The sequence below is a fragment of the Bos javanicus genome, chromosome 11, assembly GCF_032452875.1.
Source record: "Bos javanicus breed banteng chromosome 11, ARS-OSU_banteng_1.0, whole genome shotgun sequence".
NCBI classification, from domain to species: Eukaryota; Metazoa; Chordata; class Mammalia; order Artiodactyla; family Bovidae; genus Bos; species Bos javanicus.
The window spans coordinates 97,077,003-98,045,142 of record NC_083878.1 but is presented as its reverse complement, the minus strand read 5'-3'; the positions used below and the strand labels follow the sequence as shown (position 1 = coordinate 98,045,142).

At 49.0% G+C, this 968,140-nt stretch overlaps 11 protein-coding genes, 1 long non-coding RNA gene and 3 other non-coding genes across 42 annotated transcripts; 7 read left to right on the top strand and 8 right to left on the bottom strand.

The window, feature by feature from the left end:
- Positions 1–36,159: 36,159 nt before the first annotated feature.
- Positions 36,160–88,631, top strand: NIBAN2 (niban apoptosis regulator 2). 2 transcript variants are annotated; one of them, XM_061433540.1, is made up of 14 exons: positions 36,160–36,385; positions 68,206–68,336; positions 71,707–71,835; positions 75,095–75,200; positions 76,366–76,533; positions 81,938–82,053; positions 82,590–82,694; positions 82,789–82,951; positions 84,131–84,318; positions 85,037–85,192; positions 85,592–85,708; positions 85,834–85,941; positions 86,044–86,155; positions 86,597–88,631. In XM_061433540.1, the coding sequence occupies exons 1-14, from the start codon at positions 36,331–36,333 to the stop codon at positions 87,178–87,180; spliced, it is 2,238 nt and encodes a 745-aa protein (XP_061289524.1). In that variant the 5' UTR covers positions 36,160–36,330; the 3' UTR covers positions 87,181–88,631. The 2 variants fall into 2 exon arrangements, with proteins under 2 accessions (XP_061289524.1, XP_061289525.1); XM_061433541.1 differs by lacking the exon at positions 36,160–36,385 and adding an exon at positions 37,899–38,043.
- A 1,441-nt stretch (positions 88,632–90,072) lies between these two features.
- On the bottom strand, positions 90,073–124,004 carry LRSAM1 (leucine rich repeat and sterile alpha motif containing 1). Of its 4 annotated transcripts, none has more exons than XM_061433542.1 (26): positions 123,907–124,004; positions 123,359–123,594; positions 121,663–121,766; positions 121,096–121,152; positions 120,564–120,608; positions 119,278–119,355; positions 118,142–118,210; positions 116,964–117,048; positions 115,846–115,967; positions 114,917–115,007; positions 112,178–112,308; positions 109,146–109,175; positions 108,735–108,857; positions 108,228–108,367; positions 107,113–107,157; positions 105,021–105,091; positions 102,403–102,502; positions 101,007–101,094; positions 99,946–100,020; positions 98,079–98,159; positions 96,604–96,699; positions 95,233–95,331; positions 94,653–94,784; positions 93,297–93,378; positions 91,706–91,842; positions 90,073–90,789 (listed from the first exon to the last, which is right to left on the bottom strand). In XM_061433542.1, exons 3-26 carry the CDS (start codon positions 121,732–121,734, stop codon positions 90,664–90,666), a joined length of 2,175 nt encoding a protein of 724 aa, XP_061289526.1. In that variant the 5' UTR covers positions 121,735–121,766; positions 123,359–123,594; positions 123,907–124,004; the 3' UTR covers positions 90,073–90,663. The 4 variants fall into 4 exon arrangements, with proteins under 4 accessions (XP_061289526.1, XP_061289527.1, XP_061289529.1 ...); XM_061433543.1 differs by having other exon boundaries at positions 123,359–123,518; positions 123,907–124,003; XM_061433545.1 differs by lacking the exons at positions 121,663–121,766; positions 123,907–124,004 and having other exon boundaries at positions 123,359–123,438.
- Positions 124,005–124,093: 89 nt separating this feature from the next.
- RPL12 (ribosomal protein L12) lies at positions 124,094–128,215 on the top strand. The gene is made up of 7 exons (XM_061433568.1): positions 124,094–124,179; positions 124,718–124,791; positions 126,394–126,492; positions 126,804–126,885; positions 127,463–127,549; positions 127,890–128,002; positions 128,161–128,215. Exons 1-7 carry the CDS (start codon positions 124,143–124,145, stop codon positions 128,164–128,166), a joined length of 498 nt encoding a protein of 165 aa, XP_061289552.1. The 5' UTR covers positions 124,094–124,142; the 3' UTR covers positions 128,167–128,215.
- On the top strand, positions 127,250–127,378 carry LOC133257883 (small nucleolar RNA SNORA65). The gene has a single exon (XR_009739741.1). It is a non-coding gene; the product is annotated as a small nucleolar RNA SNORA65 (small nucleolar RNA).
- Positions 128,216–130,040: 1,825 nt separating the features above from the next.
- ZNF79 (zinc finger protein 79) lies at positions 130,041–145,268 on the bottom strand. Of its 2 annotated transcripts, XM_061433561.1 has the most exons (5): positions 145,183–145,268; positions 138,396–138,484; positions 136,281–136,407; positions 135,662–135,757; positions 130,041–131,341 (listed from the first exon to the last, which is right to left on the bottom strand). In XM_061433561.1, the coding sequence occupies exons 1-5, from the start codon at positions 145,196–145,198 to the stop codon at positions 130,170–130,172; spliced, it is 1,500 nt and encodes a 499-aa protein (XP_061289545.1). In that variant the 5' UTR covers positions 145,199–145,268; the 3' UTR covers positions 130,041–130,169. The 2 variants fall into 2 exon arrangements, with proteins under 2 accessions (XP_061289545.1, XP_061289546.1); XM_061433562.1 differs by lacking the exons at positions 136,281–136,407; positions 145,183–145,268 and having other exon boundaries at positions 138,396–138,477.
- Positions 145,269–145,322: 54 nt separating this feature from the next.
- SLC2A8 (solute carrier family 2 member 8) lies at positions 145,323–158,694 on the bottom strand. Of its 4 annotated transcripts, none has more exons than XM_061433565.1 (10): positions 158,302–158,679; positions 158,044–158,206; positions 157,583–157,789; positions 155,664–155,763; positions 154,035–154,234; positions 153,172–153,315; positions 152,965–153,073; positions 152,061–152,234; positions 151,567–151,712; positions 145,323–148,418 (listed from the first exon to the last, which is right to left on the bottom strand). In XM_061433565.1, exons 1-10 carry the CDS (start codon positions 158,355–158,357, stop codon positions 148,386–148,388), a joined length of 1,332 nt encoding a protein of 443 aa, XP_061289549.1. In that variant the 5' UTR covers positions 158,358–158,679; the 3' UTR covers positions 145,323–148,385. The 4 variants fall into 4 exon arrangements, with proteins under 4 accessions (XP_061289549.1, XP_061289548.1, XP_061289550.1 ...); XM_061433564.1 differs by lacking the exon at positions 145,323–148,418 and adding an exon at positions 149,423–150,030 and having other exon boundaries at positions 158,302–158,660; XM_061433566.1 differs by lacking the exons at positions 145,323–148,418; positions 158,302–158,679 and adding an exon at positions 149,423–150,030 and having other exon boundaries at positions 157,924–158,136.
- A 66-nt stretch (positions 158,695–158,760) lies between these two features.
- LOC133257559 (uncharacterized) lies at positions 158,761–161,449 on the top strand. Its single transcript, XR_009739600.1, has 3 exons — positions 158,761–159,146; positions 159,255–159,364; positions 161,261–161,449. It is a non-coding gene; the product is annotated as an uncharacterized LOC133257559 (long non-coding RNA).
- On the bottom strand, positions 160,436–326,610 carry GARNL3 (GTPase activating Rap/RanGAP domain like 3). The gene is made up of 30 exons (XM_061433539.1): positions 326,405–326,610; positions 307,086–307,256; positions 279,996–280,065; positions 250,951–251,025; positions 237,323–237,422; positions 235,601–235,719; positions 226,878–226,942; positions 224,449–224,512; positions 223,439–223,465; positions 213,253–213,328; positions 212,515–212,613; positions 211,351–211,454; positions 204,831–204,939; positions 202,656–202,701; positions 201,556–201,662; positions 200,424–200,539; positions 198,150–198,254; positions 196,939–197,013; positions 194,308–194,419; positions 185,447–185,545; positions 184,976–185,092; positions 184,240–184,415; positions 182,582–182,740; positions 176,348–176,414; positions 170,798–170,905; positions 169,462–169,580; positions 166,959–167,097; positions 165,728–165,943; positions 164,149–164,275; positions 160,436–162,231 (listed from the first exon to the last, which is right to left on the bottom strand). The coding sequence occupies exons 1-30, from the start codon at positions 326,494–326,496 to the stop codon at positions 162,054–162,056; spliced, it is 3,237 nt and encodes a 1,078-aa protein (XP_061289523.1). The 5' UTR covers positions 326,497–326,610; the 3' UTR covers positions 160,436–162,053.
- On the top strand, positions 242,087–242,159 carry TRNAG-UCC (transfer RNA glycine (anticodon UCC)). The gene has a single exon. It is a non-coding gene; the product is annotated as a tRNA-Gly (tRNA).
- LOC133257925 (U6 spliceosomal RNA) lies at positions 257,558–257,664 on the top strand. Its single transcript, XR_009739773.1, has one exon. It is a non-coding gene; the product is annotated as a U6 spliceosomal RNA (small nuclear RNA).
- Positions 326,611–328,509: 1,899 nt separating the features above from the next.
- On the bottom strand, positions 328,510–626,107 carry RALGPS1 (Ral GEF with PH domain and SH3 binding motif 1). Of its 14 annotated transcripts, XM_061433548.1 has the most exons (22): positions 625,883–626,095; positions 620,788–620,923; positions 612,655–612,733; positions 593,099–593,220; positions 589,338–589,445; positions 577,228–577,278; positions 528,012–528,095; positions 512,503–512,592; positions 509,545–509,637; positions 490,773–490,899; positions 383,169–383,306; positions 380,714–380,807; positions 376,178–376,245; positions 357,547–357,673; positions 356,150–356,307; positions 353,958–354,009; positions 341,840–341,923; positions 340,433–340,538; positions 338,553–338,645; positions 338,269–338,374; positions 337,586–337,677; positions 328,510–329,965 (listed from the first exon to the last, which is right to left on the bottom strand). In XM_061433548.1, exons 4-22 carry the CDS (start codon positions 593,153–593,155, stop codon positions 329,792–329,794), a joined length of 1,902 nt encoding a protein of 633 aa, XP_061289532.1. In that variant the 5' UTR covers positions 593,156–593,220; positions 612,655–612,733; positions 620,788–620,923; positions 625,883–626,095; the 3' UTR covers positions 328,510–329,791. The 14 variants fall into 14 exon arrangements, with proteins under 14 accessions (XP_061289532.1, XP_061289535.1, XP_061289531.1 ...); XM_061433551.1 differs by lacking the exon at positions 620,788–620,923 and having other exon boundaries at positions 328,510–329,826; positions 625,883–626,107; XM_061433547.1 differs by lacking the exon at positions 620,788–620,923 and having other exon boundaries at positions 625,821–626,095.
- On the top strand, positions 435,967–472,041 carry ANGPTL2 (angiopoietin like 2). The gene is made up of 5 exons (XM_061433563.1): positions 435,967–436,472; positions 449,379–450,244; positions 465,768–465,961; positions 467,597–467,867; positions 470,337–472,041. Exons 2-5 carry the CDS (start codon positions 449,428–449,430, stop codon positions 470,534–470,536), a joined length of 1,482 nt encoding a protein of 493 aa, XP_061289547.1. The 5' UTR covers positions 435,967–436,472; positions 449,379–449,427; the 3' UTR covers positions 470,537–472,041.
- Positions 626,108–642,367: 16,260 nt separating the features above from the next.
- Positions 642,368–668,714, bottom strand: ZBTB34 (zinc finger and BTB domain containing 34). Of its 3 annotated transcripts, none has more exons than XM_061433538.1 (2): positions 668,619–668,714; positions 642,368–648,926 (listed from the first exon to the last, which is right to left on the bottom strand). In XM_061433538.1, exon 2 carries the CDS (start codon positions 648,914–648,916, stop codon positions 647,396–647,398), a length of 1,521 nt encoding a protein of 506 aa, XP_061289522.1. In that variant the 5' UTR covers positions 648,917–648,926; positions 668,619–668,714; the 3' UTR covers positions 642,368–647,395. The 3 variants fall into 3 exon arrangements, with proteins under 3 accessions (XP_061289522.1, XP_061289520.1, XP_061289521.1); XM_061433536.1 differs by having other exon boundaries at positions 642,368–657,048; positions 668,619–668,707; XM_061433537.1 differs by lacking the exon at positions 668,619–668,714 and adding an exon at positions 665,581–668,476.
- Positions 668,715–689,241: 20,527 nt separating this feature from the next.
- On the bottom strand, positions 689,242–718,212 carry ZBTB43 (zinc finger and BTB domain containing 43). Of its 4 annotated transcripts, none has more exons than XM_061433533.1 (3): positions 717,906–718,212; positions 695,001–695,054; positions 689,242–694,691 (listed from the first exon to the last, which is right to left on the bottom strand). In XM_061433533.1, the coding sequence occupies exon 3, from the start codon at positions 694,667–694,669 to the stop codon at positions 693,173–693,175; it is 1,497 nt and encodes a 498-aa protein (XP_061289517.1). In that variant the 5' UTR covers positions 694,670–694,691; positions 695,001–695,054; positions 717,906–718,212; the 3' UTR covers positions 689,242–693,172. The 4 variants fall into 4 exon arrangements, with proteins under 4 accessions (XP_061289517.1, XP_061289519.1, XP_061289516.1 ...); XM_061433535.1 differs by lacking the exon at positions 717,906–718,212 and adding an exon at positions 702,112–717,897; XM_061433532.1 differs by lacking the exon at positions 695,001–695,054 and having other exon boundaries at positions 717,906–718,209.
- A 97,196-nt stretch (positions 718,213–815,408) lies between these two features.
- Positions 815,409–902,280, bottom strand: LMX1B (LIM homeobox transcription factor 1 beta). 2 transcript variants are annotated; one of them, XM_061433530.1, is made up of 8 exons: positions 902,073–902,280; positions 901,042–901,228; positions 824,291–824,523; positions 821,988–822,169; positions 821,743–821,820; positions 821,543–821,609; positions 819,172–819,336; positions 815,409–818,886 (listed from the first exon to the last, which is right to left on the bottom strand). In XM_061433530.1, the coding sequence occupies exons 1-8, from the start codon at positions 902,209–902,211 to the stop codon at positions 818,729–818,731; spliced, it is 1,209 nt and encodes a 402-aa protein (XP_061289514.1). In that variant the 5' UTR covers positions 902,212–902,280; the 3' UTR covers positions 815,409–818,728. The 2 variants fall into 2 exon arrangements, with proteins under 2 accessions (XP_061289514.1, XP_061289515.1); XM_061433531.1 differs by having other exon boundaries at positions 819,193–819,336.
- Positions 902,281–968,140: the final 65,860 nt, after the last annotated feature.

The following is a 968,140-nucleotide window of genomic DNA, read 5'->3' as shown; positions in this document are numbered from 1 at the left end:
CTCAACATTCAGAAAACTAAGATCATGGCATCTGGTCCCATCACTTCATGGGAAATAGATGGGGAAACAGTGGAAACAGTGTCAGACTTTATTTTTGGGGCTCCAAAATCACTGCAGATGGTGACTGCAGCCATGAAATTAAAAGACTCTTACTCCTTGGAAGGAAAGTTATGACCAACCTAGACAGCATATTAAAAAGCAGAGATATTACTTTGCCAACAAAGGTCCGTCTAGTCAAGGCTATGGTTTTTCCAGTGGTCATGTATGGATGTGAGAGTTGGACTGTGAAGAAAGCTGAGCACCGAAGAATTGATGCTTTTGAAGTGTGGTGTTGGAGAAGATTCTTGAGAGTCCCTTGGACTGCAAGTAGATCCAACCAGTCCATTCTGAAGGAGATCAGTCCTGAGTGTTCATTGGAAGGACTGATGCTGAGGCTGAAACTCCAATACTTTGGCCACCTCATGCGAAGAGTCGACTCATTGGAAAAGACCCTGATGCTGGGAGGGATTGGGGGCAGGAGGAGAAGGGGATGACAGGATGAGATGGCTGGATGGCATCACCAACTCAATGCACATGAATTCCGGGAGTTGGTGATGGACAGGGAGGCCTGGTGTGCTGCGATTCATGGGGTCACAAAGAGTTGGACACAACTAAGCAACTGAACTGAACTGAACTGAACTGATCCTACGTCACAGGGCTTCCCAGGTGGCAATCGTGGTGAAGAATCCACCTGCCAATGCAGGAGACATAAGAGACGAGGGTTCATTCCCTGGGGTGGGAGGATCCCCTGGGGGAATGTATGGCAACCCACTCCAGTATTCGTGCCTGGAGAATTCCATGGACAGAGGAGCCTGCTGGGCTACAGTCCATGGAGATGCAGAGTCAGACACGACTGAAGCCACTTGGCACATACACACACATCATACATCAATATGACATACAAATGTTTTATATAAAGTTCACCAAATGCATGTAGTCTAGGTAAGCCCAAACAAAGTGAGCAGTAAGTCACCATGACCCCTTACAGAATTGGGAAATAATGCTAGTCTTCTAAGAAGTTACACTGCTGGCATCAGAAGAAAAGAAAAATAAATGATTTCTACAATCAAGTAGGCACTCCCATCTTTGAGGAGGTCTGGTTAATGGATAATGCAGAAACACTGCACCCTGAGGGAAAGGGAGAAGGCCCACACAGACACAGAGAGAATTTTGTGTTTAAATTTTCTTGAACTGTGGCTTCCCTGGTGGCTCAGCAGTAAAGAAAGAATCCACCTGCCAATGCAGGAGACACATGTTCGATCCCTGATCCGGGAAGATCCCACATGCTCTGAAGCAGTGAAGATCCTGTGCTACAAGTCCTGAGTCCGTGCTCTAGAACCCATTCTCTGCAATAATGAGAGCAACCCCCACTCGCCACAACTAGAGAAAAGCCCTCGCAGCAGCAAAGACCCAGCACAGTCATAACTAAATAAATTATTTAAACAAATTTTCTTGTCCTGCCTTAAAATGTAAATTCTCTTTCATCAGTCTGACCCCCAACTCCAAGCTCTTGGGACCACCTGCTCCCACCTCCCCAGCTCCTATGAAGAGGTAGGACTTGGGTTGCAGAGGATGAGGGAGGAGAAACCAGAGATGGCTCTGAGCAGAGATGGAGGGTACATGGCCCCTTGCAAAACTCTGTAATTAATTCTGGTTTTATAATTTTCTTCTTCGTCTTCTTTTTTAAGCCCTGCCCTGTGGCATTCAGGATCCTAGCTCTCCAACTGGAGATCAAACCCGAGTCCCCTGCAGTCCAGCACGAGGTGTTACTGGACTACCAGGGAAGTCTCTGTTTTATTATCCTTAAAAAGAGCCCCCCATATTTGTTGAAGCTTTAAGCTCTGGCTCTGAGGGTGTCTGGGAGAACTGATGCCCCGTTACTAGATTGCAGTGTCACCTTAACCCCCATCCCAGCTCATGACAAGGTGCCCTGAGTTCTTCTTTAACAGATGCACCCCTCCAGAATTAGTATTTGGTGAAGCAGACCCTGATAAGCTCTCAGTACCCCCAGTGGCACTAGTGGTTAAGAACCCACCTGCCGACGCAGGAGACATAAGAGACGAGGGTTCAATCCCTGGGTCAGGAAGATCCCCTGGAGGAGGGCATGGCAACCTACTCTAGTATTCTTGCCTGGAGAATCCCATGGACAGAGGAGCCTGGCGGGCTACAGTCCATGGGGTCACAAACAGCTGGACATGACTGAAGTGACTTAGCACACACAGCCTGAGGAAATCAGGGATGCTCGCTCCCCCCACCCCACCTCCACAATTTTGCAAATTAAACACAAGCTCTCTTTCTGGTCCCTCTGGCTTCTTGCCTCCTCTCTCCTCCCCTCCCTTCCTTCTGTCTACTGTCTTTCCACCTCACATTTCCCCACTCACTCTCCCTGACAGCAGCTGCCTTCCCACCTTACTCCACAGAATCAGGGCCAACAGACTTCCCCACCCTGGTACAGACCGAGCTGGACTCTAAGCCTTGGTGGAGCCAGGAGTCCAGTGCTCAGGGTCCTGCCTTCCTGGATCCTCAGCCAGTCATTTCTTTCCTCTTTCCTGGACAGCAGTTTCCCCACTTCCCATATGCATAATCTGGTCCTCAGTCTTCTTGCCCTGAATCGCACCAGCTGCCTCTCCCTCTCTCTGAGTCAAGGGGGTTCCCCTTGGGGATCTGACTCTCTCTTCACTACCTGCCCACCCTGAAGGTATCTTAGGTGCTTATCCCTGGGTCAGCAGGGGAGTCAGGCTTTGGTCCTCGGTCTCATTGTCCAGAGGCTCAAGGTTGACTACCCAGACCTGTAGGGCATCCCCACGTGGGGTCCCTTTGTGAGGTCCTCTTAACCCCTACTTCTTTCCTCCTTCCCTTCCAGGCTGTGACCCTCCCTCAGCTGTTGAGAAACCCCTCCTTAAATGCACCACAGCCATGCCCTTCTTTGAGCAGATGTTTCATATACAAAACCAAAATAGCAGTTATTTTGGTGAATGGATCCCCAACAATCTGAAGCCATCTGTTTGGGACATCCCACCCTGGGGCCTAAAAATGCTTGCCGCCTTCCTTGGCAAGAGCACAACAGCCCAAGAGCAGTTGGAGCATATTTATAAGCAGTTCTCTGCCCTGTTTCGCTGAAAGGCTGCAAACACCCCCTACGCCCCCAGTCCTCCTGCTGATGGGGCTTCACAGAAGAGGAGAGGAGGCAGAACTTTGCATTCTGCATCCTGGGTTACAGCTTGCTTTTTTCTCCTTGGAATTTTCTTCGATGCTAAAAGAAAAAAAAAGTACCACCAAAAACCTCTTTTACCCTGAAGATGAAAACTCTTACCATTGGATTCTTTCTCTGAAATCCACTTCTCACCACCTCACCATTCCTATTGCTGACCCAACTTTTGAACCTCATTCCTGCTAAAAGAGTGCCTATCTCCTTCCTTGAGAAGCAAGGTCAAATCCTTTGCCATGCCCAGCATCATTCCTGATTCCTGTGTTTTCCCCTCTGACTGCTGCAGGAAAATCCTGGAATGATGTAGTTGAACTATAGTGGGGTTGGGCTTTGTGTATTTTTCCCTTCACTTTTCATCACCCAAGTTGCACAGTATCCTTTTATTGTTAAAAGTGTCTCAATAAGGAAATGAATTCTTCATGCTAAAACTGCCTGAGACATAAAGTTGTAACCAGATAAAAATTGATAGCCTTAAATATTTTTATTATTAATAAAAGACCAAAGATAAGTGAATCAAATATTCACTCTAAGAAATTAGAAAAATAGCAATCAAATAAAAGAAAGAAGGGGCTTTTCTGGTGGTCAGTGGCTAAGACTCCATGCTCCCAATGCAGGGGCCCTGGGTTCAACTCCTGGTCAGAGAACTGAGAGTTCACACGCCACAAGTAAGACCCAGAGCAGCCAAACAAATCATTTAAAAATTAAAACATTTTTTTAATGTAAAAGAGAAGAGGAGAGAATGAGATGAAAGTTGACAGAAATGAAGTAGGACCAATACTGAAAAGATAAATAAAGTTTGTTTGAAAACACAAATAAAATGAAAAAAATCTTTATTAAAGACAAATCAAAAAAGAGAAAGCAAAAATCTGCAACATTAGGAGTGAGAAAGGCAGTATAAAAACAGATATGAATGCTATTAATCACTTAAAATATTATGGTAACATGAAATATCGAAAGGAAATGTTTTGCAGCAAAATATAAATTACCAAAATTGACCTAAGAAGTAGAAAATTTTAACAGACTGAGAACTATGGAAGAGATTAGAAAGATAAGTAAGGTGATTACGTTCTGATGGAGAAATTCACACATTGAGGTTTGGGGACATCATTTTAGTTTATATATGGTTCACTCTGAACTTGGTGTGAATTCAATCAGATTGACTCAAGGCCTATCAAACACACACAGCACATCTACTTTAATCATTACGGTAAAGAATGTCTGTTTGCTACCTAATAGCTCAGCGAACTTTACTCAATGCTCTGCTGTTGTTCAGTGGCTAAGTTGTGTCCAGCTCTTTGCAACCCCATGGACTGCAGCACTGCAGGTCTCCCTGTCCCTCACTACCTCCCAGAGTTTGCCCAAGTTCATGTCCATTAACTCAGTGATGCTATCCAACCATCTCATCCTCTGCTGCCCTCTCTCTTTTTGCCTTCAATCTTTCCCACTATCGGGGTCTTTTTCAAGGAGTCAGTTCTTTGAATCAGGTGGCCAAAGTACTGGTGCTTCAGCTTAAGCATCAGTCCTTCCAATGAATATTCAGGGTTGATTTCCCTTAGGATTGACCTGTTTGATCTCCTTGCTTGAGGTCACCCAGAACTTGAGGCCACCCAGAATCCAATGCTCTGTGGCGACCTAAATGGGAAGGAAATCCAATAAAGAGGGGATATAGGTATACATATAGACGACTCACTTTGCTGTACAGTGGAAACTGACACAACATTATAAAGCAACATTACTCCAATAAAAATAATTTTTTAAAAAGAATGTCTATTTGGAAGATAAGTATATAGCGTTCATGCTAACTAACACTCCCTTGGAAATAAGGTTCCCTTCCCTGATACCAGGGTCCTGCTGTCTTGCTGCGTAAATACTAAATCTGTCTATTACAACCTTGAAGGAACGTAGTCCTGTCAAGTTGAGGTATGTTCTTTGTTCTGTAAGTTAGAAAACTGTGCTGGAAACACACTTCAGCAGAGCAGTCCTCAGAGCTATTGAGAGGCTCCTCCTGCGCTGTCATCCTCAGCTTGACTCCAATCAAACTCTTTCCTTTTCTTTACTATAGATTGATTATTGGTTATTTCTGTCGACATTGCTTGGAGTGGGCTGCAGGGTATCAGAGAAACCACCTGCAGTCACATAGAATCTACTTTTTAAAAAAATTTTTGGCCATGCTGCTCAGCACTTGGGATCTTAGTTCCCTGACCGGGGATCAGACCTGCACCTCCCCACCCCCCAACAGTGGAAGTGAGCCCCTTGAGCTCCGGCCTTCACAGCGCCCTTCAGATGCTTGGGCGAGTTCTATCTCATTATCTGAACCTCATTCTGGACAGTCCTGAGTCGTTTTTTAAATTGAAGTATAATTGATTTACAATATTGTGTCGGTTGCCGGTGTATAACAAAGTGATTCAGTTATATGTATATATGTATATATCTATATTCTTTTTGAAAAAATTACTTTCTATTATAGTTTATTGTAAGATATTGAATATAGATCCCTGTGCTATATAGTAGATCCTTGTTGTTTATCTACTTTATATATGTTAACTTAAATCTGTTAATTCCATTGGACAGTCCTGAGTTTAATCTGAGCTATTAAAATTTTAAGACTTGGATTCTTAAGAGGTATCAGTACATTTCCTGGGTGGTAGGGACTTGAAAGGACAGAAGCTGAAACTCCAGTACTTTGGCCACCTGATGTGAAGAGCCAACTCATTAGAAAAGATCCTGATCCTGGAAAAGACTGAAGGCCGGAGGAGAAGGGGGCGACAGACGATAAGCTAGTTGGATGGCATCACCGACTCAATGGACATGAGTTGGAGCAAGCTCTGGGAGATGGTGAAAGGCAGAGAAGCCTGCTGTGCTACAGTCCAAGGGGTTGAAAATAGTTGGAAACAACTTAGCATCTGAACAACAACAAAGGGACTTCGGGAGAATTTCCTAGGCAGGGACCTGGGGAGGTGTTCCTAGACAGAGGAAGCCTAGAAGGAACTTTGGAATGAACTGGGTTGGCTGACCTTATTTAATTTGGCTTAAATTGGAAAGATTGTGTATATATGGTCTGAATAAACTGCTGTGGTGTTCTGGACAAACTGTGGTGGTGGTGGTGGTTTAGTTGCCAAGTTGTGTCCGACTCTTGTGATCCCATGGACTGCAGCCCGCCAGGCTCCTCTGTCCACGGGATTCTCCAGGCAAGAATACTGGAGTGGGTTGCCATTTCCTTCTCCAGGGAATCTTCCAAGCCCAGGGATCGAACCTCCGTCGCTCACATCGCCTGCATTGGCAGGCGGGGGTCTTTACCACTAGCGCCACCTAGTGGGAAACCCTCGAACAAACTATTTGACAACAGAACCAGAGACTGAATTTGGCTCAGAAAAGGGTTATCTGCTCCTTCTAGCCACAAGGTGTCCTCGGGCAATAAGAACCTATGTCAGTGTCTGAGGATTAACCCTGGCGATGAGCAGCGGTTCCACAGGGTACCTGTCATTACACTTGAAGTTATTTACAGCTCTCCCAAGGGTATACACACAAGCACTGAACTGTGTTTATTCAGTGCTCGGAGTTCCTGCTGTGGATTTAGGCTGCAGGCTGAAGAAACCGAGACACAAAGAGCAGAGCCAACTCAAGGGCGACACCTTGAGGAGCGAAGCTCACAAGCAGCACACTGATAACCCTGGAAGTTGTTCAGACCTTATAAAAAGATGAAACTAAAAGAAAGTGGGAAATCACGCGTCTAAAGCTGGGCAGGAGAAGGCAATGGCACCCCGCTCCAGTACTCTTGGCTGGAAAATCCTATGGACGGAGGAGCCTGGTGGGCTGCAGTCCATGGGGGTGCAAAGAGTCGGACACGACTGAGCGAATTTACTTTCACTTTTCACTTTCATGTATTGGAGAAGGAAATGGCAACCCACTCCAGTGTTCTTGCCTGGAGAATCCCAGGGACGGTGGAGCCTGGTGGGCTGCCATCTCTGGGGTCGCACAGAGTCGGACACGACTGAAGCGACTTAGCAGCAGCAGCAGCAGCAAAGCTGGGCAGCTTCTGGACGGGCAGCTACCCACTAGAACTCCAGCTGGCTTCTTGTACAACAACCTGCAAAGTCCATACGATGCAAATAGTTGGTCAAATGGGAAGATCTAACAGAAGATAAATTATGTCTTGGGTGCTCAGTCACTTCAGCCATTTCTGACTCTTTGTGACCCTATGGACTATGGACTGTAGCCCATCAGGCTCTTCTATCCATGGGATTTTCTAGGCAAGAATACTGGAGTGGGTTGCCATGCCCTCCTCCAGAGGATCTTCCCAATCCAGGGATCAAACTCCATCTCCTGCATTGCAGGCAGATTCTTTAATGCTGAGCCACCAGGGAAGCCCAGTCTGAAGTGGTCAAAATCTGGAACATTTGACTCACCAAAATTAGTTAACTGGCATGCACAATAGAAAAGAAGCCCTCTATTAAAATTATACTAATAGGATGGGGAGTGTGCTTCTGTTGGTAGTTAGAAACTTCCAAGCATGGTAATGATGATGGCATCTTTGCAGGAAACTATCCGGAAGTTGTTAGAAACTGCTGTTAAACTGGAGAAAAGCTCAGAACCTACCCTCTCCCACTCTCCTCCTTCCTCTCCTTCATTGCCTTTATATTCTCTCCTTTGTGAACTTCCACATCCTGACTTGTCTCCTCCACCGGCTCCTGCACCTCCAAGGGAGAAGCCTATTGGAAGAGGTGAGCTTGCCCTTTTGTATATTCCTTGGACTAGAACTGAATCTAAAAATGTAAGTAAGGATTTCTCAGACCCTTTACAAGATCCTTTAGGATTTTCTGGGGAATTTGATCTGACATTTGGGACATGTGAGCTAGGATATTCAGATTTATCTCAGCTTGTGCATTTGCTGGTATCTGAGAATGAAGCTGAAGAATGGCCACAAGAGGCAGAATGGAAGCTGCCTATGGAAGATTTTCACAAGCGTGAGCCTGCAGAGTTTCACAGATGTAGAGAACTTACTCATATCTTGTGCCAAGACAGCCCCAAAATTTTTCCTAGGAGAACAGATTGGGCAAAGATCCACCAATGTAAACAAAATCCTGGAGAAGCTACTTTCTTTGGAGTGGTTTGAGAAAACTTTCAATGAGGACTCCAGAATGGCCCCGAAGAGTTTTCAAAACCATCAGAATGATGCTTCCCTGGTAGCTCAGTGGTAAAGAATCACTTGCCAGTGCAGTAGGCACAGATTCGATCCCTGGCCTGGGAAGATCTCATATGCCGAGGAGCAACTAAGCTGGCGAGCCACAGCTATTGAGGCTGTGGTCTAGAGCCTGGGAGCCCAAACTACTGAGTCCACACGCCACATCTACTGAAGCCTGCGTGCCCTAGAGCCCGTGTTCCTCAATAAGAGAAGCCACCGCAATGAGAAGCCACCACACCACGGCAACTAGAGAGTAGCCCTACTCTCTGCAACTAGAGAAAAGCCCTCACAGCTGTGAAGACCCAGAGGAGCCAAAAATAAGCAAATTTTAAAAATTATTTTAAAAATCATCAAAATGATCCAGTTCTGAATTTAATCTTTTTAGGGACTTCCCTGGCAGGCGAGCTGAAACGGTTAGGTGTCATTTCGGGAGGCTCTGAAGAGCTCCGGTACCATAGTCCTTTATGACTCGGTGCAGAAAAGAATTCAGCAAGAGGCAAAGTGATAGATAAGAAGTGAGTCATTAGAATAGGATGCTTGTGAAGGCTTCCGAGTGGGTGGGCGAGGGGGTGCTGCACCCTGAGAACTTACTGGGCTACAGTTTTGTAATCAAAGGAAAAGTGGGGAGGGGGAGAAGAACGTCTGTGTCTTTCTTGAGTAGACGTCATGCTTCTATCATCAGTTCCCCCTCCAAGTTGAGCAAGGGCATTTTCTTGTCCCTACATGGTCAAGCTAAGTCCGCAGGTCATTGTTTTTTACATGTGCGGAGAGCATGTCTGAGGGATCATTAACTTCACTGAGCTCACTGGGCAGGAAGTAGGGCTCACACCACCATTGTTTTATTGTCTGGGGGCATATCGTGTGCTTCTGCGGCATGCTTTTGTTGCTAAGCAAACCTGCTTGGTTTTGTGGTTAAGCAAACCTGCTTTCTTGAGTAATCCTTAACGTACAGGGGTCTCTCATAGTTTTCTACTTACAATCCCCTAGTGGGATTAACTATTTAATCACCTATTTTGTCCCTTTACTCCATCCCTATCACAGTGGTTAAGACCTATTATTTACGAATTTCTTAAGAGGGGACTTGTGATTCCTTGTACCAGCCCTTATAATGCACTTATCTTAGTAGTCTGTGTGTGTGTGTTCTGTCGTGTCTGACTCTTTGCAACCCTTTGGACTGTAGCCCACCAGGCTCCTCTGCCCATGGAATTTTCCAGGCAAGAATGCTGGAGTAGGTTTCCATTTTCTCTTCCAGAGGATCTTTCTGACCTTGGGATCAAATCTGCATATCCTGTGTCTCCTGCATTATGGGCAGATTCTTTACCACTGAATCATTGGGGAAGCCCCATCTTCCCAGTGAGAGACCCAAATGGGAAAGGCTGGAGATTTATTCTCAAGATCTGAGAGCTATAAACAATATTTATGGGACTTCCCTGGTGGCCCAGTGGTTAAGAATCCACCTGCCAATTCAGAAGACATGGATTTGATCCCCAGTCCGGGAAGATCCCACCTGTTGCGGAACAACTAAGCCCGTGCGTCACAGCTACTAAGCCCATGCTCTGGAGCCTGTGTTCCAAACAAAACGAGAAGCCACCGAGATGAGAAGCCAGCACACGGCCACAAAGAGTACCCCCGCTCACCGTAACTAGAGAAAGCCCTCGAGCAGCAACAAAGACCAAGCACAGCCAAAAATAGATATTTTTAAAGCCATATGATCGAAAAAAGAAAATAGTGTGATTCCCTGCATCCTGTGGTCCCAAACTCACACACACGGCTCTCAGCCACTCCGACTGATAGCTGTTTTTTAGTTATTGATTTATGCAGCACCTTCTCTAGTATCCCTGTGGGAAAAGATAGCTAAGACCTTTTTGCCTTCACCTGGGAAGGTCTTTGGTATACCTGGACAGTTACGCCACAAGGCTACGCTGAAAGTCCTGCTTTGTTGCTGCGGTTGTTTAGTCACTAAGTATGTTTGACTCTTTCGCAACCCCATGGACTATAGCCGCCGGCTTCCTGTGTCCATCAGGGAAGCCCCACCAACACAGCTGGCAATTATTAAGACACCAGGGCATTCAAAATCTGACACTGTGGCAGCTAAAGGGAATCAGCTTGTTGATCCCGCAGCCAAACAGCCTTAAAAACTCATCTTGTTCATCCTTGAGAATGTCTGCTGCTCTCTGTTAATCCTGCTAATCCAGTAAAAGACTTCTTCTACAGGGTCAAGAAATTGTCCCTAAAGAAGAGAAACAGATACAGCAACAAAAGAGGGGATTTTTTGACCTTGTCACACAAATATGGTTTGGACTTGATTTATTAAAAAAAATTTTTTTCCCTGGTGGCACAGCAGAAAAGAATCCACCTGCCAATGCAAGGGACACAGGTTCCATCTGGTCTGGGAAAATCCCACATGCCACTGAGCAATTAAGTCCATGAGCCACAACAATTGAGGCCTTGCTCTAGAGCCCGTGAGCTTCAACTAGAGAAAGCCCGCACATAGCAACGAAGACCCAGAGCAGAACAGCCAAAATAAATATATAAATTTTAAAAATCAAAGGACATTGAAACAACAACAACAAACCTTATGGTGCCTGGTGGTGGTGGTTTAGTTGCTAAGTCGTGTCCAGCTCTTTCAACCCCGTGGACTATATAACCTGCTAGGCCACTCTGTTCATGGGATTTCCCAGGCAAGAACACTGGAGTGGGTTGCCATTTCCTTCTCCATTATAGTGTCTGTTGGAGCACAGTTGTCATTACTCCAGTATGTACTTTAAAAATGTATATATATTTATTTGGTTGCTCCGGGTCTTAGTTGAAGCATGCGGGATCTAGTTCCCTGGCCAGGGATTGAACCCGGGCCCCCTGCATTGGGAGCATGGAGTGTTAATTACTGGACCACCAGGGAAGTCCCCAGCATGTACATTATTTAACTCATAGGACACCTGAGAAAATTGCCTTATGGAGAAAACAGTATTTTTGGAAACTTTCTCCCATGGCGGCTGATAAAGTATATGCTCATTGTACTATATGCCCTAAATACCATCTTGAAAAGCCACTTTGTGGGTCACAAGGCCACTTGCCCCTTCCTAAGGGGCATATAAATGTCACCATCTCAAAGATATAGATATGTCTTAGTAGTGATCTGTGTGTTTTTACACGAGGTTGAAGCTTTTCCATGCAAGACAGCACCAGCTTTAACAATAGGTAAATTGTTACTGGAAAGGATAATTCCTATCTGGGGAATTCCTTCCAAGTTAGATAGTGACTAGGGAAACTCACACTGCCACACACGTAATTAAATCGATTTGTAACATTTGGTCATTAATGCAGCATTTTCACTGCACGCATCCCCCGCAATCTTCAGGAATGGGTAAAAGGAACTAGCAGCACTATCAAAACTCAGTTGGCAGACTTTCCTGGCGGACTCGTGGTTAAGAATCTGCCTGCCAATTCAGGGGACATGGGTTTGATTCCCGCTAAGCATGTGTGCTGCAACCACTGAAGCCCACTCTAGAGCCTGTGCTCACCAGTAAGAGAAGCCACTGCAGTGAGAAGCCCAAGCACCACAGCCAGAGAGTAGCCCCTGCTCACTGCAACTAGGGAAAGCCCTTGCACAGCAATGAAGATCCAGCATGCCAAAAATGAATAAATAAATCAATTTAAAGTATCTTAAAAAAAAAAAAAACAACTCAATTGGCAAAACTTTCAGGAGCTTTTAATCTCCCATGGCCAAAACCTTTTCGGTTAGTGCTTCTCAACCTTAGATATTCATCTTTTGGTAAATACCAGCTGTCTCCTTCTGAAATGACAGCACAATGGCTTATGTGACTGGATGAAGGGATATACGAACCAAGCTCAGGCTTCCCTGGTGACTCAGATGGTAAAGAATCTGGCTGCAATGCAGGAGATGTAGGTTCAATCCCTGGATTAGGAAGATCCCCTGGAGAAGGGAATGGCTACCCACCCCAGTACTCTTGCCTGGAGAATTCCATGGACAAAGGAGCCTGGCAGGCTGTATGGGGTCACAAAGAGTCGGACACGACCAAGCGACAAACACGTACACACATGACCAATCTTACTCAAGGGAGATGTATTACTGTATTACTGAAAGAGATGGGAATACCAGACCACCTGATCTGCCTCTTGAGAAATTTGTATGCAGGTCAGGAAGCAACAGTTAGAACTGGACATGGAACAACAGACTGGTTCCAAATAGGAAAAGGAGTACGTCAAGGCTGTATATTGTCACCCTGTTTATTTAACTTATATGCAGTGTACATCACAAGAAACGCTGGGCTGGAAGAAGCACAAGCTGGAATCAGATTGCCAGGAGAAATATCAATAACCTCAGATATGCAGATGACACCACTTTTATGGCAAAAAGTGAAGAGGAACTAAAAATCCTCTTGATGAAAGTGGAAGTGGAGAGTGAAAAAGTTGGCTTAAAGCTCAACATTCAGAAAACGAAGATCATGGCATCCGGTCCCATCACTTCATGGGAAATAGATGGGGAAACAGTGGAAACAGTGTCAGACTTTATTTTTGGGGGCTCCAAAATCACTGCAGATGGTGACTGCAGCCATGAAATTAAAAGACGCTTGCTCCTTGGAAGGAAAGTTATGACCAACCTAGATAGCATATTCAAAAGCAGAGACATTACTTTGCCAACAAAGGTTCATCTAGTCAAGGCTATGGTTTTTCCTGTGGTCATGTATGGATGTGAGAGTTGGACTGTGAAGAAGGCTGAGCACCGAAGAATTGATGCTTTTGAAGTGTGGTGTTGGAGAAGACTCTTGAGAGTCCCTTGGACTGCAAGGAGATCCAACCAGTCCATTCTGAAGGAGATCAGCCCTGGGATTTCTTTGGAAGGAATGATGCTAAAGCTGAAACTCCAGTACTTTGGCCACCTCATGCGAAGAGTTGACTCATTGGAAAAGACTCTGATGCTGGGAGGGATTGGGGGCAGGAGGAGAAGGGGACCACAGAGGATGAGATGGCTGGATGGCATCACTGACTCGATGGATGTGAGTCTGAGTGAACTCCGGGAGTTGGTGATGGACAGGGAGGCCTGGCGTGCTGCAGTTCATGGGGTCAAAAGAGTTGGACACGACTGAGCGACTGATCTTATCTGATCTGATTACTGTCAAAGTCTTATTAAGGCACTTAAATGAAAAGTTGATAGGTAACTTCTTTCACAGTGAGTTTTCTGGAGACAAAGATCTTAAAGATCATGGATTATAACCTGGAGACTTTGTGTATTGGAAAAGACATCAGATAGGGACTTCCCTGGTGGTCTAGTGGCCAATCCTGTGTGCTCCTAATGGAAGGGGCCTGGGTTCAATCCCTGGTCAGGGAACTAGACCCACATATCACAACTAAAGATCCTGTGTGTTGCAACTAGGACCCGGTACAGCCAAATACATAAATAAATATATATATATATATTTTTTTTTTTTTTAAAAATATATATATTTTAAAAAGACATCAGATAAGACTCTTGGCTGCCATGTTGGAAAGGACCTTACCTGGTATCATTAGCTAATCTGTGAACTGCCAAATGAAAAACGTAGACATGTGGATTCACATTTCACATTGAAAAAGCCCTGTCCCCCTGACTGGACTTTGACCCTTATTTCGGACACCCAGTTTCAATCGATTAAGGCAAGCACCGCCAAACAAAGATGAGAAGACAATAGCAGCAGTAGACAGCTAACCCAAGAGTCCAGAGTAGGCCTGTAACCCTCAATCTTCTCAGTACTTTGGAGCTGTTTTAAAAAAAATCTGTATTTACAGTACCTATACGCTTGACCCCTTTATAATAACAATCAGCAAGCCCTTTCCCCATGTTGTCTTTAATCTTACAGCTTCTCCTAATTTCTCTGTTGCTTTGCATCTGTTCAGTTCACTCTTATCCTTGGAAAGGCAGTTATTGTACAAGTGTCGCAGCCTCATGCCGCCTCTGGAAATTTTCCCAAGTGCTGGATGTGTCACTCTTTCCTTACTGGATCCTTTGTGAAAAACACTGACTCCCTAGCTGTGGTCATCACCAGTTTCACCACTACACCTATCTTTACTGTGACTCATAAAAAAATAAAAATTTTCACATACTGATGTATAGGGAAGTTATTTTGGCTTATACGTGGCTCACTCTGAACTTTGTGTGAAGTAAAACAGCTTGACCCATGACCTTTCAAAAGCAAACAGCATGTATACTTCAACAATTAAGGCGAAGAATGTCCCTTTTGAAGATAAGGATAAATAACACCCTTCCTATGGCGTCCATGTTAACATTCCGTCAAAGATAAGGTTCCCTTCCCAGACTCCAGGGCCCTACTGCCTGTTCATGTATTAAATCTGTCTTTTTCGAAATCTCGAAGGAATGTAGTCCTGTCAATTTGGTGTATGTTCTATCTTCTGGTAAGGTAGGAGACTGTGCTGAAAACCGTGCTTCAGTGGAGCAACCCTCAGAGCTGCTGAGAGGCTCCTCCTGGGTTATTTGTCCTCAAATTGGTTGTACTCAGACTCTTTCCTATTCTTTATTGTAGATCAATTATTGTTTATTTCCATTGACAATTCCAAAAAACTCTGAGTCAGTAGAGGACAGACTAACAAAAGTGCCTTCTAAGATGATGTCGTAAATATACGACATCAGCTATGTAGTATTACAGCCCAAAGTATTCAACCTAAATCCAATCATGTTAAACAAACAGACAAATCAAGATGGTGGGACATTGTGCAAGACAACTGACCTGGACTCTTAAAAAAAATCGAAGTTATAAAAGGGAAAAATAAAAGGCAAAACTGTTCTAGGTTGAAGATTAAAGAGATGTGACAACCGAAAGTACTGGAGAGTCTTTGATCCTAGAGTTAAAAAGCTGTACCTGGCTTTTTAAAATGTCCATAAAAGGTCATCTTGGGGACAGTTCTAGACATCTGGATATAGACAGTGTACTAGATAATATTGTTATATCTAGTTCCTGCTGGGTAGGACAATGGAATTTTCCTGTTGAGATAATGGAATTTTGTTTGTGTAGGGCAATGTCCTAAACCTTAAGAGATAACTTTTTTTTTTAAATGTGGTTAGGTCATTTAATGATATATGTAAGTCAAATCATTACAATGTACACATTAAACATACGGTGCTGTATCTCAGTTCAGTTCAGTTCAGTCGCTCTGTCATGTCCGACTCTTTGCGACCCCATGAATCGCAGCACACCAGGCCTCCCTGTCCATCACCAACTCCCGGAGTTTACTCAGACTCACATCCATTGAGTCAGTGATGCCATCCAGCCATCTCACCCTCTGTCGTCCCCTTCTCCTCCTACCCCCAATCCCTCCCAGCATCAGAGTCTTTTCCAGTGAGTCAACTCTTCATATGAGGTGGCCAAAGTACTGGAGTTTCAGCTTTAGCATCATTCCTTCCAAAGAAATCCCAGGGCTGATCTCCTTCAGAATGGACTGGTTGGATCTCCTTGCAGTCCAAGGGACTCTCAAGAGTCTTCTCCAACACCACAGTTCAAAAGCATCAATTCTTCGGCACTCAGCCTTCTTCACAGTCCAACTCTCACATCCATACATGACCACAGGAAAAACCATAGCCTTGACTAGACGAACCTTTGTTGGCAAAGTAATGTCTCTGCTTTTCAATATGCTATCTAGGTTGGTCATAACTTTCCTTCCGAGGAGCAAGCGTCTTTTAATTTCATGGCTGCAGTCACCATCTGCAGTGATTTTGGAGCCCCCAAAAATAAAGTCTGACACTGTTTCCACTGTTTCCCCATCTATTTCCCATGAAGTGATGGGACCGGATGCCATGATCTTCGTATATCAGTTATATCTCAATAAAACTAGAAGATAATAAAGTGAATTAAAAATGTAGATAGGGGCTTACCTGATGGTTCAGTGGTTAAGAGTCTGCCTTGCAATGCAGGGGACACCAGTTTGATCCCTGGTCTGGGAAGATCCCATGTGGTGTGGAGCAACTAAGCCCGTGTGTTGTACCTACTGAAACCTGTGCTCTGGAGCCCATGCTCCATAATAAGAGAAACCTCCACAGCCGGAGAAGTCACCACAATGAGAAGCCTGAGCACTGCAGTGAAGAGTAGCTCCCACTCTCCACAACCAGAGAAAGCCCACAAAGCAAAGAAGACCAGTGCAGTTCAGTTCAGCTCAATCGTGTCCGACTCTTTACAACCCCATGGACTGTAGCACACCAGGCCTCCCTGTCCATCACCAACTCCCAGAGTTCACTCAAGCTCACGTCCATTGTCGTGTGATGCCATCCAACCATCTCATCCTCTGTTGTCCCCTTCTCCCGCCCTCAAGTCTTTCCCAGTGTCAGGGTCTTGTCCAATGAGTCAGTTCTTTGCATCAGGTGGCCAAACGATTGGAGTTTCAGCTTTGGCATCAGTCCTTCCAATGAATATTCAGGATTGATTTCCTTTAGGATGGACAGGTTGGATCTCCTTGTTGTCCAAGAGACTCTCAAGAGTCTTCTCCAACACCACACTTCAAAAGCATCAATTCTTGGGCATTCAGCTTTCTTTATAGTCCAACTCTCACATCCATACTACTGGAAAAACCGTAGCTTTGACTAGACGGACCTTTATTGGCAAAGTAATGTCTCTGCTTTTTAATATGCAGCGTGGCCATAAATAAACAGCTTTTTCAAAAAAGCATGTTTAAAAAAATATATAGCTAGGAATGAAGTGTTTGATGTTTGTATTTCACCTTTCAAGTAGCTGAGCAAAAAGTTTTTAAGTGTGTGTGTGTGTTTGATCCAGAGAATCAGGGCCACTGTGAATGACATAGAATAAGGAATTGGTAATAGGGACTAGATCTTATGCAATTGCAGATGCTGGTAGGACAGACTGTGCAAGGCCTCTATACCTGGCAGAATTGGAAAGGAGAATAGGACATGAAGTGGGAGAGAATAAGAACAAACTGGAGCTCACATCTGTCTTCCATTGTCTCCAACCTCAGGGATGCAGGTGACCTGGAGGAGAACTTGTGTCCTTACCTCAGAGCTGTACACATACCTGGCCCAGGACTCAGAGAAGCAAAAGGAGGTGACCTAGCTGGAACCACGGCGACTTTAGGTCCAGGTGCTGTCCCAAAACCAGCAAGGCAAGTTAGCAGCTCAGTGACAATCACACGCCAGCTATAACAGAGCCTGAGGCCTTTCATCAAAGTGCAAAACATTAAAAAAAAAAACCTGCTCCTTCCAAATCTTGAGTACATTAATTTTATTGCCAACTCAATTTGGAATCACACATGGGAGAGAATTCTAGGAAACTTAGTTCCAGCTAAGTTGACACACTACCAAGTAGAGCACGAATGTGCGTGTGTGCGCGTGCATGTGTGTGCACGTGTGTGCACATGTGTGCGTGTATGGGTGTGCGTGTGTGCACATGTGTGGGGGTTGCTGAGAGTACAGATATGATAAAATACTAACAACTGGTGAATCTAAAGTGAAGAGGGCTCAAGATTTTGTAGATTTTAAATTTTAATTTAAAAACTGGAGGTGGAAAAAGGCTCCAGGCCCTGATGGTTTCATAGCTGAGTTTTATCTAGCCTTTAGAGATCAGACTGTTCTTATATCACACAAACTATTCTAGACCATAGGAAAATATAGAAAATTTCCAAGCCATTTTACTGACATGTCTTTAGTACCAAAATAGAAGTGTTGTTGTTGTTGTTGTTTTTAAAAAAGGAAAACTATAGACAATTTCACATTTGGGACACCCCCTCACCCCCGGGAATAAGAGATTTGGTCACTGTAGTTATATAAGGGACTATCCCTCTGCTTAGGAAATACACATTAAAGTGTTTAGGGTTAAAGACCCATAATGTATCAAATCTATACTCACGGGACTTCCCTGGTGGTTCAGTGGCTAAGACTCCGAGCTCCCAATGCGTGTGGTCTGGGGTTCGATCCCTGGTCAGGGAGCTAGATCCCACACGCTGCAGCTAAGAGTTTACATGCCACAGCTAAGACTCGGTGTAGCCAGATAAATACATAAGTAAATATTTTTTAAAAATCCACACAAATGATTCAGAAGAAATTATATACACACATAAATACATATACATATGTGACTGTTTTACGTATATACACATACATGTGTATGTGCATGTATGCATGGGTATAAAACCCCATACTGTGTGTTTGAGGTGAAAGTATTAGTCGATCAGTCATTTCTGACTCTCTGCGACCTCATGGACCGTATCCCACCAGGCTCCTCTGTCCATGGGATTCTCCAGGCAAGAATGCTGGAGTGGGTAGCCATTCCCTTCTCCAGGGGATCTTCCTGACCCATGGACCAAATCCAGGTCTCTTGCATCACAGGCAGAATCTTTACTATTGGAGCCATCAGGGAAGCTCACTATTTGTATATATATCTTTGTGTTCTTATTATGTATGTACATCTGCATATAGATAGATTCCTATGATATAAAATACTGTTTAATCCAAGTAAAGGATATATGAGTGTGCTCTTTGTGCTCTTTTTAAAAATAAGAACTATTTTAATTCTTGCAAACTTTTTGTAAATTTAAAATTATTTCCAAGTAAAAAGTTTTAAAAATTGTTCATCAACATGGTTGAATATTGTCCATAGAAAGGAAACATGTAAATATACACCACACCTCAGAGTGTGGGCTGACTGTGACAGATGAAAGGCAAGAATGTACATTATGTGATGACTCCACTTCTTCCAGTTCAGTTCAGTTCAGTCGCTCAGTTGTGTCTGACTCTTTGCGACCCCATGGACTGCAGCACGCCAGGCTTCCTTGTCCATCGCCAACTCCCAGAGCCTGGTCAAACTCATGTCTATCAAAGTTGGTGATGCCATCTGACTATCTCATCCTCTGTCATCCCCTTATTCTCCTGCCTTCAGTCTTTCCCAGCATCAGGGTCTTTTCCAAAGAGTCAGTTCTTCTCATCAGGTGGCCAAAGTACTGGAGTTTCAGCTTCAACATCAGTCCTTCCAATGAATATTCAGGACTGATTTCCTTTAGGATGGACTGGTTGGATCTCCTTGCAGTCCAAGGGACTCTCAAGAGTCTTCTCCAACACCACACTTCAAAAGCATCAATTCTTTGGTGCTCAGTTTTCTTTACAGTCAAACTCTCACATCCGTACATGACCACTGGAAAAACCATAGCTCTGACTAGATGGACCTTTGTTGGCAAAGTAATGTCTCTGCTTTTAATATGCTGTCCAGGTTGGTCATAGCTTTTCTTCCAAGAAGCAAGTGTCTTTTAACTTTATGGCTGCAGTTACCATCTGCAGTGATGTTGGAGCCCCCCAAAATAAAGTCTCTCATTGTTTCCATTTCCTTACGATTTAGCAACAGACCACAAGGATCTTTGGAGATAGAGATTAGAATACTGCTCACCTTTGTGGGGAAAGGGAACCAGATGGGTTTCCGGGGCTGGACATTTTCAGTATATTGATCTGGGTGGGTGTTACACGGGTGATTACATATATAAAAAGGTATCAGGCTGTACATTTCAGATTGTGCAATTTACTGTATAATAAGAAAAAAAGATCATCCCAGTTTCTGTGTGGCTTCCTTTGTGCTTGCTCGATGGCGTGGGACTCTTTGCAACCCCATGGACTATAGCTCTCCAGGCTCCTCTGTCCATGGGATTTCCCAGGCAAGAATACTGGAGTGGGTTGCCCTTTCATCCTCCAGTGAATCTTCCCCACCCAGGGATGAAACCGGCATCTCCTGCGTCTCCATTAGCAGACACCTTGGTAGCAACTGGCTCAGTGGTAAAAGAACCCACCTGCCAATGTGGGAGAGGTGGGTTCCATGGGGTGGCAAAGGGTCAGACGTGACTTAGTGACTGAGCACACAGGCACAGCTTCTGTGTAGAGACTGCCGGTGGTCCAGACAACAGAGACACCATCTGGGGAGCTATGGCAAAATGGAGGTGAGGGGGAAGGAGGACCAGCCTGGTGGAACCACAGTGGGTTGAACTGAGAGAAACAGGGGTCTTCAGGGTGAGCCCCAGTGGAACAGCTGGTCGGTGGCACTGGTGACTGAGATGGGAGGTCTGAGAGAGGAGTGGGACCTCTGGACACCTGCCCAGTCCGCATTTCCTGGGGTGCTGCAGAAGTCAGATTTCCCTTCACGGCTGCATCCAGGTCACCACCAGGGGGCAATGGGTTCCTTCGTGACCCCCAAGGCAGCCTGAATCCTGCCTCCACATCGTCTGCCCTGGGAGCAGCTGTGGAGGGCAGCGTCTGGGTGGCTGCCAAACCCCCTGGGGCCAGGACACTGTGTGCTCCTTGCAAAAGAATCTCGCGGGATGGGGAGGGAAGGAAATTAAGTCCTAAAACCCTGGAATCTGAACGTTGTGACTCTAGTTCTTTTGCAGCCCCCATGTTCGCTCCCAAGGGAGCCAGGCTCTGTAAGATGGTCATAAGGTCTTGCTGCTGACCCTGCCCCTCCACCTCGTCTGCCTCCACTCAATCCCAGTCTCAACCTCGGGGAAGAAAGAGGCTTCCTGCCTTCCTCTCCTACAAGTACTGTTTCTATGTCCTCTCTTCTCTGGGTATCCTACACATCCCTCAGGGGTCACTTCCTCCATGACCCTTTTCTTTTTTTACCATGAAAATATTTCCTTGTGATCATAAGTCAGTAAGACCAGCACAGACAGAGATGTGGACTCTACAGTGCTAGAATGGGTTTTATGGTTAAAGTACAACCACATGCAAATACTAGTTGGGGCTGGTGGAGCTCAGGGTCTAGTCAAACCACCACCAGAACCCCAGAGACCTCCCTTCCCTGCCCCTCCCTCTGGGGCTACCTCACTTCCCCGTATGTTGGTATATGCTCAGTCACTTCAGTTGTATCCGATTCTGTGCGACCCCATGGACTACAGCCTGCAAGGCTCCTCTGTCCATGGGATTCTCCAGGCAAGAATACTGGAGTGGGTCACCATGCCCTCCTCCAGGGGATCTTCCTGACCCAGGAATCGAACTCATGTCTCTTTTCCTGCAGTGGCAAGTGGGTTCTTTACACTAGCACCCGCTGGGATACCCTTCAATTCCTCCAGAAGCCTTCAAAATCTGATCTCAATTCAGGAAGGACGGGGTGAGTCGGCATCCAGTGGCCTGAGTCAGAACCTCAGTCCTCCTGTGAAGGACCCTTTTCTGACCCAAAATCTGGATCTGAGTTGCCCCATCTAATTCTCCCATCGTACCACCCCTTTCTCTCTAAGTTAAATTAGTCAATCTACCTGTCTGATCCCTCAGCTTATCTGTGGCTCTGAAAGGCAGAGCAGGACCTGGAATGGGCTTCAAGATTCTTTGCTGAGTAAATGAAAGAACAGATGAATCTGAGTGAGTAAGCAACCTCTTATAGGTAAGAGGAGAGCATCTCAGTTCATCCATCTGGTGTTTTGAATGTTGGTTCAAGTATGGGCACTGACACTTAAAAGCTGTGTGACCTTAGCAACCATCTTAACCTCTCTGGGTCCTAGTCTCTTTACCCAGATATCACAGTTACTGTAAAGACTCGATGATAGGATGTATGTCAGTCCCTTCGCTTCAAGTTGGCACATAGTATACACTCAAAAAAATTTTTGTTTTATATGTGTGGTTAGAAAAAAAATCTAAGTAGATGTGCACGTGTGTACGCAATTATATCTGTTTATGTAGGCTACACAATAAATTGTTAGCTATTGCCAGGGGCATTAGCAATGTTCATTGGAAGGACTGATGCTGAAGCTGAAACGCCAATCCTTTGGCCACCTGAGATGAAGAATTGACTTCTTGGAAAAGACCCTGATGCTGGCAGGAGGAGAAGGGGACAACAGAGGATGAGATGGTTGGATGACATCACAGAATCGATGGGCATGAGTTTGAGCAAGCTCTGGGAGTTGGTGATGGACGGGGAGCCTGGTGTGCTGCAGTCCATGAGGCTGCAAAGAATCAGACACTACTGAGCAACTGAACTGAACTGAATGCCAGAGGGGAAAATGGGAGAGCAAGTTAATTTTTTTTTCGTTTTGTACTTTATAGATACTTCTGTAGTTGAATGTCTTACATTCAGATCAGATCAGATCAGATCAGTCACTCAGTCGTGTCCAACTCTTTGCGACCCCATGAATCGCAGCACGCCAGGCTTCCCTGTCCATCACCAACTCCCGGAGTTCACTCAGACTCACGTCCATCGAGTCAGTGGTGCCATCCAGCCATCTCATCCTCTGTCGTCCCCTTCTCCTCTTGCCCCCAATTCCTCCCAGCATCAGAGTCTTTTCCAATGAGTCAATTCTTCACATGAGGTGGCCAAAGTACTGGAGTTTCAGCTTTAGCATCATTTCTTCCAAAGAAATCCCAGGGCTGATCTCCTTCAGAATGGACTAGTTGGATCTCCTTGCAGTCCAAGGGACTCTCAAGAGTCTTCTCCAACACCACACTTCAAAAGCATCAATTCTTCAGCGCTCAGCCTTCTTCACAGTCCAACTCTCACATCCATACATGACCACAGGAAAAACTATAGCCTTGACTAGACGAACCTTTGTTGGCAAAGTAATGTCTCTGCTTTTGAATATGCTATCTAGGTTGGTCATAACTTTCCTTCCAAGAAGTAAGCGTCTTTTAATTTCATGGCTGCAGTCACCATCTGCAGTGATTTTGGAGCCCAGAAAAATAAAGTCTGACCCTGTTTCCACTGTTTCCCCATCTATTTCCCATGAAGTGATGGGACCGGATGCCATGATCTTCGTTTTCTGAATGTTGAGCTTTAAGCCAACTTTTTCACTCTCCACTTTCACCTTCATCAAGAGGCTTTTTAGTTCCTCTTCACTTTTTGCCATGAAGGTGGTATCATTTGCATATCTGAGGTTATTGAGATTTCTCCTGGCAATCTTGATTCCAGCTTGTGCTTCCTCCAGCCCAGTGTTTCTCATGATGTACTCTGCATATAAGTTAAATAAACAGGGTGACAATATACAGCCTTGACATACTCCTTTTCCTATTTGGAACCATTCTGTTGTTCCATGTGCAGTTCTAACTGTTGCTTCCTGACCTGCATACAAATTTCTCAAGAGGCAGATCAGGTGGTCTGGTATTCCCATCTCTTAGAATTTTCCACAGTTTATTGTGATCCACACAGTCAAAGGCTTTGGCATAGTCAATAAAGCAGAAATAGATGTTTTTCTGGAACTCTCTTGCTTTTTCCATCATCCAGCGGATGTTGGCAATTTGATCTCTGGTTCCTCTGCCTTTTCTAAAACCAGCTTGAACATCTGGAAGTTCACGGTTCACATATTGCTGAAGCCTGGCTTGGAGAATTTTGAGCATTACTTTACTAGCATGTGAGATGAGTGCAATTGTGCGGTAGTTTGAGCATTCTTTGGCATTGCCTTTCTTTGGGATTGGAATGAAAACTGACCTTTTCTAGTCCTGTAGCCACTGCTGAGTTTTCCAAATTTGGTGGCATATTGAGTGCAGCACTTTCACAGCCTCATCTTTCAGGATTTGGAATAGCTCAACTGGAATTCTATCACCTCCACTAGCTTTGTTCATAGTGATGCTTTCTAAGGCCCACTTGACTTCACATTCCAGGATGTCTGGCTCTAGGTCAGTGATCACACCATCCTGATTATCTGGGTCGTGAAGATCTTTTTTGTACAGTTCTTCTGTGTATTCTTGCCATCTCTTCTTAATATCTTCTGCTTCTGTTAGGTCCATACCATTTCTGTCCTTTATCGAGCCCATCTTTGCATGAAATATTCCTTTGGTATCTCTGATTTTCTTGAAGAGATCTCTAGTCTTTCCATTCTGTTGTTTTCCTCTATTTCTTTGCATTGACCGCTGAAGAAGGCTTTCTTATCTCTTCTTGCTATTCTTTGGAACTCTGCATTCGATGTTTATATCTTTCCTTTTCTCTTTTGTTTTTCCCTTCTCTTCTTTTCACAGCTATTTGTAAGGCCTCCCCAAACAGCCATTTTGCTTTTTTGCATTTCTTTTCCATGGGGATGGTCTTGATCCCTGTCTCCTGTACAATGTCACGAACCTCATTCCATAGCTCATCAGGCACTGTATCTATCAGATCTAGGCCCTTAAATCTATTTCTTCCACTGTATAATCATAAGGGATTTGATTTAAGTCATACCTGAATGGTCTAGTGGTTTTCCCTACTTTCTTCAATTTAAGTCTGAATTTGGCAATAAGGAGTTCATGGTCTGAGCCACAGTCAGCTCCTGGTCTTGTTTTTGTTGACTGTATAAAGCTTCTCCATCTTTGGCTGCAAAGAATATAATCACTCTGATTTCGGTGTTGACCATCTGGTGATGTCCATGTATAGAGTCTTCTCTTGTGTTGTTGGAAGAGGGTGTTTGTTATGACCAGTGCATTTTCTTGGCAAAACTCTATTAATCTTTGCCCTGCTTCATTCCGTATTCCAAGGCCAAATTTGCCTGTTACTTCAGGTGTTTCTTGACTTCCTACTTTTGCATTCCAGTCCCCTATAATGAAAAGGACATCTTTTTTGGGTGTTAGTTCTAAAAGGTCTTGTAGGTCTTCATAGAACCATTCAACTTCAGCTTCTTCAGCATTACTGGTTGGGGCATAGACTTGGATTACTGTGATATTGAATGGTTTGCCTTGGAAACGAACAGAGATCATTCTTTCGTTTTTGAGATTGCATCCAAGTACTGCATTTCAGACTCTTTTGTTGACCATAAGCATGTTTTACTCTTGTAATAACACAAAATTTAAATGAAAAATGAAATCCTACAAACATATGACAGAATATCATTACTTATTAGTCATACAGGAGATGAAAAACAAAACCACCATGAGATAACCCTGCTCACCACCAGAAAGGCTAAATTAAAAGGCTTCACCATACCAAATGTTGGCAAGAATGTGGAGCAACTGGGATTCTCATGCATTGTTGGTAAGGGTGTAAATGGTAACACCAGCTTGAAAAAATGTTTGACAGTTTCTAGTAAGAGGCATTCTTACCTATGAACCAGAAATTCCACTCCTCTCTGTGACCCAGTCAGCAAGAGAAAAACATATGTCTACAAAAAGCCTTATACACAGGTGTTCACAGCATCTTTATTTATAATAGCCGAAACCTGAAAGCAACCCAGATGTCCGTCAACAGGAGGATGGGTAAAGACTTTCTGGTGTATCCATACAGTGGAATACCAAAAACCATAAAAAGAATGAACTACCGATAGAAGTAACAACATGGATTAATCTTGGAAACATAATGTAGAGCAAAAGAAGCCACCACACAAAAGAACACGTGTTGCCTTGTTTAATTCCACTGATGTGAAGTTCTAGGATAAACAAGCTGATTTATGGAAGAATGTGGGCTGGCACAAGAGAACATTCTGGGGTGCTGGAAGTATCTCATATCTTGATCTGGGTGATGGTTAAGCCCACATATTTGTTGCTGTTGCCTAGGTGCTGAGTCGTGTTCTGCTCTTTTGCAACCTCACGGACTGTAGCCCGGCAGGCTCCTCTCTCCATGGACTATCCCAGGTGGGTTGCCATTTCCTCCTCAAGGGAATCTTCCCGACCCAGGGATCAAACCCTCATCTTCTGCATTGGCAGGCGGATTCTTTACCACTGAGCCACCAGGGAAGCCCTATACCCAAGTATCTACATGGATAAAAATTAATCGAGCTAGGCACAGATGTTCACAGCAGAGTAATAGCTCAAAACTGGAGACAACTCAAATGGCCATCAATAGGTGAATTGATTAAAAAACCATAGTACATACACACAGTGTAATACAAGCCAGCAATAAAAAAGACTCAACTATTAACGTACCAAACACCCTGGATGAATCTCAATGATACTGAGTTTAAAAGTCAGACAAAAGAAAAGTAATACTGTATAGTTCCATTTTTATAAAATTCTAGAAGAGTCAAACTAACCTGCAGTGATGGAAATCAGATCAGTGGCAGGTGGGGGAGGGAGCGGGGAATCACAAAGGTGCAGAAGGAAACTTTGGGGGGTGATGGGTATGTTTCTTTTCTCTATTGTGGTGATGGTTCTGTGGTTGTGTGTGTACACCAAAGATCATCAAACGGTATGCTTTAAATATGTGCAGCTTATCAATACTTCAATAAAGTTGCAAAAATATTTTTTAAAAATTCTATGAGAGTTTTGCAGCTGATGTATGTAAATCAGGCATCAAGAAATAAAATGGAAAAAAAGAAGCTGTACTTCTGGCCCTGTTACCCAAAGTGGCTGGAGAAGGAAATGGCAACCCCACTCCAATATTCCTGCCCGGAAAATCCCATGGACAAAGGAGCCTGGTGGGCTACAGTCTGTGGGGTTGCAAAGAGTCAGACATGACTGAGTGACTAAACAAAACCCAAATTGGCACTTCCAGCCTTTCCCAGGTTCCACAGGATCCTTCTTTCTCACCTGGAGGATGTCCCGGAGAATTTCTACAGATCAGTGCTCCGCAGCCCAGCTGGTGCACCGGGGATGCACGACTTCTTTACAGTAGATCCTGTTGCGTCCGTCACAGCCCAGCTCGGACAGTGCCTCCTCCACCAGGAAGCTCTCCGGCCTTGTGCCACACCCTCCCAGCACTCTTGGCTCTAAGCTTTATCATGCCACTGACCACCTCGTATCATCAGAATTGGAATCCAGTGTAGACTGTCTGTTTTCCACTCTAGATGCTGACGATTATCACCAGAGCAGCCAGCATCTGATAGGTGTGCCCCGCTCTGGGCCAAGCCTGTGTGTACATGGTTGATCCCATCGCCTCCTTACAGCAGTCCCTACAATGATAGGGATTATTAGCTTCATCTTACAAAAACTGAGGCCCAGGATGGTGAGTCAGTCCTCACAGAAGGTTGAAGGATACGCAGAGCGCTGCTCACCTTGAGGGCGGGCCTGGGCTTTTCCAGTGGGCAGAGAGCATTTCCCAGGATATGTATGACATCTGCGAAACTCTTCAAAGTGACAGGAAGACACCTTAAAGGGGTAAAGTCTCCCGGTACTTTATTTTTACTTATTTTTTAAAAAGAAGACTTTGTTTAAAATTATTGCACAGACTTCCCAGATGGTCCAGTGGCTAAGGCTCCGAGCTCCCAACACAGGGGCCCCAGGTTCAATCCCTGGCCCAGGGACTAGGTCCCACATGGTGCGACCAAGACTTGGTGCAGCTAACTAACTAACTAAATAAATAAAAGAATAACTGGCTTTACAAAAGAGACTATTGCAAGAGCGGTTATGACTATCGCAGTAGGAAAGAGAGACTGGGCTCATTTTCTGCACGTTACTTTATATGAGAAAAAATTTTTTTAGCTTGGCTTTATTTGTAATGAATTAATTAATTTTCCTGCAGATTAGTTTAGGTAAAAGGAATTACCTTCAAGTTTTCCAGAACAGGGTATCCTTGGAAAAAGTGGGCAGTATGGGTAGAGAGCAGGCACAGGAAGGCCTTTCCTTGGTGCTTTTTATTCTTATTAAACTGCCCCCCACTTACAGACGTGGGCCTTTGGCATAGGAGTAGAGTCGGCAGGCTCCTGATTAAAGAGCCCAGACATCTTGAGTGTGCCTGGCTTTGCCAGTGGCTAGTTGAGGAGCCGTGAAAATGTCTGTGGGTCAGTTTCCCCATCTGTCAAATGGACCCAGTTTTGTCCTACTGGCAGGGAGTAGGGCTTTGAAATGAAGGACACCCACCCTTGCGGCTGCTTTAGCCTGAGTTTCCTCACCTGTGAAATGGGGATACTGTTAGTGCAGCCCTCGTGGAACTGTCACGAAGATAAAATATCCGAAGTCCTTGCCCCATGCCCGGCATGTAGGGGCCACTCGGGGTCATGCCCACATCCTTACCATGATTGCTATTAGTGAGGATGCCAACATCAGCTTTACTCCCTGGCAAGGGAAGCTTCAAGCCTAGGTAGTGAGACAATGTATCTTAAAACCACCTGGAACACTGGGAGGTACTTCTACAGTCAGCACCGTCCTCTCCAGAAGCGACTGGGCAGCAGCCGGGTCAGCTCTGGATGAGGGAGCGAGGCAGGCGGGGTTGTTCCTTTGCAGGACTGGCCATCTCACCAGAATGCTTGGCATCACTGAACTTCAGGCACTAAAAGTCAGTAGACCTCCTCCTGCACCTCCATGGACACTAGACGCAGCAGTAATGAAAAATGCCCTCATACACATTTCCAAATACCCCCTGGAAGGAATACCACCCCTGCCACTGCCTCTTCACCTCTGCACGAGTGTGCAGGTCAAACCCTTTTTAAAGGTGTCTGGGACTTCCCTGGTGGACCAATGGCTAAGACTCCACATTCCCAATAAAAGGGACCCAGGTTCGATCCCTGGTCAGGGAACTAGATCCCACATGCTGCAACTAAGACCCAGTGGAGCCAAATAAAAAAATACTTTTAAAAATAAGTAAATAAATGTGTCTGGTGGTTGGAGTAACAAAGGCTGAATCCAGCCCATGCCACCCTTGCCAAGCCAGCTAGAGCTGTGGCACGAGACTATCCCGGTCTGTTGTTCTCACTGGACTGTCCTAATTCTCACGGAAGTGCTGAATGGGGTCAGATGGCCCAGTCCTGAAAGCCCCCTGCCCCTGGGTCCCTGACCAGCCCTTTCTCACGCAGCAGTGGGGCGCACCCCTAAACCCGGCCCTATGCTCTCCTCACTAAATCTCTCCCTTGCCCCCACCTTCCTCTTGGGCCTTCTCTGTTCCTCCCCGTGCAAGGAGGTGCCCCCAGGGGGACATCTCAGTCACCCCTCATGTACTCAGGCACACAGAAGCCAGGATTATTCTCATCTTGTCTGGAAGACCCAGAGGACAAAAATCAGTAAGACTGAAGGGATAGAGGAAGGCCCCACCCAAGAAACCCCGCCCAGCTTCACCGCAAGCTTAGTCACAAGGCGTGCTGGGGAGGCACGGCCAACCCCCTGGAAGCTGCCATCCTGGCCAGGCTCTGAGTCACCAGCTGGTGAGGGGCCGCCTCAGCCCAGCAGGAAACCAAGCTTGACATGGAAGGGGTTGGGCGGAGGTTGGCAGAACCCAAAACCCCTCCTGGTGGGTCCTGGAGGAACTGGGTGGCTATCAACGCTGGCTCAGCAGCCAAGCTCTCTCTGGGACGTGCCAGAAGTCAGGAGCTGGGCCAGCCTCGGAGTCCCTGCTCTCAGGGGCTCTCACTCTGCAGGGTGGGGTGAGATGGGAGTTTAGACTTGTGCACCAGTCACCATGACAACAGAGAGTTCTTGACAAGGGACGTTTGACAGGCACATGGTGAGTGTCAGGGGATGCTGGCTGCTACAATTATTTCAGGGCCATTTGTCACCACGTGTCAAAAGCCTCAGAAGGAGGTTTATACCAATCATCTCACTTCTAGAAATAAAGCCTCAGAAGATAATTCAGAAAACAAGTGTCCAGTCACAGGCAAATAGTTTAATGGGTCGTACAATGCAATACTGAAAGCAGTGAAGGCGTCAGTCACTCAGTCCCATCCTACTATTTGTGACCCCATGGACTATAGCCCACCAGGCTCCTCTGTCCATGGAATTCTCCAGGCAAGAGTACTGGAGTGGGTTGCCATTCCCTTTTGCAGGGAATCTCCCCAACCCAGGGATCAAACCTGGGTCTCCATAATTGCAGGCAGATTCTTTACCATCTGATTATACCACCATAAAATCTTGTAGAATTAACCATTTATTAGCATAGGAAGATGCTTATTTTACATACTACATTGTTAAGTGATAAACCAGTGGGTGAGTAAATAGTAGGCATAGTAGAGGATCCCTTTTGTGTCTGAGAACTAGGGATCAGGTCTGGAAGGATGGTGGTGTGTAGCGGTGTATGATTGCTCTGACGCCGGCTGAGCTGTGTGTGGGGCTTTTCTTCACCTCTTACGTGTTGTGTGACCTTGGTTAGGTCACTTCGCCTCACTGACACTGAATTCTCTCTCCTTGAAGATGAGTGTCCCTGCAAAGGGCCTCTTTCACAGACTGGAGCCATGACTCAGTGAGGTGGAGGGTGTAGCGCCCAGAGCTGGGTACAGCAGAAGCCTGCAGTGAATGGGAACTTTGGTGGTCTTCATCATCTCGTTGTTATGATTTCTCACTCCCCGCCTATTTGCTGGTACTTCAACACCCCCTCTTCTGACTTTGGGGTTGTTGGGTCCAACTGGGAGGCATGACCTGTGGGAGTGGTGAGCACTCGGTTCTTGGAGGTATGCAAGCAAAGACTCTGTAGAACCAACTATGCTGTCAAATGGGGAGTGAGGTGGGAGTGGCCACGGCAGGCATGTGCACAGGCAGGTCTGTAAACAGGCCTGCTGAGTCCCGGGGACCACCTGGGCGTCCACTGTCACATTCCCCTCCAGAGCCCACGACTCACCCAAGCTCCCATTACGTCTGGCACTAGGGATGTCGTTTTGAATGAGAACATTCTTGTCCTCGGAGAGGAAGGTCTATTTAAACAAGTAATCTTACACAAAGTAATTATGAATGTACTGACTGTGAAGGAAGGAGTTAAAGGCCAGTGGGTGAGGTGGGGAGCTGGAGGGTTGTTTTAGCTGAGGTCTGGGGGATGAATTGTGCTGGATGTGGCAAGACAGGGAAAGGGAATCAGCGTGTGTGGAAGTTGTGACGTAGGATACAGCCCGGCTAGTTCAAGGATGTGAAAAGTCAGCGTGACCTGTGAAGGACAAGACGAAGAGATGCTGGCAAGAACCCTAAATGCCATGGGTGGGATCTGACTTTATCTCCAGGACAGTGAGAGCCACAGAGATTATTTTTTGTTGTTGTTATTGATTGATTTTGGCTGCACAGAACGCAGGAGTGGGTTCTGAGTTCCCTGACCAGGGATCAAACCCTTACCCCCTGCATTAGAAGCATAAAGTCTTAACCACCGGACTGCCAGGCAAGTCTCAGCCACAAAAGGTTTGAAGCAGGGGAACGGCATGGTCACCTTTGTGTTTTAGAATCCAGCTGGCTGCCCAGCGAGGAATAAATGGGAGGCTGGAGGCAGGGAGGCCAAAGAGGCTGCTGGGCATTCTACCAGGCTGGTAGTCACGAGGCCTGGACTTGAGTGTGGCCGGGGAGCTGGCTACCGGAGGAGCAAGAAAGGACTTTAGCTGAGGGAGGCCAGGTGACAGATGGAATGGACTTTGAGCTGCATCTCCTTCCATCACCCAACAGTTAATAAAGAGGGGAGGCCTGGGCGGGGTGCCAGGGTCCCTTCCGAGCAACGGGCCATTTTGCCAACTGGAGAAACAGTGGTGGACACATGATGTGCCTTAAAAACAAGATCCTGATTCATCCACACTCCCTGTTGTTTACCCGAGGTGTTTGTTTTTTTTTCTCCTGGGCTATTTCAGGTCTGACAGGTTTGTGGGGAGGGCAGAGCTGGGGCTCTCAGCCAACTGGGAGGGAGAGGGACCTCCTCCTTCTTATAAGACCAGGAAGGAGCCTGTATGTTCGGGGGCAAATCCCTTCCCTTCTTCAGGCCTTTGTCCAAGCTCTGGCTCTGACCTTCTGGGCCCTCCCTCTCAAAATAGTCTTCTTCACCTTTGGGTTCTTGTTTCTAAATGTGCTTTAGGGTGGGGTGGGGTGGGGTAGCCCTGAGGGAGGCAGCTTGGCAGAAGCCACTTCCTGAAGGAATGATGAATCAAGGGCTGTAGGTGGCATCCTGGGGAGGGTTGGGGGGGTAGGGGGGTGCAGCAGTGTAGGGAGGGGGTTGGGGGTAGGCAGGCCCAGCAGGTGGGCAGGAAGGAACCTCCCCTCTTGGCTCCAGGTCTGGACCATTCCTATCCTTTGTCCACATGCCTGTTATCTTCCACCAGGCTCTGGGGCCCAGGGCCAAGGAAAGGGTGTGGGTGAGCCTGGTGGATCGAGATGGCACCCATGAGCCCTGGAGAAAGAGCAGACACCCCTGTTCCTGCCTCTGCCTTGCCAAGTTGAAAGATCCTTCCTGTAGAAAAAGATCTTTAAAGTAAAAAAGAAAAAAAGATAGACATTCCAACAGAAAAGCAGAGGACCTGAATAAGAAGAATAACCACCCACAGATAGCCAAAAGATGTATGAAAAGATTCTTTAGTTTACTTCAAACTAAAAACTGAACACCAAAACCGCCTCGAGTAGGAGGGCGAGGGTTCCCAACCTTTAGAGTTGAGAAATTCTCCTGATGGCTAACTTCCTGGGATCCCTTCCCCTTCCTTCTATGGGGCTGATGACTACAATCGTTTGTCTTTCCTGTCAAAAATAAATCATTCTTCCCCCACCCAAAGATCATCACTGGCCTGATTTATTACCTTAAAGTAGTGGAGAGTTGAGAACTTTTAAAGAATTTTACAATCTTCCCAGAATAAGGCTAAAAACTCCATGTTCTGGGTGTTCGGGGAGTCTCCCATCTGGTCCCACCCGGCCAGGGAAGGGCCCCTCTTTCCTCGTCCCTGCAGCAGCCTGGGAATAGCCATCAGGCCCTGGGGCCCATAGGGACTCATGTTCCTCGCCTTTGCATATACTGACATCTTTACCTGGCACTCTCTCTCCTTGCCCACCTATCCAGTGTTTAAACTGCTAAGTGCACACCATGGAATATCATCTTTTAAAAATCCACATGGGGCCTCCCTCGTGGCTCACTGGTAAAGAATCCGCTTGCCAATGCAGGGGACATGGGTTCGAGCCCTGGTCTGGGAAGATCCCATATGCTGCAGAGAAACTAAGCCCCTTGTGCCACAACTACTGAAGCCCATGCTCCTAAAGCTGGTGCTCTGCAACAAGAGAAGCCACAACAATGAGAAGCTCGTGTCCTGCAACAAGAGTAGCCCCCGTGTACTGCAACTAGACAAAAGTTGATGCAGCAATGAAGATCTGTCCCCCCATCAAAAAAAAGAATCCTTATGGGACTTCCTTGGTGGTCTAGTGGTTAAGACTCCCAGTATAGGGGGCACCGGTTCAATCCCTGGTTGGGGAACTAAGGTCCTGCATGCCATATAAGGAGGGGAAAAAAATCCTTGTAATTGGTGATTCTTCCAACAAAGTCATTGTGAGGACTCTGTGAGACAAGGCAGGGAAAGTCTGGCGTGATTCCTGGATGTGGTGTCAGTGAAGTGAAGGTTGCTCAGTTGTGTCTGACTCTTTGCGACCCCATGGACTATACGGTCCATGGAATTCTCCAGGCCAGAATACTGGAGTAGGTAGCCTTTCCCTTTTCCAGGGGATCTTCCCAACCCAGGGATCGACCCCAGGTCTCCCACATTGCCGGTGGATTCTTTACCAGCTGAGCCACAAGGGAAGCCCATTTATTTTTGACCATGCTGTGTGGCTTGTGGGATCTCAGTTCCCCAACTAGGGATTGAACCCCGGAATCCCACAGTAGTGAAAACCCTGGAATTCTAACCACTAGACCACCAGGGAACTTCCTGTTTTTCATTTTAAAATCAACTTTATTGAAGTAGAATTTACATGCAATCAAATGCACTCCCTTATAAGTCATATAGTCTGATGAGTTTTGACAAATAAGTACTCTTGTGTAACTGCCAAGACATAGACTGTTTCCATTCACCCCCAAATCTCCTCCCTGATTTTTTTTGCAGTCAATTCCCCTCCACCCTGTTACAATTTTGTGTGGACCAAATGAATCTTTAATTCAAGGGGACAGGCCCTATGCTGCGAGGGGAGTTATTCACATGCTTACAGTGTCTGTCCTCTTTCACAAGCTCGTTTGTCTCACAGGGGAGGTCATGGGTGCTCAGAAGGTCTAGGTGATGACATATGACAGAAGTTCTCCAAAGCCAAGAGGAAGAGCTCCTGGGCTAGGGGCCTGACCCTGGGAAGTCTGTGGGTGTTTGGGCCTCACAGGCCTGTTTGCACCACAGAGGCTGGCAAAAGGCTGGCTCGTGGCCCCACCTTTACCCCAACTGGTCCAGGCCTCCTGGGTGCTCAGATGTCAGATGCCTCGATCTACCCACCTCTCAGGTTAGAGCAGGCCTTTCCAGTGTCTATAGTTTGGGTCATGGGAAAAAGGAAATGAGGCTAGTAGTATCATTTGCTTCTGGTGGCTCAAAGAGAAGTCGGCGTGTCTGCAGACTTGGCCTCTGGCTGGGTTCTGGCTCTGCCTTACTGTGTGACCTTGGCAAGTCACTTTCCCTCTCTGGGCCTCAGTTTCCAGCTCTGTAGAAGGACACTAATCATCTCTGCCAGCTTGACTTCAGCTTCACCTCATAGTTCTCTGCTGCGTGAATACATCCTGCTCTTCAAAGACTGTGCTTCTGCCCATGCTATCCCCACTCCCTGGAATGCTATCCTTAGAATCTCCTGTCCAAATTCTCGTTCTTCCAGCTCGTAGTTCTGGTACTACTCCTTCTGCGATTTTCCTCAAGACAGAATGCGCTGTTCCTTCCTCAAGCTTCTCTATGCTCTCAAGGGCAGGGACTGTGACGAATAATAGAATGGTGGGTTCTGTTTACTGAGATGACCCAACCTTGCCAGGTGCTGTGCTAGTCACTCTGTTATCTCATTTAATCCTCACAACAAAGCATCATTATTCTCAGTGGACGGATGAGGAAACTGAGGTTCTCAATACTGCCACATGTCCTGGGGCCCAGAGCAGGCAGGACAGCTTGCATCCTCTCTTTTCATCCCCAGCATCTTGTAGAGAGCCGAGCCAGCAGGTGTTTATCACCTACTGCATGACGAGTGCCCTGTATCCCATTAGTCAACTTCAAACCTATCTTCCGTTGGCGTTGATAGGTCTGAAGCACCGTGCTCAGCAATGTTAACTTTTATTATCATCGCTTTCTGCCTATGTCACAGCTGCAGTAAAAGCTGTCCAATTACAGGGTGGGGCACACAGAGAAGTGGCTAAGTACTCAGTCATTGGGTAAGCAAGCAAAAACGGGATGACCCTTAGGATGCAGTACAGGAGGTCTGAACATCAGCAGCCAAGGATGGCTTTTGCTACCCCAGTCCATTATCTGGGGGTCCCAGGGGTTAACCCGGCTCCCCTACCAGCTTGGGGGATAGTGGGGTAGAATTGAAACACATTCTCCTGGTACCTGTGACCCAACCATGCCCAGCCCCCAAACTCCATGCTGGTCCATGGCTTTTGAATCTGCATCTTTTACAAACTGTACTTTTTTTTTCTATTCCTGACTTGTCCTGTCCCACAAGCCACCTCCGAAGTGAAATACCCACATGCGGAGTCCGAGGAACGCGCGCCTGGCCTTTGAGTCGGAGCTCTCCTCGCTACCTCCCTTTTCCTTGCACTGTTGTGCAAGACGGGCGGGTACACCTTCTGGGGCAGGTCGGATCAGGGCCACGGAACTTCCTGAGAGCTGGCAGCCGCGGGCGGGGCTGGGGGCAGGGGAGCAGGGGCGGGAGGAGTGCTCTTGGGCGTCGCCTACCGGTCCCCCACGTCCTTCTGGTGTGGCTCTCTTCCCGAGGGGGTCGGGGAAGGTGGGGGGCGTTGACACCCAGGCTGGAACCCCGCAGGCACCCCCGTCCTTTCAGACGTCCCCCCACCAGCGCCATCCCTTTCTTCGTTTCGGTCACGGTCCGGTGCGCCCGGCTCCTCGTCTCCCCCATCGGCCTCGCTTTCTCCGACCTCCTCTTTGTTTCTGTCTTGCAGGCGGTCCTTGCATCCCCGGGCCCCTGCCCCGCCCGCTCGCCAGCCACCGAGGAGGGGGCGAGGCTCGAGTCTGGGGGGCGTGGCCTGGCGGGGCTGGGCTGGGCGGGGCGGGGCCGCGGGCTGGGGCGCGAGGCGGAGGCGGCCAGCTAGTGGACCGACGCTACTGGAGCCGGAGCGCTAGCCGGGCAGAGGCCGCAGCCAGGGGCGGCGGGAGCTGGGCGGGCCGGCTCCATGGCGCCAGCGGCGCCTGTTTGAGCAGCGCAGGCAGCGGCAGGCGGCGGCCGGATCGGGCCGCGCGGCTCCTCCTCATCATGGGGGACGTGCTGTCCACGCACCTGGACGACGCCCGGCGTCAGCACATCGCAGGTGAGTCCGGCGCCGCGCAGCTTGCTCCGGGGGTCCGGCGGGGAGCCCCGGCCACGCCCCCATCCCGGCCTGCCTGCTGGGGTCTGCGGAGAGTCAGGCCCCGGGCAGGGCGGGAGTGGCCCAGGGCCAAGACCTGTTGTCCAAGATTGTTTCTCCTACGTCTGGGTGCCCCTTCCTGGCTCCTTCTGAGCCCGCCCTTCCCCCTCCCGAGGGGACTCGAACTTCCACCCACCCCTGGGAGCCGCCGGGTCTCTGGATTCCCGGACACAGTCCCGCAGTCTGAGCTGTGGAAGAGGGCTGCAGCCTCCCCGCTTCACCTTGGGTATCTCTGCCCGGAAGCGGTCCGGGCCCACTCGGCCAGCGTGTCCTGACCTTCCCTGACTGTCCCAGGCCCCGGCTTGCTCTGGCTCCAGACCCAGTACACGTGGCCCAGGCTTCCAAGGGATTGGCCCATCAGGGTCTGAGCCTGAGCCTGGGGAGTGGGCCTAGGAGAGATGGGGTGCACAGGAGGGATGGGTCAGAACCCCTGTCCCTGGCCTCCGGCACAGCTGGGTGCTTCCGCGGGCAGCTTGTTTAGGGGGCTGGTTAAGGCCGGAGCCCAGTCTCCTCAGCCCCCTCCTTCAACCGCGTCTGCTCCCAGCCCTGCACAGTGGCCGCTTCTCTGAGGGGCAGCTGCCCTCTTCCTCCCTGGGAAAAAGCACAGGGAGTGCTGTAGGGTCCTGCGCTCCTCCTTCCCTAAACCCCAGGAATGGAGAGACAGGGTAAGATCCTCAAGCTGCCTGGGAAACTCAGTTCTGGGGGAGGCTGCCAGGGGGGAATCCCAGTGTCTGTTTCCCATCTGGGATCTCTTGGACAAGTCTCTTAACGTCCTGGCCCCTTAGTTTCCCCCTCTTCGAAATGGGGTGAATACTTTCTTGCTTATTAATCGATTTAAGTGAGCTAATTCACATGGCTTACTTAACACAGCTCTGACATAGGGGAGACCCCACTGTGTGGGATGCTGGTCCACGTACGATGTTGGGGGGCAGTCTATGAGAAGGGAGCCTGTTGCTCTTGGCTGAACTTGCCTTTCTCTGTCCGGTAGACCTAGCACACTGTGTCTGCCTACACTTAGGATGTGTCCTGCCACCCTGTAGAGTTTCAGCAGCTGTGTTCTGCCCACTCAGACCTCTGGAGAACAGGAACCAGGGGTCTCCCAATGCTGTGTTCCCCTCCTTGGCTGGACACAAAGATTTGTCCTGTGACTGGGGTCCTGGGCCCACGGCCGGAGATCCCCTTTTGTGCCAGGCCTGGGGCTGGCCCAACGGTGAGGGTGATGTAGAAGTGAGTCAGACCCTCTCCAGCATCAGACCAGCAGGGGGTTAAGTCCTGGAACACTTGTTTGTAGGACAGGCCTGGACTCTGGGAGGAGGAAGGCTGGGGCGGAGTCTTCCTGTCCCCTCCCTGTTGGTGGCAGCCTCCTGGGGCTCTGTAACAGTCCATCCATTCACGACCTCCTCTTGGGGCCCTCTCACCCCTGCCTGGGTGGGATGTGCTGCGCCTTCTTGAGGGGGGGCGTTTCCCTCCCTCACCCCACACCCAGCTCTGGCTCTACCCCCTTCCTGCCTCCTGGGCTGAGAACTGCCACCTTGAAGGGGAGGAGATGGAGGCCACAAAAGGTGAAGTGTCCTCTCCTGGGCAGGCTTGGGTTTGCTTTGTGGATACCAGGCTGGGTGGAAGAGGGCTGGGCCCACTCAGAGCCTGCTGGCCTCTTTCTTCTCAAAACTTCAGTGCTGTTAATAGCCCTCTTCAGATGCCTCAAATTCCTGGTCCAGGCTCACCTGAGGGGGCTCCTGCAGTACCAGGTGGGAGGGGAGGCAGCCAGCAAGCCTCCAGCCCCCCTCCCACGGGAGGGGGCTGCCTGGGAAATCTCTGGGGAGATTGTCACATCCTCCTTGCCCCTCCCACGGAGCAGCCAGGGCAGCGGGGCATTTTCCTGCAGGACAATTAAAATTCCAGAGCCCTCCCCCTCCGGCCCAGGGCTGCCCTGTAAAGAAGTCAGCTGTGCTCTGATTTCCAAGGCTCCGTTCCTGTTCAGGTTCTGTGGCTTGGCCGGTGGCTCCCGGGGCTCCTTGCGCACCCCGAGCAGGTGAGTGCCAGCCTGCAAGTCCTGGCAGGGGTCAGGCGCGCTCCTGCCCATGGTGCCGGTTTTTTTTTTTTTTTGCTGTCATGGCACCTTTCATCCTGGAATCTCAAAGCTCCTGGCAAGCAGGGGCTTGTTCTCACACCGGCGGCACCATGTGGCTGGTGGCAGGATGGGGAGTTTGCACGGAGGAAGAACCCTGGCCAGGGAGCCAGGAGGCCTGTGTAACCTCAGGCAGCCACTTGCTCTTACTGTCTCGGGGTCTCAGTTTCCTGCTGTGACCGAACCAGTGTGCTCCCTGAGGGCCAAAGTCGCATCCGGGTGTGAGGGCCTTGTTGTTCAGTTACTAAGTCGCATTTGACTCTTTGCTATCCCATGGACTGCAGGCTTCCCTGTCCTTCACTGTCTCCTGGAGTTTGCTCAAACCCATGTCCATTGAGTCGGTGATGCCATCCAACCATCTCATCCTCTGCTGCCCCCTTCTCCTCCGAAACACCTGCAATGCTTCCCACACACCTCAGACTTGAGGCAGCTCAGGGTCTCCTAAATCTCCAGCTCAGGTGCCTAAATCTCAATTTTCTTATCTGTAAAATGGGAATAATGACATCATGCAGGTCTGAAACTTAGCCCAGTGCTTGGGACACAGTAAGTGCTTAGCAAACATCTGCCTTTGTTATTGAGATGGTTCTTTATTCTCTGTTCCTGAAAGGGGTCCAGTGTTTGAGTTTAAAGGGAGCAGTTATAGCTGTGGTTAAGAGCTTGTCCAGGGTCTGTCCAGGGTCTGGGGTCAAGGTTGATGCTGGTTTCCTGGATGTAAGAGTCCACCTGGGTTTTGGGAACCTGGATTGCCTTCTGCATTGGCATATGTGTGAGATGGACATGGGTTCTCTGGAGGGGGTCCGGACGGCAGTGAGTGATGGACCCATATGACAAGGAAGGAACTAGGACGTGAAGAGATGGGGGGTTAGACCAGCTCATAGCTTCTACCTGGTGCAGAGGCCAGGACAAGTGTGGGCTTGCTGGTGGCTCCTGTCAGCGCTATAAGAGGGGTTCTTTGCATATGGTCTGAGCCACATAGACCAAGATGGGACAGGTGAGGGAGTGAGCTCACTGTTGCTCAAGGTATACAAGTAGGGGGTTAGGTGCTGCATTCATGGCAGGAAACCTGGCCCTGCCTGGCATGGAATAGTGGGGGATGGGAGGGGGCTTCTGCCTCAAGGATGGCCTTAAAGGACTCGTTGCTCTGGAAATTCTGTTGACCAGGATGAAATTGTGGTGGTCAAGGAACTATCTCCCCGCCACTGCCTACATCCACACAGTGCCCTGAGGTTTATCACCTGAGAGGGCTCCTGCCGAAGTTTGCCAGTGCCTGCCTGCTTCCCTTCTGCCAGCCTCACCTTTCCCGTTGCTAATTCTTTTATTAAATAGCAGCTTTATTGAAACGCAGTTCACCTGCCAGCCAGTTCGCCCACTGAAAGTGGACCAGTCAATGGTTTTGTATATTCAGAGTCAGGCAACCATCCCCACGATCAATTCAGAACCTTAGGTCACCCATGAAAGAAACTCTCTACCTGTGAGTTGCCACCCCACCCCCCTCGCTTCTCCTCCAATCCTTCCCAATTCTAGGCAACCACTGTTTGTGTTGTGTGATTGCAAAAGTAAGGCACACACAGACAATTTGGGAGTGGAGAAGTGAAAAAAACTGAGAGCTCCTCCACGTTCAATCCCTCTCCCCAGAAGAAACCCCTCCAGATTGGTGTGTCCAGGTCCCCAAACGCCCATGGTTATGTACATACACATTTAGCTCTGTTTACAAAAAGAGGTCCCAGGGTATATTTCTGTGGTTTGACTTTTCTCCCCACCTCAGTATATTGTGAGCATCTTTCCACGTCAGAACACGAGCCTGCCTCCTCCTCCTGATGGTGGGTTTCCTTTTGTGCACGGCGCGGTTTGCTTACCCAGACCCCTGTCAACCAACATGGGGTTGTTGCCAGTGTTTTGCTAGTAACCATGGTGCTGCCCAAACTGCCTTGCATGCATCCTGAGCCAGGTTCCCCTATCAGAGCGGTCTCAAAACGGAAGCCCCTGGGTCACGTTTTGATGGATTGACGCAGAGCCTCTGAAAAGGCTCTCTCCTGACCGCACGTGGTACTTCAGTCCCAAGGATTATCACCCTTTTGGACCATCAGATATGAGAAAAGGGGTATCTTTTTAATTTATTGAACAAAGTCATGAATATCTTTTGTTTGTTTGTTTTCTGAACTGATTTTAAAAGCCTGCCTCTCCTCCTTGGGCCGTGGTTGTGCCTCCCAGGAGTTTAGTGGTGGAGGCTGCGCCTGTCCAGGTGTGTGGCATCTTGATGCTGCCCTGGGCTTTGAGGGAGACCACCAGGCCGGCCGGAAGCAGTGTGCCACCTCCCACCCCCTAACCCCTCCCTCTGCCTCAGCTGCTGCCCTTAGCTTAGGTCTGGGTCAGCCCCTGGAGGTGAGGCGTCTGGGGAGATTCTGCCCTGCTCTTGTGTCGTCTTACATAATGTGCTTTTGTTGGCGTTGACCCTGCCCTCCCCCTTCTCCCCAGCCTCCACTCTGTTCCTTTCCCACCACTGGGGCCCAAGCTCCCGCCTCGCCTGTTCAGAGCTGCCTCCCACCTCACCCCTCCATCCTTCCCACACACGCTGCCAAAGAGCCTTTCTGGACCCAAACTGGGCCGTGGGCCTCCCTCCCCGCCGCCTGAGGAATGAGGTTTAGAGACAAAACTAGGAGGATCAGTCACCACCATCCTGCAAGAATTCATTCTTTAGTGGTATTTCCCTTCTGTGCTTATTGTTACACACTGCTGAGACCGTGACTCAATTCGTGCCTTGCTCCTTGCACTAAATGATGTATAATAAACATCTCTCCCTGGTCCTCAGAACCTCCCTGGAAGCATTCTCTAAAACTCCATCTTGTTCCGCCCAAGGCCATCTGTGCAGACGTTTTTCTTAGCCTTTTCCCCTAAGGCAGGACATCGCCAGGCTCCCCTGTGACCAAATAGGTGGTTTTCAGGGGCAAACTGAGTCACTATGTTTGTCTCCTTTCCTGCTCCGGTCAGCTTCCCTGCTGAAGAGAGACTCATCCACTTGCCCTCCCCTCCCCCAGCCCACAGCCTGCTCCCACCAGCCTGGGCATTTCAAGGGAGGTCCATTCCTGGGAGCCCCCCTGATGCCTCTAAGCACCTTTTCTTGGGAGTGGGCTCAAAGGGGCTGCCGGTGAACTGGGGTGGGGGGACACGGACTGATGTCCATGGCATCTGGGTGTGACCGACTGTGTATGTCCTGCTGCTTCTCTTGAGGGCAGTCCACTGATTTGTCTCCTGCCAGAGGATGAGAAGATAGAGGAAGGAGGGGCCGCTCCTAACCTGTCCGCTTAGTCCTTGTTTAACTGAGCACTTATTCTGTGCCAAGCCTTCCTTTGTCTCTTTGAATCTACACCCTCCACCTCCCTTCCCAGCATCTTACTGGCCGTGGTTGGGAGCACACGGACAGAGAAAGTCAGTGGCCAGGGAGACAGCGTGGAAAAGGGCCCAGAGAGAGGCAGGCGCTGGGGAGAAGGGGGCTGGAAAGGGAGGAACTGAGTGGGAAGAGCGGCGTGTGTCAGAGGCCCCCTCCGGTCATTACTCAGCCCCCACTCAAGTCTGTCTTTGGCCAGTCCTGCCCTCCAGCCGGCGCCCCCTCCTCCTCCTCCTCCACAGACCGAGCTCATGACTCACTCCAGCCCGGGTCTCCTCCTCGCAGCATCCTTCTGCGGTCGCAGAAATTCCTCAGCTGCTTTTCCTTCCCCTGCCCCGCCCCCACCCACTTCCCTGCCTGCGGAAGAAGGGTTTTCTGAAGACGGTGCCGGGCAGCGTTGGAAGCAAAGATGGAGGTTTCACACCCTCGAGGGTGGAGCAGAGCCATGCTCCCGCTTCCCGGTCGGATCTTGGGGCCTGAGTCACGGAAACGCTGCAATCTTTCTGATCACACAGATTTTTCAAACTGGAAGAACAGGAAGTGCCCATCTCTCCAGGGCCCCTGGTTCCACCCCCACCCCGGGAACCATCTCAGTGTATAGTGTAGATGTGCTTGGGTGGAGGGACCTACCTGGTGACACAGCGGATGGTAAGACAGAAAGAAACAGGGAGTCCTGGGCAAGGCTGCGCAGGCAGACGGCTTGGGTTCGAGCCCGAGCTTTGGCACCCGATGGCAGGTCGGCCACCCTCTCTGAACCTACCTGTCTCCCTTCTGTAAAAGAGATTGAGAGTGCGGGTTTCTCAGGGTGTAGAATCAAGAGTGACAGCCCCTGCCCGGCACAGCCCGGGGCTGGTGAGCCATGAGAACACAGCACGTGGTAGCTCTGATGACTGACACTTCCCAGACAGACATGGGCCGGGTCTGTCCTGCAGCCTCCGGCCCCCAGGCCCCTGCCATGTGCTCCAGGAAGTTGGCACACCCCAGGTTGAGGAGCCCCCAGACTCTGGCCCTGGACAGCTGCAGCGGTCAGTAGGCACCTGGGGTGGAGGACTGACACAGGCTGTGAGTCTGCTGACGAAGCAGAGTCAGTCAACATCGTTGCCTGCGCTGTGCCCGATGTTGGGCAGGGCCCAGAGAATAAACAGGCAAAAGACAGATGGGAACATACCCCTTGCCTGGCCGTGTGTCCAGATTTATTTGCTTGGTCTGGGTTTTTGTTCACTGATTGCTCTTCCGACTCTGACCAATGGCTCTGCCTCGCTCTGTGCCTTTTCTCTCCATCTGTGACCCCAAGACCAGGATCTACTTACGGGCATTCTCTGCCTCTGAATATCCTTTCCGTGTGGTCTTGAGATGCCTCCTAAAGGCAGGGCTGGGTGGGTTTGGATGTTAGAAGTTGAAGGGGAGGGTCCCCATCTGTGTATCTGTGAGACCCCGCAGGTTCTGCAGTGGGCTCTGGCCCTGGACACTCTTGGTCATTCTTTTATTCATTCACTCAATAGTTATTGATCTCCTACTGTGTGCCAGGCATTGTGCTGGATACCAGTGGCATACTGTGTCCCAAGCTCTTCCACGGCCCCTGCCCATGTGGTACTGCCTGGCTGGTTGCCCGCCCCTCTGCAGGGTGAGGGGTATCCTCAGGGGGGCAGACCTTCAGTGGGAAAGTGTGAGGGGTGACTGGTCCAGTGGGTGAGGAGGGATGGGGTGAAGAGAAGGGAGCCACAGGGGCTGGCCTTAAAGAAGAGGGGACCCTGTCCTGAGTGTCCTGGGGAGGCCTAGGAGGGTGGGTGAGAGGAGGAGGAGAGCCCAGTGATGAGAGGGTCCGAAGCAGTGTGGATAGGGTACGGTCAGGGTACGTGTGTGTGTGTGTGTGTTTATATGTGTGTGTGTATTTGACTTTGTGTGTATGTGTAAGTGGGGTGATGGGGCAACAAGCCTTGGTGATGGTGATGTGTGAGGTTGGGAAGACCTGGTGCCAGTTCTTGGTCCCGTGGGATTGATGGACCCCATCAATTTGTTTTGGGCTTCCCCAGTGGCTCAGCGGTAAAGAATCTGTCTACAGTGCAGAAGACACAGTAGATGGGTTTGATCGCTTGGTCGGAAAGATCCCCTGGAGGAGGGCATGGCAACCCACTCCAGTATTCTTGCCTGGAGAATCCCATGGACAGAGGAGCCTGGCGGGCTATAGTCCATAGCGTCATAAAGAGTCGGACATGACTGAAGCGACTAGCACATAGGTTTTATTGAGGTAATCAGTGGTCCTGCAACCCTGCTTATCATTCCCCTGATGATGGGAGACTCACTCCCTTTGTCAGCAACTCTGTGTATGAGACCTTTTCTTCCAGGGGCAGAGTGGGAAGAGGTCTGGGCCTGGATTCTGAGGACCTGACTTTGAGATCTGGTCTCAGTGGCCCTGTCACTTGGCAGATGGCATCCCTTCTCCGGACCTCAGGTTCCTTATCTGTCGAGTGGGTCTGCGGTAGCCTAGACGTGCTAGATTGTTGTGAGGCATCAATGGGATGATGTCCCGTTGTCACCAGTCCTTCCTGTTGTGTATCGTCTGTGACAGGATGTTGGCTGAGGGAGTCCCTCCTCTCAGGAATCAAAAGTGCAGGGCGTGGGCCAGGGTGCTGGGGGGCAGGGTCCACATGCAGGCCCAGGGACTCCAGTGGGTAACCGGGCACCCAGGAGGAGCAGAGGAAGAGTGAATTGTGGTTTGGGGACTTCCCTGGAGTTCCAGTGACTAAGACTCCGTACTAGCAATACAGGGGGGTCCAGGTTCGATCCCAGGTCAGGGAACGAGACCCCACGTGCCATAACTAAAGAGGCCACATGCCTCTGCAATGAGGACTGACGCTCGCATGTCCTGTAACTAAGACCCGGTGCATAGATGTACATAAATATATATTTTATTAAAGATTAAAAAAAAAGAATGAATTGTGGTTCAGAAAGTGTGAACCCCACTTCCACACCCACACATCTGTGGCCACGCCGGCCACAGCTGCTGTCCCTCCTTCCCATGCCCCACGCCGAATGGAGCTGTTTTGTGTCCATCCAAGTTTGTTAAGCCAGAATCTTCTAGAACAGGAGTCCCTTGGGCCAGAAGCTACTCACCCTCTTGTGCTTAACCCGCCTCTAATCCTTCTCACCTGCCAGGAGCCATTTACAGGTGCAGGCTGGGAGGCGAGAGCCTGAGGGCTGGTGCCAGGTGACCTTTGGCAAGTCCTGTCTGGCCCCCCTTTGCCAGTCTGTGCAACCGGGCACGAGCACAGTCTCTAGTGGCTTCCTGGCTCTGACCTCGTGGGAGCCTGTGGGCCTTGGGCTGTGTTGAAGGCAGGTGCCTAGCAATTATTTAGTGCATAATGCCATCTTGCTGTGGAGGGACGTGCCTTCTTTGAGAACTGCCCTGTGCTGGTAGAAGGGATGAAGCAGGGACACAAGCCTGGATCTCATGGCCTCATGCCATCCAAGAAGCTTCCATCAAGCTGAAGGCAGTGTGGTTTGTGTTACAAAGACACTGGGTCTTTATGTTTCCAAAGTGCATGTTGGTTTTAAACTTTGGTCAGCCCAACTCAAGAGGCAACGTGTCCGGCCTTGACAAGGAGGCAACTGGCTTCTGCCCCAGAAAGCCCCGTGGCCTTGGGCAGGTTTCCCATCATAAAGTGGGAAGGTGATCCCTGCGACGATTCTGGAAGGCAGTTGTTCCTGGCATGTGGAACCCACTGGGTACATGGCAGCCCCCTTTTGGCTGAGTCCTGGGGGAGGAGTGGTGTCCTTAGCCTGCCTGGGAATTCAGGAGTGATGGGACCTCTAAGAGGGGAGTGCGCTGACAGCCGCACTTCTGTTTCCATTTTAGCTTTTGCTTTTTAGTTTGTGTTTTTGGAAGTGTTCCCTGGAGGTGCGGGTGGAAAGGGGAGAAAAGAGAAACTGTACTGAAGCTTTGGGGAGTCCGGGCTCCGCTGGGCTGCGGAGCCGTGATTAGCGTGGAAGGGGTGCTTGCGGTTTGCTTGTGGTCTGGGCTGCTGCGGCCACAGCACTCCACTTGCCCGCGTTCGGAGCTTGCCGACGGGCCGTGGCCGCTCTCCTTTCTCTGGCCCAGTCCCTCCTCCTTCGAACCAGGAAGGCTCCTTTGCGGTCATCCGACCAGTTCCCTCCTGTTTTTGTAACTGAGTAAACTGAGGCTCGGAAGGAGGAGAGAGACATTCCCAGGGTCTCAGAGGACAGGAACCCGCAGCCCATTCCATTCCTGTACGCCCCAGACAGCAAGGACGAGTCAGGAAGGAGCGCCGGGCCTGGGTGGGGCCGCAAAGGTTATAATTTTGAACACAGAGTAAACAAACAAGCCCTTCGTGAGAGAAGCGGGCCTGTGCCGGCCTCCCAGATAGGCCTGTCCACACGCAGACAGCGAGGTGTTGTGGAGGATTAAAAAAAGCCAGCTCCCTTCCCCTCCACCCCCGCTGCCACATTTTAAGCTGCCAGGAAGAGGAAGGGGGAGAGGCCGGACCCCCTGGGACGACCACTGCTCCGGCCGAGGGCACGCTCTGCAGTGTCGGCTCTCTGTGCGGCTTTCAGCAGGACACTCTCCCTCTCTGGGCCTCAGTTACCCCCTCTCTAAAATGGGGGTGACCCCTCTCTCAAGGAGAGGGAGAGCCGCAGGGTGATTTGTGCTGAGTGACTGAACACAGTGAGCCCTTTCTCTCTCCCTGCCCTGAGTCTTTGTGGCCGGAGGCGAGGCCCCTCTTGGGGCGGCAGGGTGACTTTCTCAGGCTGGCCTGCTCCTCCTGGGAGACAAACCTCCACTCTTGGTCAGGCTGTCACTGGCTGCCCAGCTCAGCTTTCCTGTTTTCCTGTTGAGATGGTGGCAGAATTTGGGAGGAACTGCTTCTGGGGGCCTCCCCCGCAGGCAGAGGGGCTGGGCTATGGTTGGGCCTGGACACCCTGCCTCCCCGAGTGGGGGCCCAGGAGACTTCCCATATGGGGAGGGGGCAGAGCCTCTCTGCTCCCCTCCCCTCTTCCTGAGGACCCCCACTGTGGCTTCTGAGAGTCCAGCGCTGTGGACGGGAGTTTGGCGGGCATGGCCTCCGCCTTGGGCCTCAGCTTACCCCGTAGTTCAGTGAAGGAGATGGATAAGTCTCTGGAGGGCCCACTGGGCCAAGTTCTAGACCTGTAGAGGCCCTGGAGGACCCACAGACTAAGCGCACAGCCAGGAGCACTGTTCCCTGGGGCCACTCTCATGGCTGCGTTGGGGCCTCCTCTGGGCACCTCCCCAGGGTTCTTGCCGGTGACATGAGCACCACGAGGTGGTCAGTGTGGCCTCACAGGACAGAGCTGGCTCCACCAGCTGCTAGAACAGTTACTGTAGCTCTTGATGCCTTGGTTTCACCAGCTGTAAAATGGGAATGATAATACCACTTCACTTATTAGCTATGATTTAATAATATAAAGGATAATTTGCATTATGTGCATTGATCAGTTATGTTTATGCATATTTAACACAGTGCTGGGCATAGTGAACGCTCAATAATCAATAGCTATTATTGACATTTGTTAGTTTAAATTAATTGCTTAGCAGTGAGTGAATGAGTAAATGTCCTGCAAGGTTTCCATCTCAAAGCACGAGACGTTATTTGGACCTGAAGTTACTTGGAAGGAGGATCTGGTGGGTGCCGAGAGTGGGGTCGGAGGGTGGGGCAGACGTGGGCAGGGTCAGAGCCCTGGCTGGTTCTGACTTCCCCTCGGCCTGTCTGGAAGGAGGGTTTGCCTTCTACCTCGTGTCTGAGACCGCAGGCCTGGAGCGCGTGCGGCCGTGCACACAGCTTCCTTCCTCCCGGTGTGTATTCCTCTCCATCTGACTCACACTGGCTTTGAGTCTTTTGTTCTTGTCCTTGAGCCCCAGGGGTGAGGCAGGGCCCAGGGACTCACTCTAGGATGGGCTGACCCTCCCCCAGCTCCTGACCGCTCTGTGCTCTGGGCCTCCAGGACTGAGCCCTGGTGTGACAGGTGGGGGACGCGACCCCTGGGTCCTGGTGCCCCTGCTGACTCACTGTGTGGCTGGCACTGGAGCACAGCTTTACCCCTTGAGGATCCACTGTATGCTTGGTACCCAAACCAAGCATGCCTGGGCCCTGCCCACCTAGAGCTCAAGGCTCGGCCGGAGAGATGCAGCGTATAAGTGCTTACCAGCCGGTCATTAATTAAATAATTATCAGAGGGTGCATCGTGATGAGATGACCATGCTCTTAGAGAATTCGCCTGCGTGGGCCCTGGAGGTGCTTGTCTGAGGGCTCTCTTGGCAATAACTGTCGCTGGCTGCCCAGCTCAGCTTTCCTGTTTTCCTGTTGAGATGGTGGCAGAATTTGGGAGGAACTGCTTCTGGGGGCCTGCCCCGCGGGCAGAGGGGCGGAGGCCCAGGGACTCACCCAGGGTCCCTCAAACGACTCAAGTCCCTTCCCCTTTTGGTGTCTCAGTTCCTGGTCAGAAAAATGGACCCTTCCAGGACGGGTACTGTGACAAGCTGGGGTCCTGCCGCTGACCCCACCCAGGGCTTGGGTGGTCATCTGGGTTTTAGAACAATGACCATTGGCATTGGGTGCTTCTATAGGCTGGGTGGGGAGGGGCTGCCCAGGGCGGGTGGTCCTCACCATCCCCCACCACCAGTGGGAGTGATGGCAGAAAGGAGGCAGAAGCCCCTGGTGAATCCGCCTGGCCAGTCCACACCCCGAATTTACCTGAATACAACCAGATGGTTACATTATAGCTGGGTTACAACAGAAAAAAAAAAAGGAGGGAAACAATCTCTGAAAGAAAGTGAAAGTGTTCGTCACTCCGTCATGTTCTACTCTTTGCAACCCCATGGACTATATAGCCCACCGGGCTCCTCTATCCACTGGGAGTCTCCAGGCAAGAATATTGGAGTGGGTTGCCATTCCCTTCTGCAGGGGATTTTCCCAACGTAGGGATCAAACCAGATCTTCTGCATTGCAGGCGGATTCTTTACTGTCTGAGCCACCAAGGAAGCTCAAAACAATGTCTATCAGTAGGTAATGTTCAATGGTGTAACATGTGGCCATTGAAAGTAAAGAGGAGCCGGGTGTCTGCAAGTGCATACTAGGTCTGTGCAGGTGTAGGAAAAAAAATGAAAGGAAATTTATCAGCGTGTTAATAGAGATTTGGGGGTGGTGGTGGTAGGATAATGGATTATTTAATTTTTTTCTTCCTTCTCTCTTGTTGTCTTTTGCATGGTTAATATATCAAATAAAAAAGAATAGCCTGTATTTGGGGGGAAAATTTGGCTGTTTTTTTGGGGGAAATTTTAGTCTTTTAATTCCAGAATCAGAGCCATCTTGGCCTAATGAGAGCCTCCACGGGGTGGTTGCAAAGCACAAGGTGGGCCTGGAGAAAGGGAGAGGGTAGAGAAGGTTCTGGAAGTGCTAGGGGTGGGGAGTTGTTAAGCTGGGTCTCGAAGGTCAGGCTGGATTTTGGCCACCAGAGTTGGGGTACAGACAGGTGCCCGTCTGTGGAGGGGAACAGGCGGACTGTAGCTAGAGAGAGGGGGCAGGAGCCCTCCTGGTGCATCCTTGAGAGCCTGGCAGGGGAATCGGGGGAAAGGAGCCCTTTCTCATCAACACTTCTTAGCTGGACTTTAACAAGAGGGTTTTATTTCTGCTACTCTGGGGAAGAACAGTGAAAGAATGTTAAAGTGAAGTTGCTCAGTCGTGTCCGACTCTTTGCGACTCCATGGACTGTAGCCTACCAGGCTCCTCTGTCCATGGGATTTTCCAGGCAAGAGTACTGGAGTGGGTTGCATTTCAGTAGCAAGTGTTAACTCTGTGTCTAGCCCGGAGATACCTGTGGCCAGGGATGGATGAGTTGGAGCGGGGAGGGGTTCAAGCTAGTGGTGGTGGATTGATTCCCCAGCACACAGTCTTTCTGCACCAGGCTATCCCCCTGCAGCATGTAGAAAGGCTCCAGAACATTCCATTATGGACCCAATAGCCTGCCTTTTAACTTGCTCAGCCAAACCCCTATTGCTGAACACGGGTTGTTTCTGTTTTCCACTGTTGCAAACTGTGCTCTGTTGGACAGCCTTAATCATTTCCATGGGATTAATCCATCGATTCCACCATTGTTCTCAGTGCCAGGTCGTGTGCGGGTCTTGGGGTGCTCGAGCTGGGGAGGCAGCTTCTCATCCTCACGGAGACCCTTTTCTGGGAGGAAGGACTCAGTATGGAACCCTAGCCAAGATTAGGGGTGGGGTAAAGGCCTCTCTGGGACCCCAGGGAAAAGTGACCTAGACTTGGAGGATCAGGGAAGGCTTGTTAGGAGAGGGGATGTCTAGGTGAGACCCAGGGGATGAAGGCAGAAGAGTCATAGGCAGAGGGTTATCTCTTCAGAGACCCAGAGCTGAGAGAGTGCAAGCATTTGAGGGAACCGGAATTTCCCAGAAACTGGTGATTATTGCCATGGTTCCTGCTGGCCATGGCAGCAGCACCTCCACGGGCACTGCATTTTGGTGGTCATTTTTCAAAGTGCTGGGGCATCTGTCCCTCTGTAGGGCTGGGATGTTCTTGTGAGGGACACAGGAGCAGGGTGATGTGCCTGCCCCAGGTGACAGTCCTGCAGATACCCCCCCTTTCCACCCCCGGCCCCCTCACTGCCCAGGCTCAGCTCCAGTTTCCCAGGCCCTGTGCAGGTGCTGTATCGTTTGACAGAATCTGCCAGAAGAGGAAACTGAGGATCCGAGCTTAGGTGACAGCTCGGTTTGCGTGCCGGGGTGGTGACCTGGTCTCTGCTGATGTGTGACCTTGGACTGGCCCGGCTGGCTCCAGATGCAGCCTCACCTTTGTAGGAAGCATCCCAGTGGGATGGGAGAGCCGCTGGCAAACACTCCTCCCGGGGCTGGGAAGGGTCTGTCCCCAGGCCTGAGCTGACTTTTCTGGAAAACCCCAACCTCTCCCTGTGCCTGAAGATGCCCGGGAGACTGAGTCGAGCGCTCTGGTGTCAGCTCACAGTCAGGGACAAGATTTCCTGTGCACAGTTGCCCTGCTTGGTGCTGGGGATCAGTCATGAATGAGACAGACAGGGTCCCTGTCCTCATGGGAGTAACAGACACCAGTTAATTGTCAAGACTGAGTTGTGCTGTTGACTCAAGGGGTTCTGCCCTGAATGAGGGTTGTGGCTGTCAGGGACAGTGACAGTTGGAGGAATGCTTTCAGGGTCCAGGGAGATGGAATCCAGCTCCTTCACTGGGCAGATGAGGAGCTGGAGAGCCAGGGTCACCCGACGGCAGTCAGGTGCCCAGACTCAGACCCCAGCGATCTAAAGCCTGCATCTCTGCCTGGAACTCATGCTTAGAATCTATCATTACTGCCCAGGGAGAGATGGCACCCCCTCCCCACTCATCTTCAAGGGACCCCTGGAGAAGCAGACACAGAACATGGGCCTGTTGGCCAAGAGCAGAGTTTCCACAGGCGGGGGGGCACACTGGCACCTGGAATGAGGCGTATGAGGTGGGGTCCTCTGGCGCCCGAGGAGACCTGCAGCTGCTGACCCCAGGGTGGGGCAGGGCCCGTGTCTTCTGCTGGCTATGGGAGTCTTGTTATTTGAATAAACTTTCCATTTCCATCTGCATGAAACCTCTCCATGCTGAGGGTTGCTGGCATTCCAGCCCAGGATTGGGTTTCCTTCTGGCTCAGCAGCAAAGCTCATGAGTTAATTTTCAGAGTTGATCATCTTCCTTCTCCCTCCTCTCTCTTTCCCTGGGCTTGTCTCCCTTTGCGGGCCCCCACCCCACTTCCCACTGGACCCAGGGAGCCAGCACAGCAGGCAGCTGTGTGTGTGTGTGTGTGTGTGTGTGTGTAAGCGAGGGATAGAGTGATGGATAGGAGGATGGATGGATGGATGGTAGATAGGTGGAGCAGGGGAGAGGTCTGGGTCCCGAGGCAGCTAGGGAAGCAGCTTGGCTTGGACTTAGAGAAAAGGGTGGTGTCAGAGGGCATCAGCTGATGAAATGTGTGGGATGTGTGTCTGGGTTTAGCCCTTTTTCCGTTAGGCTTTGGCCACAGTAACTGGCACTTACTAGTGATTGCTTGTTATTAGAACGGTAGCTGGCATTCATTGGGCTCTTCCAACGGTCAGGCAGAGTGCTAGAAACACATTCTGAGGTAGTCCTCACAAGAGCTCTGTGAGGTGCATGCTATTCTTACCCCCATTTTATGGATAAAAAAACAGGTTTGGGAAGGTCACCGGCAGTTGCAGAGCTAGATCTGTTTTTACTGCTAACCTGCCTCCTGGGACAGGATCTTCTCCGCAACCTCCTTGCCAATTGGCCATCGGACTCCTGCTTGTATGCCTCCAGGGACAGGGAGCTCCCTACTCTAATAGGGTCACCTGTCCCACCCCTGGGCACCCGAGATAGAAAGGCCCTTGTGGATCCTGTCTGCCGTGGTGGGTCCCTCAGAACAGGCTCCGTGGGCATGGCTGTGCCTGACTTCCCATAGCATTGCTCTTCCCTGGGAATTTTCCAACCCTTTTGTTGTGGGAGATGAGCTAAGTTCTCCCTCCTTGCCTGTAGCAGTCCTTACCTGGTACTCAGCCCTTTACAGTGTCATTCGTCACATACCGAACAAGCCTGAGCAAACTTGATGCTGACACCATAGAGGTATTTTCATTAGCATTGAGCTGGACGTCTTAGTCAATTCAGTAAGACACAAAAGGAAAAACAGAGAGAGCGGTATGAATACGAGACGTATTCATTCAAAGCACTTTGCCAGCTAGCCTCGCCTGTAGCCTTGTCCACCTGTGAGTCCACCTGCAGGAAGCAGAGGCTCAGAGATACAGGGAGCTTGAGAAACCGCGTGGTGAGGAGCAGACGCACTGTGGTCCCCCACGGTCTGGTGGCTTGCGGTTTGTCGGGGTTTGCTTTCTGAATCTTCATTGATGTTTCTCCGTGCACTTCCCCTTTCTCCCCACCTTTGATTTCCCTCCTGCCCCCACCCCCTCCCCCCTGGACCCAGGGATCCAGCCCTGCAGGCACGTGTGTGTGTGTGTGTGTGTGTGAGAGAGAGAGAGAGAGAGAGGGAGGCGGGAGGGATAGAGTGATGGATAAGCAGATAGATGGAATTTCCCTTTCTGAGTGGTTAACCTCTGAGGGCCCAGGGCCCCAAACGAGCGGACCCCAAGTGTGTCACCTTCCTCTGAGCGGCCTGCTGAGGGGCCAGGTAGCTGCTATTTTGGTTCTGTTTTTCTGGTCCCCATTTCATGGCGTGAAACACATCGCAGAAAACGGCTGGTAGCACAGGTGGACACACTGTGGGACCCCTGAGCTTGTGAAAGACCCCACTGCGCGCCTGACCACCCCTCTGGTGGCCACCCGCGCTCCAGCGGGTGCAAGTCCTCCTGTGGGTCGTTCAGGCGTCATCACTGACTGCACCGGCCCCCGTATGCTGAGGCTCTGGGGCTTCCCTCATTTCCCTGATCCTTATGAAAACCCGACCAGGTGGGTACTATTCTTCCTCCCACTTTACAGCCCAGAAAACTGCAATTCAGAGAGAATTAAGCCCCATGTCCAAAGTCCTACAGCTAGTCAGCCAGTGAGGTTAGTATTGGAACCAAGACTGAATTCCAGAACCTTGACACTACGCCCTTCTGTGAAAGTGCCCTTCTTGACCTAGGAGGGTACTCACAGATGTGTGTGGAAAAGATGAATGTTTTGCTGAATGCGTGTCTAAATCTGTGCTTTCCCTGTGTCTTCTGCTTGGCAGATCTCCCTGCCCAGCCGTCCTCCTTCACCTCACCAGCACCCCTTCATGTCTCGGGGGCCACCTCCTCCTGGAAGTCTTCCCTGATCCTGCAGGCTGGGTTAGCCATCCCTCCTCTGGGTTCTTCTGCTACCCCCAGCTGGGGACTTACCGTGTCCCATTGTAGGTTTTGTTGACAGTCTGTCTCCTTTGGACAATGGGGACTGGGTGTGTCTGACTCACTCCTGAATGCTCAGTGCCCCGTGGTTGCTGAATGAATGAATGAATGAGGACATGAAACCTTTCTCAGCCAGCACGATGGAACCCCGAGACCCTCACCTGTCCTTGGCTCTGCCCCCGGCTCTGCCCCCCCGCCACCCTTTAGGTTGACCCTGAGCTGGTCGACAGAGGATGTGGACTGCTGCTTGGTGGCTGCAGGGAGGGGCTGGGTGGCGATGCTGGTTGCCAGGCTGGTCGTGGAGGAAGGGCTCGGGCAGTGAGCTCTGCCTGGGCACCTCAGGGTCTTAACTCCAGTCTGGGCGCTAAGGGGACAGTGGACCTGTGGCGGGCACTTGCCAGTGTGAGGGTGCTGTGGCAGAGGGCCCTGGGTGCCTGGTCCAGCCTCAGCACTCTGCACTTTGGGCTGAGAGCAGGCATGTGTCGTGGGGCACCATGGCCTCAGGGCAGTCGTGACCAGTGGGCAGGCCCCAGGTTATAAGGGTTCAGGCTCCAGGGGGCATGGCAAGGAAGAAAAGAAGAGCATGGAGGCGAGGGATGCTGCTGAGAAGCCAGTAGGAACAGGGACTGGGCGGGTGGAGGTTAGTGTTTACAAAATCACCGTCATAGATGAGCCGCCTCTGTGCCCAGCCTGATGACCACAGCTAATTATCCCCAGTCCACAGAGGAGAATACTGAGGCTCAGGCGAGGCCCCGGACCACTGGGCTAGGACTTGTCCCATGTCTGTCTGGCTCCCAAGCCAGGGCTCTCTCTGGGGCAGGAGGATGGGGGACGTGGAGCCAGGTGGGCAGGGTGGGAGGTTGGTCCTCCAGGTGGCCTTTGACCTTCCTTTCCTCCCTGCGTGGCTCTGTTGGCCTGAGATGTGGCCTTGGCCGTGGCAGGTCTGGTGCAGGACACCAGACTGGGGAGCCCAATCCCAGACGTGCTCCCCGGAGTGGAAGGGGGCCCCCCTCCCTGTCCTGCCCTGGGTGGAGGGTGCTGCAGGGGCCCTGGGCACCCCTTCTTCACCCGCCCGGCTTGGGTCTGTGTTCCCAGAGAGCAGGGACTCCTGGGTCTGGGCTCCCAGAACAAGCCACCAACTGTCGGGTGGTGCCCGCAGCCGACTGGGGGCTCTGCCAGGCAGCGAGGGAGGGGCCGGAGGGGATGAGAGAGCTTTTGTTTCCCTCTGCCTCCCACTGAGGTGGCCTCCTCCTCCTCGAGGTGTCAGGGCAGTCCCCGGTGGGCGGGTCTGCGCTCTGCCTTTCTGGGGTGGGGGGCACTCCTCTGGGCCTTCACTTCAGCCCCCTCCCCCGCTCCCAGCTCTGGTCTCCCAGCACACACACTCTCCCACCAGAAGACCTGCCTCGCTGAGCCGTGGTTAAATATTTGCTAAGTGAGAAGAGCTGTAAAGGCAGCTTTGTAAGCGCTCCTGGCCGGCTCCTCCTGGCCCGCCCCCCGCCGCTGCCTTGCCCCAAAGCTGCCTTCGTAATGGGAGACGCAGCTAGCCTCCTCCCCAGGCCTCCGGGGCCACCGTTTCGGCATCTGAAACCGGGTGACCTCCCACCAGGGGCTGTTCCTTTGGCACGTGTTTGTCGAGCACCCACCTGGCCCAGATATAAGCCTGGTGTTGCGTCTCTGTCTGTGGCGGGTGGTGATACAGTCATGACACTTGCAAAAAGCCCCCAGGAGAAGCAGGGGCTGTGGTGGTGGAGTTTCCAGGGGACTGGATTTGTCTGGGGGGTGGTCCTGAGGGCCAGGCGGAGAGGGTGGGCTCTGGGAGAGCTTTCCAGGCCAGAGACCCCCAAGACCAGAGGCAGGTTCCCTCGCTGGGCACGGAAGCCCCTGGATTTGACTCCCTCACTGCCCTCACGGGGAGCTGGGCCTTGGCTGCCTCTTCCCTGCTCCTGCAGCCTCAGTTTTCTCATCTGCCCAGTGGAGAGCTTGGACTTGGATTTCACAGAGCCCTTCCCAAGTCCAGTGGCCTGATCAGCGTATGTGCCTGGCCCGTTAGCGAGGGAACACGCCAGGGCAGGGCTTTCACAGGTGCTGAAGGTTATGATAACAGCTACGAACCTTCATAACGCTCATGTGGCCCTTTGTTAGCAGCAAAACCCAATATCTCCTGCAGGACTTTCGTAGGTGCTGGAGGTTATGATCATAGCCACGAACCTTGCGCTTTGACTGTTAACAGAAACTGTCGTCTCCTGAGGACCCCAGGTCACCAGGTGAGCTGAGGGCAAGACTCTCATCTTATGCCCGTTTTGTTGTTGTTTAGTCGTTAAATCGTGTCTGACTCTCTGCGAGGCTACGGACTGTAGCCCACCGGGCTCCTCCATCCATGGGGTTTATAGATGAGAAAACTAAGCCCAGAGAGGCCATTGGCAGCTCAGATTTGCTTCTTGCTTCAAGCTCGGCCCTGGAACACACCTGCCTCTGTGAGAAACCCGCTCTCCTCTCCTAACAATGGTGCTGTGCTGGGCACCTGGCTTACAGACGTGACCAAGGTGCCAGCCTGACCTGGGGAGCTGCTGGGCGAGTGGGGAATGTGCCAGAGAGAGTCACTGAGGACTCCTGAGCGCCTTCTCCATGGCCTGCACAGTTCTCGATACTGGGGTAGAGCGGTGAGCAGAGCCTGGCTTGGCTTTGTGTCCTGGTTTTGCTCACACCTCTGTGATGCTGGGGAAATCACTTCATCTCTCTGAGCCTCCCTTTCCTCCTCTATAAATGGGTTTAACGGTTAACTCTGAAAGTGAAAGTATTAGTTGCTCAGTCGTGTCCAACTCTTTGCGACCGCATGTGCTGTAGCCCGCCAGGCTCCTCTGTCCATGGGATTCTCCAGGCAAGAATACCGGAGTGGATTGCCATTTCCTTCTCCAGGAGGTCTTCCCGACCCAGGGATGGAACCCAAGTCTCCTGCATTGCGGGCAGAATCTTTACTGTCTGAGCCACCAGGGAAGCTCTAGGTGAGGGTTAAAGGAAATAACGTAGATGATAATTGTTAACACATATGGCAGCTGCCTCTGTGCCTGGCACTGGGCTAAGTGTTGCATGCATTAGCTCATGCCCCACTTATTATTATAATTACATGCAAATGTGAAACTGCAGAGCCTGTGATGGAGGAAATGATGTCTGGCTAAGAGTTTGAACTGTATTAACGAGGGGCAAGGGAGCTTCAGGCAGAGGGTGCAACACAAGGCACTGGGGAGGGAGGCAGGACTGAGAGCCTGGATCCAGTCTGGCATGGTGTGTTCGCTGGGGGCAGTTTTCCAGGCCCTGTGGCAGGTGCTGAGAGTTCAGCAATGGATGAACTTTGGTCTCCGAGGTCCAGTGAGATCCTTTAAGAAGGGCTTGGTGTGACTGTTTCCCATGTGTTGCCACAGCCCGAGAGCCTGGGTTCAGGTCCTAGCTTGGAGTTGGGCTCCAGCCCTTGACAGCTGGCTGACCTGGGACAAACCAGCAGGTCTCACAGCCTCTGTTTCCTCTGCAGGGGAGGTGACAGAGCCCCTCCTGGGGCTCGGCCAGGGCTCTGTGACAAGTCCCCCTGCAGGGCTGGGCATCTCCAGTTGGCATCATGCCTCACCAGGTGTGTGATGCCAGGTGAGCTCCCTAACTGCCCCCACGCTTCCATTTCCCACACTGAACACGGTGGGTGGGGGTGGGGTGGTGAGGACCCTCCCTCCCAGGGCCGTTTTCATCTCCACGTGAGGCATGGGGCCAGCGCACGGTCAGGGGTCAGTCATTCCCAGGCCGTGGTGGGTCATGGGCTGCCAGATTATGGGAAGATACCTTTCCTTGTTCATAACTGGCCCCAGGGAAGGGGTACCCAGCAGAGGGTCCCTTTGGGGCGCCTGAGGCCAGTCGGGAGGAAGCTTCGAGGGTGGCAGCCCCCTTCCTTGGGGAGGAGGGCTGCTGGGCACTTTCTCGTAGTCCTGGGACCCCTGCTGCAGCTCCCGGGTTGGGCATTGGGCATTCCTTTCTGCGGTGAGAAATCTCTGGGGCGTGTGTGGGGAGCTGTATTGCTCAATGGGGTGGCGGCTCCCCACCTGGCCTCTCCCTCTGGGTTTCCTCCTTCTTGGTTCCTCCTTTGTGCCAGGTCAGTTCCAGATGTGGTGGGTGCTGTCTGGGGGCATCAGAGAGGGAACAGGCCTTACCCACCTTGAGATCACTGGAGATGAGGGAGGCTACGGGAGTGGGTGGAGGTCCCATCCAGCCTGGGGACCTCTTGGGGGGAAGGGGCATTGGAGAGTGAGGAGGAGGGGTGTCCCTGACCTGGGGGAACCCCACGGTGAGGAAGGGCGTTCAGGGTCTGCAGGTGCACGGAGGAGCTGGATCTTTGTCTTCAAGGCACTGGGAGCCAGGGACGCGTTTGAGCAGGGGAGGTTCAGGGTGAGAGTTCTAACAAAAAGATCCCTGTGGCTCCTGTGTGTGGGAAGGACAGGGAGCGAGCCAGGAGTGGAGGTGGGGGAAATTTGGAGGCTGTGGCAGGAATAAGCTGGGAGGGGGCCTGGGCTGGGGCGAGGGTGGGCAGTGACTAGTGGTGTAGTCTGGGTTGAGCTGTTCTGGCCTCTTGACCAGCCCCGAGTCAGTTAGGAAGCCCACCACCCTGATGGCCGTGTGCTGGGGGCACAAGCGCTCAGGAGTGGGGTGACCCTGGATCGGCCCCTAGCCCTCTCTGGGCACTGTCCCCTTCAGGGGGTTCGGCTGTCCCCCTTGGGGGCGCCCAGTTGTCCTGCTCTCTTCTTGCCTTTGGCTCTGCAGGATTCTAGCTACTGTTTCAGGCTTTTCTCACGGGCGGGCTGCCAGACCCCCTCCCCTGCTGGCCGATGGAGCCTGTCATTACCCCCCTCTTCCTGGCTTTGCCCCTGATTACAGGCCCTGAGTGGGAGCCTTGTCAGCCTGTCTGACCGTGGCCACCCACCCGGCCAGTGTGGTGAGAAGCCCCAGTGGCTGGCAGTCTGCAAGGTGGAGGTGAGATGCATTCGCCCAAACTTTGGTTCCCTGTTAACACTCAGACTGTTCTGGGTCCATATAACTGACAAGCTGTGTGTCCCCCGAGGAGTCACTTCACCTCTCTGAGTTTCAGTTTTCTCCTCTATAGAATGAGGACAACACATCAAATGACTCGTGCGAACCTGGGTGCAGCAGGGCTGCGAGCACGTGGCCGCTGCGGTTATGTGTTAATAATGATAATGGGCTGATGGAGCAGAGAAGCCCTGGGCCAGCATGGGGGCTGGCATGCCGACCCAGCTCTGCCGGGACCTGCTGTGTGGCCTTTGGAGAGTGTCCCTAGTGCTCTGGCCCTCTCGCTTGTCCTGCTCTCCCAGGTGATGGAGATGGAGGCACTCTGGAGCACTCTGACGCAGGCAAGCTCGGTCCCTGCCCCCACTCCGCCTCTCCTGTTCCTTTGGCTCTGGGTGGGGTTGGTATCCCTGGCTGCCTGCCCGCCTCCCCACCCCCTCCAGCCCCCCGCAGTGCTCTGGGAACCAGGCAGGCAGGTTGTGGGCCTGCTCCGCCCTGCAGGGTGCTGGTTTCAGTCCGCAAATCTCTCAGCCCTGAAACCCGGCTGGCCTCATGGGTGAGGTGTGGCCCCCGAACCCACTGGAGGGACCGGATGAGCCAGGGTCAGGTCTGGCACGGTGCCCTCAGCTCGGGACAGTCCAGGGCTGGGACCAGTGTGAGGCCCCCAGGGTTGGGCCAGGGCTGATGCGATCTTGGCTTGTGATCGTCCCCTTCCTCCCAGCACCTTGTCAGCGTGGAGGCGGGTCCCAGACCTGGGCCAGATCGGCCGCTGCTGCTCCCCAGTTGAGGGACTGGGCAGGGCTCAGTTCTCTGGGGCTGGGCCTCCTCATCGGAAACATTCCTCCAGTTCAGACACCACCTCTCCAGGGCTGAGCTGAAGGTCTGGGCGATGGTCCACATGACACAGGTGTGGCGTGTGCTGGGCTTGGGAGGTCCATGAGAAGGCAGAGCATCTCCTGAGCTTGGCATGGAGGCTCTCAGGGTGCACCTTTCTGGGCCTGTTCTCTGCGGACCCCTATAGCCTTTCCTCCCATCGTCAGCTCAGCAAGCCCCTTCTCTCTGGGCACAATGGCCCCCAGAGTTTCCAGGGGACTTCAGGCCACCTCGGGGCCTCTCCAACTTCTTGCCCAGCCCCCGCTATCTGAGTGCAGGAAGTAGCGTGATCCTTAATGTTGTCAGTTTGGAAAATCAGAGATTAACATGCTTCCGGCTGCCTTGCCTGCTGCTGGTGCTGGCCCTGAGGTTGGGCCAGGCCAGGGTTGCCCAGCCCCTGTTTCAAGGGCCTCTCCCTGGCTTAGAGGAAGCTTGGACAGGAGGTGCTTAAAAGGGGCCCTGTTAGCGACACGCCTCCCCCTCGCCAAGATGAAGTGTATTCTGCTCGTTAGCCCGTGAGTGTGTATTGAGTTGTGTCCGACTCTTTGTGACCCCATGGACTGTAGCCAGCTAGGCTCCTCTGTCCATGAAATTCTCCCGACAAGAATACTGGAGTGGGTTGCCATTTCCTCCTCCAGGGGAATCTCCCCAACCCATGGATTGAATCTGCATCTCCTGCATTGGCAGGCAGATTCTTTACCGCTGAGCCACCTGGGAAGCACTCTTTAACCCAATGATCTTATAAACTGACTAGGCAGATACTGGTGTGCTGTTTGCAGAGGGAGAAACAAAGGCTCAGAGAAGGGAAGTGCCTTGACCAAGCCACACAGCATATTGGGAGCAGAGTTGAAGCCCAGAGTTGCATGCCCAGTGGAGATGGTGCTGAGTTGGCAAGTGAGGGGTGATGCTGAGTCTTGCTCCCCTCACCCCAGTTCTCCCGTCCAGCCTGAGGGGACTGTGGTCAACTCCCACTCCGAGCTGACTCACCAGCAGCTCAGATACGGTGCTGAGACCAGCACCCCAGTCAGCTTCTGGGGCCAGCACAGCACTGATTAGATTGTCGTTGAGATTTTAGATCAGCTGAGCTGATAGGAACCCACCCACCCATTTTGCCAGTAGGAAGGTTGAGGTCCAGAGCAGATGGACAAGCGAGTTCCCAGTAGGAGTGAAGGTTCCCTGCCGGTTCCACCAGACAGGGGCTGGAGACCCCCAGACCACTCTTGGCTCTGATTGTCGCCAGCTGCGTGACCTTGGAAAAGTCACCTTGCCTTTCTGAACCTTGGTTTCCTTATCTGTAGAATGGGACTGTAAAACCTGCCTTGCTCACCTCTGGGAGCAGGTGGAGACCCAGCAGGAAAGTGTAAGACAGGCTTTGGAAATTGTGTTGGGAATGAAGAGGCTTTACGAGGTGGGGGTTTGTGCAGGCTTTGGTGTGAGACTAGGTTTAGAATCTACCTCTTTCACCTTCTAAGCTGAGTGTCTTTCAGAAGGTCTCCAAGTCTCCCTGCACCTCAGTTATCTTGTCTATAAAGGGGAGGTGACAGGATCTCTCAGCATTACCTGAGGGGTTGAACGTGCCGAAGTCCTGCATGGCGAGGCACCCTGGTCCCCTCTGGGAGTTAGTGCTGAGGGTCCGAGTCAGGAAGACTAGAGGGTAGGGAGGGTCCCCCGGGTCACCCTCAATGGTTCCAGAGGTGCACAGTTTGTTGACTGTGAGTGAGATGGCCTTTCGAGAGCCATTAATCCACGGTTCCAGTCCTGCTAAGAATCAGAGATAAGGATGCAACCAACTTGCTTCAAGGCTTGGCTCCAAAACAGCCTCCAGGTTGGGGGAGAGAGTTGTGTGTATTTCACCCTGGCCCCGACGTGCTGGGCAGTGGCCTCTTCAGATCCCAGCGGAGCCCACTGCCTTCACGCTGTGGACATTGCCTCGAGGTAGAGGCCGTGGGTGGGCAGTGGCTCCCTGGGGTCGCAGAACACAGTGGTGGCTGGGCACAGAGCCCCAGACTTCAGGGGCTGTCCTCCTGGGCTCATAAAGAAATCACGACCCCCACAGGTGGTTCCATGACAACCCCAGGAAGGTGCTCAGGAGCTTTTGTGAACTGATGAGTGGCATGACCTTTCGTAAACCATTAACCTTTCTGGGCCTTGGTTTATTCCCTTGTAAATGGAGGATTTATTTACCTATATTCACCTCCAGGCCATTTGAAGACTTTGGGGGTGTGCATGGGGCCCTGTGTCTGAGTGGGGAGAGCTTGCCTCCTTATTCGGCAGGAGGTGCTGGGAGGGGGCCCCAGGAGGGCCCAGCGATTGGCCCCGGTGCCCCAGGAGTCCCCCCAGGGTCAGGTGGGAGCCCGGGTTCCCACATGTGCCTTGCACAAGGCCAGTGTCCTCACCTCCTCACCTCTGTGCAGCTGCTTCTTCCTCGGGAGCCCTCCCTTTGTCAGGTTTTTGTTTATTGAAGAGCTACTGATCCTTATTATTTTGTGATTCTCTTCCTGGTCCTTTTTTTTTTTTTTTTAATGTCATTATTGGATTTTTTCAAACTATGAAAGCTATACCTGCTAATAAAACTTCCAAGCAAAGGTGAGGGTGGGATGATTTGAGAGAATAACATTGAAACATGTATATTATCGTATTTGAAACAGTCGCCAGTCCAGGTTCGATGCATGAGACAGGGTGCTCAAGGCTGGTGCACTGGGATGACCCCGAGGGATAGGGTGGGGAGGGAGTTGGGAGGGGGTTTCAGGATGGGGAACACATGTACACCCATGGCTGATTCATGTCAATGTATGGCAAAAACCACTATAATATTGTAAAGTAATTAGCCTCCAATTAAAATAAATAATTAAAAAAAAACAAACAAACTCCCAAGCAGTCTCTGAGCACCATGATTGTGGTTATTTGGTCGCTTAGTCATGTCTGGCTCTTTGCGACCCCATGGACTGCAGCATGCCAGGCTCTCTTGTCCTTCACCATCTCCTGGAGCTTGCTCAAACTCACGTCCATTGAGTCGGTAATGCCATCCAACCATCTCATCCTCTGTCACCCCCTTCTCCTCCTGCCCTCAATCTTCCCCAGCGTCAGGGTCTTTTCCATGAGTTGGCTCTTTGAATCAGGTGGCCAAAGTATTGAAGCTTTAGCATCAGTCCTTCCAATGAATATTCAAGGTTGATTACGATTATAGCAGTCACGTTTGTGGCGGTCTGGAATTGGATTCTGGGTGTGCTCATTTTACAGATGGGCAACTTGAGGCTCTGAGAGAGCTGGATAGCTTACGGGACCGGGGTCTTCAGGACTGGGATTCTGGCCGCCTCATGGGGCCTGAGGTGGGAAGGTGGGCTCTGTCGTTACCCTCGTATCTCTTTATCTGACAGCACCTAGGCCTGAGTCAGTGCAGGAAAGGAAGGAGGAGATGTGTGGGAAAGTGTCAAAGGTGGGTGAGGCCGGCACTCTGTCCTCTTCAGCCTCTCCCAGAAGCAACCTGGTTGCTGGGCAACCCTTCCCACCCCGCCCTCTCGGGGGAGGGATGCCCTGTGGGCAGTGGTCAGAGCCTGGCATCAGGAGGGGTCAGCGGGGTGTGGGCTAGAACCCTAACTGCTTTGGTCTGGGTGTGTGACCTCAGGTGAGCCCCTCACCCTCTCTGGCTCACAGTCCCCTTCGGGGTGTTGGTGCTCAGGCGCTTAGTCGTATCTGACTTTTTGCGACCCCATGGACTGTAGCCCGCCAGTCTCCTCTGTTCATGGAATCCTCCAGGCAAGAATACTGGAGTGGGTTGCCGTTCCCTTCTCCAGGGGATCTTCCCAACCCAGGGGTCAAAGCCGGGTCTCCTGCATGGCAGGTAGATTCTTTATCACTGAGTAATTGGGGAAGCCCTTTGGGGTGATGAGGCCCCGAATCCCTGGCCTGTGGTGTCTCCAGAAGCCATGGGGGGAGAGCAGGAAGAACTCGTACAGGCAGGCGTGAAGGAGAGAGGGACACTTCAGGTCTCAGGGACCACTCACAGACACCAGGAAGGGACACTGAGTCATAAAACCCCTCTGGTGACTCCAGGGAGCTCACCGCTGCAGGGGGGCAAAGAGGGAGAGAGAGTGGGGTGCTAAGTGGTTTTTACAGGGAGAGGGCTGCCCAGGCTGTGACCCTCCTACCCCTACTGGAGCTTTGCAGGCCGGAGGAGCCTTCTCCAGGCCGGGACGCCCACCTACATCCTCTTTCAGCAGCATCTGGCCGGAGGGGCTGCTAGGGACACTTTTCAGGACTCCTTCCTGGGAGTTGTTTGTCCCTGGAGGTGACTGGACCCCCTACCCCACCTTCCTCCCGGAGGTCTTTCCAGCCCCGACATCTCGCCCCCCAACTCCTCATCCTCTGCACCAGCACGTGGCGGTTCCTCCAAGTTGTCTTAGGACATCTCTCAGGAGTGGGCTTAGGGGTTACCAAGAAGCCACCCGCGGCCCTCTTCCCCCTCGATCTTCCCTTTCCAGCGCCTCTTCTGCTGCCAGACCTCAGCTGAGCTCCCCAGTTCCCTGGCGCTGTGTCGGGACCCTCCTTCTAGTCCCTGATCTCTCGCCCAGCCTGGTCCACAGCCCCCCAGGGTGTGGCCCAGAAGTGGGCACTCAGTAACTGCTTGGCTCAGCCCCTGCCTGTGCCAGGCGCCCCCCTCCTGGGGTTCGTACTCAGTCCTTAGAGGCCAGCCTCCCTCTGTCTCCCCATCCATTAGGCTCCCAAGTTGGGGAGCAGATTTGAATCACTGAGAGATCCCGTGTTCTCCAGTCTGTTTGCTTCTGGAATCTCAAATGGCAAAGAATTTATTTGAAAACAGGTCCAGGTATGTATGGTCCTCGAGTTCCAGTGGCAAGGCACATCTGTCATCGCAGCTGGGTGAGATGGGCCCAGGGCCCATGGGGTCGTCTTCTCCTTCCCTCTGAGTGAGGCACCCCACATTTCCGCCTCTCCCCTCTCCATTCTCTGCCAGGTGACTTCTCCCCCTGCTGCTCGTGCCCTCCCCTCCTGGACTCTGGTCCCACAGCCTCATTTGGATAATTCGTCTGCATCCCAGCACGAGAGATAAATTTCCTTCTTCCCCCTACTCTGCCCCTCTCAGTTCCACTGCTTCAGGCCTCACCTTTGCCTTCTGGCCCCATCTGGGTCACCTTGTTGTTTTTCACTTCTTGGCGTCCTCTCCAACCCACAGTCCCACCCGACATGGGCCTCGATGCCCCTTGAAAGGGTGATTCCTGGGCCTTCTCCTGGCTGGGCCCTCCCTTTCCTGTCCTCCCCAGTCCAGCCTGGGGCCTTCTGCACCCAGACACTCCCTGCCTGGATGTGATGTCTGGGCTTTGCTGACTTGGCAGCTAGGAGCATGCTATGAGTCAGGCAGACCTGGGTTTGAGTTCCTGGCACAGGATGGGAGTTTCCTCCTGGGGGTGTCTCCCCAAGGGTCAGAGCAGTTCCTGGCCCCTCTGGATATGATGCTGTATCAGGCTGGGTGCACCAGGGCCGAGGCAGGCATCCTGGAGCTGTGGCTAGAGGACCCTTGAGATCCAAGGGCCAAACCTACCCATCTTGCCTGTTGGGAGAGTGCCCACTGGGTGTCTGTTGAGGCAGGGTTGGGACCAAAGCCTGGGCTGGAGGCTGAGAACCTGGTTCTCCTGTCCTGGGTCTGCCACCCTCCTGATCCCTAAAATGGACAAACCATAGCACCAACTCCCTAGGGTTTTCGTGAAGATTCTTTGGGGTCATGCATGTAAACCTTCCTACCCCATCGACTGGGGTTAACACTTAATAAAAGGGAGCGACTCTGATGATGACATGTTTTATTAATATTATTATTGTCTGCTTTCCTTTGTTGTTCAGTCTCTCAGTCATGTCCAAGTCTTTGTGAGCCCTGGACTGCAGCACACCAGGCTTCCCTGTCGTCCTTCACCATCTCCCGGAGTTTGCTCAAACTCATGTCCATTGAGTCAATGATGCCATCCAACCATCTCATCCTCTGTCGTCCCCTTCTCCTTCTGCCCTCAATCTTTCCCAGCATCAGGGTCTTTTCTAATGAGTCAGCTCTTTGCATCAGGTGGCCAAATTATTGGAGTTACATCTTCAGCATCAGTCCTTCCAATGAATATTCAGGACTGATTTCCTTTAGGATTGACTGGTTTGATCTCCTTTCAGTCCAAGGGACTCTCAAGAGTCTTCTCCAGCACCACACTTCAAAAGCATCAATTTTTCGGTGCTCAGCCTTCTCTATGGTCCAACTCTCACATCTGTACATGACTACTGGAAAAACCGTAGCTCTGACTTCATGGACCTTTGTCTGCGATCCTGTTTTCTCTATTTGGCCCCAGTTCATCGCCCCATCTCTTCCCCCACCACCCCCTCCCACCTCATCGTTTTTCAGAACAATTCTCATGGCCTTTGAGAGAGTTCTGGTTGTTTATGGTCTTTAAAAAATAGGCATTCAAAGCAAATTCCTCATTTGTTCTCCCCTTACTACCCTGAAAACAGAATCTGAACAGACATGAGCTTGTTCCAGGAAGGGAAGCACAGGCCTGTGAAGAGGGACCCATGGGCTGAGCTGCCTCTGGAAGGGGTGGAGGGAGTGGATCTGCCACAGACCCTTGGTGTGGGGAGTGGCACCTCCTCTCAGCCTGGGCTCCAGGACTGCATTCCAGCGGTCTCACTCACTAGCTGTGTGACCTTGTGTCAGTGACTTAACCTCTTTGAGTCTCAGTGTTCTCCTCTGTAAACACCGATGACACCAACCATACCCCATATAGCTATTGTACGCATGCTAAGTCACTTCAGTCATGTCTGACTCTTTGCAACCCCTTTGGACTATGGCCTGCCAGGCTCCTCTGGCCCTGGGATTCTCCAGGTAAGAATACTGGAGTGGATTGCCATGCCCTTCTCCAGGGGATCTTCCTGACCCAGGGATTGAACCTGTGTCTCCTGTGACTCCTGCATTGCAGGCAGATTCTTTACTGATGAGCCACCAGGGAAGCCCCATGGAGCTATTGAGAGGATTAAATGAAGCACTGTCCTCCTGGGTACTCTTGCTATCTAGGGACTAGCGGTGGGAAGGATGGCGTCATGTCAGCCCCTTTTCATTTGAGAAAGGACCAGGTCTTTGGAACCTTGAGTCCGAGACTGTTAGAGGTGGTAGGGCCTGTCCATGATTGAGTTGATTCTCCCAGTGTACAGGGGGAAACTGAGGCCCAGAGGGGAGCTGCACAGTAGGCCAGCACAGACCCAAGTCCAGCTACTTAGGACAGGGAAGGCTTGCCAAGGAGGAGGCCCCTTGGTGTGGGTCATGACCCTCTGTGGACCTCAGTTTCTTCATCTGTCCACGGGGAGGCCTGGGCAGCTAGTGCTGGGCCTGCCCTTGCCCCTGGGACATCCCCTTCTTTGTTTAAAACCTGCTTTAGCAGGTTTAGCAGAAGAGAGAGGCCAACAGCCAGTGACTGCAGAGTGGTAGTTAATCCGGTGGATGAGTTCATTTTAGAATGTTGATCTTTTTTTTAATTGCAAAAAGAGTCATGCTCATAAAATAATTCAAATGCTAAACAAATGAATAAAGCAGAACCTGAAACTCTCCCTCTGCTTCTCATTCCCACACTCAGATGTGCCGCCCTTAGCAGCCTGGAGTGCTGCCTCCTGGACCTCTTCTTTGAGGTCCCCAAGGGTAAATAACTCACACGCACCTACAGGAATAATCTTAAATGCGATGCTGTTCAACGTGGGAGTCTGCAGAGCTCCTGACGTGGCAGAGCGCGGACACCTCCTTTTGTTGCGTGTACCCGGGTCCCCTTCATCTTCTGTCCGACCTGAATGAACTGTTGGGTATTGAATCATTCCCACCCCCCCCCATGCACAGTTGGCTTGTTTCTGGCAATTTCTGGTGCATTCTGTGGGCTGGATTCCTACAGGAGCAAGGGCCCCCCATGCACACTTAGAACTGTGCACACGACCACCCTCCTCCTCCAAACACGCAGTCCTATCTTGCCACTCCCCCAGCTCCGGTTAAAGTGCCTATTCTCCGCATTCCAGCTGGTCTGATGGGGAAAAGGAAATCTTCCCGTTTGCGTTCATTTGCTGGCTGGGGAGGCTGAGCATCTTTTCACTTGTCTGTCGGTTTCTTGTGTCTCTGTTGGTTTGACCGTCACGGTCATCGCCCCTTTTCCCGCCCAGGGGCTCACCCGGCCGTGTGTGGGAAAGGCCCCACCCCGGCCAGAAATGCAACGCAGATGTGAGTGCGGAGCCCGTGTGGACGGTTTTATGAGCTGGGATTTGGGGCAAGGCGGATGCCCCTCCCTGGTCACTGCTTGGAAGCAGTCATGCCAACCTCATAGCCCGTTTATCCTTCCCTTTCAGAGAAGACCGGGAAGATCCTGACGGAGTTCCTCCGATTCTACGAAGACCAGTATGGCGTGGCCCTCTTCAACAGCATGCGACATGAGATCGAGGGCACTGGGTTGCCGCAGGCCCAGCTGCTCTGGCGCAAGGTGAGAGGCGCTGGGCAGAGGCGGGGCGGCCTCCGAGGGCCTGGGCAAGGATCCTTCCCTCTCTGGGCCTCTGTTTCCCATGGTTGCTGGATGGTCTTTGAGCGCCCCACCCCGGCTTCTGAATAGCGAGGTGACCTGGTTGTGGCATCGATGCCCCCGTGGGTGCCTCCTCCCAGGGCCAGACCCTCCTCCTGCCGGGCTGGGGCTCTGAGTCATCTTGACAGGCCTGGTCCATGCCCAGCTCCTCCTCTTAGAGTCTACGTGCCCTCGAGCTAATGAGCTCACCTCGTGGGGCCTCAGTTTACTCACCTGTGAATGGGGATTGGCACACCTCCCATGCCAGGTGGCCGAGAGGATTAAAGATCTGTGGGCCAGGTGCCTGGGGCTGGACAGATGCTTGGCTGACGTGTCATCGTTTCTGGCCTTGTCATTAGCCTCTTATCAGTGGTAGGGTTATGTTTGCACAGTAAAGGTTTGTCCAGGAAGCTGCCTGTTCCCCACTGGGGGGTCAGAATGGGCCAGAGGAGGCTAGTAGAGCCTCCCAGGGTGGGGATCCTGTGGTCACCCCTGGCATCGGGGTGGGAATGGCACTGAGGAAGTGGGGGACAGGCGGCACCGGTGGGGCTGAGCACTTGGGGTGAGAAGCCAGGCCTTGGCTGTTTCTGGGGGTGCTGCAGTGGGCCCTTGTCTGGGTAGTCTGGGAGGGCTTCCTGGAAGAAGGGCCATCCCAGCTAAAGACCTGATGGGAGAAGGAATATCAGACCCAGGCGGTGGCATGTGCAGAGGCCCAGAGGTGAGCCCATGGCTTGCTTGGGATGGTGGAGGGCAGGACTCAAGCCAGGTTCCAGATTCCTGACTTGATTCCTCTTTCTGCCTTGACCCCTAGCCTGCCTGGGTGGAGGGAATGTCAGGGCTGTGGGTCAGAGCATCACCTATCACTTTGATTTGGGGCCCAGGAAAGTCTGTCTGGTCTCCTGATGTCATGGCAACCTGCCGACCTGTGACAGCAGAGGGCAGCTGTGGCCTGGGTGTCTGGCAGGGGTATACCTATGTGATAGCAGAGAGGGCTTTGGACCCACCTCAGAGAGCTGCTTCCCGTGGGCTGCTTGCTCCCCTATTTGGAAGGAAATGTCACAGGCAGCCTGAATTCTAATAACCCAAGACAGGAGCGGGGTTGCATGATACATTCAGCATTTACCCTGCCTGAGAAGCGCCTTTCACACTCATCAGGTTGAGTGTTCATGGTCAGAAAATAGATGCAACGTGTCAGCAGGAAGACTAATATGAAATCAGCCACAGTTTCAGAAGAGGAGGGATTTTGGGTCCCATTTGCCACTCACAAAACTGACCATCATGAGGCTAAGTCATGGTAACAATAGAAATCATTATCATCATCACATAAATTGTTAGAAATAATACTACAATTAATATAGTAATAGTAGTGGTAAAAACAACAGTTCTTTTGTGTGGGTGCTGCTCATCAGCTGGCATGACATGGCTCAGCGGGACTGTGATTATGACCCGGCGCCCCTCCCAGAGGTCGACACCGGGGCTCAGGGAGGTAGAATTGCTTGTCCAGGCTCCCAGGGTGTAGGGTGCCGGAGCCTGGGGGCCTGTGCTCTCACCGTTCCCCGAAGATGCCCGTCAGTGGCATCAGAGAGCTTTGCAGAGTGCAAAATATTTGGCCTGGGCTGTTTCCTGGGTTCCACTTCCTGCAGACCTTCCAGTGGAAACACGACTCTGCCATTTGAAAGTCTTAAAAATAAAACCCAAACCCACATCTGTAAACCAACCAACCAGCCATTATGGGCTGTCCAGGATCTGAGGGTGGACTTTAGGGGGCAGGGTGCCGAGCCCCACTCACCCGGGGAGGCCTGAGTGAGTTCCGGCTCTAAGCCAGAGTGGAGGCTGCAGACCCGGGGGAACAAGGGTCTGCCCGGGTGTCTGGAGAGCTCTTTGTGCTCCTTCTTTCTCTCTCACAGAGACTGGAGCTCAGGAGCTGGAGTGAGAGTAGGCCCCAGTCTAAATATAGACCATGCAGCCCGGGGGAAAGCCCACTGTCGGTGGTGTGGTGGGGAGGGGGTGCCTGGTGGAGAGGGGGGAACCATTTTCTTTTCCTGTAAATATTTTTGTCCCTGGGTAGGAAGCAGTCTTCGGGGTCCTATTGTTTGAGTACAATGGGCCCTCATTTTCCAGGAATGTTTTGGCATTTCCCCTCAAGAGTGGCAGGGAGGTTGCTGGGGAGAAGAGGCCTGGTGAGGAGAAAGGCCTGGGGGTGGGGGATGCCTTGGGAGAGGCTGCTCACCTCTGACTGCAGCTGCAGAGCTCCGAAGCTAGGAGAGGTTAGGCCCCAGTCAAATTATACCTTCTCCCTTTATTACACAGGACACATGTTGCTTTTGCAGAAGGCCCCATATTGTAGAGCAGACGGAGGCTTCTGAGAGACAGGAACCCTTGACTCCTGCGCTCCTCCCACCCAGGAGCAGGGCTGTTCCCTCTTGGCCTCCTGTTATCTCCTTTCCGGAAGCTTCCCCGGTGCTCAGGCTGTTTATTCTCCCTTCCCCCTACCCAAATGTCAGTCTGAGGAGCCGGGAGACTGACGTAGACAGAACCCCAGTAGTGGTCATGGCAGCTCCTGTGTATTGTACTGCCTGCCCGGTGCCAACTGCCTGCATGATCCCTGCACGTGTCGTTGCAGCTGTCACTGTCCCATTTTACAGATGAGGAAACTGAGGCTCAAAGAGGTGATGGGGCAGGCCTGAAGTCACACTGAGGCTGTGGTAGAGTCAAAGCTAGGGCTTTGCAGGGAGGTCTCAGTGTTTCTGCTGCCCACGCTGGGCACGAGTCTGCCAGGGTGTTGGTCAGACGGGAACACTCTGGGCTGAAGTCCCCTCCTCCCCCATCCGGGTTTGTGGAGACCATCTTGTCACCTGTCAGAGCCAGGGAGGCTCTATGGCACCACCTCCGTCAAGTTTGTGTTGCCCTGAGGGGAAACAGGCCCAGAGCAGGTGCCGGCGGGCCTGTTCCCTCCGGCCGGAGTGACCATGGCACAGTCACACTGCAGGGGGAGTGGACGGGGAAGCAGCCTGCCTCGGGCTCTGGAGACCGTCCCGAGGAGGCCGCCGTGTCTGCTGGGGCCAGGACGGGGCGGGGTCCTGCCTGGCTCCCCCGTCACAGTGCTTGGCCTGCGCTCTAGTCCCGGCATCACAGTGCCTCTGGCTGGACCTAGAGTGGGGTGGGGGCCTTCGCTGCTCCCCAGCCCCATTTTCCCCATCTGCCAAATGGGTGTGACGCCCCGCCGCCGCGCAGGCCTCGGTGAGGAGTGAGGTCAGGGCGGACGGCCTCACTCCCCGCCCCTCGCCGCCCACAGGTGCCCCTGGAGGAGCGCATCATCTTCTCGGGGAACCTCTTCCAGTACCAGGAGGACAACAAGAAGTGGAGGAACCGCTTCAGCCTCGTGCCGCACAACTACGGGCTGGTGCTCTACGAGAACAAAGTGGTGAGGCGCCCCCCGGGCCTCCCGGGCCGGCCCAGGGCTTCTTCCACATCCCCGCAGCCCCCTACTCTGCGACCGTTAATGCTGCACGCCCCCCGACTCCTGAACGTGAGACCCCATATGTCCACCCTCAGCCAGCCACCGCGCCTGTCTCGCTGTCACCAGATGCAAAGCCGAACCTCAGCATCTTTCCCTTCACCCTTTCCTGCCTGCCTAAAGCTGGGGGCCCCCTCTCTGAGTGGCATTTCACCCATCCAGGCACCCGGCTCGCTGGGGGTCCCCTTTCACTCTGCCTCTCCCCCAAGAAGCAGCCCATCACTGGCACCGGCTCATCCCCATGGCCCTCCCAGTCTCTCCACCTCCAGGGCCCTCCTCCCCCATCAGCCCCCTTCCTGCCTTGGGCTTCCACAGTCACAGCAAACTGGCCATTCCCCTGCCTCAGAGCACTCCTGGGTGCTGGTCCTGTCTTTTTTCCTTCCTGATGCCTCTGCTCGCAACTCCCTGCCTGAAGCAGGGAAGCTGGGGGATGACTGTCCTTTTTTTTTTAATTTATTTATTTTGGTTGCGTTAGGTCTTTATTGCTGTGTGTGGGCTTTTTTAGTTGTGGCGAGTGGGGCCTGCTCTCTAGCTGTGGTCCGGGGGCTTCTTGTTACAGTGGTTTCTCTTGTTGCAGAACACGGGCTCTAGGGTGCTCGGTCTTAGTAGCCCAGCAGCAGGTGGAATCTTCCTGGACCAGGAATCGAACCCGTGTCCCCTGCATTGGCAGGCAGATTCTTAACCACTGGACTGCCAGTCTGGGGATGAGTGTCCTTTGCCTTGGGCCCTCAGGGAAGACCAACCTGGTTGAACTACAGACCCAACTTCTTCTGCCACACATTCCTCTAGAACAGCCAAAGGACAGGCTTGAGCACTCTGTTTTGAGGCAAATCAGTGTTGTTCAGTCATTCAATTGTGTCTGACTCTTTGCGACCTCATGGGACTGCAGCCACCAGGCTCCTCTGTCCTCCACTATCTCCTGGAGTTTGCTCCAATTCATGTCCACTGAGTCGATGATGTTATCTAACCATCTCATCATCTGCCACCCCGTTCTGCTCTTGCCTTCAGTCTTTCCTAACATCGGGGTTTTTCCAGTGAGTGGGCTTTTCGCATCAGGTGGCCAAAGTATTGGAGCTTCCGTTTCGGCATCAGTCCTTCCAGTGAATATTCAGGGTTGATTCCCTTTAGGGTTAACTGGTTTGATCTCCTTGCAGTAGAGTAATACTTTGGCCACCTCATGTGAAGAGTTGAATCATTGGAAAAGACTCTGATGCTGGGAGGAATTGGGGGCAGGAGGAGAAGGGGACGACAGAGGATGAGATGGCTGGATGGCATCACTGACTCGATGGACATGAGTTTGAGTGATCTCCAGGAGTTGGTGATGGACTTCATGGGGTCTCAAAGAGTCGGACATGACTGCGACTGAACTGAACTGAACTGAACATAAGCAGTCAGGAGCAACCGATGCCTCAGGGCAGCAGTTCTCAGTGCACAGAATCACCTGGAAGGCTGGTGTAAAAACAGGTTGCTACCTGTGACTGATTCATGTTGATGTTTGACAGAAAACAACAAAATTCTGTAAACAATTATCCTTCAATTAAAAAATAAATTCCATTAAAAAATAAACCTCCAAATAAATAAATAAATTATATTAAAAAAAATTCCAAAAAACAACAACACACACCATGTTGCTGGGCCTACACTCAATTTGATTCACGTCTGCAGTGGGGCCAAAAATATGCATTTCTGACGAGTTCTCATGTGACTTTGATGCTGCTCATCATGGACCACTTTGAAAATCATTGCCTGGGAGGTTTCAGCTGCTCTCAAGAAACATGTTGAGTGGTGACCCCTAGTGGCAGGGTGCAGCATGGCAGCCCTGCTGTATGAGCACCTACATCAGAACTATTTTTCGTTCCCACTGGTCTAAGAAAGCAGTTGTTCAGTCGCTCCGTCGTGTCCAATTCTTTGTGACCCCATGGACTGCAGCGTGCCAGGCCTCCCTGTCCTCTACTATCTCCTGGAGTTTGCCCAAGTTCATGTCCATTGAATCAATGGTGCCATCCCACCGTCTCATCCTCTGTCACCCTCTTCTCCTATCTTCAATCTTTCCCAGCATCAGGGTCTTTTCCAGTGAGTCGGCCCTTCGCATCAGCTGGCCAAAGTATTGGAGCTTCAGCATCAGTCCTTCCAATGAATATATTCTCCTCCCAAGGGGCCTTGTGTGGCGCTCAGGACCTAGAAAGTTAGTGGGCAGTTCAGGGTAATCAAAAACCCTGGGCTCTGGAGGCTGACAGGCCAGGTCCATGTCTTAGGTTGGCTACCTTACCAGTTACGTGATGTTGGGGCTCGTAATGGTGCTCACCTCTGGATTGTGAGAATTCTGTGAAATAAAGCATTCAGGGCCCATAGGACAGTACCTGGTAGGTAATGATAGTTGCCTACCACTAGGCTAGTGACAGCTGCTCCTTGTAGAGGCGGCAGTAGCAGTGGTGATAACATTAGGTTGGCCAAAACGTTTTCCCAGGTTTTTTTCCTGTAAGATGTTACGGAAAACCCCAAATGAATTTTTTGGCGAACCCAGCCATAATCACATCAGGTCGCTTACTGACCCTTGCTGTGACGGGCACTGTGCTAAACGTTACCCAGTTATCTCCCTGGGTGCTTAGGGAGCCCTGTGGGGTAGGAACTATGATCACCCCGGTTTTATAGATGAGGAAGCTAAAGCATGTTGCTGTTACTTAGTTGCTAAGTGGTGCATAGCCCACCAGGCTCCTCTGTCCATGGGATTCTCCAGGCAGGAATACTGGAGTGGGTTGCCATTTCCTTCTCCAGGGGAATCTTCCTGACCCAGGGATTGAACCGGTGTCTCCTGCATTGGCAGGTGGATTCTTTACCGCTGAGCCACCAGGGACGCCCAAACTAAAGCACAGGAGGTGTTATCCTTGACATCACACACGTAGTACTTAGTGAAGCTAGGATTTGAGCCCTGAGCCTGGGTCCTGCTCAGGACACCATGTTGCCTCTAGTCACAATAATGATCAAACTCCATCTCTCTCTTCTCTTCCTCTCCTCCTCCTCCTCCTCCTCCTCCTCCTCCTCCTCCTCCTCCCCCCTGTCTTGGGCAGGGAACACTGAGTGGGGCCCTGGGGCCGGGTAGAGACATGGGGTTTGGGCTTGGCCATACCTGTAGCTGCCTCCACCATCTCTCTTGCCCCCTCCTCAGGCTTATGAGCGGCAGATCCCACCCCGAGCTGTCATCAACAGTGCGGGCTACAAAATCCTCACCTCCTTGGACCAGTACCTGGAACTCGTTGGCAACTCTTTACCAGGTAAAGGGACCATCCATCCCAGGCCAAGTGCCCAGGGATTTGGCCGTAGAGTGTGGGGGGCATCCCTGGTTCTGGAACTCCATGTTTGCAGGAAGAGCGGCTGGGCTAGAGCTGTGGCAAGTGCCCAGCACAACCTGAACCTCCAAGGGGGGGGGGCCTGAGAGGGATTTGCCTGAAGTCACCCAGGGAATTGGGGCCACGCCAGTGTGAGTCCCACCCAGCCCCCACTTCCTGAGCCTGGTGATCACAGCTGTGCAGGGGGCTTACTCTGTACCCTGTCCCTTCCCTGGGTCCCTGAGAGGTTCCCGGAGAAGATGATCCAGGTGCCCCACTTTGTAAGCTGCCAAGTCAACGCTGCATTTGTGGGGAGCCATCCTAGGTGACCCCACTCCATCAGAGACACCCAGAAGCTTTGTGGGATCACGTCCACCTCTTAGCTGATCCCAAGGAGACCAAGGGGTAGTGAGATGCCCCTGTGTGGGACTTGGTGATCGAGGACTCAGCTAGAGTCTGGTTTTCCTGGATTCCAGCCCCTGCACTGGGAGGGCTGACCTTGGGGTGTTGTGGAGACCCCACGAGGTGCTGTGTGTGTGGTGAGCCTAGCACAGGGACCCAGAGCCAGGACCCAAATAAGAACTGCCATTGTCCTGTTATTAACAGGAGTGACCAGGTCACAGCCCAGGACCACTTATCTCTGTGGATCTCGAATATCCATGTGGACAAAACAGAGAGAAAAAAACCCCCTTTTATTTATTCTGTATCCCCTGCCCCCACGCCTCCCTCCTACTTTGGACATTTAAGCCACCCTTTGGCTTCTGCAGCTGAAATTTGAAGGGAAACCCAAGACAGTAATGCTTGGCCCTTGACCCTGAGGGCTCCAGCCCTATGTTATTTGTGCCTCCTGCATAGAGTTTAGAACTTGACCCCAGGGAGGTGGACGCATTACCAATGCTAAGAATTGCTGCCGGTGGGGCAGTGGGGGCAGGCCTTCTCTTAGCCAAGCTGTGGAGCCTGAGAGAAGCGGCCTCCCCACGGACTCTGGTCATTCTGGGACAGGCCAGCCCTCTCTGGACCCGGAGGGGCAGGGCGAGGGGTCAGCTGCTGGCCGTTCTCTGGCCAAGGGAAGCCACAGAGGGCAGCCGCTTAGTGGGTGCTGTCTCCACAGGGACCACACCGAAATCGGGCTCTGCCCCCATTCTCAAGTGCCCCACGCAGTTCCCGCTCATCCTCTGGCATCCTTCGGCACGTCACTACTACTTCTGCATGATGACGGAAGCCGAGCAGGACAAGTGGCAGGCCGTCCTGCAGGACTGTGTCCGACACTGCAACAATGGTGAGCCGCCCCTTGAGGCCCCGGGAGCTGGGAGGGGTTACCGGGTGCGTTGCTGAGTGGTGACACCTAGTGGCCGACTGTGGTGTGGCACCCCTGCTTTATGAGCCGTTTTCCTTTTCCTTCTGGGGTTTTAGAAACCACGGTCAGGTCAGTTCAGTTCAGTCGCTCAGTCGTGTCCGACTCTTTGCGACCCCATGGACTGCAGCACGCCAGGCCTCCTGTCCATCACCATCTCCCGGAGTTTACTCAAACTTATGTCCATTGAGTCAGTGATGCCATCCAACCATCTCATCCTGTCATCCCCCTCTCCTCCCGCCTTCAGTCTTTCCCAGCATCAGGGTCTTTTCCAGTGAGTCAGCTCTTCACATCAGGTGGCCAAAGTACTGGAGTTTCAGCTTCAGCATCAGTCCTTCCAGTGAACACTCAGGACTGATTTCCTTTAGAATGGACTGGTTGGATCTCCTTGCAGTTCAAGGAACTCTCAAGAGTCTTCTCCAACACCACAGTTCAAAAGCATCAATTCTTCGGTGCTCAGCTTTCTTTATAGTCCAACTCTCACATCCATACATGACTACTGGAAAAACCATAGCCTTGACTAGACGGACCTTTTGCCCTTAATGTCCCTGGTGGCTCAGTTGACCTTCCCTGGTGGCTTAGTTGGTAAGGAATCTGCCTGCAATGCAGGAGACCCAGGTTCAATTCCTGGGTGGGGAAGATCCCCTGGAGAAGGAAATGACAACCCACTCCAGTATTCTTGCCTAGAAAATCCCATGGACAGAGGAGCCTGAAGGGCGAGAATCTGTAGAGTTAAAAAGAGTCAGACGTGACTTAGCTACTGAACCACCAACCACCACTTTTCCTTCTGGTTTTTGGAAACCATTGTCATGCTGCCCTTAACCCTCTCCCTTGATGAAGACTGTTCTGTGATGCTGGGAAAAAAATATAGGAAATTGTTTCCGAGGGATGTGGTTGTTGAGCTCCTGAATCACAGAATAAAAACCCTGATTCTGCCACTTTCCAGCAACATAATCTTAGGAGACCAACTTGCCTCTTGGAGCCTCTGTAAAATGGGGACAGTATTTTCTCCTGTGTCTGAGAGGGTTTAGGAAGATTCACAGTTCTTGGTAAAGATTTTTTTATGGTGTCATTTCTTTCTTATCACTGACCTGCCTGGTAGTGTAGGAATGTCACTTCCCCACTCAGGGCCTCGTTCTCGTCTATAAAGTTATAAGGTCTCTTCCGCCTCCCTTACTCATTCAACAAACCTTTCAGTGTTTCTCTGAGCCAGACCCAGGCCTGGCTGGGTGCTGAGAGTGCAACAGGGAAGCAAGACCTGGTCCCTCCCCACTCACTGCCAGCAGCCTAGGGGTAGGGGGGACAGATGTTAAACAGACGAGGACACCAGGGGGTGATGAGTCAGGACTGTGCTAGGTGCTGGGTGGAAGCCACCCAGGGAGCTTGGAGGGTGTGTATATACTGGGGGTTTGCTGAGCTTGTATGGGAGGAGGGGCTGATGAAGGCAGCATCCTTGAGGAGGCAGTGGTTCAGCTGAGACCTGAAGGATGCATAATTCTAGAACAGAGGGAGGTGTGTTCCAGACAGAGATCGCAGCGAGCATGAAGGGAGGCGTGGCGTGGGGGCGCTTCAGAAGAAGACGCATGAGGCCTTGAACTTGGGAGGGGGTGCCCGGAAATGGGACTGGCGGGGCACTGGGGTCAGGTCTGGAGGGCCTCATGAGGCTCAGAGGAGTTTGATCAGAAAGGCTTGATTGTCTCTTGGTGGGAGGGTGTGGGGGACAAGGGGCTTTCTGCCCCTGAGGGAGGAACAACCATGTCCCAGACCCTGAACTTCCCTCGTGGTGACTGGGCCACCGCTCCCCGCCCCATCCCAACCCATCTCTGCTCCACCCTCCCTGGCTGCTGGCCCACCTCGGGCACAGCTCCACTTGGAGGCCAGACCATGGGCACCCACGCCTAGAGGCGGGCCGTGCGGTGACTTGGCTCACCTCACCTGTCCTCTGTCCTCTCCACTCTCCAGAGCCGCCTCTGCCCTGGCTGGAATCTGCTGGGCGGCAGGAACCAGGTCTTTGGTCAGGCCAAGCCCTGCCATCCACAAAGGGCCTCCTGTTTCCAGGTCCCTGGGGGCTGAGGGGCTAGGACTGGGCGGAGTGATCTGGGCTCTGACCGCCTGGCCCGGGGTACCTTTTCTCCTCCCGTCCTCCCCTTCGTCCCTGGCCCAGGCCCCTCCGTCTCCAAGTTTCCAAGGCTGATGGCAGACCTGGCCAGGTGACCCCAGGCCAAGCTGGGTGGGGACCGACCAGCGGGAAGAAGAGCTGACATTCATTTCCCCACATGCACAATGGTGGTTGTGATCAACTAGATTGCTAGATTATGGGGAGGAATCAATGGGCGGGTCCTGGGGAGAGCTCTTGGCCCTGTGCCTGGCACATAGCGAGTGCTCAGCTGGGAGGCTGAGCGGGTCTGTGGGCAGGCGGGGAGGCCGGGGGAGAGCTGCTGGGGCCGGGTGGGGAGCAGGGGCGTCCTGCAACTCGGTGTCAGGAGCTGATGGGGCGGTTTCAGAGGAGCCTCCCCCGCCCCTCCCCCGCCCCAGAACTGTGGGAAAGTTCTCAGCTTCCTCGGAGGCTGGGTCTGGAATTTGTGGGGCCTGGAATTGCTCATTCCGGGGGCTGCCAGGAAGTTGGTGGGGAGGGCTGGAGGAGGCCAAGCTGGGTGGACGCCAGCTTGTCCAGGGTCCCCCTCACATCCTGCATTCCTGGAGCAGCTGGGGGCAGCAGGGGCGCTGAGCTGGGCTTCAGGGTGGGCCGGGGGTGCCGAGGTCAAGGCCTCTTCCTGTCTGCCCGCTGTCCCCCCTCCTCTGCGGGACTGAGGAGTGCCGCTTCCTTTCTCAGCCTGACCCCAAGGACCCCACGGGCGGGCGGGAAGCCTCTAGGTCTCGCTGGAGCCAGTGGGCCCGGGTTCCAGCCTGGGGCGGCCACCCTCTAGTGACTGTGTGACTTTGCTTCCCCGGGCCTTGAGAGCCACCGGCCCCTCTGAGAGCTGCGTGCGGGAATGCGTGTGGGGTCTCGGCCTCAGTCTATGGGGGCTGCCGTAACAGCCTGGGTGGCTTCAACAGCAGAAGTCAGCTTTTGCGCAGTTCTGGACGCTGGAAGCCCCACATCCAGGTGTCAGCAGGGTGTTTTCTTCTGAGTCTCCTTGACTAGGAGGCAGCCAGCGTCTCCCTGGGGTCATCGCATAGTCCCTGCTCTGTGTGTGCCCTGTTTCTCTGTCCAGATTTTTTCTTATAACGACACCAGTCATATCGGACCAAGGCCCGGCCTAATCCCCTCCTTTTAACTTAATTACCTAAGTCCTGGGCTTCTCAGGGGGCGCTAGTGGTAAAGAACCCTCCTGCCAATGCAGGAGACGCAAGAGATGCAGGTTCAATCCCTGGGTCGGGAAGGTCCCCTGGAGGAGGAAATGGCAACCCACTCCAGTATTCTTGCCTGTAGAAGCCCATGGGCAGAGGAGCCTGGTGGGTTTATAGACCAGGGGGTCACGCAGAGTCGGACATGACTGAAGTGACTGAACACGCACACACATGCACCTAAGTTTCCGCATCCAGACATGGCCCCTTTCCGAGCAGCTGGGGGTCAGGACTTCAGCGCAGCACTTTGTCGGGACACGAGTCAGTCCTCAACAGCCAGGCTCGGGGGGAGGGCTCAGGAGGGGCCACCCTCACTTTTGACTCAGCCCCTCGGCATGCAGAGTAGGGATGTCCTGAGGGTCTGAGGCTGCACATCTGACGGGCTGGAGTCTGGGATGTCAGCCGCCTCCTTGCTGATGCCCAGCCCATCCTGCCACCTGGAAAGCGGCCCCTGCCCAGCACGCCCAGCTTGCTGTCTGCAGAATGCAAATGCCCGTGCATGAGAGAGGCTGCGTGTATAACACACAGCTGGATTTTCTAGGCAAAACCTGGTCTCAGGGAGACAGTGTCTCCCTCCTTAATTAAGCCTGCCTCCTCCCCCAGCCCAGCTGGGCAGCACCCGCCCCAGGGCTCTGTGGGACCCTCCTGCTCTGCCCTCGTCACTCCCTCCTGGGTGCAGGTTCTGAAATGCTCAGCAGTCCTGGGAGCTGCCACTGCCAGGCTGGGTTCCAGGCCAGTTTGTCCACTGCTGAGCCCCCCTCCAGCCCTGAACGGCAGTGATTCCTGGGTCACCCGGATGGTGGGAGGAGAGGCCCTCTCCACGCCAGAGAGGGGCTTTTTCTCTGTGGGGGTGACTCATTCCATAGTCATCACAGTGGGAGCTGGGATTTTAGAGGCCCCGGCTGCTGTTTGGCTCTGGGGACACAGCGGTCAGAGGCACAAGGCCAGGCAGGGGGCTGCCTCCTGCCAGGCTCTGAGGTGTTTAACCACGTCTTCCCAAAGTCGGATGTTGCAACTTCCTGCAGCCTGCCTCCCCAGCACCCAGGCGGAGGTCCACGTCTTGTTCAGCAACCCCCTGGTCAGCATGGGGGAGGTGGGCAAACTCCTCTGGGCCCCCACCGCCACCTCCTCTAACAAAGGCAGCGGAACGGTGTTCCCAGCCTCCCGGGTGCACAGCGGTGGGCACAGCGGACCCAGGGCCCCAGGAGCCAGTCGGGGCTGCAGTTCCTGGCGCAGGGAGTGCCCACCAGGCCTGCAGCCGGGCCCTGGCCTTCCCAGTCCACACTGTGGTCCCTGCAGCCCCTCCATGGGTGTGAGCGGTCAGGCTGGTCATAGTTCCCACTGTTCAGAAGGGAACGCTGAGGCCCTTTAGGGTTCGATGATCTTCCACAAGGCTTGGCAAATAACAGCCAGGGAGCCAAATTGGGCCCATCGCCTGTCTGAGTAAATCCAGTTTTATTGGCCTGTTCGTTCACACCCTGTCTGCGCTAACTTTCCTGCTACAGCAGCGGGTGGAATGGCTGGGACGGAGGTCACCAAGCCTGCAAAGCTGCGTGCATTTACCATCTGGCCCTCTATGGGGGGAGTGTGCAGGCCCCTGATGGAGGAAGGGTCTCTGGGCGCCTCTGGTACCCCCTCTGCTGTGTTTCGAGGCCTCTCCTGGTGGGGGGAGGGTGGGCTCCCCCAGTGGTCCTGGCTCTGCCACTCACTGGCCTTGGCCCCTTGGTAGTGGGCTGACCTTGGAACCTGTTTCTTCATCTGTGAAAGCAGAAGCAACGACTTTGCCCACGTGTTGCACTGGTGGGAGGGTTTAAGGAGATGAGGAGGGTGCGAAGGAGGGTTGTCTTGCTGCTGCTGGCGGATTGTCACTGCTGTTAACTGTCACTGCAACCTCTCCTGTCGCTGTTACTGCAAGAGCAGTGGGGGCCTGGGGCGGGGGCCATCCTGCCAACCTCCTCCTTCCGTCCCTCTCCCCGGGCAGGGATTCCCGAAGACTCCAAGGTGGAGGGCCCTGCATTCACGGACGCCATCCGCATGTACCGCCAGTCCAAGGAGCTGTACGGCACCTGGGAGATGCTGTGTGGGAACGAGGTTCAGGTGAGGCCGGGGAGGCTGCGGAAGTCCACCCGGGGCCCAGAGGGTGGACTGAGCACGCCGGCGGGCCCCAGGGCACTGGCTGCAGTTTGGACCCAGATGACCAGCTTAGGTTCGGATGGGTGGAGGCTGAGGTGGGCCACACAGGTGGTTATTTTTGTTCAGTCTGTTACCCAAGCACCAACCCTGGCCTAGGGGCTGGGTGCCACTGAGAATAAGAGGGGCACAGTCCTGGCCCCTAGGGAGCTCTCTGTCTAGCAGAAGAAACACATTTGACTTCCGTGTGCCGGCAAGCAGGGCTGGGGGAGTATTCTAGATGGGGAGGCTGCACGTGCAGAGGTCCTGAGCTGGGGCCCCTGCTGGATCCTGCAGGACAGCCAAGCAGACCATCCGGGGCCTCTGGGAAGGATGCTTGGGAGACAGGGCAGTGGGGACGTGGAGTAAAGGGCAGCTTTGAGGGGGCTTGAGTGGCCGGGTTTGCCGGAACATGGAGAGGGGCTGGGCATGCTCCGAACCCTGCCCCTGCCTCCCGGTCCCAGATCCTGAGTAACCTGGTGATGGAGGAGCTGGGCCCTGAGCTGAAGGCGGAGCTGGCCCCCCGGCTGAAGGGGAAACCGCAGGAGCGACAGCGGCAGTGGATCCAGGTGGGTGGTCTGGGCTCAGGAGTGGGGGTGGGGCCCACGGCTGCCCGGCACCCCCAGCTGGATGCTGACACCAACGCTGATGCCCTGCCCACAGATCTCGGATGCCGTGTACCGCATGGTGTACGAACAGGCCAAGGCACGCTTTGAGGCGGTGCTGTCCAAGCTGCAGCTGGCCCGGCCGGCCATGGAGGCGGTCATCCGCACTGATATGGACCAGATCATCACCTCCAAGGAGCACCTGGCCAGCAAGATCCGAGGTAGGCGGGCCACCTGCTCTGGTTGGCATCACGGGGCGGGCGGGCTGGGACCACCCACCCTCGGGGGTCAGGCCTCCCTCCTGCCTCTTTCAGGGATCCATGTACGTGTCACAGCGATGACTTGATTCACTGATTATTCTTTAAAAGCCAGAATTAAATCTGAGCCCTTGTTCTTCCAACCCCTGTGAGTCATTTGATGGCTGTTATTTCTTTCCTTTGGCCTCATGTACAGCCAGTGGGATCTTCATTCCCTGATCAGGGATCGAACATGCGCTTCCACTGCAGGAAGCCTTAACCACTGGATCACTGGGGAAGTCCCAGGTGGCTTTTGTCTCTGTAGACCCAGATCTTGATGACCTAAGTGATGTTAGGAGGTTCCGGCCTTCTGTACATCTTCGGGCAATCAGATTTATCACGGGCCATTTTAGCAACATCACCTGGACTTCGGGTGGCCCACGTTGAGCCTGCCTGTCCTTTCCCGGGTCAGGTGGTCCTCCTTTCTGTCCTGAGCCTGGTGGGATCCTTTTGCTCACTGCCGTGCCCAGCACACACCCCCTGGCCATGGTTGTGGCGGTCATTAGTTCCCCGACGGTTACTCTGTACCAGTTGTACTCGGCGTGAGCTGGCGAGGACACTGAGCTGACATTTATTGTGTGGAACAAACAGCATTAGCCGGACAGGGGAGGAGGAGGGACGTCAGAGCACCCTTGGGTGAAAATGCCTTGGTGGGACCTCTTGGAGATTGTCCCTGTCCACAGTTTAGGCTGAGCCAGAGCAGAATTTGGGCTCAGGGTTTGCACAACCCAGAGACTCCTTGAATCCACTGGAGCGTTTTTCATTTTTTTAAAAAACAAAGGAGCAAGATCCCGCTCCGGCCCCCAAGGGTGGGTTTTCTCTTCCTCCATCTAAATGGAGAAACTGCTGACCTTGAGACCTTTACATGGCCATTTTCTTCATCTCTGGACATCATAGTTTCAGGAATTTGAGGATCCGACCTGAAGATGCCTTGTTATCTGTGCTCCACTGTTAACCATTCCTCAAGAACCCTTCCCTTTGCTCATGTTGTCACCAGTGGTCTTCTCTAAAGAGTGACACAGCCGCCTGCCTCTAGCCTAGGGACCTGGGACAGTGGGGGTTGCTCCTGGGAGTGCCGTCCGCTAACCGGCTCCCTCGGCGCAGCCTCCATCCTCCCCAAGGCGGAGGTTTGTGTCCGGAACCACGTCCAGCCCTACATCCCGTCCATCCTGGAGGCCCTCATGGTTCCCACAAGCCAGGGCTTCACAGAAGTGCGGGACGTCTTCTTCAAGGAAGTCACCGACATGAACCTGAACGTCATCAACGAGGGTGGCATCGACAAGCTGGGTGAGGTGAGATGGGCCCTGGGCTTGGTTTTGGGTCTGGTCTGGCCCCCATCAGGCCCTCACTGTGATGAGGACAGGCCCTTTCCCTCCTGGGCATGACCTGTGAACAGAGGATCTGCAGGAGGCGTGGGGCCGGGCACGTCCACAGGTGCCATTTCTGTGCCCCTCACAGATGAGCCGGCCCCTCACTTCTGAGTTAGCTGGTTCTCGGGTTGAACGGCCTTCCACAGACCCCGTGTTGGGGTAGTCAACTGCCTGGAGCCCCACATAGTCGTCAGGTCTGGCAGATAGAATTGGCCCTGTGATCTTAGCCTCTTCTCCACCCTAAACTGAGGAGTTCCACTGACAATAATAATCATAGACTTTGAGAACCATAGAGGACCCTGGAGATCATGAAAACCCATCTCCAGATTTGGAGGCTGAGGAAACCAAGGCTCAGAGATGGGGAGCGATTTGCCCAGGGCTGCCCAGCACTCAGGCCGGCCTGTCTCCACACGCTGTGCTGCCATACCCCTCTCCTGCCTGCAGATCCTCGTCTTTCCTGTCCCAGGTCCTGTCCCAGGACCCCCACGCTTTCCCTGGTGATCACCACCCCCGGATGGCCTTCCCTGGTGCCAGTGCCAGCCCCGGGGCCTGTACTCAGAGGGCCCAGGGGCTGCGGGGGCTGCCCGGCCCCTCCGGCGGCCCCAGCTCAGGTCTGTCGTGTGTCCGTGCTTCCCTGCAGTACATGGAGAAGCTGTCCCAGCTGGCGTACCACCCCCTCAAGATGCACAGCTGCTACGAGAAGATGGAGCCGCTGCGGCTCGACGGGCTGCAGCAGCGTTTTGACGTGTCCAGCATGTCTGTGTTCAAGCAGCGAGCCCAGATCCACATGCGTGAGGTGGGCACAGGGCTTGCTAGCACCCTGGCTCTCCCCGCAATCCTGCATGTTCTCTCCTGCTCCGATCTCTTGGCCATGCTCTCGGATCTGTTTGGATGCCTGTCCCTCTGTCTACCTGGCTAAGTCAGACTCACCTCTTGGGTCTCAGAGACCCCTTCCTCCAGGAAGCCCTCCCAATTCCCTAAACTCCTTCCCACAGGGCCCAGACCCTCTGTTCCCCTGGGGCAAGGAGGGCTGGTGCTGTTGCCTGGCTGTGAGCCAGCACTCTAGACGTTCAGCATAGGAGTGAGCTAGTGAAGGGGTGCCTGAGTGCCTGGACACCCCTTCCTCCCAGGGGGGGCACCCCTCCTCCCCAGGGGGGCACACCTTCACATGCCCTGTGGTACGCTCCGCCTCCAGCAAATGGACAATGCCGTGTACACCTTCGAGACCCTCCTGCACCAGGAGCTGGGGAAGGGGCCCACCAAGGAGGAGCTGTGCAAGTCCATCCAGCGCATCCTGGAGCGGGTGCTGAAGGTGAGCTGCTCGGCCAGGCCCTGTGCCTCTACCCCGGCAGGGAGACAGGGGCCTGGGTGAGACGGGGGTGCTGATGGAGCCCCCTGACCCGGAGCTCCCCACGCCCGGCCCCTCTTTCCCGGCAGAAATACGACTACGACAGCAGCACCGTGCGGAAGCGCTTCTTCCGGGAGGCGCTGCTGCAGATCACCATCCCATTCCTGCTCAAGAAGCTGGCGCCCACCTGCAAGTCGGTGAGCAGCCCTCCACACCCGCCTGCCTCCCGCCCCCCACCCAGAGCCTGACCCGCAGCCCTGACTGCCCTTTCTCTGCCCCACGCCCGCCCCGGCCGGCAGGAGCTGTCCCGGTTCCAGGAGCTGATCTTCGAGGACTTTGCCAGGTTCATCCTGGTGGAGAACACGTATGAGGAGGTGGTGCTGCAGACGGTCATGAAGGACATCCTCCAGGGTCAGTGCCGCCGAACCCTGGGGCGGGCGGCTGCAGAGCTGGGTGGGGCTGCCCTGCCATGTGGTCCCTGTTAGGACTCGCACTGCTGGAGGGTGGCGGAGGTGGGCGCCCAGAGGCTTCCTGGTGGGGTCAGCTAAGCCACAAAGGGGAGACTTAGGCCGTGGGCTGCGGTGGGCCCACTGTTCGTGGTATGGGCCAGGGGCAGCATCTGTCCCCACGCCTTAGTTACGTTGAGGGTCCTTGGCACTTTAGGGAGTGTCAGGGGAGTGATGGGGGTTAGGGTCCCACCCCCTGCTTCCCACACTGAGGCCTCGGAGAAGCCTGGTCCGGTTGCAGTGCCCACTCAGGCCGAGGGATCGTGACGTGGGTCACACGGAGCGGGGTGTACTGGTGGCCGTCAGCCCCCCGCTCAGTGTCCCGTCACCCGCTTCTGTCCCGCAGCCGTGAAGGAGGCCGCCGTGCAGAGGAAACACAACCTGTACCGGGACAGCGTGGTCATGCACAACAGCGACCCCAACCTGCACCTGCTGGCCGAGGGCGCGCCCATCGACTGGGGCGAGGAGTATGGGGACAGTGGCGCCGGCGGCGGGGACCCCGGCGCCCAGGAAGCAGCCCCCCTCTCGGAAAAGCGCCGGCGTGCCAAGCAGGTGGTGTCCGTGGTCCAGGACGAGGACGCGGGGCTGCCCTTCGAGGCTGCCCCTGAGCCGCCATCACCCTCGTCCCCGGACAGCGTCACCGAGCTCCGCGGCCTGCTGACCAGGGATCTGCAGGCCGAGAGCCCCCCGCTGGCTGGCCCCCTGCTCAACGGGGCCCCCGTGCAGGAGAGCCCCCAGCCCGGGCTGGCCCCCGAGGCCACTTCGCCGCCCGCCTCACCCCTTCGGCAGCTCCCATCCGAAAAGCTCGTGGGCCTCGAGCCTCCCAAGCCCAGCGACCAGGAGACCGGCGAGCAGGTGTCCAGCCCGGGCAGCCGCCCCCCCATCCACACCACCACCGAGGACAGTGCAGGGGTGCAGACCGAGTTCTAGGCCGGTCGCCCCCGGAGCCTCTGTTGGACGCAGCACATGGGCCACTCCCTCCGGGGCCCTGGCTCCGCTCTGGGTGGGGAGCACGGGATCTGTGCCTTCCAGGCGGGGCGGGGCCAGGGCTGGCGTGGCACCAAGGGGGCTGGACGGGGATGGGCCCACTTGAGTCACTTTATGGGTTTGGTCACACTTGGTTGCTCTGTTTTCTCTTCTGTGGGATGATCGTGGCTTTCCTGCTCCTGGTGGGAGAGGGACCGGGCACAGTGGATGGGGGCTGGGAGCACTCGGCGGCCCTGGCTCCCTGAGTCCGCCCTCCCTGCCTGCCTGCCTCTGTGGCCTGTTCCCCTGGTGGGCCTTGCCATCCACGGAAGGAGGGTGGCGAGAGCCGCATCCACTGCCTGGCTTCTCCCGTCCCCGAGGGGGCCTGTTAGAACCAGGAGGCCCGAGTGCTGAGGCCTGTCTCTGGGCCCCTGAGGCCAGTTTTGGAGTGGACTCTGGCCTGGCTCTCGCACCCCAGGTGAAGGGACATGCAATGAGGGAGTCTTGAGGCTGGGGGGTGCTGGGGGGTTGCTGGGGGAGGGCTGCCTCTCGAGGTGGGGTGGGAATAGGAAAGGCCTGGAACGTGCTGGTCTGGGGCGAGGACGTGTCTGAGGGAAGGAGGGGGTGACCTCTGCAGAGCTACTGCTGGCAGGGTAGGCGGGGTGCACTTAGGGGGTTGCTGGAAGCTGAGGCTCTGCTCACCTCCACTTGCTGGGGTCTGGTCTCTAGGAGTCCCTCTGTCCGGCTGGGCTGGGGGTGGGGACACTGCTCAGTGGCAGGGCTGGGCGGGTGTGGACGCTGTCTTCTCTGTGGGCTGCTTCCAAGGTACACGCTGTCCCCCGAGGGAATTGGTGGGGCTCGGGAGGGGCCGGGGGAGGGGCCGGGGCGCCCCAGGACCCCAGGAGCATTTGGGGCAGGCTGGGGCTCTAACGCACCACACCCTGACAACTCCAGGACTGTTCATATGGCCCTGCTGTTCCCCCCTCTTCAGCTCCTTGTTCCTGAGGGTGAGCGTTAAGTCGAGGTCATCCCCAGGGCTGGGGCTACCTGGTTTTCCCCGGCCCTCTCTTCTGCTGCTTTGAAGGGAGGGCAGGCAGGGCAGAAACCTACTCCTTCAGGGTCCTCACCGCCGCCCCCAGCCCTGCATCTCCCATCCCCTGGATCTGCTTCCTGGGCCAGGGCCTGGGACCCACAGGACATGCGGCGCTGGCTGGTGCTCAGGGACCCCCTTCGAGTCCCCCCCCAGCCCCACTCTCAACGCCAAACTAACCTCTTCCACCAATACATTCCGTCTGAAGACGCTCTCCTCTGGTGCCTTCTCTTGGGACTTTCCAATCATCCTTCCCAGATATTGTATTGAAAATATTATGCAAACTGTTTAAGCTTCTACTAATCAATAAAGTGCTTTATTTAAAGCCAGTGGCCCATGTGTGATGCTGGCTGGGTGGGAAACCTGGGCTGGAGACGGGCCTGTGCGCCTTGACTTTCGGGGCTCGTTGCTTACAGGTATACGTGACCAGAGTTCTCCTATGAACCCATTTTCCAGAGGAGAAAACTGAGGCTCAGTGAGGAGGGGCACAGCAGGTAGGTGACTAGCCTGATGGCAGCTCAGACAGCTTCCTCTGCTGGGGGTCTGTGCAGGGTGGGCCTCTGGCAGCCTTGGGCAATGGGGAGGGCAGCTGCTTTATGGCCATGGTGGGCGGGCTCACACTGGATCCAAACAGTGATGCCAGTGCTTAAGACTCCTGCTCACAAGGCGAGCACTCCTGAGTACTTACCGTGGGCTGTGCGCGTTACCTGCGGGACGAGGTAACCTCCGGGGGACAGGCACCATCATCACACCAGTGTGTAAACAGGCCCAGAGGGGCGGGGAGCCTGGGCGGAGGTTCTGGGTCATGGGGACACCTCTCCCCCACCAGCTGGTGGGGACAGGCTGCCCCTGCTGGGTGGGCACCTTGGGGGACGGTGGCCAGTGGCCGAAGTTCAGTCAACAAGGGTGGAGATGAGAAAACCGAGGCTCAGCAGGGTTTTTTGCTGTTGACTTTGGCAAGTCACCAAACCCAGCCTGAGACTGCTCACCTATAAAAGGGGGCCTCGTGAGGGTTCAAGGAGACCCGCCAAATGCCCTGCTCCGCAACATGGCCCTGCGCATCTCAGGCCGCCATCTCCCCTCTTAGCTGAGCGGAGCTCAGGACGGGGTGTGTGTGTGGGGAACCTGGAAAGCAGGACTCGGTCCACAAGGGGACCAAGTTTCAGCCACAGGACTGACCGGCTCAGTGAGGCAGGGAGGGAGAGGGCCTGGCCCTGCGTCCCACCGGCTTTCATACGGGGCCCAGGATGAGCCCGCAGTGCCCCCTGGTGGCCACCGGCCTGGGTCAGGGCCCCCTACTGTCCCTCACTCAACAAGTGGGGATGTAGAGTCTGGAAGGCTGGGCAGGGTCCGAGTTACCTGGAGGCAGAGCCCAGGCGCCCCAGCAGGCCTGTCTCTAGCCCAGAGAGAAAGCTGCCCTCGGCTCAAAACGATCTGCCACAAAACGCACGAACAAGTTCTGCCGCAAGCACGAGGAACACGGCTCCCTCTGGACTTGTGCAGTGAGCGACCTGCACAAATGCACGGGTTTGGAGTCAAGATGCTTCTGTCCCAGTTGCAGGGCCCCGGGGCCCCTGGTCTGGGATAATGGTTACACAGCACACAAGGTGGCCCACACGGCCCCATCTGCTCCGAGGACTTTCTGAGCCTGTCTCCTGAGCCCGGTCTCTCCACCTGCAAAAGGGAGGTGTGGGTAACTTCACACACCTCACTGCCACTTCCCCCCTCCCTGGGCTCCACCAGGGCCCAGTGACGACTCAGCAGGAGCAGGCTGGAGATGGGTTTATTGACGTTCCTGCTTCAGGTCTTTGAAGCTCAGGGTCTGCTCCTGAGCTGCATGGGGAGAGGAGGTGCAGGTCTTCGGAGCAGAGGGGCCCAGAGCTCAGCGGGGGAGGGGGCAGCAGGGAGGGAGGCCAGGAGGGGCTGACATTGCTTGGGGCACCAGGCCCGCGCTGAACACCTTCTGGCCAGTCGATCCCAGGACAGGCCGCGGTGGCCGCCCCTGCCCTGGGCCAGGGCTCCCACCACCCCTGCTGAGTGGGACGGCACTGCCCGGGTTCCCCTGAGGAAGACACCAAGGCTCCAGGAGGGGCTGTGACCACCGTAGGCAGCTGGAACCCTCGGTGCTGGCTCAGACGGAGGTGTGGCTGCCGCTGCTCCCACCCCAGACCCTGTGGTCCTGCCGCGAGGGGTCCCCCCACCCCCTCTACAGGATTTAAACCGCTCAGTACTTGGGCAGGAACGCTCCTGTCTCAGCCTGGCCCAGGATGGGGGCACGGCGCGGTGCAGGGCCGGACCAGCCCGTGGGGAACAGGAGGGAGCACAGCCCTGGGCCCGAGGGCGGCAGAGGCCGGCGCTCAGCTGCTGTGATAGATGCGGAGGCGCTGGGTGATGTCCTGGCGGCACAGCGGGCAGGTGCGCAGGGGCTGGGAGCACGGCTGGCAGCAGCAGACGTGGCCGCAGTCGAGGAAGATCATCTGGGCCTGGGGGTTGGGGGAGAGCGGGGACGTCAGGGCCCCACCCCGGCTGGTGCCCCAGCCCCTTGTCCTTCCCCCTGAAGATGTGACCACAGAGTCGTCAGACTCCATTCCCCGTCCACCACAGGATGCCACCACCCTCCCTGGACACGTCCATGCCCCGGCCCTCTGTAGCAGCCGTTCGGGGTTGGGGGCAGGGTGGTCCATGGCCTGTCTCACCAGCCCTGCTGTTACAGGATATGCAGGTTGCTCCCAATTTAGGGATTTTTATGCACTTTGCCTCAAAATGACCCCAACATTATGGATCACAAGCCGTGGACGTTTCCATGCTTTGCCTCAGCATTTCCACTTTTTAGGAGAGACAGGAAGCCATTTCTGGGGCCCAGAGCAGGAGAGGTTTGGTTAAATTCATAACCAAGTCCTCCCCCACCCCCATATCATGGCATTCCCCAGGGCCAGCAAAGACCACGGGGTAACCAAACTGTTAACATGTGGCCTTTTCTAAGTAGGATCATGTGGTGGAGAGAACAGGGGTTTATTTTATATACTACGTTAATTTTTTATAACGGCTGTTAAATTTGTTGTTAAAACTAAGAGTTTAAAAAAAAACCTCTCCAGAGAAAATTTTGTTGATATTCAATGACTTGGGAAATTACCCTGCATGAATTTAAAAAACTCTTCTGTAAAAAACAAACAAAAAAAAGGCCCAGCAAATGCTGTCAGCGTTGCTCATGTTTTGGGTCCTGGAATCATGGGTCATTTTAATTCCCTGTATTTTCGAAAATTTCTAATGAACACAACATATTTCTAAACTCTTGGCAGAATGAATCACCCATGCCTGAGAGGGCGGCAGGTGCTGGGCAGGCGGGTAGGGGGCGGGGATGGTGGCCCCGGAGGTTGGGCCCATCACCCCTAGACTTACCTCCCGTTCCAGGCACACCACACACTCTGAGGTCTGCACCTCCAGCAGCTCTGCGGGGGGAGCTGAGGGTCTCACTGCCTCAGGCAGCTCCTCGGGGGCTGTGGGCAGGACCCCGCCCTCAGGTGGCTTCAGCAGCTCTGTGGGGACAGAGAGAGGCTGAGCCAGGGTCCTGACCATCTGACCCCCTCCCTCCCCGGCCCAGCCTGCCTTACGTAGACAGAGGTGGGGGGTGCTCCCACACATCCTGTTTCTCTTTGCTGAGCCTCATTCCTCATCTATACAGTGGGAGGGCCAGGACCCCGGGCAATTGGGGCCCCCTACCCCTAACTCACCCTGAACCCCTCTGGGCCACCCTGCAAACAAGGCTCATCACTGTCAGAGATGAGAAGTCAGGGAGGGAAAGCCGCTTGCCTAAGGCCACAAGGCCACCTGGTGGTGGGGCCGCCGGGCCAGGAACCCTGGGTGAGGGGCTCTGGGGGGCGCCCGACCTTGAGCACAGATTCTCCACCAGGGGCCCAGGCACAGGGGCCCAGAGGAGCAGGGAAAGGACTCGAGGCTGCTCCCCCTGCCCGGGAGAGCCCCCCGCACACGCGCTGCTCTGCCCTAAGCCAGCATGCTCTGCCGGGGCCCAGGTGCCCAAAGCAGGAATGAGAATCCATCTCTCATCACACCATGTGCCCCAGTGGCCCCCGAGGCTCTTCATCCCCGAGCCCCCTCCCCTCACGGCACATGTTGTTCACTTAGTCTGTGGTTTAAATTACAAGTAGTATTTCTTATAATTAAGCCTGTCACAACCACCCTAGACCTTCTAAGGGTCTCATGGTGCCCCCCAAACCACCGCGTAGGCGCGGGGGGAGGGGCGTGTCTCTATTTCATGGAACATATGTTGAGTCCTGGGATTTGGAGAACTGTCAGGAAGATGCCTGAGGATCTGCTGCCCCTGAGCTAAGAACGCGCTGTCCTGCCCCGGCCCCTCCCCGGAAGGCGGCCATGGTCAGGAGAAGCCCTCGGGATTAGGGTTACCCTCTCTTGGCCTGTTTCCTCATCCCTCAGAGGAGGGCAGCAGGGGTGCCCGCCTTGTGGGGCTGCACCAAGGAGGCCCGACCTCTGTCCTGCTCAGCACGGGGGACCCCGACTCCTCCCCACGCCCCACCCCGCCCACAACCTGCTCAGCACGGGGGACCCCGACTCCTCCCCACGCCCCAACCCCGCCCACAACCCCTCCTGCTCCCACTCAGCCACAGCCCCTCCCCGCCTCCCAGTCCACACACACACCTGCCCTGGGGGCAGTGCTGGGCACTGGGTCCAGCGGGTTTCTCCCGCTACTCCAGGGACCCTGAGTATGTGGTTCCTGATGTCAGTAGGGTGGGTTTAGGGAAGCCAGGAGGGTCCCTCCACCACGGGAGGAAAAGCTCACGTTTTCCATTTTGGGGCCTATTTTTCCCATTTATAAATGGCTCGTTTAGGAGGGAAGCTTAAGGACTGGCAGGGGTTGGAAGTGGCCCTTGGGACTCGTCCTGAAAGGGAAACAGGTGACGCTCCGGCCACGCCCCCGCGTACGGCTCTGCTGAGAGAGGCGGGGCGTCGGTACCTGGCTGGGCTCTGGCCGCGTCCAGCAGCTCCTGGGCTCTGCGCAGGATCTCGTGCTGCAAGCCGGCCTCCGAGACGCCCACCTGCGAGGACCGAGGGGGCGGGTCAGGGCCTGGGCACGGCTGGGCAGGGGGCCTGCGGCGCAGCACAGAGCCGCCAGGACCGCCTCCTCCCTGACTTCTGGCACCTTCGACTAGACACGTGGAGGCTGACAGCCAGGCCATCAGTGCGGCTGAAGGAGAGGGAACCCAGCACTGGCAGCCCTTGTCCAGCAAGTGCAGGGGCTGGGCCTACAACGGTGGGCTGTCGGTTCACACAGTCAGGTGGTTCACACCGAGGCCGAACAGCTGCAAAGTAGCCGCACGAGACGCTCAGTCCCTCAGCCTCCAGAACAAGTGCTCCTGAACGTGGGCAACACGGCCCACATGGTCCTTCTGAGCCCCGGGGTCTGTGTCTGCCTCTGTCGAGGGACCAGGCAGTTCAGCAGAGTGGCGACAGCACGGCCCCCACACCAGACCAGCCGCCTGAGCTGGACATGGCTCCGCCATGTGACCTCAGGCAAACTGCTACCTTGCTGTGTCTCCGTGTCCTCACCTGAAAAATGACCATGACTGTACCTGCCTGCCCAGGTTATCGTGTGTGTGCTCAGTCGTGTCCGACTCTGAGTCCATGGACCGCAGCCGGCTGGGCTCCTCCGTCCATGGATTCTCCAGGCAAGAATGCTGAAGTGGGTTGCCATTTCCTTCTCCAAGGGATCTTCCTGACCCAGGGATTGAACCCACATTCTTGTGTCTCCTGCACTGGCAGGCAGATTCTTTATCACTGTGCTACCTGGGAAGCCCAGGTTATTATGAGGATTCGATGAATGTATATGTAAAACACGCTTAGATGTTTATCTAAAACACGATTCTATGTAAAACATGCTTAACAGTGTCAAGCACTGTTAAGTATTCCCCAGAGTCAGCATTTGTCTCTTCTGAAGAGTAAATGAATTCACACAGGTTGTACCAGGCGCAGGCAGTGCTGCCGATACAACTGTCAACCCAGGATGTGGGGAAAGGACGGTCCAGATGACTTACAAGGACCTGCCCCGCTTATGATGTGAAGATCCCACCTGAAAGGGGCTGGCGTAGGGGACAATCTGGGGTCCGCAGCACCTGCAGCTCTGGCTTTTGCAGCCAGGTGACTGGGGGAAGACAGGGCAGGTGTCCTGGCCCGCTGGGAGCAAGGCGGCCCCAAGACATCTCCAGACGGCAAGCCTTGCCAAGAACTGCGTGAAGGGCAAGTCCCCCCTTGGCCATCGGGTCAGGGCCCTGCCCGCCTCCCTAACCTCCCTCGGGGGGCCGCCGCGGTCCACCTTGGCCAAGTCCGCAGGGCCCATCCGGCTCAGCATGGCCAGTGAGAGGCGGTGGTGGGCGAAGATAGGCAGGTAGTGCTCGGCCGACAGCTCCACCAGGAGGGCCACCAGCGGGCGCTCCAAGCCTTCTTCCTGCAAGACACACCCGTGGGGGAAGCCCAGTGTACCACGGACCGGGAAAAACCACGAGGCTGTGACTTACAACAGCACACGAAGAGTTCAGATACACGTAACGCAAGAGGTAAAATGTATTCTTGGGACTCTTCCTACCAAGACGGCTAAGTAAGGGCAGAGAGACAGAGGCATGACGCAGTTAGTTCACCGCCACGCAGTAAACCTGACAAAGCCAGCAACGTAAGTGCGCATCGAGGTGAGTGCACAGTGGGCTCCACCCGGCAGGAACTGTCTTCCCGCCACCAGAACCAATGCCCGCCCCCCATTTCTGTGCCCGCCCAGGCCGAGCACAGGCCCTGGTGCACCGGTCCCCAGAGATGGGAAGGGAATTCCACCAGACAGATCAGCGAGCTGGCGCTGCGGGGGCCCAGGGCTCCCTCGGGGTGGGCGTGCCCGCAACTCTCACCTGCAGCTTCAAGGACAAGGGTTTCTGGTTCAAGAGCCGCTGATACTGAATCAGCCAGTAATTCTCCTGCTTGGTTTCGCTTTGGGCTTCTAACTCCGTCTGCCAAGAAGGAAGCAGACACTGTTAGTTACGAGTCAGTGAATAGAAACGCTGATGGCACGGGTGGCTGTGAACGGCATATGGACGGACTTGGTGTTTTACCAAGAACATCCCCCTCCACTAAGTCTCACTGTTTCATCTGCAGGAACCTGGGCGGCTGACACCTGGCGCCCCTGCCCCCCGCCACCCCGGGCATCATGACTTGGAGGGGAGACACCTTCCCATCTCCCTGTGGCAAAAACAAAGCCGTAGGCAGCCGTCTCCCGCCGGAGGCTCGGCGCGTACTCTGGGTGCCAGCAGGGGGAGAACTGGGATGCTAGGGTAACTCAGCTTCCAGAGGGCACTTCGCCCACCTTCACCCACAAAGCCGGAGCATTGAGAACAGGAGAGAGGTGTGTCCACACAGGACCTGGGCACAGAGACAGGTGCGCAAGGAAGTTAGCTATTCACACGGATTCCTCCACCCCGTCACTCAACAAACAACGCAAGTGTTGCTCTGGGCCGGGCACTATTCTAGGTGCCGGGGACGGAGGAGTAAACTCGTGACACCAGCAGCAGGGCACTCGGTGCCAGTCTGCTGTGCACTGGGAGATGCCCTTTTACTCAGTTCTCACAACTCTGTGAAGCAGTCTCGACGTCACAGGTGAGGAGACTGAGCGACTAGCAGAGTGATTAGCAGCCGACCCAAGAGCCAAGGGCCGTCCCGAGTCAGAGCCAGGTTCAGACCCAGCTTGGAGCCTGTGCTGAGCCACCAAGCCGCCCAGCCAGGACTGCGGCTGCATGCTGGGCCGTGGGACTGCAACCCGGGCATCCCCTAGCTCCCTGGGCGGCCCCTCTTGGACCTAGCTAAGTGACTCTCCTTTCTGGCCTGGCCCTCTCTGGACTGTGGACACACCTCTCTTCGGGAGCCTGTGACCCTGATGGTCACGTTCTGCTGTGGTGGACAGCGAGTCCCCAAGGTCCCTTGTGGGCGGGAGCCTGGCCACGACAAGGCTGGCCGTGCACAGCACATGTTAACGTGGTCTGTACCAAATGGCACAAACGTACCCCCTGGGCTCGTGCGGGGCTCAGGAAGAGACTGGCCTGGCTGTTGTCTGTTCCTGGCACAGGGCCCGGCCCACGGTGGAGCTCAGGGGATGTCTAGGATAACGAAACATTTCTAAGAACAGTGGGCTTGGAGGGAAAGGAACCCGGCGCATGACGTGGGTCTAAGAACAGCGTGAGTAGAGAGAGAAAGCAACCCCGCGCACGACGTGGACGCCACGCACGTACCAGGATCTCCCGGAGCTCCTCTTCTCGCTGCGTCTTCTCCTTGAGCAGCTGCTGGAGCAGCGAGCTCAGGGCCCAGCGCTGCTCTGAGATCATCTCCTGCGACACAAGACCATGGCCAGTGTTGGGAGCTCATGGCATCCCGGCCCCCGAGGTCCCCACAGCGCGGCGGCAGGACACCCCCTCAACCGGTTCTCAGTTGGGGGCCACGGTGGGCCTGACTCCCATCAAGGCTCTGTCCCTGATCTCCGGCTGAGGACAGGGGGAGACAGTGGAGGTGCCCTTCTCCCAGCCTGTACCTCCCTTCCCCAGGGGGTAAGGCCAGGCATGGGATCTAGTGACCAATGACAGTGCAGTGATGCAAAACACCAAACAAAGGAAATGACAAGCGGCAGGGACCTCGACTTCAGGCTCACTGACTACAGAGCGCCTGGGCAGAAGCAAAGGGCAAGAGGGGTGAGGGGCCCACGCCAGCCAGCATAGAGGAACGGGCACACCCCAGAGAGCCCGTCTGTGTCCACGCTCCACTCCTCTCTTCCTCTTGGAAAATCGCATGGAGACCCCAAAAATGGGAGCCCCACAGCTCCAACAGGCAGGAGATAGGAACCCACCAAGCACAGTGGTTATGTTAGGGGTTGAGAGCCCCTAACCTCTGCATGGCTGCGGCCTGTCCCACTGATCTCTGATGGCCCCATGACACAGGCTGGGTCTAGAAGACTCCTTCTATTTTATGCAGGGGCAGCCTGGAGGCCTGGGGAGGGGAAGCAACCTACCTAAGGTCACACAGTGGCAGACCTGTGAGCAGGACTCCAGACCCTAGCTCTCTTCCGCATTAAGAAGCCCATGGGATAAACAAAAACTTGTCTGCTGAGGACAGACACAGGGACAGGGACAGACAGAAGGCTCTGCTCAAAAGCCGGGAATGGGGCACATGCCCTCTCACACCATGGACCCAGCCCCTCTTGTGAACGTGTGGAGAGATTGAGACACAGAACAGTGAAAGGGCCGCCCCTCTGCCCCTCTTCCCCTCCCGGCCCAGGGCACACAGTAAGGGCCAGAGATCAGAGGAGCTGCCTGCAGGGAGTGACATGGGCCCTCTCCTCCAGACATCCTGGGGACACCAAGAATGCTGTCCCCTCGGGGGTGTTAGCTGTGAGAACCAGTGCCCCAGAAGCATGGCTTGAGAGAGGTAGGGAGTTCAGTAGCGACCCAGCTCCAAAACATAGACAACACGGAGATGGAGATGCAGCCTGGTGAGCCTTGGCAATGAAACCCTCCTTCCTCTGACCTTCCTGCCTAGCAACAGGCTGACCCACCCCTAACCTGGGCCTGCGCTGGGCCCACACGAGCCTTCTGGGGTCGAGGCATCACCGCCTTGTCTGCGGGAGGGCAGCTGAGAGGGGTGGGGCACCAGCGGGAGGTCTCGTCAGTGGGGGTGTAGTGGGGGGACAGGGCAGGCCAGGGAGCCCTAAACGTACCTGCAGTGCCTCTGTGTCCAGGGATTTCCTCTTTAACTCCAGCTGTGTCAACTGCAATAACTCAGTTTCTATTAACTTAATCTAAACAGAAGACGAGACAGGGGTTTTTAATTCACGTTAACACGGTTCAGTCCTGCACTGCTGCTCCTGGATGGCCAAGCGGACCTAAGAATCCTTTCTGGGGGGGGGCGGGGGAGGCTCTGGAATAAAGGGGACTGAGAACCTGGTAAACCTTATCAGCGGGGCTTTAAACAGAATTCATTATCTCACGGGCCTGAGTGCTTATCCCGGCCAGAACTGCTGATCAAAAGCCAGGCACAGGGCCGGCCCAGAGGGGGTGCCCATCAGGGTGTGTGGGACGAAGGGGCTTCCTTCAAGGTGCGGGCCAGAGTGAAGAACAGACACGGAATTCTCAGAGCCTCTTGCCAGTCCAATTCTCTTGCTTCCTCTAGACAGCTGTACACAGAGGCGAGTGGAGGGGAACGGAAGGAACTGGATTACAGTAACAGTAATATGCTGCTGCTGCTGCTTAAGTCGCTTCAGTCGTGTCCGACTCTGTGTGACCCCATAGACAGCAGCCCATTAGGCTCCTCTGTCCCTGGGATTCTCCAGGCAAGAATACTGGAGTGGGTTGCCATTTCCTTCTCCAATGCATGAAAGTAAAAAGTGAAAGTGAAGTCGCTCAGTCGTGTCTGACTCTTAGCGACCCCATGGACTACAGCCTACCAGGCTCCTCTGTCCATGGATTTTCCAGGCAAGAGTAGTGGAGTGGGGTGCCATTGCCTTCTCCGGACAGTAATATAGTTGCCGACATTTATAGAGACGGCACACGCTAGGACTGTGCTGGGCACTTTTTACGCGTCTTTGCCATCGCTTCTCCTTGCTGTTGGAGGTATTACTACCTCCATTTCACAGACAAGGAAACCGAGGCTCAGAGATATTAAGTAACTTGCCCAAGGACACACAGCGGGTAAATGAGTGTGCCTTTTCCTTGAGGTTGTCCCTGCTTGTGGTCTCCAGAGGAACAGTTGGCTTGGTGGGTCAGAACCACCCATAGTGAGAACATCTAGGGGATCACCACATACCTCCAGGGTGTGAGTGGGGGCTTTTAGTCCTGGGGGCCAGACCCCCCCAGCCAGTGACTTCTCTACTCTGTGCCTTTGACCTGTGACCTTTGCCCCTATGACCCCACCAACCCCTGGTCAGAGGAATGAGATTCATGTCCGGCAATGTAGGGTTGAAATTAAAGGGGAAATAAAAAGGTAAGTTGGTTTTGGCCAAAAAAGAAAAGAAAAAGAAGAAGAAGAAAAAAAAACCATGCAAAATGTGAAATTGAAAGTGTGCTGAATACGACGTGATGTGCGTCCTGTAGCCTGAAAGCTCGCTTGTCTCCAGCCACCCTGCCACCTGCCCAGGGAAGAGTAGTGAGCCAGACACAGCCCCGCTGGGCAACGGCTCACCCAAGGTCACCCGGGGGTCAGCAGCGGAGGCCACGCGAGAGCACGTCTCCTCCTCGGGGCTCCGCCCACCCAGGTGGGGCGTCACCTGTCCCAGCTCCTCCATCCGGGCCACAGGACACTGCGGTTCAAGCCGGCTGAGAGGTCCTGCCTGGGGTTGGTCAGCGTGGGGCTGCCCAGCGGTCAGGGCCTCCCTCCCTCAGCTCTGGGCATCGTGACAAGTGGTGGGCACAGGTCCCACCAGCCAGCACCCACAGTGCTGTCTCAGGTACCTCCAGACACCCCGAGTAGGTGACGCCCCGTGCTGGGGAGACCTCCTGCCGGCCTGGCCTGGAGGAGCCAGGACTCAGACCTTAACTGCGGCCTCTGAATGCCCACAGGGCGGGCCTGGGGGGCAGGGCCTCGCTCACCTGCTTCCGGATCTGCCGATGCATCAGGTCCTTCTTCACCTGGAGAGCCTCGAAGGCTGCCTTCTGCATGGCGCTCTGTGACAGACAGCATGGCCGCTCAGGGGGCCCAAATACTACCTGCCTCAAAGATACCCTAACCTACGCCTTTTCCTTCTTAGACAACAACTTTTCAGCTCACTTGCTTAATGTTTTTTAAAATAATACTTATTAAGCACTTACTACCTGTCGGCCATGTGCTCAGGGCTCTCCCCGTGGTGCATGTGGAACGACTGATGATGGGGGTCGGGGGAGGCGCCTTCACTGCCCCATTTCACAGATGAGGAAAGTGAGGTTTGGGAAAGTGAACTGGCTGGCACTAGCACGCAAGTCTGTCCAGCTCAGAGCCTCATCTTAACCCCAAGGCCTGACATCCTCTCTGAGAAATACAGCCTTTTCCTCAATCTTGCAAGGACTAAGTCCACAGCATCGTGGGGGGAAGGAGAGAGAGATCAGAGTTGGGAAGGAAGGAAAGGGAGTGATGGGCCCGTGATGGGAGGATGACGTCACAGAGGGAGAAAGGAGAGGAGATGAGAGGGTGGGGGACCCCTGACAGGGTCCATGGGAAAACCTGGGGCTGAACAATTTGGACAGAGGAGGGAGGAAGTCAGGAGGGGTCCTTCCTGGGCTGGTCCACACAGTAGCACCTGCTGTGCGCCCACTAAGCCCAAGGGAGAGCAGATAAAGGGCGGCGGGACTGGAAGGGATAAGTCAGGGGCTCGTTCCGACTCTGCAGGGGGAGTGGGGGTGGGCACTGCCACCAGATCCTCAGGAGGGAGCCCCATACAGCAAGGGGAGGGGGTGCCCGGGAAGGACACCTCTCCTGACTTCAGTGAGCGGAAACCACCACCCAGAGAGCCCTCTCCCTGCCCCTCATCCTGACGGTCTGTGCATTTCTAAACTCTCTGAGCATCTTGGTTCTTACGCTCTTCAGAACAGCGCCTCCACGTGGAGTTGAGCCGCCCAGCTCTCGGCTCCCTGCGCCCTTCCTGTGCCCCCGCCCCATGCCCTGGGCAAGGGCTCACCTCCTGCAGGATCTGGCTGATGGCTTTGTTCTGATCCATCTGTTGCCATGACAGAATCTGCTGGAACCGCTCATCCATGTCAGCCATGCTGCCAGAAAGACAGCAAATTCACTCACCCTCTGAACATTTCCTGAGCACATACTGTGTGCCAGGCACCTTGGAGGAGATGGAGATAAACCATTTATTCACTCAACAAGGCTTATGGAACACCCACTGGGGGCCATGTCCTGGGCTGGGTGGACATGGGAGTTTTGTCTGAATCCCACGGCCCTGGCAGGGCAGTGGCAGAGTCTGTGTCTCTGGAGCTGGGGAGGTGATCTCTGGGAATCCTCTCTGCGACACCCCCCTGAAGTGGTGGCCTGGCTCTGCCCACCCACCCTCCACCAACGGGGAGCTCATGACCTCTCAGGTTAACCCTGCAAGCTGAGAGAAAGCTGTCCTTCCCAGCACTAACATCTCACCCTCCACCCCAGTGTTTCTCAGCCTGGCCGTGGACCTGCTCTCATCCCCCTAGAACAACTCTAATGGCACAAAACCCAAAGCCTGCCACTTTAGTATGTCCATTATTTAGGGACAGTCTTGGTTTCGAGTTTGTGTCATGACGACAGCTGCTATCTATTGCACCCTCATGTGCCGACATTATGACACCAAGGTCCATCAAGTCCTCCAGTAACTCTAGGAAGAGATACTGTCATTTATCCCCATTTTAGTGATAAGAAAATCAAGGCTGAGAGAGGGAAAATAACTTGCCTAAGACATCACAGTTAAGAAATAGAAGCGGGATATGAATCCACATCTGTCTGCCCCGAGTGCCCAAACACTTGGGGAAAACAGACAGTGCTCCTAAAAGCAAAGTCACATCACCTAGAAGGCAGGAGAACCCCTGCCTCTGCAGGAACACGGGGAAGGCTGGCACGCTCCAGGTGCCCAGTGGGAGGAGAGACATAAGAGCGGTCAGAGCTGCTGACCTGTCCCTGTCTGGGGCTCCTGAGCCTCGAAGGCACTCTGCTCACCTGCTGGGCACTGTGGCTCCTCCAGACACAAACACGGTGCCGGGGTGAACTTGGAGGGCCAGGCCCAGAGTGGCTGTCAGCGTGAGACAACCCGCTCACCATAGCCTCGAGTGCACCCCGCTCCTGACCTGTGACCTGGGAGACCGAGTCGCACAGTTAAGAGTGCACTGCCTGGGTCAAACCCCAAGCTCTGCCACTGGCTGGTGGTGCTTCCTGAGGGTCCAGCGAGAAAAGCCACACAGACCAGCAGTCACTTACTGCTGAGGACCTGGCCCGGGGTGGGGTGGCCCACGCATGGCAGGGGATTCCTGCCAACGCTCACTCCACAGCTCTGAACCAGCTCCCCCAACTTCCTCATTCGGGAAGCCCCTTCTTTATCTTACCTGGAACAGGCCTGCTGGACCAAGTTCTGCCTCTGAGACTCGTAGGCCATCTGGATGAGCCGGCTCTTACAGCTTTCAGTCAGCATCTGCTGCATGGCGGCTGAAGAAACACGTTGGGGGTGGGGGGCGCAGGGAGGGGCAGGGCTGAGCGGCCGCTCCTGGTGGCCTATGGGGTCAGCTGGTCACCCACCTGACAGTCACCCTTGGAAAAAAAATCTTTTTTTTTAATTATAGAAGTAATTTCAGCTTAAAAGGCTGATGAGTTGTAAGAGACTGAACACACACAGTCTTCTACAGTCTTGTCACCCAGAAATATTGATATATCTTCTGGTCAATTTTTAATGTATATTAATGGATTTAAAAAAATTTTAATGAAAGAATTAAAAGCAGGGACCTGAATATTTGTATACCCATGTTCATAGCAACATTGATCACAACAGGCGAAAAAAGGTAGACACAGCCCAAGCGCCCATTGATGGATGAATGAAAAAGCAAAACGCGGTCCAGGGACTTCCCCGGCGGGCCAGTGGAAAGAATGCTCCTGCCAACGCAGGGGACACGGGTTCGATCTCTGGTCCAGGAGGACGCCACACGTCATCAGCAACTACGCCCGTGTGCCACGGTTACCGAGCCTGCAACACCTGGAGCCCGTGCTCGGCAACGAGAGGCCACCGCAGTGAGAAACCCGTGCGCCGCTACCCGAGAGCAGCCCTCGCTCGCCACAGCTAGAAGGACACCCTCGCAGCAATGAAGACCCAGCACGGCCATAAATATCATTTTTTTTAATGTGCTCTATCCATACGTTGTAATGTTTCAGTCTTAAAAATGAAGGAAATTCTGACATAAGCTACGACATGGATGAACTCTGAGGACGTTATGTGAAAGAAACTAATCACGAAAAGACACATGCTGTATGATTCCACTTGCACATGGCCGAGAGCAGCCAAATTCAGAGAGACAGAAAGCAGACTGAAAGTGGAGTGGTGATTCTACGGGGTCTGGGGAAGGGCGGGATGGGGAGTCCCTATTTAGTAGGTGTACAGTTTCACCTTGGGATGATGAAAAGGTTCTGATGGTGGTGATGGTGAATAATGCACCATCAGAGCTATGAATGCCACAGAACTATTCATTTACAAGTGGTTACAATGGGAAGTTTTATGCTTTGTATATTTCACCATAACACAAGAAAATTAAAATGCTTATCACATTAAATATACCTCCTTTCTCACCTTTCATGAATGCATCCCTATATCAACACAGCTGTGTTAATAGCTACGGAGTGCTATGGTGCATGGATGACCGAAAAGTGAAAGTGAAAGTTGCTGAGTCGTGTCCAACATTTTTGTGACCCCATGGACTATACAGTCCCTGGAATTCTCCAGGCCAGAATGCTGGAGTGTGTAGCCTTTCCTTTCTCCAGGGGATCTTCCGAACCTAGGGATCGAACCCAGGTCTCCCGCATTGCAGGTGGATTCTTTACCAGCTGAGCCACAAGGGAAGCCCATGGATGACCGAAGTTTTAAGATAATCCTCCGTTTCATTGCATCCAAAGTCTTCTTGTGATTATCAAATGGTACTTCTACAAATATCCCTGCTCAGACATCTTTGGGCACATCTCACTATTTGATCATTTCCTAGAATAACTCTTAGAAGTGCACAGGTTTAAGGTCATGAATAATATACACACGAGTTACCCTTTCTGCCCTCCAGAAAGATCCAGCCAATTCATACTCCCTCTGGCAGCACACAGGACAGCCTGACACCACATGCCCTCCACCACTCTAGGTTACTGCCTTTTCATTACTTTTGTTGACCTTTTTCAGTTATAAAAACAATACACGCTTTTTTTTTTTTTTAAGCTAAGTAATAGGGAAGTTTGAAAAGGTGAAAACAAAAGCCCCCTAACACTAAGCCTATTTCCAATCAGCTATTTGATAAACATCCATCTGGCAATACAAACACAATGCTTCTCTATAACTGGTGGACGACAGTGACCTTCAAATTGGGAAATTAACAATATGACACCTCACGGGGCAGGAGTGGGATGAGATGGTGTACGGGACGTGCCGGTCCACCGCCGGGCACGTGATGAACCTGGGCTGAGAGTGCACAGACATCCCATCTTATCGCTCAGGCTCTGAAGAACGGCGTGGCACCCACTGCCCTCGCTTGTGTGGACAGTGAAGCACCCTGGGACCCCTCGGGGAGCAGCAGGAAGGCGAGCTCCTAGGACCACGAGAGGGGCCGCCGCAGCTCTCAAGGCGAGCAGCCCTGACAGCCATCGTTTATGAAATGCTCGCTCTGCGCCAACACGATCTTATCAGACCCTCGTAATGACCTGACGAGGCAGATTATTACCTTCTTCCCCATTTTACAGATATGAAAACTGAGGCTCAGGAAAGTCAGGGATCAGTAATGTCCCTTAGGTCATATGGCTATGTGCCTGAGCTAGGATTTTTTAATCCAAGTCTAACCTGACCCCAGAGCCCATGCTCCACAACAGGATTTGACGGACCGTCTTGAGGGGCAACTCCCCAGCGCCCCCTAAATGTGACCAACAGGGGGATGGGATGGCTGTCCCCTCTGCTCCCAGGACCCCGCCCTACCCCAGGACTCACAGGCAATCTCGCGGCGCCGCAGGTTCTCTGTCTCCTCCTGCGTGATGGACATCAACTGTTCCATTCTTATTCTAGAAAGGAAGCGATCCACGTGCTGAGCAAATATAACATTTCCAATAGGAAATCTCACCAGATGACCACCACCTCCTTCAAGAAGTCCTCCCTTATGTACCAAGCTGGATGCGCCCTCTGATATGCCCGTGGCATTATGCACCTCCCCTAGGGCCCTGTTAACTTTTACAGTTAAGAGCTTGTGGCATAAAAAGATGAACATTCCCTTAGAAAAACAGGCCAAGGATGCAAACAGCCAATTCACTGATACTTAAATAAGTGACCTTAAAAAAAAAAAGTAACACATGGAAAGATTCTTAATACCATTAGTGACGAAAAAAGTAAAACTTTCTTTTCACGTGTTGGGTTGGTTGAGCTTAAGAAAACTAGATAACCGCTGGCAATGGCAATGAAGGTGGAGAAATGGGTACTTCATATACTGCTGAGGACGTCAACAGTCAAATGTGCTTTGGAAGGCAGTCTGGCAATACCCAGCTAAGTGCTCCTCCAACACCTCCTTCTAAAACGTTCACCCAAGTGCCTAAGGGTATATCTAGAACACATTTACTGTCATATTGTTTGTAGTTAGAAAACACTGGCAGCCACTTGAATGTTCAGAGGGCTAATTACGATAAATTACGATATAATTATAAAGCTATAGTTATTACAGATAATGAGGTTTCTGGCATGGAAATATGTCAGTGAAGTGAAAATAATAAAAGTAATTGCACGTGTGTGTGTGTGTGTGTGCATGTTGCCTGTGTGTACACTATTCCCCACCTCCCCGCCACACACACAAACTGGCGCCGTGGTTGGGAGGCGGACAACCTTCTTTACATTTCTTGCAGGGTCTGACTTCATCAGAAGCAACACGAGTCACCTGAGCACTCAGCCCAGGCCACAGGCTGCTCAAGGGAAGACCAGCCCTGCTGCATCCCTGGAGCCCAGGCCCAGCCCAGAGGGCACCGGCTCAGTGTGCTGAATAGTCGATGCCGCCAGCCACAGCTCAGCTCGGCCTTGACCACCCCCAGCTGCCACAGCCCCTGGCCGAAGCGGGCAGGTTGGTGGGGCCACAACCCCATGCGAGCCCCCGTGCAGGAGGCCTGCCCAGGCAGCCAGGAGCCAGGAAGGCTGGGCCCATGGGAGGGGCTCCCCAAGCGCAGCAGCCAGGTCCGCACTGACACTCTGGGGTCCCTGAGGACCAGGAGGGACTCACACGAACACCCCAGCGAGTGGGGGGCGAGGCCACCCCACCTATCACCTTTTCTAATGACTCAAGTGGGCACCTTAACACAAAGGGAATGAAACAAAGTTCATCACCTCCAATTCCCACCACTCAGAGGTTCAGTGTAAACATTCGGGGTGGGTCCTTCTACTTTCTGAGCAGAGATACAAGTAGGTTGTCTTTAAGAAATGATACACTGTAGGTACCGCTTTTCCACCTAGCAATATAGTGCTTTCCTTAACAAGGAATATTCTTCTATAAGACGTTTAATGCTTACAGATTACTCCTCTGTACATAATTCATGTACACAAATTTTTTCTTTCCAGAAATTTCTTTTCTAACTATTTACACTAGAAATACAATTGGACATTAATATACATACATTCTTATTCATGTCTGAACTTTTCTCAGCATGGTATGTTTTAACAAACTTGAAGGCAGCGATTCTTTTTAATTCAAAACTCTGTAAGGGGGTGAATCTCCTCATGATAAAGTGAAAGTGTTAGTCGCCAGCTGGGCCGACTCTTTGTGACCCTATGGACTGTAGCCCCTCAGGCTCCTCTGCTCATGGGAGTCTCCAGGCAAGAATACTGAAGGAAGTTGCCATTTCCTTCTCTAGGGGATCTTCCTGACCCAGGGATCGAACTTGTGGGTCTCCTGCATTGCAGGCAGATTCTTTACCATCTGGGCCACCAGGGAAGCCTGAATCTCCTCAAAACTCTAGGAAATCTTTCTGACAAGACCTTCTCTCCCCAGGTCTGCTCACCCACAGGAAGGCAGGCAGTCATCGAGAATGTGCTAGAGCAAAACACTGACCTTTCGTTTTCCAGAGACTTCAGAATCTCGGAACTTTTCTTCTGCCTGTGAAGGAAACCATGAACAGCCAGCAGTCATTGTTGGGTCCGTTTCCAACAGAACTGCTGAGGGCGGCTTAGGAACTGGCCACTAAGGGCTGTGTTCTCAGGCCAATTCCTCAACCACTCCAAATCCCAGCTCCTCATCTGTGAAATGGGAAGAATAATTTTTTTAAAGCTTCATGGAGTATTGGTAAAGTGTGAACAAGAAAACAGACATAGAGTACTTCACATGTAAGAAGCAGCCAACAGAGGGCAGTTTCCTGGGTGCCCCCGGGGGTGGGCACGCTGCGCATGGCAGGCCAGCTGGCTCCCTCTGGCACTCAACCGCAGGCGAGGGAGGAGAAGGACTCGGAGGACAGTGGACAGAAGGCTGGAGCAGCAGGGGGTGTGGCAGAGCCTGTTTCTGGAATCTTTCCCCAAGAGACCCCCAGCTAAACTTTCTCAGGCTTCTTGAGACCTCTATCCAACCTGCTTTTTCCCATTGGAGCTTGATCCCTGTGGCTCTGGCCTTGGACAGGATCTATTAAGGCAAATCTCACTGTAAGGCGAATGGCTGACCTCAGAGTGACATGTGACTGGAAAGCCAAAATATTAGAGCAGGATGTGATTTTAACTTGTTAAACCCACTCACTTTACAGATGGGAAGCCTGGGAGGCAAAGATCCAATCAGTAGCAGCCCCAAGAGGCAAACCTGGTCATCCCTGGATCGGATTCTTTCAAGTGTGTTAGTTGCTCAGTCTTGTCCAACTTTTTGCAACCCATGGACTGTAGCCCATCAGGCTCCACTGACTATGGGATTCTCCAGGCAAGACTACTGGAGTAGATTACCATTTCCTCCTCCAGGGGATCTTCCCAACCCAGGGAACAAACCACATCTCCCATGTCTCCTGCATTGCAGGTGGATTCTTTACCCGCTGAGTCATCAGGGAAACCAGACTCTCTTAAAGTCAGTGCCAAATGCAGCACCGAGACCTTGGGTAGAATCAGAGACGGTGAGGGAGAGATTGAGCCCCACGTGGGCATCATGTTAAGGGAGGTCTCTGGGTCTGAGGACCGGAGAGATGGGAGCCTGACCTCTGGTTCTCCTGCAGGAGCTTCTGGATCCGGTTGGAGATGTTCTGCTCTGTCTGCTTCAGCTGCTCCTGCAGCCGCCGACGCTCTGCATCCAGGAAGCGCTGGTGCTCGCTCAGGCCCTGCTCCAGCCGGGACTGCTCCTGCGGCAGGACAAGCAGAGGTCTGGGGTCTGCTGGGACCCTTTCAGGTACCGCAGAGCAGCCAGGGGCCCAGGCCTGAGACGAGGAGACCAGGTTTCCTCTGTCTTGCCAGCTCTGTGTTGACTTTGGACCAAGTCCTCCCCTTGTTAGGCTTCAGGGTGTCCACGCACGGGAAGAGCCTGGACTAGGTGATCTGTATGGATGACTCCTCCCCAGCCCTGTGTCCTGGAGGGTGGGCCTAAGAGAGGTCACCCCACTGCCTTCCCACATCAGAGGGACCAGAGTCAGGAGTCAGGAGTCAGCCTGAGTCAGGAGGCCCCTGGCAGAGGAAGCAGACAGGCCTGACCCCACTTAGCCGCTCACGAACCTCCTTGACCGTCTGAAGGATCTCATCTTTCTGGCTGTTGCTCTGCTGGAGGAGCTGGGCGTGCTCTCGCTGCCCGAGCTCCAGGCGCCGTTCGAACTCAAGTTTCTCCAGCATCTTCTGTTCCTGCAAGAACGGAGACCCTGGTGATGCTGGCACAGGCTCTGGGGGGTTAGGATGTGAGAGCTGCAGGGGATGGGCTCAATCTCTCTGAGCCTCAATCTTCTCATCTGTAAAGTGGGGACATCCTCCAACCCACCAAGGCTGGGTGAGACCATGGGGAGGTGATATACGTGGGGGCAACTGTTACTTCACCCCCTGACTTAGAGGCTGGAAGAGCTCGTCTCCTCAAATGTAACAGTTGAGATGTTTAATGAGAAGAAAAGTGACAGAGGACAAAAGACATTCTCTTACCTTCCTCTTCTCATAGTCTGAGAACCTATTCTGGGAGGCAAAAAAAAAAAAAATAGTGGTTAAGAGAAGGTGGGCAGCAGGGGTTCTCACTGGCCCAGAATTCCCAGGCAGCCTGACAGCCCTCAGATCTGCAGGTCCATCCAGAGGGACTGCCTTGGAGGGCTGGGTAGGGGGTGGGGGATGAAGGGGCTGGCTGTTTGATAAAGGGTTCTGGATGGTTCTGACGGACACCAGGGTTGAGAATCGCGGGGCTTGGCTTAAGGAGCTTCAAGTCTTAAGTTCTGGGGATGCAGCACAGAGAAGGCACGGGTGTTCCAAAAAAGAGACCAAGAAATGGGTGTCTGACCCCTTGTACATCTGCACAGCACAGCAAGCTACCAGCTCCAGCCCCCAAGACAACTACAAATGCACCAAGGTGTGTGTGCAAGTTCCTGCAGAATTGTTCAAAAGAGTGAAAACACTGGAAATAACTTCAATGCCCATCAGCATGCGATTGCTAAGTCACGGTTCATCCACACAGTGGATTATTACACAGCTGTCGAACGACGGGGCAAACGTGGGTGCAGTTACAGAAGGGTGTCTGCCAAATTTCACTGTCTGTACAGTGCGATTCCTCTCTTGTAAAAGCACCACCACCAAAACTCAACTCCCAGCTCTGGAGGGGCTGAGACAAAAGCCACGAAGGAGAGCCATTCATCAGTTCACGGCGACTGCCTCCAGGCGCTGGGACTGCAGGGTGGGAGGGGAGATGCTCACTCCATATATTTCTGTATTGTTTAGATTTATAACAAGGAGCATGAATTACTTTTGTAGTCCAACATCAGCGCACGCATGCGCGCACACACACTTTTTTTTTAAACCAGCCTTTCTATTTAGTTATTTGGTTCTGAGATCAGGATCAAGTGTTGGAGCTATAAAAGCAGCATTCTATAAAGAAATAAGATTTTCCCTATGCTAAGGTAGGAGTAAAATTTAAGCTTATCTTTAGTTATATAGATAATACCTGACTATATTCTCCTTGTAAAAAACTAAGCAAGGCATATAAAAGTATCCATTGACTACTCCCAGGCCTAATCCTTGTTCCCTCCCACCCTCCCTAGCCCTGCTCCCATGTAAATATCATTATCAGACCTAAGTCCATGCATCTACCTACCTACAGTTTGTGCCTTTAGAAAAAAGATATACGTTTGTATGTGTTTCCATATATAAACATATTTTTTAATGAAGGTATAATTTATATACTGTAAAATTTATCTTTTTAAAGAAGTGTACAGGTCTGAGTTTTGACAACCTCATACAGTCATGTGACCATCACCACAATCAGATGTGAAGCCTAGCTGGCTACAGTTGGTGCCCGCTCCCAGCCTCAATTTGTGGGCTCCCGTGGAGGAGCATACGGGTAGGGGGTGGGGCGCAGAGGTGGTTTCTGTCTGGCCTCACCGTCAGAGGCACTCTGGTTACTATGGACAACCCTTGCTGAGCTGCTTCCTGCAGCCCTGACCTACTCTAGGTCTCCCCCAGGGACCCAGGGGTCCACTCTCCTCAAGCTCCATCAAGCAGGGAGACAGGAAGCAAATCCTTTCTTAATTCTTCATGTAATTAGAACTGTGGTTGTAATGGAGCAGGGCCCTGTGGGGCCTTCCCAGGACAGATCCCCTCCCCCTTCACAATGTCCTCCACCTGCCTCTTGTCTGTAGAGATTTTAGCCAAAGAAGTAACTTAAGAGAAATGAGAAAACACAGAAGCAAAATAGTCAAGCAAGACAAAATAATTGTTTAGCCATTAAACAAAGGCAAGAACCTTTAGTTCCTCCTCAAAGGCTACAGATAATGTTCTGAGTCGTATTACTCAGCTGTTTTGCAGATACTGAAACCCCCACCAGGTGGAAGAAATGAGCTACATGATGACCAGACTGCAGCCATGACATAAACTGCTCCATCTCACACAATTCCCAGAACTGGCCTCAAAGAAATGGGAACAAACCGACTCTGGAGTTACAGATAAACTGTACCCAAAACGATCAGGATGGTGCTGATCAAGCAGCTGGACGACCAACTTCAAGATGACGCTCCGCACACAGCCCCCTCCTCTGCCTCCACACCCCTGAAACCCCCCCTTTAAAAACCCTTTGCCCCCTGACCCACAGTGGGAAGTTGGTTCCTGGGGACGTGCATCCAGCTTCTCCACAGGATAACTAGCTTCCCCAGTAAAGCTATCCTTCCTTTCAGCCAACACTTGTCTTTCAGCGTTGGATTCTTGAGCCATGAGCAGCTGAACCCAAGTTCAGCAACACAGGTTCTCCCAGGAAATGCACAGGGCGCTCTGAGAACTTCCATAGATCTGACCTAGGCTGCTGTGTTGTGGAAAGCTTCTCAGAAAATGTGATGTTTCAGCTGGGAACTGAAGGATGAGACTGGAGCAAACGGGCGCAGAGAATCCAGCAGAGGGAACCCCCTATTCAAACACCCCAGACATTCAGGGACAGAGAGGAGTGGGATGAAGCTGGTGCTGGTGAGTTGGTGCAGTGAGGCCGCCTAGGAGGCCTTGTGAAAACTTCTACACGTATCTGCTTGGCTGAGTCACTCAGCTTCTGGGATCTCAGCTCCCAACCAGGGATGGAACCTGGGTCTTGGTACTGAAGGCCAGAAATCTTACCCACGAGGCCACCAAAGAAAGAATCCGCCTGCCAAAGCAGGAGACAAGGGTTTGATCCTTGGGTCAAGAAGATCGCTTGGAGAAGGAAATGGCAACCCACTCTAGTATTCTTGCCTGAAAAACCCCATGGGCAGAGGAGCCTGGTGGGCTACAGTCCACGGAGTTGTAAAGAGCTGGACATGACTTAGTGACTAAACAACAAGACCACCAGAGAACCCCCCGCGTGTCCGTTTGAAGGGAGGTAAATTCTGGTTTGATGGAGAAATCTGGGGGCCAAAGCTCTGAACGCCCCTGCGTGCGCAGAGCCCTTGCGCACACACCCTGACCCTCGCCCCCCCCGCCGCCCACCCCACAGGCCAGCAGGTGGTGCGCCTTACCTGCCACTCCTCCTCCTCCCTGCAGAGTCTGTCGGTGGGCCCGTCGGGGCTGTCCAGGGAGTTCTCAGCCCCATCCTGCTCCAGGACCGGCAGCAGGTACTGAGAAGGGGGGTAGTACTCCAGCCCCGACTCTGCGAGAGACGGACACAGGCTGACCAGGAGGGAAGGAGACCGCCTTGCAACCCGGAGCAGTCCACCGCTCCCCTGTGATGCTGGCTCTCCTGCACTGCTCACAGGCCTAACGCCCGGGCCGTAAATGTGGCAAGCACTCAATAAGCGTCAGCTGAGCGAATAAATCTTCCCGCCCCCTGCCTCTTTACCATCCACGTGAGAATGAGGAGATGAAAAATGCCTGAGCTTTGTAGAGAAGCCTGGGTTCAAGACCCAGCTCTATGCACAATTTCCTGGGTAGCTGCCTCCCGTACATTTGAAAGGATTCATACACTTTCCCCATTTGGCCTTATTCTTGCTGATTTATAAGTGCTCTTTACATATGATAGTTAATAACCTTGGGTCTATAACATATGTTGCAGCTATCTTCTTCCAGGTGGTAGCTTATTTTTTAACTTTTTTATTTTGTTGTGTGTGCATGCTCTGGAGAAGGCAATGGCACCCCACTCCAGTACTCTTGCCTGGAAAATCCCATGGATGGAGGAGCCTGGTGGGCTGCAGTCCATGGGGTCTCGAAGAGTCGGACATGACTGAGTGACTTCCTTTTCACTTTTCACTTTCATGCATTGGAGAAGGAAATGGCAACCCACTCCAGTGTTCTTGCCTTGAGAATCCCAGGGATGGGGGAGCCTGGTGGGCTGTGGTCTATGTGTCGCACAGGGTCGGACACGACTGAAGTGACTTAGCAGTGCATGCTCAGTCATGTCCGACTCTTTGCAATGCCATGGACTGAGGCCTGCCAGACTCCTCTGTCCATGGAATTTTCCCAGGCAAGAATACTGGAGGGGGTTGCCATTTACTACTCTGGGGGATCTTCTCAAGCCAAGGATCAAACCAGGGTCTCTTGCATCTCCTGCATTGGCAGGCAGATTCTTTACCATTAGCACCACCTAGGGAGCCTGTCTTTTTAACTCTGATGATAGTATCCTTTTGAGGTAAAGGTTAGATGTTAATGCAGTCAATGTCATCCTTTTTCCCCTACCAAAGGATATAAATAGGCAATTCACAAGAAATACTAAAAGTGGACAGTAAACATGTGAAAAAGTATTCTAATATTCAAGGAAATGACATTAAAATAATAATGTTGTCATTCAGTCACTAAGTCGTGTCCAACTCTTTGTCACCCCATGGACTACAGCACACCAGGCTTCCCTGTCCTTCACCATTTCCTGGAGCTTGCTCAAACTCATGTCCACTGAGTCAGTGATGCCATCCAACCGTCTCATCCTCTGTCTCATCCTCTGTCACCCTCCTCCTCTTGTTTACCCATCAGGTTCAGGTCAGCTCAGTTCAATCGCTCAGTCGTGTCCAACTCTTTGCGACCCCATGGACTGCAGCATGTCAAGATTTCCTGTCCATCACCAACTCCTGGAGCTTGTTCAAACTCACATCCATTGAGTCAGTGATGCCATCCAACCATCTCATCCTCTGTCATCCCCTTCTCCTCCCGCCTTCAATCTTTCCCAGCATCAGGGTCTTTTCCAATGAGTCAGTTCTTCACATGAGGTGGCCAAAGTATTGGAGCTTCAGCTTCAGCATCAGTCCTTCCAGTGAATATTCAGGACTGATTTCCTTTAGGATGGACTGGTTGGATCTCCTTGCAGTCCAAGGGACTCTGAAGAGTCTTCTCCAACACCACAATTCAAAAGCATCAGTTCTTCAGTGCTCAGCTTTCTTTATAGTCCAACTCTCACATCCATACATGACCACTGGAAAAACCATAGCTATGACTAGATGGACCTTTGTTGGCAAAGTAATGTCTTTTCTTTTTAATAATCCATCAGGTTAGAAGACTTTTAAAGATCTCAACCAATTGTTAGCGAGGCTGTGGGGAAGAAGAGTCCTCAGATGCTCCTCATGGAACTTAAACCGATGGAGCCTCTTCAGAGGCAATACGGAGCGCCTGTCCCTGTCCACCTACCAACCCTGCTTCCCTCCAGGGGATGCTCCCAACATGCCAGAGAAGTGTGGGTTAAAGCGTTCGTTCCAGGGGCAAATGGGAAATAACTCCCAGTGGTTCCACTGGGAATACTCTACAGCAGTTTACAACAGACAGAGCCACACATCATGGGACAGGAAAGGCCCGGGACCTATTCTTAAGCGAAAAAGGTAGGGCATAGAATCGCCTGGTGCAACATCTTCTGTGGGTTTTTAATGTTTTTAAGACAGCAAAACCAAAAATTTTACAGACACATTTATACCTGCTGTGCTGTGCTGTGCTTATTGCTCAGTCGTGTCTGAGTCTTTGTGACCCCATGGACTGTAGCCCGCCAGGCTCCTTTGTCCATGGGGTTCTCCAGGCAAGAATACTGGAGTGGGTTGCCATGCCCTCCTCCAGGGGATCTTCCCAACCTAGGGATCCAACCCAGGGCTCCCACATTGCAGGCGGATTCTTTACCATCTGAGCCATCATACTTCCTCACGTGACAATCATCTTTCCCTGCTCCTCCTGCCAGATCTGCAGAGCTCTGGGCAGGCAGGGACCCTCAGCTGCCTCACTGGCACAGAGCAGCCCAGGGGCCATGGTTTGTGCTCGCTCAGCGAAGGAGGTGGGCTGCCTGGCTTTACCTTTGCAGAGGAACTGCTGAATGGCCTCAGTGCCAGCACCGCACACCTCCTGCGGGGGGTAGACCATGGACAACACGTCGAGGCTCAGGGTCTGCAGACACAAGGAGACCCCTCTATATCTGTCGTTCACTTCACTGCTCAACACAATCAAGACATAAGATCTTTAAAGAGGTAATCAAGTTCAAAACAAAGTCACCAGTCTGGGCCCTAGTCCAGCATGAACTGGTGTCCTTAAAAGATGAGGCAATCAGGACTCAGACCCATTCCAAGGCAGGAGGATGGGAGGACACAGGGAGAAGACGGCCGTCCAGAAGCCAAGGAGAGAGAGGCCTGAGAAGAACCAACCCCACCAAGACCTTGATCTTAAGGCCCCAGCCTGAGGCGCTTCGTTAGGACACCCCCGGGAGACAACACAGTGCCCCAGGTGACCGCCTTGCTCTCCGCCCCCAGCTCTGACAATCACGGTTTCTGCAGCTCTGAGCTGAGGCTGCTCCCTCCCTGCCAGCGCCCTCCAGACACAGTGCCTTCCAACCACATTGGCTCCCCTGCTCCTCCCTGAACACGTCCTGGGCTTTCCCATCTCCTGCCTTTTCCCGAACTGTTCCTCCACCTGGAATGCTCCCATGAGCCCTGTCGACTTCTCCAAAGCTTTCTCCTCTTTCAAGATCTGGCTCAAACACCATGTCTTTCACAGTGTTAATGAACCCATCAGGATTCAGCATGAGCTTTTCACTCTACTAGGAATATGCTTTGCTGCCTCCATTATGACAGCAAGTCACCTAATTACAGTCATTCACACCGTTCTCTCTGTGAGCCCCTGAGATCTCCTTGACCCCTGTATCCTGTGACCAGGGCAGGCCTCCAGGAATGTGGGAGGGGAGTGGCGGGCAGGCCAGGCAGGCCCCCAGGCGAGAGCACGGCCCACCTACCTCCAGGGTTCGGACGTGTGCCACCATCCGGGGCAGCCTCTGAATCTCGTTCTCACTGATGTCCAGAGTGCGCAGGCTCCGAAGCTCCCCCAGCGTGTCTGGCAGCTCCTTCAGCCTGTTGTCTGGAGGGGTCCCAGTGGCACAGCTCAGCACCCCATGGCCCCTTCACCAGCTTCTGGCCTGACACCCGCCAGGACTGGGCAGAGGTGGGTGCCTCCCTCTGAGCCTGGGGTATACCTCCGCTCCATGAGGAAGAGCGGTGGAGTTTCAATGACCCAGGTTCAAGTCCCTGCTCCACCACTTATGAGCTGAGTGACTTTGGAAAACTGATTTGACCTCCCTGGACCAGTTTCCGCATCAGTAAAATGGAGGTGCCCACACTATTTGGCCTTATAGGAATACTGAGGGATTCAAAGAGATGATGCATGTGAAATGGTGCTCAGCACAGGGCCTATCACATGAGGTACCTATCACAGTAAGTGATCAGTAAATTGGGTGCTATTATGTTCATCATTAATTATATGTTACAAATGGGTAAATTATGGCATCCTGTGCAGAAAGAACTGGAGGAAAAGAAGAAAGAAGAGAGCTGGGGGTACAGGGAGGCACGTGTTAGAATTTCAGCTCAGTCACTACCGCACTGGCTGGTCTTGAGCAAGTCATGGCTCTCTGAGCCTCGTTTACCTCATCTGTAAATTGGGGATAAGACCTCCTTCCTCTCTCACACACTTGTGGCACGCCCGAGTGTGGAAGCGCTCCTCACTGGGTGGGAAGGGATACTCAGAATAGCTCTCACCCAGTCAGTCCACACTCTCATCATCCATCGCCCATGGTTCTAAACACGAATGATAGAGTCTTGGGGGCCTTGCTGTCAATGCCGTCTGCTCTCCTCCCTGTAAGGCCCCGACAGGGAGGAGCTGCAGGAACCCTCCAGACGCCCTGTCTCTGGTTACCATGGAGACACACCGACCACAAAGGAGGTCCAACAGTTTGAGTGACACGTGGGGGCTGGCTGCTCTGGTGCTCAATGGGTCCCAGGACAAGCACCCTGGGGACTCTAGCCGGGTCAGCTCAGAGCAGCCCGAGGGTCACGTGGACAGGGCTTCCTGGCCCCCTACCTTTCACATTGAGGGTCTGGAGCTGGATCAGGTTCCCAATGGAACGTGGGAGATAGGTCAGTTGATTCCTTTCCATGTTCAAGACCTAAGAGAGAGGGAGAATGCCATGAGAAGGCACACACACAGACAATAATGCCTCCCCCTCTTCTGGCCAGCCATCATCCGGGCACCACACCCACATCTTTATCTCCTGACAGCCCTGTGAGGAAGACACCATTTGTCAGGATCCCATCTGAGAGATGAGAAAGCTGAGGCTCGGAGTGGTGAGGTCCTGTGTCCAAAAGGCAATGCTAGACTTTGAACCCGGTGCTTGCTGAGGCTGTACCATTTATACTGACCACAAACACCTGATAATAAGGGGATCCAGGTGAGGGGGCACGTAATGAAGCCTTGTTATCCTGGAGTGAACAGAAGGAAGCTGAGCTGCATACAGGCAGTGGGACCTGCCTGAGGCTGCAGGGCCAGCAGCTGGTGGAGCGGGGATTGAATCCTGGGCTGATGGGTGGCACCGTGAGGTGAGCGAGGCCGCCAGGATGACACATAAAGTAACCATTAAAAATAAACCGATACGATGGGAAGGCACGCACGTTAAAAATAACATGGCAGATGAACATTCGATGAACCAAAGGATGGCTGTAAGTTATTCTTATCAGGTATCCAAAAGTTACAGAACTGTGAATGCACCAATTATACAAAAATTCATGTGTAAAAATGGACGGTCCGTCCTTCTCGGTGAACTGGGGATGATGCTGACATGTGTTCAAAGAGGGGCTGTGAGCAATTGGTTGACGATGCAAGTGAAATGCTTAGCTTGGTGCTGGCATGCAGCGGGCGCTCGATAAATGCAGGGGCTGCCACTGACAAGAAGCGGAAGTGAGACACTGAGCCAGAGAGCTGAATTCATCACTTGGAAATGGTGGACTCGCTGGGTGCTCTTTTTCTGTAAAGTTGTGGAAGCTAATGATGCAATCCCAACGCACATGCCAAAAATTCGGTGGAGAGATGCCCACAGCCCAGACTGCAAGGCTGACGCCACCCCTGGGCATCTCAGTAGTAAAGGTGGAGAAGCCAGGGGCACCTAAGCCCTGGCTGGAGCATGACCAGAACATTCTGGGTCTGTGCGGCTGCAGTTTCTTACTTAGGGGGTCAGAGGTGGGTTGTGTCTCCTGCAGCCGTACCTGCAGGGCCGTCAGCTGCCCTATGTCATCGGGAAGGGCTGTCAGCTGGTTATCATGAAGATCCAGAACCTGCAGAAGGGAAACAAGTGGAACACCCGAAGTCCCTGACTGAGAAAGCCCCCGTGATTTCAGGCTCCAGGGAGACAGGGTGTGGTAGGGGCGCCTCCGTGCCTCTGGTGTTCAAACCAAGAGTACCAACCCCTTCCTCCCCAACTAAAGGACCACTCCATCTTTTTTTTTTTTTAAGTATTATACCATTTAATTCTTATTTATCCAGTATGTGTACATATTCATGTTGAAAATTCCTCATAGTCTAGATATATATTTGCATAGTAAAAGACTACCAAATATGCAATAAAATATTGATAGCAGTTCTCAATCAAAATCAATCTCAATCAATATCAAAATATTGACAGAGTGTGAAATTATGTTTTTCCTTATGCTTAACTGTATTTGCTAATATTTTAACAATGAAAATGAGCAAAATGGAGTACGATATATATATATAATATATATATATGAAATATAAATATACATGAACATGAAAGCTTTTTAATGTTATCTTTCTTCTGCTTATAAAAATAAAGCATGTTGGACCAGAACAATAAAGAGAAGTAAGAACTACCCCTAGTCCCTACACACCAGCATTAGCAATAAAAATCACTTTGATGCCTCCATTGCCAGTCTCTACACTGCCACGTGCATAGCCTCGGTCACAGCTCAAGTTTATGGGGAACAGCCCGGGGGTCCTGCCTCCCGTCCACTGTGACCACGTCCCAGCCTCTGTCCTGGGGGAGCTGTTGGGAGGGAGTCACTCAGCTCACCGCGCCTCCACGCACTGGCCACACGGTGCCTGGCGTGCCTCCTCTTGCTTCTTGTCTGGGCCCATCGGTCTCCCTGTTCTCTGCCAGTTCGCTTGCTATGAGTTTATGGTTTGCCTTTCCACCTAGCGGGTAAGCTCCCTGAGGGCAGGGCTTACAGCTGGTTCTCTCTGCAACCTCACCGCACACAAGCCCAGACCATGCTGATCATGCCCAGAGTCCCGATGACGTGAGGCACATCTGGCATAAACTCTGACAGCCGAGACGTGACTGGAGGGGCGTGCTGGCTGCCCCCTGGGAGCAGGGCCCCGGTACCTTGATGGTGGCGAGACTCAGGAGGCTGCAGGATTTAGGGAGCAGGGAGGTGAGCACATTTGTGTGGACGATCAACACCTGCGTGGGAAAGAGTTTCGGCATGTTAGGCTGAAGGAGAGCTGCAGGGAGGGGGGCTGGAGGCGGGGCAGCTGGCACACACTGGACACCAGCAGTCAGCCCGGCCCAGTGCTCTCTCCTGTGGACATCACAAGCGACGTTTCCAAACACGGGAAAACCAGATGACCTTAAACTCTGGAATCTCAAGACTGAAAGGGACCTCAGAGGTCTAATTCTTCCTTCCATCCTGAGAAGGGATCCCCTTGCAGCTGTCCCGACCTTAACGTCCCTCAGCTTCAGCAGCATCTTGTGGAAAATGTTGTTGATGTTGTCTAGTCTCTCAGTCGTGTCTGACTCTTTGTGACCCCATGGATTGTAGCCCACTAGGCTCTTCTGTCCACAGGATTCTCCAGGAAAAAATATTGGAGTGGGTTGCCATTTCCTTCTCCAGGGGACCTTCTTGACCCAGGGATCGAACTCTGCATCAGCAGGTGGATTCTCTAGCACTGAGCTACCAGGGAAGCCCCTTGTGGAAAACAGAGAATGATAAACTCCTGCCTCTGAGGGCTGCTAACAAGCTAACAGACAGTAAGCACTCAGCCCAGGGCTGGGACATGGTCAGACGCTCAATCAGAGTCACATGCTACTATTTTTGTTAGGCGTTGACACCTGCATGGATACTTCCAATGTCAAGCCACTCCTGTTGGCATAGAACACATTTTACCTACCTGCTCTTAGACATTTCATTTAGAATACTGTTACCTACCTGCATTCAAGGCTGCAATGCCTTTCTGAAAAATCATTCATTCCACTCTTAACCTTCCCTAATTGACCAAAATGAAATGAGTGTGATTTTTACTATTAATAACAATGTGGTTATTCAGTGTCCACTATGTGGCAGGCACTCTACTCAGGCCATTTACATCTTTATCTCTACCTCCCTGTCACTCATTTAATTCTCATAATAGCTCTGCGAGTGGAGAACGACGGATGTCTTCCTTTCACAGATGGAGAAACTGAGATGTAAGAGTGTAAGGAAGTTGCCCAATTCAGGAGGGGCCCAGCCAGAGCTGCCTGATGCCAGGGCCTGCTCCCCTGTGAGGACACCTGCTGCAGGTGGAAAGTGTGCCATTCAAAGAGAAGAGGGATGTCTATGCCAGGATCCCCACCTGATTTCAAACAAGCAAACATGCCATGAATAATTTTCTGAAAACGTAGATCCGTCTCACCTTCTTCTGCAGAACTTTACATGTTGCAAAAGCCCCAAATGGAATCTAAAATAAGATAAAGAAGAATCAGTGCCTCCCCTCCTGCCAGTGTTTAACCTGTTGAGTGGCAGGAAGAAGGGACAGGAAGTAAGTAAGTCTAAGCCCTGGGAAGGCTGGGAGGAAGCCGCACCGGGTGGTCACCCCCTCCAATCAGCTGTCGGGTGACTTTCCCAACTACCCACCCCATCCCCATCATGAACTCCGAGGGGCAAAAGACAGATTTCTGATGTCCTACAGAGAATCCCAGGCTCTCCCAAGGCCTCAGGAATCTGTGGGTGCATTTTCTGGACTCTGTGACTCTTGAAGACCATGCTGAGGCCAAAAGATCATCTCAGTTTTCTTTCACAAGAACAAAAGCTAAGGAAACATCTCTTGACTAGAGCTTCTGGCCTCTTAAAAGTCTCAGTCCACATCTATCGTTTCCCAGGGACAGCAGAGCCAGAAAGAGAGCAGATCAAACTTCACAAGCACAACACCAACCACCCCACTTTACCTCGGAGAGTTCACATTTAGAGATGTCAAGAATGTCATCTGCTCCAGCTTCTTTTGCCTAGGGATAAAAAGAATTAAAAAAAAGCCGGTGGGGGGCAGTTTCCAGGACTTTACTGGTAGTCCAGTGGTTAAGACTCCGCACTCCCAATTCAGGGGGCCGGGGTTCAATCCCTGGTCAGGGAACCAAACCCCACATGCCACAACTAAAAGAGCCAGCGTGCCGCAGCTGAGACGCAGTGCAGGCAAATAAATAAATAGTTTAAAAAAGAAGAAGAAAGAAAAAGAAAAGGGTTCGAGCAAAACATCCTTCCAGGGTGCACAAATCAGGCAAAGAAACATAGGATTAATGGCTTCAAAGAATCGCAGACACCCTCCTGGTTCAGCTAGTCCATTCTGAAGGTGCACCAATGATCCTGGATTTAACTGGGCTTGAGGTTCAGCAGGGAAGAGTGTGAACAAGTCACACCAAGTGTGGTCAGTCTGCAGAGGGGAAGTGCAGCATGGAGCCCTGCTGCCTGGGGCGGAGGTGGAGATGGGCATAGACTGGGAGGAAACCCATTTCCCTCACCAGACACATCTGGTACTCCAGGCGTTTCCGAGCCTCATCGCTGGGTTTCCGCTTCCGGAAGAAGAGTGGCATCCTTCCTTTTTTCTAGAGCGATCTTCACCACACTAGGGCGGAGGAGAGGGATGAGGGCCTGGGGCATCTGTCACCGCCCCCCAACACCCTGGACAGAGCACAGTAACAAGAGCACAGAGCTCATCTGCTGGATTATATGCTCCTTGAGGGCAGGGCCATGTCCATCTTGACCATCCGTGCCCCGAGCCTGGCACAGTAGGTGCTCAATACCATTTGTTCTTTGTTGACTAAACAAGCAGCAGCAGGATGTAGAAAAGCACAACAGCAAGCCAGGTGACCTGGCTTTGAGCCCACATTTGCCCCTGACCCACTGTGAGCCCCTGACATACCCATTCCCGTTCAGGGCCCCCATCTCTCCTCCAGGTTAGACAAAGGGGTTGATCTGGAGACATTTCCTCAGGTCCTCTTCAAGGAGGCTCTTTGAGGACTCTGAGAGCCTTGGCTAATGAATCACTTCTAACCCCTGAAACACTATCAGAGTGGCATCAGCAAACCACCAGATGCTGCATGGCTTTAGCCAGCTCTGTCCTTGATCCTGGGGAACTCAACTACAATGTAACCAAAGAGGTTTCTGAATTATCAATACATAAAAATTCAAAAGCAATTCTCAGGTAATTTGCCACTCTCCCAGTTATTATGATCCCATTTGATTCTCACCAAAGCCCTCTTTATAGTAACAAAAGTGATGCTCATCAAGTTCAGCTATCTGGTTATACAGCTGGACTGTAGTCCAAACCAGTCTGGAACCTCTGCTCTTTCAAGTCCTGATCCCACGGAGTTTGCCCAACTCCTTGGTGCTTCAGTAACTTAGCACACACTGAGTACACACGGTCCTGAGCTCACTGCCTGCCCGGTATCAGAAAATGTCAGCACTTGATATGGAACATCAGTGGGTCAGGATGCACTCATACACAGAAGCTTATGGCTAACAGCATGGACTCTGGGATGATTTTGTTTGTTTAACTGTTTTTGAATCCCAGCCCGGCCACCCACCAGCCATGTCTGCTTGGTTTACCTCTCTGAGCCTCAGTTTCCTCATCTGTAAAGTGTGAGTAATATAATGTTCCCAACACCTGGTTCTATTTGGAGCCAGTGATTTCCATATTTGTAAAGCCCATAACACAGTACCTGGCACAGTGGTAATCACATACCACCATACATCTAACAAACATTTATTCAGGGCCTAGGACAGTAGAAAGAGCCAGGCAGAAAGGGACCCGGGTGGAGATGCAGTTGAAGAAGACATATACCTCCTCCTCAGGGGAGTGGCAGAGATCACAGGTCTCTGCCAACAGAGGCGTGGGCTGTCTGGGGATCTGGCCTAGCCTGCAGGGCTGGCTCAGGCCCCTCTTGTCGCCCCACCTGTCTGCAGGGATGGGGAATAATTTAAAACCAGCCCTCCCCCATCTCTCCTTAATGACCAGCTCTTATCCTTCTGCTCTCCAATGACTAACCTTCCTTCACTTCCTCCCCAATGGCCACCTCTCTTCCATCCCTCCTAGAAGACCAGCTCTTCCCTATCTGCTCCCTGATGTCCATTTCTCATCCATCCCCTCCCTGACGTCCAGCCTACATGGGAAGAGCCACACCCGTCCTCCCCAGCCTGGAGTGGGCAGTGCCCAACCTTGCTGTGCAGATAAATAGGTCCCTGATGGTTGTTCCCTCGGGTGGACCTGAAGGCAGGCCGATCACTCGCAGGGCTTGGTCATGGACGTGGGGTGGCAGGCCACCGGGCACTGCACATCCCCTGCTGAGCAGAGTCTGGTCTCCTCCAAACGAAGGAACTGGGGATCGAAATTCAGAATCTCAGAAAGTCATGCAGACCAGGATGACGAAGTCTGAGACCGAAGACCGCAGAATCTTAAAAGAGTTAAGAGTTGGACCGGATTTAGACTCTTAACAAAATTGTTCTAATAGCTAAAATGCATACATCACGAAGGAATTAGAAGGTGGTCCGAGATCGCTGTGGCCGAGAGGTCTCGGAATGCGATGCGGACCCTTAGGAGAGGGGCGGGGCTCTGGGATTGGGTGACTGGGACTATGGGGTGACCCTCAGGATAAGGGAGAATGGGGAACAGCGGGACCTAGGATCTCGGGAGCAGTCCTCTGTTGTCTGCCTTCTCAGGGACAACTGCCCCGAACCCCTCTTCAGACCCCCTAGCCACAGCTCACCGCAGTGCCGGGTTCTCCAGCCGCTCAGGTGCCTGCCCACAAGCAATATGGCAGCAAGGGCGTCGGTGGAAGGTTGGGCGGAGACGGCAGTTCTCGCGACAGTCGCGCTTTTGGGTCTATATCCGGCGCAAAAGTCCCACCTTCCGGTCTTTCGGCTTTCGGCTCGGGGGAGGCAGAGGTGCAACTTTCTTCGGTCGTCCCGAATCCGGGTTCATCCGACACCAGCCGCCTCCACCATGCCGCCTAAGTTCGACCCCAACGAGATAAAAGTCGGTGCGTGCTTTAGATGTGGCCGGGGCTTCGGGATGCGGCATCCCTCCCCGTATTCCGTCCGGCCCGCGGCCCCCGCCGCTATGGCCTTTCCCACGTCGGGCCTCAAGGCCGCTGCCTCCTAGGGGCCTGCCCTCTGGTGCTGCGTTCAGGGCGCTGTGCGGTCGTGGTCGAGTCTCTTGTTCTTTCTGGGCCTCGGCTTCCCCACGTATAGATGGGGAGGGAGGACCGGACGACCTGTGGCGGCTTCGCAGCCCGCACGCCTTAGGGTAAGGTTTGTCTCCGGGCGCTTCTCCCTAAACTGGGTTGGCTGGCGGCGGGGCTGCCCCCAAACCGATGCGGTGTGGGCTTCGGCAGCGGTGGCCGAACCCAAGGCCGCCGTCCCACGTGGTGCTTGGAGCGGTTCTCGCCTTGGCGGGAGGGGTGTCGTGCCTTGCTTCCCGCTGAGGCTCTTGGCATTTTTCCGCCAAGAGGACTGCGGAGGGAGAGCTGTGATTTGGAAGCCCCTTCTGCGGAGGCACTAATTCATTCTTTCTTCCAGTGTACCTGAGGTGCACCGGTGGGGAAGTCGGTGCCACGTCTGCCCTGGCCCCCAAGATCGGCCCTCTGGGTCTGGTAAGTCATCTTCGGGGGTTAGGGTTAGGGTTGCCTCTGAGGTGCCGTTGACAGGGACAGATTGCCATCCCTTACTAGGCCTCCAAGCCACTGAACTGGCACCAGCTGCCGCAGAAAGGTTGTATATAAAGGTGGAATCTGATACTTTGAACCTGTAGTTTTCCAGTGTGTCTTAGTTGCTGCTCTGAGGGTACATGAGGGATGGGATAGAGGAGGTTTTTGAAGTCAAGAGTGATAACTTGGTCTGTTTTTAGGGAAATAGGCATATGGCTGCTGGAGGATTGAATGGGGTATGAAATGAAGACCTTTGTGAACGTTACAGTGAAGTCGCTCAGTTGTGTCCAACTCTCTGTGACCCCATGGACTGTAGCCTACCAGGCTTCTCTGTTCATGGAACTTTCCAGGCAAGAATACTGGAGTGGGTTGCCATTTCTTTCTCCAGAGGATCTTCCCGACCCAGGGATTGAACCCGGGTCTCCCGCATTGTGTGCAGCCGCTTTACAGTTGCTAGTATTAATTCTGCTTTCAATCTACTGATTCATACTCTTGGCTTTACCTACTGTCCTGGAGAAGGAAATGGCAACCCACTCCAGTATTCTTGCCTGGAAAATCCCAGGTGAACTACAGTCTATGGGGTTGCAGAGAGTCGGACACGACTGAGTGACTAACACGTAGGGTTGGACTTAATTCGTCTCCTTTTTTCTTGAATATAATTAGGTCTTTATTTCTTGGGCAGTGGTCTTCTGTCAGAAAAGTTATCCCATCATGGTTTTGCTTAAGCAGTGGCCGCCTTGTCCCTTAGCTCAGCTAGTGCTCACTGGACACATCTCTAGTCAGTTGCTCAGTCATGTCCGACTTTGCGACCCCATGGACTGCAGTACACCAGGCCTCTCTGTCCATCACCAACTCCCGGAGCTTACTCAAACATGTCCATTGAGTCGGTGATGCCATCCACCCATCTCATCCTCTGTCATCCCCTTCTCCTCCTGCCTTCAGTCATTCCCAGAATCAGGGTCTTTTCAAATGAGTCAGTTCTTTGCATCAGGTGGCCAGAGGATTGGGGTTTCAGCTTCAGCATCAGTCCTTCCAATGAATATTCAGGACTGATTTCCTTTAGGATGGGCTGGTTGGATCTCCTTGCAATCCCAAGGGACTCTCAAGAGTCTTCTCCAACACCACAGTTCAAAAGCTTCAATTCTTCATTGCTTAACCTCCTTTATATAATTCTCCTCTTCAGGGAATTATAAAGTGCAGATGCCCAGACCGCATCCTCATAGGTTGACTAGGATTGGTAAGACACCAGGAACGTGGTATCTTTAAAGATCCCCTGGTGATCCAATGTAAAAGATACCACATAGATCTTTAGGAAAGGGTAGGTAAGGGACCTGGCCCCATTGTGGCCTTAAACCTCAAGGTTGCAGCCTTGGATAAACTAAACCTCATTTTTCCAGTTTAATTATGGTGATACCTTGATTAGGTAGGCACAGTTAAACGTGTTTCAGAAAGCCTTCTCGTGTGCCGCCAAGTGAGAGGGACTGGGTAGATTTTTCAGATCAGTTTTGGTTAGGGCACAGTGTGATTATATACCTTTTATTTCTACAGTCTCCAAAAAAGGTCGGTGATGACATCGCCAAGGCAACTGGTGATTGGAAGGGTCTGAGGATTACAGTGAAACTGACCATTCAGAACAGACAAGCCCAGGTACTTGGTTTGAGGGAAGGCAAAGGTGGGGATACCTGGGAGGCAGGTGCTAAAAGCAGTTTTATTTGTGGGGAGGGCTGTTTTAAGAGCATGGTTTAAATATTAACTCTTCTCACTTTTGAGACACTGAGCAAATCAGCATTTTCTGGGGTAGGGTAGGCTGTGTTTCTGGTTGTGAAAATTAGCTTGAATGTACATTTGGTAAACAGTGTCTGGCCCATGGTTCCTGAGAGCGAAAGTGCTTGTATTACTGGTTCTTTCTTGTTAGAGGGTGGCATAGGGCTTATTCACATGGAGAATCTCTTCTGCAGATTGAGGTGGTACCTTCTGCTTCTGCCCTGATCATCAAAGCCCTCAAGGAACCACCAAGGGACAGAAAGAAGCAGAAAAACAGTGAGTGGTTTTTCCCCCTGGTAATTTGTGGGTGGTGGTGTGTCCAATGTAATAGACAGCTGTGCTTGCTCCCTTTAAGGAAACAGGGATGGCACAGGTGTTCGATGTTAAGCTGTTACAGAGCCAGGCACTGCCACCAAGTGCCCTGTGGCTCTCCCCAGTTACTGGCGTGGAACAGATCCCCTCAGAATTTACAGGAGGGAACTGTCAAACAGGGTGAAGAAACAGATAACCAATAATTGGGGAAGGGCAGCTTCCTAGCTGGATGACATATGGACAGCTTTAACCAACCTCAGTCACTTTTTTCTCTTCAAAACAGTCCCTTCCATGTAAGGTTAGCAAAACTTGATTTTGTGTCTAGCCACCCGCCACTGCACCTGACCAGTTTTCTGTTGGCTGGTGCAATCCAGTGGTGAGCTAAAAATAACCCCAGCTTAGGAAACAGGGTTGTTCTTCATGTGGATGACTCTGTGCCGAAAGCATGGGAACAGGCTAGAAATGGATGAGGGAAGATGGACTGTGGTCTGCCCTGGCCTCAGGTGGTAACAAAGCTTTTGGTCTTTTTTCTTTTCTGCAGTTAAGCACAGTGGAAACATTACTTTTGATGAGATCGTCAACATTGCCCGGCAGATGCGGCATCGGTCTCTAGCTAGAGAACTTTCTGGTAAGAGCAGAACAGTTTGGGGCCACTTTAGTTGTAACTTGAGATGTATTCGTTTGGTGGCTTTTTCCCAATTAGAAGGGGATTTTTTTACTCTGTAAGACCTAGAATTGGAGTGTCTTTTGGTTTGAGTCTGGGTATCATGGGATCTGTGGCCAGTTTTGCACTTGGAGTTTTTAAATAATACTGAGTGCTGAGTTTTGGATTAGGGGAGCAGTAATAATTATTCCTGTAATCCATAAAATAGTTATTCCTTGTTCCTCTCCTCACCTTTATCCCCTCTGGTATCTGAGAATAGCGAGGGACTGACTTCCCCTCTGATTCCACCTTTTCTTAATGACAGGAACCATTAAAGAGATCCTGGGGACCGCCCAGTCTGTGGGCTGCAATGTTGATGGCCGCCACCCTCATGACATCATTGATGATATCAACAGTGGTGCAGTGGAGTGCCCCGCTGTAAGTTACTTCTGCACTGATATGGTTAAAATTAAGGTGAAGACTGGGGGTGGAGCTAATGTATCCTTTGAGATACTGTAGAAAGTTCTAGAAATGCTCAATAGTGGGGATAAAGTTTTTTGTCCTGTTATTGAGAGGTTTCTTTTTTTTCCCCACAGAGTTAAGAACTGCAAAGGAAAAAGGAAAATAAAGGATCATTTGACAACCAGTGGACTTTCTGATGTAGCTTCTTCCTTGGGGGGGAAGCCTAGCCTTTGTGGTCACTGGGGCCAACGTGACAGATGAAGCAGCAGCCTGTTGACAACAGAATTCTGTCCTCAAGAAAATACTGTTGGGCAGAAAGAAAACTTGGGAGTTGAACATAACAGAAAATATGTGTAGAAGGAGCTCTTCCCAAACCAGTTTACTCAGTTGGTGGGTTGCAGGCCCAAGGCTTTGCTGTTCATCCCAGCACACAGCTGGGGCTCAGAATTACTGATGGGACAACCAAAAAACCTGATGTTTATGGTCCTTGATTGGTCTCAAGTTGATGTAAAAGTGAGGTTTAAGTCTACTAATGTAGTTAGCAGTTCCTGGTTTAAACCCTCGGGGTTTACTTTAAACTAGTAACAGACTTTTTTCTCAAGCCTCTCCTTTGTCTTTCCCTTAGTTCTCTTTGATGTTCTATGTAGAGCTCCTCACTTGATTTGATATGCAACAAATGAACATCAAACACTAAGTTCTGAGACAAAAGTTTGAAATAGCAACCTGGAAGGGGCTTCTTTCTGGGTACTTAACTAAAAGGGGTTAGGAATGGCAGCCCTACGATCTTCATTTCTGTTTGCTTTCCTCTCCCATTTTTGTGTTTTGTGTGTGCACTCAGATGCTTTGCAGCCCCATGTACTATATGTGGCCTGCCAGGCTCCTCTGTCCATAGGATTTCCCCATATAAGAATACTGGAGTGGGTTGCCATTTCCTTCCCCAGGGGATCTTCCTGACCCAGGGTTTGAAGCTGGGTCTCCCGCATTGCAGGCAGATACTTAACTGTCTGAGCCACCAGGGAAGCTTAGGTTTCCAAGCAGTTGTGGAAAACTTCCTTTACTGGAAAGGACTGAGATCTCTGAAGTGAGGAAAGGTTCCAAGACATGGGGCAAAGTTACCAAGGAATCAGAGCTGGAGGCCTTGGGTGATAACCATCTTAGTAGACCACTAAGGAATCAAGCATCCCTATCAAGAACACCAGGGAAGCCATTTATAGCAGCTAGGATCTACACTGCTGGCACAAAGGAGAAAGAAGCAGGCCAACAGGCTCAAGAGCTTGATCCAAAATAACTGGGCTGTCAGGAAGACGGGAAAAAGAAAAATGACCCAGGACAGCATGGCTGCCATCAGATGGCCCGTCTTGTTAGCCATCCCTCTAAAGTGAAAGTAAGTGACTATTGTTAACTATACATATTACAATATAAGTTAATAGCCTTAGGTTTATCTCCAGGTGGAAGAAGATAACTTTTATTTTGTGTCCTGGGTAGCCGTTCCTTCAGGGGAATCTTCCCAACCCAGGGATGGAACCTGCATTGTAGGGAGCTTCTTTACCAGCTGAGCCACCAGGGAAGGCGTCCCTCCCACAGGGACTCCATTTAAAGGTAGGCACCTTGCTGAAGGTGCACCCTCAACCTGGCTTTGACAGTAGTAACTAAACACTTGTCAGTTCCCTTGAACAGCTCAGGAAGTGCAGGCTGTGTGCATCAGGGAGTCTTCCATCCCCATTCTAGCAACAATTGGCCCTGGGATCCTCATCCTCACATGACTCCACTCCCCCACTGATACCTTAGTGGCCCTGTTACAGGGAGTACTTATTCCCAGCCACTGTTCTTGGTTCATTCAAGCAGAGATGACTACGACAGACCATTGCAAGATACCTGGCCTTTTAAGTACAAACCAAGTCCTTCACTCATGCTGTATAAACCAAGGTTTCTAAGTTAAAGGTAAATCTTGAAACAGTGTAATTGGAGCTGGGCAGTCTGTGCTTACCAAGTGTTGATAAAGGAGCACCACATGCAAGGTGTAAAACAGTGACTATTACAAGGTGCTTTTGCATGTGGCTCTGGGCTAAGCCTCTACATCAGATGTCCCCAGATGCCTTCGAATTACCAGTCAGGTCCCCATCCACTTCCGTTATGTTCCCAGTTACTCTCCAGCATGGAGTCTCTGATGTCTAATGAAAGCTGAACTACACCTGAAGGCCTTCCCACACTCTCTACATTCATAGGGTTTCACACCAGTGTGAATTCGCTGATGCTGACTAAGGGATGAGCTCTGGTTAAATGCCTTCCCACACTCATTGCACTCGTAGGGCTTTTCTCCTGTGTGAATTATATGATGCCGAATAAGGGCGGAGCTCTCACTGAAGAATTTCCCGCAGTCATTACATTTATAAGGTTTCTCTCCAGTGTGAGTCTTTTGGTGGATTATAAGGTTTGTACTTTGGCTGAATGCTTTCCCGCACTCACTACACTTGTAGGGTTTCTCTCCAGTGTGAGTCCTCTGGTGGTTTGTGAGGTTTGCACTTTGGCTGAAGGCCTTCCCACAAGCGTTACATTTGTAGGGTTTCTCCCCCGTATGGATTCTCTGGTGCTGAATAAACGCCGCACAGTAGCTGAAGGCCTTCCCACATTCTCTGCACTGGTAGGGCTTCTCCCCTGTGTGAGTCCGCTGGTGGTTGGTAAGATTTGCACTGTGGCGGAATGCCTTCCCACAGTCGCTACACTCATAAGGCTTCTCTCCAGTGTGGATTCTTTGGTGCTGAACAAGGGCTGAACAGTCACTGAAGGCTTTCTCACACTCGGTACATTTGTAGGGCTTTTCTCCAGTATGAGTTCGCTGGTGTTTTGTGAGGTTTGCGTTCTGGCTGAAGGCTCTCCCACATTCACTGCATTTATAAGGTTTCTCTCCGGTGTGAATCCTCTGGTGCTGAATAAGAGATGAACTCTGGCTGAAGGCCTTCCCGCATTCATTGCACTCATATGGCTTCTCCCCAGTATGGCTCTTCTGATGCTGAGAAAGGGAAGAACAATAACTGAAGGCCTTGCCACATTCGTTACACGTGTACGGCTTCACTCTGTGAGGTTTAACTGTACCTGCATTATTCCCAAAGCTCTCTGCGTGTGTGTCACATTTATGGGATCTCACTTCTGTAGGAACTCTCTGTTGTGGAGAAAGGACTGGTCTCATATTGAGGCTCTTCCCCAGTTCACTGTTTCTGTGCTCTGATACCCCAGAAGGCATCTCTACACTTGGATCTTGGAATGATTCTTCAGAAATGTCTTGCTCAGGTGGTGATTCAGATATAATCTTCCAATCTGAAGAAAATTTAGAAAAGTAATTTTAAAAATTCTTTTGGCAGTAGAAGATACTGCAATATGAAGGCTGAAGGAGCTGGGCTAAGCCTGTTTGCGGACTGGTTCCATGCTTCACTCCCTTCACCCAGGATGTGTATGTAAGTGTTAGTTGCTCAGTCCGACTCTTTGTGACCCCATGGACTGTAGCCCGCCAGGCTCCTCTGTCCATGGGATTCTCCAGCCAAGAATACTGGAGTGGGTTGCCATTCCCTTCTCCAAGGCATCTTCCCGACCCAGGGATTGAACTTGGGCTGCCTGTTTTCCAGGCAGATTCTCTACCACGTAAGTCAGCAGGGAAGCCCCAGGATGCTTCTGTTCTAAACTGTGTGACCAGAAAACTTTTCAGAGACATGAGCACCCTCTGCTCCCTTTCCTAAACAACAGCAGTGGATCCTGAGCCTGCCCCAGACGCACACCTCTCCTGTGCTTTTGCCAAGTCCTGGGGTTGTCCTGAGCTATCTTCTTACTCTCACAATTCTCAGTATGGTTTTGGGCAACCTACTTTACCAGGTTTTGATAATTCACTTTAAAAAGCTTATGACTGATGCCAGCAGGATGAATGTTTTCACCTTATCAAATCAGCAAGATTTCAAAAAAAATGGTTAATCCTAGAGTGCTGGTAAGGGTGTAGCAGGTGGGATGTCACATACTGTGTGGCTGCATAAACAGGGACGAGCTTTCTGGACAGCAATCCACTTGTAAGAACCTATCCTGAGGAACGAATGAGAAATCACACAGAGCTGCACTGACATCATTTGTTCTCAACACTGCATTATTTGTCAAATGAAAAGCAAATACCTAAATGTTTAATAACAAGGAATGACTATAGTATAGCCAATCAAGAGCCACTATTTAGCAGTTAAGTCATGTGTGTAATCCATGCACTGTAATTCCTTTTGTAGAAAGGTATTTATTGAAAAAACCCTGGCAAACTATATAATGTGAAGGTAAGCTGTGTTGTCTTTGGGTTGTTTGGGACCACATTCATTTTAAGAGAAAACTTTAAAGTGTGAGTTAACGTATAATATTTGGCAAGCGTTAAAACTAATTGAACCCTCTGGTCCCAGACATCTCTGTCTGTCTCCATAGGAGCTTATAGCTAAGGGGAGTGGAGTTTTAGGGAGGGCAATGGAGCTTCTTTTTTCAAGGGTCAATTTTCCTGAAATGGTTCTTCCTGTTTCTACCTTATTTAAGAAAACAGGTTAGTTTCAGGTGCCCTGTATTTGAATTTCTATAGAGAACCTCAACCCAGGCTGCCTGGGTTCAAATCTTGGCCCTACCTCCTACTATTGATACGACTTTGGGCAAATTACTATACCCTGGATTTATTATCTGTGAATGTAGCTCTCTTACAGAATTATGAGAACTAAATAAGCTAAAACACAAATGACCCAGAACACACCTGAGAAACAGCAAGTATTCTATGACTGCTTGTTATTATCTTGAACCTCTGTCTTGTAAATATGTTTCCCATTAAGCAGTTTTCCCTGTAAGTTGCATGTGCATTTGAAGCCCAGTCTACCAAGAGCACAGAAGTCCCTGTTTCGGGTTGAGGGTATCTCTATGTCACTTGGTATTAGGCCTTAGATGACTCTGACAGCTCTCAAAAACTGACTGTCTTATCTGAGTGAAAGATGGAAAGAAGAAAAGTGGTAATAAAAGAAACAGTAGGAGAAAGGAGCAATTAAGGTTAGGTTAGGACTAACAAGTTAGAACTCTGTGTTTCCATTGCAGGGGGCACAGGTTCGATCCCTGGTTGGGGAACTAAGATATGGCATGCCCGGCCACAGGGACCAAATAAAAAAGACCATGTGATGTTCATGAACTGTCTTGCCTCAGCTCACCTCTTCCCTGAGTGCCGGCTCCTGTATAAGACAGTCTAATAATATATCAAACCAAATATACCCAAAGATAGAAGTGGTGATTTTCCCTTTCTAGTCAGTGACTTAGTCAGCGACTTAGTCAGCCTTTCCATTCACCCAACTGCTCAGACCAGAGTCACCGTTAATGCCTTGTCTCTCATATCCAATCCCTAGTGAGTCCTGTTGGCTGTAACACCAAGTATGCCCTGAATCTTTGTCCTGACCCACCACCATCCTCTTATTGTTATATCCTAACTGATCTCCCTGCTTCTGGTCTTTAACCCTGAAAGCCTAGTCTCCACAGGTTATCTTCTCAAACACAAATCAAACATTATCCTTTTTGTGCTCAACACCTTCAGTGGCTTCCTATCTTCCTCCTTGGATAAAACCTGAACGTCTTCCATGGCCTCTGAGTCTTATATGATCTGCTGCTCTGCCCGGCACTCTCTTTTGTTTACTGAGTCCTAGGGTCTGCTGATCCTAACACAAGTTAAAACTCATTTCCACTCAAAGCTTCAACACACAGTGTGGCCCAGGATGTTCCTTATCCAGAAACTCAAACAGCTGGCTCATTCTCTTCCTTCAGATCTCAGCTCCAATGTCACCTCCTCAAAGTGGTCTTTCCTATTCATCTAATCTAGAATAGCCTTCACTAGTATTCCCATTCTTACAGTACTCACCACTATTCAACATTCTACCAGTTACTTTGTTTACTCATTTTATTTATGTTCCTCGCTAGTATATAAGCAGGGACTCAATCTTCTCCTCTGTTGCACCTCCAACTGCTATTAATAAACAACCCCAGGCATGGACCAAGGAGTGAGGCAAAGGCACATCCAAGCCCTGGGTCTGTCTGTTACTGTGGAAGGCTGGGATGGAATAACAGGGAACCCTGAACCCGCCTATGAGGCTCGGCGATGCCCAGGTGCTCTGTGGGGCCTCAGAGCAGAGGTGGAACACCCCCAGGGGCAGTGTTTTAGTTACTCTAACAGCCGGATTTAAAACTCCTCCGATCACTTCACTTATCACAGAATTAATACAGTCCTACACTGTCAACAGCTTTTTCATATGTATTAGTGTGTCAAGTAAGACAGGTTTTGTTATCCACATTTTTGAGATATAGAAATAGATGACCACAATTTAGTGATTTACTCTGAATCCATGTACTTGATATGCAGCAAGCCAGCTCCTGGAATATCTTTCATGGGTCCATATCCAAAGTTGCTTCCACACTAGTACTCTACTCTAATACCTTAAGGCACAGATTTTTCATGGTCACACCTTTCCCCAACTTTTGTTTCTCGTAACTTGGTGATCTGAATCTTCTTCAGAACCCCTCTGAGACTGAAGAAGCCCTTTCCCAGGAAAATGCAGTTACTGCCATAAAACCCTGCATTCCATCTCTGAAGTTCTATACAGGGTCTCAGGACTCAGGGGAAAAGGTCCTGCCTAAAAAGGATGGTGAGCTGGGAAGGCGTGTGGCGAGGGGGAAGGAAGCAGCAGCGGAGTCAGGCTCCCTGTGAAGGGAAGTATTTCAGCAAGTGTGAATGGTGCCTGCAGTTACAAGGACTGAGGTGACATGTGACAGGCTGCTTAGAGAGAGGCTAAAATGGGAAGAAGAGAGTGCAGATAAACCCTGTGGAAAATAAGCCAGAGGCTTTGTTTTGTTTTCATTGACTTATAGCAACCATAATCAGATATAAAAGCATTAGGCTGAATTTTTAGAAAAATTTTAAATTTTGTCACCTTAAAGCTGTTAAGTTCATTTGTACCTCTGATGCTTTAAGTTTCAAAATATCAAAAGTAGCTGCCCTGCCGGAGGTCATTCACCTGCAAGGGCTGAAATATGAAGGTGAGGGTGGAGTGAGCAGCCTTAGATGAGCAGTAAGACATAAACATACATAGAAACCATGGTTTCCTGTGCTTTTGTTTTTCCTCAGTTTCTTAGTGTCAGCTCTTTAGAAAATTCCAGCATGGCTGTGAAGATGGGGTGCAGAATTCAATAAAGAGTCAGTCAGACAGGGGAGCAGCAGCAGGTGTCACAGCTGAAGGATGGGTAAAGGTGGGCACCTGAGATCCTCAGTGAGGTGAACCTGAAGCAGGGAATGTGCTGGGCCAGCAAAGATGACTCTCATTTCCTGGGGGCCAGCAATACCACCTGTGCTTCCAAATACCTCCCAGCTTGGGGAGACTGAGGCGATGGTATGGAACAGAGGCCTTTGGAGTCTGATTGGTGTTGCTTCAAACCCAGCCTGGCCACTTTCTAGCTGGGAGGCTCTGAACCAGTGAGTCAGCCTCTCTCAGCTTTATTTTCCTCATCTACAAAAGTGAGATAGCAATACTTACCTCCCCTGTTGTTAAAATTTTCAAATTTTTTCAAAGGGGCTTTTGCTCCTGAGACTCTGCCTTGCTCACTCACCTGGACAGGCGTTCCTTAGGCCGTCTCTCTCGAGCATCCATGAACCTTCCCTTTGTTCCAACTGGGAGTTCATACCAGGTTGGGACACTGGAAGTCCTATTTAAAGGGGAAAAGAAGTGGACTTTAGAGATCTGCCCTAAGTATAAAGAGCTACCCAGAACTGGGGGAGATGAAACAGGCCATTCATTTCATTCACTCAATAAATATACTAAGCACTGACTTGGTGCTGGGCACTAGGGGACACAGCAGTAAATAAGACACATGATGGTGCTGGTCTTGGTACAGCATTTCAGAAAAGAGATAAAGAAATAGCCTCAAGGAGGGGTCAAGTCAGAGAGCTAAGCAAGCCCATAAAACAAGTTACTTAGGAAGGTGGGAACTTACTGACTATGGAGGACCCCTCCTGGGAAGGAAGAAAATGTGGAGGTACAGCCTCGAGGGGGAACAAAATGAAACTGCCTCTTTCCCAACCCAGAATGCAGAGACCTTTCATTAGTGAACGGGGAGGAAAAAACACTGTCCCTCTGGTGCATCAGAGCCACCCAGGCTCACTCAAGACTGGGAAGTACCACAGATTTTCAGAACTGAACAAATTCTGAATTTTGAATGGTTTCCTTACCCAGTAAGACCAGGTTTCTGGAATTTTCTGGCATCCCTTCCTCGAACCTGTCCCTCGGAGCAGGGGCCAACTGCCTCCATCCCCCCTGGGTAAAATCTACAGTCACATTGCTGAAAGGTGTGGATCCCTGAAAGAACAAGCACAGTGTCCTTCTTGCCCAGAGCCCTTAGAATGTGAGGAGGGAGGGAGGCTGGCGGCTCTGGGTGTGGTGGTTAGTGAACCTATTAAAGGTCTCTGAAAGGACTTGGGGTAGTTCCAGAAAAGCGCCACTGATCACTTCCTATATGCTTAATGCTATACTGGACACTGATGCATGAAAATAAATAACAGTCTCTCTGTCTTCAATGTGTATTATTCTTGTAGACTTTATATATAAATAGAAAGAAATATATGTATATTATGAGCAGTAATTGGGCAGAAACTAACAGGTGCTCGGGAATTAAAAGTACCAACATAGAGAAAACAAAATTAGAATGTGTGACTTTATGTGGCAAGGAATCAGCTGCAAATCAGCAAAGAACGTGAATGATGAATGTTTGTGGAACATTTAATAAATATTCCCATGAACTCAGACATCTTACAGTAAGCAGGAGAGCCAGGCATGTTTGCAACCACCTGTAACAATGTGTGAAAGAGAGGGATATTCTAGTTACTAGGATAATGGAAGAGGAATCCTAGTTGGAGGGCAGGGGTAGGACACTCAGGGAAGACCACAGAGAGAGAAGGCAACCACCAAGTTGGACTTGAAGGAGCAGGTTCCTCAGATGGAGAAAGAAAAGGCTATCCAAGGCAGGGGAGGCATCGTGAGCACAGGCATGGAGGCAAGGACATCTTTATCTATTATCAGCTTAGGAAATGGTACCTTCATGTACCTTGCTGGCCATGTCAGACACCTGGATGTTATCTTCCCGTTCCCTGCAGTTCCCCACAAGTCAACTGCATGTTCATTCTTCCTCCCCAATAGCATGAGAATTCACACATTTCTGTCCACCCACCTACCACTGCCTTGTTTTAAGCCAGTAGCATTTCCCAAATCTTAACTAATCTCCTGATTTCTAATTTTACCTGTCCTTCCAATACATCTTCACACTGAGAAATGCTTTAAATGGGACGGAGGGTCATTTTTAAAAATAATCAAATATTTAAAAACATGGGGGGGTCTTTTTATAGAAATCAAGAGAGTAAAATCCACTATGAAGATATAAGGCTTATGAACCAAATAACAAATATATAATTCATAAGGGAAAAACTGTAGGAAATACAAGGAGAAATTTAAAATATGACAGCCGTGAGAGATGTTAAATAGCTCAGTTGCTGACAGAGTTAATACAAAATAAACCAAAAAATAAAGGTATGGAAGAAATGAGTAAGTTAATAATGTTGAGCTTATAGAGTTGTAAAGTCCTACACCCTGCAATTACACTATACCTGCATGTTTTGTGTGGAGAAGGGACACAAACTTTATCCTCCATGGGGCACAGACCAGCCACATGTGCAGACAAGAAACCAAAGCCACAATTTTGGCACATCTAAAAAAATTAAGATTACAGCCAAAAACATTCAATATATCTGAACAAAAAAGGAAGAAAATAAATTATGGATTCAACTCACGAGGTTAAAAATATTAATTTTAAAATAAATCTAAGGAAAGCAGAAGCAAAAAAATAAAACTACTAAAATTTTTTTTTTAATAAAGATTGGAATTGATGAGGAAATCCAAGAGCAGACTTTCTAAAAATGAAGACAGACCAATTCCTAGTCAAGAAAAAGAAAGGGAGAAGATAGTTCTTACCTTCACAGAAGGACTATGAAATGGAGTTTATTGGAAATAATTCTGTAAAATACTCTTAATGAAATGGGGGAAATATTAATAAGCAGGACAAATCGTCTCTGGGAAAACAACAACAACAAAAGTATCTAAAAGGACACAAATCAAAATGTTAAGTGTTATTTCTTTGTAGGAGTGAGGGTGACTTGGGGGGTGGGTAGTATGTTGTCTACATTTTCCAGGGTTTCTACAAAGAACATGAGTGCCTTTTGTAATCAAAAACCAAAAGCGCCCTTAGTTTTGTTTTTTTTTTAAAGATTGCTTCTTGGAGTAAATTTCCAACTTACTTGGGGCCCTGCTGTGAGGAGACCAGCTGCCATTCCTTCCTCCTCTGTGTCTTCCTCTTGAAGAAGGGCAGGGTCTGGAGAAGGTGGTTCTGGAGGAAGAGAAAGAAACCAATGAGGCAAAAAAGTTCACAGCTCACCAAACTAGAAAGCCTCACATTCTCACTCTGAAGAGCGTGTTCAGATGATATTATAGGTCCCAGGGCTCAGTGGGGCTGAATTTGCAGAACTGCAATGGGGTATAAATTTTTGCATTTCCTTTTCCAGCTCAGAAGTTCCATCAATCCACTCAGACACAGAGAGGCATTAAAGCGTAAAGACTCGCAAGCATTCCAGATCCACCACTTCCCAGCAACTTCGCTATGTGATCCCTTGTAAAGTTCCTGTGAAGATGCAAACGCAGACAGAGCAGCTGACACAATGCCTGGAGTGTAAATATACAGCTTACAACTATTATCAATTAAGTTCTTTGGAGAAAGTGGCTCTGCAAATTAAAGACATTTGCTTAATCAAAAGAAGAGGTAGTGACCAGGTGGGATTCACCCCAGGAATGCAAGGTTGCTTCAGCACAGGAAAAGCAATCTATAATATACTATATTAATACAAAGGTGGGAGGAGGGGATCCCATACGATCACCTCAGTAAACGCCAAGAGGCTATTTAAGAGAATCTGATACCTTTTGCTATAAAACACCTCCAATAAACCAGGAACAGAAGGGGACTTCAACTTGATAAGAGCCATTTCCAAAAAGCCCAGAGCTAAAGACTGATGCTTTTCCTCTAAGATCAGGAACAAGACAAAGATGTCACCTCTTGTCAGTTCTAGTCAGTGTTACACTGGAATTTCTAGCCAGAGCACTTAGGCAAAATCAAGCAAACAAACAAACAAATCAAAGGCATCCAGATTGGAAAGGAAAACTTAAACTCTATTTGTGAATAGCATGATTTTGTACACAGAAAATCCTAAGAATCAACAGGAAAAACTAGTGGAGCTAAACAAGTTCAGCAAGCTTGCAGGATACAATGTGAACAAACAATAAACAGATGACTCAATTAAAAATGGGCAAAGAATTGAATAAATAGTTCTCCAACTACATTTCTATAACTAGCAATAAACAATCTAGAAACGAAACTTAAAAGAGCATTAAAAGAACAAAACACCTAGGAATAAACTGAATATAAGAAGTGCAAGACATTACACTGAAAACTACCAAATTTTTTTAAAAATCTTTTGTCTGATTCTTTAAATAATTTTTTAAAATTATTTATTGAAGGATAACCGCTTTACAGAATTTTGTTGTTTTCTGTCAAACCGCAAAAGAATCAGCCATAAGCATACATATATCCCCTCCCTTTTGAACTTCCCTTCGTCTCCCTCCCATCCCACCCCTCTAGGTTGATACACAGCCCCTATATGAGTTTCCTAAGCCACACAGCAAAGTATTTTTAAAAATAGCTATTTTAAAGATGGTCATGTAAGTTTTATGTTACTCTCTCTCCATATATCTCCCCCTCTCCCCATGCCATAGGTCTATTCTCTATGTCTTTCTCCACTGTTGCTCTGTAAATATATTCTTCAGTATAATTTTTCTAGATTCCGTAAATATGCATTTAGAATACAATGTTTATCTTTCTCTTTCTGACGTACTTCATTCTGTATAATAGGTTCGAGGTTCATCCATCTCATTAGAACCAACTTAAATGCATTCCTTATTATAGCTGAGTAATATTCCATTGTGTATAAGTAACACAACTTCTTTATCCATTCATCTGTCGATGGACATCTAGGTTGCTTCCATGTTCTAGCTACTGTAAACCGTGTGGCAATGAACAGTGGGATATATTTGTTTTTTTCCATTTTTTTTTCCTCAGGGTGTACACCTAGGAGTGGGATTGCTGGGTCATATGGTGGTTTTATTCCTAATTTTTTAAGGAATCTCCATACCGTCTTCCATAGTGGCTGTATCAATTTACATTCCCACAAAGAGTGCAAGAGGGTTCCCTTTCCCCCCCACAATTTCCAGCATTTATTATTTGTAGACTTTGGTGATAGCCATTCTGACCGGTGTGAGGTGATATCTCGTTGTAGGTTTGATTTTCATTTCTCTAATAATGAGCGATGTTGAGCATCTTTTCATGTGTTTGTTAGCCATTTGTATGTCTTCTTTGGAGAAATCTCTGTTTAGGTCTTTTTCCCACTTTTTGATTGGGTTGTTTGTTTTTCTGGTATTGAGTTATATTAGCTGCTTGTATATTTTGGAAATTAATCCTCTGTCAGTTGTGAAAACTATACAATATTTTTAAGGGTACTCTTTCTGCCCCCTTCTGATGCCTATGTCAGAAGCTTTCTCTATCTCCTTTATACTTTAATAAAACTTTGATTACACAAAAGCTCTGAGCGATCAAGCCTCGTCTCTGGCCCCGGATTGAATTCTTCTCCTCCGGGGGCCAAGAATCCCGGTGTCTTCGCGTGATTCAACAACAATCTTTCAACAATAGCTTTAGAGGTGCAGTTGTGCTTCCAAGTATAAAGACCATCAGTGGTTCCTTGGCATTCCAAATCTCTTCATGTCCCAGCTCCTTCCACGTTCTTACACAGTCTGGAGACTCACTGAACTCCTAAAGTTAGAGGTCTTCTGCAATTAAAGGTCATGGCCCTGGGGCCAGTGTACATGCTGTTGCCTGTCTTCCTCATCACTCACTGGGCAACTGCCACCTCGTTGGCTCTTAGGACTCAACACAGTAGGTACCTCTTCTTGGAACCCTTTCTCAACTGCCTTTATCTGCCTTTTCTCACTCTCCACTCCCACCCAGGCTGAAGTTGAAGCCTGTGTATGACTTTTCATGGTACATATCACATTATATTGAAATCACTCAAGGGTTTGATCTTTTTTCCTCACTGAACTTGAGTTCTTGGAGGCAAGGCAAATTTTTATCTTTGGTGCTTAATTCAGTGCCTGGAAGCTGGTCAAAAATTAAGTATTGAAAAAAAAATTAAGTATTGAATGGATGAAGGAATTCAACACAAAATATCTATTGATTGAATGTCAACTCTGTTCAAGCAGCTGTGGATCTGGGCACCTGGGAAGACAATGGAAAGCAAAAACTTAAAAAAAAAAAAAAAATAAATAAAATAAAATAAAATATTTTTAAAAGAAACTACAGAAGATCTAAATAAATGAAAAGCCATTCCATGTTCATGGACTGAAAAACAATAATCCTGAGATTGCAAAATTCACTAAATTAATTTGGAGTCAAGGCAGTCCTATCAAAATCCCAGCTGTTTTGTTCAATAAAAATTTAGGAGGTGCTCCTAAAATTCATATGGAAATGCATGGGACATAGAATAATCAATCTGGAAAAAGAACAAAAGGTGGAAGACTCATATTCACAATATCAAAACTTTCCACAAAGCAACAGTAATTAAAGTAGGGTGGTACTGGTAATGGATAGACAGATCAGTGAAGAAGAACTGAGAGTCCAGAAATAAATCCATACATTTATGGACAACTTATTTTCAACAAGAGTGAAGAAATTAAATTTCTGTTCAATAAAATAGAGGGGGACACCTGGATATCTACAAGCAAAAGAATGAAGCTGGACTCCTACCTCACACCATCCATAAAAATGAATCCCAAATGGATCAGACTTAAATGTAAAAGCTAAAACTTTTAAAAGAAAATATAAATCTTCATAACCTCTGATTAGGCAATAGGTTTATTAGGCATGATATCAAAAGTACAAGGAAAAAAAACTGAGTGGGAGTTCATAAAAATCAAAAACTTTGTGCTTTAAAGGACACTATCAAAGTGAAAAGACCTGCAAATCATACAACTTCTAAGGGTCTAATATCCAAAATACATACAGAATTCTCTATATTAAAAACTCAACAAAGAAGGACAAATAACCCAACTTAAAAATGAGCAATGGATTTGAGTAGATATTTAAATAAGATACAAAAAGCTAGTAAGTATATGAAAAGATGCTCAACATCTTTAGTCACTGGAGAAATACATATCAAACCACTGTAAGATACCACTTCACATCCACTAAGATGGCTAAAATAAAAAAGACGCATTAAAATAAAGTACTGATGAGGATGTGTGAATGCCTATGTACTCAGTCGCTAAGTTGTGTCTAACTCTGAGACTGTAGCCTGCCAGGCTCCTCTGTCTGTGGGATTTCCCGGCAGTGGGTTGCTATTTTCTTCTCCAGGGGATCTTCTGAACTAAGGCTCAAATCCGTGTCTCTGGCATTGGCAGGGGATTCTTTACCACTGAGCCGCCAGGAAAGCCTGGTGAGGACGTACAGAAACTGAAATTCGCATACACTGCCACTGGAAATGATCTTAGTTTTCTGAATGTTGAGCTTTAAGCCAACTTTTTCACTCTCCACTTTCACTTTCATCAACAGGCTTTTTAGTTCCTCAGAAAGTTAAACAGAGTTACCATAGCTACACAGTAATTCCTCCTTTAGGCATAAACCCGCAGTTCAGTTCACTTCAGTTGCTCAGTTGTGTCTGACTCTTTGCGACTCCATGAATTGCAGGCATCCCTGTCGATCACCAACTCCCGGAGTTCACCCAAACTCATGTCCATTGAATTGGTGATGCCATCCAGCCATCTCATCCTCTGTCGTCTGTTTCTCCTCCTGCCCCCAATCCCTCCCAGCATCAGAGTCTTTTCCAATGAGTCAGTTCTTCGCATGAAGTGGCCAAAGTATTGGAGTTTCAGCTTTAGCATCAGTCCCTCCTAAGAACGCCCAGGACTGATCTCCTTTAGGTTGGATCTCCTTGCAGTCCAAGGGACTCTCAAGAGTCTTCTCCAACACCACAGTTCAAAAGCATCAATTGTTCGGCACTCAGCTTTCTTCACAGTCCAACTCTCACATCCATACATGACCACTGGAAAAACCATAGCCTTGACTAGATGGACCTTTGTTGGCAAAGTAATGTCTCTGCTTTTGAATATGCTATCTAGGTTGGTCATAACTTTCCTTCCAAGGAGTAGGCGTCTTTTAATTTCATGGCTGCAATCACCATCTGCAGTGATTTGGAGCCCCCCAAAATAAAGTCTGACACTGTTTCCACTGTTTCCCATGCAGTGATGGGACCAGATGCCATGATCTTCGTTTTCTGAATGTTGAGCTTTAAGCCAACTTTTTCACTCTCCTCTCTCACTTTCATCAAGAGGCTTTTTAGTTCCTCTTCACTTTCTGCCATAAGGGTGGTGTCATCTGCATATCTGAGGTTATTGAGATTTCTCCCAGCAATCTTGATTCCAGCTTGTGCTTCTTCCAGCCCAGCGTTTCTCATGATGTACTCTGCATATAAGTTAAATAAGCAGGGTGACAATATACAGCCTTGATGTACTCCTTTTCCTACTTGGAACCAGTCTGTTGTTCCATGTCCAGTTCTAACTGTCGCTTCCTATATAAACACTAGCAAAATGAAAACTGTCCAAAAGAAAAGGTTTGCATGCATGTTTATAACATTATTCATAATAGCACAAACTGGAAACCACTCAGATGTCCATCACCTGAGGCACAGATAACAAAAACATGGTATAATCCATGTGATGGAATATTTTTGGCCATAAAAAGGAAGTACATTTCTTCATGTTACAACATGATGAATCTTGAAACATACTACATGAAAGAACCCAGACACACGTACTGTATGATTCTACTTCCATGAAATGTCCAGAATAGACAAACTCATAGGGACGGAACGATGACTAGCTGGCCAGGGACTAGGGGGAAAGGAGACTGTGGAGTAGTGCCAGTTTCTTTTTGAGATGATGAAAATGTTCTGGCATTAAATAGTGGCGATGGTTGCCGAACTTTGTACACATAATAAAAGCCACTGAACTGTATACTTTCAAATTGAATATTATAGCATGAAAATTATAATCTCAATTAAAAAAAAAAAAAGTCTTAGTGTAGTCCTCAGAAACCACTCTAAAAAAAGTAAACAAGCCTGAACACTGGTCTTAGTACAGACTTCACTTTACTGAGCTGTACCTATCCATTGTACTTATTTTCACCTCTGGTACCATGCGAGGACGATAACCATCCTGCTTGTGTTCCCGGGTCTCTGAGGGAAGACAACATGAAATGCTGGATGCGAAACTGCACTCGGTGAGTGACAGACCAATTCTCGGTCTAGCGGAGGACGGCAGTGCTCCGTGGTTACTATTACATACACATTTGTTCTGTAAAGCACTCAAGGTGCTTTCAAAAGCATCATTTGATTTGATGCTTACAGTTCTTAGAGGTGAACGAGGTAGTTAACGTCATTTTACCTTTCCCTCAATGAAGAAACACAGGTCAAGAGACCTGGCTGGTACCCCCCAGCTTAAACAGGAATCCTATCCTTCTGATTCTAAATTCCCAGGATTCGCCAAGATTTCACAATCCAACTGGGTTGAACCCACCCTCAGTATGACGGGAAGACAACAGGCTCCCATTCTGAGTATCCCTGGTTGCTTCAAGAGGGCTGGAAGGTCAGAAGCAATAGAGGAGGCCCTGAGCACGTCCCCCATTTTCCTTTCCAGGGCCCACTTCTACTTTTTAATGCCATAGGTACGTCCACAAATCAGAGTCAGGAACAGAATACTCAAAGAGAGGATTCAGGACTGAGCTCTTCAAATTTTTTTGACCCCATAATTATTCAAAAAAGGACCGTCCCCAACTACTTGTGGAAAGGATAACAGCTGAGTTCGGAACCGGGTCACACAGCAGTATTGGCGCGCAGGCTGGAAGCCACGAACCGCTCCAACACTCCTTCTCACCTCCTTCCTCCAGCATCTGGGTCCCAACTCTCGCCACCACCTCCCAGCAGTTCTCTGAGGGTCGGCGTCGCTTCACTGCGGGCCCAGGCCCGCTTTGGGCTCTTCTCTCAGGCCTCTCCCCTCAACGGCCGGATCTGAGACCGCGGGGCTGAGCCGGGTCCGTCCTGTCCGGCGGGTCTTTCATTGTCTCCACAGCCACAGCCGGGCCTCGGCTGGGGAGCCCGTGACGCAATCGCCGACTCGGGCTCTAGCGGAACTCCGCTTGAAAAAGCCCGCTGCCCTCTACGTGAAAAGGCTCCAGGCCACCGCTACTGCTTGGAGCTCAGAAAATGCGGTCGCAGACCCGCCTCTGGGCCAAAGAGGGACGCGCCTTAAAAGCGTCACTTCCGGACATGCGCACATACCTCCTTGCGCACGGGACTCCAACTCCCAGAAATCGCTGCGCCCTGTTGCAAACCGATGGCTTTTTCTCGCTCTAGGTACAAGGCTGTGACCCACACACCTTCGTGGACCGTATTTCCTTCGTGACCGTATTTCCTAGGTAGGCTTCCGGCTGTTCCTGCTCCCAGAATGTGTTTCCCGTCACGCTGTGTTGTACATGCCATGCAGAGGTCCAGCCACCGAATCGAATGATTCGGTCGTCTTGGATAAGGAAGCAACTTGGCCGCTAAGGCTCCGGGAGCGGTGTTTTTAGCGCAGGCGCTGATTCGCATCGTCGGTGAGCGCCTGGTTTCTCCTCAATGATTTGAAGGCCCAGGACTGCGGCTCAGCGAGGTCCTCTCGCTAGTCCTTCAGCTCAGGGCCCAACCCCAGCCACCTTCACTGGTCTTCGTGAGCCCTACGTAGAGTTTGGGGGCGGGGGATTAAAGGAAGTGAGGGCCCCCTCAGTGTGAACAGGGCAGTCACAGGTTGGCTTGGAACACTCAAAGTATCCATCAGCAGGAGGGAACGTCTTTCAGTAATTTCAGGGGCAGGAGCACACTTAATAGAGTTCGACCAGAATTATGGAGGGAGGAGTTTCCTGAATAGGCCCTTGGAGGCTTCTGTGCTGCCAAAGGGGATATTTCAAAGTGGGCTTCCTCAGAGTATTGATGAAAATTTCCCACAAGCCTGTTGATCTTCACTAATCAAGCAATTTTGTAATGGTCAATTTAGTTTTAGAGACATTTTTTGACGTTAAGGAGATAAGAATGTATTACTTGGGCAGCAGAGTTTGGGGGTCCTGAACCTCTTTCCGTTTTGTCTCTGTCCCTCTTAATCACCGGTGGTAGTGTCTTTCCCAATACTAACTTTGTGGGGTCTTCTATGAACTTACTGGGATTCACTCCATGAGACAACTGACACCCACATATCTCTTTGAGATAAGCCCTTCTCTACCTCAGGCTTTCAGTGTCATATCTTTTTGGCTTTTCCTAGTGTTGATGTCATTCTTAAGAATACTGAAGTGGTTTGCCGTTCCCTTCTCCAGTGGACCGTTTTGTTAGAACTCTCCTCCATGACCCGTCCATCTTGGATAGCCCTACACGCAATGGCTCATAGTTTCTTTGAGTTAGACAAGGCTGTGATCCATGTGACCAGTCCATGGGGTCGCAAAGAGCCAGACACTACTGAGCAAGTAAACTGAACTGAACCTTAGGCTTGTGTGATTTTTAGGCTTACAACTTTGGAGATCAGAAGGCTGAGATGGATCTCCCTGGGATAAAATCAAGTTATTTTCCGGGCTATGTTCCTTCTGGAAACTCTAGGCAGAGAGTCTCTTTCATTGCTTTTTCCAGCTTCCAGAGGCTGCCTGCATTTCTGGGCTAGTGGACTCTTCTAGCTGATGTGTTCTGCCCATGCCAGAGGCTAAGTAGGTGCTAAACCCCTAATAGCCACTGGGGGGTAGCAGAGGGTTTCCTGCCTTAGTCTTGCAAACCCACCTGTAGCCACTGGGAGGTAGCAGAGTGCTTCAGGTCTCTGTTTAGTCGCTCAGTCCTGCCTGACTCTTTGGGATCCCATGGACTGCAGGACGCCAGGCTTCCCTGTTCTTCACTATCTCCCGGAGTTGGCTCAAGGTCAAGTCCATTGAGTCGGTGATGCCATCGAGCCATCTCATCCTGTTGCCCCCCTTCTCCTGCCCTCAAATCTGTCCCAGCATCAGGGTCTTTTCCAGTGAGTCCGCTCTTCACATCAGGTAGCCAGCCACAGTATTAGGTCTTCAGCTTCAGCATCAGTCCTAATGAATACTCAGGGTTGATTTCCTTTAGGACTAACTGGTTTGGTCTCCTTGCTGCCCAAGGGACTCTCAAGAGTCTTCTCCAACATCACACTTTGAAAGCATCAGTTCTTTGGCGCTCAGCTTTCTTAATGGTCAAACTCTCACATCCATTCATGACTACTGGAAAAATCATCAGTCATTGCTCAGTCGTGTCTGACTCTTTGCAACCCCATGGACTGCAGCATGCCAAGGCTCCCTGACCATCACCAACTCCCGGAGTTTACTCACTCATGTCCACAGAGTCGGTGATGCCATCCAACCATCTCATCCTCTGTTGTCCCCTTCTCCTCTCGCCTTCACTTTTCCCCAGCATCAGAGTCTTTTCAAATGAGTCAGCTCTTCACATCAGGTGGCCACAGGATTGGAGTTTCAGCTTCAACATCAGTCCTTCCAATGAACATTCAGGATTGATTTCCTTTAGGATGGACTGGTTGGATCTCCTTGCAGTCCAAAGGACTCTCAAGAGTCTTTTCCAACACCACAGTTCGAAAGCATCAGTTCTTCGGCATTCAGGTTTCCTTATAGTCCAACTCTCACATCATAGGTTTGACTACATGGACCTTTATTGGCAGTGATGTCGATTCTGCTGTGTCCACTGCATGGTGTTAGGGAATTTCTTGCCTTAGGTTCTTAAAAGCCAGGATCCTCCTGAAAATTGTTCTGGGGGTGCTAGTGGGTGATGGGATGGATGTTGGTTGGCAGCACACTTTTCTATCCCAGGCTAGGTAAAGCACAGCTTCTTCTGCACCTGTCCTCTGGGGACATTTCATCCTGCCCCACTTCTCCATGGACGTGTGCCGGATGGTCCTGGACTAGGTTCCTGTGGCAGATACAGGACTGTCAGCTGGGGTTGCCTTAGTCCCTGAAGCATCTTGTGCTGTCATGGGAAGGCCTCAAGGAATGTAAGGGGACCTCTGAAGAGTGCGTGTGTCCATAGTCCTTGGTACTATAAGTAGGTGCTTGTAGCAATCAGAGGTTGCTGAGGGAATAGGGTAAAAAATAAAGAGAAAAACTTACAAAGACTTCAAATATTCTCCTATGAAGCATCCTTTGAGCCTCATATGCCGCTTTTCTTCTCATCTCCACCACAGCCTCCTACCCTCACCCGCACGGTCTCAAACCACCACACGAAACTGATTTGAGCACTTATTCAGTGCCATCCTCGCATCTAAGTGCTTTACATGATCATCTCCTTTCATCCTCGTAACAATCCCACAAGGGAGGTAGCATCATTGTGCCCATTTTACAGATGGATAAACTGAGGTTAAGGGAGGTTAAGTGACTTGTTCAGCTCTCTCCACTGCTCTGCCCTGGACCACTCCACGCTTCCATTGCCCTTCTCTCCAGTCTCATTTGGTCTCATTTAAACTTAATGTGTCAAGATGGGCACATGATGGGGGCTGCACAACCTGAATAAAGGGAATAAAACAGGTTCTGGAACAAAAAGACCCCTTGTGTGTAGTGATTCTGGAAAGAGCGTATGTCGGGGGAGAGATCTTTAAAGACAGAACCAAATTCTAAACAGCGGTTCTGTTTGGAAAGGTGCAGGTGTGAATTTTTTTTATTTATCTGAATAAAGTAGTTAATATAGAATAGTGCCTAGCAGATGGTTAACTGCTATAAAAATAATTATATTAAAGAAATCAGTGTTTTCTAATTTTCCTATAATAAACGTGTATTATACAACAGACAATATAAGTAATTTGAAAAAGACTTCTGGCTCCATTAAAGTTAATATGAAGAGAGGAATATTTTTCTGCAGGAGGAACTCAATCAAATTTGCTGACTAATGGTTCAGGGGGCTGAACCCGAGGAAGGAGTCAGAAATGACCTCCAAGTGCCAAAGGCAAGCCTGGCTGACCACGAGGAAGCTGATCCACAGATGTTCTTGGCAAGACTCAGTTCGTGGGAGGCCTGCTTTTATGGCAGGGGCAAGAAAATGCCCTTCTTGACTGCAGCCCACACAAAGAGCTCATGACCTGATTTTCTGAGTCAAATATTTATTTGGCAAAGTTCCTCTCTGATACTGCAGCCACATGAGAGGAGAAACCACAGGCTATCACCCAGTCACCAAAGCGTCTCCGAAAACCAGGAACCAAGAGCCCCTCCTCCTCCGCTGTCACGTTCGTGTCATGATGGAGCCGGCGTATGGAGGACTGACCACAGGACAGCGAAGTGTCTCCAAGATGTTCCTCCTCCCGAATCACAGGGTAGCAGTAGAAACTGGACCCAGCAGCTGGGAACCTTGTCCCCACGCTTCACTGGGCAGGAGGGAGGGACCCCAGAGGACAAGGCTCCGAGAGGCTGCTGTCCTGGCTCCTGACTCCCTGGGGACAGCCAGGGGTTCCAGGATCCCAGCTGAGGCTCGGTTTGGAGTCACAGGTAGGCTCCATCCCCTCCAAGGCTGAAAGCTGGTCCAGCAAGGAGGGGCAGTCACTCACAGGAAGAAGCTGTCATCGCCCCTCAAAATGGGCTGTGATTTGCTCCAAAGTCTTCCCTTTGGTCTCAGGGACACAGGCCAGAGTGAAAAGGACACCGAAGATGCAGAAGGCAGAGGCCAGCCAGAAAGCACCGTAGGGCCTGAGCACCTCCTGCGAAGACAGGGGCGAGGCGTGAAATGCCGCGGGAGCCCTCCTGGGTCAGGAGCCCTCCTGGGCCCAGGAGCCGAGGCCCCACCCCGCCACACCCAGGCTCAGGGATGTGGAGGAGGGCCTGGTGGGCTGTCCAGAAGCCCAGCTGAGCACTGTCCAAGCATGTGGATGGTGTGCGGTGGGGACACTGAGCTCACTGTGACAAAGTGACTGCCCCCAGGTCAGAGGCCCACCATCAAGTGACAGCTGGCCTCCCATCCCCAGGGTCTGACTCCAGGGCCTAGAGACTTCCCTCTCCACTTGGTCTGGCCCTGCCCTCTGTGGTCCCTGCAGCCTTAGGAGTCTCTCTCCTTGGTACCGGAGGAAACGGGTGAGCTCTCAGTGGGTGGTGATGGGGCCGTGTGCACACATGGGGATACTCAGGGCCCATGAGCCGAGGGGAGAGGCAGCAGTGGCCCAGGGTCACAGGCGGTGCACCCTCCCCACCCAGCCCCTGTGTCATCCCAACTGCCAGAAGCAAAGGCCGCCCGCTTCCAGCTCCTCTGCCTCGGGCACCTGGCCACCCCGCCCCTCCCTCCTTGAAGCCTTTTTCTTGGCCTCTCAGTGATGGCCAGATCACTCTTAGGTCCCTTGCCGCCATCCCCTCCTTGACTGTCGGTCCCCTCCAAGCTCCTGGAAGTCACCTCCCCTCCAGGGCTTTGCTCTGGTCTTCCTGATGAGCTCCCTGGAGCAGTGCAGGCCCTGCGGGGTCCCGGCCAGCCCCAAGCATTCACGCCAATCATGACCGGCCTCCTCTTGCCCCAGCCCAGCCTGCTGGTGGTTCATCATCCCACCACTGGCCGCTGTCGTGCCAGCCCTTGTCAGAAACGGGTCCCTGTCCATCTCATTCACTGCTGCTCTGGCGCCCTAAACAGGCCTGGACGTGGCAGGTATCAGGAGCCCTGGGGGGAGCGGGGGGAGAACGACTGAACAGACGGCTTGACTGTCTGCACCAGAGCGCTGCCCGCATTGGACCGGAGGCCTTGAGGCCGGGACCATGTGTGCATCAGCCCATCTGCCAGCTGGTGGCAAAATGCAGAACCGAACTGATGCTCCCATCAGCTCTAAGAGGGAGGCACTGTCCCCCTTCTCCGCTTTGAGCCAAGGAAGCTGGATCAGAGAAAGGGAAGCAGCACACCCAAGGTCACACAGCGGGAAGTGGCCAAGGTGGGGACGGGCCAGGCCTGCTGACTCCAAAGGTGGAGGTTCTCACGCAGCCTTGCTTCCCAAAGTCCCCAAAGTCCAGGGGGGAGGTCAGTCCTGCTGTCCTTCCACCTCGACAGCTGGGAGGCTCCCCAGTCGTCCCCAGACAGCCTGGGTTCCTTGCCTGCCCCAACCCGTCTGCTTCCCTGCACCCCCAACTAGGATGGGGTCGCAGGCTGGTGGGGCTTCAGCCTGCAGGCAAGGCCGCCAACCCCGAGTCTGTCACAAGAGTAATCCTGAAAAGCACTTTTCTGCCGGCTGTGGCAGGGGGAGCCCGTCAGGGCCTGCACTCACCATGAGACTGCTGAACTCTTTGGTCACCAGAAAGGCCATGAACCAGTTGGTGAGGACGCAGACGCCGGTGGCCACGCCCTTGACATGCAGAGGGAAGATCTCAGACATGAGGAGCCACGGGATGGGCCCCCAGCCCACAGCGAAGCCTGCAAGGGCAGGAAAGGCCTCAGGTCCACGGGGCCGGGCGGCGCTCGGCTCGCCGAAGACCGCCCAGGCTAAAGTGGGGCCCGGATTCAGCCTGGGGACTCAGGTCACTCCCCTCACTCCTGACGCGTCAGGCCTTGGCTCTACAGAACAGCACAGGAACGGGGCCTGCTCGGAGGGCACTTGTGGGGATGACGTGAAAGGAGCAGAGTGGGGCTGAGCCGGTGCCCGGCACACGGTCAGAGCTGTAAACCCAGGGGTAAGGCTGAGCAGGCCGGGACTCCTGGGAGCCACGGGAACCTGGCAGCGACAGGGTGGCCCCCTCAACCTCCCCTCAGCACCCCACTCACCGGCGATGAAGAGGCACATGCTGCCCACTGCCAGCCAGGCCAGCCCCACGTTGGTATCGGCGGGCTCCATGGAGACGAGCGCCGGGAGGTCCACGTGGGAGGAGTTGCTGGGGCCGCCCTCGGTCAGCTTGAAGTAGGCACCAAAGGCGCTGGTGCTGAACACCATGACCACACCTGCGGGTGGAGGGCAGCGGTCGGCAGGGCAGTGGGAGGGCATGAGGCGGCAGACCACAGCCTGGGCACGGAGCTGTCAGGGGACTGGCGGTCAGTGCATGGTGTCCCCAGCAGGCGGCCTGGGCTCCTCCATGAGGGGCAGTGAGCGGAGCCCCACCGGGGCACCCTCGTCCCAGCCTGGTCCTCCCAGTCCTGGCTTGGCCCTCACAACTCAGTCAACCCCAAGAAGCTTCTGGAAGCAGACCCTCCCTGGCTTTGAGGAAGAAGGAGCAACCACCAGCAGCCAGGCCCACTTCCCCAGCAGCACCGAGGGCCCAGATACCCACGAGGAGCCTCCCTCGCATTGTGTGCTGATCCTCGCCTTGGCCTGCCACCACCTCCACCTCCGTTTCAGAGGGGAAGCCGGCTCAGGTAGTTACTTGCCCAGAGAGGGCCCAGGCTTCAGGGCCTCTTCACCCCCAGGCCGTCAGTTTCCTCACTGTTAACCGGGCCCTGGAGGGGCCTACTCCTAGGTTCTGCCGAGGTCAAGGCATGCCGCAGCAGAGCAGTGAGCGCAGGCCTGGCCTGGAGCCAGCGCTCCCCTGAAGTCCTGCCCGTGCCCTTGGGGACACTCAGCCCTTGTTCTCCTCCACAACGTGGTGACCTCAGCAACAGCCCTCCAGCCTGTGGTGGGAGGCTGGCCTGGGCCTCCAGTCCTGCAGAGGGCAGAGCCATCCCCGTGGGGCCTTACCGGACAAGGTCAACAGCAGCCTTCGCCCAGCTCTGTCCATGATCAGGGCCGCTGTGGCAGTGAACAGCACCTGGATGACGCCCACGACGACTGAGGCCAGGCTGCTGTCCTGGGGAGACAGGCCAGGAGGGTCAGGCAGACACCCTGGGACCGGACCCCACCCACACTGTCTCCGGGTGAGGCAGGCAGGCGTAGAGGCCTCTTTACCTTGAACTTAGCCTCCTCAAAGATGGTCTCCGCATAGAACATGACGGCATTGACGCCTGACAGCTGCTGGAAGGCCATCAGGGAGATGCCGATGATGAAGGGCTTGTAGACACCAGGACGCCGCAGCTGGGCCACGTGGAAGTCCTGCTCAGATGGACACCGGGCATCAGGGCTTCTCTTTACTTCTCCTGAGGGCACCCCGGCTCTGAGCTCCCTCCCATCCTGGGGCCTGCTGGAGCGAGGGAGCCTCTGCATTTTGTCCCAGCCCCACCTGTAGCCTCTGCTTCAGGTCCCAGCATCACTGTAGCCTCCCCATTAGTAAGGTGACAGGATCCTCCCCTCCTCATGTCCCTTCCTGATTTGCTAGGGGATCCACAGAGATGCTCTATGAGCAGAGAACCCAGGGTACCCGAGTCCTACCAGCCTTGGGTCTGGGTCTGGGCCAAGTACCTTCCCTGGCCCCATTGATCCTTACCACCACTGCCAGGCACGTGCTATGACCCCACTTTACCAGGGAAGAAACTCAGGTTAAAGATGGGACGGTCACACAGCAGGTAAGGGGCAGAGACTCAACATTCTCCCTGGCCCTACAGCTCCCTGTTTCAAAATTCCGAGTCCTCCAGTCCCCACCTGCATTCTTCTCTGACATGGCCCAGCCCTTCTCTTCCAGGGACAGGGAGATTGGGGCTCAGACTTGGGTCTGGCCAAGTAGTGGTCCACAGGACATCACTCCCAAGTCCACGGGCCCTCATGTGTACACGTGTGTGACCACACATGTGTGGAGCTGCGGTGCCGCTCTGTGTTGACCTCAGGGGCGATTCTCCCGGGTCCCCCTCCCCGCGCGCTGGCTCCCAGCCCCTCACCTGGTGCTGAGCCCCAAGGGGAGGCTCCTCCCAACCCTGGGCATAGCCCCACAGGAACTGCATGGCGGCCATGGCCTCCTGGCGCTTGTGCTGAGACAGCAGGAAGCGAGGGGTCTCAGGCATGAAACACATGAGCAGCAGCATGAAGGAGGGGGGCACACAGCCCAGCACGGCCAGCCAGCGCCACTCGAGCACCCAGCCTGAGGGTGGGGCGGAGAGATGTCAGAGTGGTGTGAGCCAGCCCGGATCTTCTCGGGGAGCGCCTGCCTCCTGCCAACCCAGGGACTCTGCTCAAAGGTGGGGACCCTAGTGTCTTTGCAGGACTCCCCAGGGTTTGTCATTGATGTTGTCGTTTTATTGCTAAGTGTGGAAACGAGGCGGGGGGGCGTATATCAGTGAAGGTTTATGCAGCCACTAAACAAAGGTGCTCGCTCTGTACTGCCGAGATATACGTGATATACGGCACCAGGGGTCTGACAAGGAGGGGCGGCAAGAGACCATGTGTGCACAGGCCTCCACCCGGTGGATGGACTGAGAAGCAGGCAAGGCTGGCTCCTCCGGGAAGAAGGGGGACAGAGAGGAAGGGGGCATTTTTCACTGAAAAACGTCAATCAGAACTCATAGAAGCTGAGCAGTTAAAGTGTGGCTTATGATGACCTGGAGGAAATCCTATAGATGTAACTACACCCACGTGACCCTGAGTATCAGTGTCTACACAGTGGCTTTCGGACACTGCTGGCCCCACAAGGCAGCTAGACTGCGGCCAGGACTCTGAATGACAGTCAGGATGCTAAGTGGGCAGAAAGGAAAGACCACGGACCTGCATGTTGTCCACTCTGAGGAACCAGAGGACACATGCCCCGGGCCCCGCCACTGCCCATCTGGCCCCAAACCCCCATTCCCACATGGTTCTCAGGCCATCCTTTGACAATTCTTATCGGGCCTGCTGCTGGGCACTTTTTACAGCATCAGTTAATTTAATCCCTCAGCAGCCTTGGACTAGGTAAAGTTAATCTCCACGTGAAGACAGGGAACCTGAGGCTCCCAGGGGCAGTTGACTAGGCCAAGATCACACAGCTAATAAGTGGCATATTCCCCTAATCCAGGGCTGTCAGATATGAAGCCTGCCTTTCCTCTACCCCAGTTCATTCCAGGGTGCCTCTGGAAGCTTCCTCTTGTTTCTGGAAGCTTCCTCATGCTGGCTCCAGCTGACCCTCGGGTTCTCTGGAACCTGCCGCCTTCAGGCTGCAAATCCAGTACTGATTCTGAGGGAGACACACATTTGCGCCCTCCAAGCTCTCAGGCTAAAGACTTTCCTTCCAGCCCCAGAATCCTAGCTGGTCACCGCACAGGGAGCTACTGCTCTAACTCGTCAGCCCTCCCTACACTCCTAGAATGGGCTTCTGCTCTGGGGAGATGAGACATCACCTTCTCCAGCTCTCCTCAGAATACTGTCTCAAGACCCACATGACCCAGGGTTCTCAGGGAAGTGGTCTGGGAATGTGGCATCTTGGGCAGTGGCTGTGTGACCTTGGGCAAGTCCCCTGACCTCTCTGAACTTCAGTTTCTACATCTGTAAGATAGTCAAACATCCATGAACAGTCACAAGAGATAATAAGAAAACCATACCTGCCAGGTAGGCTAGGAGGATGCCTGTGACTACCATCAGCTGCACACAGGAGCCGAGCAGCCCTCGCACCTCAGGGTAGGCAATTTCAGAGATATAGACCTGTTGGTAATTAAGACGAGAGTGTACATGGGGTCCAGGAGTTCTTAAAACTGAAAAGTCTCAGCCATTCAGAGCTGAGGAGAGTCTCGACTGGGGTACTTGCAGGCCCAGGGGACCCCTAACTGCAGGTGCCTGGACATCAGAGCTCCCTACCATGTAATCCACAGCACATGTTTGAAGGGTACATATGTGGACACTGTGTGTGTGTGGGGGGGGTGTGGCACAGAGCTTTTCACACTTTCATTTAATTGTATACCCTTGACAAAAAGCAAATTCTAACATAGTAGGTGTGTAGAGCTTCCCTGGTGGCCCAGTGGTAGAGAATCTACCTGCCACGCAGGAGATACAGGCTCCATCCCTGGGTGGGGAAGCACCCCTGGAGAAGAAAATGGCAACCCACTCCAGTATTCCTCCCTGGGAAATCCCACGGACAGAGGAGCCTGGTGTGATATAGTCTGTGGGGTCACAAAGAGTCAGATACGAGACTTGGCAACTAAACAACAACAGATGTGTGGTGGGCCCACAATTCCGCCTGTCTAACCACCTCCAGGAGACACACAGCTGCTGACCCAAGGACCACACTTTGGGTGGAGCCCTTGGAGTGAAAGCAGGAACTCTCTGCCTCAGTCACCACCAGTGACTGCCACAGCTTCCTCTGGGCTCAGGAGCCAGAAAGCGCTTGCCCACGCTTCTGTGTTATTCCATATCTTATGTCCACGACTAAGTCAGGTGTGTTTTTGCGCAGTAAAAAAAAAACACCAAAAAAATCCAGATATAAAATCCAACCTAGCTGCTGCCTATTATCCAGCAGATGCAGTTGAAATGAATGGTAGGTGCAAAGGGAGGGATTCTGAGCTACTGCTTTTAGTCTTGATTGGTTAGGGTGTGGGTGGTGGTGGATCACTCAAGCCCACGACCAGGAGCAGGTCACAGGACACCCAGCAATCCCAGCTGCCAGGGTCCAAGTCCTTCCACCCGCCATGCCAGGGCCAGGGCCGTGTGTGTAGGCTCTTGTGTAGGCATGGCCTGAGCTAACACCGTCATTCCCACCTTAAGGGCTCACAGAGGTGCTCTGCCCAGGGCTGCAGTTTCACCCAGACGTGTCCAGCTCCAAAGGCAGCCTGGGCAGTGCTGGGTCAGGAGGTGGTGAGAGAAGAGCAGGGGGAACGCCTGGAGGGCCGCTTTCTGAGCAGTGAAGGGGCGCACCAGGTCCCAACAGCCTCTGCCCCTTGGGACAAACCACAGTGGGATTTTCCTGCTGAACTGTAGCCACTGGTCTGAAGGCCAAGGGGGATCTAAGCCATCGTGTGAGGCTTCTGTTGACCATCCACAGAGGGCACTTCATTTGTAGACCCAAAGAGAGGCCCTGTTAAGTGCCACCACCCAGGGTTCAAGAAGTAGCATCACCACTGACTTTGTGCTTAAACCAAGGACTTGTGGCTCAGCTGGTAAACAATCCGCCTGCAATGAGGGAGACCTGAGTTCGATCCCTGGGTTGGGAAGATCCCCTTGGAGAAGGGAAAGGCTACCCACTCCAGCATTCTGGCCTGGAGAATTCCATGGACTACAGTCCATGGGGTCGCAAAGAGTCCGACACGACTGAGCGACTTTCACTTCACGTTCCTTTAAGCTTCATCTGTAACCAGGGATGGATAACAACAGTTCTTTCCAAGGCCCCATGGGAGTGTAAGGAAGATGGAGCAGGGGAGGGGCATGGTGTCAGGCACTCAAGAGGCCGCAGCCAGGGAGAGAATCAGGCCCCGAGTTCGGCCCCCTCCCCTGGGTCCCAGGGCGCCAGACTGGGGGGAAACACACTCACCGGGGCCACGAGCGAGGCAATGCCGCAGGCCAGGCCGGTGAGCAGGCGGCCTCCGAGCAGCATCCACAGGTTCTGAGCCGCGGTGATGACGGCGAAGCCGGCCACGAAGGGCAAGGCGCAGAGGACTAGGCTCAGCTTGCGCCCCGCGCGGTCCAGGAGCCAGCCGCCCAGCACGCCCCCGGCCGCGGCGCCCAGGGTCACGATGGCCTGGGGGCGGGGAGACCGCCGGCTGAGGGAGGGGGCGCCGGGGGCCCGCGGCCCAACCTCGCCCTCCACCCCACCCTCAGCCGCTGCGGGGGCAGGGGAGACGGGCGACCCCTCTCAGGGGAACCGGGACATACTCGGCGGAGGGTCTCCGTGCCCGCCCGAAGCCAGGCAGCGCGGGGAGGGTCCTGGCACACGTCTTAGGGGTGGGCGAAGTAGGGTCCCAGGAGGGCAGGAGGGTGAGCCCGAGGCCTCACCCCGAACCAGGAGGCTGCGTCTTCGTCGAGGTGCGGGGCCGGGGGCGCGGCGCGCCTCAGGCTCGGGATGGCCGGGGAGCTGTAGCCGAGGGCGAAGCCGAAGCTGAGCGGTCCCAGGGCAGCGGCGAAGGCAGCGAGGAAGACGCGGCGGCCGCGGGGAGCGCTGCGGAGACAGGGGCGGTCGGTGAGCCGCAAGGCCTGGGCGCAGCGGATGGGGTGAGGCCGCGCCAGCGGACCCGGGATCCCCCTACCGCTCACCTGCCGCCGGGCGGCCGTAGGAGCGGCTGGGTCTCCTCTTGGTCCTCAGGCGTCATGTCCGCGATCAACGCTTGCTTTTAGGGCTCTGACGCCTTGAACTGCCACGGGTCCCGCGAGTGCGGCCAGCACCGGCGTTTCAGCCAGGGCAACCAACAGACGGTGAGGAGCGGCTCCAGGCCGGGGTAAGGGAGCAGCCAATGGGAACGCAAGGCGGGGTTAGCTTCTGCTCTAGGTGCCGCCCTTCAAGTGAAAGCGGACCAATGGAAGGAAAGAACCTGAGGGGTCTCTCACTGGAACCGTCCCCAGGACCGCCATCCAATGTATAGGCAGGGGAGGAGCTTGTATATGGCGGGGGCTCACACAGCCACCCAATAGGAGGGTGATGCGAGCTCGAAGGCGGGGTCATCTAAGAAACCGCGACCCACGCTGGCCAATGAGAGTGGAGGGTGAGGATTACATTTGCGCCGGGAACCGCCTCTTAATCTAGCTTCCACCAATGCAGCTAGGAAGCCGAACGGAGGCGGGGCACGTGGGTGGCGTCCGGGACTGCCCTCCCTCTCTTTGCGCAGCGCCGCTGACCTCCCTGGTTAGCGTCTGCAGTAACTGCTCAGCGTTAACCTCTGCTCTGAGGCGTGGGCAGCTCTGCCCACAGAGAGCCGCAGGGTGGAAGGTCTCCAAACACCGGTTATGGGCTGGTCTGTTCTCGGATCAGCTGTGTTTTGGGAGGCGTGGTCCTGGACGCCGCAGCCCAACTCCTGTGCTTGTTAAGACTTGGAGTGAGGGCGGGAGAGCCAAGGTTGCTGACTGCTACGGAGCCACAGACCGATGACGACCACGACCTTCGGGTACTGAGAACCCGTGTTGGGCGGGGTCCCCCATGCCGCATAGCTGTGACTGATCTGGCCCTAAATGGTGAGCCCCATGGTCTCTGTTAAATTCCGCTCACTTCACAGGTAATCCTGACTTTGGAATCTTCATCTTAATACTACACCTCCCAATTTTGAGTCCCCTGCGGATGTTAATAGCGTCTCTCTACGTGTGTGCACCGTGGTCATTGGTGGAGGTGAGTATGAAGAAGTCAGGGCGCTGTAGAACGTCGCGATTTGTATGCCACATTCCCTGGGTGCAGGCAGCTGCGGTGGAGTGCTGTGTAATTCTGTCAAGAACCAGGACTAAGAGAGTAACAGGCTTAGCTTCTAATCCCTCTCTGGGCCTCTTTCTCTTCTTCTCTAAGTGGAAATGATAGTATCTATCATTGCAGGAGGGTTTGTTGTAGGGGCAAAGTGAAAAGACCAAGTACATTCCAGATAACTCAAATATTAGGCAGTATAATTAGTGCAGTCACCAGATTGTATTATCTTTCAAGACATAGGCAACCATCCCTCGGTTCTTCCTCGGTGTCTTGTGCTCCAATCGTAAATTCTTATTACAGCGCTAATCATTGCTTGTGATTCACCTGTCTACTTCTCTCCCTTCCCCAATGGACATGATCTTCTGCTCCAGACAGTGGGTACTGGATGTTTGCAGAGGGGATGGATGCTTCAGATTCCAAGGGCAAACTGCTGCTGCTAGACAGTTTACTTGGCAGTTCAGCCTGAGGGTATGCAGAGAGGCTTCTGTAGACATGGTGATCAGTGAGCCTAGCTAAGGCCAGTCAGCCCTCCAAGCCATGCGTGTGCACTAAGTCGCTTCAGTTGTGTCCAACTCTTTCCAACCCCACGGACTGTAGCCTGCCAGGCTCCTCTGTCCATGGGATTCTTCAGGCAAGACTACTGGAGTGGCCGCCAAGCCATGAACTGTTGCAAACCTGCTCCTGCCCTCTGGCTGGTCATCTCCCTCCCCATGAGTGTGCAGCATTCACTTGGCCTTTGTAAGCAGACATTGCTGCCAGAGCAGACTCCCGCCTTCCTTTTATAAGCTAAGTCCATCAAACTGTTTAGTAGTGCCCACCCCTTGCCCATTCTACATCCACTCCTCAGATCTGTGACTCTTGCAAATCATGGGGTGGCTCTGATGCTGCCAGTCTCTTTGGAAGAATGGTCTAAATAGCCCTTGGTTTTTCAATTCCAGGCTGAGAAGCAAGAAACTTCAGGGGAAAGAAAAAGATGACAGGAAAAACACACATACAAGCTCATGAGGCTTACAAATTATTTTAACACAAAAAACACCAGCCAGATCCAGCTGACACAAGGCACTCAGCCTGGCTCTGTAGGGTGGACAGGGGACAGGGCACAGTTCTGGGGTCAGAGAACTCACAGGTTCAAATCACTACCCCCTTTTGAACCTCAGTTTCCTTATTTGAAAAGCAAACATAGTAAAACCCAATCCATAAAGCTTTGGGTGAGGTCAAGATACAGCATGTAGTTGATCTTGTGTTTTCCCCTCTTATATGAAAAGGGCATAACAAAACACAAAAGAGCAGGAGCACTGAATGCTGCAAAGACTGTGAGGAGACTCCTTTGGTTATGGACCCCACCTGGGTACACTGAAAAAGCACTGTTTTTAGCACTCTGACCTCCTGCCTTCTGCTGAAGGGGACCAGGCAGCCTTCAGCTCAGATGTATCATGTGGGACTCTCTGAGCCACAGGTGGAGAGGAGAGCTCTCCCCACAGTATGCAAGGCCCACAAGGAGGTAGGGTCTGAGATCTATCAGATGGAGTCATGTCCAGCACAGACCTCTGCAGTAAGCGAGAAGACCTGCAGAAGAACTCCTCAGAGCCACTTCAACCGGGGAAACGACCTCGTTTCTTTTGATGGGTAATATAGGCAAGACAAGATATAATAAAATGGAATCGGTTAGACTAAAGCCAAAAGTAAGTTATCTTCTTTACACAGATTAAAAAGTTTACAATTGTCAGTGAAACTCAGTTTTCCTCCTTTGATCTCCCCTGGCTAGAGACTGATATCTCACTGTTTCCTTCAAACTTGGCCAAACTCACATTTTCTTCTCTCTTTGAGGATGGAGCAACAGAAGGTGGATACATGATAAGAGGAAGGCTACTCATTTGATTCATGTGAGAGAGCAAAGCAGACCAGAACAAGAGGAGGGAATTTGAGAATGATAATTTTGAGGATGAAGTGTAACTGTTTCTAGGTTGTATGATTTCACAGTAACAATAAAACAAAACAAAATCTTGAGACTCTTAACAGGCTCCTATACCTTATTTTTTTTTTTTTTTTGTGAGACACAAGGAGAAAGAAGCAGGAGTTTCTAAGATCTAAAAATTCAGCTTTTCTCAAAAGTCTATAGGCAGGAATGCAGCTGGTTCCAATCACAGTGAACTGAAACAGCAACAGGGGCCAGAGGTGCAGAAAGAAAACTTATTTATAATACATTTTTAAAGCAATGGCTTTTCTTTATCTCAATAAAAGAAACAAATTATGTGACAAAACAAAACTGTAATGAAAAAATAACTTTTCCATCTAAGTATATAAAATATAAGAGAAGGTTGCAGTAAATAAGAATGAATATTTTTGATTTATTCAAAGTTTCAATCTAAAACCTCAATGAAATCTACCACCTTTATTACAAGGGAACTGATGGTTCCTGAACAGAAAGAAATAAAGGTCAAGAAAGATGGCACCGGACATTGGAGAGTGACCCAAACAGGCCAAGGGTGCAGAAGGTTTGGTCCAATAGATCATGGACAGGCTAAAAGCCACATTTTGTTGAGAAATGATGTCAGAACTGGCTAAAGAGTATAAACCTCTGTAAGAAAATTAAACATGGCAAACTCGATTGGGACTCTGTTTACTTCAAGTCAATCATGTCTTCATCCGAGAAAGCGGTGAGCTGAAAGGGGCAGCTGCCCCAGACAGGGCTGCCTTCTTGCTCGGCCACAGGGTCTGGGTCGGAGCTGGTCGACTGGTAACGCCCATTGGGATTGGCTTCGGAAGTGGAAGGACTTTCTAGGGAGCTCGATGTGATCCTAGAGGAGAAAAGTCACAGTGAACAGATCCTGGGGTGCACCACTGAGCTGGCTACTCTGTTTCCTCCTCCCCTAAATGCGAAAGCCTGTCTTTCCCACCCCCCACCATTGTGAGGGAGAGGTGGGCACGTGCAGGTGGGTGATGCCCGCCCCAACAGAGCTTGTGTTCTGCAGGCAGACTGTCCGATCTCCTGGGTTGTTACGGGTTTTAAAGGCCACTTATATGAGATACCTAGAATAGTCAAATTCATGGAGTCAGAAAGTAGATGCCATTGGTATTGTACATTGGTAGATGCCAGGGGCTGGGGTAGGGCTATGGGGTGGGCAGATGGGGAATCAGTGGTTAATGGGGACAGAGTTGCAGTTTAGGAACGTGAAACATTCAGGAGACGGATGGTGGTGGAAGTTGCACAACAATGTGAATGTACTTGGTGCTGCTGAACTGTACAGTTAAATGTGGTTAAAATAGTATGTTTTATATTATCACCATTAGAAAAAAGAAAAAAAATGGGAAAAAAGAAAGGTCAGTGGTGACACATATGTGTTTGTGAGGCAAATTGGGATAAACCCTCCCCTGGCTCCCCATGGCCTGAGGACAAGGCTGAAACACCTGTCCACAGGCCCACAGGCCCCACCCTGCTGACCCCTCTGGCCTCCTCCCAGCCCATCATTGCCCTCTATTTTCTCCTGCACTCAGGATGCTCACACTCTTGACACCTGCAAAACCAGTTTGACCAGGTTTTGATTCAGGGAGTTCCTCCGTTCACCAAGGACTCATGTAGCCTTGTAAAAGCCCGAGGTCCAGCCTCTGGTTGTTCTTGACCTCACCTCCTTATCTGTGCCAAGCTGACCCACTTACTTCCTTCTCTCTCTCTTCAGGGCTTTTGCCCCTGCTGGTTCAGCTGCCAGAAGGGCTGTTCCCCCAGCTCCTTCTCATTCAGAGCTCAGCTCCATGCCACTTCCTCCAAGAAGCCTTCCTTGACTCCCAGCCCCCACCTCAAGTAGACCTTCTATCCACCCCACCCCCATCACTTTGTTTTAAACTTCCTTGCAGTGCTGGTCACGAAAGGAAGTGATAGCAATTGCTTACTTGTTCACAGGTTTATTGTCTGTTTCTCCAGACTAAAATGTGAAGTCCATGAGGGTAGGGGCCTGGTCACACGGTAGGAGCTCAGTGAAAGTGTTGGATTAAAGCCTGAGTGAGTGCCTTCCTCTCTGGGCCAGGCTAATGGTTGCTTGATTTATGAGATTTGGCTCAGCCTTTCCTGATGTTTGGGACCCCTCTACCCCAGGCGTGGAATGAATGGCACACCTCATTCTTCTGTATCACCTGCTGCCCTGGAATGGTATAGTTCTCTATAATTCTGGGGAAGGTTGGCCTTCCCCACCAGCCCATGAGCCCCTGAAGTTCAGCTCCATGTCCCCAGCTCAGTGCCAGGTGCTCTAAGAATTTGTGTTGCCTGAATGAATGGAACCTGAACACAGGCCCCCTTGGCCTCCACAGAGAAGCAGGCAAGGTGTTTTATGAGGGACACAGAGAACCTCAGGGGACAAATCAGTGGGATTCAACAAATATTCATAGAAGTGTGATATTGAATGGCCATCCAGAAAGGACCCACCAGAAGTACTGGAGAGCACTTTTGTTTTAAAAAAGTCTCTGTCAATTTGGTGAGTAAAAGACGTCTCTGTATTTCAGTGTGCATTTGTTGGGTTGCTAGTGAGGTTGCCCCTTTGCCTGGGCCCCTTCCTGGCAGGCTGTGCTCTCTGGGGGTCCTCAGAGAGGATATGGCCGCTGACCCTCTGCTGCAGCTGGCCCAAGGGGCTGGCCCACGCACCGTCACCCAGCAGAAGGGGCCTTGTGGCTGTCCCACGACTTGAGGGGCCACCACCCTGAGCAGGGGCCACGTCCCTCTTTACCTGTCACTGCTAGTGGACCGCACCGTCCCTGGCTTGGGGCCTCCTTGGTTTTCTTCCAGCCGCTTCCGGGCCTTTGACTTGGGCTTTGGTGCTCCTTCTGACCTGGATCCACCGTCATCAGAGAGGCCTGGATGGGAGGGGAGAATCACAGGTCAGAGGGTCATTACCATCAGACTGCCAAGAGACAGGAAATGCCCTTTTTCTCCTGGTTGGGTATTGGTACATTACGGGGATGGAGGCAGGAAGAATGATGATAAAAGTCTGTATTTTTAAGTAATTGATTTTCTCATTGTCTTGTTGGTAAAAGGTCTTTTGTTTCTGATTAGAACGAATATATGTATTGGGAAAAAATGACTCAGAAGAGTTTAACGAAGGAAAGAAAATCTACAGTCCTACCACTGGAAATTGTAATTCGCCAACTCAGAGGTCCAATTTCTGAAAAGCACAGTGGTTTATACAACAATAGTTGGCAAGATCAAGCTTTCTTAGGGAATAATGGGTTAAAAATAGCAATACATACATTTGAAAAGCTCAGTGAAAGGGACCAACTTCAAGAGCCAACCGATTTTGCCAGTGTCAAGGTTGCCCTGTCAGGGGATCTGAATCCCCTTCTCCAGCTGGTCAGGAGACTTGGCCAGAGGACAGGTGTGTGTCCTTGTAGTTTTACACCATGCAGATGCCAATTCAAGTTTTAAACCAGTTTTTACTGTTTTGCCATAATGCCTCCATTTTTCCTCATTTTGTTTTCACAACTCTGAACAAAAACCTTTACAACAGTCTAGCCTCTTGACGATTATCATGGTGCTCTTTATGTCTCTGGTCTGGTCTCTCACCTGTGAACTGACAGGAGGGCATAGCAGGGACCTGACATTGCTCCCATCCCCACAGACCTGCCTCCTGGCCCAGGGGCTTCGAGAGGGGATGACTGAACTGCACCACAAATATGCAAAAAAGGGAACAAAAATATGCAGAAAATCCCAGACAGATTTACATTTTGGATATATAAGTATGAAATGTTATCTGAGAGCTGCAGGCTGTAAGCCCTTCTAGACACTTTTCTAGGATTATACCTATTTAGATTACTTATATTTAAAGAACTGTTATCAGACTAGACAGACTGTTTTACAAACTGCCTCCCCACCTGCCCTTCATATGGTTTGCACACTTTCTATACCAATAAGTCTAGATTGACACATCATTGTTGGGCAGACTGTACAGTATTCCTTGGTGTGGGTGCAAGTTTATAATTTCTTTATAAATCCCTTATGATAGGGCTCTTTGCATTTGAGGATAATTAATATCCATAAATGGGCTTCCCAAGAGGCACAGTGGTAAAGAATCCCCCTGCCAATGCAGGAGACGCAGGTTTAACCCCTGGGTTGGGATGGTCCCCTGGGGGAGGAAACGGCAGCCTGCTCCAGTATTTTTACCTGGAAAATTCCATGGACACAAGAGCCTGGTGGGCTACAGTCCATGGAGTCACAAAAAGTCAGACATGACTAAGCACAACCAATATGCGCAGATAAAATCAGCGGGTATCTTTACAAACATCACAAACACGAGAATGGACAGCCATTACCCAGCAGCTCCCTGCGGGTCCTGCTTGCTATTTCTTTGATCTCCATGCGGGACAGGGACAAGGAGTGAGTGACAGGAATGGCCGCGATGCCAATGCCGATGGAGGTGGGTGGGGTGATGACCTTGGAGACTAAGGGCGATTTCAGAGGCCGCTCGATGCTTCTGCCCACCAGGTTTCTGAGTGGAATCTTGTACAGATTTTTGGACTGAATTTCACCTGAAATAAGTGTTCAAAAAGAACATTAGGACTTTAAGAAGAGCTCATGTTATTCATGAGAGAATATTTCCTGGTTCCTCAACATAATTAGCATTAGCATAAAAGAAGAATTTATGTCACAGGCTGACGCCCCCCCCCCCCCGCCCCCGCCCCGCCAAGTTTCATTAGGGGCAATAAAGTGGTGGCACTCGCTGGCTCTGTCCTCTAACGGCATCCTGTTCATGGGTGAACGGGACAAAACACACCCACTCCTGGTTATGCGTGGGCAGGAGAAAGGAGGTGGCAAGAAAGGCACAGCTGTCCTGCTCGGGAGCTCTGAGCTCTCCTGGCAGCGAGCCATAAAGACGACTCATGTGGTGAGAAGTTAGGAAAAGCGTGAGGCAGTAACCACAGCAAAGGTTTGTGGGGTTCAAGGGCGAAGCCAGACGGAGTGAAAGCTGGGTGCTGAGTAATGTGTGGGTTTTATGATGATATCCTTTTAGCTATGAAATTCTATTATATCCTTAACATTCCTGAAGGGAGGATAACTTGCTGGGGCCAACTGCAGTCTCTTTAACCCTCAACTTCCTTCTCCCCTTTGAAACAAGTGTTTTCCTAATGGGAATTGTTTGGGGGTGGGGATTATCACAAGGTTTCTTAAGAATGCAACCACACTGCAAGTTTTTTTGTGGCTTCAAACAGTAATCACTGTTTGTTTCCTTCAACAGTAATCACATGTCAGTATTTGACAATGAACTACAGGGGCTTCCCTGGTGGCTCAGACAGCAAAGAATCTGCCTGCAATGTAGGAGACTTGGGTTCAATCCCTGGGTCAGGAAGATTCCCTGAAGACAGGAATGGCAACCCACTCCAATATTCTTGTTTGGAGAATTCCATGGACAGAGAAGCCTGGCAGGCTATGGCCTATGGGGTTGCAAAGAGTCGGACATGACTAAGCTACTAACACTTTCACCTTTCAGAGAAATCAGAACGGATCAAAAATGTCTATCATAAGACAGTAAAAACTAGACTTCACCTTCCCCCAGGGAAGAAGGAAACACTGGAGTATCTCGGCTTGGGGGTGTCTGAGGAGAATTGTGGGCACTGGCCCCCTTGGAGCTGCCTCCGGATGAGACCTCGTTCGCTGATGCAGTTGCTGTGAAGTAGATATCCGACTGGAGAGAAAGAGAAGGCGTTTCTGAGGTGTGTAGTTTTAAGGGCCTTGCACCCACCAGCCCTCCTGTCATCACTGCACAGACCCCCAGCTGTCCCACGGGGTCTGCGGTGCAGGAAGGAGCCAGGGAGGTGGCTGCCAGCTCTGGGCTCAGAAGGCTCCTGAGGGCTCAGTTCTCCCTTCTTATCTACTTGTTGACACAAAATAGAAAATAGTCAATTTCCCACACGCCTTCCACAAATACAGACACAATACACTTCCCTGAAAGGGAGCTTGGGCACCAGAGGTTAGAACTGGGGAAGGTTTGGAATCTAGTTATGTCTATGTCCCCGGTGGGGACATGGGTCCTCACTCACGATTCAGTAAATACTCAAGCCCACCCGCGATGGGTCAGCTCTGGGGCAATGGCGCTGGTGTGTGGCTGGTGGTGGGCGGCTCCTGTGGACTCAGGGTACTGAGTTTCAGGGGTCTTGCAAGCTGGCTGGTAAACACGGCCATTATTCAATTTAAATTGTGTTAAAAGAACAAAGGAACTAAATGTCAAAATTCAACCATTCCTCATTATTTTACTACACTGACAATTCTCCATACTCTTGAGGTAATTTATACAGTGTCTGTGTGTATGTGTGTTGGGGGGGAGATTGTGTAATAGTGGCTCCTAATGCATGTGCTGAGGTGTCACACGGGAAGCTTGAGATCAATCATGGTGGGACTATTTACACTGTGGAAATCGGCAAATGCTATAAACCAGAGGTTGATTTGTTGTTTTGTTGATGGTCTGGACTTCAAGTGATGGAGAAAACATTAATAATGAAGATTAAAATTAACAGTATGTTGTCCAGTGCTGAAATTGAAAGAAGTTTTAGTTTAATGACTTGTATGAGGGTGAAAAATAGTTTAATAGATCACATGTCAGATTTAATGACAACAAACTTGGAAAAAGAATGAACGGGTTAAGATATAATTCCAGCTGTAAAATTGTGGTTGAACTGCAGCCAGAGGTTGGCTATAGATAAAGGAAAATCAGTGAAAATTAAGAGTGGGACATGACCGAGTGACTAATTCTTCTTCTTAGTGAAAACAAAAGTGTTTTATGAGAGCCAATTGGCTAAATGGACTTTGAGATAAAAGGCATTGTATATTTTATTTTTAGTTATAAATTGTAAGCTATTTATGTTTTTATAATCAGTAAAATTTAAATTTTAAAACATTTTAATCAGAGGCTTGCTCTACAATGTTGTGTTGGTTTCTGCTGTACAACAATGTGAATCGGCCACAGGCACACACGCGGCCCCTCCTTCTAGAGCCATCCTCCCACCCTCCCCCATCCCACCTTCCAGGTCGTCGCAGAGCACCAGGCTGAGCTCGCTGTGTTATACGGCACCTTCCCACTAGCTCGCTGTGTCTCACACGGTAACGTATCCATGTCAGTGCGGCTCTCTGACTTCATCCGGCCCTCACCTTTCTCCGCTGTGTGCACAAGGCTGTTCTCTATGTCTGCCCTACTCCTGCCCTGCGAATAGGTTCATTGGTGCCATTTTTCTAGGTTCCATATATAGGTGTTAATACACGATATTACTAGTAAAACTTATAATCAACTGATGTCCATATATATATACAAGTGTGTGTATACACGCATACCCGTTTTCCAAAGATTAGTGGTTGCACACTTACCAGCACTCTACTAGCACTACGTTAGTGCAGAAGATGCTAGGGTATGTCCTCACAGAACTGTCAGTGTGGGGGTGGGGAGTATGCAGCCTCCCACCACCAAATGTGATGCCCGTTAGGATGGAGCACCAGCTGGCCTGGCAAGGCCACGGAGAGGGTGTGGGGTGACCCGGAGGAGGGAACCAGAACAAGACCCGGTGGGTTATGCGCCTGCAGTAGAAGACACCTGGGAAGATCTTTGTTCCTGCATCCCTCGGTTTTGCTCACATTGTCACTAGGCATGAATCCGTCTGTCAGTCATGTATGCGGGACACAAGTTCAAATTGAAGACAGACAGCAGCAAAGGAAGAAAGCACTACCTCAAGCTCTTAACTGTTCTAGCCTCGGACTGTCCTTCTGTGACCAGCAACCCAGGCTCACATGGAGGATTTCCGTTTTTGGCTGAGCACTGCTCCCCTGCTACCCCCAGCAGCGATGACTCTGAGCGCTAAGGAGGGGTGTTTTGCAGCCCAAGGTGCTTTGAACCCACATAGGAAAACTCAACCCAGGACTGTTTCCAGCTTTCTCATCTCAACACACATATGGTGCTGTCATCATCAGTCTCGCCCCAAATGTGTCCTCGCCCGCCTGAGACCTCGTGGTGCTGGGGGCACCCGAAGCCCCTCAGACAGAAATAAACCCCAGCTCTACTCACCCTGGAGGCCACGAGCTGTAGCTGAGGCACGACGGCCGTGTGGACCAGGTTCCCGTTCACCACCAGGCGGATCTCCATGGAGTCGGTGGTGAAGGCCAGCAGGTAGGGGAACGCACAGACTGCAAGGCAGCGGGGTGTCAGCACCCAGCCCGGGCTGCGGCTGGGGAGCTGCTGGGGCCCTCTCACACCCAGCTTGCTTCTCTGGCGGCGCCCAGCTCTCCCCTTCCTCCTCTGTGTCTGTTCCTTCGGGGGCGCGTGTCCCCTTGTTCTAGGAGAGCCTCCCTCAGCCACTGAGCACCTGCCCGTGGAGGAGTGCACTGTCCCGGCTTCCCCCACTGCAGTTCTCCACCTCATCTTCTGGGCACACTGCCCATCCAGGTCCCCAGGACCTTCCCTCTGTGGTCCAGACATGCCCTCTGCCCACGTGCCTTCTGTCCAGGAACCTGGCCTTTACTCCTTCATTCCCTGTCCCTGAGTCACCCTCCCCTACGCTCCTCCTGTGTGTGTCTGGGCGGGGGCTGCGTCTTGTTCCTGCTCGCCTGGTTTCATCTGTGACTCTTCCTACTGCTCCCACGCCTCTAGCCTTGATCTGTCCAGTGGGTCCCCAGTGCTGTGGCTCAGACCTGAGACCCATTTCTAACCCTCCCCTCTCTGTCTTACCATAACTAATCTGCACCCGAGCCAACCCAGTCCTCCCAGTACCTGGCTCCACCCCTCTGCTCTTCAGTTAAAACTCTATCATGTTTACCTATCAACAAATGCTTCTACTTTGAGGACAATAATGTTAATATATGTGGCTCTGATGTGACTCTCGCCAGGCAGATTGTCCAGCTGTGGATCCTGAACCACAGAAACGAAGCACCACCACGCATGTCCTGACATTTCAGTGGCAGGTCAAGTACCAGGGTTTCTGTGACTCTAGACTTTCAAGCTTCAGAATGTATAAGAAGGCTGCTTGAGTGCATTATGCTTCTCTCCCAAGTCAGTCAGAGGTTCAAGGATGGAATCTTTCTAAATTCTCATATTTTAGAAGTCAGAAAGTGAGGCCCAGAAATGAAAGGGTACTGCAAGATACCCAAGTACTGAAAACTGATATTTAATTGCTCGCAAAGGCTTACATCCTCAGGCACTGAGGAGACCTGGAAGGAACAGTGGGAGACAATAGTCCCCGAAGGGGAGCAAAATGAAAAACAGTTACAGAAGAAGAAGACTGTTTACACTCATTATACTCAGAGAATTCATGGAAAATCTAGCGGTAAGCCAGCGCTCACATAGGATGGAACAGTTCAGATGAGTCTTTCTGGGGGAAGACCAGGATGACAAAAGGTTTCCTTACCAATCGCACAGGGAGCCTGGTTCCAACAGAACTGGAAATCTGACGCAGAGGGTTGAACCAAAAAAGAGCCACCATTAAATGGGCAAACCTTTTTGTAGATGCAACTGTCTGCAACGAAACAACAGCGACTTATTTTTGTTAGAGACGACACTCAGGCAACTCATCAGATAAATGAGACACAGGCCACAAGAAGAGCATCCTATCTACCTGTTCTTTCTGAAAGCCAGCACAACCACTGCCATGCTGCCAGATTCTCAGGGGCAGGAGGCAGTCAGAGCCAGAGTAATATTTCTGCCACATGTCATAGCTTCCATTTTGGGAGAATTTACTATGTGCCAGGTGCCGAGCTTTAAAACATTTTCCCATTTAACCTGTACGAACTTATGAAGTAGATGCTGTTATTATGCTCATTTTGCAGATGAGAGAATCAAGGCAAGGGGCGGTGAAGTAGCTTGTCCACGGCCTCACAAGTCCTGCATGGGGGACAGTACTGGTTGGTTTGCAGACAAGAAGGGGCACTTGATGGCACCCCTGGATGGAGGAAGCTCTCCTACAGGGGATCATTCCCCAAACCTCAATCAGCAGGACATATGTGGTGGGACTCATACACTCCCAGAAACATTTTATAATGAAAACTTGAAGCCATATGCCTGTATGCCAGCATTAGAGTAAGGCCAGGGTAATTCAATTATCAGGTTCTTGGCCTGCTCTGAGCTCTAAACACAAGTCCAGGTGGTTCAGACCCTCATAGAGTGAAAAAGTTCACCAAGAAACCAGTTCAGTTCAGTCGCTCAGTCGTGTCCAACTCTTTGTGATCCCATGGGCTGCAGCATGCCAGGCCTCCCTGTCCATCACCAACTCCTAGAGTTTGCTCAAACAAATGTCCGTCCAGTCAGTGATGCCATCCAACCATCTCATCCTCTGTCATCCCCTTCTCCTCTTGCCTTCAATCTTTCCCAACATCAGAGTCTTTTCAAATGAGTCAGTTTGTCGAACCAGGCGGCCAAAGGATTGGAGCTTCAGCTTCAGCATCAGTCCTTCCAATGAATATTCAGGACTGATTTCCTTTAGGATAGACTGGTTGGATCTCCCTGCAGTTCGAGGGACTCTCAAGAGTCTTCTCCAACACCACAGTTCAAAAGCATCAATTCTTTGGCTCTCAGCTTTTTTTATGGTCCAACTCTCACATCCACACAAACGGAAAAACAAAGGCCCCCTTTATTCCAAAAGCCTGCCACATTTTAGCCATGCAAACTAGTTTTTCAATTATTTTTAAAAACAGCTTTACTGAGATATAATTTATATACCATAAATTCATCCATTTTAAGCATTCAAGTCAATGAACTGTAGTCTGTTTATAGAGTTGAATAACATCACCACAATCTGATTTGATAACATTTTCATCACCCTAATGAGAAACTTCAGGCCCATGAAGCAGTCTCTCCCTGTTCCTAGTGTCAGAATTAACAGCTGTGGCCCCTCTGTGAGAGGGGAGAAGTCACAGAGCCAGAGCTGCTGCGGAGGCCTTCAGCGTGGGGCCAGGCTGGGGCGGTGGCCGCGGCCATCTGAAGCCCTGCCTGTCTATCCCTTTCGGAGCATCCTGCAGGGCTCAGGCGGAGGAGGCAATGGCACCCCACTCCAGTACTCTTGCCTGGAAAATCCCATGGACGGAGGAGCCTGGTAGGCTGCAGTCCATGGGGTCGCTAGCAGTCAGACACGACTGAGCGACTTCACTTTCACTTTTCACTTTCATGCACTGGAGAAGGAAATGGCAACCCACTCCAGTGTTCTTGCCTGGAGAATCCCAGGGACTGGGGAGCCTGGTGGGCTGCCGTCTATGGGGTCGCACAGAGTCAGATACGACTGAAGCAACTTAGCAGCAGCAGCAGCAGGGCTCAGGGGCTCTTTTGATGAGACCCCTGTGCCTTGTAAAGCAGTTTCCTTATGCTGTTTTATCATAGTTCTTCTAACAGAGTGAGTTATTAGGACAGAAATTCTTATCAGCGTCAGTTTTTGGTTTTGCTACAGTGGACTCACTAGGGGAGGAAAAGAAACCTCACTCTCAAAGACCTTGCTCCTGAGAAAACAAGTGCCCACAAAGGACGCCCAGGTCTCCAAGCAGCGCCTTCGACCTGCTGTGCGAGGTCGGCTCACCCCTCTCCCCTCTGTCTTATTTTCCCTTCTCCAGCGGATCTTTCCCAACAGGCTTATGCATGCTGTTTATTCAACGTTTTAAAAAACAAAACCCTTTGCCCTTTCTTCCTCCTCTAGCTGCTGCAACCTTCCTTATTCTTTTCCCTTAAAGCAAAATTCTTTGAAAGGCTTGTCTGGACTCCCCAGCTCCACTTCCTCTTTCCCAAGCTCTCCTGACCTGTGCAATCAGGCTTTTGTCCCAGCCCCTGCCTGCCTCAGAGGGGGTCACGCAGGCCTGGAGGAGGTGACTGGACTGCAGTCCAGAGGTCCTGTCTCCCCCTTTTCCAATGGGATCCGCCCCAGGGAAGCAGAGGGGTCTCCCTCCCAGTGACGAGAGCTGGTGGTCTCAGACCAGCAGGTCTCTAATTCAAAAAAGAAGCAAAGAGTGTTTCTTGAACTCCAGAGCTTGCAGCCCGTTCACACCCATGCACGGGCACCCATGCGTGGCTGGCCCCAGAAGGGTGAGCTCACTGCATCCCTGGCAGTGCCTTCCACTGTTGTGTCTCCAGAGCCTGACACGGCCTGGCACAGAGAGGGCCGTCCCTTGTAGTTAAATGGGCCCTGAATGGGGATGAGGGGGACAGGAGTCTAAGAAAGTCACTGCCCTGGAAGCAGCTCAGTCTATGATCTTCCCTACTTTGACCTTCCCCATCCAGCTGGTGAAGAACAGTATGTAGATTTTAGTTTTAAAACAAATTTCTCTGAAGAAAAGTCCCTTTCGGCACGTACAAACGTTTTTAACTTATCTGAGAGAAAAATTTATGTATAGAAAACTCTGGGTTTCTGGAAGTTATATTTTAGAAAGAAGCAGACTTATAAAAATCAGCTTCAAACTTGGGGAAAACAATCTCCTTCCACAGCTCCTGGCTAGAAAGGGCCTTTCCTGTGGGTGTCAGTGACCAAGACAAGAACGTGGACTGAGATGAGCAGATGGGTGTGCACTGTGTGGGGGACGAATTACAGAAGTCAGCTGGTCACTGGGAGAAACCAGCTCATTCCCTGGATCCCCAGGTACCTGCCAACGTGCCAAGAGAAAGACGGAGATGGAAACTGAAAGCCAGATGCCTGACCCAAAGCAATGGAAGGAAGTGGCGAGGTCTGGGGAGACTGAGTCAGGTTTGGGGACCCCTCTGGGATTGCCAAGGCCTGACCCACCCGAGGTCAGAGATCATCTTCTGATGGCCGGTGGGTCTGTGAGAACAGATACATGCTGATCACATCCTGAGATGAAACCAGGGCCTGTAGCCAGGAGGTGATCAAAGCCCGAGGAGGTGGAACTTTTAAGGGGCTCCAGGAGCCAGAGGCCCAGTGTGGGACCACCCCCTCAAATCCCACCCCCTGCCTCAGCACTGCCTGCTGACTCGGCTTCTAATTTTGTGTACAGAGCTTGCCATCCACATTGTTTCCATGCCCCTCTTTCATTATGGGACTCACGTTCACGGTCTAAAACCTGCTCTCTTTCTGTTTTTCTTTACCACCTAACATCACCCCCAGTTGAGCAGCTGGAAGAAAGAAGTATTAATATCTATATCAGTTTTTAAAGCCATATGTTTTTCAAATAGGTTTTTCAATAAAGTAAAAAGACCACACTTTAAAGAGATTAACATCTTATAGAAGTGACCGCACACAGGTGCGCTCCTACTCTGCTCGTCCCTGCAGACCTGGGGCGGGGGGTGGCAGCAGCTGCAGCGGCCCAGCCCTCCGAGCGCCAGCAGCTGGGCAGCGAGGATCCACGCTGGAGCACGTGGCCTGTTGCGGTCACCCTATGTGTGGCCCTTCTCATCAGATGGGCCATAAAGACCTGCTGTTTTGAGGAGGGTTTTGACAGACCTGTGGATGAAATATCCTAAAAGAGTGACTCATTGGTGAAGTTCTTTGCTGATTCCCCATAAATCTCGAATTTTGAAAGAGGAAGTTTACCCAATAAATTTCTCTATGGAAAATTCTTACTAATCAAAGATTACTTAATTAATGTATCTGCCCCATGTGCTATAACCAGCATCACCACTCAAAACTGATACAATTCTAGGCTGAAAAAAAGGTTTTATTTAGTTAGACTGCATAGCCTGGGTCCAAGAAAATATCTCACTATCTTTAGCTTTAAAAAGATCCTTTTTTATTGTGGTATCACATTAGCTTTTGAAAAACTGCAAATCCTTAAGTCCTATTTGATATCTTTGGTCTGCCTGAAACCCATCTGCCACCTGACCCAAACTAATCCAGCTGAGGCCAGGCATGCCAGGCTGAGGCTGATTTCAGTAACATCTGAGAAATAGCAAAAAGGGGAAGAGTAACTGTCGGGGCACTGGAGTCAAGAGGGCCCCAAATGTCAAGAGAACCTGGGCTCTGCCGTTTGTAGCTACACAATCTTGAGAAAGTCTGTTCACCACTCAGGTGCCTTATCTCCAGATGACAGACAGTAACAGAAACTAGTTTTTTTTGGGGGGGTCCAAAATCACTGGAAATGATGACTGCAGCATGAAATTAAAAGACGCTTGCTCCTTGGAAGAAAAGCTATGATCAACCTAGACAGCATATTAAAAAGCAGAGACATTACTTTGCCAACAAAGGTCCGTCTAGTCAAAGCTATGGTTTTTCCAGTAGTCACGTATGGATGTGAGAGTTGGACTATAAATAAAGCTGAGCACCGAAGAATTGATGCTTTTGAACTGTGGTGTTGGAGAAGACTCTTGAGAGTCCCCTGGACTGCAAGGAGATCCAACCAGTCAGTTCTAAAGGAAATCAGTCTTGAATATTCATTGGAAGGACTGATGCTGAAGCTGAAGCTCCAATCCTTTGGCCACCTAATGTGAAGAACTGACTCACTAGAAAAGACCCTGATGCTGGGAAAGATTGAAGGCAGGAGGAGAAGGGGACAACAGAGGATGAGATGGTCGGATGACATCACTGACTCGATGGACATGAGTCTGAGTAAGTTCCGGGAGTTGGTGATGGACAGGGAAGCCTGGCGTGCTGCAGTCCATGGGGTCGAAAAGAGTTGGACATGACTGAGTGACTGAAATGAACTGAACGGAAACTGAGAAGTCAGTGAGCAGTGCCTGGGGCTGACGGAGCCCAGCCCAGTCATGTGGTAGGGGTTCCCTAGATGGAAGCCCCTGCCATCACTTCCACGTCCCAGAGACACCCCAAGGCAACTGCTGTACCATCTCACTGAGAGGTCTGGGTATTGGGAGATCCAGGTGGGAAGGCAATTTTTAGCTGCTCCCTGGAGTGCAGTTAAGGATCCAGGAACAATGCAACAGATAAATCTAAAGCTAAGTCCCTGTACATTGTCCAGAAAGAAAAAAACAACAGTGGATTTTAGCAAGTGGCGATCAAAACACATCCCTTACTTACAGTTGTAACACAGGAGCAGGCCGGCTTCCCCGTCTTCGTACACATCAATAGCTGCAACGAAATTAACCTGCAATGAGAATGGGCAATGGTAGTGGGCAGGCTGGACACTGACACTAGGAAAAGATGTTCTCAAGTTTCTGTAAACTCAGGCACGACCGCAGTCCATGGTGTGGACTTTCTCATCATCTTTTCAAAGCCTTAAGAAGCTCTATAGAGGAGAACTCTCCCTATTGGCAGGCCTCCCATTTATAGAGCAGGCTCCAGTCCACCAAGCTTTTCTCGCGGGTTATTCCTTTCACTTCCACATCAACCCTGGAAAGTAGATGGCATTCCATCCATTTTACAGATGAGGAAAGCGAGGCTTAGAGAGGTGAGTCGTGCTAGTCCCTCAGTGAGGAGGTGCCCCAGCCAGGATCTGCACCAGGTCCCTGGTTCTTTTCCAAGCTCAACAGCCTTGCACTTCAGCCACACTGCCTCCTGCCTCAAACACAGTCTCTGAATCTCCAGACCACCATGTCTGCACTTCTTTTCTCCCTTTTTTACTTCTTTCACTTCCTGGGAGGTGGCTTGACAAGATGCAGAGGGTGCTGGAAGCCCCAGCTCTGTGGCTTTGGTGAGCCTCGGTTTCTGCTTTTGAGAAGATGGTTCTCAAGTTTCAATCAAAATTCAGAGCCTCTAAAAATCTCCTCTTCTTTCGCTGCCTCACTTGTCTTCTCAGCCCTGTAGTCTGGCCTTCTGTACCACCAGGGACGCTGCCCTCTCTTAAGTTCCAAGAAGTTTTCCTTCTCTCCAGACTGAAGGCCTTTGACCATGGCTCATCTCTCCATCCATATCTTCACAACCTCTGACAGGGGACAGCTCCTCCCTCTGGCTTCTCTCCCACTTCAGATTCTTCTTCCATTTCTTGGCTCTTCTCTCATTTAGAAAAAGCCCCAGCTTGATAGCTTCAGATTTTACTCTGCTCAAAATCTCTAAATCTACAACCTCAGGCACACATTCTGAGCTCCAGCCCAGGTTCCTAAGTCTTTTGTTCTCTCAAATGCAGTAGGTTGAGAAGAACTCAAGGGGCTGGGTAGGGGAGCAGACAGGAGCAGGTCAGACAGCTCCCAGCTGCCAGTACCACTTGCTGCCTCTTGTGGTTTGTGGTAAACGGTCCTCTGGCCCCAGGTCTCCATCTGTAAACTGGTGTAACAGTAATCCTGACACTGCTGGATTGTCATGAAAATTCCATGAAACAAGGCAAACATTGTTGCACAGGGCCTGACACATAATCAGCATTCCATGGAGGTCTCACATGACCAGTTTCCTTTCAAGCCTCCTCCTTTCTTTTAGCAGAGCTACCCTCAAAGTCTCGGAGGGGGTCCCTTTCTCACCCAAGTCCAGACCATCCTCTTCCTCATCTCACCCCTGCTGCACGCCGGGCTCGGCCCCGCCTCCCGGGCTGGGCCCCACCTCCGGGCTCGGCCCCACCTCCGGGCTCCTCCGGTGTCTCCGTCTGGCTAGGCTCTCTTCAGCCCCTTCCAGCCTCTGGACTTCCCCATTTCCCACCCCAGGCTCTCTGCCCAGGTGGCCCTCACTGCTCTCACCCAAACTCAGCCTTCTCCTCTGAACAGTCTGGCATTGTACGAGTCTCCATTAAACACACAGAAATGAAAGGACAGGGTTTCACCCCTCAACAAAATGTCAGAAAAGCTTACAAGTACATAAAATAAGTCATAATGGAGCCCATACCATAACCATGAGTTGCGGAGGCTCTGTAGGGGTGGGAGACAGTGAGTCCTAGAGGTCAAGGGTGTTGATTCTAGGGTCAGAAGGACCTGGGAGTCAAATGCCAAATACTTCCTCTGCCGCTATGTGTCACAGCCTCTGTTTTAATTATCTGCAGGGCGTGCACTGCCATCTTAGATTCACTTGCTTGCTGGCACTCTCCTCCGTGCTGGGCTCTCAGCTCCATGAAGCAGAGGCCTTGCTCCGCTCATGTGACCCCCTCAGTCCCTGGATCAGGACCTGTCAAGTATCAGGAGCAGAGGGCATGCTACCTAGAGGCATGACCATGTAAATGAAATGCCAGCCCTGCCACCCGAGAGCAGTGGGCACGTGGTCAGGGTTTTAACCTCATGGAACCTCAGGGTCTTCATCGATAAAATGGGAGAGGCTGGAACATCTGCCTCTACGGGGCTGAGGATTCCAGGAGGTCACACAGGGCCCGGTAAATGCTCCATAAATGTCAGTTGCTGGCATGACTTGGCTCTGGAACCTGCACCACTGGGGTGTATCACGGGAGGGAACAGCCCTTGGGCCCTTGGAGGGAACCCTCCTGTCCGTCCCCAGCACTCTGACTTGAATCACTTCCTCCTCAGTGTCCCCAGACTTGTCAGTTAGATAACACTGATGTCAGCCAGCGGCTTCCAGCCCTCGTGGGTGCTGCTGTGTCTGCTCTGCACTTTCTGAGGGAGCGGCCGAGCACCACCAGCTGTGTAACCTGGACCTGCTCTCCTCTTAGGGCTGTGACGGGGCTGTGGCTGCCATGTGCTGGGTTTGAAGGCGCAGTCTTGGGAGGCAGGCAGTCTGGGCTCAAGTCCTGCCTCTGCTACTTACTGGCTGTGTGGTTTGGGATAAATAAGTGACTTCTCCTTTCTGAGCCTCAGCCTCCTTTTCTGCAGAAACCGGGGAGAGAACAGCACCTACCTGTCAGGGCTATGGGGCTGAAATTGGGGTCAGTGACCATAGCGTGGACTTAATCACTCTCTCCTCAGGCCCTCAATCGCATTTCATCAGACCTTCATTAACACTGAGCGTGGAGAAGCCCAGTTCACATGTACATGTTACATGTACAGATGTTGATACAGATGTTGGTATAGATGTTAGCTCCCAGGCGAGGGGCCTCAGAGGAGACATTCATGCAGGAGACATTCTTGACCAGGCAAGGACCTGAGAATTCACTGGGAGAGCTTTTAAAAGATACATATTCTGGGTTCTTGCTCCTGGACATCTTGATATATAGTAGGTCAGGGTAGGATAAAGACATTCGCCTTTCATTTTTCACTTGATTAAAAATAGTTTATCTTATTGCATTTTAAAATAATAAAAGTAATATATGGTGGTGGTGAAAATTCGAAACACAGACTTGTAACAGGTGAAAGAGGTTGGCACTGTGAGGTCAGTGTCCAACCTTCCCACATGATTCCAGGGTGAGCTCTCAATGAAGACCAGCTGGGGTCTGGGCAGACACTCAGGATGGGGACCTGGGCCTAGTGAATAAGCCAGAGATCTGGATCCTGTTACCTCCCTCTGGAGGAGGCCTCTGTTGGGGAAGGAGGCCAGAGCTGGCTGTTGGATCCAGGGCAGTACGTCGGAGTTGGCCTGTTGGTAGAACAAACTTGGTGTTGATTTTCAGAAGGCTGCTCTGGTGCTTCCTAAACGGCTCCTCTCTTGAGCTAGGATTGTCTTGGACCCTGAGGTGGTTTCGAAGCCTGCAACGGGAATTGAGGGGTCTTGGCTGAGACGAGAGGAGGGGCGGAGGCAAGAAACCAGGCCAGCCTGGCCTGCATGGTGGCGCACGGAGGAGGTAGGCATTGAGGGCTGCTTGAAGCACTAATTGGCGGTGAGTCCAGGAGGGTCAGCCTCTCTCCTGCTCCACTGAGCTCAGGGCTTGTCCTGCAGGAATGTCTCGGTGAGAAGTAACCCTGTTTCTGCAGGCCGCTTCTACCCGCTCATTGCTGCTGCTGCTAAGTCACTTCAGTCGTGTCCGACTCTGTGCGACCCTATAGACAACAGCCCACCAGGCTCCCCCCCGTCCCTGGGATTCTCCAGGCAAGAACATTGGAGTGGGTTGCCATTTCCTTCTCCAATTCGTGAAAGTGAAAAGTGAAAGTGAAGTCACTCAGTCGTGTCCGACTGCTAGAGACCCCATGGACTGCAGCCTACCAAGCTCCTCAGTCCATGGGATTTGCCAGGCAAGAGTACTGGAGTGGGGTGCCATTGCCTTCTCTGACCCGCTCATTAGTTTGCTCATTTCTCTAGGGCGTATCTTTCCAACCAAACAGTAAATTCCACCCAAAGACAAGCCACTGTCTCAGCACCTCTGCCTGCTCAGCAAACATAGCCACTGAGGATTAACTCAGTGCGAATATACATACTGATTCACTCAAATCCCTGGGGTAGTGCTTAACAACACAAAGATGTTTTTAAGTGTTTTTTCTTAGAGAAAAGCTTTGCATCTTTGTTTTACAAAGCATGTTGAAGAAAAGACAGAAAATTTCTCATACCTTCCAGCAAAACAAAGCACAGAAGTCATCAAAGAAAACTGCTTTTAACTCTTTTTTCCCTGGATCTTCATGAATCTTAACAGAAAAAAATCCACAGACACACTCATGAACTATCAAGGTATTAAATATAAGTAAATAACAATAATTTCCAGGAAAAGTGGGTTCAGTCTTAGGAAACTAGTTGCCAGGGAAGGATTGATTCAACAAAGATCTTTTAAGCCATGCTTTTTCTGACTCCTACGGTTGGTTGTACAGATTGTATTTTTTAATTAAAAAGAATTTATTTATTCATTTGGCTGCACCAGGTCTTGGTTTTGGCACTCAAGATCTTCAATCTTTTTGGTGGCACGTGGGATCTTTAATTGCAGTATGCAAACTCTGAGTTTCGGCCTGTGGGCTCTAGTTCCCTGACCAGGGATCAAACCCAGGACCCTCTTCATTGGAAGGGTGGACTCTTAGCCACTGGGCTGCCAGGGAAGTCCCTGTCCAGAGTTTTGAAAAGCAAGAAGGGGCAAGAACTTTTAAAGGCCAGATTGGGCTCTGAGTCCTCAGAAGTCAGCCGCGGGAAGAGATGACAGGTTCCCAATTGCTGGGATGGAGGGGACCCTCCTGACCTTGCTAGGAAGAGTGTCAGGAGAGCTTCCATCTCTTGCGTCTATAGTAACATCACCTGTGGGAGACTTACAGTCTACTGATTCCCATCCCATACACCCAGGACTTCTGGTTTAACTGATCTGGATGTGTCAGAGCACTGATCTGTTTAAAGCTTTCTGGGCAATTAGAGCCACAGTTGAGGAGCAGTGTGTACCAGTGGTTCCCAAATTTGCCCACATCACCTGGGGGCCATCCCAAAATTCTAAAGCTCACGTCACACCCAAGGCTGTGAAATTGCTGGGGGGTGGGACACAGGGCATCCGTAGCTTTGAAGTTCCTCCATGACTTCAACAGCAGATGAGTTTGGGTGCTACCAGTATACACACATGAATGGGCAGACTGAGCTGTGATTGATAACAGCTGAAGATAAGTAGGCCTCCTAAGTATATCTAGATGTTTCTTTTTCTGATTTTTCTATTTCTTCAAATTTTGCTCTCAGGTGTTTTCTTTAGAGTAATTAGCAACTTTAGTGAATATTTATGTAGGGCTGGTCCAAATTTAAATTGTATTTTTTTAGTTCTTGTAAAACATAATTAAATTCCTCACTCTCTGACACATCTGAACAGGACTGGGGGAAGCTCTCAGCAGGAATGACACTCTCCCTGGGCGACATCCTTGTTCTGCCCTGTTCTCGTACCTGAGCTGGAGTGCTGGCCCTGCACCGTGCAAACCTCCAGGGGCTCAGCTGTCATCAGGCCTTGCCCTGGTTCCCAGCGATAACTGGGCTGAAGAACTCTGTGAGTTGCTTGTCAGGTTTTGTCCAGATCCAGCACATGGCTGCCCTCTGTGCGGCTCAGGCCAGGAGGTGTAGACCCCCCAGCGCCGATCTGCTTTTCCTCTCTCTCCCAGCGGTGTTTCATCCCATCTTCCTTTCCTAATGCGCCTCTAAGGGAATGCAGACTTGGGCTGTGCCCTCCCCAACCTTCCAGCCCCTTGCTGTGGGTCTGCAGGGCCTCTGAGGGTAACCCGACTCTCCAGGGGCCCTTCTAGCATGAATTACCAAACAACTGTTCTCATTACTCAGTTATTTACAGTGAGTTTTGACACTTCATTCCTCTTCTGTAGGGAAGGATGGAATGGCAGGAGGAGGTGTGGAAAAGCTAAAGAGGGCAATGGGCAGTTATATGATATTGAACCCATTTGACCTACAAAGATGGCAGCTTCACATGGTACAGCCTAAATATGTATCACAGGTTACAGATATGATAAAGAGCGCACAGTTTTAAAGAAACCCTCATCATGGTCTCGCAAAGTTAGAAGACACAGCTCCAGTCTTTTTGGTTCCCGTTCACCCCCACGTCCGTCAACTCACCCTGCTGGCCTCCACGTGGTGCAGCCTGAAGGCCTCTCCCGTGCTCTCATTCACCACGTCAAACTGGTGCCGGTAAGCCACACAGATGAGGTTGTCGCTCTCCTCCGTTGGCCCATCTACCAAGGTCATCACCGCGGGAGAGTCGGACAGACAGATCTCCTGTGTGATGGACAAGGATGGAGGAGAAAGGGGTGAGGACAGAGCAGCCACCCCACTGCCTGCCCCCATCCAGGAAAGGCCCCCTTGAAGAAGGAATTCATAGGGCCTGGGCTCCATCTAAGGCCTGTTCATGCTGATCATGCTCGGCCACTGTGTGCTTAGTGCCTATGAAAACAACAACAGAAGAGTAAGATCCCTCCTAGACAGGGGAACCTTGAAGATCGTATCTAGGTTACTCATCGCCTAAGAGAAAACATACACTAATTACCCCTTCCTTCAGATAGGCCATAAATTTTTCTGTATCTATTGGAGTGTAACCTTGGGTTTATTGATCATTGGCTAATTGTTTGACTGTTTGAGTACATGAGCGTATAGCATGTGAATGATGGGGTTATTGGGATTGTATTTTCCTTGGTTTATGTAAGTCTCAAGGAATTTGGAGTGGTGGGTTCAGACATGTACACATGGGGTATAAAAGATTTTCACAGATGCTGGTCGGGGTCCTTGGCCTAAGAGGAGACTCTGCCTTGGGCCCACCGGTGTAGTAAACTGCACTCCACTATCTGCATTTTCCTTCTGAGTGAGTTTGTTTCCTGGAATGCGTAGCTACAACACCCTCACTTCCTCACGCAGCCACCCCCCAGGCCCTCTGCTCCTGCAGAGTCCTGTGCCAGACTGGGGCAGGGAAAAGAGGGGCAGGGATGGGTTAGACTGCTCCTTTCTGCAGTCTGTCCTCAAGGCTCAGACCTCTGTTCACTGCAAAGAGGAGAGGTCAGGAGACAATTTTACAAAAGGGATTCAACAGTGTGGTCTGTGTTAGCTCTTAGAATGTCCGGTCCTTGTCTTGAGATTTAATAATAATAATAATGAACATTTTGGCCAACCTAATACATACATCATGAAATGATCATCACAATAAATTTAGTGAATATTCATCATCTCATGCAGATACAAAATAAAGTTTATTTCCCTTTGTGATAAGCACTCTTAGAATTTACTCTCTTAACTTTCATATGTAACATTCAGCAGTGTTGATTATATTTATCATGTTGTATATTATACCCCTGGTACTTATTTATCTTATGATAGGAAATTTTTACCTTCTGACCACCTTCTTCCATTTCACCCTCCCCTCAACCCCTGCCTCTGGTAACCATGAATCTGGTCTCTTTTTCCGTGAGTTGGTTTTTGAAGTATAATTCACTTCATGGCTGTGTTAGTTTCTGGTGCCCAGCATGATTCCAAGTTTCTATATTTTTCAAAATGATCCCCCCTAGAGCAGCATCTTTAGGTGTTTACTATGTGAATGAGCTGGATGGAGTCAGGAAAACTCTGTTCGCCTTAGTCTCCCGGGGTAACCAGGGCCACAGGTGAGGGCTTCCCCAGTTAGTTACTGAACCGCAGGGCAACCCCAGTGAATGACACACCCTGGATGGAAGGGGGGAGTCTGCCTCAGGCACCTGGGCCAGGAGTGAAACAATTTGAAGGAAAAAACCTACCCTGATGTACTGGAATTCTTCAACAGGTGACTCTGACAGGGGAGATAACAGTGCCATGCCAGTCACCCCACTTGGCTTGTTGTGTTTCCTTGTGATCAGAAGCAGTTTATTCCGAATGGCAATGACAATCCTCAGCTCTTTGCTATGGTGAGTGTTGATGGCATACAGGTGGCAGCCTAGGAAGAGAAAGGAATGATGCTGAACACACAAGAGGTGGGAGCCCTCAGCTTTGACAATCTGGTGATATTTTTAAGAACCCTGGAAATTAAACATAAGACAGTGAAATGACTAAGGACGTTTTTGCCATGAGGCAAAGTGGGGACTTGAAATAAAAATTAGGTTGAGTTACAGCAAAATTAAGGAAGTCATATTCCCTCTATTCTAGAGTTTGTGGACTTAGATTCACATCCACTACATGACATGAATTAAACTGAAAGGTGAGCAGAGTTCCAGGAACAAAATTCTAAAAGTTTCTTTTCATAAGTTTGCTCACAGAGCTTAACTCACCTCCCAAACTTGTCAAATAAGACCTAAAACTTCCTCTAGCCTCAACATGTTTCTCTATAACTTAAGCTTCTCTTAGGGAACAAGTGATACTACCTTTGTGATGTTTCCAAGTGAAAAAACAAATCAAATACAATTCCTACTCAAATTTTTTTTTTTTTTAGTAAAAGCTTGGCAGTCTGAGAAAACGATTAATTGGATAAAACCAGCAAAATATGAAGAATTGAGTCACCTTTTGTTTTCTCGAGCTTGTTTTCTCTACAGTCACACTTGCCCTTCACGGCTTGCTTGCCCTCGATGCCCCTCTGCACAGCGCTCAGCCTGAAGACAAAGATGCGGGCATCTTTCCCTGTGGGATGAAGCAGATGGAGGAGATGGATGGAAAAGTAAGATGACCTGGAAGAACTGAAGGGGTGGACTGTGTAGAAAACTACTACTCAAGAAATCAGGATTTGAGGTGTTCCAGAACTGGGGAGAAGCCCTGCATTGCCTTCACCTAACAATGTGATCAGGGACGCCCACCCCTTCTCTCCCTCACCATCCCTGCCTCAGAGAACAAACGGGCTACCAAGGACCTGAGCCCTGGGCACCAGAAGAAAAAGCTGGCACCAGTGATTCAGCCAGAGCCCCGAGACCCTTGTGTTGGCCATAGGCTACAAGCTCCCCTTCCTCCCAGAGAACATCCCTCGGGGAGGAGTAGCACCTTTGTCTGCTCTGAGGATCAGAAGGTCCAGCGCCTCCAGCACATGCATCTGCTTCACGGGCAGAGTCTTGTCAAACACGGGCACTGATGGGAGGTCGTCTGGAAAAGAAGCCTGGTTACCCAGTGCCACACCCAGCTCACACTCTCTAGAACCTACGAAAATGTGCCTATGGGTAGTTTTGGACCCCGTTTCTCCCTAGGTGAGGAAGGAGGTCAGCTTCTAGATCCTTCCTAAGGGCGACACAGAAAGTTCAAGCACTAGTCCCCTCTCAGCTCAGGGAGGACTGGCATTTCTTTCCCAAAGGCATTCACACCTCGTACAGGGAGCGCAACAGCAGGGTCCCGAAGCTAGAGTCTTCTCCTCGATGTTCATCCAAGAAAAGGCAGCATCTCTCAATCCCAATTTTGGCTGGGATTATTCCAAAGAACCGAATACCAAGTTTTAAAAAGTGCTAATACACTTAGTCATTTCTCTTAAATATTTTCTGATTTTTTTTGTGTCATATTTGAAATCACATCACATCTTAGGTTATTTTGTATACTTCTCAAGAAAGTAAAATAAGAATTTCCTTTTGTATTTAACAAACACCCTATTCCAACATGGCCTATGTCTGAATCAATAGTAGTTTACCTATCATTTTTCAGTATTTCTCCATATAGGAATAGGAAATCTTCTTTTTAGACAAAAATAAGAGAAATATCGATTACATTTCCAAAATAACATGAAAAAACTAATTTCCGTGGAAATATCTGGGAAGATCTCAGGGAAATGGATGATTTAAAGGATTTTTAAAAATATTATTTGGCTGTATTAGGTCTTAATTGTGGCACACAGGCTTAGTTGCCCCATAGCATATGGGATCTTAGTTCCCTCAAACCCATGTCCTCCATTGGAAAGCGGGTTTCTAACCACTGGACCACCAGGGAAGTCCTGGGTTTGTTTTTAAGCTTACTTACTGGGATCTTAAATTGTTAGCAATTACTTTGCTGCTTTGGATGGCATCACCGACTCGAGGGACATGAGTATGAGCAAGCTCCAGAAGTTGGCGATGGACAGAGAAGTCTGGTGTGCTGTAGTCCATGGGGCCGCAAAGAGTCAGACCCAACTGAACGACTGAACTGAACTTTGCTCTTGGGAGTCCCTTGGGCAAAGAGGACTTAAAGAATTTAGGCAGTTCCATAAGCAAAGAGCTTCCCTCGTGGCTCAGGTGGTAAAGAATCAGCCTGCAATGCGGGAGACCTGGGTTCAATCCCTGGATCAGGAAGATCCCCTGAAGAAGGGAATGGCAATCCATTCCAGTATTCTTGCATGGAGCATCCCATGGACAGAGACGCCTGGTGGGCTACAGTCCATAGGGGAACAAAGAGTCGGACATGACTGAGGGACTAACACTTTCACTTTAAGCAAAGGGTCTGTTCTGAGCTTGACACAGAATCAGGGCAAGGCAAAGATGTCCCAGGACGTATAGACATTTTAGGCAGAAGTGTCTAGGTGATTCTTTACCTGATTCTTTGAAGACACTTAAGTCTTCAAGTGTTCTGCTGTGGGTTTGGGTGTTTCCTTAATTATAATTTAGGTGCAGGAGGCCCTAAGGATCTTGACTCTTCCAGAAACCTGTCTGTCTGGGAGTTTATCCCTCCGTGGACGGTGCCCAGGAGGCGGGAGAACTTTCGTCATTAGGATTAGTAACAACCCCTACCCCTCACCCCAACCCCGGGGAAGAGTCTCCCGCTCCTGCAGCCCAGTGAGAGCACTGGATTTGTCAGAGCACAGAGCCTGATAAGCTCTTATGAAACAGATGGCTTGTCTCTAGTTGTCCTTCATGATGGGGGCAGCCCATCAAACACTCTCCTTCCTCTAATACCTCAGGCTTTCCCAAGTGGATTCATTCTGAGGCTCTTTGTGCTTCTGTGGGGGCAAGAATCCTTTTTTCAAACCATGAGATGATCATTCATTTCAGTGCCCATCTCTGCATTTGACTAAATAACTATGATTATTTCATTAAGGCCAGGCATTTATGCCCTGGGCTTCCTACATATCAGGCCTTAATGTAAGTGTTGTAGGTATCATTTAATGTAAATGTCCCACAATGACCCTATTAGGTAGGAATTTCTAATATTCCCATTTAACAAATGAGAAATCCGAGGCTCAGAGGTGCTAGGAAATTGTCGAAGCACATGTCCTGAACCTGTGGAACTCAAGTCCATGCAAGGACAAAGTGTGAGCTCTTAGCTGGTGTTATAACCTAAAAACAGCACTGCATGCCCATGGACTGATGGGGTGAGCAAGGGAACAGCCCTGATGTTCAGGTGGCTTTGTTGTTGTTCAGTAGCTCAGTCATGTCTGACTCTTTGTGACTCCATGGACTGCAGCACATCAGGTTTCCCTGTCCTTCACCATCTCCTGGAGCTTGCTCAAACTCATGTCCATTGTGTCAGCGATGCCATCCAACCATCTCTCCCTCTGTCATCCCCTTCTTCTCCTGCCTTCAATCTTTCCCAGCATCAGGGTCTTTTCTGAGTCAGTTCTTCACATCAGGGGGCCAAAGTATTGAAGTTTCAGCTTCAGCACCAGTCCTTCCAATGAATATTCAGGACTGATTTCCTTTAGAACTGACTGGTTGGATCTCCTTGCAGTCCAAGGGACTCTCAAGAGTCTTCTCCAACACCACAATTCAAAAGCATCAATTCTTCGGTGCTCAGCTTTCTTTATAGTCCAACTCTCACATCCATTCCTGACTACTGGAAACACCATAGCTTTGACTATACAGATCTTTTTCAGCAAAGTAATTTCTCTATGTTTTGATATGCTGTCTAGGTTGGTCATAGCTTTTCTTCTAAGGAGCGTCTTTTAATTTCATGGCTGCAGTCACTATCTGTAATGATTTTTGGAGGCCAGGAAAATAAAGTCTCTCACTATTTCCATTGTTTCCCCATCTATTTGCCATGAAGTGATGAGACTGGATGTCAGGATCTTAGTTTTTTGAATGCTGAGTTTTAAGCCAGCTTTTTCACTCTCCTCTTTCACCTTCATCAAGAGGCTCTTTAGCTCCTCTTCACTTTCTGCCATAAGGGTGGTGTCATCTGTGTATCTAAAGTTACTGATATTTCTTTCAGCAATCTTGATTCCAGCTTGTGCTTCATCCAGACCAGCATTTCTCATGATGTACTCTGCATGTAAGTTAAATAAGCAAGGTGACAATATACAGTGTTCACGTACTCCTGTGGCTAGATAGGTTTATATATGGCACAGGAAGGAAGAGGAGGCAAGGATATGAGAAAGTGATGTGGGTTCAATGACTGTTTCAAAACTGTGGATTGCTTCTTGTAATCTCTTTATGAAGAAACCATCTTTTAGATGATCTGGCTTTTCTATTACCAAAACAAAACAAACGGTGACAGCATATTTATTCAGTACTTGGTCTCCCTTCAGAGCAGGTTTTGCTATGCTTAGAATGCAAAGAATTTTTAATAGTGACCTTGAAAGGAGCAGACTCTCAAGGGGATGAGTCTAATGAAATTAAGCAGAGGCTAATCGAATAGAGTGGAACTTGCCTTGAAACGAAATGGGAAGATTCACTAATGGAAACAATTCGTAATAGAATTAAGTGTAGGCAAGACAGAGTAAACAAAGAAATAACAAGATAATTATGGCTTAAAAGCACAACAAAGAATACAAAGAAAGCCTTAAGGGTTATTCTCTTCTCAGCATAAGCAAACAGGGAAGCATTACTGCATAATCAGGACGTGAAAGTAATAATCTGACTAATACAGGCAAGCTGGTGGTGGATATATATGGCTACCACCTGCATAGACAATGTTCCTCAAGTTTGAAAGAACAGGATTTCCTGGCAATCACAATAATCCTTATTATCTGACACTTCCATTACATTTTGTATCCATAAAGATGAAAATTTCATAAAGGGACTTGGGTAATCTTGGTTTGGATTTTATATTTACAAAGAAGCAACTCAAACAGAATTTTTTTCTGTTTTTAGACAGGTCTTACAAATAATCATGAAATTATTTCTCTTTCCCCAAAAGGCAAACAGGTACAATTTGACATTCTTTTCATCATAAAATTTTTCATAATTATTTGTCCAGGACCATGGTTTTGGAAATCTGTATCAAGCTAAAGATGGTAACATCGGTAGAGTTTAATTTAACTTTAATAAAATGTAGTTGGCTAAATGGAGAGAGCAATGGACAAGGAATCACCTCTGGGTTCTGGTCCCAGAAATGCCACTAATTAGCTGTGTGGTCTTGGGCAAGTCACATAATTTCTTTGAAAGAAAAGTGAAGTTGAAGTCGCTCAGTCGTGTCCGACTCCTTATGCCCCTGTGGACTGTAGCCTACCACACTCCTCTGTCCATGGGATTTTCCAGGCAAGAGTACTGGAGTGGGTTGCCATTTCCTTCTCCAGGGGATCTTTCCAACCCAGGATTGAACCTGGGTCTTCCACATTGTAGACAGAGCCACCAGGGAAGTCCTAATTTCTTTAGGCCTCCTTTTCTTTATCTGCAAAACTAAGAGATTAGACTAAGCCTCCAAGGTCTGTTTTTGTTTTGTTTTTAAATAAATTCTTTTGTTTGGTTATTTGCTACTATCCTTTAGATGTCCAAGGAGCAGCAGCTGCATGGGTGCAGGAGGGCCGAGAGGAGCTACTCCATGTTCAAGGTCAGGAGGGGCGGCTATGAGGAGATACACCTTGTCCAAGGTAAGGAGCAGCAGCTGCGCTTTGCTGGAGCAGCCGTGAAGAGATACCCCACGTCCAAGGTAAGAGAAACCCAAATAAGACGGCAGGTATTGCAAGAGGGCATCAGAGGGCAGACACACTGAATCAATAATCACAGAAAACTAGTCAATCTGATCACACGGACCACAGCCTTGTCTAACTCAATGAAACTAAGCCATGCTTTGTGGGGTCACCCAAGACGGGCGGGTCATGGTGGAGAGGTCTGACAGAATGTGGTCCACTGGAGAAGGGAATGGCAAACCACTTCAGTATTCTTGCCTTGAGAACCCCATGAACAGTATGAAAAGGCAAAATGATAGGATACTGAAAGAGGAACTCCCCAGGTCGGTAGGTGCCCAATATGCTACTGGAGATCAGTGGAGAAATAACTCCAGAAAGAATGAAGGGATGGAGCCAAAGCAAAAACAATACTCAGTTGTGCATGTGACTGGTCATAGAAGCAAGGTCCAATGCTGTAAAGAGCAATATTGCATAGGAACTTGGAATGTCAGGTCCATGAATCAAGGCAAATTGGAAGTGGTCAAACAGGAGATGGCAAGAGTGAATGTCGACATTCTAGGAATCAGCGAACTAAAATGGACTGGAATTTAACTCAGACGACCATTATATCTACTACTGTGGGCAGGAATCCCTTAGAAGAAATGGAGTAGCCATCATAGTCAACAAAAGAGTCCGAAATGCAGTACTTGGATGCAATCTCAAAAATGACAGAATGATCTCTGTTCATTTCCAAGCAAACCATTCAATATCATGGTAATCCAAGCCAATGCCCCAACCAGTAACGCTGAAGAAGCTGAAGTTGAACGGTTCTATGAAGACCTACAAGACCTTTTAGAACTAACACCCCAAAAAGATGTCCTTTTCATTACAGGGGACTAGAATGCAAAAGTAGGAAGTCAAGAAACCCTGGGGTAACAGGCAAATTTGGCCTTGGAATATGGAACTAAGCAGGACAAAGGTTAATAGAGTTTTGCCAAGAGAACGCACTGGTCATAGCAAACACCCTGTTCCAACAAGAGAAGACTCTGTACATGGACATCACCACATGGTCAACATCAAAATCAGACTGATTCTATTCTTTGCAGCCAAAGATGGAGAAGCTCTATACAGTCAACAAAAACAAGACCAGGAGCTGACTGTGGCTCAGACCATGAACTCCTTATTGCCAAATTCAGACTGAAATTAAAGAAAGTAGGGACAACCACTAGACCATTCAGGTATGACCTAAATCAAATCCCTTATGATTATACAGTGGAAGTGAGAAATAGATTTAAGGGCCTAGATCTGATAGATAGAGTGCCTGATGAACTATGGATGGAGGTTCGTTACATTGTACAGGAGATAGGGATCAAGACCATCTCCATGGAAAAGAAATGCAAAAAAGCAAAATGGCTGTCTGGGGAGGCCTTACAAATAGCTGTGAAAAGAAGAGAAGCAAAAAGCAAAGGACAAAAGGAAAGATATAAGCATCTGAATGCAGAGTTCCAAAGAATAGCAAGGAGAGATAAGAAAGCCTTCCTCAGCGATCAATGCAAAGAAACAGAGGAAAACAACAGAATGGGAAAGACTAGAGATCTCTTCAAGAAAATTAGAAATACCAAGGGAACATTTCATGCAAAGATGGGGTTGATAAAGGACAGAAATGGTATGGACCTAACAGAAGCAGAAGATATTAAGAAGAGGTGGCAAGAATACACAGAAGAACTGTACAAAAAAGATCTTCACGACCCAGATAATCACGATGGTGTGATCACTCACCTAGAGCCAGACATCCTGGAATGTGAAGTCAAGTGGGCCTTAGAAAGCATCACTATGAACAAAGCTAGTGGAGGTGATGGAATTCCAGTTGAGCTATTTCTAATCCTGAAAGATGATGCTGTGAAAGTGCTGTACTCAATATGCCAGCAAATTTGGAAAACTCAGCAGTGGCCACAGGACTGGAAAAGGTCAGTTTTCATTCCAATCCCAAAGAAAGGCAATGCCAAAGAATGCTCAAACTACTGCACAATTGCACTCATCTCACATGCTAGTAAGTAATGCTCAAAATTCTCCAAGCCAGGCTTCAGCAATACGTGAACCATGAACTTCCAGATGTTCAAGCTGGTTTTAGAAAAGGCAGAGGAACCAGAGATCAAATTGCCAACATCCACTGGATCATCAAAAAAACAAGAGAGTTCCAGAAAAACATCTATTTCTGCTTTATTGACAATGCAAAGCCTTTGACTGTGTGGATCACAATAAACTGTGGAAAATTCTGAAAGAGATGGGAATACCAGACCACCTGATCTGCCTCTTGAGAAACCTATATGCAGGTCAGAAAGCAACAGTTAGAACTGGACATGGAACAACAGACTGGTTCCAAATCGGGAAAGGAGTACATCAAAGCTGTATACTGTCACCCTGCTTATTTAACTTATATATACAGTACTTCATGAGAAACGCTGGGCTGGAGGAAGCACAAGTTGGAATCAAGATTGCCAGGAGAAATCTCAATAACCTCAGATATGCAGATGACACCACCCTTATGGCAGAAAGTGAAGAGGAACTAAAAAGGCTCTTGATGAAAATGAAAGAGGAGAGTGAAAAAGTTGGCTTAAAGCTCAACATTCAGAAAACTAAGATCATGGCATCTGGTCCCATCATTTCATGGGAAATAGATGGGAAACGGTGGAAACAGTGTCAGACTTTTTTTGGGGCTCCAAAATCACTGCAGATGGTGACTGCAGCCATGACATTAAAAGACGCTTACTCCTTGGAAGGAAAGTTATGACCAACCTAGATACCATATTCAAAAGCAGAGACATTACTTTGCCAACAAAGGTCTGTCTAGTCAAGGCTATAGTTTATCCAGTGGTCATGTATGGACGTAAGAGTTGGACTGTGAAGAAAGCTGAGCACCGCAGAATTGATGCTTTTGAACTGTGGTGTTGGAGAAGACTCTTGAGAGTCCCTTGGACTGCAAGGAGATCCAACCAGTCCATTCTAAAGGAGATTAGTTGGGTGTTCATTGGAAGGACTGATGCTAAAGCTGAAACTCCAATACGTTGGCCACCTCATGCGAAGAGTTGACTCATTGGAAAAGACTCTGATGCTGGGAGGGATTGGGGGCAGGAGGAGAAGGGGATGACAGAGGATGAGATGGCTGGATGGCATCACCAACGCGATGGACATGAGTTTGAGTGAACTCCGGGAGTTAGTGATGAACAGGGAGGCCTGGAGTGCTGTGATTCATGGGGTCGCAAAGAGTCGGACACGACTGAGCGACTGAACTGAACTTAACTGATCCTTTAGATCCTTTATCAGTCATTAGGAGTATGGAAGAATCCAAGAAACCTGCTGCAGTCTTTGACTCTAAATTAAATCCCCACTCAAAGTTGAATTCCCTCTAGGGCATGCTCTCCAAGGTCATGTCCTACTGGCGACAGGGAGTTGTCTGCCTCCCTGGGGCAGCTGACCGACCTGGCTGTGAGTTGAGATCTGTCTTCCTGTCAAAATCTTTTTCTTTCTCTATCCATCAAACAGGTTATCTAAGATCCTTATTGTTTGTTTTAGATACTGAGTATGTTCTGAATTAGAAACCTTAAAAAAAAAATGTGCTTTGAGAGAGAGTATATCCCTGAGATACCATGTGCCCTTGTTGATTTAAAGTCAAACATTGGAATCACAGGTATTCCTGCAAAGGAGATTCTCCTTGCAGGTCGTTTGATGTGCTCAGTGTTCAGTCATATCTGACACTTGCAACCCCATGGACTGTAGCCTGCCAGGCTCCTCTTGTCCATGGGATTTCTCAGGCAAGAATACTGGAGTGGATTGTCATTTCCTTCTCCAGAGGATATTCCTGACCCAGGGATCGAGCTCGTGTCTCTTGCATCATTTGATATCCACAGATTAATCAGAGATTTGAGGAAGGGATGAAATTGTCATGGGTGCCTCCCCCTCTGGCTTGCGAGTTGAAAACAATGGGGTAGTTTTGTAAGGGGATGAGAGTCCGCTAACCTCACCACTGAGGACACATGTATCCAAAGGGAGCCGACCAGTGGTCACCCATCTTAGAAGTATGACAATTCACACAGAGAGACAGCTAAAGGAGCAGCTACTCACTAACCATCCACTAGCAAGACGCCGGCATCAGTGGAAACCAGCAAGGCCTGGCCCCAGGGATCCGCACACACGGCCTCATGAGGGAAGTTACTGCAGAAACACTGTGGTTCCCAAGGCTGCGGGGCAACACAAGCGTAGGAAGGTTAAGAGCACAGAGAGAGCACACCGGCCCATCAGGGGGAAACGCACACATACCACCCGAAACGGTAGCACAGATGCCCCCAAACCCCGGGAGTTAGATGGGCTCTGACTCAGTCACCTTTCTTAAGAAAAAAATGTCTCCTTCCAGAAATCTATGCAACAGGAAAAGGCTGACTCACGTGTTTCTGGCACCGTGACCTGTATTATAATGATGCCCTCAAGGGCTAGGGAAGCACCAATAATGTTTTCTAACCAAACGTTTCTTTTTAATACTTAGAAGTTGGACCAATTGGCACCTATTCTTTTTTGGAGGTTTCACAATAGGTCTTTATAAAAGGAAGTCCCACCCAACTCTCTAAAAAAAGTCAGATTCCTGTGCTGCTGATTCGGCAAAACTATTAAACTATACACAATGCAAGAGGTTGCTATCATCTTAACATGAAAAGGCTTATTGACCCACTTATGGCTATGAAATCTTCAAGAAAAAAAATAATGTCTGTTCATAGGAATATGTCCAGGGCTCCAATGAAACCTACTCCTGTTCCCCCACTTGACACGTTCATGTCATGGAGCCTGCATCCTTGGTTTCATTCTACATGGATGGGGCAGGAATAGTTGGCACTGCCTTACTGCTCCCTCGGAGCTGTGGCTGATGCCTGGAACCATTAACTTCCCTCCAAAGCATGTGGCTTGGCCTCAAAGGACAAGGATGTCTGTACAGATTCTCAGGGACGAATTGAAGTCCTACATCTTCACTTTTACCTGATGCTGTACAAGAGCCTGTGTGCATGTGTAAGGTGTGTACATAGGTGTGTTTGTAAGTTCTAAGTGAGCACGTGCTGGCACACTCAAAGTAGGAGTGATGGCTCTGAGGTGACCTGCCAGGGTGCTGTTTGGGATGAGGGTAAACACTGTGTGAATTATTCCTGTCTTGGAAAATCATGCTATACCTTTATGAAACCCACCAGCCTCAAAATGAGCGACCTCATTGCTGAGATGAGGCTTGGGCTGTTGTGAAAAGATCACACAAAGGACGTGAAGATATTTTATAAACTGAAAGAGGGCTGCCCAAGTGCAGGTCATTACTTGGAGTGGCATTTCCCTAAGAACTTTTTAAGAAAGTTGCTGCTGCTGCTGAGTCGCTTCAGTCGTGTCCGACTCTGTGCAACCCCATAGATGGCAGCCCACCAGGCTCCCCCATCCCTGGGATTCTCCAGGCAAGAACACTGGAGTGGGTTGCCATTTCCTTCTCCAATGCATGAAAATGAAAAGTGAAAGTGAAGTCGCTCAGTCGTGTCTGACTGCTAGCGACCCCATGGACTGCAGCCCACCAGGCTCCTCCATCCATGGGATCTTCCAGGCAAGAGTACTGGAGTGGGTTGCCATTGCCTTCTCTGTTAAGAAAGTTACTAAATCTTATTGGAATGTGCTATCTATGAAGTCCTTGACAACACTACAAATTCTACTATTCAAATGAATAAGCAGATAGTGGGAATTTTGGCAACCTTTGGAAAAGATACTTTGTCATCAGTTTTGTCTTAAATTGGCTGTGGGTTTTCAGCACCAGTTGTATTTTGAGCGCATAATTTTCTTGAAACCAGACTTTCAACTGTGTAGGTTCTACAGTTCAGATATAGATCATCTATACCTTTAGGGCAAAAATAGATATATTCATAATTCTTTTGCTTTTACAATGGCCACTTCTCCAGTGATACACTGTCTGTGGAGTTGTTCCATTTAATTATCTTTTACATATTCTGAACATAGATATAATGAAGTATGTAGGGTATGACTTTACAATACAAAATAATGCAAACAATAAGTTGATACTGTGATTTGTTTTTATGTTTTCTCTTCAATGCTTGATGACCACCTAGTTCTTTTTCTGCAGGAAGTAGAAATGAGTAGATACACAGGCCCTGTTGTAGAGGAGGCACTGATTGCTCAGCTGTGGTCCTCTGACCAACAGCATCAGCATCGACTTGAGAGAAATGCCAATTCTCAGGGCCCACTCAGACCTATGGAATCAGAGGTTCTAGGGGGTGATTCTAACCCACACTGAAGCTTTAGAAGTACTGCCCTAGAGCCTTGCTGTTGAGCGTGTCCATGGTCAGCAGCACAGGCACCACATGAGACCTTGTTGGAAATACAGGATCATGGCCCGGCTGAAGAGCTGTTGATGAGAACCCGCATTTGGTCAGGATGTCCCAGCGGTCTGTATACACACAAGGCTTGAGGCGCACTGCTGAGCTCAGTCTGCCTGTCCAGGCCTGGTCCAGCAGCTCTGCCCCTTTAAGCAAAGGTGCAAGCACACCATGGAAGCCAGGAGGCTCTCACTAAATGCTGCCCAACTTTACCTGGGGCTTTGTCTGCAGACTCTGCCTCAGACAAGCTCTTCTTCCTCCTGCCCCACAAAGCTTTTTCTAAGAATCTCAATAACTTCCCCGAAGACACAGGACATTCACAGTTGAACATGAAAGCATCAATAACTCACCTCCTTTTTACAGATCCCTGATGCCACCAAGCTTGATGGAGCGTCCCCTCTCACGATGGATTTCAGCTTTAGTGCCTTACAGAACAGAGATCTCTTTCAGTTTATCAGGCAGTAAAAGCATAAGAATCAACAGTTATGACTTGAAAAAAACTTTTTAAAATGAAACAGGAGTAATTTCAGGCTTGTTTCAGGTTCCCACGCTGCCCTATCACTGAAGATAAGGAAAGGAGTCAGCTGGATCTAATGATGTCAAATGCATTCTGTCATTTCAACTGATCAGTATATCAGTACAGTGATTTCCAAACCACCAGTACTGAAAAAAATCCCAAGGTCCTTCCTCAAACTTGATGAATCAGATTCTCTGAAAGTAGAGTCGGGGTACTATCTTTGAACACGGACCGAAGTTGGAGGCCCCGGTGACACGGCTCCTGCTTTGGGAAAAGGTTATCTTTGCTGCTAAGCTTTTGTGATTGCCTTGCTGATTAGCTTCCACTTTCAGGTCAGAATCTTGTCTGCAGCAGACAGCTCTTCTCCCTCTTGTGACATGGGACCAAGGCAGAAGGCTGTGTCACCTCCAGAATCGAGAAAGGAGCCAGGCAGAGAGGGAGTGGCTTCCTCTAAAACCTGGAATAAGGTGATGCCTAGGAGCCACCTCCCTGTGATGACTGCTTTCAAGCGGTAGGGGGGAAATCCGGGTCTCCTGCGAGGACAGCCCCCTCCGTGCTGACTCCTGCCAGGGGGCAGTTCAAAGTGCTTTCCCTAAATTGGCTCTCTACTCTTCAGAAAATCCCCAGGAGTCAAGCAAATGGTATGTGCTCCCTTGACAAGAGGGAGCAGGGACTGAGCCCTGTGGTCTCCTGCTCCCAGCCAGCATCACCCCTCCTCATATAAGCAACAAAGTCCTATTGTACAGCACAGGGAGCTATATTCAATATCCTGTTACGAACCAGATTGGAAAAGAATATGAACAAGAATATCAATATGTATAACTGAATCGCTTTGCTGTACAGCAGAAATTAACACATTGAAAATCAATTATACTTCAATAAAATTAAAAAAAAATCTTCCTTATGGTTCCACAATGACCCTAAGAGAAGTGACAGAGCTCCTCCAGGAGTGTGCAAACATAACATTCTTCGCAGAAGGGCCATCTGGTTTGGATGGACTCACAACTCTGTGTCTTGCACAACAGATGTCAGAAGAAAACCCACCTGTCCTATTCTAACGAACTCTGCCTGGCGGGCCTCTTCTTTCTTCCTCGCTGACTTGGGCGATTCCGGTAAGACGTCACTGAAAGATCGTCTATTAAGCATGTTCTGAAAAAGAAAGACAAGTTATGAATTCCAAAGATGGTTATCAAATCTCATCTTTGCCTTCTCTTACTCCACAAACCTATTTGTCCAAATAGTCCTACTTCTGCCGCCTCTATTCATTCACTCAATAAGCATCTATGGAGCACCGCTCAAGTGTCCGCCCAGGTCTGTGTGAGCCGCAAGGGATTAAGGAGCCAACAGGGGGAGAGATAGCCTCTGAAAGAGCCAGCCCCTGGAAGAGCTGAGAGCAGGGGCTCAGAAAGCAAGCAAACCAGCAGCTCCACTTACTAACCGCCTCCCAGAGTGACTGGCCGCTACGCTGCACAGCTCCAAGGATGCCGTTCTCAGAGAGGGTACCCCCAGAACATGACACACTCAATTCCATGTGAACAGGGCCCCTGGACTTGTCAACTCTGTGGTCTTCTGGGTAATTTTGGGCAAGGAACTTAATTTCTGAGTCTCAGTGTCTTTGTGTGGCTAATACCTGTCTCTGAGGTGTGTTATAAGGACTAAGGAAGGAAATGTATGGGAGGTGCTTGAGCACACACTCAGTAAATGTCAGTTTTCTTCCAGACAGCAGTCAGAGAACTGGGTGCATGCTTGCAGTTAGCACGTAGTGGCTGAACACCTATGCTCTGCTGGATCTGGGCAATGTGGTGGACACAATCTCTGTCCTCATGGAGCAGAGTCTACGGGAAAGCTAGATTAAGTAACTGACTACATGACTGGCACATGGATAACTTCTATGAAGGGGAGGTACATAAAGCATCTGGAGGCATTAAACAGGGGCACTCAGCTTCAGCTGGGCTGGGGAAAGCCTGTTAAGGCAGTGATGCTTCAGCTAAGACCTGCAAAGACATCACATACTTCTCTTGGTACCCTTTCTTCACTGGAAGGACTGATGCTGAAGCGCCAATACTTTGGCCACCTGATTCAAAAAACCAACTCTTTGAAAAAGACCCTGATGCTGGGAAAGGCTGAGGGCAGGAGGAGAAGGGGGCGACAGAGGATGAGATGGTTGGATGGCATCACCGACTCAATGGACATGAGTTTGAGCAAACTCCGGGAGATAATGAAGGACAGGAGAGCCTGGCGTGCTGCAGTCTATGGGGTTGCAGAGAGTGGGAGATGACTTAGCAACTGAACAACAATAACTCTCTCTTCATCCTTCCTTGACCTTAAGGAAATAAGGAAATGGGCAGATTGCCAATTATGGCTGGCTATTTAGGGCCCTGGGGTTGGTCTGGCCCAAGCCCTGTAAGTAGCTGGGTGTAGAGACCGGCTGGAAATCAGGGGCACCTCTAAGAGGGCGGTGGTCACTGTGCTGAAGGGAAAGGATCACACGGTTTGTCTGCACCAGTGTGTTCTGATGTTCTTCGTCTCCCCAGGGTGGGGGTGGGGGGTACTTGAGACCAGACACTGCATTTATGTTCACATTCAGTAGCAACTCCTGTGGCTGGAGTTTGTGGCCCCAATGATTCTAGGGGAGTGTTCCCACTTGTTCTGTGTTCTTTGTTAAATACGAGAAATGCTTCTAAACAATGATGATTTCATTCCGCATTAACACTTATTAGCCACCATGACACACGGCGATCTTGTACTGAGTCCGGAGGCCTCTAAAGAGTGTGGCGCCCTCGAGGTGCTGGGCTCCTCAAGGGAGGTGCTGGGTCTTTTCAGTGTGGATACACCTTCAGCCTAGGAAGTGTCTGGCGCAAAGTGGATTTTCAGTAAATGCACAGGCATATTTCAGTGCCTAAATATGGTACTCGCCACTAAATCTCCAGAAAACCTTAAGAGAGCGTAGTCTCTCTCCCAAATCCCTACTTTGCCTGTCCATCAGCTCCATGGCACAGGCAACACTGAGCGGTACTCCAAGGCCAGCCACCCCAAAGCACTCTACTGCTCCACGGACTGTTGACTGACACTCGTGCCCCAGCCTGCATGGTGACCTCTACAAGATTTTTATGAAAATCGCACTCCTTTATATGGACATTAAACGTCCCCTCTTCCCATGGTATCCACGAGAGAGCCCCAGCCCATGGCGGCCACAGTCCAGTGTTGACAGCCAGGATCAGGAGATGTTACACTCTTCTAACCAGGACTCATCACAAGGACTTGTGTTCTCAATTCAGACCCCATGGGAAAGAAAGAAGACCATGGACCCAGGGTTACCTTGTGCAAATCTGGCATCAAATCCTGGTATAAAGATCGAATCAACATATCCAGAGTTCGTCGACGTTTCTGGGCGAATGTTGGGGTTTCCAAAGTGGCTTTTTCACCGTTAATTACTAAGATAAATCAAGTTACAAAGGGAATTACAAATGTTAGGTTATTGAAGAATGTCCTTCTCAAGGAAACTTTTCACAGTAAATGCCACCCATTTCCTAATACTGTTATTACCCTCCTTTCATGGAAGAATCCTTAAAAACTTGCTAAATTTCTCTGTACAAAGTCATACTCCATAGGTATATCTATCTTGCCTTTCCTGTTGGATTACAAGATTCCTGAGCAGAGGGTATAACTAATTACTTGAAGACCTAACTCGAACCCAAACCTGCCCTCATCCACCATTCCACCCACCTACTCACCCATCCACTAATCCATCCATCCATTAATCCACATACCCACCCATTCACCCATCCATCCAACACATGGTCAAACCATAGGATGCCATTCAATGGGATTAAATATATATTTGATGGATTGTGTTAGAAAAAATAACACCACCATTGCCTAAGCAGAGTACTGGAATTCTTAGCCCAATGAAAGTTTCTTCTGGAAGAAAAAGCTGGTGGTTTAGTGGACTACAGACACTGAGAGTCAATGAAGTGGAATGTCCAGTTACACATTAGAGCGCAGAATGCAAAGTGTGCAGTAGTTAGGAGCTTGAGGCTGAGGCAGTTATGGGTTTGAATCCCAGCTGTGCTGCTGTCTGTGCATTCTTAAGCAAATTATTTAGATCCTTGGGCCTCAATTTTCTATTATATAAAATGAATATAACCATATTTCCTTATGGGGTTGTAAGAATGTGATAGAACACATAAAAGAGCACAGAGCTAGGCCTATTGAACTGAATAAATATTAGTTATTTGGTGGCTAGGATGCTAGGTATAGATGAGAACCCAGGAGAGACCTCCAAAACACCATCAGAAAGCTAAATATGTTTCTCATGAAAAATTAACAGAACGTGGAATGCAATCAATGCTTAAACGATGATATCTTCTTTACAGTATCTTGCAAGAATTAGAAGAAATGTATTTTGATGTAGAACAAGGTACAAAAACATTTCAAAATAGAAACTTACATTTCACTAGCAAAAAGTCCCTGAATTCCTGGTGGTCTGTAAACACTGGTGGGGATGGCAAGGGTGGGCCAAAGAGTGGTACGCTTTCCTCTGAAAATATTTTCAGCCTGCGTAGAGAACATTGTAGAGTTAGTTGGTTTTTCTTAAAAGATCATCAACATCTGGATCTTAAATTTCTCCAGTTGCCTATGTGATGTCTTAGGAATACTTCCACAGGAGGAAGGCATCCTCTGTTCTTCCAGAACCTTGGCCACCATGCAGCAGTCCTATCTGCTTTAGGGCAAAGATCAGGTCTTCCTGGATCCTTCATGGTCCAACCCACCAAGCGGCGGGCAAGGTCACCCACTGCAGTAATGACAGCAAAGACCACCACTTGCACCCACTGCACAACAGGGAGCATACTTGGTATTTTAAGACATAGTATCCGCTGATTCTCAGCAGCCTGCCAAAGTAGAGCCATTACCTTCCTTCCACAGACAAGCCTGAGGCTCCAAGAAGATAAACACTTTTCCCCTAAAGCTTCAAAGTTAGTAAGCGACAGAGCTGGGATTCCAACCCAGGTCTATTTGCCTCACAGTTTATCCTCTTTTCACAATATCATGATAGCTTTTAACAGATTAATTTTTGAGAACAAAAGCATAAACAGGCAAGGATGTAGCCTAGGAAGGAGGGTGCTCTGGGCAAGATCAAACATATTGCATTTGTGCCCTCTGTGGAGCACAACCACATTCCAAGCTAGCCCTGACCCTCGGGTCTACTGCACAGAGCAACACTATACGAAACAGGGGACTTCCCTGGTGATCCAGAGGCTAAGACTCCACACTCCCAGTGCAGGGGCCCAGGTTTGATCCCTGGTCAGGGCACTAGATTCCACATGCTGCAACTAAAGATCCTGAGTGCTGCAACTAAGACCCAGCGCAGCCAAATAAAAAAACCCAAATCAAAACAAAACACTATATGAGACAAGCTTTTCCTGAAGACACAGTCTTTCAAGTCAATCAAAAAACAGGTAATAAATCAAGAGTCTCATAAAATGAATGCCAAATTAACACGTAAACATGAGGATTAGAACAAGCCATCAAGATAAAGTTGTTACCAACCTGTAATTGTCCTTTTGCTGATCATACCTCACTAAGGCAAAAATATCTGTGGTGATGGTTAAGGAAATCAATTAAGGACCCGATGGGCACAGTCAAAAGCTTGTGTTTGGTAAACCCCGGGTACAGGATCATCTTGGACCTGCTCTCCTGGGGTCAGGGCACCTGTTACCCTTAGGTTGAGATGGAACCTTGTCTTCTGTAAAAGAGACAGCCGGGGGAGACAGGTTTGACCTCTGCGTGCTCGTCCTTTTGGGAAAGGGCTTCACCTCCAAATCTGTCAGAAAAGCAATGTAAATAATGCTATGAAACCACTACAACAAAGCAAAACCAGAGCAAAAAGATCAGTTCCCTTGCCTGGAAATATATACAAGATCCCCAGTGAAATTAACCAGATATGTCGTCTCAAACATTTTGAAAGGAAAAGCAGTTTAAATGTATCCACTGTATACTTTCCCTCTCTCTCCTTCTGGCTTTTAGTAGACAAAACAAACCCAAACAAACCAGTGTAGCTGGCGGCAGTCTCTAGGCAGAATCTACTTTGCTCGTGTTGGGCATGTTGAGTCTAAAATAGTACCACCTCCACCAGCATTTTTTTTCTTCTCCCATTCCTCCTTTTCCCCCAGCATCTCCCAGCCCTAGCTTCTCTTAGCTAGGGTTGAAATACCACCCTCCTCAATCCCTCAGAGTGCTCCCACTCTTAGATTTGTCCCTTTGGAGAAACAAACAAGCCCAGTCCCAAATCTAAAACTCATAATGAAAGGAAATTCTAAAAATAATGATGATCTCTCTGTTACTCTGAGTCACCTCCCTCTCCCTCTTGGAATTTTCTTTCTGTTCTGTAAGAAGAACTGCTGCACAAAAGTCCTCCATGCCAGTGACCAGAATAAGATATCACTTATTATTAATGTGTATGTGCAAACCTGTTTTATTCCCTGTCCTCATGGCAATTTTCAGCTTTTAAAACTTACATACTGGGACTTCCCTGGTGGTCCAGTGGCTAAGACTCTGCTTGCAATGCAAGCGGTCTGGGTTCAATCCTTGGTCAGGGAACTAGGTCCTGCATGCCACAACAAGGATCAAAGATCTCGAGTTCCACAACTAAGACCCAGTGCAGCCAAATAAATAAATGTGCTCAGTTGCTTCTGTCATGCGATCTCACGGACTGTAGCCCGCCAGGCACCTCTATCCATGGGATTATCTTGGCAAGAATACTGGAGTGGGTTGCCAGTTCCTCCTCCAAGGGATCTTCCTGACCCAGGGATCAAACCCGTGTCTCCTGCAGCTCCTGTATTGGCAGGTAGATTCTTTATCACTGAGCTACCTGGGAAGCCCCCAGATAAATAATTTAAAGAAAAACTTACATTCTATAATGTTAGGACATAAGCGAACAAGCTAGAGGATGCAGAGCAATCTACTTGTAGATGTCATGAGTCACAGTGGTCCTAGCTCCCAGCATCTTTACTGGGGTCTCCAGGGAATATGAATAACTAGACCAGAATTTATTCTGAAAAACACCTGTAGGTACTACTACTTGCCTTTACTTATTATGGCCAGCATGACAGCTGGGTCTCACTGTCATGGCCAGTGGCCCAGGACAATGGGGCCATGGTTGGGGATGTGTCGGGCTGGCCATGCTCATGCCCCAGGCCTGTCTGAGTGCACTGAGCTTGGGCATTACTGAGAACTTCAGGTCTTTGGTGGCAAAGTGAGCTAAAGATGCACGAGAGGAAGTGGAGGGAAAGCAAATAAAAATAGGATTAATTCTATCACTTCTCAAATGTTAAGAGATGGTAATACAGCAGCCATTCCCAGGACTTAGAATCAACAAAGGCACATTATTTTGGCTTTTTATCTCAGCTTGCAAGTTTTTTATACCTAAAGCAAATTTCTCAGAGGATTCACTACCTATAATTCTTCTAATTCCCTTATTATCAGTGGAAGGTAGGAAGTTCCCTTTATTTCATAGATACTTGAGGAAAGGAAAAACAGTTGTGAAGTGAAGAATTCTCTGAGAATAAATAAGTCCATTCATCGCTGCAGTGGACAGAGAGAGTGGCTCTTAGGGTCTAGCAACCAAAACAATCAGCACGTGCCAGTCCACCATGACATCAGGCTTGAGGGTCATTTAAGGTCCAGCGAGGCTAACTTGGGAGGGTTCACTCAGGCCCAGGATACGTGTGAAGTGGGAGCGGATCATGGAAGGCTTGAAGGCAGGAGAAGGTTCCTCTCCTTCCTGGAACACTATGGTGACGATGTCGTTTCCAATGTGGCGCTTCCTTTCCACCTGGATGTAAATGAACAGCATCACTGAGAAGGCCGCTCACACACGGCACGTTCCCAGAGTTAATGCACTAACGCAGCAAAACAAACTCCAATGCTCACAGAGCCCTGAGCTTCATTATCTTTGTCTCCTTGCCTCCCAAACTTCTCCAGCCCATCTCCTAGCTCATCTGGCAGTCTCCTCCACTCCTCTTCCAACTCAGTCCTGCATTTAATCTTCACTACCCTCCCCCAGGAGCCTCCAAACAGTCTCCTTGCCTCTATTCTTTCACACTTTACTGCTCTGATCAGGTTCACCTTCACTCCTGCTTCATCTCCTTAGCCTGGAGTTCAAGGCCCCTAGAACAGAGGCATTGCCTCAGAATTCCCTGGGGACGGGCTCAAATATGCATATTTAAAAATATAAATGAATGCCTTCACTCGTTCTGAAGCATATACTTGATGAGAATAGTGCCCCTATCTAATCTGACCCCAGCTGACTTTCCAAAATGATCTGCTAGACCTAGGGCCAATAAATCTTTTTTAAAAAAATTATTTTTTAATTGAAGGATAATTGCTTTATAGAATTTTGCTGTTTTCTGTCAAACCTCAACATGAAGCAGCCATAGGTATACATATATCCCCTCCCTTTTGAACCTCTTTCTCATCTCCCTCCCCAACCCACCCCTCTAGGTTGATACAGAGCCCCTGTTTGACTTTCCTGATATATACAGCAAATTCCCATGGCTATCTATTTTACATATGGTAATGTAAGTTTCCATGTTACTCTTTCCATACATCTCACCCTCTCCTCCCCTCTCCCATGTCCATAAGTCTATTCTTTATGTCTGTTTCTCCATTGCTGCCCTGTAAATAAATTCTTCAGTACCATTTTTCTAGATTCTGTATACATGCGTTAGACTATGGTATTTATCTTTCTCTTTCTGGCTTATTTCACTCTGTATAATAGGTTCTATGTTCATCCACCTCATTAGAACTGTCTCAAATGCATTCCTTATTATGGCTGAGTAATATTCCATTGCGTATATGTCAGTAAATCTTTTCTGTGAAGGTCCAGATTCTTGGCAGTCCCTTGTACTTCAAGGAGATCAAACCAGTCAATCCTAAAGGAAATCAGTCCTGAATATTCATTGGAAGGACTGATGCTGAAGCTCCAATACTTTGGCCACCTGATGCGAAGAGCAGACTTGTTGGAAAAGACCCTGATGCTGGGAAAGACTGAGAACAGGAGGATAAGGGGGTGACAGAGGAAGACATGGTTGGATGGCATCACCGACTCAATGGACATGAGTCTGAGTAAACTCCAGGAGTTGGCGATGGACAGGGAAGCCTGGCATGCTGCAGTCCATGGGGTCGCGAAGAGTTGGAGACAACTGAGCGACCAAACTGAACTGAACTGAGCAACTGAATGACAACAATGAAGGTCCAGACAGTAAGTATTTTGGGGTTTGCAGATCATACTCTTTACAACCATGCAGCTTTGCTATTGTGGCAAAAAGCAGCTGTAGACAATTCATAAATCAACGGGCAAGACTGTTTTCCAACAACACTTTATTTAACAAACCACGCAGTCTGCTGGATCTGGTCCATGGGCCATAGTTTGCCAAGCCCTGTCCAAGAACTTTGCACAACTGGCCAAGGAGAATGATTCACTTTTCTCCGTGGGTCTCTCATGTGTCCCCTATCTTACATTGTAAGCTCCTGAGAACAGGATCTCTACCTGACCCATATTAGATATTACTCTCATTTTGCAAGTAAAAAAAACTAAGGCTTAGAGATGCTCTGATAATTTCACTTCAATTCAATTCAACTCAAAAAGATTTTTGGCAATTACTTCTTAGATATGACACTAAAGGCATAGCCAATGAAAGAAAAAATACATAAATTTGACTACATTAAAATTTAAAACTTCTGTTTACATTAAAAGATACTATCAACAAAGTAAAAAGACAGCCCAAAGAATGGGAGAAATATTTACAAGTCATATATTCAATCATATATAAAGAACTCCTAAAACTCAACAACAAAAACCCCAAATAATGTGATTAAAATATAAGCACAGGACTTGAATACACAATGCTTTAAAGAAAATATACAGATGGATAATAAACACAAAAGATGTTCAATATCACTAATGGTTAGAGAAATGCAAATAAAAAGCACAATGAGATATCACCTCACACCCATCAGAATAGCTATTTTAAAACAACTCAAATAACAAACGTTGTTACAAATGTGGAGAAACTGGAACTCATGCATTGCTGGTGGGAATGTAAAACAGAGCCACTGCTGGGAAAAATATTTAAAATTAAACACAGAACTACCATATGATCCAGCAATTCCAGTTTTGGGTATATTCTCCCCAAATTGAAAGCAGAGACTCAAACAAATATCTGTACACCAATGCTCTTAGCAGCTGTATTGATAATAGCCGAAAGGTGGAAATGACTCAAGCATCTACCGATGGATGAATGGATAAAGAAAATGTGGTATAAAAATATGGAATACTACTCAGCTTTAAAAACGAAGGAAATTCTGACACATGGTACAATATGGACGACCCCTGAGGACACTGTGATAGTGAAATAAGCCAGACAAAAAGGAAAAATGTATGATTCCACTTACATGAGATTCCTAGAATAATCAAATTCATAAAGACAGAGAGGAGTGCGGTGGTTGCCAGGGGCTTGGGGAGGGAGGAATGTGGATTTACTGATTAATGGGTACGGGCTTTCGGTTTGAGAAGATGATAAAGTTCTGGAGATGGACCGTGGCGATGACTGCACAACAATGCACTTAATGGAATTAATGGCACTGAACTATAAATTCAGAAGTGGTTAAAACTGTAAATTTTATATTAAAATGAAAATAAGTAAGTGCTCATCCATCAGTTGATGACTGGATAAACAAAATGTGTCTATAAAATAGGAAATTATTCTGCAATAAAAAGGGATGAAATACAGATACAGGCTACAACATGGACAAACCTTGAAAGCATGCCAAGTGCAAGAAGCTAGTTACAAAAGACCACACATGACGTGATTCCATTTGTACAAAGTGTCCCCAGTAGGCAAATCGAAAGAGAAAGCAGGTTGCTAGTTACCAGAGGCTACGCAGCGGGGAGTGGGAAGTGATGGCAAAGCCGCGAGAGATTTCTCTTCGGGGTAATGAAATATTCTAAAATTGACTGTGATGATAGCTGAATAACCATGTGAACATACTTAAGTGGGTAAAGTGAATGGAATATGAAATATGTCTCAATAAAGCTTTTATATATATTTTGTAAAGTAATTATTTTGCTTCTGCTCTGTATCAGGAACAAAACAGACAAAATTCCTGCCTTCATGGGGCACACACTCTAGCAGTAGGTACAGAAATTACACAGTAAACGTAAACAAGTGTTCTAAATAATATGTGTCATGTTAGGTGACAATATGTGCCATGGACGAACAGGAGCCGTGCAGGGGCCTGGGGGCGCTGGGGGCACTGGGGTTGGGTGGGTTGTGGCTTTAATTCAGTCATGGGGTCATTTTAACAGCTGGCATTTGGGTAGATCTGAGGGTGGTCAGTGAGTCAGCCAGAAGATACCAGGTAGGAGAGAGTTCTAGGCAGAAGGAAGGGCAGCTTAAAGCCATGACGTGGAGCAGGATCTGGTGACTTGGGACAGGAAAGGAAGATGATATGACTGGAAGGGAGGAAACCAGGAGAGCAGTGGGTGGGGGGACCAGAGAGGTACGGAGGTCACTAGGGGCCTTCAGCCACTCTAAGGATCTGGCTTTGACTCTGAGTGAAGCGGAAGGCACTAGGGCTTTGGGAAGAGGCTGACGTGCATTTCTAAGGATCGCTCTGGCCAGTGGATTGAGAAACACTTTGTCAGGGCACCAGGGAGGCTGAGAGGAACTTATTCAGCATGGTAACTGAAGTGTGACAAAAGCTCAGGTGTCACCTGAAGGTCGAGCCCACAGGATTTCCTGACAAACTGAATATGGGATGAGAAGGAGAGACAGGAATCAAGAATGATTCTAAGGTCATTTTGCCCCACACACAGGAAGAGCAGAAGAGCCATCATCAGAGATAAGAAAGACTTTGGGAGGAAGAGGTCTGGAGGAGAGTAGGGAATTCAGCTTTGGACAGACTGGGTGTGAGACGCTGAGCCCAGGGGAGGCGTCAAGAAGCCTGCATATTTGGTCTGGAGTTCCCCCTAGGCTGGCTGGAGATGTAAGTTTGGGTGTCTGGGGCATGGGATGGGATATGAATGGGTGTGTGAGTATAGAAAGAGAAGAGAAAGGAGCTGAGAACTGAGCCCTGGGGCTGTCATCACACACAAAGAGTCCAGGATCCCAGAGCCACTTTGAGGCAGAGCTGGGGCTGGGCCCAGGGCTGACACAGAGCCTGTGCTTTTATCTGGTCCTGAAAGCTGTAGTCAGGTTCTGGAGCACTGGGAGACTGGGTGTTAGGGGCGAGGACATCACAGATGTTAGGGAGAAGATAAGCCCCAGAAAGACAAATATCAATACCCCCTTTCTTGCCCCCACTGTGGTTTACTTCGGTGATAGAAGAAAGAGATGAAGGAGTTATTGTAAAACCAAAATCTACAAAATCTTTGTGAAAGTTTGTTTCTTTACATCAGATTTGGGATGTGGCTCAGACTGTTCCACAAGTGTTTTAGATGTTAGGAGATCAAAGAGCCACCAAGATCTTATGAGCCACCAAGATTTTCTGACCGTTACCTTAGGCCCCAAAGAGACCATGGCAGGTACAGAGAGAGGCTTGCGGTTACTGGTCCTTCTCTGCACCGAGAAGGTTCACTGTCATTCTGCACTTCTTTGGCTCTCTTCCCCACTGCTTTATGTTTCTGGTAACAGAGAGAAGGTTCATAGTTGTGATTTTCTTCACATCTACTGATGCTGGGCAAGTGGAAGGCCCAAGCACTACCCACAGATCCAGCCAAGATGTTGAGAACACCAGAGTTCATCTGGGAACATTTCAGTGCTTCTGGTGAGCCTGTTTTCTCTTAATATGCTAACAGCCCCTTCAAAAAGATAAGGTTAAAGTCTGGAGCTGGGCAAAGGTTGAACTGTCACATTCATTCCTCCTGTCTCCGGCTAATGCCGTCATTTGTCACAGGACACAGGCTATTTTAGTGAATGTACGGGGCTGAAAAGGTCAGGGTTGGGGGAGGAGGAGGGTTATGAAATATTTCAGTGGAATTTTTTCCCTAGCATTGTTGAGATGTAAGAGGTCAACATAATTCATGATGAGTTGGAGGGTCAGCTTGGTCTCTCTTCTCCATGTGAACCCAGGGTCCTAAGAGCTTCAGCTCCTAAGAAGTGGAGCCTGGTAGTGATAATATAGGTCACCTCAGCCACACAAGGGAAGAAGCTTGCAGAAAGGAACTCTTAGACACTTAAGCAAGCCTACTGGGCCGAGGCACTTCCTGCTTACGCCTGTCCCTTGCCAGTTAGCCTTCTAAAATCAGAGCAAGCTTAAATTCTCCAGAGGGTCTCCACTGCCTGTAAGACAATCCACCAGCTCCTTATTCCAGGCCCCAAACCATCAAACAGAACTAGCTCTTCCTGAGCCCACCACCTGCATGTCCCCAAAGCATCGCTATGTCTCATGATCATAACATCACTTTTTAGCCCAACCATCTGCTTTGTGTCTTTCTCCTACTGGAATCTCATTGAAATAAGGATTATAAGTGTTTAGAAAAAATCCCTTTTAGCGCTCACGTACTGGCTCTAGGTTCACATTTCTCGCAAATCTTTGCTGAACAACTGTCGATTCATGTTTGTGATATTTACTTACACAGATGCCTTCAATGTGTAATAAAGGGATAAGAATCTCATACAAAGGTAAATGGAACCCCCCAAATCCTTAAAAAACCAGCAGCATGTATTTTTGTTATATCTGGATTTCATCAAATGGGCAAGTTTTCTCTGGAAACGGCTAATCTCTGCAGTGGCAGAGTGTTCTTGGGTAGTTTTTTCCGCAACGGGGCACAGGCCACTGGGGAAATGGTCAGTGTTAACCTCCTGCATTAACCTGAAAAAATGCTTGCAACCATTCTGACAAGACACAGGCACGTGGAGAGAAGTCACAGGATGCGTATATGCAAAACCGTCTGTCAGGGGTCTAGAAAACCACACTCACACACAGGCACACACACATGGTCACACAGACACACAGGTGCATGACTGTCTGAGCCTTTATCTCCTGAAGGGGCCAGCACCAGTAAGGGTAGTTCTTCCTAAGCCTTGGTGAAACTGCAAGCAAACAGACTGGAAACAACATCCCCAAACTGGTCCTGAAATTCGGCTCGTGTATGAACATCCACAGTCTCTGGTTCTATGAAGTTAGCAATGCACTCTCCACACTGCGGTCACTGCTGAATGTTCTGCATGTTCACACGTACCTGCTGTTTGTTTTCTTTGGAATACGGCAACATGGTAGAAACATGAAACATGATCTCATGCCCTTGGTAGATGGTATAAACAGAATGAATCCCTGTGGTATCATCTGTAAAAATACAATACGCATTTAGTGGGCACAGGGAGTTCTGAGGCCGTAAGGAAACAGTCTTTATTTGCAGGCTAGAGGAATACAGCACAGTTAGCACATTCCAAAGATCCTATGATCATCCACCTGAGTGGAGGCAACAGTACGGATCCCTCTCCAGCTGAGGCAAGGCTACTGCCCACGTGGGGGCCTCTTCATCCCCCTCTAAGCTCTCTTGCTGTCTCATTCATGCCTTGCTTAGAGCAGAGGAGATCATGAGAAGTCTGAGCCCCAAAGGACAGCATGTTACAACTCCTTGCCTTCTAGTTACTGCTGGTGTCCAGGCCAAAATGAACACAAGATGACATACAAGTAATTATCATGTCCATAAAACAAAAGGAGTTATATCCCTGGCAGCATTGGATACTGACTAATAGCATGGAGTTTGGAGTTGGGCAGACTCAGATTCGAGTTCTCATTAGCTATGTTCCTTCTGACACATTACCTCACCTTTCTCTGAGCCTCAGTTTCTTAAAATTTGCAAATAGAGATAAAAGTAGTGTCTAACTCCTAGGGGTGTCTATCAGATTATCCCAGGAAAGGGAAATGAGGCTGATGGACTCCAGGAGTGACCATGGGCACACAGAGCTTGTTTCGGGGTCATGGGAGTGGGAAGCTGGGCCTGACCACTGGGGCTGAATACTTTATCCCAGCATCCACCAGTTAAGGTGGATAAGGAGAGCTCAGGGCAGCTCTCACAAACCGCCTGACCTTCTTGTATTCAGAATTTGTGAATTCTGGTGGGCTGGTGGAGAGACGAGGCCCCCAGAGGCTCAGGATACCTGATTTGAAGTTTATCAAATTTAGGCCAATGAGCCTCACATCACCTGCCTGGCTTACCTCCAGGACTGGCTGTGAAGAGCAGATAAAACGACAGAAGTGCAAGCACAAGAAAAAACCCATAAATGCTGTATAGTTATAAGACAGCACACTCCACCCTGGGTATACATTCAAATTCAGATGAGGCTGGCAAACAAAACTTCTACAAAACACAGCAGAATGGAGGAGGAGGCAAGCTTACTTTTGGTGTCCAGACCACCACGGTAGCCTGTCCAGCCCTTGAGAGTGATGGTGTCACCCAGCAGATTTAAAAATTTTTGAAAAGCTTCACTTCCGATTTCTGTAAGAAGAGGTCAAGTGTGAACAAAGTGCAGTGTCCACAAGGTCCTAGTTTCTAGCTATGTACTGAAATCCTTTGAAGATTAACTAGGCTCCACGGACATTCCCTCTTCTGGAGACTGTGCAGGAGGCCCACAGTTCCCAGAATCTGAGGAAAGGAAAAACTACAGAGTCAGTCTAAGCAACCTGAGTGCTGCCAGGCTGGGGTCACAAGGATCTAGTAATGCAGAAGGAAAACATAATTACTACTCCTGTTAATAAGGAACAGGCCTCTAATATGAAAAGTGCTAAATAACAGGAAAAGAGGGCCATTTTCTAATTCTCTTAAGCATAAAAATCACAGAGAAAAGTTTCCCCGTTGCTCCTGAGATAACAAATCCCCATGTAATTTTCCAGTTACACTGAATCCCCCATGTCAGTGCTTGGCACAGATTCAGTGACCAGTGAATATTTGTCAAATGAACGAAACTGGGAAAACATATGTCCTACCAAATTTACCCTGAAAATTTACCCTTCAGCTTCATAAAAACTACTGGCTGTTTCTTTGCATTAAAGACTGAGCGGGTAAGATGAGTTGCAATTGTCTAAATTGCAATGAGGCGGGGCAGGGTTTCTGTTAGAAAAAGGGGGAGACACTCACCGTTGCTGAACATGTCATCATCTGTGAGCTGGCCATCTTTGGCAAAAAGAACCCCGAACTTGAAATTCACAGAGCCCTTACAATGAGACAACAAAAGGTGCTGGATTTAATTTTCTCATCAAAGCAGACACAGTTATGCGACGTGCTGGTATTTAGGGACCCTACAGGGACCTCAGTGGCGACTTGCTGGATTACTTCCTCCCCTCCATTTCAATTTTGACCCATATTAACAACAATTATTTGTTGATTTTTATAGACTTTTATAGCTTATGAGGAAACCCTGTGTTCTTCTGTGAGTTCACTGGAAATTTCATTACCAATGGAGCCTGCAGGATGCCAGGTCCATTCTGCAGCAAAACAGTGCTCAAAGTACAGACCCCAGGAGCTCACAGGACTGGCACCATGCTCCGATCAGCCCAGCAGTGGCAGTCTGGAACCCAGCTAGCAGAGAGCTCAGGGTGATTCAAAATTTAACCCAACAATCTCAGGCTAAAAACTCGTGGACTATTTTAGAAACAGAAATGGAAACTGAAGACAATGTGGTCTAAAACCTCATTTGCCCCAACTCCTAAAGCTATTTAATCTCAAGAAGTCACAAAACAGATGTGGGGAGAAAAAAGCAATCAGGAAGTAGCCAGTATAAATGTTCAGTCTACTATCCTCAACATTAAATGTAGGATTAAAATCAGATGCTGTGGGAGTGATAAATACCAAATGCAAGATGGCAGCTTCTACAGGTAAGAGAGAATAGGATCAGGGAGCTCAATTGTATTTATTTATTTTTTGGCTGTGCCACTTGCCTTGCAGAATTTTTCCTGACCCAGAACTGAACCCGGGTCACCACAGTGAAAGCCCAGAATCCTAACCACTAGGCCACCATGAAAGTACTGCAATTGTGTTTTTCATATAATTTTTTCTTAAACTGAGTAATAGGTTCATAGGTCTTCATTATATATAGTCTATGCTTTTTTTGTGTGCCTGAAATATTGCATAATTTTTTTTTTTAATATTGCATAATTAAAACAAAAATCTGAGGTTGGAAAAGACCAACTTTTGCAAGGCTGTCTGATGAGGGGATTCTCAGTTGCCAGTTAAGGAGCCAACAAAGAACAAAGGTGAGTAGAATACTGCCGGCCGTACGGGAAAAAGGCATCCTTCGATGCCTCTGCCATTTGACCTCACAGAGATGGTTTCTGAACTCAGAGGTCGCTTCTGGAAAATAGGCCCTAGAGAAAGCACAATTCTTAGGTGGAGGAGGGAAGGCCATTTGTGATTCCTCTTCTCCAACCTGTCACGGGCTTAGGCAAGGGCAGTATGGGCAGACTTGGCCTTGGGAATGTGGAAACTATTGAGACTGTAGAAAAACTAGCCTTGGAGATTGTTGCTGTTGGAAACAGCTAGGGAGTGGGATCCATTAAGATTAAAATGTTCAAAAATGACACAGTATTATAGTGATTTGGTATTAAAAGAAAATTAATATCAAAAAAATTAATAACCCTATCCTCCAAAAAAGAAACTATACCCCACTTGGATTTTTAATGCAAGCCATTTCACTCCTGAGGCCTGGGAAGCAATCAGGGTAAGCCCAGCCTTTGGCAGAACCTAACCTACTTTTCTCCTTCCCAAGCCTTTGCAGGGGATCTCTCAAGTCATCTAGGGGAAGACCAAATTTAGAGAGGTTTAGTCCATTTCTCCATCAAGGTGTTCCCCTGGAGAAGGAAATAGCAACCCACTCCAGTATTCTTGCCTGGAAAATCTCATGGACAGAGGAGCCAGGTGGGCTAAAGTTCATGGGATTGCAAAGAGTCGACACCACTTAGTGACTAAACAACAACAAAGTATTGCCAATGGGTCAGAGGTGGGTGGGTCATGACAGAGCACAGAATTCAGGATGGCTGGTCTGGGAGCATTCAAACTCTGAAAAGCCAAGGGGCTAAGGCTGTACTTCTAAACATTCTTCTGTCCCCAGTACATCTGAAGGACAGATACATACCCATCAGTAGTAATAATTTTCTATCTAGTGGTTTTCTCTGTAGAGTGAGGAAGAGGGAGGTAGCTTTCAGGATGGTGCCTCCACCCAGGGCTCTTGCCCACCATGCGGGTCTCAGCTCACTTGTCAATTCAGAGAGGACTTCCTGATCTCCTAACATGGTCACCCTCCCTGCACTGTTATTCTCCTTCATGGCCCTTTGTTTATCTTCTTAATAGGCTTATTCACACTCTGTAATTCTTTTTATTGAACTTGCATATTTGTCTGTTTCTACCACTAGAACTTGGGCTTCTCTGGAGGCTCAGTGGTAAAGAATCTGCCTGCAGTGTTAGAGACGAAGAAGACCTGGGTTCGATCCCTTGGTCAGGAAGATCCCCTGGAGTGGGGCGTGGCAACCCACTCCAGTATTCTTGCCTGGAGAATCCCATGGACAGAGAAGCCTGGCAGTCTAAGCCTGGCAGTTGCGAAGAGTCGGATGCGACTGAAGCGACTAAGCACGCACGCACCACTAGAACTTAAGTCCCATGAAGGAGGGATGGTACATATCTTGCTCTCTGTGGAATCTCCAGGGCCCACTACCATGCTGGGTATTTTGGAGAGGGTTAATAAATATTCATGGAACAACTCTGTGTGTAATAAATGAGGAAAGAAACACAAGTGGTCAGATACAACTTATTTTCCACAGTTCAGTTCAGTTCAGTTCAGTCGGTCAGTCGTGTCCGACTCTTTGCGACCCCATGAATCGCAGCACGCCAGGCCTCCCTGTCCATCACCAACTCCTGGAGTTCACCCAGACTCACGTCCATCGAGGCAGTGATGCCATCCAGCCATCTCATCCTCTGTCGTCCCCTTCTCCTCTTGCCCTCAATCCCTCCCAGCATCAGAGTCTTTTCTAATGAGTCAACTCTTCACATGAGGTGGCCAAAATACTGGAGTTTCAGCTTTAGCATCATTCCTTCCAAAGACATCCCAGGGCTGATCTCCTTCAGAATGGACTGGTTGGATCTCCTTGCAGTCCAAGGGACTCTCAAGAGTCTTCTCCAACACCACAGTTCAAAAGCATCAATTCTTCGGCGCTCAGCCTTCTTCACAGTCCAACTCTCACTGGTCCAACTCTCAGTGGTCCATACGTGACCACTGGAAAAACCATAGCCTTGACTAGACGGACCTTTGTTGGCAAAGTAATGTCTCTGCTTTTGAATATGCTATCTAGGTTGGTCATAACTTTCCTTCCAAGGAGTAAGCGTCTTTTAATGTCATGGCTGCAGTCACCATCTGCAGTGATTTTGGAACCCCCAAAAATAAAGTCTGACACTGTTTCCACTGTTTCCCCATCTATTTCCCATGAAGTGATGGGACCAGATGCCATGATCTTAGTTTTCTGAATGTTGAGCTTTAAGCCAACTTTTTCACTCTCCACTTTCACTTTCATCAAGAGCCTTTTTAGTTCCTCTTCACTTTCTGCCATAAGGGTGGTGTCATCTGCATATCTGAGGTTATTGAGATTTCTCCCGGCAATCTTGATTCCAGCTTGTGCTTCTTCCAGTCCAGCATTTCTCATGATGTACTCTGCATGTAAGTTAAATAAGCAGGGTGACAATATACAGCCTTGACGTACTCCTTTTCCTATTTGGAACCAGTCTGTTGTTCCATGTCCAGTTCTAACTGTTGCTTCCTGACCTGCATACAAATTTCTCAAGAGGCAGATCAGGTGGTCTGGTATTCCCATCTCTTTCAGAATTTTCCACAGTTTATTGTGATCCGCACAGTCAAAGGCTTTGGCATAGTCAATAAAGCAGAAATAGATGTTTTTCTGGAACTCTCTTGCTTTTTCCATGATCCAGCAGATGTTGGCAATTTGATCTCTGGTTCCTCTGCCTTTTCTAAAACCAGCTTGAACATCTGGAAGTTCATGGTTCACGTATTGCTGAAGCCTGGCTTGGAGAATTTTGAGCATTACTTTACTAGCATGTGAGATGAGTGCAATTGTGTGGTAGTTTGAGCATTCTTTGGCATTGCCTTTCTTTGGGATTGGAATGAAAACTGACCTTTTCCAGTCCTGTGGCCACTGCTGAGTTTTCCAAATTTGCTGGCATATTGAGTGCAGCACTTTCACAGCATCATCTTTCAGGATTTGAAATAGCTCAACTGGAATTCCATCACCTCCACTAGCTTTGTTCATAGTGATGCTTTCTAAGGCCCACCTGACTTCACATTCCAGGATGTCTGGCTCTAGGTCAGTGATCACATCATCGTGATTATCTGGGTCATGAAGATCTTTTTTGTACAGTTCTGTGTATTCTTGCCACCTCTTCTTAATGTCTTCTGCTTCTGTTAGGTCCATACCATTTCTGTCCTTTATTGAGCCCATCTTTGCATGAAATGTTCCCTTGGTATCTCTGATTTTCTTGAAGAGATCTCTAGTCTTTCCCATTCTGTTGTTTTCCTCTGTTTCTTTGCATTGATCGCTGAGGAAGGCTTTCTTATCTCTCCTTGCTATTCTTTGGAACTCTGCATTCAGATGCTTATATTTTTCCTTTTCTCCTTTGCTTTTCACTTCTCTTCTTTTCACAGCTATTTGTAAGGCCTCCCCAGACAGCCATTTTGCTTTTTTGCATTTCTTTTCCATGGGGATGGTCTTGATCCCTGTCTCCTGTACAATGTCATGAACCTCATTCCATAGTTCATCAGGCACTCTATCTATCAGATCTAGGCCCTTAAATCTATTTCTCACTTCCACTGTATAATCATAAGGGATTTGATTTAGGTCATACCTGAATGGTCTAATGGTTGTCCCTACTTTCTTCAATTTAAGTCTGAATTTGGTAATAAGGAGTTCATGATCTGAGCCACAGTCAGCTCCTAGTCTTATGTTTGCTGACTGTATAGAGCCTCTCCATCTTTGGCTGCAAAGAACATAATCAATCTAATTTCTGTGTTGACCATCTGGTGATGTCCAAATGGTCACCTCTTCCATATAAATGTATTTTTGGTAAATTTCTTGGGATTTTGACAAGGATCTCTGTCACTTTGGGGTTCTTTTTTTTTTTTTTTGTAGCTCTTCTTTCTCTGTTTTTGGAAATGATGATAGCGATCATATGTCTCCATGACTCTGACACCTCTTCCACTCTCAGTGGTCCCTTAACAAGCACCTACAGTGGTTTGGGGTCTGCCAGATAACCTTCTTAGAATAACAGCACAGGGATTAAAGCAGTGGTTCTCCAACTTGAACAGGCATCAGTATCAGCTGGGAGGCTTGTTAAAATAAAGATTGCTGGTCCCAATCCCAGGGCCTCCAATCCCACAGGTCTGGGGTAGGGTCCAAGAATCTGTATTTGCAACAAGTCCACAGGTGATGCGATGCTGCTGGCCCAGGGGCCCCTGTCTGAGAATCACTGGACTGGAGGACCCAAACAGCAGAAGCAACCAGCTCAGGGTCATGTCCAGCTGGGATGACAGCTAGCAAGCCAAGGGCAGAAGTACTGGGTCAATGACTGAAATGATGAGCCATGAACTAACCGCCCTATGCTCCACTGAATCCACGCTTTCACTTTACAGACAGGACAACTGAAGCCCAGGGAAGATGCAATGTGCCCAAGCCTGGGACTAAGTGGATGGCAGGACTGGAGCTGGAAGTCGGGGCTCCTGACTTGCAATGCAGTGCTCTTTTCAACACAGGGCCACAGTCTTCTCAGGATGGTTTTGAGTTGAGTGAAGCTGAGAGTTACAAGCAGAAATAGGGTCCATTGCTGCCTGATCACTGACTGAAGCTTTGGAAAGTTTTTCTGGGCTTCTCTGTCACTGGCACCAGCATCCTTGCTGAGAGGACCCCGTCCACTTCAAGTTCAGTTTAGTTCAGTTCAGTTCAGTTCAGTCACTCAGTCGTGTCTGACTCTTTGCAACCCCATGGACTGCTGCACGCCAGGCCTCCCTGTTCATCACCAACTCCTGGAGTTTAAACTCATGTCCATTGAGTTGGTGATGCCATCCAACCATCTCATCCTCTGTCATCCCCTTCTCCTCCTGCCTTCAGTCTTTCCCAGCATCAGGGTCTTTTCCAGTGAGTCAGTTTTTTGTATCAGGTGGCCAAAGTATTGGAGTTTCAGCTTCAGCATCACTTCAGCCTCCACTTCAGGTGGAGGCTCCCAAAAGACTGGTGTTGCAAGGCCTTGGTAAGCACTTGAAATTACAGAGTCTCATTTAGGTAATTTTGTTTCCAGGGCTTCCCAAATGATGTCAGTGACTAACAGAGTTGTCTCCTATCTCCAGAAATCAAGGTATCACTAAACAGAATGCACGGTATTTCTGGAGGAGATAGCTTTTATGAGGGGCTATTTGAGGAGGGCATCACTTGACTTGGGGCTACCTGACCATCACGGGTCATATTTTAACAGCGTTGAACTTGCTGTCATCAGTGCTTCATGAGGCTGGCTGCTACATGCAGCAGGGGGCCTTGCGGGATGGCTGGGAGTGCAAAGTCTCAAGACCATACCCGGGCCCCTGGAGGGAGGTGACTGGTGGAGGGAATTGTGGGAACTGGTTTTCTCGGGACTTCAATCCTGCTCAGACACTCACCATAGAGATAAGGTCATATTTGTAATTCCTACTTGTATGGGACTTTACATTTTTAAGTTCCAAATTTTATGAGACAAAACTCAACATGATTATAAACCAACGTATAGTCACATTTTGGGGAATTAATAGTATGCTAGGAATTATATTTCTTCTGAGGAAAGTGAAGTATGAGAGGGAAGAATAAAGGAGGAGATGGGGACAACAGAGGACAAGATGGTTGGATGGCATCACCGACTCAATGGACATGAGTTTGAGCAGGCTCTGGGAGCTGGCGAAAGACAGGTGGTGTGCTTCATTCCATGGCGTCACAAAGAGTCGGACATGACTGAGTGACTGAACAACAAGCCCCACGGATTCCAAAAGGATATTTTGGAATCAAGATATGATGTCTTAATTCAGCACTGGATACCCTCAGCTCCTCGTTACTCTTGTCTGGGCAATGCCTCCATATTTCCATGTTTCACATGTTCCTACACATCTGTCAACCCCTCCATGTGTGTTGCCTGGGACACCATGTTTTCTCTTGCCGGGGGGAGAGGAGGCTCTCCACACAATGGATTTCAGGACACCAACAACACTTTACCAAATAGCCAACCGTTCAGAAACATCACTAGTGTTTATTTTTTCTCTGCTCATCTTTGCAGCTGATTATCACTATAATTGGGAAGAACCGGGATAAATTCAAGAAGCGGGTGAGATTAAAGAAGAGTGCCTTGGCCACACAGCTCTCAGGGAGGCTGCGAAGGATGCTAATCACTGGTCACACCTCCTCAAGTACATTATAATCAGTGCCCTTGGTGCTGCTAGCAAATATGCCCTTGGTAAGGAAATAAAATTGAGAAATAAAGAGATGAGCTACTCCTTTTTCAAAATTTGGGAGGTTCAAAGATAAGTACGAGAGAATAAACCAAACAGCAACAGGGGTTCTTCAAGAGAGGGTGGAAGTGGTGAAGTGGGGGAGCATTTGTGTTTCCCACCGACGTGTATGTGTGCTTAGCTGCTCAGTCGTATCTGACACTTTGTGATCCTATGGACTGTAGCCTGCCAGGCTCCTCTGTTCATGGAATTCTCCCGGCAAGAACACTGGAGTGGGTAACCATTCCCTTCTCCAGGGGATCTTCCAAACCCAAGATTGAACCCAGTTCTCCTGCATTGCAGGCAGATTCTTTACCGTCTGAGCCAGCAGAGAAGCTCCTTCCTGTTTTCCACTGATACATTTCTGTATTGTTTGTCACAAAGGGCAGGTGCATGTACTGTGTGGGTGTGCAGTAAATATTTATGAATTAGGAATTTTGAGACATAAAAACTATACATGCATGCGTGCTAAGTTACTTCAGTCGTGTCCAATTCTTTGTGACACTATGGACTGTAGCCCTCCAGGCTACTCTGTCCATGGGATTCTCCAGGCAAGAAGACTGGAGTGGGTTGCCATGCTGTCCTCCAGGGGATCTTCCTGACCCAGGGATCAAACCCACATCTCCAACGGCTTCTGCACTGCAGGCAGATTCTTTACTGCTGAGACATGAGGGAAGCCTAAAAACTATACATGGTATAACCCTAATCTTAGATAAAATATAGAAAATATATCTCAAAATGTGATACTCTACCAATACTAGTTTTCTCTGTGATTTTAGGTGATATTTTGCTTATATCTTTTGTTCATTTCTGCATTTTTAAAATGTTTATCAGAAATGTGTATGACTTTTATCTTTTGCCTTTTACAAGTTACACATGGAGTTCATGGATTCTTCAGCAACAAGCATGATTGTACACGGATAATAGGTAGATTACAATGTAGATGTCTCCTTTTGCCCATTCTCTGCCACATCCTGCCCGACACTTCCACTAACCTGCCCATGGCGACTCCTGCCAACAATGTGGGGGGCAGCCGCTCAGCCTCCCTCCTCGACTTTACATTGCCATGTTCAGGAATCATGAGGTGTCGCTGCCTCAGAGAAACCTTCTGTTTGGCCAGTGGGTAAAATCTACTCCTTATGCTGTGTTACTATCTTGTTTACTTTCCCCAGAGCTCTTGGAATTGTCAGTAGGACTGTGTTTATGCTTGTTTATTTTCTTGCTTAGTTTGTCTCAGCCCAGCAGATTGTAGCTCCATGAAGAAGGGACCTTGCCTTGTTCATCAATGTATCCCCAACGCCTCAAATAGTACACAGTCAGAGGTCAGTAAACATTTGTTGAATCAAGGAATGAATGAATATACATAGAAATCTTTGCCTACAGAAACAACTAGGCTTATACTGTATTGCCCCACAAATTGTTTTTTCCTCGGTAAGTACTACGTTGTGGAAATCTTTCCATGCCAGTAAATAAAGATCTACCTCATTTCTTTCAATGGCATCATACGATTTCATTATTCACTCAGTCAGTGAATAATTCACATATTCAACCAAATATTTACTCTGTGTCCTCTATATGTACTATTCTAGGCTCTGAGGATACAGCAGTGAAGAAAAATGGAAGAAGTCCCTGTTCTAGTGGGGGCAACAGATAAAAACTGAATAAATGAAATCCATGTGTTAAGAAGATCAACAAACAGTGTAGAAGGGCAGTGGGTGAGAGATATTTTAGTTAAGGGACTGGAAAGTCCTCCCTGAGCAGAGATGCCAATCAAGAGAGGGTGTGACCCAGGAGACGTCTGGGACGAGCATCCCTGCAGTGGGAGTAGCAGGCTTCCTGCAGACGAGGAAGCAGGAGGCCAGTGGCTAGTGTGGAGCTGAGGGTGGAGCAGAGGATGGCCTTATTACACAGGCCCTAGCAGGCTGCAGTGAGGACCTTGGGCTTCATCTGAGTGGGATAGGAAGCCAGTGAGTTGTGAGCAAAGGGAGCAGATGGCTTACCATGTTTGGATGCTCTATGAAAACTAGAAGAGAGGGCAAGAGAGGAAGCAGGCAGAAGAGCAGGAGGCTCTGCAGAATCCAGGTGGGAGATGGTGGGACTGGTGTCGATGGACTAGAGTGGTGGTGGTGGAAGCACTGAGAAGCGTGTGAGTCAGGGGTATGTTTTGAAACAGTGTCATCGGAATGTGCTGATGGATTAGATGGGGTGTGAGAGACAGGAGGTATTAAGGATGTTTCCAAGTCTGGCCTCAGCAACTGGACAGGTGATACTGCCGTTTACCAACAGGAACAGTGTACACACACTCTCATTGAGTAAATACTCAACTGTTGAGTGATAGTATTTCAGATATTTCTCTACGTTAATCATGCACTTGTAAAACCTAACATTCTTTTTCAAGTGGGACAACAGGGAATAGAAACATGCACATAATATGGCATTCTGAATGTGCTAACAAAGTACCTCAGCTTTAATTGAACGAAAATGAAAACCTCATTCCTCACCCTGATCATGGGATTAAAATTTGAATGATTCCAAGCAGATTTAAGCAGCTTGATTGTTTCTCTATCTTTATGGCTAGCTGCAAAGAAAATTCTGAAATACACCGGAGAGAATATGTCAGTCAAGTCTTTCAGTGATAAGAGACTCGCTGTGCAAATCCACGGAGAGGTGTGCCTGAGGGAAAGGCTGTGTTCCTGGTGAAGGGGAAGCTCATTGACAAACATCAAGGTGGGGTAGCAGGACCCGGCATCTCGCAACACTACTTACCTCTTGTTCTTCAAGGACCAGCAAGTCCTGTCAAATGAAGTTCAAAAAGTCAAGTCCAGGATTAATGGTGATCATTTTATGTTGACTTTTTGTGAAAGCCAAGCTTCATCTTCTGTCACTAACACCACTTTTCTCCACCTCAAAATATTCCATTTTTAAGCTAAAGTTTACTTATACTGTGTACTTTTTGGATCCAGTGATTTGTCAGAACTCTTTTCCCTATGCTGGAAGCTGGTTGCTCAAGCTTCCTAAGAGAAACCTACAGACACCTGATTACAACAGGGGAACTACTGCTGGTAAGTTTTACACATGCATGCATACACACACACACACACACACACGGACACACACAGAGGATAGAAGGGAAGCTCATGAGTGAAAGGGAGAGTATGACAGTGTCTTTGGTGAAAACAGGCATAGAGGTATGACATAAATAGACAGAAGGTTGCTATATCTCATTTTCAGATATTCCTCTGCAGGATGATTCTACTGGCTGCCTGCTGCCTCCCGGACAGAACCCAGCCAGGCTGCCTCTCCAACCTCTTCCCATGTCACCCCGCCTGGCAGGCCGGCTCCTTGAAGCTCAGCTCTGACACACAACTGTCACACTGTTAGTGATGGCTGCATTTATGAGTTTCAAGGGGAGAATTTAGAAGTGAAATTGATTGCAACTGCGAGACAAAAGTCTAGTTGCCATTCTTCTGATGGACCATTACCTTGATTATGACTCTAAACATTTTTCTCCCAAGGCAGACTGATTTCCTTTAACAGTAAGTCCCAAGAAAACAGGACAGCTTTCTGGATGCCTGCTATCCTCTGAATTTCTGAAAATGACAGACTCCCAGCCTCCATCTTAGTCAGTTCCCATCGGACTCTCAGGTGGGAAGTTCTTCATGATGAGAACCACTGGTGATTCTGGTTGGGATTCTAGGCTAAGAATCACTGATAATTTGCCATTTCTAACACTGTGGGCACATTATACAATTACGAAGCACAAAGTTCTGAGTTACCTTTTGTATCTCAGGGTGAAAAATTTCCCTGGGGCCTTTCTCGAATTTGTCCAGATTCATGGCACTGCAATAGAATGGACAGAGTGAGCTGCAGTGTGGTGGAAACTTAAATAATGTGGAGCCAGTCTTAGGTCCTCAGAAAAGCCAAGTATTATACCCTAGAAGATCATAGCTGGATTTCTAGAGGGGCCAAAGGAGGTAGGAGCCAACAAGGAGCGATCAGTGAAGGAACATATCTGAGTAACCAACCTCAGAGGCTGCCCCTGAGCACACTCACAGAGAGAAGGGAGAAGTGGGGAGCACCTGCTGTAGGCAACCCTGGCTAATCTCCATGATTCTTACCTTTATTTACCAAAAAAAGAGATCCATTGACATTTACATAGTAATGAATGATAAGATGAAATGTAATTAAGATGACCTGATATGTCTTTCTTCCTTTGGTAATTCCTCTCTCACTAAGGACAAAAGGTTGTTCTTAACAAGATTATTCTTTTATGTTTTGCTTTGACCAAGCAACTTGAATTTCCTTGAGCTAAGTTCCTCTAGGACAAAACAAGGTAATTGAACAAAATGATCCCTGACCTCTTCAGCAAGAATCCTCATATCTGTAAATGAAAGGTAAAGCTAATAGCTATATTTACAGAGCATTTACTATATGCCAGGCACCCTGCTAAATATTTCACGTGGATTATCTCATCCAATCTCTATGAGGCAAGTACTATTTTATCCTCACGTTGAGGATGAGGATATTGAGGCACAGTAGTTAAAGAACTAGTTAAGGATAACAAAGCTGTTAAGTCATGAAGCCAAAATTTGAACTCAGCTTATCTGACCCAATAGTATGTATATTTTAATTTTTAAGTTTTCAAGTTGATGACTGTAACAGAGAATATCTTTTTTTCCATTGGCAGCAACTGTAGAAATTTTAATCTTTGCAACTTTAAAATACTTTCTTGCTGCAGCTTGCTGTGGCTATGAGTGGTGGGCCGAAAAGTGAAGGTCTCCTCAGATAACTAAATGAAATTAAAATTCATTGAAACCCCCAGTCTTTAAATATACAGAAGAAAGGAGCTGGAGAAACATCATTTTAGAAGAAGAAAATAAAAGGATTTTCAGAAATTTAGGCCAATATAATTCAAAGTATGACTCTTAAAGTTCAGATTTAGAAGCAGCAAGATACTTCAGTGCTCAACAAAAAGGTTAACCTCTCCATGGAGTCATTCTTAGCTCGGGCTTCAGACTGGCCAGGAGAAAAACCAGGGGGCCTACAGCAGAGGGGAGATGGTCTGCAATTCAAAGACAAAATCAAGCTTGAAAACAAGATACAAATGTTTTATTTGTTAATCTCAGGACCCTTTCATCAGCCAGTTGCAATCACTAATGGACAGTCAAGTTCATCACTGTAAGAGACATGCTGCCAAGTAACAGTAATAGGTGGGAACATGGAAAATGCCATCTCTGACCACCACCTGGTTGCAGATGAATAGAGACTAAACTACCAGGCCACTGGGATAAGCTCTCAGAGTCACACAGGACTAGTGTGTGACATTAGTGGTTGACAGCCCAAGCCCTGGAGTCACACGGATCTAGGTTTAAATCCCAGCGCTGTGGTCTACCAGCTGTGAGATCTCTGTAAAATCCCTTCACCTCTCTGAAGCTCCAATTCCTCCTATGTAGAGTAGTGGTAGTAGGTGGTAATAATAGATCTACTTTATGGAGCCGGCTTAAAGATTTCCTGACAATGCTTGTAAAACATTCAGCACAGTGCCTGACAAACAGAAGCTGCTGTTACTGTAACATCTTAGCTGGTGACAAAGCACCAGGCTGACCTGAGTGGCCACATTGCCAAGGGGAGGCTGACACCCAACATGGGGGAAAGAACAGAGGGAGGTGGAAAGGTGGGGGCATGAGAAGCAGCTGAGTGCCGAGAAGTGAGCAGTTCCTTCCATTCATTTAGCTTTCTGTTTGGTGAAGAAAAAGCACGTTCTTCTCTGAGAAGCATTTGCTGACATCTGAGTTTCTATTTCCAACAAGAAAAATGAAAGGAAAAAATATTTCTTGATTTTCTTTACAAAATCAAAGTATTTGCACACGTGCAGGGAAGAAACAGGCAACATATGCAGGACGGAAATGCTTGACAGCAAATTTCAGAACCAGCCAGACCTGGACTTGAGCCTCAGTTCCACTACACAGCAGCTGTGGCTTTGTCCTCTTAGGCCTCCATTTCCTCACCAAAAAATGGGATAATAGTACTACCTGCCCTACAGGGTTACTGTGACTACTGAATTAGGTACTGTGTGCCAAGTGCTTAGCAAAATGTTTAGTATATAGCCAAGGCCCACGGAAATAGCAAGCTGACATCAGAAAGCTCATAGAATAAAACCCATTTATGATTGCCTGCTGTTGGGTTTCTGCTCACACATACTCACCTTAAGATGGACTTCACAGAAAGTGTTTTCGTGGGGCTGTAGGGAAGGCATATTTTCTGAGTACCCTAGAAAGTCAAAACAGCAAACCAGTGAGAAGCTTGGCAATTTCCGTCCCTGGAAGAGTCTTACCTCGTCACATAAAAGAAACCCATGACTAGTCTTGTTCATGTTTCTTTAAGAGGCACATATATGAATAAATGTATCCTACGTTGGAAAAATTCTTAATCAGGCTCAACAGCACAGGCTCAACAACACCCCCCATCCTTCCAACCCCTAGGCATTTACGCTTTAAGCATCTGGACTGCTGGTCTCAGGTGTCTCTGGCATTGTGATGAGCAGATGAGCTGCCTAAACCAGAGAAGGGGTTTGGTCTCTGAGCCAAGAACTGGATCAGCCTCAAAGATCAGAATAAGAAAACAGTCTCTATGTGTTCAATAGGACACAAATATGATTCCTCCAGGTCAAAAACTTTTCAAACTAGAAATCATCTGGCGCTTTCCAAGTTTTCATAATGTATACTTTGATATTTTTCTGTGTTTACTTATTTAAAGTCTGTTTCTTCCTCTCTGAATGAGTACCCACTGTGACTATATCATAGAAAGTACTCAGTCAATACTGGCTGAAGGAAAGGGACTAAAGGAAGGCTTGCCTGAATGGTTCAGTCCCATGTCTAAGCACCCAGGACAGACAAGGCTAGCCTCTTTATAATCTCCCAAAAGTGGCAGCCACGCGGCACTGGAGCAGTGAGTGACCGAGAGGAGATACCCAACGTCCAAGGTCAGGAGTGAAGGCCATGAGGAGATACCCCACGTCCAAGGTAAGGAGCAGCAGCTGTGCTTTGCTGGAGCAGCCGTGAAGAGATAACCCATGTCCAAGGTAAGAGAAACCCCAGTACTGAGAGAGGGCATCAGAGGGCAGACAGACTGAAACCACAATCACAGAAAACTAGCCAATCTGATCACATGGACCATAGCCTTGTCTAACTCAATGAAACTAAGCCATGCCATGTAGGGCCACCCAAGACGGACAGGTCATGGTGGAGAGGTCTGACAAAATGTGGCCCACTGGAGAAGGGAATGGCAAACCACTTCAGTATTCTTGCCTTGAGAATCCCATGAACAGTATGAAAAAGCAAAAAGACAGGTCACTGAAAGATGAACTCCCTAGGTCGGTAGGTGCCCAATATGCTACTGGAGATCAATGGAGAAATAACTCCAGAAAGAATGAAAGGACGGAGCCAAAGCAAAAACAACACCCAGTTGTGGATGTGGCTGGTGATAGAAGCAAGGTCTGATGCTGTAAACAGCAATATTGCATAGGAACCTGGAATGTTAGGTCCATGAATCAAGGCAAATTGGAAGTGGTCAAACAAGAGATGGCAAGAGTGAACGTCAACATTCTAGGAATCAACAAACTAAAATGGACTGGAATGGGTGAATTTAACTCAGATAACCATTGTATCTACTACGGTGGGCAGGAATCCCTTAGAAGAAATGGAGTAGCCATCATGGTCAACAAAAGAGTCCAAAACGCAGTACTTGGATGCAATCTCAAAAATGACAGAATGATCTCTGTTTGTTTCCAAGGCAAACCATTCAATATCATGGTAATCCAAGTCTATGCCCTGACCAGTAATGCTGAAGAAGCTGAAGTTGAACGGTTCTATGAAGACCTATAAGACCGTTTAGAACTAACACCCAAAAAAGATGTCCTTTTCATTACAGGGGACTGGAATGCAAAAGTAGGAAGTCAAGAAATACCTGGAGCAACAGGCAAATTTGGCCCTGGAATACAGAATGAAGCAGGGCAAAGGCTAATAGACTTTTGTCAAGAGAACGCACTGGTCATAGCAAACACCCTCTTCCAACAACACAAGAGACGACTCTATACATGGACATCAACAGATGGCCAACACTGAAATCAGATTGATTATATTCTTTGCAGCCAAAGATGGAGAAGCTCTATACAGTCAGCAAAAACAAGACCAGGAGCTGACTGTGGCTCAGATCATGAACTCCTTATTACCAAATTCAGACTTAAATTGAAGAAAGCAGGGAGAACCACTAGACCATTCAGGTATGACCTAAATCAAATCCCTTATGATTATACAGTTGTCATGAAGTCACTCAGTCATGTCCAACTCTTTATGACCCCATGCACTGTAGCCATCAGGAATTTTCTGGGCAAGAGTACTGCAGTGGGTTGCCATTTCCTTCTCCAGGGGATCTTCCCAACCCAGGGATCGAACCCAGGTCTCCTGCATTGCAGGCAGACGCTTTACCATCTGAGCCACTAGGGAATAGCTACAGACGATTATACAGTAGAAGTGAGAAATAGATTTAAGGGACTAGATCTGATAGACAGAGTGCCTGATGAACTATGGATGGAGGTTCGTGACACTGCACAGGAGACAGGGATCAAGATCATCCCCAAGAAAAAAAAATGCAAAAAAGCAAAATGGCTGTCTGAGGAAGCCTTACAAATAGCTATGAAAAGAAGAGAAGTGAAAAGCAAAGGAGAAAAGGAAAGATATACCCGTTTGAATGCAGCATTCCAAAGAATAGCAAAGAGAGATAAGAAAGCCTTCCTCAGTGGTCAGTGCAAAGAAATAGAGGAAAATAATAGAATGGGAAAGACTGGAGATCTCTTCAAGAAAATTAGAGATACCAAGGGAACATTTCATGCAAAGATGGGCTCAGTAAAGGACAGAAATGGCATGGACCTAACAGAAGCAGAAGATATTAAGAAGAGGTGGCAAGAATACACAGGAGAACTGTACAAAAAAGATGATCACGATGGTGTGATCACTCACCTAGAGCCAGACATCCTGGAATGTGAAGTCAAGGGCCTTAGGAAGCATCACTACGAACAAAGCTAGTAGAGGTGATAGAATTCCAGTTGAGCTATTCCAAATCCTGAAAGATGATGCTGTGAAAGTGCTGCACTCAATATGCCAGCAAATTTGGAAAACTCAGCAGTGGCCACAGAACTGGAAAACGTCAGCTTTCATTCCAATCCCAAAGAAAGGCAGTGCCAAAGAACACTCAAAATACTGTACAATTGCACTCATCTCACACACTAGCAAAGTAATGCTTCAAAATTCTCCAAGCCAGCCTTCAACAATACGTGAACCGTGAACTTCTAGATGTTCAAGCTGGTTTTAGAAGAGGCAGAGGAACCAGAGATCAAATTGCCAACGTCCGCTGGATCATGGAAAAAGCAAGAGAGTTCCAGAAAAACATCTATTTCTGCTTTATTGACTATGCCAAAGCCTTTGACTGTGTGGATCACAATAAACTGTGGAAAATCCTGAAAGAGATTGGAATACCAGACCACCTGACTTGCCTCTTGAGAAATGTGTATGCAGGTCAGGAAGCAACAGTTAGAACTGGACATGGAACAACAGACTGGTTCCAAATCGGGAAAGGAGTATGTCAAGGCTGTATATTGTCACTCTGCTTATTTAATGTATATGCAGAGTACTTCATGAGAAATGCTGGGCTGGAAGAAGCACAAGCTGAAATCAAGATTGCCAGGAGAAATCTTAATAACGTCAGATATGCAGATGACACCACCCTTACGGCAGAAAGTGAAGAAGAACTAAAGAGCCTCTTGATGAAAGTAAAAGAGGAGAGAGAAAAAGTTGGCTTAAAGCTCAACATTCAGAAAACGAAGATCATGGCATCTGGTCCCATCATTTCATGGGAAATAGATGGGGAAACAGTGGAAACAGTGTCAAGACTTTATTTTTTGGACTCCAAAATCACTGCAGATGGTGACTGCAGCCATGAAATTAAAAGACACTTACTCCTTGAAAGGGAAGTTATGACCAACCTAGACAGCATATTAAAAAGCAGAGACATTAGTTTGCCAACAAAGGTCTGTCTAGTCAAGGTTATGATTTTTCAGTAGTCATGTATGGATGTGAGAGTTGGACTGTGAAGAAAGCTGAGCGCCAAAGAATTGATGCTTTTGAACTGTGGTGTTGGAGAAGACTCTTGAGAGTCCCTTGGATTGCAAGGAGATCCAACCAGTCCATCCTAAAGGAGATGAGTCCTGGGTGTTCATTGGAAGGACGATATTGAAGCTGAAACTCCAACTTTGGCTACCTGATGCAAAGAGCTGACTCATTTGAAAAGACCCTGATGCTGGGAAAGATTGAGGGCGGGAGGAGAAGGGGATGACAGAGGATGAGATGGTTGGATGGCATTGCCAACTCAATGGACATGAGTTTGAGTGAACTCTGAAAGTTGGTGATGGACAGGGAGACCTGGCGTGCTGTAGTCCATTGGGTCAGAAAGAGTCAGACATGACTGAGTGACTAAACTGCACTGAACTGAACAGATTTATAATCTGCAAAGGATTTATACTACACGTTTATTTAGCAAAAGAGATTATGACGTGGTCCATATGTAAAATTCCCTTTTTAACTCTAAAAGAATCCGCCTGTCAGTGCAGGAGATGCAGGAGACACGGCTTCCATCCCTGGGTCAAGAAGATCCCCTGGGGGAGGAAATGGCAACCCACTCCAATATTCTTGCCTGGAGAATCCCATGGATAGAGGAGCCTGGTGGGCTATAGTCCACGGGGTTCACAGAGTCAGGCATGATTGAAGTGACCAAGTGTACAGCACCATGGAATAGGGAGGGAGGATTCAGCCCAGCCTGGATGCTGGTAACATCACCATAAGCTGCCAACACAGATATAAAGCCCAGGGCTCATGGGATTGTGCCTCTGTACTTTTCTTCATGACAAAGAGGTAAAGCTCTTCTTCCCCATCACCTTTGTTTTGTGGCTTTCCGGGGTCACTCCAAGAAAAAACACCTTCCAGTCTATGTTTTCAGTGGAATTAACAAACGCACGGGAGAGTCAAGTACAAGTGCATATCCGGCTATACTAAGTGAGCACAGGAGGATACATGCATGCGTGTCAACATCAATCCATTTACCTAGCCTGGGTGTGTGTGTGTGTGTGTGTGTGTGTGTGTGTGTGTGTGTATGTGTGTGATGTCAAGAAGGACACTGCAGTGATTATCTCTGAGTACTTGAATTTTGATCCTCTCCTGTTTTACTTGCTGTATTGTCTGGATGGAATTTTTACAAGGGTGAATCATTTTTTTCCTTTGCATTTAGAAGGAAGACATTCAGAGATGCGTGAGACAGTTTCGAGCAAGGTTTAAACATTTAGCTGTGTTTCTGTTTAACTGGAGAATGTGAGCTCAAGGGAAGAGGGAGGGAGCGCTGAGTCACCTGCATCTTTGGATTCCCCACAGCCTCCAGCACTGGCTCTGGGCCACCAGGGGCTCAGTAACTCACCCCCATGCTGACATCCTGCTTTGAAATGTTCAGCTCCTCACTGCTTTGCAGTGGGCAGCGAACACCTACCCAGCCCTGCAAGATTCAGGGCTGAGAGAAGAGTTCTGGATTTGGGCGCTGGCACTACTCAGAGGGGGTTGAATGCTCTTTCTGCCCATCCTAACTCCACAGTGGTCCCAGGTCTCAATCCCACCTCCCTGACTTCTCTCACCATCCAAGAGTCGTCCCAGAAGGCTCCTGTTCCTTCTGACTGCCCCCCGCCCCTCCCTCTACTCTCTACGTGGCCAGTTCCCTTGCATCCTCTGGGTCTCTTGAACATCAGCTCCTCAGGAGACGTCCCTGGACGAGCTTGCTTTGGCAGCCTCCCATATCATTCTCTGTCTTCATTTCCTTTAAGCGCTTACACAACTTATAAGGTAATCTAGACACTATCTTTGGAAATTAAAATAAGCAAAACTTTCCCTTGCATGTGCCCTACTCTTCCTCCGCAGAACCTGGCAACCGTCCAGAAAGTGAAGGGACAGTTACTTCCTGAGGGAAGAAGACGGGATTGAGAAACTCTCATTCCAGACAGAGGCAGCGGCAGTGTGGCACGACCCCTGGCTCCTGAAAGGGAGGTGGAAGGAAGGCAGAAGGAAGACAGGCAAGCTGAGGGGTTAGGCCCTGGGGCCCTGGGTGCCTGCCTCCTGAGGACAGACCTGGATGGGGGTGGGGTGGAGGGGCCGCAAGGACATCAAGGTAAGGCCTGGAGGCACCTGGACTAGCAAACTTCCCAGACATGGCCTTCCAGAGGATGTTCAGGTAGAACCTGTTTGAACACCCTGAGGGGTAGCTTCAGGCATGGCTGGTCAACAAGATTAGATATTGGAGATAAGGCTCCGGCCCCTCCCCTTCTGGCCCCAGGCCGAGAGGCTGGAGCACTTCCAGCAACTGGCAGAGACCTGGGATCAGGTCAGAGGCTTCCTGCATTTGGTGACTTCACTACAAGGAGCCAGTGGCCAGGACAAGGACTTCACAGACAGGCGTTCTCCAATGACCCCCTAAAAGCCAGGAGATTAGTTACATCTCAGAGGTTGCTCTTCTACAACAGAGACCAGAAAGAACCCAGAGGGTCCTGGGTGGACCTCTGGCCACTGTGAGGTCTCAGAAACCCTCTCTTATTGCACCCAAATATCACCTTCAAGAGGAACAGGGTTAGTGGACAGAAATCCGAAAGGCTGATTTTGTCCAGAAGAGATAGTCATCCAAGGAGAACGTTTAAGCCAGAAGAGACTGGAATACTGTAGTAGGCAAGCATAAAATAAGTCAGTGGAGGAGGGCAGAAAACAGCGTTTTTCTGCAGAAGATAAGAGGCTTTGGATGAAGGCACCCTCACTTCTCAGTAGGGAGCTAAGGAGAAAGATGATCATGCACGCTCTTGGGGAAAACTGGCACATGTCCCCCAGCACTATCTTATAAAACTGTCATTCAAACTTGGTTCAAGAGCAGCCATGCTGACGGCGAAACTAACCCCGATTGCACTGGCATCGGGGGAGTGGTAAGGCCAAAATTCTGCAGGAAATAATTCATGAGTAAGATCTAACTTTATTTTATATCAGATTTTTACCTTAAACCTGCTTAAAATTTTCTGAAACATAGATGTTTATATAAATAGCAGCAACAGAGTACACTGGTTAAGCTGGACTTCGTTAGTCATTAATCATGTCATTAATCATCCCATTAATGTATTCAACAGATATTTTTTGAGCTCCTCCTATGTACCAGGCACTGGGCTTGCTGCTAGGGATACTGAGGACCAAGCAGTTAAGTCCCCTCCTTTCATGGAGATCACAGTCTAGGGAGAGTGACAGCACGGGTCAAAGAATGACATCTAGGATTAACTGGGCACAGTGATGACAGCTCAGCATGAGCCCTGGGTTCTGCCTGGTCTGCCACCTACTGGCATGTAGCCTTGGCCATGTTGGTTAAGCTCCCTAAACTGTAATAACACCTACGTATTCGGAGGACTTAGCTAGCATATGGCAAGTGCTCAGTAAGTGTTAGATTTCACTGTTATTACTATTACTATTTTTAATCATTACAAGAAGTTCCTAGCCACAGTTTACTCTGTAGTGGTTACTGGAAATCCTTTTTGGGCTTTTTGAAGTTGCTACTTTATTGCTCTCTATGTATGCATGTGTGCAAAAGTGCGTATATGTATATAAAAATTGCTGTTCTTTTAAGTTTCTGTTATGTCTTTTCTAAAAAGATCTACATAGCAATTTAGATATCCTATGTAGCTGAGACAAAAATCAGCATGTGATTATTTAAATACTGGATTTCAACAAAGGTACCCATCAAGTGGGAATACCAAATAAGAGAACTAACATTTTCTAAGTGCGGTTTGTTTTATTGTTTGTTAAATTATATGCTGTACTCACCAATCCAAGAATAAAATGTTTTAACCTTCAGGCATCTAATCAGTTTAAGATTTGATGGCTTGGGACACTGGGTAAATTTTCAAGATCTCACTTAATGTAGTCTTGTTAGTACTCATCATTCTGTCAGCTACATCCCAGAACCTTCCCTACTTTACAAAGAAGAAAGTGGAGGCTCAGAGGGCATGAGAAATCTTCTCAAATCCAACCCAGATGAACTTGTTATTGAGTTTTGTTTTTTTTTTTTTTTAACCCTACTTTGCTTAACTCCAATGCTTTGCTCTTTCCAGGGTCCATATTATCTCTAAAAATTTCTCTGAGAGCAAAGAAAAAAAGACCAAGAGAAGCAGAAAAGGTAGAAGATGAAAGACAGAGGTCAAATCTAAGAATTACTAGAAAAAAAAAATCAAAACAGGAAAGAAGCAACATTAATGAACATAAAAAAACTTTCCTGTGTTAAAGAAAGACCTGTGCCTTGAGTTGAAAGAGTCTGCTTTCAGCTCAGTGTCCAGAGCCCACCGTGGGCAGCAGGTATTTGTTAAATCTCAGGTTGCTTTTCTACCTCGTGATATTGATGAAAGGAGCTAAGCCTCTAAGAAATCCTAGGAGCACAGCTGATTCAGTGGTTGAGATTGGCTGGTGGAAACAGGGGTCCCCTAGGGACTGGGCCCGTGTAACAGTATTATACTCCACTAAATTTTATTTCTTTTAGTTGAAGGTGAGTCAGCTTATCACTTTCAGTACCAGTAACAGCAAAGGTTAACACAGTCCTGTATTCCCAGAGGGCAGAGACTGAGGGGGAGGTACATGTCTGCTTAGTGGCTTATGTAGGAAAAGCTGATATTCAACTCAGAGCATGAAGGTCTCTCCTGCGAACAGAATAATCCTCAATAGGCCCTCTCAAAAATCCTCGTAGGAAAAAAGCCAACAACGACACTGATTAAACTCTGTGGAGTGGTGCTGAAACTCCAGGTGCAGGTCAGACACTCACTGTTTTCCTCCAAAGGATCGCACGGTATTGAGGGACACGCTGATTGTTTTGGTCAGAGAGGGTCACGGACAGGAAGAAGGGGCTCTTCTCGGCATCGTTTCCAATGTAGTTCTGATGGACTGGAAAAGAGGAGGATTCAGAATGTGAAAACGCAGCTGGCTCCTCTGGGCACTGGGAGCAGTGGGCAGTGCAGGTGGAAGCCAGCCCTTCCCACAGGATCAGAGAATGGTAATCTCCAGCCCAGCTCAGGACAGAACCTGGCGACTCTATCCTAATCATGCTTTCCAGGTATGGGCTCAGGAATGAACATATGACCCGATTCTGGCCAGTGAGACAAGGGAAGAAGTGTGTCAAGGGGTTTCTGAGAAGTCTTCCTCACTGCTGAAGATGGCCTTCCCTTTTCCCTTGGAGATGGTGTCTAGAAATGATGCCTGGAATTACTGCAACCATCTTGTAACTCTGGGGAGGGCCAGCACAGACAACATCACTGAGCCTCTGACTCCAGCAACCCCAGAGCCTGCCCTATCTCTGGCCTCTTGCTCTCTCCCTTGAAATTTAAGCCAGTTGAGGCAACTGAAGGCATCCAAACTGATGGCACCACTTTTCTCAGAAGTTCTCACTACTCCAGGCAAAGGCTTTCAAGTAATTGGGAAGATAGCAACTCTCCCTCCATTTCTTTCTTTATAAAGAGATATGTCTTGCCAAATATATGAACTTAGAATAATACAGTGTCTGATTTTTAAAAAGATATCATTTGGGTCCAATCGAATAGCTCAAGTATCACATCTTCTACAAATAAATCAATAAAAATAAATTAACGAGTTAGCCTGACAAGCAATTTCTTCAACTCATTTCTAATCCTGCCATAGTGATTACTCTTCCATTCTCACTACCATCTGTTGCTAACCATGCTCCTGTTTTCATCTTTCCATGTATCATCACATGAGTCCTTCATGTCAAAATGTACACCACTATTCATAACAGAGTTCTTGGTATGTGCCAGGCACCAGGCTTACTGTGCCTCATTGATACTTCTGTTCAAACCTCCTAGGCATATACATATTAGTAACATCTTTGCTTTAAAGATAAGGAGATTAAGACTCAGAGAAGTGGGAGTAACTGGTATAGGGTCCTATATGGATAATACCAGACCCAGGAATCAGTCTGTAGTCCCAAGGGCAGGGATCATAACTACCTTTGCCAGAGCACAGTGTCTGGCACATGGCAGGTGACAAATAAACCCTGGTCACCAGAACCTATAGCATAATGCCTCTCTGTTCTGTATTGGCCCTGGAGCTCAGGGAATCGTTTCTCTCCTCATTACCTTGAATCAAGTGTTCAAGACCCACTGCAGACTGAGTACAGGCTTTGTTGAGTCTAAAGTTTTTTGTGCCCTGCAAATTTTTCTCATCTTGCAAATCACTTATTCAGACTACTTAATCCTCTGTAACTCCCCAGGGTCAAAAACAACTGGCAAAAAATTAAATTAAAAAATTAAAAATATAAGTAATAAATTTAAAACTGAGAAAATTTGCTAGGGCTGAGACTCGGAATTGAATCCTCAAATCTATAGAGGTTACAACTGACCTTGAAATGAACTGCCCTAACCTCAGTATCCTCTAATCCAATAAGTTTCACATATACAGGGTACCAGAAATTACACTGGCACTAATTTTCATTCTGAATATCTTTTCTTCCCAACCACTGGAATGGCATAATTACCTTGTCCTAAAAAATACTTGAAATACCATCTGGTGTGGTATTCTGGGTTCTCTAAGTGCACGTCTGTCCTTCGCCAAGTACCTGGCAGAGCAGTTGCGTTCTGTAATGGAACAAAGTTATGCCATTAAGAGACTTAGAAAGTAAACAAGGTAGCAATGAACCAGATGCCAAAGAAGCAGAAAAGTCACTGTTAAAAGCTTACGAACAGGGCTGTAACCACATGTTCTTATTAGAAAAGACACCCAGTCTAAACCCACATCATATAAATTTTCTGGAGGTCCTTGGGGTGGAGGAAAAAACACCAGGTGAACCAGTGAGTTAAGCGACTTCTAACTTAAATATAACTTGAAAGTTTTTTTCCTTTCTGGTAGGAAGCTTCCAGGATATCTGGAAGCTGGTGCCCCCTAGAGGCAGGCCCTTCTGATTGTTATCCCTGTAACAGGCACATTGCACCTGGAAAATATCCTGGCATCTTATCTGTGTTCATATTTTTTGTAAAAATTTAAAAAGTTATCACAAGTAACTCAATTGATGTGGAAAATATGGATAAACATAATGAATAATCTGAATCATTTGTCCAAAAATAATCATTATGAATGACTTGATATGGTTCCTTCTAATTTTTTCCCAACATTTTCTTACCAAAATGGAATCATACTGAATGTACAGTTTGAAACTCTACTGACATCTCTGTTGCACCATGTGCCAGACTACTGGCAGATTCTTTTCGCATTCTGACATGCCTCTAGAGATTTACTAGACATTTGTGGTCAGTGGTGCTTTCTTTATCATGCTGAAGAAGTTCCCTTCAATTCCAAGTTTATAAAGAGGCTTTTCTGAGAAATGGATATTGAATTTTACTGAAAGCTTTTTTTGGGCAATGATTGAGCAAATAGGTTAAATGGGGAAAATCACAGTAATGTAATGAATTACCCTAATGGCTCTTCTGATACTGAATCATTCTTAGATTTCTGAAATACACCCTTCTAGGTATTCTTCTGACATACTTACTGCTGGATTTTAAAAAATGGCTATGTATCATATTTAGTAGATGAATCTATAGGTTTCTTTTCTGTATGTATTTCTGGCATGCCTTCAGGGTTACATTACTTTATAATGTAAGTCAGGATGCTTTCTGTCTTGCTCACTGCTCTGGAAATACTGATATTCACGGAAAGAGCTCTACATGCCAGGTCCTAGGCCACACACTTTACATACATCACCTCCATAGTGTCTCCACCAACTCATGAAACAGAGTTGATTTTAGCCCCCTACTTTCAGATGAGGAAACTGAGGCTTAGAGAGGCTAACTATGTTGCCTAAGATGGCAGAGATAATAAGCAGTGGAGCTGAAACAAATCAAATCCAATGTCAGAATTTTTTCTTTTTTTTAATCTTAACCATTACATCATCTTCTGCATGCTTTATTTAATGTTCTGCCTTTTTAATCTACCAAGGGGTAAAAAGTAGGCTAAAATTTCATATCTATCTATATATATCTTTATACCCAGGTGTGCCAGTTGGTAAAGAATATGCTTGCTAATGTAGGAGACACAAGAGATGTGGGTTTGATCTCTGGGTAGGAAATATCCCCTGGAGTAGGAAATGGCAACCTACTCCAGTATTCTTGCCTGGAAAATTCCATAGACAGGGGAGCCTGGTAGGCTATATTTCATGGGGTTGCAAAAAATCAGGCATGACTGAACACACACACACACGCATCCACACCCATATATATAACTTTCTATTTGGCAATAATTTTAAACTTACATAAAAACTGCAAGAATAAGAAGAGTGCAAAAAGCATCTGTCTTCCCTTTACCAGATTTACCTACTGCTAACATTTTACCCAACTATCCACTTGTTCACTACTTTCCCTCTACACACACACACACACACACACTTTTTCTGAACCATTTAAGACTAAGTTGCATAAATAATATCCCTTTATTCTTAAATACCTCAATGTGTATTTCCCAAGAAGAAGAATATCTTTTTACATAACCCACGATACAGCTTTATCAACAATTGTAAATGTAACCTTGATATAATCCTTTAATCTGTTATCTGTATTCCAGTTTTGTCAATTGACTCAACAGTATTGCTTGAAGCATTTTCATTTGATTGTCATGTCTCTTTAGACTCCTTTAATCTGGAACTTTTCCACAGGTTTTCTTTGTCATTTGTGACACTGACATTTCTGAAGAATGTAGCACACACATACCTCTTATTTTTCTTTTTCTTTTTTTAAATAAAGCACTCCTCATTTGGGGTTTGTATGATGTTTCTCTATGATTAGATTCAAGTGATGTGTGCTTGGTTGGAATACAACATAAGCAAGGATTGTCCTTCTCAGCAGATCAGATTTCAAGATGTCCATCTGTTTCTCATTGGTGACAGTAATGTTGATCATCTGCCCAAAATGTTGCCTCTCAGTTTTGACCTTCTGATGTGATTCGAGAAGAGCATATAATTGGATTTTGTTCCTCATAGAATCTCTGGCTGATTCACTGTCAAAAGCTATTCGTTTTATAACCCTAAACCACGGGCAGTGCTCCTGGTCCACAGCTCTCTTCACTCTGCCACCATGTAGCACACAGCTATGACATCACCTGGAGTCCAGCAGTCAGCCTCAGGCATCATCTGACCAGACATTGGTGGGGTCCAGCCACGGCAACTGGCCTTACACCATCAGACCCACAGTGTATGGTGTGTGTCATGGTTCCAAGGCCCTGGATCCTATAAAGCATCAGCAGAGACTGGAGAGGAAACTCTTCAGTCACCAGGACACTTAAGCCTCTGGAACCTCCAACACTTGCATGGCTCAGAGAGCTTCTTTAGCATCCCCAGTGATTTCTGATGGGCATTGAGAATCAATGCTCTATACCAAGGGTTCTAACAGAACCCAGAGGGAGCATGAACTTGGTTGGGGAAAAAAAAAATCTTTCTTTTCCCCAGCTTTCAACTAAAATTCAGCATTTCATTCAATTATGAATGTATGCAAAAAAAAAAAAAGTAGAAGGAACAGCCTTCATAACCATGTCACCAAAAAAAAAAAAAAGAAAAATCACAGATACTTTCAGAACTCATCCCAGTGAGTGCAGATCTCTCAAAATACTGCTCAAAATTACAACAGTTATGATATCTGCTGCTGAATTTGTTATTTAATATATTCATTGAAAAGCATGTATATTACAGTATTATAAATTAGGTTTAAAAGTAATTTTTATAACTATTTCAATACAACTGTTTTATAATTCCATGTATCTTGTTTAAAGCATAAAAAAATATTATTCTGAGGAGGGGGTTCAAAGGCGTAGAAAATGTCCTCCGACTCTAGACCCTCTGCAGCCCTGAATCTGCAGACTTGCCTCCTAGTGCTCTGAGTGTTGGCACCAGCGGAGTGGTGTAATACAGGTGAGGCAAGAGGCAGCATGCACCTGGGAGTGAGAGATGGGACTCTGGCCGGTGTCACACCCCAAACCTCCATTGAGTACAAACTGTCAATTATGAGTTCTTTTTTTAATGATCAAAAAGATACCTATTTAACTTTCATCTTCACAGAATACTAAACTGGGGAAAAACAACACCCAAAAAGTTGTGAGTCTCGTAGAGCAAGACACTTCCTGTCCCTTGTTAAAAGCACATATGATGAGGTGTAAAGACAAGAGTAAAGACAAGAAAACATGCAGGAACTGACAAAAGAAATGGAGGCTAAGCAGAAAACAAAAAAATCCCTCTGCTCAGGAGCCCAGAAGAAAGACTTTGAAAACCAGTTCCAATTCCTGATAATAAGCAGCAGTAGACAGGAAAGTGCACAAGTCTTTAGTGTACAGTGAAATGATTTTCAATCGGGGAAGGCAATGGCACCCTACTCCAGTACTGGAAAATCCCATGGACGGAGGAGCCTGGTAGGCTGCAGTCCATGGGGTCGTGAAGAGTGGGACATGGCTGAGCGACTTCACTTTCACTTTTCACTTTCATGCATTGGAGAAGGAAATGGCAACCCACTCCAGTGTTCTTGCCTGGAGAATCCCAGGGATGGAGGAGCCTGGTGGGCTGTCGTCTATGGGGTCGCATAGCGTCGGACACGACTGAAGTGACTTAGCAGCAGCAGGATATATATATACACACATATATATATATCCTTGTGGGCTTCCAAGTTGGCATTAGTGGTAAAGAAACTGCATGCCAATGCAGGAGATGCAAGAGATGTGGATCTAATTTCTGGGTGGGGAAGATCTCCTGGAGGAGGTCATGGCAACCCACTCCAGTATTCTTGCCTGGAAAATCTCATGGACAGGGGAGTCTGGTGGGCTATAGTACATGGGGTCTCAAAGAGTTGGACAGGACAGAAGCAAGTGAGCACGCATGCACATACACCCTTTGTAACTACCTGATCAAGACAGAGAAGCTTTTCAGTACCCCAGAAGGCTCCTTCATGCATTTTCCCGATCAACACTCAATCACACTCTGAAAGGTAAGCACTGTTGTGACTTTTATCACCATAGATTAGTTTTACTTACTCTTGAACTTCATGGAAACCAAATCATATCATCTGTATTCATTTGAGTCAGGTCCTTTGTTCTTAGACCTTACGTGTGTGACATCCACTTTATCAGTGAAGCAGTAGTTCAACCTTGCCTCACTGCTACACAGCAGTCCACGTATGAACTCCAAAATTCATGTATTCACTTTCCAGTTGATGGACATATGAATGGTTTCCAGTTTTTGGTAATTAAGAATAAAGCCATGATAGGGACTTCCCTGGTGGTCTAGTGGTTAGGACTCTGTGCTTCCAATGCAGGGGCCACAGGTTTGATCCCTGGTTAGGGAACTAAAGATCCTACATGCCACATGGTATGGCCAAATTAAAAAATAAATAAAACTCACACACAGAAAAGAATACAGCCACAGTGAACTCTCTTTTCTGTTGGGTGTACATCCTGGGACCCAGAGGATACAGACATTCAGTTTGAGTAGATGTTATCAACAGTCTCTAAGAGGAAGGCACCAATTTACACAATTATCAATAAATAGAAGACTTCCAATTGCTCCACATTCTCTGGTCAACTCTGAGCAATTCAGTGCTTTAAATTTTAGTGGTTCTAGAGTAGGTGTGCATGTGTGCCTGCTACGTCGCTTCAGTCATGTCCAACTCTTTGCGGCTCTATGAACTGTAGCCTGCCAGGCTCCTCTGTCCATGGATTCCCCAGGCAAGAATACTGGAGTGGGTTGCCATGCTTTCCTCCAGGGGATGTTCCCAACCCAGGGATCAAACCCACGTCTCTTATGTCTCCTGCACTGGCAGGCAAATTCTTTGCCACTACCACCCTGGAATGGGTGTAGTAGTACCCAATTGTTGTTTTAGTTTTACAATAAATTTTAACTATTTTAAGTATGACCTAAATTTTAGAGAAGATTCCAAAGATATAGAAACTTCCTACAGCACTTCAAGGTGATGATGAAACATTATTTACTTGATATCAATCAAAAAGAAAGTTAGGAGGAAATATTCCGATGAATACATTTATCAGACAACCAAACTTTAACATTGCAAATACCCATACTAATTGTATCCCTTTTTAGATAATCATTTGCTAGAAGGTATTGTGGAGCAATTAACTCAAATTCTTCTATACTGCAGACTTGCCTGAACACGTCCACAGGGTTGAATGAGTCTTGAGACTGAATCATTTCTGCATTAGATTCCAAAGCCCACAAAAGCTCCTTGTTGAGTTCCTTGTTTTGTTTTGCTTAACCACATATACTTGTGGGATGTGAAGGAAGATGACTGTATATGGCCAAGATACTGTGAGGAGAACTTAATAAAAATCCATGTGTAATACACGCATTTTATCTGAATGCTCTCTAATATTTGACTTTAAGCAGGGAGTCCACATAACACAAGCACTCCGACTACAAATGAGAGCCACGGTTTCATGTGATGCCTGTCATTTTTCAGAGTTCTTTCTAGAGTGAGTTTAATTAATGAGCAAATGTTTTAAAACTGACTTGCCCTCACTTTCTAGGCTAAATTGCAAAAGAACACTGGCAATAAAAAGATGGATCTTTAAAATAATAAACTAAAAAATGTCAACTTGCAAATATAAATATAAGCTGGTTGAAGAAAGTGAAATCACATGAAATTAAAATCCTTTCTTTCTCCCAACCCCCATGTCCTAATCTACTTTCTTTGCCTATAATAACCATGTCATCGGATTGGTTTGGATAGTCTCAGGTCCTTTTATGCATTTACAAAAATGTGTTTATACGTATGCACACACATTCACATACATACATATGAACATAGACACACATAACCCACTTTCATAAGTGGGGCAGGATTATAGATACTACACTGAAACTTCTTTCACTAAGAAAAAATCTTAGATTCTTGTCAGTATCTACAGATCTACCTTGTTCTTTTTAACGATTACATAGCTTTTTAAAAAAATTAAACACTTCAGTTGAGTATAGATGCAAAACCTATGTAAACATAAAAGGGCCTAAAGTAGAAAGTTAAGGTCCTCTAACTTCTTCCCTGACCTCCCATTTCCACTCCAGAAGCAATTACTATTAAATTCTAAGGTGTCCCTTTAGAAATTTTCTTGCATATTGGCAAGCATGCTTACCTTTTTTGTTTGTTTTTAAGGAAATGGGATATCAAACAAACCATTCTGGAGTTTGCCTTTAAGTCTAGTGCTGTATGGTGAACGTTTTCCTACGGTATTACATTTACCGCTACTTCATTCTAACAGCTACTAAGCATTCCATTGTATAAATGTATCATGATTTTCAAAATCATTCCTCTACTGATGGAAACTGAGGTTGTTTCCTGGTTATTTTTTTCCTATTTTAAAACAAAGCTTCAATGCACATCCTAGCAGTAGAACTGCTGACCAAATGGCATATGAATTTTTTCTTTTTCTTTGTTTTCTTTTATATTTTGGCCATGCTATGTGGCATGTGGGATCCCAATTCCCCAACCAGGGATCCAATTCACACCCACTGCATTGACAGTGCAGAGTTTTAATCACTGGACCACCAGGGAAGTTTCAGTATATGTATCTTTAATAATTACTAATTGCCTTCCCAAAGGATTGTACTCATTTACATGTCCCCCAACAGTGTGTAATCCCATGGACAGAGGAGCCTGGTAAGCTACAGTCCACTGGGTCCCAAAAGAGTCTGACATGACTTAGTGACAAACAACAGCAGTGTGTAAGAGAACCATTCCCGTGCTAAGGAAGATAACTGTAAAAAGCTGAAAGACTGTCCCCCTGATTCATCATATACTAATTGCTACACACAAGTGAGCTGTAAGGGAGGTCTCCAGTGATCTACCCGAGGGTCAAATTCATTTTAATTAATAACCTGAATGAGTACGCAGATGGCAGGATAAGCACATCTGAAGGTAATACAAGATTCTCAGGGGGGTAAGCCTATTGGCTAACAGATGACAGATCAAGATGTCAAAAAAATTTGATAATTAGCAATTATGGGACACATGAATAAGATTAAATTCAGCCTGGACAACTGTAAAATCCTACACTTAGGTACAAACACAAATTACACAAGTACATGGTGGAGAAGGCCAGGTGCTATAAAGTAGCAATTCTCTCTCTCTTTTTTTTATCCAGTAGGAGATGGAGGCTCAGCAACCTTGAATCCTTGTCTGGTAAGTGGCGGAGCTGAGGTCTGAACCCAGGTTTGTTTGACTCCAATACATCTCCACTGCAGCATGAAGTTGCCTCACAGTGAAATAACAGCACACATGGAAAAGACTGGGGTGGGGTAGGGGTGGGGTTAGTATACTGTAGGTGCCTAATGAGTCCTCAGGCTTCGTGAAAAGAGGAGCGTGTGCATAGCAAGGAAGAGAAGGAGTCAGCCTCTGTGGCAGTGTGGGGCGAGCCCGGAGCTAGCTGCTCATTCCTGAGCACTTCCCCCTAAAAGATCCATTAACATGCTCCTCACATGTGTCAAGGAGCAGTGGCAAGGGTGATGATAAGTGGAACTGAGTCCACGTCTTAGGAGAAAAACAGCAGATGTCCTGGAATGCTGGAAAGCCTGTCATGTGGAAGAAGGCTCAGCCTTACACTACAGGCTCCAGAAACCATAAATAGAAACTCTGAGTGGAAAATAAAGACGGATGGATGCTGTTCAATAGAAAGAACTTTCTAGCAAAGAGAGATGCCGAAAAACGTAATGAACTTTAGAGTTGTGGTACGATGGGGAATATATATTTGGTCTTTGGTTCCTGGCACAGAGCTCCTAAAGCCCTTGGAACTTCCTGAGTAATAAAGGTGACATGGGCATCTTTTGTCCAAATGAGGCAACTCTTGGTGGGCACCCAGCTAGCTTCAGGATGGGGCTGGCAGCTCGAAAGACCAAGCTTGATTAGAAGCTTGGAACTTTCAGCCCTACGCTGCAAACTTTGGGGAGGGGAGAGGGGCTGGAGATCGAGTTAATCAACAATGGCCAATGATTTAATCAACTACACCTAAGTGAGTTTCTGGGTTGGTGTGACATCAAGGTGCTGGGATGACGGTGGACTCAAAGAGGGACAGGAGCTCTATGCCCCACCCTCGATCCCCTGCCCTCTGAATCTCTCTCGTTTGGCTGTTCCCGAGTTGTATCCTTTCTAATGAATGAGTATGGTAAGTAAAGTGCTTTCCTGAATTCTGAGAGTCACTTCAGTGAATTACTGAACATGAGGAGGGGGGTTATGGGAACCTCTGACTTAGTAGTCAAGTCAAACGGATGTGTGGGGACCCAATACTTGACACCGGTGTCTAAAGTGAGGGCAGCTGGTGGAACTGAGCCTGAAGCCCATGAAGTCTGATGCTAGCTCTGGGTTGTCAGGGTTAGAATTGAACTGAACTGTAGGAGACTCGACTCAGTTGGTGTCGGAACTGATTGGTATCCAGAGAGAACAAAAACCTATCAAGGAGAGATCAAGTTTCCATTCCTGGAGATAGTATATATTCAGGCAGGGACAGATGAGCTGACTGTTCGCAAAGCTGTCACAGGGATTCATGCCTTGGGTGGGGGATGGGCTTAGCTGAACTCTGGAGCAGGAAGGTATGGTCCACGGACTGTGCTGATGTGCCAAGAGTCTGTGATGGAGTCGACAGCAGTGGACAGCAAGTCTTAGGGGATGTAGCCAAATAAACAAATACATATTTTTAAAAAAGAACCATTTTTTAAAAAAGAGTGAACCAGAAAGGACCACCTCTTTCCCAAAGACTTCAAGGAAGGATGCCACTGTGCTGAGTGGAGTGTCTCTGAGGTGCTGAGACCACAAGCCAGCCTTCATGTAAACCTGCAGCTCCATTCTGTATTACTTGGGTGGCTTAAAAGTCTCGAGCTGGGAATTTAGTTTCAAGGTGTCTGGCAAAAGCAAAAGCAAACCCTTCCTCTGATTCTGAGAGTGATTCTAATATGTGGTTTTTCCCCACATGGCCTGGGTTGTTTGTGAAAGTGAAAGTTGCTCAGTCGTGTCCTACTATTTGTGAACCCATGGGCTATACATAAGTCCATGGAATTCTCCAGGCCAGAATACTGGAGTGGGTAGCCTTTCCCTTCTCCAGGGGATCTTCTCAACCCAGGAATCGAACCCAGGTCTCCCACATTGCAGGCAGATTCTTTACCAGTTGTAATTCAACTCAATTCTGACACTGTCTGCCTAGAGATAGGGTCGGATCCCGATGGTTAAGGGATCAGTCCCACAAGACTGCTTCTTCTCTGCAACTTCACGTGCAAATTGCAGATCCCGGTTGTCACCTGTGCTTCTGATTAACTGGCTGTAGGTTGAAGGTTCTGACAAATCTCCCCTTGGGTTTGATTAATTTGTTAGAGCACAGACCTCAGAGAAACACTGTACTACCTAGATTGCTGGTTTATTATAAAAGAACATAACTCAGGAGCCGCCAGATAGAAGAGACACACAGGACAAGGTATGTGGATGTGGGCAGGTGTGGAGCGCCCATGCTCTCCAAGTGTGCACCTCTTCTGGAATCTCCATTGTTCATGCATCCGCAAGCTCTCCAAACCCTGTCCTTTTGGAGTTTTATGGAGGCTGCATCACATAGGCACAATTGATTAAAGTATTAGTCATGGGCGATTCAGCTCAATCTCCAGCCCCTCTGCCCTCCCAGAAGGTTAGGGTTGAACTGAAAGTTCTAACCCTCTAATCACGTGGCTGGCTCTAGTGACCAGCCCCCATCCTTAGGAAACTTAGGGGCTTTCCTAAAGACATCACGATCACCCTCACTAGAAAATCCCAAGGGTTTCAGGAGCTCTGTGCCAGGAAGAAGCTCAAGGACCAAATGATATATTTCTTATTATTAAATTGCAGTATCACACGCTCTACCAAGGGGCAACTCATCCTACACCTTCCATTATTCCTAAAAAGTCATCTTCAAGAACAACAAACAGCACACAATGAGGCTGCTGCTGCTGCTGCTGCTGCGTCGCTTCAGTAGTGTCTGACTCTGTGCGACCCCATAGACGGCAGCCCACCAGGCTCCCGTCCCTGGGATTCTCCAGCAGCCAAGCACAAAGAGAAATAGTACACCATGAGCGTGTGCCAGGAGAAAAGTCTAACAGACAGAAGGTCACCAAAAACCTCACATATGGGAATTATCAGCCATAGATAATAAAACCATTATACTATGTTTAAAGAAATAAAAAACAAATTTGACATTAACTGAAGGGAAGAGCAAACTATAAAAAGTGACCAAAAAAACCTTAGAATAGGCAATGGTTTCTTAGATACAACACGAAAAGCACAAGCAACAATACAAAAAATAGATGAACTAGATGTTATCAAATTAAGACACTCTTATGTTTCAAAGGATACAATCAAGAGAGTGAAAAGACAACCTAGAGAATGAGAGGAAATTTTGGCAAATCATATCTGATAAAGCCCTAGTATCCATACTGTATCGAGAACTCTTAAATTGTAATAATAAGAGGAAAATAACTCAATAATGAAATTGCTTTGTAATTTTTGTTCACCAGCTTGAAAAACTTCAGACAGCTGTACTGAGCCTTTTAAAGCACTAACTGCTTTAACAAACTCAGAGCCTGCAGGTTTGTTTCCCTCTGAGTCTCAGGTTCCTCCATGATCTTTTATCAGGCAGGGTGCTAGCACTGTCCAGCGCTTTTAACTGAAGACCAGCTTGAGACTTTTTAAACCACCCAGGTGATACAGGATGGAGCTGCAAATTACAGGAGGGCTGGCCTGTGGCCATATAAAACCAGCCAAGGGGCTCCAACAGAGCACTCACACTCATGGCTTTGGTGGAAACAAAACGTAAGACAACAGCTGAGCCTTGGTATCGTATTTTCCACAGAAGCAATCCGAGACGGGACTGTGTTTTAAACACAACAGACGACAAGGATTTATTAAATCAGTAACTCCACCAAATGGTTTCAAGGATGTTAAGTGAACCACCCAAGGCTGTACTACTGGTGAATTGTGGGGCAGGATTTGAACCCAAGCAGCCTGACTCTAGAACTACTGCTGCCCATGATCCACCATAGGTGAGTTGCAGTCCCTGACCTTGTCCTCTGGTGTGAGGCATGGCCAAGAGACAGGGCCAGGTGAGGAGTGTTTGATAACCAAAGTATGTGGTGATCTTAGGACCACATGAAGGCTCCATTTAGGTCTTTCTGGGGAGGTATGGATTTCCTCTAGACACTGGTCTTGCTGCTGCTGCTGCTGCTAAGTCACTTCAGTCGTGTCTGACTCTGTGCAACCCCATAGATGGCAGCCCACCAGGCTCCCCAGTCCCTGGGATTCTCCAGGCAAGAACACTGGAGTGGGTTGCCATTTCCTCTCTTGGGGCCAAAGATGTGTTTATGTCTGATGGGACAAGCCAATGCAGTTTGTTCATTTCAGGCTGGGCTGAAGTTCTGTAAAATGTTGGAAGCAGAAAGATGTGCTGTGGTATAGTAACCTCTGGGTTTTCTGGGACTTAAGTTCTCCAAGTAGATACTCGGTGTGGTGGCCAGTAGATTTCTGAGCACTGGATAAAGAGCACTTGAGGCTTCTTCTCCCGACTTAGCTCCTGGGACACCCTTGGTGGCTTGACTCTGTGAGGATAGGACTGTCTTGTCTCACGAGCAGGACCACCAGGCGATGGCTGTTTCCAAGTTTCAGAAGCAAATTTCCCTGGGAGTTCTTTCTTCTATGCAGGTCAGCTGACATCATTCTGGACAAGAAGTATGTGGGCAGCTACTCAGGGGTTTAGCCCAAGTGGGGACTACCCCTTCTGCCTCCCAGCAAAGGCAAGTTACCACGTCTGGGTGAAGGGCTTTGCTAAGATAAGGCAAAGGTGAAGATGAGCAACAACTTACTGAATGCTGTGACTTTCAAGTTAAATTCATAGCCCATCACCAAGAACATGATTAAGGAGGCAGTCGGGAGGGCAAGGCTGGCCACCCAGCACTATCTGTGGGATCGACAACAACCATGATTACTATTACAGCTCTCACTCACCGAACTCTCACTGTATACCGGGCAGAGTGCTAATGGCTTTACAAGCTCAGCTCGCTGAATCCTCTCAACAATCCCAAGACTGTTTCCTTCTCCCAGATGAAGAATATGGGCTCAGAAAGGGTCACACAACTAGGAGACGGGGGAGCTGGCATGTGAACCCAGGCCTGCCTGATGCCAAAGCTGGGGCTGCTGAAGCACTGCAGTGGGCTACCTCTCAGAGAGGCAGCAAAGAAGAAAAAGCTGGGGGGCTTAGCACTCTGCAGGTCTGGGGGTAGGCATTTAGGGATGGAGCAGACAGTGGAAGATTTATTTATTTATGGCTGTGCTGGGTCTCTGTTGCTGAACGTGGGCTTTCTCTAGCTGCGGCAAGCAGGGGCCACTCTTCATGGCTCTGCACAGGCCTCTCATTGAAGTAGCTTCTCTTGTTGCAGAGCATGGGTGGTCTCAAGTAGTTGTGGCACATGGACTTAGTTGCTCCTAGGCATGTGGGATCTTCCCAGGCCAGGGATGGAACCCGGGTCTCCAGCATTGGCAGGTGGATTCTTTACTGGACCACCAGGGGAGTTTGGCAATGGAAGTTTTAACAGAGAAAGGCCAGTGAGGCAAGGCCCTGTGGCCTATGGCACGGATGACCAGCAGAGCCTAGGAAGAAGGCTAGGGCCTCAGGCAGTGGCAGACAGGGACGGTCTCCTTTCCTGCTGTCCTCTGAATAAAGATAACGTTTTGTAATCACAGTCATTCTGCCTCTCTCTCCTGGACCTCGGCATTGCTCACATGGCAGTGCCAAGCTGACCAGTCCAGGAAAGGGGAAGAGCTAGGGTTCCGGGGACCGTTCACAAAGGATTATGTGAATTTGTCTTTGGCCCCATTCTGGCAGACCATCTTCCTGTGTCTCCCTGGCTTTATTACAGATCTATCAAAGGGTACCTTCACCCTATTAATAGCACCTTCCATATAAAGAACAATGGTACTTTCCCTTCCAGCAAACTCTGAAGAGCCCTACTGACCCTTCCCGGGCTCCCCTCAGGCAGGTCTTCTGTGGAAATGAGGATCACAGGCTGCTCACAGCTGTATCTCAGGTGCCATGATCAGGTGCTCAGTGATGTACAGGCCTCCTTACCTCATCTGAAGAGCCATTTTCCACTCGAAACCTTCCGGCCCTTTGGATGGCTCCATCGGCATCACTGGAAATAAGCTGGGGAACAAAAGAGGACTCGGTTAGGAAGCTGTTTGCAATGCCCCTTCCATCTGTCTGTATCTGCCTAGAAGTAAGTCAGATCCAGCAAGAGCTGGAGGGCCCAACCTGGAAACTGACTGTCTCTCGGAAGCTGTCAATCACGTTCTCACACAGGTGGCCCCATAGTCTTTAGGAAGCTGAAGAGTGAGGAACACCTAGCCCACGAGAGTGGACAGTAAGAGCATCAAATCTAAATTTGAACATATTCCAACATGGAAAAGCACTGAAAGGACGCTCCCTGAAAATCAACCTTAATAAGCGTCATAGGCGGACAAGTGCAGCTCACAGATGGCAAAAGGGAAAGCCAAGTCTCAAGTTCATCTGCCTTCACAGGAAAGCCTAAAAAACAATTAATGGCTGGCAGAAACTCAAGGCTCTACTAACATCACAGACAGCTCTTGTGCTTCATTCAGTTTCAGTTTCCAAAAGGCCAATTAGCCCTTTCCAAGGCAGGCAGACTGTATTTTAGCTCCAGCAATGTGATTCTTGCAAATAGTCTTCATTCAAGGAGCTCGAAGCCAGAAAGAGACATGCTTGTGTTCAGTCGCTTCAGTCCTGTCCGACTCTTTGCGACCCCATGGACAGTATCCCACCAGACTCCTTAGTCCACGGGGATTTTCTCCAGGCAAGAATACTGGAGTGGGTTGCCATGTCCTGCACCAGGGGATTTTCCCTGGCTAGAACCAAGGCTAGAACCTGCGTCTCCTGTGTCTCCTGCGTTGCAGGCAGATTCTTTACCACTGAGTCATCAGGGAAGCCCAGGAGTTAAGAGGAAATCAGGCCTCGAGCATCATTCCTCAAATCACTGACTCAAGATTTAACTTACTTTCTCCTAAATTGTCTGAATTTCTCAGTAGCAACTTGAGAGAATGACATGTCTTTTTTTCAACTTTTAAAATCTTCCCACAAATTTGCAGCAAAGATCTGCCAACGATTTCCATATCCCAGACCCATTAGAACATGCTTGCCCAGAGGGGTACTTCTCACCACTCTAATGCAAGACTCACTCAGTGAAAAGATACAAGGTTTCTTAAGAATGATTATCTCATGTTCTAACTTGTGTTTAAGAGACATGAAGGTGTGAAAATATGTGGAAATTTTTCACTTATCTTCAAGGAAACCTGTTTGTTTGAAAATGACTGATATACTTTTCCCATGATAAATACAAAAATAATAGAATATAATATTTACTGAGAGCTACTATGTACCATATATTCCTCTGGCCTTAATATTTGAGTCTCATAAAATAATACAAAGTAGATTCTGTCATTATTCTCATTTATGAGTGAGGAAGCTGAGGCAGAGGAAGGTTAAAATAACTAGGCAAGATTACATTTAGTCTGTGGTAGGCAGGCAGTGTGAACACAGGCAGTCAGATTCCAGAAGCCTGTTCTCCCCTGACCTCTACCCTACTTAACCATCCTCCATGGAATGTCCATAATAAGGTACAGTTTTTATACTTAACCTATATCCTGCAAAATAACTTTAAAAAAAAACATGAAGAAGATTTATGTATATGTTTAGCTTTGATGTTATCTGATCATTACACTGTTGATAAACTGAAAATGGGCAATAGAGGCTTTGTAGTAAAGAATTTAATTTACCCAGAGAGAAGTCTGGGGGTTTCCCTGGTGGTCTAGTGGTTAAGAATCCACCTTCCAATACAGGAGACTCGAGTCTGATCCCTGCTTAGGGAACTAAGATCCCACGTGCCTCGGGGCAACTAAGCCCAGGTGCTGCAAACTACAGATCTGCACACCCAGGAATCCAAGGGCCAAAACTAGACAGAGAAGCCCGTGTGCCACAATGAAAGATTTCGCATGCTGCAATGAAGATCCCATGTGCTGCAGCTAAGACTCAACATAGCCAGATAAATAAATACTTTTTTTTTTATTTTAAAGAGAGCAATACCTTTGTTCTGACCTTTATTCTCGGCTCCTGGGAGGTGATCTCTAAGCCCTGGGAATGTCCTACATGAGTGTCTGTTTCTCTGGTGACTACTGAGCCACACGAGAGAGTATGGTGGGGGCGTTGGGTCTCTCGGTATCAGATCTACCTCTGGATACCAAGACTGAGATGTGCTTCCCTGGTTGTCACTACTCCACGTGCAGATCACACACGGTTGCCAGGAGGTGTTGATGCTGACCATGACACCATGGGAGAGGACAGCTGGAAGACCTGCATTTGGACTCTCCAGGCTCTGTCCCATGTGTTTGTTTCCTTGGCTGATTTTAATCTTTTGCTGTAATAAACAGTAAGTGAGCTTAACAGCTTTCTGCACACTCTGAGGTCACATCTGGATTTGGCAAGAGAAAGTGAAAGTCGCTCAGCCATGTCCGACTCTTTGTGACCCCATGGACTATACAATCCATGGAATTCTCCAGGCCAGAATACTGGAGTGGGTAGCCTTTCCCTTCTCCAGGGGATCTTCTCGAACCCAGGTCTCCTGCATTGTGGGCAGATTTTTTACCAGCTGAGCCACAAGGGAAGCCTTGGCAAGAGGAGAGAGCCGCAATCAATTACTAACGTCTGCCACTGGTATATAAAGAGAGAGGGTAATGCACACATCCTTGCATTAGAGGTTGGTAGACATACTCCTCACTCTAGCAGCGAGTCTCATCAGGGACTCAGAAGCTTGGGAGAAGGGCTGATCATCATTCACTGATTCACTCATTCATTCGCATAACAAATGTAAAGAGTGGTGGACTGTATTCCAGACACTGCCGGGCACAGGCTATGATGACCTTTTCCTTGGCTGAGATTAGAACAAGAAGCTTATTGCTCATCTTGATTGAAAGGTTCAAGAAGAAGAAAGGGAGGAAATATTGAATGATTTGATGGTTAGAAAGAATTCAGCTCCCTCTGAACAATCATCACAAAATTCTTGAAGACCCTGAACTTCCGCCTCCATCTAACACATTTAACGCTATCACCGTCACTCTCCCTACCACCAACCATCTCCATAAGCTTGCTGTCATCTCTCCCTTGGGTGACTGCAACCACCTCCTAACTGGCCTGAATACCCGCCACCATCGCTTTTCTCCAAACCACACTTCATACCAAAGAGCAGGGATTTTGGCATCTACAAATCTGATTGCCCCGTGATCCAAGCTCCATCCTGGCAGCCCCTTCTTTCCCACCAGAGGACAAACATGCACGGGAACCCCTCACTTAGAAGGTCCTCCTCTCCCACCTTCCCCTCGTGAACTCCTCATCCTTCAATTCCACCACAGTCCCCACTTCTCAGACCCCTTCCCTGACTTCAATGCCCACGAAAACACCCCCAGCAAGGCTCAGGGGGTGCTCAGGGTCCTGGTTGACGTTCTTTTGTGCCATTACCAGATTCATGCCTGTCTCTCCTCACTCCCTCTGAGAAACTCAGGAAGACTATTTTCTCACTGCTGTATCCCCAGAGCTATGCTCATTGCCTGACACAGTACTGATAATAAATATTTATTACACAGGAAGCCCGTCAATAGATGAATGCTAAATCCTATGGAAATGACCAAAGGGATAGAAGACTGGTGGCAAGAGCACTTCCAGTCCCGGAAACCAAAGAAAGTTCGTTACTCACATACACGATTTCAAAGAGATTCTACCCAGTCTGTCATGAAAGAAAGACCAAAGGGAAGGACAGACCAAATCACAAGGCTGTGCAAGGGAAAGGCAGCCTGAGTAGCAACAGTCCAACTCGGCAGGTCGGACTGACGCTGCTGAGCTCACCCTGCCAAGGCCTATCTGCCGTGAGGGCAGGTGTTCATGCAGCAGGTGAGAAGGGGACCTACCAGTCCCACTGGGGAAGTGACTCTTGCTGGCACATGGAATGGCAGCCCCAGAGCTCCCCTGCCCTGCCACCCACCCCCCACCTCACAGTGGGCTCGGGTAGCTGGCTAAAAAAAGCCAAGGGTGTCGTGGAGGCTGGTGCGGATGGGGACTGGTCCAGCAGCTGACATGAAAGGGGACAGTGCTCTAGTGAATGAGAGGTTGAAAAAAATAACACCGCAGGGGAAAAATAAATCCTTTTAATATGACAGAGAAGCTGTTTCCCTCAGTAGTTATCCTTCTATTACTCCTCATAAGCCTCTGATCCGGCCAGTTAAAACTTAAAAATCTATAAACTCTTCCATTTGTTGGAAGGAGATTGGACTTCGGAATGACACAACATCTACCAGAACCCATCTAAATGTCCAGTACTGCACAACCAAGGAGCCTCCCCCGAGTCTCTCCACGTGGTACAGAGTTCTGGCTGCCACCAAAATCCATTCTCACCATCTTCCACAGTAACGGAATTGTAGCCAGACACATAGCTAGACTACATTTCCCTCAAGGTGGCCATCTGACTTCATCTCCCCACTTGCAGGAGGGTCAAAGTCTCAGAGGCGTGCAGGAATCCCGGCCCTTTAGAGAGGGGGTGCCCCCTGCCATGTGCTCTTTCTATCTCCATGGTTAAACCTCAATGGTGAAACCAGAGAGATCTCCAAGCCCACATTGAAGACAGAGGGTTCATTCCAAGCCTGACTATGTGGGACAGAGGCATCTGACAACTTAAAATGCTTGGCTAGTTGTGACAGATAAATATGCTTGTTTTTAACTGCATTTTGATATTCTAAACCATCAAGGAACAACAAAGAAAAAAATAATTAAACCTATGACAAGTCCATAATTTAAAATGTGGAAACTGATCTGAGGTATACGAACACATGTTCTAGAAAATATATTAACTACAAAAAGCAAAGGAAATTTGAGGCCATAGCTAATTGTAATAATTTGGGAGGATACTTGATCTATGAATATGAAACAATCTGTGATCAGCTTTCAGATGTAAAGCACAGTTTCTGAATTCGGAAATGGAAACCGCATCTCACAGGGACTACAGTGAATTCAAAATTAGATACTGAGAAGAAAATGCCCCCCCCCCCCCAAAGTAAATTAGAATATCAGTTTGAGATAAACAGAGAACAATGATTAGCAAAAGCACAGAGAACATACCTGGGAGGAAAATGCAAGGAATAATGGACCCAGGTGTTATTAAGATGGTCTTTGGGTAGACAACACAAGACTAACTAAATCATTACCTAGACCAACTCTCTCTGGTAAGGTCCCCTACTAGTGAGCTAGACCACAACTAGAGAACGCCTTTATTTGCTGCAGAACAGCCTGAGAGGTTCAGACACAAAGCAGAGAGCAGGCAGCCTGAGGTCTCGCCCCTCGGAGGCCAGCAGAGAGGAGGGAGCTGGCCAGTCTCCTCACACAGGAATATATCTGGCTCTTTGTTATTCTTTGGGAGAAAGGTCCAAAAAGGATGTTCCCAAGCACGCTCTGACCTTTGCAAGTGCTCTGCTGACCAGTTCAGTGACCATTAAGATGTTTTTTATTGGATCAATCCAATAAAAATCCAAACTCCTGAAGGATGGAATGAGGTAGAGGGGTAAAATGAGGACGTGGATAATGAGGCGACCGGAACTCCTCCTAGAGGTCATTAGAGAAACAGCACAGACACTACAATAAATATCAGCAGGTTACTCTCCCTGGTAAAGGAAAAGACTCAAGGGTTGGGAATATAAATGAAACCCAATTCGCTGCGAGAAGCAACAAAATAGAACAATACAATAAGACAATAAATTATGAAAAAGAAAGGCAAAGTAATAAGTATTCATGGTAAGTTGTGGGGAAAATGGTGAGAGAATAATAAAATCAGAAGGTAGAACTTAGGAGAAAAGTATCTAATTTTAAAAGTAATGATACATGGGTAAAGAGATCTACTCACTCCCAACATATAATAATTATAGACACTCATTCTAAGACAAAACTATTATAAATAGATGGAGTTTCTAAAGTTATAATTATAGTAGGGGATTTAGTATATTTTTCTCTGATAGGTCAAAGCAAAACTAATAAGAAATTACAGAGAAATCAAATAATAAAATGAATAAGCATGATTTAGTAGACAGATACAGAATTTATCAAGGTACAAACAGAAAAGACATACCTTTTAAGGGCGTCTATTAAAGCTGTAAAAACTGACCAAATACTGGATAGAAAACAAGCATGAATAAATTCGACAATAGAAACTGTACAGATGATTTTTTAGTACAGTGCAACTAAATGAGAAATCAGTGTCAAAAGGATACGGAAAGGGAATTTTAAAGCATACATCTGAAAAAATTCTTGGGTCAAGTAGGAAAACTAAGATAGGACACTATCCAGACATCAACAATAAGAACAGTACCTACCAAAACAGATAATGGGAGAGATGCTGTATTTACAGGAAAATTCATATTTCTAAATGATTTCATTGTTAAACAAGAAAGAATAAAAACAATAAACTAAAGCATTAACTTCTAGAAGACACAAAAAGAACACTGAGATACACCCAGGGGAAACAGGGGCAAGGAATCAATAAAAGATCAGAGCAGAAATTACAGATTTAGAAAGACAGTAGAATCAATAAAGACATCAGGCCAGGAAGCCTGATTCTGAAAAGCAAAGAGTGCTCACTTTGGGAGCACATATACTAAAATTGGAACAGTACAGAGAAGATTAGCATGGCCCCTGAGTAAGGATGACACGCAAATTTGTGAAGCATTCCATATCTTTATAAATTCAGACTTTGTGATTAACAGATACACACTGCTGCTGCTGAGTCGCTTCAGTCGTATCCAGACTCTGTGCAACCCCATAGACGGCAGCCCACCAGGCTCCCCTGTCCCTGGGTTTCTCCACGCAAGAACACTGGAGTGGGTTGCCATTTCCTTCTCCAATGCACGAAAGTGAAAAGCAAAAGTGAAGTTGCCCAGTCGTGTCCAACTCCTAGCGACCCCATGGACAGCAGCCTACCAGGCTCCTCCGTCCATGGGATTTTCCAGGCAAGAGTACTGGAGTGGGGTGCCATTGCCCTCTCCCAGATACACACTACTGTACATAAAACAGAGAAACAACAAATATTTACTGTATAGCACAGGAAACTATGTTCAAAATCTTATAATAATCTATAATGGAAAATAATATGAAAAAATATATACATAAATATATATATACATAAAATGTTAGGTCTGTGAATCAAAGCAAATTGGAAGCGGTCAAACAGGAGATGGCAAGAGTGAACATCAACATTTTAGGAATCAGTGAACTAAAATGGACTGCAATGTGTGAATTTAACTCAGATGACCATTATATCTGCTACTGTGGGCAAGAATCCCTTAGAAGAAATGGAGTAGCCATCATAGTCAACAAAAGAGTCCGAAATGCAGTACTTGGATGCAATCTCAAAAATGACAGAATGATCTCTGTTCGTTTCCAAGGCAAACCATTCAATATCACAGTAATCCAAGTCTATGCCCTGACCAGTAATGCTGGAGAAGCTGAAGTTGAACAATTCTATGAAGACCTACAAGATCTAGAACTAACACCCAAAAGAGATGTTCTCTTCATTATAGGGGACTGGAAAGCAAAAGTAGTAAGTCAAGAGATACCTGGAGTAACTGGCAAATTTGGCCTCGGAGTACAAAATGAAGCAGGTCAAAGGCTAACAGAGTTTTGCCAAGAGAACAAACTGGTCATAGCACACACCCTCTTCCAACAACACAAGAGACGACTCTACACATGGACATCAACAGATGGTCAGTATAGAAATCAGACTGATTATATTCTTTGTAGCCAAAGATGGGGAGAAGCTCTATATAGTTAGCAAAAACAAGACCAGAAGCTGACTGTGGCTCATTTCATGAACTCCTTATTACCAAATTCAGACTTAAATTGAAGAAAGTAGGGAAAATCACTAGACCATTCTGGTATGACCTAAATCAAATCCCTTATGATTATACAGTGGAAGTGAGAAATAGACTTAAGGGACTAGATCTGATAGAGTGCCTGAAGAACTATGGATGGAGGTTCATGACACTGTACAAGAGGCAATGATCAATTCCATCCCAAAGAAAAAGAAATGAAAAAAGGCAAGATGGTTGTCTGACAAGGTCTTACAAATATCTGAGAAAAGAAGAGAAGGTAAAGGCAGAAGAAAAGGAAAGATACACCCATCTGAATGCAGAGTTCCAAAGAATAGCAAGGAGAGATAAAAAGCCTTCCTCAGTGATCAATGCAAAGAAATAGAGGAAAACAACAGAATGGGAAAGACTAGAGATCTCTTCAAAAGGATTAGAAATATCAAGGGAATATTTCATGTAAAGATGGGCACAATAAAGGACAGAAATAGTATGGACCTAACAGAAGCAGAAGATATTAAGAAGAGGTGGCAGGAATACACAGAAGAACTGTACAAAAATGATCTTCAGTACCCAGATGACCATGATGGTGTGACCAGTCACCTAGAGCCAGACATCCTAGAATGTGAAGTTAAGTGGGCCTTAGGAAGCATCACTACGAACAAAGCTAGTGGAAGTGATGGAATTCCAGTTGAGCTATTTCAAATCCTAAAAGGTGATGCTGTGAAAGTGCTGCACTCAATATGCCAGCAAATCTGGAAAACTCAGCAGTGGCCACAGGACTGGAAAAGGTCCGTTTTCATTCCAATCCCAAAGAAAGGCAATGCCAAAGAATGCTCAAACTACCACACAGTTGAATTTATCTCACACGCTAGGAAAGTAATGCTCAAAATTCTCCAAGTCAGGCTTCAACAGTACATGAACTGTGAACTTCCAGATGTTCAAGATGGATTTAGAAAAGGCATAGGAACCAGAGATCAAATTGCCAACATCAGTTGGATCACTGAAAAAGCAAAGAGAGTTCTGGAAAAACATTTACTGCTTTATTGACTTTGCCAAATCCTGTGACTGTGTGGATCACAACAAACTGTGGAAAATTCTGAAAGAGATGGGAATACCAGACCACCTGACCTACCTCCTGAGAAATCTGTATGCAGGTCAAGAAGCAGCAGTTAGAACTGGACATGGAACAACAGACTGACTCCAAATCAGGGAAGGAGTACGTCAAGGCTGTATATTGTCACCCTGCTTATTTAACTTAAATGCAGAGTACATCAGGCAAAATTCCAGGCTGGATGAATCATAAGCTGGAATCAAGATTGGCGGGAGAAATATCAAAAACCTCAGATATGCAGATGACACCACCCTTATGGCAGAAAGTGAAGAAAAACTAAAGGACTTCTTGATAAAAGTGAAAGAGAAGAGTGAAAAAGTTGGCTTAAAACTCAACATTCAGAAAACTAAGATCATAACATCCAGTCCATCACTTCATGGTAAATAGATGGGGAAACAATGAAAACAGTGAGAGACTTTTATTTTTGGGGACTCCAAAATCACTGCAGATGGTGACTGCAGCCATGAAATTAAAAGATGCTTGCTCCTTGGAAGAAAAGCTATGATCAACCTAGACAGAATATTAAAAAGCAGAGACATTACTTTACCAGCAAAGGTCCACCTAGTCAAAGCTATGGTTTTTCCAGTAGTCATGTATGGATGTGAGAGTTGGACTATAAAGAAAGCTGAGTGCCAAAGAATTGATGCTTTTGAACTGTGGTGTTGGAGAAGATTCTTGAGAGTCCTTTGGACTGCAAGGCGATCAAACCAGTCAATCCTAAAGGAAATCAGTCCTGAATGTTCATTGGAAGGACTGATGCTGAAGCTGAAATTCCAATACTTTGGTCACCTGATGCTAAGAACCAACTCATTGGAAAAGACCCTGATGCTGGGAATGATTGAAGGCGGGAGAAGGGGACAACAGAGGATGAGATGGTTGGATAGCATCACCAACCGGATGGACATGAGTTTGAGTAGGCTTCGGGAGTTGGTGATGGACAGGGAAGCCTGGTGTACTGCAGTCCATGGGGTCACAAAGAGCTGGACACGACTGATCGACTGAACTGAATACACATAACTGAATCACTTTGCTGTACACCTGAAACTAACACAATAATGTAAATCAACTATATTTCAATAAAATAAAAAGCAAAGAAAAACACAAATATATGGATTGATAAATAAAATATAATTGCTAAAAAGAAAAGAGATTTTTTTAAGATGTGAGAGAATACAATATGAGACTATGCAAATATTACCAAAAACTTCAGTGAAATGGAAAATTTCTAGGAAAATACATATAAAGAAGATTATTTGAAAAAGGAGAAAGAAACCTGAATATACTAGCAACTATAGAACTGAAGAGGTTGTCTGCCCCAAAGAGGCAGCCCTGGCTCAGAGAGCCTTTGAGGAGGGGAAGGGTCCTGTCCTCACCTGCCAGCCATACCCTCACTCATAGTAACGCAGTTTCCCTGGAGAAGAAGCAAATAGCAGAGTTCTTTTGTATTTGTTTTGGTACACAAGTTCAGGGAAATGTATTAATGTACATATATATGTATTTTTTTAATGCGGACAATTTTTTTGAATGTTTTACAATACTGTTTCTGTTTTGGTTTGTTTGTTGGTGGTTTTTTTTTTTTTTTTTTTTGGCCGTGAGACGTGAAGTCATAGCCCTCTGACAAGGGATCGAACCCTCACCCCCTGCGTTGGAAGGCGGAGTCTTAACCACTGACTTAACCCACCAAGGGTCAGGGAAGTCCCTTAACAAATATTCAACATCAGTAATGTTAAGAAGAAAAGACAAGCTCTTTATGTTATTTTACTTTGTTTTGTCTAACGTCTCTAATCTGGTCATACACCACATACACCAAAGGCTCAGTGCTGGGGAGCACTGAGCCTAAGAGAGAAAAGGGAAAAAGCAAATCATCAGTTAGGCTCTGCCCAGCCCTGCAAGGGATTCCTTTAGAGATCCTGCACTGGCCAGTACTGGGACCACTAGCCCCATTCAGATCTAATTTTAAATTAATTAAGACAAAGTAAAAACCACTCAGTTCCTCTGTGGCACTGCCCATATTTCAAGTGTTCAGCAGCCCCAGGTGGTGGCTACACTGGACAGAGCAAATGACAAATTTCCACAGTCGTGGAAAGTTCTAATGGACAGGACTGTGTGACATGCTGGACCTTGATGCAACTCAGGGTGACCAAGATCAATTCAGTTTCTCAGGCTGAATCACCTTCAGCTAGCTGAGTACACTAAAAATGGTGGAAATTCATGTAATTTAGTATCTGCAGTAGAGGCTTTGTTTCAATCTCAGCCAAACTGATTCATTAAACACTAAACAGTGTTTAATATCTTAGATGTTTTATTTCTGGTAAAAAGTAATCTCCAAGCACTTATAACCATCTGTATGATTCAACAAACTAACGTAAAAGAAAAAATTAAAAACAGGAATAATAAAGAGGTATTCATTAAGTACTATAAATAAAAGTATTATTAGCTTAATATTAGAGGCAATTAGATGAGAATATTTCCTAAATTAATACAAATACATAAAATTTCAGAAACATAAGGCTCTTCTCCCCACTGAATTGCTTTGTTTCTTTGGGCTGGTGTCTGTTTCCACACCTGCAGAAGTGCTGGGACTCCTGTGATTCTGCTTCTCACACACTGGGTACTGGACACTCAGGTATATATGAGTCACAGAAACAGTATTTTAATCTAGGGAAAGACCTTTTAACATTTATGTAAGTTATATCTTTAAAAATAAGATTTCAGATTTCTATCCCCCATCCCCAACTCCTTTCTTTGACATGAGTGGTTACAAGTGTGGATTTTAGCACCCAACTTATCAGGTTCAGTTCCACACTTACTAGCTGCATGACCTTGGGCAAATCACTTGATTTTTCCTCCCTAAATTTCATTTTCCTTATCTCTAAAATGAGGACAAAAAATAAAATGAAGACAATGACTGTAGCCACTTCTAGGTTTGGGGAGAGAATTCAATAATATAAAACATGGAATGATCCTAGAATAGTGCCTGAACATAGGATGTGTTCAATCATGTTATAACAACATGTATTTTAATAACATGTATGGTAATGATTAATATAAAAGGCCCTGATTATTGCTAGTATGAGTAAAACATTTCAATGCTGCATTTAAACTCTTGGAAAGTCTGTTTAAATGTTTGTCGCTCTTCCAACATTATTGAGAACCTATTTCCCCAGGCCTGTACTAACTGCTGGATTTATAAAGACAAATGCAACATGATCTGTACCCTAGAGGAGCACAGAGCCTAGTGGGAGAGACAGATACACACACGTAAACAGATAAATCACACACAACCTGGTTAAATGCCACGGCACAGAAGGAAATACGGAGCACACGGGGAGGTCAGATGCTGCAGGGATAACTGCCTGGGGGAGCTGAAGGTCTCATTGCTATCATGCAATTTATTTATTTATTTTTAAAATATGTACTTATTTATTTGCTAGGCTGTGACGGGTTTTAGTTGTGGCGCTCGGGATCTTTTCAGTTTGGCATGCAAACTCCTAGTTGTGGCATGTGGGATCTAGTTCCCTGATCAGGGATAGAACTGGGCCCCTTGCACTGGGAGCGCAGTCTTAACCACTGGACCACCAGGGAAGTCCCACTATAATGCAATTTATTCTAGAAGATGTATAGGACCTTTAAGAAATGATTTCCAACATAAGCAGATTTTAAAAACTACCAATACTGGTCAAGCAGACCATCTGCATATGCAAATCAGACATGTACACACACACACACACACACACACACACACACACACCTGACTTAGAAATACTCAGAAGGGAAGAAATAGATTCAAAATGTTTGCATCAAAAAAAGGTGGGGAGATAACGCCTGAACATGGGTGGAAACAGCCATCCCCTGACTGGATTCCTTCTCCTGGTGACTCTTGGTCACTTCCACTGCCTGCAGGGAGAGGTCAGAGCAGGTGTTCTCTTCCTCCCACTCTTTTCTTCATCCTATTCTGCCCGTGCAAAGGGGCGGGGAAAAGACGTGGGAGGTTGGGTGGCTGGAGTGCTGAGCACCAGGGTGCATGTCAGAGTACCCAAATCAGTTAGAAGAGTCTCCAACTAGGACGATAAACGTTGACTGAAGAACCAGCAGGGTCCTGGATCTGGGCTCAGACTTATCATCCACATCTCTGGCCACCATCCTCAGCAAACTCTGTATCCATCACAGTGATCTCTCTGATGTCTTGAGCTTGCACCCTTCTGCTTTCTCAAATCTAATGACCTCACTTGACTTCATGACTTGGTCATCCATTCCCAAGACCCCAAACCCATTCTCACCCACACTAGTAGAGTGTTGTCATCATAGTACCTGACATAAACCCACTCTGGCTCTCTCTGGTATACATGTTAGCTGGGGATCTATGGTTATTCACGTCAACACTGCATTTACAATCCCCTGAGTCAAATCCCAGCTCTCAATCACCCCCTACTAAGTAAACTCTCACTCTCTCCTTCTCTGTTCCAAGAAACAAATTTCCATGTGGCTAGGACTACGACAAGCTCATGCTCCTTGACCATGGCTAGATCCTCACTACCACTCTCCAGTTCTTTTACCCATTTCTTTTTTACTTCCCATTAGATCTCCCATCTTGGTCCTGACTTAGCAATCACCAAGTCATCACTCCAGAAACACATTTTCTTCTAAGCAGTGACTTTTCCACCTGTTCTATTGAGAAATCTGAGGTAAGTCAGCACAAGTATTCTACTCTAACCTTTTATCTCGAAGTATATCTATCCATCTTGGCTTCTTCATTAAAATAATATCTGACTAGCAGTCTCTGATACTCAAATTCCCAGTAAAATATTTGGGAAGATTCAGCACAAAAGATGACAATTCATGAATCTGAGACTGATTTCCCAACCTATGGCCAGAATATTAGGACATTTTTTACCTATTCTATGGCCAATGGAGAATAACTGGGAAACCTATTTGGTCACTGACTTTGTTAGCTGAAACAGAACAAATCTCTGGTCATCACAGAAAGCTGGATGGCAATTTATTTTCCCTTCCCCATCTCCTTTGGGCTAAGAAACCCTGGATCTATATAAAGAATAACAATAAAACACTGGAAGTCATCTTTCTACTGCATGAGCACTGCATTTTAAGGTAGCTCTAGCCACTCCAGCACCTCTTTTTCCTCTCTAAGAAAACATCCGGTAAGATGGGGGCAGGGAGAGAGACAAAGTCTATGTTAGAAAATGCAGCCTTAGGACGTCCCTGGTGGTCCAGTGGATAAGAATCTGTGCTCCAAATGCAGGGGGCCAAGTTACATCCCTGGTCAGGGAACTAGATCCCACATGCCACAACTAAAGATCCTGTGTGCTGCAGCTAAAGATCAAAGATCTGGAGTACTGCAACTAAGACACAGTACAACCAAATAAACAGATAAAAAGATAGAAAATGCAGTCTTCATAAGTGAAGGGCCATAGGCAGGGAGAGAGACAGGAAGGGTCCTGGTAGCAGAGCACCCTGGGGGACACAGTTTTGTCAATATGCCAAGCAAGTGGTCACACCAAAGTGTGGTTGGGTATGAGGGGATTTCACCTTGGTAATCTCCAACCAATTCTTTACACAGATGGTGTCTTCTCAAGTTTATGTAAAGAGCTAGGCAAACATTAATATTCCTCTTCCAACCAGACTGCTACCCATAGCCCTCTAAGTCCTGGCTATATGTATAAATTCTAGAGCCACCAGTTCAGAGAAGCAAAAAGCCAAGCATGGAGGACATCCTATCCCTTTCCAGCAGAGCTTTACTAGAGAAACACCAACTAGACCCTGGACAGTGATCAGGGAGCTTTGAATAACCACCAGCCATCCAGACGTTTGGTTCAGAAAAGCTGCGGGACCCAAAAGGACGAGAGCTCAGGGTCAGTTGTACATTTTGTCTGTTGACAATAAAAAGTCTGAATAACTCTTTGTGTTTGTCTCAAGATTCTGTATTATAAAAAGGAAAAAAAATCACAAACATGGGAGTTATTTAAGTAATGCTACATATGATCCTGAAAACTGAAAAAAAGAAGCACATCATTTTTTACTATGAAACCAAAATAAAAGATTTAAAAAGCAGCTGTTGTCCTCAGTAAGACAGAGGACAATTTTTACAATAAGTGGGTAAAGGTTGTGGAAGTGGGCAAGATAAATGAGGACCAAAAAATGCAAATGTAGGATCAAAATTAAAAATCCTCATTGGAGGAGGAAAGCAAAATGTTCATTGTACAAAACAGAGATAGCAATATGTTTATCATTTGAGATGCCTTCCCAGAATGAAGAGGAACAAAATATAAAATAATGAGAAAGAAAAGGCAGTGATAGAGGACAGAGAAAAAGACCTTCCTTACTATTTCAGGAGGGAAAATGAGAAATAAACAAATTTACATCTGAAGAAAATATTCATCCATGACATAAGACCTGGGTCGAAGAATCACAAAGATGCAATGTTTTAGGCAAAGTTGCTGAGAAGACATAGAGAAACTATGGGAAACATTTTAAAAATAAAAGAAGAAAGTCTGAGAAAGATCAAAATAGGAAAAGTTACCAAGAAAGAAAATAAACTGTCACAGGCTTCTTTCTGAACACTAAAAGGCAGAAAGGAACTGTTCTGGCTTGAATGGTGTTCCTTGTGCTCCCACCCCAATCCCCGTCCCCCACCCCAAACACCTCTGCATCCACCTGGAATCTCAGAAAGTGAAAGTGAAAGTGAAGTCACTCAGTCGTGTCCGCCTCTTTGCGACCCCTTGAACTGTAGCCTACCAGGCTTCTCAGTCCATAGGATTTTCCAGGCAAGAGTACTGGAGTGGGTTGCCATTGCCTTCCCGACCCAGGAATCAAACCTGAGTCTCCTGCATTGTAGGCAGACGCTTTACCCTCTGAATCTCAGAATGTGCCCTTATTTGCAAAGAGGGTCTTTGCAGATGTAATTAGATAAGTTAAGATGAGTTCATTGGATTAGGGTAGGACTTAAGTCCAATGGCTGGTGTCTCTCTCTCTTTTTTAAAATTAATTAATTTGGTTGCTCCAGGTCTTAGCTGTAGCATGTGAGATCTAGTTCCTTGACCAGAGACTGACCCATACCCACTGCATTGGGAGCTCGGAGTCTTAACCACTGGATCACCAGGGAAGTCCCAGCTGGTATCTTTATAAGAGAAAAGAGGGTGATGTAGATACAGAAATGCAGGCTAGGAGGCCATGTGATGCAGAGCAGAAACTAGAGTGATGCAGCTACAAGTTAAGGATGTCAGGGATTACTGGCAACCCCAGAAGCTGGAAGAGGCGAGGGACGATTTTTCCCTCAAACCTTCAGAGGGAGTGCAGCCCTGCCAACATCTTGACTTCAGACTCCTAGCCTCCAGAACTATGAGAGAATAAATTTCCGTTGTTTTAAGCCATTTTTGTGTTCATGCTAAGTCGCTTCAGTCGCGTCCGACTAAGGATCTTTGATCTTTGTTGCAGCAAGGAAACTCTTAGTTGAAGCGTGTAGGATCTAGTCCCCTGACCAGGGATCGAACCTGGGTCCCCTGCATTGAGAGTGGGAAGTCTTAACCACTGGACCACCAGGGAAGTCCTTTATTGTTCTTCTTTACTTAAAAACAAAGTAGTCTCTGGACTTCCCCGGATGTCAAATGATAAACTTGTAAGAAGTTCAGTCATTTTCACAATGGAAGATTGTGGGGGAAAAAAAGCACACTATTTGGCTCGTTCCAGATATGCCAAATCAGAGCCGGAATCTTAAATAAATTCCGCAAGTGATTTTTATGCACAGTAAGGGGTACTAGAGGCATCCCAGGTGGTGCAGTAAACAATCTACCTGTCAATGAAGGAGACACAAGAGACAGCGTGGGTTTGAACCCTGGGTCAGAAAAATCCCCTGGGGGAGAAAATGGCAACCCACTCTAGTATTGTCTGGAGTCTTGTCTGGAGAATCCCATGGACAGAGGAGGCTGGTGGGCTACAGCCTATGGGGTCACAAAGAGTTGGATACAACTGAGCATGCGCACATGATGATGACAACAAAGGGGCATTGGAGCACAGCTTGTAACAATGGGGACATCACAGAACTTTTAAATAAATACAACTTACTGTGCATAAGATGGGAGAGGGGCAGGCTCAACAACTTACAAGTTGTGTGACTTTGGACAAGTTAATTCATCTCTTTGGACTTTGGTAACCTCATCTATAAAATGGGGGTAACAAAAGTATCTATAAAACTATCAGGTAGTTGTGAAATTCATATGAGTACATATGAAAAGTGAAAGTGTTAGTTGCTCAGTCGTGTCCGACTCTTTGTGACCCTGTGACTGTAGCCTGCCAGGCTCCTCTGTCCGTGGAATTCTCCAGGCAAGAATACTGGAGTGGGTAGCCATTCTTTCTCTAGGGGATCTTCCCGACCCAGGGATCCAACCCAGGTCTCCTGCATTGCAGGCAGATTCTTTACCATCTGAGCCACCAGGGAAGTCCCATGAATACATAATACATATTTCCATTCATACATATATACGAATCTATGTCTATCTCTCTCTTTTCTCAAAAGACTGTTTGGCATTATACATGCACATCAATGTAAGAGAAACTTAGCCAGGAAATCTATTGAGAATATAAAACCAACAGGATTTGGTAAGAGACTGGATGTGGGCTTTGGGTGATTTCCTGGTTTCTGAAATTAGCAATGGTTAAGAAGGTAAACGGAGAAGGCTATGGCACCCCACTCCAGTACTCTTGCCTGGAAAATCCCATGGATGGAGGAGTCTGGTAGGCTGCATTCCATGCGGTCGCTAAGAGTCGGACATGACTGAGCAACTTCACTTTAAATTTTCACTTTCATGCATTGGAGAAGGAAATGGCAACCCACTCCAGTGTTCTTGCCTGGAGAATCCCAGGGACGGGGGAGCCTGGTGGGCTGCCGTCTATGGGGTCGGACAGAGTCGGACACGACTGAAGCGACTTAGCAGCAGCAGCAGCACCAGCAAGAAGGTAAAGCCATTCCCTAGCGGTGTGGGAGGGTAAAGAGGGATGACTGAGTTCAGTAGTGGGCCTTTTAAGGTTCAGTTGCCCACAGGGATGTCCTGTGGGCATATGAACAGATGGCATTAGATGCTGTTGATAGAGACCTGGAAAGAATATATGGATCTGTGAGTCACCAGCCTGAAGACGGTACCTGAAACCATGAGGGTAGGAAAGATCACGAGGAAGAGCAGATCAGGTGAGAAAGGTGTCTTGAGACAGAGCCCTGAGAAGCATCCAAATGGGAGGACCAGACGGGAAAGAAGGACTCCCTAAAAGAAGCAGAGGAGGTATAGTAGAGATGCAGGAGGAAAAACACGAGACAGCAGAGGCACAGACACTGGGGGAGGGGAACGTGTTAAGAGGGCGCATGCGCAGAGCGGCCCGTGAGCTAAAGCCTGGATGCGTCACCTAGACTTGGTAGCAGGAAGGTCTTTAGCGACCTTGGCAAGTGCAGGCTTAGTGGGAACAAGAAAGGAGAGCGTTCAAAGGCAAATTAAGAAGGGAATTTGTAGAACTATCGCAGGGATCGAAAAGGGAATTTAGAGTGGCTGAAATGTATTCCTAAAGTAATGGTAAAGTCTTCACATCTATTCAGCAAACACAGCTTGAGATTATATTTTAAAACACTGCAACATAAAGATAACGGCAAAAGACCAATTAAAAGACTGAGGCCAAAAAACATACGATCCTTTTCTTACACATAAAGGAGCCCAAAGTAACAGCTTTAATATGTAAAATACTTCAATATAAAAAAATTAGAATATTAGTTGTGGCATGAAACTGGAGGCCCTTTTTGGTAAGTTGGTCACAGCAGGTGACACTGGGTTTGGGCATGATTTTCCCTAAATTCACCCAGTGGGGGGAATAGGGGAGCAAATTTTAGACCTAACAGATCTTCTCTCTTTCTACCAAGAGAGTGAAGCTGCCACCAGGGGATGGAAGGAAGGAAGGAAGGAAACAGGACTTGCCCTGAGACAGAAGAAAGCTGAAGGCAAGGGTCTCAGCTTGGGGCTGCTGAGACTCAAATGAAGCCTCAGATACTCTGGATCCCGCAGCCGTGGGGAAATCTGTCCCAAGTTGTCTGCCAGGAGGCAGCTAATAAGTTAAAAGTTCTAGACTTAGTTCTGAGGGTCTAACAAACAGCTATAAATGTTCAGAGACCATATGGTGAAAGGTTGGCAAAAAGGTAAGATTCCTTTTCAAGGTAATACTACAAAAAGAAGTAAAAGGGTGGCTTTCAAATCCTTGGGTGTGTGTTCATGGCTGCCAAGTACTACATCAAGAAAAAGTTATTTGGCTGCACTGGGTCTTAGTTGCAGCATGCAGGATCTAGTTCCTTGACCAGGAATTGAACCCAGGCCCCTGCATTGGAAGCTTGGGGTCTTAACCGCTGGATCACCAGAGGAATCCCAAGTACTACATCTTTGATCATGCATGCAAGCATGCTAAGTCGCTTCAGTTGTGTCTGACTCTTTGTGACCCTATGGACTGTAGCCTGCTAGGCTCCTCTGTCCATGGGACTCTCCAGGAAAGAATACTGGAGTGGGTTGCCATTCCCTTCTTCAGTCTTTGATCACAGACCTGCCTAAATAAATAAGTAAATACTGGTTCTTAAAAATACCTTCCAGAAAAGGAAATACTTTGTATTCATAAAAACAGTATTTGTTGTTCAGTCACTCAGTTGTGTCCGACTCTTTGCGACCCATGGCCGGTAGAACACCAGGCTTCCCTGTCCATCACTATTTTCCAGAGTTTGCTCAAACTCATGTCCATTGAGATGGTGATGTCATATTTTTGCTCAAGCTTAAATTTTATTTTTGCTACAACTGATGATATATACCACCAAGCCTTGTTGTACTAAAAGTTGAGGTGGGCACATGACAGGACCTGGTGTAAGGCAGAGGTCACTTTGGCACAAGTGAGAAGTGAGAGGCAATAGATATTATCAAGCAGGCACCAAGAAAGACTGGTTGTCTGAGACACACGTGAGAGTTTTCCTCCATAGTATACAAGAGATCACAGGTAGAAAACTCAATTTGCTGTGAAGAATTAACCAATAAACAGTATGCCAACAGTTTGTATCTCTGGTTACACAAAATATAAACTGTTGTATTAAACACTGACCAAAATTTGAAAGTATTTATTTGTGTTTAAATATTTATTTATTTGGCTGTTCCGGGTCTTAGTTGTGGCATGTGCGGTCTAGTTCCCTGACCAGGAATCAAACCCAGACCCCCTGCGTTGGGAGCAAAGAGTCTCAGCCCCTGGACCACCAGGGAAGTCCTGAAAGTATTTTTATAGCGCACCAGGGACCTATATCCCACCAGCTGAAGACCACTGGAGTCACAGAACAAAGACCCCAGGGTTCCAGCAGAGGGTGCAGAAGCCAGAGATTATGAGCTGAGCTGACAGTGCAGTGGCAGGAGGGAGGGTCACCCCCAAGGAGGACGTGGGGCACACAGGAATGGGAGACTTGTGTGGCCACCAGCAACGTGGCATGAGCTGCCCAGGCCTGCGGAGGGAGGGAGTGGAGCGTTTGCAGTTCTAGTTTTGAAACTAGAGAGCACACTGGTGCCAAAAATCCCTGGAGTGGCTGTTTCCAGGGTTGATTTTGCCTGGAAAAACTTGGAGGACTTGTCTGATATTCTTATTACGGTATGTGTTTAGCTAGTTGATTTGGAAGACTTTTGGACCCTAATTAACACACGGCTCCGTGCTTAAGGCAGTCACCAAATAGCTGGGCAGGGGATGCTAATTCTCCCCAGGTGTAGTTGATCCTAGGAAAATAGGTCATAGGTCCCTGATCAAAAAGTAGGGGAGGGAGGAGACAAGGGTCAAAACCATTCTGTGAACTAGGTTACCCTCAATGGGGGACAGAGGATGTGCTGTTAAGAGCTAGAAGCTGAACACAGAAAATATTTTTTTATGCTCTACCTTACTTTTTAGAAAAGATTTAAAGCATCTTACTGAGATATCTCACTCAAAGGAGAAAATTAGATACAAAACAAATTTAGAACAAGGGAAAATTAGGTGTGGGTAAATAAACTGAAAACAAGAGAATAAGATTAGGCTGCCTGTTATAGAGTCCTTTAAGGCTGTTCAAGGCAAGCCATAAATAGGGTCCTGAGCGTCCCAGAGGCCAGAGCAAAGAGGAAAAAGTCCATTTATTTAGAGGATTTCCATTGCATAAAAGGTTAACAATGAAGCTGCTTTTTGGTCCTGGGAGAACTTTTCTCACAGGCTTTCTTAAAGGAGACACTGTGTGACAGACCGAGAAATCCTCAAGAGCTTCCTTGCAAGCAACACACTCCAGAGTCACATGGCTCTTTTCTGATATGCCCATCAGTGCAAGCTAAAGGCATAACACAAGGGCACAGATCAAGAAAAACTCTTGCTTTTCTAAGAGGGGCCAAGAAAAGTGGTCCCTTTAAAGTGCGGGCCAAGTGTTTGTAGCTACGTTATGGTTGGGCCTAAACCAGGAATTAAATTTAAAACATTTATCGCACAGACATTTCTTAGGTAATTTTTTTTTAACATTCTTCTTAAAATCAAACATTTGTTAAGATTTGGACCTAAGAGAGTTTGAAATTATATATTTCAGCTAAGACTTAAAGCAGAGCTACTCTATGCTGTTGATTAAGGACAGAGATGGGTTTCCCAGGTGGTGCTAGTGGTAAAGAACCTACCTGCCAATGCAGGAGACGTAAGAGACATGGGTTTGATCCCTGAGGCAGGAAGATCCCCTAGAGGAGGGCATGGCAACCTAATCTGGTATTCTCGACTGGAGAATCCCATTGACAGAGGAGCCTGAGGGGCTGAAGTTCATAGGGTCGTACAGAGTCGGACACGACTGAAGCAACTTAGCACGCACGCATCCAAGGGCAGAGATGTGTGCTCTAACAATCAACCCAATTTCCTTATAAAACAGCCTAGGCTCATAGGCTGAGAGATTAAGTACAGGGGCTCTTAGAGTCAGACAGATCTGGGCTTAAGTGTTACCTCTACTAGCTGTGGGATCTCTCTGAGATCACCTGATAAATGGGAATCCATTCAATGTCCACCAACATTTCCTGAGCAGCCACAGTGTGTGATGAAATAAAAAACTGCCGATGGTCGTTTGGGAGAATAAGTAAATGAATCAAAAGTGTTTAGCTCATTGACTGGCACATAGTAAACATTCAATAAACAGCAAAACTAATAAACATAATAAAAGATTTCCAGTTCCATTCTAACACATAAACATGACTAAAGTCTCAAAGTTCTGCATTACTAAAAATGGTTGCAATAATTTTAGCCTGGAAAATGTTCAATGTAAGCATTACCAATCATCCACAAAGGCATCGAAATATCAAAAAGAGCACCATAGTTTCTAACCATGTTAACTCACTGATGCACGCATATGTGCAAAGTTGCTTCACACTCTTTGCAACCCCATGAACTGCAGCCCACCAGGCTCCTTTGTCCATGGTATTCTTGAGGCAAGAATACTGGAGTGGGTTGCCACATCCTCCTCCAGGGGATCTTCCTGACCAAGGGATTGAACCTGAGTCTCTTCTGTCTCCTACAGTGGCAGGCAGGTTCTTTACACTAGCACCACCTGGGAAGCCCCAGCTCATTGATAATTCCAAGATAAATGTTATGTCTTGTGGTACCTACATGAGTCAACCTGCTATCAAAGCCTTAGATATAAGCCAGTTAAATAGAGAACATTTGCCAAAATTATGATTCTAGTTGTAGAAGACAGAAGTCGTGATGTTTTGATGTTCCTAGGGGAGATATTCTGGAACCTTCACTCATTTCTCAATTTGGTGATACTACATAGAATATAATTCTCCCACAGAATGCCTCTGAAAACAAAAAGCCTACTCAACCCTGAATAGAGAACAAAACTGTGCTGTATTAGGGATGCTGGGCAGGCAGCTAAATCACTCATTAGCCAAGAATCATCTAAAACACAACAGTCCCACAGGCGTAATTCAAGTTCGTGCCTGAGCAAAAATACAAATGACTATATATTAGACTTCAAAAGTTGTCACACAGTCAAAACCTCAGATATTAAAATCTGCAGATGCCAATCAAGTTCATGACAAACCTTTCTTCTGGCTGTACTCAGTATAGCCAGGTATCCTTTGAGGCCACTCTGAGTTCAAAACAACAAAACCATGCTATCCTCACGGAGAGACATTTATATATTTCTTTCTGATATACCAGGGGAGCAGGCAGCTGGTCCAAATGCAGGCTTGACTCATTTGAGTGCAAGTTTTAAAAAGGAATGGACAATATGCATGTGTGCTAAATTGCCTCAGTCATGTCTGACTCTTTGTGACCCCATGGACTGTAACCCACCAGTCTCCTCTGACCATGGGATTCTCCAGGCAAGAATACTGGAGTGGGTTGCCATGCCCTCCTCCAAGGGATCTTCCTGACCCAGGGATCAAACCTGAGTCTCTTACATCTCCTGCACTGGCAGGCTGGTTCTTTACCACTAGTGCCACCTGCGAAGCCCAATGGACAACAAACCCTCCTCTTTTATCCTGGATTTGAAATTACCTGCAGATCGTGGCTTCCCTAGAATTACCCAGATGTGGGCTTATGTGAGGATCAGCAGCTGGGCTTGGAAAGGAGAGGCCCATATGGTGCCCATACCATTCATCATTTGTAACACATCAGTTTCTTACCCATTGAGTCAAAGGCCAAGAAAAGATCAATAAAAGCTACAAATAATCTTATGCTTTTCCTGACAGATTTCGATATGAAGTGATGAAGAATGGTCAATGGGGTAATAGCTGTGCCTTGCTTAGAATGCTGCCACGAGAGACCAGACTTTCAATTCATCAAGAAGAAAAACGGCAAACATTTCAGATGGAATGCACTGCAAACTGATGAGTCTAACTATATTGGGGAGGGGGGAAATCATAGAAGCTTGTTTTTCCTTTTCTTTCTTTATTTTTGATGGGTTAGGCTATTCTCTAATTCCAACCAAACTGAACCATTCATTCATTCAATTAATTTTTACTAAGTAACTAAAGCTAAGCACTGTGGTTGGTATGAGGGACACAGTGGTAATCAAGAGCCTTAATTCCTGTTTTTAGAGGGTTTATAATTCATATCATTGTTTATGGAATTTTAAAAAGTGCCAGGGATAACAGTCCACCTGCAGAAGATGACATTTTAACCAGATGCTTTTAGATGGAGCTTTTAAATCATCTGCTCTATGAGGAAATATTATAGACATATTGAAGCTCCCTTCTCAGCTCATGCTCTTTGAAACTGACTCTTCCCCATATCCTTTCCAAAGAGAATCTGCCCACAAACTTTGCTGAGGGGGTCTAGGAGGCCACATTTATACCACATGACACCCCCCCAAACCACCACCCTACCTTGAACTCAACTGTTTGAATCAGGGATAGATAACTGGACCTGCGGAACCAATCCATAGCATTCTTTTTGGAATTTGAAATTAGGGTCCAAGAATGAATAGACTACAGTGGACACAGGGACTGCAAGACTAGGGATAGCGTGGGGGACTAGAAATCAATTTAGTAATTTAAAAAAAACTGAATGAGAATTTAGTATATGCCAGGGCCTAGAAATCTCAAGAAAGACAGTTTCCACCCTCCCCTCTAGTGGATGAGAGGATAGTTAGTAAACAAATATTGATTGTGATAAACACCATTAAGTAAATAAAGAGGATGCTGAGTTAGAGACCTCCATAATGAGGAGGATGACTTCAGCGAGGGTGATCGGGGAGGCCTCCCTGAGAAGATGGCATTTAAGCTGAGATCAGCGGTGAGCAATGCTGGGAAAGCCCATTCCAGGAAGAGGGAAGAGCACATGCAAAGGACAGGTAGGAACTCAAATTGTTCTAGAGAGGAAAATCAGACCACCGAAGCACAGTGAGTGAGCAGCTTGTGGGAAGGTGGGAGAGGAAGGCAGAACAGGGACCATGAAGGATCTCTTTGGGCTTTGTAAAGGGTCTGGGCTTGCACTGCAATGGGCCACAGAAGAGATTTATGAAAGAAAAGATACTATGTTGTCAACATTTTAAAACATCTCTTGAGCACATACCTGTATACCAATGTTGACAGTAACATTATTCATAAGAGCTAAAAAGTGGAAACAACCCAAGAATTCATCAATAGGGGAATGGAAAAACAAAATGTGGTATATATACACGATGGAATATTATTCAGCCAGAAAAAGGAACGGAATTCTGATATATGTGACAACATGGATAAACCCTGAAAATATTGAAATAAATCAGACAAAAAAGGGCAAAAGGTGTATAATCCCACATAGAATAGGCAAATTCATTGAGACAGAAGATAAAACAGAGGTTGCAAGGGAGCAGGGGGAATGGGAAGTCATTGTTTAATGGATACAGTGTCTATCTGGAATGATGAGAAATGTTCTGAAAGTAGATAGTACTGATGGTTGCATACCCCGGCAAATATACATAATTGGCCTGAATTGTACACTTAAAAATGGTAAATTATATTTTGTGAATATTTCACCATGATAAAAAGAAGTATTAAAAAAAACAAACAAACACTGCTGCTGGGAGAAAATGGACTGGAGAGAGGCAACTGTGCTGTCACGGAAGCTGGCGTGCAGAGAGGAGACTGGTACTGACATGCAGAGCAAAGTGAAGCTGAGAAACCACAGGGGCCCAGAGAAACGAGAAGAGCTGCTTGATGGCTTCCCAGTCACATGCGGCCCAGCTGTGCTTCCTGCAGTGCATTCTGGCGAGATTCTCCCACACCCGTTCTGCGAATTACATTATACTGGATCTGGACTGAGTGGATCTCCATCCCTTGCAAGGAAACCATCCCTGATTCAGGCAGGGAACACAGCTAAGATGCAGCCTGGAGACTCAAAATTTGAGGCCGCTGGATTCTAAAGCCAGACTACCTCCAGCTCCAGGAGAGCAGAGCAGTTGGCTTTTTCCTCCCCGCTCAGTGTCAGGCACCATGCCTGCCCCATGGTGGGAGCCTTCGACCCACAGCTGTTGAATTAGGGCTGAGAAACTCACCTGTGAGTCTGTAGAGTAGGTGTCTGAGCGCCATGGTCTCTCACCAAATGTATACTCAACTGAAACCTAGGGAACCAAGCCCCTGCATCCCCCTCATTGCTGATTTGAATGGTCAATTTCACTCTTCACAAGGACTTCTATCTAATTCACTGAACATCAGAAGAAGTTTATGCTAAAATTTCAATTTTACAGAATCCCAAGGACCCCTCTACAAACACCCAAGATTGACTGGGTTCCCAACAATATTCATCAAATCAAGTGTAAGAAAAATTGAACTGGCTTTCTCACGAACATAGGACACATAATATGGTTTTTAATTTGATAATACTCTGTGTTCATAGATGGGAGAAAACATCTCCTTCCTTAAAACACTGGAGTCAGAATCTCAAGAGATCCTCACACGGCAAAACTGGAACTTGCTCACTGCATCATTCCCAACCCTTGCAACCTCTATTGTTGTTCAGTCACTCAGTCATATCTGACTGTCTGTGACCCCATGGACCGCAGCACGCCAGGCCTTCTGCCCCTCAACCATCTCCTGAAGTTTTGCAACCTCTAGTACACGTCATTTCCAACTTGGGAAAACTAGAAATGACCTGATTTTACGTAGGGAGGAAAATGGTTCCACAGATCATTGTTGATCACCTTACTGGTCTATCTATCACACATGGATTAAAATGGTAACTATATAACAAGAAGATACTTATAAAACACAGTTAAATGAAAAAGGAGGCATGCAAGAGTAAATATATAATTTGATTACAACCATGTAGAAATAGCACTTATAGCTATACAATTTGGAAGGTATCAAAGGCAGGTGAAAATACTTGCTGCAAGGTGGTGAAATTATACATAGAATTTTAAAATGTATTTAAAATTTACTTTAAAATATTTAAAAAGTCAGTTATAAACACACACACACACACACAAACTGAGCTGGTCAATGAGCTGCCTCATCAAGCTGGGGATAACTGATGACCAGTTGGGGATTCTGTAAAGCAGGGTTTTTCCAAGGGTGGTTCTGGCAACAGTGGCATCAACATTACCTGGGAACTTGAGTTAATCCCGACTCACTGTATTTGAAACTCTGGGGATGGGGTCCAGCAATTTGTTTTAATAAGTTCACCAGGTGATTCTGATGCCTGTTCAAGCTTGAAAGCACTTCTCTCATGTATGTTCCCAGTCTGATATTCTGTGATTTCCACAAGTCTATAAAGGGTCCATCCTACACACCTATGTTGTCTCCCCCAAACACCACTCTCACTATTTATAAGCGCTCCATACTACTTACTAGATCAGGTTCAAAGTCTTCACCTGAGAGTCAACATCCTACTTGTGCTATCAAATTTCATCTTTCCTACTTTGGGTAGTTAACAGGGACTGTGCTTCTGTGCATCACCTCATACAGTCCTCCTGACAATCCTATAAAATAGATAATACTAATAAACCCCATTTCATAGATGAGAAAACTGAGGCCAGTCATACAACTAGTAAATGCTGGAACAAGAATGACTTCCAAGCACAAACTCTTAGGCACCACTGAGGTTCAGTGATGTTTACAGAGATAATAAGTAAGGGAACTGGTATATGAAGCCAGGCCTGTCTGATTTCAAAGCCTACCTGCTGTGTAACCACTGAGCTCTTTAGCCCTATACTCTCTGCTGGGCAGGACCATGTGCTCATTGCCCTTCAAATCATCGTTGCCAAGAATCATGCTGTTTGCAAATATCCTCTATCTTCCTTGTCGCCAACTCACATCCCACAGCCTCCAGAAGGCCTTCCAGGCTGCTTCCCCGAGATGCCTAGCCAGAAGGGGTTGCTCCCTCCTTCTCCAACCCCCACCAGGCCCTGTCTGTGCACTTCTCACAATATTTACCAATTCTGAATTAGTTATGCACACGCTTCTTCAGTAGAGGTGGTGTTGGCATTGTATCACCAGTGACTGACATAGAACACACACTAACCAAGTCAACCAGGGTGTCTTTTATGTGACTAAATTCATTCTTTAGATATATTATGTATCTTATCTGCCCAGCAGGAGGACAGTAGGAGCCTTAAAAACAAGGACCTAATCTTTTACTTAATGCATATTTCCAAGAATATACCTGGGCCAGGTACACAGTCAAATCTGTAATATATAGTTGAATTCAAGTAGAATGCTACTTGTACATGATTCTGGTACATAAATTTTTCTACTTTTTAAACCTGTAATTAATGTAGCTTATATTAATACTTTACAAATGGATCCCATCAACTCAGTTTTTGTAAATAGACAGAAATAATAAATTTAATGTTTTTAATAGTTAAATATTAACCAAGAGAATTTTATGAGCATATTTTCCTTAAAATTAGTTCAAATTTCCATGTAACTGGGGAAAAAACTCACAATTCTGTCTTTTAAAAAACTGAGGCTATGATAAAAAAAAAATGAGGCTATGATATATCTTCACTATTCCTCTTTTAAAATGAAAGCATACCCTTTTTAAAAAATCATAACACAAACCCCAATCTCTCTCATTAAGAAAAATATGAATATTTTCAATCCAGATATCTATTACCTACACAGACATTTATCTAGTCCAACACATATACTTGTAACAGGGGGGAAAAAAAGAGCTCGCAGATATTCTAACTCCTATCACATATCCAGAGATGAAGGGTACAGAAAAATTGGAATATGTATTATAATAATATTTAAACCTCAAAAACTAGATTTAGAAACTTTTAGGAACAAGATAACATAAAAGCTAAATGCTACCTTTCCTAATACATAAATCATTTTATTTAATTACATAACACCATGAACAGGGAAAAATACCAAGCCACAACATATTTTTAACACACTGAAAGGCACAGATTAAAAGTACGTAACAGTAAAAACACAACAGATAAAGATGATCGCTATTACAGCCTTTCAACAGTCATTCATTCCCATCCAGCCCTTATACTGTACCCACATGGTCTAACGGTAAATATACAACAAAAGATCTGAAGAGCTTGGCGATCCTCTCTAAATCGAAATCAATGTACTACCACTGAACAGACAGTGTAAACTTACCAGCTCCACAGATCCATAATGTTTCCTACTGAAATCCCCACGTCTACAGCCTAGGTCTTCCGAGACAGAGCTGGAACAAAAATGCTTCATCAGTATTATACATAGCGATCTGGCCACAAACCTTCTGCAAAAATCCACTACCATTTGCAAAAAGGGCTGCTATGGAACAGGCTTGCCCAGCTCCTCACTGCAGGGGAGCCTCCTTGCAACAGACACAGTCCTCAGCAGCCATTGCAGAGCCCGGCTTTCATGGAGCCCTCAGTAAGAAGAAAAACACCCGAGTCATCCTTGGAGGTATAGGCAATGATTGAATTAAATATTTAGTCATTTGGAATCGATTGACATTTCCCAGGCTACTGGTGGTTTATAATTTCATTTCTGTATAACCAGAGGGGAGAGAAACCCTGCAGTAAACTTGAGGCAACAGACAAAGCTTGCAATTATCTTTCGTTTAAAGAGAGCCTCTTTGTCCCAAATATTCTGCATAAAAATAACCAGCATTATGGGATGCTATCTAGGAGACATAAACTTTAAATAGGAGGAAAAAAAAAAACTTCAAAATTCTGGTAGGCCCCACCCCCCTCCCCTTTATGACAACATCACAATACGGAAAAAAGACTAGGACTAACAGAAAAATCTCAAAATCTAACTTCCAATTATATTTAGCTTTTTTTGATGTGGCAGTAGCTAATACTTTCCTACCCCCTCCCCTTAAGAAATGCTTAAATCAGATAAGAAAAATCACATGCGTCTTTGAGGAAAAACAATTAAAACCAGGGCAAAATTGTTACTGCATTTGCATCTTGAATGTACAGTTACACACTCAAAAGACACATATCTTATTGAATAGTTGGTACAGAGAGGGCCCTGAGCAGTACTCATGAAACCACCAGAGATCCACAAATACAAACAGTTTTATAAGTTCTGTTCTAATATGTCATGCAAATAACTCTAATAAAACAGAAAATAAAATTTCCCAGGAATGACACATTTAATATATCCCAAATATTTGGGAATTAACATGCATAGAAAGGTGCATTTAGTACCTTTTCATCCTTCCTTAAAAGGTAGGCTACATTTTCTAAATTACAGCCCTTCTGGCATGTTCAGAAAGAGACTGACTCTGATGCTTCACGGCCACAGAACTGACTCTCTGCCAGGACACTGTTTGATAGGCTCCAAGAAGGACAGCATGAGAGAAATGAGATTAGAGAGTCTAATGGTATTCCGCTTCCTCCATTTCACGGGGATGGCTGAGTTCATCGTATAGGAGAGATTTAACCTTTTGTAGTCCTCACTGCCTTAGAAGAAACTGTGCAACAAATTAATGAAGGCAGCTTGGAAGGGTGTCCTAGATACTTACCTAAGCTACCTTCCTGCTGCTAGTGACATGACTTTCTACTGAAAAATCTCTGAAAGAGATGTAAAAGCTTCCCTCCATGGCCAGCTCCAAGGTTAGCTATGTCCTCTACGCCCATTTTCTTGGCCCTTTTTGAAAACCCTCCTGGAGAATATTGCTGTTGCCTTACATAACAGTTTCAAGATCCTTCTCCAGCAGCCCTGAGTTACCAAGAGCAAGTGGGCTCCTGTAAGGGGTGCATCCACGCTCTTGAACAGGGGTTGGGCACAGAGCTGATGCTCAACGGTGGCTGACTGAGAGCTGTCTGCCTGGACCTCAGCCAACACCTTCAGTTAAGTCAGGCCCGTGACTCAGTCATCAACAGAAGCAGCAGCAGCGGTTTCTAACCCAAATGGCCAAAAACATGAAGAGAGCAGGGATGTGGGGATCTGGGCCCCTCCCTGTGCCGCCCTCAGAACCACAGAGGGGGTTCCGAGACAGTGCCAGCTTCCTAACTTTGCCAATGCCAACAGCCAGAAACACACAGAAAACAGGGTGATGACCCTACATCTGGAGCAACCGCCTCCTTAGAAGCCTCACTGAGGGCAGACGATGTCCTAGGAAAACAACCGAGAGAGATAAACAGAATATCTGCTGTGGGCTTCCCTTTTCCCCTTCTAATTACATTTCGTCCAGTACACCGCAGAGAGGGTGCTTGCTGATGACAGGGCCACGCACAACTGTAAGGGAGGCATTTCTAGGGCTACAGGAGGCACTCAAACCAGCCGTAGTAGAAAACCCACTCTCTTCCCCAACTCCCTGGCCCCTTGGCATCCAGCACAAGGGTTGTGTTTAGGAGGATCACCCAGAGCTCTAAGAGGAGCTTGGTTCTCCTCCAGGTCCCCAGAGTCTGGCCCATTGCTAGGCACAGAATGGACACGCAGTAAACGTTTGTTGTTTACTCGCACATCTTTCGGATCTCACTAGCTGTTGCCTGATAGGGCCCCTAGTGATCACTGAGGCAGGCCACCTATTGACTTTCTCCCTGATAAGCCCCTGGATGTCACTCCATCAGTCCAGACAGTCCTGACCCAAGAGGCAGATATGGCCACATGCACACCAAAACCTCCTTCCTTTCCTCTGGGACTTGTCACTGGACTTCATCTCCTAGCCCCTCTTTCAGGGAGTGTGACCATGTGACTGATTTCTGGCCAAGAGAATACAGACCCAAGTGATATGCCATGGGCTCCCATGGGAAGCCTGCCTGCCTTCCCCGTGGCCAGCAAGAGAGGACCACAAGGACCCATAGGAAGGCAGAGGTTTGAGATGGAAAAAAGCCAGGTCTCTGAATGACCAAATGGAAGGTCATGCCTCCAAGAACATCTGTATTAGAATGTGATGTGAGCAAGAAATAAACATTTAGTTGTGTTCATCACACACATTTTGGGGTTTACCTGGTGAAGCCTCTGTGCTACCTGGACTAGTACAGAAGTTGGTATCTTGCACTGGGGTGCTACCATGGCAACAACCTAAAATATGTGGTGCAGGCTTCACGGGCAGGCAGCAGCCAGGGAGGAAATGGTCTCAGAGCCTAGAGAAATGGAGATCTCGGTTACACAGTAGCAAACTAGGTGATAAAACTCACACCTACAATAACTGAGGCGGTGGATCTGTGCCTTCTGTGCCTAAGGAATGTGGCTGGACAGGTCAGAGTGAGGCCATGGGCTGGCTCCTATTGACTGACCTTAGCAAGGCTTTTTACAAGGAAGAGATGAGCCCAGGTTAGAAGTGGATGGATTTCAAGCAAAGATAGAAGGGACTAGAGAAAGTCTTGAGACCAAGGGCCTCACAGCCTTGAGAAATTGCTGTTTCAGGACCCCACGCAATGAGAATTCTGGCCAGTAAAGTATGGGTAGAAATGCGGGGCACCTCTTCCAGACCAGGCCCATACAGGTTTCCCATGAATAATCCTGGCTCTCTTTCCTCGTCCACTGGCTCTGAGGATGGCTGTGAGAACCAAGAAGGATGAAGCTACACTATGAAGGAGCCCAGGTCCCTAAATGAAGAACACAGAAGAACCCAAGTAGGCAGACTCTCACTGGGCTGTGAGATGAGAGGACAGAACTTGTACTGCTTTAAGTCACAAAGATTCAAGGTTTATCTGTTACAACAGGTGATTTTATCTTCATAGATATAGCTCTCCACAGGCAACAGAAAGTACTGTAAGAATAAGCCCCACAGAATGCATACTGATAGAGCCATTATGGAGAACAGCAGGGAGATTCCTTAAAAAACTAGGAATAAATCTACCATATGACCCAGAAATCCCTCTAATGGACATATATCCTGAGAAAGCTACAATACTACAAGACACATTTACCCCAGTGTTCACTGTAGCACTATTTACAATAGCCAGGACATGGAAGCAACCTAGATGTCCATCTACAAATGAATGGATAAAGAAGGTATGGTACATATATACAATGGAATATTACTCAGCCATTAAAAGGAATGAATTTGAGTCAGTTCTAGTGAAGTGGATGAACCCAGAACATGTTATTCAGAGTGAAGTAAGTCAGAAAGAGAAAAATAAATATCATATATTAATGCATATATATGGAATCTAGAAAAATGGTACTGATGAACCTTTTTGTAGGGAAGATATGGTGATACAGAGACGCAGATGTACAGAATGGACTTGTGGACAAGTGGGGGGAGGAGAAAGTGGGACGAATGGAAAAAGTAGCATCAACATATATACACTATCCTGTGTAAAACAGATTGCTGGTAAGAAGTTGCAATATAATGCAGGGGCCCAGCCTGGCACTCTGTGATAACCTAGAGGAGTGGGATGGGGGACGGGAGGGAGGCTTAAGAGAGAGGGGATATATGTATAATTATGGCTGATTTGCACTGTCATATGGCAGAAACCAACACAACATTGTAAAGCAATTTTCCTCCAATTAAGAAGAAAAGAAGTCCCACAAAAAAGGGGTCATCAGAGGGCTGGTGGGCCAGGACAACTACTGAGGTCAGCACACTGTGGCCTCCCCTGCTGAACACTAAGCTTTACTGAGATGCAGCCACACCCTCTGGTGACAGGCTGTCTGTGGTTGTTTCCATGGTTCAGTAGCAGAGCTGAGAACTTGCAACAGAGACCTGCAGGGCCTGCAAAGCCCAAATCATTTATGCTCTGGCCCTTCCCAGAAAGTTTGCCCAACCCCTGCCCATAGACGCACGAATCCCTTTTGCTGGTATCAGCTCTACCCATAAACTGTGATTAGGATGCCAATGAAAATAGCAGTGTTTATTAGAGTCCATCAGAATCCCTGGGGGAGCTTTCTAGAAATGCAGATTCCCTGGCCCTTTTCCCAGAGGCTGTGATTCAGCCTGACTGAGATTTTAATAAGCCGTGGTGTTGATGCAGGTGGTTCACAGACAGTGTTTTGAAAAATACTGCTTTTCCAGATGACTCTGGAATCCCTGGGAAACCTGTTAGCCATTCTGTGGCATTTTTATAAGGAAGGACAAGGCCTTGATCAAGTTTTCCCTGAATGGGAGGAGATGTCACATAGTGCCTCAGGGCAAGGGCCTCAGTCACAGACAGGGGTTCTTAAGCCCCCTGGGCATTAGTTCCCATGTGTATAAAATGTGGCTGATCATATCAGTTATTTAACAGGGTTATACAGAATAAACTAAAAAGAGCAGATAAAAGTTTATTCTACGCATAATATCTATTACATGAAAACTACTCAATAAATGTTAGCTATTATTATTGCTCTTTTTATTAGTATGAATTCTTCTCTGGTTGTTAGAGAGTCCTGGAAAGTGGCTGCAGCCTACATGATTACTATTAATAACTTTTAAAGAACTTAAAACAAGATGCCTGTTTTTTCCCCGCTGTGGTAAAACGCGAGATCTGGGGCCAAGCAGCCCCCTAGGGCAGGGCTTAGGGCAGCATCACAGCCCAGCAGACCATCCCCTTCCTGAAAGTGTTGGCCTAGCAGTGCGACCTCACCTAGAAAATCCTTGGGCCTGAGAGCAGGTCACCAGAACAGGCAGGTGCAAAAAAGAACCAGTGGGTTCAAGTTCCTCATAGACAAGGTGGTCTGGCTCTAAATAGAAATTCTGTTTTAGCAAATTAACGTGTGAGGATGCCGGATCACGCTTTGCAAGCATGATTTGCAAGCATGTTACGTCTCTAAAGAAGGCCTGGGATGAGAGCAAAGATTTCCAGCCCCACACAGAGGCTAGAGAAATGACCATTATGTAAATCAGGATCCCAGAAAGCAGGACAATCCCCTGCAAAGAGTAGATGTTATGGAAACTGAAAAAGGCAGGGTGGGGAAAGGAAGCTGAACTCAGCGATATAGTTCCTTACTCAAGTGGCCCGGAGATTAGTGACTGACCCTAACAACTGGCCAGACCCCACTAATCCAGGCCTCAGTCATCTCCAGCCCTGCTGGCAGAGTTAAAGCCAACAGAAGAATGAGATTCTTCCTGGATCAGCTGAAAGAAATAGTGAAAAGCAACAGGCTTACTAACAGCAGAGCTCAATGTCAAGAGTGCCAGGGCACCACCTCCACCCCCTTGATAAACAGATAGTAATAGACAGATGGAAGGGATCCCCCTATTTGAGGGACAGAGGAGCTGAAAAATGTGCCAGCTGACAGACTGAGGCTTAGAGGGAAAGCAGGGCCTCCTAACAACAGGTACTAGAATAGCTTATTGCACATAAGGGAGCAGTTGTCTCTCCTTCTGGAGATAATGACACAAAAAAGCAGAGCTGCAATTATACATTAACTTCTAATGATGAAATGGAAGAATCTCATCCTCTTTTGAAAAGATTTCAGACACCAGGAAGTAGGAAGTAAGCAAGAGGATTTCTGGAATGTTAGGGTCTCAGAAAAATCTAAGCCCCTGGATTCTTGCTCCAGACAGCATCCTGTGCCTCCACTGAGGTTCTGGGTTCCCAGCATCACATACTCCTGATCTTAAGTTTAACATCCATTAGCAAACTCCACCAATCATAAAGTGGTCAGACATGCCTGGATCTGAATGTCAGCTCCATGGCACAATAGCTCTGTAGCCCCTGGCAAGTTACTTATCCTCTCTGAGCCTGTTTCCTCATCTGTAATATGGGCTTAAAATAATCTGTTTCTGTGGGAGGATTAAAAGATATCATAAGGTGCTTAGCATATCTGACACATAAATAAAAGCTAGCTATTCTAACTGTCAGGGACCTTACCTACCTTGGTCATGACCATGCCCCATGTGCCTGGTTCAGAGCAGGCTGCTCCATGAATACTTGTTGCATTAATGAGTTATGAATTAATGATAACCTCTTAGGGCTTCCCTGGTGGCTCAGATGGTAAAGAATCCGCCTGCAACATGGGAAACCTGGGTTTGATGCCTGGGTTGGGAAGATCCCTTGGAGAAGGGAACGGTTACCCATTCCGGTATTCTGGCCTAGAGAATTCCATGGACAGAAGAGCCTGGCGGGCTACAATCCACAGGGTGACGAAGACTCGGACTGAGTGACTTTCACTTCACTTCTGCTGGTTTTTGCTCTTGCTGAATGCAGATGGGTTCCTGCCCCCTTCCCCCTTTCCCTCTTCCACCATCCATCTGCCATTGGATATTCTGACATTTCTTTCGGTATATTTGATGCTACTTCCACCATTATTCAGCCATCTTTCTCACTTTAATCTTCATTTTTGTAATATTGTGAAATGCATTCCTCCTACAGTATTTCTGTGCCCACTAAGTTTCTGGACACAGACAGGTGTCCCCAAACTTACTGGATTCTCTGCTATTACTAAAGTCTTGTGGTAATTCACTGCAAGTTTCCTTTCAATAATGACCTCTACCAGTGTCCTTAGAGTTCTAACTAAAAAACAGCAACCACACCAAACACTGGCGAAGACACAGAGCAACCAGACCACTCATAAACTCTGGGTAGAAATGTGCAAGGTAAGCCAAGCCTCTCTGAAAACCAGTTAGCAGTTTCTTATAAGATTAAACATGCAGTTACCATATGACCCAGCATTTGCACTGTTGGGCATTTATCCCAGAGAAATGAAAATATATATTCAAAATACCTATACACAAATGTTTACAGCAGCTTTATTCATGATAGCCCTAAACTGGAAAAAGCCTGGAAATCCTTGGAAGGGCCAACGGATAAAGCACCTGTGGTGCATGCACACACTGGAATGTCCCTCAGCCCAGAAGAGAAACACAACACTGACAGATGCAGCAGCTTGGACAAGGTCCAGGAAGTCGTGCGGAGTGGAAAGGGCCAACGCTAAAAGGTTACATACTGCTGTGATTCCATCACACAACATTCTTGAGGTGACATTCTCAAAAATTATAGAGGAGGGAGGTGGCTTATAAAAAGGTATGTGGTGATGGAGCCATTCTGTGTCTGTCATCTGTGATGATAAATAAATGAACCTACCCAAGACAAAATTGCATGTGACGCCAGGGAAATCTAAGGCCAGCAGATTGTATCAGTGATAATTTTCTGGTTGTGACTGATCCTGCACTAATGTTATTATGCCAGATGTTACCACTGGGGGAAACTGGGGAAAGGATACCTGGAATCTCTCTGTGTTTTTCTGACAACTACGTTATAAGAATCTATGACGCTCTCAAAATAAAAAGGTTAAGTTTAAAAACACGTGTATCTGAGTTGAAATTCTTTCACTCATCCCATAAACAGTTCCTGAGCACCTAAGCAGAAATAGATGCCTTTCTAGAACTCTCTTGCTTTTTCCATGATCCAGCGGATGTTGGCAATTTGATCTCTGGTTCCTCTGCCTTTTCTAAAACCAGCTTGAACATCAGGAAGTTCATGGTTCACATATTGCTGAAGCCTGGCTTGGAGAATTTTGAGCATTACTTTACTAGCGTGTGAGATGAGTGCAATTGTGCGGTAGTTTGAGCATTCTTTGGCATTGCCTTTCTTTGGGATTGGAATGAAAACTGACCTTTTCCAGTCCTGTGGCCACTGCTGAGTTTTCCAAATTTGCTGGCATATTGAGTGCAGCACTTTTACAGCATCATCTTTCAGGATTTGGAATAGCTCAACTGGAATTCTATCACCTCCACTAGCTTTGTTGGTAGTGATGCTTTCAAAGGCCCACTTGACTTCACATTCCAGGATGTCTGGCTCTAGGTCAGTGATCACACCATCGATGGGAATACCAGACCACCTGATCTGCCTCTTGAGAAATTTGTATGCAGGTCAGGAAGCAACAGTTAGAACTGGACATGGAACAACAGACTGGTTCCAAATAGGAAAAGGAGTTCGTCAAGGCTGTATATTGTCACCCTGTTTATTTAACTTCTATGCAGAGTACATCATGAGAAACGCTGGACTGGAAGAAACACAAACTGGAATCAAGATTGCTGGGAGAAATATCAATAACCTCAGATATGCAGATGACACCACCCTTATGGCAGAAAGTGAAGAGGAACTAAAAAGCCTCTTGATGAAAGTGAAAGTGGAGAGTGAAAAAGTTGGCTTAAAGCTCAACATTCAGAAAACGAAGATCATGGCATCTGGTCCCATCACTTCATGGGAAATAGATGGGGAAACAGTGGAAACAGTGTCAGACTTTATTTTTCTGGGCTCAAAAATCACTGCAGATGGTGACTGCAGCCATGAAATTAAAAGACACTTACTCCTTGGAAGGAAAGTTATGACCAACCTAGATAGCATATTCAAAAGCAGAGACATTACTTTGCCAACAAAAGTCTGTCTAGTCAAGGCTATGGTTTTTCCTGTGGTCATGTATGGATGTGAGAGTTGGACTGTGAAGAAGGCTGAGCGCCGAAGAACTGATGCTTTTGAACTGTGGTATTGGAGAAGACTTTCGAGAGTCCCTTGGACTGCAAGGAGATCCAACCAGTCCATTCTGAAGGAGATCAGCCCTGGGATTTCTTTGGAAGGAATGATACTAAAGCTGAAACTCCAGTACTTTGGCCACCTCATGCGAAGAGTTGACTCATTGGAAAAGACTCTGATGCTGGGAGGGATTGGGGGCAAGAGGAGAAGGGGACGACAGAGGATGAGATGGCTGGATGGCATCACTGACTCGATGGACGTGAGTCTGGGTGAACTCCGGGAGTTGGTGATGGACAGGGAGGCCTGGCGTGCTGCGATTCATGGGGTCGCAAAGAGTCAGACACGAATGAGTGACTGATCTGATCTGATCTCTGATCTGATCTGAGCACCTAAGATGTACCAGGTACTGGGCCAGGTGCTAAACCCAAGATGTGTGGTCCCCACAGTCATAGCACTTACGGTTCAGTGGGAAAATATAAAGGACATTGGACTTCACAGAACAAAAAGTGTGCAAGCACATCACACCTGTGGGTAGCAAAGCTGGTAACTTGTACAACAGTCCCCTTTGTCCCCTTCTTAAGTAGCATATGTCGTCTTGGGATGTGGGTGTGCAGAGCAGAAGCCTGAAGGCTTGTCATTCTGCTCAGCTCAAGCCCCACTATCCAGGATTTCCCTGGTGACACAGTGGATAAGAATCTGCCTGCCAATACAGGAGACATGGGTTTGATCCCCAAAGATTCCACATACCCCAGAGCAACTACGCCCACATACCGCAACTATAGCATAGCCCCTGCTCACCGCAACTAGAGAAAGCCTGCACAGCAACGAAGACCCAAGCACAACCAAAATTAATTTTTTAGAAGACCCACCATCCAGAAAACCTGGGAGCTGCTACTTACAAATGATTCCTACAAAGTGTAATGTCCACACGTCTGCTCCCTCCCTCTCCACTCTCTAGTGACCTTGGATTCTTTCTTATAAGGTCAAGGCTGAAGGGATTTCCAGCTGAGTATAATTTGGTTAGGGAAACACTGCTCCACAGGACACCTATACATGCATGACCACAAAGCGTTAAACAGAAACTCGTTTAGGAAGAAAAAATCAGCAGACAACATATGTTGCTGCAGACCTGCCTTGATCACCTGCAGATTTAACTTCTTTGGGGAAATCCCTCCAAAGTCTGTCTCCCTAGGTTCTCCAAGCTTCTCTTCTGAGATTGCCAAACTGTGCCTCCAGCTGTACCCAGACTCTGAAGGCAGGCATGCTGTCCAGAGGAGCATTTCTGAGCAGTACCCTGGCTAGCAGGAATCCTAGAGAACGGGAATCTCCCATCCTCACTACTCAGAGGGATAATTTTCCCTGAGTTGGTTAGAAATTCAGACTCTTAGGCCCCACCCCAGACCTAATGAGACAAAATCAGCATTTTAACAAGATCCCCTGAGGATTCAAATGCATGTTGAATTTTGAGAAGCACTTGATTCTGGTTCTCAAACCTAGTTGTATGTCAGACTCACCTGGATTTCGTCTGTTTTATTATGAAATGGTTTAAGATGCAGAAAAATGAATATCATGAACATTATAGATACACTGAAAACCCCTGTGTACCTGTCCTTGATCTCATTTTCATCTTTCTCTCCTTTGACACAATTTGACTAAACAATTTGGTTCATACTTCCTACTTATCTTTGACATTTGTACCATGTAGTCATAAACCATTTGCAGTATTGTTTAGCATGACTTTAAATTTTATACACTTGTATATCAAACCATGACTATCTCCCTGCAACTAGCTTCTTTGAACACTGTGCTTTTGAGGTTTGTACACGTTGACAGCCGTAACTCTAGTCATTGACTCACAGTGCTGTGTAGCCTCCTGCTGTGTCAATATCCCACTGATCCTCCATTCTCTTACAGCTGGACATTTCATCAGTGATCATCTCCCATACTCAGCCAGCCAAGTCCTTCCATCTCATGGGTCCTCACTATTTGATGTCCAGATTCCTATAACAGCCTCATCAGTCTTCCAGCCACTTCAACATATAATTTTAGGGTGGAAGAGACTTCCAGAAATGTCCAGAGACTTTCAGGTCCAGAGACTCAAGGATCACTTGGTGTCCAACCTGCCACCTATGGTAGTGTATTCTCTACCAGATACTTTAAATATGGCTAACAAGTCTCAATTACACGCTATCATTGTTGTTATTGTTTAGTCTCTAAGTCATGTCTGACTCTTCTGCAACCCCATGAACTGAAGCCCACAAGGCCCAGGGCACTCCATTTTCCCTGTCAAACAATTTTGTTTCTTTTTTTTTTTTCTGTATTGAATTGAAATCCATCACACTTTAATTGCCACCAGTTGGTCCTACGTCTTCACCCTTTCACTTCTTCTTAATTTCCTTATGATCACTTCCACACCCCGGTCAGTGGTCCTGTCTGGCCCACTCTCTCCTCATCTCAGCAATCCAGCCACACTGCCCTTCTTCCTTTCCTTTAGCCTGCTGAGCATCTTTCTCATCTTAGGACCTGGAAAGCTGTCTACAAACTGCCTCTTCTGCTTCTTCTTCTGGACTTTACCCCTACTCCCCAGACTAGAAATTATTAATACAAAGAGGATACTGGATTAACATCTGCCACCCCTACTAGAATATAAGCATCCACAATGACAGGTTCTCTGTTGGTTTTGTTCAGTGCAAAATCCTGACATGTTACATAATTCCTGGCACAGATATTAGCTCTTAGTGGGGTTTTATTGAATTATGAATGAATGAGTGAATGAGTGAATAATAGTCAGCCAGCCAATCCTTTGGGGCCACATAAAACAAGATCACTTCTACAGGAAAGCCCTTCAAATGTCTGAAGAAAGCCACCAGGTCCCCTAGGATTTTCCTTCTTTGCAAGGGGCTGGGAGAGACACAGGAGGGTGAGACCAGCCATACGGATAGGGACCCAGAGAAGAGGCAGGGCGAGCACAGGGACCACGTCATAGCTTCCTCAAGGATCAGGCCTGGAGAGACACCACCAGGCGCTCACAAGTCCGCTGTCGGCTGCTGCTGGAAGTGAGCAGCACTGTACAGCATGTTTGTGAAATTCATTTCTGAGTCAGACCTGAAAATACTGTAAATGTTGCCGCAGGTTAATCTCAATAAATTTACTTCAGAAGTGAATACAATGCCAGTAATATGAGCAAACAAAGAAAATGCTGTGGGGGCCATCACAGTGAATACATTGTGACATCATTCACTAGCCATTAGCTGACGATGAGGCTGGCATTTCCTATGTCTAGTGGCTGGCATCCTTCAATAAACAGGTAATACAATTAAGTGCAACAGATCACACTGTAACATTACAAAGTGGATCAGCTGCAGGTGTCAAACTTATCCAACTATGAACTTAGGATTCTTGCATTTTATTGCATGTAAATTATAGTACAATAAGAAATTACTTAAAAATGTTATACAGAGTAAAAAAGAAACTCTGATCCTAAATTTAAATAAATTAACATCTGTATGTATAGAGAAATTCCATGTGCATAGGGTTGCCTGATATTTACTCAGCCCTGTGATAACCCACCACTCATTTACTGCCTGATTTTTGGCAAGAAACAGCCTTTCATGGGGCCTCAGTTCTACAGCTGTAAAATGGGGCTTGATTTATGAATTAATTCAACAAATACTGATAAACATGGGACAGTCCTCATGGGGCTGCTGGATTTAAAGAGAAAACACACATTAGCATGGTGAATAGTCTGAGCACAACAACTACTTGAAGAAACAGAGATTGTGCATCCATGTCTCTCATTAGCAAGAAGGTATGTGCATTTGAACAATACAAAGAAGAAAAAAAAGTCTCTTTGTGGAAATCCAGAGATAAGCTAGGCTCTCTTGTGATCAAAAATGCTCTAACTTTAAGAAATAGCAGTTAGGGAGGAAAAACTTTCCCTTTACTCTTCTATGTTCTGTAGCTGATGCCTGTGAATTAAGTTGACAAAAGACAGATGAACAGAAGAAAAGGCATACAAATTTTATTTCTAATTTTACATGCACAAGGGCTGCACAGAAAAGAAAACCCCAAATAGCAGTTAGACTCAGAGACTCATATACCATTTAAACAAAGGGCAATAAATTATGGAGAAGTGACTAGACATAAAAAAGGGGGCCAAATTTGGGGATTCTGGGAGGGTCAGTCATGGGAAGGGAGCCACATGGGGGAAAGCAATGATAGATAGGGTTACTTAGAAAGGTTTGTTTATGTAGACTCACTTTGTGCAGTCTCTGTCTCTGGTAGCAAGGGCTGTTCTCCTCCTCTTCGTAAAGAGAGGGAAGGGGGTACCTTCACATAGAGAAATTAATGCCCTGCTTTTAGGCAGATGGGGGAGGGCAGACAGTTCTTCCTATATCTGCCTTTTCTCAGCTTCCTTCAGCTCAAAATAATCTTTATGCCAAAGTGGCATTTTTGGGGTGGTGTATCTTGATCTGCTTTACAGCCCCTATCAATATGTGAAAAATTCTTAGTCTCAAATGTAGAGGTAAATGCTTGTGGAACTGACTGAATTTTCCCTTGAAATAACCTAGGAGAGGGGGAAGGCTCCTCCCACTGCTTTTTAAATGACCTCTGTATTTTATTCTAATTTTTAGGATCAATTTAGGTCCCTTGTTATTTAGTCAGTCATGTCTGATTCTTTGTGACCCCACAGACTGTAGTACATCAGGCTCTTCTATTCTCCACTATCCCTGAAATTTGCTCACATTCATGTCCATTGAGTCGGTGATGCTACCAAACCATCTCATTCTTTGCCGTCCCCTTCTTCTTTTGCCTTCAATCTTTCCCAGCATCAGGGTATTTTCCAACAAGCTGACTTCGCATCAGGTGGCTACTCCATACTTACTTGTGCTCTGTTTTTCTCCAGATACATTCAGACCATGTGCTGGAAGAAAAGCAGCTTACTCTGTGCTTTTAAGGTCAAACTATATTTGTGAAAGATTTTCTAAAATGTTAACTTCACCAAGGTACTCTGATCCTGAGACAGTCTACAAAAATGAGACTTTGAGACCAAGGATGAGAGAGTAGAGAGGGTGGGCGGGGGGGGGGGGATGTTCTTCAAAGAAAGCAAAATAGCAAAATAATAGATAGACCAAATTCACAGAAATATAGAAGGCAAAAGGATTTTAACCAAGAACATTTGTTAATATAGGAGATGACAGGAAAACAACCAGCCTCCATCCAAAGCCAAATGGGATTTATAAAAATGAGGGTTAGTTTAGGTGAATTTAGGGCATGGCAGCCTGAACTATTTCCTTCTGCTTCTTATAAGCAACGATTACAAAGAGTCCTACTATCTACCACTATTTATAGCGTGCCCTCATGGTGTACTGTACTGTACTTTGAGATGAGGTGAGCACCAAAAATGGGTTGCTGGCCCTTGAGGACTGTAAAATTTGAAAGAATAGAAAATGCGAATAGTCAAAGGAATAAAATTTTTAGTAATGGCATAACCTCCTTGAGGAAAAATGATTGCTGTTAGTGATTGTTCCTCCAGGGGATGTGGGGCTCAGTGGTGCAGCTTCCATTCCCAGAAAAGGACCAGGACATCCTGGCAGAGGGACACCATACTCCTCCCTGACTTAGATCACACAGAGCAGCAAGGCAGCACTGAACCTTAAGCCACCCTTGAAAGGTGAATGTGAGTCCACATTCGTCTCCCTTCCATTTGAGTCACTCACCTCCCTGGGGACCTCACTACTCCTGTACCTTCAAATACTGCCTCTATGCTAATCCAAAGCAAATCTCCAACTCAAAACTTTTTCTCCAAGTGCAAGTTCTGACTTCCAACTGCTGGACGTGGTTCTGTGAACCCCCTGGGAGCCCCTAAAACATAACATGCCCCCAGGCACCCTCACTCCCACTCCTCACTCACATCTTGGTCAGCAGCACTGCCATGTTTTTCCTACTCACTTGAGGTTCAAGTTCAGGGTCATCACCCAGATTTTCCCCCATATCCAACATCTAATCAGTCTCCAAGCCCCGGTACAGGCCTGCACAGTGTTGCTTTTGACTGGTGCATGTTTGTATGTGTGAATTTGTATTTCATTATTTTTAAAAATTTTAGTCATGCATATTTTTGGTGTCCTTTTTAAAATTTATTTTTATTTGGAGGATAATTGCTTTACAATGTTGTGTTGGTTTCTGCCACACTACAATGTCAATCAGCCATAAGTATACATATATAAGTATACATATATCCCCTTCTTCTTAATCCTCCCTCCCATTTCTCACCCCATCCCACCTGTCTAGGTTGTCACAGGGAGCTTAACCCGGTACTCTATATGTCATTCTTTGAAGAGATAAAGCTCACTTCCTTCAAAATTCACAGAGTCCAAAGGGCCATACAGGAGAAAGTCTCTCGTCTCCTCCCTCTTGGCCCCACCCCCCTCTCCCATTTCCTCTCCCCATCAGTAGCCTCTACTGTTTGGTGTGTGTCTGCCAGAGATGCTGTGTGCACTTACAAAGAAAGAAAAACATATATTCCTTTTTGTCTTTGGTAAATACATCAGTAGTAAACCATTCACAATTCCATTCTTTTTGTTATTTTTTCATTTAATGTACCTTGGCAAGCTTTCCAAATCAGTACCAAAAGAGCCCCTGTAATTTTTTCTTTTGGCTACATACTATTCCATTGAGTAGACACACCATATTTTATTTAACCAGTTTCCTAGGTAAATGGTTTTAAACCTTTTGCTACTACTAATAAACTGCAATGCATAACCTGTACATGCCATTTTGCACTTGAGGATATTTCCAGAATTATACCATGTCTCGTAGTCCTTTGTCACTCCTTCTCCTTTTCATTTCCTTTCTCTGCTTTAGCTTAGACCTTCATCATTGCAGAAGGCTCCTAATTGGCATCTTTGTTCTATTATCTTTAACTTCAGTTCGGTTCAGTCACTCAGTCGTGCCTGACTCTTTGCGACCCCATGGACTGCAGCATGCCAGGCCTCCCTGTCCATCACCAACTCCCAGACTTTACTCAAACTCATGTCCATTGAGTCGGTGCTGCCATCCAACCATCTCATCCTCTGTCGTCCCCTTCTCCTCCCGCCTTCAATCTTTCCCAGCATCAGGGTCTTTTCAAATGAGTCAGTTTTTCACATCAGGTGGCCAAAGTATAACCTTTAACTGACCCAACAAATATTTAGTGAGCACTTTCTATGTGTCAGACACTTTGTAAAGACCAAGAAGAACAAGAAATTTTAAAAATAAATCAGCCCTTGTGACCGTGCTTCCAGAGGTCGTGGGGGGCTTGGGCCTTCCTGGGCAAGTGCAAATAGCGGCAGTGGAGGCTCGAGAGGAAAGTTTGTTAGTGGAGGCAGCGGTAGAGGTCGCCACGTACGGTCCTTTACACGATAAATATTCTTGGGAACATCCTAAGTGCATATGAACATTTCACGAGGACAGTAAAAACAAGACATTGGAGGACCAATTTAGGCTTAGCAGTTACCTGGATACATCTGAGAGAATATTTTTATCTGAAGAAAGCAAATTTTGTTTGATACCTAACACAAGATTTCAATAAAAATGGAAACTTTGTATGTAAAATAAATAAATAAATAAATAAATCAGGGGCCTTGTTTACCGAAACTCGGTCTCACCGTGTCGTTCTTTCTCTTACCTTCTGGCTGAATTATTCAGCCTCTTTTCTACACTGAATTTCCTCACTGAGCTATCCTTATTTCAGCCTCTTTTCTCCACTGAATTTCCTCACTGAGCTATCCTCATTTTATTACTCTTTATATCCTTAATTAACGTTTAATTAAGCAGTTGTTTCCTGATCTTCGCCTACGCCGTCTCTCCTTCGAATACCCTGGATCAGCCAGGGCTGGTCCCCGGCAAATCAGTATTCTGCCCCAAATCCAAAAAAATCTGCAAGGGAAACAAACACGGGGACGTGACGGCAAGCCGACATGGAGCGGTGCAAGCGTGCACAGCATGGGGACGAGACGGCAGGCCGACACGGAGCGGTGCAAGCGTGCGCAGCCTGGGGACGAGATGGCAAGCGGACACGGAGCGGTCAGGAGTGTTTGGGGCATGGCCCGGCCTCTCTGAGAATCCCCCAAGAAGATCAGTGCAAAGCCTTCTCCATTTAGAACTACTGCCTTCAGCCATTTGAATAACACTGAAAAGCACTGAAGCATGTGAGACCATAGCACCCCCATCAGGGATCAAAGCCGTGCCCCTTGCAGTGGAAGCACAGTCTTAACCTCTGGACTGCCAGGGGACTCCCGATGTTCCTTTGCATTTTAAGTTTGGGATCAGAGTAGAGGACCATGTCTTAAAAAGTGTTTAGGGGAACTTAATCTAAAATTATGCTAAGTTGGGTTGGTGGAGGGTGAGCCATACATAAGGGGATGAAAGCCCTATTTCGGGTGGGCTTGATAATAATGCAAATGAAGATGGATATGAGAAAGAAGGTGAAACAAGAGTAGGGTTAGTATTTGATGAAATAAAACAGAACAAAACTGGAAAAAAAATAATAAAAATAAAAATAAATCAATAAAACCTCCTTCTAGCCAGACCCATACAAATCCTAGCCTGCCTCACAATTGTCTGAGCTTTAGGAGGCTTTTAATAAATCAAACTGCTCTCTTCTCTGTATTTGGAATCAGTTGAAAATTAGTGACAGGAGTCAGGCAAATGGAAATTGAAACATCAATTTCCTTATTGTTGGAGTTTCACTGGCAAATGTGGCCAAGACCAACAGCCACCTGGGCTTCCTACTACTTCCCCTCATTTAAACCCAGAGGCTTTCTCTCCAGCTCTGTGTTTTTAAACCAAGTAGACTTTTATTCAGGAGCAAACTAGGTTTTAAATAGCTTTTGAAAGCTATTTTAGAGTGTTTAAATATGTACTGTGGTTAGTTGCTCAGTTGTCTCTGACTCTTTGCGACTGCATGGACTGTAGCCCATCAGGCTCCTCTGTCCATGGGGATTCTCCAGGCAAGAATACACAAGTGGGTTGCCACGCCCTCCTCCAGGGGACCTTCCCATGTTTAAATATGAAATTGCCTAAATTTGTATAATGCCTTGATTATAAACTCTTTCAAACATGACAACTTTCTCCAAAAGATCAACAAGTAAACCACTGCTAATTCAGCCTAGTGATGGAAATGAATCTGAATTGTACTTTAAAAAAAATCCACTTGTTGCTAGGATATTGTAACTAATCATAGGAAGGACTGATGGTTTAAAAAAAAAATAGGCAGGGACTTCTCTGGTGGTCCAGTGGCTAAGATTACCAAGCTCCCAATCAATGCAGGGGGCCCAGGTTCTATCCCTGGTCAGTGAACTAGATTCCACATGCTGCAACTAAGACCCAAGGCAACCACATAAAGAAATAAATAAATTTTTTTTTTAAAGAGTGGGCAGATAATTCAGACGGGATTAAAAACTCTTCAAACTTTCTTTCCTCAGGTCCTGGTTGACATCCTTTTAAGGCAGAATGGCCCTGAATAACCATCTTTTCTATAGGTTTCCTTTGTCTTTTCCTAATATATTGAGCTAACGAAGAGACTGTGCCTCTTGTTACTGGTGTTGATACTGGCTCCTTTTCCAAGCGGAGGTCACAAACGTAGTCACAAAGCTGCTTCAAGTCCTTCTCCAGTAGGTATTTGCATAGCCGCACTATCTCCACGTACTTGTCCTAGTCCAGGGGTGCCATTTTAGAAATACAAAGCTCCAACGGAGGTGGCAGTATTGGTGGTGGTACTAGACACAGCAGCGGCGGAGGCCTGGAGGCCGAAGCTGGAACCCTCCCTACCTCACATCCACCAGTGAGAGGCATCCGGCCTGTGAGAGGCGTCTGCGTCTATGTATGGATGTGAGTTGGACCATAAAGAAAGCTGAGCACCCAAGAATTGATGCTTTTGAACTGTGGTGTTGGAGAAGACTCTTTTAAGAGTCTCTTGGACTGCAAGGAGATCAAACAGGTCAATCCTAAAGGAAATCAGTCCTGAATATTCATTGGAAGGACTGATGCTGAAGCTGAAGCTCCAATACTCTGGCCACCTGATGAGAAGAACTCACTGAAAAAGAACATGATGCTGGGAAAGATTGAAGGAAGGAGGAGAAGAGGACAATAGAGGATGAGATGGTTGGATGGCATCACCGACTCAATGGACATGAATTTGAGCAAGCTTTGGGAGTTGGTGATGGACAGGGAAGCCTGGCATGCTGCAGTCCATGGGTTGCAAAGCATCAGACATGACTGAGCAACTAAACTGACTGACTTTGCTTCTTGTAGGGTCGGACACAGCCCTGAAATGAGGTTATGAATGAGGAGACACGAGGATGCAGAGAGACTTGTTGTGTGCCTCTGCCCTCCCTTCCCAGCTGAAACCGCTTTCTCAGAGGAGCCCCATGGCTTCCTGAATCATCAAACTCAACAGAAGATATCGTTTTGATCTTCAAACTTTCTGTTATATTCAACACCTTCAGCCCCAGGCCTGGGTCCCACCACTACGGATTCTAATTTAATCAGTTCCACGATCCATATTTTTTAAAAAACTTCCTAAGTTATTTTTGTGATTGGTCAGAGAGCACTCTCCTTTTTGAAACTGCCCCTCTGGCTTTTCTGACCCCTTCAAATTATGTTTTTCTACTTCCTGAGCCCTCCCACTGCTCACCAGGGAAGCAAGAACTGCCTCCTCTGCCCCTGGTAACAGACATTCCCCCAGAACTAGGAATGGAAATGTGACCCAGGCTGGGAAACTCAAGTCCTTTCCCAGGGTTCCTCTAACTGAAGGGAAAATATATTTTTTAGTTAATTTATTTTTAATTGAAGGATAATTGCTTTACAATATTGTGTTGGTTTCTGCTGTACATCAACATGTATACATCAACATGCATCAGCATACATACAACATGCCATATAGCAACATGAATCAGCCATAGGTATATACCAGGGCTTTCCTGGTGGCTCAGATGGTAAAGAATCTGCCTACAATGCAGGAAACCCGGCTTCTATCCCTGGGTCGGGAAGATTGCCTGGAGAAGGCAATGGGAACCCACTCTAGTTTCCTTGCCTGGAGAATTCCATTGACAGAGGAGCCTGGGGGGCTAGTCTATGGGGTCACAAAGGGTTGGACATGACTGAGTGACTAACACTTTCACTTTCATACGTATGTCAATGGGGAAGATTTGTCCTCTCAAGTTGCAAGTCTGAGAACATACCCCACGCTGCCCAATATCGTACTCACTGCAGTGGTGAAAACTCATGGATGGTAGGAGACATGGAGGTCAACAGGCAGAAAGAAAGCCGGCTAAGGAGTGGGAGCTTGAGGGTGTGGACTGACTGCTCCTGGATCCAGTTGACCCTGAGGCACGATCTGTCCCTTTCCCTAGTTTGGTCACATGAACCCACACATTCTCCTTTTATACCTAAACTATTTTGAGATGGGTTTCTATCACTTACAACCAACAAGCCCCTCCACAGTTCATCTCTTAGTTGGTTTCTTGGCCTCCTCACTGCACACATCAGTGAAATTAACTTTTAAAAATCAGAGCCCAAACCATCGCCTGTCTATCTCAAAAACCACTCAGTGCCCCACTGTCCTGGGATTAAGTACAACACCTTTCACAATATGTCCCCCCGTCTGACTTTCCAGACTTCCTACTACTCCATACAAGTGGCAAGTCAGGATCTGGTCATCCAGAACACCCTTCTACCTCTGCTGATTAAAATCTATTCAAGAAAAAGGAAAGAAGGAAGGTTCTCCTCCTTTTTCAAGATCCACTTCACTTTACTCTAAGAAGACTCTTCTAATAACTTCCTGCCTCCAAAGATGTAATTATATCCCTCCTCAGAACTAGAAGTTCTCGGTTCACATATTATTGAAGCCTGCCCCAACAGCAGTATCTAATGATCTCTGTCTCATTCTGTCTCAGATTCTGTGCTGCCTCATCTCAAGACCCTCTCTTTAAGGGCAAGACCATCACTGAGCTGCCAGAGTCAAAACTCTGAGGGTCACTTCCTCACCTCACCACCCATGCATTTACCAGGTCCACTCTAACTTTCCTCTTAATTATTCCTTAACCCAATCCCATTGTTCCTGCCACTCATCAGAACACTTAATATCTCTTACCCAGCCACTCCGATAGGTCTCCCAGCTGCCAACATTTTTCTTCTGCAATCTAGCTGCCCACTGACGCCAGTAATCGTTCCAGTATGCAAATCTGATCATGCTCTGCTCTAGCTAAGAGAGTCAAGACCAAACTTCCTAGCAAGGCGGTTAAGCCCCCCACTGCCCAGTGACTTGGCTTTTGTCTGCCATCCCAGGCTCATTGCTCACCACTCCCCAAGAAGCACCAGCCAGACCAGACTGTTTGTGGCTCCCCTCAAATCTTGAGTGCTTTAATGCTGCTGGCCTTTGCACAGATGGTCCCCTCTGTCTGGGAACGCCTCCCTGGCCTCTGCCTGGTAAAGGTCTCATCCTTTAGGTAGTCCCTCCGCTGAGAAATCTCCTTGGACTTCCCTAGGTAACAGCACTTCCACAAGCCCCAGCTTAATCTGGAAGGAGATGCTCCCTCTGCATGCCCAGTGCCTAGAACAAGGCCCAGCGCAGCACACAGGTACTCAGTAAGTTGATTTGTGATCACTCACCTAGACATCCCGGTGACATCCAGGATGTGTGAAGTCAAGACATCTTGGAGTGTGAAGCCAAGTGGGCCTTAGGAAGCATCACTATGAACAAAGCTAGTGGAGGTGATGGCATTCCAGCTGAGCTATTTCAAATCCTGAAAGATGATGCTGTGAAAGTGCTGCACTCAATATGCCAGAAAATTTGGGAAACTCAACAGTGGCCACAGGGCTAGAAAAGGTCAAGTTTTCATTCCAATCCCAAAGAAAAGCAATGCCAAAGAATGTACTCTACAATTGGACTCATTTCACATGCTAGCAGGGTAATGTTCAAAATCCTTCAAGCTAGACTTCAATAATACATGAACCGAAAACTTCTAGATGTACAAGCTAGATTTAGATAAGGCAGAGGAACTAGAGATCAAATTGCCAACATCCACTGGATCACAGAAAAAGCAAGAGAATTTCAGAAAAATATCTACTTCTGCTTCATTGACTATGCTAAAACCTTTGATTTTGTGGATCACAACAAACTGTGGAAAATTCTTCAAGAGATGGGAATACCAGACCACCTTACCTATCTCCTGAGAAACCTCTATGCATGTCAAGAAGCCAACAGTTACAACCAGACAATGGACTGGTTCCAAATTGGGAAAGGAGTTTGTCAAGGCTATATATTGCCACCCTGCTTATTTAACTTATATGCAGAGAACATCATGCGAAGTGCCAGGCTGGATGAAGCACAAGTTGGAATAAGACTGCAGGGAGAAATATCAATAACCTCAGATATGCAGATGATACTACTCTAATGGCAGAAAGCAAAGAGGAACTAAAGAGCCTTTTGATGAAAGTCAAAGAAAAGAGTGAAAAAGCTGGCTTAAAACTCAACATTCAAAAAATTAAGATCATGGCATCCAGTCCCATCACTTCACGGCAAACAGATGGAGGAAAAGTGGAAACAATGACAGACTTTTTTTCTTAGGCTTCAAAATCACTGTGGACAGTGTTGCAGTCATGAAATTAAAAGACATTTGCTCCTTGGAAGAAAAGCTATGACAAACCTAGACAGTATATTAAAAAGCTGAGATGTCACATTAATGACAAAGGTCCATATAGTCAAAGCTATGGTTTTTCCAGTAGTCATGTACAGATGTGAAAGTTGGACCATAAGGAATGCTGAGTGCCAAAGAACTGATGCTTTTGAATTGTGGTGTTGGAGAAGACTCTTGAGAGTCCCTTGGACTGCAAGGAGATCAAACCAGTCAATCCTAAAGGAAATCAGTCCTGAATATTCATTGGAAGGACTGATGCTGAAGCTGAAGCTCTAATACTTTGGCCACCTGATGCGAAGCACCAACTCATTGTAAAAGACCCTGATGCTTTCCCTCATTGGAAAGATTGGGGCCAAGAGAAGGGGATGACAGAGAATGAGATGGTTGGATGGCATAATCGACTCAATGGAGATGAGTTTGAGCCAACTCTGGGAGATAGTGAAGGACAGGAAAGCCTGGTGTGCTACCATCCATGGGTTTGGAAAGAGTCCAATATGACTGAAGAGAGTGAACAACAACAAAGATATCAGAATACTTTCTGGCAGAAAGCAGGCCTTGGATAACCATGGTACCTCACATAAGGCCCAACTTTGTGCTTGGTCAGCTTTACTGAAGTGCAGTCAGGTCCTGCTGTATTCTTCACTCCACAGAAGCAAGATACCCTGTGGATACTGACATGCCATAAACACTTTGCTCTTACTTGCACAGCTGAGGTTAGGAGAGTGGCACTGGGACTAGACAGGTGCAAATCTCTGCTCCATCACTTACAGAGCAGTGTGTGTTCTGAACACGTGTTTCTAACTCTTTTGGACCTTTCATCTGTAAGATGGAGCCAGCAGTTGTTACCTCGTTGGATTTTTTGGTGAAGACTAAAAAGAGAAAACACATTTGGTATGTCTGCACAAGTGCCTGGCACAGGTAGCCAGTAAATCTGTTGAATGAATGAGTTAGTGAATGAACGGCCCGTAGAATGGCAGCAATTCTTAAAGACACATCTCTCTAGTCCGTTTTCCAGAAAACCCAACATCTGGCTCCCAGTGAGTCCAGCCCTGACGCCCCTGAATCTGGGGTGCAGCCAAACCCCGCCCTCCCTGTTCCCGCTGCAGTTTCGCCAGCCCTGCGGCCGCCAATCACCAGGACCGGTCCCACCCCTAAACGTATTCTCCAATAGATCCCGGAAGGCCCCTCCTCGGGCTGCGGCCGCTGCATCTCATAGGCTTCCCGGCAGCTCTGCCCGCCCCTTTGACTACGTCATCCGCTCGGTGTTCTATGGGGCTTGTAGTATAGACAAAAGCAGCGCCCACCGCAGGGTTCACTTTGAGGGCTGTGACTCTGGCCTGGAGCTTGGGAGGAAGGAAGAGCGCCATTCCCCCATCTCACCTTTGGCTGATGAAGCCCAGGTTTCCCTGCTCTCCAGCGTAGAGCGCTGGGCCTGCCTGGACGCTAGTTACCAGCCACCTCCCAAGAAACAGGAGCATTTCGGTCAAATAATTCAGCATTCACTGAAATTTTAGATTTCAGTTTACAGTCGAGGTGACATTCATTTCCCACATTCTCATAAACGGACCTACGGGGCCACTGTGGGAAGAATGGGGGCAGCTCTGAAAAGCCAGCAGTGACTCCAGACTTCTCTGATTTCCTGGAAGAACCCACTGCAGAACTAGCAATCCTGAATTTATCCAAACCCTGTTACTCCTTGGAAGGAAAGTTATGACCAACTTAGATAGCATATTAAAAAGCAGAGACATTATTTTGCCAACAAAGGTCCGTCTAGTCAAGGCTATGGTTTTTCCAGTGGTCATGTATGGATGTGAGAGTTGGACTATGAAGAAAGCTGAGGGCAGAAGAATTGATGCTTTTGAACTGTGGTGTTGGAGAAGACTCTTGAGAGTTCCTTGGACTGCAAGGAGATCCAACCAGTCCATCCTAAAGGAGATCAGTCCTGGGTGTTCTTTGGAAGGACTGATGTTAAAGCTGAAACTCCAATACTTTGGCCACCTCATGTGAAGAGTTGACTTGTTGGAAAAGACTCTGATGCTGGGACGGATTGGAGGCAGGAGGAGAAGGGGACAACAGAGGATGAGATGGCTGGATGGCATCACTGACCCGATGAACCTGAGTTTGAGTGAACTCCAGGAGTTGGTGATGGACAGGGAGGCCTGGCATGCTGTAATTCATGGGGCTGCAAAGAGTTGGACATGACTGAGTGACTGAACTGAACTGTGAACTTTGTCTATTTCAAACTGTATTGTCGCTTAAAATCATGCAAGCTATCAGTGGCTCCCCATTGCCTGAGATATAAAAATTTATACCCCTCAGGGCTTCCCTGATAGCTCAGTTGGTAAAGAATCCACCTGCAATGCAGGAGACCCTGGTTCCATTCCTCAGTCAGGAAGATCCCCTGGAGAAGGGATAGGCTACCCACTCCAATCTTCTTGGTCTTCCCTTGTGGCTGTGCTGGGAAAGAATCCACCTGCAATGTGGGAGACCTGGGTTCGATACCTGGGTTGGGAAGATCCCCTGGAGGAGGGAAAGGCTACCCACTCCAGTATTCCTGCCTGGAGAGTTCCATGGAGTGTATAGTCCACAGGGTTGCAAAGAGTCAGACATGACTGAGCGACTTTCACTTTCACTTTAGCTAGGCATATAAGTTGCTTCATAGCTATTTTGTATTTATTTATGCTAGGAAAGATTGGGGGCAGGAGGAGAAGGGCATGACAGAGGACGAGATAGTTGGATGGCATCACCAACTCAACGGACATGGGTTTGGGCGAACTCCAGGAGTCGGTGATGGACAGGGAGGCCTGGCGTGCTGTGGTTCATGAGGTTGCAAAGAGTTGGACATGACTAAGCGACTGAACTGAACTGATGTTAAATGTAACTGATGTTACATTTAACATTTCTCAACATTTGCTGCATATGAGAATTCCCTGGGGAGCTGTATAAAATATTGGTATCTGTGTTCCACCCTGACTTGCGCATCTTGGGTAGAATGTGCCGGCTTTCTGTTTCAGAGCTCCCAGGCTGACTTTGTGCAACCAGGGTTGCAGAACCACTGGTTTGAGAATCACTAGTTTACTGCCTGTCAACACTGCTGGGACCCATTTCCACGGATCCGAGCCTTTGCTCTTCAGTTTCCTCTGTTTCAAGTGGCTTTCTTTCCTTTTCCTGCCTGGCTGCCGGTCATCCTGACTGGCTAAGTGCAACTGCTTCTCGTTTTCCTCCCTGTCCTCCAACAGATTCCTTCCTCCTGTAGCACTTTCTACATGCTCCTTTTCTAGTGGCAATGGAGTTATTAATATTTGGTTACTTTTCTGCCTTCCTGGAAAGGCTGTCCCTGGGTCAGAATCTCTGGGGTGGGCCTCAGGCATCAGCTATTTCTTAAGCCTGATAGGTGATTCTGATCCATGACCCTCAATGGAATTTAGGCTCGCAAAAGCACCAGGTACAGTAAGCATTGATAATTTTTGTTGCATGGAATCGATGAAGTATCTCTTGTTCTTAAGGCAATCATATTGTTGCAGCTAGTTGCCTTTGATTCCCCTGGAAAGCTAAGCACCCCTGTGTTGAGGTATCCTCTTCTTCATTCATTACTTATTCATTCATCCAGCAAATAGTGTACACCCTAACAAAGCCCTGGGGACTCAGGAGTAAATTTAATAAAACATAGTTACCACCCTCTGGGACCTAGAATCTATTAATATATTAGTTATAACATAGTTATTATTATCATTTCTTCTGAATAATAATTGGAATTTTCCCCTTCTAGATACTATTTGATATCCACAGGTGAGGAGATATCTTATTTCCTTATATCCTGAGTATGTTGCTGGCACACTGAGGACATCCTGTAAATGTTTATTGAATCAAGGTACCACATTTCATTGCACTTGTCACAATTTATTTGTGTGATTATCTGATTAATGACTATCTGTTCTATGAGCTATAAATCCCCTGAGAACAGGAGCTGAATCTATTTTGCCTGCCATGCCTGACACAAGGCCTGGCCAGAGTAGGTGTTCAATGATCATGGCTAAGTAAATACACAAATGCATATAAGGCACCATTAAGAAACAGAAATGAAATCTCCCAATCAAATATCCACTCCCTTCTCCCTCCATACTCTTCCCCCCAAAGATAATTTTCTTCCTGAGCATTAGGGTTTCAAGCTAGAGTGAGCATGAGCCCCAACTGAGATGATGCTTCTCTTACTTACTTACAGGTTGACCTGGGCCTCTACTTCAGGGTCTTTAGCCGGCCACGTCTGCAGGGGCTGGATGCCAAAGGACAGAGAGGACTTGGCTTTCCACATGAGGGTCTGTGCCATCTGATTCCCGCAGGGCCCTTTCGTCAGAGGGTCCATCAGGGGGCCTGGAGGCTGCAGTGCTGTACTGAAGCAGAGGGGTTGGGAAAAGCACTGAGGACAGAGTAGAACACGGGCCAGTGCTGGCCTGTTCCCTCCCTGGGGGCCAGCCCGTCAGTAATAAGGGGTGAAGACAAGACACTCCCAAGATCCAGGTGCCCCACCAAGACTGCACCAAACCCTTACTGCACACTGTGACATCACGGCCATAGAACCATCCAAATCCTATCACATCCCTTAGCAATGAGTGGAGGCCTCCACACTCCCAGGCAGTGGAGTCGAAGGTACAAGGAGGACAGTGAGTATGTGAACCATCACAGACTTATTTAGAAAAAGGCAGCATCCGCTGGGGAAGGGAAAGCTCGGTCTGGAGTACCTGCAGAGGATGGACCTCATAGCCATCGGTGTTTAGTCCAGGAGTGCCTGGTTTATCTCCCAACTTCCAATTAAAACAGCCAAGAAGAGCCATAAAAAGAGCCTATGCTGGCAACAACGCTGTAGTCAAAAGGACCAAAGTCACATTTCAAGAGTAATGGCATAGAGGAAGTAAGCAGTAACCACTTGTTGAATTAACGAATGGATGGTTTATGGGAAGAAATTGAGAAATGCATTACTGAAACAAGCCTGTTTCTTTCTCCGGTGACACAGTGAGGAAGGTGGGAAGGTGATTCTGGGACAAAAGAGGTCAGCTTTGTTAGGAAATGTAAGCATCCCGCTTTTTCTGATTGGAATTATTTTCTGAGCCAATCAACAGCATTCTTCCCTCATCTCTACCTAAAGTGACACACAAATCCAAAGCAAAGAAAATCCAACTACTTGGAAATGGAAAAATAAAAATCAGTCTTAGCTAACACTTATGTCAAAAGGGACTCTTTATACTGTCTTCTCAATAAACGCTGTGATGAGGCAAAAGACAAGAGCCTTGGTGGTCTTATTAGTGAGGAAGAGGCCTCTGACAGGGAGCCCCCATCCTGCTGCCGGGTTTAGATGCCAAGAGAAGTGACTCCACACAGCCTGGGTGTTTGGAGCCAGATGGGCACTACCCACTCCCAAGCTGCAGTGGTACCAATTATAGGCTGCAGGCATGTTGCAAAAGAAAAAAGGTCACTCTTGCCAAGTTTATAAGTGATGACCCAGCTCCCCCCATCACCTTGCCTGGGTCTGAGAACACAAGCTACATACCTGACCCAGACTGCTGGATAATCTTACCCTAGCTGGCTTCAGGCCACTTATCTTGGAAGCAGCTCGACAGACACGAAAGGCTCAAGCCTTCCACGTACGACAAATGGCAAGGAGGGAAGGTTCTGGTATGTTTGTTGTCAGTTATTCTTTACTCATTGGTACTTCAAGTCTTCCAAAACCCAGAGTCCTAGGGGTTATGGCTGCCTTAGCAATAAACAAACAAACAAATAACGAAGCAGGGTTCTGGGTGAGAGGCACAGTTTTTCTTTGAACCCTCTATAGATTTTTCTAAATTACAAAAATAACAGTTGTATGCAAAAGATTTATTAAGAAAATGTTCCTTTCTCAATTATGCAAGGTTTTTTTTAAAAAGGAAAGAGAGTGCTCCTGTAAGAAACCGGTAAGGGAGTGAAGGAAGCCGGATGGGGAGGTGAGGTTTCATTGTCAGGCGAAGTCCTGTGAAGGAACAGCTTCAACTCAAGTGGAGGCAGGCTGTCCCATGCAGTAGCATCGTGCCACATGTGACCACTGAGCAAGGAAATGCAGGCAGGGAAAGTAAGACATGCGCATGTGAAACACACACCGGACTTTGAAGACTTAGTACGAATAAAAAAGGATGCAGACTGTCTCAATAATTTTTATGTTGACTACATGTTGAAGATAAAGTGTATGGATTTTAATGTGGCTAGAAAATGTAAAATCACATACAGAGCTGGCTTTTCAATCTGCTTGAGGTCGGTTATGCATCAGAGCTGTCCCACCTGCGACGAGGAGCTGAGGGCCCTGGGTCGCGGGGTGGGGGCTGTAAACTCCAGGCACACGGTGCTCTCTGCACAGGTGGGCAGAGCAGCTGCAGTAAGCGCGAGGGTAGCCCACCTAGGAAGGGTGGCCACCCAGGTGTGGGTGGTAGGGCAAAAGTGCACTGAAGAGGGGAGGGGAGAAGATTCCAGAAATGGTGAAGGGATCTGATGGTATGCATGACACCCCCACTTCCGATCCCTTACCTCTCCCAGTTCAGTTTGGTATGATTCCCATCACTCCTCTGTCTACATATTCACAACTTTTATGTGACATATGTACTGAGACTACAATGGCGCTCTGTAATTTGCTCTTCTCTCTAATCCAGTCTTGGATATCTTTGTAAATCAGTAAATACAGATACATCTTTAACATGGAACATTACAGAAGGAAATACCTCCTATGTTTATTATATTCTTTTAATCTTTAAATACTAAGATTTTTTCATTGTTTTAGCATGTCTAGCCCTTTCATCTTTAAAATTATGTTTAGAAACACTTAAATGTTAGTTCTTTTAAACCTTTTCCACTGTTTAATTTTGTCTTTTTGCCTAACTTTACTCTTTGAGTTTTTGAGTTCTTTTTTTATACTCTCATCTAATTTTTTAGCTTCATTGTTTAACTGTTCAGATGCTGTCTCATCACTGTTAATTTTAATCCTTTACTCATTTCTGTTATCTTTTCTAGTCTTAATTTTCTAATTTAAAAAAATGTACGTTCCTCTTAATCGTCTGACTTATTTTATCTTTCTTGTCTCACTATTTAAAATATTCAGCAGAGGAAGAACTTCTTGGAAAGATGGCAGAGGAAGTGCTCATCTGCATAACTCCTTGGAACCCATGGAAATGAGCAAAAATAGCCCAATACACAGAAGAAAAGCTACTGGAACAAGAGAAGGGAGAAACTCCATGCTGTAATTCTGAAGATCTGCTGTATGGGCAAGAACGTTCTAAAGGCCGACAGTGCCTGATCTGGAGGCATGAGGCCCAGAAGCATGAGCAGCACTGGGCAGAAGGTGTTTGTTCTTTTTTCTTTTTCATGGGCCCAGCTTTCTAAAAAGAAGCGGAGGCCTAATCTGAGGAAAGGCTGAAGGAGAGAAGGAAGAGTACATCTTAAGAGCCATTTGAACCTCTCAAAAGATATTACCCAAGTACATTTGAGCCCACTAAACAAAGGCCCGTGAACCATGGGGAACCCCACTGACCTAGGCCCTCTTTGGAGGAGCCTGTTTGCCCTGAAGTGAGTAGAGGATGGAGAGCTGAACATTCAAGGGAAGACCTGCCATGGGGTCACATATACCACAGGCACAGGGGACTCTGCAGACAGGAGGACAGGGTGGGGAGAGAGTAAAACCAGACAGCATGTCCCCATTGCCTCTGTCCCCTTCCCACTTCCCAAGAAACATCAAAGCCAGACCTCCAGCACCAGCTCTGAAAGAGAAGATGCACCATCGCTCAGAGAAGCTGGGGTCAAGGTTAATCTACCCATATTATCAGTGGGTAAATGCAGACCCAGACAGAGGTGCTTCTACCCAAGATGAACATGCAGGAGAAAACTAGCACAGGACCTGTGAAAAGAGGTTTATAAAAGACAGATGAGAGTATAGATGAGAAGATTTTTTTTTAAATAGAAATCAAAGGAAACATAACAATAGCTTGGTTTTCTCAAAAAAAAAAAAAAAAAAAGAGAGAGAGACAGTAAGAACTCAAAACAAAAGATCAGATGATACCATAGACAGACTTTTCAAGGTTCTAGTAAAAATCCCAGACTGTGGCAGGAAAAGGGTTGGTTCACAGTGTGGAGGTGCTTTCTGGGAGGGGAGTGGGCCTGAAGGGGAGGAAATGAGGGTGCCTGTGAGTGAATCTCCTGCGTGGGGCTGTGTATGTGTGTGCTTTCTTCCTGGACTGGGGATGGTCCTCAGATGCACACAGCTTACAGTCTTCTCCTCTGTGACTCCCAAGCCCTCAGGACGACTCAAGCATCCGTATCATGAGTCTAAAGGGATTGCTGTTGTTGTTCAGTCACTCATTTGTGTCCGACTCTTTGCGACCCCATGGACTGCAGCCTGCCAGGCTTCCCTTCACCATCTCCCAGAGCTTGCTCAAACTCATGTCCATTGAGTCGGTGATGCCATCCAACACAACTGTGGCACGAGTGCTGTTTCAGACGCTGGGAGGTGGACCCCGGAAGGCAGCAACGTGGCACACAAGGCAACAGCATCTCAGTTCTGGCTCCTTCCACAGGGATGAGAGCTCCTTTGGTGCAGCTGCATGGGTCCCTGAGCTGCACCCATAATTCCACAAGGAACATGGGAAACTTCTGGAAGCCACACATACTCCTTTGTGTTCTATTTATTTTTTCGATCTGGGCCATTTTAAAAGTCTTTATTGAATTTGTTACAATATTGTTTCTGTTTCATGTTTTGGGGTTTTGGCTAGGAAGCGTAGGGGATCTTAGCTTCCTGACCAGGGATCGGACCAGAGATTGAAACTGCCTCACCCACACTGGAAGGCGAAGTCTTACCCACTGGACTGCCAGGAAGTCCTTCCCTTACGTTCTTGATCTTGTATCTTATTTCCCGTTCAGATTGTTGGCTGAAGACAACCTTAGTTGCACAAGTCTTCATTCTTGCTTATCGGAAAACCATGATCAGCTTTTGGGGTCTGAGCCGGCTCAGCAGCCAAAGGAGCAGTAATTCCCACAGAGCTGGGGGCCCCGAGGAGACTTCTATCCCGAAGGAAACTGTCTCCTCTCACACAGTCACTCCCCATCTTGCCACTTTCTTCCTCTGCAGCACTCAGTGCCCTGGGAGTCACCCCAGCTACTGGTACCCTGTCTGCCTCCCACCACTCCCCCCACTAAATGTTAGCTCCATGAGAACAGGGCCCCATCTGCCTTGTTCATGGTGTACCCCGAGTGCCTAGCACAGAGAAGGGCTCGAAAAATATATGTTGAATGAATACGTGGCTATGAGAAAATGTAAAAATATGTGGAACGAGTTCATTCGGAATAGAGAGACTTCGTGGGGCTGTTTTGGCTCTTTTTGAATGAGGTCACTGGTGGCCCTGGCCAGAGCGCTGTGGGACCTGCTCTATTTCTTTATCCATCTCTGACAGGCAGCTGGTCCGTGAGGACTGTGACAAGTGCAGGGAGCAAAAGGAATCCATCTGCCAGGCATCAACCAGGCCTGATGTATGGCACTGATGCTAGGAAAGCCTTAATGGCTGGCAGCGCTTCTAAAGGCACTTTTCTCTCTGGTCATAAAATGTGAGACAGGAATTTATGTCCTAGCTTTCATTTGTATTAAAACTATGGAATCACTGACATTTAACGGTTGTAAAGTCATCTGAGGCTTGATTTCCCAGTTTTACCTCCTCGCCCACTAAGACGGCTCCAAGACTGGCGTGCCAGCTACACAGCAGCACACCAGTGTGTACTACCAACTTTGGATCAGTGTGTCTTATTTATGTTTGCTGTGATTGAAGAAAGATGCTGTCAGTGGCAGATACTTCGGAACAATCGCAAAAGTTGGAAGGCTGAGACATAATTTCTTAACCTGGTTGGCAGTTTAGGGTTCTGGATGTGATTTAGAGTCCACACTCTAAATCAGAGGCACTCGTGAGAGACTGATCGGAGCTGGGCAGATGAAAATAGAGGACACAGGGCACCAGCTTGCTTTTGGAGATCATGACAGAGCTGGTGTGGTCCTAGAGTCAGCAGCGTCTTGACTCTCTGGGTTTCTGAGGGAGCAGGGGCAGCTTTGGGGATCAAAGCCGGGTTGGTTCTGCTGCTGGCTTTGGTGGCAGCTGCTTCTTGATGGATCAGCTTCTTGTTATGCAGTGGCAGCCTCCCTGGTCACTGCAGAGCACAGTGGTTTTGGGGACAGGAGTTGTGCCTGGGAGCTCAGGCTAGAGTCTGCTCTCCGGCCCTGCCAACAAGTCTGTAAGCACTTAATTTCCTGTATTGCTATTAAATCTCATTCTGCTTCTACCAGGTGGAGTGGTTTCTGTTGTCTGCAACAGATTACTGACCGATAGGCCTTACATAGTGATGTGTGTCTCACTGGGTTTTGAGCTTAACAGTTCATGTGACCCTGTGCAGAGTGCAGAGTATGCACAGTCTTCAGGTGGGAGCAATGGTACAATCTCCAGTGGGCAAGAAAAAGAGACTGTGTACTTTGAAGGGAAAACATAGGCATTTGGCCTTGAGAATTTAAAAGAGCTTGCTCACAGCACTAGGCCTTTCTGCTCCAATCAGCAAAGAGGTGCTAAAAGGCAACCAAAAGAACACGCACTAACTGTGGACACTTCTAAAGTCACTGCTACTCCAGAGCAATGACTCTGTGATCACTCCCCGCAACTTGCTTCATGTTGTCTTCAGCCTTTTCCAGGTGTGTCACCAAAAACTGTTGTATCCGGAAGTGTACCGAAATCACAGAAGAGTTGAGAAATACCAGTCTATCCTATGGGCTTGCTTCCCAGGCTCCCCAGGTAGCACTAGTGGTAAAGAACCCGCCTGCCCGTGCAGGAGACATAAGAGGAAAGTTTCATCCCTGGGTCAGGAAGATCCCCTGGAGAAGGTAATGGCAACCCATTCCATTACTCTTGCCTGGAGAATCCCATGGACAGAGGAGCCTGGTGGGCTACAGTCAGTCCATGGGGTCACAAAGAGTTGGAAATGACCGAACCAACTGAGCACACACACAGGCTAACGGATAGATGGTTTAATGTCTCCACAATAAAAACTTTACTACATCTCGAGGTCATCATGTTAGTTTAGGCTGCACTGGCCACTGGATTTGTGTATTGAATCCAGTCTGTTTTATTATCCCTTGTAGCCACTGTGATTTTAGGTCTAGCCCGGGGTCATGCAGAGAGAGGGCCTAATTCCTTGTTCATATTCAGTTCAGTCAGTTCAGTTGCTCAATCGTGTCCAACTCTCCACGACCCCATGAACCACAGCATGCCAGGCCTCCCTGTCCATCACCAACTCCCAGAGTTTACCCAACTCATGTCCATCGAGTGGGTGATGCCATCCAACCATCTTATCCTTTGTCGTCCCCTTCTCCTCCTGCCCTCAATCTTTCCCAGCATCACGGTCTTTTCAAATGAGTCAGCTCTTTGCATGAAGTGGCCAAAGTATTGGAGTTTCAGCTTCAACATCAGTCCTTCCAATGAACACTCAGGACTGATCTCCTTTAGGATGGACTAGTTGGACTTCCTTGCAGTCCAAGGGACTCTCAAGAGTCTTCTCCAACACCACCGTTCAAAAGCATCAATTCTTCAGCGCTCAGCTTTCTTTACAGTCCAACTCTTACATCCATACATATTACATCCTTTCAAATGTGAGAGGGCAGCTATTATATCCTCTGTGAATTTTCTCTTTTTCAAGTAAAACACCTCCCCCTCCCCCGCCCCGCCCAAGAATCTTTTTTTCTTTACTGGATCATTCCCACCAGACATAAATATCTTTATTAAACAAAAGCAGAACACACCAAAACAAAAAACCAAACAGTTTCAACTCACACCCCCTCCGGCCCTGCAAAGAGCTGACTGGGCTCACTGTTTCCAGTTCTGTCCTTTCATTGTCTCTTGAAGCCAGTCCAGTGCAACTTTCACCCTCATTGTTCTAAAGAAGCAGTTCTTGTCAAAGGCCACCTGTGACCCACATGATGCTAAGCCAATGGTCAATTCCTGGCTCTTCATTGGATGACCCAGCAGCAACATTTGACACAGAAAAATCATAACCTCTTTCTGTTTTTTAAAACTATTTACACTAATTTCCTCCTTCCCCCAAATTAAATTAGATCATGTAGCCATGCTACACAGTGGTTTCACATATAAGTCTCAAAATCTAACTTTTATTTGGGGCTTATGTGAACAGTTAAGCTAAGTCCATCAAATCAGAGTCATCCTTCTCACTAATAAAGTTTGTTTATCGATTCCCTTTTCCTAAAATCTCCTGGTATTCCACACATTTTTCTCACAATGTCTTTACCTTTCCCTATTTCTCTGCAATTCACAGAACAAAACAAAAACCTTGATGCATTCTTTCACAGCTTTCCCACCTGAGAGTCCACATCTGCACTGTCCAGTAAGGCACGCACAAACCACACACGGCTCTGGAGCACTTAAAATGTGGCTGCTCTGAACTAAAATGCTGAAGCAGAAAATATACACCAGATTTCAAAAAGAAAAGAAAATTACCTTAATTATTTGTAATAATGAGTATATGTTAAAATGGTAATATCTGGGGTATACTGAGTTAAATAAAATAAGTTACTGAAATTAAATTTTATTATTATTTTTTTTTTACCTTTTAAAATATGGCTAGTACTGGATTTCCCTGGTGGTACAGTGGATAAGAGTCTGCCTGCCAAGGCAGGGGACACAAATTTAATCCCTGGTCCAGGAAGATTCTGCATGCTGCTGCTGCTGCTGCTGCTAAATCGCTTCAGTCATGTCCGACTCTGTGTGACCCCATAGATGGCAGCCCACCAGGCTCCCCCGTCCCTGGGATTCTCCAGGCAAGAACACTGGAGTGGGTTGCCATTTCCTTCTCCAATGCATGAAACTGAAAAGTGAAAGTGAAGTCGCTCAGTTGTGTCTGACTTTTAGCCACCCCATGGACTGCAGCCTACCAGGCTCCCCCATCCATGGGATTTTCCAGGCAAGAGTACTGGAGTGGGGTGCCATCGCCTTCTCTGAAGATTCTGCATACCGAGGAGCAATGAAGCCTTCGAGCCACAACTACTGAAGCCCGTGCACCTAGAGCCCATGCTCCGCAACAAGAGAAGACACCACAATGAGAAGACCACGCACCTCAAGAGGAGCCCCTGCTTGCCATAACCAGAGAAAGTCCTTGCACAGCAACAAAATACCCAGTGCGGCCATAAACAAACACATAAGTAAAATCTGGCTACTAGAAAATCTGAAATTCCATATGTAATTTTACATACTTGCTATTACTAGAAGCTACTTATTCCTTTTCACTAAATAACCACGAACATCGTAGTTATCTTTCCAAGTCAGAATACAGATAGGTATTAATCTTTTTAACAGATGATTAGTATTGCACTGATACATTCCTGATGGACTTTTTTTCCCCACTTTTACAAGCAATCCTACAGCAAACAGCCTTTTGCATACACCTCCTTGGGCCGTCACGCCTCATTGCTAACTCATATTTGCTTCCTGTCCTCTAAGATCCTGGCTCTGGAGACAACCAGATATGTGGTTTATACTTTACAACATCTCTAACTTGCGTGCTGCTTCAGAATTTTTTTCCCCAGGAAAACCAGCAGTGAGCCTCACTGTACAAGCTAAATCTCCTAATTTTCCTATAGCGCTGTTTGTCAGACTTCATCTCTGTTCAGATCTTCAGCTCTGGAAACCAGACAACCAAATATAATTTCTCATATTAACCCTCCAAAGCAAAACTAATTTGACTATTGTTTTCCTCCAAGAAAGGAAGCCGGTTTATATTAACTTAAACTCTTTAGTGAATAATAAAAGTTGTTTTTTCCCTTCTCTTAGGGGAACAGACATAATATGAAAATTAATTTTCGTCTGTTGGCCCTAAGAGCTCATTATGTCAACCCGATACAAGACAGCTCTTAATAGCCTTTCCCAGGAACTGCTGTTTTTCCAAAAGAAAATTGACAGTGGCAGATTTATTTGTGATTAAATACTTAAGGGGCTGACATAAACAAAAAGAATAATGACATAATATAGAGGAACAAAGGCTGTGAAAACAACTCACATTAAAATGCTTGTTTACACTACCTGGAAAAAAAAGTTCTCCTGAAAAAAAAAAAAAAAATCTAAGAGTCAGGGGAAACATAAGGAAGAAGAAAAGGAGGCAAGCAAATGCATAATGGATAATTGTTCTTTTTTGATTCTGTCTTGGCCTAGAAAGCCATCTTCAGGAATAAGAAAGCATTTGTCTTGGCATCAAATTTGTTCTCACAAGGCGTGGGCTCTATGCATTACTAATAAGGAAGTCACTCTGTAGGAAGCAGTATTTGGGAAAGTGAAAAATATGTTTTCTATTTGTAATTCAGAATCTTCTGTCTATGTAGGGCTCTTTTCTCACTGTGGCTAAACTTAGTAAGCATAATTTAACCACTCAACTAAGGTAGTCTTTTACAATGAGTATTTAAGAAATGCAGAAATCCCCATTCGGTGACTCTAGGGTGACATCTGGGAATCTGTAATTTGGAAAGCTTTCCAAATTTAATTGCATTTTTTTTTTTTTGGATAGGGACGCCCATCCAGTATCCATTCCCCTTCTTCTGATGATAGCACTGTGATTTTTCCTTTGGGCAATCACTTCTTCATGGTCTTTGTGAAGTGATCTAACCCCGCTCCCCACCCCCCCCCCAACCCTGCCCAATTCTGGCTTGGGCACATGACCCAGGCCCAGCCAATTAGCATGTGTTATCCCCTCTGGTCAAAATGATTGATTCACAGATGAGCATAGAACCCAAGAGATCCAAAGAATGTCAAGCCTGGGGCGTGTTCTAGAACCATTGAGAAGGAGGTCTTATAATATCTTTCTGCTGGGATAGGTCACTGATAGAAAGTAAGCCTGGAATCGTTCATTTTCTTTGTCCCCAGGTGGAAAGACTTTGAGAATCAAGTCAATCCAGAAAATGAAAAAAGACTCCTGAGGACATTATTTGAGCACCTGGTTCTACTCTTTCCTAAAGCTTGGTCTGGGCTTCCCAAGTGGTACCAGTGGTAAATATGCCTGCCAGTGCAGGAGATGCAAGAGACATGGGTTCGATCCCTGGGTTGGGAAGATCCTCTGGAGAAGGTAATGACAACCCATTCCATTATTCTTGTATGTAAAATCCCATGGACAGAGGAGTCTTGCAGGCTACAGTCCATGGGGTCACAAAGAGTGGGATCCTACTGAGCAACTAACACTTTCACTTTTTAAAGCTTGGTCTTCCCCAGCATTTTGCAGTTTCATGAGCTGATGATTCTCCTCTGCTTGCCATTTACAGCCTTTGATAATCTCAAAAAAATTTGAAAAAGTGCTAAGGTACTAAACAGAAAAAGTGTGATGTATTACTAGTCCTTCCTGTAGCTGAAGAACAACTGTTCAATGGTGATTATAACCAAGAGGCCAGGAGTACGAATTACTTGACCACAATCCAGCCACCAGTTTTCACCTGGTATCAGAGCCACAGGCATTGCTACTCCAAGTGGCAATGAAAGCAGAATTATTACTATAAATGATGGGTGGTAAGAATAGGGAGGCAAGCTTTGACTTCACTATTAAGGAAAGATAATAAAGCTGCCTGATAACAAATGTAGTTGTGGGCTCCCTGACCTTAGATGTAATAAGCAGAAGTTGGATGACCAGCTCCAAGAGTTTCTGTAGAAAAGATTCCTGTATTATCCTAGAGGACTGGTTTTTAAACATGTCCTTGGACCAGCAATTCGGGCGTTACTTGTGAGCTTGTTACAAATGCATCCACAGATCCATCCTCACCCAGAGAATCAGAATCTCAAGGGGGGATGGGGGAAGGACAGGAAACTGTTTTAAGAAGCCCTCTCTATACAGTCAGCAAAAACAAGACTGGGAGCTGACTGTGGCTCAGATCATGAACTCCTTATTGCCAAATTCAGACTTAAATTGAAGAAAGTAGGGAAAACTACTAGACCATTCAGGTATGACCTAAATCAAATCCTTTACGATTATACAGTGGAAGAGAGAAATAGATTTAAGAGACTAGATCTGGTAGAGTGCCTGATGAACTATGAACAGAAGTTCGTGACGTACCATCCCCAAGGAAAAGAAATGCAAAAAGGCAAAATGGCTGCCTGAGGAAGCCTTACAAATAGCTGTGAAAAGAAGAGAAGCGAAAAGCAAAGGAGAAAAGGAAAGATATGCCCATTTGAATGCAGAGTTCCAAAGAACAGCAAGGAGAGATAAGAAAGCCTTCCTTAGTGATCAATGCAAAGAAATAGAGGAAAACAATAGAATGGGAAAGACTAGAGATTTCTTCAAGAAGATTAGAAATATCAAGGGAATATTTCATCTAAAGATGAGCACAATAAAGGACAGAAATGGTATGGACCTAACAGAAGCAGAAGATATTAAGAAGAGGTGGCAAGAATACACAGAAGAACTGTACAAAAAAGATCTTCATGACCCAGATAATCACAATGGTGTGATCACTCATCTAGAGCCAGACATCCTGGAATGTGAAGTCAAGTGGGCCTTAAAAAGCATCACTAGGAACAAAGCTAGTGGAGGTGATAGAATTCCAGTTGAGCTATTTCAAATCCTGAAAGATGATGCTGTGAAAGTGCTGCACTCAATATGCCAGCAAATTTGGAAAACTCAGCAGTGGCCACAGGACTGGAAAAGGTCAGTTTTCATTCCAATCCCAAAGAAAGGCAATGCCAAAGAATGCTCAAACTACCACACAATTGCACGCATCTCACATGCTAGTAAAGTAATGCTCAAAATTCTCCAAGCCAGGCTTCAGCAATACGTGAACCGTGAACTTCCTGATGTTCAAGCTGGTTTTAGAAAAGGCAGAGGAACCAGAGATCAAATTGCCAGTGTCTGCTGGATCAAAAAAGCAAGAGAGTTCCAGAAAAACATGTATTTCTGCTTCACTGACTATGCCAAAGCCTTTGACTGGGTGGATCACAATAAACTGTGGAAAATTCTGAAAGAGATGGAATACCAGACCACCTGATCTGCCTCCTGAGAAATCTGTATGCAGGTCAGGAAGCAACAGTTAGAACTGGACATGGAACAACAGACTGGTTCCAAATAGGAAAAGGAGTACGTCAAGGCTGTATATTGTCACTCTGCTTATTTAACTTACATGCAGAGTACACCATGAGAAATGCTGGGCTGGATGAAGCACAAGCTGGAATCAAGATTGCTGGGAGAATTATCAATAACCTCAGATGTGCAGATGACACCACCCTTATGGCAGAAAGTAAAGAAGAACTAAAGAACTTCTTGATAAAAGTGAGAGAGGAGAGTGAAAAAGTTGGCTTAAAGCTCAACATTCAGAAAACTAAGATCATGGCATCCGGACCCATCACTTCATAGCAAATAGATGGGGAAACAGTGGAAACAGTGACAGACTTCATTTTTTGGACTCCAAAATCACTGCAGATGGTGACTGCAGCCATGAAATTAAAAGACGCTTATTCCTTGGAAGGAAAGACCAAACTAGATAGCATATTAAAAAACAGAGACATTACTTTGCCAACAAAGGTCCGTCTAGTCAAGGCTATGGTTTTTCCAGTAGTCAAGTATGGATGTGAGAGTTGGACTATAAAGAAAGCTGAGTGCAGAAGAATCGATGATTTTGAACTGTGGTGTTGAAAAAGACTCTTGAGAGTCCCTTGGACTGTAAGGAGATCCAACCAGTCCATCCTAAAGGACATCAGTCCTGAGTGTTCATTGAAGGATTGATGTTGAAACTGAAACTTCAATACTTTGGCCACCTGATGCAAAGAACTGACTCATTGGAAAAGACCCTGATGGTGGGAAAGATTGAAGGTGGGAGGAGAAGGGGACGACAGAGGATGAGATGGTTGGATGGCATCACTGAATCGATGGACATGAGTTTGGGTAAACTCCGCGAGTTGGTGATGGACAGGGAGTCCTGGTGTGCTGCAGTCCATTGGGTTGCAAAGAGTCGGGCATGACTGAGTGACTGAACTGAACTGAACTTGGGTTTCCCTGATCGTCCAGGGGTTAAGTATCCACCTAGCAATGCAGGTGACACTGGTTCAAGCTGAAGATTCCACACGCTACAGAGCAGCTAAGCCCGTGCATCACAGCTACTGAGCCCATGATCTAGAGCATGTGCTCCACAAGAGAAGGCCTGGAATGACATGCTTGTGCACCTCAACTAGAGAGTAGCCCTCACACTCCACAACTAGAGAAAGTCAGTGCACAGCAACAAAGAGCCAGCAAAGCCAATACATAAATGATTTTTCTTTTAAAAAAGAAAGGAATCCTTCCTGGTGATTCTCATATATGTCAGGTTTGAGAACATTATTAGACTTGAGAGCACTGATTCTCAGTTTCCTAAGCCTCCATCCCCAGAGATTCTGATTGAGTAAATTCGGGGCTGGGCTTGGGGACTTGCATTTCTAACAAATTCCCAGATAATGCTGATGCTGCTGGTCCAGGGACCACATTTTTGAGAACCACTGTTTGAGAGGGTGACCTAAGACATGTCTGAAGTTCCGTTCAGTGTTGAGATTCTCTGATCTTGAGGACTGACGCTGCAAATCCAGTCCTACTGCACGACCCTGTTAACGCTTCGGTTCATGTGTGGTTTGGCTCCATGCAGTGTTGCCGCCAAAATGACACAGCTCAGCAGTAGAAGAGTACTTTAAAATAACTCAGGTTCATCACTAAGTCACAAAAGATAACAGATGTATTTCTTAAAATATAACTTAGAGCAACAAAAACGATAGGGAAACCTATTAGCTGCCCTCAGACAAAGTAGGTGTTTCTGTATCTGACTGGTCAACGCTTCCTAAAGGCTTTTATTCGAGCAGTCCTAACCAGTGCCCTGTGGACCCACTGTCCTTTGCCTCAGTCCCTCTCTTCCTAAATTTACTGCTTCAAAAACTGCAAAGATGCTGGGCAGGACCCTGCTCTCAGGGCAGGGGAGGAGGAAAAACTGAACAGGCAAAGCTAGAATTTTAATGAGGCATGGGAAGGAAAAGGTTGAGAACTTTCACGTAGACATTAATCATTTTTGTCCGTAACAGTTATGATTTAGTCACGCTTTGTGCCAGACACTGTTTTTAGCACTTTGCATAAATCAGTTCACTTACAGCTCACATCAATATTGTGAGAGCGGTGTTAACTGTCATTTTACAAATGAGTTAACCGAGGCTCAGAGGGGTTAAGCAACTTGTCCAAGGTCACACACAATACAGGTGAGATGTTAGAAACCTGAACTTGGGTCTGTGTGGCTCCCAAGTCCTTGTTCTCGAACACTGCCTGATAAGCCTTCCTACCAATGAGGACAAACACATCTAGGGCAAGCGGCTTCGCAGCACTGGGTTTCCCAGCTAGTCCTTCTCACTGCCACCTGCTAGGAGCCCTCACGCCTGGGCCCCTCCTTGCTCCTTTAAATCCATTATGAGCTGTGTCTGCCCACAGTTATTGGCGCTGATATGGCAGAGTCAGCAAAGATAGCTGACATCTTGAAAGTAATGCCTTCTTTGCCATGATATCACCAAGATGAATGAATAAATACGGTCAAACCAGATTCTGAAAGGCCCTAAACACGAGGCACCGTCATTTAAACTTGACACAACAGGAAATGAGAAGCAGTAGAGGACTTTGGAGTAGGGAAGGCTAAACCTGCAACACACCCAGAAGTGAGACGGAGGCTCTCTCCCCTGGCTTTCCATCACAGTCATCTGCATCCCACACCCCATCACCATCCTGGACTTTTGGGAACAACAGGCCGGGGGGAGGGACCCACACACCTGTTTGGTTAAGATGCTTCACAGGTGATTCTTCTGTTGGCCCTAAAAGTCCATGATGTCAGTCCAGTACAAGACTGCTCTTCATAGTCTCACTTAAAAGTGAGATGATTTGGATTACTGCATGAAAGAGGTAATTTTTTGTTTGTTTTTAAAATTTTTAGTGTTGTGTTGGTTTCTGCCGTACAACCACGCCAATCAGCCATAATTATACAGCATACCCCTTCCTCCCCAGCCTCCCTGCCCCATCCCATGCCTCCAGGTCATTGCAGAGCACCGGGCTGGGCTCCCTGTGCTACACAGCAGCCTCTCACCAGCTAGCCATCTTACACCTGAGAGTGTGTTTATGTTGATGCTACTTTCTCCACTTGTCCTCCTCTCACCCTCCCCCACTGTGTTCAAAAGTCCATTCTCTACACCTGCATCCCCATTGGTGGTGGTTTAATCACTAAGTCGTGTCCAACTCTTGCGACCCCGTGGACTGTCGCCTGCCAGGCTCCTCTGTCCATGGGGAATCTCCAGGCAAGAATACTGGAGTGGGTTGCCATTTCCCCATTCCTTCCCTGCAAATAGGTTTTATCAATACCATTTTTCTAGATTCCATATATATGTGTTAATATAGTATATTTGTTTTTCTCGTTAAAGAGGTAATTTTTTCTTAAAGGAACAAAAACAACTGGAGAAATTGTAGATAAACCTTTAACTGTTTTAAGGCAGGGAAGCCTTTGGTAACTAACAATAAACAAGATGAATAAATTAATAGATTTGACTAAACTTAAAAAAATAATTGTCTAAAAGCATTGTAAAGAAAGTTAGAAGGCAAATAATGAACTATAAAAATACTTGCTACATATGTGACCAAAAAATTAATTCCCTTAATAAATATAAAGTATTTCAATAAGGAAAGGATAAATATTCCCAAGGAAAAATGGACAATGTGCATGATATGTATTTCATTTGAAAAAGAAATACAGATTATGAGTTAATGTGAGAAAAAAGTTTCATCTCACTACTAAATGTGGGAATTCAAGTTAAAATAAGGTACCACTTCGGCAAATATTTATAAATAGTAATGCCTTATAAATAATGCCTAGCATTTGAAGATGAAAAAAAACAGGAATGTTTATATGCTCTTGGGAGAACTGTAAACTGCCACAACTTTCCAGCATTTTGGCCTTATGCTTCAAAGCCTTTAAAATGTTCATTTTCTTGGGTCCAATAATCTCCATCACTGCTATGAATTTCTCTGAAGATGATAACCTCTTACAGACTCACATACAGACAAATGCATGTGCATTCCATGCATCTTTAGTACAAGTGAAAAACTGATAATAAACTGCATGTACAATAATAAAGCGTGGCTTAAATACATTGTCCTCCAATAAATTATTTTTATAATCAGAAAAATGGTAATTGTTATTTCTAAGGTTTATATGATAATATCATGGAGTGTTAAATAAAGGGAAAAACCTCTGGAGGCTGTGAAGTCATTTCAGGTATAAGGTCATGAAGACAAAGGAGGAGTAAAAGTGAGATTCCAAAGGAAGAGAGAAACTTTCTAAACCAGTGTTGTCCAATATTGGAAACATTAGTCATAGGTGGCTATTTAAATGGACTCCCTGGTGGTTCAGATGGTAAAGAATCTGCCTGCAATGCGGGAGACCCAGGTTCAATCCCTGGGTCGGGAAGATCCCCTGGAGAAGGAAATGGCAACCCACTCCAGTATTCTTGCCTGGGATATCCCATGGGCAAAGGAGATTTAAAGTGAAATAAAATTTCAAATTCATTTCCTTAGTTGGATTAGCCATATTTCAAGTGCTCAATAGCCACAGGTGGCCAGTGGCCACAGAATCAGCACAGATTATAGAATGCCTCCATCATCACAGAAAGTTCTATTGGACAGAGCTGCTCTAAACATTCTACCGCAGGCCTGGATCCAGCTTTTGACTCATCTCTTCAGCCTCATTTCTTGGTACACTTCCCATCCTTCGTGCTCCAGCAAGAGTGTAAGCATCAGAAGGGCAAAAACCATACCTGCCTCGTGCTCAGGGAAAGGTAATATCCCAGTAATTATCCTCAGTGATGTGTGGAATAGTAGATCAATGTGTAGACTGCTGAGACAGCACAGAGCTCAGCCTGGGGTTCAGGGAAGACTTCCCAGAGGAGGAGGGAAAGGCATTACCCAAAGACTAAAGAAAAGACTATTTATTCTAAGAGCATGGTATGAGTCAAGGCACAGATGAGAGACAGCACAGCATAGGGGAAGAATCACCAGCTGGTCAGGCATTTATTTACTCAACAGATAGTAAACGTCTGTGATGGGCTAGGTTTGAGCCAGGCTCTGATGACAGAGCAGTGAACAGCTACAGTCCCTGTTCTCAGGAGATTGACACTCTTATCCAGTATTGTGGGAGCACCAAGGGTGAGGTGAGGTGCCCAAGAGCCTGGCATCTCATATTCAGGGTCCTGTTGGTTTCTTTATCCTAGCTTTTCTTCTACAGGAGGGCCAGAGTCCCACTTCCTTTCTTTCTCCCTTTTCTCTGCCCCAGCCCAGATGGAGGCCCTGGGGGATGGAGAACTCTCAGGAGTGGGGAGCAGGGGTAAGGCATGGGAAGGGCAGTGGACAGTGTGGTAAGGCTCTTCCAGCGGACAGCGAGGATGTGGATTGAAGAGGTGGAAGAGGGACTTCGCTGGTGGTGCCAATCCAAGAGCGCTGGGGGTTCGATCCCTGGTTCGGGGACTAGATTCCAACATGCTACAACTAAAGACAGAAGATTCTGCTTGTCGCAACTAATGCCAGGTGCAGCCACGGGGGAAATTTTTTTTGTTTAAAATAAAGAGAGGTGGAAGAATAAAGACAGAAAAGTGTAGTTGGGGGGCTGCTAGAGTATTCTAGAAGAGGCCAGAAACTGAAAAAACGGGAGGGCCCACTTCAGCGACGTCAGAGCGGGAGAGAAGGCACTCTAAGTTAAGAAGATGCCCTCCGAGGGAAGGAATCTAGCCGGGCAGACGGAGCGCCACCGAGGCCGGCGGGGGAGCGCGTGTCAGCGGGGCAAGGTTCCAGGGAGAAGGACCCGAACATCTCAGGCGAGTTCCCCAGGGGCGCGGGCGAGAGGGGCAAGGCAGCCCTGGCAGAGGAAAGGCGTCGGCGGGTCAGAGGGGTCGGGCACTTCGGGGCCAACGGCCAGGATGGGCGGGGCCCAGAGGCAGCAGGTGTGCTTACCTGAGGGGCCAGGCGGGGAGGCTGGAGCTGGCCCGGGTCCTGGGGCGGCGCAGAGGAACTCCCCCGGTGGAGGGAGACCCTCCTCCCTTAGACGTTAGGGGGGCTATTTCCCGACCTTGTCCTTGAGCATTTACAAGAGGCGGACAGCCCGAAATCTGCATACAGCCAACGGCTTTGCTCGGGGCCTGCCAAGGGACCGACGCTTTTGGGGGCGTCTCGTCGGGATGGGATTCTCGTCAGGCGCTTCTCTGAGGCGACTCCCTCCCGCACCTGCCGCTCGGGAGGCCCAGCCCCCCTCGATTCCCGGCCGCTGGGCTCAGGCTCCTTGCCGGATTCCCCTCAGACTCACCCAGCCCCCGCCGAGACCCCTCCTCGAGCCGCGGCTTCGCGGCCCTCGGTCCCCTCAGACCGCCACCCCCCACGTGGCTGGCTCCCCACTTCCGCCCCTCCCGGCCTCACCCCTCCCGGACCGCTGTACCTGGGGCTCTCGAAGCTGCACCCCCTGCGCCGCAGCGCCGCCCTCTTCTGCCGCAGGAGCGCAGCGGCCGCCCCGCCGGGCTCCGGCTCCATCGCCCCGGGCGGGGGCCGCGGGCTCGGGCGCACTCGGGTGGGCTCGGGCCTCGGCGGGGCTCGGCGGGCCGCTCGGCTACCGCGCCGCAGCCCACGCCCCGCCCCGCGTGCCTCAGCCCGGCCTAGGCCCCGCCCCAAACTTCAGTCCAGTCCGCGCCCCTCGATTGGGGTGGGGGTGGGGGTGGGTCTAGGCCCCGCCCCTGCCCCGCCCCGAGACTGAGTCCCGCCCATTCTCTGCCCCTCAGCCGCTTCAGACCCCGCCCAACCCCGCCCCGAGCTGCAGCCCCCGCCCACTCAGCGACTGTCTGCAGGGTCCAGGCCCACCCCAGCTCCGCCCCGCGCTCCAGTCACGCCCCTCCCGCACAGAATCCCGCGGGGTTCGCGAGGCAGGCTGTCAGCACCTCGTCTAGGCCCACGAGCCCAACATTGCCATGCCGTCCCCAACTCCGTACGGTCCGTGGCCTCGCTGCTCCCGCTCGGTGGCCCTCAGCACAGACCCAGGCCCCACACACCTACCTTCCCACTACTGAGCTCTTGGTCGAGGCCTCTGCCCTCACCCCCAAAAATCTGCTCCTTAGAGTCTTCCCTCCACGTCCAAGAACCTCTCAGCTCTTTCTAATATAGCGCCGTCCCCCCGAGGGCCGCCTTTCCCCGTGTCCCACCCATAGGCAAGGCCTTGCCTTTTCTCTTCCAGCACCCTCCACCTCCAACCCCACCTCCCCAGCCCGGGACTGAGGTCTCCCAAATCAAGCTCTGGGCCCGCCTCAACCCAGCCCTAAGGCCCCGCCCACACCCCCGCCTACTCCTCCTCACCTCCGCGGGTACCCAGGTCCTGGCTGGCTGGTTACATTTCTGGGTACCAAATCGAAGCTCAATAGGGATTCTACTTTACCGTCTGCGTTAGCTCGCGGATCTCGCCATCCATCAAAAAAAGAGTACTGCTTGTCTGCAGGTGGCATTTGTGACGCCTGCCTGCCTGCCTGTCGCAGTGAGGCCGAGGGGCTGGAGTTTTGCAGGCTACCAGTTGTGGGCTCAAGTCTTGACTTAGTTTCCTGCACTGTCAGATGCATCCATCTCAGAGCCCTCGAACAATGTCCTTCATCTGAGGGCAGCGACCCTATCCGGGTAAAGCTGGCGGTCATCGTACCACATAAGTAGTGAGGAGGAGGTGAACTAGGGACCCTCAGTCAGGGGGGCATGTCATAGTGAGGAAGGTGTGGTCATGCTGGCCAAGAACTGGTGGAGCAGACGCTGAGGAGTGTGTGTGTGGGAAGCGTGAACTTGGAAGACGCTAGCTGGGAAACTGCGGCAGGTGGGGCCAGGGGTCCCCACAATCAGCTTGGATCACGTTACCCCCTGGTGCACACTCTCTCAACAACTTCATGGTGCTTTCCCAGGTCTGGACTCCTTCACTGCCGCATATTCCAGCAGAGAAGTCAGTCTGGAGAATGCAGGGGAGAGGACAAAATGTAGGGACTTCCCATTTCTCTTTCCTGCCCCTTGAGACTCCAACTTGGTCCTCCCCTCAGGTTTCCTATGAGACAATCCTTGTAAGACAGTCTCCCTTACCCCACTTTCCTTTTAAGCAAAGTGAGAGTGGGTTTCTGGGTTTCGTGCAGCATCATGAACTTCCTCCAACATACTTTTTCAGTCTTGGAGCCCATAACACCCCCAAATCCTTGACTCAGCGATACTGGGTTGCCTGCCTCCCCAACCTTGTCCTTTTCCTTCTCCTCTTGCATCTTCCCACCTTTCCTGCCCACCACGTGTTCAGCTATCTCTGAAATGAATCTGCAAATGGCACTGCCCTCTCTCTAAGGCTTGCCGCAATTCTGTGTGTCCTGCCCCCGAGTGGCAACAGCACTAACTCTGCCCCTCCCTGAGGGCACTGCTCCTGTATGTCATTCATGTTCTAGTAATCTCTTATCTGAGTGCCCATACCTTCTTCACGTCTGTCTGGCACAGCAACTGTTGGCTAAAGGAATGCACATGACTTTAAAAAACTGAGCAATATTCATTGGAAAACACATTTAATTTCAAAGTAAACAAAAATGTTTATACACTAAAGTACTTAATTAGTGAAACAATTATTATCCGCGTAACAAGCTGAAAAACACAGCGACTTGATACAAGACTGAGGTAACAAAATACTTCACCAAAAATCTAAAGAATCCCACAGAGGGCTGATGTTCAGTGGTTACTGCGGGTGAGACAATTCACAAGAATTAGGGAAAGTCCTTACACAACTGCATGCAAGGGGGGTCTGCTGGAAAAAAAAGACAGCTCGGGAGAGTGCAACAGATTGAACAAGAAATGAATTGAAATGTAAAAATTGATTTTCAACTTACTTGGAGGAATATGTAAGAAATTGAAAACTACTCTCTATGCAACATTTTGAATGCTAAGTGAAAAACCATGCATTTTGGCACAAAATTTATTGAAGATTTTACCACACTAAATTAATCACTATTGTTACTGAATGGTCACAGTCATTCAGAAACGGATAAAGAGATGAGTGATTACAGAACTCACAGATGCTCCATCGTTGCTGCTGCGAGCAGGGGGCTGGGGGCTGCCCGTGGCGCACACACATTTGTGCAGCACCAGTGGTGAGGTGGTCCGTGGGACAAGTTCTCGACACCCAAGGGAAAGCAGCTCTCGCTCAAGCTGTACTTGTATTTAACATTGAAATTAAAACCAAAGAACTTCTGAAGTAAATACTGTAAGCGTTCTGATGTGACTCTCTCGTTCCACCTCGGAATCCTGACTGTGTCCAGCCATAGCTCTGTGCCTGGCTGTCCTGTGCCAACCGGCCACTCGGACAGTAACTGGACTCGCAAATTGAAGACTATTCAATCTGTTGAGCCTTTCGAAGCCTTTCTGGAGGAATCCACACAGGGTTTCTACCCAGTGCTGGGTGGGGGTTGTGGGGGGTGGGGAGCCAGGATCTTACTGGGAGAGAGGAAATGGAGTGGTGAGGACTATTTGTTCGTTGAGAGGTCAGCTCCATGAGGGCAGGGCTTAGGTTTATCTTGTTCTCGGGCACTTCGATCCTAGGGAAGAGTCTGGCACACAGGAAGCACTCACTAGAGATGATAATTGATGGACAAATGGGTGGCTTTACACAGAGGGTCTGTTATTTAAAAGGACTCTTGTAGTTTTTTTTTTTTTTTTCTCTTTAAAACGTGAAATTACCCAACATGTCAGAATGATGTGGGACTGATTAAAGTGATTTACCAAGTCACAATAGGTAAGTCAGGCTGTGTTTTCAGCACTGTTCACCTGATTCTCAGCATCAGTAATGTGGGTCCAGAACTCTAGACTCTCCACCTGTGGAATGAAAGCAGAGCTTGCTTGTAAGGGCTTCCTGCTTCGTGAACCATCTTCCACCTGTCAAATGGCATCCTAAAAGACGCACTTCTTGGGCTTGGAAGGTGGGAGGAAGACAATGAAAGAAATACTGGCCACACTGGTAAGGGAAAACAAAAACTTTATAAATTCAGTTGGCAAGAGAGAGTGGGCTCTTTCATAAGCAGAACCCCTTCAATGCCTTCTGTTCAGGGTCCACAGGGGACTGGGTGACGAACTGGCTTCTCCAGGGAAGGGAGGCAGGCTGCACTGTCCCACTGGGCACACTCAGATCAAAATTTCTACAGCTTTCCACCAAATCTGTCCTCCACAAACTTTCAGTTGTCAGAATGCACTTGGTTGACCTTGAGTTACAGAATGCGTTTGACGGAGAGGAGTAAAAATTACTCCTGGGGAGAGGTGAGTGAGCCATTTGCATGGCAACATGATGATACTAGCCATCTACTCCATGGTTCGTAGACAGCACTCTAGAACTTTCATTCAGGGGTGCCATGATTTCTTTGCTTAAAAAAAAAAAGATGCAACATACGCATGCAAGAGACACCACCTTCAGTGTTTTCACAGACACTTGTGCACAATGGTGAGTCAGAGAGCAAGACCCAGGAATGCTTCCTTCCAGGGTGAGAACCCACCTGGGGACTTTCCCCTTTGGGGTTTGTGCCTAGCCCTCCCTCTGGCCTGGCTTGCTAAGACTGGTGGCGTGAAGGACAAACCAATGTTAGGAAGACAGCAAGCGTGGCCCTGAGCCCCTGCTGGGAGAGCCAGGAGCCTTATAGCTTCATCCGCAGGACTCTTCTGGTAAGTTCAAGGTTCTTACCAGTTCTATGGAGAGTCCAAGCCAAGAATGTTTCCAGGAGGGGACATGGGATCAATTTCAACTAGTGAGAAGACTAAACACTTTGATAAGAACTGCAATTGTGCTATTTCAAAATTGAGCTCAGAAGAAAACATTTGTGAAAGATAAAGAAAATCTGGAAAGGGCAGGGAATGATCTGATTTAGTGGAGCCTGAAATTTAAAGGTTTTTGGATTGGCTTCTATGACATCTCATGATGGAAAAACCAGGACAGTTTGAGGAGTACAGAAACTCAAGGAAAGTAGTTCAAACTTTAGACTTTAAAAAAAAATTAGCAGGTAGAATCAGAGACAATCGGTTAAAGCATTAACACTGCATGGTTCTGGTGAGAGGTGTTGGGGTGTCTGGTGTGTTCATTCAGACTCCAGATGCTAGTTTGAGTAGTTGTTGGTATGAATTAGGTGCATGCATCTGACCCCAGCTGTGGGAGGGTGTGCGAAACACTGATGGACAAGGTTTGATGGCCTCAACTTCCCCATTGGGTGTTTCTCCCACCACCAAAGTATTCTAGACCTTGTTCCAAAGGAAGTTAGTTACTGAGCACAGTAAGGTGCCATCACAAAATAAGACCCCGATGACAATCACTTTCCTCACTAATTCATCTGAATTTTCGGTAAAGTGGTCACCTTTTGATCAAAATACAGGGGTGGGTTCTTTGGCAGTTTTTAAATCAACCTATTACATTTAGTGGTTAAGGTGTTGTTTTGAAGCATCTTGCCCAGAAACTCTTTTAAGAGTAGTTTGCTGTCTGATCAGTGTGAGCTCTGAAACCACGAGAGTGACAAGGACCCAAAAATCCAGTCTCTTTCAAAAAATCATTCAGGTTTCCTTCTCAGAATCAGGACACCCAGATTAGAAAAAAGAGAGAGGGAAAGAGGAGGAGGAAGAGGGGAGGGGAGAGGGCAGAAAAGGGCTGAGAGGAGAAGCTACAGTGATAAAGCTACCATAAATAAAGCTAATCTTTGTTCATGACTTTAAATAAAAATGTATTTGTGCAAAGTAAGTCACTTAAAAACATGACAAGGAGTGACAGGTGAAGGATGTTGTTCACCTGAAGAGCTCTCAGCCAAAACCAGAGCTCTGACTGTCTGCTCCCCGGGGCTTTGTTCTCTCGTCACCATGGTCATCAACTGTTGTGCCCTTGGACTTGGATGATGGAGAATTTGCTGGTGACTGTGTCTGGGGGCAAGAATCGGGGAGCTTAAGGCCTCAGTGTCACTCAGGCTCCCCAGTGTAATCAGGAATCCCAGAGGCCCCGCCCTGGCAGTGGAGGCAGAGAGATGAGGAGGTGGGGAGCGAAAGCCTGGCCCTGTGGGGAGAGGTTGGTGCAGAGTAGCTTCCGTGCAGCGGGTCAGGTCACCGCGCACAGCTGGCTTCGAGAAGCTGGCAGAAAGCGGCTCCCATGCTGGCACAGGGCAGGGTGGGGGAGGGGGGAGGAGCAAGTGGGGGTGGGGGGGCGCCTTCAGACCCTGCGGGAGGGGGCTGGGAGGAAGCAAGCAGGCCAGCGGCTGGCCCAGTCCATGGTTCCGAAGCCGGGTCCTATCTCAGAAGAGCCGACCGCAACAAGGCCTGGGAGGGCCTGCGGGCCCAGGGAGCAGGCCTTCCGGATGAATAGCACCCATAGGAACAGAAAACAAGACACAATTTAAGGCATTGTTTGTTTACAGTAAAAGAATGCGAGGGACCCTTAACACAGGAGGAAACTGGGCTCTCACTCTGACCTTCCTCGGTGGATGAGTCTATCGCTTAAGGTGAAAGCAGGGCCTCAGAGAGAATGAAGTGTGTGATGTCATGAGTCTTGTGCCAAAATGCATGTTTCTCGGATAGTCCACGCTCGCTCGCTTGCACGCACACAGACACGGCACGCACACGCAGAGGACGCTTCGGGTATACAAAATCTGAGGCAGCCCTGTGGGCAAGCGACCCCACGCGCTGGGGTGAAAAGAGCCAGTCCCCAGCCTGTCTTGTCCCTCTGGCCCTCACACGGGGGTCGCCGTCCACTCTTTGTGCAGGAGAAAGCCCTGGGGACCCAACGTGGGCCGGGTGCTCTCTGGTCGCAGCAGCAGCTGGTGGACAGACACGGGCCCAGGCTGGGCAGGCGGGCAGGCAGGGTGTACAGTCTGCGGACCGATCAAGGCCCTGCGAGGTGGTGCTGCAGAATGAGGGGCATGAGGATGGCTGGGGATCGGCAGGTGGACCCCACACCGGCAGAGCCCTCCGGACTGTGAGGCCGTGTCCCCTCAAGTCCAGGTCTGACTCTCCCAGCACCCCGCCAGCGGCCTGTGCCCCGATGTGCGCTTGGCCACCAGTCCCAGGCTGGGCTCCCAGAGGCCTCCGAAGTCACGCCAAGTCCTGCAGAGACTTATTCAAATGACATAAGGTTTGCAGGTACCTAGAAGAGAAAGCTCAGTCTCTTGTCAAAGTTCCGACCTTTTGGAAGGGGCTGGGGCTTGGGGGTGGTGGAGGGGTCCCTAAGGGAAGGGTTCAGGCCTCTCCCAGTCAGTCTGTGAATGAGTGGGTGGGGATGGGGAGAGGACACAGCAATAGTAACAGCCGCCATATGTTAAGGGGCCACCATGTGCCAGGAAGGGCTCTGAGAACCCCATCAGTATTGTGTCCTGTGTCCTCACAACAACCCCAGGAGGCAAGTACTGGAATTATTCCCATTATAAAGATGAGGAAACTGAGGCTTAAGGAGGTGAAGGACACAGCGGGTGAGTGACAGGGCTGTGACATCACCACCCACGCTCTCAACCACTATCCTTGGGTCAAAGCACAAGTGCATTTGCAGGAGGAGGTGACTGAGCCTGTAGGGTAAGCCCATGCCTCTGGAGAGAAGAGGGGTGGTTAGCGGATAGTAGGAGTTGGCAAGTAGAAGCACAAGCAGAAGGAGGAAGTTTGGGGATGTCAGGAACCACAAGACCTTCCCATGCTGTGTCCCCAGGACCAGATCCCAGCTCCCTTTACTGGGGGACCCTCAGCCCCTAGATCACGGTGCTTCTCCTTCCCTTCAAAGCTGCTGACATGCCTCCAGCCCCAGGCCTCCTCCCCAGCATGGCCATGGGGTTCCAGGAAATTTGATGAGAAGCAATTTCATCAGAAACAAATCCATCTTGGTGTCAATTTGGTCAAAATGATGAATTGGAAAAAATGCATCTCCTTGCACCAGGAGACAGTTAAAAGAATGGTCGTGGCAACACTGTTCAAAATAGCAAGAAGCAGGAAATCCTTCTTGGGATCACGGACAGGAGAAGTGATAAGAAATTACAAACAAACGAATCACAGCTACACACTGACACGGAGGAATCCTAGGATCATACTGTAGGAGAAAAGCAAGTCACAGAAGAAGCTATGCAGTAAGAGCTCTGTGAAGAATCCGCCTTGCAATGCAGGGGACATGGGTTCAATCCCTGGCCGGGGAACTAAGATCTCACAGGCTTCGGGGCAGCTAAGCCTGTGTGCTGCAACTACTGAGCCACGCAACACAACTAGAGTCTGTGCGCGGCAACGAAAGATCCCGCGTGCTGCAACTAAGACCTGACACAGCCAAATAAACACATGAATCAATGAATGAATAGTGAACATTAAAAAAAATTAAAAGTGCGCCCCAGATAACGCATAAAGCAATCAAATACGAGTGCCAATGCTTTACAGCAACAGTAAACAAACAAATCAGGAATGCGGTTATGGGGTGCAAGTGGGTGGGAGAGAGAGAACTTGGAAGACCCCCCTGGTAGGGAGGTGTTCTGAGGCCTGGGAAGTCTTGCCATTAGGCTGGGTCGGGGCACATGGTTATTTGCTTTATCGCTGTGGTTTACACCTTATATACATGCCATCAGTAAGTTTAAGCGTACTCGCTACTGGGCTTCCCCAGTGGCTCAGCGATAAAGAATCCACCTGCAATGCAGGAGACGTGGATGAGGGTTTGATCCCTGGGTCAGGAAGATCGCCTGGAGGAGGGCATGGTAACCCAATCCAGTATTCTTGCCTGGAGAATCCCGTGGACAGAGGAGCCTGGCCGGCTACAGTCCATAGGGTTACAAAGAGTTGGACACGACTGAAGTGACTTAGCACACACACGCACGAACGCACATATTCCCTATTACCACAGACGATTTTAAGAAATGCAATTCCACAAAAAAGTCATTCAGGCACTGAGAGTTTCAACGGGAGAAGATGCATTTCTGTATCACCCTTCTCTGCAGCCCCTTCGCATGCCATCGCAGGCAGGTATTGTGGCTTGTTTCAGTAATCCCCTGCTGTGGAATATTTAGATGTTGCCATTTTTATTACATACAGCAGACAGCAGGAATATTTGGTTGAAAGTAAACTAGAGATAAAAAGTATTAAAAAATAGAAGACCTTCTCCCTTAGGTCTAAAAACTGGACAAAAATACTTCAATGTTGCAAAACCTTGCTGCGGGAAGACAGCACTTGCCAGACGTGGTAGGCAATCCATTTGTCCTGCACACAAAACACCTCCCCTGCTAAGTGGGTTTGACCCAGGTCCCAGCTACCCGCTGCGGGGCTGCTGCCTCCCTCAGGCTGCCCCCCAGCCCCCAGATCAGGACACAGGCTCTTGTTCAGGGCAACCATCCCGCTCCTGACTGCCCATCTCCTCAGAGCCACGACTGTCTTCGTGGGGCAGACACCGAGGAAGGGCCTGCCTCTCTCTCCGCCCCACCGACTGTGGGGCCCACTTCAGGGCTTCAGTTCTTGTCACTCCTTGGGGCCACCTGGGTACAGGTGAGCTCCAGGCGCCGTGCCCTCAGAGCCAAGGAGGGGCCCTGCAGGCACTGTGTGACCAGAGCAGAGGGAGGCAGGAGGCTCTTCCTCTCCTAAGGGGATCTGAGGTGGCACTTTGTTTATCACCTTGAGGTGACTGTCAACCCAGGACCCTGGTCTCCTCATCACGGGGACGGGCAGTTACATTTGCTTAATGTGAGAAACATGCTCTAGAAACCTCAAAAGTGTAGTCTCCTGTATGCTCTTTCACTAACGTTACGTGCACCACCATGCATAGGATAAATATGCATGTGTGTTTTAATACAAATGAGATCATCCTGACATGCATTTTTACACTTAAGCTTTCTCACTTGTGACTTGCAGCAGCTTTTAGGTAATCACACACACATCAGGGGCTGCACAGTAGGGACATACTGAGGGTCAGCAAGGTTTCCAGTGGCTTTTCTTTCTCTCTTTCTATTAAGGACAATGCTGCAGTGAACACTCTGACCACAAGCCTGTGTGTGTATGTGTGAGCATGTGCCCAGGGTCAAATTCCTAGCAAGTGAGTGCTGCTGCTGCTACGGCGCTTTAGTCATGTCCGACTCCGAGCGACCCCTTAGACGGCAGCCCACCAGGCTCCCCCGTCCCTGGGAATCTCCAGGCAAGAACACTGGAGTGGGTTGCCATTTCCTTCTCCAATGCATGAAAGTGAAAAGTGAAAGTGAAGTCGCTCAGTCGTGTCAAACGCAATTTATCTTGAGTTTCCCTGTGGGGGCTCAAGTTTATCCCTGTGTCAGTCTTGCCCTCCTGTTTTAGTTTGTCGAGGACTTTCTGCTAATTCTGCCGTCGAGCTTCTTATCATGTCTAATTTGATCAGCTTGTCATACATGTCCACATCTATGTTACAGATGAAAATCCTGAATGAGCCCACACTGAACACAGAATCACGGGACATGCCACTAGAGACCTCCCTCTGCTTCGTGAGAACCACCCTGGGGGCTGAGAAGTCTGTGACTGAGCTGCGACCAGCACCACGGAAGCCCTGGCCCTCCTGGCCCCACACGTCTGGTGTGGCCTCCGCACCACCATCCTCCTCCTCAAAGCTGCCTCCCTCTAGTCCAGCTCCGATGCTGGCTCTCTAGACAGAGGAGAGGGACCAAGCTCCTCCACCCCCACCCTCTTCCAGCTCATCCTGGGGAACAGGTCAGGGAAGTTCAGGGCCGGGAGCGTTGGTTCTGGTCCCAGAGGCCCACACACTGCCTGGGCTGGTGTGAGGGTTGGGCGGCCACCTCTCTCACAAGCCTGGACAGCGGAGTCTCTGCTTCCAGGCCTCTAGCTCGATGGCAGGAGGCTGAGCAAGTCAGGGGCCCTGGGGATGCCTGTGGTGGAAGAGCTCAGGGGTGGCCGGTCTAGACTGTGCTGTCAGGCAGGAGGGGGTGAGACCTCACTCACCAGGGGGCCCTAAACCAGGGTCTACCACTTTGTGAGCCTCAGTGACCTCAGCATAAAACGGGGACAATTCGGGAACCTACCCCACAGGGATGCTGGGAGGATTCGGCCAATTCCTACACGTAAAGCATCTCGCCTCAAGCCTGGTCCTGGGAGCGGTGGCATCGGGGTGGGAGCGAGCCTCAAGCCAGGGCCTGGCAAACCAGCAGTCCCATTGGTTCAAATATGCCAAGGAGTGGGGAGCCCCACTCACCAACAGCCATGGTTGGCTCTCAACAAGTTAGCTATTATCCTTATTCCTAAGGGCTGTGGGGGGCAGGGAGACCCTTTGGTCAGGTTGGAGGATGCCCAAAAATCAACTTTCAGGGGGATGACCTCAATAGATGCTGTAGCCTGAGCCATGGGGCAGTACCCCACCTGTCACCTGTCTCTGATGGGATGTTTCTGTGGTGTTTCCTTTAGTAGCAAAGACACGGGAGACAGGTTCAAAGTTCTAGTCTGAAGCTGGGCTTAGTTGTAAGCCAGATGGGGGGTGCCCTGTCTTATGGGGAAAAGCTGATCAAAAGAGAGTCCCTGGGAGCCTCGCTGATAGTCTCTGGGGGAAGGAGGAAGGTGTGTTTTCTGTGGACCCTTGCCCGAGGGTGGGAGAGGGTATTTCAGGTGACAAGCAGGAGTTTGGTGACTTTACCTGAGGCCTGTTGCTTTTACATGCATCATCCAAATGCTTGTGCCACAGGATTGCATGGAACCGGGAGCCAGTCTGGAACTTGTAAACATTGCCTGGTGGTGGAAAGGCCACTGGTTGAGAGGAAGGTCACATGGGAGGGTCTGCCCATGGTGTGAAGATAAGCGGGAACCTGGGTGACTGCCTTGGGGAAGGTCAGGAGCAGCCAAGGTCGGGGCGCGTGGATCAGGAGGCTTCTGTGCCCCTCCCGCCCCCATCTCTCTCAACCATTTTCCCTGCCATGGTGTCTTGGGCTCTGGTGAAGCCCATGGATCCTTCTCAGAATAATGTGTCAAATGCATAAGATAAAACAGACTCCTCCAGCTTCAAAGTCACTGCCTCATCCAGCACGATGCTATTTATTCCAAGACCCCAAAGCCACAGCTCCAGGTGAGATGGGCCCCAGCAGCCACAGGTGAAAAGGATTCCTGCAGCCACTTGCCATGCGCACTGCTCATTGGACACGCCCACCACGGTCTAAGCAGCTTTTAGGGACTAAGGGGACCCTGTGAACATCAGTACCTAACGTGAAGGGAAAGCAGCAGCCTCAAAAGTTCCTACTTTTGTGCATTTCAAAACGCACATTTAGCCGCAGAAGGAACAAGGCAGAGAGAGGCTACAGGCACCAGCTCTGGCCTGCCACCTACCTTTGTCGGGGTTATTCAGCTGGAATATGTCCGGGTGCTCAGGGTCGTCGGGCAGCTGCACCATCCAGCCCACGACGGAGACCTTCTTACCAGGTGTGGATTTATACTGCAGGGGAACAACAGCATAGCTGGGAGGCCTGTGCCTTCCACTCCCCTAGGAAGGCCCACCTGGGCCAGGCAAGCTTCCCTCCCATCCCCACCACCTTTCCCCACCTTCCCCCCACACCCCTTGCAGTTCACACTACATGAAGGCCCAGCACAGGGAGTTCTTTCATGGAACGTACATGTTTTCTGTCTGTGCCCCGCAAGGACTTGGCTCCGTAGTACAGGAGGGTGGATCCTGAGAGTATGACCCAGTACCTGGTCCATGAAGACAGCTAGGGAGGAAGGGGAGGCAGAGTGACAATGTCGCAAGTGGCAGGGGTGGAGTCCCCAGGCTGCCTGATTAGAGACGCAGGCACATGGGCGGAAGGGTGGCCCCTTCTTCTGAGCGGGGCCAGTGTAGGCCTCCTCTTTTCCCTGCCCTCCACCCCTCGGTGCCACGCCTCCAGGGCCCCGAGCAGCCAGCGAGACTCCTCAGCAGATCGTCAGCCCCAGCCCTGCCTCCCCTCCCTGGCTCCTTTCCTCCCAGAGCCCTTCCTTTTCCCACCATGTTTAGTGCCAAGGCATAACTTCTGTGAGTTTGGGTGACCTGAACCCAAGAACGTCCTGGGGAAAAATGGACAAGTGGAAACCACAGCGTGGAAGAACTGGAACGTCTGTGATGGGCACTCTTGGCTGAGGGTGAATGGCAGCACCTCGAAAGCATTTATGGCTAGAAGGGGTGATGCCCAGCAGGGCCAAACTGCTGGTGTAGCTTTTGTTTCTCTAGGCATAAGGCCTGGAATCCCCGGTTTGGGGCTCCACTCATTGGTTTGGAAAAGCCAGTTCTGCAAAAGCGAAGCAAATATCCCATCGCGGAAAGACAGAGGTTCAGCAGACTGCCCTGCATCACAGCCTGGGGGGCTCCTCTTCACACTGGTAGGGGCCGGGGTGCTGCGTTGTCTCAGATGATGAAAGCAGTGGCTTTCAGACCTTTTTGATGACACCCCCGCCAGGTGTGTACGACACACAAGCATGGTGTTGTGTGTTGACCAAAAGAAGCTTCATGAAACCATACTCGTCTTTATTATGTGTAAGAAACTCCAACATTTTCCAGTCTATTCTGTTCAAAACTATGGGTCAGGACCCCCTGGACTGCCTTCATCGCTTTACCAGTGGGCCAACCAGCATTTGGGACAACAGTGCTTTTAGGATATTGTCTCGCTCTGGCTTCAGGATGACTGGGGCCTGGATGTAGGTACACAAGGGTGGCAAGCAGGTCTGTACAGCAGACCAGGTACAGGGCCTCACGTTGCAGGGTGCTGCGTGACACTGAGTCCAGGGGCAGAGAGTGGCCCAGGGCTGGGGTGAAGATGCTTCTCCTCATCCGAGAACTGCCTGGAACCCGAAAATGGGGAGCTTTTAGACCGGACCCCAGACTACGGGCCTGGCATCTTCACACTGGGCATCAGTGGGAGGGGGCATCTCCAAGTGGCCTCATGGGCAGTGGATGAAGGCAAACAGCAACCAGAGACGGAGAGGGAGGCCAGAGTGGACACTGGCAGACGAAGCCTGGAGACTCAGCTCACAGGCAGGTTTGTGGGCAGCCAGTCATGGGTGTCCCAAAGAATGAAAAAAGAGGCCTTTGCAAGGGGCTGAGGGGTCATGGAGCCAGGGGTCTCTGGGTTTGGCACCTGGCGGCTAGTGCTGGAGCCTGAGAGGCCTCTTGATCCCTGGTCCCTGTCCTTCCCACCACATGTTTCATGATGGTGCTGAGCGGGGAGGGGATCTGCACTTCCCAGGCCGTGCTGACCATCTCAGGCACAGCATCCACCCTGACTCCCGGGGCCTCCAGGCTTCCACCTGCCCTCAAGATAATCACACGGCAACGTCCACTGCCTGCTCGCTCTGTGCAGGGCCACACACGTGACCTTCCTGCCCAGTCCTCCAGGAGGTAGGGACTATTTTATTCCAATTTACAGATGTGGAAACTGAGGCCCTGCCCACCCTGTGGCGTAGCCAGGGCTGGGACCCTGGTTGGCCTGTCTCTGGAACCCACGCCCTCCCTCCCCTCTGCACTCACCGCGGGCTTCCGTCCCTCCTTGAGCAGAGTTTTCCTTCTCAGAGGCCCCTCCATGGTAGGGGCCGCCGCAGAGCTCCCCAGTGTACAGATACATGGACCGGTGGGGCTGGGCAGTGGGGGGAGAACATGGGTCAGACATCACCCAGAGGAGCTGGGGTCAGGCACCCTCTCACCCATGGGGCCAACAGGCCCCCCACTGCCAGGTCCAGGATGCCACCACAGACTGAGAACTCAACAGGGCTGGGCCAGGCCCGGGAGGGAGGGCTCTGTGGCCACAGAGAGCCTGAAGGAAGATGGCTCTGGGCTTGCCCACAGCTCGGAACGTGCCTCGCCCTTGTCTTTCTGAGCGCTGAGCAGCTCTAGGCTTGGGGACCACGCTCGCTCCCTGTAACCCAGCTCCTAGCGTCACCCACACCGCATCCTGCTTCCTCTCCCGCTGCGGATCTTGGGACCGTGCAGCACCCGCTCCTCCTTGTGTTGGCAGGAGCTTGGGAGGAGCAGTGGGGAAGTAGGAGGGAAGGGGATGGGGGGACCCCAAACCCCATGCCCCGCACCTTTGCCTCAGGACGCCTCTCTCCCCCCTCTGCCATGGGGATTAGGGCGCCACCTGCAGGTGAGGAGGGCCAGTGCGGCGCCGGTCCAGGCCTCCCTCCGAAGCCCTGGCTTCGGCTCCCTGGCTCCCTGGATGGCACCTCCTTCAACGCCCCACCGAAGCCAAGCTGCTATCCCTCGGCATCCCAGAATCACTGATCTCATGCCCTAAATATGCAGGACTGCCCAGCTCAGCCACCCCACCCCCCACCTTACAGCAGAACTTGGTCATCCTTTGAGCAACTTCCCGACCCTCTCCTCTGGCCTCCCTGCGTCCACTCTTGACTTCCATGCGCTCTGCACACCGCAGCCAGGATGACCTGGGTCCCGCCACTCCCTTCCCTCTCCATCCCTCACCCCTTCCATCCCCCTCCCTCATGCAACCCCTCCAGAGCCTCTGCGACCACCCTCCTCACCGCCTGCTGGACCTGGCTCTGGTCCACCTCTCTGGCCTCACCTGGCGCCCTCTCCCGTCTCTCACTTCTTACAACCTGGACTCTCCTTCACTCCTGGAACCACCCTGCTCCTCCTGCCTCCTGGCCCCATGGACTATCCTTAGGCTGTGGGTCTTCTTACCCCAACGCCTCCCTTCCCTTTATCTGGCTAGTTCCTATCACTCTTCCAGTCTTTTCTCCAGGTTAGCCTCCTCTCTGGACCAGCGGCACCCATGATTTTCTATTCCATTTCTCTCTCAGCCCCATGGACCGAGGCAGAGGCTGTATCCGTCTCGTCGGCAGCCTTGAACACAGCGCCTGGCGCCCAGCAAGCGCCCTGGAACTACTTGTCAAGTACATGATCAGATGAGTAAATGAGTACCTGTAGACGCAGCTCCGGGTTCTGGGAGAATTCCGGACTGGAACGCGCCAGTTGGGCCCCAGCGTGGCATAGAGACGTCCCCTGCTTCAGAGGAAAGGAGCTGAGTTTTAGCAACAGCCTGGGAAAACGAGCCCCTCCGGAAGAGGCGAGGGCATCTCAGACCGTGTGGTCATGAGCTCCAGAAACCTCAGCCCCAATTCCTCCCCTGGCCTCCTCATTCACACTGCAACACATCCGGGGTACACCTGGAGCACAACACCCCTGGAGCCTCCATCAGTGCGGGTCCCCAAGTCTCCAGGTAAGTGCTTCCTCAGCCTTAAGTGTTCAGCTTTCTTCCAGTGACAAGGGGATGACTAAAATCTGGGCACACCCCTCATCCCAGTGTGAGGTTGAGAGAAAACACTGAGTGAGTGTGAAAGTCGCTCAGTCGTGCCTGTAAAGTCCCAATATTCCATGGTCAATCCAATTAAACGTGTACACTTATGGACACAGAACTGTGGGCTGTCCTGCGTGTTGGTCCAGGGCAGAGGGGGCGGGGCATGTGCAGCATCAGTATCTACCAGGTGCTACTGAATTCCTCCGTTCCAACCTAGATAGCATATTGAAAAGCAGAGACATTACTTGGCCAACAAAGGTCTGTCTAGTCAAGGCTATGGTTTTTCCAGTAGTCATGTATGGATGTGAGAATTGGACTGTGAAGAAAGCTGAGCGCCGAAGAATTGATGCTTTTGAACTGTGGTGTTGGAGAAGACTCTTGAGAGTCCCTTGGACTGCAAGGAGATCCAACCAGTCCATTCTGAAGGAGATCAGCCCTGGGATTTCTTTGGAAGGAATGATGCTAAAGCTGAAACTCCAGTACTTTGGCCACCTCATGAGAAGAGTTGACTCATTGGAAAAGACTCTGATGCTGGGAGGGATTGGGGGCAGGAGGAGAAGGGGGACGACAGAGGATGAGATGGCTGGATGGCATCACCGACTCGATGGACGTGAGTTTGAGTGAACTCCAGGAGTTGGTGATGGACAGGGAGGCCTGGCGTGCTGTGATTCATGGGGTCGCAAGAAGTCAGACACGACTGAGCGACTGAACTGAACTGAACTGAACTTCCATCGGACAGGCTCCTTGCTGGCCCCAGACGGTCCCCAGCAAACCTGCTCTGTGATCCGTTTCAGGGTCTAAGAGTTGGTGCTCCAGAACCCTCCGTGGGCTCCCATCTGGCCTCTTTCTCACCCATAGTTCCCCTGCAGTGAGCCTTTCCAGGGGAAGGTGTAGCGTCCAGGGCAGGTAGGGAGCTGAACCTATTTGGGGGTCAGGCTTCCATCTCTCTCTCTTTGCCCTTTCCTCTCTTAGCAGAATGACTTCCTGTGTCTACATGGTTCTCAGTCTTCTCCTGACCTCTGCAGGGGTCTGCTGCTGCTGCTGTTTAGTTGCTAAGTTGTGCGTGACTCTGTGACCCTGTGGACTGCAGCCCACCAGGGTCCTCTGTCCGTGGGATTTTCCAGCCAAGAATATTGGAGTGGTTGCCATTCCCTTCTCCAGGCGATCTTCCCAACCCAGAGATTGATCCCCCATTTCCTGCTTGGCAGGTAGGTTCTTTACCAACTGAGCTATGAGGGAAGCCCAATAGGTAACTCCTATCTTATTTAAACTGTTTCACTAATAGTCTGTCCCTGGGCTATAACCCTCCATTGGCCAAACAATGATGCAACTCAATTTATAAAGCCAGACAAGGTCCACACTCTCTTTTCAACTATTCCCTCTATTGTCCACTGCCAGTCCCAGGTTCCTGCACGTTGCCCTGTGGCATTGGACACCTGGGTGGTATGGGGACGTCCTCATTCATCACCGCAGGTGCATCACACCATCTCTGAGCTCAGGTTCCTCTTAGGGGTGGCTGCATTGCTCCCTGCCCCTCCATCCTCTGCTCAAGAAGGAACAGTTCTTGACGACAATCTTGGGTTTGCTTTCCAGAGGCCCAAGCTCAAGGTTGGTGGGAGCCTGATGGTCATCCAGGTCGACTGCCCTGGGACCCTGTCCTTCTCGTCCGTCAGCCACTCCTCTGTAGGTGACAAAGAGCTGCAGCACGTGCTCGGTCCCCCAAGTCCTCAAGCGTAATGAGTCTCAGCCCTTTCCCCAGCCAACCCTCATGATATGATGGTTGCAGGCCCACCCTGCCCCCACCGTGCACTCAGAGGCCCTGGCACCTTCAACCCCCGGCACACAGGCCAGAGTGCCTCCTCTCTTTCTTCACAACTGGGTGTGACACCATGGCATGTCACAGCCCTGTGCTTGAGCAGGCAGCGCAGGGGCTTAGAGACTGCCTCCGGGCTTGCCTCTCTCCCAGCCATGGCCAGGATCCCTTATGAGGCAGGGCAGGGTCTGACAGTGAACTTTTCTGCAGCAACACTCCTGGGCCCAGAGGATGCCTCCTGGTTTGATGTGCATTGCTGCTCTGAGCTCTAATCTCTCTGGAGTTGAGGATGGAGCCTCCCTTTGCAGAGCTGGATCCTCTGGCCCCTTCTTCTCCACATTTCTTCTCATGAGTCTTTGCTCCCGGCATCCCAGGAAATGTATGACGACAGTGGACTGTTCCAAGACAGGGCCATGTGGTGGTGGGCGCTGCCGCCTCCTCTCCTCTTTTGTGAGACAGTCCGTGGCTGGAAGGACTGACTATTGATAGAGGGCTTTAAAGACTTCTGTCCTCCCATGGATGGAGGAGCCCAAGGCTACATTCCATGGAGTCACAAAGAGTTGGACACGACTGAGCAACTTCACTTTTCTTTCTACTTTAAGACCTGCATCTTCCAACCAGTCTAGCCTTCTAAGCAGTCTTTCCTCCTGTTCTTCCTGAAGGAGTGAGGTGACCCAGAGTGCAGTGGACTGGTGGGATGTGCAGGGATGCCGGGGGTCACTGGGGCAGCTCGTGGGAGAGTCACTAGTGAGTGACCGCTGCTATGCATCAGGCCATTGATTATCTCAGGGGAGCTTTGTTTTAGCATCGCCGAACGGGGTCCTGAGGCTCAGTTATGTGAAAACACTGAACTGAGGCACATTCAAAGCCAGGGTTTGAACCCAGGTCTGACCAACTCTCCAGGCTCCTTCCACACTTTTCAGGGTGGGAGCCAGGCTGAGCTGTCACCTTTGGAGGAGTTTGCCAGGAGGACTGGGTCGTGTTTGGAGCCAGCATCCTGTGGGTGGCTCCCTGGCCTTCTGTTCTCAGAGGCACCCTTCTTGCAGGTTTCTGCCACAGCACATGGTGAACGGGCTCTGTCAGTGTCTGAGAGGCGGGATGACCACAGATTCTTAGACCCTGGGTCTCCTGGGGTGGGGCCACCTGCCAGGTCCATTGACCCCCCGACAGTCTTCTCCTGGTGGTTTGGGCTGCCTGGCACTTAAGAGCAGCTGCCATCGATCGCCTGCTCACCATGAGATGGCTGAGTGCTCTCTCACCCTGCTCCTCCCAGTTCCGTGGGGGGAGAGGGCACTGTTCTCACCCTGTCTTAGATGAGGAAACGGGCTCCAGGAGGGGAAGCGACCTACTGGACTGTCATTAGGGATGGGGACACATGTGCTCACAAAGGGAGGATGTCTTTTCCACAGGAAGCTGAGTGCCCCTGTCAGTCAAGCTGCTCCAAGTCGGGGGGTTGGGGGGGCGGGGGTCAGAGCCCACTCTGCCTGGAGCCTGGGGAATGACCCTGGCCTTGAAGGGCAGTGGAATGGTGACTTTTTGCCAAGGCCAGCTTTTAGGAGACTAGAGGCAGGGTGTTGGCTGGCCTTTCCGCCCAAGGCAAGCCTTGCCAGGCTGGAGGAGGGCTGTGACAGGTGGGTTGGCTCTGGCTAGGCCTAGTACAGAAGAGCCAGGATCTTCAGCCACTGGAACCAGACCATCTGATCACATCCCTGCTCTGAGAATGTTATCTGAATGTTCAGGACCAGAAAATGCAAAACCAGTGGGCAGAGGTATTTAGTGAACTCCAGAAATCATGGGACTCTCCAACTGACACAGGGAGCTCCCAACTCTAGAATCACAGACACCTTTTCCAGCAGCACGCTGGGAACAAGTGGCTGAACAGAATGCATCTCAGGAAGGCCATTCTACGGGCCCCTCTTGGGGACAGATCTTGGTGGGGTGGAGGCCTGCAGTTGGCCACCTTCCTCATGGGAAGTTTGGTTGGGGGAAGATGTGGGCTCACAACCAAGCAGAACCTCAGTTCCAAAGGGTGTTCAAGAAGATGACGATGAAAAGGAGGAGGATAAAGATGATGGGATGATGGTGATGATGGGATGATGAGTACCAGATGCTAAGCAGTCCTGGGTCATTATCCTGTTTTATCACAGCACTGAGGGGCAGGCACTGTTCTTATCCCCACCTTATAGATAAGGAGTCTGAGGCTTAGAGAGGTGGAGTAACTTGCCCAAGGTCACAACACTGGGAAGAGAAAGATGGGAGGTGCCAATGAGGTGGAAGCAGCCAGGGGCCTGTCTGGACCAAGAGTATCCTGAGAATTCAGAGCGGCCAAGACAGGTCTGAAAGGCAGCTTTCCCTCAACACACATTAGGTGTTAGGTATCTCAGGGGTTAAATTTCATAAAGCTCTGAGTCCCTGTTGCTGGTCCAGGAATGGGTAGCAGGGAGGAGCCTTGGATAATAATCACATTGAGGCCTCAGTAATCTTGTCTTAGCAGAAGTAGCACACCGCCTCCCCAGTTCTTCTATCTTACATACAGAGACCCTGGTCAGGTGTCCTGTGGAAGGGTCCACACGATGCTGTCCATCAGCAGTGTCCACCTGCACCAGCAAACCCTTGCCCACTGGGCCAGAGCTTGGCCCTGGCCACTTCCTAATGACTCATCCTCATCTGCAGGCAGGAAGCTGCCTCCCTGAGTCTGCACAGCCATGCTAAGGACCACACATGTCCCCCGGCTAACAGCCCCCTGGAGGGAACCTGCAGCAGGCTCTCTGCTCTGCAGGCTTTCTGCAACTCTCACCAAGCAGAGATGCTGAGCCCCGACACACAGGCACCATGAGATACCTCGTTCTCCCTTGATGATGGTCACAGTGTTCCCGGGCCCCTGGGGTTTTCTTTCCACGAGGAGGCACTAACCGAGCTTGGGCAAACCAGCTAAAGCCCACCACTGCCTCCCTGCCCTTCCCTGCATGCCTCCTCCATCAGCTGCTGAGCCCCAGAGACCCATCACCAGTACACAGGCCACGCAGCCATGGCCACCCCTGCCCTTCCTGAGCCCGTGCCAGCCTGAGGAGGGGGCTCCAGCCTAGGAGACCATGAACGCCCATCAGCAGCTCCCAGACGGGCAGGGGAGGCCCGGGTGGGCTGGCATCCCCAGCAGCTCTTCAGCCCCCTCCCCATGCTTGGTCCAGCCCCGACCCCAGTGTCGGGGGCTCACAAGGTCACCCACTTGTTGTCCAGGCTGAGTCCTCTGGGACTCCCTTCCAGTAGTTTTTGTTAAAGGACTTTTGCTGCCTGGTAGTCAAATTCTTCTCTAGGCAGTGTCCCTGATCCACTGAGTGGGTCCCTAGGAGCTGTATTTGTACTGGATGCTTAAGTAAGGGGACAGAACAACCCCTGATCCAAGCCAGGTCAATCAGGTTTAACTCTGGCAATGAGGAATCAGATAGGAGAGGCTGACAGTCAGGCTCTGCAGCTCAGTGAAGCTCTAACATGTAAATTTGGAAGCTAAGAGGCATCATCCCTAATGTGATCTGAGAGGTCTAGAAATCTGGGCTGCAGACACAGCGGAGAGCACAGTAGATATGCACAGAGAAGAGTAACTTGAGATGGAAGGAGGGGCCTGCCCACCTTGCAGGTCCCGACCCTGAGGGACTTTAGGTGCTGGACACAGAGGTCGTGGGCAGAGATTTCTCAGCTACCTGGGAAGCCGTGGCAGCTAGCTGGCAGGGCCCAAGGACAGGGTCAATCAAAAGGTCAGGGGCTGTGCCCACTCTTCTCTCCCAGAGGAGCCTGAGCTCCTGGGTGGAGACTTACTTGCCAGACTTCAGTGCCTGACGCTGAGAGCAAGGCAAGCGATGGCGCCTTCGGGGGGAACCAAAAGCAGAAGCTTGGCCCATCACCCAGCTGGGCTTCCACCCAAGGCAGAGCAGCAGAATGGAGGCACAGAGCGGGATGGGCCTGGGAAACCAGACTGAGGGGTGGGCAGGTGAGGGACACGAGCCTCGGGGTGGGGCTCCTGGGCCTCAGCCACAGGGGGATGGGGTGGGGTGGGGGTGGGGCAGCGAGGCCCTTGGTGAGAGTCATCCTGAAACATCACCCTTATGCTTGCACTTCAGTCGAAGTGAACCCCTCGCCTCCAGGATCACCCCCCAGAACCTTGCCTCCCTTTCCCAACACATGGCAGTTTGGGGCCCAAGAGGCACCCCTGAACCCTGGCCCATCCCAGGGCATCTGCCAGAGTCCCCTAACCTTCTCCAGGAGGGAGAGGACTGTTTTCAAAGGCTCTACCTTGGGAGTGGCAGGCCTGGGGCTCTGCTGCCATGATTCCATTTTCCTGGGACCTCCCAGAGGATGCTGGGAGATTTCAGAGGCTAAAGAGAGTACAGAGGCTAGAGAGAGGCAGAATCTGCATTATCGAATCTCCTCTACACCCCAGAGCACCTGTGGGCCCAAGTGTCGACAGCTCCCTCTTACAAGTGCCTTCCCCACAGTTTGGTCACCCTAGAGGCTGGCAGGCATGTGGACACCTGCCTTCACTGCAGTTCATCCATCCCAGGATGACTGAACTGCCACGTGGGGGACTCTCTCTTCACCCTACCCAGTCTTAGACTCCAGGATCGCTTGCTTGCTGGCAAGAGGTTCCTACCGAGTGAAGTTCATACACATCCCAAAGTAAGTTCCCTGACGGAGCAACTGCACCTACATGCCCAGATCTTCCTGTGAGCATCCTCCCTGTAGAGTTGGGGGAATCCAAGTTTCAGAGAGGTTGAGAGACATGCCCAGGGTCACCGAGAGCGCAAGCAGCCCTGACCTCAGCCTCCCCCTCCCCCAACACGGCTGACAACATCCAGAAGCCACCATGACCTCCCCCTGCAGAGGCACACCCAGAACTCCAGAGACCAGGTTCATCGCGGGCCCTACCGCTCCTGCAGAGACTCAGGGATGCTCAGCATCGCTGGGCCACCTCTCCTCCCAGGACATGGCTCAGGCCTCGCAGCCTCCTCAGGTCCCTCGACCCCCGCCCTCGAGGGCCCACTCTAGTCCTTTTCACTTGGTGTCCTTGGGCTTCTGCTGAACCATCATCTCTACAGAAGTCACCCCTGAACCCGCCGTCTGACTCGATTCCCCCTGCTAGACTTTGCCATCATGTCCTCTTCCCGACCTTCTGTGCACTTGGCGTGTCGACCAAATCTGTCTCCCACCCTGGCCGTGAGCTGTGACCAGCCCCCTGCTGCAGCCTCCCCCTCCCCTAGAAGGCAGGGTTTGGGAGGGCGGGGCGGAGGTTTGTGGGGCCGGGGCGGGGTTTGGGCGGGCAGGCGGGCGGGGTGGGGCGGGGTTTGGGAGGGAGGCCGGGGCGGGGTGGGGCGGGGTGGGGCGGGGTTTGGGAGGGAGGCCGGGGCGGGGTTTGGGAGGGAGGCCGGGGCGGGGTTTGGGAGGGAGGCCGGGGCGGGGTTTGGGAGGGAGGCCGGGGCGGGGTTTGGGAGGGAGGCCGGGGCGGGGTGGGGCGGGGTGGGGCGGGGTTTGGGAGGGAGGCCGGGGCGGGGTTTGGGAGGGAGGCCCGGGCGGGGGCGAGGGGCGGTGCACTTTCCTCACCTGCTCCCTTTCCCTCTCCCTCCAGAGGGGGCTTCCTCCAAGGGCCCCTCTGCCTCCCAGGCTTTCCACCACCCGTATTTTGGCCAGTTCGTCCCGTGAGAAGGCTCTTCCTCACAGGCTAGAGGAGACAGGAGGCTGAGTATTTCGTAATGAACTTTGTGACGCGCTTTCCTATTTTACCCCTTAAAAGGTGACCCATAAGCCTTTCTGATCATGTCCTGTTTTAAAAAAGTTAAATGTTACTTTTTCCTGGGTGAAAGAGAAACATTTACCACTTGTAGAAAATTTGGAGACTACAGAAAAAGAAAATAAAAGAAACTCACTCAATAACTCTAGAAGCAGAGATAACCAAGATGAATGATCCCATGCACTTTCTCTCTCTCTCTCTCTCTCTCTCACACACACACACACACACACACACACACACACACACACGTGTTCTTCCCTGTCATCCACTCTGCTTTCTCTAAAAGCCTCACTTAAAATGTTTAACTCCTGGGCTGATACTCTTGTTCTACTCAGGCACAAAGAAGCAGCTGTTACCCCTTCCGGACAGGCCTGCCTAACAATCCCACTCTCATTCCCCTTCGTGAGGAGCCTGAGGTTGGCTCGAGGCCAGCCTGGGGCAATGTCCACAGCCCCTACTTTTCAATTCATCAAGGAGTTTCAATTTATCAAGGACTTGCTGCGCTGAAAATGCCTTCCAGGGCCGCCCCCTCCCTCCTTGGGAAGGCAGAGGTGATGCGGGGCTCTCTCGCCTTTGTCCCACTCCCAGGATGCCTGAGGTGAGAGAACAGCAGGTCTGGGACATAAGCTGGGTCCCACGCTTGCCCCCTCCCCAGTGACTCTCTGGCCTCTGGTTCCCTGGAGCTCCCTGAGCCAGGACCACCACTCTGTCCTCATTCTGGGCCCTGACGATAGGGGAGGGTCTTTGGGGGTCTCTGAGGGCTAAGAAATGACCCACACCACCCAGGGTCTGACCACTTCCGGGCTCTCATTTCTTCCCATCCCTCCCCAGCACCCAAGCCTGTGACTCGCTGAGGCTGAGCTGGATGAGGGACAGGAGGTGAGCGGAGCTCGGAGCTCGGAAGTGACCCTTGAACCCGCATTCCACAGGCCCAGCAGGAACAGGACCCATTGGCCACACCTGGCCCACTCCCACAGAGAGCAGCCCAGAGGGTCCCCAGGATATTGGGGGCTCCAACACGCCTGCTCTTTAAGACTGGCCACTTCAGTCCAAGCTCTGGACTGCAGAGGATCGCCCAAGGGCGCCTTGGGGCCCCAAGGCTGAAATATCCAAGAGTGTGACCCAACCCGGAGAGACACTCACAAAATGGGCCACATGACCACCCCCTTAGCCAGACAATAAGAACCATCCTGCCTGTCTGTTCACATGGCCTCCAGGCTGACTGATATGGCCTCAGACCAATGGAAGGGTATGTACTGGTGGTGGTGGGGTGGTCACTGGCCTGGGCCTCCCTGCCACGCATCCTCGCATCTGCTTCCATGTGTCTCCCTAGCCAAGGCCAAGTTTGTCACTAGGGTTGGGGGACTGGTGGGCAAGTGAGTTGAAGGTTGTACCCTGTAAGTTTCAGGGCTGTGGGGCAAGGTGCCTCCCCTCCAGCCCCTGCCTTGCCTCTGGGGACTGGAGAACTAGGACCTCTTCCCCTGTGGCCCAGCCCTCTCCTGCACCCTTGTCTCTGGTTCCGAGGTCACTATCTCCTCACGCAGGTATAAGGATGCAGGGAGAGCGCATTCTTACAGCGTCTGCCGGGAACAGCAGGCGGGGGTCCAGGAGGGGAGGCTCTGTGGGTGCACCTGCTGGCCTCTGGGCCCAGGAAGAGTGAGGTCTGGTTCCTGGGGAAGAGGGAATCCGCTCCCCTTCAATGAGCAGGAGCAAAGTGGCATGGGGGAGGCCAGGGTGGAGGGGGGTCTGGTGGGTTGGGCTCCAGGTAGGCAGAGCCCAGGGGAACTTGTGGTCACTGCACTGTGAGAGAAAGAGCAATGTTTTGCAAAGATTTCGAAGGTGAGGTAAAGCTTCTCCAACTCTCCCGTGGGGTCTTTAAGAAAGTCTCGAATGTTCACATGCTTTTGAGGGAGTGGACTCTTTCTGGGGGACATGAGAAGAGGCCAGTGCAGGACAGCAGTGGAGGCTGGAGGCTGGGCCACGGGGGGTGGGGGGGCACCTGGTGTCTGGATCATCAGGGTCACCTTGAATTTCTAAAGCAGGTGGTCTCCTGTTCCCCTCAGGAAGGAGGGGCTGGACTGAGAGCGGGGTCCCAAGTAGATGAGAAATGGGGTGGGGTGCTGTTCTGAGGGCCCTGGAGGCAGGCTGAGCATCTGCACAGTGGGCTGCGTGGGTGACAGTGCTTGCCAGGGAGCTCTCCAAAATGACCTATTAGAGACACTCAGATGCAGAGTCAATCCACCACTAAGCTCTAAGTTGAATCTACCGCTAAATCCCAAGTGGAAGAGAAAGAAGCGAAACACCAAAGCGTGTGGAGTTCCCCTCTGAGTGGAACACGGCACTATGTCCCTGAGGCAGGAATTCTCTCACCCCCTTCCTCCCTGGCAGCTCCCATCTCAGTCGTGGGGGCTCAGCAGGAACCGTGTCCGCCACCCTCAGAGACTAGTGAGGTGTCTGGCAGGGAGCACCTGCTTAATACACAGCTTTGAATGAATGAGTGAGCGAAGGAAAGAACAGATGAGTGAATGAGTGAGCGAATGGAGGAGTGAATGAAGGAATGAATGAAGGAATGGAGGAGTGAATAAATGAACAGATGAATGGATGAGTAAACAAAGGGATGAATGAGTGAACGGGTAAATGACCGAAGGGATGAATGAGCCATGAGCAGGTCCAGGTCTGGGTGCTATTCAGGATAACTGTCGCCTCGTTGGCTTGTGTGTGGTTGGGGAGACGCTGGGTTGCCCCAGGAGTCCCCTGACTGGCGCTGAGAAGAGTCAAACTTCCGCCAGTCAGATCTGATGTCTGCCTGCTATCTGTCTGGCTCTCGCCCCGCCGGTGGGGTGGGCAGAGAGAGGGCAGCGGGCCCACAGAGAGGGGGCCTATGCTCCCCAAATCAGAGCCCAGCAAATGTCCCTCCAGGAGGCCTGGGGAGGGACAGAAAGAGGAGCTCCTCCCCCAACCCAGCCACCCACCTACGGTATCACCAGGACAGACAGACAGGCTGACTGACGTGGGGCCAGTCCCTGCAGTGTCACGGAGGCTCTGGATGAGGCATGGTGATGACCAGGTGGGTTCTGCAGTTGGGGGAGGTGGACGTGGGTCAGCTCTGCCCCGCAGGGGCGGGTGAGGCAGGACCACGCCACCTGTCTGCGCCTTGCTGTCCACAGATATGAAACGGGGACATCTTACAGCTAACCCCCGTACCAGAGGGCTTGAGGACTGGGAGAGACCAAGACAGCGCCTGGCACATGGGGAGCACTCAACAAAGCTCACTGTCCCCGTATCCCATCCCTCTGCCCTGTGCCCCCGCCCCGCGCCAGTGGGCTGCACCTCCTCTCTGACCATTTATGATTGTGGGGGCTGAGCACCACGGGAGGGGCGTGGGTGTGGCTGTGTATAACTGAGGGTGTGCCTGTGTGTGCCTGTCTGTGCATGTGGACCCCTGTGTACACAGGCTAGAGGAGGGGCTACTTTCCAGGACGATGCAAGCCTACCTCTGTGTCACTGGATGCCCCCCGCTCTCCCAAGAACTTGAGTCCCCACAATGCCCGTCACCATCGGCGGTGCCAAGGTTGCAGGAGCTCCCCGTTCCCAGGGTCCCTGTCTTCCCAGAGCCCACCTGGTGCATGGCACAGAGAAAGTGCCAGCATGTAGAGGAGGGAGGCACAGGGAGAACTTCCTGGGGTGGACGGACTGGCTGCAGGGAACCTTGGGCAGAGTCCCCTTGGCTCACCAGCGCCCAGGAGGGTGGGTATCAGCCCGTGGCCAGAGGGGTGCAATGCTCTCAGACCCCACCAGGCGGAGCCACATGTCCATCTCCAGACCCATTTGTCAGGCTGCTGCTTTCGAGAACCCACATCTCAGACTGTATCTGTGCTCGGAGGTCTCCTTGGCAGCTCGGCCTGAGGGAGAGGCTCCTGGGACAACTCTGGACCCGAGGATGAGGGGTCCTGCCAGAGCAAGGGGCGGGACCCACCACCCCACGCCCATCCTGTTTGGGCTGCCTCCCTGCCCCTGGGCTGCGCTGACCTGTGGAGCTATGGGGCAGCCCCCGACAGGCTGGGTGAGGAGGGTGGGGCTGGTCTCTAGCTCCCTGGGCCCCCCCTGAGCGACTCCCCCGGGAGGGAGGCCCAGCCCAGGCCACACTCACCTTTCCAGCCCTGAAGACATCTCTTCACTAAACTCTGAGCTCTCACTACTGCCTGGAAAAGGAACATAGATCAGTGAGCGGGGCGGCCTCGCAGGAGTGGGGCCACTAGAGCGGCCTGTTCTCCGCCGGGCCCAGGCCCCAAGCTGCACGAACATGCTGGAGGGACACCGCCTGACCCCGGGGGTGTCAGTGTGGCTTGGGCTCTGCTCTGCTGCTGCTCTGACACTAGGCCCACCCCGTCCCACGGTTCCCAGGTGGGCCCTCCTCTGCCTTCCCTGCCCGCTCAGCGCTGCGGCTGCCCACACACCAGTCCCCTGGGATCAGGACCCTTAGGACTCTGTCTTCCACAGGCTCCACCCCTGCCCTCCAGGGGCCAGATGACAACTTCTCCCTCCAAAGGTCAGGGCTGGACTAAATGCGGGCCACGGAGCAGCTACCTAGCACTGGACAGAGGCCCCCACGGAGCACCCTTTCAGAGCCCGGGGCAGTGTGCACACAGAGGACTCAGCTTTCCCCTGGCCTGCACCCCGAGGCTGACTGGGACTCACCAAGGCCCAGCTTCAGCCACAAGGAAGCAGAGAGATGTTCCTTGGAGGCGCCTGGGTTCTGCCCTCTCTGCCTGGGCTGCCTTGCTGGCACCACAGCCGGGCAGTGCGAGTGGGGAGAAAGAGGGGGAGGTCCCAGGCCCCTTGGCAGTTCCAGGACACAAGGACCAGTTCAGTCTCAAGCAGGGCACAGGCACACAGGGCAGCGAGCTCCCAGGCTCCAGCTCCAAACAGAAAAACCTCTGAGTGTTCGGAGTGGAGAAGCTGAGAGCCGCAGCGCCTGGGGATCTCCCGCCTGGATGCCGGACAGCACAGCGTCTGACTTGGTTTCCGTCTCAGGAATAGCAAGGCTTGGGCTCAGGCACAGCTCAGAAAGTTTCCTGGATGTAAAAGAGCCGTTCTACTGCCCAGCCCAATGCTCTCGGGCCGGCATTTCCCACGCAGGTTCAGAACCCCACCCCATGGGATTCTCCAAGGAGGAGGGTTCCGGCCCAGACAGTGTGGGAACCTTCGGGCTCAGCTGCCTCCCGGGAGACCCATGATGCCCATCAGTATGGTCCAGTCTCTGGGGAGAGACCTACTGCCCTGGTTTAATCCAGCCTTTCCCCAACTCACAGACCCTGAACTCTTCTCCCCAGGCGCACCTAGGAAGCCTGGGCTACACTGTCCCGAGCTGGCAGAAACCCCTGGCCGGGTCCAAGGAGAGGATCTCCTCCCTGGACGGACAGCAGACACGGGCCTTGCTTGTCACATGCTTTCTAGGAAGTGGGAGCCAGGTGCCCCCTCGCGGCGACACTGCCTCAGAGACTGGCCCCGTATCACGGGATGCGAGATTCCCGCATGATTTTCCTGCCTGTACTACCTCTTCTTTCCCATGCGCTGGGGCCCTCCACCCTACTGGCCTCTGTCTAACCTGCTGCCAGCCCCGGGAGGGCTCCCTGTTAGGACAGACACATGGACACACAGACTACAGAAGCATGGCACACTGACAGGACAGCAGTGGACAGTACACCTGTCTGACGGCAGAAATGACCGGGTGGCCTGGACTCCACAGGGGCTGGGCCTGTGACGAGAGCTCACTGCCACCCTTAGGTCTGATACCACCCCTGCCAACCCTGGCCCCAGCAGCTCAGCCTCTGTCTTTCTATTGATATAAGCACCATTTCTGGCTGGAGTTCAGACATACATTTTCATCCCAGAAGGTCAATTTTTCATCCTCCCTTATTTTGGCTTCTTGGTATGAAGACAAGCGCATGGGGAGCACCCCGGGACCGCCTTGCTGCCGTCCCCAGGCAGAATCTCCTCCTTTGCCCTGTGGGCCAGGGTTTGTGGCTCCCCAGGGATGGAGCCCCGCGGGGGCAGCAGCCACAAGGCTTTGGCAGTCGCCTGCCAAGGACAGTGGGTCTCAGGTACGTGTCTGTCCCCTGTTTCTTGCCCCTCTCAGAGCCACTGGCAGGATGAGGACCCATGGCCCTTTGTGAAGTGGAGACCGGGAAGCAAAGGCCTCTTTGGCCCTGGCGACGCCTGTAGGGAGCCCTCTATGCGGGGGTGGGGTGCGGGGCCCCCGGGCACTGCAGTGACGGACACAGACACAGACACGCCGGGCCGTGGCCCACCCGCTGCCGTGTGCAGGCCGGGGACGCTTACCGAGGGAGAGTCCGTTGGTGACGGCGGAGGAGGAGGCAAGGGCGAGGCCCCTGCGGGGGCTGCGGGGCTCTAGGACACTGTCATCCAGCAGGTGCCTCGCTTTCTCCGACGGGAATGTCGCGCTTTTACTCTCAACTACACTCAACTGACACATCATACTGGAAAATGGAAAGGAAGAAAGAAGGCAAAGCTCCTTATCTATAGAGCAACAGTGGTTCCACCTGCCCCGGGGGCCTCAGCAGAACAGCACCGCTGCAGGACAAAGACCTTCATCCAGAACCTCGGTCCTATCTCCCCATGGCGTGACCTTGGGCAAGTCACATCATTCTTCTGAGCCTCAGTTTCTCTGGCAAATGGAGACTCACGCTACTCACCCTGCCCGACTCCTAGGATGACTGTGAAGCTCAAGTGAGCGGATGGTGCTTTCGAGTGATGGGGCCAAACAAGCCAAAAGATGGCTGACCTCGTGGTCAGCACGTCTGCTTCTGGAGTCATAGAGCTGGTCCAAGTCCTTGCTCCAGCCGTACCCACCACTGCCAGGTGCTTCCCCTGTTGGACCTCCTGGCCTCATTCTTACAACACGAATCAGGCAGGTACTCCGGAGGCCTGCAGGGGCCCAGTGAGAGGATGCTGGCCAGGCACGTGACAGTGTAGCCAGCACCGAGCAAGCCCCAAACTCTCGGAGAAGCAAGGCTTTTCTTCTCCAGGGCTAGCCTGTGCTGGCTGAGGCTTGTGTCTTAACGGTAGGAGGACGAAAGGAAGGAAGGAACAGAGAGAAGGAGAGAGAGGGAGGGAGAGACGGCAGAAGGGACCCAACTGCTCAGGGATCTGTGCCCAACATCGTGGGGACATGCGCACATCTGCCCAGCCATGCTAAGGACCACACATGTCCCCCAGCTGGTCAGCCCCATGGAGCCGGGGGAACCTGCAGCAGGCTCTGGGCTCTGCAGGCTTTCTGCAACTTTTAGCAAGTGGAGATGCTGAGCCATGACACACAGGTGCCATGAGATATCACATGCTCCCTGGAGGACTATCATGGTGTTTCCTGGACTCTGGGGTTTCTTTCTACGAGGAGGCACTAACCAAGTTTGGGCAAACCAGCTAGAAGCCCACCACTGCCTCCCTGCCCTTTCCTGCACACCTCCTCCATCAGCTGCTGAGCCCCAGAGACCTGTCACCAGTACACGGGCCATGCAGCCACGACCACCCCTGCCCTTCTTGAGCCCATGCCAGCCTGAGGAGGGGGCACCAGCCCGGAAGACCAAGAATGCCCATCAGCAGCTCCCAGACAGGCAGGGGAGGCCCGGGTGGGCTGGCATCCCCAGCAGCTCTTCAGCCCCCGCTCCATACTGAGTCCCACCCCGACCCCAATGTCGGGGGCTCATGCGGTCACCCACTTGTTGCCCAGGCTGTGGCTCTTCCTGTGTCTCGGGACCGGGGGTGTGGGGAGGCTGCCGGCCACAGAGGCGTCTGGACAGGTGGGCCGCCGGCTGAACCTTGCGGAACTGGAGCCACTGGACGGGCCTGTGAACAGAGCACAGAGAGTGAGGCGAGGGGCTGGGGAGGCTTAGGGGAGGTGGGTTTGCAGGGAGATCCCTGGCTCGGCTGACAGGAGGGGGCAAGGTTCCCCAAGCCCTATAGCTGTCTACTCACGAGACCCTGACCCCTCACCCCCAGCTGCCAGGCACATTGTGATACACATAATAAGCCTGATAACAGGCCATCAGGATGGCCAGCATCCTGCTGTTCAGTGTCCCTGGCCCGACAGCCCCACTGCTCACGTGGAGGAGAGCGCCATGGATGGACAGGGCAGGGGTGGAGGCAGGGGTCGGCAGCCGGCCTGTTTTCCCTGGGGTGGTACTTCTCCATGGCCACCCCGCTGGGGGACAGAGTTGAGCCTCACTAGTGTGACTTCCGGAGAAGGCAATGGCACCCCACTCCAGTACTTTTGCCTGGAAAATCCCATGGACGGAGGAGCCTGGCAGGCTGCAGTCCATGGGGTCGCTAGAGTCGGACACGATTGAGCAACTTCACTTTCACTTTTCACTTTCATGCATTGGAGAAGGAAATGGCAACCCACTCCAGTGTGCTTGCCTGGAGAATCCCAGGGATGGGGGAGCCTGGTGGGCTGCCGTCTCTGGGGTCACACAGAGTCGGACACGACTGAAGTGATTTAGCAGCAGCAGCAGCAGTGTGACTTCTGAGTCCAGGTCCAGGGCCCATACCCCTGTGCCCTTCCAAGGCCAGACTCTCTTCTGAAGCACATGTCCAACCAAAAGGGATGTGTGCAGGGCTCACTGGGGGCAGTGGATTAACTGAGCGAGACAGCACAGCCATGCAGGCAGGGTGTCAGACATCCAGGCCCATCCGTTATTGCCTGGGTGACCTCGGATGGGTTGCTTCCTCTCTGAGTCTCAGTTTCCAACATCTGAAAGGTGGGAACAACACACTCACCCTGCAGGTGGCTGGGAGAGGTCTTGGGGTAACATACGCAGAGTTTCAGTTAGTGCTCTCTCTGGTTTTATTATGATTAGGTTACCCTGTCCTCCTCAGCCCCAATTATGGGGCCAATGCAAGGTCATCAAAGCCAGGGGGTTGGGGTCACAAACCCTACTGAGCAGCATGTGCTGAGAGACTGAGCCCTTCATGTTAGCCACATTCACAGCTATTTTCTGTGGGGCATGGTCTAGACCACTGCTGTCTCTTTAATTTCTGTGGTTGTGATTTGGGAAGGGAGGTCTTAAGGTGTTACCAAGCTGGGTTCTTGGACTCGAATCAACAGAAACAGATAAGAGGTTAGACGAGGAATTCAGGCAAGGCTTTAATCAGGCTCACAAGGGAGCGAAAACAAGTAACAGGTTCCTTTGCTTGCTCCCTGTGGGTAGGTGATCTGGTTCCTTGAGTGGAGTGAGGGTAGGTGCAGATCAGTGGGTCAGGCCAGAGGGGCGGCCTAGGTGGTCTGCCCACCCCCTGGTGGTGCTGCATGAAGGGATCACACACAGTACCCTGCTCCAGGCACCTCAGACATGGTGGTTGGATTTTGACCCTTTTGTTTGAAATTTGCCCCAACTGCATATGCCTGCGGTTATTTTTAGTCCCTCATAGTTTCTTTGTATCTGCTGCTCAAATATTTGTCCAGGTGCAAGCAGTAAAGAGCCCCAGGTCCCAACCTATGTCAAAGGGAGGTGACCCCAGATGATAGCTGAGCCATAGCTACCTGGGCCAGACACTGGAAATGGGAGCCAGGGTTTCTGCAAAGGGGCTCGGTTACTTCCTGCAGAGCACATCGAATGTGGGGCAAACCAGGGGGCTACTGCCTGGCTGTGCTGGGGAACATCCTGGAGGGCCTGTGAGGCCAGAGGTCCACCCAGGGCTCCAGATCCTCCACCAGAAGATGCTGCAGATCCACTAGTGACCTAAGGGTCCCCGTGTCCCCCAGCACGCTCGGTTCATTCTTATTTTGGCGTGCAAAACAACGACCCTTGTCCGCAGCCTGTGCACTATGGGAAGTCCAGCTTCTGGCACTTAAGAGGGTTCCCGAGGCAAGGAACTCACGAAATTTCGGGCTCTGAACTCCCACTCTCAGAGATCGTCCCACCCCACTGTGCCTCCTCCACATCCTCTCCTTCACTTCCCTGAGGCCCCACCACCAAGCCCTGCACTAGGTCTCCGCTGTTCCCTTCAACAACTATTCCCAGGTGTCAACCCCTCCTTCAGCCCCACTACACAATTATCAGACTCTCTCCCCTCCAAAATGCTGCCACTCTCCTGCCACGAGAACACGGTGCCTGTTGGGTTTGGTTGCCCTCAATCGCCATGTGCACCTCCGGAGACACCAGGCTTCCTGCCAGGCCCCCGAGGAACAGGAACCTCCGACCCAACCTCCTGTTCCCTCTGAGAGTTCACTGCACCACTTCCCTTTCTCCTGCTCGGTCCATTCCAGTTTATGCATACACTCTTAGTTTCTCACCTTCTGCAAAAGAAGGTGCCCTGGCCCAGCTCTCCTCCCAGGCACCACATGGGATGTGGAGGAGGCACAGGGGGGTGGGACGATCTCTGGGAGTGGGAGTTCACTGCACCACTTCCCCTTCTCCTGCTCGGTCCATTCCAGTTTATGCATACACTCTGATTTTCCCACCTTCTGCAAAATAAGGTCCCCTGGCCCAGCTCTCCTCCCAGGCGCCACACTTCCTCAAAAACCAGCTGCCGCCCCCTCACTCACTCTTCAAGTCACTAAATCTGGTTTCCATTTCCTAATGACATTTCCATTGACCTCCTTTGGACCAAATCGTCGAGCATTCATTGGCTTCCTCACCAGCGCCCTTGGTGGGTGATGCAGGTGATGGCTCCTCGTAAGCCTCTGCTTCCTGGGTGCCTGTGATATCACTCCCTCCTGCTTCTCCCTGAACCTCTTTGATCGCTGTCACTCAGCCTCCTCTATGGGTTCCTGATCCCCCAGTGGCTGGTATTGTCTATACAAGCCTCCCTCTTTGGCTCCTGGTTCTGATTTGATTTTAACTCAGCGGGTTGGCTGATGACTCTTAAACCTTTACTGCCATCCTTTTTTGTTGTTGTTGTTTGTTTTAAAGAGCAAGGGAGCTTATGGAAATCCACAATAGTTATTTATTTTTTTAATATTTATTTAGTTACTTGGCTGCACTGGGTCTTCATTGTGGCGTGTAGGATCTTTAGTTGCAGGCATGTGGAAGTTAGTTCCCTGACCAGGGGTCAAACCCAGGTCCCCTGAATGGTGAGCCCAAGGAGTCTTAGCCACTGGACCATCAGGGAAGTCTCCAGCCATCCTTTTTTTTTTTTTTTTTTTTGAGCCTGAGACCTGCATTTCCTTCTGTTGGCTTGATCCCTTCATCTGAGCTTTCCTAAGATATCATAAGTTCAGCCAAGGTTGAACTTGAACCCTTTTCCTGTATTTCCAGCCTTGGCTGGAGGCCCTGCTGGCCATTCAGTCACCTGGCCTGGAAGGAGCAGTCGTCTTGGCTTCTCCAAGACTGTGACTTGCCTTTTCTCGTCTTACTCAGTTCAGTTGCTCAGTTGTGTCCGACTCTTTGCAATCCCATGGACTGCAGCACACCAGGCTTCCCTGTCCATCACCAACTCCTGGAGCTTACTCCAACTCATGTCCATCACTTTGGTGATGCCATCCAACCATCTCATCCTCTGTCGCCCCCTTCTCCTCCCGACTTCAATCTTTCCCAGCATCAGGGTTTTTTCAAATGAGTCAGTTCTTCACATCAGGTGGCCAAAGTACTGGAGTTTCAGCTTCAGCATCAGTCCTTCCAATGAACATTCAGGACTGATTTCCTTTAGGATGGACTGGTTGGATCTCCTTGCAGTCCAAGGGACTCTCAAGAGTCTTCTCCAACACCACAGTTCAAAAGCATCAATTCTTTGGCGCTTTCTTTAGAGTTTAAGTCTCACATCCATACATGACTACTGGATAAACCATAGCTTTGACTAGACAGACCTTTATTGGTAAAATAATGTCTTTGCTTTTTGATATGCTGTCTAGGTTAGTCATACCTTTTCTTCTAAGGAGCAAGCGTCTTTTAATTTCATGGCTGCAGTCACCATCTGCAGTGATTTTGGAGACCCCCGAAATAAAGTCTCTCACTGTTTCCATTGTTTCCCCATCTCTTCTTACTTGCCACACACAATCGTCAAGACCCCTAGGTTTTCTACACCCCCTCCCTGTCCATCTCTCTTCTCACTGACTGGTCTGAGTTACCACACTTTCTCTTCTTCCTGCAGCCAGTCTAAACTTCTCAAATCCAACCATCATACAGATTCATGAAAGTCTGATAAGTGAAAAGCCTGAAACTGTCAGGGGCATGGTGCTCAAATCCTGTTATATCTGGTCATTTTGGCTAATCTTAAAATCCTGAAGAAGAAGAAAGGGACAAAGTAGTCGCAACAAATTTTGAGAAGAACAGCACAGGACTTGTCCTACCAGTTATCAGACCAAAGCACAAGACAAAAGTAACTCAAACAGTCTAGTGCTGGCGCGTGGACAGAGAAACTGTTCAGTGAATCACAGGTGAGAGTCTAGACTTCTTCATGGTGGCAGCGGCATTACAAGTTAAAAGGAAGACAGGGTCTTCAGTACATGGGTCTAGAACCATTAGGTTCCACGTGGAGAAAGATGAAGTTATTGAGTCCTTTTACCTTACATTATGTGAGTGGATTAATTATATATATATGAAAAGCAGAAATGCAAAACTACTGGAAAGAAAAAGGAGACAATCCTTATGACCTTGGCGAAAGGAAAGAAACAAAAGGCATAAACCTTCAAGGAAAAAAAATGAGGGGAGAGAGGCTCAAGAGGAAGGGGATATATGTATAATTATGGCTGATTTGTGCTGTTGTTCGGCAGAAACACAACATTGTAAAGCAATTTTCCTCCAGTTAAAAAATAAATTTTTAAAAATGAAAAAAATTTGATTAAACATTTCTGTACCAAATCAAGCCAATAAACAAAAGACAGGAAAAGCAACATTAGATGGCAAGGTGTAGTCTGAGAGAAGCAATATGTCACCCACATCACCATCAAAGGGTTACGGTTCAGATTTACAGAGAACTTCAAATACCAGTAAGAAAGAGACAAACTACGCCCCAAGAAAATGGGCAAAGGAAACAAATGGGAAATTCACAAAAGAGGAAATGACCCCGATGACCAATAACTATATGGAAAGATGCCTTAACCTCACTGGTAATAATGGGAATGCAAATTACAGTAAAACTGAGATACATTTTCAACTTATTAGATTGTTAAAAAAAAAAAAAAAAAGATTAGCCTGACAATATCAAATGTGAATGCTAGTTAAGGGCTCATTTGAGTGTCCAATACTTGAAAAGCAATTAGCAATGCTGAGTAAAGGTCCTTTCATGGCATCACCGTGACCTCAGGATTCCAATTCTGGGTGTCTGCCTTCAGGAAACGTGCATCTGTGCACAAGGGGGACACATTTCCTTTCCAAGGACGTTCCAAGTGGAAACAACCTGCATGCCCCTCGGTAGAGAAATGGATAAGGGAGCTGCAGTTCATTCATTCAACAAATTCTGCAGAGCAGGAAAAAATGAAGAAACTGGATCTGCAGGTATCCGTGTGGATACAATGCATATGACAGAAACATATGGTAAGCAGGCAGAGCAAGTTGCAGATGAATGTTTAGGTGAATGGCATGATGCCACTTATGTAATATTTTTAAAAACTAGTATACATTTTTATATGTATGTGCGCATGCTAAGTTGCTTCAGTCATGTCCAACTCTGTGGGACCCTATGGACTATAGACCCCCAGACTCCTCTGTCCATGGGAGTTCTCCATGCAAGACTACTAGAGTGGGTTGCCATACCATCCTCCAGAGGATCTTCCCAACCCAGGGAACGAACTCGGACCTCTTATGTCTCCTTCACTGGCAGGCAGGTTCTTTACCACTAGTGCTATCTGGGCAGCCCATATATAGGTATACGTGTAGTAAAATACAAAAATCCACACAGGAATAACACAAAATGCTATGGGGACAGTAGATACCTCCATACAGAAGGAAGGAAAGGATGGGGTGTAATCAATCTGTAAACAATTAAGGAGATGTAAAGCAAATATGGCAAAATGTTCGCTTCTGTTAAACATGGGTGGGAGGTACCATAGATATTCTCTTTGTAGAAAGGTTTCATGATTTAAAATGAACAGACTTGAAAAATGAGTGGAAAGTTTCTCTGTACCAGGTGCCGTGCTAGGGGCTGTGCTGGAATCCAGGTCTATCCTTCCCCACCCTGTGCCAGGAACTGGGGGCTGCATGATGGGGCCTTGGCCAGTGGGCTCCCTTCTGCCTGGTTGCCTGGGCCAGGTGGCAGGAGATAGTGCTGTCAGAGATGCTCCAGGTCTTTGTTCAAAACCCATCAACCAGGACTTCTTGGGAGCTATTCCATCCCTGGCTGGGGAACTAGACCCCATGTGCCACAAAGAAGACCTGGCTAAGTCAAATAAATAAAGTTAAGAAAAATAAACCCATCAACCTCCACTGTTAGCAGAAGTGTCCTTGCTTAAAATTTGTCAACTCTCCCACCTCTAGCAGGAGTGAATGTAAATCTTTACGTGAAAGGGTCCAGAGATAGGAAAGGAAACCGCACACACACACAAAGAAAAAACCAGATGGAACCAGCTGGGCCCAAGATGGCGATGAATGTGATTTCCAACAGACTCTGAGTCTCCTTGTACCTCCATCTGACTACATTAGCATATTAAATGACATATCCACTGGTGGCCAAGACTGGACATTAAGGACCAAAGAAGGATAGAAAGGGGGTGGCACCCTACTCCCTTGCAAAAGCCCCATCCCTCCCCCGGGGGACTAAGGCATCTGCCTCCCCATTATCAGCCTCACCGCTCATCCCTTTGCCTTTGTTAATTTAGTTCCCTTTTCTCCATTCTTTGGCCACTGAATAAAGCTTCTGCTGCGCTGCTTTCAGCTTCTGTTCTGTCATCTGCCCACTCAGACCTGAATGGGAGTAAAACCCTCCTCTACCAAGACAGAGAGCTCAGGCTCGGGCCGAGCAGGGGGATCCAAAAGACTTAATTTGATAAGAAGAGGGGGCGCTGTCTGAGGTCCCAATTCCAGCCTGCATGTGGCATCATCTCAAGAACTGGGGCTCCGACAGACCAACCAATGACAATGACGTCAGAGAGCTGTGGCCTGGACTTCGCCAACCCTGGGAGGGTCCACGGGAGCTGGCGAGGACTACGGCTAAGCTTTGTGTGCGCTTGTACTTTCCTGTGAGGGGTTACACGTCGCCGTCAGCTTCTCTGAGACTGTCGATCTTAACTAGGGCATGTTTGTATCAGAAGCATCTGGAGGGTGTGTGAGAATCGGAGCTTCTTGGGCCCAGCCCAGGAGGGTCTAGTTCTGCTGGCCTCAGCTGGGTCAGGGGTGCTGCTCTTCGGGTGATTCTGATGGGCACCCTGTGAAGAACTTCTGCTCAAAGCACAGGGATGAAAGCAAGTTCTGTCCCAGGGGAGACATCTTGTGTAGCTGCCGCGGGAGGAAGGGCAGCGTGGAAGCACCAGGCTTTGTTTCTGTTTTGTACATATTGCTCAATAAATGAATCCGTGCGGAGGGTGGAATGTGGCTTGTTTATCAGCTGCCTGTACGCAGGATCACAGTCTCGATGCCTGAGTCACTCTGGCTCCCACCCCGGGCTCAGTAAGTATTTTGTAAAGGTCATATCGCCTGGCTCCTCCCCGTGGTTGGAACCAGTGGTGTCCTAGCATTAATAACAGTGATAATTGAGTGCTGCGGGCCTGGTCTCTGGCTGGGTGTGGTGCTGCCACCCAGAAGGTGAGTACTCGGAGGAGGCCAGCTCTGCAGGTGAGAGAGCCCGTGAGCAGGACCTGGGCCCTGCGCCACTCTCCGGGAACCAGGGGAAGGGGTGGGGCGTGGGGGGTGGCCCATGGTGGGGAAGGAGCTCGAGCAGTTCAGAGGTCAGGCATTAGGGGAAACCTGAGGAAGGAGGAACACGGCGACACATCGAGGTGATCTGATCTAAGCAGAAGGCACTTCTTGAAGGAAACGTGTGGTGGATAAACGTCCCACTGCTGCTCCGGAGGAAGGGAAGGTGAGGGAGACTAACACCTACTGTGCACCAGCTGTGAGCCAGGCTTGTATAAACACTCCATTGCTGAGTCCAGTGACTCGCGAGCCATCAACACTCCTACAGCCGTCCTGTGGAGACCTCCCCGCCCCCAGGTCACGTGGCCGAGGGGAGCTGGGTTTGCTCCTTGAACCAGCCTTGTGTGCAGTGAGAAGTGGACACTCCGAGGCTCTTCTGGGAACCTCCCTGGCCTCGGCTCTCTCCTCACCCACTCCCTTCCCCACTTGTTGCCCAGAGGTTCCTGCGCCCTGGCTCCGACCCCAGTCAGGCTCTCCTGAGCCTCTGGACTCGCCCCTGGTCGCTTCCACTCAGCTCCTGACTCTCCCTCCAGGCCAAGGCGCGGATCCACCCCCTTCTCCTTGCTGCTTTGGATGGGAGGCAGGCCTGGCCTCAGATGGCCCTGAACTCAGCTGGGGGAAGGTAGGGGGCTGTGATCTTCCTGGGCCCAGGGTCAGAGCTGATGCTGGTCTCAGTGCCCTGGGTCTCCATCACTCCCGTCCCTGCACTGTGGACCAACAGCAGGACTTTGACGCTGAAGCAGAAGAATTTCCATTCAGCTGGGACCTGGGGTGTGTGTGTCGGGGGGTGGCCTCTCTGCCAGTAAGTGACACTCTGCTACTGAAAGGCCTCACGTGCCAGCCCCACCAGGCCTGGCGGGGGGAGAGGGGGCGCGTCATGTGACAGCACCCGGGACACGTGTCTTCTGGGACTGGTTCGGAGCTGGGTGCTAACAAGTTTGTTCCTCTGTGTCCTCGGGGTGGGGGCGGGGGCGGTGATAATGGGCTGGGGCTCTGGCCTGCCCTAGCAGAGTGTGGTCCCCGCTGCCCAGCCCGATATGGCACGAGCAGCTGGAAAAACTGACCACGCGGCTTGACTATCTCAGAGGATTGCTCTATTTTTCCTCAGCATAATTTTTCCATGAATAATCTTTAAGTGGCTGTTTCTTTAGCAGTTTCATTGGAACATATGAGAACTGACAGTCATTGGGGAACAAGATATCATGAACGAAATCTGGTTTTCATTACACTTCTCTCAAGAAACCAACATGCTGCCCAGCAGACCACTCACTGATTGGAAGAGAAAAGAGCACAGAGCCTTCTAACAAAGGCTCTGGAGTGGGCAGGATCAGGATGATGAATGGCTACAGCAAAGAACGTGGGACCCAAAGGCAGACAGGCTCCGACTGGTACCTGCCACCCCCTGGCTGAGCGACCTTGGGCGAGTCACCTCGCACCTCTGAGCATGAATTTTACGTCTGCAAGACAGGGGCACTAAGCCGGCCTGGTGGCACCCTGGTGAGGATAAAAGGACAGAGCGCTGGCCTCTCTCTTTCCTAACAACACAGGGGGGGTGCGCCCCAGCCACTCTGAATTAGAGAGCTGACACTCTGCCTTCGCAGAGTCACAGTCAAGTGGGGACAGAGACAAGCATCCAGATAATTACACCCAGGAAAGATATCTGCTTTGATAAGAAAAAATAAAGAAATATGATAATAGCAGTAACTACATCACTTGGATAACTATCACAACTGTGCCAGGGCTGGCGATGGTAATGGGTGACACTCACTGAGAATCTACCAGGGGCCAGAGACTGTGCTAAATGTTCTGGACAGAGGATCTGATGTCAGCGTCACAGTAACACTGCCTTGCAGGCCCTGTTGGTGGCATCTCAACGTTATGATGTGGCACCTGCAGTTGGAAGGGTTCAAGAGCTTGCCGGGGCGAGGGGCTGGTGAGCGGTGGGAAACAGTGGCCTTGTGCTCCGCTTGTAATTCTAAAGGAAGGCAGCTCAGAAGCCACACACTACTCTGACCTCGGCAGCCTCGGTCTCGGCCGTCACTTCCTCTTCTCAGAGGTGGCCTTGGCCAGCCAGCCAGCGCTGAGACACTGTGGGGGCCACGGGCCTCTTCTGCCCACCCACGGGGGTCACAGGAGACAGATCTGAAACGCCCCCAGTGCCTCCTGTACATTTCTCTTGGAAGAGAAAGAAATGGAGGGAAAGAACTGGAGGCCCCTCCCATCCTCAGGGGTTAAATTAGACCCTCACTGAGATACAGAGCCCGGCGTGGTGCAGGATTCACAGCCCCGAGGGTGGGAGTTCTCACAAAGAGGGTGACACCCCATCGTTCTGGGTGCACGTGGCCCACGCCCGGCCTTCATGGCACCCGTTCATCCGAAGCTAAGTAGTTGTGCGTGATTTCCTGCTGACTGTCCATCCCCATCCCCCACCCCAGGAGGCAGGGACCGTGTCTCAGTGACCAGCACAGGGCTGGGTGGGCAGCTGGAGCACCAGCAGCATGTGCCGAGAGCACCGGCATGGTGCCCACGGCTCTGCCGAGGAGGACACGCACCCGGGTAGGGGAGCCTCGTTCCCACGGGTCCCGGCGGCATCGGAGCAGTCCTGCCCTGGGTTAGCGCTGCCCGATTCAAGCAACCTGGCAGCCCGGCCGCCACTCACGGGCTGCGCTCCAAGTCTCGCACATCGGAGATTAATGGGAGGCAGCTGTGTCGGAGGGAAACGACTCAATCTGGAGTCACAAGACTCGCATTCCATCCAGCCAAGTCCCCGGGCTGAGCAGGGAGCTGGGGTCCATTCTCCGGCTCTGAGCCTCCACATCATCCCTGGAGGCCAGGATCACCACTGCTGCGATCTGGAGCTTCGAGAGCACCAGCCTGAGCGTCTGGGGCACGGGGCCCACATCCCTCCCAACTGCAAGGGGTTCCGTGTCTCCCCGTTTCATTCCTGTGTTTCATTCATTCTCCATTTCATTTTGTTCCCACACTGGGGCTCTCACCGGGTCTGCCAGAGCCCTGAGCTCTCTGGGCCCCGGGGGCCCCTCTGCAGAGGAAAGCCTGTTTGTGTTGAAAGCCTTCTCTGGCCAGGTTTCCTGGTGGAGCCTGGGAGCCGGTGACTTTTATGTTCACATGCGTTCTTTGTTTCTCATACATGCAACTCTTACGGGTCCTTACTGCGAGCCAGGCTCTATCTCACACGTCACTCGGTTTGCCCCGGTTCACTTCCTTCTGAAATATGGCATCCGATCACCTTTCAACTGCAGTGAGGCCCGGACGCGTTCTTCTCACAGCCAGAGGTCCAAGTCCCCAGCTGCAGCAGGGCAGCAGCTTTGAGTCTTGGTCCCTCTGCTTGACCTTGTCCTTAAGGGCTACTCGGATGGGAGACTCCAAGGACAAAGCAGACGCGAACTCCAGAGGGAACCCGCGAAACTGGTCCCTGTCCCTTGAGTCCCTCACCTAGGGTCCTCTACCCACTCTGAGAATATGAGGGCAGAAAGAGGGGGTCACTGCCCTCACCCATGGGGGTGCTCTCTCACTCTTCTCAACCACAGTAAGGGGTCTCCAGGCCACTCGAGGAACTTGCTATATGTCCCCAGCAGCTGGGAGACCCAGGGGACTCTGAGTGCCTCCCTCAGGCCTAGAGTCCACATGGCTGTGGCCACACCAGGGTTAGCTACACTCACAGATTCATCCGGACCAGGAGAGGTGTGGCCTCTCCTGGACCAAGGTGGTCCCTGTGAGTGGAGCTGAGGGCTGGAGGGGACTTAAAGCAGTAAGAAACGTGGTGGGCACCAGCTGAGGGCCCGTGCAGTGCCTCCCCACCCCCAGAAAAAATCTGCATCTGCTCAGGTCATGGGGCTGTGGGGTCGCCGGAAAACCCATGAAAGCGCCTGTGAGAGGAAACAGCACCCGGAGTCGGCACTCAGCCCGCACCATTCTTGGCAACCAGACCCTGAGGTTAGCCAGCCGAGGAAGGTAGAGGGAAGTCCAGAATGGGGGGATGGCAACACCCCCACTCCGCAGCCACAGTGGGAAGTCCCAGACAGGGCAAGAGGAGGACAGGATATGCCAAAGCATGTTTAGGATCTACTCTTACACAGACCCAGCCTTCTGAGGACCATGCTGGGACAGCATGCCACTCACAGTGTCAGTGGCAACGTCATGGGTGCGCCAAGGTGGTCACCCAGGGCAGGGCGCTTCCTGCACTGCACCGATGATGGGGAGCCCAGGGAACTCCGGGGCCCTCTGGTGCATCCTGCTTCTTCCCTGTGCTGTGTTCAGGCAACAACCAGTCCAGACCCCTGGGGTCAGCAACTGGCTCTGCCCCTTCCTCCAGGTGCAAGATGGGGGGAGCAACCCAGAGCCTTCGCCTATAGGGCAGGTATACCTACCTCACAAGGTAGGTGTAGATTCACCAGGCAAGCACACGGGATGGGGTTAGAGTAGTGCCTGGCAGGGAGTACTCGCTCAGTATGTGTCAGCTATTACTATCTTTAACCTGTTTCCCTACCTGTGGACCAGCTGGTGTGGTTTGTTTTAACACAGGTCCACAAATTCTGACACTCTCATTGAGGGCTCAGTCTCCCTGCCCTCTCCTTGGGCCTGGCAGGCCTTTGAGACTGCCTTGACCGACAGAAAGAAAGCAAAGTGCCGAAGAATTGATGCTTTTGAACTGTGGTGTTGCAGAAGACTCTTGAGAGTCCCTTGGACTGTGCAAGGAGATCCAACCAGTCCATCCTAAAGGAAATGAGTCCTGAATATTCATTGGAAGAACTGATGCTGAAGCTGAAACTCTAATACTTGGGCCACCTTCACTGATGTGAAGAGCTGACTCATTGGAAAAGACCCTGATGCTGGGAAATTGAAGGCAAGAGAAGGGGATGACAGATGATGGGATGGCTGGATGGCATCACCGACTCGATGGACATGAGTTTGAGTGAACTCTGGGAGTTGGTGATGGACAGGGAGGCCTGGTGTGCTGCAGTCCATGGGGTCGCAGAGAGTCGGACACGACTGAGCGACTGAACTGAACTGACCTATAGAGCATGGCAGAAGTGAGGTTAAATGATTTCCAAGGTGGGTCACACAGATGGCATGATGCTTTGAGGACCTCTGCTCTTGGAGGGCAATACCATGCAAGAGCTCAATGACTCTGAGGCTCCCATACATCAGGGAAGCCCATGTGGGCATCCACTGGACGCCATGTGGACCTTTGGGTTCTGCCCCAGCTGACAGCCAGCGCCACACGTGTCCCAACGGTTCCAGCCCCAACATCTAGTCCCTCTCAGCCTTCCCGTATTTCCCACTGAGACCCTAGTTGTCATGGAGCAGAGACAAGCCACCCTGGCTGTGCCCTGTCCAACCTCCTAGCCCAAAAGTCTGTGCATGTAATAATACAGCCGCTTTGTGCCACTTGGGTCCTGGAGGGGCAAGTTATGCAGCCAGAGTACCTGGCACAGCTGCTGAGTGTGAGCTGGAACTGACGTGAGGGCCCCCTGGTGCCCCCGTCCAGTGCTCCATTGGCCATGCCATGCTGTCCCTCCATCTGGTCAGCATCAGAGCCTATCTGTTAGGGTCAGGAGCGAACATTCCTGAGTGGTAAGCGTGTGCCAGGCACTGCCTAAGGGTTTTTCTGGCCCAGCCACAGTCCATGAAATAAGCCTACATGAAGTATTTATGGTGCTTTAGTCGCTAAGTCGCATCCGACTCTTGTGACCCCATGGACTGTAGCCTGCCAGACTCCTCTGTCCATGGGATTCTCCAGGCAAGAACACTGGAGTGGGTTGCCATTTCCTAATCCAAAGTGTTTAGTTATTCCTATTCCCATTTCACCAATAAGAACACCAAGGCTCAGAGGGACCACGCCGATCACCCAAAGTCCCAGAGCTAGGAAGCACTGGAGCTGGCCCTGCACTCAGGTCGGCCCGACTCCAAGATCTGCCTGGCTTTTACCCACTGGGCAACAGAAGGAAGACAGAAAGGTGTTTGGCGAGCAGTCCTGAAGGTACAGGAACCTGCGGCCAGCCTGAGCTTCTCCATGGAGTTGCTTTGCTGCCAAAGAATCTCAGAGGAAACCTGTCAGCTGGTTCAGCCACATGGAGGCGGGGCTCACGAGATCTGGAAATGTCTTCACCGGTTCCAAGGCACACACAGCACCAACTGCCCTCTCTCGGGGTCAACGTTCTTTATGATTTTTGCTCTCCAGGAAAATATTAGTTCATTTATATAAGCTAAACATTACATATGGGGGGAAATGGAAAACGTGGCATTCCTGGCCTTTTTTCTCCCCAGACCAGAAACTGAGAAGGTTTCTCCACTTCCTTTCTCACAGTCTGTCCATCTGCTGGTGTGGAGCTGCTGGCACGGCCGCTTCCCGGGGAGTGGAGAAGGGGGTGTGGGGGCATCGGAGGGACACAGGGTGCAGCTGCAGCTCGGGGGACCACCTTGATACCAACCGAGGCCCCAGAGACCTCACAGAAGGGCTGCGTCCAACACAGAGCCTGTGTCTCCCAGGCAGGGCCGGCAAGCTGAGAGGGGGAGCGAGTGTAGCCACAGAACGGGGTCAGGCAGCTCACGCTGGCCTCCTGGGGCTGCTGTTCCCCCCACCGCACCCATCAGTTCCTCACGCTGTCTGCTGCCTGCTTCCCCAGCTAAGGCGAGAATGAAGCCCACGAGGGCAGGTCTTCTCCAGGCTCCTCAGGGGGCCTGGCTCACAGTCGGCCCCTGGCATGTGAAGCCTCCAGTGAACAGACTCTCCTGGGGCCTTTCCTCAGCAGGTGTGGGGTGCTTGCTGGCTGGAAAGAGCCTGGGACTGTAGCCCCAGCCCCCTCCTGAGGAGCTGAGGGAGGCTGCGTTCCTCCCATTCTTGGGACTGCAAGAGGCACATTCCTGTCCCTGGTCTGGTCGGGCTCTTGCCATGCAGCCCCATCTAATTGCCAGACATGGAAGACCTCCCTGGGGCTGCCCTTTGTCCTGCCTGCAAGGGACCCCGCAGGTCCCCTCTGCTGTCTGGAAGCTGAGGCTGGGAAGCCGGGATCCCTGAGTGCATCTAAAGCCTTCCAGACACTTCTGGGCCCTCTGATGGTACATGAAAACCTTAATACCCTGCTTCGAGGCTGGAGCCGCAGCTGTGGAAAGTCAGTGGCAGATGCGCCTGGGTACTGAGGTCTGCTGGCCTCAGCACTTTGCTGGGAGGAGTGTGGAGTCAGCAGGCAGCCGGAGAACCAGGTGCCCACAGGCCCAGCTGGGAGCCCAGAGATCAAGCACCCCACATGCGGGGCTTTGGGAATTCCAGGCCTGGGGAAGGCAGACATGGGACAGGGAAGCACAGAAAGCTGTCTAGTTTCCACAAGGGAAGAACCCTGAAGCACGGAGAGCTGCAAGAGCGTGTAACTCAAGGTCAGCAGGCTCTGGAAACCGGCAGGTAGTGGATGTTTTAGGTTTGCAGACCTCAGGGTCTCTGTCTCAACCTCAACTCTGCTGCCATAGCAAGCAAGTAGCCAGTGCATCCACGGCTGTGTGGCTGTGCTTGGATACAAACCAGAGCGGTCTGCATCAGAGCCACGTGTGTCATTCCCCAGTGTAACAGCGGACCTGACCTGGTCGGGGAGCGGGAGGAGAGAGAGGAGGAAAGATTTCTCCAAACCCGAGTGATGATTCAGCGACAGAGGCAGAATCATAACATTGACAGTAATAACATCATCCTAATAAAGTTACATTTGATGAGGGTGTGTTCTGTGTCAGGCACACGTGATCTTAATAAATTCTCACACCCACTCTCTGAGGGAGGTATTACTATGCCCACTTTACAGGTGGAGAAATCAAGGCTCGGTGGGCACACGGGGTGTTCTGTCCGACCCTTCAGATGAGTCCTTCACCCTACTTGGTGCCCTTGGGAGGCTGGACCCAAGAGGCATCTCTTGGCTCCCTTACCCCAGGCTTCCAGCTGGGTTTGGCTGACGGGAGGCTCCAGCTGTAGATACGGTGGGAGGGCGGAGGAGAGAGACAGCAGGGCATTTCAGCTCCGCCCTTCCCCCTCCTTTACCCTTGGCTACCACAATTCCTGCTGAGCTGACTTGTCCTCTGCGACTCAGCACTTGTTGGAGTTGGTAACAGTTTTTCTTCCCCAAGTCCTTCAGCCTAGAGGTGCTGGGTACCCCGCTGTCCTTGTGTAAAGTATTTATTCCTATTCCCATTTCACCTTCATTAAGTCTCTTCCGGTGAGTCATCTGGGGGCAATTCTGTTTCCTGGCAGGACTCTGACTGATGCTGGAGGTTAGTTAACTGGCTGGCTTCTGGTTTCACAAGGCCAATAAGGCCAATAAACACCGGAGCCAGGTGGGGATGAGGGGGGATGGGATGGAAGGAGAGTAGGGCTGAACCTCGAGGAGGCTGGACAGGGGCCCGGATCCAGCCCTGGTACCGGTTTCCATCCTAGGCAGGGCTCAAAAGTGAGTGTAGGCACTTCCCCAGTGGTCCAGTGACTAAGTCTCCACATGCCCAGTGCAGGGGACCCGGGTTTGATCCCTGGTCAGGGAACTAGATCCCACATGCCGCAACTACAGATCCCGTGTGCTGCACCTAAGACCCGGTGCAGCCAAAGACACACATATCGTATTGTTAAAAAGTGAATGGAGCTCCTCCTTTCCTGCCCCAGGGCTCGGGGAGTGGTCTGCTTCTGGAGGCCCCCAGAAGCAGTGTTAAGTTTCCTGTGCCTGGCTCCTGTCTCCACCTGGGGCACTGGGAGACAGATAAATCCTCCAGCTTGTTGGGCCGTGGGGACCTGACAGCACCTGGGGGAGGCCTGAGATGTACTCATCCCGTTCAGGTGTGCTAACCGGACAGGGTGCAGGGAACTCTTACTCAGACTGATCAGGAGACGGAAGGGCAGAACCCTCTGTAGCCAAGCCCACTCTCTGCTCCAGAACCCTGGCATTCCCTCCGGAACAAAAAGCCTTGAGTGGTTAGTGTTCCTACACCCCTCTGATGGATCCCTTCCACCCCCACCCACGGTCGGGTGTATGTGAGCATCGGGAAGGAACACGGCTGACTAAGCGGGAGAAGGTTCTAAAACAAGAAGGCAGAGACGAGACCAGCGCTAGAAACTTCTCTCTGGTCACTGCTGGTGGGTCATCTGCCGTGTGCAGAAGGCAGTGGACGTGAAAGGAGACCATGGGAGACAGCTTCCTATTGGGCTCATGGAACCCTGTGAGGATCAAGTTTAGGCCAGGACTCTGTCTCTTGAGGTGTAGACAGCAGCATCCCCAAGCTGTGTGGATCAACCAGCGTCTCCGTCTCTCTGCTAAGTTACCGTGGGACCCTGGGGGTGGGCTAGGGGCAGGGTCCAGCCTACACACTGGAGCTGGAGAGGCTGGGAAAGGTAAGGCGCCTGGAGGAAACCCCGGAGTCAGGGCAGAGGCCTTGCCTGGCGGGGCCAGTGAGAGGCTGTGACATAGCCTCCTGCGGCCCTAGGGTCCTGACACGGCAGCACCGCTGCACCAGCCTGGCTCCAGAAAGGGGAGTAAGTGGTTGGTTAGCAGGTCAACAGGTCGGGGGCAGGGGCCATGACACCAGGCAGAAGCCTGAGACAGCCGCCTCCTCACCACTCACTAACCGCCTGTCAGATGTATCATTTCAATTTTGATATTCCAGTGACTCTGGGATGGGAGGCTTATTATCCCCATCTTATGGGTAAGGAAACCGAGGCCCAGAGGGTGTAAAGTTGCTTGTCCAAGACTGTAGTGGCCTGGCACCCAGGTGAGTGTCACATAAGCTCACACCAGGAGGAGGAAGTACAATTGGACCCCAGCCTGCAATCTGATCCTGCCCGGAACAGCAGCAGAGAGCAGCCCCAGCAAGAGTCGGACACGACTTAGCAACTGAACAACAACCAAAAGGAAACTGTCGCAAGACAACTCTGAAGCAGCCAACATCGCGTACACGTGGGCAGAGTGCTTTAAAAGCGTGAGTGGCCCAGCCCTCAAGGTGAGAGCTGGTTCCACCTCCACTTTGTGGACGAGGCCACTGAGGATCGGAGAGGTATGGTGACAGGGCTGGAAGCAGCACAGCTCGAGTTTGACTTCAAAGCCTGGGCCTCTTATCTCTATGGGACGCCACATGCATCCCAAATATGGGAATAAAACTGATGCCCCAGGAAGGTGAGCCCTGTGTGTGTGGTGGGACCAAATGCCCCAGGCAACCCGTGCACCCCTCTGGGGCTTGTTACCCCAAGCCTGGGTGGGAGGCCTGATGACAAGCATCCAGGTGACCTGGAGAGTGTCCTGGGTTTCTCCACCCAGTGCAGGCCCCCAGCTTGGGCTCTGATCTTGCCTCTGTTGGGTCTCAGACTCTCCCAGGGAGCCCCCAGCCCAGAGGTGCCCTATAGGAACCCAGTGTGATCAGAAGCCTGGGCAGGCTGCATGGGGTGGGGGAGGCGGCTGTGAGCAGGGATGCTGAGGCTGCCAGCCAGCAAACTGGACTCTGGTCTTTGGCTCCACAGGCAAGGCCAACCCTGGCAGCCCCATCTGGGCCATTGGTGAGTCTGCCCCCACCCTAGGGGCTACGATACCTGCAAGATCTTCCTTGGAAGAGACTAGTCTCGGGGAGCTGCTTCCTGGTTCAATTCGGAGTGACAGTCTGAAAACAAAGATTTTCAAAGGATTAGATGGGCTCTAGGGTGTCAGAGGGGGAACCGGACATGTGCAAGCTGGGAACTGGGAAACTGGACTGCTGCTAAGGGCTATTTGTCATGGAGCCAGCAGTGCTCTGAGGTCTGCTCCAGATCACAGACACAGCTTTCCAAGGTCCCCGGGGGATTTCCATGACCAAGAAATGATGGCTAGGGAAGACACAGTAAATAGTGCAATCATGGCCCCTTATTGCCGGGTACAGATGTGTTCCTGCTCAAGACAACACTATGAACTAGGAACACCATCCCCATCCTGTAGATGAAAAAAGTGAGGGGCAGTGAGGTCACACAGCTCCCCCCAGATGTGCGGGGCTAACAATTGGCCGAGCAGGGGATCGGGGCTGTCTGACCCCAAGCCAGGGGGTTTAATCATTACACTGCATTCTCAGATGCCTCCAGAGAGGCATGACATAGTAGTTATTATTGTTTTTCTTTAAAGCATCGATTAAGAAACTTCTGGCTGAAAATGACAGAGTGAAACTGGATGCCAGAGTTTCCCTCACCCAACAAGACCAATAAACAATTACAAACACTCAGGAGTAAAAGAGCTCCCCAGCTGCTGCTTAACAAGGGAGGGGGCATGAACTTCAAGAACTTGTAGCCAGGGAAAGAAAAAGCGGATCGTGTAGCTGAACAAGAGCCATCGTGTGGCCCAGCTCCCATCCTGACCTCGGACTTCTCAGGGGGTCTGAACGGCTCCAGATTTGGGAGAGACACGGATGGGGTGGTGGGTGGACGGCATGGGGGATGCTCTGATGGAAATGAAGTCTCCATGGTGCGGCGGGGGAGGTGGGGGTGCATCATCTGAAACCTGAGGGTATCCCTTTCTGGAATGGGATTCAGCCCCCTATTAGATGGAGGAAACACTGATGAAGGCCTTTTAACAGAGTCCCCTTCTCTAGAACAGATGGCTTGCTCCCTGCTTCCAAGGAGCTGGAGCCCTGAGTGCCCCCAGGCCACACAGAGGGCAGAGAATGAGAACCCCTGTGCCTCTCAGCACAGCGGAAGGAAAACCAGCCCATTCCACACAGCGCAGCAGAACCAGACGGCACCTCCTTCCATCAGAGCCGTGGACTAGCTAGAGGAAGCCTCTCACGTGGGAGCAAAACAGAAAGAAACAGTGGGGCCAACTCAAACATCCTCACAGAAAAAGGGGACAGAGGGAGAAGAGAGCACTGTCCAGATCGCTTGGCCCAGAGGGCAGCCCCAGGGGACACGGGGAAATCCCCCCAGGTGCTTGAGACTCTGGGTTGTATAGAACCAAACCTGGAAACTGAGATGGGAACACAAAAGATGAAAGGGGAGACTGGAGACCCCAGGGAACAAACCAAGGGCAGAAACAAGAGGACTGAAGGGATACCAAAGGAGAAACAGATCAACCCCAGTGACTGAGGATGAAAGAGATGGAGATTACAGCCATTAGAAAGAAGTCCATGGCGATGAAAGGCAGATAGCATCCAGTGTATGGATTCCTGGAATGCCGGAGAGAGAAAAGACAAAAAATGGCGCAGAAGAAGTGGTCGAAGATAGAAACCAAAAGAATTCCTCTGTGATGAAGAAAGAGCATATGCCGTTCCAGGGAAAGCTCCACTAGGAGGCATTCCCCTTTCGAGGCTTTTGAACTTTAAGGAATTCTTCCCACGAGGTAGACAAAACAAGTCACTTACAAGAGGAAAAATCTAGACTGGCTTGAGACTTGTCTATAGCAGCACCCAGTGCCAGACGGCAGTGGGGCAGGTTCTCTGTGTCCTGCGGGAGGGAAACCAAGGAGCCCAGCAAGTTAGAGGCAGATGTTTTCACGAAAGACGTGCATCAGAGTGTGCAGGACTTGAGCAAACCTACTTCACGATGAAACCCAGCTAAATAAGGGACTGAGTTAAAATAAAGACTCCAGGAATGGAGAAGCGACAGGTGATAAGAACTGAAAACGTTTAACTAAAATGATTCCTAAAGAGTAGGAATCATAATTCCTGAACATGATGTGTGTGTTACAAACTTGGAGAAACAAGAAGATAACTAAGGAGGAGTTGGAAGGTGGTACAGGAGAGGTGAAGGAGGCAGGTGGAGCTTGCTAACGAGCTCATCTTTTATGACCTAGTCAATGGGCCCTGCTCACCATGGAAATCCAGTTAAAACAGAACTTAGGGACTTCAACCTCGTCATGTTCTTGCTGACCTCTTCTGTTAATCTTAGAAGGCTCTTTTAGGGAATAATATCTATTGTGGAGAAATGTTTATCTGAAGAGTGGCAATTCCTTATGTTTTATTTCAGTTCCTTTTTCTGGTTAGAGTAAAACTGAAGTTGTTTTAATTAAAAAATAGCAAGTGCAGTATAATCCAATTTCAATAAATTCTATTCTTGCATCCATCCATCTATCCATCCTTCTCCATGTGTATATATGCACTTTCTATGCACAGAAGAAGGCTCAGAATAATGCTCATTTAATGCCAACAGTCATGCTTTTCAAGTGGCCGGAATTTGGGGAATTTTTCTTAAATAAAGTAAAATAGATGAAAGACTGAAGAAGACAAAACACTGGTTGGGCTCCTTGGCACAATGTCTTCAAGGTAAGAGGAAGCCTGTGTCCTCGGAGGTGGGGATCAAGCCGCTGGGTGTGCACTGGGCCATGGGGTGTGGGTCCCTCCAGCAGAGTCACAAGCCCCAGGCATCCTTTGTCACTCCGATCCAGGGTCCTCCTACGAAGGGACCCCCTCAGTGGTCTGGGCCCGGGACAAGAACACAGCCTTCCTTCCTGGGTGTGCCCACTTGGACCACAACAAAAAGCCTTTGTGAAATCCAGGCATTAAGTGCTAGGGGTGTTCATTGTCCTTCAGAATGGAAGGCGTAATTACTCACAATTTGCAGCTTGTCCAAGGATTAGCTCATGGTTAGAAGTATTTATGGACCATTTTTCTCCTTAAAGTATATTAGTGTTAATGAAAAACTACTGTCTTTTTAATAAAATTATTGGCACACGAATGGAAAATGTTATCCCAGAACCTAACTGGGAATAATTTCCCACTCCAGGGTACTCTTTTCAGGAACAGCAAATGCTTTGTCAGTAACAATGAGCAATTTGTGGCAAACATAATTTGAATGGTCATCTCTGGCCCTGATCTATTGCTGTTACGATTATGTAACAGATCAAAATGTATTACATTCTATTTTAACAAAATATTGTACAATAACAACTAAAGGTATCACCTCTATATTTCTAAAGACAGCCAACCACTAGGAGGACCATGTGGGGAGCTTTGGAAACAAATACAGATTTCCAGGCCCCATCCCAGACATCTGGGAGGCTAGAAGGCTTCCTGGGTATCTCTGGCCCACGGCCAGGGCTGAAATCCACTACCGCAGAGCTGGCGGGGGTGGTGTTACTTCAACAGCCATTCCCAAGGGCTTGGTGAATGAAAACGGGTAACCTGAAGGTGCCCCTAGTGGCCACAGTTTCCAGCCACTTAGATGAAGAGCAAATCATCAAGCTGACCTCATTTTTAAATGTAAAACTGGAAAAGATTAAAAAATATATTGGAGAGCAGGATTCAAAGAGATTATGCACGCTTTACTGGACGCAACCAATAAGACAAGATTTAAAAGAACACATGCAAAGCTGGCGCTAAGGGGGGAAATCAATCAATTACATGATGTCCAAGACTAGCCTTGATAATAGGCCGTGTGAAAAGCCCTGAGGTTCTGAGATGACCTCAAGCTCAAAATGAGCCAAGAATGTCCAATCAATATGGGGGACATGTAAAGGTACTATACTCCAATAACAATTCAGCAGGAAAAAAAAAATACGGTGGACAGACTCAGCATGAAAAGTCCTCCTTCTCCCTTTAATTACATAGAAATGCTGGATAAATTCCCAGCTGCCACAGATGAAGAGAGAACTGAAAGCCAGAGCAGGTGAGTGGGAGACGAGGCCAGAGGGCCCACCGGGGTCTTCATGGGAACTGGGTGTATTCTATATGGGCTGCGTGGAATGGAGATGGAGCCTCCACCAGCGCCAGGTGGCGAGAGTCCAGCAGCAAGTGGGGGCCCCAGGGAGCTGCCTCGTCCGTGAACAGGTTCTTGAGAACTCTGTTTGGCAGCGCGGAGATGAGTCTAGAAAGCTGCCCTTCCGCTCAGTGCTCTGAGTGGGGAGTCCGTCATGAGAACCTGGAGCATGAAGCTTGCACCACACACCGCCGTGGAGCCCCAATTTTACCCTCCCCACTGGAAAAAGCCACGCCGAGAAGCTGATGGAACACCATCCTCTGTCCAGAGGGGCCTATGGGGGCGGACTGGTGTGGGAGGAGACGCTCAGCAGCCCCGCTCTGGGCTCTGTGGGGTCCGAGGGCCCCGAACACTCACGTGCTGGGGTGGGGGCATGGATGCTGCTGTACAGGTGGCCGGGGCAGGGCGGGCACTCACTTGTAGTTGTCATCCTCCACGAACTTCTGGAGCTCTTCAATGTAGCGCACGGACTTCAGGTACTTCTGCACGTGGGGCAGGGTGGTGAGGTGGTCTGCAGGAGAAGAAGACCCAGAGGCTTCAGTCTCTCCCCGTCTTTGTCTCTCCCTGTCTCTGGGCCCCACCTGAGACGCGACTGAGACATATAGGCAGTCTTTCAACAGTTGGTGATGATCCCCTGGGCCAGGCCTGGGCTGGGCACTGGGCACTGGGCACAGATCCTCGAGGCATGCCCCCCCAGATGGCTGGGCCATAGACCCCACACCCCAAGGTCACCACGGTTCCTTGGCTGAGCAAAGATGGGTCTTGGCGGGGGGTGTGGTGGGGAAAGATGGCCTCCAGCAAAGACCAGAGCCAGATGCGTGCCCTCAAACAGGTTTCCACTGGAATAACTGGACCAGTCTCCCTCACCCACCCCACCGGCTCCATGTGACAAGAATGAATGGATCCTGTTCAGCCTGGTGAGCAACCCAAACCCAGAATCGGGTGCAGCCTGAGAGCCTGGCTGCTGCACCCTGAGAAGATGGGGAGGGGCCTCGATGCTTGAGCACCTGTTCTGTGCCAGGCTCTGCACTGGGTGATTTCTAGAAGCCATCTGGCCTCAACCTTTGTACTTGCCTCATTTCCAGGAATAAGCTGCACAGAGGAGGAAGCCACAATAACTTGCAAGGTCACTCCACTGAGAAGTTTTGACCTGAGTCACCTGTGGCCTCGGCCACACTGCGCTGTCTGTCTCTCTGGCCCAGGCTGATTCATGTCAAGTGCTCTCCTCAGACCATCATGGTCACTGCATTCTTTCTGAGGGGTGCCCACACCCTCCCTGATCCTCTCTGCCATTCTCCACTGGTTGGGACAGAACTGGTTGAGGAGGGAGGTGGAGGCAGTGGAGGAGGCCTTGCAGAGGAGCAGAAAATAGGGTGGGGAAGGGCCGCTGCTTTCCTGGGGCAGGGGTGAGGGGGTTGGCAGTGCATCTGGGTGCCAAGATGAGCCTCTGATGACTCTGCCCAGTAACTGAGAGATTCTCAGCGGGTCATTCGGTTTCTGAATGTGTTCTGGTCTCTGAAATGGGGATAAGAACCCCTGCTTCACAATGCTGATGAGGGGGAAGATACAGGTACACAGAACAGCGGTAAGAGTGAGCGTTTCCTGAGCTCTGATAAAAGGCTGGGGCGAGGGCTTGGCACACACACCTCCCTGTTGTCACTGATGAGAAAACCTCAGAGGAGACAGACTTTTCAAGAAGCAGGGCTGAGACATGAAGCCGCATCTTTCTGACGCTGAAGCCAAGCCTGTAATTGCTCTGCTGGCCAGCATGACCAGTGCTGAGCCCCCAGGAAGTGGAAAGGGCCCTGGGAACTCAGGCCTCTTCCTGCGTTCTGTGCAGAAGGAAAGCTGGTCTACAAGTGCGGCCTCCCCCTCCCCCGCCCCGCAGTGTGTGTTGAGGGGGTACTCCTGAGCGAACCTTTGGGTTTTGTGCCTGCCCCCCGCAGTGGCCTTCCCACGTGGAGGCAGCTGGCTTCTCCCACCCCGTGTGCTGGAGGAAGGGTTGGTCTCTTCTCCTCCTGCTTTGCTGCTTCCTGACTTCTACTCCTCCCCCTCCTGTGAAGCTCTGCTCCACCGAGACACATTACCGCAGCTGTACCACCCTTCCCCTCTTCCCTGTGACTTCTGCCACATGGTGCCCAGGTCACTCAGGCCCATTCCTGGAGGACCTGGGTATCTGACTCCTGGCTGAGCCTATTCCCCAGTGTCCACGTGGCTGGCCCATCGGCGTCTCCATCAATATCTCCTCCATCCATCTCAGATGCACATCATCAGGGTCACCCTTTGGATTTGGTCACCTGTGGGAGAGCCTGGCTAGTTGTTGACCAAGTCAATGCTCTTTTCCCTCTAGGCCCACAGCTATGTTGCATTCCTACCTTCCCTGGACAGAAGCAATGAGTGCCATGTGCAAGTCTGACCCAGAAGTCCCATTCTTATATGATTCTCTCTTCTTCTGCATCTGCCAGCTGGATGCAGAGTTCCGTGGAGGACTTGGCACCGTGGGACATGGTGGAACCACATGATAGAGGAGCCCGAGTCCCAGAATCTGCTTGGAGGAGAGCCACCCAGGAGCTGCCCACAGAGCTCTTCATCGATGAGACCTGGCTCTGCCACTGACTAGGTGTGTGCCCTTAGACAGGTGACCACAGTATGCTCAGCCTCGGTTTCCCCATCCTTGATACAGGGATGGTAACGTCTAGTCTGCACAGTCTTTGATGATCAAACATGCTTGCAATGGATCCAGCATGCATTTGATGCTCAGGATATCAAAACGAAGAGCCTGGGGTGGGGACTACCTGGTCTCTAGAACTTTCTCACTGATAATGTGCTGCACCCAAAAGATTTCACAATCCCAACAACCAGGGGGACTAACCATAGCTGCAGGAAACTTGTAAGTCAGCAATTATTCGGAGAATATTGTTCATCTGATTGGATCTTTGTTCGTTTTCCATGATGCTGCCTGAGGCAGGATACGCAGAATCAATGTAGATTAAATCCAGAAGATAGATGCCTAAAATCAAAGAAGATATTTAATGATGGAAGGTGTTCATTTATCAGAATGGCACAGAACAGAACTGCTCTGCTAGAAGGTACACGGTGATTATGGAAAACTGCAATATGATTTGGACTTCAATTCCAATCCTGACTACTAACTGTTCACATAAATTGCTCAACCGTAAATCAAACATCTGAGCAACAACCAAAATGAATGCTGGCAAGATTTTAGCATTTTGAGTTCCTACACTCTTCCAGCAACAGGGGTTAGTCCCTGTAACCCAGCTGGAAAATAACAGGACATGAAAGGGATGAATGAATACTTGTGTTTTACCAACCACTGCTGTTTAATAGGTCTAAGGTGTCATACCCATGAGAACACTGTTTGAATTCAGGTTTTCATTTATTCACTTAACTGTTAGTCTACTTGTTTATCTATTTTTCCTTACATGCACACACACACACCCCACCCCCAAATCATAAATAAAGGAACAAAAGAAGAAATCAAAAAAGCAATAGTCCTTGGTACAAAGAAGTAAGGCTAGACAGAGAATTCTCCTGCTAAGGGTGCTTAATAAGAAAATAACGTGTGATGTGGAAACATTGCTGTGATAGGCCAGTAGGGAGCCTCAGCACAGCCTCAGGGAATCACTCCAAGGGGAACTGGGGGCAAGCTGACTAACCAGAGACGGGCGAAGAGGACTGGCTGTGCAGCGTGGTCCAGCTGACTGGCTTGCTGAGGGCCACACTTCAGAATCTCGAGGTGTGCGTGGACAACCGGTGGCATGGCCTTCCAGCAGCCCCCTTCCAGAGTACTGCCACTAAACCCATAACACTGGTGAAGTGCACAAGTGGTGATGCAAAGCAGAACTGAAGGCAGAACACACTGAATGAGGCAAAGAGGAAGGGCTGATATTAATTAAAGGCATAGGTGATTGAGAAGAGCTAATGATTCCTATCTTCTATGCACAAAGTGATACTGCACCAAAATATACAAAGCAAAAAAGTGCCAAAAATCAAAAGTGGATTCAACAAAGCCACAACTATAGAGGTGGCTTTTGGTATGTCTTTTCCAGAATGTGTGTGTGCGTGTGTGCACATATGTATGTACATACAAAAATATATACATATACATGTATCTATAGGTATATGTATGTATGTGTTCTATATGAACGTATCTAAGTAATGCTGGGCTGGAAGAAGCACAAGCTGGAATCAAGATTGCCGGAAGAAATATCAATAACCTCAGATATGCAGATGACACCACCCTTATGGCAGAAAGTGAAGAGGAACTAAAAAGCCTCTTGATGAAAGTGAAAGTGGTGAGTGAAAAAGTTGGCTTAAAGCTCAACATTCAGAAAAAGAAGATCATGGCATCTGGTCCCATCACTTCATGGCAAATAGATGGGGAAACAGTGTCAGACTTATTTTGGGGGGCTCCAAAATCACTACAGATGGTGACTGCAGCCATGAAATTAAAAGACACTTACTCCTTGGAAGAAAAGTTATGACCAACCTAGATAGCATATTCAAAAGCAGAGACATTACTTTGCCAACAAAGGTCCGTCTAGTCAAGGCTATGGTTTTTCCAGTGGTCATGTATGGATGTGAGAGTTGGACTGTGAAGAAAGCTGAGCGCCGAAGAATTGATGCTTTTGAACTGTGGTGTTGGAGAAGACTCTTGAGAGTCCCCTGGACTGCAAGGAGATCCAACCAGTCCATTCTGAAGGAGATCAGCCCTGAGATTTCTTTGGAAGGAATGATGCTAAAGCTGAAACTCCAGTACTTTGGCCACCTCATGTGAAGAGTTGACTCATTGGAAAAGACTCTGATGCTGGGAGGGATTGGGGGCAGGAGGAGAAGAGGACGACACAGGATGAGATGGCTGGATGGCATTGCCGACTCGATGGACGTGAGTCTGAGTGAACTCCGGGAATTGGTGATGGACAGGGAGGCTTGGCTGTGATTCATGGGGTCACAAAGAGTCGGACACGACTAAGCAACTGAACTGAACTGAAGTAACAATTAAAAGCTTGGTGTTATATAAATAAAAAGACAATTATTTTAAAATACTCATGGAATGCTTATAAACACTGATTATATGCTAGTCTATTAAAAATAAAAGCTTAATACGTTCCAAAATATAAATGCCATAATATGTTCTCTTTGACCTTACATCTAGGATTTAATAAAAAATATAGAAAAAATTCTAACCATTTGTTAAACACACACTCATAAGGAACTTGCACAGAAAAAATGAGAAATCTAAAATAAAAACTTTATGCAAAGACTATGCAATGACAATAAGAACACTATGTAACAAAATTTAAGAGATCAGACCAAAGTGGTAATCAGAGGAAAATTTATAGCCTTAGAAGTTTCCTTTAAACTACTAAGAATTGCAACAAATGTAACTAACCAGGTACTTAATAGGCAAGTTGTGGGTTTTCTGCATGGCTGGACAGCACTGCACTGATTTTTACATTCACTGTGTCATTTGTCTTTATAAAACCCATTTCACAGAGGAGGAAAAGGAAATGCAGAGAGCATGTATAACTTGCTCCAGGTCACACAGCTGGTAAGCGATAGGGGTGGGAGCTGAACCCACGCCTGCCTCCCCAGAGAACACGCTTCCTGCCATCACAGTGGACTGCTGCTGCTGGATACCATGAGTCACTCGTCTGCTTTTAAAATAGCTACACGTTTTTTACGGGAAACTGTTAAATCACAGAAACATATGCTAGTACTTCTCCTAGGAGTCGTTTCCACTTCCTTTCTTTCTAGTGGCACCATGTTTCCAAAATTTAAAAAAAGTAGAAATCATCTCCCTTGTATCGAAGCTCCAAGTTTGGAAGGTTTAACTTCACAGGTTCATGATTTCTCTTATTGTGTTTTCCCTCTTCCCGTTTGAAAATCTAAGTTGGTTACCTCCCCAAGGATTTGGCAATGGCGATCCTGAAAATTCCATTAAGGCTTGAACCACAACAGAAAGCATCCCCTAGTGCTGAGCAGGAGGTGAGGGGATAAGGGACACGCTGTGCAGACCAAACCCACTGGCTCTGAGCTGCAGAGTGAACCTCGGCTCAGGAGCAAGGCCCTGAGGAGCAGGATATGGGAGACAGGAGAGGAACGATGCTTCCTAGGAATCTGCTACAAGACGGGAACCTCCTCATCTCCTGTGATCTTCCCATCGACCCCGTGGTGAGGGTTGAGTAGCAAAGTAAAGTTCAGGGAGATTAAGAAATTGGCCTAAGGCCTCAGGAGTGTGTTGGATTCGAACCCAGGTCTCTCTGGCTCCAGCGCCTATTCCAACTCACTCACTGGTCACGGAATTAGTCACCCTTTCTTGAATAACACCCTCACAGGGAAGGCTCGCCCTCCGCCGCCCTGTGAGGACCAGGGCTGGCTTCTCTGCATCCTCTCAGGTCTTGGCTCTGCAAACAGAGGCGAGGAGAAGCTGAACACCATCTCCACCCAGCCCCTGCCTGTCTCCTGGGGGCAAGGAGAGCTCATTACTTCACAGGAGCAAACCCCACTGTACAGTTGTTCCTCACCCCACTCCACGAAACATATCCGTTCCCCCAGTCCAGGCCGAGGCCACCACACGTGAGGTGGAGAGGACCTCCCAAAGGAGGCCCCCTGACCAGACCCCAAACCTCGGCACCACCTGACAGTCTGCATCTAAACGGCTCATCACTGCCGCAACAAAAACTGCTTCCAAGCAGGAAATCTACAGTTAATACTGCGTAAGTCCAGGAAAATTCTCAGTATTGTCATCAGTCCATAACTGGCAATATTTAAAAGCCTAAACTGTGATGAAATCATCAGAATAGCCCTGCCCACTTGGACTGGGCCAGTGCTCACCGCAATTAGATACTTATTGGGACTGTTCCTGTATCTGCTGTCTGATGCCCGCTTCAGACTTTATGTAAACCTTTCCGAAGAGGAAATGTCTTGCTCCACGAGCTCAAGTCCCAGCAGCTGGAACAGAGCACATAGGAGCTGCCTGGTGAACATCAGCTGAAAGAAGGAAGGTATGAATGCAAGCCTACTTCAGTCCACAAGATAACCTTATGAAGTACATTTTTATCCTCATTTGGGAGCTAAGAAAGAGACACTGGGAGTCAAGTGATGATTATAATCTGAGTCTGAGCACTCACTATGTGCCAGCTCCTAAACTAAGAGCTTAGCCCTGTTGGTTGATTTGTAATAACTATTCTGTTTTCAGGGAGGCTTTATTTATATCTTTCCTTGGTGGCTTAGACGGTAAAGCATCTGCCTGCAACGTGGGAGACCTGGGTTCGATCCCTGGGTCGGGAAGATCCCCTGGGGGAAGGAAATGGCAGCCCACTCTAGTACTCTTGCCTGGAGAATCCCATGGATGGAGGAGGCTGGTAGGCTACAGTCCATGGGGTCACAAAGAGTCGGACACGACGGAGCAACTTTGCTTCACTCACTCTATTTCTACAGAGGAAGAAACGAGCTGAGAGCACGGCACTGCTTGTCTGAGGCCACACAGCTGGGAAGTGGCAGAGGCAGGATTCGAACACACGTCAGTCGGTGCAGGTGGCCATACTGTCAGTCCTTCTCTGACCCCAGCCCGGGTCCTCTGGAGCCCGGCAGCAGGCGAGGCAGGACAGGGCACAGCTGAACCCAGAGGCAACCTGGCCATGGCTCTCCCTGCCCAGTATTCCCCTTGTAGTCAACATTCTCCAGGAGGACTGACCGCTACAGGGTGGCCGTGTTGTCCACTCCTCCCGTGGTGGCACATCTGTCCTAGGTCCCATCGCCGGTGGCCCCCCTACAGGCTGAGGGCCCAGCCAGCTCTGCCACGTGACATGCAGCTGTGGTGGAAGTGGAGAGTGTGAGGCTCAGAGCCAGGAGACTGGGAAGCCTGGCCCTGCCACCAACCAGCTGGGTGGCCTCAGGGAAGCCTTTCCACCTCCCTGATGGTGACCGGGGGCAATGACAGTGGCTGTCAGAGCCTCTCAGCTCCGGGTTGGACCACTGAGGTGCCCTTGAAGCTGAGCCTGTCTCCACGGCAAGGCCCCACTTGGAGTGGGTGAGATGCGCCCAGCTGGGTTTGCCATAAACCGTGGATGGCGCCCAGATGCTGACCGCGTGTGGCCACCCACCTCAGACGGCCAGCTCTGGGAGCTATTGTCTCGACTGGGACAGCACAGCTGGGCTGTCTCAGCTCCTTTCCTATTTACACAGCATTACAGCGGCAGAGGACACTGTGTTGTTGACCTTGTTAAGATGGACAGTTACTGGATCAGCCACTGGTCCTGGCAGCCATGAGGCTGAATGGTGCCGGGCAGCGGGGAGGCTAGCCACCCTTGGGAGGTACAGACGCGCTGGAGGAACAACCACAAGGGTAACAGCCACCATCTGCGACAGGAAAGGGCCGGCTTTGCTTGTTCCACTACAACCTCACAGCAGCTGGCAGGGCACAATAGGTGTACTCATTTCTTCATTTTACAGATAAGGGAATGGAAGCTTTGAGAGCAAAAGTGACTTGTCCAAGACCACACAGCTTACAAGTGGCGGGAATCAGGATCTGAATTCAGGCCGCCTGACCCCATAAAGCTTTGGGATATGGATGCTGAAAGCTGGGAGGCATTGGCTGGCACAGGGACGAGGGTCCCAGAGTCAGAGCTGGCGCTGTGAGGACCCCTCTTGTGGCCTGCCGCCCACCCAAGGATACCACTGGCAGCCAGTATCCACCCTGTGGCTTGCCTGTCTGCAGACTCGACCTCCTGGGAGATGCACAGTTACCCAGAACATGTTCTGTTCCCTCTGCCATGCCCCACCCAGGGCCTGGTGACACTGCGGTGGCTGCAACAGGGGTGCCAACCAGCCTGCTGTGGTGAGGCAGACGGCCCCAGGGGCCGGGGGTGAACAGCCCTTGGCTGGCTCTCCTGTGGACGTCTCCCCAGCTGGACTGGTCCCAATCCCAGGGGCGTGTGGCCAAACCTTCTTCCTGAGGGTGAATCCAGGCTCCCCCACCGGGGGTGTCCACAAGACGCCCCGGCCCTGAAGCGGGGGTGTCATGCTGACAAAGGAGGTGCTCTCCTGAACAGACCCTTCTCTCAGGCTGACGGACACCAGGCTCGGTGGCGTGGAGCCTGCTCGGAGCTGGGCGCTCCCAGCCTCCCAGAGCCAAAGCCCGAGGCTGGCACCGGGCTTCACCACCAGCCCAGAAAGTCACTGCTCTCTTGTTCCTTCCATCGCCACCCGTCTCTCTTCCATCCCGAGTCTGGTTTTGGTTTTTCTCACACAGCTATCTATTTAATGAGGAAAATTCTGCTGCGTTGAGGGGAAAAAAACCCCTCCGCAGCATAAAAATATGCCACATTTCCATCTTATGCTTTCCATTTTTGCTCTCTCTCTCTTTCAAAGTTTCAGATGAAAGACTTTTTTCCATGTTCTCCTGCTCTGCTTTGAAAAGCACTTTCAAACTTCAGAAATGAAGAGTGCTGGCACCCAGAACTATACTTGCGTGGTTTGATCACATAAACTGTTCTGATAAATTTCAAATGAAATAACAGAGCAGCAGCTCATTAGAGTTTTTGGGTTTTTTTTTTTTTTTTTAAAGAGAGCCCAAAGCGATGCCATCAACTGCAAAAGGAGATCTCAGCGGGCGGCTTAGGATCCCTATCTGATGGAGAAGACTCTGAGTGTTAATTAGGGCCCACTAATTAGTATCAACCCTGTAAAACATGGACTTCAGAACAAATCCTCATGGAAAGAATATTCCTCAAGTGAAAGGTGTTGGAAGCTGGCTGACATGAAGACAAATGTTTCCTGGGTCTGCAGAAAAGGGTAGGGCCAGGTGGTTCGTGTCAGGTGGTCAGAGACCATGTTTCTTAGAGGAGTGCGTGGCCTCGTGTGCTTTTCTTGGTGTTGGGGCTTGTGAATCACAAAGGCATGTGAGCCCAGCCTTATAGCCCATGCAGAATTACCTGTGGCTCGAAGTCCAATGAGGGCACAACCACAGCCTCCCCCTGCCCTGGGGACTACCTGGTGATCTGCAGGGACAATGGGATGACCTACTGTTTGCAAAGGTTCTGGAGAGCTGCGGGATTGTGTGCCATGTGCTGGGATTCTGACCAGCAGTAAAGGAGGGCAGGACAGAGGGCATTATCCTGGTGATTATTATTCAGTTGGTTTTGTGCTGGACACAGTGCTAAGTAAACTACAGGTACTATCTAATTTAATCCTCCAGCAACCCTACCGGCAGTAGAGAAGAAACTGGCATGTCTGTCTGCCTGACACCTATTCCCAGTTCTTCGGGGAACAGCCTTCACCTTTCCTTTGTGGAAACCATACCTCCCATACTTGTGACTCACATGGTAAGCCTGGGGCAATTTCATTCCATCCCCTGCTCTGGGGGTAGAAACAAAATTTAAAAGTGAACCATTTGGGAAAGGAAAAGAAATACTGCAAATAATTCATAAAAAATTATAATCACAAACTGTCTACAGATAGGATGCAGTCAAATCACCTAACTCAGATAAAAATTCATAGTCTCAAATGCTTCTATTAATAATGAAGAAATATTAAAAAATGAATTTACTGTTCATTATAGAGAACTAGGAAGAATAAGACAAAGCAAAAGAAAGTAGAAGAAAGCAATTAAAAATATAAAATCAGAAATAATGAATTAAAAAAAAGTCCTGTAGAGTGATAAATAAAACTGCAAGTTGGTTCTGTGATAAAGTCAGTAAAGTAGACAGTCATTTAGTATGCATGATGGAGGGAAAAAAGAAAGGAAAAAAACATGGATGTGCAATGATAGGGATGTGAGAAGGGATATGATTTTAAATATGGAGAAGATGTTAAAATAGTAGTATGTGCGATTTTCATGCCAATGTATTTGAACATAGAGTTGAAACATGTGGTTACTAGGAAAATCTATTTTCCCAAAATTGCCTCAACAAGAGGCAAAACCCCTCAACTAACCAAACAAAGAGAAAAATATTGACAAGATTAAGAAAGAGACCGTGATTAAAAAGTACAACATCCAAATGGTTTCATGGAACCCATCCATTAAACCTTGAAAGAAAAACTGAATGTTATTTAAACTGTTCCAGAGCACAGGAAAAGTCAGAAATATTTTCAGTTCTTTTTATGGCTTGAGTATAACCATGATACCAAAACCTGGCAGAGATGGAATAAAAAAAGAGGCCAATATCATTAATAAAGATCCAAATAAAATGCTGGCAAGTACAACTTACCAGAGTTTTAAATAATAATAGTAGCAAATCAAATTAGCAGTATATCGAAGAACAATAAAGCAAATAGGTTTACTACAGGATTGCAATCATATTTCAACAAGTAATCTTGAGAGATGCTGAAAAGTCACTGATAATTTCAATATCTATTCCTGATAAAGCACTGAGCTAGGAACAGACTTCCTTAATATGATAAAGATACATGGTAGAAACACTAACACAAGAATACTTGTCATCTTGCTGTCATTTAACACTATTTTGGATGAACAAATCAACGAGATAAGACAAATAAATGTGGCGTATATATTAAAGACACACAAAACACTGTCATCACTTTTAGGCTATATAATTAATCATCAAATCAGTTATGTAATTAAGTAATCCAGGAAAGTCAATTAAAAAATATTACAACTAAATAACAATTAAGTTCAAAATAGATATACATCAGTTCAGTTCAGTCGCTAGTCGTGTCCGACTCTTTGCGACCCCATGAATCACAGCACGCCAAGCCTCCCTGTCCATCACCAACTCCCGGAGTTCACCCAGACTCACGTCCATTGAGTCAGCGATGCCGTCCAGCCATCTCATCCTCTGTCGTCCCCTTCTCCTCCTGCCCCCAATCCCTCCCAGCATCAGAGTCTTTTCCAGTGAGGCAACTCTTCGCATGAGGTGGCCAAAGTACTGGAGTTTCAGCTTTAACATCATTCCTTCCAAAGAAATCCCAGGGCTGATCTCCTTCAGAATGGACTGGTTGCATCTCCTTGCAGTCCAAGGGACTCTCAAGAGTCTTCTCCAACACCACAGTTCAAAGGCATCAATTCTTCGGCACTCAGCCTTCTTCACAGTCCAACTCTCACATGCATACGTGACCACAGGAAAAACCATAGCCTTGACTAGACGAACCTTTGTTGGCAAAGTAATGTCTCTGCTTTTGAATATGCTATCTAGGTTGGTCATAACTTTCCTTCCAAGGAGTAAGCGTCTTTTAATTTCATGGCTGCAGTCACCATCTGTAGTGATTTTGGAGCCCCAAAAATAAAGTCTGACACTGTTTCCACTGTTTCCCCATCTATTATATAAGTCACTAATATTCTTGTATCAGCAATCATCAGCTAGAAAATGGTTTAAAAAAAAGTGATTTAGCATAAAAATAAAACTATGAAACTCCCGGGAGTAAACTTAAAAAAACATGTGTAAGACCAATATGAATAAAACTTATTTGGTAGAAAAACTATGTAACATTTAAGGACAGAAATGGTAAGGACCTAATAGAAGCAGAAGAGGTGGCACGAATACACAGAAGAATTGTACGAAAAAGGTCTTAATGACTCAGATAACCACAATGGTGTGGTCAGTCACCTAGAGCTGGACATCCTGGAGTGTGAAGTCAAGCGGGCCTTAGGAAGCATTATTACAAACAAAGCTAGTGGAGGTGACAGAATTCCCCCTGAGCTATTTCAAATCCTAAAAGATGATGCTGTTAAAATGCCTCACTCAATATGCCAGCAAATTGGGAAAACTCAGCAGTGGTCATAGGATTGGAAAAGGTCAGTTTTCATTCTAATCCCAAAGAAGAACAAGGCCAAAGAATGTTCAAATTTCCGTACCATTGCACTTATTTCACGTGGTAGCAAAGTAACGCTCAAAATCCTTCAAGCCAAGCTTCAGCAGTACATGAACCGAGAACTTCCAGACATATAAGCTGGGTTTAGAAAAGGCAGAAGAACCAGAGATGAGATTGCCAACATAAACTGGTTCATAGAAAAAGCAAAGGAATTACAGAAAAACATCTACTTCTGCTTCACTGACTACACTAAACCTTTGACTGTGTGGCTCACAGCAAACTGGAAAATTCTTCAAGAGATGGGAATACCAGATCACCTTACCTGCCTCCTGAGAAACCTCTATGCAGGTCAAGAAGCAACAGTTAAAAGTGGACATGGAATAACAAACTGGTTCCAAATTGGGGAATAAGTATGTCAAGGCTGTATATTGTCACCCTGCTTATTTAACTTATATGCAGCATACATCATGCAAAAAGCCAGGCTGGATGAATCACAAGCTGGAATCAAGATTATTGGGCGAAATACCAACAACCTTAGATGTGCAGATGAAACCACTCTAATGGCAGAAAGTGAAGAGGAACTAAAGAGCCTCATGATGAAGGTGAAAGGGGAGAGTGAAAAAGCTGGCTTAAAACTCAACATTCAAAAAACTAAGATCATGGCATCTGGTCCCATCACTTCATGGCAAATAGAGGAGAAAAAGTGGAAACAGTGACAGATTTTCTTTTCTTGGGCTCTAAAATCACTGCAGACAGTGACTGCAGCCATGAAATTAAAAGATGCTGCCCCTTGGAAGAAAAGTTATGTCAAACCTAGACAATGAATCAAAAAGCAGAGACATCACTTGCCAACAAAGGTTCATATAGTCAAAGCTATGGTTTTTCCAGTAGCCATGTATGGATCTGAGAGTTGGACCATAAAGAATACTGAGCACTGAAGAATGGATGCTTTCAAGTTGTGGAGATGGAGAAGACTCTTGAGAGTCCCTTGGACAGCAAGGAGATCAAACCAGTCAATTCTAAAGGAAATCAACCCTGAATATTCATTGGAAGGAATGATGCTGAAGTTGAAGCTGCGATACTTTGGCCACCTGATGTGAAGAACTGACTCATTAGTAAAGAAGTCTCATGCTGGGAAAGATTGAAGGCAAGAGGACAAGGGGACAACAGAGGATGAGATGATCAGATGGCATTACCGACTCAATGGACATGAGTTTGAGCAAAATTAGGGATATAGTGAAGGACAGAGAAGCCTGGTGAATTGCAGTCCACGAGGTCACAAAGATTCAGACACAACTTAAGTGACTGAACAACAAACATATTAAGTCAATAGGGAAGGGATGGGTCCTTTGATAAATGGTACTAGGACAACTGATTATTCATTTAGGAAAGTGTAAAGCTGATTGTCTACTTCATTTCTTAAAATATAATAAATTCCAGATGAATTAGGATTGAAATCTAAATAGTTAAGAAGAGTGCTAAAACAAAAGAGAATTTTTTATAATCTTGGGGTATACGAAGGCTTAAGTGTGACATGCAACCCAAAAGCCATAAAAGACTGACATATTGTACTACATTAAATACACACACACACACATACACATGCACACTTGGGATGATCAAAAAACCAGATCATACACAAGGCTGAAAGGAGGCAAAATATTTTCAATTTATGACAGTCAATAGTCAAAATATCAAGAGCTCTCACAATAAAGGCAAACAATGTTATAGAAGATGGTTAGTAAAGACGTGAAAGATGCTCAGGCCTCATTAGTGATCGAGGAAGTACACATTAAAACAAGAATTTTTTTCTCCATTTATCCGGGTGAAAGATTGGTACTACTTAATGCTGGCCAGAGTGCATGGAAATAGTCACTCTTCAATAAGGTTGTAATTGTGATAGAAACTTTGGAATAGAAATAAGGTTGTAAAGTGATAGAAACTTTGGGGAGGAGAATGTGGCAGTATTTATCAAAAATTTCAAATATGTATTTTCTAGGATACAGTAATTCCACTTCTGGATATTTATTCTATACCAATACTCCTGCTGCTAAGTCACTTCAGTCATGTCTGACTCTGTATGACCCATAGACGGCAGCCCACCAGGCTCCCCCGTCCCTGGGATTCTCCAGGCAAGAACACTGGAGTGGGTTGCCATTTCCTTCTCCAATGCATGAAACTGAAAAGTGAAAGTGAAGTCGCTCAGTTGTGTCCGACCCTCAGCGACCCCATGGACTGAAGCCCACCAGGCTCCTCCGTCCATGGGATTTTCCAGGCAGGAGTACTGGAGTGGGGTGCCGTTGCCTTCTCTGACCAATACTCCTACAAGTTGGCAAATATAAACAAGGAATAGTCACTGCACCATTGTTATTTATAATTATAAAAGATTTCATGGTTTAGATGAATGAATGAATATATGTGTGCATGTATAACTACATATCCAAACAGGGGAATATTATGTAGCTATTAAAAAGATTAAATATCTATTTCTAAGCACTGACATGTAATGATACCCATAAGGTGTTTTTAAGTGAAAAAAATATGGTATGAGTGACTATACATACACACACATATGATAGAGAGAATATTTCGTCCTGTTAATGGCAACCATCTTCAGAGATCGAATTTTAGGGTTATTTTCTGTTTTATACAGTTGTATATTTTTTTGGTCTTTAGCTATGAAAATGTACTGCTTTTGGAAGTAGAAAAGAACAAGATGACTGTCTCTCTCTTTCCTCAAAAAAGCAAACACATTTTTGGCCAGAGAAGGGATGTAATAGTAGACCCAAAGGTTTCTCAAGCATTCTAGGCTCCTGTTGAAGACCCTGTCTTCAGTTTTCGATATAAAGGCCACAAACCTTTACTGACTGCTGACGATCTGTCTCTAGGCCATTGCTCACACTTCATTATCACCACTGGTCTCCACCTCCAATCCATTCTGCCCTGTGATTTTCTAAAACCCCATCATACCATGCCCTTCTCCAAGTTAAAATTACCCAAGGACTCTCCTGCTACAGTGGGTAGGTGTTCATGGCTCCTGGGGTCCATCCCTCGCCTGTGTCTCTGGCCTCCCCTTCCACCCTTCACTCACGGGATCCTCCAGCTGGGCACCGGCCCCTTGCAATTCCTGAGACCAGCCCTCTGCCTCGTGCCTCTGAGCTTGGCAGAGCCCTGGACTCCCCTGGCCCACTCGGCCTCCTTTCCTGGCTGTTAGCGGGCTTCTCTTAGACTCTCAGACTCGGCACTCTTCCCGCCATTACGGCATCTATCACACACTCTTCAAGGGCCAGGGTCCTGTCTTTCCCATCTCTGCCTTCTCGGGGTGCAGCACAGAGTACGGGATGACCAAACAGGATGCCCAGTCTTTATCTGCACATACGTGGCTCTTCATTCCAGCCACCACTATCCCACTGCTCGGTGGATGGGAGTGGCCATGGCTGCCAAGCACCCACTCCACAGCCACCCTATTAAGGTCAGCCCTGTAGTTCTGGTGTCTCCAAGCTAAATACCCGTATTTCTCAGGACTGGAAAGGGTTTCCAGAGTAGTTAACGTCACCAAAAGGAAATGCAAGATGATTCCCCCAGTGAAAGCCTCGGAAACCTGCCTCATGTTGGGTAGAACCGAGGCTGCCCACGTGCCAAGCAAAACACTCTCCAGCTTGTCTTTCCAACCCTGGCTCAGGGACTTGCGCTACTGTGCACGGAAAAGCTCCCTGGACGTCCGAGGCCGCCAGGATCCCGGCCAGAGAGTGAGCTCACGGACGGCTGCTTCAATCACCGAAGTATTTTCCACTTCCCCAAATGCGCTCACAGCATCTGTGACCACACTTCACCTAGTCTTTAAGTATAACAAAACAAAACAAAAAAATCATGGAGGCAGAGGCAAAGCTGTCAGATTCAGTCATTACTCGATGGAAACTGTGTAACAAAACACGACACTGTAAACCTCAATCACCAATCCCTGCATTCTCTGGGAAAGGAGCAACAGATTTGCGGAGGGCTGGCTAGATCCAAACTGATTTTTGCTCTCTGAAAGCAAATTCTTTTCTGATTCTGCTGAAATGAAATACCGAAAGACTCTCCTTGGGCCCCTTGGGAAGAAAGGAGGCATCTGACTAAGAATTTATTTGGGGTTTTCAAGCCCAGGTGTTTGGATCTCTCCCTGCCTTTCATAAGGATGGAGATGTGAGGATGTGAGTCCTGTAGGCCTGTCCTGGGAAACAGCATTCAGGGAGCAGGGGTTCCTGTGGCTCCACCTTGGGGGCTGTCTCTATGGTGCCTTTCTCCAGGTCACGCTGTGTATATGATCCACCTCGGCCCAGCCAGGCCCTTCCCAGTCCTGGGCCACGGTATGTGTCTGTAGGGGGCGCAACCCCAACAAAGCCAGTGAGCCAATCTTACCCCGGCACGTGAAGCACTTGCCCCTACCAGCAGGGGGCGCTGGAAGTAGCCATGCCTTTCTTAGTTCTGGGATTGCCTGCTGGGTGGGAAGGGAGATTGGAGGGGAACGCAGCTGCCACTGGCTGGGGTCAGGCATTAGACTGGAAAGCCCACCCACATCTACTCTCTGTGTGCTGCCTCTCTCCTGCTTGCCGGACTCAACACCCTTGGGAAATGATTCGAAAAACCCAACCCCATGACTCTGGGCTCTTGGTCACCTCTATGAGACCCAGACTTCTACTCTGGTTGGTTCTGTAGCACCAGCTTTTCTCAGTCTTGCCTTCTCCTCTTCTTTACAGGGCACTGCCGTTCTACCAGGGTTTGGGGCCAACGCTGCCCTTACAAATTCAGTTGCTCAGTCGTGTCTGACTCTTTGCAACCCCATAGACTGGAGTCTGCCAGGCTCCTCTGTCCATGGGCTTCTCTAGGCAAGAATACTGGAGTGGGTTGCCATTTTCTCGAGGGGTTCTTCTCAATCCAGGAGTCAAACTGGCATCTCCTGCACCTCCTGCATTGGCAGGCGGGTTCTTTTACCACCGAGCCACCTGGGAACACTACCCTTACTGAGACATTCATTCCTGGCTACATCATCAGAGGGTACTTTTCACCCTCTGGGAAGAGAGAAGCTGAAGGGGCCCGGAAGCACATCTGCTGACAGATCGGAAGTGGTGGGGAGCAAGAAGGAAGGTGGCAGGTAGCCGTGGGGAGAGGACGCTGTGAGCGCACAGGGTGACGCGCTTTAGAGATCAGCCCACTCAGCGACGTCCAGCATGAAAGGGCATTCATGCTACAAATATTACTGAGCGCTTCCCATATTCTGGGTTTCCCTGATAGCTCAGTTGGTAAAGAATGCTGCAATGGGTAAAGAATCCGCCTGCAATGTGGGAGACCTGGGGTTGATCCCTGGGTTGGGAAGATCCCCTGGAGAAGGGAAAGGCTACCCACTCCAGTATTCTGGCCTGGAGAATTCCATGGACTATAGTCCATGGGGTAGCAAAGAGTCGGACACCACTGAGTGACTTTCACACATCCCACATCCCATAGACACAGGCATATAGTCAGGCATGGTCCCCAATATCATGATGTGTACAAGTCGGCAGAAACAGTCAACAGAAGCATTAGTCATACAAATAATTAAGGGCAAAAAAGTGCTTTAAAAAAATAATACTCTAGTACAGGCTTACTTTGTAATTATCAATTATCCTTGGGTTCCCATGGGAGACCCCAGAGGAACCAGTGGTATGTGAGATAGAAACAGGAAGGTCCCTGCCTTAGCCACTCTCCTCAGTTCTAAAGGATAGAAAGGACATACAGATGTGGGGGCCTGAGGACAGAGAGCTGACCTAGGGAAGGGCATCTTCCCAAGGAGTGTGTCCCAGATCCCAGAAAAGAGATCCCTCCCTAGACATACCCTGGATAAATATCTGAACAAACAAACAAATTCCTGCAAAAAACAAAAACAGAACTCCCCCAAAGGAAAAAAAAAAAAACACAGAAGTGACCCCGACCCTTCAAGTGAGTCGTAGGGGCCCCTTTAGGTTGGGTCTAGTTGAACCCGACCTTCCACCATAATGACTAGCAATGATGTATGGTAACTGCCTGCCCAACTGCTTCCCTGCGGGAGGAGGAGCTTCTCAAAGCAGGAGGGACTGTTTATTCATGAAATGTCAGAACATCTGGTGTTCTGTCAATTGCTTTCATTTTTTTAAGAAGAAAAATATTTTCTCCTATTTAATTATGGTACTTAAGTATAAAGACCCAAAGAGAGGATATGTGATTTTGGATGCCATGACATTTTGGTCAATGCACATTTTTTCCATAAGTTGATGGGAATGTTTCACCATCGCAGACTGAGGGTAGGAGGAGAAGACAAAGACTTCTGGATGAAGTGTTATTAGCAGATCAAATGTGCTCTGACCACACTCCCTCGTCAGCAGTCTGTGAAGCCCAGAAACCCCTCCTGCAGACGCTGCCCAGGGGCTGGGACAGACAGCAGGCGCCCGCTTGGCGACTTGTATGGTTGTGTCGGATGTGGAGGGTGCAGGCGAGCTCCACGGAGAATAGCCTTTCTGCGGGGCCCCGGCAGAGAAGTCACCCGCGCAGGGACTGTAACAGCACAGGCAGAGGCGCCTCTGTCAAGTCCAGAGTGCGTGTGGGGAGGGTGCTTCCTGCCGACGACTCCCGGAGCGCCTGGCACCCAGGAAGCAGGAGCCTGCACTCACCTGGAGGTGGGCTGAGCGGGAGGTGAGGGTGCTTGGGGACACCAGTAAGAAGGAGGCTGAAAAAAGCTCATCTCAGCTAAAGCAGAAAGCCTGCCTCACGGCAACAGTGAAGGAAGAATTTATTGCAAATGTCCTATTTCCTGGGGGGCAGTGGGCATGGCTCTGGGTGAAGGCCCACTCCGCTCCCTCCATCAGGGTTTCCTGACAGAAATCTGGCCTGGCTCTTACTCTCAGCAAGACCCTCAGGTGACCTGCTGACACACAGGGACCCAGGAGTGGGGAGTTCAAAGAGGCTCCTGGGACAGGAGGCTGCCTCAGGGCACAGGGTGGGAGATGGGAGCCTCAGGCAAGCGAGAGCTGGGATCAACGACCATGGTCATGAGCTCCTACTGTGCGCCAGGCTCTGGGCTAAGAGCTGCCGCATCTGCGGAATCTCAAGGAGTCCTTATTTAGCAGAAGAGGAAGTGAGGCTCAGAGAGCCTAAGCTGTTTGTCCAAGATCACACAGCACATGCGTGGCAGAGCCAAGGATGCACCCCAGGCCTCACTTTGGAGTCTGGCTCTGACAGTCACCCTTCCTCGTCCCGGCCCCAAAGGACAACGCATGAATGTGTGAAGCTTGCCAAGGTGGGGTGGGGACACTAGCGTTTGTGGGGTGATCCTGAGCCAGGCCCTGTGCTCTGGGGCTTAGACATCTCCTCAGTTCATCTACCAACAGGGCTCCCAGGAAAGCATCATCACCCCCATCACCCGGATGGGGAAACTGAGACGCGGGATGGTAGGGTGACTCTCCAGAGGTCTCTTGGACAGTAGATGGAGAAGCTATGATTGAAATCTAGGTTTGGCTGGTCCCAATCTGTGTTCAACAGGAGGATGGGGGGATCCTCCCGTTTTGTTTCATGTCAGGACCTGAGCCCTATGGTCAATGCCCTCTGAGATTCTTAGCCCAGGACTGGAGGGCTGAGTCATGGCCCTGTCCTCAGAGGGGGCAGCTGTCCTTCTGGGAAATGGAAACATCTCCAGGGGCCAGAACAGGACTTAGTTCCAAGTGGATTAGCAAGGGCTCAGGCAGGAGAGTTTGATTTGTGGCCCACCAACACACTCCAAATGGCGCCTGGACCTGGGCTCCGGGGATTAGTGGTCCCCTGGAGGCCAGCCTGGGAAGGTAGCCTGGGGTGCCACGCAGGGTGGGGGCTCTGGAGCCAGGCAGTCTGTGGGGAGGGCCAACTCTGCCACTGACTTGCTCTCGGTTGTCTCAGAAAAGCTCCTTAGCCTTTCAGCTGCTGAGTTCCAGCCTCTGTAGCAGGGGACGGGGCTCTAATGGTTCTATCATCAAGCGGAGGGCTTCCCTGCTGGCTCAGATGGTTAAGAATCTGCCTTCAATGCAGGAGACCCAGGTTCGATTCCTGTGTTGGGGAAAATCCTCTGGAGAAGGGAATGGCTACCCACTCCAGTATTCTTGCCTGGAGAATCCCACGGACGGAGGAGCCTGGCGGGCTACAGTTCATGGAGTTGCAAAGAATTGGACACTGAGAGACTAACTTTCCTCAAGTGGAGGTGGGATGAACCAGGTGAGGGATGTTTATCCCCCTGAAGAAGGTCACTGCCCAATCAAGGCTGGGGTGATGTGATGACATCAGCAGAAATGACTCTGTGGCAGATCCAGTCTACAGAGAGAGGAGGACCCAGGTTGCACCTTCCACCCTTTCACATTGTCTGCCAGTGCCCGCCCCCTACCCCGCCCCACATCCTGTCACCTCCATGGCAAGGGCTGAACAAGGATGGGTCCACCTTGAGAACATCTTGTCCCTGGCTTCTGCCTCCTCTCTGGCCTCCACCTCTACCACAGGGCTGTGAGGGGTGCTCTTGTTTAGGGAAAGGGAACCCTTTCTACCCTTCAGAGTGGTACATGGAGTAGGGAGACCCAGGTTTGAACACCCAGCCTTTCGGATAACCCCAGGTGAACCAGCCTGGCCCCTGGATCTCTCATCTCAATTGCCCTGACCTCACAGGTCCACCCAAGCATCGCACAAGAGAATGTAAGCAAGCCGACATGGTGTCCGACACACAGTGGGTGGTTCATCTGTCTGTTCACTTGTTCCATCGTTCATTCAGTCAGGCATGTATTCATTTTTTCATTCGCTGGAAAGTTGCTGAGCACTGTTTCCACCAATCTATGCACCAGGCTCCAGGGTAACTACAGTGAGAAAAACCAGACGTGCTGCCTGCCTGCCCTCCTGGGCCTGATGACCAAGCGCTGAGTGGATTCTGGGGCTCCCTCTTTCACCGAGACCCTGGATCCAGCAGGGAGCTGGCCACTACTGGACCAGCAGAGAGAGCCCCGGTCGGTGGTCCACAGTGGGAGAGCCCTTCTGTACTCGGGGATAGGACCCTAGGACGGCTGAGTAACTGTAACTTCTGAGGACTTCCCTGCTTCCCATAGAATTCATTTATTTCATGTCTGCTTTATTTCTCAGACACGTGTGCTTAAACAGGTATAACCGTACATCACATACACTGTTCCCAGCTTGTACAAGACGACTCGGCATTTTGTAGCTACTGACAAAGAATACAGGGAAGCGGCAGGCTGTGGGCTTTGTGGTCGGGTCAACAGTTCTAGGGGACTTGGGCAAATTATTTACTTTTATCTGAGTCTTGATTTCCAGTTTTGCAAGAGGAGCATATTCCAACCTTGTTTTGAGGATCAGAGTTACTGTATGAAAGCATTTACTATGTTACCCAGAACAAGTGATAAAAAGTGAAAGTGAAGTTGTTCAGTCATGTCCGACTCTCTGCAACCCCATGGACTGTAGCCTACCAGGCTCCTCTGTCCATAGAATTTTCCAGGCAAGAGTACTGGAGTGGGTTGCCGTTTGCTTCTCCAGGGGATCTTCCCAACCCAGGGATTGAACCCAGGTCTCCTGCATTGCAGGCAGATTCTTTACCATCTGAGCCACCAGGGAAGCCCACAGTAACAATAATTACAACACTAATGACAGCTAACCTCTGTTAGCACTTATTATGTAGCAAGTGTTGTGTTCAGTGCTCCCAGGCATTCATTTATCCTTTTATTCAACAAACGTCTATCAAAATGCTAGATGAGATGCTAGGGAAATGCAAGGAACACACCCGAGACAGCCTTTGCTTCTGTAGGGTTGACCGCCTGGAGGAGGGTCAGACAGTCAACAAGGAATGGAACCTATAAACTTGTCAATTGAAACTGTGATGATAAGAACAAAAAAGGAGACGTACAGTCCTCAGAGTTAATGCCATCTCATACATTTTCTAGATGAGAAAACTAGTGATCAGAGAGCTGAGGCAACTGGTCTGAGGTCACACACCTGGCGAGAGGCAGAGCCGGGCCCCGCATCTCATTCAGTGAATTATTATGCCTAGAATGGCACCAGTGCGTCGAGATCACCTACAGAGAGCCCCCTGGCTCCCAGGGCTCCTCCTCTCGTTTAAGAGCCGCTGCTCATAGCCAAGGTGGAACCAGAGCCTGAGAGCAAAATGACTTAGCTGACTCTCCGCTGTGACCTGTGGCCCTTTCCGACCCCAGTCAGAAAGGGAGGGCTTGTCCAGGGTTGGGGGTGGGGTGGTCACTCACTCCTGGGAAGGCATCGGAGGGAGGAACTCTATAGTTGACAGATGAGTTTAGGAAAGAAATTGCCTGACTGTTGACAACTAACGGTAGCGGGTGTCAGCAGTAGGTGACACCCCAACTGGGCGGCTCCCAAGGAACCCCGGGTGAGAAGATGCGGGCCGCCGCAGGGTCTGGAGCGGCAGGGGAGGCGTGCCTGCCTGGCTCTGCTGTTGGCCAGGTCTGTAACATGAGGGGAATGAGGGCACCTCCTTGGAAGGCCCGTGAGGCTGCAGAGAGACCAAGGTACGCAGACACTGAGGGTAAAGCTGGGCCCTGCCCCTGCAGCAAGCAGCTTTCAGTGATGAAACAGACCTCTCTGGAAGGTGGAGGGTTGGAGCTCTGGTTCTTGGTGTGCTTTATTTACCGCAATATTATTTTAACTTCATTTATTTACATATCACCTTCATGATTTTTGCCAGCAGAGCACATCTACAGTATAATTTTTTTTTTTATTGGGGTGAAAGTGAAAGTCGCTCAGTCGTGTCCGACTCTTTGTGATCCCATGGACGACGCAGTCCATGGAATTCTCCAGGCCAGAATACTGGAGTGGGTAGCCTTTCCCTTTATTGGTGTAAGTAAACACAAAATTCACCTTGAGTAACAATACCATCACAGTATTGCACAACCTACCACCGCTGGCTTGTTTCCAGAACATTCCCTCACTCCAGAAGGAAATCCTGGACCAAGTTTACTCCCCATCCCCCGTCCTAGGCAACCACTCATCTACTCTCCGTCTCTATGGATTTGCCGGCTCTGGACATTTCATACAAGTGGGATCATACAACATGCAGCCTTCTGTATCTGGCTTCTCTCCCTTAGCATCCTGTGCTCAAGGGTCCCCCGTGTGATCCTTCTTATGGCTGAATAACACCCCACTGTACTGCTGTTGTTCAGTCACCCAGCCATGTCCGACTCTTTGCGAGCCCATGAACTACAGCATGCCAGGCTTCCCTGTCCTTCACTGTCTCCCAGAGTTTGCTCAAGATCATGTCCATTGAGTTGGTGATGCCATCCAACCGTCTCATCCTCTGTCATCCCCTTCTCCTTCTGTGTCCATGTGCCATATTTTCTTATCTGTTTATTAGTTGCTGGACATTTGGGTTGTCTCCACCCTTTCACTACCGTGATAGTGCTGCTATGGACACTCACATATAAGTTTTTGTGTGAATACCTGTTTTCAGTCCTTTTGGGAATATAAGAAGGACTGGATTTGCTGGGTTACTATATATTTTTAACCTATTTTTTTAAAGTGAAATCTCTAATTTAATTTGCTAATCACACTAATAATGACACTTAGCTATCAAAGTGAGTGAAAGCTGCTCAGTCATGTCCAGCACTTTTCAATCCCCTGGCCTATGGTCTGCCAGGCTCCTCTGTCCATGGAATTATCCAGGCAAGAATACTGGAGCGAGTTGCCATTCCCTTCAGGGGATCTTCCCGACCCAGGGATCGAACCTGGGTCTCCTGCATTGCAGGCAGATACTTCACCATCTAAGCCACCAGGGAAGCCCTATCAAAGTAAGAGGGGTTATCTACGAGCCATCTAGAATCAGGGGGCTTGGGTTCAACCCTGGTCAGGGAACTAGATCCCATATGCCACAACTAAGAGTTCACATGCCCCAACGAAGATCAAATACCCTGTGTGCCTCAACTACGACCTGGCGCAGCCAAGTAAATACATCTTTTAAAAGTTCTTAAATAAAACGAGGAGGCCACAAGCAGTGCACGTCCACACTCTGGGGAGCTTGGAGCTCATGAACCCCCTCACCTACCATCCGTGAGGCTGGCAGCTCTGGGCACTGTGGGGTGGGATCCTGGGACCTGAAGCCAGGCTGGATGCAGTGGTTACACGATGGGTCTAAAGCACTATGGGGGTGGGGGGCGCCAGCCAGGCGTCAGAGCCAGAGAGGCAGCATCAGACCTGAGAGGTAAGCCTCGAGCCCCTGGAGTCATGGGAGTACGGGGCCCAGAGGAGAGAAGGAGGTGGTCTGGGGCAGGGGGGCGGGTGGGGATGGCCTGGGATTTCAGCAGCAACAAAGATGACTGCAGAGCCGAAGCCCCAGGAGGGGTCTGGGGCTGGTCACAGGCTGTCCGGTCCTCCATTGGTTGCTCTTCAGGCCGACTCTCTGGGGGCCAGGAGGACAGGGTGAGGCCAAGTGCAGGGGCTGGCCTTGGAGCTCCCTTCAGACAGGCTCCTTCCCGGAGTCCTGCCCCTCTTGGAGACTTGGCTTTGGTAATTACGGGACCCCTAGAAAGAAGAGGTTGTTTTTGATGGGGGCTCTTTCATCTCGGACTTAAATTACACATCATGCGCTAACATTTTAACTCTGATGTCTTCTGGAATTCAGATGAGACATAAACATACTCCCAGAAGCACAGAGTCTGCATTCATTACTGGGACCACCTTAACCAAATAAGAGGTGTCACCAAATCTATTTATAGCTTAAACATCTTTACACTGTCTTTCCCCCTTAAAATCGATTGAGGTAGTTCCCGTACAAACAGGAAGAAAGTCCAGCCCCAACAGTCATTCATTCATTGGGGATTCATGCCTGGGGGTCGCCAGCGATCAAGTCGTGGCAGGGGAACGTGCAGAAAGAGCACAGGGGCTCTGAGCAGAGAGACAGAGTGGACACAGAAATGTAAATTAACAAATAAAAGCTGCCATTTAAAATCCATTACATCATTATATTTAAAATAAGACTGATGCTGCCAGCTAGCAAGGCTGCGGTGAGACGGGAAAACCCATACATGGCTGGCAGTCGGGTATGATGGTACAACCTTTCTGCAAAACATTAGGGATAAGAAAGCCAGAAGAATTTGGATACCTTTTGACTAAGTAATCCCACTTGTAGGAACATATTCTTTAGGAAATAGGTTTAAAAGAAAGAGGAAACCTTGCACACACACAAAGGTATCCACTGCAGGGACATCTACAGTGGTTACAAGCCAAACAAAACAGCAAAAATAAGAAGCATTTTGATATCAAACTAGGGAAATACCTAAGGAAATTAAAATGAATGACAGGATAAAAATATGGAAACGTAAGTGCTGGAACTGGTAGGGTTTTCAGTGCTTTTAAAAAACCAAGAGTCACCTGGTTGTCAGTGCATTTTTAAAAGGAATGCATTCATCTGTAAGTAAGATAAAACTTTATTCAAATCACAGTTATTTATTGTCAGTTGTTGCTCACCAAAGCAACAACAAACACATGTATTTGTTATACATACATGTAAACATGAACAGTCAACAAGTTCCCTACTTTGGGGTTTCCCCCCCCCAAATATCAGGAGACTTCATGCCCTCCCCTCTTCTCACTTATTTAATTGGTCAACCATCCCGTGGGGCACATGAAAGGCTGGTAAGCCTGCAGTGACTCTGGGAGCTTATTTGCAGCCAGGGGCACAGAGCTGGGAGCTTCTCCTTGCAGACGGGCCTGCTGACCTTACTCCACCCTCCAGGACGGCTCCTGCCGTCCCCAAGCAGTGCCTGCCCTTCCTGCTGCCCTACCAGCCTTCACCCACGCAGTTAGGTGGGACCACTCCGCCCAGCATCTCAGGCCCACACTTGCAACGGAGGCTGGCACTCGCTCGTGAACTTGCAGAACCGCCGTTAATCAGACACTCTACTCTGGGTGCCTGAGACAGAGGCTCCCACACACCTGCATGTTGGGCCTGTCTGTAAGGACCGTGTCCTTACTGGCCCCTGAGCCCCTCTTAGAGCCCCTCTTCCACCTGCTCTGTGGAAGGTGACCAGGCCTCTGATGCTCAGCCCTGGGCTTTTGTCACTGCTAGGTAGGATGGCCACCGCCTTGGCTAGACCAAAACCCACCCTGCCACCGTGATTTACTTCCCAGCACCTGGGGAGAAGAAGGCAGAAGAAAAGGCACAAGGCCCATGTTCTCCCAGAATGTTCCAGACGGAGCAACGAGCATTTCAGAAGGCTGTTCCTGTTTTCAGCAATAGACCTCTGTGAAGCTGGGTTTTTGCAAACAGCTGTGAAAAACGCCAAGTCCTGGAATGGGCTGTTGAACACAGACTCCAAAATGACAAATCCTTACCAAAGATACATTTACATATAAGGCAGAAGCATGCAGTAAAATTTATGTTGTAATTTTCCATATTCAAAACATTTTAACTAAAGAATTCATTTTTTTTTAAAAAAATTAAAAAAATCATGTCAGCAAAAGGCTGGAAATTATTCTTACTTGGGAAAAAAAAAATCCTTTATTCTGAGATTATGGCCTGCTTACATTGTTGGTATTAAAATGTTCTTCGTGGGGGAAACAACGATGATAGTTAATATTCTCTTTATTCGCCATCAAAAAAAAAAAAAAAGTTGGCAGCCTTGTGAGAGTCTCTAAGCTTTTCTTTGTGCCCATGAAATCTGAAGCCTGGACCCACTGGCATGAGCGCACACGTGCGTCTCTGGCAGCAGCAGCAGCACGCAGCCCGGTGGCTGGCTCGGAGGGTGCCCATGCTGGAAACCCCGGAGGGTGGCTAGTGATTCAGGCCACCAAGGCGGCCAGCAGGGAGGTGGCTCGTATCTTGCAGGATCTCGCAAACTTAGAAAATATTTGAAGGTTGAGTAAGAAGGAATTTCAACTTGGCACCGATGTCTCAAGCGACTGAGCTCACCTCTTTTTTCCTGCCAGAGTTTACGTACTGTTGTAGGCTTGGCACCTGAACCCCTGTCTTACTTGGGGCCTCAGCCCCGCACCCCTCCTCGACCAGGTGAGTGCAGGTTGCCCGATGCTGCGGGAGGCCCCCAGCCAGTCCAGACACCCGATTTGCAACCTCAGCAGGACCCCAGGCCCACCCCACGGTACCCCACAGTCCTGCCCCTCCCTGGTGCTTCTCTTGTTTCTTTTGGTGGCTGGCTTGCCGCAGTGGCTGCCTACCCCCAGGCCCACTGTCCCTCCCTGGGGGCACCCAGCCTCCTAAGTGAAGGCCTGGCTTCCTGCTCTGTCCTCCTTTGCCCGGCATGCCTTCTCCACCCTCCTACCCTCCACCTCTGCCAGCAGGGATTCCCAGACTGACCCCACGCTTGTCTAGGTATCTTTAATGCTCCCTATTTATACTCTTTTTTTTTTAAGGTTTAAAAAAAAAGAATATTTCATTTCTGATTAAGGGAATTTAGGTTCATCCTAGAAAACAGAAAAGCCTGATGAGAAAAATAACGGCCTGTAACCACACTGTTGTGAAATAAGCTCTCTTGGGACTTAGGTGTGTCCTTCACATAAACACACTCCTCTATACAAGCCGACCGCAAGCCGCCCGGAGATTCTGGTGGATGGTTCTGTTGGTAGAAGGCCCAGGGGACTCATTCTGCAGTGGAAGTGGGAAGGTCCCAACCCCGATAGGCTCCGAGGCATTGTGTTGTGCTGGACGCTCTAGATGCCTTCCGGGAAGGCCCCAAGCCCCGCTGCCAGCCCGTGGCACGCCCTGTCCAGCCCAGTCACGACCGCGCCCAACATCAGAGCTACGGCTTTACACAGGTGCTGGCCCGCACCAGGGTCTGGGCGTGGACATGCACACATCTGACCCTGTCAGTCAGGCCCTCTCTGCCTCACCACCTTCTCCAGTGCTCCAAAGCCAACACTTAAGGTGGGAGGAGGAGGAAGAGGACAGACCTCCTGGGGTGGAGAAGAGGGGCTGCAGTAACCAGAGGGCCCAAGCTCCCTCCTCCTTCCCTCCTACAGGCTTATTGCCATGACGATGGGAACAACAACCACAGTGGTAACAGCCTACAAGCTGACCTGTGTTCAGAGCTCACCACCTGCCGAGCCTCAAGACCAGGAATCAACATGTGTCACAGGTATTCACCAACGTGTGGACACACTCCACTGAGGGGACCAGTGGTCCAGGCGTGGACATCTGTGTCTATTTTAGCATGCTGTAGCACAGCAGACCCTCAATACCACAGAGAAGAATAAAGCAGATTTAAAGAGAAAACTGAGCCAGAGTATTAGAAGGATTAGTGAAGATGGTCGTGGGGATACACTGTATTGTCTCAGATCATCACAGCAGCTGTTCCATGGACGACAAGGTCTGGGGAGGGTCCGGGCACCCACGGAGTGGTGACTTGGGGTTAGGGTCTGAGCCTGCATGGCCCCGGTCCCCCCCTGAGGACGCCTCAGTTCCTCCGCCCCTTCGCCCTCGCTCTGCTGACCCAACCGCTACTCACAAAGCACATTCTCTAAGCTCTGGCCCTGGAGGGGTCACACGACCCAGATGGCTGTTCAGCGTCTATCTCCCCGCAGGTCTACCCCAGTCTTGTCCACTGGAGGAGCCTCTGTGGCCAGCACAGCTGGGCACACGTCAGGTTGGGCTCAGGAGTGTTTGTATGGCGCCGAGTAGGGACCCCTCCAGGGTAGAAGGCTGGGTGGCATGGATGGGTGAATTCTGCCACCACCCAGAAGGCACAGCTTCTTCCTCCCTCGGCGGAGTGACCCAGGCAGGGCAGGTCTATAGAGTTCTCCCAGCCCCGGGCTGCACCCGCAGCCTCCTGGAGCCCGGGGGCACAGGGCAGCTTGTGGGCTTGCCTCACCAGGCCCTGCACCGTGTCAGCGCAGGGCTGTGTGACCCCACTTCTGGCCAGACCTTTCTCTGAGGCAGGACGAGTCCAGACAAGGCTCTGCTGGCCCTGTGGCCTGAACACACATCCCCGGAAGCGTCACCTTCCATCCCTTGGAAGGACAGACAACTGGGGTGCAGGGCAAGGCCAGCGGGAGACAGAGCCATCCTGTGGGAATGGCTCAGCTCTGCCAGCACCAGAACAGATACGAAGAATTCAGAGTAGGTTTGAGCTACAAATCACAGCTGATAAAAGTACTGTCTACCCACCACTCACTGTGACCCTACTGCACTAATAAACTAGCAAGTCCTCCTGGCTGAGCGCCTGGTGGGTGTCCGGCACTGGGCTTCCCTAAGGGCCTACCAGCACTACGCCCCCTTTAGAGGTGTGGATACTGAGTGACAGGGGTGCCCGAGGTCACACAGCTGAGAAGGATCCAGACTCCATCCCTCAGTGGCCGAACTCCAGGGGACACGCCGCTCTGTGGGCTGACGGCTGGCACGAAGGGCTCTATTTTCTGGGGCCTCTTTGACAGCCTGAGGATGGCGGCAATTTGTGAGCTTGTCAGACACCTATTGTGCGGGGTGAGCCTGCACCCAGGGTGGTCCCGGCTTCCCCTCTAGCACCAGCCTGGTATGACAGGTGCCGGTCCGCCCTCTCTCATCAGGACTCCCAGCTCCCGGGACGTGCTCCCAGTTCTCCCAGCAGCTGGATGACCGGGGTGCTCCACAAGCGCTGGCCCAGCTGCTGGCCTTGGGTTCTGGGCTCCTGTCTCAGCCCTGCCCCTTCCGAGCAGCCCAGCCCCATCCCTGCAGCCCCGCAACCTCAGCTGTGAGCTAAGGGGCTGGAACTCCTAGCTCTGACACTTAAGAAGGTTTTGACTCTGCAAAGACCAGTGTGCTACATACACCGTATCATGGAGTATAAGGCTGTGGACATGAGCACATGAGCACTGTCCCCACCGCCTGGACACAATCCACTCACTCTGCAGCTTGAGGCTCACGCTGCACTCCCTGCAGAGCCCCCCTCCCACCTCCGGCTGCTCCTCTGTAACAATCAGTCGCTTTGTGATTAAAGGAGGCGGATTCCCGTGGGCTTCCCTGGTGGCTCAGATGGTAAAGAGCCTGCCTGCAGTAAGGGAGACCTGGGTTTGATCCCTGGTTTGGGAAGAATCCCTGGAGAAGGAAATGGTAACCCACTCCAGTATTCTTGCCTGGAGAATCCCATGGACAGAGGAGCCTGGCAGGCTACAGTCTATGGGTTGGACTGTAAAGAGTTGGACACGACTGAGCGACTTCACATTCCCGAGGCCTGTGGCCAGCCCTACATCACATCTTCCTGAAACCGTGAGCAGCCTGGGCTCAGAGAATTAAACAACCCGTCTAAGGTCACCTGGACAGCAAGGGACAGAGTGGAGTCTAACGCCTCATCTGCCCAAAGTGCTGATTACTGGACGCCTGCCCCCTCCAGGCTCCGAGCCCCAGGGCCGGGGACCACGGCTGCTCTGCTCCACCTCGGGCACTCAGGAACTAGTTCTTAAATGAAAAAAGGTGATGGGGCGGAGGAGGGGGAGATGTGTAAGTCAGGACCCCAGTTGCAAGTGACAAAAACTCGCCTGAAACCAGCTTTTAAAGGGGGAAGGACTTTAAGAATCCCAGAATGGCTCACAGGACCAGGGGGCTGCACCCCAGAATGGGTGCCGCTGGGGGCGGTGGCCCGAGTGGGCGCCTGCGGCCTGCACACAACCCGCTCTCCACCCCTCGTGCTGCTGAGCCTCAGGCCCCGGCCTCAGTCATTCAGACACTCCATGGGCCAGAGGTGAGGCCACTGGGAGCAGTGGTGTCAGGATCTGACCATGCTGCAACCAGGGCAGAGAGATCCCTCGTCCCTGGCTTCAGAGAAACATAAGAAGACAAACAGGCAGAAACTCTGACTGGCCCGTGAGAGCCTCCGCCCCGCCGGGCTGGGGGCTGACGTGCTGTGCTTGGACCAGAGTCAGGTGTGGGTGAGGAAGAAGCTTGTGAAAGCCCCGGGCAGAGGACAGAGCTCAGTAACGCTCCAGAGACCCTCCTCCTGTTTGCATCCCTCTCTTCCCTCTTCACCCCTCACCTCCGCTGCCAGGGCGCCCCTGGCTGGCAGTCCCAGCGGGTCTCATCCCGCATAGACACAGCACCTCCCCTACCCTTCTGCGCATCTGTGGGAAGTTCAGGTGGCCAGACTGGTGACTCCCAACCTGGGGTCCTTGGATGACTGAGGTTATCATTACTAGGTTATTGCAGAACTGGAGTCCACTGGGGTCCAGACATGAAATGCTTTATTCTCTTCAACACCCACTGCCCGACTGTGCTGTGTTGACTGCCCTTTCCAATTCTGGGCACCTGGTCCCTCAATGAAATCTGGGCCAGATTCTATAGCTTTGCAGCCACTTCCCATTATTAGCATAGTTGCATTTCAAGATTTAAGAGTGGGTTCTGTTTATCTGAAGACTTGATTCAAACTCAATTCAAAGCTCATCTTTGTTCACTCCCTCCTCCTTCCTGGGGGCCTGGAGGGGATGGAATGGAAGGTTCAGCTCTTCCGCGAGGCCATCTTCTTTGTTTGAACCTCCTTCCCCAACACCTTTCAGACTCCGACAGACCTCCCTGGGCCCATTCTCTGCCGGGGGATAGTGAGATACACTCACGGGGTCCACCTGTCACTGTTGAGAACAGCTGGTCTGGTCTGGTCCCTCTGATGCAGGTGATCTGGCTCTCCAGCCTGACCCCTCCATGGCTGAAAGGAAGCCAGGCATCCTTACCCTGCCACAAGGGCCGTGTGTCCCGACCCTTCTCTAGGCTGAGTGTCCCACTGCTTAGTGCAGTGGTCATCTGGGTGGCCGCAGCTCCTGCCCAACTGCCAGCCTCTCCCCCCTTCACCTGGAGACACAGTAACGTCTGGGGCGGCTGCTGGCATCCTGGGAGGGCCAGAGCCAATGCGAGTGGGAGGTGAACCCATCTCTTCCCAGACACCCATGTTCTCTGAGCCTGGTGATCCCACACATGCCCCCTCAAGAAACCTCTACACCAGAAATAATGGCTTCCCTGGTGGCTCAGTCGATAGAGAATCCACCTGCAATGCACGAGACCACCTGCAGTGCAGGAGACCCGGGTTCAATCCCTTGGTCGGGAAGATCCCCTGGAGGAGGGCACGGCAACCCACTCCAGTATTCCTGCCTGGGAAATCCCATGGACAGAGAAGCCTGGAGGGCTACGATCTATGGAGTTGCAGAGTCGGACACAACTGAGCAACTAAACCACCACGACCACCATCACACCAGAAACAGGCACCAGCTTCCACCTTCAGGGTGACCTGGATTTTGGGGGCTGTATGTCAATCACCCTCTTTCTCTTCTTCCCCAGAGAGGGAAGGGAGCTGAAAAGGACGCAGCCCCCTACTCTCAGCTGCCGGGGGCATTACTACGCTCCATGGTAGGCTGAGGGTTCTCACGTACCTGGTCCCTCCACTGTAGGAGGCACCTGATTTTCGCAAAGGACTCACCCAGAGCCTCCTGGTTTGGCTCTGGGGAACAGAAGCACCCGTTTCATCTTAAACCACCCTTGCTGCGAATCCAGGACTCTCCCTCCTCTGGGACACCCCCAAGAGTCACCGGGGTGGGTGTGGGGAGGCAGCTGAGACTGGGGGTGGGACCGGAAACCACCACCTCGGTTCTGTTCGACAAACATCCTATAGTTACTCCCTGCCGGCCGGCCGGGTTGGAAGGGCTGGTAGAGCTTGTTAACAAGAGGGTGAGGCATTTCTTTTCACCAAACACCAGCAGCGTGTTTCACAGAGACAGCCTGTGTTGCAACAGTAAAGAAACGGAGCTCTGTGTCAGTTCTGGGGGGACAAGACCTGGCCCCCGGTGACCCTGGGCGAGACTTCTGACTCTCTGAGGCTCGGTTTCCTCATCTACACGGTGGAGATCAGAGTCATCGTGTTCATGACAAGGAGTCATGGGTTCCCTGAGGTGATAAAGAGCTTCACCCGGGACCCGAACGTCACAGTACACACGGCAGCGACGATCATTTACATGAGTTCTCAAAACGCAGAGTGAAGGAGAGACATGGAAGGGGTCCTGAGTGCGGACGGGATCCCAAGGCAGCTGGCTCGGTGTCCTCAGGAGCCCAGCCCAGCACCGGGCACACGTGGGCCTGTAGTGTGCATTTTATGGACTGGGTGGTGTTCTCCTGATTCCAGGAGACTATTAATCTGCTACTTATTAACGAGGTGCTCTGAACACAGATTTAAACTGCATTTGGTCCAGCAACCAAAAGAGACTGTGGGTCATTAAAAAAGGAGGAGGAGGAGAGACCCCTCTGTGTGTGGAGGGTGGCGGGCGGAGCCAGCAGCTGACTCCCGGCGCCTGCTGGAGCTGGATGGCAGCCGTGAATGCTTTCTTTCTTAAGTGAAGCTCCTCTCTGTGTGTGCTGAATCACGGCATTCACAGGGGGGAGCGGGGACAAGAGCATTTGCTAAGCGGATACCAGGCATCCGCGGGTGCAGCCTGGTGGATGGGTGAGGGGGGCGCGGCAGGGGGCTGGGGACCTGGCGGGGCCCAGGCTAGGAAAAGAACCTGAAACCCGCTCCTGCGTCCTCTGACCCCCCGCAATGGTGGGCGTAATGGTGGGTGCTGGTGTGGAGGAGGCAGGGAGCCCACGTGAACACAGTGACCACAGACCTTGGCGGGGGAGAGAAAAGGGGAGAGGAGGCCGAAAATAGGCTGCGCGCGTCTGGGCTGTCAGCTGGGAATCGCCCCTTCCAGCAAGTCAGGGCTCAAGCATTCTGTTTACCAAATCTGCACACATAGAAACCGGCTGGTCTGGGTTCCATAGTAGAGGGGACAGGGAGGGTGGGTTTCGAGGTGTTGAAAGCTGCTCCGACAATGCCAGGGAGGAGGGCCGGGCCCGGGGGTGCCCATAAGGAGCCTGGCAGAGGAAGAAAGGCCACAGCAGGCTGGCGAGTGGGCGGGGTGGGGGTTGCTGTCCCTGTCGGTGCACCCGCCCCCGCGCAGCCCAGCCTGGCAGGTAGCGGGAAGCAGGGTGACGTCTGCCGGCCGGGCCGGCTCTGCGGAGGGGAGGGGGCGCCACCGCAGCACGCTCTGGAGCCCGTGAGGGTAATCAGAACCAGCTGAGGCGGAGCCGCGCCGCCCCGGGGCTGCCAGGAAGAGGGGTTTCCAGTGGCAGGAGCCCGGGGAGGTTTCTCCACCCAGGCACACTCCCCTGTTAATCTCTCTCCTGGGCTGTGGGTGTTGGGGGGGCGGGCCTCCCCCTCGGGGTGCGCTGTGTCTCCCCCACCCCTCGCCACCCCATGTCCTCCTCGTGGGGCCAGGCTGCCGGCTCCACAGGCCCTGCAGACGTGGAAGCACCTTACACATGTGCGTCCTCGCTGGTGACAAGAACTCTGCGACATGGGTGCCTGGGAATGCCTGCTTTGCAGATGGGGACACAGAGGCACAGAGGGGTGACATGAAGTGCTCAAGTACACGGGTAGGATGATGATGGTGAAAAAATAAAGCACTTATTACATGGCAGGCACTTTGGATGCCTCATGTCATCTGATTCTCACGACAACCCAATGAAACCTAGGTATCGCTTTTACTATCCCCAGTTTACAAAGGGGGAAATGAAGGCGCAGAAGGTAAGGCACTCACCCCAGGCCATTGGCCGGGGAGGACAGGCCTTGGGCATAAACCCAGGTCCCCCTCACCCCAGCACCCATGACTGTGCCACCAAGCCCTTCACTTACCCACCCAACAGCAACGCCAACTAAGCACCCACTGCTGTGTGCTGAGCACTAGGGACCCAGGGGTGACGAGGTGACTGCCCCACCCTTAGAACCTGCTGGGGGAAGTGAGAACACCAATCATAACAGTGAATGAACAAATACACCCAAAGTTCCAAGTGTGAAGGAAAGTGTATCTGCCCTGAGTAACACTTCAGAAGGCTGTTTTTTTTTTTTTTTTAAATGAGGGGGGAGGGGTGTTTGATAATTTATAAAAGTTAATTCTGGGGGCTTCCCTGGTGGTTCAGTGGTAAAGAATCCACCTGCCAATGCAGGAAACATGGGTTCGATCCCTGGTCCAGGAAGATCCCACATGCCCCAGAGCAACTAAGCCCATGCGTGACAACTATTAAGGCCGTGCTCTAGCGTTCGGGAGCCGCAACTACTAAGGCCCCCACACCCTAGAGCCTGTGCTCCACACCCTCCCACACACCACATCTAGAGAGTAGCCCTCGCTCACCCCAACTGGCGAGAAGACCATGCAGCGATGAAGACCCAGGGCAGTCAAAAATAAATAAATAAAAATTATTACGAAAGAGTACTTTCTACAAGATGATTTTTTTATGCACCTTTATTTCCTATTCTGTACCAGCAAAGCAGTTGGAAGTCAGAGAAACATTAATAAAATTGGTCGAATGAACCCTGTTTCACAGTTCAGACACCACTTTTCTGCTTAAACACTACATTTTCCCAGGTCATTTTGGTGGAGGAGAAGGGAAGGGTGACAAAGCCACGAGCCGGCTCCCAGGAGCGGTTGCAAAAAGCCAGACCACACTCTCCCGGCGTGGCGCGTACCAGGGCCCGCACACGTGAAATGGCCATCAGAAGTGGGGATGGTCTCAGCTGGGCACCTGGACGCAACTTCTTGGCAAGCTTGTCGACCCTGAGCAGTGGTTCCCACAGTGCGGTCCACATGGGAACTTCTTAGAAATGCAAACTCTCAGGCCCTACCCCAGACCTACAGAATCAGAAACTCAGAGTGGGGTGAGGGGTGAGGCCTGGCAAACTGTTCTAACAAGCTCGCAGATGATTCTGAAGTTGCCAAAGCTTGAGAATCTCTGAGCTGGGAGGGGCTGAAATGATGTGCACCACAGACCCAGCACTCCCTGACTGCCTAGTATGTGTCGAGGATGTGACATCTCAACCATCCCAGGGACTCTGGGCACAAACAGCGCTATCCTACAAGGGAAGCAGCGAGGGTTGGAGCTTCCCTAACTTGCCCATCCTCGTGCTGCTGGGTGGCTGAGAGCATAAAGCCTGTTACGGTTGTGGACTTGGGAGGCAGACAGGCCCAGATCCTGTGTGGCAGTGGGTTGACTCCCTAACCCCTCTGTGTTTGACCTATGTTTATCATTTAAAACAAAAGACAGTAAATAAAACCTCTCCTGGGAGGTTCTCTTTTTGAGGATTCAGTGAAATGCTCCATGTGAAAGGCTTCCCACCATGCCAGGCAAACTGTGAGTGCATGGCAGACGCAGATGTTTTGTGAGCGCACAGACCCCGTAAGCCCTGAAGGCCTTTGAGCCCCCACAATTGCTGTGATCAAGTACAGGCACTGACTCTCATGTACTTCACTTGCAAGAGAGCTCTTTAGACCAGGGCAGCGCCCTGCTACTCTTATTTAGGAATAATCCTATTGGATTTCTGGGACATCGGCTGGCGAGAAACAACAGATCCGGAGAAGGTTGGGAGGTGGGAAGGGAAGGTGACTGCTGCCATGGAAAGGAGAGCTAGAAAAGTAACAACAAACACAGCTGCTTGGAGCTTACAGGCAGTAAAGTCAGGCTATTCAGGATGACTGAGTCACCAGGCAGAGTGTGATTAGCCAAGATTTTCAGATGCTAGTGGGCGGTGTGTGTGTGTATATCTGTTGAGGGAAGTCTGTGTGAAAAGCTTAATTGAGAATGGATAAAAATTTCAAAGCATTGGATGTTTCGACAGATAACTTGGTAGCTTTTGGTCACCCTGATGATCTAAAATGACTAGGTCCTTGGAGCTTGGAGAGCAGAGGCTTCCCTGTGACAGAGGCAGGTCACCAGAGTCTGAAAGGCCAGGCTCCTGGCACCAAACTGCCCAAGTTCAAGACCAGTCCACCATGTAACCATTCTGACCCTGGACAAGTCAAGGAACCCCTTAAGCCTCAGTTTCTTATTTCTCAACTGAAAATTGAGTAATAATAAAGGAACCAATCTCATGGGGATCGACAAGCCCTCAGTAAATGTTACAGGTCACGTCTGCGTGTGCACATGTGCACTGCCCACGAGCCTGCTTCCCACCAGGTGAAAAGGATTATCTTCCTTGGTTAAGCAGACTTCACATGCAGGCTGCGGATCAAGGCAGGGGCAGGGAGGCACTTTCATGACATAAGGACTGCTGGTTGCAACGCCCTGCGGGAGTGGTTCGGGACCGAAGGACGTGCAAAGCAAAGAGGGAAGACTGAAAGAGGCCATCTGGAGAGACACCAAATGACCAGCGCTCTCCCGAAGTCCCAGTGTGTAAGAAACCCAGGGTAACAGGGCTCCTTACTGAAGGAGGAGAGCCAGTATTTACTGAGTGCCCACAGTGTGGCAGGCGTCACGCTAGGGTATCTGCACTCACATGGATCCACGTACTCCCACCAGCCATCTTGGGAAGGTGGTGTTGCCATCCACAGTTTTTAAATGAGGACACTGAGATGCAGGGGGGACAGGTAACTTTCAGAAGGCACGTGGTTACTAAGAGGTGGACATAGAATTCAAACCAGGCGTGGCCGACTGCCCTCACGCCATCACGACAGTCACGGTCCAGAGGGAGGGAGCTGGCCATATACACCGTCCTCACTTTCTTCCCACCCTCTCATCAACTGCTGGTACCTGCCATTGGCCAAACCCAACCGGAAACGAGAAGGCAAGGGAGCCCACGGAGGCCATCCAGACAGGTCAGCCTCGGGGCACAGGGCAGGATGCTGAAGGGCAGATCCAGATGGCAACTGGAAAATACCCAGCACAGGTGAAGCCTGCCCCTTGCCTTCCGAGGTTTCAGCCGCAGAACTGGCCCAGGGTGGGCAGGAGGGAGGGCAGTGAGGTGGTCTGCAGGCTTAGCGGGGCTGAAGCAAGCCTTCCACGCCAGCTGTCCCTACTCCCTGCAGGGCCTGTTTGGGGGCCCCTGGGATACCCACCCCAAACCTATTTGCTAGAGAAATCAGGGTAGGTCTGGGAGCCTTAAGCCCAAAAAGAGGGAGAAACAATCCACCCTGATTTTCAAAGGCCACAGCCATAAGTTCTTGCCTCCCCCTGATAGGGCCTGCTACAAAGTTCCCCTTCCGGTTTTGGGGCAGCAGAGCCATGAATCTTTGCTGAAAACAATTTTCAGGAAGGCCAAGAGGACCCTGAGCTGTCCACGTCTCTCTAGACAGTAACCTCGTGAGCATCTATCTCAGGAGCTACCTCAAGGATGAAAACAAACCAGTTCAAGGAGTGGGGTAACTAAATGGACTTTTCCAGTCCACGTCAGTCTGAGGGGACACAGGATCACATTAACAGCAATTCAGACATATTTTCTAGACCCCCACGAGCATATCCACAGCACCTCACCCTCATTCCCAAGTTCCCCCAGTTATTTCTGCAGTGTCTAGGTTGGGGTCTCCTCACTCTAGCTCCTTGTTGGTATCTGTTTCTCTACCCTCCTAGAGGCTGGTGCCCAACACAACTCAGCTGTCAGAGCTGGCTGTGGTCAGGGCTGCCAGGGACAGCTGCACAGGGTGTGCACTGCCCAACTAGATAGGGCGGTCATGAGTGTGGGTCACTACCTCAATTCCCGGAACTCTATTTCTATGGCTCTTACGTAGTAAATCTTCTGGGTGCTAAACAGTGCAGCTTGATCTTTACCGTATCAGAGTCATGTGGGTTTCTGTCAGCTCTTCCTCCAAAACCTAGCCTAGTCCAACCACTGGTCACTGTCTCCTTGACTCTGCCCTGGTGGCAGGCCCCTTGCTTCTCAGTCTCCTAATGGAACCATGCTCTCAGCTCCATTCTTATTCCCCTTTGGACCACTCTCCACCCAGCCCCAGAAGGGACAATGAGAAGATACAGAACAGTGCACCTCATTTTTCTGTGTGCAACCCCCCAGAGGCCTCCACTGCAGTCTGCATCCAACCCCGAGACCTCCTCTGGCCCACAGGAGGGGCCCGCCTGCCTCCCTCCCCTCTCCTACTCAGCCCCTCTGCTGGGCCACACTGATCTTTCATTTCTCAGAAGGCCAAGTTCACTCCCATCCCACTGCTTGTGCATGTGCTATTCCTTTGCGTGGCTGCCTCCTTCAGGTCTCTGGGCCTTGGTTCATGTGAGCCTCCCTCCTGGAAGCCTTCCCTGAGCACCCTGTTTAAAACAGCCTCCTTCCCACCCCCATCTTTCCTATTCCAGTAACTGGTTTTATCAGTCTGGAAATTATCTCATCTCTTCATTGTCTGCCTCCTCAAAGAGAGGCGCACTCCAAAGGGCCAGGGGCTATGTCTGTCTTGTTCACTGCTGTGTCCCCAGCACCTGGCACTGCAGAGACTTGTGGAATAACTGAGAGGACGTCCCCTATGAGGGCGGCAGCCTGGCCCTTTGCTCTGCTCCGTGGCTCGTGCGGAGACCTGTGGCCTCGAGTCTCACAGTTCAGCACTGCCTGAGCCCCAGCCTCACCACCACTGTAGTGAAAACAGCCCCTCCTGCCTCTGCTGACAGCCCTCGCTGCCCGGAGCTCAGGCTGCCCTCTGGAGGCCAGGCCAGACTCAGGCCCTTCCTGGTGGCACCAGAAGTCCCCGTGCCTGGGTCTGCGTCTCTGCTCCATCACTTCACCTGGTACGCCCTCAGGCAGGCCACCGAACCTGCCTACACCTTGTTTTTTCCTCGGCCCAGAGCTGCTGTGAATACAAACAAGGTAATTCACAGTAACCCTGAGCTCAGTGCCCGGCACTGGGCCAACGCTCACGTCGTGTCGTCGTCTCCATTACGAGGTGCCATGATGTTGCCCCCATGCGTTCCTCCCCGGACCCAACAGCAACTGTCCTCCTCATACCTGCTAGAGCAGAGATACCACGCGCCCCGCCACCACCACACCAGCAGCGCTGGCTCATCACTTTGGACTCTAGTTCTGATAACTTTAGGGTTCACTGAGAAAGAGGGAATCATGGATCTACAGAGAAATACTTAACATCTGTATCCACAGAGACGCCCTATCCCTGAGGAACTTGCTGTTCAGGAGGGCACATCTACAGTGAACACGACCACGGAGGCAGGAGTGAGGGAGGGGGTGGTGGCCAGCACTGAGCGGCGGCCCTGGGGGCTGTAAACACGCTGCCCAAATACTACACAGAACCTCACGTCGAGTCAAGATGGATTTTTACCGCCAAATGAACGTGTGCCAAACTTCTTTAAAAAAAAAAAAAAAAAAGGCTTGCTGGGTTTTTTGTTTCTTTGTTGTTTTTTTTTTTCTCTTTCTTTTTTATTTTTTAAATTATGAAAGTATGATAACACATTTATAGGAGACTTGAAAAACACAGAACAAACTTACATACAGTTCCACTATATATTGCAATTATTTTTTTAAGTATATAAGTTTTTAGTTGGAGTTTCAACATCAAACTCTCAGAAATTAATAGAATGAATAGATAGAAAAGTAGGATATGGTAGACCCGAAAAGCACCATGAACCAATTCAACGATTTACACAATTTCCACACAACAGTAGGATATAAATTCTATTCAAGTTCCTGTAGACTATAAACTGAATTTTTTTTTTTAATTTTTAAATTTTTTTTTCCCAAATCTTCCCACCCTCTCCCTCTCCCACAGAGTCCATAAGACTGTTCTATACATCAGTGTCTCTTTTGCTGTCTCGTATACAGGGTTATTGTTACCGTGATTTGGGATTCTGAATTTGTGGAGCAGGGAGTGTGGCCTCTCAGTCAGGGCTGAGTTATCCATCGGGTGCAGTAGGCACAGGGCTGGGGGTTCATGACACTATCAGGGGCCCCCCAAAATGTTCTAACTTCTTTCAAAATGAGAATAAACAGTGAAGTTTTAGGTCAGAAAATGCTTCAATATATAATGTTAATGTATTTCTCCTTACACCAACACAGTCACAGAAGATGGTTTTTAGTATTTGTAGTGGGGGAGGTGCTCACAGAGTGCCCAGGGCGGGGGTCGGGGGAGGAGTTGGGTCCCACCTCGGGCACCACCCGCACAGACCCCGGGAGGACCGAGTGAGATGAGGCCAGTGAACAGACCGGCACGACGCCCGATACGTAGTGAACAATAAATGATGACGGTAATAGCAATCGTAAGGTTTTCCCAGTCTCTGCTCCTTCATCTGTGAAACGGAGTATCTGCTGCCCTCTCCAGCCGCAGGCCTGCTTTGAGTCTCAAGGGAGATAACAAATGCCCAAGTGCTTGGGGACAGGCCATGCCATGCAGAGGAGAGGAGCTAGGACTGGGGACACCACCGTCACCCACTTGGACCAGGAACTCAAGCGAGGGATGTCCCTCTGCTGCCCACCTGCACCTGGCAGGGTGGCCCTGAAAGGCCCATGGCAGGTCCTGCCTTCCTTCCTGTACCGGCCTGGCAGACAGAGCAGGGAAGCGGGGAGGGCGTGGCTGGGGCGGGGCACCCAGGAGTCACATTAGTGGAGGAGGAGTCACCCAGGACCCCCAGAGCCAGCTTGGGGCGGACCCAGGGCAGTCCGTCAGTGGTTTAGACACAGCCTTGCTATGTCAGGGCAGCTGTCTTTCTCTCCTTAGTCTCCTCCCCACTCTCCTCCTAGCGTGCGCAGTCTCTCAGTTATATCCCATTCTCGGCAACCCCATGGACTGCAGCCTGCCAGGCTCCTCTGTCCGTGGGATTAACCTGGCAAGAATACTGGAGTGGGTTGCCACTTCCTCTTCCAGGACCTCTTCCCGACCCAGGGACCAAACTCCTCTCTCCTGAGGCTTCTATATCAGCAGGGGGATTCTTTACTGAGCCATCTGGGAAGCCCACCCTCTTCCTCCTAAATAGACTTCCAAATGGGGGGGTCCATGCTGCCCTCACCCCTAAGACCCTGAGTCAGGAACCTGGGATGAGCTTTAAAAGGCTAGTGTTCCCCTGCAGTCATTCAACAGACATCAATCATGTGCTTCCACACACCAGGCCTTGAGTGAGATGCTCAGGCCAGAGCCCAGACCGAGGCAGCCCTAGGCCCAGCCCCCGGATCTCTCTGATGACACCAGCCCATCTCCCTGCCAGCACCAGCATCTCTGTTTAGTGGCCCCACCTGACTTCATGCCTGGGAAGCTCACTCTACCCGTCTCTTACCAGAAGCCCTCATTTATCTGCTCTGCTGCCCTGTTGGGTCCCAGGACCAATCAGCCAGGTCAGCATCAGCTCAGCGGCTCCTAGGGACGAGAATTTCAGCAGGTGTCTGTCTGTAAGGGGGTTGGGGTCCTCCCCCATGGACTGGAAGGCTGCCTCCAGCCCCTCATTTCCTGATAGGACAAAGGTCCTGCTGACACAGACCACAATGCTCCAGAGGCAACTGTTTTTAAATTGTTTATGTAAGATGGGGATGATTTTAAACAGCTTTGGAAATTTTCTGTGAAGGTTCTGTTATGAAGCTACAAAAGAAAACCAACGAATGCTAAAATTAAATCTCTCCTCTCTCTGCTCCTCGGTCTCCCGTCCTGGGGATGAGCCCCATGTCAAGCAACAGGGTGAGAGGGCAGCGATGAACCAAACAAACGAACATTCCCTAAAATATCGTTATAAAGACAAGATGAAACTCGTCAACTAAAGTCTCAGCAAATTTTCTCTGGGCAAACTGACCTGGAGCCCACAGGTGGTGCTCAGATGGGACTTAATAAGTATCTGTTGCCAAGGTAGCGGATATGGCAGGTGACGTCCTTAGGACTGGCAGGTGATGTCCAGGCCTGAGGAGAGGCGCTGCCCTGACTCTGTCCTCCGGCAGGCGGGCTGACAAGTCGGGAACGAGATGGGACTCACGCAAGCTGAAAACAGGCTCTTCAAACTGCTTTTGTAACTGAGCATGTGCCCTGTGCTGACATTTGCATAGACTGACCTGGCAAGCACTTAACAGAAACAGTGACCTCAAAGGGCTTTCCGTGTGCCTGGACAGCCTCTGTGACACTGGGCGGTACAGGAGCACTGCCTTAGAATCTTCCCGTAAATGAAGCCCCCTAACTTCTCAGCAGGAAACACACGGCTACCCTGCCAAGCACGAGGCAGCAAGTCATAGGACCCGACCCCAACACCACCAGGAGAGGAGGGGACCAGCTGGCCCACTCTCAGCTCAGAGGCAGCTGTTTCATTGAATCAGATGGATGGAGGCTTCTGGCAATTTCACAGCCTTGCTGATGCTCACACACTCCCCTAGGCCTTCCCAAGACCAGCTGACCGGGAGACGAGGGGCCCTGCCTTTCAATCCCTCACCCATGGGTCAACCTCACGGTAGCCATGATCACTAAAAACTGCCACCTTTCCTCGAATCTGAGAAGTCGTCAACCATTAAATGGGTCGTGTTCTAGCAAAAAAGAAAGTGCTGCCAATTAAACCCTGACATGCTAGTACCTTTAAGATGTCCCCTGATTTCAGAGATCTCAAAAACAAGAAAAAAGCATTAAAAGGTTAGAATCAAAGAAATGCAATTTGTTTCCAGGACAACACCATAATGTGCCTGCCTGCTGTAGTGCTCCTGATGTAAGTCTTTATCCTGGTCCCATTTCTGCCTAGCAGCGTGGTCTGCTGTGAGGAACCTCACTTTGCCAAGCCTCACTCTTCTTGTTAGTAGAACAAAATAGTAAAACTTCCCTCATAGGGTTTCAAGAGAAGAAAAAAGATACCTGTAAAATACTAAGCTTGTTACCCGGCACATCACAGTACCTACAGTCAGTTCAGTTCAGTTGCTCTGTCATGTCTGACTCTTTGCGATCCCATAGACTGCAGCACGCCAGGCTTCCCTGTCCTTCACCATCTCCCAGAGCTTGCTCAAACTCATGTCCATCATGTTGGTGATGCCATCCAACCATCTCATCCTCTGTCATCCCCTTCTCCTCCTGACTTCAATGCTTTTCCAGCATCAGGGCCTTTTCTAATAAGTCAGTTCTTCGCATGAGGTGGCCAAAGTATTGGAGCTTCAGCTTCAGCATCAGTCCTTCCAATGAATATTCGGGACTGATTTCCTTTAGGATGGACTGGTTGGATCTCCTTGCAGTCCAAGGGACTCTCAAGAGTCTTCTCCAACACCACAGTTCAAAAGCATCAATTTTTGGCACTCGGTTTTCTTTAAGGTCCAACTCTCACATCCATACATGACCACTGGAAAAACCATAGCTTTGACTAGACAGACCTTTGTTGGCAAAGTAATGTCTCTGCTTTTTAATATGCTGTCTAGGTTGGTCATAGCTTTTCTTCCAAGGAGCAAGCATCTTTTAATTTCATGGCTGCAGTCACCATCTGCAGTGATTTTGGAGCCCAAGAAAATAAAGTCTGTCACTGTTTCCATTGTCTCTCCATCTATTTGTGATGGGACCAGATGCCATGATCTTAGTTTTTTGAAAGTTGAGTTTTAAGTCAGCTTTTTCACTCTCTTCTTTCACTTTCATCAAGAGGCTCTTTAGCTCCTCTTCACTTTCTGCCATAAGGGTGGTATCATCAGCATACCTGAGGTTATTTATATTACTCCTGGCAATCTTGATTCCAACTTGTGCTTCATCCAGCCTGACTGTTCACATGATGTACTTTGCATATAAGTTAAATAAGCAGGGTGACAGTATACAGCCTTGATGTACTCCTTTCCCAATTTGGAACCAGTCTGTTTTTCCATGTTCAAACTGTTGCTTCTTGACCTGCATACAGGTTTCACAGGAGGCTGGTAAGGTGGTCTGGTATCCTCATTTCTTTAAGAATTTTCCACAGTTTGTTGTGATCCACACAGTCAAAGGCTTTGGCATAGTCAGTGAAGCAGAAGTAGATGTTTTTCTGGAATTCTCTTGCTTTTTCTATGACCCAATGGATGTTGGCAATTTGATCTCTGGTGCCTTCTGCCTTTTATAAATCCAGCTTGTACATCTGGAATTACTCAGTTCATGTACTGTTTAAGTCTAGCTTGGAGAATGTTGAGCATTACTTTGCTAGCATGTGAGATGAGTGCAACTGTGCAACAGCTTGAACATTCTTTGGCATTGCCTTTCTTTGGGATTGGAATGAGAACTGACCTTTTCTGGTCCTGTGGCCACTGCTGAGTTTTCCAAATTTGCTGGCATATTGAGTGCAGCACTTTCACAGCATCTTCTTTTAGGACTTGAAATAGCTGAGCTGGAATTCCATCACCTCCACTAGCTTTGCTTGCAGTGATGCTTCCTAAGACCCACTTGACTTCGCATTCCAGGGTGTCCGTCCAGCTCTAAGTGAGTGATCACACTATCGTGGTTATCTGGGTCATGAAGATCTTTTTTGTATAGTTCTTTTGTGTATTCTTGCCACCTCTTTTTAATATCTTTGCTTCTGTTAGGTCCCTATCATTTCTGTCCTTTATTGAGCCCATCTTTGCATGAAATGTTCCCTTGGTATCTCTAATTTTCTTGAAGAGATCTCTAGTCTTTCTCATTCTATTGTTTTTATCTATTTCTTTGCATTAGTCACTTATGAAGGCTTTCTTATCTCTCCTTGCTACTCTTTGGAACTCTGCATTCAGATGGATGTATCTTTCATTTTCTCCTTTGCTTTTAGCTTCCCTTCTTTTCTCAGCTATTTGTAAGGCCTCCTCAGACAATCATTTTGCCTTTTTGCATTTCTTTTTCTTGGGGACGGTCTTGATCACAGCCTCCTGTTCAATGTTACCAACCTCCGTCCATAGTTCTTCAGGCACTCTGTCTATCAGATCTAATCCCTTGAATCTATTTGTCACTTCCACTGTATAAAATCATAAGAGATTTGACTTAGGTCATACCTGAATGGTCTTTGTTGGTAAAGGTACTGATAAAGGTCCATCTAGTCAAAGCTATGGTTTTTCCAGTAGTCATGTATGGATGTGACAGTTGGACTATAAAAAAAGCTGAGCACCGAAGACTTGATGCTTTTGAACTGTGGTATTGGAGAAGACTCTTGAGAGTCCCTTGGACTGCAGGGAGATCCAACCAGTCAATCCTAAGGGAAATTAGTCCTGAAAACTCATTGGAAGGACTGATGCTGAAGCTGAAACTCCCAATACTTTGGCCACCTGATGCAAAGAACTGACTCATTTGAAAATACCCTGATGCTGGGAATGATTGAAGGTGGGAGGAAAAGGGGATGACAAAGGATGAGATGGCTGGATGGCATCACCAACTCAATGGACATGGGTTTGAACAAGCTCCAGGATTTGGTGATGGACAGGGAAGCCTGGCATGTTACAGTCCATGGGGTCGCAAAGAGTCAGACACGACTGAGAGATTGAACTGAACTCAACTGAGTAGTGTAGTGGTTTTCCACACTTTCTTCAATTTAAGTCTGAATTTTGCAATAAGCAGTTCATGATCTGAGCCGCAGTCAGTTCCCAGTCTTGTTTTTGCTGACAGCATAGGCTTTCCCCATCTTTGGCTGCAAAGGATATAATCAATCTGATTTCAGTGTTGGCCATCTGGTGATGTCCATGTACAGAGTAGTCTCTTGTGTTGTTGGAAGAGGGTGTTTGCTGTGACCAGTGCGTTCTCTTGGTAAAACTCTGTTAGCCTTTGCCCTGCTTCATTTTGTACTCCAAGGCCAAATTTGCATGTTACTCCAGGCAAATTTGGTATCTCTTGGCTTCCTACTTTTGCTTTCCAGTCCCCTGCAATGAAAAGAACATCATCTTTGGTGTTCACAGGTACTCTAACAAGGCGTTTGAGGACACACATTTCTTTTATCTTCTAGTGCCCTGGTGGGTACACTGAGTTGAAGCAACCTACAAATTACTGGGGCTGATATTTCCCAAAAGACTCTGACAAAGAACAGGGAGGGCAGACAACTGAATTAAGGACACCCACCAGCTGGTTCGTGTATGGTAGGACACCAACAAAAGCAGGCGTACAGAAGGTTGGGTGAGAAGGCAAATTCCACTGGGATGTGGAGAGGTCCAGTTCCTGAAAAGCAGGAGTAGGTTGTATTGAATTAACCCTCTCATCAGTAACAATGATGAAAGCTGGACAATATACAAAAGACAACTGCTTGAAAGCAGTTGAGAGCAATTCAAAGAAGCAACCAATAGAAGCTGGAAGGGATACGGTCCTTGAAAGACATGAAGCACACTAAGGTATTTCCCTCTTCATGATGATACACTGAGTGTTGAAACAGAATTCAGCAGTGTTACCAGCTGGGAAGAAGAGGAAGACATTGGACCCTGTGGATGGAAACTGCAGGGGAAAACACTAGAAAGGAGATAGCCACAGAACGAGGAGCTCCAAAATTACCATACAGGTTCCCTTGAATCCTTACTTGACTCCTAAATTGTACACATGGAGAGAGAGAGTTCATAGAGCCCAAAACAAAGCAGTGACTGAGAGGCAGAAAGTTCAACAGCTGCCTGAAAGATGGAGTCTGGAGTTCAAGCACTGCCAAGTTAAAAGGGCTTAGCCAACACTTATGGCTCCCAATTTAATCCTAGAAAGGCCATGCCTTACTATTAAACCCAGGATTAAGGGTTATACTCTAGGATTATGGGCAAAATCAAAATAAACCTACCTGAAAAAAACCTAAAAACCTAGCCTGCACAAAAGCAAGGTAATATGCCAGTAATTTAATTGCCTGTCAGAACAAAACACATCATTCTGGAGAGAAAGACAGTAACATGCTGAGTCTTTTCAACATAGGATCCAAAATGTCCAGCGTATGATTTAAAAATTATAGGCATGTGAAGAAGCAAGAAAATATGATCCATGATCAAAAGAAATAATAAAATTAGACCCACTGATGACCCAGATGTTGGAATTAGTATATCCCTATATAAGGGATTTTAAAATGTGTGTATGTGAGTGTGTGTGTGGGCGCATGAGTGTGTATGTGCTGAGATTCCCAGGTGGTGCTAGTAGTAAAAAAACACCTGCCAATGCAGGAGACCTAAGAGATGCAGGTTCAGTCCCTGAGTTGGGAAGATTCCCTGGAGAAGGGCACAGCAACTCATTCCAGTATTCCTGCCTGGATAATCCCAGAGACATGCATGCTAAGTTGCTTCAGACATGTCTGACTGTTTGCAGCCGTACGGACTGTAGCCCACCAGGGTCCCCTGTCCATGGGACTCTCCAGGCAAGGATACTGCAATGGGTTGCCATGCCTTCCTTCAGGGGATCTTCCCAACCCAGGGGATCGAACTTGCGTCTCTTAGGTCTCCTGCCTCTCTTACATCTTCTGGAAGGCAGGTTCTTTACCACTATCACCACCTGAGAAGGAAGCCCCTTAAAATGTGTCAGTTCAGTTCAGTTCAGTTCAGTCGCTCAGTCATGTCCGACTCTTTGCGACCCCATGAATTGCGGCATGCCAGGCCTCCCTGTCCATCACCAACTCCCGGAGTTCACCCAGACTCATGTCCATCGAGTCAGTGATGCCATCCAGCCATCTCATCCTCTGTCGTCCCCTTCTCCTCCTGCCCCCAATCCCTCCCAGCATCAGAGTCTTTTCCAATGAGTCAACTCTTTGCATGAGGTGGCCAAAGTACTGGAGTTTCAGTTTTAGCTGAAATCCCAGGGCTGATCTCCTTCAGAATGGACTGGTTGGATCTCCTTGCAGTCCAAGGGACTCTCAAGAGTCTTCTCCAACACCACAGTTCAAAAGCATCAATTCTTCGGCGCTCAGCCTTCTTCATAGTCCAACTCTCACATCCATACATGACCACAGGAAAAACCATAGCCTTGACTAGACGAACCTTTGTTGGCAAAGTAATGTCTCTGCTTTTGAATATGCTATCTAGGTTGGTCATAACTTTCCTTCCAAGGAGTAAGCGTCTTTTAATTTCATGACAGCAGTCACCATCTGTAGTGATTTTGGAGCCCCCAAAAATAAAGTCTGACACTGTTTCCACTGTTTCCCCATCTATTTCCCATGAAGTGATGGGACCAGATGCCATGATCTTCGTTTTCTGAATGTTGAGATTTAAGCCAACTTTTTCACTCTCCACTTTCACTTTCATCAAGAGGCTTTTTAGTTCCTCTTCACTTTCTGCCATAAGGGTGGTGTCATCTGCTTATCTGAGGTTATTGATATTTCTCCCAGCAATCTTGATTCCAGCTTGTGCTTCTTCCAGTCCAGCGTTTCTCATGATGTACTCTGTATATAAGTTAAATAAGCAGGGTGACAATATACAGCCTTGACATACTCCTTTTCCTATTTGGAACCAGTCTGTTGTTCCATATCCAGTTCTAACTGTTGCTTCCTGATCTGCATACAAATTTCTCAAGAGGCAAATCAGGTGGTCTGGTATTCCCATCTCTTGAAGAATTTCCCACAGTTTATTGTGATCCACACAGTCAAAGGCTTTGGCATAGTCAATAAAGCAGAAATAGATGTTTTTCTGGAACTCTCTTGCTTTTTCCATGATCCAGCAGATGTTGGCAATTTGATCTCTGGTTCCTCTGCCTTTTCTAAAACCAGCTTGAACATCAGGAAGTTCACGGTTCACGTATTGCTGAAGCCTGGCTTGCAGAATTTTGAGCATTACTTTTAAATATGCACAGGATTTTCAGGAAATGAAGGACAGAATGAATGAGTGGATAGAGAATCTCAGAAGAGAAATGGGACCCATAAAGATAAACCAAGTGGCAATTCTAAAACCAAAAGAATATAGCACCTGATGGAAAACATAATTTGGACATTAAGAGCAGATTAAACACTATAGAATTATGGATCTGCAAACTTGAAGCCAGGTAATAGAAATGATCCAAACTGAAGCACAGAGATTTTTTTGAAAAAGATAAATAAATGGAGCTTCAGTGACCTGTGGAATAACTCAAGTGTGTTAGGGGAGTTCCAGAAGGGGAGGGGAGAGAGAATTGTACAGAAGAAATATTTAAAAGAATAATGGCCCCCAACCTCCCCTGCACCATAACACATTCCCAAATTCAGTGAAAAATACCAACCCACAGATCTGAAAAGCTCAGTGAATCCCATGTAGAAAAAATACAAAACAAAAAAAATTACGTCATCATCATATTGCTGAAAATCAAAGATAAAGAGAAATCTTAAAAGAAGTTAGAGGAGAAAAGACCCCCTTTCCATGTACACAGGAAGGACTACACAGGAAGAGAGCTGACTGCTCATTAGAAACAATGTAAGCCAGAGGACAATGGAAAGGGATTTCAAAAGTGCTTGCTGAAAGGATACATCAATTTGGGATACATGAAGCCTGAAATCCTGCTAAAAGGTAAGACTCTGAGGCTGCAAGAAACAGCAAAGCCCCTTCCCAAGCACCCCTGTTTACATAAGCACCCACATCATTCGTGCACTCCTACCCCACCCCCACCCCTCACACAAGGTTATCTCAGTAGACCATCCCAACATTCCCAACAAAAAAAAGAAAAAAACTGTAACTGTCAGGAATGTGACAAGATAGAAAAACCATGAAATCATTTATACAAATTGTGGGACACAATTAAGATTGCTGGTGTTCTGCCACCATGTAAATGTCACACTCTTCTTTCATTCTGATAAAAAGTATAAAAAAGGAAAAGAAAGATTCCCTGCTCCTCAAACGCGTCAGTCACAGGACACTGGTCCAGCACACAGGTGGAAATGCAGGGATGGTGCTCACTGAGAGGTCACCCTAGTGTTTCTCCCCCACTGCATGGGACCCTAGCAACTTAGAACTGGGAAAGCAAATCTGTTTAGCAACCAAGGGACTTGGGCTACACCTATTCCCAGGGGCGGGAAAACCTAGGAATCCCCCTGCCCCAGGGGTCCCGTGGCAGAGAAGGCAATGGCACCCCACTCTAATACTCTTGCCTGGAAAATCCCATGGACGGAGGAGCCTGGTAGGCTGCAGTCCATGGGGTCGCAAAGAGTCGGACACGACTGAGCAACTTCACTTTCACTTTTCACTTTCATGCATTGGAGAAGGAAATGGCAACCCACTCCAGTGTTCTTGCCTGGAGAATCCCAGGGACGGGGGAGCCTGGTGGGCTGCCGTCTATGGGGTCGCACAGAGTCGGACACGACTGAAGTGACGCAGCAGCAGCAGCAGCAGGGGTCCTGTGGCCTCCCAGTCACCTCTCTCTCCAGAGTGTCTCCACCATTGCCCAGCGGCTCTGGGGCCTCAACTGTAGGGCCTGGCAGTCCAGTCTGTGCTCAACGCCATCATGGCCTTAAAAATAACAGCAGGCCGGAACCCTGCCCTGCTCAGAACCTTTCAGTGGCTCCTGACTGCCCCTGGGAAGAAGTCCCCCTCTGACAAGGACTTGTCCTCCACCACATTCCCCTTCTCTCCTCCAAACTGCACCTGACTCAGTCCCTCACAGTCGCTCTTGCCTCAGGGTCTGCTTCTGTTGCTACTGCAGTGTAACAAATCACCACCAAAATTCTGTGGCCTACTCACACGCTAGTAAAGTAATGCTCAAAATTCTCCAAGCCAGGCTTCAGCAATATGTGAACCGTGAATTTCCTGATGTTCAAGCTGGTTTTAGAAAAGGCAGAGGAACCAGAGATCAAATTGCCAACATCTGCTGGATCATGGAAAAAGTAAGAGAGTTCCAGAAAAACATCTATTTCTGCTTTATTGACTATGCCAAAGCCTTTGACTGTGTGGATCACAATAAACTGTGGAAAATTCTGAAAGAGATGGGAATACCAGACCACCTGATTTGCCTCTTGAGAAATCTGTATGCAGGTCAGGAAGCAACAGTTAGAACTGGACATGGTACAACAGACTGGTTCCAAATAGGAAAAGGAGTATGTCAAGGCTGTATATTGTCACCCTGCTTATTTAACTTATATGCAGAGTACATCATGAGAAACACTGGACTGGAAGAAGCACAAGCTGGAATCAAGATTGCTGGGAGAAATATCAATAATCTCAGATATGCAGATGACACCACCCTTATGGCAGAAAGTGAAGAGGAACTAAAAAGCCTCTTGATGAAAGTGAAAGTGGAGAGTGAAAAATTGGCTTAAATCTCAACATTCAGAAAACGAAGATCATGGCATCTGGTCCCATCACTTCATGGCAAATAGATGGGGAAACAGTGGAAACAGTGTCAGACTTTATTTTTGGGGGCTCCAAAATCACTACAGATGGTGACTGCAGTCATGAAATTAAAAGACGCTTACTCCTTGGAAGGAAAGTTATGACCAACCTAGATAGCATATTCAAAAGCAGAGACATTACTTTGCCAACAAAGGTTCGTCTAGTCAAGGCTATGGTTTTTCCTGTGGTCATGTATGGATGTGAGAGTTGGACTGTGAAGAAGGCTGAGCGCCGAAGAATTGACGCTTTTGAACTGTGGTGTTGGAGAAGACTCTTGAAAGTCCCTTGGACTGCAAGGAGATCCAGCCAGTACATTCTGAAGGATATCAGCCCTGGGATTTCTTTGGAAGGAATGATGTTAAAGCTGAAACTCCAGTACTTTGGCCACCTCCTGCTAAGAGTTGACTCATTGGAAAAGACTCTGATGCTGGGAGGGATTGGAGGCAGGAGGAGAAGGGGACGACAGAGGATGAGATGGCTGGATGGCATCACTGACTCGATGGACGTGAGTCTGGGTGAACTCCGGGAGTTGGTGATGGACAGGGAGGCCTGGCGTGCTGCGATTAATGGGGTCGCAAAGAGTCGGACATGACTGAGCAACTGAACTGAACTGAACTGAAAATAACCATTTCCTTCCCCCGTGGGTTCTGTGGGTCAGGAACTCAGACTCGGAACACCAGGATGGCTTCTTTCTGCTTCCGGTGGCCTGGAGTCTCAGCAGGAAGACTCTCTAGCTGGGGAATGACTCAGTGGCCAGAGGCCTCTTTCTCCCGTGTCTTGGGGTTGGTGCCGGCTACCAGCTGGGACCTACAACACATGTGGTCTTCGCGCGGCGGCTTCTGGGTAGTTGGACTTCTCCGGGTCCAGCCTGGCCCACGGCTCCAACACCGAGTGTGCCAGCAAACAAGACAGACTGCCTTTTTTCACCCAGCCTTGGCAGTCAGGCGGTGCCACCCCCACTGCTTCTATAAGCAAGTAAGAAACACCCGGATATGAGGGGAAGGAGCAGAGACCCTGCCTCTCAATGGGAGGAGTGTCAGGGTCTCACTGCAGAAGGGAGATATTGCCGGGACCATCTTTGAACCTGACGCACTGTTCTCTCCAACTGATGGGCCGTCGTCCTTCCAAACTCACCACCTGCTGACTCACCCTTCAGGTTTCAGCACCACTTTGTACTACGTGCCCTGACTGCTTGTTCAGGCCTCCTGCTCAGATACTCCGTGTGCCCAGTGCTTCTCATGTGCCTCAGTCTGTCTGTCTGCCTCCCCTCCTGCCTGCGAGCTTTGTGAGGACAGGAATTTTGCCTTTCTGGTGTTGGCTCAGTGAAAGAATTAGTCACTCAGTAATGTCCGACTCTTTGCAACACCATGGACTGTAGCCCACCAGACTCCTCCGTCCACGGGATTCTCCAGGCAAGAATACTGGAGTGGGTAGCCATTCCCTTCTCCAGGGGATCTTCCCGACCCAGGGCTCGAACTCGGGTCTCCTGCATTGCAGGCAGATTCTTTACCATCTGAGCCACCAGAGAAGCCTGAGCAGATTCTGAAAAAAAAAAAAAAAACTTTCTGGAGAAGAGAGTCAAAGAGAGAGAGAGAGAAAGAGGAGGGAGAGAGAAGGAGGAGGGAGAGAGAGAGGGGAACATGCCTGCACACAGGCTGTCAAGGGTGCCGCTCAGGAGAATTCAGGCGCATCCCAGCCTTCCTTGGCCCCACTGCCCGGTTTCCACCAGGACCCTCCAGGCCCTTCAGAATACCCACAGAGTGAGTGGCATCTTCACCCCATAGTCCCTATGCGAAGGGTCTCTGTGCCATCCAGCTGTCTGGCTAATGGGGTAGGTAGCCTGCAAGATGCTGGGGTCTTCTGGCAAAGACTCACTTTCTAAAAAGGGATGGAACTGAGAGATGGAAAAGGGAGAAGGTCTAAGCAGGACAGGAGAAACCGAGGCAAGAAGAAAAGTCTGCTCCCTGCAAAGACCAGAGTGGCGATCCCAGGGAGGCAAGGACCTCGAAGGACCCATTTGCCCTGGACCAGGAACATGACACCCTGTGCCTAGGGGTGTGAAGAACCCCATTAAAGTTTCTCTCCCAACTGGTAGCCAAATATCATCACCACCACCACCACCATCAATCAATTTTTTTAAAAAGGAAAGAAGAGTTACCACCAACGTTGCACATGGCTGTTGTCCAGGCAGAGGACAAACCAGCCCCTGGACGCCCCTTTGCAGGATTTGCCTTGGTGCCCCCCAGCAGGCCTGCCCACCCCACGAGTCTGTATCATCGCTCACTTCATGGAGTCCAGGGCTGTCTCCTTTCCTGCTCTGACCCTACCAACATTCACGAGCTCGTCTCCGCTGCCCTTGGAGGTAGATTACTCATCTCAGCTCACTTACTGATGCACGAGAGGGATGTCCAGAGAGACGAAGTGACTTAATCAAGGCCGCTCAGGTGGGAAGAGACAGAGCGTCTCTCTGGCGCCTCCCCACCCCCAGCCTGTCCTGAGCCACTGCTTCTCTCTAACTTCACAGCGTGGATCCTGCTGACTTCTGTGAAGACAGCCTGGGGCTCCTCCCCCAGGGTTCAGAGGTGAGGGAAGTCTCCAAGGAGGGCGGCTGATGGGGAGAGGCTGTCTGTGCGGGACTGCCCTGCCTACACGCCACCCCCCCTGCCCCGCCCCCAACACACACACCCGGGGGCTCTGCAGGGCAGAGCAGGGGACAGGAAGCGACCCAGGGGGAGGACCCGGCTCCCGGCTGCCTGCACAGCTGGGGCGGATCTAAATCCATTACCTGAGTCAGAGGGGACGCTCTCTGCCTCGGCAGAGCGCACCCGGGGCTGCCCAGGCTTTTGGGAGCGGCTGGGCCAGCAAGCAGAGCTGGCCAAGCTGCTCATGCCAAGGAAGGAGGGGGCCGGCGAGGCCGCCAAAGCAGGCTGGGGCAGGAGGGGCCGGGCCAGCTGGGGCCGGAGCTAGTGTGACATCACCGGGCGGCCCGCCTCTGTCTGGGGCTGAGGGGAGGCCCGGAGCCTTTCTGGGGCCTGGGGGATCCTCTTGCACTGGTGGGTGGAGAGAAGTGCCTGCAGCCAACCAGGGTCAGGCTGTGCTCACAGTTTCCTCCGGCAGCATGTAAAGGCTCCACAAAGGAGTTGGGAGTTCAAGTGAGGCTGCTGCCCACAGCCGAGAATGGACCCTGAGCCCTGAGCGGTGCTGCCTGAGCCCCGGACCTGCAGAGCATGGCACTGGGGCAGCAGCCTGCCCCCGAGAGAGAAGGCAGGTTGTGAGCCACACGGCAGGACCCCCAGCCAGCCCCATCCCCTGGCTGGAGCCCCGCTACGGAGCAAGCAGAGGCCAGTGAGGCAGGGCTACTCGGCGGCCGGCCGGGTTCGGTCTGTGACTTGGGGACCCCTCCTGGAGGCCATGGCCAGGCTGCCCCGCTGACGGCCAAGTGAAGCATGTGAGGAGCAGCCCCGGAGCCAGGCAGGAGGGACGAGGTAAGGGGCGGGCTCTATGGCACCCCGAGGGACAGTGGGTGAGAGGCAGCAGCTGGCCCCGGGTCTCTGGGTTCAAGAGCCCTGACCCCTCTGGCTGGGGAGGCGGGTGTTTGCAGCTGGGCCCTCCTGCTTTCACTTGGGAGCCCAACACGGCAGCTGCCAGCACAGGACCTGTGGACACCTGGGCAGTGGGGGGCGTTCGGGGGGGGTGGGGTTGGGGGACCGTGAGGTCATGGCTGGGCTTGTGAGGGCTTCATCAGTAAGCCTCACTCTCCTTCAGACAAAGAGCCTTTGGGGTGAAGGTAGGCGGCTCCCGGCAGGGCTCGGCCGCCGGGTGCGGGGTGTGTGCGCGGCTGTGAGCTTGTGTGGAGCGGTGCCCTTGACGGGCCAGCGGGCCCAGGCATCGCGGCTGGCCGGGCTGGCCCAAGGACTTGCGAAGCTGTTTTTCTGTTTCGGGTTCCTGTGCACCCTGGCTGGCAACTCTGCCGCGGCAACAGCAAAAGCAAATGCTGTCCTGCAAGTGCCAGGAGCCCTTGTTCAGAAAGGTCCCTGGGGGCTGAGCAAACTCCGCTCCCACCCCTGCCCGGGAGGAGAGGAGCTGAGGGATCCAGAGCCTGGAGGCACAGCCTGTGGCTGTGACTCCGCACTGCCCCGGTCTCCGGGCGCGTCCCAGGACACCTGGACCCTCCTCGCAGGGGGTGGGACGGGACAGGGCCCTGGGTCTCGGCGGGCTGTCCGTGGGCTGGCCAGGACCCGGGAGGATGAGGCTTTCCCGGCACCAGGCAGCGGGACAGCGCAGGCTCCGCATTCCGAGTCCCTTGAAAGCACTCGTTAGATAACATTTCCAAACAGAAATTCTTCGCTGATCCCTCCCTTCTCCTCTGTGATATGTGTGTCACGGGTCAGCAATTGCCTCTGCTGTGGATTAGGAGAGCTCCCAGAGGCCAGTTCGGTTACTTAGAGAAGGATCTCCTTTCACCGGGGCTCTGCGGAAAGTTGAGAATGCCACTTCCGAAGCTGGCCAAATGCTCCCCACATGTATTTTTCTAAATTGAGACAGAGGGAGGTAAGGCTCACAAGCTAGGCTCAGACCCTAGCTCTTCTACCTAGGGCCAAGTGACGCTTGCCGATCATTTAGCCTCTCTAAGCCTCAGTTTCCTTATCTGTAAAATGGGGTAACAGTAGTGCCCTTCTCTCAGGGCACTTACATGGCGCTCACCAACTGGTAGAGTCCCCCACAACTACCCTGTAACACAGGTACTTGTTAGTCATCACCATTTCACAGGTGAGGAGACTGAGGCACAGAGGTTAAGTGCTGTGTCCAAAGCCACACGGTTAGTGTCGGCACCAGCGTCTGAGCCAGCACTCTGAGCTACACACCATTACTCTCCAGGAGGAGCACAGGGGAGCATGACCCAGAAGGCCTTAGCACAGTGCCTGGTGTGTGGCAAAGCCTCAGAAAACCTCTGAGTATTATGAGCCATAACTATTAGAATCACAGAGGGAAGAGCAGAGACCCGGACTCTGGATATGTCCTGCTGGGGTTGTCAGGAAGTTCCGGAAGGCCCAGCCAAGGCTATGACCACTACCTCCACCCACACTGGGGGGCCTCCCAGGAGCCTTTGGAGGGGAGCTTCATGTTTGGGGCCACATGTCCAAGTCCTAGAAGTTCACAGGAAGGAGGAGTGCAGATGTACCAACAAAAGGACCTCGGGTGCTTCTGATACCACCCCTACAGGAAGAGCATCCAACCCCTCGCAGGGCACTGTTCTCCTGCCTGCTGGTCTCTTCGCCTGAACCAGTGGGCGAGGCAAGTGAGCTACCGCCGCACTGCTCCAGGGTCCACAGCAGGAGGACCAATGCCAGGCCTGTCCTGGGGTTGCAAAGGAGAGGCAGCGACACCTCCCCCAGTCTCCATCCCAATCACCAAATCTGCCCACAAGATGGCCAAGTCCGGCCAACAGTGGTGAATCTTAGCCCATGACAGTGGCTTCCCTCCTGTGGCCCCAGAGCTCTCAGTGGTCCCTGAACTCTTGGAAGCGTTTGGAAAAGCTGGCATCGAACAGACACTTCTCCAGCACATGGCCTCTGGGGCTGTGGAAGCTGCAGGTTTCCTGGCTCAAGCCTGGATCCATAGCAGCTCACTCTGCTCTCTGGGCGTGCATGTATGCTGTCACTTCCGTCGTGTCCGACTCTTTGCGACCCTTTGGACTATGGCCGGCCAGGCTCCTCTGTCCATGGAATTCTCCAGGCAAGAATACCGGAGTGGGTTGCTATGCCCTCCTCCAAGGGATCTTCCCAACCTGGGGACTGAACCCGTGTCTCCCATGTCTCCTGCATTGGCAGGCAGGTTCTTTATCACTAGCGCCACCTGGACAGCTTGGGCCAAGCAGAGGCTCTGACTGACCTCACGGGTCTAACATGAGTGAGCTATTCATTACTCAGTAAAGGCAGGCAAAGATGTGTGAAGCACATGGTCCAGGAGGGGTTTTTGCTACAACCTACTGGGAAAAGCAACTAAGCCATCTCTTCCTCCACTCCTCCATCCCACAGTGATTTACCAAGTACCACTGGGCTAAGTAAGGCACACACATATCTCATTTCATCCTCGCTACAACCTCAGGAGGTATGTTTCAGTTTTAGCGTCCCATTTGACAGAGGACAAAACAAAGGCTCAGACACGGTGAGCAACCTGAGCACCAAGGGCATACAGCTGGTGATTCTGTGGGACTTGAACCCCGGCCGGTGTGGCTCTGCAGGCCATGCCTTTCCCCACCTCACTTCACTGGCCTGTTCAGAGCATCTCACGGCCTTTGGTTTGGCTGGTGTCCTAGAGACACTGTACCACTCCATCTGAAAGCCACGTGCTCACCTGATTCGGGTGCGCCATCTGTTTGTCCTAGAAGTCTACCTCTGAGACAGTACAGGCCTCATCACCACCCCTCTTACAACTGAGCCTCATCATGGCTACATAGCGTGCTTGCGGTAGCGCAGTTAACGAGAGGTGGGAACAGATTCCAAGCCAGACTGTCTTAGCTCTGAACCCTGCAGATTCACAGACAGGTGATCTGTGTGGCTGCCCCTCACCCCCCAACCACCCTTCACGGCAGCACCATGGAACTGCACCAGTTCAGAGGGGGCAGAGCCTTGGCCCCCAGTCATCCAGGGACCGTTTCCTGAGTCTCTGCTTAGAGACTCCAAGGGCTGCAGAACCTGAGCTTGGGTCTTCACGGCCTGCACCGGCCACACTTGAGCAAAGAGAAAAGACCCGGGAGCTGCAACTGGCAGCTCCAGCAGAACAAACAGAGCAGGCAGCAGCCCCGCCCAAGGCAAGCACATTCAGCTTCTGGCCTCTCTCTGAGTCACAGCCCACTTCACCCGAACCCATCTCGATTGAGAGCAGTCAGACAGGGGAGGAGGGGTTCTGCTTGCCTGAGCCCACAGCCCAGTGGGAAGAGGCAGAAGGTGAATCTAATTCACAGCAGTGGGAGACTCGTAGGGAGGAGGCGTGTGGTGCTGAGAGAGACTGTCCCATTTTACAGAAGAGGAAACTGAGGGTCAGAGGGTACAGCGCCTCTGCCACGGTCTCTCCACCGGCGAGCCAAAAAAGCAAGGATTCAAACCCAGATCTGGGCCCATTCCGCCCCAGCCTACTGCCAGCCTGGACAAACACACTGCGGGAATCTCAAGAATGAATCAATTCATTGAATAGCATTTCTTTTTTTGTGAATTTATATAAAACACCCCAAATAGAGGGGTCATTCAGACCCTGGCAGCAAGCAGTTTGCGGTGGTAGAAGGGTCACAGCAGAACCTCATTCTGAGGGTAGTTTCTGTGACAAAAACCACATTCCCACACAACTCCAAGCCATACGACTGCCTTAATAACAGCCTTGGGTCGGGGGGGCGGGGCGCTAAAGCGCTACAATGTCCTGTTCCACGTACACATCAACTGTAAGCACACACTCTGATCACAGACATGTTAACGTGCTGTGTGGGGGGAGCCAGGCCTCTCACAATCAAGCTATTGTGTCGGGTCAACGCTCTGGAGAAACCAGCCTTTCTAGAGGCCAGCAGCCCCAGAGCCCCCCAACCTCACCCAGAAAGGCACGCCCAAGACCACCTCAGGAAAGCCCAGAAGGAACTTGGTTCTTGTCTCTGAGAGATGCCTGAGGACCTGCCTGGCTCCAGGAATGACCAAAGTCCTGCCGGAGATGGTCCCCCTCTAGCCTCTGAAAGCGGACGGTGGAATCTCTCAGTCACCGCTCACCTCCAGGACCCACTCAGGGACAGGCAGGGAAGGGATCTGAATGAATGAAAGAGGGAGGGAAGGAAGGAGGGAGCCGCAGACCCAGACGAAGGAGCCTCTTGCCTCCAGCTGCTATGGTGCTCCACCCCAGCTGTGCTCCCAGTCCCCTGAGCCGCCCTGTGGGGGCCCTGATACCCAGTGTCACCAGCACCTGCTCTCTGTCTCACCTACTCCTGTGGCCCGTTGAGGGCAGGCATCTCCCTTGCTCCTGCTCTATCTGGTCCCCAACACAGTGGCTGGCACCAGAGAAATGTTTAGGAAGTTGTTCATTGAGGGAATGCCTTGAATTTCCTATTTAATAATCCAGGTGCCATCCTGGCTACTGGGTATTCAGAGGGGGAAACCACCCTGACCTCACTTTTAAGAAGCTGATAGTTTGGGCAGAGAACCAGATGAGGACAAGCTGGGTCTTGGGTGCTGTGATAGAAGCAGCCTGGGCTGCTCCTGGGAGCAGAGGAGAGAGGGGGCCCCTCCCTGAGAATGGCCGGCTTCACCGAGAAGGTCAACTGAGCAAGGAAGGCAGGACATGGGGAAGGTGCCGAGGCAGAAAGAACAGCACTTGCAGGGGCAGGGAGGCAGGACAACACAGGCTCTGCCTTCCAGCAGGACACTGACGGGGCCAGCTATGAGGTTTAGAAAGATAGGCCTGCAGCAGTAGGCAGGCCAGCAAGGCCCGTGTGGGTAAGGAAGCTGGCTCTGGAGTCAACACATCTGTTCCAAGCCCAGTTCTACTACTTCGGAGCTCTGATGTCTGGGCAAGGCTCCACCCTTACCTCTGTTTCCTCATCTGTGAAACAGGGATTCTCACGGCCCCTGCCTTTCAGAGTTGCTGGGATCCGGGACAGAGGCACAACGTGCTCATCATCCCTGTGCTGGGGACGAGCCCTGCAACAGGGCCGAGGTGGTCGTGGGGCCAAACACTCAGCCTGGCCGGAAGAGCAGCCCCAGGCAAGGTTTGCATTTCCTGGGAAGTCGCCCCAGGGCACCGCTGTCCACCTGGTCCCCAGCTGCTCCCTGCTGTCAGGGGCTTCCCCCAGATCCAAAGCTCCAGAGCACATGAGGCACGGCCGGAAATGCAGCAGCCAACTCAGGAGCTGGGCTCCGAAATGGCTTCTGCAGCTCTCCGCCTCTGCTCTGCTGGCCAGGGCTCTTGGCACCTGAGGGATCAGTGTGCAGGCTTTGGGACCTTTCAAGATGGCTCCAAAATAATGTAGTACGGAAAAGGAACAGTGGCATCCTTATCCCCTGGCAAAGGAAACCCGCTCCCCGATGCTGAACCACATCCTCTCCTAACACAATGACCTCACAGGATGACCACAACCCACCTCCTCCATGAGCTCAGCCCTGCCCCGGAGCCAGCAACGCACCAGGGGCAGGCGTGTCAGGCAGGTTCGACCCTCCACTGACGCTCTTCCCAGCAAATATGTACAGTCCTACACTTCCTGCTTCTCTGGCTTGAGCCCATGTTCCCAGCACTCAGGACAGGCCTGGACCCTGACTATAGCAACACACGATGGCTGGTTGGCTGGGAAGACTAAATGGATGGAGGGCTGGCTGGCTGGACAGACAGCTCATTCGAAGGTCTTATGAGAGCTGGACTGGCAGGGTCTGGCAATCAGCTCCAGACCCCCTGGGTGCCCACACTGCCTTCTGGCGGGGATGATTCACAGGCTCCCGGGCTGGGAGGGGACGGCAGTTGGAGATGTGGTTATTCCCTCCCTGGCCTCCAGGCTGGCGGTGAATCACCAGGACAAGCGATGCACAGTTCCTTCCCCAGGGTTTCTAAGGTGAGGACACCGCTGCACATTCTAGATGTCCACTTTGGGGTCTCACCACTTGGATGATCAAGCAGCTGTTTCCACCATCCAACAAGACTCACCCTTGTGCTGACGTGAAAGCCATTTCTACCTTGTCAGTTAAGAATGACTAAGAGGGAATCTGCATCCCGGCCGTTAAGCAAACAGACAGGCACCTATTATTCACACAGGTTGGAGAGATGCTCTTGATCGAAGTGAAGGCACAGACCTTGCAGTTGACATGGACTTCCCAGTCCAGATGTTTCCTTCAAGGGACCTTAGGCAAGTGACCTAACGTTTCTGGACCTGGGTTTCTTCTACTACAAATGCAGATAGTAATGCCTGTCTCCTAGGTAAGGGACCAAATAGTTTATTACCCAATGAGGACACTTGTGAGAATAAAATGGGGTGCTATTAATAACTAATAAGACAACAGGCCTCAAGGGGGGCCAACCAGCATGCCCAGTCCCCTACCCATAAGGCTGTCAATGAGGTAGAGCACAGCTGAGCACACTGGTCATCTATGACAAACAAATGGCAGCTGCTATCATCTATCCCATTGGTCATGTGGTCAGCTGGGCCCTCTAGGGCAGTATCTTCTGGAATATTCCTTTATCTGGATCCCTCTCATCCCAGATTACCAGTTGGCTTGGTACTGCCTGACTGACACATCATGTATCTCATAACCAGCTTTAGCAAGAAAAACCGTTCATCAACTTTGAAGTTTCGATTTTTTTTTTTTTCTTTTCTGTCCTGATGCTGGTTTAACATCATGATTCATGCTCGGGTCCACCAAGCTCACTCAAGCACAGCTCAAGTTCCCGGCTTCCTGTCAGGGGCCAGCTGGGCACTGGGCCAGGGGGCAGTTCCAGATGCCCTTGCTGCCTTGGCAGAGGCCCCCTGCCCAGGCCTCCTGCAGGGCCTCTGGCCTGGACTCCTACCTGGCTTCCATCTGTGATCACAGAGTGATGGGGCAGGGCAGGCTGGGGAGAGAGGGACAGGCTCTGTGAGCCCCCAGGCAGGAATTCAACATGGACTAATGATAAAACACCATCTTGAGAGCTGATTCACTTCGGGGTCAGGAGTCCTGGGGGTCCCAAGAGCTCTCCTGTTGTCCTCCTTGCCTTAGAGGGGGCGTGGCTGTCAGGGAACAATCTCTCTTGAGTTTCCCTGTCACTTTTATACATTCAACACAGATGTATACTGGGATTCTGTTACCGACTGCTACTTGGCTAAGCTGATGACTTAGGACAAAATGACTCATGGACTTTGAATCTTAATAGCTTCCTTGCCTGCAACAGGAACAACTGTCAGCTCTGCCATTAGTCTTAAAAGCATCTTTGTGAGAATTAGAACACTGCTGTGATTTAAATATACAAAACCACAAAGACTATGAATGTGAGCTGTGCTCTCTAGAGTTGCATAGTACACAACCTGGGTCACCATGCATGGCCACCCGAATAACAGCTTCCCTCCCGGGCCTGTTGGGAGGATGAAGTGAGGCAATGCTTATAAAGTGTTTGGGTCACAGTGATAATTAGCTGTCACTATTATTTTTGAAATTGTCTTATTCCTACCCTTTGCAGTGACCTCAGGAAAGTAACTTCTGCAGCAGGGTAGGACCCACAACTCTGTCTTATGAAAACAATTCTTCCCACAGAGTGGCCCCTCACCTGAGCCGTAGTGCTAAAGGGGACGTGGACACACGGTGTGTGGCCCCACCACAGCAGGCCAAGCAGGGACGCTCAGAGCTGCCCACCGGAGGCTGGGTGGGACCCAAGCCCTTGGGGAGGTGGCCTCCCTGCGTGCAGAGCCCGTCACGTGGCTCGGTCACACCAGCCCCGCTTGTGGGGAGGGAAACCCATGTATAATGGAAACTCCTCACAATACAATGTGGAAAAGCAATTTCAAGAATCGCTTTTATTTTCCTTTTGAAGCCAAGGAAAACAGTTGGATTTGCTTTCCTCGGTTGGTCATAGGAAGAAACTGAGGAGCATCTCTTTGATTGGAGTCGAGTTCTTCTCCAGGCCTAAGACAGTTGGAATGCTGGGGGATGGGGTAGGGGGTGGAGTTCCTTCTCTTGGGATGCAATTAGTTGAATAAATACCAGGAGAGCAAAAGTAAGCAAACTCATTACTGCCCATTAAGACCTGCCAAACTTGCAAAAAACTAAGGAAGGGGGCTGGAACCTTGAAGGAAAGTCAATTACTCTAAGGCAGAGGGGGCACAGCCCTTGGCATCAGGTTGACCCCAGCTCTTGACAGAGTCAGCACTGGCTCTTGTCTGCCATGTGCTCCCAGCAAACCACTGAGCCCTCTGGGTGCTGCTGCCCCCCTTTATAAACCTGGGGAGAACCAGTCTCGCTGGATTCCCTGAGACAGTGCCCTGGTTCCTTCCCATCCTTCTTCTAACCCGACTGGCTCCGCGTCACTCCTGCCAAGCCCACGCCTCATGGAAATGTGACAGTAAGACCCCAAATTGTGCAGCTTCATGACTGTTCCCACCAGCAGCAATGCAACAGGGAGCAAGCTACCTGACACCCTCTTGGGCTTCAGTTTCCTCACCCTCAAAATGGGCAGAATATTACTAACCAGCTCCAAATGTCGTGGTGATTCCATGAGATAATATGTTACGCGAGGGGCCTTGTGAACCTAAAAACTGAACGAGTGTTAACCATCAAGTTTGGTTCTCTTTTTAATTGAACAACTGCAAGAAATGCTCTTTAAAGACTGCAGTCTCTGACTGCGTCTGCTCATCTGGAGCCTCCTCGCTCTGCGCCCAGCGCCATGTGAGAGGCTACGGACACCGTGACAACCAGGACCAGTCTAACCACTGGGCTGGGAGGTGAGGCCAGACAGACCTCCTGGGCAGGCCCAGCTCTGCTACATAGAACAAGGCCCTCCTCTGTGAAATGAGACAGCTGGTCGTGGGATCTCCTGGGCGGTGGGTGGGGGAATGGTAGGATCCAAGGAGATGGTGCACGTGCTGGACACACAGCCCGTGAGTGTGTGCTGGCAGACACACACTGTCGTTCGGTCAGCTGGAGCTCTCATACGGCTATCATGACATCTTCACCTCTAGTTTCGGAAGCACTTCCGTGGCCCTCACCAAGTGTGGGAGAGGGGTTGGATCACCCCATCTCATAGAAGAGGCTCTGCCTTCAGGATCTTAAGTCCAAGGGCACAGAGCTTTGCCCAGGGAAGCCGTGTGAGCCCACACTTGGGAGGGGACAGAACTCAACAGTAAACACTGCTACCCCGCCAGGTCTCGAGGCCTGGAGCCAAGTTGTCTCCTGGGACCATGGCAGTTTCTTGGCCAAGGGGAGCCCTCGCTGGCATCCGCAGTCAGCATCACAGAGCAGAGAGAGGCAGGTGAGCCGCCCAGGCTGGGAGGGCGGCTCCTCCCCATTGTTGTGGGTCGGGTGTGGCCCAGGCACAGGAGCAGCTAAAGAGCTTGGAAACTAGGCAAACACTCACAAACTCAGCCCGGTTTCCACCAACGTCACTGCAGCCCTAACCCCACAGCCCAACCCAAACCAGAGGCTTCAAACACCTTTCTCCGCCTGGCCCAAAAGGCCTGGACTGGCCTTTGGAACCAAGCTGGGGCTTTCTCAGTCAAGTGGAAAACAGCTCATTGTGGCCCTGGGGAGCACAGGATCTGTTTTGCAACCTCCCGCTGTCCAGGCTGCCCACCAGAGAAGCCCCCAAAGGGGTCTGGGGAAGACAAAACCTTCCGGTTCTGGGTTGTGGTTATTTTAGTGTAAACTATCGTGAAATCAGAAAATCGTGACTTTACTATTAGAAACCAGATTAAGAAAATTTCTACGTAGTCATTAAGACTTGAAGGTTTGAGTACATAAGGCTGGGGCTGAGTCCTGGTTCTGCTACCTTCCAGCTGTGTGAGGTTAAACAAGTCACTTAGCCTCACAGAGTCTCGGTTTCCTCATCTGTAAAATGGAAATAACAATGGTATCTACCAAAAAGACACTGTGAGAATTCAATGAAGCAGAAAACCCTTGCAAAACGTTGAGTGCAGGGTGAGGTACACGACAGGCATTCAGGAAGTGGATGTTAGGGACGGTGGTAGTAAATGTGAGTCACGGTCTCCTGTGCATGTCCCCGCACCCTCAGGCAGTCACTTGCCCTGGGCTCCTCTGGCCCTGTGTGCCCCTCTTCCTAGCACTCCCCACTGCGTGGCGACTGTTGGTGGATGTGGCTTATCATTCAGCATACAAATATTCCCTGTGTTGGGCGCTGTGGGGGCGGGGGGTGGGGGAGGAGTGATGAAAACAGACAAGCCCCCTGCCCTCAGAGAGCTTTCATTCACAGGCATGGGTAGACAGGCACCACATGTCTGATGGTGACATGGACTCTGCAGGGAGAAGGTGGCGAGGTCACAATTTTAAGTAAGCCGGGAAAGTTTCACTGGGAAGGTGATTATTTCAGCAAAGACCTGAGAGCAGTGAGGGAGCCGCCATCAAGGAAGCGGCTGAGTGTTCTGGACTGGAGCAAGTGCAAAGGGCCCTCGCCATCAGCGAGCCTGAAGAACACCCAGGAGGCCAGCGTGGCTGGAGCATGTGAGTGAGGATGAGAGGAGTTGGAGATGAGATCAGGGAGGAAACAGGGCCAGAGCTGGGGGCCTTAGAGACCTGTTAGCTGCTTCTCCAAGATGAGGAGCCACCAGAGCACTTTGAGCAGCAGACTGACCTGATTTGACTTTTTTAAAAGGCTCACTCTGGCTGCCGGGTTGAGGACAGCCTGTAAAGACAAGGACAGGAGCAGTGAGACCAGTCTGGTCCAGGCGAGAGGTGAAGGTGGGCTGTACCAGGGGAGGCAGGGAGAAGCCGTAGGATCCTGAGAATAGTCCCAGGATATTGCTGTGATAATCTGGTGGTGACTTAGATGTGGGGTATGATGGGAAGAAAGGAGTCAAGGACGACTTCAAGTTTGTTGGCTGAGCAATCAGAAGAACAGAGTCGCCATTTGCTAACCTGGGAAAAACTGGGATGAATAGGTTGGGATGGAGACTTGGGGAACCCCAGGAATTCATTTCTGGATAGGTTATGGCTGAGATGCCCATATGTCAAAGAGGCAGTTAGACATATGAGTCTGGATTCAGAGGGGCAGGGGGAAGTCCTCAGACTAGACAATGAGATCACTGAAGATGATCACCGAAGATGATCACTGAAGATGTCTGAGGACTGAGCCCTGCCACCCCCTCCCCACCCAGGATAGGACTGGACAGGGGGTGGGGGGGTGGGTGAACCAGCAAAGGAGACTGAGGAGTAGCCAATGAGATGAGAGGAAAGGGTGGTGTTTGGGGAAGGAAGTCCCAGGAGGGAGTGATATGCCATGTCCAGCAGTGCTGAGAGGCGAAACATCCACGTGGACCAAGAACTGAGCCTTTGGTCTGGGAAGAGAGGCCCCTGGTGATCCTGTTCAGGACACTCGGAACCGAGGGGAGGGGGCAGGCCTGACGGGAATGAACTCAAGAGAGAACTTTCTGGAAATGGTGAGGGAGGGTGTGGGTAACTCTTCAGAGGGTTTTGCTAAAAAGGGGAGCAGAGAAATGGAACAGTAGCTGGAGAAGGGACATGAGGTCAAGAGAGGATTTTCTTTAAGCTGAAAGAAATCATGATCTAGGGAAAAAGTGATCACGCCAGGGAGCTGGGGAAGAGTGGACGGAGCCACATCCTTGAGTGGGCAGAGGAGTGAGCTGCGTCCGTCCGTCCCCTCCCTCTTGGCCTGGCTTGCTCCTCCTCATCCCTCTGGGGTCAGCACGAAGGTCACTTTCTCAGGGAAGCTTTCCTGACCCCTCTGGCTAGGTCAGTTCTCCGTTCTACCCTCCCATCACATTCACCACGTCTGCCTCCTGGCACTCAGGGGCTCTGAGATGATGGGTAAGCCTGCTGAGGGCAGGGCTGGCTCTGTCCTGTTTGCAGCTGCATCTCCAGTAGCCAGCACACTCCCTGGCATACCCCAGGTGTTCCATGGATATCTGGGGAAGGAACAAGTGGTCTAAGAACAGAATTGAAACCAATCTGGTGACACGTGTCTCTTTCCTGCTCCCACCTGGCTAAATCATGTTGCGATGATGGAGACAGTGTGGGTACTGCCTGTTGAAAATAGGTGCATTTAGCAGAGCTCAGTTGTCTGCTCTGCAGCTTGGCTAACACAGAGACTGAAGCCACATGACTGGACACATCTTTCCACTGACGTTGTCCACTATAAACCGAACACGTCGCATACCACATCTAGCGAATCATTCACTTAACAAACATTTGCAGACAGCTTCCTGAGTGCAGCATCCTGAGGATACAGGATGGAAACAGACATAGTGCTGGCCATCAGGGAGCACGGATCCATGAAGAGATCACACAGAGTTCAGATTCATCTCATGCGTGATGGGTGTTACAAAGGGCACATCCAGGGGGAGACTTAACAGTCTGAGGCAGAGGAGGAGAGAGACAGGCCAAGCTTCCTATGCCTCCCCTTCCAGCTTCAAGTTGCCTCCTATGGTTCTTGGGCTCCAGGCCAGGTGCTCGACAAGAGGGCCGTGGGCACTGGCTAGCCCCAGGAGTGGCGGGGCCTCGGCCTGCTGCCTTGCACATGCCCCGGTCCCCTCCCAAATCTTTTCCGCCTCTGCCAGGCCTCCTGTCCCCTTCTGCGGCTCCCAGAAGGGCTGCCTCCTGAAGCAGCGTTTTTGGAAACAGCTGCCCAACAAGAAGGCTGAGCTCATTTATGGCACTGGCCGCTGGCCGTGACGTAACCATTACTGAGTCTGCTCTTCTGTTTACTTTCAGCGTTTCGTAGGCTCTGCTCGCAAAGACGAACCCCTGGTGTGCAAGGACCATGAGGCCGCTGTGTGTGACGTGCTGGTGGCTGGGACTGCTGGCTGCCCTGGGAGCAGTGGCGAGCCAGAAGGATGGCTTGGAGGGCACCGAGGAGGGTTCACCTGGCGAGTTCGTCTACCTGAACAGGTACAAGCGAGCCGGCGAGTCCCCAGACAAGTGTACCTACACCTTCATCGTGCCCCAGCAGCGGGTCACGGGCGCCATCTGCGTCAACTCCAAGGAGCCTGAGGTGCTCCTGGAGAACAGGGTGCACAAGCAGGAGCTGGAGCTGCTCAACAACGAGCTGCTCAAGCAGAAGCGGCAGATTGAGACGCTGCAGCAGCTGGTGGAGGTGGACGGCGGCATCGTGAGCGAGGTGAAGCTGCTACGCAAGGAGAGCCGCAACATGAACTCACGGGTCACCCAGCTCTACATGCAGCTCCTGCACGAGATCATCCGCAAGCGGGACAACGCGCTCGAGCTCTCGCAGCTGGAGAACCGCATCCTCAACCAGACGGCTGACATGCTGCAGCTGGCCAGCAAGTACAAGGACCTGGAGCACAAGTACCAGCATCTGGCCACGCTGGCCCACAACCAGTCTGAGATCATTGCCCAGCTGGAGGAGCACTGCCAGCGGGTGCCCGCCGCCCGGCCTGTGCCCCAGCCGCCCCCCGCCACCCCACCCCGCGTCTACCAGCCACCCCCCTACAACCGCATCATCAACCAGATCTCCACCAACGAGATCCAGAGTGACCAGAACCTAAAAGTGCTGCCGCCCCCTCTGCCCACCATGCCCACCCTCACCAGCCTCCCGTCCTCCACAGACAAGCCGTCGGGTAAGTCCTTCCCGACGTTGCGGAGACCCGCAACATCTGGGCCTCGGAGCTGGGCACCGGGCCTCACTTGGCTGTGACCGCAAGCAGGGGAGGAATAGCGGTAAGCTGAAGCCGGGCCAAAGGCTGTGTAATCCCCCAGCAGTCCCTGGGGCCAAGCCGCTGGAGCCGGCAGGGTGAGAGGGTGGCTGCAGTCCTCAGATGGAAGCCCCAAGGTAGAACCAGGAAACGGAAGTGTCGGAAGACAGCAGATACTTTCTGGCTTCTGCTAGGAAAAACCCCAGGCCTGAGTTCTCTGGGCTGTGCGTGAGGTGCTCTGTGCTACTAGATAGGATGAGTGCTCCTATGAGTGTTCGTAATGTGCCTGGCACAGAACTGGCATTCAGTGAATGTTGATGGAAGAAACAACAGACCAGAGGAAGAGAAAGTGTTATCACAGCAGAAGTAGGATGAACACGTGGTAGGGAGAGGCCTACTCCCCTCCCTAGGAAGAAGCACTTTCTAAAGCCCACACATTTCCTAGAGTCTGCTGCAGTCTAGAATTTTCAGTGATGATTCCACATACTCTTAAATACGTGTTTCATCTTAAAATATGGTAATTCTCAGAATATCGTGATGGGGGAGGAATGGGACTGTTGGTAGGTTCTGAAGCTTGACCCAGACACTGACGCTGGGCACTTTCGGTGTATGTTACCTCTTTAACCCCTGCGGCTCCTTATGGAAGGTTAACTGAGAGGATGGGTGACTTGCTCACGCTGGGTCTGAATTCAGGCTTTTCACTTTAAAGCTGGGGCTGACCCCTCTTGTGCACTAGGACCCTGGGCATCTGCACCCTGGGCGGGGGGACCACGAGTCCAGCCCCTGGGGTTACTCATCCAAGACCTGTGAGTCTTCCAAATGGGCTGGCGGGTGAGGACTACATCCGTCTTTGCAGAAAGTAACCACGTATCTGCTTCAGTCAGTGACATTTGTACCACTTCGTTATATAAGCAGGGAGATATTTTTACTGAAAATATCCTGTTTTACACTTATTTCACACTTCTGAAAATAACCACCAGTACTGGGAAGAGCAGCTTCTCGCTAATTCCAGAGAGGGACTGAACCTGAGTGCAGGAGGGTGGCCCATGCGAAAGACAAGGGCGGCATTGTCTGCAGGCCCAGGGCGGTGGAGTCGGTGTCGGGGAGATGTAGGAGCAAGGCATCTTACTCACAGCAAAGCCCTCTACTGGGTGTGCAGGTTGAGGACTTGTGTTCTGGAGCAGACTGACCTGGGTTCAAATTTTGGTTTTACCACTGATCAGCTCTGGGACATTAGGCAAGTCACTTTGCCCCCCAGAGCCTCAGTTTCCCCATCTGTTAATTGGCGATGGGTTTAAATAGTGCCTACCTGAGGATTAAATGAAATACTGCAAAACGTGGTTAGCAGAGTTCTGGGCCCATGGTAAGTTTCATTACATGGCAACTATGAGTTTCCTCTGATCTTGGTCTCTTTATCTTGAAACAGGAGATTGAAATTTATTAATAAAAGACAGTCTATATTTAGCTCTGCATTCTACAGCTGATGACTGGTTCATTTATTGTTTGTTGTTGTTCAGTTGCTAAGTCCGACTTTCCTGTGACCCCACAGATTGCAGCCTGCCAGGCTCCTCTGCCCATGGGATTTCCCAGGCAAGAATACTGGAGTGGGTTGCCATTTCCTTTTCCAGGGGATCTTCCCGACCCAGGGATTGAACCCACATCTCCCACATTGCAGGCAAATCCTTTACCACTGAGCCACCAGGAAGTTCCACCAGAGAGGGCAGAGTACGCTAATACACCTGATAGAACACGCAGAGGGTAAAACACACCCATGGGCACCACATGAAGGCTCAGCTGAACACTGTAATTCTGACATGAGGCAAGCTGACCTCAATGTTTATGCAATAGACCTCCTCTAGCTTAAGCATCTCTGGTTTCTGACTCAACCATCCCAAGACATTTCTGAGCTTGAACTAAGCTGGCAGATACACAGTGGAGGAACAAAGACCTAACTCTGCATCCAGGGTCTACCTTTTGCTAACTGTTTGCTCTTGAGAAAGTTACTTAACTCCGCTGAGCCTTATTTTTCTCCTCTGTAAAATGGGGACAAGAGTCATAACATCACAGGGTTGCTGTGGAAACTCAATGCAATCAGGCATATGATATATATCGTGTAGGGGCAGCCAACAACAGCTGAGTCCCTCCTCTTTGCCAGTCACAGTGCTGGACTGTGTGAAAATGACAGTCCTAACCTTCAGGAATTTAGTCTGGAGGGAGGTGGCAGATTCATGAATGCACTGGAACCCATCTGTGCTGTGTGCTGTGCTTAGTCACTCAGTCGTGTCCAACTCTTCGCAACCTCACGTCTGCTGCCTACCAGTTCTCAACTCCAAGATCAGCACCTCAGATCTTACAAGGGATTTCGCTGAGAGGGAGCACCTGCAAAGCCAACATTTCCAGAATGTTGTGAGAACTTCTGGGACCAACATAGCAGAGTACCTGAAATCAGGAATGCAGTGAAAACCATGGACTGTGCAGTCACCATGGTAGCCCTATGGGGTGCTGGGTGACCACAGAGGGGCGGATGAGGGCCTACAGCACTAGGTCTACAGTGGGGCATGACTGAGTCTGCGTGGAGTAGAAGGGACAAGTTGGACAGAGCTGGGGATGGCGGTGTTGCCTCCTGAAGGATCTGTAAGAGTTTACCAAGTGGACTCAGGAGTTGGGCAACTGAGTTACAAGTGGGTCCCCTGTGGAGATAAGTCTGTGCAAAGACCCAAGGGCCTGGCCCTATCCTAGGCCCCTCAAGTGGCCCAGCTCCACTGCTTCTTCACATGCGTGATTCAGTCCAGACTGTGTGCATTCCAAGGCTCCTGGGTGTGACCAACCCCTTTTCCTCCCACTGAAGGAAGCCCATCAGCATGGAGGGAACAGCAGTGATTTTATCATGGAGATCATTGGAATGCACTATAATTAACTTTTTTTTTTTTAAAGCAAAGCTCTCCCAAACGTTGGTACTGATTGTTGGTGACTGCTTTCTCGTGACTCATCTGACCACTGAGCTTTCCACATGAGGCACATCCCCCATCCTCCCCAGACTAAACACCTGGCTGCGGAAGCTGAAAGGGGAGGGCAGAGGCTGCAGGCCCTCTCCTTTCCTGGTGTTGGACCGGGCAGGAGGAAAAGGCAGAAGGTCTCTCCAGCCAATCGGCAGAGAGCTCCGAGCCGCCCGTGCTGAGAGCTTGGAGCAGGGTCTGGTGTAGAGGAAACTTCCCTCTTTGCTCTGGCCTGACAGTTCCTTAGGCCCACGGACATCACACAGCCACAGACACCTCTGCAATTAAGCACTTCGGCACTCGCGCCCTGGCAGCTTCTAAATCTCTCATTCCACAGCTTCCGAGCCACCGCCTCTTCTCGTTGTCCCAGTCGCTCCGTCCGCAGCACGCCCCTCTCCAGGGGGCTGAGGCTGCCGTGGCCACTTATCTGACGCTGCACTAACCAGCTTGTTCCCGGCCAGACAGTAACAGGCTGGCCCCAGGCCAGACCCAGGCCGCTGGGAGCCTGAGTGATGAGGCCCAGGCAAGCTCCTGGCTTCCCTGGCGCCTCACTTGGGTTTTGTCTTGTCTCTGTCTGGCCAGACCTAAGGGCATTTCCATGAGAGTGACGTTTGTGACGAGACCTGGGCCAAGTGGCCCTGCCTGTGGCCCTTTCCCCCGGTGGTGGGCGGGGGGCGGGGGGAGTCCTATGGCCCTCTGCCAGCGGAGTCCTGGGGTGGCTGCCGCCCTCCCTCCTCTCCCTCCCCGCCACTCTTCCTCACACTCACGAGTCTCTGACCTCTTCCTCACCTGCATGCCCTGTGCATGCACGTCAGTCAGATCTGCACGCATGTCAGTCAGATCTGTTAAAGAGGAAGAAGGCTGCAGGGGTCACTCTCTAAAAGTCCCAGGAAAGGACAGCATGGAGCCTCGGCTCTGGCCTGTTCTCAAGGTGGTCCTGTGAGGCCTGGGACATGACCCCTCAGCCCAGCCTGGGCACCGCCACACACACGCCAGCCCTCCTGCCACAGCGCCATCCTAGGTACCGAGAAGAAAAGAGAGTGTGGCTTCCAGCTGCCACAGGGAAGCCATGTCTAAAATGCATCTTTAAAAGTCAAAAGGAGTAGGCATTTCCAGCTGTTTTCTCTCCAGAGAAAAACATAATCAGCTTGGTTTGTTTTCTCAGTGGATAGAGAAGGAACCTTAAAATCATAAAATTTTGGAGCTTGTTAGGAGCTTCTCGGGTCCCCTGGCATAGCCTGCTTGTTCCGGAGTCTGTCGGTGACAGAGCCAACGCTGGTCCCGGGACTTGTAACTTCCAGGATATTAAGGTTCAGAGAGGTTAAGCAACTTAGGGAAGACTACACAGCCTTGGCTCAACCAAAGTTCAGACCCAAGTCTGTCTTAATGACTCTGGGATACTGGAAATTGCCATGGAAAGCCTGGGGGGAACTGGTGTGAACATCATTCTGTAGATGCTTGACTTGACCTCCAGTGCCAGCTGCCTGGGACCTGACGCTCCATCACAACTTCATGTACCGGGTTCCAGACAGCTCCCCGTAAAAGATCAGCTAGATTTGTGAGGTCTGTTATTAGAACTCTCATGGTTCTGATAACAGAGACATCATCACTGTGAATATAGGATAAAGGAAGTAGACCTAAGCCAGCCTCATACTACAGAGTTTCTAGAACAACTGAGTTCTCCCACAGAAAACACGAAATGCACTTGACTCGCCATCAGTGGACCCAGCTGGAGCTGTCAATACCAAGTCTGGGCCAGTTTTCCGGGGTTACTTCTACTCAGCATTTTAATGCCTAGTCTGAAGTCCTGACTTCTTTAACTATGTTAACCCTAAATATATAAAATTCAGTAGGTATGATTTGTTCTTGGGGCCACAACAGGTGGCAATCACTCTGCTTCACAGAGAACACATAGAAATCACCCATCCCTCACAATGGATACTCCTCGGCCATGGAGCCACAGACAACCCTAACAAGACTGTTTTCCTAGATGGATTTCTTATATATATAAAGAGAGAGAGACAAAGAGAGAGACACAGAGAGAAAGGCCATTTTAACATCACCCTGCAGCATGTGGGATCTTTGTTCCCCAACCAGGGATCAAACCTGGGCATCCTGCATTGGAGGCATGGACTGTTAACCACTGAACCGCCAGGCAAGTCCCCTCCCTTTATATTTTATTTCCCCCTACAAGGCAGGAAATGTGTACGTTTGGTTGTGGTCTAAAACAGAGAACGAGATCGGTCACTCGTGCCTTCCATTCCTTCTGGAGGTCAAGCAATGGTCTCTCCGGTGAGGGCTGCTGGTCCCACATGTGCCGGAGGCCTGGTGGAGGGCTGGAGCGAGGCACTGTGAGGATGGTGAGGGTGTGGCTGCCTGGCACGTGGTCTTCAGAGGCACAGAGGCTGCGGGAAAACCCAACTTGGCTCTCTCGCCTCCAGAGCCTGTGCTGTTTTGTTTCTAGAATGTTATTGTTAAACAACATAAGACTCCCAAATTTATTAGTAAAGACGTCATCCAGTGATATTTCAAAGAGCATTCTTTGCTAGCTTCTTCATAAACAGATGCCACTTGAGTTCAAGTGGGGTCATCTTCCTCCCAGCTTTGCTTTCTCTGCTCTCCTCCTGGGGTTTTCCAGGTGGCTCAGTGGTAAAGAATCTGCTTGCCAATGCAGGAGACGTGGGTTCAATCCCTGGGTTGGGAAGATCACTTGGCGAAGGGACTGACAACCTGCTCCAGTATTCTTGCCTGGGAAATCCCATGGAGAGATGAGCCTGGCAGACTGCAGTCCGCGGGGTCACAGAGAGTCAGACACGACTGAGCAATTGAGCATGTGTGCTCTCCTCCTGGGGTACCTTGGAGCACAGCACCATGGCAAGCTCTCCTCTGTTACTCAGGCACGTTCCAGGGAGGACATTCGGCTAAATCCTCAGGCGGTTTACAGCCCTGGGAGATAAACCATCAACTTGTTATTGTTACAAGTGGTGAGTTGGCATCCTTCGGCCTGGAAATCCCAACAGTTTGGCACTTGGCAGAATGAATGTAATCTAGAAAATCCTGGAGCTCAGAGCTCTCTGGCCAGCTCACCAGTCACAGGAAAGCATTGCTGTGGTAGATTTATGCGGTGGACTGCATTGTAACCCTGGGATGCTCCCCCAGAAAAAAAACGATAAAGGAGGCAGAATTAAGTTAGCATCATACTACAGTGTCTAAGACAAGGCTGGCTAGGTTTGTTGAACTCAGTGGGTCGAGCACTGTTATAAAAGTCCCAGTGGTCTTGGTCAGCATCGAGGAAGGAAGGCAGATGTTGAGACTGCCCCAGGGACAATGAGACTACTATCCCACCTCTCCTGCAGCACTTCAGATGCCCCTGAGATGACTCTGGAGGAAGAACACATTGGATCCTGGTCTTTCATCACAAGATGAGCCAATAAGCTGCAAGGCCTGGAATGCTTTTATGTCATTTTTTCAAATGAATAAGTGATTTTCCCAGAATAGATTTTTCTAATAATTTGTTAAAATTACTGTACACACAGAGAGAAATTTTGCTAGGAAAGTTATAGTTTAAGTGACAGATAAAATAGCTTTTTTAAAAAAAAAATTCCCAAATGTTGAAATAAAGCAATCTTAGGTGGCACGCTAGAGTAACATCCAAAAGAACAGAAAATCCAATCACCTGGCCCTAGTCATGTACTCTCATATGTGAGAGACGGGCCATAAAGAAAGCTGAGCATCTCGAATTGTGCTGGAGAAAACTCTTGAGAGTCTCTTAGACTGCAAGGAGATCGAACCAGTCCATCCTAAAGGAAATCAACCCTGAATATTCATTGGAAGGACTGATGCTGAAGCTGAAGCTCCAGTGCTTTGGCCACCTGCTGCCAAGAGCCCACTCACTAGATGAGACCCTGATGCTGGTAAAAATTGAAGGCAAAAGGAGAAGATGGGGACAGAGAAGGAAATGGTTAGATAGCATCACTGATTCAATGGGTGTGAATCTGAGCAAACTCTGGGAGATAGTGAAGGATAGGGAAGCCTGGTGTGCTGCAGTGCATGGAGTCGCAAAGAGTCAGACACGACTTGGCAACCGAATACCACCACCATCCTGAGCATGAAGTGCAGGCATCCTATTTTAGGCTGTCTAGGCTTCCCCAGAAAACAGGTTTCATTTCTCAAGGTTTGATCTGGATGCTAATTGTCCTTTGCTGTGGAGCGGTCCCTGTAACTGGATGGATTTATTATTACTGATTCTCAAGCTGGAAAAAAAAACAGAATGAAGATGACAAAGGGAACACAGCTCACGGTGGTGAGAAGACAGGAGGCAGGGAAAGGTGAGGGAGGCGAGAGGTGAACCTAGGCGCTAAACTGGGTCAGCACATGATCACTGCCCTGAGAAGGCAGTAGGAAGAACCAGGGCATGGAAGGCAGATGTGGAATCCCCACATCCTCCACTTCCCAGTCGTGGGACTGCTCCAAACCGGGCCTCGTGAGTCTAAAATAAGAGTGTGTAAAGCACCCAGCAAGTGAAAGGCTCTACATCCATGGCAGTCATCCTTCTGACTATATTCCAGTAAAGACAGACATTTAAGGCTCTATGGGAACCCCGAGGACTGAGTAGATCTTCCAGAGGTGGGGGCAGGCTTCCTGGAGGAGGGCTGAGGACCAGGCAGATAGCTCTCGGAACCACTGCCCCCATCGTCAAGAAACCAGGAAGATCAGGCTTGATGCTGAGCGGATGTCCTGTGCTCAGAAAGAGGAAAAAGGATGAAGTACTAGAATTGCGTGCCTGTGGTCAAACCCCAGTGAAATTACACACAGAAAAGTTTATGAAGAGGGGTGCGTGGCATTGGGAAAAGTGAAAGGTGATCAATGAAAGCGAACAAGGTTCTCTAGGAACAAGCCTGTAAACTGATTCCCTCTCTTGGGAAGGGTCAGCAGGGTGCCCAACCATAGGAACAGGGCGCCCAGCCAGGGCCTGCGGGGTCACAGGCAGGGGTCTACAGAGCTTCTCCACAAGGTGCCCTGAAAAGGCTCTCATCGCTGCAGCCAGAGGGTCCAGAGCTTCACCCCACCAGTCTGGGGAGCCTCAAGGAGCTGCTCTGAACCCAGAGAACCCCCCGCAGCCCCTCCTAACCTGACTTCTTTTCTTTTTGAATCGATTTGAAGTCGCCATCTGTCCCCTGCCCGAGGGTACTGGTGGACGCCCAGGAGTAGACGCTGTGCTTTTCCAAGTGTTCTCTGGGAAGCAGTGCTGCTTATCTGTCTATCCTGAGGTCAAACAGGCGAAATGGAATCCCTTCAGGCTCTTCCTGGGCCCCAGGGGCTCTCGTTAGGGGAGGTCTCAGAACGTACCAAGTACACTGAAATATACCCACCTTGCACATCCAGTGTAACTTTTACTGTAAAAATTTTGAAAGGAAATTTTTTAATAATTTAGCATTTGAAAGTATTTGGCCAAGAGCAGCACAATTAATTTATAGTTGGCTCTGAGTTCTCGGCAAACATCAGGCATGTTGAGGAATTCTTGGGAAGTGAGAAAAAGCTAACCTACAAATTGTTTTCAAAAGTAATAACATTTTTGAAGACTAAATTTAATGGACTTGACAAGATGTTACACTTTGTAGAAATTTAATTATATGCTTATAAATTTGGACTTAGCCCTTTTTTTCCCCCCATATTTTAGAGTTAACACATTTTTTTAGGCCTAAAACGCTTTTCATAAGCTCCTGAAAAGCATGTCAGCCCTAAGCAGTGGGCTGTGTGTCCGAGGACTTAAAGGGCCTGAACAGCAGGCACAAGCATCTGGACTCTTTCCCTAAAAGAACCAGAAACGATCCTCAGAGGGTCACCTCTGGGGCGGGTGCTGCAGGAGCTTGGCCAAGATGGCTTTGGGAATGTACCAGCTGTTCTGTGTTAGGTCATTGTTTTGTGCTCTGGATCACCAAAAGTGGTGACTGATGGAGAATATAGATGTTCACAACCAAAGTATGGTCTCCCCAGCTGTCTGCATGCGTGAGACTTGGGCAGCACCCCCTCTCCACATCCAGGTGTCAGCTCTCCGGCCTCACCTGGGATGCAGACAGGTCCTGACACTGTGCGGGCACCGGACTCACACCTAAGCAGTCCACGTGCCCCGGCGCTCAGATGATTGATTTGAGTGGAATATTCCAGATCCAATTTCAACAACTAGTCATTTCTCCTGTTAGAAAACTGTTTTCAGAGAGTGGCCAAAAGACTTGGAGGCAGACCGTCTGTGAGGATAACGGGGACCGGCACATGGTTCTCACGTAAGAGCAGTGCTTCCTGGCGGCGCCACAGAAGCCCCTCCCCAGGGCCCACGTATGGACTAAGACACCCCAGAACTTTCCCCTCAGGCCACGGGCTCCTCTGCGTGGGCTCAGGTGGCCCAGTCTGGAGACATGGGGTAAAGATGCCTGGCAGGCTGCGGGCCGGCAGCGTGGTCTAGGCCAGCTCACGGCTGGGAAGGGCTCTGCCCTCTCCCCAAGCCTCAGGGCACCACAGAGAAGAGCCACAGAGGTCTGAGGTCCACCCACGTCTCAGCTCCTGGCCTCGGCTGGTCGGCCTGCTCAGATCTTCACGGGCCGTGTTTCCCTGGTGGAGGGGTGACTGTGGCCTCAGCTGGTCGGCTGGTCAGATCTTCACAGGCCGTGTTTCCCTAGTGGAGGGGTGACTGTGTTGAAAACTGATGCAGGTGGTGAGCCCACTTCTCCACTGGGGTCTGGGTGGGCAAGTTGGGCTGAAGCTGGGCTGCTTCAGACCAACAGGGAGGACACTGGGACTAAAGTCACCTGGAGGTCCCGGCTGACTGCGGGCTAAAATCCAGCTTCACAGAGAGGCCCCGCCATTGGGGGTGCTGAGCCCCAGATGGGCCAGCGATATGTGGCTGGTGGCTTCCTGGGAGGCGAGGAATCCCAACAAGGAGGAAGGGAGTGGGAAGGCACTTAGGGCCCCAAACCTGAAGACCTCCAATGCTCGCCAGACCCTGGGACTTGGGGGCCCGAGACTTGTATGTTCTATGCTCCCATGGCCAACATCCCTTCTCCCCGAGGCCCTCCTGACTTCAGGGCCTGTGTGCCCTCCACTCCCTGTGCTGCTCCTCCAGGGAACCACGCAGACTCCGCTCAGCCATGGCACTTCTCTTCACGTGGAATGTTCTGGTCGCAGCTCCGCCGAGAGTGTAAATATGGTCTTTATAGAGAGGAGGCTGGGGCGCTCCCTGCACTCAGAGCCTTGGTGCCGCCGAGTTAGTGTTGGCCTGGCACTCCGGGCAGGGCTGCCCTTTCAGAAGGTGTGCCAAGTGAAACACCGCTGGGCACTCTGCGCTCTCTAAGGAGAGCCCCGCCCGCCGCACGCCAAAGATGCAGCTTCATTGACAAAAAAAGGTTTCCATTCTTCATCCCAATGCTTCTTTGTGGCCCTTGCCACTGAAATTCTGACTTTTACAATATGCCTTTATGGAAAATGTCTATCAGTAAATAAGCTTACGCTTAGTCTTGGGAATCAAAAAAGCAAATCCAATTGCTTGTTTGTGGTGGACAGCTCTAAAACTACCAGCTTTCAACTGTCAAAGGAAAGGGAACTCGAACCCTCTCTGGCAGCTGCCCTGGTCGGCCTTGTGCTGGGCACTGTCTTCCAGAGACCCTCAGAACAGTAAGGTCTTTTCTCTCTGATTATAGAAGAGAAGGCGGAGGCTCAGTGAGGACCTGCTCAAAGTCACACAGTGAGGAGATGTGGCCACCAAGCTTTGAGCCGAGGGCTCCTGACTCCAAGTTTGGGGTCCCGCCGCAGGCACACAGATTTCTGAGTCAAAGTCCGACACCTCGCTGAGTCCTTCACCACGATGTCATGCATGTGCTCAGTGGCTCAGTCGTGTCCGACTCTGCGACCCCATGAACTGTAGCCCACCAGGCTCCTCTGTCCCTGGGGTTCTCCCGGCAAGAACACTGGAGTGGGAGCCACGTCCTCCTCCAGACACCACGCACACGTACCAGTTACAGGTTTCTCATCAGAGGCGGGTGTCTTGACTCTGTCATTTTAATGCAGCTGCATGACAATCTCCCTGCTGCTGTTTCCTGCTACTTTATTATTTTATTGCTGCCAACATTTCAATGCCAAGTATTTTCCCAACTAATTTTCGTCCACCATTTAACTTACTGACCCTTGCCCTGGCGCCTTTAAGAAGAAAAGGGAATGTGTTTGAATGCAGGAGCTCTTCTAGAGCTCTGCAGGGGTGTCTGAGGAATTACTGTTTGGAATGGGAGGTCCACACTCAGGATGGGAGGTCCTCAGGGTCATGTGAAGTGCAGCACGCAGGGGACACATGGAGATTTATTTTAGTAACAGCAGAAAATACTAAACATGTCTACACTATTTCACAGTTATCCCATGACTTTAGAAAGCATGCCATACCTACAAGACTTAAAGGAAAGAATTGCTAGGTTTGCCTTTTTTTAAAGAAGAGGAGGTGGTCCAGTGGTTAAGAATCCACCTGCCAATGCAGGGGACACAGGTTCGATCCCTTGTCCGGGAAGATTCCACATGCCATGGAGCAACTAAGCCCGTGCACCACAACAATTAAGCCCTCGCACCCTACAGCCTGTGCTCCGAATCAAGAGAAGCCGCCTCAGTGAGAAGCCGGAGCACCGCAACTAGAGAGCAGCACCTGCTCGCCACAACCAGAGAAGAGCCCGAGTACAGCAAGGGAGGCCCAGTGTGGCCATAAACTAATAAATAAACACAAATCTAATGGTAAAAATAAATCAACAAAAAACATTTTAAAAAAGAAAAGGAAGGCTGATATGTCATAAGAAACACTGAAACAGTTAAAATAAAACAGGCAAAGGACACCAAAACGTAAGCACAGAAGAAAAATCAAGGAAGATTTTAAAAGGCACAACACTTTGACAAAGAAGAACTGTAAGTTCTTATTTTCTTAGCCTGGCTGCGGGGCAACGATTAAGACAAGTGTAGGACACGACTGAAGCGACTTAGCACCAGCAGCAGGGACACAGAGAGAACTCAGCCAGGCCCCTGCCCTGCACTCCAATCTGCTCAAGGAGCAGGAAGAGGACTTCCGGATGTGGGCTCTGGACACCACCCGGGTGCAGGTACCGCACCTTCCCCCTACCGGCCACGTGACCTCGGGAGTGTCACCCAAGGTCCCATGCTCTAATGTCTTCGTCTGTGGAAGGAGGAGCCCACCTGGCAGGTGTGTCAGGAAGATCTCAGGTGTGAATGCATGGATGGGGCACGCAGTGAAGACCCAGCAGTGGTGGCTAGTAGGCATATTTTAGTATTACTTTCACTCCAGTCAAGCCTCTCCTAGCTCTAAGGTTTTACAGTCTGGGGTTTGGAGGTTCATTTACCTTCTAATTATCAGCAGAATTGTGTGTCTTTCTGGATAGAGGATCTGGAGAATCCTCCAAATGTTTAAAAGGACTGGTGGCCCCAAAACATTTAAAAACATGTGCTTCTTAAAAAAAAAAAAACGGCCTTTTGGAGAAATGTCAAAGGCAAAGCTGGAACCACTCCTGGAACCCAGACAGGTAGCGCAGGTGGGAGCCATGAGGCTGACTGCCCCCACCCCCTGGGCCTCAAAGACTCTCCCCGCGTGGCACGCCCGCCTTCCCAGCTGGCCTCTCAGCCTGAGGATCCATGGGACCCGCTGCAGCTCTGCAGGGAGAGGAAGAGGCCCAGCTGCTCGTCTTCTGTGGGTGCTGTACTGCAGGCTGCTGGACCTTCTGTCACCTGCTTTCGTGTCCAGCAGGCTCTCTTGTGCGTCTGACTCGGTGTTGAGCTGGGAGGCCTCCCACCCCTGCTCCGCGCTCCGCTCCAGCTGCCGGGGACAGACTCCCATTCTCTGCCTGGGTCCCCAGGGCTGGGGGCCGAACACAACCCATTTTTTCTTTTTCTCCGTCATGAATGTTCTTTCTGGAGGTGTGGGTTCCCCTTCTCGGGATGGAAGAGGCACAGGCAAAGAAGGAGGTAGCTGTTTGTGTTGTATCTGCTACAGGGCGGGTGCTTGGAACCAAGAGGGCTGGCCAGCGGGTAAATGGGTGAGCAGCCGCTCCCTGGAGGATGCAGGGAGGGGGTCAGCAGTCAGTGGTGAGTGCCCACCTTTCTTCTTGGTGCTGCTTCTCAGCACAGAGAGTGAAAAAGGCAGCCCGTGCCCTGCCATCAGGTTCCAGGTGGGGATGCTCACGCAGGAAAGGCCCACCTGAGGGGTCCGACAGAGACCACCCCCAACCTCATCCTGCTTAACCATCACAGAGGACTAATCCAGCCCTATCACTGCCAGGAGGAAAAGCTACTTACACCTGCTGCCTGTGCCTGTCCACCCCCCTCCCCCACGCGCAGAAAGGACTGGATCCACGGGAACGCAGGTCGAGAGAAGGCTTCCACCGCCCAGCACAGGACCTGCTGGGCCCAGGACTCAACATTAACAGTTGCTGAACAAACAAACGCACAAATGGAACGAGACGGAGTTTCCTTAGGACTTTTGGTCTGGACCACTTTCAGTTTAGGACTGCTTTGAAGACAAGTTGAAGCTGTGTGTGGTGATATTATTTAAAAATACACAGCTCAGTGGCTAGGTCCTGAAAAATATCTGAAGTTTCCTCAGATCAGTTAGGATGCATCCAGTTTACTTGGCTCCTAGTGACTCGGGTTTGTGCCCTCTTGCGGACAGGACTAACGTTCAAGCAGGGGAAACCACGGCCGGGGGTGGGGGAGGGGTGAAAGACCTCTCACAGTGACCCCACCTACTCTGACCCGGCTGCCCAAGCTCAGGGAAGTCACAGGTCACAGAACCCTTCTGGTCTCAGTTTCAGAAAAGCCATGTATTGGGATGGGCTGGACACCATCCTTAAAGCTCAAGGACCTTGAAACGTGAGCTCTGAGTACCTTGGCCCTTGGTGAGCTTGCTCTAGAATATAGTGACAGAGCTAAACAGAAATGTTTTTGTTGTTGCTCAGTCGCTGAGTCGTGTCGGACTCTTAGTGACCCCATGGACTGCAGCACGGCAGGCTTCCCCTGTCCTTCACCGTCTCCCAGAGTTTGGTCCATTGAGTTGGTGATACTATCCAACCATTTCATCCTCTGCTACCCCCTTCTCCTCCTGCCCTCAATCTTCCCCAGAAAGAATGTGAATGTGAAAGTCACTCAGTCGTGTCTGACTCTTTGCAACCCCATGGACTATACAGTTCTTGGACTTTTCCAAGCCAGAATACTGGAGTAGGTAGCCCTTCCCTTCTCCAGGAGATCTTCCCAACCCAGGGATCGAACCCAGGTCTCCTGTATTGCAGGCGGATTCTTTACCAGCTGAGCCACAGGGAAGCCCAAGAATACTGGAGTGGGTAGCCTATCCCTTCTCCAGGGGATGTTCCTGATCCAGGAATCGAACTGGGGTCTCCTACATTGCAGGCAGATTCTTTACCAACTGCGCTATCAGGGAAGCCCAATCTTTCTCAGAATCAGGGTCTTTTGCAAAGAGTCAGCTCTTCTCATCAGGTGGCCAAAGCATTGGAGCTTCAGCATCAGTCCTTCCAATGTTTCCCTGGTGGCTCAGATGGTAAAGAATCTGCCTTCAATGCAGGAGACCTGGGTTCAATCCCTGGGTTGGGAAGATCTCCTGGAGAAAGAATGACAACCCACCCCAGTATTCTTGCCTGGGAAATTCTATGGAGAGAGGAGCCTGAGGGGCTACAGTCCATGGGGTCGCAAAGAGTCAGACACAACTGAGCAATGAACAAAAACTTAAGTCCCCTCAAAATATCTGGAGGCCACTGTCTGAATCCCAGAAATGTCCCAAAATTTCTGGCTACAGGTTCTGGGCACCAATGGGGCCCCTGTGACCCAACAGAAGCTCACTTACTAAAAACTGCAGCAACTGTCCCCAAGCACCGTCCCTGGGAAGGCTGGTGTGGAGTCAGCCAGGCCAGGAAGGGCAGCAAGCCAGGCTCACTGGCCAGGCGGAGCCCCACAAGGTGCTGACAGACGCTGCTGCCCCTCAGCAGGCTCACATATCCTTTTGCCAATAAAACAACTTAGAAAAATCACTCCCGGAATTGCACACAAATATCCCAGCCATCCATACAGTTCCATGAGGTAAACATAAGCTGCCTCTACAGAAGGGCAAAACAGAGGGCTTGGCAAGTAAGGAAGCTCGGCCAACCACACCGTGTGGCAGTCAGGGGTGAAAGTGTGCCCAGAACCCAAGTGTCCGGACCCCCAAGTCCTGGGTTCTTGTCTTTACATCACATTACTTCTCAAACTCACAAACCCAAAGCAGGCCCTGCAGGCCTGTGGCTTCCAGCCAGAGCCCGGCCCAAGGCTGTGCTGCTCCGGGTGCAGCCGGCGGTGGGGGGGAGGGGAGGACGCGACTCGGGGGCCAGGTGACAGGGCAGTCCATGACGCATACACACCTGTGTCCCCAGGCCCATGGAGAGACTGCCTGCAGGCCCTGGAAGACGGCCACGACACCAGCTCCATCTACCTGGTGAAGCCAGAGAACACCAACCGCCTCATGCAGGTGTGGTGCGACCAGAGACATGACCCCGGGGGCTGGACGGTCATCCAGAGGCGCCTGGACGGCTCGGTCAACTTCTTCCGGAACTGGGAGACGTATAAGGTGAGGACACCCTCCCCACACACACACAGAGCGCCAGGGCCCTCGGAGGGAGCCAGGTGCTGCCCGTGAGGCCTGTGTGGCCCCGAGGAAGGAGGAACCTGACAGAGCCACCAGGTGGGGAGGACCGGCTGCTCCTCCCCTGCCCCACCAACAACTGCAGCGGGGTACAGAGTGAGGGGTCCCGACCACGAAAGCTCCACGGACAGGGAGGGAACTTGGAACCCAATCCTGATGTGGGGAGCACTGTGGTCCCAGCTGGGGCTCCCAGGGGAAGACCTGCCCTCAAAGCCCAGAAAGGGCAGGGCCTGAGGCTCCAGGGCCCTGGGTGGAGGGAACTGCGGAGATACTGGGTCGTAACCCCAGGGTTTAGCCTCGGGGCTCCCAATTCCCAGGGAGCTGAGCGCTCCTCCTTTTGGAGGAGAGGCTGAGGGCTCCACCCACTCCTGGCTTCCTCCTCTGAACAAAGAGGCCGATGGAGGACACCCCCGCAGGCAGGTGCTTCTGTTCTTCACCTCCTTACTCTCAGGTCAGCCCCGGTGGGGAGAGGCTGGCCTGGACCCAGTTTAGGGATGAACGTCTGCTCAGACAGGAGCAGGCAGAGCAGTGAAACACAGCCGAGGCACAGCCTCGATGCCCGCACGCCGACCAGCACCAGGACCACGGCACCCACACTAGGCTCCGCGGGCCCCACTCCTACCCTGCTTGTCCTCCAACCCGCCTCCTGACTAGCCTGTGCCCTTTGCTTCCCCCTCTTTCTCCACTGCCTCCTAGCTGAGAGGTTCTTGAAGACTCACTTCCCTAACTCCTTCCACCTCCTTTCCACGTTCCCTTCCTCAGAGCAGTCGGCACAGGGGTTACATCTGGGCTCTTGGCTCAAATCCTGGCTCACGTGCTCTGTGACTCTGGCGTCTCTGGGCCTCAATCCACCCACTCTAGGGAGGACACTGAGAGTACCCCGCTCACAGAGCTGCCGTGAGGATTAAGAAAATAACCTATGAAACGTTCTGATAAGAGTGCTAGCACATCATTAAGTGCTCACTGAACACTAGCTATTATTATCATTAACGAATTCAGCTATTTCCAAGACTTCAAGCAGCCACCACTTGGCCGATGACTCTTAAAACGATATGGAAAAACGGTAATATATCCACTGGATTCTAGATCTAGGAGGGATCATGCCTTTGTCAGAGCTCACACCTGTGCCTTAGTTTACAAGAGACCCTTACACACAGCCCCTCCCCAGAGAAAGGAACGGAAACTCAGAGAAAGTAAGGGAATTGCCCAAGGAACTCATGTTGCAAGCCTACTGTGTGCGAGGCTCTCAATTTACCAGGTTACGTGTGTCCCTATAGCAACCCTGCAGGATGGGTAACGAAGAGGAACCCACGTTCACACGCTGCCTAGCACGAGACAGGCGCTCTCTCAGTGGTCTTGAGTGACGCCTGACTGAGGCTGGGAACATGCAGACTCATCAAGTGACAGCCAGGTGGGGAAAGCAAGGGATTATACGCAGGCCTGCCTTCTGCTCTGCCTGCTTCCAAGACCCCGCATCCGGCACTGAGCAGCCGACAGCTGGGCCCAGCTGGCTGAGCACACTGCGTATTCCTCACTAATGCTTTCCCGCATTTTCCCCAGCAAGGGTTTGGGAACATTGACGGCGAGTACTGGCTGGGTCTGGAGAACATTTACTGGCTGACGAACCAAGGCAACTACAAGCTGCTGGTGACCATGGAGGACTGGTCTGGCCGCAAGGTCTTCGCAGAGTATGCCAGCTTCCGCCTGGAGCCTGAGAGCGAGTATTACAAGCTGCGGCTGGGGCGCTACCATGGCAACGCTGGCGACTCCTTCACCTGGCACAACGGCAAGCAGTTCACCACCCTGGACAGAGACCACGATGTCTACACAGGTAGGAGCAGTGGGGTCACTGGCAGGTGAAGGGCCAGGGAAAGGGATCAATCAAAGCCCAGCCTCTGACTCCCGGGCCTGAGAACAGGACCACCCCAGGGCCCAGCTGCCCAACTCTGTTCCTATCCCCGGAAGGTCTACTCCTCCGCCCTCTGCCCACAGATCCCCTTCGCAATGCTGGGTCAGCATGGCCTTTACGGAAAGGGGAAGGTCCAGAGGTCCCGGAATGACACACTGGAGGGCCACTCTGGGCCAAGCTGGACATTGCGCTGGGCTGTGCACCGCGTCACTCCCTGCCTAAGCACCGGAGTCGGGGCCACACAGCCTGCGGACAAGGCTGCCCCGCCTCCTACACGCCTGAGCCTTCGGGTGTGCCTCCCCATTCCTCTGGGCCTGTTTCCACATCTGGAAATGAGGACATACCTACCGGGCAGGGGGTGAGAAAGGGGTGAGAAGGTGAGAATGTGCCTTCAGTGCTCTGCCTGGGACTTGGGAGACTTGGGCTCTGAGCGGGGACAGTCTCTCAGGCGCTCTGTTAGTGCAGCGTTGTGGGGAGCTACTGAGAGGAAACCGGGCAGGAGGGACGAATCCACCTGCCCAAGAGTGCAGGCCTCAGGGCCAGATCTTTAGTAAATAAAAAGCAAGAGAGAAAACAGAAAACTGTGAGAAGCACACACAGCCCGGCCCCGGGGCTAGACATCAAATCCCCGCGTGCATCTCAAGGCTCCACCTCAGCTCCTGGGGACGAGGGGCCCTGCGCCCTTGTCAGGTGGCAGAATTCATGGCTCCTCTGCAAGGGGCTGAGCCCCCCTTCAGGCCGAGGCTATCTATTCTCGTGGGCGAACCTGGCCCCTTAGTCCCAGGCTACAGGCTACTCCCCGCTTTGAGGACGCTAGTGGTAAAGAATCTGCCTGCCAATGCAGGAGACTCAAGAGACGCGGGTTCGACCCCTGGGTTGGAAAGATCCCCTGGAGGAGGAAATGGCAACCCACTCCAGTATTCTTGCCTGGGAAAATCCCACGGACAGAGGATCCTGGTGGGCTATAATCCAGGGGGTCGCAAAGAGTTGTTCACAACTGAGCGACTGAGCCCCAGGAACTCCCTGCTCTTCAGAAAAGCCCAGCTGCCTCCCCCGCCCCAGGAGGGTCCCCACCCCAGGTCCCCAGGCGGCAGATGGGAACACGCCCACACCTCCACCTACTCCCTGGAGCCGAGCTGACCCTGCCGCAGGGGCCCCCAGGAGGCGGCATGTCTGCTGAGACCGGGGCTGCCCAGGCTTCAGGAAGATATAACCCTCTGAGCTGGTCGGATACTGGAGACAGAAGGCTGGCTTACAGCCATTATCGGGAGCAGAAGGCTGCTCTGCGACCCCAACTGTCAGGCCCGTCTGGCAACAGCGTCACTGGACACGAGGCAGTGAGCTCCCTGTCCCTGGAGGCGTGTGGGGCAAGCTTAGGAGGGGCGTCTGCTGGCTGAGGGAAGGCTGGGCTGTGGCATGCCCAGGGCCCTGCCCTCTGAATCCGACACAACCACTTGGAGTCTGTGACCTCGAGTCGTAGCCCAAAGGAGCCAGAGGAGAACTCTGGGAAGACCTGGGCTACCGGGGCTCTGGGCGCCTGGCGCTGGGACTCCTCTCCGCGTTCTGCCTCAGCCAGCCTGCTCCCTCCTCACCTCACCCCACGGCAACTTCTGGAGCGGAGCCGCCAGCCCCGCTGGGTCACCAAACCCACAAACCTGATAAGGCAGCCCGTCCCCTGAGTGGGGTGCCTCCCGGGCCTGACAGTGCCATCCCCACTCCTGGGAAGGGCAATGCCCCTGCATGCCCACTTGTGCCCTGCCCTCACTTTTACTGGTGTTCCGAACTGCTTGTCCTTGGCAGCACAATCCAGCATGATATGAGGGTGCCAGAAACTTTATGAAAATATCTTGCTTTTGTGAGAAAAAAAAAAAATTTGGCTGGATGACAGGCTAGGGAGGAATAATGGAACATTTCATCTTAAACACTTTCTTTGTCACTCTTGAAAGACTCTTGATCTAATAGTTTCAACGAAAAAGGAATTCCTAAGAAAAAATCTTTGGCTCTCAACCGGCCCACTTTGGGTGATTTCCGTTTCCTGCACAAACCCGGGGTGTGGAGCCCTCCCCGGTGCTTGCTCCACAGCTAGCCCTGGGCTAGTACTCGGCCTCCTTCAGCTCCCAGGTGGGTCCTACCTACCTTGTGCGGGGGCATCGCCTCATCCTTGTTTTACAAGGAGTGTTCGAGGGTTCACCAAGGTTAGGTTGCTCACCCAAGATCACAGAGCCCCAGTCAGAGGGAAGGTCTGAGCAGGTCTGAGGCCCCGTGCCCTCTCTGGCATCCTTGTTCCAAATGCCCCCCAATGGGCAGGGGTCCCTCGGAAGCCCCCCAAGAGCAAACAGCGGACACAGGTCAAACCTCCTCCCTGATCTTCTCGCTCTTTCTCTCCTGCAGGCAACTGTGCCCACTACCAGAAGGGCGGCTGGTGGTATAACGCCTGCGCCCACTCCAACCTCAACGGGGTCTGGTACCGCGGGGGCCACTACCGGAGCCGCTACCAGGACGGGGTCTACTGGGCTGAGTTCCGTGGAGGCTCCTACTCGCTCAAGAAGGTGGTGATGATGATCCGGCCCAACCCCAACACCTTCCACTAGGCCGGCCCCCCTCAGGGCCGTGAGGACCGGGACGCTGGACTCTGATTCCCCGAGTCACCGCAGCAGATAAATGCGACCGATCTCTGTCCCTACTACTCCTCTCCACCTCGGACAGCCCTTCGTGTTTCCAGACAGGACAGGACTGCACACAAGTCTTTCCTTAAGTAAATTAAGTCCCTACAATAAAAACACACCTGCAAAGTACCTTCGTAATATACACGTGTGTGAGCCAACCTCGTGCACCTGTGTGTATGCCGCGTATATATGCGTTTAGATATATACCCGTGCCATATATCTAGATACATATATATAGGTTTGCCGTATATACTGAAACACGTGTATATTCAACTCTCAGACGCTGAGGGCTGCTCACGACGGCTCTGCTCTTAGGAGAAGAGCACTTCGTTTGTGTTGTGTTACTTGAGTCTGAGGGCGCGTCGCGGACCGTGTCGCTCCAGTTTCAACAGCAGGGCTTGGTGTGCCCATGCCTGGCCGCTCCGAGGGCCGGCCACAGTGCTACCCTCTCACACCGGGCTTCCCAACCTGCTTGCTTAAGATCCTCCTTGGCACCTAACCCAGTTTCAGAATACCCTCCCCTCTCTATTTCTAGCCTTCTCCTTGTTCTCAGGACAGTTTGCCACCTCCCCAGCCAACCAGCCGCCCACCCGCCCGCGTGTTCACTCCGCCCCGTTCACTAAGTGCCTTTTGCGCTCCAGTCCCAGCCGCTCGAGTTCCAGGCACCTTTCCTGTTCTCCTCTCCTCGCCGACTTACTCCTTACCTTTTCTGTCCCCCTGTGCTTTCTTCCCGGGCAAGATTCCCTAGCTTCTCAGTAGGAAACAGTCTGGACTCCACATGGTCAGGAAAGGGAAAGTCAGGCCCCAAAGCTCGCTCTCGACCACACGGACAATGGTTAATTTCAGTCTCGTACCTTCCAGTCACAATTAGCCTACCTGTCATTTTAACCTCCGCAGAAGTAACAGCCTACCTTGCCAGAAGATGCTCAACTGAAGAGAAAGCATCATCCAATTGCTGGGGGCCCCAAACGGCTACAGACCAAAGGTGCCGAGCTCTCAGGCCGACTGGCATCCACATCTCGTCTCCAGACTACACTTCCCCAGAGACCAGGCGCCTCAAAAACGAGAACTGGCCACTTGCTATGAGTTACTGAATAACCAGGGGCCACGGAGCCTTCGGTCAGCACGTTGCTGGCCCTGAAGCATCAGGCTCGGTACTGCTGGGACTCTTGCCAAGCAGGGAGTGAGGGACGAACAAGAAGGTGAGACCCTCCTGGAGGGCGCATGGGTCAGGGCGGGCGGGTGAGACGGTGGAACGTTTGGTACTGTTTGCGTCCGGCTGTGTGCCTATTACCTCAGCAGTCTCACAAGTGTACCATGTAGCACGTTTTGTGTATATAAAAGGGAGGGGTTTTTTTTTTTAATATATTCTCAGATTATCCTTGTAATAACACATCTGCAATAAAAGCCGTCTGTGCTATTTGGATGTATCTATATCGTGTATTATTGTTTTAGAAAGCCTTCCTGGGGCCTCTGACACCACAGCCTCTTTGAGTAACACCAGGAAGAGATTCGTCCACTGAAATCTATTAAATGACACTCCACTCTCCCTATCCCTGGAGATAGGGTGCCACCCGCGCCCTCAGGAGTCCCATGACAGAACCTCAGGCCACGAAGGCTCTCTGGAGTCCCGCCTCCTTAAGTCCAGTTGTATTCTGGATGTCTCTGATGGATACAGGCAGTGCAGTCAACCCCTAAAACACCCTTCCCCAGATCTGGTCCCATTTCATCAAATGGCACCATCTATTTAACTGCTCTGGGCTTCTCTAGTGGCTCAGATGGTAAAGAATGTGCCTGCAAGGTGGGAGACCTGGGTTCGATCCCTGGGTTGGGAAGATCCCCTGGAATAGGGATCTGGAATACTCCAGTATTCTTGTCTGGAGAATTCCATGGACGGAGGAGCCTGGGGGGCTACAGTCCATGGGATTGCAAAGAGTCAGACACAACTGAGCAGGCACGCCTACTCAACTGCTCGGGCCAGAAGCAAGGACTCCTCCCTCTCCCTGGCCATGGTCCACCATCCCTCCGCGCAAGGCCTCTTCTCTGCCTTGGTATAGGCCTTCCTCCCCTCTCCCCTTGACTGAGGCTCCCCACCAGACCAGAAGCCCTGTGCCTTCGCCTTCCTCGTTCCAAAATGACTTCCACACAAGCTGCCAGAACCATCTTCGGTGGACAGGGAAGGCGTTTCTGGGCATGACGGGAAACCCCAAAACCATAAAGGAAAAGACAAGGGATAGGATTAAAGAAAATACCATATTTTTTGCCCTCTGACAAACAAAGCAAAATAAAAAATGACCAAGATTGAAAAGCAAATACTAAATGAGAGAAAAATTTAGGATTGACATTCATGCTGTGCCAAGAACTCTTTCAAATTATGAAGAAAGATATAAACACTGTTACAGAAAACTCGGTGAAGCACACAAACGCAGTGGAAGACTCACAAGTGGCCAGCAGACAAGAAAAGAGGCCAACCTCAGTAATCGCCAGAGCACTGCATTGAATCAAGCAGAGACCATCACACGCGCCTGGCGGACTGGCAAAGACGACAAAAGGCCAGTCTCCACGTTGACAACGGAATAGAGAGGAAACACGTATTCCGTGTACTCTGCATGGAAGTATAAACGGATTCAATACTTTTGAAGAGCAGTCTGGCAATGTATATATCAACATTTGAAATGCACTGAAACCTTTGGACTCACCAATCTCTCTTCGTGATAACCAAGCAATGGTGCCATACGAGAGCCTTTTCTGGCAGAGCTGTTGTGTGGAGAGACTGATGCTCACTGAAGCTTACTGAGTGCTGGGAACTGGACTTGTGTCCATGTATGCGACCTCACAGCAGCCTGTGAAGGAGGGACTATTGTTCTCACTCCACAGTAGGGGAGAAAGTGGGGCTTGCAGCCAAAGTGCTGGTAAAAATGCACCTGCAGGATTATTCCGGAAGGTTCTGGGAGTCAGGCTCTAAGGAAAGAGTTCTCAACTCCCTTCTCCCAAACCCCCAGTCAGTGGTGGGGGTCACAGTGGAATCTGGACACTTCCAAGTCTCCTCAACTTTGACCCAGACCATGCCCACCCCACCCTTGGATACCTGGAGTGGAGTGTGTGGCATGCAGGGATGGAAGATAGAGGAAGACAGAGCCTAACCTAACCTGTCATTGGTCATCTGTACAAACCCCGGAGCTGCAAGCTCGGGAAAGGGGGATGAAGAGTAGCAACTTTTTTTCTCAACTGGTTGGGAATCAAACAAAAGCAGGGCATGACACCACCGTTCTCCAAGCCCCACTCACCCCAATACCCAAAGCTGTTGTTGTCATTCAGTCGCTAAGTCATGTCCCACTCTCTGCAACCCCATGGACTGCAGCATGCCAGGCCTCCCTGACCCTCACCATCTCTCACAGTTCACCCAAGTTCCTGTCCGTTGAATCGGTGATGCCATCCGACCATCTCACCAAGCCCCACTCACCCTGATACCTAAAACTGAGTCTTGGTCAAATCATACCCCAGCTACATGGAAGGAGAGGAAGGAATAAGCGCACCAGAGACTAGGAAATCCACTCTCCCTGGGGTAAAACGGTGGAAGGGGAGCAGTTTACCAAACCAACAGCATCAAAGAAGAGAACAGGGAGAGGAAAGGGCGGTGCTCAGAGCACAGCTCCTGGTGCTCCGGGAGTTGCTCCCCGGCCAGCTTGCAGCCCATCAGCACTCGGCCCAACCAAACCCACATCCACACCCCTCTTCCTCCCCCATCCCGCCCAGGGACTTCTAAGGGGACAGTCACAGGGCTCCTCCTGCTACTAAGGGCTCCATGGTGAACGGATCCACAGACAGACCCAGGAGGAAGTCAGTGAAACGCTGGTGGATGGAGGGCACCCGCCTCCTGGACTCCTGCGGGGAACATGGCGGGAAGACAGAGAGTGACGCTGAATGGCACCCCTCCCCCGAACCAAGCAGATCTGAGCCAAGACTGAAAACAGAAACCTTTGAACTGCTGCAAACATGGGGCAGGAATCCACGACACTCATAATCCACAGGTGCTTTGTGGGGACTCAAGGGTCCCCTGATCTCCCAGGAGCACCTCATCCGTTGTATATGGTCTGGGAAAGACTCTCAGTTGCAGTAAGGGAAAGCTAGAGAGCTGGCTTAAACAGAAAAGGGAACATTTTTTAAGTGTAACAAAATGTTAAACAGCCACTTTTTCTGCCTCAGTTTTACCTGAGGCTCGAAAGGCTAAGGACAAAATAATAGCTGCCAAAGATTCCCACATTCTGGAGCAAGGTGCAGGACCATCCCTGTGAGGGGGTGGCTCCACAACGGTTCTGCAGCATCAGCTGACTGCCCATCTGTGGGCTATGTGGGAGGCTCAGAAAGTGCATCCCAAGGAGTCGGGGTGGGCGAGGGGGAGAGGATGAGTTGTCCCCATGCTATGCTCCCCACCACCACAGGGAGGGTGGGTGCTCCCCACCCACCCTACTCAAGTCTAGTGAGAGGAGCTTCCAGGGACCATTCCAGGAGCCTGGTGTGGGTGAGCGTCAGCACTACCATCTGACTCATGTCTCAAGTCTGCAGGCCGGGGCGGGAAGCAATGAGAAGCGGTACTGCACTGCAAGCCAAGGGCAGACCACAGTGGTGGGTAGGGAGGCCCGGACATGGATCCTAGGAACCAGGGGGCTGCCTGCATGGAGGGGAGGGGGCAGTGCTGGAGGCCCAGGGGCCAAGGAAGGGCACTACTCCCACAAAGGGAGCTGAGTCAGAGGTGCCCAGGATGGAAATTCTGAAGAAGCAGCAGCAAAGAGGGAGAAAGGAAAGCAAAGTGAAGAAAAGACAGAGCGTGCGTGCTGGCAATGGGCACGCGCACAGGGCGCCAGCTCTGGTTCCAACCTCAGGGGCCACATCAGATGGGCCCTTGCCTCCCCCTCGTCTGTCACGTCTGTTCCCACCCCGAGGGCCACAAAGCTCAGTGGCCCGGGGGGAGGTGGGCTCTGGTGGACTGAGCGTGTGCCTCCCCACTCCAGGCCTCCTGCCTGGCCAGGCTGTGGGAGCCCAGGCTTCTGAGCTCTACCCTGGACGGTCTGCAGGGACGTGACTGTTAACAGCAGAGAGACTTCGGGGCCTGCTGCGTTCCCTGGGTTGACTGGGAAAAGAGCTAATCCACAGAGCAGGCTGGAAAGGACACTGGGGAAAAATAAAGTCGGTTTCTTCTTACACCTGATTGAGTCCAGCTCCTTTAATAAGCTGGTTACATAAGGACACGAGGTATCTCCCGGAGTCCATGAGCAGGGACGCAGCTGGGCCTCACGAGGGCCAGGAACCAGAAACTGCCTGGAAGGCCTTCTAAGAGGCCAGGCGGCCGCCTCTCGGCCTCTCTCCCTTTCCTTCCCCTTCCCCTTGCCTGCAGGGTCTCTGTTTCTCATTGAGAGGATCTGCTTTTCCCAGCACGGAATTTCTGAGCTCATGTGTCCTCCCCAACTGAGTGCCAGCAAAGACCTGAAAGCCCTCTCCTCCCTGACTAGCTCCCAGCCAGGGGACCTGACTGATCCGTTCCAGCTGGTCGTCCACCTCACTTCTATGGACTGGGCTCCAAAGCAGAGCTGCGTGGAAGGCACACGGCTGCTGGTGCTCAAGGCAGTGGAAGGAGTAGGGGAAGTTCCCACGGTCCCATGGGAGGAGAGGTCAAAGCTGGCGCTGTACCCGAGAGGGTGTCCAGGCGATACTCCAGCTGTGGTTGGAGACCGCACTTTGCCAGCTAGATGGATTCTGTCCATTACTCGTTACATCGTGTCCTACCAGCTCCTCCCCTGTGGACGCTTGCCCTCCCAGGCTCAGCTGTGTCACTAAGCATGACACACAGCTGTGCCCAGATGGGGCTCTTCCTGCCCTTCCTGGATACGCAGAGTTTCTCAACAGCCTCCATGGATACAGGAGGCCACGAGTCCCCTGCTGCTGGGCTCTTCCAGGTATTATTTCCTCTAGATAACACTCATGCCACCCACCACCTGTGGGCGGGTGCTTTCCATGCGCCAGGCACCATGTGCATCTCTCTAAACCTTCACAACCACCCTGTGAGGTGGGTTCTACAATTAGCCTCCCTTCGACATAACAGAACTTGAGGCTCATGGGCCCTAGGTGACTGGCCTGAGAACATGTAGCCTGGGACACTCAGGGTTTGAGCTTGAGCTTGTCTGATTTTTGAGCTCCTGCTTCTGGGAGGATTAGATCTCGGTCCCCAAAGATGAAATGAAACCACTAAGGCTCCTCCCTCACTCCATCATCGCGTCCCTGTATGTCTGAGGATCATGAGGCATGAAGTCCACTGCCCACAGAAGCAGATGTGTGAGATGGCTGGCCAGCCTGCCTGTGCAGAAGCAGCCGGATGGATGGTAGGGCCCCAGGCGTCAGGAAGTCAGGCTAGGGCTGTTTGCCCAATTTAGCCCCATGCTGACGGCAGAGAAGAGTAAGGGCAGTGATGGAGGACATTGCTCAGCTTCCTGGGGCTTCCAGTCCTTTGCCAGGACTCACGGGGCTGGCCCTGCCTTTCTCCTTTTCTCTTGTCAGACAATCTATGGACTAAGCCTCACCCTTTGGCACGGGGAGTGTCCTGCTTGTGGCTGGTCCGGCCATCACCTCGTGCACCAATTCCATCTCATCCAAGCCTTGGTCTGCACCATCTGGTAACTGGGTCCCCACTGTGCTGGCTTGTCTCCCATCTCCACAGCTTCAGGACCCGGGCTTGCTTGGCTAGTCTCTCAGATCTCACAGTGAGGCCGGAATCAGCCCCAGTCTGGGATTCTGCCACTTGTGAACACATGTCTTGGTATCTACTATCCCTGGGGCACTCCGGTACTCCCATTTCTCCTGACCTGGGGCATCCCAGGCCAGCTCACCCACACATGGGAGCCCAGACACAGATAATCCCTCCCATCTGTGCAGCCTCCCCCAAGCACTTCCACAAGCAGCACCTCCCCCGCTTGCCAATGGTCATGATACATCTGTCTCCACGGGCTGGTCAGGGGTGACCCCTTCCGCCTGAGGTGGTACGTGTGCCCTCCTGGAGCTGAGGGACGTCTCACATGAGGAAGACAGCTCCCTGGGCAAGGCTGAACTGGCCACACTGGCCCTGACCCGTAGCAGAGCCCCTCCCAAGTGGCTAAGGAGTCCAGAGGGAGTAGCTAAGAGGGAATGGAATTAGAATTGCCTCTGGAGCTGTGTTTAGACACAGGCCCACACCCCAGTCACCTCAGAGAGTGGGAGAATTAGAAGAATTACACAGCTTCCTTGGAGCTGGGGAAGCCGACCCAGCCCGAGGCTAGTGTGCCGGGCGTGGACGTCTGTCAGTGCCTCTCCAAAGGGCAGCGCAGAGCTGTGCTGGGGATGCGGGGAGGGGGACTAAGGAAGGACATTCAGGGCGAGAGGCAGGAAGCAGGGACAGCCGGGTGGGAGGCCGGACGGCCTGGCTGCCTAGCCCAGGCCCAGGGACCACAGCCTTGAAGCAGGAAGCAGAGCTTATCTGCACAAAGAACTTGTGGGTGGAGAAATATGTATTCAAACTACAGGCCCTCCTTCCCCTGTCATTTCATCGTCAGTCACTGGTAGGTAAAGGCCGGCGCTGCTGGGAGTGGAGAAGACAGGCGGGCGGGCACGGCTGGTGGGAGCTCAGCGCAGCCCGGAGTGGCCCTCACCAGCAGCACTTGTCGTCTTCACCCAGCAGTCCCACCTCCGCTCACAGTGTTTCAGAAATGCCCTGGCAGGTGAGCAAAGACACACGCACAAAGGCGTTCTCTGCCGCAGCATCCGTCCAGGGGGAAAAGTATAAACGACCTCAGTGTTTATCAACTGGGGCCAAACAAATCGACTCATGTCCAGGCCCCAGTCTGACAGGCCACCACGTGGCCATGGGTGCCACGGAGCCACGGGGAAGAATGCAGGAGTCAGGCGCTTGCTGCCACTGAACAATACCCACTGCACTGCAAGGGGAACAAAAAGTAAGGTGCAAAACAGGCTGTTCACCCAAATGTCCCCAGTTTGGTTAAAAAGGGCAAGACTCTTCGCACACCCCCACGTGCCCAGATACTTGTATGTGTGGATTCAAGTGCCCAGAAGGACACACCCACCTGTCAGCACTGGCCGCCTCTGCAAAGCAGAGACTTTCTAAGGTAAATAAGTTTTACAACAAACAATGTGTTACTTCTGTCATTTTAAGAGTTTGTAAAAGGATCAGTGGGCTTCCCGAGTGGCTCAGTGGTAAAGAATCCACCTGCCAATGCAGGAGATGCAAGAGACGAGAGTTGGATCCCTGGGTCAGGAAGATCCCCTGGAGAAAGAAATGGCAACCTACTCCAGTATCCTTGACTCGGAAATCCCATGGACAGAGGAGCCTGGCGGGCTACAGTCCAGGGGGGTCACAAAAGAGTCAGACACGACCTAGCGACTGAACAACAGCAACAAATGGAAACGATCAGTGCGAGCAGAATGGCACCACTGGGCACAGCCTTCCTGGCCGCATGAAGTGGAGCTCTCGCCCCCACTGCCCCCCAGCACTCCAGCCCTGAACAGGCACTCGTGGGACACTGAAGACCTGGATGCCTTACTCTAGGCCTTTCTGAGGATAACTTCCTGGGACCTTTCGGGCCTCATCAGCTTGTCCTCAGGCACCCTTCTTGCTCACAGAGCAGCTGGAATTCACCACCTCTGCCCTAGAGGATTTCCTCCTCTCAAAAATAGCTTCTGAGAGGGACCCAGAACTTCCTGCTTGTCCCAGAGAGCCATCTGACAGTCTTTTTTCTTACTGAGTTTTTTTTTTTAACGATAAATATTTTACAGCAAACAATTATTGTTTACTCCGTGTAGAAGATTATCTGGGGTTCGCTGCATGCAACAATTTTCCCTTCCCAACAACCCCATGAGGTAAATCCTGTGATTATTCACATTTTAAAGACCATGGAGGGAGGCAGAGGGGAAGCAAGTAACATTTCCAAGATTATTCAGCTAATGAGCAGTAGAGTCAGGACCTAAAACAAAGTGGTTGGCCAGCAGGCCCCTGGCTCTTAACTACTCTGATATACTGTCTCCAAAAAGTAAACAGAAAATAGCATACATCTAAGGACTCTGAGGATCAGTGGCTTGCCCTGAATTTATGGGTTCACAGAGTCCTCTCCATAAACAGTCAAGAGCAGGTAGGAAGTAATTCCTTCCTCTTTGCCCCTGCACTAGTCCCTCGTTGCAGACATCAGCTCAGCACCCACAGCCCAAGGGTACACACCTCCATCTTCACCACTAGAAGCCCAGACCCCAGAGACTAAAGACCAGAGAGAGGGAGAAAAGGAGTCTTTCCCTCCCTAAAGCCTGCTTTCCATAGTCTGGAGTTCAGCCTGAGGCATCTGCTCTGTTTGGGAGATTGTCAACAGCAATCACGTCCTTTTTCTGGGTCGGCCCTACCTCCACAAAGGAACAGGTCTCAGCTCTGGACTTCCGTTGATACAGCAAACCCAAAATACATACAGGAATTGCTGGCTCGCTCCACCATCATGTAGGCCGCCCTGTGGGGTAGCTCAGCATTTCCTGATTCCTGCAGTTAGAACTTGCCTCTCTGTCTCTCTCTGGCCCTGACTGTAACCTGCTCCTAATGCAGTCCCGGGGCCTGCTGTGTCTCCTGCGGCAAGTCCGTGGGCACCTTGAGGACACTGTTTTGCCCTCTGTTTCTGCAGCATCTCTTGAATTCCCATGGCGGGTCCATACAAAATATGTGTGCAATGGATGAATGAGTACACTTCAGGCAGTTCAAGTCTGTTTTTTTCAACACTGAGACCCTGACAGTCGTTTGTGTGTTGAGTTTTGCAGCTCGTTTTGGTCCAGCACAGATGAGGAAACCACAAAGCAACACACGGGAGGCAGTGACACAGGTGGGGCCGTGCACTGGTTATCCATCGCTGTGCAACGCATCACCGCCCCCCATGCCAGTTAGCAGCTACAATAATGAGTATTTGCCATCTTGCAGTTCTGTGGGTCAGGTGTTTGGGTGTGTCTCAGCTGGGTGTGTCTCTGGCCGTGTCCCGTGGGACTGCAGTAAAGCTGTCGGCCGGGGCTGCGTCTCCTCTGGAGGCTCCGCTTGGGCGGGATGTGCTTCTGAACTCACTCACGTGCCTCCTGGCAGGCCTCAAACCCTCGCCACTGGCCTCTCCACAGGACTGCCAAATATTGAGCAGCTGGATTCCCCATGGATGTGTGCACCAAGAGGGAGGAAGAAGACAGCAACACCCCCCAGAGAAACAGTCCTTTAATAACCGAAGCCTGGAGAGATGTCCCGTTACTTCCGTCACACTCAACTTGCTGGTAGCAAGTCAGTGTGTCCCGCCGTGCTCCAGGGGAGGGGCTACAGAAGGAATCACGGGGCGCTGTCTTACAAGCTGTCCACCACGTGAAATCTCTCAGATTCTCAGGGCTACTTTCCCTCCAAAAGAGACACCCCAACGGCCCCAGGTGAGTCCTGAGGCTGGAGAAACTCTAGCCTTTTCTGCATCCCTAACCCTTCACCTCTTCAGGGCTGGCTGACCCTGGCAGGGCCCTCCATCTCCCATCTTGAGCCCCCCGTACCACATAGGAGGGTCCTGGCAACATTCCTCTTTTCCACCCACTCTCTGGTTTCCCCAGAGGGTAAAGGGCTGTTAGCGGGAACATTCGGTATCTTCTGAGGTTACCAGGCACTGGGGTCAGACCGGGGTTTGAGAACTGGTCTCACCATTAGAAAGCGGCACTAGTAAGTGGTGAAAGTTTAGTGAGTTTTTCTCAGCTTGTGCAGCTGTAAATAAGTTAAAAAAAAAAAAAAAAAAGTGCCTCCCTGAAAGGAAGAGGAGTTGGGAAGATTAAATGAAACATTGTGTGTAAAATGTTTGGTGCAACACCTGCCACATGGTGGAAAACGTGTGCTCTAGTCTTCATTATTATTACTGTCAGCTTCTAATTAGACACTCAAAGACTAAAGGTCAAAGGAGAGCAGTCATCCTGATGACTCTAACCGATTCCTGCTAGGAAAACACACCTTTGCTGGCACAAAAATGGCCTCATGCTCTCACGGCCTTCTGGGGATCACACAAAACTGCTTGACCCAGAGAAAACCTGACTGCAAGTCCTTCCTGTGCCCCAGAAGGGACCAGTGTGACAAGGTGCTCAGCTCTGGGCCACAGAGCATGGAAGAAACAAACCTCCCCTCCAGCGTGTTTTCCTCCCACATTGTTTCTCTCCATGGAGACAGAGATGATAAACAGAGGATGCATAAGTTAAGGTGGGTGGAACCCCAGCGGTGAACAAGAAGTCTTGAGTTAAACTTGGTATCCAGCTGGCATACGACTTTGGTAGGTCATAAGTGAAATTGTAGGGATTCCTTCATTTGCAAAATGGGGGTTTTAAAAACATCCACTGGCTTTTTAAAAAGTTTTAATTAATTTCTTTATTTTCGGCTGCACTGGGTCTTCGTTGCTGTGCTCAGGCTTTTCTCTAGTTGTGGCGAGCGGAGGGCTACTCTCCAGTTGCGGTGCGTGGACTTCTCATTGAGGTGGCTTCTCATTGTTGAGCACAGGCTCTCGGTGCGCAGGCTTCAGTCATCATGGTGCATGGGCTTAGTTGCCCCTCCGCATGTGGGATCTTCCTGGATCAGGGACTGACCCCGTGTCTCCTGCATTGGCAGGTGGATTTTTTTTTTTATCACTGAGCCACCAAGGAAGCCGCATCCAATAGCTTTTTGTAAAAACTGAGCAGGACTGTGAAGTCCCAGATAAATGGTGGATTTTCAGGTAACAAATCCTGAGATTGCAAAAGTAAAGGCAAAATCCTGTCTGGAAGGGAGAGGTCTGAGATCATATGCAGCTGAGGACTAGACAAAATAATGGGAAAGGATTCCTTCTGTGCAGATGCGTTGTGTCTTTGTGTGACTCTGCTGACTGAGAAGCACACAGCTTTCGCCTGCCTGCTGGGCCACTGAGGGGGTGGATGCCTTGATCTGGGGGAAGAAGAGACCTGATCTAAGGCTCTCCGGGCTCAGGAGGGAGGGCAGCAGGTCAGGGCCTGCAGCTTGTGGCTATCGGGTAGAGAAGGCAAGGAGCATGGCCCTGGGCTCCAGGAGCAGGCTTTCTAGAACGCAGGCTTTTCTCTGTGGCCTCGACATCCCTTAGCCAGCCCCAAGCTGTGCTCCCCCGGCTAAGGAAGGAGGAGCCTAGCTCCACATGGGTTCAGCTGGAGAGACAGGGTAGGAAAGCAGGAGATGACTGGAGGGAGGGATCAGAGGTTTGCGGCCAGGCAGTAGGCTGAGGCTCCAGGAACGACCAGGATGGATCTGTGGAACAAATGAGTATTCCTTGGGGATTCTTGCAAACACGTGGGGTGGGGAAACTGAAGGGAAAAAAGACTGGATTTCCTGCATGTGGAATGGAATTTTTTCAATTGGGCATTAAAGGAAAGGATTGCCCTTAATGCTGACAAGCCTGGGGACAGCTGGATAACACTGTGGTCACCCTGACTTGGGAACCACCCAACTTTGGTCCTGGTGTGGCGGGGGCCCCCACCAAGGAGGAAGCAGAAGCTCTGCTGGCATCCTTCAGCTCAAGCCCTCCTGCCTTGTGGAGGAACAATCAAGAGAGCGTTATGTCCGTGCCCTTTTGTCTCTGCTCGAATGCACACACATCTTCATCCCCAAAGCCCAGGTACAGGGAGACACCATCTCCCTCATCCTGATGATGCATCTCCATCAGGCAGACATGCTCACCGAAGTCTGTTTTAGGTCTTTCCAAGGTTTTGCTCAAAAATGAGCTGCTTTCAAAAGGGCTTTCCCTCTCCCACCTCCAACAGTTTCTGAAATACAGTGATGTGCCACAGGCTTCTGCATGGTCACCAGCCCGGCCTTCCCCTTACAGCTTGACTTTCTCTAAGCCGGGCATCTGCTGTCGGCCAGGAGACCCATGTTCCAGGCAAGCCCAAGCCAGGCACGCCCGTACTCTTAAACCCTCCTGATCCTCCACTGCTCGTGGGGGTTGGACCCTGAGCCTCCCACTCTCAGTGTCTAGGCCCTAAGAGACCTCACCTCCCTCTCACTCCAGCTGCTTCTCACGACCCTCCTGCCCTGTGCCCCCAGCATTCACTACTCTCCAGCCAGTTTTTCCAACAAACGTCATTTTCCCCTACTTCGAGGCTCTTGCACAAGCTGTTTTCTTTGTCTGGGATGCTCGCATCCCACCTCCTCACCCAGCTCACTTATCTTTTAGGGCTTCCGGCCCCCAGCTTGGGACAGGCCCCCTTTATTTGCTCCTCTGCCTTTCCCGCCACGGTGCTCAGCTCATTTGGTTTCTAGAGTGCGCTGCTGGTGATCAGAGCTGGGCCATGAGCTCCACGGGAGCAGAACCAGAGTCCGACACCCACTCTGCAAAGGGCTTGGTGTGTGCTGCCCTCAGGCCCAAAGCGGGAGCCCCTCTCTTGCCACCTGTTCTGGGGGCTTTGGGGCATCGGGATTAAATCCTTCTTTTTGGCCGATAACTACTTCTTTTCCAAAGTCCTTTAGATATCCCTCAGTTTAGGTCTGTTAACTTTATACTCTGAATCTGGAAACAACTTGCCTTTATTTTAAACTTCAGAGTCTCTATCTGAAAATAAAGCCTTACTTTTTTTAAAAAAATGGAAGGGTTTGCTTATTTGAAGGAACAGCTTAGATTCTAGAAATGTACTTCACATATTAGAAGTTTGGGTAAATTTACCAAGAATCTAAATGTTCTCTTTACTATTCAGAACTGTCAGGATGCCTAGTTTTTGTTCCTTGAGAGAGATCACCATTTTCCACATTGCCTATAGTTACTTTTAGAATCAGGCTCTAACCCTTTTAAAATCCATTACATTCCTAATTTGATTTAGCTATTTCCTGGAGGGAATTATAGGTACTAAAAACCAAACACCCTGTAAGTCAATAAAGGCTGCTTAGAACAAATGCTGTTAGCTACTCTTCACAGCTCACAGCCTGCTTCTGTTATTATTTTGACCCAAACTGGGTATTTACAAGGAGTTGCTATCAGATAAAATTAAGCTACAAATAACTGACTCGACTATTTCCCACCACTGTTTTTGCACTCTGAAGTAAACGGGAATAAACTTTTTGAGACAAAGAGAGTCTTATTTTTAAAATGCAGTAAGTTTTTCCCTCCGTGTTTTTTAAATTATGTTTCACGAGAAACAGTGCACCAAAGTGCAGCCAACTGGCTCTAAAATTTGCATCGCAAGGAGCTGGAACACACACCCACACGGTTAATAACAACGGCTAGCACTACATGAGGCGATCTTTACATGGAGTAAGCGACACGGGTGGGAACGGTCGGTCCCTGGAAACCAGGCGGTGTTGAACCTTCCACAGCGGTTTAAAAGAATCGTTACCAAAGGAAAACCCATACTTGCTATCAGAGGCGAATAACCACTGAAGCAGCATTCGAGGTCTCAAGCAGGAACTAAACGAACACAGCAGCTGGAAATATCAAGGACTGACCTCAAGTTCCTCCCAAAGAATAACTCCCTCTCCCCCAGGGAAAGACCTACAGTGAGGATGTTGCCAGGGGAAAAAGAAATGGTTTCAGACATTTTTTCCTATATTGTACTTTCCAGGAATTATGTAACTTTTCCTCTTTTGATAAACAAATCCATCCCTAGGACAAGCTGGGTTTTCAAGAGGAATCTAGTACTACAACCACAACCTCCATTTGGGCAGGGTCTCTCCACAGCCACAGAGGGCAGCGAGGCCCCGGCTGCCCTCAGGATGGGGTCTCGTTTCATCCTTTTTAATGAAATCGTGCACCCCCACACCCCATCGTAAACCCTCACACAGCGTCCTGAGGACGGAAAGCACGGTGGATCCGCCTCCTGTTCTTTCCATCTGACGTGTACGTGTCAGGAGTCGTTCTGGTGCAAGGATGAGAAGCGCAGCCCAGCTGGCTTAAGAGGGGAGGGAGGGCCTCGTGGGGCTGAAGGGGCAGGAGCAGGCCATGGAGCGGGACTCACTCGGGGGCCAGCAGGAGGGTCTTCCAGGAGAACAGAGGCCCACACGGAACCTCTCAGGGAGGACCTGCCAGGAAGGCAGCTGCGATGCGATGACCAAGGACAAGCAGAGGGGGCCGTCCAGAAACTCAGTGGCGTTGGACTGGGGCACAGGCTATGTGTCCGCTGGAAGAGCGGACCTGTCCTTCGGCCTGACGTGGTCACTCGTGAGGGGCATCTGGCCAGCGGTCTGAACAGGGGGCTCATCTGAAGGGGAGGGGTCTGGAAGCATACGCTTAGTCTGATGAGAAGGGACATAGGTTAGCAAGGGGAGGCGGTACTGGTCCAGTCTGCCCTTGGCTGAGGTCCAGTGACCGATCCCTCAGAGGCCCAAGACCGCACTGCTTTGTGGTCCACGAGCAGTGTCACAGCAAAGTGCCAAGATAATTTATCCTACTTGTATAAAGTGTATTAATCCCACTGTATTATTAATCGCAAGTGTATTATTAATCCCACCATACTAGTGCCCGATGGAGACCATCCACAAGTCATAAATAGCAGAGGACATACGGGTGACAATTGAAAGGGCGGATAACGACCTGAGCAGTGGAGGTGGGGAGTCGGGAGAGGGCAGCGTCAGAGCCGAGGGCTGACAGCCAGGCCATCTGGGCCGAGGCCTGGCTCTGCCGTGCTCCTGTTATGTGACCCGAGGCAACCTCTCAGCACCTGCTTACTCACTGGGCCATGGTGAGCGTTCACTGAGTTGATGCATTAAAGCACCTAGCCAAGTGCCAGGCGCAGAGGAAGCAGGGGATCAACAGCAATTCTAGTGATCATTTTATGAGAGAGAAGAGGCCATCCTTAATCCTGGAGCACCTGTGCTAGTTAAACCAGGGGTTGCCCCCACCCTAATGCCACCAACCCATTTTCAGATCGATCAGCCTCAGGCAAGGCGGGAATGGGCTTGGCAGCTGGGCATGCCCAACCATCTACATATCTGAGATGGTGATTCACCCCCATGGTCACCTAGGTGGAAGGATACTAAGTTTACAGCAAGCTATAAGATGAGAACAAAGAAAGGATAAGAAAGTGTAAAAGAAAAAAATGATAATTCAATAACATTGCTTAAGTCTAAACACACGGAAAGACTTTTACTCCCCTACTAAAAGGCAAGATCTCTCATACTGGGCCCAGCTAAATATGATTTCTGGAGGAGGGCATGGCAACCCACTCCAGTGTTCTTGCCTGGAGAATCCCACGGACAGAAGAGCCTGGCGGGCTGCAGTCCACGTGGTCACAAAGTGTCGGACACGACTGAGCAACTAAGCACAGACAAGCACACACAAATATGATTTTCAAGGATCACACTTAAGACAAGACAACTTAAAATATCAAAATGAAAAATACAGTCAAAGATTTATAAAATGAATGCAAAGGAAAAATAAATCAGATTTCACAGAATCAACATCGATGAAATAAAAGCAAATAACAAATGGAATCAAGATCATTTTGTATGGGACCCTTCATAACAAATCTGCAACTGTTAAAAACATCTATTCAGTCATTGATATCCACATGGGATTGGCTCCAGGACCTCTGCAGATACTCAAATCCAGGGATGCTCAAGTCCCTTATGTAAAATGCCATAGAATTTGCATACAACCTACGCACACCCTCCCCTATACTTTAAATCATCTCTGGGTTACTTATAATACTTAATACGATGTAAATGCTATGTAAATAGTTGCCAGCATATGGCAAATTCAAACTTTGCTTTTTGGAACTTTGTGGATTTCTTTTTTCAAATATTTTCAGCTCAGGGTTGGCTGAATCCATGAATGCAGAACCCAGGGGTATGGAGGGCCAACTGTATACAAAATAAAGTAAGGCAGAAACTATTAAAAATGTAAAGTGACTCTAACATATATTTCTGTTCCTGATCGACCAGGTTGTCAAAAATGAAAATCTGAATGTTATAATGTAATTATAAGAGTAACTTGTGAGATTACATCTTCTCCAGCACCCATGAAACATTTACACAAATTGATCTTATATTAAACCACAAGATAAATATCAACATATTTTTAAAAACCTCAAAAGCATATGGGTCATATACTAAAACCAACATTGAAAAAATTAGAAGACTGTTCTTAAAAAGCAAAGCCCTTCATAGTGGTGTTATCCACAGTAACGCAAAAGTGAAACAACTCATACGTCCCTCAAATGATGAACAGATAAATAAAATGTGGTGGGGCTCCGCTGGTGACTCAGTGGTAAAGAATCCACCTGCCAATGCAGGAGACACGGGTTCGATCCCTGGTCCGGGAAGATCCCACGTGCTGCGGAGCACCTAAGCGCATGGCCACAACTACTGAGCAGGTGCTCCAGAGTCCATGCTCTGAGACAAGAAAAGCGGCTGCAGTGAGAAGCCCGTGTACTGCAACCAGAGAGTAGCCCCGTTCTCTGCAGCTAGAGAAAAACCCACATGGCAACAAAGACCCAGCACAGCCAGAAATAAAATCAATAAAGTTTTAAAGAATAAAACGTGGAGCATCCATTCAGTGGAATACTATTTGGCAATAAGAAGGAATGAAACACTGATTATGCTCTAACATGGATGAACCTTGAAAACATAACACTCAGGGAAAGAAGCCAGTCATAAAAGACCACATTGTACAATTCAATTCATATGAAATGTCCCAAATAAGCAAATCTACGAGGCCAGAAAGTACATTAGCAGTTGTCCAGGGCTGAAGGTGAGGGGGTGGAAGGGAGGTGGCTAGAGGAAAAGGAGTGACTAGAAACAGGTTCGGGGTTTCTCTTTGGGGTGATAAAGATGTTCTAAAATTGATTTTGCAGATGGTTGCAGAGCTTTGTGAATGTTCTAAAACCATTGGTTGTACACTTTAAATGGGTGACACATGAATTACAACTCAATAAAGCCATTTGAAAAAAACCAAAAACAAAAACCTCAAGCCCTTGGAAATTTAAAACATCACTACCTTAAATAACACTTGCATAAAAGAAAAATTGAAACTATAATTATTGAACACTTTTAAGACTATTGTGAGCATACTATACATTTAAACACGTAGGATACAACAAAAGCGTCAATTAGAGGGAAATGTATACCAGTAACTATTTTCCAATGAAAGTGGAAAGAATAATGTATACACAAATAAGCCAATAATTTGTTTACAATAACAAAACAACTTTAAGGAAAGCAGAAGAGATGAATCGTAAGAGACAAAAGAATAAATTCCATATTTCATCAAATTTAGGATGTCATCTATTACAAATTTAGGATGTCATCTATTACAAATTTAGGATGCACCATTATTTTATGTATCGTAAGGAACACTGCTGCCAATTAACCAGCGCCACAGTGCTTTGTTACCACCAGTTGAAAGATGCATCCCAATTTGAGAGGTTTAAAAATGCGGAGGGAAAAGGCACATCCTAGACTGATGGAATACAGCAGATTAGAAAGCAGGAAGACAGTGGACTGATACACAGACACAGAGTCTAATCCTTAGGAAAGACCAACAGACATACCTCTGGCAAAGCAAATTAAAAAAAAGAAAGAGAAAATGAAAATGCACGCTATTAGGAATGCAAAGCAAATATAACCCCATATACACGGGAGGTTAAAATGTACAAGCGGTTACACAAAACTTTTCAGTCAAAACAAACTGAGGAAAAACTTTATGCTAATCATTTTTAAAACTTGGATCAAATGAACAATTTTCTACTAAAGTTTAATTTTCCAAATTAGTTTTAAAGGAATTTAAAAACTGAATACACAATGCTCATAGAGGACATTTAAAAGTTGTCAAAAATGTTATCTCAAAAAACTTGCACTAGATTTCTGAAAATATTAGGGGTCATATCCATAAAATCTTAATTTCCCTTGTTCTTAGTATTATTTTATATCATAAAATTAGCATAACTGTGAAAACCAAACTATAAGAAGTATTTTTCACCTGTCAAACTGGCAAAGGGAAAAAAAGGAATGATAAAGGAAAAAAAGCACATGAAGACACAAAGCATTTGTGCACATGCGGAAAATAGGCAATTTCTTTGCCCTCTAATGTGAACATAAATTGTTACAACCTCTATGGAGAGCGTTTTGAAAATATATATGAAAAGGCATAAAATTTCACATCAAGTTTTGACCCAATAATCACACTTTCAGGAATCTCTTAGAAGATAATAATCATAATTACACGTAGGAAATTTATCCAACAGGGATGGCCACTGCAGAATTTTAATAGCAAAAATGTAGAGACAATTTATATGTCATTATTAGAGAGCAGATTTCAGTTGGACAAATCCAAGTGGGACTGAGTCACAGTATAGAAATGCAGGTAATAACATTAAATGTTCACAATAGAGTAAACATACAGATTTTATATGCACCCAAATGAATGAAAAGATTTGAAGCAAATAATGTTTATCTCTGGATGAGATAACAAATGATACTAATCTTCTTATCTATTCCTAATTCCTTTCAATAAACACATAGTATTTTTGAATCAGTAAAATCAATAATCATTATAATAATTTCATTGAGACAAATCTTACATAATATATTATTAATGCCCAGAGAACCAGAATACAGGGGTTTGGGCCTGAGTTCCCCCAGTTCAGTCTTCCCTAGAGGCTCAGAACAGTAAAGAGTCTGCTGACAATGTGGGAGACCCAGGTTCGACCCCTGGGTCAGGAAGATCCCCTGCAAAAGGGAATAGCAACCCACTCCACTATTCTTGCCTGGAAAATCCCATGGATGGAGGAGCCTGGGGGCCCCCATCCATGGGGTCGCAGAGTCGGATGCGACTGAGCAACTGACACACTCCCCCAGTTCAGAAGGATGGGGATAGACCAGTAAGAGTCTCGTGATCCTTCTGAGCTACAGGCTGCGGAGGCTTGGGATTCACTGGGCATCTGTATCAGCAGCAGAATATCCCTTGTTCCAGGACCCTCCTCAGGAAGTCCCCATTCTCAGGGAGTCCCAACAGCCTGTTCTAACCTGAAGAGCCAACCAATCACCTTTTTATCCATGACCCATGCTGCTTTGTGGAACTTTCTCAACTAGAAACTGTAAAAACATCTCATCTAGCACTGAGTAGGTTTCTTAAAAAAACAATAATCCTATTCAGACTCCTACCTAGATAGGGAATACTGGGAACCATCTTCAGGCTTCGGATATATTCCCGAGTCCGCTTGTAATTATCTTCTTTGGACATCAGGTAGTCCAGTTTCTCAAAGGTGGTCTTGTCTTTTCGATTCAAAAGCTGGTGGAAGAAAAAAAGAGTATGAGAGAGAAGGCAAAAAAACTAGAAGAAGCTAAAGAGAAAGGATAACTGTGAACAAAAACTAAAAGGAAACGTGCTAAATGGTATGTCTGTGGTCTGCGGAATCCTGGGTGCAACTAAGCATTGTAAGAAGCTGTGTCTTGTGGAGATGAAACGTTTCACAGCTCAACTTGGTCATTTTTCATAAAACCTTACACTTAGAAGGAACCCTCCAGAGCTACCAAGTCCATTGTTCTGTCCGAGACTAGAATCCTCTGCATATGACCAACACCATGGTGCACAGACCCCGCAACAACGAGGAGCTCAGAGAGTAAAGCAAATTCCTCAAGGTCACCCAGAGCAATTTCACAGCCCCATTATGTCTCTCTCCCTGGGTCCACAACTTCTTACTCCTCCTCAACATCTCTGCCATTACTGAAGGCCCCCTCAAAATGTCACCCACTTTGCCTGCACATTCTGTGCACCTAGCCAGGCCATCTCTCCAATCAGGGCTATCTCCTCCAGATCCCCTGTGGTCCATGGCTGTGTCTTATTTACACTGGCTACAGTGTTTTAGTCAAAATAAGCTACACCTTTTTTCTACATGCTGTCATCTAAGGGGTGATTTAGTTACGCAACTAAAGGATAAGCAGATACCCACAGCCCAGAGATTAGAGAAGTAAGATCTTTTATGACTGAGATCTCTGGTATGTAAAGCTGGTTACCAGTTAAAGGATGGCTCTGTGTTCATAAGGAGGCTTCCTGGAAGAAAGGAATAGAAACTGAATCCTGGTTCTCCAGACCTGATGCTGTGGTCATCCCGCAAGTTCTACATCAAGGCCCAGTGCCAGAAAATGGCAATGAGGCTCCTTGAATAAAATGGCTTTGAGGAAAGGAATCTAGGCCGAGAGCAGGCTTGAAAAGAGGATATGGGAAAGGGTCAGTGGAGAGGGTTGGCTCTGGCACAGCACGTGGCTGACGTTGGAAACCCCCAAGTTTAGCTTCCAGGGCCAGTGCCTCTGGGATCTGAGATCCATGGCTGAGCCCAGGAGCATAAGTGGAGAGGGACCCTAGGCCAGGAGCATCCTTGGTGAAGTGTGGTTTTGAGACCCCATGGTCTGTGCAAGGACCAGGACCAGCCACCCTGCCACATCCATTAGACTAACGTAGGCCAGTGGCCAACAGTTTCATCATACAGCAGAGAGAAGGAGAGCAGTACTCCCCAGCATCAGGGGAAGCCAGCCTTTCGAACTGAAGCGGCCTTTTGGGTTCCTGGGACCCAAGTCTGCAAATCCCAGGCTGAGGCCATGTCTGGTGCATCGGGGAACTCAGGCTGCCTTGGCTAATTCCTTGATCCTCAGCCTCTGGAGTCACAGAGGATGCAGCTGTGCAACAGCCCAGCTGAGCAGTGACAGCTTAAGGACTTCAGAGAGGAGAGGCAAAAGAAAAAGCAGAAAGGACGTCCCCAGTAATGAAGAAGTTGGAGAATAAACAGTGAGGTTTTTTTTTTTTTTTCATTGAGAAATTCAGGACACATCAGGGGATGCTACACAGATGCGAGGAACAACGGCTGCTTAACCAGCTTGTTAATTTAAGGCTGTTATTCATCATATTAGCAAACGGACAGGAAATAACGCCATCATCTCCCATTTGCTGTCTGTAAAGCACCAAAACATACAACTCATCTGATCTTTACAAAGCCCAGGGACGAAGATGGAGCCAGGATGACTGCCGCTATTTCAGGTTCATAATCACAAGTATTAAGTGACTTGTCAGAGCACCCTTGGGGAACTTGATTCAGTAGAGGAGAGACATGTATATTACAGCAACATGGTAAGTAAGTAAGTAGAGATAAGAACTCAGACCAACAGTAGGTAAATTATGGGCAAGGGAAGCATCAAGGGAAGATATAAAGAGAGAAGCATTTGAAATGAATGTTTAAGGATAAGAAAGTCACTAAATAAACAACATATACCCAGAACAGAACCAGATCCTCTAGTTGTGAATGGCCCCATTGTAAAGCTGAGCAGGCCCCTCACCCTCTTGGCTGGGAGGTCATCTCTTTATTAATACAACCTAGAAGCCCACTGAATCCTGTGGCAGTCACCCATGTTCATCCAGCAGTTCAACAAATCCCTATGTCGTCCTCATACACACTGCCGCTGAGCCAAACTGGAGCCTAAGTCTGCCTCCACTGGGTCTCTGGACCCAGCTGAGGGGCTGCCCATGTACCCTGGCACGTCTGGCCTATCTGCCTAGACTGTCAAGTACCTCGATGCATGGCACCACAGAGCTGATCAGGGGGTCATCTGTGTCCTGACATGGACACGAGGCCAACATGATCACAGTCCTGGAGGATGTCCCTAAAGATCACCCTGCAGACTGACCTCCAACCAACAACTGGAGTTCTTTAGTGGAGTGGGCCGACCAAAGGCAGCCACATTTGCACACTTCCCAAATTTAAAACCAGGCTTCTCCAGACCACACCTGCCTCTGTTAACCTTGTGTCTGTCTGCACACATACTTCCTACGCACCCTCCACCCCACCTACACACACACATTCGGAATGGCCAGGTCTAGTTAACTTCACTCATCTGCTCCATTCTGTGGCCACAAATGAGATTCAGGATGGCATCAGATTTCTCAGCGGGAATGCACAGGATGTTAGAAGACATGAAAAAGAACATCTATCTCCCAAGTAATATGCATACTATTTGAGAACTTCCCCTAGCAAAACGAAAGAATAAACCAAGGACAGGAGGATACGGGATGTAGGAAACAGTGGATCCAAACTAGCAGTAGTAAAGGGAGAGGACAGATGAGCAGCAAGGCTAAAGAAAGGCTAGTCTACATCCTTCTACCCCAGAAGAGGCCTCCAGAGAGAGAGAAGACTCGACAGAAAACCCAATGGGATAGCACGTTGGTGGGGTGGAGGAAGGGAATGGACATAATTTATTATGTATAATAAAAATAAAATTAAATAAAATAATTTAAAGATTTTATGTATAATATACATAAGGCCTGGTAAGATATTATATAATATTACATATGTTTATATGTGTATTTTACGTATACATATAAAATATCTGGTAGATAAGCAGTAGCTAGAGTAAGAATTTTTCCTTAAAAGGGGATTAGAAATGCCAGGGAAACAAAGGGATATTCCAGAAAGAACATGTTATTCACACTTAACCACTTAAGTATGGAGGAGCCATTTATGGAAAACCATACTTACACATTCCTAATAATTAAAACAAGAACACTCATTTAACTAAAGTGATGTAATTATGGTAACATGAGTGTTTTTGAAGAATGAGGGAAGACGGTTTAGGAAAACTAAACCAACATCCATCTTACAAAGAAGTCACCATATACTGTCCAAAGTGAGTGGATCGAGAAATTGCAGCAAAAACACATCGATGGAAACATGGCAGAAACCATAAGAAGAAACTGCTAAATAACTGAGTGTTTGCCTCTAGGGAGTGACTGGGTTATGCAGAGATGGAGCAAGGAGTGTTAGCTGCTTCACTCAGCCTTTCAGTATTTAGTGATTTTTAAAATTCATGCACACGTATTATGCTGAAAAATTATTTTAAGATTTAATTTTTTAATATAGGGTTTGTCTATTCAAAAAGAACAGCATTTACTTGTTCTAAACTTTTATTACAAGTAGTGCCATAAACTGAAAACCTCATATGCATTGAGGGTCCTTTAGATTTTAGAGTTTACAGGAAGCCTCAGGAAGAAACCATCAGAACTACATGCAAGAAAACAACTTATCTGCTTACCTGAGTCAAACAGACACTAAAAGCATTCACATTCAGGAAAGGAGAAACAAGATTAAACAACATATAGGAAATACTCACTAAATACAACAGGCAACTGTACTTCTAGTAAATTTTAGAAGTGCTGGGCCACCCTGAGATTTTTTCCTTCCATAACATTTATTATAATTGTGACTACTTAAACGATGACATCTGTGCTTCACTCAGCAAAGGATGACTCCCATGAAGGCTGTGACCATGCTGGTTATATTCATTCCATAATACCCTGCATCTATTATGGTTCCTGACACAGAGAAAACACTGCCTAAAAATCTGTTGAATAAAAAAAAGAATAAGAAAACTAATGACAACTTAAAAATTCAATTCTTTGGAAATTTTTGAATATTCCAATAATTCTTGAGTAAAAGAAGAAATAAAAGCGAGGGTAATGAACTATTTATAAACCAGAAACATAAAGCACATACAGATCATGATATGTTAAACTATGTGATGAGGTCAAAAGTGTACTGAGAGGGAAAAAATGCATGGTTTTTAATTCATATAACTAAACAATATGAATATAAATAAGCTTAACACTCAACTCAAAAAGCTATGGAAATTCGAGGGAGGGGTGAAGTAGGAGAAATTGATTAATATAGATAAAATCAGAAACCATGTTTAAAACATACAATATAAAACTAAACACTAAAACTATAGACATGATAACTAAACCCAAGAGCTAAATTTTATTAATAGCAATAAAACAGGCAAAACCTCTATGAAGTAAGGCAAAATGAAAAAATATACATTAAGATTGAGAAATGGGCATAGCTACATATAGAAAGTGAATTAAAATTACAAGGTAAAAATAAATCCCAGCCTTTTGATTTTAAATAATTTACATGGTGACAAACATCTGCTGCAAGGGATAAATGGCACATCTCAACCACGGGTTAAAAGCCAGGATGATCACGAATCTTGGTCAGATACCTGAAGAAGTGCGTTGCTTTTGGAAATGCCCCTTATCATGCTGCTAGAGAGCCTGTATGTGGCACTTATATTTGACTAATGATGAAAAATTCCCCTCTTCTGGTAAGTAGGCTCCATGGAATAAAAAAAAAGTCCTCCAAATCCTCTTTATGAGGACATTGGTAGCTTGTTCCCTTGTCTTGAGAGAAACAGTTCTTGATACGTGGAAATGTTTTTCAACAAAGAACGTGTTGCTCCAAATATGTTAAAACTGGCTCAAAATCCTACTTCAATTCCAGTGTCTACTGTTGGTATGGAAAGAATTTTTAGTGCTGTGGATAATCTATGGATCAATGGATTCAACAGACTGAAGATGCAATGAGAAAGGAATGAAACAAGGGCACTTCAAAAGAGTAATTCTTAAATTCTTCAGATATGAACTACTGGCTTCTGAAAAACAAACTATAAAGCCATATAACTAATGTAAAATAGTAGATGCAATGGAGACTATTATAAGTAATGTGAGGGAAAACTGTGACTCTGAAATTTAATAAGTGTTCTAGCAAGCTATCCATATCTGTCTTTGACTAAGGCTATTTTAAATTCTGTACAAATAGATGTTAACCTGTAGAAAATGTAGTAATGCAAACAATTCCAGTCCATATAAAGGCAACTGATGTCCCATAGTATCCCACTGATCATCATTCTGGGAATACTAATTTTCTATCCATTTTAAAGATGATTTCAGCATTCTTCAACTGACCATAAAGTAAAGTATTCTCAGTTCTCTTGAAATAAAGTTGGCTTAAAACTCAGCATTCAGAAAACTAAGATCATGGCATCTGGTCCCATAACTTCACAGCAAATAGATGGGGAAACAGTGGAAACAGTGACAGACTTTATTTTGGGGGGATCCAAAATCACTGTGGATGGTGACTGCAGTCATGAAATTAAAAGATGCTTGCTTTGTGGCTCAGCTGGTAAAGAATCCGCCTGCAATGAGGAAGACCTGGGTTTGATCCCTGGGTTGGGAAGATCCCCTGGAGAAGGGAAAGGCTATCTACTCCAGTATTCTGGTCTAGAGAGTTCCATAGACTGTATGGTCCATGGGGGTCACAAAAAGTCAGACACGACTGAGCGACTTTCACTTTCACTTCACTCCTTGGAAGAAAAGTTATGACCAACCAGACAGCATAGTAAAAAGCAGAGACGTTACTTTGCCAACAAAGATCCATCTAGTCAAAGCTATGGTTTTTCCAGTAGTCATGTATGGATGTGAGAGTTGGGACTATAAGGAAAGCTGAGCGCTGAAGAAGTGATGCTTTTGAACTGTGGTGTTGGAGAAGACTCTTGAGAATTCCTTGGACTGCAAGGAGATCCAACCAGTCCATCCTAAAGGAAATCAGGCCTGAGCATTCATTGGGAGGACTGATGCTGAAACTCCAATACTTTGGCCACCTGATGCAAAGAACTGATTCATTTGAAAAGACCCTGATGCTGGGAAAGGTTGAAGGTGGGAGGAGAAGGGGACAACAGAGGATGAGATGGTTGGATGGTATCACTGACTCAATGGACATGAGTTTGAGTAAACTCCAGGAGTTGGTAATGGACAGGGAGGCCTGGAATGCTGCAGTCCATGGGGTCGCAAAGAGTCGGACACGACTGAGTCACTGAACTGAACTGAATATCTTACTGAATCTCTCACTAATTAATAAGTTAAAATAAAATATTTGACAAATAATCATTTTATACTTGTATAAGTCATTATTTTATCTTTTAAAAAAACAATTCTTTGACAGTTTATATGCACATATACATAAATACATGCAAACATAAATACACAATGTATAATCTTGTAGATCAACTTTAATCACGTTTCCAGTAATTTTGCTAAGTTTTAAATAAATTATGCTCATGGCAACCCCAAGAGACATTCCCAAAAAGCCCAAGAGTAGAGCCAGGAGGATGACCTTGGTCCTTGAATGGAAGTTTGCCAAGGGTCCATCCTGGGTCCAGAGCTGGTCTGCATGGCTGAGCCATGGAAAGGGCTGGCTAAGGCATGGGAGAGTCAGAAGCACTATGAGAGGGCTCTGGAAGGAGAGAACAAACTCCATTATGGGAAGGAGGAACCAGGAAAAGGTGATCCTGGAAACTAGTCTTGCTGGGCTTCAACTAGCAGAGATGAGGCTGGAGAGGCCCCAGAGGCCAAAGAAAGTATGAGCAGTGGGCTGGCAATGGGAACACACAGCGATGCTCAAGGGAGCAGCAGTTTGGCAGAACTGTAGGCAGGTGTTGCCTTGGACAAGACTGGGAAGGTGAGAGAGAGATGGAAACTCGCCATTTGGCAAAGTATGCTTTTGACTAGGTCATTTTGGATACTGTGGACATGTGATGGCCAATTTGACAGCTTATTCTCCTTTTCCAGATCTTTCAACTCAACTTGCCAACAGGGTGCAAATCACAAGCGGCTAAGCATGAACAGTTGAATACTAATCAAAGGGGAAAGAATGAGTTGATTGTGGCTGTGTTTGAGCAGGAAATTCCTCTAGCCAGCTCTTGCGTCTCTTCCGCACGTGACCTGGGGCTCTGGGTTGCTATGTTGCTGGTGGCAATAGATGCTCCACTGGCCACAACTGAAAGGTTTATGATTTGTTTTTCAGGGCAAGGAAGTAGGTGTGAAGTAGGTATGAAAACTTTTGGTATTTGCTGCCATTGCCAAAATGCTTCTATTATGTCCTCTGCACCCTGCAAGAATCTCCCTACCCAAAGGTTCTCCTCAAATGCCTCATTCCCAAATGCAAGTTGTCCTGAGAAACACCCACTGGAACACACCAAAATCCCTTTATCACCTAAGCTCAGTATCTTCCCTAACTCGAAGGGATCACTGAAACCTAGAGTTAAAAATCCAAATGACAGCTAAAACTTAACTGAAAATATTCATTATTATAAAACTAGAAGTAGTGTAGTAGTGTGCATGCTCTGTCATGTCTGACTCTTTGCCACCCCATGGACTGGAGTCTACTAGGCTCCTGTGTCCATGGGATTTTCCAGGCTGGAATACTGGAGTGGGTTGCCAGTTCCTCCTCCAGGGGAACTATCCAAGCCAGGGATCTGTTATATCTCCTGCACTGGCAGGCAGATTCTTTACCACTGGCACCACCTGAGAAGTATTGTTCAGTTCAGTTGCTCAGTAGTGTCTAATTCTTTGCAACCCCATGGACTGCAGCGTGCCAGGCCTCCCTGTCCATCACCAACTCCCAGAGTTTACTCAAACTCATGTCCATTAAGTTGGTGATGCCATCCAAACATCTCATCCTCTGTTGTCCCCTTCTCCTCCTGCCTTCAATCTTTCCCAACATCAGGGTCTTTTCAAATGAGTCAGTTCTTCGCATCAGGTGGCCGAAGTATTGGAGTTTCAGCTTCAGCATCCGTCCTTCCAATGAATATGCAGATGACATCACCCTTATGGTAGAAAGTGAAGAAGAACTAAAGAGCCTCTTGATGAAAGTGAAAGAGGAGAGTGAAAAAGTTGGCTTAAAGCTCAACATTCAGAAAACTAAGGTCATGGCATCTGGTCCCATCACTTCATGGCAAATAGAAGGGGAAACAGTGGAAACAGTGACAGACTTTATTTTTTTGGGCTCCAAAATCACTGCAGATGGTGACTGCAGTCATGAAATTAAAAGATGCTTATTCCTTGGAAGGAAAGTTATGACCAACCTAGACAGCATATTAAAAAGCAGAGACATTACTTTGCCAACAAAGGTCTGTCTAGTCAAGGCTGTAGTCATGTATGGATGTGAGAACTGGACTATAAAGAAAGCTGAGCACCAAAGAATTGATGCTTTTGAACTGTGGTGCTGGAGAAGACTCTTGAGAGTCCCTTGGACTGCAAGGAGATCCAACCAATCCATCCTAAAGGAAATCAGTCCTGAATATTCATTGAAGAAGTAGTGCAATGAAAATTAAAATGATGGATTAAAAAGAGCAACATCAAAATCGTTACAACATACATCAAAAGGAATAAAATACCCAGGAATAAACACATCTGAGGAGGCAAAACACCTGTGGTCTGAAAACTGTAAGACACTGATTAAAGAAATTGAAGATAATACAAATAGATGGAAAGGCATACCGTGTTCTTGGATTGGAAGAATCAATACTTAAAATGACCATACTACCCAAGGAAATCTAAAGATTCAATGCAATATCTATCAAATTGCCAGTGGTATTTGTCACAGAATCAGAGCAAAAATTTTTTTAATTTGTATGGAAGCAAAGAAGACCCTAAATAGGCAAAACAATTTTGAGAAAGAAGACCAAAGCTGGAGGAATTATGCTCCCTGACTATTGACTACACTACAAGGCTACAGTAATGAAAACAGTGTGGTACGGGCACAAAACAGACATATATGTCAATGGAAAAGGATAGAAAGCCCAGAAATAAATCCACACACTTATGGCCAATCAATCAATCTACAACAAATGAGGCAAGACTACACAAAAGAGAAAAGACAGTCTCTTCAATAAGTAGTACTGGGAAAGCTGGACAGCTACATGTAAGAAAATGAAATTAGAACATTCTCTAACACCATATACAAAAATAAATTCAAAATGGATTAAAGACCTAAATGTAAGACCAGATACTATAAAACTCCTAGAGGAAAACCTAGGCAGAACACACGTTGACATAAATCATAGCAATATATTTTTAGATTCATCTCCTAGAGTAATGAAAACAAAAATAAACAAATGGGACTTAATTGAACTTGAAGCTTCTGCACAGCACAGGAAACCATAAACAAAATAAAAAGACAATCTATGAACTCAGAGAAAATGTTTGCAAACAATATGACCAACAAGGGATTAATTTCCAAAATACAAAAACAGCTCATACAGCTTAATACCAAAAAAAAAAAAAAAATGAACAACCCAATCAAAAAATGGACAGAAAACCTAAATAGACATTTCTCCAAAGAGGACATACCAATGGCCAACAAGCACATGAAAAGATGCTCAACGGCACTAATTATCGGAGAAATGCAAACCAAACTACAACGAGATATCACCTCAAACCAGTCAGGATGGTCATCACCAAAAAGTCTACCAATAACTAATTTGTAGAGAAATAATAAATTTGCTGGAGAGGGTGTGGCAAGAAGGAAACCCTCCTACACTGTCGGTGGGAATGCAAATTGGTACAGCCACTATGGAGAATAGTACAGGGACACTCCTTAAAAAAATAAAATTAGAGTTGTCATATGATCCATCAATCCCAGTCCTGGGCATACACCCAGAAAAAAACTCTAATTTGAAAAGATACATGCACCCCCATGTTCATAGCAGCACTATCTACAATTGCGGAGACGTGGAAGCAACCTAAGAATCCATCGACAGATGAATGGACAGAGAATATGTGGTACATATGTACACTGGGATACTACTCCGCCATAAAAAGAATGAAATAATGCCATCTCCAGCAACATGGATGAACCTAGAGATTATCACAGTAAGTGAAGCAAGTCAGCCAGAGAAAGACAATTATCCTATGATATCCCTCATATTTGGCACCTAAAAAGTTGATACAAATGAATTTATTTCCAAAACAGAAAGAGACTCACAGACACAGAAAACAAATTCATGGTTACCAAAGGGGATAGAGGTGGTGGGGAGAGGGGGAGAAAAAAAGAAAAAGTCTCATGCAATTTCATGTTAACTTGTTCACTAATTATACAATAAAAGTGCTGGAATACTTTCTTAAGAAAAAAAAAAAAAACACGGTTACATCGGAGCATCCTGCTCTGGAGCAGTGGTGGGTAGAGACCACCCCCCACCCAAAGGATGGGGGGTTGCTAAAAACTGTCTTTAATCAGGCAAGTGAAAACACCAGAGCTGTGTCGTAGGACGATCACTCCATGAATGAACAGCGTGAGAAAGGGAGTGAGACGAGAAGCAAGGGAACCACTAGAAGATGATGATGTTATCAGGTTATAAATCAGAGGACCTGGCTTACAGGGATGGTGGTCTCTGCCAGTCTATTTGAAAACAGTCAAGAAAAGTTGAAAATAATAATAAAAGCAGCAGCTAATACTTATCTAGCCCTTACTGTGTGCCAGGCATAGTTCGAAACATTTTTTTCATATATTTACTCATTTAACCCTCACCATAAGAGGCAGGTCCAAGGCTGGCTGAGCCTGGGAGTCTGATTCAAGAGTCTACACTCCTAACCTCCACAGGACACTACCCCTCATTTCTTGGTCATGTGGGCTGAGAGCCAAGAGCTACCTACCTGAAGTACAGGCTAAGGTGACATTTTCTCATAGGGACTTTTTCTACCTGTGTTCCCTTGGGGCTCCCCCAGGCTGGCCCGAGATTTTCCAGTGGGGGACACTTGCTGGCTCTCTGATTCCTGTGAGTAGCTGAGTTCCAGCCCGCCATAAGCGGGCATTAGAACCCTTGCCCCCTGACAGTTGGCAAGGTCTCCATCTAGCAAGCTCTCTGCGCTCTGCCCCCTGCGCTGACTCTGAGAGCATTCTCTGTTTCTAGCACACGGTGACTTCCCTTTCCTGGCTTCTGGCTCAGCATTGCTTCTTGGTTTATAATTTGGTTTATTTGTATGTGTGTTTGCAGCAGGTGATTGGGAGGGAAGAAAGGGCTTACTGCTCATCTGCCCAGTCTACCATATTGCCTCAAAGTCCAAATAGGTCCACTCAGAAAGCCTGGAACTAACCAGCACTTTCTGGAACCAGACTTTGATTTCAGACATGCCAGTGGTGAGCTGTCAAACAAACACGCGAGAAGAGGGCTCGTGGGAACGCGGGTGTAGGGCTAGAGAGAGGGGCTGGGATGAGTGTGAGGAGGCAGCCTCCACAGGAGCAAGATGGGGCTTTCCAAGCTGGGAAGACCCCATGGGACAGGACTTGGATCAGGAAAGGTGAGAGCTGGGCCAGAGCCCCGCCAGACACTTACAGCCCGTGGGTGAGAGGGACAAAAGTGGTCAGGGAGGAGCCAGCTGTCAGAATGCGGTGGGGGTAGGGGTGGGGAAGGGAATAAGCTGCGTGAAGAGAGATGTTTCAGGACGGGGGTGATAGATGTTGTGGCAAAGTGAAGGCAGACGAGGGTGCAGACATCAGCAGAACTCCTGAGAATGGAGACGAGGGGAGGGACCGGTGATGAGTCATCAGGGAATGTCCTCTCCTCCCCCACCTCACCTCCCCCATGAGCCATGGCTCAGGAAAGCCTGGGATAGCCTTGCCCATCATGATGTCCTCCACAGCATCCAAGGGGGAATTCCATCAGACACAGAGGGGAGAGGCACCTCCCGCATGAAAGATGAAAATCTGAAATATACGAATGCCACCACCCATCCACCTTCCTGGGATACCCGCTTAACGACCCTGCACCCCCAGATGCCTAAAGTGAGAGTCCGGCTCCCAGGCGGGTCCCCTCCAGACCACCGCCCTGCAGACCAGGCCTCCTGACCCATCGGCTGTGACTTCCTTCCGGCCAAGTTCTTCAGTTTTCATTTTGCTGCTGCAGATGGGTCAGACTCTCTGGATCAATTCAGTAGGAAAGAGCGAATCACGATAGGAACGTGTACAGAGCAAGCAGTGTGTGTGTGTGTGTGTGTGTGTGTGTGTGTGTGTGAATCACAATAGAACATGTACACAGCAAGCAGAGTATGTGTGTGTAGCTCATGACTGTAATTAAAGAGTGACTCACCCATACTCCGGGAATTCCATACCTTCAGGTCTCTCCTGTCTAAGTCCAGCTCCTCTTGGGACCACTCTGATCTGAGAAAAGGTCTCACCCTCGTCCCAGCTGTTGTTGCTATTGTTCAGTCGCTCAGTCGTGTCCGACTCTTTGAGACCCCATGGACTGCAGCATGCCAGGCTTCCCTGTCCTCTAGACAGACCCCTGTCCCGTGGGGTCTCCCTGGCTTGGAGAGCCCCATCTATCTTCTCCTCCATGCCCCAGTGGTAGCCGCCTCCTTGAGCTCATCCAATCTCTCTCTAGCCCTAGACCTGAGTTCCCAGCTGCTCAGGCCTCAAACCTAGGAACCACTCTCCAGGCCCCTCCTTGCTTCATCTCTGACATCCCATCCTTCACAAATCCCGCCACCTCTGTCTTCAGAATCCCTCCTCTCTCACTTTCCTTCTCTCCCGTGCACTGCCACTGCCCCAGTTTAGCCAGCACTGGCTCACTCCTGGATTCTGCCCTAACGCCCTAACCCAGCCTCATTTCCACTCTTGCCCCCCTGCACTTCCTCTGCAATCTGCTTTTCACAGAGTGCACGCATGCTCAGTTGCTTCAGTCATGTCCAACTCTTTGCAACCCTACGTACTGTAGCCCACCAGGGTCCTCTGTCCATGGGATTCTCTGGGCAAGAACACTGGAGTGTGCTGCCATGCCTTCCTCCAGGGGATCTTCCCAACCCCGGGATAGAACCCGAGTCTCTTAACCAGCCCCTGCATTGACAGGTGGGTTCTCTACCACTAGTGTCACGTGTGAAGCCACAGAGTTGAAACGTTAATTTTAAAAAACAAAACACAAAAAGCAACTGTGAACCAGATCGTGTCTGTCTCCTGTTTGAACTTCTCTCCAGGCTGAGCCCCTCCCCAGCGGCCCTGCAGCCCGCCCACAGTATGCTCACAGCGTCCCCCAGGCCCACTGTGCTCCGGCCACACTGGCTGTGGAGTTTTTTCCACCGCGATCTCTGTGCTGGCTGCGCCCACTTCTTGGCGCGGCTGGCTCCCTCTTGTCACTCAGGTCTGAGAGAGGCATTCCCTGGACACTCAGTTGATTCCTACCAATCCTCCTCTTTGGGTCTTCAGCATCACTTTTATTCCCATCTGACAGCTCTTGGTTCATTACTTCATGCATTCAGCACACATTTATTGATCACTTCTCGCATGTGCTTCAGTTCAGTTCAGTTGCTCAGTCGTGTCTGACTCTTTGCAACCCCATGAATCACAGCACACCAGGCCTCCCTGTCCATCACCAACTCCCGGAGTTCACTCAGACTCACGTCCATCGAGTCAGTGATGCCATCCAGCCATCTCATCCTCTGTCGTCCCCTTCTCCTCCTGCCCCCAACCCCTCCCAGTATCAGGGTCTTTTCCAATGAGTCAACTCTTCACATGAGGTGGCCAAAGTACTGGAGTTTCAGCTTTAGCATCATTCCTTCCAAAGAAATCCCAGGGCTGATCTCCTTCAGAATGGACTGGTTGGATCTCCTTGCAGTCCAAGGGACTCTCAAGAGTCTTCTCCAACACCACAGTTCAAAAGCATCAATTCTTCAGCACTCGGCTTTCTTCACAGTCCAACTCTCACATCCATACATAGGCAGTATCTCCCTTGGATAACATAAAAGCCCATGAGACAGGGGCTTTGACCATAGCCTAAGGGCCTGGCATGGAGTGGGAAAGGGAGAGTTTGATAAATACTTGATTTGCAGAAATGAATAAGAGCCATATGGTACGTGTGCTCAGGAAATCAGAGCTGGCTGATAGGACTTCTTGCTTAGGTCTCGTGGCTTTGAGGCCACTGATATTCCAAAGTGGGCCCAGCACTGGGATAAATCAAACCCTGTCTGCACTTTCCCAGGCCAGCAGAAGGTGACTCCGTCCCTGTTGGCACAACCAACCAGCATTTATGAAGGGCCTGGTATGTGTGGGCCTGCGCGCAAGGTCAGCCTCCGTCTTGTCACAGATCACCAAGCCACTGGTGCTCAGCAGCCAGGCCGACAGGCTGCCCTGCCCACCCAGTAATGACCAGCTGGCGCTCACTGAAGGCTGTCCATGGGGAAATCAAGTGGCAGGTCTCTTCTCACACCTGTAACCCCCTTCCACCCAGGTTTCCCAGATAGCCAGGGTTTTAGGGCAACCCAGGGACAGCACTCAGGGAGCTGGTCACACCCTGTCGCCAGGGCCAGTGTGCCAATCTCACGTCTCCAGCCCCACTTCCCGGGCAGCATGGGTGCCCACTCTTCCTTGCCCTGTGCCCGGCCTGACTCCAACATCAAGTTCTATCACAGACAGGTCATCCGGCAAACGGACAAGGATGTGGACGAGTGTCCCGTGAGGCAGAGCTGTGTTGTGCTGGCGCTGGCTCTCACCAGCTCCGTGATCTTGGGCAGGTCACAGGAAGCCTCAGCTTCCGTCTCTGCACAATGAAGCCTGTTAAAGCGCTGACCTTGGGGCTCCTACAGTTGGTGTGCCTGCTCCCCCTGCCCTGTGGGCCCATGTGTTCTCACCAGTCGCATATCAAGGGACAGGTGCGGGGAAGGGAAACAGCAGTTTCGGGGCAATTTCAATGGCTAATCTCATTAGCAGGAAAAGAAGTAGCAAAAGAAGGATGCAAATGAACACAACAAATGCATAGAAGTCAAACGACCCACTGTAAACTCAGCTGGGCACTGGGGAAACAGAGCAAATATCCAACTTCATCAAGAAGGGAGGCAGTCAAAGAGGGAGGCCGGCCTGTGGGCAGCACTGCAGAACAGGCGCCCCATGTTCTCCGTCCCGACAGGCGGAGAGAGTGTCAGGAATACTGTGGCATCGCCAACTCCACTGGGCTGGGGGTGGATACGGATGAAGGAGAAAGATGGCGTGTTTGGCCCACTTCCCAAATGCCCTGCACCAGCCGCTGTCCTTGGACTAACAAGACAGGTGGGCGAAAGGGGAGAGAATGGTCTGAAACAAAGGCTGAACAGCGGGTTTGCCCAGAGCAAACAGCTCCCCACACGTGGCCTTGGAGATGTTGTACTGTGATCCACCCCAAGTGGATCAGCTCCTCTCTCCCCAACACAACTGCTGGCGGCTGCTATATTTATCTCCTAGGAAGCTGCATCTCCCTCTCTTTTACCCTGGTAAGCAGCCCTGCGTAACCAAGAAAACAGTCCTGGTCCTCAGTCCTTAGGAAGCCATGGGGAGATTTCTCAGAAAAATAACAGCTGTTGCTGCCCTGGGTCCCTGTTCTCCGGTGACACACAAACTCAGCTTCCTGGCCTGTCCCTAGCTCCCACCGGCTAGATGCCCACTGAGAGGTCAAAGTCAGGGCCAATTCCAGGCGATTTCGGGGGAGTAGGCAGCTGAAGCCATGGACTAACCAAGGAGTAAGTAACCAAACGGAGAAGGCAATGGCACCCCACTCCAGTACTCTTGCCTGGAAAATCCCATGGACGGAGGAGTCTGGTGGGCTGCAGTCCATGGGGTCGCTAAGAGTCGGACACGACTGAGCGACTTCTTTCACTTCTCACTTTCATGCATTGGAGAAGGAAATGGCAACCCACTCCAGTGTTCTTGCCTGGAGAATCCCAGTGACGGGGAGCCTGGTGGGCTGCCATCTATGGGGTCGCACAGAGTTGGACACGACTGAAGCGACTTAGCAGCAGTAGCAGCAGCAAGTGACCAAAAGGCGGCCTTCAAGGCCTGGCTGCAGCTCCCTGCCTCACTGGCGTGTCTCCTCCCTGGGGCCCTCCGACTTCCCTTCCCCAGATCAAGGGACAAGCAGGGAGAAGGAAAACAGCTCTTTCCTGGCAACATTTCCCGAGCTAATCTCATTACCAGAAATGAATGGCAAAAGAAGGATGAACCCCAGAGGCCGTGGCCTAGCCAGTAGCAGCAGCAGCCAGAACAGAGGCTCCATGGCCTGGGGCAGCACCGACAGTCTGCTTATCTCATCTTCCAGGGTCCTATCGGAGCGCTGCGGACGAAGGCAACAAGAAAACAGAACCCCTCTCTTGTTCTGAGTGCCAAGAGGCCGTGGGTGCTGTCTTTCCTGCTGAGCTCCGTGGGGTGTGGTGGGGAAGCACGGAGACTCTGGAACAGACGGTTGAGTTTGGTTTCTGCTCTGCCTTCAGGCCAGGGAACCCTGCGTGTCCTCCCACCGCCCTGCGCCTCCGTCTCCTCATCTGTAACTGAGAACACTGACAGCAGTGGCAGCCTCGACAGGGAGCTGTCAAGAGGAAATGAGTTAATACAGGGAAAGCTTTTAGGGCAGCACTGGGCAGATCTGTAAGGAAGAACAGCTGACCCCTGTGGCCTGGAAGGGAGTTAGGTGAGGAAGCTCAGGTTTTCGAATGGGTCCTGGGTGGATATTTCATTCCTGGCTCCCTGGGGAGCTGTGGGAGATTTGTTTTCATACACAGCCGTGATGACTGGCCACCGTGGCGCAGGGCTCTGTGGAGCCACAGGGAGCGGTCCTGGGGGCTGCTCTGGCCTGACGCTGCCACCATCCAGGGCTGGGCACGGCATCTGGGGAGAACACTGGTCAAAGCTCCATGGACGGGCCCTGCCCATTCATGACTGGGTGGCATCTCTGTGCCGGAGCCACCCTGGTCCCTCGTGCGCTGACCCCCTGCTGCTCTCACTGACTGTGCCACTTACAGGGGCCACCAAGAGTCCCTGTGTTACTGACAGTGAGCTCTGTGCACCGTGAGAATCATCATTCCTTCTTCGGGGCCCACACATAGCTCCCAGCAGTCCAAGAAACAATAGCAGCACCTAAATGATGGAAAATTCATTTGAGAAAGAATCTCCAAGCAACTTTTGAAAAAAGTCTCAGGGCTCAGATGCACTCGGGGAAATCACAGGGCTGGCAGCAACCACAGAGACCAGTGGCTTCCAAACTTGCTTCTGACCTCCAAAGCCATTGCTCAACTCAAGTTCACCCAGAAGCCCAAGACGTAAAACTGATATAGCCGAGCCGCTCTGGCAGGAATCGTGCCCAGGCGGCCTGCTGGACTCCCTCCCGCCTCTGCCCCAGGCCCTGCTGGCCCTGAGGCAGCTCCAAAGAGCCCCTGGGCTCCCCGAAGCACTGATGGAACACCACAGATTCAGGCCAAGCTCTCTGAGTAGACACAAGGAGACGAGACCCACAGAATCACTCTGCACAGATGGTGCCTGAACACAGACCTGGTTTTCTGATTCCGGGCTAACACCTCTCGTTCCACTTTGCTGTGGCTTCATCTATGGAAAATTGCAATTTAAAGAAACAAGGCTCACTTCTGATCACCTACAACATAATCCCTAAGTATTTTACAGGCCCCTGAACCAGCCAAGTCTGAAACAGAGCCCAGCCCCGCAGGCTGGCAGAGAGAAGTTCGGAAATGAGCTACAGAGGCACAGCTGATGGTTCCATACACTTTCCTTCAGTTCTGTGGGACATAAATAGGTCTTGAAAGGCTGGGGCTGTGTGGCCGTGAGAGACCCAGACCAGGAGTTGAGGCCCCGGACTAGAAGGTGAGACCCCAGACTAGGAGGTGAGACCCCGGACCAGGTGGGCCAGGAGGTGAATGCTAATGAGAGGTGGAGAGCCATGACTTCCCCCCCGTCAGGCATGGTGCCAAGCTCGGGAGGATAAAGAGGCCTGAGATATTTTTAAAGTATTTTTACAGCAGAAAAACTTTCCTACAGACTCAATTATATAACGATCAGACTCCACCTCTGAGCTGAAATTATCCATGGCCTTCAGGAAAAAAAAAATCATTTTTCCCTACATGAAGGTCACAGGTTTCTCCAGAGAAACTCTTGAGATGTACAGTCAGCAGCCCTGGGGCAATTGCAAACCATCAGCCCGGAGGACTTCCCCAGGGCAGTTTGGGGCCAGGGGAGCAAACATCACGCCACTGACCCCACCGTCATATGTGATGCTGTCAGGTCCAGGAGGGGCCACTCTAGGGGCCCTTCTGACCCCAGCCACACCAGCATCCTCACAGCTTCCCTGTCCCAGAACTGGGTCAAGGTCATTGAAGGGGAGAGTGTGGCCACAGGACACAATTAACCCACAGTCATCCTGTGTTGGTGGCAAACAGCAGACCGAGAAAGGCTTCTGGGCCTCAGGAATGGAGAACCTCACCCAAGAAATGACAGCCCAGACGGAAGGAACAGTCTTAGGGAGATTAACTTACAGCCCAGGTTTTCGTCAGCCTGAAGATGGGTGCGCTCTGCAATGCTGACACCACAGACATGAGAGAATGAAGGTTGTTGAGTTCTAGAAGTTTCTGGGGGGAAAAAAAAAGATATGGAATTGATTATTCTGCTGCTATAAACAACAGAACAAAAACATGCTGAAGTGTTACCAAATGCTGTCATATTTATGAAATTCAATTACACTTAAAAATATCTCATGTAGAAAATATAGTTCTAGGAAGTTCATAGGAACCATATGCTCTTTTTCTTTCAAATTGTCAAAAGGTGAGTGTGCATCTGAAACATGTGCCAAATTGCATAAGCTGACTAGTCTGGCTGCTGGACAGAAACGTGGCCTGGATGAAGTTTGATAGTGTCCTTTCTGCTCCTTTTTTAGATGAATCTCAACTGTCTCAGCAGGCTTCTGTAAACTGGAACCCCCGCTGTGCCAACAATATCAACGTGGGTCTTCTGTGATCACCTTCACACCCGGCATGAGGGAGGCTGAGGAGAGAGGCTATCAATCTGGGAACACACAGCTCCGGCTTCCCAGACACGGACCATGCTCCCCTGAGTCAGACCCCAAATGAGTGAGAACATTTGGATTTAATACCATCTCAGACAAGTTCCTCACCACGAGAGTGAGGGTAAGCGCAGAAAAATGTAATTGCTCTGCTCTTGGTTCTACGCTGGGGAAAAACCTGCGATCAGGACCTGGGTTCCGCTTCTCACTCTCGGGAGTCAGTGAAGGCTGTGTAGCCGGCTGGCTCCATGGGACCGAGAAGTCTGGGGCCAACTCCAGTTCCCACTACAGGTGTGTCCTTTGGCAAGTTACCTACGCCTTCTGAGCCTCCACGTCTTCAGACTTAAAACGAGGAGCCTCTGCTGCATGGGCTGTGCATGTAACCTGCTTGACCAGAACCCCCAACCTGTGTTCCCACAGCAGCCTGTACATCTCCTCAGCGCCCTGGGAACACACAGATGGGGGTTTCTACCTCCTAGACTTGGGAGCATGGTCAGGAAAGACATACTAGAGGGAGCGGCACCAGGGCTTGGAAGCACCCACGACAAGTGACGAGCAAGGGGTAGAGGTTGGGGCCAAGTCTTCCTGACGGAGAACGGGCAGCCCACACTGCACTGTATGCTGTTCCTGATGCCAGGTTCTGGTCAAGCAGAACTTGCCAAAGGACACACCTATAAGGGAGAAATCCCTGGGTAGGAAGAGCTGTGAGGACCAGGCATAGTCCTCCTCACATATTTGCTCATTTACTAGGTCCTGCTCTGTGCTGTCCTAGGCCCGAGGGCTGTGATGTTAGCTCCCACTTCACCCCTGCTCTCAGGGAACACACGGTCCCGGGTGAGAGAGGGGCAGATGAGAGCGGATTCTCATCAGGGGTGAAGTGGGCTCTACCATCACAGCCCTCGGGCCTAGGACAGCACAGAGCAGGACCTAGTAAATGAGCAAATACGTGAGGAGGACTATGCCTGGTTCTCACAGCTGTTCCTACCCAGGGATTTCTCCCTTACCACACTAGTGACTGCTGCATTTCACACATCTGTAACACTCCCTAACTGCTTCCTGTGGGTAATAATAGATCCTCTGAGGGAGCTTTTCATCCTTTGTATCTGAATTGCTGTGCTTGTCACAGGATTCCTTTCAGAGCTGAAGGTCCTCTGGGAGATTATCTAATCCACTCCTTTCATTGTATAGATGGAAAACCAAGGCCCAGAGAAAGGAGAGGCTCACACCAGACACACCCGGGGCACACAGCGTCAGCACGATGGTCCGCCATCGGGAAATGGCAGAGCTTAAGGAGGAATCGTTTCGGGCTCCTCAGGTGGGGACTGTAAACTTCCAAACTGAAAGCACCAGGTGGGCTGGAACTCCGTCCCACTTTCTCTCGTGGCCCAGCAAGAACTCATCGACAGCAACAAGTACCACTAAGCCCAGCGCGGTTCCAGGTACTTCAGGACATAAAAGTGTCTGTGCCCCTGCATACTTACAGCCGGACGCACTTAACCTTGCTGTGAAGAACAGAGACATGCTCCGACTGACTCTGAGGGGCCTCGGCATGGACACCCACCTCTCTAAGCCTCCCCTTCCTCCTCTGGAAATGGGATGATAATAATGTGAGTGTCAAATGCAATTATTTCTGTACAGCAGCCTCTATGGGGCCTGGCCAGAGAGGGGCTGCATATAAGTGAGCTGGCCTAGCACCCGCCTGGGAAGACAGTAGCACACACAGGAAGCAGGCAGTGAGCCACACAGAATGATGCTCTGCTGAGGCAGGCAAGCCCTGTGGTCAGGGGTGGTGGACTGGGAGGAGCTGGCAGGACCGTGTTAAGTGATGAGTGTGGTCCAGGAAGGCCCATGGGATCGCATCCTGGGCTGGCAGAGATGAAGGAAGAGGAGGGGAAATGTGGGGTGGAGACGTGAGCCTGGTGCCCAGACACTGGCCAGGACTGATCCCATCTGAGCAGGGTCGGGAGGTGGGAGTGGGGCAGAGAGGTCATCAGGCCAGGCCTTGAGCGCAGGATGGGGTGCGGTGAGTTCTGCTGACTGGGGACAAATTGTGCAGGATGTGATGGTATCACAACCACTGATGCTGAGAGCCACCAGCACTGCCTGGATATGAATAGGAGGGGAACAGATCCCAGGGGTAGCCCTTGGTGTCACGGGGAGAGTCTGTGAAAGGCCAGCTTATAAAGGGTGGTTGGCTGCCAAAATCACAGGGCAGAGGGCACCTGCCTGTGCGCACACAGGGGCTGGGAGGCCACGCAGGCGGTCAGGCTGGTCCTGCAGCTGTCTCTGCCTGGGGAAGTCAGGTCACTGCCGCTGGTCTGAACCCTGCCCCGCAGGTCCAGAGCGAACTAGCTCCCGAAGTACCAAGGAAACACATTTCTGAGACAAAAAGAGATAGGACAGGAAGGAAAGAAGTAATAACAAAACAGCTTACCTTGGCTATTTTCACAAAATGGCTCAGGATTTCTGCCCTTATTTTTAAAGTCTGTGCTGTTAGAATTTCTCGTACAACCCAAAAACTGACCTGGAGAGTCAAACACAGACACACACACACACACACCAAAAACGTTGTTAAATGACAGGCCACCCAAGTTGCCCTGCCTACCACTTCTGTGGGACTTCCAGGAGGTGGGGAGAACACACCCTAGGGCTGAGGAGGTTCAGGGTCTCTCTATGACACCCAACCCTGCAGGGGCCGGTGGGGGGGGCGTCGTTGTTGTCAGCACCAGCTCTCCAACACACACAGCGATGCCGAGAGCAGAAAGTATGTCCATCCTTGTCCAGGGGACCTCCTGGGCCTGCATGACACATGGGTCTCCCTGAAGGGGGTGAAGGGAATTTTGAGATGAAACAGACAGGATTCTTGCTCAGGAGGAACAATGGATGGGTGGATGGATGGATGGATGGATGGTTGGATGGATGAATGGACAAATGGCAGACAAAGGGATATGCATGCTGGCAGTACCATCCATGAGATCCACATTCCCAGCCAGACCCAAGGCAAGAAGGACTCAGCTGTATACGAACAATTGTAACCAATTTAATTTTCCAGAAGAGGTTTGCCTAATTATTTATGTGATACAAAAGCATCTCTCAAAGTTCTGTAAAGCAATGCAGTTTAAAGGACACATTTTTCTGCAGACAGCATATGCCAAAAGGATATACTGGTACTTTTGCTTCAGAATATCATTCACATTTGACCATCCCTGAGGCCCTGAATCCTCTGGTGGGAAAAAGAAAGTCATCCACCAGTGTCTAGTTGACTCAATGAAACAGGAGGCCTTTCATGCCAAGAAACACTGGGCAGTGGTTTGTCTTCCTGTTTACGTTTCACGACTATAAGAACAGTTTTTTTGTGAAACCTGGATGCCCAAGAGAGCAACAACAGCACCGCAAAGAAAGGAGAGATGGACAGAGTGCAGGGGATGCGTGGAATGAAAACTAGGCATCTAAAACCTCTACACTGTACAAAGAATCAAATAGGAATACTCCAGAGTTAACAAGGCGTGTTTACTGCTGCGACCACATGCCTTCTCTTTACTGAAATACTGTTAACTTTTCAGTGAGAAAACAAGAAAGGATTAACCAAGAATCAGAATTTGGTTTCTTATATTAAGCAGGAATATTATAGAAAAGTTTTCTCTCCATAATCATCTGTGGTTGCCCCCAGGACATGCCTGGGTTTCCATAGAATCATTTTTTCCAAGGAACCGCCTAAAATTAAGTTCAGACTCAAATGTTTACTAGCCGGTTACGGAAGAAAGATTTTCTTGATACTAAATGATATGCCCATAAACCTTATATTTTAATACATGCATACTTTTATGCCACATAAATCTCAAGTATGATCGTTTATATGTAGAATTTAATAGATGCTTATGTGCCAAAAAATTACACATATTTAATTACAGAATATGGCAGAGCTGGCTCTGATCTGCAGCACATGGTGTGCAGGGGCAACTCTGGATCAGCTCAGTTCAGCAGACTTTCACAAAGCCCTTACTATGTGCTCCAGGCACTGTGAGTCCCAGACCTGTCTGCCCTTGCCTGACACAGAGGATACCGGAGGAGGCAGGATCCTCCAGAAGTCACTGTGTTAAAAGGCAGCTGGTGGCTGTGGCCATTAAGACGTTCAGACCAAGTGAACTGGAGTGTGCGGAAGGCAATGACAGAAGGCAGCTTCCTAGAGGAGGTCGACCTTGAGAGATGGGCAGACCTTCGGCAGGTAAGGAGACCAGGGAGAGCTGAGTGGGCCAACAGGACTGGTGTTGTAGGTGCCCCATGGTGGGGGGTTGGGGGGTAGGGGTGGGGGTGGGTAGGAGGGAAGCTGAAGCTAGAAGGGAAGGGAAGCGAGGGCCAGACTGCCGGGGTCAGGAGCAACAAGGGGACACTGTGCTGCATGGGCAGAGTTCCAGAGGCTTCTGAGCACAGGGATGACAGCCTAGACCCTTTTGTGGGGGCAGGGACCCCCATCAGGAAACTGATATGAGGGTCTAAATGAGAGATGGCAGGTTCGAGCTAGGCCATGCTGCAGGAGATGGGGGGAAGAAGTGAAAGAGAAGGGCATTTCAAAGGGAGAATCAGCATAGTTTTAAACTGTTATAATTCTGTTTTTAACTACAAAATTTAAGAGAAGCTTAATGCAGAAAACAAAGGAACAGAGATAAGCACAAAAGACAGAAGCCATTTGCAAGATCGTTCTCACATACAGACCCCCTGTTATAAACACTGTGATATGTGTCCTGTCATGTCTCAGAACATATGTTTGTCTAGTCTCAGAACATATGTCCTTCTAGTCATAGAACCTGTTTCTCTTTTTCAATTAAACTGGTATATATTAATCATACTATCACAAGGGTGTTTATAAGCAAATAAGACTATCAAGGACTTTCCTGGTGGTCCAGTGGTTAAGAATTCACCTGCCAATGCAGAGGACACAGGTTCGATCCCTGGTCTGGGAAGATACCACATGCCATTGGCAACTAAGCCCGGGCACCACAACTGCCAAGACAGCGTGCCCTAGGCCTGTGCTCCACAAGAGAAGCCATCACGATGAGAAGCCTGCTTGCTGCAACCTGAGAGAGCCTGGGCGCAGCAAGGAAGACCCAGCACAGCCAAAGATAAACAAGGACATCACATTTTTAAAAATGCAAAATAAATGAAGAAAAAGAATATTGACTCTTTTTTTAGTAGCTGCCAAGTGATTCATCTCAGGGATGTCTCATCTCTAAGGAACCTCGTACTGCTGGGTAGCTTATTTCGAATTCTTTTGCTGTGATAGACAGACACACACACACACATACATATATATATATCTTTATACATTTTTAATGAAGATCTGAGGATAAATTCTTTCAAGGTGGGGTGAATTAAAATATGTGTACCTTTTTTCAGAAGTATGTATTAAAAAAACTTGGCCTCCACAAGGTTTATTTTGTTGATCCATCAAAGTTGAAGCAGAGTTGTGTTCCCTTACACGAGCCAAGATCAGTTATTACGGTTCTTTTTTTTCTTTACTAACATAATGGACAAACTAACATCTTACTGCCCGTATTCTGCATTTCTTTCATGATTGCTCAGTTAACATTTTTTTTTTCTTGCACTTTTTTTCTCAGCTTTTTGTTGCAAACATTTATCAGCCATTTGTACTATCTGCCTGTGAACTATGTGCTCTGGTCCTCCAGCCACCTTTCTATCGGGACACCTGTCCTCTAACTCTTGGTTAGTAAAAGGTCTCTTATATCAAAGTGAATGCATCACCCCTTTGTGAGTCATACAGTGTGCCAAGAGTGTGGAGAAACTGGTACTCTTACACGCTGTTTGGGAGGGAGGTTATAAAACTTAAAGGGCCATTTTGAAGAACAACTTGAACATGTCTCTCAAGCCGTTAAAGTTATAATCTCCCTAGAATATTTATCTTACAAAAATATAGAAATGTAAAGGGATATGTGCATTCCAGTTCTCCGAAGCACTGTTTATAAAGCAAAGGAACAGGCCCACCAACAGGGAGTAGGGTGCATAAGGAACACCATCACCTCACACTTTGGAAGGAAGCTGTCATGGAAGGAAAGAGACAGTTTATCTACAAGGATTATTTGGAATTCTTCTGCATAGGAGGTTTGTCTAGTCACCTCCATTTATTTATTCCATCATTTGTTTAAAGGGACTCATGAATACTTATTTTATACTTTTGGGTTATGATACTATGTTATTTATTTCATACTCAAAGCCATTGCAGCTTCAGCTACTGACAGCTGGCTTTGACATGCCCTCAGCACTGGTTGGTTGGTTTGAGCACTTTTTTACTCTCTGCAACTACAAGATGTTACGGGACTTTCCTGGTGGTCCAGTGGTGAGGAATCCGCCTGCCGATGCAGGGGACATGGGGTCTGGGAAGATCCCACGTGCTGCGGGGCAACAAAGCCCGTGCACCACAATTAGAAAATAGTCCCCGCTCATGGCAACTAAAGAAAGCCAGAGCACAGCAACAAAGACCCAACACAGCCAAAATTAATTAACTAACTAATTAATTAACTTTAAAAAATGCTACAGGTTCATCCTGTACATTTCTTGTCCCAGTCTGAAACCAGCCATTTCTCCAAGGAGCCTTGGCTCCTTTTATTAGATAATGGAATTAGAAACCAAAATCTGGGAGCATATACGCTTGAGCTACTGAGATATCACTGTTACTAGGTCCTCTCAGATGGCAGAGCAAGGAGAGGTGTGTGTGTGTGTGTGTGTGTGTGTGTGTGTGTGCCTGTGCACGTACTAACTCTTGTATATACACATGCCTATAAACATTTCTATATCTAACCATCTGTATCTATACTAAACTAAATGAGCACACACTAATGTCTCCAACTCTAATCCATCACCATATGGATCATTCTAGCCTTCTCCTCCTGTTTGCCTGTAACTTCCCACTCCAGCAGGTGGGAGAAACCGGGTTCCCGCCATCTGCCACCCAATTCCTTAACTGTTCAGTTCCAGTGTCCACGCATAATGGCTTCAGAATTGTTGCCCATCCCCATATGGGAAACACTTTACTAGAGTGTAAGACTACATACAGGTCCTTTCATTTTTAGTCTCTCAGGCTCCCTTCAATTCCAGAGTTTCTTAGGATTTCACCTTCTCCCCTCACCCTTCTCAGCGTGGTTGTTTCATACATTTATAATCCAGTGAGGCTCATGCGCTATGTTCTACATTCCATCCTGCTGCTGCTGCTGCTGCATCGCTTCAGTCGTGTCCAACTCTGTGCGACCCCATAGGCGGCAGCCCGCCAGGCTCCCCCGTCCCTGGGATTTTCCAGGCAAGAACACTGGAGTGGGTACCTACATTCCATCCTAGGACCCCTCAATCTCCACAATGAGTTTTCTAAAATCTGGGTACACTGAGGTTTACTCTTAGTGCTGTCAAGTTCTATGTGTCTCCACAAATGCACAGCAGCGTGTACCCAACACATGGCATCATACAGAGCAGTTTCCACCCTAAAAATCCCCCTGCTCTTCACTTACTCAACCCTCTCCCCTGCTCACGCCTCTGGCAAACACAGATCTGCTTACCATCTCTACAGTTTTACCTTTTGCAGAATTTTTTTCAACATTTTCCCGAACTTTTTTTTTAAAAAATGGGGTAGGTAATCACATTTATGTTGCTTTCTTAGACCATTTTTCTTTCTTTTTTTGGCCACATCGGGCTACTTGCAAGATGTTAGTTCCTGTGCCCTTGGCAATGAAAGCACAAAGTCCTAACCACTGGACCTCCAGGGAATTCCCCAGGCTGGCTTCTTTCACCTTGTAATATGTATTTAAGATTCCTCCATGACTTTCTATGACTTGAGAGTGTATTCTTTCCTTTTTTTTTTGAATGAATACTATTTATTCCATTGTATGAATTTACCAATCTGTCTATCCTTTAACCTACTGAGGGACATCTTAGTTACTTTCAGTGTCTGACCATTACAAACAAAGCTGCTATAAACAACTGTGTGTATCTGCGTGTATGTGTACAGGTAGACTTAAGATTCCAAATAAACGGGATAAATATCGAAGAATGCGATTTCTGGACTGTACCATTTTTTCATTCCCACCAGCAGCAAATGCGAGTGTATATTGCTCCAAATACTTGCCAAGAATTGGTATTGCCAGGTTTGGTGTAGGTTTTTGTTTTTTGTTTTTTTGGCTTGGAGGATTTTTTTCTTTTTGTATTTTAGGCATTCTAAAAGGTTGTAGTGTTTTGCATTTTCCCAATGGCAAATAACGCTGAGCATCTTTTCATATGTGTATATGCCTTTGGTATATCTTCTTTGGTAAAGTATTTATTCAGATCTTTCGCCCTTTTTTAAATTGGCTTGCTTTCTTATTGTTGAGTTTTAAGAATATAGTTTGGATTCAACTCTTATTAGATGTGTGTTTCATGAATATTTTCCCCAGGCTGTGCTTTGTCTTTTAATTCTCCTAACTGTGTCTTTTGCAAAATATAAGATTTTAATTTTAATAAAGCCCAGCTTACCAATTCTTTTCTTTCATGGACTGAGCTTTGATGTTATATCTAATAACTCATCACCAACAGTCATGTAGATTTTCTCCTATGTTTTCTCCTAAGTTTTATAGTTCTATGTCTTATATTTAGGTCTATGGTCAATTTTTATTTCATTTTTACAGAAGGCCTAAAGTCTTGCAGGTTCATTTTTTCAAACACACAAAAGTACTTCCAACCGTTTCAGTACTATTTGTTCAAGAAATTACCCTTTCTCCACTAACTGCCCTCATGCATTTGTCAAAGGTCAGTTGCCTATATTTGTCTGGGTCTAGTTCTGGGCTCTCTATTCTATCGACCTAGGTATCTATTCTTTTGCCAGTACCATACTGTCTCAATTACTATAGCTTTACAATCAGTCCTGAAATCAAGCAGAGTGAGTCCTCCAGCTTTGTTCTTTTTCTGGTTATTCTAAGGCTTTAGCCTTTCCATATAACCTTTAGAATCAGCTTGTTGGTATTTATGAAATAGTCTCAGGAGACGGGGGTTCAATCACTGGGTTGGGAAGATCCCCTGGAGGAGGGCATGACAACCCACTCCAGGATTTTTGCCTGGAGAATACTGTGGACAGAGAAGCCTGGCGGGCTACAGTCCATGGGGTCACAAAGTGTTGGACATGACTGAGCACCTGAGCACGGCACACAGCACATGAAATAGCTTGCTGGGATTTAAAAAAAATAAGTTTATTTATTTATTTACTGCTGGCTGTGCTGGGTCTTTGGTGCCGCTTGGGCTTTTCTCCAGTTGTGGCAAGCAGGGGCTACTCTCTAGTTGCAGTGCGTGGGCTTCTTTTTGTGGGGGCCTCTCTCATTGCAGAGCACCATCTCTAAGGCATGCAGGCTCAGTAGCTGTGGCTCCTGGGCTTCAGAGCACAGGCTCAATAGCTGTAGCTCACGGGCTTAATTGCTCCGTGGCCTGTGGGATCTTCCCAGATCAAGGATCAAACCTGTGTCTCCTGTGTTGGCAGGTGGATTCTTAAGCACTGAGTCACCAGGGAAGCCCAGCTTGCTGGGATTTTGACTGGAGTTGAATTGAGTCTACAGATCAAGAAAATGGAACAAGTCTACGGAACAAGCTGAAGTCTTAATAACATGTCTTCTAATATATGAAGACAGAATATCTATTTCAATCTACTTTGACTTCATTAGAGTTTTATAGTTTTTCACATATAGAACCTGTACGTACTTCGTTAGAGTTATACCTAAGTATTCCTTGTGTGTGTGTGTGCACACACTACTGTAAATGGTGGTGTTATTTTTTAATTTCAAATTCCAATTCCTCATTGCTGGTACACAGAGACGTTTTTATATTGATTCTGTGCCCTGAATCCTTGGTATACTCACTTATGGTTCCAGAAGTTTTAAAAATAGATGTCTTTGGGATTTTCTGCACAATCATGTCATCCTTTTAAAAATATTTTTATTTACCTATTTTGGTTGCGTGGGGTCTTAGTTCCAGCACAGATCGTCCACTGTGGTGCAAGGGCTCAGCAGTTGCAGCATGTGGGCTCAGGTGCTCCAAGGCATGTGGGATTTTAGTGCCCTGACTAGGTACCCTGCGTTGCGAGGTGGGCTTTACCACTGGACCTCCAGGGAAGGCCTAATCATGTCATCTTTGAATAAAGGCAGTTTTAGTTCTTCCTTTTCAGTCTGAGTATCTTTTTATTCCCTTGTCTTACTGCACTAGCAAGGACTTCCAGTTCGATGTTAAATGGCAATGGTGAAAGAGCACGTCCAATCTTAAAGGGAAAGCATCGAGCGTCTTAACGTTAAGTATGATGTCAGCTGCAGGGTTTTCCGTAGATGTGTTTTATCAAGTTGAAGAAGTTGCCCCTCTATTTCTAATTTGCTGAGAGTTTCTTTGTAGTATGAATGCATGCTGAATTTTGTCAAATGCTTTTTTTTGGGTCAACTGATAAGATGTTATGCTTTTTCTTCTTTAGCCTGTTAATGCAGTGGATTACATTAATTCATTTTCAACTGCTGAATCAGTCCATGCACACATGGAATAAATGCCTCTTGGTCACGGTGCTAGTAAGCTTGTAAAACACATAAGCTATTACGATCACGATTACTGTTTTGGTGGTAGAGCTAGCACTGGAGTTAAGGCACTGGGGACTAAGATATCCTCGGGGAATTTTCACAGCAGTATTAGAAGTGAATAAAGCAGAACAGTTATGAACACAAAGAGCTTTAGCTAATCAACCACAAATGAAAACAATCAAAGCATAAAGTAAAGAAAAATCCAGGTTTTAGAATGCTATCTTTTCTTACAAGAGAGTGACTTTTGCTCCAAATTTCTCAATAAGCCCACTCATGGTTTCCTTAGAAACCTGGAGTAAGATGGGAAAGCAGAGGTCCCAGCCTCTCCCTGCTCCCACCACTAGATTTCTGGCGCTGCAATAAAACACTGTCTGGTCTCTGCCTGAGCCTCCATGGGCAGGGAACCACCCTGTATCAGGAGAAAGCAACCGCCTACCCACTTCTATCCCCTGCTCCCTGCACTTACTGATTAGGCCCCATAGGTTCTATTCAGTCCATTTCCCCATAAGAACCCCTCAATTACTTGAAAACCTTAATTACCTCCTCTCCAAGTCTTCACATTCCTAGATCCTTCCTCTGATCCTTGTATAACATGCTTTCTTTCCCCTCACCCTCCGACCCTCTGATCACTGTGACATCCCAGTCTTCACGTGGGGCACCGAGGTCCAGGCATAACTGTCTAGGAGTGGTTGGATAAAGCATAGTAAAGTGGGATTATCACATACCTATTAGAACTGAGCCATTCTAGTTTAAACTTTTAATTTAAATTTCTTAAAAAACAACAATACCAATTATTGGCAAGAATATGACGCAACACAAGCTTCCCTTCATTGCTGATGGGAATGCAAAATGGCACAGACAGGATCCAGTAACTACTCCTAGGTATTCACCCAGTTTATCTGAAGTCTTATGTCCACACACCAAAAAAAACAACATGCAAATGTTTATAGCAGTTTTATTCATAATTATCAAAAACTGGAAGTCCTTTGATAGATGAATGGATAGACAAACTGGTAAATCCAAACACTGAATAGTACTTACTTAAAAAAAAAAAAAGCCATCAAGCTATAAAAATACATGAATGAATCTTAAATGCATGTGGCTAAGTGAAAAGACAGTCTGAAAAGGCTACATATATATGCGTCCCCTTTTTTTTCAGAGTCTGGAAAAGTGAAGCTTTAGAGATAGCAGGTAGATCAGCATCTGGACCACCACCTTCCTCTCCATAGCAAATCCTGCCTTATTCTTTGGGCAACTTCAATATCACCTAAGACCATCACCTTGAGACCATGGCCTCAAGGTCACGTTATCATTTCGGCAGCTATTACCACCCACCACTCCAGTCACCTCCTTCTCCTAATTACCAAGGACTGCCCTGCATCAGAGACCTGAAGTTCCAGTCTTGGGCCATAACCTTTAACCCTTCTAGTCCTTACTTTCTCCTTGAGTCCACCCCCAGCCCTGTGCCCACCCTTCCCTCTCGCCAGACTCTGGAGTCCCTGGAAACCCTTCCCTTCTTAAAAGCAGACAGATCCTCTATCATTTGTCACTTCAGTCCCTTGCCCTGGGGTCCTTCAAAAAGAATCTGCTTTGCTAATTGTGGATGGATCCAACCACTTACCTTCCTGTGCCCCTTTCTTTTGGCTGCCAAGTGCAACTAGAATAAAACCATCCACCCTCATGCCCTGGGGTCACTTTAAAAGCCACAATCTCTATTTCATCTGGTCCACTGGCTCTACCCATGAGTCTTTCTATATTTCCAGGGTCAGTTTTCTCTTTTCCCTGGGTGGTTTTTTCAAGCTTTCCCCAGCTCCCTCAAGCTTCCCTGCTGTGTCCCCAGCTTCACCTCCAATTCCATGAGGAAAGAGGAGCCACGAACCTCCTCGCACCACACCTACAAGCAGACCTGTGTCTGTATCTTTCCTTTCTGCAGACTCGCCTTTTACAACGCAGAGTGCCCAGGTCCCGGCCTCTCCCACCTCTGCTGGAACTTCACTTCATTACGTATACCTGCTCTCTTCTCATCTTTAATTTTTCCTGGCCTACTGGCTCCCTTCATTCAAAATAAGAACATCCCCAAAGCTCTTTCCGCTGAAAAGAAAAAAGGACTATTACTACCTCCCTGAACATCTTCAGTCCCTGCAGCCACTCCTCATCTTTCTCGTTGGGAGCATCGCCTACATCTGCTCTCTCCATTCCCTCACACCTCCTACGGCTCAGCCTGCTACAGCCCAGCTTCTATTTCACATCCCCACAAAACAGCTCCTGCTGAGCTCACCACCGCCGTGCTGCTAAGACTTTCTTTCCAGTCCTTTTAACTGACCCATTCTGTAGCATCCCCATATCCTTGAGACCCTGATTTCCAAACACCACTTTTTCTTGGGGATCTTCTCATCCCCGGGCTGCTCGTTCTCAGCCCCCTCTCCTCTGCCCTTCCCACTCTCACAGGGACTTCTCTTGCTCCCAGGGTGATCCCATCCACTCCTGTGCTTCGGATGCAGCTGATTCAATACCTGCATCTCCATGCTGAATCTTTCCCCTGACTCCCAGACGCAAACATCTGATACCTGCTGCACAGCTGAACTCACACATCCAAACCCTTCTCATCTCCTCCCTCACAGCTGCTCCTCCTCTGTGCTTACTATCTCAAAGAGAGATGCTGCCAAGGACCAAAGGGGCCCTCCTTGCACCTCCCTGTCATCTCCCTCCACGTCTCATCAATCACCAAGAGCTACCACTTGGTCTCAATATTCTGTTGAGTCCGGCCACTTCACATCTCTATTCTTCACCTGGATGAATGGGACAGACTCCAATCCAGTCTCCTGGCCTCCCTTCCTACTGCCCACACCTCTCCTCTGGTTTTCCCATCCTAATGCTGATTCTCCTGGACTGTCAGCCCCTCCATTACTTCTGTCTCCTCAGCTAGACTGTGAGCAAGGGCTACATCTAGTTTACTATTGACCACCCTGGACCAAAGACAGAGCCTGGGACATGCTCAGTCAATACCTATTAAATAAATAAATGAATGTAACTAGAAGCAATGAGCCTCAAATGAAAGTGGGTTTATACAATGAGGAAAGAACAGTTGTTTGGAAGTAGCTTTTGGAAGGGAAAATGCTAACACTGCCTCCCAGCTCTGTGATAAATGAGGTCTGGAAGAACCAGGGGGATCTACTGGAGTCATGTTCAGAAAAATAGGGGAGGCCTTTCAACAGAGAAACTCACCAGCTATGTGACTTTGAGCAAGTTATTTCACTTTCCAGAACCTCAGCTTTCTCATTCATAAAATGGGTTTAAAATATCAGCCTCAGTGGGCTTTGTGAAAACAGAATCAAATGCAGGTTAAATGCTCAGTACAGTGTCTAACTCAGGTGAGTTGAGCCGAAGTGTTCAATAAACATTTTTTTTAAGAGTCTTGAGTAAAGCCAAGGAGGAGTGGGAACATTCAGGGGTTAGGCTAATGACGGGAGTTGGGGGCAGGGGGGAAGCGGGCAGTTAGAAGAGTGATGGGGCATCAGCAGGAAAGCTCCGAGAAGGATGGAAGAGTGCAAGAGGGAAGAGGGTCTGTGGGGGCCCTGCCATCACTCTCAGCCACTTCCTGCCCGAGCACCGACTTTCCTGGAGGAACTGCCGGTCCTCCAGTCTCACTCCCTGCCTCCACCGGAAGGCCTGCTTCTGAGACTTGGCCAGCCAGGGCCTCTTGTTTCCTGTCAGGGCCATGAGGTCAGGGTGCACAGCAGAGGATCCAAACCACGGCCATCAACCCGGAGTCTCCAGTCCAGGACGTGGAGTGGAAGAGGGGCAGGTCTTTGCTTCGGGAGTTGCCCTCACAGGGAGCTGCCGGGAACCAGAGAGGAGGAGGCTGCTTGTGGGGAGCCGGCGCAGAGGAAAGCGGGACCTCCAGGTGGAGACAGCAGTACCGCCTGAGGCCCCCCGGAAATACGTTAAGTCTAACCTCTCCCTGGATTTGTTCCATGAGCCAGTAGGGGTTTCCGTCATTAGGAACTATGTGTATATATCAGTCCTGAGTAGAGTGAAAGCCACCCTCCCGGGCAAAGCGTTGAGAACCTCTGCCCTGTCCAGTCCCTACTAATATGTAAGGATCTTATGACCCACACTTGGACTTGTCCAGGCCTTAGAACAGGTTAGCAGCAGAGACTAGACTGGAACCAAGTTCTCCCAATTCCCTGTCCATTTCTTCCAATTTCTTCATCTTCAGGACACAATCCCCACCCTACCACCAGCACTTGGGCCCAAAACTAACCTTCCTTTCAGCTTGTAGCTCCCATGACGCTGCTGCTGCTGCTAAGTCGCTTCAGTCGTGTCCGACTCTGTGTGACCCCACAGACGGCAGCCCACCAGGCTCCCCTGTCCCTGGGATTCTCCAGGCAAGAACACTGGAGTGGGTTGCCCTGTCCTTCTCCAATGCATGAAAGTGAAAAGTCAAAGTGAAGTCGCTTAGTCGTGTCCGACTCTTCGTGACCTCATGGACTGCAGCCTACCAGGCTCCTCCGTCTGTGGGATTTTCCAGGCAAGAGTACTGGAGTGGGGTGCCATTGCCTTCTCCGCCCATCATGGTACCACCTGTTTTAAAGCTAATTTGATTTGTTTACTGTGTGTCAGGTGCTGAGCTAAACCTTTTACATCCATGATTCTCATCTGATCTTCAAAAACCACTTGAAATGATTCTTCCTATTTCATAAATGAGGAAGGTCAGAGGCTGAAACACATGTCAAGATCATACAGGTAACAGGTCATACAGCTAAGATGCATACTCCAGTCTGTTGGGTTCCACACAACCACAGCTTCTCAGCCTGCTGTCCTCTAAGGTATTCATGCAAAAACTCGGGGGCTGTGGGGGGCCAGCAGAAAATCCAGTCACTTAACTTAAATGCACTCACTTAAATGCAAATGTATACATGTGCCTATTTATCTAAGGGCAGGTTCATTGGTGATACATCAGATTCTCAACAAAAAACAAAAACCCATGATTCAAAAAGGGTTGAGAACTTCTGGCTTTACGATAAACTCCCTGGGGCCAAGACACAGGCCTGGCCCATAACAGACCCCTAGGGAACTCAGCCCAGCTCTTCCGTCCCAGCCATTCCATAAACAAATGCTAAGGGACGCAGGCCCCATGGAGGAGCAGCCACGTCCTCCGGGGCTGACCAGAGCACTGGCTCTGATTTGGCCACAGGGAGCCTCAGATTCCCCAGCAACCTCCTTCCAATCAGCTAATCTTTCTTTTTCCCTGCCCTGGCCAAAAAATGCTTGAATGCCTACTAGACACAGACACTGTGCTAAGATAAGAGCTCTACCTAGATCATCTCATTTAATGTTTGAAACAACTGTGCAAAGTGAGGACTACTATGATTTTCATTTGCAGATAAGCAAACAGGCTCAGAGAGGTAAGTGACCTGCTTGCCTTTAGCTGGAGTCTGATGAGCAGCCTGGTTGACACATATGAAAGTTGGCCAGGAGGGGATGGATACCCATCAGTTCATCTCAGGGAAAGCAGCTCTGGTGGCTGACAGCCTGGCCATGGGCCAGTTTTCAAGCCAGAGCTGGTACCAGGGCTACGTCTAGGAACTGCTCTCTAAGCGGCTCACAGGCCGGCAGTAAGACCATCTCTCAGAGCATCCTGTTTGGGAAAAGGCAGCTTTACTTCTGGCTTGCTTCACCCGCTTGGTCCGAGCTGGACACGAAACAACTGTTTGCAGAACAAGCCGCACTGCCCTTTGCCAAGCTGACCTGGCCTCCGCGTGCAAAGCAGATTACATCAGAGCCCCCAGTGGCCCTCCTCCGGGAGCACTGTGGCTGATCAGAGGTGGGACTCGGCTGGCTTCCAAATAGTTTTGCTAAGGAAACTATGAATCCCCTGATAGTGTGTACACATCTGGTTGTTTTTAAAAGACTAAGCTCAGTTGAAAAGGAAAAGATTTTGAAAATAAAGAGTAAAAAAAAAACACACACAAAAACACAAAAGGCTTCAGAATTTCTCTTTTCAAAACAAACGATGTACAGTCCCTACCGCAGATGCAGCTAGGCCTTCTGTAGTTCCTACTGTATCTCATAAAACAACGGTAACGTGAACTCCAGCCCTGATCAGCTGACTACAAGCTGGTGCCTCTCTGAGGGCTCCCGCTGTGCTCGGGGTGGTAGCCAGCTGAGGCTGGAGAGGCTGAATAATGGTGATGCATAGCACCCGGCATTTCCGAGAGGGATGGCCCAGCTGGAGGGAAGGCCCAAAGGGATCCCAGGCCCAACACTCCAGGCTCCAGTCACGTAGGCTGTGCAACCTCTAGGCCACTGTCCTCATTTGAAACCAGAAAAACAGAACAAAGAGGAAAGGCTGTCAACAGTCCCATTTGGAGGTTTGGTCTATTCAAGGGGGTCTTGCAGGGTACTTTCTACCGAAGATCATGTTCTGGCAGGTCTGTCTGAGCAATCAGAAGCCCGTGCCCCCAACCCCCTGGCTCGACTGGTCCAAGTCTCTGATAACATTCCTTTAGGTGGGGATGCAGCTTCATACCTGGAGCAAAGCTTCTGAGTGAGCCTCGCCGGTCTGTAGTAGTAGCATGGGTGGGGCCAGTGACCAGGTCATCAGGAACTCAGAGAAATTCAATTTGAGGAGCATTTATTGAGCACCTCATTCTTACACGCTACACATACTTACTGAATACAGCTGACACTGGGTAAGGTGGTAGGGGAAGCAGAGATGAACAAGACAAACACAGTTCCTGCCCTCAGGGAGCCCACAGACTGGCAAGGAAGATGGAGACTGAAGAGCTACACAAAGTTCGGCCAGACGGGGAAAGGGCCACACAGAGACCCAGAGGAGCAATGAGGGCACATGTGACGGGGAGCCCTTACACCGGCTGGGATTCATGGAAGACTCCTGGAGAGGGTGACATTCTGGCTGAGATCAAGTTAGGAGCTGAACAGGGAGAACAGCACAAATGGGGGCCTCATGGGACTGAGACGTGATGCAGCAGGAAAGAGGGGGGAGGCCAGGAAGGCCGAAGCCCACAGAGTAGAGGGGAGGGATGAGATGAGGTCGGAGGAGGGGACAGAAGCCAGACCCCCGTGCAGGACCTTGCAGAGCACATTAAGGTGCTCAGAGAACCTCAGCTTCAGTGGAACTGGAAGCCACTGAAATGATTTAGATACAGACAAGATGTGTTCAATTCCATCTGTTGTGTGAAAAAGGACTGTGATAGCACAAGCACGGATGAAGGTAGGGGGTTCAGGAAGAGGGGTCTGGACTCGGGCCAGCGCCTGGGAGTGAAGCCTGGAGGGGCTCCCAGCCTACGGGGGACAACAGATTACTATCTGCATGCGCATGTGCATGGGATGTTCTTACCTGGTTAAACCTCCGGGTAAAGGCCACGACGTTGGGGGCGAGACTATGTTTCTCCTTCTTACTCCATCCACAGCTGGCTAGTTCCTAGGAAGCACAGAGTCAATTTCAAACAGTGATTCCAATGAGGATGCAAATACAGACGGGCATCTACCTGGAAGGTGGGCCCAGAGGTGGGGAAGGGCTGAAACCTTGGCCATCTGTGCCCTCCCAGGGTGCGGGAGAGTCTCCTCCTCCTCTGGAGAAAGGGGCTGGGTCCACAGGCAGAGGGCCATCCTGGGACCCCCAGAGGCGAGGGTGAGAAGCAGGTTACTTATCTCCACAACCCCAGCCACATCTCTCGGGACTTCTGTGCCCAAATTATTCTCAACCCGACAAGGCCACTCTGCCAGCTCCCTGGGACTAGAAGTCCCTTCTTACTGAAGACTGTCTGATAGAGGGTATAATGTTATAATAAGCAGGATTCACCACCCCCTCCCAGGGCTAACTTAAAATTTGGCTGAAGATTCTCATTGGCCCAGGGACATCCTCCATTCCTGGAATCAGAGAACATCCCATGCCAAGCCCATTGCTATCAGAGAATATTTTGGATGACCTTGGATTCTTTCCTGAAGCTGGCCTCTCCTATCTCTCACACAAGCAAAGATGGGCAGGAGGAGAGGTGCCCTTAATATCTCTTTCAGGAGCCTTGTCTCTTTTTTCCTAGCAAGTTTAGCATTATAATTTGAAGAATCAAATGACCTAAATATTACCTATCAGTGAGGCTGGTACCAAGAACCCCCGCTATGTGTGGGCAGAGAACAGGAAGCCTCACTTTTTATCTCACAGAATTCTCACCATATCAGTTTTAATAAAGAAGAAGAGGGCTCAGTACTACTCATCCTCCTGAATGAATGCTCTGAAAATCACTCAGTCGTGTCCGACTCTTTGCAACCCCATGGACTATACAGTCTATGGAATTCTCCAGGCCAGAATACTGGAGTGGGTAGCCATTCACCATTCTCTTCTGCAGGGGATTTTTCCAACCCAGGAATCTAATCGGAGTCTCTTGCATTGCAGGCGGATTCTTTGTCAGCTGAGCCACCAGGGAAGCCTAAGAATACTGGAGTGGGAAACCTATCCCTTCTCCAACAGCTCTTCCCAACCCAGAGATCAAACCCAGGTCTCCTGCATTACAGGAGGATTCTTTACCAGCTGAGCTACCAGGGAAGTCCATTAATTTGGTAGCTGTTCCCTTCTCCAGGGAATCTTCCCAACCCAGGGATCAAACCCAGGTCTCCCGCATTGCGGGCAGATTCTTTACCAGTTGAGCCACCAGGGAAACCCAAAAAAACTGGAGTGAGTAGCCTATCCCTTCTCCAGAGGATCTTCCCGACCCAGGAATCTAACCGGAGTCTCCTGCATTGCAGGTGGATTCTTTGCCAGCTGAGCTACTAGGGAAGCCTTGGCCCCCCTTCTGTTCCCTTTCTTTTCACAAGTAGACATGAGTCTGAGCCGCAGAGTTTACCTCTGTTTACCATGATTCTCCTTGCTCTGAAATGTATATCTGGGTTTCTTTCCAAATGTATACTTGACCCACCTCTGCGCCACTGAGCCCTCCCACCACCCACTTTAGAACACATGCTTCCATCAGTCTGCAGATGTGCATCACTGCCCTTTTGAAGTATAGTTGTGAAGGCAAGAGCTTCTCTTCCTTCTCTCCTAAAGCCATCTCTGAAATGTATGGACTATAATCTGATAGAAAAGAGAATTTGTAAAACTAATGTTCAAGGACTGATTGTTGCCCAATTGCTGGTGACTGTTCCCCTCTTTGTTTTTTCCTGAACTCTTTAATAAACAGCAGAAGTTATATACATATCCATGGGGGCGGTGCACATCGCATGTTTGTAAGTGCTCGTTTAATTCAGTGCTTGGGTCTTATTTTCACACCGTGTAGGAAGGCATTCTCAAAGGGAGCAGTGTGGACCTGACAGACAGACCGAGGTCAGAGTCTGCCCTCCACATATCAGCTGCATTCTGAGAAGAACCTCAATTTTCTCATCTTGAAATGGGTATGATGATATATTTACCCATCTTGAGAACAGGTAAGTGAGCTTAAAGCACACACAGGGCACCTGGTATGCAGCAATTACTTGATAAAGGTCGCCCCACTCCTCTTCCCAGCATCGGCCACGTGCTGTCAGACATGACTTTAACTCCAAACACTCCCTTCTTTATTCTACATGTGCTCTCACTGCTGTCTTGAATTATTAACAAAAATCTACCATTATTTCTTTTTCATTTTGCTGATGTCATGCAGGCAGGAACCAAAGCAGGTACTTAACACATCTGCCCCAAATTTGCTTGATTTGAACATTCCTAAGAACTTGATTTAAAAACTGAATGCAGGGACTTCCCTGGTGGTCCCATGGCTAAGACCCTGTGCTCCCAGTGCAGGGGGTCTGAGTTCAATCCCTCCTTGGTGAGGGAACTAGATCCCACATGCCACAACTAAGACCCAGTGTGGCCAAATAAATAAATAATTTTAAAAATAAATAAATAAATAACAACTATGTGCAATTCTTGGACCCTTTCATGCTACAAGACATGTCACATTCAGAATTCAAACCTCAACAGGGTAAAACACTATGTTTGAGCAATCCCTTGATAAAAGAGAGAGAGTTCTTTCTTTGCTGCGAATCCCAAGCCTGTCACTCTTTTCCTTGGGGACCACTTTCCCGGCATCAGTTTCATCGAGACGGAGGAAGAGAAGGATGCTGAGACTAACTCCACAGAACTCTGGTGGAGACCAAGAGAGACAAAGCCCGACAAAGGAGAGGACATGCAGGGCACAGGCCTGGCTCACAGCGGATTCATCTGGGGAATGCACAGGGCATGAGCCTTCCTCACGGCTGAAATCTCCCAAAACTGGTGCAGAGAGATTTATCAAGTGTCTAACGAAATAAGACCATTCTAACTGCACTAAAACAAGTCCTGGGCCCAGCCTCTTTGGCACCATTCCTCTTCTGTGTTTGGCCTTATTGGAATACAAGAGATTCCATCTGTGTGAAGCGGGTTTGGAAAATGTGAAGTAATAGAGCAACACTCTTCCAGTCACTAGTGCCTAAAAAAGGTCTACACTACGGAACTGATTTGAGCATAATTCAGTTAAAATTGACCAGAGGAGACGGGGCTGGTTCTGGAAAAGAGACGAGGGGCTGGGCTGAGGCTAGTAAGGCCCTTGTAGCCTCCATGCTGGAGAGCCAGGCTGCTGTCCCCGGGCCGCATGGGGCCCTGGTCTTGCCCAGGCTGCCCCTGGTTCTGAGCTGTCTGCCGAGGTCCACTGGACATGAAAGGACAGGAAGAACCCGGTCAGTCCTCCCAGCCTCCTGTAGCAGCTCTCCTCCATCATGCAGCTGTTGCCCTGGGTTTATCAGGGAGAAACTTTCTGCCACTAAATAAGCTGCCTCCTCTCCCTTCCTCGGGCTTCAGTGGAAGGCAGGTCCTGTCTTCATAGGCCCGATCTTCTGGGCTCTGGCTCCCTTGCCCTCCCTGCTCAGAGCTCTTGCTCTGATGCCTTTTCTGGTACCTGTATCTTCAAACCTCTTCTTCTCCAGTTTCTTTCCTGCTAGCATTTTAAGACGCTTAACATAAGCCTCTCCGGCAAAGAATAATAATGGTGATGACATATCACTTTGACAGTAATAACCAAGGCCATCTTTTCCAGACCTCCGGCTCCTCCAGCTTTCACTCACTCTTTCTTCCCTTTTCAGGCACATCTATTGAAAGCGTTCCTGGCTGCCTCTTTCTTGATCCCCTGGCAGGGGAACCCCTCTGTTTTCCACTCTCTGTCCTCGCCCCTCAGCTCTGCATTCTTCTGCTTGTCTTCTCGCCTCTTGAGCCACACCCGCCCCTAATTCTGAGTGGTTTTTCAGTTGCTTTATTCTTTTCTGACCCATGTCCCCCAAGTAATGAAAGTGTTAGTCACTCAGTCATGGGGTTAACTCTCTGCGACCCCATGATCTGTAGCCCAGCAGGCTCCTCTGTCCAAGGAATTCTCCAGACAAAAATACTGGAGTGGGTTGCCATTTCCTTCTCCAGGGGATCTTCCCGACTCAGGGATCGAACCCAGGTTTCCTGAATTGCAGGCAGATTCTTTACCATCTGAGTCACCAGGGAAGCTCCCCATGTTTCCCAAGCCCCACATAAACCTGTCCAAGGTCACCTTCCAGGAAGATGTCTGCATCCCTTCCAGGAAGATCACACTTCCCCATGGCTTCCAGCACATGCCCATGTCCAGCCCAAGTTTCTCTTCTGACTCCAGACCAGTAGAGTCAGCCCCCTGCTGGCCACACCTTCCTTGGCCTCCCACAAACACCCTAAAATCAGAAGGCCCAGAACCAAAAGGGTGTCTGATCAGCTGCCTTAAATAAAGAACACCTAAAGACAAGAGAATCATTTAGACGTTCAATCAAACAAAGGACAGTGTTTATAACAAAAATGTCCATGGAAAAAATCCCTAGCCAGTGTAAAAACAATTTTGTCTTAATATCCCCATCTGTTAAGCATTCCTGGGTGAGAACAAGAGTCAACACTGGTCTCTGCTCACCCTGGAAGCTTCTCTGGCCACCAGCTTTGTGCTTAGGGTTTTAGGAGTCAGATGCCCTGAGGTGGCCTGAGAAAGGCCTGACCAAACTGTGTCTGGGGTCAGTGAGGTAAGGCCCTGGAAGAGGCGATCTGGGAAAGGGGACAAAATTCTCCCAGAAGACCCCCACAGGATCTAAGCCACTGAGCCACAGGCAGCCACACAAGGCCCTTCCACGCATGAGCTAATTCTATCTACGATCTTCTCCAAATTACATTCCTAAAACATGCCCACATGGAAAATGTACCACCTCAAGGGAAGGTCACTAAATCTGACCTCAGGGACCACCACCAGGCGGCACCAGCCAGTGACATCACATTACCATCCTGCTCAATGGCAATCTTTTCCCCTTCCTCTCTCCATGTTTCTCCCCACTCCTCCCATCCTGCCCTCTGGGACAATCTTCAGAAGAACCGGCGGGACAGTCATGCACTAGTCAAAGGAGTTTTAGAAACACCCTAGGGAGTGGGTGACCCACTGAGGTAGTGGGGAGAGACAGCACCAGTTTGTGGGTTGGCAGTGGGAGTCTAAGAAACAAGACATTTCAGAGCTCTCATACCTCACTGCTGGGAATGCAAAATGGTAGAGCCATTTGGGAGGGCAGTTTGGCTAATTTTTTGTGTGTGTGTGTGTGCCAAGTCTTAGTTGGAGCATGCAGGATCTTGAGTTTCGGCATGCAAACTCTTCATTGCAGGATGTGGGATCTAGTTCCCTGACCAGAGATGGAACCCAGGCCCCCTGCATTAGGAGCACAGAGTCTTACTCACTGGTCCATCAGGGAAGTTCCTGGCAGTTTCTTTTTCATTTTAAGCATATATTTAGCAAATGACCCAGCAATCTCACTAAAGCAAACATCTGTCCACACACAAAAGAAACATGTGCACGTTTATCTCAATTTCCTCAAACTGAAAACAACCCAGATTTCTATCAGGTGGTGAAGGGGAAAACAAATTGTGATCCACTGTTATAATCAGCCACTACTCAGCAATAAAATGTATGAACTACTGATACAGACATCAGCACAGAAGAATGTCAAAAACTATGCTAAGTGAAAGGAACCAAACAGAAAAATATTATAGGATTCCTCTTTTACGACATTCTGAGGAAGGTGAGAACTACAGGGACAGAAACTAGATCACTGACTGCCGGTGGCACAGGGAATGGGGCACAGAGAAGTGTTGAGGGGCTAGGTGAGTTCTCACCCTGGGTCCTGGTGGCCCCGTGAGAAAATGGTCGTCCTGCCTACTGCATCCGCAATTTCACTTTCTGCAGTTTCAGTTACCTGCAGATCCGAACATATTAAATGGAAAATTCCAGAGATAAACAATTCACATGTTTTCAACCGTGCACCATTCTGAAGGGTGATGACATCTCATGCCCTCCAGCTCTGCTCGGCTCAGGACATGAATCATCCTTTGGTCCACCGTGTCCTGCCCGTTCATTAGTCACTGAGTAGCGGGCTCAGTTATTAGACTGATTGTCGTGGTGTTGCAGGGTTTGTGTTCAAGTAACCCTTATACTTAATAATGGCCCAGGGATCTTCCTGTTGGTCCAGTGGTTAAGACTCTGAGCTTGCACATCGATCCCTGGCCAGGGAACTTAGATTTCACATGCCACGTGGTGCAACCAAAAAAGGGAAAGGAAAAAAAAAAATAATAATGGCCCCAGAGCACAGGAGGAGTGATGTTGGCAATTGGGATACACCAAAAAGAATCTGTAAAGTGCTTCTTATTTAAATGAAAAAGTGAAAGTTCTTGACTTAATAAAGATAGAAAAAAAATGCACTGAGGTTGCTAAGACCTACAGTAAGAACAAATCTAGCTGTGGAATTGTGAAGGAGAAAGAAGAAATTCAGGCTAGTTTTGCTGTCGCCCTTCAAACTACAAAAGATATAGCCACAGTGCACGGTGAGCGCTTAGCTAAGATGGAAAAGACAGTAAATCTATACAAGATTTTGAAATATACCACATTCACCTCACTTTTAGTACAGCATCTTGTTATAATTGTTCTATTTATTACTGGTTATTGCTGTTAATCTCCTACTGTGCCTAATTTATAAATTAACCTTTATCATAGTATGTATGTAGCATAGGGAAAAAACATAGTCCATGTGATCTTTGAACAACACAAGTTTGAACTGCACAGGTCTACTCTGACATAGATTTTTTCAGTAAGTAATAGAGTAGTACATGATCTGCAGTTGGTTGAATCTTCAGATTCAGAATCTTGGATATGGAGGAACCAGGTATTAGGTTGCTCAGTTGCTCAGTCGCATTCAACTCTTTGCAACCGAATGGACTGTAATCTGCCAGGCTCCTTGATCCATGGAATTTTCCAGGCAAGAATACTAGAGTGGGTAGCCATTTCCTTCTCCAGGGGATCGTCCCAACTCAGGGATCAAACCCAAGTCTCCTGCACTGGCAGGCAGATTCTTTACCACTGAGCCACCTGGGAAGCTCTTAACTAGTATATGTACATTTAAATAGTGTGTATTTAAAATGTTTACATATTATATATTTTAATAGTTGCACACATTTAAATATTTTATTTTTTCTCCAATATTAGACAATGGATGGATAAAAAGAGAATCTGTGGGTCCTTGACGTGAGGCATATTCTCTCCTGAATGGCGCTGGGTCATTAGAAAATTAACGCAACATTGGCACGCCACCTGGCTTGGCCCCAAATGACATCTGCACATTCACATTTACACAGCCATAAAAATGGATGCTGCCTGTTGGTTTGCAACATTTAAAGTCAACCTAAGGAAGGACGGAAGGACTTGGTGCAGCTGCAAAATGTCAGAATGTTAATTTAATTGACTTGACGATGTAAACATAGCTGACAGAGGTGGTCAGTGGAGACGAAAAGGAGAAGCATAGGAAGTGAGCAGTCAACGGACACTATATAAAGCTGATGAAACAAGAAACAGAGGTTTCAGCGCACCAAATAAAGTTCCAAAAATAACCAGGGGAAGAGAATCCTCTGGGGAGAGGACTGGGGTAAAAGATCAAAGCCTGGCTTTATTAGTTCTTCTCTACTATTAGAATATCAAGAAATGATGACTCTGAAACAAACTTTAATAGGTGACATGTTACAATATTACACACTGTAAACTTTCTAAAATAAAATTTTAACAGTTGAGTAAACACTCAAATTACAAAATTTTTATAAACTCATAACCTGCTGATAACCGGTCAGGGTCAACATCTATGACATAAATGTGTCAACATAAACAACAGATAATTTTCACATGACCTGTACCTTCTGAAGGAGTGTGCCTATCAAATCACGACCATCTGGACCTTCAGGAAGCATGTCTGTCCTACAGGAAACAGTAGAGCTTTACCCAAATGAAGCCCAGAGGAAGAGAGCTGCTAACTGGGGCAGCGGGAAGGTTCCACCAATGGGGCTCCTGCCTTGCTGCCTTAAATCCTCACTGGGACAAAATCAGCTGTGATGAAAAATGGAAGGAAGAGAAAAGGGGATGAGGAAAGGCCAAAGGAGGCAAGGACAGAAGAAAGGAAGGAAAGGAGAAGAGAAAGGGAGGGATGAGGGCAGAGGGGAGGGAAGAAGGGAGGGCGGGGGAGCCAACTGAGCAGCAGGCCCCGTGCTGGAAGCAGCTCTAGGACCAAAGCTGAGGCCTCGAGGAGCTTAGTGAGTGGCCGGTACGGGAGACAAACAGGGACCCAAATCGCCACAACTCAAGACAACAAAGGGCGACAGCACTTTCCTGCTTTGTTTCTGAAGGCTGAAGCCCTAAAAGCCTTTCCTAGAGTGGAGTCTCCTGAGTGACATCAGCAGAGAGAGAGAGAGGCATCTTTAGCTCTTTCTTGGGAGGAGAGGGAGAAGAGGGAGAAAGAAGGGGAAGGAGGGTGACAAGAAAGGATGAAGAAGGAAGAGAAAGAGAAGAGGAAGAGACAACAGTAACTGACGGTCTATGAAACGCATCTACACTCATCTGATATCAGAGTTAAAGGACTGGCAATGGACCAAACAAAACAGCAAAGGACGAAACAAACATGCTCTTGCTTTCTATGTTCCACGGGAGGGAAGAGAGATGAGAAATCTGTGGTAAGTCAGATGATGATAAATCCTTTGAAAAAATTGTTAACCAGGATGCAGGAATGGAATACTGGAGCAGATGCCTTGGGACGCCTGGCCGGTAAACCAGCTGGAGCGGAGACCGTGAACGAGGTCGGCAGCAAGCTCCGGAGGATCCGGGAGAGGGTTCCAGGCTGAGAGTTCCAGGAAGGAAGCACGTGTGTAAAGACCCTGGAAGTTCTGACAGCGCAAGGAGGCTGGAGCTGCTGGAGCCTGGGGAGATGGGAGGAGACGGGGTGCGAAGGAAGGGGGTGGAGGCCTGGAGGGCAGGTAGAGACTGGCGTTGACTCTGAGTGGGACGGAAGGACGGCGGAGGGCCTGAGCAGAGCAGCCCCAAGCCTCACGTGGCACGCGGGGTGGGTTCTACCCACGAGGTGGTGGCGCAGTGGACCCAACCTCCCTGTCAGGGGCTCCTGTGCTATGCTACAGTCTAGCCTCATACACAGGCAACATCCTTTTCTCGTGTGAGAGCAAGTCACTTTAGCGATATGAATCAAGCACCTGCTGGGGGCTGTGTGCGGAGAAAAGGAGGAGGCTGGCCGGGGAGGAAGGCACACGAGGGCCTCTGCAGGGCTCAGAAACCCTGGCCAGACAGACCACAGAGTGGGGAAGAGTCGCCAGTGCCTTCTGCGGAACCGGGGTGCATGTGTAGGGCAGGGGTCACTGACTGAATAGAAGGAATCCGCTTTTTCAGCTTCTATGCATTTCGATAGAGCCACACGTTCACAGTCGCTACTGTTTCGTCAAGTCCTCAGACTACCATCTGCTGAGCAAACATGTAGACTGAGGGTCGTGAAGATGATGCAAACCTTTCCAGTCCCAGGGCTGTGCAGCTCGGCACAATTGGAACCAGCTGTCCAGTCAGGGCAGCGGCCAAGTGCAGCCCCGTGGACCGCCTCCAGTCCATGTGACGGGGAAAGGGCCCCGTGAGCAGAGCGCAGAGAGCCGCCCGCAGCACAGCCGCCCGGATTCCAGGTTGGTCACGAGGCCCACGGGGCCACACGTTCACTTCCCACTCTCACCCTGGGGACTGTGCTCAACCCCCTTTCTCCATAGTCTTGGGAAATATTTTTCCAAATAACATCATTCAGATGTTCTCTTTTTAAAAAGAGTACACTTTGGCTTTTTTTGATCAGGGACCTAGCACGTGTTCACTACAGAAAACTTAAACAACACAGAAAGCCCAGAGAAGAGACCTGAAGTCACCCATCAGCCTAACACCCAGAGAAACCAGAATTCACATTCGATTAATAATAATGGCAGAAACAACAGCAGCTAACTTCCCTGAACGCTTACTAAGGGTCAGGCACCACGTCCAGTGTTTTACAACAGCTAACTTCCCTGAACGCTTACTAAGGGGCAGGCACCACGTCCAGTGTTTTACACACACGTATCCATTGCTCACTGAATTCTCACAACAACCCTGCAGATGGGTACTATGACTGCCCCATTTTGCAGATGGAAGAAATGAAAGTTTAGTTAGAGGAGTTAAGCAGTTTGCTGAGATCCACTTATGTGGTCGATATGAGCGCCAAGATTCAAACCTGAGTCTGCAGGTCTCAGGAGCCTGACCTCCTTGGCATCAGAGGGTGTCTGTGTCCAGAACAGGGACCCCTGCCCAATCCCAGGGCAGGAGGAGGAGGAGGGCTGCACGCAGGCACACACTCACCCTCCCGATGAAACTCACACTGTAGGTGCGGTTCCGTCCTTCCCACATGTTCTCACGTCTGCCCCGCTCTCCGTTCATAGGATTCCTCAGACACACAGGACATCTCCTAAAAACAATTCATTGTATTTGTGTCCTTTTGTTTTTCCTAGCTCTAGGAGGAAATTTCAGTCTGTCATTTAATTCTCCTTCGGTTTTCTGCAATAGTTGGTTCGCTGCTCACTGTTGCCACTGCAATTTAAATCTGGTAATCACGTTCCCCGCTACCACCGCCCACCACCCCCGGCCCCCCACACAATTCAACCCTTCTCCATCTGGATCTCTGCAAACTGCACTTGTCCACGACACTACCAAGATGAAATTTCTGGGAGTACCTGCTTCATGGGGCGGGCAGGCTCTGACCTAGCCCTTGCACTGCCTTCTATTTTTTGGCCAACTCAAACTTTTCTATGTCTGGTGAGTGTGCTAAACACCATGTCGGAAACTGGAAAAGTGAACTCAGAAGTTCCAGGGCCATGTGATTTTACCAGTGGGTCTGATCAGACTTCATCATTAGATGTTTAAGTAATACCGAATTCTTACGCTAAATAATTTATTCCAGGCACAAAAGGTGATGGAAATAAGCCCCAAACCTGAACACCTAAGGAATCAGAACAAATGGGGAAAAAAAAATCATGCTACGTGGCGTGGTGGGTTTGTCTGAAAAAATGTAAGGCACTTGCCTGGTGGTAGAGTGAATAGGAATCCGCCTGCCAAAGCAGGGGACACAGGTTCCAACTCTGGTCGGGGAAGATTCCACGTGCCTCGGAACAGCTAACCATGAGCCAGCCACAACTCCTGAAGCCCGCGCCCTAGAGCCTGTGTCCCACAACGAGAGAAGCCCCCACTCGCCACAACTAGAGAAAGCCCGTGTGCAGCAACGAAGACCCAGCGCAGCCAAATAAATAAATAAATAATTTTAAATGTAAGGATAAGCTATATATTATGAAAACTATTAACATTATAATAGCATGCTGCTAAGTCGCTTCAGTCGTGTCCGACCCCGTGCGACCCCATAGACGGCAGCCCACCAGGCTCCCCCGTCCCTGGGATCCTCCAGGCAAGAACACTGGAGTGGGTTGCCATTTCCTTCTCCAAAGCATGAAAGTGAAAAGTGAAAGTGAAGTCGCTCAGTTGTGTCCAACTCCTATCGACCCCATGGACTGCAGCCCACCAGGCCCCTCCGTCCATGGGATTTTCCAGGCAAGAGTACTGGAGTGGGTAAATCAAAGAAGGAAAAGGGTCACTTTCCTCTCAGATACTGAAAAGTAACTAGCAAAATGCAACGTTTGATGGGATTTCTAAAAAGAAAAAAAGAACTTAGAAGCTTAGTAATATCTATCTCAAACCAACAGCCATCAATATGTAATGTAACAAGAGGAGAACTACAGCAGTGGTCCCCAGCGTCTTTGGAACTGGGGACCAGCTTCACGGAAGACGGTTTTTCCACAGCCTCAGTGGAGAGATGATCTGGGGACAATTCAAGCACATGACATCTATTGTGCGGTTTATTTCTACTATTATTACATCAGCTCCACCTCGGATCAACAGGCATGAGATCCCGGAGGCTGGGGACCCCTACACACAGGAATCTGAATTACAAACAACAGGTGTGCGACCTTTCTCAACAAGGTTCCTTATCTGAACTGCACAACACAGAAAATGATGTGAGTGACTTTCTTAACCCTCCTGAGGCTAGGACACTTGTAAACACAGTGGACCTTCAGGCACCAGGCTTAACTCTCTCATGGACCCCTGGTTGAAAAAGGCCTATACCCCAGTGCTGGCCAATAGCAATACAGTGCAAGCCATGTGTTTTAAATTTTTTAATAGCCATGTTTAAAAAAAGAAGAAAAAAGGTGAAATTACTTTCAACTGTTTTATTTAATTCAACATATCAAAATATTATCTTTTCAACCTGTAATCAATATAAAATATACAAAATTGTTCATGAGATAGGTTACATTCTTTTGTACTAAGTCTCTGAAATCACTTACAGAACACCTCAGTTTGGACCAGCCACATGTCAAGGGTCCAATAGCCACATGTGGCCACCGTCTTGGACAACAGAGCTCTAACCAAGGTACAAAGGCAAGACCCTGAAGTATGAGAAAGAATTACTGAACTGGAGAGGTCAGGCAGGACAACCAAAGATAAGCCCAGAAGCCCCATCAGCAGGGCTGGGGCCGGCGGGGAGCCAAGGCAGTCAGTCGAGGACCAGGGAGGAAAGTTAGCCTGGGGAAAGCAGGAAGACAGACCAGGCGAGGTACCCACTCATGGCTGATCTCAAGTAATGGGTTCTTCGTGACCCTGCTGCTGAAGGTCTGTCCCTACCTCCACTCCCCTGCCCCCTGAAAAGGGAGGTGAGCTTGTCACTGCACTAATAGAGGAGGGCAATCAAGCAGATGGAAAGAAATACATTCAAAAAAGATGGAGAAAGACATGTGCCATTCACATTGTGATTTCACGTTTTCATGGGGACTTCCTAACCCAGGAATCCTGGGTTCTGATCTTAGCTGTGCCCTGAGCGCCCTCTGAGACTTTGGGCCAGTCCTTCCCAGTTAAGGGGGCCCAGCGTCCTGTCTATAAAATACAGTGGGCCCTCCACGGTCCTTAAGGTCCTCCCAGCTCTCCCATTCTATGAGCCTTCGAGGAGCAGAGGTCACACGTGTAGCTTAACACGATTAAGTAATACCTGCCCCCGATTAAGTAATACCTGCCCCCGGAGACTGCGTGATGGCAGCAGTTTCTTTCCCAGTGTTTTGAGAGGCGCAGAAAGGCTGAGCCTGAGACACAGTCAGGAAGGGGCGGGGGCTTTGGGGCACCGCGCTGCTCCTAAGGGACAGCCCGGGGAGGCAGGAGACAGGAACCAGATCAGGGGAGGAAGGTGGGGGCAGACGAACAGAGAAAACACAACTGAGGTTCCTGAAAGAGGGACGGGAAGGGAAAGGAGGGGAGGGGAGAAGGAAGGAGGAGAGGACGGAGGAGAAGGGAGGAAGAAGGAAAGAACAGGGGAGAAAAGAGAGAAGAAAGAAATGCATCCAAAGGTGTTTGAGGTTGAATCCATGGACTGGGACCAGGGAGGGGAGAGGGTGCCCTGGTGGAGCAGGGCAGGGAGGGAGTGGTGTGGGGAGCCCCGAAGGGGCAGCCTGCTGTCCAGGGCGTGGGAGAGGAGCTTGGAGAGAGAAGCAGTGGCCACTCACGTGGCGCGCCCCACAGGCTGTCTGTGTCCCCAAAAACAGAGGCCTCTGAAGGTCTGCATGTCAGGAGCAGACACGACCTGGTCAGAGGCCAAAGAGGCAGCACTGGCCACCCTACACCAGGGGCCCATTCGGGGAGGCTGAGACCCACACCGTGTGCCCCTCAGCACACCAGCCAGGAGGAGAGCACAGAGGGGAGGGCAGGGAGACAACCGACCGCCAGCCCCACGGCTCCTGCTCCTTCTGCGAGGTGAGCAGACAAACCAGTCCTGTCCCCAGGCTGCAAATAACAATAACAATGAGAATAAAATAGCAGCAGCAGCAGCTAACAGCTTACTTACTACAGGCCAGGCAAGGCTAAACACTATTCTTATATTACATCCTTTAATCTGTTAACAATGGCATCTACCAGGAAGAGCTATTCTTTGCCCCCAGTTTACACACAAGTAAAATTGAGATTCAGGGAGGATAGGTCACTTGCTTAAGGTCCCACAGCAAATAAATGACAAAACTGGGATTCAAACTCAGGTTTGTGTGACTCTAAAACCTAATCTCTTAACCACTGTGCTTGCAGCCTGGTCAAGCATTACTGCCATGATTTTTCACCAACATCTTGAACAACACTGTGCCTGCCTGGTGGATGGCACTGTAGGGGTTAAGAGTGAACAAAAGGGTGAAGGAAGAGAGCCGCGAGGCACTGCGTGTCTCCCACACCTCAGGCACTAACAACGTGCGGCTACTCTATTGTGCTCAAGTCTCAAAGCCAGACCGCGAAGTAGATTTTACTGTTCCAGTTTTACAGATGACAAAACTGAGGCTCACAGAGATGAAGTCATTCATGCAAGTTTATCCGGGTGGTAAATGGCAGACACCACAGCCTGGGCTTTTAATACAGAAAGGCCCCAGAGGTGGGCTTGAGGTATGAGGTAAGGTAACCGGACAGGGGGCCTAGGAGTGGACGACTTCACTCAGAAAAGGCTGACCTCGCCAGGGGGTGGGGGTGGGGAGGTAGCTGTAGAAAACGTGAGGCTGGAGGTTGCACAGGGGCTCCAGGCTGTCCTACCCTAAGGACATCCCCTGACCCCCGCGCTGTGTATCAGGCCTGACTTCCGCTGGAGCTGCAGGAGGGGGCCACACGGTGTCTCCAGTCATCAAAGTCACCGTTTCATTCAATGTAGCACACTCAGCCTCCTCTCCCACCTCCCAGGAACTCGCTTTTTGATAGTGAGCACCGTGAAGCCCCCGCACAGAGCAGGATTTCTGGAAACAACGAGAGACTCCTGATAGACTCCAGTGGTGGTTCCGCAGCAGGATCCACCACAGGAGTGAGGCGGGTTTGACGTGGGAACAGTCTGACCGCGACCAGAGACGGCCAGTGCATGGGGACCGGGAGGAACGGCTCTTTCAGAGAAGCTGTTTCCTCTCCTGAGAAGCTGAAACAAGAACCACTTTTCACACATTTGATCTACATGAGGATACTTGCTGGAATTAGAAGTGTGAGGAAGCCTTTCGCACTCTGGAGCCAACAGCCTCTGAGGTGTGAAACCACCTTTTGTAGGACGGGGAGTAAGGCCATGGCTTCCTTCGATCCCCGCCTCGGGCCTGGCCACCCCTCAACTCTTGTCTGCAGCCCCATTTCACCAGGAACACTGACCGGGTAGTCTCCACCAGGGCCTCCCCTGTCTGTGCCAGGCTCTGGGCGAGGCTTGGGGGCTCGGACGGTGGACACGGCACTTGCCTCCTGCCCTTGCCAGTGGAGGAGACCAGCATTCATTCAGAACATGCTGCTGAGGGCCTGAGGACAAGTGCAGAGTGAGGCAAGGAAGTAATGAGGGGCTTCACAGCTAAGGAGAGGGGGCCTGGCCCTGAGCCAGGGCACTGGGACAGGAGGGCATGGAGGGCAGCCTGCCGGGCAGTGAACAGTCAGTGCCTGGGCCTGGTGGTGGATCCGAGGGCCTGCGAGGCAGCCAGGGCAGGGGGAGCAGACAGTGGGTGGGGAGGGCTGGACAGGGAGAGATAAACCAGGTCTCACGGGGCCTGCAGACTTGGGAAACCAGTGGACATCTTGAAGACACTCGGGGAGGTGGTTAGAGATTTAAAAACTGCAGGGTGGGCAACAGAGCAGGATGGGACAGAAGCGGGTATGGAGACGTCCCCGAGGAGTAGGTGAGAAGGAGGCGAGAGGACAGCCTACCTGGGAGGTGACTCTGGGGACAGAGAAAGGTGGAAGGAGTGGGGACAGGGCTCGGGGGACTGCCTAGGAGCAGAGAACACAAGAGAGAGGAGTCACCGACGACTTCTTGGAAGAAGCACAGCTCTGCCTACAGAACCAAGTCCTAAGAGCCCTGGGCATGGTGTCTGAGGCTCCACGATGGGAACACCCCATTCTCTAGTCTAATTTTGCACGGCGCCCTTCCCCTCTCCTTTGCTCTGGCCGACCAAATCTGCTCACTGGTCCCTGTACATGGCCATGTTCTTCCCAACCACCTTACCAGGTTCAAGCTGTTCCCTCCACCTGAAATGCCCTCTCTTCTGGTCCTGTGTCCAGACCACAGTGATTTCTCCAGGCCGTGAGCAAGCAAGACCCCTCTGGGGGTGCCGTGTCCGTGCCCCGGCTACACGTATCAGCCCCACGCCCAGACGGTGCTCAGTCTGCTCTCGTTAGTGTGGCCCTTGAGTCCCTTGGACTGCAAGGAGATCCAACCAGTCAATCCTAAAGGAAATCAGTTCTGAATACTCTTTGGAAGGACTGATGTTGAAGCTGACACTCCAATACTTTGGCCACCTGATGCAAAGAACTGACTTATTGGAAAAGACCCTGATGCTGGGAAAGAGAGGCACAGGGTTAGAGACAGATGACCAAATCCAGCTGCACACAGAAGTGTCTGGGCATAACATTTTGAGAGGCTTGCCCTCTCCAAAAAGTTTATCCACGATGCAGAAGAGGAAAAGGGGAAAAAACAAGAGATCACAACTCATTTTACGAGCCGTTTTCATCCAAGAATCTCATATTTTCCACTGAAGGAAAAGCCAACCTACATCTAGAGTCAAACTTTTCAAGACCTACACTCAAGAGAAAGAAACGCTCTCCAGCCATAAATTAAAGGCCGGCTTTAAACTCTCATTTCCCCAGAGAGCCAGAGCTTCAGAGCCCTTCACGCCCTGCAGGCGGGCCCTGACTGTCCGCCCGTCTAGTCGGAAGGCAAACAACCCAGGCTATTTGTAACGACAAGCAAACACTAATGAATTTTGGAACATGTCTGGTGCTTGCGTTTATAGTTCATAAAATCATCTGGCTTCTTCTTACCCATGCTGACATGCCAGTGAGGCAACCCCAAATATTTACAGGCAGGAAGGGGCTGCCAGGATCACTCTGTGAGAGGGGGCCGGGGGTACAGGGGACTGCCTGTAGCCTCCCCATTACACATAAACCTATTTTTATGCTCTGACACTCAGCCTCAATCTTGGCATGCGAAATCCTATTAAACACTATGTACTATTAAACACTATGTTTTTTTTAAACATCAATTTAACTGTCTCAGTTGCATACAGGTAACAACCTAGTCAGAAGTGACCAAAATGGCTTTTCTTTTAATATCAGCCAGATATAAATCAAGGATTTAAAATGCACTTAAGATTTTTCTAGGCAGGTATATAATTTGTCTAATACACACTACTGAATTCTAAGTGTCTGGAGGAAAATTACTTCCATAAAAAATAGGCAGTCGGTTTGGGGGCACCACGCGTATTCCCAGCCCCCAGGGCAGACCCCTCAGTGCCCATCTAAGGCAGAGACCCTTTCCTGGCAACACTGCAGTGACCACCCAGGGGGAAGGGACCGCGGAGGCTCTGGGACTCCTTCCACCCCGAGGAGGTCTCGAGGAGTTGCCACATAACCCAGATGGCCCAGACTGGCCCCTGGCTGTCTGAGTCCTCCAGAGGCCGGCTTTCATCCCCCAAGGAGACACACATCACAAACCACAGGAAGAGTTACTAACATGCAGAGTGAGCTCCTACATAAGGAGATCTTTCTTAACCTCAAATAGCTATGCAGCGTTCACTTCTTAATGGCCAAGTGTCCCACATCTGACCTAAGCCATGTGCAAATAAAGGTTGTCTGAACATGGGCTGTCTGAGGGCATCAATGGCAGAAGCCATCACTCATTTAACTGCGCCCCCCCTAGGCCCTCACTGCTCCCCCAAACCCCCCAACCCCAGGCTCCATTCAGAAGCCTGCACAGTACAAACAGCAACAGCGCTGACTGGGGCAGACAGGGTCTCAGCGCCAGAAGGTCCCCAAGAGGCAGGCGATGTATTAGGGCAAGGAGACACTGAAGGACACCGGTTCCCCATTACTCACACGCTGGAGTGTCTGCCCTGCTCTTGACCATCCCCACCTCTCTGGGAACTGCATCATGCCTGCAACCTCATCACAGGGGCAGCACCTTGAATGACATGAACCTGACCTCCACTGGGCCATTAATAATTCCCTGTGTATGAATTTGGGCTCTAGGTGGAGGGAGAGGGAAAAGAGTCAGCCTGCAGCCTGCAGCCATCCTGTGCATCCCGAGCCCTTCCACCGCCCCCCCACCCCCCCCCCACCCCCCGCTCCGTGCCAACCAAGGAGTCATGGAGAGAGGGATCTGAGGAAGGATGCAGGAGACAGGACGGACAGGAGTCTGGTCAGGCTTCTAAGCCCAGATTCCAGCTCTTCTCCACTTTGGGTTCTAGGAGATACCCCTAAGGCTTATAGCAAATTCCCCTTTTTATTGGCAAACTCCCCTTTGTCAAGCTGGCTTGTGCTGTTTTCTGTTACTTGAAACTAAAAACATCACCTGGTCTCCCACTGTTCTGTTCTCACAGCCCAGCAGCCTGGGTGGCCTCAATGAAGAAAAGGTGAGGAAGCGGGGGCACAGCCTGACAGGGGCCAAGTCTCAGAAAGCCCCTTTCTCATGGAAACCGGTCAAATGGGAGGCCAGGGACCTCCTTGGGAGAATCAGGAGCCAGGAACCAGAGGCCAGGGACCTGGTTTCTGGTTCCCAGGGAGTCTGGACTCTGCTGACCCTCCCGATGTGAGGCTTTGCTTCCTGCTTCCCTCCAGAAAGGTCACAGAGCTAAGGTCAATGGAGTCAGGGCTGTGAGCTAATACCCCAGAAATGGGGAGGGTGGAGGTGAAGAGAACATCCCATCACACAGGCCTCCAGGGTGACATGTGCCCCAGGGTGTGGAGTTTTGGGGAAGGAAAAGCTAGCCTGGGCTCAGAAGTTCAGGGACTCAGAGAAGTGAAGTGAAATTTCCTGAGGCCACACAGCAGCAAACATGAGGCCAGTTCAACCAAGGTGGGCCATACAACAACCTCCATGGTATCAGCTCCACCCCTTCGGGAGATTTCACCTACCAGTCCTCCTTTCCTGGGGCCAAGAGCAAAGCAGCATTTGTGACCCTCAGTAAAAAGAAGAATGAAATTGTACCTCTTCTCCCATCCCCACCAGAGGGGTTATTTACAGTCTCAGTCCTCAACGAAGGGTGGGCCTGTTGGATGGAGGTGCACTGTCTGACTGAGAACCTCAGTGGACCTGAGGCTGCACACTGGATTTCAGGCAGTGGGGAGCTGAACTGCTCTGTGCAGTCAAGGGACATGGATGGTCCTGGGAGGGAAACAAAGAGCTGGAAAGTGGCTGGGATCAGCTGAGGGCCCACAGCGATGGGGCAGCCGATGGGTATTTTAGAGAGTGTGATGGCTACAGCGCCTGCTCAAGTTGTTAGTGTGGCTCCCAAAGTTCCCTTTCCAAGAAGTCTCCATGGCTCCCTAGCACGCTGCGCACAGATTCTTCAGGTGGGGGGAATCTGCAGAACTGTTGCCCCATCACTGTGGCTCAGGGCAGAACTGATGTATGTGTTAGGAATAAGCCTCCAGGGACTTACACAGACCTGAAGAGAAAGACCTGGCCTTCCTTAATCTACAGGGTTGGGATTCAAGATTCAAGACAGGTTTGTATCCATCTCAGAGAGACATCTGGGTGACTGTGATAATGACAACTATTTAAACAAAAAGAGGGAGTTCCCTGGTGGTCCAGTGGTTAAGAATCCGCCTGCCAATGAAGAGGACATGGGTTCGATCCCTGTCCAGGAAGATCCCACATGCCTCGAGGCAGCTAAGCCCATGTGCCACAACTACTGAGCCTACGTCCTAGGGTCCAGGATCCACACTACTGAAGCCCGTGCACTTAAAGCCCGTGCTCTGCAACAAGAACCACCGCAATGAGAAGCCTGCACACTGCAACGAAGAGTAGCCCCCGCATACTGCAACTAGAGAAAGCCCGCAAGCAGCAAAGGAGACCTGGTGCAACCAAAAATTAATCAATTAATTAAACCAAAAAATAAAAATGAGGGCGAGGAGGAACACCAGCAGCAGCCACCTGCTGGGCACAGCTGTTGTTGCAGTCAGAGTGCTAAGTAAGGACTCAAATGCATTATCACACAAATCCTCCAATAGCCCTAGGAAGGGGATACGACCATCATGGCCAGTTTACAGATGCAAAAACAAAAGTCTAGAGGTGTTGAGGAACCTGCCCAAATCCACACAGCTGGTTTGTGATGGAGCAGGATCTCAACTCAGCTCTCTCTGAACCATCAGATCAGATCAAATCAGTCACTCAGTCGTGTCCGACTCTTTGAGACCCCATGAATCGCAGCACGCCAGGCCTCCCTGTCCATCACCAACTCCCGGAGTTCACTCAGACTCATGCCCATCGAGTCAGTGATGCCATCCAGCCATCTCACCCTCTGTTGTCCCCTTCTCCTCTTGCCCCCAATCCCTCCCAGCATCAGAGTCTTTTCCAATGAGTCAACTCTTCGCAGGAGGTGGCCAAAGTACTGGAGTTTCAGTTTTAGCATCATTCCTTCCAAAGAAATCCCAGGGCTGATCTCCTTCAGAATGGACTGGTTGGATCTCCTTGGAGTCCAGGGGACTCTCAAGAGTCTTCTCCAACACTACAGTTTAAAAGCATCAATTCTTCGGCGCTCAGCCTTCTTCACAGTCCAACTCTCACATCCAACATGACCACAGGAAAAACCATAGCCTTGACTAAACGAACCTTTGTTGGCAAAGTAATGTCTCTGCTTTTGAATATGCTATCTAGGTTAGTCATAACTTTCCTTCCAAGGAGTAAGCATCTTTTAATTTCATGGCTGTAGTCACCATCTGCAGTGATTTTAGAGCCCAGAAAAACAAAGTCTGACACTGTTTTCACTGTTTCCCCATCTATTTCCCAGGAAGTGATGGGACCGGATGCCATGATCTTCGTTTTCTGAATGTTGAGCTTTAAGCCAACTTTTTCACTCTCGACTTTCACCTTCATCAAGAGGCTTTTTAGTTCCTCTTCACCTTCTGCCATAAGGGTGGTGTCATCTGCATATCTGAGATTATTGATATTTCTCCCAGCAATCTTGATTCCAGTTTGTGTTTCTTCCAATCCAGCGTTTCTCATGATGTACTCTGCATATAAGTTAAATAAGCAGGGTGACAATATACAGCCTTGACGTACTCCTTTTCCTATTTGGAACCAGTCTGTTGTACCATGTCCAGTTCTAACTGTTGCTTCCTGACCTGCATACAAATTTCTCCAGAGGCAGATCAGGTGGTCTGGTATTCCCATCTCTTGCAGAATTTTCCACTTAACTCATGCTATTAACCAGTAGGCCACACGGTCTTCCCAGAGTTAGGTGCCTGAGCCCTGACTCTTGCGCTTCCTTTCTGGAAGGCTCTAGGCAAACAGGGATCGTATCTGAGCTGCACCCCGCTCTGGCGCTCTGGCCGTCACTAGGGCCACGTCTCTCACGGCTGCCCCTTCAGGTGTTTTCTTTTCCCAGATCCCACCAACTGTCCCAACTTCCAACGACACTTTGACCCCTAATGAGTCTCCAGGGGCAAGTCAGCCTTCAACATCCCTCCACAAGCCTAGGGGTCCTCCTCAAGGCAGGACCATGACCAGCAGCTCCTGGAATCTAGAATCTGCCAGAGGGCATGCAGATTAGTCCACAGAAGAGCCCAACTTAGACCTTCTGAGAAAGAAGTGATCTAATTTTGCCTTGTCATGCTCCTGGCGCCAGGCATCTCCTGTGGATGTCTCATAAGCTCCCCAAATGCAACACCCACAAAACCAAATTCCCCAAGTGCCCACCCTATGTCATCCGTGTCCTCTGCCAGCCACTCAGGTGCCCAGAGGCTGTGTGAGCCAGCCACGTGGGAGATTTCTTTCAGTGCCCTGTCCTCCCTGGCCTGGCCTCTCACCTCGGGCCTTGGTGCAAGCTGCCCCCTCTGTCAGGAACATTCCTCCTCCTCCCTAGCACCTGACACCTCCACCTCGTGCCCCAGGTTTACACACCATTCATAGACCATCTGTTCAGACCAGCTTCCCTGAGCCCCCACACCACCCGAAGCCCAGCTGGATGCTCCTTCTAAGCCTCTTATGGAAGAAGTAAGGCCCCTGACAGGAGCCCAGACTGTTCTGTATGCAGGCGCTTGTTGACTTCTCCGTCTTCCCTCCCTAGACCATTGGCATTGCATGGGAATAGCACCTAAGAACCTCACTTGTTCACCTCTGTGTGTCTGGATCCTGAGGGGGAATCCGGCCAGAGGAGGTGCCAAATAACTAACTGCTGACTGAGTGAGTGGCATCCAGGAGCAACCCATGGGAAGTAAAGTGATTTGACCAAAAAAAAAAAAAAATGAATGTTCCACTTTTGAGTGGCAGCTCAACTCTCTCAGCACAGCAGGTTTCAGTCAGTGAGTCAATGACAATTTACTCAACAGGAACTACGTGACCAGCACCACGCCAAGCATCTGAGGCACCAAGATACAAGAGGCTTGTGTTTCAGGGTCCTTTGGAACCTAAAGAAAACTACAGGCTCCCTCCTCAGTGAAATGCGAGTCACAAAATTATGTGAAATTATGTACACTATTTTTAAATTAAATTTAAATGAAAAAAGATCTGATTATCAGAGATCATTTCTCTTATTTTTTCCAAGCCAAAAAAAACCCCACAAAAATTAACACCAACTTCCTGAAAAGAATTAAAAGAAATCCAAACTGTGCCGATAAGACTGCCCCATGGATCCTGCTGCAGTCCGGTTCGTGAGGCAATCACCCGGGTTCAGAGTGTGGCCCCTTGAACCAGACCACCTGCACTCAAATCTGAGTCTATCACTGGCCAGACCTGGGACTCTGGGCAAATTGATTAACCTCTCTGGCCTCTCATTGGAAAATAAAGATCATAAAAGTGCCTACCTCCTATGCCTGTTAGTGAATGACACACCGCCTGCTCTCAGTAACTACAGGTATAGGTATTATTACTGAACACAAGAAATACACACCCAACACACACGATGCTCCTCGACACACGACACCCTGATGCTCAGTCAACTTGATGTCTTGGTTTACCAACAGATGTGGAACCCTGACTCCCAGGGGAAGGCAGTGGCACCAGACAGTCACTCCCGAGGCCCACGGACGAGAGTCAGCCAGTGCTCGACGTCAAGGACCAGCACTGTTCTCCAAGAGCTGGCCGACTGAATCAACGCTGCATCGCTTTCTTCTCTCTCAACCCACTGAGTAAAGCGATTTCAATGTCTCCTTCACCGACGGGTGGCCCCCAAGGAAGCACTTTTGAGTCCAGACTTCCCTTTCTTTCCAGGGAGATGTGCAGAGCTCTAGGCTGCTCCAGATTTCTGCTGCTGAGGGCTTAGTGTGACTCTGCCATTCCCGGCCTACACGAACATTCCCCCCTACCCCGGCTGTAGGAAGGCCACAGACTCATCCAGCCCAGTCTCCTTTTCTAGAGGGCAGCATGGCCAACATGGCCCCACTTTCCAGAAACATCTCTAATGGGGAATTAAACAGGTCTACCTCATTCACAAGGCCAAAAATATCTAGCAAGTAAGCCAAGTCATGAATAAATTCCTCTTTCTCTGTTGTGTGTGTTTTCCTTTACTTTCAAAGGAAAAAAATAGAACTTCAAGTACTCCAAGACCTGCCGTTCGGAGAGCCAGCAAACTCCTGGGCAGTAGAAGTTGCTCTGCGTTCTGCTCCATTTCATAGCGAAACCTCCTGAGGAGGCAGTAACCCAAGGCCCCAGCGCCGATGAAACTGCAGGCTTTCAAAGCAGGCTTTCAGAACCATTGCAGCCTTTGACATCAACACACACTGGCACAGAAGAGCCCAGCCACAGGGGCAGGTGGGCCTTCTTGCTTCATCAAAGCTACAAAACCAGATGTGTTGCCAGACAAAGCAGATGCTTCATCCATGCACAGATAGCCTTGACATTCCTTTCAGTCAAAATTTAGCTTGGCAAGGTAACTGTTTGCCATTCGTGAAGACTTGGAAATTTCTCAAAGAGGTCTGCAATATAGGAATTCTTCTTGGATGCTGACCACACGCAGGTAACAGGCTGCAATAGGAGCTGGCTGCTCTGAGACTATCATTAGCAGTTTGTGTGATGAATTTCAAAGAAAACAAAAACAAAACACGGCAAAGTTACGGCTTTCCTCCATGACCTACTTAAAAATACCAGAAGATGGGTCAGCTATTCTAGAAATGATATCATCTGACATAAGAACTGCTTTAATCTCCTTCCTCTGCCCTGAGCCACAGCACAGATCAGCCAGGTCCAGGTTATGCAGCTCCACCCGGCTCTCTCCTGTCGCCCTGGCTTCTCTTGCATGGCAATGCAATAAGCAGTCCTGAAGGGTATTTCAAAACAAGGCTTTTGTGTCGCAGTAAGTCTGAGTTTTGGAGAATGTCCAGCCTTTCCAAGGCAAGACTTCTTCTCCCCCAGAAGGTCTCCCCTCCTCCAGGCACCTTTGGATGTGGGTACTCCACCCCTTGTGAAGTGTCATGTGATCACTGACCAGGGTCCCGTCCCTGCAGCCTCCACCTCTGGTTATGAAAGGAAGACCAAAGAATCTAAGCTTCACTGCTCTCTTTTGGTTTGACTTTTTTTTTTTCCACTTAAGCTAGGATCATTGCTAACACAGACAGACATATAGTACAGTAATCAAAAGGTAAAGTACACTTTCATAAATTCCTTTCAAAGGAAAAATATTAGGTAACGTAACACAGTGACAATGAAAACTGTCATTACCCAGACGCACGCATCTCATGCCAACCTACACACTTTTGGAGTAGAATGATACCTTAATATGATTTGAGAAAAATATCTGTTTTCTGCAGAAGACAGTTTTTAAAATAAAAAATAATTTTCAAAATAAAGAAAGAGAGTTTTGATTCTAAGGCAATGGCACCCCACTCCAGTACTCTTGCCTGGAAAATCCCATGGATGGAGGAGCCTGGTGGGCTGCAGTCCATGGGGTTGCACAGAGTCGGACATGACTGAGCAACTTCACTTTCACTTTTCACTTTCATGCACTGGAGAAGGAAATGGCAACCTACTCCAGTGTTCTTGCCTGGAGAATCCCAGGGACGGCAGAGCCTGGTGGGCTGCTGTCTATGGGGTCACACAGAGTTGGACACGACTGAAGTGACTTAGCAGCAGTAGCAGCATGACAAAGTAAGGGCTTCCCATGTGGCTCAGTGGTAAAGAATCTGTTTGTCAAGGCAGGAGATGCAGGTTCGACTCCTGGATTGAAAAGATCCCCAGGCGTGTGAAATGGCAAGCCACTCCAGTATTCTTGACTAAAAAAATCCCATGGACAGAGGAGCCTGGTGGGCTGCAGTCCATGGGGTTGCAAAGTCAGACAGGGCTGAGCACACAAGCACTTTTCTTTCTTCTTTTCATGACAAAGTAACTAATATCAGATTAACCATAAAAATTGGATAAAATAACAGCAACAAAATCATGGCTATGTAACCATCTCAGAGAGCAACCAAAGGGGCTAGGATATGAGGACCCAAGATCCCAGAAAGAAGGGAAACGCCCTGAGGGGAGCTCTGTCTTAACTGTTACTGCATCCTCTGATGATACCAAGTACCAGCAAAGGTGGGGAACAACTAGACTCCTTCCACTGATGGGAATGTGCAACACTTTTGAAAACAGTTTGACAGTACCTAGTAAGTGAACACACACATTCCTTATGACTAAACAATTCCACTTCTGGAAATTATATTCAAGAGAGAGGGTGCTTATTTCCAGCGAAAGACAAGTTCAAGGATCTTTTGTGGTAGCATTATTCATAAAAGCCCCAACCTGGAAACAACCAGGAAAGGACAAATAAATATCCATCAACACTGAAAAAGACAAATAAAACTAAATCTATACATAAATGGATGGAATATGATACAAAAATGAAAAAGGATAAAGCTCCTGTTACACACAAACATGATAAACCTCATGCATATAATGTTAAGTAAAAATAGACAAAAAGTATACACAATATGTCAATCTTTAAGGAAATCAACCCTGAATATTCATTGGAAGGACTGATTCTGAAGCTGAAGATCCAGTTCTTTGGCCACCTGCTGTGAAGAGCCAACTCGCTGGAAAAAGACCTTGATGTGGTGAAAGATTGAAGGCAGGAGGAGAAGGGGACGACAGAGGATGAGATGATTGGATGGCATCACTGACTCGATGGACATGAGTTGGAGCAAACTCCAGGAGATGGTGAAGGACGGGGAAGTCTGGCCTGCTGCAGTCCATGGGGTCTGGGGTCACAGCCAGACACAACTGAGCAACTAAATAACAACAAATACACAATATGATTCCATTTATATAAAATTCAAAAATAAACTTCGGGCTTCCCTGGTGGTCCAGTGGTTAAGACTCCATGCTCCCAATGCTCAGGGGCATAGGCTTGATGCCTAGTCAGGGAACTAAGATCCCACATGCTGCATGGTATGGCCAAATAAGCAAACAAATTAAAAAACAAAAACAGGCAAACTACTGGTAGTGATAGAAGTTAGAATAGTGATCATAACTTGGGTCTGGAGGTAGGCTTCTGGGGTGTTTGTATGTTTTGTATCTTAATCCAGTGGCAGCTACATAGTTTGCTACTTTGTAAAAATGCATTGAGCTGCATTTTTCAGACTTGTGCATTTTATGTGCTTCTACAAATCTCTTTAAAAGATAGCTGACTGGACTTCCCTGGTGGTTCAGTGGTAAAGAGTCTGCTTGCCAATGCAGGGCACATGGGTTCAATCCCTGGTCTGAGAAAACCCTACTTGCTGTGGAGCAACTAAGCCCGAGCTCTGCAACTACCAAAACCCAAAGTGCTCTAGAGCCCATGCTCTGAAACAAGAGATGCCACAGCAGTAAGAGGCCTACACACCGCAACCAGGAGTAGCCCCTGCGCGCAACTAGAGAAAGCCCCCTAACAGCAGTGTAGACCCAGAAAGCCAAAAATAAATAAAATTTTTTTAATATAATGGACTTTAACAGGTAATTATTTAATGCAAATACAAGAACAATGTCTTGAGACTATTACATATGTAGAAGTAAATGCATGACAATACTACAAAGAATGGGAGAGAAGTAAATAGAAGTACACTATTGTAAAATTCTTATGCATGCGTGTTTAGCCACAGTTGAGTCGGACTCTTTATGACCCCATGGATTGTAGCCCTCCAGGCTCCTCTGTCCATGGGATTCTCTAGGCAAGAATACTGGAGTGGGTAGCCACTCCCTTTTTCAGGGAATCTTCCTGACCCAGGGATCAAACCTGGATCTCTTGCATAGCAGGCAGATTTTTACTGTCTGAGCCACCAGGGAAGCCTGAAGTTCTTATATATGAAATGATATATTATCGCTTGGAAATGAACAGTTTTATGTTAAAGATGTATATTATACATCCTAAACCAACTACTAAAATAAATTATAGTTAGCCAGTAAAAGAGATTGTAGTCCATGGGGTCACAAAGAGTCTGACATGACTGAGCAACTGAACTGAACAAAAGAGATTAAATGAAATCATGGAATATGTTCAGTTACTTAAAAAGAAATCAGAAGAAAAGGAAGAATAGATTTAAATCCAAGCATATCAATAATCACATTTAATATAGTCTAAGTACCCAAATAAAAGGCAGGCATGGTCTGACTGGATAAAAAAGCAATACTCAATTATATGCTTCTTACAACAAACGCACTTTAAATATAAAGGCACAATAGGTTGAAAATAACAGGATTAAAAATCTACATCATGCTCTCTTAGTCTGTTCAGGGTGCTATAACAAAAATACCACAAATAGAATGGCTTATAAACAAGAAATTTATTTCTCACAGTTCTGAAGGCCGGGAAGTCCAATTTTAAGTTGATTGAGATTCATGTTATGGCATAAAATATGGTTAGTCTTGATAAAGTTCTGAGTGAATTTGGAAAAAAAAAAGGTGTATTCTGCAGCTTCTGCATAGAGCAGTCTATGAATGTAACTGAGGTAAGTGGGTTAATAGTATTATTGAAGTCGTCTATTTCTAACTGATTACTTATTTGTTCTCTTGATTATTGACAGAAGAGAAAAGAGGATATGCTGGTAGACTTGGTGTCTGGTAAGAGCCCACTTCCTGGTTCACAGACAGCACCTTTTCACTGTGTCCTCACATGCTGGCAAGGATAAGCTAGCTCTCTGGGGTCTCTTTTAGTAGGGCACTAATGCCAGTCGTCAGGGATCTGCCCAAAGGCCCCATGTTCTAATTGCATTATCATGGGTGTGTGAATTCCAACATGTGAATTTGGGAGGTACAGTCAGACCATGGCACATGCTAACACTGGTCAAGAGAAAGATGGCTATATTATCAAACAAAGTGGATTTCAGAGCAAAGAAGAGCTCCAGACGAAGGTGGGTCATTTCATAATGATGAAAGATAAATTCAACAAGAAGACATAACAGTTGTAAAGGCTTACGCAGCTAATACTAGAATTTCAAAATGCATTAAAGCAAAATTGATAGAATTAAAAGAGAAATCAACAAGTCTACAATTATATAATGGGAGATTTCAATACTCTTCTCTCAATAATCAAGAGAACAAATAAGTAGAAAATCAGTTAGAATACAGATGACTTCAATAATACTATTAACCCACTTACCTCAATAGAATGCTTTATGCAGAAACTCCAGAATATACTTTTTTTTCAAATTGACTCAGAACTTTACCAAGATTGACCATATTCTATGCCATAACATAAACCTCAATCAATTTAAATAATTTCAGACCATGCAAAGTATGTTCTCTAACCACAACAGAAGCAGAAATCAATAGTATAAAATATCTAGTAAATCCCCAAGTATTTAGAAATGAAATAACACATTTTTAAATAATTTATGGATCAAAAAGAAATCAAAAGGAAAATTAGAAAACATTTTGAACTGAATGAAAGCCCAAAATATCAAAATGTGTGGAATGAAACTAAAGCAACACTTAAAAGGAAATTTACAGCACCAGATGCTTACATCAGAAACAAAGGGAAGTCTCAAATCACTGACCTCTGCTTCCACTTTAAGAAGCTAGAAGAGCAAATTAAACCCAAAGTAAGTGGAAGAAAGCAAATGAAAATGTGAACAGGGCGGGAGGGAGGTCCAAGAGGGAGGAGACATATGTATACTTATGACTGATTCATGCTGTTGCATGGCAGAAACCAACAGAACATTGTAAAGCAATTATCCTCCAATTAAAAATATATATGAACATAAATCAATGAATTAGAGAACAAAAAACCAATAGAAAAAAACTAATGGAACCAAATGCTCTTTTTTGCTATCAACCAAATTGATAAACTTAGCCAAAATCATCAGCGGGCGTGGGGGTGGGGAAAGAAAGGAGATACAACTTATATCAGGAATGAGAGAGTAGAAATCATTATAGATCCCATAGATAGTAACAGGATAAGAGAATATTATGAACAATTTCATGGGAATAAATTTAACAACTTAGATAAAATAGACAAACTCATTGAAAAATACAACCAAAGCTCACTAAAAAAATAACAGACTACTTGAATACTCCATATCTATTAGAGAAATTATATTCATAGTTAAAAAAATGTTCCACAATAATCTAGTAATTGCACTCCATGATATTTACCCAAAAGAGATGAAAACCTACAGCCTCATAAAAAATATTGCATTTGGATGTCTCAGCAGCTTTATTCATAGTCACCCCAACTTAGAAGCAACCAAGATGTCTCTCAGTAGGACACATATATGGATAAACTGTTGATAATTTAATATTATTCAATGCTAAAAAAAAAAGAAATGCTAACCAAGCTATGAAAAGACATGGAAGAGCTTTAAATGCATATTACTAAGTGAAAGAAGGTCATAAAACTGTATGATTCCAACTCTATGACAAGCTGGAAAAGACAAAGCTTGGAGACACTAAAAAAGATCACTGGTTGCTGAAGGTTAGGAGAGAGAAAGGGATGAATAGAGAAGATTTTTCAGCACAGTGAAATTCAGTCAGTTCAGTTCAGTCGCTCAGTCGTGTCCGACTCTTTGCAACCCCATGAATTGCAGCACGCCAGGCCTCCCTGTCCATCACCAACTCCCTGAGTTCACCCAAACCCATGTCCAACGAGTCGGTGATGCCATCCAGCCATCTCATCCTCTGTCGTCCCCTTCTCCTCCTGCCCCCAATCCCTCCCAGCATCAGTCTTTTCCAATGAGTCAACTCTTCGCATGAGGTGGCCAAAGTATTGGAGTTTCAGCTTCAGCATCAGTCCTTCCAATGAACACCCAGGACTGATCTCCTTTAGGATGGACTGGTTGGATCTCCTTGCAGTCCAAGGGACTCTCAAGAGTCTTCTCCAACACCACAGTTCAAAAGCATCAATTCTTTGGCACTCAGCTTTCTTCACAGTCCAACTCTCACGTCCATACATGACCACTGGAAAAACCATAGCCTTGACTAGACGGAACTTTGTTGGCAAAGTAATGTCTCTGCTTTTGAATATGCTATCTAGGTTGGTCATAACTTTCCTTCCAAGGAGTAAGCGTCTTTTAATGTCATGGCTGCAGTCACCATCTGCAGCGATTGTGGAGCCCCCCAAAATAAAGTCTGACACTGTTTCCACTGTTTCCCCATCTATTTCCCATGAAGTAATGGGACCAGATGCCATGATCTTCGTTTTCTGAATGTTGAGCTTTAAGCCAACTTTTTCACTCTCGACTTTCATCTTCATCAAGAGGCTTTTGAGCTCCTCTTCACTTTCTGCCATAAGGGTGGTGTCATCTGCATATCTGAGGTTATTGATATTTCTCCCAGCAATCTTGATTCCAGCTTGTGCTTCTTCCAGCCCAGCGTTTCTCATGATGTACTCTGCATAGAAGTTAAATAAGCAGGGTGACAATATATAGCCTTGACATACTCCTTTTCCTATTTGGAACCAGTCTGTTGTTCCATGTCCAGTTCTAACTGTTGCTTCCTGACCTGCATATAGGTTTCTCAAGAGGCAGGTCAGGTGGTCTGGTATTTCCATCTCTTTCAGAATTTTCCACAGTTTATTGTGATCCACACAGTCAAAGGTCTTGGCACAGTCAATAAAGCAGAAGTAGATGTTTTTCTGGAACTCTCTTGCTTTTTCAGTTATCCAGCGGATGTTGGCAATTTGATCTCTGGTTCCTCTGCCTTTTCTAAAACCAGCTTGAACATCTGGAAGTTCACGGTTCACATATTGCTGAAGCCTGGCTTGGAGAAATTTGAGCATTACTTTACTATTGTGTGAGAGGAGTGCAAAATCATTGTACAGTAGTTTGAGCATTCTTTGGCATTGCCTTTCTTTGGGATTGGAATGAAAACTGATCTTTTCCAGTCCTGTGGCCACTGCTGAGTTTTCCAAATTTGCTGGTATATTGAGTGCAGCACTTTCACAGCATCATCTTTCAGGATTTGAAATAGCTCAACTGGAATGCCATCACCTCCACTAGCTTTGTGCGTAGTGATGCTTCCTAAGGCCCACTTGACTTCACATTCCAGGATGTCTGGCTCTAGGTGAGTTATCGCACCATCGTGATTATCTTGGTCATGAAGATCTTCTTTGTACAGCTCTGCAGTGAAATTATTCTTTATGATACTATAATGGTGAATACATGTCATTATGCATTTGTCAAAACCCATAAAATGTATAACACCAAGACTGAACCCTAAATTAAACTATGGGTGCTGGGTAATAATGAGGTATCAATGTAGGTTCATCATTAAAGCAAATGTAATCCACTCTGATGTGGACACTGATAGTGGGGAACTGCTGTGGGCATCAAGGGGGAAAGGAGTATATGAGAACACTCTCTACTTTCTGCTCAATTTTGCTGTGAGCTAAAACTGCTCACAGCAAAGGAAAGGACAAAAACCTTTCCACAAAGAAAACTCCAAGTCCAGGTGGCTCTACTGGTGAAATCTACCAAATATTTACAAAAGAAATCATACCAATTCTACATAAACTCTTCTGGAAAACTGAAAAGGAAAGAATGCTTCCTAACTTGTTTTATGAGGTCAGCTTTACACTGATATCAAAACCAGAAAAAGACATTTCAAGGAAAGAAAAACACAGACCAGTATTTGTCATCATGAACACAGATGCAAAAATTCTTAGCAAAATTTTAACAAATCAACTCCAACAATATACAAAAGGGATTCTGCATCATGACCAAGTGGAGTTTATCATAGGAATGCAAGGTTGGCTTAACATTCAAAAATCAATCTTGTGACTTCTCCATAGCAACAGACTGAAAAAGAAAAATCATATGATTATCTCTATAAATGCAGGAAAAAATATCTGACAAAACCCAGGAGGAGGAAAAGGCAACCCAACCAGTATTCTTGCCTGGAAAATCCCATGGACAGAGGAGCCTGGGAGGCTACAGTCCACAGGGTCTCAAAGAGTTGGACACCGCTGAGCAACTGAGCACATGCATGCAATATCCACTGCAGATCAAAATTCTCAGCAAATTGGGATTAGGAGGAAAAATCCTCAATCTGATAAAAGCCATTTATGAAAAACCTACATCTTACAGCTAACATCTCTTTAGCAAGTGGTACTGGGATAACTGGTCAACCACGTGTAAAAGAATGAAATTAGAATACTTTCTAACACCATACACAAAAATAAACTCAAAATGGATTAAAGATCTAAATGTAAGACCAGGAACTATAAAACTCTTAGAGGAAAACACAGGCAGAACACTGTCTGACATAAATCACAGCAAGATCTTCTATGGCCCACCTCCCAGAATAATGGAAATAAAAACAAAAATAAACAAATGGGACCTAATTAAACCTAAAACCTTTTGCACAACGAAGGAAACTATAAGCAAGCTGAAAAGGCAACCTTCAGAATGGGAGAACATAATAGCAAATGAAACAACTGACAAAGAATTAATCTCCAAAATATACAAGTAGCTCACGCAGCTCAATACCAGAAAAACAAACAACCCAATCAAAAAGTGGGCCAAAGAACTAAATAGACATTTCCCTCAAAGAAGACACACAGATGGCTAGTAAACACATGAAAAGATGCTGAACATCACTCATTATTCAGTTTAGTTCAGTCGCTCAGTTGTATCTGACTCTTTGTGACCCCATGGACTGAAGCACACCAGGCTTCCCTGTGCATCACCAATTTCCGGAGCTTGCTCAAACTCATGTCCATTGAGTCAGTGATGCCATCCAACCATCTCATACTCTGTGGTCCCCTTCTCCTCCTGCCTTCAATCTTTCCCAGCATCAGGGTCTTTTCTAGCGAGTCAGTACTTCGCAACAGGTGTCCAAAGTATTGGAGCTTCAGTTTCAGCATCGGTCCTTCCAATGAGTATTCAGGACTGATTTCCTTTAGGATGAATTGGTTGGATCTCCTTGAAGTCCAAGGGACTCTCAAGAGTCTTCTCCAACACCACAGTTCAAAAGCATCAATTCTTCGGTACTCAGCTTTCTTTATGGTCCAACTCTCACAACCATGACTACTGGAAAAACCAGCGCTTTGACCAGATGGGCCTTTGTCAGCAATTTGTCATGCATTAATAGAGAAATGCAAATAAAAAACCATAATGAGGCATCATCTCACGCCAGTCAGAATGGCTGCCATCAAAAAGTCTACAAACAATAAATGCTGGAGAAGGTATAGAGAAAAGGGAACACTCTTACACTGTTGGTGGGAATGCAAACTGATACAACCACTATGGAGAACTGTTTGGAGATTCCTTAAAAAACTGGAAATAGAACTGCCATAAGACTCAGCAATCCCATTGCTGGGCATACACACCTAGGAAACCAGAACTGAAAGAGACATGTGTAAACCAATGATCATTCCAGCAGTGCTTACAATTGCTAGGACATGGAAGCAACCTAGATGTCCAGCAGCAGACGAATGGATAAGGAAGTTGTACATATACACAATGGAATATTATTCAGCTATAAAAAAAGAATGCATTTGAGTCAGTTCTAATGAACTGAAGCTGAAACTCCAATAGTTTGGCCACCTGATGTGAAGAACTGATGCACTGGAAAAGACCCTGATGCTGGAAAAGATTGAGGGCAGGAGGAGAAGGGGACAACAGAGGGTGAGATGGTTGGATGGCATCACCGACTCGATGGACATGAGTTTGAGCAAGCTCTGGGAGATGGTGATGGACAGGGAAGCCTGGCATGCTGGAGTCCATGGGGCCTCAAAGACTCGGGCATAACTGAGTGACTGAACTAAACTGAATGAGGTGGATGAAACTGCAGCCTATTATACAGAGTGAAGTAAGTCAGAAAGAGAAACACCAATACAGTATATTAACACATATATATGGAATTTAGAAAGATGGTCATGACGATCCTATATGCAAGGCAGCAAAAAAGATACAGATGTAGAGAACATATTTTTGGACTCTATGGGAGAAGGCGAGGGTGGGATGATTTGAGAGAATAGCATTGAAACATGTATATTACCATATGTAAAACAGACAACCAGTGTAAGTTTGATGCATGAAGCAGGGCACTCAAAGCTGGTGCTCTGCAACAACCCAGAGGGATGGGGTGGGGAGGGAGGTGTGTGGGGGGGATTCCCGATAGTGGGGGAGGGGCACATGTGCGCCAGTGACTGATTTGTGGCAGGAGCCACCATAGTGTTGTGAACTGACTGTCCTCCAATTAAATAAATAAATTTTTTAAAATGGTGGAGAGATCTGACAAAATGTGGTCCACTGGAGAAGGGAATGGCAAACCTCTTCAGCATCCTTGCCTTGAGAACCCATGAAGGGTATGAATAGACAAAAAGATATGACACTGAAAAATGAACTCCCCAGATTGGTAGGTACTCAAATATGCTACTGGAGAAGAGTGGACAAATAGCTCAGGAAAGAATGAAGAGGCTCAGTTCAGTTGCTCAATCATGTCCAACCGTCTGACATGACTGAGTGACTAAACTGAACTGAAGAGGCTGAGCCAAAGCAAAAACAACAGCCAGTTGTGGATATGACTGGTGATGGAAGTCCGATGCTATAAAGAACAATATGGCATAGGAACCTGGAATATATTAGGTCCATGAATCAAGGTAAATTGGAAATGGTCAAATAGGAGATGGCAAGAGTGAACATCAACATTTTAGGAGTCAGTGAACTAAAATGGACCAGAATGGGTGAATTTAATTCAGATGACCATTACATCTACTACTGTGGGCAAGAACCCCTTAGAAGAAATGGAGTAACCCTCATAGTCAACAAAAGAGTCCAAAATGAGTATTGGGTGCAATCACAAAAATGACAGAATTATCTCTGTTCGTTTCCAAGGCAAATCATTCAGTATCACAGTAATCCAAGTCTGTACCCCAACAACAAATGCCAAAGAAGCTGAACGGTTCTATGACACCTACAAGACCTTCTAGAACTAACACCATAAAAAGATGTCCTCTTCATCATGGGGACTGGAATGCAAAACTAGGAAGTCAAGATATAACTGAAGTAACAGGCAAGTTTGGCCTTGGAGTACAAAATAAAGCAGGGTAAAGGCTAACAGAGTTTTGCCAAGAGAACCCACTGGTTGCAACAAACACCCTCTTTCAACAACATAAGAGATGACTCTATACATGGACATCGCCAGATGGTCAATACTGAAGTCAGATTGATTATATTCTTTGCAGCCGAAAATACAGAAGCTCTATAGAGTCAGCAAAACAAGACCAGGAGCTGACTATGGCTCAGATCATGAACTCCTTATTGCCAAATTCAGACTTAAATTGAAGAACGAAGGGAAAACCACTAGACCATTAAGGTATGACCTAAATTAAATCTCTTACGATTATACAGTGGAAGTGACAAATAGATTCAAGGGATTAGATGTGATAGACAGACTGCCTGAAGAACTATGGACAGAGGTTCATAACAGTGTACAGGAGGCTGTGATCAAGACCATCCCCAAGAAAAAGAAGTGCAAAAAGGCAAAATGGTTGTCTGAGGAGGCCTTACAAATAGCTGAGAAAAAAAGAAACGCTAAAGGCAAAGGAGAAAAGGAAAGATATATCTATCTGAATGCTGAGTTCCAAAGAGTAGCAAGGAGAGATAAGAAAGCTTTCCTAAGTGACCAATGCAAAGAAATAGATGAAAACAATAGAATGAGAAAGACCAGAGATCTCTTCAAGAAAATTAGAGCTACCAAGGGAACGTTTCATGCAAAGATGGGCACAATAGAGGACAACAACAATATGGACCAAACAGAAGCAGAAGATATTAAGAAGAGGTGGCAAGGATACACAGGAGAACTGCACAAAAAAAGATTTTCATGACCCAGATAACCACGATGGTATCACATGGTACCAGACATCCTGGAATGTGTCTAGGCCAGACATCCCAGACTGTGAGTCAAGTGGGTCTTAGGAAGCATCACTACAAACAAAGCTAGTGGAGGTGATAGAATTCCAGTTGAGCTATTTCAAATAATAGATGATGCTGTGAAAGTGCTGCACTCAATATGTCAGCAAATTTGGAAAACTCACCAGTGGCCACAGGATTGGAAAAGGTCACTTTTCATTCCAGTCCCAAAGAAAAGCAAAGCCAGAGAATGTCCAAACTACTACACAATTGCACTCATCTCACACGCTGGCAAAGTAATGCTGAAAATTTTCCGAGCTAGGCTTCAGCAATAGGTGAACCAAGAACTTCCAGATGTTCAAGTTGGATTTAGAAAAGGCAGAGGAACCAGAGATCAAATTGCCAACATCCCATGGATCATAGAAAAGGCAAGAGAATACCAGAAAAAACATCTACTTCTGCTTTACTGACTATGCCAGAACCTTTGACTGTGTGGATCACAACAAACTGTGGAAAATTCTTCAAGGGATGGGACCGTCAGAGCACCTTACCTGCTTCCTGAGAAATCTGTATCCAGGTCAAGATGCAATAATTAGAACCAGACATGGAACAACGGACTGGTTCCAAATTGGGAAAGCAGTGCGTCAAGGCTGCATATTGTCACCCTGCTTATTTAACTTATATGCAGAGTACATCATGCGAAATGCTGGGCTGGATGAAGCACAAGCTGGAATCAAGACTTTCAGGAGAAATATCAATAACCTCAGATACACAGATGACACCACCCTTTGGCAGAAAATGAAGAACTAAAAAGCCTCTTATGAAAGTGAAAGAGGAGAGTGCAAAAGCTGACTTAAAACTCAACATTCAAAAAATGAAGATCATGGCATCTGGTTCCATCACTTCATGGAAAATAGATGGGGAAACAATGGAAACAGTGACAGACTTTATATTTTCTTGGGTTCTAAAATCACTACAGATGGTGACTGCAGCCATGAAATTAGAAGCTGCCTGCTCCTTGGAAGAAAAGCTATGACAAACCTAGACAGCATATTAAAAAGCAGAGACATTACTTTGCCGACAAAGGCCTATCTAGTCAAATCTATGGTTTTTCCACTAGTCACGTAAGGATGTGAGAGTTGGACCATAAAAAAAGCTGAGTGCCAAAGAACTGATGTTTTTGAACTGTGGTGTTGGAGAAGACTCTTGAGAGTCCCTAGGACTGCAAGGAGATCAAATCAGTCAATCCTAAAGGAAATCAGTCCTGAATATTCATTGGAAGGACTGATGCTGAAGCTCCAATACTTTGGCCATCTGATGCGAAGAACCAACTCACTGGAAAAGACCCTATGCTGGGAAAGATTGAAGGCAAGAGAAGAAGGGAATGACAGAGGATGATATGATTGGATGGCATCACCAACTCAATGGACATGAGTTTGAGCAAGCTCCGGGAGTTGGTGACGGACAGGGAAGTCTGGTGTGCTGCAGTCCATGGGGTCATAAAGAGTTGGACACAACTGAGTGACTGAACTGAACTGAATAGCTACATCATACTGAAAAATGGAAGAGCGGTTTTCCTCTAAGGCTAGAAACAAGCCAAGGATATCTGCTTTAACCACTTTTGCTCAACAGGGTACTAGAGATTATAGCCAGTTAATAAGACAAGGAAAAGAAACAAAAACATCTAGTTTAGAAAGAAAGAACTTAAACTGCTGTTATTCACAGAGATGGGCTTCCCAAGTGGCGCTAATGGTAAAGAACCTATCTGCCACTGCAGAGGACCTAAGAGATGCAGGTTCAATCCCTGGGTCAGGAAGATCCCCTGGAGGAGGGCATGGCAACCGAATCCAGTATTCCTGCCTACAGAATCCCATGGACAGAGGAGCCTGGTGGGCTACAGTCCATAACAGGATCACAAAGAGTCAGACACTACTGAAGTGACTTAGTACATTCACAGAGGTATCATCATCTGTGTAGAAATCCTAAAGAATCTACAAAAACAGCTACTAGAATAAGTGAAAGTTCAGCAAAGTTGTGGGATACAGATCAGTTTACAAAAATCGGTCATATCTCAGTAATGAACAACTGGAATTTAATTTAAATAAGATAACATTTACAACAGCACAGAAAATTAAATTTTAGGAATTAGTCTGACAAAAGATATCTAAGACCTATACATTGAAAAGTATACAACATATACTGAAATAAATTATAAAAGACCTAAGTACACAGAACTGCATACTATGCTCATGGTTCCAGTGACTCAATATTGTTAAGATATCAATTTTCCCCAAATTGATCTACAGATTCAACCCAAAGATTCAACCCAGTCACAGTCATAGCCTGGGGGATTCTATAAAAGCTAACAAACTGATTTTAAATTTTCTTTAGAAATGCAGAGGACAATAGCCAAAACAATTTTGAAACAGAGGAACACATTTTAGGGACTTATATTACCTGATTTTAAGAAGACAGTGAAGGCGGGGAGTAGGGAGAGGGAGGGACAGCAAAGAGCATGAGGAAACTTTCTGGGTGGATAGTATGTTTATTATCTTTATCTGCTGATGGTTTTGCATGTATATGCATACATCCAAACTCATCAAATCATTGACTTCATTTATGCATGGCTTATTATATGTCAGTTATGCCTCAATAAAGCTAAAAAAAAATCTCACTCGGTCCTCATGCCCAACTTTTTGAGGCCATCATATCATCGGCTCCATTGTGCAAATGTGTAAACTGAACCTTAGAGTAATAAAGCGACTTAAGCGTGGTCACACAGATACCAACCTATCCCTCTCACCCCTGAGCAAGGAAGAAAGGCTCTTCTCCCTGCTTCTCATTTATTCAACTAAAGATAAGTAATGATCCTATGACATGCCACTGTGGTTGGAGTAAAGAGACATAGCAGTGACAAAAGGTCCTTCCTCAGAGAATCTGACACACTGCTGGGCCCAGGGCCCTTCTAAGCTGACTTATTAGTCTGTCATTGCTTTTCTCCTTATTTCATATACTGACATCTCTCAAAAGAAGAGAAACACCTTGTTGGGTTTCTGCCTCCCTCCCGGCTGCCCATGCAATCACCATTAAGCATCGCAACACTATGAGATGGGTATCGCTGCCACTTTACAGCTAAGGAAACTGCCCAGGGAGTTGAAAGAACCTGCCGTGATCACAAAGCTGGAGGGCTGCAGAGCCAGATCTTCCTTCTCCCGTCCCAGCAAGTCAGGCAGTTGCTCTAGCAGCAAGAGCCCAAACGAACCCTGTTTTCCTCACAGACAAAAATCACAACCAGGTTCCAAGTCCCTGTGGACCAGAACAGCTGTTCACCAAACATTCTGTTTTGCACTATTAATTCATTTAAAAGGAAATTTGGTTTCTAACCAGCACAAATGTCATAGCCACACTCAAGAAGTTAGAGGGAAAAAAAAAAAATGAGTCTAGAAATTGCAAAGTGTTTGTTTTACTGGATCAAATGTGCTGCTGGCCTGTGTCTGTAGCCAGATCAGACTCCGACCCAGCCAGCTCTCCCCACTCTCCAGGCAGGTCTTTTTCTGGGGCTCAGAGAAGTTCTCCAACCTCTGTTTCCATCACGAAGGGAGTGAGCTGTCGGGGGAAGCCCACTCTGTTTCCACTGTGACAAGAAATTCTTACAAAGGACAGAGCAATTACTAGGAAATGAGAAGCAAATAACAAACGCAGTAACAGATGAGAGACAGCTGCTTGGGCTTCCGGTGCTAAAGAGCATCAGCACTGAAACGCAGAGCCGCCTCCCCCATGCCTGGGCCGCTGGAGGCACCTGGCCCACCCCCTACTACCTAATTCAGTTTTTTTTAACAGAGAAGGAGCAGGACAGCGTAGACGTCAAGAGGGCTCAATGGGGCTTTACTGTTATTATTTTTACTACCACATCCTAAATATATTCAACAAGTAACATCAGGCACTGTGTTGGGTCAGAGGATATGGGGTGAATAATTCTGGCATGACCCCTGTGGCCATGCAGTCTATAATCTAGGAGGGAGGCAGACTTGAAACACTAATTATTCAGGCTTTCCAAAGTCATGACGGTTCAGCACAGTGGTGAAAAGGCCTGTACATGAGCAGCGGCAGACGGTGAGGTTGAGAGGGAGCAGAGGGGAGCCTGCTGTAGCCCAAGCTCTAAGCTGCTCACCCCACCTCCTGAGGCAGGAGGAAGAGTCGCCTGTGATGGGGACGAGAAGGGCACCCCGATGGAGGGCGCAGTCTGCAGGAAGGTTGCTGAGATGGCAGGGAAACCAGGGAAGGCTATGGGGCAGCACAGAGCAGTGGGCTTGCTGCTGGCCCTTTGTGCAGAGTCTGGCCGGGAAAGGGGGTGGGTCTGTATCCTTGGAGCAGTGGGGAGCCTCAGAGGGTTCTGGGCAGGACAAAGACACAGTGGGATTTTGGCTTTAGAAAGATGTCTCTGAATACAGAGAGGAGGTTGTCGGGGGGGGGGGGAGGGAACCGACCATGCGGAGATGTGATCGGAAGATGGGTAGCAGTGACTCAGGCTAGGCTGGGGCAGTGAAGGAAAAGGTCTGAGAAAATGGCCCAGCATGTGACCTGAAAGAGGGGTTTTAATGATGTCAGCGAAACCGATCTCCTCTTTACAAATAACTGCCTTGCTGGCGGCGCTCTTCCCTTCTCCCAGGGCCAAATGCTCTGATTCCAGGAGCAGCAAAGACACACAGGGCTTGTCCGCCATCCAACACTGACCTCTGCTTTCAGGAATGCCCGCTTCTTCAGAGCAAGCAAGCAAACGGCATCCAGACAAAAGGCCAGAGGGTCAGGTTCCTGAACCCACAGGCAGTGTTTTCCTGAACTGCAACGTGTCATGTGGCCCCGAGCAAAGCATGTGCTTCGGCGGGGAGTCTCCCAGGCCTGCAGGCCCGCCCCTCAGCACAGCAGCAGACAGGGGGACCAGCCAGGCCTGAGCGCTCAGCCCTGATTCCGGGAGGGTGAAACCGAGTCTCTCTAGGGTGGGCACCCCCAGGGACCAGAGCTCTATCTGGATACCGCCTCCACTGTCTCCAAACACTTGTAAATGAGGCCCACCTCTTCCTCCTCCTCCTCACCGGATCTGCCCTGCCCCAGGGCCACAGGGAAGAAAAGAGCAAGGATCCAGGCTGCATGCCCACCCGGAATAGCCCCCCGCCTGCCTTCCACCTGGCCCGTGCCTCAAACCCAAGTGGCAGCTGCTGGTGACACTCTGGCCCCATCCCTCACAAGGCTCCCAGGCTATGCCCACAGCTCTCCTCTGAGCCATTTCAGGGAGGGACCCCTCCGGCCCTCCGTCTCCCCTCCACATCCTGCCCACCTCGCCCCAGGATGCTCTCACCTTCAGCAGGGGCTCACAGTCTCCTCCCGGTCTCCCACCATCATCTGAGGACATCAGTCCACTGGGTGGTACCCTTGTGCTTCTGGGTCACACTGTACCTCAACCACCCCCCAAAAGACCTTATCCCCCTCCACCTCAGCTACCCAAAGGCGCAGCCAGCACCCCGTCCAGCACAGTCATCAGAGCGACCCCAGCTCTGACCCTGAACTCTGAAATCCTTCTCCCTCCGGACCTCCTGGCCTCCCTCGCCCAGACAAGATGCTGCCCGCTACCCTGCTCAGCATCAGGACGCTGGGCTCCCTGAGCCTCTTCCTGCATCCATGGCCACTCCCTCTGCCCTCTGCTCCCCAAACTCAAAGTGCACCCCTCTGTCACCTGTGTCTTCTTGCCTCAGCCCTCAGGGCAGGCCCCTACCCAGTCCGGGGCCAGGCACCTCCCCACCATTGAGACCACCCTTGCCTCCCCACAACTGCAGCACAGCCCCCAGACCAGTCTCCCTGAGCGCAGTCGGCTCTGTCTCCCCACTTAGAACAAAGTCCCTAGAATACAAATCTGTGCCCATCACTCCCTTTGTGAAGCTCCCCCATGATCCCCAGGCTAGCCACCTAAAGCTCTGCTGCCTGCTCCTCTCCACCAGCCACTCTCTGCTCAAGGCCCCGACAGCCCAAATGCTTCTAGTCCACTGTCTGTTTCCATATCTGCCCCTCACTCTTGCAGAAATGTGCCCACGGCCCCTCCACCTCTGTCTCTCCAGCATGTGGCTCACCAATTCATGAAGATGTCAATGAGTGAGAAATCTGGCAGTGGGGATGGAGCAACGTCGGCAGGGGCAGCGGGACTGGAAGAAACACAGGCGCGTGGAGAAGCTCCCCACCTCACTGAGTCTGGTACCCACTGCAGTTCGTTTCCATCACAGTCGGGTCTCTGGACACCCATCCATGCGCCTCTGTGACCCTGTGCTCCCCTGGCTGCCAGACGGGAAGAGAATGACACACTGATCTCTGGGGAGCTTCCAGCACACCCACACCCCCTGCAAGGACGTCCCTTAGGAGCACAGGACCCGGAGAACAACTACTCACTTTTTTTTCTCCCCAGACACTAGGTACCAAAAATAGTGTTAAACTTGGGGAAATACACCATCTGCCTTTGCAGTGAGTTATTCACTCTGCCTGAAATGTCGTTCCCAACCCCATCCCATTCCCCGAATCACCCATCAGACAGGATCCCTTTCAGCCTTCCAGGCTCAGTGCCAGTTGCTATTGTTGTTACTGTTCAGTCACTCATTCGTGTCCAATTCTTTGAGACCCCATTGACTGCAGCATGCCAGGCTTCCCTGTCCTTCACTATCTCCCGGAGTTTGATCAAACTCAGGTCCATTGAGTTGATGATGCCATCCAACCATCTCATCTTCTGCGTTCCCCCTTTTCCTTTTGCCCTCAATCTTTCCCAGCATCAGGGTTTTTTCCAATGAGTCTCAGGTGGCCAAAGTATTGGACCTTCAGCTTCAGCATCAGTCCTTCCAATATTCAGGACTGATTTCCTTTAGGATTGACTGGTTTGATCTCCGTGCTGTCCAAGGGACTCTCAAGTGTCTTCTCCAACACCACAGTTCAAAAGCATCAGTTCTTCAGTGATCAGCCTTCTCTATGGTCCAACGCTTACATCCATACGTGACTACTAGAAAAACCATGGCTTTGACTATACGGACCTTTGTCAGCAAAGTGATGTCTCTGCTTTTTTAATACGCTAAGTTCATCACAGCTTTCTTTCCAAGAAGCCAGTGTCCCAACACAACAGCAGAGCAAGTCTTTCTGTGGCCCCAGGACACCGTGGGATGTGTCTCCATCCAGACCTCAGCCTCCCCACCATTTGGGAAGCTCGGATATGAACTCAGGTCTGAAGGATTCCGAACACAGTGCTCTTCACTGCTCTGCTACTCAGACCATCACCTCCTCTGGGCCACTGGCTCCCACCTGGGAATCCCTGAATGCTCTTCTGAGCATGAGCTCACATCCAAAATGCACAGAACCTATTCAGACCATGCGCTGGTGAGGAATTACAGCCTCGAGTGACTGGGAACTTCCCACACGCAGGTACTGCACCCAGTTCTTTCACGTGAGGTGAACACTATGGTTTCCCTCACTTTACACACTAGAAAACCCAAGCATAAAGAGAATGAGTAATTTTTTCACACTCCAAGCTGGGAAGGGTGAAGCTGGGACTGCACCCCAGCCTTGCCAGGCCGAGCCCATGCTGTCTAGCACCCCAAGCATGATCAGTGGGCCCAGAAGCTGGACTTGGGCAGAACCTGGGCTGAGTCGAGCACAGAGCAGAGCGTGCACATTCTAAGAACAGCAGTTCATCCACTGATGCTTCATGTTAAAACTAACAACAGGAACAGTTCCGACCTTCAAACTGGTCTCTGAGAAACCGGTGGGCCTTCGATTCCACAGGCCAGGAGGTGGGCATAAGGACAGGCAGATTCTGTAGGGAAGGCTGGCGGAGACAAAAATGCCACCTTGCCAAAGGTACCCTCTTCCAAGGCAGCTGCCATGGCGACCCCCCCCAGAAAGACCCCCTTCACCATGCAGCCCTTTTCCTGGGCAGCAGCAGCCAGGAATCCACCCATCCCTGCAACCCAATCCACCATGGCATGGAGGGGGTTCTAGGCCACAGCTAGCCAGGCAAATGTGGCTGAGAGCCATTATGCTGCAAGGTTGTATCTGCATTAACCTGCCAGGTTTTGATAAAATTGGTCACTTGCTGGAGTCACCAGAGAATAGTTATGACTCCGTATTTGCTAACCTCCATTTTCCTTGCTCTCTGCCAATCCTTAACTCACTGTCTGCCTGGCTTCCTCTGAGCCCTGGGCTGATGCTCTTGCGGCCCCGCTGGCAGAAACGAGCAAAGCCGCAGTTCTACCCTCAGTTATCAACAGCATTTGGAAATGTGAATCTTCAAAGACTGAACTCACCAGGCAAAACCCTGGCTTTGGGGGAAGTGGTTACACCGCAGAGCAGGCACCGTGGTAACCACCTCCCCTCCTTGGTACGCCCTCCTTGGCAACATGCCTGCATTTGGCCAGATACTGTTCCGCTTCGGTGCTTCTCTCCTTCATTCATTCATGCTCCACTCACTCAGCACATATTTATTGTGTAGATAGTACGTTCCAGGCGTGGGGATTACAACAGGGTCTCTCAGGATGCAACCCTCCAGAAACAAGTGAGCATAAACTCTTTCTCTGCCCTGGTGTGTTTAAAGACCTTTGCGGGGAGGCCAAGGAAGGAGACCCACCTGGGCGTGTAAGTAGTAGGAGGGAGAGAAGATAAGAAGAAAAGGAACTAAAGACAAATAGAACTGCAATTAAATGTTCAACTGTAGCAGTCTGTTAAATAATAATACTGATATTATTATTTTAAAACTATCATATATGTGTGTGTGTATATATGTGTGTGTGAGAGAGAGAGAGATGAATAATACAATAAAAATAATTATTTAATGTTGTTAGGAACCAAAATTGGCAGGGTAAAAGAAAACACACCAAAAAATCAAAGGAATTAAGTTAACAATCCCGGAATGCTAGGTTTGAACTGGAAAGACCAACACCGTACTGGTCGTGCTTCCACTGGATACAGTGGCCTAAGGGACGATCCTGAAACCTCAGAGGCTCACGGTGACAAGCAGGTCATTAGAGTGACTGCAGTTCAGCTGATCTCTGCTGGAACCACCGGGCTGTACCAAGTTGCGCTGGAATTCGGGCTTTGGGTCGGGGTCATGTCACCTTCCACATCCTCATCTGGGGACTCAGGCTAAAAGCACAAGAGCAATGGGTCCCTCAGAGAGAGTGGAAGTTCTGAGAGGGCTGGTGAAGCTTCCTGACTTTCAGCGGCTCAGCTCACCACTGGCGTCCCATCAATTGTGCCCACGTCACCAGTGTGGCCCAAAGTCCAGGGGTGGGGAAATATACACCACCAGCAGGGAAGCCATGATAAGGATGAGGAGGGAATAACATCGCCCGTCCAATCATCCAGTCATGAACTCATGACTTTCAGTTTTAAAAAATAAATATCTCCTAGCCCCACCCACCAAAAAGGCCTAAAAGCATCGGCAGTCCAATCGCAATGAAAATGCTCTCCCCGGGGCTGTGGTTTCTAAACACTGTTCTCCACTAAAAGAAACCAGGACCCCTGAGGGACTGCCTGACTCCAGGTCTTCAGCAGGAAACTGGTTTATCTTGTATCAAGGAGCAAGGAATTTCTCAAAAAATAATGGGATCATGTTAAAAGGATACAGGAGATGACATGAAAGGGCTCCCATTGGTTAAAGACAGGATAATTTACGCATTATACTTTATACAGTTATACTTTGGCCACCTGATGTGAAGAGCCAACTCATTGGAAAAGACCCTGATGCTGGGAGAGATTGAAGGCAAGAGGAGAAGGGAGCAGCAGAGAATGAGATGGTTAGATAGCGTCACTGACTCAACGGACATGAATTTGAGCAAACTCCAGGAGATTGTGGAGAACAAGGGAGCCTGGTGAGTGGCAGTTCATGTGGTCACAAAGACTCGGACACAACTCAGCGATGGAATAACAATTTATGCATACAACTGACTGAAGGGATTCCCAGCCCCACCCGAAGCCTATGGAATCAGAATCTCCAGGCACAAAGGCTAGGCATCTGGATTTTTTTTTTTTTTTTATGGAGCTCTCAACTGATTCTGAAGCACAACCAGGATTGCAAGGCACACGTTTCCTGACCTTCTGGGAATCCAGATCACCCAGGGTGCCCATCTCACTATCAGGTGCCAGCCTCTGCTCCCTGCAAAGTCTCGTCTACATCACACTGACACGTGTCCCTTACTCTTTTGCTTCCGACTCTGGGGTGGTCCAGCTGTAACGTGGCAGACATCATCAAGGGGAAAGGTTCCAGTTTTCAGTCTGCTGACAACAATAACAAGAGCAGAGAAGCTGGGACAGCTCCCAGGGTGCTCCTTTTAACCACGGCTTTGACAATGACTATGAGGAAAAAACTTCTGTTTTTAGCTAACATATCACAGATCTAAAACGGAGAAGTTTGGGGTTTCTCCAGATACCTCGCAGCAGATCATTCTTAATCCTCACTTGGCAGCAGAATCAGCTGGTAAGCTTCTACAAAACAGGGCTGACCGTGTTCTGGACTCTAACCCAGAGGCTCAGATTCCACGGTCTAGGGTGGAGTCTGGGTACCCAGTGTTTCCAAGGCTGCCCAGGTGATTCTGATGCACAGCTGTGCTTGAGAACCACAGCTCCAAGCGCATCTTGAAAGCAAAACTTGACAGCAAAACTTAATGTCTTGTCACAACTTGACACGAGATATGCCCTGGATGAAGCACCTTCTGAACTGGAGTCCAGGCACCCAGTGTTTCCAAGGCTGCCCAGGTGATTCTGATGCGCGGCTGTGCTTGAGAACCACAGCTCCAAGCGCGTCGTGAAAGCAAAACTTAATGTCTTGTCACAGCTTGACACAAGATCTGTCCTGGATGAGGCACCTTCTGAACTGCAACGCGCTGGGGAAAGTCTCAGTCCGCTCCTGGCCGTGCCTCTTGAGAGCCCCCCACCCCTCCCCTCCTACAATCGGCCCGAGCAGCCATGCCTGCATCCCTGGGCTCACCGCAGACTGGGCGGCCCTCCTCGATGTTCAGGGCAGAGAATAAAGCTCCGAACGTCTACACAGCTCCAGGTCAAGCCGAAGCAGAGAACGTGAGCAGAGAGCTAATAATAATTCAGCTGAGGCAACTGTCGAGCAACTACTCCCCCAACAGGCTCCAGGGTGTAGTGCGCTGAGTGGGTGTTGGTTTTTGTTTTAATTAGAAAGAATGTGTAATCCCCACATTAGAAGAAAATAGAGAAAGACTTAAGTCAGCCAGTTCAAAAAATCAAACATAGTTCTGCCCCCCCAAACTTAATGAATAAAACACACACACACAAATACAAATCACTGCCACGTCCTCACACAAGTGCTGGGCACAGCTAGCAATACTACTTTCCCCTTGATTTATAGTGGGTTAGACGCCAGCTCTAGGAAGGCCTGGATCCTTTGTCTGGCTTTGTATTAAAATACGCTGTTTTCTCAAAGTCTTAACAACACCACACTGTCAGAAGAAGGGCATCCTGTTAAGAGTGTTCTGAGGACTTCCCTGGTGGCCCAGTGGACAAGACTTCACCTTCCAATGCAAGGAATGCAGGTTCGATACCTAGTCAGGGAACTAAGACCCCCACATGCCATGAGGCAACTGAGCCCAAACGCCACAACTGCTGAGCCTGCACACTGCAACTAAGGAGAAGCCTGTGCACCATAGCAAAGGGCCCGCGTGCCGTGACAAAGACCTGACCCAGCCAAAAATAAATAGGTAAATCAACAAATCAATAATTAAAGAGTGTTCTGGAATTCATACCATGGTTTCGACACGTCCCCCGACCCACACCCCTCTTCTCTGAAATCTGCACCCCACTCACAAAGCTGGGTCTGCTCAGCTGTGCGCGCTCGTCCTGGCCACACACTCCTGAGCTGAGTCACTGAACCAGTTCTGGACACGGGACTCAGCAGGGCTGGACTGAGACGGGCTGGGCCCGATCTGGAAGGTGGCTTCCACAGACATTGCGCAAATGCGGGCCCTTTGGAGAGGCCAGGTTGGATCACAGGGGCAGACAGAACAGGGCAGGAGAGAGGGGAGAGGGGAAGGCAGAGGCGAGGCAGAAAGCAGGGAGAGAGCTTGCGTCCTGCTCGGCTCTGTAGGCTGCCAGAACTCCAGGCCCACAGGTACAGAAAGTGCCCCCTTTACGCTCGTAAATTCTTCCTCTGCCTATTCAGCTACTTGAAATGAATTTCTATCACTTGATAACAAAACCAGAACTGGGACTAAAATAACTGTAAAGCCATGTTATCAACTGCTAGACATTTCCAGGAATTTTTCGAAAGACTAAATTCAACTTTTTTTCTCTTTATTGAATATGCTGTTTCTAAAAATATATGTATGCTTTTAATGTAAATACATATACATTTTTGCTGCAGCAACTGGCTTCAAAATCAGAAACAAGGCAACCACCAGAATTTGGGATCAACAGAAAGAAAGCTCCCTAAGGAAATGTTCCCTCCCATCTCCATCTTGAACAGTGAGTGTCTCCAGCAGGGGTTGCCCGGGAGAAGGCCAGGCCTTAGACTCAGGTATGGAGGCCAGCCGTGGGCACTGACTGCCCCCAGCCGTGGGCACTGACTGCCCCCAGCCCTGACAGAGAGGGCCAGACGCGGTGCCATCCTCTGGAAAAATCCAAACAGCAGGCTCAGAGGATGAGCCCCTTCGAGAATGGGATTCCTGGATGCTCTCTTTGATGGGGGCTTAAATTGATAACATGCGTTTATAGAGACTTCAAGAGAGAAACCAAGAAACTTCGTCCCTCTAATGGGACAAAATCCTCCCTCCCCGCCCGAGCACTGCTAGTACAGAGGACAGGACAAGTACAGACCTCCGGCTGGATGGCTTTAAACACGGGTATGTCCATTAGCGTGATCTGGCTCTGCAACAAAAGAGAACTGGGGTTAGAAGACACTAGAAACCAAAAACAGCTGCCATGTGACTTTGAAACTCTACAGAATAATAACACATTCTGAGAAGTCACACTTTCCCCTTTGAAATAAAAATCAAGATAAAGTAAAAAATTGGGTAGACTTTGAAAACACCTCTCCCATCCCTTCCTTCTTTATAAATCTTGATCCACACTCTTCCTTCTTGAATGTGAGATGGACTCCCAATTTAGGGATTGATAATAGTAGCTTGGAGGGTACATTTTTTAGTTTGGATATTTTCATTCTATTTGAGCTTTTGTTTCAAGTCTAAGTTACTTCTACAACTTAAAAAAAGTTGCAGACACAATATTATAAGTTAGAATGTTAAACAGAGACACTCTCTATTACTCTAAAGTGATTTTTTTTTTAAATTGTGGCTTATAGAAAGTGTACATTTCTTTCGAAGCCTAAGCCACCTCTAAATTATATGGTGGAGTCCCATTTGAGACGCCCCCACAGACCAGTGTTGGATCACAAACTGTTTATTCCACCAGCCCAGAATGAGAGAACTACAGAATTTGAGAGCAAGCATTTGGAAACTTTTATAGCCATCCCCATGACATTTTTGTTATATATATATTTAAAGCGTTAGTCCTTTGCTGTTGTTCACTCTTAGTCGCTAAGTCATGTCCAATTCTGCAACCCCATGGATTGCAGCACACTAGGCTTCCCTGTCCTTCACTCTCTCCCAGAGTTTGCTCAAACCTATGTTCATCGATTCAGTGATTCCATCCAACTATCTCATCCTCTGTCGTCCCTTTCTCCTCCTGCCCTCAATCTTTCCCAGATTCAGGGTCTTTTCCAATGAGTTGGCTCTTTGCATAAGATGGCCAAAGTACTGGAGCTTCAGCTTCAGCATCAGTTCTTCCACTGAATATTCAGATTTGATTTCCTTTAGGATTGACTAGTCTGACTCCTTGTTGACCAAAGGACTCTTAAAAGAGTCTTCTCCAGCACCACAGTTCAAAAGCATCAATTCTTCAGTACTCAGCCTTTTTTATGGTCCAATTCTCACGTCCCTTCATGACTACTGACTGGAAAGAAAAGAAACTGGTCTTTTATCAAACCTAGCTTGCTGCTGCTGCTGCTGCTAAGTCGCTTCAGTCGTGTCCGACTCTGTGCGGCCCCAGAGACAACAGCCCACCAGGCTCCCCCATCCCTGGGATTCTCCAGACAAGAACACTGGAGTGGGCTGCCATTTCCTTCTCCACACTAAGAAGCACTAATTTTGTCCACACAGAAAACACACATCTAGTTAAAAGGCTGTTCCTATCGCTATAAGCTCATCAGGTGATGGTAAGAGAAGGTGTCATTGCTGACAGTTTTGCAGGCCAAGGCATGGCCTGGGCTGCCTTCACATGGCCTATACCTCTCTCCAGATGCCACGTGGGAAGCCAGGACACAGTCAACAGATGCTTCTGTGACAGGCCAGGGCAAGGAGAGCTGAGAGCTCCGGATGCCCATGAATGAGAGAAGACACCTGTCCACTGTCCACAGGGCATCTGGGAGGACACAATGCAGTGAACAGATGTGGGCTCTGGAATTCACAGGGCTCAGCGTGTGTCTGGACACCATCACTTAACAGCAACATTCTCTTTGACACATGACTTTTAACTTCTCCCGGTTTCAGCTGACACATCTAGAAAATGGTGACAACCATCCCTGTCTTATAGGATCACTGTGAGAATTCAAGACAAGAGGAGCAGAATGCCTGGCGCCTAATTGGTACTCTCTCTATATACGTATATATGTGTACATATATGACTGTGTGTGTGCGTTCACAGGTGCCAGGCATTCTGTACCTCTTGTCTTGCATATTCACAAAGATTATATATTTATATGCTTATGTATCATAATTTTTTGGCAAAAGGGGAGTCAAATAGATGGGTTCATGTTCTGGTATATGGTTCCTGCCCAAAACACCAGATAGGAAATAATGGACTATTAACATGTTTGAACATCCATGTTTCAAAGCTGCTCTAAAAAATATTTAAAGGAGGCTGTTATATTGTCATGAGAAAAAAGCCTCATATCAAGAATTTCTTTTTTTTTGAAAGTCGCTCAGTTGTGTCTGACTCTTTGCAACCTCATGGACTATACAATCCATGGAATTCTCTAAGCCAGAATTCTGGAGTGGGTAGATGTTCCCTTCTCCAGGGGATCTTCCCAACCCAGGGACTGAACCCAGGTCTCCCGCATTGCAGGCAGATTCTTTACCAGCTGAGCCACAAGGGAAGCCCAAGAATTTTGGAGTGGATAGCCTTCCCTTCTCCGGTGGATCTTCCCAACCCAGGAACTGAACCAGGGTCTCCTGCATTGCAGACAGATTCTTTACCAACTGAACTATCAGGGAAGCCCTGATGTCAAGAATACATTGGAGAAAAATAGCAACACACGTGGTATGTCAACTGTAACCACAATCCAGGGCTTAGGTAGAATTCTGGTCACCTCTTGGCACAACTGAAAGGTGACCCAAGATCAGTGGATTTCTGGGAAGCATGGGATGCATCCCAAAGCATACCATCCCCGGGGCTGAGCAGGACATGAAAATAAATAGGTGGCTTTGTCCCCCCAAGGGGCTGGGGCTCGTCACGGGCACTGAGGTGAAATGCTGCCGCTACTGGAAGCTCAGTAGTGACATGGATGGCAACGCAGAGTCCGAGCAGTTCCACCTCTGGGTCCATCTACCGAGAGCAAGCCAGCCGTGGACATCAGCACAGAGTGAGTGACTACTGCTTGGTGAAGCCTGCAGGCCTGCGTGTCTGAACCAGAGATACAGGGCCCAGAGCTCCATCCCAGGTGCAAACAGACTGGCATTTCTCCTGCCAGACTCAAGGAGATTGTTGGCCAAGTGCTCCTCACACATGGATTAATTCTGCCATCCTGGGGAGCAGAAAGACCTCGTGAAAACATAAGATTTGAGCTGAGAGCTCAGAGGGCCTTGGAAATCTCTCCCGCAATTCAAGTTTACTCCCAATCTGGAAGAACTGGCAGGATGTTTGCAGTGTCATTTAGAAAAAGAACCAAAAGTCTGCTAATGTGAAAATGAGAAAACTTCCTTTCAATCCTGCCATCAGTTCTAGGGTTTGCTACATGAATTTCCAAATCATGTATTAAAACAGTGACTTTACGTTTCATAGTTTTTCAGATGGTTCAAGTTTCAAATATTATTATCCCTGCTCAGACCATCAGTCAAAAATGTGCTTATTTCATTCAAGATAAACCAGAAAAACCAGAACAGAGGTCACCAGGCTGAAAATAGACTGGTTGGTCCCAAACACACCATCAGAAACTATTCAGAAGCAGCTCTCCCATTTCTATATTCTCAGTTCTGGCCCAAAAGGATGCAGTGTCCAGAGCAAGAATACATCGATAGATAGGTAACATCATTGGGGTATAAATTACATGTCATTTTACTACAAAGCCGAACACATGTAGCAAGGTTGAGTAAGGTTTTGAGTAATCCTCCCTTTGAAGCTGGAGCACTGCAAGGCAGGTAGTTTTACCGAAGGGAAGGGTGTGTGTAGGAGTGGGGACTTGCAGGGCAAGATCAGGGTCCTATCCCTTTTCACAGCTAGTCCCCAGGCTCCTAGGAGTGTGGCACAGCCTCAACAGGAACAGGAGACAATGAGGCCCTCTGGTTCCTGCTGTCATGGGAGCATGTGCCTGTGATGAGAACATACATCACCATCTCACAGGTCTCATGACAAGTCTCTTAATGGCCTCTCCTTGTTTTTGAAAATAAAGCCTTCATACAGGATGTCCACTTCATGCAGTGCCGAAGAATTGATGCTTTTGAACTGTGGTGTTGGAGAAGACCCTTGAGAGTCCCTTGGACTGCAAGGAGACCCAACCAGTCCATCCTAAAGGAAATCAGTCCTGAATGTTCATTGGAAGGACGAATGTTGAAGCTGAAACTCCAATACTTTGGCCACCTGATGCGAAGAGCTGACTCATTTGAAAAGACCCTGATGCTGGGAAAGATTGAAGGTGAGAGGAGAAGGGGATCACAGAGAATGAGATGGTTGGATGGCATCACCGACTCAATGGACATGAGTTTGAGTAAAGTCCAGGAGTTGGTGATGGACAGGGAGGCCTGGTGTGCTGCAGTCCATGGGGTCGCAAAGAGTCGGACATGACTGAGTGACTGAACTGAACAGGATGTCCAGAGTACAGAAGCTCCAACACTCTGGCCACCTAATGTGAAGAGCCAGCTCACTGGAAAAGACCCTGATGCTGGGAAACACTGAGGGCAAAAGGAGAAGGAGGGCAGCGGAGGATGAGAAGGTTAGATAGCATCACCGACACAAACGTGAGCAAGCTCCAGGAGACGGTGAAGGACAGGAGCCTGGCGTGCTGCAGTTCGTGGGGTCGTAAAGAGTCAGAATGACTGACAGACTGAGCAACAGCAACAGGATGTCCAGTTAAACTGGTCGCCTGGCAACAACTTCCTTCACCCTAACCCCTTCCCCCATCTCCTTCCTCCTAGTCCAGGGCCCCCTAGAAATCCAGGCTTTTTAAAGAAACGGCCAATCTCCACATATTACAGGACAATTCTCTGGAGATGCGGCCTTCAGGACGAAGAGACCTAGCAGAGTCCATCACAATATGGCCCTAAAGCAAGAGAGCAAGGTGGTTTTCTGTGGATAAGTGACAGCAAATCAGCCAAAAAGAAAACAAACTGGTTTCTACATATGCTGAACGTATGTTTTCCCTCTAATGGTGGCTGACTAAATCCCCTCTTCCCAGCCACAAGCTTAGTACAAGGAAGGCTCCCTGCTCCACCCACACTGGGTCCAAATAAACAAAAACGTTGTTGGCAGAAACAGTGGGCTGTCTTATAATAAAAAATATCTATAAATTTGCATTGAGATCACTCCAAATGAGCCTTAGGATGGCTTCAGGGAACAAAAAGCAATCGGCTGCAAAGATGGATTCCTGCCTCTCCTCCTAGAACTGCTGTGTCTGACAATTTTAGAATCTTGTGTCAAGGAAATGCAAATTAAAGAGGAAGACACCATTCGTGGTCCAACAGCCATCACAACTAATGGGGCTATGAGTCGCTCTGTTCTTTTTGCAAAGTAATCTGATAGTAACCCATTAAAAACATTAACATTTAATTTCATTTTTAATGTCAAACTTAGAAAAAATCTACAAGAATAACATGATAAACTCTATAACCTTTCACCTCGCTTCACTACTGATATTTATTAACATTTGGCCTCATTTACTTTATTTTTATGTACATAATTATATAAGTATATAATTTTTTTTTCTGAACCATTTGAGAGTAAAATGCAGCTATTATGACTCTTCACCTTTTAATCCTTCAGCAGTTGATTTCCCAAGAACAAGATGACCCTCTTACATAATGATAAGATTATTACACTCAAGAAATTTATTGTTGTTACATCAGTATTATCTAATATACAGTCACATTCAGAATTTTCAAATTATCCCAATCCTGTTTTTTATAGCAATTTTTTCTTCATCCAGGATCAAGCATTATGTTTAGATATTATCTCCTATAAGGTGAAATGCGCATACTGTCGACTCAGCAATCCCAACACCTACAGAAAGAAAAGCACTGGTTTATAAGAAGACATATGGAGAAAGATCTACATTTAGATACAGAGATGAATATAGATGTTTACTGAACCATTATTTGTAGTAGTAAAAATATGCAAGTAATCTCAAAGACCATCAAAAAAGGAACTTTTTGGAAAAAATTATGGTACATCCAGACTCTGGGATACTATGCAGCCTTAAGAACAGAGGATTAAATTTATACATACGATCTATTGATAATAAAGACAAGTTCCAGCACTGCTTTTTGTTCAGCTTTCAGCCACTGGGGAGAAAGCCTGAGATCTAGCTACAGAGCACCCCCACTAGAACAACTACAACCTCCGAAAGGAGTTTAACCCTTTTTACTGTAAAATGACACATTAACAGAAAACCACGCTAAACAAATGCATGGTTTGATGACTTACTGCGAGGCGAACACTTTAAAACCGCCACCCACATTAAGAAACAGCCACTCCAATAGATGGATACATGGGCCCAAACGTGTGTTATACACGCACAACAGAATATTATTTGACCTAAAAGAGAAAGGAAATTCTGACACATGCGACTATATAGGTGAACCTCAAAGACATTATGCTAAGCGAAATAAGCTACAAAAAGACACTGTATGGTTCCATCTACGTGAGAACCCTGCAGTAGTCACATTCACAGACACAGAAAGTAAGTGGTGGAGGTTGCGGGGATGAAGAGTTGTTTAAGGGGTACAGAGTTTGGGGCCGTCAAGATGAAAACAGCTCTGAAGATGGGCTGCATGGTACTGTGGATGTACTTAACACAAATGAACCGTACACTTAAGATGGTTGAGATGGTCATGTTTGTATTACATATAGTTCTCCATGATTAAGAAAAAAAAGAGGAGTCACCCGAGTTCCTCCACGTGCCCTGTCCCAATCACAAGTCCCTCCCTCCGTGAAAAGTAACCACTATCTTGACTTCCCTCAAGTTCCTCTATAATTTTATCACCCAAGTAGTCTACCAAGACTATTGGTATTGACCATTCCGGGTTGCCTCATAGTATAATCTTTCAATACGTAGGCTTGAATCTTTTATTTTGTGACCATCTTCTTATAGTTTAATTACCTGTTCAGTTTCCCTGTATTTTATTCTCCTCTTTCAGGGATTTATATTATGTTGGGTATGTTGGTATATGTATCCGATGTTGGGTCTTCTTTGCCTATCATTAATATTTATCGCTATTTTTCAAGGTCTTCTTATCTCTTCATTTATTTTGATCTTAAACTTTTTCCTCCCTTAAGGCATTTTCTGTTATGTTTATCTATTCTTGTGCTCAACTTTCATTTTCAAAATAAGTTTTATTTCCAGTGTTTTCCTAACTCTGCCACCTCATTTCTGAAATTTATATATGTCAGATTTATGTTGTTCATGACTCACAGTGTGATCTTAACTTCTTCTCTTAGCTAATTTTGAAATAGAAAGTTACAGTTTTCATCTGTTTTGTGGCATGTCTCTCTGGCAAGCTTTCATTATCTACAGGATTCTCTCCTTACTCTTTGTTTTTCTTGTAATAACTGAAAAACTTGACATCAGTAATTTTTGGTAGCTTTCCGAACTTCATATAGCTTTTCTTTTACTTTCATGTCATCTTCAACAACAGGCAGCTGCTTTTTGAGATTCCACACACACACAAACACAAATTCATTTAAACCTCCCTTTTCCTTAACTGTAACTTTCCCTATCCTGATCATCTTTGGTCTACTCCCAAGCTGAATTCCTTTTTGGTACAGACCCTTGTTCTGGAAGTAAGCCATGGTTGACTGGTTTCAAGAGCTCTTAAGGGTTGGTTCACAGATCTCTTCTAGCCATCCATTATCTGAGTGGTCAAAATTCCTCTCAATTTCAGTTGCTATTCTCACGTTGACCTGCTGAACTTTCCGGTGAATTCCCGTTGGAAATTTTGGGGTTCTTCTATCCCCTAGTCTGTCAAATGCCCCAGTACGTACTTCTGCTTTCTTTAGACTGAAGCTGATGCTCTGCAGGGCTTGTTGACACCAGTGGCATATCCTCAAGCTACTGGTATTTGAGATTTGATAGGGATAACTTAACACCCAGTTTTACTGTAAATACTGCTCAAGGGTTTGAGGGTTTGCTATCTAGCTGTTATGGATGTTTTTATGTGGGGATTCAGGGAGAATAAAGAACTATGCTGCTGCCACTGCCATCTTCCCAGAATCACTCAAGTGATTTTTTTTTACTGGACTCTTGGGACTGGCTTTTTTCTTTCTTTCGTATTATTAGACAGGAAACTAAAATACCAGGTGGTCTGGTTCAGTTCCAACACCTGGCAACTCCAATGCTTCCCCAAAGACCAAAGACTCCAGGGGACCTGGCTTCACATCTAAGCTGAGGACATACTGGCTCTGGCAGGAGCAGCCAATTTTTAACACTGAGCTCTCAGAGCACTCACCGCCCTTCCCTTCAGTCTTCCCAGCTTGGGGCAGGTGGAGCAACACTCTAGGGCTGAGACTAGAAAACCGGGCCCGCAGTCTTGCTGAGGGGTCCTGCTGGACAATGCTGTTCTGGGTGCAGCCTGCACCCAGTCGCTCAGTTGTGTTCAACTCTTTGCGGCCCTGTGGCCCCATGCATCCACCAGGCCCCTCTTGTCTGTGGAATTTTCCAGGCAAGAATACTGGAGTGGTTGCCACTTCCTCCTCCAGGAGATGCTTTCAACCCAGGGATCGAACCCGAGTCTCCTGAGTCTCTTGCACTGACAGGTGGATTCTTTACCACTAGCACCACCTGCGAAGCCCCTTCTCTGCTATTCCATGTGGCGAGTAACTGCAAAGGGATTTTGTTGTTGTTGTTTGGCTGTGCTGCACGGCTTGCCTAATGTCAGTTCCCCAGCTGGGAGACTGAACATGGGCCACAGCAGCGACAGCCCAGAATCCTAACCACTAGGCCAAAGGGAACTCCCAAGCAAAGGGACTTTTAAACCTCATTGTTACTTCGTCCTTTTCACGAAGCAAGGGAAAAAAAATAATCAAAAATACAGCAAGCAAATAAAAGCAAATAGATTATAGAAGCTACGCCATCAGCCAGCAAGGTCCATGACGTCTTCTAGAGGAGACAGAGGCACTACAGCCTGATGCCTGAGAGGACAGACTAGCTCTGCACCGCCCAATACAGTGCTCACTGGCCACACGTGGCTACTGAGCATCTGAAGTGTCGCCAGCATGCCAACTTCAGAAGACACATTGAGCTTTGAAGATTTAATGTGAAAAAATAACGCAAGGTACCTCAATAATTTCATGTTGCTTACAGATTGAAGTGACATTTTAGACATACTAAGTTAAATAAAAAATATTTTTTAAACAATTTCACCTTTTTAATGTGGCTATTAAAAATTTTTTAATTGCATATGTGACTCAGACTATATTTCTGTTGGTCTAAGAAATCAAAGGCTGGTCTAAGAAATCACTTCCTAGGTGGTGCCAGTGGTAAAGAATCTGCCTGCCAATGCAGGAGATGCAAGAGTCTCAGGTTCGATCCCTGGGTCAGGAAGATCCCCAGGAGGAGGAAATGGTAACCCACTCTAGTGGTCTTGTCTGGAAAATTCCATGGACAGAGAAGCCTGGTCGGCTACAGTCCATGGGGCTGCAAAGAGTCGGACACAACTGAGCTACTGAGCACACACACAGGATGCCGGAAGTCCTGGTTTTAAAGCCCAGACAGACAGTGCCGCTTACTATTCACGTGAAGGGGCGACTTTCCTCTCTACGTACTCACCTGCTCACCAATATACAGGGAATAATAAATAGACCTAATTTGCAAGCCTGTTGTGAAAACTAAGTTAGATTAATGCATGTAAACATTTAGTACAAGACCTAGACAAAGCAAGTGCTCCAAAGTGGAAGCTGCCCTTGTTATCATCACCTAGCATCAGGTGAGAAACCAGAAGATGAAGGTTTCAGACCTGGCTCTGCCCACATCTGGTTCTATGATCCAGGTTTAAAAAAAAAATCTCTTAGATCCTCTATTTCTTTCTTAGAAAGTCAGGAGCTAATAATCTGCCTTATTGAGTTGTTCTAAGGACTGAATTCATCTCATCAACATGTATTTACTGAGTACCTACTATGAGTAGGGCACCGTTCTGGGCAATGGGGAGAAAGCAGTGAAGAAGTCAGATAAAGTTCCTGTTCTTTGGGAGTTGGCATTCTAGTGGAGAAGGGCCATGTGAAACACTATTACAGAATGTAATGTCTGGAGAGATACGAAGGAAACAGAGCAGGGTCAGGGCAGAGCTGTAGAGATGCTACCTTAGCGGGTAAAATGCCTCTTCCAGGGCTGACATCTTAAGAGAGATGGTGAGACGTGTGGGAAAGCGCCATTAGGACAGAAGGAAGAAGCAGCACCGGGCCCCGGGGCAGGGGGGATGTCGGGTGAGCCTGGAGAAGAAAGCTGCAGCCAGTGTGCGGCTGGATAGCAAGGAGGGGCACGAGAGGAGGCTCGGCCAGACCCCGGGGCACTGGGGGCCTTGAGAGGAAGGCCAGGTCTCCTAGTACGAGCGGACCTCTAGAGAGTTTCACACAGGTTCTAAAAGGCTCCCTCAGACACACTGAGAGGCGACCCACGTGTGGGGCTCAGCGCGGGGCTTGCCTTGTTGCAACAAGGTAAACATAGGAGCAAGTGATGGCAGAGCAAAGAGATGTGGCACACTTGGCTCCACAGGCCCCCGGAGGGCACAACCCTGTCAGAGCAAGGGGCCCTGGAATAAAAGGCCATGGTCAGCAACACCGGTGGCTCCCCAGAGACGTGCAGCGCGAGTCAGCACTTTGCAGTCGGGTCACCCCAGAGCCAGCGTCCTCCGACAACCCTCACAGTGCAAAAGGCAGACAGCAGGTCACAGCTCTATGAGGAGCCTGGTCTGCTCCTCTGACACGAAGCCCCACGGCCAGACCCGCAGCAACACAGTGGCTGGTGGGAAAACGATTCTGAAACATATGTAATTACAAAATCCATTCAAATGATATTGTCTATCATTGTAGAGAACAGTCATTGTGAAAATATAGAAAGCACAATAAAAAGAAATTAAATTCCAATATTCTAGACTCTTACAACCAGAAACCACAGTCAGTAATATGTTTGGCTATATAGATATTCAGATACTTGTGAATATGTAAACATCAAATATTTTTTTATGCAAATATAAATATTTATGTGTTGTGCATGCTTTTTAAAAAACAGCACTATTCTCTATAACTTGTGTGGTAACCTGCTGCTTTTAACTTTTGTTGTTCAGTCAGTCGTGTCTGACTCTTTGCGACCCCATGGACTGCAACACGTCAGGCTTCCCTGTCCTTCACTATCTCCCAGAATTTGCTCAAACTCATGTCCATTGAGGTGGTGATGCCTTCCAACCATCTCATCCTCTGTCGTCCCCTTCTCCTCCTGCCTTCAATCTTGCCCAGCAACAGGATTTTTTCCAATGAGTCAGCTCTTCGCGTCAGGTGGCCAAAGCACAGGAGCTTCAGCTTCAGCATCAGTCCTTCCAATGAATATTCAGAGTTGATTTCCTTTAGGAAAGGTGTGACTGGCTAGCCAGGGTTTGACTGGCTCCTTTCACTTACTATTCATATGTATTGTATAAGCCTTCCAAGGTGGTTAAATTTCACCTTGTTTTTTTTTTTTTTACACTTTCAAAGCCATTTATTATTTTGCTTTTATATAATTGTATAAAATATGCATCATACATTTCTTCCTTATTTCTTTTTCTAATTTTGATCTTCACACCAAGGCAACAAGTATTCAAATTAATTCTGTATACAGATAGGTATAGATAGATAGGTGTATAGATAGATAGGTGTATATAGATAGGTATATATGTAGGTTTTTCTACAGATAGAAAAACAAAGGTTTTTCTCCTCAAACAATTTTTCCAAATCAGGTATTAAAATACATCTTCTGAAAATATTTATAGGCACTTAAATTTTCAAGAATTTTTACTGAAATATAGTTTACAATGCTGTGCTAGTTTCAAGTGTGCAACAAAGTGATTCAGTTACACTTACACACACACACACACACATTCTTTTTTTACACTCTCTTCCATTATAGGTTAATCTGAGACACTGAGTATTGTTCCCTGGGTGTCCTTTCTGATTATCTATTTTATATACAGTGTGCGCTCAGTTGTGTCCAACTCTTTGCAGCCCCATGGACTGCAGCCCGCCAGGCTCCTCTGTCTATGGAATTTTCCTTAATTTCTCCCCCCGCCCACCCAGATAGCATCCTTTTTTAATGCTCCATGGGATTCATGAAGTATTCATAAAGAACACTTTATTCAGCAATACTTGGGTTGTTTCCAAGTTGAGCAAACAACTGTGAGCGGTCATCACCATCCCACCCCCCACCCCCGAGCTTCCTGTGGCGGTGCCCAGCCTCCCACATCTGTTCTGACACTTACGGCAAACTCCTCGGGAGTCACTTTCAGGACATCGAAGACAACGGCGTCGTAGCTCTTGCTGGCATAGTCGCAGCTCTGGCCCTCCAGAGAGTCTGAGCTGCTGCTGCCCTGCGGAGGACAGGGAGAGATGGGGCCCCCTGAGCAGTCTGGCTGACTCCACCATCACTGACGCCCACACCTCAGAAGTGAGAGCGGCAGGACGGAACAATGATAAGCGCTTCTGCTGTTCAGTGCTGTACTCCATTCCAGGCACTGTGTTAAGCCCTTCATGTGCATAATCTAACTTAATTCTCATAACAGCTCTCTGATGATGCACTATTATTAGTCCCATTCTACAGATAAGGAAGTAGAGGCCATGCCCCTTGCCCAGCATACCTCAGCCAGGAAAGTGAAGAGCCAGAGGCAAGCCCAGTCGCGAGTCTCCCTCAGTCACTCTACCCCAGCTGCTTCCGGCTGCCTGTGGGGTGACGGCTGAAAGATACAGCCCACCCTTCACTCCTTAGGAGGCCTGAGGGGATCACCTGTTTTGTTACGTGTTTTTAAACAACACCTGGTTTCACCTTTATTTTTTCTACTTGAAGTTCATTGCAGGAAATTATTATACAAAATGTCAAATTGGCTCTCAAGGCTTGTTTCACGTAGGGGCCACTTGGAATTCAAAGCCTGTTAGCTGATGAGGTGAGAGGTAACGCTGGCTTTGGAGATGGCGTGAAAGTTATACTTAGTAGAGCCCCTTGTCAAGAACACCGAGAGGCCGGCATGTAAAGGAAAGGTCTTCAGTTAAAGAGCAAGTTAAACTCCCCAGATGTGGCCAGTTTCATGAAACCCAACACTGCGGGGATCCCAGAACCTTGAACATACCTTCCTTTCAATTTTATTTAATTTCACCAAATTCTACTTTGGGGAACCAGTCGAGCTTACCACCCCAAAATTGTGCCCTGTTCATAAACACTTTTATTCGTTTCAACCTGTGAAGAGGGATTTTGTGGTTTCCATTAACCTCAACATCTTGGACTGAGATTTAGAGAATATGCTTTTATTAATTCCCCTTTATTTCACTCTTTCCAAAATGGCTATATCTGGAAAAACTTTGCAATCTTACTGGAAACTAGAGGGTTTTTAGGCCAGGGAGGGAAACCAATAGTCAACAACTGAAAATGTGAGGTTACAAGGAGGAGCTGAAACTTAAACCTGTAGACTTCAATAGTCCTGTGTCATTTAAAGGCTTACAAATGAGTCTACTATACCAAAATCTCTAAAATGATCTTAAGATGCTCTGAGCTCTGAAATCAGACAGGCCTGCTTAGAATGCCAGCTCCAAGCAAGCTGCAGTCTGACTTCTTCAGTTCGCTGTGCCTCAGCGACCATCGGTAAAAGGGCACCATTAGAACCTACTCCCCGGGCTGTGGCACTTGTATAAAATGCAGCTTACAAAGCAGCTGGCAGGATCCCCTCCCTGGGTGACACTGTTTCAAGGGACCTGGGAGTGGAGGGTGAGGGGACGGCCATTGCGATGGGACATTCTCCCCTGAGAAGAATGTGTGCTGAACTTCTGAAAAGTAATCAAGACTAATCCTGAGTGCTTCTGGAACTGGCCGTCTATTCGATCGCTCAGTCTCATGAACTCCGAACTCTGAGCAGGCGGCTACCGATAAACCTCTTTGCACGCCCACGATCCCCTCCCACGGAGCAGCCTGGAGCAGCTGACGCAGCTGACTTTCTTCCAGGGAGTGTCGTGTCATCGTGGTTGGGACCAGTGGCTCCAAAGTCACAGAAGCCTGGCTGTCAATCTCTGCCAGCTGTGTGATCTGAAGTCAGTTCATCCACCACTCCTTGCCTCAGTTTCCTCACCTATTAACTGGGGGTCAAACAACAGCCTGTGCCTGCTGGGATTATTGTGAGGATTAAATGAGATCATGCCTGTGGAATGCACCAAAAAAGTGCCCAGTATATGAAAGTGAAAGTGAAGTCCCTCAGTCGTGTCCAGCTCTTTGCGACCCCATGGACTATAGCCTATCAGGCTCCTCGGTCCATGGGATTTTCCAGGCAAGGGTGCTGGAGTGGATTGCCATTTCCTTCTCCAGGGGATCTTCCCAACCCAGGAACCGAACCCGGGTCTCCCGCATTGCAGGCAGACGCTTTACCGTCTGACCCACCAGGGAATATAGTAATACAGCCGCCTGGTATATAGTAAGCACTAAATCATGGGTGGGTATCTGCATAAATATGTCACTCAGTCGCCAAAATGTATTGAGCACTTCAATAAGATATGTATTCGTTCATAGGTTCATTTGACACATATTATTGAGCACTCACCACTCTCTGGATACACTTGTACGTGCATATTTGTATAGATACATATATATGTACACATATACAGCATGTATGTGTGTGGTTACACTTATATGTGTATGGATGCATATGTATGCTGCTGCTGCTGCTAAGTCGCGTCAGTCGTGTCTGACTCTGTGCGACCCCATAGACGGAAGCCCACCAGGCTCCCCGTCCCTGGGATTCTCCAGGCAAGAACACTGGAGTAGGCTGCCATTTCCTTCTCCAACACATGAAAGTGAAAATTGAAAGGGAAGTCGCTCAGTCATGTCCAACTCTTAGCAACCCCATGGACTGCAGCCTACCAGGCTCCTCCATCCATGGGATTTTCCAGGCAAGAGTACTGCAGTGGGGTGCCATTGCCTTCTCCGATTCATATGTATAAACAGAGACTAGAAAAGAAAGAAGTTTTACTCTAGATGGAATGTAAACTGTAAATGGAAATGGAAGTCTGATTCCTCCAGTTACCAAACAGAGTCCATTCCTGGAATTTCAGGTTTTATAACTTTCCTGTAACACCCCATTGCACTTGCCCCAAACACACACACTCATACAAGGGGCCTTATTAATCACAAGCTGCCCCAGATACATTCAGTGGTGGTGGTGGTGGTGGTGGTGGTGATGATGATGCAGTAACTTTATTTGAACCTATATTGGCGCCATCTGGGAATTTTAACAGGTACCCTTAAGTCTGCTTTCAGAACCACAGATCAAACTAAGGAATTTTTTTAAAAGGGTGATAAGCAATGGATTAACCCCTGTGACTTCTAGCTGATTGCACAGGCTCATTTCAAAAGCCCAACTCGACTGGGAGGGCCTAATGAGAGCAGAACTCAGAGCTCCCCTCTTGCCCATTTGTCACAGGAGCCTGGCGATACACATCTGACACAACGGACTCCCCGAGCCTCAGATGACACCCCGCCCTCTGCCCGCCTCCGGTCCATTATGGAACTTGAAAACCAAACTCCCAAACCTCTAGGGCAGGGGCCGGAGCCCAAGCCACTCTCGACCACCAGCCCTTACGGCCGTTTCCTCCTAAGCAAGGTAAACATGAGCGCAGGGCCAGCTGGAAACCCTTCTGTCTGACTTCATCCTGGAATGTGCGACTTACTTATAATCAGCCGCAGCTTGGCCTGGGGAAGGTCTGATCCCTTCTTGCCACCAAAATGGAATGTGGCACTTGCTACAACTGGACGGGGCAGGTATTTGCTTTTCTTTGAAGAGAACGACTTCAGAAAACACCCTGATCCTCAAGGCTGACTGCCTCCCAAATCTCACGTCTGGCGTGGCCGAGGCCTCGGGAAGGCTAAGAATGGTGGCATTCACGGAGCCCTGCAGCCCCCAGGCCTCGACTCAGGGGGCCTGGGTCAGACGCAAGGGCCCCTCCCCACAGCTCCCTCCCCGCCAGCCCCGTCCTCCCAGCGCCGTACCTGTGGAGTGGCGGAGGTGACCAACACGCTAGCCATCAGACCATTCCTCTTGTACATAGTCTCCAGGCCACAGAGAGCTTCAGGGCAGCCTCTGTCGGTGACATAACCTGTCTGGAGAAGTCCTGCAAGGCAAAGGCACGCATAAAAACCAGCCTTCAAATCCAACCTAATCCCACCCTGGGAGAGAGCTGTGCTGGACTCGAGCACGTGACCCCAGAGGATACCCTCAAAGAAAGGTTACAAGCTGTGGTCTTCAGGCTAAATATGGCCCACAAATGTGGTCTGTTAGGCTTGTGCAGGTTTTAGGAATTTTTTTGAAATTAATCACCAACACTTAAAATGGAAAGGTTTCACATAGAATTCTGGGTTTCTGACTTTCCTGGTGGCACTGGGTCCACTTTCCTGCGTGATGGCCATCAGCTGGACTGAGCAGCGCTGCTCCTCGTACTGAAGGGCTTCCTAGGGGCGTTCCAGACTGCACTTGGCCTGGGCGGCCACTTGGGAGCCTGCCTGGCCCTGCTAGGTGCCAGTTTGTGACCTCTGTTTCAGTCTACTGTCCTCTAAAGGACCAACCCGCCTTACACATCTCAAGGAATTCAACTGATGAAATAACTTGAACTAATCAAGGGATAAAATCTTAATATACTGGAGACTTTATTTTCACACTTATTATTAAATGTTGGACTATATCATGAAAATGTTTTCAAGAAATCATTTTAAGTATACAGATCAGTGTTTCTTACAGGTGAAATGCTAAAATAAGCTGCTTATAACAGCTAGGGAATATATTTTTAAGTTTTTTAGAATATTAATAATTAACAACACAAAAAAATGTTTAATTTATGAAACAAATATGTTCACATAAATTTGGGAGGGCTTTAGAAAGAATCGATATTTGAGAAAAGATCTGGTTCACTTACATTACGTACACTGTATTATCCTTTCTCAGCATTAGGTGCCTCGTACTTTAAATCTGTGACAAACTATGACAAATTTTTAAAGGGGAAGCATTATTGTAAAATGGAAGAATTATGTAGTCCTAAAGGCTGTATCGCTGTACATTTAATTGATAATGTTCTACTTATTCAGACTTTTGAAGAAACAGCCTCTCTTCAATTAAACATTTTTGTAATGGAATGATGTAAACTGAAGTGATAAAGACTGTTATTAAAATAAAATGTTTATACAAGAAGACAGGTGACGAAGACAAACTGAATCTACCATGTTTCCTATGTACCAGAGTGTTTCATCAATAACAACATGAGTACTGGCTAAGACTTGCAGAAGTCTCACCACAGGCCACGCGCTTTACCTCCAGTAACTCCTCTAACCCTCACGACATCCTCGGGTGGGTCTTGCTACTACTCCCATATTCCACGTGGAGAATCTGAAACCCAGAGAGATTAAATAATCTGTGCCCTGATATCCCACCAAACCATCATCATTCAGGACCCAGCTCAAATGTCCAGCATCATTTCCCCTGGTTATCACACCTGAGCCACTCAAACCAGAACCACTGTTCACCTGCCAATGAGCGCATGCCCCTAGTAGGGCATTTATCACATCACCAAATGTCAGAGCACTGCAGCCACCACCAGCTTTTTAGCAGGAGAGAGCCCAGGACATAATGGGGGCAGGAAAGGAGAAGGCAAAGGGGCCGCCTGGAAGCCAACTGCAATTATCAGGCAGGCCACAAGGGGCCTCTGCGCTAAAGTGGCAGCAGTGATGTCAAAGGCAAGCACACAGGCTGAGAGGCAGTAAGGACAGAAACACAACAGACACTGATGGGGGGAGGAGAGAACCAGCTGAGGACGCAAGACTTCTGGCTCGAGGTACCAGAGGATGCTGTGCGCCTCATCGAGAAAAGGAACAGAGGCGGTGTGGCAGGTTTGTGAGAAAAGATGATGAATCTGATTTAGGACATGCCGAATCTGTGCTGCCCATGAGAAAACCCATTCTGGGGAGCACGGTCAAACCCAGAAGTCTCTGGGAAAGATGGGCTGGGGGTAGATCAGAAAGAAGAAAGCACCAGCCCAATCTGGACTGCCTGTTATCATCCCGGAGCCCTCAGCCCATCACAGAGCCCTGTGCCACCAGGAAACAAGTCAACAATCAAAAGAGGAGGTCAATGCAACCCGGGCTCTGTCCCCATACGTCCCCAAACCACTCCATCTTCTTCTTCCACCATCTCCTCAACCACAGCCAGTGGGCCTCCTCCCTGCCCTCCTTTATCCCAGAACACTCAAAAGAACTAAGCTGAGCTATAAATGACACCTGAGGCTCAACTACGGAAAGCTGAATATGGATATTAGATGACCCTGAACTGCTACTCACTTTCTTTGGAGTGATAACAATATGGAGGGTAAGGAGCAGAAGGGCTTTATCCTTAAGTGATGCACCTGACAATTTAGAGGTGAAGTGAATTTGCAACATACTTTCAAATGTATCTGTAAAACACATGTTAATGTTAACAACTGCCATTCACCAATAGTTCTTTGTATCAGTCTCTCAATTTTCCTGAACGCTTGATAATTTTCATGCTAAAAAAGAAAGAAGAAAGAAAGAAAAGACTGATCAGGTAAGTTTTTCCTCAAAGTTCAGTTCAGTTCAGTCACTCAGTCGTGTCAACTCTGCGACCCCATGGACTGCAGCACGCCAGGCTTCCCTGTCCATCACCAACTCCTGGAGTTTACTCAAACTCATGTCCATTGAGTCAGTGATGCCATCAAACCATCTCATCCTCTGCCGTCCCCTTCTTCTCTAGCCTTCAATCTTTCCCAGCATCAGGGTCTTTTTAAATGAGTCAGTTCTTCACATCAGGTGGCCAAAGTATTGGCACTTCAGCTTCAGCATCAGTCCTTCCAATGAACACTCAGGACTGATCTCCTTTAGAATGGACTGGTTTGATCTCCTTGCAGTCCAGGGGACTCTCAAGTGTCTTCTCCAACACCACAGTTCAAAAGCATCAATTCTTCAGTGCTCAGCTTTCTTTATAGTCCAACTCTCACATCCATACATGACTACTGGAAAAACCATAGCTTTGACTAGACGGACCTTTGTTGGCTTCAAAGTTAGGGTTAGGCCAATTTCATGCCAAGCCACTGACACCCAGCCCTGAAAACACACAGGGGCTCATCCTCACCAGGGAAGATGGCACCATCCATTTACCCGTCCATCTATCCATTCACTGAGCTCCTACTCCGTGTGCACCTTGTTCTAGCCAGGAGTTCCTACCATTTTTTGTACCTTGGACCCCTTTGGCCATCTGGTGAAGGCTATGGGCCCCTTCTCACAGAGACATTCTTAAATGAATAAAATAAAATTACACAGGAAACCAAGTATACACATGACTATGCATGAAGCAAATTATATTAAAATTCAGTTATTATTTTCAAAGCAATTTATAATGTAGGAATATATATATTTCTTCAGGTAAGGTTTTTTATATATATATATATCTCATTGTATTAAATAGCAATATCTATTGTGGATCTAATAACAACCCTAATTTCAAAGTAGTCACAAGCATAAATATTCTGAGGTGAAAGTGAAGTGAAAGTCGCTCAGTCATGTCTGACTCTTTGTGACCCCATGGACTATATGTCCACGGAATTCTCCAGGCCAGAATACTGGAGTGGGTAGCCTTTCCCTTCTCCAGGCGATCTTCCCAACCCAGGGATCAAACCTGGATGCATTTCAGGCAGATTCTTTACCAGCTGAGCCACAGGGGAAGCCCAAGAATACTAGTGTGGGTAGCCTATCCCTTCTCCAGTGGATCTTCCAATCCAGGAATCAAACCAGGGTCTCCTGCATTGCAGGCGGATTCTTTACCAACTGAGCTATCAGGGAAGCCCAGTTTCCTGAGCTTCTGAGGTGCGTGCCCACAATAACTACGTGGTATGGAAGTAGCTCCCTGGTAGCTCAGAGGTTAAAGTGTCTGCCTGCAATGTGGGAGATCCGGGTTCGATTCCTGGCTCAGGAAGATCCTCTGGAGAAGGAAATGGTAACCCACTCCAGTATTCTTGCCTGGAGAATCCCATGATGGAGAAGCCTGTTAGGCTACAGTTCACGGGGTCGCAAAGAGTCAGACATGACTGGGCGACTTCACTTCACTTCACTTCACTTCATGGAAGTAGCTATGATTTTATTGGTGACAAAGTCCCAGGTACTATAAATATTACTGTGATTTATTATCTATGTTAATAACTGAGGGAGATGCTAAACTTCAGTTAAAAGTCAGGGAAAATAAAAATGTCATTTTTTCCCATCCAAATTCAAGGAAAGCTGGTCAAGAACCCTGTTCCAGATGCAGGGAACACAAAGTGAACAGGTCTTGCTCCCTGAGAACTCAATCCCAGCACAGAAGTCAGAAACCACATGTGGACCTAGAAGGCAACTCAGATCTTGAGGGTCTTCAAGGAATAAAATAGGGTGGAAGATGGTATTTGCCAGGGTGGTCAAGGAAGGACTCTGAAGATGCAGCATTTGAGCTGGAGTCCTAGGAAGGAGTCAGCCATAAAAACCAGTCAGAGTGTTCTTCACAGAGGCCACAGCGAGCGCAAAGCCCGTGAGATGCACAGGAGCTCAGCAGGTTTGTGACAGAGAAAGACAGCCACAGCTGGGGGGTCGTCAGTGGAGGCAATGGAGAGGCTGGGCCCTGCAGGCCATGGTGGGGGGTTTGGGTTTTACCTGGAGGCCTGGGAATGGTTTCTGAGCAGGCGACTGACAAGATCCGATCTCACTGTTTTGGAAGATCATAGTGGCTACTGTGCAGAAAACTGGCTGGGGAAAAAAAAAAAAAAAAAAACCTGTCTGGGAAGCCAGAAATATGGGCAGTGAAACCCAGCTGGGGTAAGAGATGGGACTGCTCTGACTGCTGGCCCCAGGGAAAAGAGCTGGATCTGGGAGGGGTTCTGGACGTGAGACAGGTAAGACCTGCTGATGGGCTGCACGTGAGGGGAGAGGAAAAGAGAGGAATCAAGGACGAATGACTTCTACCTCTGGAGCCCTTATGAACAGATAGATGGTGGCCCAAGAGCCACCTAGCGCTCAGAAGTCCATCCATTCGTTGGCTCAACACCCCCCCACTGAGACCTGGAGGACCAATTCTGGGGACCAGAGTCGACGATGGCGCACCCCTGCCCTCCAGGGTCCTGCGGGGTAGTTGGGGGGAGAAAACCAGCAGGGAGCTACTCTCAGGATACCTGGTGTAACAGACAGGTTCACCTTGGGGGCTTAAGACACCACTGAGAAGAGCAATTGCGCTGGTCTTAAATGGATGAGCAGGCGTGTTTTCAGACACGGGTGGGCCGTGGGCACTCTGAGCATGTGCAGAAGCCCAGAGGTGTGAAACAACACTGAGATGCCAGAGTGCCAGGAGCACAGGGGGCAGGTTCCCCCACCTTCACCTGACTCCAGCCCCTGCCCATCCTAGACTAACCCGGGTGTAATAAGCCAGGCAGTGGTCCCCATGGAGTCAGCTTTAACAGATGGACCTAAGATTACAGCCACAGGAACAGCATCTTGCCTCCTGGTCACTCCCTTGATCCTTCAGTAAACTTGGTGACCCTTTCCCCAAGCCCTGTGCAGGGGAGTCAGACCAGCCCCCAAGGAGCTCACTGCAGTCTGACTGCTGTCATCCTGACAATCTATTAGACACTTACTTTGTTTCAAGCTTTGGCTAAGGATTTAAATGCATTAAAAAAAAATCTTATAGATGAGAAAACGGAGTTTCAGAGAGAGAAACTATGCTGTGACTTGGAGCTACGTTCTCACACAGCTGCCTGCCTGCGCCCCCTGCTGGACATGGAGGCAGTCTGGCGTCAAGGAAAGGGCTGCTGCTGCTGCTGCTAAGTCGTGTCCGACTCTGTGCGACCCCATAGACGGCAGCCCACCAGGCTCCCCCGTCCCTGGGATTCTCAAGGCAAGAACACTGGAGTGGGTTGCCATTTCCTTCTTCAATGCATGAAAGTGAAAGTGAACTTGTTCAGTCGTGTCCAACTCCTAGCGACCCCATGGACTGCAGCCTACCAGGCTCCTCCGTCCATGGGATTTTCCAGGCAAGAGTACTGGAGTGGGTTGCCATTGCCTTCTCCAAGGGAAGGGCACCACCCTGCTAAGTTTGGTCAGGCTGACCTGTGCCAAACAAACCCAATCTCCCCACCCTCCCTGTACCTCACTCACCTCTTACACACACACACATACTCATACACGCATGCACACACGCTCGCTCACTAGCTAAGCTCCCTGGAAACAAAGCACTGCAGGCAGGAAAAGCGGTTCTCATGATGTAACTTCGCAGGAACGTGGCAGCTGAATCAGAACCACAGAACCGCCCGCGTCTCTGGTTTCTGTGTGACAGACTCCGGTCTCGCGTGTGTGGGCTCTCAAAGAGGGAAGGGCAAGTCCCATATGGGAGGTTGGTTTCCTTCCAGGCTTCAACGTCTCAGGTTCAGAAAACCAAGGAAATAACAGGAGACAGTCTGCTGCAGACCACTGGGGAGAAGGCAGAAAAACCACTTTTTCCTGAGCGTGTGGAGGCTGTTTCAAAGAAAATACACACATCCGGGAACATTCGATAACAAGAGAGTGCTGTCTTCCAACTGTTTCGGACAAGCTCAGAGGCAGACCCTGAGCCCCGTGTCCAAGCCCGCTTCCTCGTGTGACCGCCCTGCCCTCCTCTGCAGGCTTGGCCACAGCCACTCCATCTTCTGTGTCTGAACCGAAGATGCAGGGGACGGAAGCAAAGAGGGTTGTGCCCACAGCCAACAGTTCATGCCACGTCAGGAGCAACGAGTGTGTGTGCTCTCCCTCTCTCCTCTCTCCGGACGCCTCGGCACGTCCGTTCTGTGTTACCAAGAGGTCTCCCCTGGGGTCACCATCATCCTAGAGCTGGACCACCTGCCAGGAGCCCAGGAGAGGTGCCCCGTGAGGGCTGGCAGCACTATGGCTCCCTTGCCCCGGCCCTCTCCAAGCTGGCCCAGCCTCCTCCTGGCCAGCAGCTTTGTCTGGAAGCTTTCAAAGTGAGGCCCTGGCTACATGAGCACGTGAGGCTCGAGAGGCCGTCCCTCTGGGCCAGGTTCCCATGTCCCACCTGCACCCGCCGCCACCCCTTTCAAGCCACCACCACATGTTCAACATCCCACATCTCCCCTCCTCGCTGAGGGCAGAGAGTGGGCTGGGCCAGCCAGACGGCTGAGGAGGCACCGCTGTGTCCCAGGGCCACTACGGCTGAGCCCCCGGCAGGGAGAGAAAGCGGCCGTGCTGGGCAAGAGGGCTGGGTTCCAGACTGAGAGTCCACAGACAGACGGAAACGAGAGAAAACTTGTGAAACTGAGCGAACCTGGAGAAAAGGACCAGGCAGGGCGTCCCCCTAGGGAAGGGCAGCCCCTACGTATACGGAGCTGACGTGGGGCCACCCCCGCAAAGGAAGACGACAGCACGGACTGAGGACTCCCACCCCTCACACGCTGTGTGCCAAGACCAGGGTGGCTGAAACCAACCAGGGCCATCCGTCCTCAGAAAGTCCAGCCGAGGAATGCCCCCTCCTGGCAGGGAGAAGGGCTTCCAGAATTCTCTACATAAAAGTAATACATGTGCACACTAAAATTACATAAACTGGATAAAAAGGGGTAAAATAAACAAGAAAAGTCCCCATGACCCACCCCTAGTTCCTGTCCCCCAGAGTTAACATGTTCACACAGTATGGGGCAGCACTTGTGTACACAGCCACACACGGATAGACACGTGTGTGTGTGTGTGTATACACAGCCTGAGGTTCAACAGCCCCACCTCCAAGAGGCTGACAAGCTACAACCACAGTAGGACCGGCAGGAGCTAAGAACAGGACGGCTACAGAGCAAGCTCTCAGGCGGGAGAAGGAGTAGGTTACCTCTGTAGCTTAAAGAACAGATAAACCAGGATCTCCATTCTCACCCATCACTGACCTTGCGCCCTGGACAAGTTGCTTGACCTGGCCAAGCCTCACTTTCTTCATCTGTGAAATGGGGAGAACTGGGGTGCCGAGGGCACAGACGGTTGAAGGGATGCACAGAACGCTGCACGTGAGAAGCGGCCGTGGCACTGCATCTTTAACGACAACCGCCACTGTCATTCTCCTGGGGGCAGGGTTGGGCGAGGGCAATAATGCTCTCAGTATGAGACACGAGAAATCACCCCGAGGGTAAGGCAGTGGGAGGAGTGTGAATGAAAAATATGCAATGGGGGCGAATGATGAAACCTGGAAAAGGCCGCCAGTCGGTTCACAGTGTGGTACCTAAACTAATTCACCAGGTTAACCTGATTACTGTACTGTGGTTACGTGAGTTAACAGGGAGGTTGGGTGAAGGGTATGTGTAAGTGCTCTGCCCAGTTTTGCAAATTTCTGTGTAGAAAATTACTTCAAAATAAAAAGATAAATTTAAAAAGGGATCCTACACCCTCACCTCCCACCCCATAGGCCACCCCTCAACGCACACACATAAGCTCCACCACCAGGCCTGATGCCAGGGACTCGCCATTGCCCACACAAACCATGATCTGACGGTTGCGCTCTGGGGCATGGAGGTTTGGGTATTTTACGCCTGTTATGTGTGGGCCAAACACACACCATCTACGGTTGACAGAGGATGGGATGGAGGGCAGTTTCCTGTAAGGAGCAGCAGGACCCTGCCTTCCTCCTAGTCCCTGCCAAGGGCAGAGGAAGCACTGGTGTGGCTGGGGACCGTCCAGGTCACTGACTGGACCCCGTCTGTCAGGAGCATCGCCAGGTGCCATGTGGCACGCCTCTTCAGGGCCCCCTCCTCTCACTGCTGCTCTGGGATCCACGCGTGGATGGGGCTCCACTTGGGCTCAGCCGGCTCTGACTCCCACCTGTAAGGCCCTGAGCACTGCAGTGCCAGAGGAAGGCGAGAGTCCACGACACGGAGCGAGCTCAGGAGTGTGGGAAGGACCCCAAGCAACTGGGAGCCCATCACTTGCTTCAACTGGCATTGACCAGAGAGCCCTGCAGTGGGCACCAGGCACAGGTCGGTTCACAGAGAGGGTCTTTTGTCCTCTGCTGCTGTTTCCCCTCTGACCAGGTGCCTCAGAGGCTCAAGGTGAGGAGGAGGTTGGCAGGACAGGATACCCACACCCTTGGTCCTTCCTGAAAAATACCACTGAGTCCTGACCATCATGGACACCCTGGCGCTTCCCACCAGATTAGGAAGGACACTGTCTCCGGAGAGTAAGCCAGGGCGGGCAAGACAGGGCTGGAGAAGAGGGGCGGGCATAGCAGTGGCGGTGGGACGAAGCCTACAAGGAACAGAGGGCTCATCCCTCAGCGCGATGTGAGCTGGGGCTTCAGGGAAACACCCCCTGAGTTTTAAGTCATCTTCCAGGGCCTTCCACATTCTGTGGAGAACACTGAAGGGCAAAGGCAGGTGGGAGGGGGAGAGCTAAAGGGCATGGAGAAAATGACACCTTCACATCAAACTATATGGGTTCAAGACAATGAACGAGGTTCACACACTTGGGGACTTTACTTTTCCTAATCTTGCCAAAATGAGAACACAAGAAACAATGTGAAATCTGTTGTATTAATAATACTGAAATACAGAGAATGATGACAACAACAAACCAGAAATTAAAAGTGCCTAGAAAGTTTGAAGCAAATGGAATCAGATCCAAGAGAAAGCTATGAACATTAGACACATGGCCACAAACCCAACTGTCTCCTCTATCCAAAAGATAACTGGCTAGAAAAATGTAATGGCACAAGGGTCTACTAAGAAAGAAAATACATAGAAATAAACTGTAAAAGGAAGGTACAAAAAGCATTTGAAGCAAATTATGAAACTTTACTATTACACACACACAAAAAAAGACTTAAATCAAAGGAGAGACATTTCACTCCTTCCGAATAAGGAGAAGATATTATAAAGACATCAATTCTCCCCAGTTGATTTGTAAATAAAATGAAAGTTCATTCTAAATCCTAAGGGGACTCATTCTGGAATTCAACAAGTTGATTTAAAACTTCATCTGGATAATAACTAAAAGCAGCCAAGAAGTTTTCAAAAAAAGTAAAAACTATAATGAAAAGGGACCTGTCCTTCCAGGAAGCCACACTGATGATAAATGGTCAGCAGGACAGAACTTAGTCCGGAAAATAGGATCAATTATACATGAGAATTACTATCTGGTCAAGATGGCATTTCAAACAGTGGGGAAGAATGGATTATTCAATAAATGTTGATGAGGCAATTTGCTATTCACTTGAGAGGGAATTTGTTTAAAATTTTATCAATGTCATTTATAAGGACGTGTGTGTGTGCACTCAGTCGTTTCTGACTCTTTGTCACCCCCAAGGACTATAGCCCGCCTCTGTCCATGGAATTTTTCAGGCAGGAATACTGGAGGGGGTTGCCATTTCCTCCTCCAGGGGATCTTTCCGATCCAGGGATTGAACCCACATCTCCTACACTGCCAAGAGGATTCTCGCTCCCGGCATCTGCTGTTGCTCTTGCTCAGTCACTCACTCTTTGTGACCCTTGGGACTGCAGTACACCAGGCTTCCCTGAGAAGCCCATATAGTCTGGATAAAGATTAACTGCCAGAAAAATACCAAAGGAAACACAAATCATTATGCTTTTTTATTATTATTATTATCCTGGGGTGAAGAAGTCCTCTCTAGGATGATAAAAAGTTAGAAAATAAAGGAATTTATCGGCAGATTTAACTATGTTTAAAATTGAAACATTTGTATAGGAAAAGACATCAAGAAAGAGATGAAAGTCAGTCAGTAAATGGGATACAGTTCTGAAATGCTGCATGAAATGATGAAGTCCTGTTAATACAGAAAGAAGCCACCCATGGGATTTCCCTGGAGGTCCAGTGGTTAAGACTTTGCCTTCCAATGCAGAGACTTTGCCCCCAACTCTTTGCCTCCCAATGTTAAGACTTTGCCCCCAACTCTTCCTGATGGGGGAGGTAAGATTCCACGTGATTCTGTCAAAAAACTAAAACAAAAAACGGAAGCAATAACTGTAACAAATTCAATAAAAAATTTTAAAAATGTGCCACATAAAAAAAAAAATCTTTAAAACAGAAAGAAGCTCCACAGGAGCTCTGGCTCACGCTCTGCAGAGCGGCCTTGGGCAAGTAGAGCAGTATTTACAGACACAGAAAGATGCCCGCAGATTCAGGACATATTCACTCTTACTCATTTGTTCATTCAGCAAGTATTTGGTAGACAGTCTAGTATGTGTCAGGTACTATTCTAGGTACTGGGCATAAAGCAATAAAAAACAGACAGAAATCCCCTGGGACATTCTAGTGGGGGGAACTGACAATAAATAAAGCATTCGGTAAAATATATGGCACATAAGCTAGTGATAAAAGAGAGAGAAGTATAGCAAGGAGCAGGTACAGACAGAGTGGGGAAGGGGTGGGTTTACAATTTTAAATGGGGGCAGTGGTCTGAGAAGGGATTACTGAGAAAATGACATCTGGACATGTTTTGAAATACTTATACCTACATCTGAACACTCATACGAAAGTACAGAAGGTTATGTACTCAAGTCGTTGGCGTCCCTGGTGGCTCAGTGGTAAAGAATGTGCCTGCAATGCAGGAGACGCAGATCCGATCCCTGGGTCAGGAAGATCCCCTGGAGAAGGAAATGGCAACCTACTCCAGTATTCTTGCCTGGGAAATCCCAGGGTCAGAGGAGCCTGGTGGGCTACGGTCCATGGGGTCCCAAAGAGTCGGACACGACTAAGCACCGAACATCAAAGCACGCACTCGCGCGGCTCGCGTCTTAACGTCAGTGCTCACAGGCGTCACTGTATGGCATTGCTACTTTCTGCTTTTTGTACACTCCAGTACCATCCAACTTCTTCTAAAATAAGTAGGCGACGCATGTGTGAGTAACACAGCATCTGGAGGGAAAATTGAAAGTGAACCTCCACAGACAAGCACTTCGGGGATGCTCCACTGACAGGGATCTGACATGGGAGGTTGGAGTCCAATGTCTGGTGCTCTGGTGCCACCTGGTGGTCACCTCCTAACTGAGCGATCTCATTTCCAACCAACCACCTCAAGGTAAAAAAGAGGCAAGATGCATAAAAACCGTGTAAAAACCCACCTGCCCTGTGGACAGGAACTGGAGAGGAAATGGGCAATAGAAGGAGTTTTGTTGGGGTGTCAGGGTCATGGTGGGATTTATGTAGCTTGGGATTTTCAATCACAGTTCTATGACGGTGTTTTATTCCTTTCTGTTGACTGCAATGGAGCCTTTCTACGGGGCAGCAGAACGTACTCACTCGAGGGACAGGAATGGAGTGAGAGGTGAGGTAAGCAACTCAGAGCTATAACCCAGGCCATCTGCACATATGTCCCCAGGAAGGCTGGGGGTTCATAAAGTAGAGGGACAGGGCCTCAGGTCACACTGAGCTTGGAGGCAGAGGGGTCTTCCCCATGGGACCACCTGGGGGACAAGGTCCCAGGAGTATGGCTGGGAGGGGAAGCCACATTCGGACCCTCAGATGATTAACCACTAACTGAGTATGTGCACAGACCACCAAACTAGTGCCTCCTCACTGAAGCCCCGGGGAAACTAAGGTGCATCCCACGGGTGGGAGGAAGTGACAATCTCCCCACCTCAACAAGGGTGCTGCATGGAATGGGTTTCCTGGCCTTCTCCCACCCCACCCCCAGGCCCCTCCGTGAGCCCTCTGCTCAACCAGCTGTGGCGCCCATCACTCTGGCAAGGACATCTTCTCTCTGGGTTATCTCCCTGCTTGACCATAAGCCCTGGAAGGTGAGAGTCACATCCACTCATTCACCCTCAGAGAGACCTGGGTTTGAATCCTACGTGATGGCAAGCAAGTGCCCCTCTAAACCTCAGTTTCTGCCTCTGTAAAGTGGGGATACAGGACTGTCCGCCCCCCCGTGTGGCTATGATGAGGACCAGGAACAGCACCAGCTGGCACTCAGGAGTAGCAGTGGGTACCAGGCAGCAGTCTAAGCATTTTATACGCTTTAAGTTCCTGAACCCAGGTCCTCTCTGTGGAGGGTTGATCACAGCGCCTAGCAGGGGGTAAGAGCTTAAACACTGTTACTTTATTCCCAGTCCCCAGCACAGTACCCAGCAGTCTGCCTTGTTCTCAGTAGAAATGAAGAAATGACTCCCCCACCCTAGTCTACTTCAGGAAGGTGCAAGGTCCGGGCAAGACTGCAATGCTTAGGCCGCTGGGACAGACACTTGAACTTCACAGTGGACTTCAAGGAGAGATCCCTGCTAGCCTGAGGAGGGTGGGAGACGCAGGGAGAAGGGATGCCAACTCCTGGGGTGGGGGCAGGGGAAGCAGCATCACTCTGGGCTCGGTTCGGCTCACGGAGGACTCAGGCAGAAGCTACCACCCAGAGGGGTGTCAAGTTAAAAGTGGCTGAGACCTGCCTTCACCATCCCTCCAGCTCTGATCCCAGGTGGCCAGGGCTGTGGTCCTGCCAGGAGAGGGTCAGCAGGCAAGGTCACTGAGAAAAGCTGGTATGAGGGAAGGAGGGGGGCTGACAGGTGCCCAACCTACCTAGAGTCACAGGCTCTGCCTGGGGTGGGGAGGACGTGTTCGGTGCTGGGCGTGTGCAGGCCCTCTGCCACCCCTCCCTGACCCGGCCTTTTGGAAGTGGCTTCTAGCCAAGGACGTGCAGGCTAGAACACGTGCCAAAAGGGTTTTGAGGAGACTGGTGGCCACACTCTGCAGCCCCCACCCCACCCTGTCCCCCACAGCCAGGTGTGCTCAGGGACTGGTTCTCTCCCTGGACCTTCCTTGTCCCTCCTTCTCCTCCTTCCTCTCTTTTCCAGTCTCATTCTCAATGTTACTTCCTCTGGGACCCGTGCTGGGACCCCAGTGTTGCGTTCTCCTCTTACAGGGTTTTAGAGCGCCCAGGCCTCTTAGCACTCATCCTATTTGTCTTAAATTACATTCATCCTTCCCGGTGCGTCACAGCTGTGGCCGTGCTCCGCTGCCTCCCCAAGATGTCCAGCAAGAGGGTCACGCCGGCAGCATCAGGAGCAGCCCACGGCTTCTGGGGCTCACAAGCCCTTTCCTGAGCACCCTCCCTCCACATGCTTCCCATGTCTGACTCTGAGGTTACAACGGGGCAGAGACTTCCTCCTGATCAGGGAGGACCACTGCTGCTCCTGTTATAATGTTTTGGTTCAAGAATGAGATGTTCAAACACAGAAGGTGTCAGAAGCAAACACAGTGGATGACCTGAACCTTCATCTTATAAAAAAGAAAAACTCCAGTCTCCTTGCTTTCAGACGTTTATAAAGACAACCTCAAAAGAAACAAACGACAAAAAGGAAAGTGTAGTAATTTATCTGGGTTGTTTCTTGATGTTTCATCATTTTAAATTAAACTTTATTGTACTTTTGTTTAAACTACAAAAATAATGTATCTTTGTTGCCATAAGCCAAACCCAACAGGGGTGTACAAATAAAAAGCCATGAAAGCCATCCCCCAGAGCCGACCCCCTTCCACACACTAAGGTAATCCCATTGGGCAGACAGGAGTGTCTTCCTCCAAGTTTTTGTGCCAAGCAATATGCTGCTGCTGCTGCTAAGTCGCTTCAGTCATGTCCGACTCTGCGACCCCATAGAGGCCAGCCCACCAGGCTCCCCCGTCCCTGGGATTCTCCAGGCAAGAACACTGGAGTGGGTTGCCATTTCCTTCTCCAATGCATGAAAGTGAAGAGTGAACGTGAAGTCACTCAGTCGTGTCCGACTCTTAGTGACCCCATGGACTGCAGCCCACCAGGCTCCTCCGTCCATGGGTTCTCCAGGCAAGAGTACTGGAGTGGGGTGCCATTGCCTTCTCCGCCAAGCAACATAAATACATGTAACTAAGTGGGACTCAGACCAGAAGCCAAGGTCGAACCACAAAGGCCTGTGGGGCCCAGCAGACTGTGTCACTGGCAAAGCTGCAGGTGTATTGGAATGAGGACAGATGGGTCCAGTGGCTAACTGCACCACTCCATTTTGAACATTTGGGAAACACTGAGTTGGCCATAAAAGCCATAAAAGCATTGGAGAGGCAGACTAGATAGTGCTCCTGGGCAGGGTAGCAGAGTTGGGAGGAGCTTAGACTCTGGAGGCCTGGTCACTTCCTGAGCCCTGTACCTATTGGCTAGGTGACCGCAAGATAGTCACTTAGTCTCTGTGCTTCTAATTCCTCCTTTGAAAAGAGGTGACCCAATAGTCCCTTCCTTGTCAGTTCACGGTGAGAAGAAAATTATGTAAAAAGCACTTAGCACTGGCCTGGGACACACTACTATTGGTCAACAGTTTGCAACCACTGCTGGAGACAAAGTATTCTGCAATTTGTTTTTTTTAAATCTGATGATGTATCACGGGCTTCCCTCACGTCAACGTGGAGAGAGAGATCTGGTTGCTTTTTCAGTTCAGTTCAGTTCAGTCGCTCAGTTGTGTCCGACTCTTCGCGACCCCATGAATCGCAGCACGCCAGGCCTCCCTGTCCATCACCAACTCCCGGAGTTCACTCAGACTCACGTCCATCGAGTCAGTGATGCCATCCAGCCATCTCATCCTCTGTCGTCCCCTTCTCCTCCTGCCCCCAATCCCTCTCAGCATTAATCTTTTCCAATGAGTCAACTCTTCGCATGAGGTGGCCAAAGTACTGGAGCTTCAGCTTTCGCAGCATTCCCTCCAAAGAAATCCCAGGGCTGATCTCCTTCAGAATGGACTGGTTGGATGTCCTTGCAGTCCAAAGGACTCTCAAGAGTCTTCTCCAATACCACAGTTCAAAAGCATCAATTCTTCGGCGCTCAGCCTTCTTCTTGCTTTTTAATAAATGCCTAATATGTGGCTGATGGGGGTTCCCATCCCTTCCACTTTTTGCCACTACAACAGTGGTGCAGAAAACAGCTTTGTACTGCCTTTTGCATTGGGGCTTCTGCAGGTCTTGCTACTCAGCTGACAGATATGGATATTTAATACTCATTCGATATTTTCAGATTATATTCCCCAAAAGTTAGAACAATTCATACTCCCAACAGCAGTGTAAGGGAGCACTCATTTCCCTCAGTCACTTGCTAACATTGGTTTTATCAATTTTTGTTAACATTTTGCCACTTAAAAAGGTAAAACAGAACTATTTTTATTTGCATTCTGCTAGTGATGATCTTTTGAGGCAGAAAGTCCCAACTTCTTTCTTTCTCCTTTACTTCTCCAGCAAGAAAACTCCTATTAGCTAAGCACAGCCCATGGTCCCTTGTAGCTCGGTGTGGCTAAGCTCTACTCAGTGAGATGTAAATGTTAGTGCCGGGTGAGACTTCTGAGAAGTATGTGAAAGGGCATGCCTCTTCTCCTCTTTCTCCTTCTGGCTTCTAGAATGCAAATGTGATGACTGGAGCTCAAGCAGCCATTTTGAGTCAGGAGGCAATCTGCTATGGCAGCAAGAGCATCGAGACATTAAGGAACCTGGCTCTGTGGTGACTTTGATTCCATCACTCCAACCTCTTTACTCTTTCATGAAATAGTATAAACTCCTACATGTTTAAGTCATTGTTATTCTGGGGTTATCTATTACATGTGACAAAATCTAGTCCTAACACACCTTCTGATCCCCAAGTCAAAACTGAGCCTTTATTTCTCTTTCTGTAACACACATAAATAACAATGCCTTGGTTTTTATTTTCCCTATGTTTATTTAAGTCTCTTAAAAGTGGAACACTCATTTCCCAACTCTATCCATTCTCCCACAGGCTTGGGTTTTACAGAGATGGTTTAGAATTTTCAGCCTATTATGTTTTCTCATACAGCTCTCCTCTATTTTAAAAGTTCTTAATAACACAAAATAAAAATTCCACGTCACAGTAGCAATATCCTGTGAGATTAGTCTCTATGAGCCAAAGGGTGCACTGCCGCTCACTGCCCCCTCACTCTCCACATCCCCCACCCCAGGAACTCTGCTCTAATTGTCCTTAGGCTAGAGAACTTCGCTGGACATTTCCCTCAGGCACACTTACCAGATGACTTATGCTTTATGTCCTCACATGTGTGAAATGCCTTTCTTTCACAATGACCATGAGTGACAACTCAATGGGCACAGCAAGGACTGCAGCCCTCTCCCTTGAACAGTCTGGAGACCCCGGGCCACTGTCTTCCAGCCTCCAAGGCTGCATATAGGAGGCCCAATGTCAGCCTAATTCTCTCTACTTTGACAACAATCTGTTCTTTCTTCCTAAAAAATTTTAAGATTTTTCTCTCTCTTCTCGGAGTTTAGGACTTTTACTAGAAAGTAGGTCTGAGTGTTGGTTTTTGTGTGGGATGAAAGGATCCATTTAATCTGAAGAATCAAATCTTTCTTCAATTCAATGACATTTTCTTCTATTGTCTTCCTATTACTCCTCCATCTATTCTTTTTTCTCCTTCTGAAACTCCCATGACTCCATGCCAGGTCCCCTGGATAAGGTCTCCAAGGCCTTTCCCTGCGGACAGCATCTCACATTTTAGTTCATTATTTCCATTTCTTTTTATTATTTTTCTGGGTTTTGAGGCTTTTCTTCTACTGGACCTTCCAAACCACCAATTAAAGCCATGTTTTTTAGTTCCAGCAAGCCTCTGGTACACTTTAATTGCATCCTCGTCAGAATTCTCTAAAGTTCTTATATATCTTCTCCTTCTATCCTGCCTCAAAGGACCCACTGCTCCAAGTGTGAAGCTTGGCTCCCCTCTTTCACTGGCCAGGTCCCCACAAAGCTGTCATGTGTCTTTGCCTCCCAGAGGGCGCAGGTTCACGTAGCCCATGCTCACGGCAGACTGCTCGAGCTACGGCGGCACTGGTGAGCCTGGACAACTCCAGCCTCTGTTCAAGGGGACCCACGTGAAATGGGCCGGCACACTGTGATCTTCCTGCTGAGACATGCGGAGAGGACCCCCTGCCCTCTGGTCCCCTTGTGATGACAGGGGCTAGGAGCATTTCTGCCCAGACCCCCTGGGATCCGTGAAATTGAGCAGTCCCTCTGAGGGCATAGGCAGCAAGTAGGTAGCTGCAGCCCTGCCCATGGAATCCATTTCTCATCCGACTCAAAAGCACAGAAAAGAGGAACCCCATTTCTAGAACTAGACTAACCTAGAGTCAAAACTCAACTCGGCCACTTACTTGCTGTGTGATCTTGGGAAAATGACTTATCTCCCAGTCTCAGTTTTCTCACGTCCTCTTATCTTTAAACCAAGTATTTCCAGCAACCTCCTTAAAGGAACCAATCCCTCTGATATATAAGTTTCAGGGAACTTGCTTCTTCTAAGCACTGTATGAATTACTTGTACTGTAATCAAGGAAGCCTAGGGCCCTGGCAGGAAAGCATCAGAAACTTTACCTTCTACCACTTTGTGAGAGTAGCTTGACAGAAGGGTAAGGTACTAGGAAGAATCTGAAAAATATTGTAATATTTCAGCTTTTAACACTTTTGTGACTACTCCAATCTGAATAAGATCTCCTAGGATTCTTCTAGGCAGATATTCCCCTGTGGTCATATGTTGTCTCAAGACCTGAGAACCATGGCTGCAGAGGGGATGGGTGCTAAGAACCATGAGCGAGTCCACGTTGGTTCCCGTCTGGTCACACTTATTGAGCACCTACTGTGTGTAAGGCATGGAGCAAAGCACTGCATGGAACACAATAATGAGCCAGACACAGCCCCTGCCTTAAAAGTGCTTGACGTCTAGTCAAGGAGATAAGGGGGAGGTCAAAAAAAAAGCAGACTGCGATGCAGACTGTGGCCAAGGCCACAAGAGGCCTTGATATGACATGTGTCATGACAAGTGTCATGACAGTTTAAAAGAAGGAAAGCTTAAGTGAGTCAGGAGAGCAGAAAAGCATGCTTAGAAGAGGTGTCGGGTAGGCTGGACAGAACCTCAGGGAGCGAGGCGGGGGGGAGGAAGTGGGCAGGAAGACAGGGGTTGACGAGTAGATTAGAGTCTCTGGAAGCCCACGATCATGTCTTACTCACCTTCGTATTCCTTCCCCCATCCTCCCAGGGCCAAGCGTGACTCACACCACGGTTGGCCCTTTCTGACGAAGGCTCTGTGGCAAGGATAGCCCAAAGTGAGGAGGGAAGCTGAACTGAGAGAGAGGGGGCAGAGGTTTGTGGGGTGAGGCAAGGACTTGACTGAGGTTTGGAGAAAGGAGATCACCCAAGTCACCCCAACTGTAGGGAGCATGACACAGAACGTTCGTCTTCTGACCAACAGGAGCAAAAGGATGACACCGAAACAGTGTGGCAACAAGAGCTTTTGCACGAGGAGGAGAGAGAGGAAGGAAAAAACCCTGATCCAAGAGTCAGGAGTGAAAACCCCAGAGCCCAAGTCTCTGGGTGTGGCTCACTGAGGACACCCGAGTCCCAGAAGCCCCTGTGCCCTCCACGGCCCCACAGGCTTGCGGCGGGAGGTTCTCTGACCTCACACCCAAACCAGCCGCACCTCTGGGTGCCACACCCTGGCCCTCTGCTCAAGAGGGCACAGGGCACCAGGGTCAGTGAACCCACTTACCAGGAACACGTGCTGGGCTTCATAATCCCAGGCCAACAGGATAAACCGTCCCAGCAGGTCTCTTTCCAAACAGGAGCCTCTGAAAAAGCAGGGGGGTAATTCGATTTACACGATGTTCCAGATGGTGAGACTTGTTTCTCGACACTCAACAAAGTCAGACCAAATATAGTACAACAAGATCTGATTCTGAGCCTGTTCTGTGAAATGTCACAAGCCTTCCCCATAGATCAATATGCGATACCATTTAGCCGATCAGGTAGCAAAGCCTGCCCTAAAATCACCAAAGTTAACTTAAATCTCTGTGGTCACTATTCTCCTTTCCCATCATGCTTTGGATACACGCTGGTGGAAGCACGGGAGGGTCTGCCAGGAGACTCCACAGGAAGATGCATTCTGGCAGCTGCAAAGCCCGGCCAAGACCTCAGGAAGGGGCCCATGGGGAAAACTCAGGAGTACCTGGCACAAACACCCCAACCCTCAGAGCAAGTGGTCAGGGAGGCAGACCACGTGGCACAGGACAGGCATCCCGCACAGCCGTTGCAGAGGGCCCTGGGGCCAGTCTGCCTTCCCTCCTACAGAGCACCCCCTCTCCGCATCCTCCACCATCCCCAGGAGGGCAACCTCATGACCTCTTCCACTGAGGAAAGCTGACTTCACCTCCCTTGGGTCCCTCCTTTAACCTGAAGTTTCCGCATCGTCTCCTGGCACCCGACTCCCAACTCTGAGGAAGAGGTGTCCGCCTGAGACCCAGGGCTACCCAGGGCACCGCCACCTCCCCTCCGGCAGCCCACTTTGCACCCTCAGCCTCCTCCACTCTCTTGATCCTTCCCCATGCCTGAGAACACCCGAAGTTCTCCCCAGTCTTTCAAACAGCTTCGGTCCTTGAGCTCCAGGCCTCATCCTCCCTGCACCACACCACCTTCCCACCACCCATTAGGTCAGCAGGACCTAACAGCTGAGCTTTGAACACGGTGCACCAGTCCCTCATCTCTCAGCCTCAATAACGACCTCGTTCTCCCCCTCTCCTCCTGTCTCCTCTGCTTGCCCCCTTCCCTTAGTCCTCCCACTTCCAGAGTTTCCTCGCAGCCCTTCCCCTGGGGTCCCTGGGACCCAAGGCGCTCAAGAGGCCAGGCTCTGCTTCCCTCTCTGGCTTCAGGCCACCCCCACCCCAGCCCACACTTCGTGTTCCAGAAGCAAGAAAACAACCCAAACACAGGCTGCTGACCCAAACCGACTGAGGCTCCCTCCTCACCACCTGCTTCCCGCAGCCAGGCCGTTGCTTGGGCTGCCCCTTCTGTTATGACCTTGAGCTACAGCTCATCAAACTCTCCAGTCCTTCACTATTAACAGCTGAACATGCATTGAGCAAGTACCTCTTACATACATAAGCTTATTTGTAAATTAAATATACGTTCTAAGGTACTGATATGTTCGTTACCTTACAAAACAAATGCAAAGATCAAAGGAAGAGATAAAGATGAAGTATGTTAAAATGATTATTTTACTCATCAATACAAAAAAACTTCCATTCTCACCATTAATCATAATTTGAGTGGAACATGACTGATAAGCTTCCTTCCGTCAGCGTTTTAAACAAACTTCCCATGGAAATGCAACATGCGTGCAGAAGAATGCATACAGGAACACAATGCAAGTGCACAAGTCAAAGGGGTCTCACAAAGTGAACATACCCAGGTCACAGCACCCGGATGGGGCGAAAACACCATGATCCCCTCCAAAAACCCACCACACCTCCTTCCATCTCTACCAGCCTCCCATGGGTGGCCACCACTCTGGTTTTCAACAGCAGAGATTACATCTGCCTATTTAAACTTTCTATGAATGGAGCCATACAGGACATGATCTTTTGTGCCTGAATGAACATTATGTTTGTGAAATTCATCCTGATTTTCCATGGTTGTTCACTTACTATTTTCCCACTGTGGGAGTTTACCATTCCTGTCCACTCTATACCAACGGACACTGGGACTGTTTCCAGCCTGGGCCATCACAGGGGTGCTGCTGTAAGCCTTCTGAGTGGTGCCATGTGGTACATTCATATGCCTTCATGCTGGGTTGATACCCAAGAGTGGAACTACCGGGTCATAGCTGATTAAATGTTCAGCTTTGTTGGATGATGGCAAGCAGTTCTCCAGACTGGCTAAACCGATCTACACACCCAGCAGCAGGCTGTGAGCATTCTGGCTGCTCCACATCTTTGCTAGCACTTGAAGTGCTGGCATGCTCAGCTGCATGCCAATCAACTGATTCTTTGCGACCCCACGGGCTGCAGTCCTGCAGGCCCCTCTTGTCCATGGAGTTTCCCAGGCAAAAACACTGGAATGAGGGCCTTCCCTGGTGGTCCAGTGGTTAAGACTTCGCCTTGCAATGCAGGGGGTGCAGGTTTGATCCCTGGTTGGGAAGGTAAGATCCCACATGCTTCGCAGCCAAAAAAACAAAACATACAACAAAAACACTGGACTGAGTTGCCACTTCCTTCTCTGGGGATCTTCCCAACCCAGGGATCAAACCCACATCTTTCGCATTTCCTGCACTGGCAGGTGGATTTTTTTATCACTGTGCCAGCACTTGAAATAGTCTTCTTTTTTTATTATTATTATTTTAGTGGCCCTGATCAGTAAGATATCACAAAGTCAGTATTATGATCACCTTTAAAGAAGACTGAAATTAAGTGCCTCTCTCGAGGCTCACAAAACTAAGCGACTCAGAGCAGGAACCAAGGTTTTCTGACTCCAAACAGTGTACTGTTGCAACCTGCAGCCACTTCTTCTCCTGGCTAACCCCAACTCCTCTTTCCTCTGGGAAGCAATCTCTGATCGCCCAGCCAGGTAAAGCCATCTGGCTTATGGCCTCTGAGCACCTTGTACTCTTCTTTTGTAGCCACTGTCAGTGCTCTAATTAACCTTTCCAACACTTATTTGTTTTATTTTGGACTTATTTTTACACTTACATACCTCTGCTGCTGCTGCTAAGTTGCTTCGGTCATGTCCGACTCTTTGCGACCCCATAGACGGCAGCCCACCAGGCTCCCCCGTCCCTGGGATTCTCCAGGCAAGAACATTGGAGTGGGTTGCCATTTCCTTCTCCAATGCAGGAAAGTAAAAAGTGAAAGTGAAGTCACTCAGTCATGTCCGACTCTTCACGACCCCATGGACTGCAGCCCACCAGGCTCCTCTGTCCATGGGATTTTCCAGGCAAGAGTACTGGAGTGGGGTGCCATTGCCTTCTCCCATTCAAATGCTAGTACTTCCCAATTTTATACGTTAAGTAGGCTTCCCTGGTGGCTCAGACAGCAAAGAATTCACCTGCAATACAGGAGACCTGGGTTTGATTCCTGGGTTGGGAAGATCCCCTGGAGAAGGGAATGGCAACCCACTCCAGCCATGGACAGAGGAGCCTGGCAGGCTACAGTCCATAGGGCTGCAAACAGTTGGACACAACTGAGTGACTAACACACACACAAAGAGAATAACCTCTCCTGGTTGGGCGCTGGCTCAGCCATCACGCCCCCACCACACAGAGCCTCACTGGAAACTGCCTTTTGATGGACGTGGTCTATGAGCAACACTACGAGAGGAGGCAGCTGCTGAGAAACTGCAACACACAGATGGAAGTCCACAGGGTTTACAGGTGGAGAGTCAGGACGCCTGAGTCTGAAAACCCTGGCAAAGTCCATCCACCCTCATGTGGAAAGCAGGAAGAGCAGCCCTGATGACCTCTCACCTTCAGATCTGACTGACACTGTATCTGATAAGCACAAAGTCTGCAGCAGTGCTCACAGCAAAAGAGCCCAAGGCAGGTACACCCAGAGAGAAATTAGAAAAACAGGCTAACTGAAGCAATTAGCATCTTTTGAAAGCATCAAAATAATGCTACATATCAGGGCTTCCCAGGTGGCACTCATGGTGAAGAAACTGATTACCAAAGCAGGAGAAGTAAGAGATGAGAGTTCAATTGCTGGGTCGGGAAGATCCCCTGGAGGCATGGCCATTCCAATATTCTTGCCTGCAGAATCCCATGGACAGAGAAGCCTGGCAGGCTACAGTCCATAGGGTCATAAAAAGTCACAGAAAGTGAAGAGAAACTAAAGAGCCTCTTGACAATCACGAAAGAGCAGAGTGAAAAAGTTGGCTTAAAACTCAACATTCAAAAAACTAAGATCCTGGCATCCGATCCCATCACTTCATGGCAAACAGAAGGTGCAAACAGTGACAGATTTTCTTTTCCTGGGCTCCAAAATCACTGCGGATGGTGACTGCAGCCGTGAAACTAAAAGACACTTGCTCCTTGCAAGGAAAGCTATGACAAACCTAGACAGTGTATCAAGAAGCAGAGATGTCACCTTGCTGACAAAGGTTCACATAGTCGAAGCTATGGTTTTTTCCAGTAGTCACATATGGATGTGAGAGTTGGGCCATGAAGAAGGCTGAGCGCTGAAGAATGGATGTTTTTGAATTGCGGTGCGGGAGAAGACTCTTGAGAGTCCCTTGGACTGCAAGGAAATCAAACCAGTCAATCCTAAAGGGAAACAATCCTGAATATTCATTGGAAGGACTGAAGCTGAAGCTCCAATACTTTGGCCATCTGAGGCAAAGAGCCACCTCACTGGAAAAGACCCTGATGCTGGGAAAGACTGAGGGTAGGAGAAGGGGACAACAGAGGGTAAGATGGTTGGATGGCATCACTGATGCGATAGACATGAGTTTGAGTGGGCTCTGGGAGTTAGTGATGGACAGGGAAGCCTGGCGTGCTGCAGTCCATAGGGTCGCAAAGAGTCGGACAAGACTCCATGACTAAACAATGACAACAACGCTACATATCAGTCAGCAAGTAACTTCTACTCTTACCAAAAATTTTCCCAAAAAGAACAAATTCTAATCTTAGTCACCGACCAATCAGCACATACACCAATCCTGAACCTTCGTTGTGTACACGAAAGATCAGTGTTTCCTGATCTCAGACCTTAAAGCCATCGTCCCAAATTGAACTCAACTTTTCAAATTATCAGGAAAAAACAACTAAAACCAAGAGGAACTGCTGCAAGAACCTTTTCTCCATGAATCTATTTACCTGTCTCACCTGTGGCTCTTCCAATGTGTGTCAGAAACCACACCTCAAGGCAGCATGGGCTGTGAGAAAAGACACTTGAGGAGCCCTCTGTGTCTCCCATAGCTCCATCTTGGGCAATCTGTTCACCCTCTCTGAGCTTCAGTTTTCTCCTCCAAAGACCAAAGTCGACCCCCACCTACCCTGCAGAATCAATATGAGGCTAAAAAACAAGGTGTCGAGACTTTGTAAAGTGCTCAAATATTTTATGATGAAGGGACCTCAGATCCAACAGCTTTCTCGTTTTACAGGTTCAGATCAGTCACTGGGCTCTCACCCTTTATTCCATGTGTCCCTGTAACAAACATTTATGGACTACTTACTCCGTGCCGGAAGCTGCGCCAGGCACGGAGGACCGGATGGTGGGCAGAGAAGCCACAGTCCGTGGTGTGACAGGATGGCACACACCGTACCGGGGGACTCACAGTTACGCTGAAGAGCAAGCTGTTACACCTGCGGGCCACGTAAACCATTTGGCTTTTTTCTGAGAGAAACCAGAAGCAGAGGGAACACCACACTCAGATTGTTCTGGCTGCCGGTTACTAGCCCTGGGCTAGGCCCTGAACGTGGAGAAAAAATGCAGACTGACTCTGCAAAGTCTGGAATCGGGGTGAGAGGAAGCTGAGGCCGGTCACACAGTGTTACTACCCGCTACACCAGGGCGCTGTGGGAACCCAGTGGGAACAACCCTAGACACCAGTGGACTCAAAGTGCTAGAGATACGGGGCCTAGAGAGGGGGAAAAAAAAAAAAAACAGCTACAGAGAGGGCACAGAACAAGAAATATCAACATAGTGAAAGTCCCTAATTCCACATAACAGACTTGATTGCCACAAAAAGAGACACACCAAATTCTCCAGAATTCACTAATTTGTTTTCCATAAATATTTAGTAACTCAGAAATGTATCAAAAGCACAGATTTCCCCTGACCTACTTATCAAGCTCATACAAGAGTGGGTGAGAATTACTGTATCCAATAAATACGAACTTAATTATTCATCATTCTTTCTTTTGTCTCTAATAAGATGATTTTCATGGGAACTTTTTTTTTCAAGGAAACTTTTGACAGTTGAGGCCAAATATTTACATTTTCTTCTGATTACTCAAGTAACTGTCTTAACCTTAAAATACAATCAGATAATAAAAACATTTAAATCCTAATGAGGGAAAAGTATAATGTTGCATGAGTTTATATTATATATGAGTTTATACTAAAGTCCCATTATTCACATGGAATCACAGAACAGGGGGACAGCAAGAACTTGGGAAACCAGCCTTCAGTTCCTGGACGGGTCTGAGACAGGCCCACCCACGAGGTTGACTCCATCCTCCCACGCACCAGCATCTTCTGCTTTTGTGGGGGTCCAGGCTTGCGTGCACAGTCCCAAGGCAGGCTGAGCACTGCCTGCTAGCCGGGGTGCTCCCAGCAGCCTGCCACCCTCTCCACACTTTCCACATGCAATAACTCACATAACTCATAGGCAATAAGTGAGCATCCCCCCAAACAGGCATCCTGACAGCCCTGGATGTCAACAGGTTAACAGAGCTCACCCTGACTGAATGTTCATGACGTGGAGCACTATGCTAAGCCCTGTTCCTCTCATCTCCTTAAAGTCAGGTAAGAACCAGGGGGAGGTAAGTATCATTGTGCTTCCCGTGTTGATTAGCAAACAGAGCATTGGTCACTTGCCTGAAGCCACAGGGCTAGCAAGTGGGGCCGGGACATAAACCCACACAAGCCTGACTTCAAGGTCTGCTAGAAGTGCTGCCCTGTCTGCTTCGCCGACACTGAGGCGGTGTCTCCTGTAAAGAACACAAAGGACCTGAAAGCTCTGCAAAATAATGGGGGTGGGGGGAATGTGCCTCTCCGGGTCTGCACAGTCTGCTCTCCTCAGAAAGTGCAGGTGAGACAAGCCGGACTCATGCCTCCCGTGCGGAAAAGCCATGGAACTGATCAGTGCAGGGGATCAAAGAGAAGGGGCTCGGGGTGGTGCTGGGCTGGGACCACCTGTGAGAAGGCCCCAAGCAGAAAAGGGAGAAGAATCACTTGTGGGCCCGTGAGGAAAGCCCCAAGGACTCCTCGAGCACTCTATGACCTCAGAGCTGGTTTCTCAGACGCCGTGGCCATCACCTTCACCTTCACCACTGACTGGCACCATCACCGCTACACTGGAACCCAGAGAAAACAGCCAAACAAGTGCTTCCTGGTGCTGCCCCAACACTAAGGATAATCAAGTACAATGAGCACTCTGTAAGCATAAGTTTCTGTCAGGCAGGGCGCTGAGCAACCCACAGCATTATTTCACAGAATCTCCAACAACAGCCTCCAGGCAGGTAACCCTGCCATTCCCATTATCGTCACTGAGACTAACAATGGGAAAGACGCTTGCCCACGGTTACAAAGGTTGTGTGTGGATGAGTCAGAATCGGAACCCAGGTCTAGCGCCAGAGTTGGAATCTGCTTGGCCACATCACTTGGGGTCCTCTGTCGTCACCACTCCCCTTCTGGTCACGTTCTGTTTGCACCTGATTCCTCCACTAGCCGTCAGCTCCGAGGGTAAGACACAACTCTTCCATCTCCACGTGGCCAGCACTCAGCAAAGAGCTGGGCCCAAAGCAAGAGCACAGCAAGGCTGGTGGATGAATGCCCACAGGAAGGAAGTGGCCCCAGAAATGCCTCAGGATGCCCCTCGAGGAGGCCAGCCCAACCACTGCTCCCCATCCCTCATCAGCAACTACAGACCACCTACTCAGCTCCCTGCGGCCTGCTCCTCCACTAGCCCACCTCAGCAGCCACACTTCTGAGGAAGGGGGAGGTGAGCTTCAGCAAGCGTGAGCAGTTCATTTTCAGACTTATCCTTCTTTCTGTTTCCCCGTCTTGTCCTGGACTATCTGGAGCAAATAGTTCTTCCCTCTCCCAAGACTCAGTAGGACAAGTACCACCATTCAGACCCAAAACCTACAGCTGGCAGACAGCTGTGTGTGTCTCGGTCAGCACTCAAGTACCTGGAGAATGAAGCAACAGAGTCCAGAGTCTGGGTTTCATCAGAGACCTGAAGACCTATCGAGAAGAGTGTGCCAGCATTTGGTAGCATGACTTGTCTGAGCAGAGGTCCATCACGAGGTCCACCAAGAGTCTACCCTGGAAACGCGGGAGCAAAGAAAGTAGGAGACTTTCCCTGTGCAGAGGAGACACGGGCATAAAACAACGCGTGCGATAGCGAGGTGCATGCTCCAATCCAGGTTACTCACACAAGAATGCCAAGGGAGCGCAGACAGGAGTGGTCACTTGCAGAAGAATTCAGTGGGTTTCACAGAGGAGGTGGCAAGCCATTCCCAAACCACAAAGGGAGAAGTCATTGTTTCCTGCCTCCATGACCCCCACACTGCCCAATTCCGCACCCCTGGGCCCTGTTCTAGCTTCAGTGACCTGTGTGCCAGTCTCCCTGCAGAGCATGTGAGCACCTCATGAGGGCAAGGACTTTGAGCATCTCCTGTGGCTCACCCTCCACCGCCCAGTAAGTGTCTGCTAACAAAGATTATTAATAACCCAGCAGCTACCCCTTGTGGAGCATCTACCAAGACCTATTCCTGCAAGTACTTCCCACACATGATCTCGTTTCTTCTTCACAAAAAGCCCCCAAAGGCAGATCCTATTATCACCATCCATTTAACAGATAAGGAAACTGAAAGGAAGGAAGATTAGGTAAATTGCCCCAAGTCATATCGCTGGTAAGTGACAGGGCTGGACTTTGAATCATGGGCTGAAGGGAAAACCAGTTTTCAATTACTAGTGAACAAATCCCTTTTCCTTTCTCTTTCTGTGTCTGCCTTGCATCCAGATACATGGACTGCCCTTTAGTCTACTGTTCACTGGAACTGGAGCCTTTTCTTCCCTCGAGAAAAACAAGGGCTGTCTCTTGTTAGTCTTCTAAACAATGACTGCTGACCATTACTGAGTAAACATCAGGGAGAGTGGGGGAGAGTGGAGACACAAAATTGTGCTCAAGGCGTCGGTGAAAAAAAACATCTATTAAAGAGGAACTGTATGTACCAATTAGAACATTTTCCAATGCTGGGACACTTTCCAAAAGAAATCAAGTAAATAAACACAGGAGCAAAAGTATGTATAGGATGCTATTCTTTGCGTAAGAGAAAGAATATATAACAAACAAGAAAATGATAATAGTGGTTACCACTAGAGAGAAGACTGGGAACTGGAAGCTTGAGACAAGAAAGACACTTACTTTACAATTTTCCCCCCTTGAAATACTTATCTTTTAGAAAAAAAAAAAAAAATCTATGTGTGATTTTTTTTTAATTCTTAAAAAAAATAAGATAAAAACATCATTTAAAGAAACTCCTTATTGCCAAGCCTTTTCCAAATGCTCACGTACATATGACTGCAACCATGAAAAAAAACTTGTATGTTTGTGAAAATTGGAGTGAACTTAATTTGTAGTGAAAGAGGACTGTGAAATAACTTTCGTCTTTCATGTTGAGCTTCACTAATTTCACGATAAAGCTGTTGCAACTTTTTTTTCTTCAATAAACAAAATGCACTTTGAAGGTACAGATACAACATCCATATAAGCAGCAGGGATAAGATGCCACACCTTCTTCTGAAAGTCCCTCATTCGTCCCTTCAACAAGTATTTAATGAGCACCTACTGTGTGCCAGACAAAGCACTCAACAGGTATTTTTTGATAAACAGTTCAGTTGGTAAAGAATCTGCCTGCAATGCAGGAGACCCTGGTTTGATTCCTGGGTTGGGAAGATCCGCTGGAGAAGGGATGGGTTACCCACTCTAGTATTCTTGGGCTTCCCTTGTGGCTCAGCTGGTAAAGAATCTGCCTGCAATGTGGGAGACCTGGGTTGGGAAGATCCCTGGAGAAGGGAAAGGCTACCTACTCCAGTATTCTGGCCTGGGGAATTCTATGGACTGTATAGTCCATGGGGTCACAAAGAGTTGGACAACTGAGCGGCTTTCACTTTCACTATGTGCCAGGCAAAGCACTCAACAGGTATTTTTAAAAGAAGAACTAAGTAACGGGTCATCAGTGTCCTCCCTCCTGCCCTGCGGGAAAACATGCTCATCAGAATGCCAGAGCTAGGATCACTCTTGCCTGATGTTCACATATCCTCTCTCAGCTAAGAAAACTGAGGCCTGGACAGGGGAAGGCCTGATAGAGGTCACACGAGAAGCGAAGGCCTCACAATGACCAGTCCTGCTCTCCTCACATAGGACGTTCTATTTTGTTGTGTTGAAAGATGGGTGGTCAGGGAGGGGCAGAAACAGACCCTAACAACAAAGGCTTAATACATCAGGTGTCTTCACGTATCTAGCCACGTGTACTCTTCACAGCAACCTCTCAAGGTGGGCATGATTATCCCTGTGTTATAAATAAGGAGACTAAAGCTCTGAGAAGTCAAGAAACTGGTGTGTGAGGCTTCGAAGGCAGCTCTGTCTGACTTCCGAGCCAGAGCTCTTACCCTCCATGCTGAAAAGGAAAATCAAGTTTAAAAGGTAGACTGGAGCCATATCACGGAGAACCCTGGATGCGATATTTTCATTAATGAAGTTTCTCTCTCAACCTTGGATGCGGTCACTCAAACACTACCAACCAAAAAGCCAATTCTCTCATTACCCAATACATTTTCTAGCTCTCATGGACCACCAAGTTTGGGCTTTCCTTTGAACCCACAGAGCACGATCATTACCCAGAGCACAGCACTCTCTGAGTCATTTACATAGTTTCTGCTGGGACAGTACAGGATGCCTTTAGAGCCTCTGGGTCCTGCCACACGAGCACAGACCCCAGTAAGGACCCACATCTGAGACAACATCCCCATGATGCCACTGGGTCATGCCACACCAAATGGTAGTGAGAGAGGCCAGCACCATGGCAGTTGGTTCCCCAAAGTCCCAGTGCCTGAAACGAAGAAAAGTGCAGGTTCATTCAGGAGAAGCCTCCTCCTGCCGCTCTTCTGTCCATGCAACACAGGTGGGACGAACTGGTCACACTGCTGGTGAGCAAAGGCAATGAGGTCACACGCTTGGCTATGGGATACTCTTCCAAATAGGAGGGAGTCCCATCATCTTGCTTTCCTCTCTCCATCACATGGAAACCTAACCAAGTTTTGGCATTCCCCTCTTTTGGGTGTCTTCCTTCTGGAATGTGATAAAAATCAGTGTTCATACTCGGATGGGGAAGGGAAATTCCATAAGGCTCAAGTCTGAGCTTCGTGTTCCAATTCAGAGTCTTCACTGGAGTTGGGGTCTAAAGGTCAGCAAACAATTAAATGTTCTGGTGCTTTCCATCTGCCACAGCTGCCTCACAGGCCTCATAGGAAGCAGGAGTCACCATCCCACCACAAACCTCATCCCCACTACCTACCTCAGCCCCACCTCGAACAAGAAAGCGGTCTACCGATTAGAAATCCCCTCCACAGGCTTCCCTGGTGGCTCAGTGGTAAAGAATCCGCCTGCCATTGCAGGAGTCACAGGTGCTATCCCTGATCTGGGAAGATCCTACATACCTCGGAGCAGCTAAGCACGTGCAACCCAATGACAGCTTGTACTCTAGAGCCCACAGCTCTCTAGAGAGCCACGACTCCTGAAGCCTGCACGCCCTAGAGCCCATGCTCTGCAACAAGAGAAGCCTCAGCAATGAGAAGCCCTCGCACCACAACAAAGAGTAGCCCCCACTCGCTGCAACTAGAGAAAAGCCTGCACAGCAACGAAGATCCAGCAAAGCCAAAACTAAATTGATTGATTAAATTAAAAAAAAAAAATCCCCTCCTCTTTCGACCCTCAGTTTCCAAACACAATCTGCCCACTAGCACAGAGGCAGCAGACTCATAGCTTTACACAAAGATGTCCTCAGTCTGTCCCACCCTCACAAGCCCCCTGAGGGGAACACAAGGCAGGTACCAGGATGCACACCTCGCATAGGAAGAAACAAAGCTCAGAGGTGAGAGACTGTCCCAGGCAACAAAGAGGCAAAAGCCTCTGAACCCTCATTCCTGTTCTGCCCCCTCACCAGGCTGCCACTTCAATCTTCTGGAGACGACCACTGTTAAGATTTGCAGCAGCCTCCAGGTCCCAGGAGCCAGTCGGCCAAGAACCCTTCCACCCTTCCAGCTTCACACTAACTACTCTTCAAGCACACACATTTCTCAACAGCTGATAGAATGAAAGCCAACGGGCGGCCCCCACCCCACTCCGCCCCAATCGAGGCATGCCCCCTGCAACAGCGACACGAAAAAGCCTCCCCGAGATTGAAAACCAGTGCGCCCCACGTCAGGCCACTGCGAGGCATAGGGGAAGCCGCCGGCCTAGTAACCAGGGCAGCTGAGACCCAAGTCCGACTCAGGAGGAGCACAGGCAAGGCCGAGCTGGCCCTTCCGGCCCAGCGGCGGCAACCCTCGAAGCCTCCAGAATCCTCAGAAAGCCCAAAGCTCCTGCTTCCCCTCAAAAAAAAAAAAAAAAATCCCGGCAGAGGAGAAAGCAGCATTCCCTTCTCCCCGCGACCCCTCACTCACCCTCTGGCCGCTGCTCACCTGGGGCCCCCGCTTCCGGACCTGCAACCACTCGGGGCCCCGCCCCCCCACCCCTGCAGGTCTCCCCGGCCCCGCCCCCCTTGCACCTGTGGTGTCCTCAAGGCCCGGCCGGTCCGGCCGCTTCGGCCTCACCTCGCAGCCCCCTCCCCCTGGCAAACCTGTGGTTCCCACCTGGCCCCGCCCCCCCCGCACCTGCAGCCCCTCAGCCCTTCCTAACTGCCTCCACCAGCCCCGCCCCACGCACCTGCGGCCTTTCCCCAACTCCAAACCCGCCCCTCCACACACACACCTGCCGTCCCCCAGACCAAAACCCCCATCCCCATCACGCACCTAAAGCCCCCCGGCCCGGCCCCAGTGCCCCCCGGACCGCCTGAAACAACCCCACCACCACCACCCCCCAGCCCCGCCTCCCGCCCCAAGGCCCCACCCCTGCCCGGCGGCAGGCACCCCCGCCTAAGGGTCCCGCCCCTCGCACCTGCAGCTCTCTCCGGCCCGGCCCTCAGGGTCCCGCCCCGCCCCGCCGGCCGCTCCTCTCACCGCCCGCTCTCGCCGCCGCAGTCCTGGCCGGTCACCTTGACGCGGGCCGCAGCGGCTGCCGCCGCCTCCTCATGGCCCTGGGAACGGCCCAGGCGGCAGCGGCGACTTCGCTCGGAGGCTGGAGCCGGGCCGAGCCGGGCCAGGGCCGGGCCGGGCGCAGCTGGAGCGCGGGCCGACGCGGGAGCAGAGCCGGTGCCCAGCCGCAGTAGGAACCGTCCGCTCCTGGAGGGCGGGGGGGGGGTGGTCTGAGCGGCGGGCCTCTCAGCCAATAGGCGCGCGGAATCGGACTCCTCTCCCCAATCAGCTCACTGCAGAGGCGGAGACACGCAAATCGGCCGGCTGGGCGCTCCAGTGCGCAGCCGCTGCAACCCAGGTCCTCCCTGGCCTCGGCCTCCGCTAGAAGCCCTCAGACTCGGTCTCCGCCTGCAAGGATGCTCTGCAGCCTGCACACTCCGATCAGCGCCCCGCCACGCCCATCTTCTTCCTAGAAATAGCAGTGCATCTTATTCCCCATACATCCTTCCAGGCTTCATACAGTTTCCCTTTGAAATCCCTACCTAAGATTCATTTGTTTTTCAACAACAAAAAAATGGCTTTGTGAGAAACATCACCTGAATGCCCATTCTTTATGACTCGGAGGTAGGCACAGAACACAGAACATCAAAGCCAGAAGAAACCTTCGGGAGCCTCGAGTCCAACCCATTTCATTTATATCTGGGCAAAATTAGGCCTCTCGAGGTAAAAAGACTTGCCCAAGACCACACAAGTACAAAGCTGGGAAATGGAGTTGTCTCATCTTTCGGCTCCCAGATCCTTTTCTCTGTGCCACGCACGATGAGATGAGCAGAAAGGTTAAGTCATTTGACCAAAAGACCCCCGAGATAATAAGTTGTAAAGGCGGCGGAAGTCAGTTCTGTGAAGCCCTGCAAGTCAGAACCACAGAAAATCTCTGTTCTGCCTCCCACAGAATGGAGGCTCTATGTCCTACGTTACTCTGAATGATTCTTGGATGCACAAACAAGTAGTATAAGTCATTTCTGACAACTTTCGAATTCATTCTGCAGTAATATCAGAGTATGAAAAGATTTGTTACTGTCTTCCCATAGCTGATGGAAGAAAAAGAGAGAAACAAATGAACAGAAGAGAAACAGGGTCAGTGGAAATTAATGCATTTCTAAATCTTCAGGGATCTCCAAGGGAAATTTCTGCCATCTTGCATTAAGATAAGAACAATTATCAAAGAAGCTACTTAGCTATTTTACTGAAAGAGAACAGGAGACAATACAATGCAATGATTCATTCTGCTCAGAACCTCTGTATTCAGAAATGCACAGGGTGGGGGTTGAGTGCTAAAGCTGGGAACTTTTGACTACCTGAGTCCAAACTCTGCTTCTGCCACCAGCAACTTGTGTGTAGATTAGCACTTTACTTACTGTCTATGGGCCTCGGTTTCTTTCTTGAAAAATAAGTGTGCTGAAAATAGCACCCTCTTCAGAAAGACTGCTGGGAAGATTAAATGAGATGACATGTGGAAGAAGCCCTAGTACCTAACAGTAGCTCAGTAAACATTAGCTGTTGTTATTTCTACCTGTGTGACTTAGGGCAAGCGTGGAAGTTCAGCACAGTGTGTGTAATATATGCTTGCTAAATGGCATCTCTTATTTTTAAAATGATTATGCATAACTTCTAAGTTTTCTTCAATTAACATAGATTCTTTTGTAATATATCAAAAAGTTATTGTAAACCCAAATTTAAAATGAGAAAAGGATCTGAATCCAAATGCCAATAAGCATGTGGAAAGATGTTCAATATAATTAGCCATCAGAAAAATGTAAATCAAAACCACAATAAGATACCACTGCACACCCATGAGGATGGCTATAACAAATGAGGTGGACAATAACAAGGGCTGGTGAGGAGATGGCAAAACTGGAACCCTCAAACACTGCTTGTGGAAATATAAAATGATGCCACCACTTTATAAAACAGTACCTTAAAAGGTAAACGTAGGGTTACCATATGACCCAACAATTCCTAGGTATATACCCAAGAGAAATGAAAGCATATGTCCATGTATAAAACTGGTACACAAATGTTCATAATATCCAAAAAGTAGAAATAACCTAGTGTCCATTAACTGATGAGTGGATAAATAAAATGTGGTATATCCATACAACGGAATATAAAAAGAAATGAAATTCCAATACTTCGATTAACATGGATGAACCTTGAAGCCATGGTAAGTCAAAAAGGCAGATCACATATGATTCCATTTATATAAAATGTTCAGAATAGGCAAATCTATATAGTGAGAGAACAGTTGGTGGTTGTCTAGGGCTTGGTGGGGGGTGGTGCAAGAATTGAGGGTAATGGCTAAGGCAGGTGGACTTTATTTTTGAGATAATGAAAATATACTAAAATCAGTGATTGCACAACTCTGTGAATATACTAAAAGCCATTGCATTGTATACTTTTTATGCATGAATTATATAGTATACGAATTTATAATAGTAAAACTATTATTACAAGTTATCAGAAACTCTGGTCAGGCATGTCAGTCTCATGCTCAAACACCATGTAACAGGATGTAGAGAAGATCCTGACTGCATCTGCTCGGATTCAGATCACCTACAGTGAAAGTGTGATGTGCTGGTGGAATAAGCGGGCTCTCAATGAAGGGAAGGAACTTTGGAGCTAGGGGAGGAAAGGAGGGCTGGAAAAATCACCAAGGCCAGGCCAGCTGCCTCTGCATAGGCTTGTATATCATGCAGAGTGAAGTTTTGGGACAGTTCAAGCAGATTTTTTCATTAGAGCTGCTGATCAACAAGGAAGTTGTATAAACAGACTCTAGGGTGGCCCCCTGGAGAAGGCAATGGCACCCCACTCCAGTACTCTTGCCTGGAAAATCCCATGGATGGAGGAGCCTGGTGGGCTGCCGTCTATGGGGTCGCACAGAGTCGGACACGACTGAAGCGACTTAGCAGCAGCAGCAGTAGCAGCAGGGTGGCCCCCATAATCCTCACCTTACAAGTCTATGGGCTTGTGGGATCCTCTTCCCTGAATGTAGGCAGGACCTGACTTACTTCCAATCAGTAGAATAAGGCAAAGATTTTTCGATGTTTGTGATTATGTTCAGCTCAGTTCGGTAGCTCAGTCATGTCCGACTCTTTGTGACCCCATGAACTGCAGCACGCCACGCCTCCCTGTCCATCACCAACTCCCGGAGTTCACTCAAACCCATGTCCATCGAGTCAGTGATGCCATCCAGCCATCTCATTCTCTGTCGTCCCCTTCTCTTCCTGCCCCCAATCCCTCCCAGCATCAGAGTCTTTTCCAATGAGTCAACTCTTTGCATGAGGTGGCCAAAGTATTGCAGTTTCAGCTTTAGCATCATTCCTTCCAAAGAAATCCCAGGGCTGATCTCCTTCAGAATGGACTGGTTGGATCTCCTTGCAGTCCAAGGGACTCTCAAGAGTCTTCTCCAACACCACAGTTCAAAAGCATCAATTCTTCAGTGCTCAGCTATCTTCACAGTCCAACTCTCACATCCATACATGACTACTGGAAAACCATAGCTGTGACTAGATGGACCTTTGTTGGCAAAGTAATGTCTCTGCTTTTGAATATGCTATCTAGATTGGTCATAACTTTCCTTCCAAGGAGTAAGCATCTTTTAATTTCATGGCTGCAGTCACCATCTGCAGTGATTTTGGAGCCCAAAAAAATAAAGTCTATCACTGTTTCCCCTTCTATTTGCCATGAAGTGATGGGACCATGATCCCAGTCTGTTGTTCCATGTCCAGTTCTAACTGTTTCTTCCTGACCTGCATATAGGTTTCTCAAGAGGCAGGTCAGGTGGTCTGGTATTCCCATCTCTTTCAGAATTTTCCACAGTTTATTGTGATCTACACAGTCAAAGGATTTGGCATAGTCAATAAAGCAGAAATAGATGTTTTTTCTGGAACTCTCTTGCTTTTTTGATGATCCAGCGGATGTTGGCAATGTGATCTCTGGTTCCTGTGCCTTTTCTAAAACCAGCTTGAACATCTGGAAGTTTATGGTTCACATACTGGTGAAGTCTGGCTTGGAGAATTTTGAGCATTACTTTACTAGTGTATGAGTCTTTGGCATTGCCTTTCTTTGGGATTGGAATGAAAACTGACCTTTTCCAGTCCTGTGGCCACTGCTGAATTTTCCAAATTTGCTGGCATATTGAGTGCAGCACTTTCACAGTGTCATTTTTTAGGACTTGAAATAGCTCAACTGGAATTCCATCACCTCCACTAGCTTTGTTCATAGTGATGCTTCCTAAGGCCCACTTGACTTCACATTCCAGAATGTCTGGCTCTAGGTAAGTGATTACACCATCATGATTATCTGGGTCGTGAAGATCTTTTTTGTACAGTTCTTCTGTGTATTCTTGCTACCTCTTCTTAATATCTTCTGCTTCTGTCAGAAGATATTAAGATAATGGTTAAGAGTGAGAGTGTGAGCCAAAGTGTTCTGGAGGTAGCTTACAAAAAGGCTCTGATCACCTAAGGAAGTGAAAGGAAAGACACATTGAACAGAGGCCGAAAACTGGATTGTTAGTCCAGAGCTCCAGAGATGTTTGAATGCTCAGCCAAGCAAGTCTGCTTGGTGAAGGTCAGAGCCCTGGTGGGGAAAACCTGGGACTCTGAGTAATGGAGTGTAGACATTTGGATGGATGTTTCTGAGGATATTGACTCTTCAACATGCAGTTCAGGCCCCTCTGGGCTTGGACACTTTTCCTTAGTAAGGACTGGAGCTACTACTGTGCTTACTGGTTCTATAGAAGCCCTTCCCTGCGGACAACAACTGCTCCTACCTGCAGTGTTGTCCCAACCTCCTCTCCACATGGCCAGGCTGCTGCTTCTGCTAAGTCGCTTCAGTCGTGTCTGACTCTGTGCGACCCCATAGACGGCAGCCCACCAGGCTCCTCTGTCCCTGGGATTCTCCAGGCAAGAATACTGGAGTGGGTTGCCATTTCCTTCTCCAATGCATGAAAGTGAAAAGTGAAAGTGAAGTTGCTCAGTCCTGCCTGACTCTTAGTGACCCCATGGAGTGCAGCCTACCAGGCTCCTCTGTCCATGGGATTTTCCAGGCAAGAGTACTGGAGTGGGGTGCCATTGCCTTCTCTGGGCCAGGCTGATAATCAGAGTTAAATTCCAACATAATCTGTCTGTTGATGCCCAGGGCCTGATAAGGGAAGAAATAGATGATATGCCTAGAGGATGCAAGAATTAGCCAACATGTACGGGTAGGAACCAGGGGAGTACCCCTAGGGTTGAATTTTGAGAGGGTTGATCAAGGAAGCTGGAATGTAAGACCAGATAAACAAGAATTTATTGACTTGGGGATATTTTCTCAGGACATGGGATTTAATGCCCTAACAAGGACCCAAGCTACTGGAATGGCTCTTAGAAGCCTGGGGAGGGTTGGGGGGTGGAAGTGACCAATTCTCAGGGAAGTGGAAATACCTGAGTTGCCCTGGAAGATGGTAAAAGGAGTGGCTGTGCTGAAATGAACATACACTCAATCCTCATTATTCATGGTCTCCATATTTGTGAATTAGACTATTGCTAAAATTTATTTGCAATCCAGAATCAACACTCGTAGTGCTGTCAAGGTCATTTGCAGATGGGCAAAAATCTGAGTCACCCAATATGTGTCTGTCTGGGCAGAGGTCAAACCAGGTAACACTGCCTTCTTGTTTAGTTCTCACGCTGTAAACAGCTGTCCCTTTCACAGTCTACTTAGTGCCACGTTTTTCACATTTTTGGTACTCTTTCGTGGTGGTTTTACTGTTTAAAGTAGCCCCCAGGAATAGTGCTGAAGTGCTGTCCAGGGTTCTAAGCACAGGAAGGCTGTGATGTGCCATACTGAGAAAGTGATGTGTTAGATGAATTTGGCTCAGGCATGAGATACAGTCTGCTGGTCATGAGTTTCCTGTGAACAGATCACCAGTATTTATCATATAAAGTGCCTTTAAACAGAAAGACACATAAAACAAGGATATGTATTGACTGGTTGGCAAAAATATTGACTCGAAAAGAACCTAACTCTGTGTTTCCCTTAGGAGCAGTGGTTCGGTATTCACTAACTCAAGTGTTCTCAGTGACTTTATAGGGCATAACCCTTGAGAATAATAGATCAACTATACCTCTCACGAGTAAAGTCTATTAACCCTTCTTGCAAGGAATGCTGGGAAATGTAGTTCTCATAAGTATCCAGACCCTGGGATAGAGGGGAGGGTATAGAAGAAGCAGGGAATGATTCTAAGTTGCTGCAGACAAGCCAGTAGAGTAGGTTAAACCATCAGACATTAAAAAGATGTTAATGGTTGCCTTGTTGTTGTTGCTGTTCAGCTGCTAAGTCATGCCCAACTCTTTGCAACCCTGTGGACTGCAGCATGCCAGGCTCCCCTGCCCTTCACTGTCTCCCGGAGTTGGCTCAGATTCATATCCAGTCAGTCGGTGATGCTATCTAACCATCTCATGTTTGCCTTAAGTTTTCCAATATTATGATAATTATTCAGAGTCTATCTTCAAATACTATTACATCATTTCTCATGCAGGGTAAGGACCTAATGACCCTGAGGAAACATGTAATGATGGAAGGAAGCAGTTCCGGTTCCCAAGGCTGAAGGGACAAAGGAAAGTAAAGGTTCTCATCACCAATTAACTGTGTGGGAAGGGGTGTGGTTTTTCGCACACCAACTGGCATTTCTCCAACACCATCCAGGTGTCCTACAGTACAACTCAGTTCTGATCCTGTCTATCCAGAGATAGCATCGAATCCCACAGGTTAAGTGATCAGTCCCGCAGGAATGTCCCCCAACTTCAGCCACCATCGAAAGCCCAGATTGTTACCTGCTCCTGACTAACTGGCTATAAATCAGAGGTTCCCACAACCCCCTCCTGGGCTTGATTGATTTGCTAGAGTGGCTCACAAGAACTCAAGAAACCAGTTTGCTCATGAGATTACCAGTTTATTTTAAAAGATATAGCCATTTGAAGAGATTCATAGGGCAAGGTCCTGAACAATGGAACTTCTGTCCTCGTGGAGTTTGGGGCCTGCCATGGTAGCACATGGAAGTTTTCTAGTGCCCTAATTTGTGAGTTCTCTGAACCCCACCCTTTTGGGGTTTCATGGAGGCTTCATTACATCAGCACCGTGGATTAAATCATTGGCCATTGGTGACTAGTTCAGCCTCCAGTCATTCTTTCCTCCCCAGAAGTCATGATGGGTGGGGCTAAAAGTTCCAATCCTCTATCCGTTGGTTCTGCTGGCAATCAGCCCCCTATTTGGGGAGGATTCCCAAAAGCTACCTTATTAATATAACAGTTGCTAATGTTATCATTATGATAACATGATGTCCACTTCATCTTTCATCTATATGGCCCTGAAGCATTTTTTTCCCTCCAGAAACTGAAGACAAGATACCAAATAGTTTCACAAAAGATGCTACAATTGCTCTAATTGCCTAGGAAATTCTAGGGTTTGTGGAGCTGTGAGCTAGGAATCATGGACGAAGATCAAATATATATTTCTTATAAATCACAATATCACAGAAAGATTCTGAGTCATCAGAACCTAAGAGCCCAATGAAGCTGATCCACAGAATCATGAGGAAATGAACTGATTATTGTTTTAAGGCACTAAGTTTGGGGGTGGTTTGTTATGTGGAAATAGAAAACTGATACAAATATCTTCACACTCTGTGAGCATTCTGAGAGGTCAGTCTTCATATTTCTTCCCAAAGTCCTCTTGTGACCATCTTCCAGTCCTTTTCCTTCAAATCCCTGACCATCTACCCAAACCGTTAGTCATTGCCCATGAGTCTATGTATACCTGTACTTCTTGTCCACAAAAAAATGGGCAACCAAATGCATCATCTGCTGGGAGGATTTCTCTTTACACCATCTCTTGCAATGGCTGAGATTTTTCAGCAGTCCACCGCTAGTTGGTGCCAGCACAGGCAGAGTTCGAGACTGATGTAGAGGAGGCCATACAGCAGGATTAGGCTGTTACAGGTATGCAGTCACCTACCCATTGTTGTTTTTCAGTCGCTAAGTCACGTCCAGCTCTTTGCGACCCCATGAACTGCAACACACCAGGCTCCTCTGTCTTTCTCTTGGAGTTTGCTCAAATTCAAATCCATTGAGTCAGTGATGCTATCTATCTCATCCTCTGTCACCACCTTCTCCTTTTGCCTTCAATCTTTCCTAGCATCAGGATCTTTTCCAATGAGTTGGCTCTTCACATTAGGTGGCCAAAGTATTGTAGCTTCAGCTTCAGCAATAGTCCTTCCAATGGATATTCAGGATTGATTTCCGTTAGGGTTGACTGGTTTGATCTCATTAAAACATAACATAGGAGCATCCTAATTCTAGACATCAGATCTTTAGTGACTGTGAGTCAGTGCTAGATTCAGACCCACTTGCCCTGTGTTCCAAAATCAGGTTTCTACATGGACCAGGCTGAGGGCTGCTCCAGACCTTGGTGGAGTCCCCAGACCATCTATCCTGAAGCCCAGTTGGCTGACTTTCCCTTGATACAGACCTCAACATCTTCAGCAATATTCTCTATAAAAAAGCCTTTTTCAACTTTGGCGTTTCTGTAATAGACACTCCATTAATGTTCATTGAACTGAGTTCTACTGCCTCCCCATGGCCACAGGGTAAAAATCCAAATTTGTTAGCTTGAAATAAAATATACTTGAAGATCTAGCTCCCTATTTATACTCATCTCCTAATTGTTAGCATTCGCAAAACATTTACTATGATTCATCTCATCAAATATGTGATCTCATTCAAAAATATAGATATCTGCATGTATACAGAGATCAGTATGTACATGTTATTATGTAATATCATATGCTGTATATACATGTGTGTATTTAACCTAAGTAGTCTCACACAATGTATGTTCTTTTGTAAGTTGCTTTCCCACACTCACCAATATGTCATGGGTATTTATTTCTCCATGCCTTAAAGGTTTTACACATTTATATCATCATTTTAGATGATTCTCTACAATAGCATTGTAGGAATGTATCAGAGTTACTGGTAGACCTTATAAGGGCTTACAACTTTTCAGTATTATAATTAACACTGGGATGAATGATATTTATATTTATACATCTTCTGTTACTTGTTAGACTATCTTCTTAGGTTAAATTCTTTAAAATAGTACCACGGTGCCAAAGGGAATATACACTTAAAATTTTGAAGCATGGTACCAACTACTATCTTCCAGAAATGTTATGCTGACTTATAAAACCAACATCAGGGTGTGAGTGCCCAATTTTCCGCCACCCTCATCAATGCTGGGTATTGCCAACAAAATAATAGAAAAGCAGTCTCTTGTTATTGCTTTGAATGCTTTCTGCAGATGTAAAATATCTTTACTCTGTACATATTAGCCTTGAGTGTTTCTTCTGTGGTTCTTTCTTTAGGTCCTTTCTCTTTTTAAAACTGGACCATTCACCTTTTTCTTATTAATTTTAAAAAGCTCTTGTTCAATATGTTGCAAAATTTTTTCTTCTAAACCTGTAGTGTGTTTTCTTGTTTTGCTTTTATTGAACATATTTTACACTGTATATAGTCAAACCAATTTTTTTTTTTTAGGATTTCTTCTTTTTGGTCTAAAGAAAATCTTCCCCACTGCAAAAGCAAATAAACCATCACCTCCTTGTTTTAAAACTAATTTTCTCATGGGTGCATTTTTCTACAATTAACTATTTAATTCACCTGAATTTTGCTTCTGGTCTCCCTGCTCTTCACTTAGCTGGGCCTCCTCACTCAGACTAAGTCTGTCCAGGTCCCCACTCCCACCAGCAGGATATGGCTTCTCAAGGAAGCTCAAAATTACTCACAGGCAGTTTTAGCCTTAAAGCTGAAGTCTCTATTTACAGAAAATATCCACTGGCTCCAACCAGTGAATGCAACTTATATCCAATGCAGAAGCAGCAGCATTTCAATGCTTTTTTGCAGCGCACCAGGACTGGCAAAGTTCATGACACTGTGGTCCTTTTCAGAGACAGTAGAAAGGAGTGGTTTCCTGAAATCAAGATCGGGCCACCTGAGTTCTGCCATCCAAAGCCTGAGAGAGTGGTCGTGTTAGTGCCCAGAGCAAACGTGCAGGATACCCTGTCCTCTGCCCTCCAAGAGTTCTCAAGGCTACCAGGCCCTGTTGCTGGCTCTCTTGGGGGGAGTTGGTGAGGCTCTAGCTATCCACACAGACTCCCAGGAAGGACACCACTCAATTCTTTCCAGCTGGGCTTAGGACAGTATATCCAGATAGCAACTGACACTTGATAAAGGGAAACACTTCCACAAGGAAAAATCTTAAGCAAAAAGGCACTGGACTTACTTCAGGGTGGAAGTCTATAGTCGTTACAGGGACTGCAGCTGGTGGCAGGAGGTCCCTGGAGCCCTATTCTGGGGAAAGAGGGTCCATGCAGAAGACGGAAAGAGGACTAGCGGTTTAGTTAGTGAACACTGATAGCATCCGCACCCGACCACCAGCCTGGCCAGGGGCCAGCAGGCAGGAAAGAGTGAGTGAGGGCCCCTCGGGGAGGATGCAGTTGTGCTGAAAACGGCAAAGAGGAAGTGGAGTGAAGCCAGCAACCAGACCCGTGCCTCCCCTCCCAAGGACGAGACATGCAAGACAGGAATGCCCTGGTCCGGCTGTGTTAGCACCAGCCCTTGTGAAGTTCAGACAGCCTGAGCACCCAGCCCAGGAGAGTCAGCAGGCCCAGGGAGAGCAGGTCGTCAGAGGCAGCAGTGTGAGGCTTCCCGGGAAGTTCAGGTGCAAAGGTCCAGCCTCAGAGCCCACATCTACGAAATGAAAGGCAGCTTTTGATTCTCACATTAATATTTGGAGAAGTAAAGGGAGAGAGTGAAGGAGCTGGGGAGTAAAACAAAAATCAAAACAAAACACACAGCTGAAAATAGCTCCAGGGACCCAGATGTGTGATGAATGGAACATCTGGCAGAGACAGGCTAGTTAAACTAACAGTCCCACAAAAGCAATTCTTTTGCCAAAGACGTGTTCTTCCAAGTTATGGATTCCTCAGTTCCAACAAAATTGTCAGAAACATGCCTCCTAATAATATCTGTTGAAGCCCTGAAGTGGAAGGAGGTGGGCAGACAGAAAGAGGAAGACTGTTCCCATGGCCTAGACTCTAGAGAAAATAGCTCAGAGTCACTTTCAGCCTAGAGAAGCCCAAAGAGGGGGCTGGAGGGAGTCAGGGAGGCTGTGATCTGCAGAGCGGAACAAAGAGCCAAAGGGCCAACTCCAGCGAAGCAGTTTTGGGGCTCAGGATAAGGAAGGACTTTCTAGAAAGTTGTTTGTCAAAGGGAGTCAGCCAGTTCCCACAAGCAAGTAGAAACTGGAGATTACTTACAAGGACTGGGGTAGGAGTCCTGGTCCTGAGAGGCGGGGAATAGATGGGAAGTGGGGGAGGCTTTCCTATTCTTAAGAGTGGGCAAGGGTGGGGAAGGGGGAGGAACTTGAAATGACTTATCCTCTGATTTGCACATTTTAAGAATTGTAAAAATAATTTTATTTATTTCTTTTTGGCTGTGCTTGATCTTCCTTGCTGGGTAGGCTTTTCCCTAGCTGTGGTGAGTGGGGGCTACTCCCTAGCTGCGGTGTGCAGGCTTCTCGTGGTGGCTTCTCTCGTTGGGGAGCAGAGGCTCTAGGGCACAAGAGCTTCAGCAGTTGCAGCTCCCAGCCTCTAGAGCACAGGCTCAATAGTTGTGGTGCTTGGGCCCAGCTGCTCCAAGGCACCTCACAGTGCTACACGCAAGCTTCCAGGATCCATCCTAGCTCAAAGGCCCAGGCTATGCACAGCCACTAGCGGAGTCCAAGGGAGTCCAGGGAAGGACAACAGGGAAAATCCTGTGGCAGGATACAAAGAAGAGGCCCAAGGCTCACCAGTGCCAAGGCTGAAACTGAACAGGATTTTTTTTTTTTTAAGATTCAGGATTTATTTAAGATTCAGGGTTTTTTTTTTAACTTTGTGTGTGTGTGTGTGTGTGTTTTGACCCAAGCACACGGCAGTGAAAGCACCAAATCCTAATCACTGGACCACTAGGGAATTACCAAGACTTATTTATTTATTGGCCGTGCTGTGCGGCACGTGGGATCTTAGTTCCCCTGACCAGGGATCGAACCTGTGCCCCTTGCATTGGAAACACAGAGTCTTAACCACTGGATTGCCAAGGAAATCCCCAAATGGGATGTTTTGAAGACATGTTTTGAGTGCCAGCAATCTTGCTGTTACCACTACAAAGGAGGTGGGCTTGTCTGCATAGCCTCAGGGGACAGCCTGATCAGTAGTGACACCTAGCTAGCTGCCCCAAACAAACAAACTGGGATGTCACTAGTCCCTAGAAGCCTTTGTTTTTCAGTCTTTCAGTCATGTCCGACTCTTGGCGACCCCATGGACTGCAGCGCACCAGGCTTCCCCTTCACTAGCTCTCAGAGTTTGCTCAAACTCACGTCCATTGAGTTGGTGATGCCAGCCAACCATCTCATCCTCTGTCGCCCCCTTCTCCTTTTGCCTTCAATCTTTTCCAGCATCAAAGTCTTTTCCAATAAGTTACCTCTTTGCATCAAGTAGCCAAAGTACTGGAGCTTCAGCATCAGTCCTTCCAATGAGTATTCAGGGTTGATTTCCTTTAGGATTGACTGGTATGATCTCCTTGCTGTCCAAGGGACTCTCAAGAGTCTTCTCCAACACCACAGTTCAAAAGCATCCATTCTTTAGTGCTCAGCCTTCTTTATGGTCCAGCTCTCACAGCCAGTCTGATCAGATTCAAGGGCTCCTTTAGGACAGAGGCAGGAACAAGAGAAGCCCTAATAAATGACCTCCTAGAAAGATGAGGTGAGGGGCACCTGTTTGCTATCTGAGTTGGAAAGAGACACAATTCTGTCTCTACAGACTCAGGCAGGGTGCCCCATGCGTAACTGCATTATAATCCACTGTTAATTTAAGTACATACCTCCCCGCACAGCTGCTACTTTAGAATCGTAGCATGTTCTCGACCAATGAAAGCTAGAGCAGCAAGCTTTGTTGTACACCTATCGTTGAGAAGAGCAGTCACCCAGGGAGCATTCCCCAGCATTACCCCAAGAGGGTAGGTTCTGCGACACTGGTTTCCTCTGAGGTGGCCTCCTTCGGCCATTTACTTTGTATTCTGAACTTTGGAACCCTGTTTGCTGGCCAAAATTATGCTAGTTAGGCCTGCCCTGCTGAACAAAAGGAAAATGTCACAGAAATATTTAATTATGAGTCACGGAGGCTTGATGGGTTTTCAAGGAATGGTCAGGGGATTGGTGGGTACTGACATGGTAAAGGACATCACAGACATCCCTGAAGCCAGGTGGGGAGAATTATGAATTACAAGTGGAAGAAACCTAAGTGAGCACAGATCGTGACTTCAGGACGAAAAATGGCCAGTGACTGCCAATGGCTTCTGCCGGTAGGGCAGCTCAATGCTGTCTACATCACATCTGCTCCAACTCAGTTTATCTGCTTCAGGTTGTTGCTGTTCAGTTGTTCACACGTGTCTGACTCTTTTGTGACCCTGTGGACTGCAGCACAGCAGGCTTCCCTGTCCTTCACCATCTCCTGGAGTTTGCTCAAACTCATGTCCATTGAGTTGGTGATGCCATCCAACCATATCCTCTGTTGCCCCCTTCTCCTCCCGCTCTCACTCTTTCCCGGCATCAGGGTCTTTTCCAATAAGTCAGCTCTGCTTCAGGTGGTGTTCCCATTTCCAGGACCACGTCCCCTTGGGATTATTCCTTCGACTCTGCCAAGAGGCTTGCTCAATTCTTCGTGTTGGGCAACTTTTTCAGGCACGGCTGTGTCCAACTCTTTGCAACCCCATGGACTGTAGCCTGCCAGGTTCCTCTGTCCATGGGATTTCCCAGCCAGGAATAATGAAGTGGGCTGCCATTTCCTTCTCCAGGGGATCTTCCCAGACCAGGGGTCAAACCTGCATCTCCTGCTTGGCAGGTGGATTCTTTACCACTGAGCCACTGGCGAAGCCCAAAAGGAAAAAAGCAAACCTACAGAAGCCACTACCTCACAACTTACCTGAGCCATAAGAGTCCAACTCCATCAGTTTTTAGACAAACTGCAGCAAAAGAGGCTGTGAGGCAAAGGTATGGCTAAAAGCTAGACCTCCAGATTCCCAGAAGACATTGCACTTTCTCCCTCACACCCTTAATGTGGGGTCCCCAGCTGGCAAGGAAGCCAGTTCCTAGGTGGACCTCTTACACCAGCTGCAGTCGCACTGCCCACTTGACTGTAAAGGTGAGAACCTGTTTTACAGCAAGGAACAAGTCAGCTCTATTAGCACAGAAGCCAAGTTTCATCCTGGCCTGCTTCCCAGTCCACTGTCCTGCCTGACCCTCCCAGAATATGTGTTTGCTCATTCATTCAATCCCAACTGCGCCTGCTGGGGTTCCAGGCCATGTGCTGAGGGATATACAGGTAAGGGAACAGCCCAGGATCCTTGCTGTCATGGAGGTTGCAGGCTAGGAGAAACATTAATTGAATCATCTCACTAATCAATATACAATTACCAATTTTTTCAGAGCAATGAATTACGCTGAAGGGCAGGAGGATCACAGCTCAATGAGCGGCTCTGTTAAAGGGGCCTGACCTAGAAGGGCTGCTGCAGGGAGGAAGGCCTGAGCTATAACTGCGGAGGAGTTAATTGGCTTTGAGGAAGATCTGTTACAGAACCCAAGTTTGTAGGCCAAATGACAGAGTGTGGAGCAGTGAAAGTGAAGCCCACTCAGTCGTGTCTGACTCTTTGCGACCCCATGGACTACACAGTCCATGGAATTCTCCAGGCCGGAATACTGGAGTGGGTAGCGTTTCCCTTCTCCAGGGGATCTTCCCAACCCAGGGATAGAACGCAGGTTTCCGGCATTGCAGGTGGATTCTTTACCAGCTGAGCCGCAAGGGAAGCCTAAGAATACTGAAGTGGGTAGCCCATCCCGTCTCCAGCAGATCTTCCCGACCCAGGAATCAAACCAGGGTCTCCTGCAATGCAGGCGGATTCTTTACCAACTGAGCTATCAGGGAAGCCTGTGTGGAGCAGAGAAAGGTTTATTTTAGGGCCAAGCAGCGAGAATGGGTGGCTCGTGTTCAAAAACTTCCAACTTCCCTGAAGTTTTTTAGGCAAAATTGGGGTGAGGGGCTGCAGGGCATGTGATTTCTTTCTGATTGATTGGTGCTGCTGCTGCTTCTAAGTTGCTTTAGTCGTGTGCGACTCTATGCGACCCCATAGATGGCAGCCCATAATCCAGGACTCCGGTGCTCAGCCTGAAGTCCTCCACCTGGGTGGGGGCCTTAGCTCCGCAGAACTGAAAGGTATATATTGTTATGTATATTCCTAGAGGAACCAGAACTCTTGGTAGCTGCACTGGCTTCTTGACTGCTCCTGTTACTGCAATCCTTCCCTTCTGTGATCAGCAATGTTTGAATCCGCACTTTGGTGTTTGCGGACAGTCTTGGAGGCTGAAGCCTTCTTCCTGTAAACAAGAAACAGGGGACACGGAAAGGCTTCTGTATCCAGGAGGGCCCCACAGGGTCTCATTGGGTTTCAGATAGCTGTGTTAAGAGAAACAGACTGAAACCGCCCACCCTGACCAGGCACCACAGAAACCACTTGTGTGTTATTTAAGGACAGGAGGTCCTGGTAAGGAACGGGGAACTAACAAGCCACCATCAACAGGAAGAACTGAGGAAAGGTCCAAAGTACATGCCATGTGCCCTACCACCTTCCAGAATCCTTCTCACTGGAATCCATCTTGGCTGGAATCCATCTTGGCCAGGCAATGTGTGCACCACCAAGAAGGACCCTGAGTCAGAATGATTGGCCAGAGACAACCAGGAAACTAATCCCATCACCATAAAACTTGAGATAGCAAGCCACTCGGCAGAGTAGTTCTCCTGGTTCCCTTACCTGCAGTTCTCCACCCGGGTGCCCCTTCCCAATAAATGCTTTGGCAGCACGTATATCTCCTCAGACAACTCATTTTCAGTGTTAGACAGGAGCCCACTCCCGGGCCCTGGAAGGGGTCCCCCTTCCTGCAACAGCTGGAGGCAGCAGACAGGGTGTGTGCACCTCAAAGTTCTGTGCTGGGAGTGGACACTTCCTACTTCTGCAGGAAGATGGGGAAAAAAGAGTTCACCAGATATCTCGGGAGCAGACCTCAGCCCCCTGGCAATCCAGTCTCTGCCACACGTGAGAAAGGTCAGAGAGATATCTGCTTCTTTCTCTTTCCAGCACCACAGTGGCACAAGAGCTTCTTATGAAATTCTAACCTTTCAAAAACAGTGGTTACAGAAACTGTGACACCAGCGGATGTTTGTTAGGGCCAGTGAAACTCAGGAGGCCAGAAGGGGCAGATATAGACGGAGACCACAGCACATTTGCTCTAGCAGCATTTTTATTTACAAACAGCAATTTCCATTGACTTTATACCATAAAAAAGCCATTTACAAGCAAGAAACAAGAGTTCAGAACAAAATTAAGCAGCACTGAAATATTCAATGTCACAAATCTAAAACAAAATGAATACAAGAGTAAAATATCATTTGAATAAATAGTCTTAAATTCATGCTATAAAATAATCCTTAATGGCAAGTTACGAGTTGATACAGCATCCGCTTAGCTAGCTTCATTTACTTCATATGGCGATGAAGTGTGGAGTTGTGAGGTTACCAGTTTATATATTGCAAGATAATGACACTGTGTTAAGTCATTCAAATTGCTCAACCATTTATAACGGAAAAAAATGTTAGCCCTACTAATCAAAGTGGTGAGAGAGATGGTTTTCACATTAGGAAAATGGTCATTCTCGAACAAACCATACGCTTACCTCTTACTAGAGTCAGGGCAGCAACCAAGGGCTTGGGCAGCAAGTCCAAAGGTTGAATTCACAGCATACTTGTCACTGAGGGGGCAGCAAGAGGTCTGTTTACTGAATCTGCTGCAAGGCTTACTCCAGGACTTGATCGAGAACTACACCAGCCCTGTCTGTGCCAGACCCAAGGGAACCAGAGAGAAAAGGGTCTCTTGTGGCCGAGGAGTCAAGCACTGGGCAGAAACAGTGCAAAGACTCTGGCACTTACTGAAAAGACGTACGTGATGTGTGACAACCATTACAAATTTCGAACAATGTGAATGACTCTTCTGAACTTTCAGTTCAGTTGCACTGAGTAATATGAAATCTATGATTTATGAACTAGATAGTTTCATATAAAGAATTTACATAATTCCCCAATACTTTCATATATAAAATTTAATAAATAACCCTGACCAGTCTAGAAGCACCATTCAAGGGGCATGTGCCCTTGGAAAATAGTTTAGGTGTTGCATATTTGAGTCCCTTTCAGTGGAGGCTTCACAGGAAACCATTACAGAATTTTAACAATAATGAACAATAACAACAACAACAACAACAACAAAAGAACAAAACAGAAAATCACAGTAACTAATGGAAACATTGTTAAAATAAAATACATTGATTTCTTTAAAGTAAAGCTCGTTCACATAGATGATTTTACCCCATCCCAGCCCTTGTTTTGTGTTCCTGCAAACTCTTCCTAGAGGCTATAAAAACAAAAGTAAAAACAAAACCACACACAAAAATATGCAGGCCTATGGTCTGGGCTAAGGGACAAATAAAGACTTGGTTATATAACTGCTATCATTAGAAAAGACATCTAGTCATGCTCTGGAAGATTTAGAAGTTATCAATTTAGCTCTACAGTATATTCTGCTTAACAGTGAACCGACAGTATCCTTTCTGCTGTTTAAAAAAAAAAAAAACCAGCAACAACAAAAAACAAAACTGCCAAGGCAGAGCCAATTGGGAGGTTCTCCACTGTCCCCAAAATTAACTTGACTTCATATACTGTATTTACAAATATCATTTCTAAATGTATTTACAGTTTTAGTAGAAATTAGAGGGTAGAGAACTGATTAGAATGAAAATAACTGTTTAAAACCACAAACATTAGTAAAGTAGAAAATTCTTTGTTTTCACAGTTTGTAAGAACAGGTTAAACACCTCTAGAAAAGGACGCTGTCACTGTCTTCACATTGTCTACATGTTAGAAAAGGTAGCTCAAGAAGAGACTCAATTATGAACGAACCTATATGGATTCAGGATATATTTTACTGTAAAAGACTTCTTCACATATCACTTTTGTCTTAAGTTTTTGCATTTGTTATAAGTGAAACATCTAACCTAAAACTGTACAGAAATAGGGATTTCGCTTTCCAAAAAAAAAAAAAAAAAAAAAGAGTCGCTCTAAAGAGTTACACAGCGGACTTCGTCTGTGGAGACGTGAAGTGAACTTCGGGGAGGGAATGTTTCTGGTGTGGTCACGTCAATCCTCCTGGCACATCCTCATGTGACAAGGCACAATTAATTGCTGCTGCCCGGTCTGAACGGAGCTGAGCTTTCACTGGCCGTGCACACCGAGGAGCACGGCGCCCAGCTCTGCGCTGGCCTGCGCACGGCCTCCCGCGAAGCCCTGTGGAACCTTACAGTACTGGGTTATGGCTTGAGAATTCATTCTGAGCACTGCTAGCAGTGGAGAAGGTAAAGTGTTAGCAACGTGAATGGGAGCAAGTGGAACTTGCAAAATGTGGAATCATTACTCGAGAGAAACGCAATCAATTTTTCTGCCCCTTAACAGTCCCATTACAATGTCTGAACCTGAACTGTACAATCAAAGCAATGTAGTTTTTTTTTTTTTTTGTCAAAGACAATTTTGGATAAGTCACTCTTTGGTAAACTCAAACCAGTTAAACAAATTTACACACACGAAGAACTCCATGTACATAAGGTTAAGACGGACACGGTGACAAGAACCAGGACGTTGGAGGCGCTTGCCCCAAGTGCCTTCCCTCCTCACTTGTCTCGTGTATCACAGAATGCTCTGGAGACCTCTCAGGAGGAAGGCCCCAAGCCTGAGTGAAAAGGAGGTTCCTTCCCTGAGCCTGACCTCTCGTGTCCTCGATTTGGGTGTTTCTTGTCACAAACTTTAATTTGTATCACAACACAAATTTTTTGCATTTAATTCTTTGAAGAAAAAAAAAAAAAATCAAAACCAAACTTGTAAGGAAAAAAAAATTACAAACATTTACCTGAAACCCCAGAACATATTTAAGTGGGTAAACACAGGGGGTCCAGCCTCCCCTCGAGGCACAGGGCTTTCATAGGAGTTGAACAAGTGCTTCAGGGAGAGAACAGGCCCCGGACTTAGGCAGCCTGACAGGAAAAGGCATACTATATACCCGGTAGCAGAAGCCGCTCCTCGAGCAGCAGGACTCGCGTGTGTCTGGACGTAGTAACACTGATGTGGAGCGTGGTGGCTCACGCCGTGTGGACAGACCCCCTGTGCTGAAGAGACGCTACTGCACAGCTACCACCCTGGGGGGCGGTCACACACAAGGGCCTGAATGATTTTTTTTTCCCCCAGAACCAAAAAACAAAACAAAACAAAAATCCCCAAACACTCCCCCACCCCAACTCCATTCTTGGTATTTTAAGAGCCAAAAAAGCATGGGAAACTGGCAAACATCTATTTCTGTATTCCTTTTAACTCCTTGCTTCTGAGGTTTCACTTTTGTTTTTTTTTCCTCTTAGGGGGTTTGTGCTATTCTCCTGGGGAGACACACTGGTTGTGAGTTTTAGGGCCAAGGTTCTCAAAGCAGAAGAGTCTGGAGTGCTGATATCTTACCAGCGGCCCATGGCACAAACTCAACACTAAATTGCTCACGTTACTCTCTGCTGGAGTATACAGTACCAGAGCAATCTTATAGATCCTGTTTTGTATACCAGAAGCACATGGGTGAACAAAATATAAAACTCACGACATTTCCTCAAGCACTAATAAAACAGTATCCAAATAGGACTCGGGTTTTTTTTTTTTTTAATACAGTAATGTGTTTGCCAGCACATGCTTTTGAGGTCTTTTTTTCAAGCTATAAACTCAGGAAAGGGGAAAAAAAAAATTGTAATTCACTTTTACCATTACATTTCACATTTTCTACAACTATACTGACCTAAAAGATACATAACATAAAAAATAGCACCACGTGACCAAAAAAATGGTGACACACAGAGATTTGGTGACACACAGAGTATCTTAGAGGGCTTTTTAACTGTTGGTTTCTTTAAGCAGGAAACACTGAGAGTGGGGGAGCCAATGAGGCTCTTGTCAGCACACACAATACTAAGATAGATATATTGCTTGCAATTCCCATAGAGTATATCTTTACAAAAGTACAAATTCCAAGTTCTGCAGTTTCCCTGGGAACTGCATGTAGAAAAAGTTGCTGTGCACCTGAACTGGCTGTTTGAAAAGAGAAAGAAGGTTTAAAAACAAAAACAAAAAACCACAACACTGCTTGGAGAGTTTTGTAGACAGAACTACAAATTCCTTTCCTTTACTGCGAGTACTAACTCACGGTAGAGTGATTCGATTTAGTTACCTGGTGTGTGTGTTTCTACAGTACGGAATGAAGGTAGATTCAGAGGCCAGTAAAAACATTGAAAACCACTGCTCCTTTGGGGTTGGCTAATATAACACTACATTATGTAAAAAGGTCAGCACCACGGGTCATCCAGCTTACCTAACTGGACAACTAACAAAATTCCAAATGGTTTCCAACTAGAGTTGAATACGTTTTATGGCATTTGGTTTATGTGTTTGTTATGAAGCAGAGCTATGAACACTGTGATTTGCTTTGCTTGCTTTTGGACACAATGATTAATATATATATGAAAACCTATTAACATTCTTTCATAAGGGAAATAAAGGGGCAAAACCCTAACATATTAGGTAGGGACGAGACAGAGTCCAAAGCCCTGTTCACATTGTATTAAATTATATATTCCTCTTACATTCACCTCAACCAGAATAAAATCAAATTTGAGAATGTATATATACTATATATATAATAATCGCTTTATTATATATATATATAAATTGTCTAACTACCCCCTAAAAGTAATTTTAAATTAGAAAAGGTTACCCATTTGTATCAGCTGACGGCATCCCAGTCTCTCTCCATGGAAATGCACTGGCGCCAGTGCACACAATGAGAGAGTATGCCTCTTGGCAGAGACGGAGGGTCGACCAGTTGGCATAGCTAAATCACTGGCAGATTTTGGATGAAGAGTTCGGCCAAAGAGGAATACTGTCAGCCTGTTTTCCCTGGATACATTGCCCTTCATGCTTTGAGCTCCTTGGGGAAGGGAGGGCGGGGGGCGGGAAAGGATAAACACCATGGAGTGTTCCTTCCAGAAACCTTAGAAAAACTGCCAAGAGACCAAGAGATTTCCAGATGGTTGGGAAAACCAAAGATGACAACAAAGCAAATCACAAATAGGCATTGATTAATGTGCTTTGCGTGGGTGCACTATTTTTTTTTTACCATCTTAATCAGGAGCATCGGACACCGTGTGAATTTCCATCCGGGAATCCAGGGCCATCTCTGAGGCCGAGGCATCGTTTTCTAGTTTTTGTTCCGCATACACGTCTGTTCTCTCGGGGGAATCCATGCGACTGCGGACTTCTGCCACGCCGGGGTGGTTTTTCCGCAGGTGCTGGTTGAGGGTGCCTTGGAAAGGGAAGCACTTCCCGCAGATCTCACAGCGGAACGGCTTGTCATCGGTATGGCCCCGGATGTGGTACTCCAACTGGTCCTTCCGCGTGTACTTCTTCCCGCAGAACTTGCATACAAAGGGCGTGATTCCCATGTGGAGTCGCATGTGCCTGTCAAGACTTCCCTTCTGGTTGAAGGACTTGCCGCAGTAGATGCAGATCAACCTCTCGTTGTACGGGTACCAGTGACCTCGCGCGCTCCTCTCCCGTGGGCTACTCTCGAAGCCCGGGTTACTCACCACGGCCTCGCTGTCGGAACCCTGCACCAGGCCCTGCAGATCACTGTGCAGGTGGACGGACAGGGCCCGCTTCTGGCGGGCCCGTCCTCCTCGGAAACAGCTCAGCATGGATCTGGAGGGGCTGGAGTTACTCAGACTTCCGAACGCCTCAGATACACCACCGGCTGGCTGTGAGGCTGCCTGGCAGTAAGAATAGGCGTGCTGGAGCACAGAACCATAGGAACCCACGTTCACGGCCACGACTTGTTCCCCATCAACCATCTCGGTGTGGTACCCGTCGTCTCCCAGGGACGAGCTGTCGGAACAGCTGGGCCGGTCGGACTTCTCCATCTTCACTTTCACCTCGGTGATCTGGCTCTCCCTCCCTAGCAGGTCCCCTTGCTCATGGTCCCCCTCGATTTGGATCTCGTACTCGGAGACGCTCCCACTGCTCCCTCGGTCCGAGTGCCCTTCCTCCTGTAAACGGCTGCTGCGCAGAGCTTTGCTGGGTGTGGTCTCCATCCGAAGATCGCTGCTTGTGGTGGGCTGCCGTACCTGAGAGCAGTATGGCGGGGAGATCTCCACCGGGTTGGCAAAGAAGCTGCTGTCTTTCACTCCGTTGCGGCTCTCCGGGGTCTCTTCTGCACCGACGGTCACGGAGTCCACATCTCCCACACTGATTTTTGAATGGATGCTCTCTAGGATCTGCGTGCACTTGTCAATGACACACTGCATCTGAAGAAAGCTAGCTGCCGTCAGAAAACTGACAACATCCTTCAGCTGCAAGGACATTCTTCCAGTGTAACAAAATGAAAGCAACTGTTCAAACACATTGGGGTTTTTAATCACTGATATTGACAAGCCACTCATGGTACTTAGTGCTGAATGGTCCCGGAAGTAGGGGGAGCTGGCCGCGAGGACGGCTTTGTGGGCTCGGAATGGCTGACCCTGAATGTGGACAATGATGTCACATAGTTTTCCTTGCAGGCGGAGTTCGTTTAGCTGGCTCAGGACGGTGCTGCTGTACTCGGGCACATCAAACTGAATAAAACTGCTGCTGTCCATTTCTACTGACATGAAGCGTAATCTGAGGAAAGAGAGAGTTTCATAATTCACCAGTGACTCCTCACTTAAGTACAAGCCGTATAAACACAAATGTACAAAAAAGACCACCACCGTCATCACTGTAGCTACTGTATATCTTAGGGTATGCCTGAGCAATTTTCCTCTTACTTATTTTCAGTCCTTCATGTCTTCATTTAATTCACCTAAAGCTAAATAATGATCAATTAGCCTGGAGTCTTAGCTGCCTTTCATCTTGATAGAAGTAAAACATGTTGCATATAGTAGGGCCATCTTTGCTCTAATTGAGAACTTGGTATCCTTTTGAGAAACATATTTTCCTGTTTCACCTACCTTTGAGGAGTTGTACTCTGTAAAAGATAAGTATATTCATTTTTTAAAATGTTCTGCTTTATGTGCATACTTTCAACTGGTGTTTTTCAAGTATACGGCACACCGGATACACTGAATGGAGCATAAGCCCTTTTTAGTTTAGAATTTGAGTTGCTGTCTTGATGTACATTTTTTCCCCTTCAGCTCTACACACCTTTATCTCCTTTGGGGTCGGTGATTCATAGAGCAATGCTCGATCTCTTTCAGTGAAGAGGTTTTAGAGGGTAGGAGCAAGAGTGATGGACATACCAGGAGTGTATCATCCTCTGCCAGTGCTTATGATGTTAACTGCCCCCCTGCCTAGAATCCACAGCTCTGATTACTCAAAACTACAGAAGGTGTAGACCTCAGGCTGCATTCTCTGACCACAACCAAATTAGATCTGACATTTATATTTCTGTTTTTAAAGCCCAATCAATAGAAATTTAAACACCTCCTGAATAAGTACTGAATCAAAGAGAAAAATCAATAAGGAATAAAGCTGTTTAGAAAATAAGAAAACTCACATCAAATCTGCAGTAAGAAGGGTTTAGGAATGAAATTTATTTATATGTCCAACTTAGTTGACAATGCATCCAAAAAGAACTGGATAGATATGTGATAAAGCAAACAGAGCAAAATGTTAACAAGTGTGGCATCTAGATTCAGTATACAGTTGTTTGTTGTATAATAAAATTCAACTTTTCTGTATGCTTGATATTTTTCACAATGAAATGCTGGGGTTCTCAAATAACAAATTTTAACAGGCAATATCAATGCCTTACAACACTTTTATCATTGAAGAATAAAAATAAAATCACTTAAGAGGTTAGAAAAGGAACAATAAGTTAAATCCAAAGAAAACAAAAAAGTAATATAGAAGAGTATTTAATCACAAAGTTTTAAATTTTAAGATAAGACAATGTGCAACTAAATTTAAGACTCCTTCAGAAAAATATCCATCAGTGTGATAAATCACATTAGAATATTTTTTAATCACATCAGAATTTGTTAAAACATTTTAGAGAGGAATCCTGTGCCCTTATTTATTCTAGATTTATGATTGAAATCAATCTGAAATCTGAGTGGCATAAATATATTTTTAGGATAACAAAAACTGGCAGGATTAAATTAAAAAGAAACAGAAGTGCTAAAGCACAAATGACCTTCAGGCCATTCACACTGTTCTAGACGCATGCTCAAACCGGTAAAGCATCTCTGTTCATAGGGCATATGTCTGATACCAGGAAATGGCAAACAGCATAAAGACGACTGTCAACTTTACCTCAGTAAAGAGACTTCACTAAACAGACTTTCTTTAATATCCTAAAGGAAATATTAGCAAAAATAACTCATTAAAGGAATAATATATTATGATCAAGTGTAAGGATGGCTCTCTGTAGTCGCTAAGTTGTGTCCGAGTCTCGCGACTCCATGGACTGCAGCCTGCCAGGCTCCTCTGTCCATGGAATTCTTCAGGCAAGAATACTGGAGTGAGTTGTCATTTCCTTCTCCAAGGATGGCTATATATTATGAAATACACAAATATAATTTGCAATCTCAATAAGTCAAAGGTGAAAAACCATATGGCCGTATCAATTCTATGTTGAATATGCATTTTAGAAAGTTAAATTACTTTCAAAGTAAGGAACAAAATACTCAGTAAGCTAGTAAAGCAAGAACAATATTTTCTTAATATAATAAACAGTGTCTACTGCAAACCAATGGCAACATCACCTTGAAAAAGGAAACACATCTGCATTTCCCAATATGTATTCAGTAGAACATAAGCCCCAAGCTCACCATCACAACCTCCTAGGGCTTAAAAATATTAGCATAATAACCCATCTGCAAAGTCCTATGGACAAGAATTCTATTCAACTCAGCAGTTTGCAAACTTATTTAACCATGAAGCTCTTCTCTCAAGGTACACATATTAATATTCCAAAGAATCAGTGTTCCCGGGCACACATTCTGGTAAACACTTTTGTAGAATTCCTGTTAATGCCTGCAAAGCTAGAAGGTTGTCTACCCACTACTTCTTTTACCTAACATTGTTCTTGACGTTCCAGGCAAAGCAAAAAGAGAAAACTAAGGCATATAGCCTTTAGAAAAGAGGAGGTGAAATTACTTTTCAAGGGAGATACGGTTATTTACACAGAAAATACAAAAGAACTGCTTGAAAAAAAATCTGTTAGAATCAGGATCTAATAACAGGAGGATTCCAAAAATTATTATTCATAAAAAACCAGTTAGGTAAGCTAATGACAAGTTACAACCAACAGTAACAAAAACTATAAAACACTTGGGGGATAAACAAAAAATAGGATCTACAAGAAGAAAACGCTAGCTCTTAAATAAGACAAAAACACATACAAATGAAGACACACACACGCTTCTGGTGGGAAGATTTGATCCTATGAAGATGAACACATTTCCTGCAAGTTGGGTTATAAATATAATGCAGTTCAATGGGGTATTTTATTAGAAATCTGACAAAATGATTTTAAAATTCATCTAGAACATTGCTGTCCAACAGAAATACAATGTAAGCCATGTGTAATGTTTTCTAGCAGTTAACATTGTTTAAAAGTAAAAATATAAACTTTAAACCATTTTTTAAACCCAATATAGCTAAAACATTACCATTTTAAGATCAACATTAGAAAGTTATTCATGAGATATCTTATATTCCTCTTTCCACACTAAGTCTTTTTTTTCCCATTATTATTTCCATTTTATTGATTAGGAAACTGAGATACAAGAGAAGGGTCTTACTCAAGGTTACATAGGTATTTCCACAACACTCTTAGAATTTCATATTTGTCATACTAAGTCATTGAAGCATGATGTATATTTTATATTTATAGCACATCTCAATTTGGAATAACTACATTTCAAGTCCTCAATAGCCATAAGTGGGCAGTGGCTACCATACTGGGCAGCAAAGATCTAGAAGAATAAATCCTGAAAAAATAATAGAAAAAGAAAACTGCAGCCAAACACACAGATGTCAAAATGGATGAGTAAGCTATAATTCATTCATCTTGTAAATATACACTGAGTGTATGTATTTATACACTGTATAAAAGTATGCTTGCCACTAGGGACCCAGGTGAGCTTCAATTCTTTTGTTGTAAACTGTGGTAAGAGCTGTAAGATCTTTCATAATGGAGGATAGAAGGATGATATCTCAGCTGAGACCTCAAGGAAGAGTAAAGGTTAGCCAGATGTTGGGGGGTGCTGCAGGGAAACGTTCCAGTCTTCCAGACAGGAGGAGTCACACGCACAGAGGAGGAGAGGCTGAGTCGGGAAGGAAAGAAGTGCTGGAGCACAGTAGCACAGCTAGGACGAGGAGCAAGGGCAGAGGACACGTGGGGCGACCAAGGCGGGCAGAAATCAGACCAGGATGGCCTTCAGGGGCCATTTTCAATCAGTGACAGAGGAAGGTTTCTGGAAATAGATGCTGCTGGGATAATATGAATAAATAATAATAAAGTCAGATCCCTTCTTCATAACACACTCAAAAATAACTTTGAGAAGGCGTTTCTGAGCACACAAAGACAGATATCAGAAGAAAGGGAGATTTAACTATTTAAGTATAATAAAAAACTTCTTTACATCTAAAAAATATATTTTTATCATAAAGAGATAAATTATGAAAAATATATAACATCCATGGCAGAGAATTATAAAACTCTTACAAATCAATAACAGCCAAATAGGACAACTGAAAAGTGAGCAAAGAATATGAACAGATGCTTAAAAAAAATTAAAATAGCCTTTAAACGTAGGGATAAAATGCTTAACAACTTCATCAATAAGCCAAAACATAAAAATTAACACAAGACACAATTCTTCTTTCTCAAATTGCCCAGGCTTTTAAAAGCACAACTCAGTAGGCAGTGATTATAGGAAGAGGGATGCTCTCATATACTCTGGTAAGCAAATAAAACAAAAGCCTTAAAACAGGAATTTCTCTCGACTTAGCACTCTGTACCATAAAAAAAGTCATGAATAAAGGCACAAAAATTTACTCATAACTACATTCAATTACAAAGCAAATAATGGAAACAACGTGAATAAACGTTCAATGATAAGGGGATTATTAAAGTGCGACACACCTATATACCAGATACCAAGTCACTACTAAAATGATGTTAAAGAAGAATTCAGAGTTCCACAAAATACAAGTACTACGAGGGTAGAAATTTTTACCTGTTATATTAACCATCTGCCAGATAACTGCCTGGCACATGGTGGATACTCAGTAAGAATGTGCTGAATAAATATACAGTGACACAGCAAAAAACCAGATCAGCTGCAAATGGCCAGGAAGGGTTTTCATGGGTGATGGAAATAGTCCAAAACTGAATTACGATGGTAGTCTGACAACTTTTTACGTTTACTAAAAAGTCACTGAGTCGTATACTTAAGATGGGCATTTTTATATGTAAGTTATACCTCAACAAAGCTGTCACAAAAATCAGGTGATCACAGAATATAAAGAAGGGTATTTCTAAAAGTATGTGTGTATTTACAAATATTAAATAAACATAGATAATATTAAAGAATATATACAAAACATTTACATTAATGAAACAGTCAAGATGTTTTTACTTTCTTTGTATTTTTCTGTATGATCCAAACTTCTATAGCGAACATGCATTTCTTGGAATGACATATATATATATATATATATATGTACACACACACACACACACACACACATACATTAAAATCCCAACTAGATGATAATTTGACAGACATTGGAATATAAAATGGTACAAACACTATGGAGGGCATTTCAATAGTATCCAGCAAAATTACAAATGATCCCCCATGACTGAGCAATTTTAGCTCTAGGAATTCATTACAGCATAGTTCATGACAAAAGACTGGAAACAAACTAAATTCTAATCAAGAGGAGCCTGACTAATAAACTATGATATGTCCATACTAAAGACTACTATACAAACAAAAAAATAAAAAAAGGAAGAGGCAATGGCACCCCACTCCAGTACTCTTGCCTGGAAAATCCCACGGATGGAGGAGCCTGGTAGACTGCAATCCATGGGGTCGAGAAGAGTCGGACACAACTGAGCGACTTCCCTTTCATACTGTTATGAAACCATCACTATAATATATTGCTGAATGAAAAAAATCAGATGCAGAGCAGTATATATGATACTATATTTGTACAAAGCAAAGTGAAAACACATATACCTGTGTCAACATATACAGATACGAGCACAATATTTCCGAAATGATGCACAAAAACAAACAGCCTATTGGGAGGGGGAAATCACAGAGTAGCTGAAAGACCCATTAGCTCTCAGTGAATCATTGTAGACTTTTAACATTTCTGAGCCATGTGGATGTATTACTTATCTAAAACAGGTAGCATTAAAAAAAAATTTAAGGCACTTCATCTAGTTTTAAAAAAATAAGATCATAATATATTCATTGGAAGAATTTGGAGTCAGATGTGGATTCAAACGATGCCGGATTTCCGTTTATAAAACCTTGGGCAAGGTACTTTATAACTTTTCCAAGTCTCAGTTTTTTTTTTTTTTTTTTTTTTTTAATGGTAATAGTCTTTGCCTCATGGGTTGTTATGAGAAAACATGTAAGAAGCAATCTGTACCATGGATGCTTGGCACACGGCAATCAATGTTATTAGCTACCGAGACTTTTTTTAGGGGACAGGATGGTGTAACAAAGAGAATTGGTTTTGAAATTAGACTTGTCTATGAATCCTGGCTGTGCTACTTTCTAGTAAAAATAACAACAATGAACGTTTAAATAATTATGTGGCCTCAGACAAATCTGTTCTTGCCTGGAAAATCCATGGACAGAGGAGCCTGGTAGGCTTCAGTCCATGGGGTCGCGAACAGTCAGACACAACTGAGCGACTTCACTTTCACTTTTCTCTTTCATGTACTGGAGAAGGAAATGGCAACCCACTCCAGTGTTCTTGCCTAGAGAATCCCAGGGACGGGGGAGCCTGGTGGGCTGCCGTCTATGGGGTCACACAGAGTCGGAAACGACTGAAGCGACTTAGCAGCAGCAGACAAATCAGTTAACTCTGATCTCTGTATGAAAAGCTTGTGGAAGAACTATTACCCAACACGACTGATGTAAAATTGAATGAAGGAAATTCATGCGATGAATGAGTACAATAGCTTAGGTATAATGAGTGCCTATCTCGTGCTAAACATCTTACATATGTTAACTTCTCTTATCAATCTGAGGGGAATACTATGATTGTTGCCATTTTATAGATGAAAAAACTGAAGAAAAGAAGTTAAGACACTTGCCAAAGGTCCCAGTGCTAATGGATGAACTTAGTCTGGAGCCAGAGGTCAGGCTCATAACTACACCAGACTGCTTTCTAGAACACACCCACTGCCTGGCACCTGCCAGTGGTCAAATGTTACCTATTCATTACAGCATTTTCAGGACACACAGGATGTGTAAACAGTGACTTTTGGAATTAAAGGGCAAAAGGAAGGTGGGTTCAGGCTTTTAAAAGGTACAGAGTCCTGGGCAAAAACCAGTAGAAAAAGGAAAACAAAAAAGCATTTCTGAAATAGTCTAAAACTGAAAACAGCTCCACAATGAGGCTTCCTCCTCCTCTACGTGGCTTTTTCTCTTGTTCTCAGAAAGCAGAGAACTGCACTCGAAAGGAAATCACTGAAGAGAAAAATGAAAAGACCACGACTAACACCTAAGAGAGGAATTCCATTTTTCTGCAAAATGAGAAAGGAAGTGCTCCACTCTCTCCTTGACACTGACACCTCCTTTCGGCTGTGACAGTGACATTCAGAGTCCAGCCTCAAGCTGCTAACAAGCCAACACTCAAGGAGGAAGATTCTCAGAGACTGACACACAAGGAAATTACAGGGAATTTAAGTCCTAGTCACATTACCAGGTTAAAGGGAGTAAAGGCATAACTAATCACAAGTCTACACCCAGGCCTGACTTATCAGGTCCAGCGGTCCGGAAGCAACGGAAGTCAGAACTTCTTAGAGAGACATCAAATTCAAGCAGAACCCTCCATACTCCTCTGTATCCTCTGTATTAGCCATTTCCCAGCATGGGCTAATCACTGGTTCCTCGAGGGTCTTGACCTCTCCTGTGAATGGGATGACAGCGGGCCCACACCTAAGTTAGATCGACGTTTAATTTTATCTTTAAAGTAACATATATGCATATGGTCAAACTTCAAACTATAGTACAGAAAAATATAAAGTGGGCATCTTCATTCTCCTCCGGTCTCTTCTTCCAAAGATAACCACTGGGAAGCATTTGCGGGTGTTCTTTCAGAGAAAACTATAAACACATATCAGCATAAACTGTCCCGTAGGCTGCTTTTTAATCATGTATTTAAGGGGCTACCCTGGTGGTCCAGTGGTTAAGAATCTGCCTTCCAATGCAGGGGATGCAGGTTCGATCCATGGTTGGGGAACTGAGATCCCACGTGCTACAGGATCAACAAAGCCCATGCACCACAGCTACTGAGCCCGAGTGCTCTGGAGCCTGTGCTGAGCAACAGGAAAAAGGCCACGGTGCCACAACGAAGACCCAACGCAGCCGAAAAAAAAAAGTATCTGATACTCCTTCAAATCCTTTCACAGCAGCGCAAATTCATCGACTTCATCCTCTTTCCTGATTTCTTCGTATTCCATGGATAGCTGTGTCACCATGTGCTCAGTCGGTCCCCAGGTGATGCCAAAAGCAGGAAACCATTTAAATGGTCACAGCATTTCCTCCTAGCAGAGGGAGTGCTGGGTTAGTTTCACATCCATGGATAATGCCAACTCATCTCCCAAGAGGCAGCAGCCACTGTCCTTTCGCCAACAGCGCACCAAGTGCTTGTACCCCCATCACTGCCAACAACGAGTATCGAAGTGCCTCACGTTGGCCACGCTGACAGGTTAAAAGTGGCATCTCATTGTGCTGTGACTTAATTATAAGTGAGGTAGATCATCTATTCTGGTGTTCAATGGCAATTTGTCTGTTTGTCTTTCTGCTCATCTCCTTTGCCCATATCTGACTCTTTTACTGAATTGTCAGAGTTCTTCACAAATTAAGAAAATCAGCCTTCTGTCAAACCTGCTGCAAGTATTAGATTTAATTGCAATCACTAAATGGCATACTGACTGGGAATTTAAATTATTTTTCTACATTTATAGGAAATATTCAATTTCAATCTTCTACATGCACATGACCAAAGGGAATTCAAAGATAAATAAGAGTCCCAGCCTTGTAGTTTGTTACAGGCTTACTGCAGATTCCTCCCAACTCTGAGAGATAGGGGAATGGAATTCATTTTTGATAATGCAGAGGAGTGATTTATATTGTTTTTCATTTAGACTAAGTTTGCAGCTGCTACAGAAAACAATAATGAATTTGATTATGCCACTCACCAAATACATCAGAATCAGTATTCTTTCACTCAGCAGATTTATCACAGCTCTTTCTGTCCCATTACAGTTCAGTCACTCAGTCGTGTCTGACTCTTTGCGACCCCATGGACTGCAGCACACTAGGCCTCCTGGTCCATCACCAACTCCCAGAGCCTACTCAAACTCATGTCCATTGAGTCAGTGATGCCATCCAACCATCTCATCCTCTGTCATCCCCTTCTCCTCCCACCTTCAATCTTTCCCAGGATCAGGGTCTTTCCCAATGAGTCGGTTCTTTGCATCAGGTGGCCAAAGTATTGGAATTTCAGCTTCAGCATCAGTCCTTCCATCAGTCCTGAATATTCAGGACTGATTTTCTTTAGGATTGACTGGTTGGATCTCCTTGCAGTCCAAGGGACTCTCAAGAGTCTTCTCCAACAACACAGTTCTAAAGCATCAATTCTTTGGCGCTCAGTTTCTTTATCGTCCAACTCTCACATCCATACATGACAAAACCACCCCCAATTAGATATTTACACTGCTATATTTTAATTAAAAAACAAGTATATATAAACTGGATATTTTTCTTCAATACCATTAACACTTAATTTTAACAATACTTATTTTGGTTTTGTTTGTAAAATTATACTTTGGATAAGAATGTGAAATACTTCTTTTTAAAAACATACCTGAAGAGGATATTAGTTAAAATGGTCTGCTGGAAAGTTCAAAATTGTCAGCTCCTCTATTTCTTCATAATCCTCTTCTGCTCATTCAACTAATGGATACACAAACCTTTCTGCTCTCCACCTTCACTGGAATCCTTTCACACCTCTGGAGGCAGCTCTCACCTTGCACACAGCCCCTGCCACAGTCAGCTGAGGAGACTCAGCCACCACTGGTCAAAACAGTGGGTTCTGGGAAGGATGTGGGCACCCTTGCCATCCATCCAACCACCCCCACACCAGCCTCGGCAACTGTAAAAGGGAATCCCTGCCATCTTCCACCACACTTCTGAGCCTCCCCTCGATACCTGGGAAAGTCCGTCACCACCATTATCAATAACCAGCGTTTCCTGAATACTCCATACATGCTGAGCAAGTTGTAAAGGCCTTATGTGTATTACTTCACTGAATCATCCTGACCTTCCACGAGAAGGCAGGTACTATCACCCTCACTTGAGAGGTGAGGAAACTGAGGCTCGAAGAGGCTAACTTTTTCAGGACTGTTGCAAAGTCTGGCCATCTAGAGCCCCTACACAATAATCCCTTATCCTTGTTTGATTTTCCCAAGGGTAACAGTAGGACCACTCAGGGAGGCAGGGGAGTTGAGGAAAAGGCAGGAGGAAAAGAAAGCTTGACCTAGCTTACACTCCTGCCCAAGGGTGGTGGCCAGACAAAGGGATAGTGGCAGGTGACAAATATCCTCCCACTGCTGCCCAGGGCTCTGACTCCTTCCTCTGTGAAGAGGAGGGAGGTGGAGAAGGCAAAGGGGCGCATTTTAGTAACGCCTGCCAAACTGACAAGTGCACGTACCCGGTGAATGAGCAGTCTTAGTTCTAGGAATTTACGACAGCACCCTCTTTCAAGATCAAAATCTCCCTCTTTTCTGGATCAAAGCCACGAGTAGAAGGAAGGGCCCTGAGCAGAAAAAAAAAGTCCCAGGTGGCCCTCCAGCTGCGGTACATTATGCCCTCCACACTTACAGCTTTTACTCCCTCTTCCCCATCAGAGCCCTGCACCCTGGCTGATTTTAACCTGCTTTAAATAAACAGCTATCTTTATATGCTAAAGCCTCTGTTCGTTAGAACCCACGGATCTCGGGCTCAAGTCAGCGATCCTTCTGGTATTCCAGGGTGAAAGTCACAGAGAGCACATGCTGCCAAGAAGACACAAGTTCAGCCCAAGTTCAACAGAATGCAAGCAGCGCTGAGACTGGACTTCAAAAAGCAAGAGCAGGGACTTCCCTGGTGGCCCAGTGGTTAAAACCCGCCTTCCAGCGCAGGGCACACAGGTTTGGTTCATGGCTGGAGCACTAAGATCCCATATGCCACAGGCAGGTAAGCCGGAGCCACAAACTACCGAGCCCACAAGCTCTGGAGCCTGCGCTCCGCCGCTAGAGAGAAGCCTGTGTGCTGCAACTGAGACCTGGTGCAGCCAAATAAATGAACATTTTTTTAAAAAGCAAAGCAAAAGCAGGGTGTGAGGGGCTACCCAGGACTGACCAAGTGGTGAGGAAGCCAGCTCTGAAAGCACTGAGGGAGCGGCAAGGCCAGCGCAGGCCAGGGCAAGCAGAACCACGCGGGGCCAAGAGTGGGCAGGCTCGAAGCCCACGACCACAGGCTGCAGAGCTAGGACAGACTGGAGAGCCAGAGAAGGGAGGCCATTCACTCGGCGAGGCAATGTGGGCACAAGCCACAGGGGAGAGGTGCTGGCCCATCAATTACCATTCAAGTCAGCCAGGGAGACTCGACCGGCAGGCTGGAAGTAAAAGGTGAAGGAGAGGGATCCTAGAAATAAATGTGCACGCACGCTCTGAAAAGAAAACAAAAATCTGATGCAAGACCATATGACAACAAGGCTTAGCGAGTAAAGCTGCCTGAAATCTTTTCGAGCTCCCACCCAAAATAGGAACACAGGACCACACCCAGGCATCAGGACAAGAGGCTGTTCTGAAATGTTACAAAAAAGGGAATGATACCCCCTAATCAAGAGTCCAAAGCTCACTAGGAATACACACATTTTACCTGAAGGAGCTTTAAAAAGAGCCACTTCACAAAGACAGGGAAACTGGCCGACCATAATCTAATAGACACAGCTGACCCTGGGAAGGGTGGACAGACACCCGTTCATCACCACTCTGCTCTTCCCCGCAGCCTGCTCCGTCCACTGAGTGTGAGCAAATGAGGTGAAAGGGCCATGAGTGTGCTTCTCTGTGATCACTACAGGCTCACACAAAACGCCTGATTCATGGAAAATACAGCTCCCCAAGTTTCCAAAGGTACTGCACCCTTATCCATTTCTTATACAGCACTAGGGCATGTAAGAAGGGCCCTATTATTTCCATTTAATGTCATTACAGTCTTATGACAATATCTTTTTAAACTTATCTCGTATTGGGGTGCAGCCAATTAACAATGTTGTAAGTTTCAGGTGAACAGCAAAGGGACTCAGTCATACATACACATATATCCCTTCTTCCCCAAACTCCCCTCCCATCCAGGCTGCCACATAACACTGAGCAGAGTTCCCTGTGCTATACAGTAGGTCCTTGTTGGTTATCCATTTTAAATATTGCAGTGTGTACATGTCCAGCCCAAACTCCTTAACCCTCCTTTCCCCTCCCCTCCCCACCGCCCCCAGTATGACAGTAGTTTTTAAAGACGTGACTACCACCGAAAAATAACTAACTGAAAAGCATGGGTGAGTTTATTTACAATAAAGACATAGAGGCCTTTGCAAGCATGACATAAATCCCAGAAGCAACAAAGACAAGCACAAATACATCTGACAACATAGAAATGCATGATAACCCCCCTCCCCATCAAAGCCAAACGATAAACGACATTTTGAGGGAAAGTACACGCACCCCTGACAAAGGGCTACTTTCCAAATTCCTTAATTTATGTTATAACTCAAAGAGATTTGGGCTCACACAGATAATCCTACGGAAGAAGGGGCAAAAGATATGAACAGTTGAGAGAAAAAGTGATCAAAAAACATATGAAAAGATGTTTAGTTTTATTCATGATCGAGAAATGTGAATTACAAAAAGAAAAAATGACATACCATTCCTAGCCCATCAGACCTGCACACATTTTTAAATGTGTGACAACTATACTCCAATAAAAATTAATTAAAAAAAAATGTGCAGGTGTAATCCTTAGGGATAATCTGGTAACACTGATCAAGATATAAGAAGCATTTACTATTTAGTCCACAATTAACTACTAAGAATTAAGCCTACAAATACACAGTACTTACAATAGCATATTAGGATATATGAAACAAGGATGTCTGCTGAGCATTTTTATTCACTGTAGCAAAAAAAAGAGGGGAAAGGAGCTCAAAATTCATGGAGAGAAGACTGGTTCAAAAAAACAAAAACCCAATCAACAATGAAACACTACCCAGACATTAAGAATAGACAGGACCTCCCTGGAGGTTCAGTGGTTAAGACTCCTCACTCTCATTACAGGCAGCATGGGTTCGATCCTTGGTTGGGGAAGATCCCACATGCCAGAAAAAAAAAAAAAAAAGGAGGAGACAGATCTGTATCCTTTGACCTGAAAAGGAGTTCTAATATTTAGCCAAAACGGTGGATGTGGGAGTTGGATCATAAAGAAGGCTGAGCACCGAAGGATGGATGCTGTCCAACTGTGGTGCTGGAAAAGACTCTTGAGAGTCCCTTGGACTGCAAGGAGATCAAACCAGTCAATCCTAAAGGAAATCAACCCTGAATATTCATTGGAGGAACTGATGCTGAAGCTGAAGTTCCAATACTTTGGCTACCGGATGCAAAGAGCCGACTCCTTGGAAAAGACCTTGATGCTGGGAAAGATTGAAGGCAGGAGGAGAAGGGGATGACAGAGAATGAGATGGGTGGATGGCATCACCGATTCAAAGGACATGAGTTTGAGCGAACTCTGGGAGATGGTGAAGGACAGGGAAGCCTGGCATGCTGCAGTCCATGGTGGGGTCGCAAAGAATGGGACACGACTGAGCAACTGAACAACAAGATATTAAAAAATATGTATGTATATATCTGATTTCCTTCACGTACTTTTCTTAAAAGAACAAGTATATGCTGTTGTACTGATTTTGGAAGGAATCGCATGAAACCACTGATGTTGGTGACTTTTGGGAATGAGGACTACAGACTGGGAAGAAGAAAGGGGAACAGACTTTTATACTTTTTTGAATTTTTTATCATATAGCTGTATTAGTCTCACTAAAAGTTTTTTTTAAGATACATTATAGGATTCTACCTAAAAAGATGTAATTTTTAAAACCAAAGAATCTAGAGAAAGATAGGCTGCAAATGGATAATTACGGTATCAAGCAGACAATTACAGAGGCAGAAACAAAGAACTGAGAGAGCAATGACAAGACTGATTACTTTTGACCACAGAAAAATCTTTAATCCAACAGAAAAACTTCATGGTGGAAGCAATATTTGAACAGGACTTTGCATTTCAAATGGCAGGAAGAAGACTCCAGGCAGAAGTCTGGGAGAATCAAAGAACAGCGGGGCGAAAACGTATGGTGTCTGGGGCAGTGGCCAGGCAGGCCCCAGGCACAAGGAGTGACCAGGGAACGAGGAATGCCACGGTGGGAACATGGACGTCCCTGAATACCAGACTGGAAATCTCAAACTGGATCCTGGTGGCTGCCAATTTGAACACGAGTCCAAAGAAGGACTCAGTAGGACTTGGAGACTGAGGGATGCTATCCACCTTGGAAGGCAAGTTAGCTCTGCCTCAGACAAGCTGCATTTAGGCTGCCCTCTGGGCAACTGAACAGAGTTGACCAATAAACCATTTGGGAGTAAACCAAAACTGTAGTAGCCAAGGACCCACGTGCTAACATGTGGTTACTCAGACAGAGAAAACAGACAAGACAGTTGAGAACAGACTTGCTCCTACTGTAACACGGTATCTCATGAAAGAGGAAACATCCACATCTATCCTCCCTCCAACACGCCATTTCACTGAACTAGCACAATTCTGCATCATGCCCTTTGTTAAGCTGTAAGGAAACTGAGTTATGAAAACCAGAACCTAGACGAGTGCCATCTTCCCACAGTGCTAACCCATTCCAAAGAGAACCTAAAGATAAGAAAAGACACTTGCACATCACCTGGGCAAAATACCCACATGAGTCTTGAAATCCCCTCGACAAAATCCTTGGGTAAAGTCCAGGAACTGCTTCCCCATAATGACAACATGAACAAAAGTAAAAGTGTAAAACCTAAGCAATTGCGATGTGCTGATTTCTGAGCCGGCTGTGCTGCTGAGTGCACGCCCCCGGGGGTGAGCTCTCTGCGGTCAGTGACTGTGTGCCCAGAGTCTAGCAGAGGGAGGCCCTCAGCAACCCCAACCAAGCTGGTGGCTCAGCTTTCAACTTTTCCCGCTGAACACCCAAGAGATGTAGGATCGTCTCACCAGCAGGAAAAATCTAGCAAGGTAGTTCACTCCCATCTAACCCATAAACACTCTCATTTGCTCCACTTCATTTAAAAATACCCAGTGACACTTCCAAGAAAGGAAAGCAAGGTTACAAATTTGGAAGTTGTTTAAGGCACCAGGAGGTACCATTATTCTGCATCAAGATGCTCATGATTCCAAACCCAGATTCGCACCTGCTGGCTTCAGTCACTTGCTGATACTGGAGACACAACTCAAGCTAGACTTCATCAGGCACTGAAGACCCTGAAGATCCCTAGTTTTCATTCTTAAACAAAAAGTCATTAAAAAGACTGCAGATGGGAGCACTGGGGACAACAGGCATGGAAACAGCAGTAACAACACTATAAAAATAACTTTCCTAGGTATTTCTGCCTGGGTCTAGGTCAAAACTAAAATTGAGCTGTCATGAATTACAATCTAATCCTTCAGAAAGTAGCAGCCGGAAAACACCAGGCCTGCCTGAAACATTGTGGTGCTACTGAAACCCAACGCAAGGAAAAAAAAAATAAATAAAATGGCATTCCGTGATGGATATTCATGAAGCACTCATCCTAATTTAAAAGAAAACAAGTCTAGAGTTCTTACTGCATTAATTCATGTGAGCCTGAAAGAACATTTTTATCCAAACTGTGAGATTTCCTACCAAGGCGCTAACATTCTCCAAGTCTGCTCAGCTACACTAATTCTGAGAGCTCAGTGTGCTTTGACAGTGGGGATTGTCTTTCAGTCAGTACAAAACATCAGAAGCTTCTTCTGAGCTTTCCAAGCAAGGTAGGAATGCACTCTGTAACCTGCCTGGCAATAACAGTCACTGAGCTCCACCTGTGTACTGTACGCTAAGTAAGCTCTCTACCCGCTCACCGAATCTTCATGACAACTCCATGAAACAGACTCTGCAGCTGCACCCATTCTACAGATGGAAAAACACTCAGAGAAACTAAGACCCTCTCCCAATTCATCCCAACTCACTAATGGCTAAGCCAGGATTTGAACCTAGATTTGACTGTCTCCAAAACCAGGATTCTTCTCTCCTATAACAGGAAAACTTTAATCCAGGCACAGTGGTGAGAATTAGGGGTTTTATTGGAGCTAGAGCCTTACTGATCACCTATGAGTGGAAAAAAAAAAATTCTCACTTAAGGCTGTATCATTACACCATTACACCAACACAGTAATAATTAAGGGGTTACAATTTCTTGTACTTGGCAGCCATTTCTCTGCATAAAGTCCATTATTTTTACTTCTATGAAGCGGGCAATTAGATGTTTAAAATCCTATCATGAAATAGAAACATTAGTTTCAGTTAAAGGAATAAATAAGGAACGTCCCTGGTGGTCCAGTGGTTAAGAATACGCCTTGAAATGCAGTGGACGTGGGTTCAATCCCTGGTCCAGGAAAATCCCACATGCCGCAAGGCAACTAAGCCCAAACATGGCCAATACCGAGCCTGAGCTCTAGAGCCCTCGTCACAACTAGAGAGAAGCCCGAGCTCCACAACGAAGATCCCCATGCCACAATTAAGACCCGATGCAGCCAAATAAATAAAAGTAGAAAAGAAAAACGAATAAATATGCCTTCCTGGGGCAAAGACCCCAATGAAGTCAAAGAGTTGCATCTTATCTGCACGCTGCTGGCATGTCAAGGGGCACTGGACTTGGGAAATAGATTAAATCCGAACCTCTTATGCTGAAAGGATTAGAAAAGCTCACCTTGAATTGCTTTCTTCCATGAGGTTTTCCATGCCATGAATACAACCAGAAAATAACCATTAGAAATTAAACTGACATCAGTTGAGCTTCACTAAGCTAAATTCAGCAGTTTGTCAGCTACAAAACATTAAATGGACACAATCAAGAAGTCTGAAAAACATGAAGCAGAATTCACACTTGAGAAAGATGGAAATTAATGGGAATAAAACATAATGACGCATTCCAGATTCGTGATACCGACATTTCTGACAACTACTTCAGCTGGAAGGTAGAATGAGGATCCAGAGACATGCAGAAACCCAGAGCTCAGTAGACACACTGAAGGTCAGCAACCTGGCATGTCCCCACCTTGACACATTTACACCTCACAATAATGATGATGATGAGAACTTACTAAGCGGTTACCAAGTGCTATAAACTTTGCCACCTCCTTCACATACTTTTTTTCTTCATTTCAAAATCCACAGAACCTTAGGAAATGGCTTTTATTATCCCCACACTACAAACGAGAAAACAAGAGAGTCAAAGACATTATATAAATGGTCCAAGCTCACATGGCTAGTAAGGAGCCCTGCTGGGATTCAAATCCAGACCTGATGCCCAAGCTCATGTTCTTTCTCCACAACCTCCCACTGAAGAATTACATGACTTTTTCTTTTCCCATAATCAAGAGCAAATATTTTAATGTTTCAAAGATTTGTTTTATGTTATCTGCACTCAAAGAAGGAAAGCTGAAAACACCTGCCTTAAATAGCAGCATTAGACATCAATGACATATGACAGAGAAAACTGATAATAAAAGTCTCCCTTAAAAAGAGGGGATTCAAAAAAATGTTTATAAGTCATTTACCAACAAAAACCATTAAGTGTTTACATACCTGTTATAAAAGTACAGCTACAATATTAGATAAGTATTAAGACAAAATGCCCTCCAAAAACACCCATTCCAACTGGGACAAGAGCAAGTTCAATAACCAAGGAACAAGTGCTGAGTCCTGTGCTTTAGATTCTGAGTGCCACAAAGGCATGGATGGGGGTAGGGCTGTCAGGGAACACCCTCTGGAGGAAGTATATCTTCAGCAGGGGCTTGAAGGAAGTGAAATGGAGAATTTACACAGAGAAGAAAAAGGAGGCCGGTACTTCAGAAGGGGGAACTAGAGGAGCAAGGCCCTAGAGGCAGTCACAAACTCGCTTCTGCAGGAGACAGACGACAGACAGGGAGGAGAAGCAGTGAATAAGGTCCAGGGAGGCGACCAGGGGCCAAATCAAGGAGAGCCTTGAAAAGACAGGGTGGGCACTGACTGGACACAATGTGGCAGGCAGACGACTTTGAAAGTGGTATAAATACCATAGCCTTTTAGCTGATGTCCTGGCCCTGAGCCTCTCCCTTCCCCTCCTGCAAATGATCATGACCTCTAGTCTCTGGCCTCTCACCACTGACTTCAGAATGGTTTCAACTTTGGCCTAGTGCTCAAGTTCTTTCAGGAACCAGCCCAGACAATCTTTTCCTCTTATCCCTTCCTATATGCACCCTTCTCCACAAGGAGACTGGTCTATTCATTAACTCCATAGGATCACTGGACCTGACTCTTCTTTTCCTACTTGAGTCCTACTCATCCTTTAACAGCCAGCTCAAAACCACCACTCTCACTAAGCCTTCCCTGACCATTTGGCCTACAGTGACCTACATCCCTCCTCCCTCTTAATTCTATAGCTCACAGGCTTTTCTCATCAAATCAGTCACCTTTGCACAGGTAGAGTCTTTGCACCCAATGTAAAGCTGCTTGGATACTGTAAGTGTGCCTCCACGACTTTACCCCACCACATGGAACAGCGTCTTGACATTTAATAAGCAAGCACTCAACTCTTTTTTTGACTTCCAACATTAAGTTTGGCATTAGCATAAAGGAAGGGTGGGGGAGGTGGGGGTACTTCTGAAGTCTGAGACGGGTTAAGAAGCTGTTGCAATAATCCAGATGTCAAGCAAAGAGGGCCTGACTAGGGAACAAAGGGAAAATGGGCAGATATAAACAACAAAAAATTTTGTGCGTGCAAAAACTCTGCAGGACGTGACTGACTCCTGCCAGGAACAAAAGCGAGGGATGAATTACGATAAGGCAAGGTTTAGAAAGGCTTCTTGGATTCATTTTAAAGACTGTCTGAAACCAAGTGTATTAAGTGGCTAAAAAGTCCAGATCTGCAAACTCTTCGGTGAAACTGCCCAGTATCTTGAACCAGGGACAGCCCTTCCAATTTCAGACATATATAGACTGACAGAACTGGAAGCGTCTCTAGAGAGCTCATCTAAATACCCTCACTGATCAAAGTGGGAATCTGAGGTCCAACATGGAAGAGGCTTGCTGAAACCTCAAGCCTGAGACTCGCAGATTGTCGACGCCCCAAGGCACAAGCCGCCTAGCTTAGAAGGACACTGTAGACACCCCCCCAGGCCAGCCCAGCCCTCCGTAACGGCAGGACCTTCCGAGGGCAAGAGTGACCATGGAGACGTCCAGGGCCAAGCACGACGCGCCGTCGCCTGTTTACCTGGAGAAAAGGGGTGGCATGGGGGCAGGGGCTCGGTTGCAGCCACCAGCAGGGCCGACCCCACGGCCCGGCACGGCTGTCCAGGGGACTTAACCATCCGGCCTCCCGGTACAAAGCGGGAGCGCCCCCCGGGGCCGAGGAGCCCGGAAGCAGGAGATCCCGAGACGCCCAGGGCGGAGGCTGGGGGAGTCCGGGGCAGCTGGCTGAGTTCGACCCTCAGCACCGCAAGCAGCTTCCCGACACCGGGGGCCAAAGCAGGGTTGGCCCGTCGGGGGCGCGCGCCTGGCCGGAGCAGGTGCCCGGGGCCTCCCGACCCCGCCCGGCCTCGGCTCCAGTCCGCGCCACCCGCCCACCCGCCGGACTGACCAGGCGCGGAGGCTCCAGCCCCGCCGCGCCCAGAGCGAGCCGGACAGCGGCCCGGGACTGCCTCCGACCCCGCCGGCTACGCCCGCGCCTCGCCCGCTGCCCGCTGCCCCCTCGCCGGCGCGCCTCACCTGCCGAGAGCGCCGCGCTCACATCGCCCTCCCGCGGCGCCCCCTCCGCCGCCGCCGGCGCCAGGCCCGTCCCCGCCGCTCCGGCTGCCGCCCCAGCCCGCGCCCCCCGCCCCCGGAAGCGCTTCCCGGCCCCGCCCCCTCGGCGCCGGCGCTTCCGGGCAAGCGCGGAGTGCGGTGCTGCGGACGCGGTCGGGACCTCTCTCCGGGACTCCGGGTCCCGTATCCCGCCTGGGCCGCTTCCGGGAGCCTAGCTGCGGACGAATGGGCGAGCTGCAGCCTCGGTCCCGACTCCGGGAGAGTACCGGGGAGTGGCAGCTCCTCGGACCGCGACCTCCCCACCCGCCTTCTCCTCAGCGCCCCCTGCTGGCTGGAGGAGGGCTGCTCCGCGGGGCGCGCCCCGGGGCTCCCGGAGCGGAATGGGTGAGACAGCCAGGACCCTCGACCCACAACCGTCACCGGGGACTTGCGCCCAGCCTCCGCTTCCGGAACCCCGGCTCCCACAGCCCTTATGATGCCCTCCACTCACCCGGGCCGCGCATGGGTCGTCCGTGCGGTGGTTACTACTCCCTGCCAGACCGGGTCACTTAACTTGGGACCTTGGGCAGATGTCTCCCTCAAAGAGGAGATGAAAATTCCGAACTTTCGGGAATATGAAACTCCTGTCCTAGACCAAGTCTCCAAAAAACGTGCATTTCCAGATCTTTGGAGGGCGCCCAATCTTGATACTCCGGTGGGAGTAGGAGCCTCGCTCAGCATTTTTCTGTTTCAGGTGAATTTAACACCTTTGAAGACCTTTGCATTTTGGTGGACGCCTGCAAAGTTGTGGCAGAGGTTTATTTTCCTTTTTCTGACTTTGTAATTAAAAAAAGCTAGGAGTCAAAGAAACCAGCTCCTCTTCAAGTTAGAAAGCTTAGACGCCCTGATCCTGCCTCTGGGCGAGAACTCTCCAGGCCCCGTCCAGTAGTCACCTTCCAATGGAGACGGCCACCCCTTGTTGAACACCCGGCTAGGCGCTGTGTAGACACTTCGAGACGTGACCTCCTTTAATACACAACCCAGGGAGGTAGTGACCTGTTGATATCCCCAGTTTATTAAGGAGGGACGTTAAATGAAGTTCAGAGAAGTTAAGTGTCAAATCTAAAGTCACACAGCCAAATGTCTACTTGGGATGATCTCCCTTGTCCCTCTGACCACAAACTGGAACTTTTTGTAGCAATGGACTATTCTGAACAGAATTTTAGGTAACCGGTTCCTAACTGCAGGCACCTGGGTAGAGAATCTTGCTCTCTAGTTGCTGTTTCTTCTTGAGCTATTTTCCTTGAGATTTGCCCCCCAAAGTGAGGTCTGTGAGCCCAGAGGCATAGGAAGGTATCATCCTGTCAGCCCACGTTTCGTCAGGAACACTGGGCGGATTCACACACCACATAAGTGAGTTCCTGTTTCCCCACAGACCAGCTATGGGCTTATCACTTTAACTGCTTTTTGTTAAATTGGGGTCTTCTCACCTGTAATATAGAAAGGATTATACAGACTGACATGTTCCTTAGTATTTAACCTCTGTGCCAAGTGTCAAAGTTATTAGCCATCTGTCCATTGGACACTATTTCCCTCATAGATTTATGTTTATTCCCTCATCTCATTGATTCACTCAACTCATACTTTTTTCCAGTGCCCTGCTTTTTTCCTTGTCATTTGCCTGATTATGTGTCATAGTCTCTATTAACTTATTTTAGTTCAAAAATCATCATTTCACAATTAGGGTACATGTTTTCTGTTTTCCTATAATCTTTGTGGCATTTTTTAATGACTTAACTTTGCCTATTTGAAATCCGAAATGAGCCTAGAGGGTGATGTATGGGCCTTCTTTCACAGTTGCCCAGGCTCCCTAGCAATATTTATGAAATGATAAAACTCACATTTCATCCAGTCAAGGAAGGTTTTGCCGTAATGAAGGTATGCAACAGTGGCACCTGGTGCCAGGCAATATCGGTGTTTTGCCTTCCCTTCTTCCCTTTAACTTCCACACAGTTAAAACATATCTTTCATATCATGTGTTAATTGAGATCAGGTAAAAATGTTTGTAAAAGTTCATTTTGCTCCCCCTCTTTTTTCCTCTTCCTCCTTTGGACAAATAGGGCCCAAATCTCCACTCTTCATCTGTGCCGTTCCTGAGCACTTGGACAAGTTAGCCAGGTTCTCTGATCCCAGCCTCTCCTCCTTCCAGCTCCACAACGGGACCCTTTCTGCCAAAGCTCAGGTCCACTTTGAAATCCCCAGAGTTTGGCAAAGCTTATTGTCTGTTTTTACCTGTCAGAGTCTTTCCAGGACACACATAAGTCATGCTGCTGCTGCTAGGTCGCTTCAGTCGTGTCTGACTCTGTGCAACCCCATAGACGGCAGCCCACCAGGCTCCGCAGTCCCTGGGATTCTCCAGGCAAGAACACTGGAGTGGGTTGCCATTTCCTTCTCCAAGGTATGAAAGTGAAAAGTGAAATTGCTTAGTCGTGTCCGACTCTTCTCGACCCCATGGACTGCAACCTACCAGGCTCTTCTGCCCATGGGATTTTCCAAGAAAGAATACTGGAGTGGATTGCCATTGCCTTCTACGACATAAGTCATGCTGCTACTGCTGCTGCTAAGTCACTTCAGTTGTGTCCGACTCTGTGTGACCCCATAGACAGCAGCCCACCAGGCTCCCCCGTCCCTGGGATTCTCAAGGCAAGAACACTGGAGTGGGTTGCCATTTCCTTCTCCAATGCATGAAAATTGAAAAGTGAAAGTGAAGTCGCTCAGTCGTGTCCGACTCTTAGCAACCCCATGGACTGCAGCCTACCAGGCTCCTCCATCCATGGGATTTTCCAGGCAAGAGTACTGGAGTGGGGTGCCATTGCCTTCTCCGACATAAGTCATGAATATCCTTTAAACAACAACAAAATTAGATGAATTCTTTAGAATTTTCTCACTCTTGCTTCCATCACCAGGACCCACTGGTGTGCCCCTTCCACCTGTCTCACCACCTGAATCGTTCTGGGCCAGCAGGGGGCGTCCACATCTCCAAACAGTCCCAAGGTGTCCACTGACTTCTAGAGCATTCTGGAGGGTCAGGGTTGCAGGCAGCAGACCTTCCAGGGTAGAGTGGGTGTTCCACCCAATCCGGGAAGGCCACTCCTGGGAGACTCCTCTGGTCCTCACTGCCTGTGTGACAGGAGCCTCTCTCCTTCATCTGTTAAATGGTGATTCAGCTGTAGTCTCCCCTCCCACAGCCAAGAGCGGGCAGCAGAGCGCTGTGGCTGAGCAGTGAGGCGGATCCGGTCCTGGTCCTCACTCAGCCACATAGGGCACCGTGATCTGAGGGGGTGCCAGGCACCGTGCTGAGCTCTGGCCTCTTCATCTGTATAGAGAGTGATGACAGTGACCTCAGTGGTAAATATGATCATAGAGTGCTTCCAACATGGCACCCTCAATTATTATTCTTGGTGAGCAAGAAAGCAAGGGAGAAAGGTTGACTTCAAGACTCCACCCATTTCCATGAGCCTTTTCTCACTTCCTAGAGAGAGGGCTTGCTCTCTCCCCTCCTCCTGTCTCCCCTGTCCAGTCTCTGGGTGGGCCCAACCTGAGCTGTGCGTCATGACGCCCACTGGGTCCGGGGAATGCCTCTGGAGTCCTTCCTTCCTGTCTCTTTCTTCCTCATCTTCTCTCTCCTTTTCCTGCTGACTCTCCCAACACCACCTCTTGTAACATACTCCCCTGGCACTCTCTACTTCTCCTGTGTAGTAGCCACGATGACAATTAATTAATGATGTGTACAATGATGAGTAATATCTGTGTCCCTCACCACAAGCCTGTAAACTCCATGAGGATGAGACTGTGTTTGACTTCTTTCCTGCTCTTTCCCCAGTGCTTAGTACTCAATAATTATTTGTTGAATTAATAGATAACAAGCAGTTACCAGTTTTTGCTCCTGTTTTCTGAGGGTATGAGCTGTTTTTAGTTGATCCATTTCCTCTGCTCCCTGCAGAGAAGCTGGCACTAAATGAGCAGCAGTGAAGACTTACTGAGGGGAACAAAGCATGAGTAAGTGAGAGGAGGAACTGAGAGAATGAACCTGTTTCTCTTCCCCTTTTCCCTGTATCATGGCCAAGTCCCCCTGTTGCAGGGAGAAGTCAATTCTGACTCTGTGTTGGAATTGTTTCTTTGATTTGCTCTTCATTGCTTTTATTAGTGTAATCATAATGGCCTACCTCAGAGAATCCTGCCCCTCTACCTGACTGTTAAAAATGCCTTTGTTCGGAACCCTGTACATCTGTAGATGGCAGGAAGGAAGACATTAACATATCCCCTGCCTGAGGCTTGCCATTTTAGAAGCTATTTGCAAGATTAACATCCTTTTGACTTTGTTTCTTCACATCACCCCATCTCTGACCCATAAAAGAACCTGGCAGCCAGACCCCCGATAAGATGGTAGTGGAACCCTATACCAAGGCCACAGAACAAGAAACTCTGGAACTGACCAAGCCCCACAGCAACTGTTGCCATGAGCCTCCAGATCTAAACCAGCCAGTTCCCTGATGCCATATTGTTGTTCAGTTGCTCAATCGTGTCCAACTCTTTGCAACCCCATGTCCTGCAGCCTGCCAGGCTTCCCTGTCCTTCACTATCTCCTGGAGTTTGCTCAAACTCATGTTCATTGAATCCATATTAGGTAAAATACTCACCCTATTACCCATCCTGTATCATCCTAACCAATCACCTAATGCCACCATTCCACTAGGAATTTTCTCCATCTTGAGGCTATAAAAATTGGCAGTTAGCCCACTAAAGGGGTCATCTCTCCCTTGAGTGGGCCCATTGTTCTAATAGCCTCTCCCCCTCTAATAAATTTTATTCTCCTCTCATTCTGCCTCTTGTCTGGAAATTCTTTTCCAACCCAAGCACAGACCACAACAATGGTTATTTTAAGACATTAGTCTGTCGTCTTGATCAGTCAGCTCTCTGAATAAAGTCGAATTCCTTGCTTCAATACCTCTTCTTTGATCCCTCTGATCCATTGACCTGTCATGTGGTGAGCAGAGCGAGCTTGGACTGGGTTAACACCCTGTCAGTGTGAATGGTGCTGAACAGCTCATCTTGTACCATCCCTTGATCCACAGGGAGAACAGGTGAGAAGAGAAAGTTCTTCCACATTTGTAGGGAGTTCTCATTTGAAAAATAAGGTTTTCAGGAAACCCACCCCAGTTCCTGCAGAGAACACATCTACCTCATCAAAAAGGGTGGCTACCCTCCAGGAGAAGTTACACAGATCCACACCACTTGTTGGCCCTGTGCATTTATCTCCCAGTTTTCATCAAAGCCATTAATAGCAAAGTTTCATACTTTGCTATTAATGGCTCATGCACACTCACACTCATGCAAACTGTGGTTGGCAGTGTTGACTTCTGATCAAGAGAATGGAGGAGACTTTGGTCAAGAGCAGGAAAGAAGTCAAGAAGTTGCTTTGGGTGAATTACTTAACCTTTTTCTTTTTTTACTTTTTCATAGGACAATGGGGCCTAACATTCCTGAATTTCCTCTTTTAATAAACACTCTTGTTTACATTTAGACATTCCTGCAATCAGAAGATACCTTACAATCAATAAGTATATTTAATCTGGTTGGGTTTCTTGCCTCAAACTCAGTCAGTAGATCCAGAGTATATTTCAGAATCAGTGGCATTTCTTGAAAGCTATGTCTTGAGGTGGACTGAGGCAACTCACATCACATTTTCTCACAGGCAGATGTCTGATTAAACTTGGTAAAATGAAGACATCTGTAAAGATGTATGCTGGTTTCAAAAGGTGACTGAGCTCTAAGTGCTCTAAACCAGGCTCAAACCCACCAGGCATGCCTTGGATTTCAATGAAGTGAGCAAGCTGCATGTGAAGAGCATTCTTGCGGCCACATGTGTTTAATGTAAAGCCCACATCCTGTCCATCAAACTCTAGACCAGAAGCTTTGCTCCCCTTCCCTCAGAAGTCAGAGGGCTTTGCAGGATGACTTTGATGACCAAGACTCTTTAAAAAAGGATGCACGGGGAGATGGAACCTTTTCCCCTCAGTAAAATTCCCCAGAAAAAATAGTTCCCCTGACCTTAGACATGAGTTTGGCACTTTCTAGAGTTGAAAGCTGTTTAAAAATAAAAGCCAGGGCATCTGATTGTTTGATGGCTTCACTAAAGATTTCAAATATGAGGATTTGGAGACACGGTGTCTCTTTAATCTCTCTTTTTCCCTTCTTAAAACAGAGTCAGAATGGAGGGGAGCCCTTTGGGAATCAACTCCCTGGGATGGTTCTAGGCACTGCAGAGCAAAGAAGAGAGTCCATGTTAATGAGATAAATTGAGTTTTGGTCAATGTATACATCTGTTAAGAGGCTTCCCTGGTGGCTCAGTGGTAAAGAATCCTCCTGCCAGTACAGGAGATCTGGGTTTGATCCCTGGGTCAGGAAGATTCCCCTGGTGAAGGAAATGGCAACCCACTCCAATATTCTTGCCTGGGAAATCCCATGGACAGAGGAGCCTGGTGGACTACAGTCCAGGGGGTCACAAAGAATCGGACATAACTTAGCAACTAAACAACAACAAATACATCTGTTAACTGCCACCAAATGGCAACCCACTCCAGTGTTCTTGCCTGGAGAATCCCAGGGACGGGGGAGCCTGTGGGCTGCCGTCTATGGGGTTGCACAGAGTCAGACACGACTGAAGTGACTTAGCAGTAGCAGTAGCAGCACAAACAAGGGACTCAGCATCTGGGTGTTAATCCTGCTTCCTAGAGTCCCATGCATTCTTGCCCTGCTTGTTCACACTGCAGAAATCAGTGACTGGGATGGAACCCTAATAGGAAGAGGGGAATTATTAGGAGGAGGTGAATTCACCATACTCAGGCCAGATCAGCGGGGCTGTGGAGGTTCACAGTGCCTGGGAGATATACAAGAATAACTGTTGTATATCTATTTATTCATTCAACAAGTACTTTTTGAGTGCTAATTAAGTGCCAGCATTGCTCTAGGCCCTGGGGATGTAGCAGTGGACAGGGGGGAAAAAAAATCCCTGCCCTTCAGGAACATACGTGCTTTCAGGAAAAGAGAAAGTTATATATAGCATGTTAGGTGGTAAAAAGGGCTCGATGACAGAGCTTCATACAAGTTCGAAATTCTTGCCTGACTTCTGTATCAAACCAGAGGATCCTCACAGCTGTTGGGTGAGCAGGGGCTAATGGCATCTCTACCTGCCTTCCTGACCTGAATCTTTTCCCCCTGCTGACCCTGAGCTGGGGTTTGCCTGTTGTACCTGCCCTGCTCTGGTCAATTTTCTTTTGCTGCGCTCCTTGAGGATCTGCTCCTCAGCAGCTCCTGTGTCTACTCTGTCCCCTGGTCTCATCTCTGTAGCCCTGCCCACTGTCCCTGGCCTGGCTTTGCTTTCAGATTCAGAGCATCCACTATTACTAGACACTTGCCCCTTTTCACCATCTAAGAGTGGATCCCGTAGTATAGACCATGAGACCTGGGCCAGTTAATCACTCTCTGAACCTCAGTTTTCTCATCTGTAAGATGGGCATGGTCATAGTGCACCTGTCCCAGATGGTTGTTAGGGGAATCTCATGAGACAGTAGATGCAAAGTGGTTTTCAGAGGCTTGCATTTAGTGGGTGCCGAATCAGCCGGAGTTGTTCATGCAGGAGGGACTGAGCTAATGGCAGCAAGGCAGGGGGCAGCGCAGAGTGGGGGTGCGCCCTGGCTTCATTTTCTGCATCCCTTCCCGGCCTCCTCTGCATCTCCCCTGTCCTCCCCCAACCCCTGACATTCTGTCATTCTCGGCTCCCCTTTCATCACCGAGTTTAGCTCCACGGAATCTTTGCCTCTGGCCATTTAATGAGAAAGACTTTCCCACTGATCAGCTCCCTCCCTCCCACAGTCATCGCCCGAAGAACAGTCCCTGTTCAAAGGGGATGATGCCTTCCTTGTCAGTCAAGACTCAAGAAGATGGGGGTTATCTTAGACCTTTCTTTATTTTGAATGCACTCGCGGCCAAACTAGTCAGTGGGCTAGTTTGTCCGGGGTCCTCCTCTGGGGAGAGGATCTCTGCCAGATGAGAATCAAAGCCCCTTTGTTATCTCCCAGCATGGAAGCCTGGCCCAGCTGACAGTTACAGTTTACACTGTAACAATGCCTATTTTTTAACCCGCTCCCCATGTTCACAAGATGTGTAGATAAGCGAGTAACCTCTACCCATTCTACTCTTCCTTTAATGAGCTTCTCATTTCTTTTTCCTTGAGCTGCCTGAGTTTGACCAAATTGGACATGCTCATCTGTTTGGATTCCTTGGCAGAAATTTGGGGCCTGAAGGCTTGTTAGGGGTGGCTCAACTTCTGGTCAAGTGATAAATTAAGAACACAGTTTCTATGGTCAAAACTCACTGAACAAAGCCTTCCCTGGTGGTCTCGTGATTAAGACTCAAGCTGATCTCTAGTTGGAGAACTAAGATTTCACATGCCTCAAGGCCAAAAAAAAAGAAAGCTCACTGCAGAAACCAGGGACATAGAAAGTTAAGAATAGAGACAAATTTATTGGGTGATGAGTAGCTCATTAAAAAAAAAAAGGCTCACTGAACAAAGTTAAGATGCTTAACCTCTCTGAACTTGTTTCCCCATCTGTGAAATGGAGATAAGTGTTCTGATCTGAAAGGGTGGTGGGGAGCAGTACAGTGAGATAAAGATTGTAATGTACTTCGCAAAGTGCCTCATGAGTGATAAACAAGCAAGAGCCAGAAGCTCCTATGTCCACGGTGAAGTCTGTAAGGAAAAAGTCTTATTTTCCTGCTGAGGCTTCTCTATCGTGTCTGGCTACCTGGAAGCTATCACACACTGAACCCTGGGTATCTGCTGATTCGCCAGTCATAAGCAGCTTAACGACAAGGACCTTGTCTGGCTCTCACACAGTTCTTAGAAGTTACCAGCATTTCCTGTTGTCAGGGACTTCCTGTGACTTGAGAGCAAGGACACTGTCTTGTTTCCCACTGTGATCCCTGCGCCTAGCACCAAGCTCAATAAATGTTTTAAAACCAAGGAACAAAGGAAGGATCAAGAGGTCAGGCTCTAGCTAGCTCCCACAAGGATGAGATGGTTCAGGATGAGGAATACAGATTGGCAGCGCCCAGCGATCATCCCCTACCATGCCAGCCCTCTTTGGTCCTCACTTCAGCCTCCTCTCAAAAGTGCTGCTCACCCTGCCTGTCCACAGAGCTGAGAGACAGGCAGAGCTTACCTCTAAGAAGTGAGCAACAGCAAGCTCCAGGTGCTAGGTGAAGTGTGTAGCTGATGCAGCTCCCTCTCCCAGTGGGAGAATCCATAGTCTCAGAAAACCTTTTTCCTTCAATACATCGACCATCTTGTACCAACAATGTGTTCCAAAAACCCACCCATTAGACAGCCATTCTTTCAATGAATTGTGCAGAGCGCATCTTCTTTAAGGGTTACTGATAACTTCAGCCTCTAGATCCTCTCCCAGTTAAATGCCCTCAGCAGAAAGGCCCTCTTGAATTCTAAAGCACATTCCAAAGACAGCCTGACTTTAGCCCTCTCAGGAGACCCAAGAACTGAGAACTGGAGGAAAAAATGTAAACATGGCCCTTTCTTTGCTCAGTCAAATTGAAACTATACTGTTGGCCCAGGAGTCCCTCCATATACCCATCATTTGCTTGTTTCTAGGAGGAGAGGATTCTGTATGACAATCTAGCTCACAGCTGAAATGGGGTGCTGGAGGGAATGGCACTTTGATGCAGTTTGAGTTGCAGTTTTGGAGACCATCCCATTTACAGAACAGATGAATAAAGAAATGAATATGGGGAACTACGATCATACACAAGTGGATAAAGCTCAGAAACATAATGTTGAGCCAAAGAAGCTAGTCACAAGAGTGTGACCGATATACGACCCATTCATATAAAGTTCAAAGACAGGCAAAATTAATCTACAGTGCTACTAGTCAGGAAGTGGGAAGAGGAATGAGGGAGCTTTTTTTTTTTTTTTAAACCACATTTATTTATCTATGTATTTATTTTGGCTGTGCCGGGTCTTAGCTGTGGCACGTGGGACTCTCAGTCTTCACTGTAGCATGCGATCTTTAGTTGCAGCACGTGGGATCTAGCTTCCTGACCAGGAATTGAACCCAGACCCCCTGTATTGGGAGCTTGGAGTGACCCACTGGGCCACCAGGGAAGGGAAGGAGGGGAGTTTTCAGCCTCATGTTTTTTGATGACATGGGTACATTCATTTTGTGAAAATTCACTGAGTTGTATATTTATGATTTGTGCTTTTATTTTATGCTTGACCATACTTTAGTTACCAATAAAAAATAAAAAGTGCACATGGCCAGCAGGAAATCCTGAGGTCCAGGACTGAACCGCACAATGATAATGCAAAGCCTTGGGGTAAATTTAAGTTTAAACTCACTCACAGAGCAGTGAAAAGACTAGCACACCCCGACCAGCTTTCTTGTGAACACTGGGGTCATTAAACTCTACCAAGAGGAAATTCTCCTTTCCTAGTGAACAGGAGAGAACCCCTCACCCAGGCTGTCTTCCTCCATCACTCTCTGTTAAGTTCTGTGTCATCATGAGTTCTGATGGAGGCCAGGGGTCAGCAGCTGCTAGAAAGTATAGCTGTTGTCTGGAAAAGATCTTTAAGACATGTAACACTTTCCCCTGGAGCAGATAAGGATCCTTTGTGGGGAGGGGCTTCCAACCACAGAGTCTGAGGCTGCCCTGCCATCTTGAAGAATTTCCCCCAAGTGCCACTCTGATCCCCGGACAAGCTGCCTCCCAGGCATTCTGCAGAACAATAAGCTGACTTTCATGTTGCCCAAGGCAGGATGATTCTTTGGGGTCTGGACTTTTGAAAGGAGCAGTTGGTGACTCATACAACAAGGAAGAGACTTTGCTTAAAGTCAGATAAGCTAGTCATTTACCTAAATTCAAAAAGAGAATACAGCTGAATTACCATTGGCCTCCATTTGTAAAGAGGGTTGAGAGACCCCCCAAGGAGCAGAAGCAGCTTGGCTGCAGGTGTGACCATGGTTCCTGGGCTGCTCAGTTCCTGTCCTGGGCACTAAGCTGTGATAGCTGCTCATGGGTGCTGGAGGTCAGCAGGGTCCCCTCAGTGAATCGGCACATCACAGGCACCAAGAAGGGAGCAACTTGAATGTGGCCAAGCCAACCTTCAATTGCCAGTGACTTCTGAGGCAGTTCCTGGCTTGGGGTGGCTGATTGTATAATAAAAAAAATCTGCCTTGTAAGATGACTGATTGTAAGTTTCCCTAGTGGCTCAGACGGTAAAGCGTCTGTCTGCAATGCAGGAGACCCGGGTTCGATCCCTGGGTTGGGAAGATCCCCTGGAGAAGGAAATGGCAGCCCACTCCAGTACTCTTGCCTGGAAAATCCCATGGATGGAGGAGCCTGGTAGGCTACCATCCATGGGATCGCAAAGAGTTGGACACGACTGAGCGACTTCACTTTCACTTTCACTTTCAAGATGACTGAATTTACAAGAGGAAATTCAACCAGTATTTACAGTTTCATACATTCTCATTTGGTATTTGGTATCTACCTCAAGTGAATATTCCAGAGTCTCCAGTCTCTCATCTTGCTACTGACACTCAAGACTTGCTAAAGACTGTAGGAGGTGGCTCTGACTTCAACTGAACGAACTGGTTGGGTGCCAGGCCCTCTGCTGTCACACAGACATGTAATGAACAAACACAAGCAGGTCTCTACAACCTTCTGGGCCTCACAGAGCTTAGCAATGTGCATACAAATGATGTCTGCAGGGGTGACACCTTGTAAGTTTTTTGGGGGCAAATCCCATGGACAGAGGAGCCTGGTGGGCTGCAGTCCATGGGGTCGCTAAGAGCCGGACACAACTGAGCGACTTCACGTTCACTCTTCACTTTCATGCATTGGAGAAGGAAATGGCAACTCACTCCAGTGTTCTTGCCTGGAGAATCCCAGGAATGGGGGAGCCTGGTGGGCTGCCATCTATGGGGTCACACAGAGTCGGACATGACTGAAGCAACTTAGCAGCAGCAAGGAAGAACAGATGATACTGAGATGGAAAAAATGAAAGCTTCTTGGAGGAGGTGGCATTATATTTGCATTTATTTTGTTTTTTACTTGTTTGTGCCTGGTCTTAATTAGTTGCAGCCTGCGGGATCTTTAACTGCAGCATGTAAACTCTCAGTCGTGTCATGTGGGATCTAGTTCCCTGACCAGGGATCTAACCCAGACCCCCTGCATTGGGAGCGCAGGGTCTTAGTCACTGGACCACCAAGGAAGACCAGGGGGGTGGCATCAGAAGTGGGCTTTGTTTGGGGCAGGAGTAATGGGCAGGATTCTGTCAAAAGGAGAGGACATAATGGAATTGGTGGCAGAGGGAGTCTCAGTAATCCTCATGGTCATAGGGAAGCTGAGAGCAATTTCAAGGGAACGTGGGATTTGGCCTGAGAGTAAAATAGGCAGGAGAAACAGTGAAAACAAACCAGAAACGGAGACGAAGCCTACGGTCTGGAGAGGATGCACCAACTGTGGTAGGAATCGGGGACCCCCGGGGGTGTTTCAGAGCAGTGTGGTCACCTGAGGGAACAGTGAGGTTGATGGGTGTGTGTAGGGAGTGGAGTGGGGACAGCGGGCTGGCGCAGTCATCGAGGTGAGAGACGAGGAGGACGATGGTGGGGACAGTTACCTTCCAAACCTTAAACAAATGGGACTTTTTTTTTTTTTTTGGTGCTGTACTGCTTGGCTTATAGGATCTTCGTTCCCTGACCAGCCACTGAACCTAGGGCCACGCCAATGAAAGCACCAAGTCCCAATCACTGGACTGCCACAGAAGTCCTTTCAAAGAATTGAACTTAATTGAGTATATGTGTGGGTGGAGTTCTTGAGACTCCCTGCCAACTATCCTTCCCCTCGTGACCTTCATGTAAGGAAGAAGGTGTTGCCCATTCATGAGGATGTTGGTGGAGCAATTGTTGAATTACATTGAAGGAATTGCTAATTGGAATTTCACTGGCACACAAGGCAGGAGGGTGCATGCTCAGTGCCAAGGGCCAAAATCCCATGGAAGAAAAGCAAGTGTAGAGGGAGCCTCTGCAATTCTCATTCTCAGATGACCCTACCTTGGTTAACAACAGCCCCTCAGTAGGCTGCTAGGAGTCCAGCCTGCCCCATTGTATCACTGACTTTGAACCTGACCTACCTGGGCTCATGTTGGCTCCTCCCACCAGATACCTGCTATACACCCAGGAGGCCACACTGGCAAACCTATTATTTGTCACTCAACCCACATAGGGAATGCAGCACAAATACCACGTCCTGGGTCATATCATTCCATTGGGTTCATTTTCCTAACAGCTCTGATCATTGTCTATGAAATCAGATCCTCAGCCTAGGATCCGTGGTCCTTCATGACCTTGAGTACCAATATGGTGTAACTGCTGCGAGCTTGGGTTCCAGAGTCAGAGGACCTAGTTCAGAGTTCTGGCTCTGCCACTTATTTAACCTCTCTGAGCCTTGGTTTCCCCTTACCTTTGAAGCCAGGTTGTAGTAAAGATCTAAAGAGGTATCGCACGTAAAGAATGTAGCGCAGAGCCTGGCATACAGTAAATGCTGGATGGTTGACATCCATCACCATAGTAACAACTTGGCCCCCCAAACCTACCTTTCCTACTGTATTGCCACAGCTCCTTTCTCACTTCCCCCCTCTGCCATTCTTTATATTTTCACTCTGGGTAAGTTGGCCTCTTCTTCACTCTTATTCATGGATCTGCATGCCAGAATTCCACCCATCCTTTCAGGCCCTGCTCAGATGCTAATGGCACTAGGAAGGCTTCGTGCATGTCCCTTGGCATCCTGTTCCCGTGTGGAGTTTGTGGTACTTCGAGAGGTACTAGTCTTACCTGCCTCTAGAATGTGAACTCCAGGAGGGCCGCAATAATTTTGTTTTGTTTATTGCTATATCCCCAGCATCCAGAACAACACATAGTGTTGGTTTATTTTTTAAGCATGACTCTTCTCACTAGAGTGTGCTTTTTGGGAACCTGTGATATGATTTATTCTATAGTGTCCATGTTATCCTTGTGAATTCAGTGTCCTGAACGGTGGCAGACAAACTAGGAGAAAAGGACTCTGTTCAAAAGTGGGGAATGGGAAAATCCTGGGAGGCAGAAACAGGAATCACTGATGAGGAAGGTTTGCCCTCTTTACCCTCAGGATGAGAGAGATGAGTTAAAACCCAGAAAACCCAGAGAAGCAACTGATTTTGAGGGTAGCTATTACAGGAAATGGCTGTAACTTGGGTCTTGTCTTACAGATGAATTAAGGTCAGTGGCTTTGACCACATCCACAGCTAGGTTTGTTTGAGAAGTATTCTCTTGAAATTGATGGTAAAATCTTATTTACTGGCCTGGATTCATTAAGATTTAACCAATTCTAATGACACAGACAGCAAAGGACCTATCCTGAAATGTCCATTTCCTCATCTCCCAGAGTGTTTTTCACAATCTCTGAAGGCAGGGAAATCAGTCCTGAATATTCACTGGAAGGACTGATGCTGAAGCTGAAACTCCAATACTTTGGCCACCTGATGCAAAGAACTGACTCATTTGAAAAGACCCTGATGCTGGGAAAGATTGAAGGTGGGAGAGGGGACGACAGAGGATAGGATGGTTGGATGGCATCACTGACTCAATGGACATGAGTTTGGATAAACTCTGAGAGTTGGTGATGGACAGGGAGGCCTGGCATGCTGCAGTCCATGGGTTTGCAAAGAGTCGGACATGACTGAGTGACTGAACTGAACTGAACTGAAGGCAAGGAATCACCATCTGGAGGCTCAGTCTAGGGCCAGAGCTGGTGGTTGATAAATACTTGGTAAATAAATGAGCAAATGAATAAACCAAAGAATAGACCCTGGAAGGATATAAAGCTACTTTTGAGATATCCCATGTTTGCATTAATACTTTTCAATTACACACACTTTACAAAGAATAAATGTAAATACATTTACATACAATAAAATTCATAATAGTGTTTTGCAATTTTGAATTTTTCTTGATAAACGATTGTCATGGTGGGAGGGGGCTCTGCAAATCTTTCTAATATTAAAAAAAAGATCTTGGGAATTCCCTGGTGGTCTGGTGGTTAGGATTCTGCACTTCCACTGGAAGGGTCACAGATTCCATCCCTGGTTGGGGAACTAGGATCTAGTATGCCACATGGCACAGCCGAAAAAAGGAATAAAGTAAAAGTTAAAAAAAAATCCTTCTACTTGAAAAGATTGAGAAGATTTGCCCTGAGATGCTTCTGAAACAGTTTCTAGCAGAACTGCTTAGCACCTTTTAGACAGAACTCCTGTGTGAGTCACAAGCTCACTGCTGCCCTTTCTACTTTCAGATGGTCAGAAGAGCCTCATGCCATGCTCTCTCAGAGTTGATTCACACAAAACAAACTGCCTTTATTGCCTATAACCTGCCCAGGTGTGTAGTCCAGATCCTGTGTTTCCCAACTGCAACATCCTACTGCTATTATTAAGAATACTTAAAGCTCAGAATGCTACAATCATGTTTTGAGTGTTGTAGAAAAGCAACTTTTGGTCCTTAATCAATTGCCGCAAGTTTTAGTATTAGATGAAGCACCAAATAACATGTAACCATCTGTTTTAGACTGCGCCAAAATTCACTGAAAATATGCCCTCTTCTAGAACAAGCTTCTTAGCAGAAGTTAACAACAAAAAAATATTCATCACTTTCCTTCACTACAGGGCTGGTGTATTTAATAAGGAGTCTGGCAATTCAGTTTATTCTGCTTCCAAAGCAAGTTGTCAACTGTTTTAAGTTACTCTACTGACATTCTGGTGTGAGCCAGACACTGACTTTTCTCTACCAGAAATCATTTTTTTGATAAATCTCATTGCCCCCTTCTGCCTGACTCTACTTAAATAAACAGCATCAAATATTACAGCTCAGTACTTTCTCAGATACAAAACCTTTCACTTGGGTTAGGAAAGAGGATCTATACTTACCTTAAAATTCTTAGCTAACAGGCAATTTCAGCATCACTTAGATGACATTCAGTGGGAAGAGGGCCTTTTTATGATCGTTGGGTATGCCTACTTCCTGAGAAAGGTGTCTGACAAAGCAAAAAGTTCATGGTCATATCTGGTGGCTAAAGATTCAACAGTAGATCAGCAATCATTATAAAATTTTTAAAATTCAGCAGTATTTACTGACTGTGGATCAGGACTGTGTCAGCAACGGTCACTCAGAGGCAATTAAGGTATAGTTTCTATTTCTGAGGACCTCACTGTCTAGCAGGGAACATGGGTTTGTGTGAAGAATGGATGGTATACGTAACATTCTAAGATAGTAACAAAGGCTAGAGCAGAGTTACCTTTAAAATGAAAATGGAATCACTAAGACTTGGTGTGAATAATTTTCAGGGGCACTCAGGGAAGGCATCACAGGAGTTATTTTTGCAGAGCCTGGAATAAAGTGTTCCAGGAGGAGGAAAGTTAGGAAGTGGGGACGGAAAAGAGAAGGATGAGTGTTCAAGGCAGGGAAAAGCGTCCGTCGAAGGACAGAGAAAAGTCCGAGGAGAGGAGCCAGGGCCCAAGTGGAGATGGGCAGTTAAGACCAGACCAGCCAGCTACTGTGACAGCAGGAACCTGGATGGCAAGCTAAGGGTTTAAGATCCTCTGAGGGGGATCATGGGAGGTAACAGGACTAGATCTGCTTGGGAGGGGGTAGGGCTTGGAGCAGTTAAGTGAGGAGTTGGGGATGCTGGGAGGGAGTACCTTGCCCCAGAGGCTGATGGGAACAGGGTGAGCTTGCTTGGGGCCCACCAACCTAGAGATAAGCAGGTGCTGCTGGTGCCAAGACCCGGTCTCCTGAAGATAAGACACTAGAGCAGTGGTCAGGGGGCTGAGATAAGCCTGTGGCCTTTGGAACCCCTCTCTAGACAATTTACATTCAAAATTTCACATCCAGGGCACCAGCAGCCAGGGCGGGGTTTCCTCCGGACATGCTGAGCCCGACAGAACACGTGTAGCTTAGTGGAGCCCAGGACTCAGGCTGGCTGGGTTGGAATGCTGGCTCTGTTGTCAGCGTCCTCCTGCTAGATGGTGACGGCATGAGCACCTGCCTTGCACAGTGGGTGTGAGGGTGAAGGGTCAGGCCAAGAAAAGTGCTTAGAATGGTGCAGAACACAGTAGGCCCACGTAAATGTGAACTCTATCAAGGAGCAAGCAATTGGTTGATTGTACTATGTGAAAATAAAGCTGCTCTGATGGCGAGGGTGGTGGTGGGCGGGTCATGCTCCTTTTCCCTGCCCTTTTCTTGGAGTAGGCCCTGATGCGCCTTTCCTACCAGTTTGAAAATCACTGGACTTTCCACCCCTGGGGTTAATTTCTTCATATATTTCCTGAACCTAAGGCATTCAAGCAGGGACCTACTGGTGCCAGGCCTGGAATTGTCCTCAGACGGAGTCTCTATTTCTCCAAAGAGAGCAAAGTGTGTGAACCCAAGCGACATCCAGTGAGTCACCCAGCACCTAAAGGCACTGGAAGGTTAATCTATCCCAGGTCCTTGCCACCCCACACTAGAAGCCTTGCTCAGTGCCCTACAGGTGGTGAGGGTAACTGTGCAAATCTCAGAAGCAGACATCCTTCCTAGCCCATGAACAAGGGCTCAGAGAGGGGTTTCCCTGAGGGAAAAAAAAAATCTCCCCTGCAGACTAGGAAGCTGTCATCCTTTCTTGCTACCCAAGGTGGCCTGGGAGAAAATTCTGCCTCACCAGACTCTTATGAGGAATAAGTGAGCTAATGCAAGTTAGACACTTAGCACACGCTTAAGCCTGTGATGAACCTTCTCCTAGGGCTGTTATTTATAGTCTGCAATCCCAATTCTTCTTACACCTATTAAAGTAGGTATGGTGTTCAGTGGATTGAGTGGGTGTTCAGAGTCCTAAAGATATAGAACTGCATTAAAAAAAAAAAAACTTTCCAAGAAAGATTCTCTGTATCACCACATTGGGAGTAGACAAAAGATACCTCACACATTATGACACACTCTATAAATGAGGTTAAAAATTAATCCTTTCCAGTCTGGTTCAAAGTCACTGCTGTCATTTTAAAGCCTACAATCTCCACTCGGCCAGACCCTGCAGGAATTCCAGCAACCGGTTCAGATTTGGCGTCCGTCCACCATGAGTGGAGCACTGTGCAGCTCAGGAGCTTTCTGAGAACCCTAACAAGTGAGATTTTATCACAGTGTGGCTGACCCCAAATTAACAAGACAGGGGCAGTTCTAGAGGCAGTCTTTCGCTTCTATCCATAAAAGTTAGCTATTACATTAGACAGACCATTATACTCTGGGGAGTAACAAGTATCTTATTAAGTTATAAATACATTTAATGGCTTTAGTCCTGTTTTCTTATTTTGGAATATGAGGAAGAAAAAAAATAGAACTCACAATTTCTAGACTTTAAAAGCCACAATTTTTTAAAAACATCTACTTACCTACAATATTGCTTATTTTTATAGTGCCCACATACTCCCTTGAAAGACAGCTGTGTCTCTCCTGTGATGGCATCAAGCTACTTGCAGTGGGACAAGAAAGTGACAGAAGATTATAAAATCAAATGGTTTGGTTTTGATTCAAACTAGTCAAACCAGTTCAGAAAGACCATGAGACTTTTCTCTCCACCGCTGCTCCTGTTCTGGCTTCTCATTAAGTGGGGGAAAAAATATACCATTTGTGCCTATCTTCATTTACCATTCATTCATTCTTTTCTTAAAGAGAACCCAAGACAGAGATGGGAGGGTATAGAGCCCTTATCTTTCATGTTCTGTGCTGAGAAAGAACAAATTTAAGATCACTTGCCAAACAGTAAATGACTGTTAAATCCAATTCAACAAGCTTACCTCATTTCCTGTCGCTGACCTGCGAACTGGTCCATTGACCGTGGGCAAATCCTAGAGTTGTACACCCTCCAGGACGCCTAGGCGTGGAGATTGTTCTCAAGAAGTGCTCCGGTGGTTTGGTGGGAAGCAGTCCCTGAACTGACTATAAGGAAACCTAAATAAACTGCACAGGTGTTACACGCTCCGTCTGGATAACACCCCTCACATCCCACCCCGCTTCTGTTCACAAATACAAATGAGCCACTTCATCCTTTTCTTTTCCCCTGATAAGAAAAGGGGCCTGCCTCTTCACCCTATGGTCTCTGCCCCCGAAATCTACTTTCTAGGTGGGCTGGACTGGGGGTAACCAGGGGCCTCTGCAGGGTACCCAGTAAGGGCAAGAGTAGGGGTCGGCGGGGTCACCATGCTGCAGGGCCTTAACCGTTTGCCCTTGGTCAGAATGGACAGCCTCGCCTCAAAGAAAAAAAAAAAGGACTAGAAATGGTTCTTTTGGACTTCTTCCCATACAGAGAATGGCTAAGCTAGCTGAGGCAATCTGTAGCTGGCTTCAAAATCAGCAGTGGGGAGGGCGGGGGGAAACCTCACAACAAACAGTGGTAACAGAAGGTTTGTGTGGGAAGATGGTTAAGTTTGGTCTAAAACAAGCAGTGTCTCTGGTAATGAGCTGTTGTTAGGAAATACGTGTGGCCCTCAGTGCCTGCGGCACTTTTAAAGAGCACTGTTGCTGCTTCTTGCGGGTTTTCTTGGGGGTGGGGGTTGGGGAGCAGGGGAGGGGAAAGTGAGGTGAAGCAGAGACCTGACTAAAGAGCAAGGCGGCATTAAAGAGACTGGAAAAAACCACCTTTCGAGTGCTGCAGCCACAAGTCGTGCTTCTGAATCTCAGTTCTGCCGGGGAAGTTGCGGTGCCACCTTTGGTAACAGACTCCCCTCCTGTGAATCACAGCTGGCTCACATGTTGAGGCGAGTGCACCTAAGGCATCACCTGGGGTTCGGGCACGGAACACAGGCATAACTCAGCTGGGAGACGGGCGTTTCATAAGGGACTATTTACAAAGGGTGTGGGCAGGCTCCAGGAACTCCTACGGGGACACTTCAGTCTCTGAGGGCCGGCGAAACCGGAGTCAGGACCGAGCCTCGGCTTGATAGCCCAAGAGGAGGGTGTAGTCCCCAGACGCTGAAGTTGCCTGACAGGAGCTGCGGAGGGAGCCCGCCTGTGGAGCCACGCCTGGCCTGGCGGAAAGGAGCCGTGGATGGCCGGACTTCTCTCCTCCCACCCGCCAGGCTCCTCCCAGCGTGTCTCCTGTAGACCCTGACCAGAAGCCGGGACAGGTCCACAGAGGTGAGCGGCCAAAGCGAAGCCCAGGGTAAGGAGGGGATCTGGAGGAGCCAAGAGAGAATAACCAGGACACCCAAACACCTGACGGGGCTACGGGGCGGGGGGCTAAGCGAGATAATCGTCATAAATGCCTGACAGGGCAAATGATCAACTCACTACCCATCTGAGCAGGCTAGTTGGCATTTACTTATCAAAAGGCCACAATATAACTTTTATTCTCAGGTGGCAAAGGTCAGAATGAAAACAAAGACTTGTGGTCAAATATCCAGAGTGAAAAACAAAACTTTTACAAAGTTGACAGATAACATTTATTAAAACATGTCATACAAAAGGGCATGGTCTCTTCTATAAGAAGAAAATATTAAACAGTAACATTCAATTAAGTAAAACCATGCTGTACACTGAAGACAGCAGTATATAAAGACAAAACTATTCAACTTTTGCAACACAGGCATAACATTTCACAAAATATCAATAAGATATGCACCTAATGATACTCTGTTTATTGTCAAATGGTTTTGTGGTCTAAGAGTCACCTGACTTGCATAAATAATTTTCTAGAAGAAACACTGGGAACCTCATAAAAGGAAAGAAGGCAGCAGCAATTGACATTATGACACAGGCTTCAAGCAAAACTAAAAAAAAAAAATCACATTTGCAAAATGTGTTCCAGCATCTTCCCATTGGGCACTATCAGTAGAAATCTGAAATAAGAAACATGTACCTTCGAATACATAAGTTAGCAAAGACAAAAACCCAAACAAACACCCTGGTTTCACTGAACAAAGTGAGTCACAGAAAAGCAACCTAAATCACAAAATTAGTGTGGCACAGAAGGGCTGAAGGGGTGGGGGTCTATGTTGCTTGGTGTTCAGCATTCCTAAATTATCCAGAGACCTTATGAAAGCAAACTCCTGAAGTTGGTGTGATGGCATCCTCTCTACCCTCCCCTGCCCTCCCGCCCCGGGGCGGGGGGCGCAGCAAACCCCCCTTCCCAGGGAAAGCCAGCATTGCTGCTTCTGCTCAGCCCCAACTTCATGTCCACAGCAGCCTCAGGAGGAGGTGTGTGCCTCCGTAGGAAGATGCCACTGAGACTAAGCAGCTTTCCCAGTCAGTCAGAAGTCAGCTTAGGGTCAGTTCAGTTCAGCAAATGCCCACTACAGCGGAGGAGACCCTTTCGGGCAGACTCTTTGAGACCAGCGGCCAAAAGAAGGGACTGGGGGGTAACCTTCAACAGCTGAGAAAAGGTTATGGCAGTCTGTTCTCAACTGGTCAGACCTACTTTACCAGGTGGATTATTGTAATGTGTGGATCTAAAATGAAAGGCATAGCATCAGTACGAATATTAAAGACCACTGGTGGTGCCTTCAAGCCCTTTCCCATTGGGACTGGAGAGAAACCACAGTAAAGACTCAAAGTAAGGGACAAACACCTTGGCTGCGGGCCACTGACAAGATCCCTGAAAGACTGTTTGGAAACGTTACCCACTGCTCTCCAAACTCAACGGGAAGGAGAAAGATTTTCTAAAGCTGTACTGAGGGTAAAGACAGAGACTATCTGTCCAACCCAGGGTGGGCAGGAGGAAAAAAAAAAAAAAAAGTAGTAATACAGTATGATCTCTTAAGCCTAAAAGCAAAGTTTATAAAGATTCACTTTCAATATCCAAACTAAGGCAACCCCCTTGCCCCGCCTCTCTGGACATGGCCAGCATTTCAGATGCCCAATCATCTCACAGGGTCTGGTTGACTGATCAGCAACTCTAACTTTTATAAAAACCCCACTACCATAAAAAGCTTCAAACAGCAGGTGTGAGGAACTTACATTTATATTCTACATTTAGTAGCAGGTGTACACATAAGGATTTCAATAGAAGATCTGCTTCTCTTCATAACACATGAAGTCCCAGCACAACTGAGAGCTTCTAAAACTACCACCAGAGAGCTGCCCCCTAGTCCTGTCCTCCTCCTCCTCATTACTCACGACGACTGCCGTGCTGATCTCAACATAACTGAAGGACCATGAGATTGTTCCAGAATATTTTTATTTTACCTCTCAAGATTCTTCTTCCCAAGTGTTCCAACACTCATTTGAGTACAATCTTTAATAGAAACCAGCACATCAAACCTTCCAAACAGGCAGAAATGGTCTGCTGATACTATGAGAGAGGGTGACTGGCTTTTGGACGAACAAAATGGCTTCACTGCCTTAGTACTGAAATCAGTAGAAGGAATACAACAATTTTTCCTCACATACAATGGCTGGGATCATACCTAAAACCCAATGCTTCTAACATGAGAAAGAGAAGCAGCATCTGAGCTTGGCTATAAGTCACCTCTACATTCTCTGTCCGGTACACAGAGAAATGACTGTTAACTGGTGAAGTTTCAACACTAAGAGAAGAGGGTATTAACATGGCAAACAACCAAGAGGTAATATCTAGTTTCTAGGTTAAAAAAATCAATATATATTTATAATAAAGTTTTAAATACAAAGTGCTTTTTATATATTGAGAATGATACAGTGTTAATGAATAGATCCCTGTTTTGTAACCTCGATTACAAGCGTTAACTGGTAAGTAAATCTTTCCCCTTTCCATACAACTAAATGCCTTGATGGTAGGAGTTTGAGGATCAGAGGCCATTGCCAGGAAAGTCACTCATTTCAGAGCAAAGCCCAACTTTTAAAACAAAAACTTCATTCCAAATCCAAGAAAAGTTATTTTTGTTTTCAGGAAAAAAAAAGTTTCCACTAAGAAATAATAAACTACTAAGTTTATGGAAAAGTTAACATAACAGTAGCACCCTGTCCCAACCCTGGTGACAGCTTCAGGTATGTTACAGTTTAAAACATCCTGAACAAGCTTCTTTTTTAATCCCAAACTTCTGACTGATCCTCAGAAAAGGTCTCAGAATAGCTAATTTTCTTGGGTTTTTTTTTTGGTAGGTATAGCTATACGGACTTGTAAATTTATGCAGCTTTATCTATTAAATGAGAACAGGAATTTGCAGACAACCTCCTAAAATTAGGACTCTTTCTTTCCCTCTTTTAAAACACATTCCAGCACTCCTAAAGCGCTGGGAGGACCAGCTCAACGTACCCCTCTGTGAGTATCTCTACCAGTGTATTTTCAAAACTCCCCTTTTCTTGAGCAATTGGTTCCCCTCATCCCCATAACCTGACACTCAAAATTCTGCTACTTGGCGGCTCTCATTCTGACAGTTGGAGTGTCACTGTAGCACTCTATAGGCTCCTGAAGTTCACAGGTAACTCTCAGCTGTGGCTTCCAGCTCCTTCCCAGTAACTGGTCATTGACTGACCACTTCAGGAAGCACCATAATCTAAGACAGAGTGAATGGGCTGGAGCAGCCAATGGTACCGTGGTCAGAGTCAAGGCAGGCTAGAAGTCTACTAGCCACAGCAGATTCCACCGTGTGGATGCTACAATTAAACAAACAGGATTTGGGACAGCAAACCAGTTAGAAATACCTATCTCTGGCACCCTAGAGAATTACAATTAGAAACAACTGTTCAAACTAAATGTTAGTACTAAAATATAAAACTCTGACTTATCAAGAGTCTGAAAATCGTTGTGACAGTGGCATCTTACAGAAATTGGAGCTGGTACCATGAGTTACTTTTTTTTTTTTTACTTAGAATGTCACCCTCTTAATAATCTCCATAGTTTTGGTTAGAATACTCTTTAGAAAGAACAAAACCAGATAAAAGAGCTCTGTTAATCAACTTAGTATCCTAGAAATCACATTGTTTGTAGCTATTAGATAAGGAGCATTTCATTCAGTGAAGCAGCTACCAAAACAAACCCACATTACCTAAGTATCTATAGTAAGAGCAAAATAAAATTCCAATATGACCTTGTAATAATGACTGATCAAACACCGCTGCCACCTGAAACGGAACTGGGGGGTTGGAGTCCAATTCCAAGTGCAGGCGTCTCTACCCTCTAGTCCACCAGCTTCACTCAAGAGGCCTGAAGGTTCACCTTGCCAGGTGTGAGGTGGGTGCACTTATCCCCTTTAGCCACTCCAGGCCAGGAACATACAAATTTGAAGAATTAGATTTTTTAATTGGCCTACTTAGAACTGGTCTTGCAGAAATATCTTCCTTTTTTTTAAGCTTCTCTCATAATAGCAAGTAGCACGCATCATCTGTGCCCAGATTTGCATAATTACCACAGTTTATTTTTGTGCCTGCCACTCAAGTCGTATTCTGCTCAGCCTTTGCAGCTTCGTAGGACTTGGTACAAGCCTCAGTCATATTCTGCTCAGCCTTTGCAGCTTCGTAGGACTTGGTACAAGCCTCAGTCGTATTCTGCTCAGCCTTTGCAGCTTCGTAGGACTTGGTACAAGAAGTCACATGCCTGTGGAAACTGTCCCTCCACATGAATCTCTTTGCACAGATATTACACTCATATGGCTTTATGCCTGTGTGAATTTTCATGTGACCCACGAGATGATGCTTCATTTTGAATTTCTTACCGCAGACCCCACAGCCGTAAGGCCGGAGCCCGAGGTGCATGCTCATGTGTCGATCTCTCTGACTCTTGTGAGTGAAACTCTTGCCGCACTGACAAAGATACAGCTTGTCAGTGGCTGAGAATCCTAGGTGGGAAGCTTCCTCTTTAATCCCTGTTACCATCTCAATATTCTCACTGTAGCCTGATGCTAGGGCAGCCTCCTGTTTGTGCCAAATGAGATTCCCATCTGACCGCTCTCCAGAAAACTCTTCCATGGAGGAGCCATAGAAATCCACCTGCTCGTCATAATTGCTTTCATCAGCCTGTTCGTCAAACTCTGCTTCCACTTTTTTTTCCCCAATGTGAAAGTCTTCCTCTACCCCCGAGGGCTGGACTGAGTACTCTGTCTGCACGGTGTTGATGGACTCTGTGACCTGGTGCTCATCATAGGGTGCGTGCACATCCATGCCCTCGCACGCCTGCTCAAAGCGCTCGGGCTTCACATGGATCCAGCGTTTGTGAGCCATTATGCTGGGCTTGCTGTACATGGGCCGGGTGTAGTGGAACTCGGCACTGTCGCTGGCCCCCTCCTCCCCGTCCTGGCTCGCCATCTCCGTGCTCAGCCGGTCATGCTCTGTGGATGAGTTACTGGGAAGGTATTCGTGCTCAGTGAGCTGAGATGACAGCTCGTCTTTGGTGCTCTCTTCTTCGTTCTCTCCATCCCTCAGTTCCTGGGCTTTGGGGAAATCCGTGTGGCCTCCGGAGCCCAGCTCAAAGCTCTCTACCAGGCCATTGTAATTGCTGCTGCTTGGAGACTGGTGGTCACTGCCATGATTTAGCTTCTGACAAAGGACTGTAGGGTTTCCTTCTAAAACCTCAGTGCATTTGTCGACCACATGCCACATCTGGAGGAAGCTTGCTGCTGTTAAGTAACTGACAATTTCTGGAGCAGGCATTACTAGACGCCCCGTATAACTCGACAGGAGAATGTTCTCAAACACTCTGGGATTCATCACATCAGGCAAAACAATCCTCCTGCTGTTTTTCAGGAGTACCTGGTCACAAAAGTAGGGGGAACTGGCAGCAAGAACAGCTTTGTGTGCTCGGAAAATGTGGCCTTGGACAACAATGGACACATCACATAATTGTCCCTGCTGGCGCTGCTGGTTCAGTTTTTGCAGAATGGTGCTGGAAAAATCAGGAAATTCTACTCGAAAAGAGTTTGTTCCAGGCTCCATTTCATCACAAATCTTGTTGGTGCTAAAAGAGAAAGAAAAATTAGTACTAATTCCAGCCCAAAGAGAAACTTACAGATCACTAAGAAAACCAAGGTTCCATAGTTTCAAAAAACGTCCTGGCCTGTGGGGACAGTGGGTGGGGCCTTCATCCCCCAGCGCAAGGCTTGCAGGTGTTGAGTGTGCCAAAAGCAAGAGCCTCCCACCATTATTTATGGTATTAACTCTTGACACTGCCTGTGTCTGTGAGAAAACAGAATCCAGAGATATTTGTAAACCATATAAATCCCAAGTAAAACAAAATAAATATTTCTAGTCAGAACAAATACAATACCTTTTCCTGACAGAATTTTTAAGAGGCCTCAAATTCAATCCACACGAGGAAGAACTGTGGAAAGAAGGGGAGTTAGTTGCTTAGTCGTCTCCGACTCTGCAATCCCATGGACTGTAGCCCACCAGGCTCCTCTGTCCATGGGATTTCCCAGGCAAGAATACTGGAGTGGGTTGCCATTTCCTTCTCCAGGGGATCTTCCCAACCCAGGGATCAAACCTGGGTCTCCTGCATTGCTGGCAGATTCTTAAAGCAGAGGTAAAGTCCCTTAGGCAGACGTGATCTCGGTAACTGCAAGGAACTGAAAGAAGACCATTGTGCTAGAATCCAGGGAGGGGATAAGGGGCCAAAGAGCTGTGATCAGTTCAGTCAGGTCTTTGGTTCTGTAGCACCACAGGGGCTAACTCACTGAGGTCCCAAACAACATGGGTTGCTCTAGCTGCTGTCAGAATTCTAGTCCTTTAAGAGCTTCTGATAATGTGAAACAGAACAAAATGGCAAGGCAAGGTATTCTTTCTCACTGGTAATCTCCAAATTGTTTTAAAAGCTATCAAACAAAGAGTACAGTAAACACTGTCCCTGTCACTGAGTGAACTCAATCTGAAAATAGTTATAACAAAGAAGGGATTGCTTGTCGCATTACCGTAAATATATTTTGTGGGGTGAGTCAAGCATTACAGACAATTCACAAGAGTGATCAATGAGATGAACTCTGCTAGAGATGCTGCTCAGCCTCTGCAATTCCAGAGAAAATTAAAACAAACCAGAACACCCAACAGATTTATCTGTTTAATTTGTATTTATTTAGCTGCACCAGGTCTCAGTTGCAGCAGGCAGGCTCTCCAGATGCAGGCTGCACACTCTCAGCTGCAGCATGTGGGATCTAGTTCCCTCACCAGGGATCAAATTCAGGCCCTCCTCACTGGAAGCCTGGAGTCTTAGCCACTGGACCACCAGGAAGTCCCTCAACAGATTTATTGATGCTATTTGTCACTTGAGTCTGATACCATATCTAAACATTGCTAAACAGCAGATTTTCTAAGTACCAGAAAAAGGAAGCAGATAACCCAACAAAGGTTGAAAGTTACATTTCAGAGACAGGGAGAGATACCAAGAGAAGAAACTTCCAAAGTTTTTTGAGTAGTTACTATATACCAGGGACTATACAGCTGGAATTCCAATACTTCGGCCCCCTGATGAGAAGAACTGAATTCACTGGAAAAGACCCTGATGCTGTGAAAGATTTAAGATGAGAGGAAAAGGGGACGACAGAAGATGAGATGGTTGGATGGCATCACCAACTCGATGGACATGAGTTTGAGCATGTCTGGGAGTTGGTGATGGACAGGGAGGCCTGGCATGCTGCAGTCCATGGGGCTGCAGAGTCGGACACGACTGAGTGACTGAACTGAACTGAGGGACTATACACCTTCTCATCTAATCTACAAATGTTCAGTTCAGTTCAGTTCAGTCGCTCAGTCGTGTCCAACTCTTTGCGACCCCATGAATCGCAGCACGCCAGGCAAATGTAGAGGGCTGTTATCTTAAGTTCACTATTTCAAGTAAATTTCCTAAGGCTAAAATTAAAGCTAATTTTTATTATGTTGGGATTTGAAATCTAGGTTTCTACGACTCCAAAGCCTATGCTGTTTTTCCTATCACATCACTGCATCTTCTAAGGAGATGTGAAAATACCAGATTAGTCATGACTAATTTTAAGAGGTAAGGCAGTGTTTTTAGAATTGAGCATTAATTTATTATTTAGAGCTCTCAGAACATTTCATAGTGGCTTCCCAGGTGGCACAGCGGTAAAAAAAAAAAAAATCCACCTGCCAATGCAGGAGACATGTGTTTGATCCCTGGGTCAGGAAGACCCCCTGGAGAGGGAAACGGCAATCCACTCCACTATTTTTGCCTGAGAAGTCCCACGGACAGAGGACCCTGGTGTGCTACCGTCTGTGGGGTCGTAAAGAGCCACAACTGAGCAACTGAGCACACACAGAACATTTCATAATGATAAAAAAACAACAAAAAGACCAGAAAATTAACTATTTAGCTATTTATAATTTCAAAAGGAACAGTTACCTACATAAATGCATACAGACTACAGGTATGTAAACTCTCATCACCACAGAATTTTGGTTTTAGCTATTTGGAAAAAAATCGGGAGGGCATAAAACACAAAAAGCTGTTAAAGAAAAAAATCTCTCCACCATTTATTCCTAGTTCCCCTCCCCCACAAAAGAAACCAAGATTTACAAACTCCTGTATATATTTCTAGAAACTTCTCTGTGCATGTATCAGAATAAATGATCTATATTCTTTAAAAATTCCAACCCAAATGGGCTCATTATCTACATTCTACTCTGTCCTAGCTCTGTCACTCAACGTATCTGGCAGAGTATCTGACACCCTAAAAACTGATTATGTCCTCCAAATGCACGCTGACGCCCTCCCCCAGTGTGATTGTGTTTGCTCTGGGGGATGATTAGGCCGAGCCCTCCTGAATGGGATTAGTGCCCTTATGAAAAGACAACAGAGAATTCCCTTGTCCCTTTTGGCTATATGAAGAGACAGTGAAAAGTTGGCTGTCTATGAATTAGTGAGTAGGCCCTCACCAGAAGCCAAACCTGCTGGCACCTTGAGCCTGGTCTTCTCAGCCTCCAGAACTCCCAGTCTATGGCACTTTGTTAGAGTAGGCTGAATGGACTAAGACACCATAATAGCATAAGAAGAGGGAATTCATTATGTCTGGGTTTCCCTGATGGCACAGGCAGTAAATAATCTGCCTGTAATGCAGGAGACCCAGTTCAATCCCTGAGCTGGGAAGATCCCTTGGAGAAGGGAATGACTACCCACTCTAGTATTCTTGCCTGGAGAATTCCATGGACAGAGGAGCCTGGCTGGCTACAGTCTGTGGGGTCACAGAGAGTGGGACATAGCTAAGCGACTAACACTTTCATTCTATTTAATGGCTATATAGTTTTTTCCTATATGGACTTAACGATAATTTAATTGGCTCTCTTCTTATGGAATTTCAATTGTTGGGGTTTTTGAAATTATGACTATCTTGGTTTATCTTTGTAAATATCTATAGGGTAATCTCTACCAGTAGAATTCCCGGGTCAATAAAACTAATTTCCAGAAAGGTTGCACCAAGTCATATTCTTACCAACAATAAATGACAGTGTCTATTTCTCAACTTGATCAAACAACACAAAAAGTTTGCAAATTTCTCAAGTGAATAATCCATGAGTCATTGTTCCGATCAACATTCAATTAATTATGAACGAGACTGATATTCTACTTACATTTACTGGTCATTTGTTTTTCCTATATATTATCAGTCATACTCTGTGTTCAAATAAATTAAGCAATTCATCTCATTGATTTGTAATTTTTGTAAATTCAGGACATTAACTTTTCAAATTTGTGCAAATTATCCAATCTTGTTTTTATAGCTCCAGGGTTTTGTGTTAGACACACAAAGGCATTCCTGACTGCAAGGTTATTTTTAAAAAGTAAAAAGAATTATTTAGACTTTATTCCTGGCACCATTTTTCTTTTAAAGGCATTTAAGTCTTTAATACATAAAGAATTTATTTTGGCATAAGGAGAGGATTAGGATCCAGTTTTTCCTTTTCCCTCCAAAATGGCAAGCCTATTTTTCCTACACTACTTACTGAATAACTCATCTTTTCCTCAAGATTTAAAATATTTGCTGTGAAATTTTATGTGACTGAGATAAGACTTAAAAACAGTTCTACAAAAAAGATGCCATAAGTGATGTTAGAGAAAATGGAGTAGGAAGCTCTAGGTGTCAGTCCCTCCACCAAAACAATCAGTAAACTGTTAAGATGATCAAAATCAACCATTTCAGAACTCTGGAATCTGATCAGACACTTAACAGCAACCACAGCAATGCCTGATCAAAGAAGAGGCTGTTAAACCTTGTTAAGAGAGTGAGTGTCCATGCTTTGTCGCTTCAGCTGTGTCCAACTTTGCGGTCCCATGTATATAGTCCACCAGGCTCCTCTGTCCATGGAATTTTCCAGGCAAGAATACTGGAGCAAGTTGCCATTTCCTCCTGCCACAATCTGTAAGACAGTGGCCCAGTTTCCAAGAGTGCCTAGCTGATGCCAGGGTAGAAGAACGGTGTTCTTCAAAAATTGGGGTTTTTGCATCTTGGCCAGTCTGGCGGATCCATGCAGCTTTGTCTCGGGCTGCGTGGTTTCCCCAGTAGCATCCATCATAAGATTTTAAAATACACACACCTTTCCCGCTATTTCCTGGGCCCAAACACTTAAGGAAATCTCTGTCAGGACACAGCCTACCACATAGCTAAAGCAACAGAAACTTCAGGGACTATATGCAACAAGGAGTACAGACTTTGCAAAACAGTTTGGAAAAAACCACCATATAGACCCCAGCAGCCATCAACAAGAAATAAACAAAAAAATCCCCTAGGAAGGGAAGAATCTGATTTCAAGAGCTATCCCATTAGAATACTAAAAATATCCAGTTCTGAACCAAAAATTACACAGAAATACACAAAATACACACAAAAAAAGGAAAAAAAGGTACATTCACAGGGGAAAAAAAATTAGAAACTATCCTTGAGGAATACCAGACATTGTTAAGAGCTAGTTAGATCTGTTAAAGTCAACTGCTGTGGACCTGCTCAAACTGTTAAAGAAAACTATGGACAAAGGGTTCAAGAAAATCAGGAGAACAATGTCAATAAAGAGATCGAAATTGTAAAAAGCAATCAAATAGAAATTCTGGAGCTGGAAATTTTAATAGCTGCATTACGGGCTAAATTGCATCCTTCCAATTCCCCGATGTTAAAGCCCTAGCCCTCAGTACTCCAGAATGTGACTATATTTGGATTTAGGGCCTTTAAAAAGGTAAAGTTAAAAGGAGGCTGTTTGGGTGGGACCTAATCCAAGATGACTAGTGTTCTTAAAAGAAATGAAATTTGGACAGAGACATCAGGCATGTGTGCAATGTGAACACACAATGAAAAGGGGGCACTTGCAAGCCAAAGAGAAGGGCCTCAGGAGAAACCAAATCTGCCAGCATTTTGCTCTCAGACTTCAAGCCTCTGACACTGTGAAAAAAATAACTTCTCATTGCTTAAGCCACCTGGCCTGTGGTATTTTATTATGGCAGACCAAGGAAACAGATACAAGTTAAAATTAAAAATTCATAAGAGGAGTTCAATGGCAGATTTAAGCAGGCAAAAGGAAAAAACTTCATCAAACTCAAATGTAAAGCAATTGAAATATCCAGTCTGAGGAGTATTAGGAACAAAGAAAAAGAAACACAATCTGCGGTACTATGGAAAACCAAATATACCAACATGCAAATCAGTCTCAGAAGCAGAAAAAAGAATAGAAATGATATATTTTCCTGAATTTGATAAGACATAAACGGTACACATCCAAGAAGTTTAACAAACTCCAAGTAGATAAAGAGATCCACATAAGATACATTGTAAGTCAAATAGTGGGGTTGGAAAAAAAATTTGTGCACAATGTGAGAGCTGCAAGTTAAGTTTTATTTGGGGCAAAATGAGGACTGCGCCCTGGAAACAGTGTTTCAGATAACTCTGAGAAACTGCTCTGAGGAGGCAAGAGAGGGAGGACATATAGGAAGGTTTCCAACAAAGGAAAGGTATTTGGGAAAGTCAAAAGAGTATTGATAATTAAAGAAAACCAAATATGTCAGGCTAAGGAATTTCGCATTTTTCTATGTGTGGGAAGACAAAAGAGTCTGGGCTCACTGAAATCATTCCTCTGATATGCGTGCCATCTATCTGGGGCCAGTATCCTGCATTTTCACATCCTGAGTTCCCTCACTGCTCACCAGTTCACCATACTGGTGGCTGAAACTGCTGTTAACTATGACGTCCTTGTTTACTGATATGGCGGGAAATATTCCATTTCTCAGTGGAAAGTAAGAGACAATGGAGAATCGTGAAAGCAGCAAGAAACAAGCCACTCATCACCTAAAAGGGATCCTCGGTAAGACTTGGACTTCCCTGGTATCTCAGACAGTAAAGAATATGCATGCAACGCAGGAGACCCGGGTTCCAACCCCTGGGTCAGGAAGATCCCCTGGAGAAGGGAATGGCAATACTACAGTATTCTTGCCTTGGAGAACTGAATAGACAGAGGAACCTGGCAGGCTACACCCTATGGGGTCACAGAGTCAGACACACAACTGAGTGACTAACACTTTTACTTTCAGTAAGACTAACAGCTAACTGCTAATCAAAAACCATGGTGCTCAGAAGGCAGCACACGACATATTTAAAGTGCTACAAGAAAGATCTGTCAACCAGGAATTTCATATCTGCAAAACTATCCTTTCAAGAATGAAGGAGACCCAACGGCTAAAACTGCACTCTCAACACAGGCAGCCTGGGTTTGATCCTTAGTCAGGAAACTAGATTTTACAGGCTACAGCTAAGAGTTCACATACTGCAACTACGAGTTTGCACACCGCACCTAAGAACCCGACACAGCCAAATAAGTAAATATTTTTTTAAAAAGAGAGAGAAATTAAGACACTCCCAGATAAACAAAAGCGAAGGGTGTTTGCTACTAGTAGGCTTCCTCTATAAATGATAAAGGTGTCCTTCAGGCTGAGATAAAAGAACACTTGATAGTAATTCAAAGCATATGAACGAATAGGCTACCAGTAAAAGTAATGGCATAGGTAAATGTAAGAGCCGATATTATTACACTTTTGGTTTACAACTCCGTTTTCCTGAATGATTTAAAAGGCAAATGAATAAAACAATAAGTCTATGTTATTGGGCACACAATGTATTAAGACAGGGGTCCCCAACCTCCAGGCTGCAGACCAGTACCTCCTGTTAGTTCAGAAGTGGCACTGGATTAGAAATAAAGTGTACAATAAATGTAATGCACTTGAATCATCCTGAAACCACCCCTCCAGCCCTGCTCTGTGGAAAAACTGTCTTCCATGAAAAAGGTCCCTGGTGCCAAAAAGGTTGGGGACTGCTGTATTAAGATGTAATCAGTGGCAACAACAATATGAAGAGGGAGGGATGAAGATACATAGGAGTAGAGTTTTCACATATTACCGATCAGTCAGTCCGTTCAGCTGCTCAGTCGTGTCCGACTCTTTGCAAACCCATGGACTGCAGCACGCCAAGCCTCCCTGTCCATCACCAACTCCCGGAGTTTGCTCAAACTCATGTCCATCGAGTTGGTGATGCCATCCAATCAACTTATTCTCTGTCGTCCCCTTCTCCTGTCTTCAATCTTTTCCAGCATCAAGGTCTTTTCCAATGAGTCAGTTCTTCACATCAGGTGGCCCAAGTACTGGTGCTTCAGCATCAGTCCTTCCAGTGAATATTCAGGACAGATTTCCTTTAGGATTGACTGGTTTGCAGTCCAAGTCCCTTGGAGTCCAAGGGACTCTTAAGAGTCTTCTCCAATACCCCAGTTCAAAAGAATCAATTCTTCGGCGCTCAGCTTTCTTTATGGTCCAACTCTCACATCTATACATGACTACTGGAAAAACCATAGCTTTAACTAGACAGACCTTTGTCGGCAAAGTAATATCTCTGTTTTTTAATATACTACTGATAATAGCTTGTTATAAGTTTTAAGATGTTAATTGTAAACCTCAAGATAACTACTAATAACTAAAAATATACATAAAAAGGAAAGAAGGGAATCTAAACAATATATAAAACAAAAATCTCAATTAAAAGGCAATAAGGGGGGGTTCAAGATGGTGGAGTAGAAGGAGTGCACTCATCTCCTCCTGCGAGAGCACCAAAATCACAACTAGCTGTTGAACAACCATTGACAGGAGGACGCTGGGGCCCACTAAAAAAGATACTCCACGTCCAAAGAGAAAGAAGCGAAACCATAGGAGGGGCACAATTACAATAACATCTAATCCCATACCTGCTGGGTGGGTGATCCACAAACTGGAGAACAATAATACCAAAGAAGTTCTTCCACTGTTGTGAAGGTTCTAAACCCCACTGTCAGGCTTCCCAGCCTGGGGACTCGACAAAGGGACTGGGGATCCCCAGGGAATCTGACCTTGACGGGCAGCAGGATTTGATGACAAGACTTCCACAGGACTGGGGGAAACAGACTCCAGTCTTGGAGGGCACAAACAAAACCTTGCGTACACCAAGCCTCAGAGGAAAGGAGCAGTGACTCCACAGGAAACTGATCTGAAACGATCTGCTAGTGTTGGAGGGTCTCCAGGGGAGGTGTGGGTCAGCAGGGGCTCACCACAGGGATGGGGGGACGGCAGCAGCTGTCTGGGAAGGTCTTCTTTGGCGTAAACTCTTTTGGAAGTTTGCCATTACCCTAACCATACAGCCCAGAGCCCAGAGGGCTGGGTCGCCTTAGGCCCAAAAACTACCAGGGAGAGAGCACAACCCCACCCATCAGCAGATAACTGGATTAAAGCTTTACTGAGCAAGGTCCTGCCCACTGGAGGGAGACCCAGTTTTTCCCACCACCAGTCCCTCCAATCAGGAAGCTTACACAAACCTCTTACCCTGCTGCATCAGAGGACAGACAGAAGAAGCAAGAACCACAATCCCACAACTAGAACAAAACCACTTTACAGAAAGTTAATCAGTATGAAAAAGCAGAAAGTTATGTCCCAGATGTAGGGACAAGACAAAATCCCAGAAAAACAAGTAAAAGAAGTGGAGATAGGCAACCTTCCAGAAAAAGAATGCAGAACAATGACAGTGAATATGATTTAGGATCTCGGAAAAAGAAAGGAGGCAAAGGTTGAGAAGATGCAAGAAATGTTTACCAAAAACCTAAAAGGCAATAAGGGGAACAAAAAACACATAAGATACACAGAAAATAGCTAGAAATAAACAGTAGAAATAAATCCATCTTTATCAGTAATTTTTTTCAAATGAAGTAGATTAAGCTCTCCAGTTAAAAGGCAAGAGACTTGGAGAATAGGTTAAAAAACACGGTCTATACCCTGTTTATAAGAGACTCACTTCAGTTACAGAGGCACAAAGATGTTCAAAGTAAAATAATGGAAAAGGTGACTAACGCAAAGAGAAACCGAAAGAGAGGGGGGTGACTACATTATTAACACTATCAGACAAAATAGATTTTAAGTCAAAAAGGTTACAAGAAGATGGATATTATACACTGATAAAAGTTTCACTTTCAAGAATGTATGACAAAAACATATACGCACCTAACAAAAGAAATCTATATGAAGCAGAAATGAACAGAACTCAAGAGAGAAACATACAGATGTACACTAACAGGGGGAGACTTCAACGCATCTAGAAAAATAGGACAAAAGCTCTATAAGGAAACAGAGGACTTCAACATTATAAGTCAATTATATTGAGAAGACACACAGAACACAAACAGAAAGGAATGAAGTTAATATATGCTCCAACATGGATGAACACTGAAAACATTACACTAAAACATACTAAACGTTAGGGTAAGCCAGAAACAAAGTACAAATGTTGTATAATTCTACTTTTGTGAAGTATCTAGAAGAGACAAATACAGAGAAAGTAGATTAGAGGTTGTCACGGGTTTGGGTGAATAAGGAATGGGGGGTTATTGCTTAATGGATAGAGTTTCTATTTGGGGTGATGAAAATATTTTGGAACTAGAAAGTGGTGCTGACTGTATAATACTAGAATATAAGTCACGTCAGGCACAATACTGGAATATAAGTAACCTGAAAATGGTTAAAGTAGCAAATTGAATAACATGTATTTTTTACCACATACTAAAAAACAATTGGAAAAAGGTCATGTAACTTTATTTTTTAACTCTGTCGAGATGGTAATAATCTTTGTAATTTAATAAGTATTTGACCTCTACCCTTAAATTTGAATGATTCTGGCACTTCTACATATTCTCCTATCTTGTAACATGCAAAGTCTAAATCTCTCCTACAGGTTTCCCTGTTATATAAGCAATACTGGACTTTCCAGGTAGCGCAGTGGTAAAGAACCCACCTACTAATGAAGGATACGCCAAAGACATGGGTTTGATCCTCAGGTAAGGAAGATCCTTTGGAGTACAAGACAGCAACCTGCTCCAGGATTCTTGCTAGAAAATTTCACGGACAGAGGAGCCTCGCAGGCTACAGTCCATGGGGTCGCAAAGAGTTGGACATGACAGCACAGAAGCAAATAATATTTACAAACTCACAGGCAACTGAGGTCTATATAATAGTAGTTGCCATTTCAATTGTTAAGAGTTTCACAGAAGTAATTAACTCACCACAAAAGAACATTTTCAAGTGCCCCACAACATAAAACACTATGTGCAAAGTACGAGGGGGATTTCTAAGACGATGAAGGAATGTCACTGTCCAGAGTTTATGATCTGGTAGGGGGATTAAAAAAAACATGCAAAAAACCCCATGCATATAATCCTGTTACTCAATGCAAAGCCTGATATAAGCACCGTAAGAGGATTACAAATCATGAGGAATTCAGAGGAGGGAACCTGGTGTATTCTAAAGTTATATATCGTCACTATACATTTTGCTGGTCACCAGGCTAAAAGGAAGACTTGCAAGCAGCATATAATTCTTTCCATCTACTACATCCAAACCAAAAAATATAAGAAACAAAAAGATTAGCCTGAAAAGCAGGGATCAGAGTTGTCTTTATGCAACAAATTTTAATTAAGGATCTAGTGGAGATGGGGCCAGGCTAAAGGGAGACCCTGCCCTGGCAACTCCCCTTGCTACACCAGGCAATTCTGGCAGCAGTAATCCTGACAGAGGACCAGCAGGTACCTGTTCATCAGGAAGGCCCACAGTTAAAGAGGGCAGACCACAGGAAAGGTCCTGCATTCTGGCAACATTCAGAGATGGCTGCACTGGGTACCAAAGGTTGCACACTGCCTCAGCAGAAAATTTTTAAAGACTTGATATGAAAGGGTGGGGCTCATTAGTAGCCCCAGGAAGGAAGCAAAGACATAGCCCATCCTTTGTCAGCTAGACCAAAGAAACACAAGTTGGCCCCTGGTAAAACAATTTCACCAACACAGAACAAATTGCATGGAGCTCAAGTTTGCCTAACAATGTCTCAACCTAGTTTTTTGGGTTTTTTTAACTCGTTATAACACTGATGTCAATATCATCAACCCATCCTCCAGCAAAAGAGCTAACAGTTGACTATAACAGCATTCAGGTATAAAGTGATCTATCCAAAATGATCTATCCAAAAGGGGGGAAACTTTCAGACCTGAACAAAATGTTTCCCAACACTGTTTTATTCTGTAAATAGATTCTACAATAACCAAAAAGAAGAAAATAGTAAAGTGTAAACAAAGAGTACAGTTTAGAATACCTTTTTAAACTGATGTTTTCCACAAGCATGAAAATGTGATTTCTGTGAATGAAAATTTAGGGAAGATAAAACAGTAGAATGATGCAAAAAGAACAAGATATAAGGTAACTAAAAGAGAGCAGAAATTTAAATAGGCGGTAAGGAGTAGAAAAATGGAATCAATATGTGGAAGCACTCTGAGGAATGTTTATGCAGGAGGAGGATAAAAATAGGATAACAGCAAGGTAGAAGATAACAGAACAGGAGAACAGAGAATATAGTTCCAACATATGGCTAGTTAAAAGTTCTTGAAAGAAAGAACAAAATGAATGGAGCAGAAGGAATAATCAAAGTATCTAATAGAAGAAAACTTCCGAGTGTAAAACCTTGAGTATTTAGGAGAATCTTGCCTCAACAGTGGGAACAAATTAGCTTCAGACAAAATGCAATTCTGGTTCCATTAAATAAAGTTTAAAAACAAGCCTCAAAAGGATCAAAATATTTCCTAGTAACTTAAATGTGTTTCAGAACAAAGCTTAAGGATATTTATACAACACAAAAAATCCAGAACCCACTAAGGTAAAATTTGTGTATGGCATCCAATTAAAAAAAAAAAATCACCTGGCATGCAAAGAAGGAAACTATAATTCATAATAAGGAGAGAGAGAAAAAAAATTGATCAACAGAAACAGACCCAGAAATGACAGACTTCTACAACTGGTAGAAAATTCTACATTTCGTATGTTCACAAAAATTAAGCATGGTAGGTACACAGGAAAACTAACAAACACACAGGAACTCCAAAATTGAACTATAAATTAAAAGACAAACAAACACTGGCTGGGTATAACAACAGAATTAACAATGCAGAAGAAAAGCTTAGCGACTGAGCAATAACAACAAATAATGTAAAACCAGCAATGTCAAATTCAGAAAATTAGGAATAAGAAATGAAACAAAATATAATCACACGACAGAAACTTTTTAAAACAGAAGACAATTTTCCCCTAATAAATTTCAATGTCACATTGATTAAAAAAAAAAAAAACTTCATAGAAGAATAGACACACCTAAAGAGATAAGTAACTGTGGAGAAATGACAAAGCATATTCAAATGACTGCCCAAAGCTCACCAGGCCCAGTATATTTTATGGGAAAATTCTTTAAAACGAATTCCTATGTTATATAAACTGTTTCAGAGGAGGAAGAAAGGGGAAAGGGAACAAAGATATAAGAAAACTTGGTATTTTTTATAAAACCACAGTATCAAAAATGGACAAAGAAAAAACATAACTCTCTCACTTATTAACACAGAAAAGAAAAATTATAAACCAGACAGCATTTTGCTTTAATTTCTTGTAGGCTGAGTGTATTATGAGTGTGACACACTGAAGAAACTGAGTTACTGGTACCATCACACTGAGGGCAAGAACTTATTTTATGGTAAAATTACCACCAGAAGACCCTCTTAGAAGCTTTCTTCCATTCAAGACCACCTCTGGCGGCATGGGCATCACTGCCTGTGCTTCCTTCTACAAGTGACAGGGGTAGTGAGAGATAAATCTGAAAAGAATGACCGGCACTACCCTGCTAAAGGCTGAGTCTGAGCTTTAAATGGGGCACTGGGGGCAGCACTGAAAACTTTTGTGTGACATGCTGTGAAAAATGTTCAGAAAGGATAATTTACAGATGGACTTAAAGCAGGAGCAAGCCTAAAGTAAAGGCCAATTCTAAGATTTCAGTAAATATGGTCTAGGTTTGAGGCAATGAAAGTAACAATGAATATGGAAAACAGAATCAATGGGACCTACTGAATCAGTAGGCAGGAAGATACAAGAGTGGGCCAAAGTACACATAATACTATCAAGAAAACATAACTTACAACATGGGAGAAAACATACTCAAATCAGGTAACTTACAAGCAACTTGTATACAGAATACATACGGTGGTGGTAGTGGTATGGTATCTGACTCTTCGCAATCCCATGGACTGTAGCCCACCAGGCTTCTCTGTCCACAAAAATTTCCAGGCAAGAATACTGGAGTGGGTTGCCACTTCATACTCCAGAATACATAAAGAACTCTTAAAATTCAATAATAAAAAGACTACCCACTGAAAAATGGGTCAAGGATTTGAACAGACATTTCCCCAAGTAGGACACACAAAAGAAGTCCAGTATCATTATTCATTAGGGAAATGCAAATTGAAACTATAATGAGCTATCACTTCTCACCCACTTGGATGGCTGTGATAAGACAGACACTAACAAGTGTTAGACAGGATATGGAAGGATTAGGACCCTTATACACTGCAGTACAGCTGTCTGCTGTCACCCTGTTTGTTTAACCTATATGCTGAGTCCATCATGAGAAATGCCCCACTGGACGAGTTACAAGCCAGAATCAAGATAGGCGGGAGAGACATCAACAACCTCAGATATGTGGATGACACCACTCTAATGGCAGAAAGCAAAGAGGAACTAAAGAGCCTCTTGATGAGGGTGAAGGAGGAGAGTGAAAGAGCTAAGACTAAATATTAAAAAAACTAAGACCATGGCACTCAGCCCCATTCAGTTCAGTTCAGTAGCTCAGTCGTGTCCGACTCTTTGCGACACCATGAATCGCAGCACACCAGGCCTCCCTGTCCATCACCATCTCCTGGAGCCCCATTACTGCATGGCAAATAGAAGGGGAAAAAGTGAAAGGAGTGACAGATTTCCTCTTCTTGGGCTCCAAGATCACTGCAGACGGTGACTGCAGCCATGAAATCAGAAGATGACTGCTTCTTGGCAGGAAAGCGATGACAAACCTAGGCAGTGCATTGCAAAGCAGAGACATTACTCTGTCAACAAAGGTCTGTATAGTCAAGGCTATGGTCTTCCCAGTGGTCAGATATGGTTGTAAGAGCTGGACCATAAAGGCAGACACCAAAGAATTGATGCCTTCGAACTGTGGTGCTGGAGAAAACTCCTGAAAGTCCCTTGGAAAGCAAGGAGATCAAACGAGTCAATCTAAAGGGAGATCAACTTTGAATATTCATTGGAAGGACTGATGCTGAAGCTGAAGCTCCAGTATTTTGGTCATCTGATGCAAACAGATGACTCATTGGAAAAGTCCCTAATACTGGGAAAGATTGAGGGCAGAAGTAAAAGAGGGTGTCAGAGGATGAGATGGCTGGATGGCATTACCAGTGCAATGAACACAAACTTGAGCCAACTCTGGGAGATGGTGCGGGACAGGGAGGACTGATGTGCTGCAGTCCACGGGGTCGCCGAGTCAGACACAACTGGGCGGCTGAACAGCAACATTGATAGTGGGAATGTAAAATGGTGCATCCAATTTAGAAAACAGTTCCGTAGCTCCTCAAAAAGTTAAACAGGGTTATCATATAACTCAACAATTCTACTCTTTGGTATCTACCCAAAACGAAAACAAGATGTCCACAGAAAACATACATGAATGTCTCTAACAGCATTATTCATAATGGCCAAAAATTGGAAATAACCCAAATGTCCTCAACTGATGACTGAATAGAACATGGTATAACTATACAATGGAATATTATTCCATTTTATTACATACTACATGCATCATAACATCCTTTTGGCAATAAAAATGAAGTATTGATATATATCAGAAGTCCAAACCTTGAAACATCATGCCAAGTAAAAGAAGTCAGATACAAAAGGCTAAATCTTGTATGACCCCACTGACATGAAATGTCCAGAATAGCAAATTTCAGAGGCAAAAATAAGTCAGCAGTTGCAAGAAACTACAGGGCAAGGAAATAAGGAGTGACTGCTAATTGGTTTGTTTAAAAGGGGAGACAAAAATTCTAAAATTAAATTGTGGTGGTGGTGTTGAGTCACTAAGTTATATCTGACTCTTTGAGACCCCATGGACTACAGCAAGCCAGGCTTCCCTGTCCTTCACTATCTCCCTGAGTTTGCTCAAACTCATGTCCATTCAGTCGGTGACACCATCCAACCATCTCATCCTTTGTTGCCCTCTTCTCCTACTGCCCTCAATCTTTGATGGGTATTTGACTCATTGAATATACTAAAAAAACTCTAAACTGCATATGAATTATGTCATGATAAAGCAGTTTTTAAAAACAGAGTAATGCAAGATAAACTAGTTGGGCTTCCCAGGTGGTGCTAGTGGTAAAGAACCCACCTGCCAATGCAGGAGACATAGAGATATGGGCTCAGTCCCTTTGTTGGGAAGATCCCCTGGAGGAGGGCATGGCAACCCACTTCATTCAGTATTCTTGCCTGGAGAATCCCATGGACAGAGGGGCCTGGTGGGCTACACTTCATACGGTTGAAAAGAGTCGGACACGACTGAAGTGACTTAGCATGCATGCAAGGTAAACTAGTTACCAATCCCACTGGGTAAGCAGGACAATGTCATAATTAGTAGGACAGGTAATCGCATGGACCATTTATTTAATGAATGTATTGTAACAGATCTATGTAAAGCACTTTATATATTCTCATAAATTAATCCTCATAAAAAAATCACTTGATAAGATATTTTTTACTCCTATTGTAAAGAATAAAAAATAGACGAGAGGCTAAACTATGTACCTAAGGTCATACAACCAGTAAGTGATGAAGCTGGAACTTAAATTCAAAACACCGGCTCAGACCCAATAGTCTGAGAGATGAGGCAGTATGAAAGGTAAAGATGAATATTTTCACAAATAACCAAAACAGTCTACAGTGTGCAATGCAATCAGAGCAAATTACTCGCCATCTTCAGACTTAATGAAGTACTAGCAATTTTATGTCACCTTGTATACATTTTTTTTTTAATCCAATAGTAGCAGTTCTAAAACAAACACACCAATCCTAGCTAACTCCCTCCATTGTTCCCTAAAATAATCTGGCTTTTCTTTTTTTTTTTAATTTTTTTGACCATATCCCGTGGCATGTGAGGTTTGACCAGGGATCAAACCTGAAGCCTCTGCAGTGGAGGCTCACAGTCTTAACCGCTAGACCACTAGGGAAGTTCTAATCTGGCTTTTTAAGAGCAGAGGACAAAGGGTAAATATGAACTAGATGACCTACAAGACCCTTTCCAACTCTGATGAGTTTAATTGTAGCCTACATCTATTATTTAGCTGAGGAATTGTATGTCAAGCTTTATATACTGTTTAAACACCAATTCCATATCCTAAAAACACACAAGACAACAGTATAATAGGGAAGGTGACCCACCAGTGACTCTTCTTGAAGCCCTCCAGAGATTTCTTAATCAGAGTGCATGGTAATTTGCATGCTTACTGTAGAGAGCACATTTAAACACAGTAAATGTTACTTTAGTAAATCTCTAGTCTGGCACAAATGTACAAAAATACCAACACCCCATGCCTACTCAAATACTTTAGCCAAATGCTTTACAGTTCACTAAGCAGACTATGTAAACTCAGGGGTGGCAATAGCCTTTATACCATCACACTCATGAGTTAAACTGAAGCTCAGAAAGGTTAAAAGATCTGTCCCAGGTCACATATCTCAGAAGTGGTATGTTAGGATTCAAATAGAAATGTAATTCCAAATCTAATATTTTTCTAAGTGAAAAAAAAATGTCACTTAGAGAAGTTTCTTGGAAGTTAAATTCTCGAACAAAGAATGGCAATGATTGGCCTTAAAATGCGCAGTATCTACTCCTCAGAAGTAAAAGAACCTTCTGGTCTAATGTAAATACAATTACATTATTATTTCAGTAAAAAATTACTGAAAAAGAAACCATTTTAGTAAATAATTTTAAAAACTGTATTTTTAGCAAGTTTATAGCTTACCTAAAGAAAAGATGCATTCCTGGGCTAAAATTCTTTATGCCATGACCATCAAAAGACAGTAAGAATAAATGACAAAGAGGAACCCATTTCTTAGTTTTGTTTCAAACTAAAATCACAGTGCTTTCTGAAAAGAAAAATCACATTAAAAATGTGAGAGATGCTGGTGCCATTCACTGTGTACCAGTGTCTTGCTAATAAAATTGTATCTGTGGGTGGGTGGCAAAGAAAAGTAATCATGACTGATATTTTCTGTTATATCAGCTTTTCTACCTTCTGAGCTACTGCCTTTGCATTTTTTAAATAAAGTTTTAATTTTTGAATAAGTTTAGATTTATAGAAAAGTTACAAAAAGTGTTGAGTTCCTCCACGACTGTCACTCAGCTTTCTTTAAATGTTAACATCTTGTATCACCATGGTTCAGTGCAGTTCACTCAGTCATGTCCGACTCTTTGCAACCCCATGGTCTGCAGCACGCCAGGCCTCCCTCTCCATCACCAACTCCCGTAGTCTACCCAAACCCATGTCCATTGACTCGGTGATGACATCCAACCATCTCATCCTCTTTCATCTCCTTCTCCTCCCGCCTTCAACCTTTCCCAGCATCAGGGTCTCTTCAAATGAGTCAGCTTTGCACATCAGGTGGCCAAAGTATTGGAGTTTCAGCTCAGCATCAGTCCTTCCAATGAATCTTCAGGACTGATTTCCTTTAGGATGGACTGGTTTGATCTCCTTGCAGTCCAATGGACTCAAGAATCTTCTCCAACACCACAGTTCAAAAGCATCAATTCTTCAGCACTCAGCTTTATAATCCAAATCTCACATCCATACATAACTACTGGAAAAACCATAGCTTTGACTAGACAGACTTTTGTTGGCAAAGTAGTATCTCTACTTTTTAATAAGCCATCTAGGTTGGTCATAACTTTTCTTCCAAGGAGCAAGTGTCTTTTAATTTCAGGGCTGCAGTCACCATCTGCAGTGATTTTAGAGCCCCCCAAAATAAAGTCTGTCACTGTTTCTACTGTTTCCCATCTGTTTGCCATGAAGTGACGGGACCAGATGCCATGATCTTAATTTTCTGAATGCTGAGCTTTAAGTCAACTTTTTCACTCTCCTCTTTCATCAACAGACTTTCATCAAGAGGCTCTTTAGTTCTTCTTCACTTTCTGCCGTAAGGGTGTCATCTGTACATCTGAGGTGATTAATATTTCTTCCAGCAATCTTGATTCCAGCTTGTGCTTCCTCCAGCCCAGTATTTCATATGATGTACTCTGCATATAAGTTAAATAAGCAGGGTGACAATATACAGCCCTGACATACTCCTTTCCCGATTTGGAACCAGTCTGTTGTTCCATGTCCACTTCTAACTGTTGCTTCTTGACCTGCATACAGATTTCTCAGGAGGCAGCTCAGGTGATTTGGTATTCCCATCTCTTGAAGAATTTTCCAGTTTGCTGTGATCCACACAGTCAAAGGATTTGGCATAGTCAATAAAGCAGAAGTAGATGTTTTTCTGGAACTCTCACTAGATACCTCTCTCAAAATACCTATGTAATTTTGCAGAATTAAACTACTCTGTGCAAAAGTATTTTTTGTTCTCTAGACCATTATCAATCAAATATACCTATATTTTCTAACTGGAACACACTGCTCATCCGCGCCCCCGCAACCCCCTGCAACCTGATGGCTCAGTAGGTAAAGAATCTGCCTGCAATGCAGGAGACCCAGGTTCAGTCCTCCAGTCAGGAAGATCCCCGGAGAAGGAAATGGCAACCCATTCCAGTATTCTTGCCTAAAAAATCCCACCGACAGAGGAGCCTGGCAGACTCCAGTCCAAAGGGTTATAGTCAGACACAACTGAGCAACTGAGCACACACAGCCAGAGCACTTGGTAAAACCTATTCTAGGATTTTTAAAAAACAAGCTACCTACTTTATGAAGTTTGATTCCTGCCACAGCTGAATGTTTTACTTGAAACTTCAGGGCAAATGATCCAGTGTGGAAAATTCTTTGCGATTCAAAAGAGAAGTTATTGTTCTAACCACTAACTCTCCACTTATCAGTCATCCTGCTATTGCTGTTGTTGTTGTTCAGTCGTTCAGCTCAGTTGTGTCTCTTTTCGAACCCATGGCCTGCAGCACACCAGGATTCCTGGTCCTTCACCATCTCCTGGAGTTTGCTCAAACTCATGTCCATTGAGTTGATGATGCCATCCACCATCTCATCCTGCCATTAACATTACAATCAAGCCAAGGACATGTTTTTTAACTGCACTCTCATATTCATTAGAATTAAGGATAAGAAGCTGAACCAAGAAAGCAGAAGGAAGAAATAGCACTTGCTGTTTTGTATGTTCTACAACATACACAACAAAAGTTTTTTTTCCCCTCAATATGTTACAAATGAGACAAAAATCTCTTTGTATTTTAACTGCAAACATAAAAAGGTAAAACGGAAAAGTTCCTGAAACTAATATAGAGCTATAGTCAATTGATTGTAAGAGGCACATTTTCAAATTTCTGAAATCAGGATGTGATGGCCAGGTGGAAGTTGTAACAGTTGTCTCTGCTTAAACAGTACTAGAGCTTTCCTGAGAGCCTCACCAATGCTTCTGAGGACACACAGGACAAACTGTGGAAAAGCACAGGTGTAACTCTGAACTGAAAAGTATTCAGAAGAGTAGGAATAGTAAGGAGGTTAATGAACATTTTAATCAGTTTGTTTCACTTTTCTTCTTTTTACAAATGTACTAGAATATAACTTTAAAATATCTAAATAAGTTTAAACATGTAAAAAAGCATATGTAACAGCTTAATTGGGCTTCCCAGGTGGTGTAGTTGGTAAAGAATCTGCCTGCCAAAGCAGAAGACTCAGGAATCGGAGGTTTGATCCCTGGGTGGGGAAGATCCCCTGGAGGAGGAAAAGGCTACCTACTCCAGTATTCTTGTCTGGGAAATCCCAAGGACTGAGGAGCCTGGCAGGTTACAGTCCATGGGGTCAGTGAGACACTACTGAAGTGACTTAGCATGCACAAAGCAGAAGTTTAATTGCCAAAGCTTTCTCTTCCTTTGGTGGTACATAAAATAACCAATGATATCAAGGGATTCAATACGGCAGTAATTTGGCTGCTACATCTTATAAGAAAGCTTGATAAACTAGCTTACAAACTGACAGCTTAGATAAGAAAACATAAAACAAAGGCCTCTCCCACCAGAAAACACATAACACATAATTTTTCATTATTATAATAAAAGGACTATTTTTCTTCAAGTGAAAAGTAAAACCATCCTCTAGTTTCCTGCTTATGCAGCAGATTTCTGCACTGAACCCAATGAATACAGAGGGAGAGTCAGGGTGCTAAAAGTAGAAATTTTTAACTACATTCTTTTAACCAAACTCCTTTTCTAAGGACCTTGGCTGTGGAGAGCAGGCATCAAGAAACGTCAGTTCAACTAAATGTTTCTAAAAGCTACAGAATGGAATTTTTAAAATCACGTTTTCAAAGAGCTTGTTAGTTTCAGGAATCTACATTCAACAACTTTCTTTTTGGTACTGTGGTAAAATATACTTAACATAAAATTTACCATTGTAACCATTTAAAGTTTACAATTAGTGGCATTAAGTACATTTATGCAGTTGCGCAACCACCACCATTATCTGTTTGAAGAATTTTTTCATCATCCCAAACTAAAACCCTGTATCCATTAAATAATAATTTTCCATCCTCTCCTCCCCCTTGATGTTGAGCAGGGCCCTGTGGGGCTCCAGGACACTGAGGTCTTTTTGTCCTCCATTTCTCATACGCAAGACTCCAGCCTCCACAACGTTCTCTTAGTTCCAAAGGGCAGAAAAGTTGCTAATCAAGGGAGGAGCAGCCAAGAAATCACCTGAGGTAAGATTAAAGGGACCAGAGAGGCTCATCAAGATTAGGAGAATGAACCCAAGACCCTGTGTTCGTGCTCAGTGACCCTGCAGAATAGAGCCCACTAGGCTCCTCTGTCCATTGGATTTTCCAGGCAAGAATACTTGAGAAGCTTGCTATTTATACCCCAGGGGAATCTTCCCAACCTGGGGACTGAACCCAAGTCTCTTGAGTCTCCTGCACTGGCAGGTGGATTCTTTACCACTGTGTCACCTGGGAAGCCCACCTAAGACCCTGCACATGCATCTTGTCAGCAATCCCACCCTTTTGAAACTTTGCAGAAGAATGCAAGACTGTGACTGCCTTAATCCTATCACACATTCCAGTCTGACTATATAACCTCTCTCTATTCACCTGGGAGTGGGGCACAGCTCGAGGCGCTAGCCTACTCTGTTCCCCGTTTGCCTGGCAAAGCAGTAAAGCCACTCTTTCCTTCTCTTCCATGACTCTCTGTATTTCTGCTGGGCACTGGTGCGCAGAGAGCCAAGATTTTGCCAACACCCTCAGCCCCTGGCAAAGCTATACTCCACTTTCTGTCTCCATGAATCTGCCTATTCTAGATACCTCATATAAGTGGACTCATTCAATATTTGTTCTTTTGGGTCCAGCTTACTTCTCCACTGAATACTTTTGTAGAGCAAAGAATGAACGCCAAGCGACTAGGTTTCTCACAATTTAACTGTACATAGTGACACGATTTTCAAACTAAGCATACAGCTCTCCCAGAAATCCTGCTACTGCCCCACGAGCCCCAACGGGCAGAGGATCTCTGACAGACCCTTCCTCAGCCTGTACACAGGCCTGGTTAAGCAGTGGTAACTCAGAGAGCAGGCTCCTTAGAACCCTGGAAGCCACGTGAATGGAGCAAAGGGAAGTCGAGTCGGCAGTTCTGAAAAACCATGGGTAAGAAAAAGCAAGGATTCATCAAGCTACTTTGGCCTGCAGATGGCCTTCTGTCCTCCAGGAGCGCCTACACCCTGACCGTTTGGGCGACACCTGTCAGAGCTGAGGTCAGACTGCAGTCTAGTCGCTGATCATGTCACCAGTGTAGGAAGCTTCACAGGGTCATGAGTCACCTGCCATGGCTCAGAGGTCCGGGCAGGCCGCCCCGCCCAGAGAAACCCAGTGAGGAGAGGCAGAAACAAGAGAGAAAGACATACGACTGGCAGAGAAGCACAGAATGAGTAAAGAGCTGGACCGACAGGAAGGCCGTGAATCAGAGTAGACTAAGGGAAACACAGGGTCAAGGGACACAGAAGGTGGAAACAGAAATGAAGACAGGATCCAGATACTAGGAGATGGGTTCGAGAGAAACACAAAGCTGACCGAGGCCGAGTTAATAGGCATAAAGGGCAGGTGATGACAGGTGACACAGACAGCAAGAGACGTGAAACGCAGAGGTAAACAGAGACCATATCAGCCAAGTCCCAAGCGCAGTTTTTCTCCTGGCTTTGACTCAACCAAGAGGTCGCCAAGCCGCGCCCACTCCGCGCCCCCGAAAGGCCGGAGGGGCGGTCTGACGGGGGGAAGAAGGGGTGGCGGGATCTCTAAGCGCTCTGGCCCGCCGAGGTCCGTCACCGGAGGGTGACCTTGGACGAGAGGCCGCCTCGGGGGCCTCGGTGTCGCTGCACGAGCTCCGGGCTGGCCAGAGACAGCAGGAGTCGGACCCGGGGCGCCGGGACTCCAACGGTCCCGCGCGCGGCTTCAGCATCCCGGTCGGCGCAATGGGCCTGGCGGTGTCAGCGGTGAGCGCGCCGGAACCTGCAGAGAACCCTTCAAACCTCTCCGGTTTCCATTCCTGCCCCCTTGCTACGCGTTGTCCTGACTCTGCCATACCTGCCAAGGGCTCGGCGCTCACATAGCCCGCCGGTGGGATACTTTCCGCCGCCGCCGGCGCCGGGCCCGCTCAAGCCGTAGCTGCCGCGACCGCCTCAGCCTGCGCCTCCCGCCTCCGGAAACGCTTACCGGTCCCGCCCCCTAAAACTGCCAGTGTTTCCGGGGGTGCGTCTGAGAGAAAGCCATGTGCGCTTGCGGGACTCGCATTCGGGGCGGGGCGTCAGGAGCGTGCTCCGAGAGAACCCGCGGCTGCGCAGTACAGCCCGGAGCAGGTCAGTCTCCTGTAGGTACTCTAGGGCCAACGCTGACGTTTGCGGAGAGGAGTGCTAAATAAACACTTTGACCTATCTCAGCTTGTCTGATAGAGATTATGTCAAATCCTTTACTGGCTCCACAGCGCCTTTAGCTTGTAGCAGATGTTCAGTAAGAGTTTAGTGAAGGGACCAATGCCCTCTCAAGCATTGTGCCGGGTTCCCCTAGGAAAAGCCTCACGCCAATTGAATGACTCATAACTGGTCCAGACTATTCGTGATAAACTCATTCTTATTAGCCAGTAGTTGGACTAGGCATAAGCATGTGACCAATTTCTGGCCCATAATACTTAGAGAAGCCATCAACTGGGGCTTCTGAAAAAGCTTTTGTTTATTCTGTTCTTGTTTTCAAAGTTCACCAAGACTTCTAGTTGAATATGCTCAAGTGTTTTGCAGCCTTTATTTTCTTCCTGTCTCTAAGGTTGAAAATTCAGTTACTGGCATGTGCCTGTGATATGACAAATGCTAAGGCCAACAAAGCAGAAAGATTGAGAGAGCCTAGTTCTCAGATGAGGTTAAGCTATAGTCTCAGGTTTGGACGGTGTATCCCTGGATGTTTGTTGTATGAGTAGTTTTACGACTAGTAAGTGGCACAACTTCAGTTAAGCCCTGCAGTCTGGCTCCAGACCCAAGATCTCAGCTCTGTAGGACTGCTTTGGTCTTGGGCGTTATTTCTGGCAATATTATAGACTGCTCAGTTGCTCAGGTGTCCAGCTCTGGAACCCCATGGACTGTAGCCTGCCAGGCTCCTGAGTCCATGGGATTTTCCAGGCAAGAATACTGGAGTGGGTTGCCGTTTCCTACTCCAGGTGATCTTCATGACCAAGGGATCAAACCCAAGTCTCTTGCATCTCCTTCATTGGCAGGCAGATTCTTTACCACTGCGCCACCTGGGAAGCCTGTTAATAGACTACTACTAAGTCGCTTCAGTTGTGTCCGACTCTGTGCAACCCCAGAGACAGCAGCCCACCAGGCCCCCCCGTCCCTGGGACTCTCCAGGCAAGAACACTGGAGTGGGTTGCCATTTCCTTCTCTAATGCATGAAAGTGAAAAGTGAAAGGGAAGTCGCTCAGTCGTGTCTGACTCTTAGCGACCCCATGGACTGCAGCCTACCAGGCTCCTCTATCCATGGGATTTTCCAGGCAAGAGTACTGGAGTGGGATGCCATTGCCTTCTCCGGTTAATAGACTACATATATCCAAGTATAACCGCAACAAAATAGATAAAATTGCTAGGAGATATATCGAAAATACAAATTCACAATCAAAAAACAAAACCCATGGGCAGAGAAGACAATCAGCAGCATCAGATACATTTTAAATGTCTAGCTCATTGGAAGGTTTAAATAACTAATGAGGTACAGCTGAAGAGAAATTCATGAGCTAAAAAATAAATTTGAAGAAAATAATCCAAAAGCCATCCCAGTGAGATAAAGAAATGAAAAAGAGTGAGGTCTGCTGCTGCTGCTAAGTCTCATCAGTCGTGTCTGACTCTCTTTTATGTTAGAAGATAATAAAGTGAATATGAACAAAGTAGTTGTCAAATATTGATGGCTGGGAATTTTCCAGAATTGATGAAAGAGAAGCAGCCTCAGAAAACACAAGGAATCCCAACTAGGATTGGGGAAAAGAAAACCTAGATCTGGTTAAACTGCAGAACACCAAAGCATGAGATGATTTTAAAAGCAGATAGAGAAGAAAGTCAGGTTATCTACCATAGAATGATAGTGATACCAACTCCTGGCTACTCAACAGCAATAATGGGAGCAATGATAATAATAATAGCATGAAATAATATCATTAATGGGATAATAGCCTTAAGAAGATGAGAGAAAATAATCTTATACCTAGAATTGTATACTTAGCAAATAATCTTTCAAAAAATGAAAACATAATACTTTTAAGATCAACAAAAGCTAAGAGTTACTACCAACAGAACTTAACTGAAACATCTCTTAGAAGATTTATTTCAGGAAGAAATAAAATGATCCCAAGAGGAAAAACTGAGGAACAGTAAGGATTAGTGAGCAGATAAGATGGCAAACATAGGTAAATATAAACAAACATTAGGGACAAACAAACAAAGAACAACTTATAATTTGTAGGATCAAAAAATGTAAAACCAAAATAATGGAATGATAGTATAAAAGGATTACTGAACTGAATACATTATAAAACTGTGTGTTGGTTAACTATTGCATAACATAGAGCCTCAAAACCTCAGAGGGATACAGCTTTATTTGTTTCTGGCTCATATGTCTAGTGTCTGCTTGGGGTTGGTTAGAAAGCTTTGCTCAGCTTGGCTGGGCTTGCCTACATGTCTAGGGTCAGCTGATCTAGGGTGGTTTCGGCTGGGAGCCCTGACTCTGTTCCATGTGTCTCTTACTCACCAGCCAGGCAATGGGGATAAATTCTCATGGCAATGGTAGGTGCACAAAAGAGAGCAATGGAAAAGTATAAGCACATTTTCTAAGGCTTTAAAAAATATTTTATTGGCTAAAGAAGGTCACATGACTGAGTCCAAGGCTATAGTAGTAGTAGTAGTAGTAGTAATAGTGAAAGTCGCTTAGTCGTGTCCAACTCTTTGGGACCCCATGGACTATACAGTCCATGTAATTCTCCAGGCCAGAATACTGGAGTGGGTAGCCTTTCCCTTCTCCAGGGGATCTTCCCAACCCAGGGATTGAACCCAAGTCTCCAGCATTGCAGGCATATTTTTTACCAGCTGAGCCACCAGGGAAGCCCAAGAATACTGGAGTGGATAGCCTATCCCTTCTCCAGTGGATCTTCCAAACCCAGGAATAGAACTGGGGTCTTCTGCATTGCAGGTGGATCCTTTACCAACTGAGCTATTCAGTTCAGTTCAGTTCAGTTTAGTCACTCAGTCGTGTCCGACTCTTTGTGACCCCATGAACCGCAGCACACCAGGCCTCCCTGTCCATCACCAACTCCTGGAGTCTACCCAAACCCATGTCCATTGAGTCGGTGATGCCATCCAACCATCTCATCCTCTGTTGTCCCCCTTTCCTCCTGCCCTCAATCTTTCCAAGCATCAGGGTCTTTTCAAATGAGTCAGCTTTGCACATCAGGTGGCCAAAGTCTTGGAGTTTCAGCTTCAATATCAGTCCTTCCAACGAACACTCAGGACTGATCTCCTTTAGGATGGACTGGTTGGATCTCCTTGCAGTCCAAGGAACTCTCAAGAGTCTTCTCCAACACCACAGTTCAAAAGCATCAGTTCTTCAGAGCTCAGCTTTCATTATAGTCCAACTCTCACATCCATACATGACCACTGGAAAAACCATAGCCTTGACTAGACAGACCTTTGTTGGCAAAGTAATGTCTTTACTTTTTAATACACTGTCTAAGTTGGTCATAACTTTCCTTCCAAGGAGTAAGCATCTTTTAATTTCATGGCTGCAATCACCATGGCTGCAGTGATTTTGGAGCCCCCAAAAATAAAGTCAGCCACTGTTTCCCCATCTATTTGCTATGAAGTGATGGGACTGGATGCCATAATCTTAGTTTTCTGAATACTGAGCTATTAGGGAAGCCCAAGGCTATAGTAAGAGGGAGCTATAAAGGATTATGGCAAAGAGTGTGCATAAGAAAGCAAAGAATTGGAGTCTTTAGGTGTATCAGTCAGTTAGAGTGAACCGATTCCACTGTCTATGAAAGTATTGGTTAGCGTTAGACTTCTAATGAAATACGAATGTTAAAATTTCAAGGCTTACTATTTAAAGAAAAAAGACCAAACCAGAGGAAGAAGAAGAAGATTTGTAAAAAGAAGGAAAGCACTTTCCTGGTTGTCCAGTGGTTAGGAATCCACATGCCAATGCAGGAGACACAGGTGCGATCCCTGATATGGGGAAGATTCCACATGCAACTAAATCCGTGCACCGCAACCACTGAAACCCGCATGCGCTAGAGCCTGTGCTCTGCAACAAGAGAAGCCACTGCAAGGGGAAGCCCTGGCTCACTGCAATGGGAGAAAGTCAGCACACAGCAGTGAAGACTCAGTGCAGCCAAAAGTAAATCAACAAAACTTTAAAAGGAGAAGGGGCCTTCCCTAGTATCCCAGTGGCTGTCAATGCAGGGGGTCTGGGTTTGATCCCTGAGCAGGTAACTAGATCCCACATGCCCTGTGTGCTGCAATGGAAGACCCTGCATGCCTCAATGGAGACCTGGCACAGCCAAATAAACAATACTTTAAAAAATTCTGTTGAAAAAGAAAAAAAAAAAAGAAAGAAGGAAAGGGGGAGAAAGGAAGGAAATAACGGCAGGAATGAAAGAACATAAACAGTGGAAAAATACAAAGCACAAAATAAAGTGGAAAAACAAATTTAAATATTTCAGTAATCACAATAAGGCTTCCCTGGTGGCTTAGTGGGTAAAGAATCCATTTGTAATGCAACAGACACAGGAGATGCTAGTTTGATCCCTGAGTTGGGAAGATCCCCTGGAGGAGGAAATGACAACCCACTCCAGTATTGCCTGGAAAATCCCATGGACAGAGAAATCTAGCAGGCAACAGTCCAAAGAATCGGCTGTAACTAAGTGACTAAGCACAGCACAGCATATATATTTAAAAACTTGAACTGTCTAGTTAAAAGATAGATTGTAACACCAACTTTTGAAAGCATTTAGCTATGCACAAAGACAAATTTTAAAGTCAAAGAATGGTAAGAGATTCCATGCTGGGTCTGTTTTAGCTGTATCAACATTGGACAAGGTAGACTTTGAGGCAAAAGCATTGCTAGAAGTAGTGTAGTGAATTTTATCATCGTTCTCGATAATTTGCTACTCCTGTAAGAGGCCTGTACTTCCCAACCCGTGGACTTCAGGCTTGGTCACTGACACATGAATAGAAATGATGAACCATCTATTCTTTCCCTCTGCCACAGGCAGGTCACATCCAAGATGGGGCTGCTCCTTCCACGGGGTCCTTGAATGAAAATAAGCCAGAATGAAGAGTGGGTAGTGCCACAATGACCCCTGTGTGCATGCTCAGTCGTGTCCAACTTTTGCCACCCCATGGATTGCAGCCCACCAGGCTCCTCTGTCCGTGGAATTTTCCAGGCAAGAATACTGGAGTGGATTGCCATTTCCTTCTCCAGGGGATCTTCCTGACCCAGGGATTGAACCCACATCTCTTGCGCCTCCTGCATTGGCAGGCAGATTCTTTACCATGGTACCACCTGGGAAACCCTACAAATGACCCAAAGCATGTATAACATGAGAAATTAACCATCATCTTTATAAGCCACTGAGATTTTGAAGTTAGGTGTGGTCATGTGGCTTTCTTTGACTAATGTAACATGAAATATGTCAGTTCCAAGTGGATACTTTATGAATGAGTGCATGATTCATGCCTAACTTAGCAAAAGATGACTAATAAATATAGGCTATTTTATGAGAAAGGTTCAACTCACCAGAAGTACATGATAATTCTAAATTGTAACCATATGATATCATAGCCTCAAATGATGATATAGAGTAAAAATTGGTCAAAATCCACAGATTCACCATCAGAGTGGAGACTGTGGAATTCACGACTGTTGCCACTAAATGTTTTCTTTCTTTCTCCTGGAGAGGCTAGGCCTGCCCCTGAACACAGATGTGGCCTTGTGGCTTTCTTTGACCCATGAAAAAGGATTGAAATGGCCTGTGTCACTTTCAGGTGAAAGTTTTGAGAGTCAGTGTGTAGTTCCCCTCCTCACTTTCTCTCTGCCATGAAGACCAGCAATGTTCTAGAAAGTGCTTGCTCCATCAACAAGAGTCCTAGAGTGAAAATAGCAGGTGGGAGATCCCTAAGCTGACCAGAGATAAAAACACAAGGTTGGGACTGTATGTTTTGGTTTTTGGGTGGCCAGGGCATGTGGAATCTTAGCTCCCTGACCAGGGATGGAACCTGCACCCCTTGCAGTGGAAGGCAAAGTCTTAACTACGGGACTTCCAGGGAAGTCCCCCAGTCTGCCATTACTACAAAACAATTCATTACTACAAAACAATTCACCCCAAAATTCAGTGGCTTAAAACAACACTGATTTATTTTTTCACTTATGTGTCTACAGATCAGTGAAGGTGGACTCAGCTGAGAGCTGTGCTTCAGGCTGTGGGTCCACGTGAGCCTGGCTCCTCACGGCAGGTTAGGCTCAGGTCTGTCCATGTGTTTCCATTTGGGGATCCAGCTGAAGGGATGGTAGCTACCCAGGGGAAACTCTTCTCATGGAATGCAGAGATGTTAAGAGATGAATCCTCAGTGTGCAAGCATATTTTTGTCATTTCTGTTAACATCACACTGGCCATAACAAGTCATATGGCTGAGCCCACAGGCAAGGGGTAAGAAAGTGGACTCCACTTCTAGTGAGGGGGATGTGCAAAGTCCCATGGGAAAAGGACACAGGGAGCGGTGAGGAATTCGGGCCGATATCTCAATATATCATCATTACTCTGATACTGGAATGAGAAGAATTCAGAGGGACCGTCTATTAATAGGAAAGTGTAGGTAAAGAGGAAGGACAAAAAGAACAGAGAAGTGTGCAAGTTGATGAGACTCCAGGGATCTTTGTGGTGTGGCCAGTGAGAAATCTCTGGTGCAGAAAGCATGAACGTTCATTTACGATAAAAGATATTTCATATGTGAATTTAAGGTGTTTTTTTTTTTCTTTTGGCTTGAGTGCTTGTGACGTTAACCTCCCCTCTGTCATCCTAGACTTTCAGTAAAGGCTGTTAGACCCACAAAAAGCCCTGCAGGAGTGGGGTGTGTGTGTGTGTACATCAAAGGAAGGGTCAAGTTCCTTTGGAGACAATGACAGAAATAGAACAAATTCAACATAAGCTGGCGCTTAGATCCAGGAGTAACAAGAACAGGTGCACCCAGGGTACCTGCAAACATCTTGGAAACACATTGAAGTCTCCACAGGAGAAGATGTGGTGGTTTTAGCTGATCATTTTTTGTCTTTTTTTTTTTTTGGCCGCACTGCATGTAATGCAGGATCTTAGTTCCCTGACCAGGGATTGAACCCGTGTCTCCTGCAGTGGAAGCATGGAGTCTTAACCACTGGACCACCAGAGAAGTCCCATGATCATCTTTTTCTTTTAGACCCAGGAGTCTTGCTGAAATCTGGGTTATCACTGGGGGAGGATCAATATCTGGCTCAAGGGAAGTTGAAGGGCACCTGCAGTACTCTTCACATTCATCCTTCAGGCATTTACTCTGCAGGAGGTGCTGTGCTGAGCACTTCACATTGTTATCGTATTAAACATTTGCAACTCCATGCAGCAGGTGATGCTATTGTCCTCACTCTATGCGTGAGGAATCTGGAGCGCTGGCAGACGAGCAAGCCAGATGTTCTCATTTGGGAGTGGGAGCCCCCAAAAGTTCCGCCCTTCAGTAAGGGCCTAGAGGTGGGTATGTGGGGGCTGAGAGGGGATCCCTGGCACTGGTCGGTTGGGGGCACATTCTCCTTTGATGACTCCTCGTGAGGCTCAAGCTCTGGTCACTGATGCTTCAGTTGCCTGATGAACAGACTGGCCCCAACCCTCCCTCTGCTCCCTCTAATATCTTTTCATCATATTCTTACCATGTCTGCAGGTGTCCAATAGAAACATTGAAATAGTAGGTACTTTTGGAGAATATGTTCCCCCAGCTAAGCTGCTAGGCTCAGAGAAGTGAAGTGCCTTGCCCAGGTATACAACTGGTACGAGACAGGGTAGGGTATGGGAACTTGGCCAGATGAACCTCCCCTTTCAAATTCATGAGCTCTGTATTAGTCAGCTTGGGCTGTCATAACAAAGTACCGCAGACTGCTAATTGAAACAACAAAGACTGATCTTCCCACAGATCTGGAGGCTGGAAGTCCAAGATCAAGGTGTCATCAGGTTTGGTTTTACCTGAGGCCGCCCTGCTCGACTTTGCCAAGGGCCACCTTCTGGCTGTGTTCTCATGGGCAAGAGAACTGGTGTTTCTGTATAGCCTAATGTCCTCTTCTTATAAGGATGTTACATGAAAAGCCTACTCTCAGGGTCTCAATTAGCTTTATCACCCCTCTAAAGCCCTGTTCTGCAAATATAGTCACATCCTGAGGTCCTGAGGGCTATGGCTTCAACATGTGAATTTGTCAGGGACACAATTCAGGTCATCTAGCCACTGACTCAAGGTAGTGCTACTTTGCCTCCAAGACCCGTAGACTTGTAGAATGTACCCCACTCTCCACCATGGTATAAACCTGGCCACTGAGACATGAAGAGGAAAAGGGGCTGGCCAGGTTCACACTGGTAGGCAGGAGCAGAGCTGAGACTTGACCCAGATATCTGAGTCCCCCAGAGGTCCCCAGCATCCGTGCCCCCACTTCCCACCAACAGGAAGCTGACTTTCCTTGGGGACTTCACCACCCTGCCGCATTCTCATCCGATGGTTTGAGAAAATTCAGTTTCAGATGAGCCTTGATTTGATTAAGCCAATCAGCTTATCCCATTTTCCGGCCACCATGATGTGTGCAAGGACAAGCCTGTGACCTTATTTGGACATCCCTGGACTTGTGGGAGAGCTCCCAGAAGAGACTTTCTTTTGTAGGGTGGTGTGGGAGGAGGTGAGGTCGAGAACTACTGTAGCTGTTTTATTGCAAGGAGAGGAAGCCTTGCAATTGCAGGGGCCCCTGTGTGGGGGCTGAAGATGAACTTGACAGCCAGAAGGACTTACAAGAGAGCCAGAGATGGATCAGTTTCTCAGTGAGAATCTGCTTCTAGCCTTAACCCACAAGGCTCCTGTGAACTTACACTTTCTCTTTATTCTTTTTCAATTTGAGGCTTTGCTTTTATTTTGATTTGCATTGTTAAATAATTGAGGTAGTCTTAATGGACACATAATCTGGAGGGAGTTGCTGGGGGTGTAGCTAGGGGTGCCATTCATCTTTTCTTCCCTCCAGGATTCTGTGGTCACATGTATCAGTAGGAGTTCCAAGTCACAAAGAGCAGGGACTTCCCTGGTGGTCCAGTGGCTGGGACTCCGAGCTCCCAATGCAGGGGGCTCAGGTTCGATCCCGGGTCAGGGAACTAGATCCCATATGCTGCAACTAAGAGCCTGGATGTTGTAACTAAAGATCCTGTGTGCTACAACGAAGACCCGGCACAGCCAAATTAAAAAAAAAAAAAAAAGACTCAAGGAACAGAAATGGAGTCTGGCTGATTTTGGCAGTAAAGGAATTCACCAGAAAGGTATGGGTGGCTCACACAGTCCCTAGGAGGCTGGAAAAGCAGGCTTGGTGACTACATAGCTTTGCCCACAATCAGGTCACAGAACTGGAGTGGCCAGGACGCTGCTGCCACCCCCAGGGCCACCACCATGACCACTGCTGACCGATGCCCCAAGCTGCACTGTTGCTGGCCTCACGGCCTTGGAAGCTGGTCTTACTGCAACTGCTGCTGCCACCTCCCTGAGCCATGAGACCAACTCAGAGCCTGGTCCTGTGGCTGCTTCCTAGCTGCAAAGGAGACCGGGAAAATGACACCCAGCCTTAAAGGCTTCTAGAGTGCAGGTAAAGAATCTGCCTGCAATGCAGGAGACACAGGAGATACAGCTTCAAGCCCCGGGTCAGGAAGATCCCCTGGAGGAGGTAATGGCAACCCACTCCAGTATTCTTGCCTGGAAAATCCCATGGACAGAAGAGTCTGTCCAAAGGGTCAAAGGGTGTCAAAAAGTCAGATACGACCGAGCGACCGAGCACACAGAGTGGAAAATGAATTCTGTTTCCTTCTAAGCCTTGTAAAATGAGGAATTCCTCAAAAACAGGATGGGAGTCCTTGCTGGGAAGTCAGAAAAATAGGACAAATGTTCAATACAGGGCAAAAGGAATTGAGATCAAATGGGAATAATAGCTTCAGCAATGTTAGTGGAACTCTGAGTTAGAGAATGTAGCTGGAACCTGGGGCTTCTGACTTCTCCTTCCCTAAAGGGATTGAGTTTCTCTCCCAGTTGTGGGGGCGCCTTTAGACCAGACAGCCCTCTCCTGAGGGCAGTGATGCTTCGTCTTGCTGAGTTACTGCCTGCAACAGGAGCAGAAAGAAGGATGAGCTGTTCTAGAAGGCAGGTCCAGGGGGAGGGCCATGTCTGAACTTGACCTGAGCTCCACCTCACCGCACAGATGAGGGCGTGCAGAGGAGGATGGGGAGGGTCTTGTTTCTACTGCTGTTTCCTCTTTGGGGAATGGATGGGAATCTCCTTCCCCAAGAGGAGAAGAAGTCGAAAGAGGGTGTGGTGGGATGGGGGTGGAGGGCAGGGGTGGAGATAACTCTCCCAGGGCCAGTGATGCATAGTCAGATGCTTAGGGGACCACGAAGATGACGCAGACGAGAGAAGTGGACCAAGCATTGGCACATTAAATATATACGAATATATATTCTTTAAAAAAAATTATTTGATTTGTGGCTGCGCTGGGTCTTAGTTGCTTTACACGGGCTTCCGCTGGTTGTTGTGAGCGGGGCTACTCTTCACTGTGGTACGCGTGCTTCTCGCTGTAGTGGCTTCTCTGGTTGGGGAGCACAGGCTCTAGGTGTGCAGGCTTTAGAAATTGTGGTGCACAGGCTTCTCTGCTCCAAGGCGTGTGAAATCTTCCTGGACCAGAGACTGAACCCTTGTCCCTTGCATTGGCAGGCAGGTTCTTATCCACTGCACCACCAGGGAAGTACAAGAATATTCTTAACTTCCACACAGATATATACACCCTCTTTCTGTTTTGCCACTTTTGACGGATACATGGCATGCTGGCTCTCTTTTATTCGGTCCTTCTCCAGGTCCTTTCTTTGTCCCCCATGCTCCCCAACTCTGTGTCCTGGAATCTGAGCTATATGGGGAGCCTGGGAGGATCCCTTTGTCTTCTCGCTTCCAGTTGGTGTGGCCCATGGGGGTCACCAGAGGAAACTGGAGGCATGAGGAAAGGAACTTGGAGGAGTCTTTTCCAGGCTCTGTCCACAAGGAGTCACCCTGGGCTGACTGCCGCCCTTGACCCAGACTCAGCTCCATCAGCAGCGCTTTCTCTCCAGGCCCCCTCTCTGCATCCCTTCGGACTCAGGATGGTAACACTCCCCAGTGTTTGTGGCACTGGAGGCTGTATCATTCTTTGTTGCTTTTCCTAAACTCTATCCATACCTTGGTAAATAATCCCACTACTAAACTCTCCTCACCTCCCCAGCTTTGAGCATGTTGTCTATTTCCTGCTGGTACCTCAAAAGATGGAATCAAGGAATGTTTCTCTACTGAAAAACAAAACAGAAGAGCACCTCACATGCAATAGTAAACTGGATTTGAGTTAACTCTCAGACCCCTAACTGTGAGGGAGACGGTAAGGAATGGTAGGGATTGTGACGAACTGGAAAGCACATGGCCTCTCCCACTCCAGCCTGTCGTTGCCGTGACAGTGACAGTTCAGCGTTGTCAATTCTTCCCATTTTTTAAAAGTAGCAAAATGTCCAGGTTTAGAGTGAGATCTCTTGATGTTTCAAATGTTGGCTTGACTATTTAGAAATCATGCTGTGAGGCAGATGATCAATAGCCGAACTTGGCCCTTGAAGCACCAGTTTTCAGTCTGAACTCTCAGCATATAGCATCCTGCAGAGTCCCAAACCTTACTTGATCAGAAGAGCCTGCAGGGAGGAGCGCTGTGTGCCAACCATCAGGAAACCCTCAGGGTCCCGGGGGTGGGGAGGAAGCCTGGCCATGCCACGTCCTCCAAAAAGGCTTAGAACCCATGAGCTTCTAAGTTCTGCAGCTTACAGCCTTGAGTGCCTCCCTGGCTCATCGTGTCTAATATGGGTGTCAGTGGAAAGTAAATTAAATCCGCTAGGCTGTAATCTGCAAATGAAACATTTTGTGGCAGTAACTAAACAGGGCATTATGTTTTAATCGGGTTTTTAAAATGTTGTTTTAAAAATCATTTTATTGTGCAGAAGCTGGTACCCTAAGAGCTATAATTCCTTAACTAACCATATGATAATGTAATACCCTCTAGTCTAGATGTTCTTACCAGCCAGGGTGTTTGTCTCAATGCTCTTAAACCTATATATTTTCAGAGTAGGAGCATTCCACCACCTTCCAGTCACTCAAATGGGGGACCCTGGCAGCAGCTTCTCCATCGGGATTGCCTTTCACCCTGGCTTTGAGGGAGAAACAAAATGATTCATCCTTCCCTCATTTTATCTATCATCTATCTAATTTTTTTAAACAAATGGTTATATATTGCTGTCTTAGTGCTTTGCAAACATCAGTCTGATGCATTCTCCTACCAATTCCTTGAAGAAAGTGCTGTTCTTATCTTGATTTTTACAGATGAGCAAGTTGAGGCACAGACAGGTGGAGTAACTGAGAGAGGTCACCCAGCTGGTAAGTGATGAAGGTGGAGCCTGGCTCCTGAGTCCATGCTCTGAACCACCCAGCTGTGCTACCTCTTCTTTCCAGCCTGCTCCCAAAGCCCCCAGCTCATTCATCTTTCTGCTTTCTCCTGTTACCCCTCTCTCATCGTCTAGACATTCAGTTATTCTTTTATAATTTATTTATTTTTAATTGGAGGATAATTGCTTTACAATATTGGTTTGGTTTCTGCCATACATCAACATATACTAGCCATAGAGGTACATATGTCCCCTCCCTCCTGAACCTTCCTCCCACCTCCCACTCTCTTCCACCCCTCTAGGTTGTCACAGAGCCCCAGTTTGAGGTCCCTGAGTCATCCAACAAATCCCCATTGGCTGTCTGCTTTACATGAGGTTGTGTGTATACTTTCAGGCTACTTTCTCCATTCACCTCACCCTCTCCTTCCCCCCCACCCTTGTCCGTAAGTCTGTTTTCTGTGTCTACATCTCCATTGCTGTCCTGCAGATAGATTCATCAGTGCCATCTTTCTAGATGTATTAATATACAATATTTGTTTTTCTCTTTCAGACTTGCTTCAGTCTGTATGATAGGCTCTAGGTTCATCCACCTCATTAGAACTGACTCAAATGCGTTCCTTCCTATGGCTGAGTAGTATTCCATCATACATAGGTACCACAGCTTCTTTATCCATCTGTCTGTTGATGGACACCTAGGTTGCTTCCTATTATGTTGTTTTATGGATACGGAGAGTCTTCTGTGTGTCAGGTTCTGTGCTAAGTGTTGGGGACCCCGCAGTGAGTTGTCCCATTACGGCCCCTGCCAAGTGGGGCTCACAGTGTAAAAAGGGGCACAGCCTGGCAGCCAAGTATCCCTTGGGATAAAGGAAGTGCACCCAGTCCTGCAACAGTCCATGAACACAGTTGTTAGAATTAGAAAAGGATGCTCCTTACTCTAGTCACTTTACTGCCACCTGTGGGAGGACAGTCATATAAAGATGAGCATCTGGGACTTCCCTGGTGCTCTGGTGGCTGTGACTCTGCCAGCTCTCCCAAAGCTGGGGGCCTGGGTTCGACCCCTGGTCTGGGAACTGTATCCCACAGGCTGCAACTAAAGATCCCACATGCTGCAACTAAAGATTCTGCATGCTGCAAGTAAGACCCGGCACCGCCAAACAAACAATGAAATAATGAAGACACCCATCTAGGATGGCTGTGAACGCGATCTGTGCTCTTGGGGTTGTACACGACCTTCACAGCTGCCCGTGGTGGGCCAGAGGTTGGGGGAAGTGCCCACCTCTGTTCTGGAGGAACTGCCAGAGCGATTTCCTGTTGGAGGCTGAGATTCAAAGGTGGAGTAGGAATAAGTGGGTGAAGAGCGGGGACCATGTTCCAGGCAGAGGGAAGGGCATGTGAGAAGAGCCGTGGGTGGCTTGGTGCTGTGTCCACCTAGCGAGGCTAGAACTACATTTCCCAGAATGCCCTTCCCCGAGTGCTCTGGGATGGGGTGGACTTCAGGGGAACTTTGGGTGAGGTTAGTGTTCTTGCCTGGAGAATCCCAGGGACGGGGGTAACCCCAGTGGGCTGCTGTCTATGGGGTCACACAGAGTCGGTCACGACTGAAGCGAATTAGCAGCAGCAGGAAGACAGAGATGAAGCAGTAGCCTTGGTGAGTCAGGAGCTGTTGCAGCTCACACATGTCGACCAGGGGCAACAGACTTAGAAAGGCTGATTGCCCGGCTCCTATGTGCTGTGCTGTGCTGTGCTTTGTCGCTCAGTCATGTCTGACTCTGTGCAACCCCATGGACTATAGCCCACCAGGTTCCTCTGTCTATGGGGATTCTCCAGGTAAGAATACTGGAGTGTTCTCCAGGGAATCTTCCCAACCCAGGGATCGAACCCAGGTCTCCTGCGTTGAGGTCGGATTGTTTACCTTCTGAACCACCGAGGAAGCTTGCCCAGCTCCTACAGTCAAGGTCAAATCTCTAAGTTCAATCCCTTAAAATAAAATCATTCCTAGACTCTCTGCTTCTCTGAGCAAAGTGATCAATGGAAGGACTAGTAAGAGATAGGGCTGGAAGGGTAGGCAGGCATTTGTTAGATGGTGAAAAAGTCTTGGGGTCATTGATGTGTTTGCTTTATTAAAAAATTGAGGTAGGTAAATCTCTGGCAGCCCAGTGGTTAGGACTTGGTGCTTTCAAGGCCAGGGAGGGAAGCAAGTTCCCATAAGACTTTTGGTGTAGTCAAAAAATATCTTGACACCCTTTTTTTTTTTGAGAATTAGCTGACCATAAGTATATACATTTATTTCTGGGTTCTGAGTTCTATTCCACTGAACTGTATGTCTGTTTCTGTGCCAGTAACTGAAGGGTTTTAGACAGAGGAATGACACAGCTATTGTGTATTTTAAGACTGAAGAGGGAGAGACCTTTGAGGTCTCTACTTCCTGCAGCTATCCACATGAGAGATGTTTAAGGGATGGCTGTGGAGATTTAGAGGAGGGGGCAGGTTTGAGGGCTGTTTAGGAGGAAGAATGAACAGTGGGCTCTGGAACTGCCCTACTGGGGTCAAATCCCAGTCCTGCCATGTGTGCATCATGTAAACTTGAACAAAGGTCTCAATTCTCCAGCCTCAGTTTCCTTAGCTATAAAATGGGGATATTAACACTGGCCTCAAAGCAATGTTGCAGGGACACAAGAGTGCCCATAAAACCCTCAGTGTCCGATGCTGAAAACATGCTCAAGAAACATCAGGGGAGGAGGGGCAGGGGTTGAAGTAGAGCAACCTCCATGGTTCCCCAAAAGTCTTCCAGTTCCTGGATCCAGCTCCTCCTGAAGCCTGCACACCATTTCTATGGTTGCAGATGGTGGAATTAGAGGTCCTATTTCATTTTTTTCCCCTGTGGAGATCCAATTATCTCAGAACTCACTTACTGAAAACTCTCCTTTCCCCACTGCTCTGCAGGGCTACCTTGTCATTTATCACGTGCCCATGTGTAGAAAGATCTGTTTCTGGGCCTACCTTCTTCTGCACTGGTCTTAATATCTGTCCTTGTGCTAAAACCATGCCGTCCTGATTAATTAATAAAATAATTAAATAAAATTAGTAATGGTATAGTAATAATAATTTAACAAATAATAATAATTATTAATAAAATCGTTCTCTTAAATCCTGACTCCTGATGCCTGCTGTTCTTGAGTGTCCTAGCTATTCTTGGTCAGAGTGGTTTTCAGAAGACCAAGATCAAATCTTGTCATTTTGTAGCCTCAACTCCTTCAGTGGCTTCTTAAAAGGAACTGAGGCTGAGGACCGAGCCAGGTGTCAGGAAGGAACGGGAACAGGGCCTGAGGCACTGCTGGAACCCAGACAGCGTTCTTTCTCCGGACCCAAGCAGCTTGACTCTCTCCAGCTTGGGCTCTCTTTCATGTCTTTATTATAGAGATCAACGTCCCCCTCTGGCTACTTTCTGTGAGATTTGCTGATTATCTAGAACCTCCACAAGAAAAGGGCCGCCGGGAGCCAACCCTGCAAGCAGGATTCCCTCCTTGAGAGGGGTGTGTGTGTGGTGGGCAAGGATTGGCTTCCTAAACATCAATTGTTTTATCCCAGGACACTGTCCATTACTTAGAATAAATAAGGCCATGCTTCATTGGCTCTAAGCATGCACTCCCCCTGTATCCATACCTTTTGCCATGTAACTCATGGTCCTTCCCACTTATTCCCCATCAGTACTTACTCCCCATCCTTTCTTGGTCTTCTCTCTGTGAAACATGGGTGAAAGAGGTCTTGTGGTTTTGCCTGACCCTCTTGTGCTCGGCAGTTGTAGCCTGCTGGCCCAAGGAGAATGAGAGACATGTGGAATGACCACAGAGGCCCCTGAAGCCTCAAGCAGAACAGTCAAAGGGACCCCAGACTCGCTCAGCCAAACCCAGCCAACCTGTGGAGGTGTGCGTGATTATAAACAACTGTTGTTAAAAGCCACAGGATTTTAGGACGGTCTATTAAGGAGCAGTGACAAACTGGTACAGTATCTTCGATGGACTGGATATGGGAGGATGTCACCAGAGGGGTTACAGGCTCAATCTGCATTGTAGGAAAGTTCATCACCAGCCTGGGGCTGCAAGAGAAGTTAACGTTCCCGGCTCTGTGATGCCTTGATCTCCAAAGAGCCATTCATACAACATTGTTTCCTTTTATCAACCATCAGGGGTTTCCCAGGTGGTGCTATTGGTAAAGAACCTACCTGCCAATGCAGGAGACATAAGAGACATGGGTTCCATCATGGGTTGGGAAGATCCCCTGGAGGAGGGCATGGCAACCCAATTCAGTATTCTTGCTGGAGAATCCTATGGACAGAGGAGCCTGGTAGGCTACACTCCATAGTGTCGCAAAGAGTCGGACACAACTGAAGCGACTTAGCACACACGCACACATCAACTGTCAGAAGCAAAATATTGCACTATGAGTGCAGGTGGGTGAAGGCATACAAACACAGCATTAATTCAAGTATAAAATGAGGTTATAGCCATTGAAATAGAGGTAAAGTATTAACAGCTAATGATTGTGCTATGTTTACGAAATGTCAAATCATGGGCTAAGGATCTCAGCCCAGAATCCTGTGCCCAACATAACACTTTCCATGGGTACCCATGGCAACTCGGATTCAACATGGGCTGAATGTGGGGGCTTCTTTTTATTCTTCCTTCCAGCCTTCTTTCACTGCATAGATTTGGAGGAGATGGGGTTGACCCCACTCCGAACTCTAGGAATAGGCCCTGATGGATTTTAACCCTGTCTGCACATTACAATCACCTAGGGGAACTCTTCAAGTGCCCTGGCCTAGGCTTTAGCCCAAGGGACTCAAATGTGCAATTGGGTTTGAAAACCTGGTTTAATCCACTCAAGAAGTCATTTCTCCTTGGCTGTAATTAGTTCAAGTAGCCACATCTGAAGTAATAAAGCTTCCCCAGGCCACCACCATTAGTACAGAAATAGGCATAAAGCCCACTTTAGACCAGTGTGAGACATGAGGGTAAGTTACTGGCACTTTAGGGAAAGAGTATTTCTATTCCCCCAAGGGGGCCACAGCTGGCCCTTTCTCATCTTCTCAGCTGGGTAGGTGCAAATGTGAAGACTGGAGCTCCTGCAGCCATTCTGTCAGCATGAGGGGAGCAGCCGCCAGGAGACACTGACACTGTGGAAGGCAAGACCAGAAGAAAAAAAGAAATAGGGTACTCAATGACATCATTGGTCTCTAAACAAAACAAACCCTGAAGCTCACTTTGTCTCTGGACTCTCCAGCTATTTAAGCCAATTTAAGTTGGGCTTTTATGACCTGCAACACAAAGAATCGCAGCTGATTTATCTCCTCACACATCAACCTGTGCCTTATCTCAGTGAATGCTACTTCCTTATGTCCAGTTTTGTGGAAACATGTAGGTCAGTAAACATTTTTCCTTTTTTACAGCTCCCTATCTGATATGTTCTCAAGGCCTCTGGGCTTATCCACTCATCTCCTCCTGTCTCCTCTGCCCTGGTTTGGGACACACCTTCCCCCATTCCCCATGACACATCTTCCTCCATCCCCACCTGACTAGAGTGATGGCCTCCCAGTTGATCTTCCTGCTTCCAGCCTCTGCTCTGCATGCATCATAGGACAGCCTGGTTGTTGCTCAGTCATCCACTCATGTCTGACTCTTTGGGACCCCACGGACTGTGGCATGCCAGGCTTCTCTGTACTTCACCATCTCCCATAGCTTGCTCAAACTCATATCCATTGTGTCAATGATGCCATCTAACCATTTTGTCCTCTGTCATCCCCTTCTCCTCCTGTCTTCAAATCTTTCCAGCATCAGGGGCTTCTCCAGTGAGTCAGTTCTTCACATCAGGTGGCCAAAGGATTGGAGTTTCAGCTTCAGCGTCAGACTTTCCAGTGAATATTCAGGACTAATTTCCTTTAGGATTGACTGGTTGGATCTCCTTGCAGTCCAAGGGACTCTCAAGAGTCTTCTCCAACACCACAGTTCAAAAGCATCAATTCTTAAGGGCTCAGCCTTCTTATTTAACTTATATGCAGAGTACATGATGAGAAATGCTGGGCTGGAAGAAGCACAAGCTGGAATCAAGATTGCCAGGAGAAATATCAATAACCTCAGATATGCAGATGACACCACCCTTATGGCAGAAAGTGAAGAGGAACTCAAAAGCCTCTTGATGAAAGTGAAAGTGGAGAGTGCAAAAGTTGGCTTAAAGCTCAACATTCAGAAAACAAAGATCATGGCATCTGGTCCCATCACTTCATGGGAAATAGATGGGGAAACAGTGGAAACAGTGTCAGACTTTATCTTTTTGGGCTCCAAAATCACTGCAGATGGTGACTGCAGCCATGAAATTAAAAGATGCTTACTCCTTGAAAGAAAAGTTATGACCAACGTAGATAGCATATTGAAAAGTAGAGACATTACTTTGCCAGCAAAGGTCCATCCGTCTAGTCAGGCTATGGTTTTTCCAGTGGTTATGTATGGATGTGAGAGTTGGACTGTGAAGAGAGCTGAGTGCCAAAGAATTGATGCCTTTGAACTGTGGTGTTGGAAAAGACTCTTGAAAGTCCCTTGGACTGCAAGGAGATCCAACCAGTCCATTCTGAAGGAGATCAGCCCTGGGATTTCTTTGGAAGGAATGATGCTGAAGCTGAAACTCCAGTACTTTGGCCACCTCATGCCAAGAGTTGACTCATTGGAAAAGACTCTGATGCTGGGAGGGATTGGGGGCAGGAGGAGAAGGGGACGACAGAGGATGAGATGGTTGGATGGCATCACTGACTCGATGGACGTGAGTCTGAGTGAACTCCAGGAGTTGGTGATGGATAGGGAGGCCTGGCGTGCTGCGATTCGTGGGGTCGCAAAGAGTCAGACATGACTGAGTGGCTGAACTGAACTGAACAGCCTTCTTTATGGTCCAACTCTCACATCCATATATGATTACTGGAAAAAACATAGCTTTGACTCTATGGACCTTTGTAGGCAAAGTAATGTCTCTGCTTTTTAATATGCTATCTAGGTTTGTCATAGCTTTGTAAAAACATGAATCTTCTCACTTCCCCTCTTGCCTCTCATTTCTCAATGGTGTTCCAGGCTCTGAGGAGGAAGACTTATCCTTCTGCTATAACTTACTCTCAGGTTTTCCTTATTCTCACTCCTCTCCAGTGATACCAGCTTTCTTTCCATTTCTTTTCTTCTTGCCTCTCCATGTGGCACGTGGGATCTTAGTTCCCCAACCAGGGATTGAACCTGTGCCCCTGTAGTGGAATCATAGAATCTTAACCACTGGATGCCCAGGGAAATCCCTCTTTCTATTTTTAATCTCTTAAAAGTGCCAAGAATCTTCTTGCCTTATAACACTTTCACCTGTTCTCCCCTCTGCCTGGAGTGCTTGTAAACTTAAAAAATATTCACATCTTAAAAGTTGAGAGGTATGTTTTATTCAGCAGGAATTTTTAGAACTTCAAGCCCAGGAGGCAGCATCTCAAATAACTCTGAGAGAACTGCTGCAATGAGGTTGGGGGCAAGGGAGCCAAGTTATATAGAAGTTTTGCAACAAAGGGCAGGTGGTCTGAACATCAAAAGATTCAGTTCAGTTTGGTTCAGTTCAGTCGCTCAGTTGTGTACAACTCTGTGACTCCATGGACTGCAGCACGCCAGGCTTCCCTGTCCATCACCAACTCCCAGAGCTTGCTCAAACTCATGTCTATCGAGTTGGTGATGCTATCCAACCATCTCATCCTCTGTCTTCCCCTTCTCCTCCCATCTTCAATCTTTCCCAGCATCAGGGTCTTTTCCAATGAGTCAGTTCTTTGCATCAGGTGGCCAAAGTATTGGAGTTTCAGCTTCAGCATCTGTCCTTCCAATGAATATTCAGGACTGATTTCCTTTAGGATTGACTGGTTTGATCTCCTTGCAGTCCAAAGGACTCTCAAGAGTCTTCTCCAACACCACAGTTCAAAAGCATCAATTCTTTGGTGCTCAGCTTTCTTTATAGTTCAACTCTCACATCCATACATGACTACTGGAAAAACCATAGCTTTGACTAGACGGACCTTTGCTGGCAAAGTAATGCCTCTGCTTTTTAATATACTGTCTAGGTTGGTCATAGCTTTTCTTCCAAGGATTAATAATAAAAAGATTATTGTGAATTAAAGGAAACTAGATATCTCAAGTTAAGGAACTTAGTGTTTTTCTATGTATGCAAAGATGCAGGAGTCTGGGCTCTCTGAAATCATTCTTTTGATATGCACCTCAGCTATCTGTGGAAAATTCTAAAAGAGATGGGAATACCAGACCACCTGATCTGCCTCTTGAGAAATCTGTATGCAGGTCAGGAAGCAACAGTTGGAACTGGACATGGAACAACAGACTGGTTCCAAATAGGAAAAGGAGTACGTCAAGGCTGTATATTGTCACCCTGTTTATTTAACTTATATGCAGAGTACATCATGAGAAACACTGGGCTGGAAGAAGCACAAGCTGGAATCAAGATTGCTGGGAGAAATATCAATAACCTCAGATATGCAGATGACACGACCCTTATGGCAGAAAGTGAAGAGGAACTCAAAAGCCTCTTGATGAAAGTGAAAGTGGAGAGTGCAAAAGTTGGCTTAAAGCTCAACATTCAGAAAACAAAGATCATGGCATCTGGTCCCATCACTTCATGGCAAATAGATGGGGAAACAGTGGAAACAGTGTCAGACTTTACTTTTTTGGGCTCCAAAATCACTGCAGGTGGTGACTGCAGCCATGAAATTAAAAGACGCTTACTCCTTGGAAGGAAAGTTATGACCAACCTAGATAGCATATTCAAAAGCAGAGACATTACTTTGCCAACAAAGGTCCGTCTAGTCAAGGCTATGGTTTTTCCTGTGGTCATGTATGGATGTGAGAGTTGGACTGTGAAGAGAGCTGAGCGCCAAAGAATTGATGCTTTTGAACTGTGGTGTTGGAGAAGACTCTTGAGAGTCCCTTGGACTGCAAGGAGATCCAACCAGTCCATTCTGAAGGAGATCAGCCCTGGGATTTCTTTGGAAGGAATGATGCTGAAGCTGAAACTCCAGTACTTTGGCCACCTCATGCCAAGAGTTGACTCATTGGAAAAGACTCTGATGCTGGGAGGGATTGGGGGCAGGAGGAGAAGGGGACGACAGAGGATGAGATGGTTGGATGGCATCACTGACTCGATGGACGTGAGTCTGAGTGAACTCCAGGAGTTGGTGATGGATAGGGAGGCCTGGCGTGCTGTGATTCATGGGGTCGCAAAGAGTCGGACACGACTGAGCAACTGATCTGATCTGATCAGCTATCTGAGGCCAGTATCCTGTGTTTTCACATCCGGAATTTCCTCAGGACTCACCATAGGGAGTGGCTGCAGTTGGTGGTTGCTGGATGGCAGGTGTTCTTTCCTTTTGGAGTTCCCTCCGGGCTCACCAGCTCACCACCCTGGTGGCTGCAATTGCTGATGACTGTGACATCTTTGTTTACTGAAGGTGAAAAGTGTTAGTTGCTCAATTGTGTCTAACTCTTTGTGACCCCATGGACTGTAACCCACCATGCTCCTCTGTCCATACGATTTATCAAACAAGAATACTGGAGTGGGTAGCCAGTCCATTCCCTAGGGGATTTTCCTGACCCAGGGATCAAACCAGGGTCTCCTGCATTGCAGGTAGATTCTTAATCATCTGAGTCACCAGGGAAGCCACTGATGTGGCAGGAAATATTCCATTTCTCAGCTCCTCCTTGTCACTCCCCTTTCTGCCTAGATATGTGCGTGGTAAGTTGCTTCAGTCGTGTCTCACTCTTTGTGACCTTATGGAATGTAGCCCTCCAGGCTCCTCTGCCTCTTCAATTTCTCCTGAGCTACTCCTATCCATTTTTTCAGGTCTCAGTGTAGATGTCCCTTCCTCAAGAAACCTTCTCTGATGCTCTATATCTGCATTTGGTGTCAGGTATTTATTTGGTGCCTACTGTTTGGTAGGCCTTGTGCTATGATGAACAAAGCTCATCTGCTCCCTGCCTGCTCAAAATTTTCATTCCAGCTGGGGGAACAACTTTTAAAAGTTAATGAGCAAATAAAAAAGTTGTTGCAAGTGCCAAGAAGTTCTATAAAGAAAAAACAAAAGACTGGGTTAGAAACTAACTGGGCAATCGGGCAGGTGTTCTTTAGAGAGGGTGGTCAGGAAAGGCCTGGGGTGTTCCATGACATGGAGAACTTTTAATTCGGAGAGAAGAAGTGAAGGGAACAGCATTCCAGGTGGAGTGAACAGCATCTACAAAGGAACTGAGCTTGGGAAGGATCTGGCATGTTTGAGGAAGCCCGCATGAAGGCAGTGGAGTGAGCGGAGGGTGGAGAGAGGGGCATGAAATGAGGCTAGTGAGAACACCACATCAGGGCATTTCTGAATTGGCAAGGAGCTGAGATATTTTTTTAATTAATTGCTTATTTTTGGCCGTGCTGGGTCTCCGTTGCTGCATGCAGGCTTTCTCCAGCTGTGGTGAGTGGGTCTGCTCTCTAGCTGCACTGCTTGGGCTTCTCGTTGTGGGGGCTTCTCTTGTGGCTTGTGGGCTCTAGAGCATGTGGGCCTCAGTAGTTGTGGTCCATGGGCTTAGTTCCCCCTCAGTGTGTGGGTCTTCCTGGACCAAGGCTGCACTCATGTCTCCTGCATTGGCAGCAGATTCTTAACCACTGGACCACCGGGGAAGTCCTAGATTTTATATTAAAGGCAATGGGAGCCATCAAAGTTTTTGAGCAAGGGATGGGTGTGATTCAATTCGCGTCCTAAGATCCCACTGGCTGTTTGTGAAGCATAGTTGGTAGAGGGCGAGGCTGGAGCTGCTTAAATCCTCCTGCGAAGGTCCTGGGGAGTTTTTGTCCAGGGAAGAGGTGAAAATGGCTTGGACCAAGGAGGTAAGAATGATGATGGGGGAAAGAAGAAAACTCGTGGTATGTTTTGGAGGTGGAAAGGGTCAGGCCTTGCAGAAAGATTGATGATGGGGGTGGGCGCAGGGGAGTAATCTGGCTTTGGGGTCTTCTGTCAGCTGAGTGTTTTCATCTGTCAAATGGGCATGCAGCATGAGAACAGCCCCCATAGTGAGATAACTAACATAAATCGTGGAGGCCTGTGCTCACCGTGTGCTGATTTCCATGGATATCCTGGTTATCAAGCTGGGTTGGGTCCCCAGAGATCCAAGTCTGAGTCTTATTTAGCTCTTGACCTCAGAGAATGACTGATTGAAAAATTCATAAAACTAAATTGTGCTTTAAAATTGTTCCCTGAAGCATCAGCCCTGATTTTCATTGATCCCCTGTTCTCAACCCAGCCCAGAGCTCCCGTGAGGTCTCCAGGTGGCATCCAGGGTGATGCAGTTCAGCACATGACCAGCAGATGGCGCTAGAGGCTAAGGGACGGGTCCCCCTCCCTCGGACCCTCCCTGCAGCCCTCCCTTGGCTATTCCTTCTCCTTCCCCGTTTTCAGAGCCAACTCCAGCTCCCTGGGCTGCCCTTGCAGCAGACTTGAGGGGCTTGAAGCTAGACCCTCTGCAAGCTCCTGGGAATGCAGGCCTATTTCGGAGAAGTAGAAAGAAAGCCTGAGACCCAGCTGGGAGCCCTGAACGGGCCCTACCCTCCCTGGAAGACCTCCCGACCTCCACTGCCTGCCCTCCCAGGAAATCACTTTATAAATAGGGCAGTGTGGGTCCCGAATGAGAGCGAGGTTTTCCTCAGAAGAGCCACTTCATCTGTGAACAAGGGAGCTATGAGACCTCTTAGAGCAGCCCCATGACCTCCGCGTCCATCCTGTGTAAAATATGAAATAAGAGTTTTAATTACCAAGTTTGGAAGCCAGCCGACACATTTAATATTTAATGTCTCCAATGTTTCTGCCCCAGGCGTGCCGCCACGGACAGAATTGGGGTTTCCCTCGGGTTGGCTCTGAATGTGCTTGGAGACCAGCCAGGCTGCTGCCTTCCCCAACACCTGGAAGCCTCCTGTTGCCCAGCCAGGGCCCAGGCCTGCCCTGGGCCTCCCACTCCCTGAGGGACTCCTGCCAAGAAGGCCCAGCGGGCCTGTCCCCACTGAATCCAGGACCTGGAGTCCCGTGGAGGCATCTAATGCCGGTCTCAGCCCAAGGTCCTGGCAGAGGACAGGAATCAGCGAAGTTTCCTTTGAAGAGGGAAACAAAAAGAGACAGACAGACCTGAGTTTGAATTCTGCTCTCCGAAAAAAGTAGCTCAGCCTCTCTGGGTATATAAAATTACAAATTTTATAATTTGTAAAGTGGAGAACGTATTTCTTGTATTGTGGATTGTTCTGGATAACAGATGGCCTTCCGAGGCTTAGCACGTGCCTGGAAGCCCGCTCAGCACTTCGCACGTACTGCGCCTTTGTCATCTGCAGTAGTCCTGTGAGGTCAGTTGGGACTGGAACCCAGGACATTCTGACTCCAGAGGCTGTGACTCTGAAATCCTCTAAGCAAACACACTGCAGAGACTTGGAGGAATTTGAGCTTAAAGGGAATATGGCCACTTGGTCCCAGACCCTAGCTTATCCTGAGTTGCATGGCCCTTTATACCTCAGGGGCAACCAAGAGCATTGCTAATGGGGGCTCAGAACAGCAGTCCTAACAAAATCACCCACGCCACTGTTGTTTGCCCCGAATGTCTACTTCTGAGAAAGAGGAGGTGGGCAGGCAAGCTGCATCTGATGGCTGATTTGACACTCTTGGAATGAATGGAGTTTTCAGGGCCATCTTGGGGCTGGCCACACACCTTGGTACATCTTTAGGCTCGTGCATCTTTGCTTGTTCGACTGGTTCCTTGTGCGTGGATGATGACAAGTGATGGAGTTTGAGGACACCCAGCAGCTGGAGCCACTTATCTTCAAAGGTAACAAAATACGTGGCATCTAGGAGACCTCATCCATCCCTTCTCCAGCACATGCAGGAGGGACAGGCTGGTTGGACAAAGAGAGGTGGGTAACAATGAGCTCCAATTTATTTTATTGTTTTGGCCGATCTTCATAGTGTGCAGGATTCTATTTCCACAATCAGGGATTGAATGTGAGCACTCTGCGGTGGAAGCACGGAGTCCCAGCCACTGGACAGCCGGGGAAGTCCTGAGCTCCACTTTATAACCATCCGATGGGCAGGTGTTGGTAGAGACCTAGGAATCCTTGTCCTAGTGGAAGAGTGAGCTATGGGGCCGGTGTGGAGGGCATATATCCCAGCAATTCCACTTCTGATCACGTCCTCCAGAGCATCTCTCACACAGGCAGACAAAGAGACTTCCCCAGTGATATTCCTCCTCTAAGCATTTGCTGGTAATAGCCAAGGGCTGGAAACGCCCAAGATGTCTACTCAAAAAGAAGTAGATAAATCACAGGCGGCATATGCAAATAACGAACACGAGGCAGGATTCAATGGAATGAATTAGAATGATGTGTATTAATATGGGCAGGTCGTAAAAAGGTAATGCCAAACAAGGTGTCTGGCAGGTACTGCTTATATATGCTGCAATATATATTCTCAAGGCTAACACGCTCACAGATCGACAACATAAGAATATTTGCCTGTGGGGAGAGGAGCGAGGGAAGGCAGGGAGTTCAAGAAAGAGGATGGAAGAGACAAAAGCAAAGCAAAGATACAAGAGGACCTGTGCATGACTGATAATCACTGAGTTGAACTGACAGCTGTGAGCAATTGAATCCTGTGCTTTTGTGGTCCAAAGCAAAGAAAGGAAAGAATCAAAGAAAAAGGAGTCAAGGACTTCTATGTTTTTTGTTTTTTTAAAAAAATAAAACCTAGAGCTTGTTAGTTGTTTAGGGATTTTCCAAATGAGGCCAACAAGCACGTCATACGTGCATGCTCAGTCTCTCAGTTGTGGCCAACTTTTTGCAACCCTATGGACTGTAGCCCAGGCTCCTCTGTCCATGGGATTCCCAGGCAAGAATACTGGAGTGGGTTGCCGTTCCCTTCTCCAGGAGATCTTCCAGACCCAGGGATCGAACCTGCATCTTCTCCATTGGCAGGCAGGTTCTTCACCACTGAGCCACCTGGGAAGCTTCAACAAGCTTTTCATCCAACCTTATAACAGAATTGGTCACTGGGCTGTTGCTGGGCACCAGGCTGGTTCTCGGTGTGTTATGTGGTTATCTCGCTCTATCCTCAGAGTCTCCCATTGAGATATTGCCAATGACCATTTTGCAACAGGGCTCCCAGAGGTGTAGGGAGTTGCCCCAATCTGCTTCCCTTGTAAACCCGGCCTCTGCCATCCCACCTCCCAACCGGGAAGGACTGTAATCCAGACCCTTCATGGGGTTTGAATACTTCAGGATGACCTGAAGGTGGCGCTGTTGCAGTTGAGGCAAGATAAAAGAGACAGATGGGGATGGGAGAACGTGCTGGGAATGATACAGGGCCCTCCTGGGTTTGCAGGAGGTCCTGTTCACCAGCCCTGGAGACAGTACAGAGCAGGGAAGAAGGCAGGGGCACTGATGGCAGAGGAGGGGCAGAGTGTTATCTTGGACTGGAAACCTACCTTCCCTCCTTCATCCCTTCCCATTTGGAGGAGCCAGACTGCACAGCCTCCAGGAGACTGTTTTGCAAAGATCCAGGCTCTGTGGAGAGGATTCAGGGTCAAGGATTCCGGGACTGTGCAGATAATCTTCGTTCAGCCTGTTAAAGGAAGAGTCCTCCTGCTCACCCACCTATGGGACACCTGCCTCCACTGCGGGAGGGTGTCTGCAAGGCTGCTAACTCCCTGCATTTCCCAGGGCTCACTTGAATACAGGATGAACACACAGCCATGGTGCAGAAGACAAGACACGTGGTGTGTGCTTGAGGTAGGACCTTGCCAGCCAGAGAAGTCTGAGCTTGGATGGAACTGTCCACCACAGCTGCAGCTGAAATCACTTGGGAGCTGAAAGCATGGGATGCAGGATGCTGGGGGCTCCCCAAAACACGCCCTCCACACTATAGTGCTCCCTCCACATCAGGATCAGGAACTGTGATTTCAGCTCTTCCCTTCTGAAGCTCAAGCCTCTCTCCTGAGCTTCAGCTCTGCAAACACAACGGATCCTCTAACATCTGACCTCCCGGATGCCTCACGTGTACCTCAAACTCAGAGAAACCAAAACTGAACTCGTCACCTTTATGTCAGACTGTTTTTCCCACTAGTTGTCCATCCCACCATCCACCCAGGGACAACTTAAGACTTATCTCCAACTTCTCCGTGACTTCCCCACTCCACATTTCTTGTGTGAGTACTAAGTCACTTCAGTCATGTCTGACTCTTTGCGACCCTATGGACTGTAGCCTGCCAGGCTCCTCTGTCCATGGGATTCTCCAGGCAAGAATGCTGGAGTTGGTTGCCATGCCCTACTCCAAGGGATATTCCTAACCCAGGGATCGAACCCGCATCTCCTATGGCTCCTGCAGTGAGGGTGGATTCTTTACTGCTGAGCCACTGGGGAAGCTTTCTCTACATCTCATTGGTCACCAAATCTTGAGGACTCCATCACCTGCCTTGTCTCCCACTTCACCCACCAGTTCTCTCCCTTCCTTCCTTTTTCCCTATCAAATTAAGCAGATTAAAAAGAACAAGACTGAAGACTACCCAGTCCATAAGAGCATGCTCTCAAGCTTTGGTGACAAGAAGACATATTGATAACCTTTCGTAAGGCAATGTGGCAGAATACATCAATGGTCACAAATGTTCTGATCTTTTAATCTAGTTATTCTTCTTTTAAGCATATATCCTGAGAAAATAGTCCTATACTCAGCAAAAGCTTTCTACACAGATATTCTTGACAGAATTGTTTATATTAGCAAAAAGCAAAGCAATCAGCAACAGTGACAAAAAAAAAACAAAAACAAAAACTAGATACTACCTAAATGTTAGTGCTAATGGTTAATTTCACTGTTATGCCTCTTCTTCCAGCTGGGCACCCTTCAGTGTTGCTATTCTCCTGGTGGCTACCCTGCACCATCTTTTCTTGTCTGGCTACATGCTCTCTGATGAGGTCTTCCACTCATGGCCTGGGCTACCATCTACATTGACCATCCCCAAATCTTTATTTCTAGCCCAGAGAGTTCTTTCAAACTTCTCACCTGTATATCCAACAGCCAAGAACACACTGTGCTTGAATAAACCAAAGCCAGTTCAACCTCAAGAGTCCATAAAACTTCATGCCACCTTCAGCCCCCTGCAAACAGGTGTCCAATCTCCGTGATGTCACCCACCTTTCCCCCTGACGTCCAGGCTAGAAATATGTCCACCCTTCTTCCCTTTTTCTACAACTAACTCATCGCCAAGTTCTGCTGATTCTACTTTCTCAGTTATTCTCTGTCTGCACTGCCCACTTTCATTTCTTGCCACAACTACAACGGCCTCTTATCTGCTCTGCCCTCTTCCATCCTCTTCCCCATTTCCTCTCCCTGTCTGGAGCCAGAGCAGACTTTCAAAAGGATGAACCTGATTAAGTCCTGAGTACATTGGATTCTGGGTTTCCCAGGTGGCTCAGCAGTAAAGAATTTGTCTGCCAATGCAGGAGACAAAGATTCCATCTCCAGGTCAGGAAGATCCTGGAGGCGGAAATGGAAACTTGCTCCAGTATTCTTGCCTGGAAAATCCCATGGACAGAGGAGCTCGGTGGGCTATAGTCCATAGGGTCACAAAAAAGTTGGACACGACTTAGCCAGTAAACGACAACAACACATGAATGCTAGGATCTCGCTTCTGAAGCCATTGGCGTGGTGCCTGGCAGTTACTGGTAGGGTTTTCAAGAGAGGAAGCGAGGTGTTTCCACATCTGGGTGGGTGGTCACTCTCAACTCAGCTTGAAACCCAGCAATGTCTTCCAATAAGATGAGCTGGCTCTCTTGGGAGGTCCCACCACATGGCAATGTCTGAACGCATTCTCTTCTGAATCCAGACATTTGTTTGGGCACCTACTATCTGCCGGGCCACGCATGCTCAGTGGGGGTGATTTCCACTCCCACAGATGAAAATTCATTCTTGCAGAGTGAAAAAATATTAAGTTATTTCAGTGTTTTGTGGCTCTGTGAAGCTCAACCTTACTCAGCTATAGCTTATTCTTTAGTATTTAATCTCTCTAATCAGGGAGAATTGAAATTAAATTAAAAATTTCTCTTTAGAGGAGCCACAGTAAACAAAAGGTTGAGAAACACTGGGGTGGACTGTGATGGCACAGTGGGTACTGAATCAGTCATGGTCCCTCACTGTGCAGAGTCTTCCATTCTGGCGGTGAAGACACACGTTAAGTCACATACAAGACTAAGTGTGAGGAGCCAGACTTAAAAGGTTGCGTGCTATAGAGCCCATGGGTGTGGCATTTTGCAGTGGGCACAGCTATAGGTGCAGAAACAGGTCCATAGTTCTGGGGGCTTGGGTTGGGGGTGGGGTATGAGAGACCTTTCTGGGGTGGTTGTTATTGCTCCTTGTTCAGCTGCTAAGTCATATCTGACTCTTTGTGACCCCATGGGCTGCAGCATGGCAGGCTTCCCTGAGTTTATCTCCCGGAGTTTGCTCAATCTCATGTCCATTGAGCCGATGATGCCATCCAACCATCTCTTCCTCTGTCGTCCCCTTCTCCTCCTGCCTTCAATCTTTCCCAGCATCAGAGTCTTTTCCAGTGAGTCAGCTCTTCGCATTAGGTGGCCAAAGTGTTGAAGTTTCATCTTCAGCATCAATCCTTCCAGTGGATATTCAGAGTTGATTTCCTTCAGGATGGACTGGTTTGATCTCCTTACAGTCCAAGGGACTCTCAAGAGTCTTCTCCAGCACCACAATTTGAAGGCATCTGCAGTGGTAGATGTGTTATATATCCTGATTGAGGTGGTGGTCTCACGACTGCATGTGTTTATTAAAACTCATAGGTCTGTACCCTGGAAAAGGGTGAATGTTATTATATACAAATTATGTTGCAGTAAACTGCCTTAAAACTTCATACAGTATATACAGTGGAATATTAGACATAAAAAGAAACAAAATTGGGTCATTTGTAGAGATGTGGATGGACCTAGAGACTGTCATATACAGTGAAGTAAGTCAGAAAGAGAAAAATATCATGAATTAATGCATATATGTGGAACCTAAAAAGTGGTACAGATGAACATGGAACATGTTTGCAAGGCAGATATAAAAACACAGATGTAGAGAACTAAAGTATGGACACCAAGGGGGGAAGAAAGGGGTGGGATAAAGTGGGAGATTGGGGTTGATATACATACACGAATATGTATAGAATAGGTAGCTAATGAGAACCTGCTGTATAGCACAGGGAAGTAACATAGTGCTCTGAGGTGACCTAAGAGAGGAGGAAATTCAAAAAAGAGAAGAAGATATATGTATACATATAGCTGATTCACTTCTCTGTTCAGCAAAAACTAACACAACATTGTAAAGCAGTTATACCCCAACTAGCAAAACCAGCGTACAATAAACGATGTGTTGCGCATTGTGAGTGCTACGCAGAATCGGCAGCGGTGAAACAAGCAGAAGGTCGTGGGCCCGGTCCCACCAGGGAGCACTTCTCTGGTCAAGTCATGTTGAGCTGAGCTCTGAAGGATGAGTAAACATTAACCTGGAGAAAGCTGGGTGGGCAGAGCTGCTCCCACGGCCCAACCCTAGGGGGCGCCACTACCATAGCCATAATTGCATTCCTGGGTTGTGTAATGTAGTGGCTCTGGCAGAGCAGCCTGGGGAAGATGGTACAATGTGTGCATAGACCACGGGGCAGCACAGCATGTGATGTATTCCAGGGGTGGAGGGAGGCCAGAGGGCCAGGAGTCCGGAAGATAAGGAAAGACGTAGCTAGTGATGGGCTGCTGGGTGGGCAGTGGCCAGACTTTGCAGAGGCTAGTGGTCTCCTGGGAGATGTTGGAAGGGGAATGACTTGATTCACTTTGCATTTGCTAAATGCAGTGTGGTTGGTGAATGTTAGCAAGTGGCAATGTGCCTGCAAAGAGGATATTGAAATCCAGGTGACATGATAATTCTTTAAACTATGGCTAAGACAATAGAGATAGATTACTGTAGAAATATTTAGGAGATAAAAATAAGTTGGACTTTGTGGTCAGTTGGACATGTGGGATGGGAGAAAGCAAAGGGGTCTGGGGACGTCTGGCTTCTGATATGCCCGGCTTGGATTATGAGAGTATCTTCCTGAACTAGAGGACACCTGGAGAAAGACCAGGTTAGTAGGGGAAGAGCCCATGTCGTTTTTTTTGAGCAGAGTTGGAAGTACCTATGACAATCATGAGTGATGTCAAGGTAGAGAATCTTTTGGGCATATTCGGGTTTCAGAGAAAACTCTTCCCTCTGCATCCAGGTGTAAGCTCCTTCACCCCAGCCGTTCCTAGTGGGATCAGGGGCAAATATCTGATCTGCAAAGAGCCAAATCAGCAGCTTCAGAACTGAAATGAGGAAGAGATGGAGGGAGAGGACACAGAGGCAGGACAGCACCAGCTTTACCAGGAGGACCACGTGTTCTGTTGTGAACACTCCTGAACACCCCTGGCTCCTGCCCTGCCCAAGCTCTGCCCACCTTTTATTTAGATTCTGCTTTCGAATTGTGGTCCTGGAGAAAACTCTTGAGAGTCCCTTGGACTGCAAGGAGATCAAACCAGTCAATCCTAAAGGAAATCAACTCAATATTCATAGGAAGGACTGATGCTGAAGCTGAAGCTCCAATACTTTGGCCACCTGATAGGAAGAGCCAACTCATTGGAAAAGACCCTGATGCTGGGAAAGAGCAAGGGCAGGAGGAGAGGAGGGCAACAGGAGATGAAATGGTTGGATGGCATCATCGACTCAATCGACATGAGTCTGAGCAAGCTCTGGGAGATGGTGAAGGACAGGGAAGCCTGGCGTGCTGCAATCCATGCAGTCGCAAAGAGTTGGATATAACTTAACAACTAAACAATAATGGCAAGATCATCTAATTTTGCACTCCCAAAGCCTTACAGAAACCACCACAGATACACAGATATTTTATTTCTGTACCCCTTCCCCCCAGGTCTGTTGGTCTATTTGTCGACTTTTTCCATCAGTATTTTCATTAGCTTAGTTTTATGGTATTGAAAGTAACTTTGTAAGGCAAGCCTCCACCCCCATGGCTAGTCTTTTAGTTCCCAACTTTCTTAACTATTCTGTGCAATTACTCTTTTAGATGAACCATAGAGTCAATTTCTCAAGATAAAACTTTCCTGGGGAGATTTTATTGACATCACATCAAATTTATAAATTACCTGAGGGGAGATGGACAATTTTGCAATACAGTTCAAGAATGGGATCCATTTCTCCATTGATTCAAGTCTTTTTTAAATATCCTTCATCCAACTTCAGCATATATCTTTGCACATATTTTGCTAAATGTACTTCTCCCCCACTCATGTTTTCTTTAAAAAGTTTTTTTAAATTTATTTTTGGCTGTGCTGAGTCTTCACTGCTGCTGGGGCTTTTCTCTAGTTGCAGTGTGAGGACTTCTCATTGCAGTGGCTTTTCTTGCTGCAGACCATGGGCTCCGGGGTGCGTGGGCTTCCGTAGTTGCAGCATGTGGGCTCAGCAGTTATGGTGAACCAGCTTAGGTGTTCTGTAGCATGTGGGACCTTCCTGGGCCAGAGATCAAACCTGTGTCTCCTGCATTGGCAGGTCAATTCTTTACCACTGAGTCACCAGGGTAGTACCTGCTGCTCCCCACCCCCAGGCTTTCTAATTTGCTGTTGCTGGTGTAATGGACAGGCATTGATCTTCATATTTATCACCTTGTGCCCTCTCTTTATTCATTGCTCTCATTAGTTCTTGTAGCTTTTTGCATTTGGTTTCTCAGGGTGGTGAGAGACATCATTTGCAGATAATGAAAACATTGTCTCTGCCTTGCTGATAGATACAGGAGACACTCTTGAAATGTTGCTACCTTGAATAGGAAGAGTCTAATGCAGCTTCTAAACCTGACATTTGAAGAATACTTTTCTGCAGGATGCTAAAATTTTTATTGAGAAAAAAGGCTCTGGGGCCCAGATAACTTTTGACTATACTGGGTTAAATAAGACAAACATGCTTCTTTAATTCAGCAATAATCAGAAAATTCTTTGCTAATATGCCTTGTGGGTGTTCTACATTAAGTAACATATCTTCAACTGTGTGTGTGTGTCTGTGCTCAACTGTGTCTAACTCTTTGTGACCCCATGGACTGTAGCCCGCCAGGCTCCTATGGCCATGGGATTTTTCCAGGCAAGAATACTGGTGCGGGCTGCCATTGCCTTCTCTAGGGGATCTTCCCGAAGCAGGGATTGAACTGGTGTCTTCTATGTCTTCTGAATTCTTAGGTGGATTCTTTACTACTGTGCACCTGGGAAGCCCTATCTTCAACTGATTGGTCATCAACTCTTTTTTTTCTCATGCCTTACTGTGTAACATCTCTTGGAACAGAGATCAAACAGGTAATGTTGGAGCTGCTTCACCAGTCAGGATGACATTTGCTGTGATTTTTGGAAAAACAATTGTTGGGTGAATGAACAAATAATTTTTATCTTGGTAAGACTATTTTCTTTCATTTCTGGTTTACTAAGGGTTTTCTTAAAAAATAGAAATGGAAGTTGAATTTGATCATGTGATGTTTAGATATCTATGAAGATGGTCATATAATTTTCTGCTTTTGAATTTGTCTAGTGAAACTCCACCACAATGCCTTAAATGTGGTTCAAGATATTCTATGTGGGTAAACTGCTGGACTGCATGATTGTGGAATGAACAGGATGAAACTGAGCAGCCAGCAGGTCAGGCGCTCTCAGGGTTAGGCTGTAGTGTCCAATATGACCCTGATTACCTGAAGAAAAGCTATGACCAACCTAGACAGCATATGAAAAAGCAGAGGCATTACTTTGCTGACAAAGGTCTGTCTAGTCAAAGCTATGGTTTTCCAGTAGTCATGTATGGATGTGAGAGTTGGACCATAAAGAAAGCTGAGTGCCGAAGAATTGATGCTTTTGAACTGTGGTGTTGGAAAAGACTCTTGAGAGCCCCTTGGACTGCAAGGAGATCTAACCAGTCCATCCTAAAGGAAATCAGTCCTGAATATTCATTGGAAGGACTGATGCTGAAGCTGAACCTTCAATACTTTGGCCACCTGATGCAAAGAACTGATTCATTGGAAAAGACCCTGACACTGGGAAAGGTTAAAGGCAGGAAGGGAAATGGATGACAGAGGATGAGGTGGTTGGATGGCATCACTGACTCGATGAACATGAATTTGAGCAAGCTCCGGGAGTTGGTGATGGACAGAGAAGCCTGGTGTGCTGCCGTCCATGGAGTCGCAGAGTCAGACACGATTGAGTGACTGAACTAACCTGCGGTTTGCTGCCTCCTTGTGGTTACTTGTTATGTGTATACTCAGTCATATCAGTCGTGTCCAGCTCTTTGTGACCCCATAGACTGTAGCCAGTCAGGTTCCTCTGTCCATGAGATTCTCCAGGCAAGAGTACTGGAGTGGGTTCCATGCCCTTCTCCAGGGGACCTTCCCAACCCAGGGATCGAACCAGATCTCCTGCATCTTCTACATCGCAGGTGGATTCTTTACCACTGAGCCATGGGGGAACCCCATAATACTTAAATATCTATGGGGACCGTTCTGAGTTCTGTGGTTGGCTGAGACTTTTAGGATAGGAGCAGTAATTCTAGGAATGCTCCAGGTTTGATATTAAACTTGTCAAACCAATCTAGGGAGATTGGGCCAGGAGAGTACTGGGAACACAGGGACTGCTGCTCGAGTGTCCTGCCCTCTGTCTTCCTCTCCACTCCTTTCACTCAGAAATTAAGACATTTGGTTTGGCCCCTGTTTGAGAACTTGAACTGAGTGGAGAGCTCAAGCCAACTGCCAATTGCATCATCAAGGGTTTTCTTAAAAATCACTTTAAAATTAATACTAGTATCTAGCCATTGTTGAGTGCTTACATTGTACCAAATACTTGGCTAAATTCTGAATTAGATATTGTCATTTACATTTTACAAACCAGAAAAGAATCAGAAAGGTTACGTCTCTTACCCAGGTCACCTCGCCAAACCCTGGGAAGTGATGAATTTGGCAGCTTGCCTCCCAAACCCACACTCTTAAATTAAACCAAACTTGCTTTCCAAGAATAAACCTTGGAATGCAATATCACTTTTTACTTGATTCTATTTCTTGATATATTATTTAGAATTTTTATATGTAGGTGAGATTTTTGTGCTTTATTTGCTTTTGGCATCAGGATTATGCAAGCCTCATAAAGCAAACTGAAATTTTTCCATATATTTTAGTGCATTTCAGTGACTTGAAAAATTTTTAAAGAATTTAGGCAGTAGCTATTCCTAAAGTGTTTGCTAATTCATCTGTAAGACCATTTGGTTCTAGGGCCTTTGACAATTACCTTAAACTTATTTGCTACAGTATTAGTCTTTTCTTGTTTCTTCCTATAGAGTCAATTTGAACCATGTGTATTTGCCTGAAACAATTGTCACAGTTATCTAGGAGGGGCTTCCCTGGTGGCTCAGATGGTAAAGACTCTGACTGCAATGTGGGAGACCTAGGTTCAATACTTGGGTTGGGAAGATCCCCTGAAAAAGGAATGGCTACCCACTCCAGTATTCTTGCCTGGAGAATCCCATGGACTGGGAACCCCTAGCGAATCTGACTTTTAAGGATAGAGAGATTTGATTACAGCACTTCTGCAGGACTGGGGGAAACAGAGACTCTTGGAGAGCACAAACAAAACTTTGTGCCCACCAGGACCCAGGAGAAAGGATCAGTGACCCCACAAGAGACTGAGCCACACCTGCCTGTGAGTGTTTGAGGGTTTTCCATGGAGGTATGGGTTGGTAGTGGCCTGCCTCAGGGACAGGGCACTGGCAGCAGCAGTTCTGGGAGACGTATATTGGCATAAGTTCTTTTGGAGGTCTCCAATAGCCCTACCATAGAGCCTGCAGACTTCAGGACTGGGTTGCCTCAGGCCAAACAACTAACAGGGAGGTAGCTCAGCCTGTCAAGGCTGTATATTGTCACCCTGCTTATTTAACTTATATGAAGAGTACATCATGAGAAACTCTGGGCTGGATGAAGCACAAGCTGGAATCAAGATTGCCAGGAGAAATATCAATAACCTCAGATATGCAGATGACACCACCCTTATTATGGCAGAAAGTGAAGAGCCTCTTGATGAAAGTGAAAGAGCAGAGTGAAAAAGCTGGCTTAAAGTTCAACATTCTCAAAACTAAGATCATGGCATCCGGCCCCAACACTTCATGGCAAATAGATGGGGATACAATGGAAACAGTGGCTGACTTTATTTTTTTTGGCTCCAAAATCACTGCAGATGGTGACTGCAGCCATGAAATTAAAAGACACTTACTCCTTGGAAGGAAAGTTATGACCAACCTGTTGCTGCTGCTGCTGCCAAGTCACTTCAATCGTGTCCGACTCTTTGCAACCCCATGGACTGCAGCCTACCAGGCTCCTCCATCCATGGGATTTTCCAGGCAAGAATACTGGAGTGGGATGCCATTGCCTTCTCCATGACCAACCTAGACAGCATATTAAAAAGCAGAGACATTACTTTGCCAACAAAGGTCCATCTAGTCAAGGCTATGGTTTTTCCAGTGGTCATGTATGGACGTGAGAGTTGGACTATGAGTGCCGAAGAATTGATGCTTTTGAACGGTGGTGTTGGAAAAGACTCTTGAGGGTCTCTTAGACTGCAAGGAGATCCAACCAGTCCATCCTAAAGGAGATCAGTCCTGGGTGTTCATTGGAAGGACTGATATTGAAGCTGAAACTCCAATACTTTGGCCACCTGATGCAAAGAGCTGACTCACTGGAAAAGACCCTGATGCTGGGAAAGATTGAAGGCAGGAGGAGAAGGGGACGACAGAGGATGAGATGGTTGGATGGCATCACCGACTCGATGGACATGGGTTTGGGTAGACTCCAGGAGTTGGTGATGGACAGGGAGGCCTGGCGTGCTGTGGTTCATGGGGTCACAAAGAGTCGGACACGACTGAGAGACTGAACTGAACTGATACATATATACAGCCATAGGCATATACAGCCATAGTATACATATATCAGGCATATATCATATACATGATACATATATCAGCCATAGGCATATACAGCCATAGGCATATACAGCCATAGTATACATATATCAGCCATAGGCATACATATATTCCCTCCCTTTTGAACCTCCCTGCCACCTCCCTCCCCATTTCACCCCTCTAGGCTGATACAGAGCCCCTGTTTGAGTTTCCTGAGACATACAACAAATTCCCATTGGCTATCTATTTTACATATGGTAATGTAAGTTTCCATGTTACTCTCAATATACATCTCACCCTCTCCTCCCCTCTCCCATGTCCATAGGTCTATTCTGTATGTCTGTTTCTCAATTGCTGGCCTGCAAGTAAATTCTTCAGTACCATTTTTCTAGATTCCATATATATGCCTTAGTATATGATATTTATCTTTCTCTTTCTGACTTATAGACAGACTTTTGTCAGCAAAGTAATATCTCTGCTTTTTAATATGCTGTCTAGGTTGGTCATAGCTTTTATTCCAAGGAGCAAGTGTCTTTTAATTTCATGGCTGCAGTCACCATCTGCAGTGATTTTGGAGCCTGAGAAAATAAAGTCTGTCACTGTTTCTATTGTTTCCCCATATATTTGCCACAAAGTGATAGGACTGGATGCCATGATCTTAATTTTCTGAATGTTGACTTTTAAGCCAGCTTTTTCACTCTCCTCTTACACTTTCATCAAGAGGCTCTTTAGTTCTTAATGACCCAGATAAACATGATGGTGTGATTACTCACCTAGAGCCAAACATCCTGGAGTGTGAAGTCAAGTGGGCCTTAGGAAGCATCACTGCAAACAAAGCGAGTGGAGGTGATGGAATTCTAGCTGAGCTATTTCAAATCCTAAAAGATGATACTGCTAAACTGCTGCCTCAATACGTCAGCAAATTTGGAAAACTCAGCAGTGGCCACAGGACTGGAAAAGGTCAGTTTTCATTCCAATCCCAAAGAAGGGCAATGCCAAGGAATGTTGAAACTACTGCACAATCACACTCATTTCACATGTTTGCAAAGTAATGCTCAAAATCCTTCAAGCTAGTCTTCAACTGTCCGTGAACCGAGAACTTCCATATATTCAAGCTGGATTTAGAAAAGGCAGAGGAACCAGAGATCAAATTGCCAACATCCGTTGGATCATAGAAAAAGCAAGAGAATTCCAGAAAAACACCTACTTCTGCTTCATTGACTATACTAAAGCCTTTGACTGTGTGGATCACAACAAACAGTGGAAAATTCTTTAAGAGTTGGAAATACCAGACCACCTTACCTGCCTCCTGAGAAACCTGTATGCAGGTCAAGAAGCAACAGAAGCGGACGTGGAACAACAGACTGGTTCCAAATTGGGAAAGGAGTACATCAAGGCTGTATATTGTCACCCTGCTTATTTAACTTACATGCAGAGTACATCATGTGAAATGCTGGGCTAGATAAAGCACAAGCTGGAATCAAGATTGCTAGGAGAAATATCAATAACCTCAGATATGCAGATCATACCATGCTAATGGCTGAAAGCAAAGAGGAACTAAAAAGCCTCTTGATGAAAGTGAAAGAGGAGAGTGGAAAAGCTGGCTTAGTATTGTTGTACTGCAGAGTTCTAGAATGTTTTTGTGTTCAGCTGAGAACTGAAACTTGATGCCCATTTTCCCAACTCCTCCTTTCCCCTCCCCCTTAACCCCTGGCAGTCACCATTCTCCCACAAATATTTATATGTTATATTTTCATTTTATTAAAATTCAATAAAAATAGTATTCAAAATATTAAATAAAATTTTCCTTCAAAGATATTTCCTCCTTCAGCCATAGGTTATTTAGAACTGTGTTATTTAATTTCAATATATTTGAGGACTTGAAAAAAATTTTTTGTGTTATTTTGAGTTTATGTTATGGTCAGAGACCATTATAGGATCTTGATGCTTAAAGTTTGTTAAGGTTAATTTTATGACCCCAAATGTTTTATCTTGGTGAACGTTCCAAGTGAAATTAAAAGAATGTGTATTATGTTCTTTTTGCACAGAGTTCTGTAAATGTCAAACAGCACTGAGTGATAGTGGTAGATCTTTTATATCCTTGCTAATTTTTTATTTTTTCTATGGTTTATTGAGAAGTAAAAGTATTAGTCGCTCCGTTGTGTCCGACTGTTTGCGACCCCCTGGACTGTAGCCCACCAGGCCCTTCTGTCCATGGAATTCTCCAGGCAAGAATGCTGGAGTGGGTTGCCATGCCCTTCTCCAGGGGATCATCCCGACCCAGGGATCAAACCCCGGTCTCCTGTATCGCAGGCAGATTCTTTACCGTCTGAACCACCTCACCAATAGTAACAGGGAATCGCTCCACTTCTCATTTTAGTTCTATCAGTTTTTACTTCATGCATCTTGAAGCTCTGTTGCTCTGTGCATGCACATTTAGGATTTTTATATCCTTTTGATGGATTAACCTTTTCATTATTATGTCATATCCTTCTTTATTCTGGCAATATTTCTTGTTCTGAAATCTACTTTGTCTGATATTAATATAGCTATGCTAGTTGTCTTTTGATCAGTGTTTGCTGATGATATAACCTTTTCTCTCCTTTTACTTTCAACCTACCCGTGTAATTAAAGTGAGTTTCTTGTTGATGGCATGTAGTTGTGCCTTGCACGAGTATGTGTGTTCAAACCAATCTGACAATGTCTTCTTTTAACTAACATGTTTAGACCTGTCTTCTACTGATGGACTTTCTCTTAACATTTTAGTTACCTGTGCTGTCACACTGCTCCATATGACCTGGGCCACCTTCAGAGCAAGGCAGAGAGAGAAAAGAGGGAGAAAAAATAGTGGGAATTTGCCTAGACTCCTTAAACCGTAAGAGCCCCTCTTGTGGTTCATCTGGCAAGAAAGGTGGATTTTCTGTTGGGATTTTAGGTGGCAATGCCACCAGGTCTGCACCACAGTGCAGGTTTGTGACTGCTTCACTCTTTGGACAGGTTGAAGAGAGGAAATAGAAAAAAAAGATACCCCGCACTCTAGCTCACAGAGGCCTCTTTCTCCAATTCTTTGTCCAGGAAAACAGGTTTCTCTTGCGTTTTTGCTGCCTGCAGCTGCTGCACTGTTTGGTATTGGGGTTACCCTTGGGTGAAAGCTGGATGTAGAAGAGGACGAGAACCCTGGAAACCTACTCTGTAAGAGGCTTCCTATGAGTTTTGGTTCCCCTTGCCAACCCACTTACTATTTTCAGAGTCCTCGGGCTGTTGACTTTGTATTTTGTCCAGACCTTTTGTGCTTCCCCTATGGCTCAGTGGGTAAAGAATCTGCCTGCAGTGAGGAGACACAAGAGATGCAGGTTTGATTCCTGAGTTGGGAAGATCCCCTGAAGGAGGAAATCATAACCCACCCCAGTATTCTTCCTTCAAAAAGCCCATGGATAAGAGGAGCCTGGCGGGCTACATCCAAAGGTTGCAGAGAGTCTGACATGAGTGAGTACACATATACTAGATCTTGTAGCTGAAGACTGATGGGCTGTGGTGACTTAATTGATCTCCACCAGCACCAGAAGTCCAGTGAAGATTTTACAAATTGAGTTGGTGGGTGAAATAGTCCATTAAATTATTAATTGATACTTTCAAATTGTTCTTTTTTTAAAAGTTTTTTTTTTTTTTAATGTGGACCATTTTTAAAGTCTCTATTGAATTTGTTACAATGTTGTTTCTACTTTGTTTTTTATTTTGTGGCCACAAGACATGTGGGATCTTAGCTCCCAGACCAGGGATTGAACCTGCACCCCCTGCATTGGAAGGCAAAGTCTTAACTGCTGGACCACCAGAGAAATCCCTCAAATTGTTCTTTACAATGGCTGTATCCATTATGGGCTTCCCAGGTGGCTCTTGTGGTAAAGAATCTGCCTGAAAATGCAGGAGATCCAAGAGACAGTGGTTCGATCCCTGACTCCGGAAGATCCCCTGAAGTAGGAAATGGCACCCCACTCCAGTATTCTTGCCTGGAGAATTCCATGGGCAGAGGAGCCTGATGGGATACAGTCCATGGGACTGCAAAGAGTTGGACATGACTGAGTGACTGAGTACACATTCATTTACATTCATCCAAGACCATCCCCAAGAAAAAGAAATGCAAAAAAGCAAAATGGCTGTCTGAGGAGGCCTTACAAATAGCTGTGAAAAGAAAGGAAGCAAAATGCAAAGGAGAAAAGGAAAGATATAAGCATCTGAATGCAGAGTTCCGAAGAATAGCAAGGAGAGCTAAGAAAGCCTTCCTCAGTGATCAGTGCAAAGAAATAGAGGAAAACAATACAATGGGAAAGATTAGAGATCTCTTCAAGAAAATTAGAGATACCAAGGGAATATTTTGTGCAGAGATGGGCTCAATAAAGGACAGAAATGGTATGGACCTAACAGAAGCAGAAGATATTAAGAAGCAGTGGCAAGAATACACAGGAGAACTACACAAAAAAGATCTTCATGACCCAGATAATCACGATGGTGTGATCACTCACCTGGAGCCAGACATCCTGGAATGTGAAGTCAAGTGGGCCTTAAGAAGCATCACTACAAACAAAACTAGTGGAGGTGATGGAATTCCAGTTGAGCTATTTCAAATCCTGAAAGATGATGCTGTGAAAGTGCTGCACTCAACATGCCAGCAAATTTGGAAAACTCAGCAGTGGCCACAGGACTGGAAAAGGTCAGTTTTCATTCCAATCCCAAAGAAAGGCAGTGCCAAAGAATGTTCAAACTACTGCACGATTGCACTCATCTCACACGCTAGTAAAGTAATGCTTAAAATTCTCCAAGCCAGGCTTCAGCAATACATGAACCGTGAACTTCCAGATGTTCAAGCTCGTTTTAGAAAAGGCAGAGGAACCAGAGGTCAAATTGCCAACATCCTCTGGATCATGGAAAAAGCAAGAGAGTTCCAGAAAAACATCTATTTCTGCTTTATTGACTATGCCAAAACCTTTGACTGTGTGGATCACAATAAACTGTGGAAAATTCTTCAAGAGATGGGAATAACAGACCACCTGACCTGCCTCTTGAGAAACCTATATGCAGGTCAGGAAGCAACAGTTAGAACTGGACATGCAACAACAGACTGGTTTCAAATAGGAAAAGGCGTTCGTCAGGGCTGTATATTGTCAGCCTGTTTATTTAACTTATATGCAGAAACACAAGCTGGAATCAAGATTGCTGGGAGAAATATCAATAACCTCAGATATGCAAATGACACCACCCTTATGGCAGAAAGTAAAGAAGAACTAAAGAGCCTCTTGATGAAAGTGAAAGAGTAGATTGAAAAAGTTGGCTTAAAGCTCGACATTCAGAAAACTAAGATCATGGCATCTGGTCCCATCACTTCATGGGAAATAGATGGGGAAACAGTGGAAACAGTGGCTGACTTTACTTTTCTGGGCTCCAAATCACTGCAGATGGTGATTGCAGCCATGAAATTAAAAGACACTTACTCCTTGAAAGGAAGGTTATGACCAACCTAGACAGCATATTAAAAAGCAGAGACATTACTTTGTCAACAAAGGTCCATCTAGTCAAGGCTATGGTTTTTCCAGTGGTCATGTATGGACGTGAGAGTTGAACTATAAAGAAAGCTGAGCACTAAAGAATTGATGCTTTTGAACTGTGGTGTTGGAGAAGACTCTTGAGGGTCCCTTGGACTACAAGGAGATCCAATCAGTTCATCCTAAAGGATATCAGTCCTGGGTGTTCGTTGGAAGGACTGCTGTTGAAGCCAAAACTCCAATACTTTGGCCACCTGATGCAAAGAGCTGACTCATTGGAAAAGACCCTGATGCTGGGAAAGATTGAGGGCAGGAGGAGAAGGGGAGGACAGAGGATGAGATGGTTGCATGGCATCATCAACTCAATGGGAGTGGACTTGGGTGTCCGGGAATTGGTGATGGACAGGGAGGCCTGGCATGCTACGGTTCACGGGGTCGCAAGGAGTCAGACATGACTGAGTGACTGAACTGAACTGAACACTATATAAAATTCTTCCCTGTCATCTTACTGACAACTGATATTCAATTTAAAAATTTTTTCCCATTCCGTTGGGTGAAAGAAATAGTATCTTGTTGCTTTGATTTCAACTTCCATGTTTGCTAGTGAGGTTTGAGCATCTCTATCGGGCCATTTATATATCCTCATTTGTAAATTGTCCCTTCTTATCTCTTGCCCATTTTTTTACTTGGTCATTTGTCTTTTTATTATTGATTTGTAGAGATTGTAGTCTCTACTGTTTGGAATTTATTGAGGTTTACTTTGTGACTCATTACTTAATCAATTTGTCTTTATGCTGTGTGAGCATTTGGGAAAAAAAAGGTATTCCCTGTTCAAATTCTATCTAGATTTATTAAGACAATCTTGTTAATTTTATTACTTAGGTTGTCTGTGTGATCTTTAAAATATTTGATCTGTTAAATTCTGAGATGGTTGTTTTAAAACCTCCTAATCTGGTTGCAGATTTGTGAAATCTCCTCATACTTCAGGGTTTGCTCTATATATTCTTTTGAGGTTATTTGTCCAGACGTTAGTTTCAGATTTCTAATCAATCCATCACTCAGTGATTAAGAGCATAAACTCTGGTGTTATATTACCCGGGTTCCAGTCTTGTTTCTGTCTCTTACATAAAATGTAGGTGTGGCTGATTTACTTAATTTTTCTAAGCCTAAGATTTCTCATCTGTGAAGTGAAGCAAAGAATAGCATTTACCTTCCAGAACTGTTGTGAGATTAAATAAAATGATCCATGTGAGTGTTCATAAATAGCCATTATTACATTTTCTTAATGCTTGTACATTTCATCAGTTGAAAAGTATTCCTCAGTTCCATTTAATGCTTTTCCCTCTTGAATTATGCCTTTAAAAATAAGAACATTACCACCCTCTCTTCATTCTATTTGAATTTTCCTGAAATACGTTTATCTATCTTAAATCTTTCATCATTTTTAAACTTTTGATGGCTTTCTTGTAAAGGACAATTGGCCAAAGACATGGCCAAAGATGGCCACCATGAGTTCTTTCCTTCCTTATAGGCAAATGTCCCTCCACCCACCAGATGGTGGGATCTGTTTCTCCTCTTATTGAATACGGATGGCTTGTATCTTGCCTTCACCAGTTGAAAGCAGAGGAAGCAACATCATGTCAGTTCCAAATCTATCCTTTAAGGTGTCAGAAAACTTCCATTTGTGTTTGGAGGAAGCCAGTAGCCATATTGAAAGAAGTTCAGTCTATAATATTAAATGATAAAGCACACTTGAAGACAGAGACAAGCACTGAGCAACCACACACGTAAGCGAAGTCTTCTTGGACTGACCAGTCCAGCCTAGTCCTCTGCAGAATACAGCTGAGTGAGTGACCCCAGTCCGTGCCTCCCTGGAGCAGAAGACCTCAGCCAAGCCCTGTTCCCACTCCTGACCCACAGACCTGTGAGAAAAGTCCCCAAAGTTCCTTTGATGTTTAAGTAAAAATAAAAGACATATTTTTTCATTTTTACCAAGAACTTTATTGAACAATGTATTCACCTTTTGTTCCACTATCTTCTGCCATTTTTCAGGCTGCTTCATATTTCCATCTTCTTACAATTTTTATTTTTTTGAGCAAAGAATCGTTCCAGGTGCCTTTTACACTCTTCCTGGGAATTGCAGTTTTTTTCCATTAAGAGAATTTTGTAAAGATAAATGCAAATCTGCAGATGCAATGTTTGGTGAGTCAGAACTTCCCAGCCAAGCTACAGCAGTTTTTGCCTGGTCATTGAAGAAACGTGCAGTCTTGTGTTATCTTGATGGAAGATAGTGCATTTTCTGTTGACTAATTCCAGATACTTTTTGTAAAATGCTGCTTTCAGTTGGTCTAATTGGGAGTGGTACTTGTTGAAATTAATAGTTTGGTTTTCTGGAAGGAACTCATAATAGAGGACTCCCTTCCAATCCCACCATATACACAACGTCACCTTCTCTGAATGAAGACCAACCTTTGGTGTGGTTGGTGGTGGTTCATTTCACTTGCCCCATGATCTCTTCAGTTCATACTCTACTATATTTCTGCTGGTCTAGGATGTCAGAGGGCTTCCCTGGTGACCCAGCTGTAAAGAATCCACCTACCAATGCAGGAGATGCAGGAGACTCATGTTCAATCCCTGGGTTGGGACGATCCCCTGAAGGAGGGAATGGTAACCCATTCCAGTATTCTTGCCTGGAGAATCTCATGGACAGAGGAGCCTGGTGGGCCATAGTCCATGGGGTCACAAAGAGTTGGACATGACTGAGTTCATGGCAAATAGATGGGGAAACAATGGAAAGAGTGACAGACTTTATTTTCTTGGGCTCCAAAATCACTGTAGATGGTGACTGCAGCCATGAAATTAAAAGACACTTGCTCCTTGGAAGAAAAGTTATGACCAACCTAGACGGCATCTTAAAAGGCAGAGGCATTACTTTGCTGACATAGGTCTGTCTAATCAAAGCTATGGTTTTTCCATGTGTGGATGTGAGAACTGGACCATAAAGAAAGCTGAGTCCTGAAGAATTGATCCTTTTGAACTGTGGCATTGGAGAAGACTCTTGAGAGTCCCTTGGACTGCAAGGAGATCAAACCAGTCAATTCTAAAGGAAATCAATCCTGAATATTCACTGGAAGGACTGATGCTAAAGCTAAAGCTCCAATATTTGGCCACCTGCAAAGAACTGACTCATTGGAAAAGACCCTGATGCTGGGAAAGATTGAAGGCAGGAGGAGAAGGGGACAACAGAGGATGAGATGGTTGGATGGCATCACCGACTCGATGGACACGAGTTAAAGCAAGCTCCCAGAGTTGGTGATGAACAGGGAAGCCTGGTGTACGGCAGTCCATGGGGGTCGCAAAGAGTCAGACATAACTGAGTGACTGAACTGAACTGAACTGAACTGAGGAGACAGCACAAGCACTACTAGAGCTATCATAGGGCAAAAAATGGAATGAGCTTTTGGGCCAACCCTATAACAAGTCAGTGTTGCTTTAAGCCACTACATTTGGGGGTGGCTTATCACCACCAAGAGATAACTGAGCCAAGAATAGAGCTAGATTTTTCTTTTTAACTCAAATTGAAAATCTTTGTCTTTTCATAGGAGAACTGAATAATTGGAAATAATTGGTCATTTTTGGGGGGGGAGTGGCGAGACTTGCATGGTCTAGTTCCCTGACCAGAAGTCTAACTTGGCCCTCTGAAGTGAAAGTAAGAAGTAGGAACTATTATTCTCCACATATAATGGATGATAAAACTGAGATTGAGAAATTCGACCAAGGATCCATGGCTATACAAGCAACAGGAGCAGATATAAACCAAGCAGTCAGGAGACCACCAGAACAACTCCCATTTCTCCTAAGGTGCTGGGAAGTGGGGTTCTCTTATTCACAAATGGGTCTTAATTGAGACCACTGACATGGTGGACCACATGCAGCTTTACCAAAAAGCAGTGCTCAGAACACTCACATCTTGCGTCCCCTTGAGAGGGGTTGGTGATGGCTTCCCACCCCAGGTACTCAGAGGTCAGGGAAGATGTCCAAAATATTTCACAAATAGGCCAGGTGCAACCAGTTTGCTGCCATGGTATCTCACCCCTGCTGGCTTTGTCCTTTGAGTTCTCGTTCCCTGGGGCCACCCCCTCCTCCCACTTGGCTTTTCTATAGTTCTTTGCCCTGATCAAACCCTCTGCATTGTTCAGAAGGTGAGAGGGGAGATAATTTGAGAGAATAGCATTGAAACATGTACACTACCATATGTAAAATAGATGACCAGTGCAAGTCTGATGCATGAATCAGGGCACTCAAAGCTGGTGCACTGGGACAACCCAGAGGGATGGGGTGGGGAGGGAGGTAGGAGGGGAGTTCAGGATGGGGGGACACATGTACATCCATGGCTGATTCATGTTGACGTATGGCAAAAACCACCACAATATTGTAAAGTAATTAGTCTCCAATTAAAATAAATAAGTTAATTTAAGATAAAATTTAAAAAATTTTTTAAAGAAAAAAAAAAAGAAATCTGGTTTCTAATGTGCAAGCTTCTGTAACCAAAATGTGGCAGCTGCTACGTTACTGCTGTTCCCCTTCTCTCTTTTTCATTGAAAATCATTTCAGTTACAGAAGAAATACATGCTTGGTGTGACAAAATCAAATAACAGAAGTCTAAAAAATAAGAAGCCAGACCCCAGTCTCACTCCAAGGTAACCACCGTTAGTAGTTATGTCCTTCAGGAATTTTGTCTACACACATAACACTCACTCGCTTTCTTTTCCTAAACTGAGATCACACCAATTTTCTAGTTGTACACATTCTTTATCAACTTAGCTATACATTGTAGGCATTTTCCCAAATGAATATCCCTCTCTATCTCACTCTTTTAAAAGCTGCATGGTATTCTGTCTACGTTTAAAATAGAGCTATCTAGTAGAAATATGAGTCACACATGTAATTTAAATTTTTCTGGTAGTCACACTGAAAAAAAGAAAATTAAGCAAGTAGAATTAATTTTGATAATATATTTTACTTAATCCAGTAGGTCCAAAATAATATCAATTCAACGTGAAAACACTACATAATTATTAATGAGATATTTTATGTTATTTTAAAATACTAAGTCTTTGAAACCCATCCTGTATATTACACTGACATCACATCTCAATTTGGACTAGTCCCATTTCAAATGCTGAGTAACCACACAGGACCGGTGGCGACCATACAGGATGGCACAGACTTTGGTCATAATTTAGCTGAGGGTTTGCTGACGGGACTAGAGATTGCTTCTACTTTTTGCTACTAGAAGCAATGTTATAGCAAACATTCTTATGCTTATCACGTTACCCAAGCATGTGATTATTTCTGTAGGATAGATTTATAGAAATGAGGTTTCTAGGTCAGAGAGTTTATGCATTTTATAGTATAATAGATATAGCTAAATTACCCACTAATAAGGCCAAACTGGTTTATACTTCCACCAACAGTACATTAGAGTGACCATTTCCTCACACTCCTGCCAAATTGGATGGCATTCCTTTAGACATTTTTTTTCATCTCTCTCTGCCCTTCTGCATCTGTAAACGAGTGCACTGCATCTCATCACACAAGGACAGATCTGTTACAAAGCTGCATTTTTTTTATTGGCTGCCATTTTCAGCCAGATAGAAGATGCATCTGTCTGGCTAGGTAACAGAAAACCCAGCGAATGCTGGCTCCAACAAATAGGAGTTATTTTCTCCTGTACAAAGAAGTCTGGAGAAAGGTGGCTGCTTGTAGAGGTTGGTCCAATGATCACTGATGCCTGCAACGTTCTTTCTGATTCAATATTGTTTTTTAAAAATTTATTTATTTTGGTCTGTGCTGGGTCTTCATTGCTGTGGGTGGGCTTTCTCTATCAGCAAAAAGGGGTTACTCTTTGCTGTGGTGTGCAGGCTTCTCTTTGCAGTGGCTTCTGTTGTTGTGGGGCATGGGCTTAGTTGCCCTGCAGTGTGTGGAGTCTTCCTGGATCAGGAATCAGACTGGTGTCCCCAGCAGGTGGATTCTTAACCACTAGACCACCAGGGAAGTCCTAATTCAACATTCTTAGCAGGTGGGTTTTTCTTGCCTTAAGGTTACCATCTAATAGTCAACAAGGTGGCTGCCACTACTCCAGGGAACATGCCTGTACCCCAGGTGGGGAGGAGGGGAAGGTGGATGGCATGAGCTACTTCTTATCCAGATGCTACCCAGAATATTTACATGTCATTGGTCAAAATTCTGAAAGGCTATCCCAGATGCAAAGGAGGCTGGAGAAGAGAATAACAGCTTTTTTGGCTTATTGTGGAAGGTGGCAAGAGAAAATGGGATTGGCAGTGGCTGATGGGTTAGCCAAGAACAGTCCCACTACACCATCCACCTCTATAGGTAGAAGTCAGGCTTTCATGTAAAAAGTCCCACTCTTGAATTCACGGCCTCATGTTTCTGGTCCCAGTTGCAGTTACCTTTGGCTGCTCTCACCCTCTGCTCTCCTCATGCCTGCTTTGTCATTGCAGTATGCTTTGAAACCCAAGCCTCAGGGGTCCTTCTGAGTCCTAGTTGTGCCTAGGGAAGAGGAGCTTCTGGAAAGAGTGTTTGTGATTGGCAGCTTTTGACCTGGCTGCTGGTGATACCTGCCTTGGGGTCTTCATGCCCTTGTAACCCCTCTCCTTGAGTGAGACTTGCTCCTAAGGAACAGAATATGGCAGAGTGATGAGATGTCACTCCTGTGACTGGACTACAAGGACTGTGACTTTCATCTTGCTGGTGGTCTCTATTGTCTTCTCAGCTTGTACCCTTTGATGGAGCAAGCTGCCATGCTGGCGAGGCCCATGGGACAAGAAACTAGAGACAGCCTCTGGCTAACAGCCCATGAAAAACTGAATTCTGCCGACAACCACACGAGTGAGCTTGGAAGTAGATTCTTCACCAGTTGAGCCACGAGATGACTGCATCTGCAACCAACATCTTGACTGCAGCCTGTGAGAGACCCCGAATCAGAAGACCCAGGATTCCAGACCTACGTGAAGCTATGCGATAACAAATGTTCTTATTTCAAGCCCCTAAATTTTGGGGTAATTTGTTATGCAACAATGCATAGCTGAGAGCGTGCTGTTGGAACACTGCCTATTTGGGAGCAACCAACTCCTACCTCTGTATCAGCTGCCGTTCAAAACCTCTCCCCTCCTCACGCAATTGCAGGGCAAAAGCAGCTGTGATTAACAGGCAAAAGTAATTTCCAGGCATTCAGAGAGCCCAGAGCCCCATGCACACCTTTCCCATCTTTTCACATTTTCCTATGAGTTCCTGGGATTTCATCTCAGAAGAGAGGCCAGGAACGGAGGTACTCGTATTGCTCTGTGGACTCACATTTCCACAAGGAGCATTCCTGGCCTCTCTCTGCACCCCTCGCTGATTCCCCCACAAAGGAGGTGAGGCTTGATCCATGCATTTTGAGGCAGGAGCTGAGGAGGTGCCACCCAGTCCCTGCTGGGCTCTCTCGACTCCATAGACCTGCAGGGAGACTGCAGTGCTGGTTGCCCCTAACAGGGGTAGCGAAGGCTTCCCCAGAAGTCTCTGCCCCTGCAGGGGGCAGCCTGCAAGCAGAAGGGGCAATTCAGTTCAGAAGGGGCACGAGGAAGCCCTCTGGGTCACTTAGCGACATGAGGAGCAATGTAGCTGATATCAGATGGGTGTCCCTGTGCCTTATTTCTCATTGGCTCCAAGCTCAGCAGGAGAGAGAGGGGTTTTATTCGTTGTCTCCATCTCAAATCTCAATGTATATATTCACAATAATCATGCTGTTAAATGAAGATACAAAGGAAGCTGTGATAGAAAGGAAGGACCAGGCAACTGGGTCATTGCGGGTGGTGGCCACGGGGAGTTGGGACAGGGGCTGGAGTGCGTGTCTCGGGTGTGCCTTTGTGTCCCTGCTGTCAGCGGTGACTGTGTCTACATTCTTGTGTCCCTCTTAGGGATCAAGGACAGTGAATCCTGCCCCACCCCCACCTTCCAGCTCTTGTTCCTCTCCTATGGGTTCAACACGCCATAGCTGTACCTGGGAGCATTTGAACCCCGGGTGGGGTCTCCTCCCCGCTGAAGCCCGGGACTCCAGGGAGACTCTGATCCCACACAGAGGGTCTTGCCTCTCCAAAGCACCTGCTGGCCAGACCCCTGGGACTGAGCATGGTGGGGGTGAGGGCAGCGCCCCCCCACCAAGCTGCACGCCAGCTCCTACCGCTTCCTGGCACCCCTGATCTCTGTTCAATGCGTGATTTTTTACGATCGATCTTATATCCGGCACAATCAGATTTATGGCTCCTGCATCTTATGAAATTACACAGATGTTGCTGCTCTGCTTCTCTCCAGGACAGTAAAAGGCAATAACATTCTTGCAGATTTCGACAGCAGGCAATTCAATAAAGGGCCATGTATATTTTATAAGTACAATAAAGACAAGGCTCTCTGCCCGCACTGCGGCCCGCCAGGGCCCAGCCCTGCACCGGGTGGCTGCCCGCGCCCCCTTCCTGTCTGTTTGTCGATCAGGCCTTTTCCACTGTCACACAGGGGACTGGGGAGATTTATCCCCTTTCTGATCCATCATTTAAGTTTGGCTCCAGGGACCCTGCAAAGGGGGCTGTTTAAAATTTAAAGGTGTTTGTGGAACTTAATACTTTCCTCCTCCTGATTTGCACTATAAAATTTTATCTATATTTTTGTTGCCCCATAAAACGTTTCTATCTTATCGGGATGACTTGTCCTTTTACGGGCAAAACCATAAATACCCGATGAGGTGCATGTTGGCGGAAGGTCTCACAGAGGAGTCCTGGGATGAGGCGGGAGGGGGGTACCCTGCTGGGCTCTGCCACAGACACCCAGGGTGGTTGGAGAGAGTGGGGCACCATACTTCTGAGACTCAGTGTCTTCACCTGTAAGGCAAGGAGAACCAGGACTTCCTCGGTGGTCCAGTGGTTAAGAACCTGCCTTCCAATGCAGGGGATGTGGGTTCGATCCCTGGTTGAGAAGCTAAGATTCCATATGCCTGGGAGCAACTAAGCATAGGCACTGGGCAACTACTGAGCCCTGCGTACTCTGGAGCCTGCATGCCAAGACTGGAGGGAAGCTGGCCTGCAGCAACTAAGACCAAACACAGCTAAAAATAAAATAAATATATTTTAAAAGGTGAGGAGAACCATAGCACCCAGGGCTGCTGTGATTTAGGGAGACAGGGCACCAGTAGTGCTTCCTTGGTACAGGAGGGCCCTGTACAGCACAGCATGTGCAAAGGCCCAGGGGTGGGAGGTGTGGAGAGAAGGGTTCCCTCTCCAGGGCAGGGTTACAAGATGCTAGGCCAGGCTGGGAGCAAATGTCTGTGCCAGCTTGCCATTAATGTCACCCAGCCTTGACATTCTCATTTATAAGATGGAGACATGAGGTTCCCATCACATGGGGTGTTGTGTGGATTAATGAGTAATGCCTGCAAATGACTAGCTCAGTGCCCCGCACGTAGTAACTGCTTCACATCTGTCAGGTGTGGCCATTGTTATTGCCGTCATTGTTACCAGGCAGAATTGGGACTAGGGCGAGGCAGGCGAGGTGCCCAGGGAGCAAAATGTGAAGAGGCCTCCCTCCTGGAGGGCGCAGGTGCAGGTGGGCACCTGGGATCGAAGCCTCCTTATATTTTGGGCCCTTTCCTCACCCTAGCCCTGCTACCTAGATTGCTTTCATCTTGGCTGGTGGGCAGTCATGGTTGATCAGAACCAGGCCCCTTGGATTAGGGGGTATGGGAGCAGTGTTCATCTTCAATAGAACCAACACCTCCTAGAGGTCTAAGCGTTACTGGAACAAGATCAGACAAATCTAGGTGTTTCCAAGGCCAAGCCAGGCCCATCCCTTCTGTATGACACTCACTGATGCCTGCTCTGTGCCAGGTGCTTGCTGGGCTCAACAGACTCAGAGAGAAGCACGTATAAGCCCTGCCTTCAAGGGGTGCCTGGTCTAGTTGGGGGGACTGGCACATCCAGCATAAGAGGTTCAGGGGCTGTTATTATTGTTGTTCAGTTACTAAATCATGTCTGATTCTTTGCAACCCCATGGACTGCAGCATGCCAGGCTTCCCTGTCCTCCACCATCTCCCAGAGTTTGCTCAGATTCATGTGCATTGAGTCGGTGATGTTCTCTAACCATGTCATCCTCTGCCACCTCCTTCTCCTGCTCTGTCTTTGCAAGCATCAGGGTCTTTTCCAATGAGCCAGCTCTTCACATTAGGTGGCCAAAGTATTGGAGTTTCATCTTTGGCATCAGTCTTTCCAATGAATACTGGGGCTGTGGAGGGGTACAAAGGGGGAGGGCCTTCTATTCTGTCCAGGTGGCGGTGAGAGAAGTCAGGAAAGTTTTTTTTTTCCATGTGGGATCTTAGCTCTCCAACTAGGGATCGAACCCATGCCCCCTGCAGTGGAAGTGCAGAGTCTTAACCACTGGACCACCAAGGAAGTGCCAGGAAAGGTTTCTTGAAGGGGAGTCTCTCGAGCTAGAGCAAGGACAGGTAGGGGTTTGCCAGAACCGGAAGAACACTCCACCCAGAGAGGAGCATAAACAGGGCGTGGAGTGTGGAATGCACTGACCTGCAGGAACCAAGACTGAGGTCAGTATCAGGGAGAAACCTGTGTCCCGTGAAGCTTCTGGTGGTCACAGCAGAGGTGAAGGTCCTCAGAGAATGGAAGTGTAGACAAGTTAGTCAGTACCTCCCAGAGCCTGAACTGGCCGGGTCCTGGGGCCGCTTGTAGAAGGAGTGTCCGCTGAGGCGGGGCAGGTCTCAACACAGAGCCCAAAGCCCAGAGGCGTAAGCCTGGGCAGCCTCACTGCTGCTGGTCAGGCTCACTCTTGGCTGGGGCCCTGACAGTCTGATTGAAAGGGCTCCAGCGTTTAAAGCAGTGGTTCTCAAACTTGGCTCCGTACCAGATTGATGCAGTCCTTTATCGAGTCCCTTTGGCCTCAAGAACTGGAGGGAGGGAAGCCAGATTGGCCAAAGGGTGATGTTGAGCTGTGATCTAGTTATAGCGGAGGCCTCAGCGGGGCTCCGGAGCTGGGATGGCCCTCCAGGTTAGGCAAGGAGGCGGGTCTTCGGCCTCAGCCGCAGGCGCTCATTGGCTGTGGTCCATCCCACGGGAAGGAGGCAGTCCCATTGGCCAAGGGCTGTCAACAGGCAACACTCCTGGAAGCTGAGTGAGTGAGGGCCTTGGTCCTGAGCCTCCAGGACACAGCCCCACCTGTCAGTGGGGATGGTTGGGTGCCCATCCCAATAAAACACAGGCCAGCCACCTTATACTCTACTATCAATAAAACCAGAAAATAGCATGCGTTGGTGAGGATGTGAAGAAGTTGTGGTAAAATAAACATTCGCATAAACGTTATCATCAAAACCATTGGCAGGTACACAGTTCAGTGACAGGAAGTGTGTGTATAGTGCAAAAGGGTCGTAGTTGGTAGGAATGTAAAATGGTGTGGCCATTATAGAGAACATTCTGGCAGCTCCTGAAAAAGTTAAAAATAGAACTAATTAAAAAAAAACAAAAAAGAACTAATTATATGATCTAACAATTCTCCTTCTGGGTATATACCCAAATGAGTTGAAAGTAACAACTCAAAGAGATTATCTGTACACTCATGTTCATAGTAGCATTATTTACAATAGCCAAAAGATATAAGCAATGCTGGATAAACAAAAGGTACAAACTTCCAGTTATAAGATAAATACGTATGAGGAATGTAATGTACAATATGATAAGTACAATTAACATTGCCGTACATTGTACACTGTTGTACATTGTACAAAGTTGCTAAAAGAACAAAATCCTAAGAGTTCTCATCACCAGGAAAATTTTTTTTCTACTTCTTATATTTTGTATCTATATGAGATGATGGGTGTTCACAAAACTTATTGTGGTGATTATTTCCTGATGTATGCAAGTCAAATCATGATGCTATACACCTTAAACTTATACAGTGCTATATATTAATTATATCTCAATAAAATTGGAAGAAAAATAATTAAAAACCCAGACCTGGAAGTTTCAGGAGAAGCAGAGTCCTGGGCATCTTCTCCTCTGGACAATCCCCCTCTCCAAGCATGTGTTTTCCATGAGAACAATTATTTTGTGCAACTATTTTTTGTCTGACCCCTTGAGCTCAGACAATGACCAAGGGCTGGGCCGTTGGGTTCTCACAGAAGCAGGAACAGAGTTATGGAGGCAAATGGTCTGTTGGAGAGTAAGGCTGTAAAGGGGAAAGGAAGGAGAAACCTTTCTACCACAGCCTTGTGGGGCCACAGTCATTGGTTGGGGCCACCCCAAGAAGAACATGACTTTGGCATGCAAAGACTAGCATCTGGAGGCTGACAGCTAACTACCCTCCTTGCAGAAGCAGCAAGTTCTTCCTTGAAGGGGAGTCTGAGCTGTGCATCTCCACGTAGCCACAGCTGTCCACTCAAGGCAAACCAGCGAGGTCTCCTATGGGACTTAGAACTTCAGATCTAGAGACAGTAGAGTGAGGCTCTCTGGACAGCTGAAGCTGTGACATGGTCAACTCTGAAGCCCTTGGTGGCAGGTGGTCTGTCCTGTGGACATACGGCCTGAAGGGCAGGGGAGCCGGTTTGTCCTGGGAGACGAGGGTGAAGCAGGCATGCAGAGAGAAGAAATGATGATTTAGAGAGAGGAGCCCACAGCACTCCATTTGCTGGTGCCAGTTGTTCAGGCTCAGCTTACTCTGACCTTTTCTGGTTGGTGGCTCACCATGTTCTTCTCCAAGATTCTGCCAATAAATCCTCCTTTTGTTAAAACCAGTAATTTCACAAAATTACTATAACCCAGAGTTTTAGCCATTACAGGGAGAATTTTCTGGGCGTGAGGGAAAGGAGGAAAAAGCACAACAGAGGTTGTTCTGGATACAGAGAGGAAACAAGAGGCTACAGAGGAGGCACCAGAACAGCTCTGCTGAGGGCTGCCCTGCTCTCCCCTGGGTCGTCTCTTGGGAGTCATCAGGACCTTATTCAGAGTGTGGCTGGTCTTTCCTGGATTCTGGGGACTGATTAGTGAAGGGGCAGCTGGGACCACACCAGAGACTCCCAAAGGGGGCTCCCGATCTCAAGCCTTGTTGTGGGGGGGGGGGGGATCATACTTTTGCTAAATGCTCATTAGCAATGTGCCAAAAAATGTGTTTTTCTGGCAGAGACTAAGCGAGCACTGAAATCTCACCATCTTTCATCAAACCCTGGAAATGGTCAAAAAAGACTTAAAAGTTAATTAAAATGGAAGTATATTAGAAAGCAACGAAGAGAATGTCCTGAGCAATAGAAACAGACAGGAATCCTTAAAGCAAGAAAACAAATGAAAGTCACACAGGAAGAAGGAGCCAGTTACGGTCACATTATGTAGCTGAAGGATCGCCTCAGACGTGAGCATCCACCAAGAGTCATCCAGCACCTGAGAACATCAGCACCACAGAAGCGTGACAGCCAGCTCCACAGATCAGGAATGTCACCTAGGAGGCAGACTGAGCAGACAGGAAAGGCCTGTCAATTAAGGACACGAGCAGGAGCATCAAAGATAAAGGAGAAAATCCCATTCTACAATAATAGGAAGTTATGAAGCCAAAATAGGCGTTTATGAAAAAGAATCAACTAGCTTATAAATAAGAGCCAGACCACTGTTGAATTTTTTTTAAGTTTGCTGAAGCATAAATGTAAATTTATAAATTTTCATTTTTCAGAAATAAATTTTCAGAAAACAGTACAGAGAGAAAAAGAGATGGAACATATGAAAGAAAAGTTGTGACATGGAGACTAGATTCAAAAGTACAAATATCTGTCTACTAGAGTTATGGAAATTGTAAGAGTGACACTCCTGCCCCCAAAGATAAATTACCTAAAAACAGATGAGACTCAAACGAACATGAGCCTTCTCATCAGCTCCACTGGATGCAAGGGAAAAAAAAGTGTAGGAATGGCTTTAATATACCAATCAGAAGTAACTTTGAATGTAGGATTCTATACCATTATTCAAATTTCAGGATGAAATAAATAAAAGCATAACAGGTACATAAGAAAGCAGGAAAGATGTTATTCACAGACCCTCCGTTAGTTACTCACAGAACTAACTAAAGATGAATTCCAACAAGGAGAAAAGTGAAGTCGGAAGGAAGTTGTGGGTTATGTGAAGCAGAGGGGAGGCAACATAACACATGCTGATAATTTTTAACTAGTTATAGTAAAGAATTATTTTAAATAACAACTGGAAGCATAATTCAAATCTAAAAGTGTGTGCATCTGTATATGTGTGTGTGTAGAAGAAAATCAGGAAAACGCCAAATTTTTTTGTCTTTCCTTTCAGTTCAGTTCAGTCGCTCAGTTGTGTCCGACGCTTTGCGAGCCCATGAATCACAGCATGCCAGGCCTCCCTGTCCATCACCAACTCCCGGAGTTCACTCAAACTCACGTCCATCGAGTCGGTGATGCCATCCAGCCATCTCATCCTCTGTCGTCCCGTTCTCCTCTTGCCCCCAATCCCTCCCAGCATCAGAGTCTTTTCCAATGAGTCAACTCTTCGCATGAGATGGCCAAAGTACTGGAGTTTCAGCTTTAGCATCATTCCTTCCAAAGAAATCCCAGGGCTGATCTCCTTCAGAATGGACTGGTTGGATCTCCTTGCAGTCCAAGGGACTTTCAAGAGTCTTCTCCAACACCACAGTTCAAAAGCATCAATTCTTCGGTGCTCAGCCTTCTTCACAGTCCAACTCTCACATCCATACATGACCACAGGAAAAACCATAGCCTTGACTAGACGGACCTTTGTTGGCAAAGTAATGTCTCTGCTTTTGAATATGCTGTCTAGGTCGGTCATAACTTTCCTTCCAAGGAATAAGCGTCTTTTAATTTCATGGCTGCAGTCACCATCTGCAGTGATTTTGGAGCCCCAAAAATAAAGTCTGACACAGTTTCCACTGTTTCCCCATCTGTTTCTCATAAAGTGATGGGACCAGATGCCATGATCTTCATTTTCTGAATGTGAGCTTTAAGCCAACTTTTTCACTCTCCACTTTCACTTTCATCAAGAGGCTTTTGAGTTCCTCTTCACTTTCTGCCATAAGGGTGGTGTCATCTGCATATCTGAGGTTATTGATATTTCTCCCAGTAATCTTGATTCCAGCTTGTGCTTCTTCCAGTCCAGTGTTTCTCATGATGTACTCTGCATATAAGTTAAATAAGCAGGGTGACAATATACAGCCTTGATGTACTCCTTTTCCTATTTGGAACCAGTCTGTTGTTCCATGTCCAGTTCTAACTGTTGCTTCCTGACCTGCATACAGATTTCTCAAGAGGCAGATCAGGTGGTCTGGTATTCCCATCTGTTTCAGAATTTTCCACAGTTTATTGTGATCCACACAGTCAAAGACTTTGGCATAGTCAATAAAGCAGAAATAGATGTTTTTCTGGAACTCTCTTGCTTTTTCCATGATCCAGCAGATGTTGGCAATTTGATCTCTGGTTCCTCTGCCTTTTCTAAAACCAGCTTGAACACCAGGAAGTTCACAGTTCATGTATTGCTGAAGCCTGGCTTGGAGAATTTTAAGCATTACTTTACTAGCATGTGAGATGAGTGTAATTCTGCAGTAGTTTGAGCATTCTTTGGCATTGCCTTTCTTTGGGATTGGAATGAAAACTGATCTTTTCCAGTCCTGTGGCCACTGCTGAGTTTTCCAAATTTGCTGGCATATTGAGTGCAGCACTTTCACAGCATCATCTTTCAGGATTTGAAATAGCTCAACTGGAATTCCATCACCTCCACTAGCTTTGTTCGTAGTGATGCTTTCTAAGGCCCACTTGACTTCACATTCCAGGATGTATAGACTGTTAACTTTAGGTATTTTATGAAAACACATTTAACAATGGATGTCACCTATGACTGATTCAAACTGATGTTTGGTAGGAACCAACACAATACTGTAAAGCAATTATCCTTCAATTAAAAATAAATAAATTTTAAAAAATGGGTGTCAACAATTTAAGCACAAAACAGTTTGAAAAAATAACCATTAAAAGAACAGATATAGAATGTATGACAACTTGTAGAAAAATATTTTTGATCAACAACAGAAGAAAAAAGGTGAGTGTATGAATAATGAAGAAGGTATGTTTATCAGTTATCTTTTGCTGAGTAACCAACTATTTCAAAATTTAGCAGCTTAAGACAACATCAAAACAGAATATTACGCTTGAGGATGTAACACAAAGTGAAATAAGCCAGACACAAAAAGACAAATACCACTTTCACTTACAGGAGACACATCAAGATGTCAAATTCATGCAGAAGGTAGAACGGTAGTTGCCAGGGGCTGAGGCAGGGCGGATAGGGAGTTGTTGTTGATGGATTTTGCAAGTTTTAGTTTTACAAGCTGAAAAAGTTCTAGAGATCTGATACACAAGGTGCCTATAGTTAGCACTATTGAAGCATACACTTAAAAAGGGTTAAGGTGATAAAACAGAAACCAAAGCTAAACATCAATTTACTTGGCTTCTGATTCTGATTCTGTGGATCAGCAGTTTGGGCTGGGCTCAGTGAGGCAGACTGGCTGATTTGAGGTGGGACCACTCATACATTTGCAATCAGTTGCATTATTGGCTGGGGATGGGCTGGCCTAGTATGGCTCAGATGGAAGAGTTCTAGGCTGCCCATGGAGGCTCTCATCCCCCAGCTGGCCAGCCCTGGCTTGTTCTCAGAGCAACTGCAGGCGTCCGCAGAGTGAGGGAGGGCCAGGCTCAGAATCGTCATATTGTTACCCCACTGTGCTCCACTGGTCAAGCAAGTCACAAGGACAACCCAGATTCAAGGAAAGGGAAATAGAAATCTCATGACGGAAGAAATGCAAAGTCACTTGCAAAAGATTTCTGCCATCTTCTGTTCTCCATTTGCCATGCTGTGGTAGACTGCAAAAATGGGCACAAATTATTTACATCCCTAAAAGGTCCCACAACCAGTGGGGAAGTGGGTAAGTACGTGGGACTGGAACACAGTCTGATTCCAAAGCTCTTGGACAGCAATATGTGGAGAATCCATACTGCCCTTCCTCCAGCCTCTTGAGGCTAAATATGTGCCTTCCTGGCCGCCACATGGAGTGGGAATACAAAATTCCAGCGAAACTTGACCTTTCTGGGCAGCTGCCTTTTCTTCTTTTCTATCTTCCTTTCTAAAAAAAAAAGTTTTTAAATAATTTTACTCATTTATTTTTGGCTGTGCTGGGTCTTCGATGCTGTGCAGGCTTTTCTCTAGTTGCGGTGAGCAGGGCTACTCTCTAACTACAGTGTGCGGGCTTCTCACTGCGGTGGCTTCTCTTGTGGAGCACGGACTTTAGGGCATGTGCATTTCAGTAGTTCTGGCTCTCGGGCTCTAGAGCACAGGCTTAGTTGCTCCACAGCATGTGGGATCTTCCCAGATCAGGGATGGAACTCGTGTCTCCTGCATCGGCAGGCAGATTCTTCACCACTGAGCCACCGGGGAAGTCCCCAGCTGCCTTTTCTTAAGGGCCGGTTAGTTTCCTAATGGATTCTCTTTAGGAAATTCCCAGCTCAGAGTCAGATGACCTAAAGGGGAAGGAGCTTCTGATTCATACAGACAATGTGTGGAGTTTTGAGAGGTACAGGTCTAGGGGAATGGAGGAAGAAGACAGCAAAGCCAGGTAGAAATGGGAACTGAGACAAACAGGAGGGGGAGACCAAGATGGGGAAGGAAGGGGACTGAGAGAGGAAGGAAGGAAGGAAGACAGAAGTGTAGAAAGAAGAAGAGCATTTAATTGGAGAAATTGAGGAAGGAATAAAGTATGAGATACAGAGAGGGGAAAAAAAAAGAAAGGGAAAGGCAATGAGAAACAGAGGCCCAGAACTCAGAAACAGCAACAGAGAGAGACATAAAAGGACACAAAGTGAGCAAAAGAGAGAGAGAGAGCAGACAAGGAGGGAGCCGGGAGGGAGGGAGGAGAGAGTGAGAACCATCCGGAAGAAAGGGGAGAAGGAGAAAGGAAAAATGAGAAAGGGCCCAATAGGTGGAGACAGAAACTGACAGAGAAATGATAGGATGGGACCAGAGAGAGAGGCAGAGGGAAGACAGGAGCAAGCAGAAAGGCCGAGGCAAACTTTGGGGATTGAGGATACTCTGCTGTCTTCAGGGAGGAACGATCTTCCCCCATCTGCCGCTAGGACACCCCCCTACGCCCACCCCGCCCCCCAGTACCAACTAGAAATCAAAGACGGAGGTATTTGGTGCAAGTATTCCTCATTCAGAACAGAACCATTAATGTATTCTAAAAAGCTTTTTAGCTGTGGCCTGCTCTGCATGTTATTAATTTCTTTATTACAGATCTTGTTATTTTCAGAGGTCCCCGGGGACCCATTAACAACGGATTTTTATGGGAAAGAAGTCGGTTAAAGTGGTGGGAATAACTGCTCCTCAGCTCTGAGTCAGTAATCGGAGTTGCACTGAGGATAATGTAGGCTGTTTTAATTTCCAAAATAGCAACAGTTCAGACATTTAATTGCAGTTTTATGCCCTTTTTTCATGCTGCCGAGTGTAAAATATGTGACCAGTAATATATAAACGGCTAACCACTGAACCACAGACTGCCCAGGGTGTCGCATCTCTCCTGGAAAGGGGAGCAGAGAGGAAGGAAGGAAAGAAAAATGGAAAAGTGGAAGGAAAGGAAGGAGGAAGGGAAAAAAGAAGACCTTAGGGGCGGTTCGCTGAGCTCAAACCAGTATACTGGTTCAGTCCTCTCCGAATCGCCCTCTTGCATTCTCCCAGACTATCTCCAGCTCGGTCTTGTAAATTTGAAAACTTCATATTTCCCTCCCTTTTTCCCCTGCTGCCTCAACGTCCCCCACAAACACGCTGTGAGCACCATCTTAGGTGACCACAATTGACCAGGTACACCAGCGAGATAAGCTTGGCTGGCCTCAGAAGTTCTCCTTCCCTGCGGACCTTTAGACACGCCAATGAAATGCACGTAATGAATGCACCAATGAAAACGCATGCAACATTCAAACGCACCAATGAAATCCCCTTGTGCTATTTCTTGTCTACGCCCCCCCACCCCCATCACATCCCGGATAAAGGCACTCGCCCCGAGTCCTCACTGGTACTGACCTCCCTGGGCACTCCTCAAATGTGATATAATCTCGGCCTATAGTTACTTCATCTCTCAGTTCAGTTCGGTTGCTCAGTCCTGTCCGATTCTTTGTGATCCCATGGACTGCAGCACACCAGGCCTCCCAGTCCATCACCAACTCCTGGAGCTTGCTCAAACTCATGTCCATTGAGTCGGTGATGCCATCCAGCCATCTCATCCTTTGTCGTCCCTGTCTCCTCACGCCTTCAATCTTTCCCAGCTCAGGGTCTTTTCAAATGAGTCAGTTCTTTGCATCAGGTGGCCAAAGTACTGGAGTTTCAGCTTCAGCATTAGTCCTTCCAATGAATATTCAGGGCTGATTTCCTTTAGGACTGGTTGGATCTCCTTGCAGTCCAAGGGGACCCTCAAGAGTTCAACACCATGGTTCAAAAGCATCAATTTTTCAGTGCTCAGTAAATATACTGTTTTCCTGAGCTGCTCACATGTCCTCTCTTGTGGCGGCGCCTGACTGACCATCACCTAAAAGAACACAGAACCATCCCCTAGCGTGGTGGCTGACATCTAGGAGATCTTTTCTGAGGGGATCCTGTGATGGTGGGTGTGTGGTGCCAAGTGAGGCTCAGCAAGCTACCGGCAATCGCAGGGTCTATGGAATTGAAAAGCTGCTTGTCCCAGTGCCACCGGAGCCTAACAGGCCGTCTCTTTGGAGCTGCCCTGGCACCTGCAGGGCGCTCCTGCTGCCCAGCAAGGACTGTCCTTGGAGTCTGATCCCTTGTACCCTCCTCTCCCCCGCGGCACCCCCGTCCCCGCCACCCTGTCCCCTGAGCCGGGAAGACACCCAGGACCTCTGGGGGCCGCAGCTTCCCAGGTGACTCTCAGCCCCCTTGCAGGCCCAGCCAGGGATGGCGAAGCCAAGGCATTTCGGGAGCTGTGGCTCCAGGGAAACGGGTAACTGTTTGGAAGTGGGATGGGTCTTGGCGTCGCAGTGTGGCCTCCAGAAGTCCCTGGTCATGGCCCAGTCTGGTCCTACGAGGCCTGAATCCGGGGACCATCCCAGGGTAGCTTGAACGCTGAGTCCTGCAGTCCCTACTGCTCAGTCATAGCCGGGGCACCTGCCCTCAGGCCCGGGCCCTCCTGGTCTGCTGGTTAGGCCTTCCCTTGCCCACCAGACCGCCCTCCTGGGGCTGTAGGTCCCCATGTTGAAGAGGAGGTTTGAAAGAGGGTTACCATCAGGCCCCATTTGGGCCTGCTGTTCTTATGAGACTAGTGGCCTGACAATCCTTTTGTTTGTAATCCAGGGTGTTTTCCGCAGGTAGAAATACTTCTTTGATTGTGAGGTAGAATTTACTGTAATGTTGTTCAGTTGTGTCCGACCCATGGACTGCAGCACGCCAGGCTTGCCTGACCCCCACCTGGGGTTTGCTCAAACTCATGTCATGTCCATTGAGTCGGGGATGCCGTCCAACCATCTAGTCCTCTGTCGTCCGCTTCTTCTGCATTCAATCTTTCCCAGAATCAGGGTTTTTTCTAATGAGTCAGCTCTTTGCATCAGGTGGCCAGAGTATTGGAGCTTCAGCATCAGTCCTTGCGATGAATATTCAGGGTTGATTTCCTTTAGGATTGACTGGTTTGATCTCCTTGCAGTCCAAGGGACTCTCAAGAGTCTTTCTTCAGTGCTCAGCCTTCTTTATGGTCTAGCTCTCACATCCGTACATGACTACTGGAAAAACCAGTTGCTCTGTTAATATAATACTAGATTTTGGGGGAGCAGAGCAATACAGGACAGAATGCAGAGATCTGGTGGTAGCTCTGTTCCAGGAAGAACTCCTCTATCTCAATCCTTTTAGGCATTTAGGGGGAGGCCAGTTTCTTCCTGAGTCTTCTGGGCCTTGATTGTTTTCAGCTGGAAATAATCCACATATCAAAGACATATTGTGGCATGGCAAATTTTGTCCCCCTACCACCCCGTTGTAGTAATTTCCTTGAATAAATTCTGCTTTACCATCAAAAAAAAAAAAAAGGCTACTTTTCCCTTGGGCATCACCAGCCTCCCTTTCTTTTCCAATCCTTTCTCCCATGGGTTGGCAGACCCCAACCATGTAAGCCCTTCTAATCTGTAAGCACCAGGAGAGCTGATATTGCACTAGTTCCCAAACCTAATACAGTGTCTGGCACATGGTGAAGATCGTCTGAGTGGATGACAGGCATTTTAATTTTTCTCTTTGGTTCCTGCCATTTGTTGTTGGAGAACAACTCTCCAGTGTTCTCAATTTTACACAGTACCAATTGAGGGAGTTTGTGCCTAAGCTATACATTAACCCCTTTCCCTGAGAATTGCCTCTTGACACCCAGGGGAGGGCACCCAGCCTGTGTTTTACTGCATGACTTGTGACCTTGGGCATAGCCATTGGACCAGGTATGGATATATGACCCAAGCTGAGCCAATCAGATTTTCTTTTCATGCCTTTTGGAGATTTGGCAGCAAATCGGTCTCAATGATAATTTGCATATTTATAAGCTGTAGAGCCATTATATTCCCTGCATTGGAAAATTCTATTGTTTGCTTGGTTAAGCTATGAACATCTCTCCTAGAATCTCCTTCTAGGGTAGAGTTGACTAAAAGAAGAATTGGGAAGTGAAGTGAAGGTGCAGTCACTGCCATTATTCTCTGATGGTCTTTGTGGTTAAAAATGGTGACAGACAGATGCTAAGGTATCCATTGGGTCTCAATCTATCCTTCTTCTCTGTTCCACAACCTGTGTTTCTTCCTGTTCACCAAGAGCAGTAATAGCAACATGAGATACTTAGCAATGGGCTCATAGGGCAGGTAGCTACCCAGAGGCAACAGTATCCCACAGACCTCCTACAAGCCCTATTTTGTATTCCCACTTCAGGGGCTCCATATGCTTGGCCTCCTAGATTCCACCCAAGTCAAAGCTTCAGGCATATTGTTTAGTGACTTTGCCTCTGACCTTCTAATTCCCCCTCTAGACTTGCACTTCCCTAGCTCCATCCACAATTGTGTCAGGCCTAATCCCTAAAATAAATTCATATCCTATAATGCTCACAGTGGGCTTTGCCTCCCTGACTGAGCCCTGACCGATACAGTTATTAGTAGTGGCGATGCTTCCAGGGGACCAGAAATGTAAGGATGGGAATCTGACATTGGTTGTCTGAGTAGATTTAGAGGCATTAAAGACACTGTTTTCAGGAGTAAAGGGGACATCGATGGTCCATAGCATATACTGGTGAATCTGTTATTAAATTACCACCTTTAGACCCCTGGAGTCAAAGCCTATAGAACCCGAGACTGACCAAATAGCTACCCATGCAACATTTCAGTGGCAATAAAGGGTATAAAGACTGTGGGGTGGGTATAAGAATATAAGGACTGTGGTTGAGAAGATTTGGAGGAAAAGGGTGATGCGCCTGCTGCTACTGCTGCTGCTAAGTCGCTTCAGTCGTGTCCGACTCTGTGCGACCCCATAGATGGCAGCCCACCAGGCTCCGCCATCCCTGGGATTCTCCAGGCAAGAACACGGGAGTGGGTTGCCATTTCCTTCTCCAATGCATGAAAGTGAAAAGTGAAAGTGAAGTCGCTCAGTCGTGCCTGACCCTCAGCGACCCCATGGACTTCAGCCCACCAGGCTCCTCCGTCCATGGGATTTTCCAGGCAAGAGCACTGGAGTGGGGTGCCATTGCCTTCTCCGGTGATGCGCCTAGGACTTTTAATTCCCAAATCAAGATCTGGGTCAAGATCCAGAAAACATTTGTGTCTATCCTGAAAGAAACTCTTTATCTCCTAGAGCTGCAGGTTGAGATTTCTGAAAACCAAACCCAAAGACTATTCATGTGGATGACTGAAGGATAATGTCAACTAAATACACACCCTGGAAGTTCTCTTATTAGAGGGCTTTGATTGAGATGCTGTGGGAGCCTAGAAACTGGAATGGAGAGACTGGGCATAATCTGATGAACCTGAGAGTTGTGACTTCCCAACACTTACCCACCCTTTTGCCAGTGGGAGCATCCCATCCTCCCCTTCTGAGGAGGTTACTTTCCTGGTACCTGGAAAAACTCTAGTGGCCCCTCTTGAGGTGATATTTTTGCTGGGGAAAGGTGATTTCCTTAAGACTTGCCCCCCCCCCCCAGCCACATTGCTTCTAGATCTTCTACCAGAATCAAAACATGGCAAGCTTCAGGGGGTCAGGTACAAAGCGTGACTCATGAAGAGACTTTGCGTGCTCAGTTGCATCTGACTCTTTGTGACCCCATGGACTGTACCGCATCAGTTCTTTGTCTGTGGAATTTTCCAGGCAAGAATACTGGAATGGGATTCCATTTCCTACTCTAGCTGATCTTCCCAACCCAGGGATTAAACCTGAAACTCCCAAATCTCCTTCATTGGCAGGCAGATTCTTCAGCACTGAGCCACCAGGGAAGCCCAACATTATATACCAAAGATTTGCAAGATGTCTTCAACTTGTATCAGTGTAGGAGTGGAACCAAATGTTGTTGGATCATGATGGAAGAAGTATAATGTTGGAGCTTTTGGTTTATACAAATCAAATAAGACCATAGAAGGCTGCCCATTAATTTCAGTCCTAGGGACACCTCAATCAACCAGCCAGCTATGTGGTGATAGGTTGTTTACCGTGGACCACTTCCAACATGGAAGGGATAGCACTTCATCCTCACTAGAGAAGACACTCTGGTTGTGGATTTGCCTTCCCTCTTACAATGCTTCTTTTACCATTAGTGCCTTATTTACTGTCATGGTATACTCCACAGCATTGCTTCTGACCAGATAACTCATTTTACAGCAAATTAAGTGGCAACAGGCTTATGACTTATGGTATCCACTGATCTTTTTTTTTTTTTTTTAACTTGATGAAGTATTTTATTTTATTTATCATGTCCTCCACTACTCTGCAGCAGCTGGCTTGATAAAACAATGAAATGACCTTTTGGAAACTCAATTATGACACCAGATGAGTGTAATGCTTGCAGACTCAAGGCAGAATCTTTCAGGTTGTGGTATATGCACTGAATCATTGTGACCAACGTGTGGTATCATTTGTAAACAGGATTCAAGGTCTTGGAATAAAAGAGCAGAAATGGGGCTGGTTTCTCTCACCACTATCTAAATAGTCCAATAACCATTGAAATGATCATTGGCTTTTATTCTATTAATATGCTGTATTACATTGATTGGGGCTTCCCTGGTGGCTCAGAAGTTAAAGCGTCTGCTTCCAATGCGGGAGACCCAGGTTTGATCCCTGGTCCGGAAGATCCCCTGGAGAAGGAAATGGTAACCCACTCTGGTATTCTTGCCTGAAGAATCCAATGGACAGAGGAGCCTGATAGGCTACAGTCCACGGGGTCGCAAAGAGTCAGACACGACTGAGTGACTTCACTCTTCACTCACTCACTCATTACATTGATTGATTTTCATATGTTGAACCAACCTTGCATTCCCACAATAAATCCGACATGGTCATGGTGTCTAATCCTTTTTTTTTTTTTTAAGTATTTATTTATGTATTTTTGGTTGTACTGGGTCTTCATTGCTGCAAGTTGTGGTGAGCCAGGGCTACTCTTCGGAGAAGGCAATGGCATCCCACTCCAGTACTCTTGCCTGGAAAATCCCATGGACGGAGGAGCCTGGAAGACTGCAGTCCATGGGGTCGCTGAGGGTCAGACACGACTGAGCGGCTTCACTTTCACTTTTCACTTTCACGCATTGGAGAAGGAAATGGCAACCCACTCCAGTGTTCTTGCCTGGAGAATCCCAGGGACGGGGAGCCTGTTGGGCTGCTGTCTATGGGGTCGCACAGAGTCGGACATGACTGAAGCGACTTAGCAGGGCTACTCTTTGCTGTGACGCATGGGCTTCTCATTGTGGTGGCTTCTTGTGCAGCAGAGCACAGGCTTTAGGCACAGGGGCTTCAGTAGCTTTAGCTCATGGGCTCAGTAGTTGCAGCAGATGGGATCTAGGCTCTAGGGTGCACAGACTCTGTAGTTATGGCACATGGGCTTTAGTTGCTCCACAGCATGTGGAATCTTTCTGGACCAGGAATTGAACCTGTATCCCCTGCATTGGCAGGCAGATTCTTATCCACTGTACCACCAGGGAAGTCCGATAATCCTTTTTAAGTTGATAAATTTAATTTCCTAGTATTTTATTAGGGACTTTTACATGTGTGTTCATAAGGGATACTGGTCAATAGATTTTCCTGTCTGGTTTTGGACTCAAGATAATACTGGTTTTAATGGAATGAATGGGAAGTGTTTCCTCATCTTTCATGTTTTGGGTGAGTTTGTGAAGGATTTGTGTTCATTCTTTAAACATTTGGTAGAATTCACCAATGAGGCCATCTGACCTTAGGTTTTTCTTTGCCAAAAGATTTGATTACTAATTCAGTCTCTTGCTACAAGGTCTATTCAGATATTCAACATTTTTTTAAAAGCCCATTTCAGTATTCTGTGTCTTTTTAGGAATTTGTTCATTTCATTTCGATCAATTGTTCATAGTATTCCCTTATAATATTTTCTTATTTCTATAAGGTCATTAGTACTCTTTCCTCTTCAATTTCTGGTTTTAGTAATTTGAGTTTACATTGGGAATGGGACTTTGAAGTGGCACCAACCCATTCTACCCCGCCCAATAGCTGCCAGGCTGCTGAGTTTTACTGTAATTGCAGTGAGAGGGCACCTGCAGAGCAAGAAAAGGAGAGATGAGAAAGTGAAAGTAAAATGTCATAAAGTTTGCTGTTCTTACTGATATCCAGCTATTAGTTTTTTTTAAATAATAATAAATGATCTCCAGATTTCTACAAACCTTTGGTTAATTTCCAGAGTTCTGAAAAAGTCGTTTCTAACAATTTTTGCCAGTGTTTTCATTACTTTTATGGAGGCCCTTAATTGTCAATTTCGCTGATGTCACCTCCCTTTTTTCTTAGGAATACATAAAATAATAGTGTTTCTTACAATTGATGACATCTTAGATTTGATAAAATATTCTAAGCATCAGCTGTAAAACACAACTACCTACCTAATGGGAGTATTAAAAATAATACTAAATACTAGGCAATAAAAAAATTGATGATGGGCTGATATGTAAATTAAACATCTTAGTTCTTATATAATTATGGAAAATGATAGAGATTTAATTATTCTTGACCTTGTCACATCAGTTATTTATGTTAAGATGTAAGGGCAACTACTCAGATAAGATAAACAATATGCAAGTTGTGAGCCAATAAAATGGAAAAGGGAAAATTAATAATTCAGTGGAAGGTTGGAAAGAAGGAAGGGGCAAAGAAAAGCAGTGACGAGATACACAATTTCAAAATAGATGTTATAAATAATTTCAAACAAAATAATAATCACAATAAATGTAAATAAATTCACCCATTAAAAGATGGAGTTTTTCAGATTGGATTAGAAATTGAGCCATATATCTTATTTATAAGAGATTCAGAAAACTAAGATCATGGCATCTGGTCCCATCACTTCATGGGAAATAGATAGGAACACAGTGGAAACAGCGTCAGATTTTATTTTTCTGGGCTCCAAAATCACTGCAGATGGTGATTGCAGCCATGAAACTAAAAGACACTTACTCCTTGGAAGGAAAGTTATGACCAACCTAGATAGCATATTGAAAAGCAGAGATGTTACCTTGCCAACAAAGGTCTGTCTAGTCAAGGCTATGGTTTTTCCAGTGGTCATGTATGGATGTGAGAGTTGGACTGTGAAGAAAGCTGAGCGCCGAAGAGTTGATGCTTTTTAACTGTGGTGTTGGAGAAGACTCTTGAGAGTCCCTTGGACTGCAAGGAGATCCAACCAGTCCATTCTAAAGGAGATCAGTCCTGGGTGTTCATTGGAAGGACTGATGTTGAAGCTGAAACTCCAATCCTTTGGCCACCTGATGCAAAGAGTTGACTCATTGGAAAAGACCCTGATGCTGGGAGGGATTGGGGGCAGGAGGAGAAGGGGACGACAGAGGATGAGAAGGCTGGATGGCATCACTGACTTGATGGACATGAATTTGAGTGAACTCCGGGAGTTGGTGATGGACAAGGAGGCCTGGCGGGCTGAGATTCACGGGGTCACAGAGTCAGACAGACTGAACTGAACTGAACTGAGGGGAGCCCAAATCCAGAACACTGATAAAATGCTGGTGACGATGTAGAGCAACAGGAACTTCTATTCATTGCTGGTGGGCATGCAAAATGGTACAGCTACTTTGGAAGGAAATTTGGTTGTTTCTTAGAAAACCAAATGTACTCTTGCCGTATGACCCAGCAGTCGCAGTCCTTGGTATTTACTCAAAGGAGTTAAAAACTTATGTCCACACAAAAACCTGTAGACGGATGTTCATAGCAGCTTTATTCATGATTTCCAAGATCTGGAAGCAACCAGGATGTCCTTCAGTGGGTGAATAGATAAATTGTGGTACATTCAGACAATGGAATATTATTAAATGCTAAAAAGAAATGAGCTATCAAACTATAAAAAGACAAAGAGGGGGGAGTTCCCTTGTGGTCTAATGGTGCTTTTACTGCTGTGGCCCAGCTCAATCCCTGGTGGAGGAACTAAGATCCTGCAAGCCGCACAGCATGACCAGAAAAAAAAAAAAAAAGATACAGAAGAACCTTAAGTGCATGTTTTGCTAGGTGAAAGAAGCCAATCTGAAGGGCTACATACTGTATGACTCTAACTATAGGATATTCTGGGAAAAGGCAAAACTATGGAGACAATAGAAAGATCGGCGGTTGTCAGGGGTAAAGAGGGGCAGAGATTTTTTAAGGCAGTGAAAATACTCTGCATGATATTATAATTATGGACATAGGTCATTGTACTTTTGCCCAAATCCATAGACTATACAACACCAGAAATGAACCGTAAGACTATAACCCAACACCAAAAATGAAACCTACACTCTAGACGTGGGGTGATTTTGACACATCAATGTAGGCTCATCCCTGTTTAAAAAATAATGTCATTCTGGTGACTGATGTTGGTAATGTGTAGGGGCAAGGAGTATATGGGAAATCTGTACTTTCCTCCCAATTTTGTTTTAAACCTAAAACTTCTCTAAAAAATAAAACCTCTTAAAAAAATCAGGAAAGAAATATCAGGAATAGGGATGAGGGAAAAGGGAATACATTTGACACTTGTGTAAGAAAACTCCATCGAGCCCACTGGGGGATACAGAAATAAGCAAACAGTTTCTGCTCTTACAAAGTGTACATTCTAGTGGAGGGTGCAGGCAAAAACAAACCAATTTATAATATGTCAGTTCTAAAAAGAAAAAAGGGGAGGAGGAGTGCTGTGTATGTGCTACTTTACGCAGGGGTCAGGGAAGGCCTGCCTGGTTAGTTACCTGAACAAAACCTGAGGTTGTGAAAGAGTGAACTTAGTGGGATAAGGGAGTTCCAGGCCGAGGGAATAAAAAACGGCAAGTGGAACCATCTTTTATATATTGTATATTTAAAATAGATACATTATCAGAACTAATAAGATAATTTGGCAAGGTTGTCAGATACAAGACAAATATACAAAAACCACTGGGGTTCCTGTACAGTGGTAGCAACCAATTAGGACACAGAATGTGAAAAGGATAAAGATTTTATTCACAATGGTAACAAAAATAAAGATAACTATGATTAAAAATAATAGAATATATATAAGACCTATGTATACCATAAATTGTACATTTTTATTGATATAATAAAATCTGGGGCTTCCCTGGTGGCTCAGATGGTAAAGAATCTGCCTGCAGTGCAGGAGATTTGGGTTTGATCCCTGGGTTTAGAAGATCCCTTGGAGAAGGGAATAAAATCTGGTAACATCTACTAAAAAATATTTCAACATGTAGGTTATGTTTATGAATGGAAAACCTCTGTATTTTAAAGATAGAAAGCCTCTACAAATTAATATAGAAATTAAATGGAATTCCACACAACATGGTAAATCAACTATACGTCAATTTAAAGAAAAAGGAAAAGAAAAAGAAATTAAATGGAATTTAATACACAGCAAGGTTTTTAAAAGGAACTTGGTAAACTGATCTTAAAATTCCTATGAGGATAAAGGCCAAAAATATTCAAAACAACATTGAGGAGGAAGAACAAGGGGACAAGGAGATACTTCAGTTCAGTTCAGTTGCTCAGTTGTGTCCAACTCTTTGCGACCCCATGAATCGCAGCACACTAGGCCTCCCTGTCCATCACCAACTCCCGGAGTTCACTCAAACTCACGTCCATCAGGTCGGTGATGCCATCCAGCCATCTCATCCTCTGTCATCCCCTTCTCCTCCTGCCCCCAATCCCTCCCAGCATCGAGTCTTTTCCAATGAGTCAACTATTCGCATGAGGTGGCCAAAGTACTGGAGTTTCAGCTTTAGCATCATTCCTTCCAAAGAACACCCAGGGCTGATCTCCTTTAGAATGGACTGGTTGGATTTCCTTGCAGTCCAAGGGACTCTCAAGAGACTTCTCCAACACCACAGTTCAAAAGCATCAACTCTTTGGTGCTCAGCTTTCTTCACAGTCCAACTCTCACATCCATACATGACCACTGGAAAAAGCATAGCCTTGACTAGACTTAGCCACATTTATTAGAATGACAGTAGCTGGTGAAACAAATCTCAACATATTTAAGGCTCAAATACGATAAAACTTTATTTCTGGCTTGTTTGAAACCCAAATCAGATATTCCTGATCAGTGGGCAGCTCTACTTCAAGCAGCAATTTGTAAACCAGGCATCTTCCATTTGACTTTCATTTTTCAAGGTTATCATATATGTTTGCATCAAACTATATATGTTGGCAGAAGGGGAATCAGCAAATGAAGGATCATGCATGGGCGGTTTTATAAGTAGTAATAGAAACGGTATATATTGTTTCCACTCACATCACTGGCCAGAATTCACCTACCTACTTGCAAGAGGGCCTTGTAAAAGGGTAACTGTGAGATAGAGCCCAGCTGTGGTCACAAGAAATAAGAAAAAAGAGTTGTGGCAAAGAGTGAGCCAGTCTTTGTCACATCTGCCATATATCAAGATTTCTTATACAGATATAATCATCAAAACTGTAGTGGCACAGGGATAAATGAATAGATCAATAGAACAGAAAGCAGAACCCAGAAACTGACCTACAAGTGTGTAAGAAGTCTGTATATGAGAGTGCTCACTTCACAAACCAGTGAGGAAATAGCGAACCATGTAGCATAGGGTGCTTGAACAACTGGCCATCTATATGGAAGCCAAAAGAAAATAATATATGAATATTAATACATTTATTGTTGTTCAGTTGCTAAGTCCTGTCCAGCTCTTTGCAACCCCATGAACTGCAGCACCCCAGGCTTCCCTATCCTTCACTGTCTCCCAGAGCTTGCTCAAACTCATGTCTATTGGATCAGTGACGCCATCTAACCATCTCACCCTCTGTCGTCCCCTTCTCCTCAATCTTTCCCAGCATCAGGGTCTTTTCCAATGAGTCGGCTTTTCACATGAGGTGGCCAAAGTACTAGAGCTTCAGCTTCAGCATCAGTCCTTCCAGTGACTATTCAGGGTTGATGTAAGGCCATATGTAAAAATCTAGGTGACCTGAAGGGTAAATGTAAAAAAGCAAACTAAAATAACTGTTAAGTCTTAGAGAATATCTAATGGTGTTGTTTAGGAAAGATTTCTTAAACATGGGAAAGAGAGAGGAGAACCAACCATGAAGGAAGAGAGGGATTAATTTGTCTTTTCTGCTCCGTTGTTTTGCCTGTTCCTGTGCCAAAACCACCATATACAAAGACATCCTAAATTTAAAGTATTTAAAAACCACAAAGTGGGAGAAAACAGTTTCAAAATTAAAAAGCTATAAAGGATTAATATTCAGATTACGTAAAATAACTTTTTCAATTCAATAAGATAAAAACAACCAAAAGAAAAGCAGACAAAGGACACGGACAGCTAGTATACAAAGGAGAAAATGGAATTCCCCATAAAAAAGAAAAAGATGCTCAACTTTGTTAATAATTGGGGAAACACACCAAAAAGATCATTAAGACACTGTATCATGTCCATCAAATGGGCATACATTTAAAAGTCTGGTAGTATCAAGTATGTATTAATAAAGATGTAGGGGAAAGACTTGCACACTGCTGGTGGGAGGGCAAATTAATGCAATGACTTTGGAGAGTAATTTGAAAACACAAATTGACAATCTACATACCTCAGGACCCAGCAATGCCACTCCCTGGTATATTAATCAGAGACATTTTGTTCTTATACACAAAGAGATATTCACAAGGATGCTCGTTGCATAAGAAATATGAACTACTGTACGTATGTACCACTGTATGTCTATTAGTGGAGGAAATACATTACGGTGTTTTCATACAACGGGTTACTCTTCCTCAGGTAAAATGAACGGACCCGGGCTACATGTATCAACATGAACAAATCTCAGAACATAATGTTGAATGAAAACAAGTTGAGAATGCTTCCATTTATGTAAATATGTACATAGTGGTATGTGACAACTTATTTAAATATTAAAAATATATAACACTGTATTTTAATGGATACCTCTATAGTAAAAAGTATAAAAATGTGGCTGGCAGGATACACACCAATTTGTAATAATAGTTACCTATAGGTTAGTAGTAGTGAAGAAAGTAATGAAAATGGATCAAGAGGAGGGCAAAATCAGATAGAAGTAATACTATGAAGAAACCTTTTTTAAATTAACTAATTACTTTTGGCTGCGCTGGGTCTTCCTTGCAGCATGTGAACTTTCTCTAGTTGCAGCAACTGGGGGACTACTCTCCACTTGCAGTGTGGGGGCTTCTCATTGCTGTGGCTTCTCTTGAGGCGCACAAGCTTAGCTGCCCTGTGGCATGTGGAATCTTCTCAGACTACAGATCAAACCTGTGTCCCCTGCACTGGCAGGCGGATTCTTTACCACTGGACCACCAGGGAAGTCCAACAGCAAAATCTCCATGATTGCTAAATATGGATGATGAGCAGAAGGTTGTCATTATATTATTCTATTCTTTCATATGTATGAAATATTTTATATTTTAAAATTTAATAAAATAATTGTTTAGAATCCCAGGGAAGGAGTCTAATTGGCGTATCCTGAGTCAGCTGCCCACTTCTGGATCAATCAGTTGAGTCATGGTAGAATATGGCAGCTCTTGTTATAAGCCATGTATTTAGTAGGGGGCTGGGGATGGAGGTAGTATCCTTGAGAGGGGAGCTGCACAGACAGAACCAAAGATACCCACTGAGTATTGGTCCTAAGGGCATAAGCAGCCAAGGTGTATGGGAAATTAACCAGGGTACAGATTATAACCCTCTATGAGCTTCTTTCTGGAGAAGGCAAATGGCAACCCACTCCAGTACTCTTGCCTGGAAAATCCCATGGATGGAGGAGCCTGGTAGGCTGCAGTCTATGGGGTTGCTAAGAGTCGGACATGATTGAGCGACTTCACTTTCACTTTTCACTTTCACGCATTGGAGAAGGAAATGGCAACCCACTCCAGTGTTCTTGCCTGGAGAATCCCAGGGACTGCGGAGCCTGGTGGGCTGTCATCTATGGGGTCGCACAGAGTCGGACGCGACTGAAGTGATTTAGCAGCCCCAGCAGCAGCATGAGCTTCTTTCAGGGCTCAAACCAAGACCTACTGAGTCAGAATTTTCAGGCATGCACATTTCAAAAAATCCGTCCTATTTGTTCTGATGGGAAACCTTAGATAAAGAAAGTCACCTAAGACCTTGCATTCAAACTACCATGTTGAATCCCCTGGTCTGGGTGAGTGGGCCTTTTTCCACTAGGTAAAATAGGGATTTCTTCCCTCTGAGAGTCAGCCTGTGGACAAAGGAAAGATCGTGCACAAGTGAACAGGTTTCTAGGAAAGCCCCACTTCCTGGCTTCATCCTTCAGTAAGCAATACCCTTGGCCTGAACCACTCACATTGGTTCCTCTGGGTTTGGCATTAGGAGGTTGGAGAGTGAGGAGAGGAACTTGAACTTCCCCTAGAGGCCAAAAGTGTTAATGCTGGTGATTCTCTAAAGCCTCTTTGCATGGTTTAAAATAACAATAGTAGAAAACAATGACTTGCTAAGTACTGGACACGGGGCAGAAATGATTCGTCCAGAGTCCCTAAGCTAGGGGTTGGCAAAGTCAGGATTCAAGCTCAGGTCTGTCCGACTCCCAGATCCAAGCCACAGGGAATCTTGGGTCACTGACGCTTCTTCAGAGTGTGGTGCCCACTGGCCTTCCCTCCTTACTGCCAGCTCTGATGAGTATTCTCCTCTCCAAGCACAGGTGGGAGCACCAGCTGCTGGTGGTGACAATGCTGTCAGTGGCTTCACGCCCTTATTGTTGCCCTCCCTGCATGGTATTCCCTGAGTATCCTTTCTATCAAACCGTCTATATAGCAAGTCCTCATGGATCTTCAGGGTTCTGCAGAATGTACAATCCCGTTAGTTGGTTTCCTCTCATCTTCCCCATTCCACTGTGTACTCCCAAAGGTGGGCACTAATTTACTCTTCTCTGTATCCCTAGTTGATGAGCAGAATGAGGGGATGAGTGAATACAGGAATGAGTGAATGAATCAATGGTACTGGCAATGGCAAGTAAATGCAGCAAAGCAGAGAAGGGGGAGATGCAGGTGCCTGCAACCATAGTAACCATGATGTTGCTGTGTGATAGTCCTAAGAAGATGGTAACCATGGCAACACTGATGGTGAGGCCTGTTTAGACAGAGGGCTTAGTACTGCCTGCTGTCCATGCCAAGCCTGACCCACTCAGTGAGACGACTAGTACAAGTAGCAACTGTTGTCCTGTTCCCTGTTGTAAACCCCCACGGAGGGCTGAGTTTCACAGTGGTCACACCCTCTTCCTGAGTGGTCCATGGGACTCTAGAAACACCGGGATTGGGGGCAAGGAGGTCCAGCCTGCCTGGATGTGGGATGTATGTCCACAGGCAAGGAGAAGTCAGATGGGCAAATGGATAAGGTGTGATTTGCGCTAAGGGCATTCTTGTTTGTGTGTGTGCCAGGGAAGTGTCTGCTGAGAGTGTGTTAGGGGAAGGGGGACAGTCCCATATATGTGCCTGGGGCACGGCCAGATGTGTAGAGGGCTAAGTGTTTGGGAAGGGGGAGTTAGTCTGCCACGTGTGTGGCCGCAGCGCGGTGTTTCTGGGAGGTGCGCCATGGAGTGTGTGTGTGTGTGTGTGTGCGCGCGCGTGCGTGTGTGCGCTCTTGCACTAGCTTGAGCTCCGTCGTGGGGGGCAGGGTTCTGGCGCCGCGGGGCGGGGACCCTCGGCCCCACAGCGTACCGGGCCCCGAGGTGGGGGTGCTCCGCCCATCCATCACCCGGAGCGCAGCGAGCGAGGCGGATATCACAGTGTCACGGCGGCTCGGCTCGCAGATCTTATCCTCTTCATTTCCGCCTGAACCGAGCCCGCCCGCACTGGCTCCCTGAAGGCTCCATCCATCATGGGGTGTGGGGAGGGGGAAAGATGGGGGCTGGACGGGGGGTGAGGGGGTGGCGAGGGGAGGGAGGGGCCGGCGGGAACCAGAAGTGCCATCGGACACCCGAGAAAGGCAACATCAAGACAAGTTGGGGGAGTGGGGCTTTTCTGGGTTTGCTATTCCACGTGGGGGAGGGGATGCTCCCTCGGCCTTGGCGGGGATGAGGGACAGTGACCAGACAGCCCTAGCCTGGAACCCTTGCAGGTTGCTCCCTGAAGGCTCCCCGGATCCCGGGTGCCCGGCCTCACTCTCCCACGATGGGGGCGGTTGGGAGGAGGGGAGCGTGTCTCCGCCCCAGCCCTGCGAAGGGTGGGGGGGGGGGTGTGTCAAGCGTGGGGCCGCACCTGGACCCTCCGGGGTGACCTCGGGCCGGGGCGGCGCAGGCGGGGGCGGACGCCCCGAAGGGAGGCCTTATTTCATTTCCCCGCACTGCTGAGGTTTCTGCGAAGTGTCTCTCTCACCTCTTTAAATTTTACGGCGCTTGGCTTGTGGCCGCCGGCCCCGCCCCGGGGAGGAAGCGGGTGCGGAGTCGGGGAGCCTACCAGGCCAAGGGGTGACTCCACCCGGCGGGGCGCGGGTCAGGCCCAGGGCGCCGGACTCTGCGGGGCGGCCAGCCTGAGACTGCCCCCCGCCCGGACTCTGGTTCCCCGGGGCCTTCTCGGAGGAGGTGGGGGGTCCGGATTGTCCGGGCCCAGGGGTGGGGTTTGCCTGTAGCTTCGGGCCTGGCCCCGCCCCCTTTCCGGGCTCCTTCACCCACCACACCTCCCTCCTCTGGCTCCTAGCTAATGTCGGGGTGTCTGGGGGCGGAGGAGGGTACTGGAAGAGGGAACCAGAGGAGCAGAAATGGATACCAGCTTTGGGGCCCCAGCGGCCTTGCCAAATGTCACTCCAGCTTCCCTGGTGCCCCGAAGCCCGGATCTGGGTCAGGTACAGTCTGCAGATGAGTCAGGCAGGCACGCTCCGGTCCCTGACGGCCTGGCACCTGTCTGGGGATCAGGTTGGGGGCTGAGGATGAAAGGAGGGGCTGGGGAGGTAGGTGGGCTCCCACCCTTCTCTCAGGAGCCTGACAGGACTCCTCACCAGGTTCAGGTCCGGTGGGGGTGTGGGGGAGGACGGGCGGGAGTCTTGCCCTGGAGTGCATGAGGGAGAAAAGGAGGTGAGTGGGACAGAAGAGGAGCTCGAGGGAGAGGAGCTCGAGGGAGGCGTGGAATATCCGAGGATCCCATAGACAACCAGCCAGTTAGGGTAGAGGAATGGTTTGAACACAGTTAGGTCTGACTCCAGAGCCCCTTTCTAAGATTAATCATTACCTTGGTTTCTCTACAATCTACTTCTTATTAATACGGCCCAGGCTAGGCAATCAAGCAGCCCCAGACACAACTTTGTGACTAGCACATAACCAGAAGGAAACACAGCTCCAAACAGAAATTTGGCTTGCCTGGCCTGGCAGGGAGAGACTCCAGCTGCCCAGATTGCCCCTTGTGGGGGGCAGGGGGGGCCTCTGGGACACCAGGGTTCAGAGCAGGGGGTGGGGAGTGGGGGCAGAAGGACAGCTGGAACTGCCCACCTGGTGGTTGAAGCTGCTGAAGAAGGCTCTGAAATGAGTTTTTTTCTGCACTGACCTGGAGAGGACATGTCCTGCCTAGCACACTCCAGGGAGCTCAACCAGCAGCCTGGGGAAAATTGGTCATCTCTACACAACCTGGCAAGGGTCTGTTACAGCTGCCCCTCCCCTGCTCCCACACCTGCTCCTGGCTAACACTCCTGTTTTGCACACTCCTCACAACCAATCTCTCACCAAGTCCTCTGGATTTGTCCTTCTACACGTCTCTCAAATCTGTCCCCTCTCTCTTATCCCTGCCACCTCAGTCATCGTCCTTCTTACTGTGGTCTCTCCTTGTGTTATCGCAACAAGCTCGTATCCATCCTCGATACTGTCATGACAATAGGGCCCTGTCCTACCCTTGGAAAACCCTGTAAGGGCTGCCCGCTGCTCCCAGGATCAAGGCAAAGTTCACAGCATCCAGTTCAAGGCTGCCTTTCCTGCCTCCCTCATCTTGTTTTACTAAAGTGACCTTGCTCCTTCGTGCTTCTGAGTCTAGTGTGTGTAGTTCCTTCTGCCTGGAATGTCCTTCTCTCCCTTCTGTACTGGGCTAAAATTTTGTCACCCCAGGCCCAGTGCAAATACCCGTGCTCTGGGAAGACTTCCTGGAGGGAATGCCTCTTCTGTGCTCTCATGGCTTCTGTGCTTTCTTGTCCCCTAATTGTAATTAGCTGTTCGGGTCTGTCTGGGTCTTGCACTAGACGGATTGCTCACTGAGGGCAGGACCTTCACTTCGCACAGGAGCCTGAGAACCTGGAAGGAGGAGGCAGGAAGGGATCGCTGACAAAGGAAGAAGGGGAACCAGTATTGTTTGGGACCTAGCACCAGGCTGCCCCAGCCTGTTTCTGAACTTCTTTGGACCTGGGACCCTTAGTCCATGATAACTGGGGTATGGGTGAGGAGAAAGGGGCTGGCCAGTGGCATTGTGGGCTTGCATGAACATTATTCCTTCACATAAATTCTCTTTCCTCTAAATCCCTCTCACACTGCCCCCAAGGCTGGAGAAGACCCACCTGTAATGAAGACTCAAGATTCAGAAATGTTCCACTCTCGGCCTGTGGCTTTCACATCTCATCCCTTTTGGTGACTGGTTGTCATGGAAACCCGAGTGCAGGAAGCTCCTGCTGGCTCCCTTCCCAGGGTGGGAGCTGCGGGCTTAGCGCCCTATGTAGACTCTGGTTGAGCTGCTGCCTAACTGGCAGCTGGTGCTAGATGGCTGGAGCCTGAGTGCTCTGGGCCAGACTGGGCCTCATCGTCCCTTCATCAGTAGAAGTTAAGGGCTTCCCTGGTGGCTCAGATGGTAAAGCGTCTGCCTACAATGCAGGAGACCTGGGTTTGATCCCTGGGTCGGGAAGATCCTCTGGAGAAGGAAATGGCAAACCACTCCAGTACTCTTGCCTGGACGGAGGAGCCTGGTAGGCTACAGTCCATGAGGTTGCAAAGAGTCGGACATGACTGAGTGACTTCACTTCACTTCACTTCAATAGAAGTTTGTGGGTTTATCCCAGAGTGTTGGCATGAGCCTGCCCCATGCACTTCAAGGCTGCAACCCTATAAACATGTTTCTAGGGGACCAGCAACCCCCTAGATAAACTCAGGTTCAGGTTCTGGACTGAGACAGCATGGGTCTTAGTCTTGACTCTGCCACTGGTTGGGTTGGCTCTGTAGTCTTGAGCAAGACATTTGATTTTCTGAGCCTCAGTTCCCTCATCTGTAAAATGGGGATAATAATAGCATCATGGGATTTCCACTTTTGGCAAGATGGTGAACTGGTACTCTGAAAGGCCCTCCCACTAAAATACAACTAGATTCTGAATGAATTACAAAAATAAAGCAGAATGGACCATTGTTTTTAATGAATGCATTGGTGGGTTTGTTAGAAAGTAAGGGAAATCTCTAAGGACTGAACATTGTCTGCCAAGAAAAACTTAACAAGGCAATGGGGAGCTAAAACTAAAGCATGACGTTGTTACTAACAGGGAAACAGGAAAGTCAAGCTAAATGTTGAGATAAGCACTGTGATAGGCAAATTAAGTTTAGGGCCGAGGCGAGGTGAAAGAACTTAACTGGAAATGCCTGCATTGTGTCAGGGTCTCTTAAAGGTGGCTAAAGCAATTTCAGGTTAATAGCAGCCCCAACTAAATGCAAATGCCTTCAGTAGGAATGCACCTCCAATTTAGGCCCTCAGGATTCCCACAGATTAAATTAAAAATGAGCTAACAATCAGTGATGACCTACAAGGAAACAAGCCACTGTGAGTGTTAGTCAGCAATACAATAAACAATATGCTGAGACAATATGCCCTTCCTCAAATATTTAAAAATATTAAATATTTTTAAAAATCCAGCTGTATGTTGTCTGCGAAAGTTACTCCTAAAAACACAAGGACAGTAAAAGGCTGAAAATAAAGATATCCAAAATGATACATGAGGAAAAGTATCAACCAAAGGAAAGTTGGAGTGGCTTCATTAGTATCAAAAAATAGTCATCAGGTTAAATATTATTATAAGAGATAAAGAGAGTTCCTAATAATGATTAAAGTTTTAATGAACTTGAAAGATAAAACAATTCAACTCATAAAATAACCTCAAAATATACAAGGGAGAAATGAATAGAACTACAGAGAACAATGGATAAATCCATGACTATTATGGAAGATTTCAACATATCTCGTAAAGTTCTTGATATGTCAAGTAAAGAAAAAAATTAAGATATAGAAGATTTTAACTACATAATTTAAAAACATGAACAAATAGATGTAGATAAAATCCTAAATCCAACAATTAGAGAATACAAAGGGTTTCATCCATACATGGGAAATGCATAAAAAGTGACTACATGCTAGAACATAATACAATTCTCAATACATTATAATAATCTGGTATCATACAGATCATATTTCTGTAACCTATAATGCAACTAGATTAAAAGTCAATGATAAAACAATGCATAAAAATATTTCCATGTGTTTTTAAATTAGAAAAAAAATCACACTGGAAAAGTTTAAAGTCCTTATGAATGAAAATATTGCATAGCAAAACTTTTGTAATGCAGTGTAAGTGGTAAGTTTGAGGGAAATTTAAAGCCTTACATGCTTATATTTTTAAAAAAGAAAGCTGAAAATTAGCTAAGCATCCAACTTAACAAAAATAGAAAAAAAAATAAAAGAACTCAATGAAAGTAGAGGAAAGAACATCATAAGTTGATAAAATAGAAAAATACAGGTACAGTAGAAGGAATCAACAAGGCCAAAATTAGTTCTTTGAAAGACTAATACAGTAGATAAACGTCTGGCAAAGTTTAAAAAGAATTTTTTAGAAGGCATAGATCAATAATATTAAGGATGAGAAAGGAAATATTGCTACAGCTAGAGCAAAGATTTAAAAGAGAATGTACAGCTTTGTATTAATAAATTTAAAAATAGGTAAAATGCACAAATTCTTTGAAACACATGACTTACCAAAATCAGCTTAAGAAGAAAAAAAAATCCTGAATAGTCCTATAATTACTAAACATAGTTGAATAAGTTGTTAGTCCCACATAGAAAACATTAAGCCCAGGTGATTTCAAACATTTGAAGAACAGAAATTACAATTTTATGCAAATTCTTTCAGAGAATAGAAAAGAAGGAACACTCATCAGTTCACTTTGAGAAACCAGTATAACTTTATTACCCAAACCAGGACAACCTCATTCGTGTACCTAAATGCAAAAATCAAGAAAGAGTAGAAGGCTGAGTCCAACAAAATATTTTAAAATCATGACCAAATTGGGTTTATACAATAAATGTAAGGAGTGGTTTAACACTAATATATGTCATATATTAATACAGTATTATTGTTATTATCATATTATAATATTATATATAATAGATACTTATTACATATTAGTATGTATTTTATTGGAGAAGGCAATGGCACCCCACTCCAGCACTCTTGCCCGGAAAATCCCATGGACGGAGGAGCCTGGTGGGCTGCAGTCCACGGGGTCGCTAAGAGTCAGACACGACTGAGCGACTTCACTTTCACTTTTCACTTTCATGCATTGGAGAAGGAAATGGCAACCCACTCCAGTGTTCTTGCCTGGAGAATCCCAGGGACGGGGGAGCCAGAGTCGGATGCGACTGAAGCGATTTAGCAGCAGCAGCATGTATTATATAGTCTATAATGATATTAATGTATATAGAATTGTAAATATGTGCAGTGACATTAACAGGTTAAAGAAGGAAATCTATGGAGAAAGATCATTTAATCACAATCAACATTCTTTCATGATTAAAATTCTTACCTTCCTAGGAATATAAGGGAATTTTCTTAATTTGGAAAATCTAGCAAAATCATACTTATTAATAAAAGGTAAAAAGCATTATACTTAACAAAACAAGCTAAGAATCTTAATATCCCCCTAATCAACATTTTAGTGAAGGTCCTAGCCAATGTGTTTAATATTTAAAAAGAGCAAGAAAGAGAAGAAAAGGAAGGAAAGAAGAATGATTAGAAAGAAACAAAGCTATCACTTCTAGGTGAGATGATTATCTACATTAAAACAATCCAAAATGATATACCAAGAGGTTATTAGGATTAATGAATTTTCAAGGTGGCAGAATATAAAGATAATATTCAAAATAAAATTGCTCATTTCTATACTTGTTTATAAAACAATTCAGAAAAAGACAACATTTAGGATAGCAACAGAAAGTAAGGGATCTGAAAACAAATCTAATCAAAGATGTGCAAGACCTGTTGCAGAAAATGATATAACTTTACTGAAAGACATCAAAGAAGACCAATAAACAGGGAGATTTATCTTGTTCGGGACTTCCCAGGTGGCTCAGTGGTAAAGAATTCGCCTGCCAATGCGGGAGACACGGGTTCTATCCCTGGGTCAGGAAGATCCCCTGGAGAAGGAAATGACAACCCACTCCAGTATTCTTGCCTGAGAATTATCCTATGGACAGAGGAGTCTGGCGGGCTATAGCCCATGGAATGGTAGAATCATGGCTTAGCAACTAAACAGCAGCAGTTATTCTGTTTAAGGAGAGACGGACTCATCGTCCATATTTTATCAATTCTCCCATATCGATCTACAGAGTGATTGTCATTTCAATCAAAACCCTAATAAAATTAAAAAAAAATTTTTTTTTTAATTTTTAAGCTGTACCTTGAAGCATGTGAGATCTTAGTTCCCAACCAGGGAATCAAACCTCTGCCCGCTTCAGTGGAAGTGCAGAGTCCTAACCACTGGACTGCCCAAGGATTCTTCCCAGTAGAATTTTTAAAAATACTTTACTAACTGACTGTAAAATCTAAGTGGAAGACCAAAAACCCAAGACTATCTGTATACTCCTGAAGAAGAAATGGTGGTTAAACATGCCTAAATTAGGGTTAGGGTTAGGGTTAGGGTTAGAGTGGAAACAGTGTCAGATTTTATTTTGGGGGGCTCCAACATCACTGCAGATGGTGATTGCAGCCATGAAATTAAAAGGCGCTTACTCCTTGGAAGGAAAGTTATGACCAACCTAGATAGCATATTCAAAAGCAGAGACATTACTTTGCCAACAAAGGTCCGTCTAGTCAAGGCTATGGTTTTATCCAATGGTCATGTATTGATGTGAGAGTTGGACTGTGAAGGAAGCAGAGCACCAAAGAGTTGATGCTTTTGAACTGTGGTATTGGAGAAGACTCTTGAGAGTCCCTTGGACTGCAAGGAGATCCAACCAGTCCATCCTAAAGGAGATCAGTCCTGGGTGTTCATTGGAAGGACTAATGCCGAAGCTGAAACTCCAATCCTTTGGCCACCTCATGCAAAGAGTTGACTCATTGGAAAAGACTCTGATGCTTGGAGGGATTGGGGGCAGGAGGAGAAGGGGACGACAGAGGATAAGATGGCTGGATGGCATCACCAACTCGATGGACATGAGTTTGGGTGGACTCAGGCAGTTGGTGACGGACAGGGAGGCCTGGCGTGCTGTAGTTCATGGGGTCGCAAAGAGTCAGACACGACTGAGTGACTTTCACAGCCTTCTTTATGGTCCAATCTCTCACATCCATACATGACTACTTGAAAAACCATAGCTTTGACTAAACGGACCTTTGTTGGTTAAGTAATGTCTGCTTTTTAATACACTGTCTAGGTTTGTCATAGCTTTTCATCCAAGGATCAAGCATTTTTAAATTTCATGGCTGCAGTCACCATCTGCAGTGATTTTGGAGCCCAAGAAAGTGAAGTCTTGTCACTGTTTCCATTGTTTCCCCATCTATTTGCCATGAAGTGATGGGACTGGATGCCATGATCTTAGTTTTTTGAATGTTGAGTTTTAAGCCAGCTTTTTCACTCTCCTCTTTCACTTTCATCAAGAGGCTCTTTAGTTCCTCTTTGTTTTCTGCCATAAGGGTGGTGTCATCTGCATATCTGAGGTTATTGATATTTCTCCCAGCAGTCTTGATTCCAGCTTGTGCTTCATCCATTCTGGCATTTCGCATGATGTACTCTGCATATAAGTTAAATAAACAAGCTGACAAGATATAGCCTTGATGTACTTTCCCAATTTGGAACCAGTCCGTTGTTCATGTCTGGTTCTAACTGCCTTCTTCTTGACCTGAATACAGATTTCTCAGGAGGCAGGCAAGGTGGTCTGGTATTCCCATCTCTTGAGAAATTTTCCACAGTTTGTTGTGATCCACACAGTCAAAGGCTTTGGCATAGTCAATAAAGCAGAAATAGATGTTTTTCTGGAATTCTCCTGCTTTTTCTATGATCCAATGGATGTTGGCAATTTGATCTCTGGTTCCTCTGCCTTTTCTGGATTTAGTTCAGGTTGAACATCTGAAAGTTCTTGGTTCACATACTATTGAAGCCTAGCTTGGATAATTTTGAGCATTACTTTGCTAGAATATGAAGTGAAGTGAAGTTGCTCAGTCGTGTCCGACTCTTTGCGACCCCGTGGACTGTAGCCTACCAGGCTTCTCAGTCCATGGAATTTTCCAGGCACGAGTACTGGAGTGGGTTGCCATTTCCTTCTCCAGGGGATCTTCCCAACCCAGGGATCGAACCCTGGTCTCCCACATTGTAGGCAGATGCTTTACCCTCTGAGCCACCAGATGAGTGCAATTGTGTGGTAGTTTGAACATTCTTTGGCATTGACTTTCTTTGGGATTGGAATGACAACTGACCTTTTTCTGTCCTGTGGCCACTACTGAGTTTTCCAAATTTGCTGGCATATTGCATGCAATACTTTCACAGCATCATCTTTTAGGATTTGAAATAGCCCAGCTGGAATTCTATCACCTCCACTAGCTTTGTTCATAGTGATGCTTCCTAAGGCCCACTTGACTTCGGATTCCAGGGTGTCTGGCTCTAGGTGAGTGATCACACCATTGTGGTTATCTGGGTCATGAAGATCTTTTTTGTACAGTTCTCCTGTATATTCTTGCTGCCTCTTCTTAATATCTTCTGCTTCTGTTAGGTCCATACCATTTCTGTCCTTTATTGAGCCCATCTTTGCATGAAATGTTCCCGTGGTATTTCTAATTTTCTTGAAGAAATCTCTAGTTTTCCCATTCTATTGTTTTCCTCTATTTCTTTGCATTGATCACTTGGAAGGCTTTCTTATCTCTCCTTGCTATTCTTTGGAACTCTGCATTCAGATGGATATATTAAAGACCTTCTATTCCATAATTAAAGACCTTCTATTCCATAAGCTAGAAGAAGTTATTTGTAGCACATATAACTAGCAAAGAATTTGTATCTAGAATAGAGTTCTTACAAACAACCCTAGAAATAAATACACCAAAGACAAACAACCCAAAAGAAAATTGAGTGAAAGACATAAGCAGGTATATCCCAAAGGAAAACACACCGATGTAGAATGCACATCTGAAAAGATGCTCAACCTCGATAATAGTAGATTCTTTGGGGCAGATCAAAACGGGTAAGTCATGTCAAGGATGTGGAGCAATGACAGCTCGTCTTAATTGCGGTTGGAAGTGTAAACAGTAAAGTCACCGGGGGAACACTTTCTGACAAGCTGACCCCGTGCATATCCCGGCAGCCCAGCAATTCCCCACCAGGCTATGCTCTTGAAAGACTCTAGGGTGTGTGCATTAGGACTCGTGTAGATGGACACTCATTGTAGCACTGTTTATTTTAATGAAAGATTGGAAAAACCCAAGTATCTGCAATAGGAGAATTAATAAACGGAATATTGTATAGCAATGAACAATGGCCACATGCAGTAATATGGATGGATGTTGGCAGCAATATTGTATTAAACATGGAACTAGTAGGAGACTATGCATAGTGTACTGCTAGTATAAAATTCAAAAACATAAAAAACAAAAAAAAAATAATTTTATGGGATCAGGAATTAGTTTTTTTTTTTTTTTAAGCAAGGCAATGATAAACACAAAATACAAAATAGTGGTTATCTTTGGGATGAGGTGTAGAGAAAGTTGGCTGGAATACACAGGAAGGCTCAGTGGTCCTGGGTATGTCCTAGCTTCTCTGTTTGGTAATGCCCTAGTTGGGTTCATAGGTATTTATCTTATTACACTTCACAACTTATATCAGTTATAGGTTTTGTGTATATATAAAATATAACAAAAGGAAAAATGAAATCCAGTTATATATTAAAAAAATAAGGAATAACAATGACAAAAAAAACCCCACCAAAGATTGTAAAATAAAGGGCTGGACACAGACAAAGATATTAACAGAATGGGAAAGACTAGAGATCTCTGCAAGAAAATTAGAGATACCAAGGGAATATTTCATGCAAAGATGGGCTCAATAAAGGACAGAAATGGTATGGACCTAACAGAAGCAGAAGATATTAAGAAGAGGCAGCAAGAATACACAGAAGAACTGTACAAAAAAGATCTTCACGACCCAGATAATCATGATGGTGTGATCACTCACACTCACCTAGAGCCAGACATCCTGGAATGTGAAGTCAAGTGGACCTTAGGAAGCATCACTACAAACAAAGCTAGTGGAGGTGATGGAATTCCAGTTGAGTTATTTCAAACCCAAAAAAATGATGCTGTGAAAGTGTTGCACTCAATATGTCAGCAAATTTGGAAAACTCAGCAGTGGCCACAGGACTGGAAAAGATCAGTTTTCATTCCAATCCCAAAGAAAGGCAATGCCAAAGAATGCTCAAACTACCGCATGATCGCACTCATCTCACACGCTAGTAAAGTAATGCTCAAAGTTCTCTAAGCCAGGCTTCAGCAATACATGAACTGTGAACTTCCAGATGTTCAAGCTGGTTTTAGAAAAGGCAGAGGAACTAGAGATCAAATTGCCAACATCCTCTGGATCATCGAAAAAGCAAGAGAGTTTCAGAAAAACATCTATTTCTGCTTTATTGACTATGCCAAAACCTTTGACTGTGTGGATCACAATAAACTGTGGAAAATTCTGAAGGAGATGGGAAACCAGACCACCTGACCTGCCTCTTGAGAAACCTATGTGCAGGTCAGGAAGCAACAGTTAGAATTGGACATGGAACAACAGACTGGTTCCAAATAGGAAAAGGAGTACATCAAGGCTGTATATTATCACCCTGCTTATTTAACTTATATACAGAGTACATCATGAGAAACGCTGGGCTGGAAGAAGCAAAAGCTGGAATCAAGATTGCTGGGAGAAATATCAATAACCTCAGATATGCAGATGACACCACCCTTATGGCAGAAAGTGAAGAAGAATTAAAGAGCCTCTTGATGAAAGTAAAAGTGGAGAGTGAAAAAGTTGGCTTAAAGCTCAACATTCAGAAAACGAAGATCACGGCATCTGGTCTCATCATTTCAAGGCAAATAGATGGGGAAACAGTGGAAACAGTGTCAGACTTCATTTTGGGGGGCTCCCAAATCACTGCAGATGGTGATTGCAGCCATGAAATTAAGAGACGCTTATTCCTTGGAAGGAAAGTTAAGACCAACCTAGACAGCATATTAAAAAGCAGAGACATTACTTTGTCAACAAAGGTCCGTCTAGTCAAGGTTATGGTTTTTCCAGTGGTCATGTATGGTTGTGAGAGTTGGACTGTGAAGAAGGCTGAGAGCCAAAGAATTGATGCTTTTGAACTGTGGTGTTGGAGAAGACTCTTGAGAGTCCCTTGGACTGCAAGGAGATCCAACCAGTCCATCCTAAAGGAGATCAGTCCTGGGTGTTCATTGGAAGGACTGATGGTCCTTCATTGGAAGGACTGATTGAAGCTGAAACTCCAATACTTTGGCCACCTGATGTGAAGAACTGACTCATTTGAAAAGACCCTGATGCTGGGAGGGATTGAGGGCAGGAGGAGAAGGGGACAATAGAGGATGAGATGGTTGGATGGCATCACCGACTAAATGGACATGGGTTTGGGTAGAGTCCGGCAGTTGGTGATGGACAGGGAGGCCTGGCGTGCTGTGTTCATGGGGTCGCAAAGAGTCAGACACAACTGAGCGACTGAACTGAACTGAACTGAAAGTACACACACACACACACACACATGTAGAATGTAGGGGTACCAGCATTATTATCAATGTAGAATTCAAGACCAAAAGCATTAAACAGAACAAAGAGGAACATTAGCTAATGAAGAAAGTTACATTTCCTGGGAAAGATAATCATAAACTTTATTGTATCAAGCAACACAGCGGCCAACTAATATAAAGTAAAAACTGCAGGGGAAAAACCTCAGTAGTTTGTCTTAATGGTCTTCCTGCTCAGTGGGAGGAGAGTCCGCCCTGCCATGGTGCTGCCGGCCAGGCCCACTCCTGAGCAGGCGGCTTTGAGGAGTCACCACAGGTGCCCACCTTCCCGAGGGATTTGCAAAGGGTTCAGGGAGTATGGCCAGGCTCCCAGGGATCCCCGTCCAGCCTCCAGCTCAGCTCCTGTATCTGCTTCTCTACTGGCCTCCCCAGTGGATGACCCCTACTTCTTCCTGCTTCTTCTCCTGACCTGCCTGATGTTCATCAACTTTCTAGGTTCCTAGTCTAGACTGGCTGTGTGAATTTAGTAAGTGGCTGCACCACTCTGAGCTCTGCTGTTCCCTTCTGGACAGCATGAGGCAATGATGCACAGGCAGAAGTCCTGTCTGTGATAGACGGGGCCAGCCATGAGAGGGAGGGTGGCTTCTGGCTGGCAGTCTCCCTTTCTCCCTGCTTCTCTTGTCCTGGCCTGTCTGAGCCAACCTGCTGGCCAGCACCTGGGAGGCAGCTTAGGACCGGCCATACCTCACAGCCCCGCTGTTGAGTCCTCACACCTGTTGTCCTGGGATGCAGCTTCCACCGCTGTCTCTCTGGCCATTCCATTGCACTCCTTGGCTTGGAGCCTGGTCTGGTGAAGTCTGCCCCACCCCCCTCAGAAAGGCAGAGTTGCATAATCTTTGGGGCTTTTCCTGTCTGTCCTGGTCTTCCTTGTAGGCAGAGTTGCTTGTTTACACTGGTGAGTTGCTCTCAGGATCTGCCACTCACTAGCTTTGTGAAGTTGAACAGGCTCCACCTGTCATAGCCTCAGCATGTTCATCTGTAAAATGGGGATGATAATACTTTGAGTGAAAAGGCAATGAGATCATATCTAGAGGCATTGGCCTATGATAACTACTCAGGACTCAGCAGCTATCATTATTCTGGTTATCATCACTGTTAGCATTATGACTTATTGTTGGCAGAGTATTTTTATAAGCAAAAAAGACCTGACGCAGTAAGTTGCTTTCTTCCAGAGTTGCAGCTTCACTTTGCTTTGCAGAGCAGGTTTCTGCTCATGTCACAGTCACTCTGTTTGTGGACATTTTTCTGATGGGTATAACTTGATTATTTGCTCATTAGTAACTCGGCACCAGTAATTCACTTTTTCAGTTGAACGCTGTTGCTTATGAAGTACCCCCACTGCCTGGCCCTGCGGCACAGCCTCCCAGTTCCAGCTGTGGGTGAACCAGAGAGGATTCCCTTCCGTGTGTGTGGGACCAGAGGGGACCAGGCAGGTACTTGTGGCCAAGACCTCAGATGACATAGCTACCAACATCCCTGTAACTTGTGCCTTGAGGCTCAGGCCTGGCTGACTGGCAGGGACAAGCTCCCACTGACTGTGCCCCAATGCCTCTTCTGGAATAGCCCTGGAGGCCCAGGTGTCTGTTAGTCTCAGAGCATGGGGGAAGGAAGGCTGGTATCACAGGAAGCCCAGCTCCTGGAAGCTTCCCTGTCATGCCAGGCCCCATGCGAGAGCTTTACACTGTAGCTTTAATGGGTAGGTGGGGCCTTGCCAGTGTCAGTGCCAAAGACCACCCCATATCCACCTCTTTCAACGGCTTCCCTGGTGGTTCAGATGGTAAAGAATCTGCCTGCAATGTAGGAGACTGAAGTTTGATCCCTGGGTTGGGAAGATCCCCTGGAGAAGGGAATGGCAACCCACTCCAGTATTCTGGCCTGGAGAATGCCATGGACAGAGGAGCCTGGTGGACAGTCCTTGGGGTCACAAAGAGTTGGGCTTAGCTGAGCAACAAACACTTTGACTTTTCAAGGCCCTTAGGCCCCTCCTGGTTCAGTGTTCTGGGCTGAGTTAGCTTCCGGGCTAGGCAGAGGGAGGGGTATCCATGAATAGTCAGCCCCACTGTTTGAACTCCTGGTTCACTTGCTCAAGTGACCCTCACGATGGCTCTGTGCTCATCCTTCGGTTCACAAAGGAACCAAGGCTGGGGGGTGGTTAAGTGACTTGCCCAAGGTCACGTGGCCAGCGAGTGGCAGAGCTAGGACTGGAACTTGACAACATTGCTCTCACTTCCCATTCTCTGAAGCTGGACAGGGTGGGGTCCCCTCAGACACCACAGCCCCAGGCACCCACCAGAACAGTTGCCCCCTCATTGGTAGACCACAGGGACTGAAATGATCAGAATGAGATACTGACCCTCACATCCGGGGCCCCCAACCGTGACCTGCATCCTATGTTCTGGAAGCACACAAGGGTCACTGCACACTGAGGGTGGAGCTGGATCTTGCCCTGGTGAGGGGGTCCCCTTCGTGTGCCTGGAAACGAGGCTTTCCTGGGTCCTGAAGGAGGGGTGCAGGGGAAGGGGCCCAGCGGGGCAGCGGGGTGCTTGCCAGTCCTCCCCTCTCCCCTGTGCGCCTCCCTCTGGGCTCAGGGAGGGCTGATTCCCCAGGAGCCAGGGCGCTGAGGATAGCAGCTCCCTGAGCCTTAGTTTCCTTATCAACAAAATGGGGGTAGTGCCAGAAGGTGCCTCGCAGGTGAGTGTGAAGAGTCAGACAGACAAGGCTGGGAATCTCTGAAGCAAGAAGATGCTGCTCTTCCCCCTCCCTTTCCCCTCATTTTCCTCCTCCTCTGTCTCTGTCACTGCCCCAGCTCTGGTTCAAATCCCAGTTCTGCCATTTCCGAGCTGTGCTGGCCTCAGGAGTGTTCCTTAACATCTCTTAGCCTACTTTCTTGTTCTATAAAATTAGAATGCTGAAGAATGTGTGGTATCGTCCATGTAAAGCTCTCGCATGGGGCTTGGCATGCAGAAACGTCCCAGAAGGAGAGTTTCTTCCCTCCTCCCTTCTCTGGCCATGATCTGAAGCTGCATCATCTCTTGAGCCTAACCCATGTTTCAGCTCTCACCTGCCTGACTCCCGGTCGCCACCTCGTGGCCTGATGGATGACTGCAGGTTCAGAAGAAAAATTCAAATGAGCTTCCAGTATGTTTGGGGGATTTCCTATTCAATAGCAAAGTACCCCTAAGGGACGTAAGAAATGAAAGCAGGGTGCTGCCCACAGAAAGGCGCCTGGATATTCTGTGCAGACAGGAGGGACAGGATCTGCGTGAGGGACTCCTGCCCTTTCTTGCTGTTAATAGATTCTGTGCTAGGAACTTCCTAAGCTTCATTCCATGGTTGATTTGGCTTCGATTGGGATGAGAGTTTTTCAAATGAAGCGATAGGGGTTTCTGGAACCATGGCAGGGCACATCATGGTCTCCAAGGAATTAAAAGTTATATCTTCTTTATCGAAGGAATGGGTCCAGAGGTTTTTCGTTTTTATGATTCCTCTTTAGGCCACAAATAGGCTATTCTGGTGGCTCAGTGGTAAAGAATCTGCCTGCAATGCAGGAGACATGGGTTCGATCCCTGAGTGATGCAGATCCCCTGGAGGAGGGCATGGCAACCCACTCCAATATTCTTACCTGGAAAATCCCACAGACAGAGGAGCCTTGCAGGCTACAGTCCATGGGGTCGCAAAAGAGTCAGACACGACTGAAGTGACTGAGCACACATGCCACATATAGGTACTTCACATATGCCCTCTCTATTATTCAAACATGCTCGCTTTATTCTCAGCTAAATCAAGAGCGTGGGATGTGTCAGGCATCCTCCCGCTGCCAAGGGCCTGACTGCCCCTGGCATGCCCAGCGAGGGCATCTCACCTCCTGCCATCTCTGGCCTTAGGACCCTGGGTGTGCCCTGTCTCAGTGGACCCTCTGCAGTTCCCACCTCTGAGCACTTGTGCTGTCCCCTCCTCCAGGAGGCTTCCCCTGATTCCCCAGGCACAGCCCATGAGCCCCCCTCCCCCAGCTTTGAGGCCTCGATGCTTCTCTCCGAGCTCCTTCTTATCTTCTTCCCAGATGGGCATGGGTCCTGGGAGGGTCTGCCATGCAAAGGATGAAGACCAAAAGGGATGAGCAATCTGGGGGCTGTCTCCAAGCCCCAGGGGCTGCCCTGCAGTCAAAGCCATACATAGAGTTCCCTGTCCATCCATCAGTGCCCAGGGTCAAGGTCTGCCTGGCATGGGGTCTGGAACACTCAGTGGCCAAAGAGAGCATCTGAGGAGAGCAGCGTTGGCCTGGCAGAGTGAGAGGAACTGCAGAGAGCAGAGACTTCACTGTCAAGTGGACATGGCGATTGTTCCCGCCCCATGGGGCTTCGAGGGGAAAGCGGAACAAGACATGTGAGGCTCAGCACAATGTGGGGTTCATGGCGAACACCCCCAGTGGCTGCACCCAGAGCAGTGAGTGGAGCCCCTCGGTCACCTAATTCTCTGCTTCAGTGCCCGTCGAACCTTTTAGCAGGTCAGCCATGGGCAGGCTGGGCAACTGCATTGCCCGAGCCCGGGGGGTGCCCCTCTCATCCTGCTGGGGGACTGCGGCCGCTCTCCTTCAGACCACCCTCCTAATGCCTGTTGGACCATGCGTCTCACCACCACCTGTCCCAGTAGATTCGCATTCCACCTAGCTGTTGCCCAGACCTCACCCACTCTAGTCCAGGCCTCACACCCAAAGTTTTTTCAGGGAAGGCGGCAGTGGTGAGCTCCAGAGGTAGGACCTGGCTGGGCCTCACACCCTTCAGGACCAGCTTTGTAAGGTGGGCTCAGAATCATATTCCTCTCCTGGGACCACCCCTCTCCTCGACTCTAGACCCTCTCCAACCCCAGGTTCCTGGGAAGAATCACCCTGGAGCAAGTTACTGCTCTCCAAGCCTCAGTTTTCTCATCTGTATAATGGGATAAGAGCTGTTCTGGATTGTGAGGGTCGGTAGGCTGAAGTCTGTCTCTGGCAGTGGCACGGACTTGGCTAGAATCGGTCCTCTGAAAGAGGGGCCTGGAGAAAGACCTTGTCTCACACGCTCTCGTCTCCAGATCAGGCCTACATTTCCTCCATCTCCCCTGACTTCACGTTCTGGGATGGGGGGAGAAGACAGGCAGGAGAGAGGGGAGCAGTGGATTAGCACAGCCCACTGTCCACCCCGCACCCAAACATGTTTTAGTGACAGGATTTTAAATGATTGCTGTTGGCGAGAGAGCTGTCAGCTCACTGCTGGGGGGTGGGATGGGGGAGGGGTCTGGGAGGTGCCTCTCGCAGAAGCCCAGGCCTGGGATGTGGATGGAAGACCCAAGTTAGTCCTGCCTCCATGCTGCTGCAGTCTGGACCAAGTGACTCAATTTCTCTGAGCCTCAGTGAGGCCATTCGGAAGGGAAGAGTTTCCTGGGTCCCTGGGCCTGACCTTGGAGGACCAGGTTGCAGGACCAGAGTGCGGGCTTGGGGAGGCAGCCGGGGTGATGTCCAGGCCATGGGTTTGCAGCTGAACCTGGTTTTGAGCCATGCTTTTGCTGCCCCTTTTTAGCTTTGTCATACCAAGCTGGTCATGTCCTCCTTCTGAGTCTTGGGTTTCCCTTCTGAAAGTGGAACCTTGGGGGAGGAAATGAACAAGCCCAGAAGCCCCTGGGGCTGTGAGTCACCCAAGGCTGCAGGAGAAGGTGGGGTGCGGCCTTCCCCAGGGGGTGCTGTGCCCGTGGGCAGAGAGAGAGGGGCTCCAGATGCTCCCAGGTGCTCCTGGCTGTGGGAACGGGGAAAGGGCTGAGAAGGAGCAGCCAGACAAGGTGGGGAGGAGGACTTCAGGTCTGCGGGCTTGGGGCCTCCTGGATACACAGCCAGGCAGAGATGTACAATGATACACCCAGGAGTGGATGCGCAAACGTCTTCACCTACGCACAGACACAAGTCTGAGACTCCGGACTCCATAGGCAGATCTAGACAGCCAGCCGCACACCAGACACTGATCACCTGCAGACACCCAGCTTCCTGCACAACCTACCCAGGCAAACCAACCCACGGAGCCATCATCAACACGTGCTTGCACGTGTACACACACTGGTATTCCCCAAGGTACTCTAGGGAACCTCAAGACCTCAAGGAATATACTTTGAGAACCAAATTCCTTGAGTCTTTGCCATCTCCACACACCACCCGACCCCACCCTAACCACCATCTCCCCTGGATCCCAGGGCCACCATCTCCCCTGGATCCAGCCTCGAGCCATTGTGATTCCTCAGGATTTGGCCTCAGCTTCATTCTCCCTGTCGCAGTCCCCCGAGTGATCTCACCCACCTTGTGTCTCAGTGACCAGCTACTGGTTGTTGAACACCTGGGTGCTCAGGTCTGGCCCCTTTGAGGCTCAGCCCTGCCCCTGACAGCTCATGGATGCCCCAGAGACCGTCAGCTCCCTGTGCCCCAGATCAGAGTGCTCCAGGGACCCCCATCCCAGCTATCCAGTAACTTCGATGTTGCCTTCACTCCCCTCTCTCACAGAATCTCCAGGATTTCCTTCCTTCTTTCTCCTGTTACCACCCTAGTCAGAGCCGTCATCATCTGTCGCCTAGGTGACCCACTGACTCCCATCTTTGTCCAGTCCACCTGACCTACTTGGATCCATTCTCCACTCAGCAGCAAGACCATGGACGGTCTGGCTTTGCCTCTGGCCTCATGCTTCTCCCCCAGCCCCAAACTTAGCTATTCTTGCAGTTTAGGAGAGTCACAAGATTCTGCCTGCACCTGAGGTGTTTGCATAAGCTTCAAGAACTTGCAGACACTCCTCCTCCTCCTCACCCAGTCCCCCTGCACCAGCTAACTTCCCATCTCAGCTTAATATGCAGATTCTTCCAGGAAGCCTTCCATGATGCTCCGTCCTTCCAGATGAGGTTGGGTACCCCTGAAACAAGGCTGAGCTCACATCACACTGTCTACCTCCGTGAGGCAGGGACCAATCCCAGTTCTCAGCCTAGTGGCTGGCACTTAAGGGCCCCCTGTAGTGGTTGGTTGAGTGTGTTGGGGAAAGGGATGATTGAAATGGGAGGGAGGCATTTGTTTCAAGGATGGTGATGGGTCGGGGTTGGGACAGGATGAGGATGGGGAGGTGACGATTATAGGATGGAACAAGGGAATGTGTTGGGCAAGACCAGGGACCCCAAGCTCTCCCTTCCTGACCTGCTGACCCTGGCGCCCACTGAGAAATCTGCTGGCATCTCAGGCAGGACTGGCTCAGGCCCCGCACAGCCCCTCCCCCCAAGCAGAGGCACCACAGGCGTGTACAGGTTGGTTTATTTACAAATATACTGATGTCTCGTCTTTTTCTGTTGTTTCCATTTTCTGCTTTCGTGGGAAGAGGCAGAAGGTGAGAGTGGAGGGCAGGGTGGGGGTGGTGATGTGGTAAACGCTAATAAATAATTTAACAATGACAAGTTATTAAATAAAATGTGTCTGGGGATGGCGGGTGGACAGTGAGAGTCTGTACAAGGAGAACAGGAATGGCCGGCGGCCGGGGCCCCACACCTGGCTGGGCTGGGCTCCCGTGGGACCCCGGTGGGGCAGCCATGGCAGAGAGGCCCACAGGCAGTGGCGCCGTCCAAGGGCCAAAGGTTCGAGGGTCCCTTCTGCTTCCCCAGCCCCCAGGCGGCGTGTCTGTGAATGTGGGTCTGTGGGCCTTCGTGTGTGTCTGGCTGTGTGTGTGTGTGTGTGGCTGTGTGCGCGTCTGTGAGCGTGGCCCTCCCCCTTGCCCGCAGGGCAGAGTGAGCCCCAGAGCTGCAGGTTCTCAAAGACGGGAGGTGAGAGTCTCACCCCAGGTGGTGCCCAGAGTTCAGGCTTGGGCCGGGCAGAGGTCAGCCAATTCTCCTTCCCCCAAACCTCACTGCCAGGGCCTGCTCATCTGGACATGGTGGACTCCCCACATCACCGCCTCCAGGAAGCCTCCCGAGATGCCCAGCCCACTGGCACTGGCCACTTCTCTATAGGCTCTGCTGGGCCCATGGTCTGACCTTTAGAACCAGTGTCCCTCTGTGTGGCCTCCCTGGAGGGCTCCACAGCGGAGGTGGTACCACTCCCTGTGTTACCAGGGGCAGCTCCCTTCCTCCCTCTGAGCCTCAGCTTTCCGAAAGGGAAGCAGAACTCCACTTTCCTCTGACACTTCCCCCCCCAACCCCTCACTTTCTCCCTCTTCCTCCAGAGAATAGTCTGTCACGTCCCCCTCCCCTGGCTTCCCACCCAGGCACCACATGATGGTGGTCCCACATCACAGCAGGGGTGGGGGTGGTCCTGGCCACTCACCTCCCCCGCCCCAGGTCAAGGCTCTGCTTTCCTACATGAAGTGGACAGAACCCAGTCATCTCAACTCACCCCAACCCCAGCAAGCCTGACTGGTCCCGTGTGCTTCTGCTGGGCAGCCTTCTCTGAGCCTCAGGTTCCTCATCTGAGAAATGGGTCCCCAACAATGTCTGGAAAGGCTTGGGACAGAATGTGTATGTCTCTCCTCCCAGGAGAGAGGTCCTCAAACGGGGCCCTACATCTTGCTTATCTGTGTCCCGACACCCAGCCCAGGGTTGGGCAGCGTGGTTATCAGAGCCTGGGGGAAGCCGCAGTAGCACGAAGGAGTTAACCTAAACCAGCTGACGGGGTGTCTCTGGCACAGGGAGCTGAGGACCCTCTGGCTTTGACAACCTGCAGTTCATCGGCATGTGTGCCCTGTACCAGCTCCTGGCAGGGGGCAGTGTCATGGCAGAGGCAGAGCGCAGGTTGGACTTGGGGTTTATGAGGCCCAGGGCGGGGCAAGTCTACTAAGAGGAGTCATGTCCCCCAACCCGGAGGCCGTTCACCAGGCACAGAGGATGAGGAGCTGGCGTGGTGCCCCTTTTCTGTGCTCCGGCTCTCTTCCTCACTAGCTGAGAGGCCTGTCCCTGCCCCTCTCCTGGCCCAGTTTTCCAGCTGCGCAATAACGGGCAGACTAGTTGATCCATTCCTGAGGTTTCTTTCAACATAGAGTCTGGGAGAGAAGGGCCAGGTCTACTGGGCAGGGAGCATCTACTCCAGACCTGCTCCAAGTGCCCCCAGCGTGACTTGACTATATGGGCCCAAGAGGAGAGAGGGGACCAACCCTCCAAAGGACAGAGTGGCTGCTTTAAGGGACCAGTGGAGACCCAGGACCAAGAGATGGCACAGAACCTGGGCTGGCTGAGGCTGCAGGAGGACGCGGGACGACTGAGACTCTGTGGAAGTTTGTGGAAGAAGAAAAGCCCGGAAGGGCCAGGCTGGCTGATGACAGTGGGCACACTGGGTTATATCTGTTCTACACGTTTAGACGGAAAGCTGGAGCCAGCCTGGGGGGGTGGGGGTGGGGGCGGGGGAGGTCCAATTTTAAAAGGAAGAGCTGGAAAAGGAAGGGCTTTTAAAAGGAAGCTGGAAAAGCCTGGCTTTAAGAAGCGAGGACAAAGGCTGAAAAGGGACAGAGGTGAGATCAGCAGAAAAGGCAGCTGAACTTGGGGCCCCATGAAGTAGTGAGCTCCTCGTCACTGGAGGTGTGCAAGGAGAGGCAGCAGCAGTTTGGGTGAGAGCCCAGCATCAGATGGAGTGCCAAGGGGTGCTTCCGAGACGCCTTCCCACCTGGAGGCTCCGCCATGGGGCCTGATTCTGCCTGGTTCTGGGGCCTCTGACTGCCCAGGCAGCCCCATCCGGGCGGAGGCGAAGCTACATCTGCATCCATGTGCTCTGAGCTCACCTCCTCTGCCCTTCCTCTCGCCCCTCCTATTGCTGTCAGAGGGGCTCCCCTGTCCCCGTCTGGCCTCCTTCCCCTTCCTGACAGGGCAGGGCTGACCCGCAGGGGCCTCTCCGTCTCTCTCAGCGTGTCTAGGTACCCGTGTGCACATCCGCATGGGTGTGCCTTGAAGCGTGTGTGTATGCATGTATGTCTCCATCCCTTTGAGTCGGCCTGGGCTCAACCTTCCCGCCCCTGGCGCCCCCATGATGCCCCCTTCCCCAGGGGAGAGCTGTGGTGGGCTTGGCCCACCTGCCAGGCTCATCCCCACTCCCGCCCCAGGCTCCAGGTAGAAAGGGTGATCCTAGGCTGGTGGGCCTGCCCCAGAGGTGGGAGGAGGTGGGCACAGTGCAGGGCACAGGGTACACAGGCTTCTCACGCCATCGTCTGGGGCATGCACGGCGGCGGGGGGCCTGCCTTGATCTAGGCCTGCACCATGGAGGTGGCCTGGACACAGAGGGGACGTTTAAAAAAATAGAGAGAATTTAAGCTTCCCATAAAAGAGATTGGGAGGGGGAGGGAGGCGATGGAGGCCAAGGTGGGGCTGGGAGGTGAGTGGCTGTCGAGAGTTCTGGGTCCCTGGGGGTGACACGGTCTCTGGGGGCAGGACACAGTCCCTGCCCAGGCTCCGCCCATCTGCCTGTCTGGCTGTGCCCGGTGGGCACGTTAGCCAGGCCCGGTTGGCCGAGGGGAGGGCACCGTATGGCTGTCTGCAGAGTCTGTGCGGGCGGGGGGGCTGGGGGTGGTGAGGCAGCATCTGTGGCCAGCAGTCCTCCCCTCCAGGACCCTTGCCCAAGCGTCCGTGCCGCCCGGCTGGCTCTCAGGAGGCAAAGTAGGAACTCTGCATGGAGTAGAGCCTGTCGATGGGGTTCCCCACGCGGGCCTGCAGGGAGCCCACGTCCGAGGAGCCGAGGAAGCAGTCGCTGAGGCTGGTTAAGGAGGTATCGCTGTCGATGTCGTGGAAGATGGAGTCGTTGCCTGGAGGTGGGGGAGGGGCGGCAGGCAGAGGGGGTGGGCGTCAGCACCGGGGGTTCCAGGCAGGGGGCTTCTGGGGGCCCCACTGGCCCTACAGGCCGTGTGGCTGGAGGTAAGGGAGGGAAAGGATGACTGCCAGCTGGCGGGGGTTTGGGGGGCTGCGGGTGGGGGTTTCCAGGGTACCCCCTTCCTGACAGGAGGAGGCAGGTGGGCTGATTTGGAAGGGCCTGCCAGGTCAGGCTGGGGGGGCAGGGGCGGTGCTGGGCCATGAGGGGTGGGGCAGCTTACCATAGGGGTTCATGTGGTCACCTGGCATTTGGGGTGGCGTGAGGCCCTGCTGGAAGGGGTCGCTGCTGCCGTAGGGACTCTGCTCCATGGCCACGATCTGCTGCTGTGGCGGGGCCAGCGGCGTGTAGGAGGCCATCATGCCCTCCATGCGACTGGACAGGACCTCTGGGGAGAGACCACGCCCTCACTAACCGCCCGGGGCTGTCCTGGCCTAGAGGGGACCTCACAGATGTATCCCAGGAGTCCCCCATGGCTTCCCATCCCACACGACCCCCACCCTGCTACCCAGTCCAGGCTGCCCGCTGCCGTCCCTTTGACCTCCTCCTTCCCAGCCCCTCCCCCTGCTGAGGTTGCCCATGAGCTTCCAGGGTCGCTGAGCCTCCATATCTGACCTGACTTCACCAACCTGCCCCAGACACACACACTCCAGCGCCTCTAGAAGAACTAGTTTATCCAAAGTCAGAGGCTTCCGGCAACAGCCAGTAATGACTCATGACACGGGGGTGCACTGAGTGCCCTGCACCCGCAGCGCCAAGGTGGAGCCTGCACCTGGGCCAGCAAGGCTCAGGGAAGGAGGGCTTCCTGGAGGAAGGGGCCTTCCACCTCCATGTAACTTCAAGAACCAGCAGAGAGTTCAACCAGCCTAGCCAGGGGCAGGATGCCAGGCTGAAGGGTAGCAAAGGCAGAGAAGGGAGAAACTGCCCGGTGGGAGCAGGGAGCCCAGTCCACAGGGCTGGACATGAGGGCAAGAGAAGGTCATGCCTGGGGAGAGAGATGGTTCCCTGGGGACCCGAGCTGAGTGGGGGGCAGGGTGTCCCCTGAGGCTGTAGGAAGCCAGTGGAGGGTCTTGGCTGTGGAGGGACTGTGGAGAAAGGCTGAGAGGGTGGAGGACAGAGGCAGGGCCCATCAAGAGGAGACAGGTGGGGTGAGGGGCTTGGGTCCCCATTAAGGTAAATGCAGGAAAGTCTGAGAGGGGCATGAGGGACCTGGGAGAAGAAATCACCGACCGACTGGGTGACTTAGCAGATGCAGTGCTTGTGGAACAGGACAGGTCAGAGGTGACGCCCAGGTTTCTGGTGTGGGTACTGGGTGGGTGGAGGGGGGCGTTGGGGAGCAGCAGGGGGTGTTGTATGCGTGTGGCCTGGGGACAATGGCATGAAGTACAGTGTGGGCTATGATGAGCTCAAGGGGACCTGGAAAGTTCTTGGGGAGACTGCGTCCAGGGGGCAGCTGGGAACCCCGGAGAGCAAGACAGAGCGTAGGGGCAGGCTGAGATGCCCGTGGCCATGGCAGCAGCCCCCAAAGGCTGGGCTGTCTCAGGAGAGGGGGCAGGGGACAGGACAGGAAGAGCTGGGCTCTGAGGCCACACATAGCCCGAAGCCCCGGGTCCAGCCTGGGACACTGGTCTGGCCTCAGAGTCCTGAGCTGCCCATCAGTGCCTTGGCATCTGCCTCAGGGCACTCGTCTCCCATGGGAGCGGACAGCGGCAGCCCCCACCCCAGTCCAGCAGTCTCGGGAAACACTTGGGCCCCCCTCCAAGGCCTAGAAGGCTCCAATGGGGTCCCGCTGGGGTCCGGGAGGCCAGCCCCAGTCCAAGATGTGGAAACAGCATTTGGGCAAAGCTTAGTCCACCCTGGACTCTCAATACCCTGAAGACTTTCTCTGGAAATTTCTCTGGAGACTTCTGCTGAATTCTACATGGGCAAGAGGGTGTGTGGTCGTGTTAAAAGCACAGGTTTAGGAGCCCAACAGGAACTTCCCTGGTGGTCCAGTGGTAAAGAAACTGCCTGCCAATGCAGGAGACAGTAAGAGACTCAGGTTCGATCCCTGGGTTGGGAAGATCCCCTGGAGGAGGGCATGGCAACCCACTCCAGTATTCTTGTCTGGAGAATCCCATGGATAGAGGAGTCTGGAGGGCTACAGTCCATGCAGTTGCTGAGTCAGACACGACTGAGTAACTGAGCACGTACGCAGGAGCCCTACACTCAGGGCCAAAGCCTAGCTTTGCCCCTTACTAGCTGAGTGATCCCCGCGAGTCCCTTAGTCTTCTGAGCCTCAGTCTCCTCATCTGTGAGATGGGCGATAACAATGCCCCTCCTCTTAGGGATCTGTGAGTTAAGTGAGACGGAAGCTGTTGAATGGTGAGGACCGTGCCTGGCGCAGAGAGAGGGTGAATGTGGAAATTCTGTCCCCGCTCCGGGCTGCCTCCCCTGCCATTTCTCCTCCTCCTGTGTCCCGTGGTCCCCACTGCCTGTCCGTGGATCTCAGCAGGTTCCCAGGCACTGGCTCCCTGAGATCTGACCCCCGGGGCGGGAGAAATTTCCTGGGAGTCTCGTGACAGACTGAGCCCCGCGCTGGGCCCTTGGCTCACCTTGGCCCAGCCGCTGGGAGTTCTGCTGCTCCTGTTGCTGCTGATGCCGCCGTGCCAACTTCTTCATCTGCAGGAGATACGGTGCATGCCAGCCCCGCCTCGGCCCCCAGGCACTCCCGCCCCACCCTCATCAGGCCCCCGGTCTCCCGCCTGCCCACCCTCTCCCTTGCCCAGCAGGGTGGCTGGTGGCCGGTGCTCACCTTTGCTCTTTGGTTCTGAAACCAGACCTGGACCACACGCACGCTGAGGCCCGTCTCCGCCGCCAGCGTCTCTCGGACCTGCCCAGAGAGGGAGAAGGGTCAGGCCCGGGGGTGGGCAGGCGCCGAAGGTGGCAGGTCCGGGGGGTTGGGCGGGGAGGTGCAGGGATGCCCAGGTCCCCGCAGGAGTCTGGAAAGGCAGCGGGTGTGGGGGTGTCAGCCCCCGCCCCACCCCAGCCGCCCCTCACCTTCCGGCAGGGCTTGGAGGAGACCTCGAAGGAGGCCTTGAAGGCTCTGCGCTGCTGCGTCGTGAGGATGGTCCGGGGCCGCTTAGGCCTCCGCGGGTCCTTCCCGTCGTCCCCACTGCCCTTGCTCTGGTTGCCCTGTCCCTTGGCCGGCTTCATGTCCCCATCCTCATCCTCGCTCTTCACTGTGGGGGACGCGATGCAGCGGATCAGCCCGTATGCTCAGGAACCCGCTGCTGCTGGGGTCCCGTCACCTCCTGCCATCACCCAGCACGACTCCCCAGGGCCCTCAGGGTAGAGACTGCCCCCTTCCCTGGGCCACAGGCCCCGCCTCGTCTCACCTCTCACCTCCTGTCCACCCACTGCCCCACCCAGCCCGGTGTGTTCCCTTCCTCAGCAAACGGTCCTCGCGCCCTTATCTCAGCCCCCTGGGGAGACCTGAACCAAAGCCACCAGACCTGCCCTGCTGACCAGACAGGCAGAGGAGGGCACCCTGGTGAGCAGGCACGGACACACGCTGCCCACTCAGATGCACTCACGTTCAGAAGGGCAGAGAGACAGGCCCACATGGGGACAGGTTCGGGCACTGCAGAAATGCGCAGGTGCACACGTATGGCACACACATGTGTGGCTGGCACACGGAAGGGAGCACAGCTACGCTGACGCTCACAGGCAGCCCATCTGCCATCAGGCCCACAGCCCTCCTGATGAGAGGAGCTGGCAGCTGTGCTCAGTCTGGCCCTGAGCTTCCCCTGACCCAACCTGCCTGGGCCCCACCTTGGCCTGTGGCCTCCAGGCCCTGGGGGACCCCAGCCCAGAATGCTGGCTTTCAGGAAAACCAGTTCCCATGGCACTAGCCCAGCATCAGCCAGGCATCAGGGCCCAGAGAGGAGGCTCTAAGGAGCTTCCAGGGACTAAGGATTGACAAGCAAAACATGCACTCACACACACATACACACAGGTGCATGCTCTGAAGCAGGGACATACAGGCATGCACACGTCTGGACACACACACACACACCCTTGAATGCAGAAGCATGCGTCTTCACCCAGCGACCCCACACCCACTTGCATGCCCGAGTTATGGGTCTCAGAGATGCGGGCCCCAAACAGACAGCAGAGCCTCCCCCACCCCCATGCCTCCTGCTGCCCCCAGCCCATCTTCCTCTGAGCACAAGTCCCTGCGGAGGAGGGCCTCCCTCTGAGACCCCCTTCCTAGGCCTGGCAGGAATGTGCCAATGGCACCTGGCTGGTCCCCGCTCTCCCTCAGGAGCCCAGGCAGCCTGGCCACCACGGTGCCCTGCCCAGGGGTGGGCAGAGGGACAGATGCATGGGCAGCTCATGCCCCCCTTCAAGGGCTCTGGCAGGGACACGGCTCCTTTGTGTGGGCAGGTCCTCTGACCATGGGCTCCAGGTTCCCCACAAGGGCCTGGCAGACCAGGGCACCTCCTCCCCACGCCCCCTGCTCCAGGCTGTCTTTGCCGCCCCCAGGAATGACCAGGTGCCAGCCTGCTTCCTGACTTTCTCCTCCTTAAGAACTTGTCCCTGGTTGGCCCTGCCCCTCCTGCCAGGAGCGCTCCAAACTGGCAGTCTTTGGGAGGCTGGAGCAGGGTGGAGAGGAGCCTTCACCCCAGGAAATGGAGGCTTTCCCTCCACTACCGAGGACCCCAGTCCGCCCACTGCTGAAGACTTGGGGGGGCGTGATGGAGACAGGATGCGTCGTATCAGATGCCTGTAGACTCGATGCTGGGAGAGACCCCTGTGAGGTGGGGCTGCGGTGGGGTCACAGCAAGGGAAAGGGGGACTGCTGGGCCAGAGAGCAGGGGGCATGCATTCATGTGTGTGCAAAGTACAGTACCTGTGAGCACATGGATAAACGTGTAGCCAGACTTACTGCACGAGTGTGCTAGGGCATGTGTACACATGTGTGTTTACATGGGTGTGGGCTTTGGTGTGCTTGGGCATGTGAGCACATGTCTAGTGGACATGTGTCCATGTTTTTACATTCCTGGGCGTAGGTATCCACACACACATCTTATGTGCTTGTGTGTGTGCACGTACAACCACATGCACCTATCCCTGTGCGTGATCGTGTCCAGGTGCGTTTGTGGGCCTGTGGGGCCATGCACACGTGTCTGTGTGCACCCCGCATGTGAACACCTCCGTGCCTGTGTGCACTGGCTGTGGGTGTGGGTGCAGTGTCTGTGTGGGGTACGGGTCCCAGGGTCAGGAGTGGGTTTCTCCTGCAGGGCGACCCTCTGCGGCATGGGTGCCAAGCCCCCCACCCGGCTCCAGCCGCAGCTCACCGGAGTCGGATTCGTCGGGGCTCACGGAGCTGAGCAGATCCTTCTCCTTCTCGTAGTCACCCTTGCACAGCAGCTGGCCCTCCTTGAGCACAAACTCGTCGCCTTTGCGTAGCTGCCGTTCACACACGCAGCAGCAGAAACAGCCCAGGTGGTACACGCACTCCAGCGCCCGCATCACGAACTCAGTGGGGGCGATCTTCTCCATGCAGCCGCTGCACTTGGCCGCAAAGAGCCTGTGGGTGCACAGAAGCGGGGCATATTGGCTGGGCTCAGGGGTCCCTCCCAGAGGCACTGCCCACAGAGCACCTCTTCCTCCTGCCACCCGGAGCCACCCGGCCCAAGTGGGAGAGGCCCTCCCTGGGCACAGAGCCAGACAGTGGGAGCCCTACCCCTTGGCTGGCAGGGCCCCTGACGACCCCAAGATGGGCACTGGGCATGCTGCCCAGAGATGTCAGCTCAAGAGCCTGCCTGCTCAGAGGCACAGCGACCACTAGAGGGCAGAGTGCAGGGCCAGTCTCCACCTTCCCTGAGAGCCAGGTGGGCCCTGCCCTGAGCGGAAGGACTGGCACCCCATAGGTCCCATCCCCCGGCCCTCCAGCATCTGTGCTCCTCCTCCCTGGCCCTGCCTCTCCCCCACATCCAAGTGATCCCCATCCTTGCCCAATCCATCACCCAGCCTGGCTCCCTCCCCTCCTGCCGGAGGGGCCCCAGCATCCTCGCTGGTTTACTGCCTCTCCAACCCTTGACTCACCCTCCAGGATGAGAAACAGAGGGGTCTGTCCAAAGCACACACGTGATCACGCTGCCTCCCTGCCCCAGACTCATCCACGGCTCCCTCGTGCCCTCAGGAGAACCTCCAAGTTTCTGAGTTTGGCCTTCAGGCCCTTCACAGTCCTGCCTCCCCTCTTACCCCTCTACTCCCGGAGGCTGCTGCCTGAAGCCCTCCAGGGCACCATCACCATGGCCCTCTGGCATGCTCTTCCTCTGGCCCTTGCCTTGACCACACCTGTTTATTTCTCATTTTAGCCTAGGAATCTCCCCCGTGAACACATAGTCACAGAACACGTGTGCAGTATCAGCCGCTCTTCCAAGCACTCTGTGTACAGAAGTGCATTTCATCCTTGCAACAACCCTACAAGGCAGGAAATATTAATCCCATTTTAGAGATAAGAAAACTGAGGTGCTGGGAGGCAGGCATGTGCTCAGGGTCACGTGGGGAGTAAATGTCCGGGGTCTGATACTGTCCCTCCGTGACAAAGAGGATCCATCTTTCATCTCGGGAGACAATGCTTGGGGTGGGGTGGGTGGGTCTTCGCGACTCTGGTGAGTGAGCACAAGGGTCTGAGCAGGGCCCTGCCCTGGCCTGCACCTACTGACCGCTCCTCTCGGCTCCCCATCCCTGTCACGTGCCCTGCTCTGTGGGAACTCAGCCTCAACAACACTTTGATGGAAAAATTTATGAAGAATCAAATTATTGCTGCTGGGAGGGAATTAAAACCATTTTTCATTCCCCGCGTCCCCGGGCCACGTCTGCGGGCGCCACCTTGGGAGCACTGCGCGCATCCCATCCCTCTTTATGGCCCGCCATCACAGGCACAGATTACAGCTGCAATTCTCTACTAATCTGTTCTGGAACAGAAACGGCCATAAACGCAAGGCTCTCGGCCTGCCTCCCTTCCCGGGGCTGCCATCCACACCACCCACGGTGAGCGGGTGGGACGCAGTGGGCAAGGCCAATCCCAGCTCTGCCTGCTGCCCTGGCACTGGCCAGGGCACTCAAACTGGGGAGACCCCAGCAACCCCTGCCAGCCACCTCTAGTCTATCCAGCAGGCTCCTACTCATCCTGCAATGCCCAACTCCAACACCACCTCCTCTGGGAAGCCTTCTTTGATGCCCCAGTCTGGGGGAGGTGGCCTCCTCTATGCTCACCTCAGGCCTTAGTTCCCTCTACTGTGAAACAGGGATGTCAACAGGACTTTCCTCAAAGGCTGCTGTTGTCAGGACTCAAGGGGACTGAGCATTTAACTCAATGAATGAGTCCCGCATCAGAGTGATGGCACGTGACCCTGTCAGCTCCTAGTTCCACGGAGGTCCACCTGATCCACCAGGAGGCCTCAGTGTCTGCAAAGTCTGAAAGTAAAGGCTTGGCTCAGGCAGGCAGGACCCTACTGGCCCACACAGCACAGGGCTTCACCAGGGGAGTGTGAGCCGAAGTCAGCTCCAATTTGGCCCTCTGGCTGGAGACCTTTGTTCAGGGTGCAACCCACCCAACTGCCCATGGCGCCCTAAGCAGAGGCCCCTAGGAACCGGGCTGGCCCTCGGGTTCTGCCAAGGGGCTAGGGAAGAAGCCAGGTTCGCAGAACCTGCTGCTCTGACATGGGGGACACTTCTGCCTTGCCCCTCTCACTGCCTGTCTGTCCTCCTCCCCACGCTCTACCTCCTGACCTAGAGGCCCCATGAAGGGCTGCAGCCTGGTCCCTGTGGCCCATGGGCAGATAAGTGCTGGGGCATCTCTGGGTCCACCTGGAAGGGCTGGGGCCCCGGGCCAGGTTGGCACGCCTTTGGTGGTTCCCAGAGAAGAAGCCCTCTGAGTCTAGGGGAGGGGGTGGCGGCGGTGGTGGGGGGTGACCTGCATTTGCAGGCGCTGCCACCATGCAGGCTTCGTTCAGAACAGCCGCGCTAATGCCTTGGCAGCAGGGGGTCGATTGCTACTTTCTCCAAACTCATCAACACAATCTATTATTAATACTTCTCCAAAGGCTCGGTGCCGCCATTACGGAGGCAGCGCCAGCCACTCGGGGCATCATCTGTTATCTAGATTGCAAAAACTCGGGAAATAAAACAAACCGTGCACACTTTATAAACGGAATGGGCCATCCGTTTGGTCTCCAAGCATCTTTCCACCCAATAAAACATCGGGGGGGATGCATGAAATACTTGCTCCCAATTATGGGGCTGCCTTTGTCTACCACGCCAGGGTGAGAGCTACAAACAGCATGTGTGGAAGGGGCTCAGGCGCCAGTGGGAGCCCCTCCTTTCTGTGAGCCCCTACTCCCTCCCTGAATCCCTCCCATCACACAGGACCAGTGGAACCAGCCATTGAGAAGCAGCCCCAAGCAGAGGCGGGTGGCAATGGAATCAGATGGACTCAGGTTCAATGCCTGTTTCTGCCGCTTGCTGGCTTGTAAGTAATTTCTTCCCTCTAAGCTCGCTTATCTGTATAATGGGCTCAACAACGCTGCTGGGTTCTCAGTGTGAAAATGCACTGACTTGTCAGGTTAAAGCTGTGAGCACAAAGGGAGTGAAGCGGGGGCTGGGGAAGCCTCTCTGTGAACACTGCCTGGAAGCTGCAAATATTGACTGGAGATGCAGAATGGCTAGGGCTGAAAAGCTTGGTGCCTCCCCGCCTCCCTTCCCCTCCCGCCCCAAAGCCTGGCATGAGGGCCCGGGAAAGCAACAAGGGCCCTGGGTTTGGAGCCCTGGACTCGCTCTCCGTCCCTCCCAGCTCTGGGACCTTGGGCGAGTCTGAACCTCACTCACTTCCCTCCTCTGTAAGAGCACTGGGCTGGGGACTCCAGATGGGTGTGCTTCTGCTTCTCACACTGGGGCTGGGAAGCCTGGATGCAGCAGGTCCTGGGGTCAGGGATGGAGGGCGCTGTGGGGTGGCTCCGAAGCTCTGGCCAAGGCAGAGTTACCTGTGGCTTCCCCTCTAACGGTTGTGCCCTCTTGGTGCCAATCTGCCTGCCCTGGCCCCTTCCCCAATCCAGAAGCTCCAAAGCTAGACAAAGACTCGTGAAAAACTTGTGGCCACATCACTTGCTACCAACCCACACAACCCTCTTCCCCGTTTTCCACATAAAGCACTATCCTTTCCACACACTGTCCCCACAACCGAGAAGGCCATTCCCCCCACTCCCAACCTTTGCCTGGCAAACACCTGCTAATTTGGAAGGATTTAGCTTGGGCATCCCTTCCTCCCAAAGCCCCCTCCTCCTTTCCAGTCGCAGACACACTTCATGTATTTCCAGGTACACCTTCCCAGGGCCACCTGTGTCTTAAGCACTGAGCCCAAGTCCCCACACACACTAAAGGTGAGCAGTGAATGTTTGCTGAATGACTACTGAATCAGCCAATAGAGTGTCGTTTAGCCTGTGAGGCAGGGCAAGCTGGTCTGTGGGAGCCCCACCCACCTGCCCTGTAGAGACAGGGTCCCCTGGGAGGGGACCTGTGTGGGGAGGTGCGGGTGCTGAACCGGGCAGCTTGGTGTTCCCTCCTGTCTCCATAACTTTTCCCTGTGTGACTTTAGTCAAGACACTTTAACCTCTTTGAGCCTCAGTTTCTTCATCTGTAAAATGGGAATGATGGTACCCACCCATGGGGTTGCTGGGAGGGCTAAACCCATGTAAAGTTCTCAGCCCTCTGCTGGCATTAAAAGGCATTTCACAACTGCTGGTGTCTGCCTTTCTCCTGTTCTGTGCGAGTCCAACATGCTCTCCTGGATTATCCTTGCTGGGATCTCCCAGGAGTTCCTGGGCACAGGCTTCCTGACCCAGATGCTAACCATGCTCCCTCTCATCTCCATCCTGGGCTCTGGATCCATCCTTCCAGCTTCTGTCTGGAGGCTGGAGAGAGCGCTCCTGGCTCATTCTCTGGCTGTCTCATTAGTATCATTGATCTCAATTAACATCTAGCTGCATCACCCCATTAAGTCTTCACAGAACCCTAAAAGGAAGACACTGTTTCCATCTCTGTTTCACAGATGAGCACAGGAAGGTGCAGAGGGCAGGTTCAAAGTCACATGGCAGCATTGCCATATACTCCCTCTTTGCTCTGTGTATCCAAATGTTTCTGTTCATCAATTACCCTGGCCCTTTGCCATGCCCACGTCTGTCTGCCCTCAAGGCTCGGAACACTCCAAGTTTTTATCACTTGACGTAAGCCCAGCACCTAGTAGGTGTGGCTGGGTGTGTGCACGTGTGTATGCTAAGTCACTTCAGTTGTGTCTGACCCTGTGCTACCATATAGACTGTAGCCCTCCAGGCTTCTCTGTCCATGAGATTGTCCAGGCAAGGTGGCTGGGTGGGTTTTCCTTGAACCAAACTGAATATCTCCCCCTGCAGCAAATACACCCCCTTCCCCCAGGATCATCTGTAATTGCAGAGTAAGAAATTCCTCTTTTCAGGATATCCTTCCCTTAAAGTGTGCCAGGCTAGGACAACACATCTCCATCTCCTCTGAGCTTTCATGGGTTTGTTTAATTCTCAATGTATTAAAGTCATAAAGCTAATAAACAAAACTCAAAAAACCAGTTTTTTCGGGAGCATGTGAACACAGGTTACAAATCTGATTTGTTAATTTCTCTTAAACCATTGAGATGGCTCAGACGGTAAAGAATCTGCCTGCAATGCAGGAGACTGGGGTTTGATCCCTGGGTCAGGAAGATCCCCTGGAGAAGGGAACGACAACCCACTTCAATATTCTTGCCTAGAGAATCTCATGGACAGAGGAGCCTGACAGGCTATGGTCCCTAGAGTCACAAAGAATCAGACACAACTGAGCGACGAACACTTTCAAACCACTGATACCTGCAGAGATGCATGCAACACAGGTGATTCTTTTACCTCTCATAAAACTGGTTTCCTAATGTCCCAGGGCCCCTCCAGCCTCTCCTCATGGGTCTTCATCCCCAGCTCTTGGAGGCCACACAGCATGTACTAGGCTAGGAATCCTGGTTCTGTCATTTCCTCACACTGGAATCCCACACAAGTCCCTTCTCCTCTCTGAGCCTCAGTGACCCCATTTGTCCAGTGGGGTCACAGCTGGGCAGAGAAAGGCTTGATGAGTGCAGATCACGATCACTGTCATCGTCTATCCAAGCCTTTCCAGCACAGTTCACTCTCCTCTGCCTCCTCACCGTGCGGCCATTCCCGGACTCGTGTCACTGCACTTTACAGTTTATGTAGCTCTTCACTGGGTTCTCAGTCCAAGAGCTCCCAACAGTTTTAGGAGAAGCGCAAAGATCTAACCATGGCATTCAAGGCCCCACTCTACCCTGCCACACCTGGCCTTCGGTGCTCTGCTCTAGCTGCCACGCTTCTCATTGTTCCCTGAACCCAAGTCCCTTCTGGCCTCCTTAGCACCTAAAATTCCATCTGACTCTACGACCTGTTTTCTCAAACCCTTCCCTTTTTTTCTTGTTGAACTTATCTTCAGCCTTCAAGACACAATTCAAAGCATCACCTCCTCTCTGAAGCCTTCCCTGATGCCTCCAGATCCAGATATCTGTGTGTCTGAACTCCCCACTGTCTTAGAAAGAAGGAATTAATTCAATCCCCTACCCTTTGCTCTGGTATTGAGTTGGTGGTTAGTGACTATTTATCGAATGAATGAATAACCCTGGGAGAAATGAAATGGGCAGTCATTTCAAGGGAATAACAGAAGGACAAGAGAATATTGGACACTCTGCTTTTGGGGGAGTCTGAGAACACTACCAGCTAACAAGAGAAGTTGAACTTGCCCTCGTGTGCCCCCTTCACAACCACACACCGTGGAGTTCAGTGTCCCAATTTTTTATTAACAAAGTTCGCCACGTGCCTCCCGTTAGGCTGGGAGTCTTGCAGTAACACCTCCTACGCTGCATGGCACCTTCACGCATGGTACACAGGGAGAGCCCTATCGGTATAAAATGACTTCTCTGACCTTCAAGTGACTGGGCCAGGCCTGGACACCTGACTCAAGCTGGGCCAACTGGACCCTCTGTCCTGTGTCTCATCCTTCTCCTGCTCATTCAAGGTTCCTTTTAACCCCTCACCCCCAATCCTCAGCCTTGTCCTCAGAGGTGTGGATTCCCATGACTCCAACACCAGTTATGTGGCCTTGAGTCATTTACGTTCCATCTTTGAGCCTCAGTTTCCTCTTCTGTAAAATGGGGGTGTTAATCCCTCCATTACGTGGTGATGTGAGAGGGCTAAGCCTAGGGGGTGTCTCAGGAGGTGTGTGTGCCCTCTCTCTCCCCAGTCTATGTCTCATGTGGTACCCAAGGCAGCTCTGGAACCTCTTCTGCCCTTCAACTTCAGTCTGAAGCCCCCATCACATGGTTGGGTCTGAGTTCTCCCTGAGGTATGTGCTTCTATGAGATCCTCACCCAGGGTCACACTGGGGATCAGGCAGCTTTTGAACCTGGTTTCCCTTACAGCAGGGGTCCCCAGCCTCCGGGATCTAGTGCCTGATGATCTCAGGTGGAGCTGATGTAGTAATACTACAAATAAAGCACACAATACATGTAGAGCACTTTAGTCATCCTGAGACCTTCCCCCGCCAACCCCTGCCTCAATCTGCGGAAGAACTGTCTTCCATGAAACCGGTTTCTGCTGCCAAAAAGGTCAGAGACCACTGCCTTAGGGCCTCTCCAGGCCCAAGTCCTACAGTCCCTGGAAGCAGTCCCTCCCCAGGGACCACAAGGCTTGGCGCTTGGAACTGAAGCCCCTCTGTCCCCACCTTCATGGATTCACCCAGCACACACCCAAGCAGGCTGACTGTGCCAGGCTTGTGCAAGACGCTTGGGGAACAGAGTCAGACCAAATCTCCACCGGTGGGAGCTGGTAGAATGCGACATGTGCTTTGATGAGGTACACTCAGCAGGCTGGGAGCGGGGCATAGAAAGGCACGCTAGCCAATCCGGAGGAGAGCTGGGGACTTCCGGGAAAAGGTGAAACGACAGTTAAAAGAACCCGGTCCTACAGGCAGAAGGAACCGTCTGAAGAGTCTCAGTCCCAGTTCTGCCTGACCCTGGGGCTCGTCACCTCTCCTGTCTCAACCTGTTTTCCAGTTTGAAAACTGGGATCACAGCCCCTGCCTCACAGGTCATCATGACCCCGTGTTGACTCCTCTGTGCCACACCTCTACAGGCTGGTGGAGGACCCCAGGTTGGACCCGCCACAGAGCACCAGGACAGGCCCCAGGTGCTGAGTGCTCAGTAGGTGACTCCTGTCAGAATGGCTCCTGGGACTGTGGTGTCCGTCAGGGGTGAGCTGGTGTTCATAGGGGCAGAGGGGACAAGACCCTGGACACTCTCGGGGGCCGGGCTGCAGCTACTGGCGGCTGCCTGGCCCTCGGAGGAGCTGATGGGGTGAGAGCAGGCAGAAGGAGTTGCCTGACCGCCTCCCTCCCCGACTTGTTGACATCTCCCCCACGTGCCTGCTGCGTCCTTATCATTCCGGGCGTAGCTGTTTTTTATTTTGAGACAAAAAGGGGCCTGTTGATGGGGATCCAACTCAAACCAGCTGCAAACATCTGCTTTGATGCGGCGGCGGCGGCGGCGAGCCAGGCGGGCGGCGGCGGGAGCCGCAGGCGGGGGCCCCGGTGCGCGCGTCAATCACGCGGCTGGAATGCTTGGCGGGGCCGGGAGCTGGGACCGGCGGCGGCAGCGGCGGCGGCGCGCGGGCCTCTCCGCAGCCTCGCCGCGCCGGGGCCGGGCCTGCCGCGAGGGCTGCCCCGGCGCTTCCTGCGGGCGCACAGACCCAGCTGTGCGGGGCCGACGGCTCCACGGCCCTTTGATCCCGGCCCGGGGCGCTGTTGGGAGCCCGCAGCCCGGGACTGGGGGTCAGGGGCCAGGGGCAGGGAGGGATGGGTCCAGCTGGGAGCCTGGGGTACCATCCGAGGGCCAGCCAGGCCGGGCCGGCACACATTCGGTGGCTCCACACACATTCGTTTGGCACCTACTACGTGCCAGGCACTGTCTGGAGGCTGGGGTAGTGCAGTGAGTCAAAGTGATGGTCTCTCCCAACCATCCACCTCCCCCACCCCGCCCCCAGCTTCCAATTTAAAGAGTGAGCGGACAGACAGGAGATACATCTCTAGCAGAGTATAACAAATAGTGACAATGATGAATCACGATGAAGCAAAGAAAAGCGAAGGCAGTGGCCAGCGGGGTTAGCAAGAACAGTCTCAGGCCTTCCTGACATATCTGGGGGAATTCCCAGCAGAGGGCACAGCAAGTGCAAAGGTCCTGAGGCCTGAGTGTTATACCTGTACCTGAGGTGTTGGACAGAAGGCAAGGAGATGATGTGGCTGGACAGGTGATCAACAGGGCAAGAGTTAGGAGGTGCAGAAGCACTGGTGGGGTTGGGGGGGGTGGGGAGAGCAAGTCACCTGGTGTTTTGGAGAGAGGGTCTTGAGCAGAGAGGGGTTGTGATCTGATTTGCATTTTAACCAGGTTCCTCAGACAGCTGTGTGGGGGCCCAGAGATGCTTTGGGAGTTCATCGCAATAATCCAGGCAAAAGATGGTGTTGGCTGAGACCAGGGAAGTTTCTGAGAAATTGCCCTCGCTGGGATGCATTTTGAAGGGAGACAGGGACACGAGAGGATGTGAGAGAAAGGATAGAGGTGTCGGTGAGTCCAAGATCAGGGGGCCTGAGCAACCAGAAGGATGGAGTTGCCACTAAATGAAATGGAGACTGAGGCAGGGTAGGGGAGGGCAGCATCAGGAGTGCAGTTCTGGACCTGTTACCCCCGAGCTGCCTTCTGATCGTCATGTGGACGTGTCCAGAGGGCAGCAGCCCATATGAATCTAGACTTCAGACAGAGATCCGGGCTGGAGGTGCCATATGGGAGCTCCCAGTATAGACACACACATACACTCTCAGCACCTGATGACTAGTTTCTCACTTCTGGGGCTTTGACCCCTGGGGGACTAGGGGCAAGCCCCAGGAATTGTTTTCCATTTGGGGACACTGGGGCTTCTCTGGGGACCAGACCTGTCGATGGTACAGGGCAGGTGGAAGGTGAAGCATCGTGTCCTTCTGACCATGCCCCTCCACCCTCCACGTGCTTGCCCTCCAGCCAGCGCCTAGTGCGCCAGAGGTCTGCGCGCTCCAGGCCAGGCCTTTGGCTTGATGCTCTTTCCTCCCTTGTCTGCCCTTCACTGGCAAGTCCCATTCATCTGATGGCTCATTTATTTACCCATCCACCTAACATTCACTGAGTACCTACTATGAACCAGGCCAAATGGCTTACCCTCCACCTGCTCATCAACCCCTCTGAGCTGATCCCATATTGCCTTACCCCATTCTCACTGAGTCACCAGCTCCTGGCTGTCAAATCCAGCAGCCATTATTGTTATTATTTCTTGCTAAGATTTATTAAGTGTTTTCCTACATCCTAGGCCCTGGGCCTTATTTGCACGCAGACTCCTCCCCCATAAGACCCCTTAGACACAGGCTCTGCCACTCTTTTCACAAGAGAGGAAAGTGGTGCTTGGAGAGGGTACCACCACCTCTCAGAACTGGCAGAACTGGGTTCAAAGCTGGGACAATGGGCTCCCTGCTTGATGCCTGGACCTCCCTGTGCTCAAGGCCCTCTCTTGCCTCAGCCTCATCCTCCCTGCCCGCCACTGCACTTGCTCCATCAGCTCAGAGCTGTGGGCCTGTGACCTAGGCTGGGCCTGGGGGAGCCGAAGGTCCAGAGGGCCACCAACACAGGTGCAAGATGAGAAAGCCCACCCCATGGGATGGAGAGGTCTTTGGATTTCTCTCCAGGGTCCCGTGTGGCCAGAACAGGCCGGGCTCAAGGCTGCGTGCCTGGGAAGGGCTGAGTGATCCAGGACAGGGCCTGAGGAGGTGTAAGGTCAGCGGGGTGGGGGACAGAACCGGGGGGGTTGTCTTCCTGGAAAAGGGCGTTACAAAGAGTGCAAAAGACTGAATGGGGCAAGTGCAGGCTGGGATGGCAACAGGACTGTGTCTAATTCCAGAGTCTGGGCTCTGTGTAGGCAGTGGCAGAGGAGCAGAGAGGCCATTCTGAGATGGAGCAGTTGAATATAAGCAAAGGCAAGAAGAACATGGAGACCGTTTTCAAGGTTAGGGAGACAGTGGGTCAGAAAGGTTGCAGCGTAGGTGAAAAAGCAGAAGGCTCAAACCAGAGGCCTTAAATGCTGGGCTAAAGAAGAGAGAGGTCAGGTTTCTTTTGTTTCCATCTACTCGTCCTTGTATCTAGCCATCCACCCACCCACTCACATAGCCTCTCAGCCAGTTATCCATCTATCCACCCATCCCCGACCCAACCACCCTCTCAACCATCCATCCATCCATCCATCCGTCTGTCCACCCACACACATCCGTGCACCCATGCGTACATGCACCCATCCATCCACCTGCTGGGCTATCTGCCCATTTCCCATCCATCCAACTATACACACACATCCATCCATCCAACACATACTCAGGCACTCACTCTGTGCCAAATCCTATGTCACGATTCCTCCTCTTGAAAGCAGAAACTGCCTTTTAAGGCTTTACTGTAAAGCTTGTTGATTCTGTAGTTAAAGTCTCTCAATTGTGTCTGACTCTTTGCAACCCCATGGACTATACAGTCCATGGAATTCTCCAGGCCAGAATACTGGAGAGGGTAGCCGTTCCCTTCTCCAGGGGATCTTCCCAACCCAGGGATTGAACCCAGGTCTCCCACATTGCAGGCGGATTCTTTACCAGCTGAGCCACAAGGGAAGCCAGTTGATTCTGTAAGCATTTACCAAATACCCACCACGACCAAGCACCATGCTAGGGGATGAGAAATCCATGGGGATTTCACTTCCTCTCAGTGAGCTCCTGGTGTAATGGGGGACAGGGTATTCCAGGGGAAAAGAGGTCTCGGAAGGAGAAATCCCGGATACCAGTGGAGAGCCTCACAGCTGGCCGCGCTGACAGTCTGGCCCCATCGTTCGGACCCCAAGGATTTGGACTCTCTATACACAGACCACAGCATTTTAATTAGGGTTATAACAACATTGATAAACTTCCTTTGAGCAAGTGTTTTCCGGAACAAACTCCATTAAGGCAATTTAATTTTTTGAACAATTTTCTTTCTAGTGCAGTTAAATAATTTACAACTTTTTCCATTTCCATTTTTATTTTACTAAAATTATTTTCATTGAGATAAATTATTTCCCATGAAAAAATTTCAATAATGGTTTGCTCCATTGTCAGCTTTGTGCTTGTATAATACCCTACTGAGTATCAGGGTTAGACTCTTCAGTTAATTTGTAGCCAGTGACATATTTTTAGCACGGGTTGTTTCACTGCCGTCAGTTGTATTTTGTACTGCTTAATTTACCAAGTTAAATTTCCCCCCAGGCTCAGGTAGGATGGTTTTTAATGTTAGCAACAAAATTTACAAAGTTTATGACCACAGATTTTACCAGGCGGCCAATGAAAACCCGCTCAGGGTCAAAACCATGGGTCAAGACAGCCTTGTGGTGTCCTACGAGGGGGTGCGAATGTCCAGCTTCAGCTGAGATCCCACGGTTCTCCTTCTCTCTCAAAGACTATGACCCCTCCCCTGACACCTCCCTCTCCCACTTAAACTCCCAGGCTCTGATGGCACTTTCTATACTCTGGACATAAGTCTGAGTTTATCAAAACAGCCCTTAATCAAGCTGGTACCCAGTAGCCCAATCCTCAGCACAGGCCTCCAGGGGCAAGAAGAGCCATCTCCTCCCCTTTTCCCTACCCTATACTCCTCTTGATGCAGCCAGAGAGAACACTGTTGTTAGTTCAGTCACGGAGAGCCTCACTGCCCAGTCTCCTGAGGTCTGGGCCGAGTCCCCTCCTACTCCTCTCTGTCTCACACACACACCTGTGCGCTCCTGCTGTCGTTTCCGAACCACACCCTGGCATCTGTTCCCACTGTCGCTTTCAGGAACCAGGGCACCCTGTGCTCAGAGCTGCTTGCGTAGGGGCCTCCCAGTGCCTCCCGACCCCCCTCGGGGCGGGAGTCCCTTTCTTAGGTTGACCCAGCTGGTTGTGTACAGCGAGGGCTCCATGCCAGGTGAGCCTGGCTAGTAACCACCCCTGCCCTCCTGGGAGCTAAGGCCTCAGCGTTTGGGAGCCAGAGACCTGCTCTCAGCCAACGGCCCGGCTGGACTCTGCAGGGCCTGGACACGGCCACAGGGCGTGGGCAGAACCGGTCCGGGGCTGAAGGGTTTGAGCGACCTGAGAAGTGGGTGGAAGGAGCGACCGGGAAGGGGGCATCGGAAGGAGGTCAGAGGGGATTTTTACTGGGGGAGGCGGCCCTCGGGGGTGTGGATGGCGTTCATCCCCTCCGCTCAGCCCGGGCCTCTCGCTAGGGAGGAAGAAGAGGCTCCGGGAGGCCGCCTCCGCTCCCGGGGCTCCGCGCTCGCTCGGGCGCCGCGGGCTGGTCAGGGCCCCGGTCCCCACCGCGCACCGCGCTCCGGCTCCGCCGCCCGGCCGCCCGTTTAGCGGGTAACTGATCGCCCCGCGCCCCGCCCCGGCCGCGCGCCGCCCGCCCCAGCCGCTTAATCACCGCCTGCCCGGCCGCATTAGCATAGTAATGGCCTTTAAATTGAGCCTCTTTGTTTTTTAATTAAGCTCCCAGCAGGTACAGAGAAGAGCGATTATTGAGGAAGCTGCCAGCGCTAATCGCCCGCAGTCATTTGACAATTAAAAAGCACCGGGCTTTAACCCTTTCCCCGCGCCCTCAGCCGTTCCCTCGGCAATTATCGAGCGCCGACTGTGTGCACGCCTTCCCCTTGGGGGTCCGCAGGCCCCGCCCCTAGAACTGCAGACGGACCCCCGCCTGCGTCTGGATGTAGCTAAGGGCTAGTAAACTGAGGCGCAGAGAGGGCAGGTTATCTGGGCCAACACACACAGCTCAGCCTGGGAACTGGCAAATCGGGTGCGGGAGAGAGAAATTCGGCTGCCTGGGCTTTGCGCCCAGCAATGAATGCCCTCTGCTTGGTGCACAGGCACCTTGTCAGTCGGGCGGAAATCCTCCTGCTTTAAGGCCCAGGTGGGGCACCTACCAACTCCATGGCAACAGCCCTCGCTTTGGCAATTTATTTTTCTGTTGGAATATACTTGCTTTACAATGTTGTGTTAGTTTCTGCTGTACAAGGAAGGAAATCAGCTATGTGTTAGTTGCTCAGTCGCGTCCGACTCTTCGCGACCCCAGGGACTGCCAGGGCTCCTCTGTCCATGGGATTCTCCAGGCAAGAATACTGGAGTGGGTGGCCATTCCCTTCTCCAGGGAATCTACCTGATCCAGGGATCGAATCTGGGTCTCCCGCATTGCAGGCAGATTCTTTACTGTCTGAGCTATCAGGGAAGCCCAAATCAGCTAACCCTATACTTATACCCTCTCCCTCCTAGATCTCCCTCTCACCCACCCACCCACCTACCTCTCTGGAATTCCGAGAACACCCTCTCCCCCTGCTATCTCACCCATTCCCCAAATACCGATGTGGTGCCTACTGGTGTAAGATGCAGTGGTGGGTGCTGTGGTCAGCTGTGGACAAGCCAGAAGTGGGTTCTGCCCCACACGGACCTACAAGCCAAGAAGCGAGGCAAGTGAATAGGAAGACTGCACGATGGTCCAAGAGCCAGCCCAGGCTGGGGGCGCATCAGAGAAGGCCACTCTCTGGAAGACAGAGGTGTGAGCCAGGGAGGAAGGAGACTCGGCCAGGTGAGGACGGGAAGTGATGAACAATCCTGGCGGCAGAGGAAACTGCATGCAAAGGCCCAGAGACAGACCAGCATCAACCAGAAATAAAAGTCTCGGAGATGCAGACGGGGCAGGAGGCTTCAGAGTAGCAGGAGCCAGTGAACAGGGTCTTGGAGCCCATCGACTTTTAAAATTGGGGCTATTTTTTAAATAGTTGGATGTATTTTTGAATAGGTAGTGCAGTGCCTGTTTCACGTTCAAATGTAAAAAGAGTGTTCACTGCAGTCTCCGCCACTCTGTCCCTAGTCCCTAGCAGTGCAGGTCCCCTCCCCAGAGACCAGCCCAATCTTCTAGTCAAGCCCCCTTCCCAAGACATCCCACACAAGGAATACACGCGCCCCTGTAGGCCCATCATTCCCCTCCTTCCATTTTTTTTTAAAGGAGGACTTGTTGGGAGTTTGGTTCAAATTTATATTTTTTACACAAACACTACACACTGTACTCCTGATATCCGTGCCCCCCCCGCCCCCCCGCCATCTGCTGGAGAGAACGTCCAAGTCTTGGCCCGGAGTACCTCCTTTTACAGCTGCTGGATACTCTATTGTACGAGCAAACCCTGATTTATTTAACCCATGCCCCGTTGATGGCCTTGTGGGCCATTTAAAGGATTTTTGTCTTAATCTCAAGAGCCACGGGAAGCCATTGAAATGTGCTAAGTGGGGAGTGGCTAGAGCGATCTACATTTTTAAAAGATCATTTTGGCCCCTGAGCAGGGACCCAGGGTCGGGGGAGTTGTGGGGGGGAGCACAGAGCGGGAGCAGGGAGACCAGCTAAGAGGATCATTGTGGGTCCCTGCCAGTGAGAGGCGCAGGGGGTCTCGGCCAGGGGGCGCAGGAGTGTGAGAAGGGAGCGGATTATTCTGAGAGAGTGATGTAGGGCAGGAGACCGACTGGGCTCTGGGCTGGTGGGAGGGGCCCGGGGTGGCCTCCTTGCCCGGATCCTGCCAGATGGATCCTGCCAGATGGTGGATGCAAGAGATGGGGTTGGGGACACACAGTGGTGGATGGGGCACAGCATGAAGACGCCAGGTCTGAAGGCACCCTGGTCTCGAAGTACCAACAGCCAGCGTGTCTGATTCATCATGGGGACTGGGATCTCCCTCCACGGCAGGCTTTTGAGGACCCCCACAGCCAGCCTCGCGTCCCATCTCTGCCTGCTCTCACTTTAGACAGGCCTGCTGCTGCTGGAGCCCCGAACCCCTCTTGCTCTGAGCCAGGCTAAGGCTGTGTTTGTAGAGAGAAGGCAGCCCTGAGAACCCCGGCAGCTGGCCCCTAGAGCATGGGTGTGAGGCGGAGGGTTCTGGACAGTTTCTGCCCCCGGTCACCAACGGGGAGGGGGAACACCCTTTTCCTCTGCCCGTGGCTCCCTGGTGGGAGTGAGGGGGAAGACTCCATGTCCTGGAGCCCGCTAAACTTTTCCATGACTCAGAAGACACTCTCCCAGAGGAGCTGGGGTCAGGGCAGCCAGAGCCACCCTCTGCCCCGCTTGAACCCCATGGAAAGAGGCAGTGAGCACTGCAGACAGCTAGGGGTTAACAGTCGGCCCACCCCCATCTATCAGCCAGCATCTCCCAAACAGACAGACAGACAAGGCAGCTGTCCAAACAGGCCTGTGTACCTGGCCACAGTCGCAGAGAGGGCAGGGCAATGGCTGTTTACTCTGCTTCCCTCCCCCAACACAGTCACACTCACACACACACACACACACACACAGACGGCCCTCCACCCCTGCTCCTCCCACCACCCCGGAGAAGATTCCTAAATGCAACTGACCAGGAGAAAAAGATGTCCTTGATCTGGGTGGAGGGGCTCCAGGAGTGGGTGGCTGAAATGGTAGCCCGGGGCCCCACAGATGCCCGAGGCCCCACAGAACTCGGTCCCGGGCGCCCACTCTGTCCGGGAGGCTCCTGGTGATGCTGCCCAATGCCTACTTTCTGGCCCAGAGTGTTTCTCAGGATCCGGAGACTTGGAGAAGCTGGTGTGTCTGGGGAATCGCCTCCTCAGATCGCCTACCTGGGGACATGTCTGCCCAGGGTGGGCTCCACAGGGCGGGCTCTCAAGGCATCTGGGCCCCACATCAGCCCACCCTCTGCCCTGCTCCTCACAGCTCCCAGGCAGCCACAGCCCAGCGTCCCAACCCTGATTCCTCAGAGGCCTCAAGAGAAGCTGACCTCTCTAACTGGCCTCCAGACAGGCGTCTCCAGCTCCCCGAGGCCGCCCCCAGCCAGCCTGCCCCTCCGCCTCAGCGACCCCTGGGTCCTCCCCCTCCCCTCACACCTGTCACCACTTCTGATTCATCATCAGGCTCAGTGTGGCTCTTGAGCTAACCCTCCCGATGGGGGGGTGAGTTGTTTAGTGGACTTGGTGTGGCAGGTCCCCAGGGGGCCTGGCCACCAGCATGCCACACCCTCCCCTTACTCTGCTGGTGGCCCTACTCACTCCCTCAGGTCCCCTCAAATGCCCTTTCTTTTAGGAGGTGCCCCCGCAGGGCCAGGCTCTCCCCCTGCCTCGGGACCAAGAGCGCTGTGTGCTGAGCACCTGTGTGCATGCCTGGCCCTGGGCTGCGTCCACACATTCTCTCACTTCCCCTCAATCCTGTAAGGCAGGGGAAATGACGACCCATTTCACAGATGAGGACTGAGGCCCAGAGAAGCCAATGTGCCTTGTGGCAAGCCTTGCAGCTACAAAGTTGCAGAGCCCCAAATAAGAGAGAAGGTCTGTGTGTGACTTGGCAAAGGACAAGAAGAGCCGCTGGCTTGGTAAGTGAGCAGAGCTCCTGGCGCTGCGCCTGGCAGAGGCGGGCAGTAAGAAGTGCTCGACTCTGACAAGTCCCTGTTGCGAGGTGCCCCCGGGAGAGGGGTCTGTGGATCTCATCACATCAGGTCATCACTTGACACACAGCTGGCATTACTGGGGTGGAGGGGCGATTGATAAAAGCACACACTCCGGCTTACCCTGAGTGTCCTGTGCCCTGCTTGACTGAGAGCTCAGAGAGGAAGCTCTTGTCCGGGCTCATCTTGCCAAACACGGTGCCGCAGGGACTCTGTCCTAGGCTGCGTACCCCCCCCCCACCCCTCAGAGGCCAGGCCCTGGATCCCTCCTCGGCACCCCCACCCAATGTGACATCTTTACGGCACATGCCGGGCCTGCAAAGGCCTGGATGGGGTGAGGGGGGAAGGCAGGACACCTCTCAAGTAACGGATTGTAAATTCCTGGGCCCCGGCTTCCATCTCTAACAACCTCCTCCCGGGGCTCACAGCGCCTGTCCCTTCGCAGCCAATTTAAATGAGGGGTCCCAGACCTGGGCGTAAAGCATTCCAGACTCGGGAGAGGGGGCAACTATTGTTTCTCTAAGGGAAAAAATAAAATAAAATAAAATAAACTGGGTCTCTGTAGCTTCTAATGACTCTCACATGTGTTCCCGCCGAGGACAGCCCTCTACAGTGTGGGAGCCCCTCGGGGGCACAAACCCTGCTTCTCCCCAGAGTCTGGGAAGGAAGGGCCCTGATCCCCATTATAGGGTGGAAGAGACTGAAGCTGGGGGAGGCACAGAGATCCACTGGGCCCTGGTCACCACTCACAGAGGGGACCAGGGGACAGCTCGCTCAAGGTCACCAGCCGGTGCACGGACGAGCCAAGCCCCCCTCAGGCCGACAGGCCCCCCTGGGATTTGAACCACCACCCTTCCGACTCCAGAGCTGGAGACCTTTGCCCTGCTTAGCGTGGCATCCCCCCAAGGCCAGGAGCATCCACTGCCCCCTTGGAAGGGGCCTGGTCCCCACAGCCCTGCCCCGGGCAGGTCCCCTTGCAGCCTACAGCTGGGGCCTGAGAGCATCAAGGCTGGTTTTTAATGAGGAAGATGAATTTTCTTGGAAGCCCGGGTTTGGAAGGCGGGGGCAGCAGAGGCTGCGACCGAGGCTGTCCCTGCTCTTCTGGTGGGAGGGCAGTGGAGGCCTGGCCCACTGGGGGCTTTGGCTGTGGGGGGCCACTGCCCTGGGCCTGGAGGGAGCTGGCGCTGAGCGGCCTGAGCTCTCTCCTTGCGTAAGCCCACAGGATATTACACTGCCTTTGTGTGCCTGGTGACCCAGCTGCTGGTTATTGAAAAATTCCACTGCTCGGCGCAGGGCAGGCCCGCTGACCCCTCATCCCGGGACGCGCCTATCTTTCAAAAGATACGGGATTAGAGGAGCAGACCCGACCTGGAGCAAAGCCCCGTCTGGGGTGTCTGTGTTTTCGTGGCCTCTCGGGATACTGACTGGAGTGGGCTCTTGGCGCAGGATTTAATTAGTTGGAATCAGCCTGCGATTACTGCGGCGACTATTTACCCAGCCACTCTGCAGTCTGAGCCCTGCTCGGAACAAAGATGGGCCCCTCGGCCCCACTGGCCCGGCCAGGGGCCCCAGCTGAGCCCCGGCCCAGCTGCTGGGAGGGGAGGGCGGTGGGCCTGGCCAGGCCTTCCGCTGGCGCACCTCATTTAGCCAGTATTTGTGGGTTTTCGCAATGCAAAGCATCTACGTGGGGCTTTTAAAAAATTAAAGCATCTTGAGAAATTTATGGTTGATTTCCGCACGTGGCCCCCTCCCCCAGCTCATGGCTTGGTGGCAGTGGTGTAGCAGAGCTGGGTTTACCAGGGTGGGGCTGAATCCTGCCAATTCGAGGGTGAGCTGGGCAGGGACGTGGGCCCGGGATGTCTGGCTCTGGGATTGCTGGGGAGGTGTCCTCAGCCTGAGCCTCCCTCACCCCCACCTCTGCCACTGGGATGCCCCCCTGGTTATGTATCTGTCTGTCTGTCCTGCACTCCGCACCAGACAACCACCTGGCAGCAGTGAACTTGGTAAGGGAGAAGAGATCTAAGTGCATACAAGTCTCCTGTGAGCTCAGCTTCCACCATGGAACACAGGACTCCACACATAGACACCCCTTCCTGTACACACGCTCATGTGCATGCCTGGGTTGCATATGCCAATAGTCTACAGCGCCCCGCCATATCCACCTCCCTAAGCCTGACAACATGGATGTGTATGTTGGCACTACATGGGCACATATCCGTACACATGCACACACAGCCACTCACAGCCACTGGAACATCTGTATCCGCCCCACTCTGCCCTTCACACACGACTTCACACACACACATGAGCGTCTGCACCCCTGTGTACACACATACTGTCCACACAAATTCACATGCACACTAACCCATGCCTCCTTTTAGGCCTGCACACCACTGCATCTACAGGCTGGTCTCTGAGCATGTTCACACATTCCATTCTTGTGTACAGACGCGGATGCATGTACGTTCCCACCGGGGGGGAGACATCGTGTAGGCGTGCCTAGCTGCGGGAGGCGGTCGGGGCTGTTCCAGGAGCCTGTCCTTAGCGGGCTGTCACCAGATCGAGGGCCAGTTCTGCTGGCCTCCGTTCCGGGAGGTTGAGGCATAGGCCAGAGGTACTCTTGGGAATTCAGATCCGGGAGACCTCCCAGTGGCCAGCACCGGGAAGAGCCAGCAGGCTGGGGTCCCTGTCAGTTGGGTGGGTCCTGCGTGCTGCTCAGCAGTCTCGTGCCCAGGAGCCTGGCCCTCAGCCTCCTCTGCTGGCATCCTCCCCCTCACCGGCCTCCCTCACCTCTGCCAACGTCTAGGAGGCCTTGGGGACAGTCATCCTGGGGGCAGGAAAGTGGGCTACCCGGTTTCCAAGGGACTCTGGGCTCCCTTTCTGCCCTGCTCTACATATAGCTGAGTCCCAGCTCCAGCGCCACATGGCTTCACAAGTACATAGACACACACAGAGAGAGACACACTCATAACCCACCTACATACCTACAGATACACACATGTGGACACACAGTCACACCTAAGGAGACTGAAATGCCATCTACTTGCACAGGGAACCCTGCATGAACATACAAAGGCATGCACAGGCGTCTGAAGACACAGAGTTTGCACAGACACACACAGAGGACACAAAAACCCAGGCACACACGAACACACAAAAATACAAGAGATGCTAGACAAACAAGGACACAAACAGACACGTGAAAAAGACACACCGGCCCGCACAGGTGCCCAGGGACACACTAGACATACTGGTACACACACATGCATACACACATAAATACACACTGTAGGCCCAAGTGAAGCTCTTTTTCAGGAGAAAATGTCTAGGAAGCTTTGGCTCTCCTGAAAGTAGCTACATGGTTAATGCTGGGTGGGATGTGGTCCCAACAGAGAGGGGCGTGGCCGGCCCACAGGCCAAGTGGTGGTGGGTCCAGCCCCCCAGCTTGCTGACTGCCTCCTCTCTGCCCGGGGTTCCAACCTTCCCCATCCTCATCCCCTTGCGATTTCTGCCATCATCCCCATTTCTGCCCTCTCACTCCAGCACTGTTTAGGCCTCCCTGCCCTCCATCTGTCACCCCTTGGCCCAGCCCCATCTCAGGCACAGGAGGTCTCAGCCCTCACAGGGACTCTGCTGTGCTTTTCTGCTGCTCCTTGCACACGTGGTCACCTCTCCACCCTTCACTCCTGCCTGTCTGCTCCCTGGGGTGCCTGCCCCATCTTCTCTGCTGTGCGAGCCACACTCTTCCTCCCCATCCCTGCCCTCAGCCTGCGGGGCCAGGGCTGCCCAGTGCTCGAGGTGTCTAGAGAGCCCCTTGGCTGGACTGGACCCCAGGCCTGTCACCATCTCTGACTCCATTTCTAAATGGCAAACAAGATAAACTACATCTCGGTTTTTCATCCAACGAAGCATCCATGGTGGTTTAAGAAAGGAAGAAAAATGCAAACTCGCTCTGTGGGTACAGGGAACTGGCTCCCCAAGGGCTCCTGGCTCCCACTGGGGTATCACTCCTTGCTAAGCATCACCCGAGGAGGGCCAGGGCCCTGAGAGTTGGGGGCACAGAGGTGGGGGCTTCTTTGGAGTCTGTGGGTTGTGGATTCATCTTAGCTTTGTGAGCCTGGGCTCATGACTTCACCTCCAGAGACTCAGTTTCCTCCTCTGTAAAATGGGAGGTTGTAACCTGCCTTTGCAGGGTTCTGGTGAAGATACAAGGAGAGTGTGAGTGCTGAGAGCCCAGTGCTCAGGAAGGGACTACCACACCCAGTCTAAGACCCAAGCACCCCTAATACTGAGGTTCCTGTGGGCCCCTGGCCCCAAGAAGAGCCCTGTCCCTGAGCCCCAAACTTCTTTGGCATCTCTTCCTCTCCCTCCCCATCCTAACCTGCCAGGACACTCAGCCCCACCCCTCCGCCACCTCCTCAACCTGCCACCTCTCCCCATCCCTGGCCAGCCAGGCTCCAAGGAGACTGTCCACGCCCACTGTGTCTTTCCCCACATAGCCTGGTTTCAGCTATATCCACTTGCACCAAATACCACTCAGATAAAAACACACAACACCTTCTAGACTTAAGGGCCTCACTCATTCACGTGCGCATTCATTCCTTTAACCAGCCAGTGTTTCGTGAGCAGCTTCTATGTGCCAGGACCATGCAAGGAGCTAGACACCCTCCTCTGCCTTTTACGCTTAGCCATCCCTTTTTCCTGGTAACTATGATGGCGCATGGTCTTGGTCCCCATCCCCCCACCCACATCTGCAGGTTTCTGGTTCTCCACCTGCTTTCTAAGGCCAGGACCCCCAGGGCTCTGTCCCTTTCTGATTTCGACTGTCACTGATGCCAAATGCCCTTAAGCCACCACCTCCAGTTCTGTAGCACTGACCCCTCCTTCAGGCCCCCCTCCTCCTCCCCTGGGCTCCAGATCCCTTCACCCACCTGCTTCCTGGGCTGCTCGGAGTAGGTGCCCCCAGGGCAGCACCGCCCAGTGTGTTTACACCCCAGTTCCCTCATGTGGCACATGTGCACAAAGATCTATGAACCAGGATGTTTGCTGATGTATTGTGCGTGTGACAGCAAAGCACTGGCTGCAGCCCAAGGGGCTGTCAGTGGGGGAGATGGGTTAATAAATCAAGGCTCACCCATTCCCTGGACTGTTAGGTCGTGGTTACAAAGACAGAGGTAAACCCACATGCACTGACACGGCAGATGTCCTCAGCGTGCCGCCAAGTGGAGCCAGCAAAGTGCGGAGCCAGGCAGAGAAAATATGGATCCCGTAAAAAGGAAAGCCAGCCGCATGTGCATGGGACATGCTCGCGCACATGTAGGAAAGGTCTGGCATGTTCCCCACCAGTCGCTGACCTCCTCTGAGAAAGGGATGGAGGAAGGGGTGAGGACCGTCCCACTTTGCTTGGCTTACCTCTGCTTGGTTGGGATTTATTGATCAAGCAAGAAAAACTTTTATAATATAAAAAAGAAAAACAAATGCCCCAACTCCATGTGTCTTTCCCCCAAAGCTCAGTTCATCTGACCAGCTCTCCCGGAGGTGACTACTGTGTTCCCAGGGCTGAGGTCCAGAACCGCAGGCCCTTGGTCCACTCCTCTTCCTATGCTGCCCCCGTGGCACCGCTGGGGGCCCTTGTCCCCGTATGCCCTCCCTGCCAGGCCTTACACTGGCCTCCTGGCCCTCTCCACCTCCTCTTGGCTCTTTGGGAATGAAAGTCAAAGGGTGTCAAGATGCTCAGAAGCCCACAGTCTGAGCGAGCCGCTGATGTCCTCCTCGGCCAGCCCAAGCTCTCTGTCCATGTTTTTCTTTTTTTTTTAATGTTTGTTTATTTGGCTGCATTGGGTCTTAGTTGCAGCATGCTTGATTTTTTGTTGCAGCATGTGGGATCTAGTTCCCCAATCAGAGATCGAACCTATGCCCACCGCCTGCGGAGTCCTAGCCACTGCACCACCAGGAAAGTCGCTGCCTATGTTTTTAATACATGAAGCACCCAGAGTGGTGCCAGCTTGGCGAAAAGGCCAGACACCTGAGCTAAGGTCCTCATGATCGCGGCCACTTCAGCGATTTCTCTTTTCCATTTCCGATTGTCCTTTTGTCCTTTCTTCCTTTGCCCTCAGCCTTCTGCCCTCTCTCTCCCTCTCCTCTCTTTCTCAAAGTGGATCTGAGGCTCCAGCCACACAAAGGTAAGCTCTCGCTGATCTGGCCCCGTTCACTTGATCGGCTTCACTCTCACAGCTACTCCACGCTCTGAAATCCCTGCCAGTCCAGCTCACTCACCGCCTATGCTCCCCACATTCCTCCTCTTGGCCTGCCCGGGGCCCCTCCAGGACTGTCAGTTGAATGCTTTCTGTCCTTCAGGACTATTCAATGGGCACTTCCTCTAGGGAGCCCACCCACGTCCCTGGCATCCTCCTGTGGGCTGTCATAACAGAGGTGGGGAGCTGAGCAGCCCGACCAGGGTTCAGATCTGGTCTCGCAAACCTCAGTTTTCCCATCTGTAAAATAGGACAACTCTAGTAGCTACCTCACAGGCTGTCAGGAGGGTTCGTGAGCTCTGATGCAAACGCTGCCTCTCCTCCCATCTCTGTTTCACCAGCACGCTGCGGCCTCTCAATGCACGGCTCCCTCTGGGCTTTGGTCAATGCTTGCATTAACCCTGGAGACAGTGGTGCCGCCCTCAGGGAGGGCCCACGCCCCTCTCATTGGGCATGTGGGGGTCTCTGTGTGGGCACACAGCTGAGATGCCCCAGGCTGGCATGAGCTGGCCCCGAGAGGAGGCAGGCTGCCCAGGGGCAGGTAGGGGGCAGCTGGTGCCTGATCTGTTCAAAGGCCAGCGATTCTCCACGCTGGTGATGGGTGGTGGGGGGTGTCGGGCAGGCCCACTCCTGCTGAACACACACCACCTGGGGAGGGGGTGGTGGGGATCAGAGACTTGGTGACCCCGCCCCTGCAGCCCAGCATGGGGGTGGGGGCGGGGGGGGGTACACCGAAGGGGCCTTTGTTTCTCTGGAAAAGAGGGGCCGCCTCCCTTCTCCAGACAGCCCTCCTGGAGCAGCCCCATTGCTGGCTGCCGCACCGCCCCAAGCTGGGTGAGCCTTTTTTTTTGCCAACACTCAGTAAATACTCAATACTGCATTAAAGCAATAAATAGTCATTTTAAGGAAACCGAGACTCAATTTAGCCACCAGAGTCAGGAGCAGCGGTTAGGAGGGCTGCGGAATGTCACCACACAGCTGGCAGCCCCGCCCCCGCCAACCCCCCACCCCACCCCGCCCCAGGTTGAGGGGGACACTGAACAATGGGCTGTGCCAGGCTGTGCTACCCCTCCCCCATCAGGTTATGGGGGGAGGGGTGACAGGGGCGGTAGTGGGGGGCGGTGGTGGTGGATGTGAGTAGGTGGGTAGGTGGGCTGGGCTCAGGCAGCCCCTGAGCTGGAGGAAGACAGAGAGGCCAAAGGGCCTGGTGGGAACACCCCCTGCCCCCAACCTGGGGATGATAATAATAATGGCACAGGAGCACCACCTGCTTCAAGAAAGCATCCTCACAGACTGGGCCCTTGCTTGGTGACAAGCACCATGCTAAGCACTGAAGAGGCAACATTTTATGTCATGCTTCATCCCCTCTAATAAGATAGAGATCTTTATCCCCTATCTCCCCAAGTGGAGAAATTGAGGCTCAGAAAGGCAAATTGCTTTGGTCAAGGACTGGAACAATTCTGGACAACTTCTACATTTATTAAGCACCTAGTATAGATCCCCTGGAGAAGGGAATGGCAACCCATTCTACTAGTCTTGCCTGGAAAGTCCCATGGACAGGGAAGTCCGGCGGGATACAGTCCATGGGGTCACAAAGAGTTGGACACGACTGAGCGACTAACACGACAGGCCACGTCACGTGTTCTATCTTGTGACACACCCCCATTCTACAGATGAGGGACCTGAGCCTCCAAGTGCGGAAGGGACCGGGAAGTGATGCAGCTCAGCCTCCCGATCCACAGGAGGAAGAATGTGCTACCCCCCACTCCGAGCTGGTCCGTCTGATTGGGTCCGGGAGCGTGCTGGGCTGAGTGGGGGACTTGGGGGGGCTGGGGCCTGTGACATGGTCTCCAGAGTTATGCGGGCAAAACAAACAAGGCTCCTCTGTGCAGGGCTGGGGGATTTGTGTTCATTGCCGTGGAAACCACACAGAGCGTTGGGGGGAGGGGAGCCCGGCGGGCGCTGGAAGACCCCCACAGCCGCAGACCTGGGGCCAGCTGTGGGTGGCCTGGAGGCCGCTGGAGGCCAATGAGAGGTGGCTGGACAGGTGTCTCTTCCACCTGGTGTCTCCTGGGCTGGGTGGGAGCCAAGACCCTGGCACAGGATTCAGACCAGGTTCTGCGGGCGCTGCTGGCACAGGTGGGTGGAGGAGCCCCTTTGGTCAGGACGTGCCAAAAATACCAGGAGAGATAAGAGCAGCAACTTCTACCCACCAGGCTAAAAATAGGCCCATGCTGGGAGGCGGAGAGGCTGGGAGGGGAATTCCCCAGACAGCCTGGCCCGCTGCCCCTGCGATGTGGGTGGCCTGGTCAGGGATGAGCCCATTTCATAGGCAGGACAACCGAGGCCAAGGCGAGGATCAGGGCCCTAGTACGTAGTCTCAGAGAAGGCTCTCTCAACAGTGAGGCCTGGCTCTGTGCCAGGCACTGCCTGGCAAGTGATCTGCAGGTCTGCTTTCCTCCAAAACAAACCGGGGTGATGAGGATAACAACACTTCAGTCGTTGCCGTTTACTCCACGTTCATTATCTGCCAGGCACCCTTCTCAACATCTCATGTGTTTCATCCCATTCTAGAAATGAGGAAAAAATTATCCCCACTTTACAGATGAGGAAACTGAGGCTCACAAAGCTCCCTTGCCAAAGGCACACAGCTGTGGGAAGTGACAAAGCTGGGATTCGAACCCAGGTCTCTCTGACTTCAGAGCTGTTAAACCTTATGTTGTTCCCTTGAGGTCACTGAGTCTCAGAGAGGGGCATTCACCGGCCCCAGGTCACACAGCCACAGAGCCAGGATTGGAACCCAGGGCTTTCTGACTCCCAGGTCCAGGACCCTTCTTCAGGTCTCAAGTGGGTCACCACAGCCAGCACCGTCCTCCTTGCCAGCAGTGTGTGAACTGCGCCTGTTTGTTCTTCCCATGGGGCAGCCCTGCCCGCACCCCAGCCTCCTCCATCCGTGTCTCTGAGCTGAGGATGCCAGCCTCGCCTCCCGTCCCCTGTGACACAGCCCCGCCCAGAGGCAGGCCAGGCCAGGACCTGGGGCTGCCCCCGTCTAGACACTTCTCGAAACTCTCGAGGGCCTGGCCTGGCTGGGCCCAGCAACAATGGGCCCTCTGTGCCCAGCGCAGGGCCTGCTCTAACAGGCCACCCCCCCGGCTCCCAGCCCAGCCCCAGCCCCAGCCCCACACACTTCCGCAGTACCTCCCCAGGCCCCGTGGTGCCCACCCTGGGAGCAGGCATCCTTCCCTCTGAGGGCAGGGCGTGGGAGTCGCACGGCAGCAAGACCAGGGAACTGGTTCTGCAGAATTCCCAGCGCCGTGCTCCCAGGCTGGGAGCCAGGAGGTCTCCAGGGACAGGAACCAGGCCAGACGCCATGTGCAGGCTGGGACATTTCAGTCCCTGCCGCGACGCCAAGCCAAGAGGCTCCTGGCCCCACTTTGCAGCTGGGGAAAGTGAGGCTGAAGGGAGTTCTCTGGTGAGGTCACTGGTAACTATAAATAAACGCACATTTCCTGGGCAGGTATGTTGCTGTTTAGCGGCTCTTTGCTGTTTAGTCGTGTCTTTGTGACCCCCGTGGACTGTAGCCCTCCAGGCTTCTCTGTCCCTGGGCAAGGATACTGGAGTGGGTTGCCATTTCTTCTTCCAGGGATCTTCCCAACCCAGGTAGAGTAATTATAATTACTATTAGGCTCCCATGCCCTGAGCAGTCACTCATGCCAGGCCCCCGCTAAGCCATATCTCTCAATCATCACAGTCTCCCAACACAAGATACTAAATGAACACCATTCACCAAAACACAAATTGAGAGAGATTAAGTGACTCTCGTAAGGCCATACAGCAGGCAAGTGATAGACTGGCGGTGGTACCCAAGTCTGCCTGACTCCAGACTTCTTTAACCCACAGGGTGCTGGGGGGAGGCGCCTGTGGGTGGGGGAGGGGTGCAGGGAGCCCGCAGGTACCCTCCGCACCCAGTGGGCCTAGTGTGGGGAGAGGCCTGTTTCCAGCCCTTCTGCCTCCACAATCCCCGCATTGTTGATTCATTAGGTAATTTCCCTGGAAGCACCAGCTGTTCGGAGGGTGGGGAGATGAATGATTGAGGTGGCTGGGGGCTGCGGGGCCACCGGGCTGGGGGGCGCTGCAGGCCTGCCCGGGTGAGGGCAAAGGTCGCGCCTGGCCAGGTGTCCTCCTCCCGGCTGGGACGGCCACACCTTGCAGGAACCCCTAGGAGGGATGGGCCAGCCCCTCTTACTGGGGCCTGGCTTTTCCAGGTGCCTGCTCAGGGCCAGGCCACAGCCCCACCGCAGGCTGGTGGGCAGGGAGGAGTGGGCAGGGACCCCAACAGAGCCCCAGGCTCTGGCGGCCCAGCTGAGTTGGGACAGGCAGGGCAGAGGGATGGGCATCCCAGGGCCGCTTCTCCACAGCCTGCGGGCTGGCCCATTAAACCAGCTCCGCTGCCCAATAAACAGACAGCAACCATGTGCTGCGGCTCAGCTTCAGCACCTCCCACCTGCCAGCCCTCTGCCCACCCGCTAGAGCTGCTCCCCGGGAGATGACTGACTGCCGCATCCCTGGGCTGCCTTGCTCAAAACCTGCCCTGATGCTGCACGAGCTCCTGGCGAGAAGCCAACAGAACTACAAAGGGAGCCCACCTTGGGGTGTCCACACCCCCAGAGGTCACCCTGCTTGGGGTGTCCACACTGGCCTCAGAACTCACTTTGGGTGGGGTGTCCACACTGGTTGCAGAAGCCACTTTGGGTCAGGGTGTCTACACTGGCCTCAGAGATTGTCCTGTATGGAGAAGTTTTTCGACTCTTGGTTCCCGGGGCTATCTCCTTCCGAGGCTAGATCTTAGATCTTAGGTTTTCAGGGACATCGGTGGGGTCCCTTGATTGGTTCGGCTGTCCTGCTTTGACTCCATAGCACCTGCCTATTCGTCCCCTGTGATGACACCCACCGAAGGTCCCGACACTGCCTGTTTCATTGCTTGTGTCCCCATCCCAACCCGAGAATCACAGTGGGCGTGGGCCACAGCTGGCTCGCTTGGTTACAGCTGCAGCCCCGGCCCACCTGAGATGCTCAGAGAAGATGAGCGTTAGATGAAGGAAGGAAGGGACAGGTAGATGGATCACCTGAATGCTCACACGAGCCAGGAGATCACTGTGACCTCTAGGATTTCAAGCCCTGCTATGGTGCTGTGTTCTAGACTTTGGTACATGCGCTTTACAAATTATGAACCCAGTTAACCCTCACAGTGCCCTGTGGAGCTGGGTCTTGCTACTACCTTGATTATAGACTTGATTATAGATAAGAAATCAAGGGCTTCCCTGATGGCTCAGACAGAAAGAATCTGCCTGCAGTGCAGGAGACTCGGGTTCAATCCCTGGGTCAGGAAGATCCTCTGGAGAAGAGCATGGCAACCCATTCCAGTATTCTTGCCTGGAGAATCCTATGGACAGAGGAGCCTGGAGGGCTACAGTCCATAGGGTCACAAAGAGTCAGACACGACTGAGCGACCGACTAACACCGCTACTGTAGATGAGAAAACTGAGCCACAGAGAGGTTAAGTAACTTGCCAAAGTCTCACAGCAGTCAAGCTGGGGTTTGACCCAGGCTACCTGGCTCCGGAGTCCATGCTAATTGCTTTATTATTACACTGGCCTCAGAAATTCCTTCTTGGGCAGCTCCAAGAAGGTATACACCAACCAGATAAAGTTCATATTGCCTTGGCCACACCAAGACAACCTCTAAGGTTAGTGGAGATGTTCACAGAGAGGACAGCCTCTGAAGCCAGTGTAGACCACTCCACGTAAGACGACTTCTGAGGTCAGTGTAGACACCCACCCACTGGACCATCTCTGAAGTCAGGCCAGTATCTGTAGCCAGATGACTGAGCAGGCCCCTGCACTGACCTGAATGTGGAGGAGGCTGGATGGGCCAGGGCCCGCCCTGCTTGGGCGGGGAGGAGGGGCGGGTGCCCACAGGCCTGGCTGGTCCCTGGCCCAGCTGGGGTGCAGGAGGGCCTCCGGGGGTGGGGGGGTGTGGCATGAAATTACCATTCGTCACGGAGGGGCTGATGCTGGAGGGAGCCTTCCGGGCCCAGCTGGGAGGGGGTCAGTCGGCGCCCCTGGACATGTTCCGTCCGGGCCCAGGAACCTCCTCACCACCTGCCCAGCACTGGTGGCCAGGACAGGAACCAGACAGGCCTGGGGCACGAGTCGCCTGAAGCTGTCATGCTCTGCGGGGGCAGGGGGTCCATTCAGGCCTGTGACAAGGCCCTTCTGGGACCAGACAAAAGGCACCAACAAGCTCCCAGCAACAGAGAGGGAGGAGCATGTGTGTGTGTGTGTGAGAGAGAGAGAGAGAGACAGCATGTGTTTGCACTCATCTATGTGTATATCTGTGTATATTTGTGTGAGTTCTGTGTGTATAAGGGAGAGGAGGCCCCAACAGACCCGCCCTAACACCCTGGCTCCAGCCCCAGGAAGCACAGCCCCTTGGCCCCCTGAAAGGCTCCTGTCAGCCCCAGATTGGGCCAGCCTGTCCATGGTGACACACCTCTAGGTGTCTCCAGCCCCAGTAGAGACTTCCCACCCCCACCAGGAAGCGCTTGCTCCCTATTCTAGGGGCAGGGGTGCTCTCTGGATTGGGATGCCTGGCCTTTCCTGCTGCAATTAATGCAAATGACTTTCCAAGGTTTTGGCTTGATAATTTGATTATTTGTTCGGCATTTATCTTAAGCAAAGTGGATGACAAATAACTGCAAACTAATGTGATAAAAACCATTTATAAAGCTGCCTGGTTCGGGGGGCCTTCCCCTAACTATTTATGACAAGGTAATAACGCTGCCGCGTGCGTCCGCCTGGCTTTAAATTGGTTACTTAGAGGCATGATGGATGAGGGGCGAGGCCACCTTCTTCTGAGGAGAGCTCCTGATTTCTGATCTCATTTCTGGGGATAATGAATTATATCTAATTAGTCCTTCCCAAATCTAATCAGGAGGTGGGAATTTGGACCAGGGGGAGGGTGCTGGTGGGCAGCAGAGAGGGCAGAGGGTCAACAGGCAAGGTGCCCCCAGGCCCCTGGAGGCCTGGCTGCCGGTGGGAGGGGGGCAAGCCAAACTGGAGGCTGGCTTGCTTCCAGATCCCCCCCTCCCCGTCCCACCCCCACCCATGCCCCTGCCCAAAGGATCTCGAGCTGACAAGTTCCGCCCTGGCTGTAGACCCTTCCCCACTCTCCCCAGACTCCAAACCTGGCAGGTGGTGCCCTTTGCAGGCTCAAGGCTCCTATCCCATTGGCCTCACCTCTCACCCCTCCCCCAACTCCTACAACCTGGCCACCCTCTCCGTAGAGACAGTCTCCTTATTCAGGCCTCCCTGACCTTTGCGCTCACGGGAGCTTTCCCTCCGTGCCTTCCGCATCTAGGACTCTGCAAGGAGGCTATCACGTCCATATCAGGTCCTGTAGCCCCCTCTTCTGAGAAGGCTTCTTCTATCCCACCATTCCTTCCCGCAAGCGAAGCTCCAAGGCCCCTGTCCACCCCTCCTCTGGACTGCTGGCCCATGCTGGACCTTGGCAGTAAATGAGAGTGGCACCCCTTCTGCTGGACCTGAACCAGGTAAAAAAGTGAGATTCGTTTCAGTCTCCCACTCACCCCTTGCAGCGAAAACAGCCTGTACTAACAGTTCATAAGCAGCCCTGGGTGCTCCCACAGTGCTCACCAAACAGCCTCAGGGGCTCCCTGGGCTGTCTTACATCTCTGTGTATTCCACGCCTAACGCAGAGGCTGGCACACAGCGTGTCCTCACTGATTGCTTGCTGAATGAATGGATGCATTAAGATCCTCCCACTTCCAGAGTTCTGGCTCCAGGGCTGCAGGGTGTCCACGCCCCTGTGAAGTGACAAGGGCTCCACAAGGGGGACACTCTGCTGCTCTCCCTCGAGAGGCTTCTGGGATCCAAAGCCCACGGCTCGCTCTCTCTCCCATGCCCCCAGCCCTGCCCACTGCAGGCAGGCAGCCCCTGGCAACAGGTCCCTGCTGGGCAGCACAGATGAGCAGAGTTCTGTTTGCAGAGAACTGAAAGTATGGTCAGGTTTCCAAGCACGCTTTGCCTCTTCTGGGCCTTTTGTGTATCATCAAATACCTACCCAGTCTTTAAAAATGCCCTCCAGTGTTTCTTCGGCACTACCTACCGCGTCTGTGTTCTTTAACGTCGTTGTTTTCCTTCACAATCAGACAGTCTCTTTTTTGGCTGCACCACGTGGCTTGAGGGATCACCGCGGACCTGGGATCGAACCTCGGCCCCAGGCAGTGAATGCACCAAGTCCTAACCACCAGACTGCCAGGGACTTCCCACAATCGGACAGTTTTTGGTCCACTTTGTCAAACTGGTCATGTCTACCTTTGTGAGAAGAAGCTTTCTTCTTACTGGTAGTAGTGCTTTCATTTTGACCACTTGTTTTACTTTGTATTTATTTAGCTTTTGGCTGTGCTGAGTCTTCATTGCTGTGGGGGCTGCTCTCTAGTTGTGGTGCGTGGGCTTCTCACGGCAGTGGCTTCTCGGTGCAGAGCACGAGCTCTAGAGCATGGGCTCAGTAGTTGTGGGGCAAGGGCTCAGTTGCTCTGCGGCATGTGGGATCTCCCTGGATCAGGGAGGTGTCAGGGAAGCGCTTGTTTTACATTTTTTTTTAAAAGCTCAAAACAAAGTATAATAAAGTAGTCCCTCCAAAATGCATACAAGTTATTTAAAAGCTGGCAATGGGGCCAGGTGAGTGGCTGGGAAGTGGCCAATGCCACTTCACAAGAGTGTGACTCTTTCTTCCATCAGGTGATGGGCAAGAGTTGGATCAAGGACAGAGGGCAGTTTTGGGTACCAGCACACCACATCTCCAAATGGGGCCACAGCACAGGGGAAGGTCAGAAAGTCTGGCGTCCCTCCGTCTCAGTGGTCCACCCCATCAGCCAGGGGTGATTTTACCTCCCCAGGGGACTGCAGCAATGTCTGGAGGTGTCTTGGATTGTCATGGCTGGGGAGTGGTGATATTGGCATCTCGTGGGTAGAGGCTAGGATGCTGCTGAACTTCCAGGACCATCCCCCACAACACAGAGCAACAGTGCCCAGTCCGGTGGCCTGACCAGCGGAGGGCATGGAGGCCTCCACCCTCCTGTTGGGCACCCAAGCCCTACCTGCCCCATGTCCCTCAAGTTCCCTGAAGTGTCACATCCCTTCCTTCCCTGGCATATGACCCTCAGAAAGGCCTTCTCCAAGCAGTTTCCTTGCCGTTCGTCCTTGTCTGTTTGACACTGTGTGATGGGGAGTAGACAGCCTCCTCTGGAGGTCTTGGTCAGTATTTCACTTCATCGAAGGAGCCTCTGATGGGCAGGCACCAGGCAAGGGCTGAGGGCTTGACACCTGCCCATTTTTCATTCCTCATACAGTTCAGTTCAGTTCAGTTGCTTAGTCGTGTCTGACTCTTTGTGACCCCATGAATCGCAACATGCTAGGCCTCCCTGCCTATCACCATCTCCCGGGGTTCACTCAAACTCACGTCCATCGAGTCAGTGATGCCATCCGGCCATTTCATCCTCTGTCATCCCCTTTTCCTCCTGCCCCCAGTCCCTCCCAGCATCAGAGACTTTTCCAATGAGTCAACTCTTTGCATGAGGTGGCCAAAGGCACCTGTAAAAACCGAGTTTGTTAACAGGAAGAGGAAAAAAAAAATCTCTCCCAATGAACTTATCAGCCTCTTGTGGTCAGACCTCAGGGATTCTCTACTCCATCCTGTTTCCCCTTCTGTCTCAGCTGCCAGGATGCTCAGAGCTCAGTGGAATTCTCTTCTAGGGAAAGTATCAGCTTGGGTGCTTAACTGACTTCCCTTGCATTCTCCAGGGAGCCGAGCCACTGCTTTTAAGAAGCTGGATGCCTTTGAGGAAGTAGCAGGTAAGCATCATAAAGAGGTACAGCCCTGTCCCCGAGCAGCCAAGCCAGTCACTCTATGGATCGCTCGCCCCTCGGTATCACATTCAGTGACTGGAATGGCAGCATCCGATCTTTCGACTCTGCTAAAAACCCATGGATTGCACGCTTTGAAATGGTGGATTTTATGTGATGTGAATTATCTGTCAGACAAAACAGCAGCAAAACCATTTCCCACTGAGGCTTAGAGAAGTGACACGATTTGCCCAAAGGTTGATTCAGTCATTGAACAAATAGTTTCTGAGCAGCTCCTGTTCTGAGAATTAGGGAACAGTGAACAAAACAGCAAAACCCAGGCTTTCCTGGTGGCTCAGTGGTGAAGGGTCTGCCTGCAAATGCAGGAGACACAGGTTTGATCCCTGGTCCGAGAAGATCCCACATGCTGCCGGGGCAGCTAAGGCCGTGCGCCACGACTACTAAGCCCGAGCTCGGGAGCCCATACACTACAACTACTGAAGCTCGCTCAGCTAGAGCCCGCGCTCCCCAACAAGAGAAGCCACCCCAGCGAGAAGCCTGCACGCCGCCGCTAGAGAGCAACCCCACTCACCACAACTAAGGGAGACACCGCGCAGCAACCAAGACTCAGCACAGCCAGAAATAAATGAATGAATGTTTGTTGTTGTTCAGTCTCTAAGTTGTGTCCGACTCTTTGCGACCCCATGGACTGCAGCGTGCCAAGCTACCCCGTGCGTCACTATCTCCCAGAGTTTGCTCAAACTCACGTCCATTGAGTCGGTGATGCCATCCAACCATCTCATCGTCTGCTGTCCCCTTCTCCTTCTGCCTTCAATCTTTCCCCCCAAAACAAATAATTTAAAAAAACCCAACACATAGCAAACCCCCTCTTTCTGTGCTGCTTCTGCTGTGCAGAGCTTCTCAGCTAGTCCGAGGCAAAGCCAGGATTCCTGTCTGGGATGCCAGTCATCCCTGCCTGGAAGCCCCCTTCCATCTGCCTGTCTTCTCTCCCAGGATGGAATTCCCTTGCACTGGGGAGGGGACCCACAATGTCTGGCACCCTTGGCAGCCCCCTCAGCCCCACCCATCAGTGTTCCACCTTGCTCTTCAAGAGAACCAGCTGGGTGTCCGGGGCAGTGAGGGCACTTAGACCTTCCCATCAACGGGGGCCACATGCGAGCACTAGAGGGCAGGTCTGGCGAGGTCCTCAGGGCTGAGCTGGGGACACCCTCCTGGCTCTGACTCCAGGCCAGGGCATCTTTGGGAGCCCCCCAAAAGTTAACTATTCCACTACGAAAGTACAGCTTTATTCCAGTTGTGCCCACTGCTTCCCTGGCTCCTCCTGGGCCCTGCTCACAAGGTATCGTAACCCACCGTTTCACAGGGTGAAGGGACTTGTCCACGGTCGCCCAGCAGGCAAAAACAGACCCAGGACTGTGTGTCACAACTGAGCCTACTCTTCCACTGGCCTGCTTCGTTTCCTGGGGCATGCTCCCTGCTCGGCATCCAGAAGGCACTCAATAATTTATTAATCTGTATTTCCTTCTCCAGAGACAGCTGCTCAGGCCTTGGCACTCAGGTCCCAGGTGAGAGTGGTCATGGGGGAAGGCCTGCTTCTGGGACATGTGGCTACAGTTTGGCAAGAGCAACTCTCTCCCTCCACTGGCTACCATCCCCGGCTGTCTATCCCCACCTGGGCACCTACGACCACCCACCCACCCGTCCACTGATCATTCACACAAGCTCGATTTGGGGGCCTGCTTCCAGCCATGTAGACACCAGGCTCTCAGCACCAACAGACACCAGCTCTGCCTTCAAATTATTTGCCGTCTCTGGGGAAGACCAGTGAGTAAACAGATTGTGACAATACGAAGGATGGGGGCTGCAGTACCCCAGCCGAGGGGCAGCAAACCCAGGCGGAGTGCCGGGGAAGGCCCCTGGTTGTGGCCCTCCAGCCAAAACCTGCAGGAGGGACGGGGTTACCCAAGAGAAGGAGGCAGCAGTGGGTACGGGGTCCCAGCAGAGGGGAGGGTTTGGGAGGGTGGCATTTCGGGGGCCTGGCCAGTAGCTCAGAATGAGCACAGAGTGCAAGAGAGTGGCAGCCGGGAGGTGGGCAGGGCAGAGCCAGAGTGTTTCATGTTTTTATCCTAACAATGGAGCTGCGGGACCTCTGGGGTACGTGGTGATGGAGCTGACATTGTGGTGGAGAAGGAGGGCCCAGTTACAGCTGCCACTGTGGGTGGGTGGGTAGGCAGGGCCCAGCCCGGAGCAGGAGAGCCCAGGTACAATGGAGAGACAAGGCAGTGATGGGAGAGTGATGGGAGGTTGGAGAGAAGCGGTGTGTGTCAATCTCTCAGTCATGTCTGACTCCTTGAGACCCCATGGACTGTAGCCCACAGGGCTCCACTGCCCATGGGATTCTCCAGGCAAGAATACTGGAGTGGGTTGCCATGCCCTCCTCCAGGGGATCTTCCCGACCTAGGGAATGGACCCAGGTCTCCCGCATTGCAGGCAGATTCTTTACTGTTGGAGCTACCCCAGAGAGAGAGTTCTAGAAACGACTGGGGTCAGGTGAATGTCCAGGCCTTGATGACTGGACGCACAGGATGAGGAGTGGAGATGAGGGGTACCAAGACAATATGCTGATTTTTCAGTGTGGGAGCCTGGTGGACAGAGGGGCCATTTTTTTTAAGACAAAACAATGAACCCTGGGGGGTTAGGGGTAGGGGTAGGAGGGAGACCGATTTGGCTACAGAAGGACAGTGGGAGGCATCCTTGTGATAGAATCGGTCTGTCCTTCATCCGGGGTGGTGGATTCGGAATCCGCACTAGTGATCAGACTGCCGAGAACTCACTCGAACACAGGTAACACCGGGGAAATCGGAATGGTACTGGTGTCCATCTCCGAGTCGAGAGGCTGTACTTCAGACGTCACCACTGGGGGAAACTGAGTAAAGGGTACGAGGGATCGCTCTGTGTTATTTCTTACAACTGCCCGTGATTCTACAATTATCTCAAAATAAAAAATTAATTTAAAAATATCTACTTTAAAGAAATAAAACCCAAACCAGGGGATCAGGGGCTTGGGATGGGGGATGGGTCTCAAGCGAACTCAACTCCTAGCACAAAAGGACCCAGGCCCCATGACACCCTTGGGCCCCCTGCTCTGTTCCTGCCTTTAGGCACCCTGGCCCTGCAGCTGGTTTCGCTCTTCAGTCTTCCTTGGCCCCAGGCTGGACCGTCTCCCTCACCTGATTTGGCCTCTCCCTGGGGTTCTTTCTTCTCCATAAGCGTGTCCAGGGCCACACCTCGGCATCGTGTGCCTCCTCACTCCCCTTGTCCTCGTTGTATCCATGTGACCTTGGGTGCCACTTACCTACCCACCCCCTGGTTCCCACGGGAGGGTGTGGACGGGCAAGGACCAGCATCACTGGGGAAGCCCAGTCCCAGGTACAGACCTGAGCCCCTTCTTTTTGTGGTCTGTGCAGAGCAGGTCCGCACCGTGCCCACCCGCGTGCACAAAGTCACACACAGGCGGGAGACGTGCACCGAACCCAGCACAGCCGTGTGGCGCACACACAGAAACAGGGAGACGCACAGGGCACGCCGACCTGCGCACGCAGAGACAGTCGGTGCGGAAAGATGCGTGCACACTCACAGAGGAGCAATGGGGACCCTCCCAGGCTGCCTGCCCGTCCCCCTCCCACCTGCAGGATGGCTTCCCTGCCAGGTGCAGTTATCACGCCCCAAACAAATCCCAGCTGATAAGGACACTGCCTTTGAACCGGAGCCCTCCCCTGGGCTGTGATCAGATAAGCGCAAGGGGAAGAAAGAGAAAACCCCCTGCTCTTTCCTCAGACTCCTGCTGCGCCGCTGCTCCCCGCAGAGGAGCTGCCTGCGGGCCTGCAGCCCCTGCCCCCCCTCTCAATCATGCGAGGATCACAGGCAGGTGACAGGCCGCTCCTCCGGTTTGGGTTTCAATCCGGGGGAGCTGCAGCCTCGGGCAGCCTAGCTGGGGCCCCTTACACCTGGGTCTGATGGGCCACTGGGAGGGGGGGCTCTGTGGTGAGGACCCTGCCTCAAGGGTCTTGGCTCTCGGGGACCCCCAAGCTTCAGGCACCCTGGCTTATGGCTTTTTTTTTTCCTCAAGGGCCCTGGTTTATAGGATTCCCCTATTTTGTGGGGTCCCCTAAGCTCCCGCCTTGGCTTCTGCAGTTTCCCGTTCAAACTACATTGCGGGATCCATCTAAGACCCTGGCTTGTAGGTCTCTGCCCCACCCCTAAGGGGGCTGGTCTGCCGGACCTGTGGGTGTGCACCTGGGCTTGTTAAACCCTTAGCTCAGGGCCTGGCTTTGTGGGTCCTCATCTCAGAGACCTGGGGAACTAGGTCCTGTTCTCTGAGGCTCTAATCTCTGAGCCTTCATCCTTCAGAAGCTGGGTCTTCAGGATCCCGTCCCCAACTCCCGCCCTGCCCCGCCCCACACAGCCAGGCACTGAGACCCAGGAGGGGCCTGGGGGAGAGGGGTCAGACGAGCAGGTTAAAGGGGCAGCGTTCCCACGGCCTGCCCGGGGCTGCGGCATAATTAGAGGTCTCAGGTGTGTGTGTGTTGCAGGGCGGGGCTGGGCTGGAAGGGCCTTCATTTTGTTTATCTTTCACAAAGACCCCCACCAGGGAGCCACTGTCCCCCTTGAGACAGCTCTGCCGCTCAGCTCCGGGTTGCCCCCAGTTCCCTGCACGCTCTCTGCACACCTGCCAGCTGCCGGCAGGACAGTAGCCCTCAGGGGTCCAGGGACCTGCATGGGGTCTGTGGCCAACAGGCTGGGGCTGCCCTGGAGCCCAGGGCGGGTCCGAAGCCTCTCCTGATCCTCCCAGCCTTCCCTCCAGGTGCCTCCCCGCTCAGCTGACTCGACAGAAAACCCCATGATTTATTTCTGCCCAGGAGCAGCCTCTGCCCAGGATACAGATGGAGGAGGATCCATCCATTCAGGCCCCAGAGGTGATGGAGAAAGGAGAGCAGAGAAGGGGAGACAGAGAGACACGCACAGATACGAGGAGAGGGGAGCAGGCCTGTCTCCGCCCTGGAGCCCCATCCCGGCCCCTGTCCCCACATCTGAGTGCATCCTCCCCACCCCCGCCTCATCTGGGCCTTAGCAGACCCAATTACTTATAATAAACAATTCCGTTTATCTTTATCAGAATCATTATCTAAATTGGCTACATGACACATACTGTTCTCTAAGTGCGCCCCGGGGAGGAGGGGCCATAAAAGCCGGGTTCTGCACTCCGTAATTATCCCTCGATGGGCCATAAACCATCACACTGGTGTTTAAAATAGGTATGGTGAGCAGTTTCCCTGCCCGCGGAGGGCCGCCCAGGGCACCCACGGAAAAGGATGCGCTGGAAGTTTTGCTGCAGCCACAACTTCCAACTGCATGGTGGCTCCCAACGGGGCCCCCTCAAGAAGCCAGCGGCCACACTGCCCTGGGGACCCCCCGGGCGCGCCAGGCCAGGCCCGAGCGCTGGGCAGCCGAGCAGTCAGCCAGGAGGCCGCGCCGCAGAGCCGTGTCGGGGCTTTCCCGCTGCCTTCCTGGCGTAAGAAATGTTCTCTTTCCAGGACCGCTGGCCCTCTCTCCCCCGCCGATGCTGACTTGGGTTTTCCTCACTGTTTGCAGAAGCGCCTCCACGGCTGGCAGGGCTGGTCTCCCCCTCACTGTCCCCCGGGGAGGCGCACGTCAGCATCTCGTTCGTGATTAAAACAAAACACCGGGCTGTCCCCCAGAGCCCTGCCTGCCTCTCAGCTGACGGGTCCGCGTTGCGGCTCTGGCCCTGTCTTCCCAGAGGCCTCTGTGCCCTGTGGGTTCCAGGAGGGCTGACCAGGGTCCGCGTCCCCCACACACAGCCTGTCCCCATGGAAGCCAGGTTCTGTGCTTGACCTGCTAGCACAAGCTGCTCTGACGCTTGAGCAGGGCAGAAAGCCCATTATCTGAGGCCTGGCCCTCCTGGAGACTCAGAGGTAATCAGACAAGAGCTCCTGCTGTGCAGACCAACAGGGATAAAGGCTGCTGTGAAAGAGGGGCTCCTGGTGGACCTCTGCCTGGGGACATGGAGAGAAGATGGACTGGGGCTCACCAGGCTGAGAAGAGGAAGAAAGAACACTCTCATTGGCAGACACGCAGGTGCAGACCTTTGGAGTCGAGAATGAACCTGATGTTTGAGAACAACTGAAAAAAAAAATGTGCCTAGAACAGTGGTTCTCAGGGTGAAGTTTCCAGAACAGTGACCACAGCCTGGAGGCCTGGAACCTTATTAGAAATGCAAAATCCTCAGGCCCCACCCCCAATGTATTGGATCGGAAACCCTGGGGAAGTGTTTTAACACACTAGCTTGTTGGTAGTTTGTACAAACTATGGTTTGCGGTTATTTTAACAAGTCCTAGGCGGGGTAGCGGGGGGTGGAGGGGTGGTTCTGACACCTCATCTGGTTTGAGAACCCTGGTGCCAGAGTATACACAGGAGGGGAGTTGGCGGGGGACACAGGGAGGTATAGCAGGTGAATGCCTGTAGGGGATTCCCAGAAGGTCTCTGGAAGGGTCTTGGGTTTTAAGCGAGGGAGTGATAAAGTCAGATGACATTTTAAAAAGCATGCTTCGGGGCAGAGGGGAGCAGCTGGCAGGCAGAGGGCTGAGGCAGCTGTCCGGGGAAGGAAGAAAGAAGGAAGGCCTGGGCTGGGGGTGGCCAAGGGGACAGGGAGAAGGGCAGAGGTCTGAGTGACAGTCAGGAGGGCAGACGGCAGGGATGTAGGAGGTGAGGGAGAAGGAGGCATCAAGGAGCCTGACCTGAGCACCAGGACAAGACGACGGTTGCCTCTCATCAAAGCAGTAAAGAGGGGTCGATGGGTCAGGGTGGGGACCACGACTTCAGGGTCAGTGGTGTCTCAGGGCCCTGAAGACCCTCATGTGAGGAAGTCAAGAAGTCTGACGCTCTGTCTTGGCAGGGAGCTCCGGATTGGGAAGTTGCTGATGTGTAGAGGGGGCTGGAAGTCATGGCCCCCCTCCACCCGATTTCTCCCCATCGCTATGGTCGCAGCTGCCTCACGGTCCTGTGCAGCCTGGTGGCTCCCTCCCAGGGCCTCCACTGGCCACTCAGCATCTCTCCACTGAGTCCAGCATCATCTTTAGCTGGACAGTCATCCCCTTCCGCATCTGAGCCCCTGGCTGGCTGAGCCACCGCCCTGCCCGTCCCTGAGCTCCTGGCTTCAAATTCATTATTTTCCCCACATTCCCTAGGCGAGGGATGATGAACATCATTTTACGGGTGAGAAGAAACTAAGACTGAGAGAGGTCAAGTCAGCGGCCCAAGGTAACACAGCAAACAAGTGAGAGGCGTTCAGATCTAAACCCAAGCCCAGCCCCCACCACCCCACCCAGACGGCACCTGTGTTCCTCCTCAAGAAGGAGTCGCAGACCTGTCCGGTCTTCCCAGGGGAGAAAGGAGCTAGTGCCCACGGTGGTGGGCAGAATCGAGGGGGGCTGGGACCTGCCTCCGAGGGAGGCATGGGAGCCTCGAGGCCTCCTTAATGTGCCCATAACTCATTCCCTGGGTTCGCTAATGTTCCTGGCTATTAGTGCTGAGCACAGCTAAGCAAACTACAAAATATTCCTCTGACTCAACAATCAATTTCCATATTGTTACAAATGGAGTCCATGCCTGCCACGGTTCATTTTTCTTCAAGGGCCTTTTTCTATTCCCCCCTCCCCCTTTCCTTCTCTTTACCCAGTACAGTGAGGAAGTCATTACCGGGCGTTATGAATTTCACAACATGCGGAAAAAACAGAAATGCATACAGCATCGCATCAGGGCCACGTGCTGGAAAGCTGCCTTTCCCATCACCCAAGGAGCTGTCAGGGTCAGGAGAGCAGGCAGGGGAGGATGGGGATGACAGCTCCCTGGAGACAGCAGGATGGAGGGGGAGGCAGCTACTGGCTCTCTGGGGAGAGAAGTCTGTGTCCCCAGGAACTCTGCAAGTCCATTCCCAAGACTGCCCTGGACTGGCCGCTCCAAAGGACAGAGCATGGGCTTGTGAGGCTAGGCCTGAGGCTGCATGAGATCTCTGGACTTCCCTGAGAACCTGGCATCCCCATGCAGGGCCAGAATCTGGAGAGTCCCGAGCAGGTGCCCCAAGCTCTGCCTCCTCCCAATGCGGCTTCCTGAGCGAATCAGTCAGATCAGGGAACCTCCCCTACCAGGCACCTCCCCGGAGACACTGACCAGTTCTTGGACCAGGCAGAAGCCTCTCCACATCTATGGGTGTTTGCTTTTCCCCTCCAGTCCACCTGGTGGTCCCCTACTCTCCCAACTCACAGCCAAATTCACTCGTGCAACTGTGCAAAGCTGTTGTGCAGGGATGCTCACCGTGGCAGTGTCTGTAATAGTGAAAACCGGATACAAACCACTTGTTAATCATTAGGGGCTGGTTAAAGGGACTCTAGGAGCTTTCCCAATGTCTAAGTGGGTAAAGAATCTACCTGGAATGCAGGAGACACAGGAGACGTAGGTTTGATCCCTGAGTAAGGAAGATCCCCACCCCCAGAGGAGGAAATGGCAACCCACTCCAGTATTCTTGCCTGAAAAATCCCATGGACAGAGGAGCCTGGCAGGCTACAGTCCATGGGGTCGCAAGAGTCAGACACGGCTGAGTGACTAAGCATGCATGCATGCAAAGGGACTCTGGGCCAGCGCACAGTGACGAGGGGGCATCAACAGGAAAGGAACTGCCCAGTAAGTGACAAATGCAAGCTGCCAAAGAGTGTGTGCAGCACGATTCCACCCTGTCCCAGTCTTGCATACAGAACTGAATGTAACTGTGGAGCAGTGTCCGGAGGAACTGGTCCCACCTCTAAATGAGTTGATCTCCAAGGGGAGGGGGCAGAGGGTGGGGAGAGGGCTTACACTTCTTTGTTTAGACAGTCTATATTTGACTTTTTCCTAGCATGTATCACTTTGGTGATGATAGTAATACTTTGATGATGATGATAATAATAAAGCTAAAAGGATATTTGTTCAATAGAGTAAGTTAATTTGTTCCCTCTTACCTAGACCCTCTCTGATCCAGCAAAGTAAAACGTGCTTGCCCTCTTAGCAAACCCCAAACCTTGATTTGGAGCTCTCAGGGCTGTCAGTCTGTCTGTGTCCCCCCGTAGCCCGTGACTTTGTTCAGTTCACCTTAGCAATTGCAGAACCAGCACAAGGTGTGAGCATGTGCCCCGCACCCCCTGCTCCAAGGGCAGGGACCTTGCCTGCAGTGTCCTGGCACTAGGGCAAGGTCTGGCATAGGGGAAGAGCTCAAGAATTATGTGTGGACTGGACCAAGAGTTTGATTCTGGGGACGCCAGCTCTAAGGGCTGGACTCGGCTCATCTCCCCAAAATGGAACCCAGCAGCCAAGAGACTTGTCTTAACAGATGTCCATACTGGCCCTGGCCTCATGGGACTGGATACTGCTGCACCTAGTCACCTGATGACTTGTCTGTGTCCCCCACTGGACTGAGTCCACGAGGGCAGACTATGCATGTAGACTGCACTCCCATGTCTTTGTCTAACATGGAATCTGGTGTAGAGTGGACTCTCAGTAAATAATATATGGATGGATAGGTGAGTAGGTGCATGGATGGATGGATGGAAGAATGGACAGAGGACAAACAGATGGACAGATGGGTAGATGGATAGGTAGGTGGTTGAGTGATTGGATGGATGGATGAACAGATGGATGGATACATAAATGGATGGATGGGCAGATGGGTAGATGGACAGGTGGGTGAGTGGGTGGGAGAATGGACAAATGAGATAAGAGGGGTCAGTATACCTTTATGCTTTTCTAGGCACTCAGACATTCCTCTCAACACCCACATTCGACTCTGGGGCCTCACCCCACATCACAGGGGAGCAAACTGAGGGTCTCTTCTTCTATTCAAAAGGAGACGAGAATTCAGCCCCATGGTTTGCCCTGGTAGCACCCCCAAGAAGCCAGGAATCTTTGGCCTCAAATGACAAGAACTGAGCCAAGATTCTAACGCTCTCTTCTGGGTCAAAAATTCTCTCAGGAGAAGTGCCTATTGGGCTCCAAGGACAGTATTACGTGCAGAACAAGCCAGGGCAAACCCTGCCTTCATGGGACTCCCATCCCAGGACTAGTGTTTCCCTAACTCTCCTCCCTCATCAGCACACCCTCCTTGAAGCAGCTGGGCACTACTGCTCCCTTCTCAAAACCCCCTCTGGACTCTGGAGTCAAATCCAATGCTTCACCATGGAATCTGAGGATTCCAAGGACAAGCCCACTTCCCCTCCAGGTCCCCTTGGAGCCATTCTCCACCAACACCATCCCCTGCCTTCCCCTCTGCGGATTCAAGGGGTCTGGGAAGCACAACTCTTCCACCTTTCAGCCTTGGGAGTGCCATCTCTGACTCAAAGAGAGTAATTGCCTTGCCTGTGGACTTTGCCTCCATGGATCACCCAGGCTGCTCTGTATGCTTGTGTAGGTTGTTCACTGAACAAGATGCTCCTGAGAGGGGTGAGTGGGTTGAAATTCAGTCTGTGTGTACCTGTGTGGAAGGGCTGGGTTAGAAGGGGTTCTGCTCCCTGCAGGGCCTCAGGACATCCCTCAAGCACAGCAGGGACCACCCCGGGTTTGGTGTCACCAGTATCCATCCCTCTCCCCAGTCAGACAAGGGCTCCCCAAGGACAGCATCCAGGTACAGGGTCCTCCCTGTGTTCCTCCACAAGGCCAACGGGGCCCAGAGGTGGTGCCAGGGAGGGGTCTGCCCAGGGTCAGGTGCTAGTTCTGGAGAAAGGTGCCAGCTCGTTGTGGCAGGGGGAGGTCTGTTTGACAGGTGGCCTCCCTGATCTGAGGAAGGCTCTTCAGCAGGACCTCCAGGGGGGTGGGGGGCAACCCAACCACATGAACACAAATCAGGAGCAAGTCGGAAGAATGCAACGAGGGCGGATGCCTGCTGCCGCCAGCAGCAGGTGGGAGAGGGGGACAGAGTGCCTCTTTGGGGGGTGACTGACAGCAGGTGGGCTGGGGGTGCAGGAGAACCCTCCAGCCCCCATCCTTGTCAGCTCTTGGCAGGGATTCCGAGGAACTCAGCTGCTGAAAGGGCCTCTCTTGATCCAGAGAATCCCAAGTGAAACCCCCTACCCGTTCTCCACCTGACTCAGGAAGATGTGCCTGGAACCGTTCGCCCTCCACACTGAGCCCAGCTGAGCACGCATCTAAGTCACCCAGTGCCCTGCATGGTGGGTCGTGGTCCCATTTTACAGAAAGGGAATCTGAGGCCTGGGGAGGGGCACAATAGGATTCTCATTCAGTTCAGCTGAAGGGCAAAGCCACTCTCTCTCCTGCCCTGTCTCAGCGAGGGCCCTACCCCTGCCCAGGTCAAGCACCATCCCATGATGTAGGCCGTGGAAGCAGGAAGCCTCCTGTGTAGGGAACAACTGATCCCCAAAGACAGCTGTCCTAAGGCTGCAGGGGCATCCCTACGCCAGGGAATCCAAGCAAGTTATTCTGGGGAGGGGACTAGGCTGGGGCAGGGGGAAATTACCACCTCCCTCCCCGTCCTCTGCGCCTGACCTGGTTGACCCACCATCCTCTGTAGCCCGTTAAGTTTAAATGGTGACTTGGGAGGAGGCTTCCTTCCAGTCAATCAATAGCTCGCCCAACAAACAGGTTTTTCAAAACCGCAGTTTATAGATTTCTCTCCCCATCTCATTCTTTAATCCTGACAGCTGCTGAGCTGATGGGGGAGACCCTCCAGCCGGGAAACCAGCTCTGCAGATGCCCTGCTGGCAGGACACCGAGGGCCTGGGGAGGCCCGTGCAGGCCCAAGAGCTGGCAGCCCAGTTACCTGGCAGGGCGAGATGGCTCCCACCTGGCCTCCAGATGGCCCTTTATCAGCCCAACCTCCTCTCCCCTCGGCTGCTTGGGCAGACCTGGTGGGATCACGGGCAGTGCAGTCCACTGGTCACATTTTCACCTTGGGAGTCAACCAGACCTCCTTGCGGGCCCTGGTCCTGCTCCTTCCTGGCCGTGAGACCTTGGCAAGTCACATGACCCCTCTGAGCCTTAGTTTCCTCATCTGTAAAGTGGACATAAAAGTGGTACCGATCTCATCAGGTTATTGTGACAATCCCATGAGACAGCATGGTGACTGGCATGCATTAAGTGCTCCATCATTGTTACAGAGTATTGTTTTCAGCTAATCCCAGGAGCCCTTTGCCAATAAGCACTAAGGAATGATATGGGAGCCTAATGGCATACTTTGAGATACCATGGCCCTGATCCCTGAAAAGTGCTTTACTGATGTTGTGCTTAGTCGCTCAGTTGTGTCCAACTCTTGGTGACCCCATGGACTATATGTAGCTCGCCAGGCTTCTTGGTCCATGGGGATTTTCCAGGCAAGAATACTGGAGTGGGTTGTCATGGCTTCCTCCAGAAGATATCCCCAACCCAGGGATTGAACTCAGGTCTCCTGCATTGCAGGTGGATTCTTTACCATCTGAGCTACGAGGGAAACGCAAGAATACTGGAGTGGGTAGCCTATCCCTTCTTGAGGGGACCTTTCCGACCCAGGAATTGAACTGGGGTCTCCTGCATTGCAGGCAGATTCTTTACCAGCTGAGCTACCAGGAAAGCCCATTTTACTGACAGGTGACCATATATCCCAGGATTCCTGGGAGGGTCCTGGTGCATACCTGTGGTTCCAACACAATTATTAATAACCTCCCCTTTCACTCTGAAAGTGGCCTGATTTGGCCAGTGAGTGGCTTGGTCACCTACGTTTTGTTTAGCTGTATCAGGGTTAAACAAGATGTCACTAAGTCTGGTCCACAACCCAGGAGTAGGAATTGTACTCCCCAGTTACAGAGTAGCAACTGCAGTTCAGAAAGGGTATGTGATTTTCTCAAGGGCATACTGCTGGTGAGTGACTAAGCTAGGCTCACACTGACCCCACCGAACCGCACTGTGGGCATTCACCCCTTCTCTTGGGCTCTGTTATGAGATGCAGTTGAAGGCTCAAGGATCAAAAGCTGGTGCTTCTGGGGGCAGACAGAACCCTCGGGACCCAGTTTCTCTTGCAGCTGTCTCCACATGTACACACAGCCCCTGCAGCCCTCCTCAGGTGGGTTATGTACAGAGCAGATCCAGCTACCCGGAGAGCTCCCCCAAGCCAAGCACACAAGGCAGCCTGACCCAGGATAACAAGCTGTGAAGATCTTATCAGGCCCCTGATGGCTGACGCTGATGCTAGCAGGCTGTCCTCCACTGCCCACCAGGCCTCAGCCTCCTCCCCACCTGGGGAATCCTGTTTTCTTTCCTAAGTGGAACATCAGATTACTCAGGTCTGATTTCACTACTGATTGGGGCTGGGAAGGGAGGAGCTCACTTAACACTCAGCTCTAAGGACAGGGTGAGGCCAAAGCGGGGCTGCTTATCCATCACTGACTGATAGTGTCCTGTCCACACTGGAGGCCAACAGAGTTTCAGTCCATTTTCCCTCCCATCCCAGGGCAGGAGTTTTTAGGCGAGCAGGGGGCCAATGTGTTGTCAACCTCCAGCCTGGGCAGGGGAGTTGCCTGAGACGACCCACAGAAGAAGCGCTCCTTCTCCTTGTTTTCCCTGTTTTATTCATTCATTCAGCAGACCCTCCCCTGTGCCTGTGCGGTTGTGGGAGACTCTCTCTCCAAGCGACGCGAGGGCAGCAGGGGACACTGGCAGAGCCATGTGATGAGGGCTGGGGCAGCAGGGGTGCAGGCAGGGCAGCCTTGCAGGGCACTGCAGAGACCGCCAGGTTGGGGGGCGGGTGCTGACCCCGGAGCTGGGTGGTGCAGGATGAGGATGAGTGAAGTCTGCCTGGTGAGGGGAGGCGAAGCTCTTTGATGGAGAGGACGGTGTGGACCCGGGCACAGAGGCACATGGAGAGATGAGTATCTGGGGAAAGTGAGGCTTGGAGGTGAAAACTGGGCATCTGGAGTGGGGCTGAGGGGCTGGCAGTGGGACCTAAGGGGTAGGGAAACCGTGGCACCTGGTACCCAGACTTGGATCTCTCCTGAAGGTGCCAGGAGATCTTAGAAAGCCTGTAAGGAGAAGTCAGGAGTACGGGCTCTGGGCCTTTACTAGTTCATTCGTGCATTTGTTCAACACGCTTTCTGGTGTCTGGGGGTTGCCAGGCCCTGTTATAGCAACAGACAGACTATGAATAGGACTGACCCTGCCCCAGCCTGTTGGGCCTCCCAGGCTGGCTGGAGACACACGCATGCTAAGGCACTTTGGTCGTGTCCAACTCTTTGAGATCCCACAGACCAAGCCCACCAGGTTCCTCTGTCCATGGGATTTCCCAGGCAAGAATACTGGAGTGGGCTGCCATGCCCTCCTCCAGGGGATTGTCCAGACCTAGGGATTAAACCCGTGTCTCTTCTGTCTCCTGCACTGGCAGGGGGGTTCTTTACCACTAGCACCACGTGAACACAAATTGCCATGGCATTAGGTGGCATGAGACACACAAGAAAGCAATGGAGTAATATAATTAATTGTTCTAATTGTGGGGGGTGTTGGAGAGGGAAGCTTTGAGTTATACTAGTCCCCTAACAGGAATGTGTCCTCTCTAATCCTCAGTTTCCTCATCTGTAAAATGGAAATAACCATGGTCCCTGCCTCATGGAGTTGTGCGACAATGTGTGAGAAGTGCTCACCCAGGGCCTGGTCCGGAGTAGGGGTTCATGAGTGTGAGCTCTTACTGCGATGGCTTACATTTAAGAGGCCAAGAGGCTGGCAGGGCTAGTACTGTGAACAGCAGCTGTGCAGAAGATGGACTGGACACAGCAGAAACCTGGGGGAGGTGGGGGATTAGAATCCCCCAGGAGGGAAGGACAGCCATTCCTTTCCGGAAGGTACAAAACTTCCCAAGACAGAACCCACCCACTGGGCCTGAGCCAGCAGCCCTGTGGGTTATGGGGGTAGCCTGGCACAGGGACAGAAACTAGGGTCAGCTCTGCTGAGGAGGACGAGCGGGAGGAGGAGGTGAGGAAGAGGTGGACCCCAGCTAGGAGGTGACATCTCCCTACGCAGGCACGCTCAGCCTGGCCCTGGGAAGAATGTAATACAGGGGTCTCCAAACTCTGGGCGCAGACCGGCACCTCCTGTCAGATCAGCAGTTGTGTTCGATTAGAAATAAAAGAGCACAATAAATGCGATGCTCTTATGAGCGCATGCGTGCTTCGTTGCTTCAGTCGTGTTTCTTTGAGACCCTGCATATGGACTGCAGCCCACCAGGCTCCTCTGTCCATGGAACTTCCCAGGCAAGAATACTGGAGTGGGTTGCCATGCTCTTCTCCAGACAATCTTTCTGACCCATGGATTGAACCTGCGTCTCCTGTGTTTCCTGCATTGCAAGAGGATTCTTTACTGCTAAGCCACCGGGAAAGCCCGTTATGGTCTTGAATCATCCCTAAACATCTCCCCCCACCACTCCTGGTCCATGGAAAAAATTGTCTCCCATGAAACTGGTCCCTGGTGCCCAAATGATTGGGGACCGCTGTACTATGAGACACGTGGTCAAGAGCAGCACCTCTGAAGCTACTCACATTTCGCTTCCTGTTCTGGCCCCGCCATTACTATGGTCTCAGGCAGGTGTGAAATTCCTAGAGCCTCAGTCTATGTCTCTGTGAAATGGGGATAACAATGGTACCTGCATTTCCTGGGGCTGTGACAAGACGACGTATGCCAAGTGCTCAGCACTCTGCTCGGCACACAGTGGGTGTCTGGTAAAAGGTGGCCAGATTCACTCTGCATCCCCAGCAACTGGACTCCAGGCCCACTTGTGCCAGGAAAGGGCATCTTCCAAAGCAGAACATGGGGTCTGCAGGCCGCAGGAATACCAGAAAGACCCTCCTGGAAGGCCTGAGGCTGAGTTCCTTCACAGCTCCCCAGGCCAGGCTGCCAGAGACACGTGGACCATTTCCTCGCTCACTTCCCGGCAGGCCACTTGGAAGAAATTCCTGAGCCTTTCTGGACCCTTTTCCCCAGAAGGTGTCTTAGAAAATCAAGAGCAACTGCTGGTGGACTGGCCCGAGCTGTCCTCCATGGGCGGGGCCACAGCGACCCAGTGTCCTCCACAGGCATACCCCACTAATCAAGGGCAGAAGGTCCCTCGTGGCCAGAGCCTGGCCGATGGACTCACTGTCAGGAAATAAAGTGGCTCTGCTTAGGGAGGCTGCCCCAAGGAGGCGGGGGTCCTCCACCCAGCTCTGTGGACCCTGGCTTCCTCTCTGTTCCAGTCCAGCCTAGGAAAGAACCAGCACGGCCTCTAGGAACCCAGGTCTGGGACACGGAGCAGCCAGGGCCCATCCTAGCCACACCCCCACACTTAGCCTTCCCGAGCAGGCCAGGAAGGAGAGGTGCATGAGGGGCAGAAGTGGGGACCGCCCTGACCCGGGACTTGGAAGTGGACACATTTGGTGAATGTGACTGAGGCCCCATGAGGACGTGTCACACCGATGACAGGCAGGTCACAAAATCACCCCTGGTCTCAAAGGCCCAGGACTGGGTGTAGCCCCTGCCCTCAGATGCAGGCCACAAAAACTGGTGGCAGTGGGAGGGCTGGCCTCTCTGACTCTGCAGCTGCTCAGAACTGAGCAGGGCAATGACCTGAAAGCCACTTGCAGAGGTCTCGGGACAAGGCCAGCAGACCATGGGGCTCAGAAGGAGCAGGAAACTGCGTGTAGGAGCAAGGAGTCACACTAGCTTCCCTGCATCTCAGTCCCAGCTCCCTACACCAGCCAACAGAGGTCTCCACCCCAAGGCAGGTAGGCACCTGGGCCCTACTCCTCAAAGGGAGCACATCCTTCAGTGGACACATCCTTAAGTGTATACAGGGTGTGATCTTTTTTTCTCTCTTCTTTCTATACATTGGGCTGTAAAAATCTGGGCCAACCCGCCACCCGCATTAACTGCGTTAAGGAGGAATTATAAAAAGAAATCAAATTTCCCATAGCATTTGAACGCCATTAAAATGCCAAACAATAAACTACCAGGCTGCAAATTAGATCAGTGGAAATATCAAACACATTGAGGTATAAAATCCATAATTGCATTTAGTGGCAGCCGTCCCTGGAGAGGCCCTGCTAAAGATCATTACAGCCCCACATATGAGAAGCTATTGACAGAAGAATAAAAATCGACAGGCCAACCAAATAAACCGCGCTGGGCTTCATTAAATATTCAGCAATGGAAATTTGACTATCTCAGGCCTCTCCCCTTGGTCCCATCCTGAGCCCTTCCCTGCCCAGCTGGGGGCTCAGCCCCTGGCCGGCCCCCAGACACCACCAGCTTGCGCAGGCAGGACCAGAGGAGGAGGGGAGTCAGGTGGGGGTGGTGGAAAGGGGGGCTGAGGCTGCAGCAATAACGGGGTGGGGGGAGGAGGCTCCACCAGGATTATTATTGTTGGGAGGGTGTTATTAGCTTTCACCCTGGAGTAGGTGGCCCTGAAGTCTTTAATTAGGTCATTACAGGGGTAATTTCCAGGGAGGTTTTTAACTCCTTAGGAGCTGAAGAGCCTCCAGCTTGAGCCCAGATGCCCAGCAGGGTTTAGGGCTTGGCCCTCCCGGTGGGTAAGGAAGTGGGGAATGGTCCCCGAATCGGGGGACAGGCTTTGTTGGGGACCCCTGGGGGGGATCGGGTCCACCTTCCCTCCCTCCCCCAACCCCGACACAACAGAGGAGCCTCGCCTGCCCGACTCTGGCGGGAGGGCTCCGGATTCAGTGGGACCCTCATCAGGCAAGGCGGGACCCTAGCCCCACGGGGCTCCAGCCCACCGGGACCCCGCCCCCTGCAGGGTGTGGCTTATGGCTCTGGCCCCCGCCCCGCCCAGCCGGTACCCGGCTCTCCTGCTGGTTCCCTGCCTTCCACTTCTTTCCCAAGGCTCTCGCCCTTCCCCTCCTCTCCTCCCAGCCCCTCCCAGTCCCTTCCTCTCCTCTCCGACGACCCTCCCTCCTCTCTCTCCCCTCCCCTCCGCACCTAGGGGCCCCCCTGCCATGTATAATGCATGCAGTGGAAGCACCCAATAGGATTAGGCACCTCCGCCCGTCTTCGCGGAGAGAAAGTTTATGTAAATGACTGATGACAGCGCTATTGTGTGAGGAATATCAATGGAGTAATTACAGTTACATCGGGCGCCCGCGCCGCCGGCCCGTGTTAATTTTTCACCGGCTCCCCCGGGAGAGATCGGAGCGCGCTCCGAAGAGCACAGCTAATAATGGGAGCTCGGAGCCGCCGCTGCGCCACGCGCCCCGAGGTCTTTCTGAGCAGACTGCTAAGCACTGGCTGTCTCCCCGGAGAGCCGAGAACAGAGATAAAATGATTAAAAACTGCCAAGCGGGCCTGGCAATCACTCGCTCCGCTGTCAGCCCCAGACAAGACAAATCTCTGCGATTTTTCTCTTCTCTTCTCTCCCTTTGTGAGCCCCCGAGCTGGGATGTGGGGGGCCGGGTGGGGTCGGGGTCAGCTCCCTGGGGTGGTCAGGCCGCCGGCGGCCGGGGGCGGGGGGCAGCAGCGGCGGGAGGGTCCTGGCCTCCCCGCAGGAGCGGGTAGGGAGGGGGTGATACCGGGAGCCCTGGAAGCTCAGCCACTCTTGCAGGCCCAGCAGCCGGCCCCCCTGGCTCCTCCCAGGGAAACTGGGGGCAGGGCACACCTGTCAGGGCACACCTGTTGGGGAACCACGGGCTGGGACACACTTGTGAGGACACACCCACCGGGACACATCCGCTGGTGCACACCTGCCGTGCCCCGCCTGCCAGGGACACCCGCAGAGGCCCGCCTGGGCCTCTAGCAACTTGCCCGCCTGCCCCCTGCCTGGGCACAGGCCGTGTGACCCCTTCTCTGTATGCTTCCAGGCCCTGCGGCGCCAGCCTGGGCACCCTGGTGAAAGTCCTTGACCACAGACCCAAAGCAGACCCCTGGTCGGGGCCATGGGAGAGGAGCCAGGAGCGTCTGTCTCCTCCCAGGGTCTGGGTCTGACCTCTCCCGGTATCCACACCTTTTGGCCTGGAGCTAAGCCTGGGCTCAGCACCTGAGAAGAGAGAGGAGGGAGATGAGAGGAGGAGGCAGCAGGGGAGGAGGAAGGGGAGGAGCTACTGACTGTTCCCACCTGGGAAGGGAGTGGGGAGTGCGCCTGCCGCTGCTGCCCGCGGCCCCAGAGTCTCATCCTTCATCACACCCCGCCCTCCACCCTCTTGACCATGATGAAGGTGAGAGTAAATTCTTGCCCACACCTGGGCTGGGCTCTCTGACCGTGGCCATGGACGTCACAGACCAGGAGGGGCCATCTGCTTCTCCACCCATCACACCCATTCCCTGTGTCCAGACACACGTGCACACAGGCGTGCACACACCAGTGCCCTCACTGACACGTGTGTCCACCCTCCCCACGCCCTGCCGTATCAGCCTACAGGGGCCAGCACTCACACCCACACATGACCTCCCCACACGCAACATGTGCACACACCCTTCCGTCATGGAAGTACTGGTGTCCACACACACTTGGAGCAGCGCACCCTCCCACGCTGACACACACAGACACAGGCAGACAGGTAAAAACGTGCGTGTGCATCCTGACACCCGCGCTCACTGACATGGTGACAGGCAGGCACGCTCAGTTGCGGGCACAGAGGATTGATGTCAGGCGCACACACACCTGCAGCGCGGCACACCCAGGCACACAGCGGCCCAGGCAGGGACACACATGTGCACACACACTGACACACACACCGACACAGGCACTGTCCCTCCCTGCTGCCCGCCCTCCATATGCACTGGCATTCAGATGTGGGAGAATCAGCCAGGGTCCCCAAGGAGGCTCGGGGCTTGCCTCTCCAGATGCTGTCTGTTCCAGAGCGCTGCGCCTGCCACCCGCCACCCGCCAGCCATCAGCTCAGCTGCAGGGAGCCAGGCAGGTACTTCGGTGGTGATTAAACTATTCGGGGGATGATTTACAGCAGCGATAACCCCCTCAGATGACAAGGCACTAAAGCTCAGCGGAGGAGGAGCTGATAGCCTCCGGCCAGGGTGTTGAGACTGGGTGGTATCCACGTGGGCTGGGCCGGCCCAAGGCTGGATGGGCCTCTCCTGGACAGCATGGTTGGACAGAGCTGCCACCTCACAACCTGCCATGTGCGCACACACACAAACACCCTTGGAAACACACAGGGACACACCACCATCACTGATGGACTCACACAGATGGATGCCAGGTACGTGCACACACACGTGGGTGTGTCCGGTGCCTGCTGACATACTGAGTCCCCACCGCAGGCCAGGAGGAGCTCAAGTCCCGTGACACGGACACAGATGCCAGCACCCACCTGTGCTTACAGCCATGTGCATTCAGGTGTGCACACGTGAACAACGCCTTGCAGGGCCCCCTCTCCATGTGTACAACTTCCTCTCTGCCCTCCCTCTGCTCCCCCTGCAATCCACAGTATCAGAGTGAATTTCATCACTCAAATACGACCAGGACACTGCCCTGCCTTGAATGCTTCCAAGGCTTCCAGTGGCCCCCAGAGTAAAGGCCAGACTCCCAGCATGGCCTTCCAAACCCTGTGTGATCTGACCTCTCTCTGCACCCCCACCACGGCCCGCCTCCAGATGCCCCAAAGCTGCTCCCCTCCTCACTTTAGCTTGATAATCCCTCAGCTCTCAGTGTGGACAGCTCTTCCTCCAGGAAGTCCTCCTCCACGCCCCCTAGTCTTGGAGAAGAGCCCTTTCCCCAGGGTCCACAATGTCCCACGCTTCTTCCATCAGAGTCTTTTCCAAACTCCTCATCTCCTGCACCTGTTCCTGGGCCGTAGGAGTGAAATGCCTCTCTCTGTCCACCACCGAGAGCCTGGCAGCCCACAGGGCAGGTACTGGCTCAGACTGCCTGGGTTCAAATCAGGCCTTGGCTCACCTCCCCTCCCTTCCCTAGGGAAGCAGCAGCCCACAGCACCAAGAGGTACAGCCCTCAGACCTGAGTCCAAACCACCCACTTCCTTAGCTGGGTGACCTCAGAGCAGCTACTTAACCTCTCTGAGCTCCAATTTCCTCAGCTGTAATGTTCTGAGACTTTCATTACTATTATTATCATTATTGTTATTACTGTTATTATTACTACTTTAAAAATAGCAGCTACCATTTCTTTCATTTGCTGAAAATCCTGATTTGGGGTTTTAGATTTGCCCCATTCATAGGCAAAGGAACTTGAGTTAAATGGCAGAAAGGGATGAGACCAAGATAAGGAGCACCAGGCTCTGAAACACACTCACTCCTTTGAACCTCCAAGGTCAGGGTGCTTGGGTCGTGTCATCAGCCACGTGCACAGAATTATTGGTATGGCCAGGGCTTGCCGGCCTCTGCCTCTGCCCAAGTAGTCCCCTCACCCTGGAGCGCCCTTACTCCAGCATCTCTTCTGCCTCCAAGTGGGTTTTCAGACACACACTTCCTGTGTGTCCACTTCCGCCATACCTGCTCCCAATCTCCCCAGTCCCAAGAGTTCCTACCCTCTGTGTGTGAGCCCCAGGTGACATGAGGGTGTGGGCAATGAGCAAGTGGATGACAAGCTGTTCACTAAAAGGGGAGTGGGAGGGGTGATGGAGGGGCAGGGGCTGCAGTCAGATCTGGTTGTGATGCAGCTGTGTGGCCTTGGGCAAGTTGCCTACCACATCGGAGCCTCAATCTCTTTATCTGTAAAATGGGCATGATAATCACACCGACCTGGCAGGTGTGTCAGAGGGCTTTACAGGTGTATGTGACAAGCTCAGCCAGAGTCTGGCATGTAGTGGGTGCTAGACCTTGAATCGAATTGGCCAGACCACACTGATCTAAGGGAAGGACAGCCTGGGACAGAGCAGGAAGGGAAGCGGAAGGAGGGGACACTGCTTCTCCTAACAGGCCACAGTCTTCCACGTATCCAGGCCTTGGCTCTCTCACCATTCCCTGGGCCTGGAAAGCACCCCCTCCTGCCTCTCCCATTTCTGTCCAAATGTTCCCCGCTTAGTAAAGCTTCCCACCTCCCCGGGCAGCATTCCCTACCCCTTCCTCCAGATGCCCTTTCCCTAAGGACCCTCCCCTTGTCACAGCCCTCCATCCACAGGATTAAATGATGCCCACCATCCCCCCCGTTCCTCCACCCCCAACTCTGTCCCTGAGAGGCTGGAGTACAAGCAAGGTGGGGCCAGCTGAGTCACCTCTGCTCCTGTGCAGGGGTGGGGGTAGGGGTGGAGGCAGAAATGGGGGACCAGGCTGGCCCTGAGGAGGTGCGGGAGAGGGGAGAAAGGGAGCTAAGTCAGTCCCTGGAGGGTTCAGAGGGTGTGGACTGGCCTTCCTGTGGTTTATTTTATTAGAATTCTTATTAATAACAAAAATAACAATGACCACCACAATAGTTGTAAAAGAAACATTTCTTTGTTCTTTTTTTTTTTTTAACGTTTATACCTTGGTCTTTTTTTTTTTTTTTTTTTTTAAATATTTATTTATTTGGCCGTGCCAGGTCTTAGCTGTGGCACCTGGGGTCTTCGATCTTTGCTGCGGCAGCAGGATCTTTAGTTACAGCATGTGAACTCTTAGTTGTGGCTTGTGGGATCTAGTTCCCTGATCAGGAATTGAACCTGGGCCCCCTGCACGGGGAGCTCAAAGTCTTAGCCACTGGACCACCAAGGAAGTCCCTCTATTTTTGAGTGATGAGCTTTGTGCTAAGAGCTTCACATCCTCCTATGGTTAATCTTTCCAGTGACCTGGAGGGGAGGAATAGTTGTACCCATTTTACAGTTAAGGAAACTGAGTTTCAGAAAGATCAAAGGACTCATTCAAGACAGCAGCTCATAGTCATGGCTTTAGGGAGGGCCTGGAGCCTTGTCCTCTGGGGTATCAATTAAGGGGGCTGTTGCAGTAGGTGGACAACTGAGAAATGTCATGGGGAAGGTCCCTGAGCACCTACTATGTGCCAGGCCTGCTCCTGGCACCTGTCTTCTCTTGGCTGGAACCCACCCAACTTAGTTCCTCAGGGCCCGTCTAGCTGGGTCTCCTCCATGCTGTCTGCCTCCTGGATCATGATCCCCACCCCCCAGCCGCCCAAGGGCAAGACTTGCATCTGTCTTGCTCCTCAGACCTTCCCAACCCTACATAGGCCTGGCATCAAGGGGGCTCCACTCAAGATTCTGGGATGCCATTTTTGTTTTTTTCCAAACTTTTGATTTTGTATTGGGGTACAGCTGATTAACAATGTTGTGATAGTTTCAAGTAGAAAGCAAAGGGACTCAGCCATGTGTATACATATACCCATTCTCCCCCAAATTCCCCTCCCATCCAGGCTGCTACATAACATTGAGCAAAACTCCATGTGCTACACAGCTGGTCCTTGTTGGGGGACTAAGGGGACTCCTGTCCCCCTTGCTCTCCTTGGTTTTTCCTTTTAACACATTTATTTGCATTTTCCATCAGAATATGAACTCAATGGAAACAGGGACTTGAAAGCTTTAGTTCCTGCCACCTCTCCATTGATCCATTTTAAATATAGCAGTGTATACACATCCATCCTGAACTCCCTAACTATCTCTTCAGACTATCCTTCCCCCGGCAACCCGTAAGTTTGTTCTCTAAGTCTGTGAGACTGCTCCTATTTTGTAAGTAAGTTCATTTGCATCATTTCTTTTTAGATTCCATATATAAGGGATATCATACCATATTTCTCCTTCTCTGTCTGACTTACTTCACTCCGTATGGCAATCTCTAGGTCCATCCATGTTGTGGCAAATGGCATTTCCTTCCTTTTTAATGGCTGAGTAATATTACATTATTACTATATTATATACCTATATCCGGAGAAGGCAATGGCACCCCACTCCAGTACTCTTGCTTGGAAAATCCCATGAATGGAGGAGCCTGGTAGGCTGCAATCCATGGGGTTGCTAAGAGTCAGACACGACTGAAGCAACTTAGCAGCAGCAGCAGCAGCATACCTATATCCATGGTATAAAGGTACCGCATCTTCTTTATCCATAGAATGCCATCTTTGGAACAGATTCACCCGGGCCTCTTGGCAGAGCCCTGGCACCACTGGGCAAAGAGGCTTGCCTGGCCTTGGTCCTCCAGCACAGAGCTTTCTGAATGTACCCGCACAACCTGTCCTGCCTGCCAGCTGCTCTCCTCTGAGCTCCTCATGCTCTCCATCCCTAGACGCACAGGGCTGCGACGCTTCAGCTCAGCCTGGGTTCCAGCCCTGCCTGGAGCAGGAGTCCTTCCAGTTAGATAGGGGCAGGGAGGCTAGGCTGGGCTTCCTTCTACTCTCCCTCCCTTCCCCAAATACTCACTGAACACTTGCTCTCCTGGGACATCATGGACAGGAGCCACAGGGAGATCAGATGTCTCAGAGGCCAAATGGTGGAAAGGCTGAGCTACGCTGTATGGCCTTGGACAGCTGACGTTCCCTTTCTGTGCCTCAGTTTCTGAAATGGGAATAATAACAGACCCTGCTTCATGCACTTGTATGGGTTTAATGAAATAGCGTGAGTCCCTAACTCAGTGCCTATGCAGTATAAAGAAACAAAGTGATTACGCACATAGGGGACCACACCGGGAACAGACAGCCCTCTAGGAGGAGCGGGAGGGGAAGGGTCCTGCCTACCTTCTGTCTCCTAGAGGGCATACCCGACACCCAGAAGGCTTCAGGGAAAAGGGAAGAACCCTGGCCCAGCCACAGTCCCCAGGATGGGTCATGTGTTCTCTCAACCCTCCTCAGACCCACACTTGCTCCATCCCACCACCACCTAGAGCCACCCACTAATGCCATTCCACGCAGGCCCCAGGGAGGCTGCATACATCAAGAGGATGAGACAACCACAGCTCATTCACTCAGTACACAGAGCACCTAGCCAGGACCAGGCCCTGTGCTGGGCTTGGGGTTACCTGGGGCAGAGGTTCTCACCCCAGTGTGTACAGGCAGCCCTGGGGACCAGCTGGGAATGCAGATTCACAGGCTTCACCCTGAGGGTTAGAGCAGGAATCTGCATGTTTATGAAGCACTGCAAGACTGACCCAAGCCTCAGTGGGGAGGAGGGAGGGGTGGAGAGCCAGGGGCACTGTGTGGCACTGATGACTCCTATGCCAGGCCTTCAGAGGACTTTTCCTGGAGAAGACAGAATGATAGAAGCCAGGGGACAGAGCCTGAAGCCACCAGTACAGACTGAGTAAGACCTGGATGTGGACAAGGGTCTGTGTGGGGAACAGCAGGTGAGCTGGTGGCTGAGCTCAGAGGATACCAGAAGAGGTAGGGTGATGGCAGAGCATTAAACTGACCTAGGAAGGTTCTGAAGGCCAAGCCAGGAGGAAGAAGCCACCTGAGGACAAGCCTCGGCTCTGTGGTAGAGAGGCAGGTCTCTTTAATTCCTGCAGGCCTGGTTCCAGCTTGAGCTGTCCCAGGCCTCCATTCCAAGAGCCCAGAGCCCGAGACTCAGGGACTGGAATCAGCTACATAATTTTGCAGGGCCCAGCACAAAATGCAAATACAGGGCACTTGTTCAAAACACATTAAGAATTTCAAGAGGGTGATGGCAGAGCATTAAACTGAGTACAAGAGCTCTTCTAAGGGGAGGGCCCAGTGTGACTGAACAGTCAACGTGCCCATGAAGCTGGATCTGGCCAGCACCCAGCCAAGTGGTTCATTCTTGCTGTGTCCAGCCCAGAGCGCTCAGAATCTGGGGTTTCCAGTCACCCCAGCTCCAAGCCCCAGGCCCCCTTGACTCTCCCTTTGCCCTACCCCCTCCCTTTGGCCTACCCCCTCCCTTTGGCCCTCAGCGCTGCCTCAAGTTGGCATGAACCTGTCCTGTCTCTAGTCCCTGCCACTGCCCTCGCCTCCTCCTGCCTGTCTCCAGTTTCCAATCCTGTGCAGACGCCACCAATGTCATCTCCATAAAGTGCCTCTCCAGCCCTGTCACTCCCCCATCCAATAACCTTCAATGGCTCCCTCCTGCCCGCAGGATAAATCCACACCCCATTGCATAGCTACTGGCCCCCACCTCCCTCTGCAGCCCCATGCCCCAGCAGTCCCCAGGCAGTCCCTCCAGCCAGACTCACTGTCTCAGCCCACTCTTCTCGGCCCACCACTTTAACCCCTACTGTTCCTGCTGTTAGTGCCCCTACCTGGAATGCCTTCTACAAACTCTCCAGGATAACCCTGCACACAGACTCTGTCTTGAGTGATTAACCAGATCCCTGCTCATGGCCCGTTCTCAACAACAAAAAGAGCTCACATCTACCAGTATGGTTCTCTGTATGCATCATCTCATTTAACACAACAACCTGAGAAGCTAGGCTTTTTTATTATCCCTGTTTTAGCAACAAGGGAACAGAGGCTCAGAGTAGCTGAGGAACTCACCAAAGGTCACACAGCTAGAAAGAGGCTGAGCCTGGAATCCAGGTGAGTCAGCCTAGCCATAAACTATCGCTTCATACATTCTTTCAGTACTAACTGGACACCTACTATATGCACCATGCCTTGTTCTAGCCGAGGCACAACGCACACAAAGAAGTCTGGCAAAGAGTCTGCCTGACACACATAACCAGAGCCAGGTGCCTGTTCAGACCCAACGCAAAGGACTATGGGAGCATCAGTAACAATATCAGCAAAAGCCATACACATAACCGTGACCCTTTCACCAGCTTTTGCCTTTGAATTTCATCATTACCCTGAGGCAGGTGTTTGGGTCTCAATAGACTTTGAGGGAACTGAGGCCTGAGTGCCTGCGTGCTAAGTCACTTCAGTCATGTCTGAATCTTTGCAACCCCGTGGACTGTAGCCTTCCAGGCTCCTCTGTCCATAGAATTCTCCAGGAAAGAATACTGGAGTGGGTTGCCATTTCCTCCTCCAGGGGAATCTTCCCAACCCAGGGATCGAACCCAGGTCTCCTGCATGAGTAGACAAGTTCTTTACCACTAGTGCCACCTGGGAAGCCCTGGGGGAACTGAGGCACAGACAGGTAAAGCACCTAACCCAAGGTCACAAAGCCAGGAAGTGGCAGAGCCTAGGTCAAACTCCAAACCCTGCAGCTCCAAAGCACTGGCATCTTTTCTCTCTCTACCTAAGAATCTGGAGAAGTTCTTGGCCTCCCGAGGAATCAGTTCTGGGGTCACAAAATCAGAGAAAAGGCCAGCATTCCCAGGCATAAGGACTGTGCGAGCATGATTTCTGCTGAACTCCGTCCCACCCCCAGCATACCAATTTACCCAGGAGCTCTGAGAGGGTGGGGTGGTTCTGCCCCATCCTGGCCCAGTTTAGCCAGGACCTGGCTGAACAACTAAAAGGCCCCCAGCTGTGTTCCTGGTAACAAGCTGCCCAAGTGCACCCCTCTTACCTACCAGCCCTCCTGACTTCCTGCCGCTGAGCAGTCTCCAAACAGAGCACGTGGCTGAAGCCATGATGCTCCCTGTGCCCCAGGGTGAGAGGTTTCCTTTTATAAGTTATCATTATTATTACGGTCATTACTGTTATTTTAATTTAAATCTTTGATGTTTGGGGAGATGTTTCTCTGCAGTCACCAGGGCCTGTCTGTGGAGGATGCCACCTCGGTGACCGGCTTGAACTCTCACCACGTGGGACAGTTGGACCAGTGGGCGGCCTGCTCCATCTTCCTCCAGGGGTCTGCCGCTACTCACTTATCAGGCTGACATCCCACAGGGGGGCTGTCGCCCTGCCCGCCCCTCCGGCTCCAGGCCTGCCGACTGGAACCAGACCTGGAGGGGTGGGCGGGTGGGGGCACGTGGGAGGGGGCCGGGCCCTCACCGCAGGCTCCTCTGCAGTTCAAAGTGACAGGCTCAGGAGGCTGTCCCCCTTCAAAGGGCAGACAGAGCCTGCCCGGAGCTGCTGTACCGGCAGCCGGAGCCCGGAAGGCAGGGCAGGAGTCAAGGCAGCCCTGGGAGAGCTGGCAGGGCTCCCATCCACCTCTCATCTGCCAGGGAGCGGCTGGCCCCTGCTCCCCTGTCCCCTGCCCCTGAGTAGGCGGGCACACCCTGGCCGGCTGTATCTTGCAGGGCGACACTGGGAAAGCACCCTCCCTCTGGGAACCACCCTGCTGTCACTGTGTGTTTGCGAAGCACTCAGAAGGCACTCAGGATGGTCACGCATGATGTCAATGACAGTAACGATGAGTTAGAATGTCTGAGAAACACCGCCCCAAAGCCAGGACACTGGAGCGGGGATCTCATTAGCTGCTCACTAGCTGTGTGACCCAGGGCGAGTCACTTAACTTCTCTGTGCCCTGCCTTCCCCATCTGCAAGGGGAGGCTAGGATGGGATGATGCCATGACCACTCTGCACAAGGCTGGACACAGACATGCTCCTCCGGTCAGTTCCAAGATACGTCCTGCCTCCTGCCAGGACAGTTATTCATCCCAAGTGAGACCCACCATGAAGGCTGGTCCCAGTGCTCCCCCAACCCCGAGCCCCTCGAGGCTGAGGAATGGTCCAGTCTTGGCACCTACAGATGCTGGTGCAGCTCCATGCTGGCTCTGTGACTCTGCGGATGTGTCTTCACCTCTCTGAGCCCCAGGTCTGTCACCTGGAAATCTGGGTCAACAACTGAGCTTTTCAGAACTCTTGCTAAGATGTGGGGTGCCAAGGGCTTAGCCCTGAGCCTGGACATAACGGATGCTGCGTGGGAAAACACCGCACCTCTCAGGTCAAAGTTGCAAAATGGGAGATGACAATACCTGCCCCAGGGTGGTGAGAAGATTCGATGAGCGAATCCCCATGAAACCCTTACCACAGGCAGCACACAGTGAACACTGGCCTTTAATTACAAAGTGTTCATTCAACGAATAATGTGAAGTTGGGTGCCAGGCCACCACTTGGGTACAGAACCCAAGGGGCTGGAATTTGCCTCCTATGGGATGGCTGAAAGTTTTCTCCTGCCAGAATGCCTGGGCTCCAATCCCAGTTCCACTTACTATCTGTGTGATCTTGGGTAAGTCACTCAGCTCCTCGGTGCCTCTTGCCTTATCTGAAAGTGAGATAAATAATGAGAGCACCCCTTAGAGTGCGTTCACACTCAGTCGTTCAGGTGTCTGACTCTTTGTGGCCCTGTGGACTGCAGCCCACCAGGCTCCTCTGTCCAAGGGCTTGTCCATGGGCTTCCAGGCAGGAATATTGGAGTGGGCTGCCATTTCCTCCCCGAGGTGATCTTCATGACCCAGGGATCGAACGTGCAGCTCCTGCATCTGCAGGCAGATTCTTTACCACTAGCCACCTGGGACACCCACCCTTTAGAGCAGCACCTGACAAACCACGGCCCCTCGACAAGCATCGGCTGTGATGAGTACTGTTGCTGCTGAGGCTGTGTGCTGCTGGCCTGGGTCTGCCCATCAGCCAGCCCCCTGCAGCCAGACCCCCTTCTGCAGCTCCCAAACTTGGGAAGTGTTCGCCCCTGAGAGGCGCAACGAGTACCCTGCAGAACAGAGGCTTCTGTGGGCTTCCTCCCTGTCTGTTTCCCCAGCAGCTGGAACACTTAGGGGAAAAAAGCTCCAAGCCCACTGGGCTTGTCAAAGCGGGGCCAGATTTACTAAAACCAGGTTTGGACGGTAATTTTGCGGTCATAACAACTATTTTCTTTACATACTGCTATAGAAAGGAGAACCCCCGGCTTAAAAAAAAAATCCTAATTGAAGACACCATTGAGCGTAAATATGCTGGAGTTTTTAATAAAAACATGATGGAGGAAAACATTCAAAGCTCAATAATCAGAAGCAATTTGCGTTGTGAGCGGAGATGTGTCATTCCCACTCCCCACCCCCTTGACTGGGCTCAGTGCGGGACCGGCAACTTTAGACCTATGGCAGAAATAATGAACAGCAGCGAGGCTCAGAGATAGCCTGAAAAATATCCTGGAAAAGAAAAACATATGCCAAAGAGTGTGGTGCAAAAGTCATATTTCATGCCTGACTTTAGAGAATGTTAATAAGGATTAGAACCATACTCCAACAGAACAACTATCAGTCAAGGCGGGTAATTAATTTTGCTTCAGATCTTTGCTTGGGAAAATGAAAGCGGGAAGTGTTACTTCACAGCACAGAGATCCCACCACACTAGAACAACTGAGAGAACTTCCAAAGCTGTGTCCTGAGCCCAGCTGAAAGAAACCTGGCTGACGCTGGCGGGATCCCCTGATCTGTTGCCATGTAGATTCAGGGATCTTTTCCGAATCGTAACAATATCAAACATTTTTACATTTCAGGATTGGTTAATAAATATGATTAAGATAACACGTCCCAAACCACATGTCCTCTGCTCGGCCTCCAACATGTGGAAGACAGATGTGTCTTCTGTGCACAGATGACCCAGCCGGCTGCTCCCCCGAGGCAGGGACCTTGGGAGACAGAGGCCCGAGAGGTCCTGGCAGCCCAGTGGCCCTCTGTGGCCTTGGCCAGGCGGCTGGCCTCCCTGTGACCTGCTGTAGAGAGGAAGGGCCAAGCCCAGGGGATCTGGGAGTCTGACACTTGGGGGACAGAGAGATAATGGGATGTGGCACTGTGCCACCTGGCTCTTGTCCTTTGGTGTCCCAATTTAGAAGATAAAATTCCGAAGCCCACACAACCCCATGCTATCCAGAAAGCTTGCAAAATTGTAGGACCTCTAGGAACTGAAATTGTAGGACCTTTTCTCAGTGGTCTGTCTGAGGTCAACATCTGCCCACCACCTCAGTGGCCTCAGGCCAGGGGAACTGACAAGGTCACTGATAAAGCCAGAGCCTAGCCCAGGGGAACTGACAAGGTCACTGATAAAGCCAGAGCCTAGAAGAGGGTTCTAGAAAGAACTGTGGAGTTGGCACATAGACCCCTAACTAGGCAGCAGAATGAGGTTCCTGACTCTGTTTTGCTACCACTGAGATGCTGGGCTACACCTGGCTACACCTGGGCCTCATTTTCCCATTTCTACAAGGATCTTAAAGAGGCCCTCAGCTGGGATACTCTAAACCAGCCCAAGGTCCCAGTGGCAGGTGTGACCCTGTCCTCTGAGGTCCTTGGAGGCCAAGGAGAAAGCCAGGTCCTGGAGACCAGGGCAGGGAGGCCTGGGCATGCCACTGCCTACTGCAGGACTCCAGTTTTGGGGTGGGGGTGCAGCAGGCTCAGAGCCAAGGCTGGTGTGGGTAAGGACCTCTCGTACCCTGACCACCCAAGGCCCAGCCCCCAAAGCTAGTTTCTGGGCTAACCTGAGAGAGAGCCTCTGTCTTAGGTTTCCCTAAGAGCTAGGAGGGAGGAAGGAGTTTGCCCAGATCAGGCAGAAGGGTTAGGGTCCGCAGAGAGAGGAAGGGCAGTCTACCTTAGTGGTAGAATGAATGAATGAATGAGTGAATGAATGTCAGCGGAGAGGGCTTTCTGAACCCATTACAGCAGGCAGGCTGAGGATAGGGCACCTCCTGGAGAGGAAAAAGGCCACTCATGGTCCCCGGAGAAGGGGCACTATGACCTGGATGAGTCCAGCTGCCATAGGGCAGCAGTGGGAGGGTCTCCTTTGGGCATCACTCAGTTCTCGGAGACTACCCTGGAAGTCAGGCCCCACCTTAGCTGGATGTGGTCAGGACTGGCTGGTGGAAGAACCCTGTCACTGGCTGCCTCGCCTTCTTTCAGCTGTGACCCGCTGGTCAATGACTGCTCCGTTGCTGGCCACCTATCACCAGCTGAGGCCTTGGCCTCCCTGGAAGACCCCAGGCCTCTCCCCTGCCAGAGGAGCCCAGGCTAGCGGGCAGACGCTGCGAGCCCAAGGCTGGCCCGGCTGGGCTGATATGAACCATCTGCGTTGTCTTAGGCCGCCCCTCTGCCCACTGTCCCTCTGAACTCGGCCGGTTCCCGCGGGCCGTTTGATGCCTCGCAGGGTCACAGACCCCCGCGCACAAATCACCGCCGCGGGGCTGGGGGTGGGGCGGAGGCGCTGAAACCTAATCCGCAAAGTTTGCTCTGCCGCCGGCGGCTCGCTCCTTCCCCCCCGCTCGCTCGACCACCAACCCCCCTTTCCAAACAAGGCTTATTTTTCTTGCCAAAAAAACAAAGTTGGTATCAAGTGTTTCGAGGGAGAAAGTCTCTCCCCCACCCTCGGCCTGGGAGGAAGGGCCGGGGCTGGCTGCTGGCTGCAGCAGGCACTGCAGAGGGGGCTGCGGCGGAGCACCGGTGGGAGGTGAGATCCGAATTCCCAGGCCCGCTGGTCCCCTTCCCAGCTCTGGCCGGTCCCCATGCCCTTCTTCACAGCCGCAGCCCTGGCTGTTTTTTGACCCTGCCCGGGTTCCCTGGTTGTCCCCTGCTCAGATGGGGCTCCCTCCTTGGGGCTCTCTGTCCTAGAGTGACCAGAGATGGAAGCATCACTTCCTGCCCCTTCTCCCTCCCCATAAAACAGCCCTTGCCTGTCGCTTTTACGAGGTGACACCCTGCTCTCAGCCCGATCCTCCCCACGCCCCGGAGCCTGGGCTCGAGAGGGAGGAGACTGCGTGCAGTCAGGCGTCTTCAGAGTGCTCCCAGGGCGCAATGGGATCCCCGGGAGGCTGCCCCGGAGCACAGCCTAAGAGCTTTAAAAGGAGACCAAGGAGCTGGGTATACGAGAGACAAATTCCGCCGAAGTACCCCCCCCACCCCCCACCCCCCACACACACCAGTTCCGTTGACTCTGGGGCTTTGGGTCTGAGATCCTAGAAGCCAGGCGGGAGGTCGCCGGCATGGTCCCCTGGAGGGGCGCTGAGCGAAGCTCTGGGGGCGCGGGGGTTTCATTTGCTGGGTGTTGGTTTTGCTTTTGGTGTTTTTCAGCCTGTGCAGCGACCCGGAGCCGTGCGCCGCGACTTCTCGTAAGCCCGCGGCTTCCCACTGCGCCCCGAGGCGAACGCCAGCGGCTGAAGTGTGCAGCCGCGCCCCCGCTGTTGGGCTGGAGATCTAGCTGGTTGCCAGAGCTCAGGCAGGGCAGCGACGTCGAGGATCCGGGGTCGGTGGACCTGGCTGGGTATGGGCGGCCCGAGCTCCTCTGAAAAGATCTGCATACTGTGGGACAGGGGTGGAGGCGGCGGTGGCGAGGATAAAGGCGCCACTGGCCCAGCGGAGAAGCAGGTTTCCGCAGGGGTTGAACAAAGGAATTCGCCCTCAGAAGAAAGGGGCCCAGCGAGTAGGCTGCGAACGGTCAACCCTGAGACTCTCAGGGGTACCAGCTTGGCGACATCAGTCCCAGGGATCTCAACGAAATCCGCACCGCGGAGGGCCCCAGCCTGGTTATCTCCCTCCGGCCTCTCCCAGCTTCTCAATCCTGCTTTACAGGGGATGATGGGCGTGCACTGCCCAATGCCACTTCTCCTGGAGAAAGGGAACAACAGACAGGACCTGTGTCCTCTGTCAACGGAGGCAAAAAAAAAAAAAAAAAAAAAAGGCCCACCAATTTGAATCCTCTGGTCCTGGGGCCTTTGCCCCCATTTTCCAGAAGCTGACAATTGAGGCTCCCGAAAAGCATCCCCTTCCCCCACCTTTGCTGGAATGCCTGGCGGGCTCCCGAGACCCAAGCGCAACGGGAAACGAAAGGCGCCTGGGGGTGGGGTGGGGGGCACAGGGCTGGAGCCCTCCTCCTCTCTCCGCCCTCGGAAGGGGTGGAGGGGACACGGTTGTAAGGTGCTCGGCTTCTTTTCTCTGCCTGACATGAATAAGGGGATTAGGACGGCAAGTTTCCGTCGTTCACTCCGTCGGACAAAGGGCCCCGCAGTTTGAGCGGCGCAGCCTCTGATTAAACGACAGAGCCCTGTCACTCAGCACCATCCTAGGTACTTGTGTTCGTGACATAATCTTATTAGAAGATAAAACCGGCGAAAGCCTTTTCATAATGAAAAGTTACATTTAATGGCTGGACTCGCCCCCCACTCCCTCCCCGGACCCTGCTCGCCTCCCCCCCGTTGCTGTTGGATATGGCTCGCCTGTAATTGGCATTTAAAGTACCAAGTCCGGGAGAAAAACGGGGTTTAGGGTTTTTGTAATCCCCCTAAACTGTCTTTGTTAGAAATCTCCACAGATACAAGTCTGTTAAGAGTAAATATTTGTGGATTGATACAACCCCATTTCCCCCCTGCAAACCAAATCTGAAAAAAAATCCGCTCTCCCGCCGTGCTTCGGCCAGGGGCGCAGGAGGGAGGGCGCTGGGTCGGCCCCGCGTGGGCGCGCGGGGAACTCGGCTATCGGGGCGCCACGCCGCCTCCAGGAGCTGAGGGACTTTGCATGTTTCTGCGGCGGGGAAAAAAGGTCTTGGACGCTTCCCCCCACCCCACCCCTCAATTTTCTATTCCCTCGATAAACAAACCTCCCGATCTCGCCGCTTTAGGGCCTGCCCGAGGGGGTCGATCGCAGGGCTTGGGGAGGGGCGAGGGCTTTGCTCAATTCCAAATGAAAACGCGAACTCTCTCCACCCGCCTCGCTCCCTTCCAGGGGGTTCAAGTGGCTCGGAGGGAAGTCCTGGGCCGCGGGAGGCCCCGCCCGGCAGGGCTCTTCGAGTCCAGCCCAGGAGAACGCCCGGAGCCGCCAAGGGCCCCCGCAACGAGAAGGAGCCCGAAGGCTGCCGCGCGGGCCCCGGGCTCCCGGCTCCAGTCCAGCCCGTCCCGGGATCGGGTTCCTTCATAAATCAGCGGCTGGGTGAAAGGGCTGCGCTTTAGAAAGGGCAGGACCGTGTGCGCGTATTAGAGCGCTCGGTTCCCAAATCCGGGCTAAACCCCTGGTGACACCGAAATTCATCAACCGCCGCTGGCGCCCCGTGGCTCGGCCAAGGATCCCGGGAGCCGAGGAGCCGGAGAACCGAGGAGCTCGTGCACCTCGCTGCCCCCACTCGGGGGTAAAATAGAACGAGGAGCAGGAACTCTCCGAGAGGGGGGCCTGGAGGAGAAGGCGGGTGGAGACCACTGAGAGCCGCCCCACCTGAGCGCCGAAGGGGGGCGCTGAAGGCAGCTCTCCCGCCCCGAGAAAGGCAGTTATTCTAACCTTTTTCCTTCTCTGGCCGGGACTGGCCTTACTGGGGCATTCCGGTGGAAGAGAGCAGTGATCCACCCAACTCCACCCCTTCCAAACCTCCGGCGGTGACACTACTCCCCCACCTCCCTCTGGGTGCTCCAGGGAGGGTCACAACGGTCCAAGATGGGAACGTAGAGCTTCCAGAACGTCAGGAGTGAAGGGGTGCAGGGTCCCTACCGCTTTGGGAGTTAGCCCCATCTGGGGAAGAATCTGCTACAGAGTCACTCTGGACTTGGGGGAAGTTATTAACTCTCCCAGCCTGGGTTTTCTCACCAATACACAGAGCTGCAGCAAAAAAGGTGAGTGTCCATCTAGACACTCAAAAAACACCCGTCGCTTTCCTTCCAGATGCACTTCTGTGGCCTGATGCTCTGGGGTTAGTACAGCTAACCTACCTTATTAGGTGTTAGTAACACCTACCCTGGCAACTGCCAGGGTCTGCTGGGAAAAACTGGGAACTTATGTGCCTTACCCACAGTAATGGGGGTCCATCCACAGGCTGCTGACTGCCTGCCTCCAAGGACCAGCTTCTGATAGCCAACCCTGTGCCGGCTTTGGGGTTCTGCAATGGGAAAACCCCCAAACACCAGTCCAGACCCGGGTGAGAAGTAAGAGGGTGGGCATGGCTGTTCTAGGAGGTCGGTTTAGGAAGCTGCGCTCCTTGGGCCTCCCACTCAGGCAGACAATGCATTCCTGCCGGGCAGGGTGCCTCAGGCTTCCATCCCAGGCAGGCAGGCAGGAAACATACATTGACTGGATGCCGAAGGTAGGCTGGCATCTTTGGGTTTGTTTCACTTTTCCTCTGAGCAACCCAGTGAGATTGGAAAGATCATCCCTATTACACAGAGAAAGAAAACTGAAGCTCCGCAAGAGGCATCAGCTTTCCTAAATGCCCTTGGCCTGCATTACTGGGAGCCAAAGACATTCTCGAGCCCCCGTCTTAACTGCCGTCTTGCTCTTTCCTTTGAGAAACTGTGTCCCCCTCGGAGGGCCTGCCCTTTGGAGGAGGTGGCCCCAGAGCACCCTGGTCCTCTCCGTCTGCATGGGCTTGGGCAACTCCAGGCCCGGGCGGGTGCCCACACCCCGGCAGCCCAGTAACTATGGCAATCCAGGAGTCACATGACAAACAGTCACGGAGTCCCCCTTGAAAGCCAGAGGTGGGAGAGGGGAAGGGCGGTCACACCCAGCTCCTTGCCATCAGAGGTGGGCAGCATCAGCAGAGGCATTTGGGGTTGGGGGGCGCCCTGGCAGCTCGGTATTCCAGCATGCTCACTCATCTTCCTGCACCTAGCGCGCGCTGCTCTGCGGGCTCCTCACCCCGGCCCCGGTGGGCACCTCTGTTGCTCTGGACAGCCTTCAGCACCCTCCCCGGCTGGCACCCACCTCACAGTTCCTGAGGAAACCTCTGACAGCATGGCCGGCCAGGAAGCAAACATCTTTGTTTCTCCTGGAACCCGATTCCAGGAACCGGGTCCCCACCCACCTCCATCACCGCCCCCAGGTCACCAAGCGCCAGGCCAGCCAGGTGCTCTGCCATCAGCCGGCACACTTGGTCCTGGTCTGGGCCTGGCTCCCGACTGAGACAAAGCCCCCTCCCTCCCCAGTGTGCGCACACACGTCTCCTGGACCCTGAGACTCCCCTACCTCTTTTCAGGGTCCAGGGTCTACCAGGCAGATCCAGCGGCTGCCAATCAAAAAGCTGAACAGAAATGGATACAATATTGCCCTGGGAATTACAAAGGAAGGGCCTCTGCAGAAATTTATTTGTACTGATCAGGCGACCCAAAGGTAAAGGGCATCGAGGAAGTGCTGTCAGCCAGGGCTGAAACTCAAGAAAGTTGCCATTCGGAGCACAGTGGCCCGTTATACCCCTCCACTCCCAACACCGCAGTAGTTAAAGCAAACACAGGCCCTTCACTGCCCTGTCAGTTACACCTTCCCCTCAAAATTACACAAACTTTGAAAGATTTTTCTGAGAGGAGATGGATGCTTCAGGAGACTTGAGGTCAAGGCTAGGCTGTTTAAAGTATATCATTAACAAATAAACATTTACTGCAAAAAAAAGAAAATGGAGAAAAACCCTATAGGCCACCAGGGAACCAAGTCATGTTGCTTTTGGCTTCAAATGACAGGAGACATTTATGACATGAATGGAGAACACCAGCCGGCCGATGAAATGGCAAACGTCTGCCACTTTGCTTCCTCTGCCTTCGTGAATCAACTTTTTCAAATATGGTTTTCAGCCTTGCCCTCCCCTCCGTACCACCGCCTCCCCACTTCTGACTGCAGTGGCAATACATACATATAATTTTGGTTTTGCTCTCTGCTGCCATCAGCACAGAATCTGGAGGTTGGAGAGGGCTGGGTCAGCCAGAGAGCCAAGGGCCTTGGGTCCTCCAGCACCCTCCGTTGACTGACAGCTCACAGGAACTCCTTGGATGAGTGGACCATCCCTCCTTCTTCCCTCCCCTAAAGCTGAGGCCTGATTGTGGTGTCCAACAAATTGGAAGTTATAACTCATGTCACTGAGAGTATCTTCCATCCCTCCGCCTAACTAATGCCAAAGTAGGACTGGGTGGTTGTGTGTGTATGTGTGTATTTTCCCTTTTCTGTTTTAAAAACCTCACAGCTGCAGGATAGAGGAAGTTCCCTGGGGAAGCACTGCCAGCTCTTATGGACCAAAAAACCTCCCTGGGCTGGAAGAGCCTTCTGACTGCCTGCGCTGGTGTTTCTCACCTGAAAAACACACAGATCCCTGGATCTCTCCCACACATACCATCTCTTCGGAATCCCCCCTGCAGCCTGGGAGATGTCGGTTGAGCTTTATTTTCTGTCATTTGAATCACAAGAGCAAATGAACATGAACAGCTCTCCAAATACTAAATTATATTATTGAGTGTGCTTTTCCAAGTTATATGTAGACCCTGGAGATTCCAATGGAAAGATCTTTGATTTAGCCCAACCTCCACGCGCTGCCCCCCCACCCCGCCCGCCCTGCCACAAGAAGGAATAGGCCAGGCCCACCCTGCTGCCCGCTGCCCTTCTTGACAATGCACAGTTGGCATTTGTTTTCACTCATGTAATCAGAAGCTTTTCTGCCTCTATGGAGGTTCAGGAGAGGATACTGGATCCCATGAAGTATGGAACATTTACTGAAGCTTCCTCACCCCTACTCAGGTACCCGGTGTAATCCTCACAACCTCCCTGAGAAATTATATCGTCACTTCCATTCTGTGGATGGAGAACCTCTGACTCAGAGATGGGCAGCCGCTTGGCTAAGATCACACAGCTGCTGAGTGCTGAGGCCGGGAGGTAAACCCGGGTCTGCCTCAGTGTCCCACTCAGGCAAAGGGAATGGTTTTCCCAGGGGTGTCCCTCATCCTTCCTTATGGCAAGCCTAGCATACCAGCTGCCCTCTCTTTGGCATGGAATCCATGGGTGGTATGGTGTGTGGCCTCAGAGACAAGGCATTCCTTGCCATGCTGATGGTGATAAAGCAACAATAACAATTTCCAGAGTATTAACAATGTGCCAGGCAAGATGCCAGGTCCTTTGGGGCACATTATCTCCAATCCTCATAAAAATACTTCTCCCTTCCCAGGTAGGTATGTCCCCCATTTTACAGAAGAGGCTCAGGTAGGTGTTGGGGCTCTGTGGTCCTAAGCCTGGCTCCAAAGGACACACAGGAGGGAGCCTCACATACCCCAGAGGAGATTCTCACAGCCTGCTTCCCCCACTCGGGAAAAACCCAGCAAACAAATTAGGCTACACCAGCCCGGGGCCTGGGGAATACAGGGTGAGCCAGGAGTCAGCTGTGAATAATGCATCCGTTCAGCAGCAGAGAACTGCAGCCTCAGGAAGGCCCTTGCTTACCCTTCCGCCTGCAGCCAAGTTGCTGGGGTTAATCAAGGAGGTGCCCTCCCGGGGGCCAGAGTGTCCCTAGATTTGGGCTGGTAGAGGGAGCCCCTCAGCCCTTCCATGTCCAGGGAGAGCATTTGAGAAGTCTCTTAAGTAAGGCAAAGCGCTGGCTCTTCCTTCTAAGGAAATCCGTTTCCAGGACAGACCCACTACTCTACCCCAGGCTGTGGGTAGGGATGTCATAGCTCAAAACTAGTCTGCTGGGAGCAATGCCAGCTGGGGTACCCACTGGTGGAGGGGATGCTGCTGGTGTGACTGGCGCCCTCCTAAAGGAGGCCTCCCAAGCAGGGAGAAGCAGCCGCCAGCAAAGGCTGGGGCCTGACTTTGCTCTCCCCATGCGCCACACCCGGTGCTGGGAGGTGAGGTGAATCTCCCAGGAAGGCCCTTCCCGGTGTAAACATTTCCCAGGAAAGGAATGCGCTGGGGAAGACTGGGGTTGGGGCACTGGAGCCACAATCAGCTGGGGTAAATTTAAAAAAAAAAAAGAAAGAAAGAAAAGAAAATCACCCCAGGATTCAGACAGCTTTTTTGGTGAAACTCAAGCAAAGCCTCGCTGCCCCACTCTCGCCGCTGTGGGGGCATCCTACCTGGGCAGGCAAGGCCCAGGGCACCGCGTGGGCTCCACGGTGGAGAGGTGAGGCCGCCCGGGCCGGCCCGGCAGCCAAAAGGCGCCGCCAGCCTAGACGCAGAGGTGGGCGCTCAGCGCACGCAGGCTCCCGCGGGCCGCACACCGACGAGGCTCGGGTGGCCAGATCTGGGAGCTGTCTTCCAAGCGATTAGGCTCCATTTTGTGACAGATTTTTGGACTCTGCCAACGACCCTCCCCCCTTCCGGAGCCTCCTCCCGGAATTCGCCATCTCCTCGGGATAGAATGATAGAAACCCTTTCCAGACGAGCGACAGACGGCAGGAAAAGAGAGTTACATAATTCTATTTGGCTAAGCGGCAAAAGAGAAAAAAAAAAAAAAACAAAAACAAAACCGAGGAGGTTGGTAATGTCATTTTTTAAATGTGTTCTGGGGGTGGAGGAAGGAGAGGGTGTTTGTGTTTGGAGGTTGTGGGTCTTCCCGGTTTCTAACCCGATTTTCTACCCGAAACGGAGCTCGGGCTGCCGAGGGGCCAAAGTCTGGGGCACAGCTGAACGATCCGATGCTTTTTTTCTCCCCTGAAGGAGACACCCCTCCCACACACAAAAACACGAAACTGAGAAAAAGAAGACTTCGAGTGACGCGTGAAAACGCCCAAATGTCCGTGGCCCGCTCTCCACTTTGCAGGATCATGATGTGCGGGTGGATTTTTATCAAACGTTATTAAATGCGCCCGAACGTCAATTAATCACCCCCGTGGTGCGTAAAATAACGTTGTGCCTCTGAGTGTCCCGGATCTTTAAAATAAATCGGAAGGAGGAAGAGACGCTTAATAAAAATAGGAACCTCTTTCCAAGGATCGAGCCCTTTAGCTCCTCTCAAGGCGAAGAAACAGTTTTCAAAAGTTGTTTTTTTTTTTTTGGGGGGGGGTGTGGGGGGGGGGGGTGGTGTGTGTTAATTTCCCTATACCACTGACGCAGACTCTACAAAATCGAGAAGGCACATTTCTGCGCCCACTTGCCTGCATTCTCGTCTGAAAAGCATTTCGGCACAGATGCAATAAATATGCATCTGCAATCCTCAAAGAAAAAAATAAATCTTGAAATACATTTTTATTGTGCAAAGAACATCGCTTCTCAGTGAGCCCCTGCTTGCCTCTCTGCCCTTGCTCTCCCAGAGAAAAGCTGATGCGAGATCCACCGGAGGATTTGTCCCCAGAATTGTCTTGATAACAACCCCTACTTCTGCCCCCTCCTCCACCGGCCAGCCTAGTGCAGATACCTGCTTGGCATTATTGGAAGAAAGAGGCGACAGGAGAGGGAGGAGGACACCATGAGAGGCATGAATAATGCCCGCCTGCTGCCCACAGGACCTAGACTCTGCGCTGGAGATTCACCCGGACCCAAAATTCACTTGCAAACACACCCCTGCTGCACTGAGGGAGAAAGCTCTTAGGTACCTTTTTTTCTATTTTAAACAAATATACTTTCAGCAAAGCAATAGTTGTCTAATGCTTAATTGTTTTGTAAAATCAGGGAGTTGGCCTTTCAGCTTTAAAAGATCATCCAGCTCAAATTGTGTGACTTTATAATTCCCTGCTCTGAAGAACCAGGGGAGCACCCTCTCCTTGTTTTAAAGAAAATTGCTATGAATGACTGGAGTGTGGGGAGGAGAGGATGGGCAGATGGGTACAAGTGGCTGGAAAGAGTCTTTACAAAACATAAAAAAAAAAAAAAAAATTTTTTTTTTTTTTTCCAAAAACTTGCACAAATGATTTGGAGGCTCATTTCCAGTTTTCTGGGCCTCCGGCCCCCATGTGTTGAGTTGTCCAGGCTGAGCTGCCCTGGGCAGTGGCACCACCAGAGCTGAGCTTGGGCAGGCAGAGCCAGAGGAGGGGTGCAGGACAGCAGGATATGTGGACTGGAGGCTGGTGAGCCCCGCTGAGGGGCCAGTCCCTGGGGCCAGCCCAAAGCCTCTGACTGCACCTAGCTCCAACTACTTTCCTCCTTTTCTTTATACTGCTCTATGCCTGCCTGTGGCTGAGCTGACTGGTGGCCTCACCTTCTTCTGGAACTAGAACCATATCAGTCCGGGGCACAGCACAAACCCCATGAATGGTAGTGTGCCTAACCCGGGATGCTCCAGAGACAGGGGCAGTCTTTGGGGACCACAGAAGAGCCGGCTCAGGACAGGGCCCCAGTTCCTGCCTGCAGATCCCCCCGGCTGGCAGGAAGAACGAGGCACAGAAAGCAGCTCCTGCTGGGCCCCTGGACCAGGGGAGCACAGAGTAGGTGCTAGTGGAGGGCTCAGCTGGGGTCTTTTGAAGTAGAACCCGATGCCCTCTCCAGGGCTCTGGCCTGCAGCTCCCCCTATTTCCAGGTCTCAGTCAAGCTGCTCCCCTTCCCATCAGGGCGTGGATTTCGGGACAGTCTCTGAGCAGAGCAGGTAGGCTGCCCTTGCTATCGATACCAAGCACTGGCCGCCCTGTCTTTTCTCAGAAGCTTGGGCACACACAGCCCCTTCTGAGTGCCACACCACCTGAGCAGCCTACCCCACAGCCCTATCAGAAATGGTTTTCTGGGCGTCACTGCAAAGTTCTCACAGGCACCCAGTAGTCGCTGCCCTGGGCATCCCCACACCTCTCTTCCTGCTGTTGCTCCCCTCCGCCTCCCTCTTAATCACACCACCAGGCAAAAAACCCAGAGGGTCAAAAGAAACAAAACAAAAACCTGGATCTACTTTTATCTACCCCACGCCCCCTGCCAGACAAATCCATAGTCTCAGCTAAAAACAAAAGCCAAGCAGGTAGGGCTCAGCTCACTCTCTGGCCCCAACCCTGAGAGGCTTGGGCTGCAGGAGGCCAAAGCAGGCCAGCCCTCCCCAACATACACACATTGCAAGAAAGAGGGCCTGCTGGGGAAGGCTGACTTGGTCAGCTCCTCACCCCATGGGGAGCCCAGATTGTGGTTTGCCACCTCTTAAGGTCCTCTTCCTAGACAGCGTCGCCAGCCAACAATAATTATGTGTGCAGGATTCCCGCATGGAACGGTCTGGGGAGGGTGCACACCCTTTTCTCTCCATCGGGGACTGAAACGGCAGCAGGGAGCCTGGCAGAAAGGGGGCATGCCTGAGGGCTCCCGCGCTTTAGCACCCTGGCACTCCACCCCCTTGCTTTAGCAATCCCCAATCGACACAAACCCTGCCTTGGGGCTGGGGAAGCACACCGCTCGGGCCCGGCTCCCTACAGCACTGCTTTCGTTTGAAAAGCAATTCTCGGTCCCCAGTGCAGGCCTCCGTGAAGCTAGGCCCTGGTCCCACGACCGCAGCATCGTATCCCCCGCTCCGCTCAGGGCCCTTGTCCCACGCACTCCAACGGGAGCAGCCCAGCGCAGGTTTCCCGAACAAAAAAGATGGCAACTAGGGGCTGCCGGAGGGTCCCGGCCACCCCACCGGGGTTAGCCGGGCCGGGATGGTTCTGCCCTGGAGGGAGACGCGCAACCCGCGGAGTTCTCTCTGGAGTTGACGAGCCCAGCTGCGCGCGGGGCCGGCTGCAGGGCGTACGCGGGCCACGGCCTGGCAGAGGGGCGGCCGGGCTCGAGTGCCGGGCGGCGGCGGGGAAGGAGGAGGACGCGAGGCGCTTACTGTTGGTAGTCTTGTTTGCAGTACAGTTTCCGATCCCGGAAGTAGCAGCTGGTGGTGAGGGCTTGCTGACACGCCGCGCACTGCAAACATTCCTCGTGCCAGGACGACTCGTTGACTCGCATCAGGAAGCGGTCGGAGATGGGCCGCTGGCAGCCCTCGCACACGGCGGGATGCGGGCAGTCGGAGCCTGCAGCGCACAGGGCGAGAGCCGGGCCGTCAGCGCCGACCAGCCCGGCCCAGCGTCCCGATTGCGCTGTGCCCGCGGCCCCCGGCCCCAAAGGCGAGGGCAGCCCGGGAGCGCCGCCCGCATGCTTGCGCCTCCCCGGCCGCCGCGCCAGGGGCCGGGCAGACTCAGTGAGTTCATCCCGGTCGGCGGACTCCGGCGCCGAGAGGCCGCGCGGGCCTGGAGCCTCGGCTCGGCGCTGAGCGCTCCCCTTCTCCGGAGATCCAGCGCTCGGTGGTAATACAAGAGAGGAGGAACGAGCACGGCGCGGGGCAGCCGGCCGGCACCGAGACAGGCGAGGTGAGGGCTTAGGCGCACGCCCAATGGTGGCGTTCGCTGTCTTCTCTCCCACATCTCCCCCCAAATCTGTAATGTAGGTGACCCGGGGAACATTTCTCTCTTAGACACGGCCCTTCCCCAAGTGACCGGCACCACTCCCAAGCTTGCCAAGGTGACTTCTTGTCTTCTCCATCATCCCTGCCACCGCCTCCTACCTCTCGCCTCCCGAGTGGCAGCTCTAGAACTGCGGCCCAGTGAGGATGGGAGGTGGCGGCTAGAGCTGTGCCTGTCCTCGCTCCTCCTAGGGGGTGTCCCTGCGTACCTCTGTCCCCTCAGGATGCCTGTCTAGGCGTGCCTCTCGTCCCTCTGGTGATCACTCCAGGAGTCTTCTCTGTGTCCCCGACACCCCCACGTTCTGCAACACCATTGCCTTTATCCGTTGGCCTGGACCCCCCGTGTCCACCTCCAGGGGCCGAGGCCCCTGTCCCCTGCCAGTAGACTACTCGGGGCGTCCCGACCTCGCACTCACCCAGCAGCACCCCCAGAGTGGCGGGCCCGGGGCGCAGGGCGTGCTCCTCCATCTTGATGCCGTCCAACATCTTCGAGCAGTCCGTCTGCCCACGGGGGAAGCACCTCTCCAGCGACTCGGGACCTGTTGCTATATCCATGGGACGCGGGGCGCGCTGCGGGCCCCGCCGGCCAGGGTGTTTGCCTCCCCGCCTGCCGGCCCGCTCGCCTCCCGCCGCCGCCGGGGAGCCGGGGAGCCGGGGAGGCCCGGCCCCCGCGGGGTTGGAGCTGCGGCTGGGGCCGCCGGCTGCCCCCGGCGAGTGCGGAGCGGCCACTCGCTGGCCCCGGGCCCCGGCGTCGTGCGGGCGGGCCGGGGCGGCTGCAGCCCGCGCCGCGCTCTCTCCCGGGGCACTCGTGGGCACGCGCGCCGGCTCCTCTGTCAGTCACCTGCCTGTCAGCCCGGCAGCCGGGCTGCAGCGGCGGCGAGCGGCGGCGGCGGACGGAGCCGCGCGGGGAGGAGGAGACGGCGGCGGCGGTGCTGGTGGTGGTGGTGGTGGTGGCTGCGGCGGCGGCGGCGGCGGCGGGCGGGCGGGGGAGGGGGTGGGGGTGCAGGGGCGGCCCCGCAGGCTGAGGGGGGGCGCGCGGGCGGCGCAGCGGGGTCCCGGGCGGGGCGCAGCGGGCCGCGGGCTTCCAGGCGCGCTCCCCGCGCTACCCCAGTGCCATGGTGCGCCCGAGGAGCCGCTCGGTTTAGAGCTGTGGGGCTGGCGGCGGAGGGATACCCCGGCCGGGAGCCGCCTCACCGCTCCTCAAACTTCCTGACATTTGAACTCATTGGTGCGCCTCGTATCCCTGCGCCGGGATGAGCCGGCGACTCCACGTCAAATAGTGCCGTCGCTGCCCACCCCCCCACCTCTCCAACCCTCCCGACCCCCGGCGGGAGGGCTCCCCGCGGCCCCCCGGCTTGAGCTCCCTGCGCTGCGCTGGGCCCCCGAGTGCGGACCCGGGCGCCCCCGGCCAGGCCGAGCGCCCCGCGGGTCCCTCGCAGAAGTTTGGGTCGCCTTCGAAACAAATCCTTCTGCCCCACCCCCTTGAAAAATTGATTTGGGAGTTGGGGAATGAAAGCTTTTCTTTCTTTTTTTTTTCTTCCCTCTTTTTGCCTTCTTTATTATTAATATTTTGTAAAGCTTCAGTGCTAAGAGGAGTGGCCCTGAGAGAGGACAGACTCTTCACGGACGGCGGGGAGAGCAGCGGCTCCACCAGGAGACGGCGCCGACCCGCAGTGGCCGCCCGAGGGAGACCCCGACCGTCGGCCGAGGTAGGTCGCACCGGGCTGAGTTGGCGTCCCCCCGCACCCGCCCCCCCCCCCCAGCCACCCCCGGTGCCGGCGCCTTCCCGGATCTGGTGTGTTCCGTGGAGAGGGCTGGCTGCGGGGATCGAAGCTCGGGGACCGGCGGGCAAGAGGGAAGGGCTGCTGGCCCAGGACTTGCCAAAGCCCTGACCCGGGGTGGGGGGAGTGGGATTTGGCTCCAGATTTGGGGGTGGGGGTCCGGGAAAGCTTCAGAAGTGGCAGAGAGTGGGTGGACGGGTGAGCGAAGATCTGAGAAGGGCCCCCGGGATGAAGAATGGGAACACGGGCGGGCCAGAAAGGTGAGGCCGGGCTGCAGGCGACATAGAGTTTAGAAGATGGTTAGGAGTGAGAAAGCGATAGTGCCTAGGGGTGGGGACAATTCCTGGCCTCGCAGGATTGACAATGAGTGGCAGGGGTAGAAGGTGGTGGCACCAGGGTCGCGGAGGACGTGAGTTGGAGAGCGCGAAGGAAACCGGATTGATCGCTGGAATATAAGCTACCTTGGGTGGCTGAGGGACCCTGCTGGGGGTCAGTAGGCCATACCCGGCAGGGACAGGGCCCTGGCCAGTCTGGGCAGAGTGGGCCTCGGCACCGGGAAAGGAGAGGCCGCCGAGAATGAGCGGCCGACTCGGGCGCCCGCCTGGCCTGGCTCCCACGGGTCTGGCACCCGCACTCCGCACGCAGGCCGCTGCGTCCGGCTACGGCGTACCGCTCCCGGGCCGGCTGTGTCTTCGGCTCCCGGGGTCCCCACGGAGGCACGGCTCGCCCGGGAGCAGGGGGGCCGACGCGGCCCGGGGGCAGGCGCAGGTTGACCCTGCGCGCCGCTGGGGGCAGCCTGGGCCCCTCCCGGAGCGGAGCAGCGGCGCGGAGCTGGGCGGGGGCGGAGGGCAAGGGAGGCGGGTCCCCTGACCCCGCTGGAGGCGAGAGGGCGGATCGGATTTGAAGCCTGCGGGAGGCTTGGTAAGAAGTGGCCCCCTGTGCCGCGGGGCCCCGCGGAGGAGCCCGGCTTTGTGGAGGATTAGAAAGCTCCCTCCCTATCCCAATACCTGCGTGTATGTCGGTGGGTATCTGCGTGTGTGTGTGTGTGTCTGTGCGTTTCGATGCTCCCGTCTCTGAGGTTCTGCCATGCTTGTGCACCCGTGTCTCTGTGCACATACGATTTCTCTGCGTCCCTACAAATGTCTGGGCTCCGAGTATGTGATTCTGAATCCGTGTCTGATATCCCCGCATCCGTGTGTGTTTGGATATGAGTCTGCTGGGCCTTCTGTGTCTCCATATAGTTAGCGTTTTTGTAGGTCTTTGTGTGTGCCCCTGCGCCTGTCACGCTATGCGGGTCCCAAGGTCTTTGTATGACTCTCACCCTCCGTATTGTGTATGGGATCCTTTTCTGTTGGTGTCTTGGTGTCACCTTTGTGTGTCTGTGTGTACCTCCGAGTTTCCGAACGATTCATTGTGCTCGCGAGTCTCCGAGTTGTGTATGTCTTTGTGTCTCCGTGTTTTTCTTGATTTCTTGGCGTCTTTGTATGTCTGTATCCAGGACAGCGGATAAGTGGGTGTGGAGTTTCTCCCACAAGCCCTTGGTGCCCTGTCCTTGGGCAACCTGGAAACCCCAGGCCTTGAGCTCCCGAAGCCGGGCCTGGGCCTGGGCCTGGACCGTCCTTGCAGGATGACTGGGACTGGGGGCGAGGCAGCGGCGGGTGAAGCCGGGTGGACTAGGCTCGGGCGCGCAGAGCCCTGGGCGCAGAGCCGGGCTCAGGGCTGGCGGACCGATCGGGCACATTCTGCCCTCTGCTGGCAGCGCTGCATTCTTGCACCCTCTGTCGGGGGACTGCTTGTAGGAGAGAGGGTCCTTGTTCCAGGCTCAGACCCTCTCCTCCTTCAGAGCGCACTTAGGAATTCTCTTCCATCACTTAGGAATCCTCTTCCATCACAGGTCCTGCAGGCCCACCCCAGACTCCAAATTCCGGGAACAGCAGGTCATCCCCTTCTTCCTGTTTCCCACTCCCGCCTTCCCTGTGCCGAGCCTCTTCTCCACATCTCTCTTATCCCCTTTGTCGGAATGGAGACCTCTGAGCTTCTGGGACTCTATGGCTGCTGTACAGAGTTGAGTCGGAACTGTGCCCAGGGTTGCATTCCCGGGGCGGCTCAAAGGCCGCATCTCCAAGCAGAAGGGTGAGCCGGCGACCCACCTTCAGGTACATGGCTCACCTGGCCCCCGGGCCGCACAGAATCTTGGCCCATCACCCTGTGCTCCTGCCGGCTTCGCAGCCCACACCACCAGGGCCAAGGTGGGTGCCCAGAGCTGTCGGCAGCCGCTGAGATTCAGGCTTGGACCCAGGCCGCAGTCTGCTGTCTCTGATCTGGGAGCGGGGTTGCTTAGGCCACAAACCTGGTTTCCCATCTCCTTCTCCTCCTCCTCCCGGTTTGCTGCGCATTAATTCCCCACCCCACCCCACCGTCTGGATCAACCCGTGGATCCTGTCCTTGCCTTTTGTCTCTGCTCCCCCTCTCCCCTAGCTGAGTCGGCGGCGTCCCGGCTCCTTCGCGCTGAGCGCAGAGGCCCCAGGTCTCTTTCAAGCCCAGTTGTGGCTCCTGCGTCTCCCGACGGGCTTCCCCTGCTGAAAACTTGGCGGACTGTACTGTAGAAATGGGGCCTCGGCCCGAAGTTGGATACTGCCGGTAGCTGGCGAGTGCTGTCTTGCTCGGACCGGCCGGCCGACAGAAGCCGCCAATTCCTCCCCAGGGCGACCCCGGGCCCTCTGGCGATCCGGGATTCTCTTGGGCTTGGACTAAGGTGTCAGAAACAGCTTCGGGTTTTCTCCACCTAAGGGAAGACCCAGTCGACGGTGCGGAATCGCTTGGGAAGAAGCAAGAACTGAGATGGAAGCTGTAGGGCGGGAGTCTTAGCTCCCCAATTCTATGGACACCTCATTTCCCCTGAGCCTTTCTCTCTACCTCCTTGCTCCTTTCCTTAGGGCTTAGTGCTCCCGCCGCCTGCCTGCGCGCTACCAGCGGCCCACAAGCAGGGTCCTAGGACCCCTACCCTCTGGGCAGTGGAGCCCTGTCTGTTCTCCCCCAGCCGTGCTTCTGACCAGAGCCAGCCGTGAGTCCCCTCCCAGTTTACAGCCCCAGCTGGAAGCCAGAATCCTGGGCAGGAGTGGAGGACAGGGCACGGCCCAGCCTGGTGCTGCACAGCTTGGAGGCGCGGGCGCCGGGCTGTGCGGATCTGAGATTCCACCCTGCCAGCCAGGGGTAGAGTCAGGGCTGCCAGAGCACGCAGACCCCATCCTGCCTTGCTTGCTGGCCACTGGCCCCTGAGATCCTCAGATGTGTGCATGTAGGAATGTGGGGGGAGCCAGCCTGGACCAGAGCTGAGGCCCCCAGCCAAGACCTAGGCTGGGGGCTGCTCCTCCCAGGACCTAGCCTGGGCTCTGAAGACCTGGGTGCTCAGGAAGTGAAGCAGGCAGGCACTGAAGGGGTTGAGTGTACCGGCCTCTGGAGCCAGATGTGATCACCCTTGACTCCTTGGATCACCGGCTGTACTTGACCCCCAGGACACAGGGGTCAAAGGCTCAGGTCTCTTCTCAGCTAGCAGAGAGATGCATGTGTGTGATAAGTAATCTGGTCACCTTCCCGCAGCCCAGGGAAGAGGGTCTGTGGTCTTCCCATGTCTGCAGAGAGCTCAGAGACCCTGAGTCCCGTGGAGGTGCCCAGAGGGATGACTGGGGAGGGGGGTGCGGTTTCCAAGTGTGTGGGGGGTCCCTCTGACTCAGGACTCGGAGCAGGCCTCACTCTCCCATCTGGGGTTTTCTAGACTGAGGCGGCAGGGGACAAGACTTTAGTTAGAACTTGCTGGTGAGGCACAGTGTGTGTGGCTCCGAGGCTGTGTGCGGGTGTGTATCCGTGTGCAATGTGGGGTCTATCCAGCCCCAGCACCATCCTCAACCAGCTGGTGGGGGGGTCTCTGGCCACGGACTCATGACTTTTCAGCACAAGGTCTGGGTTACTAGTCATGAGATTTCTCCTTGGTGGGTCAGGATATCCTGACTCAGGATTGCAGATCGAAAGGCTGCTTTGAGCCCTCAGGGCTGGAGAGGGACAGTGCCCCAGTCAGGTGGCCCAGGGCTGAGATCTCTCACTGGCCAAGCAGTGGGTTAGAACTGGGGTGAAGAGCAGGTCTCAGGAAGTCCCCCCAGATCTGGTTTAGGACCTCCAGAAGGCCCTCCCCTCACTCTGTACTGCAACTTCCTCATCTGTAAAGTGGGCGTAATAGCCTGAATTCCCGCAGGGCCGTTGGGAGAATGGACTACAAGTGCTCACCACAGTGCCTGGCACATAGTGCGTCTCCACTCAGATATCTGGAGGAAAGAGAGTCCCCAGGACTTAGGGGAGACTGCAGCTGCCTCCTTCCTGCCCAAACGCATGCTGAGCTCAACAATCTATCTTCCTTTAGGGCAGGTGAAACTCAGGTCCAGGCAGCTGTGGGCCGGGTCCAGGAGACCCCCTGCCCCCCGCCCAGGCAGTGCCCAGACAGCCCAGCACAGTCTCAGCCTTCACTCCTTGCTTTGGCTGTGGAGCCCAGGCTGAGGGGTTTTTCAGACAGCAACAAAATTAGGGGCTTCAGCCCAATGCATCGAAGCTGTCCGTGTGGGACTCCCAAGGTGCCATTTATATTTATTTCCTAAAAGGCACTTTCCTCAAGAATCTTTGCATTTCTTGCCAAATGGACAGGCTGGGGTATTTCAGCGGCTCCTATAGAACCGGGGCTTCCCTGATGGAGGACCTGAGCCAGAACAAAGAAAAGGCCCAGGACCATATTTCGAGCCATAAAACCCCCATTAGGACACTTACGAATAACTCGCAGAAAGACATTTTATATGAATTGGACCCAAATTCACAAAAGCAAGAAAGTTCATTGGTCTCCACCCCGAGGGTCCGTGACTGGGGAAGGGGGGCTGGGTGTGATGCAGGGGCCAGCGCCCAGCCTATTTGATCTTTATCTTAAATCCACTTCAAAAGCGGGGGATCGGCAGAGCTGGAGGTTTGCCTCTTCCTGTAATTATTTGGTGTCTAGTAAAGTTTTTATGAGTGTCTGTGCAAATAAATGCATTTGATGTGCATTTGTTTTGGCTAGTGCCATTTTATATAGGAGGCGTGTGCGTCTTCTGTTGGCCCTCAGAAAAGAACGAGAGTGAAAATAAAAATAAAACCAAGATATCCGGCCCAGGCAGAGGGGCGGAGCCGAGGCCGTCCCCCTGCAGACCACCACCCTCTGCTGAGGGCTCATAGGAACCGGGGATGCCACCAAATAAGTTTTGTGGCATTTGGGTTTGCTGCATGGAGTTGCCCTGGGTTAGGAGGCGGGTTGGGTGAAGCACAGATTTTAGGAAGGCTTTTTTTGGAAACAGAACTCTGCCTGCCTTTTGATTACTGTCCTTTGGATATTCTTGGTGAAGAAAAATGAATAAAAAATAAGGGTGAGTTTTGCACGTGTCATGTTATCATCCAAGTGGCAGGGTAGACCTACTTCTCTGGAATTTGAGCTCAGCGGAATCTGGTGGAGAGGCAGGTCGAATGGGCATGTGGCTCTCCAGCCTTCTCAGCACAAGGTGACCAGGGTGACGCAGAATGGGCATTCCTCCTGTGTGGCCCGGGGAAGCAGGGGAGCTCCCTAAAGGCCAGGAGACAGGTCAGGGGGTCAGGGGCTAGGAGCATCTGTGTCCCTGTCTCAGGTGTCCACCTGGTGCCTGAGAGGCCTGCAGGTGTGCTCAGGTTCGGTTCATGCTGGCTGTCTCTCCTCCCAGCCCTGTCGTCTTGATTTATTTGTTCTCAAACTATTTTAGCATTTTTATTGAAGTATGATATGGCTCAGGGGTGAAGAATCTGCCAGCCAAGCAGGAGATTTGGGTTTGATCTGTGGGTCAGGAAGATCCACTGGAGAAGGAAGTGACAAACCCACTCCAGTACTCTTGCCTGGGAAATCCCATGGATAGAGGAGCCTGGTGGGCTACAGTCCATGGGGTCTCAAGAGTCAGACACAACTTAGTGACTAAACAACAACAACAAAAACATGCAGAGAAGTGCACAATGCATAAAATTATGAAGGGGACACACTTATGCCCCCAAGACCCTAATCAAGAGAGGAAATGTTCTGGCTATGCAGAATGTCTCCACAGCCCTACTCCCAGGCACTGCCCACCCCCTTCATGAAGGAAACTGCTATCTGGTTTCTATCACCATACATGAGTTTTGTCTGGTTTTGAATTTTATATGTGCAGAGTCATAGAGTATGTACATCTTAACCATATTTTAATCATGGGGTTTTGCATGAAAATAGGGATTTTTCTCCTGAAAATCCAGAGGTCTGCTTATCTTGGATCCTTATTCCAGTGGGGTGTTGATAATCTGGAGCTGAATTGTGCCCTCCCCCAGCCCCTAATTAACCCCTACACACCCATCCCCTTCAGTTTGTCAGGGAGTGTATGAATTGGTGACTCCTGCTATAAAACCTGTGGCTTCTCCCCTGCTCTTCAGCCCCTTCCCCCAAAGGAATTACTGTATGTACACTGGGGAAGTGGATTCAGAGTCTTATCCTAGTCCCTCCATCCATATCCAATATCCTCTGAGGTAGAAATCATGAGACCTTTTAACAGGTGAGGAAATCAGCACCTCAGAGAGGTGAGGTCACTTGCCCGGGGTCACACAGCATTCTAAGTGTCAGATCTTGGATTCAAACCTGGATTGGCCAGACCCCAAACCTCAGGCTCTTGTCGCCTCCCCACATGGCTCCCCTGGGCATCCCGGCCCAGGCGTGAACAATCCCCCTCTGCCTCCTTCCAGCAGGGAGGAAGCTGGACTTTTTCCAAAGGAAACGCTGGGAAACACAAAACCCAAAACAGAAAACAGGGCAGGGATGGTTCCCAGGCCCCAGCAGCCTAACCTCGAGGGATGCAAGTCTAGTCTGGGAAGGGCTGGTCTGGACGGGTGCAGCCTCCCAGATGCAGCCAGGGAGGGCGGCATTGTGCCAGTCACTGAGTATCCAGCACACGCCAGGCGCTTCCTGTATGTTGTTCCCGAAGATTCACAAGGTGCCTATGAGGTATGTGATGTTATTTAGCCCCACTTTACAGATGAGAAAACTGAGGTTCAGCGAGGTCACATTTCTTGCCTTGAACTACGAATGTGTGAGTGGTATGCCTTTGTGCCACACTGGCTCAACCCTCTTATCTGGTCCCCCTCCAATCTCCTGTTACGATGGAGGTGCACCCAGGTACGTCCTCTTGGGTGCACAAAGGTTTCTGGAGTTTGCCTGACTTAGTCTGAGGCTTAGTTTCAGGAGCAATGTGATACTTCATTGGACCTCGGTTTCTTCATCTAGGAAATGGGGATAGTATTACTATTCATTACTATTTGGAGGTTCAACAAGACCTATGGGCTTTTGAGTCTGGAAGAATTGGAGGTGGCCTGTTGGAGGCGGGGGCAAGGGTGTCACTGGATATGCAAAGGTCCTGAGGTGGGAAAGAACTCGATCCATTGGACGCCCGAATGGCTGGGTCAGAAGAAGGCCATGGCTGCAGGTGTGGACAGGAGTCTGACCGCAGGACATCCTAGGTCACGACGAGGAGTGTGGACTTGAACCCAAGGGCAGCAGGGAGCCATGGGAGGGCTTGAACAACATCATGCCACAGTCAAGTTTGTTTTTTAGGAAGATCTTTCTGGCTGTGATGAAGGGTGAGACCATAGGCGAGAGGCCAAGTGACGAGGCCTTTGGGTTTCAATATCCCTTTTGTATGGAATGAGGTTGGGCGGTCCGCAGAGCAGACCTTATCCTCTAATTTCCCATAGAGGTTGTGTTTCCAGATTCAGGGTTTCATGTTACACAGAGTTATTCTTTCTGGAATGTGTCCCCCGAGCAACCCCGCTGGACCCTCTGTGGAAGGAGGGGCTCTTCTGAATGCAAAATGCACTTTTATGCAAAAAAGTAGAGCATTGCAGTGCTGGGCCTTGGCGGTGTCTGTCCCTGAAACCATCCAGCAACCAACAGATGAAACAGTGTTTTAGGAGTTGGGACAGGCTGCAAACACCAATAATAACAGTAATAGTAATGATGATAGCAACTAACCTGTATTGATGACCATTCCAGGCTTTTGTGAAGTCTCTAACATCTGTGATCTTGTGCGTGCCTGCGTGCATGCTAAATCGCTTCAGTCATATCTGACTCTTTACAACCCTATGGACTGTAGCTCACCAGGCTCCTCTGTCCATGGGATGCTCCAGGCAAGAATACTGAAATGGGTTGCCATGCCCTCCTTCAGGGGATCTTCCCGACCCAGGGATCAAACCCACGTCTCCTATGTCTCCTGCATTGCCAGGCAGGTTCTTTACCACTAGTGCCACCTGGGAAGGCCCTGTGATCTCATGACATCCTAAAATAAGCCTGTGAGGTAGCGGCACTGATACCCATTATACAGATGAGGAAAGCGAGGCCCAGAGTAGGGAAATGCCTGCTCGTGGTTACTGAGTGGTAGAACCAGGGCAGTAGCCACTGCCCTTACACTGCCACTTGTGGGTGCTGGGCCGCCCCAGAAGGGTGGCAAGCTGGTGTGTTGTTGAACTCTGTGGCATCCAGACAGCCCTGCAGCTGTTCCCAGTGCACAGAAAAGCCAGAGAATTGCAACCTGGCACCCTGGCCTCCACCTTCACTTCAGCCCACATAATCTGCCCGGCAGTTATTCTCCCTGGAAGAGCTTGGCAATTCAGGCTTTCCAAACCTAGGAAAAGCCTCCAAGTCTACAATCCTCCCAATGGGCTCTAAGGCTTCTTGGCCTGTGTCCACCCCCTGGCCTCAGCCCTACCTCCTTCCCCTCCACTCTGCATTACTCTCTAAAACTGTTGGCCTTATTTCAGCTTCTCAGACAGCTCTACTCTCTCCTGCCTGCAGGCTCTGAACAGGCTGTTCCCTTTGCCTGGCAGGCTTTCTCCATTCCGTTTTCCTAGCTTACTCCTATTCATCCTTTTGGACTCAGTGTAAATGTCACCACCTCCCAGAAGCCTTCCTTCACTTCTTGGACTAGCTTAGGTCTTCCTCTTATGTGTTTTCAGCAATGTGTATTTCTTCATCATGGGGCGATGGGTTATCTGTCTTCCCCACTCTTCAACAGTCCCGCGGTCTCAGGAAGGAGAGATGGGGAGGACTTCCTTGGTGGATGGGGGTGGAAGGGGATCTGTAAGATGGGGAGGGGACAAGGGCTCTTGAAATATAACATGGGCCATATTGTGCTTGCTCAGTGGTTGAAGATACATGTCTCCCACATAGACCAGCTGAGGACTCAAGGCAAGAAATCACTTCTCATGGCATGAGATGAGGCTGATTGCACTGAATAATTGCCCCAGTTTGTCCCTTTTCACTGCCCTTCCCTCTGCCAGGGAGCCCTAAGGATGTGGGAGAAGAAAACCTGGACTCACAGCCCAGGCTGGAAAACATGCGAATGGAGACCTGGGCTTGCTAAATTCTAGGGGACGGTGGAATGGTCTGGGGAAACTGCAGCAGCAGAGTTGGGGGTGGGGAGGAGCCTAAAGGCCTAAGGATGGGGGTGAAAGATGGTGAGATAAGGAGAGGCTGTTCTTTGTTTATAGAATTCTTTTTTTCTTTTTTAAATTAAAAAGTATTTTTAAGATTGAGGTATAGTTGATATGGGGCTTCCCTCATAGCTCAGTTGGTAAAGAGTCCACCTGTGATGCAGGAGACCCTGATTCGATTCCTGGGTTGAGGAGATCCACTGGAGAAGGGATAGTCTACCCGCTCCAGTATTCTTGGGCTTCCCTTGTGGCTCAGCTGGTAAAGAACCCACCTGCAATGTGGGAGACCTGGGTTCTATTCCTGGGTCGGGAAGATCCCCTGGAGAAAGGAAAGGCTACCCACTCCAGTATTCTGGCCTGGAGAATTCCATGGACTAAGTCCATGGGATCGCAAAGAGTTGGACATGACTGAGCTACTTGAACTTCACTATAGTTGATTCCCTGGTAGCTCGGACGGTAAAGCGTCTGCCCGCAATGCGGGAGACCCGGGTTCGATCCCTGGGTCGGGAAGATCCCCTGGAGAGGGAAATGGCAACCCACTCCAGTACTCTTGCCTAGAAAATTCCATGGATGGAGGAGCCTGGTGGGCTACAGTCTGTGGGGTCTCAAAGAGTTGGACACGACTGAGCCACTTCACTTCACTTCACTTCATAGTTGATATGGCTTCCTAGGTGGCGCTAGTGGTAAAGAACCCGCCTGCCACTGCAGGAAACATAAGAGACGAGTTTGATCCTTGGACGGGGAAGATTACCTGAAGGAGGGCTTGGCCACCCACTCCAGTATTCTTGCCTGGAGAATCCCATGGACAGAGGAGCCCGACGGGCCACAGTCCATGGGGTCCCAAAGACTCGGACACGACCGAAGCACCTTAGCACACATAGTTGATATACCTGGGGACTCTTTTATTTTTATTTTTCCAAGTGGGGTTTGTTTAATGAGATCTTTTGGTTACATAGGTTAGATATTGGTTTTGTTTTTGTTCTCTGGCCGAATAGCATGCAGGATCTTCATTCCACAACCTGAGATCGAATCCATCACCCCTGCAGTGGAAGCATGGAGTCCTAACCACTGAACTGTCAGGGAATGTCCCTACCTAAGGCTTCTTGATGGCAACCACAGAGGCAACTCCTAGGGGTGTGGTGGTGCCTCACACAGTGCAAGGGGACGAGAAGAGATAGCCAGGAGCCTGGTCCCTTCATAAGCACCCCGCGCATGGTGATGACCATCGGATTTCACCCGTGGGGCCTCAGGCCTTTGTCTGCCACTGCTGAGCAGAGGCCAGATTCCCATGGAAGGAGCTCATTGTGGGGGCAATTGGAGGGTGACAGCCCAGAGGGGACCCCCCAAAAGGAAAACTGTATTTTCAGGGTGTTAGGGCACAATAGCAATTTAAAAAATCTGTTTCCAACCATTTCTTTCAGAAACTCATTTCTTTTTAATAAAGGAACATTAAGAAGCATAACACAAACACAAGCATTTTAGACAATAAATGTTTTCTGTGTTTAGGAAGCTCCCCACGAGGGAGACAGAGGCTTTGTGGGAGTTTTGGGGCCCTGAGCTCCAGGTTCTAGTCTATATGGGAGCCCAGAACAGTCCTGGCTGCCCAAGGAGAGCCAGGATGAGGGAACGGCAGTGACGGGAGATGGTTCCACTGTGTCCTGAACACGTGAGGAGGAAGGGTGAGCACCCTTGTTGTGGTCCAGTTGCTCATTCATGTCCGACTCTTTGCAGCCCCATGGACTGCAGCACACCAGGCTTTCCTGTCCTTCACTATCTCCCTGAGTTTGCTTAGATTTATGTTCATTGAGTCGGTGATGCTATGTAACCGTCTCATCCTCTGTCATCCCCTTCTCCTCCTGCCTTCAATCTTTCCCAGCATCAGGGTCTTTTCTAATGAGTCAGCCCTTTGCCTCAGATGGCCAAAGTATTGGAACTTCAGCTTTAGCATCAGTCCTTCCAATGAATATTCAGGGTTGATTTCCTTTAGGAGTGACTCTCAGTCACTCGCAGTCCAAGGGACTGTCAAGGATCTTCTCCAATACCACATTCGAAAGCATCAGTTCTTCAGTGCTCAACTTCCTTTAAGGTCCAACTCTCACATCCATACATGACTACTGGAAAAGTCATAGGCTTCACTATATGGACTTTTGTTGACAAAGTAATGTCTCTGCTTTTTAAAATGCTGTCTATGTTTGTCATAGATTTTCTTCCAAGGAGCAAGCATCTTTTAATTTCATGGCTGCAGTCACTGTCTGCAGTGATTTTGGAGCCCAAGAAAATAAAATTCATCACTGCTTCCACTTCTTCCACATTTGCCTAATGAGAAGATTACCCTCCAATGTTTTTGGCCAATTTAAGTATAGGAGCTCAAGACAATGAAACTTTCAAATGGCTACTTAAAATATTAATATTACGAGTCGGGTATTATCTGTAAAATTGTAATCAAAAATTTTATTATAATTTTGGATGTTTATAGCAGTAACCTAGTAAATGGGTTAAGAAGCGATAGTAAATATAAATATTGCTTTTTCTTACAGTTTGTGACATAGTGTAATTTTAGCCTCTTCACTTGACTTTCTTCCTTTTTTAAATTATTTTTTAATTGTGTGAAAATTTACCATTTAACTATTTTTGTGTACAATGGCCTTAAGTATATTCACATTGGTTGTGGAGCCATCACCCTTTTCCAGAACTCTTGTCATTGCAGAACTGAAACTCTGTCCACATCAAACAATAATTTCTTCTTCTCTCCTTCTCTGACTCCCTTGGCAACCACCATTCAACATTCTGTCTTTTATGAATTTGACTCCTCTAGGTATCTCATTCGGAGAAGGCAATGGCACCCCACTCCAGTACTTTTGCCTGGAAAATCCCATGGACGGAGGAGCCTGGTAGGCTGCAGTCCATGGGGTCGCTAAGAGTCGGACATGACTGAGTGACTTCACTTTCACTTTTTCACTTTCATGCATTGGAGAAGGAAATGGCAACCCACTCCAGTGTTCTTGCCTGGAGAATCCCAGGGACAGGGGAGCCTGGTGGGCTGCCGTCTATGGGGTCGCGCAGAGTCGGACACGACTGAAGTGACTTAGCAGCAGTAGCAGCAGTAGGTATCTCATTAGGTGGAATCATACATATTTGTCCATTTACGAATGGCTTATTCCACTTAACATAATGCCCTTGAGGCTCATCTGTGTTATAGCATGTGTCAGAAATCCCTTCCTAAGACTGAATGATATTCCATTGTGCATATATACGCCACATTTTGTTTATCCATTTCTCATTTGTCTTGAGTTGCTTCCACCTCTTTGCTAAGGTGAATAATGTGGCTATGAACATGAGTATACAAATATCTCTTCAAATTCCCACTTTCAATTCTTTTGAGTATAGACCCAGAATTGGAACTGCTGTATCATATGGTGATTCTATTATTATTATTTTTAGGAACCGCCATCCTGGTTTCCACAGTGGCTGCACTGTTTGGCATTCCCACCAGCAGTGCACCAGGGTTCCAATTTCTCCATGTCGTCCGTTTTTGATAGTAGTATCCTAATGGATGTGAGGTGGTATCATGGTACTTTTGATTTACGTGTCCCTAATAAATAGCGCGACTGAACAGTGATAACAACGAATAGCCATGCTAAGCGTTTTTTCATGAGCTCATTGGTCATTTGTATATCTGCTTTGGAGAAATGTCTATCAAGTCTTTTCCTCATGTTTGGTAGGGATCTTGGTTGTTGCGGAGTTGTTGTGCAGTTGCTCAGTTGTGTCTGAGTTTTTGTGACCCCACGGACTGCAGCACACCAGGCTCTTCTGTCCTCCACTATATCCTTGAGCTTGCTGTCTGTTGAGTCAATGATGCCGTCCAACCATCTCATCCTCTGTCTCCTCCTTCTCCTCCTAATACATTCTGGATATTAACCCCTTATCAAATATATGATTTGCAAATATTTCTCACATCCAGTGGGTTGCATTTTTACTCTGTTGATTCAAGTCCTTCCATACACAGAAATTTTCAATTTTGAGGTTCAGTTTACCTATTTTTGCTTTTGTTGCCTGTGCTACACCTGCATTTTTGAGTCTGTGACCTTTGTCATTACAAAGCCACCTTTCAAAATGTCCAGCATCACTTTCCAGAGCACCTCTCTTTACTTCTCTAAGTTGCTTGACAGACAAATTCATGCTTGGTGTAGTAACTATGCCAGCCACAAATACTGATTGGCCACATATTATGGCACTAGGTTATACTTACTCTCCTTGTAGGTGCAAGTTCATAATCTGCAGAGCTGCTATATTGCATCGTAAAGTGAATTGTAAAAGGCTTGTTTGCAACAGTATCCAACCCCTATGTATGCCAGGCCACACTCCCGGGAGAAATTCTAAAGCTACACGAAATTACTTTATCTCCTTTAACCCATTTGTCAGCTTACTGCAATTAACATCCAAAATGAGCACCCAGTGAGGTCATTTCAGGCCAGTGTGTCTTCCCCAAACAACACACTGTTGGTCAAACGAAATACTTGAGAGAATGACCCATAACACACCATGCTTTGGAAAGAGGCAAATATAAGGAATTGGGTGGGGGGAAAGCCTTACTTTATATTCTACCTATAAAATAATTAATATAAAATACTGACAATAATAGTAGCAGCAGAAATAACCACCATTTGTTACTCCAGCCTGGCACTGAGTTCATTGCTTCACACACATTCTCACGTGGAATCCACCCACCAGCCTTACGAGGAAGGAGCTCATATTGTTCCCCATCTACAGATGGAGAAATTGAGGCTCAGGCAGGTGAAGACACATGCTGGGAGAGCTGGGATTTGAACCTTTGTCTTTCAGAACCTGAGCTCTTAAAAACTACATGATTCTGCTTTTATCTATCCCGTGCCAGGCTGTGAGTGCCCAGCACTGTAGGTGACCCAGAGGGGAGCCCGTTCAGAGTTGGCTGCTGGGCTGGGACCCACACTTGGCTTGGTTCCTTCTGCCTGCTGGTTGGTGGTCTGCCCCCAGGGTGCAGGCTGATACGGGAAGGGGGGATCACAGGAGGTTCTTCCTCACTTCTGCTCAGGCAGGTTAGAACCAACTCACCATCAGACACTTGGAAGATAAAAGAGAAGAAAGTTACCATTCAGGTCAGTTTCACACAAAGAGATGACAACGTAAAAACATCAGAGGCATGGGAGACTCTGGGTTACCTCTTATTTTGTTAGAAGGAGCTAATATTTTTATTTTTGGTAAGCTTGTTTTTTTATTATGGAAAATTTCAAGCATACATAAAAGTCGAGAGAATAATATACCTATCACCCAGCTTCAACAATTATAACTCATGCCCAGTCTTGTTTTATGCATATTCTACCCCAGTTCCTCTATCCCAGTGGGCTATTTTGAAGCAATTCCAAGACCCTTTAACATCTCAACCATAGCAATTTGGCTATATCCTTCTAAAAGATAAGAAAAATTTTCTTTGACAGAGGAATGGATAAGGAAGATGTTGTTCTTACATACAACAGAATATTACTCAGCCATTAAAAAGAATGAAATAATACCATTTACAGCAACATGGATGTACCTAGAACACTGTCATACTGAGTGAAATAAGTCAGACAGAGAAAGAGATATCCTATGATATCCCTTATATGCAGAATCTAAAAAGAAATGATACAAATGAACTTATTTACAATACAGAAACAGACTCACCGACTCAGAGAATGAACTCATTGTTATGGGGGGAAGGGTGGTGGGTAGAGATAGGGAGTTTGGGATGGACGTGTATACACTGCTGCATTTAAAAGGATAACCATCAGGGACCTACCAGATAGCACATGGACCTACTGTATAGCACAGGAAACTCTGCTCCATATTATGTGGCAGCCTGGATGGGAGGGGGTTTGGAGGAGAATGGTTACATGTATATGTATGGCTGAGTCCCTTCGCTGTTCACCTGAAACTGTCACAACATCACAGCATTGTTTTTTATTTATTTTAATTGGAGCTAATTACTTTACAATATGGTGGTGGTTTTTGCCATACAGTGACATGAGTCAGCCATGGGTTACACATTGGGTATGTGTGCATGCATGCGTGCACGCTCAGTCATGCCTGACTCTTTGCGACCCTATGGACTGTAGCCCACCAGGCTCCTCTCTCCATGAGATTCTCCTGGCAAGAATACTGGAGTGGGTGTCCATGCCCTCCTCCAGGGGATCTTCCCGACCCAAGGATCGAACCTGGATCTCTTGCATCTCCTGCATTCAGGCAGGTTCTTTACCACTGAGCCACCAGGGAAGCCCGCTAATCAGCTATCCTCCTCCTCCTAAGTCGCTTCAGTCATGTCCGACTCTGTGCGACCCCATAGACGGCAGCCCACCAGGCTCCCCCGTCCCTGGCATTCTCCAGGCAAGAACACCCAAGACAAAATAAAAAGTTAAAAAAAATGGATAACCAACAAGGACCTACTGTATAGCACAGGAAACTCTGCTGCATATTATGTGGCAGCCTGGATGGGAGAGGAGTATGGGGGAGAATGGATACGTGTATGTTTGTGTGTGCAACACACGTGTATGTTGTGCACTCTGCTGTGCGTCTGAAGCTATCACAACATTGTTAGTCAGCTATACTCCATAAAACAAAATGTCTAAAAATAAAAAAATCTTTTTTTAAAAAAGAGATTATAGCCATAATACCACTATCACAGCTAGAGAAATTATCATCATCACACATATCTAGCCATTGTTTACATTTCCTGGACTGTCTCATAAATGTTTTTTTGCACCTTGTAAAAAAGACCATATCTGTCTCTTAAGTCCCTTTTAATCTGTAGTCCCCTCCGCATCCCCCTTCCCTCCCTCTCTGCCCTTGTCATTTATTTGTTGAAGGAACCTGGTTGTTTGTCCTGTAGACTTTCCTTCAATCTGGATTGTATTCCTGTGGGGTCCTTTAACGTGTTCCTCTGTCCTCTGTATTTCCTGTAATTAGATCTAAGGCTTGGTCAGATTCAGGTTCGATTTTTGGCCACAATACTTCACAGGAGCTATTGCATATTCTTGTGATCTCTGTTTCTGTGAAGTTAGCAGTTCATGGAGGTTCACTGCCCAAGTTCATTCTTTAATTAGGGATTGCCAAAGGATGATATTCTAATTATGTCTTCCTTCTTCATTTATTAGCTAGAAGGCTTGTAAAAGAGAAACTTTCTTCTTCAACTCTTTAGTTACCCCGAGGTACAATACAATATCCTTCATACATATAATGCAGATAGTACAAAATACTTGACTCTTTAACAGTGTTCAAATAATAAGTTGGCTTCCTGACATCCTTGAAGTTATTTTTTAATGGAGTTTTTTGTTTTAGAATCATTACAAACATAGAAATTTAATGTTACTTGGTGTGTTTTAATCCCCTGCAATGATTATTCTTAAGATACTCAAATGATTCCCCCTCAGCCAGAGTGAAGCTCTGCAGGTTTGCTCCTGCAGCCTTTTGACCTTAGTAGACTCTGATACTTTCTTGCTTTCTGGAACAGCAAGATACCCTAGTTTCCCGGATTTGCCTTGGACATTTTCTGCCCAGACCAGAAATCAACCATTTCTCCAAGGAACCCTGGTTTCTTTGAGTGGGGAGTGGCATTTAGAGACTACAGTCAAGGTTTAAGTAATGCTTAGCACCACTGGGCTAGTCGTTGTTTCTGGGCATTTTCAGTAGACAGAGCTAGGAAATACATTTGTTTTTTACAGGTAGAATACATTGTGAGTCATAACTGCCAAAACTTGGAAACAACAAAGGTGTCCTTTAGAAGGTGAATGGATAAACAAACTGTAGTACATCCACACAATGGAATGCTATTCAGTGCTAAAAAAAAAAAAAAATAAGGTATCAAGCCGTGGAAAGACATAAAGGAGCCTTAAATGCACATTGCTAGGTGAAAGAAGTCAATCTGAAAAGGCTACACACCGTATGATCCCAACACTCTGATATTTTGGAAAAGGCAAAACTGTAGACAACTAGATATGTGGTTGCCAGGAACTGGTGGGAAGAGGGATGAATAGGCAGAACACAGGGCATTTTTAGGGCATTGAAACTATTCTGAATGATTCTACAATGATGGATATGTGTCATTATACATTTGTCAAAATCCTTAAAATGTGCAGCACCTGGGACTTCCCTGGTGGTCCGATGGTTAAGAACCTACCTGCCAATGCAGGAGACACAGGTTTGATCTCCGGTCCAGGAAGATCCCACATGCCTTGGGGCAACTAAATCCATATGCTGCAACTACTGAGCCCACGCACGGCAGCAAGAGAAGCCGCTGCAGTGAGAAGCCCATGGACCACAACTGGAGAAAAGCCTGCATGGCAACAAAGACTCAACATAGCCATAAATAAGTAAATAAAATATTCCTGATTAAAAAACAATAAATGATTCTTTAAAAAATAGTGCAGCACCTAGAGTGAGCCCTAATATCAACTATGGACCTTGAGTCATAATTATGTATCAATATTGGCTCATCAACTGTAGCAAGTATACCCCACTCATGTTAATAATGGAGGACATTGGGAGGAGGAGAGATGCAGCGGTATATGGGAACTCTTGTATTTTTTGCTCAATTTTTCTGTAAACCTAAAATTGCTAAAAAAAAAATCAGTTCAGTTCAGTTCAGTCGCTCAATTGTGTCCAACTCTTTGCGACCCCATGAATCACAGCACATCAGGCCTCCCTGTCCATCACCAACTCCCGGAGTTCACTCAAACTCACGTCCATTGAGTCGGTGATGCCATTCAGCCATCTCATCCTCTGTCGTCCCCTTCTCCTCCTGCCCCCAATCCCTCCCAGCATCAGAGTCTTTTCCAATGAGGCAACTCTTCGCATGAGGTGGCCAAAGTACTGGAGTTTCAGCTTTAGCATCATTCCTTCCAAAGAAATCCCAGGGCTGATCTCCTTTAGAATGGACTGGTTGGATCTCCTTGCAGTCCAAGGGACTCTCAAGAGTCTTCTCCAACACCACAGTTCAAAAGCATCAATTCTTTGGCACTCAGCCTTCTTCACAGTCCAACTCTCACATCCATACATGACCACTGGAAAAAGCATAGCCTTGACTAGACGGACCTTTGTTGGCAAAGTAATGTCTCTGCTTTTCGATATGCTATCTAGGTTGGTCATAACTTTCCTTCCAAGGAGTAAGTGTCTTTTAATTTCATGGCTGCAGTCACCATCTGCAGTGATTTTGGAGCCCCCCCCCAAAAAAAACTCTGACACTGTTTCCACTGTTCCCCCATCTATTTCCCATGAAGTGATGGGACCAGATGCCATGATCTTCGTTTTCTGAATGTTGAGCTTTAAGCCGACTTTTTCACTCTCCTCTTTCACTTTCCTCAAGAGGCTTTTTAGTTCCTCTTCACTCTCTGCCATAAGGGTAGTGTCATCTGCATAGCTGAGGTTATTGATATTTCTCCCAGCAATCTTGATTCCAGCTTGTGCTTCTTCCAGCCCAGCGTTTCTCATGATGTACTCTGCATATAAGTTAAATAAGGTCCATTAATTTATTTTCAAAATATGAATTCATATTGACACTCCTTATTCAAAGTCAGGGCTGCAGTGTTTTTACTTAGCCTCATTCATTTTACATCTGCATATCCTTTTCCCCATGCTGCGTGCCCTTTCTCCCCAGTTCCCAGTGAAAGATGCACTCGTTTGCTGAATCCTATTCCGCATAATGGACTTTCCTGGTGGCTCTAGTGGTAAAGAGTCTGCCTGCCAATGCAGGAGAAACAAGAGAGTGTAGGTTCGATCCCCGGGTCAGGAAGATCCCCTGGAGTAGGAAACGGCAGTCCACTCCAGTATTCTTGCCTGGAAAGTTCCATGGACAGAGGGGCCTGGTGGGCTACAGTCCATGGGGTCTCAAACAGTCAGACACAAGTGAGCACACATGAGCATTCCAGATGACACTCTCAGATGAGAATACAGTACCACCCACAGTGCAATTACTGTGTTTTTGTCTTTTGCAGTTTATTTTTGCTTTGCCTTCAGGGAATATCTTATTAGGGATGGACAGTCCAAAGTACTGTGTTTTAGTTATTTGGAAGAATTCCTCTCCATGGCTTCATCACCAACTTGCCATAAGTTAGCTTTTTGTTTCTTTGCTTTGCTTTTGTTATTTGGAATTCCTTTTCCAAACATTTAACACATGATTATGTAAAATATTTGCCTGGTTTCCAAGTCAGGTCCACAAATCATGCAATGTGACACGTAGTCTACCTTCCGTCTCTGCTTCTCTATGCTGTTCCTCTCCTGTTCGGTAACTTTTGCTGCTTCAAGGTTTTAGTTTATCCTTTCATTTAAAAATACAATGCCTCCTCTTTTCTCAGATAAATAAGAGTATAGTCTACACACTCTTCTCCAAATTTTAAACCCAATTTCTTCCTAGTCAAGTTCCAGATACTTGCTGACCCCGGACTCCGTGTTGCTGTTGGTGGTGTTCAGTCACCAAGTTGTGTCCGACTCTTCAGTATCCCGTGAACTGCGGCACGCTAGTTCCCTGTTCCTCCCTGTCTCCTGGAGTTTGCCCAAGTTCAGGTCCCTTGAATCGGTGATGCCATCAGACCATCTCATCCTTTGTTGCCCTCTTCTCCTCCTGCCCTCAGTCTTTCGCAGCATCAGGGTCTTCTCCAGTGAGTCGGCTGTTTGCAGAATTTGTACACTGTCAGAATCCACCCAACTAGAAATTCATTATTTCTGTTCTTTGTTGAGGGCCCACTGTTATTTCCAGTTTTGTATAAAAAGATGCCTGCATGTTAGTGGAGCCCTCAAACAATCCCAGGAGGTAGTTGTTATCCCCCTATTTTGCAGAAATGGAAACTGGAACTTAATGAACTACGATTTGAACTCTTGTCTCCCTGACTTCCCCCATTTGTTTGTAAGAATTTCCAAAGCTCCTAACTCTGTTTCAGACTCCATCCCAGGTGCTGAGATGCAGAGATGAACTAGGCAGGCTCCTGTCCTCACGAGGCTCACACCTAGGGCATCATTTGTGTCTGAGCATTTGTCTGTCATTCCACCCACTGCACAGGGAGTGCCTCAAGGGACTCTGTCTGCTCCACTCGAAGCGAGAACCCCACACAGCAGAAACCAGTGGTGTTTGTTGAATGAATAAATAAATAAAGGAGGTTGAAAGAACAAAGCTTGAGGTTGTTATGGAAGTCTTATGTCACTTATACTCAGAAAACTTTGTTAAAAATTTAATAACTTTTAAATTATGGGTATAATATACTTTATTACTATTAGAAAATTATAGAAAATTTAGAAACTATAGAGAGCATAAATGAGAATATAAAAATAATCCGTAATACTAGCCCCTGGAGTTAGTCTTTCTGTTTATTCCTTTGGTCTTTTTTATGTATGGATATCTTTGTTTAAGAAACAACATTTGGATCTTTTCTATATATGTAAATAGCTCTGTAGTTTGCATTAAAAAAATCACTAACAGTGTATCATGAACATTTTCTTAATTGAACATCTTTTCAGACTTAAGGGTCTACTTAGAGGTTGGATTTATTTTCACCAGTGACGATTTCCTTTACCACATAAAATAACTATAAACTCAAGACTAAGGTGGATATCATAATGGGAAGACTATTAAGCAGGTTTCTAAGCAGGGTACCGGGCCTCAGCCTTGACTGTACAACCTTTCCCCCACAAAGGCCCAGGGAAATGCCTCAAGAAATCAGGTGGAGACATCAGCCTTACTTGGCTCCTATATGGCTCAGCGTTATGTTATCAGCACATTCACTCTCTACAGTTCTGATCTCTGCAGGTACCACTAAAATTCTTTCCTGGCTGGTGAGGAGCTGTGATGCTGGCATCAGAGAGTGTGATTAGGGGCTGGCTCTGGAGTCAGACTCACTCTCAGCTGGGTCCTCCTGAGATGGCTGTGTGATCTCAGTAAGGAGCTTCACCTCTCTGTGCTTCAGTTCCCGCATCTGTAACCCAGGGCAGCACCTGCTCCTGCGTCCACTAGGGGTCACGAGGACACAAGAGCACATGCCTGGCCCAGGATAAGCCATCAATAAATATCAGATATTATTATTATAACTTGTGTTTGGAGGGTCTTCTCTTTTTTCCCAACCTGCACTGGCCATTCTCTGGTGTCAGTGTTGCTCTGACAGCTCGTCTTGATGGAAGGATGTGAAGCAACTGGATGATTGCCATCTTGGAAGGAAGCATTGGGCACATATATCTCAGCTGTGCCCTGACCCCACCCTGACCTTAAGCAGCCAGGCACCCTAAACCCACTGATGGGGGAATTATGACTTTCTTTTGTTTCTAAATTCACCAAAATACTACCCAAGTAGTCCTGGAAGGCAATATTGCATAGTAACTAAGTTTCCAGTCTTTGGAACTAGACAATGAGTCCCTGCCTCCTTACTTACTATCTGTATCATTTTGAGATTTTTTTTATTTTTGCCATGTGGGTGGCTTGTGGGATTGGGGTATCTTAGTTTCTAGACCTGTGCCTCCTGCAGTGGAAGTGTAGAGTCCTAACCAGACCACCAGAGAATTCCCCTATCTGTACCATTTTGAACAAACTAGTTCCCAGCTCTGAGCTGCAGTTTCTTCTTTAATAAGTTGGAGATGATGGTTGCAGTGGAAAGCTTTTCCCCCTCCCATCCACCTGCTACTCTGTTTGTGCTTTTGCTTTGAGAGAACCAATTCTGTTCTACCCTGAACTATGATTTCACTCTCTCGGGCATGTGACCTAGGCTTAAGCCACTCAGTGCACCCATCACCTGGCCACAGAGATGGGTTGGTGGGTGGTCATGTGGACCCATGCCATTCCAATGGAGTATTCCTTAGGGCTTTGGTCAACCACTTCTTTTCCATAAAGCCTTGCATTTGTGAGGGTGTGACAGGTCCCTGCTACAAAGCCATCTTGCTCCCAAATGGGAGTGTGCTTCAGGGGAGCAGAGCCAAGAGAAACCAGTTGTGGGAAACGTTTGAGTCCCTGCTTGAAGTCAATCATGATTTTTCCATTGACACTTGACACTTCCAAGTGAATTGACCCTCTTTCTTGGCTTAAACCAGTTTGAGTTGTGTGTACATATGTGCTCAGTTACTCAGTTGTGTCCTACTTTTTTTGACCCTAGGGACTATAGCTTGCCAGGCTCCTCTGTCCATGGGATTTTCCAGGCAGGAATACTGGAGTGGGTTGCCATTTCCTGCTCCAGGGGATTTTCCTGACCCAGGGATAGAACCCACATCTCCTGTGTCTCCTGCGTGGGCAGGTGGACTCTTTGCCCACTGAGCCACCTGGGAAGCCCTTTTGAGTTGGGTATTTTGTCACTTTCAATTGAAAGAACCCTTCCTAGTAAAGATTAGTACCTGTCTCTCAGAATTGTTGTAAGGATTAAGTAAGGAAACATATAGAAAGCCCTCAGTGCAGTGTGGAACAAAGTACATGCTCAATAAATGGTAGTTATTTATATTGTTGTCATTATAATTTTGTAGAAAAGCAAGAAAATTCAGAAAAAGCAAAAAATACCAGAGGAAAAAAGTGTACATTATTCCATTATTCCTAATTTTATCTCTTAGGAATAATCAGCTAAATATTTTTCTTCCGGACATTCCATATATATGTGTGTATATGCATGTACATATATAAAGTACATGGGGTTGCAAAGAGTCAGATACGACTGAGTGACTGAACTGAGACTGCTGCTACTGCTGCTGCTAAGTCGCTTCAGTCGTGTCCGACTCTGTGTGACCCCATAGACGGCAGCCCACCAGGCTCCCCCGTCCCTGGGATTCTCCAGGCAAGAACACTGGAGTGGGTTGCCATTTCCTTCTCAATGCATGAAAGTGAAAAGTGAAAGTGAAGTCGCTCAGTTGTGTCTGAGTCTTAGCGACATATATAAAGTCTTCCCAGGTGGCACTAGTGGTAAAGAATCCGCCTGCCAATGCAGGAGACAGAAGAGACACGGGTTTGATCCCTGGGTCGGGAAGATCCCCTGGAGAAGTGACTACCCACTCCAGTTTTCCTGCCTGGAGAATCCCATGGACAGAGTAGCCTGGCAGGCTATGGTCCATAGCATCACAAAGAGTTGGACACAATTGAAGCGACTTAGCTTGCACATGTATAAAGCAAAATGAGATTTTTCTCTAATACTGTATTGTAACCTATTGCACTCAGAAATAAAACGCATCACAAAGGTATATCTGAGCAGCACAGCTGCATAGCATTCTATATTGTTGTTGAATATTCAGATTATCTCCAAATCATTTTTGTAGAAATTGATGCTGTGATAGCATTTTCCATCATCTGTCAATTAATTAACCTGTATTTTTGTGCATTTCATAATTTTCTTATAATCAGTTTCTAAGACTAAGATCGCAGAATCAAAAATTTTGCAGATTTTAAAACCTACCTTGTAATTTTTATTGGAATGTTTAGTTTTTGATTAAAACATGTCTTAGTGTTTTGGGGCTGCTATAACAGAGTCTGGGTGGCTTATAAACAACAGAAATTTATTTCTTACAGTTCTGTAGGCTGAGAAGTCCAAGATCAGTGGATTTGGTGTCTGGGGATGGGATTCTCTTTCTGATTTATAGCCACCTGTGTCCTCACGTGGGGGCAGGGGTGAAGGAGCTCTCTGGGGTCTCTCTTTTGTGGACACTAATCCCATTTGGAAGGGTGGAACCCTCATGATCTAATCACCTCCCCACAAAGTCCCAACTCCAAATACCATCATGTTGGGGATTGGGCTTTAACATAGAATCTGGGTGGGGATACAAACACTGAGCCCACAGTAATGTTATCAAACACATGACTTTCTTTTCCAGATGGCAAGGATCCCAGTTCTGTGGGCTCCCAGTCTTCTCTGCATCAGACGCTTTTACAGCTCTGACATCATGAGTTCTCATGATACCCCTAGAGGGCAGAAACTGTGATCTCGGAAACTGATTTCATCAGCCTAGGATGACACTAACCAGGATCTTGCTAGTTCTCAGCATCAGTCTCTTCACTCAGGAGACCTTGTACCTTGCAGGGCCCTATCCTTCGAGGTGTTTCAGGGAGACCCTGAGGGGTGTGGAACGTGCACCCACAGGTAAGTCCTGGTTGTCATTTTATTTTGAAAAGAAAACATAGCATTGATTTACTTGCAGATGACATGATCATCTATGTAGAAAAATGCAGTGTCATCTACAAAAAATGCTGCTATAACTAATAAGTGAGTTTAGTAAGGTTGCAAGATACTACGTCAAAATACAAAAATCAGGACTTCCCTGGTGGGCCAGTGGTTAAGAATCCACCTGCCATTGCAGGGCACAGGGGTTCGATCCCTGGTCCCAGAAGATCCCACATGCCGAGGGGCAACTAAGACCATGAGCTACGACTACTGAGCCTACGCTCTGCAACAACTGAAGGCCATGCACTGCAACTAGAGAAAGCCCACTCGGATCAACGAAGACCCAGTGCAGTCAAAAATAAATAAATAAATATATATTTTACAAAACCCAAATCACTTGTCTTTCTATAAACTAGGAATGAGCAATCACAATCATGTTTTCTTCAACAGCATTATTGAGATACAATTCCTGCAAGTCCTGGTTGTCATTTGACATCTCCTCCCCCTTCCTCACCTCAGTCATAGCCCTGCTGAGCAGAGTTCTCCCCCATGGCCCCTGGCCACGCAGAGTGCTGCTCCCTGTGGACTTCTCGCGCCCTGATGACCTTAGAAGGGAAGGGGAGGTTGTTCCTCCGGCTTTTGTTTGGCTAGGGGACCCTGCAGCAGCGCTGCCTGGGCCCAGGAAGGAGCAGAGTGAAGTGAAGCTTCCTTCCACACAGTTCTTCCCCCGCCTCAGGGAGCAATCCCATTGTTAGGAGAGCTGTGTCCACGTGGGTGTTAGGATTGCCGCTTGGACACTGACAGCAGCCATATCCTGTCCAAGTCACCCTCTGCTCCTCTGGCCCTGGGTTGAGTCTGGCTCTTTTCCCTCTCTCCGGGGCCCTCTGCTCCTCCCGGCACCCCGCTCCCATGTTCTCCCAGGCTGTCGCATGTCACACGTCTGACCCCCAGGTGGGTGAGCTCCAGGTCCACCCAACGACGCTGCCTGGTCCCCGGTGGGCACAACAGCTGCTGAGCAGAGGCGTGTCGCTGAACTTGGATGCGGCTGCCGCTCGGCCCCAGTCCATTCTGTGATGCAGAGGCAGAGATGGTGGTTCAGAGAGCGCCTTCCGGGCCCAAGGTCTCACTGCAGGTTATGATGGAGCCAGAATCTGTGCCATTTCTCTCTGATGCCAAGTTCTGTCCTGGTTTGGCCGAGTCCTCCAGAACTGGCCATTTCCCCCTGGTTGGGAGAGGCTCTGAGCTGAGAGGCTGGGGTAGGGGGTAAAGGGCTGTAAGAGGCATGGACCGGATGGCGCTCGGTGCAAGAGTAACCGGGCAGCTTCTCCCACCTGCATCCCTGGACTCTATAGTGTCACATATTCCGTACCTAGGACCACCCCTGGGAACCTTCTCTTCCTCAAATCCTTAACCAGACTCAGCTCTGCCCCTAGGACTCCTGAGTTTGGGGGCCCTTCACCTACCTGAGCCCCGCCCCCGGTGGGTGGGGGTGTGTGTTGGGATGGGCTTGGGCGGGGGAGGGAGACTGGGTTTTGACAGGCAGCTGGGCTCTTGGGCTGCTCTTGGCTGGGCCCCCTCCCCCCGCCCGTCCTCCCATCCCAGCTGGCTCCAGAAGGGAAGCGGGGGTGGGGGCAACTTCACAGGGAAACTTTTGTTCTTGCCCAGAACAGACACAGGCTGGGGACCCAGCTTCCCCTTGGCTGCCACGGAGACCGGGGCCACTTGAGTTCATGTTTATTTTCACAGTGTGGATTCCATGGACATAATTGGCCCTGACAGGGAAGCCCTGGAAGAGGGCTCGGGCCTCTGTGGAGTGCCTACTATGTGCTAGGCCCAAGGCACGCGGGAGCCAGTGAGACCTCCAACCCCCCCCGACCCCCACCAAGACTGGACGCCGAGTCACATGACTGAGGAGGAGGCCGTCAAGGTTCAGAGAGGGAAGGCACTTGCCCAAGGTCACACAGCAGGCTAGCAGAGTGCTGGAAGGGGAGGCCACCTGCTCCCCTGGGCTCTCTCTACTTTGTGCCTGAGTGACTGGCAGAGAAAAAACAGCCTCCCTGGGGCTCCATGGGGGAGGCCCCGCGAAGGGCTCCACACAGGCCGGGGTCCCTGGAGTAGGATGGAAAAGCAGGTGGGCGTCTCCTCCAAGGGGCTCAAATCCAGGCCCAGGCCTCTGGCAAACAGCGTTCCCCGAGCCCCTTCTCCTCGGTGTCATGGGACAGATAACAGCGTCCGTCTCATCAGAGAGCCGTGCGGCCGGATGGCCAGTGAGAACACAATACAGCCACCGTGAGTGCTGTTATCACTGCTGCGTCTCACCCAGTTCTAACCCCCCGGGGCTCAGCCCCCAGGAGTCTCCTACAAGATGGGTCCATGCTGTTCCTAAATGGAAGCTTTCCCTGATGAGGCCATGAGGGGTGTGAGGGCAGCTGACCCGTGTGAATCCCAGTGGCAGGTCATCCCTGGATGCCGACCAGGAAATCTCACGAGGACTCAGTTTCCCGGCCCCTTCCTGGTTCGGCCAGCACCCCTCGCCCTGCTACAGCATCCTTTGAACGGGGTGGGGCGGGGGCGACACTGGGCCACACCTCCCCCTCCCCCAAACCCCCCCTCCCCGTTATTTATTTATTTTTCTGTATTTTCTTTTCCTGCCCCTTCATTTCATCCCTAAAATAAACCTCAGACCCCAGATAGACCCAACTCAGCAGCTCCGTCAGTAAGACCGGCATCCGACGTGTGAGGACCCGAGGAAGCAGCCGAATCAAAAACCAAACATGGAACCAATAAAATCCTTAACCTGACACTACAAACTTCCCACAGACTTCAGAGAAATACCTCGAGAAGTGCACGACCTTTTAGTTTCTCCCCAAGGCTACTCCTCCTCCAGCGGGGTCTTTCTAAAATACAGATTTGACCTTGTCACTTCCCGGCTTCAAAACCCCTCGATGGCTCCGCATTATTTATTATTCTTATTCGCTCACATTTATCCAGGTCCTCCGCTCTCCAGTCCTGTGGCTGAATGCCTTTTGTGCATGTGTTCCCGTGGGGCAGGGACTGCTGCTACCCGGGTCTCAGGGAAGAAGGAGCAGCAGTGTGTGCTGGGGGGGTTGCCGTGGGGTTGCATTGCTGGTGGGTGATGGGGCTGGGACGCAAACCCAGATAAGGCTGCGTCCAGAAGCCCCGGCCGCTCCAGCCCTGCTGGAGTCCTCGGCCTGCCCTTGATGAGCGCCCCCAGCGTTCTCCAGGTTGACCCTCCAGCTCATCACTTCTGTCCCTCAGTCTCAAGGCAAGACCCCTCTCCCCTACCATGGCCTCCAGACCTCAACCCTGGTCTTCTCCGCAGGACCCCCCAGTCAGCTCCCATGTAACCCGTCAGCTCCCATGACTCAAACTCCAGCAGCTCAACTGGCCCAGTGTGAAATCGGAGCACCCTGTGGATCCTTCTGTCTTCTCTTCTAGTCACTCCTGCTCTGCGTCGGGTACCAGGCCCTGTCATTTCTACCTCCTGTGCATCCTCTATTCCCCTTCTTCCTTCACACCTCTGGCCCTCCGCCCTCGTTCAGGCTGCCGTATTTCCTTACCTCCTCACTGCTCTCCCATCTCCAGCCCTGCTCCTCTGAACTCGTTTCCCCACTGTTGCTGTTGTTTAGTCACTGAGTTGTGTCCGACTCTTTGAGACTCCACGGGCTGTAGCCCACCAGGCTCCTCTGTCCATGGGATTTCCCAGGCAAGCATACTAAAGTGGGTTGCCATTTCCTTCTCCAGGGGATCTTCCTGACCCAGGGATCGAACCGACATGTCCTGCATTGGCAGGTAGATTCTTTACCACTGAGCCACCAGGGAAGCCCTCTCCCCACTGTACACAGAGACATTTTTCTCTAATGCAAATTTGATCTGGTTACGTCCCTTCAATGGCCTCCTGTTGTTCTTGAAATAAAACCCACCTCAGTAAAACTTCCCATGATGTGGCCCCTGAGAGCCTCTCCACCCTGCTTTCTCATTGGGGCATCTCGGGTCAGCTCGCTACCCTTTCTTGCCAGTCTCCACGCTTGGTATCAACACGGACTGCGTGCCAATCCCCATCACTTGAGGCTTTGCTGTCCCCACAATTTTACATGCTCTATTCTCTCTGTCTTGAACACTCTTCTTCTCTGATCCTCCAGGCAAACTACTGTTCCTCTTCAAATCTTCTCTCAGATGCTGCTTCCCTTTGACTCTTCTGGATGTCTCAGGTGCCCCTTCACTAAGGTCCTATTAAGGGTTATACAGTCACCATGAAAGTGAGTACTTAGTATATACTGTAATAGTCTTGTTACATCTGTCTGTCTCCCTCACCCCACCCCACCCCTACTGGATGGGGAGATTCTCAAGAGTTGGGCTCAGGGAGAATTTAACTCTGGGTCCCTAGTGCTCAGCCCAGGGTCTGGGATAGAGAAGGAGCTCAATGAATATTTGTCAGATTGCTTCCAATTCAGAAAAGCAAATAAAAAGAAAAGCTAGACTGAAGTTTAGAAGATCACCTGGGTGGGGCTTGGAGGACCAGTAGGCTCAGGCTGGTGAATTGAGGTTTCAATCCAGAACCAAACTTAGCAGGGGAGGGTCTCTTGGGCAGGATAATCCAACACCCCACAACATACATCCTGGGCTGCAGAGAGTTCCACAAACTCTGGGGCTAGAACTGGGCCTTTCAGCTTCACGGTTGAGCCCTGCCTGGGTTCTTGGAGCCAAGCGGATCTGGCTTGAAATTTCAACGCTGCTTCCCAGCTGTGTGACCTTGGTTAAGTCCCTTCACCTCTCCAAACCTGTTCTGCCTCTTGCAACTCGATGGTCATCTCCACATGGAGATTACTGCATGGATTCAATGAGTAATTGCCATAGGGCTGCTTCAGTAGTGCTGGCACCTAGTAGGTAGTCAGAACATGGTTTTTCATGCCCCCTTGGGGTTCTCCCTGGTGACAACCCCAGGGGACACTTGGCCTGCTAGAGGGTAATGATCATAAAGTGCCATGCTTGGTGCCCTACTGCATGATCCCATGCCATCCTCTCCATTTGCCAAAGAGGAACCTCAGGTTCAGAGAGGTCAGGCTACTTGCCCAAGATCACACAGCCAGCGAGCGACACCGGGACTTGGAATCAGGATGACTTCTTAATGGGTCTGGTCTGTGTGTCCCCTCAGGCCAGGCTTGCCCAGACGGCTCCTGGTCCAGGAGAGACCCTGTTTCCCTCGCAGCTCCCAGCCAGGCAGGCTCTCCCCCACCTCCCCTCTGCCCACCGCTAGATCTGTTTAAACTAGCTGAGCAGGGTGAGGTGGGGAGGCCGCGGAGAAGGTACAGAGATGTTTGTTTTCCTTGGGGGTTTATATCAACATTGGTCTTGACATTTCGCCTGTTATTATGTGTGGTTCTTTAGAGGGTGAAATAATATTTTCTTTTGCTTGAGAAAAGGACAAAGTTCAGACAGAGCTCTTGGCCCCAAATGGATTTTCCTCCTTCTCTGCTTTCCATGTGTCATAGCTACTCCGAGTTTCTCGGAGCCATCTCCGCGGGCAGACATCCTCCCAGGCCGCGGGTAGCCACGGTGGGCTGCGCATGCGCCCGGGTGCCGCAGACCCGCCCTGTGTCCTCCAGATGGTCGGTGGGCTGGGGACACAGTGGGTGGGCCGCACCTGGTGTTCCCGCCGTGTGCGCACACGAGTGTGCCACGGGCTCTGTCTGCATCCTCCAAATTTGTCCGCCTTTCCTTGGGCACATGTGGCGAGCTGTGTTGATATACACATCACCCCAGGCGCCAGCCATCACCACCTTGGACGTACCCCTACCCTCCCCCCAGGTTGGTGCACACAGGTGGCACCGATGGTATACATTGCGGACCGCCAGTGACTCCCAGACACGACTAGATGTCTGGAGATACACTCTCCCCATCCGTGGAGAAAACCTTCCCACTCCAGACTCAGCCTGGGCTTTCCCGTTGCATGCAGGTGCCCTCAGTGGGGTGAGACATCTGTGTGCCCTGGAGCTGTTCCCTCCAGGTAACGTCGGTCACAGCCGCAGGATGGCTGCAGCCCCGGATTAGCTTTCTGGAGCTTCTGTAAAATAGAGCCACACACTTAGGGGCTTAAGATAGCCAAAATTTATTCTCTCACAGTTTCAGGAAGCCCGAGGTCTGAAGTCAAGGTGCAGGTGGGGTTGGTTCCTCCCACAGCCCCGGGGAGACCTGCTCCACGCTCTCTCCTGGAGTGAGGGGTGGCCACGACTCTCGGTGCTCCGTGGCTTGTAACTGCATCATTCCGGTCTCTGCCTCTGTCTCCATCTGGTCTCTCCCCGAAGGGGTCTCCCTAGTGCCCGCCTGTCTAAATGTGTCCTCCATTCTTCTACAAGGATATGAGTCATTGGATTCTGGCCCCACCCTAATTCAGCGTGACCTCATCATAGTTTAACTAATTACATCTGCAAAAACCTTTGCAGTCACTGCTTAGTCGTGTGGAACTCTTTGTGAGCCCACGGACTATAATCCAAGAGGCTCCTCTGTCCTTGGGATTTCCCAGTCCAGAATACTGGAGTGGGTTGCCATTTCCTTCTCCAGGGGAATCTTCCTGATTCAGGGATCGAACATGAGTCTCTTGAGTCTGCTGCATTGGCAGGCAGGTTCTTTACTACTGTGCCACTTGGGAAGCCTTATTTCCAAATAAAGTCACGGGTTGAGATTCTGGTTGGACATGAATGGTGGTGAGGTGGGGACTATTCAACCCAGCACAGTCCCCATTCCATGAGCTCTTTCCGCAAAGAACTGAGTTGACCCCTTCTAAATACTATCTCATTTAATCCTCCTGCAACTTATAGCGATGGGTATAGTCTTTCCCATTTTATAGTTGAGGTGGCTGAGGCTCAGAGGGGGAACTTCACTTGCCTGAGGATGCACAGACACTCAGAGAGGATCCAGGCCTCAGACCCAGTCGGCTGGGGTCCTGTTGCCACACTGTCCCATGCAGCAGGAGGCTCAGGGCACATTCCATACGCACCCTGCATCCTCCAACTCAGGGGTTCTCAACTGAGCTCTACTGACATTTGGGACTGACATACGAGGGGCTGTCCATGCGCTGGAGGATCAAGCTTCCTGGCTTCTACCCACTAGCTGCCAGTCACATCCTCCCTCCACCTCTGACCACCCAAAATGCCTCTGGACATGGCCAACATGCCCTGGGGGTGGGGGTGGCTAACACTGCCCTTGTAGAGGACCCCTGCTCTAGACATACTTCCTTGGAATGGACATGGTCTGTGTGAGAGGAACAGGGCTTGTGTCTTAAGTCTGACATGAAGGTTCAGTATCATAAGCGGAAAGAATAAAGAACATGAAGACAATGCATATGTCAGGCGCTCCTCACTTGTTCCCCATCCCAACCCCTGAGGAAGCCCCTTCCCACCCCACTCCCTGCGAGGTTGGTGAGTGAGAAAGGACCTTTGCCACTTGCCAAAGGAAGTCCTTGTCATCAGCTCCCCTGGGCTGCTCTCTGGACCTTGGAGAAACTTCCTAATATCCCAGGTGACTTAAAAGCTCAAGGCCATCCAGTCTCCAAGGGAGGATTATGTGTCCCCAGAACTGTTCCAAATGCTGTCTGACTGGTGGATTTCAACATGTGCTTCTTTGTTGACTGCCATCACCTTCAAGGGCAAGGGCCCCTCTGGGTGGATCCAGAAGGTAAGATCCTGTTTCTCAGAGGAGCAGCATCATCTGTCCCCAGGACGAAGACCTACCAGCTTACTAGGTGGTCTGTTCTCAACATGCCTGACCCATCGGATACACGCAGAGTCTGGGCTTCACAGTCTAACGAGCTCTAAGAGGACAGTCAGGCTTGGTTGGGGCCATTCCTTTCAATCAAGCACCAAGTATGCCCTTGGTCCAGTTTCAGGTGTTGGGGATGGCACCCCCATGGAGCCTGCAGTCTAGTTGGGCAGAGAGGGAAACACAAGTCAAGCAAATGAAATGAATACGATCATCAGGAGCATAAAAGATGTGATTTGGGGGTACTGGGGGCTGGGAACAGGCAGCCGGGGCGGGGCCTCTGTCTCCGCCTGGGCTCCCCAGCAAGCTGGGACTGAGACAAAGTTATCAGTGCAAGTACTGTGTTGGCCAAAAAGTTCTTTTGGGTTTTTAAGCTCCTTTGGAAAAAGCCAAACAAAGTTTTTGGCCAACCCAATACTTTACAGGGAGTGCGATCCCAGGGAGGGGTGAGGGTTGGAGAGTGAGTCAGGGAGGAGGGGGAGCCAGTGTGAAAGTTTGTCATCAAGCTGACCTCTGCCATCTAGGGACAATGTCTGCTCAGTCCTGTAGGACCCGTGGCAAGAAGGGGAAAGGCTTGTCCACCACACCAGTCCCCCATTGCTCAAAGGTTTACCCCATTCGCTGGTTAGTGGTTCACCCCACTGGGCATTATCTCTTCCTGAATGTTTGGGTTGCAAATATGTGGGCTCTGAGTGGATGTCCACTGTGTAGTGTGCAGAGAGAAACCCCACGGCAGGTGAGCCGAGGTTTGCCCAACCTTAGTGAGGCATTGTTCTACTGGCCCTGGGCATCCAAAGTGCTCAAGGGTGTCCAGACAGCATCTCCGAGGAGGTGACATTGGGGCTGTGGCCTGGGATGAGAATGAATCAGCCTTGAACCTGACCCTCTGGGTTTCCTGTGAGGGAACCTTGCAGAAAGAATGTGTGGTTGTGGCTTTTATGGGTCATATCTTGACTTTTGGGGAGACCTTGGGTCAAGCCTCCAAGCCTAGCTGGTTTCTGATGCCTACACAGAACCGACTCTGGGTCCTGCACAGTTAGAGCCAGTGGGGAGTGCCCCCTGGGAAGTCAGAAAAGACGTCCAGAGATGTAAACCAGGGCTTGGAACTTTCATGATTTGATGATAATTGTGGATACTTTGGTTGGTCTGGAGCAGTGCTGTCCACCAGAAATAAATAAAATACATGCAGCAATTTTTTCTAGGAGTTGTATTAAAACAGAAATAGGTGAAATTAACTTTAATAAAATATTATTTAGGTACTTCCTTGGTGGTCCAGTGGTTAAGAAGCCGCCTTCCAATGCAGGAGACACGGGTTTGATCCCTGGTTGGGGAACTAAGATCCCACATGCTATTGGGCAACTGAGCCCGAGTGCTGCAATTTCTGAGCCCACGCGCTCTGGAGCCTGGGTACCAAAGCTAGAGAGAGAGAAGCCCACCCACAGCAACAAAGCCTGTGTGCCACAGAGAAGACCTGATGGAGCCAAAAATAAACAAATATTAAAGAAATTATTTAATATGATATATCCAAAATGTTATTTCAGCATACAATCAATATAAAAATTAATGAGCTGGTTTATGTATTTCATTCATCTATGTATTTGCGATCTGGTGTGTATTTTATGCTGGTCATTTGTGTCATTGGCCCTGGCTGGATGTCAAGTGCTCAGTGGCTATACACGGCTATTGGCTAGTGCTGGGCAGCATAGCTCTGGAGGTTAGAAGTATAGTTTTTGTGTGTATTCTGATGATGTTTCTATTATCACAAACTAGAAGAGTCCGAGTGGCCAACTGGCCCATTGGCAATCACTGGCCCAGGAGTCAACTGGCAAAGGTTAAGGTTAGGAGAGAGACTAAATTAAACCAGATAATTCGTGGAGCGTTGTTTAGCAGAATGACCGACGAGGAATATGTGCCTGACAGACATTAGCCAAGATAAAGTTATTTACAAAAGTGAATTTGGATTTGCTCTAATGCACAGAAAGGGGAGGATGTAAACCTCCAAATTCAATATCACTGAGAGATTTTTACCCAGAGATGTCTCCAACTGGGTTGCCCACTGGGAAGTCGAGGGGCTGGATTCAAACTTGGACCTGCCTGGTTCCAAGTTCCTGGTGTTGCTCCATGTGCCCTGGTGTCAGAGGCTGCAGACAGACCACCCACACTGGCTTGAGGGGTCCCAGGACTTTTAAGGGAGCACTCGGAGCCCATTCCTTGGTTCCTCCCCACCCCCACGCCTACCTGCTGGCATGCCCACCTGGCCCAACCTTGGCTTTGCACCTTCCACTCCTGCCCCTCTGGGCGATCAGATCCCAACCCCTGTGGTGCAGGGCTGTTCTCCACAACCTGTGCAGGAGCTAAGGGGGTGACAGACCCTCTGTGATGAGACCCCCGAGCTGTCCTCATTTCTGCAGCCACTGTAGATTGCCATCCACCACACAGCCCCATCCCTCGCTGCGCCTGCCTGCTGTCCTCAGTGCAAGAAGCCAAAGGCCAGCCTCCACCCACCCAGCCCCGTCTCTGCACAGGAGATTCCCTCCTGCCTCTTGTTTTCTCATTGCCTCCCAATCTACTCCATCAGGAAACCTTCTTGGCGCCCCCTTCCACCCTGGGTTCTGACACTGCCTCCTGCTCCTGGGCAATGCCTCTGGGATGCCCCCAGGTCTTACCCTCCAATTGGGTCCTTCAGATGCCATCACTCCCATTAGAGTCATGGAGATGGCAGGGCATCATATGCCAAAGCAGCGAGGTCCTACTGTGTGCCACACCCTCCCTGGCTCCTAACACTGACCGTGGGATGCAGGTCCCTCCACTGACCCATCCACACCTGAGAGCCGAATACTTGCCGAGGGCCCCCAGCAGGGCCAGGTGGAGCTGGGTGTCGACCTGGCTGCCTGGTGCCAACACCCATGGTGCGGAGTGGTTGAGGGGGACACTTTGAGCTGATGTCTGCAGGTCAGGGGCTACTGTAGGATCTCCATGCCTCTGTGTCCCCAGAGCCACCTGTAGGGCACCTAGGCTGAGGTGTAAACAGGAGGCAGGAGGAGGGGCAGGGGGTGGAGATATGTTCAGCTCATCCAGGTTCTTCTAGATGCTCCAGGGACACAGCTCTGTACAGGTTTCTCCCGTGCTCTTTCAACCCCCCACTTTGGGGTCCATCTAATTCTGAAATGTGGGGGCTGCAGGAGTCTCCACACTGTGGGCTGCCCAGTGAGTCTGGGGCCTGGATTTGTCCTCCCACCACACAGGGACCCACCTTGAACTTGGGTGCTGTCCCCAGGCAAGGGCGTGGCCAGAGCTACAGGGACTCCGACAGGGACGGGGTTGGGATCACACTGTGGCTGGAGATGCTGGCAACAGTGGGTACCAAGCTCACCCCTGAACAGCGTGTGTGTCACATAGACAGTCTGGGACACAGCGGATAGTGGTGGAGACACAGGGGATGGTCCTGGGAGACACAGCAGTGTGGACAGGGCTCCAGGGAGCCTAGTCCTCCGTTCCCCTCCTCGGGTCCGTCAGCCCTCCCCGCCCGCCTCACCCCAGCCCTCCCGGGTCCAGGCACTGCTGCTTATATTCCGCCCCTGCCACTGTCTGACGCGCCTTTGAAATCTTATCTCTCATCTTGTTCTCCGCTTCCTCCCTGTCCAGGCCTCATCTGTCTCCTGCCTCCCACCCGCCGCCCCCCACCTGCTTCCCATCTGTGGTCCCTTCCCCCTCCCAGCTCGGGGGCCTCCATCCTGTCCTGACAGCCTGTCTCTGCCCCTCCAGAAGGGGAATTTCAGTATTGTGGGTCGGGCTCCTCAGGCTTTCTGGTCAACCCTTCCAGCTCCCTGTCCCCCAGTTCCCAGGGTTCCCTCACTCCTCTGAGTTTTTCTTTTTTTGATATTTATTTGGCTGCACTGGGGACCTTCGATCATTGTTTCGGCATTCGGGATCTAGTTTCTTGACCAGGGATTGAACCCTGGCCCCCTTATTGGGAGCTTGGAGTCTTAGCCACTGGACCACTGGGGAAGTCCCTCCTCTGAGCTTTGCCTGGATCCCATGGGTCAGAGCTGCCTGGAGTTCTGCTTCACTTTAGTTTCTGGAAGGGCAGCAGCAGCTCTACCCCTCATCCTTTACGGATGGGGAAACTGAGGCTGGCTTGACGAGCAGGTGTGCTGTCTCTGGAAGTCCTTCACAAGACTAGCCTGTTCCAACCTCCAGGACTCCGTACCACTGTCACCTCTTCAGCAAGGTTGCTCTGGCGACTCTATCTTCCATGGTTCCTTCCCCATTCCCACCCACCCATACTCCATCCCCGCACCCTGGTTTCATTTCCTCTGGGGCTTCACCTCCTATTTTACAGAGGAGACAGATTGGAATGAGGGCACGTAACAGTGGGCCAAACTGGGTGCCCACGGTGCGTGGGGCCCTGGCAGAGCTCTCCGGCTTCCTGCTCCCCACCAAAGCCAGGCATCCCTGGCCCTGGCCCTGTCCAGGAGTCCCAGCTACCTCTGGGAGCCTCCATCCTGTGGAATCAAACTTGGAGTGTAGACCCAGTCTGCCTGGATTCAAAGCCCAGCCCCACCACCTAGCAGCAGAAGGTCCTTTGCTCTGGTCTGTGTTTCTGTACCTGTGAGCGGCTGAGGAGGAGGACGTGCCCATCTCAGGATTGTTGGACATTAGCCCCCTTTCCAGGTGATGTGGACACAGGAGAAAATTGTGTATTTGAACCCAAAGAGCCCCTTCACTGGAGATCAGTGATAACCACAACTATCAATCATTTCACTGCCATGATCTCAGTCCTTCCCGAGTGCCCTGCAAACCAAATCTTTCTGAGTCTTCTCAACATGCTAGGAGGTATGGACTCTTACTCCCAGCTTCCAGGTGAGCCAACCAGGACACAGAGGGCAGAGATACCCGGGGCATACAGGAGGTGGGACATGCAGGCCAACTGTGGGGCTTGGGGGGCTGTCGAATCCTGGGTGTGATCTGGCTCCAGCACTTCCCACTGGGTGACCTGGGGCAAGGCATCTCTCTCAGCCTTCACTTGTCCATCTGTAAAATGGGGATAATAACACAGCTAGAGTTCAGAGACTTCTACAGGCTTACTCAGTGACTACTCAGTAAATGGCAACTGACAATAGAACTCAGACCTGGGGTTTGCCCGGCTGTCAACCCTGAGCCCAAGCTTTCCCTCTCCAAGGCCTGGCCTTCCAGGAACGCTCGCAGCCCCTTCTGCCCTGCCCGGGATCCTCAGGCGTCTGAAACCACGTGTACATGACAACAGGTTCTGGGAGATGAATCTTCAGGCCCATTTGGAAGCAATTGGGGCCCGAGTCTCTTGGGCCTGGAGTCCATGTTGAACTTATTTGAGGCATTTGTGTCTTCAAAGTCGAAACCTAAACATGGAAGGGAGGGTAACAGGGTGTTTTGCTGTTCATTCAGATTGTCCTCCTCTGAAGTGTATCGCTGGCTGACATTTCAATGGCTGCATGGCCCAGGCCTGTCTGGGTGGGCTGTGAGCTCTCAAGCATGTGCCTGCCACTGCCCTGAACCTTCCATGGCTCCCAGTGTCCACGAGGACCAGCCAGACACCTCAGCCAGAGGACAGCTCTGGAGCCCACCGATCCGGGCCCCTTTCTGGTTGTGGGACCCCAGGCTGCTGTGCTGTGCTTAGTCGCGTCTGACTCTTTGCGACCCCATGGACTGAAGCCCACCAGGCTCCTCTGTCCATGAGGATTCTCCAGGCCAGAATTCTGGAATGGGTTGTGCCAAGCCCTCCTCCAAGGGATCTTCCCAACCCAGGGATTGGACCCAGGTCTCCTACATAGCGAGCAGATTCTTTACCATCTGAGCCACAAGGTAAGCCTACTGGAGTAAGGTAGTAGGCAAGTAGTAAGTAGGTAGTATTCTCACAAGGTAAGAATACTGGAGTGCGTAGCCTATCCCTTCTCCAGGGGATCTTCCTGGCCCAGGCATTGAACCCGGGTCTCTTGCATTGCAGGTGGATTCTTTACCAGCTGAGCTACAGGGAAGCCCCAGGGCCCAGGACTCTGAGTTTCAGTTTCCTCCCCTGGAAAATGGAGACAATGTTCTCCACCTTACAGGTTTGCTCAAAACTGAATGTTTCTTGGGATGCAGGACATTCAGTGCTCGAGCCTGGAAAACTCCAGGCAAACCGGGATGACGAGTTGGTCAGTTACTTACAGGGTTGTTGTGAGAATGAAAAGTGCTGAACATGGGGTCTTGGAGAAGAGCAGCGACGGCTGGGGCCCCGTGTGCACTGCACTTCACAGTTTACATAACACTTCCACTCTTATTTCATGAACCTTCCAATGATCCTACTTATTCTTCCTGCTATAAGGGTGAGAAAACTGAGGCCAGAGAGAAATAGGCAGCATATCTGGGGTCAGACAGGACCTGCTGAGGGTGAACGACTAAGTTCCGTGGTTACAGGAACGCCTGTGTCTGCGTGGCATGGGAGACTTGTGGTCAATAGATAATGTTTTCCTGGACAGTGGAGCCCAGGGTCTGCTGGCCATGGCCGTGGCCGTGGTCATGAGAGAAGCCCTTCCCTCTACTCTTACCATCTCTCCCCATGGAGGTGAGAACTGGAAGGACGGATAGAGGTGACTTGGAGTGGGAGGGAGCAGTGAGTCTGGAAAAGAGCAAGACCCTTAGCCTTCCTGCTGATACATGCTGGTCCCCAAACTTTCACTCATCCAAGCCCCTCAGCTGCCACCGTACTCTGTGTTTTTGGACAAGCTGCTTTACCTCCTGGGCCGCGATTTTCTCATCTGTAAGTGGGGAGTAATCACAGTATCTACCAAGAAGGGTTTTTCTAAGGATTCAAAGAGGCGATTTATGAAAGGGCTCTGAAAAATGCTGAGCAAATATTAACTAACAATAAGATTATAATGAAACAAAATAATACAGTTCAAACTGTATTTCCTCTCCAGGATCCCACTGACTCCTCACAACAGCACTATTTTGAGGTGTGCCTGTGATTCTCCCCATTTTCCAGATCGGTAAACTAGGGCCTGGGTCAAGGGCGGAAGTTGCCCAAAGTTAAACAGGAAGTGGGGGGACCGGACAAACAGCAGAGCCACAGGCTCTCCCCGCACCAGACAGTTTTTCAGCCTGCGGCTTTTCTGACCCAGCCTCCAAATGGACTTCGTTCTCCTGGCTCCGTGAGAGTGCACCGGCTCCATTCCCCGCCCTCGGTTTTTGTTTTTCCTTTTTGTTGTAATTCTCACTGGTGGAAATCAAATGATTGTTTTTCTTGCTTGTTATCCATCTCTCCCACAAGAATATCAGTTCCGGGAGGACAAGGTCCTTGTCTTTTATGTTCATCAGAAAATTTAAAGCAGGTCTTCAGTAAAGAGCTAGGGAAGGATTCGATTATCTTCCAATTATTAATGAAGCTTGGAGTCCAGCGGCGCCACCTGTGATGCAGTGCCCTATTCAAGCCAGCAGATGGCAGCAGAGAACAAGGTACCTGATGGGTGGAGCCCAGGTGAAACTCGGTTTGACCTTAGAGGGGAGCCTCTGGCTCTGTGTGTGTGTGTGTGTGTGTCCACATGTGTGTGCATGTGTGTGTGAAAAGCAGTTTGTGCCAGGTGCTGACTATGCAAGATCTCATTGAATTCTCATTTTTCTAATTATAGTCTTATTATTAACCTCATTCTCAGACAAAGAAACTGAGGCTCAATAACATGCCCCAGGTCATAGCCAGGGCTTTCCAGGACCGGAAGACTAGGAGCCTTTCCTCAACAACAGTGATATAAGACCTCTGAATTTTAGCTGCCCCTCAGCAGACTCAGTGGGCCGCCCCATCAGGAGGAAGTGAGTTCCCCATCCCCGGAGGTGTGCAAGTTGTGCTGGGTAAGCACCCACCAGAGAGGGTGTGGGGCACCAGGTGCCCAAAGCTGCTCCTGGACAGGCAGGACCAGCTATATCATTTTCACGGCCTGCTGCAAAATGAAAATGTGGAACCCTTTGCTCAAAAATTAAGAATTTCAAAATAAAGCAGATCAGCAAGCCAAGTACAGGGCCCTTCTAAGTTCGAGGTTCTGTGTCACTGTACAAATTGAACGCCCAGGAAGCCCAGCCCTTTGGTCTGGGGAAAGCCTATGGGGGACATGTCTCAGGAGCCCCTGGGATGTCACCAGCCCAGCTCTGCAGGAGTCCAGGGAATAGTCCCCCTCTGCGTGTTTTTTCTCATAAGAAAAAACAGGGACCCTGCTATCCTGTACCTTTTATCTTCCTCCTCTGGCTGTGATTTATCTCCATGGGAAGGGCTGGGGCGGCCTGGGAGGCACAAGACCCGTTTGATGGTCCATGAATCTTTCCTGTGTGGATCCTCCGGCCACTCTCCGCACGGCTGGGTGGACCCACGACTTCCTTTCTGCCAAGTGTGGATTAGGAAGCCGTAAACAAGGAACCCAAACCCCTGCCTGGGAGAGCACACACATGGGTCTCAGTGCGCTGGCCGGCTGGCAGGAGATGGATAGGGGCTATGGGACTCGAGCCCCAGAGGCCACCATTTCCAGTCCCCTGCCCCATGGGGATGGGACTTGCCAGCCATGCCTGGGGCCAGAGCTGGTCAGGGCCACCCCAGGGGAAGAGATGACCCTGGCTAAAGCCACAGTTACGGTAGTAAGGTGAGGCAGGGAGTAAGGGAACCCAGGCTGAGCTCTGTTGGGAAGAGTTGAGCACCCACTCTGCACTGGGTACCTTGACACATGTTGTTCTCGCGTCTCACAAAGTTGCTCTCCTTTGAACAATGTGAACAAGGAGCCTGAGGTGCCAAGAGATGAGCTCACTTGCTAAGGTCACACAGCCAGGAAGTGATGGGGTTAGGATTCGAACCCAGGTAAATAGATAATACATCTCTAGCCCAAAGAGAAATTTAAAAACTGTAATATTTGAAAGCTGTATTATTTATTTTTTGAATGTTATCTATTTTTCAGTTATGAAAGTCACCTGGAACAAAATCCAAATGTTGTATGAAATAGGATCATGCCTTTGTCTCCCCTCCATAGCCACCTCTCGTTAAACTCCTTTGAGTATTTACCCAAAAGTGGAATTGCTGAATCATTTGGTAATTCTACTTTTAATTTTTTGAGGAACTACCATTCTATTTTCCACTGTGGCTGAACCGTTTTGTGTTCCCAACAGCAGTGCATATGGGTTCCGATGTTGTCACATACTCACCAACACCTATTATTTATTTTCATAATAGTCATCTTAATGATATGAAATGGTATCTCATTGTAGTTTTGATTTGCATTTCCCTAATGGTCAATGATGTTGAGTATCTTTTCATGTGCTTATTGACCATTTATACATCTTCTTTGGAGAAATTTCTATTTAAGTACTTTGCACATTTTTGAACTGGGTTGTTTGTTGAATTTTGTCATTGTTAAGTTTTAGGAGTTTTCTATGTGTTCTGGATAGTAATACTTTATTGGATATTTGATTTGCAAACATTTCTTCCCATTAAGTGGGTTGCATTTTTACTTTCTTTATGGGATCTTTTGATGCATAAAAAATTTATAATTTTGTTGGAGTCCAACTTGTCTATTCTCTTCCTTTTGCTGTCTTTGCCTTTGGTGTCATATCCGAGACATCACTGGCAATGTGGTACAGCTTTTGTCCTGTGTTTTCTTCTAAGAGTTTTATAATTTTAGGCTGTACGTTTAGGTCACGGATCTATTTTGAGTTAATTTTTGTACATGGTGTCAGGTAAAGGTCCAGCTTCATTCTCTTGCATGTGGATATCTAATTTTTCCAGAACCATTTGTTGAAAAGATGGTCTCTTCTCCATTGATTAGTCTTGACATTCTTTTTTTTTTTTTTGTCTTGACATTCTTATAAAAAATTGTTTGACTATACATGTAAAGATTTATTTCTGGACTCTGTATTCTATTGTACTTGTCTGTATGTCTGTGTTTATGCCAGTACCACACTGTTTTCTCTCGTGTAACTTTGTATAATAGTGAGTTTTGAAATCAGGAAGTGTGACCTGAATTTTGTTCCTCTTTGTCAGAATTGTTTTGGCTTTTTGGGGTCCCTTGAGATTCCGTATAAATTTAGGGATGACTTTTTTTTTAATATTTGCTTTTGCAAAAAATTATTGAGATAATAATTTTGGTAGGGATTGCATTAAGTATATAGATGATCTTGGGTAGCATTGATATCTCAGAAATGTTCATTCTTCCAACCCATGAACTTAGCGTGTCTCTTCATTTATTTGTCTTAATTTCTTTTCAGAAATGTTTTATAGTTTTTATTGTACAAATCGTTCACCTCCTTGGTTAAGTTACTTTCTAAGTATTTCATTTATTTTTTTGGATGCTGTTGTACATGGAATTGTTTTCTAATTTTCCTTTTAGATTGTTCATTGTTAGTGTACAGAATTGCAACTAATTTTTGTGTGTCTACTTTGTATCCTCCTACTTAGTTGAATTTGTTAGTTCTGCCCATGATTTTTGTGGAATTTTAGAGTTTTCTACATATAAGCTTATGTTGTCTGTGAGCAGATATAATTTTACTCCTTTATTTCCAACGAGATGCCTTCAATTTCCCTTTCTTCCCTAATTTCTCTGGTTAGGACTTTCAGTACTATGTTGCACAGAAGTGGAAAAGCAGACTTCTGTGCCTTGTTCCTGATTTTGGAGGAAAAGTCTTTTAATCTTGCACCATTAAGTATGACGTTTCTGTAGGTTTTTCGTATCTGGCTTTTATTTTGTTTAGGAGGTTACCTCCTGTTCCCAGTTTGTTATATGTATTTTCTTTAAAAAAATCACAAAGGGTATTGAATTTTGTCAAATGCTTTTTCTGCATTGGCTGAGATGATCATGGCCTTTTTTTTATCACATGGGTTTTTTCCCCTTCCTTCTGTTAATGTGATATATTACACAGAACAATTTTCATATGTTGAACTATCCTTGCATTCCAGGAGTAAATCCCACTTGGTCATGGAGTATAATCCTCCTAATATTATGGTACAGCACATTTTGCACCTAAGGTTCACTATCATAGATGTGTTTCCCTATTTAATATAGGCTTCCTCCCATTATGTTGAACTCACTGAAGGCAGGGAGCGGGTTAGTCTGTTTCTCCATCACTGCACACAGGGCTTGGCACAGAGTAGGAGCTCACCAAATACTTACTCAACGAATGAATAAGCAAACAGGAAAATGTCAGAAAGAAATTACCCCAAATAGATAACAGTATTGAATTACAGGGGATTTTAATTTTCTTTTTATACTCTTTTGAACACATGTTTATCCTGATTTTATACTCAAGTAAGAAAAATCAAATATACATTATTCTAATAATAGAATGAGAGATTGCTCTGGGTACAGGATTTGAAAGGCATGAAATCAGAGGAGGAACCCTGATAAGGAGGCCGTTGGCATGTCCAGGGGTGCAGTGATCTTGGGGTGGGTATACAGTGGGTGATGGGGGCCAAAGCCTCAGCTTTCTCGTGTGGATAATCAGGCTAATAGCCACTCTGGTACTTAAAATACAAAGTTCAAATAAAAACAGCCATCATTCGCTGAGACTTCATGCCCTTCACTGTCCTATCTTAAGCCCCCATTCCCAGTTGAGGATCACTGGCTTCACTTTCTAGGTGGGGAAACTCTCAGTGATCCATCCAAATCCTAGCTCAGTTGTAGTGACCCATAGTAAGTTGTTTCTGAGCCTCAGTTTCCCAGTCTGTATAAGAGGAATAACGATAGCCTTAGAAGCAGAGACGTTACTTTGCCAACAAAGGTCCATATGGTCAAAGCTGTGATTGTTCCAGTAGTCATGAATGAATGTGAGAGTTGGACCATAAAGAAGGCTGAGTGTTGAAGAATTGATGCTTTCAAACTGGTGCTATTAAACCAGTCAATCCTAAAGGAAATCAAATATTCATTGAAAGGACTGATACTGAAGCTGAAGCTTCAATACTTTGGCCACCTGATGCGAAGAGCCGGCTCATTAGAAAAGACCCTGATGCTGGGAAAGGTTGAAAGCACGAGAAGGGGATGATGAAGGATGGGTGGCTGGATGGCATCACTGACTCAATGGACGTGAGTCTGAGCAAACTCTGGGAGATGGTGAGGGACAGGGAAGCCTGGCGTGCTGCTATCCATGGGGTCGCAGAGTCAAACGTAACTGAGTGACTGAACCACTACTACTTCTTGAGGTGCTGTGTGTGGTCAATAGGATTCTGCTCTTTTAAAAAAATTAATTAGTTTGTTTAATTTTGGCTGTACTGGGTTTTCGTTGTTGCACTTGGGCTTTTCTCTAGTTGTGGCAAGTGGGGGCTACTCTTTGATGCAGTGCATGGGGCTTCTCATTTGGGGGGCTTCTCTTGTGGAGTGTGGGCTCTAGGGTGAAAGGGTTTCAGTGGCTGCAGCACGTGGGCTTAGTAGTTATGGCATGCGAACTTACTTGCTCTGAAGCATGTGGAATCTTCCCGGACCAGGGATCGAACCTGTGTCCCCTGCGTTGGCAGGTGGGTTCTTTACCATTGAGCCAAAGGGAAGTCCAGGATTGTGCTAAGAGCCCATAGTTTCCCCTCTAGGATGGGCCAGTTTATGTGAACTGCCTGTCACCCCCAAGACCAAAGAGGTGAAGTTGCCCTCCTAGGATCACGCTGCAAAGCAGTGGCCCAGGTGTCTCTGACCCCAGAGCCCAGGTCCTTCCAGTTTCTGGCGTGAGGGGCTTGAGGCTTGTTGGCAAGAGCTCTGGATGGCAGTTGCCTTCTGGCGGGTAGTAGGGCTGAGTGTCAGGCGGCTTGTCCAGAGCTTCTCCATGGTGGCACAGTGCGGACAGGGGGAAAGGTCAGGGAATCTGGCCCCATCGGGGATTTCTCAGGGCCATGCGTCCAGTGCAGCGAGAGGTTTCCCAGCAGCCGATGCGCCGCTAATGGGCCTCCTTTCATCACAATCTGCCGTGATAACAGACAGATTTAATTAAAAAGAACACACATCCTCCTCTGCAGGGCGGCTGCAGCCAGGGTGTGGGGCCTGCAATTAAAACTTAGCTCTATAAACTCAGCACACAGGCGTGGGTGCTGGGAGCTGCTGGGTTTTCTAAAAAGAACACTCCCCTCCCCGCATGCCCATGTTATTTATCGAGTTAATTTTATCCTCTGGCCATGGCATGAACCAACTCCAAGCCCCTGAGCCCCGACCCTGACTTGCCTGCAGCTCCCAGGCTGTGCCAGGCACATGCTTGCCTCCTTGGGGGAGGAGCAAAACCAGGAACGCCAGCTAGAGATGTGAAAGAGCGGGCAGGACACCCCCGGCTTTGTGATGTCGGGCAAGTGACTCACTCCGCCCAGATGGTCTGTTTCTGCATTGAGAAGTGAGTTAGAAGTTGAAGCTGCCACCCCTGCCCCCCACCCATGAGACAGTGAGGAAGGGTGCTGGGTTCTCAGTGACCACTCAGCCAACATGGGCTGTGAACATTGTTGACATCCTGAGCCCTGGTGGTGGGGGCTTCTGTGTGGAGCCCAGGAGGGCTTGGCGGGAGGGAGGCTAGGGTGGCTGGGGAAGCCCATGCTGGCTGCTCAAGCTCCTAGATACAACAATTAAGAGTGGAGACTTGAGAGTCAAAAGGGTCTAGGTTCAAATCCTGCTTCTGCCACTTCCTAGCTGTGTGGACCTGGGTAAGTAACTCCCCTTAGGGCTCTGTTTTCTCATCTGTAAAATGGGAATGATCCTAGAGCCTTCCTTTTATGGTTGCAGACTGAGAACCGAGTGAAAGGTGCAGGCCCCTGAGGCATGAACTTTCTGGGTGCTGGCCTGGGAGCCTCTGCAGAGACCAGAGCCACGCCAGAAAACCAGCCCCGGGCCAACCCTCCTCTCAGCTTTAAAAGCCATCCCCACAGGTGCCAGCAGTTGTCAGGCTGGGGACAGGGGTGCCCGCGCCTTGCTACCAGATAGGTACCCTGATAGCAGGGCTCTCGAGACAAAGCTATCAGAGTCTTCAACAGGATACTGAATGGGCTTCTCAGGGCAGGCGGGAGCAGAATTGCGTTCAGCTCAGATTTAATTAAAAAGACTCAAATCTTGCTGATAATCCTCCCAGCAACGGCTGGAGCGGGGCTTGAAGCGGGCTCCCTGGCAACGGCGCATCCTGCCGATAAGGAACCGTGCGAGGAAGATGCAGTGAGCCCCGCCGCCGGCCGACACCGCTGCTATCAGCCTGCCCATCGCCCAGCCAGAGGCGGCAGCTGCTGCCCCTTCCCTGCTGCCCCCTCCCCGCTCCAACCTCCTGTCACCCAGCTCTTCCCTTTCTCCTGCCACGTCCCTGCCCCCTGCCCTGCCCGCACCTCCCCCCCACCCACAGTCCGGGCAGATCTCCAGCTCTGCTTGGAGGCTGTATCTGGAGGAGAACGGGGTGAGGCCGAGTGTTGCATTCTCAGCAGCCCCTCCCCTCCCACCTCCCTGCCTTCACCTGTTCGGGTCCTTCTGTCTAGCCTTCCGTTTGTAGATTCTGTTTTGTCTTTCATGTCCCAGCCCACCGTGTCCCTCCCTGGCCTCCTCTGATGACATATGAATCCCCCGGCACCCAGTCCAGAGCCCGACAAGATAGCATCAACTCAGGGAATAAAGAAGTCCGCTACATATGAACCTTCAAGTTGCAAACTTTCAAAGATGCAACTGTGCATCTGGTTCCAACAAGGAACAAGAACCTGTGTCATCCGTGTCAGTGCCTGCATGCTGAATCGCTTGTCATGTCCTACTTGTTGCGACCCAGGGAAGATCCCCTGGAGGAGGGCCTAGCAACCCACTCCAGTATTCTTGCCTGGACGACCCCATGGACAGAGTGACATTGCAGCTGGCCCTCCGTCTCCTACTGCTGACGATCCTTTAGTTCTACCGTCTCCTACTTCCTCTCCCTGCTCCATTCGGTAGTAACTCTTGCCTGTTCACTCAATGCCAGCCCCTGTATGCCAGCTGTTGTTCTGTACCCTGTACTTTTCAAGGTACCGTACTGTAAGATTAAAAATGTTTTCTTTATTATGTTTTTAATGTAGTATTTGTATGAAAAGTATTATAAGCCTATTACAGTATAGTACTATAAAGCCTATTGTGTTAGCTGGGTACCTAGGCTGACTTTGTTGGACTTATGAACATGCTGTCAGAACAGAGCTCATTTGCATGTAAGGAACTTACTGGATCTAATGAATGGATGAATAAATGAACGAAGCCGACAAGCAACCCTGAGTTTGGAACAGAGGCTCCTATACTGGTTTTAGGAACCAAGCAAGCAGATGATTCACTTTCTCTGTGCCTCAGTTTCCTCAACTACACATCAGGAGCACCCATCACTCTGCCCGGGGAATGGGTATGGTCCCTGCCACCCCCCAGTAGGGGCCCGAGGGGCACCCATAGTGCATTCAGCGACGCACAGCTCCGGCTTTGGCTCCCCCAGGTCAGACTCAGGGCTCAGCTAGTCTTCTCCCAGACCCCGTCTCTCCCTGGAATCCACAAAAAAATATTTTAAGTTTAATTATTTAAAATACATGGGACTTCCCTGGTGGTTCAGTGGTTAAGACTCCATTCTTCCAATGCAGGAAGCATAGGTTCAATCCCTGGTCAGGGAGCCGAGATCCTACATGCCCTACAATGTGGCCAAAATATATACCTATTTGTTATTTTTTTCTTTTGGCTGCACCTTGAGACATACAGAATCTTTGTTCCCCCACCAGGGATCAGACCCATAGCCCCTGCACTGGAAGCATGGAGTCTTAACCCTGGACCACCAGGGAGATCCCTGTATATATAATACATCACAGTTCACATGGTTCAAAGTTATTTATAGACAGAATAGTGAAGTCACCACGTCCACCCCCACAGGGCACCACCACTGTCGGCTTCTCGGGTACTCTTCTTGAGTTTCTTTATGCACGTATATGTTTAGGTATGATTACAAGGTACAAACAAAACAAAACAAAACACTGTGCACCAAGATCTCTACCTTGCTCTTTCCCTGATTAATGCTACGTCCTGGAGATCTTCCCATGTTGATGTGAAGGGTCCTCTCCTTTTTCTAGCTGCTTAGTATTCCATTGTGCAGGTGCCTGGGTTGATTTAACCAGACCCCTGTGACAGATGTTTTGATTGTGGCCCGTCTTTTATTTTTAACAAAGATGTGTGGAAGAACCTTATACATACATCATCAGGTTGTTTGTCTATAGGACAATTCCCAGAATAGAACTTGTTGGGTTGAAGGGTAGAATCTCTCTTAATATAGCAACCTCATTCATCCATCCACCCATCCATCCATCCACTCACCCATCCATCCATCCATCCATCCATTCATCCATCCATCCATTCACCCATCCATCCATCCATCCATTCATCCATCCATCCATTCACCCATCCATCCATCCATCCATTCACCTATCCATCCATCCATCCATCCATCCATTCATCCATCTATTTATTCACTCATCCATCCATCCATTCATCCATTCACCCATCCATCCATCTATCCATTCATTCACCCATCCATCCATTCACCCATCCATCCATCCATCCATCCATTCACCCATCCATCCATCTATCCATTCATTCACCCATCCATCTATTCACCCATCCATCCATTCACCCATCCATCCATCCATCCATTCACCCATCCATCCATCCATCCATTCACCCATCCATCCATCCATCCATTCACCCATCCATCCATCCCTCCATCCCTTTACCCACCCATCCATCCATACATCCATTCATCCATTCACCCACCCATCCATCCATCCATCCATTCATCCATCCATCCATTCACCCATCCATCCATCCACCCATCCATCCATCCATCCATCCATCCATCCCTTCACCCACCCATCTATCCATCCATCCATCCATCCCTTCACCCATCCATCCATCCATCCATTCATCCCTTCACCCATCCATCCATCCATCCATCCCTTCACCCATCCATCCATCCATCCATCCATTCACCCACCCATCCATCCATCCATCCCTTCACCCACCCATCCATCCATCCATCCATCCATCCCTTCACCCACCCATCCATCCATCCCTTCACCCATCCATCCATCCATCCATCCCTTCACCCACCCATCTATCCATCCATCCATCCATCCCTTCACCCATCCATCCATCCATTCATCCCTTCACCCATCCATCTATCCATCCATCCATCCATCCCTTCACCCATCCATCCATCCATCCATCCATTCACCCACCCACTCACCCATCCATCCATCCATCCATCCATCCATTCATCCATTCACCCATCCATCCATCCATCCATCCATCCCTTCACCCACCCACTCACCCATCCATCCATCCATCCATCCATCCATTCATCCATTCACCCATCCATCCATCCATCCATTCACCCATCCATCCATCCATTCATCCATCTATCAACAGTTTGCCTACTACTCTATACCATAGTTTGCCTACTAAGGGCCAGCCACTAAGCAGGGCACAGAAGGCCAAGTGGCAAATGAGCCAAGCTTAATCCTTGTCTTATTAGAGTGTAAACTTCAGCCCCAGGGACACAGTGCCTTCCATCCACCCTGCCTACTGCTGCTGCAGGGTTCCTCTCACTCAAGAACCTGCAATGGCTCCCTGTGGCTCGCATTCCAACCCCCAACCTGAAGTGTATGATTCTCTGTTGTTTCTCCTCTAGCCTGGTGCATCCTTACTTTTTAGCTGAAAGCCTTCAGTTTCATGGGCTTCCTTACTGTCTTCTTGGGCCTCCATCTCTGGGCAACCCCAGAGAGTAAGCCCTGTGCCGGGTGGGCACCCTTGTTGCTGGAGCACCTTCAGTGTGCTGGCTGCTTTGCTGTGCTTGGAATATTGGCTCTGGGGTCACACTGTTGGGTTCAAATCTGAAGCCCCTTGCCTTTGAGCCTTGCTGCCCTGGGCAAACCACTTAACCTCTCTAGCCTTGGCTTCCTCATCTGAAAAATGGGGACAATGGGGATTTCCCTGGCAGTTCAGTGGTTAAGAATCTGCCTTCCAAAGCAGGGGACATGGGTTCGATCCCTGACCAGAAAAAATAAGATCCCACGTTCTGTGGGGCAACAAAGCTGGTGCATGGCAACTAAGACCCGCCTGAGTAAATAAATATTTTTTAAAATGGGGACAATAGTCTTGACTAATTCCAGGCTGTGGTGAAAAGAAGCTAAACCCAGGCTCCTTACAGCAAGCCCCAGACACAGGCAAGTTGTGTCCTGTGTTTGCTTAATCCCCACAAATACTTTCCCAGGGGGGTATTAGACCCACTTTACAGATGAGAAACAGAGGCCCAGGAGGCAGGGTCAAGGTTGGAATGAGCACTGTTTGACTCCGTGATCCTTACCCTTAATCACCAACTTCCCCAGCTTCACTGGGGTCCCTGTTGGCACAATGATACCCACTCTGCTGGCCACAGTGGCCTTTCCCACCCAGTTCTGTTTGGACCCTCTCAGCCCCACTGCCCCACGCTGAGCTCTGGCTTCTCTCACTCATTCACTCACTCACTCACTCATCAGCTGTGCCAGGCGCTGTTCAGGTGTCCAGGATTCAGCAAAGAACAAAATGGCCATTCCCCGTGAAGGTCGGGGAGTTGGGGGGCAGGGGGACCAGAGTGCAGAGGGGGAGGGAACCCCAGGGAAGGCCGAGTCTCTAAGGAAAGCTGGAGGGAGGAGCTGACATGGGGTGGAGATGCACTTGGAACAGGAGGCTGGGAGAGCAGGGCTTTGGTGGAGGGGTGGGGCGAAGGTGTGGCTGGGATGCCCAGGACCCTTCTGAGAAGCTTGCCGTGCAATGGAGCAGTGTGAAGGTGTGGCTACTGGGGGAGGGATTCAAAGGACTTGCCTTTTTTTTTGGCCACGACATGCAAGGCATTGGTGCCCAACCAAGTACTGAACCTGTGCCCCCTGCAGTGGAAGCATGGCATCTTAACCACTGGACTGCCAGGGAAGTCCCAGGACTTTCTTTCCAGTGTGGAGAGACCTGAGAGGTTAAAGGCCGAGGGCGGATGGAGAAAGAAAAGGAACCTCTGATGAAGGGGCTGGAGGCAGATCCCACCTGGTCACTGTAGGCCAGGTGGGCACCGCAGTGGGGAGACTTCCATTTAGGGCCCCAAAGTGTTAAGGGGACTTCCCCTCAGAAGGCCCCCACTGCCTTGGGAAGGGGAGTTTGTTGGGTTAGGGTGGGTAGTGAGAAAGGCCAGGAAGGGGATGCCTGAGGGGAGGGCTGGAAGGCCTGGCTAGGTGTCTCCAGTGATGCTTGGTGCCATGGGCAAAGCACAGAGGACTGGCAGCAAGATCCCCCTCAGGGACAGGGAGCTGAAGCTCACAGGGGTTCTGAGCAGGCCCGACCCCAGCCCCAAAAGGCCCCCTTATCTGTTTGTCTCTCTGACCCCCCACCAGGCTCCGAACATCATTCCTTTCTCATCCCGAGGGCCCAGGGCCCAGGGCCCAGAGCTGTTCCATTACAGCCCCTCCCTGCCCTTGTGTCCCATGGGCCTCCCTGGGCAAGGCCTTCTCCAGGGCAGGAGTGAGCAAAGAGCATCCAGACCCCACTTGTTATTGGGGGGTGTCTCTGAATGGGTGCCCAGAATTGGCTTCCATGGGTAGGAAGGAGCCAGAAGGCAAAGAGGGGGCATTTCAGATAAGGGAGCTGTATGTGCAATAGGGCAAAGGGGAAAAGGGGTCAGGTCTGTTCTAGGAAGAGTGAGGGCTTTAGTGGGGCGTAGAGGGGAATGCGATTTGAGGGAAGAAGGTGCCATACAGGGCTTCCTTGGTGGCTCAGAGGGTAAGGCCTCTGCCTGCAGTGCGGGAGACCTAGGTTCGATCCCTGGGTCAGGAACATCCCCTGGAGAAGGAAATGGAAACCACTCTGGGACTCTTGCCTGGAAAATCCCATGGCAGGAGAAGCCTGTCAGGCTATAGTCCGTGGGGTCACAAAGAGTCAGACACGACTAAGCGGCTTCACTTTCACTTCACTTTTTTTCAAGTTCCATTTGACTTCAGGGCTCTAAACTGAGGCCAGATCATGAGCAGACTTGAACCCAGGGCATCGTGGTCGAGCCCTGATCTGTGGGCTGCTCCATACCCTGGCACCAATGGGGCTCTGGGGGCTCCAGACCAGAGTGCCCTCAGCCACCTTGGTGAGTGGGCTCACTCACCGTTTCAGGCTGGTCTAAGCTGAGACTGAGCATAACTGTTTTTAATAAGCTTCCGGGTGCAACTGATGCTTATTTGGGATGGAAACCAGGATGTTGGGGAAGGGAATGTTGCGGGCGGTTCTTTGGTAGGTGTGTGCCCTGGGCAGACTGGGCCAGGATGTCAAGCCCCTCCCATCTGTCTTCCATAAGGTCACCAGACCTCAACCACTGACCAGCCCATTTTGTAGGGAAATGATTGGCTTTTATTTTTTTAATCAAAAAGATAATGACAGAAAAAACCACAATATCTATTTATTAAAGAAACTTTAAGGAAAAATGGCAAATAGAAGAAAATAAAAAATCATTTATAACCTTATTACTGAGGGACCAGCACCATGTAAGATATCAACATGCATCTTCTAGCAATGTACATTTAGACTGTCCAACAAATGTTATTAAGCCCCAATTTTGTGTCCAGAATAACACACACACAATAATGAAATGAAACAATAACTAAGCCAGAAACAAAACACACACACAAACACACATGCACACACACGTATTTCTTTCTTTTTTTTAAAAGATGGTATCTTGTTGTTTATACCACTTAGTAACTGCTAATTTTTGATAGCTCTCCCATGTGAGAGCACACACTCATATTTACCATGACTTTTTTGTTTAATTAAAAAAAAAAAACCACAAGATAAAAATATTAAAAGTACAAATAGCTGTATTCCCCCCCTACCATCCACTGTTAACAGTTTTGGGACGGCAATGGCACCCCACTCCAGTACTCTTGCCTGGAAAATCCCATGGACGGAGGAGCCTGGTGGGCTGCAGTCCATGGGGTCGCTAGGAGTCGGACACGACTGAGCAACTTCACTTTAACTTTTCACTTTCATGCGTTGGAGAAGGAAATGGCAACCCACTCCAGTGTTCTTGTCTGGAGAATCCCAGGGACGGGGAGCCTGGTGGGCTGCCGTCTCTGGGGTCGCACAGAGTCGGACACGACTGACGCGACTTAGCAGCAGCAGCAGCAGCTATATCCCCCCCCTACCATCCACTGTTAACAGTTTTGGGAGGGCATGTTTTTAGAACTTTTATGCATGTACATGTAAATATGTTTTTTCCCCCCATAACTATAAACATGCTATAAATAGTTTGGCATTTGCTTACATACTTATTTATCCACAGTCTTGGAGATGGTTCCACATCAGCACACAAAGGTTTCCCTCATTCTTTTTAAGGCTACTTAAGATGGTTGTGCAAAATGTATCCATCTCGTAGACTTCTAGCTGTATCCAGGTTGTCACATATTTATTAACAGAGCCTCCTTGCATATGCTTGTGTATGGAACTTGTCTATCTTCACTAAATCCTAGAAGCAGAAATGTTAAATAAAACAATGTATATATATATATATATTTTTTTTTTTAATGTATTTTTGGCCTCACTGGGTCTTCACTGGAGCACATGGGCTGTTCGTTGCCGTGATCGGGCTTTCTCTAGTTGTGATGAGCGAGGGCTATGCTTCATTGCCGTTCGTGGGCTTCTCCTTGAGCTGGCTCTCTTGTTCTGGAGCACAGGCTCTAGGGTGCACGGGCTTCGGTAGTTGAGGCAGGTGGACACAGTTGTTTAGTTGCCATCAGCACGTGGGATCCTAGTTTCTGGACCAGGCATCAAACCCATGTTTCCTGCGTTGGCAGGTGGGTTCTTTACCACCCGGCCACCAGAGAAGCCTTAGTATGCGTGCATGCTAAGTCGATTCAGTCGTGTCTGACTCTTTGTGATGCTATGGACCATAGCCTACCAGGCTCCTCTGTCCATGGAATTCTCCAGGCAAGAGCACAGGAGTGGGTTGCCATGCCCTCCTCCAAGGGATCTTCCCGACCCAGGGATCAAAGCTGCGTCTCTTAGGTCTCCTGTCTTGTCAGGCATCTTCTTTACTACTAGAACGACCTGGGAAGTCCAGGGAAGCCCCTATGTATATTTTAGAGACTGTCAGTGTATGCTGCCTCTTTTAGAAGGCTGACCAATCGATTTTTCCTGCAGCCTCACCAGTACCCAGTATTATCATTCATTTGAATCTTGACCAATCTGATAAGCCAAACATTCTATCTTGATGCTGTATTAATTTGCCTTTTTCTGGGTATTGGTGAGGTTGGGCACCTTTTCTTACACATACGGACCACTTTCATTTGTTTTGTGAATTGTCTCTGACATATTTCTAGATTTGTGAGAGATTCTTATACGTAAATGTGCATGCAGGAGTGTTCAGTTGCTCAGTCATATCTGACTCTTTGTCACCCCATGGACTGAAGCCCGCCAGACTTCTCTGTCCATGGGATTTCCCAGGAGTGGAAAATACTGGAGTGGGTTGCCATTTTCTCCTCCAAGGGATATTCCTGACCCAGAGATCAAACCCAAGTCTTCTGCGTCTCCTGTTTGACAGGCAGATTCTTTTTACCATTGAGCCACCTAGGAAGCCCATATGTATATGTACTTATATATAAATATGCTCACTTCTTTCTGTCATATATCTAGCAAATAGCCCTCCTCCCTCCAATTTACAGTGTATCTTTTATATTTTGCTCATTTGGAATACTTTGCTATGCCAAATTATTTTATAATTTATGTAGTTAGAGTAAATTTTGTTATTTATCTTTGGAAGTCAAACTAGAAAGATATTCCCTATCCTCAAGATTATAAACATATTCACCAATAGTTTCTTCTGGTAATTGAAAAAATAAATTCCCTTCTAAAAACTTAAATCATTAATCTATCTGAAGTTTATTTTCACTTAAGGTAGGGATGTAACTATTTTTTTTTCAGTGGTTCTTCTAATGTCTCTGATCCTTTATTAAAAGTTCCATTATTTCCTTATTGATTTGAATTGTCTTTTGCTGTAATTAATTCTTATTGTCTTTGGATCTATCTCACTGGCATGCTTGTCTCTCCCTCTGCTGGTATCTCCCTGATTTAATTACTGTAGTTTTATAATATGTTTTGTAATCTTACAAGCAAACCCTTCTCATTAATCTTTCTTTTCAAAACTTTCTTGGTGATTCTAATATGTTTGCATATCCAGATGAACTTTAGAATCATTTAATTTGAAAAATAAAATTCCATTGACTTTTTGTTTGTGTTGCATATGCAGATTACTTCGAAGAAGGTAGGCATTTTATAGATTTTTACAGCGCTCCACCTTCCTATCCAGTAAAATGCCTTGTTGCCCAGCCAGTTAAAAGTTCTTCTGTGTCTCTCAAGGAAGTTCTTAAGTTTCATTTGTATAGGTCCTAATACATTTTTGGTCGTGCTTAGTTGTAGGCATTTGGTACTTTTTAATGGTGTTTATAAATGGGATTTTTCCCATTATATATTTTAACTGCTTGCTACTGAAGTCTAGAAAAGTTATTTCTTTCTAATCATCTAACTATTGGTTTCCCTGGTTTCTCAGTGGTAAAGAACCTGCCTGCCTATGCAGGAGACGAAGGTTCAATCCCTGGGTTGGGAAGACCTCCTGAAGAAGGAAATGGTGACCCACTCCAGTATTCTTGCCTGGGAAATCCCATGGACCGAGGAGCTTGGCGGGCTAAATCTACGGGGTCACATAAGAGTTGGACACAACTTAAGTGACTAAGCAGCAACAACACACTAGCTGTTTTACCGAACTCTCTCTTTAGCTCTAATAATTTTTTATTTCGTTATCATGGGTTTTATTGGCAAACAGCATCTTCATTTGAAGAATGGTGATGCTTTCTTTTCCAGTATCTATACTTCCTTTTAGCCTTCTATGTCATGATTATTTGGAATGGATGGGTTATAGTGTGTGGTCTGGGAATCACCAATAACCTCCGATGTGGCTTAGTGATGCTGAGCACCACTTTAAGCATCTGGAGGTGGCCATGAGGAAAAGGGAACATAAGCATGTCTCTAAGACAAAAGGAGGAGAACTCCTGGGCAAAGTTGTAGCCTAGCTGCCATCACAGGCACCCTGTCAACAACCTGGGCTGGCTCATCTGTCTGCTGTTTGACACCTAAGTACAAAGTCTGCGTGATATTTAAATGGGCATTGAATGTAACGGGCTATTTACATAGTTTTTCCTGGTGTTAACTATGTATTCTTGGACTTGCATTCCTGGAATAGTTGCTATTTAATCACAGTGTATTATACTTTTATATTCTACTAGATTCTCTTTGATAGATTGGTCTATAGGGCTTACGGAACTGTCTTTGTTGGGTTATGACATGAGATTTTTGATTGCTTAATAGAATTATAAGTGAAACTTTCCATACTTTCCTATTATAAGCAAACATTTTAATCTTTTCCTAATCTCAGGAAAGTATTAATTGCAGGTGGATTATCCATTCTTTGCGAGAGTACATAAAACCCTCTGGGCCTGGTGCCATTTTAGTGTCATCTTTCTAAAACTGAAATTTAACTATGCCATATGCTTTCAACAGCTTCTCATTGACTACAAGTTAAGCAAAAATCCTTTAGCCTGACATTCAAGTTGCAGTATGATTGACCTCTGCACCGTCTGTCACTACTCTCCCTCACTCTCTTATACTCTAGCTGTGCTATGCTCAGTCACGTCCAACTCTGGCTACCCTGTGGACTACAGCCTTCTGGACTACAGACTTCTCTGTCTGTGGGACTTTCCAGGCAAGAATACTGGACTGGGTTGCCATTTTCTTCTCCAAGGAATCTTCCTGACTCAGGGATCAATCCCTCTGGCCACACCTAACTTCTCAAAATTCCCCAGGCCCTAGAGTAGGAGATTCAAGAGGGTAGGTTGTTTTCAGGGCAGAATCTCTGGCACACTGTAGAAACTTCCTTTTGACAGGTATTCCTTGAGTTCATGTTGAACAGCATTCACTATGTTACTTTTATTGTATCTTTTAGTTCATGTCAACACATGTTTGCTGAGCATCTCCTTTGTGCCTGGTCATATGCTGATCCCCCAGGAATCCCCCAAGAATCTCGGCACCTGTACTCAAGGTGCTGTTTGGCTATTGGGGAAACAGGTGAGTAAACACATCTTATACACAGTGATGTAATTGCAGTCAGGAGGACATGAGTGGCATTGTGGGACCCCAGGAAGGGCCACCTGACCCAACCCAGGAAGAGAGGTCAAAGAGGCTTCCTGGAGAAGGTGGCCCTGGAATTTGTCTTGCATGATGAGGAGAAGAGGGTATCCATGCTAAGGGGACACGAGGAACCAAGACCCAAAGGGAAGGACCAGCACAACTCCGTCATCTCTTCTCAGGACGACTGTAGTACCTGCCTCCTAGCATGTCATGTCCCTCCTTTGCTGAAAATCCACTGATGGTTTTTAGCTTGCTCCGGATAAATCCCAGGGCTTCCCTTGGGGCTCAGTTGGTGAAGAATCTGCCTGTAATGTGCGAGACCTGGTTTCAATCCCTAGGTTGGGAAGATCCCCCGAAGAAGGGAAAGGCTACCCACTCCAGTATTCTGGCCTGGAGAATTCTATGGACTGTATAGTCCATGGGGTCGCAAAGAGTGGGACATGACTGAGTGACTTTAACTTTCACTTTCGGATAAATCCCAAAGTCCTTGACACAAGCAAGACCGGATGTATCTGGCCTCAGTGATTCTCTGAATTTACCCAATCACTCTATTCCAACCACTGCTGTTTCTCGGAGAGCCCAAACAGTGCTGGCTCAGGCCTCTGCACTGCCTGCTCCCTGTGCCTGGAGATTCCCACCTTCATTCTCCCCCAGTCTCTGCCCAAATGTCACCAACTGGTGAGGCTGTCCTTGACCCCTGTATAAACTCTCAGTTACTCTCTGTCTTCACCTGGCTTTATTTTCCTCTGAGCTTATAAAGTCACCTGATTTTATACACATGCACATACACATGTATATGTATACATATATATGTATGTATATATCATAATGTGTGATGTGATATATATGTATGATTTTTAACCTTTTTTTTTTTTTGCCGGTTAGAATGGGAGTTTCAAGGGAATAGGGACTTTATTCACTCTTGTGGTCCTAGTACTAGAACACCATCTAGAAGCCTATTCAGTAACTTCAAACAGTTTGGCATTGCTGGGAACAGAGCAAACTTGAGGAGGGAGGCGGGAGATGAGGCTTAGAACCAGTAGACTCCACCGGCAGGCTGGGGGTGGGGCGTGCCTTGGGTGATGGCAAGGAGCTTGGATCTTTTCCTGGAGTCAGTCAGCCGGGCAAGATGAGTGGTTGAACTTATGCTTATGGATAGTCAGGTTGCTGGTTGGGAGGGGCATGTCCTGGAAGGAGTGAGACTGGCAGCCAGTGTGGTCAAGCTACCCCAGTGCAGGTAATGGGTAGTGGTGAAGGGTTGGTTGTAGGGGAGGGAGTCAGGGAGGAGCCAAGTCTGATGGTCAGGCTGCTGGTGTGGCCACTGAGGGGTGAAATGCCATTCACTGAGCTGGGGAATCCCAGAGGAATGATTCTGTTCTGGGGGTGTCAAGTCCAAGGGGCTCTCAGGCATCTTAGTTGGGGGTATCTGGGAAGTTGGGGCCAGGGATCTAAAGCTTAGGAGAGCATCCTGCCCTGGACAGTTTTGGGCTTGGAGCCCGGGGAGCATGACATCCTCGTTGTCATCGCCACTCATGATCTTCACTGAGATGGTGGCTTAGTTGCTAAGTTGTGCCCGACTCATGTGACCCCCTGGACTGTAGCTGGCCAGGCTCCTCTGACCCTGGGCCTCCCCAGGCAAAAATACTGGAGTGGGTTGCCATTTCCTTTCCAGGGGATCTACCCAACCCAGGGATTGAACCTGTGTCTCCTGCACTGCAGGAGGATTCTTTACTGCTGAGCCACCTGGGACGCCCAGTCTTCATCTAAGCGAACTTTAATTAAGCACTTAGTAAATAAATAAGTAAATAAATAGTAAATAAAAAGGCACTGTGCTTTTTATTATTGACTCTTCCCTATAATCCAGTGGTGTGCTGATACAGGTCTCGCCACCAGTTCTCCAGAGAAAAAGCATCAGATCAGATCAGATTAGATCAGTCGCTCAGTCATGTCCGACTCTTTGTGACCCGTGAATTGCAGCACGCCAGGCTTCCCTGTCCAACACCAACTCCCGGAGTTCACTGAGACTCACGTCCATCGAGTCAGTGATGCCATCCAGCCATCTCATCCTCTGTCGTCCCCTTCTCCTCCTGCCCCCAATTCCTCCCAGCATCAGAGTCTTTTCCAATGAGTCAACTCTTCGTATGAGGTGGCCACACCCTGATTTGTAGAGTTTGCCAATTTCCCTGGTGTAAATACTCCAACCGTGGTTGATTTCAAGTGACCCATGATGTCATGGGATGTGGAACTAGAAGAGATAGACAATAACACACCCCTATGTGGGATTTCCACCACAGATACAACAGACCCAGACAACCTTCAGGGCGTTGATGATAGTAAAATGTAATTTTACAGGAATTGACAGATTTGGAGTATTTATTTCAATATCACAATATTTAATTGTAAGTTTACCTAATTTAATTTTTAACAAAGGCTATTTTTAATGACCAGCCCACAAAGTTAATTCTTGAAAATTTAACAAGCAGTTCTTGGGGGCTTGTCTGAACCAATTTCAGTACACGGCTGCTACAATCCCATGACATAGCTGCTGTCATTGGGGAGGTGAAGTGAGGTCACCCAGCTGGTGAATGGGAGAACTGAGTATTCTTGAGCAAGTAACTTCCTGCCCTCGAGCCTCAGTTTCCTCATCTGTAAAATGGGGCCAATAAAATGTATGTCCTGGGGTGCTATGGAGATTTCATGAGTTAAAGCTTGTAAAGCACCTGGCATAAAGCAAACGCTTGACAAGTGGGACCCACTAGTGTGTTATAGTTACTTTAGTAAAAATAATGAACGTATATCCTCTCAGGGTGTTCATACTCTAGTAGGGGGGGAGGTGGGCAATGACAAGACCTATATGCATTCATGGGATTCTTTTCTGCAAAGGAAGGCTACCTGGAGGAGGTTGCATTTAAATTGACTCCAGCAGGGTTGAGGACTCAGGATGGAGGGGGGTCCATGGGGGACAGAGGGAGGCATTCCTGGCTGACGGTCCACACAGTGGAGGAGGGATGAGAGATGAGACCTAAGGCAATAAGAAGGTTGTGAATGCAGACATATCTTCTAAACTTTCCTCGGAGGGCTGTGGGGAGCCACAACAGGTTGCTCAGAGGGCCCGACGGCATCAGGTTGGTCTCAGGGATCGTCAGTGTGACTGCGGTGGGGAGGAGGCCCAGGAGTGGACAGGAGTGGAGGCGGTACAGGCCATGGTGAGGAGACGTGGGGATGGGAGCCCACCCACCCGGGCTCCTTCGCTGTGCGTGGGTGGGGCTGGAGGGTGTCCAGACACACAGGTTCCCTTGACCCCTCCTCCCCCTCAGCTACAGTGGTTGTGGGCTGGGGAGAGTAGCAGGTTTCCCTTCCTGAACGGCTATCATCCAGCCCGGCTCAGGCCGAGTCCAGCTCCAGCCCCAGTGGCTAATCCTGGTGACACTGGGTCCTGAGGCCGGGGCGGGGCAGCCGGGCAGCTGGCCTCAATTAGCCGGGGAGCCGGGTCTGGACAGTGTCATTAGGAGAAAACCAGAGCCTGGCCATAAACTCTAATGAATGCATTAATGGAAGGCTTGTGCGCCTCAAAGGGGAAAAAAAAAAAGCGGGTCTAAATAAAGTTATTAACACAGCCCACCTGTGTTCGGCTCTCGGCCTATATTGTTCAAATAGCCCATTAACTCCTGAAGCATCCAGTCTTGAAAGCAAGCCCTGCCTCTCTGAAGCAGGCGTTTAACTGCGTTCATATAATTCAATTAGATCCCGCAGTCGTGGTCCAAAGGCATTCTCTGGGCTTTCATCTCGGTAATGGTCTGCAGGCCGGAGTGGGGAACAGGGGGTTAAAAAGAGGGGCTTAGAACCTGCTTTTAGGCCCAATTCACCCCATCACCTGGAGGGGCCTCCAAATGAGTTTCCTGGGGCAGAAAGCTTTCCCCATGCGCCCGGGTTCGGATGGCCTTCTGCGCCTGGAATTCCAACCCGCATCCGTCTTGGGCATCCTCTGTCCAGCATCCAGGCCCCGTGGTCTCCGTTCGGCCCCACCCCCCTCATCCAGTGGTCCAACAGTCCAAAGACCCTGACTCCACTCAGCCGACCCTATTAATAAAGAGTTAAGAAAATTCATTAGGAAGTGGGTCTTTTATAGATTCCGTTAAAGCCTTCTTCCTACTTCTGTCACTGAAAAAGGATAAAAATCCTTTTATCACTCTACAACTTGTTAATGTTCCACCCCAGGAGCACTTCATCTGTAATAAACATCTTCACAAAATATGCACCCCCAGGGAGGAGCCGTTAATTTCCTCAAGGCCTCACACATGTGAGGTTTTATGGCCTGCAGGTGCTTCATGAGATTGCGTGGACTTCTAATAAACGTCCACTAAACCGCAGGTAGCCTGGGAGAGAGATGGGCCCGTGCACCTGTCCACAGAGAGCCTCCATGCAGCCGTACCTCCTGGGCCGGCCCTGGCACCGCCAGCTCCTGAGTTCGCCCTGCCCCTCGGACGCCGGCAGGTAAGTTCCCACGGCCCTGGACTCCATCCGAGCCGCTCCCAGAGCCTGGTGCCCCTTGACCCTGGGGAAGACTCCACTCCGGAAACCCGTGTCCCTTGGCAGTCATGGCAGACACACAAAGACGCATTCTCTGGTTGATTTCTTGTTCGCTGTGGGGGCAGTTGCCCCCATTAGGATCTGCCGTGGAAGTGTGTTTATCAATAAATTTGACTTCCCATTTTCTTAATAACTGAAATGGAGAGAAAAGAGCTGCTTGCCTCTCTCAAGTGCGATTCGTAGGAAGTGTGTTTTGCATATCTTCAGGGCAATTTTTGGGATGTTAAAAATAATTGCTAGAAAACTACACGGCAGCTCAGTCACTAGCCAAGAAAAAAAAAAAAGATTACTTAAGGAGTAGTTTTCATCAGTGTTCCAAGAAATAATTAGAAGTTTGCATTTAATAAATATGTCTCTGGTCTCCGGGGTTCTTTCCAAGTCATGATCACCAAATTAATCGCGAGGTGTGTGCTGGCTTATGGGCAGATATGAGGCCCTGTGGCTGAGGCAGCTGGCGATGCGGCCAGTGGCTCTTTCTTAACCTCAATGTGAGCTGGAAGGTCACATAGGAGTCTATACTCCTGGGGGGATCACAGAGGGCTGGGGAGGGGGCAAGCAGATGGGGGATCTGATAGATCTGCAGCCCCTTTCAGGACAAGGTGCCTCGGAGGACCCAAGGCGGGGTGACACACTGGTCTCCAAGTCAGAGAGTACACGTTGCTTTTGGACACTTAACCACTGGCATTTCTGGGATGCTTCCATGGTGGTGTGGGAGGGACATGCCCCCAGGTCTATCCATATGGCTTGGGGCATGTTGGCCCGGCTCAGGGAAGCCACCCACGCCAGGGAGAGGGGCTGTGAGATTCAGCTGAGGCACCACGCTGGGCTCACAGAAGCTTCTGGAAAGAGGAGATAGCCCCCCTCTTTCTGGAAGCCCCGAGGAGAAACATTGAATTCAGCTGCGCTCGCAGGTCCCTCCTTTTCAGCCAGGGGGCCGGGGAGGTAGAGCTGGGCCTGAGCCAGCTGAGCCTTGGGATGGGCACTTTTCTGGCCTGGGAAGAGATTGATGACGATCCCACCGCTGAGCACAGTACCCGTGATGATACAGGTTCTGAGCTGTCACTATGGGCCAGGGCCAAGCGTGCGGAGGCGAGTCAGGGGTGAGTTTATCTCTGGGGCCTTAACTACCCCTTTGTGTGCGAGGAAGCTCAGGTTTAAGCAATGAGCTTACTGACCTGAAGTCGCCCAATGGACCAGAGCGTTTGGGACTAAAAGCAGAGGATCCTACCAAGATCGCCTGCAGGCACCCTCCCGTCAAACCTTAAAGGGAAGCGTAGGCTCCCCCGGTTTCCAGACAAGCCGAGACTCACCTGGCAGCGGGGAACCTGGCAGGGCCCTGACCTCCGCCTCCTTTCCCTGGACATGGCTGCCCCCACCCCCACCTCTCTCTGTGCCGAGAAGAGAGCGGGTTGTTCACCCCCTGCCCTGACCCCTGCCGATTCGCCTGGCCCAGCCCAGCAGAAGCCATAGGAGGGCCAGGGAGCCTGGAGTGGCTTCAGAGGCCACGATGGACATGATGAAAGGCCCGGAGCACGGGACCCAGCCGAAAGGTTAGAGGAAGCGGGATTATTCCTCCCGGGGAGCGGAAGGCCCAGGGGGCAGGGGCCCCGGCTAATGGCGAGCACCAGATGCTGACCAGCTGTTCTCTGTCTCCCTGGAGGCCCAGCAGAGCCAGATAGGGCTTCTACAGCAGGAGAGAATTAGGAGGGATAGGAGGAAGAACTGGCTGAGGGGGGTGGTCAGGCTCTGAGGAGCTGTAAGGAACAGGACAGCAGCTCCAAACAGCTCGTGGGGGCCAGAGAGAACTCGGAAAGTTAGCCCCAAGGACTCTCCTCCTCCATGACACGTTTAAACAAACCCATCACCCTCTCCCAGCCCTGCCTGTGGGTCTGACGCTCCACTCTTGCAGCAGGCCCAGCGTCTGGGCTCTCAAGCTTTAAATAGGAGCCCCTGAAGCTGCCCCTCCAAGCTTGCTGAACAGTCAGGGTTCTGGGGCATCTCATGTCTCAGCCCACCCAGGCTGAGGACAGCCGGTCCCAGAAGGTAAAACCTTTAGCGGCCAAAGGCACCCCCTCAAACATCATGATGCCCCCCCACACGCTAAACCGTAGCTCATGAAAATAAACTGTCAAAGTACAAAACTGTTCAGTAAGGGTTAGGAAGGCCTGCAATGTCCCAGTTCTCCCCATAATGAACACTTTGGTGTTTTAAAACAATTCAGCTGAAACCTCTAGGTGTCTTGTGTTCAGCTGGTGCCCTAAGCACAGGCTCTGTCTGCTCACAGGGTGACCCAGCCTGGTGCTTCCTCCCTCGGACTAGGGCCACTGACCCTGGAGATCTGGGGACAGGAGAGACCCTGGAAAGCCACGCTCAGGGCTGAGCTGAGCCAGTCAGTTTCCTTCCTTCCTGCAAACCTCACCCCAACCTGCAACCCACAATACGGAAACCTGGGTGCAGCGAGAGG

Coding starts and splice junctions, on each gene's coding strand:
- NIBAN2 (XM_061433540.1), top strand. CDS start 36,331: ATGGGGGACGTGCTGTCCACGCACCTGGACGACGCCCGGCGTCAGCAC. Junction 84,319..85,036: donor GCATCGACAAGCTGGGTGAG/GTGAGATGGGCC, acceptor GCTTCCCTGCAG/TACATGGAGAAGCTGTCCCA. Junction 85,193..85,591: donor CCCAGATCCACATGCGTGAG/GTGGGCACAGGG, acceptor CTCCGCCTCCAG/CAAATGGACAATGCCGTGTA.
- LRSAM1 (XM_061433542.1), bottom strand. CDS start 121,734: ATGCCACTCTTCTTCCGGAAGCGGAAACCCAGCGATGAGGCTCGGAAA. Junction 117,049..118,141: donor GGCAGCTGACGGCCCTGCAG/GTACGGCTGCAG, acceptor CCTCTCTCTTAG/GTCTTGAACATGGAAAGGAA. Junction 96,700..98,078: donor TGGACACAGAGGCACTGCAG/GTACGTTTAGGG, acceptor CTTGTGTCGCAG/GAGATGATCTCAGAGCAGCG.
- RPL12 (XM_061433568.1), top strand. CDS start 124,143: ATGCCGCCTAAGTTCGACCCCAACGAGATAAAAGTCG. Junction 124,180..124,717: donor CCCCAACGAGATAAAAGTCG/GTGCGTGCTTTA, acceptor TCTTTCTTCCAG/TGTACCTGAGGTGCACCGGT. Junction 127,550..127,889: donor TCTAGCTAGAGAACTTTCTG/GTAAGAGCAGAA, acceptor TCTTAATGACAG/GAACCATTAAAGAGATCCTG.
- ZNF79 (XM_061433561.1), bottom strand. Junction 135,758..136,280: donor CAGAAACCTGGTCTTACTGG/GTAAGGAAACCA, acceptor CCCTTTAAATAG/GACTTCCAGTGTCCCAACCT. Junction 131,342..135,661: donor CCTAAGGAACGCCTGTCCAG/GTGAGTGAGCAA, acceptor AATTTTCTTCAG/ATTGGAAGATTATATCTGAA.
- SLC2A8 (XM_061433564.1), bottom strand. CDS start 158,357: ATGACGCCTGAGGACCAAGAGGAGACCCAGCCGCTCCTACGGCCGCCC. Junction 158,207..158,301: donor CTACGGCCGCCCGGCGGCAG/GTGAGCGGTAGG, acceptor CTGTCTCCGCAG/CGCTCCCCGCGGCCGCCGCG. Junction 150,031..151,566: donor AAGAGTTCAGCAGTCTCATG/GTGAGTGCAGGC, acceptor CTGTCTTCGCAG/GAGGTGCTCAGGCCCTACGG.
- GARNL3 (XM_061433539.1), bottom strand. CDS start 326,496: ATGGAGCCGGAGCCCGGCGGGGCGGCCGCTGCGCTCCTGCGGCAGAAG. Junction 223,466..224,448: donor TTCACCCTGAGATACAAAAG/GTAACTCAGAAC, acceptor TTCATTTGACAG/GACTTGCTGGTCCTTGAAGA. Junction 182,741..184,239: donor AAGAATTCCAGTACATCAGG/GTAGGTTTTTTC, acceptor TCCATCACACAG/GAGATCTGTCTGTCCGACTC.
- ANGPTL2 (XM_061433563.1), top strand. CDS start 449,428: ATGAGGCCGCTGTGTGTGACGTGCTGGTGGCTGGGACTGCTGGCTGCC. Junction 465,962..467,596: donor GGAACTGGGAGACGTATAAG/GTGAGGACACCC, acceptor CATTTTCCCCAG/CAAGGGTTTGGGAACATTGA. Junction 467,868..470,336: donor AGACCACGATGTCTACACAG/GTAGGAGCAGTG, acceptor TCTCTCCTGCAG/GCAACTGTGCCCACTACCAG.
- RALGPS1 (XM_061433547.1), bottom strand. CDS start 593,155: ATGTACAAGAGGAATGGTCTGATGGCTAGCGTGTTGGTCACCTCCGCC. Junction 357,674..376,177: donor TTCCAAGGAAGATCTTGCAG/GTATCGTAGCCC, acceptor CTCTGTTCACAG/GCCCGTCCAGTGGCTCCAGT. Junction 338,646..340,432: donor AGGAGGGACGGAAGCCCGCG/GTGAGTGCAGAG, acceptor CTTCCTCCCTAG/CTGTCTTCATGGACCAGGTA.
- ZBTB34 (XM_061433536.1), bottom strand. CDS start 649,021: ATGACGGTGGTGGTCTTTTTTGTACATTTGTGTTTATACGGCTTGTAC.
- ZBTB43 (XM_061433533.1), bottom strand. CDS start 694,669: ATGGAGCCTGGAACAAACTCTTTTCGAGTAGAATTTCCTGATTTTTCC.
- LMX1B (XM_061433530.1), bottom strand. CDS start 902,211: ATGGATATAGCAACAGGTCCCGAGTCGCTGGAGAGGTGCTTCCCCCGT. Junction 901,229..902,072: donor CACTCTGGGGGTGCTGCTGG/GTGAGTGCGAGG, acceptor TGTGCGCTGCAG/GCTCCGACTGCCCGCATCCC. Junction 824,524..901,041: donor TGCAAACAAGACTACCAACA/GTAAGCGCCTCG, acceptor GTGCACCCACAG/GCTCTTTGCGGCCAAGTGCA.